The sequence below is a fragment of the Macaca fascicularis genome, chromosome 14 (assembly GCF_037993035.2).
Source record: "Macaca fascicularis isolate 582-1 chromosome 14, T2T-MFA8v1.1".
Lineage (NCBI taxonomy): Eukaryota > Metazoa > Chordata > Mammalia > Primates > Cercopithecidae > Macaca > Macaca fascicularis.
In genome coordinates this window covers 31,473,568-32,612,130 of record NC_088388.1, presented here as the reverse complement: position 1 = coordinate 32,612,130, position 1,138,563 = coordinate 31,473,568, and the positions used below count along the sequence as shown (strand labels likewise).

Genomic DNA, 1,138,563 nt, shown 5'->3' with positions numbered 1-1,138,563 from the left:
ACTAAAAATACAAAAATTAGCTGGGCGTGGTGGCGCGTGCCTGTAATCCCAGCTACGCAGGAGGCTGAGGCAGGAGAATCATTTGAACCAGGGAGTCAGAGGTTGCAGTAAGCCAAGATCGCGCCACTACACTCCTGCCTGGTGACAGAGCAAGATTCCATCAAAAAAAAAAAAAAAGGTATCAATCCATTGACGTATAAATCTGTTAACTTATATCTTTCTAGTTTTATCTGAAAATAGTCCATAACTAGAAGTAATTGATAATATCAAGCTATTTCTGTCATCTCTGTTGAGTAAGTTAAAAAAACAAAAACGTGTCCTGACTGGACTAGTGAGTTGATTTTCTGAATTAGATTCTGCCTTAATCTTCATATAATATTTTTAGCATATTAAGTATTTCAAGTGAAGATACTGTCAATGTGCTTGCTATCTTGTAGTTTGGATTGTAAATGCAGTGAATCTTCATGCCTTTATACAGTTAGAAAATGAATATTTAATGTAACAAGTGATCTGTATCAAATATTTATCATCTCAGTAAAGTCTGTGAAAAAAATTTTTTTTTACTTCTGTAACATCTGTTTTATTCTCCATTGGTTGTTGAAATTGCTGTTCATTTTAGTACTTTCCACAAAATACTTTAGAAAATAGTCATTATTCGAGTGCTCTATATAAACCTGAATGACAGCACATATACTACACTGCTCTGTTAATTTTTTGTTACTGTTTTTTTGTTTTGTTTTGTTTTGTTTTTGTGACAGAGCCTTGCTCTGTTGCCCAGGCTGGAGTGCAGTGGCACCATCTCAGCTCACTGCAGCCTCAGCCTCTCAAGTAGCTGGGATTATAGGTATGAGCCACCACGCCTGGCTAATTTTTGTATTTTTGGTAGAGACAGGGTTTCATCATGCTGCCCAGGCTGGTCTCAAACTTCTGGCTTCAAGTGATCCCCTTGCCTCAGCCTCCCAAAGTGCTGGGATTACAGGCGTGAATCATTGCGCCCGGCCTGCTGTCTGGTTTTGTTTTACCGTACTTTGTCTCAGACACACTCTATAAACTCAACCTGAACCTTCTCTAGGAAGAAGTGAAAAAGGTTACTTCTACTCTTTGGTTTTCCAAATAGAAATATTTTTTTACTCAAAAAATAGTAAAGCTACTCATGGCTTGTTTTTTAAAAACTCAAAACAATATGGAAAAGTGTAAAGAAAGAGATATAAACTACTCTCCACTGAGCCTTTTTTTAAGGTGGTGTGGGGTCTCCCTCTCTTACCCAGGCTGGACAGTGGTGCGATCACTGCTCACTGCAGCTTCCACCTCCTGGGCTCAAGGGATCCTCCCACCTCAGACTCAAGTAGCTGGGACTACAGGCATGCACCACCACGCCGTGCTAATTTTTGTAGTTTTTGTAGAGATGCGGCTTCACCATGTTGCCTAGGCTGGTCTGAAACTCCTGGACTCCAGTGATCCACATACCTGGGCCTCCAAAGTGCTGGGATTACAGGCATGAGCCACTGCACCTGGCCATACTATGTCTTGATACTGGCCTAAAACATGCTTTCAGTTCAATATGGGATGGGTTACAAGATTTGGTACTATGGGTTGTTCCTTTTCTGTGGCATAGCTTTAAGTGAATTCCTAAATTTGGCATACCAATGTGTAAATTAAAAAGCACGTTCTGAAGTGAAGTCAAAAATGATCTGGGTTATTGATCATTTTAGGTTATGTATATATCTCTTCTTTAGGTAGGATGAATAATTTAGAGCTGACTGGTTTCAAATTAAAGGAAGATACAATTACCACTTGGTCTATTGTTAAACCTTATCTATTTTATGATGTTAATCAGGAGTCAAGATATTGCTTTACAAAAATATTGTGTCTTGCATATAATTTACCTGTGGGTAAAGTTTACTATTTTCACCTAAAGTATAGATTTTCTTTTAATTTTACTCCTTAAAGTATTTAGAATAAGGCAACAACAAAAATAATTTAAGACATAGATTAAAAAATAAAGGGCATAGTAGAAAAGCTTTTCTAAAACCACATCCAGGAATACCTTTCACCTGCCTGCCTTCCCACCCATGGTGGCCCAGGCCTGAGGGCATCTAAATTCCCTAAAGTATATGGTTTTTTCCTTGCCTCCAGTCCTTCCTGTTCCTCCTGTTGAATTAGTCTTCTTCACGTCTCAGTCTTCAGATTTCACTTTAACTTCACTTCTACTGAACCAGATTAGGTTTTTTTGTTTGTTTGTTCCCTTGTTTTGAGATAGGGTCTCAGCTCTGTCACCCAGGCTGGAAGGTAGTGGCACCATCACAGCTCACTGCAGCCTTGAACTCCTGGGCTCAAGCAATCCTGCCTTAGCTTCCTGAGTAGCTGGGATTACAAGCACACACCACTGCACCCAGCTAATTTACAAATTTTTTTTAGAGACGGAGTCTCTCTTTGTTGCCCAGGCTGGTCTCCAACCCCTGGCTTTAAGAGATCTTCCTGCCTTGGCCTCCCAAAGTGCTAGGATTATACTTGTGAACCACTGTTCCCGGCCCAGATTAGGGTTTAATCCAATGGACCAGATCAAGTGCCCTTGGTTCCTCCAGCAAGAGCATGTTTGATGCTTTGTTGTGGTTGTGTGACTGCTGGACTTTCTTTGCTGCTGGCTCCTATCCTCTGATAATAGGATTTACGAGTTTTGCTCACTACTGCATCCCCATCATCTCATGCACTGTCTGGAACATAGTATATTTTCATTAAACATTTGGCAAATAATTGGACATATGAAAAAAGTCACAGGGAATATTAAAAAGGTTAAAAACAGGAAAGTATTCATTGGATTTTGTAATAAAGACACAACTTTAGGAGAATTACAACTTCAGAAGAAAATGACTACACCAACAAAAATTGCTGATATTTTATGAAAGACTGAAATGCAGTAGCTATCATTTTTTACATTTTACCCTCATATGCAGAAAGAGCTCAGGGACCGGGACATACATTCCTCTATCTGGGGCTTGAGATTCTCCAATAGAATAACTGGGGAAGAAAGTACTGTCAAAAAAAATTTTTTTAGCCTGAGGTGGTCAGGCTAATCCTCAAGGAGGATTGCTTGAGCCCAAGTTCAAGGTTGCAGTGAGCTATGATTCACCACTGCACTCAAGCTGGGCAACACTGTCTTGAAGAAACAAAGTTTCTGTGAGATGCACTCATGAACTAAACACTCTGGTAGGAGGAGTTCATCTACTTGAGGGTAAGGGAAGACTTCGTGGAAACAATAATGATTAGCTGAACCTCAGCGGTTAGGAAGACTTAACAGAGCTGGCTGACGAAGAAGGCATAATGCTTAGTTTTCAGGAGAATGGTTTCTGCTCCCGTTTTGCCACTAAACTGGCTCGATCCTCAGGCATGCCACGCGAAACCTAATCTGAATCTGTTTTCTCATCCTGAAAGTGAAGTAAGAAACAGTCTTTTAAAGCTATCAGTATTCTTTGATTCTAGATAGACTGGAATGTTGACAGAAATGCAAAGAGGCTCAGCAGCACCAGAAGATCAGAGCAGCAGAATAGTAAGAATGGAAAGGTCTTACTACATTTTTCACTATCTTACAAGATTTATTTCAAAACCATTAAAAGCTATTTTACACATACACACACACCTTAGCCATTTAGTTCATCTTGTGACACTACTGTAAAATTAATTAGAAACATAGTGTCGCCAGTCAATTTTGAAATGCTTAGGGTCTGTATGCACATAGTCTTCATTTTTATATCTCCAACAGCACAAAGTATTTCACTCCATAGGTACTTAATAGGTATGTGTAACATAGATGGGTGAATATATAAATGAGAGTTTACTTGGAATCAGTTTAAAGTGTTCAAGCTGGCCTCTTAAAATAGGTCAAAATACCCTGTTGTCAGTGGTACATTCCCTGCTTTCCTTTTCTTCTTTTTTTTTTTTTCCCCAGAGGGAGTCTCGCTCTGTCGCCAGGCTGGAGTGCAGTGGCACAATCTCGGCTCACTGCAATCTCCGCCTCCTGGGTTCAAGTGATTTTCCTGTCTCAGCCTCCAGAGTAGCTAGGATTACAGGCGCCTGCCACCACCCCCGGCTAATTTTTGTATTTTTAGTAGAGACAGGGTTTCACCACGTTGGCCAGGATGGTCTCGATCTCTTGACCTCATGATCTGCCCGCCTTGGCCTCCCAAAGTGCTGGGATTACAGGCGTAAGCCAATGGCCAGCCTCCCTTTCTGTCTTTAAGAGAAAGCACCTCTCTTACAGTACCAATTATTTTCATATCACTCTCTAATTCTCCTCACTCTGCTTACTTCACAACATACCAGAGTCCATTCTCCTAATTTGTATTTTGAATTTCTATTTAATCCATGGAAGTGAATGGGCTATCATCAGAGAGCAGGTATCTTGGAGCAGTGAAGCAACAGAATTCAAAACACTAGCAACAGGCTAACAGAAAGAACCTGGCTTTCGAATGAAGTTTTAAAATTAACCTTGTTTACTTAGACTTTATCAATGACTTAAGAACCATTTGTGGGTCACTTAGTAGATCTTTATAATGTCAGTCCTCCATTGAGTTTATTATAAGATAATATTTGACTTAAGTAGAAGTCAGGAAGTTAGGGTTTTTCATAGTCGACACTAACGTGAATGCATTAACATCATCACAGGAGTTTGCAAACAATCCACTATCAAAAAGATTACACATTAAAGCACCTTTTAAAGGCACTACAAAACAAAAACTTGCTTTAACTGTGCCCATACTGTTCATGAACAAATATTATGCCATCCAAATGAGAAATATAAGTCCGCCAGCATGGTGGCTCATACCTGTAATCCCGGCACTTTGGGAGGCCAAGGTGGATAGATTGCTTGAGCCCAGGAGTTCAAGACCAGTCTGGTAACAGGGCAAGACCTTGTCTCTACTAAAAATTTTAAAAATTAGCTGGGTGTGATGGTGCTATTTGGGAGGCTAAGGCAAGAGGATCACTTGAGTCCGAGACATTAGGGCTGCAGTGAGCTATGATCATGCCACTGCACTCCAGCCTGAATGAGCGAGACCCTGTCTCAAAAAAAAAAAAAAAAAAAAAAGAAAAAGAAAAGCCATCGCTGTGACTGCTATAGCTGAGAGCCTCACTATTTTTGTCTCCTCAGGCTGCCCTAACAAAATGCCATAGACTGGGTGGCTTAAACAACAGAAATTTATTTTCTCATAATTCTGGAGCCTAAAAATCCCAAATCAAGGCTGGCAGAGTCAGTTGCTGGCAAACAGCCCTCACATGGCAGAGAGATGGCAAGTCCTCTGGTGTATCTTCTTATAAGGGAACTATTCCCATAATAGATCCCCATCCTCATGACCTCAACAAACTCTAATTACCTCTCAAAAGTATCTCTAAATACTATCACATTGGGGCTGGACAGGGTTGCTCACACCTGTAATCCCAGCACTTTGGGAGGCTGAGGCAGGAGGATCACTTGAGGTCAGAAGTTAAGAGACCAACCTGACCAACACAGTGAAACCCTATCTCTACTAAAAATACAAAAATCAGCTGGGCGTGGTGGCGGGCACCTGTAGTCCCAGGTACTTGAGAGGCTGAGAGGCAAGAGAATCACTTGAACCCAAGAGGCAGAGGTTGTAGTCAGCCGAGATGGCACCACTGCATACCAGCCTGGGCAACACAGCAAGACTCAGTCTCTAAATAAATAAATAAATAAATACTATCGGCCGGGCGCGGTGGCTCAAGCCTGTAATCCCAGCACTTTGGGAGGCCGAGACGGGCGGATCACAAGGTCAGGAGATCGAGACCATCCTGGCTAACACAGTGAAACCCCGTCTCTACTAAAAAATACAAAAAACTAGCCGGGCGAGGTGGTGGGCGCCTGTAGTCCCAGCTACTCGGGAGGCTGAGGCAGGAGAATGGCGTAAACCCGGGAGGCGGAGCTTGCAGTGAGCTGAGATCCGGCCACTGCACTCCATCCAGCCTGGGCGACAGAGCGAGACTCCGTCTCAAAAAAAAATAATAATAAAATAAAATAAAATAAAATAAAATAAATACTATCACACTGGGGGTTAGGGCTTCAATATAAGAATAGCAGGAGTACACAAACATGCAGTCCATAACAACCACTGACAAGTGTCAGCTACAGCACAGAAAAGGTGAAAGCCTTGCAGACAGTCATCACTGATTGGCTTAAAATTCTCTCTAGTCTATCCAGAAGCAAGAACATCATTTATTTATACTCTTCTCTTCTGCTGTAGGATTTTCAGATGTTCACAGATAACTTTTAGCACAGACAATAAAGACCAGTAGTAGAGACTTTGCCACTGAGCAATATTCTTTGAACTTCACAAAGGGAATTGTATTCTGTCAGTTCCTAAATAAATCTTACCTTTTCCTATCTCTCTCCTCTGTCTTCTTTTTGGTCCAAACCACCATCATCTCATGCCAGGACTACTATAATAATCTCTGAACTGCTGCCTCCCTCTTCCCAACTGCTTTCCTTCAGTCCATTCTCAACAAAGCAGTCTGATTTTCAAACAACTCTGATCATGTGAGTCCCACTGGAAATCCATCAATGCTACCTATTGTTGTTAGGATAAAGGCCAAAACGCTAATGGAAACTTCTACTTCGAACCATCATGGACTAACAGGGCCAGATATATCTTTCTGCTTCATTTAAAAGTGAGGACAAAAGAAGTGAAAATTGTTTTCAAACATTGAACAATGTGCAGCACAGGACAGTAATCTTGAGAGAAAGGAAACAAATCAGTAGTAAGAAAACAACTCAATTCTTAAAAGGACAAAGGATCTAAGTAAACATTTCTCTGAAGACATACAAATGACCAGCAGGTATATAGAAAAATGATCAGCATTGGTCAGGTGTGGTGGCTCATGCCTGTAATTCCAGCACTTTGAGAAGCTGAGGTGGGTGGATCACCTGAGGTCAGGAGTTCAAGACCAGCCTGGCTAACATGGTGAAACCCTGTCTCTACTAAAAATACAAAATTAGCTGGGCTTGGTGGCCCACACATGTAATCCCAGCTACTCGGAAGGCTGAGGCAGGAGAATCACTTGAACCCGGGAGGCGGAGGTGGCAGTAAGCCTAGATCATGCTATTGCACTCCAGCCTGGGCAAAAAAAGCGAAACTCTGTCTTAAAAACAAAAAAAAAAAAAACAAAGAAAAAAAAAAAGGGAACCCTCATACACTTGGTAAGAATATAAATTAGTACAGCAATTATGGAAAACAATATGGAGGTTTTTCAAAAAATTAAAAATGCAGGCCGGGCGCAGTAGCACACACCTGTAATCCCAGCACTTTGGGAGGCCAAGGCAGGTGGATCACTTGAGGTCAGGAGTTCAAGACTAGCCTGGCCAACATGGTGAAACCCCGTCTCTACTAAAAATACAAAAATTAGCCAGGTGTGGCGGTGTGCACCTGTATTCCCAGCTTCTCAGGAGGCTGAGGCATGAGAATCGCTTGAACCCGGATGGCAGAGGTTGCAGTGAACTGAGACCACACCATTGCACTCCAGCCTGGGTGACAGAGCGAGACTTGGTCTCAAAAGAAAAAAAAAGGAAAAATACAACTAACATATGACCCAGCAATCCCACTATTGGGATTATATCCAAAGGAAATGAAATCAGTATGTTGAGGAGTTATCTGCATTCCTATGTTCATTGCAGCATTATTCACAATAGTGAAGATATGGAATCAACTTAGGTGTCCATCAACAAATGAATGGATAAGGAAAATGTGGCATATACACATGGTGGAATGTTATTTACCCTTAAAAAAGGAAGTCTTGTCATTTTTGACAACACAGACAAACCTGGAGGACATTATGTTAAGTAAAATAAGCCAGGCACAGAAAAACAATTACTCCACGATCTCACTAATAAGTGGAATTGGAAAAAGCTAAACTCTTGGATGCAGAGAGTAAAATGGTGGTTGCTAGAGGCTGGGAGTGAAGGGATTGGGGAGATTTTGGTCAGAGGACATAAAATTTCAGTAAAACAGGAGGAATAAGTTCAAGAGATCTATTGTAATCATGGTGACTATAGTTATTAACAATAAATACTTGAAAATAGGCCGGGTACAGTGGCTTAGGCCTGTAATCCCAGCACTTTGAGAGGCTGAGGCGGGCAGATTGCTTGAGTCCAGGGGTTCAAGACCAGCCTGGGCAGCATGGTGAAACCCTGTCTCTACCAAAATGCAAAAAATTAGCTAGGCATGGTGGTGTGTGCCTATAGTCCCAGCTACTTGGGAGGTTGAGGTGGGAGAATCACCTGAGCCCAGGAAGTTGAGGCTACAGTGAGCCACGGTTGTGCCACTGCACTCCAGCACTCCAGCACTCCAGCACTCCAGCCTGGATAGCCAGAGTGAGACCGTGTCTCAAAAAAAAAAGAAAAAGAAAGAAAATTGCTAAGAGTAGATTTTAAGTGTTCTCATCAGGAAAAATGGTAAGTATTTGAGACAATGCATATGTTCAATAGCTTGATTTAGCCACAATGTATACATATATCAAAACATCATGTTGTATACCTTAAATATATACAACGTTTACTTTTAAATACAAAAAACTAAAGGCAGAGATTGTCAAATTAGACTTTTTTTTTTTTTTTTTTTGAGACAGAGTCTCACTCTGTCGCCCAGGCTGGAGTGCTGTGGCTCACGGCAAACTCTGCCTCCCAAGTTCAAGCGTTTCTCCTGCCTCAGCCTCCTGAGTAGCTGGGATTACAGGCACCTGCCATCATACCTGGCTAACTTTTGTATTTTTAGTAGAGATGGGGTTTCACCATGTTGGCCAGGCTGGTCTCAGGTGATCCATCTGCCTTGGCCTCCCAAAGTTCTGGAATTACAGACATAAGCCCCGTGCCCAGCCTTTGTCAAATTAGATTTTTAAAAAACTTCGTGCAGCCTACAAGAAACCTACCTTACTAAGAAGATATAAATACTTAAAAGAGATGAAAAAAATATATACTATACATAGTGGGTTGAAGGATGGCCCCCACAAACATATGTCCACATCCTAATCCCCAGAATTTATAAACGTGACCTTAGTTGGAAATAGGTTTTTTTGCAGATATAATTAAATTAAGAATCCTGAAATGAGATCTTCCTCAATTATCCTAGTAAGTGGATCCTAACTCTAATGACACGTGTCCGCATAAAACAGAGACGAGAAGAAGAAATGCAGAGGAGAAGGTGGCGTGAAGGCACAGGCAGAGACCAGAGTTGTGCAGCCACAAGCCAAGAAACACCTGGAGCCACCAGAAACTGGGAGAGGCAAGGAAAGATTCTCCCCTAGAGCCTTTGGAGGGAGTGTGACACTGCGGACACCTTGATTTTAGACCTCTAGCCTCCAGAACTGTAAGAGAAGAAATCTCTGTTGTTTAAGCCACCACATTTGTGATAATGTGTTACATTAGCCCTAGGAAACTAATATACCATGTAAATGCTAACCACAAGAAAATTGGATGGCCTATATTACTATAAAAGTAGACTACAAAGCAAAAGACTACTACCAGGATTAAAGAGAGTCATTTCATAATGATAATGGGGCCAGTGCATCAAGAAAACTTAGTAACAGAGCTCCAAAATTCACGAAGCAAAAACTGATATAAATGAAAGAAGAAAATGGCCGAGCACAGTGGCTCATGCCTGTAATCCCAGCACTTTAGAAGGTTGAGGCGGGCGGATCACCTGAGGTCAGAAGTTTGAGACCAGCCGGACCAACATGGCAAAACCCCATCTCTACTAAAAGTACAAAAATTAGCCAGGCATGGTGGCACACACCTGTAATCCCAGCTACTTGGGAGGCTGAGGCAGGAGAATTGCTTGAACCCGGGAGGCAGTGGTTGCAGTGAGACGAGATCACATCATTGTCCAGCCTGGGCGATAAGAGCGAAACTCCGTCTCAAAATAAACAAATAAATAGAAAGGGGAAAATAACAAACCTACAACTATAGATGGGTATTTCAATATCCCTCTCAATAACTGACAGAACAAGCAGGCAGAATAGCATTAAGGATTTAGATGACTTGAATAACACTATCAACTACCTTGACCTAATTGATGTTTATAATATGCTATGCCCAACAACAGCAGAAGACATTCTTTTCAAGTACACACAGAATGTTTTACCAATATGGATCATATTCTGGGTCATAAAACAAAATTTAATAAATTTTAGTGGATTCAAATCATGCAAGAGTATGTTCAGTCTCTGACCACAGTAAAATTAAATTATATTATACAATACCAGAAAACTATGCCTGGGTGTGGTGGCTCACCTCTGTAATCAGAGCACTTTGGGAGGCCGAGGTGGGCGGATCACTTGAGATCAGAAGTTTGAGACCAGCCTGGCCAACATAGAGAAACCCCATCTCTACTAAAAATACAAAAACTAGCCGAACATGGTAGCACGCGCCTGTAATCCCAGCTACTCAGGGGGGTGAGGCACAAAAATCGCTTGAACTCGGGAGGTGGAGGTTGCAGTGAGCTGAGATCATGCCACTGCACTGCCGCCTGGACCACAGAGTGAGATTGTTTCAAAAAACAAAAAAAGACAAATAGCTGGAAAATCCCCCAAATACTAGTAAATTAAACAAATTAACCTCTGATCAAAGAAGAAAATAATAAAAGAAAGTAGAAAACATTTCAACTGTATTTAAATGAAAAGATAACGTCAAACTGTGTCAAATGTAGCTAGAGCAGTGCTTATGGGGACATTTATACTATTTAAACCACATTAGAAAGTATAAATTTTATGCCAGTAAATTTGACAATTTGAATGAAATTGATAAATCCCTTGAACAGAAATTATCAAAGCTCATTCAAGAAAAATAAACCATGTGATCTTTTACCCTGCAATCTCCCTGAAATTTCTTCTTAGTTGTAATAGTTTTTTAAGGGTTTGTTTTGTTCTGTTTGAGACAGAGTCTTACTCTCTTGCCCAGGCTGGAGTACAGTGGTGTGATCTTGGCTCACTGCAACATCCGCCCCCTGGGTTCAAGCGATTCTCCTGCCTCAGCCTCCCGAGCAGCTGGGACTACAAGTGCGCACCATCATGCCCAGCTAATTTTTGTATTTTTAGTAGAGACGGGGTCTCATCATGTTGGCCAGGCTGGTCTCAAACTCCTGACCTCAAGTGATCCACCTGCCTCAGCCTCCCAAAGTGCTGAGATTACAGGCATAAGCCACCACTCCTGGTCAAGATTTCTTAGGATATTATATATTAGATCATGTCATTGGAAATACAAATAGGTTTACTTCTTCCTTTCCAATCTGTGTGCCTTTTACTTTATCTTCTTGTCTAATCACCTAGCTAGAACATCCAGGACAGTGGTAAAGTGGTGAAGGCAGATACCCTTGCCTTGTTTCTGATCTTAGGTGGAAAGCATCCAGTCTTTCACCATTAGGTATGACATTATGTTTTGGGCTTTTTGTAGATGCCCTTTATCAGGTTGAGGAAGTTCCCTTCTTTTTTTTTTTTTTCTGAGACAGTGTCTCACTTTGTCACCCAGGCTGAGTGCAGGGGTGTGATCACAGCTGACTGTAACCTCAACCTCCCTGGCTCAAGCAGTTCTCCCACCTCAGCCCCATGAGTAGCTGGGACCACAGGTGTATGTCACCACACCCAGCAAATTTTTTTGTTGTTGTTAGATTTTTATTAGATATATTAACTGGCTTTTCGCATTTTGTCAAATGCAAAAACTGCAATTACTTTTGTACCAGCATAATACTTGCAGAGACAGGGGTCTCCCTATGTTGCCCAGTCTGGCTTCAAACTCCTGAGATGAAGTGATCCTCCCACCTCGGTCTCCCAAAGTGTTGGGATTACAGGCGTGAACTACCTGTCCCCCTTCTATTTCTAATTTGTTGAGTGTTTTTTTTATTACAAAAGTATTGGATTTTGTCAAATGCTTTTTCTGCATCTATTGGGATGATAGTGTGATTTTTGTTTTTTATCTTATTGATATATTAATTGGTTTTTGCTTTTGTTTTTGTTTAGAGACAGGGTCTTGCTCTGTCACCCAGGCTGGAGTGCAGTGGTGCAGTCATAGCTCACTGCAACCTCCAACTCCTGGGCTCAAGTGATCCTCTCGTCTTGCCCTCCCAAAGTGTTGGGATTATAGGCATGAGCCACTACACCTGGCCTATTAATTGTTTTTTTAATGTTAAATCAACCTTGCATTTTCTGGGATATCATAACGTATAATTTTTTCATGTTGTTGGATTCAGTTTGCTATTATGTTTTTAGAATTTTTGCATTCATATTCCTAAGAGATATTAGTCTGTATTTTTTTTTCTTGTGACATCTTTGTCTAGTTTTGCTATCAGAGTAAACCGCCTTCATAAAAAAAGAGTTTGGAAGTATTCCTTTGTCTTCTATCTTTTGGAAGAAATTTGTGAGGAACTGGTATTAATTTTCCTTTAAATGTTTGGTATAATTCAGCAGTGAAGCCCTCTGGGCCTGGACTTGTCTTTGTAAGTAGTCTTTTCATTACTAATTCAATATATTTGCTTGTTGTAGGTCTATGCAGATTTATTGAATATTTATGTATATTCAGTCTATTCTTCTTAAGTCAGTTTCCATAATTTGTGACTTTCTAAAAATTTGTCCATTTCATCTGCATTGTTTGCTAGGGCTGCCATAACAAAATATCACAGCCTGGGTATTCCAAGGAACCAGCTTTTAGATTCACTGATTTTCTCCATTGCTTTTCTATTCTGTTATGTTTCATTAATTTCCAATCTATTACTTCCTTCTCTTTGCTTGTTATTGATTTAATTTCCTGCTCTTTTTTTTTTTTTTTTTTTTTTTTTTTTTTTTTTGAGACAGGGTCTGGCTCTGTTGCCCAGGCTAGAGTGCAGTGGCACGATCTCAGCTAACTGCAACCTCCCACCTCAGCCTCCTAAGTACCTGGGACTACAGGCATATGCCACCATACTTGGCTTATTTTTGTATTTTTTATATAGATGGGGTTTTGCCATGCTGCCCAGGCTGGTCTCAAACTGGAGCTCAAGTGATCTGTCCACATTGACCTCCCAAAGTGCTAGAATTGTAAGTGTGAGCCACCACACCCAGTCTTTGCTGTTCTTTTTCATGTGTCTTAGGGTAGAAGATTTGAGATTTTGTTTTGTTTTTTTTTAAGAGATGAGGTTTTCCTCTGTCTTCCAGGCTGGGTTACAGTGGTTCGATCATAGCTCACTGCAGCCTCAAAATCCCTGGCTCGAGTGATACTTCCAACTCAGCCTCCCAAGTAGCTAAGACTACAGGTGTGTGTCACCACGCCCAGGGAGTTTTTTTTTTTTTTTTTTTTTTTGAGACAGAGTCTCACTCTATTGCCCAGGCCGGAGTGCAGTGCTACAATCTTGGCTCACTGCAACTTCAGCATCCCAGGTTCAAGCGATTCTTGTGCCTCAGCCTCCCAAGTAGCTGGAATTACAGGTTTGTGCCACCATGAGCAGCTAATTTTTGTATTTTTAGTAGAGACAAGGTTTTGCCATGTTGGCCAGGCTGGTCTTGAGATCCCGGCCTCAACAGATCTGCCTACCTTGGCGTCCCAAATTGCTAGGATTATAGTCGTGAGCCACAGCGCCTGGCCCCAGTGACTTTTTTCTATAGAGACAGGGTCTTGCTATGTTGCCCAGGTTGGTCTTGAATTCTTGGCCTCAAGTGATCCTCTTGCCTTGGCTTCCCAGAGTGCTGGGATTACAAGTGTGAGCCACTGTGCCTGACTTGAGATCTTTTTTAGTATAGGTATTTAATACTATATTATAACTTTTCCTCTAAGCACTGCTTTACCAACATCCCAAAAGTTTGGGTGTGTTCATTTTTCATTTTCATTTTCTCGGAGTATTTTCTGACTTTCCTTTTCATTTCCTCTTGGATCCATAGGTTATTTAGGAGTTTGTTGTTTAATTTTCACATTTCACATATTTATGAGCGTACCAAGTATTTTCCTGCTATACATTTCTAATTGTATTCCATTTTGGTCACAGAACGTGCTTTAAATTACTTCTCTCCATTTAAATGCATTCAGGTTTCTTTTATGGCCTAGAATATCCTGAAGAACCATGTGGACTTGATAAGACATATATTCTATTGTTGGACAGAGTGTTCTATAAACATCTATTAGGATAGTTGGATATAGTATTGTCCAACTCTATGTACTTATAGATATTCTGTCTAGTTGTTCTATCCATTATTGAAAGTGGGAGCAATGAGCTATGATCATGCCACTGCACTCTAGCCTGGGCAATGCAGCAAGACCCTGTCTCTTGAAAAAAAAAAAAAAAGAAAGTGGGTATTGAAGTTTCCAACTAATGTTGTTGAACTGTCTATTTTTTCTTTTATTTTTGTCAGGTTTTTTTTTCTTTCTTTTTGAGACAGAGTTTTGCTCTTGTTGCCCAGGCTGGAATGCAATGGCGCAATCTCAGCTCACTGCAACCTCCACCTCCCAGGTGCAAGTGATTCTCCTGCCTCAGCCTCCCGAGTAGCTGGGATTACAGGCACATACCACCACACCTGGCCAATTTTTTTTTTTTTTTTTTTTTTGAGAGACAGGATTTCACTATGTTGCCCAGTCTGATCTGGAACTCCTGACATCAAGCAATCCTCCTGCCTTGGCCTCCCAAAGCACTGGGATTACAGCCATGAGCCACCATGCCCAGCTGACATTTTTTGGATTTAAAGTCTATTTTTTCTTATAGCAATATAGCTACTCCAGCTTTCTGGCAGTTGCTGTTTCTATATTTGTCCATCTTTTTACTTTTAATACATTTATATTTTTAATCTGTCTCTAGTAGACAGAATATAGTTTGATCATATTTTTTATTCAGTTTGACCACCTCTATCTTTTTTTGGAATGTTGAATCCATTCACATTTAATGGTATTTTTGATATATTTGCTTCTTCCTTTTTTTTGTTTTCCCTAAATCTCATGTCTTTTTTCCTTTATTCCTTGTTATTTTCTTTTACCTTAAGTAAATATTTTCTAATGTAGCATGTAAATTTCTTTCATTATTTTTTCACTATAGTTTTTGTGTTTAGTGATTCCACTAGAGTTTGCCATAATCAGTTTCAGATTTATACAAGCTTTATTCTAGTGATATACAGAAATGTTACTGTTATATAGCTCTACTCATTTTCCCCACTTTTGTAATATTACTGTCACATATATGTTACATCTCAATGTAACAAACCAACAATACATTATTATAATTATTGCTTTACCATCTGTAGTCATTTCCTTAGCCCAGTGCAGCTTTGTTCACACATATCTCCTTTTGCTATTAATGGCAAATATAATTCATATATATTACATTTCTGTATGTTATAGGCCCAAGAATACATTATATACATATTACACAATTGCTGTTTAAATCATTTAACAGAAGAAAGGGAAATATGCATTTATACTGTCTTTTTAAATTATATAATTACTTTTACTGGTACTGTTTATTTTGGGGTGTGAATTTGAATTATCATCTGAGATCATTTGATGTCAGCCTGAAAAACTTCCTTTAGTATTTCTTGTAAGGCAAGTCTGCCAGCAACAATTTTTCTCAGCTTTTGTTTATGTGAGAAAGTACTTCACCTTCATTTTTGAAAGATGGCTTTTCTAGATATAGAATTCTCAGCTGACTTTTTTTCTTGAATACTTTGAATATATTATTGTCTCACTACTTTCTGGCCTCAATTGTTTCTGTTGAGCATTCAGCTGTTAATCTTACTGAATTTTTCTTGGAAGTAACAAGTCATTTTTCTCTTGCTGCTTTCAAGATTTTCTCCTCGTCTAAGACTTTCAGCATATTTAATATGATGTATCTGTGGATCTCTTTTTATTTATCCTGCTTGGAGTTAACTGAGCTTCCTAGTTGTGTAAGATTTTTATTTTGGGAAATAAAATTGATTTTATTTTATTAATCATCACTTAATTTGGGACGCTTTCTCCCTTATTTTTTCAAATATGTTTTGTTCCTTTCTATTACATGTATGTTGCTGTGTTTAATAGTATCTGATATTTCTCTAAGGCTTTCTTCATTTTTTAAAATTCTTTTTTCTCTGTTTTTCTTCATGCTGCATAATCACTATTGATCTATCTTCAAGTTCACTTATTCATTCTTCTATCAGCTCAAATGTCGTGGTGAGCCCTCTTGTAAGGTTTTTTTTTTCAGTTATTGTATTTTTCAATTTCAGAATTTCCATTTGGTTCTTTCAAAATAATTTCTATCTCCTTATTAATATCCTTTATTTGAAGAAATACTGTCACTATACCTTCCTTTGCTTCTTTAATCATGGCTTTCTTTAGTTCGATGACTATATTTGAAGTATTCTTCTGATAAATCTGACATTGAGTCATTCTCATAGACAACTTCTGTTGCCGGCTTTTCCTCAAGGCATGAGTCATACTATTCTTTTTGTTGTTGTTGTTTCTGCATTCTTCAAAAGTTTTCATTAGAAATGACGTTTTAGATATTATTGTAACTATATGTATAGTAGCTACATATATATTACTGTAGCCGTATATACGTGTTGTACACATATATATGTTAGAAATATGTATCTACGTGTGTGTGTGTATGCATATATATGTTATAACCCTGGGTACTGTCATTCCTACTGGATTATTTGTTTATCACTGGCTGGGTTATTTCAGTGCAGTCCTCTCTGCCCTTCCCTCCAGTATTGAGCCTCTGGAGCAGCTCCTCAGGGAAGTGCAGTTTTGGGTATGTCCACAGTCACTGTACGATGACAGCTGCTTCGGCAGGTCTCTCTGCCTCTCTTCCACTGACTACATCTGGGTGTTAACTCCACTAATTACTGTCTAATTGCTCTATCAATTTCAACAATGGGTTGGGGCATAAACCGTTCTATAAATTAATCCAATCAAGGCTCATTTGAAGAAATAGTTTCTGAGGAATACTTTCAATGCTTGATATTTGTTCTGACCCTAAGAGGGCTTCTCCCAGCTCTCTTCTTGTTCTCATCTAAAAACTAGGCAGTCCACAGTTTAGCCTGTATCTTAAATCTCTTCCCAATTGCCTTTCACCACAACCTGCACTGTTCTCATGAATGCCCTAGCCTTGATCTTCTCCATGCTCTGTTGCAAATGAAGACAGTTCCATTCTGAAAAGATTGATAATCATCATTCTTATGAGCTGCCTGAGCCCAGGCTCTGGAATCAGGTATGGGGATCATAGCAAACTTCTCACTGAGTGACATCCCTCCTCTAGGGGCTAGGTGCTAGTTGAAGGAAGGAGGAAGTAGCAAGGGTCCTCTAAGTTTTCCTCTCCTGTCATGGAACCACTGCTTTACAAGCCAGAGCAAAGATGATGAGGGAACCCAATATTCGCAATATGCTACACTCAAGAGTAGAGCCTCTGTAACATGAGTGGGAGCTCAGCAGAAGAAGGGAGTGCCTACCTCTCAACCCTGCTTACCTAGGACTTTGCCTCACAACAGGTAGTTGGAGGCTGAATGAGAAATGTTGATAATCTGCTCTTCCCAGGAATAAAGTTATCCCAGTAGGAGCTTGTGGGGCAATGAGTCCTGTGTTCTTGGATGCAGCAGTCTGGAGTAGAATCCCTGCCTTGCTGAGCTGGGAGGAGGGGGAAAGGAGTAGTCTAGTTCAATACAAACTCTCACCTTTCTCACCCAATTTTCGGACATTTTCTTTTCTTTTTCTTTGCAAGACAGGGTCTCACTCCGCTGCCCAGCCTGGAGTGCAGTGGTGTGATCACAGGTCACTGCAGCCTCAACTTCCTGGGCTCAAGTGATCCTCCCAACTCAGTCCCACAAATAGCTGGGACTACAGGCATACACCACCACGCCTGGCTAACTTTTTATTTTTTTATTTTTTGTAGAGACAAGGTCTCCCTGTGTTGCCCGGGCTGGTGTTAAACTCCTGGGCTCAAGCGATTCTCAGCGTCCCAAAGTCCTGGGATTATAGGCATGAGCCACCATGCCTGGCCCAGACATTTTCTTGAATAGATGTTTCTTTACTTGTTGTTTGTCCTTAGGACTATTTCCAGAAGCTTTAAGTAGTTGTCATTTAGAAATAATTTTTGGAGCATAGTAGCACATTCTTGTGGTCCCAGCTATTCAGGAGGCTGAGGCAGAAGGATCACGTGAACCCATGAGGTTGAGGCTGCAGTGAGCCACAATTGTGTCACTGCACTCCAGGCTGGGCAACAGAGGAAGACCCTATCTCAAATAAATAAATAATAAAAATAATTTTTGCCAGTTCCACCGAAGAGTGGGCCAGTGGAGCTCCACTCAATGTCATGATGAAACTCAATCTCCAGCTGCTATGGTTTTAAAATGTATGTTATTATGTAAAAAATGAAATGGTCTATATTTTATATAACTGTAAGGGTCTTTGCACCATCTCTGTATGTGATAAAAATAATATCTAATACATATATAAATAATTAAATTAATATAAATAATATAGTTTCTATATGTAATAAAAAGAATAATTAAAATTTATATTATGTTTTTGGTGGCATTATATATAAAATAGCAGAAAATACATTTTTTTCTTTTACTTTTTATTGTCCCTTGGTCCTTCTTTTCAGTTCTATTTTTTTCTTGTTACATGTAGTATTTATAAATATTAAACTTAATAGAAACAGAGTCTGCTTTTATTTTAAATTGGAAAACAGCTGGGCCCAGGGGCTCATGCCTGTAATGCCAACACTTTGGGAGGCCGAGGCAGGTGGATCACCTTTGGTCAGGAGTTCAAGATCAGTCTGGAAAACATGGAGAAACCCTGTCTCTATTAAAAATACAAAACTTATCCGGGCATGGTGGTGCGCACACTGGTAATCCCAGCTACTCGGAAGCTGAGACATGAGGATCACTTTGACCCAGGAGGCGGAGGTTGCAGTGAGCTGAGATCACACCACTGTACTCCAGCCTGGGCAACAGAGCAAGACTCTGTCTCAAAAAAAAAAAAAAAAATCAGAAAACAACAGAACCTCCTTACTTTGATTGGAAATTAAGCATTAGTTGGCATGATTAGGTTTTTATTTTACATTGAGACTATAGAAAACTGATTTACTAACTACATTGCATCCACTTCTTTAAAAAAAGATTGTCATTGGGTTGAAAACTGCCTGTTCTGAACTTTGCAGTCACAAGTTGACAACCCACTCACTGTTTATATAGTTATATATGCTATTAATGTTTATGCCCTAAGTGCTGTGTATATGTGTTTATTTAAGAAAGTAGATGATTAGCTAAGTCAATGCAATTTACTATTTCTTCATTGTCTATAAACACATTAGCTCTCAAATTAGTCATAACAATTTTATTTTTTTGCTAACTGGAAAGTATATTTATAACTCATTACCTAGTGTATCAAGTACCCACTATGTATGAGGTGCTTTGCTTTTGAGATGCAGCAATAAAAACCAAGATGAAGATATGCCAAGACGGATTATTAACTGGCAGTGGAAATGTAAATTATTTATTCTGGATACTAAGGCCGTCTTTTCCTCCAGGTAAAAGAGGCCACCATCCTGGGCCCTCTTAGTAACTGGGGATCTAAGATACAACAGAAAGAAGCACTTACTAGGTGCTAAACAATTAGTCTGATAAACATACCTTGATAATTATAATATATAATGTGTAATTATAATTACATAATGTAATCATATAATTTATTGTTAATAAGTATTAAATAATTAATTATAATAATTAATTATATAATTATATATTATATATAATGTATCATATAATATATAATTTAAATATATACCATATATAATATATATTATATTTTAAATTGTATATTACATATTTATATATTAATAATTTATATATAATTTATTTATATATAGTTATATAAATTTATATAAATATCAATATTTATATATAAATAAATTTTATATAAATTATAATTTATATATATATATTATTTAAATATAATCTATTTATTATATTATTATATATAATATATAACATATGATATATAATATATAAAAACATAATTAATAGATATTAATTACATATTATATTATATTATATATGATATAAATATATTATATTATATATAAATATATTATATTTAAATTATATACTATATAGTATATAATATATACAATTATATATAATATATAATGTATATATGCATTATATATTATATAATGCATATATACATATAATTATAATTACACATTATATATTATAATTATCAAGGTATGTTTATATACATTATATATTATAATCTACAACATAATTACATATATAATATATAATGTATATATACATTATATATCAAGCACACAATTATATAATATACAATACATACATTATATATACATTATATATTATATATGATATATAATACATACATCATATATCTATAATATATAATACATACATTATATATACACATTATATTATGCATGCATTATATAATATATACATTATATAAACATTATATAATATATACATTATATAAACATTATATAATATATAATATAATTATATATAAATATAATCTTATTTAACAAAATAAAGAGGATCAAAATTTTGCAAAAAATACGTCCCAAAGTCATCTCTCATCACTGTACTAACCACCTATTTCAAAGTTTTCATTATACGTTGTTATGATACGCTTTTAAGACAAGAGTCTCATAAATTACTGTTTTTTATTAAGACATAATTCATATATCATAAAATTCACCTTTAAAGTATACAATTCAGGCCCAGCATGGTGACTCAAGCCTGTAATCTCAGCACTTTGGGAGGCTGAGGTAGGCAGATTGCCTGAGGCCAGGAGTTCCAGATCAGCCTGGGCAACATGGTAAAACTCTGCCTCTACAAAAAATACAAAAATTCGCTGGGCATGGTGGACTGTGCCTGTAGTCCCGTTACTTGGGAAGCTAAGCTAATCGCTTGAGTTCGGGAGGTTGAGCCTGCAATGAGCTGTGATCATGCCACTGCACCCCAGCCTAGGTGACAAAGCGAGATCCTATCTCAAAAAATAAAATAAAATAAAGCATACAATTCAGTTGTTTTTAGCAAGATTATGCAACCATCACCACTATCTAATTCCAGAACGTTTGTATCATCCCCAAAAGAAATCCCATATCCATTAGTAGTTATTACCCATTTCCCTCTCCCTCCAGTCTACTTTCTATCTTTATGGATTTGTCTATTGCAGACATTTCATATAAATGAATGGATAAATGGAATCACATAATACGTGTTGTCTTTTAGGTCTGGTTTCTTTTACTTAATATAATATTTTCAGAATTCACCCATGTTATAGCTGTATCAGTACTTCATTTCTTTCTCTGGCTAAATAATATTCCATTGTATAGATACATCACATTTTGTTTATCCATTCATCAGTTCATGAACATCTGGGTTGCTTCTACCTTTTAGCTATTATAAATAATGCTGCTAAGAACAATTGCGTATCATCAGGTTCTGGTCGACCCACAAGTTCAATTCTCTTGAATATATAACTTGGCCTAGAATTGCTAAGTCATATACTGTGTTTAATTTTTTGAGGAACTGACAAACTGTTTTCCAAAGTGACTACACTATTTTACATTCCCACCATCAATGTGTGAGGGTTCTTATTTCTCCACATTTGCCCAACAAGCATTATTTCAAAATATATTTTAAGTTAGCTTTTTTTTTGGCCATGCGTGGTGGCTCATGCCTGTAATCCCAGCGCTTTGGGAGGCTGAGGTAGGTGGATCACCTGAGTTCAGGAGTTTGAGATCAGCCTGATCAACATGGTGAAACCTTGTCTCTACTAAAAATATAAAAATTGGCTGGGTATGGTGGTGCGTGCCTGTAATTGCAGCTACTTGGGAGGTTGAGGCAGGAACCTGGTAAGCAGAGGTTGCAGTGAGCCGAGATTGTGCCACTGGACTCCAGCCTGAGTGACACAGTGAGACTCCATCTTAAAAAAAAAAAAGTTAGGTTTTTGTTTGTTTGTTTTTGAGACAAAGTCTCTCTCTCTGTCCCCCAGCCTGGAGTGCAACGGCATGATCCTGGCTCACTGCAACCTCCACCTCCCAGGTTCAAGTGATTCTCCTGCCTCAGCCTCCTGAGTAGCTGGAATTACAGGCATTAGCCACCAAGTCCGGCTAAATTTTGTACTTTTAGTAGTGACAGCATTTTACCATGTTGGCCAGGCTGGTCTCAAACTCCTGACCTCAAGTGATCTACCCACCTTAGCCTCCCAAAGTGCTGGGATTACAACCACCAGCAATTGCACCCAGACATTAGCTTACTTTTCTAAACACGAGGAGAAATATTAGTTCAATATCCTGTAAATCAGGAGTCCCCAATCCCCAGGCCGTGAACCGGTACCAGTCTGTGGCCTGTTAGCAACCAGGCCACACAGCACAAGGTGAGCGGCTGGCAAGCAAGTGAAACTTCATCTATATTTACAGCCACTCCCCATTGCTCACATTACTGCCTGAGCTCCACCTCCTGTCAGATCAACCACGGCGTTAGAGTCTCATAGGAGCAGAACCCTGTTGTGAACTGCGCATGCAAGGGATCTAGAATTTTATGCTCCTTATGAGAATCTAACTAATGCCTGATGATCTGAGGTGGAATAGTTTCATGCCAAAACCATCACCCCCACTCCTGGTCCGTGGAAAGACTGTCTTCCATGAAACTGGTCCCTGTTGCCAAAAAGGCTGGGGACTGCTGCTGTAAATGATAGTAGGACCCCAGATGAATTTCTATTAAATCATCTGCTAAATACCAGAAGTAATGACCCTATCAAAATTGCAGTCTGTTCAAAATGTAGCAGGACGAGCTGCAGACGAAACCCCTCAGACACCAAGTTAAAGAAGGAAGGGTGGCCGGGCACGGTGGCTCAAGCCTGTAATCCTAGCACTTTGGGAGGCCGAGATGGGCGGATCACGAGGTCAGGAGATCGAGACCATTCTGGCTAACACCCCGGTGAAACCCCGTCTCTACTAAAAAATACAAAAAACTAGCCAGGCGCGGTGGCGGCGCCTGTAGTCCCAGCTACTCGGGAGGCTGAGGCAGGAGAATGGCGTAAACCCGGGAGGCGGAGCTTGCAGTGAGCTGAGATCCGGCCACTGCACCCCAGCCTGGGCGACAGAGCGAGACTCCGTCTCAAAAAAAAGGAAGGAAGGGCTTTATTCAGCCAGGAGGGTCAGCAAGACTCGCACCTCAAAAACCGAGCTCCCCGAGTGAGCAATTCCTGTCCCTTTTAAGGGCTTACAACTCTAAGGGGGTCTGCATGAGAGGGTTGTGATTGATTGAGCAAGCCGTGGGTACGTGACTGGGGGCTGTATGCACCGGTAATCAGAAGGGAACAGAACAGGACAGGGATTTTCACAATGATTTTCCATACAATGTCTGAAATCTGTAGATAACACAAGCAGTTAGGTCAGGGATTGATTTTTAACTACCAGGCCCAGGGTGTGGTGCTGCACTACCTGTCTGTGGATTCCATTTCTGCCTTTTAGTTTTTACTTCTTCTTTCTTTGGAGGAAGAAATTGGGCATAAGACAATATGAGGGGTGGTCTCCTCCCTTAAAAACACATTACAATGCCATAGTAATTAAAACAGTGTGGTGCTGACATAAAGACAAATGCACAGACCAATGGAACAGGATAGAACGCCCAGAAATAATCCTTCATGTATATGGTCAACTGGTTTTTCTTCTGTTCTTTTGCACAAATGATTTTTGACAAGTGTGTCACAACCACACTATATGGAAAGGACAGTGTCTTCAACAAATGGTGCTGATAGAACAATATCCACCCATGAAAGTCTGAAGTTGGAACCTCACCTTACACTATATATTTTATCTCAAAATGGATTAAATACCTAAATATAAGACCTAAATTTATAAAACTCTTAGAAGAAGAAAACATAGGAGGAAAGTTTCATGACATTGTACTTGGCAATGATTTCTTGGATATGACACCAAAGGCACAGGCAATGAAAGTGAAAGTAGATACATGGGACAACATCAAACTTAAAAACTTCTGCATACCAAAGGAAAGAACAAAATGCAAGGCAACCTACAGAATTAAAGAAAATAATTACAAATTATATATCTAATAAAGGGTTAATATCCAGAATACATAAAGAACTCCTGCAACTCAAAAAAACAAGTAGCCCATTTAAAAAATGAGCAAAGCACCTGAACACATATTTCTCTGAAAAAAATATATAAATATAAACAAGCATATGGATTAATGCTCATCATCACCAACCATTAAAGAAATGCAATTCAGCCCAGGCGCGGTGGCTCAAGCCTGTAATCCCAGCACTTTGGGAGGCCGAGACGGGTGGATCACTAGGTCAGAAGATCGAGACCATCCTGGCTAACACGGTGAAACCCCGTCTCTACTAAAAAATGCAAAAAACTAGCCGGGCGAGGTGGCGGGCGCCTGTAGTCCCAGCTACTCAGGAGGCTGAGGCAGGAGAATGGCCCGAACCCGGGAGGCGGAGCTTGCAGTGAGCTGAGATCCGGCCACTGCACTCCAGCCTGGGCGACAGAGTGAGACTCCGTCTCAAAAAAAAAAAAAAAAAAAAAAAGGAAATGCAATTCAAAATCACAAGATATCACCTCACACCCATTAGGATGGCCACAGGAAGGGAAGGGATGGGACGGGGAGGGGAGGGGAGGGGAGGGGAGGGGAGGGGAGGGGAGGGGAGGGAGTGGTGGCTGATGTCTGTAATTCCAGCATTTTGGGAGGTCGACGTGGGAGGATCACTTGAGCCCAAGAATTTGAGACCAGCCTGGGAAACACAGTGAGACTCTATATATTTTTTAAAAATTGTATAAAGATAAAGAAAATAAGTGTTGGTGAGTATGGAAAAACTGGAACACTTGTGCATTGCTGGTGGCAATGTAAAATGATTCAGTCACCATGAAAAACAGTAAGGATATTTCTCAAAAAACTAAACATAGAATTACCTTATGATCCAGCAATCTCACTTCTGGGTGTATATCCAACAGATATGAAAACAGGGTCTAGAGATATTTGCATACCCATATTAATTACATTATTCACAATTACAAAAATGCCTAAATGCCCATTGACAGATGAACAGATAAAGAAAATACAGTATATCTATACAATGGAATATTATTCAGACTTATAAATACAAGGAAATCTTGCCATATATTACAGCCTGGATGAACCTTGAGGACATTATGCTAAGTGAAATCAGCCAGTAACATAAAGATAAATACTGTATGATTCTACTTATAGGAGATGTATAGAATAGTCAAAATCATGGAAACAGAATTGTGATTCCTAGAGGTTGGGAGAGGGGAAAAAAGGAGTTGTGGGATAGATACAGACTTTCAGTTTTGCAAGATAAAAAGGTTCTAGAGATCTGCTACACAAGAAAATGAAAAATAGTTAACACTACTGAACTGTATACTTAAAATAGTTAAACAGCCAGCCTGGGCAACATAGGGAGACCCCCGTCTCTACAAAAAAAAAAAAATAGAAAAAATTAGCCCAGCATGTTGGTACATGCCTGTGGTCTATGCTACTTGAGAGGCTGAGGAGGGGGAATCGCTTGGGCCCAGGAGTTTGAGGCTGCAGTGAGCCATGATCATGCAGTTTCTCTCCAGCCTGGTGACAGAGCGAGCCTTTGTCTCAAAAAAAAAAAAAAAAAAAAAAAAAAAAAATTAAGAGGGTAAAGTCTATACTATGTGTTTTTTACCGAAATTAATGGCCATCAGTTATAAAAGTTCTTGAGTTTGATATATTGATAAATTAAATTCTTTGGAAATTTCCTCTAATTCTTTGGCCTTGATTTTAAAAGTGAGGATACCCTCCCTATCCACAGTTGACTGAGCTGGAAATAATAGAAATCATTTTTGATACTTTCCTTCTCTGACCACATCTAATCATCTACCTAGTTCTATACATTTACTGAGTACCATACACATCAATTAATAGGTGCAGAAGAAATATGCATAGAAGAAAGGAAGGAAGAAATCTGTTCAACTTTCCCTTCCCCACCCCCATCTGATTTCCCTTCAGTACAAACTAATAGTACTTTTTAGACCAAGTCCTCATCACCTATCTCTTTCATGCTTGGCTGATCTCCTTGCTCCCAGATTATTCTTCTTTTTTTTTTTTTTTTTTTTTTTGTTTAAGACAGGGTCTCACTCTGTCACCCAGGCTGGAGTGCAATGGCACGATCTCAGCTCGCTGCAACCTCCACCTCCTGGGTTCAAGCAATTCTCCTGCCTCAGCCTCCCGAGCAGCTGAGACTACAGGTGTGTGCCACCATGCCCAGCTAATTTTTGTATTTTTAGAAGAGACGGGGTTTCACCATATTGGCCAGGCTGGTCTCGAACTCCTGACCTTGTGATCTGCCTGCCTCGGCCTCCCAGAATGCTGGGATTACAGGCGTGAGCCACTGCACCTGGCTTGCCCCCAGATTCTTAATCCTCCAAACTAATCTGCACCCTGTCACCAAAACTTGTCTCCTTGATTACCAGACCAGTCATGATGTGGCCCATCTTATATTTCTCACCTAGTTTCCCATTAGATCTCCCATCTCTATAATTATAGACACAACTCTGAAGCTACACAAGTTTTTTTCTTTGTTTTTGCTGAGCACACCATTTTAAGCATGCTTTCATGCTTTTATTGACCGTATTTCTTCTGCCTACCAAGAAGTCTTCCTCCTCCCCTTCCTCTTCTATCCAGTAAACATCCTTTAACACTCGAGTTTAACATAGCTCCATAGAGAAGACTACTATTTTCCCTTAGACAGTCTGAGAAACTCCTCCTGTGATCCCAAAGAATTCTGAGTGTCCTGTATTATATCACTTCTCGCATGACCATGGAATTGTTTTTAGACATCTAAGCTGTTCCCACCAGATGGAAATTGAAAACAGGTAATAGTGTCCTATTTCTCTTTTTACACCTCAATCCTAGCACACTGTTAAGTACATGTTAGTTGCCTGATAATGCTTATTTATTTTTAACCTACCCATGTCTTTGAATCTAACTTGTATCTTTTGCAGACAGTATATTGTTGGATCACGCTTTTTTTAAAGTCATTCTGCCACTCTCTGTCTTTTGAGTAGAGTTTTTAATCCATTCATGTTTAATGTCATTATAATAAAGTGGGATTTCTTTCTGACATTTTGCTATTTGTTTTCTAAAGGTTTATGTCTTTTTTTCTTTTTCCATTTTCCATTATTGCCTTTTTTGTGCTAAATAGATTTTCTAGTGTACCATCTTAATTCCCTGAGTTTTATGTTTGTTTTTGTTTGTTTTTGAGACAGGGTCTCAATCTGTCACCCAGGCTGGAGTGCAGTGGCCCAATCATAGCTGACTGCAGCCTCAAACTCTTGGGCTCAGATGATTCTGCTCCCTTAGCAGCCTCCCAAGTAGGTAGGACTACAGGCACATGTTAACATGTCCAGCCATTTTTTATTTTTATTTTTATTTTGTAGAGATAAGGCCTCAACTGTTGCTTAGACTGGTCACAAACACCTGGTCTCAAGCAATCCTCCTGCCTTAGCCTCCCAAAGAAGCATTGAAATAACAGGTGTGAGTCACTATGCCTGACTCCCTGGGGCTTTTAACTATATATTTATTGAATTATTTTCTTAGTGGTTTCTCTGTAAATGATAATTAACATCTTAACTTAAAACAGCCTAGTTCAGATTAATGCCAATTTCATTTAAGTAATATATAAAAACATTTATCCAACATAGTTCCACTTTGTTCCCTTCCCCTTCCTTTGTGCTATTGTTACAGAAAATCTATTTTTATTTGTTGAAAGCCCATCAACTCAGATCAGTACAGTTTTAAAACTACTGACTATTGCTTTATGCAACAAGATCAACACAGTTTTATAATTACTGACTATTGCTTTATGCAACTGTTCTTGTTTTTAGAGACAGGATCTTGCTATGTTCCCCAGGCTGGTCTTAAACTCTGGGGCTCAAGCAATTCTCCCACCTCAGCATCCTGAGGATTTAGGACTGTAGACACACATCACCAAAACCAGCTTAGTATTGAGTTTTTAAAAATGTGTTGATTCATATTTTTCATCAAATTGTGGTGAATTTTGTCTTTGTTTTGTGCTGCTATAATAAAATACCACAGACTGGGTAGCTTATAAACAACAGAAATTTATTTCTCATAGTTCTGGAGGCTGGGAAGTCCAAGATCAAGGTACCTGTATTTGGTGGCTGTTGAGAGCCTTCTTGCTATGCCTCAGCATGAAAGAAGGTGGAGGGCAAGCTGATATGAACAATGTGTCTTTACATGGCAAAAGAATGAAAGAAAGTAAACCTATTCCCACAAACTCTTTTTATAGTGGCATTAATCCATTCATGAGGCCAGAGACCTCATGATCTAAATACCTCCCATTAAGCCCCCACTCCCAACATTGTTGCATTGGGAATTAAGTTTCCAACACATACATTTTGGGGAAAATATTCAGACCATGGCATTCTAGTCATTATTTCTTCAAATATTCTTTTAACTCCTTTCGCTCTCTACTCTCTCTCTGGCCACCCCAGAGAGAGAGCATCTTCATATACCTGATGATGTCCCACAGGTCTCTCAGCCTCTGCTCATTTTCTTTTCTTTTTCTTTCTATTCCTCATACTGGATAATTTCAATCAGTCTATCTTCAAGTATGCTGATTTTTACTTCTTCCAGCTCAAATATGCTGTTGAGTCCCTCTTGTGAATTTTTCACTTGAGTTATTATGCTTTTAAACTCTCTCTCTTTTTTTTTTTTTTTTTTGAGACAGAGTCTTGCTCTGTTGCCCAGGCTGGAGTACAGTGGTGTGATCTCGGCTCACTGCAGCCTCTGCCCCCTGGGTTCAACTGATTCTCATGCTGCAGCCTCCTGAGTGGCTGGGATTACAGGCACGCGTCACCACGCCTGGCTACTTTTTGTATTTTCAGTAGAGACAGGGTTTTGCCATGTTGGCCAGGCTGGTCTCAAACTCCTGACCTCAAGTGATCCGCCCGCCTTGGCCTCCCAAAGTGCTGGGACTACAGGTGTGAGCCATGGCGCCCAGCCCCAACTCTATTTTATAATTTCTGTTTCTTGATATCCCGTATTATGTAAGATATTATTCTCATACATTCCTTTAATTCTTTAAACATCTTTTTGTCTAATTCCATGAATATATTTATAATGGGAGAATTGAAGTCTTTGGGCTTCCTCAGGGTCAGTTTCTACCAACAATTTTTACCCTGTACATTTGTTTTCCTTTCTTATTTCTTTGCATGTCTTAATTTTTTGTTGATAATTAAATATTTTAAGCACTATAATGTGGTAAATCTGGATATATACTCACCCCAAGCCAGGTTTTGCTGTAGTTTGTGTTTGTTCTGGTTGCTGCTGCTATTTGTTTAGTAACTTTCCTGGTATAATTCTATAAAGTTTGTAGTATTTACCAGGTGTGGCCACTGAAGGCTCTGCTCATTTAGCTCAGTGACCAGCTAATGATTGCACAGACATTTCCTTAAGTGCTTTGAACCAATGAGTCTTCTGCCCTTTACCAAGGATCTCTATGTGTGTTTGGGCACACTATCAATGCTTTGCAATTTATAACTCTGCCTTCATCTTCACTTCCTGCTTGTGCAGCACCTACAAGTCAGCCAGAGGTGAGAGATTAGAACCTTCTCAGGTTTTTTTCTGGACATGTGTACAGTGTGCAAATGCACATGGCCTTCTATATCTCTAGAATATTCCAGTTTTTCCTGTTGTTGCTATTCTTGTTGTTGAGACAGGGTCTCACTCCTATTGCCCAGGCTAGAGTGCAGTAGGTGCAACTTTGGCTCACTGCAGCCTCGATCTCCAGGGTTCAAGTGATTCTCCCATCTCAGCTTCCCGGGTAGCTGGGACTACCCAGGTGTGTACCACTACAGCTAATTTTTTGTATTTTTAGTACAGATGGAGTTCCGCCATGTTACTCAGGCTGTCTCAAATTCCTGGGTTCAAGCGATCCTCCCACTTGATCACCCAAAGTGCTGTGATTACAGGCGTGAGCCACAGAGGTTTTTTTTTTTTTTTTTTTTTTGAGACGGAGTCTCGCTGTGTCGCCCAGGCTGGAGTGCAGTGGCCGGATCTCAGCTCACTGCAAGCTCTGCCTCCCGGGTTTTTACGCCATTCTCCTGCCTCAGCCTCCCGAGTAGCCGGGACTACAGGCGCCCGCCACCTCGCCCGGCTAGTTTTTTGTATTTTTTAGTAGAGACGGGGTTTCACCGTGTTAGCCAGGATGGTCTCGAACTCCTGACCTTGTGATCCGCCCGTCTCGGCCTCCCAAAGTGCTGGGATTACAGGCTTGAGCCACCGCGCCCGGCCTTTTTTTTAAATGTCCTACTTTTATTTTAAGTTCAGGGATACATGTACAGGATGTACAGATTTGTTAGGTAAACGTGTGCTGTGCTGGTTTGTGCGAAGATCATCCCGTCACCTGGGTATTAAGCCCAGCAACCAGTAGCTGTTCTTCCTGATGCTCTCCCTCCTTTCACCACCCACCCTCAAGCCCCAGTGAGTGTTGTTTGCCCCCCATGTGTCCGTGTGTCCTCATCATTCAGCTCCCACTTATAAATGAAAATGTGGTATTTGGTTTTGTGTTCCTGTGTTCATTTGCTGAGGATCAAGGCTTCCAGCTCCACCCATGTCACTTCAAAGGACGTGATCTTGTTCCTTTATTTGGTTGCAAAGTATTCCATGGTGTATATGTACCACGTTTTCTTTATTCAGTCTCATTGATGGGCATTTAGGTTGATTTCATGTCTTTGCCATTGTGAATAGTACTGCAATGAACGGACACATCCACGTATCTTTATATTAGAATGATTCATAGTCCTTTGGGTATATACCCAATAATGAATTGCTGGGTGAAATGGCATCTTTACCTGCAGGTCTTTGAGGAATCGCCACACTGTCTTCCATAATGGTTGAACCGATTTATGCTCCCACCAACAGGGTAAAAGTGTTCCTTTTCTCCACAACCTCACCAGCATCTGTTGTTTTTTCTTTTTACTTTCTAATAGTAGCCATTCTGACTGGTGTGAGATGGTATCTCATTATGGCTTTGATGAACATTTCCCTAATAAGTAGTGATATTCAGCTTTTTTTCATATGTTTGTTGGATACATGTATGTCCTCTTTTGAGAAGTGTCTGTTCATGTCTTTTGCCAACTTTTTAATGGGGTTGTTTGTTTTTCCTTGTAAATTCGTTTAAGTTCCTTATAGATGCTGGATATTAGACCTTTGTCAGATGGATAGATTGCAAAAACTTTCTCCCATTCTGCAGGCTGTTTACTCTGTTGGTGGTTTCTTTTGCTGTGCAGAAGCTCTTTAGTTTAATTAGATTTCATTTGTCAATTTTTGCTTTTGTTGCAATTGCTTTTGGCATCTTCATCATGAAATCTTTGCCCATGCCATCTCCCGAATGGTGCATTGCCTAGGTTTTCTTCTAAGGTTTTTATAGTTTTTGATTTTACATTTAAGTCCTTAATCCATCTGGAGCTGATTTTTGTAATGTGGTGTAAGGAAGGGGTCAAGTTTCAGTTTTCTGCATATGGCTAGCTAGTTCTCCCAGCACCATTTATTAAGTAGGGAATCTTCCCCTCATTGCTTGTTTTTGTCAGGTTTGTCGAAGATCAGGTAGTTGTAGGGGCATGGTCTTATTTCTGGGTTCTCTATTCTGTTCCATTGGTCTATGTATCTGTTCTTGTACCAGTACCATGTTGTTTTGGCTACTGTAGCCCTGTAGTATAGTTTGAAGTTGGGTAATGTGATGCCTCCAGCTTTGTTCTTTTTGCTCAGGATTTCCTTGGCTATTTGGGCTCTTTTTTGGTTCCATATAAATTTTAAAATATTTTTTTTCTTATTCTGTGAACAATGTTAATGGTAGTTTAATGGGAATAGCATTGAATCTATAAATTGCTTTCAGCAGTATGGCCATATTCATGTTATTAATTCTTCCTATCTATGAGTGTGGAACGTTTTTCCATTTGTTTGTGTCATCTCTGATTTATTTGAGCAGTGGTTTGTAGCTCTCTTTGAAGAGGTCCTTTACTTCTCTTGTTAGCTGTATTCCTAGGTATTTTTTTTCTTTTTGTGACAATTGTGAATGGGAGTTCATTTGTGATTTGGCTCTCGGCTTGCCTATTGTTACTGTATAGGAATGCTAGCAATTTTTGCGTATCGATTTTGCATCCCGAGACTCTGCTTTAGTTGCTTATCAGCTTAAAAAGCTTTTGGGATGAGATGATGGGGTTTTCTAGACATAGGATCACATCATCTGCAAACAAATTAGTTTGACTTCCTCTCTTCCTATTTGAATATCCTTTACTTCTTTCTCTTGCTTGATTGCTCTGACCAGAACTTCCAACACTACATTGAAGGGAGTGGTGAGAGAGGGCATCCTTATCTTGTACCAGTTTTAATCAGTACAATATTGACTGTGGGTTTGTCATATATGGCTTTTATTATTTTGAGGCCTGTTTCTTCAATACCTAGTTTATTGAGAGTTTTTAACAAGAAGGGATGTTGAATTTTATCGAAGGCCTTTTCTGCATCTATTAAGATAATCTTGTGGTTTTTGTCTTTAGTTCTGCTTATGTGATCAATCACATTTATTGATTTGCATATGTTAAACCAACCTTGCATCCCGGGGATGAAACCTACTTGATCATGGTGGATAAGTTTTTTGATATGCTGCTGGATTCAGTTTGCCAGTATTTTGTTGAGAATTTCTGTTTCGATGTTCATCAAGGATATTGGCCTGGAGTTTTCCTTTTTTGTTGCAACTCTGCTAGGTTTTGGGATCAGGATGATGCTGGTCCCATAGAATGAGTTAGGGAGGAGTCCCTCCTTTTCAATTTTTTGGAATAGTTTCAGTAGAAATAGTACCAGCTCTTCTTTGTGCCTCTGGTAGAATTCAGCTGTGAATCCATCTGGTCCTGGGCTCTTTTGGTTGGTAGATTACTTATTCACTGCCTCAACTTCAGAACGCGTTATTGGTCTATTCAATGATCGAATTTCTTTGTGGTTCAGCCTTGGGAGGGTGTGTCTAGGAATTTATCCATTTCTTCTAGATTTCCTAGTTTATGTGCACGGAGGTGTTTATAACGTTCTCTGATGGTTGTTCATATTTCTGTGGGGTCGGTGATGATATTCCCCTCATCATTTCTGATTGTGTTTATTTGAATCTTCTCTCTTTTCTTTTTCTTTTCTTTTTTTTTCTGAGATGGAGTCTCACTCTGTCGCCAGGCTGGAGTGCAGTGGCACGATCTTGGCTCACTGCAACCTCCGCCTCCTGGGTTCAAGCAATTCTCCTGCCTCAGCCTCCCAAGTAGCTGGGACTAGAGGCCAGCACAACCATGCCCAGCTAATTTTTGTACTTTAAGTATTAGAGATGGGGTTTCACCATGTTGGCCAGAATGGTCTCAATCTCGACCTTGTGATCTGCCCACCTCAGCCTCCCAAAGTGCTGGGAGTCACCGTGCCCTGTGAGTCACTGCACCTGGCCCTCTCTTTTCTTCTTTATTAGTCTAGCTAGCGTCTATTTTATTACTTTCTTCAGAAAAACAGCTCCTGGATTTTTTTATTATTCAAAGAGTGTTTCATGTCTCTATCTCCTTCAGTTCTGTTCTCATCTTGGTTATTTCTTGTCTTCTGCTAGCTCTGGGGTTTGTTTGCTCTTGGTCCTCTAGTTCTTTTAGTTGTGATGTTGTGTTGTTCACTTGAGATCTTTCTAGCTTTTTGATGTGGGCATTTAGTGCTATATATTTTCCTCTTAACACTGCTTTAGCTGTGTTCCAGAGATTCTGGTTCATTGTTTCTTTGTTCTTATTAGTTTCAAAGAACTTCTTAATTTCTGCCTTAATTTCATTATTTACCCCAAAGGTATTCATGAGCAGGTTGTTCAATTTCCATGTACTTATGTAGTTTTGAGTGAATTTCTTAAACGTGAGTTCCAATTTGATTGAGCGGTGGTCTGAGAGACTATTATGATTTCAGTTATTTTGCATTTGCTGAGGGTTGTTTTGCTTCCAATTATGTGATCAATTTTAGAGTAAGTGCCATGTACCGATAAGAAGAACGTATATTCTGCTGTTTTTGGGTGGAGAGTTCTGTGGATATCTATCAGGTCCACTTGATCCAGAGCTGAGTTCAGGTCCTGAATATCTGTTAATTTTCTGTCTTGATCATCTGTTTAATATTGTCATGCAGCTTTGTTAAAGTCTCCTTCTATTATTGAGTATGAGCCTAATCTTTGAAGGTTTCTAAGAACTTGCTTTATGAATCTGGGTGCTCCTATATCAAGTGCACATATATTTAGGATAGTTACTCTTTCATTGAATTGAACCCTTTTCCATTATGTAATGCCCTTCTTTGTCTTTTTTTTACCTTTGTTGATTCAGAGTCTGTTTTGTCAGAAACTAGGATTGTACTTCCACTTTTTCTGTTTTCCATTTGCTTGGTAAATTTTCCTCCATCCCTTCATTTTGAGCCTATGTATGTCTTTGCATGTGAGATGGGTGTCTTGAAGACAGCATACTGACAGGTCTTGGTTCTTTTTTTTTTTTTTTCTCTCTGTTGCCAGGGCTGGAGTGTAATGGTGCTATCTCAGCTCACTGCAAGCTCTGCCTCCCGGGTTCATGCCATTCTCCTGCCTCAGCCTCCCAGGTAGCTGGGACTACAGGTGCCTGCTACCACGACCAGCTAATTTTTTTTGTTTGGATTTTTAGTAGAGACAGGGTTTCACCATGTTAGCCAGGATGGTCTCGATCTCCTGACCTCATGAACTGCCCATCTCAGTGTCCCGAAGTGCTGGGATTATAGGCATGAGCCACCATGCCCGGCCAGGTCTTGGTTCTTTATCTAGCTTGCCACTCTGTGTCTTTTTTTTGTTTGTTTGTTTTTGTTTTTTTTGATATGGAGTCTCGCTCTGTCACCCAGGCTGGAGTGCAGTGGTGTGATCTCAGCTCACTGCAACCTCTGCCTCCTGGGTTCAAGTGATTCCCCTGCTGCAGCCTCCCGAGTAGCTGGGACTACAGGCGCACACCACCATGCCCAGCTAACCACTCTGTGTCTTTTGATTGGGACATTTAGCACATTTTCTCCTTTGCCTGTGAAGCTTAGTTTGGCCAGATATGAAATTCTGGGTTGGAAATTCTTTTCTTTAAGAATATTGAATATTGGCCCCCAATCTCTTTTCACTGAGAGGTCTGCTGTTCATCTGATAGGCTTCCCTTTGTAGGTGACCTGGCCTTTCTCTCTGGCTGCCCTTAAGAGTTTTTCTTTCATTTAGATCTTGGAGAATCTGCCGGGCGCGGTGGCTCAAGCCTGTAATCCCAGCACTTTGGGAGGCCGAGACGGGTGGATCACGAGGTCAGGAGATCGAGACCATCCTGGCTAACACCGTGAAACCCCGTCTCTACTAAAAATACAAAAAACTAGCCGGGCGAGGTGGCGGGCGCCTGTAGTCCCAGCTACTCCGGAGGCTGAGGCAGGAGAATGGCATAAACCCGGGAGGCGGAGCTTGCAGTGAGCTGAGATCCGGCCACTGTACTCCAGCCCGGGCTACAGAGCAAGACTCCGTCTCAAAAAAAAAAAAAAAAAAAAGATCTTGGAGAATCTGATGATTATATGTCTTGAGGATGATCTTCTTGTGGAGTATCTTATCTTACTGGGGTTCTCTGCATTTCCTGGATTTGAATGTTGGTTTGTCTTGCTAGGTTGGGGAAGTTCTCCTGGATGATATCCTGAAGTATGTTTTCCAAATTTGTTCCATTCTTCCTGTCTCTTTCAAGTACCCCAATCCATCATAGACCCATCGATCTCTTTACATAATGCCATATTTCTTGGAGGTTTTGTTCATTCCTTTTCATTCTTTTTTCTCTATTCTTGTCTGCCTGTCTTATTTCAGAAAGATAGTCTTCAAGCTCTCAGATTCTTTCCTCTGCTTGGTCTATTCTGCTATTAATACTTGTGATTGCATTGTAAAGTTCTTGTAGTGTTTTTTTCAGCTCTGTCAGGTCAGTTATGCTCCTCTTTAAACTGGCTATTTTGGCTGTCAGCTTCCCATTGTTTTATCATGAGTCTTAGCTTCCTGGCGTTGGGTTACAACATGCTCCTTTAGCTCAGTGAAGTTCATTTTTATCCATATTCTGAAGCCTCTTTTGTCATTTCAGTCATCTCAGCCTCAGCCTAGTTCTTAGCCCTTGCTGGAGAGGTGTTGTGGTCATTTGGAGGAAAAGGGACACTCTGTCTTTTTTAATTTTCAGAGTATTGGCATTGATTCTTTCTAATCTTTGTGGACTTATCTACCTTCAATCTTTGAGGGTGCTGACCTTTGCATGGGGTTTTTGTGGGTACTGTTGTTGTTGTTGTTTTCTGTTTGTTTGTTTTTCTTTTAACAGTCTGGCCACTCTTCCATAGGGCTGCTGTGGTTTGCTGGGGGTCTGCCCCAGACCCTAGTTGCCTCGGTTTTTCCCGTACCCGGAGGTATTACCAGTGAAGACTGCAAAACAGCAAAGATGGCAGCCTACCCCTTCCTCTGGAAGCTTCGTCCTGGGGGTGCTGACCTGTTGCCAGCCTGAAGGTGCCTATAGGAGGTGGCTGGAGACCCCAGTTGGGAGGTCTTACCCAGTCAGGATAAATGGGATAAGGTACCCTCTTAAAGAAGCAGACTGGCTGCTTTTTGGTAGAGCAACTGTGCTGTGTTGCAGATCCCTTCGGTCCCCAATTGATTTGGGCTCTCCAAGGCCCATAGGCTGGACTAGCTGATAAGCCTAAACAGCCAAGGTGGCAGCCTGCCCTGCTCTCCAGGGACTCTGTCCCAGGGAGAAATTAGAGCTTGGTTGGCAGTAGAACATGGGCAGAGGTGGCTGGAGGCCCTGGCTGGGAGGACCTGCCCATAAGGAGTGGATCAGGGTCCCACTTAAAGAAGCATTCTGGCCATACTTCAACAGGATAGCCTTGTTGTGCTGGGAACCACCTCTGCTCCATCATCTTGGACTCTTCAAACCCCTGGCTGGAATGGCTGAGTCGTCCAGACAACCCAGGTGGTGGCCCTCTCCTCCCCCAGGCACTCTGTCCCAGGGAGAGATCAGATCTCTGTCCATAGAAAATGTGTGGGGCTGGTTGGAGGGCCCTACTGGGAGGTCTCACCCAGTAAAGAGAAATGGACTGGAGTCCGGCTTAAAGAAACAGTCTGGTCACAATCTGACAAAGCAGCTGTGCTGAGCTGAGCTTATCCAGACTGTTTGGACTCTCCAAAGCCCACAGGCTGGAATGGTTGAGTCAACCAAACAGCAGAGATGGCAGCTGCCCCTCCTCCTGGGGGGCGCTATTCCATCTCAGGCAGGCTCTACCCTATTGCCAGTGGCTGGCTGGATGGAATTCAAGCCAGTGGGTCTTATCTTGTGAGGTGTTATGAAAGTGAGGCTCGCAGAACTACATTGCTTGGTTCCATGGATTCAGTTCCCTTCCTAGGGATATCTACAGGCCACCTTGCCAGGGATCCTGGGGCCAGAGTATGTAAAACTCCTGGGTCTCTGTGTGTGCCTGAGTGGCTGCTCTGCTGAAATGCCACACAGTTCTGTGTATCAGACCCAAGGCCCTGGTGGTGTGGGCTCACGAGGGGATCTCCTGATCCACAGGTTGCAAAGATCCGTGGGAGAAGCATGGTTTCCCAGGGCCACACAATCACTCCCACTTCCCTCAGCTGAGGGTGAGGGTTCCCTTGGCTTTGTGTCACTCCCACGTGGGCTGTCACCCCACCCTGCTTGAGTTGTTTCCCTGATCAGTCCCAGTGACAGTACCTGAATATTTCAGTTGAAAGGTGCTGTATTCACTTGCCCCTTTCATTCATCTCCATGAGTGCTGTGGACCGCAGCTACTTCCATCTTGGCCACCAGCCCTACAGAGGTTTTCAAAGCTCCTATGGACATCTCATTCCCTAGATTTTCCTTTTAAGTTTTTTTTTTTTTTTTAGCCAGCTTCTTGTTTGCCCCAACTAATATAACCATTTCAGGCCACGGCTGCTAGGCTGCTGCTTTTCACAGATATTATGGTTTCAAGATTGCTGGTCTTCAAGACTACCATGGAGCTGGGAGTGGGGAGTGGATTGAAATAGGGCAAGTTAAACACTACAGATCTCACTGTCTGAGATTTCGCCATTTTTCTTCAATAAGCACTCCTCAGATTGTTAAATGTCTTTGGTTTTTTCTAGAGTTCTGAAAAACTAGAGAATGTTTGCCAGTGACCTCATTGCTTTTATGGAGAAATAAGTTTTTGGAAGTCCTTACTCTGTCATTCTGGAAGTGCTTCCCAATAAATGTTTATTTAATTATGAGGAATCACATTACATAAAGGCTTCACTTACAGTCTCGTAACACACACACACACACACACATACACACACACACACGCCAGAAAACAAGATTTACAAAGGAAGCAAAATTGCAGTTCCAATCCAAAATTGTCCAAGTCCCAATTTATAAGTTTCCTTTTAATATTTACTTAACTTACTTCTAGTAGGCTGTCTTATTTATGCCATTTATTAAAATCCCACCACTACAGACAGTTAGTTACAGACCTTAGTTAAAAACATAGAAAGAATGCCTGATTTCACACATCCAAATGACCCTTTTAATTTTCAAAGGCCTTGTCAAATATTTTGGTCAATGACCCAAAGAAATGTAAACTAAAAGTAACAGGCATTTAAACACCACAAAAATGCTAATATGAGTTACTTTGAAAAAAAAATCTATATATATATATATATTTATTTAAATGGTTAAGTGAATTTCAGTATATTTATGTGATAAAAGAATGCCTAGCCTATAAAAAATGTTTTATTAAAAAGCCTGTAATATGTTCTAGCATTAAGCAAAAAAAGCAAATGCAAAATTTTATATACAGTATGACCTCAATTGCATAACACATCATTAAAATTTTTTTTCAATGCCTTAAATGTTAATAATGCTTGTTTCTAAATATTCTAAATAGTGAAATTTTTCTTTTCTTTTCTTTTCTTTTTTTTTTTTTTTTTTTTGCGATGGAGTATCGCTTTGTCACCAGGCTGGAATGCAGTGGCACAACCTCGGCTCACTGCAACCTCCGCCTCCCAGGTTTAAGCGATTCCCCTGCCTCAGCCTCCCGAGTATCTGGGGTTACAGGTGCACACCACCACCACACCCAGCTAATTTTTGTATTTTTAGTAGAGACAGGATTTCACCATATTGGCCAGTCTGGTCTTGATCTCTTGATCTCATGATCCGCCCGCCTCGGCCTCCCAAAGTGCTGGCATTACAGGTGTGAGCCACCGTGCCCAGCCCTGAAATTTTTCATTATACATTTCTTTCAATGTTCTACAATATGCAATTATTTCTATGTTAAGCAATAAAAAGCAAACTCTTAAACTTTGCTTAAAACACAACTCCTTTCCTTTCCCAACTTTCAATCATAATGCTGGCTGACAATGGAGATCTGGAGAAAGAGTTATTTACCAAGTTACCATTTGTTAATGGCAGAGCCAGGACTAGAAACAATCCTCTTACCTTCAAGTCCTCATACTTCTCTGGCTAGAGCGAGCAGGTTCTTCCGTCTGTACCCATTGGTGTTTTCAGGTTGCTGGCTTCTTCAGCTTTGTCTGGGCGATATAAGGTAAAAAGAAAACTCATCACCATGTCATTCTCAGGTCCCAAGGCCCCTAGTCGGTCTGTCTTCTCTTCTCCATCCTTCAGAGTCCAGGTATGTTTGTTTTATAGATAGTAGCTAGGGTTTTTAGTTGTACTTAGCAGAAGGAATGGGGAAATGTATTTCTATTACATCTTCCTAGAAACAGAAGTCTGTACCTAATTTTCAATTTGTACTTTTATCACCACTGCTACCACTGTCATTGTCATTGTTGTCATAGTCCCCTCTTGCCCCTCCCCCTCTTCCCCTCTTTTTTTCTCCCTTCCCTTCCTTATTTTTGCTTAATTTCTTAATTATTTAAAAGCCAGTCAAATTTAGCAGTGGGGGGCTGTAAACCAACTTTAGTAACACTAATGTTAATAAGTTCTGATAACCCACTCCCATCAGACCAACCTTTCTTCTTTTCTCAAATATGGCCCACAAATCTGTAGTAAGTTTCAGGCTCCACAGAACCTGAATCCACCTCTGGTATCTGGCACATTATAAGACCTCAATGAATATTTTTTGAATGCATAAATGATTAGACCCCATATAAAGATCTCATGAAATTACAGTAACAAACAGTGAATCCTAGAAAAAAATGGTTCCCTTGAAACATTAAAAAATTACAAGGAACAAAAGTCTAATTTGAAACATCTCACAAGCAGTGAAGATAACCAGGTGTCTTCAGTATCTTGATATTTTGGGTAATGCCTTTAGGCTTTGGGGAAAAAAAAAATCAAAAAGAATTTCCAGAAAAAAAAAAAACAAACGGCTAAACAGTGACGCATTGAGGATGCTGCTTAAGGGTTCTCAGGTGTAGTTATTACCACTGCAAGACGTCACCTTTCCTCTAAACCCTCATGTAAGTCTCACTGATCATCTATTCCAGCAGCCCCCAATCTACCTGCATACTGAAATCACTTAGAGAGCTCATTCCTAAGTGCAGAAGAGATGGAAAACTTTCGAACACATCCTACCAGGAATTATTGAAGTATATACCTCAGGATTTCCAAGCACCAATTTGTAACTGGCCCCTGTCAAACTACAACTGAAAAGACCAAAGGAATTTATAAACAAAGGGGGAAAATCTGCATCAATAAAGAGGATGTGAACCAAATGCTCCAAATTTTAAAATGTCTGCTAAGCAGAGTATTGAATCACACCAGAGTGAAGAAAGACACCAGATCTGATGTTTAACTTCTCTTCCAAAGAAAGCAGGATATTTGTATGGTAAGTAAATAGAGGAGATTTGACAGAATCTAACTATCAACCCCTAACTTAGAGGAATAATGAGAGGCAGAAAGGATAGGTCACACGACTTTAGGGAGCAGTCCAACTGAAACACCCTCTCCAAACTCAAAAGGCCTTTGAAAGTCACAGGAGGCGGAGGGCCTGAGTCTAAGCATGTTCACATTAAACACTAGCCAACAGGTGAGAGGGTGTTTCCCCACCCAGGAGGAAATTACAACAGGAAAGACACTGAAAACACCATATGTATGAGTGAAAACTGGACCACATGAAAAGCTGGAAAGCTGATCCTGATAGAGAGATTTTACTAAACATAAGAAAGAAACTCTGAGGACATTAGACTGTAGACCTGGTCATGTTAACTTATGCCAATGTGCTCTCTGGCCAAAGATCTGAGAGAAGGTACTCAACAACACAACAATATATAATGTGGGGACCCAAGGAGGATCTCTTTCCCCTGTTTTTAAGCAAAATTGCATAGACCTCTCCTCTTTCAAGAAAGAAAGAAAAAACTCAAAATGGAACTTGTGGGACAATTCTGCAATGTAAGAAATCCTGGTAGCAAAGGGAAAATCGTCTGCATTCCTTATTGCATCAAAGATTCATTGCATGCCTACTGTATGCCAGGCACTATTCTAGGTGCTTGGGATATGTCAATGAGTCTTGACCACATGGAGATTATACTGGGAGAGGGAGAGGACAGACAATAAAAAATAGGTATGATACTTTTTTTAAGTCAGTATATGTATTGAAAGGGATAAGAAATGTGGAAAATGTGGAAAAGATAAGAAAAAGACCAGGATATAGAGTATCTGGAGTGCTGAGGGATAGCTGTGGGAGGTGGGATCACGGTTGCAATATTTACATAGGATTCTTAAGGAAGTCGTCATTGGTAAGGTGACATTTGAGCCAGGATTTGAAGAATGTGAGTTAGCCATGGTTATTGGGGGAAACAGCATTTAAGGCAGAATGAACAGATGCCTGGAGGCCTTAAAGGTAGGAATGTATGCCTGATGTGTTAACAGATAGCAAGGAAGCTAATGTGGTTGGAAAGGAATGAGGGAAGGGTAGAGTTAGGCAGTCTTTGCTGGGTTTTGAGCCAAAAAGATGATAATCTGACTTATGTTGTTTTTTTGTTTTGTTTTGCTTTTTTGAGACAAGTTCTCACTCTGTTGCCCAGGCTGGCAATTATGGCTGACTCCAGCCTCCACCTCCAGGGCTCAAGTGACCCTCTCACCTCGGTCTCCTGAGCAGCCGGAACTACAGGCGTACACCAACATGCCCAGCTAATTTTTGTCTTTCTTGTAGAGATGGGGCTTCGCCATGTGGCCCAGGATGGTCTCTGTGACTTACGTTTTAAGGACTACTCTTGCTGCTTTGTTAGGAAACTAAAAAGGGTGGCACAAAGAGGAAAAAAAGCAAGAAGACCAATTAGAAAGGTACTGCAGTAATCCAGGTAAGAGGTGATTGTTACTCAGGCCAGGGTGGTAGGATTACAGGTTGTGGCATTCACAAAAATTATTGCAAGCCAATTATGAACCAGATTCTGAACTAATAACTACTAAGGATATAGCAGTGAAGAGAAAAGATAAAAATCCCTCCTGTCTTGGAATTTACATTCTGTGAAAAAAATCCCTTATTAGGTAAAAGGAAACTTGATGAGGTGTAAGAGGAATATCCTTCAAAATGTGCTTCTTTGAAATTCTCTATTTTAATCGTCTGCAGTGTAAGTTAAAAATGATGCAGGGGGGGCAGGGCCGGGCGTGGTGGCTCACACCTGTAATCCCAGCACTTTGGGAAGCCAAGGTGGGCGGGTTCAAGACCAGACTGGCCAATATGGTGAAACTACGTCTCCACTAAAAATACAAAAATTAGCTGGGCGTGGTGCCGCACGCCTGTAATTCCAGCTACTTGGGAGGCTGAAGCAGGAGAATCGCTTAAACCCAGGAGGTGGAGGTTACAGGGAGCTGAGATTGTGCCACTGCACTCCAGCCTGGGCAACAGAACAAGACTCCATCTCAGGGAAAAAAAAAAAATGATGCAGGGGCCAGGCGCCATGGCTCATGCCTATAATCCCAGCACTTTGGGAGGCCAAGGTGATTACCCCTCATACAATTGCTTGAGTTCAGGAGTTCAAGACCAGCAGGGGCAACAAAGTGAGACCCTGTCTCTATAAAAAATACAAAAATTAGTCAGGCTAATTTTACTCGGGAGGCTGAGGTGGGAGGATGAGTTGAGCCTGGGAGGCAGAGGTGTGGCAGTGAGCTGAGATCACACCACTGCACTCTAGCCTGGGCAACAGAACCAGACCCTGTCTAATAAAAAAAAAAAAAAAGATGCAGACCAGGCACAGTGGCTCATGCACTTTGGGAGGCCAAGGGGGAAGATCTCTTGAGCCTAGGAGTTCAAGACCAGCCTAGGCAATGGAGCAAGAACCCATCTCTACAAAGGAAGGTAAAAAAAATTGCCAGGCATGGTGGTACGTGACTGTAGTCTCACCTATTTGGGAGGCAAAAGTGGGAAGATCACTTGAGTCTGGGAGGCTGAGGCTGCAGTGAACTGTGATAACGCCACTGCACTCCAGCCTGGAAAATAGAATGAGACCCTGTCTCAAAAAAAGAAAAAAAAAGATGTAAATTTGTGTATTTTATCACAATGGAAGAGAAAACAACAAGAGATTCTCAGGGTTTCCACCCCAGAAGTAATAAATCAGAACACAGTGTGGGGGACAGAAATCTACGTTTTTAATAGCTTCTACACACACGATCATTAGAAAACTTTCTTTTTGAATGTGTTTTTTAGAGTTTTTCTAAAGTCTTCGTAGACCCAGGGTCTTTGAGCGCCTCTAAAAGGCCATTATAAGGACATCCAAATCTAAATTATATCTTCCAAATTATGAGCAGATGGATTTAAATCTGTTGAAATGCAGTCATTTGAACAAATGTGTACCGAATAATGAAAACTATCTCTAAGAAAAATCTTCTTTCTTAAGGGACAGAAGACAATATTTTCAGTGTGGTGTATATTTAATATTGAAAGCCTGGACAACAAAGTGAGATCTCTTTTCTGCAAAAAAATTTTAAAAATTTAGCGGGGCATGGTGGCGCACTACTACAGGCGCGACTACAGCTACTCGGGTGGCTGAGGTGGGAGGATCACTTGAGCCAGAGCCGGGGAGGTTGAGGCTGCAGTGAGCCATGTTCACACCACTGCACTGAAACCTGAGTGACAGAGCAAGATCCTGTCTCAATAAAAATAAATAAATATATAAAAATAAAAAAGTCAGCCTCAAGGCTAGTATCAAGGCTTCCTTCGCCCTTCCAAATACATCCACCATATAATGTACTATTGCTCAAAATTTATTTGATGGTGGAAAATCTCACTATGTATCATCCTTTCTAGAAAACAGGCTTTATCCCTTCTGTTTTCAGTGCCCACTTGCTCCACCACTTGGAACCAAAATTGGGAGTGTATATATGAGGGGTATGTTTCCGAAACACAAATAGTCTACTACTATGGCAATTTTTGGTAGGGTGAGCCTTGATTAGGGTATGAGCCTAAATTTTGTTTGTTTGTTTTGAGACGCAGTCTTGCTCTGTCGCCCAGGCTGGAGTGCAGTGGCACAATCTCGACTCACTGCAACCTCTGCCTCCTGGGTTCAAGCAATTCTCCCTGCCTTGGCCTCCCGAACAGCTGAGATTACAGGCGCCCACCACCACGCTCAGCTAATTTTTGTGTTTTTTTAAGTAGAGATGGGGTTTTGCCATGTTGGCCAGGCTGGTCTTGAACTCCTGACCTCAGGTGACCCCACCTCGGCCTCCCAAAGTGCTGGAATTACAGGCATGAGTCACTGCGCCTGGCCTGAGCCTAAAATTTGAGTTAGCAAAAATTTGAGATGGAAATTTAAAGATTACACTTCCAATGTTTTAATAGTGAAAGGATGATATTATATTGCCATCTTAAGAACAAAGTTATAAAACTATGGAAGAGTTTTTACTCATCATTGTTTTACAGTGCCACAGAAACAGGAAGTGGGTTGGTGGTTTTTTTTTTTTTTTCGGTGAATTTTGGATTGCATCAGGACTAGTGAATCATAAACTTTCTGCTCTGCTTCCTACCTCTTGATAGGTTTAGACAAGTTTGATCATAAACAAGCTTAGATCAAGTGAAGTTTTTCCCATATGCTAAACATATACTGACGTGACATACTTGTTGGAGAAATAATCAATAAAAGTGGTTTTAAAGCATTCTGTAAGTGAAAATAAAAAATACTATGCAAACATTACAGCTCGGGTGTATGCTGCTGGTAGTTTTATGGCACTGAAAACAAAAAAGGCCAAAGTCTTTGCAGCTGTGCACTGATTAATGAGAAAGGGATGAAAGAAATTTCCTTTCATGTCATAAACTGGGTGATTGTGATACTTGTTCGTTATGAAAGGGTTTTTTTGTTTTGTTTGTTTGTTTGTTTTGAGACAGGGTCTCATTCTCTCACGCAGGCTGGAGTGCAGTGGCACGATCTTCGCTTACTGCAACCTCCACTTCCCTGGGCTCAAGCGATCCTCCCACCTCAGCCTCCCAAGTAGTTGGAACTACAGGCGCACACCACCATGCCCGGCTAATTTTTTGTATTTTTTTTTGTAGAGATGGGGTTTCGCCATGTTACCCAGGCTGGTCTCAAACTCCTGGATTCAAGCGATCCACCTGCTTCAGCTTCGCAAAGTGCTGGGATTATAGGCATGAGCCACCGCGTCCAGTTGGGATTTTTAAAAGAACTTTTTCTATTAGAAGTTCCTAAACTTTAAACTTTAAAAGGTAGGAAACTGATATTTTTTAAAGCTCTGTATTTTGATGGGGACAATCAGAGCATCTATGATTTGCCCAACAATGCACAGATGCTAAAAGAAGTCCGAGAGGTTAAAATATGCTCCCTACCCTGGACAATTTTTCAATTTATTTATTTATTTTTTTGAGATGGGGTTTCGCTCCTGTTGCCCAGGCTGGAGTGCAATGGTGCGATCTCAGCTCACTGCAACCTCCACTGCCCGGGTTCAAGCGATTCTCCTGCCTCAGCCTCCCGAGTAGCTGGGATTGCAGGCATGCGCCACCCTGCCTGGCTAATTTTGTATTTTTAGTAGAGACGAGGTTTATCCATGTTGGTCAGGCTGGTCTTGAACTCCCGACCTCAGGTGATCTGCCCACCTCTGCCTCCCAAAGTGCTGGGATTACAGGTGTGAGCCACCGTGCCTGGCAATTTTCCAATTTTATTAGGCAATTATGTGTGTGCTGTAATAATTAGAGAGTATCAATATAAGCAGGGGCTGAATAGTAATGCATTTGATAAGTGCTACAGGTGCTCAGAGGAAAAAAAAATACATCAGAGTAACCTGGAAAAATCTGTCCAGGGAAGAAAATAGGAAACGGGGTAGGCATTTCCTATCCCATGGTTTCTAGAAAGTACCTGAGTAGAGAAGAACATCCCAGCATTCCAGGAGAGGTAAACAATTATCACATAAGTTGGTGAAAAGCTCTTTGAAATGTTATATGAAGTATCAAAATGGTCACTGAGGTCACCAGGCTTTTTCAAATATTAGTGTTTCTCAAGATTTGTCTTCTGAGACAGATGAGCTTTTCCCCCCTCCTATGCTATGAAGGTGGACTTGTGTGTTCATTCAGTTATACAGCAGGGGATACAGTTAATTGGTATATTGGGTGCCTGAAACCAGCCCTGAATGCATCCTCTTTCTGTGAGTAGTAGCCAATTGAGAGACTACAAAGAAAATCCTTAAACAGAAGTAAAGCAGGCTTTTACCACCATCAGGGGAAAAGGTCACATTAAAAAAAGGTTGCCAACCGGTTGGCAACTTTTTTTTTTCTTTTTTGAGATGGAGTCTCACTCTGTCGCCCAGGCTGAAGTGCAGTGGCACAATCTTGGCTCATGCAACCTCCGCCTCCTGGATTCAAGCGATTCTCCTGCCTCAGCCTCCTGAGTAGCTGGGATTACAGATGCCTGCCACCATGCCCAGCCAGTTTTTGTATTTTTACTAGGGGTTTCGCCATCTTGGCCAGGCTGGTCTCGAACTCCTGACCTCAAGGATCCCCCTGCCTCAGCTCCCACAAAGTGCTGGGACTACAGGCGTGTGCCCGGCCAGCTTTTTCTAACACTTAGCAGCAGCAACTGGCCCCCACCTCCCACCCACAAACCCAGGTCCCTAGGGGCACAGCTTCTTAGTATGTACTCTCTGAAACAACCCCATGTAGAAGCTCTTTCCAATAAGCTAAATAACGAACTCCTACTTAAACACCATTCTAATTTACACCTAAATCACACAAGCATCCTCCTTCTAAGAAGACATCATACTCGTTTTGAAAATGATTGCAAAATTCCCAAACTCGAAAAAAAAAACCAAAAACGGGCAAGTATCTGGCAATTGGATTATTGTCTCTAAGACCACTCATCCTTTCAGAGGTATCCAGCATTGGATCTTTGGCCTGGCTTCAACTTCCGAGTAACTAAGACGTGTCCCATTAACAGCCCTTCCTCCTTTTCTCTCCCCACCTTCACTCCAAAGGCAGCAAACTGTCCCTACCCGCCCGACCCACAGTTCCTTTGGGGGCAGCACAGATTTCCTGGCAGCCAGTCCCAGGGTCATTCGCTGCTGCTCTCCTGTGACCTCTAGACATTGCTCTCCTGGGCCACATAGGATTTGTTTGTTCTGTACAGGTAGGGATGTATGAAAAACTCGGTTATTATTGTTACTATTATTACTACTACTACTATAACATAATTATAAGCACTTACGTTCCAGACGCAGTAACTAAATACTGAACCTGAATTGGTTCCTATAAACCTCCTTAAAAAACAAACAAACATCTCAGTGAAGCAGGTACTAAACCTACCCCCACATCAAGGTGAGGACACCGAGGCACAGAGCAGTTAGGCAGCTTGCCAGGTCCCCGACTTTTTCTTTTTCTTTTCTTTCTTTCTTTTTTTTTTTTTTTGAGACGTAGTCTGGCTCTGTCACCCAGGCTGGAGTGCAGTGGTGGATCTCCACTCACTGCAACCTCCGCCTCCTGGGTTCAAGCGATTCTTGTGCCTCGGCCTCCCGAGTAGCTGGGATTACAGGCACCCGCCACCAAGCCCGGCTAATATTTTTAGTAGAGACGGGGTTTCGCCATGTAGGCCAAGCTGCTCTCGAATTCCTGACCTCAGGTGATCTACCTGCCTTGACCTCCCAAAGTGCTGGGAGCCACAGCGCCCGGCCTGGTCCCCGAGTTAATCTACGGCAGGCCGCGGTTCGAACGCCGCTAGTGTGAGCCGCGGGTCGCGTGGTGCCGGCCCAGAGAACCGCTCTCTCCCCGGACACCGCTCGCGTGGCTTCGCGCCCTAGGAAACTTGGATCTCTGGCGCCGCGGGCTACGTTCAGTGGGTGCCAGGGTGACACGTGACCGGCAGCGGGGGCGGGGCCTGCAGTGAGCCCCGCCCCGCCCAGTTAACAGACGGGCGCTCAGTGAGCTGTGAAGCTGTTGGAGGAGTTGGCGTCCGGGGAGCGAGGGCTATGGCCACCGTGCGGGAGAAGGCTGCTGCGCTGAATCTCTCGGCTCTTCACAGCCCCGCGCACAGGCCTCCCGGTAGGTGCCGAGGACCGCCACCCGGGATGGCGTGGGGCCGGCTGGGGTGCGCGGGCTGGGTCCCGGAGCGGGGCGGGCGGCGTAGGGCGTTCGGCCGCCTAAGCCTGGCAACGGCCGGCTGGGCGAGCCCCGCACAGCTGCGACCACTTGGCCAACGCCCCCGGCGAGCGGGCGGATCGGGTTCCTCTCTGGCTGGTGGGCTGCAGGCTGCCGACCCCGCCCGCACAACCCAGCTTCTTTCTGTCTACCCAAACTCTCACCTTCACCGCGCGTTGGTCTGTGCGCCCGCTAACGTGCCAAGCACGCGCCGTGGAGCCCCGGGATATGCTCCGCGGTGCTACCGGTGACAAGTGTGATATCTGGAATTTGTGTAGTTCTTTGCCCCCTGTCTCAACCACAAACCTTGACTGCACAGTATGGCCAGGGGCCGAGCGCCTCCCTTGCCCACTTTGTTCTCCAGACTGCTAGGAGTCAAGAGTCAGCTTGTCTCCTCAGACTCTTCCTGGGAGGGAGGAGAGGTTTATGTGAGTTCTACTGGCAGGAATTTGGCATAAAAGGTATTTATTAACACTCTATGTATAAGCCGTATTTTAGTGAATAGAAGTTTTTGGCTAAAAAAATAGTTACATGAAATTAGGAGAGAAGTTGGCAAATTCTGCCACTGGCTTAATCGTGTCTTTTGGGGGCAGTTGATTTAGGATCCTGGTTTCTTTAAATGTTCAAACACATGAGCAGAATCGGATATCACTTCTAAAATGCTGGTTATAGCAGATCTACAACTCAGTTAATAGGGGTGAGTCAGATAACTGTTAAGATATTCAGATAACACTTGGCTTTTTTTTTCTTTTGGTTAAGTTATAACTTACCCCCTTTCTGGAGCTCCAGTCTGGGATGTTGTAGGAATTGGTTCCCTTTCTGACAAAAGCCTTTCATTTGTAAAAACAATCACAGTGAAACTGTGATTCCTTCCTGTGGGTCAAATGGGTGCTTCTCAGTGGCCCCACTCTTGTGGTTGACTTACTAATGCTCCTTTTAATCTTCAAAATGCTAACGACAGATTATGATAGAGGACCATTTTTCACTTGTCCTTTTCTAAGAAACTTCATAATATTGACCTTAGTCTGCTCTCATGTAAGGGATCCAGATAAGCACATAGTGGCCACATTGAGAATGTCTCCTTGATTTACGTTGTGAAGAGAAGACAAATGCTAAGACATTTGGGAGTTTAAAACCAAATGATATTGAGAACAGTCTTGAGAAATCTTTTGGGCCCACTTACTCAGTGAAGGAAATTCCCAGATGTCACCTGCTTAAAATAAAAACATGGTACCCTGTTTTCTCTAATAGCTGAAATACCAATTCTGGAGCTTTGGGCATTTGTGAACAGGTTCTTAGATGGTGTAAGGAAGTATGTATTCAGAAATTAAGTAGATAACTATCAAAGGGAAGAGTTGAAGTGCTGGTTATCAGGAGTCAAAGGAAAGAAACCGCTGCCCTCGGCACACCAGCTGCAGTGGACAGAAAGGGACCGGCTGCTGTTCTCATTCGTTTTGCTTGCTACCGCTGGAATCCCGACCTGGTAACATTTGTTAGCCTTGCTTTCACCCTTTAGTTGCCTTGTCATAGTCCCAGTGAGCAAGGTAATGGGAGCACACGGTTCTTGGTTCTTTGCCATTCTCTTTCTGTGTGCTCTGGCAGGCAGCTTCGTACTTTTGTTTCTCCACCGATTAGTAACTCTCCCTTACCTTAAAGGGGCTGTAATGACCAGGGACCTGATTTATGTACAAGAAATGAGATCTGTATGCCAGTCTTAAGCGAGTACGTCAAAAACACTTGTCTTTTAATATAACAAACAAGAAAGTAGTCTGTTATCCTGTTATCCCTTTATACTGTAACCTAATTCTTTGAGTTTGCCTGGTATCACTTTTCCAGGGCGCTCAAAGTACTTCCCATATGCTGTCTCATTAATCTGTGTGAATTAAAGCAGGGACCAATGTCTGCTTTCGCTGATAATTCTCATAGATATTTTAAATTTTTTGTGTTGGTAGACACTTCTTTTACCTACCTGCACCCTTTTTTTCAGAGGCAATCACAGTCTTCAGCATGACACCTCTAATGCCAACTAGCAGGAAAATAAACTTTGGACTACCGGAACCAATATCCAGTAAAAGTGTTGTAATGTTGGGATCATAGTATAGAAAATTTTTCCACTCAGTCACAACTGTCCAGTTTTAACACCATAAACACAATTCTCTTTACATTTATTAATATTTTCATGAGATTTTGGTTACTATCCAACAAACGTCCTTTTTCTTTGTTGTCTTGACAATTCTTTGAGTAATATTTTAAAACCTCGTTTGAAAAAATCTGTCTTAAAATTCTCTTAAATCCTAAATGGTTTAGGATTTATAGATGTGTTATTTTCTGATGAAAAGTTAAATCCTCTGGTATGTGTCACATTTTGTCTTCTCATCTCCTGGTGGCCTTTATGTGATTGAATACTATTCAGAGCTTGACATCATCCAGGTAGTAGGAGTAAATAAAAGGTAAACTCCTAAGGTTGGGGACTGTGTCCTCTGAGTTCAGAGGAAGGAAGAGGAAGAAAGATACCTCCCTTTTCTTTCTACTTTTAAAATAAACTTAAAATTTTAGAATAGATTCACTAAATAGTATGGTCCATTTGTCATAATTAATGAACCAATATTGATACATATAATTATTAACTGAAGATTCCACACTTAGATTCCCTTGGTGTTTGCTTAATGTTCTCTTCCAGGATCCCATCCAAGATATTGTATTACATTGAGTTGTCATGTACTGAGTCTTGTAGACTATGACAGTTTCCTCCTCTTGTTTTTAGTGATACAATTTCTGGGCATTTTGTGAGACATTAAAATATTATCTCATGATCCTCGCAATGAGTAGAGAAGTGGAGTTAGCTCTGTTTTGCAACAGAAAAGTTAGGCAGTTTGCTCAAGATTGTGTTATTAGTAAATGAGGGACCCAACAATGGAACTCAGGTCCCTGTGACTGCAGAGTCCACACTGGTCTAATTCTTTGTAGTCACAGCACCTAGCACTGTGTCTGCTGTGTTAGCACAAGTTTCCATGTCTGAACAGTATTCAGTCAACCCAAGGTTTCTTAACCTTGGCACTAGTGACGCTTTCTTTGTTGTGGGGGCTGTCTGTGCATTGTAGGATGTTTAGTAGCATCCCTCTGCCCACTAGATGCCAGCAATACCCACACTCATTGTGATAATCAAAAATGTCTCCAGACATGGCCTGTGGGGGGTATAATCACCCATTGAGAACCACTGGGTTAACCTTTCTTTAAAAATTTTTTTTTATGAATGGGGTCTAGTGGCTCACATCTGTAATGCCAGCACTTTGGGAGGTTGAGGCAGGTGGATTATTCAAGGCCAGGAGTTTGAGACCAGCCTGGCCAATGCGATGAAACCCTATTTCTGCTAAAAAAAAAAAAAAATCCAAAAATTATCTGGGTGTAGTGGTGCACACCTGTAATCCCAGCTACTTGGGAGGTTGAGGCAGGAGAATCGCTTGAACCCGGGAGGCAGAGGTTGTGGTGAGCCAAGATCACACCACTGCACTCTAGCCTGGATGACAAAGTAATCCTCTGTCTCAAAAAAAAAAAAAAAGAAAAGAAAAGAAAAGAAAAACGAAAAAAAATAAGTTTTTTAGTAGTTAGCAATAATTAGCAACTGACAGATATTGATAACCAATTGTATTATATTGAGGCAATCTGTAAGGCAATTAAATAATTTAAATCTCTGTGAACTATTAGGAAATCTGAAAGAAATCGGGCACTAGCTCACCATCTCTTAAAAGTTTTATGGAGAAACATCAGCTGTCTGGATTCAGTTCCTTTTTTTTTTTTTTTTTTTAAGTCCAGTCTAAAGACCGAGAATGAAAAAAAAATTGTTATATGTTCATTAAGAGGTAGTGTGTTTTAGTAATTTTGTGTGTATGTTTACCTTACATTGGGATCCAATTTTATAATGTGTATATTGATCTACTTCTAAAGGTTTAATATAATCTTACTATTAGAAGTGATTATACAATTGTTTTCCCTTTAAATAGGTTTTCACAGTAGGCTGGGGTTGCTGACAAGGTGGATTATGGTTGATGCTGATTATCCCTAATTTTGGGGTAAATGTAATTTGTTGACATTTTTAAGGAATTGTTGTAACTTGATTATTTAGTGTGAATTCTTAGAAGCGAGGATGATTATTACTGAAGTTTAACTTTTACTGTTGGCAAATTTTTTATGGTAGAGTTCAAATACATGTGAAGGGCAGCTTTTGAAAAATAGCTATTGTTTTCAAGCAAATAAGGATGAGTCTGCTTGAAAAATGAAGGTTAACTAGCCTAGTTTTATATAGTGCTTAAGACTATGTGTTGTAGGCTAGATAATTAAATTATTTCTGAACCTCATTAGGCAACCTTCCAAAAGGTTTTGTATCTGGTACAGTAAAATTTGTCCAAATGCTTCCTTTCTTGCCTATGGATCTGCCATATTTGGTGTTCAGTGTCCTTATCTAAATGGAGGAAACATAGTTTCAGTCTTTACATTCCTATAATCAGTTTATTTAAAGACAGGATCTCACTTTGTCACCCAGGCTGGAGTACAATGATGCAATCATAGCCCACTGTAATCTTGAACTCCTGGCCTCAAGCAATCTTCCCGCGGTGGCCTTCCAAAGTCCTGGGATCAGAGGTATGAGCCACTGTGCCTGGCCTGGCAGCTTAGACCTGAAACTAACCTAAAATATTGTGTTCAACTATTTTATCAGTAGATGAAGAAACCTACTTACAGAGATTGTCTCTTATCCAGAGTTTTTATAGCTGATCTCTAAACTCTTTGATTCCATTTGTCCCATGATGCTTTTAGAAAATGTTTGACCAGGCTGGGCGTGGTGGCTCACACCTGTAATCCCAGCACTTCGGGAGGCTGAGGTGGGTGGATCACGAGGTCAGGAGTTCGAGACCATCCTGGCCAACATGGTGAAACCCTGTCGCTACTAAAAATACAAAAAAAAAAAAAAAAAAAAAAAAAATTAGCTGGACGTGGTAGTGGGTGCCTGTAATCCTACCTACTCAGGAGGCTGAGGCAGGAAAATCACTTGAACCAGGGAGTTGGAGGTTGCAGTGAGCCGAGATCGTGCCACTGCACTCCAGCCTGGTGACAGAGTGAGACACCATCTCAAAAGAAAAAGAAAAAAAAAAAGAAAATGCTTGACAAAATGTAAGGAAGCATCAAGATGTAGATAGTGATGGATTTCAAAAGGTTGTTTAGCTCATATGAAAGTGAGGTTTGAGGACAAGCTGAACCCTTAATTCTGATTGCAAGACTTAAAAAACATTCATTGTCTATTTCTGGTCTCTTAAATCCTGTTTAGAAATCACAGTAAGTCATCTTACTGGGCCATGATCTGCTATACCAATATTCATTTCAGCTTTTAGATGATGATAAATAAGTTTCAAACCAGTATGTGGGGGATATGTGTTCAACTGGTGAAGTCAGCATTTAAAAAAGCAGGTTATCCTGGTATGAGTTTTGGCACATTTACTTGTCAAGTCCAGGGTACGTTGTGTATGAAAGCGTCTGTATGAACATGAGCTAGTTTGGGTCTGTAGGTGGTGGTGCTTGAAGGGAAATTCCCCAGGATGCAATGGTTGGGAATTGATGGTCAGTGAGAACAGAGGGGACCTGTGAGGGCTGTATTGTATCATGCCTGGAGGACTCTGGAAGCCTGTGGTTCACAAGTGCCTACTATCCTGCTCTAATCAGTTCTTTAATCTTTTATACAGTGTTATTCAACCTGCAAAACCTCCTGATTTCCCACAAGTTAATATGGGGAAATTTATTCTTTACCTCTAATTATTCTGTGAAGATTAGCCGTTTCTACTCATTGAGGCCAACTACACCGCCCTCTTCAGCTGTCTTATTGATCTGTAATTAATAAGTGACTCAGCCTTATCATTTACGATTTGTATACTAACCTACTTGTAGCTCAAGTGTTAATGACTTATGTGTTTCATCTTTTTATTATAACTAGTCCAAAAGTCTGTCTCATTGGTTCTTAAAAGGCAGTCTGATCGAAGTATGAATCTTGCATGTCTTCCTTTTCCTGTCTTACCCTGTGTACTATGGTATTATTTATTACAGAATTTATGATATCCTGCCTTATTTTAAGAGTAGTGACTACTGTTTTTAAATAGCTTGATTAAGGGTTCTTAGTTTGTTTTATCTCTTGGCTCTCTTAAAGCTGTTTCACTTAATCCAAGTTTCCAGCGAAAGGTTAATGCTTAAACGACTTATCTGGTGGCTGACTTTTCATATATTTATATTTAAGTACTAGGAAAAACTAGTATGTATTTATTAGCTGCGTAACTGAGGGGAGGTTTAACTCACGGAGCCTCAGTTTCCTCAAAATAGGATTATTAATAATCATTTCGCAGAGAAGCTTATCAGAATTAAATGCGAGAAGACAGAGCCTGTCATAGTGTAAATACTCAAATGTTAGCTATTAATAATAAAGATTTGAAAAGTTAAGCAGAAATTGTTTATTTAAATCTTATTTATAATCTCTGGTATTTTAGGAAGTTAAGAATATTAGTCGCTCACAATGTTTAGGCATTGTGACTGGAAACAGTACAACTACTCCTGAGTTCTGCATACCAGGAATGACGTGGACTTACTTTGAGATTCCATCAGATTCCTCATTCTTGTCCTGTTCAACAGAGACTAAATACTGTACCAAGAGTAAGTCTAATTACAGCTTGATTTATTTAGTCAGTTCTCCATAATTCAGTTCCTGAAACAGCTCACATTATATTTGGAAGACTGGCAACAATTCCTTCCATCTTTGTTTAGTACTGGCTCGTGAAATATCTTCAAATTTAAAATACAATTTTGACAATTAAAAACAATCTCGCTCACTTTGTGAGGCTGAGGCGGGAGGTTCACGAGGTCAGGAGATCGAGACTATCCTGGCTAATACGGTGAAATCCCGTCTCTACTGAAAAACAATACAAAAAATTAGCCAGGCATGGTGGTGGGCACCTGTAGTCCCAGCTACTCGGGAGGCTGAGGCAGGAGAATGGCGTGAACCCAGGAGGCGGAGCTTGCAGTGAGCCAAGATCATGCCACTGCACTCCAGCCTGGGCGACGAGCAAGTAGGTAGTAAATTACCCATCTACTTTTAGTATTAGAAATATACAAACAAACAATAAAGGGCTGTGTGTTTGTGTATATGCTATTAATTTTCACTATAAAGATGTTTAAATTGCTAGTAGCTACAGAATTATGCTACAAGTGAAATCAGTGTAGTGGTTCAGTGTACTCCTTGTATTTATTGCAACATAAGAGATGAATTTCAAATGACCCACTTATAATTTATGGCTCTAGTGCACTAAGAGGAGTTGTTTGTTTGTTTGTTTATTAGAGGGAGTCTTCCTTTGTTGTCCAGGTTGAAGTGCAGTGGCACTGTCTCAGCTCACTGCAACCTCTGTCTCCCACCTTCAAGCAATTCTGTCTCAGCCTCCTGAGTAGCTGGAATTACAGATGCCTGACACCATGCCTGGCCAATTTTTGTATTTTTAGTAGAGAGGACGTTTCACTATCTTCAGCAGGCTGTAAAGGAGTTTTAATAATGTCCTTCAGGAGCTTATCTTATGCTTTCATCATCTTACACATTCTATTTTGCCTAAAAAAGTAGGAAGATAATTTCAAGTAGCAATTTCTTTAATTATAATTTCCTTTTTTCCTTACCATTGTACTCATGCATATGGTTTTCCTTTTTAGAGTATCTTAAAGGAAGTAATAACTTCAACCTCTCTGCCAAAATATCGTAAAAATAAAGGAAGTAACAAACTAAACATAAATGGGGCTTAAATTAGGATTGCTGAGTTTTCAGAGGATCACTAAAAAGTGTAACACGTTAAAGGGGAGGGAGAGAAGAACTCTTTATGAAAGGAAAAAAGGGAGAGAGCCAGCCAGCCACCAAGTGGGTGATTCGCTGTAATCCATTCCATCGGTTTTCAAAAGCCCAAGACCTGATTTCTTTCCTATTGATTTCCAAATATCTGCCAATTACAATGAGGAAAAATATAGGATATTTTTGAAAGTTTGTTTTTCTCCTTTTGTGTTTGGCAAAAATCTTGCTTTACTTCTGTGCGTACTGTCTTTGCAATAGGTCATAAGCTCCTATAGGGTAGGAACCAAATTGTTACTTTACCCTGCATACAAAGTGTTTAACTCATAAGCCTGCATCATAGGAGGCTTTAAAAATATTAGTTTATTCCTGCAGTGATTTTGTGTGTGTGTGTGTGTGTGTGTGTACACAGTCATGCATAGTGTAGTGACAGGGATATGTACTGAGAAATGTATTGTCTGGTAATTTCATTGTTGTGCAAACATCATAGAGTGTAGTTCCACAAACCTTGATGGTATAGCCTGCTACACACCTAGGCTATGTGGGATAGCCTGTTGCTTCTAGGCCACAAACATGCAGAGCTGTACTGAATGCTGTAAGCAGTTGTAACACAATGATAAGTACTTGTGTATCTAAACATAGAAAAGGTACAGCAAGAGCTAGAAACAGGGATTTTTAAGCTCCATTGTAATTATGTAGGACCACTGTTATATGTGGTACATTGTTGACAGAAATGTTGTTTTGTGGCGCGTGACTGTGTGTGTGTGTGTGTGTATGACTCATAAGTGCTTCAAAGTCATATAAAACATGAGCCAAGTCCCAGTACTACCTCTTTCAATATAATATCTGGAAGTGCTATGTAACCTCTGTGACTCTGTTTTCCATCTCTCAAATGGAAACGATACCTACCTCACAGGTTGCTATTGAAGATTAGATAATTTACATAAGGCATGTAATAGAATTCTTGTACATAACTGGTAACTGCCACAAGGTCCTACTTGATGTGTCCTCCTAACTCCCAGTCTCAAACGCCAGCCCCTCTCCCTCCGTGATCTAACTTCCTGTTCTTCTTTCCCTCCCCACACCACTCTGGCTGTGCTGACCTCCCTCCTGTCCTACCAGAGCACACTCCCACCTCAGGGTATGTGCTCTTTCCCCAGATGTCTGCACAGCTTGCTTCTTGGTTTTACTTGAGTTTCCGCTCAGGTATAACCTTATCACACAGGTCTTTCCTGACATCCCATTTAAAGTAGCATTCCTTATCTTATCTAGCTTTATTGTTCTCCTCAGCACTGATCTAACACGTATGGATTGTCTTCCTACAAAGTCTTAAGTTTCTGGGAACAGGGATCTTATTTTGCTTACTGTTGTATCTTAGCATATAGAACAGTATTTGGCATATAATAAGTACCATATTTTTTAATGAATTGCTATTAAAGCAGTATTTCAATAAGCTACCCTCATAGTTGCTCCTTATCAATAACTTTGGAAATTACTACATTTTTGTCTAAGGATTGCTTAAACCTTATTACAAATGAACAAGGTACCAAATCCCAGTTTCTCTATGATTTTTCTCCTAGGTTTCAGTGTAGCTCAGAAGCCATTTGGAGCCACATATGTATGGAGCAGCATCATAAACACTCTTCAAACACAAGTGGAAGTGAAAAAACGAAGGCACCGTTTAAAACGGCACAATGACTGCTTTGTTGGTTCAGAAGCTGTGGATGTCATTTTTTCTCACCTAATTCAGAATAAGTATTTTGGTGATGTAGATATTCCTCGGGCCAAAGTGGTGAGAGTCTGTCAAGCACTTATGGACTACAAAGTATTTGAAGCAATTCCAACCAAAGTCTTTGGAAAAGACAAAAAACCTACATTTGAAGATAGTAGTTGCAGCCTTTATAGATTCACCACAATACCTAACCAAGACAGTCAGTTAGGCAAAGAGAACAAACTATGTTCACCTTCCAGGTTGGTCTATAATGTTAGATTATCACGGGGATATTGACAGGATTTTGTCTACCTTTTTATGAGATGCCAACTGGCTTTATATTAGCTTTTTAGCAGTAAATGTGGCTAAAATATGGGTCTGTGGGTAAATTTGATAAAGTGCGACGAAATTGTGTTAACTTTATTGGGTATCTCCTAGTCATACTTTATATTTAGCAGAAGCAGTCAACAACACTTTGATTTTCCTGCTTCAGGTTATAGTTACAGTGTAAAAAATGTTTTCATACCACTTGGTATGAGAACATAGCGAAGGCAGGCAGAGAGAAACCCAGACTGAGGTGGGAGAGAAGAAGGAATCATTTAAAGGGAAACTGGGGAGACAGAATTGTGGAATCCAGTGATTGAAATGGATGTGGGTGATAATGCATAATGAACTTATAGCTATTTGTCATGAAGTAAGCCAACTTTACCTTTTCCCCTTTGTTACCCTCAGCTAAACTGTGCAGTGGTGACACAGAGGTATAGTTGAAGCTCTTATAATTCAGATCTGACGAGGCAGGGTCTTACTCTCTCACCCAGACTGGAGTGCAGTGGTGTGATCTCAGCTCACTGCATCGTCTGCCTCTTGGGCTCAAGCAACCCTCCCACCCTGGCCTCCCAGTAGCTGGGACTACGGGCATACACCACCATGCCTGGCTAATTCTTTTTCTTTTCTTTTTCTGTGGAGACAGAATCCCATTATGGTTCGAGACCAGGCTAGTCTGAAACTCCTGGGCTCAAGTGATCTTCCCATCTTGGCCTCCTAAAGTGTTGGAATAATTAGAAGCATAAGCCACTGCGCCTGGCCCATGTTTACATGTTTTAACCCAATCTAAAACATGATAAAATGTACCTCTTTGTGTAGAAAGGAAATATGAGGATAAAGTAAGGCACGGTCAACACTTTCAGATGCAGGTTCACACACTTTATCTGAAATCTTTGGGTCTGGATGCATTTAGGAATTTGGAACTTTGGAGCATTTAGAAAAGTTATGTTGTACATATATATGGTTCAACATCCCTAGAGGCATCTGGGACAACATCTGGTAATCAAGCATTATGATATTTCTGTGGTAAACAAAAGAATATACTACCGGGATAAATTAAAGCTATTATAGTCTCGGGACAGGTTTTGTCACTATATGAGCTCTAAATAGACCTTTGATTTTCAAAGCTTTTTGGGTTTTAGAATTGCAGGTAAAGGGCTGTGGATCTGTATTTAGAAATTCTTTGGTGGAGAATTTCTCCACCAAAGAATGCCCCACAAAGAGATAACTGATCAAACCAGTACGCATAATGAAGTTCAGTTATGTTTGATTGCATTTTTAAACTGGCGACTAAGATTTTAGTCATCGAATCACTTAAATCTAAGAAAATGTTCAAAGGAGAACAGAATATGCTTGAGAAAGAAGGTGGGTGTTTTTATAATTTATTCTACTCTTAGAATTTGGATTTGTTGTGGTTTTGCTCTGAAATGCATAACTCTGTAGAAAACTCTTAGCTCTCAAATACTAAAATATTTCTGTGGGCTTAGTAAATGTTCATTTCTGAAATAAATTCATTTTAGGTATGCAGATGCATTATTTAAGTCATCTGATATCAAATCAGCCAGTTTAGAGGACCTGTGGGAAAATCTGAGTTTAAAGCCTGCCAACTCCCCTCATGTAAATATCTCTGCAACCTTGTCTCCACAAGGTAAGCTAAAGATGAAGCAAAGTAAGAAGTAGAAGACTAACTTCAAAGTTATTTAAAATTTTTAAATGTTAACCTTTATTAGATTTTACATATTCAAAGTACAGAGAAAGAGTACACTATGTATTAAAGCTGTTTATGTTAAATTTTAACAGAAGTCTATTATCTTTAACAAATAGATCAGTGTTAGAACTCTTGAACACTGACTTTTGTCCGATCAGCTGGCAAAGGTTCAGATCTGAGATGTTTTGCATGCAGATTTGTATTGAAAATATGCTTTCAGATATTTCTTTTCCTAAGATTTTATTAGGTCAAATAAAAGTTGAAAATTACATTAAAACGTTAACAGAATTCTTCAGTTCTTCCTTGTCTGCGGCAATGGAATATAGTTTAATGACTTTAATTTCCACCTTTCCCCCATTCCAGTTGTGGAAACCCTGAGTGGAATAATCTGCAGCCAATAGTTTCAAACAAGTTTTTAGCTTGAATGAATCATTCTTTCTTCCAAAGTCCTTATTAACATGTTACATGACTTGATCTCTTATCTCTGACAGATTGCTTTTTACAGTACAAAGAATGAAAAGAATTCCTGTTGTCCAAAGCCTATTCTCCTACACTCTAAACAAATCTTGGATTGTTTTACTTTGTTATAAGAAAGCACTTCATAAGGTTGACTTTTTCTTTCTTTTTGGCCACAAATTTTACTAGCTTAGACCTGCTTAGAAAAATATTATGGTGAGCATATAGTAACTATTGTTACTTTTCACCTTGTCATTTTTCCTGTGTAGTTATTAATGAAGTGTGGCAAGAAGAAACAATTGGGCGTCTACTACAACTTGTAGATCTTCCACTTCTTGACTCCTTATTGAAACAGCAAGAGGCTGTACCTAAAGTTCCTCAATCTAAGAGGCAGTCCGACATGGTCAACAGCAGTAACTATCTGGATCGAGGGATTCTCAAGGCTTATAGTGACTCTCAGTATGTGGAAATACATATAATAATTTGAGTGTGTTTGTAGGTAGATTGAGAGAATGGTTTTAAGATAATCTGTTCTATTCTTTTTTCTATAGGATCAGATAAGCATTGTTAATATTACCAGTATTTGAGAATGTGAAGAACAAAATGACATTAGTCAAAATTAGAAAAAGATTTGTTTCATTTTTCATATTCATTTTTGTTTCACATGTAACTTGTACATTAAGTGAAAAAAATGATTATGCTTTAGCTTCTTATCTTTGTTAAAATGTAGAGCTGTCTGAACTCTTTAAGATTTCTCAAAGGGACCTGGTAGAAACAGATTTGACAGATTCTTGAGATCCTTTGATCACGTATCTAGAATGTCTGTTACATATGTATTTAGTTAACTAGTTGTATTAAAGAAATACAATAAGGCGGGGTGCGGTGGCCCACGCCTGTAATCCCAGCACTTTGGGAGGCCGAGGTGGTTGGATCACTTAAGGTCAGGAGTTCGAGACCAGCCTGGCCAACATGATAAAACCCCGACTCTACTAAAAATACAAAAATTAGCCAGGGATGGTGGCACATAATCCCAGCTACTTGGGAGGCTGTGGCAGGAAAATCACTTGAACTTGGGAGGTGGAGGTTGCAGTGAGCCGAGATCATGCTGCTGCATTCCAGCCTGGGTGACAGAGTGAGACTCTGTCTTAGAAAAAACAAAACAATGAAAGTAACTCTCTCATTCCAGTTACTACTCTCTTGAATATGAATCCTAAGGTTTGAAGGCTTAACTTTAGATGCTGAGGGAATTAAGACTTTTTTTCCTTAAGGAAGAGTTCTGCATTACTCATAACTTTGAGGCTCTTCTATAAAAATTATTGAAGGTTAAAATAAGTTATTGGATTTTTCTAGCTTAATTTTTTATTATTTTGCCTTAGCAGATAGTGTTCCAGTCTAGTTAAGGGGATGAAAATGTTTGAAAGGAATACAATTACATTTTTAGTACTTCACTAATTCTACGTTCCAAAGAACTATTAATACTATAAACAGTTGAATGCCAAAAGGCAGCTTAAAGCCTTATATGAAAAAGTTAATCCCAACATATGTGTTACTGAATTCTGCAGAGAAAACACATTTCTATAACCTAAAGGAACGTGAAACATTTTGTAATTACTAAATTCTTTTTTTTTTTTTTTTTTTTTTTTGAGATAGAGTCTTCCTCTGTCACCCAGGCTGGAGTGCAGTGGCATGATCTCAGCTCACTGCAACCTCCGCCTCCTGGGTTCAAGCGATTCTTCTGCCTCAGCCTCCCAAATAGCTGGAACTACAGGTGCGCGCCACCACGCCTGGCTGATTTTTGTATTTTTAGTAGAGATGGGGTTTCACCATATTGGCCAGGCTGGTCTTGAACTCCTGACCTTGTGATCTGCCCACGTTGGCCTCCCAAAGTGCTGGGATTACAGGCGTGAGCCACTGTGTCCGGCCTTATAATTATTAATTTTTATATACAAAATCAGAATTTGTGTTAGAAGTGACCTTAAAGATCATCTTATCATATAAAGTTGAAGCTGATGTCGAGAGAGGTGAAATGACCTGCCTGAGATACCTCACCTGGCTGAATTAGTTGTCCGGAGTCCATGGCAGTATGGCAGTAGAGGACATGATTGAATGCTTTTTAACAATAGATAGATAGATAGATAGATAGATAGATAGATAGATAGATAGATAGATAGATAGATAGATATAAAAAATGGAATATTAAAAGTTTGCTACTTTATTTCTTGAAATTAACATTTTTCTGAAGTTACTCAGCAGGATTTTACTGTAGATGATAATTGATATTTGATTATTTTGTTGGTTTGTTTTTTGAGATGAGGTCTCGCTCTGTTGCCCAGGCTGGAGTGCAGTGGCACAATCTCGGCTCACTGCAGCCTCTGCATTCTGGGTTCAAACAATTCTCCCACCTCAGCCTTCCGAGTGTCTTGGATGACAGGGGCACACCACCATGCCCAGCTAATTTCTGCGTTTTTAGTAGAGACGGGATTTCACCATGTTGGCCCGGCTCGTCTCGAACTCCTGACCTCATGTGATCCACCTGGCTCGGCCTCCCAAAGTGCTGGGATTACAGGCGTGAGCCACCGCGCCAGGCCTGATGTGTAATTATTTTGAAACATTTGAAACTTTTCTGTCCTAGCTAAAGGGAGAGCTAATAGATCATACAGAGCTCTGAAGTAAGCAACACTGTGTTGGAGAAATATTGGCCCAGAACTCAGATCTGGGATCTAGTCCTGCCTGAGGCCTGAGCAAGTAACTTGGAGTTTCTGGGTCTCCATTGTAAATGTGAAGAGCAAGAGCAGAGTTTGAATTTGTATGCTCTTTTCACCTCTGTATTGTGGTGGAGAGTTTGTTTTCGTGAAAAAGGAAAAAATAAAGGGAAAACATTAAACTGAACTTGTAAATGTGATACATGATCTAGCTACATATTAAAAAGAGCTATACATATCTTTTAAGCTCATGTAGAAATTTATCCTGATGGCATGAAATAGCTAGTGAATTAGGTACCATGTGTATATTTGTTATTCTTTGCCTTTTAAATAATCTTTCCCTCTCCCGTATAGGGAAGATGAGTGGCTCTCTGCAGCAATTGACTGTTTGGAATACCTTCCAGACCAGATGGTGGTGGAAATAAGCAGAAGCTTTCCTGAGCAACCAGACCGAACAGACTTAGTGAAAGAACTTCTGTTTGATGCCATTGGCAGATATTACAGTAGTAGGGAACCTCTGTTAAATCACTTATCTGACGTTCATAATGGAATTGCAGAACTCTTAGGTAAGTAAGATCTAATTGGATGCTAGCATTTATCTTTTGGAGGAAACAAGAAAAAGTTAGTTCTCAAACTGAACCAAAATAGTACTACTACAAGCTGGGAGTGGATCTGGATTAATTCATGGAAAGTTTGTTTGTTCAAAAACTTCTAGAGGTCATTTGGAAAGAGGCTTTAACAAGCTCTAAAGTTATGCAGAAACTTCTGGTTACCCAGGAGCATAATGCTGCTCTCATTCACCGGAAGCTTAAGCATAAAGCAGCAATTCTCTTCTTTTAGAAGAGTTACCAGCACCACCATTACTGCCCGTTCAGTCTCTTCAAAATGGCAGACTCTCTGCTTTGTCTCTCTACCAATGAGCTGCATAATTTGTTGGAAACAAATTGGAGGTTTCAGAAAATTCCCCCTATTTTTCTCAAGTAAAATTGGATATGTGAGTTTTGTACACATGGTATACTCCCAAATGTACTGAATTAATGAAAAACAGAATGGGATTTTATCCACAAAGCTGAGAGTTAGATTTAATGCCCGAAGATATTATATGACAGGGACTTAGGGTGTTAGTTGCCAATTTGAGAACAAGCTGCCTTTATGGTATCCACCATCATTGTTAATTCCTAGTCTTGCTTTTGCTTTTGGAAATAATTTTGAATAAGTGCACATTTTAACTCAAACTATAACTTGAGTTTTGTTCCCTTTAATATAGTCATATTTGGTCAATTAAAAGCAGTTTTTTCTTTTGGCTAAAGTGAATGGGAAGACGGAAATAGCTTTAGAAGCTACCCAGCTCCTTCTAAAGCTTTTAGATTTCCAAAATAGAGAAGAATTTAGAAGACTGCTGTATTTCATGGCTGTTGCAGCAAATCCTTCTGAGTTTAAATTACAGAAAGAAGTAAGTCTTTTGTTTAACTGTTAGTTGTATTTAATATCCTTAATAAATTATAGATTAAGTATTAGATTATTCCATCTTCAGCATCAAGTATGCTGAAATGGATAATAGCTATTAATATTTAATATTCTCTTTTATATTAAACTTGTGTCTTCAATATATACTATTGGATATATTTGTTTTATTTTTATAGAGTGACAACCGAATGGTTGTGAAAAGGATATTCTCGAAAGCTATTGTTGACAATAAAAATTTATCCAAAGGCAAAACAGATCTTCTGGTACTCTTTTTAATGGATCATCAGAAAGATGTTTTTAAGGTAAAATTGTGAAAGTAGTTAAATTGAGCTTATGTAATAGATCACTAGATTAAAATGCATTTGGATAATGTCCCATGTCCCTTCTTTTTCTTAAGATTCCTGGAACTCTACATAAAATTGTAAGTGTTAAGCTTATGGCCATACAGAACGGAAGAGATCCAAATAGAGATGCAGGTAATCTGAGAAATATTGTTTTCATGATCTTCCAAAGACAAATTTCAGGTGTTTTTTGAAAATGTTTTGCTATAAGTAGTTGGACTTTAATTTCAACCAAATTTAAAACATTCTCCTCAGAGTAATTCAGACTAAGCAACTTGACAAGGGTTAGAAAGTCAGCGGTGCTTACCATCTTTAGTGCATATTACAAAATGGGGAAGAAAAACATAAAGACAAGAATATTGCTTGATTTTTTTTGGTTAAATATGAGGAATTGAGTCATTAACTGAACTTTTTACTTTTAAACTTTAAGGATATATTTATTGCCAGAGAATTGATCAACGTGACTATTCCAACAATACGCAGAAGACAACCAAAGATGAGCTGTTGAATTTACTAAAAACTATTGATGAGGATTCAAAACTTTCTGCCAAAGAGAAGAAAAAATTGCTAGGTCAATTCTATAAGTGTCACCCAGACATCTTTATTGAGCATTTTGGAGACTGAGTTTTTAATGTCTGTATATAAGTTGTGTATTTTAAGAATAAATTATGTATCCTAAATATCCAATCACATTTGTAAGCTTGGAAGCTCTAAATATGAAACTGTACTTAATAAAAATTTTTTTGTATAACTTTGTGTGTCAGAAGCTGAGTATTAATCATATGGTGTATCGCTGTTAAGTACTTAAGTGAGTTGATTTATAATTACTGTGCTCAATGCTTTATAGAACATAATATTTAGATGTTATGACATTGCAGTGTTTGTATAAGAAAGCATTAAACAGTAAAGAAAACGATAATTACATGTTAATAGGAATGGGGTTTGTGTTTTGAAAGGTACTCCCTAAAGATGCAAGATAGAAACTTAGGCTATGATAAAAAGAATTTGCTAATTACCTTAAGTTGTAGACAAATCAGAAATCAGACTGTCCTAATGCTTCCAAAAACACAATTTTTAAAGCTTATTATGGAAAATTTCAAACATATAAAAGTGGAGAAAATAGAGTAATGAACTCTTGCTTGTACCCATTAACTAACAGTGACAACTGCCAACTCATGGACAGTCTTGTTTAATCTATACCCTGACTCATTCCTCACTCACCCCAGCAAATTTCAGATATCATATTTCAGCTATAAAATGTTGGTGTGCATGACAAAAAGGACATTAAAAAAACAACCATGATACCATTGTCATTCACATAAACCTACAACTCCTTAATATCAGGTTTGCAGTTAGTGTTGAAATCTTATGATGATCTCAAATGATTTTGACAGTTTATTCAAATGGAGATTCAAATGTCCATAAATTGCACCTGGTTGATGTGTGTAAGTTTCTCTTTAAAAATCTGTAAGTTCTGGGCCGGGCGCAGTGGCTCAAGCCTGTAATCCCAGCACATTGGGAGTCCAAGGCGGGCGGGCCACGAGGTCAGGAGATCGAGACCATCCTGGCTAACATGGTGAAACCCCGTCTCTACTAAAAAAAAAAAAAAATACAAAAAATTAGCCGAGCATGGTGGCGGGCGCCTGTAGTCCCAGCTACCTGGAAGCCTGAGGCAGGAGAGTGGTGTGAACCTGGGAGGCAGAGCTTGTAGTGAGCCGAGATCATGCCACTGCACTCCAGCCTGGGCAATAGAGCGAGACTCTGTTTCAAAAAACAAAAAATCTGTAAATTCTGTAATCCCAGCACTTTGGGAGGCTAAGGCGGGCGGATCACGAGGTCAGGAGATCGAGACCATCCTGGCTAACATGGTGAAACCTCGTCTTTACTAAAAAAAAAAAAAAAAAAAAACCACACACACACACAAAAAAAAATTAGTTGGGTATGGTGGCAGGCACCTGTAGTCCCAGCTACTTGGGAGGCTGAGGCAGGAGAATGGTGTGAACCTGGGAAGCAGAGCTTGCAGTGAGCTGAGATGCACCACTGCACTCCATCCTGGATGATAGAGTGAGACTCCATCTCAAAAAAAAAAAAATCTTCGGCCACTCGCCGTGGCTCACGCCTGTAATCCTAGCACTTTGGGAGGCTGAGATGGACGGATCACGAGGTCAAGAGATCGAGACCATCCTCGCCAACATGGTGAAAGCCCGTCTCTCCTAAAAATACAAAAATTAGTCGGGCGTGGGGGCACGCACCTGTGGTCCCAGCTACTCGGGAGGCTGAGGCAGGAGAATCCCTTGAACCCAGGAGACAGAGGTTGCCGTGAGCCGAGATTGCACCACTGCACTCCAGCCTGGTGACAGAGCAAGACTCTGTCTCAAAAAAAAAAAAGTAAGTTCTCCTTTCTCCTTCCACCCTTCTCATATCTTTGTCTTTTTGTCTGTCTGTGTGTCTGTCTCTATTGTTAAATAAACTTGGTCAGTTGTTCTTGCGTTTTCCTCAGTCTGAATTTTTTTGATGACAAGTCTGGGCTGTCCTTTATCACGTTCCTTTGTATCCTATAGTTCTCGTAAACTGGGCATTAGAGCTAAAGTTTTTAATACCTTTTTAACTAAGTTAATGATTATGTGGCATGAGTGCACTGTGAAGATATACAGGTGACCTTTCAACACCAGAAATTTGAACTGTGCAGGTCCACTTACACTAGGAATTTTTTTTTTTTTTTTTTTAGGCATAGTCTCGCTCTGTGGCCCAGGCTGGAGTGCAGTGGCGCGATCTCGGCTCACTGCAAGCTCCGCCTCCCAGGTTCACGCCATTCTCCTGCCTCAGCCTCCTGGGTAGCTGAGACCACGGGCACCCGCCACCACGCCCGGCTAATTTTTTGTATTTTTAGTAGAGATGGGATTTAAATTTAAATTGAGGAGCATCAATTAAGAAAGTACAGAGACCACCCTGTAGCATAAAGAGTGGAATGGACTACAGCAAGCAGAGATGTGACAAGAGGGATCCCGTGTGTCCAGGGGCAGTAGCCGACCTCTAGAGTGGCTGCCACCTTTCTCCCTCCAAGTCCTATGTCCTTGCAGTGAACTCCCTTTACCTTAAGGTAATTTGAATTTCCAGTGCTTGCAGCCAAAGATCAAAATGGAATGTGTCTATATATAGTTTTTGAATATTGAAACAGTACATAACATTACAAGATTACAAGTGAAATATCCCAAATTAAATCAGTGATTTTGGTACTGTTGCAGTATCCTCTCCAGGTGAAACTTGAGTGTATTCATTCACTTGCTCCTAACCAAGTGAAAATTGGTCATATTAATTTTTTTTTTTTTTTTTTTTTTGAGATGTAGTTTCACTCTGTTACCCAGGCTGGAGTGCAGGGGTGCAATCTCTGCTCACTGCAACCTCCACCTCCCAGGTTCAAGTGATTCTTCTGCCTCAGCCTCCCCAGGAGCTGGGATTACAGGTGCCTGCCACCATGCCCAGCTAATTTTTGTATTTTTAGTACAGACGGGGTTTCGCCATGTTGGCCAGGCTGGTCTTGAACCCCTGACCTCAGGTGATCCGCCCGCCTCGACCTCCCTAAGTGTCAGGATTACAGGCGTGAGCCATTAAGCCCGGCCATATTAATCTTTTAAGGAAGGTAAGGGAGGTGGTTCTAGCCTGCTTTCCCAGAGAAGCTTTTAAAACTTGTCTGGCATCACGCCCCAGAGTTTTGGATAATAGTTTTCCAACCCCTGCCCCTGAGATTGCAAGTTGTACTCACTGCTGAAAAACATTGGAGACTTTATGGTATGAGTCTAGACTCAGAAGAACTGCATGTTTTCTTTGCAGGTCTTAACAGTTCCATTTAGTTGAGTATCTTAAGGGTTTTTGGTGTTTTTTCCTCCAAAAAAGGGAATCTTCACCTGAGAACTGTTTTTGTCTTTTTCTTTTTTAAAGCAAAAAGACTTTAATATGCAAGTCAGTAAATGGTTTGAGGGTCTTGTATTGCACTCGGCCTTCAATACGTTAGCAATAACTACCCACATGTGATCTATTTAGCAGTGTTTGAAAACAGCAATTTCACTCCAACTGCTTTGTTGCTTTTTTTTTTTTTTTTTTTTGAGACGGAGTCTCGGTCTGTCTCCAGGATGGAGTGCAGTGGCGCTATCTCAGCTCACTGTATCCTCCGCCTCCTGGATTCAAGCGATTCTCCTGCCTCAGCCTCCCGAATAGCTGGGACTACAAGCGCGCGCCACCACGCCCAGCTAATTTTCGTATTTTTGGTAGAGACAGGGTTTCACCATGTTGGCCAGGATGGTCTCGATTTCTTGACCTCATGATCCGCCCGCTTCGGCCTCTCAAAGTGCTGGGATTACAGGCGTGAGCCGCTGCGCCCGGCCCAACTTTTTTAAAAACAGCCAAAATGAGAGAAGGGGAATAAACTTCGTGTAGCTACAAAGAGGATGGCATAATTAAATTTCAAAGAACGGACGGGGAAGGTTTCCGATGCAGTTGCTTCGTATTTCTTCTTTTGACTGACCCGCGCCTTCTCCGCCTCCCTTTCTCCTCCCGTCACCCATCCCAGGGACTGGGATGTGGCCGCGCCCTCCGCCTTTCCGTATGGAAACATGGCGCCTCCCTGCGTGGGGCGGGCTATCCCCAGCTTCGAGCCACAGCCCGCTGAGACTCATCGGCGGGCACTCGGCCGCTCCTCTTACGTTTCCGTACGGAAAAATGGCGCCTCGCTGCGTTGAGCGGGCCACTCTTGGCTCGGAGCCACTGCCCACGGAGCCCCCTCAGCGGTCATCGGCCACGCTTTCCACCGCTCCCTGAAGAAACATGGCGCCGCCCAGCTGCGAGTCACCGCTTACTGAACCCCTTCGGCAAGCAGGGGAAAGAACCGCCTGCCTTTCCGTACGAAGACATGGCGCTGCCCTATATTGGCGCCTCCCGGCCAAGAGCAGTCTCCTCCTTCCTGATGCTGAGAAGCGGCCGCTCTGACCGCTGCCCACCCGAGTCGGGCTGGGAGGACCGCCCGCCGCGTGGCGAGGGATGCGGCCTCGGAGGAGCAGAGGCTGAACCCCCCCAGCCTGCCGCGCATCCCTCCGGCTTCCGCCGCGGCGCCAGCCCGCGCCTGATTCGCGCGGCGGGAGCGGCAGGAGGAAGAACGCTGACTCCGCGGCAGGTGAGGAGAGCGGGAGCTGGGGCGGAGGCTGGCTGGGCCCGCCTGGGAGGCGCGCGGTCCAAGTCGCAGGCATCTCTTCGTCTCTTCCCGTCGGATCCCGTCCCGGGATGTCGGGGGCAGGCGAGGAAGAGGCGGGGTCCGCGGGCGGGTGGGGCTCACCCCTCAAGGCCGCCCTCTCGGCGCGCCCGCGTCCTCCCTGCTCCCGGCCCTGCCACTCCCTCGCTGGCCAGAACAGCTGTTTACAACGGAATCCGGACGCCGGGCGCGAGTGGAGCTCAGTGCCAGAGGAGGTGATTCCCGGCGCCGGGGACAGAGCCCCTTTCTTTTGCTGAAAGACCCTTTCTGCTGGGGAGCCTCTTGTGTCCAGCCTAGGCCCGCGTGCAGCCCCGACGGATGACCGTCTTCTTGGCAAGTGCGAGAATCCTCCTCCCCTCGGCTCTCTTTTTAGACACAGTGGGGGTTGAATGGATGCGCGCGATATAAGCAAATTAAATGGTTCCTGGCCACATCCTAGAGCCCTTTAATTAGAGTTCCCATTTGTAGAAGGCCTGCTGTGTGCCAGCCTCTGCCGTGCACGATCCCTCGTTTCATGTCTCCCCCAAACCAAGCAGGTAGGTAGCTGTATTTTACAGAGGAGGAAACTGAAGTTACTCAGCTAGTAAAGAGCCAGAATTGGGGCCCAGGTGTGTGTGAAACCAACGCCCACCCCTCCCACATACAATGACATCACAGAGATGACGTAGGGATTCATCTCTATCAACAGATACTTGTGGGTGTCTATTTGGGGGATATACGGATGGAGCATAAGTGGGGAATATGACTTTTCCTGGCCCGTAAGAAGTTCGAAATCTAGGTGGAGAATTTTAAAATAAAAACTAGCACTTTTACCATCTGGCCCCAACGCATCTTTCCATTATCACTAGCCACTTCCTTTTCTGATTTTCTTGTGCCTTGGCTTCTGTCCTCTGAGTGAAATGCCCTTCTTTTCACCTCCTCTCCCCCTCCAGACATGTTTTAACTAGGTGAAATCCTACTCCTTTTAAAGATCAGTGTAAATGTCATCTTTTCTGGGAAGGTTTTCTCAATCTCCTTCCAGGCGGAGTTAGTTTCTTCCTTTGCTATATTCCCTGGGCAATTTCATAATGCCACTAAGGCTTAAGTTTCATTATGGCTCCTTGTAAGCCTGTCTGCCTCCCCCTCTAGACTATGTATTTGCATCTTTCTATTTAAATAAGCACACTTTGAATTGAATTTAAGGCAGTGACAAATGCTAAATGTCGACTAGCCTGCCCTGCAGGAGTTGAGAAAGGTGCAATCACTGGTGAGGTCTGGGAAGTGTCCTGGGAAGAGATAGGACCTGAACTCAATCATAAAAGGATGGGGTTAGTTTACTAAGCTGATTAGAGACCTAGAAATCCTGCCTTTCCTCCTCACCGCACAGAATGAATTACTTCATCCCTCCTGGGCTCCTTCTCAGCGTGTGAAGAGGATAAAATTAGAAGCGTTTTGTTTGTCCTTTCTCATAGAATATGCTGGTAATGTTATCCTTTGGATCTTGGAGCATTTCCTGACCCTAATAGGATTTAGGATACAGAGGAGATGGGTGTCTCCAGTGGGGTGTTGGAAGCTAAAATGAGACTAGAAAGGGGAAATACATGAAAACAACCTTCATATTAATACAGGTCTGGGTCAGGCACAGTGGCTCACGCCTATAATCCCAGCATTTTGGGAGGCCGAGGCAGGCGGATCACTAGAGGTCAGGAGTTAGACACGAGCCTGGCCAACATAGTGAAACCCCATCTATACTAAAAATACAAAAATTAGCAAGGCGTGTGGCAGGTTCCTGTAATCCCAGCTACTGGGGAGGCTGAGGCAGAAGAATCCCTTGAACCCAGGAGGCAGAGGTTGCAGTGAGCTGAGTCGAGATGGCGCCACTGCACTTCAATCTGGGCAACAGTGCAAGAGTCTGTCTCAAAAAAAAAAAAAGGCAGGCCTGAATATTTCAATTCCAGTAACTTCATTCTGTTTAATGGAGTTCTCTGAAATGTCACATAATTCTATCAGGTGATTCTTCACCTCTCTAATATGCAGAACACAGTCTGCCAAACTCCCTAAATCAGTTGACATTTCTTTTGATCACTTGATTATGTTCCCTGTGTGTAAGAAAGTCTAATTAGTGCTTATGAAAATGTTTTGTGATCTTCAAGTGCTGATGTTACAAATGTTGATTATTTTCAGCAAATGCAGAAACATTGTGTCTTTATTCTCTCCCAGAAACACCCTAGGAAAAGGGAGAGGGGAGGAATTGACTAAAACTTTTACTGTAATTAAAACAGGCCTTTTTTTTTTTTTTTTTTTTTTTTTTTTTGAGACGGAGTCTTGCTCTGTCGCCCAGGCTGGAGTGCAAAACAAAACAAAACAAAAAATTAGCTGGGCGTGGTGACACACACCAGTAATCTCAGCTACTTGGGAGGCTGAGGCAGGAGAATTGTTTAAACCTAACAGGCGGAGGTTGCAGTGGGCCGAGAATGCTCAGTTGCACTCCAGCCTGGGCAACGAGAGCAAAACTCCATCTCAAAAAAAATAAAATAAAATAAAATTCTAGTTTCTATCATCTCTAGGTATCTTATTCACGTGATAATATCAAGGAATCAACCCTTTAGCCCGGTATATTCACTTGTAAGCCCGATTAAAAGCATTATTTCCAAAGAGTTTACCAATCTGCTCTTAGGAATGAAAGTAAAGAATTTAAGATTGAATCACTGATTAAAATAGTAGCAGCAGGCAGTTTAAAGTGTGTCTTCTAATAGTTTAAGGCCCTGTATTCCTGTAACATGCTACTCAGGAGTAGGACAAAGATATTCCAACTAACTGCTACCTGAGATCCCGAAATCTGATAAATTACAAATGTCATTTTACAAGTATCTGTTTAGTCATTGAAGTGGAGTATTATAGCTGGATAAGATCTTAGCAAGCTCATTTATTCTACAAACAAGAAAACTGAAACTCAAAGAGATTAAATGATTTGCCCTGAGTCACATTGCTAGTTGGTGACAGAGCTAGAATACTTTTAGTTCTTTTTTTGTGTTTTTCTTTCCTAGGAAAGTGGATAAACTTAATTGAGAATGTCTGAAAACCTTGACAAGTCCAATGTAAATGAAGCAGGAAAATCAAAATCCAATGATTCTGAGCAAGGCCTCGAAGATGCTGTGGAAGGTGCTGATGAAGCCTTACAGAAAGCAATAAAGTCAGACTCCTCCAGCCCCCAAAGAGTGCAAAGACCTCACTGTAAGCAAATTTGACTTTGATTAGATGCAATATTGTCATTGTTTTCAGGTGACAGTTTTATGAGGCCTCCTTGTGTATGTGGCCCTGAGCTAGGTTCGCATTTAGGAATGATAGCAGTTCCTCAGCTGGCAGCCTAGCTACTTGTGGATTTTCAATTGCATGGGAAATTAACATTTTAGAATAATGTCCAGTATGTGCCTGTCTTTCTCCAGCCTCAGTGACACTCCAGTCTCTGAAGTGCTCTAAGAAATAGGAGGGTGGAGTACAAATTGCCGCTTTTATTGAAAGGGTGTTTGAAAAGTCTGAGGCTAATTCCTGCCAGGACTGTGCTTGTGCAGGTTAAAAAAAAATGTGAGTAAGTTCACCACACCCTAATTCTCTGCCTGAAGGCTTAGTTCCCACAAGCTTGAGGGAATTCAGTTTGCTGAATGTGTGTGGTGAAGTCATTTCAGATCCCTGGCAAGGAGCAAGCCTCTTAAATGAAAGGGTGGCAGTATCTTCAGGCATTCCCAGTGGTTGCCTCAATTCATGTCTTTTATGAAGAGTACCTCAAGCATTTTGAAGTGAGTCCAAAAATGCAAGTTTTTAAGAGGGAACGTCATAGTCTAGCAATGTCGGTATTGATGTTATCCCTTTAAATTGTAGATGATCAGTAGTTGTACATATTTGGAAAAAGTACAGACATTTTTGGGTTTTGGGGTGTGTTTCTTCTAAAATGATCAAAGCCCTTCCCAGGCAATTTATTAGTCAACATGGTATTCTTCTAGCAAACATTAATGGACCCTATTTTATTCTGATTTATTATCACATAGATTTTAATAAATCAACTATTAGGTCAAATTGTGTCCACGGAAGCATGTTGTTACTAGCACAGTCTATCGTGCATTTGGTAGGCCTGTCTCCAATATGTGTAGTCAGAAAACTTCTGTTTTCCTGTCTTTAAAATGAGGAAAGTACAATATTTCTTAGGGTAGCAGTAAAGATTAAATGAATTCCTGTAAGGCAGTTAGAACAGTGCTTTGCAGGTAATAAATGCTTAATAAACATTAGTTGTTGTTATATTATTGCTACTAACATGTCATCTATTGCATTTAAAGATGCCAGGATTAGCCAGGCATAGTGGCTCATACCTGTAATACCAGCACTTTGGGAGGCTGAGGCAGGAGGATCACTTGAGTCCAGGAGTTCAAGACCAGCCTGGGCAACATAATGAGACCTCATCTCTACAAAAAATAAAAATTAGCTGGGCATGGTGGCACATGCCTATAGTCCCAGCTACCTGTGGAGCTGAGACAGGAGGATCCCTTGAACCTGGGAGGTGGAGGCTGCAGTGAGCTGAAATTGTGCCACTACACTTCAGTCTGGGTGACAAAGTGAGACCTTGTCTTTAAAAAAAAAAAAAATTAGCTGAGCATGGTGGTACATGGCTGTAGTCGCAGCTGCTTGGGAAGCTGGGACAGGAGGATCACTTGAGCTGGGGAGGTCAAGGCTGCAGTGAGCCGTGATCATGTCACCGCACTCCAGCCTGGATGAGAGAGTAAGACAAACCTCTCTCAAAAAAATAAAAATAAAAAAAATAAAGAGACCAGGATTGATTGCTGTAATGTAGATGTATATGGCTAACGTGATAGCTTTACAATCTATAGTTTCTGCTAAAGAACTTTTGGTTTATGTCTTCAGTCACTCTTTATTGGTCTGTTGGTTGTTGGGACGGCCAGACCTAACGTGGGGGTGACGAAGTCCAGTAGAGTCAAAGGAATGAGAAAAGACAAGTTTAAGAGTGCATAAAGTGGGTCTAGGGGGCTGATGCTAGTATGGAGGCTGCTAAGGCCCCAAGCTCTAGAAGCCCACGCTATTTATTGGTAATCAAACAAAGAAGCGGGTGGTGAGGATGTGGGGGTTGAAAGAAAGCAGTGTATCAAGCACACGATCTACAGCTGTGACAGTTTGGCATTTTCTTTGAAGCGTGTGGAACATGTTCCGCTACTTGAGATAATGGGAAACATGTTCTTCTAGTTTAAGATACAATCGATATATGAGCCTAGCAGTGCTAGAAGCAAGGAGCCAGCAAGTCTAGACACATTTCAGAGGCCACGAGGGGTTTTGTGCCCTGAGCCCTGGATTCCATTCAAGCCACGAGGGTTTTTATGCCCTGGGCTTAGATTATGGTGCAGCAGGGCAGCCTTCCACCCTTTAGCACAGAGCTTGGTGTTCCCAAGGCCACGAGGGGTTTTAGACCCTTGACCTCGGACATGTTCCAAGACTCTTTTACATTATGTCAGACATGCAAGCCCTGCCTCAGTTTCTCCCAACAGTTGGTTGGTTGCTTTTAATTTTTTAAAATAATTTTAACTTTTATAGGTTCAGCCATTCTTTGGTTGATGGCTTCACCTTTGGCATCCTGTCAGTCTGATGGCATGATTCCAAATTAATGTCAAACCAGTACTAAGCTACATTATCTGAAATTGTGTGTAGTTATGCCCTTAAGGCAAAACTACTCATCCTGGGACCTATGATCAAGATTTAGGGGATCTAGTAATAGCCAAAAAAGTACATCAACATTTGTTTTGATATGCGTGTTTTTAGAAATAAGGTCATGGAAGCTTTCATTAAGTTCTCTTAGTGGTCTGTACCAAAATAAGGTTTAAAATCAATGCCCTAAGATATTCCTTTTGTCTGACTTCCTATTTCTCCTGTAGTATTAGGTAGGTACAGGGCTATAAACCCAAAAGATAAAGCTAAGACCCCATTATTTGGGGATCAGGTAAGGAAGCATTATTGAACACATAGAACATAAATAAGGATTTACAAACTATGGAATTAATAGTTTGCAGACATTTCCCCCAAACTCTGTAAATGTGTAGCTACTGAGTTTAACTCTAAAATCACATTTGGAATTCTACAAATTAAAATGTAAGTAGCAAAAAGAGAACATTTATTGTTTTAAATTATAACACAGAATAATACTTTAAGAGTGGAATTGCTAGGCCAGGCGCGGTGGCTCACGTCTATAAGCACTTTGGGAGGCTGAGACGGGTGAATCACCTGAGGTCAGGAGTTCAAGACCAGCCTGGCCAACATGGCGAAACCCTGTTTCTACTAAAAATACAAAAATTAGCCGGGAGTGGTGGTGCGTGCCTGTAATCCCAGCTACTTGGTAGGCTGAGGCAGGAGAATTGCTTGAACCTGGGAAGCAGAGGTTGCTGTGAACTGAGATTGTGCCATTGCATTCCAGCCTGGGTGACAAGAGGGAAACTATCTCAAGAAAAAGAAAAAAAAAAAGAGTGGAATTGCTGATGTAACTGATGCAGAACATTGAAAAAGGAAAAATGGCTGGCTTGTAAAAAATTGATTGGTACTGATTTGAGGTGGTGATTTGATTGTAAAAGATTATCTGTTCTTTAAACAGAGATCCTTTAAACAGAGTAAGGATCAGTCAACTGTAACTTAACAATGTTTTCTCTAAGATCTTCTACTATTTATACTTTAATGCTCTTCTCACAAAATACCCTCTGTTCTAACATTTAACCACCTAGTTGACCAGTAAAAGATGCTATATTCAGATGACAAACATCAATTGTTATTCCAGTTAATATCTCCCACTTAGGACCTTCGTTTATGAAATCGGGTCCTTGTGAATTTAATTAGTAGATCCCAGTCATCTTTAGATGAATAGGTGACATGAGAACTTACATTTCTAAAGCTCGTGACTAGCCTTTGAATTATGGTGTTTCCATATTCAATCAGTCAAATATTTGTTGAGTGCATACTGTATGTCAGGGATCCAGCAGTGAACCAGGCACAGATTCTCTGTCCTCATGGAGCTTGCAGGCTAGTGAGGAAGACAAATTAACAAGCAGTTTCCATCAACATAATAAGTACTATGGGTAACCTTTACCCTGGCTTTACTGTACTCATTCTATAGTAGCTGTTTGAGTGACAGTTGCCGTCTTGCCCTCCATAAATGTCCATCCACTTATGTGACTAACAGCATCTTTTCAGAGTGTAGAGACATCTCAGGATACCTTTGTAAAGAAAGAGAGTTACAACCATTCTAAATTAGAACTTCATTTTATTTTGGAATCTGTCTGCCAGCCTCTCAAAAGTCATGTTTAAACTAACATGGTTTTCAGTTTCTCTAACAGGGCATCAGTGGGCAAATGCTGTAACAAAATAACAGAATTTAGCAACAACTTTAGCTTTGTGTCATATAAAATAAACTCCCGGGTAAGTTACATGTAACTTTACTTTTTTTTTTTTTTTTTTTTTTTTTTAAGACCAGATTGCTCTATGTTGCCCAGGCTGGCCTTGAACTCCTGGGCTCAAGTGATTCACCCACCTCAGCCTCCCTAGTAGCTGAGACTACAAGTGTGCACCACCATGTCTGAGTTGACCTTACCATTTTTTCATGGCTCCTATTACAACTCAGGTTCTCTTCACAAACTGAGGTGAAGACGTGTTATCCACCAAATTGCATCTTTATGCAATTTTATGCAATCTTTACCAAGTTTTCATTTATGAAATTGGTAAATTTGAGAACTCTCACAAAACAAAATCCCCACAACCCTATAATTTGTATGCAATGAATAATTCCTCTATATGTACATGGGTAATATGTCCTGATCTTATCTTAGAACTGTAGCTTTTATCTTTCATGGTCAGATACCTGTCATTGATAAGTTTGATTTTAAGTAGTCTCAAACATGGACAGTTCCTGAAAATTTTCTTCTTCCTGAATGGTGAGGTTCTTAGTACTTGGTGCAAGCTGTTTTGTTCCAAGTATGCCCAAAACACTGAGAATGCGCTTGTTTAAAATTTGGAGGATTCTTATATTTCATAGCACACCCTTAAGTCTCTTCTTTTTGCATATGGAGAAACACAGACCCTGCAAGATTTAAGTGACTTGTTCAAGGTCATACTCAACAGAGTCTAGAGGAAGAGAAATTTCTTACTGATTTGCCCCAACCACTGTTTTTCATGACTAGGCAGCAAAGTAATGGTGCCTATTATTACCCAGATGACTAAAATTATTGGGAAATAACAAATCCGGCCAGGCACGGTGGCTCATGCCTGTAATCACAGCACTTTGGGAGGCCAAGGCAGGTGGATCACAAGGTCAAGAGATTGAGACCATACTGGCCAACGTGGTGAAACCCCGTCTCTACTAAAAATACAAAAATTAGCTGGGTGTGGTGGCATGCACCTGTAGTCCCAGCTACTTGGGAGGCTGAGGCAGGAGAGTCACTTGAACCCGGAAGGCGGAGGTTGCAGTGAGCCGAGATCGTGCCACTGCACTCCAGCCTGGGTGACAGAGCAAGACTCCGTCTCAAAAAAAAATTCACCGAGAGGACTTGATGTGTTTCTGTTATTTTCGTAAATTTCAGATGATAAGACATTTATTATTTTTTGCAAAAGCAAAGTTAAAAACTTGGAAGTCCTAATATTAATCTGAGTTTCTTCTTAAGGGGTAAGAACTTGGTGGAGTTTAATAACACCTGATGCTTGATAATAACACCTGATGCTTGATATTGACGTACCCACAGTGGAAGTTTCATTTTCTGATAACTGGTAACAGAAATAATTTAAAAATAAGCATATATTTATACATATGTATACATACAGCAAATCCCTACTGAGCCAGGCGTGCTCCTATAGTCCCAGCTACTCGGGAGGTTGAGGCCACAGTGAGCTATGATCACTCTTGAGTTTGGGCAACAGAATAAGACCCTGTTTCAAAAAACAAACAACAACAAAAAAAACCTTTTTATTTTCTTAATAGAGTCTGTCATGGAGTGTACACTTTAAATTTTGATAAAATCCAAATTATCCATTTTTTATTTTGTAGGTTGAGCTTTTTGTATCCTATCTAAGAAATCTTTACCTAATCCAAGATCACAAAGATTTTTGTCTGTGATTCTTTTGTTTTTCTTTTTGAGACAAGGTCTCTGTCACCTAAGCTGGAGTGCTGTGGCGGGATCATGGCTCACTGCAACTTCCGCCTCCTGGGCTTAAGCCGTCTTCCCGCCTCAGCCTCCTGAGTAGCTGAGACTACAGGCGCATGCCACCACACCTGGCTAATTTTTGTATTTTTTGTAGAGATGGGGTTTCGCCATGTTGCCCAGGCTGTTCTCAAACTCCTGGCCTCAAGCAATTTTTGCGCCTTGGCCTCCCAAAGGGCTGGGATTACAGGCATGAGTCACCTTGCCCGGCTCTGCAATCCATTTTGAGTTCCTTTTTGTTTACCATGTGAGAGAAGGATCTAGAGTAATTAATTTTTTTTTTCTTTTTGAGATGGAGTCTTGCTTGGATATTTATTATATTTAGCAATATCCACAAAGCCAGATGGAGTGCAGTGGTGTGATCTCAGCTCGCTGCAAGCTTGGCCTCCTGGGTTCACACCATTCTCCTGCCTCAGCCTCCCAAGTAGCTGGGACTACAGGCGCCCGCCACCATGCCTGGCTAATTTTTTGTATTTGTAGTAGAGACAGGGTTTCATCATGTTAGCCAGGATGGTCTCGATCTCCTGACCTTGTGATCTGCCTGCCTCGGCCTCTCAAAGTGCTGGGATTACAGGCGTGATAGAGTAATTCTTTTACATATAGATGCTTAATTGTTGTAGCACCATTTGATTGAGACAGAGTATTGCTCTATCACCCAGACTGGAGGGCAGTGGCACAATCTTGGCTCACTGCAACCTCTGTCTCCTGGGCTTAAATGATTTTTAGTAGAGACAGGGTTTTACCATGTTGTCCAGGCTGGTCTCGAACTCCTGGCCTCAAGCAATCAACCTGCTTCAGCCTCCCAAAGTACATGAGCCACCATGCCCAGCCTATCTTTGTCTGTTGACCACATATATACATATGTGTGTGTGTATATCAGTCTATTTCTGGATATTCTGCCCTGAATTTCTATATATCCTTATGCTAAAAATACACTGTCTTGATTATTATAGTTTTATAATAAGTCTTGAAATCAGTGTCAGTCCTCTAACTTTATTTTTCTTGTTCAAAATAGTTTTGGCTTTTCGAGGTCTTTTGTGTTTCCATATAAATTTTAGAATTAGTTTGTCAGTTTCAACAAAAAAGCCTTCTGATTGGGATTGCATTTAACCAATAGATTGATTTGGGGAAAATTGACATCTTAATAATATACACATAGAGGGGAACAACAGACGCTGGTGTCTACTGGAGAGTGGGAGAAGGGAGAGGATCAAGAAAAATAATGAGGACTAGACTTAATAACTGGGTGACAAAATAATCTCCATAACAAGCCCCCGTGACACGAGATTACCTGTGTAACAAATTTGCACATGTACCCCTGAACTTAAAAGTTAAAAAAAATTTTTTTTTAATTGAAAAGATATATTGGGCTTTGATTTTGAATATTTATTATGTTTTAGCAATATCCACAAAACCAGATTTATTTATTCTGTATTCTTATTCATATTCTCTGGAAATGCTGAGAATGTTGTGAGGAAGAATTTTGAGTTTTCCCAACTTCCCCTTGTGACCAAATAAAGATTTTTACCAGACAGGGTATGACCAGCTCTTTCATTTGGTTCCTTTTTTTTTTTTTTCCTTTCTTTGATGAGCAAAATAAAAAAGAAGGAAAATAACTTTTCACCTGCCTAAGAAGATCTTTTATAACAAACCTGGGCAAACCAGTGACGTTACTTATCTAATTTTAAGGCCAGATGTTATCACTATCACATAAAATTAATATATTCATCTTCTAGGCAAGTACTTCTCAAAACTGTGGTGTCTCAAAACTGTGGTGTTTGGAGCCATCAGCATCAACTGGAGACTTGTTAGAAACACAGATTCTAGGTCGGGTGCTGTGGCTTATACCTGTAATGCCAGCACTTTGGGAGGCCAAGGCAGGTGGATCACTTACTTAAGTTCAGGAGTTTGAGACCAGCCTGGGCAACATGGTGAAACTGTCTCTAAAAAAATACAAAAAATAACCAGATGTGCCTATAGTCCCAGCTACTCGGGAGGCTGAGGTGGGAAGATGGCTTGAGCATGAGAGGTTGAGGCTGGGGTGAGCCATGATTGTGTGACTGCATTCCTGCTGGTGAGAGAGTAAGATCCTGTATCTCAAAAAAAATAGAAAAATTAAAAAATGCAGATTCTTTGGCCCTGCTCCAGACCTGCTAAATCAGAAACCCTGAGAAGTGGGCCCAGCATTCTGTTTTCACAAGTCCTCCCTCTGACTCCAGTATAGGCTAAAGGTTGAGAATTGCTATCAGAGACTTTTTTTTTTTTAAATTTTTTTTTGAAACAGAGTCTTGCTCTGTCACCTAGGCTGAAGTGCAATGGTGTGATCTCCACCCATTGCAACCTCTACCTCCCAGGTTCAAGCGATCCTTTCGCCTCAGCCTCCCAAAGAGCTGGGATTACAGGTGTGCACCACCATGCCCCGCTAATTTTTGTATTTTTAGTAGAGACGATGTTTTCCCATGTTGGCCAGTTGGGTCTCGAACTCCAGACCTCAGGTGGTCCACCTGCCTCGACCTCCCAAAGTGCTGGGATTACAGGCATGAGCCTGGCCTTATCATAGGCTTTTAAGAGTAAGAATTCCCCTTTGTTCCTTGGTTTAGAACCTTCTTTTTGAACGATCAGTCTTAAGCTTTATCAAAAGAGAGAAGATGGACACAAATTTTGAGGCCGTTGCAGCAGTCGATACAGAGGTAAAATCTACAGGACGTGGATAAAAGAGCAGGGGAAAGAGAGAAATCAGAGATGGCTCTTTTTCAAAGTTTTTGGTTAACTGGATCAGCATTCTAGAAAATTCTTGTGTCACACATCTTTTGATCTGTCCATTGACCACTGCAGAGCTGTCATATTCTGTCACAGTATCCTGTACAAGATAGTGGTTTTAGCATTGTTTAAACAGCACCGTCGGCACCCTAAAGGACTTGATGCTATTTTAATTTTTTACAACTTTTTATTTTTATTTTTTTTGAGACAGAGTCTTGCTCTGTTGCCCAGGCTTGAGTGCAGTGACATGATCATAGCTCACTGCAGGTTCAAGTGATCCTCCAGCCTCAACTTCCGAGTAGCTGGGACTACAGGCATGCACCACCATGCCCGGTTAGTTTTACATTTTTTTTTGTAGAGACAAGGTCTCACTATGGTGCCCAGGCTGGTCTCCAACTCCTGGCCTCAAATGATCCTCTTGCCTCAGCCTCCCAAAGAGCTAGCATTACAGGTGTGAACCACTGTGATTGATGCCTTGATGCTATGTTAATTTGGGGAGATTCATTTGTGGCAGTGTTAGTGGTAGTGCAAAAGTAAACTGCTAATGGGAGCAAAAGAGAAGATCTTAAATCTGGTGTCTTTTTTTTTTTTTTTTTTTTAGGGTAGACAGGAGGCAGAAAGATTAGAAAATAAACCCTCAGCTTATGGGACAGATGATCATCTGTAACTTAAGTTTTCCTAAGTTTCAGTTTACTGTAATTATTTTCATTTGACCAGTCTTAGTGAAAACCAGATGTTTTGAGTATTAATAGATGATCTCTGCTTTTAGGATTCAAGGGTTAAAAAATGAATATGAAGTAACATTCTGTTGCTGTTTGAAAATGCCAGAACAAACTTTTTTTTTTTTTTTTTTTTTTTTTTTTTGAGACGGAGTCTCGCTCTGTCATCCGGGCTTGGAGTGCAGTGGCTGGATCTCAGCTCACTGCAAGCTCTGCCTCCCGGGTTTACGCCATTCTCCTGCCTCAGCCTCCCGAGTAGCTGGGATTACAGGCACCCGCCAACTCACCCGGCTAGTTTTTTGTATTTTTTAGTAGAGACGGGATTTCACCGTGTTAGCCAGGATGGTCTCGATCTCCTGACCTCGTGATCCGCTCGTCTTGGCCTCCCAAAGTGCTGGGATTACAGGCTTGAGCCACCGTGCCCGGCCTCAGAGCAAACATTTTAATAGAGGCAATAACTGAAATTATTGTCCAGTATCAGAACCACTGTCTTCTTATTTTAATAGAAATTCGAATCTAGAGAAGCAAATCTCTTACAGTGAGTTTCTGTTACAGCTAGTCCTCCTCGCTTTGTGACAGTAGAAGAACTTCTAGAGACAGCGAGAGGCGTCACCAACATGGCTCTAGCCCATGAAATTGTAGTAAATGGAGACTTTCAGATTAAACCAGTTGAATTACCGGAAAACAGGTAAGGTGGTTGCTAAATTATCTTGCTTAGTAGAGCACTGCCATTTCCCAGTTTTGGAAATGTTTCCTTCAGTTGATACCAATATATTCGGACATATTTTTCCTTTTGTACATTATTGCTAAAAAATATTCCTAAACAAGGAACACCAGTTCTTCAAAAATCAAATAAAAGGTCTAAAAATCTTTTGTGAAAGTCTCCCTACTCAGTAGGATCTAGCTGCCTCATCTTGTGTTTTCATTGCCTTGTTTCATTCACTCTTCTTTGAAACTATCACACTGCACTATAGTCATTGGTTTTGTTGCACAGGCGAAGACTGTGGGTTATTCTCAGTGTCCCTAGTGCCTGGCACTTAACTATTTTTTTATTGAATCAAAAACTCTATTGATTGTAAGGTGCCCCTTTTAAAAATGTGCTGTCATAAGAAAAACACTGCCCATTATAATTATAAAAATGCCATTGATTTTAAGAAAGATCCAAGTTTCTGAGAGATTAAAATATTGGGGGGTGGGGGAGTTTGTTTTAGAATCAAGGAAATATGTGTGCAAGTGCCCTTCTGTCAGCAACTCACTGAAGTCAGGATTCTGGATGGTGCCTGAGAGTCTCTTGGCCTGTCCTCCTGGTTGCAGGATGAATGCTGCAGCTCCAAACATCCCATCATACATCAGCCTTCTGGGCAAGAGGGAAAAGGTTGGGAGGACTAGGGCTCTCCTTTTGTTAGAGAGGAGCATCTTCCCCTGGAGTCGTGAAAGAGACATCTGCTGACACTTTGTTAATCAGAATTTAGTAACATGCTACCCTTGCTATAAGTGAACCTGGAACGCTTAAGTCGGGTAAAAGGGAATGAACTGTGATGGGCTTGTTAGATCAGTCATGATTTATTGTCATAGGCAGAGTATATTGTTGCCCTGAAAAACAGTGGGATTCTGTTCACAAAAGAAGGAGGAATGGCTGCTGTGCTGGCAAGTGTCTTCCGTAGGAAGCTTCTAAATTTGACTTCACAGATATTTCTTATATCTGCAGAGATAGTACTTTTTTGCATTTAATAATGAAGAATTGCTTGTTTTGTGCTCATGACAGAAAGACATTTTGTTGTTGTTGTTGTTGTTGTTGTTGTTGTTTGAGATGGAGTCTCGCTCTGTTGCCCAGGCTGGAGTGCAGTGGCATGATCTTGGCTCACTGCAACCTCCACCTCGCAGGTTCAAGCGATTCTCCTACCTTAGCCTCCTGAGTAGCTGGCATTACAGGCATGTACCACCATGCCCAGCTAATTTTTGTATTTTTAGTAGAGATGGGGTTTCACCGTGTTGATCAGGCTGGTCTCAAACTCCTGACCTCGTGATCCACCCGCCTCAGCCTCCCAAAGTGCTGGGACTACAGGCATGAGCCACTGCACTGGCCGTTGTTGTTGTTTTTTGAGACGGAGTCTTGCTCTGTTGCCCAGGCTGGAGTGCAGTGGTGCATTCTCAGCTTACTGCATACTCCACCTCCCAGGTTCAAGCAATTCTCCTGCCTCAGCCCCCTGAGTAGTTGGGACTATAAAGCACACGCCACCACGCCCGGCTAATTTTTGTATTTTTAGTAGAGGTAGTATTTCACCGTGTTGGCCAGGCTGGTCTTGAACTCCTGACCTCAGGTGATCCTTCCGCCTTGGCCTCCCAAAATGCTGGGATTACAGGAGTGGACCACCATGCCTGGCCAATACTGGTTTTAATGAAACGTTGTGATGTATATATAAGTTGTTATAGTTTGGTACCTAGTTAAGCAATTGTCCCATGTATCACATGGGAATATGATATTTTTAGGAAATAAAGTCCTTCAACCTACTACATACTGAATTGTTATCTTATTATTATTATTTTATTTTTTTGAGACAGAGTCTCGCTCTGTTGTCCAGGCTGGAGTGTAGTGGCACTATCTCGGCTCACTGCAGCCTCTGGCCAGGCTGATCTCGAACTCCTCACCTCAGGTGATCTGCCTGCCTCGGCCTCCCAAAGTGCTGGGATTACAGGCGTAAGTCACAACGCCCAGCCTAAATTGTTATCTTAGACTACCTAATTATAAACATCTTAAGAAACTTGCTAGTAACAGGGAACTAAAATTAACAGCTTTGGACTTTTCAATATTCTTATTATATGGCACTGTCATATGCTGTTACTTGGATTAATGTTGGCTGTCCAGTTAGTTGAGAGCGATTCTTTCCAATTAGATGCTTATTGCCAAAAATCACTAACTTTTAAAATAAAGTATGCCATCAGTTGAAGTATGCCTGGGAAATCTTTCCTTGATCCAAATCACTGGGATTGATCTTACCCTAAACCCATATTATTTGTGCTTTTGAAAGTGATTTGAAACTCAAATATTTTGGTTTTTGCCCTTTTGTTTGTTTTGTTCACTGCCCCAGCTTGAAGAAGAGAGTAAAGGAGATTGTACATAAAGCGTTTTGGGATTGCTTGAGTGCACAGCTAAGTGAAGACCCCCCAGCGTATGACCATGCTATCAAACTTGTAGGAGAAATCAAAGAGGTGAGGCAAAGAGGGAATTGTGATGCTTTTCTGGTGTGTTAGGAGTGTGTATTCAACTTCTTGTGTCACCACCAGAAGTCTTTAAAGAAATTGAAGGATCAAGAAGTTAAATTACTTGCCAAAAGGTGGATCAAGAGTGTTTTTGGCTTAATGCCCTTTTTTAAAAAAAGTTTTAAGCAAACCATGATAACCTGAAGGCATTAAAGACAACAAAGTTATTTCGCAAAATCTAGATTATTTATAAGTTTTAATAGATGTGGACACATTCCATTTATAATGGCCAAAAAGTGACTCAGCCTTTGGGATCAAGAAAGCTTTAGGTGGAGAGACTTTTTGCAGTGCCTTTAGCAATAGCATCAAAGAAGAAATGTATGCATGGAAATTGTCATCTGTGGTTGGCTCACAGGCTCACATTAATAAACATGCTTTTCTTTTTTCACCATTAACAGTTTTTTTCCTATCCATTTAATTGCTACGTAGAGCTTAAATGAAAGCTTGAGTAGCTATTGTAAATGATTTGTAAGCATGTTTTTCTGTAGGTTTGTTGAATAAGAGGTAAAAGATGTGCAATATTACATAGCAATTGGTAAGCCCTTATTTGGATAGTTATAAATTGCATATAATTAGAAATGATGTCTAAGGAATTTTGATTAAACGTAGCTGTGTTCTCTTGTAGACTCTCTTATCTTTCTTGCTGCCTGGTCATACTAGACTGAGAAACCAGATAACAGAAGTCTTGGATCTGGATCTGATAAAGCAGGAAGCAGAGAATGGGGCCCTAGACATTTCCAAACTGGCAGAATTCATTATTGGCATGATGGGGACACTGTGTGCACCTGCTCGAGATGAGGAAGTTAAGAAACTAAAGGACATTAAGGAAATAGTGCCCCTTTTCAGGTATGGAAATATGTTAATCATACTCCGGCAACTACAATTCAGAGGCATTTTCTTTTTTTTTTTCTTTTTTTTTTTTTTTTTGAGATGGAGTCTCACTCTGTTGCCTAGGCTGGAGTACAATGGCGTGACCTTGGCTCACTGCAACCTCCACCTTCCGGGTTCAAGCAGTTCTCATGCCTCAGCCTCCTGAGTAGCTGGGATTACAGGCACGCACCACCATGCCCGGCTAATTTTTGGTAGAGATGGTGTTTCACGATGTTGGCCAGGCTGGTCTTGAACTCCTGACCTCAGGTGATTGGCTGCCTTGGCCTCCCAAAGTGCTGGGATTACAGGCATGAGCCACTGTGTCCAGACCAGAGCTATTTTCAACTTAAACTTCCTGAAGTCTTGGTACTCATGGATTAAGAAAAAAAAACAAAAAAGTTTTTCTTTTGAAAAAGAAAACAACATTTTCTTTTGAAAAATTCCAAACCTACAGAAAAGTTACAAAAACAGTACAATCAACACTCACAGACCCTTCATGTGGATCCATCAGTTTTTATCGTGTTGTCACATTTGCTCTGCTGCCCTGGCTGGTCTGGAACTCCTGGGCTCAAGCAGTCCTCCCGCCTTGGACTCCCAAAGTGTTGGGATTACAGGCGTGAGCCATGCGTCTGGTCCTCTTTTCCTTTAATACTATGTTTACTTTATAAGTGTTTGGTTCTAAATCCTTTTTTCTTTCAGAGAAATTTTTTCTGTGTTGGACCTAATGAAAGTGGACATGGCCAACTTTGCTATCAGTAGCATCAGGCCTCATCTCATGCAGCAGTCAGTTGAATACGAAAGGAAGAAGTTTCAAGAGATTTTGGAGAGGCAACCAAGTATGTTTAATATTTTGTGGTACTTTTTTTGTTGTCTGTGGTTTTTCATTTTAGCTGCCATAGCTTGTTGCATAATATTATGTTCAGAACAAAACTAAAATTTAGTATGAGAATAGTCTAATTCGAAGAAGGAAAAGCACAAAATGTTAGGACTACATCTAGAGTTGTTAAGCATTGAAAAGAAAACATGACAAGCAAAAGGAATGTGAGTAGGCTATGAGAATAGAAATTAAAAACAATGAAGTCCTAAATTATAAATTTTTTTAATGAAAGCACCAGTTTGAAATAAAATACATTCTTGGTCTTGATTTTTGAAAACATGACAGACGTCCTGTGTATGTTAATTTACTTTTCTTCTCCCTGTGTGGCATAGCAGGAAATTTAACTTTGCTTTTGTTCTGGATGCATAAATCTTCTTGTTTCATACCCAGGAAGAGTCTCATTTTTATGAACCTCTCCGATGACTGCAGAAAACAGACGACTATCAGAATGTAAAACTGTATTGTATTTCTAGGGTGCTTTTTATGGTCTCTGCATTGCTAGCTGACATTCTGGGTAAATTTCAGTCTTCAGATTCAATGTATGATGAATTCCGTTTGGCCTCTAATTTTGCTGACGACGAGATGAAAACAGCAGTCTCTGGGTTGGTTTGGTTGCCGGACCAGATTAGTTAAGTGAATGCCCCACGCAGTTGATTCATCCAGCCCCAGGCAGAGAAGTCTGAGGTGGTGCTGGGGCCAGGGGAAGTTGGGAAAGGGCAGGGTAGGGGCAGAAGTAGAAGAAGTTTGGTAATGTTTACTGAGTGCCAGGCTTGTGCCAAGGGCTGGATGTGCATGATCATATGTCATCCTCACACAGTAAGCTGATGAGCCAGGCACCTTTTTTTTAAACCCCATTTTACAGATATTGGAAACAGGTTTTGAGAGATTTTTGACCAGCATGGATTGACCACAAGCTCACACTCTCACCAGTGTTGTGAGAGTACTGGGAAGATATATATGTATATATTTTTTGAGATGGAGTCTCCTCGCTCTGTCACCCGGGCTGGAGTGCAGTGGCATGATCTCTGCTCACCACAACCTCCGCTGGGCAGAGTTTTGTAGACTGAAGAGCCTTAATATTAAGGCCTGGCCTTGGAAGCTGGGGTGCAGTGGAGGACTCACTGGTAGGGTGGAAGCAGCTACAGTGCCTGCGTCTAGCACTTAACTCACAACTTTCATGAAAGCCCGGGTTTCCCAAAGCTTGCGGGTTATAGAGAATGCTGTCTGCAGAAGAGAGGGTGAAGCCAGATGGCCCAGCAGTCAGGACCAAGAGCTCAGGGCAAACTGGAGGTACATCCCCCTGCCCCAGTGAAGAGCAGACCACCGCTGTGACCTTGGCCGTCCACTTGGTTTTAAGGAAGCAGGAAGCCTCCACTGACAGAGCTGCCGCACCTCCTGGGACCTGACAGGCGCAGTTTTTATCAGATGATGTGCAAGATCCGCCAGCTCTCTGTCCCTCAGAGTGCCCGCTGCATTACTTAGCTTAGAAAAGCAGGGGTGCACGAGGGCTGCTGAAAGCCAGAAGGGGCTTCCCTGACAGAGACAGTTCACTTCCCCCAGGTGGAAAGGAAGCCAGACTGATACAAGGTTAAGATCTAAACAAGGAAAAGCCTCATCGTCAGTGTAGAGGATACTTTACACAGGGAAACTCTAGCCGGTGTCTCATCCCATCCGTCTCTAGAGCTGGAGTCACCAGGGCTTTGGGGCCCATCTTATGCAGTGGTCAGGATGGGAGAGAAAGGAAGGAAGGTTTGTTAAATACCGGGTGAGTGGCAAGGCCTGGCTAGGTGTCATATATTCGTTATTATTATTATTACTTTAGACAGGGTCTAGCTCTGTCACCCAGGCTGGAGTATAGTGGTGTAATGTCACCACTCACTGCAACTTCAACCTCTGGGGTTCAAGTGATTCTCCTGCCTCAGCCTCCCAACTAGCTGGGGCTACAGGCACGTGCCACCACACCCGGCTAACTTTTGTATCTTTTGTGGAGACAGGGCCTTGCCACATTGCCTAGGCTGGTCTTGAACTCCTGGGCTCAAGCAGTCTAACCACCTCAGCCCCCCAAAGTGCTGGGATTGCAGGCATGAGCCACCATGCATGGCTTATTCATTATCTTGTTTAATCCTCACAACAGCCTGTGAGGTGGGTGTTGTGAATTTCCCTACATCAGGCATCTGAAACTCAAGACACATTATGACTTGGCTGAGATCCCTGTTAGTCATTGGCACTACTATGATTTGATCCAAGTTTTATTTGATTCTGAAGTTCATACTTTCTACTTTATCACTCCGCCAGGACATCGATTGTCCCTTAAGTAATTCCGAGAAGCATCCCTTCTCGGTGTCAAGATAATGTATGCAGCTTTGTTTTTCACAGATTCCCTGGACTTTGTCACCCAGTGGCTGGAAGAAGCCTCAGAGGACCTTATGACTCAGAAGTATAAACACGCCCTGCCAGTTGGGGGAGCAGCTGCTGGCTCTGGGGACATGCCCAGGCTGAGCCCTGTTGCTGTCCAGAATTACGCTTATCTGAAGCTTCTGAAGTGGGACCACCTCCAGAGGCCGTTCCCCGAAGTAAGTCTCCTGAGCCATCTCACTACTCATATTTGTTTTTGTGCTGCTGAACTTTTTAAAACAAATAGCTTTGGCCAGGCACGGTGGCTCACTCCTGTAATCCCAGCACTTTGGGAGGCAGAGGCAGGCAGATTGCTTGAGGTCAGGAGTTTGAGACCTGCCTGGGCAACATGGTGACACCCTTTCTGTACTAAAAATACAAAAAAATTAGCTGGGCGTGGTGGCAGGGCCTGTAGCCCCAGCTACTTGGGAGGCTGAGGCAGAGAATTGCTTAAACCTGGGAGGTGGAGGTTGTGGTGAGCCGAGATTGTGCCCCTGCACTCCAGCCTGGGCGACAGAGCAAGACTGTGTCTCAAAAAATAAAAATAAATAAATAAATAAATAAATAAATAAATAAAATAAAAGATAAAAAGAATAGCTTTATTCTGATATAATTCATGTACCAGAAAATTCTCCCTTTTAAAGTGTACAACTCAGTGTTTTTTAGTATAGTCACAGAGTTATGCATCCATTACGACTGTTTAATTGAGAACATTTTCGTCACCTACAATAGAAACACTGCACCCATTAGCAGTCACTGCCCTTTCCCCCTCCCTCCAACCCCTGAAGCCACAAATCTGCTTTCTGTCTCTATGGATTTGCCTATCCTGGACATTTTATTTAAATGAAATCATACACTATCAGCCTTTGTGCCTGGCTTCTTTCCCCAATGTTTTTTCTTGTTGTAGCATATATAACAGTACTCTCGTCCTCTTTTCCAATGTGTTTTTTTCTTTGTTGTGGTAAAATACACATAACATAAAATTTACCATTTTAACCATTTCTAGTTTTCCAGTTCAGTGGCATTAAGTGCATTCACATTGTTGTGCAACCATTGCCACCAGCCGTCTCCAGAACATTTTCATTTTTCCTTCTGTGAAGCTGTCTTCCCACCAAACACACCAAACAGTAATTTCCATTGCCCCTGCCCTCTGGCCCCTGGCAGCCACCATTCTATTTTGAGTCTCTATGAATTGGACTAATCCAGATACCTCATATGAATGGAATTATACAATCTTTGTCCTTTTGGGTCTGGCTTATTTTACTTAGCATAATGTCTTCAAGGTTCATTTATGTTGTAGTATGTGTCAGTGTTCCCTTTCTGAGTTTTATGTTTTTTTTAAATTTTAGAGACAGGGTCTCATTGTATTGCTCAGGCTAGGTGGTACAATAGCTCACTGTAACTTTGAATTTCGGGGCTCAGGTGATCCTCCTGCCTCAGCCTCCTGGGTAGCTAGGACTATAAGAGTGTACCACCACACCCAGCTAATTTTTAAATGTGTTTTTTGTAGAGACAGGGGTCTCGCTATGTTACTCAGGCAGATCTTAAACTCCTGGCCTCAAGTGATCCTCCCTCCTTAGCCTCCCAGTGTTGGGATTACAGGCATGAGCTACCACGCCCAGCCCTCCTTTCTTTTTTAGGCTGAATAATGTATTTTTCTGTATGGATATACCACATTTTGTTTATTCATTCATCAGTTGACAAACATTTGGGTTGTTATTATAAATTATGCTTCTGTGAATATTCTAGTACAAGTTTTTGCATGGACATATGTTTTTACCTCTCTTGGTTACGTACCTAGAATTAGAATTGCTGGGTTACATGGTGACTCTTAAGTTTAACATTTTGAGGAACTGCCAAACTGATTTCCAAAGCGGCTGCATCATTTTACAATCCCACCAGCAATGTATGAGGCTCCAATCTGTGCTGCTGCACTTTTCTCCTGTTTTTGCTCATCTTGATAGAAACCACAACAGAGGTGTGGTTGTTCACAGCTTTATCTAAAGAAACTTCTTCCCCTTCCATGCTGAACAATATTTTTTCCTTTTATGTTTTTCACAATACATACTTCTAACTGCAGGACTTCTTTAAGAAGATGACTGAGAAGGGATTCCCCCAGTGTTTCTCTAAATAGCTGTTCTGTTATGTAGACTCCCTCCTCTTTTTGGGGGGTATGTGAGTTTCTTATCACTAGCCTCAGATTCAGCTACTTCTCTAAATATCTTTCTTGTAAGTTCCTTATTTTTCCTTTCAAGAAATTGTGAGCTTAAGATTTCGCCTCTTGCTTCTGAGTTCCCTGTTTTGTGCTGGAGGAAGCTCTAAAGAGAATGTCAAATTGGAGATGAGAAAATGTTCCCTTTGAACTGTGGCATGTTCTCTTCTGGAGGGAAGTTCTTAGCCTGACATTTCTGTTTAAAAATAGCTGTGGGAGACCATCCAATACCTCCCTTTTCCCTACCGCTGATCATCTTCCCCAAGCCTTAGATACCCCTGCTTCTTCATCCCATAAATATCCCTAAGCTCTCTCTATGGAAAGGAGGATGTGAGACCTGTTCTCTAGACTCCTCACTTGGCAGTCTTATGAATAAACCCTCTCTTGTTAAAAAAATAAAAATTAAAAAAAAGAAAAGAAACGCTGTGGGGAAGATGTTGATGGTCCCTGGGGACAGCTGTCTACTCCAGGAATTGATCCTTGGCAATCTGCATCCTAAACTCACATCCTGCGGACTGTTGGGAAGCCACAAAGCCATGTGAACTCAGAAAACAGGCTGATGACGAGTCCTTGGGATTGTATTTGTAGCAGCAGAAGATTCTCAATCCTCAGAGTTTTTACTTCTTGGCTGTGACCCCACATTGTTCATGTCTTGATTTGGCACATCTCAGTTTCTGACAGCGAGAAAGGTCCTTAGAGTCCATTCGATGAGCTTGTAAACTCTCTCAGATCAGACACCCATCTGCTCAGCCTTTCCCTTCTCCTTCCCTCACCTGCACGGGCAGAATCACTGGCATGGTAGGACCCAGGGCTCCCTTTAACATGGGGGAGGCAGTCGTGGGAACGCGCTTGCTTTCCGGGAGGCTTTAGGTTGTTCTCTGTCACTTCTACTCTCTGTGCTTCCTGTTTTTTTCTCTTCCTCTCTATTTATTTGCCAGTTTTTACAAGCCTCCTTTGTGCTGGGTGCTGAGTGGGTACCAAGGTGAGTAAGTGTAGGCTCTGCCCGCAAGACACTCCTCCCTTCCATTGCTCTGGGATTTTTGTTGTTGTTTTAAGATGGAGTCTCACTCTGTTGTCCAAGCTGCAGTGTAGTGGCTATTCACAGGCATAATCATAGTGCACTGCAGCATCGAACTTCTGGCCTCAGCGATCCTCCTGCCTGAGCCTCCCAGTAGTTGGGACTGCAGGCACCCACCACCGCACCTGGCCTTCCATTGCTCTGTACAGGATGACTAGCTGTCCTAGTTTGCTAGGGACCGAGTGGGGGTTTACAGGACTTGGGAATTTCCATTTGAAAACTGGGACAGTCCCAGACAAACTGGGAGGAGTTGGTGACCCTAGGTCTGTGCCTCATTATACTTTTCTTCCCAACAATAGGTATCACTTTTATTTATCGAGCGCTGGCTCTGCCAGCCACTTTATATGTAGCATCTTTCTTCAGCTTTAAAACAGCCCTGTGATTTGGGAGTCCTCATTCTGCAGAGGCCTGACAAAGTTGGCGATGCTTGCATGAGGTCATGATTTTTTTTTTTTTTTTGAGATGGAGTTTCACTTTTGTTGCCCAGTCTGAAGTACAGTGGTGCAGTCTCAGCTCTCTGCAACCTCTGCTTCCTGGGTTCAAGAGATTCTCTTGCTTCATCCTCTCGAGTAGCTGGGATTACAGACATGCGCCACCACACCCGGCTAGTTTTGTATTTTTAGTATAGATGGGGTTTCACCATGTTGGTCAGGCTGGTGTTGAACTCCTGACCTCAGGTGATCTGCCCACCTAGTCCTCCCGAAGTGCTGGGATTACAGGTGTGAGCCACCGTGGCCAGCCAGGGAGGTCATGCTATTAAGCATGGAGCCTGGCTTTACACCCAGGCCTGTATGTGTTCTTAGTGAGGATGCTATACTGCGTCCTTGCTCAGGAGGAATGACTCTGAGATGGAGGGGTTATTTCACACCAGACTTCCTCAAAGTTCTGACACACCAGCGCAAACCCTGAGGGAAGCTGCAGAGGCAGGTGTGGGGGCTGTGGCGCTCCTGCCCTCTGCTTGCTAGCCTGGACCTGCAGCTCAGCGATGGCCTCTTCTGTTCATTACAGACAGTTTTAATGGACCAGTCTCGCTTCCACGAGCTCCAGTTGCAGCTGGAACAACTGACCGTCCTGGGGGCTGTGTTGCTGATCACCTTCAGCATGGCAGCCCCAGGAATTTCCAGCCAGGCCGACTTTGCTGAGAAACTCAAGATGATTGTGAAGATTTTGCTAACAGATATGCACCTACCGTAAGTGGAACTTTCATGCATGGATGGGAGGCAGTGGATGGCAGAGAGCTGACTAGAGTCTCCCAGAGGGGTCTCCCACTGTAAGGCAGACCCCAGGGCCACTCTCTAGGAACTGAGAAGAAACCTTGCTGTCTCAGTTGGTTCACTTGGCGAAGACCCCAGCAGAGTTTATTCAGGGTCATAGGGTCAAAGTTAGAATCTGCTGCAGGGTTAGCAAAGCTTTAGGATAGTGGCTTTAAAATGTGTGTGACTAACCGAGTAGCCTATAGGGCCTTAGAGGCCACACTGAGGAGTTGGGTTATTGTCCTAAGAGCTGTAGGGAGCCATTGAAGGGTTTGAAGCAAGAGGGAGAACGTAATTAGATTTATGGTCTTAAGTTTAAATTTTGGCATGGGGCGCATAGTAGATGTGAGGGAGCATTTAATGGGTGAGAGAAGAAGTGTCTCGGGCAGGGGGGTAGGCCATGGGCAGGGTGAGGAGTGCTGATATCAATGGTTGCTTGCCTTGAGGAGTCGAAGATCCTGGGCTTAGGGGTCCTGTGGCCCTCCATTGCCTGTTAGCGTGCTCCTCCCGGGGCCTGGCCCGGTGCTGAGTGCCATCAACTCATTTATTCTCCCTACGCAGGGAACAGAATGCTGTCTGACCCCTTCCTTCTTTAATGGGGTTGTCTTTGTCTCCTGACCTCCAAGGTTCTTGTGTTTGATGTTTGTTGAGTGCTTTATTCCTCTCCCAAAGCCATTCAAATGTATTAAACTCCTACTGGAGCTTATGAGGAAACTGAAACCCAGAGACATTAATTGGGACAAAAATGTTTGTGGCTAGGACCCGCAGTAAGAAATTCATTTTCCGTTGTGACCTAGTACACACTTAACACACATGTAACAGAAACGAGAACCTCTTCAAAATGGAACTGACCCTAACCATGTTTAATGCAGCCTGATATTTTCTACTCTATTCTTATTCCATTAAAAAAATATTGGTTGCTACCCACTGAATTGCTTTCATAAGCAACTACCAGTGAGAAGCAGAGCTCTGTGGGGCGGCCATGAGGGAGACCAGCTGTATTCCTGCAGAGCTACGTGTATGTGTGAAGTGTTCTGCACTTGCGTGTTCCCCGCAGGCGCTCTGTGCTCAGTGTAATGCGTCACTTTCTTACCCAGCACGAGTCCACATCTGCACGCGTGCAGGCTTCATGACCGCTCCTACCATGGAGTCATGTTGGGTGACTTCTATGGTTTCCAGCCTATAGAATATCTTTGAGTGGTTCTAAGTAATGCTCTGTCTGACAAGGTCCAATTCAGAGACTTCTTCAAGGGAAGTACCCCCTAAACATTCTCATCCTTACAAAATGCAGACATTTTACTGCTGAATTTGCACAAAGCATGGGTGTGTTCATTGCAGTGTGGGGCATGGCCACATGTTGTGACTAGGGGTTCAACAGTTTTGACAGTCAAACTAGTTTGCTGAGAGGCCAGGAAACTGTTTGCTCGGCTGAGGGCCTAGCCTGAGGCCTTTGCACAGGCGCAGCTCTGGGCTGTCACCTAGGTCCCTGCCTGGAGAACTACTCTGTCAAAGCTCCTGCTGAGGGAGGGACCCAGGTCAGGGCTTTCTTGGGAGCCCAGCCTTGCACTCCCATATCCACCCTGGCCCTCCAGGGGTGGGCACAGAACTGGTGCCAATGGTGAGTGCTGGGGCTTGCTCCCACGCCCCCCAGTAATTCTACATACAAAGGATCTAGACCCAGAACAGAGGCAGTTACCTTCTCACAGCATGCCTGCCAGCAGGTGGGCTCCCCACAGGCACCCTGGGAGAACCTGGGGGACCCAGGGAATCCAGATACTCTTTTTTTTTTAACTTTAGGATTTGACTTTTCTTTATTCTTTTTTTTTTTTTTTAATTTTTTAATTAAAAAAATTTGTTTTTTTGAGACGGAGTTTCACTCTTGCTGCCAAGGCTGGAGTGTAATGACGTGATCTCGGCTCACTGCAACCTCCACCTCCTGGGTTCAAGTGATTCTCCTACCACAGTCTCCAGAGTAGCTGGGATTACAGGCACCTGCCACCATGCCCAGCTAATCTTTTTGTATTTTTAGTAGACATGGGATTTCACCATGTTGGCCAGGCTGGTCTTGAACTCCTGACCTCGAACTCCTGATCCAACTGCCTTGGCTTTCCAAAGTTCTGGGATTATAGGCGTGAGCCGCCGAGCCCGGACTCTATTCTTTTAAAAGTAGTTAATACGTGTGCATGTTTCAAAAATCAAAAGGTACAAAAGGACATCCAATGAAAAGTTTCTCTCTCCCTCTTGTCCCACAGCTACCAAATGCTTGCTTTCTTGTGTATTCCTCCAGAGGTATATCGAGATATTCTGAGGTCATTCCAGGCTGATTTTTATCACAGAGAGGCTAGCAGGAAGTTGTGCTTTGGGTCGTTGGTCCTGGTATACTCTGAGAGCCCCTGCCCTTCCCACTGTCTTTTCTAGCAGAGGGAGAGAAAGAAGTCCCCCTGGTCAGGTATGCACAGCCTGAGAGGTAAGGTGGCAGGGAAAAGAGTCACAAATTGTCCACTGAACACATAAATCCAGTTATTGGTGGTGTCTTTCTCACCCAGTTGTGGGCGGTTGGAGCCGGTTAGAGGTGTATTTTACTTATAGGCCCTTTCTCCCCTCCTCTGCCCCAGCTCCTTCCATCTGAAGGACGTCCTCACTACCATCGGGGAGAAGGTGTGCCTGGAGGTGAGCAGCTGCCTCTCCCTGTGTGGGTCCTCCCCCTTCACCACGGACAAGGAGACCGTGCTCAAGGGCCAGATCCAGGCCGTGGCCAGCCCCGATGACCCCATTCGCAGGATCATGGGTACGTTTGGGGAAGGCAGGCAGCAGGGATATGCCCTCCGAGGGGCTGGAGGACAGGCCCCTCTGAAGAAACCTGAGGGCTTAGTTGGGGTTAAGGTGCTGATGGGTGAGAAGATGGTGTAATGAAGCACCACAGAGAGACCAGGGCCACCCAACAGATGGGCACAGGACCAGGCAGCCATCATTGTTCGAAGGGCTGCAACCTTGGAATCGCTCTCCTGGGTTCACAAGCAGTGTCCCAGGGCTTGCTGTGCAGCTTGGGCGTGTAACTTGACACTCAAGTTTCCTCATCTCTAAAGCTGGAATAAGAGCAGCAACCTTACAAGGTTGCTGCAGGGACTGCCTGGGATGAAAAGGTAAAGTGCTTGCCATAGTGCCTGGCAGCACACAGTAAGTGCTCAATAAATAGGAGCTGTTACGAAAAGAGCTGAATAGTAAAATGAAGATGTTATTTAAAAACACAATTAAAATATTATTAAATATTAGTATATAATACTATTAACACATCAAATGTAATAAAACTTAAAATGGTAATATTAAGATATTGCTGTTTAAAGTTTATAATAAAGAAGTATTAAAATATTTTAATGCATATTCTATAAAACATTTAAAATATTCTGTAATATTAGCTATTATCACAGCAATGGCTTTATGAAAAATTCTGTTAATTAGCTTGATTTAATCATTTCATAGTATATACATATATTTAAAACATCATGCTGTATACTGTAAATACATAGTTTTGTTTGTTTGTTTTTGAGACAAGGTCTCACTCTGTCTTCCAGACTGGAGTGCAGTGGTGCAATCTCGGCTCACTGCACTGCACCTCCGCACTCCACCTCCCAGGCTCAAGCAGTCCTCCCACGTCAGACTCCCAAGTAGCTGGGACTACAAGCATGCACCACCACACCTGGCTAATTTTTTGTATATTTTGTAAAGACGGGGTTTTGCCATGTTGGCCAGGCTGGTGTCAAATTCCTGGACTCAAGTGATCCGCCTGCCTCAGCCTCCCAAAGTGCTGGGGTTAACAGGCATGAACCACTGCACCCAGTCAAGATTTATACTCACAACCTTGGTAGGGAGGTAGGAAAGTACCTGTAAGTAGACCTGTGGCCAGCAAGTTGCTTCTCATCCTGCTGCCTGGGTTGTTTTGTAACAGCCAGTTATCAACAGATTGAAAACCAGCCCTTACTGGGAGGATCACTTAAAACCAGGAGTTCGAGACTACCTGGGCAGCATAGTGAGACCCCCATCTCTACAAAACAATTTTTAAAAATATATATAATTAGCCAGGATAGTGACATGCATCTGTAGTCCTTGCTACTCGGGAGGCTGAGGCAGGAGGATCACTTGAGCCCAGGAGATTGAGGCTGCGGTGAGCTATGATTTCACCACTGCACTCTAGCCTGGGTGACAGAGAAAGACCCTATTTCTAAAAGAAAGAAAGAAAGAAAAGAAAAACCAGTCTTTGGGTAGGAACAATACAAAGATTTCTACTTGGGTGAGGCTGCCAGCCCTGGGAACCTTAGAGAACCAAACTAACTTAAGAATAAGGGTGCTGAGCGTGGTGGCTCATGCCTGTAATCCCAGCACTTTGGGAGGCCGAGCCGGGCAGATCACCTGAAGTTGGGAGTTCCAGACCAGTCTGACCAACATGGAGAAACTCCGCCTCTACTAAAAATACAAAATTAACTGGGCATGGTGGTGCATGCCTGTAATCCTAGCTACTTGCGAGGCTGAGGCAGGAGAGTCGCTTGAACTTGGGAGGTGGAGGTTGCGGTGAGCCGAGATTGTGCCATTGCGCTCCAGCCTGGGCAACAAGAGTGAAACTCTGTCTCAAAAAAAAAAAAAAAAAAAAAAAAAAAAGAATAAGGGTGAACAGGGCCGGGCGTGATGACCCACGCCTGTAATCCCAGCATTTGGGAGGCCAAGGCGGGCAGATTACCTGAGGTCAGGAGTTCGAGACCAGCCTGGCCAACATGGTGAAACCCCATCTCTACGAAAAATACAAAACTTTGCTGGGCATGGTGGCGTGTGCCTGTAGTCCCAGCTACTTGCAAGGCTGAGGCAGGAGAATCACTTGAACCCGGGAGACAGAAGTTGCAGTGAGCCGAGATTGCGCCATTGCACTGCAGCTTGGGAGACGAGGGAAACTCCACCTTAAAAAAAAAAAAAAAGAAGGAGAAGAAAGAAGAAGAAGAGTGATAGGGCCGGGTGCGGCGGCTCATGCCTGTAATCCCAGCACTTTGGGAGGCTGAGGCGGACAGATCACTTGAGGTCAGGAGTTCGAGAGCAGCCTGGGCAACATGGTGAAACCCCGCCTCTACTAGTAAGACAAAAATTAGCTGGGCATGGTGGCATGCTTCTGTAATTGCAGCTACTCAGATGACTGAGGGAGGAGAATCGCTTGAACTCGGGAGGCCGAGGTTGCAGTGAGCTGAGATTGTGCCACTGCACTGCAGCCTGGGTGACAGAGTGAAACCGTGTCTTGAAAAAATAATAATAATAATAAGGGTGATAGGCCCTGTCTTGTCCTGTCAGCAGTTTCTGTCTGTGTTGTGAGGCTCAGGAGGGTATAAGTTATTTGCACCTGAGAGGATTCCCCAGGCAGGAGGCAAGGCATAGAGCTTGAAAAAGTCCATTCCATATAAATGTCTCTATTGTTTTTGTGATAAAATCTGCAAGAAGTGTGACTGGATCAAATCTTTTTTCATGAGGATACACAAGGGTGCAAAAGCATTGTGAAGGGGAATGGACTAGAAAAGAAAGCATCAACATAAATTATTCTTCCAAGTAGGACAAGTTTACAAATGCCCACGACTTCCATACAGGCATCAGAGAAGGAAGCATGAGCTGCTTTCATGGAGGCTTAGTAGGAAAAAGGTCTATTTTGAACCTGTAATTCCTGCTTGATTTTTCCACCTTTTTATGTGATTGTCTTGCTCTGTCACCAGGCTGGAGTGCAGTGGCCTGATCTCAGCTCACTGCAACCTCCACCTCCTGGGTTCAAGTGATTCTCGTGCCTCAGACTCCCGAGTAACTGGGACTACAGGTGCGCACCACCACACCTGGCTAATTTTTGTATTTTTAGTAGAGACCGGGCTTCACCACATTGGCCAGGCTGGTCTTGAACTCTTGACCTCAGGTGACCCACCCACCTCAACCTCCCAAAGTGCTCAAAGTGCTGGCATTACAGGCGTGAGCCACTGCACCCGGCCACTCATGGATTCATTCTTGCATTCCAAGTGTGTTTGAGCTTCTCCTGGGAGCTGGGTCTCATGCTGGGCACTGTGCTGAGTGCTGAGGAGACATGGTGAACAAGATGAGCATGGCTCCTACCTTCATGAAACTAACCATCTAGAGTGGAGAGAAAACATTATAAATGGGATGAATGTGCAGACGTGCAAGGTGTTGTGGGTATCTGGTCTAGGAGTATTGATCGGGGACAACTTCCCCTAAGAGGTGATGGTTAAGCTGAGAACTGAGGCACTGTCGGGTTTGTAAAGTGAAGGACAAGAAACAACTGACCACTTTCTTTTTTGTCACAGAATCTCGAATCCTGACCTTCTTAGAAACCTACCTTGCCTCGGGTCATCAGAAGCCATTGCCCACAGTCCCTGGGGGACTCAGTCCAGTTCAGAGAGAGCTGGAGGAAGTTGCTATTAAATTTGCTCGCCTGGTCAACTATAACAAGATGGTCTTCTGTCCCTACTATGATGCAATCCTCAGTAAGATCCTCGTCCGATCCTAACGTGTATGCACCCTACAGCAGCAGTATTACTCACTAGCCGCAGAATACCTGTTCTCAACTCTAATGTTGCATTGGAAAATGGCTATATAGTACATGTCTATTTAACAGCACCGATTCCAAAGGGAAGAATATTGTGTATCACTGTTGAAAAGACTTGTTGAAAAATCCAGTGAATTCTATTTTGAGAGATTGTATTTATGAGTGCAAGTTTACAAATCAAAGAAGCTTTTTGTTCTCGAGTTTTATAGGTAACACTCGGCTGTGTCTCCACTCCTCCCCCACCATGTCCTTCTAAGGAGGCTCTTCTGCAATCTGGGTAGTTCTTTCAGATGCCCCATGCTGAGCTGACAGCCATCCAAGCGCAAAAGAGACCAAGCCATGGCCTCACCTCCTGCCCTCCCTCGGACAGCCTCGTCCCTCACCCCTCCCTCCGGGTAGTTTTGTTAGAAGGGCTACATAACGTCTTATTGCCATTTTCTCCCCCTATTTATTGCTTCCTCCCTGCCTGGCCTAGCCAGGGCTCCCAGGCCCTTTTTTCTAGAGGAGAGTTATTTGTCTCTCTCTCTTTTTTCTTTTTTACTTTTTTAAAAAATATTTAAACATTCTTTCTTTTAACCGTCCCCCAAAGATACAGAGTTATTGGACTTTAAAAAGCTTGTTCTTTTATACAGAATTACTCCTGCATCTAGCTGAGAGCAGTTATGACTTATGAGATCTAGTGAAAGGAAATTATTTGACTTTTAAGCCTTGAAAATCAAGGAGGAAATGTTTTGAAAAATACTTTAATGTAAAGGAAGAGAAATGTCTGGAATTCTTACTGAAAAATTGACTCTGAGACAATACGCAGATGTGTTGATTGAATTAAATTCTGGAATTAGATTTAACTGTTTTCAGATAAAATAGCTTGAGTTCACGAATCTCCTAAATAAGGAAGTCATAGAAAATCCCTGGTGTTTGAGCATTATTTTTCGAGGAACTTCAGTGACCAGAATTCCTGACATGTCCTCTGAGTGTGAGTGATTTGGGTCGCATAGATGATCTGTTCTGTTTTTGTTGTTTTTTTTTTTAAGTGTACACGTGCATGTGTGCATTTTAGACAGGGACATTATATTAGAAGCAGAGCCATGAAACTGGAATGACCTCCAACTGCCAGAAAAGCAAGTAATATCGGCACCTAAAGCCTTCTGGACAGGAAGCTAAGAGAAACTTAGAAGCTGGCCGGGCGTGGTGGCTCATGCCTATAATCCCAGCACTTTGGGAGGCCGAGGCAAGCAGATCATCTGAGGTCAGGAGTTTGAGACCAGCCTGGGCAACATGGTGAAGCCCCATCTCTACTAAAAATACAAAAATTAGCTGGGTGTGGTGGCACGCACCTGTAATCCCAGCTACTTGGGAGGCTGAGGCAGGAGAATCGCTTGAACTCGGGAGGCAGAGGCTGCAGTGAGCTGAGATCGCACCACTACATTCCAGCCTGGGCAACAGAGTGAGACTCTGTCTTAAAAAAAAAAAAAAAGAAAAGAAAAGAAACTTGGAAGCCATTTCAGAAAGACTCCAGGAAGGCTAGCAGTCGTTCCTACACGACCAGGGGGAAGGACTACATTTTACTGCAAGCAGCTGTTTTCTCTGATCCTTCTTTGTAAGGAAATGCAGTGATTTTGTGTTTTCAAGGAAGACTTGAAGAAGCAGTTGGGTAGGTATTCCAGTAGGACTGATGGGGAGGAAAGCAGATACTCCATGAGAAGGGTATCAGACCCAGAAGAGTCAGAATACATTCTGCTTTCAGGATTTTTGAGATTGCTGATGGTCCCAGGGTTTATACAAGGGCTTGGATCTGGCTGTAGAAACTCAGGTAGAAATTACATGTATGCAGATCAGAGCTGATGTTGGTTCTAATCTATAATGATGTGATAAATTAAAACAAAAAACAAAACAAAAAACAGAGCTGGGCATGGTGGCTTACACTATAATCCCAGTACTTTGGGATGCCACAGCAGGAGGATCACCTGAACGCAGGATTTCAAGTCCAGCCTGGGCAACATAGTGAGATCACATCTCTACCAAAAATACAAAAAAAATTAGCCTGGCATGGTGGCACACATTTGTACTCCCAGCTACAAGCTGAGGCTGAGGCAAAAGGATCGCTTGCACCCAGGAGTTCAAGGATGCAGTGAACTATGATCGTGCCACTGTGCTCCAGCCTGGGTGACAGAGCCAGACCCTGTCTCTCCTCAACAATAAACGTAGAGCCAGATGTATCTTTTTGGGTCCCAGACAGGAGACTGGAGAATCTGGGTCTCTGTAATCTGGCAGACTGGCCGCATTTTGTGAGGGTACTTTTATTAATATTTATTATTTTTTGTTTGTTTGAAGGTGTGTTTTTTTTTTTAATAGAAAACATATCACTTCATTTGTTACAGCAAATGATTCAAGAGGGCCCCAGAAAGCTTTTTCATCCACAGAATTACAGAAAGGATAAGTACCCTCACCACCCAAGCCTTTGGTTCATTTTGTTGTTTTGTTTTAATCTCTGTTCTCTTACCACAATGACATGCTGCATCCAGAATGGAACTCTATGTTCAAGTTTTTTTTTTTTTTTTTTTTTTTCGAGATGGAGTCTTGCTCTGTCACCCAGGCTGGAGTGCCGTGGTGCGATCTCAGCTTACTGCGAACTCCGACTCCCGGGTTAAAGCGATTCTCCTACCTCAGACTCCTTAGTTGGGATTACAGGCACGTACCACCATGCCTGGCTAATTTTTGGATTCTTAGTAGAGACGGGGTTTCACCATGTTGGCCAGGCTGGTCTCAAACTCTTGACCTGGTGATCCATCCGCCTCGGGCCTCCCAGAGTGTTGGGATTACAGGCATGAGCCACCGCACTTGGCCTGTCTTTAAGTTTTATACTAGTTACGAGGCTAGTCTATCAGAATGTCCCTAATTTAGCTGAGGAACCTGGACAAGTCTTCCTTGATTTCAGCTTCATCCCAAGGCCCGTGAATGTTTTCTTTAAAAAGCTGCAGGCGAATGAGGTAAAATGAACAGAGACATGAGATAGAAGTCAATAGAAGGGCAAAGAGTATGGCTCCCACAGCTCTTCCAAGGCCAAAAAGGCAAAAAGCAGTGTAACCACTACATAGCCCTTGGGAGTCCATGCCTTTAGTTTCTCCTGTAACATGAGCCACAGGACAAAAATCTGGATGGCAAGTGTTACCATGATGGAGACATGCAGGGACTGGGGAAGGCGTGAAGCCAAGCCTCCAGAAGCCAAGATGGCCGTGTTCAAGGATAGTTACTGGATACAATGGATACAAAGGCATCATTGGCACCATAGTTAAAAGAGATGAGGTGGCCTAACAGCGTGAAGAGCAACATGGCCTAGATGGTGTCAGTGCTGACAGACTCTGGCAGGGTCTTAGCACTGGTGAAAAGCCATAAGTGAAAGTAATGAAGACTAGGGCACTTTTCAGGTCAGCCCACCGGATCCACCCACTCTTCTGCCCTTCACTTCCATCAGTGAGCTCAAACAAAATATACCCGATCAGTGAAGAAGCCACGACAGTCCCAACAAGCCAGTGGGGGGCCAGAAGACCCTCATCCATATACCACCAGATAACCAGAAACACACAAATACTGCACAGCTGCAGGATCAACACACTGGACTCAAATACCACAGCCCAATATTGGTATTTCCGAGCATGGATGTTTTTCCGGAACTCTTCCAGGAACCGCCGGTCCACACAGTTATCAGGAAATGGCTGTTGCTCATACAAGACCCTGTGCCACTTTACCTCCTTTGTGTTAGTTACAGGTTGGGCACACATTATCCTTTCATTCAAACTCAGGCCAGTTTAATCATCCCTCTCATAGAGGTCCATGTGGTTCTTGTTGATGACATTTTGAAATGAGACCTCCCTGGAAATTCCATGTCTTGGTTGATATTCTACCGACCTTTCCTGGTTTTCAGAGGCAGCAATCCAGGCCAGGCCTACAATAGATGAGTTTGTCTCTGAGGCAGGATAATACAGCCAAGTTCCTGCCTGAGAGTTCCTGGGCACGCGTGGCTGGGGGATGGCAGTTGCCTGCCTTTTTCCTTGTAAGGGTACTTTTTTTTTTTTTTTTTTGAGATGGAGTCTGGCTCTGTCACCCAGGCAGGAGTGCAGTGGCACCATCTCGGCTCACTGCAACTTCCGCCTCCTGGGTTCACGCCATTCTCCTGCCTCAGCCTCCTGAGTAGCTGGGACCACAGGCGCCTGGCACCATGCCTGGCTGATTTTTTTGTATTTTTAGTAGAGACGGGGTTTCACTGTGTTAGTCAGGATGGTCTCAATCTCCTGACCTCGTGATCCACCCGCCTCGGCCTCCCAAAGTGCTGGGTTTACAGGCGTGAGCCACCGCGCCCGGCCGTGAGGGTACTTTTAAAGAAGATAACATCTTCCATGGTGTATTCAATGAGGTCATGTCTGGAATTGTGCCCTTGAGGTGGAGGCTGCTCTGTGGCCACTGTGCCTGGCGGTTGTATGATCCTGGGTTCCTGGGCTGAGAAGCCTCAGCCTCAGAGTGTTTGGGGCCTTTTCGTCCCGCTCCAAGACTGAAGGAGAGGAGCTTACCCCCAACTGCACAGCGCTGATCACCACTTCCTGCAGTCATTCTTCCCAAATCTCAAAAACTCTTCTTTTTTAAGAGTAGATTCTTGCAAGGTATTTTTCCCCTCCTGAGTTCTTACATTGCCAGAGTTCCATTTGTACAGTTTGAAATCTTGAGGCATGAATAACTGACTTCACAGATTCTCTTGGCCCCCCACTACCTCGGTGTCCACTGGTGGAATTCTGCAACTGGGCAAAAGTCAAGAATGAAGGAAGCAAACTTCAGAACCACGATATTCATATTGAATCATTTTGTTGTTGCTCTATGAAGATAAGTAAGCTAATTTTCTTCCTGGAATCTCATAGGATTATTACTAAGGGCCAGGGAGATCCGCTTCGTTCATTTAGTCACTCAGGAAGCATTGCTAAGCATCCCCTCTACCGTCCCCTACAGCTCTCCTTCCAAAATGAAACATCCTTTGGAGTGTGTTGTCCTTCAGAATCGAATGGATTCTATATGCTGCATTCAGTAACAGGTTGTGGAGACAAGTGTCTCTTCCTGAAATTGCTAAGTGTATTTGGCAGTAGTACTTTACTACTTGTGGATAGAACTGAGAGTGAGGTCAGTATCACCAAGCCTCTTGGATTTCTTCAGTAGTCTCATGGATGAATGAATGTTTAGAGCAGTAACTGCTACTTTGTTGGCTCTTGGTTGGGTGGATGGATTCTCAGTCCTGGTGTTTTTAAAAATCTCATTCCGGCCGGGCACGGTGGCTCACACTTGTAATCCCAGCACTTTGGGAGGCTGAAGTGGGCGATCACCTGAGGTCAGGAGTTTGAAACCAGCCTGACCAACATGGCAAAACCCTTCTCTATTAAAAATACAAGAATTAGCCGGGTGTGGTGGCACGTGCCTGTAATCCCAGCTACTCGGGAGGCTGAGGCAGGAGAATCACTTGAACCCTGGAGGTGGAGCTTGCAATGAGCCGAGATTGCACCATTGCACTCCAGCCTGGGTGACAGAGTGAGACTCCGTCTCAAAAAAAAAAAAAATCATTCCGTCTAAAGCAAGCTACAAAATGTGATTATTTATGTCACAATATGACTCAGCCATAAATGTACTTCAGGTAAGAAGCACACTAACATGATATCTTACTGATCAAATGCAGTCGGTAGATATATATGAATTTTTTTCTCTGTGAAGAAAAGCTATTAATAAGTTTGACTTAATAGGCCTATAGTATGCACATACTGGCCAAGATTCTAAATGGATTGTTCAGCAGTTGTGTTTTTGTGGAGGTGCTTATTCTCATTTCTCCAAAGCCTTAAGATTCCTGGGAATAGAGGAAATGTTGCTGCCGCCAACTTTGCTGGTGAATTTCAAAGAGAATAGGTGTTTGCTGTTTGATTTCCGGTGACCTTTTGGCGAGCTCTGATGTATATGTAGAACATTTGTGTTTCTTTCCATTTTGAGGCCAGGTGGTAGAGTGGAAAGACTGGGAGCTGTCAGGAAACCAGGGCTCGGATCTCCACTCTGTTATGTACCAGCTGGGGCAAATCAGGGTCCATTCCCAACTCCTTTAAAATGAAAAGACTAGACTTGGTCTTTAAGCTCCCTTCCGATTCTAACATTTTGTGGTAGCAGGATTGTGCACAAAGAATTAGAGAAATATCTGGTTTTAGTCTTTTTTCCTCTATCGCCGCCTTACTGGTTGTACAACATTGAGCCAGTCATTCTCCCCAAGGCCTCAGTATTTTCATTGTTAATTGGGAACACTCCTAATTCACATTGTTGCTGTGAGGATTACATTTGGTAATGAATGTTAGAACGCTTTGTACGTGGAAAAGGACTATACCTTTCTTTTTTAACTACAAAGGCGAACATGTTAACCCCGTACCTGTAGGCGCACATCTGCTGTGGTGTTACATTCCACTGTTAGTGCCCAACCTCCCTTCTGTCAACCACATTTTACAGGCCTGTAGGGAAGGTTTTCTTCCTGTCCTCTCCCAACACTTGTTTACGTTCATCATCTCTTCTGTACTAGAGCTGCAGTCTTACGTTTGCTTACTTCCTGACATCCACCTCCACCCCAGTGATTTCTCCCCATCTCCAGCTCTATATTATTTGAACTAAATGAATCCATGAATGAACCAATGAGTGGATGAATGAATGGTAATGGATAATGGTCTATGAAGTCATATTTAAAGGCACTGTCTCATTTGTAAACAATCTAAATAAATAACTACAATGATATTTGCAAGTGTGTATCTATATTGGATTTTGCATTATATAATTATTTTAATGGAAAGTCTTTTTAGTCATAGTATTCAAAGCAACTTCAAGGGCTGGGGAAGGGGATAACCTTTAAGCCCAGGTAAGCTCTGTTTATTAAACTATCAAATGTTCACTGGTACTTTCAGAAATAGCCAGAGTTCTACAAAATATGTGTTAAGTCTAAATAGATATAATTCTACTTAAAACTGTCCCTCATGTGGGTTTCTGTCACACCTGACTTACATTTATTACCTACCAAACTTAAGAACCAGAACTAAGCTATAGGCCTGGTTCGATGGAGTGTCACTTTTCTTGACTTAAAAGTTAGCTTAAAACAAGAAGGGCCGGGTGAGGTGGCTCACGCCTGTAATCTTAGCACTTTGGGAGGCTGAGGCAGGCAGATCATTTGAGGCCAGGAGCTCTAGACCAGCCTGGGCAACATGGCTCTATTAAAAGTACAAAAATTAGCCGGGCGTGGTGGCATACACCTGTGCTCCCATCTCAGTAGGCTGAGGTGGGAAGATTGCTTGAGCGCAGGAGGCAGAGGTTGCATTCAGCCAAGATCACACCACTGCATTCCAGCCTGGGTGACAAAGTGAGACCCTATCTCAAAAAAAGAAAAATGAAGAAGGGCTGCACCTGGTGGCTAATCCCAGCACTTTGGGAGGCTGTCGTGGGAGGACTGCTTGAGCCCAGGAGTTCAAGACCAGCCTGGACAATACAGGGAGATCCTGTTTCTACATAAAATTTTAAAAAGTAACTGGGCATGGTGGATGGTGGTTTATGCCTGTGGTCCCAGCTACTTGGGAGGCTGAGGTGGGAGGATTATGCTATGATCATGTCTCAAAACAAAAAGACTTCTGAAAATTTGTATTTTCTTTTGTTTTGATTGTTTTTGAGATGGAATCTCATTCTGTTGTCCGGGCTGGAGTGCAGTGGGACAATCTTGGCTCCCAAGCTCAAGTAATTCTCCTGCCTCAGCCTCCCTGAGTGGCTGGGATCGCAGGCGTGTGCCACCACGCCCAGCTAATTTTTGTATTTTTAGTAGAGAGAGGATTTCACCATGCTGCCCAGGCTGGTCTTGAACTCCTGACCTTAGGCGATCTGCTCGCCTTCCGTGCCTGGCTGAAATTTTTATTAAGTAAAACATAAGTTCTCTTGCTCATTGTCATAGTCAAAGAACTACTATGTTAAAAAAAAAAAAAAAGCAGAATTTATGAACATGATGACTATGGTTTAATAAAATTGAACTCAACATTTATTTATTAACTATAGGCCAATACTGGGTTATAATATCAAATAAATTCATAATTATTGACCAAGGTCAACATACTAACAAAAATGGTGTTTTTTTCATTCTTTTTCATTGGTACAATTTGATTGTTCAGAAAGTTTACTAGTAGTTTCTATTAACCTTTTACTGTGGCCACATAGGTGCAACCTCTTGTTTGAAGTTTAGTGGTAAAGGCCAGAGTTGACTAATTTTTGTTTAGGAAGGACATACATACAGTCCTTGAAACTTTTGTCTAGTTCTAGAATCTTGAGGAGATGCTGTCATTGCTTTTATAAACAGGAAAAAGATGGATATCTTTTGGCAAATTCTTTGGGTCCAGCAATACTGATATGAGTCCTTGGAACTGTAGGACTGACTATCCCATGAGTCTGCACATTAGATTTCCAAAGGTAAGTTCACATGTCTAACATGCTGCTTGTTGAACTGTTTAACAAAAGGAATGATCAAATATCAGGCAGAATCACCTTAAAAACTAAAAATTCATACATATCTGTAGCAGTTAGAGCATTCAAAAATGTTTTCTTCTAATGAGAATCCTTTTTATGCTCAAAGAACTGATCATTTCTAGGGTAAAAAATCTTATAAATAAATGCAATAGGAACAGTTATAATATACATAGTAGCCTTAACAATAATTGGTACAGTTTGAATCTGTGTCCCCACCAAATCTCATGTCAAATTGTAATCCCCAGTGTTGGTGGTGGGGCTTGGTGGGAGGTGATTGGTCGGGGGAGGGGGGCGAAGTTCCCATGAATGGGTTAGCACCATCCTCTCGGTGCTGTTCTTCTGATAGTGAGTTCTCGTGAAATCTGGTTGCTTAAAAGTGTGTGGCACCTCCCTCCCTCCTTTCTTCATCCTGCTCTGGCCATATAAAACGTCCCTCTTCTCCTTCATCTTCTGCCATGATTATACATTTTCTGAGGCTTCCCCAGAAGCAAATGCCACTATTCTATCTGTACAGCCTACAGAACCATGAGCCAGTTAAGCCTCTTTTCTTTAAAAATTACCCAGTCACAGGTATTTCTTTATAGCATTGTCGGAATGGACTGATAGGTGATTAAAGACACTTTTCACCAAGTGTGTGTGTGTGCGCGCACGCACGCGCTAAAAAACGTTTTTTCATGCATGTTTGCGTGGCTTTGTTTTATTGTTTATGGGAACACTTTTGCAGATCACTTACTTACAAGTATTTGAAACTGTTTTGTCTTTTTTTTTTTTTTTTTTTTGAGACGGAGTTTGAGTTTCGCTCTTGATGCCCAGGCTAGAGTGCAATGGTATGATCTTGGCTCACTACAACATCTGCTTCCCAGGTTCAAGCAATTCTCCTGCCTCAGTCTCCCAAGTAGCTGGGATTGTAGGCATGTGCCACCATGCCCAGCTAATTTTGTATTTTTAGTAGAGACGGGGTTTCACCATGTTGGTCAGGCTGGTCTCGAACGCCTGACCTCAGGTGATCCGCCTACCTCAGCCTCCCAAAGAGCTGTGATTATAGGCGTGAGCCACCTCACCCGGCCTGTTTGTCTTCTTCAAAACACTAACTGTGGAGTCCTAATTAGGGAAAGGGAGTCAGGCTGTTAGGAACAGGGAGAAGCAGATAAATTATGAGTCTGCCTTTCTTCATGGTCCAGGACATGTAGCCGTACTGCACCAAGCTTATCACCAGACACCTTCAAGTTAGCTCACTGCAACCTTGGCATTCTCAGTAGTACATAAAACCCTCTTCAGCACATAGCACCATCCTATAAAATCCCCAGCAAGCCTTTGTCTCTTTGCAGACAAGCCCCATCTCTGCCTGTTCCAGCCTTGCAGTGCATCTTCATACCTTCTCTAATCTACCTTTCTCTACCTACAATCGTCTTGGTAAATTTCTTCTTACCCCCACACCATCAGCCCCAGATAGTCGCTGCTCACCCATGACACTAACCACCAAAAATGGCACTTCAGGAACAAGTCTACACCTCTATATTTTATTTTTGAAACAGGGTCTCACTCTGTCGCCCAGGCTGGAGTACAGTAGTGCGATCATGGTTCACTGCAGCCTTGGCCTCCTGGGCTCAGGTGATCCTCCCACCACAGCCTCCAGAGTAGCTGGGGCTACAGGCTTGTGCTACCATGTCCAGCTAACTTTTTTTTTTTTTTTTTTTTTGGTATTTTTAGTAGAGACGGGGTTTCACTATGTTGGCCAGCTGGCCTCGAACTCCTGGCCTCAAGTAATCTTCAGCCTCCCAAAATGCTGGGATTACAGGCACAAGCCACCGTGCCCAGCCTACACCTCTGTATTTTAAAGTCTATGCCATATGGTACTACTTGTGTCTTTTTTTTTTTTTTTTTTTTTTGAGAGTCCCGCTCTGTCACCCAGGCTGGAGTGCAGTGGTGCTCTCTCAGCTCACTGCAACCTCTGTCTCACAGGTTCAAGCAATTCTTACGCCTTCACCTCCCAAGTAGCTGGATTTACAGGCTTGTGCTACCATGCCCAGCTAATTTTTTTTGGTATTTTTAGTAGAGACAGGGTTTCACTATGTTGGCCAGGCTGATCTTGAACTCCTGGCCTCAAATAATCTGCCCGCCTCGGCCTTCCAAAGTGCTGGGATTTACAGGCGTGAGCCACCGCACCTGGCCTACTTGTGTCTTAAGTTTTGATGGTAACTGTGATATTTTTTAAAAACTCACAACTTGAAAGTGATACTTGAAAGGGTAAGAAAGTCTGAATTAGAGGCAGCTGACTTTGTTTTGAGAGGCGATTTTAGCTTTAATGGGAAAATACTGGAAACTAAACACACTTTTGACCAATTTATATAACCTTGCTACATATAAATTTATATGAGAAAATGATTCAGGATAACTTTTCTTTTACAAGTAAGGCTTTTGTGGGCCATTTGAAGCTGATTTTAAATGTCAGATTATTTAATCACATCTGAATTCAAATTCTAAACTGTCTAAATTGTTTCTAATATGTAAGATCATTTCTTTATAACCATAATACTTGTCCTCCCCTCCTTTTTGTTTCCTTCCTGCTTTTTAGTTTTTAACACGTAAAGAGAAGAGGAGGTAATGTTACCAAAGAGCACAGTCTATTTCTTTGGACTTAATTTGCATGACAAGTTTTTGCTCACTGTAATTAGAATTTAGTTAAATAGATGTCATTTTCCTTAATGTTATCTATGTTTAGCTCATGGGAAAAAAAAGGTTCTTGAGAACTGGCCACGTGTGAAAATATTCAAGTTCAGTATCCCTAATCTGAAATCCAAAGTGTTCCAAAATCCAAAACCTTTTGGGTGTCAACATGATGCACAAAGAAAATGCTTAGTGGAGTTTTTTGGAATTTGGACTTTTGGATTAGGGATGGTGAACTGGTAAGTATGATGCAAATATTCTGAAATCTAAACAAATCCAAAATCCTGAACACTTCTGGTCCCAAGTATATTCAGATAAGGGACACTGTGTGAAAACAAGACAGCAGGTGGTTAAAGGAATTTCCACACTTAGGTTGCTTTCAAGAGAGACAAAAGTATTAACAGGATCTTAATCTGCCTCAGATTTACTGGGGAGCAAATGCATTCATATTTGAGGATTTCTAAAATGGTAGAGGCTGAGGTGGATCACGAGGTCAGGAGATCGAGACCATCCTGGCTAACAAGGTGAAACCCCGTCTCTACTAAAAAAATACAAAAAAACTAGCCAGGCAAGGTGGCGGGCGCCGGTAGTCCCAGCTACTCGGGAGGCTGAGGCAGGAGAATGGCGTAAACCCGGGAGGCGGAGCTTGCAGTGAGCTGAGAACCGGCCATTGCACTCCAGCCTGGGCAACAGAGCAAGACTCCATCTCAAAAAAACAAAAAAAAATGTTTTTAGTTAGCACCAAAAAAGACCAGGAAAGAGTATGTGATTAATACATTTAGTAAATACAAGATGACTTTTCCTTGTACTGACTTTATTTTTAAATGGTATTGGATAAATAACATAAAACAGGTAGTTATTGTAAATAAAATCTGAAAGGAGCAGAGGAAGCATGATGTTTCTGAATCCTTTTATTTTTCAAAGGACTTTTAAAATTTCAAACTACAAAACGGATTTCATACATTCTGCCATAAATAAAAACAAACAATAAGGCAGGACTCTACATAAGCAAACCAAGAACAATTGTTTTCAGAAAATGTGATAAAATGCTTTACAATCATAAGCCATCCAGTTTTTAAAATAAAACTGTTGAAAAACTCACAAATCTTCAAGCGGCACATACAAGACACCCTTGAAGAGGGAACAAAATGTGGTTCTGCCATTTTGTATTGTTCTCACATTTTTGAAAACCTAATTTTGCTTAGAGCATAGGTCTGTTCCATATTCTAAAATTCACACAGGTTGGTTTGTTTTTCTCAAGAACCATATGATAGAGGCACCAATGACAATACAACTTTGTTTCCAAGAACCTTGTAACAAAGCGTTGTCTCTTTTAAACATACGACTTGAGGCAAAAGGAATCCTGGACAGGAGTTTTCTGCAGAGGCGTTTAAGCCCTACCGAATCCGCTTCTGCTGCCGTGCTCTGTAAATGTCATGAACAGGGGGGACAACGGCTCCCTTTTCTTCATCTTCATCTGAATCCTCGTTGGGCCTTTTGACGGCCTTGGTGAGTACTGCATTACTTTCCACAGGGCCGTTGCCTTCTACAGCTAGCTCTGGGGCCCCACCAGTAATGATCCTCACAGCTTCCTCAACAGCTGTTAAAACAACAAAACGTAAAAACATATTCCACTATGAAAGGGTATGTATGTTCAACTGTGGACACTTTATAGTTCATTTCATAGCCTACTAATTTAGCAAAACATGGAATAGTACTACTGATACTAAATAATGAAAGAAAAAGACAAAAGCTGCTGTTAAAACTAATAATTTTAATAAGCCAAAGTACATGTTCACATGAATAGAAAAGATAAACTTTTATGACATTTTACTTAGTGGAATTCAGTATGAATAAGCCTCTCTCTGCCAAAGAGGGTTTGGGTAACTCCTGGGTTTCACTGTACTTCAAATTGGCTGGCTGGTTTCAAAAACTTCAGTGGCAGAGAATAATAATCTCTACGGCTTATGAGACAACAATGTGGAATGACACTCTGAAATGGATTTTCTGTTACTTACTATTTGGTATCTTGCATCTTCGGAAAATTTCCATCAGTTCATCCACTTGTACGAAAGGACCCTATTTTGACATGAATAAATTTTAATCCCAGTAATCTGACAAGTTAAAATAGCAGTAACTTTATACATAATTACTGTAACCCACAGAGCCAGTATCTACCGTGAAAATAAGTGAACAAACCTGGAAACAGATAGGAGGAGGGAGAAGTTTCATTAAAACAACAGCTGCAGGAGGGACTGGGAACACTCCACCAGGTACAGGGTGTAAGCCTGGAGCTGTGAGAAAAAGAAAAGTATGAATCAAGTGGGATGGAAGAATTTCTACACAGAGCTAAAATCAAGTGACTTGCACATAAAGATCTTCCATGTCTATGCTGCTTTGTTCTGGACACTGAAAATACTTTTAGGGCTTTACCAAACCAAAGTGGGTGAGACAGAGCAGTCTCAATGCCATGGCCACTGCGAGGCAGAGAAGTAGACAAGTGACTTTGTATAAGACAATTGGGGACTGAACTAAAGTCAGTTTTTGTCAAAGACTGTTTCTGAGTTACACAAGTCATTTGTTTAGCAATCCTTTTTCAAGTCAATTATTCAACAGCATATTTAATCAGAAGGGCTTTCTTCAAAAAGAATCTAGAGAGGCTACTAACCATTAGTAAGTAAAGAAACCAAATTGTATCAGTGAAGAAAGTTTCCAGCTGTTCAGGTAAAAAGCTGTTAAGCTTTTTTTTTTTTTTGATACAGAGTTTCGCTCTTGTTACCCAGGCTGGAGTGCAATAGCAAGATCTGGGCTCACTGCAACCTCCGCCTCCTGGGTTCAAGTGATTCTCCTGCCTCAGCCTCCCAAGTAGCTGGGATTACATGCGTGTGCCACCATGCCCAGAAAATTTTTGTATTTTTAGTAAAGACAGGGTTTCACCATGTTGGTCAGGCTGGTCTTGAACTCCTGACCTCAGCTGATCCACCTGCCTTGGCCTCCCAAAGTGCTGGGATTACAGGCGTAAACCACTGCACCTGGGCATAGCAGCATTTCTGAAAACCAAGTATTACTGCCAAAATGGGTTCCTGGAATCTGGATCATTGAAGTTTTGTTTTTAGGACATTCTTAGTTAATCTGTTTCAAAGATTAAAGCTAAATCACTTGTCATAGTGACCCTAAGTCTAATAATTAACCCACAATTGAGAGGCCATGTCACTTTACCCCCACACTTTGGATTTAAATCAACAAACAAACCGAGGTCTCAGTACTGGATCTAAAGTCATGGCTTACGTGCTAAATGTCGTGGCTGAAATGGAATCATCTGCTGAGTGTCTGGTTTAGGGTATTCTGGTTTTCTATCCACTTCATCTTTCAGAACAGGCACTATAGAAGGAGCTACAACTGGGTCTGGAATTATAGCTGCTAGCTTAGCACGGGAGACATCCTGAAAATGCAGAACAGAAGAATCCTAAACCTGAAAAAGGGACTACTAGAGAATAATCGTGCAATTCATAACCTTGAGGATACAGTGTGAATATCTGGGTTAAAACCACAGGAAGAAAATGGAGACGGATAAGCAAGGACTCTAATGATGGTAAAGATTGTTACTCAACAAGGAAAGCCATTTGGTTCTAAGACTCTGTATTATAACTTTACCCCAACACAAGTTAAAAGTCATTAAACTCAGTGTTGCCAGGTAGGACATTTGTAGGACAGATACAAGTTTTTTTGGGTAGTCATAAGACTGGGAACTAAGTAGAGGTCAGGATAATTTGGAGGAAAATTCAAGATTTTAGATCTTCTGACACCTCCCTTCCATTAGAATTGAACATCAGTTTCATTAAACGAAGCTGGATTAAGTGACGTCCTGTTTTGTGAAGGCATCACACGGGTTAAGATTTTGCTAATGCAATGAAAAGTTATTTCCAATGTGCTATTTATTACAGGGGACAAGGAATATTTATTGAGCAGACACTATTCATCAGGCAATTTTAGCCATTTATTCTCTCTTTGATGAAGCAAATAGTAACATCTCCATTTTATAGAAGGGACTGAAGCTCACAAAGGTTTTGATATTTCCCAGGTCACACAGATAGTAAGTAGAGAGAGGAGGATTGGGAGGGCAGGCCTCTCTGACCTCAAATCCATCCACAGTCTTCCTTTCAGTACACTAGCATTGCCCTGCCAGGGCTGAGACAAGATATGCCAAAGGGAGCAATACAGTCACCTATGAACAGAGGCCCTATCTCAGAGGAGCTCCCCTGCTCCAGGCAACCCAGTGTCACTCTGTCTGTCTAGAAACAAAATAACCCCTTTTTGCCACCAACGAAGGATAGAAAAGCATTCCACTTTCTCAAAATTTGTTGAAATGCAGTTGGTGACATCTGGTATTAATTATATAAGCAAATCTAAATGGTAGGCACATTGGGTATCACTTTTAAAAAATCTTTCTCACACAGATACATATACACCATACCACTCACCAAAACACACAGAAGCACATTAATCCTTCCCAAAAAAACAAGAGTAGAAACAAATGTAAGATGGAAAACATCATATTCAGGAAGTAGTTCTACTCCTGAATACTTGCTATTTTCTTTTTTTTTTTTTGAAACAGAGTCTCACTCTGTCACCCAGGCTGGAGTACAGTGGCACTATCTCAGCTCACTACAACCTCCCAGGTTCAAGCAATTCTCCTGCCTCAGCCTCCTGAGTAGCTAGGATTACAGATGCCCGCCACCAAGCCCAGCTAATTTTTGTATTTTAGTAGAGACGGGGTTTCACCATGTTGGCCAGGCTGGTCTCAAACTCCTGACCTCCGATGATCCAGCCGCCTCAGCCTCCCAAAGTGCTGGGATTACAGGTGTGAGTCACCACATCTGGCCACTATAAGATCTTTCTTTTCTGTTTATTTGTATTTTTTAATTTTTTTTTTTTTTTTAAAGACAAGATCTCACTCTGTCACCCAGTCAGGAGTGCAGTGGCTTGATCACGGCTCACTAAAGTAGCCTCAGCTTCCCTCTTGGGCTCATCTTGGCCTCCCGAATAGCTGGGACCATTGGCAGGTGCCACCACACCTGGCTAATTGTTGTATTTTTCCCTCTTTTTTTTGGTAGAGATGGGATTTCATCATGTTTCCCAGGCTGGTCTTGAACTACTGGGCTCAAGTGATCTGCCCGTCTCAGCCTCCCAAAGTGCTGGGATTATAGGCATGAGTCACCATGCCTGGCAGATCTTTATTTTAATTAACTGCCTTGATTTTCATTTTCATCTTGGAAAAGTTGAAATAGCCTTTTCTAGCAATGGCACAAAGTACAGTAAGTCCCTCACTTAACATTGTTAATAGGTTCTAGGAAACTGCAACTTTTAGAGAAATGATGGGCTAGGCGTGATGGCTGCCGCCTGTAATCCCAGCACTTTGGGAGGCCAAGGCAAGTGGATCCCTTGAGCCTAGGAGTTAGAGGCCAGCCCGGGCAACATGGTGAAACCCCATCTCCACAAAAAAATACAAAAATTAGCCAGGTGTGGTGGCATTTGCCTGTAATCCCAACTACTTGGGAGGCTGAAACAGGAGATCACCTGAGCCCAGGGAAGTCAAGGCTGCAGTGAGCCATGATCTCACCATTGCACTCCAGCCTGGGCGATAGAGTGAGACCATTTCAAAAAAAAATAAAAATAGAGAGAGAAACGATGTATAGCAAAACCAATATTTTTCTTATCAAGGTTATAACAAAACCATGTTAAACACAAAAACGTTATTTGAGGACCCACTGCATATCATTTAGCTTAAAGTCAAAGTTCTAAGAACCTATCAGTAATGTTAAATGAGGACTTATTGTAGTCTTAAAATATCTTTGACTTTTCATTGAGAAGCAGTTAAAACTAGAAGAAGAAACTAACTTATCCCTGAGCAGTAATCCTATGGTTCATACTAGGAATCTGCATCTGGCACAGAAATAGGGCTTCCATTAACAAAAATGTCTGAATATCAATTATGGGTAGTTTTTCCTCAAAATATTTTATCTGGATCAGACAGAGCAAGACCCAGGCTAAAAGAGGGCCGTGAGAAAAAGGAGAATGATGGTCAGGAACATCCTAATGGTGGTTGCCTTAAAAAGATCAACTGAGGACTTCTCTGTGAATTTCCATCTTAGTCTTTGTTCACATGTCACAGAAAGATTAAGAGATGATATAACGGTTTTCTTAGCACGGGATGTTTCTGGGGCTTTGTAAATATTAATCTCTCCCTGTGGCCCGAACAGGTTCAGGTGCCAGATTTGTTTTCTTATGACTCAGTAGTCTCTATAGAAGAGTTCCATTCATAGATGAGTTAATTCCCCCAAAGGTCACTGAAGGAGCGCTGTTTTAAGAATACAAATCCCTCAAGGAACTTTATGGATTTAATAAGCTGTAATATTTCTTCATTATATCTTACAAAATATGCAACAGGAACTATATTTGGTTTAAGATCGGTCAAAATATATGTATCAATTTGATAAGAACTATTAGAAAAAAAAGTAATACCTAAGGTAACATTCAGATTTTCTTTTGTTTCTCTTCCCTCCACACCTCCTCCATCTTGCCCACCAGATATAAGATATAAGGCACTGACAATTTCAGGGACAGAATGAAACTATTAAATCCCATTTCAATTCTCATTTTGTGCAGCTACTCTGACACTCAGCATTTCCTAAACCCCAGGAAAATCTCTGAACTTTTTTCTTGTTTCCTGCAAATCTATTCCAAAACTAGATTAATTCACATTTCAGAATTTAGAGTGCAGGTTATCAATGAACTCTTCTAAAACACTGGAAAAGTGAGGACATTCCACATCTTGATCCTAAGTACATACCTTATAACCAAGTGCTTTTAATTCACTTGCAGAGCAAGGATATAAATCCATGAACTTGTATCTATCTACTAGTAAAGCCGTTTCTTTCCCTTCATACTCTTCTTTGAATGCTGTAAACCGTCTTTTCTCCACCTTGAGTATACTAGCTAGATCACCAATATTACTTTCAAATGCTAGAAATCGGGCCCAGATTTCTCTGCAAGAAAAGAAATACAATTAATACTTTAATTATTCTGGGTTTAGGGCAGGGAGTTCATTTACAAAAATGCCTTAAGCTCTCTCTTTTCCCCATAAGTTATAAAAAGTGACTTTTTATTATAAAGATTTTTAAACTATAGAAAAATAGAATAGTATAATGAATACCTACATACCACTACCTATATTGCTAATATTTTGCCATATTTGCTTCATCTTATTTTTGCTTAAGTATTTTTTTTTTTGAGATGGAGTCTTGCTCTTGTCCCCCAGGTAGGAGTACAATGGCACGATCTCAGCTCACAACGTCTGCCTCCCGGGTTCAAGCAATTCTCGTTACTTAGCCTCCCAAGTAGCTGGGATTACAGGCGCCCGTGACCACGCCCGGCTGATATTCGTATTTTTAGTAGAGATGGGGTTGCCCCAGGTTGGCCAGGCTGGTCTCAAACACCCTACCTCAGGTGATCCACCCGCCTCGGCCTCCCAAAGTGCTGGGATTACAGGCGTGAGCCACCGCACCCAGCCTGCTTAAGTATTTCAAAGTAAATTATAAACCTATCACTTCAGTATTTAAGCCCATTTTTGAGTTTTTACTTATTTAGTATATAGCTTCTTCTTTGTGGTCAACATGAGAGACTTACCTTAGAGAGGGTAAACTCTAGGCGGAGGAGTTGGAAAAGGAACCTAGACAGATTTCTAATTTCTCCTGAATAATGTGGCTTCATTATTTTGTTTAAGTGGCAGGAATTATAATGTAGAATACATTCTTCATCTAATATATGAATAAAAATATACTCCAAAATCTAGTATGATTACTCTATTGTTTCCCATTAATGTGGATCACTGGGGACAAACTGGTGCCTCATCATTGTTCTAACAGCTAAAATTAGTGCTCTGAGACTGCTTAAATGTCACTATGCACCTTTGTACTAAAGTAATATATTAAGTACCTCTTATATACCAGATGTGTGGCTATCACAAAAAATCCTATACTGGTAGACATTATTGTTTTTTTTTTTTTTTTTGAGACGGAGTCTCACTCTGTAGCCCAGGCTGGAGTGCAGTGGCCGGATCTCAGCTCATTGCAAGCTCCGCCTCCCGGGTTCACGCCATTCTCCGGCCTCAGCCTCCCAAGTAGCTGGGACTACAGGCACCGCCACCTCGCCCGGCTAGTTTTTTGTATTTCTTAGTAGAGACGGGGTTTCACCGTGTTAGCCAGGATGGTCTCGATCTCCTGACCTCGTGATCCACCCGCCTCGGCCTCCCAAAGTGCTGGGATTACAGGCTTGAGCCACCGTGCCCGGCCGACATTATTGTTAATAAGAAAATGAGGATTGGTATAGCTATGAAATTTGCCATCTAGTTGGCTGAGTTGGATATTGAACAAGACTCCAAAGCCTTACTATATTTCCACTGTACCAATCCACAATGTTATTCCTCTGTATGGTAAAACTAACAGAGACAAAACCATAAGTCAGAGACATAATATGTAAAACAAACTTTCAATATACAAGAAGAGTCTTCGCTTTTGAGTAAGGGAGGTGAAAATTTCAGAATGCCTAACATGTTAGTATCAATTTCTAGGGAGATATATATGTGTGTGTGTGTGTGTGTGTATATATACATATATATGTGTTATATATACATACATATATACATATATATATTTTATATACATACACACACATACATAAATATACATATATATACACATCTCTCTCTCTCTCTCTCTCTCTCTCTCTGGGTTGTTTTTTTTTTCCTTGAGACAGAGTCTCACTCTGTCACCCAGGCTGGAGTGCAGAGGTATGACCATAGCTCACTGGAGCCTCAACTTCCTGGGCTCAAGCAATCCTCCTGCTCCCACCTCCGCCTCCCAGTATCTGGGACTACAGGCATGCACCACCACACCCAGCTAATTTTTAAAGTTTTTTTTGTATAGATGGGGTCTCACTATGTTGCCCAGGCTGGTCTCAAACTCCTGGGCTCAAGTCATCTTTCCACCTTGGCCTCCCAAAATGCTGGGATTACAGGCATGAGCCACTAATTCTGGTTAGAGATACATAGTAAACAAGAAAGATGATAATAAATTGCTATGGCATCTCTTAAAAACAATTCTAATCACTGTGCAGAAATTTAAAAATAATCTTAAACAGGTATAAAAGTATAGCTGATAGGTAAAATAAGTCTTGAGAAGGAAAGGAAATTTCTCTTGAAACTCATACTCAAGCAAACATTCACCCCATAGACACAATTCAGGTAAGAAAGCTGTCTTTAGAAGCCGACCAACAACTTGTCACAATGGCTTACCCAGACTTCTCAGGAGGAAGGCTTCCAGATGTTAAAACTCGTTCAAACAAAACTCGGGTATTATTGTCCTCTAGGATATTGAAAAAGATTTTAAATGTTTTTTTTTTAATTCACTTTTACGATGCAACAATATTTTCATATGCATTATCTCACTTCATCCTTACAAAACTCCTATGCAGAAACGTTAACTATTATCACACTTGGTTTTTATAGATGAGGAAACTTGAGCTTCAGAAGATTAAGAGATTTGATCTGGCTCTTGGTGATTGAGTAGCAGAGCAGTAACTGGAAGCCATGTTTTTTTCCCTTCTAGTTCAGCCCTCCTCTACTACACTGCAGTTCTAATGCAAAACCATTTATAACAACAGTGCTGTCTGAACCAGGTATCCCATTTGCCTTTTAAAAATAATGACAAGTACATATCTGCTGACATTAGTCAGACTACTGCATGTGGAAGGATGGCAAACTCAAACTTAGAAATAATTGAGTTTCTTATTTTGAGGCACCAGGACTATGCTATATTTAGCTACTTTAACTCTTGCAGAGGTACAATATCTAGGTTGGCAGGTAAATATGGAAATGTAAATGAATTAAGAATTGTTGACAGAGGTGTATTAAATTTTAAGAGTCTTAGGAGGTCCTCTGTAGCTGGAAGTGGGAAAATGACACTTCTTGCCTTCTTGCTAAACTCTAAGTTATCTTTTAAAACTTAAGAATCTAACAGTAACAACAACCATTGAATCTACTACTAACAACCACTGAATTGTACACCTAATGGATGGACTTACAGTATACAAATTATACTTCAATGAAGCTGTTCAAAAGAAAAATTAACCCAGCAGAGGAGTTGTTTTTTATTGCCTGAGGGTAGTTATTCAGTTTATTACATGTCCATATGCAAAATAAAACCAAGAAATTAAATATATTAAACCAAAGAAGATGGCACTATTTTTGTGGCTTCTATCTTCAATTTAACATATTATACTTTTAAAAATGTTAAACAAATCTACATTTTATCTTTTTCTGTTTTATCCCAAGCTTTGCTCCAGACACACCTTTTACCATTCCACAGAACTTTCACACTGCCTGCCTACATGTTGTACTCTCTGCCCAGAATAATGCATTTATCTTTCTTTAGCTGGGTAACTACCACTCATGTCTCAAAATCCAACTCATGTGCCCTTGTCTATGACACCCTCTAGAACACTGCTGTCCATCAGCAATATAATACAAGCCACATGTGGAATTTAATAAAAATGGGTAAAAATAGGTGAAATTAATATATTTAATCAACCTAATATATCCAAATCTTATCATTTCCACATGTAATCAATATGAAAAATTGTTAAGATAGTTCACTTTTTTTTTTTTTGGTCCTAAGTCTTTGAATTCTGCTATGTAGTTACACATTTGCACCACAACTCATTTTGGCCTAGCCACATTTCTTTTTTCTTTTTTGAGATGGAGTCTCGCTCTGTCACCCAGGCTGGAGTGCAGTGGCGCAATATTGGCTCACTGCAACATCTGTCTTCCAGGTTCAAACGATTCTTCTGCCTCAGCCTCCTGAGTAGCTGGGACTACAGGTGCATGCCACCATGCCCGGCTAGTTTTTATATTTTTCAGTACAGACGGGGTTTCACCATATTGGTCAGGCTGGTCTGGAACTCCTCACCTTGTGATCTGCCCGCCTCGGCCTCCCAAAGTGCTGGGATTACAGGCGTGAGCCACCGCACCCAGCCCAGGCTAGTCATATTTCAGGTTCTCAATATCTAATAGTGTAGTGACTACCATAATTGTGCAGCATAGCTCTATAACTTAAATTATACTCTCTTCTCTGTGCTTCCACAGTACTTCATTCAGGATTCTATTACAGTATTTAGCACATTTTTAATGATCACCACCCTCATCATAAATAGTTAACATTTATGGAATAACCACAACATTCTATATATAAGTGAAAAACATGCAAAAACTCATTTACCCTCTCAACGATCCTATGAAAGGTATTATTATAACCATTCTACAGGTGAGAAAACTGAAATTTAAGATTATACACCTAACCTCAGAACTATGCTACAATGAACCATCAAATGATGATGCAATTATATTTACACATTGGATTCCCCCACAAAAATGTTCTGGTGAATCCTATTCATCTTTGTATTCCCAGACCCTAGTAACCAGAAGGTAATGAATAAATATTTCATGGATGGATAGATGAATGAAAGAATCATCTAAGATACTGATTTTGGAAGACAATAATGCTAACACCAGATATCCTCATTTTAAAAAAATAAAAATATACATACTAGTAACTATTCTAAAAAAAATCAGGCAAAACAATTTAAGATTGATGAGGAATATTAAATGCCCCACTATCTCATTTTTTGTAGTTAAGTCTTTTTCCCAGAATGTAGAATCATTAAGCTGAAATACAAAATCATATTTCAGTTTTATTCTTTTATATTATTTAGGTAAATAGAATGCTCTTTTTCTGAAATATTAAAATTACTGATTTATACCTATGATATCTAATTCTATAATCATTTACATGACACATAATTGCATATTTCTTTAAGTCAACTTTTAGTGATGTATTTTTATTTATTAATTTATTATTTATTATTATTTTTTTTTTTGAGGCAGAGTTTCGCTCTTGTTGCCCAGGCTGGAGTACAATGGCACGATCTCGGCTCACTGCAGCCTCTGTCTCCAGGGTTCAAGCGATTCTCCTGCCTTAGCCTCCCCAGTAGCTAGGATTACAGGCGCCTGCCACCATGCCCAGCTAATTTTTTGTATTTTTAGTAGAGACGGGATTTCGCCATGTTGGCCAGGTTGGTCTCAAACTCCTAGCCTCAGGTGATCTGCCTGCCTCAGCTTCCCAAAGTGCTGGGATTACAGGTGTGAGCCACCATGCCTGGTCTATTCATTTATTTTAAATGTGTTTTAGAGACAGGGTCTTGCTCTGTCATCCAGGCTACATGGAGTACAGTGGCATGATCACAGCTCACTGCGATCTCCAATTCCTGGGCTCAAGTGATCCTTCCAAGTATCTGAGACTACAGGCATACGACACCACACACCTAGCTAAAAAACCAACTTTTATACTACATCTTTTTTTGTTAAGAAATTACATATTGTGGACTGCAGTTAACTAGACTAAATGATATACATATATGAATTACCTAGCACAGTGCCTGGTACATGGTAGGAACTCAGTAAAGGATGGCCAGTGTTATTCATACAACAGAATAGGGAAATAAATACTAAAAACCAAAATGTTTCTTTTTGAATCTTTTCCCCAGTACCCTCGAAGTGTTCTACTTTACTATTTGGGCATCTTTTGAGTTTGAGTTTTGTTGGCTAGAGGGTTTTTTGTTTGTTTTCCTTCCAGGAAACAGGAGATGATTTGCCCAGAGTCATCAGAGATGAATATAAACAACTCTATGTCTCCTGACTCTGACTTTGAAGCTTTATCCCACTACTGATGCTACTTTACTGTAAAGACAGTTCTGCAGAGTCAAAAAGCATCTACCATTGCTCAGTAAATATATTCATGGTTATACTCAAGTATGTCTTGAGTGCCTAACAAGTGCCTGTCTGCTATGTCAAAATTATAATACATTCAAGAAGGAAGAAATCTAGCAACATAATTTCAGATGGTTTAACCATTATAGATTCTAGAATCAACCTACCATTGAGGTGAGAAAGATAGTCAATATAGGCCAGGACATACTCTGGAATGTCTCCATACTTTTTTAGCCCCAGCTCAAAAATCTTAAAGGCAACAGATTTGTCCTACAAGTAAAGAAAATAAAGTACAGATTTCCATGAAATGTCAGATAAAATACTTAAAAGAATATTAAAATTACACCTAAATATGACAAAATACATAAGAATTAAAACAAAATCATGTTAAGTAAAAATTGCTGAGCTAGAAACTATTCAAAGGAGTTTAGTGATTAGAAATCACTAGTCATTAATATAATGATTAGTAAAGCATGAATTAGAAATATAGTGATTAATAAAGCATAAATTAGCAGGTAGTTGGGGATTTGGATGATGCTCCATATAATTTTACACAGATACACTTAGACTGCCTTTACAAAATGGAGCAATAAAAGCTTAATGACAGAAGCTAAAACCACCTTTTACGAACCTCAGATGAAGGAAGTTGTTTTACCTTTACACTGGTATTTCAGTATTTACCTTACTACAGTAATATTCCATGAGTGCTGCAGTAACATAGACATGGTGGCGGGTTCTGGTATCTTCTCTTGCTTTTTTAAATATCATTCTTCCAGATTTGATGCCTTCTGCTCTCCGTGCAAATTTCATATATTGGATATATACCTATGCAAAAGAAAGTATTTGTGTTCTATAAGTTAGGCAGTATGTTTCCTGTATAAGAAAGCAATCCTCAATACCCAATAAATTAGAAAGTAGGAATTTAGATAATATTCTATTTAAATCCACAAGCTAATTTTTTTCTGGTATTAAGAGATGCATGCAAATTGATTTGTTTTTTATTGAGATATAATTCACATACCACAAAATTCACCCTTTACAATTCAGTGGTTTTAAATATATTTACAAGGTTGTGCAATCATCACCATTATCTAATTCTAGAATACGTAAAGTTTAAGAGTGAAAAGTGTGACACTACTAGAACATACTCCATTAATCAATGCCAATATCTAAAAAACTCAAGAGTTGGTTTAATACAAGCATGTTTTACAATACATGTTTTTTGTTGAGACAAGAGTCTCGCTCTGTTGCCCAGGCTGGAGTGCAGTGGTACGATCTTGGCTCACTACAACCTACGCTTCCCGGGTTCAAGCCATTCTCCTGCCTCAGGTTCCCAAGTAGCTGGGACTACAGGCGCTCGCCACCAGGCCCAGCTAATTTTTGTATTTTTAGTAGAGACGGGGTTTCACCATTTTGGCCAGGCTGGTCTCGATCTCCTGACCTCATGATCCGCCTGCCTCAGCCTCCCAAAGTGCTGGCATTACAGGTGTGAGCTACCGCACCCAGCCTGCAATACATGTTTAACTTCATATTTTCTTGGTTTCTTTTTAAAAGCCCACTACTCTGTTTTCCAAACAACATATAATAGAACTTCATGGATAAACGATGAGCCATTTTATACCCAGCACCTACAGAATGTCCAGCACATCATGAATATGCAGTTTTGTTTAGTGAACAAATGACTAATTAGTAGGGTCCTAGTTTGCTCAGTTTTGATAATGTCTAGCTATGTTATCCAGTTTTGATGGATGGATGAATGGATGGATGGATGAACTATGAGTTCCTCAAGAAAAGGAATTTTATCTAGTTTGTCATTATGTTGCTGGAGTCTAGCACAATGCATAGACTTCAGCAATATATTTGCTAGATATCTTTGTGGAATGAATTATAAGATGATGAATAAATGTAGGAATTATAGCAGTGGAATCCCAATATAAGTCATTAACAAGAAAAAGTAGTGTAGCTATAATTGACTTGAGGCAGACGGTCTGAAGACACACCCACAAGCCTGTCCCCTTCCTCTCCCAATGGGAGAGCACAACTGCACTTTTGCACTTGGGGCTTTGAAAACCACTGTGATAGAGCAGGATTTAGAATAAAGTAAGTTTCAGTCTAATTTCTTCCCAGGATGTTGGTTTCTCCTGCCTCATTTAAAAAGAAATATTTATTAAGCAACAATTCTGTGGCATAAAGTGGCTTCAAACCATGATCACAAAGAAAGTGTTAGAGAAAGTGCCTCTGTATCTATTTTATACTGCTGCATTAAAAAGAGAAATTCTAGCAGAAAACAGATCAGTAATTGTCAGAGGTAAGGGCAGAGGGAAGGGTTATATCTACAAAAGGGTCACAAGGGGGAATTTTTGGAGGATGGTGGAGGTGTTTTCTATCTTAATTGTGGTGGTGATCCCATGACTCAATGTTATTTGTCAAGATTCATAGAACTATACAACAAAAACAGTGAATTTTACTGTATATAAATTTAAATTATTTTTTGTTAGATAAGACTGTAAAGGTGGGAAAAAAGAGATCTGTAAAGTTACTCACCAAGGTGGGGTCAATATCCTCAATTGCCAGAAGTCTGTTATATATACTGTGAACCTTTTCATACTTCATGCGACTCTAAGGTGGTAGAGAAGAAGTGAGTATCAACATATGGTCATAAATAAGCAGGATTTGAGCTCTAAGGAGTCCAAAAGCTATAACCTCCCACCCCCAATGGCATCTCCATTGAGCATAAATATAGTATAAGCTGACAACTAATAACTGTTCATTTGGCATCATCTCTGTCTACCAAAAGCAATATGCCTGGCAAACAACCAGCCAGAAAAAAAGTTCAGTCCTGTAGTAAAAAATTGAATTATAAGAAGGCTCTAAACATTTTTACTTACCTCTTCATAATCTGCATATGCAAAATAAAGAAGCATATTCTTCTTCAATAAAGTGCTTATGGCTCTTTCATATATATTAGCAGCTTCATCACTAAATAATTTGGCATTATTCATATCCTAGGAGAAAAAAAAGAAAGCTCATCTTCAATAATTCTAATATAGTTGTGAGAGAATAAAATTAATAGTTACATCTATTATATTTATTTATATGTGTCTAAGAAAGCATATATATATGTACACACACATATGTGTATTCACACACACACACACATAAACACATATGCATTTCTGGATTCTAAAAAAATTCCAAAAACTCCCTTCAGTAGTTTAACTTACAAAATAACCATGCAAGTACTCTAAATGATTCATCACTTTAATATGTTAAAAAACTGCCAGTTTCTTTTAATTCTAAGGCGATCTAATTATATGAGTGTCACTAAGATTCATATGAACGTAAGCTTAAATTTTCAATACTTATGCTTTACTACCAAAATTCAGTTATATTTTTCAGTAAATCATTGCTATATCAAAACCACAAAAATATCAAAGTGGGGATAGGGAAGGAACACTTACTCCCTTTTCTGCAAGCAGTTTACTTGACTGCTCAAGATACTGGGCAGCTTCATACCAAATATCAGGGTGATGGCCCAGCACAAGCAGGCACTGTTCATAAGCAAACATAACTAAGGGAAGAAATTAACAAACAACATTCAATTAAAATAATAATTATTTGTAAAACTATCAATATAAGTATCATAACCAAATTAGGATCCTCAAAAATCAATGATAATTAGAAATAAAAGCCATCATCCATCTAAGCTCCCTCCATCTATCCATCACTTATTAATTTTTTTTATTTTTGGAAGCAGGGTCTCTGTCACATAGGCTGGAGTGCAGTGGCACAAATATGGTTCACTGCAGCCTCGACCTCCTGGGCTCAAGTGATTTTCCTGCCTCAGCCTCCCAAATAGCTGGGACCAGGTGTGTGCCACCACATCTGGCTTATTTTTTAAAATCTGTGGCCGGGTGCGGTGGCTCACACCTGTAATCCCAGCACTTTGGGAGGCCAAGACGGGCAGATCACGAGGTCAGGAGATCGAGACATCCTGGCTAACATGGTGAAACCCTGTCTCTACTGAAAAGCAAAAAATTAGCCGGGTGTGGTGGTGGACGCCTGTAGTCCCAGCTACTCGGGAGGCTGAGGCAGGAGAATGGCGTGAACCCGGGAGGCGAGCTTGCAGTGAGCGGAGATCGCGCCACTGCACTGCAGCCTGGGTGACAGAGCGAGACTCCATCTCAAAAAAAAAAAAAAAAAAAAAAAAAAAATTCTTGTATAGAGACGAGGTTTCACCATGTTGCCCAGGCTTGTCTTGAACTCCTGGGCTCAAGCAATCCTTCCACCCCAGCCTCCCAAAGTACTGGGATTACAGATGTGAGCCACTGCACCCAGCCTAAGTTAATACTTATCAAGCACCAACTATATGATAGGGAATGTGGAAGGCACCGTGAATATACAAGTGAATAAGACTTCCTGTATTCAAGAAGTCTGCAGTAAATGGGGAGGATAGACAGAAAGCAAAGATCAAAAGTATTATAATGATGAAAGTATAGTATACTCTGAAAACTTACAGCAAGAGAACTTAACATAGTTTAGGGACTCAAGAAAGGCTTCACTAAGGAACTGACATGTAACACAACACCTGAAGAAGGGATGAAGCTGGTCAGAGGCAAATAAATGAAGTGGCGTAAGGATGGAGTAGATACAAAAATGGCGTAGGCAAAGGAAACAATATTTGCAAAGACCTACAAGTAAGACAGCAAGCCAAGATTGAGGAATTCATAAAGCTCCAAATTAAGAGTCTGGCACTGGCATAGTAGTTTGTATCAGACCAACCCTCAGCAAGTAAAAATTATAAACAAACACAAATACAAAAGCAACTATCTAAAGGTACTGGAAATGACCAAAAGAAGCAGAAATCAGGATATTGAGCCCTTAGAAAGGTAGAACACCACTAGGTGAAATCCACATTTAATATGGCTTTTCCCTTCAAGCGCATGCCCATGTCGTGCACTTCTGGGATAGCTAGAACTCAAGTCAAATGCTGCAGTCATACTGTCCTGAAGTAACATGGAGTTCTGGCCTATGAGAGCAGCTGGAAATTGAGGGGAGACATCCCCAAAAGGAGAAAGCCAGAGCCTGAAAATCTGGGCATAAATGTTCTCAAATCCTCACCTGATCCCTAAAATGTACACACACAGGAAAGGATACAACCAGACCAGCAGAAAACAAAGCTGGAAGGCGGAAAGAGTTGAATAGATACCTCAGCAACTAAGGGAGATGAAGTTTAGAATTTGAGTCCCATCCGATTAGATGGTTGGGGCAAATACCTTAGACTTTTCATTGTCTTAGGAGTAAAGACTATGTCCCGAGAATAAAGTATTTAATCTGAGATTAAGGGTAAAACTAAAACAGATCTGTCTTCATAGTATAAAACCAAGCCTCCACAAAGTCCAAGTAATCTGACAGTAATACTTAACTTCCTGCTAAAATAAAAAAAACATTCTTCAGAGGAAGATGACAGAATCTAGAGTCTTTACAATGTTTCATTTGTACCTTCGTACAATATCTAAAAGAAAAAATTTAAACAGGAAATAGGAAAATGTAAACCACAGTCAAAGAGAAAAAACAATCAAAGAAAATAAACTCCATGGTGGTTGAAGGCCCAGATGTTGGAATTGGCAGATGAAGACTTTATAACTACTGTTATAAATATGTTCAAAGATATAAAGAAAAAGATGGTAATGAACAAACAAGGAATCTCAACTAAGAAATGGACACCATAAAAAAGAACTATAAAAATAAAAAATTTCTAACATGGAAATTTATAGAACTGAAAAATATTGTATCTGAAATAAAGAATTCACTGGATGTGCTTAATTGCAGACTGCATATGATGAAAACAAAGGTTCAGTGAATATGGAGATAGATCTATAGGAATTATTGAATCTGAAGAACAAAAGAAAAAAAGATTATGGGTAAAAAAGTTTTGGTAACCTATGGGGATACCAAGTGGCCTAACATACATGTAACTGAAGTCATGAGGGTTAATCTTGTTACCTCTTTTTGTTATAAGGGTCTGATCCTCTGTACGAAGAGGGTTGCTCTTTTCCCACTGTATATATTTCTTCCACATATCTACTTGTTGAGCTTCTTGAGGAGTATTCTGAGGAGGCACCGAGGGAGCATTACGGTCCAAGCCTTTCATTACTGTCTCATATTCCTAGACAACAAGCATTTAGAATTCTTTGGTGAGCCAGGAACAACTCAGATGTATGGGGGATGGGGTAGATCAGTTTGGAAGACTGTTCAAATGCCTACTTTTTCCAAATACCACTTTGTTAATATAATCTGAAAACTACTTAAGAGTAGAGAGAAAGATGAGAGTATTATCCACTCAAGAACAGGTTCCCAGGAGTGGGTGAACAAAACACCCATGGGCCCTCTCTATAAGTGATCTAGGAGGTTACTTTACAGGATATAAGAGTTGACAGATCAATAGAATTGAAGATCTGGTGGCATTTATTATTGCCATCTTTGGAGAAACTGTCTTCTACAATTTCAGTAGTTTATATTAATAGGCTATTTTTCCTAACTTCTAAGAGTGTCAATGAATGGAAAGGTATGCACACAATCAAAATGTGTCACTGAGAGCTATGTTATTAGATCACAGAATAATACAATATTCAGACAAACCCAAATAAGAGAGGGAAAAGAATTACTTCATCAATTCTAAGTAGAGTCTTATCTCTATGTCCTGTTTCCATATTTTATAAAATAATTTCTTCTAAACCCAATTTATTATATTTTGTTCGTACAAAGAGATATTTCATTTCAAATATGTCATCTCCTCAGACTTTGCAATTAATTGCTGTTAAGATTGCTAATGATTGAAAATATCAAAAGTAATATCAGACAGGGAAAGCTCTGCTGTAAACAACAGGTTCATAATAATCATTAAAATAGATGGATGGAATTCCATACCTTTGCTACACGTCTAGCATTCATATAATCTCTACTCCGATCTTCAATCATTTTTTTAGCTAAATGAATATTGATACCCTAGAAAAAACAAAAATATTTTAAAATTAAGTATAGTTTCTTGAAAATTAGCACAATACAGTTAATTTATTCATTTACTAAATAACTTTAAATTCTTTATTTTAAAAGATTTCTTGTTTAATAAAGGTTCATACAGCTCATGAAAAGCAGGAAAAAAAAAGGTTCAATCACATTATACATTTCAAAGATTAAGGAGGATGTGCTTACGTCTTATGAGCTGGCAGTAAGTTTCCATTTATCAGGAACTTTTAAAGATAGAATCATTTGAAAAGGGTCAATTATTTCATATAAGATTCTACTAAAAAAAAATGACATGGCTCATGCCTGTATAGGAGGCTGAGTTGGGTGGATCACTTGAGGTCAGGAGTTCATGACCAGCCTGGCCAACATGGTGAAACCCCGTTTCTACTAAAAATACAAAAAAATTAGCTGGGTGTGGTGGCATGCGCCTGTAATCCCAACCACTTGGGAGCCTGAGGCAGGAGAATTCCTTGAACTGGCGAGGCAGAGGTTGCAGTGAGCCAAGATCATGCTATTGCACTACAGCCTGGGCGACAGAGCGAGACTCCGTCTCAAAAAAAAAAAAAAAAAAAAAAAGATGTACAGATTCATCTGGGTGAATAGCCATGGTTTGACTTTGATAGCCCTTTTTCTTTTTTATAGACAGAGTCTTCCTCTGTCACCCAGGCTAGAGTGCAGTGGCGCCATCCTAACTCACTGGAACCTTAAACTCCTGGGCTCAAGTAATCCTCCTGCCTCAGCCTCCTGACATAGGACTACAGGTGTATCCTGCCAGGTCTGGCTCATTAAAAAAATTTTTTGTTGTTGAGACGTAGTCTTGCTATGTTGCCTGGGCTGGCCTCAAACTCCTGGTCTTAGGCAGTCCTCCCACTTCAGCCTCCCAAAGTGCTGGGATTACAGGCATGAGCCATCACACCTGGCTAATAGCCCTTTTCTAACTAGTTCTGTTGTATAACACTTTTTAAAGAGACAAACAGAAGTAGCAAGGAAAGATAAACATTACCACTCAGTGAGTACTCCAAGGATTCTAAGACCCTTTCAGGGAGTCCATGAGATCAAAGTAGTTGTCATTATAATACTAAGACATTATTTGCGTCTCTCATAAAAATACAGGAGTTTTACAGAGGCTACGTGACATTTAGTATATAACACACTGAATGGAAGCAGATGTGAAAATCCAGCTGTTTTCTATTAAACTAGACATGAAAGAGATTTGTGAAAATAGAAAATAATGCCACTCTTCTAACTACATTTTTTGTTTTGGAAAATACAGTTTTTGGTCAGGCATAGTGGCTCGTGCCTGTAATCTCAACATTTTGGGAGGCCAAGGCGGGTGAATTGCTTGAGCTCAGGAGTTCAAGGCCAGCCTGAGAAACATGGAGAAACCCCATCTTTACAAAAAATTAGCTTGAGAGTGGTGGCGCATGCCTGTAGTCTTAGCTACCTGGGAGGCTGAGGTGGGAGAATCACCTGAGCCCAGGAAGTTGAGACTGCAATGAGCTGCGACTGTGCCACTGCACTCTAGCCTGGGTGACAAAGTAAGACCCTGTCTCAAAAAAATAAAAATAAAAAATTCTTTGTGATCTTCAATAATTTTTAAAATCCAAAAACCATAAAGTTTGAAAACCACAGCTGATGCCTGTGAGGGAACAATTTCACTACCCTATATAGTTCTTCGAAATCACAATATACATACGAAGAACTTTCTTTTTTTCTCTTTAGAGATGGGAGTCTCACCATCTTGCCCAGGCTGGTCTCAAACTACTGGGCTCAGGCAATCCTTCTATCTCGGCCTCCCAAAGTGCTGGGATTACAAGTGTAAGCCACCATGCCCAGCCAAGGAACTTCCTTCTCTAGAGCTTATTTGGCATGTGTATTTATGTATTCAGATTGATTAGCTCAGTTATTAAAAGCAGATACCAATAACACAAAGATCTTGGATTGTAGCCACACACTTCACAAATTCAAACCAATAATCACATCACTGTAATCAGGTGATAGAGGTGCACAGCAACTAAAAAATAATTCCCAAAAGGTACTATTGGAAACACAATTCCCAAAAGGTACTGTTTTATAGGTCAATGGCAATGTGTATGTGTGTGTATGAATGTGTGGACATGGCTTAGCGCAGACAAAAAATAGTTTTATAAGAACTATTGTTCTTCAGAGTATCCTCTAAAAAATAACACTAATATGGAGACTCTCAAAACCTTGCAAAAACATTATAGTGCTTTCATTACAATCAATAAAGAAATGTGTAACACTGATATAGAAAAGCTATAATCTACAAATCCACAATGCATAAAAATTAAAATGGCTTGGTTTATAATAAACAACTACTCTGACCTAATTTACCTCTTCATACTTGTTATAGTCTCTCCAGAGTTGTTCAATGTTGATCATCGGATTAACACAACCTCGTTGATAAACTCTTCGGACAGCTGTTATTCTTTGATTTTCTGCATAAGATCCTACAGCTTCCCTGAGATTGTATAAGAAATGCCATCAATTATATTATAGCTAAATCTCATTCAACCCAGCAATCTCACTACTGGATATCTACCCAAAGAACAACTCTATGGAAAATAGTATGGAGATTTCTTAAAGAACTAAAAATTATATTTTAGCTAAATCAACTGTTTTATATATATATATATATGTATATATACACACAAATACTTACACGCCTTTTAGGAAATTGATGTAATCCACCCAAATCTAAGAAATAAAAATAAAATGTTAATATCTTTCTTGGTATTTTCACATTGAAGTGCATATATTAAAAAGTTTTAACTCTACCTGATAGGACATAATTTCCATTCCAATTTTATCCAGTGCAAAGTCATATGCTTGAGCCATTTTTTCTCTGAAATGAACATGAAAGACGTGGTTTTTAAATTCTTTTGTTATTAAAATTTATCTACAATTAGGCCAGACATGGTGGCTCATGCCTGTAATCCCATTGCTTTGGGAGGCCGGGGCAGAAGGATCACTTAGACCCGGAGTTCAAGACCTGCCTGTGCAACATAGCAAAACCCAGTCTCTAAAAACATAAAAATTTTAAAAATTAGCTGGGCGTGGTGGTGTGCACCTGTAATCCTAGCTACTCGGAAGGCTGAGGTGGGAGGATTGCTTCAGCCCAGGATTTCAAGGTTACAGTGAGTTATGAATGCACCATTATACTTCATCCTGGGTGACAGAGCAAGATGCTGTCTCTAAAAAAAATGAAACATAAATTATTATTTGAAGATAGGTATAGTGGTTCACTCCTGTAATCTCAATGCTTTGGGAGGCTAAGGCAAGAGGATCATCTGAGGCCAGGAGTTGGAGACAAGCCTGGGCAACACAGTGAGACCTCGTTTCTATAAATAAATAAATAAATAAATAAATAAATAATGTGCTTATAAGTAAAACGTAGCTTCTGATCACAGGATCAGAACAACATTTGAATATTTTCTATAAACAAAAATTAAAGACATCTTTGTAAGTATATAAAGTCATTATTTGATGTTAAGCTTGTCAGTATCATAAATTGTTTCCCTTATCTACTGCTTGTGAGTTTATCAAAAATAAGGCTCATGTCTTACTTATCTTTATATCCTTTAAGTTGCACAATTCTATACATAGCAGATTCAAATGTGGAAATTTGTGGTTCCTTTATTAATGATACATTAAGTCTGAAGATCTATTAGCTCTAAAGTAAAATGTAGAAATCTGGAAAGTATAATTTTTTAAAAATGCTACTTATGTTAAAATGTAAAGGGTACATTAGGGAAAAAGAACTTCTACTTCAATATAACACAATAAAGTATAAACAGACCAGATGTTGTGGTTTATGCCTATAATTCCAGCATTTTGGGAAGCTGAGGCAGGAGAACTGCTTGAGCCCAGTAGTTTGAGACCAGCCTAGGGACATTAGCCTACACTTGAGACCCCGCTATGTTTGGAGTCTTAAACATAAGGAGACCCCATCTCTACAAAAAAATAGAAAAAAAATCAGCCAGGTGTGGCCGCTTGTGCCTGTAGTCCCATCTACTTGGAAGGCTGAGGTGGGAGGATCGCATGAGCCCAAGAGGTTGAGGTTACAGTGAACCTGTGATTGTGCCACTGCACTCAAGCCTGTACGACAGAGATGAAACTGTCTCAAAACACAAAAATCATAGCAAGAAATATAATCAGGAAAAGACAATAAAGACAGAATTTTAGTAATAGACATAACTTGACTGTTAGTTACATAGAAAAATGGCACCTCAGAAGAAGGTCTATTATTTAGATTTGGCAAAGATGGGGAGGTGGGTATAATTTGCAGTGGGGATGGTAACTTCACAATACAAGTGTCAGAGACCCCTTAGATCACTATAATTGTCAGAGATCCCTTAGATCACTTAAGTAGCATATTGCATTGTGACCTGACCTGCCAAAAGTGGTACTAGCACAAGTATGAAGATGGTTTTTGAAAAAATTTGACAAGTCTGCCAACAAAGTGGTTTGGTGTTGCAAATATACAGTGTTTCAGTATAGAAAGGGCTTGGGCGATTCAATTCTCCAGAGTAAGACTCATGGCCAGTGACTTTCTTTGAAGTACTTTTTTCAAGGTTACTAATTTCTTAGAAAATCCTGACTTTTCAAATCCTGATATTTCTTCCCAACTGGAGCTAACAGAAGGTGTGAGTTTATGTGGGATTAACTGTGTGCCTGGAGATGACTTGCATTCTTAAGATCCTGGTTTCACTTACTTGTAACTTGGTAGTTTACCCTTGGTTTCTCGGACATATGAAAGATAACACTTCCATAAATCAATGTGCAAAACCTTCATAAGGCATCTCTGAAATAGCTTTAAATACAAGAATATATTATCAGAATCCAGTTAAATAAATTTCATATGGACATAGATGAAATGGAACATTAAAAACACAAATTCAGCTCCCTTTACGAATTTATCTTCTTATAAATAAAAGGCAAATAATTTCCCCATTTTCAGTTCAGATAATTAAAATGCTTCTCATGATTTGTCAGGGGAGTATAATTATTTTATTTTCCTTTCCAAAATTTTTATGATGAACATTTTTAAGCATATAAAAAAGTTGAGTAACTACAATTAACTTGTAAAAAATCACTATCTAGATTCAATTATTGTTAACATTTGTCTTATACATACTAGGTTTTAAGTTAAACTTCTATATAAAATTTAAAGTATTTGAGGACTCACCTTTTCAACCTTGTCATAATTTTTAGCTTTAATCTGAAGAGAAACAGAAAAATATAGAATTAATACTGTTTTTTAGAGCATCAATCTGAATTTTTGACCAATTTTTAACCAACTTTGGAAATGCATCCCTGTACTTTCTTATTAATTTTGTTCTTCAAAAATAACAGAAGTGTGAAGCAAACATGGGTAAAATGCATTGCAAATATACCTGTGTAAATGGAATCTATGTGGATTTTCATACATTCATTTACATAGAAATTTTGTGAATTTCATAAAATTCTGTAAAATAGTCATGAGATGAATACAGAAATATATACATACCTGATAGGTCTACCTGAATAGGACTTTATGTATTCACTGAAGAAAAACTTAAGGCTTTCCTTTCCCTGAATAGCTACCAGAACAATCTGAGTGGCAAAAAAGATTTGCAAATTTGGACTACATACAACATTCAGTCACACCATCAACCTACTATATTGCAGATATTGTGCTAGGTGTGGGTGCTACCACTGTCAACAAGACAGGTCTGCCCCTGCCCTCATAGAGCTTACAGTCTTATGGGGAAAATAGAAGGTCATTGTAAGATATTATGATTAAGTGCTAAAATGAAGAAAGTACTGGGTGCTACAGGAGCATTTTGGAAGAGCAAAAGACTTAGACTCAGGGAATTGCAAAAGATTTCCTGGAAAAAGATAACTTTTTCTAGGAGAATCTGAGGTATTTGGTGAAGAAAGGGAAGAGTTATTCCAGGCAGGAGAAATAGCATGTGAAAAGACCAAGATTAAATACTATTAGATTTCTCTTTTCTTTGAGTATTTTTATCACATAGTGGGTGGGGTTAGGTGCTCAACTGTGTTAATCAGCAAATCTGTTTCACCCAGATAGGTAAATACAAATTTTGGCTGATTAGAGAAGTTTTGGTCCTTTTATCTCAAGTAGTACAGTAATAAAGTATTCCCAGTTTTATGGCTTAAGCTGCTGCAGATGAGAATGCTGATGACAGTCTCTTTTGCTTTTGCTGATAACTTGTTCTCTTTCCGGACTTTTTAATCTTGATCTTCAGAGTTCATAAATTTTAGCACACACTTAAACACAGGTCTTTGTACTTTGAAGCAGTTCAATCAAGGCTCTGGAGTCAGACCTCTTAGGTTCACAATCTGGCTATCTACTTAACCTCTTTTTCCCTCAGCTGATTAAGGGGGATAATAATAGCTACTTTGTTAGGGCTATTCTGAGGACTCAATGAGTTAATAAATGTGAAGCGTTTAGAATATTGCCTAGCAGGTTGAGCACTATCATTTATTACCACAAACCTGCTTGGAACTCAGCATGCCCTTTGAACCCATATACTCAGGGCTTTTAGCTCAAGAATAAGTGTCTCTCTTCTATTTGTTCCTTTTTCTCCTTCTAGAACTATATACGTTAGATCTCCTGGTTCCATCCTTGAACTCTGTTATCTTTACCCTTCCTCTGAATTTTTGCTCTAGGTGTTAAAATAGTTTGTCCAGTAGATCCTACAGGCAATTCATTTAGGGCTCCATGTGACTATTCTCTTCCACTTAGCCTATTACTATATTTGGTTCATACATAATGGTTTTTGACTCCAGAGTTTTTAATACAGCACTTTGAATCCTGTGTTCATATTACTTTGTTCCAGTTGTATTTCTCCTCTAGCAGCTCTATTTTGTTAGGGATCTGATACTTTTAGTTTATATTCCTTTCTGGTTGCTGGATCCTTCAGATGTGCTGTTATTTTTTCCTGTCTATTCACTGAAGCTGTGTTGGCAGTCCTAAAGTAGCAGAAATTGACCCTTTTCTACCATGACAGCTGTGTAGCAGGTGTAGGCAGCAAACAAGCTGCTGCTAGTCCTCTGCCAAGAAACCAGAAAGAAATCTCTGCTCAAGAGTAGGGAGGACTCAGCCTGCCTGTTTTGATCCTTTTTGGTTTCCAAGAGGCCAGGCTGATGTCAACATATGTCTGGGGTAGAGACATTTGAGGGGTTCCAAATTTTCTACAGGTTAGCTTCTTAGTCCTTTCCCTAGGCTCTCTACTGGACCTCTTCTGTGAGATTCCCATAGAACCTGAGGCTTCCTTGCATTCGGTTGCTTGGCTTAGTAGAGGTAAATAGGCTGAGTTGAGAATGGGAATAAAGTAGGATGAGTTTAAGTCACCAGCTTCCCAGGTGCAGGTGAGATTATATATAGTTCACACAACCGGTCAGGAAAACCAAAGCTACCCATTGGGAAAACAGTCATAGAATATTAATAGTTAATTCCCAGAAGAGAAAATGTAAATGGTTGAAAGCTATATGACAATGTGTAAACCTCCAATGTGAGAAAGACAAATTAAAATAATAGATATTACTTAACAACCATTAGAATGGTAAAAACTTACAAAGTTATTAACGCTACTGAAGCCATGTAATGAAAAGGCACTTCACACACAGCTGGAGGAAATATGAATTGTTACAGCCTTTATGGAAAGCCATTAGTAACAGCTATTCTAATAAAAAAAAAAAAAAAATGTATCTTTTGACCCAGGAATTCCACTCCTGGATCTATATTATAAAAGTAAAAAACAGGCCGGGCACAGTGGCTCACACCTGTAATCCCAGCACTTTGGGAGGCCAAGGCGGGCAAAGCACAAGATCAGGAGTTCAAGACCAGCCTGGCCAACATGGTGAAACCCTGTGTCTACTAAAAATACAAAAAATTAGCTGGACATAGTGGCGGGTGCCTGTAATCCCAGCTACTCAGGAGGTTGAGGCAGGAGAATCACTTGAAGCTGGGAGGTGGAGGTTGCAGTGAGCTGATAATGCGCCACTGCACTCCAGCCTAGACGAGAGTGAGACTCCGTCTAAAAAAATAATAATAATAAAAATAAAAGCAACAGAATAGAGAGGTATTCGTACAAGGTTACTTACTGTTAACTTTATGTAGTAGCAAAAACAGTTTAAAAATCAAATGTCCACCAGTGGGGAAATAGTTTAATAAATTATGATGCATCCACATCATGGAATATTATGTATTCAGCTTTAACAAGTAATTGGGAGGGATTGCCACAAGATCTTATTGAATGAAAAGAGAGTAAAATTTATATAATCTATCTCTATAAAATAACTAAAAATAAATCCTATATATGTTTATATATATTAGCATAGAGAAAAATAAGGAATATCCACAAGGTTGTTAAACATAATTATGGTTGGCAAGGTGATATGGGTGGATGCAAAAATAGGGACAAGGAAAAAGACTTTACTATCATCTATGCATTGCAGTAAAAATTATGTCTATTATGTATACCTATGAAATAACCAAATTTTACATACCCCTCCCCAACAAAGTGGTCCTGTATCTTGGATTCATCAATTATTTCTTTAATTGGTAAATTGGTATTAGCCCAATAAATGTATGTAGAAAGACACTTTTGACTAATACAGAAAAAATCTCTGATCTCTAGTATGTGGCCACTGATTGTCATTCATTAATGGAACCAGTAAATATTATTTGAGAGGCCTTCTACAGAACTGGTACTGATGGCCTTACCACAATAGCTATAATCTCATTATTTTTTTAAACATCATTCATTTAAAAAATACTTTAAAAAATCATCGGCCAGGCACAGTGGCTCACGCCTATAATCCTAGCACTTTGGGAGGCCGAGGCAGGCAGATCACCTGAGGTCAGGAATTCGAGACCAGCCTGGCCTACGTGATGAAACCCCGTCTCTGCTAAAAATACAAAAATTAGCTTTAGCTGGGCATGGTGGCGCACGCTTGTAATCCCAGCTACTTGGGAGGCTGAGGCAAGAGAATCACTTGAATCCAGGAGGCGGAGGTTGCAGTGAGCTGAAATTGTGCCATTTCACTGCAGCCTGGGCGACAAGAGCAAAACTGTGTGAAAAAAAAAAATCATCAATGTGCTTTGGAGATTAAATCTGCAATGTGGTAAAATGAAAAGAATTGATCACATTGCATCAGTTACTTACTCTCTTACAGTATCAGCTTTTCCACCTATAAAATGGGAATAACATCCATTTCAAAGGGTTATCAAGAATTAAAAAGAATATAAAGCATCTAGATGTTCCAGGTGCCCATAAATCATACTAGTCAACAAAGCTATGAACTAAAGGAGTATAAACTTTTCATTGCATCTTCTCTAAACAGAGCTATGTAAACCAAATAGCCAGAAAGAGCAATGGTGTTACGATAATTGGCCCATTTGATGCAGAGGAAAAGTGCAGGCCATATTCAAATGCCATTATTGGTGAGACTAGCACACCAATACCCTGTCTTCAGTCATCCCATCACTAGTCCATTTTCCTTCTTTAAAAGATTATTATCCTATGTATTACTTACTTCTATACGAAAAATCTTACCTATGAGTTAAGTATTCTTAAATATATTTTTCATAGTTACGTGTATTTGTACAGGAATCCATTCTACCTGATAATCAAAGCTTGGTTTAAATTCTAAAAATAAAAAATTCTTGATACTTAAGATTACTTTGTTTTGACATTTGGGATTCTCAGAACTTCCTGTCATTAATCAATAGAAAATGTCTTCATTTAAAGACCATTATAGGCCAGGTGCGGTGGCTCACACCTGTAATCCCAGCACTTTGGGAAGCTGAGGCGGGTGGAATGCTTGAGGCCAGGAGTTCAAGACCAGCCTGGCCAACATAGTGAAACTCTGTCTCTACTAAAAATAGAAAAATTAGCCGGGCATGGTGGTGCATGCCTGTAGTCCCGGCTATTCGGGAGGCTGAGGCAGGAGAATCACTTGAACCTGGGAGGTGGAGGTTGCAGTGAGCAGAGATCATGCCACTGCATTCCAGCTTGGGCAACAGAGTGAGACTTTGTCTCAAATAAATACATACATAAATACATACAATTATATGCATACAAATAATTTTGCAAAACTTACTAAGACTTGATTATATTTAATCTATTAAAAGTAGTGTATAATTTTCAATGACAGAGGCTCTTAATAAAAATTAACTTCAAGCCAGGTGCGGTGGCATATGCCTGTAGTCCCAATTGCTTGGGAGGCTGAGGTGGGAGGATTGCTTGAGCCCAGAAATTTGAGGCTGTAGTGTGCTATGATCACACCATTAGATTTTCAGTCTGGGTGACAGAGCAAGACCCTGCCTAAAACAAACAAACAAACAAAAAACAAATACTAATCCTTCTGGTACACCTACTGTTTATCATAAAAATTTGTCAATTGCATTACCTTTTTAATGAATTATCCAAATTTTACAAAGATATGAAAAGTGTCTATAGAGAAAAAATAATACATTTTTAAAATTGCCAACTTCCTATTTTTTTTAATAGAAGAGTATGATAACTAGAATAGCAATATCAAGATCAATTAACCTTTAAGTTTAATTACATTCAAATCAGTGGTTATCGGCCAGGCGCAGTGGCTCACGCCTATAATCCCAGCACTTTGGAAGGCTGAGGTGAGGTGAGTGGATCTCTTGAGCCCAGGAGTTTGAGACCAGCCTGGGCAACATAGCAAGACCCCATCTCTATTTAAAAAAAAAAAGATCAGTGGTTATCTTAGGGAGAGTAAAACAAGTATAACATATTGAGTAAACACAGATCTTTTCCTGACACTTTTGAATACTTCGTATTTCCAGGCCTTTGTTTAACTTCCACAATTATTTCCCAAGCATTAATTGGTCATCACTTATCTTTTGGAACTAAAACTATCCTCAGATAAATTATTGGAACTAATGATCACCTATTACTTAATAGGTTAAAACAAAATTAATTATCTAATTTTGTAAAGTGTTAACTTTGCCAGAAAAGGTCTAATGAACCTTTGACTAACATCTATTTTTAACAGTTTAGATTAGCCATGTCCTTTCCCTGGAATATATTTATATTGAGATCTAAAGAAAGCATATTTAGTTGTTCATATTTAGTTGTTCAAAAATAAATGAGTTTTTCCTGATCTTAGGAACATATTTCATGCTTCATTGGATGTTTTATGAAATACTGATGTAAATGCCGAAAAAAATTCACATTTTTCTGACCAGAGAAATAAGACTCTATGTCAACTGCATTTTGACAGGTTTCTTCAAATTCAATTTTTTCCCTTATCCCTTAGAGAAAAAAAATCCCATAACATCAGAAGTTTTAAAAAGTATGCTGTTTTTAAAATCACCAGTTATAAGAATCATTATACAATTAACTTGAAATGGTTTAAAAATGTATTTGAGGCTGGGTGCAGTGGCTTACACCTGTAATCACAGCACTCTGGGAGGCCGAGGCGGGCAGATCATCTGAGGTCAGGAGTTCAGGACCAGCCTGGATAACATGGTGAAACCCCTATATCTACTAAAAATACAAAAATTAGCTGGGCATGACAGGTGCCTGTAATCCCAGCTACTTGGGAGGCTGAGGCAGTAGAACTGCTTGAACCCGGGAGGTGGAGGCTGCAGTGAACCAAGACTGTGCCATTGCACTCCAGCCTGGACAAGAGCGCAACTCCATATAAAAAAAAAAATTGATAAATAAATGAACCTGACATAACTCTATAGAGGAACACCAAGAAGCTATATAATCTAAAGGAAAAAGTAAGTCTCTATATACTTTGTGTAGGTTTTCACACAATAACCATTTGGGACAAGTCAACACTTAGGTTTTCAGACAGTACTGGGCACATGGCAGAGGCAGGGCTAGGATCCATCTAAAGTGAGTTCTTATGGTAGTTGTTCACAATGTGATGAAGAGTCACATTCCTAATTTGTTCCCTGCATCTTTTCTAAAGTATAGCACATAAACTTTTCTGGGACTTAAGATAATCATCTTAAACTGAATTTGAGATGCAGAGAAGCTGTCTGATTCTACTTGTATTAATTATCCAAAAAGCTTATTCCAAATCCTGAAATCTGAAAGCATATGGAATCCTAAATATAAATTCATCTTCTGTTAATTTACTTTTTCACTACTCTTTTCAGCTATTCTCTAATCCCCTACAGCCTGAAAAAATGTCTTGAAAGATTACAGAATACAACTAGTTTTAAGGAATTTTGAAATATTGAAGAGTGACATTTTAAGATCTACAAACAAGCCTTTAAGTTAGATGCTGGAGTGGTTGCAGCCATATTCTCCTTTTCCACCACCCACTCCCAATTTTAAGGTAAAGAAATCAGGAAAGCAGTGTCTGCAAATAAATTCATTTTTATTTGACAAATAATTATGTGCCTACTATGTGACAGTCCCTTTTCTAGCACTGGAGATAAAGTGGTACATTAAACTAAGTCATAACTCATGGAATTATATTTTGGTTATGTTTTGGGAGGCAGCCACTACCTAAAGAATAATTTTCTTTATCTGTACTTCCTAATTTTCCTGTGATAAATTGTACTGTTTCTGCAATTTGTATTTTCATATTAAATATATATATAAATGCCAGGTGTGGTAGTTCATGCCTATAATCTCAGCATTTTGGGAGGCCAAAGGGTAAAGGTCACTTGAGGCCAGGAATTTGAGACCAGGCTGGGCAACATGGTGAGATTCTGTCTATAGAATTAAAAGTATAAATAAATATGTAGATACAAATGTATACCTATAATATATACTGATTTAGATATAACAGGCTGGCCACAACCTCTTCATGTCCTATCAACTTTCAATTATCCAGGCCCTTAAATATATCACAGAACTACTTGTCAAAAATGAGTGTAAATTATAGACCACTGTGAAGTATATAGTCAATTATGATTAAAATTGAAATGTGCTAAACAAAACTATGATTATCTTTGAGTGTAGATTAAATTTACTTTCATTTTAATTCCTTGTACTAACCATTAGGTATAATTAGTCTTCCACTTTCCCAAGCCAACTAAAAACTATTTGTCATGTGTCCTTAGGATTTACCAAGTGGAAGTAGGGATGTGGACCTGAACTATTAAAGAGTTTATGATCCAGTTGAAAACATAAAACTAATGATGGAAACAATAAAGGACTAAATTTAAATTCAAATTATTTTGTGTATGCTCTATGTCCTATAAGATTCAGAGGAAAAGGTGTTCCATGCAAACTAGAGTTATCAAGGAAAGCTTCACTGAGCAGACAGTATCCAGGCCATTAATGAAAAAAAGGAGTCTGTACAAGTCAATGAAACAACATGAGTTTCTTTAGTTTTCGGTGGAATAGTGAGGACATCCACGCAAGAAAAAAAGAATACGCATTGGAAAAATAAGTTGGCTGATTATGGTGAAGGTCCATTACCAAGGGCATAAAAAGGCAGAGTTAAATCTGACACACAGAAAACCTTACTGAATGCCACTGAGGTTTTCCTGGCAGGTAAACAATGAGGAAAGTTGAAAAAAGATGGCTCATAAGTAGGTTAGGGAACACAGGTTGTGGAGAATACAGAGGTGACTTCTAGTGCTGTAGGATGAGACAAGCAGGTACTAGCTACAATAGGTAAGATGCTATTGCTGTTATCCTTAAGTGGGGTAACACTGGCTTTGGCTCAGAGAAGGCAGAACAGGGAAAGAAAACTAGTAATGTAGAGGGAAGAACAACAGATTTTTTTTTTTAATGGAAACAAGAATGAAAAGTGTTATGAGAGTTGCTATAAAGTTTACTTTTTATTAGGTTTATTCTGAGGTGACATAACTCAGGTATAAATTGTCTGATTAAAGTTAGCAGATAGGGGGTTGGTTTCATCAATAAGACAGTGGAATTAAAGATGCATATTTGAGTCATTTGTAAAAAAAAATTTCTTATCAATATCTAGGGCATACAATACCTAAGGCATTAAGTATATTCTCTGAAGTAGAGAATATTCAGACAAGCAAAGACTCATTTCTCCAAACTATCCATTCCCAGGCAGCAAAAAGAAAGAACCCCAGAGTACTTGATATAAGAAAAACAGGATAAAATAATATCTATGAAGTCAAAGATGAATATTACAAGAAAAAGGGATCTGGTGGAATATGCCACAGGTCAAAAATAAGGGTATATGAAAGGTAAGTGGATCTGGCAATAAGAAACTCATTGCTTATTACACACTTAAAAGTTGAAGCAATTCAGCTTCTTATAATTTAAAGTGACAAATACTGCTAATACTAGCAGCATTTATTAAATATTTAATGTTTGTAAGCACTGCTCCAAGATTTTATATGTATTAACTCATTTAATCCATAAACAGCACTCAGGTAAAGTACTATTATTCCCTACTTAAAGATGAGAAAACTGAGGCACAAGGAGGAGATTTAATAACTTCCCCCAGATCACACAACTGAGTTCTTAACCACTATACTATACTGCTCTCAGCACTATATATATATATGAGGATGTTCACTGAAAGAGTACACAGAAGATTTGAGAATCTATTATTACCAACAGGTAGAATGATTAAACTGTGCTTTGTCTAATTAATTGTTTTGTCTAAACAATAGGAGATATATATACACACAAACACACAGGAACTTTAAAAGCAATGATGTATATTTATAATACTGAATGGAAATATATCCATAGTACATTTAAAAAGTGAAATCTAAAAAATATATACTGAGTAGGAAGAAATGCACACAGTAACTGTTGACCAAAACTATTTTCACTGGAAGGGTTGAGACAATTTTTCTGTCTCAGTTACATTTTATTTCCATGACAATTTCACAAAGGAGAGAGCTGGGATTTTTTTAAAATAATTGGACATTTTCTTTTTTAACTCTAATCTCATGACAGATTAGGGATTTTTTTTTTTTTTTTTTAATAAGAGAAAGAAAATTACAGCTGGTTTTGAACAGTAAGTTTCTCTTTGGAGTAATTCATTAGTATTTTTCTCTGATAAACATCCCCACACTAAAATCTACTTTTAAATGCTCTCAAATTCTCAGCCAGACCTATGAGGATTTAAAATGTTAAATAAATGCTAGATAAATTATGCAATACTAATTTCAGTCAAGAATCTCAAAGGTAAAACCTTGGCTCAAATTTGATTTTGTCCCAATATATAGAGCATCTATCAACAACCACCACTTAACATTTATAGACTCAGCCTATTTTACTTAATAAACATCTAAACTCTGTAAATAACTTCTCAACAGCATGCCAAACATTATCTTTCAAAGAATAATCTGTAATTTTTGAGTAAGAAAAATATAGCAGGGTATTTGCTTTTTGAGAAAAGTGAGTAATTTGGTCAGAAGTATCAAAATCACTAGTTAACATTCATGGCTCAATTGGTTTTGCTACTCTACCTCCCATTAGGTCATCTCCCCTGTCACTCCTCAAAATTGCTGGGTGGCAGAGATCTTCTTTCTAAAGGTTAATTAAAATGGAGATTAAGAAATGTGTACAATCATTTGAGATGCTCCAGCTATCAGGAAAGTCAAGAAATCAAGTTCATAAGCCTCTGATCTAAAAAAACAAAACAAAAAACTACATTAATTCCATACTGCACAGCCAGAATAGTAATCAAGTAGATTGCTAATTTGCTTCCTTCAAATGTCTAATATTAGTTTATTGCACATCAACTTATAGTCTTTTCTACCTTAATTTACAGCTTTTATGAACTGTCGTCTTAATAAAAGTCCTTCCAGGCAAACTTAAAATATTAAACAATATAACTTCTCTAGTATTATTACAGGAACTTTATACATTGTTTTAGAAAATATTATATCTCACGTCACTTTTGTTTGCTGAGTTAATCTTCCATTAGTCACATAACTATTTTTTAATGTGTAGAGGGGAAATTGTTCAGAAAACCATTTACTTAAAACTCTGTTTATAATTCATCTCTTACTATACTTCTCACTACATACAAATTGAAAACTGCTGTTTAAAAATATTAGCAATTGTATTATCATTGGACAAAAGCCTTTAGTCATTTCCTCTACTTTAGATATTCTAGTTCACTAATCAATACAATCCCATTTTGATACAGATTCCTATCAGAATACCATTTCTCTTACTTAATTTTCAATGGCATCCAATGAGTTCACATATTTTTTCTATGTAACTTTCTTGTCGGCAATTTAATTCTAACTATACTTTTACTTATGCTATGAAATCAAGTATAACATATATACTAGATATCCAGTATCATGAGTAATGCTTCATTTAACCTTTCTTAAAAATCCCGTTTCAAAAACAGGATTAAGCTTCCACAAGGAAGTAGATACAAATTCAATGGATTGCTTTTCTGTATTTTTTTAAGCAACTTGCCCACTCCTCTAGTTTTTACCTATCAGTAGAGAAGCGTAATTCTAGAAATAGCCCATTTCCTCATTCTATAAAACTCACAGATATTCCTCAGACTACTTTAGTTTTTATCAATACTGCTACTCTAATACTTTTAACTTTACATCAGAAATTATATTCTAATTATATTCTGCAACTGTTTTTGATACCCTATCACTTTTTCCAAGAACATACAATCAACGTTTGCATTATGACCCAATTCTAGACTTCTCAATCCTATATGCATAGTTTATTTCTATTTTGTTGTTGAAGTGACCTAATTCCAAGTTCCTCTTTAGAAAATGCTTATCAAATAATCATCTTTTTCACCAAAATGGTATATTTATTCAACACTGTTTCCCTACTCTTGAACAAACTATACATTGGTCATATTTACTTAAATTCTGAAAGATTAAAAAATCATCACTCAGCTCAATTCGAAAGATCACACCAGCAACAGCAACCTTCGATAGTAAAATATGAATTCTAAAAGGTCTAAAGAAACAATTATGACTGTGTAAAAATATTGAAATAAAATTGTATTCATGCAAGAGATTCTTATAAAACAAAAACTGGAAACACTATAAGTAAATGATAATTAGGACTGGTTAAACAGCATATATATAGGATGTACTACGGTGCCACCATTAAAAGCGATTTTATAGAATAAGCAACACAAAAATATGCTACTATGTGGAAAAAACAAGCTACAAAAAGGTTTTATAGACAGATCTGGAAAAGTTAACTGTGATTAAGTTATAGTCCAAAAGTAGTGGGAATATGGTTTTTTTCTCCATTCTTAGACTTTTTTTTCCTTATAAAAAACACATATATTACCCTTTTAAGAAAAATGTTTTCCTTTTGTAACAATCTTGACAAACTCCATTTTCCCTCCCATCTCCCAAGCTTCAATCACTTGATATTACTTCATTATGCTTGCCTTTTAAAATTCAACCATTTAAGTCCAAAAATATTATTTGTGCATGTATTTAGGTTCTGTATAAGTGTATTTTCTCAGTAGTCCATCTAGGTATTATTCTGCTTACTCAGAAAACAAGTGAGTCAACATAATTTTAAAAATTCCACAAAGGCATAACGTTTTTTATTTCACAGCACCTAGAACAAAGCCTAACATATAGCACTCAATAATAATTGCTAAATAAATGTGGATAAAAGTCTACCAGTTACTGTTTGCATATTCATTCAAAAACAGATTTTAGATTATACTGTCTTAAATATCAAGGGAAATGAAAAATGTAAATGTATAACTTTTACAGAAAGGTCTTTATGAGTCCTATAATCCTTGTTAAAATATTAACTTAAAACCTCACTTCAATAAAACGGTTTAGAAAGGGTGCTAAGTATAATACTATCAGTAAATTCAGACTAAAATGGAGGAATAATTAAAGTTCTAATATGGATTTTGAAAGTTAGATTTTTCACAGGATTTACATCTTTCCATAAGCATACCCAAATCAATTCTATTTTCCATTGCTTTTCTTGAATGAAAACATGATTTCTATTTGAAGCAAAAATGCTGCTTCAAATAGCCATGTAAAAGATGGGAAATTACGAATTTTGGAGGTTTGAAAAATAGACATAGGCAACAAATTAAGAAAAACAAAGAAAAAATTCAGGTAAATACTAAGTTCCAGGAGAATCAAGATGATTTAGAGATGAATTTCTTTTTTCTAATGGGCATGTTTCAAAATTGAAATTTTGGCTCTATTCTAAAGGCTTCAAGCTATATACTTATATCCAGAACATTTATAAAATTATTTTATAAAATAACCTATTAGATTTTAAAACTTTTTCCTAACTTTATGAATTCCTGAGTGCATTTCTCTAAATATGGCCACATTTAAAGGCTTAACGAAAACATACCCTATTTTCTCTGGCATTTTATTTATATAGTTTGAAATGTTTGTATTTCATTTTACTTCCTCTAAATATATTTGTGATATTTTCCAAAGTGATGCCACCAAAGGTAAAGAATTAAGTTCAAATACTATATGGAAAGCTGCCATGAAGGCTTTAGTAGACAAGAATGAAATGAAAATTATATTGATATTCCTGCTGTAAGAACAGGCCCTTATGGTGCTGTCATTAAAATGGAAAGAAAGTTGAAGGGAAAAAAACCTGAACGGCAAGCTGTGGGTTAAGGTGGTGATACTTTTCACCAGCAAATGAAGTGTGCAGTGGAAGGCTCCCCAAATCTAATAAACACATATGGCCATTCTTTCTAGTTGATTCTACCATACAGGTCTAATTTTGTCCATGACTACTATAACAGGTCAGTAGAGATATCAGATTATCAAAAGCTGTGACATGTAAGAAATAAAGAAATAAAATTAAAACAACAACAAAAAAGTATCCTAATGCTGTTTCTCAAAGAAACTGAGCTCCTGGCAGCCCTTTCCCAATCAACACGTAAACCTGAGAAAGGAAAGGAGAACAGGCACAAAAGACTTTCTGTTCTCCCCATATCCCATCATCCTACTGCAAAATGCACAGAAACAAGATATAAAATAATCTATGGATTAGCTTTCAAATTACAATTGAGATACATTGTTGGATGGCAAAGTGTGCATGTTGAAAACCAAATTCTATAAAGTATTTAATTAGTTCACCAATGGGAAAGAAAACTGGTTTTGAAATGTTTACTGTTAATAAAATATAATCCTTATATATAAACTCACTTCAAAAGGATCTCTGATTGTTGAAAGAAGCCTTCACGATTTTGATGTCTCTATATACATGGCCTTATTATTCTCTATATACATGAGCTTATTGAATAGCTCAAGAAAATCTGTAATGTGAATCATGAGTTTTCTTCACAACTATTTCACAGGCAAATCAGTTTCAGGGAAAAAAAAAATATATATATATACAAAACTATTTTCATTATATGAGTATGTGAGTCTCCTCATGTCTAATGTTGAGATGCAATATAAAAAGCTTAAAAAGATGAAAAAATAATTTGCAAACATTAAGACTTAATTTAAATGGGAAATAAGAGGTTTGGCCAACAAAAGAAACACTTAAGCACAAAACACACATTTGAAAGAAAAATATAGGCCGAGCATGGTGGCTCAAGCCTGTAATCCTAGCACTTTGGGAGGCCAAGGCTGGTGGTTAGATTGAATCCAGGAGTTCAAGACTAGCCTAGGCACAAAGCAAGACCCTGTCTCTACAAAAAAAAATACAAAAATTAGTTGGGCATGGTGGTGTGCACCTGTAGTCCCAGCTACTTGAGGGGCTGAGGTTGGAGGATTGCTGGAGCCTAGGAGGTGGAGGCTGCACTGAGCCGTGATCACACCACTGCACTCCAGCCTGGACAACATAGTGAGATCCTGTCTCAAAAAAAAAAAAGTATGTAAAAACAGGTCAGTAAGAACATCAAAACAACAAAGTATGTTCTTTTATCTCAGAACTTATTTATCATTCCTTCCATTCTGACAATGAGAAAAACAGGTAAAGCAATAAATATAACATTATTTAAATGTTTAATCAAAATTATTTCAACTTCTAAATAGGAAATTGTGCTAACATTAAAAGTTTCCTTAACTTCCCTAATGTGCTCTTATAAAGACAAAAAAAAAACCCAGAAAAACAGACTAGAGAGATTAGTTCTCAGAAAAAGAAATCCAAAGGGCTCTTAAAAATGAAAATATGCTCAATCTCATTCATAAGAGAAATGCAAATGAAAATCACATCGAGATGACCATTTTTTACCTATAAGTACTGGCAAAAATTAAGAGTATAAAATATTGTGTAAAGAGGGTTTAGGAAAATGGGCCCTTTACAGGATTATCAATGGGATTTAAAACTATGACGACCTCTGTGGAAGAACATTAGGAAATAGAAAATTCGAATAAACCCTATATACTCTTTGATCCAGCAATTAAATTTCTAGGAATTTAATCTACAATAATATTTACACAAATGGAAATGATATGTATACAATTACTGGATAACCGTCTGTGATAACATAAGACGAGGAAAAAACTTAAATGTCCTTCAGTAGGGGACAAGTTAAAAGAAATATAGAATATCATGTACTTGTAGAGAAAAAGATTTCCAAAACTTACTTTCTTAAGCAATAAAAAAAGGTGTAAAACAAAATGTAATATATATTTATTAATGTAAAAGGACAGAACACATGAATGTATGTGCATTAAACATCTCTAGATTATGAACATTGTCTCTGAGGGGAACTGGTGCCTCAAGAACAGGGGTAGGTGACTTTTCACTGTAGGTTCCTTTTGTTATCTTCTCATATTTGAACCTTATTTTAATATATATATACACATACACATATGTGTATACATATATGAACACACATATATATGGAATGTCTAGGTGACATGTAACTTTTGAGTTTTTACACTTAAACATATATCTGTATTTTTATCAATTCTCAAAACATTCCAAAAACCCCCAAACTGTTAAAATTTTAAAAACATGTACAAATAAAACATAAAATGCATTATGCATACAGAAATTAGATGTATAATATTGTTTAAACTATTTAACATTTTTTAAGGAAAAGGATTACCTTTGCAGTCTCTAAACACATAGTATAATTTAAGCATTAAAAAAAAAAGAACTATCAACCTTAACACAAACTGATAAAGTCCAGAGGCACTACCATAAAAATTTAGTTCATTTAGTTAATTTTCAAACCTAAAAAATGAATACTAATTAATGGAATCTGACACTGGCATAACTCAAGATCATTAAAAATACTCATTTCCAACCAAGTCAAGGGTTTTATAAACATTTAACAATAAAATTGAAATTGAAGTGATATATTTGGATAAAAATTTAACTGAAATTCAGCATTTAAGAAACTACTTGTTTAATGCCCGAACTATAAACTTGTGGCACTAAACCAATCAAGTGAGATTTATAGTTCTGCTTATAATAAACATAAAAATAAAACTCATAATCATTTTTGCCCTGAAAAAAGTGAAGCTAAAAACATACCAATTCCAATTCCAATGAGTCCTTTCACTTAGGAAAACTTTCACTGGAACAGAGTGACTTTAGGCTAGGAAGTAAATATGAAGAGAAACCTGGATACTTAATAAATGAGCTTTGAATTTAATATATATATTTAAGTTATACCTACAATTGGACATGTTCAAAAATGCATGTGTAACTTTCACAATGTTATTTTATTAACATGACCTGGGTACAGAACTTTCAAGTTGACAGCTATTTTCTTTCAGCAACCTGAAGAGTCAATTCCAGTCTTCTGGTTTCCCTTGTTGCTGTGAAGTTACCAACCTTACTGCCATTCTTTGAAGGCCATTTATCTTTTTGTTTCTAACCATTTATGTGATTTAAGAAAAAAATCTTTAGTTTTCTGTAGTTTCATCCTCATGTGTCTAGTTGTGGATTTTTAAAATTACTGCTTGGGATTCAATGAGCATCTTGAATCTGTTGAAGCCTTCAATCAGTCTGGCAAATTCTCAGTATTTCTCTCTTCAAATCGTGCTTCTGCCCCATGTCCTTCCTCTACTTCTAGAACTTCACGTAGACACATTTTCACGCTATCCTTTGTGTCTCAGACATCTTTCATATTTTCCATCTAATTGGCTCTTTAAGCTCCATTCTGGATTCCTTCAGTTCTCCAATTCTCTTCACCTATTATTAAACTAATCTTATTTAATTCGTTTCTGAAGCCTTTGCAGGTCTGTTTCTGATATATGTGGTTTCCTTATATGCTTATTTTTAACAACTGATCTGCTCCTTTCCCTTCAAAGATTATTTCTGGAAACTCTTTGAGGCCTAGGAAGAAGGTGCATTTCTCCAGAAAGGGTATGAATAAACTATTACCACCTATTAGGGACATTAATTCATTAATTCAGGCTGAGTCTTCATACATGGCTTCAGTTTTTCTGAATCATTCTCAGATGATGTTTATTTACACAAATCCACATAAGGAACATCTCAGGATCCCCCCATTCTGCTCTACTCAGACGGAAGCAACTTTTCTGAGTCCCTTACAGGTAGGAAGGTGGCATAGATTTACTTCTAGATCACTGTCATCCTGAGTGTAGCTTTTAAAGCACACAGTTTAAGGGGAAAGGCTATCCCATTGGACACTGTACCCTGGGCAGGCCTTGGGTTTTGATTTTTGCTGCCTGAGGTCCTGGAAGTGTTCAAAACTGAAGCTCAAGAGGTCTTCCCAGTTTGGCAGTTGCTTTCAGGGCCAAAACAGTTTAGGCATTCTGCTTATCTCCTCATGTTCCTTTTTTATCCCTCCCCACTCCATTAGGCTTTCACCTGGTAATTCCTTACAGGGCTGTAAGTCCAATGTTAGTTAAGATGTTCTTAAAATTCTATCTAGCAGCCTTAGCTGTTTTCAGTGAGAGCGCTAATCTGAGTAACCCAACTCATCATATTACTGGCTAGTCTGCTTCATAAAATTTTATTAATATCAAGCTTTCAAAAAGATTAGAAAAAAATTGTGTGCAAACTACCCTGAAAAGTAACTATAAACTCTAAAATCCAATGTTCACTGAAGCACTAAATTCCAAAAGTAATCTATTAAAGAAGCCAGATCTGGTAAAAATCTGGTCAGGCACAGTGGCTCATGCCTGTAATCCCAACACTTTGGGAGGCTGAGGTGAGAGAATTGCTTGAGCCCAAGAGTTCAATACTAGGCTGGGCAACATGAGACTTTGTCTCTATAATTAATCAGGTATAGTGGCCTACAACTGTGGTCTCGGCTACTCGGGAGGCTGAAGTGGGAGGAACACTTGAGCCCAGGCAGTGGAGGTTACAGGTTACAGTGAGCTGAGTTCAAGCCACCGCACTCCAGCCTGGGTGACAGAGTAAGACCTTGACTCCAAAAAAAAAAAAAAAAAGTGTAAATCTTTCTCTTATGTTATACATCAACATAATTCTAAATAATGTGAAAGCAGTTTACTCTGAAATACTTAAATATTTAGGGGTATTAGACAATTCAAAAGGATAGTTTCTTTTAGTGTTCTAAAAATAAAGACATTTTTCTAACCTGTCGTGGTAAAGGTATCAGCCGATCACAATTTTATACTCGTGAAAATACATCTTGCTATAAACTGAAATCATAACTCTAATTTTTAGAAATTCAACTTGTAAAATACAATTATTTCCACTGTGGATTTTTAATTCAACAAGTATTCATAGTGCCACTGTATGCCAAGCATTATTGTAGCTTCCTGGAATATAGCAAGATACAAGAGAGACAAACTATAAGTAAATTATTCAGTACTTTAGGTGATGAGTGTTATAGGGGAAAAGGAAAACTCAGTAAAGGATAAGGAGTTCTGTGGAGGATAGGAGTGGCAATTTTAAACAGAGTGGTCACAGGAGAAAACATTTTTGTAGATTTGAAGAAAGCAAAGCAGCTAGCAAAGCAGCCATCTGGAAAAATATCTTTAGAACAGATAAAAGAGCTAATATAGACAAAACCCCTAAGGGAGGAATATGTCTGAAATAAATTTAAGGAACATCAAGGAGGCCAGTGTGACTAGAGAAGAGACTTTACTATTAATATGTGGATTATCTATCATGCAGATATTATGCACAAAATGTTATACTTGTGGGTATCCTAGCATTCAATAATTTTCTACTAATTATTAAATCAGCCTACCTGAAGGTACTAAAAAAAAACCAGATTCTTAAACATACAAATGTTAGGCTTTTCGCATAATTACTAAGAATACAGATATAAATTCATTTAAAATTCATCAATTTAAAAAATTCTATCAGAACTCTAATTCAGTTCATCAAAGTTCCATTATAATCCTCCTTTATTCTTAACAGCTATAAACATTTTATTTCATGTCTTTTAAAAAATGTTACTACTATTACATAAACACATTATTACATATCACCTAGGTATGCAATTATCCCTAATTCTTGGATTTTACAAATCAATAAAATTAGGAAAGAAAATTTAGAAACTGACATGATCTGCCAACGTTTTTGGGTTTTGTTTTCTTTTTCTGAGACAGAGTCTTGCTCTGTCCCCCAGGTTGGAGTGCAATGGCACGATGTTTTTGGGTTTTGAGAGATGTTTGGAAACTACTGTTCTTGTGCTTTTGCTTTTCTCAATTTTAGCCAGTCTTTAGGTATTCCAAAAGTATCCAGAAGACATCAAAACATTTTACAGGATTCTGTTTAAAACTAAGTTTCAAACCTTGATACTAGAATCAGTAAAATAAGTAGTATCTCTTAATCTTGGTTATTAAATATTTGTCCCTTTGGTAAAATTATCCCTTTTAGTAAACACATGCAAATTAACTTAAATATTTATCCAAAAGGGGGGAAAACTTTCCTACGTTTTTTCATTTAAAAAAAATTCATATAAAATAAGCAATCTTTTTTCTGTACAAAATAAGTCAATTTAGAAACTGTGTGTCACTGGATAAGCTAGACGCTGACAATGTGGATTCCCATTTAGTAAAAACAAATTTTACTCATGGTAAAAACATTTCTAGGAATCAAACTCATGCAACTTCTCAGGTTTTACCTAGTATAGAAAATAACCAATTTTTTATCTTAGGAAATGTTTTTCCCCCTCAAAAAGTGAAAACTCTGGCCAAGTACTGTCGTATTTTCCTCAATCGCTATGAAGACTGTTAAAGGGAAAATTTTATGGCTTAATTGTATTAGTTTCTCAATACTCAAATAGAAACTAAAAATAAAAAGAAACCAAAAGAGAATTTATAAATCAACATGTAATTTTTTTCTTTTGAGAATTGAACAGGAAGTTTCCAGTCATTTAACTTAGAAATTTATGTAGGCATTTGAGTAAAATAACGGCCCAGAATTATAAATATCTCAACTTAAGTTCTTCCTAGAGCAAAATTACAGCCAACTTATTAATCTAGCAATTATTTCAGATGTTCATGCTTATTCTCCAATTATTCTCCCTTATTGCTTAGCTGCAATTCTAGATGAGCTAATGACCATTAAGCTCATATATATCTATAACAAAGAAAACATGCATGTAAGTCATCTGCTTTAATATACTGGGAATGACTAGAAGCAAAATTCAGCTTAAAAATTTAAAAAAAAAAAAAAACAAGCATTCATCTATTTCTAAAATGTAAAAAATTAAAAATCATCAAGCTAAAATTGTTTCAACTCGTCAAATAAAGCATGTTTTCTCTTTCCTTTTTTAAGGCCTCTGCACTGGCAGTTCTCTTTGCCAGGTATTCTCTGCTTAACTCATACACATACTTCAGGCCTCAGTTCACAAGTCCTGTTCTTCGAGGTTTCCTTGACTCACCATCCCCCACCTTCCCATGCAGTGTCTGGCATGCATTTACTCAACAGATACTGGAAAAGTTAATAAATTTTAGAAGCAATTTAGGAAGATACTGTCCCCATCTTCCCTAAAAAAAACGTGGATGGAAGAACCTGAAAAAAGACATTTTCATTACTTCTTTTTTTTTTTGAGACAGAGTCTAACTCTGTTGCCCAGGCTAGAGTGCAGTGGCATGATCTAGGCTCACTGAACCTCTGCCTCCAGGGCTCAAGTGATTCTCCTGCCTCAGCCTCCCAAGTAGCTGGGATTACAGGTGCATGCCACCACACCTGGCTAATTTTTGTATTTTCAGTAGAGACGGCGTGTCACCAGGATGGGCAGGCTGATCTTGAACTCCTGACCTTGAGTGATCTACCCGTCTCAGCCTCCCAAAGTGCTGGGATTACAGGCGTGAGCCACCAAGCCCAGCCTACTTTTTCACTATATCCATATAAAAACTTATAAATAATATACAGATGGTGGGGGGTCTGCAAAATTACTACCAGATTACTTTTTTTGAGAATCTCTAAATTCAACAGCCAACTGCACTACTGAAAAAAAGGTGTTAATACTTTGGACAATTTTACGTGACTATGACCCAGGCAAATACGTCAGTAGGCATCAGTAAATTTCATTCTACTAAAAGTCCACAATTCCAGGGAACTTTTAAGGACTAGTCCTCCACATACAAAATTACGTTCCAAGAAGGTTTGCTAACAACGCAATTCTGCATTTTTAGTTTGCACAGTCTCCTAAAAATGTCAAACTGCAGCCTGTAAAACTTTTCATCTTACACATAAAAGTATCTTATAAGCTTAATTGAATACACTAAAGTAAAATTCCAAAACACTTCAATTGTGGGATGCTTAGAATTGCAAACTGTTTTATAGGTAAATAATACAAATTCTGATGCAACATCATAGTGGTTTACCTACAATCAACTGAGGAGTATCAGGTAGCTACACGAAGATACTCGAGTTTTCAATGACATAGCCTGGAGATGTGCTCAAAAAGTTTATCTTGAATCTCTAAGCCTGATGCACCACAAATTACAAATCACTGGAAATAAAGATTTAGTTTCAATAAATCAGATTTTTCCCATTAACTAGAAAAGTCAAGTTCCTTTTAGTATTTTTAAATAGAGAGCTAGATATCGTGCCCCTCTGACTTTAATTTTTCATTTTTATTTTTCATAAAATTTCATAATCTCAATTAGTAAAAATCTCCTTTCAGATCAAGCTGGGCATGGTGGCTCATGCTTGTAATCCCAGCATTTTGGGAGGTCTAGGCGGGTGGATCATCTGAGGTCAGGAGTTCAAGACTAGCCTGGCCAACATGGTTAAAGCCTGTCTCTACTACAGATACAAAAATTAGCCAGGTGCGGTGATGGGTGCCTGTAATACCAGCTACTCGGGAGGCTGAGCCAGGAGAATCACTTGAACGCAGGAAGCAGAGGCTGTGGTGAGCCAACATTGCGCCACTGCACTCCAGCCTGGGCAAGAGTGAGACTCTGTCTCAAAAAATAGATAAATAACAGATCATAGGGAATATAGTTTATCCTATCAGAAAACTTAATTTACAAAACTTCTACACATCTTTGAAAAGTATGAAAACAACTGTTTAATAAGCAGGTATTGAAAGGCTAATATACTCTACCTAAATCCTTAGTTTTGGCCTTGATTTAAGTAAATGCCATTCTAATAACACTCCTAATTGCTAACCCAGAAACAGATGTAAAAGTTACTGCTCTCTCTATAATGTGGAATGTAAAAAAAATATTCAAAGTGGTAAAGAATATATGTTCTTTGTTTGAGTCCAGGAGTTCAAGACCAGCCTGGGCAACATAGCAAAACAAAAAAATACAAAATTTTGTATTTTTGTCTCTACCCAAAACAACAACAAAACAGCCACAAAACACCATGAAAATTAGCCGCGTGTGGTGGTGTGCACCTGTATTCCCAGTTACTCTGGAGGCTGAGGTGGGAGGATCATCTGAGCCTGTGCAGGTCAAGGTTGCAGTAGGCCATGATTACATTACTGCACTCCAGCCTGGGCAACAGAGTGAGACCCTGTCTCAAAGAGGAAAGAAAATACTTGCTCTTATAAATTTCTTAAAAGTCCAAAATTACAAAGATTTGCCCCTTTTGTGTACAAGATTCCTTTGTACTCTCTGAAATTAAACCCAAGTATCTACAGCTAAAAATTTAAGAACTATGGAAGTATGGAGAACAATAGCAACTAGAATTTTAGAGATAAGATTTTATACAAAGGATAACCTGGCTACACAGAAGTTACTGTACCATAAAATCTTCTAAAAGGTTTGTTGAAATTCTACTGAAGCAATTATATGTGGTTGTGAGTAGCTATACATAATCCATTTTTTCAAATACCCACCAAAATACTATTAGATCTAATACTGAGACAAATAATGAAGAATGCAAAAAACTCCTGAGCAAAGAAAAACAAAAGTCAGTTATAAACCTACTATGTATTAATAGCTATTTCCACAACTATACTATATTTTAGATTTCTTAGGTCAGTTAGTATAATGGCTAGTGACTAGAATCACACATGGAGGAAAAATCTAAGCATGAACTGAGTATTAACATAGATTTGAACATTATTGTTCCTTTTAAGTGTGACAATGATATTGTGGTTTTATAGGGTACTATTCTCTTTATATAAGCAGAGAAATATAAAGCATCATTAAGCCTATGCAGAGGTGTACAGGTATTGACTATATATTATTCTTTCAAATTTGTTTGAAAATTTTTATAATAAAAAGTTGGAAAGAAAAAAGATTAAATTGCTTGGCTAAGGTCCTAGTAATAAGGAAGCTGCAAGCAGAATATCCTAGGGTCCCCAGACTTCAAGTTCTTTCATTCCTATTCCTACATATATCCCTTATAGTTACCTGCAAATTCCTTGCACTGCATTGCATTTATTTAAATAAATGAAGACATTTTTAAACATACCTTTCCCATACTACTAAATATGATCAGACCACTGTTACAGTAACACAGTAAGAAAAATTCTGACCCTGCAGTTGAGGCACAGGGCAGAGTAGTTCCCTACCCCCATAATAAAAAACTGAACTTAAATAATAATTTTTTGTGTTTTTGAAGAAAAAAAAAAAGTATTTTAGAGACAGGGTGTTACTATGTTGCCCAGGCTGGTCTCAAACTCCTGGGGCTCAAGCAATCCATGCCCACCTTGGCCTCCCAAATGCTAGGATTACAGGCATGAACAACTGCGCCCAAACAGATTAAATTCTTTTTTTCAAAGTTACTTTGACTTGGAATGCCTGTTATTTAAATGCTAATCTCCTAACTATTCTGTGAACTCAGGAAATTCAAATTTACAAAGGAACAAGTTACCTTTTTAGCAAATATTCCCATGGATAAGCAATCTGACATTTTTAATTGCTAATAGAAACTATTTCCTTTAAAGTGCTGAGAATTTCATCATTTGTGTTGCTCACAACTGAAAACTTTTAACAAGTTAAATAATGTAGCATTTGCAAACATAATCAAGTATTTGTCTAGATGATCTTTTTGACTCACTAATTTGTTTACAAAGTGAAAGATGGCATTATTTTTAAAATACCTAAATTCTTATTTGAAATAATTTGCCATTTGGTCAAGTAAATCAGTATAGGTATCAACTTCCTATATCATACAGTTTATATATAGATAACAGATATATAATATATATAACCTAATGCTTGAAGTAGCAATTTTTAAGTTTTCTTCCCCATATGATTTATGACAGAATTGACAGGCATCATTTACAGTAAATGATTTTATATTTGACAAAATCCTAAACATTATCTTTACTAACTATACTCACTAGTAAGCTTCTTAAATGAAAAAAATCATGGTGGGGAGGTGAAAGCTAGGACTTTCCAATGGTTTTCAAACACAATAAAGTTTGAGTTATGAATAGAATATGTTTCCACTCAATAAACATATTGAAAAACACCAGATAATTCCATGGAAAAGTATCACTGATTCAACCAAGAATCAATCGAGTTTAAATGGAGTGGATAGTTGTTAGATGAGAATACAATATTTAGTCTCAAATTATCTCCCCATTATTTTTTCTATTAATTATCAAAGCAATAATAATAACTACACAGTGGACAAGCTGGTCAACACCTGAGCCACATCATGAAAACTGACATCACCAATATGGGACAAATGAACATTACTACGCCTCCGGATGAGATACACTAAACACACATGGCCATTTTGGTGGCTTTTCAGCTAAAACCTATAACCTAAATCTAATGATGAAGCATCAAACAAATTCAAATTAAGGCCGAGGGCTGAGTGCAGTGGCTTACGCCTGTAACCCAGCACTTTGGAAGGCCTGAGGTCAGGAATGAGACCAGCCTGGCCAAAATGGTGAAACCCCATCTCTACTAAAAATACAAATATTAGTTGGGTGTGGAGCACACTTGTCCCAACTACTTGGGAGGCTGAGGTTGTAGTGAGCTGAGATCACACCACTGCACTCAAGCCTGGGTGACAGAGCAAGACTCGATCTCAAAAACAAAACAAAAACACAAATTAAGGCTGAGGGGCTGTTCCACACTGAAGGAGACTAAGAGGAATGACAATTACATAATGGCCTTGGATTAGATAATGAATCAGAAGAAATTTAAGAGTATTACCATAACAAAAGTAGAACACAGACTGCAGATTATTCTACTAATGCTAAATTTCCTGAATTTCATCACTCAACTGTGTGTATGTATAAGAATCTTTGTTATTAGGAAATACATCAAAGTATTAAAGTTCATAATATATGCAATGCAATCTCCTATAGTTTGGAAAAAAATAAAGATTCAGTAAAGCACTTATGTCAAGATGTTAAAAAGCAGTGTAAAATATATATGGGAGTTCTCTGCATTGTTCTTGCAACTTTTTTGTAAGTTCAAAGTAGTTTCAAAATAAAGTTACAAATGGATTACAAAAATTGCTTAAATGACTGTCAGTTTGTAACCACTAAAAGCAATGCTCTTGTTATTCAACCAATACAAAGCAGATTAAACCATGTGATCTCTCGTGATTGGATTTTCAACTCTGATAACCTAAATAATGAATGTTTTAAGCATTTTTTCACCTAATACCCAATACCATACCCTGAATACAGGAAGCACAAAACCTTCAAAAATTATCTTCATACACGATAGCCAAAACCAAAGGAAATGGTGGATGAGGGAACTAAAAGAAATGTACAAACACAGGAAACAAAGTTATTTTGCTGACAATCTTCCCTCCAATGACACTGCACTTCCATAATACTGAGTAGTGTTGCCATTTTGGACATTTAAGTTTTATAAAATTTAGTCTAATGTAATTCTAAATTTCATTAGTACTTAAATTCTTAATTACAGCTGAAAAGACCATTCTAAAATTACCACTGGTGTACTTTTTAGTCATCAAATTTGATTTTAAAACTGTCGAAAGCCATTAAGGAAGCATTTGAGTTTTCATTTTTTATAAGGATATGAGTTTAAAATGGTTGAGAAACACTACAGATCTTTCTAGTGAAAAACTCAGAAATGGACTGAACCTGACTATAGTAAGTTAGAAATAACTGGTTATTTGTGAGAAAACATCCCATTCCCCACCACCTAGAAGAATGAGAAGTACCAGTACAACACTCAAGTTGCACTGAAAGAAAAGGATGTTAGCTAAACAAACCAAAAATAAATACCAAGATGTGGCATTCTTGTTCAAACTCTACAGAGGGTACAAGTTAGCTGCAGTTAATTCTTTTAAGCCACACTCTTCGGCTCAGATGTGTCCTTAAAGGTTATCAGATTCTTAGTTTGACATTCATGTGACTGTCTTGTTAAAAAAAGTTTATGTAACCAGAAAATCGGTTTTCAAACCCAGGAATAAATTCAGTTAGTTAAAAAAAACGGTTACAGTTAAAACAGCATAACACTAACCCTGACTGTGAATCTAACAGTCACAGTATACTAAGCACATAGTAGATGCTTCAAAGATCACTTGATTGATAATATACAAAAAGCAAGCCAGGAGACTAATCATTTTATTGTCCAGGCAAGTATAGGGAATATTCTGCAAACTACAAAATTTACTAACAGCAGTAAGATTCAATTACTGCCCTGCAAAGCTTCAATTCCCAAAACCAGCTGCCAGAAACAGATACTGTATGTCCATCCTCTAGAGCTTGAGTCAGCAGTGCTGGTATGCTAACTGGGAAGCTTGTATGCTTTAAAAGCTTTCCAAGTGATGCTAAAGCAGTGAAGTTTGCAAACTTTGGCTCCAGGGATAACAATGTCTTATTTTACTCACATATAAAATGAGGGAGCTAAACTAATTCATGTTCCAGCTTTAAAAATTTATGACTTAAAACATTATGCCCACTTCAAGTATGTAACATGTGCAGTAGTCATAGTCTGGTGAATGAAAAAATCTCCAAGAAAACCATCATAACAAAATGGCCAACCTTCTTTTTTCTTCAAATCCAGTATGAAAAGTTGCAGAATATGAATCTTGGGACAAAGGAAGACTTAAAATGTCAACAGTACATGCTAGAGCTGAAGTGCTGCATTTAAATAAAAGGCTGTAATTGAACATGTTCTGTCACATGAACAGAAGTATTTAGATTTAGTTTTAAAAAGATTAAAAACAGCTTTGGGATCTTGTTATCTTTGACCCTTACTACAGTTCAATGTACTATTTCAAAACTACATTTGAATCCTATCACTGATGTCAACTTGTCTTTAGAACTATTGCTTAATTAACACTTGCAAATAGAAAATTTTTCTTTGGAGGTCTAGCATACAAAATGGTAAAACTTACCCACATTATGCTTTCCTGAGTCTTAGAAAAGCAGCTGAGTTTCTCAAGAAGTTGTATTCAAAGCAAATATTCACAATTTTTGTTCAAACTGCTGTGGATTCTGATATGTGGGGGAAAAAAATCTAGATACAGACTTCAACCTATTATGCCATTATACAAACCAACTATTTGTTTTCTGCTACCAAGTTGCTAGGAGCAAACCAGTTTAATAATAAAATTAAAAGTTTAAAAATTCAGTAAAATTAAAGTAATAAAACTGAAAGTTTAATAAATTAGTTACAACTAATAAATGCATTGTCCACATTTATTTGGAGGTGCAGCTTTTTACAGATGTCACTGGTAATATTTTAGACATCTTCATTTCCTGGAACTGCCTTGAACCAGAGTCATTTCAAAGGAATAGCTGTTTCAAAGCTGATGCATTAAAGAAAATACAAAGACAATCCATTAGAAAATATTTGAGCTTTTGACTTAAACTGGTCCTTTTTGTTTTATAAAGGAAAGTCGGTTGCCACCTGATTCCTCTGAACTCAAGTTATAACCAAAAATGCTCAACACTGTAAAAAGTCTCATGTGTTAGAATTAGTTTTATTTCCAAATATGGAGGTTTCTAGCTCTGTGATATTATGAAGGGCTTACATGTTTGTGTTGATTCATGGATGCTATGTTGCAGCATATCTTTAATACCTTTTGGGATAGGGATAGTTTTGATCCAAAATTATCCCCTATGATCCTAACGACTATAATACCCAATAATTTTAACAACTAAGTATTAGGTATTATATGTTATTATGTTATTCCATGAATGTCCAGGAAATTTAGGTAAAACATTACTACCTCCCCCAAAAACTTCAAATTGTATGATCCAATAGTCCTTTTTGTTTCACCACTAATTTTAGAATGTATATGCACTTTTTATCATAAACCTTTTTCCACAATTTCAGAATATATCATGACTCATTACACCAAAGAATAGAATATAAAAAGGCTGGGTTTAAAACATAAGAGTCTTTGCAGGGTAAAGAAAATGACCATATATTTTCAATATGTTTACTAATGACTGTAGAGATTAGTTTTGCTTTATAAAGCTGAGAAATATATAGACAATCAGGTTGATTAGAACAAGATTTTGCTTGAAAATAAATGGCTACATTTCACATGAGAATGAATTATCTAGAAATTATAAAGATTAGAAAATATAAGGTTTTATTTAAAGAAATGTCGTTATCTAAGTGACTACATCCTTTTGCAAATAGTTGCTTTGGCTGAGAAAAAAGTCCCAAGGGAAAAAATGTATAGACCATGTTAGTAGAAGTGACAGCACCTAAACATCTCTGTTATAATAATGGATAGGGAAAAGGGATAGAATCAGATAATTCAATAAAACCTAAAATAGTTTACTACTTATCATAGTCAACATGCAAATATTTCCTTTGCTTATCAAACAGTACTTTATTCAAAGCACTTTCAGATTATTATCACTCAGTTCTGGGTTTACAAGTACTTTTTTCTTTTACATCTCTATTCTACATTTATATATGCATCTAAGAAACTAGATAAAAAAGCATATTGAGTTTTTAAAGTAAAAATCTGAATAATCACACAGACATGGACCAACATTTATTACAAACAGGAAAAGTGTAGATCTATAAGAAAAGAGTACAGATTTTTTTTTTTGTAAAAAGGCTGCAAGCTGAAGTATAGAAATCACCATAATCTATATAATGCAGTAACTGTATCTGCATTTTAAAATCACATTGCTCAACAGAAAGAAAACATTATAATACAGTAATTTGAACTGCTATGTAAAGGTATTAAAACAGTATCAACAGTGGAAAAGTTTATTTCAATTTAGGTCACTCATGTTGCATCCTGAGTTCACTTCCATTTTCCAAGAAGAAAGGTCATTTTGAAAAATTGAAATGTATGCTACACAACCCATTATTTATAAGGAAGGAAAAACCAAGTATAGAGAAAAGAATTCATCTTTTGTAAAAATTTTAAATAAAAAAAACAATCAATTCTCTATATGCTTTTATTAAAGAAATACAGCTTTCACAGACAGCAAGATACATTGTTGCTATTACCAGCAGCATTACCTTCTTCATTTCTCCTTCAGCCACCAATAAAAAACATCCTTCAGTAAAAAAATTCCTTATGAATGTGGCCCGATTCAAAACAAATTACTTCTCTAACAATAAGATATTGTAGCTTACATGTTGTCACTCATCACCTAATTACATGAAAAGCTACAGAAACCACAGGCTGGGTAGGGGAGAACAATTTAAAAGAATATGTCAAAATTCTGTAGATTTTCTCAATTTTGTGATTATTTAGTGACCTTTTTGATCATTGTAAAAAGTAGTTCTTTAAAGAGCACTGAGGCTCTGACTGGGGCATTCCACTTAACTCAAGTGTTTAAAATCTCTCATTTATTAAATCCAAAAATATACTAAACTCCATTTAAGATATCCTTATCTGATCAAATAGCTGGAGACATATTTAAATGTTTCCTTTATTTAAAACTAATAAGTCACAAAAGTAGTTTCATATCATACTGATATTTAAACTTTATACTTGATAACTATCACTTTAAGAACAGTCATACAATTAATGACTTGCTCATCTTATAATAAATAATATTGTTAAATCATGTGACATAACAGTTTTGGAATAAAGAGTAGAACAATACATTTCAGGGAGTGGAGGCAAAATGTTATCTCCTATGTATTATATATAACACCAAAGTAATTTGGCCTAGTTTTTGAAATTATATATTAAGAATACACAGAATTTTGTCCTAAATGCCGTTCACTAGAGCAAGAGAATTTTACCTGCAACAATTTCCATGCTACAGCAAAAAAAATGAAAGCATGTGACAAATTAAGGATGACATTTTAAATCCAAATTTTACATAGCTAAATAGATACTGCTCAACTCTCAGTTATGAGCCACTGGCTCATATAGTAGCATCATCAACTTTTTTTCTAAGTAATTAATATGCTCTCATTTCCAACTGATGTTTCAAATTGTTTTAAAAAGTTTAATATTTTTTTCCTTTGACATTTTGTACTTTAATAGGATTTGCAAGGAGTTTCTCTGGGGAAGCAAATCTTCTGTTACTAAAGATGTACGCATTTTCTATTAAAAAAATGTATTTGGAGTCACACAAGTTGGTTTAGCTGAATATAAAGAAATGAACATTACAATTTTCCCATCATGAAATACTGAGTTACAACAAATGTATTAACAAAACTTTATTTTCTTGAGTGCATACAGAATGTTATGTAAACACTTAAGTATTACTTTCAACGTAAAAACATTCTTATTATCACTTTGGATTTTTAAAAAGTATTATAAATAAGTTATGTGTCTTCTCCAGAAATATTAATGGCCACATTGAGTGATATGATCAAAAGAAAACTTTAGCCTCTCATAGGCTAAACAAAAATATAAAATGTGAATATAAAAAATAAAGAGCAAACCAGGAAAGAGAAAAACACAGCTCAGAATATGCATTTCTAAAACCAGTATTCAATTTAAAACCTTAATTTCTAAACCAAAAATATAAATTTTTAAAAATATACATATATATTATTTACCATTTGTTTTTAATACATTATATATACCTATTTGTGCGTGTGTGTATGTTTGTGCGTGTGTGAAGTAACTGCAAATAGTACGAACTACATAAATCAGGCAACTGCTAGCAGCTCTTCATTTCATTGTATGAATTGAGCCTGTTATGTAGACAACTTTTAGCCCCTTGGAATAACATCTGGTCTTCCTGAAGCTTTTTTTAGGATGCAGTTTGTAACTTACAGCTACGAAATTGCAGAAACAAACCCACTGTGTTCAGAGTTACAGAATGGAGTATCTAACTGCCTATTTCAGTTTAACTTATGCTATAATAAAATGCATGAATAATGCCTGAATAATTGAGAAACAAGGAAATTTCAAAAACTCAGAAAGTTCTACTTCATTATACAAAAACAATTATATATCAATTATGTTCATTTCTGGTGTGTTTGAATTTAAGTTTAATGTGTTTGTAAAGCCAGACTAGAATGCAGACCAGGTGCAGGTGATCCAGGTTCCTTGTTAATGAGTTAATACAAAGCAGCACAGGCTTCAGCGTATTTCAGACAGGCCTCACCTGTTTCGTGCCAACCTACTTTGGTGATTTAAATATATTAAGGAAAGAAATGGTCCCAGAGGATAGGTGAGGAAACTTTAAGGATATGGTCACGGGCCAAAACTACCAGACTCCACATAAGGCACAATCTCTCTCATACATACAAACACACAAACCACATACACAACCACACACACAAAAATAAAACACACACAATGTTCCTGCTTTTATCCAGTAATTTCCCTCCCAACCAAGTAATGCAATCTAAACTATAGCACAAATACAATGAGTACACTGTAGCCTCTATTTAAACCTGCTACTGGTTGGGTCCATTCTGAGGACACATCACAGATGACACTGTGTTGTGCTGAAGTATATTCAGTACTGCTGATGACCAAAGCCCTTTGAATAGGTCCAAAACAGACCTAAATATTATCAAATTTCAGGTACAGCAGAAAATGTTATGTTGAGGCTGCAGTGTACTTGATTATGCTGAGAATCTGTATCACAAAATTAATATTAAGAGTACTGCGTATTATAAGTTACAAAAAGAAATGCATATAATTTTCAGCTTAATGTGAGTATCAGTTATTTACATCTTACCCCTTCCATCCCATTAATTTCTATTAATAACCTGAAAATGATTACTTGGTGCCAACTGTTATTGACACATTAAAACTTTTATTATCATTTTTACTACTAATTCCAGTCTTCAAAAATTAACATTTTCCTCCTAACCATAATCATGAATGGGGTCCTTACTCTTTAAAATATATATGCCTGGGTTCAAATTTCAAGATATAAAAAGCAAGAAAAAAAAAGCAAAGTATCATTGGGTAAAATTAAGATTAAATAGGATTAAATAGGTTTGAATCACATTAGCTTATTCTTGCATAATATAAACTATCTTACAGAAAAATCGTTAAATTATTGAAGTGCTTACATTGATAAACCATGCATTTTCACAAAATTAAAATGTGAAGTAATTATTCCCTTAAAATGTTGCATTTCACCAGACACTCAAAATACTCTATGAAAAACTAAGTTAACATTTCTATATTTTCATATACTCTCATCCATATTAGTTTGTAAGTAGGAATAAAAAGAAAAATGAGTTCTAAATAAATGACACAGGAGGCAATAAATTGACACATGACAAGTAAATAAAAGGCTAAAGCACTCCAATACCATTGAAACTGTTTTAATGTTGTTGCAACTCCAAAATGCAACAATCATCAGCTTGTAAAAGACCCAAATTTCAAAAATTCATTTTAATTACTCCTTTATACCTATTTTACAAAATAAAAGTAAGACACATTTAAATCCTCCTTGTCCTAATTAGCTATGTTCCTAATTTGTTTTCTATCACTACAGTGTATGCTGCAATTCCCATCAGATGCTGATATTAAGAAAAAATAAAATAAAATAGTAACCTCTGCTTCAATGTACAGTTTCCAGAATCTGCCAGAACTGGGGAACTGGGCAACAAGGCGTTCATAAGTCTTCCGTGCTTTGTCTATAGGTTGATTCTAAAATTGAAAACCAATAAACAGCATTTACAATGTTAGGATTATGAAAATATTATTCACTGCAGAACCAAGTAGTGTGATTGGACCCATAGAGAAGGAAATGTAATCCTATATCACTAAACCTGTGCCTCTCGAATGAGAATGCTCCAAGCATCAAGGTCATATGGATTCTCTTCTAATTTCTTTTCCGCTTTCTTCACCTTCTCTGGGACATACTCAGCTGCCTGGGGAAAAAAAACAACAGTGAACTAAAGTTACTGTTTTAAAAATCTCATGCCTAACTTAATTCATGAACAATAAAGTCCTCAGATGCAATGTCACATTACAAAGCATAAAAATATCCTCTTATAAAAGAAAAGTGTGTTTTCTAGAACCTCTGTGTACAATCGTCCTTCCTTATCTGTGGGTTCCACATCCTTAGATTCAACCAAGGGTGGACTGAAAATACTCAGAGGAAAAAATAAAAAGACAGCAGTGTCTATACTAAACATGTACAGCCTTTTTATCATTATTTCCTAAACAACACAGTATAACAACTATTTAAATGATATTTGTATTATATGACATTATTATAAATAATCTAGAGATGATTTAAGTATTTGGGAGGACATATGTAAGCTATATGAAAATACATTATTTTATATAAGAGACACAAGCATACACGGACTCTGGTATCTAAGTGGTTGTCCTGGCAACAATCCCCCACAGATACTGAGGGACGATTGTATTTGTAATCAGAAGTAACTTGCATGAAGATAATAAAACCAAGTGATCAAATTTTTTTATTCAAATAAACTTATTTTTGTATTAAATACTATAAAACAGCAGTTCTCAAACTTTATGGTCTCAGGACCCCTCTACACTCTTAAAAATTAAGAACCACAAAGAGCTTTTATGTGGGTTTTATCAATATTTACCATATTAGAAATTAAAACAAATTTAAATATCAATTGATTTACAAATACAACTTTTTACATGTTTTTTCTTTATAAAAAATAACTTAAAATTCAGTAATAAGAATGTCACTTTTTACATATTTATAAATCCATTCAATGTTCAACTTTTTAAAAGGGAGCTGGATTTTTACATCTGCTTCTGCATTCAATCTGCTGCCCTGTCAGATCATAAAGATACTGAAAAATTCCACTGTATCCCCGTGAGAGATTAGGAATGAAAAAGGGCAAATAATGTCTCAGATTTATTATGAGACAGGTTGAACTCACAGATCCTCTGAGAGTCCTTAGGAACCCTTGGGGTTCCTGGACCAACTTTGAGAAACACTGCTGTTAAAGCATTCATCCTGCACCACAAAGAAAACGTGTGAAATGACATGGAAATCTTATTTTGATGTAAAGAAATTTTAAAAACACAATTAAAAACACAATTCACAATTGTATATACAACACAATGAAAACTATAAAAGAAATCTGCAGTCGGTCATCCTTGGAAGATGAGTAGTAGAATTAGAGGCTGATTTTTTTCTCCCTTTTCTTTCAGTATTCCCCAAATCCTTTGGTAAAATAGTTTTACTTTTATTATAGAAATTTAATTTTAAAAAATGCCTAAAATAGTAGCCAGCACTTGAAGCAAAAATAAAAGTATTACTTCTCAAATTGTTGTTCAGAATACTACTGTGTACCACAAAAAGGGATGCTCAAATAAGCCAGATAAATGTTAATTTATACAGGCCAGGTGTGGTGGCTCACGCCTACAATCCCAGCACTTTGGGAGGCCAAGGCAGGCAGATAGATCACTTGAGGCCAGGAGTTCAAGATCAGCCTGGCCGATACGGTGAAACCCCGTCTCTACTAAAAACAGAAAAATTAGCTGGGCATGGTGGTGTGTGCCTGTAATCCCTGCTACCTGGAAGGCTGAGGCACAAGAATTGCTTGAATCCAGGAGGCAGAGGGTACCATGAGTGAGACAGTGCCACTGCACTCCAGTCTAGGTGACAGAGCCACACAGCACTTTGGGAGGCCGAGGCGGGAAGATCACAAGGTCAGGAGATCGAGACTGTCCTGGCTAACATGGTGAAACCCCGTCGCTACTAAAAACACAAAAAATTAGCCAGCCATGGTGGCAGGCCCCTGTAGTCCCAGCTACTCAGGAGGCTGAGGCAGGAGAATGGCGTGAACCCAGGAGGCGGAGCTTGCAGTTAACTGAGATCGCGTGCCACTGCACTCCAGCCTGGGTGACAGCAGCCAGACTATGTCTCAAAAAAAAAAAAAGTTAATTTATATAACGTTTTGTTTTGCCTTTTTTCTAGGACATCCTGACATCTATAAATGGCAATACATATTGATAATATCCAAGCATAAAGAAGGAAGCATTGCCCCTATCACTTTTCCCCGTCACTCCCCCCCCATTTTTTTTTAGTGGAATTAGTATTTCATGGAACAATTCAGTCAAAACACCAGTTTGGAAAAGTTTTTAAAAAGTCATCTATTCAGATTTTTTTAATTACCTAGGAGAAATAAACTCTTTTCTTTAGAATAAATTAGCTTGTACCACTGGTAAGCATTCACTTATTTTAAAAAAAGACATGTTGACTACTGTAATTCAAAATTAAAATAAAGATGCTTTCCTAACATATAAGAACTTTATGAATAGCTTCCTCAAGGAACTAAAGCTGGAAAAGTTTATAAGGGACTACTGGCTCTACCCATACATGAAACTACAGGCTCAGAAAGAACAGCAAATGGAAAATCAGCAAATAATAAAGGTGGCATTTTCAAATTAGAACGGTGAATTATTCAATACATGGTTTCAGAATAACTATATAGTCATCTGTTAGAATAACTGTGAATTCAATTTTATCAAAATAAAGTTGAATTTCTACTTTACTCTTTCTGCCAAAATAAACTTGAGAGATCAAAGACTTAAATGTTAAAAACAGAAACACAAGACAGAACTAGAGCAGAATATGGTGAAATGTATTTTTGCATAGGAAAAGCTCTTCAGAAGCCTTTTGGGAGGCCGAAGCAGGAGGATTCCTTGAGCTCAGGAGTTCTTCTGGACCAGCCTGGGCAACACAGCAGAACCCCGTCTCTACCCAAATACAAAAAATAGCCAGGCGTGTGCCACACACCTGTAGTCCCACGTACTTGGGAAACTGAGGTGGGAGGATCGCTTGAGCCTGGGAGGAAGAAGTTGCAGTGAACTGAGATTGCCGCCACTGCACTCGGGCCTGGGTGACAGAGCCCAGACCCTGTCTTAAAAAAAAAAAAAAAAAAGTCTTTAAAGAGTAAATTTACATGGTAAGTTAAAATTTGCACATGAGAAAAGTACCAAAATAAAAAAGACAAACATAAAAAAACCTCCAACACATGACAAAAATACTAAATTAAAGCACAACAATTAACCACCAGTGGTTCAAAAAGAAAATGCAGCCGGATGCAGAGGCTCACACCTGCAATCTCAGCACTTTGGGGTTGGGAGTGGGCAGGAGGATTGCTTGAGCCCAGGAGTTTGAGACTAACCTCGGCCATATGGCGAAACCTCATCTCTACAAAACATACAAAGAATTAGTGGGGCATGGAGGCATGCGCCTATGGTCCCACCTACTTGGGAGGCTGAAGTGGGAGTATCACCTGAGCCCTGGAGGTTGAGCCATGATCGTACCACTACACTCCAACCTGGGTGACAGGGCGAGACTCTATGTCAAAAAAAATTTTTTAAATAAAAACTTAAAAATTAAAACAAAAAATGGGCAAAGCATATGAACAGTTTATAATTAACTTTTTAAAGACTCAAAAGAAATGCAAATATTGGCCGGGCATGGTGGCTCATGCCTATAATCCCAGCACTGAGGGAGGCTGAGGCAGGCGGATCACTAGGTCAGGAAAACGAGACTATCCTGGCTAACACGGTGAAACCCTGTCTCCACTAAAAAATACAAAAAATTAGCCGGATGTGGTGGCGGGCGCCTGTAGTCCCAAGCTACTTAGGAGGCTGAGGCAAGAGAATGGCGTGAACCTGGGAGGCGGAGCTTGTACTGAGCCAAGATGGCGCCACTGCACTCCAGCCTGGGTGACAGAGTGAGACTCTGTCTCACAAAAAAAAAAAAAAGAAAGAAAAAAAGAAATGCAAATATAAACCAGAAAACAGAGATCTAACATCTTATAATTAAATTGCACTGGTGAAGGTAAGCAGCAAAAAATATTCTCATATTGTTAGCAAGGGCAAGTAGAAACTTATCAATGTGGCCAGGTGCGGTGGCTCACGCCTGAAATCCCAGCACTTTGGAAGGCTGAGGCAGGTGGATCACCTGAGCTCAGGAGTTCGAGACCAGCCCTACCAATATGGAGAAATCCTGTGTCTACTAAAAATACAAAAATTAGCAGGGAGTGGTGGCACACACCTGTAGTCCCAGCTACTCGGGAGGCTGAGACAGGAGAATTGCTTGAAGCCGGACCGCAGAGGTTGCAGCGAGCCAAGATCAGGCCACTGCACCCCACTCCAGCCTGGGTAACAGAGCAAGACTCCGTCTCAGAAAAAAAAAGAAACTGATTAACGTTTAATATAAATGTCTGATTCTGAATTCCACTTCTAGTAACACCTTACTGCACATGTACACAAAGATATATAATGAGAGTCAGCTACTAGACTGTAGTTACATAAGACTGAAAATAAATAACTACATATAGCCAGATAGGTGGTGCATGCCTGTAGTCCCAGCTACTCAAGAGGCTAAGGTGGAAAGATCGCTTGACCCCAGGAGTTCAAGGCTGCAGTGAGCTATAATCACACCACTGCACTCTACCCTGGGTAACAGAACAAAACCCCGTCTCTATTTGTTAAAATTAAATATATATATATACACAAAAGGACCAGTTAAATAAATTATGGAATTTGTAGTCACTTAAAAATAAAACAAGGCATGGCAGGCAGCCACATGGAAAATAAAAAGTGATGCTGAGCGGGGAGACATGCAAACAACACATACACTTACTCTTCCATATACTCTTCTGGTTTGTTTGACTTTTTCTTATTCACCTGAGAAATACTCAGTGCCTAGTATGTGTCAGACATTGTAGTGGCCCTTGGGATACACAACAAAATAAAGAATTCTTTCAAAGGGTTTACTTCTTGAAAAAAAAAATTAAAAGAAATTTTAGGCCAGGCATGGTAGCTCATGCCTGTAATCCCAGCACTTTGAGAGGCCAAGGCATGAGGACCACTTGAGGCCAGAAGTTCAAGAGCAGCTGAGCAACACAGTGAGACCCTCGTCTCTACAAAAAATTTAAAAATTAGCCAGGCGTGGTGTTGTGTGCCTGAAGCCCTAGCTACTACAGAGGCTGAGGCAGGAGGACTGCTTGAGGCCATAAGTTCAAGACCAGCCTGGGCAACACAGTGAGACTCTGTCTCTACCAAAACAAAATAAAACAAAACAAAACAAAAATAACTTAGCCAGGCATGGTGGCAGGCACCTATAGTCCTAGCTACTCGGGAAGCTGAAGCAGGAAGATCTCTTGAGCCCAGGAGTTCAAGGTTGCAGTGACTTAAGACTGCGCCACTGCACTCCAGCCTGGGTGACGGCAAGACACTGTAAAAGAAAAGAAAGAAAGAGGCCAGGCTTGGTGGCTCATACCTGTAATCCCAGCACTTTGGGAGCCCAAGGCGGGCGGATCACGAGGTCAGGAGTTCGAGACCAGCCTGGCCAACATAGCAAAACCCCATCTCTACTAAAATTACAAAAATTAGCCGGGCATGGTGGTGCATGCCGGTAGTCCCAGATACTCGGGAGGCTGAGGCAAGAGAATCACTTGATACTGGGAGGCAGAGGTTGCAGTGAGCCAAGATCACACCACTGCACTCCAGCCTGGGCAACAGAGCAAGACGTAGTCTCAAAAAAAAAAGAAAGAAAGAAAGAAAGAAATTTTACGTAAACTAGAATTTCAGTCCTGAGATACCGACTATAAAATGATAACGATTAACTAAGAAGTAAAACTGATATGGGAACCAAAAAACAGTTCATCTATACTTGAACTGCTTTAGGTAATCAGTGATAACAAACACCCAAAACCACTCTGAATCATGGATTTGCTTTGTAAAAATGCCAGGGGATGGGGCAGACAAGGAATCCTACAAGGTATGAGTTGTCAATTTCTTTTAGCCTTTCAGTATCACTGAAGAATAAACCTGATATAATCTCAAATGTGTATACTAAATATATGGTCGTTTTTTCTCTTGGTATTAAGATTTGTGATTTTTGCCCTCTGAAAGAGGGAAAGGATTGTAGACAAGCAGAATCACTGCCAAGGTTTATTGCTATAATTGTTTTTACGCTTGTTAGTAAGGTCAATTTTACATTTAGAGAGCTATTTAAATTACTTTAGTGTTCACAGGTATTCTGGAGCTCAAGACCCACTTGCTGAAATTAACCTACCAAATCAGGTAAGCTATACCATATAATCTGTAAGAGAAACTCAGAAGATAGAATCTGATATCCGACCAAGCATAATCACAATAAGATGTATATGTGTCTCCTTAATACATCAAATGAGCCACCCCTTTAGTGATTCTCAATCCTGGCTCTGCATTAGAATCATCTAAGGGAAGGAGATTTTAAAAGATGTTCAAGCCTCACCCTCACTCAACTAAACCTGAATCTCTAGGAATGTACATACTACCAAAAATTTTTTTTAAACTTTTCAAGTAATTCTAACGTGTAGCAGTCGTAGTTGAAAACCATGGCTCATCAGGCGCAGTGGCTCACACCTGTAATCCCAGCATTATGGGAGGCTAAGGTAGGTGAATCAATTCAGGTCAGGAGTTCAAGACCAGCCTGACCAACATGGTGACACCCCGTCTCTATTAAAAATACAAAAATTAGCAGGGCGTGGTGGTACACGCCTGTAGTCTCAGATACTCAGGAGGCTGAGGTGGAAGAATTGCTTGAACCTGGGAGGCAGAAGTTGCAGTGAGGTGAGATGGTGCCACAGCACTCTAGCCTGGGTGACAGAGTGTGAGACTCCGTCTCCAAACAAAACAAACAAACCCCCCCCACCCCAAAAAAAAAACTATGGCTCTCTAGTTGCTCCTTTGGTGCCACAAAACCTTTCTGCAGTCTAGTGAAACGTACGAGCCTTTTCTCAGAATAATATTCTTAAATACATAAATTCTGAGGGATTTCCAAGGAAAAAGTGTGTGTGTGTATGTGTATTGTTGCATTTTTTTTTTTTTTTTTTTTTTAAAAGAGACAGGCTCTCTCTACATTGCTGATCTAGAGCTCCTGGGCTCCAGTGATCCTCCTACCTTAGCCTCCCATGTAGCTGGGACTACAGGCGTGTACCACCGCTCCTTGCTCCAAAGTTTTTTTTATAGTAATATATACTTAATACATCAAATAACAAGCTCTAGAGGCCAACTCACTACATGAGTGATGAGTGCTGCTGCTAACACTATTACCTCTGTAAATTCTGGCCTACATTTATAATAAAAGGGAATGTTCAATTTCAGTTAGCGATTAGTGAGTCTTTTCCCCCATCCAATTTCATAGAACCCCTAAAATGCTATCCACATACCTGGGGAATTAGCAGAAGTACCAGTTATATCACTAAATGTTTTTTTCTGGCCTAGCTCCTCAGTAGTTAAATGTTCATAACACAATCTATACATGTAATTCTCAATCAACTGCATTAATTAACAGCGGAAGCTAACCAGAATGCTCAAGAGTATATCCAGCTAGTTATGATCGCATTTAATTCTCACAATAAAAACCCTTTTAACATAACAGCTATGAACCAGTTGGGTAGCCAACGCTGAGAGTGTAGCATTTTTGTTTTCTGGCCTGGTTACCCTAACACCATTGGGCAAAGAAAAACTGAACAGTTTCGTAGTACCCAAAAGAAGAGAGACTGGGCCTCCATAAGGAATGAAGTTGTATTATTTCCTGAATCTGTTGCCAGAGCAGGTCACTTTAAGAAAACAGGCTGGGCACAGTGGCTCCCAGCACTTTAGAAGACCGAGGTGGGTGGATCACTCGAGGTCACGAGTTCAAGACCAGCCTGGCCAAAATGGTGAAACCCCATCTCTACCAAAAATACAAAAATTGGCCAGGTATGGTGGCTCACGCTTGTAATCCCAGCACTTTGGGAGGCTGAGGCAGGTGGATCACCTGAGGTCAGGAGTTCAAGACCAGCCTAGCCAACATAGTGAAACCCTGTCTCTACTAAAAATACAAAATTAGCTGGGCATGGTGGTGCATGCCTGTAGTCCCAGCTACTTGGGAGGCTGAGGCAAGAGAATTGCTTGAACCCAGGAGGCAAAGGTTGCAGTGAGCCGAGATCATGCCATTGCACTGCAGCCTGGGTGACAGAGCCAGACTCCATCTTGAAAACAAAACAAACAACAACAACAAAATTAGCCAGGCGTAGTGGCAGGCCCCTGTAATCCCAGCTACTTGGGAAGCTGAGGGAGGAGAATCGCTTGAACCCGGGAGGCAGAGGTTGCAGTGAGCCAAGATCATATCACTGCACTCCAACCTGGGCAACAGAGACTCTGTCTCAAACCAAAAAAAAAAAAAAAAGAAGAGAAAACAGGGCAAGTTTCCAGTGCCCTTCTGTAACAAACTGCTTAGTGTAGCAAGAACAGCTGTCCCATGCTTATGCATTCCAACAACTTATTACTATAAAAAACTATCAAAATCCAGTTTTGCTTTTGAAATAATAACCTATAATCCCAATATCATTCTTCAGGTGATGTTAACAGGGAAGAGGCAGGGGACCCCAAATCAAAGCAGTAGAGCAAAAACTGGACTAGTTATCAAGACATACATATTACCAATGACTTAATTTTATTTTCTCTGTGAATAACACAACCATTTAAAACTGGTCAAAAGAAAGAGGGTAGGGGGGCCAGGCACAGTGGCTCACCCCTATAATCCCAGCACTTTGGGAGGCTGAGGCAGGTGGATCACTTGAGCTCAGGAGTTGGAGACCAGCCTGGCAAAATTGCAAAATCCTGTCTCTACCAAAAAACACAAAAATTAGCTGGGTGTGGTGGCAGGTATCTGTAATCCCAGCTACTTGGGAGGATGAGGTGGGAGGATGGCTTGAGCCCAGGAGGTATTGGTTGCAGTGAACCAAGATCACACCACTGCACTCCAGCCTGGGCAACAGAGCCAGATCCTGTCTCCAAAAAAAAAAAAGTTTGAAAGTAGGGTAAGCATATCATGTATTTAACCTTTTATAATTTCTTTTTTAGCACTGGCTTGAGACGTGATTCACATGCATACAATTCACCCATTTGAAGTGTATAACTCAATGGTTTTTATTTATGAATACATTCAAGTTTACAGAACCATCACAAATTTAAAACATTTTATCACCCCAAAGAGAAATCTGTACCTGTTAGCAGTCCCTCCCATTTCCCTCCAATCCCTGAGCCCTAGGAAATTACTAATCTACTTTGTCTCTAGGGATGTGCCCATATTTAACGTAACCATACAATATGTGTTCTTTTTGTTTCTAATTTTCTTTTTTCTTGGAGACAGGATCTCACTCTATCACCCAGGCTCGAATACAATCACGGCCCACTGCAGCCTCAACCTCGCGGGCTCAATCAATCCACCCACCTAGACCTCCCAATAATGAACTACAGGCATGTGCCACCATGCCCAGCTAAATTTTATATTTATAGAGATGGGGTTTTGCCATATTGTCCAGGCTGGTCTCAAACTCCTGGGCTTAAGCAATCCACCTGCCTCGGCCTCTCAAAGTGTTGGGATTACCGCCATGAGCTACCATGACTGGCCTTGTTTTTGGCTTTCAGTTAGCATGTTTTCAAAGTTCATGTTTTTGCATATATTAAGTACTTTTCTTGTGACAATATTCCATTATGTGCATATCCCACATTTAATTTATTTATGGACCTTGGATTGTTTCCAGTTTTGGCTATTACGAATAATGTTACCATGAACATTAGTGTATAAGATTTCTTTGTGGAGCTCACTTTGTGTGTTTTCCTTTTTCTTGGATATATACCTAGAAATGGAATTGCTAAGTAATGTGGTAACTCTATGTTTTACCTTCTTAAGAACTACCAGACTTTAAAGGGGCATTTACATTTACATTTCCAGTGTATAAGGGGTTCTAATTTCTCCATATCCTTACCAACATTTGATATTATCTTTTTTATTATAGCCATCCTTATGGGTCTGAAATGATATCTCATTGTGGTTTTGATTTACATTTCTCTGAAGGCTATCAAAGTAGAGCATCATTTCGTTTTCTTATTGGCCATTTGTACATCTTTGGAGAAATGTCTGTTCAAATATTTTCTCCATTTAAAAACTGGACTTATCAGGAGTTTGAGACCAGCCTGGCCAACATGGTGAAACTCCATCTCTACTAAAAATACAAAAAAATTAGCCAGGGACAGTGGCAGGCACCTGTAATCCCACCTACTCAGGAGGCTAAGGGGGAAGGATCCCTTGAGCCTGGGGGGCAGAGGTTCCATTGACCCAAGATTGTGCCACTGCACTCCAGCCTGGGCGACAGAGCGAGACTACGTCTTGAAAAAATAAGAATAAGTAAAATAAAAACTGGACTCATTATTATTACTTTTTAGAGGTATAGTTTTGCTATGTTGCTCAGGTTGGATTTGAACTCCTGGGATCAACTAATCCTCCTGCCTCAGCCTCTCAAATACCTGGGAATACAGGTGTGTACCACCGCACCTGGCTGGGTTTTTTCATTAATGAATTTTTACATGTTAGGGTTACAAATCCCTTATCAGACATGATTTACAAAAATGTTATCCTATTCTGTGGGTTGCCTTGCCACTTTCTATGTTTAACCTTCTGTTATGTGAAGCTAACTAACTCAGAGAAATATAACTTACGATCTTGGCTTCACAGGCACCATGTACTATTCCAACTATTCTCAAACATTTTGCAAAGGATTGCTTTACACTCTTAAAAATTGAGGAGCCCAGGCCGGGCACATTGACTCACACCGGTAATCTCAGCACTTTGGGAGGCCAAGGCGGGCAGATCACAAGGTCAGGAGTTTGAGACCGGCCTAGCCAATTTGGTGAAACCCCGTCTCTACTGAAAATACAAAAAATTAGCCGGGTGTGGTGACACACGCCTGTAGTCCTAGCTACTTGGGAGGCTGAGGCAGAAGAATTGCTTGAACCCGGGAGGTGGAGGTTGCAGTGAGCTAAGATTGCAAAACTGCACTCCAGCCTGGGCGACAGAGTAAGACTCCGTCTCCAACAAATAAAAATAAAAATAAATACTAATAATTGAGGAGTCCAAAGGGATTCTATTACTACTTACATTAGAAATTAAAACAGGCTGGGCACGGTGGCTCAAGCCTGTAATCCCAGCACTTTGAGAGGCCGAGGCGGGCAGATCACGAGGTCAGGAGATCCAGACCATCCTGGCTAACACAGTGAAATCCCGTCTCTACTAAAAATACAAAAAATTAGCTAGGCGTGGTGGCGGGCGCCTGTAGTCCCAGCTACTTGGGAGGCTGAGGCAGGAGAATGGCGTGAACCCAGGAGGCAGAGCTTGCAGTGAGCCGAGATTGCGCCACGGCACTACAGCCTGGGCTACAGAGCGAGACTCTGTCTCAAAAAAAAAAGAAAAAGAAAAAGAAATTAAAACAAAAAATTAAAGTAATTCATTTAAAAATAATAAATTCCTTAAATATCAATATATTTTTTCAAAGGAAATTTTCCAAAATAAAAAAAAAGTCAAAAGAATGGCACCATTTTACATTTTCATGATCTTTTAAATGTCTGGCTGAATAGAAGACATTATCTGCTTCTTTCAATCAAACAAAACAATGTATCTGTTACAATACATTGTTTTAGATGAAAAATATGAAGAAATTTCAGCCTCACAATTACGTAGTTGGAAAAGGGAGGAAAGACCATTTTTAATAGCCTTTACATATAACTGTGGAGAGGTGATGTAGCCTCTGGAAAGCCCTAGGAGTTATGATTTATTGAAACTCCTAACCACTTTCTTTCTATATGAGCTCGTAACTTTTATTAGGAGGTTGTTAATGGGAGGGTGGGAGGTGAAGAAGTCACAGACGCTATCATGTTAATGACTGAAATAATAATATAATTTAAGGCTGGGCACGGTGGGTCACACCTGTAATCCCAGCAGTTTGGGAGGCTGAGGTGGAGGAGTCCTTGAGGCCAGGAGGTTGAGGCTGTGGTGAGCTATGATCATGCCAGTGCACTCCAGCTTGGGCAACAGAGCGAGACTTGGTCTCCAAAAATAATAATAATAATAACAACAACAATAATAATAATAATCTAATTTCTTCTATTTCTACTATGCAGGCAAAACGGCCCAAAAAAAAAAAAAAAGATAATTCTCTTTCTTCAAATAGCTACTTTCATGATAAACTAGAAGGGTGTTATACTAGGGGTCATGTTGAAATTAAGTTAAAGTAGGGATCATTAAAGTGGTAACACAAAAGTATGAATAGAGGGGGAGAAAAATGGTAGACTGAAAGATTTAATATGTAAGCTTTTTACTATGACCAACAGAAAAAGCAGAGCTGAGTCTCAACCTGGGTTTTATATTTCTCACTATTTAGGGTAATAACTAAATATACGGGGGTGGGGAGCAGGTGGGCAGCAAAAATCAGTAAAATACCATCCTCAAATATCTGCCATTTTTTCATCCACTTATTTATCAAGAATGTATTTTAAAACAACCAGGTATCATCTAACTCTGTGGTCTGCAAGCTTTTATTCACATAAAAACCACTGTGGCACCTGTTTCAAATGAAGAGTCTCAGCCCCACTTAACAGTTAGGTTTGAAATGAGAGTCTACGTATCCATACTTTTATAAAGCACCTAATCATGACACAAATGGGCCATGGGCTTCACTTTAAGAAATATGTACCACCTCAGCTATCTGTTCCACAAATGTTTTCCAAATGTCATGTTTCATTAAAAATAAGGTGGCAACAAACTTGTCATTCCAAGTGAATTTTTTGCTAAAATATTAAGAAAACGAAATATACTATGTATTTGAAGTCTTAAGTCTCTCTCTGTGGTTAACTTTTTTTCAAAATTAAAAGTAGACCTGAGTAGTACTCTGTAAGACTTTTTTTGAGACGGAGTCTCACTCTGTCACCTAGGCTGGAGTGCAGGGGCTCTACCTTAGCTCACTGCAACCTCTGACTCCTGGGTTAAAGGGATTCTCCTGCCTCAGCCTCCCAAGTAGCTGGGATTACAGGTATGCACCACCACACTCAGCTAATTTTGTATTTTTAGTAGAGTTGGAGTTTCACCAGGCTGGCCAGGCTGGTCTTGAACTCCTGACCTCAAGTGATCTGCTAGCCTCAGCCTCCCAAAGTGCTGGGATTACAGACAGGTGTGAGCCACGGTGCCATGCTGAGACTTTCATAGAGGAGTAACTTAACTGATTCCATTCATATGCCTAGATAATAAAGTACTGTATGTGACAGGTGTCACAATGAGACCGGATATTAGGACCAGATGTCAGCTTAGTTCTGTGTTCCTTTACCAATGCAACCAAACCCTACTTCATGTTTGCTGTGAATGAAACTGAACATGTATCCTACAATACAAAACAAAAATAATCCCTCCAAATCATCCACAGATTAAAAATCTAAACATATAAACAACTCGAAAACTTAAAAAAAGAGATCTTGGGCTGGGCATGGTGACTCATGCCTGTAATCCCAGCGCTTTGGAAGGCTGAGGCGGGCGGATCACGAGGTCAGAAGATCAAGACCATCCCGGCTAACATGGTGAAACCCTGTCTCTACTAAAAATACAAAAAATTAGCCGGACATGAGGGCGTGGTGGCGGGCGCCTGTAGTCCCAGCTACTCGGGAGGCTGAGGCAGGAGAATGGCGTGAACCCGGGAGGCGGAGCTTGCAGTGAGCAGAAATCGTGCCAGTGCACTCCAGCCTGGCGAAAGTGCGAGACTCTGTCTCAAAAAAATACATAAAATAAAATAAATAAAATAAAGATCTTGGCTTAATGTACTGTTTCAAATAATTATATTTATCATTATCTGCTTAGTAAACTTGCATATTCATCCCCTAGGAAACAAATAGCTGCAAAATATAAATTAAAATCTTAACCGTTTGGAACTTAAAAGACGAGACTTCTATCAAATATGAGTAATCCAGATTTAATACACTAAATAAGTCAAATATTAGAAAAACATTAATTAGGACACACAGAAGCTTTGCCCTTCTGATTTTATCCAATATTTACTATGTATCCTAAGTTGTCCATTAATCTAAAAATAGTTTAAACAACTGCCAACTCAAATCCCTTTTTTAGCCCAATTCTCATACCATTACCAACTGTCCAACAAAACAAACAAAAAGACTCAAATTCACAAGTAGGTCCTACCTAAAGAGAAAGATTCAGAGACATGGTAGAAAAGCTTAAAATCACTGTCACCAAATCGAAGGTTTATTTTTTAAAAAAAGCTTAAAATCGTGAATTCATATGGGCAATTGTCCAATTAATAGGTAAAAACACCCAAATACAGATTTTGCCCTTCTGAAGGTCTATCTGGGATGTAAACGCCTACATTCCCTGAAATAATGTCGAAGGAATGCAATATCACCTAACACAGTACCTTTCTGTTGTATCTCTAAGAAAAACCCAATTTTCATTCTTTAAGCACAGAGCAATTTCTCTTAGGAGCAATTGTCCCCAAACAGAATATCTGATATGCTCCAGTTTCCTAAGAAATATCAATAATAAAGATCAAATCAATTTGCCTAACCAAAACTGTTACACCAAACAAGCATCACTAAAAATAGGAGGAAGAAAACTAGGAAAGGTTGTTACAGAAAGGTTTTGGAAAAAATAAGTCCAAAAACATACATTGTCCAACACACATAGTTGGCTCTTTCTCTGCCTCTTCAAACCCCTACACATATGCGCCTTGACTAAAATGGGCAACACTGTTACTTCTAAACAGCTTTAAGAACTAATGGTTACCTAATGAAATAAACCAGGTTTCAGGTTTCAACACTGTGGATGTTTCAACTTTCTCTTTCCTTATTAATAAGTATATAATAGGACAAATACTCTTCATATTTTCTAAATCTTCCCAAAATTATTTTTCACTAAAAACATGTATTTATGAGCCTAAATGCTCCTTTGTTAAGAACTACTGGCAATTAATTTGTGCTTCTTAGAGTCATGTAGTTTTTCCAAGCTGAGGATCATTTGGCTTGTAATTTAGGCATTCCAAATTCTAGGATAGGTTATATATTGTTTAAAAGGTGAAATATGGCTGGACTCACACCTGTAATCCCAACAGTTTGGGAGGCTGAGGCAGAAGGATCACTTAAGTCCAGGAGCTCAAGACCAGCCTGGGAAACATAGTGAGACTTTGTCTCTACCTAAATAGTAAATAAATAAAAATTTTAAAAAGTAAACTATTATTTCTAAGAGTAGAGAAACAAAATTTTAGGGCCTTAAGGGTTCATATGAATTGATGAGGCCAAACACATACCTCTTCCTCCTCGTATCCAACAAAACTTTAAGAATCAACCACACACTGGAAACAGATTGAGAGAGAACCATCCACTCTTATGCCCCAAATATTATGATGCACCTGTCTTCCCAATAGTTTAAATTATTGGAGAAATTTGTAATGTACTGTATATATATAGCCTAAATGCAAACTTAATCCATTCATTTACTGAATACCTTTAAGCATCAAAATATTATTTCTTAGGTCTTTAAGACATAAAGATGAATAACACCATCTCTTCAACTCAAGAAGCTCAAAACCCAATGGAAGAACTCTAAATAACAGCATATTATTATTATGTAAGTGTAGTGCATTTACATATTACATATTATTATGTAAGAGTAGTGCACAAGGTTAAATGGACCTAAGAATGAGATCAAAAGCTGAATCAGGCATAAAAAAAAAAAAAAAACAGGCAGGGCACAGTGGCTCACACCTGTAATCCCAGCACTTTGGGAGGCCAAGACGGGCAGATCACTTGAGGTCAGGAGTTCAAGACCAGCCTGGTCAACATGGTGAAACCCCATCTCTACTAAAAATACAAAAAAATTAGCCGGGCATTGTGGTGTGTGCTTGTAATCCCAGCTACCCAGGAGGCTGAGGCAGAATTGCTTGAACCTGGGAGGCAGAGGTTGCAGTGAGCTGAGATCGCGCCACTGCACTTCAGCCTGGGCAACAGAGCAAGACTCCATCTCAAAAAAAACAAAAAATAAACACAAAAAAACAAAACCATGAAATAAATAATACAGCCATAATTCCACACAGAAATCCTACGTTTGTCAGGGGGATCAACCTATATGCGAATAGTTTTACCACCATTAAACTGGCAAAAACAGTAAGCAAGGGGCTTCAGAAGAGTATCCTTGAACACTATAAGGTAATTCCAACAGCTCTCTACATGCAGAATTGAACTTTCTTACTAGAGTTAAAAAACAAACAAACAAACAAACAAAATCACAGCAATAAACCTTGTAGTGATTTTGCTTGTCTGCAATAATTTCCCTCTGTTAGGGGGCACGAATCACAAATCTTAGCACCAAGAGAGAAATGACTATCCGTATATTTCAGTAAAAAAGTTAAGAATCAGGTTTATTCTACAAACTTGAACTTCAGTGCTACTAAAAGGCTAAATCTACACCTGCATCTTGTAGGACTCTTTATCCACCCCATCCCTTGGCATTTTTCCAAAGCAAATCCATGATTCAGAGTGGTTTTAATTTTTTTCTTATTATTCTTTAGTTTCATTGAGTTTATTTTTCTCATCCATGATTTCAGGTCATTTTGGATACTCTCTTTTCCTCCAGATTTTCAATATTGTCTTAAACATCAAACAAGGTGCAGCTCATTCATATTTTCCATCAGTCACTCCTTAAGGTGCTATTTAATGGCTATTTTAGTTGAAGCTGAATACAGTATCTAGGATTTGCTTTGAAGTAATGGGGGTGGGAGAAGCAAATGAAATCACAGAGGAAACAAGATTAGCCATAAATTGAAGCTCTATGACAGGTACTTCATATATTATACTATTTTTCTTATATGTTTGAAATGTATTATTAAAAAGTTAAAGAAAAGGCTATATGAAGATGACTTCCTTGTTGATAATCAGATGTCTAAGTTGCTGTTCAGACTGAAGGAAAAGATACAGGAGCCACCAAAAAGGTGTGGACAAGTTGAGCGTGCAAAATAAAAATGGCTATCACTGATATTAACACACTAAGAGAAATCTATGAATCCATAGCGATACTTAATCTTCAGGGAGAAAAAAAGGTCTTTTTTGCAGAAAGTATGAGCCAGTAAACAGACACAGACCAATAGAATTGTGGATTTTAAAAACAAAACAAAACAAAACCACCATTGCTACTTCCAATGTAATAGCTAATTTTGTCATGATTTATCAATTGATAACTAGGTATAAGGTGATTAAAGAACATGGTATCAACTCACGGATTATTAACTGCAAAGGGGAACATGACCCTTAACAATGAGAAGATCACCCTAAACCAAGTGATCAAACAGAACCATCCAACAGAACCCAGCAGAAGCGCCTGCTAATGTTAAGTATTCTATACAAAAATACTTAACCCAAATATCAAGGTTGAGTATAGACCTAACTGTAAAGTTTTCGGGAAATACAGAAGATGAAGGGGCAAGTTAAATGACATCATCAACCCCAAACCAAAAGCAAGCAAGCAAACAAACAACAAAAAACAAATACACCCAGAAAAGCAGTGTAAGTGTCCTTGACTCCTCAAATAGACAACAGCCCCAGGGGAGAATGGTGGGACTACTTAAAGAGACAAAAGCAAATGATTCAATATGTAAATCTAGATTGATTCTGGTTAAAAAAAAAAAAACAAACAAAAAAAACATATTCTTGGGACAAGTGGGGAAATTTGAAGAAGGACTAGATTTTAGAAATATTATTATTTTCTTGGGTGGGGAAATGGTATGAAGATTATTTAACAACATTTTGCTCTTATTTATATGAGAATGCTGAAATATTTGGGCTGCAAAGTGTCAACATACTTTCAAACAAACATGCATGGACCAGACATGGTGGCTCGTGCCTGTCTCTAATCCCAAAACTTGGAGACACTGAGGTGGGCGAATCGCTTCAGCCCCGGAGTTCCGAGACCAGGCTGGGAAACATGGTGAATTCCTGTCTCTACAAAAAAAAAAACTACAAAAATTAGGCCGGGTGCGGTGGCTCACGCCTGTAATTCCAGCACTTTGGAAGGCAGAGGCAGGCGGATCACTTGAGGTCAGAAGTTCAAGACCAGCCTGGGCAACGTGGCGAAACCCGTCTCTACTTAAAATACAAAAATCAGCGGGGCATGGTGGCGAGCGCCTGTGATCCCAGCTACTCGGGAGGCTGAGGCAGGAGAATCGCTCCAAACGGGAGGCGGAGGCTGCAGTAAGGCGAGATCGCGCCACTGCACTCCAATCTGGCCGACAGAGCTTGAGGTTCCGTTTCAAAAAAAAAAAAAAAAATTAGCTGGACATGGTGGCGCGCGCCTGTACTCCCAGCTACTCAGGAGGCTGAGGCAGGAGGCTGAGGTGGGAGGATCACAGAGCGCAGGGAGGTCGAAGCTACAGTAAGCTGTGAAGGCGTCACAGCACTCTAGCTTTAGTGACAGAGACCCTGTTCTCAATCAGCATGGGGAGATAAAGCAAGTATGGCAAGGCTTTCAACTGTTGATTCCAGGTGAAGAGTTGTCCCACAGGTGTTCACTGCACTTTTCTTTGAACTTTTCTCTATGTTCTAAACTTTGCACAATAAAACCCTTGGGGGAAATTATTTTTCTACAATTTTGACCACCATCTGTCTGTCCCATTGAAACACCACAGTTCTAAAACATTCAAGAGGTCATGGTAACATTTCTGTGTCTTTGTAATTTTAGATAAATTCTAAGATTAACGATGAATTTCGGAAACTTTCAATGAAACCTCAATTAATTAATCCTTCACTTTCAGATGACAAATACTAGATCAGAAAAGAGGTAAACAGTTTTGATACGGTAATTTTAAGACTTCGCATGCTCGGGCATGCTAACAGTATGTAAAATGTAAATAGTGCGAAGATTTCTGGACTGAAACCAGTCCTCGAGCAAACACAAAACAATTTAGTCAAACTGCCGACAAAATGAAATCTACAGTCTTACAGACTATGCAATAGAACACTCCTATTTTGCCTCATCTCTGTCAACCTTCAATAACATCTTCCACGTTATAAGCTAGGGAACCTGAAAAATGAAAATCTAAGTGCATGTCGTTGCTATGGCAATGGGAAATTTCAGGAAATTGAGACTGCAGGCTACCTAGCCTCCATTTTAGAAACTGTATTTATCTAAACACACCAGGACTTAGATCGAAAAACAAATTTAATGGCATCTTTCAAAACTATTTTGTTTCCTCTCTCACACTAAAAGGTACTCTCCTACAAAATTCTGAATACAAAGAGAAAAAAAAACAAACCACACTGATCTAACCTAAAAGTCTGAATTTTTAAATATTTAGTTGTCACCCATATTTACTACTAAAACATGCTTTTATTTACAGTGGCCAAAACAGACTTCTCATTTTCAACTTATAATATACCTGCAATGTTTATGTAGCTGGAAAAACGAAAATGAAATGTGACTAAAAGGAAGAAAAGGAAGAAAACGAAAATAAGCCACAATATTCCCAAAACCACAGCATAACTTGCTTCTTTCTTCACTCGCTCTCTTAAATCTTAATTCTCCAGATTAGCTTTGTCTCAAATATTTCTCAAACTAGTAACCTATTTCTGGGTACACTACATTTGGCTGGGTGAAAGAAACACTGTCAAGTTTTTCTAAAACGGCGGGTGCGCGTTAAAATAATTCCTATCCACTCTAATACCAAAGCGATATCAAAGGAAAGCATCCCATCTGGAGTAGTCCCATGAATCTAAATAGGACGAAGCAGCCTACCGGCTATTGTCTAAATCAAGTATTTACTCGTATTAGTGCCTAAGACAGGGAAGTAAAAAAAACCTAAATTTTAATCAGATCTTGCTCCCCATTCCCACCACTCTTGTATATACCCTGTCCCCCGGGTTCACTAGACCCAATTCCTTCCTCAGGCGAACATGTCTGGAGCAGTCGGAGGAACAGACGTGGAGAAGAGGTCGCCACGAGGCCCCACCACTCTCCTTCCTCACCTGCTCCGTGGCTCCGTCTCCTGACATGGCCTCAGCTGATTACAACGTGCGCACTGACCGTCGATGGGAAGCTAGAAAAGAAAAATTAAACTAAAAACCACCCCCAAATCAGTAAAGTTACCCCCTGCCCAGCTGAGCCAGACCGCCAACACCAATCGCCACCGCCCACTCAGATATGAATTAAAATGGCTGCGCCCCTGCCGGCCGAGGAGGGGGGTGTGTGGCTTTCGCATTAACTTCCGGGGCAGTGGGCGGGGCTAATTTCGCGACTCGTTGGTTATTCCGAACGTGCAGAAGGCAGCGAGATCCCGGGGCGGGCCCAATTCCTGGGCTGACGTCACTACCCCGGCCTGGAGAGGCTGTTGCTGAGCCGGCTCTAACCGGCTGGAAGGCGGGAATCTGTTTCGCCTGGAGGCTCGCGCGCTTTTTGGAATTCAGTTAAAAAGCTTTAAGAGCCTGGCTCCTCACGGTTGAAGCCTGATTGCTAGTCAGCAATGCTAAGCGTTAAATGCCTCCTATATTTAGGGGATAAGGAATCCGTGAAGGTTTTCTCTGGTCTCAGTTCCTGCTTTTTACTTTTCTTGGGGGTGGGAGGGATAGATCAAGCCCACGTTAATTTTTACTGCCGCCGTCTACTCTTATGTAGAAAGCTTTGAAGTCTGTGAGACCTGGATTTTCAGCTCAAAATCTCAGCATGGTTCCTTGACTGCAAAGTGGATATGATTGTTTGGAGCCCAGACTGCTTGGATTTTAACTAAGATAAGTAACTCTGGGCAATTAAACTTTGTACCTCAGCTTTCTGGCCTATAGGTGGGAATAATAGTACCTGCAACTGAAATAAATCATACGGCCGGGCGCGGTGGCTCACGCCTGTAATCCCAGCACTTTGGGAGGCCGAGGCGGGCGGATCACAAGGTCAGGAGATCGAGACCACAGTGAAACCTCGTCTCTACTAAAAATACAAAAAATTAGCCGGGCGCGGTTGTGGGCGCCTGTAGTCCCAGCTACTCGGGAGGCTGAGGCAGGAGAATGGCGTGAACCCGGGAGGCGGAGCTTGCAGTGAGCCGAGATCGCGCCACTGCACTCCAGCCTGGGCTGGGCGACAGAGCGAGACTCCGTCTCAAAAAAAAAAAAAAAAAAAAAAAGAAATAAATCATACGTAGAAAGGTGTTAGGAACAGTATCTGGCATTAAGATTAAATGAGATTGACCGGGCGTGGTGACCCACGCCTGTAATCCCAGCACTTTGGGTGGCCAAGACGAATGGATCAGGAGTTCTAGGCCAGGCGTGGTGGCTCACGCCGGTAATCGCAGCACTTTGGGAGGCCGGGGCGGGTGGATCATGAGGTAAGGAGATTGAGACCATCCTGGCTAACACCGTGAAACCCCGTCTTTACTAAAAATACAGTGAGCCGAGATCATGCCACTGCACTCCAGCCTGGGCAACAGAGCGAGACTCCCTATCAAAAAAAAAAATAAATAAATGAGCTAAGTCTTCTGAAACTGCTCTTCCATTTAAGCGTCATTGTAAGATGTCTGCAAGCATTTCTCGCCTACAGGGGTTCGATGCCCCAGAGTAACCTGTTGAACTGTTCCCAGACTCGCCTTATTCTTTTAGATCTCCTTTCCTCTGCTCAAACTTACACTTACTCCCTTTCCACAGGCTGAAATCTTACCCTTAAAATAATCAGACACATGGGCAAAAGATGTGTATTAACAGATGTTCATTGCCCCATCCAGCAATGGAGGACTAGTTAAAAATATCACAAGATTTATCTCTGCAATAGAATGTCACGCAGCAAACCAATGCTAATGTACGATGACTGACATAGAAAGGCAACCACCGTATTAAATAAAGAAAAGCAGAATATGAAAGTGTTTTACATATATATACTTACCAATTTAGCATCCCTAATCAAAAAATCCAAAATCTGAAATGCTCCAATAAGCATTTCCTTTGAGAGTCATGTCAGTGCTTAAAAAGTTAGATTTTGGAGCATTTTGAGTTTTGGAACATTTGGGATTTTTTTTTTTTTTTTCTCTTGAGGCAGAGTCTTGCTCTGTCGTCCAGGCCAGAGTGCAGTGGTGCGATCTCAGCTCACTGCACCCTACGCCTCCCGGGTTCAAACGATTCTCCTGCCTCAACCTCCCGAGTAGCTGGGATTACAGGCGTGCACCACCACGCCTGGCTAATTTTCTTTCTTTCTTTCTTTCTTTTTTTTTTTTTGAGACAGAGTCTCACTCTGTAGCTGGGGCTGGAGTGCAGTGGCACTATCTCGGCTCACTGCAAGCTCCGCCTTCCGGGTTCAGGCTATTCTCCTGCCTCAGCCTCCCGAGTAGCTGGGACTACAGGCATTTTTATTAGAGATGGGGTTTCACTGTGTTAGCCAGGATGGTCTCGATCTCCTGACCTCGTGAGCCGCCCACCTTGGCCTCCCAAAGTGCTGGGATTACAGGCGTGAGCCATGGCGCTCAGCCTAATTTTTGTATTTTTAGTAGAGATGGGATTTCAGCATGTTGGCCAAGCTAGTCTGAACTCCTGACCTCAAGTGATCCACCCAACTTGGCCTCCCCAAGTGCTGGGATTACAGGCGTGAGCCACCGTGCCTGGCCCAGACTTTTGAATTAGGAATACTCAACCTGTATATATCTTTTTTTTTTTTTTTTTTTTGAGACTGAGTCTTGCTCTTTCACCCAGGCTGGAATGCAGTGGCACGATCTCAGCTCAGTGCAACCTCTGCCTCCTGGGTTCAAGCAATTCTCATGCCTCAGCCTCCTGAGTAGCTGGGATTACAGGCTTCCGCCACCACGCCGGGCTAATTTTTGTATTTTCAGTCGAGACAGGATTTCACCATATTGGCCAGGCTGGTCTCCAACCCCTGACCTCAGGTGATCCACCAGCTTTGGCCTCCCAAAGTGCTGGGATTACAGGCATGAGCCACCACGCCCGGCCTCAACCTGTATATAGCTTTAAAAAATTAAAAGTGGTTATATCTACATTGTGTGTCACATAAATTTACTCTTTTTATCTGTTTTCTGATTTTTTATTGAACTGACGTAAGAACAACAAAGTCTTAAAACAGTATTCATACTCTATCTTTCAGAGTTTGACTCAAATGCCATTTTTTCCAGTTTTTTGTTTTGTTTTGTTTTGTTTTGACAGGGTCCCCCTCTGTTGCCTAGGCTGGAGTGCAGTGGCGAGATCTTGGCTCACTGCAACCTCTGCTGAAGGGGTGGCCTGCCCCTCCACACCTGTGGGTGTTTCTCGTTAGGTGGAACGAGAGACTTGAGAAAAGAAATAAGACACAGAGACAAAGTATAGAGAAAAGCGGGGCCCAGGGGACCGGCGCTCAGCTTACAGAGGACCCACGCCGGCCCCGGTCTCTGAGTTCCCTTAGTATTTATTGATAATTATCTTTACCATCTTAAAGACAGGGGAGTGGCAGGACAATAGGATCAAAGAAAAAAGAGGAAATCGGCAGTAAGACATATGAACAAAAACCTCTGTGACAAGAATAAGTTCAAAGGACAATGCTGTGCCTTGAGATGCATATGCAAACATCTCCATAAACCTTTTGGCAGCATAGTTTCAGTCTATCACATGGGGAGAAACCTTAGACAATACCTAGCTTATCTAGGAACAAAGTCACACCCTGCACGCCCAAAATCCATTAAACCTTGAGTTACCACAGCACATGTCTCTTGCAAGGACAAGGTTGGGGGTAGGGTCACAGATTAACAGCATCTCAAATACAGAACAAAATGGAGTCTCTTATGTCTACTTCTTTCTATATAGACACAGTAACAGGCTGATCTCTTTCTTTTCCCCACACTCTGCCTCTCAGGTTCAAGCGATTCTCCAACTTCAGCCTCCTGAGTAGTTAGGATTATGGGCACCTGCCCCCATGCCTGGCTAATTGGTTTTGTTTTGTTTTGTTTTGTTTTTTGAGACAGAGTCTCAATCTGTCACTCAGGCTGGAGTGTAGTGGCCGGATCTCAGCTCACTGCAAGCTCCGCCTCCCGGGTTTACGCCATTCTCCTGCCTCAGCCTCCTGAGTAGCTGGGACTACAGGCGCCCACCACCTCGCCCGGCTAGTTTTTTGTATTTTTTAGTAGAGACGGGGTTTCACCATGTTAGCCAGGATGGTCTCGATCTCCTGACCTCGTGATCCGCCTGTCCCGGCCTCCCAAAGTGCTGGGATTACAGGCTTGAGCCACCGCGCCCGGCCTAATTTTTGTATTTTTAGTAGAGACAGGGTTTCAGCATGTTCCCCAGGCTGGTCTTGAACTCCTGGACTCAAGCGATCCTCCTGCCTTGGTCTCCCAAAGTGTTGGGATTACAGGCGTAAGCTGTGGCGCCTGGCCTCCATTTTTTCCAGCGTTTTTAACGAATATGGAGATAAAAGTTTAAATAATAATACAATGAACACCTGTATACCTCCCACCTTGATTAACATTTTGGTGTGTTTGCTTTATATGTATGTATTTACATACATAGTTTTTTTGGCAGGGAGAGCCAGATTGTTTTTTATTTTTATTTTTCTGCCTAGAGTCTTTTAGTATTACAGTTTCAGGTTTTGTTCACAGAATAATATGAAAATAAATTACAGACATTGTGACAATCCCAAAATAGTCAATTTGTGTTTTCTGTGAATAATGACATTCTCCTCCATAGTCACATAACCTAAGATATAAAGGGGCTGAGTGTGGTAGCTCATGCTTGTAATCCCAGCACTTTAGGAAGCCAAGGGGGAAAGATCATTTGAGCACAAAAGTTTGAGGCCAACCTGGGCAACATCACACGACCCCTCTACAAAAAAATTTAAAAATTAGCTGATTTTGGTGTCGCATGCCTGTGGTCCCAGCTACTTGGGAAATGGGAGGATTGTTTGAGCCCAGGAGTTAAAAGTTGCAGTGAGCTATGATCACACCACTTCTCTCCAGCCTGGGAAACAGAGAGAGACCCTGTTTCAAAAAATTTAAATTGATGATTAGAAAAAATTCATAAATAGGCTGGGTGTGGTGGCTCACGCCTGTAATCCCAGCACTTTGGGAGGCCAAGGTGGGTGGATCACGAGGTCAGGAGATCGAGACCATCCTGGCTAACACGGTGAAACCCCATCTCTACTAAAAAACACACACAAAAAAAATTAGCCGGGCATGGTGGCGGGCGCCTGTAGTCCCAGTTACTCCAGAGGCTGAGGCTGGAGAATGGCCTGAACCCGGGAGGTGGAGCTTACAGTGAGCCGAGATCTTGCCACTGCACTCCAGCCTGGGCGACAGAGTGAGACTCCATCTCGAAAAGAAAAAGAAAAAAACAAAAAAGAAAAGAAAAAAATCATAAATAGAAAGATTTGCTCACAATAGCAATAACAACTATAAAACATCCAGTAACAGCTCTTTTCCTGGTCACCTATGACTTCCCAATTGCCAAATGCAGCGGTCAGTTTTAGTCCTCTTTATCTTATGGGATTCTACTAGCAGTATTTGATGAAGTTGATTACTCCCTTCTTTTGGAAACTTTTTTTAAAAACACACACACACACACAGAGCAAAGTCTTAACAATGAAAATAAAAATAAATAAAACAAGGTCTTGCTTTCACTCAGGCTGGAGTGCAATGGCACAAATCATGGCTCCCTGTGGCCTCAAGCTCAAGCAATCCCCCCTGCTTCAGCCTCCCAAGTGACTGGGACTACAGGCATGCACCACCATGCCCAGCTAATTTTTAAGTTTTTTATAAAGATGAGGGTCTCGAACTCCTGCCTCAAGTGATCCTGTTGCCTCGGCCTTCCAAAGTGCTGGGATTATAGCTATGAGCCACTGTGTCCGGCCTGGAAACATTTTCTTCACTTGACATCCAGAATACAAGTTTATTGGTTTTGCAACTACTTTTTTGGCCACAATTATGTGTGTGTGTGTGTGTGTGTGTGTGTGTGTCAGTCAATATCATTCATAAAACAAATGCAACACCATTAACACATATATTGCAATATTTTTATGACTATGAATTTTGCCAATTGCAATGTTTCCATGAATCCCCCAGGTGGCAGACAAATACAATTTCCATCTAACAATTAAACAAACTTGGTAAAAATATTGCTTCCTTATCATGAATCCTTCAGAAATATTAATCAGAATTTTAGAATATAGTCCATTTATCATATGATTAAGAAACTGACTCCTTATAATTTATCTGAGAGTTTTATTAGAAACATAAATGGCAATTATTTAATTGGTGAACAATCATTGTAATTAAACACTCTCAAAAATACATATTTTATGTGATTCATCATCCCAAGCACTTAGAAATGTATCTGCTGGCTATGAAAACTAGCTTTGGAATTTTCTTTGGAATCTGAAAATCGAAATCAGTTAAACATCACTTATAATAAAGCAAAAAGCTCTTAACCAACTGATGGGATTTTTATTTTTATTTATTTTTATTATTTTTTTGAGACAGAGTCTCACTCTGTCGCCCAGCCTGGAGTGCAGTGTTGTGATCTTGGCTCACTGCCACCCCTACCTCCTGGGTTCAAGTGATTCTCCTGCCTCAGCCTCCCGAGCAGCTGGGACTACAGGTTCATGCCACCATGCCCAGCTAATTTTTGTATTTTTAGTACAGATGGGACTTCACCATATTGGCCAGGCTGGTCTCGAACTCCTGACCTCATGATCCACCCGCCTCAGCCTCCCAAAGTGCTAGGATTACAGGCATAAGCCACTGTGCCCGGCCTGGGATTTTTAAAATTCTTTGGAGATTTCTACAGTTATTTCTTATTTAAAACTCATGCATGTCGTAGTTAAAACTGGTCATAAAAGGCTGGGTGTCTGTTCTACTTGATATAATATATACACTTGCTATAAATACATTGGTACTGTCCCCTCCTCATTCTAACAACTGTATTTTCCTAATGTTTCTTTATATTTTGACCTATTTTACAGAAAACATTAATATGCCTGTGACTACAGCTATGTAGAGGGACAGGCAAATATTTTAACAGCTTGTGTGAGAGGGACACAGATATATCTGGGATTTTATTTTTAAAGTAGATGTAGCACTTCCAAATAATGAATTCCCCCTGTAACATGAGGAAACTGACTGGAATGACTATTGACTCATCTTCAATTAGAATGTTGGTTAAACACATCTTACACACATTTCCTAAATTTAATTGACTCTATTGCTTGAGTTTAACATTATTTGAAAAATAAAATAACTAGAGATAATCGGTTGAAAAGCATGAGCGTTGCTAAATTATCGTCATTATTCTAAATGTTTTTTAAACTTTCTTAAATTCATCAAAATATTAAAACAACATTGGAAAAAACTGAGAGAAAAAAGCTAATCATAATCTCACCACTTTGAAAAACTATTTTTATTTCTCATAGTCCCTTTTTGTCTTCAATTACATGCGTATACTTTTTTCCATTGTAGTAAATATTAGGCATATATAATTTTTATTAATGTGGAGGGCTATTTGGGGTTTTATTTTATCTATTTAGAGACGGGAGTCTCACTCTGTTGCCCAGGATGGGATGCAGTGGCACAATCATAGCTCACTGAAGTTTCGAACTCCTGGGCTCTATCAAGGGGTCCTCCTGCCTTGGCCTCCCAAAGTGCTTGGATTACAAGTATAAGCCACCCTACCCTGGCCTATTTTTGGTTTTAAAAGATGTGGGACCTATGCTAACTAGTATGACATAGACTATACTGCCTCCTATTGTCCTCCTAAGAGAAGAAGCTAAATACCTCTGTCTAGGGTGTACAGTTGAGTCAGAATCTACCCAGTAGATGCACTCCACACTGATGAATTAAACAGTCTCATGTACTTAAAAGGTTAATGCTCAAAGGAGAGAGAGAGAGAGAATATGTGGACGCTGGTGTAATCAGTCCTAGAATTGCCTTGGCTATGAAATGGCTTGTAATTTTAAACCACATATATCCTTACGGTTGAACCCTTTTTCCCTAAGACTGAATGAATGTTTGTTCTTTGGAACCCAAAGTGTCACACAGTCACATTTTGACAAATTATCAATTCATGTCCTCTTCTTTTTCTGTGTTCCCTCACCTTTTATGTGGGCCTATTCACCTAATGATTCATTTGGAATAGAAGTAATTTTTAAAAACAGAAGGAATTTTTAAAAACAAATTTTTACCAACTCTGAAAACAACTTTGTGTTGTTTAAAAGTAATGAATATATTAGAACTTCCCTTCCACAAGTTTCATTACTATTCTTCACCCTGAGAATTACATAAAGGATTTATTCATTTTCTAAGAGAAAAATCTATAATTCCATAAATTTACATGATTTAAAATGCCATGTCTGTTTTCAGTACATGAACTTGACCCACAAAGTCCTCTCAGTAAAGTATGTGTGCCTCATAATCTTTGGTGTGATAATACTCTGTACAGTAGTACAATACTACTTCTATACTCTGTATGGTGACTTTCATCCAAAGACTCTTCTAAATTCCTTTTATGAGGCAAAAAACACTTAGACTCTATGATGGTCATTTTATTGTTTACTACTAATAGTACACAGAGGATGGAATGTGCTATCTCTGGCATGAAGAGTTCTGCTGGAAGTTTAGAGAGAATAAAATGTCTTCATACTTCAGCGACCAAAGAGAAAACCCTTGTGGAAAAGAGAGCAAGCAAAGTTCCAAGTATGTATTTATTATCTCTGTGCGGTTAGTTGGAACTCTTTGTCAATGAAGTCATAGTTTTTAATCCCAGTGTGGCTCATTTATCTCTAACTGGTTTCCTTAATCATAACATGCACCCCTGACCCCAGCCAATTGCTTGACAAGGGTCTGTTCTTGAGCAAAAGAGAATAAAATAATCTGTGCAAATCCACCACTGTAATTGGAAAAATAATTTAAAATGTTCAATTAACAATGAATTTATAGAGTCATATTTTCATCTAGACACTAGTTAGCAGTCATATATAGCAGTCTGTATATATAGGTACTGCCTATGTATACAGAAATAAAACAATTTGGCTGGGCACAGTGGCTCACGCCTGTAATCCCAGCACTTTGGGAGGCCAAGGCAGGTGAATCACGAGGTCAGGAGATGGAGACCAGCCTGGCCAACATGGCAAAACCCTGTCTCTACTAAAAATACAAAATTTAGCCAGGCATGGTATTGGGTGCCTGTAATCCCAGCTATTCAGGAGGCTGAGGCAGGAGAATGGCTTGAACCCAGGAGGCGGAGGTTGCAGTGAGCCCAGATTGCGCCACTGCACTCCAGCCTGGGTGACAAGAGCGAGACTCTGTCTCAAAAAAAAAAAAAAAAAGAAAGAAAAACAAAATTTGTTTGAAGCACATCAAACAGTAGTGAAGAAAAAATAATAATAATTTTTACTCCTTTGGCTACCTTGGTCACATAATCACTAGTAAAATAATTTGATGTCATCTCTGTGTTGGAAAGGATGTAATATATTCCTTAACATCTAACTTGGAAATACAGCTATGTGAAAATTGGTCGATGACGATTGCTGTAGTACTATTCTACAATAAACCTGCCGGGAGCAGTGGTTCATGCCTGTGATCCCAGCACTTTGGGAGGTTGAGGTGGGCAGATCACCTGAGGTCAGGAGTTTGAGACCAGCCTAACCAACATGGCGAAAATCCGTCTCTACTGAAAATACAAAAATTAGCCGGGCATAGTGGTGGGCGCCTGTAATCCCAATTACTAGAGGAGGCTGAGGCAGGAGAATTGCTTGAACCCAGGAGGCGGAGTTTGCAGTGAGCTGAGATCACGCCATTGCACTCCAGCCTGGATGACAGAGCGAGACTCTGTCTCAAAAAATAAATAAAATAAAACAATAAACCAAAATGTAGGCTTTTCAGCAAACTAATTGAGTAATGATTTTTCTCTTAAAGGGAAATCCTAAAAAGAAATTCACTAAGGAAGTTAAATAAAAGAATGCACAATTTTTATACATGACAAAAACCAACAAACATAACCTGCTGTATTAGAAGTTTTTTGTTTTTGGTTCAAATTTTTGTGTAGGTATGTATTGACATGCAAGAAATCAGTCTCATTGTGTCACTGTATGATCCTCACCTATAAAATAATTTGCCTTCACATTTTGGGAATCTAAGTCTTGTGAGTGACAAGTTTGGGGACAGTTTCTACTGTCTTCTTACTCCTACTTGCACCAGGGACCATTACTATAGCTCTTTTTAGAAAGGAAAAGTAGTTGTTTCTTCTTCTTGCATCATGAAAGTTCCGTATGCCCTATTCTTCATCATGTCTGAAAACTTAAGTAGAATTATTTAAAAGCCTCATGTTTAAATATTTAATCTGCAAGCCATTATTGAGGTCCTGCTCTGTAGTTTGAATCTTTTGTACACTGTGATTCAAGTATAAGCGGCATACAGCCTCTGCCTTCCAGAAACTCAGTATAAATTTAAATGCCTAATTACTAAATTCCTTTAAAAAAGAAATAAATTCGGCCAGGTGCGGTGGATCACGCCTGTAATCCCAGCACTTTGGGAGGCCGAGGAGGGCAGATCATGAGATCAAGAGATCGAGACCATCCTGGCCAACATGGTGAAACCCCATCTGTACTAAAAATACAAAAATTAGCTGGGCGTGGTGGCGCATGCCTGTGGTCCCAGCTACTCAGGAGGCTGAGGCAGGAGAAACACTTGAACCTGAGAAGTGAATGTTGCAGTGAGCTGAGATTGCGCCGAGATTGTGCCATTGCACTCCAGCCTGGCGACAGAGCAAGACTCCGTCTCAAAAATAAATAAATAATAAAATAAAATAAATAAATTCTAGACTTCACTTTCATGAAGGCATTTAAACATTAGGGTGCAACTATAAAAACATTAGGCTGCAGCAGTAAGTTTTCCAACAATGTCAGATTTTTAAAGTATGAAGTTGTCAATTGTTCCCAAATTGATCTATAGTTTCAAAGCAATTACAATCAAAATATCTGCAGATTTTTTTAAGGATATTGATGAGCTGATTCTAAAATCCATATGAGAAAAGAAGAACAAAATTGGAGGTCTTACACTACCTGGTTTCAAGACTTATCAAAACAGTGCCACACTGTCCAGTGTCCTGCACACTTTGTTGTTTTGAAGACTAGTCAAGTGCAGCAGTGAGAACAAGGGAAAGAGAACAAGGAGTTCAATCTGTAACTGACTGTGAACAATCAATTGAGATAACTCACGACCTTTGGACCAGCCCCAGACACTTTGGAAAACAGTTTGGCAGTCTCTTATAAGGTAAAACATACATACTTACCATATGACCCATCAATCCCACTCATGTATTTTCCCAAGATGAATAAAAATGTGTGTTCATATTAAAACCCACACACAAATGTGCATAGCAGCTTTATTTATAATCTCTCAAAACTGGAAAAGAAACCAAATGTCTTTCAGTTAATGTTGGATAAATGAACTGTGGTAAGTACATAACGAAATACTATTCAGCAATTAAAAGGAGTAACTATTATATGTGGAATAGTATAGATGAATCTCAAATGCATTATGCTTAGTAAAAGAAGCCAGACTCAAAAGACTACATACTAGTTTATTCCATTTATATGACATTCTGGAAAAGGAAAAACTGTAGGGTTGGAGACTAGATGAATGGTTGCTGGGGTAAGTATAGAAGGAGTGTTTTACTATGAAGGGGCAATATGAGAATGTTTTTGGGTGGTATATGTATCTTCACTGTGGGGCATTTCCAAAATTCTGGCCAGGCGCAGTGGCTCACGCCTGTAATCCTAGCACTTTGGGAGGCCGAGGTTGGTGGATTGCCTGAGCTCGGGAGTTCAAGATCAGCCTGGGCAACATGGCGAAACCCCATCTCTACTAAAAATATATACACATACACACAAAAAAAACTAAAAAAAATACAAAATTCTATGCATTTGTTAAACTCATAGAGTTATACACCAAAAAAGACTGAATTTTACCATGCATAAATTTAAAAATACCAGCCAGGCACAGTGGCTTGCTCCTGTAATTCCAGCACTTTGGGAGGCTGAGGCCAGTGGATCACTTGAGGTCAGGAGTTCGAGATCAGCCTGGCCAACATGGTGAAACTCCGTCTCTAATAAAAATACAAAAATTAGCCAGGCATGGTGGCGCACACCTGTAATCCCAGCTGCTTGGGAGGCTGAGGCAATAGAATTGCCTGAACCTGGGAGTCAGAGGTTGCAGTGAGCCGAGATCGTTTTACTGCACTCCAAACTGGGCAACAGAGTAAGACAGGGTCTCAAAAAAAAAAAAACAAACAAACAAAAAACCAAAACATCCATTGACAGATGAATGGAGAATATTATGCAGCCTTAATAAAGAAAGGATTTCTGTCATATGCTATCACATGGATAAATCTTAAGAACGTTATGCTAAATGAAATAAATCATTCACAAAAAGACAAATACTATACACTTCTATTTATATGAAGTATCTAAAGTAGTCAAAATCACAGAAACAGAAAGTAGAAAGGTAGTTTCCAAGGGTATTGATGGATAGAGGAAGGGATAAATACTGTTCAATGGGTATAGAGTTTCAGTTTTGCAGATGAAAAAGTTCTGGAGATTTATTTCAAAACAATGTGAATATACTTAACACTACTGAACTGTACACTTGAAAATGCTTAGTGTTTTTAATGTTACGTGTTTTTGCCACAATAAAAAATATAGAAAAGAACAGTTAACTGAAGGAAGTTTAATATAAAGCAGATATTAATAGAAGTGTGGGAAGGTGTTAAAGAGAACATCATAGTTTGTGAAGCACACAGGACTGGCATCATCAGCCAAAAGAGTAAGAGGAAGGATCCAATACTAGGATCTGGCAGGAACTATGGCTATGGGCAAGGAACACTCAGCAGAAGCTGTGTCCCTGGGTAGAGGAATGCAGCTATTGTCCAACATCATGATCAGAACCCAGACAGAAGCTGGGAGGACCAGGGAACCAGAATAATGCAATCCAAGGGCTTTGCAGCATGGCTGTGGTGAGCAAATGGAGGATAAGTAGCATAACCTCTGTATCAATAAGGTTTCCTTGGTGCAGGTATCAGAAGTCTGCTCTGGCTAACTTAAATAGGGAGAGCTATAGGGGAGCTCACATGAATCCAAGAAAAGGCTAAAGAAACATAGTGAGAACACCAGGACAGCTTTGGAGATGGCAAAACAGAATTTTTAGATTATCTCTTTAGGGTATTGTTGCCTGAGCAAATAATCTCTATTAATGTCATTTTGACCCTTGTGTACAGAATTATTTGTTTTTTCTCTCCAAGTTTTTTTATTATAAAAATGTCAAACAAACACATAGAAAAGTTAACAGAATAGTACAATACTGATATAGCCTCTACCTAGATGTAATACTTGTAAACTTCAGCCTCCCAAAATCCTGCGATTACAGGCGTGAACCACGAGGCCTGGCCAATTGTTGTATTTAAAGAGATTAACGAGAAACTAGAAGACAGATCTAAAGAAACTCAGAATGTCATCCGGAAAGTAATAATGGTGGAAACTATGAAAGAGAGGATAAGAAATTTGGAGGATAGAATAAAAAGCAAAAATACATCTAAGCTGGGTGCAGTGGAACACATTTGTAATTCCAGTGGCGTGGTCTCCATTCACTGTAACCTCTGCCTCCTGGGTTCAAGCTCTCCTCCCACCTCAGCCTCCCAAGTATCTGGGACTACAGACGTTCACCACCACACACAGATAATTTTGTGTATTTTTGTAGAGATGGGGTTTAATGTTGTGCAGGCCAGTCTTGAACTCTTTATCTCAGTAATATTTCCTCTTACTCTCAATGTGTGTGCATATACATTTCATTTTTCGCTAATCTTCTTGAAAATAAGTTGATGACATCCTGATACTTTAGCTCTAAATATCTTAGCACAGGTCTCCTAAGAATTAGGACAATCTTTTACAAAACCACAATACATTTTCATCTAAAGAAAATTAGCTATAATTTCATAATGTAATCTAATCTGCAGCTCATGTTCAAATTGTGCCAATTGCTCTGGCAAGATGGGTTTTATTTGAACAAAAATCCAATCAATTTCCACACTTTTTTTTTCTTCATGATATGCGATTTGTTGAAAAAGGCAGGCCAGGTGTTTCACATTCTGGATTTGTCTTTTTTATTTCCTCAGGGTGTCATTTAATTTATACCTCCATTCCTGTTTCTTTTAAGATGAAAGGTAGCCCTGGAGGGTTGGTAATCACACTTGAGAGGTGAATGATACTGTATACTTTATATTGCATCACATCATGAGACACTTAATGTCAGTGCTGAGCTTGATCAGTTGATTGAGGTGATCTGCTCAGGATTTAAATTTCAGGGAAGTTACACACTGAGTATAAGGCAACTATAATTGTTGTATTTATTTATTTATATTTTTATTTTTTGAGACAGGGTCTTGCTTTCTCACCCAGGCTGGAGTACATTGCTGCAAACATGGATCACCTTAGCCTTGATCTCCCTCGCTCAAGCAATCCTCCTGCTTCAGCCTCCCGAGTAGCGGGACTGCAGGCATGCACCACCATGCCTGGCTAATTTTTGTGTTTTTTGTAAAGACAGGGTTTTGCCATGTTGCTCAAGCTGGTCTCAAACCAAGAGATTCTCGCACTTCAGCCTCCCAAAATGCTGCGATTACAGGCATGAGCCACCAGGCCTGGCCAATTGTTGTATTTAAAGAGATTAATAAGAAACTAGAAGACAGATCTAAAGAAACTCAGAATGTCATCCGGAAAGTAATAATGGTGGAAACTATGGAAGAGAGGATAAGAAATTTGGAGGATAGAGTAAAAAGCAAAAATACATCTAAGCTGGGTGCAGTGGAACACATTTGTAATTCCAGTAGGGAGGCTGAGGCAGGAGAATTGCTTGCACCCAGGAGTTCAAGGCCAGCCTGGGCAATATAGCAAAACTCTATTTCTTAAAAATACACACACACACACACACACACACACACACACACACATCTGATTAGAATTTCAGAAACAGATAATGAAAGTAAGAAGAGAATATTCCAAAAATTCAATGGCTGAAAATTTTCCAGGTTTGTTTTTTGTTTTTGTGTTTGTGTTTTTGAGATAGGGTCTCACTCTGTTGCCCAGGCTGGAGTGCAGTGGCGTGGTCTCGACTCACTGTAACCTCTGCCTCCTGGGTTCAAGCTCTCCTCCCACCTCAGCCTCCCGAGTATCTGGGACTACAGACGTTCACCACCACACACAGATAATTTTGTGTATTTTTGTAGAGATGGGGTTTAATGTTGTGCAGGCTGGTCTTGAACTCCTTATCTCAGGTGATCTGCCAACCTTGGCCTCCTAAAGTGCTGGAATTACAGGCATGAATCACCATGCCTGGCCAGTTTTCCAGTTTTAATGATAAATATCAATCTTTGGATTGAGAAAGCCCAATGTACTTTTCAATACATTAATGTAAAACTGCAGAACACCAAAGAAAAAGAGGACTTACAATAAGCTAGAGAAAAAAGACAAACCACTTACAAAGAAATGATAATGTGGTTTAAGCCAGAAGACATTGAAATAATGTCTTCCAAGGCCTGAGAGGAAATAATTGTCATCCTAAAATTTTATAACCAGTGAAGCTAGTTTTCAAGAATATGACAAAGCCAAAAAAAAAAAAAGTGGGATGGTTTATCAATACAAGTCCCTAATTAATGGAAATTCTAAACGATTATTCCTCAAGTAGTGGGAAAATGATTCCAGATGGGAAGTCTTAATATATAAGCAGGGCTTGTGAGCAATAATATTGATGAATGTGTGACTAAATCTGAAGAAACAATCTATAAAATAATATTTGAGTTTGGGAGGAAAGTCCAGAACTAAAATACTGGGCACAGTAACATTGTAATTGGCATTACAGAGATCAAAGTTAAAGCATTGTAAGGTTCTCATGTTGTTTAGGAGAATAAATACATTGGTTAATTATTGACTTTGTTGAGAGGATATGTTAAAATAGGGCAATCATCAAAAGAAGAGATAAAGAAAATGTAAGTCAAGAGAACAGTATGAAATGAATATTAAGGAGAAGGAACAAAATAGAATGAAAAAAAACAAATGTCAACAAATCAAAAATAAAAGAAGAAAGGGGAATGTAAAACAAAAACAAAAATGGCAGAAAACACAGAGAAAACACAAAATAAACTTGTCAAGTAAAATCCAAATAAATCACTAATCACTATAAATGTAAGTTTTTCAACCCCTTTACTTAAAAGACCAAAATTGTCAAAACATTTTTTTTTCTTTTTTTCACATGAGATGGTTCAAGCAAAACAAATTTTTTGTTTTGTTTTGTTTTTTGAGACAGAGTTTCGCTCATAGTGCCCAGGCTGGAGTGCAATGGTGTGATTTTGGCTCACCACAACTTCTGCCTCCCGGGTTCAAGCGATTCTCCTGCCTCAGCCTCCTGAGTAGCTGGGATAACAGGTGTGTGCCACCACACCCAGCTAATTTTGCATTTTTAGTAGAGACAGGGTTTCTCCATGTTGGTCAGGCTGGTCTCGAACTCCTGACCTCAAGTGATCCACCCACCTCAGCCTCCCAAAGTGCTGGGATTACAGGCATAAGCCACCACACCTGACCTGCAAAATATATTTTTTAACAGCAACTTAACTTTTATGAGTCATCATATCTAAAACAAAAAGACATAGAAAAATTGGGAGTCAAATTATGGGAAAAATGCATTGGCGTCTATTAAGAAAAAGACCCTGAGGTAGCTGTTTTAGTGTTGCGCAGAACAGACTTTAAGACAAAAGAGTATTACTCATGAAGGAGATTACCCCATGTTAAAAGGTTAATTTCACCAGGAAGTTATGACAGTTCTACCTTGTATGATCTTCTTTCTTTGTCTCTTTTGATGAATACTCGTCTCCCAAATTTAGAATTCCCCAGGTCTCAGTTTAGAACTGTTTTTTAAATTAAAAAAAAAAAAAAAATAGAAATGGGGCCTTGCTATGTGGCTCAGGCAGGAGTGCAATGGTACAATCATAGCTCACTACATCCTTGAACTCCTGGACTCAAGGAATCCCCTCATCTCGGCCTTCCAAAGTGCTGGGATTACAGGTGTGAGCCACTGGCTTGACCATTATCACAATCTTTTTCTTGATAATCACATTCCGTTCCATGGCTTTATTTATTTATTTATTTTAGTAGAGATGAAGTCTTGCTATGTTGCCAAGGCTGGTCTCAAACTCCTGGCCTCAAGTGGTCCTCTCAGCTCAGCCTCCCAAAGTGCTGGGATTACAGGGGTAAACCACCATGCCTGGCCTCAGTTCCATGGTTTCAAATGCCAGCTATACACTAACTCTCAAAGTTGTATCTTTAGCCAGTACCTCTATTCTGAAGTCCAGACTCATTAAATAAATTGCCTATGTCACATCTCCACTTGGGTATCTAATAGTATCTCAAACTTGATACAGTCTGTAATGAGGGAGGAGGACTGCTTGAGTCCAGAAGTTCAAGACTGCAGTGAGCTCTGATCATGTCAGTGCACTCCAGTCTTGCTAAGAGAGTGAGACCCTGTCTTTAAAAATAAAATTTAAAAATTTAAAATTAATACAGGATGTCTAAAACCAAGCTTTCGATCTGATTCACCAAACATGCTCTTCTCCCATGCTCTACCATCTCAGAAAATGGCAACTCCATCTTTCCAATTGCGTAGGTTCAAATAATGGAGTGACCTTGACTTCTCACTTTCTCTTCCATCCCATATCTTAACATCAAATCTAAGAAATTTTATCCTCAGAAGATTTGCTATTAAGATATGGGATGGAAGAGAAATTTGATTGCTTCTCTCCACCCCTTTTGCCCTCAGTCGGCTCCAAGCTACAATTATCTTTCACCTGGATTACTGCGATTACCTTTTAACTGGTCTCCCTGCTTCTGCCTTTGATCTCTATGATAGTCCAGGTCCTCCAAGAAGCAGATGCCAAGACAGGATTAAATGTACAAGAAATGTATTGTGGGAAACCCCTGTGAGAGAAAATGGGGAGGGAGCAGGAGAAGCTGGGAGAGCTGTCAGACTGTGATGCAAGTCAAATGAAGGAGAGAAGGAACATTGGGTGGAAAATTCTTAGACCATTGTGCAGTTATGAAAAATTCATCAAAGCTGTTAGGAAGTCCTGAGCTAAAATGTTGCCTGTCGAGGAGTTCTGCAATTCCTGGAAATGGGTCTGCCCTAGCATCCCTGCTGAGAGCAGCCAGTGGAAAGCACGGGCTCAAAACCCCACATCTGGGATCCCAGTCAATTATGCTTCCTGCAGTGAGCCATCAAGAGTGCTTTCCAATGATTGCCATGTGTATCGCTTCAGGCAGTTCTCCCTAGAGTAGTCAGAGTGATCCAGCTAAAATGCTGGATCATGTCATTCCTGTTGCTTAAAAGTCTCCAATCACTTCCCATTTGATTCAGAATCAAACCAAATTCCCTACACTGGCTGCCCCACTACTTGAAAGACGTGAGATCAGTAGGTCCTCAAACCCTAAATGGAATCATTTGTGGCAGATATAGGGTAGTCTGACCAGGTAGTCTGATCTGACTTAGTAACAGTTGGAAAGTTAGAAGATGGTGATTCTTAGAAAAAATGCAGTTTGACTTCTTTGGATCTGGCCCAAAATGTCCTTATAGTGTTGGGTCACTTTCCCAGAATGTGAGCTGATGGGATACTACTGATATAGTTTGGCTGTTTCCCAAATCTCACCTTGAATTGTAGTTTCCATAATCCCCACGTGTTGTGGGAGGGATCTGATGGGAGGTAATTGAATCATGGGGGCAGTTACCTCCATGCTGTTCTCATGATAGTAAGGGAGTTCTCACGAGATCTAATGGGTTTATAATGAGCTTTTCCCCTTTTGCTCAGCACTTCTCCTTCCTGCTGCCATGTGAAAAAGCATGTGTTTGCTTCCCCTTCCACCATGATTGTAAGTTTCCTGAGGCCTTCCCAGCCCTGCAGAACTGTGAGTCAATTAAACCTCTTTCCTTTATAAACTACCCAGTCTCAGGCAGTTCTTTATAGCAGCGTGAGAACAAACAGATACAGATACAAAAGCGATTGTATCAACATACACCACATTTACTTTTACAGTGAAAGAATGAAGAAAACATGCATGTTTGAGGTTTTCTTGAGGGAAGTATCTAATGATTCACCTACAACCAGGGACTCTTCAGGCTGAAGATAGCTTGTAATTTTTCTTCTAGTCCCCTAGTAGACTAATTTGAACCTGTTTTCTATTCATCACTCCTAGAAGTGATGACTGTTTTTGGAATTAAGGTTCAAAGGAGGTAAAAAGAAGAAGAGCTGTTTGGAGAAATTGTTACTAGTGGAGGGTGTCCAGGTTTCTTGGTGCTTTAAACAAAGAATTGGACAAATCACACAAAGAATGAAGTAACATAGGAGAGATTTATTGAAAATGAATTCACACTCCACAGGGTGGGACCAGCCCAAGCAAGTGGCTCAAGGGCTTGGTTACAGAATTTTCTGTGGTTTAAATACCCTTTAGAGGTTTCCCATTGGTTACTTGGTGTACACCCTATGTAAATGAAGTAGCCTGTGATCAGTCTGATTGGTTGCAAAAAGTGACTAAAAAGAGGCTGAAGTGAAATTACAAAGTTACACCCTATGCAGACTTCTGATTGGTTGTGGAAAGTGACCAATCAGAGGCTAAGGTGAAATTACAAAGTTATACTCCTATGCAAATGAAGACTTGGCCCATGACCAGCCTGATTGGTTATGGGAGGGGACCAGTCACAGGTACTTTCAATTTTTCATCTGCCATGCAGAAAAAGAGTGGGTTGCAAAGGGAGCACAGCCTCTGGTCCTTTTGTTACTTGAGCATAGGAAGTTGGGGTTTTCCTTTGGTTTAGTTCTAGGAAATCACATGAATTGGCCTTATAGTTTTGGGTTCCTGCCTCCAGACCCTATTCTGCCTCAAAACGGTTGATTCTAAGGCTATGGCAAGGAAAGTCAAGGTACATTTGAACATCTTACTGTATCTGAAAGTAAAAAACTGCTGAAAAATTGGTGGGGACACAGGAGCCAGCTCGAAGGGGACTCCCACTGGTTAAACTTAGCATCAAAATAAATAATAACAGGAATGGATTATAACTCATTGATTAACCAAAAATGAATCAATGAGTCCCTATTATTACAAAAAAAGAAAATCGCCTTTAAAAAAAACTTCAGCTGGGCGCAGTGGCACACGCCTGTAATCCCAGCATTTTGGGAGGCCGAGGTGAGCAGATCACCTGAGGTTGGGAGTTCAAGACTAGCCTGACAAACATGGAGAAACCCCGTCTTTACTAAAAATACAAAATTAGCCGTACGTTGTGGTGCGCACCTATAGTCCCAGCTACTTTGGAGCCTGAGGCAGGAGAATTGCTTGAACCCAGGAGACGAAGGTTGCGATGAACTGAGATTGCACCATTGCACTCCAGCCTGGGCAACAAGAGCGAAACCCCGTCTCAACCCCCCCTCCAAAAAAACCTTCATATTAAAAAGTATTAGTGGTGTTAATGTGGCTTTTGGAATTTGAAAATCTAGTTTTGCTGTGTTTTAATGTTCATGTGAAAGAGTAAACATTCCTATAAAATGTCCCTACAAATATTGAAAAATTAGCTTTTCATTCATAAAAGCAAAATTCATGTATCTTCTAAAGAGTACATATTTTACAAGCCTCATTAGACACCCTTGACACAAAACATTCAGAAATAGAAAACTAGCATTGATTAAAAGCTGTCATATTTTTCTTTTTATCTTTTTCTTTTTCTTTCTTTCTTTTTCTTTTTTCTTTTTTTTTTTTTTTTTTGAGACAGAGTCTCTCCGTCACCCAGGCTGGAGTGCAGTGGCACAATCTTTGCTCACTGCAAACTCCACCTCCTGGGTCTAAGCGATCCTCCTGCCTCAGCCTCCCGAGTAGCTGGGACTACAAGCACGCACCACCATGCCTGGCTAATTTTTGTGTTTTTAGTAGAGACGGGATTTCACCATGTTGGCCAGGCTGGTCTCTAACTCTAACTCTAACTCATGATCCGCCTGCCTCGGCCTCCCAAAGTACTGGGATTATAGCCACCATGCCCAACCAAAGCTCTCATATTTTTCTAGTATTAAAAAATACTCTTGGCTGGGCATGGTGGCTCATGTTTATAATCCTAGCACTTTGGGAGGCTGAGATAGGAGGATCATTTGAGCCCAGGAGTTTGAGACCAACCTGGGTAACATAGTGAGACCCCCATCTCAAAAAAAAATCAATAAAAAAATGATCTTTCAAGACAGGTTCAGTGTCTCACAACTGTAACACCAGCACTTTGGGAGGCTGAAGTAGAGGGATCACTTGGGCCAAGGAGTTAAAGATCAGCCTGGGCAGCATAGCATGACTTTATCCCTACAAAAAAAGAAAAAATTAAAACTTAGCCTGGCATGCTAGTGCCATGCCTGTAGTCCTAGCTACTTGGGAGGCTTAGGCAGGAGGACTGCATGAGCCCAGGACATTGAGGCTACAGTGAGCTATGACTGTGCCACTGCACTCCAGTCTAAGTGACAGAGTGAGACCCCGTCTCTGGAAAAACAAACAAACAAAACAAAACAAAAAAAACTCTTTCAGAGGTGGCAAGATTACGTAAGTCTGGGAGTTCAAGCACACAATGATCCAGTCTGTAAATAGCCATCACACTCCAGCCCGGGCAATATACTGAGACCCCATTTATAAAACAAACAGACAAACAAATGAAAGATAGGTCTCGAAAGGAAGACAAAAATATAAAATTACAATATATGTAGAAAGTAAGGACTTCAGGAAATTATAGGATGTCATCCATTCATATCCCAAAGGCATTCGAATTTATAAATTATCTCAGGAAATGAGAAATTGCAAAAGTTAAATGTAAAGGAGAATGCAATTTATACATATACAAGCAGTCAAATCTGTTCTTTTAATACAGTTTCTCACAGCCCAGGTCTTGGCCCCCTGAAGTCCCTGGAATTGAGCCCTGGGCTGTGTTTCTGCCTTCTGGGTGAATGAGGAACAGAAATGAAAATTATATTCTATGGGAGTCTGTGTGAAATTGCATCTTCTGCACAGGCGGAGTTTGAAATTTATATCCTAGTCTCCATCACCAGCACAGACATCTCCAGTTCATGCTTAGGTAAATAACCTGTTCTAATTGTAGGAGTCCCAGACATTCCAGCTCCCACCACACCCATGTGGACTCACAGGGAGGTCTCTGCCCCAACGCTGAGTCGCAACTGCCACGTTCAAGACACGTCTCCAACACTTGCATAAAGGACTTTTAGGCCAGGTGCAGTGGCTCACACCTGTAATCCCAGCACTTTGGGAGGCCGAGGCAGGCGGATCACAAGGTCAAGAGATCGAGACCATCCTGGCCAACATGGTGAAACCCCATCTCTACTAAAACTACAAAAATTAGCTGGGCGTAGTGGCACATGCCTGTGTGTGCCAGCTATTCAGGAGGCTGAGGTAGGAGAATGGCTTGAACGCAGGAGGCGGAGATTGCAGTGAACAGAGATGGCGCCACTGCACTCCAGCCTGGCAACAGACCAAGACTCCGTCTCAAAATAAAAACAAAAACAAAAACCGATTTTCAACTGAAACCATAGAAGACCACCTTTTTATAGCCTCCAAAGTAATCATTGATCCATACAATAATTACCAATATATACTAAAACCATTATGTGAAATACTGTTGGGGAACAGGATACTCATACAGTTTCCAAGTGTCACTCCACAGGATATTTCTTAATTATAAAGGAAAAACATCTTTATGTCAGAGAAATCCAGGAGGACCTTAGCTAAATGTACAAAGTTTGTTTTTTTGGCTTTCGTTGTTGTTGTTTTTGAGATAGAGTCTCACTCTATTGCTCAGGCTGGAGTGCAGTGGCATGATCTCCACTCACTGCAACCTCTGCCTCCTCGGTTCAAGCCATTCTCCTGCCTCAGTTGCCCAAGTAGCTGGGATCACAGGCGTGCGCCACCACGCCTGGCTAATCTTTGTATTTTTGGTAGAGACAGGGTTTTGCCACGTTGGCCAGGCTGGTCTAGAACTCCTGGCCTCAAGTGATCCACCCACCTCAACCTCCCAAAGCGCTGGGATTACAGGCATGAGCCACCGCGCCTGGCCTGAACAAAGTTAATGAAGCAAACTGACAGGTTATGCCCCTTGTGTTGGGGATCCCTAAGATCAACCTCAGGTTTGATGATTCACTAGAAGTACTCACAAAACTCAAAAAACCTGTTCTGCTTATGGCTACAGTATCTTCCAAAGAAAGGGCACAGATTTAAACCAGCAAAGTGAAAAGGTGCATGAGGTTAAGTATAGGAGAAATCAGGGGCAAGCTTCCAGTTGTCCTCTCCCAGTGGGGCCACACAGACTCTACTTAATTCTCTCAGCAACTATGTGTGACAACAGGTGTGAAGACTGCTGTCCAAAGAAGCAGACCTAAGCCTTGGTCTCCAGGATTTTCATGGTGGTCAATCACATAAGCATGTGTTGTCCATGTAGCTGACTTTAGCTATTCAGTCTCCAGACTGCGAGAGGTCAAACTGATACAGCATGGTCCAGGACCCCAGGCATAGAAAACAGGTGTTCACCATAAGTCAGATCGTTAGCGCAAACTAACCGATCAAACATATAATTTGGCCCAGAGCCTAAGGCATATAGAAACACTCTTATCAGGCAGGATAATGGCTCAGAGGTTACCTTCCAGCAGCAGGTCAAGGTCCAATCCTTTCTTGGGGATGTTTGAACAATCCAAGCCTCCTGAGTTAACCCCTTACAGAACACTCCCTGATATGAAAAGGACACAAATCAACAATATAGTATACTGTGAAAATATCGTATCTAGGTATAGTCATGAGGAAACCATCAAAGATACCAGGACTGATCAGCATTTGGCAAAACGATTGTCCTGCTTCTTTAAAAAAGTGTCAGTTATGGAAGACAAAAAAAAAAAAAAAAAAAAGGCAACTCTTCTAGATTAAAGGGCAACTTTTCTAGATGAAAGACTTCTACTTTTTATTTCTATGGTTTTGACTGCTTTAGATACTTCATATGAGTGGAATCATAAAGTGAGCGTCTTAAGTAACATGACCATGGAAGATGGGACAAAGCAAGAGGCACTTGGATTAATTTCATTAGTGTCCTGTTGAATTTAAGAATACAGTGTTTGACACATGTACAAGCAGATCAGTAGCAGACTTAGGGAATTACTATTAGGCATAATTCACTTAGCATTATATCTTTGAGGTTCATCCATGTTGTAGCACGTGACAGGATTTTTAGTTGATCCTAGAACTAGTTCCTCATCTTTTTTTTTTCTTCCATATTACAATGTGTGACCCTTCACAGATATTCCATTCTATGTGTGTATCACATTTTCTTTTTCCATTCATCTGTCAATGGACACTTGTGTTACTTCTACCTCTTGGCTACTGTGAACAATACCAGAAGGAATATGGGTGTGCAAATATCCCTTCAAGACTGCTTTCAGGGATGAGGCATAGTGGCTCACTCCTGTAATCCCAGCACTTTAGGAGGCTAAGGCGGGTGGATGACCTGAGCCCAGGAGTTTGAGACCAACCTGGGAAACATGGCAAAACCCTGTCTCTACAAACTCAGGAGCTGATCCTGGGGAGGTCAAGGCTGTAGTGAGCCGTGATTTCTCCACTGCACTCCAGCCTGGGCAATGGAGTGAGAGCTTGTCTCTAAAATAAATAATAAATAAAGACTCTGCTTTCAATTATTTTGGATGTATATCCAGAAGTGAGACTGCTGGATCATATGACAAGTCTATTTTTAATTTTGTGAGGAATCTTAATACTATTTCTCATAATGGCTGCACAATTTTACATTCCCACCAACAGTACAAAGAATCCCAATTCTTTCAAATCCTTACCAACACTTGTTATTTTCTGTTCTTTAGATAGCAGTCATCCTAATGTGTGTGAGGTGATACCTCAATGTGGTTTTGATTTGCATTTCCCAATGATTAGCAATGTTATGCATCTTTTCATATGCTTCTTGGGCATTTGTGTGTGTGTGTGTGTGTGTGTGTATACTTTTTAAATATATGTATACTTTTATATATATACACTTTTTTTTTTTTTGAGACGGAGTCTTGCTCTATCACCCAGGCTAGAGTGCAGTTACACGATCTCAGCTCACTGTAACCTCCACTTCCCGGGTTCAAGCGATTCTCCTGCCTCAGCCTCCCAAGTAGCTACAATTACAGGCACCTGCCACCACCCTCGGCTAATTTTTGTATTTTTAGTAGAGACAAGGTTTCACCATGTTGGCCAGGATGGTCTCGATCTCCTGACCTCAGGGGATCCGCCCGCCTTGGCCTCCCAAGGTGCTGGGATTACAGGCATAACCCTCCATGCCCAGCCTATTTGTATTTTTTTTTTTTTTTTTTGAGAAATGTCTATTCGAGCTTTTTGTCCATTTTTAAATTGTGTTTTGTTGTTGAGTGGTAGGAGGTTTTTTTTAAAATATATTCTGGATATTAACTTTTTTGATATATGATTTAACATTTTCTCCCCTTTTGTAGGCTTTTTTCCATTCTGTTAATTGTATCCTTTGATGCACAGGAGTTTTTAAGTTTGATATAGTACCATTTGTCTATTTGTGCTTTTTTTTTTTTCTTGGTAGAGATGTAATCTCACTATGTTGCCCAGGCTGGTCTCAAGGTCCCAACCTCTAGCGATCCTACCAACTCAGCCTCCCAAAGTGTTGGGATTACACATGTGAGCCACTGCACCAAGTTAGATTTTTCCTTTTGATGCTTGTGCTTTTGGTGTCATATCTAAGAAATCATTCCAAATCCAGTGTCCTGAAGATTTTCCCATTTTCTTCTAGGAGTTTTATACTTTTAGAACTTATGTTAGGTCTTTAATCCATTTTTACGTTATTTTTTGTATATGATATAAGTTAAGGGGCCAGCTTGAATGTGGACTTCTAGGCAGCTATTGTTTTTTTTGTTGTTGTTGTTTTGTTTTGATTTTTTTGAGATGGAGTCTCACTCTGTTGCCCAGACTGGAGTGCAGTGGCATGATCTGGGCTCATTGCAGCCTCCACCTCCCAGGTGCAAGAGATTCTCCTGCCTCAGCTCCCCAAGTGGCTGGGATTACTGGTGCGCACCACCACGCCCAGCTAATTTTCATGTTTAGGAGAGATGGGATTTCGCCACGTTGCCCAGGCTGGTCTCAAACTCCTGGCCTCAAGTGATCTGCCCGCCTTGGCCTCCCAAAGTGCTGAGATTACAGGCATGACCCGCCGTACCCGGGCAGCTATTGGCTTTTAAATTTCTTTTGACTGCTTGTCTACCAAAGGCCTTATTATAATATCATCACATGTTTACTCCTAAGGGCATGAGAGTGGTCTTTTCTTGTTTGGTTTTCCAATTTATTTTAATAGGAAAACTTATCTCGGTTTAATTATGTAAATGTTAAATATGTGTGAATTTTCTCTCTAAATATATTTGAATACATCAGTGACAAGTACATTTTTATGTATCTTACAAATGTGTAAAAGGAAAAAAAAAACCTTCCAAGCAACTCCAATAGTTCTCTATAAGTGCTAACATAGGAATGTTAGTTGATAGAAAAACAGTATTAACAGGAAGAAAGTAATTTATTAGTTAATTTGCTTTCCAAAACTAAAACTGTAATAAGAGAGCTCTTGCTTAGAAAAGGAACGTTGAAAACAACCTCATATGCTACACATTGTGCTGAGTATTCCTCCAGAGAAAAATAGAGGAATGCCTTAAATAATATGATAATGGAAGATGGGACAAAGCAAAATCACGTGGATGAATTTGATTAGTGCTCTGTTGAATTTAAGAATATAGGGTCCTACACATGTACAAACATAGAACAGTAGGAGATTTAGGGAATCACTAATAGACTGCACCTGTTGGAGTCCTCAGTGAATCCAGTCCTTGTTTAAGGCTTCCAGTTGGAGCTGGCAGTTGTTGTAGGGATTAAATTATTTAAAGCCTTCAGCTGGCTAGTGTAGGCAAGCAGTAGCTTAGAAAACACTTAATCTATTTTTTAAAATCTGTTCCTAAGTTTGCTTTGCTTAGGCTGTAAGACTACATGTACCACCCACCTGCCACATTCTGGAATCTTTTAAATTTATCCAAGAAAAAAATGTTCTTTGAGGAATATTTATCTTTTAATACAATATGCTTATTTTGAACACAATCTATTTGTAATAAACAAATCATTTGCTAAGTATCTAAAAACGTATTGTTTAAATTAATTTCAAAAGGAAATTACCAAATTACCTATTTTCACAGCCATCTTCTAAATTTTATTTTTAATCATAGTTAGAGGGGTTTTTGATAACCAACATTATGTGGACCCTTTCAACAGAAGCATTATTTTATTTTATGTATTTTTTTTTAGACAAAGTCTCGCTCTGTTGCCCAGGCTGGAGTGCAGCAGCGCAATCTCGACTCACTCCAACCTCCACTTCCCCGGTTCAAGTGATTCTCCTGCCTCAGCCTCCCCTGTAGCTGGGATTACAGTCATGTGCCATCATACCCAGCTAATTTTTGTAATTTTAGTAGAGACAGGGTTTCACCATGTTGGCCAGGGTGGTCTTGAACTCCTGACCTTAAGTGATCCACCGGTCTCAGCCTCCTAAAGTGTTGGGATTATAGGCGTGAGCCACTGCATCCAGCCAGAAACATTTTTCTTTAAGCCAGCTCCATATATATTACATAATTTGGTAACATATTACAATATATTTAACTTCTATTTAGAAAACTAGAATTACTTAATAAACCTTACTATGCTTTGGAGTCACCTAAGGAACTTTATTTTATTTTTATTTTTATTTATTTATTTTTTTTTTTGAGATAGAGTCTCACTCTGTCGCCCAGGCTGGAGTGCAGTGGTTCGATCTCAGCTCACTGCAACCTCCACCTCCCGGGTTCAAGCGATTCTCTTGCCTCAGCCTCCTGAGTAGCTGGGATTACAGGTGTCTACCACCACGCCCGACTAATTTTTGTATTTTTTGTAGAGACAGGATTTCACCATGTTGGCCAGGCTGGTCATGATGTCCTGACTCCAGTGATCCTCCGGCCTTGGGCTCCCACGACCTAAGGAATTTGTGTAAAACCTTCTAGATAATTCAGAAGCTGAGGACTTATTAGGCAAATCTACTTATATGTAATTAGTCATTACTTAGAGGCCCACTGTATTTTTTTGGCTGATGAAAAATACAAAGATTTTCTTTCCTACTAGAAATTTTTAGCCTGGTATTATGTCACTATCATTTCTTTGAATTTGTTAGATATATGATAGATTAAATCAATATGTTTCCAAAATAAAAGAACTGATTCTGACATCATTCACTGTCTAAAGTTCTTTCTTGGCTGCCTTTAAAAATAACAAAACTTTTGTTTCCAAATGGTGGGGTATGAAGTAAAATAACTTTGGTGGGCATATTTTCTTATTTTCCTAGAGTTTATAGTAGAATTGGTGAAACAAATAAACAAAATCCTGTAAAACAGGTTTAAAGTATTGAAATGTAAAATTCTAAACTTTTTCTGTTACTAGTCTCAAGTTTGTTTATTTATAAACTAACAATTTTTATAAGCTTCTTTCTTTTTCTCCCTAAGACTTTTTATTGCTTTATTTTTAGATGCCTATTGTGGGCATGATTAAGATGAAAGGAAAAATTTTAGATATGTAGCAGAGGAAGAAAATAAATTTAGGACTAACTGCCTCTTAAGTAGAGAAAATAATAGTTGAGCTATTCTAGTTGCAATTTCTTACTTGGTTGCAAATGTACCCTCAAAAGTGGAAGATGATTTTTTGCAAAATGTGGCTGGCTGTGGAGAGTCAATTTGGGCAAATTAAACTAAATGACCTAAACGTTTATACCAGCTACAATATTGTGACTTTTATATAACTACTTTTATTCAATCAGGTACAATTTCATCATTTCTCCAGTTTAATTGCTTTAAAATGTTACCATAGGGTACCATCCCAGAACCCCATGGGGAAAGCTGTTAAGAACTCCCAGCTCTGTTCCTCTATTCTAACCTCCCTCAGCGTCTCTTTCTTGCTTTCAGCTGGCTCCCAAAGGATTCAGCACTCATTCTTCCACTCCTCACAGCTGTCACCACCAGCTCTATTTCCTGGGGTTCCTCCCCCACCCCATCCCACCCAAGACTGGTTATGGTCTGACCTAGTTTCCTTAGCATCCACCTTCCTTTCTATCTCTGAAAATAAGTATGGACACTGTTTAAACACTGAGGGTACAGAGCATTAAGAAGAACCTGTAATCCAGCTTTCTCTGTCATTATCATGCACATATCCTTTGTGGGAGACTCATCCACCCTTATGTACCTGACATCCCCTTAGAATCTGAAAATAATAGAATCGGTATGTTTATTTATCTTTTCTTCAAGAATGTGTCTTTTTAGCTAGTACCCCTTTCCCTAGAGCAGCTGCTTACTGCATACACAATGATTGTGGCATGAAATAGTTAAACAATAAAATCCCAGGCTGCTGTTGAATGGTGTCAGAAGGAGGCTGGGGCTGGGTGCAGTGGCTCAAGCCTGTAATCCCAGCACTTTGGGAGGCCAAGGCAGGCGGATCACAATGTCAGGAGATCGAGACCATCCTGGCTAACATGGTGAAACCCTGTCTCTACTAGAAATACCAAAAATTAGCCGGACGTGATGGTGGGCACCTGTAGTCCCAGCTACTCAAGAGGCTGAGGTAGGAGAATGGCGTGAACCTGGGAGACGGAGCTTGCAGTCAGTAGAGATTGTGCCACTGCACTCCAGCCTGGGCGACAAAGCAAGACTCCGTCTCAAAAAAAAAAAAAGAAGGAGGTTGGTACTCTGCACTTGGCTACCCAGACCTGCCACACACATTTACAGCCACCACCTGGCCTCTGTAGGCATTGGAGTTTCCTGTTTTTGACCCCTCTTATTGAAAGTTTATCAAGATCAGCCAATCATGTCTATACATTTGTAGTGTGTGCTACTAAAAGAGTACTACCTGGATTCAGAAGTAGCATGTACAAGCCTTGGATTTCTCACGTATTAGATGGGCAAGCATGGCACTCTCTCCACCGGGTTCTTTTAACTCTTCTCTCCACACCCGCTCCAGCGACCACTGGTAACAATCTGTGGCCATTACCTAAACTCTCACCCAGGTAAGGATTCAAGATCCCTTTCCTTTAACCTGTTTCTAACCATCTCACATATTGGCACTCCTTCAGTTCCAAGCTGGTTGAATTTGCATCTTGGTTTTCTCTTAGTTTTCCCCTGGATTTAATTATTCAGACCTCCTTTTTTTTTTTTGAAACTGACCTGGTAACACCATAGAATGCTGCCTCTGGCAATTTCCTTTGACCCAGTAGGAAAATTAGGAGCAGGGCTTCTTACAGGAGCAGGGCTTGTTGTATTCCTCTTATCGACAATGCCAGAATGGTGTCCGCTGTATACTGTGCACACATCATCATGTTTTGTTGTTAATAATGATGGTGTTGAAGACTATGGCTTTGATGACTAGTTCTGCTTTAAGAAAACATTCCATAAGTCTTCATCCTTGCAGTGATATATATTTCCTTGCAGTGATAAATATATATTTATATATATACAGCCTACAAGGGGACAATATGGTACAGCGAGTATGATCATGAACTTTGAAGCCAGACTTTCTGTGTTCAAACCCTTGCTCTGTCACTTTCTAGCTAGGTGAACTTGGCCAAGTTACATACCTTGGCCTACTTAACTCTCAAGGCCTCAATTTCTTCACCTGCTGCTTCATAAGTTGGGGATAATGACAGTACTCAACTTCCTTGGGTTGTTATGAGGATTAAATGAGTTAACATTAGTAATGACCTTGGAACAGTGTCTGACACATCATAAGCACAAAAGTGTTTGTTAGATAAAAAGTGATTTTTTTTTCCTGCCTTAGGTTCATTTGTACAAATAGCACAAGAGGACACCAGCCCCGTGCAGATGGCAGCCCAGCAGGTCACACCAGTCCTTCTGTCCTCACACTGGCAGACAGAGGCCTCCTCTCTGGAGTCTTCATAGGGGTCTGAGCTATAGCGGGAAATGCAGCTGGATCTGCAGCCAAAGCTGGGCCTGCAGGGCCTTGATTTGACACTTGGCCTTGGTCTTGGGTGGGCAAAAGTAAGACCCTTGGCAATGTAGGCAGGAGTACACTTCCGAGCTTGGGGTAGGCAACGTAGGCAAGTCAATTGAGCTTCTGGATGATGCACTTTGGGATTTGGGACTTAACCTCCTTGGCCTTTTTGAGGACTGTGATAGACTTGGCATACAGACACATGGCCTTGGTAGTGTTGGCCTGCTTCTTGTTCAGGCCCTTCTTGTTGTGCTTCTTGGCAAAGCACATGTTCCTCAGGAATTCGGGATCTACCCCATTAAGAGGTTTATATCTTTTTTATCAGGGTTTCTTGATGTCATTTCTGTACTATTTTTGGGACTGGTTGTGTGTGGTGTGGCTCTTGGACTTGGCCATGTCTACATCATAACCTGTGGCTCTAGAAGCTCCTGGGACCAGAAGAGAAAGAACCAAAAAGGGAATTTTATTTTATTTTATTTTTATTTTTTATTTATTTTTTTTTTTTTTGAGACAGAGTCTCACGCTGCCCAGGCTGGAGTGCAGTGGCGCGATCTCGGCTCACTGCAAGCTCCGCCTCCCGGGTTCCCGCCATTCTCCTGCCTCAGCCTCCTGAGTAGCTGGGACTACAGGCGCCCGCCACCGCGCCTGGCTAATTTTTTGTATTTTTAGTAGAGACGGGGTTTCACTGTGGTCTCGATCTCCTGACCTTGTGATCCGCCCGCCTCGGCCTCCCAAAGTGCTGGGATTACAGGCTTGAGCCACCGCGCCCGGCCAGGGAATTTTATTTTTAAAAAAATGTTTTGAGACAGGGTCTCGTTCTGATGCCCAGGTTGGGGTGCAGTGGCACAATCAGGGTTCACTGCAGCCTCAACTGTCTAGGCTGAAGCCATCCTCCTGCCTCAGCCTCCTGAGTAGCTGGGACTACAGAAGCACACTACCACGCCCAGCTAATTTTGAAATTTTTTGTAGAGACAAGGTCTCACTATGTTGCCCACGCTGGTCTCAAACTCTTGAGCTAAGTGATCCTCCTGCCTCGGCCTCCCAAAGTACTGGGGTTACAGGTGTGAACCACCACACCAGGCTCAAAAAGTGAATTTAAAAATAAGTAACTGCTAGGACCGGGCATGGTGTCTCACGCCTGTAATCCCAGCATTTTGGGAGGCTGAGGCAGGTGGATCACCTGAGGTCTGGAGTTCGAGACCAGCCTGACCAACATGGAGAAACCCCGTCTCTACTAAAGATACAAAAAAATTAGCTGAGCATGGTGGCTCATGCCTGTAATCTCAGCTACTCAGGAGGCTGAGGCAGGAGAATCACTTGAACCCAGGAGGCGGAGATTGTGGTGAGCCAAGATTGCGCCATTGCACTCCAGCCTGAGCAACAAGAGTGAAACTTGGTCTCAAAAAATAAAAATAAAAAAATAAAATAAGTAACTGCTAGATAGTATTAAAATATTATCATTTGGAACAAGTGAAAAATATTTTCATGTGGCCAGGCAGAGTTCCAGAATGAATTTAGTTTAATTTCTTTGCTTAATTTTTTTTGAGACAGAGTCTCACTCTATCACCCAGGCCGGAGTGTAGTGGCACGATCTCGGCTCACTGCACCCTCTGCTCACTGCAACCTCCGCCTCCTGGGTTCCGGTGATTCTCTTGCCTCAGCCTCCTGAGTACCTAGGACCACAGGGGCCTGCCACCATGTCCAGCCAATTTTTGTATGTTTTTCAGAGATGAGGTTTTGCCATGTTGCCTAGGCTGCTCTCTAACTCCTGAGCTCAGGCAATTCACCTGCCTCGACCTCCCAAAGTGCTGGGATTACAGACATGAGCCACTGCGCTGGCCTGTTTTGCTTAATATTGATTGCTTTCAGTTTCAGCTTTCAATCACAAATGACGGTCATGCAGTAGATAATTAAGTGTGTTATGGATTACTTTGAAACTTAGCAATGAGAGTCTTTTATCTTTTTGTTACAAAATTCCTCTAAAATGGGAATATTTTTCACATAAAATTTTATGTGAAACTTAGAAAATGTGTCTAAGTATAGTGGAAGCATTCAAATGTTTGTTTTAAGCTTTCTAATACATTTATTTGTACAGATCAAGACTTACTAATATGCTAAAAAGGAACAGTTAAAATAAACCATTGTACATTCTTAAAATGGCCTACCATGCAGCTGTTTACAAGAATGCAGTAAATTTATATATACTCATGTGGGACAGCCATCCAGCTATCTTATGATTAAAAAAGGAATGTGTAAAACACTATGTATAGCAGACATATATTCCAGAACAGTGTTCTTAAATAGATATCTTAGTCTGTTTTCTGTTGCTTTTAACAGAGTACCTGAAACTGGGTAATTTATAAAGAAACAAAATTTATTTCTTACCGTTTGGAGGCTGAGAAGGCCAAGGTCGAAGGGCTGAATCTGGTGAGGGTCTTCTTGCTGGGGGTGCTCTGCAGAGGAGGCTGAGAGTGCTAGCTCAGGTCTCTCTTCCTTTTCTTATAAAGCTACTCCCATAACTCATTAATCCATTAACCCATGACTGTATTAATCCATGAATGGATTAATCCATTCATGAAGGCAGAGAACCCCATGGCCCAATCACCTCTTAAAGGTCTACCTCTCAGCAGGGCGCGGTGGCTCACGCCTGTAATTCCAACACTTTGGGAGGCCGAGGGTGGATCCTGAGGTCAGCAGTTCAAGACCAGCCTGGCCAATATGGTGAAACCCCATCCTTACTAAAAATACAAAAATTAGCCAAGCGTGGTGACACGTGCCTGTAGTCCCAGCTACTTGGGAGGCTGAGGCAGGAAAATTGCTTGAACCCGGGAGGCAGAGGTTGCAGTGAGCTGGGATTGTGCCACTGTACTCCAGCCTAGGCGACAGAGGGAGACTCTGTTTCAGAAAAAAAAAAAAAAAGGTCCACCTCTCAATACTGCCACATTGGGATTAAATGGATTAAATTTCTACATGAGCTTGGAGGGGACAAATATTCATAGCAACATGTGACCATAGCAGTGGGTCACACTCAAAATTAGGGATATGAATAAAGCAACATTATTCTTTACTATTACTGCCTCTTTAAACTGTGAAGGAAATTTTGTGTGGATGCCTCACAACTTTTTTGATCACTCAGATAATATGAAGTCCCCTAGCACTTTTATTTCCAATAATAGTTTCAGTGCTGTAATTAAACCGGTCAGTCCAGTGAAATAATGGAAACACTAAGCCCCTGTATGAATGAGAGCTCATTGCTTCCTCCAGCTCAGCTTTGCTTTAAGTATGAGGAAGAGGGGCAGCCTGGGAGGCTTTTTACAGCTCAGTTTCTTGGCTTTGGGCTTCTATTGCTCCTCTCCTGATTCCCTAAGCAACTCGGATGCCCCAGGGTTGAAAAGAAGAGGAAGAAGTAAAGGACGGGAAAGGCTTTACTCAACTGGTGACCAGGTAATTCTTGTTGGGGCCTTCTAGGAGTAGCAGATTCTGGTTCTTATTCTTTCTGTCTTCTACAGTTTTCTCAAAGACCCCTCCCATTGGAAACTTCCAGTTACAATTCCTGTGATGTGGTTGATGCTTTTCTCTGGCAGCCTACTTGCACCTCCATCCCTCAGCACTTGGATGCCTGACGGTTCTCCACAAACACACATTCTTTTGGAATCCCATGTCCTTCTAGGCAGCCCAATTGGGCAAAGTCGTTTTAAAGTCAATTTGAAGTTGGTTTTTGCCCATGAGTTTACTTGACCCTCATGTTAATGCAGACCACTCCCAGAGAAGACTCACCTCTCTCCATTCCCTGCCTCTTCATGCCTCAAACCATGTATTACCTTAGATTTTCCAGATGTGCCTCAAACTCTGGGGGATGCTATCCCAGCCCTGGAAGTGGTGTTTTTGGTTTGAGCTTGGGTTTTTTTTGTTTGTTTGTTTGCTTGTTTGTTTTTGTTTTTTGAGACAGGTTCAGTTTTGCTCTGTCACTCAAGCTGGAGCAATACTTCCACTTCAGCCTTCTGAGTAGGTGGGACTACAGGCATCGGCCACCATGCCCAGCTAATTTATTTTTTTTTTCCAAAGGCAGAATTTTCCCATCTTGTCCAGGCTGGTTTCAAACTCCTGGGCTCAAGCAGTCTACCCACTTCAGTCTCCAAAGTGGTGGGATTACAGGTCTGAACCACCATACCCAGTCAGAAGTGGTGTTTTTGAAGACTTCTTTTATTTTGTTTTGTTTTGTTTTTGAGATGGAGTCATGCTCTATTGCCCAGTCTGGAGTACAGTGGTGCAATCTCAGCTCACTGCAACCTCCACCTCCCGGGTTCAAGTGAGTCTCCTACCTCAGCCTTCCAAGTAGCTGGGATTACAGGCGTCTGCCACCACATCTGGCTAATTTTTGTATTTTTAGTAGAGATAGGGTTTCATCATGTTGCCCAGGCTGGTCTCGATCTCCTGACCTCAGATGATCCACCTGCTCGGCCTCCCAAAGCACTGGGATTACAGGCATAAGCCACTGTGCCCGGCCTCTTTTTGGTTTAAGATGAGGGAAAACACCATCCTCTTGGCCCTCGTGAACATGAGGAAAACACACAGAGATAACACACTCCAAAGAAAATTCCCCTTCTTATGGCCACTTCAATGTGAAGCCTCTTATACCCTCAAGATTGGTCTAAGGTTCATAAGGCCAGAGTTTTATTCTTGTATTTGTAAATCCTGTTTGGGAGGTAGCCACTCTCTTTGGAATGTGAGTGTTTATGATATCTACTATTTTTCTCCCAACTTTTGAGGCTGTAACTGAAACTAAGACAGAAAGGATCTCATTATAACATTCTGTTTAACTTATATATCCAGAGAATACTTCTTCAAAAAATGTTTTAGAAATGAAAATTTCAACAAATCTAAAGATCTAATTAGCTTTTAGCAGTGATTCATGAATTGGGCATCATTCTGTCCAAAATAGAGGGAGCTCTGTTGGTCATGCGGAAGATTTTTGTAAGGTAGCTTGAGCAGAAACAAGGAAACAAAAATTTTTTAAAGTAGATGGGTTAAGATAAGTTTACATCAAGGTACTTTCACTGTAAGGATTAAATCATGTCCTTATCATGTCAACTTGTTTTGACTGGGCCCTTTCTAATTGGTTGTTGTGAATATCCTGTTTTTAGGAAAAACCAGCCTGTTTGGGGATTTCCTTGCTTCCTTACAGTTTCAGCTTGATTATGCAGCACTTAGCATGAATGACTCCATTTTGGTTTGGTCTGTTGGGGCCTGGTGCAAGAGCTCAGTCTAAAACAATGACCTCCCATAAATTTTATTTAATAAAAGATACCTGAGAAACGGATGCCTACCTCCAGGACACTGAGGGGTTTGGGGAAAGGGTTGTGGAGGGAGACATTTCACTGTGTAGCCTTTAACGCCTTTTAAATTTTGTAACATGTTCATTTGTCACCTATTCCGCATATCTAATCATGTCCTAAAATGCTTCCTGTTACAATAGCAGAAAAAAAAACACACTTAAAAAAATGAGGTTTGGGCCAGGTGCAGTGGCTCACACCTATAATCCCAGCACTTTGGAAGGCTGAGGCAGGTGGATCACCTGAGGTCAGGGATTCAAGGCCAGCCTGACCAACATGGCGAAACCCCGTGGCTACTAAAAATACAAAATTAGCCATGCATGGTGGTGTGCACCTTAATCCCAGCTACTCGAGAGGCTGAGGCAGGAGAATCACTTGAACCCGGGAGGCAGAGGTTACAGTGAGTCAAGATTACGCCATTGCACTCCAGCCTGGGCAAAAAGAGAAACCCCATCTCCAAAAAAAAGAAAAAAAAAAAAAGAGGTTTGTTTTAAAAGCAAAATTATAACTCAAGGCACAAAGTAAGGAATCGATGTATATATACAGTTACATACCAACAAAGGCACTTTCTCTTTAATTCTCCATATATCTTAGTTCTTTTTCTTTTTCTTTTTCTTTTTTTTTTTTTTGACTGACATTGTCACAATTCCTCACTGCTTATTTACACCTTTCTGGTACCATCAAACTGATAAATTATGGTTGATTTCATTGTGCTTCAATCTTGTTTACATCTGATTTTGAGTCACAGAACCGCAAACTTTGAAGGAAGCTTCAATATCATTGTGTAAGTGTTCTTTGGGTCATGGCTGACGAAGCTGAGGCCCTTATACAGTCATCACAGCAGAGACACACTCCAGGAAGCCTTTTGCAGAACAGTGAACCTGCCTGGTTTTTGTTGTATGTGTGTTTGTTTTGTTTCCTTTTTTTTTTTTTTAAGTTTAATGCAAGTGTTGAAGATAAATGAATGTACCCACTCTATTATATAACCCAGTGACAGCCTTTGTTCCTCCCTGGTGCTACCCTTAGGGTAGGATTCAGTGCTTCTCTTTATTTATCAAAAGAAAGTTCATTCTATAAGGCACTAGAGGGAAGATTTTGTAGAGAAGGTGGATTGGAGAGTTACATCATATAACACACAGTAAAATTTAATGATAGTCTCCGTTAAACAGTTTTGTTCTTCCCGTAAGTTCATCTCCAGACACCAGCTGCCCTCTCTCCCTTATAACCCTTTTTTCAGGCACGTTGTTTAGGCCTGCCTGGTTACAATCAGGTTTCCAGCCCCAGGGATCTTCTCTCCAAACTCCTAAATCACTCCTTTTTCTCCTACAGAGTAATTTAGCTCTCTCCTGGTTTCTTCAATTTTGTATATTCACACCTGAAATTCCATTCATCTAATAATCTACATGCATTAAAAGAAAGTAAGTAATCCACAAAACTTTTTAAATATTGGTTTTTAAATTTATTTATTTAGGCCGGGCACGGTGGCTCATGCCTGTAATCCCAGCACTTTGGGAGGCCGAGGCAGGTGAGTCATATGAGGTCAGGAGTTCAAGACCAGCCTGGCCAATATGGTGAAATCTCATCTCTACTAAAAATACAAAAATTAGCTGGGCATGGTGGCAGACACCTGTAATCCCAGCTACTTGGGAGGCCAAGGCAGGAGAATCGATTGAACCTGGGAGGTGGAGGTTGCAGTGAGCCAAATCACGTCACTGCATTCCAGCCTGGGCAACAAGAATGAGACTCCATCTCAAAAAAACAAAACAAATGAAAACATTTATTTATTTAAGGCTAGTCAAGTGGAAGCAGTGGAAATAGAAACAAAGAAATCTGTAACTAGTTGGGATCAATTAGTTGTAAACACCACTGCACAGCCTAAAAATATTTGCCTCAAAATAATTTTTTCTTCCTGTCACATTACAAGACAGCAACAATAAGTAAGCGCAGAGTCCGGGTTGATACAGTTCAGGACATTTGGTATCACAAAACCCCAGAATATTAGAGCTATAAAGGCCCTGACTTAACAGATGAAGAAACTGAGACCTAGAGTAATATCCTGTTAGTTGTCCTCCAGAATCTGTTTTCTCTTCTCCTACAGTGATAGATTTATAGCTTGGTGTGGCCATGACTAAATTCTCACCAATGGAATGGAGACACAGGTGATTTGTGCAGATTCCAAGTCGCCTGTTTAAAAGGAAGTTGTTTGCTGGGCGTGGTGGCTCACGCCTGTAATCCCAACACTTTGGGAGGCTGAGGTGAGCAGATCATGAGGTCAGGAGTTCAAGACCAGCCTGGCCAATGTGGTGAAACCCCATCTCTACCAAAAAAAAATACAAAAGTTAGCCAGGCATGGTGGTGCATGCCTGTAGTCCCAGGTACTTGGGAGGCTGAGGCACAAGAATCTCTTGACCTGGGAGGTGGAAGTTGCAGTGAGCTGAGATGGAACCAGTACATTCCAGCCTGGGCAACAGAGCGAGACCTTGTCTCGAGAAAAATTTAAAAAAACATTTTTTAAAGGAAGTTTCTTGTTCTTCATATCTTTCCCCCCATTCTCTTGAATAAGAAATCAGTCTTGATAGCAACACAACTTGGAAGATTCGGACAAAACACGATACCCTAGCATCTCGCTATTCTAAGTGTGCTCCACGTGTGAGTAGCATCAGCATCACCTAAGGACTTGTTAGAAAGGTGGAATCATAGGCCTCACTCCAGACATACTGAATCAGAGTCTGCAGTTTAACAAGATACTCATGTGATTCACATTCATATTAAAGTTTGAGAAGAACTGATTTAGAAAATAGCAGAGCCATGAGATGGAATCAGGGTTCCTGATTGTCCTGAGACGAACTACACTGACAACTTGGACCACTTACTTTTTTTCTCCCCCAATTTTCAATTTTGGTAAAATACACATAACATGAAATTTACCACCTTAACCATTTTTAAGTGCACTGTTCAGGGATGTTAAGTACATTGCAACCATCCCCACCATCCATTGCCTGAAGTCTTTCATCTTGCAAAATGGACACTTGAAACTCTATACCTATTGTTTTGTTTTGTTTTGTTTTGAGACAGAGTCTCACTCTGTTGCCCCAACTGGAGTGCAGTGGTGCAATCTCAGTTCACTGCAACCTCTGTCCCCCAGGTTCAAGCGATTCTCCTGCCTCAGCCTTCTGAGTAGCTGGGATTATAGGTGCGTGCTGTGCCACCACGCCCAGCTAATTTTTGTATTTTTAGTAGAGACGGGGTTTCATCATGTTGGTCAGGCTGGTCTCGAATTCCTGACTTCATGATCTGCCTGCCTCAGCCTCCCAAAGTGCTGCGATTACAGGCGTGAGCCACCTCACCTGGCCAAAACTCTATACCTATTAAACACCTCCCCACTCATCCCTCCCACCAGCCCCCCGTAACCACTGTTCTACTTTTTCTTGAACCCATCTATTTTTGGATTGTTGAGAGAGACTTAAGCCACTGTATTTTGGGATGTACTGCTCAGATTTCCCCTTTTTAGGACCGAACCGCTCATTTCCTCAGCTACTGAGAGTGTTGGCATGACAGACTAAGCTGAGTTCCTCTTCAGCCCTTAGCTGAAGAGACATACTTAACCCAAAGTCTTTCCAGAGTCAGCCAGTTCACATTCAATGGGTGCAGCGGCCAATGCAAGTATTAATACTAGTTGCCTTGCCCCAATTTGGGATAATTTGCCAAGGGATTGTTCCAACTACAGAGTTTCTCTTGAGTTTTTGTGATTGCATCACAGTTCTGCTTTTTCCTCTGCCTAATTCTTTCTTTCCTCCTCCACAGGATTGATCTGATGAATACTCCCCAATAAACATCATTTTATTTCCTTGGCCTAGGCATAAGAGCTATACTAGTGAAGAAGGCCGTGACTCTACTCCCTCTCCCTCATGAAGCCCCAGCTTTGAGATTTTCTATATAGATGATCATGTCATCTGCAGAGTTTTATTTTTTCCTTCTGAATCTATATACCTTTTGTTTCCTTTTTCTGTTTTATTGCACTAGCCAGCACTTCCAAAACAATGCTGACCATATCTTCACTTAATTTTTCAGTTTCACCTCTTCAAAAGCCAGATGGGTCCTGGAGGATAAAAGTAGACTAAAGCAAATGCAAGCAAGTAGTAGTCTCAACTGCAGTTGCTGTGCATGGTATAATATCGTTGCTATAGCAAATTAAATGGCCTCAGATACATGGTATGCAGCCATCGGTCTGATGAATAATTTCTTTTCCAAACTTATCTGAAAGAAGAATTAGAAGAAATTTGTATACATTTAGTGGCCTTGCCCAGGCCATGTGGGCGTTCTTCAGAATATCACATCAGTCCTTTTTTTTTTTTTTTTTGAGACAGAGTCTCACTCTGTCTGGAGCGCAGTGGCGTGATCTCAGCTCACTGCGACCTCCACCTCCCAGTTCAAGTGATTCTCCTGCCTCAGCCGCTGGAGTAGCTGAGATTACAGGTGCACCAACACCACGCCCAGCTAATTTTTGTATTTTTGGTAGAGATGGGGTTTCACTATGTTGGCCAGACTGCTCTCGAACTCCTGGCCTCAAGTGATCTCCCGGCCTCAGCCTCCCAAAGTGCTGGGATTATAGACATGAGCCACCATACCCGACCCACATTAGTCCATTTTATTGATTATATCATGTTAATTCAACTGCCTGGGGCAAGTACACTGGGCTTTGGTAAGACACAGACCTCCAGAGGATGGGAGATAAACCCTACAAAGATTCAAGGTCCTGCTACATAACATGTTCTGAAGTCCAAGTAGCCTGGGTTATGCTGAGACATCCCCTCCAAAATAAAAGGCAAACCTCCATTTCAGAGTCTGATTCTAAATAACCTGACAGGTGGGATGCGGTCTTTTTGCTGTAAGGGATTAGCCAACCCTAACACTATAGCTAATAATGATTAAATGCTGACAATATGGATGACAATTTTCTATAACCCCTGTATCACAAATGAGGAAACTAAGGCACAGAATGGTCAATAACTGGCCTAAGTTTACAAGTAAGTGACAGAGCTGGGCTTTGAATTCAGACATCTGTTTTCTAGGCTCATACTTTTAAATCATTTCATGACATTGCCTCTCCATATCCAAGGTCACGCAGCAGTCAGTGGCAAAAACCAATTCTAAGACTTGGGTTTCCTGAATGCCATTTTAGTTATCTTTTTTTTTCTGCACTCTCTTCACTACATTTCTCTAGGTCTGAGTAAACATTTTCTTCTCCAATTAAAGGTGTTCTCAGCTGGGTGTGGTGGCTCATGCCTGTAATCCCAGCATTTTGGGAGGCCGAGATGGGCAGATTACTTGAGACCAGGAGTTTGAGACCAGCCTACCCAACATGGTGAAACCGGGTGTCTACTAAAAACACAAAATTTAGCCGGGTGTGGTGGCACGCACCTGTAATCCCAGCTACTTGGGAGGCTGAGGCAGAAGAATGGCTTGAATCCGGGAGGCAAATGTTACAGTGAGTGGAGATCTCACCACTGCACTCCAGCCTGGGCAACAGAATGAGACTCTGTCTCAAAATAAATAAATAAATAATAAAGTTGTTGTTTTCTATCTAATGCAGAGGTCACGAGCTTGGGCTGTGAAGTCAGATAGACCTGAGTCTCTACTATTTACTAGCAGAGTGATCTTTGCTCACTGCAACCTCTGCCTCCCAGGTTCAAGTGATTCTTCTGCCTCAGCCTCCCGAGCAGCTGGGACTTACAGGTACATGCCACCACACCCGGCTAACTTTTGTAGTTTTAGTAGAGATGGAGTTTCATCGTATTGGCCTGGCTGGTCTCGAGCTCCTGACCTTGTGATCTGCCCGCCTCAGCCTCCCAAAGTGCTGGCATTACAGGCGTGAGCCACAGTGCCCTACCTATTTATTTAATTTTGTTTGAGACAGAGTCTGGCTCTGTTGCCCCGGCTAGAGTATGATGGTGTAATTTTGGCCCACTGCAACCTCCGTCTTCAGGACTCAAGTAGCTGGCACTATAGACATGCACCACCACACCCAGCTAATTTCTGTATTTTTTTGGTAGAGACAAGATTTTGCCATGTTGCCCAGTCTGGTCTCAAACTCCTAGGCTCAAGTGATCCACTCGCCTCGGCCTCTCAAAGTGTTGGGACTACAGGCATGAGTCATTAATTTTATGTGTCACTTGACTGGGTTAAAGGATGCCCAGAGAGCTGGAAACATATTTCTGGAATTAATTACCCAAACAGTTGAGGCATAAAGAACAAAAAGATGGAGAAAGGGCACATTCGCTCTCTTTGAGTTGGAACATTTATCTTCTCCTGCCCTTGAGCACTGGTTTTCCTGGTTCTCTAGCCTTTGGACTCAGACTTCATACTAGGACTTACACCATGTTACCATCTTATACCACTGTGCCATCCCTCCACCCCCAGCCTGCCCTTCTCAGGCCTTCCAGCTCAGACTGAATTACACCACTGGCTTTCCTGGTTTTCCAGCTGCAGATGGCAGACCATCAGACTTCTCAGCTCCCATAATTGTGTGAAACAATTCCCGTAATAAATCTCCATCTGTATATTCATATATCCCCTATTGCTTCTGTTTTTCTGGAGAACCTTGACTAATATATGGTCCTAACTTAAATATAAAAGAGAAATAAAAGAAAAGTATTTTATAATAAAATATATATCTCAACTCATCAATGCATAGGCATGACTACATTTCAAAACAATGAGGCAGCCACTTGTTTGCACCTATACCTACAATCATTGTGCCTGTAGCAGTTATAAATGCAGACTGCTACAGACGTGTTGAGCTAATGACTAGAATGCCACGAGAGCTGTGATTGTCAGTGATTTTTTTTCCTGAAATGGTAAAAAACTGTGTGTAAAATTACAAACCAAACAAAAGACAGTCTTTCCTCACTTTACCTAAAAGATCTGCTTCTAGAAAAGCTGGTGTATACTAAAATTGGGAGGAAACTTTGTATTTATGTGAAAAATGAAGCTAGGTCTAGGCTCAGGTTTCTCACTGATATGAATGTTTGGAGAGACATCAAGAGTTGCAAAGGACCCAGGATAAGGTTTTGGTGTGAACAGCATCCCTAGATTTTGTCCATTAAATGCCAACAGCACTTCTTTTTTTTTTTTTTTTTTTTTTTTTTTTTTTTTTTGAGACGGAGTCTCGCTCTGTCGCCCAGGCTGGAGTGCAGTGGCGCGATCTCGGCTCACTGCAAGCTCCGCCTCCCGGGTTCACGCCATTCTCCTGCCTCAGCCTCCCGAGTAGCTGGGACTACAGGCGCCCACAACCGCGCCCGGCTAATTTTTTTTGTATTTTTAGTAGAGACGGGGTTTCACCGTGGTCTCGATCTCCTGACCTTGTGATCCGCCCGCCTCGGCCTCCCAAAGTGCTGGGATTACAGGCGTGAGCCACCGCGCCCGGCCCAGCACTTCTAATCATTGTGACATCTAAAGGTGCTCCCACAGAATCTAAAATGCCTCTTGAGAGATTTTACCTGTGTTGAGAATCACAGTTTTCTTGAAAATGTAATTGTTTTGTTTTGTTTTTCAGACAGAGTTTCACTCTGTCGCCCAGGCTGGAGTGCAGTGGTACGATCTTGGCTCACTTCAACCTCCACCTCCCAGGTTCAAGCAATTCTCCTGCATCAGCCTCCCTAGTAGCTGGGACTACAGGCACCCACCACCACTCCCAGCTAATTTTTGTATTTTTAGTAGAGACGGGATTTCACCATGTTGGCCAGGCTAGTCTTGAACTCCTGATCTCAGGTGATCTACCCACCTCAGCCTCCCAAAGTGCTGGGATTACAGGCATGAGTCACCACTCCTGGCTGAGAACCACAGTTTTGATGAAAATGTTATTGTTATGTATACTTTTATTATATCAGGGCAAGCGCACTCAAAACTTCCCAGAAATTATTTATTTAAGTCTCTACAATAATTGTTTTACACCGTTTATCGCCATTTTATAAATGAGGAAACAGGATCAGAGAGATTAAGTCATTTGTCCCAGGTCACACAGCGAGCAAGTGACTGATGTGAACAGCTCCAGCTCTTGGCCTTACCTCACCCAGCTCACTATATCCCTTAGCTAGGAGTGCATTGGAAAACTATGGGTCTCTGGCTCAGGGCCCAGCAGTGAAATTGCTGGAACTTCAACCCCCACCCTCCCCTCCATCCCCTGGAAATGTCTGTGTTCTGGTTCCAGGGACTGCTGAGCCACCTTGCTGGTGGTGTTTACCTCTCCTCAGCCTCAGCCATCCGCCCTCCCTGGCTCATTTCCATGGTCACGACTGCTCTTCAGGAAAGCAGGGCAGCCTCTGCTTCCAGTTTCCTGCAGAGCTTCAAAGAAGGCAGCAGCTGTTTTATTTGATTTGGTTTTTATTCCAGGAGAGCCTGACGTGGGCACATGGGGCTGGCCTGAAAGGCTGTGTCACCTCCCGTCCATATCCCAACTAAGCTAACGTGCTCAGCTTCTCTTTCATTTCCAAGTGAATTCCTGCTCCAACTGTTGACTTGTTTGGGAACTTAAAAGGGGCACCATTATTTACCAGTTCCTTAGGTGAATTTCAGCTCTGGTGGCCTGATATCAGCCTCATGCTTCTCAAATGGGAGTCGGCCAGCCACTTAACAGTCATAACCCTCGAAATAGGCAGTGGTGTCATGGAAAAGTAATAGGGGATATCTTCTGGGACTCTCAATTTTTCTGAATGGTGAGTGATTTAAAATATCTTAATTTCATAACAAATATGAAGGCATAGAATACAAAATGTTCATGAATGTTTAGGATAAACCCTGTGACTTAGATTCCTAGCTCTGGATGTTCTGTAGCCTGTTCTACCTCCCTCTCCTTCCCACCTCCATCTTACCTTCAGACCATCAAAGCTATACATGTCTAAGGGGTAAAAGCTGGAACCGCATTGGCTGAAGACATCTTCTATATGGTTATTAGGTTTTTATGGTAATAAAATTAATTTTCCACTAATTTTCCCCAAGTCCTCCATCCCCACCCCAAACATGTGCATTCTCAAAAGATGCTTTGCTTTGTCACTCACTGTAGGGTGCCTTTGTATGTACCCTGTGGTACAGTTTCTTTTTTTTTTTTTTTGAGGCAGAGTCTCATTCTGTCACCCAAGCTAGAGTGCAGCTGCATGATCTCAGCTCGCTGCAACCTCTGCCTCCCAGATTCAAGTGATTCTTGTGCCTCAGCCTCCTAAATAGCTGGAATTACAGGTGCCCACCACCACACCTGGCTAATTTTTGTATTTTTAGTACAGATGGAGTTTTACCTTATTGGCCAGGCTGGTCTCAAACTCTTGACCTCAAGTGATCCGCCCACCTCAGCCTCCCAAAGTGCTGGGATTATAGGCACGAGCCACCGTGCCCAGCCCAGAGTCTGTCCTTATTTCATAATTGTATCATACTGGAAACAAATATAGTGCTGGCATTGAGCAAGTGCTCAGTTATGGTAATCCATACCACAGAATAGTTGGTTGTAGTTACAAATGAATCTATAAGATTTCTATGTATTAACCTGCAGAGAATCTTTAAGGCATAGTAAGGGAAAGACATTTATTACAAAAGAAAAAATTTTGGAGATATATATATATGTGTATATGTACATATATATAGAATTTACACCAAACCCTTGAGAAAGGTTATTCTCTGGAAAAGAAAGAGGGATTTGAAGGTAGATGAAGAGAAATGTTTATATTTTGCTATATTTTTTTTCTGTTGTGTGCATTTGCATTTTTACAACAAGAATGTGTGTATGTAACAGTTGTCAAAAAATATTATTTATTTATTTATTTATTTATTTGGGACAGGGTCTCGCTCCATTACCCAGGCTGGTGTGTGATGGCGTGATCACAGCTCACAGCAGCTTTGACCTCCCAGGCTCAAGTGATCCTCCCACCTCAGCCTCCTGGGTAGCTGGGACTACAGGCATGTGCCACCACGCCTGGCTAATTTTTTTGTATTTTTTGTAGAGATGAGGTCTCACCATGTTGCCCAGGCTGGTCCTGAACTCCCAGGCTCAAGTGATCCGCCCACCTCAGCCACCCAAAAGTGTTGTGATTACAGGCGTGAGCCACTGCTCCCAGCAAAATATATTTTATAAATAAATCAAGATGAAAACATTTTAGACTATAAAGATTTGTTTTTAAACTGAAGAAATCAATTCAATGGCTTTAGGAAGGGAGATCAGATTTTTTTTTTAAGCAATAACTTTTCTTTCCTTCTTCTTCCTTTTTTTTTTTTTTTTTTTTTTTTTGAGACAGAGTCTCGCTTTGTTGCCCAGGCTGGAGTGCAATGGTGCAATCTCAGGTCACTGTAACCTTCGTCTCATCCCGCTCCTAACACTGTCACTTTGGGAATCACATTCCTACAAGAGTTTTGGTGAGGACAAATTATATTGAAATCATGGACTTAGTCATAATGAATTGCTGTTGGTATTCCAATGTCTTCAGACCTCCTGACTGAAGAGAAAGACAGAACTGTAGTCCCAGTCAAGAAAGTCTGTGGTCTGGAAACAACCAAAGTTCCAGTGACTTACAGTTTCATGTTCTCTTACTTGATCACATGCTGCTTCCATTTTTTAAGATCAACTGGGTTTGGACTTCTGAAGAACACACATGGAGGGTAAAGCAATACAAGTGATTCTCTTACCTCAGCCTCCTGAGTAGCTGGAACTGCGGTGCGCACCACCACGCCTGGCTAATTTTTGTATTTTCAATAGATAGATGGTTTCGCCATTTTGGCCAGGCTGGTCTCAAACTCCTGACCTCAGGTGATCCACCCGCCTCGGCCTCCCAGAATGCTGGGATTACAAGCATGAACTACTGCGCCTAGCCAGCAATAACTTTTCTAAAGGCAGTGTTCTGAAGACAAAAATGTATGTTTTTGCAGTGCTGGAGACAAAACATCTTTTTTATTTTCTTTAATGACTTCTAAAAAATGAATATTTTTATAATGCACATTTGGATCTGTCCATGAAATACATTTAAGTGCATACACGTTTATTTTTGAGCCTATCGACATCTTATAATTCTCATCAGTCTATAGTATTTTCTCAGTCATTTCAACAAATGAAGTTTTTAGTGATCATGAAGTTGATAATATTAAATACCAGCCATTTAATATTTGGTAATCAAGGTACACACTGTTCTGTAAAAATGTGATAAAGTTTTAATGGTATGGAATGATATCAGTTATGGTACTTTCAGCTGCAGATAACAGAACGCCCAGCTAAAGTTTGCTTAGAACAGCATTTCTAAATGCCCTATTGGCATTTTAGCAGGCTGTTTCACCCATGGGAGAATGTTTAGCATCCTTGGCCTCAGGTACCAAATGCTACTAACTCCACCCAGTCATTGAATAAATCAAAGTATCCCCCACACATTTCCAAATGCCCTTAGTTGTACAGTACAATTCCTGGTTGGGGGCTGCTAGCTTAAATAGTGAAGATATTTATTATTATCATATAACAAGAAGCTTGAGACAAGGTGGTTCCAAGGTTTTGGATTTTGTTGTTGTTGTCGTCGTCGTTATTTTGGAGACAGGGCCTTGCTCTGTTGCCTACGTTGGAGTGCAGTGGTACAATCATAGCTCACTGCAGAATCGAACTCCTGAGCTCCAGTGATCCTCCCACCTCAGCCTCCCAAGTAGCTAGGACTATAGGCACATGCCACCACACTCGGCTAATTTTTAAATTTTTTGTAGAGATGGAGTCTTGCTTTGTTGCTTGGGCTGATCTTGAACTCCTGGCCTCAAGTGATCCTCCCACCTTGGCCTCCCAAATGCTAGGATTATAGGCATAAGCCATTGTGCCTAGCCTGGTTCCAAAGTTGATACAGTAGCTCAATGATGCCTAGGAGAATCTAGAATTTTTTCGCTCCTTTTGAGCTCTACTATCTACAGTATGTTGGTTTTCACCTTCAGCTTAGCCTCTCGTGGTAACAAGACGACTGCCTCAGCCCAGGACTGATGTCTCCAAATAATTGTATCCAAAGGCAAAAAAAAGACCAATTTCTCTTTATGAGTCCCTTTTTATCAGGAAGATAAATCTTTTTCAGTGGTCCCTCAACAGACTTCTCAGCTAGTCCCATAACCAGGAATGGATGACTGTGTGTGGTCATCCATTTGAGGAATCGGAGATCAGCCTGGTCAACATAGTGAGACCCTGTTTCTATAAAATAAAATAAAATAAAATAAAATAAAAAGGGAATTGGTATTTGCCTATGCTGAGGTGGGGTAAATGATATCTGGCATTTGCAACCTCTGTAAAGGAACATAGGCTCAGTAATTGTCTTAATTTCTTCTATGTTGCTATAACAATACCTGAAATTTTAATAAGAAATCTGCTCCCATGATCCAAACACCTCCCACGAGGCGCCACCTCCTAACACTGTCACTTTGGGAATCACATTCCTACATGAGTTTTGGTGAGGACAAATTATATTGAAATCATGGAATTAGTCATAATGAATTGCTGTTGGTATTCCAATGTCTTCAGACCTCCTGACTGAAGAGAAAGACAGAACTGTAGTCCCAGTCAAGAAAGTCTGTGGTCTGGAAACAACCAAAGTTCCAGTGACTTACAGTTTCATGTTCTCTTACTTGATCACATGCTGCTTCCATTTTTTAAGATCAACTGGGGCCGGGCGCGGTGGCTCAAGCCTGTAATCCCAGCACTTTGGGAGGCCGAGACGGGCGGATCACGAGGTCAGGAGATCGAGACCATCCTGGCTAACACCGTGAAACCCCGTCTCTACTAAAAAATACAAAAATCTAGCCGGGCGAGGTGGCGGGCGCCTGTAGCCCCAGCTGCTCGGGAGGCTGAGGAAGGAGAATGGCGTAAACCTGGGAGGCGGAGCTTGCAGTGAGCTGAGATCCGGCCACTGCAGTCCAGCCTGGGCAACAGAGCAAGACTCCCGTCTCAAAAAAAAAAAAAAAAAAAAAAAAAAAGATCAACTGGGTTTGGACTTCTGAAGAACACAGCATTGTGGGTAAATGACTGGGGCTCCAGGAGGCCACATTCTGGGCAGGGAGGATTAATGTCTATAGTTCATGCTTATTGTATCTACCCTAGCTTTACTCTTCCCCCCAGTGGCCTGGTCTGGAGCAGTTACAATCGTACAGCATGATGGCTCTGGAATATGCCTTCTGGAACAGCCCTAGCTTTGCCAAATGGTAACAATGTAGTTAGGTTTCTTCAGCAGGCACTGAAAAAAAAAAATCTAAATATCTCTGCCCTCATGGAGCTTACATTTTAACAGAGGGATATAAATAATCTATGACAGACTTAATAAGTTAGGCAACATGACAGAAGATGATTGTCATGGAAAAAGTAGAGTAAGAGAGATCTGATGTATCGGGAGGGTGAGGGCAGCTGCAGTATTACCAGATGGTCAGGGAGCATTATTGAGAGGGTGACATATGAACAAAGACTTGAAGCATGTGAGGGAGTGAACGGTGTGGACATACGGGTGAAGAATGTTCCTGAGGCAGGAGAATGACTGACATTTTTTATGGAGCAGTAAAGAAGTTAATGTGGTTGGGTGAAGTGATTGAGAGGGAGAACAGCAGGAGGTGAGGTCGGAGAAGTAAAGGGGGCACAGGTGAGGTAGTGGCCATTGTTAGGACTTTGGCTTTTATTCTGAGTATGATGGGGAGTCTCTGGAGGGTTTTGAGCAGAGGAGACATGATCTGACTTAGCGGGTTTTTTTTGTTTGTTTGTTTTGTTTTTTGTGAGACGGAGTCTCACTCTGCCACCCAGGCTGGAGTGCAGTGGTGCAATCTTGGCTCACTGCAACCTCCGCTTCCTGGGTTCAAGCGATTCTCTTGCCTCAACCTCCTGAGCAGCTGGGATTACAGGTGCACACCACCATGCCCAGCTATTTTTTTAATTTTTAGTAGAGACAGGGTTTCACCAGGTTGGCCAGGCTGGTCTCGAGCTCCTGACCTCAAATGACCCATGCCTGGCCCTGATGTAGCTTTTAAAAGGACCCCTCTGGGCTGGATCCGGTGGCTCACGCCTGTAATCCCAGCACTTTGAGAGGCCGAGGCGGGTGGATCACGAGGTCAGGAGATCGAGACCATCCTGGCTAACACGGTGAAACCCCGTCTCTACTAAAAATACAAAAAATTAGCCGAGCCTGGTGGTGGGCGCCTGTAGTCCCAGCTACTCAGAAGGCTGAGGCAGGAGAATGGCGTGAACTTGGGAGGCAGAGCTTGCAGTGAGCCGAGATCATGCCACTGCACTCCAGCCTGGGTGACGAGCAACACTCCGTCTCAAAAAAATAATAATAAAATAAAAATAAAAAAAATAAAAGGACTCCTCTGGCCAGGCATGCTGGCTCATGCCTGTAACCCTAGCACTTCAGGAGGCCGAGGTGGGTGGATCACTTGAAGTCAAGAGTTTGAGACCAGCCTGGCCAACATACTGAAACCCAGTCCCTACTAAAAATACAAAAATTAGCCAGGTGTGGTGGCAGGGGCCTGTAATCCCAGCTACTCAGGAAGCTGAGGTGGAAGAATCGCTTGAACCTGGGAGGCAGAAGTTGCACTGAGCCGAGATCGTGACACTGCTTTCCAGCCTGGGCAACAGAAGGAGACTCCGTCTCAATAAAATGAAATAAAATAAAAATAAAATAAAGGACCCCTCTGGATGTTTTCCATGTGTTGAGGATAAACTGAAGGAGGGGAAAGAATGGAAGCAGGGAGATTAGTTAGGCGGCTACTGGAGTCATCTGAGCAACACAAGATGGTTTGGACAAGGATGCTAGAAATGAAGGTGGTGAAAGTGTTCAAAATTTGAACATATTTTGAAGTAGAATTGGAGAAATGTCCTGATGGTCTCCATCGTACGACTGTAAGGGTTTCTGGCCTGAGCAATTGATTATTTTTTATTTTTTGTTTTTGGCTGGCCTGACCAATTGAAAGGATGGAGTTGGCATTAAGAAGAACAAGACTGTGGACAAAGGAGGTTTTGGAAGGATTATCAGAAGTTCCATTTTGGACATGCTAAGTTTGAGATGCCTGTTCAAGAAGAGATGTCAACTAGGTGGTTGGCTATATGATTCTATGGTTTTATAATAGGTCCTAACTAAGAACATAAATTTCATGAAAAAGGCCGGGAGCCGTGGCTCATGCTTGTAATCCCAGCAGTTTGGGAGGCCGAGGCAGGCAGATCACCAGAGGTCAGGAGTTTGAGACCAGCCTGGCCAACATGGTGAAACCCATCTCTATTAAAAATACAAAAAATTAGCCAGACGTGGTGGTGCATGCCTGTAGTCCCAGCTACTCAGGAGGCTGAGGTGGGAGAATTGCTTGAGCCCGGGAGGTGGAGGTTGCAGTGAGCCGAGATCATGCCATTGCACTCCAGCCTGGGTGACAGAACGAGATTTCATCTCAAAAAAAATAAAAATAAATTTCATGAAAAAGCACTTCATGCAATGCATGGAAAATGGTAAATGCTCAATAATGTGAACTGCAGTGATGATGATGGTGATTTTGATGATGATGATGAAGATAATTATGGTGATGAAGATGATGCTTTTTTTTTTTTTTTTTTTGAGACGGAGTCTCACTCTGTCACCCAAGCTGGAGTTCAATGGCATGATCTCCACTCACTGCAACCTCCACCTCCCAGGTTCAAGTGATTCTCCTGACTCAGCCTCCTGAGTAGCTGGGATTACAGGCACCCGCCACCATGCCCGGCTAATTTTTGCATTTTTAGTAGAGACGGGGTTTCACCATGTTGGCCAGGCTGGTCTCGGACTCCTGACCTCAAGAGATCCGCCTGCCTCAGCCTTCCAAAGTGTTGGGATTACAGGTGTGAGCCACTGCGCCCGGCAATGATGATAATTTATATCACACACCTCTGAGGGCACTCTGACTCACAATTTAACCTGCTCTAGGAATGAATAAATCTTCCTATCCTCTTAATTCAGCATAAACAAAGTTGGATTTTCCACTACTCTACCTACATTTTTACTTACTGCAAAAATGGTAGAACATTAGAGTGAATTTTAGAAATAAATAAAAGCCTCGTAATCTTACCACCTAACCATACTTTTTATTTTTCCATATATTCCCCTTTTGTCTCCTCATTTTGAAAACACAATTTAAAATAGTTGAATCATGAAGTATGTATACATGTGCGTCCCAGTTACTTCAAGTGACATTATCCCATAAGCGATTTTCCAAGTTACTGCATAGTTTCCATAATTTTAATTTTTACTAATTGCAAAATAATCTATATTTAGTTGTCCCTTTTCCTATTGTTGCTCATTTAGACTGTTTTGTAACCTATCACTGTTATAGCTAAGGCTGCAATCTCACACATTTAACAAGTTTTTTCCTCCAAAGATATACTGCCAAGAGCAGGATTACTGGGTCAAAGGGCATAAATATTTTCGGAATTCTCAATACATAATGCCAACTTGTGGAAAAGTTTGCACCAATTTACAATGCCAAGGATTGGATCTTTTCATAGGAAAAAAGACAATAATGAGTAAAACCAAATACATCAAACTGGAGTCACTGACAAAATACATTTCCTACATCCGTTTTAATGAAACTGTACCCATAGATGTTCTTATGTTCTTAGCTAGGCTACACAGCCTCAGCTAATTTTCATAGCCTACTTGGTCCTTAAGTTTCTTTCCTTTTTTTTTTTTGGATACAGTCTCACTCTGTCACCCAGGCTGGAGTGCAGTGGCACCATCTAGGCTCACTGCAACTTCCGCCTCCCAGGTTCAAGCAATTCTTCTGCCTCAGCCTCCCAAGTAGCTGGGACTACAGGCAAGCGCCACCACGCCCGGCTAATTTTTGTATTTTTAGTAGAGACGAGGTTTCACCATATTGGCCAGGATGGTCTCAAACTCCTGACCTCGTGATCCACCCGCCTCAGCCTCCCAAAGTGCTGGGATTACAGGCGTGAGCCACCACGCCCAGTCATGGTCCTTAAGTTTCACTTAAGTTTTGGCTTCAGTTCAGACTTGCTTGCTGCTAGGTATGGTGAATGCTCTTAAATAATCTTTTTGTTACTTGTACTGAAAATTGATTTGAAAAACCATTTTTTAAAAACCCATGTTTTACATCATTCCTCTTATTCAAATGTTTTAGTTTTATGTCTGAGTACAGCCCTTTTATTGCACCAGGGAGTAATCAATGGGGGGTAATCAATAATTTAATCTGACCCTGCCTCCACTGCCCTGACCTAGGTTAGCCATTCAAAGATATTTAAGAAGGCTGGCTGCAGTGGCTCATGGCTACAATCCCAGCAATTTAGGAGGCTGAGGCGGGAGGATCATTTGAACCCAGGAGTTCAAGACCAGCCCGGACAACATAGTGAGACTCTCTGTCTCTACAAAAATAGAAAAATTAGCTAAGTGTGGTGGCATGCACCTGTAGTCCCAGCTACTTTAGATGCTGAAGCAGGAGGAGCTTGACGCTGCAGTAAACCATGATCACACCACTGCACTCCAGCCTAGGCAACAGACCCTGTCTCTAAAACAGACATAAGAAAGAAAATAAATCAAGGAGAGGAAAAAATATAGGAAGGAAGAAAACTAGAATAAATCTTGTGGGTAATTTTGAGGAGGAGAGAATTAGGAACCGGAGTAGGAGTGAGGATTGACCTTAAAAGATTATAAACTTCTGTACTAGCTGGGCACAGTGTCTCACGCCTGTAATCCCAGCACTTTGGGATGCTGAAGTGGGTGGATCATCTGAGGTCAGGAGTTCAAGACCAGGCTGGCCAACATGGTGAAACCCCAACTCTACTAAAAATACAAAAATTAGCTGGGCGTGGTGGTGGGCACCTGTAATCCCAGCTACTCGGGAGGCTGAGGCAGGAGAATCACTTGAACCCAGGAGGTGGAGGTTGCAGTAAGTCAAAATCACACCATTGCACTCCAGCCTGGGTGACAAGAGCAAGACTCCATCTTAAAAAAAGAAAACTTTTATGCTGTTTGAAACTTTTGGGGAAAAATAAAGTCAAACTGTATCTCTTTTTTTTTTTTTTTTTTTTTTTGAGACGGAGTCTCGCTCTGTCGCCCGGGCTGGAGTGCAGTGGCCAGATCTCAGCTCACTGCAAGCTCCGCCTCCCAGGTTTACGCCATTCTCCTGCCTCAGCCTCCCGAGTAGCTGGGACTACAGGCGCCCGCCACCTCGCCCGGCTAGTTTTTTGTATTTTTTAGTAGAGACGGGGTTTCACGTTGTTAGCCAGGATGGTCTCGATCTCCTGACCTCGTGATCCGCCCGTCTCGGCCTCCCAAAGTGCTGGGATTACAGGCTTGAGCCACCGCGCCCGGCCAAAGTCAAACTGTATCGCTAAAGAGAAAGGAGCTAACTTGAAATAACTAAACTTTAAAGTGCTGCTAGTCATAAACAATACTTCTGACACCCTGAGACAACCGGATTCTTGGTTTTAAAATTTAAAAAAAAAAAAAATAGAGACAGGGTCTCGCTATGTTGCGTAGGCTCGTCTTGAATTCCTGTGCTCAAGTGATCCTCCCGCCTCGGCCTCTCAAACTGCTGGAATCACAGGCATGAGCCACTATGGCCTTAAAAGACTTTTAAGGGTCATTTTACATGTTAACTCCTACTGTACACCTATCTATTGCAATATTACTTCTGTCATTTAAAAGAGTCAGCATGCCATTTTACAGCTAAGTTTAGCTACCAATTTGTTTTTTCTTTTATTTGTTTACTTTCTCTAATCTTTCATTCATAGGTGTTTGGGAATTTTAAGGTCATGATTCGATAGAACTGACTTTTTTGTATTGTGTTCATGTAATCAGAGGCGTAAAGCAATGGGTGAATATTTAACAAAGAAACAGAAATGAATAAGTACAGTATAGGTAAAGGTTTCTATTATAAATACTAAGATTAAATAAAAGCCTGAACTTTTCTCATTATTCTTGATGAGTCTGCAAGAGTTTAATAATTGTTTGGGAGAAAAGTCTCATGCTGAACTTTGCATTAATGTCACATTAGAATTTAAGTCACCTTCGATTTACTGACTAGACATTATAAATGTAAAGAAAGGGGAAAAGAGGCCGGGCGCGGTGGCTCAAGCCTGTAATCCCAGCACTTTGGGAGGCCGAGACGGGCGGATCACTAGGTCAGGAGATCGAGACCATCCTGGCTAACATGGTGAAACCCCATCTCTACTAAAAAAAAAAAAATACAAAAAACTAGCCGGGCGTGGTGGCGGGCGCCTGTGGTCCCAGCTACTCGGGAGGCTGAGGCAGGAGAATGGCATAAACCCGGGAGGCGGAGCTTGCAGTGAGCTGAGATCCGGCCACTGCACTCCAGTCTGGGCGACAGAGCCAGACTCAGTCTCAAAAAAAAAAAAAAAAAAAAGAAAGGGGAAAAGGAAGAAAAGAGGAAGAAAGAATTTTAAAAACGTACACTATCAAACACAAGGTTGTGCAATTAACTTTCCTGTGTGTGTGTGTGTTTTTAAGTAGTTTTGAGGACTTAAAGATAGTATATAGTGGCCAGGCACGGTGGCTTACGCCTGTAATCCCAGCACTTTGGGAGGCGGAAGTGGGTGGATCACGAGGTCAGGAGACCAAGACCATCCTGGCCAACATGGTGAAACCCTGTCTCCACTAAAAATACAGAAATTAGCCGGGTGTGATGGCAGGCGCCTGTAGTCCCAGATACTCAGGAGGCTGAGGCAGGAGAATCACTTGAACCCAGGAGGCAGTCACAGTGAGCCAAGATCGTGCCACTGCACTTCAGCCTGGGCGACAGTGCGAGACTCCGTCTCAAAAAAGAAAGAAAAGATAGTATGTAGGCAAGGCCATTTAAGTTTCTTGAATAATATATTTAGTGGGATTTGTTATCTGATGTGTTTTAAAGTCACATGCTTTTGTAAATATTTAAATTTTAGGTGACCCTTCATACTAGTTAGAATCATAGCACTCTGAGCCATCACAGGACCTGCTTTCTGGCCGCCCCCTTTTTTTTTTCACTGGCCTATAGTGACCATCACATAAGGATACATAAGAGTCAACATTAATAAACACAGTAACAAAATGTACATTTAGGGAAAACATGCAAAATATGGTAGGCACCGGATGGAAAGAGGAACTTGAATTTGTAGAATGATTAAGCTTCTGCATTTTAAAATGTTAGTTTTGTTGTATTTTTATTTTTTATTTACTTTTTTAGAGACAGGGTCTTGCCCAGGCTGGAGTACAGTGGCACGGTCATAGTCCACTGCAGCCTTGAATTCCTGGGCTCAAGCCATCCTCCTGCCTCAGTCTCCTAAGTAGCTAGAACTATAGGAATGTGCCATCAAGCTTGGTTAATTTAAAAAACTTTTTGTAGAGATGGGGTCTGGCTTTGTAGAGATGAGGTCAGACTGGTTTCCAACTATAGCAATCCTCCCACCTTGGCCTCCCAAAGTACTGGGATTCTAGGTGTGAGCCACCTTGCCTCTGGCCCTGGCCTGCATTTTTTTTTTTTTTTTTTTTTTTTTTGAGACGGAGTCTCGCTCTGTCGCCCAGGCTGCAGTGCAGTGATGCAATCTTGGCTCGCTGCAACCTCCACCTTCCGGGTTCAAACGATTACCCTGCCTCAGCCTCCCAAGTAGCTGGGACTACAGGCGCCTGCCACCACACCTGGCTAATTTTTTGTATTTTTAATAGAGACGGGGTTTCACCATGTTAGCCAGATGGTCTCGATCTCCTGACCTCATGATCTACCCGCCTCGGCCTCCCAAAGTGCTGGGATTACAGGTGTGAACCACCACACCAGGCCTGGCCTGCCTTTTTAAAAAAAACATACAAAATAAGATTTTAGGCTCTTTTGCAATGCCCAAAGCACCTAGTACAGTGATTGGCTCATAAAAGATTCAGTAAGTACTTGTTGACTTAAAAAACTTACTCTGATATGCGTCCTTAGAGACACATTTCCCAGTCCTGATTCCCTGGGGCTCCTATAAAAATAGACCATGATTAAAATGTGTTGCAGAAACAACCATCTGGAAATATGAAATAATAGGTCATGCTTTTTTAGCCTTTCTACCAATAACCACAGTATAACTACATAAATAGAATTGCAATTTCACCTTCTACTTACTTATTTGCACTAATATTCTGGAAACAATCAGTTTAGGCACTTAATTTTACAGTGTTTGAAAATAAGTTCTTTTTCTCTCACAAGTGCTCTCTTACAAAAAAAAACTATACAGTTCAGGATTTGACTTTTAGCCTGCACTAATATTAACACACAAGCTTTCAAAAGGCTTATTTAGGCCTAGTTTTGTGTAGTCTCTCCAATAAAATTTTATAAAATAATTGCACACTGATTTACAGAACATTTTATTTGCATCTGTATCCATTATTAAAAGACGTGATTCTTGAAACGTTTCTAGTTTGAGTAACCTAATTTTTATTCAGAATAGAGCAAAGCATCATTTATTTTTTCTTTCAGCCCATTGGTGTTAATATTTCTATAGCATCGTGGCTAAGCAATTAGACTTAGACTTCACACTGCTTTGTTTCAAGCTCTGACTTCACTACTGGCTCTCACTGTGTGGTTAATTCAACTCCCTGTTCTTCAGTTCCCTTCTAAAAAGGGATAGATCATTAAATCCATCCTTATGAAGTAGCTATGATGATTTTTTTTTTTTTTTTTTTTTTTTTTTTTGAGACAGAGCTTTGCTCTTGTTGTCCAGGTTGGAGTGCAATGGCCCGATCTCGGCTCACTGCAACCTCCACCTCCTGGGTTCAAGTGATTCTCCTGTCTCAGCCTCCCCAGTAGCTGGGATTACAGGTGTCCACCACTATGCCCGGCTAATTTTTGGTATTTTTAGTAGAGACAGGGTTTCACCAGGTTGGCCAGGCTGGTCTGAAACTCCTGACCTCAGGTGATCTGCCTGCCTCGGCCTCCCAAAGTGCTGGGATTATGGGCATGAGCCACCGGCTCAGGCCAATGATCATCTTACATAATTCTTAGCACAGTGTCCCTGACATAAAGTAAATCCAGTTAAAATGTGCCTAATGGGCTGGGGGCGGTGGCTCACACCTGTAATCCCAGCACTTTGGGAGGCCGAGGCGGGTGGATCACCTGAGGTCAGGAGTTAAAGACCAGCCTGGTCAACCTGGTGAAACCCCATCTCTACTAAAAATTCAAAATTAGCTGGGCATGGTGGCGGGCACCTGTAATCCTAGCTACTTGGGAGGCTGAGGCAGGAGAATCACTTGAACCCAGGAGGGGGAGGTTGCAGTGATCCAAGATTGCTCCATTGCACTCTAGCCTAGGCAACAGAGAGAGACTCCAATTAAAAAAAAAAAAAAAAAAAAAGGAAAAAAAAAGTGCCTAACATTGTATTAAACTTTAGCTAAGGTATAAGGAGAAGCGGTTTCAGTTTCCAGAGAGTAGCGGGAAAACTTTGAATTGAAGTCCTTGGAGGGGACTTTTTTTGGGAGGGTGGAACCTGCACTGTGCTTTGAAGAATGAGTCATGATAATAATTTAGGACATTTTGTAAAAGAGAAGCAGCTTTGACCACACATTTTGTATTCGAAGATTTCTTGGGAGTCATTCATATACAATTATTTTGGTTATTTTGTTTATATGAAATATTTCTATTTAAAATTCTTAATTTCTTTATAAATAATAATGCTTATAATCTAGAGAAAATCCCATAAATGGAAAGTACTTAATTAAAGTTCTTTCAGACCTGACGAACAAACTAATTTACTAGCTATTAATGACTCCTCAGCATGGATATGGCTTTCTTCTTTCATCTTTTTAAAAAACTTGTATTTGGCAGAACAGGATAAATTTTAACAACTTGTGTCTGTTACACACCTGATGCAAGTATAATTGATCTGTTAGTACCAGATTTTGCATGAGAATTACAGGCGTGCAAAATCAATGATTATATTGAAGACAGTTCTGTTTAGTGTTCAGTAGGCAGTAGCATACATCATAATACATTGTAATTTCAAATAGAAGCATGGCAACCCAAAGCTGAAAAAGACTTCTTACAATGATTTAGGCTGACTTCCGCCTTTTTTGTGTTTAAATTAGGAAATTAAGTCAGATTCTCCCAAGGGCTTATGTAACCCAGGGAGATACATTCATTCTTCCAGGCCTTCCTGGAGCACCATTTGATATTGTTGCTTTCTTAGTCATCAAATTGCCTACAAAGTGGGAAAATAACATGCAATGCTTACTAGAGACATGTCTCTCAAATGTGATTCCTAGGATCACGCCTACACAAGTCAAGAAATTAAGAAAGCATATCTGTCCAAAAGCTCAGCTTTTTTTTTTTTTTTTTTTTTGAGATGGAGTCTCACTCTGTTGCCCAGACTGGAGTGCAGTGGCCGGATCTCAGCTCACTGCAAGCTCCGCCTCCTAGGTTCATGCCATTCTCCTGCCTCAGCCTCCTGAGTAGCTGGGACTACAGGCGCCCGCCATCATGCCCAGCTAGTTTTTTGTGTTTTTTTAGTAGAGATGGGGTTTCACCGTGTTAGCCAGGATGGTCTCGACCTCCTGACCTCATGATCCGCCTGTCTAGGCCTCCCAAAGTGCTGGGATTACAGGCTTGAGCCACCGCACCCGGCCCAAAAGCCCAGATTTTAAAAAGCACACTTTGGGCTGGGTGTGGCGGCTCATGCCTGTAATCCCTGCACTTTGGAAGGCCAAGGCGGGTGGATTACCTGAGGTCAGGAGTTTGAAACCAGCTTGGCCAACGTGGTGAAACCCCATCTCTACTAAAAATACAAAACATTAGCTGGGCACAGTAGTGGACACCTGTAATCCCAGCTACTCAGGAGGCTGAGGCAGAAGAATCATTTGAACCCAGGGAGCAGAGCTTGCAGTGAGCCAAGATCTCACCAGGGCAACAAGGGTGAAACTCTGTCTCAAAAAAAAAACAACAAAAAAACCACTTTGCCCTGTGTAAGTTCCCCAGTGAATTCCCTGATGCTTCGAAAACCATCCTTTACCCCTAAGCCTTCCTATCACTGTGACACTACTCACTCTTCTGTCTTGTCTGTTCTCTAAGCAATGTTTCATGCTTCATACTTTTCCACTTGTAAAAACTCATCTATCCCTTCTCCAATTCCTTTAGATCTTGCTGGGCCTTGCTAGGTCTTGCTAGGCCTTCCTAGTTCTTGCTTAATTTAATACAATAATCATAATAGGATATCAACAGTTGCTTCCCTTCAGTATTTTACTGAAAAGACCTATCTATTGCTAGGAGTATTCAAAACGTTGAAATCCAAGAACACTATGTTGTTCTTGGGAAATTCTCTTTCAAATCTCAATTCTGGTAAGTTATTTTACCCTCAGTGCATCATAGGAGTAGCAATCACTTTTTACAAAGCACTTATAATGAGATGGGAAAAAGAATAACCTAGGAAAATTTTAGATCTATTAAAATATGTTTATGGCTTAAAACCTATTGTTAATTTGTACAACATGTTCTGATGGGAGAATAACTTCCTAAATTTGAACTTGAAGTTGACATAGGGAGAAGCAATCTGACACCTATGTTGCAACCAGCCTATTTTCAACAGCCAGAAAAAAAAGTAAAACCTAACCCTGAGTTTTTGGTAGGGTAAGACTCAGAGCATGATGTCACTTTTCCTTTCTCATAATTTTAAAGGTCCACAAGGCCATTTTCTGGCAGATGTGTGCTTTCGTTATAATAAACACGGCAGGCAGATAGGTCTCGCAGGGATGCCTCGATGCCTGAAAGTTTTTAGTTTCTGATAAGAGCTGGAAATTTCTATTTTAAGTGGTGGCTTTGGTAAGCAGTCCTGCTAAATGTCAGCGAAATCAGTTCAATTGCTGCTAATTTTCATATTCTGCTTTTGAGTTGAATCTTCAATATTTGACTGAATGTGGAATTCAAGACCAACAAATAAAAAAGACATCTTTGTAAATGTCTTCAATATTAAAAAAAATAATAAACATTTTGAATTTACAGTAAGCACTTAATTCAATAAATTGGGCTGTTGTCTCAAATAGGAAGAAGCTTTTTGCTAATTAGATGTCTTGGCTTTATCGTTGTTATGACAAAAAAATGATGCTTTAGGCACCTTTGTCAAGAAAAGGACTACCGAGTAATGCTAAGAGGGAATGAACTATTTGGGAAATGATCTTTTAAATTGCAAATGCTTACAAGTAGCATCCTTTTAATAAATTATGTGGCGAAAAGGGAACAAATGTTATCACTTTGGCAGTATAAATTGCATTATTTGCAAGGGCCACACAAGAAAATAAAAAATGGAGGAATAGAGCTGGGTGTGGTAGCGCATGCCTGTAATCTCAGCACTTTGGGAGGCCAAGGAGGGTGGATCACTTGAGGTCAGGAGTTCGAGACCAGCCTGACCAACATGGTGAAACCCTGTCTCTACTAAAAGTACAAAATTAGCCGGGTGTGGTGGCACACGCCTGTAATCCCAGCTACTTGGGGCTGAGGCAGGAGAATCGCTTGAACCCTGGAGGCAGAGGTTACAGTGAGCCGAGATGGTGTTATTGCACTCCAACCTGAGCAACAAGAGCAAGACTCTAAAAAAAAAAAAAAAAAGTGAAGATTATGTGTTTGATATCACTAAATTTAAAATTATTTTAAGTGAATATATTTTCATATGCGTATGCCAGTTCATGTCCTCTGGGAAGCAGACACCAAGGTAGAATTAGAAGGACAAGAAATGTATTGGGGATAAGACCTTTGAAAGATAGAGGGCAGAGAAAGAGAAGTCAGGAAAAGTCATTAGTCTGTGATAAACATCTGACACTTGTGAGAGGAGTGAGGGAAGGACTGAAAATTGGAAAGGCAGCGCTTTGAGCTCTGGGGCAGCCCTGAGAAAGTCTTGACCTATCCAATAGACAGCTGTAATGCAAAGTTTGCCTATAGAGGACTTCTGCATTGGGCAAAAATGGCCAGGCCCCAAGCTCCAAGTCATGCTCAGTCATTGGCTGAGAGCTGCCTAGAATGAGTGTGCCCTGAGTTGAAATGCTGTGACAGATCCCAAAGGTGCTACAACTGGTGAGCGTCAGCTGATTGTATTCTTCAGCAAATTCTCCCTGCAATGGATCTCTGAGCAGTACAACTCCAGGGGTGACACAATGTGCATTAAGTCTGCTAAAGCAAACTAAATATGGCCTGAGAAGGACTCCATACTTCTATATTTGAGTCCTTGTGGATGAACTGCAACCTAACTTAATAGATAAAAAGATTGAAAACCTGCCGGGCACGGTGGCTCACGCCTGTAATCCCAGCACTTTGGGAGGCCGAGGCGGGCGGATCACAAGGTCAGGAGATCGAGACCACGGTGAAACCCCGTCTCTACTAAAAATACAAAAAATTAGCCGGGCGCGGTTGTGGGCGCCTGTAGTCCCAGCTACTCGGGAGGCTGAGGCAGGAGAATGGCGTGAACCCGGGAGGCGGAGCTTGCAGTGAGCCGAGATCGCGCCACTGCACTCCAGCCTGGGCGGCAGAGCGAGACTCCGTCTCAAAAAAAAAAAAAAGAAAAAAAAGAAAACCTGACTTAGGAGTATGCACCTGTAACAATCACTGAGTCTTGGCTAATCCCAACAGCCATGCTTCAACCACTCATAGACTGAAAAGTGTTCAAGCTGGGTTCAAATAAGACAAACGCTGAGCTGTAACCAATCCAGTTGTTTCTTTACTTCACTTCTGATTTCTGTATATCACTTCCCTTTTTTGTTTATAAACTCGTTCTGGCCACGAGGCACCCCTGGAGTCTCTCTGAATCTGCTGTGATCCTGGGGGCTGCCCAATTTGCAAATCCTTCATTGCTCAAGCTCCTTTAAATTTAATTCAGCTGAAGTTTTTCTTTTACCATGTTAGACATGATGTCTAATAAAATACCAATATTATTTGGCCAAATTTGTAATTTTTCTTTGCCAAAAGATGTGTGGCTTGTAAGCCAGTGTGCTACACTTTGATTCAGATGACTTGCTTCATGCGTCATAACTCTGGTTCTGAATTTTCATTTGCTTTGGATAAAAATTAATTTGTGGTGGCCGGGCATGGTTGCACACACCTATAATCCCAGCACTTTGGGAGGCCGAGGTGGACGAATCACCTGAGGTCGGGAGTTCGAGACCAGCCTGACCAACATGGAGAACCCTCATCCCTACTAAAAATGCAAAATTAGCGGGGCGTGGTGTTGCGTGCCTGTAATCCCAGCTACTTGGGAGGCTGAGGCAGGAGAATCGCTTGAACCCGGGAGGCGAAGGTTGCAGTGACCTGAGATTGAGCTACTGCACTCCAACCTGGGCAACAAGAGTGAATCTCCGTCTCAAAAAAAAAAAAAAAAAAACGGGCCGGGCGCAGTGGCTCACGCCTGTAATCCCAGCACTTTGGGAGGCCGAGGCGGGCGGATCATGAAGTCAGGAGATGGAGACCATCCTGGCTAAGACGGTGAAACCCCGTCTCTACTAAAAATACAAAAACAAAGTTAGCCGGACGTGGTGGCGGGCGCCTGTAGTCCCAGCTACTTGGGAGGCTGAGGCGGGAGAATGGCGTGAAACCGGGAAGCGGAGCTTGCAGTGAGCCGAGATCGCTCCACTGCACTCCAGCCTGGACGACAGAGTGAGATTCCATCTCAGTAATAGTAATAGTAATAATAATAATAATAATAATAATTTGTAATACAGAGCAACATATGCCAACTAATGCTATCTTATAGACAGATCTCATGCTTACGGTAAGTTTTGGGTGTTTCTCATCTGACGTCTATAAGATCATTGTTAGATGTTATTAGTGATGCAATTTTGAAACAGACTTCTTATTACAGATCTGTATTTTTTTTTTTTTTTTTTTTTGAGACGGAGTCTTGCTCTGTAGCCCGGGCTGGAGTGCAGTGGCCGGATCTCAGCTCACTGCAAGCTCCGCCTCCCGGGTTTGCGCCATTCTCCTGCCTCAGCCTCCCGAGTAGCTGGGACTACAGGCGCCCGCCACCTCGCCCGGCTAGTTTTTTGTATTTTTAGTAGAGACGGGGTTTCACCGTGTTAGCCAGGATGGTCTCGATCTCCTGACCTCGTGATCCGCCCGTCTCGGCCTCCCAAAGTGCTGGGATTACAGGCTTGAGCCACCGTGCCCGGCCAGATCTGTATTTTTAAATGAGTTTAATTAAAGAGCAACTTGATGTTCCAAGGCATGCTGTTAAAAACAACAACAACAACAACAACATAAAACACCAACATCTATTACTTCTTGTGACTCCATGCTTGTATGCTGAGTATTGTGATACTATACCATCAAAACAAAGTATAAAAGTCAATTGGGCTGGGCAAGGTGTCTCATGCCTGTAATTCCAGCACTTTGAGAGACTGAGGCAGGAAAATTGCTTGAGCTCAGGAATTCCAGAGCAGCCTGGGCAATATATACTGGCGAAATCCCCGTCTCAACAACAAAAAAAATTATCTGGGCATGGAGGTGGATGACTATAGTCCCAGCTACTCGGAGGAGGCTAAGGTGGGAGGATCCCTTGAGCCTGGGAAGCAGAGGTTGCAGTGAGCTGAGATCGTGCCACTGCACTCCAGCCTGGGTGACAGAGTGAGACCCTGTCTCAAAAAACAATACAAAAAAAACCCACCAAAAAACAAACAAACAACAAAAAAATTTGAAGCAGAGGCAGATGTAAGACAAATGATTACACATAATTCCCGATTTCTATTTTATACATTCATCAATATGACTTTAGACTTTATTGTTCTCCATGATTGACTTGATAAGAGTAAATACTATAAATGTAAATGAACTTATAAAATAAATGTATGTAGATGGACAGTGGAGACTCAGAAGGATGGAGGAGTGGGAGGGGGATGGATGATGGGTGGTTGCTTGGTGGGTACAATGTGTGTTGCTCCAGTGATAGATGTATTGAAGGCCCTGACTTTACCACAATGCACTATACCAATGTAGCAATATTGCACTTGTGCCCCATGAATGTATACAAATTAAAAACTAGATAGGCAGATGTGGTGGCTCACGCCTCTAGTCCCAGCACTTTGGAAGGCTGAGGCGGAAGGACCACTTCAGCCCAGAAGTTGGAGACCAGCCTGGGCAACATAGTGAGACCTTGTCTCTACAAAACATTTTGAAAAGGCCGGGTGTGGTGGCTCATGCCTGTAATCCCATCACTTTCAGAGGCTGAGGTGAATGGATCACTTGAGGTCAGGAGTTCAAGACCAGCCTGGCCAACATGGTAAAACCCCATCTCTACTGAAAATACAAAAAATTATCTGGACATGGTGGCACGTACCACCTGTAATCTCAGCTACTTGGGAGGCAAAGGCAGGAGAATCGCTTGAACCCAGGAAGTGGAGGTTGCACGGAGCCGAGATCACACCACTACACTCCTGAACAACAGAGTGAGACTCCATCTGAAAAAAATAAAAAATAAAAAATGAGGCAGGAGGATTGCTTGATCCCAGGAGGTCAAGGCTGCAATGAGCCGTGATGGCACTACTATACTCTGCCTGGGTGACAGAGCAAGAACCTGCCTCAAAATAAATAAATAAATAAAATAAACTAATACAGAAAAATACATTCTGCAAAAAATGTTGACTTAAAATGGATTTTAAAACTTTAAAATTTGGACAATCCCTTTTTTCACTAAAGATGAAGGATGCATTTCTTGGGGTAGGATAGACTAGGAGCTTTTCCAGTTTGTTTTTGAGACTGAGCCTTGCTCTGTCACCCAGGCTGGAGTGCAGTGGTGCAATCTTGGCTCAGTGCAGCCTCTGCCTGGATTCAAGAGATTCTCCTGTCTCAGCCTCCTGAGTAGCTGGGACTACAGGTGTGCGCCACCGCACTTGGCTAATTTTTGCATTTTTAATAGAGACGAGGTTTTGCCATGTTAGCTAGGCTGGCCTCCAGCTCCTGACCTCAGGTGATCCACCTGCCTCAGCCTCCCAAAGTGATGGGATTACAGGTGTGAGCCACTGTGCCTGGCTAGACTAGGAGTTTTTTGAGGAAATAAAAAGCACTAAATATATATATATATATAAGAAAAAAAAAAAAAAGGCTCTGCAAAGGGCTCTACGAAGGTGAAATGGAGAACAGCTTCTTGAAGACCTGCCTGTTGATCTTCAAGCCTTTGGCTGCTGCCACAGCCCATCTTTATAACTCAGTAGGACTGAGTAGGAATAGTAGCTGACAGCCTCTTCCACAATCCTCAGATCAGTGCCACCAATCCTTTGGGAAATTAAAGTCACATCCTCCTGGTGATATCTTCAAAGGATGAAAAAGAATATACAGCACAGTGAAAAGTAAATATCCCTTCTTCCCCTGGTGCTTTCTTACCCAGTGCATTTCCTGGAGAGAGCACAGTTACTAGTTACTTAAATATTCTTTCAGAGATATTGTATTTTCAGATTACGTTTACAATTATCCATAAATCTTTACCTTCCACACTAATGGCAGCATATTATACACATCATTTAGACCTTGCTTTCTTCAGTATGTAGCTTGGTAGTTGTTCCATATTGCTACATAGAAAGCTGCTTCATTTTTATTTTACAGCTCCACAGTATTCCATTGTATGGATATGCCATAATTTATTTCTGGGTTATTTATAATCCTTTGCTGTTATAAACAATGGTACAAAGAACTACTTATATATACATTATTTCACAAATGTATGAGCATGTCTGCAGTATAAATATTAATACTTTTGTCCATTTTTGAATGAAGGCAGTCTCTTAATGATTTGTGCGAGGCACATATTTATATGAAGGAAATTAGCCTTTTATGTATGAGTCCCTGATGTTTATTTTTATTTATTTATTTATTTGTTTATTTATTTGAGACAAAGTCTTGCTCTGTTGTCCAGGCTGGAGTGCAATGGCACAATCTCAGTTCACTGAAACTTCTGCCTCCTGGGTTCAAGTGATTCTTCTGCCTCAGCCTCCTGAGTAGCTGGGATTACAGGCACACACCACCACGCCCAGCTAATTTTTTGTATTTTTAATAGAGACAGAGTTTCACCATGTTGGCCAGGCTGGTCTCAAACTTCTGACTTCAAATGATCCGCCCACCTCAGATTCCCACATTTTTAGGATTACAGGCATGAACCACCATGCCTGGCCTGAGTCCCTAACCTTAAAAAATTCATGTTAAAAGTGAGTTAAAATCTGTCTCTATGAAAAATTTCAATTTCTTATTATGAATGTTTATAGTATAAGGGAAAGTGGGAATTGTGTAGCTCTAAGGTAAAGATTATCAGTTGAAGTTTATTTAATACAATATCTTCTTTTACAATAGAGTACATCATTATTTATAAGGATATAGTTTTTTTCTTGGAGAAATGAAGGAAAAAAGGGTATATTATGGTTTTTATTGTGATGGTGCTATGAAATAAAATAATCCTTTTAATTTGTTCACTACATGACCCTCTACTTGATACTTTGTCATTTTCAGTGATTTGTCTTTTTCCTGAATGTGGACCTTAACAGCATATTATATTAAGAACTGGAAAATAGGCCGGGCGCGGTGGCTCACGCCTGTAATCCCAGCACTTTGGGAGGCCGAGGCGGGCGGATCACAAGGTCAGGAGATCGAGACCACAGTGAAACCCCGTCTCTACTAAAAATACAAAAAATTAGCCGGGCGCGGTTGTGGGCGCCTGTAGTCCCAGCTACTCGGGAGGCTGAGGCAGGAGAATGGCGTGAACCCGGGAGGCGGAGCTTGCAGTGAGCCGAGATCGCGCCACTGCACTCCAGCCTGGGCGACAGAGCGAGACTCCGTCTCAAAAAAAAAAAAAAAAAAAAGAACTGGAAAATAGTGAAACAAAGTAATACATAAGCAAAGCTGGGCCTTTTGTAACATAATTCCCAGAGGCAGATGCAAAGCAGTAATGGAACCCAGTATTCAGGAGCAAATAGAAGTATTCTATAACATTTGATAAGAAGTTAAACCCTACTGAGCTATAGATACTTTTGTTTGCATTACAGCAGTTGTGATCTGCAGTTTTTTTGTTTGTTTGTTTGTTTTTTAAGACAGGGTCTCTCAAGCCATCCTCCTGCCTCAGCCTCCCAAGTAGCTGGGATTATAGACATGACCCACCATGCCCGGCCTGCAAAATCTTTAAGCAAACTTTTGTTGTAGCAAGCAAAATAATATCCAGAGAATTAGTTTATTTTTGATCCTGTGATTCAGGATTAAAAAAAAAAAATTTAAGGCCTGAGTGCATGGCTCACACTTAAAATCCCAGCATTTTGGGAGGCTGAGGTGGGAGGATAGTTTGAGCCCAGGAGTTGGAGTAACATAGCAAGACCCTCGTATCTACAAAAAAAATTTTGTTTTTTAATTAGCGGAATGGGGCGTGACAGAGCATACAGGTGGTCCTAGGTGCTTAGATAGTTGAGGTGGAAGAATTGCTTGAGCCTGGGAGATCAAGGCTGCAGTGAGCTGTGATCGTGCCACTACACTGCAGCCTCAGTGACACAGTGAGACCTTCTCTAAAAAAAAAAAAAAAAATTAGGCCGGGATAGGGGGTGTGGCTCATGCCTGTAACCCCGGCACTTTGGGAGGCTGAGGTGGGCGGATCCCTGAGGTCAGCAGTTCGACACCAGCCTGACCAACATGGAGAAACCCTGTCTCTACTAAAATACAAAATTAGCCGGGCGTGGTGGCGCATGCCTGTAATCCCAGCTACTTGGGAGGCTGAGGCAGAAGAATCGCTTGAACCTGGGAGGTGGAGGTTGCAGTCATTGCGCTCCAGCTTGGGCCACAAGAGCGAAACTCTGTCTCCAAAAAAAAAAAAAAAAAATTTAAACTCTCCTCTACACTCAGTGTTTACAAATTAATTTCCTTTACTTTTCTGAATATTTTTCTATTTTGACAAGAAAGGAATAGCAAAAATGTCACGTACAAAATGGCACCATCTTCCTATCATGCCAGTTTTGAACTCTTTAAAGAACATTAACCTTTAGAAAGAAAGATGTTTATCTACTTGCAAGGAACATAACCCCCAAGAGATTTTCCTGGACTGTGCCCTAATTTGTTGGATTTTTATCAAATTTCCTGCATATGCTCATGCAGTCATATTTAATTAGTCATAATTCTTCTTTAGAAAAGGCTTGTTTTAAAAAGAAGCACAACAACTGTGATATCTTTGGAACTTATAAATATCTGGTCTAGGATTTCCTTAAGCTAGTCATCTGTTTCCTCATTTCAAAAGCTCAAACAGTGTTAGGCTGTGTTTTTAAAATGTTGGATTTGTTTTGCAAATGCAGGAAAAGCAACACTTCCTAATTTGCTTAGATGGGTGCCCATATAATTTGGTGTTTTATCAGCTCTAGATGAGTGAGTACTGGTGTAATAGTGGGAATAAGCAAGTTGGATGTGTGCGCATGCACATAGATGCCTATGTGTGTCTGTGTATAAGTAATATGATGAGGTTCTAGTAGAGAATCAGTATGAAAGTCCATTCGTTCTTTAAATATTCAGGACCAACAGAAAGACTGAACTAAAGTGAACAAAACTGGTTCTGCTAAGCACATTTTCTGTCCTTTGGCCATTGATTGACTCACTTCTCTTAAGTGGAAATAGGATAGAACCTTTTTGTCTATTCTTTAAGGATAGCACATATTTGTCTAAATCCTTGAGTTAGATTAGTGTATTCTTGGCCAGGCATGGTGGCTCATGCCTGTAATCCTAGCACTTTGGGAGGCCAAGGAGGGCAGATTGCTTGAGTTTAGGAGTTCGAGACCAGGCTGGGCAACATCGTGAAACCCTGTCTCTACTAAAAATACAAAAAATTGGCTGAGTGTGGTGGCTCATGCCTGTAATCCCAGCACTTTGGGAGGCTAACGCAGATGGATCTCTTGAGGTCAGGAGTTTGAGACCAGCCTGGCCAACATGGTGAAACACCGTCTCTACTAAAAATACAAAATAGCCAGGCATGGTAGTGCACACCTGTAATCCCAGCTACTCGGGAGGCTGAGGCAGGAGAATCGCTTGAACCCAGGAGACAGAGGTTTCAGTGAGCCGAAATTGGGCCACTCTACTCTAGCCTGGGTGACAGAGTGAGACGCTGTCTCAAAAAAGCAAAACAAAACAAAACAATATAAAAAATTAGCCATGTGTGGTGATATGTGCCTGTAATCCCAGCTAGTTGGGAGGCTGAGGCCCAAGAATTGCTAGAACCTGGGAGTGGAGGCTGTGGTGAGCCGAAGTTGTGCCACTACACTCCAGGCTGGGCAACAGAGCAAGACTCTGTCTCAAAAACATAAACAAATTAGTGTATTTTTATAGCTGCATAATATTTCACAAAATGGTGTTTTAAGATGGGTTACACATTATTTATTCATTTATTTTTGAGACAGAGTCTCACTCTATTGCCCAGGCTGGAGTGCAGTGGTGTGATCACACCTCACTACAACCTCCACCTACTGGGTTCAAGCGATTCTCCTGCCTCAGCCTCCCAGGTAGCTGGAACTACAGGCGTGCACCACCATGCCTAGCAAATTTTTGTATTTTTAGTAGAGACAGGGGTTTCACCATGTTGGCCAGGCTGGTCTTGAACTCCTGACTTCAGATTATCCACCCGCCTCAGCCTCCCAAAGTGCTGGGATTATAAGGATGAGCCATCATGCCCGACCTAAGATGGGTTACAAATTAGTACAGTATTTCAGATACTTTTTTTTTTTTTTTTTTTGAGATGGAGGCTCTTTCTGTCACCCGGGCTGGAGCGCAGTGGTGAAATTCCAGTTCACTGCAACCTCTGCCTCCGGGATTTAAGCAATTCTTGTGCCTCAGCCTCCTGAGTAGCTGGGATTATGGGCACATGCCAGCAAGCCCAGCTAATTTTTGTATTTGTAGTAGAGACAGGGTTTCACCATATTGGCCAGGCTGGTCTCGAACTCCTATCCTCAGGTGATCCACCCGCCTTAGCCTCCTAAAGTGCTAGGATTAAAGGCATGAGCCACTGAGCCTGGCCTAGATCATAATTGCTTATCATCCTTTATATCATAACTGTACTAAATAAATTTGGCCTAGAGATCTAGCTCAAAATTTTATGCTATGCAGGAATTTCCCTTAACCACTCGTTGTGTTAAGTGGTTAGTCAGCTTTTGTTATCATTGTTAGCTAAGAGAATGCATCGGAAAACACCTAGAACCGGTCCTGGTACAGTTAACTTGTTTTGCTTAAAACCATTTTTAAAATGAAGAAATTTTACCAGTGAATATTATTAAATTTATTCAAAGATTTACTGATTGCTTATATTCTTTTTTCTTTACTGATTATGTAAGCAAAACATATTATTTTCACAAATTCATATATCTTTTTGTGCGTATATTAACATTAGTATATTTATTAGTCTTTATTTTACAGAAATTGATCATATGTGACTTACTTTTTAAACATGTCTCAGATATCTTTTTATGTAAATAAAAATAGGTCTATCTGTTCTTTTTCTCCCTGGCTTTCTGCGGATAGACTGTCATCATGAGTGACATGGTAACTATCCGCACTAGAAAGTTCATGTCCAGCTGACTACTTCAGAGGAAACAAATGGTCATTGATGTTCTTCACCCTGGGAAGGCAACAGTGCCTAACACAGAAATTCAGGGAAAACAAGCCAAAATGTACAAGACCATACCAGATGACATCTTTGTATTTGGATTCAGAGCTCATTTTGGTGGTGGCAAGACAACTGGCTTTGGCATGATTTATGATTCCCTGGGTTACGCAAAGAAAAATGAACCCAAACATCGACTTGCAAGACATGGCCTGTATGAGAAGAAAAAGACCTCAAGAAACCAACGAAAGGAACACAAGGACAGAATGAAGACAGTCAGGGGACAGCAAAAGCCAACGTTGGTGCTGGCAAAAAGCCGAAGGAGTAAAGGTGCTGCAATGATGTTATCTGTGGTTGTTGTGGATTTTTCACGAGAAGATTAATAAACTAAAAGCTTTTTTTTAAAAAAAGGTCATCTTATTCATTTTAATGCTGCAATGTATTATTCCATTTTATGGCTGTACCATAGTCACTTATCTAAACCCTCTAAGGTACACATTTCTTTTTTTTTTTTGGATATGGAGTCTCACTCTGTAACACAGGCTGGAGTGCAGTGGTGGAATCTTGGCTCACTGCAAACTTTGCCTCCCGGTTTCAAGCCATTATCGTGCCTCAGCCTCCCAAGTAGCTGGGATTATAGGCGTGTGCCACCACACCTGGCTAATTCTTGTATTTCTAGTACAGACAGGGTTTCACCGTGTTGGCCGGGCTGGTCTCGAACTCCTGACCTCAAATGATCAGCCCGCCTCAGCCTCCCAAAGTTCTGGGAGTACAGGCGTGAGCCGCCGTGCCTGGCCAGTTACACTTTTCATTTCCACATTTTAACATTTCTGAAATTACTTTTTAGTTATTTTATTTATTTATTTTGAGACAGGGTCTCCTTCTGTCAGCCAGGCTTGAGTACAGTGGCCGGATCTCAGCTCACTGCAACCTCCACCTCTCCAGCTCAAGTGATCCTCCCACTTCAACCTCCTGAGTAACTGGGACTACAGGTGCACACCACCACACCTAGTAGTTTTTGTTGTTGTTGTTTGAGACAGAGTTTCTCTCTTATTGCCTAGGCTGAAGTGCAATGGTGTGATCTTGGCCCACTGCAACCTCCGCCTCCCGGGTTCCAGTGATTCTCCTGCCTCAGCCTCCCAAGTAGCTGGGATTACAGGTGCATGGCACCATGCCTGGCTAATTTTCGTATTTTTAGTAGAGACAGGGTTTCACCATGTTGGCAGGCTGGTCTTGAACTCCTGACCTCTGGTGATCTACCCGCCTCAGCCTCCCGAAGTGCTGGGATACAGGCATGAGCCACTGCGGTGCCAACATTTCTGAAATTAGGATGTCACTTATATTTTATCATGCATGACAGGTTAAAATTACTATCTGCCAGGCAGCATTTGTGACCTAATTGTCTTTGACTTGCACAGGTAAACTTGATCATAATTATTCAAATTTATGTCACTTTAATTCAGTTATGTGCATTGTTAGTACTACAGGTGTTGGGTTTAATTGCTGTTTAAAATGTTCAGATGAAGATGGTGACTTGGCACTGTGGCTCACGCCTGTAATCCCAGCACTTTGGGTGGCCAAGGTGGGCATGATCACTTTGAGCCCAGGAGTTCAAGACCAGCCTAGGCAACATGGCGAAATCCTGGTCTCTACCAAAAATACCAAAATTATCACACACCTGTAGTCCCAACTGCTCAGGAGGCTGAGGCAGTAGGATCCCTTGAGCCTTTGAGGTTGAGACTGCGGTGAGGAGCTATGATTGTGCTCCTGCACTCCAGTGTGGGTGACAGAGTGAAACCCTATCTCAAAAAAAAAAAAAGAAAAAAAAAGTGGTATTGCAACTTTTTGTTGAAACACAAATTTGTTGTTTATGAGGAAAGGACAGACACAGAGCAGTGGGACATACATTTGATATTTAGTGAAGCAAATATTTGTCATTCAGGGAGTAACTAATTTCATGATTTTTTTCTACAAAGGAATGACTAAATTCTTTATGAGATGGAAGAAAGTAAGACAGTCATAAGTGATGAAGTTGTTTCAAAGCAATGGGAGGCTGGCATGACTGATTTATACATCTCACAGGACCAGTATTAAGGCATTTTGTCATAGTTTAATTGGCAGCAGTTTTTCTTTCTTAAAGGCCCATAAAATAATAATAATTTTACTACAAATGATCTCTAAGAGTAGATGACCTACATTACAGTATCCATGATAAATAACAGACACTGTGCTGAGACTTTACATCTGGGCTGGGTGCGGTGGCTCACGCCTGTAATCCCAGCACTTTGGGAGGCCAAGGTGGGTGGATCAATAGGTCAGGAGTTTGAGACCAGCCTGGCCAAGATGGTGAAACCCTGTCTCTACTAAAAATACAAAAATTAGCTGGCCACAGTGGCGGGCACCTGTAATCCCAGCTACTCAAGAGAATGAGGCAGAAGAATCGCTTGAACCTGGGAGGCAGAAATTGCAGTGAGTGGGCCACTGCACTCCAGCCTGGGCAACAAGCAAGACTCTGTCTCAAAAAAAAAAAGACTTTACATCTGGCCAAGTGTAGTGGCTCACGCCTGTAATCCCAGCACTTTGGGAGGCCAAGGTGGGTGGATCACTAGGTCAGGAGTTTGAGACTAGCCTGGCCAACATGGTGAAAACCTATCTCTATTAAAAATACAGAAATTAGCTGGGTGTGGTGGTGTGTGCCTGTAATCCCAGCTACTCAGGAGGCTTAGGCAGGAGAATTGCTTGAACCTGGGAGGCAGAAGTTGCAGTGAGCTGATATTGTGCCACTGCACTCCAGCCTGGGCAATAAAGCAACAATCCGTCTTTAAAAACAAAAAAAAACTTTATGTCTATTTTACCTACAGTTTCTAATTGCATTTTTTTAAATAAACTTTTTTTTTTTTTTTTAAGATAGAATTTCGTGCTTGTTGCCCAGGCTGGAGTGCAGTGGCGTGATCTTGGCTCACTGCAACCTCTGCCTCCCAGGTTCAAGCAATTCTCCTGCCTCAGCCTCCTAAGTAGCTGGGATTACAGGTGCACACCACCACGTTTAGCTACTTTTTTGGTATTTTTAGTAGAGATAGGGTTTCACCACATTGGCCAGACTGGTCTTGAACTCCTGACCTCAGGTGATCCACCTGCCTCGGCCTCCCAAAGTGCTAGGATTACAAGTGTTAGACACCGCATCTGAATGGCTTCAATTTTTTAGGATAGTTTTAAATATACAGAAGAATTGAGAGCATAGCACTGAAAGTTCTCATAGACTCTACCCCCACAACCATAATTTCCTCTATTATTTACATCTTAGATTAGCATGGTACCTTTGCCACAATTAATGAACCAATACTGATATATTATTAATAACTAAAGTTCACAGTTTATTCAGATATTCTTTGTTTTTATCTAATGTCTTTCTCTGTTTCAGTATCCCATCCCTGGAACATTAGGTATCTAATAATCATTAGGTTGCATTATATTATTTTTAATTTTTATTTTTATTTATTTATTTTTTTGAGACAGAGTCTCACTCTGTCGCCCAGGCTGTAGTGCAATGGCATGATCTCGGCTCACTGCAACCTCCATCTCCCCGGTTCAACTGATTCTCCTGCCTCAGGCTCCTGAGTAGCTGTGATTACAGGCACCCACAACCATGCCCGGCTCCTGAGTGGCTGGGATTACAGGTGCCCACCACCATACCTGGCTGATTTCTGTATTTTTAGTAGAGATGGGGTTTCACCATGTTGGTCAGGCTGGTCTCAATCTCCTGACCTCGTGATCTGCCCGCCTCGGCCTCCCAAAGTGCTGGATTACAGGCGTGAGCCACCGTGCCTGGCCAATGTTATGTTTTTTTTAGTCTCTTCTTGCCTGGGACAGTTTTTCAGACTTCCCTCATTTTTCCTTGAAAGTTTTGAAGGGTACTGGTCAATTATTGTGTAGGATGCACCTCTATTGAAATTAACTGAGGCCAGGCACGGTGGCTTAGGCCTGTAATCCCAGCACTTTGGGAGGCTGATGCGGGCAGATCACGAGGTCAGGAGATTGAGACCATCCTGGCTAACACGGTGAAACTCCATCTCTACTAAAAATACAAAAAAAATTAGCCGGACGTGGTGGCAGGCACCTGTAGTCCCAGCTACTCGGGAGGCTGAGGCAGGAGAATGGCATGAACCCGGGAGGCGGAGCTTGCAGTGAGCCGAGATCATGCCACTGCACTCCAGCCTGGGTGACAGAGCGAGACTCGATTGTCTCAACACACACGCGCGCGCACACACACACACACACACACACAGAAATTAACTGGATATTTTTCTCATGATTAGACTGGTGTTACAGGTTTTAGGGAGGAAAAACAGAGGTAAAGTACCACTTTTGTCATATTACATAGTGTCAACATGATTCATCACTGTTGATGTTGAACTTGATCACCAGGCTAAAGTAGCATTTGTTAGGTCTCTTCACCATAAAGTTACTCTTCCCTCAACCCTTGTTTTGATACTGTACGCTTTGGAAGGAAGTCACTATGCGTAGCCCACACTTAAAGACTGAAGGGTTATGGTCTCTCTCTTTGAGAGCTGAGTATCTACATAAATTATTTAAAGTCCTTCTGCATGGGAGATTTGTCTCTTCTTCCCCATACATTTACTTATTTAATTATTATTTATATCACCATAGAATTATGGATATTTATTTTTCACTTTGAGTTATATAGTCCAATGCTATTTCATTTATTTTGTTGTTTAAAATGTTCCAGGGTTAGCCATTGGGAGCTCTTTCATTTGGCTCCTGTGATCATTTGACACTCAGCGTTTTTATTTTTGTTTGTCTGAGAACTTTCTGGAATCTAATTGAATTTTTACAACGATGCCATTGTAAGTAGGTATTAGAATCTCCTTAGTTACAGATGAAGAGACTGAAGTTTAGAGAGGTTAAGTAGCTTGCCTAAGTCACATAGGAAGTAAATGACAGGATTTGCATTTTGCTCTGAAAGCTTCTCATAATATTAAGTATCTTATTCTGGTATTTGATAGTATGATAAATTACACATCCTTTTAAGAAAAATAATTCTGCCATCATAGTCTGTTAGATGTATGCATTTCTATCATTATTTTGGACTTAGAGGAGAAAAATGTATCTGCCTGGAGCCAAACACATAATTTTTGGAATTGCATAACCCTGTGAGTGAGTGTGTGAGTGTGTGACTGAGTGTCCACTCAAACTGCCAGAGTTCCAATTATCTCTGGCTCAGGGATTGTTCACCTTCCTGTGGGAGTTCATTTGCCCCTCTATGCATAGGTTACTGCAGGCACTTGTAGTATAATATGTCAGGCGATGATTTTGTTGCCAATGTCTTAAGGGATGACACTCTTTTCATTCATCCCACAAGGCTTTATGAGAGTCTGCTGCTCTGGTGGAGCTTACACTGTAATAGGAAGAGACAAAATAAACAAGCATGAAGTTAGTACAGCCACTATGGAGAACAATATGGAGGTTCTCAAAAAATAGAAATAGAACTACCATATGATCTGACAATCCCACTGCTAGGTATATCCCCAAAAGAAAGAAAATCAGTATATTGAAGAGATACCTGCACTCCCATGTTTCTTGCAGCACTATTTGCAATAGTCAAGATTTAAAATTAACCTAAGCATCCATTAACAGATGAATGAATAAAGGAAATGTGACACATATACACAATGGAGTACTATACAGCCATAAAAAAGAATGAGATCCTGTCACTTGAAATAACATGGTTAGAACTGGAGGATATTATGTTAAGTGAAATATGCTAGGTACAGAAAAACAAACTTCACGTGTTCTCATTCATTTGTGGGAGCTGAAAATGGAAACAACTGAACTCATGGAAATAGTAGAATGATGGTTATCAGAGGCTGGGAAGGGGAGTGGGGGCAGGGGGCAGGGGAATGTTAATGGGTATGAAAATGTAGTTAGATTTTTTAAAAAAGAAAATATATTAGCATGAATAAGATCTGGTATTTAACAACACAATAGGGTGACTATACTGAACAACAATTTATTGTACATTAAAAAATAAGGAATATAATTGAAATGTTTGTAACATAAATAAATGATAGATGCTTGGGGTAATGTATACTCTATTTATCCCAATGTGACTATTAACACATTACATGCCTGTATCGAAATAACATATATACTCCATAAATATATACACCTACTGTGTACCCACAAAAATAAAAAAATTTAAAATAAAAAAAAGAAAACAGGCCAGGCGCAGTGGCTCAAGCCTGTAATCCCAGCACTTTGGGAGGCCGAGGCTGGTGGATCACGAGGTCAGCAGATCGAGACCATCCTGGCTAACACGGTGAAACTCCATCTCTACTAAAAATACAAAAAAACTAGCCGGGCATGGTGGCAGGCGCCTGTAGTCCCAGATACTCGGGAGGCTGAGGCAGGAGAATGGCGTGAACCCGGGAGGCGGAGCTTGCGGTGAGCCGAGATCGCGCCACTGCACGCCAGCCTGGGCGACAGAGTGAGACTCTGTCTCAAAAAAAAAAAAAAGAAAAGAAAAAAAGAAAACACAAAATAAACAAGTATGTAAGAAAATTAACAAGGTATTTTTGGACGTGATAAATGCTAACCAAAGGCCCGTGCGCCCAGAATGCAATAACCGAGGTGGGTAGCATGGTAGGGGATGAGGCAGAGAGAGAGGCTTTGTGGCTCACAGTAAAGAACATGGGTGTTACTCCCTTTTCAGTGGTTGGCTTTGGCTGGGTTCAGAAAGGGAAGGGATATGGTCTGTCTTGCTACTCACAGACCCTATTGCATACCACTCTTTCTGGTTCCTCCTCCCAAGCCACACTGGCTTTCTGACTGCTCCTAGAATATGTCAAGTTTTTTTCTGCCTTTGAGTCTTTACATTGTTTATTTCATCTGCCTGAAAAAACAATGACCACCACAAAAACCAAAACTATTCCATCACATAATGGTATAATTCTTCCTTCATATCATTCAGGTCTCTACTTAAAGCTACATCCTATCTAAAAATGCTTCACCACCACGTCTCTTCTTCAATCCCTAGGAACTCTCTATATCTCCATCTGGCTTTGTATTTTTTCTTTTTTTTTCTTCTTGAGAGTGAGTCTCACTCTGTTGCCCAGGCTGGAGTGCAGTGGCGTGATCTTGGCTCACTGCAGCGTCCACCTCCCAGGTTCAAGCATTTCTCCTGCCTCAGCCTCCCGAGTAGCTGGGATTATGGGTGTGCACGACCACTGCTGGCTAATTTTTGTATTTTAGTAGAGAGAGGGTTTCACCACATTGGCCAGGCTGGTGTCAACCTTCTGACCTCAAGTGATCCGCCTGTCTTGGCCTCCCAAAGCACTGGGATTGCAGGTGTGAGCCACTGTGCCTGGGCTGGCTTTGTATTTCTTAGAGTATGTTTTGCTACCTCGCTTTATTTCTTCCTTTACTTGTTTATATTCTGTCATCCCTATTAGAATGTAAGTGCCACATGAGCGCATGGATTGTGTCTGTACTGTTCATCATTACATCCTCAGTGCCTGGAACATTGTCTAGTACATACAGGGTGATTTTATTAGTTATCACTTACTGTGGAACACATTACCCCCAAAACTGAGTAGCTTAAAACAGCAACCATCTGTCTCATAGTTTCTGTGGATGAGGACGTCAGGAGAGGCTAAGCTGGGTTTGTGTGGCTCAGGGTCTTTAAGGAGGTTGCACCAATGTTGGCCAGGGTTGCGTTCATCTGAAGGCGTGACTGAGGCTGCAGGATCTGCTTCCAAGCTCTTTCATGTGGCTACTGACCAAAGGCTTCAGTTCCTTGCCAAATGAGTTTCTCCACAGGCTTGCAACATAGCAATTGCAGAAGTATCAAGGTGAAAGCCATAATAACTTTTTGTGACCTAGTGCCTGAAGTTGCACACCATCATTTCCATTTTATTTTGTTTGTTAAGAACAAGTAACTAAGTTCAGCCCACAAAACGAAGAAAATTAGGGTCCACTTCTTTTTTTTTTTTTTTTTGAGACAGAGTCTCACTCTGTCACACAGGCTGGAGTGCAGTGGCGCAATCTCGGCTCGCTGTAACCTCTGCCTCCTGGGTTCAAGCGATTCTCCTGTCTCAGGCTCCCGAGTAGCTGTAAATACAGGTGTCTGCCACCATGCCCAGCTAATTTTTGTATTTTTAGTAGAGATGGGGTTCCTCCATGTTGGCCAGGCTGGCCTCAAACTCCTGACCTCCAGTGATCTACCCACCTCAGACTCTCAAAGTGCTGGGATTACAGGCATGAGCCACTGCACCCAGCTGACCATCTCATTTAATTCTCAGCTTCATGCAAGGTAGACATAATTACATCAAATTCAAAGATGAGGAAAAAGACTTTGGAGGCTATGAAATATGCCCCAAGTTGCACAGTTAACTGAGGATTCTCCTCTTGTCAAAAGACAAGAAAGGAAGACTGTATCAGCACAGCTGCTACATGAGGACAGGCATGCTTTACACTGCAGATATCACAGATGTGTGTGTTTATTATGATGTTTTTCTAACAGATGGCAACAACGTGTTGCCTTAACAAAATTGGTATATTAAAAAAATTTTCTGGGTCAGGTGCAGTGGCTCATACTTATAATCCCAGTATTTTGGGAGGCAGAGGCTAGAGGATCACTTGACAACAGGAATTCAAGATCAGCCTGGGCCACATAGACAGACTCTGCCTCTACAAAAAATTAAAAAATTGGCTGGATGTGGTAGCACATGCCTACAGTCCCAGCCATTCAGGAGGCTGAGGTGGGAGAATCACTTGACCCTGGGAGTTTGAGACTTCAGTGAGCTGTGATCACACCATTGCACTCTAGTCTTGGCCATAGGAAAAAACTGGTATATATTTAAAAAAAAAAAAAAGATAATTTTCTGACAGATGGAAGTAGAGTCAATGCCTTTTTCTTATTCCAACAAAGGCTTTGTTTGGGCTATGGTCTACTCTGGATATTATAAAACATAAAATAAAAGTATGTTTTAAATAGCATACTTTTCCTGGCTGGCTGTGGTGGCTCACACCTGTAATCTCAGCACTTTGGGAGGCTGAGGAGGGCAAATCATGATGTCAGGAGTTTGAGACCAGCCTGGACAACATGGTGAAACCCTGTGTCTATTAAAAATACAAAAAACTAGCTGTGCATAGTGGCAAGTGCCTGTAATCCCAGCTACTGGAGAGCCTGAGATGGGAGAATCACTTGATTCTGGGAGGCAGAGGTTGCAGTGAGCCGAGATAGTGTCACTGCACTCCAGCCCAGGTGACAAGAGTGTCTCAAAAAAAAAAAAAAAAAGCATACTTTTCCTAATATTAAACTTGAATTTACTTGGGGAATGAGTATTTTGATCAAAGAAAGAAGTAATTTCAATGTGAAGGATCTCTGCATACCTGGTGGGAAGAGGTGTGTACCAATGGGGTGCTTTTGATAATGAGAGCATAATCTGAAGTAGTTTGAAGAGACAGTCTTTGAACAAATAATGGAGAAAACCAAGTATGTAGACAAAATGTAATATAAGGGGTATCCTGAGGAAAAACAAGGAAGAAAGAGGGCCAGTCCAAGCCTCACAAATTTTCTTAGACCCACTTCTATTGTCTGTTATGAAAGTTTTATTTTATGTATGTATGTATTTATTTATTTTTGAAACAGAGTCTTGCTCTGTTGCCCAGGGTGGAGTGCGGTGTCCCAATCTCGGTTCATTGCAGCCTCTCCCTCTCAGGTTCAAGCGATTCTCCTGCCTCCTCCTCTTGAGTAGCTGGGATTACAGGTGCCCGCCACCACACCTGGCTGATTTTTGTATTTCTAGGAGAGACAGTGTTTCACCATGTTGGCCAGGCTGGTCTTGAACTCCTGACCTCAAGTGATTCTCCCACTCTGACCTCCCAAAGTGCTGGGATTACAGGCCTGAGCCACGGTGCCCAGCCTGTTCTGAAAGTTTTAAAGGCACAGCTATCCTCAACGTTCATCCACTCTGGCGCCCTTCTGTCCCAGTAGAAGGAACAGTTCCTTACACTGTGTCCTCTAGAAGAGCGGACTAACACATATGCAGGATAGATTATGATGTGGTATGAGAATTGAACTTCAACCCAGGAGGCGGAGGTTGCAGTGAGCTGAGATAGCGCCACAGCGCTCAAATAATTTCTTTCTAAGTGCCTGACATTTCACTATCCCAGAGGAATCTGTGTTAGCAGGCAGGGTTTTTGCTGTAGTTGGTTATGGTTATGTGCATGACTGAACACACTCCACTTTCGTAAGGTCCTTGCATACTTCCTGATACATTTCACCATGGCACATGAGCTCAGAAACAAGGAATGGGTGATTTACTACCTAAAAATAGGCAATCAACGTTTAATATGGAAGGACTGAAGGGAAGAAGGAATATAAAGAGAGGGAAGAAGGAATTTGGAAATAAATAAATAATAAATCAGGGAGTTCCTATTTTGGGACTATAGACAGTCTTTCTCATTTATAAATGGAATGACTGAGGCAAGAGGACTGGACCTGTATGGTCTTGGGCAAGTAATGAAATCTGAGTTTTTGTTCTTACTTAACCGAACCTCTGTTCTTTCATCCATAAAACAAGATGAAACCAGATGAGCTTGAACCACTGTTCTCCATGTACTGTTTTAGAGGATCATAAAATTCTACTTTCCTTTCATAGTTTAATATTTGTCATAGCCATGATTTGATGCTGAGACCTGTCAGGAACACAAATCTCAATTTTAAGTCCTCGCAAGAGAAATTAAAATCTCCTTTAGGATTACCTGTTTTCCAGAAACATTTTAAAGACTTCATTTAGTGGAAATCTGTATTTTGAAATAGAGGTTTAAGGCCAGACAGCTTGGGTACGAATCCAGCTCCATCATTTACTATGTAACCTTGGACAAGCTGGTTCTCCTTCTTTTTTTTTTTTTTTTAATTAGACAGGGTCTCTGTAATCCCTCACTGGTAAAATGAGAATAGTAATAGTTACCATTTTTTTATTTATTTGAGACAAAGCCTCACTTGATCACCCAGGCTGGAGTGCAACGGTGCAAATTTGGCTCATTGCAACATCCGTCTCCTGGGCTCAAGCTGTCCTCCTGCCTCAGCCTCCCCAGTAGCTGGGACTACAGGCATGTGCCACCTTGCCCAGCTTTTATATATATATATATATATATATATATATTTACTTACTTATTATTATTATTTTTTTTTTCCTGAGACAGGTTCTCGCTCTGTTGTCCAAACTGGAGTACAGTGGCGCGATCTCTACTTACTGCTAACTCCACCTCCCGGGTTCAAGCGATTCTCATGCCTTAGCCTCCCAAGTAGCTAGGATTACAGGTGTACCACACCACGCCCAGATAATTTTTGTATTTTTAGTAGAGTTGGAGTTTCACCATGTTGGCCAGGCTGGTTTGGAACTCCTGACCTCAAGTGATCTTCCCAGCCTCCCAAAGTGCTGGGATGACAGGCATCAGCCACCAAGCCCAGCCTAATTTTTGTATTTTTTGCATAGACTGGGTTTTGCCATGTTCCCTAGGCTGGTCAAAAACTCCTGGAATCAAGAGATCCTCCCGCCTCAGCCTCCCAAGGTGATGGAATTACAGGTGTGATCCACCATGTCCAGCCTGGAGAAGTTTCTTAAGCTCTCTGTATTAATGTTAATCTCTCTGTATCATTTATTTATTTATTTAGAGACAGAGTCTCACTCTGTCACCCAGGCTGGAGTGCAGTGGCACCAATTTAGCCCACTGCAACCTCTGCCTCCTGGGTTCAAGCGATTCTCCTGCCTCAGCCTCCCAAGTAGCTGGCATTACCACACTTGGCTAATTTTTGTATTTTTAGCAGAGACAGGGTATCGCCATGTTGGCCAGGCTGGTCTCAAACTCCTGGCCTCAAGGGATCCTCCTGTCTCAGCCTCCCAAAGTGCTGGGATTATAGGTGAGCCACAGTGGCTCAATTACTGTTGAGCCACAATAGTTATCTTTGTGTTATTTAATAAAATAATTTAGAACAGTGCCTGGTATACAGCAGGAACTAAACAATATTTGTGAGGTGAATGAATATCACTTAAGAATTGGATGTTCAGGCAGGACGTGGTGGCTCACTCCTGTAATTCCAGCACTCTGGGAGGCCGAGGTGGGTAGATCACCTGAGGTCAAGAGTTCAAGACCAGCCTGGCTAACATGGTGAAACCTCATCTCTACTAAAAAATAAAAAAATTAGTTGGGTGTGGTGGCTCGTGCCTGTAATCCCAGCTACTCGGGAGGCAGAGGCAGGAGAATCACTTGAACCCGGGAGCTGGAGGTTGCAGTGAGCAGAGATGGTGCCACTGCACTCCAGCCTGGGCGACAAGAGTGATGTGCTGACACACACATACACACACACACACACACACACACACAAAAGAATTGGACGTTCAATCAAAGCTTTTTGGAAGGGTAAACATTTAACTTTGAAGAATGGCTACTGGGCATGGAGAAATAAGGGTTAGAGTTGGGGAAAGGGAAAAGAACACTTTGGTGGGATGATATGGAGTATAGGAAAAATGGTTAAAACGTTAAATTTATGGGATCCCACTGTAATATGCCTCAACAGCCAAACTAAAACACAGGGACATTTTCAGTAGGTAAAACAAGAGTCCTAAGGTTTGTGAGCAGGGAAATGTTGAGATGAAAACAAGACTGAAGGCTTACTTGCTTTGTTTTGCATTACCTTAGTTTAAACATTTTTAAAAATATAAAACCAATGCTAGTTCGTTATATTGCATCATAAGTGCATTTGACTTCTGAGAACTAAATGTAGCAGCTCTGGAGAGAAAGAACAGTGTAAATGGTGTGAGCGCTGGCAGGACTTTCCACTCAAGTTGTTGAAGTACATGGCCAATGATTCAATCAATCCTGAAAGGTGCATTTTGGCAAAACCTATGGAAATAATGTGCCAAGGACTTTAATTATTCCCCAATCACAGAGAGATTGTTTGGGTGTCAGATGGGGTGGCATGCTAGTGTATTCATTTTCCTGGAGGAAGAAATTGAATGATTTATTGAGGGCTCTAGCAAAACTTGGACAAAGAGGGTGATTACTACACTGTATATAAAGAAGATGATCAGCCTGGGCAACATGGAGAAACCCCGTCTCTACAAAATATACAAAAATTTGTCAGGTGTGGTGGCACATGCCTGTAGTCCCAGCTGTTCGGGAGGCTGAGGCAGAAGAATCACTTGAGCCTGGAAAGTCGAGGCTGCAGTGAGCTGTGATTGTGCCACTGCACTCTTGCCTGGGCGATGGAGCAAGATCCTGCCAAAAAAAAAAAAAAAAAGAAACTGAAAAAGCTAACCAGTTATTACAATCTTCATAAAATTTCTGAAGGGCTCCAAGAGATGAAAAGTGAAAATTTAATTTATGACTAACTATAAGTAACATATCATTAATATAGACATATTGTGTCCAGGTTGTATATACAAAACAACGTATATTATGGTTTATGGGTAATTTAGGTAATTTTCAAGGATGAATTTTACTATGTGAGATTTTTGCCTTGCGCTGACTGTAGTACCTAACTCTCAGAGGAAGATGAGATTGCGGAGTTCCAAAAATATGTGTTATCGTACAATTTAGTAAAAACAGTTTCTTCTTCTTTTTTTTTTTTTTAAGAAGGAGAAGCAAATCTTTGGGCTGCAAAGAGTTACGTGAGTGGGCTTTTTGGTTATGCAAAGTGGTAGGAGTGGCACACTCCTGAATGGATTCTTTTTTTTTTTTTTCCATTCCAGTTGCCCCTTCCTGAGGCTCAGGTATACAAAGCTGATCTCTGGGAAGAAGACGGATTATTTGTATAACAAAGCTAGGATAGCTGGGTGTGGTGGCTCACGCCTGTAATCCCAGCACTTTGGGAGGCTGGGGGTGGGTGGATCACCTGAGGTCAGGAGTTCCTGACCAACATGGTGAAACCTATCTCTACTAAAAATGCACAAATTAACCAGGTGCGTTAGCACACACCTGTAATCCCAGCTACTCGGGAGGCTGAGGCAGGAGAACTGCTTGAACCTGGTGGGTGGAGGTTTCGGTGAGCCAAGACTGAGCTATTGCATTCCAGCCTGAGCAACAAGAGCAAAAAAAAAAAAAAAAAAAAAAAAAAAGGAGAGCAAAAGAGAGAGAAAGCAAGCAAGCCAGGATCTCCTGGGAGGGAGGAGACAGAAGTCCTCTTGGCGAACATCTCCTCCTTGATACTAGTAACTAGGGGGCTCTTTTTGGTTGACAGGGTACCTCCTATTCTCCCAAGGTCTAATGGTAAGAAAGGATACCCAAGGACTGGAGAACAAAAACAAAAACAAAACAACAACCAACTTCCCTGAGGAAGGGGAGTGTGGGTTGGCGACTCAGGCTCTGAAAAAGTTCCCAGCTTTTTCTTGAAACTGCATGGCTTTGGACAGAAGCATCAGCATCATTTGCGGAGCCTGCGGAGGGCCATTTCTTCATAGGAACACCTATATGTGGTTTAACGAGGAGCAATGGCAGTGAAGAACACAAGGTGAGTGTGAGGAGGACTGGCCTCCTTTGGGAAGAGTAATTTATTTTTATTTTTAATTTTTTTTAGGCAGAGTTTCATTCTGTCGCCCAGGCTGGAGTGCAGTGGTGTGATCTCAGCTCACTGCAACCTCTACCGGCTAGGTTCATGCTATTCTCATGCCTCAGCCTCCCAAGTAGCTGGGATTACAGGTGTGTGCCACCACAACCAGCTAATTTTTGTATTTTTAGTAGAGACGGGTGGGCTGGTCTCGAACTCCTGATCTCAGGTGGTCCACTCGCCTTGGCCTTCCAAAGTGCTGTGATTACAGGCATGAGCCACCACACCTGGGCTGGGCAGAGTCATTTTTGGAGGCAGAGGTGGGAGGAATAGCTGAGGGAAAGGGCTTGGATTTCATGGCTGGGTCATCTCAAACAATTGTGACTTCTCGCAGTGTGAGTTTATGGAGGGCTTTTTACTGATTCCACAGAAAATTTATTTTTTCACTTTACAAATATTTGAGTTCCCTTTACATGCCAGGCCCTGTTCTAGGCTCTGGGGATCAAAGCATCAAGAAAACAGACAAAAATTCTTGCCCTCTGAAAGCTTACCTTGAGGGACAAGGCAACAGAAAATATATACCATAGTATCTAAGATGATGGCAAGCCCTAAGGAGAAAGATAAAGACAGGGAGTGTAAATCACTGAAGAGGAGGCTTCGCCATGAAGGCAATATTTAAGTAAGGACAGGAAAGAAAGCTGGATGGCTATACTTGAGGAATGTTTCAGGCAGAAGGTGATCCTGGCACCTATGAAGCTCTAGAGAGTGATTGGAGTAAGGAGACAAAAAGTTGATTGAGTTCCTTGTGAGCGAGTTCTGTGAAGGATTTTATTTATTTATTTATTTATTTATTTATTTATTTATTTATTTATAGACAGGGTCTTACTCTGTCACCCAGGCTGGAGTGCAGTGGTGTGATCACAGCTCACTGCAGCCTCAGGGCCCACCTCAGCCTCCCGAGTAGCTGGGACTATAGGCGTGCACCACCAGGCCAGGCTAGTTTTTGTATTTTTTTGGAGAGAGACAGGGTTTTTTTAAGAGGCTAGGTCTTGCTCAGTGATATAATTACAGGTGTGAGCCACCAGGCCTGGACCTTAAGCAATTTTTTTGAATGAAAAGATTAAGGTTTTTTTTTAGTATCTTCTTGTTTAGTTTTTAGAGGCAAGATCTTGCTCTGTCACCCAGGCTGGAGTGCGGTCGCAAAATCACAGCTTACTGCAGCCTGGAACTCCTGGGCTCAAGCGATCCCCCGACCTCAGCTTCCCAAAGTTCTGGGATTACAGGTGTGAGCTACCATGCCCTCCCCCTAGCTGGCATTTTTGAGAGATCTTAGCACTATGACAAATTTTCCCTAAAAAAACCAAAAAACAACCCTCAAACTTTATAAAATAGCTACATCAGGGGCTTTGAGAAATTATCTGGATGTTTGTATTCAGAAGAGATTTGAGGGCCTGGCACGGTGGCTCACACCTGTAATCTCAGCACTTTTGGGAGGCTGAGGTGGGCGGATCACTTGAGGCCAGGAGTTCCAGACCAGCCTGGCCAACATAATGAAACCACATCTCTACACTAAAAATAAAAAAAAAAAATATTAGCTGGTTGTGGTGGTATGTGCCTGTAGTCCCAGCTAGGTGGGATGCTGAGGTGGATGGATTCCTTGAGCCCAGGGAGTTGAAGCTGCGGTGAGTAGAGATCACACCACTGTACTCCAGCCTGGGCAACAAAGTTAGATTCTGTCGGGTCAGGAGATCGAGACCATCCTGGCTAACATGGTGAAACCCCACCTCTACCAAAAATACAAAAAAATTGGCTGGGCGTGGTGGCACAGGCTACTTGGGAGGCTGAGGCAAGAGAATCGCCTGATCCTGGGAGGCGGAGGTTGCACTGAGCTGATATCGTGCCACTGCACTCCAGCCTGGGTGACAGAGCAAGACTCTGTCTCAAAAAGAGAAAGATGTGAGGGGGAAGAAATTAGAGGTAAAGAAATTAGGTTAGGAGACAATAGGTATAAAGTGAAGGGGGGCTGGAATTAATCATTTACTTATTTTGCAACATTTACTAATGTCTTACTACAAGTCAGGCACTGTATTGGGCACTTGCGATGTAATGGTTAAAAAAAAAGATGAGACCGGGCACAGTGGCTCACGCCTGTAATCCCAGCACTTTGGGAGGCCGAGGCGGATCGATCACGAGGTCAAGGGATCGAGACCATCCTGGTCAACATGGTGAAACCCTGTCTCTGCTAAAAGTACAAAAATTAGCTGGGTGTGATGGCATGTGCCTGCTGTCCCAGCTATTCGGGAGGCTGAGGCAGGGGAATCGCTTGAACCCAGAAAGGTTGCAGTGAGCCGAGATTGTGCCACTGCGATCCAGCCTGGCAACAGAGTGAGACTCCATCTCAAAAAAAAAAAAAAAAAAAAAAAAAAAAAAAAAAGAGTGAATTCCCTCCTGGAATGTATAGTGAAGTGAGTAGCAACGTACAGGCAATAGAAAGGAAAATAAATCCTTGTCCCTCATTTCCACCTCTTCATAGATGTAGCAAATACAGGGAATGAAAGCCCTCCATTAGAGATGGCTTCCTTAAATGTCTGCAAAAATTCTGAAATTTGAAATTCTAGTGGAATAGTTTCCCTGTTCCTCCTGAAAGATTTATCTATTATTTTAACTTTCTCCTTTGAGTAATGATTTTATCCTATTTGGTTTTTTTGACTATTGTTCTTAAGAAAAATAAAAAGTAACGAAATACTAAGTGAAAAGGAATGGTTCATAGGCTGCTCTCTGAAAGGCAGCCATTGTTTTGTTCTTCTATATTGGAAGACTTTTCAGCTGGTTATCCTCCGTAACTTGAAAACAACTGTCATTCGAAAGTGTTATTTCCAGTGGTCTCAGGGCATACTATCCTTTCTCTTTTATTTTATTTTTTGAGACAGTCTCTGTCGCCCAGGTTGGAGTGCAGTGGCTCAAGCGATTCAAGGGATTCTCTTACCTCAGCCTCCCGAGTAGCTGGGATTACAGGCGCCCGCCACCACGCCCAGCTAATTTTTGCATTTTTAGTAGAGACCAGGTTTCACTATGTTGGCCAGGCTGGTCTTGAACTCCTGACCGACCACAGGTGATTCACCCGCCTCAGCCTCCCAAAGTGCTGGGATTACAAGTGTGAGCCACCGCGCCCGGCCTCCTTTGTCTCTTAAAGGCATTCTCCAAAATACTCATCTTCCGGTTTGAAGAGCAGCAGGGATTAAATGTGTATTATTATATATGCAGCAATTTGCCACTCCCTTTGCCCTGCCCCAGTTACTGCAGTAGAAAATGTCTGGGAATAGCCGGGCGCGGTGGCTCAAGCCTGTAATCCCAGCACTTTGGGAGGCCGAGACGGGCGGATCACGAGGTCAGGAGATCGAGACCATCCTGGCTAACACGGTGAAACCCCGTCTCTACTAAAAAATACAAAAAAAAAACTAGCCGGACGAGGTGGCGGGCGCCTGTAGTCCCGGCTACTCGGGAGGCTGAGGCAGGAGAATGGCGGGAACCCGGGAGGCGGAGCTTGCAGTGAGCTGAGATCCCGCCACAGCACTCCAGCCTGGGCGGCAGAGCGAGACTCCGTCTCAAAAAAAAAAAAAAAAAAAAAAAAAGAAAATGTCTGGGAATAAATACATCTGTGGTAAATTCAATCTTCCTAGTTAAGATTATGAAGGAAACAAAAAAAGGACACTTCCATTCCAGAGAGAAAGGTGTTTGTTTCCCAAAAGGTTAGACATTGATTCAGAACAAAGGGAACCTGACGCAACCGGTATTAAAGAAAATCAACTCTGAATGTGAGGTATTAGAAAGCCATTTGTTTCCTAGGGAAAAGTAAGGAGGAAAGAGCGGGTGGGAGACACGGGCTTTACTGTATAACCTTGGTTATGTCACCTAAACTTCTTGGAACTCCTGTGTAAGAGTTGGGACCAAGGATCGCAAAGGTTCTTTCATTCCTAAAATTCTATGGTTCCACGATTATGTGAGTTGAAACAGGCCATTCTGTTGATTTCCTAATCTCCAAGAGGAAGGAAACTGATCTTTGGGGGTTAAACCGACTAATTTAATGGAGAATCACCAATGTGGAGGTGGGCGAACTTCACAATTACGGGGTTTTGGACAGTAGAGGTGCTCTTGAAAAATTTCCAAGAGAACCTTTCCCCCATCCTTTAACCTGGCGTTACAATTCTCTTCACTCTTTGGGATAGGGGAGCGGGCAGAATCTATTTTAGATTGAGGTAGTTCATTTGACTGAGCATTTCCCCTTTCCGTATTTTTGGACCCTTAACGACTAAATGCCGAGAAACAGATCCTTAATTACGGTTCCGGGATCTCGAAAGGCCTGTAAAATCCTGCTTCCGCATCTTAATCCTTTCTTCGGGTATTGGGATCTTTTTTAAAATGTGTATTTCTGGCGGAGGGGGCATGGAGTGAGGTTCAGAATAGCAGCGCGGGACTGATGGATGCTTCTTTCGCCGGAGGCTTGGCTTGTGGGACTCCGGGTCGGGGCCGCACGGGCTGCCAGGCGGACTCCGGGAGACAAGGGCGCGGCTGCGGACTGGCGGGCGGACCCCGGGGAGGGGCTTCACGGAGGAGCAGCGGCCAGAGCGGAGCGGAGCCGCCCGGGCTGGGCGTGCAGCGCTGCCGGGCGGGCGGTGGCGCTGCGGAGGCGGTGGCCGAGGCCGGCGGGCGCGGAGGAGGGGCCCGAGGCTGGGGCGGCTGGTAGCAGCTGCCTCAGTGACGACTGCCGGCATCTCGGCGACCTGAGGAGATCAAGCCGTGGGCCCCGTCGTCGCCGCCACTCCCGCCTGTCTTCCTTCTCCGCTCCCGGCCGGGGCGTCAGGAATGGGCCCCAACCGCCGTGGGCCCCGCACCCTGCGTCGCCCGTAGGCCCCAGCAGCCGGAGGCCAACCGGCCTCCCACTACCCCTCGCCCTAGCTAAGCCGTCCCCACCCCAAATCCCCGGGAAGGAAGATGAGGGAGACAGGCCCGGCGCTTAGCAGCCAGAGCAGCAGCAGCAGCAGTAGCAGCAGCAGCGGCAGCGGTCGCGGGAGGGTGTTTCGCCGTTTCCTCTCAGCCGCCAGGACAAGATGGCAGCGGCCGCGGAGAGGGGCTGAGCCCGGGCTGGGTGGTGCCGCCTGCTGAAGCGCCTGGCTCCCAGTCCCCGGCACGGCTCTGCGCCCCACCCCGGACATGCTCAGGGCTGCGGCCGCCCGAAGAGGAGAGAGCGCAGGCCTCTAGGAAGGTAAGGGAGTCGAGCGAGGGGCGCCGCCACCGCGGGGTGTGGGGATCGGCTCCGTCCGCGGACTCCACGGCCAGCGAACCCCAAGCCTGACCCGGGTCTGGCCCGACCCCTCCGGAGCGGCCTGCACTCGTTGCGCGTCCCGTGCCCCATCCGCATCCCCAGTGCTCTCGTGCTCCCAGTTTCCGCCCTAGCCCCCGCGGTGTGGCCCGGTATGGGCCGCTCCCTCGAAGCCGGCGCCACGCCAGGCCCTGGGCCGCCGGACGCGGGGGCCGCAGCCTCCGGGAAGCCGCGCCTGGCCGGGGCTCGGGGGCCTGGGCCTCCCCCTCCCCCTGCCAAGGTTGCGCAACGGCTCTTCCCAGCAACCGAAGTTTTGTTTAGTCCCACGGGGAGCCTCTTCCCCCTCGGCAGCCCAAGGCCGTAACGACGGAGATCTCTTTCCTTTCATTAAGGGGAACAAACGCAAACACGCGCACGCACGCAGCTTGAGCACCCCAGCCGATGGCCCCGTCCCCGGCTTTGTGGCCCCGTCCCCAGCGTCGCGGAGCGGCGGGTTTGCAGGGTGTCAACTCTGGGGACGTGCGTGCGTGTGATTGTTGGGGTGGAGAAATGTGATCCGCGGCTCCGCGTCCCCAGCGGCGGCGGGAGGAAGGCGTGGCGGCCGCGCGGCGGGGCTGTTGCCGGCTTCTCTCGTTACGGTGGCGGCCGCTCGCTTCCCTTCGCCGCACTAGGAGAACTGGCAGAAAGACTTTGGAGGAGAATGTCTGTTTCTCTGTCGGGAGGGAGACGGCTGTTGTAAAATGGTATGTGGCTCTCGGGGAATCCTGTTGTTCCCCAGTCTCATCTCTGCTTGAGGAATTGCGCTGAAGAGTGTATGCGTAAATTACCCTGGACTTGTTACAGAGTAGTCGTAACACGTTCAGGCCTTTGAACCGTGTTTTCACAACCTCTTACTGCTCTGTTAGGGAATTTGTTTTTCCACCTGTCAGTTGGCTGCTTCTAATTATAATAAGGGGCTTCTATTAGCAACAGCAAAAAATTTCAGTTTATCGTCCAGTTTAGAGGGAAAGCTCATAGTTGGTTCTATTGTCAACTTTGTTTTGATGTCTGTCTGGTACAGGGCCGGAAAAGTTAGCTGGCAAACCAGTCTGCGCGTGTGCTTTTGCGTACTTTCTAGTAGTTTGGAGATCTGCTGACGCTTTTTCCCTTTTTGCTGTTTTAGGTATTTGCTTTTAGCTGTAGCTTCTGAAGTGGAAGTACTTATATTCAAACCATTTCAGTTAATTTCAAAGTTTTGGTTGCTGGGCTCTTTAAAATTTTTAAAGAGGTTTCCTTTCTGATCAGATTTTTTGATGAAAAGTCTTGAGCCGTAACGGTGGTTACTGTTTACCCAACTAAGACATTTTAATCCTATATTCTTATTTAATTTTTCAGAAGCTGGTGAAGTCTCACCATATGTTTGATAAGTCTAGATTCTGCTTATGTTTGCAAGTGCAGTGCTAATTTTATACAATGAGCAATGATAAGGTTTAGATAGGTCATGATTAAGCTTAGTATTTTAAGTAAACAAAATATGACTGACTTTTTTTTAAAAAGTTTTCATAGTTTTATTGATTATCTTATGCTTTCGTGACACTTATCAGTAATTGCAGTTTTACCAGCCAGATACAGTTATTTAGTTTTAAGTCAATGAAATATTTCTTGGTGTATTTATGGCTGCATTCATAAAGTGCAGAGGACTCTTATTTATGAAATATAATGCTTAACCTGTTTGAGGCTTTTCTTTTTTGAAATTTACGTATTTAAAATTTGTGTTAAGGCAGAGATGTGTTGAAATATTTGTGATGTTTGGGCTTGTCGTTTTTTGGGAAAAATTTGTTCCTTAAAATCTCCCCCCCACCCAAGGGGATCTCTTTTCTAAGAAAAAAGTATTTGTGGAGAACCTTAGATTAAAACTGTTGTAAAAAAGTAAGATGAGTTTGAAATCTAGAACAGAACTGGCCATTAAATGTTTCAACTTTATATTTGGGCCTAGCTGACTACAGTAGCTGAACATACATATTAGGCAAGCAGATCATAACATGGTAAGCCAGCCTTACTTAGTTTATTGTCAAAATATATTTTCCATTGAACTAGTCATTACCTTGCTCATAAACCAGTGTCATTGGCTTTTGGGCATGGGGTTTTAGAGTCACATTAAAATGGATGGTTTATATGAGATACTTCTTCTTGTAAATATGCTTGAAAAGAAGCTGTAGATCATACTCTTAACTTTTTGGATACCATAAAATAGGGTGTAAATTACAGAGGTAGGTTGCTGTTGCAAGTGTGGCATGGGCACATAGGTTTTTATGTTTAATGCAAGATATGGAGAGCCTCCCTGCACCCCTGCAACTTAAAAAAGCAGCAGCTATCAAATTAATTTTTTGATTGAGCTTTTGTTTTTAATATTTGATGCATGAACCCGAAAGCATATGGAAAGGAGGAAAGGGAAAATGTAAATTTCAGAATGCTACAATATTATTTTTCAGACCTGATTCACATCTATTTCATGGAATGCTTGTTTGCATGTTATTTTTCATTTGAAGGTTAGTATGACTTATCTTGGTAACTTTTGAAGTTAACTTTATTTTACCAGGTAAGAGAGTTAACTTATTAAGTGTTATTTTCGTAGCAACAGTTTACCAAGTATGATGTTGAGGTAAATTAGAATTGCACTATTGGTGGTTAATTCAAAGGCATAAAAATGTAGTTCCCATTGCAACCTCACATTTAAGTTTGGAGATGAAAAGATGTCATGGTGATATTTAGATTCAAAGATATTCTGTGGAAATTCTCCATATTTAAAAATGCTTCAAGAAGTTGTTATTCCTGCCTCTTAACTCTTAGAGGACACAGAATAACTTGATTTATCGCTGCCAAAATAAATATTCGTGTTGTAGCTGTCCTGGTTTTCTAATGTCCAAAGTTGAGACTTCCAATGTGGTGTGTTTAACTTGGAAGTTACTTCTTTTTTTTTTTTTTTTTTTTTTTTTGAGACGGAGTCTCGCTCTGTCGCCCAGGCTGGAGTGCAGTGGCGCGATCTCGGCTCACTGCAAGCTCCGCCTCCCGGGTTCACGCCATTCTCCTGCCTCAGCCTCCCGAGTAGCTGGGACTACAGGCGCCCACAACCGCGCCCGGCTAATTTTTTGTATTTTTAGTAGAGACGGGGTTTCACCGTGATCCGCCCGCCTCGGCCTCCCAAAGTGCTGGGATTACAGGCGTGAGCCACCGCGCCCGGCAACTTGGAAGTTACTTCTGAAAACAAACTACTAAAACTTTGTTAAAATGGAGGACTCTATCAGTGTGTTTATTTTTTAAAAGGTATTCCGCCCCCACCCCCCACCCCCCACCCCCCGCCCCCCAGCCTTTCACTGGGATGTAGTATTTCTCTTTTTTAACTTTTCGAGAGCTTTGTCATGGGGAATCTTTTGTGTATGATACCAGTGTAAGTCTAAAGGGATTATATATATATATATGTATGTATGTATGTTTTTTTCTTTTTAAACTTTCAGGTTCAGGGGTACATGTGCAGGTTTGTTATATAGATAAACTTGTGTCATGTGTTTGATGTACAGATTATTTTGTCACTCAGGGACTAAGCCTAGTACTCAATACTTTTTCTGCTCTTCTCCCTCCTCCCATCCTCCACCGTCTGGTAGGTCCCAGTGTCTGTTGTTCCCCTCTTTGTGTCCATGTGTTCTCAGCATTTAGCTTCCACTTGTAAGTGAGAACGTCTGGTATTTGGTTTTCTGTTCCTGCATTATTTATTAAGGATAATGGCCTCCAGCCCCATCCATGTTCCTGCAAAGGACATGACATTCTTTTTTTATGGCTGCGTAGTATTCCATGGTACATATGCAGCATATTTTAAAAAAATCCAATCTTCCATTGATGAACATTTAGGTTGATTCCATGTCTTTGCTGTTGTGAATAGTGCTACAATGAACATATGCATGCATGTGTCTCTATGATAAAACAATACATATTTCTTTGGATATATACCCAGTAATGGGATTGCTGGGTCCAGTGGTAGTTTTGTTTTTAGCTCTTTGAGGAGTCACCACACTACTTTCCACAGTGGCTGAACTAATTTACATTCCCACCAACAGTGTATAAGCCTTCCCTTCTGCAACCTCATCAGCATCTGTTATTTTTTGACTTTTTAGTAATAGCCATTCTGACTGGTGTGAGATGGTATCTCATGGTTTTGATTTGCATTTCTCTAATGATCAGTGATAAACTTTTTTTCATATGCTTGTTTGGCCACACACATGTCTTTTGAAGAGTGTCTGTTCGTGTCTAAAGGAATTATTTTAAATGTCCTAACTGGTTCCGGATCCAACTGCTTAAAAATATGTATCTTGCCTAATACTTAGGCAACTTATATTAAGAATATATATTTAGAGAAGTACTGAGTCAGTGGAGGCTTTTAGGATAGTTAGTACTTATGTGGCCTACTTAAGGAAGAATAGTTCACTTCTTTTGGTTGGCTTGGTATGTAGTTAAGAGTGGTTTGGAGGAAGAACAACTTAGTGTGCTGCTTCTGTAGCTTTGAGCTTTTGTTTTGAATATTAGTCACTTGTAGGACCAAGATAGAATAGATATTTGCAGGATGTATGTAACACATTTATAAGTTTGTCAAATGAAACCTTGAGCTTTTTAGCAGATCAGGCTGTTCTCCTCAGTTGATACTTGGAACATATGTTACTAAACAAAGGCAGCATATTGTCTGGATTCTGAGACACCACTGTTATACCAGGGACCTAGAGCCTCTGTTCTTACTGTGTGGAAATTAAAACAACTAGATGAGTATTGTCAATATGTATTGTATTTTTAGGACAGCATTTGTGGTTTGGAGACAGTTAAGTTATTAAGCAGATTTACTTTGTCTTTTATATTTGGCAGTTAATGCCAAGTTAGTACTTGCGAAGGCTTTTTTCAACAGAAAGTCCTTGAAAGGGAGCAAACTGAGGACCATATTTTTGACCTTACATGTATTTTGTTACTTTAAACTAATTTCTGTAATTTTTATACTTAATCTTTTCTCTTTTTATATTTATTTTTTCTATTTTTGTATTTATTTTTTCTTTTACAGACAGGGTTTTGCTCCATGGCCCAGGCTGGAGTATAGTGGTATGATCATAGCTCACTGCAGCCTCAACCTCCTGTGCTCAGGAGATCCTTCTGCCTCAGTCTCCAAATAGCTGAGACTACAGGAGGTACCGCCACCATGTGTGCTAATTTTTTCATTTTTTTTTCTTTCTTTCTAACATGGTCTTACTGACACCTGGAATTTTTCATTTTTCGTAGAGATGGGGTTATGCTTTGTTGCTCAGGCTGGTCTTGAATTCCTGGGCCCAAGCGATCCTCCTGACTTGGCCTCCCAAAGTGCTGGGATCACAGACGTGTGCCACCGTGCCAGGCCCAGTTTCTCTAATTTTCTAAAATAATGAGACCTTTTCCATTCTGTAGGAGACTGAGTGGGACAGTGGGTGGTGAGGCAGGTGAGATAGGGGAGACTGGACAGTAGAAGGGGGAAGAGCTTGGTTTAATTGAATTTGGGAGACTGAAATCGGCTTTAATTAATTAATTAATTTATTTCTGAGATAGGGCCTCGCTCTGTCACCCAGGCTGGAGTGCAGTGGTAGCTCACTGCAACCTCCGCCTCCAGGTTCAAGTGATTCTCCTTTCTCAGCCTCCTGAGTAGTCGGGATTACAGGTGCCTGCCACCATACCCGGCTAATTTTTGTATTTTTAGTAGAGATGGCAATTTGCCATGTTGTCCAGGCTGGTCTCAAAGTCCTGGCCTCAAGTGATCTGCCCATCTTGGCCTCCCAAAGTGCTGGGATTACAGTAAGCCACCGAGCCTGGCTGCTATGATTTTAAATGTCCAAGTTGCTGGAGACCAGAGTTTACTTAGTGAAAAATTGTAATAGCTTGAAGGAAAGATTAAGTCAGTGACCTGCTAAGTGATCAGTCTTGTGAAATAATAGCATCTCTGTTTATCATCCTTGACCTCAGTTTTTAAAATCCCTCCCCCAACCCCTTCCTCTTTCTGCCTTTTGTTTCTTCAATCTGAGAGACTTTTCCTTAAGGTGGAGTTTGGGGAAGATAAGCTTTTTCTACAATTAAAAAAAAAAAAAGTCTTATGTTCCAGGACTAATCTGAAGCTGCAAGTGCGAAGACTATAGAACATTGCTGTTAAAATGAGTTTGAGTTATAGGATATATCCTTTTAGTTTCTGGAGATAATAAAAAATAAAACTCAGATACATCATGTATGAATTAAAACTCAGACCTATGTCTGTAACACAGTCCTTTTCACCTTTTCTGAGATAAATATCTCTTTTAAAGACCAGATTTCCAGGTACACTTTCACCTTGTGTTTTCTTTGCTGCGAATCTTGTCTTTTTTTGTTTTTAAACAAAAAGGTCACACTTAAAGAAAAGTGGCTATTTAGAGAAGCATAATAAAGGAAAATGTGGTATTTGCTCATTTGAGCTGTACTTCTTTCTTTAGCTAAAGATCTAAGTTGTGAAAGACTGATTCTTTCATATAATTCTTGATCATGATGAAAGTAAAGGATTGCCAAGGCTGGTCAGATATAATTTCTTTTTATTCTGCGCAACTGTTGATGCTGGAACACCTTTTCCCATCCAAGTACTGATGAGGTCTGACCCTGCTTAGCCTCCAAGATCAAGCACGTTCCAAGATCAGAAATTTTTTCATTTCTAATCTAGTTTGAAAAAAACAGTTTAGATTTGGTAGGCATTGAAATCAATAGAGTTTGAGGTGATCTCCCCACCCTAAAAATTTTGTAGCTTTTATAAATTATATTTGATTTAATGCGGATTACCAAGAAAATTGTTTTAAGGTTGCTAGAAAATAAAAACTTGGCTGTATTTGGCTAGACAGTTATTTCACTGTGGAAATTTTAGAAAGTATTTGATTTGCTAAAAAAAAAATGTTTATTTCAAATTCTTTAACTTGCCCCTACTTGGTTGTATATTATTTATAAGTATACAAAATATTTTAGAGTTTTTAAAAACAAAATAGTGAACTTGAAAACATTTGCAGGAAATAACTTTTTGCTTATTAAATATTTCCTACCCTATAAAGTGGCATATAAAGGCCTAAAAGTGCCAACTTTTAAAGTCTGTTTCAACTTTTTAAAAGTATATTTCAACTATGTGTTATCTCTTTAATAATACAGAGAGTCTGGTAGGTTTGGTAAACTATACGACTTTAGATATATAATGCTACAGTTTTAAATAGTTAATAAGATAGATTAGAGTGATAACACTGACAACTGAACCTGACTTTCTAGACATTTCTTCCAACGTATGACTTAAATGAATACTTCTGAAGGCTCTATGTATGTAATTTATTACCATTTTTATTGAGTTTAAATAGGGTATAGTGACATAAAATCACAATGAAAATTACAGGTTATGCTGTTATATGACCTATAGCTATGATGCTGTGCTATATTCTCAAAACCAAATAAGAATGTTTTGAGCCAACTTCTAATAAGACAGTTTCAGTGGAGACAGTAAAATGTCTCTGCAGTATATTGGTTGTAGTTTTGTATTTTAAAGTTAGGTAAAAATAATATTGGGTTCAAAAATAGTGGATTTGTAATCACTGTTTAGTGTGCTTTAAATATTTTTTGTAGCTGATCACAGACTGTCGCCACAAAAAAGCTAGAAATTTTATTATGACAGATAATGATAAAATATTTGTATGAAAACTATCTTATCAGCCAGGCACGGTGGCTTATGCCTGTAATCCCAGCACTTTGGGAGGCTGTGGTAGGTGGATCGCTTGAGCATAGGAGTTCAAGACCAGACTGGGTAACGTGGTGAAGTCCTGTGTCTACAAAAAATACAAAAACTAGCTGGGCATGGTGGTGTGCACCTGTAGTCCCAGCTACTGGGGAGGCTGAAGTGGGAGATAACTTGAACCCAGGAGGTTGAGGCTGCAGTGAGCTGAGATCGTACCACTGCAATTCAGCTTGAGTGATGGAGTGAGACATTCTCTCAAAAAAAACAAAACAAAACAAAAAACAATGGGCTGGGCACCGTGGCTCACACCTGTAATCCCAGCACTTTGGGAGGCCGAGGCGGGCGGATCACAAGGTCAGGAGATTGAGACCATCCTGGCTAACACGGTGAAACCCCGTCTCTACTAAAAATACAAAAAAAATTAGCCGGGTGTGGTGGCGGGCACCTGTAGTCCCAGCTACTCAGGAGGCTGAGGCAGGAGAATGGTGTGAACCCAGGAGGCGGAGCTTGCAGTGAGCCGAGATCACGCCACTGCACTCCAGCCTGGGCGACAGAGCGAGACTCCATCTCAAAAAATAAAACATAAAAAACAAAAAAAAGAAACAAAACAAACCTATTTTATCTAGTACATATTTGAATGTCCACCAAGTGCAAAGTACTGTGCAGTGAACGAAGAGACTAACGCGTGGTCCCAGCTTTGAACAGGTGTATGATAAGTGAAATTAGCTGAATACTGTAAGTTTTCTTTTCTTTTCTTTTTTTTTTTTTTTTGAGACGGAGTCTCGCTGTGTCTCCCAGGCTGGAGTGCAGTGGCGTGATCTCGGCTCACTGCAAGCTCCGCCTCCCGGGTTCACGCCATTCTCCCGCCTCAGCCTCCCAAGTAGCTGAGACTACAGGCGCCCGCCACCACGCCCGGCTAGTTTTTTTTTTTGTATTTTTAGTAGAGACGGGGTTTCACCGTGTTAGCCAGGATAGTCTCGATCTCCTGACCTCGTGATCCACCCGCCTCGGCCTCCCAAAGTGCTGGGATTACAGGCTTGAGCCACCGCGCCCGGCCAGTTTTCTTTTATATTTGTATATGTGCACCTAAGTTAGAAAAACACTGCTTAAGAAAAGTGATTTAACGATAGCACATTCAAACTTCTTAGGCTGTTTATTAAATATGAAATATCTAAATGATATTAAAATAGTAGCATTCATGTTAAAGTTGTGTGTTATTCACTGCTGCTCTTGCAGTGAGTAAAACCAAAATAAGTCATTGAAAATTATGAACACTCCTGTACTCCCAGCACTCTGGGAGGCTGAAGCGGGTGGATCCCTTGAGGCCAGGAGTCTGAGACCAGCTTGTGCAACATGCAGAAACCTTTTCCTACCGAAAAACGAAGAAAATACAAAAAGTATTCAGGCATGGTGGTGGATGCTTGTGGTCCTAGCTATTGGAGAGGCTGAGGTGGGAGGATTGCTTGAGCCCAGGGAGGTCGATGCTGCAGTAAGTAAACCACAGTTGCGCCACTGCACTCTAGCCCCTGGAGACAGAGTGAGACCTTATCTCAAAAAACAAACAAACAAACAAACAAAAACCCCCAAAAACCCAAATTTTTAACTTTATTCATTTTTTTTTAAACTTTGCCAAGTCCTGATTGAAAAAAAAATTACCAGTTTTATCTTGTGACAAGTGTTTTCATTAGGCTAACCAAATTTATAGTCGAAGTATATTATAGAGATAAACTGTATGTTAATTTAAATAAAGAGAAGGTCATATTTCTCAGATGTAGCTAATAATACAGTTCTCTTGTTTTCTCATGATTTTTTCTTCTGGACCTGTACAGTTTTCACATTGCCTGAGGGAATTCTATTAGGCTTGCCTTTTCTGGCAATATTTCCTTTCTCCTAAATTTAGAATGCAGAGCCCTTTAAACCTCATTCCTATGCCAACCTGTGGAAAGTAAACAAAAGGTGAAAACATTTCAAGTTTTTTTTTTCTTTTCTTTTCTTGAGACAGAGTCTTGATCTGTCCCCAGGCTGGAGTGCAGTGGCGCAACCTCGGCTCACTGCAACCTCTGCCTCCTGGGTACAAGCGATTCTCCTGCCTCAGCTTCCTGAATAGCTAAGATGACAGGCAACTGCCAGCACGCCTGGCTAATTTTTGTATTTTTAGTAGAGACGGGGTTTCACCATGTTGGTCAGTCTGGTCTCAAACTCCTGACCTCAGGTGATCCGCCCGCCTCGGCCCACCAAAGTGCTGGGATTACAGGTATGAGCCACCGAGCCCGGCCCACATTACAAGATATTTTTAAGAATGTTGAACCTGCTAGCTGTAACTTATTTGAAACCACTACACAAAAGGAATATTATTTTTGTATTTCATTTATGTAATTTAAAAGTATATTTAACTTGGAGTCCTTAAAAGCAGAGTTGTGAAAATGGCAAGTATTTTATTGTTTTGCTCCTAGTATAATTGTATATAATACACTATTCTTGGCCAAGCATGGTGGCTCACGCCTTTAATCCCCGCAGTTTGGGAGGCCGAGCCGGGCAGATCACCTGAGGTCAGGAGTTCGAGATTAGCAGGACCAACATGGTGAAACCCAATCTCTACTAAAAATACAAAAATTAGCCGAGTGTGGTGGTGGGCGCCTGTAATATCAGCTGCTCGGGAGCCTGAGGCAGGAGAATCGCTTGAACCCAGGAGGTGGAGGTTGCAGTGAGCCAAGATGGTGCCACTGCACTCCAGCTTGGGCGATGAGTGAAACTCCATCTCAAAAACAAACAAAAAAACAGTATTCTTAATGAAATTCAACAATTTGGCAACATTTTGATATTTTATACACGTGTATTTAAAATCGAATTTTGGGCCGGGTGTAGTGGCGCAAGCTGTAATCCTAGCACTTTAGGAGGCTGAAGTTGGAGGATTGCTTGAAACCAGGAGTTTAAGACCAGCCTGGGGTATATAGTGAGGCTCCATCTCTATAAAAAATGCAGTTACCTGAGTGAGGTGGTGCATACCTGTAGTCCTAGCCACTCAGGAGGCTGAGATGGAAAGATCATTTGAACCTAGGAGTTAGACGCTGCAGTGAGCTAGAATTGCACCACTGCATGACACCTTAGACGATAGAGTAAGAGTCTGTTGCCAAAAAAAAAAAAAAAAAAAAATTAAAAAAAGAATCTTGTATGCAAAAGTGTTTGGTATGATAACATAATTAATTGCCAATAGCCTCGAATGGAAAATTTTTAGGAGTATTTGCCTTATGAGTTGCCTTCTCTAAGCCTAGTGTGGCATTTCTGAAACTATTTGTAGTGATCACTCTGTAATTTCTCCTTAAGTATCTCAAAATCTGAAATCTCCTTAAAGTATCTCACATCTGAAGGTCTATCTAGCTTGAAATGGTTTTGCATTAATTCTATTGCAAGGAAATGAAAAACCTCATTTCTTAACCTATAGAAGTTAATATATAACATTTTTGGGAATGTTATACTTTCATTTAAAAATATGAAATAGTATCTGAACTGTTCCTCAAGTTTAGGGACCATGTTCTATCCGTTTTTATGTTCCCTAAAGTGTATAATAGACGTTGGAAAACAAACGTTATTATAATAAAAGGAGTCAAATACAGACGTATGATACTCAACTTACATACCTTAATCAAAGTGTAGCCTCTTTATTGCGTAGCTTGGCAGGTACCTGACCAAGCAGTTGTGAACGTGTCATTGACAAACTTAGCTTCTCAAAACTCTCCTTTACTCCTGCCTCTTTTTTTACTTCTAACAGATGAGTCTCTTTCCTGTGTAAAGGTCAGTAGGTATGACCTTCTCCCAGATTTCCAACCCTTTACCTCTGGACTTAACTCCAATAGTACACACTTTGAGAGAGAATAGTACACACTCTCTCAAGGAAAGATACATCTCTTAATGCCTCTGAGATTACTCCTATTTTCTATGTGGGGTTCATCCAGAATTGTGTTTTTCAACATCTGGAGCTTGTCCAAAAACTTAAAGTTCTTTTTTTTTCCTGCTTTTTTTTTTTTGACAGGTAACATTATATATATTTATTGTGTACAACATTGGCTCTTTTTCCTTCAGCCTTTTAATATGCCCAAGTATCTGAGATCTTAAGCAGCCATCTTTTAATTGTACCTCTTCAAGTCTAGGGTCCTCTGTTTCTTTTTCTGTTTCTTCTGACCTTCTTTAATGTGTTCTCTGACCTCTACTTGGATTTCTGTTCACTTCATAGCCTTTGGCAGTATAGTTTTGTCCATGCCACTTTAATGAAATTGCTCCTACTAAGCTCCCCTGTTGTTTTCTTTTATTTATAGTTTATGTATTCCTTCAGATTGTGTTTATAGTGTCCCCTACTCAGTTCTTAGCTTTCAGCCCATATTTTGAACCTCCTTTTCATCTCCATATTTTCCCCTACAAATACCTCAGGATTATCTTGTTTATAAATCCTTTGCCTAGACTCCCTATCTAGCATCCTCATTTCTATTGCCTTTTGTGTGTGTGTGTGTGTGTGTGTGTGTATACATATATATGTGTGTGTATATATATATGTGTATTTTTTTTTTCTTTTGAGACGGAGTTTTGCTTTTGTTGCCCAAGCTGGAGTGCAGTGGCATGATCTTGGCTCATTGCGACCTCTGCCTTTCAGGTTCAAGCGATTCATCTGCCTCAGCTTCCCGAGTAGTTGAGATTATAGGTGCGTGCCACGAGGCCTGCTAGTTTTTTGTATTTTAGTAGAAACGGAGTTTCACCATGTTAGCCAGGCTGGTCTCGAACTCCTGACCTCAGGTGATCCTCCTGCCTCATCCTCCTGAAGTGCTGGGATTACAGGCGTGAGCCACCATACCTGGCCTGCCTTTTGTTTATGTTTAAAACATTTATTTATTTATTTATTTTTTGAGATGGAGTCTCTCTCTGTCACCCAGGCTGGAGTGCAATGGCGCGATCTCGGCTTACTGCAACCTCTGCCTCCTGGGTTCAAGCAATTCTCCTGCCTCAGCCTCCCAAGTAGCTGGGATTACAGGTGCCTGCCACCACGCCTGGCTAAGAAAATTGAGAATGTATGAAAACTTACAGTAAAAATAAGGTATTAAAAAGAAAGAATGTATAACAACTGTATGAAAATGCTAATTACAATTTTATATGAACAGTGAAAAAAATTGGAAAAAAAGTGCAGCAAATTATGATATGCACATAGGATAGAACATTATGCTGCTGTTTAAAATAATAATAGTTGATAAGAGTCTGGGTGTTTAGGCTCATGCCTAAAATCCCAGCACTTTAGGAGGCCGAGGTAGGTGGATCACTTGAGCGCAGAAGTGCTAGACCAGCCTGGGCAACATGGTGAAACCCTGTCTCTAATTAAAAAAAGAATACAAAATGTGATAAAAAGAATAAGAGAAAACATTGTTATATCAAGTTATCATGTATTTTAATTTTAAGCATACAATAAAACATATAAATGACTTGAAGGAATTAGGTTCTTTTCCCTGAATACTTTGTAATTTTATAGTAATGGAATAATTTCAAAATGATTGCCATACTGAAATTTAGCCTCTTGTTAATGTGAATGATGTATCTTTTCATGATTTTATGGCAAAATACTTTAAGTTTTATATTCGTCTAGTATACCAGTTCTAGCAGTGTGATTCCAGGTAAATGATACTGCCTTAGTGGTAATTTTTACTCAATTCGCAAGGCTCTATGAGTAAATAGCATTCTAAGTGTTAATATGATAAATAATGATATAAAATAACTGTTTTGGCATATTTCGTCATGTATAGTGAATATGCAATCATTATTTTCATATCTGAGATTCTATCTAGTTTCTTTTTTTTTTTTTTTTTTTTTTTTGAGACGGAGTCTCGCTCTGTCGCCCAGGCTGGAGTGCAGTGGCGCGATCTCGGCTCACTGCAAGCTCCGCCTCCTGGGTTCACGCCATTCTCCTGCCTCAGCCTCCTGAGTAGCTGGGACTACAGGCGCCCGCCACCGCGCCCGGCTAATTTTTTGTATTTTTAGTAGAGACGGGGTTTCACCGTGGTCTCGATCTCCTGACCTTGTGATCCGCCCGCCTCGGCCTCCCAAAGTGCTGGGATTACAGGCGTGAGCCACCGCGCCTGGCCTCTATCTAGTTTCTTGTGCAAATGCCTGAAAATTGGTGGCTGGGTGTGGTGACTCACAACTGTAATCTCAGCACTTTGGGAGGCCAAGGTGGGCAGATTGCTTGATGCTTGAGCCCAAGAGTTTGAGACCAGCCATGGTGAGACCCCATCTCTACAAAAAAGTACAAAAAATTAACCGGGTGTGGTAGCACGTGCTTGTCATCACAGCTACCAGGGAGGTTGAAGTGAAAGGATCACTTGAGCCCTGGCGGTCTAGGATGCAGTGAGGAATGATTGTGCCACTGCATTCCAGCCTGGGCAACAGAGCAAGACCCTGTCTCACAATAAAGAAAGAAATAAAAAAAAGTCAATTTTAGTTACTATTCGAGAATAGATTTCTAATCAGTAAACTGTAACTACTTTGCAGCCATTTTCAGTCTAATGAGGAAGCACATTTTTATTTATGGGATCATTGGCTACTTAATTTTAAACTTAAGGTGTGTTAGCTGTTAGTTACATATGCAACTTAAATTTGAACTTTCTTAATATCTTTCTTTTTTATACATTGATGGTGTATTTAAAAAAAATTCTTCGGCCAGATAAATATGAAGAAAAAAGCTATTTTTATCATTATAGTTCTGATATGTATGGTTTTTAGTATCATGCATTGATAGTATGACTTTTTACACTAATATAAAACAAAGAAAAATCTGTTTTTTTATGACACTTTCAGTAGAAGAAAGAAATATGTAGCCTTGCTAAGTCTATCTAAATTTGTGGTTTTAATGCACAGCTTATAAGCAACCCAACAATGTTTCACTTAAAGTTAATGATTAGATGTATTCAGGGCCAGATAGAAGTAGTTCTAATAGATTTTTAAGAATTCAATGTCGTGGCTGGGTGCAGTGGCTTACGCCTGTAATCCCAGCACTTTGGGAGGCCGAGGCAGGTGGATCACTTGAGATCAGGAGTTCGACACCTGCCTGGCCAACATGGTGAAACTCCGTCTCTACTAAAAATTCAGATTAGCCAGCTGTGGTGGCAGGTGCCTGTAATCCCAGCTACTCAGGAGGCTGAGGCAGGAGAATCGCTTGAACGTGGGTGGTGGAGGTTGCAATGAGCCGAGATCACACCACTACACTCTAGCCTGGGTGACAGCGAGACTCCATCTCCGAAAAAAAAGAAATTCAATGTCGTTTCTTTGTGGGTACTGTCTTGAGAAGCTGCTTGTTTTCTTTCCTTTTTAGATTTTTGTAAATTACATTGTTGTTCTTTAGTTTTTCTGGCTTTCCTAAGGAGACCTGTTGCAAATTTCTGCTGTATCCCCTTCCTCAAATTTGTCGTAAGAATGAGAGAGATCTTTCTCCTTTCCTTTTTCCTTTTCCTTTTCTTTTTCCTTTCCTTTCCTTTCCCTTTTCCTTTTCCTTTTTCTTTTTTTGTTTTTGATGGAGTCTCATCCTGTTGCTGAGGCTGGAGTGCAGTGGTGCGATCTTGGTCTTCCCTCCCTCCCTCCCTCCTTCCACCCACCCTTCCTCCTTCCTTCATCTCTCCCTCCCTCCCACCTTCCTTCCCTCCTTCTCTCCTTCCTTCCCTTCCTTCCCTCCCTCCTTCCCTCTTTCTCTCTTTCTCCCCTCCCGTCCCCTCCTGTCCCTGTCGAGATGAGTCTTGCTTTGTCACCCAGGCTGGAGTGCAGTGGCAGGCATTATCATAGCTCAAGCAACCTCAAACTCCTGGGCTCAAGGAATCCTCTCAAGTAGCTGGGACTATAGGTGTGTGTCACCGTGCCTGGCTAATTTGTTTTTTTTTTTTTTTAATAGAGATATGGGGTCTTGCCATCTTGCCCAGGATGATCTTAAACTCTTGGGTTCAAATGATCCTCCCTCCTAGGCCTCCCTATTGTTTCCGACTTGATACCAGAGAGTTTCCTGAAGCCATTGTAAAGGGCCATCCTCAGTTGACAAGATATAAGTGACAGTTAAACTTTGAAAATTAAAAAGATTATTTCTACTATTAGAAAGGTTTTGGGCTGGGCGCGGTGGCTCACGCCTGTAATCTCAGCATTTTGGGAGGCCCAGGAGGGCAGATCACGGGGTTAGGAGATAGAGACCATCCTGGCTAACATGATGAAACCCCATCTGTACTAAAAATACAAAAAAAAAATTAGTCGGGCGTGGTGGCGGGCGCCTGTAGTCCCAGCTACTGGGGAGGCTGAGGCAGGAGAATGGCGTGAACCTGAGAGGCGGAGCTTGCATTGAGCCGAGATAGCACCACTGCACTCCAGCCTGGGCGACAGAGTGAGACTCCATCTCAAAAAAAAAAAAAAAAAAAAAAAAAAGGTTTTGGATTATACTTCGCAAAATTTCTTAAAAAGGGCATTTATATAAAGTGGAATGTCTGGCAACTGCAACCTGAGTAGAGAGAAAACATAATTGTAGAAATTTTAAAAATGCTTTGAATTTAGCAGTGTAAGGCATATTAGGACCCTATAGGATCTTAATAGAATTTGGAAAATAGAAACAGTTGACTTTTCTGTTCAACTTAATTTTTCCAGGCCCCACAATGTCTTTCATAAAGATTTTTAAAAACTGAAAGTACTAGGCCGGGCGCAGTGGCTCAAGCCTGTAATCCCAGCACTTTGGGAGGCCGAGACGGGCGGATCACGAGGTCAGGAGATCGAGACCATCCTGGCTAACACGGTGAAACCCCGTCTCTACTAAAAAATACAAAAAACTAGCCGGGCGAAGTGGCGGGCGCCTGTAGTCCCAGCTATTCGGGAGGCTGAGGCAGGAGAATGGCGTAAACCCGGGAGGCGGAGCTTGCAGTGAGCTGAGATCCGGCCACTGCACTCCAGCCTGGGTGACAGAGCGAGACTCCGTCTCAAAACAAAAACAAAAACAAAAACAAAAAAAAACTGAAAGTACTGTACTCAAGCTTATGCAGCTGTAAATAACTGAAAGTACTATACTCAAGCTTATGCAGTTGTAAATGTTTAACTTTTCAGCTTTTACAATAGAAAAACTGTTATGTGTCTGGCAGAGGAGATGGTAGCCACTGTTCTCACTACATTGGTTTTTAGAACTTTAATTCTTGTGTGATTTACATTACTGTAGAGTGATAGTTCTCTTTCAGGTGTGAATGTAGTGATTAGAATCTTAAGGTTGTTTAAGGTAGACCATACTTTCGAAAAGTTTTATGGAACCTGACCTTTGGTTCTCTAAATGTTCATTTAGAGCTTTGAATCATTATCTCATACAAAAATCTTATTTGTTGGCAGAATTTTTTCCTTTTTATTGGTGTCAGCAGTGGGCATTCGGTCAAATTATTAATCTAGGATTCCAGTTCACCTGTTGAGTTGTTTCAAAGGTAGATGATGTCAGGTGATCTTCTTGTAGGAATCATTTGACCTTTGCCGCCTTAATCTTTAATATTTTGTATTTATTTTTGTCTGAAAGTTACATAGATTTTTATAAGAAATAAAAGTTCTGTGGTGGTTCTTTTGGGACGGATTTTCCTATAAAGTAGAAAGTAATACATTTGCTTTCCATTAAGGGAGCTGTTCATAACCCAAACTTAAAAAACTGTTTATTCTTTCTGATAGCCCATTGGTATATTGGGCATTGTATGAAAAATTTAAGTAAAAATTTTTCTTTAGTACTTAAGTTTTATAAGCTGAATTTGAATTATTAATCTTAAGTTTACATCAAGAAAGAAGGAGCTTCAGGTAAACTTTTTATCTTTAGTCCACCTTTCTATCAGGGTGTCCATTTCTGATTTTTTATTTTATATAGCTTTTTAAAATCTAGAGAATTATCTGCTTTAGTAAGACTAATCCTTATGTAATTTTTTTAAAATTAATTAACTCTTTTCTAGCCTTGTTAAAGATTTGTACTGGCAGGGTGATTTCTAGCAGCTTTGAAATGTCCAACAGGTCATTTTCTGTTCCGAATGTTGGAACATTTTGCTAAGTCAGATGAAACTTGTTATTTAACATGCTGATTTGTGTTATAGTCAACACATTCTCTAGATGCTTTGTTCACAATACTGCTGGAAAATACCCAAGACTTTAGTATTTTCAAAATAAATGTTCTGTAGGCACCTCGGACAGCAGGTTTAGTTTATTAAGTTTTACAGTGCATGGTGGTTCATTTATGTGAAAATGTTTCTTTCTTATATGAAATGGTAGACACAATTTTTTTTTTTTTTGAGATGGAGTCTCGCTGTCGCCCAGGCTGGAGTGCAGTGGTATGATCTCGAGTCACTGCAGCCTTCGCCTCCTGAGCTCAAGTGAGGCGGAAGGCTGCAGGAGGCTACTCTCCTGCCTCAGCCTCCTGAGTAGCTGGGATTACAGGTGCATGCCACCATGCCCATTTTTGTATTTTCAGTGGAGATAGGGTTTCAACATATTGGTCAGGTGGGTCTTGAACTCCTGACCTCGTGATCCGCCCGCCTCAGCCTCCCAGAGTGCTGGGATTACAGTCGTAAGCCACTGTGCCCAGCCAATGAAATGGTTTAGTATTATTTCCTGGATTGAATGCTGGTAAAAATAATCTGTTAAAATAATAGAGGTATTTAAAATACTGACAACTAGTTAACCAATGAAGAATTAAACTCATTTACTGTTCATACTAGCAACTTACTGTCTGGTGTTTCCTGCCTTTTTTTTTTTTTTTAAATGGCATGTTATTTTGTTTTTTATAAATATGCACTTTAAGCAAGGTAATTGAGAAATGAAATAAACTGACTAGAAACTCCTTTTTACTGGCTAAATATTGTTTGTTATATAGTTCGATTTTGTAATTTCTATTTATAAAACCTCACATAGACTGGCACTATGGTTCTGTCCTTTGAAGAATGAAAAGCCCTTTTAATTGTCAGAATTTATTGGATCACATAATGAAATTCTACTTTTAGTCTTTATTGATTGAAGAAGTTATATAATGGCCAACAACTTTAAAAACTGTTATGAATTAAGTAATACTTTTAAGTGAAGAAATTTGCCCTCACTGCTTATGATTACTTTTAAAATTAATGCTGGCAGATGATCGCAGGGACTCTTCATATGCCTGGCAATTCTAGACTTTAGGTGCTCTGGGCCACGCCTACCACATTTGGCTGTTCATCCACAAGTTAGTGACCCTTGAAGAAGAGTCTTGTTCAATAAAGACATTGTTTTATACCTGTCCCTCATTCTTGTTTTCTGTTTAACTTATCCTTTGACAAATATTCAGACCTACAGAAAAGTTGCAAGAATAATACAAAGAATTCCTGTGTATTTTTCACCTAGATTATTCAAATGTTAACATTTTACTGCATTTGCTTTTACCTTTTTTTCTCTATATCTATGTTATGTTTTTATCTGAACTTTTTGCAAGTAAGTTGCAAGCATGATGTCCCTTTACCTCTAATTGCATAAAGACTGTTCAGTTGTTGTATCTCTTTAGTTTAATCTGTGATCTGAAAACTTCCTCAGTCTTTATGTTGATTTGACACTGACATTTTGAAGAATACTGCCATTATTTTGTAGACTGTTCCTCAATTTGAATTTTTCTTATTTTTGAGATAGAGTCTATGAATAAATAATACTTTAAATGTTAATATGGTAAATAATGTTATGAAATAACTTCTGGATATTCATTATGTATAGTTTATATACAATCAATTTCATATCTGAGATAGATTCTAGCTAGTTTCTTGGGGTACATGGCAAATATTTTAGGCTTGTATGGACTTAACAGGTGACTGCTTCACTTTGGTGTGGTTACCAAATTGGTATGGTTACCAACTGAATGAAATAAGGTATGGCTGATTGGTTATGTTAATAAAATATATCTAAAATGGTCATATTTTTGTAATTTTATTTTATTTTATTATTCTTACTTTTTTTGGAGTTAGAGTCTCACCTGTTGCCCAGGCTGGAGTGCAGTGGCGTGATCTCGGCTCACTGCAACCCCTGCCTCCCGGGTTCAAGTGATTCTCATGCCTGAGCTTCTCAAGTAGCTGAATTACAGGCGTGCACCACCACACTCAGGTAATTTTTGTATTTTTAGTAGAGGCAGGGTTTCATCATGTTGGCCAGGCTGGTCTCAAACTCCTGACCTCAAATGATTCATCCGCCTCAGTCTCCCAAAGTGCTGGGATTACAGGTGTGAATCACCGCGCCAGGGCTGTATTTTTGTAATTTAAAAATAAACAATTACTAAAATAGGTTATTCCTATTCTCTGATAGATTTTTTTACCTTTATTTAAAAATTCATGTAAACTCAGGCTATGAAAGTATAGGGAGTAATAGAATCACTTCCTATGCAGCTGTCATCCAGTGTGCAAAATAAATTTGAGGTCCCTTCCTTCTCTTTTCTTCCTTGACATGTCTGTCATTTTCATGCATGTTTTTATACCTTTATCACATATAAAACATGGTATAGTTTTGTCTTCTATTAACTTTATAATAAATGATGCATGCTCTTCTGCAATTTTTTTGTTCTATATTGTTTTCAGATTTATGTACATTGATGTATGTAATTTCAGTTAATTCATTTTGCTGCACTTCAGTTCTAGCACATTTCCTTCCAACATTTTAACATCTTTGAAACTCGGATGCATCTCAAAATCAATGATGTCTTGCCCTAACAATTGGTATGTTTCCTTTTTTTGTGGTACATAAATATATAATAATTGTGATATGAGCCACACTTGTATTACATGCTTTGTATTTTATGACTAAGCCACAATATCCAGTCCTTTTCTGATTATTCTGAAATTTTGATACTACATATATGTATATGTAGTGCTGCAGTGAACACTAATTTACCGTTTCTTTGTGCATATTTGTGAGAGTTTCTCTAGATGGGATATACACCTGGGAGAAGAATTGCTGGATTATAGAGTATGTCCATTTTCAGCTTTGCCCTCAAAAGTAATTGTACTTCTTACCCTAGTATATATACTCTGTTGCCCTATTCTTCAACAGTGGGTGTTGTCCTACTTCTTTTTACCAGTTTGATAGCTATAAAATGGCATCTTACTGTGGTTTTAATTTGCGTTTTCCTTCTTACTAGTGAGGTTGATAATTTTTTAAAATAAGACTTGGCTTGTATTTCTTTTATGTGAATTGTCTGTTTATATCTTCTGTGTGGTTTTAGTTTGCATTTTCCTTGCTAGTGAGGTTGATAAGTTTTTAAAATAAGACTTGGCATGTATTTCCTGTCTGTGAATTGTCTGTTTATATCTTCTGTCCATTTGTCTCCTCAGTTTTACCAAACATAATATGACTTCTTTAGATCTTTTCTCAGTTACGTGTATTGCAAATAACTTCTCTATGTCAGTGGCTTATCTTTATTTCAGGTATCATTTGATGAATGAAAGTTTTAAATTTTAATAAAATCAAATTTGTCATGTTTTCCCTCTTAGAATGTGTGCTTTTTACATCTTTAAAGAAAACCTTTCCTTTCTGTCAGAGGTTGATGATTAATTTGTGAAAAATGTAACTAATTTTAAACTAAGAGAAAAAAATTATAAATCTTTATGAATACCTTTTGTGCTATGTAAGAAAAGTGTTAATTTTCAGTCTATAATTTTATTAGAAAGAGGAACTAGAATTTAGCCAAAAATATTCTGAGTCTGTGGTGGGACATAATCAGGAAGAGATGATAGGTCAAAGGAAAAGAAGGACAGTATTTTGAGGACAAAATGTGAAGGACTATTTATAGGAGCATAAACTCATATCTCAGGGTTTGATTGAGATAAGGGAGGAAAGAGAAGACCGCGAGAGATAACTGGGTCCATGTAAAGGCCAAAGTAAGAATAGGAGAGGGACTTGGTAGTTGGTCAAGAAGCACCTACTTGTGTTTCTTGGTGTTGCTGGTTTCTTTGTTTTTTAGCACGCTCCTTGTACTTAATGTCACTGAACAATACACTTAAAATGATTTAAGACAGTAAATTTTTTTTTTTTTTTTTTTTGAGAAGGAGTCTTGCTCTGTCACCCAGGCTGGAGTGCAGTGGCCGGATCTCAGCTCACTGCAAGCTCCGCCTCCCGGGTTCATGCCATTCTCCAGCCTCAGCCTCCCGAGTAGCTGGGACTACAGGCGCCTGCCGCCTCGCCCGGCTAGTTTTTTTTTTGTATTTCTTAATAGAGACGGGGTTTCACCGTGTTAGCCAGGATGGTCTCGATCTCCTGACCTCGTGATCCGCCCGTCTCGGCCTCCCAAAGTGCTGGGATTACAGGCTTGAGCCACCGCGCCCGGCCTGACAGTAAATTTTATTTATTTTTTACCACAATTTTTAAAAAGGAAAAGATTTTTAAAATGGAGATTTGAACAGATAGAAGTAGTAAATTGAGTAAGGAGAGTGCAAGGCATTATTGCCTTTTATTAAATTTATTTGTGATATCAAAGTACATTTAAAAGAAGAACCCAGTCAGGTGTGGTGGCTCGTGCTTGTAATCCCAACACTTGAGAGGTTGAGGTGGTTGGATGACTTGAGGCCAGGAATTTGAGACCAACCTGGCTAACATGGTGAAACCTCATCTCTACTAAAAATACAGAAATTAGCCGGACATGGTGGTGTATGCCTGTAATCCCAGCAACTTGGGAGGCTGAGGCACGAGAATCACTTGAACCCGGGGAGGCGGAGGTTGCAGTGAGTTGTGATAACGTTACTGCCTTCCAGCACTCCAGCATAGGCGACAGAGGGAGACTCTTTGTTCAAAAAAAAAAAAAAAAAAAAAAAAGAAGAAGAAGAACCCTGTTACATTTGGGGTGTGTATAAGTTTGGTCAAAAATAATTCAGAAATTTCATATTGGCAAATAAATTGAATATAACTTGGTAAAAGATTTCTGTTTCTGTTTTCTCCCTCCCTTTTCAGAAGGGCTAATATTATGTGTAGTAAAAAAAGATGGAAACAGCCTACTATGGTTAGCAATGATCAGACTTATGACTATGGGTGTCAATATTGATTACATTGCTGGTTTGGTGAACAATTTGGATCGAGTAGTTCAGATGAGACTTAAAGTTTGTTAGAGGATTGGAAAAATAAGATCTATATGTTAGTCCATTTGGGCTGCAATAATAAAATCCCTAAGACTGGGTAATTTATAAAGAGCATAACCTTATTGCTCACAGCTCTGGAGTTCAAGATCAAGGTGCCAGCAGATTTGGTGTCTGGTGAGGGCTCACTTTCTCCACCTTCAAAGATGGTGCCCTTTTGCTGTGTCCTTATATGGTAGAAGGGGTGAACAAGCTGCCTCAGGCCTCTTTTATGTAAAAGAGCACTAATCCCATTCATGAGGATAGAGCCCTCATGATCTACAGCTCCCAAAGGTCCCACCTCTTAATACCATCTCTTTTGGGGGTTAAGTTTCAACATACAAATTCTGGGGGAGCCGAGGGGCAGGGGCGGGGACACAAGCATTCAGACCATAGTAGATTAAAGAACCTGAAATTATTAATTCTAAGGAATGAAAGTGTAATGGTTGCTCTAATAGGAGTCTTCACTATCCTCTGAGTAATATTTTATGGGGAGCTCCAGCTCACAAAGGGGTAGTATTTCAAAACATCGTTTCTTAGTTGATAAGAACAATTGGCAAGGTCATGAATAATATAGCTGCGGAGGACAACACAGTATATATTGTAATGAAAAATAGGAAATAGTATTGTACTAAAAAATATTTTGGACTGTGGGCTTCAGTAGCTCCTGGGAATATAGTACTTTGTAAAATCCATAAACAGCAGATATAACAAGTCATGAGTCTATCTGATGGAGGGTAGGAGAAGGAAAAGAGTTAATTACCTGGATATATCAGGAAGTCACAGTGGTCAAGTTAATAAGTAATTTGTAGGTTGTATGGTCTTTTATACTTGTCTCCAGCACCACCACCTATGCCTTCTGATGAACTATAAATTGCTTGATATTTCTATCTGTGTTTATTTTCTTTTCTTTTTTTTTTTTTTTTGAGACAGAGTCTCGCTCTGTCGCCCAGGCTGGAGTGTAGTGGCTGGATCTCAGCTCACTGCAAGCCCCGCCTCCCTGGTTTTCGCCATTCTCCTGCCTCAGCCTCTCGATCTGTGTTTATTTTCTAAAGTCCCTTTTGAGATGGGTTCACAGAGCACAGTGGTTGAGAATTGGCTGGTGAGGGATAATGATACTTTGTCTAAGTTTCATTTAGTCCGCCCTGGTTGGAGCCTTGGGTTGATTGATTGCCTTCCAGCTTGGCATGTTGGGAAAGAAAAGCTAGGAATGGCAGGATCCAGAAATTGCAGCAGTTTTAAAAATTTCTCTGTCATTTATCAGCTGTTCCCACAATTTAACACGGCGTGAATTAGCCTAGAGTGGTGTGCATTGATCTGATTCCCTGGCACTTCATCCTGTTTTTTCAGACTTGGGGGCCCTGATTTGGTAGGACTTGAGTTTGCCTGTGGTTTTTGTATGGATGAGGTCATTGGTTCTCAGATTTTAGCGTGACTCTACATGACCCTGGGAGCTTGTACACTTTCAGATGCCTGGACCTTATCACAGACCTACTGAATCAAAATCTTTCTGATTAGAGTTTTATGTGTATATTTACTTATTTAGCCTTTTTTTTTTTTTTTTTTAAGGCAGAGTCTTGCTCTGTTGCCCAGGCTGGAGTGCAGTGACACGATCTCCGCTCACTGTAACCTCCACCTCCTGGGTTCAAGCGATTCTCCTGCCTCAGCCTCACGAGTAGCTGGGATTACAGGTGTGTGCCACCACACCTGGCTAATTTTTGTATTTTTAGTAGAGTCAGGGTTTCACTATGTTGGTCAGGCTTGTCTTGACCTCAAATGATCCACCTGCCATGGTGTCCCAAAGTGCTGGGATTATAGGTGTGAGCCACTATGCTTGGCCCTTACTTAACTTTTTATTAAGGAAAAATATAAACGTATTCAAAAGTGGACAGGATAGCATAATGAACCCCAATATACCCATCATCAAGCTTCTATAAGTAACAGTTTATGACTCATTTCATTTTATCCATATCCCCATCCACTTTTTCCTCTTCTATATTATTTCAAAGCAAATCCCAGATTATTTTATTTTTAAATATATATGTTTTAATAGGTTCCACAGATGATTAAAAACTTTCTTTGAACAGGTGATACATGTATGTAGTAAAGGATGTACAGTGAAAAGTAATTATTTTCATTGCTCCCAGTATTGTTACTCTTCACCAAGGCAAAGAAACCCTCAGTTTCTTTATGTGGGATATTCAGTGCATATGCAAATATATGCATATAATTCCTCAACACACATGGTAATATCTGTTGTAAAGTACACATTTTTTGAAATCTTGCTTTTTTTTCAGGTAGCAGTATTATCTTCAGAATCAGGTCAATAACAAGGCAAATAAATTGTTTTCATTCTTTTTAAATTGGTCCATGTGTCAAGGTCTGTTTAGTACCTTTTGATGGATATGTAGGTTATTTACAGTATTAGGTTGCTTTACACAGTGCTGCAGTGAATATTCTTGTACAGTGTCTGAGTTGCCTACATTTCTAGGTCAGAGGGTATGTTCATTTGCAATTTTGTTAAATACTGCCAGATTGCCTTCCCACTATCTGTGTATGTATGGTGTACAGTGTTCTTCTATATTTTTCATGTCTCTCCTATTTATGTTCATGCTTTCCTTTAAATCCACAAGTATATAATAGCTGTTTTAAAATTTATCTGTTGGCCGAGCTCAGTGGCTTATGTCTGTAATTCCAGCACTTTGGGAGGCCAAGTCAGGAGGAGAATTGCTTGAACCCAGGAGTTCGAGACCAGCCTGGGCAATATGGCAAGACCCCCATCTCTACAAAATTTAAAAATTAGTTGGGCATGGTAGCACATATTTGTGGTCTCAGCTACTTGGGTGGCTGAGGTGGGAGGCTCATTTGAGCTCAGGAGGTCGAAGCTGCAGCGAGCCATGTTTGTGCCATTGCACTTTAGTCTGGGCAACAAAGACTCCGTCTCAAAAAAAAAAAAAAAAAAAAAATTGGGCTGGGTGCGGTGGCTCATGCCTGTAATCTCAGCACTTTGGGAGGCCAAGGTGGGTGGATTACTTGAGGCCAGGAGTTTGAGACCAGCCTGGCCAACATGATGAAACTCTGTCTCTACTAAAAATACAAAAATTAGCCAGGCGTGGTGGCGGGTGCCTGTAATCCCAGCTACTCGGGAGGCTGAGGCAGGAGAATTGCTTGAACTTGGAAGGTGGAAGTTGCAGTGAGCCGTGATCACGCCACTGTACTCCAGCCTGGGCAACAGAACGAGACTGTCTCAAAAAAAAAAAAAAAAAAAAAAATTATCTGTGAATTTAATCATCTCTTTTTCTGAGTCTATGGGTATGGGTTACAGAAGTGGTTTGTAAATTAGGAGAATCATGGCAATGTTAAATTGTCGAGCAGGGTGCAGTGGCTAGAACCTATAATCTATTTGAGATTACTTGGGAGGCTGAGGTATGAGGATCATTTGAGAACAGGAGTTCAAGACCAGAGTGGGCAATACAGTAAGACCTAGTCTCTTAGAAAAACTGTTGCAGATAGGATTTGAAGCCTCACAAAAGTGCCTTAATGGATCAGTTTGATACATTTAGCAGTTTTCAGTGTGGTTTTTCTTCATTAAAAGAACAATCAGTTGATGGAGTTTCAAGATCTCTTCTGAGTAAAGGTATGGAATAGATGTCAGTAGATGCCAATGAGATGGTTTGGAACTCCAGAATTGCTTTTTTTTTCTTTTCTTCTCTTTTTTTTTTTTTTTTTTTTGAGACAGAGTCTCGCTCTGTCGCCCAGGCTGGAGTGCAGTGGTGTGATCTCAGCTCATTGCAGCCTCTGCCTCCTGGGTTCACGCCGTTCTCCTGCCTCAGCCTCCTGAGTAGCTGGGACTACAGGTGCCTGCCACTACGCCCAGCTGATTTTTTGTTTTTTTGGTGGAGACGGGGTTTCACTGTGTTAGCTAGGATGGTCTCGATCTCCTGACCTTGTGATCCGCCCGCCTTGGACTCCCAAAGTGCTCAGATTATAGGCATGAGCCACTGCGCCTGGTGGAACTCCAGAATTTCAATTTATGATTTTCTCTTACAGAGTGAACATCAAGTATTAATTTGTATAGTAAGGTTTTTTTTTTTTTTTTTGAGACGGAGTCTCACGCTGTTGCCCAGGCTGGAGTGCAGTGGCGCGATCTCGGCTCACTGCAAGCTCCGCCTCCCGGGTTCCCGCCATTCTCCTGCCTCAGCCTCCTGAGTAGCTGGGACTACAGGCGCCCGCCACTGCGCCCGGCTAATTTTTTTGTATTTTTAGTAGAGACGGGGTTTCACTGTGGTCTCGATCTCCTGACCTTGTGATCCGCCCGCCTCGGCCTCCCAAAGTGCTGGGATTACAGGCTTGAGCCACCGTATAGTAAGGTTTTGTAGCAGATTTATTAAGGTCAAGTCAAATTAGGAATGTGGTAGATTGTGCACAAGAAAGCTGAAGGAGGTATAAATTTACACCTTTTATCTGAAAGGCCGTGCATTTACTTGTTCCCTTTACCATGCCTTAGCTATTGACTATGGGCCAGTTACCTAGTCTTCGTAAACTTCAGTTTTCTTTTTTTTTTTTTCTTTTTTGTTTTGGAGACAGAGCCTCGCTCTGTTGCCCAGGCTGGAGTGCAGTGGCATGATCTTGGCTCACTGCAACCTCTGCCTCCTGGGTTCAAGCGATTCTTGTGCCTCAGCCTCTGCAGTAGCTAGGATTATATGTGTGCACCACCACGCCTGGCTGATTTTTGTATTTTTAGTAGAGATGGGGTTTCACCACGTTGGCCAGGCTGGTCTCGAACTCCTGACCTCGTGATCCGCCCACCTTGGCCTCCCAAAGTGCTGGGATTATAGGCATGAGCCACTGTGCCTGGCCAACTTTAGTTTTCTTAAAAGCAAATTGGAAAGATATTGCTATGATTAGATAAAATATTGTAAATAAAGTGTTAAACCGTTGCCTAGTAAGTGCTCAGTAGGTAGTTGCTCTTATTTTTAATACAGATATTACAGATTGTGATGGTAATCTGTGGATTCTGAGTTAAAGAACTGATGTTTGTGATTTGTTATAAGAGTAGGAGACCACATAGTTAATATAATACAGATTTTTAAATTGTAGAAAATGAAGATATTTCAACCAACCAACGAACCAACATTTATTGAACACCAACTCTATATCCTTGGCACTTTGCTTTAGATCTAGTGTGAAAGACAGATATATACACTGACAATTACAATATAATGAAATGTAATCGCAAAATGAGAAGAATTTAGGAACTACTGTGAGAGCACTGATTGCTCACCCCTGCCTGGAGGGTGAGTTTATATGTTTCAGGAAAGGCTTCAGCAAGGATATATCATTTTACTTTGATTGAAATCTAAAAGAGTTTTTAAAGTGTTCAATAGTAGATGTGAATCTGGGTGCAGTGGCTCATGCCTGTAATCCCAGCATTTTGGGAGCTTGAGATGAGAGGATCACTTGAGGCCAGGAGTTGGAGGCTGCAGTGAGCTATGATTGTGCCACTGCGCTGCAGCCTAGGTGAGACCTTGTTAAAAGAAGAAAGGGTAGATGTGCAGAAAAGCACTAAGAGAACATAATGCAAAGTTCCTGTATCTGGCTTCTCAGCTTATTTTTACACTTGATCATTTGTATTAGGATTTTACCATTAGGAAAATTACCAAGGTAATTTTGTACAAGTAGAAAACATGGAGTATTACTTAAAGTGATGATTCTATCAAATGGTGGTTTTGATGTACACATTTATTATATATTGTTGTGGCAGACCAGGTAGATGGAAGGCAGATCTAACACCTGTGTAATTATCAGTTTTTCTAGCTATGGTACTGAGGATTCATTCTTATGTGTATATATGTTTTGAGTTCCTATAGATAGGTCAGCAGTTGCTAGGTGGATTTCATATTTTATAAATTCTAAGTTGGTAAAATAAGGTCATAGGGGAGAACATTAAGTATGCCAGAATAAAACTGAATTCTCTTTCGTATCTATGTTATATCTGAATCAAATAATGTTTATAAAATAATTAAACACTTAATGGTTGTGTGGTAAGAATGTTGGCTATTTCACCCTCAATAAATCACATCCTTTTTGGATGCAGGCATAAAATAAATAGAATGTCATTTAGTCCTTGAGAACTTTAGAATGATTTTAAATCTGTTTTTCAAATATGATTTGAAATTTGATTTGAAAATATGCTTTGAAAATTTCAAATATTTTCCAATATTAGTTGGAGGAAGTTCAAAGGGAATATCCATATAATAAAGTACAAATTGAGAAGAATGGGAACATGAATATTACTGGGTAGAAAGTCATTAACTTGTCTTTGTAATCTAATGCTTTTTAAGATCAAAGGATAATATATTTAGTAAATAGAATGTAGGATCAGCTATTCGTGAAATGGGGCACCCTAATTTTATTTAAAATCCCTGCCATAGGCGGGGCGTGGTGGCTCACGCCTATAATCCCAGCACTTTGGGAGGCCGACGCAGGTGGGTCACCTGAGATAAGGAGTTCCAGACCAGCCTGGCCAACATGGTGAAACTCCATCTCTACTAAAAATAAAAAAATTAGGCATGGTGGCACATGCGTATAATCACATTTACTCGGGAGGCTAAGGCAGGAGAATTGCTTGAACCCAGGAGGCCAAGGTCACAGTGAGCTGAGATTGTACCATTGCACTCTAGCCTGGGCGACAAGAGCGAAACTATGTCTCAAAAAATATATATTTTTTGAGACATATATATAATATATACATACGTTATAATATATACACATACATATGCACACATTTACATATATATCATAAACATATATATTGTATATACATATTTATACTATATGTACATATTATATATTTATTATATATCATATATACACATATACACATATATACATATATAATATATACACACATATATAATGTATATAATATATATATAGTTAAAGCAGACATAGATTTTTTTTTTCCTCCTGAGGCAATTCTTGGGCTTTAGGTTTAAGAAATATGGCTATAAACTATGTTTATGTAATGCATATTTTCTTTTCTTGTCATTGGTACATACATTTTAATTTGGTAATATAGTGTTTTACTTTTGTCAAATGTGTACAGTTAAAGGATCTGTACTTTTTTTTTGAGGCAGAGTTTTGCTCTGTTTCACAGGCTGAAGTGCAGTGGTGCAATCTCGGCTCACTGCAACCTCTGCCTCCCGGGTTCGAGCGATTCTCCTGCCTCAGCCTCCCAAGTAGCTGGGACCCCAGGCATGCACCACCACACCCAGCTAATTTTTGTATTATTAGTAGAGTTGGGGTTTCTTCACTGTGTTGGCCAGGCTGGTCTCGAACTCCTGACCTCAAGTGATCCAACTGCCTCAGCCTCTCAAAGTGCTGGGATTACAGGGATCTATACTTTTCTTTTGAGGGAAAATGTTGGCACCGTTTCTAGGGCATATTGGCCATTTCAGCTTCTCAGTAAATATTTAATAAAATGCACTTGATTCTTTATTCTTAGACTTTTTATGCAATACTCAGAATATCTGAAGCACCAATTAACTGAAATGGAGATATTAAAAAGACAGTTATCTTCTCCAAGGGAAAAAAGTGTCTTAGTGGGAATTAATTACTGTTTTACAAATTGTGAATTTGACCCTTAAGAGTTTTCTTCCTGAGATTTAAAATTGAAAAAAAAATTGTTGACATTAATATTTCTTCTTTCCTTTTTTTTTCTTTTCTTTTTTTTTTTTTTTGCAGGTATGGCCTCACAAGTCTTGGTCTATCCACCATATGTTTATCAAACTCAGTCAAGTGCCTTTTGTAGTGTGAAGAAACTCAAAGTAGAGCCAAGCAGTTGTATATTCCAGGAAAGAAACTATCCACGGACCTATGTGAATGGTAGAAACTTTGGAAATTCTCATCCTCCCACTAAGGGTAGTGCTTTTCAGACAAAGATACCATTTAATAGACCTCGAGGACACAACTTTTCATTGCAGACAAGTGCTGTTGTTTTGAAAAACACTGCAGGTGCTACAAAGGTCATAGCAGCTCAGGCTCAGCAAGCTCAAGTGCAAGCACCTCAGATTGGGGCGTGGCGAAACAGATTGCATTTCCTAGAAGGCCCCCAGCGATGTGGATTGAAGCGCAAGAGTGAGGAGTTGGATAATCATAGCAGCGCAATGCAGATTGTCGATGAATTGTCCATACTTCCTGCAATGTTGCAAACCAACATGGGAAATCCAGTGACAGTTGTGACAACTACCACAGGATCAAAACAGAATTGTACCACTGGAGAAGGTGACTATCAGTTAGTGCAGCATGAAGTCTTATGCTCCATAAAAAATACTTATGAAGTCCTTGATTTTCTTGGTCGAGGCACCTTTGGCCAGGTAGTTAAATGCTGGAAAAGAGGGACAAATGAAATTGTAGCAATCAAAATTTTGAAAAATCATCCTTCTTATGCTCGTCAAGGTCAAATAGAAGTGAGCATATTAGCAAGGCTCAGTACTGAAAATGCTGATGAATATAACTTTGTACGAGCTTATGAATGCTTTCAGCACCGTAACCATACTTGTTTAGTTTTTGAGATGCTGGAACAAAACTTGTATGACTTTCTGAAACAAAATAAATTTAGTCCCCTGCCACTAAAAGTGATTCGGCCCATTCTTCAGCAAGTGACCACTGCACTGAAAAAATTGAAAAGTCTTGGTTTAATTCATGCTGATCTCAAGCCAGAGAATATTATGTTGGTGGATCCTGTTCGGCAGCCTTACAGGGTTAAAGTAATAGACTTTGGGTCGGCCAGTCATGTATCAAAGACTGTTTGTTCAACGTATCTACAATCTCGGTACTACAGGTAGGTAACAACTCCATACTTTTTGGTTGTTTATTAATAAATGTTAAATTTCTGCCAAATGAAATAATTTTGTGTGTGTTTGTGGTAAAAGAGATTGCTTCAGTTTAAAAAGGAAATCAAGAGAAGATCAATTTAGGTTTGTTTTAAAGAGATTTAAAAAATCAAGACATAAAATCTACCCAAGCAGGATAGAAATCTCCACTGCAAAGTTCCATGCCAAAGACATCTGCTTATTTTTATTTTTAATGGAAGATTTGAAGGAATGATAGGTGATTAATAATGATCAAACAGAGGCCTTTAAATGTTGGAAAGTATTTACAGTAATTTTTGTGTATATCATTGGGCATTTCAGTACTTGAGAGAAATAGTTTATTAAAGACATAATCGTATGTAACTGAATATTTAGAAAAATTATATACAGGTTTGAGTAGCGCTTATCTGAAACTCTTGGGGCTAGAAGTGTTTTGGATTTCAGATTTTTCTGGATTTTGGAATATTTGCACTGTCAACTAGTTAAGCACCCGTAAATCTGAAAATTTGTTTCCTTTGAGTGTCATGTCAATGCCCAAAAAGTTTCAGATTTTTGGATTTGGGATGCTCAACTTGTATAAGAATTCAGAAAGTTATTCTGATTAATGCTTTTAAGATTCAGATATAAAGCCAGGTGCGTTGGCTCATGCCTGTAATCCCAGCACTTGGGGAGGCTGAGGCAGGTGGATCACCTGAGGTCAGGAGTTCAAGACCAGCCTGGCCAACATGGCGAAACCCCCATCTCTACTAAAAATAACACAAATTAGGTGGGCGTAGTGGCGGGCATCTGTAATCCCAGCAACTTGGGAGGCTGAGGCAGGAGAATCGCTGGAACCCAGGAGGTGAGGTGAAGGTTGCAGTGAGCTGAGATTGCGCCATTGCACTCCAGCCTGGGCCACAAGAGTGAAACTCCATCTCAAAAAACAAAACAAAATGCAAATATATTTCTTTTCCTTCCCGTGACTCTTTAGGTCACCTGATCATAACCAGTTTTATTATGTTCTATCCACATATATGCTATGGATAATGCTATTTTGGTCTTGGTTCTGGGGGGAAGTTAAAGAAGAAAATAATGCCCATTTAAAGTATTGATAACATGCTACAATGTAACACTAGCCTGACGTACAATAGATAGTATGAGGGGCTAACTAGTGATTACCAAGATTCAGAATACTGAAAACTCATTCTGGAGTGTAAAATGGCTTTGAATTCATAGTTTGATAACTTTGAGCATAAATTATTTTCATATAAGCCTGAATGAATTTGTTATTGGTATATGCTACAGCCCTATGAGCTCCAACATGATGGACCTGCCATAAAATATAGACAAATACAGTATCTGCCAGCATTGGTCATTCATGCAGTTTATAGTTAGAAATGCTTAGAACATGGGGCATATAAATGTAGACCCAACAAGGGGTATTTTCTGATACTGCATTTACCTTTGCACTGTACCTAATTACCCTTCTTGCAAGTATATGCTATAGTGCCCAGTACAAAATAAAGGAGAAATTAATTAGCTCCTACACAAATCAACTCTAAATATATGTCCTACTAGTAGGTTATCAGAAGGAATTGCCCATTTATGTCACTTAGTGTTAGTAAAGCTTATTAAAACATGTATTAGAGCTGGGTTTAGTGGCTCACACCTGTAGTCCTAGCACTTTGGGAAGTGGGAGGATCACTTTAGGTCAAGAGATGAAGATCAGCCTGGGCAACAGAGCAAAACCCTGCCTCTCCAAAAAAAGAAAAAAATAATGAGCCAGGAATGGTGGGAAATACCTGTAGTCTTAGCTATTCAAGAGGCTGACGTAGGAGGATTCCTTGAACCCAGGTGTTAGAGGCTGCAGTGAGCTATGATAATGCCACTGCACTCCAGCCTGAGTGACAGAGTGAGACCCTCTTAAAAAAAAATAAAGTATGTATTAGGAATTAGAAATAATAGCCTGATATACCTTTAGTATATTCTTTTTTAAAACATTATTTTTATTTCTATGGGTCCATAGTAAGTATATATATATTTATGGGGTATATGAGATATTTTATATAGGCATGCAGTGCATAATAATCACATCAGGGTAAATGGACTATCCATTCCTTCAAGCATTTGTCATTTCTTTGTGTTACAAACATTCCAATTAGACTCCTTTACTTATTTTTAAATGTACAATAAATTATTGTTGACTATGGTCACTCTGGTGTGCTATCAAATACTACATATTGTTCATTCTAACTATATATTTGTACCCGTTAACCATCCCTACTCCCGGCCCCCATCTACCACCCTTCCTAGACTCCAGTAACCGTCATTCTACTGTCTATCTCCATGAGTTCAATTGTTTTAATTTTTAGCTCCCACATATGAGCGAGAACATCGTGAAGTTTTGTCTTTCTGTGCCTGGCTTATTTCAGGTAACATAATGCCCTTTAGTTCCATCCAAGTTGTTGCAATTGACAGGATCTCATTCTTTGTATCCATTGTGTATATATGTACAACATTTTCCTCATCCATTCATTTGTTGATGGACACTTAGGTTCATTCCAAATCTTGCCTATTGTGAATAGTGCTGCACTAAACACTGGATTTTTGATCTCTCTTTGATAGACTTTCATTCTTTTGGCTGTATATCTTAGTATATTCTTGATTGTATGGTTTTGGTAGTAGAGTGCTAGATACCATTAAAACTTCTTAGATCATTTAAAATTTTAAATTTGCTGTAGTTGCAGGGTAGTAGCTCTTGCTACATAATTAGATTTACTAGGTATCTCTGCTCCCCAAAAGATTTTTTTTCAATATACGAGATTAGCTTTTTTCTGGAAGAAAACTGTAAAATCTTATTTAACAGTATTAGAAGAATAGTAGTTTTTGTTTTTTTCTTTCCCTTGGTACTCTATGGATTCTGTCTTGAGAGCTTTTAGTAGTGAGCTAGCATATTATATAAACTCCCAGGCTTCAGCTGCTTGGGCTCTATATTTAGTTCACTTGCTAGTAAATAACTTCACTTCATTTGGGTCCTGCATTATTCTGCATATCAGAATTACCTCATTTTCTTTATTTGAAATCTTTTCCACTAGAGTAAAAAAAAAGTCTTTTTTTTTTTTTTTTTAAATACTTGAGAATGTCTATTGGTTTACCAAATCTTTCAAGGGAATAAAGGAAATCCCTTAAAAAGCAATCTAAAATGCTAAATATTTTATGATACTGGTTTCTAGCATTAGGCCTTTGCACAAATACTAGCCTTTGTATTAGGAATGAAGAAAATCTATGAGTAATTACTAAATAGTTTAGTAGTTTCTAATTTGTGTTTATATATAAATTTCAGGGAAATAATTTACCTGATGTTCTGAAGCTATACAGTTGCGATGCTAAATTACAGGCTCTGGGTTTAGAGTGAAAAACAAGAGGCTCTTATTTGTAAACAAAGACTAGTGCAGGCATTTTGGTTGATGTTGCCTGGATAAAAAACTAAAAATAGATTTTATGTCATTTAGATCCAAGCGTTAGAAGAGTTAATAAATATTAAGGTATATCGGTGAAAATATATTGTAGTCCTTAATGACGTACTGTTTTAATATCTAGTGTAATTTTGCAAGAAAATGGCAGATACCATTACTCTCTTTAAGTATTTGTTTGTACTTTATTTGGGACCCTGACAATTCTGGCCTAGTTTATAACTAGGTTACTTATAAATCTGATTAGGCAGTAAGCAAAAGTGTCTTATACTTGATTTTTCAATTTTTGTTAAAATATTTTTTATTTCATAAATGAAAGCAGGAAGTGGAAACTAACCAAATTAAATATTTTTGAGCAAAGCACAGTAGGAATGCACATATCCTGATTTCTGAGGTAAACTATTTGTATTTAAACACAGGTTTATGTGTTATTCTATTTCTTTGTACAACACAGAAGTGTAGTAGGGATATCTTAAAATAGACAGGGGACAGTGGCCAGAAATTGTTGACTACTATAGATGGTGAGGCTGTCTAACTCTTGCAGTGATACAAGCCAGAAGTACATGCTAAGGGCATTGATTTGCTTAAGGTCAGCATGTTCTAAATTCAGCTGCTTGAGTATGGTTTCTGTCAAGAACACGTAGGGCTCTTAAATGCATAAAAGGCTTTAGCCGCAGAAGGTGCTGTATTTATGAGGTGTGGTGGCAACATTCAGGTCATGAATTTGTTTTTCTTTTTTTTTTTTTTTAATATAGAATTTTAGCCTGTGGTTCTGAGTCATTTCAGAACACAGAGACAGGAAAGTGGGCTGTAAAAATAACCTCTGTAGCAGTTATATTCTTTGCTACTCTACTGAGTAATTTACCTTTAATTGCTATTGAGTTTTAAAAAATGCTGTTTTGCATGTAATAGTTAACAAAAAGGTATGTAATGATAAACAGTTAATTTAGACATATTTATTCTTTCGTGGCATCCTTACCTCTCATGCCTTCTTAGATCCAGAAGTATCAAAGTTTCTGTAACAAAATTAAGCTACATAGGAAGACCCATAAAATAATAACTAATATTTTACATAGGGTTCTTTATAATGAAACACTGTGTATGTATAATGCATCATTTTTTCAAAGTGCCTTTCGTTATATTTTCTAGTTTGTTTCTCATTTCTCTATGAGTTAGTTAATGGGTGGCATTACTCTTTGATAAGGAGAAAACTGGGACTTACATAAGTCAGGTTCAAATTCACACTGTAAGTTTAACTTTACAACTTTTGTTAGGCCTTTTTGGGTGCTGGTACTGTGCTAGGTGCTAAGAATACAAAGGTGATTTATATATGTTCATTAATTTATTTGATTAATGATTTCATCATTTAATGGAGGGGAAAAATAGTTTGCTTCGAGAAATGCCAGGGTGGAGAGATGTGTGCAGGGTGATACATGAACCCAAAGGAGCGCACTTAGCCTGATCTGAGGGGCAGGGAAGACTTCTAGGGGAGAGATGACCCCAGAATGACCCTTGAGAGCAGAGCAGAGAAGGAGCCAAGGTTGACTGTTCTTGAGCATTTTCTCTCACTAAGCCACTCTTAACCTAAAAAAAGCTCAGCATTGGGATGAAATTGTTGGTAATTTCTTTTGTATATCATAAAGTAGTTAGTTGTTTGGGAATCTTTATTAGACAAATACAAGGTTGTCAGTTGAGTTTAGTTTTAATAGAAGATTAGGAAATTCTAAATTGAAATGGTTTTCTTTTTTTCGAGACGGAGTCTCGCTCTGTTACCCAGGCTGGAGTGCAGTGGCACAATCTCGGCTCACTGCAGGCTCCACCTCCCAGGTTCACACCATTCTCTTGCCTCAGCCTCCTGAGTAGCTGGGACTACAGGTGCCTGCCACCACGCCCAGCTAATTTTTTTGTATTTTTAGTAGAGACGGGGTTTCACCGTGTTAACCAGGATAGTCTCTATCTCCTGACCTCATGATCCATCCAACTCGGCTTCCCAAAGTGCTGGGATTACAGGCATGAGCCACCGCGCCCAGCCAAATGAAGTGGTTTACAATGTCATACCTGTGGCTGCAAATGTATAGTACTTTACTACATAAAACACTTTACATAGACACAGATGACTACATATATCAGGCCTACTATTAAAAATTCTAGCAGAGCTCTTAAGTTTTTTTGTTTTGTTTTTGTTTTTAAAAACAGCTTTATTGAGATATAATTTACATACATTGAAATTCATTCATTTAAAGTGTATAATTTAATGGCTTTTAGTATATTTATAGTTGTGCCATCAGCACAATTAAAATTTTAAGTTAAAAATTCTTTTGGCCAAATTATTTCTCACCTGACACAATTTTAGAATATTTACATTACCCTCAAAAAAAGCCCTTGTGCCTCTTAGCCATTGTTCCCCACTCTGCCCATCACCCCCAGCCCTAAGCAAACACTAATCTACTTGCTGCCTGTGTAGATCATCTATTCTGGACGTGTCATATACCTGTAACCATACAATAGATGGTCCTTTTTGACTGGCTTCTTTTTTTCACTTAACATAATGTTTTCAAGGTTCATCCATGTTGTAGGATGTATCAATACTTCTTTTTATTGTCAACAATAAACCATTGTATAGATATATCACATTTTATGTATACATTCATCAGTAGAATGTATTAAAATTGTGTCAGTGAAAAGATACGTGAATAGAAACTGTAATATGGTCCAAGGTTAAATATCAAAATATTTAGTGCCTCTAAAATGTAAAGTGTGGTGCTTGGTGCTGCTTGTACAGGAGAACAAAATTGATTCTCTGCTTTTACGGTATTTGCAATCTAATGGGTAGACAAAGAACAAAAAAAGTAGTTGGAGAGACTGAGTGCCATGGCTCACACCTGTAATCTCAGCACTTTGGGAGGCCGAGGCGGGTGGATCACCTGAGATTGGGAGTTTGAGTCCAGTCTGGCCAGCATGGTAAAACCCCATTTCTACTAAAAATGCAAAAATTGGCCGGGCGTGGTGGTGAGGGAAGCTGAGGCAGGAGAATCGCTTGAACCTGGGAGGCGGAGGTTGCAGTGAGCCAAGATTGCACTATTGCACTCCAGCCTGGAGTAAGAGCAAGATTCCCTCTCAAAAAAAGAAAAGTAGTTAGAGCAAGGAGAGAGGACAAGAGGAGCTTAAACTTTTTTGGTTCCTTTTTTCTTTAATTTTTATGTTGAAATTACCTACAACATACACAATAAGTAAATTTAGGCATACAAAAAAGTTGTAAAAATAGTACGAAGGATTCCTGTTATGCTTCATCCAGATTCCCCAATGTTTCAAATGTTCGTATTTGACCACCCTAGTTTTATCAATCATTCTCTCTTTACACACCCACACACCCACACTCACCTACCCACCCACCTACCTTTTCCTACAGAGTTTGATATGAAGCTGCTTTACCTCTAAATGCTTCAGTGTACATTTCCTAAACATAAGGACATTCTCTTGCATAACTTCAGTACAGTTATCAAAATCTCATCCGTTAACATCAGTTCAGTATTACTGATTTGATGAACTGTTTAAACTATTTTTTTTTTTTTTTTTTTTTTTTTTAAAAGACAGAGTCTTGCTTTGTGGCCCAGGCTGGAGTGCTGTGGTGTGGTCACAGCTCACTACAGCGTCAAACTCCTGGGCGCAAGCAATCCTTCTGCCTCATACTCCTGAGTAGCTGGGACTGCAGTCGTGAGCCACCGTGCTGGGCCTATATTTAAACTATTCAATAGCAATTTGGTTTTAACGAAATTAAAAGCAATTCAATACTGTTAGCTAATTTACTGACTTTATTTAGATTTTGCTAACTGTCCCACTAATGGACCTTTTTTTCTTGCTCAGAATTCGGTCCTTCATCACATGTTACATTATTTGTCCTGTCTCATTAGTGTCCTGTAATCTGGTGATACATCATAATGATGTGATTCTGATGTCTCAAAATGGGGTCACTCTGTCAAGTAGCATTGAGCTCACAGCAAAGTCACCCCTACTCCCCCCAGCGATAAACATATATAATGGACTGCTGTGACAACACCTGCCCTGACTGAGTGGCACCTGAGACCTGACACGAACCCATAGAAAGCGAAAGGTGGCTGAGATAATGAGAATAGACCCATTTGGGAGAATGGACTGCTGTGACAACACTTGCCCTCACTGGGTACCACCTGAGACCTGAAACGAACCCATAGAAAGTGAAAGGTGGCTGAGATAATGAGAATAGACCCATTTGGGAGGATCATAAAATGTGCCAGGACCAGGCCTTGCTCGAGACGCTTTTAGAGGCTGTGCCCAGGAGAGCTCTGAAGCTTTCTCGTGATTTTGGCATCTGCTGCCACCCGGAGAGAAGCAGCCACCACCCCCACAACTCCACCCCATCCCCACCCAGGGCATCCGAAGGACTTCGGGACCGTTCGGCTCATCTGTTTGCATGTTGGTCTCCCTAGCCAAGGGTTGTGCTTGGTTCCTCACAGCCCCCTTTTCTTCTGCCTCTGTGTTGAATATTGTTTGCATGATTGGTTGGCTGTGAAAGCCTCGCAATGAAACGTGAATTCGAGCTTATATTGCGTCGTTATGAAACCTTACGGCGTAGGCTTCTCCTTTGGTCGGAGTCAGCACACCTGTGCAGAACCTTTTTTTTTTTTTTTTTTTGAGACGGCGTCTCGCTATGTCGCCCAGGGTGGAGTGCAGTGGCCGGATCTCAGCTCACTGCAAGCTCCGCCTCCCGGGTTTACGCCATTCTCCTGCCTCAGCCTCCCGAGTAGCCGGGACTACAGGCGCCCGCCACCTCGCCCGGCTAGTTTTTTGTATTTTTTAGTAGAGACGGGGTTTCACCGTGTTAGCCAGGATGGTCTCGAACTCCTGACCTCGTGATCCGCCCGTCTCGGCCTCCCAAAGTGCTGGGATTACAGGCTTGAGCCACCGCGCCCGGCCACCTGTGCAGAACCTTGTTCACATAGCACCCTGCTTAAGGCCGGACAGCTGCAGCAGCTCCTTATGTCTTTCTTTGCCTTCATGCCTCTGATGCTTTTGAAGCGTGCTGGCCAGTTATTTTGTAGACTGTTCCTCAGTTTGCTTATGGCTGATGTTTTCTCACGATTAGATTCAGGTTTTGCGCTTTTGGCAGGAACTTCACAGAACTGCTGTTGTGTCCACACATATTGAGAGGCACATGATGTCAATTTGTCCCATTATTGGTAAGGCAAACTTTGATCACTTGGTTGAGGTGGTGTAACTGCCAGGTTTTTCTCACTATAAAGTTACCATTTTTTCTTTGTAATTAACAAGTACAATATCTTGTGGAGAGATACTTTGAGACTATTCATGTATACTATTTCTCATCTTATATTCACTGACCAATTTGAGCATTCTTGATGTGTTCGGCCTTAAACAACTGAGGTTTGCCAAATGGTTTTCTAATTCTGTAGTTCCTCTATTAGGGATTCTTCCACAAGTAAGAGCTTTTTCCCCCTCCCTTCCTTTCTTTAAGTGTGGACTCATAGATTTTTGTTTAATTCAATGGGTTGTAAATATCACTCGTCATTCTTTGTTTTGTTCAGCAAATTATCCCAGATGGTTCAGAGAGAGCATCTTTCTTTAGGCTTACTCCAGTGTCCCTGTGGTATGTCCCCATCCTTCCTTCAGGGTTTACTTTCTGGCACCACAGATATTCTGACTTACCTTGTGCTTTTTCTGTCCAGCCCTTGGATTGGAGCTCTAAGGAGCCCTTGTTCCTTTTACTGGAGAATGGCTTTTGGAAAACAGGACCTGGACACAGGCCAGGTATGCTCGTTGGTACTAGGATATTACTTCCTTTAGACCTTTTGAGTGGCAAAGTTAGAAAATATAGAGGCATACCTTGCTTTCGTGTTTTGCTTTATTGCATTTCACATATACATGCTTTTTACAAATTGAAGGTTTGTGGCAACCTTGCGTCAGGTCTGTTTGTGCCATTTTCTCAACAGCATGCGCTCGTTTTATATCACTTTTTGGTAATTAATGATATTTCAAACTTTATTATTATATTTGTTACAATGATCTTTGATCAGTGGTCTTTGATGTTACTATTATAATTGTTTTGGGACACCACAAACTGCGCCCGTATGAAATGGTGAATGTAATAAATGTGTGAGCTCCGACTGCTCTAACAACCAGCTGATCCTTGGTCTCTCCTTCTCCTCTGTCCTCCCTATTACCTGAGACACAACAATATTGAAGTGGCCTCTCAGTGTTCGTAGAGAAAGGAAGATCTCATGTCTCTCGCTTTAAATCAAAAGCTAGAAATAATTAAGCTTAGTGAGGAAGGCATGTGGAAAGCCAAGGCAGGCTGAAAGCTAGGTCTATGGTGCCAAACAGTCAAGTGGTGAATACAAAGGAAAAGTTCCTGAAGGAAAATAAGTGTTACTCCAGTAAGTAGTAAATGGTGAAAAAGCAAAACAGTGTTATTGCTGATATGGAAGAGAATTTTTTTTTTTTTTTTTTTTTGGGATGGAGTCTCTCACTCTGTCACCCAGGCTGGAGTGCAGTGGCCCAATCTTGGCTCACTGCAACTTCTGCCTCCTGGGTTGGAGCAATTCTCCTGCCTCAGCCTCCTGAGTGTCTGGGATTACAGGTGCGCACTACTACATCTGGCTAATTTTTGTATTTTCAGTAGAGACGGGACTTCGCCATGTTGGCCAGGCTCGTCTTGAACTCCTGACCTCAGGTAATCTGCCCGCCTTGGCTTCCCAGAGTGCTGGGATTACAGATGTGAGCCACCGCGCCGGCTGGAAGAGATTTTTGTGGTCTGGATAAGTGATCAAATTAGTCACAACATTCCCTTAAGCCAAACGCTAAGCCAGAGCCATGCCCTCTCTTCAATTCTGTGGAAGTGGAGAAAGGTGAGGAAAAGATGGAAAGTAGCAGAGGTTGATTCATGAGGTTTAAGGAAAGAAGCCACTCCATAACATAGAAGTGCAAGTGCCGACGCAGAAGATGTAGCTGAGATCATTGATGAAGGTGGCTACACTACACAACAGATTTTTAAAGTGGATGAAACAGCTTTGTATTGTAAGAATATACCATCTAGGACTTTCATAGCTAGAGAGAAGTCAATGCCTGGCTTCAGAACTTCAAAGAACAGGCTACCTTTTTTTTTTTTTTTTTAATCTTGAGATGGAGTCTTGCTCTGTCGCCCAGGCTGGAGTGCAGTGGTGTGATCTTGGCTCATTGCAACCTCTACCTGCCAGGTTCAAGCGATTCTCCTGCCTCAGCCTCCCAAGTAGCTGGGATTACAGGGGCGCACCACCATGCCCAGCTAATTTTTATATTTTAGTAGAGACAGGGTTTCACCATGTTGGCTGGGCTGGTCTTGAACTCCTGACCTCAAGTGATCCTCCCTCCTTGGCCTCCCAAAGTGCTGGTATTACAGGTGTGAGCCATCGCACCCAGCCAGAACAGGCTAATTTTTTTGTTGGGATAATGCAGCTGGTGACTTTACGGCCAGTGCTCATTTACCATTCTGAAAATCCCAGAGCCCTTTAGAATTATGCTAAATTGACTCTGCCTTGACTCTGCCTGTGTTCTAGAAATGGAATACTAAAGCCTGGATTAGAGCGTATCTGTTTACAGCACGGTTTACTGAATATTTTAAGCTTACTATTGAGACCTACTGCTCAGACAAACAGATTTCAAAATATTTATTACTGCTTATTAACAAGGCACCTGGTCATCCAAGAGCTCTGATGGAGATATATAGGGAGAATAATGTTTTCATGCTTGCTAACACAGCATCCATTCTGCAGCCCATGCATGCATCAGGGAGTCATTTTGACTTTCAAGTCTTATTCTTTAAGAAATATATTTGATAAGGCCATAGCTGCTATAGATAGTAATTCCTCCGATGCATCTGGGCAAAGTAAGTTGAAAACCTTCTGGAAAGGATTTATTATTGTAGATGCCATTAAGAGCATTCATGATTCATGGCAGCATTAACAGGAATTTGGAAGAAGTTGATTCCAACCCTCATGGATGACTTTGAGGGGTTCAAGACTTCAGTGGAGGAAGTAACCGCAGATGTGGTGGAAACAGCAAGAGAACTATTAGTAGAATTAGAAGTGGAGCCTGAAGATGGAACTGACTTGCTGCAATCTCACGATTAAACTTGAAAAATTGACGAGTTGCTTCTTTTTTTTTTGTTTGTTTGTTTTGAGATGGAGGCTGTGTTGCCCAGGTTGGAGTGCAAGGGTGCGATCTTGGCTCATTTCACCCTCTGCCTCCTGGGTTCAAGCAGTTCTTCTGCCTCAGTCTCCCAAGTAGCTGGAATTACAGACACCCACCACCATGCCTGGCTAATTTTTGTGTTTTTAGTAGAGACTGGATTTCACCATGTTGGCCAGGCTGGTCTTGAACTCCTGACCTCAAGTGATCCACCTGCCTCGGCCTCCCAAAGTGCTAGGATTACAGGTGTGAGCCACTGCGCCTGGCCTAGATGAGTTGCTTCTTTTGGATGAGCAAAGAAAGTGGTTTCTTGAGATGGAATCTAATCCTGGTGAAGATGCTGTGAACATTATTGAAATAATAGCAAATGATTTAGACTATTATATCAACTTAGTTGATAAAGCCAGCAGCGAAGTTTGAGAGATTTGGCTCCAATTTTGAAAGAAGTTCTCCTGTGGGTAAAACATCATTAAATAGCATCACATGCTATAGAGAAGTCTTTCGTGAAAGAGCAAATCAATGTGGCAAACTTTACTGTAGTCTTTAAGACATCGTTGGCTGGGTGCAGTGGCTCACGCCTGTAATCCTAGCACTTTGGGAGGCTGAGGCGGGAGGATCACTGGAGCCCAGAAGTTCGACACCAGCCTGGGCAACGTGTGGCGAGACCTCATCTCTACAAAAACACAAAAATTAGTTGAGCTTGGTCTGTGTCTGTAGTCCTAGCTTCTTGGAGGCTGAGGTGGGAGGATTGCTTATGCCTGGGAGGCAGAGGTTGCAGTGAGCAGAGATTGTGCCACTGCACTTAGCCAAATCTGGGTGACAGAGTGAGACCCTGTCACAAAAAAAAAAAAAAAAAAAGAAAGCAAAGAGGCCAGTCGAGGTGGCTCATGCCTATAATCCCAGCACTTTGGGAGGCCAAGGCGGGCAGATCACAAGGTAAGGAGTTCGAGACCAGCCTGGCCAACGTGGCAAAACCCCATCTCTACTAAAAATACAAAAATTAGCTGGACGTGGTGGTGGGTTCCTGTAATCCCAGCTACTCGGAAGACTGAGGCAGGAGAATCGCTTGAACCCGGGAGGCGGAGTTTGCAGTGAGCTGAGAGATCTTGCCAATGCACTCCAGCCTGGGCGACAAGAGCAAGACTCTGTCTCAAAAAAAAGAACTTCTTGCAGCCACTTTAACCTTCAGCAGCCACCATCCTGATTAGTCAGCAGCCATCAACATGAAGATGAGACCCTCCACCAGCAAAAGCATTACAACTTGCTGAAGGTTCAGATACCTATTAGCATTTTTTAGCTATCAAGTATTTTTAAATTAAGGTCTATACATTTTTTTAGACATAATGCTGTTGTACACTTAATAGACTACAGTATAATGTAAACATAACTTTTATATGTACTGGGAAACCAAAAAATTTGTGTGACTCACCTCATTGGGGTATTTGCTTTATTGTGGTGGTCTGGAACAAAACCTGCAATATTTCTGAGGTATGCCTGTATGTTGATATATTTGTGGGTGTGTATGTGTGTAGTATTTTTTTGTTTTGTGTTTTTGAGAGTCTCAGTCACCCAGACTGGAGTACAGTAACATGATCTTGGCTCACTGCAGCCTCCATCCCCCGGGCTTATATGATCTTCTCACCTGAAGTAGCTGGGACTTCAGGTGCGTGCTACCATGACTGTCTAATTTTTGTATTGTTTTGTAGAGACAGGGTTTTGCCATGTTGTCAAGGGTGAGCTGAAATGATCTGCCAGTGTTGGTTTCCCAAAGTGCTACAATTACCACACCTGGTTTTATGTGTATATTTCTATGTCTGTCTGTGTATTAAAATCATAAATTCATGCTGATATGTTAAATTTTGATACCTGATAGTTTGTTCGTTCTTATGTGTAATCCCTCATTTGACACCAAGAAATAGGCTCTCATTAGGCACAATATGTTACTTATTTGCTCAATTTTAGAATACATTTAAAGTAGTTTTAGAATTGTTCACCCCTGCCACTCCTAATTTAGTAACCAGAGTATAACATTTATTTGCAGCTCTTTTATTCTTTAGCCTGAGACTTGGAGTATGTAGTCAAAATACTGTGTTCCAAAGTTACATAGGTTAGTTTCTCCCCAAACTCCTTCTCTCCCGCCTTCAGTGTGATTATGTTATTATTTTTGAAATATAGTTAAGTTCATTTGTTTCTGTTTGTATTCCATTTTGGGTCTCCCATGTCCTTGTTGATTGATTGATTCCACCAAGTGCAAAATTAACATGTTTCTAAAAATCAGAACTAAGGGGGAGGTATAGTGTCTCATGCCTGTAATCTCAGCACTTTGGTAGGCCAAAGAGGGAGGATTGCCTGAGCCCAGGAGTTCAAGAGCAGCCTGGGCAACATATTGGGACCCCATCTCTATTAAAAAAAAAAAAAAAGCTGGGCATGGTGGAGCACACCTGTAATCTCAGCTACTTGGGAGGCTGAGGTGTGAGGATCCACCTATCAGCTACCTGGTATGCTGAGGTGGGAAGATCGCTTGAGCCCAGCAAATCAAGGTTGCAGTGAATTGTGATTGTGTCACTGTACTTCAGCCTGGGCCAACATAGTGAGACCCTGTCTTTCTCTCTCTCTCTTTCTCTTTCTCTCTCTCTCTCTCTCTTTCTCTTTCTCTCTCTCTCTCTCTCTCACACACACACACACACACACACACACACACACACACACACACACACACAGAGTACAGTACAGTACCTTGCTTAGAACATTGCCGTTAGGCTCTGTGCCATGGGACTATATTTTAGATAGGTCTCTTAAGTACTTTTATATGTACTGGGAAACCAAAAATTTATGTGACTCAGGAGACCTGTACAGTACCTAAGGAATTAAACTCCTTAGAAAGAGGGAGAGGGAGAAGCAATACTACTACTTTACCATGTAGTAAATTCTATTCATTTGGAAACAGCATTGTAATCCTGTGAAGGTTATCTAGAATCCCTTTCAGTTCCAGAATTCCATGATTCCTGTGTGCCTGGACACTAGTAACTTCTAGTGTTCCTTCCTTCCCATTTTTTCCCTAACTGCCCTCCCTTCCTGAAGTGAAAAATGGCATCATGTTTCACATCTAATCATTTTCTACATTTTAATGAATCCATACTTGATTCTGTCCAGTGAACTTCTCTATGATAATTCCTTACTTTTTTTTTTTTTTTGAGGGGGAGTCTCACTGTTTCCCAGGCTGGGGTGCAGTGGCACAATCCCTACTCACTGCAACCTTCGCCTCCCTGGTTCAAATTATTCTCCTGCCTTAGCCTCCCAAATAGCTGGGATTAGAGGCGCCTGCCATCACACCTGGCTAATTTTTGTATTTTTAGTACAGAAGAGGTTTCACCATGTGGCCAGGGTGATCTCGAACTCCTGACCTCAAGTGGTCCACCCACCTTGGCCTCCCAAGTCCTGGGATTACAGGCATGAGTCACTGCGCCCGGCCACTTCTTTCTTTCTTTCTTTCTTTCTTTCTTTCTTTCTTTCTTCCTTTCTTCCTTTCTTCCTTTCTTTCCTTTCTTTCCTTTCTTTCCTTTCTTTCCTTTCTTTCCTTTCTTTCCTTTCTTTCCTTTCTTTCCTTTCTTTCCTTTCTTTCCTTTCTTTCCTTTCTTTCCTTTCTTTCCTTTCTTTCCTTTCTTTCCTTTCTTTCCTTTCTTTCCTTTCTTTCCTTTCTTTCCTTTCTTTCTTTCCTTTCTTTCCTTTCTTTCCTTTCTTTCTTTCCTTTCTTTCTTTCCTTTCTTTCTTTCCTTTCTTTCCTTTCTTTCTTTCCTTTCTTTCTTTCCTTTCTTTCTTTCCTTTCTTTCCTTTCTTTCTTTCTTTCTTTCTTTCTTTCTTTCTTTCTTTCTTTCTTTCTTGACGGAGTCTTGCTCTGTCAGCCAGGCTGGAGTGCAGTGAGTGGCACGATCTTGGCTCACTGCAAGCTCCGCTTCCTGGCCACTTACTTCTTTTTATATAATGGTAAACCAGTGCATTTGATTCAGTAAGTGATTTCAGTAATATGAAGAAGATAAGAATAATAATATAATCAAATCTGCATAGAATGAGTAGACTAGGAGCTCTGAATTTTAATCTTAATGTTATTACTGATTTTTATATGTGACTTTTGAGAAGGCTACTTAATTTTGTATGTTTGTACATTAATGAGTTAAAGTATGGATTTCTATCCTCTTATGTGTGACATTAGATTGTAAGGCAGTAATACATAGATGTTAAACAATACTGGTCAGGCATAGGGCAAAAACTTTTTTTTTTTTTTTTGAGACGGAGTCTGGCTCTGTCGCCCAGGCTGGAGTGCAGTGGCCGGATCTCAGCTCACTGCAAGCTCCGCCTCCCGGGTTTACGCCATTCTCCTGCCTCAGCCTCCCGAGTAGCTGGGACTACAGGCGCCCGCCACGTCGCCCGGCTAGTTTTTTGTATTTTTTTTAGTAGAGATGGGGTTTCACTGTGTTAGCCAGGATGGTCTTGATCTCCTGACCTCGTGATCCGCCCATCTTGGCCTCCCAAAGTGCTGGGATTACAGGCTTGAGCCACCGCGCCCGGCCGGCAAAAACATTTTTTAAGGCTTGGTCACAAAGTGAGTTTATTTAATTCTGTACACTGTAGCTGTAAAATATGTGGTAGATGTAATACCATGCAAACCAGGCTGATCTGTCATTTTATATCAGGTTTTAATGACTATATTTAAGAATTGTTTATACATCCATTCGATGTGGTCGTCCCTTGATATCTGGGGGATTGGTTCCAGGACCCCCCAAGGATATCAAAATCCACAGACACTCAAGTCCCTTGTATAAAACGGCATAGTATTTCCACGTAAACTATGCACTGCCTCCTGTATACTTTAAATAATCTCTAGATTACTTATTATAATGCCTAGTACAGTGTAAGTGCTTTGTAAAGAGTTATACTGTATTGTTTAGGGAATATTTACAAGGAAAAAAAGTCTGTATGTGTTCTGTACAGATATGATCATCCATTTTTTAATCTGTGGTTGGTTAAGACCATGAATGTAGAACCCACAGGTACAGAAGGCTGACTGTAGTTACTCGTAGGTTAAAAGAAGACCTTAGTGGTGGTTTAAAAATGTTTGGAATAAAAGCCTTTAATGTCAAAGGTTATTAGTTTTTTCCTTGTGCTATATATGTAGCTTTGTTTTAAAGGCACATATAGCTTCATGAATGTACGATGTCAATAGAATGTAATGGTATCTTGGATTAGATGTCCTTCCTGACCTCACACACTGCAAAATGTGTGTACCTATTTGTTCTGAGTCTTCAGCATTTTCCTGTGAATGGAATTCAGCACCCTGAACGTTATTAACAGCATGTGTGCTACCATGGAAGAGTGCCAGTTCAGTGGCCAGTGAATAATTTAGGCATCAGCTGGTGTGGCAAGATTGTATTACTTAGGACAGAGAATCTAATATGTGCTAAACTTTGACATTAAAAGGAACAAACGTTTCTTTTGTGAGAAAACATTGCATTACAAAGAATGTTGTGTATATCTAAAAACCAGTATACTAAATTAAAAATTATTTTATATATATATATTTATGTTATTGAGATGGAGTCTCTCTCTGTCACCAGGCTGGAGTGCAGTGGCACCATCTTGGCTCACCGCAATCTCCGCCTCCCAGGTTCAAGCGATTCCTCTGCCTCAGCCTTCCAAGTAGCTGGGACTACAGACGCGCATCACCATGTCCAGCTAATTTTTTGTATTTTAGTAGGGACGGGGTGTCACCATGTTGGCCGGGATGGTCTTCATCTCCTGACCTCGTAATCTGCCCGCCTTGGCCTTCCAAAGTGCTGGGATTACAGGTGTGAGCCACTGCGCCTGGCCAATTAAATATTTTTTAAGTTAAAAAAGTAATGGAAGCGACCGGGCTTAGTGGCTCACGCCTGTAATCCCAGCACTTTGGGAAGCCGAGGCGGGTGGATCACTGAGGTCGGGACTTTGAGACCAGCCTGACCAACATGGAGAAACCCCGTCTCTACTAAAAGTGCAAAATTAGCTGTGCTTGGTGGTGCATGCCTATAATCCCAACTACTCGGGAGGCTGAGGCAGGAGAATTGCCTAAACCCAGGAGGTGGAGGTTGCAGAGAGCTGAGATCATGCCATCACACTCCAGCCTGGGCAACAGGAGCAAAACTCCGTGTCAAAAAAAAAAAAAAAAAAAAAAAGGCAATGGAAGCTCTGTCAGACAAAATTCAATAATAGAGAAAGGATATGAAGTAGGGACAATTTATCCTTTTATATTGTGGCTGTATTTTAGAATTTGACAAAATACACATTATACTTCATTTAACCAGTCCTCAATGATGTACATTCAGTTTTTTTTTTTTATTATGTCAGAGAGAACCTTTTTCTGTGTCCATGGATACTTCTAGGCACATTTTCATAACATATTTCTAGAGGGAGAATTGTTAGGTCAAAGCATATGTACCTTTTGACCTTTTGCTCATGGACACTGCCAAATTTCCTTCAGAAATAAGCTAGTCTGGTTTATCATCTCATCAGTAGTGTGAAAATGCCCTTTTCTTCACATTCTTGTCATGACAAGGATATTTCTGGTCTTTCACATTATTGGCTTTGAATAGGCAAAAACCAAAACTTTTTATTTTTGTTTTTTGAGATGGAGTCTTGCTCTGTCACCCAGGCTGGAGTGCAGGGGCACGATCTTGGCTCGTTGCAGCCTCTACCTCCCAAGTTCAGATGATTCTCCTGCCTCAGCCTCCCAAGTAGCTGGGATTACTGGCTTGCGCCACTATACCTGACCAACTTTTGTATTTTTTGGTAGAGGCAGGGTTTCACCACATTGGCCAGGTTGGTCTTGAACTTCTGACCTTAAGTGATCTGCCCACCTCGGCCTCCCAAAGTGCTGGGATTGCAGGCTTGAACCACCGTGCCTGGCCTATTTTTAATTTTAATTTTTCACTACTCTGTATTACCTTGAAATAAGTTTTAGGTCTGTTTTCTCTTTCTTTTTTTTTTTTTTTGAGACAGAGTCTCGCTCAGTCGCCCAGGCTGGAGTGCAGTGGCGCGATCTTGGCTCACTGCAAGCTCCGCCTCCCAGGTTCATGCCACTCTCCTGCCTCAGCCTCTCAAGTAGCTGGGACTACAGGCGCCCGCCACCACGCCCAGCTAATTTTTTGCATTTTTAGTGGAGACGGGGTTTCACCGTGTTAGCCAGGATGGTCTGGATCTCCTGACCTCGTGATCCACCCGCCTCACCCTCCCAAAGTGCTGGGATTACAGGCGTGAACCACCTCGCCCGGCCTGTTTTCTCTTTCATATGTTATTAAGGTAGATACTCTTATGTGAGGAATAAGAATCTAAAAGTTAACAGTTCATAAAATAATGATATTTACTGACTGCTTAGGTTCAGCCACTGTGCTAGAAACTTTACATAATTACCGTTTACTCTGACATCAACAATAATAGATGATAATACTATCTTCATTTTACAAATAGGGACATTGAGATTCAGATACGTTAAGCAGCTTGTCCAGTGGTGTACAGCTAATAAACTGCAGAGCTATGATTTGAGTTCAGTTGTGGATCTCTATTCCCCACAATCCTTCTCCAGGGATTTTCTCTTATCTTCCTGAAAATCTCTCAAAGACACGGATGAGTTTTTTGTTAATCACCAAATCTGGTGGATTTTTTTGTTTGTTTGTTTTTTAAGTTCTCATCTGGTTGAACCTTTATCATTCAGCACAATTAGTGCTATATTTTATTGAAACTTTGTTTCCTGGCTTCCTAAACAATTTTTTGTATTTTTTTTTTTTTTTTTGAGACAGAGTCTTCACTCTGTCATCCAGGCTGGAGTGGTGTGATCGTGGCTCACTGCAGCTCTATGTCACCCAGGCTGGTCTTGGACTCCTGGGCTCAAGCGTTCCTCTTGCCTCAGCCTCCTGAGTAGTTGGGACTACAGGTGGGCATGCTACTGTACCCGGCAGGAAGCACATAACTTTAAAGCTGAAGATATTTTAAAAAACGTTTACATAGACATTTTGTCTAACTTAATTTATAGAAGAGGGCAGCTGAAATCCAATATACTTAAATGAGAATTGGTATATCAACATTTATAGATAACTCTTTTACTTAATTTTTATGTGTATGTTATAGGTATGTATTTGATTTTGAGTAATAATAAAGTGAAAATACAATTATACTTTTAAGGAAAGCATTCATTGTAAATGATTAAGTATAATTGGAGAAATTGTCAATTTGTGATTGTAAAAACAGGATACCATTTTCAAACAAAATACTTAGAAAATAAATTCCTTGAGGGAATTTTTGCTTGTAATATGGTTTTGAAGCTGTCTAACATGACGGAAATGTGTTTAAATTTATTAAAGAGTTTACTTGCTCTGAATTGCTTTTTTTTAAAAAAAATTTAAGTCATAAAACTATGAAACAATATACTTATGTCTGATAGTGCTAAATAATAAGTAATTATATTTCCATATTTATTCACAGGCTTATAATTTTAGTTCTGCCATTTATCGTGTCACCCTGAGCAAGTTGTTTGACCTTTCTTGACCTCAATTTAGTCATCTGTAATGTAATGATGATAGTAACTACCTCACAGGTTGTTGTGAAGGTTAAACTCCATAATGTATATAAAGTATTTAATACAGTCTTAGGACATTGTGTACATCTTATAGGTAGAAGCTATTAAAGTGGCATGGTTTAAAAGAAAATTATACAGTAGTAATGATATGATGATAGGGAGTCTCCCACAGTTGTTTCCTGGTAGCCTGCTTTTGGTATTAATGTGCTGCTGTTGCTTTTCAGAGAAGAATCTTTGAAAGCTTACAAGAAGTGGCTTTGTATGAATAATGATAGATGCATCCACTGTGTTTTGTTTTTTTTTTTTTGCGATGGAATCAGTCGCCCAGGCTGGAGTCCAGTGGCGCGATCTTGGCTCACTGCAACCTCCGCCTCCCAGGTTCACGCCATTCTCCTGCCTCAGCCTCCCGAGTAGCTGAGACTATAGGCACCCGCCACCGCGCCTGGCTAATTTTTTGTATTTTTAGCAGAGACGGGGTTTCACCGTGTTAGCCAGGATGGTCTTGATCTCCTGACCTCGTGATCTGCCCGCCTCGGCCTCCCAGAGTGCTGGGATTACGGGTGTGAGCCATCACGCCTGGCCAGATGCATCCATTTAAAAATAAACTATCTTATTGAATTGTAAGATAGTTTAATGTGTACAAGTAGTATGAAAACAGCATGGTAAACATTTATAGTATGAACACACTTATATAACCACTAGCCCAGGCTGGAGTGCAGTGGCACGATCTCTGCTCACTGCAAGCTCCGCCTCCTGGGTTCACGCCATTCTCCAGCCTCAGCCTCCGGAGTAGCTGGAACTACAGGCACCTGCCACCACGCCCGGCTAATTTTTTTTTTTTTTTTTTTTGTATTTTTAGTAGAGATGGGGTTTCACCATGTTAGCCAGAATGGTCTCGATCTCCTGATCTCATGATCTGCCCACCTTGGCCTCCCAAAGTGCTGGGATTATAGGCGTGAGACACCGTGCCTGGCCTGCAGTGTTTTGACTTTATATACATACTTGGTTGTTTTTTTCTTGTTGGGGTGTGTGTGTATGTGTGTGTGAGTGAGACAGTGAGTGATTTTAAAAGATATTCTCTTTATGAAACCTTTGGGAAAATGCCTTCAATTTTGTGGCTTGCTTTTGATTGCCATTTGTGTCCTATTTAAGAAGGGTTTACCTTCTCTGAAGTACTGTGATATTTTCCTGTTTCCTTTTTAAAACTTTATTCTTTCACCTTTTACATTTATATTTGCCACCCATCTGGAATTGATTTTTGTGTATGATATGAGGTAGAGATTAAGATGCGTTGTTTTTCCCATGTGGCTATCCCTAAACTGAGCATCATTTATTATTTTACTGCATAGCAGTGACAGCTGCCATATTCTTGAATCAGGTGACCTTATATGTGTGGGTCTGTTTTTGGACTCTTTATTCATCATTTTGGCTGTTCTTCTGCCTGTGTCAGTGTCATTACCATAACTGATAGTGTAAATCCTCTTGATTGTTCTTCAAGAGCCTATTTTTTTGTCCTTTGCGTTTCTAGATGAATTTTATGAACTGTAAATTTCCGCAAAACTATTTTATTTTCAACGTATGTTTTCTCCTAAGTATGTTTTGAGAGTTACTTTCTGTCAGCACTTTATCATTCCATTTAATTCTGCTTTCTATTATTTCTATAGAAAATTGGCTACTTTGATGGCAATATGTCCTCTTTCCCCCTCTGGCTGCATTTAGGGTTTTTCTTTGTCTTTTGTTTAAGCACTTGATCTACAGGTGTGTGCCTAGGTGTGTGTGTGTGTGTGTGTGTGTGTGTGTGTGTGTGTGAGTGTGAGTGAGAGATTCTACTTGGGGTTTATAGAGCTTCTTGAATCTCTTAATAGCTTTCCCCAGTTTTGGAAAATTCTCAGGCAGTATCTCTGCAAGTATTTCTTTTAACTTTTTTTTTGTTGTTAACATTCATTTTCTCTTTCTCCTTTGCTTCTGGTATTTTAGTTCTATATATATAAGACTTTAAAAATGATCTGTGTATTTCTGATGCTTTCCCTTCCCTCAATACTTTTTTTACATTTTACTGTTTTTCTGTTTCAATCTGTGTATTTTCAGTCTGGCCTATTGTTTAAAAATTCCTCTTCTCACCAATATTTTACTGTGAAACTTTTAAAAAATAATAGTAATAATAAAATTAAAAAGATGGATTTGTGAACAAAAGTTCTCTGAAAAGGAATTTAGAGGAAACAGGGTTTATTCAAGTGAGCAGTTTGCAAACTAGGGAAGACCTAGCCTTCTGTGTAAAATGAAGATGCTTTCCAGAGATCAAAGGAAGGGATTATCTTTATTTATTTTTTATTTATTTGCCCAGAGATCACCCTCAACCTGAGGGAGGGATTGTCTTTTATAGAGGTCCCACCCAGGTTCCCACTCAGGTCCATTTATGCAAATAGAGGATAAGAACTTGCTCCCTTTTTCCTTCCTTCCCTCCCCTTTGTTAAGAGGCGGGGTCTTGCCATGTTGCCCAGCCTGGCCTCCAACTTGTGGCCTCAAGTGATCCTCCCATATTGGTCTCCTAAAGTGTTGGGATTACAGGAGTGTCACCACACCCAGCCCAAACTTGCTTAGTTCTGATTGGTTCACTGGTTGGTTCAGGCAGAATATATAGGAACAGGAAGCTATGAAAGTCCCAAAGTTAAACAGACATGTAAGTTTCCCTGGAACTCATAGTAAGTGTGTGACCTCTAGTCAGCAAAAATGGCTGCTTGACTCTATTTTTAATTTAGACCCAGTTAGCCACTCAGGATCCACCTTGAAGGATTGGCTCTTTCAGGGTTCACAGATTATACATCAAACACACATACACCCATCACCTGGATTCTACAGTTAACATTTTGCAACATTTATCCCATCTTTCCCTCTATCCATTTATCAATCCATCTTTATGAGGCAATTCAGAGTAAGTTATAGATACCAGTACACTGTACTGCTAAACACTTCAGCATGTGTATCATAAAGTAAAGCTTAATTTTTGTTTGTGGTTCTTTTTTTGGAGGTAAATTTTATATATGGAGAGATGTACAGGTGGTATTTATAAGTCAAGTTATGGGTAGCCATTTGTTGAATTTGTTTTTTAAAAAGTAGATTCCAACTTTCTGCTGAAGTTCTCTGCCATTCCATCCATTTTCTTGAACATTTGTATTGTTATTTTAAAGTCTCTGTTTTAAAATTTCAGTAGCTGGATAACTGTGGGGATGCTTCTACCAATATCTTTTCCCCTGTTGGTTTTTGGCATTTGATTATATTTCTTGTTAGACTGACAACTTTGTTTTTTAGCATTGGTCATTGGGTATGAAAAATTCTTGACATATGCTGTCAATATGGTAGCCATTAATCACTGTGGCTATCTATCTATCTGTCTGTCTGTCTATCTGTCCGTCTATTGAGAAAGAGGGTCTTGCTGTGTCATGGAGTACAGTGGCACCATCTTGGCTCACTGTTACTTGGGTGTCCCAGGTTCAAGGGATTATCCTGCCTCAGCCTCTTGAGTAGCTGGGATTACAGGTGTGCACCACCACGACCCAGCTAATTATTGTATTTTTAGTAGAGATGGGGTTTTGCTATGTTGGCCAGGCTGGTCTCAAACTCCTGGCCTCAAGTGATTTGCCCAACTTGGCCTCCCGGAGTGCTTGGATTACAGGTGCGAGCCACCATGCCCAGCCTATTTTAAGTTTAAATTAATTAAAATTAAATAAATTTTACAATTCAGTTCCTCAGTTACATTAGCCACATTTCAGGTGCTCAATAGCTACATGTGCAGATAGAGCTAGTACAAATAGTACAGATAAGGAACATTTCCATTCTTGCAGAAAGTTCTATAGGACAGCGGTATGCTAATGAGTCTACATGAAATCTTCCTCCAGAGAAAATGCAGTTTTATGCTGGAAGGCAGATCAAGTAGGTAGATCATGTTATTCTAAGGGAGACCAGTCTATTTCAGTTTGTCTTTGTTCTAGTAGTGCAGCCCTTTGTGGTTTTGCTTGAAAAGCCTGAGGCATCTGCCAAGGCCACGCTTCCTTGGTAAGTTCTGAATTCCAGGTTTTGTTTTGCCAGCCCAAATGGCTGCAGGCTCTTGACTGCTACTTACTGTTCAGCCTCTATGCCTTACTTTGAATTGGTGACTACCTTAAGGATATATAAGGCTGACTTTAGTTTTCTCTTTACTCTGGGATTTTATTCTCTCAGGTCCTGGCTGTGTTGTCTGTTCTCTGATGACTTTGCACATTCTTTTTAAAATTGTTTTTTGTTTTTCTGAGATGAAGTCTTGCTCTATGGCCCAGGCTAGAGTACGGTGGTAAGATCACAGCTCACCACAGCTGGTGACCCCCTGGGCTCCAGTGATCCTCCCACCTCAGCCTCCTGAGTGGCTAGGACCACAGGCATGTGCCACAACACCTGACTCATTTTTTCATTTTGTGTAGAGACGAAGTCTTGCAGCCCAGACTGGTCTCAACTGCTGGGCTCAAGTGATCCTCTAACCTTGGCCTCCCAAAGTGCCAGGATTACAGATGTCAGTCCACCATGCCTGGCCTTTTTTGTTTGTTTGTTTTTTTAATAGACTATTTTGTCGAGTACTTTTAGGTTCTCAGAAAAATTGAGCAGAAAGTGCTGAGTTCCTGTATACCCCCTGCCTCTGTACACATACAGCCTGCCACTATTGACATCCTGTACCACAGTGTACATTTGTTAGAATTGATAAACCTCCATTGATGCATTGCTATCACTCAAAGTCAGAAAACACCCTTTTTTGTTTTTGTTTTTAAAGAGATGGAGTCTTGGCCATGTGCAGTGGCATATACCTTTAATACCCGCACTTTGGGAGGCTGAGGCAGGAAGATCGCTTGAGGCCAGGAGTTCATGACCAGCTTGGGCGGCATAGCAAGACCCTGTCTCTACACACACACACACACACCATGAAAAAATACACCTTTTAATTTTTTTGTATGTGTGTGTTTTGTAGAGACAGGGTCTTGCTATGTTGCCCAGGATGGTCTTGAACTCCTGGCCTCAAGCTATCCTTTTGCCTCAGCATCTGGAGAAGCTTCAACTACAGACATGCACCACTGTCTGGCTACATATAGCTATTTTTATGTGTATATTTTTTCTAGCTTTTATAGTTGTTCAGTATCCTTCCATTTTCTTTATTAGACAGAATGTAATTCAGTATATTTGAAGGTACCTTGATGGCTCCTGGCAGTTCTCTAGACTGTTTTGGATTACTGGTTTTGATAGGAAATTATGCAGGGTGTGTTATATGGAGGAGTGTTATATTTTCACGTTCACTTTAATCCCCCTCTTCTATAAAGTTGGCTAATGTTGTTGGCTATTCCATATGATATCAAAAACCTGAGAATTTCATTTAAAATACAGATTAAAATGGAATGTATTTGGGGAGCATTGTGTCTGTATATTTTGCATTCATTGACTACATCTTTAAGGAGTGATTTAAGTTTGTAAAAGACTCTGCTAGGGATTGTGTGAAATATACAAATGAGAGACAGTTTCTGATCTTTCCAGTCTTCTTAACAGAGTTGATAAGATACGTATATAAATATTATGAGGACTCTTTGTAGAGGGCACATTTTATTTCTAATATGGTTTACAATTTAAGTTTTTGTCTTGCCACTATGATTTATTGACCCTGGGGAAATCACTCAAGCACTCTTAACTTGTGATGCTTTTGGGTTTAAGGGAGATTAGTTATGTGCCAAGTGCTTTACTTGGTTTTATTGTCACAATAATCCAGAAAGGCAAGTATATCTCTCATTTACAAATGAATGAATTGAGGCTGCAGTGACGTTTACAATTCACATAAGGCATTGAGTTTGTAAGTAATTGCCAGAGTTGGGATTTGAATTTAGTTCTCTGTAACTCCAAAGTCTGTATTTATTTGATTATCCCAGCACATAACAATTGTTCTAAGAATCATTAATAGGTGTTACTTGAAAAATTGATGGTAATAATATGTTTTCTAATAAGCGCCTTGAAAAAATCAAGTATAAGATAGCATCACTCTTGTAGTAATCCTGCTAAAAATTAACTGAATTTTCTTATGAGAAAATATTAAATAAACACCAATTGAGGGATATTGTACAAAATAACTGGTATGTATTCTTAGAAAATGGCAGTGTCATGAAAACCACAGAAATACCAGGGAGCTATTCTAGATAAGCAAAACTAAAGAAACATGAATCTGGGATTTGTTTTTTTTTGAAGTATTGTTTGCTATAAAGGAAGACATTATTGGGATAGTTGGCAACATTGAATTGTAATATTGTATTAATTTCCTGATTTTGACAAATATACTGTAGCTATGCAAGAGCTTGCTTTGGGGAAGTACACACTGAATGAAGCATTTAGAAGTAAAGGGGTACAGTGTCTGCCACTTAACTCTCAAACAGTTCAGAAAAATTGTATTTGTGTGTATATATAAAAGAGAGAAAGAGTTAAGGCAAATGGAGTAAAGTGTTAACATTTGGGGAATCTAGTTGAGGGGTATTATCAGAATTGTGCTATTTTTTGCAACGTTTCTGTAAGTCTGAAATTATGTCAACATGATCAGTTAAAAGGAAAAAAAAAGTATAGGAAAAATACTAATTGATTTTTCTAGCTGTTAAGTGATACTTTAAGAAATGGTGTGCTCCAGAGCACCATGAGATTATGTGAGATCACCTGATGAACCAGTGTGTAATTTTCTATGTGCTCATTTATACACAAGTACCTGGTCTTATGGTTAAATAATGCATTTATTTTATTTTTTATTTATTTATTTAAAAAAATTTTTTTGAGAGGGTCCAGGCTGGAGTGCAGTGTTACAAAGACAGCTCACTGCAACCTTGACTTCCTGGGCTCATGCGATCCTCCTGCCTTGGCTTCCCAAATAGCTGGGACTGCAGGAGTGCTTGATGATGTCTGTATAGATGGGGCCTTGCTCTGTGCCCAGGCTGGTCTCGTACTCCTGGGCTCAAGCAATCCTCCTTCCATGGACTCCCAAGATGCTGGGATTACAGGCATGAGCCACTGCACCTGGCTGAATAATGCATTTAATAGTTCATACAATAAAAAATGATTTATCTACATGGTGGTGAGGAACTTGAACTGTCACTCAGACTACATAGGTTTGTATAAGCCCCACCATTCACTAACTGAGAGATCGTGAAAAGTTACTTTTGCACTTAGTTTTCTCATGTCTCAAATGGGATAACGTATCTACCTCAAAGGGTTTTGTTAGGATTAAGTGAGATGATGAATGTAAAACATTTAGCACAGAATCTGACTCTAGGCTGGGCGGGGTGGCTCATACCTGTAATTCCAGTACTTTGGGAGGCCCAGGTGGGTGGATCACTTGAGGTCAGGAGTTCAGGACCAGCCTGGCCAATGTGGTGAAAACTCGTCTCTACTAAAAATACAAAAAAATTTAGCGGCATGGTGGCAGGTGCCTATAATCCCAGCTACTTGGGAGGTTGAGGCAGGAGAATCACTTGAACCCGGGAGGCGGAGGTTGCAGTGAGCCAAGGTGGTGCCACTGCACTCCAGCCTGGGTGACAGAGAGAGACTCCGTCTCAAAAAAAAAAAACCAAAACGAAAAAAGAATCTGACTCTAATAAGTACTCAATCAACATTTTAAATTATTGTTAATAATTATTACAAAGTTAGAAAGTTAAATCATTTATTGCAGTTAAATAATTTTTGTTGTCTGATTTAGCCTAAACTTACCTAATAGATTATGAATGAGCCTGTGTTGGTGTTTCACTGACAATACATTATAATTTTAAATATACTTCATAGATAAATTTAAGACATAATTGGATTGTTCCATACTTACCTCCTAATCACCTGTAAAATAAGGATACTTACATTTATTTTGTTATAGTCATACAATAAGATATTTGAAAAGATTGTAAAATCCAAATGCAATACAAATACGTAGTACTAATAATATAGTGCATATATATGAGCTGTGATAATCATACATTAATTTGTCGACATTAACATGTAAAGAACAGATACATGCTACCTCAGTTACTGACATGTTTTGTCTTTATTTTCCACAGATACTTTTTGTGTTACCCTACCAATCTGGTCCCTTAGCTTCTCTCTCTTGATGTATGTTAGTAATGTTCTCATAGTCTTCTCTTACATATCATGAGATTTTTTATAGAATCTTGCTCTGTTGCCCAGACTGGAGTGCAGTGGCGTGATCTTGACTCACTGCAACCTTCGCCTCCCGGGCTCAAGCAATTCTCATGCCTCAGCCTCACGAGTAGCGGGGATTACAGGCACACGTCACCACACCTGGCTAATTTTTGTATTTTTAGTAGAACAGGGCTTCACCATGTTGGCCAGGATGATCTCAATCTCCTGACCTCGTGATCCACCTGCCTGGGCCTCCCAAAGTGCTAGGATTATAGGCGTGAGCCACTGCCCCAGCGCTAGCTAAGTTGTTTATTTGTAGAGACGAGGTCTCGCTGTGTTGCCCAGCCTTGTCTCAAACTTCTGGACTCAAGCTGTCTGCCTGCCTTGGCCTCCCAAAGTGATGGGATTACAGATGTGAGCCACTGTGCCTGGCCCTGACTCCTACTTTTATAAAATATTAGATATTGATCAGTCATAGAAATGCAAATTATTGCTGTGTTCATCTTTTTCGGTAGTGGGCTGTAAACTATATTTGTGGCATATTGGTAACAAATATTAAATCTTCGCTGTCTTCTATCCTTCATCTCTTGAGTATAAAATTTAATAGGCTTTGAAAATATTTGTTATTGCTGTTATTCTTTGTACTTGGTGCTTTGATCTGGATCATTGTCCTGCATACTTAAAAGATTAAGTGGCCTTTCAATAAGGATATTTTGAATTGTGATATTTTTAGTCTGAGACACAAACTACATTTGAATGAGTATCTATTTTAAGAGCCTGTACTTTGATTACATTTCAACATGTAATTGTAACACAGATAGTTGTGGTTATAGAGTCATAAAAACAATCTGCATAAACGTCCAATATTCTGTAGTGATGTTATTTCTTCTTATATCAAAAACATTCATAACAAAAAGTACTTGTAGAAGCAGTTGATCATCTGTTTTGAAATCTATCTACCTTTCTAAGAATGTTGAGGGTTTGTTGCTTGTTTTAAAAAAGCACCATTCTATGGGATATTGAAAAAGCTGCTTTAACATGAAGTAAACTCACTAGTAGTATTTTGACAGTCATCCTTCTGTTAAAGTTCCACTTGTGGAAATGCTGTTCTCTGTTTTCATAAATTTTAGTTGCATTATGATTTGTAAGGAGTGTTGCAGGTACTGTAGTGTAAATTCCCCTGTTATGCTAAGAGTCTCCTTTATGGTATCCTCTACACAGCGACAGAACCTGGAAGGGACATCTCCAATATTCCTTTCCTCCTGAGGCAACACATTCCCACTTCAAATACATGTATTAGAAAATTGTTCCTGGCTGGGCATGGTGGCTCACACCTGTGTTCCCAGAACTTTGGGAGGCTGAGGTAAGGGGATCACTTGAGGCCAGGAGTTTGAGACCAGCCTGGGCAATGTAGCAAGACCTTGTCTCTACAAAAAATAAAAAACATTTGATGGGCATGGTGGTGCATGCCTGTAGTCCCAGCTACTTGGGATGCTGGAAGGAGAAGGATTGCCAGACCCTGGAGGTTGAGACTGCAGTAAGTTATGATTGTATCATTGCACTCCAGCCTGGGTTGTAGAGCAAGACCTAATCACAAAACAACAACAACAAAAAACCCAGAAAATTGTTCCTTATAATAAATAAAAATAGATGATTCACTTAAGATCTAATTTGATACTTATAATAAGAAAAATAGTAAATTCCTATAAAGTCTCAATGACTGACATTTTTAAACATTAATCTTTTTTTATTATATGTTTAATTAGTTAAATTTTTTTGAGACAGAGCCTTACTCTGTTGCCCAGGCTGGAGTGCAGTGGTGTCATCTTGCTTGCTGCAACCTCCGCCTCCTAGGTTCAAGGAATTCTCGTGCCTCAGACTCCCTAATAGCTGGGATTACAGTTGTATTTCACCATGCCTGGCTAATTTTTGTATTTTTAGTAGAGATAGGGTTTTGCCATATTGGCCAAGGCTGGTCTTGAACTCCTGACCTCAAGTGATCCTCCTGCCTCAGCCTCCCAAAGTGCTGGGATTACAGGTGTGAGCCACTGTGCCTGGCCCTAATTTTTTTTTTTTTTTTTTTTGAGTCTTGCTCTGTTGCCCAGGCTGCAGTTCAGTGGCACAATCTAAGCTCCCTGCAGTCTCACTTAGGCTGTCCTCCCACCTCAGCTCCCCAAGTAGCTGGGACCACAGGCACATACCACCACGCTCAGCTAATGTTTTTTTTTAATTGTTTTGTAGAGACAGAGTCTCCATATGTTACCTGGGGTGGTCTTGACTCCTGGCTCAAGTGATCCCTCCCAGATTGGCCTCCCAAAGTGTTGGGATTACAGACGTGAGCTACTGCACCTGGCCAATCTTATTTTATAGTATGAGTTGCTTGTTTAAGAAACAATAAAATATTGTGGAAATATATAGCATTTCCTACTCCTTGCCAGGTTGATTCCTCATTGATTATTGCTGATACAACTTAGGTGTGTATCCTTCTATTTGCTGTGCTTGTACCAACACTTATCTGTGCCTGCATTTTATAACCACTTTAGGTCTTTGCTATCTTTTGTTACAATTATAGGGCTTTAACTTGTAAGAATTTGTTGAGTGCATGATGAACTGGTATCTGTGACTAATCACACCTACTGACTAGTAGATGGTCACATCCACTGTTGAGCTCATTTCCTAACTGCCTCTGTAAAAAGATGTTACAGTCATCTTTAGGAACTCTGCAATCTCCCAAAATAAGAACTTTGTTTTAACTAAGAGGTATTTAGAGGATGTCTGTGTATTTAATGTGAAAGATTTTATGGTTAAGGTGAGTAAATGCTTAAAGAACAGGAAGAGTTCAGTAAAATGTCTGCTAGAATTCTCTTAAGTATGTTTATATTTTACATTTCCTGATTAGTTTTAAAATCAAAGGTGATAGGTTTAAAGAGAAAGAGCGGATTATTGAGAAATACAGCATCTGAGTGTGAGCGCTTCCATTAAGATAAAAGTCCAATAGTTTTTTTTTTTTTTAATTTTTTGTAGAGATGGGGGGGGGTCTCACTATGTTGCCCAGGCTGGTTTTGAACTCCTGACCTCAAGCAATCCTCTCATGTTGGCCACCCAAAATGCTGAGATTATAGGCATGAGCCACAGTGCCTGGCCCAAAAGTCCAGTAGTTTTAGGAATCATAGGAATTATTTAAGGTGTAGTGCTTAAAAGCATGGATTTTGAAGCCATAAAACCTGCATTTGAGTTCCAACTGCACCTCTCACTAGCTGTGTGACCTTAGGCAGGTTACTCACCCTTCGTCTGTTTCTTCATCTGTTAAAAGGGTTTATATGAATATCAAATGGGTTAATACTTATAAAATGCTTAGAACATTGCTTGGTTCGTAGTATTATGTTGGTACTTTATTACTGTTACTGTGTAATTTAAAAAGGATTTATATAGGATGAAAAGTTTGGTTTAAAAAATGCCAGCAAAATCTCTCTGTCTCTTCCCTTTTTCTTTTGATTGTCGTAGAAATCTAAAGACCAGTTAATCATAAAAGGAACATAACAGATGTTTTCTCATATTATAGAACTATTAGAAAATATAGGCCAGAATTTTCCTGCTCTGTAGAAAATAAAACCAGAGGATATCTTTATTGAATTGCCAAAAATAACTTCTGGGCCAATTTCTTTGGTTTCCTGTGTTTCTTTGAATCAAAAGATTTTATGATTTAAGATGAAATGGAATAGAGAAAGAGGCTTTAGAATCAGGGGTTTACATTTAAATCCCAGTCCCACCACTTTCTGAGTAACTTTGGGCAGTGTATTTGTTATCTGTTGCTGTGTGACAAACAATTCCAAAACTTAGTTGCTTCAGAAACAATGATTTATTATTTCTCATTCTGTGGATTGGCTGTACTCAACCCAGGGGTTCTTCTGTTTCATGTAGAACATTTTGTTTACCCAAATTTTTGGTCTTGGGTAGAAAATGCAGTAACATTTTCTTTAAATGAAATAATGCTCATGCCTGTAATCCCAGCACTTTGGGAGGCCGAGGCGGGCGGATCACGAGGTCAAGAGATTGAGACCGTCCTGGCCAATATTGTGAAACCCCATCTCTACTGAAAATACAAAGAATTAGTTGGGTGTAGTGGCAGGCACCTGTAATTCCAGCTACTTGGGAGGCTGAGGCAGGAGAATTGCTTGAACCCGGGAGGCAGAGGTTGCAGTGAGCCGAGATCACGCTATTGCACTCTAGCCTGGGCAAAACGAGCAAAACTCCATCTCAAAAAAAAAAAAAAAAAAAAAAAGTCATGATACCTGGCACATTGTTAAAGCTCAGTAAATATATATGTATTTTTAATTATGTAATCATAAAACAGTTGTCCCCAGTGCAAAATGACTTTGTAAGGGTCCGTTGGTTCATACCTGTTCAGCTCATATATCGGTGATGTTCAACAACATTTTCTTTGCTTTCCTGAATGAATGATGTATGCTTTTAGCTTTTGTTGGTTGATCATTTCATTGAACAAATAATGAAGTGTTTTATATGTTGGGAATATAGCATTAAAAGAATTAAAGTTCTTGCCCCCATGGAATTTATATTCTAGTGGGGGCAGAGAGGAGATAGATAATAAGCCATTGTATTTATCAGTTAATGACAAGTGCTATAGAGAACAGTCAAGCAGGATAAAGGAAGAAAGGCAAGTGCCATGTGTTAGTGAGGGCTTACTCTTCTATTTAAGGTGGTCAGGGAAGGCCTTTCTAGTAACATGACTGTTAAGCAGTAATACAGAGTAAGAGGAAGAGATCAAGTCTTGCTATTGTCTCTGCCTGGAACTCTCTTCTCCCAGATATTTTTAAATGCAAAGGTCTTGAGGCAGGAACTATGGTTTGAAACAGTAAGGAGGCTAATGTGACTGGACCAGAGCAAGCAAGTGGGAGAATGGTAGGAAGTTTCAGATGTAGCTAAGGGCTGCACCTTGTAGGCCATTGTGAGGAATTGAGATAGGAAGCTATCAGGGTTTTGAGGAGAAGAGTGACATGGTCTAATTTATGTATTAAATGGGTCACTCAAGCTGCTAGATTGAGAATAGATGACAGAGGGTGAGGACAGAAGCAAAGAACAGGAAGCTCTTGTAATAACAGATGGAGGTGATGGGGGGTTGGATTAGAGAGGTAACAGGAAAGGTGGTTACATTGTGAGAAATTTGACTTTTTCTGTGATAGGAAGCCAGTTAGGATTTTGAGGAGAGGAATGACATGGTCTGATTTGTGTACTAAATGGATCACTCAGACTGCTAGAATGAGAAGAGATGGTAGAGGATAAGGACAGAAGCAAGAACAGTTAGGAAGCTCTTGCAGTAATCCAGATGAGAGATGATGGTGGTTTGGATCAGGGTGTTAGCAGTAAAGGTAGTTACATTCTATTAATAGATACACTGTATTTTGAAGATAGAGTCAATGGAATTTGCTGATGTGGGAAGTGAGAAAAAGAGAAGAGTTAAATCGGATTCTCACGGAGGCCTGAGAAACCGAAAGGATAGAATTGTCGTTTACGGACACGGCTAAGACTGTGACAGAAGTGAGTTTGGGGGAATCAGGAGTTCTTTCTGAACACATTCAGTTTGAGATGCCTAATAAACATTCAAGAAGAAGTGCTGAGCAGACAATTGGATTGACAAGTCTGGAGTTAAAGAGAAAGGCCTGAGTTGGAGATGTACATTTGGGAGTCTTAAGAATAGAGGTGGTTATTTAGAAACATGTGACAGGATGAGATCATGTAAGGGAGGTAAATGCCCAAAGGGAGGATAGATACCAAAAAACTGAGCCTTTAGGCACCCCAAAGTTTAAACGTTGGGAAAATGAAACGGAACTAGTGAAGCAATCTGAAAAGGATTTTTATTATCTAGTGAGATAAGGAGGAGAACGAAGAGTTCCGGTGTCCTGGAATTCAAGTGCAGTTAGATTAATAATCAGCTGTGTTGAATACTGCAAGTCAAGTAGATTGAGGACATGGCAAATGCAGTGATTTAGTGACCTTGATAAGAGCTATCTGGGTGGAACGATAGGATAATGAAAGCCTTTTCGAATAAGTTCAAGATGGTGGTACAGTTGGAGGCAGCTTGTATAAACAGTGCTTTCAAGAAGGATTGGTGTAAAATGGGAACAGAAAAAGGGGTGATGGCTGAAGGAGGATATATCATCAAGAGTTTTTTTCTTTTCCTTTATTTTTCCAAGATGGAGATCTAGAATTGTCCTATAGAGAAAGAGATATTGGTAATGAGAGTGGGAAATTGGAGTGATGTACTTCAGTAGGTGAGCATGGATGTCTTAGATAGAAGCATTACACTGACAGCTGCAAGTGATCTAGTAGATGTGGTAAGAATGTGGAAGCTGTCTTTCAGATTACATCTATTTGTTTTAGTAAAGTAGAATATAAGGACAACAGTGAGGATGAGGAGGAGGTGGAGGTTTGAAAAGAGGAAATGTGAAGTAGGACAGTGAGTATGAATAGTTTACAGGAATGTATATACTGCTTTACATTTCACACACATTCTTTTACTTAGTCCTTTAGATAATCTTCTGAGTATGTAAGGTTAGTAAAACCCTGTTTTAAAAATGAAAATACTAAGGCTTAGGTAAATTACTCGCTATTAAGGGGAGAGCTGTGTATCTACTCCTGAGTGTTTGAAATCTAGCACTATTTAGGTGATTTTTATTATGTGAAATCAGTGCTTCCTTACCAGGCTCCAGTATTTGTCTTCCCAGAGTTTTTCTTCATTACATTCCCAACTTTTTATTTTACTTTTATTTTTATTTTTATTATTACTTTTTTGAGACGGAGTCTTGCTGTGTCGCCCAGGCTGGAGTGCAGTGGCGCGATCTCGGCTCACTGCAACCTTCACCTCCCAGTCTGAAGCAAATTCTCCTGCCTCGGCCTCCTGAGTAGCTGGGATTACAGATGCACACCACCACACCTGGCTGATTTTTTTATTTTTGTAGAGACAGAGTTTCACCATGTTGGCCAGGCTGGTCTTGAATTCCTGACCTCAAGTGATCCTCCCGGTTTGGCCTCCAAAAGTGCTGGGATTACAGGCGTGAGCTACCACGCCCGGCCAGATTCCATTTATATGAAATGTCCGGAATAGGCAAATCTATAAAAACAGAAAGTGGATTTGTGGTGGCCTAGGGATGGAGAGGTTCGGGGAACTGGAGGACTGACTTCTAGTGGATAAAATGAAAATTGTTTTTCAACTTAACCACTTTAACATAAGTTTTATATCAGTGCTTCAAGATTTTAGAGTGAAAGGATTTGCTCTTAATATTGATAAATTCGATTAAAAGCACATGGCAAAAAATAAAAAAGGAAAAGAAATGGCATTTCAGATGTAGATTGGCTTTATCACATGCCCTAAACTGTTGTGTTTATGGTTTTCACACTTACCTTCTAACCGTGAGTTACTATTTATAGAGTGCGAGAAACAGGCTTAGTTGTATTCTCCATTTAACTGGCATGTTTAATTTGCGCCTTGACTGTTCTACAAAAGTACAAATGATGTCTCTTCTCTGCAATATCCTTAGCACTGCCACGCTCAGAGGATAAGAGTCAAGGTAGATGAAAAAAGCGGAAGAGCTTTCTGTAGAGTAGGACAGAAGAGTCTGTGAGTGGTCCACAAGTCAGAATTCTTGCTATGGTCTTTTTCATACACAAGTATATTTAGCCCATGGGAGGAATTTGAGAGCCAATTAAGATGAAACCAGTAAACTAAGCTTTATTCACTGCTGACAGACAGATTGTATTCTTTCAATGCATGGTTTATTTTTTAAAGTGTATTGTGTTGTAAGACTGGCTGGTAGAACTGTCATGTCTCTGGCAGTTTCATCTAGATTGTAAGTGTTTTCAGGCATTGCTTCCCAGCTTTTCTCATGCTATGGTATGATATACATAGAAAATGCATGGCATGCTAGGGTTAACTGGGGAGAATTTGGTCTTGTTTGTAGGGGACTTGGTGAATAAATTTACTGCATTTTCTCTATCATAGATATGTATTGTGAAATGAAATGTAGAAGCTTTTGGGAAGCTAGTTGTGGCAGCTGTGAAAGTATGCCACTCAGAGTCCCCTTCAAGAGAGTCCCCTGTGTGGAGCAGCTGGCTGCGAGCCTCCAGCTGCTGCACCTTCAGATGTACTGCAGTGCTCAGGCTGAGGCCATACTTCCTTTGGGCTCCTTCCCACCAATGACCAGGCAGAGCGGGGGGCACTAGAGTTGGGCTATTCTTGCTTGATGGGAGAGGTTCCTCATACAGATAATGTTTGTTTAGAGACTTGGTATTGGCCCAACCGAGACTTTCTCGTAAGTGCACTGCTGTGAGAGGTTCTTTGTACCCAACTCCTCCTTTGCCTCTCTTCTTCCACCCTCAGACCCTGCTCAAGTTTCTCTTCACTTCCTTCTGCTTCCTCCGCCTGTATGCTGCCCAGGCATCTTCCCCAACCAATTTCTGGCATATCTAATTTGATTCTCAGAGGATCTGAACTAATGCAATAATAGATAGTGAACTTGTATAAAACTCCCAGTTAAAACTCTTTTGTATTTTAAAATGGGAAACTTGAATTTGTTTCTGTGAGTGTAACTTTTGTATCTTAGATTTTATGTTTGAGTGGCTATGTGCAATTCCTGATCAAGATTTTGTAAAGATGACTCTATATTCTTGTTGTCACCATCAGTTAGAAACTTGACTTATTCATTAAATGGTAGCACATGGCAGAAGGAATTTGTTGCTCTTTGTCTGACAGAAACTCTTTTCTTACCATTAACAGAATTAAAATGGTTTCAGTCTCTTTAAATGGTATATCTTAGGTGCTGTTATTCTGTTACTTTTCTTTCATTGCCAAATGTGATACTGAAAATTTCTACACCAAAAAATTTCAAATCCTATGAAGAATTTTTCATATTAAATATCTCAAAATAATAATAAAGCTTTTATACACACAGTAATAGGCATATCATTAGTCTTACTAATTTTTGTTTCACATTCAGATTAGTATATGGTTAACATTGGTAGTGAATCTCATTTCCATGCCATACTTTCAAAACTGCATTTTTGCTTTGAATCTTTTTTAGTATAGGTTAATATATGCCCTTTATAAACTTTTGTGCCCTGTTCTCTTTCTTTTTTTTTTTTTTTTTTTTTTGAGACGGAGTCTCGCTCTGTCGCCCAGGCTGGAGTGCAGTGGCGCGATCTAGGCTCACTGCAAGCTCCGCCTCCCGGGTTCACGCCATTCTCCTGCCTCAGCCTCCCAAGTAGCTGGGACTACAGGCGCCCACAACCGCGCCCGGCTAATTTTTTGTATTTTTAGTAGAGACGGGGTTTCACCGTGGTCTCGATCTCCTGACCTTGTGATCCGCCCGCCTCGGCCTCCCAAAGTGCTGGGATTACAGGCGTGAGCCACCGCGCCCGGCTGTTCTCTTTCTTTCTGCCTAGACTTCTGTATTTGAAGGCCTAGTTGAAACCCAGACTGCACTCTGATACTTTTCTTTGTGTGATTCAACCTATGTTGAAATGATTTATTTGAGAAATGTTTACTGAATGCATATTCTTTACAAGGTTCTGGGCACACAAATAATGAACAAAAAAGGGATAAGGTCTCCATCTTTGATAGCTTTTTTTGGTACACTATTGTGAATATATAGGATTAATAACTTAGTACAGCTTACTTTTTTTCATCTTTCTACAACACATTTTAGCATTTGATTATACCTAAATATAATTCATGTGTATACATCTATACAGACACTTGAATATTTTGTCAAAAGAATGAAAACCTCTTATAACCATGTTTTGAAGATCTTTTATACCTCATAGAATCTCCCCATGGCTCTTAATTGTTTTCAACAAATGCCTGTGGATTGGTTAAGGTTCTACTGAATTTTAAGTATTAATTACAGCAGAGATGGGGCCAAGAGTAGAATATTTACTGGGCAGATCCCAAGTCTGTGGTAGAAGACAACTTGTTTATTATCCTCTGAATTTCCTTTGCCAGAAGAGTTGTAGGGAGGACATGGGATGGTCCTGGCATTGGTCTAACTTCTTGAGTGTAGGGCTTTGGTTCTCAACTTTGGCTATATGTTGAAGCCACTCTTGATTCCTAAGCCTAATCCCCAGGGTTTCTGATTTAATTGGTGTAGGGTGTGGCCAGGACCAAATGATTGTAATGTACAGCCAAGATTGAGAACCACTGCCTTAGGAGATGACAACCCTCAGTCTCGGTTAAGAAATTAGCAGATTTATTTTACTTAACTCTAGATAATATATGTACTGAGAAGGTCTGGGAACCATCCCAATAGTAATGAGGTTCCATAGCTCCCTGATCTTTGTTTCAAAGGTCTGTTCTACACGAAAAGATACCGGAGATCCTCAGAGAAATAGCTGTTTCTAGGACTGGAGGAGGGAAAGAACAAGATGAGCCTGGAATATCTTGCTGTGTCAGAAAGCAAAGAAATAGTCTGAGAATGATGAGGACATGTCAGAAGAACATAAAAGTCTGAGGGAGTTCTGACTGGTCAAATCTGGGATTTTTTTTTTTTGTTTTCCCTCTGAAACAGAGCCTGGTTCTGTCCCTCAGGCTGGAGTGCAGTGGCACGATCTCAGCTCACTGCAGCTTGGACCTCCTGGGCTCAAGCGACCCTCCCACCTCAGCCTCCCAAGTAGCTGGGACTACAGGTGTGGACCATCACCTTGGCTAATTAAAAAAAAAAAAAAAAATTTTTTTTTTTTTTCTTGTAGAGATAAGGTCTCATTATGTTGCCCAGGCTGGTCTAGAACTCTTGAGCTCAAGCAATCCTACCATGTTGGCCTCCCAAAGTGCTGGGATTTGGTGGCTCCCAAAGTGTGAGCCACTACGCCGAATCTGGGAAAATTTGAGAATCAAAATAAGTAATTATAGTCATGGATTATAACTCATTGAATAAAGTAGGAATCCTTTCATCTGTACTCATACAGGTAAATAAATGAAAAAAATGAAAGTTTGATAAGAAATGGATTATTTATATAGTTTCAAATTGAGATCCCACAAAATACTTAATTAGAAAGAGAAAAGGAGGAACTTAGTGGTGGAGAAATATAGCAGACATCATGTGATCAAAGTAAAAATTATTAGTAATGGAACATATCAGAATTGCGTGCCTAATAAGATACAATGAGAAAACATGATGACTTCTGTGATATTCCTCTGAATCTAATTATGAGGAAACATCAGACAAACCCACACTGAGGGACGTTTCTCCAAATACCTGGCATGTAATATGTTATGCAAAGGTCTTGGAAATCTAGACAAAACTTAGGAATTATTCCATATTGAAAAAGACTGAAAGAGATAGGACAACTAAATGCAATGCATGATCCTGAGTTGGATCCTTTTGCCAAGAAGGATGGTATTAGTATAATTGGCCAAACTTAATTGGAGTCTGAAGCTTAGATGGTGGAGATATATCAGTGTTCATTTCCTGATTTTGATGACTGTATTGTGGTTATGTAGGAGAATATTCTTGTTTGTAGGAACTATAAAGTATACAGAAATTTGACAAGTTATTCTCAAGTGATTTAGGAAAAAAATATGTACTGTTCTTGCAACTACTATGTAAGATTGAGATTGTTTTAAAATTATACACACATGCACACACAAATCTAGGATAACTGTGATACGTATGACTTCTTTGGAATTACACAGCTGTACATGGAGTCTGTCTTAGAACATGAATCTTCTCAAGGGAAATCCATATGAAGGTGTAACATAATTTATCTAGGAATAATATGTTTCTTGGATTACATTTCCCAAATGACCAAATCCTTTTAAGTGCTAAAATGCTTTTTAACTATTTTGTTTTATGCTATATACTTGTCTGCCTTTTAAGACAGAATATACTGAATTTAGTTTAATCTCTTGGATGACTAATAGCTCCAATTAGGTAAATATTTATTACTGTATTCTGAAGTAATATCTAGGTCTAGATTCACTTTTAGCTTTTGAGGGTTTTGCTTTGTTTTGGTTTTATCTCTCAATGTCTGGTTTTCAGTTCCGCTGATGTCATAGTATTTATTTAATAGTTTGCCAGTTCTCTTCCTGTTGTGTTATTTCTGATCTGCTATAGTCTTAAAAACAAGATCTATGTTTTTCAAAAAATGTTATGTTAATAAAGCTATGAGGAAACAGGATTATGGTGGAAGAGACTTTATTATAGAAATGTTGTACTCATAGTGCCCCTTTCAGATTAATTCAGGATTATGTCTAGGTTTCAAAGAGTTTTGAAATAGTGAAGAGTTCCTATACATAGAATGTGATACCTCTGTCGTTTTACTAACTTCCTAGGATGCCAGTTGAAATTAGGTAATTTTAGAGAAAAACCACCCTGATTTTTGTTTTAATTTTAAATTTCAGAGCTCCAGAGATTATATTGGGGTTGCCATTTTGTGAAGCCATAGACATGTGGTCATTGGGATGTGTGATTGCAGAATTATTCCTTGGATGGCCGCTCTACCCAGGAGCCTTGGAGTATGATCAGGTAACAAATGATAATCTAATAGTATTGGTAGAAAGTAAAGAATAATAACAGTCTTATAGGAATGCATGGCTGCAAGTGTACAATACACTGGAAAGTCTTTTTAACATAAAGTGGCAGAACCTGGGATCTTGTAGAATTGATTTTGAAAACTTTTATAATGCTGAAGTAAGTTTTCATAAAGTTACAGCCTACAGAGTCTCAAAACCAGTTTTGTAAAATTATTGGGAAAATTTTATACTGTAAACATATAAAAGGTTGGATTGTGTCCCTTTAATTAATTGTGCTTTGCTTGGGTGACAAACTTTGATGATGTATGAAACGTCAGCCCCTCCCAAGGCATGAAAGCTCCTAAAAGGCGTTAAAACTTTTGGTCTTAAACCAACTGCCATTATTGGTGTTTTAAATACCTCTCTGTCACTTGAACCCTCCTCAGTCTTTTTAGCTGTTTTGAATGGTGCTGAAATTCTCTTTTAGCACTGTTTAATGATTCTCAGTAGAATTCAGCAAATTACCTTATTAAGTACACTTTTCATGGTAGTTTTCAGGTATATTCATTAGCCTTTCTATACTATTAAGCAATGTTGTTTGCTAGTAGTCTTAATTATTAATACCAAGATTATTATTTGGAGAAACTGCCATCATATTCATTATTCTTTGAGTATCTTTGAGATAATGTACTCAAATCATTCTAATAGAAAATGCTAGTCAAAATCAACGAAGTAGTTACATTAATTTTGTCATTCTGAGTAGTATTTTTATTTAGGTGATATTTAACTTTCAAGGAAGAAAAAATAGAAAATAGAAGAATTTAAAGCACCTATTACATAATCGTGATTATAGCCTATAATCTAATCATGATTATATTAATCTAATCATGATTAGAGCTATTTTCTCTATCAAGAGGAATAAGAGAGGTAATTAATTTAGGTGACTTAAATGTTCCTGAGATGACTCTCATTTAATACTGATTATTAGATCAGATGTTATCATTTACTTTAATCTATTGTCATCATGAATCTTCCCTTTTAGGTTAGGTTTTCTATATTCTCCACCTTCCCTCCTCCACGTTCAGGATTCCACTGAGTTTCTGTAAAATTTTCCATACATTCTGTCGTCTTTCAGCTTTCTATCCAATTACTAGCTTTGATACAGGTGCAAGACTACTGTCAGTTCTAAACAAGTTAGTAATTGAATCAGAGTCCCGTAATCCTTTAGCTGTTGGAGTACTGAGGCACCAGTAAAATGCTAGAAATACAGTCTTGGCTTTGTAGATTAGTCTATGGCTTGCATAGTACCCTGGAGCAGGACACCCTCTAGTGGCAATTTCAAGTTGATTTGTTACTATACTCGAGGTCTTCACTGTTCATCTTGGACAACTGATATTAGTATTGAAAAGGACCCCAGAGATTACCCAGTGACTGCCCCCTTTTCATTTTATAAAGGAGAAAACTGAGGCCCAGAAAAATGAATTAACTTGTCAAAAGTCACAATAGTAATTTTAAAGACAAAGCTTTGACCAAAACTCAGTTTTTCTAAATTTTATAATGAATGTTTATTTTTTTTAAACTAAACTTGGAACAGGTATTATCTGACCCAGATTGACAATGTTTTCAGGATGTATATTACCAAAGGGATTAAAAAAAGTCGTTGGCCATTGGCATATAGCATCAATAGTCTCACAGTGTTTTGTTTGTTTTGTTTGTTTGTTTTTCTTTTTTCTTTTGAGACGAAGTCTCACTCTGTCGCTCAGGCTGGAGTATAGTGGCATGCTCTCAGCTCACTGCAACCTCCGCCTCCCAGGTTCAAGAGATTATTCTGCCTTAACCTCCCAAGTAGCTGGGATTGCAGGCACGCGCCACCATGCCCAGCTAATTTTTGTGTTTTTAGTAGAGACGGGGTTTCACCACATTGGCCAGGCTGGTCTCGAACTGACCTCGTGATTTGCCTGCCTCGGCCTCCCAAAGTGTTGAGATTACGGGCGTGAGCCACTGTGCCCCACCCACAGTTCAGTGTTTTAAAATATTTTACAAAATGCATGAATGCAAAGCAAATAAATTGTAGTGATTTTTGTGGGCATCTTTGTTTTGGCCCTAATCTGGGACTTTAACTCATTTTCAAGCATAGTATTTATTATATAGGCTTTGATAAATTTTGATAAATTTTTTTTTTCCTATCTTAACTTGATTTGGGACTTTCAAGTGCTTTTTTTGCACTTATTAAAATGTTCACATATGTTTTTCTTTTTTCTTTTATTTTTATTTTTTGAGACAGGGTCTCACTCTGTCACCTAGGCCGGAGTGCAGTGGTTCCATCTTGGCTCACTGCAACCTCTGTCTCATAGGTTCAAGCAATTTTTTCCACCTCAGCCTCCTTAGTAGCTGGGACTACAGGTGTGTGCCACCATGCCTGGCTAATTTTTGTATTTTTGGTAGAGACGGGGTTTCATCATATTGACCAGGCAGGTCTTAAACTCCTGACCTCAAATGATCCACCCGCCTCAGCCTCCCAAAGTGCTGGGAATACAGGCGTGAGCCACTGCGCCTGGCCACATATGTTTCTCAAAACAACTTTAGTCTGTTTATTAATGTGTTTGATTTTCACGGATTTTCCCCATCTCCCTATATTATGATCATCTAATGTTAGGATGTGAAAGGGCCACCAGTAGGGTATGTCTCTCTCTCTTATGTGTTCCTTATTCCAGTAATCAGCTGCCTAGATATACTTGGACACCCCAGTTGGGGAGTTGGTACTTTTTTTTAGACAGGGTCTCAGTCTGTCATCTAGGCTGGAATGCAGTGGCATGATCATAGCTCACTGCAGTCTTGAACTCCTGGGCTCAAGGAATCCTCCCACCTCAGGCTGTGCCCAGTAGCTGGGGATACAGGTGTACACCAGCATGCCTGACTCATTTTTAATTTTTTGTAGAGATGGGGTGTCTTTCTCTGTGTTGCCCAAGCTGGTCTCAAAGTCCTGGGCTTAAGTGATCCTCCCGCCTGGACCTCCCAAAGTGCTGGGATTACAGGTGCGAGCCACTGCACCTGGCCTGGCAGTTTTTTTCTAATTATTATTTTTTGCCTTACAGTGGCAGTGCAGTGGGCAATAGTATTATTAACTAATGCTTACTGAGCTCTTTTATGTACTAGGAACTGCTGTTAACACTTTATATTAACTCATTTAATGCTCGTAACAACCCTATGAAGTCCACACTACTATTGCCTCCACTTTATGGATGTAAACTAAAGAGTTCTTAACAGTAGAACTATAATTATCATATTCTTCTTTAGAAGACAGAGTCTTTCTCTGTCACCTTGGATGGAGTGCAGTGGCAGGATCATAGTTCACTGTAAACTTGAACTTGTGGGCTCAAGTGGTCCTCCTGCCTAGGCCTTCCAAAGTGTTCCATGAGCCACCGCACCTGGCCAAATTATTATATTCTTAAAAGGCAAATTTGAATCGCCAGGAAAAATATTCAAAGTATTTTAATTCTTCATTATGGGGTTTGTGTTCTAGCCCTTTAATCATATTTATCATCTCTTAAAGCCTTTCCAATGCCATTTTCTGTTTGGATTTTACATTCTGTAAGTGGACACTGACCATGTTGAAAATTTATAATTTCATATTTTCTTGTTTGTGCATTTTATTTCCGTTTATATAGACATCTATATTTAGTGTGTGTGGTTAGGGAAGATCCTACCACCAATTGTTACAGTGTGTGAATCCCTTCCTGTCTTAATTGTAGATAAACTGTCTTATTAGTGTTCTATTTACAGGACTTATATGTACTAGGGAATTACCAAAAGTATTCTAGGGAATTAAGGACTATTTTATGGATGGATGGATGGATGGATGGATGGATGGATGGATGGATGAATGGATGACAATAGTTGGTAAATGTTATTTCTCCAAAATGTTTGTTGGAGTTTAGATAGAATATTATCCAGAGCAACTGAGAGTCTGACTTTATATTCAAATTATATTTGGTAATTTCAAGTCTTATGTAAGAAAAATAAAGTTCACTATTTCAACTGCAGAGGAAAATAAATCTTTCAAGATTTCTATGTTTGTCAGGCTATTTAGCAAAGAGACCCACTCAAGCTGGCCCAAATAAGGGGGCATTTATTTATATGTATGGATGTATTAGGCCATTTGCATTGCTCTAAAGGGATACCTGAGTAATTTATAAAGAAAAGAAATTTAATTGGCTCACAGTTCTGCAGGCTGTACAAGCATGGCTCTAGCATGTGCTTCTGGTGAGGGTCTTAGGAAGCTTACAATCATGGCAGAAGGGAAGGGGAGCAGGCGTTTCACATGGTGAGAGTAGGAGCAAGAGATGGGGGAGATGGGCACCACACACTTTGAAACAACCAGATCTTGAGAGAACTCACTGTTGGGGGAACAACACCAAGCCATTCATGAGGTATCGGCCCCCATTACCCAAACACCTCCCACCAGGCCCTACCTCCAACACTGGGGATTATATTTCAACATGAGATTTGGAGGGGACAGACATTCAAACTGTATCAGTGGACTATCACAAGGATCCAAGAATGGAACTATAATATGACTGGGATTTGTGAAGTTTGGAATTGAAGGTGCTTTTCAAAGCAAGGTGACACTGGAGGAATTAACAGGTGTTGGTAGAACGTCATTGGTACCGGACCATCAGTGTAACCTGGCTGTTCTTCAAGTACCTTTGTCTATTCTGATCTGAGTTTCTGCTCACCTTACCTTTGGTTAGGTTACATGACCATAAAACTCCAGCTCTACCTATAACCCTTTAGCTCATCCCCCAAGAGTCATTGGTATTTCTTAGTTCACATTTCTGACATAGTTAATCTGATTGACTTAGTTTTTTTTCTAGTTGAATTCATGAGGCCAGTTTAGAATTATGTGTCAGATTCCCATTCTTCATTCACTGGAGATGGAGGAAGGCAAACATATGTATATATTAGGGGTTCTAGATGGAATATTTTTCTCTTCAAATGACTGGGCGGGCATTATGACAAGTAATAAACTCAGAGTTTCACTGGCCACTTTTTTTGTTTGTTTGTTTTTGTTTTACAGAGCCATCTTAACTCCTGAGGTACATTAATTGCTCTATTCTCTTTGCTTTTTCAGCACTTTGTTTTCTTCTTCACAATGGCTTATTAGCTTAATTGCAGATTACATGCTTAAACATTTATCTGTTCTACCGAATTGTGCTTTTGAAGATTGCCACCATATTTTATATATCTACATGTCTTTAGCATCTAGCACATAATAGATGCTCTGTTTATTGAAATTGAATTGTTGATGGCTTTTCTGTCTGATGCAGCATCTGGGCAGCAAACTCTTAGTACTTTTTCCTTCCATTTTCCTGTTTCCTTGAAATAAGGAATTTAGCTACTTAGTGGGTGGGAGGTGGGGAGAAAGAGCAGCACTTTAATGAAATGAAGCCAGTTTATAATGTGGAAGTTTTCGTTGTCATTTTTTATAAAACTGGGGATACAAATGTGAATAAAACAGACTTATTGGAAGGCATACAATCTAGTAGGGAAAACAGACATGTAAAAAATTGTAATATAGTTATAATAATTATAAATGCATGTTCTAGGTGTGATGATAGCACAGAATAATTACCTCTGCTTGACATCATCAGGGATGGCTTTATAGAGGAGAAGTTTCTTGAGCTGAGTCTTGAAGAAGGAATAGTAAAAGTTTATCCTGTGAATTTGGTGAAAGGGGGAATATGTATGTTGGATAAATAGGAGTTTGAGAACAATATAGGAAAGAGAAACTGGCCCATGTGGTTCGACATGGTGCCAGATGGTGCCAAAGTACCAGGAGAATATAAAAGGACAGGAAATATATATAGTTGGAGGGCTTGTTTGCTAGGGTTAGAGGTCTGGAATTGACCCTCTAGGTCAGGGGTGTCCAGCCTTTTGGCTTCCCTGGGCCACATTGGAAGAAGAAAAATTGTCTTGGACCACACATAAAATACACTAAAATTAGTGATAGCTGATGAGCTTAAAAAAAAAATCACAAAAAAAATCTCATAATGTTTTAAGAAATTTAGGAATTTGTATTGGCCCTCATGCAGCCCCTGGGCCAGGGCTGCTGGTTGGACAAGCTTGCTCTAGTCAGTAAAGGGTTATTAAGTAATTTTATACAAGTGACTAACAGACGCACATTTTGCCAGGATGTCTGGCAGTAGTGTCAATAATGAATTGGGGGTGAGCGGGTAAGGACATTAGGAGAGACTGGAGGCAGGTAGAATAATCAGGAGGCTTGTGAAATTGTATAACTCAGAATTGAAGAGGATCTGAGGTAGAGATGGAGAGGAGGGGACAGTTGTGAAAAATGTTAATGAAGTAAAATTGTTAGGCTTTTGGATGTTGGGGGAGCATGATGAGGAAGAGGTATAGGGCATCAATTTCAGGTTTCTGATTTGAGTGGGTGGTGTTGCTATTAACCACAGGAGGAAAATACATAAGGATTAGCAGATCTGGGGGCAAATCAGTTTAGGATATATTCAGTTGGAGGTACTAGAGTCAACCAGGTCGCAAGTTTCAATAAGTGGTTGGGTCTGGAGCTCCAGAGCTAGAGCCAAAGATTGAGACACAGATTTAGAGATAAAATTGTGGGCACTTACGACTTATAGAGGGAAAAAAGACAAGACTCTGGAAAGCAGTGTCATATAAAGAACAAACAGGGGAACACAGTGAAAGACTATCAGGAAGTAGAAAGAGACCCAGAAAAGAATGGTGTCGTGGAAACTGAATGAATGGTTTTTATGTAAAATGGTAGTAGCCATTAGTATCAAAATAAGGATTTATATGTGATTATTAAACGTGTCTGTTACTAACAGGCCATTACTTATCTTAGTACCATATCATGAGGGTGATGAGAGTAAAATTCAGATTGCAGTGTGTTGAAGTGTGAATGGGAAGTGAAATAATATAGGCTACTATTTTAAAGGTGAGACGAGAGAGTTAAGTAGTTAAGGGAGGTTTACTTTTTTTTTTTTAGGATAGAAGATATTGAACATTTTTGTATTTGGTTGGGAGAGAGCTCAGAGGGAGGAAGAAATAGAAGATGCAGAAGAGGATGGACTAATTGATGGAGCAGAGTCTTTGAGGTTTAAAAAAAAAGTCTTTGCATTTATTCTCATACAGGTTAGGGGAGTCAAGTTTTAGTAAGAAGGAAGGATGGAAAAACAATTTTAGCCCCCAGAGATCTCTCTCTTTTCTGAGCCCCTGTTTATCCCCCATGTTTCCCACTCATTAAGTGGGGGAATCAATATTTGAGGGCCTACTGTGTACCAGGCACTTTCATGGGCTCTGGGGGTATGTAAGTAAACAGAAAAGTCCTTCTGTTCATGGAACTTAAGAGTCTCATGGAGAGGTAAGAAAATGGAAAATAAATGTATAGAATATTAGATAATGAAAAGCACAGTGGAGAAAAATATAGCCAGGAGGATGGTGGGTGAGGTACTGAGAAGGGCAGAGTTTGCTGTTATTTATTGATGGGTCATGGAAGGCCTGGTCAGTAAGGGAACATTTGAACCAAGAGCTGAAGGAAGCAAGAGAGCCATACAGATATCTGGGGAAAGAATGTTTCAAACAGAAATATTAAGTTCAGAAGCCCTGAAGCTGGAGTTTTTTAGTATCACCCTTGGGAGAGCCCATCAGCTACCATGCCTCTTCCCCTAGAGACACAGCTGTGTATATATCAGTGTCTCAAAAAAGTGTTCCCTCCAAACTCCCACCATAGTAATTCACCCAGTCTTTATCAATCTAAATCTCTTTTGAATTTATTCCTTCCCTTCTATTCCCATTCAGTCTCTCAGTTCAGACCTTCTTCATCTCTTCTCTGGCCTTATCCCCTCACCCATTGTCAGACATTACTTTAAAATGTAAGCTGTCAATTTCCTGCTGAAATTTGTCCAGTGGTTTCCCATTATTACCTCCTGGCATCTAATCCAAATTTCTTAATTTGCTGATAAAGCCCTTTACCTGCTAGTTCAATTTCATCTCTTAGCATTCTCTGTTAGTGACCCTCTGTACTTTCAGTGTTTGAATGTGAGGGTATTCTCTCTTGATTTTCCATATTTGCACATACTATAACCTTAGCATAGTTTTTCCCCCCACCCTTCCTGTGCAAACTCCTGTTATTTTTCTTTTAACACCAAACTTGAGGACCACCTCTTCTAGAACTTTACCTGATCCAATTACTTTAGGTATGCCTTTTCTGTCTGTCAAGCATGCTTTTATTATGATACTTATAATTCTGTATTACAATTTTTTCCATATATGTTTTCCACTGGACAATGCATTTCTTGAGGGCATAGACTATGTATTTTCATACCTGACGTAACATACAGCCTGGTGTCTGACTTAAGTGTTCTGTCACATGAAAGAATAAACTATTCTGTTCTGTAAATTATTTTTCAGATTCGATACATTTCTCAGACTCAAGGTTTACCAGGAGAACAGTTGTTAAATGTGGGTACTAAATCCACAAGATTTTTTTGCAAAGAAACAGATATGTCTCATTCTGGTTGGAGATTAAAGGTAATTCATTAAAAAATAGAATATTTAGAAGACTAGTTTTCTAAGATACCTCATATGCATGGATAATACCTTCCATATCTATTTACATTTTACTAAATTACTTCCTTCTTTTGAATTTTCATTTTTGGTCCTTCTTTATTTTATTTTTATCAATTTTTTTTTCGTTTTTATTTTTTGAGATAGAGTTTCTCTCTCTCGCCCAGGCTGAAGTGCAGTGGTGCCAACTTGGCTCACTGCAACCTCTGCCTCCTGGGTTCAAGCGATTCGCCTGCCTCAGCCTCCCAAGTAGCTGGGACTACAAACTTGCACCACACGCCCAGCTAATTTTTATATTTTTAGTAGAGACAGGGTTTCGCTGTGTTGGCCAGGCTGGTCTTGAACTCCTGACCTCAAGAGAACCGCCCGCCTCCGCCTCCCAAAGTGCTGGGATTACAGGCGTGAACCACCATGCCTGGCCCTGTCCTTCTCTCTCTCTCTCTCTTTTTTTTTTTTTTGAGACGGAGTCTTGCTCTCTTGCCCAGGCTGGAGCGCAGTGGCGCGATCTTGGCTCACTGCAACCTCTGCCTCCCAGGTTCAAGCGATTCTCCTAACTCAGCCTCCCAAGTAGCTGGGTTTACAGGTGCCCGCCACCATGCCCGGCTAATTTTTGTATGTTTAGTAGAGACAGGGTTTCACCGTATTGGCCAGGCTGGTCTTGAACTCCTGACCTTTTGATCTGCCCGCGTTGGCCTCCCAAAGTGCTGAGATTACAGGTGTGAGCCACTGTGCCCAGCCCCCTTTATTCTTTAAGAAGAAACTCCTCTTAGAATAACTTCACTTACTCTCTAATTCCACAACATAATTATTAATTCATCTTAAATTTTAAAAAACATTTATGTGTATAATTATATTTGTGTTATGTGTTTATCTTCTCATTTCTACATTATTACACTTTATAGGACAGGGACTGAATCTGACCTCTTACTACATATCCCAAGTGTGCTAGGATTTTTGGGGGAATCAGTAAATCCTCAATAATTAACTTCATAAACAGTTATTTTTTTTTTGAGACAGAATCTCCCTCTGTCGCCAGGCTGGAGTGCAGTGGCATGATCTCAGATCACTGCAACCTCCGCCTCACGGGTTCAAGTGATTCTCCTGCCTCAGCCTCCCAAGTAGCTGGGACTACAGGCATATGCCACTGCACCCGGCTATTTTTGTATTTTTAGTAGAGATGGGGTTTCACCATGTTGACCAGGATGGTCTCGATCTCTTGACCTCGTGAACCACCCACCTCGGCCTCTCAAAGTGCTGGGATTACAGGTGTGAACCACCATGCCAGGCCTAGTTATTTTCTTTATGGGGTTTGTTACATTTGTAATTTTTTTCTTGGCCTGAACCAAGCACTTCTCATTTTTTTTGTGTATACTTTAAAAAATACGTTTTGATAGTTTCTCTTTTGAAATTACTATTTGTCTTAGAATATTTAATATATTAGACTGAATGTGCCAGGATTAAAGAAATTTGCATATTGTGGATAATAATGTATTCTTTTTTCCCTTTGATATATGCAATAAGACATTGGAAGAGCATGAGGCAGAGACAGGAATGAAGTCTAAAGAAGCCAGAAAATACATTTTCAACAGTCTGGATGACATAGCGCATGTGAGTACCATAGCCACATTTGTTAATCTGGTATGCTTAGATGGTAGACCTGAATGCCAAGGGGCCCAAAACATGTTACTCAGTTTTTAGATGGCTACAGAGTCCATGCTGTTTTTACGTTTTTCAGATGAAACTGATTCTATTTTCAACCTTTCAGGAACTAAATTGCATTTGTCATTATGAAAATTTTAATTTACCTATTCGTTCTTTAGTAAAAAAATGTTTGCTTTGAAAGGAAAAATCCTAGCCAACAGATTTCTTTTCCCTATATTTCGCTAGAAATGGATATTTGTTTAATTTTTAAAATCTTCTTTTATGCTTTGAATCCTATTTGGTACCTCAACACATTTTGAGGATTTAATATTAATTGTTCTTCTTTGTTTTAAGATAATCGTAGTTCTCTCTCCTCTCCTGTGTTGTGATTTTTGTTTTCTTTTTTGACTGTGGAATTTATACTACTCTCTCTGGCTTATTTTTACTTGATGGCTTGAAATTTTGATTTCTTAGGTGAACACAGTGATGGATTTGGAAGGAAGTGATCTTTTGGCTGAGAAAGCTGATAGAAGAGAATTTGTTAGTCTGTTGAAGAAAATGTTGCTGATTGATGCAGATTTAAGAATTACTCCAGCTGAGACCCTGAACCATCCTTTTGTTAATATGAAACATCTTCTAGATTTCCCTCATAGCAACCAGTATGTTACTTTAAGATCTTTTAAAGTGTTTCTAAAAACATAATAAGTCTATAGAAAATCACTGCATCAGAGAAATTACTTTTCTTCATTAAATACAAGTAACCTGAGTAAAAAGAGGCTAAGCTAACTTGACCAAGTTCATATACACCAGTAACTGTCCGGAACTAGAACTGAAGTCTGAATTGCAGTCCAGTGTTCCTTCTCCAAAATGCGATACTAAAAATAAGACTGAGTGGTTTTGTTTTTATTATACATGACTTTCTTATCTTAATAACCAGGCATATATAAAAGGAAATGCTAACAGTTTTCTCTTTCAGGTCACATTTCAGTTTTCCCAGACCGTAGATTCTATCATATTTTGAGTCCTACAACTTCCATTTTACTTTTTTTTCCCCACAACTTTTGCTTTCCTTTTTCCTCTTTTTCTCCTGCATTGTGAAGGAAAGGAGGTTTTTCGTGGGTCAGTAGATTATAGGTTGGTAGGGAAGAATATATACTAACATTCCAAAGGCCTGTAATATTACAAATTCTTTGTATTTTCTTTGTTTGTTTGTTTGTTTTGGAGACAGGGTCTTGCTCTGTCAGTTGCCCAGGCTGGAGTGCAGTAGCACAATCTTTGCTCACTACAGCCTCTGCCTCACAGGCTCAAGTGCTCCTCTCACCACCTCAGCCTCATGAGTAGCTGGGATTACAGGCATGCGCCACCGTGCCTGGCTAATTTTTTGTAGAGATAGGATTTCACCATGTCGCCCAGGTTGGTCTTGAACTCCTGGGCTCAAGTGATCTACCCACCTTGGCCTCCCAAAGTGCTGGGATTACACGTGTGAACCACTGCACCCGGCCAAATCTTACAAATTCTTTGAGCCTCAGACATATTTTGGGAGATGAAGGGAGTAAATTTAAGTGACTTAAAACAGCTTCCTTCAGTATTTAAAAAGACAAAATGAAGAAGGCATAGGAATGAACCCAATGTTTATCATTGTGAATTGTTCTTAAAATTTACATTTTTCTACAACCCAGTTAGATTTTTCCCCTCAAACACTTAAAATGTCCTAATGTTTTTCATATACAGTCACTTTGAAAGTAACACGATAGCAACTCTTTGGTACTGTTAATTTAGTGGTGTGGAGATCTAGAAATTTAGGAAAAAATTTTTCGCGTAGGGGGTCGTAAAATTATTGCATACTAACCAAAAATGCTTACTATGGTTTTACTGTTTTAAGAAAAATACTGCAGAATGTATACTTTTACTTGCTCTGAAACTTAATCTTTTCTGGTAAGATTTCCTGTTAGAAATATTACTGGAAAGAAGCAGATTAAGTGCAAATCATAGGATTTTTTTCTTTTAGGAATCATTTTTTTATTTTGTCAATGTACCTCAATTTAAAACTAAGCATTTAGAATAATACTATAATACCTTCACTTTTGTTTTACAGCGTAAAGTCCTGTTTTCATATTATGGATATTTGTAAGTCCCACCTAAATTTATGTGACACAAATAATCACAACAAAACTTCACTTTTAAGACCAGTTGCTTCAAGCAGTACTGCTACACTGACTGCAAATTTTACTAAAATTGGAACATTAAGAAGTCAGGTAAGAATGTGTAGTAATTAATAACTTAGGGTCTTTTTTTAATGATTGCTCATTTTACTTTTGATATATACAGAAGTTTGGTGTCAGTTAGAATGTACAGTGCTAGTGAGGTCTTACTATATCTGTTTTACCAAATCTCTTAAAATTTCGAGGTATAACAATTGGAACATATCTACTCAAATTCATTTTTTTTCCATTCCTCTCTTCATTCTCTAAGTATCTTCCATCTGCCCTTCTATGCCATAACTCTACCAAAAGTAGAGGTCAGTAGAATCAGTTTTTAAATTTTAATTTTGGCAGCTTGTTTTTGTTCTCATTTTCTGGGTACTTTTTTTTTTTTTTTTTTCCTGAGACAGAGTCTCGCTGTGTCTCAGGCTGGAGTGCAGTGGCGCAATCCCAGCTCACTGCAAGCTCCGCCTCCTGGGGTCATGCCATTCTCCTGCCTCAGCCTCCCAAGTAGCTGGGACTACAGGCACCTGCCACCGCGCCCGGCTAATTTTTTGTACTTTTAGTAGAGACGGGGTTTCACTGTGTTAGCCAGGATGGTCTCCATCTCCTGACCTCATGGTCTGCCTGCCTCAGCCTCCCAAAGTGCTGTGATTACAGGCGTGAACCACTGCGCCTGGCTCTGGGCACATTTTAATTGTAGAATTATGATCTTAAGAAATGTGTTTGAATTCTATTTATACAGCATGTGTATTTCATTTAGAAGACTGCTCTGTCTAATGTGCTCTGTATAATGTGCTGATTGTTTCAGGCATTGACCACATCTGCTCATTCAGTTGTGCACCATGGAATACCTCTGCAGGCAGGAACTGCTCAGTTTGGTTGTGGTGATGCTTTTCAGCAGACATTGATTATCTGTCCCCCAGCTATTCAAGGTATTCTTTTATTTAAATTTTGCTTTGAATCTAGGCATGCATTATTTTAAAATAAGCTTAGGAATCTATTCATTAAATATATTGTATAATTTTTGCTGCATTTAGTGCTACATTTGAATTTGATTTAACCTGTTGAGACCAAGCGCAGTGTCTCTCGTTTGTAATCCCAGCACTTTGGGAGGCTGAGGCGGGCGGATTACTTGAGGCCAGGAGTTTGAGACCAGCCTGGCCAACATGGTGAAACCCTGGCTTTCCTAAAAATACAAAAAATTAGCTGGGCAAGGTGGTGTGCGCCTGTGGTCCCAGCTACTCGGGAGGCTGAAGCTGGGAAGTGGAGGTTGAAGCTGGAAAGTGGAGGTTGCAGAGAGCCGAGATTGTGCCACTGCGCTCCAGCCTGGGTGACAGAGTGAGACTCTGTCTCAAAAAAAAAAAAAATTTAAGCTGTTCAATAAGCCTTTAGACCAGTGACACTCATTTCTTGACTGGAACTCCATTACAGTCATCACTAACAAAATGGGTCATATGACAATTGTATTTCCTGTAGAGTGTAAAATGATAAAATACCTTAATAGGAATGATTGAACTTGGGAAGCTAAAAGTTGGCCTATGCTGGGTATCACTGTTTTAGACATTTGTCTACCAATACCAAACATTAAAGTGACTGAGAGCTCAGTTATTTAAAATTTTGGTCAAAAGAGTTTTGTCCCAAAATACTATAGTCTTTATTGATAGCTTAGGTAATAAATAATGGATTGATTTCAATTAAATTAATGTCCCTTCATTAAATAAAAATAGCCAATTAAATCCTCAAGTGGAATGGTTGACAGAATACCTTTGAAGAGGCTATACATTCTTTTTTTTTTTTTTTTTTTTTTTTTTTGAGATGGAGTTTCGCTCTTGTTGCCCAGGCAGGAGTGCAATGGCGCGATCTCGGCTCACCGCAACCTGCAACCTCTGCCTCCCTGCAGCCTGCAACCTCCGTCTCCTGGGTTGAAGCAATTCTGCCTCAGCCTCCCGAGGAGCTGGAAAGCTGGGGTTACAGGCATGTGCCACCATGCCTGGCTAATTTTGTATTTTTAGTAGAGACTGGGTTTTTCCATGTTGGTCAGGCTGGTCTTGAACTCCTGACCTCAGGTGATCCACCTGCCTCAGCCTCCCACGTGTTGGGATAACAGGCGTGAGCCACCGTGCCTGACTGGCTATACATTCTTAAACTAGGAAATCTCTTAATGGTTCCTAGAGAATCATAGCATCAAACCTCACTACTGGAATAACTGGACTAAAACCCTACTTCCTAAGTCCTTTCCTGAGATTTTGTCCTTGCTAAGCTTTAACATCTAGTTAATGCAAGAGATCAATTACAGATGGGGCCCTAAACCAGCATGTCCAACTTAATGGTGATACTCTACAGAGTAAATGAGAACAGTTGGTGCTAAGTCAGGACACCAGGAATCTAATTCTGTTTCCCCTTTTTACTGTATCATTGTAGACTAGCCTGTTTATTTATTTCAGCCTTAGTAAAAGGAAATAGACTGAATAGATAATATATTGGCAATTTCCAACTCTAATATATTTTGATTCTGAAGGATTATTTGATTTTTTTTTTTTCTTTTAAGTGTGTCTTTTTTTGAGACAGTGTCTTGCTCTGTTGCCCAAGCTGGAGTACAGTAGCACGATATTGGCTCACTGCAACCTCTACCTCCTGAGTTCAGGTGATTCTCATGCCTCAGCCTCCTAAGTAGCTGGGATTACAGGTATGCACCACCATGCCTGGCTAATTTTTGTATTTTTAGTATGTACAGGGTTTCACCATTTTGACCAGGTTGGTCTCGAACTCCTAACCTCAGGTGATCTGCCCACCTCAGCCTCTCATAGTGCTGGGATTACAGTCATTAGCCACTGCACCCGTCCTCTGATTTTTTAAATTTTAAGCATTCAAGCAACTCTAAAACTTTTTTTTATTTTAATATTTCCCACAGTACCAAATAAAGAACCAAGAATATGTTTGTTGACTTGATTTGCTGGTAATAAGAGATGTGAAAACAGGTCAGATCTTCAGTTACTGTTCTATCAGGGTAGCTTTATTTTCATTGTTGACTCTGAAGGTGAAATTGTGACCCAGTGGTCACAGTGGTGGTCTGTGAGTATCTGTAACAGTGACATTTTTATTACTTTCCGGTAATAAAAATGCCCACATCATTATAGTGTTAGCAATAATAGATGCTAACAGTGTGATGCTGTTGTGTTTTTCAGTTTTTTCCCCCAAGTGTTTATTATAAGAATTTCAAACATATAGAAAAATTGAAAGAATAATATGTTTTCTACCCTAGATTCAACAGGTATTAATATTTTACCATATTTGCATCATCAATCTACCTACCTACTTACGTAGTGCACATACGTGTACTATTTGAAATTAAATGGTAGATTTTATGACACTACTTCTAAATACTTCAGCATGCAAGATTGGTGCTTTTTAAAAATATGTTTTTTAATCACTTATCACTTGCGTTATCTTGACAAATGCATTTTCACTTAAATTTATAATCTACACTAACAAATATGTTCTTTGGTTCTAGTAATCCCTCCCATGTACCAAAATCAGTTTTAGGGTCACCACTTATACTGTGGTATATTTCACGAAGATTTGGAATAGTAGGTTTTTTTTTCAGAGCCTAGCTTCTGTGGCAAAAACTTAAGAGACTTCTGAGACACGTTTCTAAACAGCATTGAACATCATTCTTAAAACATTTGAATGAGGTTAGAAAAATCTTTTATCTTTTTATATGGCTTATAATTGATGAAAAGTTAGAAACCTTTTTGTACATAAAGTAACAACTATATCAGTGGTTTATAATATGGGATAATTGAAAGAAAAGAATTACTATCACAGACTCATTAACCCACTAAATGTCATGAACAGCACTTTTGAATTAGAATTACTAGTGAGAAGAAGCACAATATGTTTTAGCTTATATAACAGGTGCAGTTGCAGCAACAGGCCAGGCAGGCTCTATAAATATGTTGTTTCTCATCTTAGTAGAGTGTCTGCCTTAGAAATGAAAGCACTCCCTCTAATCAGTCTTAGTACCGGACGGGTAGATGTTAGGTAGAAATTGTAATGTAGAAAATTTCAGCATTGGGCTTCTTGCCCCTCCCCTTCATTTATCCCTTCCCTTCAGAATGTGCCGTTGCATTTTCAAGAAACATTTTAAAATAATTATTGGGCAGCTATTGGGGATAGTAATTATGGTACCATTGTGGTTTATATTTTAAAGTAAACTTTATCACCTTGACTTAAAAATTTTACTTTGACGCTATCATGTTTAGGTAATGCATTTAATATATTTTAGATATTATAACATGTAAGTACAGGCATATAAATACGATATCCATAAGACTGTGCTTATTTTAAAAAGTGTGCTTATTTTAAAAAGTAAGCTTATTTTTAAAAATCAGCTAAGCTTTTATTTAACATATCTGAATGTTTTATTTATTAAACAAGCTTTTAAAATTATTTAGTGACCTGAAAAGTTAGGTATTCATCCCCTCTAGATGACAATATTAGAGTAAAATATATTCCAGCAAAATTCTTTCCTGTTATACTAAAATAATATTCGTAAGCTTTTAATGCCTTGTTCTCCAAGTATTAAAGCAAATATAATCAAAGATAAAGTTTCAGCTAACCTAAACTATACAAAAATTGAGATCTTATCCCACTATTGAATTTGATCAAAAATTAGATCTCCTGTGGAGAGAGTATATAGGAGAATTCTTCTCATCTTAAGACATTGCTTGTGGAGAGAATTTACAGGCAATGAGATTTTTGTTGAGATTTGGAAATTTGCTCTGTCTGTTCATCCTTGTCAAAGTGAAGAGATTTTTTTTTTTTCTTGAAGAGATTGTCTATATATTGCAATATATCTACACTGCCTGAGTGTGCTGATATTCCATGTCTTGGAGAATTGGATGATCAAGACAGGCTTTTTAGCAGAAGTAAGAAGATTTTTATTAAACTTGACTCATACCTGGCTCTTTAGGTGGAGCACAGAGAGTAGAATAACCTGGTAGTAAGATAATAGTCTCAGTGAAGAAAATAAACAGGCTAAAATGGACATTCTCTTTAGGATTAACACTTACATCTGTGAAATAGAAAATATGAGGTTGTTTTACAATAGAGAAAGAAAACAATTGTAGTATTTTTCTCTTATGCCTGAAGAGAAAGACTCAACATCACATTTATCCCCAAATTGATTACATTATATTTAAATAATCTGCAAGCCCATGTTGAAAGTAACTGCTACAATAAAGTGGAATTATGAAGTGGTCAAATTATTTTCATTAATTTAATTTCTGATCTTCGAGGATGCCCCTAAAATCTTGTCAAAACTTTAAGTTGGAATGTGATACTACTTTGCTGTCTCAGAGTTCAGTATTATAAGACTTAATATTTGCAAGGTGCTTTGCAGTGAATCAAACAGCTATATTAACATTATAGTAACATTAACAGGATTAACATGTCTGGTAATCCTGCTTTCTAATTTTCCTAGTGGGCAAGCAAAATGGTAGCATGTTTGTTCTGGAGTTCCAGCAGCTCTCTGCTAAGAATACTAGTCAATTAAGCCACATTGGGGAAACCTTAGTTTTAATCATCAAATTAGGTAAATAGGTTAGTTTTGCCTTTCCTTTGGAGGCTGAAATGAGTGTGCCATCCCTGAATTTTCATCCATTATGTGAACCATTATGTCCATTAAATTATGAAGTTGTGATGTATTTCTGTTTTGGTGACAAGAGCATAAGATTCTATCACAGTTTTAAAGAAGAAGATACTAAGCATAGCTAAAAGTTTGTATGAAAAGAAGAACCTTTACCTGCTAGGTTGTCAGCATACTAAACCAGATTCTTCTTTCCATGTTCTTTATCATGGTGACTGAACTATTTAAAAAGGAAAATAAAGCTTCAATAGCAAACTTTGGAGATAAGAAGTTTCAAGAAAATTAAATGGTTCAACTTTGTAGTATGCATTTTGAAACAGAAAGGGGAGCTTTATAATAATTTTTGGAATGATGTATATCACAAGATAGACAAGAAGTACATCATTTTCCTAATGGATTGCTCAGTTAGTGTTACGAAAATTTTATGCAGAGAATGGCATTATAACCCCACAATCAAGGCTGGGTGTGGCGGCTTATGCATGTGATACCAGAAATTTGAGAGGCCGAGGTAGGAGGATCTCTTGAGCCCGGAAGTGCAAGACCAGCCTGGGCAACATAGACACTGTCTCTACCAGAAATTAAACAGATGAACTGGGCATGGTGGTATACGCCTGTGGTCCCAGCTACTCAGGTTGAGGTGGGAGGATCCACAAGTCCAGGAGATTGAGGCCACAGTATGGATCATGCCACTGTGCTCCAGTCTGGGCAACAGGGCAAGGCCCTGTCTCAAAAAAAAAAAAACAAAAAACTGTCAGAATTTAAGCAGTTCTTGACATTTAAAATAATTGTATAAGTTAAATAAGAGGAAGATTTTTTTCTTTTATTTGATAACTATTCTGTTTCACAGGTATTCCTGCAACACATGGTAAACCTACTAGTTATTCAATAAGGGTAGATAATACAGTTCCACTTGTAACTCAGGCCCCAGCTGTGCAGCCACTACAGATCCGACCAGGAGTTCTTTCTCAGGTTGGTAATAATTCATTCCTTGCCATATATCAGCTTGTGCTGTTGGGAAATAATGAAAATGACCTGGATAGGGATTTAATCCATTTTGTAGGTTATGGACTTTAATGTTTATAATTGTTAGCTGTTACTTTAGATAGTTTTGAGTCTAGGATATGGTAAAGTTACTTATAACTTGTTATTTTCTATTGTTTTCCTTTGCTGCAAGCAGACGTGGTCTGGTAGAACACAGCAGATGCTGGTGCCTGCCTGGCAACAGGTGACACCCCTGGCTCCTGCTACTACTACACTAACTTCTGAGAGTGTGGCTGGTTCACACAGGCTTGGAGACTGGGGGTAAGCTGAAAACAAAAGTACTTTATGAATAGTTTGCAGACTAGATCTTGATTAAAGAAAGGTCTTGATTAAAAACATTGTTCTGAACTTCTCCCTAGGAAGATGATTTCATGCAGCAATCATTATAACTCAGTGATGCCGCAGCCTCTTCTGACCAATCAGATAACTTTATCTGCCCCTCAGCCAGTTAGTGTGGGGATTGCACATGTTGTCTGGCCTCAACCTGCCACTACCAAGAAAAATAAACAGTGCCAGAACAGGTTGGTATTGGTGCTTTAACTTTCCTCTGCATTTTGAGAATCTTTAAAATGAATTTTGCATGTACACTAAAGGGTCACTCTGTTGTATTCAAAATGACCTCTTTTATACCTTTATTACAAACACTAAGCCAGCTCCCTTCTCGATTTCTCAGAGGTATTTTGGTAAAACTAATGGAATGGGAGCCAGGAAGAGAGGAAATAAATGCTTTCAGTTGGTAAGATTGTCTTTATTGCCCTTTTGATTTATTATCTACCTGTAGTGTAGCAATTGTGGACATTCAGATAGCACATTTACCAAAAAGTGACTATTTAAATGTATGTAAATGCAATCTACATGGATATTTCTAGAGGTATTTTATATTTCACAAGAACTCAAGATCTGTTGGTGTGTTATATTCATGAACTCGAACAAGTGAAGGTTCGCATTTTTTGGTTTAACAAGATACCTTAGACAACTGATTATACATATTTTGATTATAGAAATTATAAATTATTCCTTTGGTTGCAGGAGTAATTCATTACAGAATACCAATATCCCACATTCAGCATTTATTTCTCCAAAGATAATTAATGGGAAAGATGTCGAGGAAGTAAGTTGTATAGAAACACAGGACAATCAGAACTCAGAAGGAGAGGCAAGAAATTGCTGTGAAACATCTGTCAGACAGGACTCTGATTCATCAGTTTCAGACAAACAGCGACAAACCATCATTATTGCTGACTCCCCGAGTCCTGCAGTGAGTGTCATCACTATTAGCAGTGACACTGATGAGGAAGAGACTTCGCAGAGACATTCACTCAGAGAGTAAGTGCCAAATGCTGCATCCTCAAAGGATATAGGTGGCGTCCTTTGGTGTGTCGAAAAACAACTTTCTGTGACTTATTCCTTGTTTGTCAATGTCCTTTGGAGTAAAACCTTTAAATTAGATAACCCAGTTCTAGACAGGGAACTTTCTAAATAGTATTTAGCACCATTATTATAACATTTTTCCTGTATTTGTAAGCTTTACTTTTTGTCCATGTAGGTCATTCTTAAGAGTTTCATATCCTTAATTAAAGAATACAGATTTTGACTATTTGGAGAGTATCTTCTCATATTTGACTCATGTTTTCCCCTTTTCTCTTCCACTAGATGTAAAGGTAGTCTAGATTGTGAAGCTTGCCAGAGCACTTTGAATATTGATCGGATGTGTTCATTAAGTAGTCCTGATAGTACTCTGAGTACCAGCTCCTCAGGGCAGTCCAGCCCATCCCCCTGCAAGAGACCGAATAGGTAAAATAATCTCAATAGTAGTGTATAATAAATAGTAAGTCTACTAAAAAGCCTACGATTTCTTTCTGTTAAATTAATAAGTACCTGCCGATTTACCACAGTGACTTCTATCTTGAACACAATTTTTGAACTAGATCAGTTTTTCTAAACACAGATTTGTTTGTTTGTTTGTTTTTAAGACAGGGTCTTGCTCTGTTGCCCAGGCTGGAGTGCAGTAGCATGATCTCGGCTCACAGCAACCTCTGCCTCCCAGGCTCAAGGAATCCTCTCGCCTTAGCCTCTTGAGTAGCTGGGACCACAGGTGCGCACAGCGATGCCCAGCTAATCTTTAAGTTTTTTTTGTGGAGATGGGATCTTGCCCTGTTGCCCAGGCCGGTCTTGAACTCCTGGGCTCAACCAGTGCTCCCACCTTGGCCTCCCAAAGTGCTGGGATTACAGGCGTGAGCCACCATACCCAACTAAATAATCTTTTTTTTGCCAGGGGTGTGGGTGGGGGGAGATGAAGTGTGGCTCTGTCACCCAGGCTGGAGTGCAATGGCATGATCTTGGCTCACTGCAGCCTCCACCTCCCCAGGTTCAAGTGATTCTCCTGCCTCAGCCTCCCATGTAGCTGGGATTACAAGCACCCGCCACCACACCCAGCTAATTTTTTGTATTTTTAGTAGAGATGGGGTTTCACCAGGCCAGGCTGGTCTTGAACTCCTTACCTCAGGTCATCTGCCTGCCTCAGCCTCCCAAAGTGCTAGGATTACAGGCGTGAGCCACCACATCTGGCCAAATCTATTTTTGAAAGGGTAAAAAAGCTACATTCTTAATTTCAGCCCCACAGACTACTATTGTAATTTAAATTTGGAAGAAAAACATGTACTTTAGCAAAATTAAAAAGGAATGTTTTGCATAATGAAGTACTTACTGGCCCACTGTCTACAGAACATCCACTGTGATTTTTTTCTCCCATTGGTGATGGATTTGCATGGTTTTATCCATATTAACCTGGCTTACCCGTCCTTTGGCCGGCTAAAATAGTAAGCTTGTCCTAAGCAGAATGATTTACTAACATATTAAGAGAGAAGCCACAGTCTAGAAGGCACAGTGGCCAACACTTGTAATCCTAGCACTTTGGGAGGCCAAGGCAGGAGGATCACTTGAGGCCAAGAGTTCGAGACCAGCTTGGACAACATAGTGAGACCCCACCTTTACCAAAAAAAAAAAAAAATAATAGCTGGATGTGGTGGCGCTTGCCTGTAGTGCTAGCTACTCAGGAGGCTGAGGTGGGAGGATTATTTGAGCCCTGTAATTTGAGGCTGCAGTGAGCTATGATCACACTACTACACTATAGCCTGGGCAACACAGTGAGACCCTGTCTCTTAGGAAGGAAGGAGGAGAAGGAAAGAAAGAAATAAAATCTTATTTTAGTGGCAGAAAACATTTGGAAAATTTTAAGTTTTAATTTTACATGTCTTCTTCTTTTCCTTAGTCAGGAAATATGATATTGCATACTTATAACCAAAGCTTTATGGAAAATATAAAGAAATTTTAATATGTCTTCTTAAAAGTTGCTTATAACGTGGTTTGAAAATTGATAATGTACATAACTATACATACACATGTAAAGTATGTATAAACAAATATACATATAAGATATATAAATAAAAATATGTATAAAAAGAGATGCTTCAAATTCGTAACTAAGTATGGAATGGGTGGTTGAAACAGACAATAAATACTGTAGAAATCCCAAGGAGAGAGAGATTGTCAGGGCCCAAGAGTGTCAGGAAGAGATGAGAAATATGGGGCTCTGTCTAGGCCTTCAGAGGTGTGGGGATACCTTTCAGATAACTGGTTAGGTACAAGGACCTAAATTACCAGAAGAGGCACATATCCTGATGTTAGAATTTAATTTGAAATATCCAAGTCACATGCATGTATGCTTGTACATTTCATTTAAATTATTCAGAACAGTGCCTCTTTTGTCATGTCTTGATGAAATTATCTGGAATTCATAAAGAGGAATTTTATGAGCTGATACTAAGGATCAAATGGGAAGGGAAAGAAGAAAAAAAAATGCCAAAATGATGTTCCTGAAATGGAACAGAATTAGGTTTAGCAGTTGGAACAGATAATTAATTTAAGGGTCTAGAAATTTTTTGAAAAAGTGCTATCGGACAATGAAAAAGCTGTAATTATATATAAAATAACTGAATAACATTCTTGTCAGTTCACTGGAGCCTGAATATTACTTAACATTAGATTTAATGTTGGAAAAAAATATCACTCATAAAAATGCTTTCTTTTTGTAGTATGTCAGATGAAGAGCAAGAAAGTGGTTGTGATACGGTGGATGGCTCTCCGACATCCGACTCTTCTGGGCATGATAGTCCATTTGCAGAGAGCACTTTTGTGGAGGACACTCGTGAAAACACAGAACTGTTATCCTCTGCCGACACAGAAACCAAGCCAGCTGTCTGTTCTGTTGTGGTGCCACCAGTGGCACTAGAAAATGGCTTAAGTGCCGATGAGCATATGGCAAACACAGGTAAGTTGAGTCCTCCCATTTCTCCGGTTGTCCTTTAAATACAGTCTTAATTTAGGAACATCTGAGAATGGAGTTGCCAAAAGTCATCTCGAATTTTGACTTGATCCTGCCTTATATATTATACAGAGGACATCTTCTAATATTATCCAGTGCTTGGAAACCATGACCTCTCCTTTCATTTTGTTTAATTTTAAGGCTCTCAAATCACTATTGTATGAAATATCTAAAGATTTTGCTAATTTTTTATTTGAAAAGGAAAAAGCATAAACTCTTCAATATTTTATTTGTCGCCAGATTCTATATGCCAGCCATTAATAAAAGGACGATCTGCCCCTGGAAGATTAAACCAGCCTTCCGCAGTGGGTACTCGTCAGCAAAAATTGACATCAGCATTCCAGCAGCAGCATTTGAACTTTAGTCAGGTATGTTCATTTGTGGATTTGTAGGAGTCTTTGGGATTCAAATTTAGCAGTTGTTTTTCACATGGAGGAGAAAGCTTCTGAAACTGTATGTAGTCTTAATGAATTTTTCCCTTCTCGTTATCCCAAGGGGCTAAAGAGTAACTGGCTTAATAATAGGATAATTAAGCAAATTATCCATAGAACTTGTAGCCTTCTTCAGAAAGATTAAGTCCTTAGGTTCTCTTAGGTAATATTAACAGAGTGTGTCTGTTATCTCAGAACATCATTAACCTTCCTGAATACTTTCCATCTTATTAAACGCTATATTTAGCAGTTGTGTTTCAGTTGGGAAAAGAAAAGATCACAGATACTGGAGTTGGACGGGGATTCAAATCTTGGTTTTGCCATGTACTATATATTTATTACCTTGGCCAGGTCTCTTCAACAAATTTGATTTGGAGCACAGTTAATGGGAATAGTAATTATATCATGGGTTGTTTCAGAAGTAAATAATACTGTGTATGTAAATGTTAGCTTTACATATAATAAGTGCTCCACAAATGGTAGCTGTTAGTAGGGATGGGGGTAGTAAAAGGTAGTACAAGCAGCACTAATAGTGGTGTTTATATTATAATATGTAGTAATAAATACTAAAATGTTAATACTAATATATATGGAATTGGTATTTTTCTCTCCTCTAGTTATTCTTAGTATAAGTTAGTTCTGAGAGATCCACTATGAGTTATCAATCACAAAGGGTATATTGTAATTTCCGTTTCTTTCCTTTTATCTTTAAAAATATGTTATTCAGTCATTTTTTTTTTTCTTTATGGATAGGTTCAGCACTTTGGATCTGGGCATCAAGAGTGGAATGGAAACTTTGGGCATCGAAGACAGCAAGCTTATATCCCTACTAGTGTTACCAGTAATCCATTCACTCTTTCTCATGGAAGTCCCAATCACACAGCAGTGCATGCCCACCTGGCTGGAAATACACACCTCGGAGGACAGCCTACTCTACTTCCATACCCATCATCAGCCACCCTCAGTAGTGCTGCACCAGTGGCCCACCTCTTAGCCTCTCCATGTACCTCAAGACCTATGTTACAGCATCCAACTTATAATATCTCCCATCCCAGTGGCATAGTTCACCAAGTCCCAGTGGGCTTAAATCCCCGTCTGTTACCATCCCCAACCATTCATCAGACTCAGTACAAACCAATCTTCCCACCACATTCTTACATTGCAGCATCACCTGCATATACTGGATTTCCACTGAGTCCAACAAAACTCAGCCAGTATCCATATATGTGAAAAACAGTATATTGGGGAAGCTCAATGATACAAACATTTGATTAAAAATAAAAACATGGTATTTAATAAATATTAGCCATGGCACAAGAAAATTATTTTTGAATCATGTAGACTTGGGTGCAATTTAAACAACTTTGAGCTTTAAAAACTCACTTTTGATGTGTTTTGCACATTTGGTATAACTTGTCTTTGGTCATGTTATCTTCTTATGTAGTAACTCTAGACAGGTGACTTATGGGAGCAGAAGTCCAATTTTGCTCCTGCTATTTTTTATAAATTGCCTTCTAACTAGTGCAAGACACGTCCACATTTGGGAAGCCATTCTGTGTACAGACTTAGAATTACAGCATACAAGTGAATTGTATTATCCGTGTCTTAGTGTATAAATGTTGGGTCACTTACCTAAGAAATTGAGCTATTGTTCTTTACATTTGCATGTGTCTTTTGCATGGGCAAAATGTTGCCTAGACTTTGCTCTTAAATGTTGTTCTAATAATCTCAGCTGCATTGTAAACCGTTCCCACACATAGTGCCTTAAATATTTGAGGTTGTTAATGTTATTACCTATATATAAATGTTGAGGACTGCAGCACTTAAAATTCAGACCTACTCTTTAGTTTCCTTTTGATAGCGTAATGTTCATTTTTGGTTTTGTGTGGTATGATTTCAGGTAGTAGCTGTTTTTTTCCTTATTAAGAGGGCAGCATGTTTGCTGTAGCTGAATTCTGCTGTCTGATTTTTGAGAATGATCTAGCTTCAAGAAAAGCAAGCAGTTAGTAGTGCTTAAGAAAAATTGATTCAGTATCTAATGGATATTTGATAACTGTCACAGCACAGCATTTTATATACTATTAAGTGAAACTGCAATACAATCTAAGTTTATTTTGAGAGTGTTTGCTGTATAATTGGACTTAATAAAATGTTTAGAGGTACAGTAGGCATGACTTTGGGTAGATAATAAAATGCAAAATGCTCATTGATTCATGATGTGGTTTTATCTTAGCTTGGGCAAACCATGCAGTATTTAATAAATAGTAGCAGAACTTTTACTATTGAAGCTTGAAAAGATGTGAGTTCTTTGTGTGCAATTTTTGATTTATGCATGTGAGAGGGTTTTTTTTTTAAAGTATTTTTACATTGCAGTACTTGTTTTGCTTGTTGGTGATGTTTGCTTATTTAATACATTCCGTCAGGGACAGAAATTACATGCTTTTTTTCTTCCTAGGAAGTGTGTTGAGTTCCCCCCGCCCCACTTTTTTCTTTTTTGGGTGGTGGTGATGGTAGTGGTTATGTCTGTTTAAATGAAGTTGCTTTTACAGCACCAAAGACTTAATCATCCATTTCCTATATAAAGGTAGCTACTTTTTGCATAGACCTCAAGTATATTGTAGTGTAGAGGTGGAATTTAAGGAAAGGTATTAAATTGAGGCTGTGTTTTAGCTTACAGGCAAGTAATAAATTGTATCATTTATCTTGAATGTATCATAGATAAGCTGCTATATAACGATTGCCACTTCAGATAGCTGTGAAATTAGGTGATTAACTAGTTGTTATTTAGCCTTCTAATTTCTGTATAAGTCTAATTACATGAATAGAAATTGGGGTTTTGATTTTTTACTTTGCTTTTCTGTTTGGAGTGTCATTGTAACTACTGTATTGTAAATGGTGGAAAATAATTGCATTTGTTATTTTGGGGTGTGTTATTTGCATCAGTATTTTATCTCTATTAATGTTTGTGCTCATCACTGCATATTAAAAAAACTTGGATGTATCAATGTAACTTAATTTTTTATTTTCATACTGGCATTGTAGACACTTGAGAAAGCTGTATCTTGCAGGCTTGACTTAACTTTTTTTCCTTAAAAATCTGGAATATAATCTTACAGCATTTACTGGAATAAACAGTACAAAGCATTTGAGTGTAAAACTCTAGATGTTTTGGATTTACAGCGTTTCTTTGATAAATGAATTGTATACCACTAGTACAGCTCTAGTACAGCATTCACGATAAGCTAATAATGGATAAGTTTTCTTTACTCCATTGACACAAGCAGTGTTTTATTTAATAATCATCAATGAAATAAATGTGCCTGAAATTGATTTTAAAAATTACAGTATTAGATCATAAAGTAAAAACCAGCAGTACATTTTTAGTCACACTGAAAATGAAGGACTTAATTTTCCCCACAAGTTTCAGTGTTTTTAGTAATTAATTCTATGCATTTTATACCAATAGAAATATATATATATATAAAAATACATGTTTAAAAAGAAGTAGCCTAAGATTAATTTAAAAGATTATTTACAGATGACACATTTATGGAGTCACTATTTAAGTAAATTTGCTGCCCTCCACAGCCTTCTGATTTTATTTATATGTTCCAGCAGATGATTAGGATCTGCTCACTTCTTAGGAAAGAATCAATGCCGGCAACACATTGTTTCAGAAACACCAAGTGCAAAGGATTGATTGTTTCACAACAGGTACAAAACCGAGAGTTTTCTTTTTGTTTAGGGCCATGTTTACTACCCTGAAATGTTGTATTCTTTGTCTTTAATTTCCAAGACTTAAAAGCAGTCTTGTTAAATTGACATAAATGGTAAACTTCAACATTGTCATAATACAGTATTAAAGTTTGATAAAGGTATATCCCAGTTAACTACACTGCTCTTTAAATTGCAATCATGGGCATTTTAATGTATTTTAAAATAAATTTCAAAATTCTGCTAAATTCTTAATTTAGCATATTGACAAAGTAATCTGGATTTATACCTTTTAAAAACCATTTTGACCAGTTTTCTTTGGTTTTAATGCTTTCTTAAATAAAACACTGCATGATTTCCAAGTTGCATATTTGCATACTATTTTAATTTGCAAAGCGTTTTTTTAATCAAATATCCTGATATTTAGTTGTTTTTTTTTTTCCTCCAGGGTGTTTAATTAAATATGTTACTGTATTAGCAAAACATTTTCGTTTTAAAAATCTGCTAATTTTAAACTTGGACTGTGTTAAGTAAAAGTTAAATCATACACTGCAAGGTGTAGGAAGATTTGTTTTAATGAATCCAATGATACAGATTTGATTACTAAGTTTGAACTGTTAATTGTTTAACAATTTTAGACTTGTGGCTTTCTTTCTTTGGTTTATTTGTTTTTGCTTTTACTCCTATGCTACACTAGTTTGCCATGTAGCAATTGCACTGTGCAATATTACAATAAGGACTGGGAAAATTTTATGGATGTAATGTCTATTACGGTTTGCGATAGTATTTCTCTCTAGTTCTCAGTGATTTAAATGTGACCAAGCCTTCTGTACTTTGTCACAAAAAGCGGGTTTTCCAGGTGACTATTTTGGTGAGTGTCAAAATAAGAATTTATGGTGTATTACTGTCGATTCACTTTGAATTAAAATATATATATTGCAGCAAACAGCTTGTTGACTTTTTTTCCACCCCAATACTCCTTACAGGGTAGGGAAGGGAGACGTTAACAATATTGAGTATCTATTAATAACTGACATCATCTTATTTAACTCTCAAAGCCACCTGGTGAGATAGGTATTATTATCTTTGTCATACAAATGAGGGCATAGCTGCAGAATGTTTAGGGAACTTGCACAAAGTCACATTGCCCATGAGTTGGAATCTGAGATACACACCAGGATATCTAACCATATAACTAATCTACTTTATATCAGTTCTTTTAAAACCGAAGTCTGAGGCAATGTGCCCAGAGTACCTGCAACCATAGGATGACCCTGACCCATTTTCCTTCAATATTAAGTTTCCGCAAATATTTTTTGAGAGAAGTAATTTCTGCCCAATATGCGTGGATGAAGAATAGGGAATTCACGTGAATTTTTAATATTTAAAACGTGACTTCAAAAGAATGTGATTGTAATAGGCCAACTTATGTCCTCAAATACCAACACCTCATAATTCAAGGATCTAACTTTCAAGAAACCTCAGTTGGAAAGTTTCTAGAGGAGTGCTCCCCCAGAACACACTAGTGAGAATACATATTTTCAATTTCTGCCTTCCCCTATCAATGTTTAATTGAAGTACAACATAAATGCATTCTTTGGCATCTGGCTATTTTTTGTTAAACATTTAATTTATAAGATACATCCACGTTGTGTGTAGTTCATTTATACCCATTGCTGTATAGTATTCCTTTGTGTGTATACAGAACTATTGTTGATGGACATTTGACACCTGAATAGTGTCTACTTCCTGGCTACTGTGAATAGGGCTGCCATGAATGTTTTGTCCATATTTTTTGGTGAACATACGCATGCATTTCCTTTGGGTATATATGTAGGCATGCATTACTAGGACATATGGTGTATATAGATACTGCCAAACATTATTCCAAAGTAGTTAATTTACACCTATTAGCAGTGTATGAGAGTTCTAGTTGCCTTATGTCCTCACTAACACATTATATTTTTTTGTTTCTTTTGTTTTAGCCATTCTTTTGAGGGTGAGTTGTTCAAAATAATATGAACGTTTTCATGTAGGCCAAAGCACTGATCCTACATAAAGATGAAATTCAGAATTTGCAATTTACTTGAAAGTAAATTAGCCTCTTGAAAAAATACGAAGAAGCATTCAGCTATTTCAATAGATCTAGGAATATAACATTTTTTTCTCTAAAACAGGGTAATAGGACGAAAAAAGGGCTTTGAGCAACACATTTAAACCATTGAGCCAGTAACTACCCAGCATAGTGCCTCGCATATAGTGGGTATGTCATGAGTCATTTAAAAAATCTTTTGGCCGGGCGCGGTGGCTCAAGCCTGTAATCCCAGCACTTTGGGAGGCCGAGACGGGCGGATCACGAGGCCAGGAGATCGAGAGACGATCCCGGCTAACACGGTGAAACCCCGTCTCTACTAAAAAATACAAAAAAACTAGCCGGGCGAGGTGGCGGGCGCCTGTAGTCCCAGCTACTCGGGAGGCTGAGGCAGGAGAAAGGCGTAAACCCGGGAGGCGGAGCTTGCAGTGAGCTGAGATCCGGCCACTGCACTCCAGCCTGGGTGACAGAGCAAGACTCCGTCTCAAAAAAAAAAAAAAAAAAAAAATCTTTTGAAGCATCTACTATGTTCCAAGCATCATATGCGGTGCATGTACCAATGGACAAAACAGAGGTCCTTTTCGCTCTTAGGGATCCAACCTTTTCCCAGGGGAGAAGACTAAAGTAAGGTTCAGGTAGGGTAAGTAAAGAAGACGGTATGGGGATAGAGTGACTGGAAGGGTCATGTCAGGGAATGCCTCAGTGAGGTGACACTTGAACTGTGACAAGGACAATGCTGATCAGGCATGCAAAGAAAGAATATCTGACAGAGGGAGCAGCAAGTTAAGCTTTTAATATGAGCAAAATAGGAAGTGGCCATTATGGCCAGAGCATAGTGTGTGAGTGGGTGGCAAGAGATAGAAAATGCTACTATAAGGGTGGGCATGCAGGCTTTTTCCCAAAGATTGGAGTGTAGATTTAATTCCATATATTGTAGGAGGCCATGGGATGATTTTAAGCAGGCAAACAATATGACCTAATTTAAAGATCAGTCTGGCTGTTGAATGAAGAATAGATTGCAGGGCCAGGGTGGGAGTTGGAAGACCAGGTAGGAGGTTACTGAAGTAGTCTAGGTTAGAGGGATGAATACCAATAGTTATGTTAAGAGGTTTGTATTGCCAATATAGTCTCCCAGTCTGTGACTTACCCTTTTAGTTTCTTTTTTCTTTTTTTTTTTGAGACAGTCTCGCTCTGTCACCCAGGCTGGAGTACAGTGGCATGATCTCAGCTCACTGCAACCTCCGTCTCCCAGGTTCAAGTGATTCTCCTGCCTCAGCCTCCTGAGTAGCTGGGATTACAGGCACGTGCCACCACGTCCAGCTAATTTGTGTATTTTTTTTAGTAAAGATAGGGTTTCACCATGTTGGCCAGGGTGGTCTCGTTCTCTTGACCTCGTGATCCGCCCGCCTAGGCCTCCCAAAGTGCTGAGATTACAGGCGTGAGCCATTGCGCCCGGCCAATGACTTACCTTTTAGTTTCTTAACAGGGTGTTAGGAAGAGCGAAAGTTTTGGATTTTGTTGAAGTCCATCTTATCAATGTTTTCTTTCATGGTTTGTGCTTTTTGTGTCCTAAGACATTTTTGCCTATCACTAAGTTTCAAAGACTTTCTCCTTTGTTTTCTTCTAGGAGTTTTATAGTTTTAGCTTTTATTAAGTCAATGGTTCATTTCATGTTAATTTTTGTGTGAACTTTTTATTTAATGGTAATTGAGAAACTACACTGACACCTAATTAGAAGTGTTGTTATTTGAAGTAGAAAAATCAGATGTTAATGTTTCATATTATCCCATTGTAAATATAATACATGGTTACAGTATGCTTGGGTAATTCAGAAAAATAGAGTTTTTAAACATAAAAATGTATGTTTTCAGATAGTTAATGTGCATATAAGCAACTTCAGATACAGATATTTGCTACGTCAATTTATAGCATTGAATTTATAGGCATTTTGCATGTTTTACAAACTGCACAAACATTTGAATGCCAAAATGCAAAATTATAAAGTGATCAGATTTATTCTAGTAATTGCTTGTTTCTTCAGCGACTCTGGAGAATCCAAAGAACTCAACTTTTTTTCTCATGTAGAATTTCTATACTTTTTTTTATTAAAAAATACAAACAAGAAAAAAAGAGTAGTACAGTGAATACACATATAACCTTCGCCTAGATTCACTAGCTGACATTGGCCTTATTAGCTTTGTATGTTTATGTGTAGTTTTTAAATTGAGCCATTTGTGGTTAATCATACTTGGCCCCAAAATACTTAAGCATGCATCTGTAAGAATAATGACATTTTCAACAAACCATGAGACCTTATAACATCTAGCAAAGTTAACAATTCTGTAACATTTATCTAGTTTTCAGTCGGTAGTCAAATTTTCCCAATTGTTTCAAAAATGTCTTGAAACAAGTAGCTATTTTCCCCCTACTCCACCAACCAATTAAGATTTACCTACTGCGTTTGGCTATGGCATGTCTCTGACTACTTTTAATTCAGAACAGAACAGTCACTCATCCATCCACCATCCTTTTTTTTTTTTTGAGATGGAGTCTCACTCTGACACCCAGACTGGAGTGCAGTGGTGTGATCTTGGCTCAATACAACCTCCGCCTTCTGGGTTCAAGCGATTCTCCTGCCTCAGCCTCCAGAGTTGCTTGGATTACAGGCACCCATCACCATGCCCAACTAATTTTTGTATTTTTGGCAGAGATAGGGTTTCACCATGTTGGCCAGGCTGGTCTTGAACTCCTGACCTCAAATGATCCACCCACCTCGGCTTCCCAAAGTGTTGGGATTACAGGCGTAAGCCACAAGTTCAGGCTAGAATATTGTACATTCTGGATTTGTCTGATTGTTCATTTGTCCTAATTGACTGATTTTTATTTTCTGCAAAGTAGAAGGTGGTTCTAATGCCTTGGTTCGGTGTTCATGAGCAAAGCAGTTGTGTCATTGTGTCATGTCAGGTTGTCCACTATCAGCGATGACACTTAGTTATAACTAAGAGTGATGACTGTCCACTGTCATCGGTGGGGTGATATTTTGAAAGTATCAATAACATTGTACTCGGTGTTTTTAGCATGCATTAATGATTGCTGTCTGAATCCATTACACTGGGGATTGCCAAAATGGTGATTTTCAACTCTATCATTCCTTCTCTTAAATACATTCATGACCCGGCATCTTTCTGTAAAAACAGGCTTCCTCCCTGTACACATGCTCTCTCACTCTCTGTTTTTCTGTCATCACTATGGGTTCATGGATTTTGCTTTAATTCAGTAGCTTAAAGTGACCAGTTATCTTCAAGACTCCTGAATCTTTTTGACATCACCACATTTGTCTGAATATTCCCTTGCTCTCTGGTCCAAAAGAATGTCTTTGGCTCACCTTGTACCTTTTCTGCCTCAGATCTGTATTCAGCTATTTCACTAAATAGCCCAGGTTTCAAAGGACTCAGAGTAATTTTTACAAATCAGACACAAAACTAATCGCTTTGTCTTGTACTACTTCCCAATCATGGTTGTCATGGGTGTTTAATTGTGGTGTCATGATTAGTTTCTGCTCTTCTCTTAGTTTAGCTTTAATCCGATATCTCCATGACTTAAGGGTATGTCTGATTCCTATTTCTGCAGAGATGTGGCTTGCCCAGCAACTACTGCACACTGCTGTGAATCTTACTGATCTAGGCTCCTTCTTAGCCTAGCACGTTGATTGCAGATGGTAATTCCGAAGGCAGGATGAACAGGGAGATGAATGAGTGACTATTTTAGAGGGCATGCTTGGAAGAAGTAATGTAGTAAATGCAGCATTTACTACTTTTTCTCTAATATTTAGCACTTGTGCCCAGTAAATGTTGAATCAATGTGGGCCCTAGGGTTTGAGGACATTATTTAGCAAATCTTAGTAATATTTGTATTCTCAGTGATGATGATGAACTTGAAACAGGTGCTGAGGTAAGAGCAGGAACTATGCTGCAGCATTGCCACAGTTCCCTTATCCCTTCTTTCATCACTTTCATCATATTTCTTGTATTGTCTACCTGCTCTTTGCACTAACTGTAAGCTCTGAAGACAAAGGTAATCCTGCAGACTCTGTTTCTTTGACATTTGCTATATGCCTGGCCACAGTCAGCACTAAAACATTTGTTAAATAGATGAGTGAAATCAATAAACATCTGTCGAATGGAATTTAGGAGGCCGAAATTTCATTATCTGCTTTGCTACTACTACTCTAGGTAGTATGATTTTGAGCAAGTTTGGGCTTCAGTTTACTCATTGGCAAATTGAGAGCCTGGGGTTGCAAACTTAAAAGCAGCAAGGGCTGGGTAGATGCCATAAGTAGATGAAGGAGACTGAGTGGGGACTGGTCAAGTGGAGAGTCAAAGCCCCACCCAAAGGAATCAGGAAACACAAGTAGGATGGCAGACCAAATGTGCACCAATGTCTACTTTTTTGAGAAAACGCAGAAATATGCACGTCAAATGTTGGCAACTAATTCATAAGTTTTTAAAAAAATTATTTTAGATATGATGTATATGAAACACAAGTTGTCTTCAGGCCTGAGCTGGTCTGTGGTAGGCAGTTTGCAAGATTAGTTATTCCGAGTTTATTTTCAGTTTGACGTTTAGTAATGCCGTTCAATATAGTATTGCTATGTTGTATTATGGCCAGCAGGGGGGGGAAGTTCCCTAACAAAATTTTTTTTAACTGGTCTCGTAATAACTTTAAAGAAAATAACAAAGCAGAAATATGAGCAGTGTAGGCTATGTCGGAGCATCTAATTTTTAAATTTTTATTGTTAGAGACGAGGTTTCTGTCTCTCTGTCACTTAGGTTGGAGGCCAGTGGCATGATCATAGCTCACTGTAGCCTCAAACTCATGGGCTCAAGTGATCCTCCCACTTCGGCCTCCAAAGTTTCTGGGATTACAGGCATAAGCAACCACACTTGGCTCAGTTTCTTTTTCCTTCTCTTTTTTCTTTCTTTCTTTTTTTTTTTTTTTTTTTTTTTTTGAGATGGAATCTCGCTCTGTTGCCCAGGCTGGAGTGCAGTGGCGTGATCTCTGCTCACTGCAAGCTCCATCTCCTGGGTTCACACCATTCTGTTGCCTCAGCCTCCCAAGTAGCTGGGACTACAGGTGCCCACCACCACGCCCGACTATTTTTTTTTGTATTTTTAGTAGAGACGAGGTTTCACCGTGTTAGCCAAGATGGTCTCGATCTCCTGACCTCGTGATCTGCCCTCCTCCGCCTCCCGAAGTGCTGGGATTACAGGCATGAGCCACCACACTTGGCCGGCTCAGTTTCTAATTTTTATAGATTTTGAAAAAGTGAGAAAGGATTTCAGTCCTCCATGAATTCTTAAATTACTACTTAGACTGACTGGTTTATCATGGAATCAAAGGAAGACATCCATTCATCCATCCATTTCTCTGCTGTCAGGTAGACCTGCCATGTAGTACGAAAATGTGTAGATCATTTTGTCTCTAGCAAAGGAAATAAAACTTAGAGGATTTGGCAACTGGAAGTGCAGGGAAAAGATAAGAGGAAAAGAGTAATAGTCATTCAACCATTGTACCACAGCCTTTTATGTGGCTTATTCTCACAACAACCCCTTCTTGTGACAAATCATTTTTTTTTTATTTTGCAGAAGAAGAAAAGGCTTAGAGAGGCTCAGTAGTTTACTTAAGATAACACAGAAAGAGGCCAGGCGATGTGGCTCATGCCCGTAATCCTAGCACTGCACTTTGGGAAGCCGAGGTGGGTGGATCACCTGAGGTCAGGAGTTCGAGACCAGCCTGACCAACATGGCCAAACTCCGTCTCTACTGAAAAATACAAAAAATCAGCTGGACGTAGTGGCACGTGCCTGTAATCCCAGCTACTTGGGAGGCTGAGGCAGGAGAATCGCTTGAACCTGGGAGGTAGAGGTTGCAGTGAGCCAAGATCGTGCCACTGAACTCTAGCCTGAGCGACAGAGCGAGACTCCAAACAAAACAAAACAAAACAAAACAAACAAAACAAAACAAAGATAACACAGAAAGAAGCAATGCTGAAATTCAAGTCCCTGTTTGACTCTAAAGCTGTGAATGTCCTACCTAATTACATTCTCTAAAATGCAGTGCTGGCAAATGTTCATCAACTAGCTGAGTGGGTGAGGGGGTATTCATATGTATTTATATAAACTTGTTATAAATTACATGAATGGTAGACCATAATTTATAAATGATAATAAGTATACAACAATCTTTATTATAAATTCCATATGGCCAATTGTTTCTCACAGAATGCTTTTGTTGAGTTTTCCAGACATATAAGTATGCTTATAAGTATAGACTTAAGTAAAACCTTAAGTTGGCTATAGATATACTAAAAGTATATAGATAGATGTATAGTGTAGTATAGTGTAGTGTAGTGTAGTGTAGTATAGTATAGTATAGTATAGTATAGTATAGTATAGTATAGTATAATCTATTTGTATACTTACAGCCAGCCTAAGGTTATAATTCTTCCAACTTAACGTTATAATTCTACCATGATTTGACAAAATCAGGCTATGAATAAATGCTTGATTACTACCTGATTTAGCCAAGAAGTTGCTCATGGTATCGATCGACAAGTATACTTTTGATGTCAGTGTTTATTATTTTCTTTTACATTGAAGACCAAAAGGAAACAGCAAAGACGTATGTTAGAACTTCACTTGTTCAACAATGACATGAGTGAATTCTTTGCTCTATCTGACAATAATTTTCAAATACTGGAAGAATATGCTTTCCCTTTTTCCCCCATATTTTGTTTGCTATTAGCAATGTACAACCATAGGTATGATAAACATTTAAATTTAGTCCGCATTAACATTTTCTCCATCACTTTCTTAAGTCTAGATGATCAACAAAACAATAAGTCAAGCCCTGATTTCTAGTGTTTGCCAATTTGCATGGTGTAAATGCTCCCACCAAGAACAATTTCAAGCTATCTGCACAATGTCGCTGAACACAGAGCTGGAAAGAGATTTGCACCATATAACATAGATACGATAGACATAAATAACTTCAAGAGCACAGATAATAGTGAAATTATTCGAAAGTGATATGTTTTGAGTATAACTCATCCTTACTTTGAACAGTAGTGTGGGACCATAAAAATGACTATACAAGCTGAGACTATGTGATCTTTATCAATGGGAAAAATTACAATTGTTCCATGACCCTTAACATTATTTTTTTGTTAAAGCATTGCTAAGTCTCTTACTGTTGGTTGTAAATGTATAGGGAAATGAAAAAATAGTAAAGCTGATATTTATATAGTATACCAATTAGAAACATGAGAAGCATTGAGAGTTAAGCATTTTATTTCTTTGCAAAAAAATGTATCAGTAGTTTAAATGGTGTTTGCATTCTTCTTATCATATAACTTAGGATTCACTTTTTTTATACCTTGGCAAATTGTCATACTCCTTTGCAAGTTTGGATCAACTTCCAGCATTTTATCCTCTGTGCTCTGAATGTTGTGAAATACGTCTGAGAATTTCTCTAACGTGAATCTTTTTCAGCATCACTTCCTTTCTTGGGCTATCTTCATTCTTTTTGTCAGAACCACTTTGCTCATTTATGTTGATAAATTTGCTTTCCCTGAGTTCCTCTGGCTGCATCTGTACAGACTCTAGAACAGCAGCGTGTCAACATTCCTACAATGAACTATTTCCTCTACAATTCCACTTACATTTATGTCAAATTTTACTTCCAGCATTGTCACTTTTTATTTCTTTGCTCACCCTCATCTTTGTTGGTCAATTCCCTCTTTTGATTCTATCCACTTTTGTCAAATGTCATGTGGGTTTGTCACTGGAGGACAAGAAGGTAAAGCAACCACACAATTTGCTGTCTGTATGAACTGAATGACAGACGAGCAGTGCTCCGTCACTGACAGTCTTTGAAAGAAGAGATGCGATTGGTCACTGATCATGAAGTACATCTATTACCTACAAAGTGATTTGTGGACCAAAGAGCTAGCAATGAATTTGTACTTTATGCAATCACTCACCGCTAATATACTGTGGTGACTAAAATCTGAACTGCGTTGTTGGCAGACTGGTATTATTTAACTAAACAGCAATAATTGAAATTCGTGTATCCTGGATCCGTGTAAAGCGAGGATTGCCCTGTATTTACCTTTGCTTTTAATATAATTTAATTGTAACTTCATGTAATTGAATTTGTAATGATGACTGTGTTTAACAACTGCTTCATAAAATTCCTGTAAATTTAACAATTGGCTCTCACAGCAGGTACAAGCGAGATTTAGCACACCACTGCAAAACCTCATGAAGTATCTAGTACTTCTCATTTATGTTAAGCAAGGCGGCTGCGGCTTAACTTCCCAGGAAGAATAGCATAGCCAGACCTATCATTTCAAGGCTCATATTCTTTAAACTCCCCTGATAACTGCATTCAAATAATCTAAAGAGTTACAACAAGCCTATAACCTTATTCTATATCTTCTTGGTATCCATCAAGAGGATATATTTGAAAACTTAACAACTTTTAAAAAGTGAAACATTTGTTTGAGCTCTTGTCTTTTCTTCCCAGCCTTATTTCTTTCATTAATAGCTGAGAGAATCTGTTGGTCAGCTTTTGATAGGTTATGCTGCAGTAACAAATGAGCCCCTAAATCTCAGTACCCCAAACCAGCACAGGCTTATCTTTTTCCCTTGTTTTATGTTGCTCCCAGATTGGTGGCCGCTCTGCTCCTGTCTGCAGGTCACGTATGCTCCATGGGCCTTCTTTATTTTAGGATTCTGACTGAAAGAGTAAAAAATATTGGACATGCTTTCTTATTGGAAGAGGGAAAAGATGCAGAGCTGGACCTTGAAATGGTTCTTGAAGCTTATGAATGAAACTGGCACATTGCCATCTCTGTCGCATGCCATTGGTCAAAAGAATTCACATGCCCTAGTCTAATATCAATGGGGAGGAAAGAATCATCAGGGCAGAAGGGCACTGCAAATCCCCCATGGTAATCGGTGAGAAAGTACAGCCACCCCTCGGGTGTGTGGGGGATTGGTTGTAGGACTTCTCTCGTACACCAAAATCCACAGATGCTCAAGTCTGTGATAAAAAATGGCAAGTATTTGCATATAACTACACATTTACATCCTCTTGTATACTTTGGACCTGGCACAGTGACTTATGCCTGTAACCCCAGTACTTTGGGAAGCCAAGGCCAGAGGATTGCTTGATGCTAGGAGTTTGAGACCAGGCTGGGCAACATAGCGAGACCCCTGTCTCTACCAAAACAAAAATAATAATAATAATAATAATGAAAACTAGCTGTTGTGGGGGCGCATGCCTGTAGTCCTGGCTTCTCTGGAGGCTGAGGCAGGAGGATGACTTGAGCCAAGGAGTTCAAAGCTGCAGTGAGCTATGGTTGTGCCACTGCACTCCGGCCTGGGTGACAGAGCCAGACTCTGTCTGTAATAAATACATACACACATGCATATATATATACATTACATTCATCCATTCATCCATCCACTTTCCCATATACTTACATACTTTTTTTTGAGACAGCGTCTTGCTCTGTTGCCCAGGCTAGAGTGCAGTGGCTTGATCATGGCTCACTGCAGGCACAACCTCCCAGGCTCAAGTGATCCACTCACCTCAGCCTCCCAAGTAGCTGGGAATACAGGTATGTACCACCATGCCCAGCTAATTTAAAAAATGTGTTTTTTTGTTATGTTATTATTATTATTATTATTATTATTGCAGAAATGAAGTCTAACTGTTGCCTAAGCTGATCTGGAACTCCTGGTCTCAAGCAATCCTTCTGCTTTGGCCTCCCAAAATGCTGGGATTACAGGCATGAGTCACTGTGCCTGACCACATATACTTTAACCTCTAGATTACTTATAATACTAATAATACAATGTAAGCACTATGCAACAAGTTGTTATAGCATATTGTTTTTTATTTCTATGTTTTTATTGCTATATTGTTATTTTTTATAGTTTTTCTCTGAGTATTTTCCACTGAGGTTGGTTGAATCTGTGGATGCTGAACGACGGATACAGAGGCCGTGCATAGTCATCTCCCTTCCCTTCTCCCTTCCCTTCCCTTCCCTTCCCTTCCCTTCCCTTCCCTTCCCTCCCCTTCCCTTCCCTTCCCTCCCCTCCCCTCCCCTCCCCTCCCCTCCCCTCCCCTTCCCTCCCCTCCCCTTCCCTCCCCTCCCCTCCCCTCCCTTCCCTCCCCTCCCCTCCCCTTCCCTTCCTTTCCCTCTTCCTCTTCCTTTTTCTCTTGGTATCATTAGTTACTCCCTGTCAAATCCTTCAACACTGTTCCTGTCTCCTCCTGTCTTCTTACCATCCTTATTGTGCTGTCTCGGTTCAGACCTGGAACTTATCCAAACTAATACTTTTATCTGACTTCCTGGCTTTGAGCCCCACTCCCCCGCCCCCACCTCCAACCTTCCCATTACTTTCCAGGTGGTCTTTTTAAAATTCAGTTTTGATCAAGATGGTAGCAGTGGAGGTGCCAAGGAGATGCTTGGAGCAATAGAAGGGGCAAGTAAACATAACCTAAGTGAAAGCAGAGCTCTGCTTATCAAATTCAGCTTTAAGACAAGCCCTTGACCAGTTTCCTCAAAGATTCTCATGAAAATTCTGAAGTTGCCATTGGATGCCAGCCTGCTTTCAAATTTCCACTGTCACTGTCAAGATGATGTCCAACCTCTTGGAGGACTTTTCGGAGGACTTTTCTTTACGTTTTTAGAGACAGGGTCTTGCTGTATTGCCCAGGCTGGGCTTGAACTCCTGGCTTCAAGTAATCCCACCTTGGCCTCCCAGTGCTGGAATTCCAGGCTCGAGCCACTGTGCTTGGCCTTTGGAGGACATTAACTTCTCCATGAATACAATCTAATTTTAAGACATTTCTCTTACCCTAAAAAGAAACTTTGTGCCCATTACAGTCACTGTTGGTTTTTACTCCCCAGCCTCAGGTAATCACTAATCGACTTTCTCTTTGGTTTGCCTTTTCTGGACACTTCATACAAGTGGAGTCATAGAATATTGTGACCTTTTGTGACTGGCTTCTTTGGTTTAGCATAGTATTTTCAATTCATCAGTGTTGTAGCACGTATCAGTACTTTCTTCCTTTTTATTGATGAACAGTATTTGGTTGTCCCACATTTTATTTATCTTTTCACCAGTTCATGAGTTCTTCCCAATTTTTGGCTATTGTGAGTAATGCTGCTCCATATATTCATGTAAAAGCATTTGTGTGGACTTACGCTTTTATTTGTTTTGAGTAGATACACGCATCTTGGTATCTTGGGTAGATACGTCTAGTTTCTGAAAGGGATAGTGTGGTAGCATTTTAAAGTTTTCTGAAGGTTACCAGTTATTAGGTGATGGAGTTAGGACTTCAACTCAGGTTGTAAATCACTGAGATTTTCAATGACCAATCCTGGTTTCCACCCCACAGAGCCCAAGAAACAGTCTCAACACAGTCAAGCAAGAAATTGAGGGCAAAGAGAGATAGTAAAAGTGAGCTACCCCCGTAGTGTCAAACGCTAGACCAGATCTCTGCTCTGCTGTTGGATGAACCCCAAAAGCAACAGAAGTATTAGTGGGAGACAAATTGGCCTTTGACGGTTAAAAACAAACAAAAGACTCTGCCTCCTCCCACTGGAGGATTTATTTATTTACTTATTTACTTGAGACAGAGTCTCACTCTGCTGCCCAGGCTGGAGTGCAGTGGGACAATCTCAGCTCACTGCAACCTCTGCCTCCTGGGTTCAAGCGATTCTCCTGCCTCAGCCTCCTGAGTAGCTAGGATTGCAGGTGCACACCAACATGCCTGGCTAATTTTTCTAGTTTTACTAGAGATGGGGTTTCACCATGTTGGCCAGGGTGGTCTCAAACTCCTGGCCTCAAATGATCCACCCGCCTAGGTCTCCTGAAGTGCTGGGATTACAGGCGTGAGCCACCAAGCCTGGCCCCCCTGGAGGATTTAGAGGATAATTAGCCAGAACCTGGAGGAGTTGAAATGTCATCAATGGAAGTCAAGTTTAAGTCAACAAACACTGAGCAGCTAAGCTGCTGTGGAGGACGCGCTGAGGACTGAGATCAGCCTCACTCACCCCGGGTCTGGGGCTGGTCTTAGTGGGTGCCGTTACCGTCTTGCTGGCCCTGATGTCCTGGGTCTTGGGGTGGGCCTGGGGAACTGTTTTTAGAAAAATAGGTTGAAATATAAGTGGAAGGGGAAAGCAAGTTGACCTGTGTTTCTGCAACAGCCTTCTTACAGTTGGCCTCCTCTTTTATCTCACCCCTTTTGTACCCATTCTATGAGGTGGCCAGAGTGATTTTCCTGCAACACACATTCACCACTCCTCTGCTTTAAAACTCATCCCTAAGCTCCCTACTGCCCTCTGTCATTGTTAATTCAGCTGCATCTCTTTGCCCTCGGGGGCAGTTACAGTCTACAGGGAACCCATATGATAAGCACTTTTCTCAGGGCCAGGACAGTGCCGGGCAGGAAGGGCCCAGTAAGCGACCCATCTCGGTTATATCCAGTGTTTTCTCAAGGGCACGGAAGCAAAGAAAACCATATTTAAAATTTCATTTTGAATTTCTTCTATCTCAATGTCTGCAATATATACACCATGGCACTTTAGGCCACCATGGCACCAGTCCCTTGCTTGCCTCCCTAACCTCCTCTCTCAGCAGTTTCCTCTGCAGAAGCCCACAGCCTCCTTTCCTGCTCCCCAACAGCATATACGGAACTGTGGCATCATTGAGTGTTTACTCGTCGCCCTCACTGACTGTTTTTTTGAGATGGTGTCTCACTCTGTCGCCCAAGTTAGAGTACAGAGGCCGTATCTTGGCTGACTGCAACCTCTGCCTCCTGGGTTCAAGCGATTCTCCTGCCTTAGCCTCCTGAGTTGCTGGGATTACAGGCGCCCACCATCATGCTTGGCGAATTTTTGTATTTTTAGTAGAGATAGGGTTCCACCATGTTGGCCAAGCTGGTCTTGAACTCCTGATCTCAAGTTATCCACCCGACTTAGCCTCCTAAAGTGCTGGGATTACAGGCCTGAGCCACCCTGCTCAGCCTCCCCCACTTCCTCCTAAGCACGCAGTTCAGTGAGGGTGGAGACAAGGCCTTGGTTGCTGTAGGAATCCTAGAGTCTAGGACAGTCCTGGGTGCACAAAAGGAGTTCAGTGTAGACTTGGGCTTTGCTCCAGCAAGGAGTGTCAGCAACAGAGTTCTGGACTGGAGGAGAAATAGCTGCTTATTTTAAAAAGAATGAAAGCAGAGGCCCAGAGATTTCCCCTCTATGAATGGCAGAAATTTATATCGTGGGCCTGAAACAATTGCCCAAAGATTGTTCTATTTTCCCAGCCTACCAAAATGCTTTGCATAAAACACTCTGACTTTTGAAAGCTATGTAGCAATAAATTTACACACCGAGAAAGCCCCAAAGCCCTAGAAATAGACTAAAATTAATGAAAGAGTTTATGGTTTAAGAGGGTTGCAATTGTCACATAATAAGATTGGCTGAGTGTTTACTGTGTGTCAAGTATTCTTCTAAATGCTTGACACGTATCAATTCAATCCTCAAGACAAGGAGGGAGTCACTTTATCATTTCCAGTTTTATAGGTGAGAGATATAGAAATTATGTGATGTGCCAAAAGTTAAACAGCTAGTAAATGGTAAGGCCTGAATTTAAATCTAAGTAAAGTTTCAGAGTCTGTACAGTCACCCATCAATCAAGGAGTCATCAGTCAAAGATCTCATCAAGCATCCTTCTCCAGCAGAGAACCCTTCCGGAGTGGTTCCTCCTGGATGAGAATAAGGTACAAACTCCATACCATGGCATCGCAGGCTCTCAACGTCTTGCCCCTAACTTGGCTCCCCAGCCTGGAGGCTGAATCTCCCTAAGTTCTCTCTGTGCTTCTCTCACCAGATAACTTATCCTTCCCTGCAAAGTGATACAGACTTTCATGCTTTTCTATCATGCCATTGGCTGTGCCTGGTAAACTCCGACTTTAAATGTGTCCTTCTTTTGACTCTTCTCCTCCAGGCAGAAACAGCCACCTCTTGCTCACATTCCCATGGCAATGAGTGATCTGCACGTACCTCTATCGCATTCTCAGCACATTGCTCTGAAGTTACTGCCGCATGTGTCTGTCCCCCTCATTAGACTGTAGGCTGCTGCGTCTTCTTTTTTTTTTTTGAGACGGAGTCTTGCTGTGTAGCCCAGGCTGGAGTGCAGTGGTGTGAGCTTGGCTCACTGCAACCTCTGCCTTCTAGGTCCCGGTTCAAGCAATTCTCCTACCTTGGCCTCCTGAGTAGCCTAGGATTACAGGCACACGCCACCATGCCCAGCTAATTTTTGTATTTTCAGTAGAGATGGGGTTTCACCATGTTGGTCAGCCTGGTCTTGAACTCCTGACTTCATGATCCACCCACCTCAGCCTCCCAAAGTGTTGGGATTACAGGCGTGAGCCACTGTGCCTGGCTGACTGTAGGCTTCTTGAGGAAAGGGATGGTGTCTGGTCTTGAGGCCAGCCTCATCAGGGAGATGAATCCACTGAAACACCAGTCCAATAACCAAAACGTGACAGTAATTTATAATTTGTATAAGTCTGGCAAGTAATGGAGAAGGGAAAATCCCATTTACAATACAGCGAACTTTCTCGAGATATGCGTTTGCTATCTCCCAACCCCATGGCAGTTGCCCCTAAATCAATCTCTCTCAGCTCGCATGCAGAAGCCAGCTGTGTTGAGGTCTTGCCTTTCTTGCTTTGCACACAGTCTCTCCTGCCGGATCTTTTATATCTCTTTAGGCCAGCATCATTCAGTCGCTTCCCGTGTGAACGCAGCCAGCCTGTCCAGTTTCCTCAGTTCCTGGCTAACCATCAACACCACAATCATCCAGGTGCAGAAAACGGGTGGGCGGAGGAAGCTGTGGCTACTAAAGCGTTCATGTTTTCCCCCATCACACCCATCTTTCTGTTCTCGGGAGCTCTTAACTCAGAGCCTGGTATAGGATTGGTGCTCCTGAGAGTGACTTATCTTCCCCTCTCCCTCTCCTTCCTTTTGGGGAAAAGCTCAGATGTGTCCAAGACCTTTCACAACTTGGCCTCAGCATAAGAGTTCTGGGTTTCGAACAGGCAGCCCCACTGCTCCAAGACCAATCTTCCTGCCTCCTTCCCTGCCTCTGCTCTGCCCACTTCTCTCTCCAGGGACTTCCTTGTCCGCAACACCTAAGCGAGTCCAAACACTGCCCTTGTTTCAGTTCTTTGCCTGACATCCTCATTCCCCATCACCTTGTCCGTGAGATCCCCACTGGCTGCAGGGCCATTCATCTTGTTATGCTGCCTGAACCATGACCACGGGCTGGCTTGCTCACAGCGTCTCCAACTGATTTAGTGAATTGCTTTATCTCTTCAACTCGACTGCAAGTTTCTTTCTTGCTTTCTTTACCTTTTTTGTGAGATGGAGTCTCACTCTGTTGCCCAGGCTGGAGTGCAGTGTTGCCATCTCGGCTCACTGCAACCTCCGCCTCCCAGGTTCAAGCAATTCTCCTACCTCAGGTTCCCGAGTAGCTGGGATTACAGGCATGCACCACCACACCTGGCTATTTTTTGTATTTTTAGTAGAGCAGGGTTTCACCGTGTTGGCCAGGCTGGTCTCAAACTCCTGACCTCAGGTGATTCACCCACCTCGGCCTCACAAAGTGTTGGGATTACAGGCGTGACCCACTGCGCCAGGCCAGACTGCAAGTTTCTTAACACAAACCAAAACAACCCAACTAAAGAACAAAATTAAATCATAACCCCCAACAAGGCATTACTATATTTCAACGAATCTTAGACACATTATAAGAACACATCTGACTTCTGAAAAGTTAACATGTGAAAAGAATGCATCTTAGATGAAATATGGTGTTATTTCTATCCTGCAGATGCTCAATAACTAGAACCGTAACACTTTTCCAGAACCCCTGGCTAAGCTGCTGTGCCCTAACACACCAGGCACACTCTGCCCCGGGATGTTAGCCTTTTTGGTTCCCTGTATCTGGAATGCTCTTCGCGCGTGGCTTGTTCTCACCTCCTTCAGATCTTGGCTCAGACGTCATCTTCTCAGCGAGGCCTCTCTTCACAATGTTTAACGTTGCAACACCCCTCCCCACGTTTCATTCTTTTACACTGATTTTTCTTCACGGCATTTACCTGTCTAATATTCTATTACTTATCTGTTTATTGCAGGTGAACCCCCACTAGAATGTCAGCTCCAGGAGGGCAGGGATTTTGTTTATGGCTGTTGTCCCTGGCACATCGCAGGCAGTCAATACGTATTGTTGAGTGAACAGAGTCTGAGCTTTACTGGGTCAAGGATGTGTGTGTTTCCTGGCTGCGTGTATCCCCAGTGCCTAACACAGATGCTGGCAAGCAGTGGGTCCTTAATACATACTTAGTGACTGGGGATAGATGAGGCGCCTATGAGCCAGGTCACTTGCTAAGGCCATCAAGGCTAGCAAGGGCGAAGAGCAGGGGACCAACTCAGGTGATGCCTGGGCCTTTTGTCCCTCTGGGCAAGGGCTACCTGTTTGGGGGAAGAAACTTTGGAAAAAATTTCCCCCGGTCTTCCCAGTGCGCAGTGTAATGCTTTGCACGTAGTGTGGCAGCAACAAATATTTATAATGTGTTTTAACCCAGCAGGTTATTGCAACTAGGCCACAGCCGCTTGAGGTCCTCAGGAGTAAACTGGCATGAAGGTGTACCCCGGCCCCTCAGAGAAGTAGTGAACAAACAGCACAAAGCGCGCCCGCCCTTCTACAAAGAGCATTTCCAAAATCCAGGCGGAAGAGCTTTCCTGCAGCTTGGGCACGTTGACCATGAACCCCTCCCGGGCCAGACGACCTCTCCCGCCAACCTTCCCTCCTCTAGATGGGGGACAGGAGGGGAGGGAAGCCCTCCCCTTGAGGACCTCCGCTGCGCGGGAGCCGCCGGGAGGGGTCCCCTCTTGGGTCCCGAGCCCGGCCAGGCGCGCGGGAGCGGGGAGCGCGCGGTGGCTTCGCGCGCGGGGCTGCGCGCGCGCGCCGGCCTCGCCTCCTCGCCTTCTCGCCCGATCCGGAGGCTACGTGCTTTCTTTGTCAATGAGGCGCCGCTCGGAGCTGCGGTAGCACTCGCGGCCCGGGAGCCCCAGCCGGAGCCGGGGCTGGAACCCGAAGCCCAACGAGGCACGAGGAGCGAGGAGCTAGGAGAGCGGGGCACCGAGGCTGCAGCGGCGGCGGGAGGGAGGGACCCGAGCGCGCCCCGCGGCCGCCACCCCGGTTCCCGGCAGCCTCGCCCCCTCGTTCTGCAGGAGCCGGCCCGCGGGAGGGGTCCCCGGGCGGCGCCTGTCCCACCCTCGCCGCCCCAATCGCGCCGGCGCGCGGCGACAGGCACCGTGGGAACCCTGGCCCGTGCCCGCCGCGGTTCCATGCGGGCCCGGCCCCTGCGCGGGTGAAGCCGCGGCTCCCCGGAGCCCGCCCCGGGCGCGGCAGGACGAGCGAGCCAGTCGCGCCGCTCGGCGCCCCCTCCCTCCGGCGCCCGGGCCGTGGCCGGCGATGCCCGGTGAGGACCGGGGCGCGGAGGGCTGGGCTTCCCGGCGCGGTGCAGAGCGAGGCAGCGGCCTGGATGTGTGAAGCGTCCCCATGGCTCCGCAGGAGGCCAAGCCTCAGGGCTCAAGGGAAGCCGGGCCCGCGACGCGGGGGCGCGGGGGCCGGCCCGTGGCGCGTGGGCTTGGTCGGGCAGGCTGGGGAGCCGCGCGCTGCACGGGCGTGAGGGGCCCCGGGGCCGGCGCGTCCCACGATGCGCCCCCGCGGCCACCGACGCTGCTGCTGGGACTCCTGCTGCTGGCGGCCCTCCTGGAGCACTGCCAGGCCGACCCGGGTAAGCGCTCGGCGGCGGGGCGTCCGCCGAGGTTTCTGGAAGAGCTGGGCGGCGGGTCGGGACCCACACCTGCCCGGGTGGCGGTGGAGAGGTATTGGCAGCACTGGCTCTGGGATTCTCTCTGCCCTTTGCTGCTGCAACTGCAGGCGAACTGTCAGAAATCCGTCTTTCGGGAAGGCACTTTGGGCGGGGAAGAAGGGCAATCGCCTCTTCTTTTTTGGACAAGTTGTAGAACCTTCCTAGTGGTCCCACAGGCACGCTTTATTTAGAGAAAGATGTGTGTTTAGGACGCCTTAAACGGGAAATGTATCATTAGAACACGTTTTAGGGTGGCAAAGCCCCTGGTATTTTGGGCTGTTGAGTGTCCACTTTGTCTTAACTGCATGAAATGACTAGAGAGTTTTAGGCAATCCGCGTGTCGGCTTCCCAAATATCAACACAGTTCCTCCTGTGTTGATAGCGGAACGTTTTTCTTTTGGGAAGGAGGTCTCTCCAATAATTGCTTGCACCTTGCAAAGGGATGCAGGCGCTCGTTAAGTATATAATCCACTGTTTGCAGGTTAGTTAAAAATAGTCATGCTTGGCTTTTAGACTTCAGCAATCCCCAGGAAATAGATTTCTGTAATTCCTTGGACAATTTTGAGAAATCTATTGTAAGTATTCTAGGTGGGGGTGGATTATTCTGCTAAGTGTGCTTCAAAACTTAGTGCAGTAAGCAATTGTCTTGGAAGTAAGAATGATTACTGCCTGCACTTGGAAAGGGCAGGCTTTTGTGTTTGTGATGAAATTCTGAGCTCTTGATACACTGCCTTATCAAGGAATATAGTTCTCACTTCAGATAATGTGTTCCTGTAGTTTTGCATTTTTTAGCAAGGACTAATGACCTCTTCTTTTTCAGAGTGCCCCATTCCCCCAATTAGATTAAAATTCCTAATTGTAAGGGCCTCACATTGTTTTAGATAAGAGAGTTTTAGGTTAAAAATATTTCTTGTCTTCAGCAGCTTAATTCAGAGCCCATTTTCCTTTGATTGACTCACTTAAAGGGTCACTGACAGGTGGTGCTTGTGTTTGCAAGTTACTGTCAAAGAATTTTCTATTGTGATTATAGTGGTTACAAAGTTCAGGGATCTTTGGATGTGTGCCTCAGACTTGAGAACCTCTGACGAATTTTAGCCCCCGATTTTTATGCCTGTAGCAGTTTTTAGTGATGTGTATTTGGCATAATTGTTAAAAGATAAGACCTGAGAAAGACTCACGTAAATACCTTGGTATTCATTGGCTCAGAAACATACGTCCACGTAAATGCCTTGGTATTCATTGGCTCAGAAACATACATCCTGTTTTTGATTAAAGGATATCAAGTCCTTGGTCGTTTTTGTGAACTGCTTATGAGATATTTACTTTGGGATGATGTTCATTTGTTCAGCCATCTGTAATATGTGAAACTGGCTTTCATGTGTTGTTCCTGTTCAGCCTGATGTTGAGTGATTTCCTTGGATCAGTTTTGAATTTCTGATCTCCCTTCTGACCTTTGTACCTTGAGCCTTCTGAATCTCCCTGACTTTCCTTGGCTCCTCTTTCAGACCACCAGAGCCTGACTTAGGGGACTTCTGATCCACATTGTTTGGGTTTAGCCCCGGTGTCCTCTTTCTTTTTCCTTTCAGTGTGGTGGTCATGGGGATACGGGGCTGGGAAAGATGCTTTGATTACAATGATGGTAAAAATCATTAAAGTTGATGTTCCTCCCCAAAGTCCTCTCCGTTTTACTCCATCTCATCGGAGTGACTCGTTGCTTCCTCTGTGCTTTTTGGATGCCCTTTCTGCTGTCCACCTTTATGACCAGCTTCCCGTGGTCCAGCCCACCTGTGGATCCACAGTCCACCTCTGGGCTCCACGGTTTTCTGTGGGTTTGCCACTGATTCAATTCCATGACTCAATGGAAGGGTTAAACACTGGGTTCCCTGTGTGTAACGCTTACCTCTTAACCTCCCACCTGCTCTCATTTGTTCTCTGATTTCCACGTGAGGCAGTTTCACACCAGGGTAGGTGAGTCCTGGGCCTAATGCAGGGCATCCTAAGGGGTTTGTGGGAAGAAGCAGTGTCAAGAGGGAGGCGGGAGAATGAATGACAATTTCTGGGGACCTTTGACTTTCTGCAAACAGCCTAATTTGGAACTTATTCTGAGGAATCGCTGCGCTTGGGTGCTGCCACTCACTGCAGAATGCGTCCTACCCTGAGCTGAGATCTTACTCAAAGTGCTGGCTTGCTACAGTCCCGTCATTTACATGGCTGCTCTCCCTTGTTGTTTAAGGAAGGCTAAGCCAGACATTTGCCTTGGTTGAAAAATGGGCAAACATAGATTTGTTTCTGGAAAATTCTGTGGCAAATGTTTAGCACCTTCCCGTCCCGGAGACTCTGCAATGTGTTCCCAGTCTACTTCCATCCACCCCACCCCAACCTCTTTTGCTTGAATATTCTAAAGGAATCAGAGTTCCTTCTCTTTTTCACATAAAGAAAAGGCTGTTGTCATCTTCTTTGCCCTCCCTCAGACTCCTAACTTCCATCTCCGTCTTTCATCTTGCTCTCAGTCAGTAAGTTCTGTTTTGGATGCGGGAGGTTGGTGTGGGAAATAAGTTTCTTTGTAGCAGTGAGTACTGACACCCTCTATTCTCCTTGGCCATCCAGGCTCCAGGCAAAATGGTAGCGCTCAAATTTGACTTCACTCTCTTTTTAACTACTGAGCTTCCCTTCAGTTCATGTCAGTAAACATTTACTGTGTGCCTGTTATGTACAGGGATCGTGCTCATCCGTTCATGGGCAGCTACTCAGTGTGACTGTCTGGGTCTCAGTTCTCTCATCTGGAAAATGGCGACAATAATAGTTCCAATCTCACTGGGTTCTTGTGAGGATTACATGAGTTAATGCATCTAAAGCATTTAAAATGCTTGGTATTTTAAATACCAAGTGCTTGGTATACAGTAAGCGCTCAATGAATGCTACCTGCTCTTTTAAAATGGCAGAAATAGATGGAACGTTTACCCTGTCTGGGCGCTGTGCAGGGGCAGGGGATACAGAAGTGAATAAGGACGAGGCAGTTTGTAGAAGCCCCTCAAGAGGAGGGCGATCAAGGCCCTTGCACTCTGTACCGTGTGATCAGAGCTAATGAGGGAATAGTTAATTCTGGGGGCGGGGGGGCCTTGAAGGATGAGTTGGGGGTGGCAGTGTTGATGGTGGCATTTCTGGCAGAAGAAAAGTGAAGGGTTCTTTGTGGTCAGAGCACAGGGCACTGTAGGGAGGAGTCCTCAGCACCCTGTCCGCATGCTGGAGCTTCCCTAGGCCCTCCTTTGCCGCCTGAAGGGCTCTGAGGGACTGTGTGCTTCTCCCTCCGACTTGTTAGTTCCTGATTTACCTTCATTTGCTTATTGCCTGTTACAATACCCAGCACAGATTAGGAATTTATTAAATTTTCAGTCTCTACACTCCTGTTCCCCCTGTTTCTGTTAGATGTTAGAATAAGATCTCATTTAAATAATTCACAGTAAGTTGTGAAAGACTGCTTTATTACGGGAATATATTTGCATGTTGATAGACGGTTTTGTTGATACCAAAGATTTTCTTCTGGTTACATGGTCAATTTTAGCGTCAGTGCCATATGGTGATGAGAAGAATGTATATTCTGTTGTTTTGGGGTGGAGAGTTCTGTGGATATCTATCAGGTCCTCTTGATCCAGAGTTCAGGTCCTGAATACTTCTGTTAATTTTCTGTCTTGACGATCTGTCTAATATTGTCAGTGGGTGTTAAAGTCCCCCACTATTATTGTGTGTGAGTTTAAGTCTCTTTGCAGGTCTCAAAGAACTTTGTAGATCTCTAAGAGTTTTATGAATATGGGTACCCCTGCATTGGGCACATACGTGTTTAGAATACTTAGCTCTTCTTGTTGAATTGATACCAAAGAATTTCTAATGTAGAACACAGTGTGGGGGGAGATAGTTTTGACCTAGAATGTCCTCCTTGTCCCTCCCCAACCTTCCTGTACACATCGTCAACTTGCAGTCGAGTCTAGAACAGATTCAAGTTCATTTGTTCATTCATTCATTCCTGTATTCAATTTGTTTTGAATGCCTCAATATCCCGAGGTAACAGTAATGAACAAAAACAAGGCCTGTTCTCACCGGGATTAGAGAGAATGGGACCTGGTTTTGTTCATTACTGTTACCTCAGAATATTGAGCCCAGTGCCATCCATATTTGACAGTGCTTACCAGTCATTTGAAGATCTTGTTGAAATGTGGATTCTGATTCAGTAGGTCTGAAATAAGGCCTGAGAGTCTGCATTGTTAACAAGCACTTGAGTAATGCTGACGATGCAAGTTTGTGGACCCCACTTTGAGAAAGAAGTGGCAATAAGCAAATACCTGTAGGTCGGGTGGAGGTCAGTTATATGGAGCAAAATAAATCAGGGTAGGGGATAGTGCCTTCACACATGGACTTGTCTAGATGGAGTGGTGAGAGGAGGCCTCTCTGAGGAGATGGCATTGAGTAGACCCAACAGTGGAAATCTGGGGGAAGAATATTCCAGGCTGTGGGAAAGGCAAGTGCAAAGGCCTTGAGCAGAGACTGTGCTTGGGTTGTTTGAGGAACAGCAGGAATGCCAGTGTAGAATTGAACGAGCAAAGGGAGAGTAGTGAGAAATGATGCTGAAGAGAGGGATGGGGCTGAATCCTATAGGATTTACTGGCCATGGTGTTGGCTTGGTACTTTAGTTGGAATGAGATGGTCCGCCACTGGAGCATCCAAACAGGAGGTGATATAATCTTACTTCGGTTTTAAAGGAATCACCCTGGCTGTTGTGGGGAAAAAAGTCTGTAAGGTCAAGTATGGAAGCCAGGAGATCAGGAAGGAAGCTGTTGTTGAAATCAATCTGCAGATGAAGATGGCTTAGAGAGGGTGGTAGCAGGAGAAGTGGTGAGAAGTGGTTAGATTTTGGACATCTGTTGAATATAGAGTTACTAGAATTATCTGGTGGATTAAATGGGTAGGAGAGAAAGAGAGGAATTGATATGGCTCCAAGGTCTTTGGCTCAAGCAACGGGGAAGATGAAGTTGCCATTAATTGAGACTGCAGTTCAGGTTTGGGGTAAGAAATAAAGAGTTCATTTGGGGGTATGTAAAGCTTGAAATGTTTATTCAAGTGGACATGTCAGGTTGCTAATTGAATAAAGTAGTCTGGAATTCTAGGGCGATAACAGGTCCTAAGGTATAATTTGGGAGCCATCATGATGGAAGTGAATAAGAAACCTAGAAAGTGAGTATGGAGAAGAGAGAGGGAGATATGAGCAATGAACCTGGGATTACTGCAACATTCAGGGGTTCAGGAAGAAGGGGACCAGCAAGAGATAGAGAAAAAAACAATAAGGCAGTAGGAAGAGAAGAAAGTATATATGGTGTCCTGGGCACTAAGAGAAGAAAGTGATCAAGGAGGAGGGCGTGATCGGCTTGGACATATGCTGCTGAGAGTGGAGTTAGATGGGCACTAGCAATGCATGTTGAGTTTGGAGGTGAGAAGGTGGTTAGTGGCTCTGAGAGTGATGGGGATAAAAGTCTAACTGCAGATGGTTCAAGAGAGAAAGGAAAAAGAGGCATTGGAGGCAACACATAAGACAATTCTTCTGAAGTCTTTTCTCTAGAGAAAAGCAGAGTCAGGGGAGATGGGCCAAGGGAGGGTTAAGATGAGGTCTAAGTATATGTGTTCACACTTACTCATTTTTAAACATGAAAGACATATGACCAGAGTGGTTGATTTGGTGTTTTTCCCCAAATGTAGATGGCCCAATATATTTTGACTTTTTACTCTCAATATGATTAGTCCTTCAAAGATTCTTACAAGATGTCCCAGATCTTGCCTCCCATCTCATCCTTCCCATCCCCACAAAGTAAAGAAAATGTTCCTGAGGCCAGAGCACATGGCGCTGTAGGGAGGAGTCCCTGGCACCCTCTCCCTGCCCTGGGGCTTCCCCTGGCCCTCCTCGTGGGCCTGAAGGGCTCTGAGGGGCTGGGGTACTGCAGCATTTGGGGGTTCAGGGAGAAGAGGGACAAGCAAGAGACAGAGAAAATAACAAGGAGGTAGGAAAAGAAGAAAGTGTACTAAATGTTAAAAAGTACAGTGTTACTTGTACTTGGAAAAGTACAGTGTTACTGTACTTTTAGTACTAGCCTAAAACAGAAGTTAGATATCTCCTTGCTGCCCCACGTCCTTCCCTCAAACTGACCACCACCATGGAAGTTTCAGGTTCCTGAAATTCTGATGACTACCAGAGAATCTCTCAGAAGCTTACTTAGCTCAAGTCTCAAATTACTGGAATATGATCTGAGAATATTCAAAATGAATGTGCACACTTCTCTTTTCATTTTCATTAACCTTCAAGCCCATATTGTGGTTTTCTTTCTTTCTTTTCTTTTTTTTTTAGACAAACAAAAACTCCACTCTTCTCCAGACAAAAATGAATAGTTGGAATGATCTTAAAACATTTTCGTTGCTTGACAACATATTAGAGGGGATTTCTAAACACACAGAGGGACACATTATTCTGGGTCATGGGATGGCTGCCATGGATGGTGACTCTCTTTGGGGACTTCAGGACCAAAGGAGCAGTTGGCAATCTGGGTGTTGTAAATGTCAGTTTTAGGAGCTGGTGGGAAGGTGGCAACTGAGTCATATTAATTCAGCAGTGTTTATCAAGCACCCAGCATGTGCTAGGCCCTTCACTAGATGCTGGGGGTGTAGTGAGAACAGGCCAGGCCTGGACCCTGCCTTCAGGCAGCCCGTAGTCCAGTACAAGAAACTCTCACTCGGGCAGGTGCAGTGGCAGGTGAGTAAAGTACTTCTGTGAATTGGGTCAGGTTGGGGGATGTGGCAGGACAGCAAGTGCCTGTGTTGCTCCAAGAGGCGGCCACTGCTTAGTGGCAACCTGCATGGGACCGAGGCTCAGGGTGCCATAGTTCTGACTTCTCAACAAAAGGCAGATCTTTATTTAGAATCTTTTTGTGTTCAAATATCACCAATTAGTTCAGATTTCTAAAATGTCATGCAGTACAAAGAGAACACACTCATCAGCCACCAGCTTTTTCTTCTTTTTTTAAAGTCAAGTTTATTAAGGTGTAATTTACATGCAGTGAAATTCATCCTTTGTAGATGTACTGCATGATGAGTTTTGACAAAAGTGTACAATCATGCGTCCACCACCACAATCCAGATATAGAACATTTCTGTCACCCCAAAAAGTTCCCTCTTGCCCCTTGCAGTTAATCCACTCCCCCCAACACACCCAGTGCCTGGAAACCACTAATGTATTTTCCATCCCTGTAGTTTTGCCTTTCCCAGAAGGTCATAGAAATGGAATTGTACCATATGTAACATTTTGCATCTGGCTTCTTTCACTTAGCATAATGCTCTTGAAAATCATCCATGTCATTGCATCGATCACTAATTCCGTTCTTTTTATTGCAGAATAGTATTCCTTTGCACCACAGTTTGCTTATTCATTCAGCAGTTGATGGACATTTGGGTTGTTTCCAGTTTATGACACGAAAGTCTTTCTGTGGGCAGTTTTCATTCGTTTTGGGTAAATGCCTAGGGGTAGGATTGCTCGGTCATGTGTTAGGGACGTGTTTCGCCTTATAAGAAACTGCCAAACTCTTTTTCAAAGTAGCTGTACAGTTTTGCATTCTCATTAGCAATGTATGAGAGTTCTAGTTGTTCCTCTGTATCCTCACTGGCACTTGGTATTGTCAGCTTTTTTTTCCCTTTTAATTTAGATTTCAGCCATTCTAATAGTTGTTCAATGGTATCTCATTCCGGTTTCAGTTTACGTTTCCCTAATTACTAATAATTTTATTGTTGTATATCTTTTCATGTTCTTACTTGCCATCTATATGTCTACTTTCAAGTGTCTGTTAATGTATTTTTCCCATTTAAAAAATTGGATTGTTTTCTTTTTACTGAGCTTTGAGCTTTCTTTATATAGTCTGGATACAAGTCGTTTATCAGATAGGTGTCTTGCAAATATGTGGCTTGTCTTTTCATTTTATTAACAGTGTTGTTTTTTTTTTTTTTTAAAAAGGAGAGAAGTTTTAAATTTAGATTAACTATCAACTTTTCAATTTAAGATTTGTGGTTTTTGTATCCTAGCATAGAAATTGCCTACTGTGTGCCAAGGTCACAAATATCTGTGATTTCTTCTAGAAGTTTTGTATTTTTATTTTTACTTTTAGGTCTGTGATCCATCTTATGTTAATATTTGTGTATGGTGCAAAGTAAGAGTCAAGGTTAATTTTTTTATATGGATATTTAATTGTTCTAGCTCCACTTATTGAAAAGACTATCCTTGGTCCGTTGACTTACCTTGGCACCATATATGTCTAGGTTTATTTCTGGATTCTAGTATGTTCTGTTGATCTGTACTTCTCTCTATATGCCAGTATAACACTGTCTTGATTTCTCTAGCTCAGGGTTTCGTAGCGTCAGCGCTATTAACATTTTGGGTTCAACGGTTCTTTGTTGTGGATGCCTGTCCTGTGCATTAGAAATTTAGCAATATTTCTGACTGCCTGGTAGATGTCAATAACTCCCCTCATTCTTAGTTGTGACAACCAAAAATATTTCCAGACGTTGCTAAATGTCCCCCTGGGGAGTAAAATTGGCCTCAATTGAGTTCCACTGCTTTAGTTCTGTAGTAAGTCTTGAAATCAGATAGTGTGAGTATTCTTTATTCTTTTAAAAAATCTTTTTGGCTATTCTAGGTCTTATGCTTTCTATACAGATTTTAGTATCTTCTTGTCAATTTGTATTTAAAAAGCCTGCTGGATTTTTGATTGGAATTTCTTTGAATCTAGACCAATTAGAGATTGCTATCTTAATGGTATTTTAAAGTTTTAATCCATGAACATATCTCTCTCCATTTACTTAGGTATTCTTTCTTTTCTCTCATCAATGTTTTATAGTTTTCAATATACAAATTTGTACATAAATTTTTCATGTTTTTCAGTCCTTTGGCAAACAGAAATATAAAAATTTCTTTGTTAGTATATAGAAATATGATTTTAAAAACCTTATATCATGTGACCCTCCTAAACTCATTTTAGTTCTAGTAGCTTTTTATAGAATCTTCGGGATTTTTCTAAATAGAAAATCATGTTAATCTGTGAATAAAGACACTTCTCGTTCTTTCAAATCTGTAAGGCTTTTATTTATTTTTCTTGCCTTATTGCACTGGCTAGAACTTCTGGTACTTTGCTGAATAGAAATAGGGAGAGTGGACATCCTTGCCTTGATCCTGGCATTGGAGGAAAATATCAGTCTTTCTCTAAAGTATGATGTCGGCTATAGTTTTGATTTTGTTTCACAGAGGCCCTTTATTAGGGTGAGGAAATTCCCTCCTCTAGCAAATTTGCTGTGAATTTTTATCATGACTGGTTATCAGATTTTGGCAAATGCTTTCTCTTTGTCTGTTGAGATGATCACAGGGTTTATCTTTAGTTTGTAAAAGGACAACTTTTTACAAACTAAAGAAATTCCTGGCCAGGTGCGGTGGCTCATGCCTGTAATCCCAGCACTTTGGGAGACCAAGGTGGGAGGATCACTTAATGTCAGAAGTTTGAGACCAGCCTGGCCGACATGGTGAAACCCTGTCTCTACTAAAAATACAAAAAATTAGCTGGGCGTGGTGGTGGGTGCCCGTAATCTCAGCTCCTCAGGAGGCTGAGGCAGGAGAATCACCTGAACCGAGGAGGCAGAGGTTGCAGTGAGCTGAGATCACACCACTGCACCAGCCTGGGTGACAAGAGCGAGACTCTATCTCAAAAAAAGAAAAGAAATTCCTAACAATGGCCAGGCCATGGTTTCATGTTCATGAGGGGTATTGGTCTGTAGCTTTGTTTTGCTAAAAGGTATTGTCTGGTTTTGTTATAAGAGTAGTGCTGGTCTATAAAATAATAGGGGTCAGATGCAGTGGCTCATGCCTGTAATCCCAACACTTTGGGAGCCCAAGGAGGGTGGATCACTTGAGGTCATGAATTCGAGACAGGCTGTTCAACATGATGAAACCTCGTCTCTACTAAAAATAGAAAAATGAGCCAGGTGTGGTGGCACACGCCTATAGTCCCAGCTACTTGGGAGGCCGAAGCATGAGAAAACCCAGGAGGCAGAGGTTGCAGTGAGTTGGGATTGTGCCACTGCACTCCAGCCTGGGTGACAAAGGAAGACTCTGTCTCAAAAATAAAAGATAAATAAAATAAAATAATAGGGAAGTATTCCCACTTCTGCTTTATGGACATTTAAAAACGATTTTTCCTTTAAGGCCCGTGAGCTTATAGATGAGATTGAAGATCCCTCAAGGATTTATTTAGTAAAATAAAAAGTATCAGGTATCTCTAGTTCATTTTCTCATTCTCTCTCTCTCTATTTTATTTTATTTTTTTTGAGATGGAGTCTCACTGTGTTGTCCAGGTTGGAGTTCAGTGGCACAATCTTGGCTCACTGCAGTCTTCACCTGCAAGGTTCAAGCGATTCTTCTGCCTCAGCCTCCCAAGTAGCTGGGACTACAGGCATGTGCCACTGCACCCAGCTAATTTTTGTATTTTTAGTAGAGACAGGGTTTCACCATGTTGGCCAGGCTGGTCTCGAACTCCTGACCTCAAGTAATCTGCCATCCTCAGCCTCCCAAAGTGCTGGGATTACAGGCATGAACTACCGTTCCTGGCCCATTTTCTCTTTCTCAGAGCTACCAGCAGATACTACTTTGGTTTAAGGTTTAGGAAAAACAGCCTGGGTGAGGGAAAATCGCATTGGATGCATTCAGGAGACTGAGGTCACCTCTGGCTGTTACTTACCAAATCATTTCACTTTTCAGGGCTTTCGTTTTCTCATCTATGGATAAGAGCCTCAAGATCTTCCCTTCTCCCCGCATCCCCTGGCGGTGTCTTTACAAGCCATAAGCAGATGTTTTGGTGGAGTTCCACCATCTGCATTTCCTGCTTCTTCCTACATTAGCAGCCAAGCCCAGCTAAGGATTTTCATTCTGAAAAGGGAAGAGTTTTCCCACAGTTTGCTGTCATAGTTCCAGTGTGAGGCCCAGATAAATATAGGCCTATCTTCAATCTTCATTGGATTTTTAAAAATTATGAAAGTAATATATACTTTATTAAATTCAAACAATACTCAGGTAGATGCAGTAAAATGCAAAAGGCCCTGTTGGCCCTGTGTATTAGTCCACTCTCATGCTACTATAAAGAACTGCCCGAGACTGAGTAATTTATAAAGGAAAGAAGTTTAATTGACCCACAGTTCCGCATGGCTGGGGAGGCCTCAGGAAAGTTACAGTCATGGCAGAAGTGAAAGCAAACACATCCTTCTTCATATGATGGCAGGAAAGAGAAGTGCCGAATGAAGTGGGGAGATCCCTTATAAAACCATCAGATCTTGTAAGAACTCACTATCACAAGAATAGCATGGGGGTAACTGCCCCCATGATTCAGTTACCTCCCACTGAGTCCCTTCCACAACATGTGGGGATTATGGGAAATACAGTTCAAGGTGTGATTTGGGTGGAGACACAGCCAAACCTTATCGCCTTGCTATTCCCTAGAGTCGTGCTGTCAAGCAAGTGTGATGGATCCTTCCAGACCTCTTCATATAAATATTTATATCCATAGACGTAGCCTCACTTAATTTTTTTTTAAGACATAAAGGGTATAATATTTAGCAACTTACTTTTTCCCGTTAACACTGTATCATGACCCTCTTTCCATGCTAACTAAATTGTGTCCTGAGAGAACTTGAACTTCTGTTAGAAACAGGGAAAGACCTTTTATCATAAAAGAGAATAGCTTTAACAACACAGGTCAGATTCAAAGCTAGAGTTAAAATATCTCCTTAGACGGTTCTGCCCATTTTCCTTTACTCCCTGGCTTCCTTCCCTAGATGATACTTCTGCAGACATTTAAGAAAACATGGGCCCTTTTAGACACCACATAGAATGGGGACAAACTCATGTTTTAACCAATCCTGTAGATATAAATAAGGCCAAGTAGCTGCCTCAAGCATAGGCCAAGGTCGCTGCTGCACCTGCCTCCTGTTCACTCAGGCGCGGCTTTGCCCAAGTGTCCTAACCACAAGAGGTGAATTCGATTTAGATTGAGATTTATATATGTTAAATCTATTCTTAGCTAGAAATAAAATCTCCTGACGTCAGACACACAAAATGGTTTTGGTATTTATGCAGTTCAAGTAAATGGGGAAGCCTAGAATACTTCTAACTTCAGTCTTTCTACATGAAATATGGAATGAAGTATCTAGAATGAAACTGGGACTCCCAGACCTGTCTGCCTACCTCTGTGCCTAGTAATGAATGCCGTTCCCCTGTCACTTGCCTTTTTATTTACCAGGTGTCAACAGCAAACCCAAGAAGCCTGAAGAAAAATGAGAAGTGTGAGAAGAAAATGTGTTGAAATTAACAGTGTGGTTTATAAGTTCTTGTTGAAAAGGGATGAATAAAAATATCTCCAGATCTATATCCTTCATTATCAGTTAAGAAGTCTTTGTTTTGAAAAGAATGGGAGGATCCGTCTTCGGAACATTATTTTGAATATAATTAAGCTGGGTGAAAGTGTGTTTAAAAATCAGCATCCTAGAACTGTCTTCGGCAATTCCCTGTTATTATCTTATTAATACCGGAGATGAACATGTGAATCAAGCTGGTGAACCCTACAGAAACTGAGCCTTTTTTTTCCATTTGGGTGGGGAATATGTCTCTAGTCTCTAGTCCAGCAATACACACATTTTAAGCAAGTGTTTTCCATTCTTGTGACCGATGTGATATCTTTACTTTTCCCTGCAGAGATAACAGTCTCCAGAGTTTGGTACAACAGCTCACGGTTGTCGAAGCTTTCAGTTTCTCTTCCTATTTGAATCTCACACTACTCCTAAGAGAGGGCTGAGGAAGTGATTTGCTAATAGTCACACATTGGTCCAGGGATTTGCACATTATTCTATGATTCAGGGGACAGATCGCCTAGCTACACAACTAAAACTAGCTCCAGTATGAGGCCTCAGGCCACAGGGGAATCCCAGGTGACATATTTGTAATAGGAATGAAATATAACCAGGCCACGTGGATGCTATAATTAATTGATAGAAATAACAGCTAATACTTTTGAGCATTTACTGTTTGTATCAGCTCATTTGATTCTCATGCCAACCCTATGAAGTAGGTTCTGCTATTATCCGCATGTTTCAGAAGAGGGAACTGAGGCACAGAATAACGTAACACTAACTGGTTCAGTGTCTCCCAGCTAACTGGCAGAGTGGAGGTTGGAACCCAGGCAGTTCGATTCCAGAGCCCACCCTCTGCTTCATGATATTGCCCTCTAGGATATTGAGATGCTAAGGTTACTGGCTGTGCATCTCCTGGGCCCAGTGCCTCTTCTTCCTATGGCCCAGTTCATCCTTCTGCCTCTTTCTGGAGACTGGCTTTTTCTGCTTCCCCATAGCTTCTTGGTTCTACCGACAATAAACCTTGCACGGGGCTTTTCACTTGCTGTGGTGCTCACTGCAGCCAGAGTAGGCAAGGCTCTTTAGTTTAAACGCCCACCATCAAGACCGTGTCCCAGTTCCACATTCACATGAGGGAGAGTGAAGCTGCTGCAGTCTGGCCAGTGGAGTTAGGGAATCTACCGCTCATCCGTTCAGCAGAGGCCAGAGGAGAAGGGGCACATGGTATAAACTTGCCTTCTTAGCCTGATCCGCCTTTCACCATGGCCTCGGTAGAGGTCAGTTTTAAATAAGGTCAGTTTGGAGGGCAAACTTCTGAACATTTGTCTCCTCCCTCAGAGCAGTAAAAGACAACTTCACATGTTGGTAAGCTTGTTCTGTGGAAGATAATGACAGGTGGCCTGCTTGATAGTGTTGGCCAATTTTCCTGGTGTAAATATTCCCACCATGGCTGATTTCAAGCTACTAACATGATAATGGCTTTGGGAAGTGATGCCTCAACTGGCTCAGCTCTGATGTGACCCGGCCCTGGCACACCAATGCTCCTATCCATATTTGGGCTAGAGGCAGGAAAGCTTCCACAGTGAGTGCACGATGTCTCCAAGGAGTTTGAAACCTAGGCTTCACAGGCCAATCAACTAGTTGCGTTTATAATTATGTAAAAGGGAATAAGATTTCAAGGTAGAGCGGATGGGAGTCAGATTTGCTGCGTGCAGTCTAAAACAGCTTCAAACACTGTATATAGTCCCAATGGTACAACCTAGTAGGCACTCAGCGATGCTTTATAAAAACTTGCAATTTCCTTTGATTATGGTGTCTCACTTGTGACATGTAATTAACTCTTTCACTGATTTTTAAGATGTCAGACCTAATTTTCTTGAATGAGCATTGGTTTGGTTCTCTGGCACAGAAAGGTGTAATTTTTCCTTGCTTCCAGATGTCAGCAGCTCCTCCTCCTTTGCTGTCATCATGTCATCATGTTTCAAACCTAGGGATGCGAAGTCCACGTGGTAGCCTGGTAGCCCACGTCTTTCAGTTGGATACACATTATTAGTCTCAATTGGAGGCTTTTATTTATGATCATAAGGCCATCTCTCAGTTCATGTAATTATGCTAAAAACCAAGACAGTCATGTGACTGCCACTTCTGACGGCGTGTCTGGTGCCTTAGCAGATCTCAAGGCCTGTCTGATCGGCTCTTTTCATTTGCACATCTGAGAAGGAGACTGGGAGTCTTGGCTTCAGTGCGCTACTTAAGATTCTGCCGACATTCCCCATCTTTCCTCCTGATGTGAGGATGTTGCTAACCTTGACCAGCTCTCACAACGGGTCGTGTTGGCCACTGGGAGACTCAGGGAGGAAGTGTCAACAGTGTGGATCTCTCACCCTCCTTAGACGTGGAACTCCCAGTGTCCTACTGATGGAAGGTCAGTGTCTTTACCTATAAAAATAGCACAATTAATTTATTCTTTTAATTTCCCATGGGGCATAGCAAGAGAAAAAATTTTACAAGATTCTTCTTTCACGTTTTATTGAAGATTTGTCCTAGTTTGTGAATATGTTGACTTCTGAATAAGAAGACTAACATTTATGAGACAGCTATTACTGTGTTAGTCACTGGATCAAGGGTTTAATCTTATTGAGTCCCCATGACGACACTGTCAGGTAGTTCTTGCCCATTTTGCTTGGAGGAAGTTGAGATGGAGAGAACATGTAAAAACCAACTTGCCTAAGGGCACATTGCTTGCAAGTAGTGGAGCTGAGATTTGAAACTAGATCTGATTACAATGTAAATATATTGTCAGTTATACAGTGCAGTCCTTCCCTGCCCACCCAACATTTTATGAAATTTTCAAACACACGGAAAAGTAGAAAGAACAATATAGTAAACACCCCTATACATACCATCTAAATGGTGCAATTAACATTTTGCTTTATGATGTATCTGTCTGTCCCACTATCCATCAGTTCATCTTATTTTTGATGTATTCAGAGTAAGTTACAGACATCAGTACCTGTCACCCCTAAATACTTTAGCATGCATGTCATTGATTAGGGTTCAGTATTTGTTTATGACTCTTCTTTGAGGTAAATTTTACATACAATGAAATACAAAACTTTTACGTACATATTCTTGAGTTTTTACAAATGTATACACCTGTGTATCCCAAATCCCTGTCAAGATATAGCATGTGACCATGACCCCAGTTTTCTTTTGCCCTTCTGCAGGCATTCCCAGCTCTTCTCACTCACCCCATCCAATCCAAGCAACCATGGTTTGATTTTGTTTTTCACCATAGTTTAGTTTTTATATCGCACAGTTAAAAAACAACCAAATTGCCACTTTTCTTTGTTCTGCAGCAAAAGATAAAAGTGAGTATCTATCCTGCGTGGACAATAAAGATCTATCACTCCAAGACAATTAGTTTCCTTACAGTTGTGATATACCATGCAGTCTTAAATAGTGGTGTCTGTTGTTTCCAAATTGATTTTCCTTAATATGTATTAATTCGGACAGTATTTATTAGGCACCTGTGAGTGGCAGGCACTGGGCTCCCCCTTTATAGTATTTTCATTGTTAACCACATACTTATTTATGACATTAGTCAGCCACTCCCATGAATAAGTATGATTGCTAAGAGAGGGGAAGCCAAAGGTGCGGGGGGGAGACTGGAGGAAGGGGCCCACCTTGGCAAGTGAGGAGAAAGGTTAAGGAAGGCTTTCCTGAGAAAGTGACGTTTGAGGCAACGTCTGTTACAGAAGGAGGAATAGGAGATGACCAGGTAGGGATGGGGGCCAGTGGAGAAGTGGGGACTGTCCTCTGTGTTGGGAAAGACTGTGATTGATTTTCGAACCACAGAGAAGGTCGTGTGGATGGTGGGCAGGAGTGGAGGGGAGAGTGAGTAGTGAACGAGAGAGGAGAGGTAGCAGGACCAACATCACCAGGAGACAGACTGTGGCCTTTATCTTCAGAGCAATGGGAAGCCATTGCATGGTTTAAAGTAAAAGAGTGACCTTGACATTCAGTTATCTAACCAATTGAATTGGATGAAGAAGAGGCATGGATGGTGTGATCTGGAATTATAGTGAAAATTAAACACCAACAACATGAAACTTCCAAATTTTAGGAGAGCCCTAATTTGCATTATGAATCCTACACAGATTTTCTGATTCCTCCTATGATTTTTCTCCTTGGTCTATGTGACGGCCCAGGCAATGACAGTGACTGATAAACATCCTCTGTGCCTCCGGCTCTTGCCCCGCTCTGTCCTCCCATTTTCACTGCCTCCATTTCTTTGTCTCCTTCGCTCCTTAGCTCACTCCCTTTCCATCCTTCATGGGAAGGGAAAAGGATGCTATCAGTCATCAGTGCTTGCCCGACTGCTGAATCCTGGGGCAGTTATCTAATCCCCTTTGCTCTGTGACTCTGTAGATCCTCCTGGGGTAGCTTCTTTCAGACTCATGGATTTAGTAATCACTAATGTACTGTTGGTGCAAAAAAAACTCAGCTCTCTCTTGAGGATGAGACTTATGCCCAAGAAGTTTATTGGACATCTCTACCCATGGCTACTGACAAGTCAGCATTTCTCCCTCAAAGAGAACTCTTCACCCCCTGAGTCTGACTCCTTATTCTGTATTTCCTCTGTATTACCTCTTCCACTGAGTATGACCACCACCTGTTTGTTAGAGCCCAAAATCTGACAAATGTTCTAGATTCTTGGTTTTTTTTTTTCACCCCGTTGTTGGAGCCGGCAATCTGAGAATTGTTCTAGATTGCTTTTTAGTTCATCATTTAGTTGGCTGTTACATTTTGCTGATATCATTTCTTTTTTTTTTTTTCTTTTTTCTGAGACAGAGTCTTACTCTGTCGCCCAGGCTGGAATGCAGGGGCATGATCTCGGCTCACTGCAACCTCTGCCTCCCAGGTTCAAGCGATTATCCTACCTTAGCCTCCTGAGTAGCTGGGACTACAGGCATGTGCCAACATACCTGCCTAATTTTTGTCTTTATTAATTTTTTTGTAGACTCAGAGTTTCTCCACGTTGCTCAGACTGGTCTTGAACTCCTGGGCTCAAGTGATCTGCCTGTCTCAGCCTCCCACAGTGCTGGAATTACAGGTGTGAGCCACTGGGCCCAGCTGCTGATTGCATTTCTGAACACTCATAATTCTGACAATTTTCTGTCTTTGCTGCCTTATTTGAGACTCTTCTTCCTTTTGGTCCATGTTCCTAACAAAGCTGCATCTCCTAATTGGCCCCCCTGTCTCTAGTCTTGGCCCCCTTTAAACCAGCCTCATCCTCCAGCCAGAGATTCTTATAAAATATAAATTGGCCCAAACCTTTTGTCAGCCCCTCAGTTTGACTTCATTGCTTAGCAATCTGGGTCCTTTATGAATGAACCACCTGCAGCTCACACCTGCTACTATGGCCAGGTTTGCCGTTTCCCCTGAGCCCTCTGTGCGCTTTACATATTCTTCTTTCTACCTGGGAAGCCCTTCCCAGCCTTATCTGCATGATTAGCATCTGCACTTCTTCAAGACTCAACTCAAGTGTTAGGCGTGCAGGCAGCCTTCCCTGGCATGCACTCTGCCCTCTGCCTGAGGAGTTAGATGCCTTCTTCTCTGCTTCTGTCTCCTGGGCCATGCTTGAGTTCTCCTTCCCTGTCTCCTTCATCAGACTGTGAACTTGTCAGAGCAGTGGTTCTCCAAAGGTAATCCTGGGTACAACGGGGTCCTGGAAACCCCTTCACAACTGTGGTCAATGTGTTAAAAACTATTTTGGTGATAAGTGAGGACACACACGGTTATTAGCCATGTCTATTAGAAGAAACAATGAGCTAAGTAGCTAGTGGGACAACTTGCTTAGAGAAAGAGGGAAGAAGATACTATGAAGTCAAGCCAGCACTAAGGAACAACCGAGGCACACTGCCTCTCGGGCATAAGACAACGTTCAGGAAGAAGAGCAGGAAGCAGTGCTACTTACACCGTGGAAAGGTGGGATAAGTGTGGAGTCGGTTTAAGGTCTGGGGTACGAAGGTGTGCAGACAACCCAGAAAACTTGAGAGCCACTCTCTTAAAAGCTGGGATCATGTCGTATTTGTCTTAGCACAGGGTCTTATACATGCATAATAGACACAGGATAATTGTGGTGTATATAAATGAAGGAAGAGAATCCCCTGGTATGTTCTCACTGTACCTATGAAAACCTGTTGTGTTGTTCCTGCTCCTTAAACCTTTTTTTGACCATTCTGTCTACAAGTATACATGGATAGTACAGCACTAGTGGTGGGATGGAGTATAGGCATCACAAGCCAGGTACTAACTTCTCTCCACAGATGGGTTTTAAAAAATTAAACACTTGTGACTGGGCGCAATGGCTCACACCTGTAATCCCAGAACTTTGAGAGGCCGAGACAGGAGGATCACTTGAACCCTGAAATTTGAAAGCAGCCTGGGCAACATGGTGAGGCCCCCTTTCTACCAAAAACTAAAAATTAACTTGGTGTGGTGGTATGCACCTGTAGTCCTAGCTACTAGGGAGGATGAGGTGGGAGGATCACTTGAGCCCAGGAGGCAGAGGCTGCAGTGAGCTAAGATCATGCCACTACACCCCAGCCTGGACAACAGAGCCAGACCCTAACTCATAAATAATAAATAAACAAATAAACACTCGTCAAACAAAATGAAACATCACTTAAAAATCAAGAGCTTTTCTATTAAAAAATCAGGATTTCTAGGTTCTCTTGAAATAGTCAGAAGCTTAACCATACTGGTCCTGTATTTCTGGATGGCCACACTTGGCTGAAGCTTAGTAGTGGTGCCTCTTTTAGACAGGGCATCTGTCACGGCTCCCGTTTGTCCCATTTCACTCTCATATTGGCTGCGACGAGCTAACTGTGGTAACAAACCAACCCCCAAATCTACAATGGCTTAAAGCCAAAGAAGTTTATTTCTCACTCACATAAAGACAAGATGAGTGTTCCTAGTGGGCAGAGAGCTCTCTTCAAAGCAGCGATTTGGGGACCCAGGGTCCTTCCATTTTGTGGCTTTGCCATATTCAGTCTGTGGCTCCCAAGGCTGCCCTGCTTATCTGCATGCAGCAGATGGAAGCAGACAGAGTAATAGGTCCCTAAGTGACGTGTAGCATTCTGTGCACATTCCATGAATTAGTGCTCTGTGACTTGGCCATAGTGACCTGCAGGGAGAGGCTGGGACATGTAATCTTAGAGTGGGCCCAGAAAGTAGAGGTAATGGGTTTGGTGAACAGCCAGCTGTTACCTGACCCAATTCATTTCTTTCATCTAATTGGCCCCTTTGGCATTTGAGTCTGCAGTCCCTGCTTTCAACAGCAACAGGCTTTGGAGATAAGGAAACCTAGGTTCAAATCACTATAATGTCAACTCTAGCAGGGCAGGAACTTAAATCTGTTTTGTTCACTGCCTAGAGCGGTCTCTGGCACACAGTAGGTGCTCAGTAAGTCTTTGTTGATTATATGAATGATTTCTTTCTGCCCCTACAAGTAATAATAGCTAACACTTAAAGTTCATAATGTGCTTAACTCTGTTAGTAGGTTGGGTGCTATCTCAGGAAAAAGGTGCTAAGATTTGAACAGCCATAGGGTAAATGTGAAAATTATTTTCTTTTTCTCTTCTCTCTAATTTTCACGATGTTTCTGGAACTCTCTTTAATCTGTGTACTGATGAGAAAATGCAACATAGTTTTCATATTTTAGAAGGCTTTCTAAAATGTGAAAAGAAGGCTATTTCTTTAACATATTTTAGAAAGAAGGCTTTATTTTTTATTTCCTTAGGTTTTTGGAGAACAGGTGGTATTTGGTTACGTGAGTAAGGAGAAAATGTAACATGTTTTATTATTGGCTGACTGCTAGGGTGAAAAAAACAGCTGTTTTCAACTTCTTGTAGTTTTGGTAGACAAATGATTGTTACCTCAAGATAAGATTTTTTGTTCCTGTATGTAGTAAATTCTGATTAAATTGGACTCAGTTGTACTTCAAGTGGATTGTAGTCTTCTGTCTTCTGTTTGGCAAAAAAGTTAGCATTCTTTTTTTTTTTTGAGACGGAGTCTTGCTCTGTCGCCCAGGCTGGAGTGCAGTGGCGCGATCTCGGCTCACTGCAAGCTCCGCCTCCCAGGTTCACGCCATTCTCCTGCCTCAGCCTCCCAAGTAGCTGGGACTACAGGCGCCCGCCACCACGTCTGTCTAATTTTTTTGTATTTTTAGTAGAGTCAGGGTTTCACCGTGTTAGTCAGGATAGTCTCGATCTCCTGACCTCGTGATCCACTTGCCTCGGCCTCCCAAAGTGCTGGGATTACAGACATGAGCCACCGCGCCCGGCCAAGTTAGTGTTATTTTCAAAGTCACCTTGACATCTTTTCGCCGTGTTCAGCAGGGAAGGCAGAAGGTCCAATAGTTTTCCTGCAGTTTGAGGTCCTGACGATGGTACATGCGAAGTGCCATTTCTTTGTTGTTATTGTTGTGACTTTCTGATTTATTTGGGGGCAGGTTTGAGGTTAACTGGAAGGAATTGATTGTATTTTTTTCTTTCCCCATGGGAATACAAGTAAAATTCCTCATACCTTGTTATCCCTGGTGTTGTGTCTTTGCTAGTTATTATGGGACCGGATAGCCTGAAGACCTCACTTAGAGCAACTTAAGGTGACAGCACCCATGTTCCAGGCAGCAGGAAGTGAATTACCTTTGCATGAAGTATGTCCTATTACAGGACCATCGGACCATTGGAACCCCATCTTTCCCTTAATTGAAGGGGGCTACTGGAGTTGCAGGAGCTTAGCTGCAGGTCTCTCCCAGATGCTGCCTGAATCCCTTTTGTCAGAAAAATATCCATGAGAAGATTGAAAACTACAATAAAAATAGTGATGTATAAACACATAACTAAAATAAATAGATTACTACAGTATTTACAGAAGTATTGTGAGAGGAAGAGATTAATGTGGATTATGCTGATAGAATTTGTAGTGAGTTGGGTTAATCGGAAGGAGGACCTTGAATAGAGGTTGAATGCAGAAAGTTTGACTTGACGGGGTCTGGGATCCTTCTCATGCCCTGGGTAACTAGGACACAGCCTAAAGTAGGTAGAGTGGATGGACTCAGCTGAACTTATTCTTCTACTTCCTTTAACTTATCAATAGCATTAACTTTCTTTCTTTTTTTTTTTTCTCTCTCTCTCTTTCATTTAAAAGCCTCCAAAAACTGTCTGGGCATGGTAGCCAGCGCTTTGGGAGGCTGAGGTGGGCAGACCACCTGAGGTCAGGAGTTTGAGACCAGCCTGGCCAACATGATGAAACCCTGTCTCTATAGAAAATAGAAAAATTAGCAAGGCATTGTGGTGCACACCTGAAGTCCCAGCTACTCGGGGACTTTTTTTAAAAAATATTTTTGAACAATATTAACATATGATGTTACTATTTAACAGCCAACCACCAGGCCAGGTATGGTGGCTCACATCTGTAATCCCAGCACTTTGGGAGGCTGAGGCAGGCAGATCACTTGAGGTCAGGAGTTTAAGGCAGGCAGATCACTTGAAGCAGGAGATTCGTTTGAACCCGCGAGGCAGAGGTTGCAGTGAGCTGAGGTTGCGCCATTGCACTCCAGCCTTGGTGACTGAGACTTGGTGTCGGGAAAAAAAAAAAAAAAATCCAGCCTGGGAGTTCAGTGGCGCAGTCTCTGCTCACTGCAGCCTCCACCTCCCGGGTTCAAGTAAGTCTCCTGCCTCAACCTCCTAGGTAGCTGGAATTATAGGCATGCACCACCATGCCTGGATAATTTTTGTATTTTTAGTAGAGACAGGGTTTCACCATGTTGACCAGGCTGGTCTCGAACTCCTGACCTCAAGTGATCCACCTGCTTTGGCTTCCCAAAGTGCTGGGATTACAGGTGTGAGTCACCACGCCCGGCCCAGGTAGCGTTTGTAATGTCATGAAATTTTTGTGTTTTGGGGTGGAGAGAAGGAAAACGCTTTTCTCCTCTATTCTAAATTTTGCTGGTTTATTGCCAGGCAACCAAAGAAGAATTGCTAGAAGATAAATCAAATGTCCTCTTTAGAATTCTGTTCTCATTAATCCCAGGGGTGGCGGTATATGCAGTTTTTATCCTCTGTTAGTTTTCTCTTTCAGATAAGATAAAATTCTTGTAAGTCCCCAAGCTTTCCTGGTGGCTGAGACTCCAGGAGATGAGCTGGCCATCTGGTGAAATGGACATCACCTCCTACACAGAGGTATCTCCCATGGTGGAATGTCATCCAAAGGGCCATGGTTCTGAATCCCCCAGCTCTGCCCGCTGCCCACTGGCCATCTGTTCCCCCTCACCCTCCAGGGTTTATTTTGGCTTTGCACGCTGACTGATGATCTCTTCTAAGTCACCTGTGCCCACCTTGGGCTTTTTTTTTTTTTTTGGAAATGGTTCCAGATTGTACTCACTCAGTTTTGTGAATTCAGAAGGACGAAGATGGAGATCGGAGGAGATGGTCATGTTTGGGTCAGATTCTTGTAGCACTCCGCTTCTCTTTGTTGTGGCACCTCCACTTTGTGGGCTCAGCTTTTTAGCTAACAGTGTTGTGAAGCCAGCCCTTGCTAGAAAGGAGCTGACTCCGCTCATACTGATAGGAAATTGACTTTTAATTGCTCACCAGTAAGTTGCTTATCTCAAGCAATCTTTAAGAAAGGTGTTTAATAATATGTTCAATGTTTCTTATTAATTAATAGAAAAATAATTTCTAGAACAGTCTTGTTAGCTTCTGACCTTTCACGTACAGCACATCTTTAAGAATCATTGGTACTTAAAAATGTATAGAAATCAACCCATCACATATTTACAAAACATGCATAATGTGTTAAGTAAGACCAATGCTAGGTAAGGTTCCCAAAGTGATACCAGTAGTACTTTGGAGGAATGTAAGTAAGGACAGGGTTGCATGAAAATAGGTAATTGAATATGAAAGCTTAAGTATCCAGGCACAAAATAAGTGGTACAGAGAATAAATGAACTGGGCTATCAAATATAGCATCCACTTTACCCTGGGTTACAATGGGAATGGACTGCTGGTGTGCCTAATGCTAAGAACTTCCCTGAAATAACAACTGCTACTGAGTGTCTGTGACTTGGGACCTCATGGTCTAGGATAATGCTAGGGGTCTTCTGGGAACTTCTGAGTCATTGATTTTTACCAGAGCAGGTCTTAGAGAATCATGTGCCAGCAACAGAATCTTCTAAAGCAAAGTTGGCATTTTGCTTCTGAAATATATTCTTACCCACAGCACATAGTAGAAATTGTGGATTAAAATTATCTTAAAACTGTTCTTACTCGAATTGCCTAAAACTGTAGAATGTCTTTACTGAAAACCTCTATTTCATCTAAGCTATAGTAATAGTAATAGTTTCCACTTATTCTGCCAGCATTTCCCATGATCCAGACACTGTGCAGGGTGCCTGAGTTGCTTATATGGCATTTAATCTTCACAGACCTCTTATGAGGTAAGAACTATTACTATTCACATTTTGCAAATGGGGAAGCTAAGGCTTAGAGAGGTGATACAGCTTGCCCAGGACCACATAGCATTAGTGTTGGATCTGTCCTTCTGAACCCAAGGCCTGTGCTCCTGTCCACTGCTAAGCTAAATGCTCTCCATGACCGTATCTGCCTTCCCTCTGCCCCGTGAGCTCCATCCCAGGTCTAAGGATGGGATGAAGCAATTATGTCTGATGGGCATGTATTGCTGTGGGCATTACAGAGGCCTTTCACATCCGCTGTCTCTGCAGTATGATCTGGCCGCAAAGGGTGAAGGTGTGAAAGTGTGGCTATGGTTCATATTATATATAAATACAAATATACATATCTCATATGATATATATTATATATTAATATAGTATATATAAATACATTATATAAATATAATATAATGTATGTAATATAATGTATTTATATATAAAATATGATAAAATGTTCTCACTAACACCTTCAAATATATGTATATATACTTCGTGCCACTGCACTCTAACCTGGAATTATATATATATTTATACATGTTATATATATATGTTTGAAGGCATACATCATATATATATATCCCATTCTATCTCCCAAGCTGGAGTGCAGTGGCACAATCATGGCTTACTGCAGCCTCGACCTCCTGGGCTCAAGTGATCCTCCTGCCTCAGCCTCCCGAGTAACTGGGGCTACAGTTGTATGCCACTGTGCCTGGCTACTTTTAAAAAAAGTTTTGTAGGGACGGGGTCCCACTTTGTTACCCAGGCAGGTCTCGAACTCCTGAGCTCAAGTGATCTTCTGGCCTCAGTCTCCCAAAGTGCTGGGATGACAGGCATGAGCCAGTGCACCTGGCCATATTTGTGTTTCCTCATTTTAGACTTCAGACACACACTAAATAATATTTATTTCTCATCTGCTATTGTTGGGGATAATGAGAACTGACTAGATTGTGTTTTGCATTTTTCCCCATTCCCTTGTGGTGCTTGAGACTCAAGTACCCTGGCAGGAATTCTGAAGAATTTTTATGGAATTCTTCAAGACTCACACACATAGATTGAATCAGTTGTGCTTTTGATCTTCATTCAAACCTTAACACACAAACCTGAGTCACACCATGACCACAACTACATAAAATTTAGATGCCATGAGATATGACTCTGAAGCTGCCCTTTGTGCTTGATGAATTATGAATTTGTCCATGGGACCCGTCATTTTCCCTGCCCTTGGTGGCCACTATATTTCTTATGCAGCAATATTGAAAATAACGGAATTCACATACATTTATACCAGAGGACTGGATCTGAGGTGGATGTTAAGAATTTCTTGCACCTATATACTCAGTTTAAAATTTTCTTGTAAGTTTCTTATACCAGTTGTCTCGTCAACAGTATTATTGAGCACCTGCTGTATGCCAGGGCTGTACTGTCTTTGACCTAAAGATGCATCATTACTCTTGGCCAGCACATTTCTCAGGGCAGCCACTAACTACATCTAACTAACCTTCGGTACTTAGCTGTTCACCAAATACTTACTGGATGCCAATGATCTATAGAGATGGCTAGGTGTTAGGGCATAGTCATAACTGTCTATAATATGCTAGGCTGAGGCTGGGGGAAACTTGGTCCAAGAAATGTCACCAGGTATTGTAACACAGAGAAAAATCCCTCAGATAGAAATAAACAAACAAACAAAATACATAAGTAAATGCTAGGTAAACAGGTAACAATCATTTAATCCATCTTCCTATTTTACAGATAAGATATTGAGGCCCAGGGAAGAAACATTTGGTCAAATTAAATAAACAATAACACTGGTTTTCATTTTAGGGTTTGGCAGCCTTTTAAGTACCACCAATAGGGTTTAGGAATAAAATGGCCCTATCAAACATTTTCCTGCTTTGACTCTTATTTTTCTAAAGCAGCCAAGCTGGGGTGGGGAGAATGAATATCCTACGCTCATTTTCTAGATGAATAACTTCAGACACACAGAGATTAGATGGCTTGCTTGTGGTCACCCAAACTGGTTAAAGAGAGTGAGAACAACAGCCCGAGTGTCCTCTCTCCTTGTCGGCCATACCCTGGCTGGATCAATGTCCCTGTCATTGGGAGGCCCAGGCACAGGCAGAGGAGGAAGAAAAGGGAGAGAATAGACTGTAAGCGGAAGGGGAGGAAGATACAGGGTGAACCAAATGGTATTTTGGGGCTTGCTGTGTGGTATTTTGGGTTCTGCAGCAAGGTTGCTGTTCTCTGGCACTAACTGGAATATGTAAGTGGGAACCTTTTTGCAATTTTTCTGGTTCTCCTTACCTTTATTCTTCCACCTTCATGCAGAGTCTCCTCTTCCATTGAGGTTCTTGCCGTCCCTCTCCTTGATGCTGTCACCTTCTGACTTCACAGGAACCTGGCTTCTTGTATCGAGGATTTGACACTATTCAAGAAGTCTTCTTCTCCATGCCAAGTCCTGCCATCAGCCCAGGCAACATCAGGGATCCATGTTGTATAGCCCATACCTTCACCCCTTCCTTCCCCAACTCTGAAGCTTTTTTTTTTTTTTTTGAGACAGAGTCTCGCTCTGTCACCCAGGCTGGAGTGCGGTGGCACAATCTTGGCTCACTGCAACCTCTGGCTCCCAGGTTCAAGCGATTCTCGTGCCTTAGCCTCCCGAGTAGCTGGGATTACAGGCATGTACCACCACGCTTGGCTAATTTTTATATTGTTAGTTGAGATGGGGTTTTGCCATGTTGGCCGGGCTGGCCTTGAACTCCTGACCTCAAGTGATCCACCTGCCTTAGCCTCCCAAAGTGCTGGGATTATGGGCATGAACCACTGCGCCCAGCCTGAAGCTTTTTGACTTCATAATTTGTACAGTCTTTTTTTTTTTTTTCACTTCCGTTCAGCCACCCTTTCCCAATGCCCACACTCTGGAGCACCTTCAGGAGGGTGCAGCCCTCTGCAATCTCAGACTCTACTATTCCAGTTCCAGGTCACACCCTCTTGTCATTCTGGTGCTCACACCCTTATTCCCACTTGGCCTCTCGGAGATGTCCACTCCCTCCACATCTGACTTGTGTCTTAGTCCACCTCCTCATCCAGTTTCTTTTCTCTTCTGTCCAGTCCAAACCCCATGCATGTCTCAGTGTCTGTATCTTTTTGTCTTTTTCAACCTGCGTACCCTTGGCCTTGCGATAGTCTAGACACTTGCTGTCTCTACCTCAGTCCACATGCTGCTGAGTATATAAAAATACATCTGGTGATTCGGGGCCCCTATGATTCTTGTTTCCAGCATTCTGGGAGTCAACTGGTCCAACACCGATCATCCCAGCAGGGTCTTCAGTGCCACTTGAGATCTATTCATAGGTTTCCCATCAGTGTCATTTCCAGTGTTCCTACACGGCTCTTTTGAGTGAGTCTCCTTGAGCCTTTTAACCTCCTTCCAGGCACCCAGTCCACCTTGGATGACTTTTGTGGTACCTTTTTCAGTCCTTAAATGTGGGTGTGCTCTCAGGTTCTGGCCTAGTTTTTTTTTTTTTTTTTTAAAGACAGGTCTTACTCTGTCACCAAGGTTGGAGTGCAGTGGCGCAATTATGGCTCACTGCAGTCTTGACTTACTGGGCTCAACCGATCCTCCCACCTCAGTCTCCTCAGTAGCTGGGTCTACAGGCACATGCCACCATGCCCAGCTAATTTTTTGTATTTTTTGTAGAGATGGAGTTCTTGAACTCCTGGGCTCTGCCTGCCTCAGCCTCCCAAGGTGCTGGGATTATAGGCATGAGCCATGGTGCTCTAGCAAGTTCTGGGACTAAAGCAGGGCCCTAGCAGCAAGAGAAGGTCCAACTTCATGCCACAAGCCAAAGGTCACCAACTCAAAGATGCGGAAGCCAGGTGGGTGGCACGAGCGAGCCAAGCAAACACCTGGGAGGGTGCACCCCACATAAGGGGCACAGCTGTCCTTTTGCTCCAGTCAATTGTTCCCATGGAATTCAGGAACCAGAGGCCAAGATATGTTCTAGGCTTCTTGTCTTCTAGCTTACAGCATCGAGGGGTCAATGACTCACAATGTTACAACTTCAGCATAGACTCTTCTGCACTCCAGCCTTGTTCCCTCTTATGGACACTTCAGCTAGGTGGTCTCTAGTCACCTCACACTCAGCTGTCTCCCAGCCTGATCCCCTGACCTGGCCATCCTGCTGTATTCCTCGTCTTGGTGAATGGAGCTTCTGTCTGCTTGGCCACCTAAACCAGAAACCACAGAGTCATCCTAGACTCCTCCTCCTCCTTCACCCTGCATATCTGATTGGGGCTGTCAGTTCTGTCTCCTTAATGTTTCCTGCACCTGCTCCCTCGCCTTACAGCCTCTACTCAGGCCCCCGTAGTCTGTCATCTGGATGATTTCTGTAGCCTCCCACTTCTGGTCACCTTGTGCTCCTTCTCCCTCTGTACTCTTGCCTCAGTCTGTCCTCCAGGGATCTTTCTAGTCATAAAGCAAATTGTATCTCCATCTTCAGCCTAAGGCTTGAAATCTGTGTCCAGCTCACAGATCTGTCTTATTTCCTTACAGTGTTAGGCTGCATCACGTTTAAAAACAATTCCCTTTCGGCTTTGCTTGCCTATATTAAAAATCAGAGGATTCCATATAAGGATCCAGGTTTCTGGCTTATCTTTGAAAACCAGAAGCCCTGGCCCCTGGCTCCTGAAATCCCCCGTGGGAGCAGCTGGCTGGAGCAGAGGCACACCTGTGCCCTTTATGTGAGGTGCATCCTCCCAGGTGTGCTTAGCTCACACCTGCCACCCACCTGGCTTCCGAACCATTTGAGTTGGTGACCTTTGGCTTGTGGCATGAAGTTGGACTTCCTCTTGCTGCTAGGGCTTGTCCTTGTACCCTGCACCCACAGAGCTTACTTTCTTGGAGTGCGTCAAATTTGGCTTTTTGTTTTACACCTATGCCTTGTCACATACTCCCCCTCTGGTTAAAGCTCACACAAGAGGTGATACTCTTTTCTGAGGATCTTGACAACAGAGTAAGAGGACGGTTTCATTCTTGGTCATTTGGCTTGGGGTCCATGAACTCCTAGGGGTAGTCTCTTCTAAATTATTTTGATAATGCACAATAAGAACTACATTTTACATTTTGACCCAGCATGCGTGTGCACACACACATACACAGACATACACAGACACACGCACCCACACATGCAGACACACACGCAGACGCACAGAGACACACGCAGACACACACACACAGACGTACACACAGGGACACACAGACACATATGCAGACACACAGACACACACATGCACACACATGTAGACAGACACACAGAGACACATGCAGACACAGACATACAGGGACACACAGACACGAGGACACACACATAGACACACACAGACATACATGCAGACACACACAGGGACACAGACACACAGACACACATGCAGACACACACACACGGACAGACATGCAGACACACACACATGCAGACACACTCAGACACATGCAGACACACGCACAGACACACAGACACACACGGACAGACATGCAGACACAGACACACACAGACACACACAGACACACAGACATACACCCACACCTACAACTGAGAGAAAGGGTCAGGAAATAATACTTACATGACCTTTCTTCCATACTTTTTTCCTCTTCTTTTGCCTTTGCCTCCCCTCCTTCTCTTCCTCCTTTTTCTTTTTCTTCCAAGTTGCTCATGACCCACTAAATTGATTTCATCATCCACTAGTAGGTCACAGTTCATACTTTGAAAAAACACTGTTCTTGAGGAGAGAGCTATAAATCCTTGAAATTATATGTTTAAATCTAGTGTATACCATACCTTTTTTTCCCCAGGAGACAGGAAGTTTCTAAGCATTCGGTTTTCCAAGGGGGCCATGATGAAGACAGATTTCATAACCACTGATTTAGGTATTTTATTTTCAATGGGATTTGAGGTCACCAGGTTCATGCACCCATAGAAATTAGTGATAATTATTTGAAATGTGGGCTTCTGTGTCAGACGTCTGACATGGCCTGTATTGTTTGTTGCTAAATGAAGTTAATATTTGCAGAATCTCAGGGAGGGTGGAATGGATCCTTTAAATCTCCTATACCCATGAGAAGGTGAAAAGCTAGGTGAGGCACATAAAAAGGATTTACTTGGTGCAAGAGTTTCAATAAAAGCTTCATTTAGGCCGGGCGGGTGGCTCACGTCTATAATCCCAGCACTTTGGGAGGCCAGGGTGGGTGGATCACTTGAGGTCAGGAGTTCGAGACCAGCCTGGGCAACATGGTGAAACTTCGTCTCTACTGAAGGTACAAAATTAGCCGGGTGTGGTGGCAGGCGCCTGCAATCCCAGCCACTTGGGAGGCTGAGGCAGGAGAATTGCTTGAACCCAGGAGGTGGAGGTGGTTACAGTGAGCCAAGATCACACAGTTGCACTCCAGCCTGGGCGACAGAGTGAGACTCCATCTCAAAACAAACAAACAAACAAAAACCTTTCATTTAAAGTCAGATAAGTGCAGATAATTCATGGAAAAAAAATATAAAGAAAAGGAGATGAAGGTCATGAATAGACAATACCATAGCAAGATTCAGGTAAAACAAACAAAAACTATATAAGGTGTTTATAATCACAATAATAATGAAAAACAAAATAAAAGTTACTTAAAGCTGGGCACAGTGGCTCACGCCTGTATTCCCAGCACTTTGGGAGGCTGAGGCAGGTGGATCACCTGAGGTCAGGAGTTTGAGACCAGCCTGGCCAACATGGTGAAACCCGTCCGTCTCTAATAAAAATACAAAAAATGAGCTGGGCATGGTGGCGGGCACCTGTAATCCCAGCTACTTGGGAGGCTAGGGCAGGAAACTTGCTTGAACCCGGGAGGTGGAGGTTGCAGTGAACCAAGATTGCACCACTGCACTCCAACCTGGGCAACAGAGCGAGACTCTGTCTCCAAAAAAAAAAAAAAAAAAAAAAAAAAAAAAAGTTATTTCAAAAGATTAGAAAAGAAAGTCAGATAAAATAACCCAGAAAATATTTTGTTTTCATTTTGTTATATTGTTTTTGTTTTGGCTTATATGAAACCATTATTCAACACCTGTCTTGGTAATAGGAATGAAGAAAATAGTAGTGAACAGAATAAATATTCTTGCCCTCAGGATGTTCCAATCCAGAAAAGGAGAGTGAGAAATAAAAATAGAGAATCACTAAAGCATTGGTGTAAATAGAATAAATACCATAAATGCACTGCTGCCAAAATATATAACAGAAAATCAAATTAGGTTTGTGGGAGGGGTTGTGTAGGGAGATAACAGAAAAGACATTACAGAATGACCAGGATTATTTTGAGCTACAAAATTATTAAGCAGTGGTTTTGAGTAACAGAATTAAAAAGAACCGCTATAATAGACTAACAAATTCCAGATTCAATATCCTCTAGTAATGTCTTTTATGTTATTTCCCTGCACTTTAAAAAAAATTTAACATAATACAGTGCTTCTAAAGAAGCAAAAGCTATCTGGGTGCGGTGACTCATGCCTGTAATCCCAGCACTTTGGGAGGTCGAGGTGGGTGGATCATGAGGTCAAGAGATCGAGAACATCCTGGCCAACGTCGTGAAACCCCGTCTCTACTAAAAATACAAAAATTAGCCAGGCGTGGTGGCAGGTACTTGTAGTCCCAGCTACTCAATAGACTGATGCAGGAGAATCGCTTGAACCCAGGAGGTGGAGGTTGCAGTGAGCCGAGACTGTGCCACTGCACACCAGCCTGGGCAGCGGAGTGAGACTCTGTCTCAAAAAAAAAAAAAAAAAAGAAGCGAAAGGTCTACTAGGAATAGTGTTTTATCCATGTTCCAGGTCTCATTATCCCATTTTTAGAAGAGGAAGGCTCTATGTTAATAAGCTTGTGGACCTGGTCTACTATAGGAAGGTTCTCAAAGTAAGGCCATTCATTATTACCCATGTGTATGTATCACTTCTTTGAATGATTCTGGCAGTTGGAGCAAAGCTAACTCATTACTACAACAGTCAAAGCATGAAAAGTGGCCACTGTGATGAGCCTGCCTTTTTTACTCTAGTAACACAATTACAATTTGATTATAGATTTTTGTTGTTGTGAATATAACAAAGCCATGTTGCTCCCCCCGAAACTGGCATGCAGAGAAGAGGGAAAAAAGTTAATCGAGAATCCCACAGCCCCAACACACCTGCTGTTTGCATTCCTGTTAGGAACCGAGTGTGGCTTTCATTTGCTTGGCTGGCTTGCGGGATGGCTGGGAGGGGAGGGGGCTCCTGCCGGCTTTGACTTATGCTTCACACGTGCACAGGCCATATGGCAACAGTAGTGTGCATGTGCAGGGGAGGGGCCGCTGCCTTGACCTCAGGCTTTCTATTGGGTGCCTCTGTTTTCAAATCAACCTTGGTCCGAATCCTATCACCTCCTATCTCTTAGGGACAGGTGGTTGTAGATGGGGAAGCTGGAACCCAAACTACCCCCTTTGCTCATGTTGTGTTGTAATCCACGCACCGGAGCAAAGCTCCCCAGAGTTGGCAGCCCCTGAAATTCCAGGCAGGTCTGACATTTGATCTCCACTCTGCCCCGCATTCTTCTTTCTTAAGGCCCTCTAGCCCTCTGCTGCCTCAAAGGGATCCGCTCCCACTGCATCTTTCTTCACAGATCTAATTGTAAAGGATCAGGCACCTACCAGGATGCAGTTATGCTTTGCTGCTGCTGCTGCTTCGTATTCTTTGGGGTAACACTTTTGTTAACCTTTGCTTTCGCACACCCAGGTGTCGGATGAGGTCTTTTGGCCCCATAAGACCTACTTAGATTGGCTCCAGCCCTCCTGTTGCCTGCTGCTGGAGGCGTAATGTTCACGATTCCTGTAAATTCCTCAGGCGCTTATGTTCTCATTTCTGTCTTTGAGCTCTTGCTTCACTGAACTAGCTCAAGGTAGGGACTCTTTGTCCCTGTTCTTCATAGGTCTATCTAGGTAGATGTGGAGCTCAGTCCTTTTTCTTTTTTTCTTTTCTTTCTTTTTTTTTTTTTTTTGAGATGGAGTCTTACTTTGTCACCCAGGCTGGAGTGCAGTGGTGCCATCTCGGCTCACTACAAACTCTGCCTCCTTGGGTTCACGCCATCCTGGGTTCAGCCTCAGCTTCCCGAGTAGCTGGGACTACAGGTGCCTGCCACCACGCCCAGCTAAGTTTTTGTATTTTTAGTAGAGATGGGGTTTCACCGTGTTGCCAGGATGGTCTCGATCTCCTGACATCGTGATCCGCCCGCCTCGGCAGTCCTTTCTCTTTTTCTTTTTTGAGACAGAGTCTCACTCTATCGCTCAGGCTGGAGTGCAGTAGCATGGTCTTGGCTCACTGCAACCTCCACCTCCTGGGTTCAAGTGATTCTCCTGCAGCCTGTGAGCCTGCCAGTAGCTGGGATTACAGGCACGTGCCAGCATGCCTTGCTAATTTTTGTATTTTTAGTAGAGACGGGGTTTCACCATATTGGCCAGGCTGGTCTCAAACTCATCACCTCAAGTGATCTGCCCACCTTGGCCTCCCAAATTGCTGGGATTATAGGCCTGAGCCACTGTGCCTGGCCCTAATCCTTTTCCTTAATTCCTTCAAACCAGCCACCTGAACTCGCCATTCACAAGTACACAGAAGACTCTAATGAGGGTTGGGGAATCCTAAGGATTTGCCCTGCAGTGAAACAAATGGCTTTACAAGGGAAACCCTGGCGCCTTGTTCTGAAAAGTTCCTAGCCAATTCTAAAAACTTCGAATCTCCCAGCCTTCTGCATCCAACTATCCATTTTCTCTCTTCCCTTTCATCCTCAACCCCCAAATTCCTCATGAGTTCTCACTCAGGGTTCTTGAGCTTTCTTTAGTTAACTTCCTACTGGGAATGACCCATTCCTGCAGGGTCTCACCTTCCACGCCCAAGAAGCTTATCAAGTTTTTTTCCCCGCCCTTCTAAACAAGACAGTTTTCCTTCTCAAGGGGTGCTAAGATAATAAAAATTTTACCTTGTTACTTAATTATCTGCTTTCTGGAGGAAAAAACCTCAATGAATTCTACTCTTCGGAAATAAGGAACAAATATTATGTACAAAACAGAAAGAAAGTGTCTTTTGTATTGCCTTATTTTCTAAAACATGTAAAACTGAGCTAATACATTCTGGAGCTAGGCAGGTAGCTCACTGGGGCTCCGGGCATCACTGGGGAATGGAGAACTAAATTCTGAATTGGGAGTGTTGTTGTGCAGGGGACTTTGTCACATAGCGTCTGCATAATCTTGGTTTTGGGCCTATCACTTAGTGTTTCTCCACTGGCAAAATTGGATTCAATGATATCTAATATCTAATGTCTTCCAACTCTTATATTTTATATAGTGCTCTCCATAAGTTTATATATATATATACACACACACACACACATACACACTCTGTATATGTGTATATATACACACAGGTGTATATGTATACAGAAATTTTAGATCTTCCCAAACCTTTAGGAAACCTCTCTACACACAGATGCCCATGTGAGCAAGTTTTTTGGCATCTGTCTGTCCTAGTCCCACATGACCAAAGTGATACAGACTTTCCTTGGTTAGGGAGCTGGTTGCCTCATTTCTGACATTATATTTAAGATTAGGTGTCCTACGAATCACACGAGGTCAGGAGTTTGAGATCAGCCTGGCCAACATGGTGAAACTCCATCACTGCTAAAAATACCAAAAAAAAAAAAAAAAAAATAGCTGGGCATAGTGGTGCGTGCCTGTAATCCCAGCTACTCAGCAGGGTGAGGCAGGTGAATCACTTGAATCCAAGAGGCAGAGGCTGCAATGAGCCAATATTGTGCCACTGCACTCCAGCCTGGGTGACAGAGCACGACTCCATCTAAAAAAAAAAAAAATTGTCCTTAAACTGGTCTTGAAAAAAAAGTCAACAACTGCTGGTGTGGGGGAAATCTTCCTCCTTCAGAACAAACAACAATCAGAGGTTAGAAACGGTGTGAATGATGCTAGAGGGAGGGGGGACCAGTATCATAGCATCTGTGTGCATTTGTTTTTTGTTTTTTGTTTTTCTTTTTTGGAAGTGTTTACAAATTCTTTGGAAAGAGTCTCAAAACTGGGCCTTGGTCCCTGAAACCGAATACTATCAACACTGACACTGTGAAACCCCAAAGTTTGTGAGGTCCTAGTGTACAAAAGTACTGATTGGATGGCTTCACAAAATTCTTCATCAGATCTCAGAAGGGTGATGGTTCATAACTTACTGTTTTCGAAAGGGCCTTTTCTAGAAAAGGATAACAGATGACATTTGCTATCCTGCATATTTCTGAGTTCTTGTTTTTCTTGCTGGTTTTTCTAATGAACAAAGGAGGTAGCGTTTCTTCCAAGATATTTCCCTCCTCCTTTGTGCTTCAGTGACATTTTTGCTAATCCACTAATTTCGTTAAGAGGTAGGCTTTAATGTCACACCCTGTGGATTGCGACTTTTCCCAGAATCAAGTAAGAAGGTGAAAGAAAATCAATGAAGATCAGTTGCTAAATCAAGGTCATTCTGCTTACTTTTTTCTCTCTCTTCTCACTCATTTATTCTTTTTCTTTGGAAAACACCCTTTTGAATGACTTCATGTGATCATTATCATCCATCCCTTTTCTCAATTTAAAATGAAATCCCTACAGCTTGCTTTTCTGATGTAGTCTCACCCTTTTTTTTTTTTTTTTTTTTTTTGCCTGCCTGTACTTTTATTTCCATGATGGTTTTCTCTTGGTCCTCAGGGCATTTTGAGATGAGATTTGGAAGGAAAACTCAATACAATATAAAGTTACCTTATACCCATCTCAGAGTGGGAAAAATACTTAAACCGGTCAGAAAAATCCCCAAGGGAGTCTGGGCTAGTGGGGGCCACAAAGAACATCTTGTTTTTTTCTGATGTTTCTCTGTGTCTGTTATCACTGCCTTACTTTCTTTTATTTTTCTTTGTTCATGACTCTCTGCTGTATTTTTTTTTTCTTTTTACAAACATGCAGAATGTTAGATTTGGAGTGTGGACCATGGGAATCACTAAGACCAAACCCTTTATTTTTTGGAGAAGAAAAGCAAGTGGGCTAGAGAAGTTACCATTGAAGAGGCAGTAGACTGTTGCAGAGAGATTTATCACAGGCTTTGGAATTGCAAAAGAATGGGTGCAAATCCTAGCTCACTCACCTGTTAGCCAGGTGCTCCTGGGCAACTCTCTTAACTGCATTGTTAGTGTAGACTGCATTTGTAAGTGGGAATGGTAATACATTCCTCCTGGAGCTGTTGTGAGGGTTAAGTGAGATAATGGATGTCGTGTTCCTCGTGCCCAGGCAGCGCCTAGAAAATCACTAAAAAAGAGGTAGCTGTTGCCACAAGCTAGTTAGAGGTAGTACCTACATTAGTTCTTAGAACACATTTCTTACTCTAGCAGACATTACTCGCCATCTTGGTTCTGAACCACCTGCCTCAGTCCATCTCATACTTTGCTTTCCAACGTTTTCAGTCTTCATGGCTTTTAACCTTGAGGTTGGCTTTTTCCCTATGACCTCATCTCACCCACTGGAAGTAAAACTGCACTTTATATTCTACTGGATTCCCTGCAGACCCGTGCATGGAACACGGATGGGTGTAGTGGGTGGGTAGCATTTGACTTTGTCCTTGAAATAGATGTAGGATTTGGATCTATGGAGAAGGGAGAATGGAGTTCTGGGAAGAGGGAACAGCATGAGAAAAACTAAAAGAAGGGATCTGCAAGAAGTGTTTGGGGGAATGGTGAATTGTTTGGAGAGAGCTAAGGCATTTGGAAGCCAGGAGGAAGACAGTTTCAAGAAGGCAGGACCAGCCTGCTCTGGGAGGTACTGCAAAGAGGTACAGGTAAGTAATGAGGAAAAGTGGTTGGATTTGGCCACACAAGGACCAGTTTAGGGGAGTGGAGCAGGCATACGCTGGGTTATAAGGGCTTCCCAGTGGAGTGAGTGATGGGGAAGTGGAGTCTGCTAGTCTAGACCAGGTGTTCCCAAATGCTGGTCTCCAGGTTGTTTATCCTACTTTGCCAAAGGTGAAATGAGGAACACAAAGCGCCAAATTTTATTTATTTACAATGACCACCCTATAATCTGAGATGATAGCCTTACTTTATTGGTTTTGAAATATCTCTTTTATGAAGTGATGGTTGTTCTCAATCCTGGCTGCACGTGAGACCCACTTGGAGCGCTTTTAGAAATCATGGCATCCTGACTCCACCTGAGACAACTGAAGCTGAACTGTGGGGCAGCCTGCTTCTGCTACAGGTCCAGAACTCCCCAGGCGATTGTCATGCATCCAGATTGCATACCTCTCGGCTAGTGGAAGGTAGGATTTTCAAGGCGGTGGTTGTTTTAATTTCCACAATGACCTTCCTTGGCAAAATTAAAAGTTGGAAACTCCTGGGTCATTGCCCAACCTTGTTTGTTTTGTTCAGCTTTTCGTTTTTATTTTGCTGATTTGTGAAATTCAAATGGCAGGGACCCAGCTGCAGGTAGCTTTTTAAATGATGGAGGCAAGTTTGATGTAGTTTTTCTTTGAAAGAGAGTTAGCTCTCCTAGTGCTTTCCAGCTATCGTGGAGTGTATTTACAGTTTAAGGAACATTGTGTTTGTATGAAGTAAGGCTTAGCTGTGTTGTCAGGCACAGTTCTCATGTCAAGTATCACTGAGGATTATTAAGAGACCAAGTTGGAGACTCAGGTTCGATGGATATAAAGCATACAGGACATCCTCCATATGAGTCTTCTCTTGTCTCCCTTGTAGGGAGAGGGCTCTTCTTGTGGTTCAGCAGTGCTTTCTGTTCTAGCCGCTCACAGAATGTCTTGTGCTTTCTGACCTTGAAGGTGAAATGTCTTTCTACGGACAATTGCAGGTCTGAAATGTAGCGTCGGATCAGTGAAACATTCTTATTTCTGTTTTGTGGTGCTTCTAGTTATTTTAATGTTTAAAGGTCAGAGTAGGAAGCATCTTAAATGCAAAGCATTTAATTTCCATTAGAGTTAAAGGATTCTGAGTCTATGTTATAGTCAATAAAAATGGCGATGCTTAAATCAGCTAATGCTCTATTTCTTACATGAATATTTTATATGAACTACAAAGGAAGAAAAATCTATATGTTTATCCAACATCATGTCCAGTGGCTATTGGAAACTTGTCGTCTTGGGTATTATATGAATGACTCCTGTTGTATCTATTCAAGCTGTAAAAAGAATTACATGTATTGTTCTTGGGAGTTGTTTTGCAGACTTAAGTTTATGGCTAAATCTTGCTCATAGAGGCATTCCCTGAATTACTAACACCCTTACAGACTTGCTATAAATAAGACTGTGTGGGCTGCAATATGCTACCATGAGGCAAGAAACGGTGTTTCTGGGTACTGCTCTGGAACTAGTATTGAGGTACACAGTGGTAGCATAGTCGAGTCTCTTAGCTAATGTACCACTGCTTAACCAGCTGGCTGCATTAATTACTGCTGGTCATTTGCTCTGTGACTGATGGCAGGCTGATCGCCCATGATTAGAAAACTGATCGCTTCTCCCACTGGGGGAGGATCAGTTGTGTTTATTCCTAAATGTGCTGGTGTCTGTTTGACTTGTTACTGTGATTTCTTAATCTGTTCAAGTATTATGTAAACTGATTGAATATTAATACAAACATTTACGCATCATAGCTATTTTTCTCTCCTTTTTAGAAATAAGGAAACTGAGCTATAGAGAGGTTAAATAACGTGCCTGAGCTAGTAAGTGGCAGTGACGGGGTTTGGACTCAGGAAGTCTGATTCCAGCTATAGTCCTAATGAATATACTGCACTTGCAGGGTAATAAATACATGATCTTGGTGGATTTGAAGCTTTTCCAAGAGGGAATATGAATAAAATTTCCCAAAGCCAGGTCTGGGGAACATGAATCCCATGAGATCTTCTACTTAAAAGCATTTTACTTTCAGATGTTTTAGGGAAATGCTGCATCAGATACCTGCTTCCTGAGATAAACAATTCACCCTCATTTTCTAAAGTTTGAGAAGTTTGGTGGCACAGAAATTAGCTTTGCTTTGTTTACCCTAGAATTTCCCAAACTTACTTGAACGTGGATTTTTTTTTTCTTTTTTTTTTAAATCAAGAATACCTCTTAAGGCTCGGCGTGGTGGCATGCACCTACAATCCCAGCTACTTAGGAGGTCGAGGTGTGAGGATTGAGCCAGGAGTTCAAAGCTGCAGTGAGCTATGATCATGCCACTGCATCCGGCTGGGGAGACAGCAAGACCCTGTCTTCTTTTTTAAAAAAAAGCAATACCTCTTAACATTCTTCAGAGCGAGTGGCCTACGAAGCATGGTTTTTGTTGGCTTTAGAGTAATTAACTCAAGATGTGTCCCCCTTAACAATCGTAAGTTAGGATTGTTATGCTATCACAATATCTCAATGTTTAAAACTTCTATTGACTTTGGTCTGTTTTATTTTTAATTATAGTACAGTCTATGTAATTAACTATCTCTACTTATTTTTTGGATAAATTATTATTTGTTCTTATGAACAGGCCAGGCATTGTTTTAGGAACTGGGGGAACAAAGAAAGTGACAAGGATAATGAAAATCTTAACGTGTGAAGAGGTCTGCATGAACTGCCGAAGTGGGCTTCTGTACCACCCCGAGGTCCAGCGCTGCAGCCGTCTCTGCATACCTGTCCTTTTAGACTATCTTGTGGAGGGTGAGAACACGTGAATCTATCTGGGGTCTCTGGTAAAGGTGTTCACATTCACAAAAAGAAGATTAGAGGAGGGATCCGATGCAGAATTTGTGTCTGAGGACGTGTAAGAATTGGAATCTCCAGGACCTAGATGTTTATGGAAACACAGAATACATTTCTTAGAAGTATCCTGGGAAACTCTGAGAGAGCCATTGTCAAAGCATCTGTGACATCATTTCTTCATTCAGTAAACCTGACACCTAGTATTTTTATTAACTGCTACTTCTAATCAGCACACAAGTCTAGAAGTCTATTAAAATTATAGTTTGTAGTTACAAAGATCATTATAAATCAGTCCTGCAACATCCCTAAGTGCCTTCAGAATCATAGGAAAATTAAGCTACGTGCAGTATAGATCTAGCACGAAGTATATAATATGGTAATTTATGAAGTGAATATTCCATGGATGATTAGATAATCTTATAAAGGAACTTTTAAGGATATGATTCATAGTATCTATTATCGGCTTGTAATATAGTTCACTTAACCTTCTATGGATGGATTTATAGGTGACTTCTGTTTTCCCCTGCCATAAACATGTGATGGATGTCTTTCATATAAATCATGGGTTACATCTTTGATGATTTCTTTAGAATAAATTCCTGGAATAGAGTTACTGGATCAAAGGGAGTGCACATTTTTAAGGCGTTCAGCACACATTATCAAATTATCTTCCGTTAAGTATATATGGGCAATGTAGCAGGGAACCTATTTCTTCACACCCTTGCAATATTGGGTATTGGCATTAAAAAGCAAAACAACAGCAAACGACCTTTCCCAATTTGGTAGTTGAAAAGGGTGTTGTACTATTGCTTTCATGTACATTACTTTGATTACTAGTGGAGAGGTAATCGAAGAAATCATGTGTTTTTACCATGTGTTTATTAGCTATTTGTGAGGAGTGTGTGTGTGTGTGTGTGTGTCAGAGCTATTCATGTCCTTTCCCCATTTTCCTATTAATACGCTATGTCGTTTTGATGTCCAAGACCTCTTTATAGCGCCATAATACTGTCTTTATCATATGTTACAGATATTTTTTTCCCAGTGAAAAGGCAATTTGTCATTTGCCTTTTAATTTTTATGGTGTTTTTGGATGTCTGACATTTAATGTTGCCAAATCAATGACTCTTCCTCAGTGATTTCTTTCCTCTGTGCATTAGTGATAAAACTGGTGAAATATTAGATAGGCCAAGTCTACCTTTCCCTGCTTCTTGCTCCAGTTCAGAAAGAGAAGTGAAGTTGTGTTTGGCTAAATCAGGGCATTAGACATTTCATATTCAATAAATCATTAGTTTATTCATTCCAAATATTGATCTAGTGCCCACCATGTTTTGGGCATGGTATTCGACAATGGATTGCATAAGGTGCAACTGAGTTTCATGAATATGGTGCCTGTATGTTACGGATTTTCAGAGAGTCCTTAATATTCCATCCCATTGTCAGTCTTAAGGATCAGGCTTCCAGTTCTGAATTTGGCTTCGGAATGTATAGCTGTACTGTCCCTGGGTAACATGCTCACTGGGGATCCTGCCTCTACTCGGACCAGCAAACACATGTGTCACCCCAGGCCTGAAGTTGGAAGCGGGGGCCAAGGTCCTGTTGAAGTGGAAGGTGTGAACTCAACACTGCTCCTTCTGATTCTGAGAGGAAGCAGCATCTGTTTAGGGTGCCCAAGTGGAACAGCCAAGCCTGTGTCCTCTTCTTGGTCTATACTGTGCAGGTGGATACGGTCATTTTACCTTCCTAAGCTGCATGGCAAGTCAGAGTCCAAGATGGGATATCCTTGGGCTTTTTTCCTTTACATTGTTGCCATGGGAAAGAGCGAAAATGAAGAAGCCAGCAAACACTGATGACTTATCAGTGTTTATTTTTATTTATTTATTTTTTTGAGATGGAGTTTCACTCTTGTCACCCAGGCTGGAGTGCAGTGGCGTGATCTCGGCTCACTGCAACCTCTGCCTCCAGGTTCAAGCGGACTTACCAGCATTTATTTATTTATTTATTTATTTATTTATTTTGAGACAGAGTCTCGCTCTGTCGCCCAGGCTGGAGTGTAGTGGCACCATCTCGCCTCACTGCAACCTCCGCCTCCTGGGTTCAAGCAATTCTCCTGCCTCAGCCTCCTGAGTAGCTGGGACTAAAGGCGCCCGCCACAACGCCTGGCTAATTTTTTGTATTTTTAGTAGAGACGGGTTTTCATAGTGTTAGCCAGGATGGTCTTGCTCTCCTGACCTCGTGATCCGCCCGCCTCAGCCTCCCAAAGTGCTGGGATTACGGGCGTGAGCCACCGCGCCCGGCCAACCACCAGCATTTAAAAGACCAGGGAGGTCGAGGCTGCAGTGGGATGTAATCACAACACTGCACTGCAGGCTGGGTGACAGTTAGAACCTGTCATAAACCAATCAACCAACCAACAAAAAAGTTCTTTTCAAGCAGCAGGCAGCCCCAGACGCCACAGGGGGAGGACTATCCTGAGGCAGGTGACCACCCCTGAGTTAGGTGTCCTGAAAACCCTCCATGTGATGTGTCACCGCCTTCTTGGGCTGCAGGACTCGTGACAATAACGCTCATTGGTAACTGTTAGAGTTTCTTATGGGAGTATTTATTATTCCTTGGATTTGGTTTTAGCCCTTCCTCAGGGCCAGAAAATGAATTTTTAATTATTACACTGTCGTAATTGGTCAGCTGTTCCATTCCTGAAGTGCTCTTCTTTGAGATTCTGTAGATTTTGTAGTTTTCTTCCTTAGTAAATCTTTATGTAGTCAATTCTTCATATCTGCAGATCCAACCAACTGCAGCTCAAAAATGTTTGGGGAAAAAAACCCAATGCAACAATAAAAATAATGCAAATTAGAAAACAATACAGGATAACAGCTATTTACATAGCATTTACATTTCATTAGGTATTATAAATAACATAGAGATGATTTAAAGCCTATGGGAGGATGTGTGTAGGTTATATGCAAATACTACACCATTTTATATAAGGAACTTGAGCATCTGTGGACTTTGGTATCCTTGGGGGCCCTGGAACCGATTCTCTTTGGATTGTAAGGGACATCCATGATTCAAAACAAACAAGGGATGGTTATTTATTAATAGTCACTTTATGGAGAAGGGAATTAGAGCCAGCTGACTCTTACCAGCCCATGCGTATGGCTGGTAGGACTCAGGGTGATTTTCAGTATATTTTGGTTTTATCTTCAGCTGGATGCCAGCTGGGTTATGAGACAATATAAATTCAGAGCCTTCTATTCAGAAAACTCATTCATCTGCTCATCCTGGACACACCTGTAATTTTATCAGGTGACATTAGAGGGGTCAAGAGAATGCCCTGTAACTTGCTCCTCAAGAGAACTTTCTGCATTTGATGGAGATGTTCTATATCTGTGTTATCCAATACAGAAGCCACCAGCTACATGTGGCTATTCAGCTCTTGAAATGTGGTTAATGCAACTGAGCAATTAAATTTTCAGTTTTGTTCAATCTTTGTTAATTTAAATTTAAATAGCCATATGTGGCTAGCCCATACAGTATTGGACAGTACAGATCTGTAAAGTACTACGTTCATGTTTTTCAAACTTTTTGATTGTAGTTCAGTAAAAGGAGCAGATTTTGTGTGGCGCTGCAGCACAGGCACCCAGCATGCACATGACACCCCCCACCCTGCCTCCCGCCTGGTATCATCCAAGTTTCACCTAATAGTATTTAGCCTCACTGTAGGCGCTGCACACTGGTATTTTCTGTTTTATTCTGTTCTGTTTCATTTTAAAGGTGCTGGTTATCACCTACTAAATTGATTTCATGACTCACAAGTGGGTTATGATCCCCAGCTTGAAGAACATTGCCTTGCATGACCCGCCCCCGACTTTCAGCCATGTCTTTTATTCCATCCACCGACTCTGCATCTGGCCTCTTACAGGGGCTTTGCCGTTGTTGTTCCCTCTACCTGATAATGCTTTTCCCTCCAACATCTCATGGCTGCATTTCTCACATCCCCAGGTTTCTGCTCAAATGTTCACTAGAGATTTCTTGTGTAACCATCCTACTCTAGAGAGCTCCCCATCCCTCTTTTCCTGCTTTTTCTTTTCCTTCCATCTTTTCGTCCTTCTGTCCTTTTGTTTGTTGTTTTGTTTTGTTTCTTTTCTACACAGTTTCAGTCTGTCGCCCAGGCTGGAACGCAGTGACACAATCTCAGCTCATTGCAACCTTCACCTTTTGTGTTCTAGCAATTCTTGTGCCTCAGCCTCCTGAGTAGCTGGGATTACAGGTGCCCACCACCACGCCTAGCTAATTTTTTATATTTTTAGTGGAGACGGGGTTTTGCCATGTTGGCCAGGCTAGTCTCAAACGCCTGACCTCAAGTGATACATCCACCTCAGCCTCCCAAAGTGCTGGGATTATAGGCGTGAGCCACCACACCTGCTTCCTATCCCTGTTTTTCTGCTTTGATTTTCTTTATAACAATGTTCACTATAGGTCATATATATTCTTTGTTTATTGTTTGCCTTCTCAACTAGAATATCAGACCCATGAGGGCAGGGTCTTAATTTTGTTGGCTGGTATGACCCGGCACCTAGAATAGGCTTTCATAAATATTAGTTGAATAAATGAACAGACACCACCTGATGTCCTTACACAGATTGATTACTCTCTGTGGTTCATATGCTGAGAAGCCTGTGGAATCTTTCACTTGTTTCTTTGGAGACATTGAATTGATACCAGAGGCCTGGCATGGGCTCTGGGCACTGGGAGGTAAGTATGCTAGTGGAAATGGCGGACAAGGCCCTGTCCTCTTGGAAAATTTAATCGGCTTTGGGGCTCTCCTGTGTCTGGGTCTGTGTGAAGCAGGTTCACTCTGCACACTGGTCACCACCTAGTCTGAATTCGTGAGATAGAACACCCCAAAGTAACAACCTTGCCTTGTAACAAACAAGTTTCATGAGGTGGATTTATTCCTTACAAATAGGCAGCGAGGGACCACTGGATGTCCCACTGGATGAATCCTAGGAGCCTAGGATTTATCGCAAACCATTCTTCTGTAGTTCAGGAAAGTTACCTGGGGTGGATGGGGTCTTACTGTGTATAACCCACTTGGATGGCAGCTGAGGGAACCCAGAAAGCAACCTGACCAAGATTTTATATCCCAGTGCAATGTGCCTTGCTGGGCTAAAGCACTGAAGGACATCCTATTTCTAGGGGTGGAACTGGAATAGAGCCTGGGCTGTTCTGGCCAGTCCCTCTTTATCTCAGTATGTTGCATTCCTAGCTTTTCTTTTTTTTGTTTGTTTGAGATAGGGTCTGGCTCTGTCGCTCAGGCTGGAGTGTGGTGGCGTAATCTTGGCTCACTGCAACCTCTGCCTCCCTGGCTCCAGCGATTCTCCTGCCTCAGCACCCCCGAGTAGCTGGGACCACAGGTGCATGCCACTGTGCCCGGCTAATTTTCATATTTTTAGTAGCTTGGTTTCATCTTGTTGGCCAGGCTGGTCTCGAACTCCTGACCTCAAGTAATTCACCTGCCTCAGCCTCCCAAAGTGCTGGGATTACAGGCATGAGCCACCGTGCCCGGCTTCCCTACATTTCTTTATGATTTTCCTTTACATTTTCCTCTCAACTTAGAAATAAAATGGCTAACAAAAAAGAAGATTTTCGCTTTGGTGTTGAGTGGCGAGCTTTGTGAGAATTGAGTAATGAGCCTGGTGGATAGCTCTCTAATTATAATGATACCTTGACATTTTTATCAGCCGATCTTTATACTTGATGGTTTCTGCTTACACTATGGATATGTTGGTGGTTCTTAGATCCATTTTGTAGGCACAAAGTGTTTCTATTCTTGGTCTGTTTTCCCTCATCTTTCCTTGTAGTCTGATTTATTATTCTTTGGGATTTCCCCCCTGGGCCTTCATCAGAGTCATCAGAATAGTGCTATCTTTTCTTTCTCCTTTTTTGAGTGTACGCGTTAAATATAATATGGGTTGAGTACAGTGGCTTACACCTGTAATCTCAGCACTTTGGGAGGCCGAGGTGGGCGGATGACTTGAGGTCAGGAGTTCGAGACCAGCATGGCAAACATAGTGAAACCCCCCTCTCTACTAAAAAATACAAAAATTAGCTGGGCATGGTGGCACACGCTTGTAACCCTAGCTACTCGGGAGGCTGATGTGGGAGAATCGTTTGAACCCAGGAGGTGGAGGTTGCAGTGAACCGAGATCGTGCCACTACACTCCAGCCTGGGTGACAGAGCAAGACTGTCTTAAAAAATATATGTAAATGTGAATAGCTTTATTTTTTTTAGCAGGAAGTGTTCAAAGAGACCCTATTATAATATTAAGCTTCCTTGTAATTAACAGTGGCACTGGCCCAATAAGTCCGGAACATCTGAGCCATCTCTTTAGATTATATTGTACACTGGAGCTTTTAGCTGCATAAATTTTACAGTACATCATCTGACACTATTTGTGGTAAATATCCCCTAGTGATTAACTCATCATTTTATGATCTTGTGCACAGAAGGAGCAGTGGCAAAGCTACTTCCCACACATCAAGCTGAAATGTTAAGAATCTTGGTTTGTATCTCAAAGTTTTTTTTTTTTTCTCTCTTTTTGGAGGCAGGATCTTACTCTGTTGCCCAGGCTGGGGTGCAGTGCACCGTCCTAGCTCGCTGCAACCTTGACCTGTCAGGCTCAAGTGACCCTCCCGCTTCCTGAGTAGCTGGGACTACAGGCACAATTCACCACGCTTGTATTATTTTTATTTTTCATAGAGACAAGGACTCACTATGTGGCTCAGGCTGGTCTTGAACTCCTGGGCCCAAGTGATCCACCCACCTTGGTCTCCCAACGTGTTAGGATTACAGGCGTGAGCCACTGTGCCCAGCCAGAACTATTTTATTAATTTTAGTTGAGCTGTTCTGAAGAAGTTGTATGGGTTTTCATAAAACAGCCTAACATAAGAACTACCATTTTAGGGAGAGGTGAAGAGAGTGGGGACTGAACCACCCAGCAGGGAAGTTCAGAGAATGAACCCTGAAGTCAAAGAAGCTGAATCTTGATGGCCATAGTTAATAAATACAGCTAAGTCTGGAGCTGCAACTCTGCAGTTTTGTTAGCATAAACATTTCATAACCACGAAATATTTGATGAGCAGATGATGGGTGTGGTATATAGCAAGATGAAACTTCGATTCCCACCTGTTAGGGATGTACTGTCTGCAATCATCACATTTTTTCATTGAGTTAATGCAGTGGTCCCAGCTGGGATTTTGACTGTTCTTGATGGATGGAACCCGTGGGAGGGTGACAGGGGTCCCTCCAGCCCTGAGGAATGCCTATTGATTTGCAGCTTCAAATGAAGCTAAAGATAATAAGTTTACGTTTTAAATAATGGATAGTTAGCTCTGCAAACAAATGAGCTGGATCCTCCCACCTGGAAAAGTCTCTCTGGAGGCACAAGGAGAGTGCTTGGGGAAGTGCATTAATTCCCTCCACTGTCATCACAGGCACAGAAAGCCCTGCTTCCCAGCTCTTCTCGCTCAGGGGATGGAGAGGAAGATTGCCCTGATGCAAGTATTGACTCAGAGGCTAATTAGGAGAAAGGGGGATGGGTGGGTAGGGGTGGGAAGTGTGTGCACTGGGGCTGTGACAGTAGATTATGGGGTGGGGCTGGGCAGATCGGAGAGGAAAGCCCAGCTGGTGGGAAGATGGTGTCCCATGACAGGAGCTTTTAGATTTCTAGAGCCATGCAATTTCTTTCTTCCCACAGTATGGGCCGTAGGCCAGCTGCGTAGCATCACTACCTGAGAGCTTGTTAGAATGCAGAATCCTAGGCCCTATCTCAGAACTTACAGATGTGGACCTGCATTTTAACAAGATCTCCAGGTGATTTGTATGCACGTTAAAGTTTGAGAAGTACTGACTTAGCACTTTCCTTTTAATACGTTTACAGAACCTTGGTCAAACATTAAATGTTAGTGATTTATAAAACAGATGAATAAGTAATTCAAATACATACTGGTTTAAGTCTCTTCTCCATGTTTTGAGGAAGGAAGGGCTGAATAACAACATCATCAATAATAATGCAGATTATTGATGGAGTTGGTGGGAGTTTTAATAGAATTTTGGCCATGATACATCAATACCAGTGTGAACTCAGAGTGGTGCTTCTCAAACACGTGTAGACATCACAATTACTGGAGGGTTTGTTAAAACATAGATTGCTGGATCCCCTCATGGTTCCCCTGCCACCAAGAGTTGATTGAGTGGATTTGAGGTGGGATTTGAGAATTTGCATTTCCTAACACGTTTCTAGGTGATGCTGCTGCTACTGGTCTGGGGACCACACTTTGAGAATCACCCCCTTCAAGTATAATTCTCCTCATGGCAATTGCATGGCACTTGTTTGTGCTATCCCTCCCCCATGAAGTCTATGTCCTGTGGCCAAGCTTGGCCTCCTTTCCTGCCAGGTCTGTCTCCATGCCCCTTTACTACTGATTCTGCAAGTGTCATCCAAGATCCGCGTATACCTGTGGATCCCCAGGATCCACTCTTTCGATCTCTTGAATTGGAATCCCTGGGAGTGGGGCACAGGATGGTTTATAAGCATCCCAAGGTGACTCTAGGGAACACATGTGATAAACAACCACTGCCCTGTGTATTCCTTCCCCAGTACATTGTATTCTTAGTTTCTAGGGCATGTCTTGCACTTTCTTTCCCCTTTGTCACTTTTCTTGGTCCACTGCTGTACCAGAAGTGCTCCCTCACACGTACTCCTCTGCTAGAAATCTTGTATCCTTCTAGGTCTTCCTCAGAAGCTACTTCCTCCTTGAGACTCTCCTTAGCTGAATGGACTCCCTCCTCTCTCTCCCTCCATCCCTCCCTCCCTCCCCTCTCTCCCTCCCTCCCTCCCCTCTCTCCCTCCCTCCCCTCTCTCCCTCCCTCCCTCCCCTCTCTCCCTCCCTCCCTCCCCTCTCTCCCTCCCTCCCCCCCTCCCTCCCTCCCTCCCCCCCTCCCTCCCCTCTCTCCCTCCCTCCCCTCCCTCCCTCCCTCCCTCCCCTCTCTCCCTCCCTCCCTCCCCTCTCTCCCTCCCTCCCCTCTCTCCCTCCCTCCCTCCCCCCCTCCCCTCCCTCCCTCCCTCCCTCCCCTCTCTCCCTCCCTCCCTCCCCTCTCTCCCTCCCTCCCCTCTCTCCCTCCCTCCCTCCCCTCCCTCCCTCCCTCCCTCCCCTCTCTCCCTCCCTCCCTCCCCTCCCTCCCCTCTCTCCCTCCCTCCCCTCTCTCCCTCCCTCCCTTCTTCCCTCCTTTCTTCCTTCCTTTCTTTCTTCCTTTCTTCTTAGAGATTGTGTTTTTCTTTTAAAAATGAGATGGCAGTCCTTATATTTTGATCAACTGTAAGATGTCTTTTTCACCCTCCCCATGCTCCCTCCTTTCTGAGTAGAATTTACAACATATGGCATGTATACAATAGATCATGAGGTATAGTCAGTGGATGTTGCCATGAAAAAGAAGAAAAAGAAAGGCGTATGACTTTTTAAAGTTTTTAAGTGTTAACAACTCAATGGTGTATCACACAAAATGGCAGTGCCCCTATGGCTATTGTGTATGTGATCATAGCCCCTACCAATTGTATAGGCTTCTGGATGGCTGAGCATGTCTTAAATCCATTGATTTGGTTCCCCATGTACCTGGCCTATATTAAGTACACAAGAAGTGCTAGTTGAATGATGTAAATGCGATTGATTTATCTGTGTGTGGTGTTGAAACCATTTCTTTGCTGGTTTGGCCTTTTATTACATGTGAAAATATGAGAGGACTTCAGAAAGTTCATGGGAAATGTGTATATAAAAAAACCATGCATAGATTTTAACTTTTTTGCACAAAAATAAATTCATACTAACTTGTAACATGTTTCAACAGGATCTAGTTTGAGACACTAAAAGGGTTAGGATGTCAATTTGAAAAAAGTCCCTATGAGAGCAACATGAATTATTCTAAAATTGAGGCAAGAACACACATCAAATTTATGGTGAAGCTTGGGTGGAGGGATGGTGAAATCCTTGATGTTTTATGAAAAGTTTATGGGGACAATGCCTCATAGAAATCAGCAGTTTATAAATGGATAACTGGTTTTAAGAAGGAATGAGGTGACAGTAAAGATGAAACTTGCAGTGGCGGAGCATTCACGTTAATCTGTGAGGAAAAATTAATCTTATTCGTGCCCTCATTGAAGAGGACTGATGATTAACAGCAGAAACAGTAGCCAACACCGTAGACTTCTCATTTTGCTCAGCTTACACAAATCTGACTGAAAAATTAAAGCTGAACAAACTTTCTACTCAATGGGTGCCAAAATTGTTGCACCCAGGTCAACTGCAGGTAAGAGCAGAGCTTTCAGTGGAAGTTTTATACAAATGAGATCCAGATTCTAAAGTCATTCTTTGAAGAATTGTAACAGAAGGCTGAGTGCAGTGGCTCATGCCTGTGATTCCAGCACTTTGGGAGGCCAAGGCAGGAGAATTGCTTCAGCCCAGGAGTTTGAGATCAGCCTGGGCAACATAGTGAGATGCTGTCTCTACAAATAATAAAAAGCTAGCTGGGCATGGTGGCATTTGCCTGTGGTCTCAGCTAATCTGCAGGCTGAGGCAGGAGGATTGCCTGAGCCCAGGAGGTTGAGGCTGCCTTGAGCTGTGATCATGCTGGTGCATTCCAGCCTTGGTGACAGAGTGAGGCTCTGTCTTGGGGGGGAAAATAAAAAGAATTGGAAGAATTGTAACAGAGGATGAAACATGGCTTCACCAGTACAATCCTGAAGACAAAGCATAATCAAAGCAATGGCTAGCAAGAGGTGGAAGTAGTCCAGACAAAGCAAAAGCAAAAGCAGACTGGTCAAGAGCAAAGGTCATGGCAACGTTTTTTTGTGATGCTCAAGGCAGTTTGCTTATTGACTTTCTGGAGGGTCAGAGAATGATAACATCTGCTTATTATGAGAGTTTTGAGAAAGTTCGCCAAAGCTTTAGCAGAAAAATACCTGTGAAAGCTTTACCGGAGAGTCCTTCTTCACCACCACAAGTTCATTCCTCTCATCAAGCAAAGGCAACTTTGCAAGAGTTTCTATGGGAAACCATTAGACATTCACCTCGCAGTCTTAATTTGGCTCCTTCTGCCTTCTTTTTGTTTCCTAATCTTAAAAAAATCTTTAGAGGGCACTCCTTTTTCTTCATATAATAATGTAAAAATACAGCATTGACATGGTTAAATTCCTAGGACCCTCAGTTCTTTAGAGATGGACTGAATGACTGATATCACCACTTACAAAAGTGTCTTGACCTTGATGGAGCTTATGTTAAGAAATAAATTTTATATTTTTATCCTTTAATTTCATTTTTACCATGAACTTTTTGAGTCTCCTCATACATGCTCTGCTCTGGGTACTGATGAGAAGGGTAAACATAAGAGAATAAACCAGGAGAATGATGGTCTTCATTCAAGTTTTAAATACAGAGTGTTGAAATATACTCCTCTCCAAGTATCACCACAGATTCAGCCTTCTTCTGTAGAATCCTGATGTCTGTGGACTCTGTGTGGGGAGGAGGTGAAAAATGGGATTGGGAGAGGTGCTGCCTTTCTGGCCTCTGTACAGAGGGCATGAGGAAAGCTAAGCTCCTCCAGTCAAGCGACCATGGGTCTCCCGTATCTCCATATCCCCAGCACTTAGAATAGAAAGTTGGCAGGGAGTCAGTGCTAGTAAAATGAATGAACAAATAAAACCTTGATTTTGATTCCCTTTCTAGATATCTAACTTTGATCTTTTTATGTCTCATTTTATTCATTTGTAGGGTGGAGATTTTAATACGTGCTCTAATTCCATCTCAAGGAGCTTTTCAGAGCCTAAGATGAGTTAACTGATTTGAAGATTTGCATATGCATTAGTATCTAGAGCAGAAGAGAACTTACCTTGTGTTTCTTAGAGCTCCTCTTCTTGGTCCTCAAGTCCTAATTTAAAATTTTGTCAATTAAGGGAGTCTTGGTTCTCTTGGTTGACTCATTCTCTGCTGATTTGTTCTCTATTTGCAGCAAATAAAGTGCAGTCATTGAGAGTGTTCCTATGTCACTATGATGTATCAAGGGATCTTCATGTTAATATCTGTTTCTCTTGACAACTGTATTTTGTACTTTGTAGTGTAACTTTCATTGGAGAAACCCTGGGCTCATAAGAGTGATTTGTTGTGGCATTTCCTTATGGAACATCTTTGAAATATATTTGAGATAAATATTCATGGGAAACATCCAAGTGCAGTAATGAGAATAGAAAGAAGACAGCATTTGGACTTGGAAACCCTGAGTTCAAGTCCTAACTCTCCCTCTCACTTGCTGTACGTAGATGAAAACATCTGCTTATTTCCATCATTATTAGGAAAGGCTGGAATTCTATTTCACTTTGCGTCACATGTCATATGGATGGAGAAACCCAGCAACACTACTTTAGCCAAATAAAGTAATCAAAGATAACATCACCAGTAATGAGATGTGCCAACATGTTCTCCTTATTTTGATGCACAGAGCAAGGTAAAACATCATTTCTTGGGGATTTTTACTGAAAACGCACAAGTTCAGTCTTGAGAAAACATCAGACAAACCCAAATTAAGGGCAGTTCTACAGAATACCTGACTAGTCAGTCCTCTTCACAGATGGTAAGGTCAGGAAAGACAAAGAAAGACTGAAGAACTGTTACAGATTGGTGGAGGCTAGGGAGACTTGAGAACTAAATGCAATATGGGACCCTGGATTGGATTCTGCATCAGAAAAAGGACATTGGAAACAAAGTTAGCAACATTCAAATAAGGTCTAGAGATTTATCAGTGTTATGTTCTTGGTTTTGGTAATTGTATTATGGTTATGTCGGGTATTAACATTAGAGGAAGCCAAGTGAAGCATATTGAACTCTCTGCACTCTCTGCTTTGGTAATTTTCTGTAAGTCTGAAGTTTTTTCAGAAGCTAAAAACATGATACTAGGATACATGAAAGCTTTGTGAAATGTCCTGTTTTATGGGAAGTAGAGGGGGCTTCATTTCTTGCCTATGAATTGAGGAGCTAGAAAGACCAATTTTCTGAAGCTAACTGAGTCAAACTGTATCTTGACTGATGGAGTTCCTGACCATAAATTGAGAGCAAGGAGTGTTAACTCTTTGAGATTCCCAGAGGCCCTCCTGGTGCACAGGTGGTTGAGTACCTGGAGGTGATAGTGTTTTGGCTATATCATCTTTCACCTGGTCACCTGGGCAGAGCTGTGTGGCTATAATGATGATTACCTCCTTAGATTGAAAGTTTGTTATATGCTAGAATCTGGGTACCAAGTGCTTGTCACCATTAATCTTCATAATATTTTTGAAAAGCAGGTAGGTGATAGTTCCCTTATTTTAGGATGCATCTCAGAGGGATTCATTTGCCCAAGATCACTTGGATGGAGTGGAAATCTGACTCCAAGCTCAGGTTCTGACAGCTGTGCTAATCTTTTCTCCTTTGCTCTTGCTGGGTGCTCCCTTGAGGGCCTCCAGATCTGGCCCCTCCATTATCATTTATATCTACGCTTGATAGAAAATTAGGAATATCAGTGTTTTCCTATCCCCTATTATCTGTTTAAGCATAGACTAGCATTTTATGTAGGCTCTTTGGAGCTATTAATAGGTTTCTGTGGTTGAATGTGTTTGGGGGAAACTTAAGGATAAGTATTAAATTCAATAGCTCTCCACCTTTACTCAGGCAACTATATGGACTGCAGAAAGCCACACGAGTAGGCTCATTAGTCTCATCGGTTTATACCATGAACCTCAAGTGGGCCTTTGGTGCAGCCCAGCAATGCCACTCTATTTCCTTAGCACAGTCATCTGCCCATTCTCTAGGGTGACTGCTTCATACCTTCTCTTCCCTCACAAAATCTCCCCATCTCCCAAGAAAAAACAAGAAGAAGAGGATTTCCGCAAGCCCTTACCACTGCCTCAACCTGGCTGCCTGAATCCTGCCTTCTCTCCCTTTGAGGATGAACCATCTCTGATCCCTGTGTGGGAGACAACATCCCCTCTCAGGCTGTCAGGGTCCTCCTGCCAGCAGCTCCCCCTGCTCAGTCTGCTCCTCTCCCATCATAGATATGCATGTTGATTTGTCTTCCATTTCTCCGTGTTAGGAAAGCTCTCCCTTGGCCATGCATCCCCCCTTCGCTGCTATACTCCCTCCGTCTCTATTTCTCCTTTCTCTTTTTCAGCAAAGCCCCTTGAAATAATTTCTTTACAGGCTGTCTCCAGTTCTTCACTTCCCAATTCTTTCTCTTTTTTTCTTAACTGAGGTGAAATCCACTTACCTTAGAAGTCATCATTTTGGTGTTTTAAAGTGTACAACTCAGTAGCATTTATAATGTTATGCAGCCACTACTTCTATCCAGTTCTAAAACCTTTTCATTATTCTGAAAGCAACCCCTTACTAGTTAAGTAGTCACCCTCTCTTTTCTCCCCTGCAGCCTTTGGCAACCACAAATTGGCATTCCATCTCTATGGATTTACCTGTTCTGTATATTTTATATAATTAGAGCCGTATGATATGTGATCTTAATTCATTTAGCACAATGCTTGCAATGTTCATCCGTGTTGTAGCATGCATCAGAATTTCATTTCTTTTTATTGGTTAGTAATGTTTCATTGTATGTATCTAGCCCATTTTGCTTATCCATTTGTCCACTGATGGACATTTGATTATTTCCACCTTTTGGTTATGATGACCAGTGCTGCTATAAATATGAATGTATCAGTTTTTGTGTAGACATATGATTTCACTTCTTTTGGGTGTGTACCTAGGGGTGGAATTGCTGGGTCATATGGTAATTCTGTGTTTCACTTTTAAAGGAGCCACCAAACTGTTTGCAGGTTGGACCAAGCGGCTGGGCCATTTTACATTACCACCAGCAATGTACAAATGTTCTGATTTCCTTATATTTCCTCACACCCTTGCCAACGTTTATCATTTCCTGGTTTTTTATTATTATACTTTAAATTCTAGGGTACATGGGTACAATGTGCAGGTTTGTTACATATGTATACATGTGCCATGTTGATTTGCTGCACCCATCAGCTTGTCATTCACATTAGATATTTCTCCCAATGCTATCCCTTTTCCATGCCCCCACACCATGATAGGCCCCGGTGTGTGATGTTCCTCGCCCTGTATCCAAGTGTTCTCATTGTTTAATTTCCACCTATGAGTGAGAACATGTGGTGTTTGGCTTTCTGTCCTTGCAATAGTTTGCTCAGAATGATGTTTTCCGGCTTCATCCATGTCCCTACAAAGGACATGAACTCATCCTTTTTTTATGGCTGCAAAGCATTCCATGGTGTATATGTGCCACATTTTCTTAACCCAGTCTATCATTTATGGACATTTGGGTTGGTTCCAAGTCTCTGCTGTTATGAACAGTGCCGCAATAAACATGTGTGTGCATGGGTCTTTATAGTAGCATGATTTATAATCCTTTGGGTATATACCCAGTATTGGGATTGCTGGGTCAAATGGTATTTCTAGTTCTAGATCCTTGAGGAATCAGCACACTGTCTTCCACAATGGTTGAACTAGTTTACACTCCCACCAACAGTGTAAAGGTGCTCCTATTTCTCCACCCTAGTGAATGTGAGGTGATATCTCGTTTTTTTGTTTGTTTGGTTTGTTTTTTTGAGGCAGAGTTTTGCTCTTGACGCCCAGGCTGGAGTGCAGTGGTGCAATCTCGACTCACTGCAACCTCTGCCTCCCAGGTTCAAGCGATTCTCCTGCTTCAGCCTCCCGAGTAGCTGGGATTACAGGCACCCACCACTACACCCTGCTAATTTTTGTATTTTTGGTAGAGATGGGGTTTCACCATATTGGCCAGGCTGGTCTCGAACTCCTGACCTCAGGTGATCCGCCCACCTCGGCCTCCCAAAGTGCTGGGATTACAGGCATGAACCACCACGCCTGGCTGTCATTGTGGTTTTGATTTGCATTTCCCAACTGGCGAATTGACCATTTGTATATCTTCGGAGAAATGTCTATTCAGTTTTTTTGCCCATTTAAAAATTGAGTTGCATGTCTTTTTGTTCTTGAGTTTCCCATTCCCTCTTGAACCCACTCCAATCAGGCTTTCCTCCTTACTATTCCAGGGTTGCTCTTATCGAGGTCACCAGTGACCTCCCAATCTGTCAAATCCAGTGGTGCATTTTCAGTCCTCATTGTATTGCCCTCATGGCAGCATTTAGGGAAGGATCACTTGTTCTCCCTGGAGCTGCTTTCCAGCTGCCATGATTTCATGGTTCTTCTTAGTCTTCTTTGTGGATCCCTGTTCATCTTCATGACCTCTAAACATTAACCTTCCTCAGGGTTCAGTTTCTAGACCTCTTTCCTTTGTATCTCCTCCACCCTGAATGTCCCCCTCCTTCCATTGTTCAGGCCAGGAATCTTGGTGTTGTCTTTGATCTCTCTCTTTTCCCTACTCCACCCGGCTCTGCCTTCATACATCTGGACTTGGATCCCTGCTCACAGCCTCCACTGCAGTAATCTGGACCCAAACCACTGATTTGTGAGTGGAATCCTGAAGTAGCCTACTAATTGGTCTCCCTCTTCCTGCTGCTTCTTCTTCCCCCCACCATCTCTTCTGTATGAAACAGCAGCCAGAGAGATCCTGTTCAAACCCATCAGATCATGTGGCAACTCCCTCCCTCCCTCCCTCCCTCCCCTCTCTCCTTCCCTCCCTCCCTCCCTCCTCTCCCTCCCTCCCTCCCTCCTCTCCCTCCCCTCTCTCCTTCCCTCCCTCCCTCCCTCCTCTCCCTCCCTCCCTCCCTCCCTCCTCTCCCTCCCCTCCCTCCCTCCCTCCCTCCCTCCCCTCCCTCCCTCCCTCCCTCTACCTATAGAACCTACTTTTTTCCAACATGTTTTTGGGAAATGCTTGAACAGACTCTTTTCTGTAAGAAGTCATATTTGGGGTGATGTAGGTGGGGTGAATGTTATATAACCTGAGTCTTTTTCCCTTGACTAATAAAACATTTCAGCATGTAGGGAAACTGTACATCCAAAAGGCCTGAACTTGCCCTGAGGCTGTCCTTTGATAACTCATTAGGTAAGATCTGGCCAATTATTTCTTCTTCAATTTGAAAAGCGATTTTGCGTTTGAATATTTTTGCAGAGTTTCATTATTATAAGCAAAGTGTGGTGAAACTTTGAAGTAGCTTCTCCCAGAGCTGTGAAAACAATTTAATTCTGCCCTTTCTCTGCTTTTGTCTTGGTTCCCCTATGGATCTCTGCGGTGCCCCTTGAGATGTCAGCATCCAGTAGAGTCACGTGGGCGGCCATGGTCATATTCTAGGACCAGACTTACCTCAACCTGTCAGAAGCAGCCCTGGGAGGGCAGGAGGTATTTCCGTTTTGTTCACCACTGCAGACCCAAACACATAGCACCGTGCTGTTCACATTGCAGGAGACCTATTAGTATTTGTTGAATCAACTTTCGAAGTAGCACTAGGGAAATCTCACTTTACTTGATCCTGGCTCACGGTGACTTACAATTAGGATTGGTTTCGGTAAATTTTATCTGAAAACGTGTTTGAGAATGCAGTACCAAGTGGGTTTCATAAATGAATGTGGGTTTTTTTTTTTCTTGTAAATTTTTTTAAGTTCTTTGTAGATTCTGGATATTAATTTTGTGTGGTTCTTCTGGGCATGATGATAATTTTGTCCTCCGTAAAGCTGCTGAGATTCTGAAGGGAAATAAAAGTATCCTTTCCTCCTATTTCCATGATCTACATTGAAGACAAGAATATGGGCATTCTTCAAGACAGTGCTAAGCAAAAAGAACAAAGCTGGAGGCATCACGCTACCTGACTTCAAACTGTATTACAAGGCTACAGTAACCAAAACAGCATGGTACTGGTACCAAAAGAGACATATAGACCAATGAAGCAGAACAGAGACCTCAGAAATAACACCACACATCTACAACCATCTGCTCTTCAAAAAACCTGACAAAAATAAGCAATGGGGAAAGGATCTCCTATTCAGTAAGTGGTGCTGGGAAAACTGGCTAGCCATATGCAGAAAACTGAAACTGGACCCCTTCCTTATACCTTATGCAAAGATTAACTCAAGATGGATTAAACACTTACATGTAAAACTCAAAACCATAAAAACCCTAGAAGAAAACCTAGGCAATACCATTCAGGACACAGGCATGGGCAAAGACTTCATGACAAAAATGCCAAAAGCAATTGCAACAAAAGCCAAAATTGACAAAAGGGATCTAATTAAATTCAGCTTCTGCACAGCAAAAGAAGCTGTCACTTGATCATCAGAGTGAATAGGCAACCTACAGAATAGGATAAAATTTTTGCAATCTACTCATCTGACACAGGTCAGAACTTACAAGGAACTTCAACATATTTACAAGACAAAAACATATTTACAAGAAAAAAACCATCAAAAAGTGGAAAAACGATATGAACAGACACTTCTCAAAAGAAGACATTTACATGGCCAACAAACATGTGAAAAAAAGCTCAACATCACTGATCATCAGAGAAATGCAAATCAAAACCACAATGTGATACCATCTCATGCCAGTTAGAATGATTATTAAAAAGTCAGGAAACAACAGATGCTGGTGAAGTTGTGCAGAAATAGGAATGCTTTTACACGGTTAGTGGGAATGTAAATTAGTTCCACTATTGTGGAAAACAGTATGGTGATCCCTCAAGGACCTAGAATCAGAAATACCTTTTGACCCAGCAATCCCATTACTGGATATATACCCAAAGGAATATAAATCATTCTACTATAAAGACACATGCACACGTACATTTATTTCAGTACTATTTACAATAGCAAAGACATGGAATCAACCCAAATGCCCATCAATGATAGACTGGATAAAGAAAATGTGGCACATATACACCATGGAATACTCTGCAGCCATAAAAGGAATGAGATCATGTTCTTTGCAGGGACATGGATGAAGCTGGAAGCCATCATTCTCAGCAAACTAACACAGGAACAGAAAACCAAACACCGCATGTTCTCACTCATAAGTAGGAGTTGAACATTGAGAACACATGGACATAGAGAGGGGAACAACACATACCATGGCCTGTTGGGGGGGGGTAAGGGGTTAGGGGAGGGAACTTAGAGGATGGGTCAATGAGTGCGGCAAACCACCATGGCATGCACATACCCATGTAACAAACCTGCACGTTTTGTACATGTATCCTGTTTATTTTTTAGAAGAAATTTTTAAAAAGCCAAAAAAAAAAAAAAAGAATATGGAATTCTTAGAAGGATTCTTTAGGTAGTTTGAACAGTTTGTGATAAATAGATTTTTTAAAAAACATTCCACTGGGTATCTGGTATGGTGGAGATAATTGAATCATGGGGGCAGTTTCTCCCATACTGTTCTTATGGTAGTGAATAAGTCTCATGAGATCTGATGGTTTCATAAATGGGAGTTCCCCTGCACAAGCTCTCTTGCCTGCCACCATGTAAGATGTGATTTTGCTCCTCCTTTGCCTTCCACCATATTGTGAGGCCTCCCCAGCCATGTGGAACTGTGAGTCAATTTAACCTCTTTCCTTTATAAATTACCCAGTCCAAGGTGTGTCTTTATTAACAGTGTGAGAACAGATGAATACAGTGGATTGGTACCAGGAGGGGGGTTCTAACCCATGCAGACATATGTCCATTGGATCTGCTGGGTCATATGGCCCACATGCAGAGCGGCTTGCACAATAGCCTGGACTTGTTGCAGAGCCTTCTCCTGTTCTGGGCCCCACTCAAAACCAGCAGCCATTTGGGTCACTTGATAAATGGGCTGGAGTAAAACACCCAAATGAGGAATGTGTTGCCTCCAATATCCGAATAGGCCTACTTGGCATTGTGCCTCTTTCTTGGTTGTAGGAGGGGCCAAATATAACTACTTATCCTTCACCTTAGAAGGAAGATCTTGACTGGCCCCACACCACTGGACCCCTAGAAATTTTACTGAGGTAGAAGTTCCCTGAATTTTAGTTGGACTTATTTCCCATCCTCTGTCATGCAAATGTATCACCAATAAGACCAGTGTGTTTGAAAGCCACCATTATAGGTATAAAGCAGCTTGTATAATCAGTGATGATCATTGATGAATTGTCCATGTATTCTTTTGAATTTGGAATGATAGAAAGAATGATGTTGGCTCACAATGTAAACTGTAATTTGATCATTTTATTTCCTAGAAATGATAAAAAACCTGTGCCATTTCTGGAAATTAGAAAAATAAAAGATTAATCATAAAAGTTCGGGACTTTTGTATTTCAGCCTGCTCTCATAAGCACAGAATGATGTGTGCCCTTTCCTATTAGATTTTCCAAGGGCGTTTCTGATTTGCAGAGTAAGAATTGCCTTGTATCTAGCTAATTAACTCTGAGTACTAATGCCTAAGTATTAGTGTCTTGACTTGCTCTAATTAAGTTCAGCAAATTCACTGGCCACCTGAATAGGCGTGAGGTGGACATTTGCTTTATAGAAAGACGGTAAAACCAAAAATGAGAAAGCAAGTGGGGCTATAATTGAGAACCTGACATCAGTTCTTTTTTGGTAGTTTTTCATAGACGTCACCATAGTTACAGTCTCTGTAAATCACACATGTATTATAGTAGGGAAAATGAAGAGACTTGTTGCAAGTGAAGTAACCCAAATTTTTACAATTCTGTTGCTTTTTAAAAAACATTTTGCTTCTACATATTTTATGGTCTTTCTATAAAAAAAAAACCTTATAGGACTGATATGCTAAATGTCTAGTGGCCAAATATAATGTTTATTGAAGCTTTACCATGTGCCAGGCTCTGTCCTGAGTATTATCTAATGTAATTCCAAAGTAACCCTGAAGTAGTATACTTAGTAGTCTGGGCTTTCCAGAGAAACAGAACCAATATAAAATATTATATATAGTACATATATTATATATTACAGTTGGTCATCAACTTCCATGGGTTCCACATTTGTGGATTCAACCAACTGCAGATCTAAAATATCTTTTAAAAAAGTACAACAAAAAATGATACAAATAATAAACTAATATGGTAGAACAACTATTTACATAGTATTATATTGTATTAAGTATTATAAGTAATCTAGAGATGATTTAAAAGTATATGGGAAGATGTAAATGCATAGTTTATAAGTGCCAATTTATATCTCAGGGACATGAGCATCTGGGGATTTTGGTACCTGCAGGGCTCCTAGAACTGATCCCCCATAGATACTGGGGGAAGACCATAAAATAGAATATGCATAATCCGTATTATATACATAGCATATAATAAGGAACTGGCTTATGCGGTTATGGGGGTGAGAAGCCCAAGATCGACAATTGGCAAGCTGCAGACCCAGGAGAGCCAATGGTGTAATTTCCAGTCCAAGCCCAACTCTGAAGGCAAGAGACTACTGTCCCAGCTTGAAGACAGAGAGAGAGAAGTCTTTCTTAGCCTTTTATTCTATTCAGACCCTCAATAGATTAGATGAGGCCAGTCCCTACTAGGGGAGGGCAGTCTGCTTTATTTGGTCAAATGTTAATCTTATCCAGAAATGCCCACACGGACACACCCAGGAAGAATATTTTACCAAATATCTGGGCACCCTGTGGTCCAGTCAGTTTGACACATATAATTAACTATTGCAGGTATGTATTGTTTTTATTGCCTTGTAGAAAGGAGGAAATGGAGGCATAGAATGGTTTAACAACCTGTTCAGGGTCACATGCTGGTAATGGTGGAGGCTGAACCCAAGCAAGCGCAGTCTGGCTCTTCAATTCATCACTCTTAGTTGGTTCAGAAAATTACCTTTCAGGTGAGAAAACTGAAATGATGGAGGAAGGGCAGGAAAGGGAAGTGAAGGAGTCCAGTACTGGGCTAAGGACATTTAACTAGTTAGAGGCAGAGCTGGAATTTGAACCCAGGTCTTCTGACATCAGCCCCAGACCCCCAGGAGTCCTTCAGCACCAACATGGGGTGTTCTCTGTATAATGGACATTGTGCTTGTGAAAGGAAAAAGGTTAACTTTTAGTTATACACCTGTATTGTTGACTTAAGTACTCTATGCAGTTGTTCTAGCTGTCTCATCTTATCAGCATTATAATTTGTAATATTCCAGCCCTAAAATATTCTCAGATGAGTTGGCCTGCTGGGATGAGTATGGTAATTATTTTAATAATGCTACCTTCAATTTTTGAATCATTTCAAACTTTTTAGAGTACTCTCATATGTACATGTTATTTTAAAATGAATTAGCTTGACAAAGTGGCTTTACTCTGGGGTTGTAGCCTTTCGTGGTTGTGAATGGAAAAAAGGCTTTTACTTCCTGTGAACCAGGACTAAAAAAGAAAAAAATGAGTTATGAGAAGATGCTGGAAGAGACGGAAGTGTTTATTCAAGCAGCTATCACTGGGAGGCAGCTCTGATGAAGTTTGAAGAGCCCTGGACCGGGAGGTGTCATTGCAGAAACCGGGCATTGAAGCCAGACAGTTCTGAGTGTGAATCTTGGCTCTGCCGCTTTTGAGACACATAGTGTTATCTTTCTGAACATGTATTCATTTTTAAAATGGGAATTGCACTTTGTACCTTACCGGATGGTTGTGAGGATGAGGAATGCTTGTCCAGTGCATGGAATATATATAGCAAGCCCTTGATAAATAGTGGCTATTACAAATTCCCCCACCTTCTATTGGCGGGGCCTGCCTTTGCTAGCCCGCACGCATGTTCTAAAGACCTTTGCCCTAGCTACTCTTTCCTACCCAGCTTGTGCATTTTTAGTGACCAGACCTGACTATTTACTGGGATTCTTGTTCCCTCCAGTGGGTCAGTTGGGAAGTCATCCTGCAGCTCCAGGCTAGATGTGGATGGAGGAGCGCCTGTTCCTCAGCCTGTCAGTATGCCCAGACCAGATGAGGGGACCTCTTTCCTGGTTCCTGGTTTGCATTCTGGATTCTTTCTCTGAGTCTGGTCTGCCTGGTTGGCCCACTACCACCTGTCTACCTCTCTCCAGCCCTGTCCAGACCACTCTCCCCTGAGCCGTTCACATCCCTGTTTTTCTCAACCGTTGGTTTCAAAATGAGCAATGATTTTTTTCTTTCTTAATTTTCTTCTGGATGAAGAGTTGTTTCACATGGATTATTTTAGAAGGAGCTATACTACTTCAAGAAAGATACTAGATTTGGTTAATTGCATCAAATTTTCTGGTCATTTCTTTGGGGAGAATTGGTTAAACTGGTGGTTTACTGACTCCATTGGCTGGTGGCCTAACTAAATTGATTGGCCCATTTAATCAAAACAAGCCAAGCTGGTGACCAGTTTAGACACCTACTTGATGTTCCACTCATGGCTTTTACCTTCGTTTCTCCTTATTTTGTGCCTAGAGTATAATAGCAAAACTCATTAGAACCCAGGTCTTGTCTTTGCTTTTGCTGGAACTGCCTCGAAAGAATCTGGCAGCTTTGAGGTATGGAAGCCAAAATTGGAGAGATGTCAGCTGTGCCTGTGGTGACAGGTGGAGGGTTGCTGCTTTCAGCAGGGGTCCTGCATACTGGGCCAGTGGTCATGCTGGCCAGCAAGCCCCGGCCAAGGAGAGCAAGGATGCGGGCAGCATGTGGGCCTTCCATGCCAAAAAAGAGGCAGTTCATTAAAGAGGAACCTGTGACATCAATTGTTTGACCCCATGTCACTCTTTGGAATTGCTGTCATTTAAACTTTTTGACTAGATTCAGTTCCAAAGATCAAGGTATATGAGTCTCCACTGTTGGACACCTTGGAAGACTTTTTGTGGGATGAGAAGTGTCCTTCCTCTATTGACTTTTCCCCCTTTCTTCTTCTCTGTGATCAGAGTGCAGGGATTTGAAGGTTTTTTTTTTTTTTTAAGATGTAACCTTGGGACTCTCAAGCTTAGAATCTTTGTCAGCCAAGTAAATTGAATTTTATTTATTTATTTATTTATTTTTGAGATGGAGTCTTGCTCTGTTGCCCAGGCTGGAGTGCAGTGGCACGATCTCAGCTCACTGCAACCTCCACCTCCCGGATTCAAGCAATTCTCCTGCCTCAGCCTCCTGAGTAGCTAAAATTACAGATGTGTATCACCACTGCTGGCTAATTTTTTTGTATTTTTAGTGGAGATGGGAATTTACCATGTTGGTCAGACTGTCACCTGACCTCTCAGGTGATCCACCTGCCTTGACCTCCTGAAGTGCTGGAAATATAGGTGTGAGCCCACTGCATCTGGCCTAAATTGAAATTTTTAATTGTGAAATGACTTTCTTTATGCTTTTTTACCTTTTAAAATTGATATATAATATTTTACATATTAATGGAGTACATGAGATATTTTGTTACATGCATAGGATATGTAATGATCAGGTCAAGGTATTTGGGGTATCCATCACCTTGAGTATTTATCAATTCTTTTTTGTTGTTGTTGTTTTTGTTTTTGTTTTTGAGACAGAGTCTCAGTCTGTCACCCAGGCTGGAGTGCAGTGGCATGATCTCAGCTCATTGCAAGCTCTGTCTCCCGGGTTCATGCCGCAGCCTCCTGAGTAGCTGGGACTACAGGCTCCCACCACCATGACCAGCTAATATATATATATTTATTTTTGGTATTTTTAGTAAAGACGGGGTTTCACCGTGTTAGCCAGGATGGTCTCGATCTCCTAACCTCGTGATCTGCCCACCTCGGTCTCCCAAAGTGCTGGGATTACAGACGTGAGCCACCACGCCCGGCCGAGTATTTATCAATTCTGTGCATTGGGTACATTTCGAGCTCTCTCTTCTAGCTACTTATCTGTAATAGTTTTGGCCTCAAAACTTATCTGATGTTAAAATAGCCACATCAGCTTTATTTTGGTTGGTATTTTCCGAGTATGTCTTTCCCCATCCTTCTACTTCCAGCCTTTTGATATTTTTATAAATAAAAGGACAAACATCATAGAGCTAGATTACATCTTTTGAACTATATTCTGATAGTCTTTGCCTTTTATCTGGAACATTTAGTCTATTTATGTTGATTATCATTACCAAAATATTTGGATTTATTTTACCATCTTATTTTATGTGAAATCTTTTTGTTCCACTTTTTCTGTTTTCTTTTTGCCCCCATTTGTCTTCATTTGGATTGGTTATTTCCTCACCTATTTTGTTTCTTTATTAACTTAAACACTCTGTTTCTATTCTTTTAGTAGTTAACCTAGAAACTTAAACATTTGTATTAATTTAACAAGGTCTAAAGTTAATTAGTATCTTTTCCTCATTTTATACAATGTATGTAATTAGAATCCAAGTTTTCTAAGCCTGGCTTAACATGACATTATTATCCATACTTTTCTACATTGATTTCTTAAAAATTCACTAATCAGTCATTGTTTTCAACTTTTACACAATGACCATTAATTTAGATTTACCCACATTTGTAGTTTTCCTTGCTTACATATTCCTTCTGGCATCTCAGACCTTCCTTTTGAATCACTTGCCTTTCTGAGCACATCCTTTAAAAAATTCCTTTAGTGAGGGCATGCTAGTAATAAGTTCTATCCATTTTTGTATAGTGGATCCATTTTGGATAAATGTTTTAATATCACTGTTGTCCTGATAGATACTTTTGCTGGATATATTCTAGGTTGACAGTTATTTTCTCTCAACTCTTTGAAGACGTATTTTTCCTTCCATTTTTGATGCTGAAAAGTCAGCTCAGTCTTTGTCAGTGATTTGTCTTTTCACTCTGACTGCTTTTATAATCTTCTCCTTGATTTCGCTTTCTTCAGTTTCACTAAATGTTGAAAATTTTAATGTCTAGATATTGATTTTATTTATTTTGCTTGGTATTTATTGTGCTTCTTTAATCTGAGAATTCATGCCTTAATACTTAAAAATTGTTAGTCCTTACTTGTTTGAATATGGCCTGTATCCAATTTCCTTAGTTTTTTTCCTTCTGGAAATCTGACTAGACATATGTTAAACTTAACTCTGTCCCCCATATCACTGACTCCGTATCATTTCTTTCTTGTATTTTAACTTTTGTTTCTCTGTGCTGCATTCTGGGTAATTTCTTTAGGTCCATCTTATGGTCCATAAATTCTGTCCTTGGCTATGTCTAATATATGCTACTTATCTGTTTTTAGTTTTTATTATTATATTTTATATTTCAGAAATTCTTTGTAGCTTTTCAAAATGGTTTGCTTATTTTGCTTACTTTTCCATAATTTGTGTAATCCTGTTTTATTTCTTGATGCATATTAAACTTATTTTATATTTTATATCTGATCATTGTAATATTTCCAGTTTTCTGATGACTTTCATTTAGAATGAATCATTTACTCCTATTATTATTTCTTAATGAAACAGGGTCTTGTTGTGTTGCCCAGGCTAGTCCTGAACTCCTGGGCTCAAGGAATCCTCCTGCCCTGGCCTCCCACAGTGCTGGGATTACAGGCTTAAGCCACTATGCCTGGCCCGTTTACTCTTCTTTTTAGTGATTTTTTTTGTTGTTGTTATAAACGTATTTCCTTAAAACTTTATCTATGGGGATTGTTAGAGCCTGGTGTTTAGAGTGACTTTCTCCAGAGAGCACAAATTTGAATTTATTCCAGCCATGGGACAGTGCCCACCAAGGGGTGGTTTAATCACATCTTTAGCTCAAGTTGTTATCATTCTTCCAACTCACACTACTAGTGTGAATCTGGTCCTAAACCCAGATGAATGGGGTTTTTGGTTAGAGATTTTTAGGGAGACTTTTTCAAAGTAGTTGATTTTTTTTGGTGCCCCAAATGGATTTTAACTCACTAATAGCCAGATAGTTTTCTCCTTTTTGGTGCCATGAGCCCCTTTGGCAGTCTGGCAAAGCTCTTGGGTCCTTCTCGGAATGAAAGTTTTATTACTGAAAATTTATGGAATTGAAAATGAAAACAAATATGTTGAAATACAGCTTTATTCACAGACCCTTGAAGAGGTGCCCAGAATATTAACCTGTGTGACACATTTAAATTACATCTCTAATCTTGATGGAGAAAAAGTGGCTTATGATAGGACTCATTTCCTCAATTTCTTAAACGAGGAAATGGAGCTGGCACCAGTGAGCTCTACGAAGGCATTGTAAGTCTGCAGTCTTCTCATCTGTATTTGAAAAGTATCTCTGCTGTGGTAACCACATGGTACCTTGGAAAGGAATCTCCTAAGTTTTTAGTTTTGTACCCATAGGGTTTCCAGTAAAATATGAAATTAGACAAGATCTGCACTACTTGGGGTTATTGAACTTATATGTGAATGATGATCTCAGAAAACAAAAAGAGGGGAAGATAAATGGGATCAGTTTTTCTTGGAAAGCTATGGTTTATTTATTTATTAACTGCCACAGTAGAATGAAATATTATTCATTGTTCTTTTCAGCTATGGGAACATTGAACTGCTTCAAATCACTGTAAACAATCCAATTGAACATGCTTAGAAGACGGGTTAATTATGTTATATCCATATAATAAAATCCTATGCAGCTATTAAAAAGAACAGAGATAGATATGCTCTTATAGAATGAGCTCTAAGGTATGTTATTAAATGGAAAAGTGTACATTGTGTGCTTTTACTTGTAAAAATCTGTCCATTCATAAAGCATGTGATATTTCTGGAAAGAGGCACTGGTAATTGGTATCAGCAATTGCTTCTGGAAAGGAACTTGAGATCTGGGGGAAGATATGGGAGGAGAGACTTACTTTTCATTATGTGTCTATTTGCATTGTTTGAATGTTTTGCCATGTGGATGTATTAGCTCTAATTAATTCATTAAAAATGAACTGTCCTTTCTTTTAGCAGCTATTGAAATGAAATGAAAGCATATAAAGAATATGTACTAATTAAGCCTGTCAAGTTATATGTTTCACTAATGAATACACTATTCTGTGCAAAAAAGAGAGAAATTCTCAACAACTAGGGCTGCTCCAAATAAGACCGACCAGTACTTGAGTTCAGGGATGAAGATGGGTGGCCTCCGATTCAGGGTGTTCCTTGTTGGAGGGTCTTCCTGCAGTTGCTGTCTTCCTTATACCGCATATCCACTGCTTTATAGCTGTCTGTACTCTCTTCTGCTCCTCTCCTTGGTCTTGAACTTCTGGAGGCAGGTTTCTCACACAAAGCCTGGCACAGAGCAGACCTACAGTAAATGGAGGAAGAATGAGTCACTCTTGATCCTGCCAGAAGTGAAGTCTAGGGATGCAGACATAGTAGGAGGCCCTGTGTCTTGACACAGTGGAGAGCGCAGCACAGTCAGGCCTCCAGGTCCCGTTGGCTCTCGTTTGGATGAAGGACCAAGGGCAGGGCCATGGTGAGGAAGCAAAATCAAGGACTGAGTCTGATGAGGGCACCATTCTTTGATATCCCTAATTTTATCCCAAACCTCTGTCGTGGGGGTGGCTGCTGGGAGAGGAGACAAAGCCAGGAGAACAGTGGGAGTAGTAGGTGGGAGAGAATCAGAGAGAAGTTGGATAACAGCAGTTGTTCAGTGAAATTTCACAGTGCCTTTCAAGAATGAAATTCAATTTATATTTAGAATTTGACTTGAATCCAGAAGAAACAGACAAGCTGGCTAATATCAAGACACTGTATGAAATAATTTGTGTCGGTTATTGAAATAATTTGTAATCAAGTGTGAAAGGGATGTCTGGTCATGATTATTCATTCATTCACTCACATATTGTTGGGACATTGTGTCCCATGAGGTGTATAGAGATAAATTAGGTCCTCTGTCTCCAAGCAGCTTATCATTGAAAAATAGTTTTGCATAATGGTTAAGAATGATATGTTGGACTCAGATTCTTGGGTTCAAAGTCTGGCTCCATTACTTGTGGTGTGACCTTGAACAAGTTATTGAATCTCTTTGTGCTTCAGTTCCCTCATTGTCAGTGTAGGGACAGTAGTGCCTGTTTGATAGGATTGAATAAGATAACAGATATAAAGTGCTTAGAGAAGTGCCTGGCATAAACAGGACTCGATGAATGTCAGTTTTTAAGAAAACATTCAGCCCTTCTGCCATGTGGGGACACAACAGGAAGACAGCCACCTATGAACCCTCACAGACACTGAATCTGTTGGTGCTTTGATCTTGGACTTCCCAGCCTGTGGAACTGTGAGAAATAAGCTTCTATAGTTCATAAGCCAAAAAATTATTTTTCATTGATTCACTGTACATTTTTGAAGCCCTTGCAGTGTGTCAGATACTGCTATAGGTATTAGGGAGTGTGGACATGGAGGACAAAAGTCCTGTCCTTTTTTTTTTTTTTTTTTTTTTTTTGAGACAGAGTCTTGCTGTGTCACCCATGCTGGAACGCAGTGGTGCAATTTTGGCTCACTGCAACCTCCGCCTCCCAGGCTCAAGCGATTCTCCTACTTCAGCCTCCAGAGTAGCTGGGATTACAGGCATGTGCTACTGTGCCTGGCTAATTTTCATATTTTTAGTAGAGACGGGGTTTCACTATGTTGGCCAGGCTGGCCTTGAACTCCTGACCTCAAGTGATCCGCCCATCTTGGCCTCCCAAAGTGCTGGGATTACGGACATGAGCCACCGTGCCCGGCTTTTTTTTTTTTTTTTTGCAAAAGTCCTGTCTTTAAAGAAGTCTGTGATTGGTATATTAGTTATTTCTTCCTTTGTAACAAATTACCCAGCACTTAGTGACTTGAAATTATGAGGGACATTACTTACCTCTCACAGTTTCTGCAGGTCAGGAATTCAGGGTCAGCTTGACTAAGTAGTTCTGCTCAGGGTCTGTCATGAGTTTACATCCCAAATGTTGGCTAGGACTGCAGACATCTAAAGGCTTGACTGGTGTTAGAGGATACATTTCTAAGGTGGCTCACTCATGTGACTGGAATATTGCTTTTTTTCCACATGGGTGTCTTCATGGTGCTGCCCTAGTGTCCTGAAATGTGGTAGCTGGCTTTCCTTTTGAGCAAGTGATCCAAGTGACCACGCCAAAAATTGCAATGCCTTTTATGACTTAGCCTTAGAGGCCAGACACCATCACTTCTGTTATATTTCATTGATCTTGCAGCTCGGCCTTCTTTCAATAGGGAAGAGACTCTACATAAGCATTGGTACCAGGAGGTGAGCGTCCTTGAGGACTATTTTGGAGGCTGGCTACCACAGTTGAGGAAGAAGACATATAGTCGTACAAAAAGTGCCTTGATGGAGATTTACCACAGGGATCTTCTTGTGGCAGCACAGCCTTGTCAAGAAAGGAGAAAGTGAAGCTTGAAGTCAGTCTTAAAGGAAAAGATATTCAGCCTGGACAAAGGGGAGTGTTCAGGGCAGAAGGAACTGGAGGTGGAAAGGCACAGAGTTGAGAATGAACATAGCATACACTGAATGCTTGAGTTACATCTCTTCGCCTAAAGCAAAGGGTCTGGTAGGGCAGGGGCAAGAAGATAAATATGATCATGATGTGAGTAATGACCTACCTATATGCGAATGATGCAATGATGGTTTAGACACGTTGTGACAGCTGCACTTACTCTCATAAATGAATGAAAACTATTTCATATTCCTTAAGGATTTACTCTCTAAAAAACCTTTGTAATATTTAGGATGCCTATGCATGCATGCATGCATGCATGCATGCATCCACGCATCCAGCCATCCACCCACCCACCCACCCATCCATCCACCTACCTACCCATCCATCCACCTACCTACCCATCCATCCTTCTACTCACCCATCTATCCACCCATGCACGTATCCATCCATCCATCCATCCACCCACCCACCCACCCACCCACACACACATCCACCTACCTACCCATCCATCCTTCTACTCACCCATCTATCCACCTATGCATGTATGCATCCATCCATCCATCCATCTATCCATCCATCCATCCATCCTCCATCCGTTTTTATTCATTGTGTACATCCACCTATCCAGTCAGTTTTTATTCATTGTGTACATGCAGATGAACTTGCGCACACACACACACACACAATTTTAGCATTCTTTGCATTACTCTTTCTTCATAACACTCATTACAATCTGGCATTGTGTTATGTTTTATGTTAATTGCCTGTGTCTTTCTCTAGATACAAACTCTAAGACATCATTTTGTCTGTGTTTATGTCATTTTACCCTTAGTGCCTAGACTAATGCTTGGCACATGTTAGGGGCTCAATAAATCTGTAGTTGAATAAATGAAAGAGTGAAGTGAGGTGGTAGAAGTATGCTGAAGATGCTGCAAGAACTTGAGAAAAGAATGAGCATTTCAGACAGAGGAGTTCTCACGAGCAAAAGAGTGGAGACAGAGAAGAGCATGGCCTTGCCTCGCCATGTAGTGTGGGAAACCAGAAGTATAATTGCAAGACAAAAGCATCTTCTAGCCGTTGCTTTCATTCAATAACTTAGTTTTTAAAATTATTGTTTTTTAAAAATGTTAAGTTTTACTTTAAATTCCAGGATACATGTGCAGAATGTGCAGGTTTGTTACGTGGGTATACATGTGCCATGGTGGTTTGCTGTACCTATTAACCCGTCATCTAGCTTTTAAGCCCCACGTGCATTAGGTATTTACATTTGAGGAAAGCTTCTTTGGAGGTGTTTATGAACTTAAAACTCCACTAGTGGATAGATGTTCTTTGTGCTGCAGCCGTAATAATACTCAGAAACATGAATACCAGAGGTGTATGTCCTTCCCACAAGTGAGCCTTATTCTCAGTACTGTGTGTGTTTGTCTCTTAAAATATATTTCCTTGCTGCAGTGGCAAGACATTTAGTCTTTATAGAGTTGACATGAGATGTGGTTTTTGGCATCTCTGTGGCCTTGACGATATTTTTATGTCAGATTGGTACTAGATAGAGCCACAGTTTGGAATATTTTGCAGTAGAGGAGGCTGCAGGTCTGTGATGAGAATAGGTTGATTCAGCTATTGCTTGTACTGCTACACTCCAGGGCCAGCTCGAGGTCTTTTGGTTATGATATTCTCAATGTTCTTCCTCAGTGCAGGAATGCTGGCATGCCAGAAAGTGCTTTTCTGTGACCTCTGCTTGTCTCTTTTTTGTGAACTTCAGGAAATGGCTACTCAGAGGAAAGATAAAACCTTCATAGATTTCCAAGTACTGCATTTGTGAAATACCTCCTCAGTAGCAGCCAGGTTATGTCCAGGTAATCTGAAGGTATTAACACAGACAACCTTTGAAAACCATTTCAAAAGAATGAACTCGGCTCCCAGAATTTCAGCTGATCCCCATTGTTTCCCCCTCAGTGGCTCCCTTTGGTTTGATGATTGTTACCCACCTCTCCTCACACTTAGCACCGTAAATGTTCAGTATCAAAGAATACATCCTCTGGGTTTACAGGGGCAGTGAACTTTTGTTTCTATTGAAAAAGTGGAACTCAAATTTGATCTTAAATTGGAATAAAAAGTTAACAGTGATTGTTTTTGGGTGTTGGGACTGTGGATATGTTTTTCTTCCTTCTGCTTTTCAGATTTTCCCTTAAATGTCAATAATGAACATGTATTATTATTTTATAATGGGTTTAAAGACAAACTTTTTTGAAAATTTGCTCTTCTATATATATATATATTTTTTTTTTCTGTGTATGATCTCTAGAGATTGCTTCTGCAAAATGTATCCTGATTTCTCACAGTTTTTCTTCTTTGGAACTTACTTTTTTTTTTTTTTTGAGACGGAGTCTCGCTCTGTCGCGTAGGCTGGAGTGCAGTGGCCGGATCTCAGCTCACTGCAAGCTCCGCCTCCCGGATTTATGCTATTCTCCTGCCTCAGTCTCCTGAGTAGCTGGGACTACAGGCGCCCGCCACCTCGCCCAGCTAGTTTTTTTGTACTTTTTAGTAGAGACGGGGTTTCACCGTGTTAGCCAGGATGGTCTCGATCTCCTGACCTCGTGATCCGCCCGTCTCGGCCTCCCAAAGTGCTGGGATTACAGGCTTGAGCCACCGCGCCCGGCCCGGAGCTTACTTTTTAGTGTCTATTATGGTGGATTGAGTGATGGCTTCAAACAGCAGAGGAGGATTCTCATTTATTAACTGAGACTTGCCTGGAGAAGGAGGCAAGTCAGAGCCAAGTCAATGAGACTATTGAGGTCATCTGAGTCTGGAGCAGGCTGCCAAAGAGGAGACATCTATTCCCTACCCCAGACCTCTCAGTTCCTCCCAAGGAAATCCAGAAGCCACCATTCTTCTGTGATTCTCTGTTGTTGGTAATTAGTCATTAATGCTGTCAAGCCCTGTTTTGCCCTGACACGTGTCTGCCAATGAGTCTGACAATGCCCCTTTCAGTGGGTGCTTCTGAAATACCACCTCCTGATGGTCCTCTCTGACCTTATGGATGCATCTTCCTCCCACCAAAAGCAAACACATCAGATGCTTTGTGGGATGCTGCCTGTGCCTAGCCCAGGGTAACTAGATGACCATGTGACATGTCAGATGAAGTCCTAGATTCGGAAGAAAAAGAAGGCAGCAGTTTTGAGCAAAAATAAGACAGGGTTGAAAATAAGCCCTACTTATTTGACCAGCTCACCGATTTTTTAACTCCCAGACTCAGATTCCCACAGAAAGCACATGCAGGTGACAAAGTAGATGAAATCAGCCTTCCAGCCGACCCATTAGCCATCCATCACTGTTTGTTTTAAGTAAATAGCTATTTGCAGAGCTGCTTCAGTGGCTTTTTGGTGACTTGGCTTTATAGTATGCTTGTAACTTTTCCTTAGATGAAAATTTCAGAGGTTGTTCAGTTTGATAACACTCAAGCATAACTGAACACCTCATTTAGTTCTAACCTCAAATACTTCTTTACCTTGAAGATGATCAAGGACAAATATAAGAAAATCCCCTGACACGCAGCCACTTGGGATGAAAATGGGCAAGTTGGGCTTTCCATTTAGGTGCAATCAAAGAAATATCCGTAGAAAACTGGGTTGGGCACAGTGACCCACACCTGCAGTCCCAGCACTTTGGGAGGCTGAGGTGGGAGGATTGCTTGAGCCCAGGAATTTGAGACCAGCCTGGGCAACATAGCAAGACCCTATCATTACAAAAATATAAAAAACAGCAGAACATGGTGGTGCACACCTGTAGTCCCAGCTACTTAGGAGACTGAGGTGAGAGAATCACTTGAGCCCGGGAATTCGGGGCCGCAGTGAGCTACAACCGTGTCACTGCACTCCATCCTGAGTGGCAGAGTAAGACCCTGTCTCTTAAACAACAACAACAACAAAGAAAACTGCTCTGGAGTCACAGCATACAGTTCGTTGCTCAACTCCAACACTGCAAAAATCTCCAGCTCCACAGAAATTGCATGGTGGTGCGGCACGACCCTGTGCCGTTTTCCAGAGAGGTATGCTGGACGGGACCATAACAGCTGCAACCTCTCCAAAAGGAGGTTCTTAAACTTCACCAACACTCTACCGACTGCCTTCACAGAGAACCAGAAGGGCTCTGATGCCCTTGACTACATGATGAAGAAACTGGACCTCAACGGTGATGAGCAGCTAGATTTTCCAGACTTTTTTTTTTTTTTTTTTTTTTTTTTTTTGAGACGGAGTCTCACTCTGTTGCCCAGGCTGGAGTGCAGTGGCTGGATCTCAGCTCACTGCAAGCTCCACCTCCCGGGTTTACGCCATTCTCCTGCCTCAGCCTCCCGAGTAGCTGGGACTACAGGTGCCTGCCACCTCGCCTGGCTAGTTTTTTTGTATTTTTTAGTAGAAACAGGGTTTTGCCATGTTAGCCGGGATGGTCTGGATCTCCTGACCTCGTGATCCGGCCATCTTGGCCTCCCAAAGTGCTGGGATTACAGGCTTGAGCCACCGCGCCCGGCCACCAGACTTTCTTAATCTTACTGATGGTGTAGCTGTGACTTGCCCTGACTCCTTCATCCCAGCTGGCCATGCCCATGAGAAAAATCTGAAGTGCCCTTGAGCCTGGCCCCCAGACCCACTCCCTTTCCTTCTAGCCCCTCACTTTCCATTTCTCTTCACAGCCCACACATCTCCTGAGCTCAGTGTACCCACCACCCCTTGAAGGCCACTTCTGTTGGTAGTGATAAAACACAATATTGTTTCAAACACACACAGACACAGACCCTCAGGTTTGTAGAGAATCTATTAGGTATTCTTTCCTCTCTCCCTTCAGCAGTTATCTTTATAAGGACCTACTGTGCGCAACGCTGAGGATTCAGAAAGGAAGAAGACATAAATTTTTCCTGGATGAATATATTGTCCTAGAAGGGCAGATGAGACCCATGTACAAATAGATTTTGCAGAGTTGAAGGTGGATATTGTTTCAGGAAGGCATAAAGTGTTATGAGCTTGAATCTCAATGATTTTACAAGGGGGCAACATAAACAACCAACCTGGAACTATTTATAAGCATCCATGTGCACATAAAAAAGTGTTTATTTTTCCTGAAGTTTCTCTAACATATGGGCATTTCTCCCTACATTATTTCTGTTTATTGCACACACTGGGGCAAATTTATCATCGTGCGTAAATGTCATTAAATTTTACTCACTCTCCACTCTGAGTTAATTTGTTTGTTTTGTAGCTGAAGGGTTGTTCTGATCTTGTCTGAAAGACAGAAAACAGAAGTGTCTCACTGCGACAACTCCCTCAACCTCCTTTCTTTACTTGTAAGCTATGTTTCCACAGAAGCGGACTGAGCTTCTCTTCAGAACTTATTCCAACTTAGGGAAATGCATTAGACAACGTGGAAAAAAACCTCAAGAGCAAGGACCTTTCTCCCCCTTGAACAAGTCCCTAAACAGCCAGCCTGGTTTCTTTCCACTCCATTAGGCCTTGGTGGGACTCCTCTAGAGTTGAAGACCAGTTAGCTGTCGTTTATTGAGTGCTTACATATAGTTACTTCAAACTCTCTCACGATATCAGCTGAAGAAACTGAGGCCAAGAAGTCAAGTAATTTAGCCAAGATCACAGAGCTGAAATTTAGACCTGTGTGTGCCTCATTCCAATACCTGATGATTTTCCCCCATTGTACTATGCTACTCTTAAATCCCAAGATCTCAGTAGAAAAGAAGATGCCTTTTAGTTCAAAGAATAAAACAATCTTCCCCACTCCCCAAAACCATCTTCATTTGCCCAGCTCTCACATGTCTATAATCCCTTCATTCTCCTGCCCTTCTCGTATCCAGAAGGTAGGTGAAAGCGGGATGAAATAGCAGAAGGAAGCTGCCTATCATAGTTGTCCCCATGTAAAATAGAAGGGTGTTCTTTAGGTTGGTGCAAAAGTAATTGCCATTAAAAGTAATGGCAGAGGCCGTGCATGGTGGCTCACACCTGTAATCCCAGCACTTTGGGAGGCCAAGGTGGGTGGATCACGAGGTCAGGAGATCAAGACCATCCTGGCTAACATGGTGAAACCCCGCTTCTACTAAAAATACAAAAAGATTAGCCAGGAATGGTGGCAGGCATCTGTAGTCCCAGCTACTCGGGAGGCTGAGCCAGGAGAATGGTGTGAACCCGGGAGGCGGAGCTTGCAGTGAGCTGAGATCGCACCCCTGCACTCCAGCCTGGGTGACAGAGTGACACTCCATCTCAAATAAATAAATAAATAAATGTATGTATGTATGTAAAGGCAGAAACTGCAATTTCTTTTGCATCAACCTAATACCTTTTGGCTGCACTAGAAACCCTCTAGTGATTGGCTGTTGGTGAATTGATTTTGCCTCCTGCTCCATAGTTCAGCCTGTCAGGTGTTTCTTTAAGGGTGCTTTGCCCCTGCATGTCCCCTGGCACTTTGTGGATCTTCCTGTTTGCAAGGATCTGGAGGCTGCTTTGCAAGGACCTGGAGGCTGGGGCGAGTGGGATGCAGGTTGTGGGACCAGTGGCCCTGTTTAATGTCTTTATGAAGCGAGAGCTTTCTTTCCTACAGACACACTCCCTCCTGCCCATTTTGGTGACTCAGACATGGCCAGAATCTACTCATGCTTATGCTTAAAAAGGAATCTTTCCAGCCAGACTTGCACTTTTAAGATTCTTTGGATGAAACTGATTATTTCCTGGGAAGCCATGTGCATTCTCTGAGTGACTGACATAAGCGAGCACTGCTCTTTCAGGCCAAAGCTGGATCCCTGCACATGTTGCAGGATGGATGAAGAAAACAAGGCACTGAGAGTGTCAGTGAATTACAGAGCTGTGAAAATTTGAGATTTCATGGAGTCATATTTCTGAAAAGAACATCTGCAGGGATGGGACTGTCTAAATTTTTCCAGAGAGTTTTCATTTCGGCTTCCTCTAGATCTTGGGATGACTGACTAGGGTAGGGAATGGAGGGTAATAATCAGCGAAGTAAGGCTGTGGTGGGGGATGCCTCAAGTTGATTATAAGTTCAAAGGTGAATCAACAGTATGATATAGCTGCTTATACAAGAGGACTCACTCCTAGGCTGCATTGGTAGGACTGTGTTATCTAGGACCAGAGGTGTGATTGTTCTCTCATGCTTGAGGATCCTGGGGAGTTTTCTTGGAGTGCTGGGTTCATTTCTAGAATTCCACTAGTTCATTTCTGTTTATTTCAGATTCTAGAATCTTTCTGGGTCACATTTCTGGGATTACAAAGCAAGAGTTGTAGGGGTGATAGGCATCTGATCACATCACGAATATAATTGAATATGGCTATGGGAATTGTTTCAATCATTCCTAACAAATCGGATTTAAATAGCTAAGAAATATCAGTGCCTAATCATTGTCAAGCATCTGCAGTTATGGCTTTGAGTAATGTTTAACTGTGAAATCATTTTTTAATTATGCCTGAGCTCTATGAACATAAACCCCAAAGTAAAACACATGATTAGTTCATTCAATATCCAGTTCCACCCTTCCAGGTGAATAGTGCCAGGCAAAGGATCGGAGGGAATACAAATGAGAATAAGCATATTCTTTCCCCCTTCACTTCCCCAGGTTTTTAACTCCTCTGTTGCTGAAGTGTTTATATGCTATTTGGGGAAACAAGTAATACTGAGCAAAAAGTTAAATCAGAATTAAGGGCAAGCATGCGATCCCTTTCAGCAGACAACGAAAAGACCTGACCCATCTGTAAGCAGCTGTTATGCAAGCTCTCTGCCTGGAACCAAGAAGTAAGCAGAGGAGACTTGGAGCTGATGAATTTCAAGAGGTCCAGCATTAAAACCAGAATTTATTGATAACCCTTTACATCCTCATTCATACCCTATTCTTACTTTACAAACATTTCTAACTCCAGTTCTAGCACCCCCAAATTAGCCAATCAGAGGCAACAAATGAGAGGGGAAAAGTAGCATCCATAGACACAGGAAAGCACCTTTTGAAAACAAGGTAAGTAGTAAGTAAATATAGGCAGACGCCCTGACAGTAACAGAGCTTGACATTAATAGCTAGGCAACAGATGTGACAGAAAGCTATAACATTCTGTGCCTGGGGTAGGTCTAAATGGTCCCTCTGAGCTCAGTGACCCTGAGGGCTTCATTGCATTATGGTACATTATAGTAATTGATGCATTTTTTTCTGAGTCTGATAGCCTGTGTTTATAACAGTGACCCTGAGGCCTTCAGGGAAGATTAAATTAGGCTCAGTGGATGCTGTTCAAGAAGGTATATGGGTGTATTGTATTTTTTTTTTTCTTAAATCATTTTAGAGAGGCATCCATCCTAATGTCTAAAGCAGGGCCATTGTCATAGAAGAGATGTCTTTTGAAAACTAGGGAGAAATAAGATGAAAAGGAATGGCTGCTTCAAAATAAGTTTTAAAAAACTATTTGGCAAAACAAAGGTTTAGTGATTGCTCCTTAGTTTGCCAGAAAGCTTGGTTAGCTACAAGACCATTCTTCAAGACAGTTCTCTCCATTGCCAGCAATAACAAGTGCTTTGGAAATGTACTGTCCAGAATGGTAGCCACAGTCATATATTATGACTATTTAAACTTAAATAAAGAATTCAGTGTCTCAGTTGCACTAGCCACCTGTGGCTAATGGCTACCTTATTGGACAGTGCAGATATAAAATATTTCCAGGATGACAGAAAATACTTTTGGACATTAAAGCTTTAGAAATGTCAGGGGGAGACAAGATTCCTGAGGGCTGGTGTAGATCAACAAGGCTTCAGGTGGGGATTAAAACAATCATATATATACCTTTTGGTGTTCGTTTCTTGTTTGGTTTATGGTGTTTGCTTGTTTGAGTTAACTCCACAGTGGAATTCCGGTTAGGTTTGGTTCCATTCGAATCATAGAAAAATACTGTTATCTCAATGATTTCCTGGGTATAATGTTTCCACATAGTTCTGAGGCAGCCAGAAAAATTATTTGAAAACATGGGCCTTCTGAGAGACATTTTTTTCCTAAATACACAGAAGATTCTAGAAGATCATGGAGGTCACAAGGCTATTGGCTAATTCCATGCTAAATAATTGAAGTACTTATCTATATATTTTTTAAGGTTAATTCTGCTAGATATATGTTGGAAATAGGCAAAAAATTTCAACCAGGTCTTCCAAACAGCTTTTAGGGAGCAAAAGTGTTTCTTCCTCCCACACGTGTTCAGCTGAAATGCTAGCATGTCTTAAATTACCTGGGGAGGAAGTATTCAGCAGCTCTCCTGTGGTCTGATCTGTGAGTGATGGTTGTGATGAAGAGGACATCTCTTAGGAAAGTGGAAGATCAGTGAATTACAGGGAAGATAATGGCATTCAATTACAGCCGAGGGGACTCTTCTTTATCTGGCTTATAGGCCTCATGATATATGTGGATTTAAAATGAAATGAGGAGAAACTAAAGCCAGTTTAATGGGTGACTTATAATTTGAGCAGGGAACAGAATGACTTTCTCAATCTTACAAAACTCCAATCGATGACCTAATTAATTTTTTCCCCTACGGCAGCTGATGCTGTGTTGGAGGCAGGCATCATGGGAATGTCATAACGGTCATGTGTGTCTTTAGCTGCCAAGGTAATTTATACCCATGAGTTAATGGAAGTATGATTGGCTGATTGAACAAGCTGGACTTGGAAGGCACAAGTAGGGTGTAGTTTTGCTCTTTTTGTTGTTGTTTTTTGTTTTTGTGAGACAGGGTCTCTATCGCCTAGTCTGGAGTATAATGGCGTGATCATGGCTCACTGCAACCTTGACCTTCCACACTGAGGTGATCCTCCTACTCAGCCTCCCTAGTAGCTGGGACCATAGGCATGAACCACCACCCCTGGTCAATTTTTGTATTTTTTTTTGTGGAGACAGAGTTTCACCATGTTGCCCAGGTTGGTCTTGAACTCTTGGGCTCAAGCAGTCCTCCTGCCCAAGCCTCCCAAAGTTCTGGGACTACAGGCGTGAGCCATTGCACCCAGCCTGCTCTTTCTTATGTCTTTCTTTTTCAGTCCTTTAGCTTTTTTAACCACTTCTCAGATAATAAACCAATAAGTCTCTTTCCCCATGTATTAAATATGGGGAATATCAAAATCCAATTTAACACACTTGTCCAATCTAAACCTTCTCCCCATCCTCAGCTCAGGCCTGGGAACAGGCAACAGGGAAGAGAGATGCACAGTGGATTTCATCACATGTTGCTCCCCTTCTCCTTCACTTAATTACTGCAGGGCTGAGATGGGGTTGGGAGAATCAGGGAGTGAAGATCAAGGATCACGGATGAGAATCTGGACATTGTAGTTTGATACCACGACCTTCAGGGTGGCAGATGCACAGTTACTGGCTGGTTATGGGGTCCTTTTGAGGGTTTCCTGAGGTCCCCATTGTGGAAACTTTTCATTTTTCAGAGTAGGGGAAGCACTTCAGTCTCCTGTCCAGAGGAGGGGTTTGGGGGAGTGTTGAAATAGGCAGCACACTGACCTCCCTCTGCAGAAATGTCTTGGACTTCCCAGTGAATTCTTCCCCACTCTTAAAGAGCTTGAAGTGTGTGGTGGGCTCAAGGTAGCAGAGCTGGCAACTCAATTTCTTAGCAAGTCCTGGGGAAGTGGTACAAGATAGAAGTCCTGGCATCTGTTGAATGGTTTTGCCCTGTGCAGCCTCAATAACCCTGAGACCACAGCAAACGTGGCCTTTAACATCCTGTTACCCAAGCATCTGGACCTCTCAGCCAGGAAGAGGCCTAATTTGACAGGCTTCTCAGCTGTGAATCTTGACTCCCACATCCTAGGTGAGGAACCCAGGAGTTCATGGCATTTCAGTCAATATGGCCACGGCCCACAAGTATCTAAGTCTTTATTGGGAGAAAAGACTGATAAATATAGGTTCAGTCTGGATTACAGGGAATCTATGCTCATCCTGGTGTTTCCACAGCATTCATTTAACAAGCATTCATTGAGCCCACTGGATTGGCTGTTGTGGGGTCAGGGAATGGTCAGGGAAGACTTCCTGGAGGTGGTGATATCTTCTGACCTAGGTTTTGAAAGAGGAATTGGATATGCCCATGAAGCTGAGTGGTGCCATCCTTAGGCCTTGGCAGTAGGGTACCATTCTGGCCCTCCTTGGTTTGTATGTCTCCATGGGGCAGGAGATATGCAGGACCAAGGGGCCAGGCCCACACAGAGTCTACACTCTCTTCTATAGTCCAGAATGTATGTGATGCTCTGGATACCCAGGACACTGAGTTCCATGTCCATGTCTGCTTCCATGGCTTGTGTGGGCCTCATTCTCTCCTCCCAAGAGCAGACTATGATGCCAGTGTGCATGCTCTGAGGCCTGAGGGATGACAGAGAAGTGGCTATTTGAGGAGGCTGGGAAAGAAGGACTTGTATATGCAGCCCAGCCTTTCCATTAGTGAGAGACCACCTGTGGAGTGGGATGGCGCTGGCAGAGAAGGTGGGGCCAGCACAGGGCCAGGGGTCAGAGTGAGAATTCTGTGTTTGAAACTGGACTACCATCATAAGCGAATCAATATCAAGATAGGATAGGACATGCTTTAATAATTTGGTTTGATGTACAACTAAAATATTTACATTTATGGCACGTGGGCCACCATTTGTACTCTTGCCCCAGGTTCTGCAAATGTTAGGAGTAGGACTGAAGGTAAACACATATGTTTGGGCGACTGGATAGCTTCAAGCCATAGGAGATAGAAGGCAGCTCTAGATTAAATAGAAAAGAATCCTAATTAGGAAGGAATCAGATGGACTTTAGGCGAAACCTGCAATGATGGACAGGCTCAGCTTGGTGAGGTAGAAGAGTAGGAGATGCAGTATTTGAGGGGAGCTGTGTCAAAGCTGGCCTGTCTTACAGATGGTGCGTGACACAGAGCAGGACCTGAGAATAACTGCTGGTTGGCAACTTGATGGTTCTCTCTGTAAGACCAATAGTATTCAGGGTACAGGAAATGGGAAAAGAGGGTGATCTAAGAAGGAAAGGGCAAGTGGCCCCTGCTCAGGTGTGTTTTTCAGTAGCGATTGTGCTGAGCAAGTGACGGGTATCATTCTACCGCTGTGGCAGGTTGAGGGCTGGAGGTGACCCCTGGGCTGATAGCTTGTGTCCCCCCGGGAAGCTCTGTGTAGATTTAGAGAAAGCATAGAATGAACAGTGTTAAACTTGAGAGCACAAGACTTAGAATTTGGGAAACAGTGGCGTTTGAAAGTGCCAGCTGGGATGGTAGCCGTGGCAAGATGGGGAATTTCAAGCTTTTAAATAACATGTTTATTACTTACACTGCTTTTTATAATCCTAAATCTCCCAGTTTTGATTGCCATTGCCAGCTGCTATGAGATGGGCTTTGTTGATGGACTGTATTTATAAATTTGGCTGTTTGGATGTTAGTGGAGAGTTTATTTCAACCCTACAGCAGCTTCAATTGATAATCGTATGGAAGAATTCTGGGCTTTACCCATTTAGCCCAGACGCTGCTGTTTTAACCTTGTTGGACGGTTGTCACACTGTGTTTATTTTGATCTGTACTCTGAGATCACCCCTTCAGAGGTCTGCTTCCTCCATCTTCAGGTGTGCATTTTGGGGAGAGGAGTTCTGGTCAGGTCTTTCTGAAGGGCAGTTCGTGTCGCTGCTTTGGAAATGATTGCACTTTTGGATCCATTACTTGCCCTATCTGCCATCCAATGTCACATTGCCTTTGGCCACTTCGTCGTGCATTGTCTCACTTAAGTCCTGCCGTATGATGCTTGGCCCAGGAGGGTTTGTTTGCTGCCACGGTGTCCTATTAGCAGCATAACATATTACTTTTTGTCACTATAAAAGGAGTGAGGAGTTGAAAAGCCAGTTTCCTGGAGGATATGGAAAACTAATTCTGATTCATGGTCTCCGTCTGAACCATCCATCATTCCTGTCCCTTGTTTGGCTTGTAGAAATAGCCTTCTTCCCACTTGTCCCTTAAATCTTTATTTCTTCTCTTCCTTAGCAACCCACAGCATATCTTTAATGCTCCTCCCCACACTCCCTACTCTTCATGGGAGCAATTTCTTTCAAAGAAAGTGATTAAAATATATGAGCATTCACTGTCCATGGCTGCCTTGGACAGGGCCACTTGTATCTCTCAAACACAGCAAATGACAATCCCAAATGCTTGCTGGCCTCTAGGAGAGACCTTGACTTCACTGGAATGGAAGTAGAAAATTGGCTTTTCAGTACTACCTCTGGATGGGAGGGAGTAGCGTGAGATTGAGGTGTGGTGGGGGCCAGGAGAGGTGGGCGAGCATACACATCCCTGATTTTGAAGAGCTCAAGAATCTATCCCTATGCAATAGTGCAGCCCAAGTCTGCTGCCTGGTGTGAGGAGGGGGATGTGGATGGAGCAGTTCTCTTTGGTGGGACCCATATGGGCGTGAGCGAGTTCATGGGTTCCTGGTGCAGCAGAGCCATTTACTGGCTTAAGATCAACGAGTGATGTGTGAGTGCTGCCATGTTCAGTGGTGTCTATAGCTTGCCTGAGTGTACGGCCATGTATTACATTTGGCTCGAGCATCTATTATGAACGCATGTGTGTTTGTCTTCCTGGTGCTTTGTTACATGTTGCTGGTCACAGGGAGATTTATGCATAGTGGAGAGGCTGTTGGCCTTGGGATAGTATGTTTAATTAAAAACAATTCCCTTACCTATGTGCTTCTGCTAAATAAATACATAAAGAAAAATCCCTCATAAGTATTTGCATTTTGTTCCTTGCAAAGACTAGTGCAGGCGGAGATGACCCTGAGGGAAATGAAGTTCCTGGTATTTGCTGTGTGGGATTATTTAAAAAGGGATTTACATACACATGTTTATAAGCTGAGCAAAACATTCTGGGAGGCAGACACCAAAATGCCATGTATGGTTATCTCTGCATGGTGGGATTATGGTAGACTCATTTTCTTCCTTTTATTTATCTATATTTTCTACCTTTTCTGCAGTAAAATTGCTTTGCTGAGGTATTTGAAAATAGGTTAAAAGCATTACAGTAGAATTGGGGGGTTGATTTAGTTATATAATTCTCTTTCCCTAAAGAATAACTGGTTCTACTTTATGTTTTCATAAGAAATGGACTTCTTTTTTTTTCTTTGTAACAAAGAAAAAATATAGACCACCCTTTCAATAAAAAGGAAAAATGATACTTAAAAGCAATTTGATAGGCTGGCATAATGGTATCTATTACGTATTGCATATCTACCATGTACCGGCCCCTTGACCCATCTCACTCCCAGCTGTTAACAGCAGCACCGCATGGTAGCTGCTATCATCCTCATTTTATAAACCGGGGACACAGAGGTTAGTCAGCCTGCACCACAGGTGAGTGCTGAGCTGGGATTCGAGCAAATGCCTCACTCTGAAGTTTGGTTCTCCACATGCCAGACTGCCTCCCTCAGCATGGAGGCATCCAGGATCACTGAACTGGGATCTTGCAGGTGTTGGCTGTACCTTGTCATTGTCATTTGTCCCCAGGCATTTCATTCTTCTTCATGCCTGAATAGCAAAGTGATTCACACCTGTGCAGCCTTTTCTCCCAAAGGACCTGCATGTTACTATCGCTAAATTAATTATCTGGTTAAAAAAAATCTACCTAAATAATAAAATCAGCCAACATTTATAGAGCGCTCACCATGTGCCAGACATACTGAGTCTTTTATGTGGTTTGGCTCATTACGTTTTTACAGCAGCCCTGGGAGGTGTATGTCGTTATGCTCCTTATTTTGCAGATGTAGAAATTGAGGCATCAAGAGATGTCAGCTTGTCTAGGATCACCCAGCTAGAGAGGATTAGAGCTGGTTTTAGGACTTAGGCAATCAACCCCAGGGCTCCACACCTCATCCGGACACAGTGCTGAAGAAAGTGTCTGTTGCTGGTTTGTGAATGGTAGGCCGCTCCCATGCTGTAGCCAATATTATGGAGATTCTTTCTGGAGGAGAGAAAGGTATATGCTGACTCCCAAAGAGAGTGTCAATCATTTAGTGTCTAGCCAATTTCGAATCCATAAGTGCATCACTATATGGACAGAGTTTATCAATCAGCAGAGTTCTTTGCTAGGGAGTAGTACCCTGAGTTGTCTAATGAACCAGTTTCCAGTAAAAAGTAGATGGAGAACAATGCTATGTAGGGAAGATAATTTAAGGAGCATATTCCCCACTTCTCTAGATATGTTTGCTTTCATCCATGAGTCTTCATCACGGGTAGACCGTGAAAAGGTGACATTCTTGGACTACATGAACTTAACCATGGAAAATGGTCTTCATTAGGCTGTTTTTACATATTAACCTTCTAAATGTTTTTGAAGGTTTCAACAAAATCATCTGCAACATACTCATTATGCAATATGTGTAAAAAATTTTTTTCTTTTGAGTTTTGTGCAAATAAAAGTTTAGGTTCCTTGAGTAGCTAGTGTGTTTCTTTCTTTCCCAAATAATGAGAATTATGTAATTCAACCTGCGTCTATCTTTATTATCAACCTATGTCCATCTTTACTAACACTGCCAAGAAGCTTGGCACTAGGGAAACAGCGTATTCAATGGTTAGGGGCTGGAGCTCTTTGCGGCCAAATTGTTTGGGTTCAATACTTGATTGTTCCACTCATGGACCGGTGACTTTCAGTAAATTTCTTAACTTCCCTGTTTTCCAATTTCCTTACATATAAATTGGAAATTATAATATCATGTTTCCTTGATTCTTAGCTGCACTTTTTTTTTTCTTCGTATTTTAGCATCTCTGAAATCAAAGTGTTTTGCCATTGTTCAATGGCAGCTTTCTCTCTCTCTTTTTTGGTACGGTCTCCCTCTGTTGCTCAGACTAGAGTGCAATAGCACAATCACAGTTTACTGCAACTTCAACTTAAGAGATTCCTCCCATCTCTGCTTCCCGAGTAGCCAGGACTGCAGGTGTGTGCTTCCACGCCTGGCTAATTCTTTTTCTATTTTTTGTAGAGACGGGGTTTCACCATGTTGGCCGTGCTGCTCTCGAACTCCCACACCTCAGCCTCCCAAAGTACTGGGATTACCTGCATGAGCCACCATGCTCAGCCAGCTTTTTCTTCCTTAATGGTGCTTTCTGTTTACTTAAATATAACATTTGCCTCATTTGGGTTACTGTGAGAGTTACATGCAGTACTATATACACATCACTTAGCACGTGAATGTCCTTGTCTTCTTTTTTCACACTCAATCCCAGGAAGCATAGTCATCCTTATTGTTGACTCATCTGCTTTCCTTCTCTTAAATATTCTTTCTTTTTTATTTCACTTTTATTTAGTTTTGTTAGTCTCTTTTGCAAGCCAGTATAAATGAATTGAAAAAAAAAGTAGTGTTGAAAGATGCATTAGTTATGATGACCACCAGTTGAAACCATCCAGAATAATAAAAATTAATAATAAATGCCAATCTCTTGGGTGAGAGACCAAGCCCATACACACATGTTTTTGAACCAAGGAAAAATAAATGATGACTCTGTGTTGTTCAGGTGAATCTCAGGGACACTACTGAAAAAGTGGCTTGAAATGAAGGATTATTTTTCTGGCTGACAGTTGTGGATCACAGATAATCTAAACCTCTTTCTACTCAGCTGAGCATGATTAGGAGAGACTGCTTTATATCATTTTAACTTACTCTCCGTGACGTCTTTCCTACGTGCTCTGACTTCTTTGCTCTCTGAACAGTTGTTAAACTCCTGCTATTTAGTGGCTCAGTAGCTGCTGGAATGAGGATTGGCCAGTTCTGCCCATTATTAACAAGGAATTTTTAAAAAGTTGTTTTCCACTTTGCGTTAGATGCAGTTCTAGAATCTCTGTTTCCACAGTTTTTCCCTCGTGCTGTATTTCTGGTGGGGAGGGGCCACATAAAATGGAAAGGAGCAGAGATGTTTGTTTAGTGCTTACCCTGTGTACCAGACCCTTAATTGATAGCCGACACACGTTATCTCATTTGATCCTGTGATAATACTGTGAGCAGATATTATTATCTCCTTTTCACAAGTGAGGAAACAATCTTAAAGTGGTTAAGTAACATGTTCAGTATCACACAGTCAGTAAAAGCTAGATCTGTGATTTAAATGAAATCCAGCCTGGTTCCAAGGATCATATTTTTTTTTCATGAATACTTCCCAAAGTCCTCATTCTGTGTCATTTGTTCATTTATAACTTCCATCCATTCATTCAGGGACTCAATCATTCACTCAATCAGCAAACCCTTGTCTCTTGGTTGCTCTGTGTCAGGTCCTGCGCTGAGCCCCTAAGATAGAAAGATGAGTAAGACTTGAGTCTCTCACTTACATCCTAGTGGAGAATGCAGATAAGCCAGCAGTCACGCATCATAGGCCCAAATGCCTGCAGAGCTCTGCCTGTGTGTGTGCGCGTGTGTGCGCACGGAAGCGCGTGTGCACGCATTTGTACAAGCTAGCTGGGGCCTCTATTTTTTTCTCTGAGTAACATTAATATTTATTTGCCTGCTCAAATAAGTTAACATTCCTATGTCCCTGTCCCTGCTATGTCTCCTTAAATTCCCTCTTCATACTGCAACCAGTGTGGTGTTTCTAGATCCACATCTGCTCAAATCATTTTCCTCCTTAAAACTCTTTGAGGGCTCCTCATGGTTCCAGGATCAAGTCCAGACCTCTTAGCAAGGCTTACTAGCTCTTTCTTGATCACCCTGTGTCTTCCCCCACCTCTTAGTGCTTGATTCAGCTGTATGGAATTTCCATCCAGATTTTTTTTAGTCCTGCATCTTCTCCGAACCCCAAGTCTTTGATCCAGCTAGATTGAACTTTGTGCCAATCTAAGGAATCTAAGAACGTGCCTTGGGTCTCTGAGCTCTGGCCCTTTGTCCAGGGGTTCTGTCTGCTGAAACATCCTTCCTCCACTCCACATCCAGCTCCCATGGGACGTTCTTTTTATTTTTTTTATTTTTATTTTTTGAGACAGAGTCTCACTGTTACCCAGGCTGGAGTGCAGTGGCACGATCTCGCTCACTGCAACCTCCACCTCCCAGGCTCAAGTGATTCTCCTGCCTCAGCCTTCTGAGTAGCTGGGGATTATAGGTGCACACCACCATGCCTTGCTATTTTTGTATTTTTAGTGGAGACGGAGTTTTACCATGTTGGCCAGGCTACTCTCAAACTCCTGATGTCAGGTGATCCACCTGCCTCAGCCTCCTAAAGTGGTGGGATTATAGGTATGAGCCACTGTGCCTGGCCCCAGGGGACCTTCTTGTCTTCCTTCACCATCACCTCTTATGGCAAATATTCTCTGACCCCAGAGCCTTGCTCAGGGGCCCCCCTGAGGGTTCTCATCCTGCATGCATGACCCAGTTGGAACATTTATCACATAGTTTTACAGCCTCCTGTAGATCTGCCTGTTTCCTCTCTTGGCCTTATGGGCAGTGGCTTAACTTTGTTCTTCACTGAGTGAGTGGATCATAAATTTATATGCCAATATGAAGAAAATAGGAACTGTTTATGCTTTTGTACATATGTACATTGAAAAATTATGGTTAGCTAATGGAACAGAACAGAGGCCTCAGAAATAACACCACACATCTGCAACCATCTGATCTTTGACAAACCTGATGAAAACAAGCAATGGGGAAAGGATTCCCTATTTAATAAATGGTGCTGGGAAAACTGGCTAGCCATATGTAGAAAGCTGAAACTGGATCTCTTCCTTACACCTTACACAAAAATCAACTCAAGATGGATTAAAGACTTAAATGTAAGATCTAAAACATAAAAAACCCTAGAAGAAAACCTAGGCAATACCATTCAGGACATAGGCATGGGCAAAGACTTCATGACTAAAACACCAAAAGCAATGGCAACAAAAGCCAAAAAACAAAAGCCTACTTGTTAATCACAACATGCCTTATTATAAAACAAAACAGACTGACATTCTCATCCCCATACATTGTAGACTGCCTTTCCCACCCCTCACCTGTTTCTCTACCAGCTGCTGCTTCTCCAAATACATGGGTTCTAATTAAACTAAAGAGCTTCTGCACAGCAAAAGAAAGTCATCAGAGTGAACAGGCAACCTACAGAATGGGAGAAAATTTTTCCAATCTATCCATCTGACAAAAGGCTAATATCCAGAATCTACAAAGAACTTAAACAAATTTACAAGATAAAAACAACCCTATCAAAAATTGGGCAAAGGATATGAGCAAACACTTCCCAAAAAAAAAGACATTTATGCAGCCAATAGGCATATGAAAAAATGCTCATCATCACTGGTCATCAGAGAAATGCGAATCAAAACCACAATGAGATACCGTCTCATGTCAGTTAGAATGGCGATCATTAAAAAGTCAGGAAATAACAGACGCTGGAGAGGATGTGGAGAAGTAGGAATGCTTTTACACTGTTGATGGGAGTGTAAACTAATTCAACCATTGTGGAAGACAGTGTGGTGATTCCTCAGGGGTCTAGAACTAGAAATACCATTTGACCCACCAATCCTATTGCTGGGTATATACCCAAAGGATTATAAATCATGCTACTATAAAGACACATGCACACGTATGTTTATTGTGACACTGTTCACAATAGCAAAGACTTGGAACCAACCCAAATAGACTGGATAAAGAAAATGTGGCTCATATACACCATGGAATACTATGCAGTCATAAAAAGGATGAGTTCATGTCCTTTGCAGGGACATGGATGAAGCTGGAAACCATCATTCTCAGCAAAATATCACAAGGACAGAAAACCGAACACCACATGTTCTCACTCATAAGTGGGAGTTGAACAATGAGAACACACGGACACAGGGAGGGGAACATCACATACTGAGGCCTGTTGGGGAGTGGGGGGTTGGGGGAGGGATAGCGTTAGGAGAAATACCTAATGTAAATGATAAGTTGATGGGTGCAGCAAACCAACCTGGCACGTGTACCTATGTAACAAACCTGCATGTTGTGCACATGTACCCTAGAACTTAAAGTATAATAACAAAAAAAATGGTTAACTTTTTTCTTATTTTCTTTTCATAAGTGAGTTGATTGACCTGCACTTGACATGCAAAGACATGTAAGAGTGCTGCTTGAAAATTTGGAGAAGCAGCAGCCAGTAGAGAAAGAGGTGAGGGGTGGGAAAGGCAGTGTACAATGTATGGAGATGAGAATGTCAGTCTGTTTTGTTCTATAATAAGGCATGTTATGATTAACAAGTAGGGAACAGAACACAAGCACACACATACTAATGAAACAGTGGAAAGATTTCTATCAAAAAAAAGCATATACAGCAGAGAGAGTGACCAGTGGGCAGATGGAAAGTTTCAACCTAGAGTTTGAAGAGGGACATAGGGGTGATTTGCTTGGTTGGTGTAGAAGTTCCACATAGGAGAAGGAGAGGTTGGTAAGGCCCTTGGTGAATTATTGGTTGCCAGTTGAGGAGTTTGCCATAGCTACCCTGGTTATTTGGACACGTGGCAGAATCCCAAACAGCAGATCCCAAGAGCAGTGTTGTCATTAGTGTTTTATCTTCACCACTTTCTCTGCCTGGGCAGTATATCGTAGATTCCATTTTTGTTTCTAGATCAGCATTAGGGAAAAATCTGTGGGCTGATAATGGATGGCTTTATTTTGAGAGTGCAGAGGAAAAGTAATGGTGACACCCTGTAGTGAGCAAAGTGTACCACCCTGGAAGTCTGGCTTGCTTGTTTCATACCATCCTGGAGTTCTGGTGAATGAGAAGGTGAAAAACTCTGCACTTAAAAAAGAAAAAGGAAAAGAACACCCAAAACAAACCAACAAAAATCTTGTCTTTTGAGCTCCTTGGAGTAGGGCATTGAGTGTTTGCAGCAACCCTGTCATTAATTCCCTGCATGTATCTACAGCCTTTTCCAGACAGCCACATTTTTCCACTGACAAAACATTTAATTCCCTGTGACATTTCTCCATCATTATAAATAGCCGGGAGTTTTTAATCATTTTTTAAGTGCCAAAGCTTTTTTTGCCCAGTGGGGCGATAGCAGTTTGAGCAAAGCCATTTGGATCCTAAAACAAATCGATTGGCAAGTATTACACTCGGCTCTTCAAAGGGAACTGCTGATTTTAGCACATTGGGAAGTTTCACAAGGGTATACATTTTCATATTTTTCTCCTGTCAGTAGTTTCCATGGCACCAAAGTTTCTGTGTAGCATTTGACGCTCCAGAGCAGCTCCAATTATCTCTAAGGGTGTCACAAAGTTTTGAAAAAAATTATCAAAAACAAATTAGTTTCAATTCACTGTAATTACAGAGAAATACTAAGTCCTGGCAAGGAGTGTTACAGAGTCACCCAGCGAACACCTGGTGTGGCACCTGCTGGGACATACCTGTGTCATCCCTGAGCCAGGACACACCTGCGGCTGCAGGTCTGTCACTGTTGAATCATCTGGAATGATGCTGTATTGACAGTGCCTTTATCTTCTATTGTTGTACTGATCCTGTATCCCTTCCTGTTGGTCGATCCTCTTTTGTGTACTGGTGAGTGATGTTCCTTATTTATAAAAGAGTGAGAAGATTAAACTTAGTGAATGTTGATTAGCATTCTCAGCACTGCTTTGAAAATATGTATCATAATGAACTCTTCTCAGGTAAAATATGGCGCTCCAGAATCATAACTCTGGCCTCCATGCTACTGTAATTTTCGTGAGTATACTTTATTGCTCCCTTGCCCTGGGAGGAATGAAGATACTGAGCTTATTATTTTTTTTAATGTTATGGAAACATCAACAAATAGTTTTAAAAATGTCCCTAGGAAGGTAGAAAAAGTAAATGTTGAAAGAGGGTACGATAATGGACTCAGGACTTCGTTGGCTCTGGGCTCAAGTGGGCCCCACTTGGAGGGTTTGCTTGCTTGTTGGTTTTTGTTTCTTACATAACAACTTTATTGACATATAATTTGCATATCATTAAATTCACCTGTTTAAAGTGTACAATTCAGTGGTTTTTAGTGTATGCGTAGAGTTGTACAACTATCACCACAATCTAATTTTAAAATATTTTATCACCCCCAAACAAATCCCATATCTATTGGTAGTCAGTCCCATTGCTCCTTCCTCCCAGTCCTAGGCAATCTACCTTCTGTCTCTGTGGATTGGCCTATTCTGGACATTTTGCTTTTATGGAATCATATAGTATGTAGTCTTTTATGTGTAACTTCTTTCACATAGCATGATGTTTTCCAGGTTCATCTCTATTTTAACAAATATCAGTACTTTTTTCCTTTTTGTTGCTGAATACTGTGAATATAACATGTCATCTCATTTATTCATCAGGTGATGAACAGGTGGATTTTTTCCACTTTTTGGCTATTGTGAATAATGCTGTGATGAATGTTCATGTACAAATTGTTGTGTGGGCATACGTTTTTGGTTCTCTTAGGTATATACCCAGGAATGGAATTGCTGGATCATATAATAACTATGTTGAACTATTTGAGGAACTACCAAACTGTTTTTCAAAGAGGCTGCACCATTTTAGAATCTCGCCGGCAATGTATGAGGATTCTAATTTCTCCACATCCTTGTCAACATTTGTTATTGTCTGTCTTTTTTATTTCAGCCATCTTAGTAGATGTGAAGTGTAGCTCATTTTGGTTTTGATTTGTATTTCCCTAATGGCTAATGATGTGGAACGTCTTTTCATATGCATAATGACTGTTTTTATATCTTCTTTGGAGAAATGTCTATTCAAATCCTTTAGCCATTAAAAAAATTGGATTATTTGTCTCTTCCTTGCTTAATTGTAAGAGCTCTTTGTATATTCTAGATACAAGCCTCTTATCAGACATTTGGTTTGCAAATATTTTCTTCCATTCTGTGGGTTTTACTTTCTTGATAGTGCACTTGGAGGCAAAATGTTTTAAATTTTATGAAGTTCAATTTATCTATTTTTTTTTCTTTTGTTTCTAGTACTTTTGGTGTCATATCTAAGAAACTGTTGCCTAATCCAAGGTCATGAGAATTTACTCCTATGTTTTCTTCTAAGAATTTTGTAGTTTTCGCTCTTACATTTATGTTTATGATGAATTTTAAACTAATTTTTGTATATGGTGTGAGGTAGTATCCAATTTGATTGTTTTACATGTGGCTATCAATTGTCCCAGCACCATTCATTGAAAAGACTGTTCTTTTCTCATTGAATTGTCTTGGTGTTCTTGTTGAAAATCAGTTGACTGTAAATGTAAGGGTTTACTTTTGGACTCACAGTTCTATTACATTGATCTATATGTCCATCTTTATGCTACTGCCACACTGTAGTATAGTGTACTGTAGCTTTATAGTAAGTTTTTGTTTGTTTGGTTTTGGCTTTTTTTTTTTTTTTTCAGACAGGGTCTCACTCTTTTGCCCAAGCAGAAGTGCAGTGGTGTGATTATGGCTTACTGCAGCCTTGACCTCTCGGGCTCAAGTGATCCTCCCTCCTCACCCTCCGGAGTAGCTGGGACTACAGGCACATGCCACCTCACACAGCTAATATTTTTGTGTGTGTTTGTTTTTTGGTAGAGATGGGCATTTTGCCATGTTGCCAGGGCTGGTCTTGAACTCTTGAGTTCAAGCAATCCACCCGCCTTGGCCTCCCAAAATACTGGGATTATAGGAATGAGCCACCGTGCTCAGGCCCATAGTAAGTTTTAAAATCCAGGAAGTCAGAGTTCTCTGACTTTGTTCTTCTTTTTCAAGATTGTTTTGGTTACTCTGTGTCCTTGAGAGAAGCTTTTAATGCTAACGTGCTGCTTCCAGTCAGGATTCTGGCTGCAGGAGGAAGTGGGCAGTGTTGGTGAATGGGCAGAGTACTGCTACAGTATAATTTAGTGATTTGTTAGGTGTTTTCATAAGTTTCTGGCATTTTTTTTAAGAGACTAAGTCTTGCTATGTTGCCTAGGCTGGTTTTAAACTCCTGGGCTCAAGGGATCCTCCTGCCTCAGCCTCATGAGTAGCTGGGACTACATGCATGCCACAGCACCTGGCTAAGTTTCTTGCATTCATAGTGAAAGCTTTTTGAACACCACTACCATTACTGCCCCTCAACTTTTTATGGCCCAGGGAAGTCAAAGGCCCTTCTCAGAGCCTTTTTTTTTTTTTTTTTTTTTCTAAACATTCTGACTTCTGAACGCAACATCTTCCCTGTCTCAAGGACCTGCTTCTGAGTATGCCCTCTTGAATTCTTCCCCCATGCCACCCTTAAAGGGTTCTCTAAGTCATGCAATCATGCTAAGCATTTTGCAACATTGGTAAACTTTATGAAGATTAAGGGGTCACTTGGAGTAGTCATGTAGGGCATAGCATTCTTCCATCTTAATCATCCCTTCTTCTCTCCTCATTCCCTTCATTGCAGATCTCCCTATTCCTGTCTCCAATTCTTGATGCTCAGTTACTCAGAACAGCTTCATTCCTTCTTAGAAGTCTCATTCAGGCTTTGAAGAAAACAACTTCTAGTCTAATGAGCTCATCAGAGCCTTTACCCAACAGTGGAGGTTTTCTCTAAGGTCTCTCCCTAGAAGGAGTCTCCTTCCCTCCTGCTAAGAGAAAAAACATCTCTCCAACTGTTTTCACATGTTGACTCACAGAAAAATCTGTCAGCCCTATTAGGGAATTTGCTAGGCAGGTGCAGATCTGGCATGGACTCTGCAAGCAGGAACAGAGCCAGGTTTCTGAGGTCCTTCCTGGGTTGTACCTTCTGCGAGTCTCTGAGCCCTTGGTTTCCTTATCAGAACCTCATGAACAGTTTTATGAAAATAAGCAGACAATGGCTTAAGCATAGAAGGTTTTATTCTCTGTGTAAAAAGGCTGGAGTTGGGCATCCCAGAGATGCAGGTTCCTTTTAGCCTGTTGCTCTGTTGTTCTGAGTGTTGCCTCATGAGCCAAGGTGGCTTCTTAAACTTTATGCATAATTTCCACATTCCTTTTGGTGCCTCTTTCTTCCTTCCTTTCTTTGTTGTTGTTTTTTTCTTTTTTTCTTTTTTTTGTCTTTTCTCCTTCCTTTCCTCTCCTCTCCTCTCCTCTCCTTTCTTTCCCTTCCCTTCCCTTCCCTTCCTTTCCTTTCTTTCCCTTTCTTCCTTTCTTTCCTTTCTTTCTTTCTTTTTTGCAGTGGCACAGTCACAACTCACTGTAACCTTGAACTCCTGGGCTCAAACCATCCTCCTGCCTCAGCCTTCCAAGTAGCTAGGACTACAGGCACATGCCTCATGCCTGGCTTTTTTGTTGTTGTTGTAGAAGCAGGGTCTCATTATGTTGCCCATTTCGGCCTCCCAAAGCACTAGGATAACATGCGTGAGCCACTGAGTCTGGCCCTCTTCCTTTTAAGGATACTTCCTGGGAGTAACCTCCTGCCTACATTAATTGAACAAAACCTGGTCATATGGCTGCACAGGGGAGACCAGGAACTATAATTCCAGGGGCCACATACCTGGCTAATATTGGAGTGTTCTAATAGTAAGGGAGAGAGGCATCAGGGAAGACAGCCAGGAGCTTCTGTTACAGAGGCTCCTGTCTCTGTTCAGGAGCCCAAAAACAGAGAGGGATCTCAGACTCTGGAGAAGTCAGTAGGTATAGCCTGAAATAGTTGCTGATTTCATTTCAAAAAATTCTTTCAAGTCTCTTATTTTTTATCTTAAAACTGCACATTCTGCACCACAGTCCATATTATATCCATGTTTCTTATACTGCAAAATCTGATAAGTAAAATCAGTGCTTTGGAGAGATTGACCTTATTAATTGCTGAGGCTTCCCTCATTTCCTGCCATGCCTCTACTTACCTCCAGGCTGTTTCCAGTTTGAGAAACAGGGCTTTCTCTGGACTTGGTGCTCCAGCTTCCAGTGTGTGACCATGAACACGAGTAGGGGCTGCTTTGGAGACAGCCACCCCATAGAGACCAAACCCGGAGACCAGTGCAGGGAACAAATGTATCAACTTGTGCCTGTACTTCAGACTCAGATGGCTGTGGCTGTAGTGTCTGTTTGGGGCTTTTCTGATGTTTGTTCATGTTAATCCATCAAATAGTTATTGAATGGCTATTAGGGTACCCCCAAAATCAGGGATTTGGGGAAATGAAAGATAAATAACTGTAGTCCCTACCTTCAAAGAGCTTCCATCTAGTGGGAAAGCAGGAGGCAAGTGGAAATTTTAATGTAGAGTATTAAGTACTGTAGGGTCAAACCCAGATGCTGAAGAAGCACCTAGGAGGGGCATCTGACCCAATCTTGGGAGAACAGGGGATACTTCCTGGAGGAGGTGATGTCCAAGACAAGTCTTACAGGTTGCGTAGGAGTTGTCAGGAGATTGAAAGGAGGAAGAGAGAAAGACGCGCATGAAGGCTCATTGGTGAGAGAAACTACCAGCTGTTTAAAGAGGTCTGATTATAGTTATCTTCTCACAGGCCCTGTCTTATCATCTCATTCCTTTGCCCCGCAGCCTACTATAGTGTCCTTTGCCTAAAGACTGTGCTCTCCACTTCCAAGCATGGCATTCAAAGGCTGTCCACCATTTGGTCTCATATGCATGCTACCTTCGAGTCATATTGGATTAGTCCCCATTCCCTGACCATTTTCCTCATTCTCCCCTCTTGGCTAATTTTATATTCTTTATCTAGAATAACCTTTCCTATCTTCTTCACTGGTCAAATCCTACTCCCTTCTGGGAAGTCCTAAGATGCTGTATTTTTAAAACAGATTTTTAAAAAATCTGTTTTTGTGTTACTATAAAGGGATACCTGAGGTGGGGTAATTTATAAGGAAAAGAGGTTTGATTGGCTCTTGGTTCTGCAGGCTGTACAAGCATGGCTCCAGCATCTGCTTCTGGCGAGGGCCTCAAGAAGCCTTCTATCATGGAGGAAGGGAAAGTGAGCCAGCATCTCACATGGAAAGAGTGGGAGCAAGAGAGAGAGAGGGAGAAGGTGCCAGGCTCTTTAAACAACCAGCTGTCTCCTGCACTTCGAGCTAGAATTCACTCATTACCGTATGGAGGGCACCAAGCCATTCATGAGTGATCCTCTACCATGACCAAAACACCTCCCACCAGGCCCCGCCTCCAACATAGAAAATTACATTTCAACATGAGATGTACAGGGGACAAACATCCAAACTATATCAGATGTCATCTGGCTTGTGAAGCCTTAAATTTGCTCTGAATTGGACTTACTTTGCCCCACCTCCCTGATTCCAGAGCTCATATCTTTCATTATGCAGCATTGATCACATTCAGTCATACACTTTACTTATACAACCTTTCCCTTGCTCATTGCTCTTCTGTGAGCAACTTGAGGCCAGGGACGCAAGGCCAATTCATCTTTAAGTCCCACAATGCTCTTCCTCTCTCTTAGAATCATGTATGTGACAATGCCTGACAATATGCGATTCTAAGAGAGTGAGAGAAAGAGCACCCAGTTTAGACTCAAGCCTGGGTTCAACTCTCTATCCTGACACTAATGCTATGCCTTGGGGAAGCCCTTTAACTGCCCCTTGGGCGCCTAGCATCCTCATGTGTAAAAGAGAGATAATGATAATAGTCACTTTGGGAAGTGAGTTGGAGGATTAAATGAAATGGCATCAGCGAAGAGTACTGCATAGAAACTGGCACCCAGTAGGTACCCAATAGACACCTGCCAAACGAACTGGCTGCAGCCTAATTGCTGCTCAGTTTATTTTGGTTCTGCTTTTTCCAGGCAAGGGCCTGTCATCTTCATAAACACTCCAGCGTGAGGAATGGTGGAGGAATTCTAATTATTTGGTGTTACAGACTTTTTTTGGTTAATTAAGGAGGGCTGCAATATTTTAAACTCACACGGGAATATCCAAGGGAATTGAAAGCCTTGCAGAATATGTATCTTCAGGGAATGTGGTGTTGAGAACTCTGGGTGTGTGGGTTTGCTGGTTGCTGCTGTGGAGCTGTGAACATTTAAAGCAGTGAGTGTGCAAAAGAGGGAGCTTCTCATTCTCCTGCAATGATTTTCTGAGCAGAGAGGGCCAGAGCTGTGTATGCCCCTAACACCCACTCCTCACCTCCTCTTTTCTTTCTTATGGAGCCCTGATTTGTAGAAGCTGGAGGTAGTTTTGCCTCTTCTGGTACTGTGGCTGCTAGTATATAGGTGCATATTTATTCATTTTTTACTTAGCCTTGTTCTAGAAAAGAATTTGCAGTGGTGAGCTTGTAAATATAGCCTGTTTCTTCTCTGTTTAATGGCTCTTAAACAGAAGTGCATATCGGGTTTGACTAATGAACTTTTAAAAAAAATATATGTTTTTGGCCAGGCCTAGTGGCTCATGTCTATAATCCCAGGGCTTTGGAAATCTGAGGTGGGAGGATCGTTTGAGCCCAGGAGTTTGAGGTTATAGTAAGCTATAATCATGCCAGTGTACTCCAGTCGGGTGATAGAGTGAGACCCTGTCTCTTAAAAAAAAAAAAAAGGCTAGCTGCAGCGGCTCATGCCTGTAATCCCAGCACCTTGGGAGGCAGAGACAGGAGGATCACTTGAGCCCAGGAGTTTGACACCAGTCTGGGCAATATAGCAAGACCCTCACCTCTCTCTCTCAAAAAAAAAAAAAAAAAAAGCTAGACATGGTGGTACACACCTATAGTCCTAGCTGCTGAGAAGGCTGAGGCAGGAGGATCACTTGAGCCCAGGAGGTCAAGGCTGCAGTGAACAGTGATTGTGCCACTGTACTTCAGCCTGGGTGACAGAGTGAGACTGAGACTCCATCTCAAAAATAAAAACAAACAAAAATATAGTCTCTCTCCCGCCTGTCCCCCACCCCACTCCCCCCATGTTGGGATTCATTAAATCTGGGGTGGGCCTGGGCACATTAGTATCCTTCGTAAACCCCCACATGTGCCCATCCCTGCCTAAGAAGCTTGGCTGTAGATCACACACATGATCTTTGAAAACCTGGAAACCCCACACAACTGGTCTGGGCGACAGCCCGTGGGAGAGACGGCAAGTTTGAATGCTTCTTAGGAAATCTATTACTGTGCTGAAATTGGCAAACTGCCAAGGCAGCTTTGAAGGGAACAAGAATCTGCAGTTTTGTTGAAAGACAAGTTTACTCTGCAATCAGGGACTTGGCTAATGAGTGCACAGGCCATGCTGATTAGGGAATAAGACATTGAGATGAATGAATGGGGGTGTGTGCTCATTGGCGAGGCTCACCTCCATCTGTCTCTGCGGCCAGCCAAGAGGCTGGGGCCAGAGGTTGAACTAGAGAAGCCTCAAGCTTATAAGCCACAGGTCAAGTTCAAAGAGGTTATCCAGGATGAGGAGGAACTGGTAGATGCTAGACACCCAGAATCCAGAGCAGTTTTGATGCAGCAGTCTTTAAACCACAAAGGTCAGATCATGTCACCATTTTGCTTAAAATTCTTCAAAGGATTCCCATTGTACTTAAAGTCTGGACTCCATACAGTGGCCTACTGGCACTTACCTATCCTGGCCCCTATCACCTCTCTTCCTAGCTCCTACAGTCCAGCTGCTATCCCTGGAATTCTCGAACCCACCATTCTTTCAGAACCTTGCAGTTCCTTCTTCCAAGCTCATCGCGCCCACCCTCCCAGCTCCTGCTCATCATTCAGGTCTCAGCTCAGATGTCCCCTTAGAGGGGCACAAAAAGTGTGCCACCCTATTAAAAATAACCTCTCCCAACATCACACCGAAACACCTGTCTTGTCTTTGCTTTGTCATAAAACCTATTCCTACTTGAACATCTCTTGTTTATGTACTAATGTCTATTACATATCTCTTCCATTAGAATGTAGGCTTTGTGTGTTTTGTTTGGTTCTATATCTCTGGCACCTCAAAGAGTATTAGGCACAGTTGGCAGTTCAACAAATAAGTGATTGAGTGAATGAATGAATCAAGCCAGTAAACTGGAGCCTGGAGGGCTGAGCCCCAGACTGAAGTTCTGGCAACTCAGGGTCAGTGCTTGATCAGGGCAAAGGCAGTAACACTTCAGTATCTAGGCAGGGAGGTTGTTACTCAGTAGTAGCAGAGCTGTGTTGGCTAAGAAGAGAGCTAAGTCAGCCTGCTTCTCCAGAGGAGTCTCCCTGGAGCCTTCTTGGTGGGATCTGAGCCCAAGGAGGAGGAGGTGTTTCTGCCTGGGTAGAATACCCCCCACCACTTTTGGAACACTGGGTGGGGAGCTGGGCAGTCTGTCTCTGATACTTCAGAAAAAGTGAACGCTTAACAAGATGTAGAAATCCAGTGAGGTATGACTCACAGAAATGTTCTCTCTGACCTTCTGCCCAATGGGATGGAACACACTAAATTTCAAGATGTAAGATGTTTAATGTAGGGTTTTTAGAAAGGCACTGTGATAATCTGTGGTGGGGTGCTGTGCAGGCGCACACATCCACACACACACACAAACACACGACACTCCCTCCTTTGCATGTGGTTCTCTTCGGTTAACTCCTGCTCACTTTTCCAGCCTTGTTAAGGTGCCATTTGCTTTGGGAACCATTGGGTGCTGGTCAAGGTGCTCTTATTGGGTGATCTCTTTAGATGGCTTTGTCTGAGCACATCCTCCCCTCTTGGGATTGTCAGTTACTTGCCCCCACCCTCACTTCCTAGAACTGTGAGCTCCTCGAAGGACTGTATAATTTGTCTTTGTATTTCTGTCACCCAGCACCGTGTCTAACCTACAGTGGTGCTTAATAAATGTCTGCTGAAGGCACAAATGCATACACACACACACACACACACACACACACACACACACACACATCACTGTGGGAACCCACTTAGGTTTTGTCCAAGTTCATAGACTGAAGGAACAGCCCCAGAGGCACAGAGCACCTGCTGTACTGAAATAGGTGGAGACCTGTGAACTACAGGTGAGACAAGAGGGCCACATTTAGACAGAAGGCTTATGGTCCAGCCAGAAGGGGGGTGTGGGCTTGTCACATAAAAGGGCAAGGCTTGAGTGTTTCTCTGAGATTTACTTCCCCTACAGTAAAAGGGCAGGGGGGGCGGGGAACCAACCTAGCAACATTAAAATCATTGTCTTCTGTGGTATGCAGATTCCCTGACCTTGAACTCACTGATGACATGGTATCGATTGCACCACCACCTGCAGTCCCGCAGCAGCAGCTGCCAGCAGAAGCCATGCTAACAGAACTCAGAGAGGCAAGTTTTGTTCCAGCCTGACAGGCATGCCTGACTTTGCAAGCCCCCCAAACGGGCAAAGGTTTCTGCAAAGCTGTGTCTTGCAGGGATTGCAGTTTTGTCTTGGGGAAAACACAGATTGGCCTGAACCCGTTGGGGGAGGAACAGAGCGAAAGAGGTTTTTTCAGGCTTTGCAGAGCTGCTATAACTACATGGAGCAGATTTCAGAGCTGATGGGCTCCGCCTGCAGAAGGCTGCATAGCAACAAGGGAGGAGTTCTCCATTTCTGTCCTTTTAAAGAGCTGGTCACAGATAGGAATGGCATTTTTTTCCATCTGATTTTTATGTTGTCCTTCATGTAAAGAGTAAGCCATGATTTTGCTTGATATGGACAGATGAGTGGCCACAGTTCAAGCCCTTCACTTGAACTCTCGCATTTAATCCTCAAACTATTCCTATAATCAGGCGCTATTATTTTTTCAAATTATTATTATTATTTTTTAGACAGAGTCTTGCTCTATTGCCAGGCTGGAGTGCAGTAGCACGATCTCGGCTCATTGCAACCTCTGCCTCCCGGGTTCAAGCGATTCTCCTGCCTCAGCCTCCTGAGTAGCTGGGACTACAGGTGCATGCCACCACGCCCGGCTATTTTTTGTATTTTTAGTGGAGATGGGGTTTCACCATATTGGCCAGGATGGTCTCGATCTCTTGACCTCGTGATCCATCTGCCTTGGCCTCCCAAAGTGCTGAGATTACAGGCGTGAGCCGCTGCACCCAGCCGCAGGTGCTATTATTGTCCTTGTTTTCACAAATGAGGAAGCTCAGACTTGGGCATGTTGCCCCTAAGGGCACCCACTTAGTAAATGACAGAGCCAGAATTTGAATCCAAAGGAGGTAAAGATATATATGGGATTTATACAGATCTGCATAACTTCAGATTTTTTTTTTTACCAGTGATCATTATGTTTTTATCTCTTTGCCTTTGTTAGGGTAGACAAGAGGTGCAGCCAAGATTGTGGAAGCAGAAGCTTTCTATGGATTTGCTGGGCTGAGCTGGGGGTTCCTGGGCTAGGTGCCTTCAGCTGCACTTGTAGCAACAAGGGGAGGCTGAGGAAAAGCCAGAGGGCATTCAAGTGGTACTCAGGCCACCTGGGAGCTACCACCTGGCCTTCCTTCATCTGTGATTGGCCAGTGTTAGGAAGAAAAGCCAGAATGTGAAATTTACAAATGGCTTGTCGACGGAGGGAACTGGGGGACATCCAGGTTAGAAGAAGTTGGCAAAGGGTAAAATGAATCGTCAACCAAAATGTAAGGCAACAGTGGGCAGGAGGTCTGGGCTGCACAGATGACAAGCTGGCCCGTGAAGTGTCTGCGCCAAAGAGAAAGGGGAAGAAGTGCCAAGAATGGAAAATCAGTGGGAAATTTAAAAGTTGAATTAGAAAATCTGAAATGAAAGTGGCATCGGGGAATAAGAGAAGGCTTTCTGTTATGTTGGAATTAAAGAGACAGAGCTTGTGATTCTAAAACCTTTTCTGTTGTTAAGAGCATCACCCTAGGTCTGGAAATTGAATTGAGGGGTTCATTTGTAGCAGAATTGTTGGGAGGGAAAACAGGAGCCAATGCTGGACACATGTTTGATTGAGAAACAGATTTTAAAAGGGAAGAAAAGAAAGAAGAAAAGGCAGGACTCTCAAGACCAATCTAGGTGACCGAAGAGAGGCTCAGAGCTTTCCTTAGGGTCTCCCTTTAAAAACTGTAATATGTTTAACATGCAGAAACTTGTTCCAAAAGACTGAGCTGTAAGAAACAGACTGTTAGCTTGTTTTCCTAAATCGAGTTAAATTTGGCTTCGAGCCTCCATGTATCAGAGTTGGAGGGAGGTTCATATTAATGATTATGTGTGTGCGTGTACGCGCGTGTGTGTGTGTGTGTGCATGCGTGCTTAAAATAGCTTTGTAGAGATAGAACCCAAATACGATACAGCTCACCCATTTAAAGTGTATAATTCAGTGACTTAGTATATTCATTTACTTGTTCATTCCCACAATCAGTTTTAGAACATTTTCCTCTTCCCTAAAAGAAACCGTGTACGGTTAGCAGTTACTCTCTGTTTTCCTCCAACTCTCTCAGCCCCAGGCAACCATCAATCCCCTTTCTGTCTCTGTGGCTTTGCCTGTTTGATTGGCTTCTTTCACTTAGTATAAGGTTTGCAGGGCTCAGCCGTGCTATAGCACGTATCAGAATGTCATTCCTTTTTATGGTTGGATAATACTCAATTGTATAGATGGGCTTTACTTTATTTGCCTGTTCATGAATGAATGAATTCTTTTGGCTACTAGGAATAATGCTGCTGTGAACAAGTTTTTGTGTGGATAGATGTTTTCATTTCTCTTTGTGTATACTTTTAGAAGTGTAATTCATGGGTTATATGGTAACTGTGTGTTTGGGATGGTGATCTTTATCCCTAAAGTTGTAAGAAAGCTACAAGAAGTTACCAGAAATTTTGGGGAAGGATCTCTGGTCTTCAGTCCACATAGACACTGCAAGAAGCTCATCACCCAAGTCCTGCTGGCCCATTTGAAAGTTAGTGTTCTCCTGTTCTCCCTTTGTGCCAGACTCTTGGCAGTCTTTGTGCCAAACTCTGCAGTGAGGCTGCCACTGTTTGCCAAGGCTGGGGGCCTTATGGCTTGGTTTCCTAGCAGCCATGTGTCACCCCCATCAGAAGCCCAGCTCCCTCCTAGGCCATCACGTGTTTGTAGGAGTCAGATTTAGCTGCTGCTTAAGGGACATGATGTCATCTCCACCCTCCAGTAAATCTGCCATTAGCACCTCACATTTTTTTCTCCCATAGAACTGTGTCAACATTGAATTTTACTATTTCTACTTATTTTAGTTTAATGTGTTCAGTGGTGTTTTAAAGTTGCTTTGGCTTGTTTAATGGCCAGGAATAATGCATTTCTCTATTTTTCTCTTGTTTAGACTTCCTTTGGGCTAAGTGAACCGTTCTTCTCTGGCCCACTTAATGAGTAGCATCTGGGCTTTTTGTATATATTTATATCAGTTCTTTATGTGTGCTACTTTGAGTAGTAAAACTTTCATCAATTATGTTTGTCATGTTTTGATATTACTATTTATTTCTCAAGACATGGCTCTTTTCTGTTTTATCTCTTCAGTAGTAAGAATGCTATCTAATTTTCACTTTTTTTGAACTTTTATTTTAGGCTAAGGGTACATGTGCAAGTTTGTTCTATAGGTAAACTGGACATTTTTCACTTTTAATACAAATCAGATAGTTTTAATGTATAAATTGTTGCCTAGTTTAAAAGTTATTTTGTGTCGCCGGGACCTAAAGTGCAATAAATCATTTTTTAAGTTGGCATTTAACAGTAGTTCTCTTTTCCACTTTTGTGTTACTCCTAATATGTCATTTATTACATTCCTTTAATAGCTTGAATTTTGTTTCTGGAATATATACCAGCCCAGGGATGCTTGCTTTTAATACTGCTCCACGTACATTCAATAACTGCAGCTTTATAATTTGCAGTCCAGTAGGACAGACCCACCCTCACTTTTTAAAAAAGAAGTCTCTGTTATTCCTTGTTCCTCTGAGTAAATTTTGCTGTGTGCTTGTCTCATTCTAGAAAGTTCCAACAGATCTTAATGATATCGAATTAATTTATAAGTCTACATTGGACATGTTTGCATCTCTACCACCTGAATGAGCGTTACGCTCTTAACTGCACCTTTTAAGCCCATGGGCTCATCCGATGTTCCCTGCAATTCTCAGTTCTCCTTCTGCCTCCCCTTTCTGTCAGAGCAAGTTAGAAATTTACCCTTGGAGCAGAAAGCATCACACTATTCAGGTTTTCCTTATTTCTCTTAACAGAGTTTGATAACGTTCCCCTGAGTCATGTGTGTCTTAACTGAAATGAATATGCAGACATGTAATGCTTTGTATTTTACTATTTCAAATAGCATTTTTTTTTCTGGATTTTTTTTTCTTTCTGCTGTCTGTGTAAGCAAAGGTTATTGATTTTTGAGGATTTATTTTATACCCCCGATTTGGAGCAAGTCATTCTCTGGTTAATTTTCTTGAATTTTCTGGGACTATAACCATGTCATCTTGAAATACTGACACTTCTGTGTTTTTTCTTCATAATTTTTATACTTTTTTTTTTTTCTTGAATAGTTATCTGCTGGAATTTCTAGAGCTGGGTGAAATAGAGATGGTGACAATGGGACATTGTTGTTTTTTTTCCCCAGTGACTGTAAAACTAATAAGTATGTTTACCCTTTCCCCCAGGTTAAGACAGAATATCTGCACCTGTTTTGGGAAAATTAATTAAAAATGAATGCTGAATTTTACTCAGTTTCTTTTGGCATGTATTTAATAATTATGTGTATCTAAGAGCTATCTTTGCATATGCTATACTTTCCTTTTTTTTTTTTTTTTTTTTTTTTTGTTTGGAGACAGAGTAACTCTGTCGCCTAAGCTGGAGTGCGGTGGCGATCTCGGCCCACTGCAGCCTCCACTTCCCAGGTTCCAGTGATTCTCCTGCCTCAGCCTCCTGGGTAGCTGAGATTACAGGCACATGCCACCATGCCTGGCTAATTTTTGTATTTTTAGTAGAGAAAGGGTTTCACCATGTTGGCCAGTGTGGTCTTGAACTCCTGACTTCAAGTTATCCACCCGCCTCAACCTCCTAATTATGGGCGTGAGCCACAGCACCTGTTGCTGTACATTATAAAGTCATTTTTAAAAAGTTATACTAGATTTATATGACTAAGACAAGCTCTGTTTGATTATTCATGATTTAAAATTTTCAATGTTTTTCCTGGTATTTTCATAAGAGAGATAAGCCACTATCCAGCTCGCTGTTCCCTATCTCCTCCCATTGTTTCTTTCTCCCTGCATTCTCCTTTCATGCATCATTTTCTCTCCTCCTTTTCCCTCCTTTCCCCTCCTTCTCCTTTCTCTCCCTCCTCTCCTTCCTCTATCCTTTCCTTCTGGTGTCTTTGTCAGCTTTGGGAGTTAAAGCCTTTACCTCAGAGGCTAAGCTAGTTAATAATGCCATCGTTCTAGAATATATGAGATCCTATATGTAATAAATGATTTGGAGAAATTCTCCTGTCATCCCAGTAGTAACAAATATCTTGTTTGAGCGGTAGACCGGGTTGGAAATTGCTGAGCGGGAGAACTCTATGTTCTGGGTGCCCTTTGGGAAGGTGAAGATTCCAACCTTGAGCAGAATGATGTTGGGAAGTGATGTGGGTTGGTTGGATACATTCACCTAGGGACTTTGGCTAATCTGGCATGGTGGGCATTACACATACATTAATAGATGGTGAAAGGGACATCATGAAGGTGAAATCCGTCCCACTTGGTATACCACTGGGCAAGGCAGGCAGATGTTTGCTGCTCTTGGGCCTCCTCTGATATGGTTTGGCTGTGTCCCCACCCAAATCTCATCTTGAATTGTAGCTCCCATAGTTCCCATGCGTTATGGGAGGGACCCATGGGAGATAATTGAATCATGGGGTGTGGTTTCCCCCATACTGTTCTCGTGGTAGTGAATAAGTCTTACGAGCGCCGATGGTTTTATAAGGGGAAACCCCTTTCGCTTGGTTCTCATGCCACCATGTAAGACATGCCTTTTACCTTCCACCATGATTGTGAGGCCGCCCCAGCCACGTGGAACTGTGAGTCCATTAAACCTCTTTTTCTTTATAAATTACCCAATCTTGGATATGTCTTTATCTGCAACATGAAAATAAACTAATACATCTTCTATTTCTGAGAGTTGTCTTTCCAACTGAGGAATTTGCTTGGCCATTTGATCTTGGAAATAGTCTTCTTGGTCAGATACTATCCATGCTGTGAGGGATACTTACGGCTTTATTTGGGGCAGGTTCTTCCCAGACCCTTTTCTTTTTCAAAGTATAAAAACTGGAATGCCATTCTCTTATTTCTATAATTATTTTCTGTTATTTCTATTATTCTTTATTATTTCATCTTTAAGCTTTGGGGACAGCTTGTGGATCTGTTCTTGAATTTCAAGTTTAGAAACCTGATAAGTGCCTTTGACCTCAATCCTGAGCCTGACTCTGTAGCCCTGTTTGTTGATATCTGCATGGAGAATGTCTTTCAGATGGAGAATGTTGTCTTAAATCACTGCTCTTTTAAGATCTAAGTATCACTGCCTTTGTTTTCCTTTTCCCCCTGATTCCCCTTGTCACGTGGTGTGGATCTTCATTCTTCATTTCTGTTGTGGCTGTTTCTTCTATGTTGTGGTCCATGCTTTTGAGCAAGGAACCTGCAGCCAGACTGCCTGGGTTCTAAGACCAGCTCTGCCATTTACAGTCAGAGGGGACTTGGCCAGTTACTTAATTCCTGTGTAACCTGGCTTCTCCAGCCACATAATGGGAATTGTGACCACTCACCTCCCTAGAGTCGTTTTGAGAATGAAATGAGATTATCTACATAAAGGGCTTTGCACAATGCTGGACAGAGGTGAGCGTCCCATAAGTATTAGCTGTAGCTATATTGTTAGCGTCTGCTGGTGTGGAAAGCTGTAATTTAGGTTTTGCATGGTTGTGTGTGTTCTCCACTGCATCAGTGTTGTGTCTTCTCTTTTATTCAGTCCCACTCCAGAATTTATAAGTTTATTGTAGTTTATTTTCTTCTCTGTCTAATCTCACTTTGATCATTTATTTTTTTCTTGCAGCTTTAAAATAAGTAGGCATGGACCATATCCCTAGTGGCCTTAAAAAAGCACCTAGCAGGTATTCTAATCAAGGCCATTGCTTAGAACCAGCTTCCTCTATTTAATCCCCAAATTCTTGGTTTCCTTTGTCATTTCCCTAGGTCAGAAGGCTTCCTTCATCCCCTGATTTTGATAGGCGCACACTGGGCAGGGGTAGACATAGCCTCTTTATCATCCATGACCCAGCACCTTGAACCTTAGGACACAAGTTGGGGGGCTTATTTTGCTGCTGGGGCCTTGGTGCTTCCCATTCTTTTAGGAAAGGACTTCCTGTCCCAGCCTGCTCATTGAAAAAATTGGACCAAGGGGAGGAACATTTGGCCATCTTGTCAAGTTGCCCTTTGGAGTCACAAAATTTTCAAGAATCTGTAGTTTCTTTTGCAATGGCATGGGGGGAAGGTTGATTTCTTTCATTCTCTCATGCTTATCTACAAAATGCATATTCAATCTTCTACAAAATTATCTATCTTTTGACATTCCAAAAGATGTCTTATTAATAGTGAATGAGTCAAAGTCATTGCCCATATGTACCTTATTTAAACAATAAGTCTGATTTTCATGACAAAAGTATTTTTTAAATTATTTATTTTTTAATTGACAAAGGTCAATTTAAGATCTTTCCAGATTAAAAAAATAACTGTTACATATTTATGGTGTACTATATGATATTTATGTATACATTGTGGAATGACTAGATAGAGCTAATTAACATATCAGTTACCTCACATTTTTATCATTTTTTGTGGTGAAAACACTTAAAATCTCAGCAATTTTCAAGTGTACGATACTTTGTTGTTAACTATAATCACCATATTTTACAATAGATCTTCTGAATTTATTCTTCTTGACTGAAATTTTATATCCTTTGACCAACATCTCCCCATTCCCACCCCAACCCCAGCCGCTGGTAACCTCCATTCTACTCTCTGCTTCTATGAGTTCGACTTTTTTAGGCTTTATATGTAAGTGAGATCCTTGGTATTTGTCTTTCATTGCCTGGATTATTTCACTTCATATAATGTCCTCCAGTTTCATCCCTGTCATCACAAATGACAGAATTTCGATTTAAGGCTGAATAGTATTCTATCATGTATATATTCCACGTTTCCTTTATCCATTCATCTGCTAGTGGACACTTAGGCTGATTGTGTATTTTGGCCATTGTGGATAATGCGGTAGTGAACGTGGAAGTGCAGGTGTCTCCTTGACATACCAATTTTATTTCCTTTGGGTGTATACCACAATGAAGCATCACCTTATACATGTCAGGGTGGCTTTTTTCAAAATGACAAGAGGTAAGTATTGATGAGGCTGTGGAGAAAAGAGAAGTCTTATACAATGTTGGTGAGATGTAAGTTAGTACAGCCATTGTGGAAAACAGTATGGAAGTTCCTCAAAAAATTAAAAATAAAACTACCATATGATCCAGCAATTCCACTTCTGGGTATATATCCAGAGAATCTGTGTCTTTTAAGATTGATTTTGGATCATACATGGCTTGGTTTTTTAATTGTTTCTCTTGGTTTAAGACATTTGTATGTTTTTTATTTTGGCAAATTTTGTTCAGAGGAGATTCCTTGAGGCTACCCCTACTCAAAACAAATTTAACTACTTAATGCATATACTTTATGTATGAAATGATACTTTTATAATTACTTTAATTGTCTTTGTAATAAAGATATTATACTCAGAACAATGTTTTATTAAAGGATAGTAAATGATTTTTGATAGGAGAGACACCATAGAGCTTTTTGCTTTGTCTTTTCATGGAAGGACAAATTATCCTTTGAATCATTGCCTACGTCTAGCCATTCTTTTTAACATATTTCAAATGTCAAGGTCTTTCCAGATTAAAAAAAAATCTGTGAATAACTCAACCAAGGAGCTACCTGCAAAATTCAATTTCTGGTGGTAATCAGGTATGTCAGAAGCACCACTGCTGATAATGGAGCAGGTATTCTCAGCCTTGTTCTAGCCAAGACTTACTTCAGTTTATCAGTTCTTAAAAAATTCATTTATGAAAACCACTGCATTGCCATCAAACACTTTATGGACCCATGAAAGCAAGTGGCTTTAAGCATTTTAAACAGAGCCTATGTACATGATGAATATAAAGAAGCATTATGTGGATCTCCATAGCAATTTATTATTCACTTAGTCATAAATTGCATTTTTCCACTCTGCCTCGACCTTTAGGAGGCCTGCTGATGGGGAAAAGATAATATCTAGTAATGAAAAGTCTAGTTGTTTTGTTAGATGTCAAACTTTTGCAATTAGCTTCCAAGTAAGGACAATGTTATTTGGGAAGATTATTAACCATCTCTTTTTCTCAGCACCAGCTGTAGATCATCTGCAAGACTCTTGCGGATCACGGAGACTAATTTGGAGGGGTGGGACTGTGAGACAGAAGTTGGTATGTATTGACCAATAAGTCTAGCCCACTAGGTAGGGGGCAGGTTGCTGGATGATGAGCCCTGGAGGCAGGGACCATGCTCTATTGTTGTTGTATCCTTAGCAGCCAACATACAGAAGGTCTTGAATGTTTGTTGAATGACTGAGTGGATGACAAGAAGCTTTGTGGAATGAGATGTACTAACAAAGTTCTAGCATCTCAGCTTTGGTGGCCATTCTTTTCTGCCTTGCCCTCAGAAGTCTGTGAGCTGAAACATCGATTCGTAATTGTGAATGCATTTTAGAATTACTTGGGAACATTTTAAAAAATGATCCTTGAGAGATTCCTCAGAGATTCTGATTTAGTCAGTCTGAGGTGGAATCTAGGCATTGGTATTTTTCAGAAGTTTTCTAATGTGATATTAATACACAGTCAGGGTTGAGACCCCCTAGAAATGGGTAGGGTCCAAAGTTGAAAGACCAAAATGAGGTATGTTAGGATTCACAGTTGATCAGGATCAGTTGGGGAGTAAGAAGTTTGTGTCTTACATGTGATTGAAATCTTGGAAATGGAATCTTCTAGAATCACCTTTCAAAGCTTTTTTTTTAAAAATTTCTTTTGCTTCCTGCCCTCCATTTGCCGTCCCTGGGAGCCAGGATGATAGGGTAGTCCAGGAACTGGGCATTGAGAGACTGGTTCTGATCCCTCCTATTATGGATGTGATCTTATTATCTGACACCTAACATCTCCAATTCTCAGCTTTCTCATTGGCAAAACAAAGACTTCAAAGATTTTAGAATCTTAGCACTTCTAAATATGGTTGGCAAATATGAACTTTCATGCTGATTGGCTCTTGCAGTAGTGAGTCTGTGTCTGTAATGCTCAAACTCAAAGGCAGTGTTAAGAAAATGAGTGACGTTAATGTCATAAGTATTTCTATTTCCATGGCCTAGTCTATGGAAAATTCCTGAATGTGAAACAATCCATTTACAAGTGAGCTCTTCCTCAATTTTCTTGAAGAAAAAATATTAAAGGATTGCAAAAGGACTAAGTCTAATATTTTAGTTGTCAAAGGTACTTGTATTTATCAAATATTGTATATTGTAATGGGAAGGGAGGCCAAAATGAGCAAAACAGGAAACTTTGGGTAATTGAAGACTCTAATTCTCGTGTCTTGTTTAATACTGATAGTTACTAGCATTGATTAATTGCTTTCCACATATCAGATGCTGTTTTAGGAGCCTTCTCTGTATCAACTCATTCAGTAAAACAACTATAGGAGGTAGATTCTATCATAATCCCAATTTTGTGGGTATGGAAATTGAGACACGTAAAGGTTAATTAACTTGCCTACTAAGATTACTAACCAGGAAATAGCAGATCAGAGGTTTGAACTCAGAAAGACTGGTTCCTAACAACTAAGTCATGTTACATTTAGAACAATAGCTTTTACTTCTAGAATGCATTCATCTGTCAGAGTTTCTCTCACCTGCCTAAGAGCACTGTATTATTCTTATTTCTATTTTCTAGATGGCTCAGAGAGTGTGAATAATTTATGCAGGGTCACCCAGTTTGCCTGCAACAGTGCTTGGATGTGAACTAGGTCCTGACTTCAGAATATAGTGTTCTCTCTCCAGATATTTGCATAGCACTTCACAGTTTACAGTACATTTCCACATTTGTTATGTTGTTAAATCCTCACAACAACCCTGTGAGGTAAACTATGAAAAATTTGAATGCTGTGTTGGCCAGCTGTCGTTGGGTGACGCTAGCCACTGGAACAGATATACCCTGAAATCTCTGTCTTAGTGTGTATTAGTCAGTTCAGGGTGTCACAACAAAATAGCATAGACTGGGTGGCTTAAACAACAGGAATTTATTACTCACAGTTATGGAGGCTGAAAGTCCAAGATCAGGGTGCCAGCAGGGTTGGTTTCTGGTAAGGTCTCTCTCCCCACCTTATAGATCACTGCCTTCTTGCTGTGTGCTTACAAGGCACGTATGCATGCAGAGAGAGACAGAGAGAGAGAGGGAGGGAAAGATATCTCTCTTTCTGTTATTCTAGGACCATCCTGAAGGCCTTACCCTGGTGTCCTAATCTAATTACTTCCAAAAGCTCCATCTCCTAACACCATCACATTGAGAGTTAGGGCTTCAACGTATGCATTTTGGAACGGCACAAACATTCAGTTCCTAACAACACAGTGGGAGTTTATTTCTTACTCATATACAGTCCAGTTAGTAATGGAGGTGATGTAGCTTTGCTCCATGTAGTCTTTCAGAGGCCCAGGCTGATGGAGATGCTGCCATCTTCATCCCATGGTTTCCAAGGGCACCCTGGGCATTGACATGTGGATTCAAATGGGCAAAAGGAATGGCGGGTCACACAGGAGGTGTTGATGGACCAGACCCAGAAGTGGCATCTGTCTCTTCCAACTACGTTCCATTGGCCAGGAAATTCCAAGAATTGGCATCTGGAAAATGTAGTCCAGCTGTATGCTCAGGAATGAAGGAAAATGGGTTCGGTGAACAACTGCCAGAGTCCACTGCAACAGTTAATAAAAATGAAAAGATCAAACATTATTGGTTCTTGTTATATGTGAGGCACTCAATGATCTGGAAAATGTATAACCATTATCTCAATACATTCTCATAATAATCTTTGGGATAGGTATTACTTCTTGCAGATGTAAGAATTCAGACGTATTAAGAGAAATTAGGTAACTCACTCAAGGTTATATAGATTGATGGTAAATGGGAAGGTTTGAATTCAAACCCAGTCTTTCTGACTCTGGAGTTAACTCTTCATAACTACTCAATAAGTTTCGTATCTTCCCATGGCAAGTCAGGAGAGTGGGGTTCTAGTCCCACTTTTGCTATTAATAGTACAACACAGGACTTGAGTTATTGAGCAGTTGAGAACATTGGAGAGAACAGATTATCTTTCTCCTCTTATCCAAGGCCCCAGGCATGAAGGTTCTGAGTGTGGTATGGAAGTTGACAGAACTACTTACTTTACCTATTTTTTATTTTTTACTTTTTTGAGACAGTATCTTCCTCTGTCACCCAGGCTGGAGTTCAGTGGTGCAATCTCAGCGCACTGCAACCTCTGCCCTCTGGGCTCAAGTGATGCTCCTACCTCGGCCTCCCAAGTAGCTGGGACCACAGGTGTGTGCCACCATGCCTGGCTGTTTTTTGCATTTTCAGTAGAGATGAGGTTTCACCATGTTGCTGAGGCTGATCTGAAACTCCTGAGCTCAAGCGATCCGCTTACCTCAGCCTCCCAGAGTGCTGGGATTATAGGCATGAGCTACTGTGCCTGGCCCACTTTACTTCTAATCAGCCAGCGTTTTCTAAATTCTACATCCATATAAATGAAAACAGATGTAAAATGCCTCCCCTCCCCACACCCATTACTCCTGGCACATTCTAGTTGCAGCTGCAGTTAGGAATGTTAGCAGGGACTCAGGTGCCTGCCTTTGTATTGACATTTAAAACTGTGCTTTCAAACTCTAAAATGCCCATGAATTACCTGGGATCTTATCAAAATGCAGATTCTGCTTCAGTAGGTCTGAGGTGGGGCCTGAGAGTCTGCGTTTCTAACAAGACAACAGGTAATGCCCACCCTGCTGGTCCGTCAATCACACTTTGCCTAGCAAGAATCTGCTACTTGTATAACAAATAGAATCAGCCTGTTCTTGCCTCTGTTTATTTTAGCACTTTGTTCCTATCTGTCATTCCTCTTACATTGCACTGTAGCTAATGGTATAAGTGTCTGTCTCCTCAACTAGACTCTGAGTTTCTTGAGGGCTGAGACCATTTATACTTGACAATTTTATGTCTGGCTTAGTGCCTGATTCATAAGTTGCCAAATCCATGTGTTTGGAACAGATGACTAATGACTTCAAGTGCAGGTATAGTGAGAAGCCTCATGGAATCCTGGTCCTGAGGTACCATCAAGGGCATAGCATGTGTAGGGTGCTATGTGAAAACCATGCTGGCCATCTGCACCTACACAGGGCTTTCAGTCCCCTTGGGTACTGCGTGGTTCACATGGCACTACAGTATGATGGAAGACCAAAGAATAGGGGAATACATGGGAAACTGTAGGGCTAACATTAACTTGTTAGGGGTTGTGGGAAGAAGGGGCTATGTACACAATCCATAGTGTATGCAAAAGAAGTTAGGGGCTATGGGAAGAAGGATCTTCCAGTTCATAACATTCCAACCAGCCAAGAGTGTCTAGTTGCATTTTCTATTAGGCTGTTTTCCTGTATGTACCAGGTTTTGAATCTAGGAGTACTTTTGAAGCCCAAGCTGAAAACAAAAACTAAAACTAAAACATCCTTCCCAACAAATCCCATTTCATGTTTTAATTTTTCTATAGAAGAAGCTCTGTTTTCTCTAAGAAATCTGAATCTCTGAGGGCTGTAGCTGTCTGAAAACAGAATGGTGTCAGTTCACTTTGTAAAGACATCCCTGACGGATATCTAAGGCTGATGGAGGCCCCCTCCTCCTCTCTGACCAGTGACAAACCACTACCGGAACAGAGAGGGCATAGCCATCAAGTGCTAGAAGAGAGAGCTGATTTCTATCATAGTTCACATGCAGACAAGACCTATTTGTAGAGGGTGAGGTCTAGGGAGGGGATCAGAAGAGGTAAGGTGGAGAATATAGAGTTTCCACAGAGCTGTGGGGCTAAACCTTTTTGTGGGTTACCAACCCTCTCAAACATCTAATGGGACCTGTGACACCTCTGCCCAGGGAGACACATACATGCAAAATTTTGCTGCCAGGTGTGGTGGCTCATGCCTGTAATCCCAGCACTTTGAGAGGCCAAGGTGGACAGATCACCTGAGGTCAGGAGTTCGAGACAAGCCTGGCCAACATGTTGAAACCTCATCTCTACCAAAAAATACAAAAATCAGCTGGGCATGGTGGTGCACATCTGTAATCCCACCTACTGGGGAGGCTGAGGCAGGAGAATTGCTTGAACCCGGAGACAGAAGTTGCAGTTAGCCGAGATCATGCTACTGCACTCCAGGCTGGAAAACAGAGCAAGACTCTGTCTCAAAACCCCAAAAAGAACAATTTTGCATATGATTTCAGTGAGTTCAGGGTGACCTTGAACCCTGGACTAAGAACCCCTGGAGTGAAGGGACGTGAAGACTAGGGTGTGGGTAGGATAGGGCAGGATTTAGGGAGGCTTTATCTTTCTCTGTCATCTGACTCCAAGTGGAATTTCACACAGGTAATAGTCATGGACGTGGTTCTACTTTTTGTTACTTAGGCTGCTCAGAGGAAGCCCCTTGATTTCTTTTCAAACACTGAAACAATCTCCGAGACGATCAGAGATGTGAACAGCCGTGATAATTGTGCTGCTTAGGTCACTGTGTTAGTTCTGCTTCTTTAGCGAGATTAGATTTATTATTGTCCCAGGCATGGGTACAATGTTTCCTATCAAAAACTGTCCCACACATTCTCTTCATTATTCTGCCTGCCTGCAGTACTGTCATCAGATGAATATCAAATCATTTGGGTGGATAGTTCTCAGCGCTGTTTGGAGGACCTTTTTTTCTGCTTTGTTAACATTAGTATTCGCAGTACTAATGTGGAGGGAGGAGGGGGAGTGATACAGCTTATATTCGGGATCAGGAAAACACAGTGTTTTCCTTTAGTGTGATTCCATGCAGTTGTCATGATTTCTGATTTAAGGGTAGAAAAGACAGGATTACTCGTTGTGTGACCTGCACCTCCACTTGATGATGATGACAATGGAAGGTCTTGGTCTTTCCCTTGTGGCTTGGCTCAGTGCAGCAGTGGTAAGTTTTCCATTTGAGCTGCAGCTGGGATGATGCCATGGTTTGAATGTGTCTCCCAAAAAGCATGCATTGGAAGCTTAATCCCCAATGTAACACTGTTGGGAGGAGGGGCTCCCACCCTCATGAATGGATTAATGCCAGTTATAAAAGAGCTTGAGGCTGAGAGTTGGATCTTTTGCTCTTTTGCCCCCTCCTTCCATCTTCTGCCATAGAGTGATGCAACACAAAGGCCCTCACTAGATGCTAGCACCTTGATCTTGGACTTTCCAGCCTCCAGATCTGTAAGAAATAAATGTCTTTTCTTTACAAACTACCCAGTCTGCGGTGTTCTGTTATAGCTACACAGAACAGACTAAGACAGATGATGAGCTTGACTGCACATTTGTGCTGTGCTGGGGGTATCTTACATCTATCTCCCTGAGTCCTGGTCTGTCGAAGAGGATGATCTTGCACACAAAATTCCCAAGTCATGTGAACTGTTTCCCATAGGGGAAAAAAGGACGAACATTTGTGTATCATTCTCCATCATTATTTCTAAATATTGCTTTTGTATTTAGAAATAATGATGGAGAATTATTTTGGCTGCCTGACATCTCTTTTCCCTCCAAAGAGCACATCATTCTCCTTTTGGGGAACTACCTCTTCCCACAGTTCCACAGTTGGGAAAGGCTGGTAACCCAGTGCCCTGTCCTTCCCTAGCCAAGGGGCAGACTTGGGAATCAAACTAAGCTGATAGTACTATCACTCCCCTGGAATTTTAGCTTGATCATTGTGACCCAGGGACTGATGATGAGTGCAGTCATTGTTAACAGCAGATCCCCAGTGACAGCAGTCCTATCCCAGGGCAATTAAACCAGAATCTCAGAGGATGGGGTCAAGACATCAATCTTCTTTAAAAGCTTTAAAATCTCCCTTGGTGATTCCAGTGTGCAAGAAGGGTAGGACCACTGCCAGAGAGGCTGCTTCCAGAGCCTCCAGAACTGCCTTGGTTTCCATGCCTAATTTGCTATCCTTCTTGTTGATTCTATGGGTTCCTAAAAGCCTTCCTTGAAATGACCAGATTACTGAAGCTTATCACTGTTGATTTTGTTCTTTGTGACACGTGACCCTAATACTGAAATGAAAAGCAATTGTATAGATCTGTTTTACTCTGAACCCAATGCAAAAACCAAAACTTAATGGATTTGACAGCTTAAAGCCAACAAATATGCTTCCATCGTCATGGAAAGCCAAATCCACTCATGGAAGATAAGCCCATTTTACCACCAACACAAAGAGTGGGGATTTGCATGGCCTTAGGAAAAGTGTTTAAGAATCCCTGGAAGGCTTAAGGAAAAGGACTGTCTAAGTACCAACATATTGCTTTTTCTTTTCTAGACCTGCTAGAGATTATTTAACATGTAGCCAGATAGCTCCTTACTGGCAGCAAATGTGTAAATCAGGGACTTTGCAGATCCTCTTCAAAGAAGGTTGGCAACAGGAGGGCTTTCTGGACCTTCAGAGAGTTTCCAAGTGCCTTAGATTTTCCAGTTGGCATCACAGGAGAGAAACTGCATTTTAGAGAATGAGGGTGCTAAGTGGCCAGTGAAATGGAAATTTTTCCAAAAGCCGATTTCATTTTGATTGTGTTGCAAATCCGGAAAAGAGCCAGTTTGGCTTGATGCTGCTTCCCAGGTGCATGGCTGGATTTCAGGCTCTGAACAGAGGTGCAGAGGCGTCTCATACAGCTTTTGTGTGAGAAGAAAGATTTGTCTTTTGGTGGTCCATGCTGTGATTGATTTATTTGCATTTATGGTCATATCAGTTGTAGTCAAATATTGAGGCAGAGTGATCTTGATAGGAAAGAAACGTGTTCTTTGTTAAGTGCTAAGACAGAAGAACTATACCTTGTTGTAAACAAGATTCACACACATCTAGGCCTTGGGAATTGTTGTCAAGTGTATTAACCTCCTTAGGCCACTTTCAGAGTCAGAAGTTAGAATGGCAATTGCCACTTCATTATTATTATTGTTATTTTGAGATGGAGCCTTGCTCTGTCACCCAGGCTGGAGTGCAGAGGTGCGATCTCCGCTCACTGCAACCTCTGCCTCCTGGGTTCAAGCAATTCTCCCTGCCTCAGCCTCCCGAGTAGCTGGGATTACAGGCTCCTGCTACCACACCTGGCTGATTTTTGTGGTTTTAGTAGAGATGGAGTTTTGCCATGTTAGCCAGGCTGGTCTCGAACTCCTGACTTCAGATGATCCACCTACCTCGGCCTCCCAAAGTGCTGGGATTACAGGCGTGAGCCACCATGCCCAGCCACCACTTTAAAACTGCCAGATCTCTCTTCACCCACAGGCAAACAACCCTTATAGATATTATCAGGAAGTCCTGTGACTAAAGTAAGATGGCACTGAGGAGAGCCAGGCTACCTTAAATTGGGTGGCCAGGGAAGGCTTCTCGAAGAGGTGACATTGGAGCTACCATGGGAGAGGTAAGGGGTAGTAGCTATGGGAAGATTTGAGGAAGAGATTCTAGGCAGAAAGAACATCAGCTGCAAGGGTTTGTGGGGGTAGAAATGAGGTTGAAATGAGGTTGGTGTGTTTAAGAAACCAAAAGAAAGTTACTGTGCCCGGAACATGATTTGCAAAGGGAAGAATTATACAAAGTAAGATGAGAAAGGAGGCAGGAGGAGTTAGATCAGAAGGTCTTGTGGTCACCATAGGAGCTTGGGTTTTATTTTATTGAGACAGAAAGCTTTTAGAGGCAGTGCTACACAATCTGAGGAGCATGTTTAAAAGATACTCTGGCTGTACTGTGGAGCAGGAGTTGCAGTGCTGGGCAGCTGGGCAGCTGGGCAGGGGTTGGGAGCAGGTTGTCAAGAGTGGAAGCAAGAGTGGAAGTCAAGAGTGGAAGCAAGACAAGTTGTTGGGAAGCCTTACAGTGGCCTGCCAAGGTTTATCATGATTGAGCATGGAGAGTGATAGTGGAGATGCTGACAACGGGATGGAGTGGGAAGCCATCCACACTGAAATGGGAAGAACATGTCTCGGGGTAGAATTCAAGAGCTGTGCGCTAGGCATTTCAGCCAAGATGTGCACTAGACGAGGAAGCATGTTGCAAAAGAGATGCCGGCACTGTATGAATAGCAATTGCTTGACAACCCCTCCAGTGCTTTCCCACCCAGAAATCCTGGGGTCCTAAGCCCTGGCTCTCCTCAGCACCTCATCTTACTTTAGCTTCTTCCTAGAACTTAACACTTTGGGGTCCTATTTAACTGTTTTTCCCCATGAGAACCTAAATGCTGCAAGAGCAGGGACTTAAAAAAAATTTATTCTTGTGTCGCCAGTATTTAAGATACTTCCCAGCACAAAGGGGATAATAATAGGCCTCAGTAAAACCTAATATGCAGCCTCGACATTCACCAACTAACTTTAAGTTGCCATGCCCCAAAATGTAACTTTCTTAATAAGCAATATTTTATATTTACTTAACCTTTCTTCAAAATTACCACTAACGTTTGTGTTGAAGAAATATGTGCATGCAAAATAAAAGTCTATTAAAACTTAAATATGCAATTAAAGTAACAGCTGTTGCTCTACAGTTGCCAGATCTTGGTGTTTATTTGAGCTACAGTGCCATTCTGAACTGGATTCAAATCCCAGTTCTGCCATTTGCTGTGAGCATGAACTTGGAAAACTTACTGGAGTTCTCTGAACCTTATCTCCTCACCTATAAATACTAATAGTGGCTGGGTGTGGTAGCTCACGCCTGTAATGCCAGCACTTTGGGAGCCTGAGGAGGGAAGATTGCTTGAGGCCAAGAGTTTGATACCAGCCTGGGCAGCATAGGGAGACCCAGTCTCTAGAAAAAATAAAGATAAAAAAATTAGCTGGGTGTAGTGACACGCACCTGTGGTCCCAGCTACCTGGGAGGCTAAGGTGGGAGGATTGCTTGAGCCCAGGAGGTCGAGGCCACCGCCCATAGGGCTTGTCTCAGACTCACTCTACCCTTCTTCCTCTTTCCATTTTTTTCTCTGAATCTGAACCCGATGGCTGCACGGAGAGGAGAATTTTCAGTGGTGGTTCCTGCTCTCGTTGGAATACAGTGTGTGGTTTGCTTTATCCAGCTGGCAGGCCCCTTTTATGCCCTTTTGATGTTTCCCATTCCACAGGGCACAAGGGAGATGGCTAGTATATGCTTTACCTTGTCTGGGATGGCTTAAACAGTGAGGACCAACTTGGATAGCTACGAGATTCCACCATGTTGCTAAGTTAGCTTTCCTCACAGCGTGGAAGTCTCAGGGTAGTTTGACTTTTTACATGGCAGCTGACTTCCTCCCAGCAAGAAAACAGAAGCTGCCAGGACTTTTAAAGCCTGGAATCAGATGTCCTGGAACATTTTTTCCATCACATTCTTTCCATCACATTCTGTTGTCAAAGAAATAACAAGGCCAGCCTAGATTCAAAGGGGGTGAAGGAGACTGCACATCTTGATGGAGTATGTATACAGGGAGGGGAGGAATTGTTGGCAGTCTTCTTTGGTGGTGATCTGCCATAGTGAGAAATTTTCTTCCTGCAGAGGGGTGAGGAAAAGGAACAGTGAATTCCCTACAAGACCATTGTTCTGGCCCTTAGCTTTCTTCTTACATTAACCAGTGATGGTGATGGGGGTGGGAGAACTGAATCTCCACCCTGATAATTCTCCAAGAGCCCTGCGAGGAAGTGCAGGTTGTCAAACCAAAGCTGGTAGCTCTTTGAAATTAAACATGAATATGTGGAGCCTTTTGTGCTCAGTTTTTTTCCTGAACCATTGCACTGAACAATTAAAATACAAAATCCCACTTGACATTCTGCTGCATAGAAAAGGTCCTCCTTCCTATTTTAGTTTCTTGGTTGTTTTCTTCATCAATCTTATTTCAGCAAGTTAGCCTCTGTGTCCAAACTCAGGAACTAAGTAGATTATCAGTTACTTATCATGTAAATCGCTACCATCTGATCTTTGATTACTCAAAAGAACTTTGGTTAATCTTTTGAAGCTCAGAGAGCAGTGAATGCATAGGTGGCATCCCTCACTACCTAGACTTGTGTACAAACTCTCACAGGTTTAAGTAATGAGGGTTGCTTATAGTTTATTTATTGGGGTATTCTGGGGAGGGGGATTTGTATTCTCACACTAGAATGTAAGCTTCTTTGAAAGTAGGGTATGTATCTATCCCAGTCCTATGGTGAAGCATAGTTCCTGGCACAGAATAGGTGTTCAATAGTAGTTGTTGATTAAGTGGGTGAATAGAATGGTATATGCAAAGGCTCACTGTTCCCTGAAGCCAGGGTGAACACTGCCATCTCTCCATCTGGGTTTTGCATAGTTGGTTTTTGGATCAACTTGTAGGACCTTGGAATTATCTCACTTCCACATCCCCTTCTTAGATCCAGCCCATCATTTCATCAGATTGTAATCTTTCTGGGTGGTACCCGAGCCGTTAGGTACTCTCTGACCTTCTTCAGAACCATTTATTTGATAAATGTGCATTTATTGAGCGCTTACTATGTGACACCCCTATGGTAGTGATGGTGGGTAGAGTGAGAAAGAAATGGAAAATGTGGTCCTGGCCATTAGGGAAATTCTTCAAGGCTTTTGATGTATCTGAATTTTTTGTTTTGGCTTTCAAGGCTCTCTGGAGTTTGGCTCTTGCTCTTCCTCATCCACATATCCAACTCCCTGTATCCTGCCTTTCTTCTTTCACTGATACCAGGGTAGCCCTCTCACTATCTCAGATATTTGGCAATTAATTCTCACCTTAGTGTTCTATTGCCTCCTACCTCCCACTCAACCTGCAGTAAGCAGTTATTATCCTAATTTTACAATAAAAATGTTGAGATTTCTTATAAAGGGGAATTTAGACTGGCTTTTTCAGGCTGTTAGGAAATGCTAGCTTGATTTTATACTTTAAAAAGAGGCTTAGAGAGAGGTCAAGTGACTGTTTCAAGGTGGAGTCAGGATTTGAATCTAGGACTTTCCAGCTCTAAATCCAGTGCTGTTGTAGTACTGATATGAGAATTAAATGAGATAAAGTGTATGTAAAGACTCTCAAAACAGTGCCTGGCACATACAGGCACTCAAAAGTATTAGTTTCCTTGTAGAGAAGTCAAGTTCATTCAGCATTAATACAGCAAGCAAGCCAAAAAAACCAACTTATGAAATATTCTTCATTAAAACTCAATTAAGTCATAGCAAAATACAGGAATTTCTGTGGAGTCTTTCTTAATCTGAACAACTGCATTCCTCGTAGTTTGAGTCATAAAGTGATGATAGAAGGAATAAGTTCTAGGATTCAGTAGTACAGTAGGGAAATTATAGTTAACAGTAGTTTATTATATATTTCAAAATAACTGGAAAAGAAGATTTGTAATGGCCCCAACACACACACACAAAAATGTTTAAAATTATGGATATTCCAATCACCCTGATTTGATCACTATATGTTGTATACAGGTATCAAAATTCACTTGTACCCCCAAAATATATACAACTGTTGTATATGAATAAAAGAGAAAGGAAATGTAAGCAACACCTTTTCATTAGTGTATTATAAATATGAGATGATATATGAAATACTTTTTACACAAATATTACCATGTTAAAATGCTCAGTAGATAGAGGTTTTATTACTGTTATACTGATCGCATTGTGTTTAGTTTGTGATCTTAGTAAAAGTCATAATTTTGCTAGTTAGTAGAGACAAATTTCAAAAAAAAAACCAAACACATACTCCTCCAGTCCACTCATTGCTGTCCGTGGTGCTGAAACATCACTGCACGTCTTCTTCCAAGATTATGATCTAAATGTCAGGATAAGGAGTGTTAACAAAGAACAGAGCCCAGAGACTTGGGCAAAGTCTACAGAAGCTATTGGAAAGGCCTATTTGCCTACGGAAATTTCCAGGAAGAAAAAAAGAGAGGCCTTTGTTTGCTATTCTTTTCAAATACAGACATCCTTTGTCATTCAAAATTAGAAATCAAATGGCTACAAATACATTTTCACATCAGTCCCTTGTTCTCCAACCCTTCCTGCTGGTGCTGTCAAAAAATTGGGAATTAAACAGATTTGGATAACATATCTGATAACAACTGTCCGAAGTTGTTATTCAGTCTCAGAAATGGACATAATTTGCATAATAAAGGATAGTTATCATTGCAGTTCATTTATTCTAGTACTGTTTGTTAAGTCTTCTATATTCCAGGAACTGTACTTGGTAATCAGACATGGAGTGGTGAACAAGAAGGAGAAGGTAACTGTTGTCATGGGGATAATATTTTTGTGGGAGAAGACTGAATAAAGATAAATAAATGTAAATACTTTGAGATACTTAGTACTATGAAGAAAATAAACAGCAATTACCAAGAAAGATAATTATCTTTTTTTCTGAGAGTTGTATATGTGGAGAATATTGTAGATTGTTAATAATAATAATTACTAACATTTACTTAGTGTTATATGTTGCCAGGCACTATTCTGAGTATCTTACCTTTATTGACTCATTTAATAATTACAACTCTAAAAGGTAGCTACAATTATTATCCCCATTTTATAGATGAGACAGCCGAGGCACAGAAAGGTAAAGTTCTGCCCAAGGTCATTGGTACGTCAGTGGTAGAGCTGAGATTTGAGCCCAGAGAGTCTGGCCTCAGAGCTCATCTCAGAATCTGAAATGTGCAGAAGCCAGTGGTGAGGGAGAGAGGAAGATGACATGGGAGGAAAGAATGAGGGAAGCAAATTCTCCAAGCACACATAGAGAGATGGAATTCAGAAACTTAGGAGACAGGGGACTTTCGAGGGAGCTCACGCAAAACTTTGCATTTTGTTTTTGCAGAGGTTAGCCTTCTGGTCTTCATGAATCAATCTTCATTTTCCCCTGTTGTTACACCAGTGATTCTGTTGCGGAGGCCTGGTTCCTAATGAGATTCTGCTCCACTAGCTTCTGGATAGAGCTACATCCCATCACTCATGAGAAGTCAGCTTTAATCAGGGATTTTTATGTTGCTACCTTCAGGTTTGGAGAGGAACTTGAGAGACAGGGAGAAAGACCGAATGCCGGTTTGGTTTATGGGAAGTATTGCACCAAAAGCTTTTAACGCCTTTCTACCTTATCTATTTTTCCTCTTTGGAAAAGAAACTTGGTGATATTTGAACTGGCTTCTCCTTAATCTGTTCCCAGGCACACTTGCTTTGTGGCCTTCCTCATTTTCTCAAGTTGCGTTGACCATGGAGCTTATTTCATTGGGTGGCCATTTGTCCTGGAGTTTTGGTGTTTTATTTAAAATATCAAACAGAAGATGACATCTAATGGGAAGACTGATATCTCCTACTTTTAGTGTTATAGAAACCTAATAAACAAATGCCAAATACAGGTATATCAAAGAAATTGTTATCTTTATTACCAAAATATGCTTCATGGAGTATAATGTGGTTTCATGGAAAGAGAGTGAGCTTCTAAGTCAGTGAGACCTGGGTCCAGACCTCAGATCCACGACTTGTGAACTGTGTGACCTTGAGAAAGTAACATAATCTTAGAGCCTTTGTCACCTTGTTTCTTAAAATGGAGATAAAACATAACCTTGTACAATTGTCTGTCAAGGTCAAATGAGATTATACAGATACAATTCCTAGCACAATGGCTACCAATGGTAAATACTAACCAATCTCTTCTTTTTTAATGCAAACTTTGTATGAAGTATAACATACGTCATAGAGAAATGCACATACCATAAGTATATAACTTGATTAATTTTCAAAAACAAGCACACCTGTGTAACTAGCACCTAGATCAAGAAACAGAACATTACTAGCCCACCTGAAGTCCCCCTCAAGCCACCTTTTTCTGATCATTACTTCAGTTTACCATAGATATGTTTTAAATGTTTTGAGATTAATATAAATGGAATTACAGAGTATGTCCTCTTTTTGTCTGGCTTCTCTTGTTCAACATTACGTGTGTGAGTTTCATTAATTTGTGTTGGCATGTGTATTTGTGATTCATTCATCCGAATCACTGTATACTATTCAATTGTATCACAATGTATTAATCCATTCCTCTGGCAATGAGCATTTGAGTGGTTTCCTTTTTGCTATTATGAATTTTGTTGCTAATCATTATTCTAATACATGTCATTGGTGAACATGTGTAGTCATTTCTATTGTATATGTATGTGTTTCCATTGAGAATATTTCTAGAAGTGAACTGCTGGGTAATAGAATCTGCATATGTTCAAATAGTTTTGCAAAGAGGCAAAGTAGTTCTCCTTCCTTTTCCCTTTACAAAGGAATTTACCTCAAGGTTCTTTTAAATAAGTGAGATAGTACATTTATCACATAAATCTATTTAACAAAATCTAATTGATAACCTTTGATGATATTCCCATTATATAAAGTGAAATATGTCTGGCTGTACTTGTAACTTTATTTCGGAGGGTTCCTTTACTTGGGAATGTCTCTCTCTTGACCACCAAAAAGTCATTTGACAACTGTTTATTTCAGGCTTTTCTTACCTCTCAATTCTGTGAACGTAACCCTTCAATTATTTACTTGTTCTCACTGAATCTTGGCTTGCTGTTCTAAAATGCAGCAGGAACAGTCAACAGGGTACACCCACTTTCATTATTCAGCTCTGATGACATTCACAAAGTTTTGCCTTCAAACTGCCTAAAGAATTGTTATATTAATATCTTCCCCAGCTGGGCGCGGTGGCTCATGCCTGTAGTCCCAGCACTTTGGGAGGCTGAGGCAGGTGGATCACTTGAGGTCAGGAGTTTGAGACCAGCCTGGCCAACATGGTGAAACCCCATCTGTACTAAAAATACGAAAGTTAGCCAGGTGTGGTGGCACACACCTGTAATCCCAGCTACTCGGGAGGCTGAGGCAGGAGAATCACTCGAACTGGGGAGGTGGAGGTTGCAGTGAGCTGAGATTGTGCTACTGTACTTCAGCCTGGGCAACAGAGCGAGACTCTGTCTTAAAAAAAAAAAAATCTTAATCATGTAAGTTTTTCCCCTGATATAAGAACTTTATCTTTTATCTTTATCATCATCACTTGTTATGTGCCTACTGTGGACAGAGTAAATCACTTTTACATGCATTATTTTATTTAATTTTTGTAGCAAACCCATCAAATAGGTATCACTGCAGATTTCCCTTCCCTTCCCTTTCCCTTTCCTTTTCCCTTTCCTTTTGTTGAGACAGAGTCTCTCTCTGTTGCCCAGGCTGGAGTGCAGCGACGTGATCTTGGCTTACTGCAACCTCTGCCTCCCAGGCTCAAGCGATTCTCATGCCTCAGCCTCCTGAATAGCTGGGAGTACAGGTGTGTGCCACCACACCCAGCTAATTTTTGTATTTTTAGTAGAGACGGAGTTTCACCCTGTTGACCAGGCTGGTCTTAAACTCCTGACCTCAAGTGATCCACCTGCCTTGGCCTCCCAAAGTGCTAGGATTACAGGTGTGAGCCACTGTGCCTGGCCACAGATTTTCTTTCTTTTAGACAGTGTCTTGCTCTGTTACCTAGGCTGGGAGTACAGTGGCGCAATTATGGCTCACTGCAGCCGTAACCTCCCGGGCTCAAGCAATCTTCCTGCCTCAGTCTGCCCAGTAGCTGGGACTACAGGCATGCACTGCCACACCTGGCAACTTTTTGTATTTTTTGTAGACACGGGGGTTTTGCCATGTTGCCCAAGCTGGTCTCAAACTCCTGGCTCAAGCCATCCGCCTGCCTAGCCTCCTAAATTGCTGGGATTACAGGCATGAGTCACCACACCCGGCCGATTATTGCAGATTTTTCAAACCAAGGTGTAGACAGGTTAAGTTGCCCAAAATCACATAGCTTGTAAGTGGAGGAAATCAAGGTTCTAACCATAGCACTCTGAAGTCAGAGCTGTTTGCTTCTGTCACACATCCTCACATCTCTGTATCCTCCTGCTCCAAAGAATTTCCAAAGAGCTAAACACCCCAGACTCTCTGAAGGAAATCTTAACATGTGAGTGTTCCAGTCACTCAAGTTCATTAGTTGGCTGTCAGGAGAATCTCCAGTGAATGCCTCTTGTCTTTGCTTTTAGTCAATGATGATTGAAAACTTTGCAACAGTAAGCTCCTTGTTTCTCATCTCTCCTTGCCAACCAGCTCAACATGCTGCTGCCAAGACAACATTTCTCTTCTATCCCTATCACATGATGCCCCCGTGCTTGATTGACAGTGGATTCCAAAGTATTTGTAATTGTTTTGTGTGTTAGAGATGCAGGTTATTCTCCACTCCTGCCCTGGCCTCTCCCCATTTCCCTCTTACTATCTCCTGTTCCTACTCTCATCAAATTAAGCCTTCACTTACTATATCTGTTCATTCCCCTGTTGTTTCTGGTCTGAACAAAGCAATGGGACAGTTTCTTTCTTTCACCATCTGTGCTCTCTGGGAGGTTAATGTAGCAATGTTTGTAACAATTTGTGAAAAGGATTCTTCCCTTTGGTCCTTCGCACCTGTAGCTACAGTTCCCAGTTTGATTTTTTTTATGGCCAGATTTTTGGCATCTGGGAGTATGATTCCAGGACTACAAAATATTTCAATAGCAAAGTGAAAGATTCTAATGTTCTACGATAATAATCGATTATATTTATTGAGTACTCACCATGTGCTGAGCATTACTCAGGGTAAATTATGTATATCATATGACATCTTATTTTCATTAGTACCATAATCTTGTGAGTTGTCATTATCCCCAATTTACAAATGAGGAAATCGAGTCAGAGAGAAGTTAAGAAATTCACCCATGGTTGTCAGCTTAAAAGTGGCAGAGCCAGGATTTGAACCCAGGCAGTCTAACTCTAATAACTATGTTTACTTGTTATGCTGACTTGCCCAATGGTGGATGCCTTAGGTTCTGGAAAGAACTCTGCACCTGAAGTTAGGAAACAGGAGTGGGCCCTGGCTCTGCCCTTTATCGGTTGGCATTTTAAGGGGGAGGGAATGCCCAGTTTCCTGAGTATTGTCTTCCTCGTTGCTCTCCTTGAGATGCAGTTAGTCTAAAGCTGATTCAAAACACATGCTGGGGCTGCAAGGCGCTGGAGTTAGAAAACCATCCGATATTCTGTAGTGCTGTTGGGCTGTTTCATCACCATTTCTGCTATATCCACACTATAAAAACACCCAGGTAGGCCAGGTGCGGTGGCTCACACCTGTCATATCAGCACTTTGGGAGGCTGAGGCAGGAGTTCAAGACCAGCCTGGGCAACATAACAAGACCCTACAACAAATTTTTTTAAATGAGTTGAGCATGGTGGCATTTAGTCCTAGCTACTTGGGAGGCTGAGGTGGGAGGATCCCTTGAGTCCAGGAATTCAAGGCTGCAGTGAGTTTGAGTGCATCACCACACTCCAGCCTGGGTGACAGAATAAGACCTTGCTAAAAAAAATTAAACAACAACCACAAAAAAACATTCAGGTGAAAGCCCATTGGAAGAACATAAAAATATTTGAAAAATTCCAAAATCAGGCTTCACTTGATATTTGGGTTCTACTTTTATAAATCTGTATTGAAGAACAGATTCAATGTCACAGTTCAGTGTGTCATGGGAGCCCCACCTCCCACCATAACCAGGGCCTAGATTAGTGGATGGGCCAAGGAGGGCATGGTGCTTAGGAAGAGCCCCCATGTTTGAGGCTCTTTGGAAGGGATGGGAACCAGCCCTGTTCAGTTATGTGTACCAAACTCCTGAGCCACTCAGTCCAGGGAAAATAACCAAATTGCTGGTAACCTAAATGGGAACCAGCAAGGTGTAGTAGAAGGAACACAGGGAGATCTGGGTTTTATTGAATGATGACTCCCTAAAATACCACCAAATCCTCTGCCGCTAAGGCAGCACTGAGTTTATTGCTTGCTGAGGTCAGAGTCAACTTTGCCTTGATGGAGTCTTAGTGTCTCAGAGGGTATAGAGTAAAGTTGGGATATTTCTGAGGCTTTGGGAGTCTTGATGAGGATGGGGTAGAGCATGATATAAAAGCTTAAGATTAGTGGATACAGCAAAGCCAGAGTTTTGCAGAGACTTGATTTGATGCTATATATTGAAAAATTGAGCAGTTGTAAATAGGTTTTTGAGAAGTTCTTGAAATGAATAATAAAATTTTTGCGGCTTTGATCTTTCTGGCAAAGAGTTTCCTGAGGAAGAGCAAAGTCATGTTGATGAAGACAACGGAATTGGAAAGTCCTGGCAGCGAAGTCAGCTGAGGAGTCATTTTAGCATAGACAGTAAGCTGGATACAGACAGTTTTTGGTTCTCAGTCTGACCTCTGGCAGTAGCTTGCCTACTGTGTAACCAAGTCCTTATTCGCGAAATGGAGATACTCCTCCCTACCTTACAGGGTATTTTTGAGCATTGAGTCATACGATACGTATACAATATCTCGAGCAGAGTAAGTACTCAGCTGTTAGTTCCTGTTCTTTGTATGTTATCTCAAACCAAGGCTCATTACAAGCAAAATTGTGTTATATTGATATATGATTCCATTAGGGTTCGATTGCAGACAATTGAATTTACTCTAGCTAGTTTATGCTGAAATGGGATTTATTATACACGTTAGTACTACATTTGCTTTCTGAATCCATGGGAGAGCTGAAGAACTGATTCTAAGTTGAACTTTCAGGAATAACTGTCAAAACTATCTTGAAGGACTGGGCTGCCAAGGGAGCTCCCGCCTCTGCATAATCATGAGGCTGATGCTCAAGAATAGTGCTGCTGTAGCCAGGGTCCCCCCAGCAGCAAAACAGGTCTGCTGCACTTTGCCTTTCTCTGCACAGGACTTAGCTCTCAATCAAAATCTTGTGCAATGCATCTGCTCCAGGGAACCTAATTCCCACACAAAACCTCTGCTGCAAGGGCATCTGGGAAATGTAGTTTTTGGTTATCCAGCCTCGGCATGCTAGAACGGGGTTGGACTGGATGTTGAGCAAGCCAGTTGACATTATCCACCATAGCCGCTACTAACATTTTACCATCCAGGCACGGTGGCTTCGTAGATAAGGGACCTCAGGCACTGGCCTCTTCTCTTTCCCCTTCCTTGTCATTTTATTACCTGCTGGACTCTTAACCTTAATGGGAGGAAAGGCAGATAGAGGTGCACAAATAAACTGCTCTTCTTTGCTCTTTACGAGTAAAAGAGGAAAGATGAAAATGAATGGCTGCTGGTATAATGTACAGAGCATTAGGGTGGAAAAATTACACCGGTGCATGTGTGTACTCAGGTTCACTGTCCTTATTCTGCCTACCCCAGGCTTTGGGCATGTACTTTTCCCCATGACCCAAATATAGTTCACATCCATGTTCACCTCATCTTGTTCTCAGCCCCCTCTTCCTTAAGTCATTCATTAATCATGACACATCACACAGTTGCATGATAAATAGGTACATTTACCGTGCACCTGGGCCACCCCCTTGAAAATCCCTTTGAAACCCGTTCCTTCGATGAGGAACGGAAAGCATCATGTTTGAAGAGAGTGGAAGCCTGGGTTTTTGCCACAGGCCAGCCCATCTCCTTGGTCTGTGATCTTCGGCAAGTCATTTAACCTTTTGCTTCCATTTCTTTGTGTATAAAGTGAGACGGTTGGGGCATATGGGCCTGATGGCTTCCTTTCGCCTCTTTGGTTCTGTCATCTCTTTGGGGGAGTTCACTCTCAAATGACAGTTGAGAAGGTGACTTGTTTTCTGAAGTGAGACCAGTGGGTTTTGCCACCTTTTCTGTGACCTTGACACCTAATAAAGATTTTCACTGGCTTGGTTTCCATCACTCTTCTAGCACTTTCTGCACTCACTGCATTGTATTTCTAATGATTTGTTGGCACTTCTGTCTTCCCCACAGTCTTTAAAGACAGCTCTCCTTTCTTATCTTCTTAGCTTTAGACCTTACAGGAAAGGCTAAACCTTCCCTCCATGGTTTGCAAACAGAAAACACCAAAGACACTAGACCACACTTCTGTTTTAATTTGTGCATTTTACCTCTAGAGAGCCTTGTACTTGTTCCCTGCTTATTCTCATTCTGTACTTCATTACCGAAAAACCAAGCTTAGTTTATTTCCAGTGGTAATGGGACCACATCACCTAACATTTGGGATGCTCAAGAGGTACAAAGTCAAGCAAGTTCATGTGTCATTACAAAGATGAACTATTGCCTTTGTTAGGCAGCAGAAAGGAGCTGCTCGGGAAGTGAAGGTTAATGTTCGGTTTCATAGTGAAGTATAAAAAGGTCAGAAGGAGCCATAAAATTTTCATAGTGTTTATGCTGCCTCTTCTTGCTTGGCCTGCACTCTCAATTCCATCTAAGGCAGGAGCTTTATGATTTAGAGCCTTAGCTGATCTGCATAATCCATTAAAATGTCACTTTTTTAATTGCAGAAGCTATTCCTCTGAAGCATACACCTGCTGCTGCTGGAATTTATAGCCAGGACATGGTGTGATTTGTGTTTGGAATGAATGTAGCCACCTCTGCCATCCCAGGCTGCCCTCAATAATGTCCCTCTGATCATCCTCAGAAACTGAAGGCGAGTTGAAATGACTCCCGCACCACAGTGTTCCGTGTTCTCCTCCTGGTGCCTTTGGGGACTCATTTCTCTCTGTCAGTAATTGCTCTGCTGGTGTCACATTTCATACAGGGGAGAATTCTACACACAGCATCAAATGAGAGTGGGTTTTGAGGGAGGCTTTGAAAACTGGCTGCTTTTAGCACATTGGTGATCACATTGGGCCAAGAAGCTGCTAAGGGAGCCTTCATTAGTGTGTGTCATGGGAGTGGCTTGGAGAGTTTAGAGCAGGGCAGGATCTCTCTCAATCTCTCTCTTTCTCAATCTCTCGATCTCTCTCTTTCATATCTCTCTCTCTTTCTCTCTCTCTCTCTCTCATGTCTTGTTCTGTCACCCAGGCTGGAGTGCACTGCTGTGATCTCAGCTCACTGCAACCTCCACCTCCTGGGTTCAAGTGATTCTCCTGCCTCAGCCCTCCTAGTAGCTGGGACCACAGGCGCACGCCACTACCAGCTAATTTTTCGTATTTTTAGTAGAGATGGGGTTTCACCATGTTGACCAGGCTGGTCTCGAACTCCTGACCTCAAGTGATCCACTCGCCTTAGCCTCCCAAAGTGCTGGGATTACAGGCGTGAGCCACTGTGCACAGCCAGGACAGGGTTTGTTTCTAGGACCCCAGGACTGTTTGTCTCTGAAGTAATGAGATCTGGGGGACACTAATATTGAATTCAGGCATCTGAGATGCTCTCCGGAAAGTACATGTCCTAAAACAGGGGCAGGTATCCCTGAAAGCAAAGGCACAGTGATGCTGGCGAGGATGTGGATATAGAGAGGTAGGCTGAGATGCTTCTTCAAATCACCTAACATGTGAGAGTGTGAGGCTGTGAGCTACTGGAGAGTAAGAAGAGAGGTGAGGCAAGTGCAGAGGCCGCTCCAGTGGGTGTTCCTTAGAGTCACCACACGTGGCCAGCCCTGGAGAGTCTGACCCAGAAGACCTGGCTGGCGACGGTAAGCTTTGAGAACCGCTGGGATGGAGAAAGCAAGTAGGAGCAGCATGGTGCTGTAGAAAGGGCACAGGCCCAGGAGTCATGCAGACTGAGTTCAAATCCCACTCAGGGAGGTCAGCATTGGAAATTGTTTTCTCTAGCTTTTTTCCAAGTGCACCTTCCTAGGCCTCAGAAGCTGGAAGGCTAAACATTAGTTTTCCCGGGCGTCAGTACAGCTAGGGTGTGGGCTAGGCTCAGCCAATCAGATGTACTTCTATGATGCCCAGAAACAGAGGCCAGGCTTCTGTAGCTGCCGTTTCTCCAGCCAAGCACAGGCATGGCTGTGTTGGCTTTTGTCTGCAGTATCCTGATTTTCTGCTGTGACTTTGGGTGAGATCCTGGGAGGCTTGTCTCTAGAGGCTATTTCTTCAGGCCTCCTAATCAATTCCTTAAGCCATTTATTATCCCTATATCCCTAGTAAAACCTTCCCTGCTTATACTGGCTTCTCTGCAATGGAAGTGTGACCAACACATGGGGACAGTGATACCTTACTCAGGTGTAGTGGGAGGATTAAAAAGATAACATATGTCAATTATCTGTAAGTAACTGGCCCTCAGTAAAATTAATTCCTTTTCAAAAAGGAACTATATTTCCAATGAGAAGATGCTGGGAAAGGCCACTGGAGGAATTGTCGATGCAACGTTACCAAACACCCATGTACAGTTCCGTCAAACATTGAAATGCGTGGTTGCCCAGATGAATCTGAGCTATCTGCTAAAATGCAGAGCCTTGGTGCCTGGGATGGATGACTATGAGGTCTAAGTCCCAAATACACACTGACATTGGGGTGAACTGCAGAGCTCATGGATGGAATTTCCTGCACAGATGGCACATGTCAAGAGCCTGGACCTTGGAGTCTGACTGCACAAGCTTAAGTGCCAAGTGTTACCCTCTCTAGCTTAGGTTAGTATCTCACATCTCTGGACTTTAGCTTTCCCACCTGTAAAATGGGGGTATTCAGAGGACCTACCTTTCAGCTGTGAGGACTGGACCAGGTGATGCATCTGAAAGGCTCAGCTCTGCCTAGCACATTGTGAGTTTGTATACAATAAAGTTAGCTATGATTAGGTTGAAAGTGATCATTTATCTAGAGCTTCCTTAGAGTACGAAATTTACTTCAGGTCTTTTTCTACAAGCTAGTTAGCCATTTCTCCTGGATAATCTTGATAATGTACTACTGCAAGTCTATGACTATCTCAGAAATTCTAATTTTTAGACTCTAGGTGGTCATGTAGAATGTCAGTGGCCAGATTGTTTAGTTGATAATGTGGGAGACATTTTTATTAAAAGATGGTCAGAGTTGTCTATTTAAAAATAGACAAGGTACAAAGTATGGACATCCTTCTTAGAGTGATTAGAAGGTTAATAATGGACATAGAAAATAATTTTGTAGCAGTGGGTTCTTTTTTAAAAATAAACACAATTAGACTTTTTAATTGGCTGACATTTTAAAATTCAGGAAACAACAGGTGCTGGAGAGGCTGTGGAGAAATAGGAACACTTTTACACTGTTGATGGGACTATAAACTAGTTCAACCATTGTGGAAGACAGTGTGGCGATTCCTCCAGGATCTAGAACTAGAAATACCATTTGACCCAGCCATCCCATTACTGGGTATATACCCAAAGGATTGTAAATCATGCTGCTATAAAGACACATGCACACGTATGTTTATTGCAGCACTATTCACAATAGCAAAGACTTGGAACTAACCCAAATATCCAGCAATGACAGACTGGATTAAGAAAATGTGGCACATATACACCATGGAATACTATGCAGCCATAAAAAAGGATGAGTTCATGTCCTTTGTAGGGACATGGATGCAGCTTGAAACCATCATTCTCAGCAAACTATTGCAAGAACAGAAAACCAAACACCGCATGTTCTCACTCATAGGTGGGAACTGAACAATGAGATCACTTGGACACAGGAAGGGGAACATCATACACCAGGGCCTGTTGTGGGGTGGGGGGAGGGATAGCATTAGGAGATACACCTGATGTAGATGACGAACTGATGAGTGCAGCACACTAACATGGCACATGTGTACATATGTAACAAACCTGCACGTTGTGCACATGTACCCTAGAACATAAAGTATAATTTTAAAAAAGCACCAAAAAAAAAGTTTTTTGCCTTTTAATGCTGCCATTATGGCAGTAATTATTAATAAATATAATAGACAGTTTTAAAAAATGGTTACCATGTTCCAGGTAATAATTATTATTATTATTTTGAGACAGAGTCTCACTCTATTGCCCAGACTGGTGTGCAGTGGAGCAATCTTGGCTTACAGGAACCTTGATCTCCCAGGCTCAAGTGATCTTCCCACTTCAGCCCCTGGTGTAGCTGGAACTACAGGTGCCCGCTACCACCCCCAGATAATTTTTGTATTTTTTGTAGAGATGGTGTTTTCCATGTTGTCAGGCTGATCTCCAACTCCTGGACTCAAGTGATCCACCCTCCTCGGCTTCCTAAAGTGCTGAGATTACAGGCATGAGCCACTGCACCTGGCCCATGTTCTAGGTATTGAAAATCCTTTTAATGCATTATCTCCTTCAGTTCTCACATCAGTTATGTGAACAAGGTAGTTCCTAGGTGACAACGCTGAGGCACGGAGAAAAGAAATTTGCCCAAGGTTACACAGCAAATAAATCTGAAGCTTGGGTTTTAATCTGGGTCTGTCAGGTTCTAAGGCTCATACTCACTGAGACCAAAGAGAAAAGAAAGTGGAGAGAAAATTGCACAGGGTTGAGAAATCTGAGAGCCTGTATGTAACCTTTGGCGGTGATACCTTGACTTGGGTCCTCTCCCTTGATGATATGGTGTAATCAACCTCAAGATACAGGGACAGAGAATGTCAGCGGTGTCTTCTCCCAGGCACTGCCCGCACAGTGGTCAGGAGTGTCAGCTGGGAAGTTTTCCTTTTCGCCTATGAGGTGTGTGGGACTGTACTAAACTGTTCACAGATAAACCACAAAAATGGGGCAAAATGAAAATAAAATAAATATTTTCCAACTAAATAGAAGATTCAGTGGTAGAGAGTAGAGTCTTCTCATGGAGGAATGGGTGTTTTTCCTCACGGAGGTAGGAGTGGCGATGGTTTGCAATCATACATCAGGTTGATATGGTTGGTGTTGTCTGCAGGGAGTCTCTGGTTGCTAGTGACACTCATATTAGCTGAATCAGAGTGCATCATGGCATGTAGATCCTAGATTCCCAGAAGAGAACGTGCCACTGGGCTTGGTGAGAGAACAACCATTCAATCCAGGGTCAGCCACCTCTGTTTCTGTTCTTTGTTTCTTCTTCTCTCCCCACCTTTTATTCCATCTCCCACCAAATTCTCTCATTTTTACTTCTTTCTGATCCTCCCCTTTATGTGTATCTGAAGACTTTCTCTGGATCCACGCTGCAAATGGCAGCTTACGCTAGCCGTAGCTCTCTGTGGCCCAGAGACAATCTGACGGCTGTGAGGCCAGAAGTGATTGGCTTCTCCTGAGGCAGACGTTCACTTTGGGCAAGTTGGCCATAGGGGATGGTAGTGAATGAATATCATGTTTGCAGGATGGGGCGTTTGTCGGAGAAGGGGCTGTGTGCTAGATGGATGTTCCTGGACACCAGTGGACAAAGTGATAACCATTTATTTGTCATCTACCCTCTATAAGACCCTCTACCGTCTGAAAATTAAAATTAATGCTCCAGTGACTCTTCCTAGATTATTTTGCTCCTACCCCAATATAAGGTATATGGAGAAGCAGCTGTCTAAGGAAGTGAATGACAAAGGAAGATGATGCTACAGCTCCCTCTGCACCGGTTACAAGGGTACCTCACAGAGAAAGGTTGAGTCATGTTGCAGCATGAGCTATACAATCCTTCCTCCCTGTTCCAGATATCTCTTTGGAGGCATCTGGTCTACCTAAAGACTGACAACCTGGAAAAGCACCAGAGGCTTATCTCATTCAAGATTAAGCCTTAAACATGGTTTTAGAGTAAACTACACGAAGAATAAACTCAACAAAACTAAAGTAGTATTTTATGCAGAGTCACTGAAAAACACTGAAACAATGAAAAAATTAATTTGGAGAATTCATTTTCCCCCAATTTTTGGGGAGAGCCACAGACTGATAACACTTTGCAAACCACATTCTTTTTTGAAGTCTACACTGACTCGTGCTTGGTGACATCTCCACAGGATCTTCCATCAGCATTCTCATTTTCTGTGCCAGATTAGGAGGACTTCATTGAAAATCCAATTCCTCCAAAAGTCCTTTGTCTTTTCAAATAGTTTATTTCTCCCGGCTTCATATCATTTTGTTCTCATACAAAGAGACTACCGAGCAGTCTTTGCACAGGCTTTGCCTAAGCACTTCCTGGTATCTTTATTTAATCACAGTTTTATGAACTCTTCATAGACCAACCCAGCCAATTTTGCAGCCTCAAAGTCATGCTTAGGAGACAGACACTGATTTTTCCTGCAGTCAGTTTTAAAGGCTTTACCATCTGGGATTTTTTAGTAACTTGTGAAAAGCAAATGGATGCCATGTTTTCAGGATTTTGCAGCCCAGACTCTAGGGTTGTTGTACATGAAATGCATGGTAATAATATAAACTTGTCTCACATGTGCTTATGAAGCTAAATCATCAGAGCAGATTCTAAGTAGCTGATATCTTGTTTAATTTGACTTATTGCCTTAATGCTTACTTGGTGCATAAAATGTGATATTTTAGTGAAAAGTTTTGCATATATGAATTTGAGTTTTCTGAGAACATTAAACTCGTAAGAGGCCATCATTCTCATCTCCCCCTCCCCGACAGCAATGTTGCTATGTCCATAGAAATTGGAAACCAAGTAGGGTTCAGTTGACTTCACCAGGGGGTCATATTAATTTGCAATGAATAAAACCCACTTGAGCTGTGGAACCCAGTGGTTTGGAGTACAGCTAAGTGCCTCCCCCACCCACCAAAATGTGGAAGCAGGGCAGCTAATATCTCTTTCTCTTCTTAGGATCAATGGTCTCTTCCCCCTACAGCTCCTGGCACCTGTTCTGTTCTCTCTCTCTGCATACCGGTGTTGTCTGTTTTGGCATGTATGTGGGCCAAACATGGCTTCCTGTTTTATGTCACTTCCCTAGTCAAGCACCCAGTGTCTTCAGGCCCCAGTTTCAAATTCCTGGGGAAAAGTCCGACTAGTTCAAGTTGGACCAGTTATCCATTTCTGGTCCAAGCATCTGTGGCCAGGAAGCCATAGTCACATGGCCAGCAGTCTGTGCAGCTGGGGCTGTGAGAGCAGATGCTCAGCCATGGGGGAGATGACACAAGTAGGTTCTGCCACGTGGGTGGTGAGGAGGAAGTTGTCAGTAAGGGAATCATGAGTATCTTTGATTCACCAGGTGTGGAAATGGTTACTTTGCTTAGCAACTGCAGCATGGGATACAAGTCTGTCTCCTGGCCCATCTCTGTCGATCCTGCTGATCTTTTCCTCTTTTTCATTTGGTTTCTCAATCAGTCTTTAACCTCCTCTCGTTGCTTCTTCCTGCTTCATTTTACCTCCTCTATCTCTGAGTCAGTGCTCCAGAAAAGTAACATGATGCATCTGTTGGTAGCAAGAACACTGTTAGAGGGAATCCTCTAGTTCTGGTGCTAGACCTTTGGCAAGTCAGTCAAGCATTATTGGTCCTAGCTTCATCTTCTGAAATTTAATGGAGTTGGACCAGATGCTAGAAGAAACCTCAGACATCACCTTCCCCAGGGATGCTAAACATCTATCCAAATTCATGCTGCCATTCTGCACTACAGCACCCAAGGCAGGCATTGCTAATTGATCCCAGAACCCTTCCCTGCCAATCCAGGACTGTGCTTAGAATTCTTCATAGCAGTCTAGGCAGCCACTACCAATCAGCTGGAGGTGACTCTTGAGATGTGATCAGCTGTACCTGAGCAAGAAATCTGAGCAACCAAATTACCACAGCTATATCTGAGCAAGAAATTGAGGCCCAGCCATCTACCAAGTTTTCTTACTCCTATCTTCCTTACAGGGTTGGATATGTGAAGCCGTTATTCCTAATTCTCTAAAGTTATGAGGGAAAAAATGAACTCCCTCCTCTGCCTTTTCCTTCCTAATTATTCAGTCTTAAACAAACAAACAAACAAAAAACACCTGTTTTCCTCCTGACCAATCCAACCTTTAATTTCTCCGATGGCTGAAGAATTGGCAACTTTTTTTAGCAAAGGTATGGAATCAGCCACATTTGTCTAAGCTCCCCAGAATTAGACTGGCTCACTTTGCAACTGTGTGGTGGCAGGCAACAGTGAGAGTTATTTTACTTTTTGAAAATATGTTTTCTGCAGTTATATTTAGACTGAAGAAAGATCCTTACATTCTCAGCTCTAATTATATTCAGTGTGCCTAATTGCTATTACTCTCAAAGATGATATCGAGTGAGGTCGCATCTTCAATTCACGTTTCTCATTTATTTTTACAAATGACACAGCTTTGGAACATCTGCTCTGCCTATAGAATACTCATTTTTGCAGATGATGCAGCTGTAATGGCTGGTGGCAGAATTGTTTCCTCGATGACGATGCTAGGGTATGTCTCTCCCTTTCCGCCTTTGCTACTAAGATGCTGTTTTTAAATTTGCCTTCTGGAGTTCATTTCCCCAAGAGAGATGGGTTCACACTTCTAAGGCAGCATATTTCTATTATTTCTGCTGAAGGGCTGCCTCCTGGAGTAGTTAACAATGTCAGCCGCCATGTGGCAGGTCCACCTTATGTAACAGCTCTGTAGCTGGAGGAGCTGTAGGTCTGGGAAGAAAGGAGACTAATGCAAATAGAAAGATGAAGGGAAACTTGCCAAGATCATACCTGGGCTAATATCCATATCCTGAATGCGTATGAGCCTAGAGTTGGCTTTCTAGTAAAAATCCTTGGTGTTGGTAGAGAATGTGGCCATTATACCTTATTCCCCCTTGGCACCCCTTGGCAAGGGGTAGTGCCCTAAGCAAATGAGGAAGAGTTGGGTTCATACAGACTGAATTAAACACCTTTATGTCATTATTATTAATATTTAATTCCCATTTCAAAATGTTATAAGTTAATAAAAGCGAGGACGTAAATGCTTCTATTTCTGGAATCAACCGCCCATTTTTAGGACATACAGAGGACAGAGAAACATGTTGAAATGAGTCATGAATGTGTGTCAGCACAGTCCAGACTGTGGGAAACTCTGCAGGTTAAAGGACTCAGGCTCTTCTTCAGGAGCAAAAGGAGTGGAAGCGGAGAACCTACAGATTAAGAGACTTAAAAGACATTGCAGGCAGGCGTGGTGGCTCACACCTGTAATCCTAGCACTTTGAGAGGCTGAAGCCGGTGGATCACGAGGCTAGGAGTTCAAGACCAGCCTGGCCAAGACGGTGAAACTCCATCTCTACTAAAAATACAAAAATTAGCCAGGTGTGGTGGTGGGCGCCTGTAACCCCAGCTACTAGGGAGGCTGAGGCAGAAAATTGCTTGAACCCGGGAGGCAGAGGTTGCAGTGAGCCGAGATTACACTGCTGCACTCCAGCCTGAGCAACAAAGCAAGATTCTGTCTCAAAAAAAAAAAAAAAAAAAAAAGGACATAGCAAAGGGAAAATTTTTCTTGAGCAAGATAAATCTATGTCTAAGGTGGTAAACTACTGAAAAAATGATTTCTTGGTTTAAATCATGCTAAATTAGCAAGTTCTTATAGATGATTGGATTTCAACTTCTTATGCTACAGATGGGAAACTGAGGTTTAGTCAGGTAAAGTGATCTGCTTCACATCTAAATGGGAGCATGTCGGGGAACTACAAGCAGAATCCAGATCCCCTGACCCATTGTGTAATATTTTCCCTATTTCCCTTGAGTATGATCCTGTAGCATACATTAACTTTCTCTTTGAGTTCATTGAAATAGATGAAATCACAGCAGATTCAACTACATATTGGAGACTACTTTGTGTTCATCTGTTCTTTCAATTGCTTTTCAAGGAAAGTTGACTCTGGCTTTGTCCCTTGTGTAGTGGCTGTAAACCTAAGAACTATGACATACTATGACTTTTTAGTTCACGGAATAAAGTTACTGTTTTGCTTTCTACTTGCTATGATATTATAAAGTCTGTTTTATTCTTTTGTGCTATTAATGTTCTAAAGTTGCCATTAAAACTGTAAAATAATCTAACCTTGGTTATTAAATTTTATTTTCCCCTAATAGTTCTTCTGGCATTGATTTAAATTACAGGTTGAGTATTCCTTATATGAAATGCTTGGGAATAGAAGTGTTTCAGGTTTCAGATATGTTTTGATTTGGGAATATTTACATTATATTTATCATAAGAATATCCCAAATCCAAAAATCTGAAATCCAAAATGCTCCATTGAGCATTTCCTATGAGTGTCACGTTGCCACTGAAAGACTTTTGGATTCTGGAGCATTTCAGATTTTGGATTTTTGGATTTGGGAAGCTCAACCTGTACTCATTTTCACATGTGTGGTACATTTTCTTGGGGAATTCAATCTTAAATAGACTGGATTTTTTGAACATGAGAACTGTCTAATGTAGGTTAGCATGAAAAATAACCAGTTAAATACTCAGAATTCTGAATAAAGATACATATATGTGTGCAAGTGATCTAGCTAACAGATTTACCTTAGTGAAATTCATTTAGGGTTAAATTATTCAATATTTCAATCCATTTTTTTTGAGAGAGTAGATTTTAAGGAAGACTCTATAATAGAAATGTTGATTTCTATATGCTCCAGTGACATATATTTGTCATAACTTATTTTTATTTTTGAGAAGAGCCAGGATTTCAAGCTCAAATACAAGTAATTAGCAACTTAACCAATTGCCACAAGAAGCATTTGATTTCTCTTGGTATTTGTAAGTCAACAAAACATGTCACTATTTCACCAGTAAATGGCTGTAACAATTATTTACTGTGAAAATAAGAGCGTGAACAGTTACTTCAGGGTAGGAGATAGAATTGTTTTTTATTCATCTTGACTACTACACATAGGTAGTAGTCTACGTTTTTAACTTCAAGAAGCTGTGCATATATAATGATACTGAACAGGAGGGGTGGAAAATCACAAGCTATATAAAATTCTGACCTCAGAACAACTGTTCTTTCTTTAGAAGGGGGCACATCAGAGAGGGAGAGCATTTTCCATCATTTAAAAAGTCTTCATTTAAGCAGTTTGTCCTTGGCCATTCAGACAAGCCCCTCACAACCTTTAGTGCCAGAATGTTCTGTGGAGGCTGCCAGTCTGGTGACCTCCTCACATTTCCTCTCTGCCTCCCCCACCCCAGCAGTAAGGGGTACAAAATATCCTTCTCTATGATACTTACCTATCAAAGGAAATATCAGGCCACCATTTTTTTAAACCACTTTATTGAGGAATGATTGACATACAAAAAGTTGTAGATGTTGAATGTGTATAACTTGATGTGTTTGGAAATAAGTATACCATGAAACTGTCAAACTATCATCACTATCCATGTCCTGAACTTATCCACCATCTCCCAAAGTTTCTTCTCTCTTGCTTTTTTATCCTTTTGTGGTAAGAGCACATAATATAAGATCTACCCTCTTAGCAAATTTTTAAGCATACAATACAGTATTGTGAGTCACGGGTCCTATGCTGTATGGTGGATCTCCAGACCTTATTTATTTTTTATAACTGAAATATTGTGTACCCTTTGACCAACACTTCCCCATTTCTCTCCCCCAACAGCCCCTAGTAACCACTGTTCTATTCTCTGTTTCTGTGAGTTTGGCTATTTTAGATTGCACATATCAGTGAGCTACTGCAGTATTGGTCTTTCTGTGTCTGGCTTATTTCACTTAACATAATGCCTTCTTCAAAAAAAAAAAAAGGTAGATCATTGATTTTCAGACTTGGAGAGCTCATGGACCAGTAAAATGAAAAATTTTGGAAACTCAGTTGACATTTACTAACTTCTAATTTTGTCAAGTAAGGGCATTAACACAACAGTAGCTACACATGCTGTCATTATTGTTTAGAAAACAAAGGAGATATTGACACTAAAATGGAGGATTGTCCATTAGACCCAGAAAGGCAATTGGTGGACACACACACACACACTCACACACTTTCTCTCTCTCTCTCTCTCTCTCTGTCTCTCTCTCTCTCTCTCTGTCTCTCTCGTAATTGTTTTTCTTGTTTTTTCTTGGTTGGGTGAAAACTTTGCATCAAGGATTGAAGTTTGAGCTGGCATTCAGAAACCTTGAATTGAGTGTTTTGTTTTTAAAAAGTAACATCTCAGCCTGGTGCAGTGGCTCATGCCTGTATCTCAGCATTTTGGGAGGCTGAGACGGAAGGATCGCTTGAGGCCTGGAGTTCTAGACCAGCCTGGGCAACAGAGCAAGACCTATTTCTACAGAAAAACAACAAAATTCACTGGGCATGGTGGCACATGCCCATAGTCCTAGCTACTCAGGAGGCTGAGGTGGGAGGATTGCTTGTAAAAGCCCATGGCTTCCAGGCTGCAGTGAACTATGATCGTGCCACTGCATGCCAGCCCGGGAAACACAGCAAGACCCCATCTTCTTAAAAAATGAAGCATCTCTAAAAGGTAACCTCTTCATGTTTTTAAAAGAATACTAAACACCTTGGGGTAGGGACCTCATCTTACGTGCTGCTCTATAGTGAGGCAGGATACAGTTGCGGTTGAGAATGTAGACTCTGGGGCCAGAGTGCCTGAGTTAAAATCACAGCCCCACTGCTTGCTTACCAACTGTATGACTTTGGGTAAGGTTTTTAACTTTTCTGTACTTGCATCTGCATCTGTAAAATGAGAATAAGAATTTGTCCCTTCCTGATAGCCTTGTTGTGAGGCTCAAATGTGTTCACATTTGTAAACACTTAGAAAAATGCCGGGCTGTAGGAAATGTTCAGGAAGTTTCGTGTCTGGCACGTGGCAGGTACCCAGCAGGCTCACTGAGTGAGTGTGGAAAGGATAAGGTTCATGTATACAGTAAATACTTTGACTGCGGGCTCTTGCCTTTCTGGTATGTGGCAGGCAGACATACATGGCACCTCCTCCCAGACTCCAGCCAATGATATATGTCTCTCTTAGGCCTCTCTCAGACAAGAAAGGTCTCTGGACTGGCTAAGCCACGTGACGAAAGTACCAGCGTTCTGGTTCTTTCTCTCTTTCTCTGTGGGCACCCCTAGTCCTGATCGGACATCTTGATACTCTGTGGCTAGTCACAGATTGGAGAATGGAAGGATAAAGGAAAATCTGTTGCCAATACTGAAAAATCCTGTCTAACGATATGGTTATTACTAGGTAAGCTGAGGCATTAGGAGATAGAAATGGAACTTTCATTGATGGAGCAAATTTCAATTTAATGTAGATAGACCTTATTCTTTTATGTCAAATGAGAGACAATGTAGCCTCAGTTTGTGAAACATCTGAATTATAGAATTTTTAAAATAAATGCTATTTTGATATGACCATGTATGTAAACACTGAAGGCAAGTAAACTATAAATGAAAATTATTTGCTATAAACATATTGTTATCTTTTTGAGTTTGGGTGTTCTAAAGGGCTTGAAAATTATTACTTAAATATTTTCTTTTTTAAAATCTTAGAGGCAATCAGTTTAATCATTATTCATTCCTAATAAAGTTGGGCTGTAATTTGTTTTTATAAGAATCTGAATTAACAAATCTTGAAGTAGTGACATATTAATGGCGTTAGACTTCTGCAGTAAAACTTCCACCTAATCATTCATCAATGAATATGGAATTAAGAATTAATAATAGTATTAGTTATTAATATTGGGAACATATTCTGCTTCTATGGTCCCAAAATAGATACCTGCAGGTTTTTGGTGTCAAATTGTAAGAAAAACATCAGTACCCATGAAGCATCACCCAGCCTTTTTCAGTAGACCACTTTTCTTGTGTGTTTCCAGTCAGGGGAGAAAATGATCAAGTATTGATATTAACATCTTACCGAAATTAACTTAGTGCCCCAAGAAGGCATTGGAACCAATCAGTATAATAATAATTCATGCCTGTAATCCCAGCACTTTGGGAGGGTGAGGCAGGAGGATCACTTGAGGCCAGGAATTTGAGACCAGCCTGGGTAACAGAGAGAGACCTTGTCTCTAAAAAAAAAAACCTATTTTAAAAAAATTAACTGGGCCTGGTGGTGTCCGTCTGTAGTCCTAGCTACTTGGGAGACTGAGGCAGGAGGATCCCTTGATCCTCAGAGTTCAAGGCTGCAATGAACTATGATTGCGCCACTATACTCCAGCCTGGGTGACAGAGTGAGACTCTCTCTCAAAAAAAAAAATAAAATAAAATAAAAAAATAAAAAATAAATTAAAAAAAAGATGGTCTTTACATACATTTGTTACAGCATTTTACATTTTTCTTGGTGCATGTCCTTATGTTGTGCATTAGTATATGGGTTCATGAATAAGCCTGGTAAAATATAACCTGAAATACGACAAAAGTAGAATAATTTGTCAGCCATGGAATGACAAAAAATGTGTTTTCTGATTTTACAATGGATTAAGTCTACCCATCAGTTCTTTGATTTTCATCTCAGTGTCTGAAATTGCTAGGACAATGACTTTAACTCTGGAATTCCCCTAAAGTGTTCTTCAGAGTTGCAGTTCCTTGGGATATTAACAGCTATCACACAAAAAAGAAGAAAGAGTCTGCAGTCAACTTATTTGGGGATTTTCTAAGTTTAATAAAACTTTTGTTTACCACAAGACTTTTCAAAGTCCTTACTGTACTTGTATGCTCTGTGACTCTCCCATAAGAGATTCTCTAAACTGCTTTGAATAGAGAACCCCTTTCCCCCTTCAAATCTATTTATTGGAACAGATATCCTGACATGACTATCTTTGCTTATTCTCAATTTTAGAGAATATCAGGTTATCTGGATGCCCCTAATATACTAGAAGGATTATTTTCTTTTCAATATAACAAAATTCTCTGTGAGATGCAAAATGAATGAGACGTTTTCTGCCTATCATGTACCAGTGTAGATGGTACAAGGCTGGGATTACACATCATAACCTTTGAGAAAACACTGAGTCCTCAGTTTGGGGTAGGATCGTACTACTGGATCCTTAAATGCAGTGAAAAGTGTTACATTCTTTTGGGTGTATGTGCTTATGTTGATTGTTGTGGACTTGATAAAGTTATTATGTATTAATTGACAATTTATGTGTTATTAAACAATGTATTATATGTACATACATAGTTTTTATATAATTGCACAAATGTGATCACAGGTTTCTGTTTTTTATGGCGGTCTTCTTCATGCCTCCTTCTACATTTTTGCTCGGCTGCATCATATTTATGTACATATTATGATCATTGGTTTATTTATTTAGTAAATCTTGATTGGATTTTGGTACTAACTCAGCACTGGTTTCATAAAATGAATTGGGGACATTTCTGTGTATTTCAAAGGCCTGAATTAGTTTAATAACATTGGAATTACCTATTTAAAAAAAATTAGATAGAATTCAGCTGAATATATCTGATCCTCCTACCTTTTTCTGTGGTAAGTGGCTCCTTTTTCCTATGTTAATCTGTCTGTTTAGGTTTTTCATTTCTGGATTAATTTTGATTATCAATGTTATTCATTTCCTCTAGGGTTTCAAACTTTTTGCCAGAGTTGCAGATGGAATTTGCTCATAATTATTTTATTTTCTTCTTTATCTGTAGTTGTCTCCTTTCTCTGTAGTTGTCTCCTTTCTCATTCCTAACGTCTTACACTTCTGTTCACTCTTTTTTTGTTCTTAAACAGGCCTATGAAAGATTTACCTATTTTACTCTTTTAATTTTTCTTCCAAAAGACCCAAAGAAGTCTTTTGAACTTATTTATCCTTGCTACTACTATTCTTTGTGTTATAATGCATTAGGTCCAGCTTTTATTTTTATTAGTTCATTTTTTGAGGGGAGAGGAACTTATTTTCTGTTTCTAATTTTTATAGATGAATAAGGAGTTTCTTTTAAAAAGTCTCTTTTGAAATTAAAACATTTCAGGCTATAAATTTTCCTCTAGGTATAGCTTTTACTGTTCCAACTGAGAGTTGAGAGAGTTGTTAAAAATTCTTTGAATTAAAAAATATGTATAAAGTATATACATAAATGCTGTATATATTTATGTATCTGCATGTGTTTGTCTCTACTTTTTCCTCTCAGCATCTCAGTTAGAGTTAGATTTGTGATAAATCTTAATGGGAAAATGCTCATTTTGTGACCATGATGAATAAGTCATTTTCAAAACCACATACTTGCTTGCGGAAATAAGCAGACTGGAGACTTAAGGGGAAACATCTAATGCAGAAGCACAGTCAGTCTTACTAATGCCACTAAAGCCAAATGGATTGCCTAGGTACTCATTGGAGAATTACGGTTAGAGAAAAGGGATTTATTGTAAGAAATATGAACAACTTCCAGAGAAGACAAAGCGTTGACCAGATTTGTATAGGGGTAAAGAGGAAAATGGCAAATAGGAGACAGGACTAACATGCAGCTCCCACGTGGACGGACAGAACAGAGTGTGGAGACTCACACTGTGAACTTGAGCTCCAAGAACTACCGCAGGAACATACCAGGAAAACCGAAAGAATTCGTGGAGCCTTTGAAAGAAGTGGCTTGGCGCTGCAGACTCTGCAAGACAGCCCCAAAACTGTGAGTTCCCACAGTGTGAGGCGGGGGAAGTTGGTCCCTGACACACGTCCCCACTGGAGAATCTGAAAATACAGATCATGAGAGAAGGATTTAACCTTACCTAGAACTGAAACAGATTTAAGGAGCTGAAAGAAATACAAATATAGAAGAAATATAAAAATAGAAGCAGCAGCAGGAAGAACCCTATAGGCACTCCTAGTCCCTAGTTTGAACCCAGGGAAGTCATTCCTGGCCTTATCTCACAGGTGTCAGGGAAGGCAGCCAGCAGAATTAGGGAGGGGCCACAGGGTGAAGGAAGCTTCTAGCTGAGCTTTGTAATAATTTTGACCTGAGCATAAATTTTCATGAGTAGAATCTGGTGAGGGGCGGGCTGTGGGAACGAATGGGAAGTGCATATGTGAGTGCAGAAGTCACAGCCAAAGCTGCAGGCAGGCAGGGAGAGGTGAAGCCTGAGAGCCCTGCTTGCTGTCTCAGTGGGGAGGCTTGTTGTCTGGGGCAAGATTTCAGCTCTGCTCACCAGCTGCCTGGATGTATACTTGGTGCTGTTGGTGAGGCATGGCAGGAATGAGACTGGCTTTGCTGGCTGTGTGGGAGCTGGGTGAGGCCTGTCACTGCCGGCTTCCCCCTCTTCCCTGGCAACCTGTATGACACAGCAGAGGCAGCCATAATTCTCTGGGAACATAGCTCTGTTGGCCTGAGAACCACTCGCACGCCCCCCACCCCCACATTCCCCACAGTTGCTGCAGCAAGCCCTGCCCAAAGAGAGTCTGAGTTCAGACCCGCCTACCCCAGCCCCACCTGATGGTTTTTCTCTACCCACCCTGGTAGCCGAAGACAAAAGACATAAACTCTTGGGAGCTCTATGGCCCCACCTATTGCCTGAGAAACCCTAGTAAATACTTATCTTGGCCAACACAGGGCAAGCTTATATCCTGCTTCTATTGCAGCTTATGCTGTCTTGAAAAGTGCCACCTCCTGTCTGGAGGCCAACCAACTCAAGCCATTACAGCAACTCAGAACAACCCTGCTCCAAAGAAGGAGAAAACAACAGCTAATTCTACCGCCTGCAACATCCTGGGTAGCCAGAAGTCCTGAGTCTGTCCATGTGACAATTTCACTGCTAGCATAACCAGTATTTGAGGAAACCAGCACACTAAATGAAACTACAACCAAGGACTCTCACAGAGTCCACTTCACTCACCTGCCACCTTCACCAGAGCAGGAACTGGTATCCATAGCTGGGAGACCTGAAGATGGATCATATCACAGGACTCTTTGCAGACATTCCCCAGCACCAGTCTGGAGTCTGGTAGCCCTGCTGGGTGGCTAGACCCAGAAGGGCAATAACAATTACTGCAGTCTGTCTCTCAGGAAGCTCCATCCCTAGAGGAACGGGGAGAGCACTACATCAAGGAATCACCCCATGGGACCAGAGCCCTTGAGTTCCAGATTTTTCCACTGAAACTGTCTACCCAAATAAGAAGGAACTAGAAAAGTAATTCTGGTAATATGACAAACAAGGTTCTTTAACACCCTAAGAGACCACATTAGCTCTCCAGCAGTGGATCCAAACCAATAAGAAATCTCTGAATTGCCACATAAAGAAGTCAGAAAGCTACTCAAGGAGGTACCAGAGAAAAGTGAAAACCAACTTAAAGAAATTTAAAAAAATAATAGAGGATATGGATGAAAAGGTCTCCAGAGAAATAGATATTATAAAGAAAAGACAATCATAACTTCTGGAAATGAAAGACATACAGAAATGCAAAATACACTGGAAAGTTTCAACAATAGAATCAAGCAAGTAGAAGAAAGAACTTCAGAGCATAAAGACAAGGCTTTTGAATTAACCTAATCCAACAAAGACAAAGAAAATGGAATTGAAAAAATGAACAAAGCCTCCAAGAAATTTGGGATTATATGCAGATGACCCAAACATAAGAATAATTGGTGTTCCCAAGGAAGAAGAGAAATGTAAAAGTTTGGAAAACTTATTTGAGAGAATAATTGAGGAAAATGGAGCAGAATAGAGAACCCAGAAATAAAGCCAAATACATATAGCCAACTGATCTTCAACAAAACAAAAACATAAAGTGGGGAAAGGACACCTTATTCAACAAATGGTGCTGGGATAATTGGCTAGCCACATGTAGAGGAGTGAAACTGGATCCTCATATCTCACCTATACAAAAATCAACTCAAGATGGATCAAAGACTTAAATCTAAGACCTGAAATCATAAAAATTATAAAAGATAACATTGGGAAAACTCTTCTAGACATTGACTTAGGTAAAGAGTTTATGACAGGAACCCCAAAGCAAATGCGACAAAAACAAAGATAAATAGATAGGACCTAATTAAACTAAAAAGCTTCTGCACAGCAAAATAAATAATCAGAGTAAACACAACCCACAGAGTGGGAGAAAATATTCACAAACTTTGCATCTGACAAAGGACTAATATCCAGAATCTACAAGGAATTCAAACAAATCAGCAAGAAAATAAAACAAATAATTCCATCAAAAAGTGGGTTAAGGACATGAATAGACAATTCTCAAAAGAAGATGGTACAAGAAAAGAAGATGGTACATATTACAAATGGTAATATGGTTTGGCTGTGTCCCCACCCAAATCTCATCTTGAATTGTAGCTCCCATAATTCCTATGTGTCATGGGAGGGACCTGAGAAGTAATTGAATCATGGGGGCGGGTCTTTCCCATGCTGTTCTCATGATAGTGAATAAGTCTCATGAAATCTGTTGGTTTTTTAAAGGGGAGTTACCCTACGCAAGCTCTCTTGCCTGCTGCCACGTAAGATGTAACTTTGCTCCTCATTCACCTCCACCCATGATTGTGAAACCTCCCCAGCCATGTGGAACTGTGAGTCAATTAAACCTTTTTCCTTTATAAATTACCCACTCTCAGGTATGTCTTTATTAGCAGCATGAGAACAGACTAATACAAATGGCCAACAAACATATGAAAAAATGTTCAAGATCACTAGTTATCAGAGAAAGCCAATCAAAACCACAGTGCAGTACCACCTTACTCCCGCAAGAATGGCCATAGTTAAAAAATCAAAACATAAAGATATTGGTGTGAATGTGGTGAAAAGGGAATACTTCTACACTGTTGGGAATGTAAACTAGTACAACCACTATAGAAAACAGTATGGAGATTCCTTAAAGAACTAAAAGTAAAACTGCCATTTGATCTGCAGTCCCACTACTGGGTATCTACCCAGAGGAAAAGAAGTCATTATATGAAAAAGACATTTGCACATGCATGTTTATAGCAGCACAATTAGCACCTGCAAAGTATGGAACCAGCCTAAATGCCCATCAACCAATGAGTGGATAAAGAAAATGATACATATAGATATATACCACAGAATACCACTCAACCATAAAAAGGAATGAAATAATGGCATTTGCAGCAACCTGGATGGAGCTGGAGACCATTATTGTAAGTGAAGTCACTTGGGAATGAAAAACCAAACAGTGTACGTTCCCACCTATAAGCAGAAGCTAAGCTATGAGAATGCAAAGGCAGAAGAATGATATAATGGACTCTGGGGACTCTGGGGGAAAGGTGCGAGGGTGGTGAAGGATAAAAGACTACATGTTGGGTACAGTGCATAGTGTTTGGTTGATGGGTGCACCAAAATCTCAGAAATCACCACTAAAGAACTTTTCCATGCAACCAAACAGCACCTGTTCCCCAAAAATTATTGAAATGTTTTTAAAAAATTTAAGAAACCAAAACTATTAAAAAGAAAAAGTTGACTACAAAAGTGGGAGTATAAGAATTTATTGGCTAGGTATGGTGGCTTATGCCTGTAATCCCAGCACTTTGGGAGGCCTAGGCAGGCAGACCGCTTGAGCCCAGGAATTTGAGACCAACCTGGGCAACAAAGCAAATCCCCATCTCTACAAAGAATACAAAAATGAGACAAGTGTGGCAGTATGTCCCTGTAGTCCAGCTACTCGGGAGGCTGAGGTAGGAGCATCTCCTGAGCCCAGGAGGCTGAGGCTGCAGTGAGCCATAGGCATGCCACTGCACAAAAAAAAAAAAAAAAAAAAAAAAAAGTATTATCATAGTTTAGGCAAGAGATGCAACTCAGAAACCTCTTAGATTTTGCTGTTCTGGATGGCAATCATGGTAACAAATGTTTATTGACTGCTGACCATATACCAAGATATGTTCCAAATACTCTTAAAGGATGAATGCCTTTAAGCCTCAAAACAGTCTTGTGAGATACCTATTATTATCCTCTTCTTAGAAAGGAGCAAACAGACACAGAGAGGTCATGTAACTTGCCTGAGTTTTCACAGCTGGAACAAGGTAGTTGGGTCAGGAACCCAGATGCTGTGTCTCCAGATCCCACATACCAAACTGTGACACTTGACCACCTTCATGGTGAGGATCACAGCTTGTAAATCTTTTGTGATGGGGTGATTTCCAGAGGAAGCATCCCATAAATATTTGTAGAATAAATAACTAAATGATTGAGCAAACAAGGGAGGTAACTGGCTATCACACTAAGCAGAAAGGGGAAACTACTCTAATAGAGCTAAAAATAAAGAGTTGTGGGAACAATGACATGTTAATTAGGGAACTCTCACTTAGAAGAGGTTTACATTTAGGCCTTTACAAAATGGTGTGAAGCCCTAGTAAGATGTTTTGTCTTTTTGCCCCATTCTCTAAGCCCCTATTACTGCTTTTCTTTTAAAGGCATGGTATTGGCCGGGCACGGTGGCTCAAGCCTGTAATCCCAGCACTTTGGGAGGCCGAGACGGGTGGATCACGAGGTCAGGAGATCGAGACCATCCTGGCTAACACGGTGAAACCCCGTCTCTACTAAAAAATACAAAAAAAACTAGCCGGGCGAGGTGGCGGGCGCCTGTAGTCCCAGCTACTCGGGAGGCTGAGGCAGGAGAATGGCGTCAACCCGGGAGGTGGAGCTTGCAGTGAGCTGAGATCCGGCCACTGCACTCCAGCCTGGGCAACAGAGCGAGACTCTGTCTCAAAAAAAAAAAAAAAAAAAAAAAGGCATGGTATTTTCTGTATCCCCAAAGTCTTTCTTGCCTAATGGATTTAAATGGACTCGACTCTCCTTTGGGCCATTAGCATAAAATAGTGAAAATTAATATGAAACTTTGGAAAGATTTGCAAGTACGACTGTCCCGGTTTTAAAGGTTAGTGATTGGTGGTTAATTGTGTTTTCCGTGGTTGACTTTAAACTTATTAACGACCCTGTTAGAAAGATGCTGGGAGAAGAAGAGGGAAGAACCCCCCTAAGTCCCATTGGTTTACTTTTCTTGACACAGATAATAAATTTCCAAACAAGTGACCTTCTGTGTGTGTGATGCCCTGGCCCAAAAGAGGTCACTGTGACCTCCCTACCTGCTGCGTAGGGATTGTGATGAGAAATTAGGAGACACTGAAATTCTAAAAATTTATAATCAACCTGTGTTGTAACAGTCAGGGATTGTTAAACAAATTATAATGCCACATCTTAGTGGAGATAATATGCAGCCTTATCCAATATGGAAAAATGATTTTGCTGTGTTAAAAGGGAAAAGGCAGTGCAGAGTTGGAAATGCATTGTGATCACAGGTCTGTCCAGCAAGCAAACCAAAGCTTTTCCAAGAGCATCATCTGGAAATAAAATTTACCACAGTATGAGTTACGGTTTTCTTGATGTGGTGGGATGTGCACATGGTCAGGGCTGAGGGAGGAGTGGGATTCTTCTTTCTACTTTTCCATCTTTTCTAAATTTTCTATAATGATCATGTAAACCCAGGTTAGAAAGAAATGAAAGTGAAATTCTATTACTTTTAAAATGTGGAGGCGGAGAAGCCAGGTGCAGTGGCTCACGCTTACGCCTGTAATCACAGCACTTTGGGAGACCAAGGTGGGTGGATCATTTGAGGTCAGGAGTTTGAGAACAGCCTGACCAATATGGTTGAAACCCTGTCTCTACTAAAAGTACAAAAAATTTAGCCAGGTGTGGTGGCTGGTGCCCGTAATCCCAGTTACTTGGGAGGCTGAGGTAGGAGAATTGCTTGAACCCGGGAGGTGGAGGCTGCCGTGAGCTGAGATCGCGCCACTGCACTCCAGCCTGCGTGACAGAGTGAGACTCTGTCTCAAAAACAAAAACAAAAACAAAAAAAAATGGGGAGGGAGAGGTATCAGCTTTACTTTTAAACCTGATTCTACAAAAGATTAGCAACAAACTTTTTTTTAAAAAAGAAATAGCTGTGAAAGAACTTTGAAAGTTAAAATGCTTCTATCAGTGCAGTCAACAGAATCTTCTATTTGTTGGCATCACTTCAAGGAATGGCAATTTGATTCTATTAACTGGTACACTTTGTTTTAAAAAGCCCCAAGAGGAATCATGTTAGGCGAGAAGGTCCCAGGCGCCAAACTTCAGCACTTAGGGCCATGGAGGGGTTTGGAGCGTAAGTGGGTTGGGTGTGGGTGGATGCGTCAGCACAGCTGTGGCTCTTAGTCCATCTCTTTTGACCTTCTGGGAACGGAAGCCTTGACAGGTCTTGGTGATTTAGAGCCATGCTCAGTAATGTTTGCAGAGACAGCCCTGGAGAGAGACATCATCAGACTGAAGAATGAGGCAACTCTGTGGGCCCCAGTCTTCTCAGACCACTCTGGGAGAGTGGAGCCTGCCCCAGATCTGGAGGTGGAGGAAGACTGACTCCTTCCCACGTGGTGCGGAGAGCCTCAGCTCTGGAGTCCCAGGGCTGAGTCACACTAGGCTGCAGAATACCTCTTGGTATCACCTTGACCAAGCCAGCCCTTGACCTGTCTGAGCTCTGGTTCTCGTTGGTAAAATGGAGATAATAATCTTCATCCTGTATCTCACAGGTACTGTGGAAGAACAAGGTGAGGTGATGGATTTGAAGATATCCTGCCATCTATGAGGCATGCACAGATGTTTGAGATTCTGACAATCCATGATTTGCAGGGATTTCTGAGTTCTGACTAGAACCCTGGCCCTCTGAGCAAAACTTTGATGGCATTCATGCCTAGCCTGGACTGAACAAATAATGATGATAATAATAATAGTAACAGTAGTAGCACTTTTTGACCACTATGTGCTCTATAAGCACTATTCTGAGGACTTTATGTGTATCAACTCATTTTAACCCCTAAAACCATTCATGAGGTAAGTACTGTAATTATTCCCATTTTACAGATAAGGAAACTGACGCACAGAGATGTTAAGTAACTTGTCCAGGGTTACTCAGTTAGCAAATGGAGAAGTGGGATTTGAATCCAGCCAGTCTGATTCTAGGACCTGATCAAAAGCTACAGATATTTTTCTCTGACATATAAGGGAGAGGAGTTTGGCATCTCCATTAATGTTTCTTGATTGATTTCCTTCATTTATTTTGTTAAAGAGCTACTAGTGATCTAGTTTGTTTTTCTTTAAGTGCTGCCCTTAAGGAAACCTGCCAGTGGGCAGTGAATAGGACAAAGTAGATTGTCTTGTGACTGTCGTGGGAAATGCAGCCATGCTTATACCGACACCTTGGGAAGATTTTCTTCTCCCTCAGTGTTTCAAACAAAGGGACACTGCTGATTGAGAAAGAACCACCACTGTGGTTGGTTACAAGAGTAGTTTTGAGCAAAGCAGGAAGCAATCCAGGGCAGCATTGAACCTGAAGGGAGAACACTCCTTAAGTAGCAGACTCTGGTGTCTGTGATAAAAGCATCATGACCAGGGGACTGATATAGCCCTAGGCCTGACAGGGGAAAGGTTCAGACAGGAGGTAACAGCAGAAGGGGAGCCTGATCAGTACATGTGCACTTCCTTGAGGTTAAAGTTCTGTTTGCTACATGGCGGGAATAATTAGAGTGTAGCAGCATCACAGCCTGGGTCTGAGTCTTGTGTGTAAGAACTGAGAATGACAAACTAGCAGCGCTAAGAGCCTCGGGAAGACAGAGGCCTGAGCAATCTGTTATTATGCATCTTGGTGTAACCATGTGGTGTCTGAGATGTGGGGAGTCTCAGGAGGCAGTTTACACTGTTTTTTAACATTAGTCAATGACAGGTTCTATGTGTCCAAACCTGGCTAAGCACTTTCTTAATTCCTTTTATGTTTCACAATGATAATAAACTGCTCTCTGATGTGTTTAGTTCAAGGCTAAGTTTAACATTCATGGGATTCTATGCAAATTTGCAAAGCACAGAAAAACATTTGATACTTACCCTGCGTGTGCATACGTGCACGTGCTCCCAATTTGTGGAAGTTATTAAGCCTGATAGTCTTACAGAAATGACTTGTCACTTTCCTGAAGCTCTGAGAATCATGGTTTTATTTCAGCTTGTCTGGCTCAGACAAGTTTAGTGAAAATGCATGTGTATAAATTGTGTATTGAATAGGGTTTTATATGACTACCCATTCTTGTTTCCTTGAGATGGGAGGGATGACTCATTTTAACTTTTTATTATTTTGAGAGTCTTTATCTTGCTTGCTTTCACTCTGGTTTCCAACATAAATCCATCTCTGTTTCCTATCTTTCCTCACCCAGCACCTCCTTAAATTTCTTACCATTTATGCTACTTTCCAGCAAAATTCTTTAGACTACTAATTCACCTTATGGGAAACACTGTCGGTCCAAACAGAGGGGGATTGTTGGCTTGTCCCTGGATGGGCAATCATTGTAAACATTCAGAAGAGGCAGCCAGTCTGGGGCTTGTGCAGCACACCATCACTGTCCATCTCCCTCTCGTGTGTGTAGGACTTATCTTTGCTTTCCACAATTTTTTTTTTTTTTTTTTTTCTTTTTTTTTTGAGATGGAGTCTTGCTCTCTGGAGTGCAATGGCGTGATCTTGGCTCGCTGCAACTTCTGCCTCCCAGGTTCAAGTTATTCTCCTGTCTCAGCCTCCTGAGTAGCTGGGATTATAGGTGCCCACCACCACACTCAGCTAATTTTTTTTTTTTTTTTTTTTTGTATTTTTAGTAGAGATGGGGTTTCACCATGTTGATCAGGCTGGTCTTGAACTCCTAACCTCAAGTGATCCGCACCCCTTGGCCTCCCAAAGTGCTGGGATTACAGGCATGAGCCACCGCGCCTGGCTGCTTTCCACAATTTTTTTGAAGACTGTTACCATATTTGTGAGCAAACAGTAATTCATGTCATTTATCTAAGTAGAAGAAAGTCATGGTTTTTTGGGGGGAAGGAGAGACACTGGGGAGTCAGTGGAAGTTTATTGAGAAAAACTAAAATTCAGTAATTTGACAGAATGGCTTGGTATTTTTTTTTCTTGAAAAATGGAATTAAAAAATAAGAGTACAGGCCGGGTGTAGTGGCTCACATGTATAATCCCAGCACTTTGGGAGGCCAAGGCAGGGGATCATGAGGTCGGGAGATCAAGACCACGGTGAAACCCTGTCTCTACTAAAAATACAAAAAATTAGCCAGGCACAGTGGCGGGCGCCTGTAGTCCCAGCTACTCAGGAGGCTGAGGCAGGAGAATGGCATGAACCCGGGAGGCAGAGCTTGCATTGAGCTGAGATCGCGCCACTGCACTCCAGCCTGGGCGACGGAGCGAGACTCCATCTCAAAAAAAATAAAAATAAAAAATTAAGAGTGCAACCTGTTTCATAGCAACATTTCAATGTTTTTGCTGGTGTGGTTTTGTTTCTACTCTTGCAAAGCTCTGTCTTCTCTTTAAATAACTTCCTCCAAGTCTCAGGTGCTATGTTAGAATCTTTATTTCATGACTCATTCTCTGTGATGTACCAAACAAACTTACTGACTTGTGCTTCTTTTTGACTGTCTTGATGGCAACTTCTCACCATTCTTCATGCTACTCTTCAGTCATGATACCTTGTTCTCTCCCTCTTCCTACTCTCCTGCTTTACCTTACAACATTCCAAAGCTCCCTACTTCCTACCTGTATTAGTTTTCTATTGCTATGTAACAAATCCCCACAAACTTTGTGGCTTAAAACAACATACATTTATTATCTCACAATTTCCATGAGTTGAGAGGTTGGACACTGCTTATCTGCACAGGATCTCACAGGGCTGCATTCATGGCATTGGCTGGGCTGTGTTCTCATCTGCAGGCTTGGCTGGGGAAGAATCCACTTCCAAGCTCACTCAGGTTGTTGGCATAATTCATTTCTTTGTGGCTACCAGACTGAAGGCTTTGACTTATTTCTGGCTATCAGCTCGAAGAGACTGTTCATGGTTCCTAGAAACCCCAGTAATTTCTGGAGGCCACCACAGTTCTCACCAGCTGGGCTTTCCCATTATGGCCTCTTACTTCATCGAGGCACCAAGAAGTAGTCTGCTTGCAGTATGGGTTATTATATATGATCATATAATCACAAGAGTGACATCATCACCTATTCTGTTGTTAGAAGAAAGTCACAGGTTGGCAGGGCTTGGTGGCTCATGCCAGTAATCTCAACACTTTGGGAGGCCATGGTGGGAAGATCACTTGAGCCCAGGAGTTTAAGATCAGCTTACGTGGCATGGCGAAACCCTGTCTCTACAAAAAATACAAAAATTAGCTGGGCTTGGTGGTGCATGCCTGTCTTCCCAGCTATTAGGGAAGCTGAGCTGAGAGGATCCCTTGAGCCCAAAGGTTAAGACTGCAGTAAGCCATGATCACACCACTGCACTCTAGCCTGGGTGGCAGAGTGAGACACTGCCCCCCATCCCCCTCCAAAAAAAAGAGAAAAAAGAAAGTCATAGGTTCTGCTCATACTCAGGGAGAGGGGATCACAAAAGGCATGATCACCTGGAGACGGAGATCATGGGGTCACATTAGAGTCTGCCTGACACACCACCTAGATCAGATTTTTACTTCACTGCCTTCCTAAAGTATGTTTTAAGTTCTCTGTAATTTGGTTTTGCCGTATTTCTCCTAATTTATTTTCTCCTTCTCCCTAATAAACATCAGCTATCTCTCATTTCCTCCTCAAAATTTGTCTTTCTGTCTTATGGCCTTCCATAATGCAACTTTAATTAATACAGATATGTTTTACCTAATTAGCATAGACATAATTCTAAAATCTTGTGTATAAAGCAGAATTATTTTTCATTCAAGTGAAGGGTTCTTAACTAATTTTTGGCTTCTGAATCCTTTTGAGAATCTGATTAAAGCTATAGAGACTCATTTCCCAGAAGTGAGGGACACAACCACACAAATACTGTTTCAGTTATTATTACAGTACAACAAACCACCCCTGGCTCAGTGCTATAAAACAACAAGATTTTATTTTGCCCATGGTTTTGGGAATTCAGACAGGGCATAGTGCAGATGGCTTTTCCCTGCCTCATGATGTCTGGTCCTCAGTTGGGACGATTCAGACAACTGGAGTGATTCAAATGGTTAGGGGAAGAATGGTCTGGAGGTTTCCTCATTCATCTGTCTGTCGTCTGGGCTGGCATGCCAGGCAGGCTTGGCTCAGCTGGGACTGTGGATTGGAGTGGTCAGGCATAGCCTCTCCACATGGTGTAGGCTGCTCACAGAGTGGGCGCTGGGTTCCAGGAGAGACAGAGAGAGGGAACATCCCAAGAGCGAGCATTCCAGGAGACCAGGCTAAAGTGACCTGGCCTTTGATGATGTTGCTTTGGAAGTCACGTGGCATTATTGGTCAAACAGACTCAAGCCCACTCAGATTCAAGGAGAGGGGACATAGACACACCCTCTCAATGGGAGGCATAAAGGAGAAAAAACTCAAAACATTGCACGTGTAGACACAAACATATTTAAAGCAATAGTAGAATCTGGAACTCTGAGAATTGAAAGGGACCATAAAGGAGGATCTGTTTCCATCTCCCATGCAGGGCTCAACTCCTCTTTACAACATTCCTGTCATCTTGAGCCTGGACAACTGCAGGTGTTTTCTAAGCACTCTGCCATCTGCTGTTTTTGTCCCTTCCCGTCTGTTATTCACAGCCAGGATGGTTTTTCCAAAACATAAATTTGCTCCTGTGCATCACCTGCTCCCACCCTCCCCATCAAACTAAAACCCACAGTGCTACAGAGGGAGGTGATGGCCACTGGAGCAATGGTCTGGCTGTCGCCTCCCTCTGCAGCCCTAATCTCATTTCTTGCTCACCTGCTGTTCCTGATCTAGCTGTGGTTACCTTCTGCCAGTTCCTTGTACTTGTGATGGCTCTTTCTGCCACAGGGCCTTTGCATATGCTTGTTCCTTTATGTGGAATGCTTTTCCCTACCCTCTTTGCTTGGTTAACTTTTATTCATTCTTTGGCTCTTGATAGTCACTTCCTCAGGGATGTGCTTTCTGACCTCCCTGGTCAGATCATAGGACTATGGATCTTTCATCTGTAACATTTATCATTTTTACATTTGAAAAATGCTGGAGTCCATATCTCCCATAGAATTCTGAGTTCCATGAAGTCGGAGACCATGTATGTTTTTCCATAAGACATTGCTTAACCCAGTGTCCCGCATACAACAGGCATTTGCAGATGGAAGATACAAAAGGAGGGAGGGAAGAAAGGAAGGAAAGGTGTGGTGAGTGAACTTAAAATATGCGCTTTTGGAAACTTCTAATGGTGGAGAACTCACTGACTTTAAGCCAGCTCATTTTGTTTTCAGTGGTTTTGATAATTAAGGAAATGTTTCTGTTATTATTAAGTTCTAATATCTGTCTTTATACCTTCTTCCCACTGTCCCTGGTTCTGTCCCTGGAGCACTAAATAACACATCCAGTTTCTTTTTCACATGTTTTAGGGAGATTATGGTTTCTTGAATCAGTCTTTCCAAATGTTTACTGACCTAATTAATACCGGCTATTACAGTGAAGAGTAAACTGACACCCCAGGGTCAATGACAGGCACAAACATGTCTTTGAAGGCCTTAGTTTTATCTTGGATCGGTCATTTGAATTTTGCATTCTACTCAAGAAAGTATATTTATCTTTATATATGAGTATGTTTCCCCTAAATCTTTAAATAAAATTGATAGGAATGATACATGTATTAGTCCATTTTCACGCTGCTATAAAGACATACCCGAGACTTGAGTAATTTATAAAGGAGGGAAGTTTAATTGACTCACAGATCAGCATGGCTGGGGAGGCCTCAGGAAACTTACAATCATGGTGGAAGGTGAAGGGGAAGCAAGGCACCTTCTTCACAAGGTGGCAGGAAGGTGAAGTGCTGAGTGAAGGGGGAAGAACCCCTTATAAAACCAGATTTTGTTAGAACTCACTCACTATCATGAGAACAGCGTGGAGGAAACCACCCCAGTGATTCAATGACCTCGACCTGTCTTTCCCTTGACATGTGGGGATTATGAGGATTACAATTCCAGATGAGATTTGGGTGGAGACACAAAGCCTAGCCATATCAAGATGCTTTTTCGGTCATGAAGTTTTGAGTACCACCAGGGATCTCCTCACTCCAGTGTGCAAATGGGGACTCTCCCTTTATAAACCTTTTCCTTTTTATAATGTAAAACACCTCCAAAAGCATCATGTACTAGCACATTATCAGTTTCTTAATGTTTTCTTAAGATGTGACAGAATTCACCCCAGCTGACTAGGTATGCGCTGAGTAGGGCAGAGAACAGTAAACCTGATCCCCTTGAAAATCAACTAAGTTTTAAAATTCAACCTATAATGGTGGTTATCTCTGGGGAGAAGAAAGACAGAGGGAACCCAGAGAGATACCAGGGAGAGGGCTCTGAAAATATTGACTCTGTTGTTAAGCTAAGAGGCACACGAGTGTTCATTTCATATAGATACTATTTTCTAAGTATAGATACTTACATATAGATATTATTTTACATGTAGATATTATTTTCTAAGTATGAACTATTCTTCTAGTTAAAGAGTGAAAAAAATTAATGTAACCTAAGGATTTGTCATTTCCTTGCTGGCCTATATTTCTCTTCTAGTTCATCAGGAACTCTAGTCAACTCTGCCTACAGATAGCATAGGCTATTCTTAAAGGGAAGTGCCCCCATCCTGTTCCTGTCTAGGTAATTTTTGGACTAAGGGCAAACCTTTATATTTAATCCTTATATATGTCTTCCTTTAGTAATAATTTCAGTCAGTTGACATATCTTTGAAACATGTTTTTCTGAAATGCTTCAAATCAGTTCTTCTGAATTTGGTATCATATGGTAATTCAGTGAACATGCTTTCTCCCTTGGCTTTGTGTGTATCATTGAGCTTTTTTTTAAGTCAGTAAATTCTGAGGTTAAATGTTTTTGAGAAATATCCCAAACATATTCCAGCAGTCAAATAGGTTTGAGAAATACTGGCTAAACAAAGTTTAATTAAATCATCCAACATCCTATTTATTAATTTTTTTTACTACATACCTCTTATGTTTTCTTGACTATGAGACTTTTCTGAGCCTTTATTTACATGATGATGAGAATATACCCACATAAATTCCAAATCCACTCTGGTGTCAGTTTCTGGATAGGTTAGGGTAAGTTAGGTTATGTTTGAATGACAACCCCCAAATTGCAGTGACATAAGATAGCAAAGGCTAACTTCTTGCTCGTGCTGCCTGTATATCTTTGGTCAGCAAAGTCCATAGGAGATGCAGGCTGGTGAACCAGCAAACACTTTGAACATTTCTAGTTTCTTCTTTCTCCTCCTTCTTTGTCTTCTCCTTCTGTTTTTCAGTAGAAACTTACTGAAATATGTTGCTAGGTTTTGTTTCTTTTTGTTTTGTTTTGCTATGGAGAAAGAAAGTTCCGGAGAGTCTTCCTCCAGCACTTAAATGTTCTAGCCCAGAAGTGACACTTGTCATTTCTGCTTACAAACTCATTGGCCAGAACTAGTTACATGGCCCCCATCAACCACAGAAGTATCCAAGATGTTCAGTCCTCCCAATGGGCTTAGAAGTGGGAGAGCCAGAAAGATATGGTCAGCATCATTAATGACTTTCACATGTGAATCTTGTATACAGCACTTCTCAAGATTGTTCATAGAAACTTTTCTTCATGAGGCATTTGGAATACTGTGCTTCATAGGAGCTACTTTGGGAAATACTAGTTTCTAGTCTGGAAAACAACAAGGTCCAGTAGAAGCAAATCCACTAGAGACTGTCTTTCTTCACTTCAGCATGGAGTTTTCCATCAGTCTCTCTTGGCCATGGTCCTTCGGTCAGTTACAGATCCCTTGGTATTAGCCCCCATTCCTTCATCCTGTTCGCAGAATTTTTTTTTTTCTTTTTTGTGAAAGAGTTTGCAAAACTTCCTGCTGAAAGCAAAAGCTGCTCAGCCTGTAGCATCCTTTTTCTGAGTTACAAGGCTATGTAATTGAAACAAGATGAATTTGTTTTGATTCTTGAATCCATGAGTTGGAGAATCCATTTAAACGAAGGTACAAAAGAAGAAATCCTACACAGATTTCACCTGACATCCACATAAAAGTGGATTCTAAAGTTTAACTGAAAAATACAAAAATGCAAAAATACCTTATACAGATGTTATATTTACCCATATAAGTAACCAGATAAGACTGCATGCAAAGTGTGAAGTTGAGGCTATCTAGGAGATAAGCAACATGAACAGGGAGGATTGAGGCATGAAAGCCGTATCCACCTTCTGTGTAAAATTGCAAGTGTCTGAGGGGGAGTACCACCTGCATGTGGTAACATAGAAACACAATTTCCATTGCAAACCATGAACCAGTTCCTAAGGAGGGCATGCATTTTAATGAAATACTATGCATATTTTGGTGTCTTGGAACTATATATGCATTTTGCCACTTATTTCTATTTGAGATGGGCCAGTGGAGGCCAGAGGGAGCTTTGGCTCTGCAGAAAGCACCCTGATGATCCTGATTTGGTGATCAGGAGACAGTCAGGCTGAGCTGGGCATCTGATTATGGCCTGCCTAGGAGATGGAGTTGGTTTCTCCTATAAAATCAAGTCAACAGCCTGATGTAGTATTGGCTTATACCCTGATGAGTTCTTAAAATGATGTAAGGCCAATTTCTTGGTATCTGTAAATCCCAAGAATGGGGAATTTTAAAAACAAGAAAAGGAAGAATGAGAAAGGAATTTTTCAGCATATTGCCTAATTCAGAGTGAACTTCCAGCTTTCCAAGAGTTGTTTCCTCACCTCCATTTTAGCGGAGGTCACCAGCTTATGCCCTGCCTCCTTGTCTGTCTGCCTGTGGGGCCACACATGAGTGTCGACAGTTCTGCCCTCTGCAGGTGCTTTTGTGACACCAGGCCCTGTGAGAAGTGTCTCCTTCCTGGTTTTTTCATCTGAAATAGCCTAATCTGAAAGAAAATCTCCTTTGCTGTTTGACATGGCGTGAATGATGGCACCTGGAAACTTTTTAAATCCGGGAAGATAAATATGTTTCATTGGAGCCATCTTTCCAAATGCAGACAACTTCACATATTTCATATGAGATGCCTCAGGATCCTAAAAAAAGATTCATGCTTGAATACACAGTTCTTCTTTAGTTTTGTGCATTTTGGGTTCCTGGATGAGGTTATTTTGGTGTCATTGACCATGGCAGTTGACCACATTCAGCTTTGAGTTTCTAGGTTGCAAGTTTCACAGTCCATGCCTTTTGGGTGGTACCAAAAAAAATTTTTTTAATACACAAGTATTTTCCACATCTTTCCTTAAACATCACTTCATCAGAAACTGCTTTCCACCACCCCTGCCCTGTAGGTTCGCTGCAACATTTTCCTACTTGATATTATGTAATTTGTTGTTTGACTCTGTTTCCTGAGCCTTCTGTGATGGGTCCAGGCAGAGCCTGTCTTGCACACACCTTTGTCTCCAGCACCTGACCACAACAGGCACTTCATGAACATCCAACCCCTGACGGCCTGATATTTTGTTTCACAGGAACAGACAATCTACAGATGAATGTCACCCGGACTCCAGAGTCATTTCCTCCTGGGAAATTGTTACCAGTTTCACCAACATGGCCTTTCACAGAAGTCAAGTCTTCCTCAGCAGCAGACAGAAGCAAGACCGTGCTAGGACAGTCCTCTGACAACACAAGCTTGCCACAGTCAGCCCGAACCCCTGCGTCCAAGACACACCACAGAACTAGGGCTCACGTGGACTTCTCTTCTTCCCTTTACCAAGGAAGCGGACATAGCTCCTCCCTCGAACCTTCCAAGGATTCTACCGAGTCCCTGGTCCAACCGGGGCCTAAAGGGGGACAAGAAGCAGCCGATGTGTCAGGTTTGCCTCTCACCAGCATGCTCCCCTCGTTGTCCACAGTCCCGTCAGGGACGTCCTTCAGTGCTGTCCCCCCATCCCAGCCAGTATGGGCATTGGCTCCCTCCATTTCAAAGCATCCCCCAAGGTCAGACATTCCCCCACTCCTCCCTCCACTTCCATCCTCTTCATTGGCTCCTGACTCACCTCATTCCATCATCTCTGAACCAGCAGAGCAGCCTCCCAAAGTGCCGTTAGTTCCCCAAACGCCTCCAGCCGACCCCTCTTCAGGTCAGAACATAGCTAATCCCCTAATCCCATTTTCTGATGAAATGGACCACACTGTATCCCAAAATGCTCAGGATCTCATAGGCATCCCTCATCTAGGTGTTTCTGGATCCTCAACAAAGTGGCATTCCGAGCTGTCCCCAACAGAGGGTCCCCATTCAGCAGGCTCATCCACTCCTGGGTTTTTGAGCCCCATGGCAGAACTGTCCCATCCGTCTCCCCCTCCCCCAGCACTTGGAAGTCTTCCTCAGCTTCCAGATGGAAGCCCCACAGGGTCAGTGTTGGAAGTGGCTTCAGATCCTGCATCCACCCAGCAGACCAAAGCTGGGATGGCTGGAAGAGTGCACGGTGGGGTGCCTTTGCCAACTTTTAAGAATACAGACACAGCGACCCATGAGGCTGAGCCTCCACTTTTCCAGACTGCAGAATCAGGGGCCGTAGAAATGAACAGCAGAAAGCTAGCCCCTGACACTGCAAACGACTCTGCTAACCCGCTGCATTTGTCAGCAGCTCCAGAGAATTCCAGAGGGCCCGCCCTTTCGGCAGAACACACCTCTTCTTCTTTGGTGCCTTCTCCTCTGCATGTCACTGCACTGGGTCGAGAGCAAGCCATCCTTTCTGAGGCGGTTCCCACATCACCATCAACTGGGACAATCGACTTTCCCTCCGTACTTACTTTCCTCCAGACCACAGAGAGTCATGCCTCCCCATCTCCCGTGCTAGAAATGCCCACTCTTCCAGCAGAGGGCAGTCATGGGTCCCCTCCTGCAACTAGAGACTTGCTCCTCTCAGGCAGAGTTCCTAATCTTTCCACATCTTGGACATTTCCCCGGTGGAAAAAGGACAGTGTGACAGCCATTTTAAGGAAAAATGAGGAGGCAAATGTGACGGTTCCTCTCCAGGCCTTTCCAAGGAAAGAGGTTTTGAGTCTTCACACTGTAAATGGATTTGTCTCTGATTTCAGCACCCATCACGTCTCATCTCCCATTGTTACAGCACCAAGGACAAATCCCCTTCCTTCCGGATCACCTCTACCTTCCATACTCTCCATACAAGCCACGCAGACTGTTTTCCCATCTCTTGGCTTTTCCAACACCAAGCCAGAGGCTTCTGCAGCTGCTGTGGACCATTCTGGGTTGCCAGCTTCAGCTTCCAAACAGGTGAGAGCACCGCCCTCCTCCATGGGTGTATATGATTCCTCAACAATAGGAGACATGAAAAAACCAGCAACCACAGATGTTTTCTGGAGTTCTCTTTCAGCAGAAACTGGATCCCTTTCCACAGAATCAATAATATCTGGCTTGCAGCAGCAAACAAATTATGATTTAAATGGACACACAATTAGCACCACAAGTTGGGAAACTCATTTAGCTCCAACGGCTCCAACGGCTCCTCCCAGTGGTTTAACTTCAGCTGCCAATGCCATAAAATCTCAGGATTTCAAAGACACTGCTGGGCATTCAGTGACTGCAGAAGGGTTTAGCATTCAGGATCTAGTCCTCAGTACAAGCACTGAGCAGCCTGTGCAACAGTCAGACATGACCGTGGTTGGAAGCCATGTAGACCTCTGGCCCACAAGCAATAACAACCATTCCATAGACTTCCAAACAGCTGAAGTTGCGTATTACTCACCCACAACTCAACATTCTGTGTCTCAACTACAGTTGCCCGACCAGCCAGCACATCCTCTTTTGCTAACCTCGTCAAGACCAACTTCTACAGGTAGCTTGCAGGAAATGCTTTCAGATGGAACAGATACAGGTTCTGAAATTTCCAGGGACCTCAATTCATCACCTGAGAGAAATGCTTCCACACCATTCCAGAACATCTTGAGCTATCACTCTGCTGCTGAATCTTCTATTTCGACCAGTGTCTTTCCCAGGACCTCCTCCAGAGTGCTGCGGGCCTCTCAGCACCCCAAGAAATGGACAGGTGCAGCCACTAATGCAGGTAGTTTGTTTCCCAGTACCCCCAAAACAGGCATGACTGCTTTTGTGGTCAAAGCATCTTCAAGCTCAACGCAGATACCAGCCGTGCTCTGAAGGAGCTCGTACCCCCTATCAGGAGTGAGTTAGCAGCCCCAAGTAGTCACCTCATTGGTCCCGTGCCCACCTGAGCTTTCGAAACTGTTCACAATGTAAGCATTCTTGCTGTCAACCATAGCTGTGCTGTAAGCGGCATTCTTGTTATGGTTAATCAACTTAATGAGCCTAGAGTTGTTTTGGCTAAGTTCTGTCCACTGCAAGCCCAGATTACAGAGACTTCACCCTAGCAAATCCATAAGTTACATCCATTCATCATCAGAACAAGTGACACGTGCATTCCTAGCCAATGACAAACTTTGTTTTTTCTCTCTTTACAGTGGACACAGTGTCATCTAAGGTAGAGCCAACAGCAGCAGCTGCCGTCACATTGTTTCTGAGGAAATCGAGTCCACCTGCATTGTCTGCAGCCCTGGTGGCTAAGGGCACCAGCAGCAGCCCTTTGGCCGTGGCCTCAGGACCAGCTAAAAGCAGTTCAGTGACTACTCTGGCTAAAAATGGCACAAACAAGGCTGCATCTGGCCCAAAGAGGACACCAGGGGCAGTCCATACAGCCTTCCCGTTCACGCCAACCTACATGTATGCAAGAACAGGACATACCACAAGCACACATACAGCCATGCAAGGAAACATGGGCACTGCCTCGGGCCTGTTGTCTACAACTTACCTCCCCAGGAAACCACAAGCCATGCACACTGGCCTCCCAAACCCCACCAACCCGGAGATGCCCAGAGCATCCACGCCACGCCCACTGACAGTCACGGCGGCACTGACATCCATTACAGCCTCAGTGAAGGCCACCCGGTTGCCACCGTTGCGAGCAGAAAACACGGATGCTGCCCTTCCTGCCGCATCGGCTGCAGTGGTCACTTCTGGCAAAATGGCATCCAACCTGGAGTGTCAGATGTCCAGCAAGCTCCTGGTGAAGACAGGTATGAGACCACTGTTCTGATCTGAAAGCAGCAAGCCTGGCCTCAGAGATGTAACAATAATGTTTGTTTTAGATCTGTGGTCCTCAACCAGGGGAGATTTTTCACCCTCCCCCAGGGACATTTGGCTATGTCTCGAGACATTTTTGGTTGTTATACTTGGTGGCTGGAGGTACTACTAAAATCTGGTGGGACAGAGACTAGGGATACTGCTCAACATCTTACATTGCACAGAACAGCCCCAACCACAAAAATTAATCCAGCCTAAAACATCCATAGGGCCAAAGCTGTGAAACCATGAGATTTAGCAAGTGTTAGAGGAGAGAGAACCTGATGCAGCATGGATCTGGTCCTAGGATCAGTCCTGATATCAGAAGCCCCCAGAAACCACAGTTCTGCCAGTGGGTCTAAGAATGCAAAGGTACTGTTTTGCATCAATGATGTCTTACATGAATGAATGATGTGGCTCGTAAAATATAACATCTTGGGAAGTGCTACAGAGTTCAGAAAGGCTTTTGTCTTGCATTTTTTCAATTAGCTGATAGCAAAAGTACAACTTCTGCACACTGTGTGGGAGCCCAGGATTTCTTTTGATGTTAGAAAGAAGATTTTCTTGAAAAAGTGGGATGGGCAGCACCAGAATTGTGAGCAAGGATGGGATGCTATCTTTCAAGCCCCCACTCCCCAGCTGTAGCAAAGCAGGCCTAGAATGCATGGAGAGCTTTTCATAGTGTGGCAATGTTTGCTAGAAAAAACATTAGACAAATTATTTGGAAGAGCACGCCAGTGTTGAATGCTCACATCCTGCCTTCCTCCTCACCCCACAAAGAATTAAATGAAATTATATCTTGAGACATATCGTATTCTAAAATGGGAAATTGTGAAATTAGGCATAGCAAAAAGTACAGTATCTCTTTCTGTTTCTCAAGAAATTATACCATCTGGGTTTCCACTCTCTGTCCCTGCTCCATTCCACTCTCCTCTGGGTGGCAGGCAGCCCTGGCCGCTCAGAGGCAGGAGTTGGAAACATTGTCTTCTCTGTCTTCTTCCCAGCCCCCCACCAACCCAGCTACATCTAATCAATCACCAGTTCCTTTCACTTCTACCTCCTGGATACCCCTTCTCTCCATCCTCATTCACACTGCCACTTCCCTAGTTCACACTGTCATCATCACTCACCTAAATTTCTGCCACAACAGCCACATTTATCTCTCTGCCTTCAGAGTCCCCCCTCTTCAATCTGTTCTCCAGTCTGCAGTCGAGAACCTTCTAAAATGCATTCCTTTGCTTAAAACTCATTTCTCATTGCCCTTAGGACCAAGCTTAAACATATATTTACAGTCATCCCCTCTTATCTGCAGGGGATCTATTCCAAGACCCCCAGTGGATGCCTGAAACTGCAGGTAGTACCAATCCCCATATCAACTGTGAATTTTTCTATTCATACATACCTATGATAAAGCTTAATTTATAAGTTAGGTGCAGTAAAGGTCAACAACAACTAGTAATAAAACAGAACAAGGGTAACAATAGACTGTAATAAGAGTGATGTGAATGTGGTCTTTTTCTCCCTTTCTTTGACTCTCTCTCTCAAAATACCATACTCACCTGTTTTCAGACTGTGGTTGACTCCAGTACATAAAACCATGGAAAGCAACACTGGGGCTAAGAGGGAACTACTGTACACTGAAATATTTTGCTTCTTTCCCCTGTGCCTTTGTGCTTGGTACTCCCTCTGCTGAGAGGGGGTGAGGGGAATCTCTTCCCCCTTGTCAAATTTCACTCTGGTGATCCTTCAGAACTTAGCTGAAGCATCAGTTCCAATGGAAATTTTCCCTGATCCCCATCCCTTTACCAAACTCAGGGCTGGGTGCTCCTAGGAGCTCTGGCAGCATCCTAGGCTTCCCTTCAAACAACACCTGTCACATTCGATCCCAAATGCCTATTCTCTGTCCTGTGTCTCCATCCCACTTGTGAGACGGGGATGGCACCTTCCTAATCCAAGGTTGTTTGAGGCTGCAGCACTGAGCTCAGGGCCTGCACCTAAGGAGGCTGTCCGTGAATGTCGTTGCAGGAATTTCATCGCATACACTGTCAAGCCGGCTTTCAAAGTCAGAGGCAGCATCTGTCAGAAATGAAATGCCACCAGCATACCAGCTCTCTCTCTACTTGGGTCACACAAATGGCTAGGGCCTTCTTTCCTTAGGACTTTAGCAGGACCCAAAGAGCTACCAGCCCAGCCCACCCCGTCACTGATGGCCCTGTGCTTACCATCTCTGCCCAGAACTTGCAGAAGGTGGCGGCTGGGAGGAGCGGAGGGCAAGTGAATGATGAGGCTTGCCGCCTTGCCTGATTGCCATGCTTCTATTTTGCTCCACAGTTCTCTTTCTCACCCAAAGGAGAACGCAGATCAGTGAATCCTTGAAGTTCAGTATCGCCAAAGGGCTCACACAGGCATTGCGGAAGGCTTTCCACCAGAACGATGTCTCAGCTCACGTAAGTGCTTTGCTTTGTAACCAAGCTAATCCATCACAGTCTGGCTCTTGGGTCTAGAATATGTTGAGATTGTTTTCCTCCTTTCTAGACATCATAACAACACTGGCCAGAAGTAGAATCTGTCTTCACTTTGACAACTAGCTAATGTGTAGTGGCTCAAGAAAAAGGTCTAATTTTGAGATGGAAAATGGAGACTAATTGCTTTATGTCTAGATTTCTTTTTAAAGATTGGATATATTGGCCAGGCGTGTGGCTCACATCTATAATCCTAACACTTTGGAAGGCCGAGGTGGGTGATCACTTGAGGTCAGGAGTTCGAGACCAGCCTGGCAACATGGTGAAACCCCGTCTCTACTAAAAATACAAAAATTAGCTGGGCGTGGTGGTGGGTGCCTCCTAGCTACTTGGAGGCTGAGGCAGGAGAATCGCTTGAATCCGGGAGGTGGAGGTTGCAGTGAGCTGAGATCGTGCCACTGCACTCCAGCCTGGCCGACAGAGTGAGTCTCTGCCTCAAAAGCAAACAAACAAACAAGCCTGGATATATTGTTTTAAACCATCCCATTATCCCATCGTTTGGGGAAAGTATTTACATTGTTCGTGTAATTCTCTAGAAAACTCTCCATTGCTTTTCCCCTTATTTTTGTCACTATCATAAAGAGTGATTTATTTCTGGACATTCAAAAATTACCCTGACCTGTAAATCGAGTCTGTCTTTGCTTAAATTGCCCACTGCAGACAGGGAAGTAAACATTTTTTCTTTTAATGCCAAGTACTGTTTAATGAGTGCTGGCTGATTTTGACGGCTTATCTAAGAGATGGAAGCTTCACTTTACATCTTTGGGTTTGATTCCAAGTTTTCAAACAGTAAATGCAGTTGGCAGTCAGTAGACTCCCGTTTGCACCACTAAAAACTATTGCTCTGGCTTCTTCTTTTGATGTTCTGTCCTACAGCTGCAGTCAGCTTACCGACCCCCTTCCCTCCCATCAACACCGAGGACTAGAAAGGAGATTTGGCACATACTTTATTGGTCATTGTCGATCTCTTTTATATATTTCTAAAAAAGAAAAAAAAAAAGAAAGAAATGCATTCTATGAGAGGCTCTTATGATTTCTGCACCAGAAACTTTATGGGAAGTTGAAAAGGTGAATATTTCCATTTAGTTGCCTGATACAATTTTCACTAATCTTCAGTCATTCTCAAACTACTTTTATAGTTTTGGTCTATTGCTACATATCATCACAGACCAGTGTGACCATGAGTATTCGTTGTTTTTTTTCTCTTTTTTTTTAATGGGCTTTCTTTTAAAACCTTAAGTAGAAAAGGCATTTGATATTACACCATAAATGGAAATCAAGATCATTTGCCACAAATAAAAGGTAATGGTAAGAATGAGAATAGTGGAAACCAAACAGCTTGTTAAATTCAAGCTAGAGGTTGTTGCTTGCAGAAAGCTCTAAGGCTGAGTCTGGTATCCCTTTGTTTGTTTGTTTATTTAAAAAAGGAATTAGCAAGGGTTAGAGAAATGTTAAAAGCAAATATTCACTAAACTGAGACTTATTCCTTGGGATCATTGGAAGGGTTGAAAGGGAACAACTTTCTCACTGAGTGGTTTAGTTGATTTAGTGTCGTCTTGTGCTGTGTCCACGTTCCATGCTGAAATACCTCTTGTTCCACCTAAAATCATCTTGAGCACCATCTTCAGGAAAAACTGAGGGGGAGCACACAATGTGGAGGAAGGAAAGACACACCCATCCTGTTGCAAAATCAGTTGTCTTGCTTCCTTTGGAAAATACACACGGAGATGCAAGAAGATGGGGAGACAGCAGGTGTCAAAAACTTACTGGCCGGGCACAGTGGTTCATGCCTATAGTCCCAACAGTTTAGGAGGCCGAGGTGGGAGGGTCACTTGAGGCCAGCAGTTTGAGATCAGTGTGGGCAATGTAGTGAGACCTCCATCTCTACAAAACATATATAAATTAGCCAGGTATGGTGGCACACACCTATAGTCCTAGCTACTCGAGAGGCTGAGGTGGGAGAATTGCTTGAGCCCAGGAGGTCAAGGCTGCAGTGAGCTGTGATCACACCACTGTACTCCAGTCTGGGTGACAGAACAAGACCCTGTCCAAAAAACAAACAAACAAACAAACACTCACAAAACGAAACCCTGAGTTCCAGTTTTACAAGATGAAAAGAGTTCTGGAAATGGATGGTAGTGATAGCTGTACACCCATTATGATTGTGTTTAATAGCACTGAACAGCACACTAAAAAGTGGTTAAGATGGTAGATTGTATATTGTGTGTATTTTACCACAATAAAAACTTAGAAAAAAAGGAGCTACATACATATATGTCTGTGTTTATGTAACTCTTTTCTCTGTTTTTCAAATACACAAATTCTATAATAAACATTACATTTAATATATAAAAACCAAAAGAAATTTTTAAAAAACCTGAACCGTAAATATGTAACATCAAGAAAGGAAAAATAAGAATAAAATCTAAAGCCTCAAAATCCTACAATTGAGACAGAAAGAGCTCAGACCATCAGTGTCCCCTAGGATTCAGCTGTCAGAGAAATTCTCTGTGGTGCATCCCCGCCTTGGTCTTGAACCAATTTACACGCCAAGGACAGAGTCTGAACGAGTCTTCTCTCTGCTTCTAGAAAGAGGAATTCACTTTACTTCTTGACCTGTGCCCCAAAGGTGCCCCCACTTAATCTATCATTTCTACCTTTTAATTCTCATAAATGATGAGAAATACAAAAAGTTATTTTCCCCAGCATTTCATTCACTGACAATCTCTTTGAACTACTTTCTCCTCTCTACCTTTTTGGTAATAATAATGGATGGTCACAGGATTATACTGAGGCACTTAAAGAATAAAGAAGATACAGATTCAATTCTATTCCATGAAGATTTGATGTAAATTATATTTTGTTGTTTTTGTGATATTTTGAGACTTGCCAGTCCAAATTATGCTTTATAGGATTGTTAAGAATATTTGTTGAATGAGAACGTTCTATTCTCCAGTCTTGTTTCTAACAGCCGTGGTTCTAAGAAATACCAAGAAGAACTTAAAGTACTGTGGAAATAAACAATGGGTTTTGTGGGTCCATTTGTTTTGTAGGTGGACATTCTGGAATATTCTCATAATGTCACAGTTGGTTATTATGCTACCAAAGGGAGGTTGGTGTATTTGCCTGCTGTGGTGATGGAAATGCTGGGTGTGTATGGAGTCAGCAACGTCACTGCAGACCTGAAGCAACACACCCCAAACTTACAGTCTGTGGCAGTACTTGCCTCCCCATGGAATCCCCAGCCTGCAGGCTACTTCCAGCTAAAAACAGGCAAGTGACTCGGAAGGAAAGGATTTTATCCATTCTTGGGTTCAGGGCAGTACCAAGTGGACACCTGTTTAAAAACTCCATCGCTAGCTGCTGTGTCGTTTTTTAAAGTCCCTGTGAATCTTCTTCAAGGGGCCCTGCTCATCAAATGTCCAAGTTCCTTGCACATGAGCCTAAACTCTTTCAACCCTAGATTTGCTAGAAATGTTCTATCATAGGAACCTTCCTTCCCAATTTACGTACTTAGTACTTTTGAGCACCAGGTACTATATTTTATATTTCTTTCTATATTATCAGTGGATACTAATAATAGTGGAACGTGCAAAAAAAAAAAAATCTATAGTTTGGAGCAATGGGTTCCAGATGCCACTGAATGAGAATCTCTGAGTTTAGGTCTTAGAATATATTTTTTTCAAACTCTCTGGTGATTTCTGGTCTGCAAAGTTTGTAACCGACAGGAGTGGAGAAACTCTTAAAATCAAAATACTCTATCAACTTAGCAATGGAGGTCAATTGATTTTCTTCCCTCCGAAGAAACAGAAGGCACGATCTCTCTTAGATTATGATTTGTCAGTCTTTGAGCAGATGTCTGCATATTCCAATCAGATAAAATCATAAAATCTTTTGCAATGGAGGGAATCTCTGGTTTGATCGTGCTTTTAATTCTTCTGTGTTATAAATCATCTTAAGAGCCACTTTCAAAACTACAATCAAACCTTGTCTGGCCTTATTATTTATTTGCCTAATTCCTCTCATCTGAAATCATGCTGTTTTGTATAATGACCACCGTTAAATCCAAGGAACTGAGGCATGGAGCTTTGGTGAACACTGATTGACTACTCTCATTCTAGTGCTGCAGTTTGTGAGCCAAGCGGACAACATACAGTCCTGCAAGTTTGCTCAGACAATGGAACAGAGGCTGCAGAAAGCATTCCAGGATGCTGAGAGGAAAGTCCTGAATACCAAAAGCAACTTGACAATTCAGGTAGGGAGGAGGGTGCTTCAGGCTGTGTAGTTGACGGACAACCACAATGCAGATTCTGGCAAGAAATGACTTGGGTCTTCCCTTTCAGAGCTGCCATGTATAAATGTTACTTTGCACTTCAGACATTGGTGAGGATGTCTGGGATCTGGCCATGACAGGAGGGATGCTGTGTCACTGTGCGCCTATTGTGGTTTGGGTTTTATATTTCTTTCCCCATGGGATGCTTTCTCAGGCCTTTCTAATACGTTTATTATTTTGAAAAGTTGAATTAGTCTGTACTGTATATGTCAAATGTCTAATATAAAATGAATAAATGAATCAATTCTAAGTAGCTAAGTCACCAAGATTTGCCCATTCTGTAATTTTAGGCATTGGCTTATATTCTAGTCACCTTAGTTTAGACACATGCCAACACACATACACACAGACATACACACACACACACGCCCACTCACACACACACACATGCATTTTATATTGAAGTCTTTACTATGTGCCAGGAACTGTGCTAAGTGTTTTACAAATATTTTGCTACATAATACTTAAGACATCTTTCGGAGATATTCTTACTCCCATTTCACAGAGAACTGAGAGCCTAAGAAAATTCCAGAAAGTCACACAGTTAGTAAAGAATGGAAGAAGGACTTCAGTCAAAAGCCAGTGTTCTTATCCACTACGCTATACTCACATCGATGCAATGTAGAAATGGGGTCCTTAATGAAGCCTGTGTCAAACAACGGAATTCTTTCCCAGGAAAAATCCCTGGGAAATGAATCATGGCGTGAGTGAGGAGGAAGTAAGAGATGAGGTTAGAAGCTACAGGAGTCTAAGAGTTAAAGGGTGATGGGAAAGTGTCCCCTGTAGGGGCTGCTTTTATTGGGGGACAGGATTTTAGATGCTCTTGGACATTTAAACAGCCCTTTAAAAATTTTTTTAGTTATTTGTAGAGATGGGGTCTCCATATATTGCCTAAGTCGATCTCAAACTCCTAGGCTCAAGTGATTCTCCCTTGGCGGCCTCCCAAAGTGCTGGGATTACAGGCATGAACCATCACACCTGGGTCACTGCATCTCAGCTTTTTGGATTAACAATGTACACATCACCAAAAGCCTTTTTCAGACCTTTTTTTTTTTTTTTTTCAATTACATAGATATCCCACTAAGGACAGATGCTTCTTAATGATATTCATCTAGCCCCCAATTAACTCTTCTTTTCAATGTCTCTGTTTTGACTACTGAACTAAAGCCTTTGCAATTAGACCCAGTGGTTTTAAAATGGACATTTAGCATAAGTGAATTATCGGCAAAGCCAATATGATGTAGAAAGCCTACAGTTTAACTTGAGTGAGTGAGCAGCTTTCCTGTTCTAGATTCATCCAAAGTGTAGATGGAAGCATCTCATTATGATTTGGTTCATGTTAGATGAAGATCTAAAAATGTGTCACAGACTGAAGATTTATGTAAGGAGTGTGACTCAGCTCTCTTGTGGCAACTCTTTTTCTTTCTGATTGGATTTGTGATCCTCACAGGTGCATGAGCCTAGTTAGATCTTGGCAGCACAGCATACTTTAATTGTATTCAGGAAGCACAGACTTATTGAGTGCCTGCTATTTATCAGGCACTGGGAAGGACACTTAGATAAGCTGCCCTTGGCCTTAAGAAGCGTCCTTGTGGTGTTATATGGTAGTTATGGGCCATTAGAGGAAACTTTATAGATCAAGTAACAAACCTTCCTTGGAAAAAACTATAGGAGGTGGTTTGAAGATTACATCTAAATAGATTTTAAATGCTCTTGAACATTTAAACAGCTCTTGAAATGAATGGATAATTGGATGAACTGTTTTTGTTAACCCTGTTTCCATTTTTGCCTTGGCTGACAGGAAGCCCAGAGCCAAATTTGTTGACTGGATTTAGTAACCCTCAGGGCCCCTGTATTACACATGGTAACTGCATGCTAATGTTCCCTTGGGGCTGTCTTTCACCAGGGCCTGGTTTTATAATTAATAACTTTTCCTTTTATATTGTATAATATATAATTTGTAAGGCACCTTGAATCCTTTGTGGAATAAGACCATGTAAATATTTAATTAATTTGCTCAGAGAGTCATTGAAAAACCGACTTAAAAACTTGTATAAGTTTGGTATTAGGGACTAGATTACAGTGGACTCAATTAGGATGTTTTTGGTTGCCAGGGACAGAATCTAAGCTGATGAAGCTTAAGCAAAAAGGAAGTGATTGGCTCACGTAACTGAAAGGTTCATATTTATTTATTCAGACATAATTGTATCCAGGTGATTAGATGATGTCTTCATCAAGCTCTCTCTTCGTTTCTTGGTTGGCTTTGCTCTACACTGGCATGGTCTGTGGCTCCCATGGGGTGGCCCCTCACAACCCCAGATTTGTCTCATCCTTGTTGCTCACAGTCTTGTAGGACCAAAGTGCCTTTCCTGCTGTCATTCCAGTAAAATTCCTGGGATTAGCTCTCATTGAACCTACTATGCCCTTTGTGGATCACTAACTGGCCAAGGAAATTAAATGTCCCAATGAAGTAGGCCTGACTGCTCCTGAAACCTGGGTGGGGCAGCCCCATCCAGAACACATGAGCAAAGAGGAGAAGTGGTTCCCCGAGGAAAATTGTGATGCTATCAAGAAGGGAGGATAGATGCTGGGTAGGCAAACAACAGCTTTCTGTTCCATCAGCCTATAGTTCTTCTTAGCCAAATGAATCATGGCATGAGTGAGGGGTAAATAAGAGATAAGGTTAGAGGCTGCAGGAGTCTAAGAGTTCAAGGGTGACAGGAAAGTGTTCCCTGTAGGAACCGCTTCTATTGGGGGACAGGGCATGAATTTCAGGGACCAGTGCCCTGACCTTGAACCTGTAGGCCTCTTATTTTTGGAGCTATTCTCAAGTATGCGTCAAGAATGACCTCACTTTTCTTACCTGTAAAAAATGAGTATATTAAAGAAAACAAACAAATGGAAAGACTTTCTGTGCTTATGGATTGGGAGATTTTATTTTATTTATTTATTTTTTTGAGACGGAGTCTCGCTCTGTTGCCCAGGCTGGAGTGCAGTGGTGCGATCTCGGCTCACTGCATGCTCCGCCTCCCAGGTTCATGCCATTCTCCTGCCTCAGCCTACCGAGTAGCTGGGACTATAGGCGCCCGCCACCACGCCTGGCTAATTTTTTTTGTATTTTTTTAATAGAGATGGGGTTTCACCGTGCTAGCCAGGATGGTCTCAATCTCCTGACCTCATGATCCACCCGCCTCGGCCTCTCAAAGTGCTGGGATTACAGGTGTGAGCCACCACACCTGGCTGGATTGGGAGATTTTATATTGTTTGTCACTACTCAAAGGGATCTGAAGATTTAATGTAATTCCTATCAAAATAGAAAAATTAACCCCAAAATTCCCATGGAATCTCAAGGGGCTGTGAGTAGCCAAAGCAATCTTGAAAAGGAAGAACTAGGTTGGAGATCCCACACTTCCTGATTTCAAAACTTACTACGAAGCTATGGTAATCAAAACAATGTGGTGCTGGCATAAAGGCAGACATTTAGACAAATGGAATAGAAGAGAGAGCCCAGAAATAACCCCTCTTGTATATGGTCAGATATTTTTTGACAAAGGTGCCAAGGCTATTTGATGGGGAAAGGACAGTCTTTTTAACACATTAGGAAAACTGAATATTCACATGTGATCCCAAAAGAATGAAGTTGGATCCTTACTTAACACCATCTACCAAAAATAACTCCAAATGGATCAAAGATCTAAATGTAAGATCTAAAACTATAGGACTTTTGTAGGAAAACAGAGGGGAAAAACTTCGTGACACACAGTATTTGGCAATGACTTGTTGGACATGACACAGGCAAACAAAAGAAAAAGGCAAATTAGACTTCATCAAAATTAAAAACTTCTGTGCATCAAAAAACACTACCAGCAGAGTGAAAAAGCAACTCATAGAATAAATGAAAAATATTTGCAAATCATATATCTGGTAAGCAGTTACTACTCAGAATATGTAGAGAATCCCTACAACTCAATAATAAAAACAAACAAAAAAAAAAAACAAGGAGTGAGCAAAGGACTTGAATAGACATTTCTCCAAAAAAGATATACAGATGACTTAAGCACATGACAAGATGCTCTACATCACTAATCATTAAAGAAATGCAAATCGAAACCATGAGATACCTATTCGCATCTATTAGAATGGCTATTCTCAAAAAATAGAAAGTCCTAAGTGTTGACGATGATGTGGAGAAATTGGAACCCTAATGCATTGCTAGTGGGAATGTCGAATAGTGCATTCCCTGTGGAAGGCAGCATGGTGGTTTCTTAAATAACTAAACTTAGAATTACCATATGGTTCAGCACTTCCATTTCTCAGTATATACGAGAAAGAATTAAAAGTAGGGACTCAAACAGGTATTTATACACTCATGTTCATAGTAGCGTTATTCACAACAGCCAAAATGTGGAAGCAACTCATGTATCCATTAATGAATGAGTGGATAATCAAATGGCATATATACATACAATGGAATATTATTCAGCCTTTAAAAATGAAGGAAGTAATGGATGATTGGAATGCAGAAAAATTTTAAAAAGGAAGGAAATTCTGATGCATGCTACAATATGGATGAACCTTGAGGACATTTTGCTAAGTGAAATAAGCCAACCACAAAAGAACAAATACTGTATGATTTCTCTTATAAAAGGTATCTAGAATTGTCAAATTAATAAGTGATTCCACTTATAAGAGGTATCTAGAAAGTAGAGTGGTGGCTGCCAGGGGCTGTGAGGAGGGAGAAATTAGGAGTTGTTTACTGGGTATAGAGTTTCTGTTTGGGATGATAAAGAGGTTCTAAAGATGGATGGTGGTGATGTACAACAGTGTGAATACACTTAATGCCACTGAACTATACGCTTAAAATGGTTAAATTTTATATGTGCATTTTACCACAATAAAAAAATAATTAAAACTTAACCAGTCAAGTGTAGTATATGCAGAGGCACCCACATTGCAAACTTTGTAGGTTTCCTCGGGCTCCAGTAGGATTTGGGTTTTCCTTTCATTTTGTTTTAGAGGCAGGGTCTGACTTTGTCTCCCAGACTGGGGTGCAGTGGCACAATCATGGCTCACTGCAGCCTCGAACTCCTGGGCTCAGGTGATCCTCCAGCCTCAGCCTCCCAAGCAGCTGGGACTACAGGCATGCAACATCATGCTTGGCAATTTTTTTCTATTGTTTGTAGAGACAGGGTTTTGCCATGTTGCCCAGGCTGGCCTTGAACTCCTGGGGTCGAGTGATCCATCTGCCTCGGCTTCCCAAAGTGCTGGGATTACTGGCATGAGCCACCACACCCAGCCAGGATTTGGTTTTGTTGAGGTAAAACAGAATGTTCACAATAGAGATAAAGATTGAAAAGGTTGTTTTTTTTTTTTAGTTATTATTTTTTCAGGTGGCCGTATGGTGAAGTTTTTTGAATTGTTCAGAAAGAAGTGCCTTTCTTTTTGGTACCTTCAGAAAGAATATGCTTAACCACAGGTATTCATGCCTTGGGGAAGAGGCTAAACCACATTCCAAAAATACTTCCAGAGGAGACAGTCAGAGTTGAACAGACATACTGATTCAGTTTATTGTTAGTCATGGGAATATAGGCTCTGGATTAAACAATTAAAAAGGGACCAGGTGTGGTGGCTCACAATTGTAATCCCAGCACTTTGGGAGGCTGGGGTGGGTGGATCATTTGAGCCCAGGAATTTGAGGCTAACCTGGGCAACAAAGTGAGATCCTATCTCTATGAAAATGAAATAAATTAGCTGGGAGTAGTGGCGTGTGCCTACTGTAGTCCCAGCTATCCAGGAGGCTGAGGTGGGAGGATCGCTTAAGTCTAGGAGTTCAAGGCTTCGGTGAGCTACAGTCAGGTCACTGCACTTCACCCTGAGGGACAGTGTGAGACCCTGTCTCTAAACAGAGAGAGAGAGAGAGAGATCTCCCACTTATGGGAAAAAGTGAGAAATAAAATGAAGAGCTCTTCTCAATAGTTTCCTGGGTGATGGATTTCCTGAAAACCCTAACTTGATCATTACACATTCTATGCATGTAAGAAAATATCACATGTACCGCCTACATATAGATAAATATTATGTATCATTTTTTAAAGCCTGTAAAAAAATTTTTTTAACGGGAAGGTGGCAGAGATGTTAATATCTGAACATCCAAAGGTCTGGTAAAGACAGGGTATTAGTCAGTGTCCTGACAGGAAAGGGAGGCTGCACTCACATACAGGTGGCTTTGTAGAAAGAAGAGTGGGCAGGCTCTGGGGAAACCGCAGGAGCAGTACAGTACCCAAAGCTCTAACCGCTGGGACCTGATGGGTGCAGGGTTCGAGGTTCAGCTGCCTGATGAGAGTGAGCTTTGACCCCCAAGGAGAGGGAGTCCTCGGCATCAATACTTTGACCTCACTCTCCTCCCTCCCTCCCATATCCTCCCAAAGGCAGTGGAGCCCATGGGGGTTGTCCACAAGGATCTGCCTCCAGGGGCACCAGACAGGGCAGAGAGGGTGGGTGGCAGGAGGATCTGGAGGGAGAAGGGAAGGCACCCAGCACAGAAAAAGGCCCCACCAAGTTGAATGACTTCCCACTAACGATATTTTTCAAATCTCATCTGTGGGATATTTTTGTTCATACATTGACCCAGAAAGCTTCATTTTCCAGCAACTGAAAAACTGGCTTAGACAAAATGTGAAAAGAAAACCATGCCATCTCATAGGATGTTTTACACATTCAATGTTGAATTAATAGACCACAAGGAAATGTAATTGCTCTCTAAAAAGCATATTCTATATTTCTGAATTCCTTTTTTTTTTTTTTTCTTTTTGGCAGAATCTTGCTCTGTCTCCCAGGCTGGAGTGCAGTGGTGCAATCTCAGCTGACTGCAACCTCTGCCTACTGGGTTCAAGCGATTCTCTTGTCTCAGCCTTCTGAGTAGCTGGGATTACAGGCACACACCCCATGCCCAGTTAATTTTTGTTTTTTGTTTTTGTTTTTGTTTTTGTTTTTAGTAGAGACGGGGTATCGCCATGTTGGCCGGGCTGGTCTTGAACACCTGACCTCAGGTGATCCGCCCACTTCGGCCTCCCGAGGTGCTGGGATTACAGGTGTGAACCACTGTGCCTGGCCTCTGAATTCCTTTTCTAATTAGGTTCTGTCACTCTGCCTGTGACCAGACTGGTTTTCAGCTCTGTTCGCTCCTGGTCCTTTCAACTTTTGAATTCCCTGAAAATTTGACTCAGGCTTTCTCTGAGCAGTTGAGCCCTTTTTAAATGTAACATTGCAATGGTCTATTTTATATTTTCAGAATCATAAAAGTAACCTAAAACTATTTAGCCCAGGAAAAGATACACATACCAGTGATTAAGAACCTGGAGTCAAACCACCTGGTTCAAATCCTGACTCCATCCTTTATTAGCCATGTGACCTCGGGTTGGTCCCTTGATCATTCTGGGCCTTGGTTTCCTCATCTGTGAAAGGGGGTCATCACTGGATACATCTCCTAGGGTTGTGGTAAGGATTAAATGAGATGACGTGCCCTTAGCACCCTGCCTGGCATGCAGCAAGCAATCAGAAATGATGACGGTTACTCTTGTCTCTTCCTTGCTCTTTCCCCGACCCCCTTTCATTCCTTCCCTCAACTCCTGCTTAGCCTCCCCCTCCCATGGCCTCCATGAAACACACCGTGGTCTTATTTGGCCTGTCTCCCTCCCCTTTTCTCCTGTGTTGATTCAGATTGTGAGCACGTCCAATGCCTCCCAGGCAGTCACCTTGGTGTACGTCGTGGGCAATCAGAGCACATTCCTCAATGGCACCGTCGCCAGCAGCCTCCTCAGCCAGCTCTCGGCTGAGCTGGTGGGATTCTACCTCACCTATCCGCCGCTCACCATTGCTGAACGTGAGTATGGCCATGCCTACGGGGACCCAAATGTTTCCCCGGGACCTTTCTCCATTTAGCAAACATTTATAGTGCCGGGCCACATATTACCACCTTTATCATAAAGTGACAGCTAAAATATGTGACGGATTAAGGTTGAATTGAGAAAAAGGTTAGTACACATCAAAGAAAGCACTTGCTAGGTTCCTTCGTCCTTTGCATTTCTCTTATCTCATTTAATCCTCAGACCTGCCCTATAAGACAGATGCAAAATTAGCCCCATTTTGCAGAGGAGAAAACTGAGGCTCTAAGAGGTTTCATGAGGTACCCGCTCTCACTTAGCTAGTAAGCCACGGGACCTGGGGTTTGAACCCAAGCAGTCTGCCTTCTGAGCTTACAATTCTGCCTGCTAGGGCAACCGATCTCTAAGCAATCTGGGTTGCTATGGTTTTTCTCCCTCTTATGCCATCAGCAAAGGTTCCCAGACCTTGAGGCTCGGCTCTGCCTCCAGATATCATAATGTAACTCATTTGCAGTCCATGGTGTGACTTCAGTTGCTGAGGCCCCTGTAGTCTTGTGGCCTCATCTTTTTCTAATGTTTCAGTTACATAATCCTCATTACCATGCAATAGGCATAGACTTCAGAGATGCAGCAGGCTACATTTTGTATCCAAATGTTTATTTGGTAGCCAAAGGATGGAAAGGTTTATACTCCTAAATTTAAACATTCTTACCTTTCACAAGGTCGCTGGGCAAGTTTATTTTTTAATACATATTAGCACAATTGTCCCATAATTTCTTTCTGGAGTTGTTTTTGATACTGTAAATAGACAAGATAATGTGTATGAATGTACTTAGCACACGGCAGCCACTCAGAATTTTTTTCAAATGTTTGCTTAATGGCAAGCTTTTGTAAAGGTCCACATAATAAGGAAAGATGACTCTGGATTTTAGGGAAAAGATGATGTCATAAAAGGTGGCATTATGTCACATGTCAGCATTTTCCATCATCCTTTTATTTCTGAAAACAACTACGATTTATTGAGCACTAACCATATGCGAGGAGGCAGTGTACCAATCCCTTTGCATATATCAACTCCAGTAGGCCCCATACTTGTAAAGAAATATGGGCCTTTTGTTACAAGCATTTGGCTACTAAACTTAAGTCCTTGACATTGGAAAAATCCGAGATAATCATTCCTAACAATGTTGGTGGTGGTCCAATGATTTTTTAAGAGAAAGCCACAGCAAAGACAGGTTCCTGCTGTGGGTCTCGATAAAGAAGGTGTTCTGTTGGAACAGAAGATTTTGATGAAAAAACGGAAAGGGCAGAAACTCACAAATCCTAGAAAACTCTTCATCTACAAGTTGGACCTTTATTGAGTCTTTTGGTTTTCTAAACAGTGAGATAGTTTTGGTTCATATGTCCTGGAATCCCTAAGAATCACAAAGCAGGATTTAGCCGCTTGCTCTTTTGTCATTTATATCTGTTTTCCTTAACGAAATTTCAAATAAGCCAGGTGCCATAACGCGTGCTTATAGTCCAGCTACTCGGGAGGCTTAGGTGCAAGGACCACCTGAGCCCAGGAGTTCAAGAACAGCCTGGGCAACATATCAAGATCCCATCTCAAATATAACTAACTAAATAAAATAAAACAAATCAAACCTATAAAAGTAATTGGGTATGTTTCTTATTTGTTTTAGCACTGGAATATCCCAACCTTGACATATCAGAAACAACCAGAGACTATTGGGTAATCACAGGTAATCTCTTATTTTGTTATTTCCCCTCTTCATGCTCTCAGATTTGTTTATTTTTTTAAAACTGTAGACCATTCATTAATCAGATTGGCACTTTTCTTTGCTCCTGTCTTTTAAGTCAAGGAGTTACTTCTACAGGACCAGAAGTGAATGGGATAAGCTGAGATAAGAAAAGAACATCACACTGAAGATGAATATTAGCTAAAAATTCAAAACAGCTTTCAAGTCCTTACTCAGTGGCCTCCTCTTTGCAAAAAGTGACCCTATCAGAAGTTACAGTGTTAACTGAAGAAGGTCTAGGGCACCAGTTTGTAGTGAATAGTTATCAGTTTATAAATGGAAAGCCTTTTTGGACTGCCCTATAAAACCCAAATTAAAGTTAGAGGAAGGCCGGGCATGCACTTGCCTCTCCACCCTGGCACGACACGCACCCACACCAATCCTGGCATGTCTTGACAGTGAGGGTGTTTGGAAGTAGAAGGGGGTTCTTCTGGCGGCGTTTTCTCTTTTGTTCCTTGACATTTTCCTGTGGATCTTTATGGAACAGCAAAAAAGTTCTTCTTTGTGTTTTTCAAAAGCCAGACAGTAGTTTTGGGGATTGGAGAAACAAGGATTGAGAGCTGAAGAACAGATGTTTGTAGGAGGAAAAGTGGCCAGCCTAGCCAGGAAGGAGAGGAACAGGAGGAGAAGTATATGAGGTGTACTGGCACCGCTATAACCAAGTGCCACAGACTGGGTGGCTTCAACAACAGACATTTATCTGCTCTCAATCCTGGAGACTAGAAGTCTAAAGTCAAGGTGTTACAGGATTGGCTTCTCCGGAGACCTCTCTCCTTGGTTTAGAGATGGTCATCTTCCCCCTGCGTCTTCACATGCCCTTCCCTCTGGGTCTGTCTCTATTCTAATCTCTTTTTATAAGGACAACATCATATTGAATTAGGGCTCCCCAATATGACCTCATTTTAGCTTCATTTCCTCTTTTTTTTCTTTTCTTTTTTTTTTTTTTTAATTGAGGCAGAGTTTCGTTCTCGTGGCTTAGGCTGGAGTACAATGGTGCGGTCTTGGCTCCCTGCAACCTCCACCTCCCAGGTTCAAGCGATTCTCCTGCCTCAGCCTCCCAAGTAGCTGGGATTACAGGCACACACCACCACACCCGGCTAATTTTTTTTTTGTATTTTTAGTAGAGATGGGGTTTCACCATGTTGGCCAGGCTGGTCTCAAACTCCTGACCTCAGGCGATCTGCCCGCCTTGGCCTCCCAAAGTGCTGGGACTACAGGCGTGAGTCAACACACCCGCCTGACTTCATTACCTCTTTAAAGGATCTATCTCCAAATACAGTCACATTCTGAGGTACTTGGGGTTAGGGCTTCAACAGAGGAATTTGGGGGGACAGACTGGGTGCAGTGGCTCACCCCTGTAATCCCAGAACTTTGGGAGGCTGAGGCGGGTGAATTGCGAGTTCAAAACCAGCCTGACCAACATATCTACTAAAGATACACACCCAAAAATTAGCCCAGTGTGGTGGCGGGTGCCTGTGATCCGAGCTACTTGGGAGGCTGAGAGGCAGGAGAATCACTTGAAACCAGGAGGCAGAGGTTGTAGTGAGTCAAGATAGTGCCACTGCACTCCAGCCTGGGCAACCGAGTGAGACTGTCTCAAAAAAAAAAAAAAAAGGAATTGGAATTGGGGGAACACATGTCAGCCTGTAACAGGATGGAGGAAGATCCTGCACGTCATGGAAGATGTGCCTGGGTGAGCAACCTGGTCCCAAACCTCCCCTCTGTCCTCTCCCATCCCCTCTCTCACTTGCAGTCCCAAGCAAGCAGCAGATGGACTGCTGCCTGAAATACTAAGGACTCTACACCCCTGCTGGATGAAGCCTGCTCAAGAACCCTTCTAAATTGCAGAACATTGCATTTCTTTCCCCCCGTTGCAGAGCCATCGGTATGTAGAAATCATTTTACCTGCTAAGGAGGCAAGCAAAAAAACCAGCTCACCAGAGTTTGTGCCCAAGAGAGAAAACAGTGCTAACCCAGCAACACATTTTTGGAGCTAGCGGCTTATGTAACATTTACAAAATCATGTTTTCTTTACAAGGAATGATGTTTTTTTAAGGTGGAGATATTCCTCCCTTCTATTAACTTTAATTGATAACGCATTCACCCATCACCACAGGCTGTCCTTGACAACCTCTTATGTCATCCTTTCTTCATCTACCCGTGTCTTGCCCTGCCTCTATTTTGGTAACATAACCTTAATCAAAATCTCCATTCCAGGTCTTGTTTTCAGGACTCTCCTCAGACTTAGCCCTCTGCCCACTCATTTATGAAACCCTTATTTGTTATTACTGTTGGTGTTCAGAATAAACAGTGGCTTCCATCACTGTGTTTAGGGCTAGCTGGATCCGTTGGTTAGTGCATGGGAAGGGCTGGAACCAGGTCTCAGAATGATCATCCTGCCTTCCCTTTGACAACTGTGAGCACCTTCTGAACCCCTGGGTAGCCACCAACCAACCTGCCCCATAATTTACCAAAAGGGTAGGGGATGGGGACCTATGAGGCTTTGTTCAGCCCTTACCCCTAGACACGCATCACAGGCTTTCTGTCTTCTGCCCATTTCTAACAGCCAAGAGGATTTGGAGCCAATTCTCTTTTCTGTAGTTTGTATTATAAAAGCCTGACATGTTTTCATCTGTTTTCCAACTAAACTTATATGAAATAGGTTTTTGCAAACTATACATACTTCTCCTGCCTCAGAGGGTGGGTCCCTTCTCGATGGAAAAATCATTGGCTGAAAGTGACTCCTGAAGTCTCTTTACAGAGAACCTAGAGGCTACCCTGCCACTCAGGGGTCCTGCAGTGAAGTTTGTATATACGAGGCAAGATAGAAATGTGCAGATTCAATATTGCTGCCAGACAGAGGGGAGAGCCCATTTCAGGCTTATCCATCTGCCTTTATTTCACTCGCCAGAGGCAAAATATCCCCGACCCAGCAACGGAAAAATTTCTTCTGGTCTCAGCTCTGCCATTTTCTAACCTAGTGTGTCCTTGAGCTCAAGCCACTCAGGCCATGTGGACTTCATATTCTCCTTTTTTGGGGGGAGGGAGAAGTATTAGCTGAACATTAAGATTCTTTCAGTGCTAAATGTGTAGGATCCAACCGCAAATAAAACAACTTAGCCTGAGTACAGAAGGCTGAACCAGGCCCCATCACTTGAGTTGTAGAGCCCAGTGTGATTGTGAATAAAGAAGTAATAAGAGAATAGTGATGTGAAAGTCATTGAATCTTCTGGACAAAGCTCCTTTGAACACAGCTGGGGACGTGCCCAACTCCTCTAAGCTGAGTCAGTGGTGGCCGAGGCTGGGGGGCCAGGGCCCTGACTGATGTGCTGCGGGGCTGGTGTCTTCCTGGTTATCTGCGCCAGGTCTGAACTTCTGTGGTTCTGTGGTTTCTGTGTCTCTGCGAGAGAGAGGGGTACATGTCCCTTTCTGCTGCCTTCCAGGTGGACAGGGAGGGCTGAGGAGCCTGAGCCTGCCACATTTTTCAGGGAAAAGGGGAGGAGCCATGTCCTGGGACACATTTCCATGCCTTACAGGTGTTTTCTTCCTCTGTGTTTAGCAAAGAAGGGGCACATTGTAACAACAGCAGCTACCATTTATTGCTGTTCCATCGAGGCCTTAATGATAGCACCAGGCTAGCAGCATTTTTTATTGAATTATCTTTTCTTAACAATGACACGATCAGTAGTAGATTGTGATGCCTGTGTTTTCAGATGAGGAACTGAGGCATAGAGAAACTCAGCAACTTGCCTGAAAATACTCAGGAAGGGGAAGCCAGGAGGCAGACTCAGGGCCCTGCCTCCAACTCCAGCTCTTCCCCAGCTGCCCCCTAAGAAGGACACATTCTCTTTGCAAAGAGTGGTGACGAAGCTGTGGAAATTGTCCAGTTGATCCCCTGTAACTCTGTGGGAGATTCCCACAGCCTCCGGTACTTCCTTGGAGGCTTTTTTTTTTTTTCAAAAAAATTTTTATTGGCTGGATGTGTTGGCTCACACCTGTAATCGCAGCACTATGAGAGGCTGAGATGGGAGGATTGCTTGAGTCCAGGAGTTTGAGACCAGTCTGGGCAACATAGTGAGACCTCATCTCTACCAAAACAAAAAATAGCTGGTGTGGTGGCTCATGCCTGTAGTCCAGGCTACTTGGAGGCTGAGGCTGGAGGATTGCTTGAGCTCAGGAGGTCGAAGCTGCAGAGTCATGATCCTGTCACTGCATTCCAGCCTGGGCAACAGAGAGAAACCCTACCTCAAAAGAAAAAAGAAAACAATTTTATTGTAAAATATAACTCACATAAAAGTTACCATTTTGAACATGTTTAAGTGTGCAATTCAGTGGGATCAAGTATATCCACAATATTGTACAACCACCACTGCTATTTCCAGAACTTTTTTGTCCCCTGGAGGCTTTTGACTATTCCCTTTATTTGATGTCTGCCTTTGAAGCATCACCAAGATTCCCATGAAATAATCCTCGATGACACCTCTTGACTGTCCTGTGTCCCCTCTCTCACTCTTGGCCAGTGGTCAGGAGAGGACAACTTAGAAGTAATACTTCGGTCATTTGATCTATTATTTTGCTAGAGGAGCCATCTTTGAACTAGCAAGTATGTGGGCTTTTCTGTCTGGGGACAAGAGGTGGGCCAGCCCTTCCGTGATCTGATAGCTGTGTCATGAGGGACTCTGGGGGTCCTCTGGGACCTGACACAGTGGGAACAGCACAACTCTTTGTTTTATGAATTTGCAGGAATTTGGCTGATGCATGAGCTGGGAGTGTCTCACCAGGGCCCTAGAAAGAGAAAAAGAACTGCTTTATACCCTCCAGGGGGATTATTTGGCATTCATGGCTTCAAAGAAGTAATTTCAGAGACCTAGCTGTGGGGTTTCTTTCTCGCTTGATCTATTTAAACATTCTCTATACGGTTATCTGGGCTTGTATGGAATGTGATCATTAGTGTTGGCTGCTGGTAGCCCCCTGTTGTACTGGATGCCATAACGTTCTTCACATCCAAGCTATTTCCATATCCTAGTAGGTGGATGGTAATGTTGATCCTTGGATGGGCTCTGGTAGAACAAACTCTATTAAATGAAAAATCTCATCTTCCCAACCCTTGCAAGTTTTGGTCTCTTTAAGAAAATGAGATTTGTTTTTCACATTTTTAATTTTAAACATGACTATGTTTGAAGGCAGCCTTTGTGTATTTGGGGTGAAGTATGTTTCCCAAAGGATGTGGAACAAGAACTGGACTTTGGGGGTAGAGAGAAAAAGGGAGTCGCCCTGATAGTAAGTGAACACAGCAGTCCTAGAACAGCCCTAGTGGTCCTGAAAACCGTCCTCCCTGCATTGGCCATGGCTGAAACCATCATTCATGCTGTACCTGTTGACCACGGATACCCTGGCTATAGATGAAGCCTAATGGTGGAGAAAGGATGGGGAAGAAGGGTGTCCTCTTTACCTTCCTCACAGCAGGCAATGTTCTAAGCCGCTTTACATATCCTGTCTCATTTAAACCCTAGAACTCATTGGGCTTATGTTGGCTGTGATGTATGTGGGGGAAAAAAAGAGCAAACTGTTACTGTGTCTTTGTAGAAAGTAGACATAAGAGACTGCATTTTGTTCTGTACTAAGAAAAATTCTTCTGCCTTGAGATGCTGTTAATCTGTAATCCTAGCCTCAACCCTGTGCTCTCAGAGACATGTGCTGTGTTGACTCAAGGTTTAATGGATTTAGGGCTATGCAGAATGTGCTTTGTTAAAAAAGTGCTTGAAGGCAGTATGCTTGTTAAAAGTCATCACCATTCTCTAATCTCAAGTACCCAGGGACACAATACACTGCGGAAGGCCACAGGGACCTCTGCCTAGGAAAACCAGGTATTGTCCAAGGTTTCTCCCCATGTGATAGCCTGAGATATGGCCTCCTGGGACCTGACCATCCCCAGCCTGACACCGGTAAAGGGTCTGTGCTGAGGAGGATTAATAAAAGAGGAAGGCCTCTTTGCAGTTGTGATAAGAGGAAGGCATCTGTCTCCTGCTAGTCTCTGGGCAATGGAATGTCTCGGTGTAAAACCCAATTGTATGTTCTATTTACTGAGATAGGAGAAAACCGCCTTAAGGCTGGAGGTGACACATGCTGGTGGCAATACTGCTCTTTAATGCACCGAGATGTTTATGTACGTGCACATCAAAGCACGGCACCTTTTCTTAACCTTGTGTATGACACAGAGACCTTTGTTTACGTGTTTTCCTGCTAACCCTCTCCCCACTATTACCCTATTGTCCTGCCACATCCCCCTCTCCGAGGTGGTAGAGATAATGATCAATAAATACTGAGGTAACTCAGAGACCAGTGCTGGAGCATGTTCTCGGTAGCTGAGCACTGGTCCCTTGGGCCCACTTTTCTTTCTCTATACTTTGTCTCTGTATCTCTTTCTTTTCTCAGTCTCTCGTCCCACCTGAAAAGAGTGGGACGAGAAAGGCCCACAGGTGTGGAGGGGCAGGCCACCCCTTCAATGTATACTTTCTTACTGCCTTTTTACAGAGAAGGACTTGGACTCAGGGCCAGTGGCTTGCCTGAGGTCCCTGAATTGACAAGTGCCATAAGAGATGGCCCACTCTTTCCATTCAGCCATCCTCTTCTTGAATGAGAGAGCATCTGAGGGGTCTGGGTAGCTTTAGGGTGGGCATTCAAAGGACTCCACAGAGGAGGCAGAGATGAGGACACTGCACAGGGTAGTCTGCCCAGATATAAGGGATTGAGTTGCAGGACGGAGCTCAGATTCCTCAGCAAAGCTATTGACAAGGCAGAAGAAAACAGGAATAGCTCTGAGCCAGACCTTGAGTGGAAACCAGCAAAAATACCCATTAACCATACCTACAGCTGTGCTGTGTTCCCATGTGGACTTTTAGCAACACAGATAATCATCTTAGGTGAAGTTTGAGTTAAATACAGCAACATTAGCAATGTCACAGCTCACAGAGCAAAGAGCTGAGGCTCTGGAGTTACACAGTCTGGCTTGGGTTTGGACCCTGACTCTGCTGGTTGCTAGCTGTGTGACCTCAGACAAGTCACTTAATCTTTTCAGCATCTATAACGTGTGGATAATGATTGTCATGAGGCTGTCACGAAGGTGAAATGAGGTAAGGATGGCCAGGCCCTAACATGAGGTAGGACACAGTGGCCCTTGGTGGCCTGTGCAGGGTCAGTGGTGCTTGTGCTTACTGAATCAGCAGAAAACCTGCCTGCTGAGCCTCTCCTCTGCCTTCTGCATCCACAGTGCTACAGGGTGTGGACAATTCGCTGGTGGGCCTGCACAACCAGAGCTTTGCCCGGGTCATGGAGCAGCGCCTGGCCCAGCTATTCATGATGTCCCAGCAACAAGGCCGGCGGTTTAAACGGGCCACCACCCTGGGAAGCTACACCGTGCAGGTAGGTGTATACAGAGCCACTGGGGTTTTCTAATAACTGGGGGTGGAGAGGGGGGAGTGTGCTTCCTGAGACTAAATAAGTCAGTGTGCACAGAGGAGCATCCATGCTGCAAACTGACAGCCGTTTTATCAATGCTGCTGTTAGGTTTTGGGAATTGATGGTCATAACCATCAAAAACATGAAGGAGGGTGAGAGTCTGCTGCTCTTCCAACATTGTCACTAACTAGGTTATAACTACAAGGAAGTCTCAGTACAAAATCTGTACTCTGGCAGATATTTTTGAAACAAAAAATTCTTGGTAAGCAAGGACAGACTCATCATCAACTTGTTCAGTAAGCTCAATGAAGTCCCAGCTCTCTGTCCTTTTAGACCCTTTCATCTCCATTCCTCTGAATGGCAGATGCACCATTATTCCAGAGACAGGATACTGTTACCTGTGTGTAGTCAGTTTCAACAAACAGAACCCTCCAAGCTTATAGTGGACACCTGACGATGTAGAGATTTAGGCTGGAGGAGTGTAGTGACACTAGCTGTATCCAGCCCACATCCCCTTACCGTTTCTGTGCATTCCAGTTGGAGTTCCAACAGCCAGCCTCTGAATCTTTTTCAGAGGGCTACTTTTGAGATGTCAAAACCTGCTTTGCCCATGCCATGCTGGTCGGAAGTGCCTGGGAATTACCAGAGTTATAAATAACCTGGTTCTCTCACTTCTTGGCTGGGAGAATTCTGAAATGTATGTTTTAGATCATTTTCAAAGCTTTCCCACAGAATTAAGCTTTAGTCATTGACTGCAGTAACTGGCTTAATAACGCACCCCTTGTAGGCTCCTTCCTATTCCTGTATTACCTCCTCACCCTCCTGCCAGTTCGTTGCACCACTCAGATGAACTAGAAGCACTCAGCTCTTCTCAGGGTCTGCTTCTGAGGGCACCCAATCAAGGCAGTAGCCATCCCCAGGAGTAGAGATTCTAAACCTCTCTGGATACTTTAGCCAGTTCCTGCAAGAATGGGAACCTCTCTGGTGTATTCTAGCCAGGTCTACCTATCTTGAATTGTACTGTCACCACTGAGAACTCACGTCTAACTTTTTGTCAACTAATTTGTTGCGCTAATTAACAAAGCCCTGTTAGCATGATGTCAAATTAGAGAAGCACTCCTGGTAGCTGCCTCCGGAATGGGGACTTCCTAACTGGAATCAAGCAGACTACCCCTGGCATGTGAACCCCTGATTGATGATTTGACCACATCTCAGGTGTAACTGAACCATAGCACACATGCATAGTATCACACTGTCTATGAGTAAGCATTTTAAAGGAAATTGAAGCCATTAGCATAGTCTGTGTGCAAATCCTGTCCCCAGGCAATCTTGAAAGTATAAACAACCCATCTTAATGAACACACTTCCCTGCATGAGTCATCATCATGCCCCTGATGGAGACTCCAGGTCCCTCCATTCGCAGTTGGTGAATTTGGCCCTTTGTCCTATTGGATGTTGCTTTGGTTCTAAAAGTCTTTGTGGTCTGGAATGACCTTATCACTAGGTAAAGTGATGGTTAAACTCGCATGTCAGGTTTGTGAGTTCTCCTTTGTAGGTTCCATGTGAGCTCTATCATTTCCACTCTTCCAAATGACAGGAAGAAAGTCACTGGTGCTCAGATAATGGAACTGGGATTTGCATCAGCCAAAGGGGGAGAAGGGGCCACCGTACAACCCTGGTGTTATTTGTAAACCTAAGAAATCTAACACATTTTGCATGCCAAAGGGCCCAGAGAGGTGTTCTTTCTCTCTTTTTTTTTTTTTTTTTTTTGAGACAGAGTTTTGCTCTGTTGTCCAGGCTGGAGTGCAGTGGCACAATATTGGCACACTGCAACCTCTGCCTCCCGGGTTCAAGCAATTCTTCTGCCTCAGCCTCCTGAATAGCTGGGATTACAGGTGTGCGCCACCGTGCCCAGCTAATTTTTGTATTTTTAGTAGAGATGGGATTTTGCCATGCTGGTCAGGCTGGTCTCAAACTCCTGACCTCATGATCCACCCGCCTTGGCCTCCCAAAGTGCTGGGGTTACAGGTGTGAGCCACCACATCCAGTCCTCTCTCATTTCTTCTAAGAGCTCAGTGCACTTGGCCCCTTTAGCTGCGTGGAAAGTCTGAGGGAAGCAGGTAGGGGTTTATTTCTGCAAATCCATAATTTACAGAGGGTGTAGATCATCTTGTAACATACCCTTAAAGAAATCTTGGCAGGAAGAATTTACTATTAAGTTGAAATTGAGAGAAGCTATTAGATATTTGAATGGTCACTCAACTTCTACCAGATTCTTCTAACACTTTCCCCACCTCCTTTTCCACTAGGGAAAGGAATAACATGCCCCAGTTTCCCCCCAAAAATTCACTTTATGTGGCTTACAATATGCTTCTACCCTGAAGCCTTTCTTCTGGGCTTAGATCATTTTAAAAGATGAGCTACCCTCATGAATATGGAGATTTAACTGTCTGGAATCTAAAGATATTTCTCTAGTTAACGTATTTGGAAAACTGAGGCCTAAGAGGAAACATATGACCACTAAAATTTTTTAAATATTCGACTTAATTTGTAACTGAAGTAAGGCAAGTTTTAACTACCACAAGATGCCATTTTCACCTACCAAAGATTAGTAAAATGCTATGATCCAGTATTGATGAGTGTGGAGCAAAAAGGGCACTTTCAAACACAGCAATTGGGTATGACTTTTCTGGAGGGAAAGTGAGGAATTTAGACAAGAAACTTTTAGATGATCACAGACTGACTCCTAGAAATTCATCTCAGCCAGGCACAGTGGCTCACGCCTGTAATCCCAGCACTTTGGGAGGCTAAGGTGGGTGGATCACGAGGTCAAGAAGTGGAGACCATTCTGGCCAACATAGTGAAATTCCGTCTCTACCAAAAATACAAAAATTAGCTGGGCATGGTGGTGCGCGCCTGTACTCCCAGCTACTCAGGAGGCTGAGGCAGGAGAATCACCTTAACCCGGGAGGTGGAGGTTGCAGTGAGCTGAGATCGTGTCACTGCACTCCAGCCTGGTGACAGAGCAAGACTCTGTCTCAGAAAAGAAAAGAAATTAATCTTGAGGACAAGGACACACAGGTGAACACAAAGACAAAAGAGTGAGGATAGTGTTTTCCAGAGAGTGTCTAGAAAGTGATTAGGCCATTCTTGCATTGCTATAAAGAAATATCTGAGACTAGGTGCTTTATAAGAAAAGAGGTTTATTGGGAGGCCGAGATGGGTGGATCACGAGGTCAGGAGATCGAGACCATCCTGGCTAACACGGTGAAACCCCGTCTCTACTAAAAAATACAAAAAAATAGCCGGGCGAGGTGGCGGGCGCCTGTAGTCCCAGCTACTCGGGAGGCTGAGGCAGGAGAATGGCGTAAACCTGGGAGGCGGAGCTTGCAGTGAGCTGAGATCTGGGCACTGCACTCCAGCCTGGGTGACAGAGCGAGACTCCGTCTCAAAAAAAAAAAAAAAAGAAAAGAGGTTTAACTGGCTCATGGTTCTGCAGGCTGTACAGGAAGCATAGTGTTAGCATCTGCTTCCGGAAAGGCTTAAGGAAGCTTCGAGCATGGCAGAAGATGAAAGGGGAGCAGGTCTCACATGGCAGGAGCAGAAGCAAGAAAGAGGGTGGGGGGAGGTGCCACACACATTAAACAGCCGGATCTCACAAGAACTCATTCACTACTGTGAGGACAGCACCAAGTCATGAGGGAGCTGCCTCCATGACCCAAATACCTCCCACCAGGAACCACCTCCAACATTGGGAATACACAATTCAACATGAGATTTGGAGGGGACATATAATTTGTACTATATCATGATCTTATCAAGTGTTCTTGGGAAAAGGGGCTCTCTGGCCAAATTGGTGTGGGCAAGGCTGCATTTTAAAGCCCCTTCTTGAAGAGTCCCAAAGCCTATTTGCATACCTAAGCTCTAAAAAGACCCTGAAGTAAAGACATCTCCTTAATTTTCTTCAACATACTGGTTTCCAAGTTTAAATGTCAAAAAGCCCTTGTTTTTAAGTAATATCTATATATTCCCAACATTTTATTATGAACCTTTTTTTTTTTTTTTGAGATAAAGTCTCACTCTGTCACCCAGGCTGGAGTGCAGTTGTGTGAGCTTGGCTCACTGCAACCTCCACCTCCCAGGTTCAAGTGATTCTCCTGCCTCAGCCTCCTGAGTAGCTGGGAGTACAGGTGTGTGCCACTGTGCCCAGCTAATTTTTGTATTTTTAGTAGAGATGGGGTTTTGCTATGTTAGTCAGGGTGGTCTCGAACTCCTGACCTCAAGTGATCCACCCACCTTGGCCTCCGAAAGTGCTGGGATTACAGACACGAGCCACTGTGCCTGGCCAACAGTTTCAAACTTGTAGAACAGTTGATAAAATTATAGTCAACACACATATCACTATCTAGATTTTACAATTGACATTATACTGTTACTATTTTATATTTGATTACATATATCATTTCCAAACACTTCCATAAGATTTTCTTAACATACATTTTCACATACTTCTAAATCATAGATTGATTTTGACATTCTAGCATTTCATATAAATGGAATTCTACAGTACATACTCTTTTGTATAAATCTTTTTTGACACAGTGTAGTGTTTTGACATTCATCCATGTTGTTATGTTATTCAGTAGTTTATTCAAATTTTTTTTGCTGAATAATATTCTCTTGTATGAATATACTACAGTTTGTTTATCTGTTCTTCTGTTGATGTACACCTGGGCTTTTCCAGTTTGTAGCTATTAAACAAGGCTGCTGTGAACATTCTTCCACAAGTCCTTTGGTGACCACATGGCTTTCACTCATCTTAGGTATATAGGCTGCAATTGCTGGTTCATAGGGTTGGTGTGCATTAGTTCTATAGGAAACTGCCAGACCTTTCTCCAAAGTGTTTACACCATTTGCACTCCCACCAGACAGGTGTTCCAGTTGCTTCACTTCCTCAGCAACACTTGGTGTTGTCAGTTCTTACTTTAGCCATTCTGGTGAGTATAGAGTGGTCTTTTGTGGTTTCAATTTGAATTTCCCCATTGAGCATTTTTGTGTGCTTATTGGTTATTCAGACATCTTCCTTTGTGAAGTGTCTGATCAGCTCTTTTGCCCCCATTTTCTATTGGGTTGTAATAATATCTATTTTTTAATTGTTTTTTTTTTTTTTTTTTTTGAGACGGAGTCTCGCTCTGTTGCCCAGGCTGGAGTGCAGTGGCCGAATATCAGCTCACTGCAAGCTCCACCTCCCAGGTTTACGCCATTCTCCTGCCTCAGCCTCCCGAGTAGCTGGGACTATAGGCGCCTGCCACCTCGCCCGGCTATTTTTTTGTATTTTTTAGTAGAGACGGGGTTTCATTGTGTTAGCCAGGATGGTCTCGATCTCCTGACCTCGTGATCCTCCCGTCTTGGCCTCCCAAAGTGCTGGGATTACAGGCTTGAGCCACCGCGCCCGGCCTATTTTTTAATTGTTATGCATAGCATACACACAAAACAGTATGAGAAAGATGCAGAGTTTAAAGGACACTGATAAGAATCCACAACCTGAAGGGTAAGAACATTACCCTTACCTTATCCCAAAAGCCTTTTACATGGCTTCTCTGAGGAAGAGTGAATCTCTAAACTCTGAGTTTAGAGTGAATCTGAATTTTGTATTAAATCATTCCCATATTTTTTGTATAGATTTTACTACCCATGACTGTATCTCTAAATAGTATATTAGGTAGTTTTGCTTAATTTTTAACTTTATATTTTGTGATTTGTTCCTTTTACTCAACATCAGGCTTTTGTATTCATCCATAATGATATGAATAACCATAGTTCATTCATTTTCACCACTACACTACAGTATTTCATTGTGTGAGTATACAATAGCTCATTATCCAACCTATTATTAACAACTTTTTTATTTTTAGTCTTTTTACTGTTATAAACAATGTTGCTATAAACATTTTTATAATATCTTTAAATATCCTGTGAAATTCATAATCTGTAATATAAACTTTGGAAAATACTATACTATTTATGATTTGTTAATTACAACTGCAAAAAGTTGATAACCAAATGTTCAATAATAAAGGGTTAGTTTGATTCACCAAGCGTGCATACAGTAGAACACTATGTAGGTATTGAAACTTAAGTTTTAGTATTTGTGATTATCAATTGTTAATTACAGTAGTAAAAAATTAGTAACAATCTAAATGTTTAATAATAAAAGATCATTTAAATAAGTTTATGAGGTATGCATCAGAATGCCATGTAAAAATAAACGTTTATGCTTTTGTTATATTTAAGGTCCTTTAAAGATGCAAGTAAAAATTGCAAGATATTGTATATAGACTATGATAAATAATCTTGTAAACTAGTAAGGAAAAGGGTTGTGTGGGCAAGAACAAAGAATGGAAGCAAATACTCTATAATGGCAACAGTAATTAGCTTGTGATAGAAGGATTACAGATTGTTTTTATTTTATTTCTTGATGTTTTTCCGTATTTTCAAATTTTCTTACAGTGAATATGTATAACTTTTAGAGAACAAAAAGCAAAACCATTATTTTAGAAAAAGAACATTGGGTTTCCAAGTAGTGCTTTTATCAGAGATCTTTTGAATTGCAGACATATAAGTTCATTTTTCTCCCTCTCTGGCAATTACAGATATTTGAAATTAACAGTCCTGTTTGAGAATAACCTAACATGCCCTGAATTAAATGCAGAGGCCTATTTTCAAATGAGGCCAGAGTTCTGTGGATGCTGGGAGACATCACTATCCTGTGTTTTCTTCTCCAACCGCAAACTGTTCTTTCCAGATGTTCATATTTTTCAAACCCTTTTTTCTCCTCCCAGTCTCCTGCTCCAGCGAGAGCAGGCTTCTTGAGAGGCTATATATAGGGAGGTATGCAAAGGTTGGCGTCTAGCCACAGAAGGCTTCAGCAGTCGGGAGAGGAACATCTGCTGATCACCTGGGTGATTGCAGGGTCCGTGCAAGATGCCCTGCAAACACTCGGCCTCTCTTTTTCCGAAAGATGGTGAAGATGCAGCGTGTCCCAGGCCCGAAGGACCCAGCGGAGCTGACTTACTACACCCTGTACAACGGGAAGCCTTTGCTGGGGACCGCAGCTGCCAAGATCCTGAGCACCATTGATTCCCAAAGGATGGCCTTGACCCTGCATCACGTTGTCCTTCTGCAAGCTGACCGTAAGGGAATGGTCTTTTTATTCAGTCTTTTTAATGCCATTAAATGTTTCCTGAAAATCAAAATGATTCCCCAAACTCATGTTAATGGTCTCAGAGCTAAACATACTTGTATTCTGGAAGGGTCTTAAATCAATCAGCTATGTTTCTGTGTTGTTTCAAGCAATAAGGGATGTGTTTTGGATATTGGAAGGATGGCAATGATACTACTTTGCCCCCAAGTCCTACCCCCCTTCTTCCTCAGCATAATCTAGTGAACAGCTATGAAAATCACTGTAGCTGAGTTTATTTTTGTATGCCAGGGAGATTAAAGATAATTTGATTCAACAAACACTTATAAAGTTCTACATGAAGTCGCTTAGTGCTGCAGGATGTATGGAAGTGGGCGAGACCTGGCTCCTGCCCTTAAGGAGCAGGGAGACTTAATGCAGGTGCAATGGCACCTAACACAGGAAAGTGCTGCAAAAGGCAGTGTGTGATACAGGTCAGCAGAGGGAGGGTTTGCTTCGAAGGGGCATCTGGAAAGGGTGAGCAGAGGAAGGATGTTAAAAATAATAGCTGTCTCTCTGAATACCCTCCCCTGGGGCAGCTGCTATGCTAGTTACTTCACCTAGATTTTCTCACTTTCTATTCTCATTGGGGCAGTGTTTACTCAGATCTAAACCACAGGAAAGGAACCCAAGGCTCAGAAAAATGAAATAACCTGCTTGGCATCACAGAAGAAGGGCTTAGGTGGCCGGGATATTAATCTACATCTGTCTGTCTGTCTGACTTTGAACCTGTGTTCTTAACTACATGACACTTGAAGATTTCAGCAGAGGGAGAAGAGGGTGTGCATATTACAGAAAGAGAGGGCAGCATGAGCGAAAGAATGGAGGTGAAAAGTACCAGGTGTGCTTGAAAACTAGTTCAGGTTGCCTGGGGCGCCGACACCAATGGAAGAGTTAATGGAATTGGAAAGGTGTATTGATCCGGAGACTAAGGCCTTGAATGACAGGGAAGGAGATAGTACACACTCTGATCAGCTGTGGGGTGCTGATGAAGATTTCTGAGCTAAGGAGTAATATCATTGGAACTGCCCATTTTTAGGAAACTTAATTGGTCAGCAGTGTCCAGGATGGGAGCAGACAGGAAGTGGCAGGACTGGTGAGGAGGCTCTGTGGCGTCCCAGGCATTGGGAACCCAAACAAAAGCTATAAAGAGAGTGGGGGAAGGGGAAAGGGTGTGAAGGTGAGAGATTGGGTGGTAGAAATGTTAGTATTTGGCAGCATACTGAGCGTGAAGGCAGGAAAGGTCATCTCCCGTGGGTTTGCTTTCCTAGCTTATGTCTGTGCTCTCCAAGTCCCTGACACCTGGCTCTTGGTCTTCCTCTCCTGCTCAGCTCTTGTCTTCATCCAGTTTACTTTTGCTTCCAGGGTGATGGTCCAGACTTTGTATTGTCTTGCTCAGCCAGCACATCCTCACAGACACAACTTTGTCTAGGAATGACGATGGTCACTCTCTGCAATCTTGTTTTTCAAAATGACATTTTTAACGAAGATTCTCTTCCTTTGCACCTCTCCCCTTCCCTCCCTGTGGGCTCCGTCCTCACCCGCTCAACGGCTTGCTTCATCTGTTTTGCCGCATCATCTTTATGTGGATTCCAGAGCATTCTGTTCTCAGCTCTTTCTCCCTCTCTCCAGGTGAGGAATAAATCATAGAGGACGGGAGTGAAAACCACTGCAGGTGCCCAGGCGAGAGCTGAAGGTACTAAAGGTGCACACTCAGAGAAGTGAACAGATTTGGGATATTTCAGGGGACAGAGTCAATGGCGCAAGATAATGATTCTGTGTGTAGCCAGGGAAGGAGGCGGGACTCAGAGGAATCAAGGGTGACTCGTAGGTGCTGGCTTGAGCACTAGTTGTGGTGCCATTTTTTGAGATGCAGAAGGTGCAGGTCAAAGAGGATAAGTGGGGTTGGAATGGGAACAGGGGAGATGGAGCTGGGATTTTGGTTGTAGACATGTTAGGTGTGAGATGTCTACTAGACATCCACGTGGATCTCAGAAGACAAACTCAGGAGTCATCAACATATAGGTGACATTTAGAGCTAAGGGAATAGGTGAGAATAACCAGGTGGGTTTAGCTAGAGAGAAAAGGGAGAAACTGAGCCCTGGGGAATCCACATGTGGGAAGAGTGACAGCGAGCAGAGGACACTGACCAGGAGCAGCCAGGCAGATGGGAGGAGAGCATGGGGTTCAGCAAGCAAGCAAGGACAGCAGATCTCAGGGGAGGGAGAGAGCTGTGTTGATGTATATTCCCAAGAGGCAGGGAGTGATAGGGTAGAGATTAGAGGTTGGAGGTTGTGACCTTAGCAGGAGTGGTTTTGCAACCAGATGGGCTGAGAAGAACAAGGTGTGGGGAAGCAGTGACAGCAAAGGGAAGGAAATTTTCTGGGGCAGTTGCTGGAGGGATTCTATGGCATACCAGGCATTGAGAACCCAAACAAAAGCTAGAAAGCTTGAATTGGTGTGTGTTTGAATATTGAGGGGATGCTGTCATGGAGAGGGAGAAGCTGATGATGCAGAAGAGAGAGGCAGGAATAGTAGGTGAAAAATCTGTCAATGAATGAGGCAATGGGATCTGGTGCACAGGTGGAGGGGTCTGCAGGGACAGCTGGTCCTTTCTAATGAGGGGAAAGTGGAGTACAGGGGACACATGGTGATGGAAGCTTGCGGATGCTGTCTCCGATTGTGCTCTCTTGGGCATAGTGAAATGAAGTAGGCAGCTGAGATCGAGGTGTGTGGGGTGGATCTGAGCTGAGGTGTGGTAATACACACTGAGAATGGCAGAGCAGACTGCCCAAAAAGTGCCTGAAGGTGGGCAGACAGGGCTCCACTTCTCCTTAATCCTCATGGCTGTGTCCATACCACTTCTTTTTTTCAATCCCAGGTCCTTTGAAGCTCCCCGTTCTTTGCTGCAGTCACCTTAGGGCCCCAAGAGGCCCCCATCACTCACTGGAGATTTATGCACCTGGCTCAGTATCTCTTCCTCTCTAACACTTCTTCTGTTCTGGCCATCTGCTGCTTTGACCTGTCAGTTCTGTAACAGTTCTATGATGGTCACTCTCTGCAGTCTTATTCTCAAAATGACTTTTTTAGCCAAGACTCTCTTCCTTCACTCCTCAAGGCTACCCCAGGCCTTGAGGTACTTGGGACAGGCATGAGAAGGACAGCTGCTTCATGGTGAGCAGAGGTGAATGAAGTGTCAGGAAGACCGGGTGAGGCTAAGGGACTTTGCTGGTGGCAGTGGATGGGGTCAGGGGCCAGGACAGGAGAGAGAGGTCCTATCAGGTTAGAGTCATGGAGCCTTTTGGGAGTGAGAGTCTGGGAGGTGAGGAATGGCTCGGAGGCTCAGCTATCACTCAAGAGAGCCAAGATTCAAACTCTGTTTGGCCAGGCTCCAAGGCTGCCACTCTCTGACCCTTCCAGCCTCACTCCTTTGTCTCCTTCAAATTCACTTGGTCCTCTCAGTTGTCTTCCACAGTCACTCACAAATCCATTTCCTTTTCTCCATCCCATCATTCTCACCCACTTGGACCATGGCAGTAGCTTCCAAAGTGACTCCCGTTAATGTGCCTTCCGCATTGTAATTAGAGTCATTGTAATAAAACATGAATTCTGATCTTACATTGACTCCACTTTAAAAAAAATACTTGCTGGCTCCTGTCATTCACAGAATAAAATCCAAACTCCTGTCTTCACAGCAGGTGCGCCCAGCAAGCGTTCAGGACTGCACAGCCTGGTCTCAGGCTGCTTTTCCAGCCATGTGGCCTGCGTTTCTCTCCTTCACATCTAAAGCCATGCAGGGGTTTTCATCCTGCTTGTTCCCTCTCCCTTGAAGCCTTCCTTGGCCCCCGAGGCACAGCCCTCTGTCTCCCTTGGTTCCAGGAGCCCACATTGCCCTCCTCACATTGGGCCATAACAGTTGTTTTCTGTCTCTCTCCCTCATGAGCTCTTTAAAAGCAGATGCCGCATCTCATTCATCTTGGAAGATCTAGCTCCAGCTCCTTCCTGGTTCAATTCTTGTGAAGGCAAAGGAACCGCCCTTCACCAGTGCCTCTGCTAGGTGCCGAGAGAGGCATGTGGTTAGGAGACATCATAGCACTTGAGAGAAGAGCCTTTGAAATAAGGTAACCCAGGCCCAGCCCCTGCTCTTCCACTTTCTAGTTATGGAGCTTGGAGTCAAGTTAATTAGCCTCTCTGACCTTCATTTTCCCCACCTGTAAAGTGGTAACATAAAAAACACCTCCCTAACAGAGCTACACAGGAGATTAAAAGAGATCATTATTGCCTGTAAAGGGCTTGGTGCAGTCCTGGGGACCCTGTTAAGCACATAGTAAGTGGCAGCTGAATCTCTCCGTCGGTATCCCAGCAACACCCGACAGTATCCCACTGGCACCCCCATGATATGTCATTATCCCCTTAACCTCCACACAGCTCAAACAATAAATTACCTTCTGCCTTCTAACGATGTGTCTCCTCTCCAGTCCCCTTTCCATCTTCATTAGTTGCACCCTCTTCTCTGTGTTATATGGGTTCTCAATCTCCTTTCTTCTTCATTTCTCTCCTGTAGTCCTCCAACCTCATGGATAAAGGAGATTCAGCTGCCACTTACTATGTGCTCAACAGGTGCCCCAGAACTGGGGGCACTGATGGGATATCAAGGGTGCTGATAGGATATCCTATGAAGGTTAAAAAAGGTGTTGGGAATTCAAGCCTAGACCTCTGGAGAGAGATTCAAGGTAACATTACAGACTTTAGAGAATTCTGTAGATAGAGATTAGAATTAAAATCCTGGGGAAGGCCGGGCACGGTGGCTCAAGCCTGTAATCCCAGCACTTTGGGAGGCCGAGACGGGCGGATCACGAGGTCAGGAGATCGAGACCATCCTGGCTAACACGGTGAAACCCCGTCTCTACTAAAAAAAAGTACAAAAAACTAGCCGGGCGAGGTGGCGGGCGCCTGTAGTCCCAGCTACTCGGGAGGCTGAGGCAGGAGAATGGCGTGAACCCGGGAGGCGGAGCTTGCAGTGAGCTAAGATCCGGCCACTGCACTCCAGCCTGGGCGACAGAGCGAGACTCCGTCTCAAAAAAAAAAAAAATAACAATAATAATTCCTGGGGAAAATGTGAGTGCCTGGTGAAGGAATGTAGCTAGTGGATGGAAGAGGGAAGCAAGAGGACATCCTCTGGGAAGTATGTCCACCCCAGGAGCAGATGAGGATGAAGATAAGGCCAATGAAGGAGAAGAGAGCAGAGATCTTTAAAATCCCATTTTCTCCCAGTAGTTTCAAAATCAGCCTACAATGTTCATCTGAGGTCAGGGCTTTGAATAGAGAGTCACAGTGTTGAATACTTTGTCTCTCTCAAGGGAGAGTGTCTGCATTCTGTGTGTTCTAGAGCCTTCTAAATCACTAATTCTAGGGCCAAGACTGGAGCATGCTGTGCCCATGTGACTCACCCCATCACCTCTGGGTGACGAGGCAGCGTTTGACTTCATGGAAGCAGCTGGAGGTTTGCATCTGGTCCATTTGCAGGGTCTGGAGTGAGAGGCACTTCAGAGTTGTTATCCAGCTGACGGAATAGGGAAAATTCGCCCCAAGGAGAAGCATACCAGAGCGGGAAGTGGTTTGCTTTACATGGCCACCAGACATTTATCTCAAAAAATGCCACTTGGCTGGGCGCAGTGGCTCACACCTATAATCCTATCTCTTTGGGAGGCTGAGGTGGGTGGATCACCTGAGGTCAGGAGTTTGAGACCAGCCTGGATAACATGGAGAAACCCCGTCTCTACTAAAAATAAAAAAAACAGCTGAGCCTTGTGGTGGGTGCCTGTAATCCCAGCTACTTGGGAGGCTGAGGCACAAGAATGGCTTGAACCTGGGAAGTGGAGGTTGCAGTGAGCTGAGATCGTGCCATTACTCCAACTTAGGGGGGACAGAGTGAGATTCTGTCTCAAAAAAAAAAAAAAAAGAAAGAAAAAGAAAAAGAAAAAAAAAGCCACTTAAAGAAATAGACTGACCCTCTGGTGAAGAGGACTCAGGCTTATTCACTTCTTTAACAGATATTTATTGAGCACCTATTATGTGCTGGGCACTGGAGATACAGCAGTGAATGAAGTGGACAAAAACCCTGCCCTCGTGGAGCTTATGCTCTAGGGTGGGCAGATCAAGGAAACTAAATAAATAATTAACATGTTCGGTGCTAATTAGTGCTGTGGAGAAAAGTTGGGCAGGGAAGGGCTAGGACATGTTGATAAGATAGTGGTTGCAATTTTAAATTGTTGGGGGGTCAAGAAGAGAATCAGTGAGGAAGTAAGCCCTGAGTGACCACCTGAAGAAAGGGAGGGAGGCAAGGGTCCCTGAGGTTATCTGGGGGCCAGGTTCCAGGCAGAGAGAAGACAGTCTGACACCCAGCACCGAGGTCACTGAGGGAGCAGAGTCGTAGCCGTGAGGTCAGAGGCACAGAAGAGTGGCCATGGTCACTAGGGCCTTATGGGCTGGGCCCCCAGTGGGAAGAGAAGCCACGGGAGGGTTTGGTGGGAGAACGATGTGGACTGAGCACTAGCCAGCCTCTGGGCCCCGGGAGGACTCTCTCCTGCATCCAGTCACCCCAGTTATGAGCTCTAATATTTGAGGCATAGGTGATGGCCACAAAAACAAACTGGAAACACTTTTGAATGGATTCCTTCTCCTTTCAACATTTGCTGTACATGAGAATAATTTATTTTGTGTTAGATTATTTGGACTCTTTGACTTCATTCCTTCTGACAAATTATGTGTGTGTGTACGTGTACCTGTGTGTACACATGCACATAAGCACGCACTTTTATTCACGTGTGTTAACTCGGAACCGACTCTAACTGTCTATTTCAGAGAAGTGACTTTTCATAGAAACCTCTGACCTCTCCAGGTCTCAGTTTCCTCATCAGCATATTGGGGATAAGAAAAGCACGCAGGCAAAGGACCTATCACAGCGCCTAACACACAGTAGGCACTCAGGAAATGGGTTTTCCTATCAGTCTTGTACTGAAATTCTTGCAATTTAAACAATTTAAATAACCATTCATTCCTTTTCACCTTTAGACGTGACTTTGTACTTTTAGGTAATTATGCCAATGAACACGACATTGAGTTTGGATGACTTCAGTTGACCTAACTTTACTCTTGTTTTGACCGTTAAATTAATTTACTGATGCATCTAAGATAAAATCTGTTCAGTTTATGTAAATGAAGGTGAGGGGATTTTACATACTGCACCAAGAAGAAGCACCTCCACTAAAACAATAAAACTGGGTAAAAACTGAACAGTCTTGCTAATAAAAAAAAAATAGTATGTATTTATTTCGGGTATACACTGATGCACTGTACATTTTTCTCCATCAGGATAGAATAACCTAACTAAAAAGAGGCATACTGATATTTTTCACAGAAGCTATAAGCTTTAAAAAATGTTAATGACAGAATACTCACGTGTAAATACTGAATTGCTAAAAGCAGGAGCAATTAAGTGTTTAATGTCAACAGAAACATGTTATCTAATGAGCTGTTTTCAGAAGTTAATAATGTGATTAATCACCGATTGATAAAAACTGTGGAGAAAAAGCTCTTCTGTACTAATAGTATTCTGAGCCTAAGGGCAGCCAGATGAGAGGTAGATCTTGGCTAATGAGGAACCACTTGATGTCAGGGCTTGGCTGAAATCAGAGAGGAAGACTGGCTGGCTCCTCAGGCAGGTCTCACCATGTGACACTTACTGGTGGGGTGTTCATATTCCAGGGTCTGGGCCTCAGTTTTGCCTAGTGGCCCCCAGGTTCAGCAGGATCAGGAGGACCAACTCATGCTAACCAGGCTTACAAGAGTTTGATGTATAAACAACATTGCCAATATATTAATTTAAACTACGGGCCAAACCTACCACAGAGAAGAGACTTCTCCTTTTAACTTGTCAACACTTTTTCTGTCTCAGGTAAATCATATGATGAGCTTTGGCAAATGTAAACACCCATGTAACCCAAGTCTCTATCATGATATAGAGCATAACCATCACCCTGTTGCCCTTTCCAGTTAATTCATCCCAGCCCCCCTCACCCCGAGGCACCTACTGTTTTAATAGCATAGCCTTCCTGCTGCCAATCACTTTGGTTGCTCTTCTTTACTCTGGTTCTGAGAACAGCCTGAGGCTTTTGACTAGACCGAGGCATTTCCAAGCTCCCAGCCAGCTATTCTGGGGGAGATCCATCTGCTCATGTTACATTTTACTCGTTGCTCACTCTCAGGGTGACTACACTACAATATTGAGAGTCATTTCTCTGTGGCTTTTGCCTCCTGATTCCAGCACACATTTCTAATCTGCACATTTCTCCTCTTCACTTTTCTTTTGACTTGTGGACATCACCTGTGGGGAAAATTGTTACTGATCCATCTTTTTCTCCTCTTCCTCTCAGTAGTAGTGAACCCTATCATTTACTGAGCAGCTACTAGAGATCACACCAAAAACACTACAAAGTGACAGCCCATTTTACAGATGAGGAAACTGAGACTCAGGGAGCTTAAGTCACTTGCCCAAGGTCACACGGCTGCGGAGGTGGAGGCTTTCTAACCCCAAACCCTTTTAACCCCCCACATCCTTCTGTCCATGACTTGGGACTGGGGTGGGGGGTTATGTCTGGGTTGCTTTCCTCTTCCCGGTGCTGCTTGTCATGTCCCTCCTACTGGCTCTTTCCCACAGCCGTGGTGAAGAACCCTCCCAATAACCTGTGGATCATCGCCGCAGTGCTGGCGCCCATCGCCGTGGTCACCGTCATCATCATCATCATCACTGCCGTGCTCTGCAGGAAGAACAAGAACGACTTCAAGCCCGACACCATGATAAACCTGCCGCAGAGAGCAAAGGTATATGGAAGTGGTGGGGAGAGGGGCAGGAGCACAGGCCTGCGGGAGCTTGGCCTGCCGTTCCCTCTTGCCTTTTGAGGCCATTGCAAGAGCCTGCAGAAACATCAGGGCAGGTCCTCATTTTGAAGGAGACCCTTCCTTTTAGCCTCAGGACCTGATGGCTCGTGGTTATCTGATGCCCATTCTGCCATCAGTGCTTCCAAGTGCTTTATATATAGCAGCTCTGTAATTCTCCCAGCTGCCCTTGGAGGAAGGACTATTATTTTACAGATGAGGAAACCAAGGCATAGAAAACTACAAGCTAAAGAGACCTGAAAGAGATTTTAGAGATAATGTAATCAGACTCCCTCCTTGCACCCTTGAAAAGTAACTCTTTCAAGGTCATATGGTTAGTAAGTGGCAGAACTGCTGGTAGAATCAGGTCTGCTATGTTCTGAACGTTGTGGTCCACAGATTTATATGCTGAAATTCTGACCCCCAATGTGATGGTATTAGGAGATAGGGCCTTTGGGAGGTGATTAGGTCATGAGGGTGAAACCCCCAGGAATGAGATTAATGCACTTAAAAAAGAAGCACTAGAGAGCTTCCTTGCCTCTTTAACCACGTGAAGACACAAGACGTTGGCAGCCTGCAGCCCAGAAGAGGTCCCTCACCTCTGACCATCCTGGCACCTTGATCTTAGACTTCCCAGCCTCCAGAATTGTGAGAAATAAACTTCTGTCATTTATAGGCCACCCAGTCTGTGGTGTTTTGTTACAACAGCCCGAACTGACTTAGACAAAGTCTCTTGGCTCCTAATGCAAGGCTCTCTGGAGCACATGCTTGGTTGGAGTGACATCTTCAGAGGCCACCATGATGGAGAAGCTGCAGGACTTTGGATGGGCAGCCAGCAAACCCCCGTTCAGTGGCTCCACTGAAGCCTGTCCTGGAGCCCCACCCACCCACTGTGGCCTCCACGTCTCTGCACCACCCACCTGCAGTGACTGGGAGAGAAATGGACTAGGACATGCTGCAGGTCACGTTGCTCCCTTCATGATATTCCATGAGGGAAATAACTAACTGTCATACCTGATGCTTAAATAATGCCTTACAATTTGCTGGGCTCCTCGAGGTCTGTCACCTCGTTTGTTCATCACAGCAGCCTTATGAGGGAGCTCGTAGTCAGGGAAGGTTTTATTATCTTCATTTTACTGCCAAAACACCCAAGGGAAAGAGAGACTTCGGGATTTGTCCAAAGTCATGCTAGCAGCAGAGGGGTGACTGAGGCTCACATCCGAGTCTTGGAGCATTTTCTCCATTATACACCTACCTGAACCCTGAGATTTGGCATTTAGAATCCTTTTCCAGCTCTGAAGACCTGAGCTTTGTCCACCTGTGTAGGAATGAAACAGCAAACTACCCCTCATATTCCAGAGCCATTGGAATGCGTGTCAGCCATGGAGATTGTCCTTGCAGGGGTGACGCATGCCTTAGTTCTTTCTTGATGATCACACCTCGCTTCAGCAAAAGAAATCGAAGGATTTTATTGTTTGTTAAACCAATACAACTGTTTTGATGCTGCAGCTTGATTAGATACTCTGTCTGTTGAAGAGCTAAACCCCAAAGCATGTTGTTCTGTTTCAGTTGACACAAAGGCACCTGCTTCCCAGACACAGCAGGATGTCGGTAAGAAGTGTACATTGGGAATTGCCCAAGCAGTGAAAGATGAAACTCTTCCAAGAGTATGTATTTTGGTTGGGCACTGTGGCTCACGCCTGTAATCCCAGCACTTTGGGAGGTCGAGGGCAGATCACCTGAGGTCAGGAGTTCGAGACCAGCCTGACTAACATGGAGAAACCCTGTCTCTACTAAAAATACAAAATTAGCCGGGTGTGGTGGCACACGCCTACTTGGGAGGCTGAGGCAGGAGAATTGCTGGAACCTGGGAGGCAGAGGTTGTGGTGAGCTAAGATCACGCCATTGCACTCTAGCTTGGGCAACAAGAGCAAAACTCCATCTCAAAAAAAAAAAAAGAGTGTGTATTTCATCTCCATCTCAGGTTAGTTACAACATGAGCCTTTTACACATAATGGTAATAACCTGAATCTAACTGTACCCACATCCAGGAATATAAAACATGCCATACTGAGATTGTAAGAGGCATATTTATGTTATAGATTAGACCAAAATTATACTAATCTGCCAAAATGAGTTGGACAACACGTGATTTCCGCATAGCTTCTGGCTTGAAGGCTTTCTGAAGCTAGGACAAATTAGCATTTGTGGTTTTCCGTAGCTCCTTCTGTGTCCTACTCTGTACGTAGGGCTTTGTGAGATACCTGGCTGACATTGAACGTCAAGCAAATTTATGTTCCATGAGATGATTGAATTCACTTGTGTGTGGTGGAGCTGGTTGGTTTCCCCCTCCATGAGGCTGGGCTACATACTTTGACTCCCAAAGCCCTTTTATCATGGGAAACCAGCAGGGTGGAACTGCCTCCTGCTTACTGCGGTTCTTCTGCCATTACAACCCAGGGACACTGCAGTGTTGGAGAGAGGAGAGAGCTTCCTGCATCGCTTCTCACCACCTTGTGTGTGTGAACAGAATTCAATTAATGTCAAGGGACAAGGCAGAACAAAAATGTTAGTCTTCACCACCAATCCATAGACTAGGAGGATGGTCCTGGGGACATCGCTGCATCTTTAGAATTCAGGTTACAGTGCCAGAGGGCAGTCCCAGGGATCCTTCCCGAGACTCAGTAATAAACTTAACATGCTAAACAGAGGAGGTGAGTGTGGCTTTCCTGGGAGCTGAGGTCAGGGTATGGATACCCTCACCCTTCTTCAGAGACAAGGTACCACGGACTACCCCATTCCCATTGTTGTCAGGTGGGCTTCTGCAGGTAGAATGGTGAAAAATGATACATGCAAGAGGGCCAGCATCATGACTTTTGTCACCTCCTTTCTTCCTAGTTCACAACTCTTCACTCTGTCATTGGATGTAAAGCTGTTTTTCTAGTTTTTCCCTTCATAGAATTGAAGAGATCATGTTTCCCTGGAAGAGGCCACCTTAGGAGAGGGTATATAGGACCATGTTCAGATGCAGGATGGAGCTTGAAGGGTCTGTAATCTTTTGCATGAACATCTGCTTTGGACAGGCCAGTCACCCCCTAAGAACAGCCAGCGGCTTCTTCTTTCCCACTACTATCTGTAGGATGCTATCTATAGGGTATCTATAGGATAACTTACCCAGCTCTGTGAGCCTAGGTAAGTTGCTTAACCTCTCTAAACCTCAGTTGCTTCATCTGTAAACTGGGAACTCATGATAATACCTACCTTCTTGAAATAGAGTGAAGATGCAATGACATAAGTTATGTACTGTGTTTAGTACTGTGCCATTAATATCAAATGAGGCTGAAACTGAGCCCCTTGAGGGTGAGGAACCAGTTTATTTAACTTTACATGTTCAGCACCAAGGACAGTCCCTGTTGTTGGAACAATAGGAAAGTTAAACATCAGGAAAGTTACTTAACCTCTGTGCCTCAATTTTTCCATCTGTAAAATGGAGATATTTCCATCTGTAAAATGGAGATATAATAATCGTATATATGGTGTTGTGAGGATTAGGTGAGTTAATATATATACATCGCTTTGAGATATGTCTGGTACATAATAAATACTACCTGTAAGTTGGCTTTTATTGTTACCCATGCTTTTTTTCTGAAAAGGTCTTGGCAGTGTATCCACCATTGAAATTTTTGGAGATTATTTTGATTTGATAATTTTATAAAACTAACTGAAGTAACTATAGCTACTTCATGCTATTTTATTATTGGGGTTAGGAGTCACTAATGTGTCTAATGGGCAATTGATTAATCTCAGGTAATTTTCCAGTTGAAAGCTAAAAGACCAGTATCCTGGGAGGCAGAAGAGTGAGGGAGTAGTAGTCTTAAGTCCTGCGCCACTTAGCTGTGTGATCTTGGGCAAGTCACTGAACCTCTCTGAGCTTTTGTTTTCTTATCTGTGAAATGAAGGCTGTGGTGTTTGCCTTGCTTACTTCACAGGTTTGTTGCAGAATGAGATATCAGTGTTTTGCATACTGTAAGTACTAAACATACACAGGGATTGTTGTGATGAATAACACAGGTGTAATTAACCTAATAGCAATGGCCACCTTTTAAGCTCAGAATTTCTTAATATCTTTCTTTGTGTACATCCATCATTGACTCAATCACCTGAAATATCCAGTGGATAACTTTAACCCAGTGTGAAAGGTAAAGGGTGAAATCCAGAGGGAGGAGAGAGAAAGTGGGGGATGGGACCAGAGCCAGCTTTCCCTATCATTGGGTTCTTGGGAAGTCTTAGCTGCTATTGGAGCCTCCCACTTCCTCACAAACAGGCCAGGAGTGTTGCACAGGAGCCAGGCCATGTACTGCAGGAGATGCTAACCAAGCTAGGAAGCTGCAGAAGGAAAGAAACGTCTGTGGGAAGACTCATCAAATAGTGGTTAGATGTTCCAGCTCTGGGTCACATAGTCCTAGGTTCAAATGCTGACTCCATCAGAGCTCTGTGAGCCTGGGTAAGCTCCTTAACTTCTCTAAACATCAGTTGCTTCATCTATAAACTGGGGACTAATGATAATACCTATCTTCTTGAACTATAGTGAAGACGCAATGATATAAGTTGTTTACTGTGTTTAGTACTGTGCCATTAATATCAAATGAGGCTGAAACTGAGCCCCTTGAGGGTGAGGAACCAGTTATTTAACTTTGTATGTTCAGCACCAAGGACAGTCCCTGTCGTTGGAACAAAACTGAATAGGATAATGGGGGCATGAGGGTGTGGTACAAAAGGGGCCAACAGGACATGAGACTGGGCAGGCAAGTTCAGCTGCCATGTGAAGGGCTTTGAATGCCTCACCAAAGCATTTGGGGAGACATTCAAGGCCCTTCATATTTTAAATGAGGGAGTGATGCAACCATATGTGTTTTAAGGGAGATAATTTTGGAAGCTTATCAGGGGTAGGCCTGGAAACGAGCTAAATTGGAAGCAATAAGACTGAGGCAGGAGATAGGGAAACAGTGGACCTGGGGAGTAAAAGTCAGCTTCCAGAAACATTTCAGACATTGAATCTAATTGGTGACCAATTGGTTGTGGAAGGAGCAGGCAATTCAGTATTTGAGGGACATTACCAAGTCATCTGAAGGCTCTCTTCTGTTTCTTGTAGGCCAGGTTCAGAAAGCAAAAAGAACAGAGACTGCCTTCCCTCAGCAAACGCTGTTTCAGAAACGCAGTCCCAGGTCCTGGCCTCAGAATGTCACTGATCACCACATAGGTCAGAGTGTATGTCTCAGAGAAGAGAAGGGGGTGATCGCACTTCCCAGAGTGAGTTTCTCAGGGAACTGGGGGAACTGTCCATGGCAAAGCTATAGGCAGCCTCAAATAAAAAAGCCTTGTTGGAGGTAGCAATAAAACTCCATCCTGTTCTGAGACACAGTGGTGAGATTTGACAGGTTAGGCCACAGTTCTAGACTGGATTGTGAAATCCGCTGGAAACTTCCTGTTGTATTTCTTAGCTAAATTAGCTGCTAAAGGAGGGGCTGCTGATCATATCAAGTTCTGATATACTCTAAATGACAGAGGTTGAATTTCATCTGCAAATTTTCTTGAAAAAACTCACTGCTGTCCGTTTCACCTGGACTATGATTTATCAGGAAAGCAAAAGTAACAACTAATATTCATTGAGCACTTACTATTGGCTAGGCACTTATCTAAGTGCTGAACTTGAATTTCTTATTTAATCCTTATAGCATTCCCTTAAGAGTGGTTACATTTTGCTCTCACAAATGTGTAAATTTTATCCTGTTTATACTATTATCTCCAATTAATGTAATAACAATGGCCATCTTTTAAGCTTGATCAAGAAACTGATGTGCAGAGAGTTTCAGTAACTTACCCAAGGTCACTCAGCTAATGAATGGCGGAGTCAGGATTTGAACCCAGGCAATCTGCTTTTGAAACTGCCACTTTTCCCCCCCACACTGTCCTGCCTGAAATCGGTATTGTACTGCTTTGGGGTATAAAGCGGAATAGAGGCACTTTCAGGAATTGTTTAAATATGCCTCTTGGTTTTTATTAGCACACTACTAGATGTCTGTTGGATTTTGTTCAGAGCTGCCTTTTGCACTTGGGATTTCAGACACTGTGCAATAAAACCTTGCCAGTTTCCCGGGAATGAATTATAGGAGAGCCAGCCTACTTAAGGGAGAAGTCTGGATTAAAGAGTGACTCCATACATTATTAATGATCGTATGGCTTCGCATGCGATAGCACACTTCCCTCTGTTCAGATCTGTGGTCCGCTTTAATACTCAAGGGTGGTAGAGGTAAAGCAGATAGGATTATCTTCATTTTTCAGATGAAAAAATTGAGATTCAGAGTTCAAGTGACTTGGCAAAGTCACACATGTGCTATTATACATAAAGCTATGCAAGAATGGAGTGAAGGGGTAACCAAATATTTCTAGGCAGAAGGTGATCCACAGGACAGATTTAATGTATTAATTGAGTTGTTTCTCATTTGCAGCATCCATTGGCTTAAAATTCATGGTCTAAAATCTTTGAAAGAGGTTTGTTCTTAAACACCTGTTTACATGTTGTTTACAGTCTTCGTTTTTCTGAGCAAGTCTTATCTGTAGAGATTCTGTAGCTGGATGGAATTAACATGGATTCTGATTTTGCAGACATGGAAGTAATGATGGGGATTTGAATTAACTCTTGTTTATTAGAAAGCTAAGTTTGGTCCCATCATTGTACTTTGCTGCCTGTCATCTCTTAAATCCATGGTTAGAGTCACACTTCACTAGAAATATGACTGCAAATCTGTTTCCTCTTTGCAGCCTGTGCAAGGCTTTGATTATGCCAAGCAACACCTGGGCCAGCAAGGGGCAGATGAGGAGGTCATCCCTGTGACTCAGGAGACGGTGGTCCTCCCACTGCCCATTAGAGATGCTCCTCAGGAAAGAGACGTCGCTCAGGATGGAAGCACCATCAAGACTGCCAAATCCACTGAAACCAGGAAGAGGTAGGCATGGGGCTGCCTTCTGCCTCTCTGTGTCAGCAAGAGAAATAATTGATGATGAGAAAAGCTGATGCCCTAAAGTTAATTGCACGGTTCTCTTTAAAAATTCCCCTTCATGCTGATTTTGAATATTTGAAAAGATACTAAAGGAGATGATGAGAATCACAATACCTGCTTAGCCTGGGCCACCCTTTGTAAGGTTTTATGTTGCTGATAACCACAACATCAGAGATTTAGTTCTTATATTTACTATAGCAAATTTAGCACTGATGTCACACTTACATTTTAAACTTACATTAAGAGCAGTGCCTTTGATTCAGTATAGCTGTATTTTATCTGGCAGTTTCTCAATAGGGGTTTCTGATTTCAGCCAAAACCATATATTTAGTTTATATTATAAAGCAGAGCACTTTGACAGACATCCCTTTAGGACTACAAAAATGTGTAAGATTGTTTGTGACCCCAGGAGTCTCATGATGGAGGAGGCAGAGAGATAAATAACTGGAATACCGAGCATGAGGTTCGGTGCCTGTACTGGAGACTGCAGGGCTGTAGCAAAGACAGGAGGAAGAACTTAATTCTGAACAGGGAAAACCTCGTGGAGAAGGTTATCCTTTAGCTGAGCCTTGAAAAGTGAGTGGGATCTGAATAGTTGGGAAGATATAAGGGCATCTAGTCTAAAAAGAGTGAGGAGAGAAGAGGCACATGTATGTCCTCTAAACGGTGAGTGTCCCCAGAGTTTAGAGTTCATAGTGCCTGGGTGTAATGAAGAATGAAACCGGAAGATAGATTAAAATTTTGGAAAGTCTTGACTGCCTGGCTAAGGCATTTGACCTTTATTATCTAGGCAATGGGGAGCCACTGAAAGGTCTTTCAGAAGACAGCAATGTTAACCTATATGTTAGAAGGATACTTTGATGGCAATGTGGATGAGGGATGGGAGAGGTTAGTTTAGAAGCCAAGAGACTCACTGTAAGGATAGCCTTATAGAGATAATGAACCCTATGGCAGGCCCTGTTGGCTGGCTAAACCGACATGCATTGCCAACTCCCTTCTTCCTTGTTGCCTGAGACCACGGTAGAGACTGAAAAAGCTACATCATCCATGTCTCCTTCCTTTGTCCCCTCCCTTTACCTAACATGTGTATTGATCATTTGCTGTTTATCAGGCACTGGGGATATTGCTGTGAACAAGACAAAGTTACTGTTCTTGGGCAGCTTACAATCTGGTGAGGAGAGATAGATAATAAACAAATAGAGAAACAGGTAAAATCTATCTATTTCTGGATCAGGTGGTGATGAGTACAAAGAAGAAAACTAAAGCATAGTTAAGGGATAGAGAAATGGAGAAGGAGACATAGTGCTATTTTAGCTAGGAAACTAAGGAAGACTTCTTTGATAAAGTGACATTTGAGAAAGACCTGATTGAAATGAGGTATAAACCACAAGGTTATCTGCAGGAGGAATGTACCAAGCAGATGAAACAGTATGTGCATCGCCCAGAGGAGGGAACATCTTGACATGCTTAAGGAAAAGCGGGATCAAGGGGGCTGGCATGAACTAGGGAGGAAGTGGTGGCAGATGAGGCCGGCAAGTTGCTGGAGGTTGATTATGTCAGGCTTTACAGACCAAAGTCAAGACTTGGGATTTTATTGTGAATAAAGATCAGATGTCATTGGGGGGTTTTGAGAAAAGCAGTGACATGATGTGACTTGCAGTTTTAAAGGCTCACTTTGGGCTGGGTACATGGCTCACACCTGTAATCCCAGCACTTTGAGAGGCCAAGGCAGGAGGATCACTTGAAGCCAGGAGTTTGAGACCAACCTGGGCAACCAAGCAAGACCTCATCTCTACAAAATAAAATTATATAAAAAATATTAGCCAGGTGCAGTGGTGTGTACCTGTAGTTCCAGCTGCTGGGGAGGCTGAGGTGAGAGGATGGCTTGAGTGCAGGAATTCAAGGCTGCAGGGAGCTGTGATTGTGCCACTGCACTCCAGCCTGGATGACAGAGCAAGGCCTTGTCTCAAAATAAAATAAAATTAAAATAAATACAACAGGCTCAGTTTGGCTACTGTGTGGCAAACAGATTGTAGGGATGCAGAGTAGACTCAGGGAGACCCTTTACAAGGCTACCACCATGACCTAGGTAAGAGACAATGGTGTCATCGGAAGGTGTGAGAGGTGGTTGGAGTTTAGAGATATTTTGAAGGAAGAGCTGAAAAGATTTGCTGATAGATTCTTGTGGAGTGACAGAAGTGGAGAGGAGTAAATTTGCCATATATTGTGCTGGCGGATACTGGAGGAGAAGTAGTTTGTAGGGGATGGTCAAGAGTTTGAGTGTGGACATGTTACATTTGAGATGCTCATTAGATATATGAGTGGAGATGTTGAGAACTCAGTTAACCTTGAGTCTGGAGTTTAGAGGAGAGGTCCAGGGTAGAAATATAAATGTAGGAGTTGTCAGTGTGTAATTACTCTGTGAGACTGGGAGGGATCACCTAGGAGAGTACAGATAGAGAAAAGAAAAGATCCAGGAACTGAACCCTGGAACATTGTCATGATTAGAGGTCCAGCAGATGAGGAAGAATTAACAAAGAAAAAGGAATAGTGTCAGGAAGAAGGGCATGAGAAGAATCAGAAGAACAAAGAGAGTAAGATCCAAAAAGCCAAGAGAAGGAAGTAATTTGAGAAGGAAGGAGGGATCATCTGTATCAATTACCCACATTTTGTACTGGAATCAAGCAACAAGACTGTGTATTTTCTTCCAAGAACCCTTGGTACCTCAGAAAGAGGTACAGAGGAACAGAGGGTTGAATTTCAGCTTGTGTAGGAAAGAATGTTGGGGCATGTGGATTAGTTATCTATTGCTCCATAACAAACCACTCCAAAGCTTAATAACTTAAAACAACAATTTTTTTAGCTCATTATTTTGGTGGGTCAGCACATTGGGCTGAGCTCAGCTGGATGGTTCTTCTTGTCTGAGCTAGGCTTGGCTGACCTTAGCTGCACCTGCTTATACATCTCCAGTCAGGTGACAGATCAGCTGGGCTGACTTGTTGATACTGATCTTACCAGGAATACCCCAGGTAGCAAGGGCCTTTGTCCATGTGGTTTCTCATCCTCTAGCAGGCTAGTCCTGGCTTTCTCACAATGTGGTTGCAGGGCAGCAAGGAAAAAAAGCAAACAACAACAACAAAAAAACACCCAAAGCATAAGCATTTCTCAAATCTTTGCTTGTGTCATGGTTGCTACTGTCCTGTTGGATAAAGCAAGTCTCATGGTCGAGTCCAGACTCAGCATGAGAGAAGAGTACCCAAAGCTTATTGACAGAGATGTATGAACAAGTTAGGACCATTACTATAATCATGCACCCAACATGAGAGAGCATAAGCAGAGCAGAGCCGAAATGTACAGAGAGGCAATAGATGATTTACCTGAATTGACTTGCAAGTAGTATTACCTACAGCTATTATTCTCATCATGAGCTTTGCCAAATACAACAAAGGCTTATTAATAACTTATTTATCACCTATTTAGAGGACACTGAAAAGAAATAAATAGTGTTACTAAAATTAGGATATGAACATAGTACTTTCAGGAAGAATAAAAATTATTTTTCACCCATTCTAGTTGAATAATTTAAATTGCGTAAAGTTTCCTTTAATTTTTTTTTAGAATAAGCACTTCTTGGATTAGCCAGGAATCTACTCTTGCTAATCACATTCAATTACCCCCAAATTTTTAATAAGAAATATTAACTGAGGAAACAAATACAGATGAAGAAGATAATATGTATATTCCTGAAGGATTTCTATATTTGCTTCGTAATTTTTTCTTTTTCGAGACAGGGGCTCATTCTGTTGCCCAGGCTGGAGTGCAGTAGGCAGATCTTAGCTAACTGCAACCTCTGCCTCCCGGGTTCAAGCAATTCCCCTGCCTCAGCCTCCTGAGTAGCTGGGATTACAGGCGTGTGCCACCATGCCTGGCTAATTTTTGTATTTTTTTGGTAGAGATGGAGTTTCACCATGTTGGCCAGGCTGGTCTCAAAGTCCTGACCTCAGGTGATCTACCCACCTTGACCTCCCAAAGCGCTGGGATTACAGGCATGAGCCACCATGCCCAGCCACTTTCATAATTTTAGCATGAAAATATAATTTTACTAAGGGCTGGTTAGATCATTGCCAAAGCTGTAAGAGAAACTTCCTCTCTGTTGAAGTCCAGCTGACCACGGGAGCCTCTGATCATTTGAAAGATTTTCAAAACATCAAATTCAAGAGAAAACCCATTATGAATCCTATGTTTCTGGCTTCCCCATCTTGCCACATCATTTTTCTCATTCCTGCTAGATAAAGACAGCCTTCCCTCTCAGAATGGGTCTGTTAGATGATCCAAGAAGTTTCCCAAGTGAAAACCAGGAGAAACCGGTGGTTTGATGGTTATTAAGATACCTCAATTTTTATTAATTATTTTAACACTGGACTCTGAGGGTTCAGTCACTTCCAGACAGCCAGATGGGTGTTCTGGGTCCTTTTCCTCCAGTGTAGGGTCTTGGTGAGGCTATTTTATTGGTGCATGACTGAGATTGTTGGGCCAGGATGGAGAATAAACCACTTACAGCTGTTTGCAAAGGGCAGTTCAGTGTAGTGATTGGCCATGATTCATGCCATGTTCAGCAGTTGATTCATCCTCAACCCGAGAATGTTCTTCCAGGCTCCATGTCCTCAGAATGGGTACTGTTGCATTCAGTAGCCTCAAACTGCAGCCTCGCAGGTGACACTTTCTTGCTTTCAAAAACTTTTGTTACTGTCATGTGAGTAGACACGCATGCACAAACACACATGCACAAATCTCTATTTTTGAACAGAAGTTTTGACTTGATGACTCTGTGTAAACATGTCTATAAACAGAAGCAAAGAGTAAAGCAGAGTCGGGTTTTGCTACAGAAATTTGCTCATTAACACCTTTCCATGGAGTGAGAGGAGCAGCCAGAAAATTGTTTCAGGATCAAATGAGGGAAAGGGTATGAAAATGCTACAAAAACCATTCAGGCCAGGCTCGGTGGCTCATGCCTGTAATCCCAGCACTTTGGGAGGCCAAGGCAGATGCATCACTTGGGGTCAGGAGTTTGAGACCAGCCTGGGTAACATGTTGAAACCCCAGCTCTACTAAAAATACAAAAAAAAAATAGCCTGGCATGGCAGCGGGCACTTGTAATCCCAGCTACTCTGATGGCTGAGGCAGGAGAATCGCTCAAACTCGGGAGACGGAGGTTGCAGTGAGCCAAGATTATACCACTGCACCCCAGGCTGGGTGACAGATCAAGACTCTAAAAAAATCAATCAATCAATCAGTATTTTGTGAATGTGAAGTAGGTTATAAAAAGCCTTTCCCTTTCCTATTTTTTTTTTTCTGGATGTAAATTAAAGCCTTTTGTCCCAATTGTCCTAATGCCGCCAGTTGGGAGAGTAGGTGCCATTCACCAGGAGAGTCCAGAAACAATCTAGGGGTGTGTGTCTTTTGTGTATGGGTGTTTGCACAGCCAGCACTCAGCAATCAAATAGCTGTTGGGTAAATAACATATACTCAACAAGTTAGTACCTATCCTTGTTTTCACAGACTACATTCTTTTATTACTCATTTTATATGATGTTAAAAGGTTAGGTGAGAAAGATTGTGATCGAATAAATTTGGAAATGTTGGGTTAAACGAAACCAGATGAATCTCTCTGTGACAGAACTGATCAGTCTTTGATATGCTAAGGTGCATTAGGAATCTCCAAAGAAGGAATATAGTGAGCATTTCCTACATTTAGGGAACTTTGGCGAGGAATGTCCCACTTGGCTTTAGTGTGCCGCGGAATGCTCTTGGCAGATACTGCCTTATCCCATAGATATCTCGACTTTGATTGTTCATGGCTTTTAGGGTGCCAAAGTGTACAGACTGAGAACTCGAAATTCCCAGGGGAGGCAGAGAGGAGAAGGGAGGAGGAGGGAGAAGGGAGGAGGAGGCAGAGGAGCATCCGGAAGGATACACAGCTTCCAGTTGAGAAGCTGCTCGCCTACTGATGAAGTGCATTTATTCCAGACAGTTCTCCATTGTCAGGGATAGGTGTCCTTATTTTCTAAATTTGGACGATTGACAATAGAAGAACAAGAGGCCTCTAGACACCTGCCTCCCGCTTGTTTCCCACAGAGGGGAGACGATCAGTCTTTATGCTCAGCCAGACCCACGGGCTGGCATGGTCTGAGGCCAGAGGCAGCGTGAGTCTCAGTGGGGGCTCTCCGGATCCCATTCCCCCACAGAGTTCCAGAAGATGAGAGTCCCCGCCCTGAGGAGGGAAAGAAGGCTGAGTGACTCGCCCTGTGTGAAGGGCTGCCTTATCTGGGGTCATTGTATGGGAGAGCAAAGGGAAGGTGTTCTAGGGTGTGGGAGGAGGGGGAGCCCTGGCTTCCAGGGCTGATTTGCCGCTTCTCAGCTCTGTCCTGGACAACACACTTCACTTCCATGAGCTTCATGTTCCTCACTTGCTAAACAAGGGTGGCAGTCACCAAATCAGTGGCTCATAATGATCCATTAGCAGTTTTAAAAGCTCTCAGCAAAATCCTTGGTACACAGTAGGTGACCCTGGTGGGGAGCTGTTGGAGGGCATGGGGTGCTATCTTAGAGTCTCCACATACCTGTATGTCTGGCACAGAGTGGATGAATGAAACGTATTTCCTGAATGAACAAATAGCTCAAAATCAAAATGTAAGTGGGTAGTAGTTGCCACAGTTAGAGAGAGAGAGTATGTTTGTGTGTGTGTGAGAGAGAGACTGACAGAGTGAAGCCCCTAGTGATGGGGTATTATGCAAAGAATAAGGCATAGTTGAGTTTTTGCTATGGAAATTTGCTTATTGATGCCTTTCCTTGGAATGAGAAGAGCAGCCTGAAAACTGAAAATTGGAAACGGAATGTTTTGTAGTCAAAGTCTATGTAGTAAAGACAATAGCCAAAGAGAACCATGTGTGATACATGTCCCTGGAAATGCCCATGTAATTTAAACCCTCTGCAACACTATCCAGAGTGCTGGGTATTAAAAAGAGGGCATGCTGCATGGATGCCACCCTTGCCACCATTCCCATGGTCACGGCGGGGTGGTGGTTAATGAAACAGAGATGGACACCCAGGGCAGCGCTCACTGAACTCTACAGGCTGAGCACTGCAAAACGGACTTCTGAGCAGCCAGCTTCTTAACCCACACTGTAGTATGGGTGGTTTTGTTTTTTTCTTTTTCTGTATCGTTTCTTCTTTGTCCGTTAAACTGGAATGAAAGGCTACAGACATTAAACTGTGCAAATAAAATAACCTTGAGAGGCGGCTGCTCTAGTTGAAACTTACCGTCTCCCCTGTTGCTATGGTTACCTCCAGCAGGTCGCCCAGTGAGAATGGCTCTGTCATCAGCAACGAATCAGGAAAGCCCAGCTCAGGGAGACGCTCACCCCAGAATGTAATGGCACAGCAGAAAGTGACAAAGGAGGAGGCAAGGAAGAGAAATGGTGAGAAGCCTTCCCGCCAAGAACCACCCCCAGCCACTCCCACGCGTGCCTGCACACACATGCATGCACATGTGTGCGCACACTCACACAGCCACTGGGCTCTGACCCTCAGTCGTTCTTTCTATTCTGCCCCACAAGGGCCAGAAGTCTATATGTACCCCTTGGATTTTCACCTTACCCCTTCTCTGAATTATCCTGTCTCACTTCCTCTTTCCCTGTTCTTGTGAAATTGTGCAGTTCCTTAGGAAAAACTTTTTACAGAATGAATTGATGTTTGCTTAGAGGTTTTTCTAATTCTCTAGTTAGAAATCCTCTTTAAAAATTTACAATTTCTAATCACGTGAATTGATGCAATTTCTTGCATCAGGTCCACTAAGGCAGCAGATCTCTGAAATAATTGCTCATCTTGGAGATTCCTCTCATTTTCCTGCCCTGACTCCCCTGATAAGTTTCATGGGTTCATTCTGTGCCACTGAGTCCAGATATTGCAACTCCACTTCTCCCAGGAAAAAACTAACCCAAAGCAATAAAGAAACAGATCTGTCATCATAAAAAGAAGAAAAAAAAAAAAAAGCTTTACACTTCTGTCTTAATTCTCCAGGGAAGCTAAACTACTTAGTTTCTCACACAGATCTCTCCTTTCCTGTAAGGATTGACGTTGGGGTTTATTTATCAGTCATCTGAGCACCATAGCTGTGGAGTGGCATTGTCCATAGATGGCCTCTGTCAACATCATTGTGCGGCTCCCTCTCCTGTTCCCACCTTGGTTCTGACTCTCATCTCCATGTGGCCCTTCTGTGTGTGATACTGGGTTACTGGGGCCAGAATTCAAGTACCCAGCACTACTGATTTCAGATCAGGGAAAAGTCCTTTTGGATTTTAATGGGTTGTAGGTGGAGCCTTACAGAAATGCCAGGTGAAAAGCTAAACCCTCTGGCACCTTGCTTATCTGCACTTCCCTTTCAAAGGAATTTGTGTAGTTCAGGGACTCTCTCTTGAAGCTAGTGTTGGAATTTTTTTTGTTTTCAAATGTCACTTTTATTTCTTTTTTTTTTTCCCCTAACTGAAAAAGTAAGAGCAGAGGAAAAAAAAAAAAAGAAATAATGATACAGTGGATTTGTATTCTGTAGGGGAAATGTGCTCCCTGTTCCCATTTTCAGCTATTATATAAAGCACTTGTTTAAACTGTCATACCTATTTGGTTGTTGAAATTTTTTCTTTCCCTGAATTCTGCATGCGTGTAACACAGAGGCTGTGCTTTCTACATCAGAATTGGGGTGTGACCTGTGGAATTTTCCTGAAATATCTGCCCCACCTGGGACCACTAGACATCCTGCCATCAGCTCTGTCGAGTGAGCACGCAGTCAGAGGTGCTCTAGATCTTGGAAAGGGAGCTTGAATTCAGCAACTTTCTTCTCTTTCTTCCTAGGATGAGGTGCTAAGAGAGATGGGTAGAGAGAGTGAGGGGACAGCAGAGACAATGAACAGTGAAGCCATATGGGGAAGGTTGTTTTAACTAAATATTGTGATGGCCATCGCAACCTATCCAAGATGGTGCTGCCTGCCCTCCCAGCTCCGCCTCCTCCCTCTCCTCCTGCCCTTTCCTTCCTTCCTTTCTTTATATACTTCCTGGACATTTACAAGGTCAAATCAGACTACTCACTCCTCCAGATGCCCCACCCACCCACCCCACTCCTCAGAGGACCCCAAATAACTCAATGTGTGTCTTTCTCTGACCTTTTTACTATGCATATGGCAACACACATGTATCTTTGTTTTTTGTTGTATTGCTTTGTTTTGTTTTATTAAATGGAATCAATGTGTGTATTGTTCTATGCCCTTTTTCTTGCTTTAAACTGTGCCATACAAGGCTGCTTTCTTTATGAATACACATTTGCAAAGTGATGTCTTTCCCCTTCCCTGCAAATAATGCATAGAAGATGAGAGAGTGGGGCTGGTTCCTGACCCCAACACTCCCCACTTAGCTGGTGAGATTCTGGCCTGCTCTAGATGTCCCTGCTGACCTTGCCCATTTCCATTTCTGCTTGTCTACCCTCTCTGCCTGCCTCTTTATTCTATTTAGGTCACTTTGATTATTTAAATATAAGGCTCAGAAATAAAACAGGTGGGTGCATGAATGAAACGCAATTACTATGCCAGGTTGAGGTTTTTGCTTGTTTGCTCTATTAAAAAGCCATCCTTCCCAGGGTTAGAGTGCTTGCTTGGTTGCGTTTTATTTTTGCCTAAAGTAAATCCAGTGAATTTGGGGGTCTGGTTGCTTCTGTTTCACTGTAGGTTTCTATTCTGTAAGGTTTTAGGTTTGAAATTTTCCAATAGAAACAATAGAACCAACTTGTCTCATGTAAAACTCAACAGACATCAGAATTTTAGGATAGACCCTTATGAAAACCTACACTTGTTCTTTTTATCAGAGGGTTCCATTTTATCATAATCCTAGGTTAGAGTTTACCAATAAAATCAATAGTGTATTTTATTGCATTGGAAGATGAACCAAAGGAAGGAAGGAAGAAAATAACATTGAATGGAACTGTGGAATTGTGGAGGAAAAAAAATGTCTATTTTCATCACTTTGCCAGCTTGCAAAAAGTATTGGGTCATTCTGGCTCAGGGTCTCATGAGGTCATAGTCAAGATGTTGGCCTGAGCTGTCATCTAAAGTCTTAACTGGCAAAAACCAATAGATGTGGGCATGGACATGGTGAAAAGGGGAGGCTTATACACTGCTGGTGAGAATGTAAATCAGTACAACCCCTGTGGAAAACAGTACAGAGATTCCTTAAAGAACTAAAAGTAGATCTACTATTTTATCCAGCAATCAATCCCACTCCTGGGTATCTACCCAAATGAAAAGAAGTATTATATGAAAAAAGACACTTGCACATGCGAGTTTATAGCAGCACAAGTCACAATCACAAAGATAGGGAACCAACCAAGTGCCCATCGACCAATGAGTGGATAAAGAAAATGTGGTATAAATAACTCATGGAATACACTACTCAACCATAAGAAGGAATGAAATAATGTCTTTTTCAGCAACTTGGATGGAGCTGGAGGCCGTAATTCTAAGTGAAGTAACTCAGGAATGGAAAACCAAATACTATATATTCTCACTCATAAGTGGGAGCTAAGCTATGAGGACACAAAGACACAGCGAGTGATATAATGGACTTTGGGGACAGAGGAGTGGGTGAGAGGGGGGTGAGGGATAAAAGACTACATATTGGGTGCAGTGTACACTACTTAGGTGATGGGTACACTAAAATCTCAGAATTTACCACTATAGAATTCATCTTTGTAACCAAAAATCCCTTGTACCACAAAAGCTATTGAAGTTTAAAAAAGAGAAAAATGAAAATAAAAAATACAGTCTTGATGGCGGCTTGCAGGATGGTCAGTCATGGCTCTTGACAGGGGACTTCAGATCCTTGCCGCATGGACCTTTCCATAGGACTGCTTCAGGGTCCTCAGAATGTGGCAGCTGGCTTTCTTTAGAGTAAGTGATCCGAGAGAGCAAGGTGGAAGCCATGATTGACTGATTGATTGATTGATTTTTACGACTAAGCCTTGGAAGTTACACATTGTCATTTCTGCAGTTTCCTATTGGTTACACAGGTCAGTCCTATTCATCCTGGGTATGAATATCAGGAGGTGAGAATTCTTAGGAGCCACCTTATTGGCTGGCTCTCGTAGATGGCTTGTAATAGCAAGTGTCCAGGTGGCAGATAATGGTGGCCAGGCCAGAGCTGCCCAGCAAAACTATACTCTAAAAATATAGATGCATCTGGTAACACATTCAAATAGAGATTTTCCTCTGTCATTGGCTGCTTGGTGGCCTGCTATTTGCAAATCAGCCCACAGAACTTAAAAAAAAATCCAATTATAACCCATTGTTACACTCTGAAGTGTTTTAGCCACTTTGTAAAAATAACAATTTACTTGGCTTAATTTGACAAATCTTCTGTGATTATGATAAGTGACGGAATGATACAAACTATGTATTTCTCAATAATTTAAATAACATCCCAGTCTCTTGAGCAGACAGGAGGAAAGATGAATACACTGCTATTACATTCATATTTTATGTAACACCTCTTTTGCTCCTAAATTGTATACTGGTTTAGTCATTTGAATAGGCTTAATGTATCTCTTGCCTAGCCATGCTCAATAAGCTGTCATTCTTATAGTTACTTAATGGGAATATGCTTTAAGAACAAGTAAATCAGCAAGAAACCAGGAGCTCTGGAACTTCCGTCAGCTTAGTTATGGAAGCTCAAGGCAGACTGGTGTCTTTTAGCAATTGCAGCAGAATTATCTGTCAGAAGGGAGGATTAATTTAACAGAGCATAGGTAGAAATGCTTCTACTTAATTAGGGGAGTTGTCTGTAGCTTTAAATTAGTTTCTCTGGCGGAATTTTCATAGCTTTCTTTTATTTTAATAGAAGAAACCAAAACCCAAATCACTGGGGAAGCAACCTTCAGAAGGGGGGAAAAAAACAATGTGTCAGCCACTATAACTGTGGCTTGTTGACCAAGGAAGACTTGTTACTTTAACATCTTGTAAAGATTGGTAGCATTGGTGGCTGAACCTGAACTGAATGCTGTTAGTCTGAGGATTGTCAAATTTAAAGGGTAGTTACAAGGTTTAGCCAAACTCACTTTTCTCACTTCTAACTGAAACATAGAGAAAGACGTTACTTTTTAATTTTTTTTCAACTGTGTTATGTCATAGTTTTGAAAGAATGGTCCTTACTGTTTAAATTCAAATCTCTACAGTTCTTTCCTACCCATTGATAAGGCAACGGAGGGATAAATCATACAGATCTTAAATTTAAGGGAAAACTGCTAGCAATAGCGAGCGCTTGTTGGCACAGAAGCAGATGCTGTCATTTCTGAGGTTGTTTTGAGTAAAGTAATGTCCTTCGGCTGTGAGTCTCACATAAATTCTCCTGGGATCACACAGCCCCCTACATCAGAAAATCGATGTGTTTATGTTGTGCTTCAGTGCCGGCGAGTGATGAAGAGGGGGGAGCAGTTCTATTTGACAACTCCAGCAAGGTGGCCGCTGAACCCTTTGACACATCTTCTGGGTCTGTGCAGCTCATTGCCATAAAACCCACAGCCCTCCCCGTGGTGCCCCCCACCTCGGACAGGAGCCAGGAGTCATCGGCAGTCCTCAACGGCGAGGTGAGTGCCTGGGGACCCAGAGCAGGAGATGGTCTGCTCAGACTTGGGAAATTCGGACGAAGGAACAACACCTGTGAATACTGGGTGCAGATTGCACCTAGGGCCATATAGGTCATCTTTACCTCCGCATGTACCAGACCTCTGCAGAATGAATCAGGACACAGGTCACCCAAAATGAGTTTGTTGGGTGATGTTTTCAGAGCACTTCCTGTGTTCATTAAAATCCCAGGGGAACTTTTAAAAAAAACGTGATTATGAAAAGAAGCATCAGGCGTTCCACTCCGCGACCGCCTCACACACACAGCCTTTTGCCTTTCTTGGTAACACTCCTAAACTGTCCATTGTGGGATGTTGCTTGTAGTGGGGATAGAAGGGGCTTGAACTGAGAGGGAACCAGGGAAGATAATGTCATATGGACAGGGATGTGGGCCACTCTATGGACTTCGAAATGACATTTATTCCTTTGAGCAAACTTGAAACAACTCATTGGCTGCTTCCAGAAAGCTATCAATGGATATCATGATGCTAATCAGCTTTCCTAAGAGTCTGAAAAAAAAATTGTAACATTCACCGTAGAGTGATGATTTCATCAAAGAAAATTAGATAGATAGATAGATAGATAGATAGATAGATAGATAGATAGATAGATAGATAGATGCCAGAAGTTAGGTAAAAATTATCTGCGTTTCCTTCATCTACGGCAGCAGAGTGGCCAGTGGACTGAAAATGTTTATGAACTTTAAGATGCGTTTGGACCCTACAAGTGAACATTCAAATTACATGTGTGCCCAAGCATGTGCACACACATGCTCTTAATTTTTCTCTGTTCTTAAGCTGTCAGGTTGGTTGTTCATTTCATTTATTTATACCCAGCTATTGTTACCTGAAACAGGTGGGAGATTTCCAAAGTTTTAAAGTCTTTTTCCCACCACACATCAAGGAACATGTTATGGCCCTATAAAGCCAGGTATTGTAAATATGCAGCATCTGGGCCCCTTATAAAAGCATTTTACAGACCCGACTCAGAAAGCAACTCTTGTTTTCTGGGCAGAAAGACTCAGATGACCTAAAGATGTGATGGGTAAACCTTCATCGATTTAAAAAAAATAACTGGTTGTGGACATACAGAGCACTTCTTTTTCAACCTCTTCATTTTTTTAGACCAAGAAGCTGAAGCTTGAGGGGTCAAGTGGGTTGCTCAAAGTCACACGGCAGGTTATGGTGACAGCCATGAGGTGGAGGTCCCCTGACTTCCTGTCCAGTGCTCCTTTCCTCTCTTTGACTTACTACAGGCTATCAGAGAATAATAGCATTGTGCTTAAAAGAATATGGATTCTCAAGCCATGCCTCAGGGGTTTAAACCTCAGATCTTTTACTTACTGTGTGTCCTTGAGCACGTTAGTTCATTTCTCTGTGCCTCAGTATCTCCATTTATAAAATAGGGCTGCTGTGAAGATCAAATTGTTTAATATATGTAACGTACTTAGAGTAGTGCCTAGCACACAATAAGCACTTTTATGATAATTATTGTTACTATTGTTGTTATCACCACCCATTAGACAGCCAATGAAGAAAGATCATGTACTTTATGCCCCTCGGCTCTACAAATTGAGAATCTGGATGTCTTCTCAAAACCAGTCACAGCCACTGAATTTTCTCTTGGGCACAATTCTGCCACCAGACATGCAAACCCCATAATTAGAGGCCTCTGAGGTTGACACTAATGCATTGATAACTGCTGTTGATTTGGACCCTCTGCTCAGCTATGGACACATGTGATGGCCACCAGGCCTGGATCTTTTCATCCCAGCTTAATGATATGAATGTCATAGAGACAGATTCCAAATCTGGGATAGATTCAACTTATCACCCCCTTTTCCTCCCAAGCCCATCACCTTGTCAAAGAAGGAGAGCAAATCAGCATCTTCCTTGTCCAGAAATTGATGCTGTATTTTGGTAGTTAAAGGAATGGACCTTGCTGGCATTTGGATTGGAAGAGAGCCCTGAACTGTTCTCTATAATTTGCTGCCTTGTGGAGCCTGACACAGATTGTCTTGTAATTTTCTTCCTCCTTCTATTATGGGTGGCTGGTTTAAATGAGGAAAGCACAACCCAGAAACCATACATTTTTCTTTTGTAAATTACATGACATTCTTTTAAAGATTATTTTTAAGAAAACAGGAAGTTTGGAAATGTTGATGTGACATTCTCATCATTTGTTATTTATTTAGCACAGTCACTTGCTTATATCTCCAACAGGTTGCAAGGTACATTAGCCACGTTCCCTTCTGAAAGACCAGACTGCCTTTGCCCTATAGGGTAGGACCTGGTTGGTGTTAGTAGCCATACAAGGCTTCAAAATTACCTATCTCTCAAGAAAGGCATGGATTAAAAAAACATGCTGTCGGATGCAGGTTGACAGTGTGGAAAGGCGTTGGGAGCGGCCCCTTCCACCCTGTCTGTCCCAACTCAGCCTCTTCAGGAACTTGCCGTCTTATCCTGGACACCAGCTGAAGGGCAGCAAAGGCCACTGGGTTCCCCAGGACTGGAGCTAGACTCAGGGCACTGAGAACTGGCAGAGGCACCCACACAGAGGGACCAAAAGGGTGTAGGCATAATTAAGGCCAAGCCACATTGCTGAGAGCATGGAGTCAGGCCTAGGCCTGAACAGAGACAGGGCAGACCAGGGAGAAGAAAGCCTTGGAGGAAGGTCTCAGGTGATTGAGGTGAGTGCCAGGCTCCACATTATCTGTAGTCTACTGTTGTGGGCTTGCTCAGAATGGGACGCAGGTGGGTCTGGCTAGCTCGGAGGCCCAGAGGTGATGCCTGTGATGGGTTTCTAGAAGTGATAACCTCCTGGTGAAAGTCTCCCACCTGCTGGCCTCACTGGGTCAGGTGTGGGCCTGAGACTGTCTCTCTCCCCAGGTGAACAAAGCCCTGAAGCAGAAGTCAGACATCGAGCACTATCGGAACAAGCTGCGCCTCAAAGCCAAGAGGAAGGGATATTACGACTTCCCTGCAGTGGAGACGAGCAAGGGTCTGACCGAAAGAAAAAAGATGTATGAAAAAGCCCCAAAGGAAATGGAGCATGTTTTGGATCCAGATTCAGAACTCTGTGCTCCATTCACCGAGTCTAAAAACAGGTGCAGTCTCGAAGGGATTCTGTAAAGGGTGCTGTATCATTGGTGGGATAAGGGCAGGTCTTGGGCAGTATATCCTGGTCCCTTATCTGGTACTGTAGGATTGTGATCTTTGCAGTCCACTGATCTGTACCACACTGGTCTGTGCAAGCAGGTGCTCTATAATGAGTCTGAAGGAGAATAACATTAAAGCCATTAAAAAAAAAAAACACTTGGGCAAACAACCATAATTGTCCTTTAGCTTAGTGATATTTTCAAACCAGTTGCTTTTTCAGAGCTGAATGAAGATTATAATTATCACCTACCTAATGGTGCAACTTCCAGATCAAGGGACATTGTATTGCTCAATTGTTTTAGAGGCTCTTGCATAAGAAAAGCAAATTTCGTGCCTTACCTTTTCATTCAGCCTCAGTAAGTACTTACTGCACAGGTGCTCAGAGCTCCATGCTGGTTTATCTCATTCATTCACAGACTTGTTCATTTATTCAACGTATATGTATTAGGTACCATTCAAGATGCTGAATGCTGTCATGCTCATGTGGGCTTATTCATTTATTCAGTTTGAATTCCTTCAACATTTAATTGTGGACAAGACAGTCCTATTGCTGCTCTTATGGAACTTAGGGTCTAATGGGAGAGAAAGAATCACCCCAAAAGTTTATTAATGACAAGTGTGGTGGGTGTTTGAAGTGTGAGGTGCTGTAACGATCTAAAAGGGAGTCCTGTCCCAGCGAGGAAGGGCTAAGCCAGATGGTTTAAATTAGCATCTGCCTTAGTTCTTTCTGTGCTGCTATAACAGAATACCTGAGACTGGGTAATTTATAATGAACAGAAACATATTTTCTCACAGTTCTAGAGGCTGGGAAGTCCAAGATCAAGGTGCCAGCATCTGGCAAGGGCCTCCTTGCTGCATCATCCCATGGCAGAAGGCAGAGGGCAAAGAAAGAGCAAGAGCAGGCCAAATTCATCCTTTTATAACAGTACCAATTCCACCCATGAGGAGGAGCCCTCCTGGCCCTGTCACCTCCCAAATGTCCCACCTCCTGACACCACCATGACAGGAACCACATTTCAACATGAGGTTTGGAGGGGAAAAACATTCAGACCATGGCTGCAGCCTTCCAAGGTTTGTTGCTGACTAAGCAGAGTGATTTCACATGCTGGGTCAGAGGCAGAGGTTAGTGAACCCAAACATGTCCACCTTTCTTCCTTTCCTACCTACCTGAAGCGCTTTCATAATTTGAGGCCGCCTCTTTCCAATACATAGTCTCCTTGGTGACTCCCCTCTGGCTTTGAGCATGCCACCGCCCTGACATGCCACAGAGCCATGATAGACACATTGTCCACAGATTGGGAGCCATAGGGCAGTTTCTGGCCTGAGTAGGTACTTATTAAAAGCAAAAATGACTCTGTGACAGGCTTGGATCAAAGCCACAGAGACAAGCTGGGAGGTGGGGCTAAATTTTATGAATTGGATCAACATAATTTATTTTCAATAAAGAAAAGAGGGAATTCTCAACCAGTGCTTAATTTACCATGCTTCTAATTAGGCTTGGTTGGTATGACAAGCTATTGATATAAAATCACACCATGACAGGGTTCACAATGCCTGTGTCACTGTGTTAATACCTGTAGAAAAAAAAAGAAAAAAGATGGGGGTTTTATAGGGAGGCTGATTGGTTCTTTAGCTTTTATTTTGTGCTTCAGGGGGTTTTACTTCAGTGGTCTTTGGGATGGGAGCTGTTTTTTCTGGATTTCCTGCTGACACTCAGGGAAAATGAATCAAAGCCACAAAATCAAGGTGAGAGGTGGGGCTGAATTTTATGAATTGCATTAACATAATCATTTTCATGTACAAATTAAACTTAGCTAGGAAGTTACTTGAGAAACAAAAATTTCAGTTAAGGCTCTTTATGAAAAGGGAATGAACAAAGAATGAACCAGACTTGTTTTTGTAAAGAGGCATCTCCTCTGCCTAGCACAGGTGCAGGCCAGATTCTTGGGACCTTTCGATGACCTGCTAATGCCATGCATTATGTAGCTAATTCTCAGCAAGTGTTCATTGAAGAAATGGTTTCATGATCATAAAACACCAAAAATAATTTTTAAAACATTTTTGACCAGTTAAGGGGAAAATATGGATAGCCATAAACTGGGCGAGCTAGGAATAGGAATGGAGATAGGATCAGCCAGAGATGAGAATGGGAAGGGACAGACAGAAAAAAAGAGAGGGACAACCTCGGTAAGCTCAGAGGTATTATTCTTGACACATTCTGCTATTGACTCCAGAGACTGCTGACTGTTTATCTGCTATCACAGGTTAGAGTTACCTGTTAATTACTGTTCACAGTACAACCCTCCAGAGGTTCTGCTTTCAGTGACCAAGCCACAGCAGGACAAGTGAAGGAATCATGCTCTAGTCCAGAGGTAGCATCAGTATATTAGGCCAGTCTCTCTTTTTTTTTTTTTTTTTTTTTTTTTTTTTTTTTGTAGAGATGGGGTTTTGCCATGTTGCTCAGGCTGGTCTCGAACTCCTGGGCTCAAGCAGTTCTCCTGCCTTGGTCTCCTGGAGTGCTGGGATTACAGGTGTGAGCCACTGTGCCCGGCCAACCATTCTTGCATTGCTATAAAAAATAGCTGAGACTGGGTAGTTTATTCTTTTCTTTTATTTTAGGTTTGAAGTTACATGGGCAGGTTTGTTATATAGGTAAACTTCTGTCACGGGGTTGGTTGCCTAATAGTCATTTTTTCTGCTCTCTCCCTCCTTCCACCCTCCACCCTTAAGTATACCTCAGTGTCTGTTGTTCCATTTGTGTTCATGAATTCTCATCATTTAGCACCCACTTATAAGTAAGAACATACAGTATTTGGTTTTCTGTTCCTGTATTAGTTTGCTGAGGATGATAGCTTCCAACTCCATCCATGTTCCTGCAAAAGACATGATCTTGTTCTTTATTATGGCTGCATAGTATTCCACGGTGTATATGTATCACTTTTTTTTTTCATCCAATCTGTCATTCATGGGCATTTAGGTCGATTCCATATCTTTGCAACTGTGAACAGTACAGCAATGAACATTCTCATGCATGTGTCTTTATGGTAGAATGATTTCTATTCCTCTGAATATGTAATAGTAATGGAATTGCTGGCTCAAATGGTAGTTCTGTTCTTAGCTCTTTGAGGAATTGCCATACTGCCTTCCACAATGGTTGAACTAATTTACACTCCCACGTGTGTAAGAGTTCCCTTTTTTCTGTAACCTCACCAGCATCTACTATTTTTTGACTTTTTAATCATAGCCATTCTGACTGGTATGAGATGGTACCTCATTTTGGTTTTGATTTGCATTTCTCCAGTGATCAGTGATATTGAGCTTTTTTCATATGCTTGTTGGCCACATGTATATCTTCTTTTGAAAAGGAGACTGGGTAATTTATAAAGAAAAGAGGTTTAATTGGCTTGCGGTTCTGCAGGCTGTGGAAGCAAGGCACCAGCATCTTCTTAGAGAGGCCTCAGGGAGCTTTTCCTCATGGTGGAAGGAAAGCAGAAGCAAAAGAGAGCTGGGGCAGGGAGATGCCACATACTCTTAAACAACCAGATCTCATGAGAACTCACTCACTGTTGGAGGGACAGCACCAACCCATGAGGGATCCGCCCCCGTGATCCAGTCACTTCCCAGCAGGCCCCACCTCCAACACTGGGGATTACAATTCAACATGAGATATGGGTGGAGACAAATATCCAAACTAGATCAATCAGTAACCAGAATTTTACCTTAAGACCTAAATTAAATCAAATAAAAGACAAAGTTGAGGTTCCAAGTGTTGACTTGTCACTAAATCTTTTTAAAATCATTTTCAGAGCCTTAAAAAAAATCAGAACACCTCATTTTTACATTTTAAACTCTTACCCTGAGACACAAAGTACGTAACATAATTAAGATGGTTGCTGTTGGTGGCCCCAGTCCATGCCCTCAGCTCTCCCTGTGCCTGTCCAGCCCAGCAGCTTCCTACTCACTATAGGCATCTGTGACTCCGACTTAAAGGCTTTTTCATGGCAGCCACCAACCAGAAGTGTCATGTAGTTAAGACACTGTGGAGCATCCTCAGTCCATAACAGATGGAAACTGGTAGATAAATACTCCTGGCAAGGGAACTGGAAGCGTAAGTTACACTGTTGCAATAACTACATTTTTTAGTTTCTATATTTGATGATTTGGACATCTGCGGCCTTGCTGACCCCAGAGAAACTGTCCTCCCCAGGCTACTGGATTCCTAGTGCTAATAAAGGACTCACCTGCAAACACGCCTTTCATGTGCAAAGCAGCCAGTGCAGAGCCCAAACACCAACTGCCTTCTTTGTATGGTCTCACAGGGCTCTCTACTCTGAGTCACTGTCTGCTTGCCCTGATTACCCCAGGGCCGGGTACCAGACAACTCAGGACGGCCCTTGTGCCCCAGAAATCTGCCAAAAGTATTCAATCAAGATTAGTCACACTCCCCTGTGGTGTGGCCTGTTCCCTCCTCTTGGGATCTGTGAGTGTAACAAGCTATATATATATATATATATATATATATATATATATATATATATATATATATATATTTTATTTATTTATTTTTTTTTTTTTTGGCAGGGGCGGGGGCAGTGGGGGAGATGGAGTCTCCCTCTGTCACCAGGCTGGAGTGCTGTGGCACTATCTTGGCTCACTGCAACCTCCAACTCCCTGGTTCAAGTGATTCTCCTGCATCAGCTTCCCGAGTAGCTGGGAGGAGTACAGGCAGGCGCCACCATGCCCAGCTAATTTTTGTATTTTTAGTAGAGATGGGGTTTCACCATGTTGGCCAGGATGGTCTCAATCTCCTGACCTCTTGATCAGCCTGGCTTACCCTCCCAAATTGCTAGGATTACAGGCGTGAGCCACTGTGGCTGGCCTCAAGCTATATTTTTAATGGCAGTCATGTCCTGATCTATTGGCCATGCCATACCTAAATAATAATAAAACCTACCTTGTAAAACAACTGTCCCCCACACTTTTCCAGTGAGTTTGAGCCTCCATTGCCCAAAACACAAATCTACTCCATATCATACCCTTTATTGATTTTCCTTCCTTCCCTCTGTCATTTCCCTACTCCCCAGCTAGTGCTTCTTGGAGCCACCTCCCAAATAAATGACTTACACTCCAATCATTCTAGAACCTGCTTCTAGGGAACCCAACGTAAGGTAATAATATATAAAGATGGAGTTGCTCTGATGGAAGCTGAGCCGCCTCCTCCTGCTCCTCAGTCCTTCCCAGGCCATCTCTATGGAGCCCTGGGGTTCCATAGAAAGAGAACATAATTTGAGAACTACTTTCTTAAACTATGTTGGGATTAACAAACAAGTAAAACTCATCATTACCCACCCAGCAGTATTTTCAGAGGTAAAAAACTTACTTCTCAAGTTTGCATGCTTCAAAATGTATTGCCTTTAATAAGTATATAGCAAAATATCAATAAGAAATGAATATACCTAATGGAATGCTATCTTATTAAAATAGGTAATTTCTCTACCTGAGAGTCTAATTTATTTTTAAATAGATGCTTGCACACCAGGCCTGCATTGGTGGTCTGGAAATTGAAATCCATGTTAAGAGCAGTCTTTAAGCTGTATATTTTAAGGGGATGTTGCCTTCAAGAGAAAAATAGACTGGTATACACTTCAGTGCTACCTACATTTACAGTTGTTGACAGGGCTTACACACTCTTGCTATTGTATTTCTGACACTTGCAAAATAACCTACTTAAGTGTCAATTGCTTATCTTAGTATTTACTCCACCACCAGCCTTATTAGTAAATCTTTTCTAAATGGGCTAATTGATAATCTCAAGACAGTTGTAAAGTCTGCCTTTTCCCAAAAATGATGTGTAATTAGGTCAAGGATGAGAATTCTTCTGGAGTCTGCAGAAGGTGTGAATCACTTGGAGCAGATTGTTTCAACTGCTCACTGAGGTTGGGCTTCCCTAAAGGAAGCCTGTAACTGCAGACAACTGTAGGGCACAGTTTATACTATTCACTTGTGAGTACTAGAATTAGTCAGAATTCTTTGGGCTGCAAATGATGGAAATCCAGCACAATTGGTTAAATAAAAGGGGAATGTATTATTGAGCATTATGGAAAGGTCAAGGCTTTGGCATGGCTGGATCCAGGGGTCAGACGATGTCTCCTATGTTAGATCTTACTCTCTTTTCACTCTCTGCTGCCCCCATTTTCAGGCAGGCTGTTACCTCATAGTGACACACTGGCTGTCAGCAACTCCTGGCATATATCCTATCTTCTTAGAAACCCCAATGCCAAGAGAACGCCTCTTTCCTAGTTGACCTAGCAAAAGCCCCGAGACTCAGTCCCACCAGAACAACTCAGGTCAGGTGCCCAGCCCCTGACCCATCACTGTGGCCATGGGGATGCAATGCTGGGATTGGTCCAGCCTGAGTCACATGCCTACCCCTGGAGGAAAGGGAGCCCCCAAGTGACATCACGATGCTCTTACCAAAGGAAGGTTACCACGGGTAACAGGCAAGCAAAGGCAACAGATGCTCTCTGAGCAGGTATAAGCTCCTCATGGTGAAGGTCTAGAACCAGTGGTGTCTGCTTTATTCCCAAGGCTAATAACAAGGGTAATGCTTTGCCTTAGAGTTCTACTGCCTCTCCTAGACTATGTATGACTGTAATTCTGTGACTAACTTACTGTGTGTCTATGAAAAAAATGTGTTTGCCTGCCAGGTTTCTGGGGCTTCCCACATAGTCACTGGGAAGAAATAATACAGCCTCTTCACCTTCAACCCATGAATAGCTAGCATCTTAGAATAGAGACATTACATAGGCGGTGTTGGCCAGGCACAGAGGCTCACTCCTGTAATCCCAGTACTTTGGGTGGCTGAGGTGGGTGGATCACTTGAGCCCAGGAGTTCAAGACCAGCCTGGGCAACATGGTGAAACCCTGTCTCTACAAAATTTACAAAAAAATTAGCCTAGCTTTGTGGTATGTGCCAGTAGACCCAGCTACTCAGGAGGGTGAGATGAAAGGATCACCTCATCCAGGGAGGTCAAGACTGCAGTGAGGTCACACCACTGCACTCCAGCCAGGGTGACAGATTGAGACCCTATCAAAAAAAAAAAAAAAAAAAAAAAAAGGCAATGTTTGGAGAGTTCTCCAAAGATAGATAGTCTTAGAATGCAAATTAATCACAGGGAAACTTATGGCTGGGTGAGAAGGAAGTGGTGTCCCTTTGCCATCTTGCAGGATCATGTGGAACTCACTTGTCCCCAATAAGCCTCATTCCCACTTGTAAAATTACCTCTTGTGGAAGAAGAAAAGCATAGCTACTGTCCTCACTATGTTGCTATTTACTTCCTACTCTTTGAAAAGATTTTTCTAATGACAAGTGGAGACAAGACAGGGGTGAAAAATGCATGAATTTTTTAGCAGTAGCTGAGTGGAGCCCCTGAATGTGCTACTCCCTGGGCCTGAAATGCTCTGTGCCCAGATCAACATGTGGCCAGCTCCACTTAGGACTCAGCTAAATTGTCACCTCCCCAGAGAGGCCTTCCCTGATCATCCTAAACTGTCTCCCATCCTAGTCCTTGTTTGTCAGAGCTTAATAGCACTTATCACTCTGTAATTACCGTGTTAATTATCTGTCTCTCTCATTAGGATGTAACCTCTAGGAGAGGAGGGGCCATAATCTGTTTTGTTCACTGTGGATGTTCATCATCTTCCATGGTGCATGGCACATGGTAGACATTCAGTAAATGAGGGATGGATGGATGGATGGATGGATGGATGGATGGATGGATGGATGGATGGATGGATGGATGGGTGGGTGGGTGGGTGGGTGGGTGGGTGGATGGATGAATGGATAGATGGATGGGTGGATGGATGATGGATGGATGGATGGATGGATGGATGGATGGATAGATGGGTAGGTAGGTGGATGTATAGATGTGGGTGGGTGGATGGACAGATGGATGGATGGATGGGTGGGTGGGTGGGTGAATGTGAGGGCAGATGAATGGAAAAGCCCCAAATTATGTCTGGGTTTATGGCTTCTTAGTCCAGAAGGAAATCTACTGTGGTAGTAGCAGAAAAGAAATCTATCCACAGTCATAATATTAAGCAGCCCACTAGCTACAGGGTTTATTAACACATCATAGAATCCTGCGTGTGAAACCAGAAAGAGTAAAAGGAACAGGAGGTTGCTGAGTCAACAAAGGCAAGTTTGTTCCATCAGCGTTAGCTGTCCTAGAGGGTCAAGGGAGAACCCCTGGTCTTGCCATCAGCAGAATTTTAAATGAGGTTGCAATGTTGCAATTGATTGTAGTTACCTAGTTTCCATATGAAAGAACACTTACAATTCAGCCAAATGATTACAGCATCTGGAAAAAAAATCTTTATTTCACTCTTTCTACAGCCCCTTATATCCTGGGAATAAATACCATCAATTCTGAGATTTGTGAGGCAAATCCACACCCTTCATTGGTTGCCTGTACTTTGGATCAGTGGAGAATTCCATCTGTCAGGGCATTTGCTGCATCATAACAGTTGTTGAATTTTCTTCAGGCAACAGATGAAGAACTCTGTCTACCGAAGCCGGCAGTCTCTGAACAGCCCGAGTCCAGGGGAAACCGAGATGGACCTTCTGGTGACTCGGGAGCGACCCCGGCGTGGAATCCGCAACAGCGGATATGATGTGAGTCTCTGGTGGGCTGGGTGAATACAAGCTTTGCTTTCCCCTGAAGGCAAGGGGGATAGAGCATCCCATTGTGTTTCGGTTTACCACATATTTGTGGAATTTTAAAAGGCACTAAAACATTTTCTATTTTTTTATTACCTAGTTTCCAAAGTAGGACTACTTGGAATGTGTCAGAGTAACAGATTATTGCTAAAAGGATCATGATTTCCGAATTGTGCCATGTTATGAATAGCACATTACGGACCTTAAACTCCATGGATATTCTAAATGTCCTGAATTTATTCTCCCCTCTGTCCTTAGAAACTCAGTAGGGACTGTGGCCATGGGTTAGAATTCACTTGAACACAGGCTTCTTTTAATTCATAGCGATGTTGAAAAGTTGGATTTGTTCCTGATTTCATAACTACTCGGTATGCCATGGAAACAATGAGATGTCCAACAGGGCGGTTTGATAATTTCATGTGACAAAGCACATGCTTATGTTCAGTGATGTGGCCAAGCTGCAGAAATTATTTTAATCCCGTCAGATTTCCCCAGATGATGAGTTGCAATTTGGTGCCTCCTCTCCAGCTGCCTGCACCCCGTGACTTGTCTTTGGACCCATGAGCTCAGGTGAATGGTCCTGTGCTGAGAGGTACAGTAATGCCTCACCCTGCCCCAGCATTTCACATGATCTTGAATCTACACCTAAGTTTGTGAACAGTGTTTCCTTCCCATTCCCCTAAAATGTTTCTCTAAATATAAATAAACATTTTTTAAAATAAGAGTTATAATTCAAATATATCTAGATAAACTTATAATTTGAGAAATTGTAGTTTGACACTTGGTTTTTTTAAATATACCGTGCTAATTAGAAGGCAACAATATTTTTCCCCCTCAGGATTAGTCATCTTTTGCCACAAAGCCTTAAAATGGGATTTTTTAATGGTCCAATTTAAAACAAAGATATTCTACCTAATTTGAATTTCTAATCACCTTCCTTATATTTAAACTTGATGTTTGTGTTGGTCGTGTTACCCTTATCTTTTGTTTCTTTTTCCTTTTTCATAAAACACTTTGGTAGTTTGGTTTTATAAAATTACAGATGCTTTGGGCAAATCTTTTATTTTTCTGCTAGGTTAAATTATTCAATGTTAATTTTTCTCCTTATAAAAAATATTTCCTATGCCAAATTCGTTCAGCAATTTGATAATCAGCCTGTGATTAAAAATCGGGCATTGGAAGCTTCCAGTTAATCTTTCCCCACCAACAGTGAACCTTCTTCCTCGATGCTTGCTTAGTTTGGGGAACTTTTTCATCTGCCCAGGCATCTGAGACACAGTAGGATTCTTAATTTATTTCAAGACTGGCATTAATAGGGTTTTTTTGTGAGATTCTAGGCAAAAACACTTTGACAGTTATGAGGAAATGGGTCAGAGGTTTCCCTATTAACCTTAAAAAGAGAACATTGAAGATCGTTTCTTAACCAAGTGACATGACTTGCAGCACTCACTTAATACCTTTGGAATGTCATGTTAGCAACTTACCTAGAACAATAGAAGGAGGGAGATGATTTTTAGGAGGAGATTGCTCACCCTCACAGACATGTATAAGTATACCAAGTACATGTTACTTTAGGGGAAGCCTGCTTTATTCTAATAGACTTCTTTAAAATAGATATTTCTTTGAGAAGTGCATGTGATCTCAAAAATATGATGATGAGCCCCCTTAAGAGAAAAATGATCATCTCGGGAATGGCTTTAAGAATTTAGACTGTTGACTGTAAGAATGAAATTGCTTACCTATATCTCCTCTTGTGCTTTTTATACTAATCATATGAAAAATGTCTAATATTTACCAACTGCTCACTATAGACCAAGCCCTATTCTAGACTTTTCATGTGTATTATCTCATTGCATTTGCATAGTTATCAGCCAAGTAGATGCTTTCATTATGCCTGTTGTATAGATGAAGAAACTGAGGCCAGTTATATAATTTGCCTATCCAGCCCCAGAGCCCCTCCCCTTAACCACCATGCAGTATGGCTTCTATATTCATCCTTCCTCACTATACATCTGTCCTTACATAATATAATCCATATCCTATATTTTTGAACCTCTGGAAGCAGCTAGATGTCAAGGGCTCACAAGCATTCTTACATGAATAACTCACACAAGCAAAACATGGACCAGCAAGTAAAGTAGGAAATAAAAGTGAATCATAGTTTTAAACAATGCATTTATTTTCTGAGCTCTTGATTTTCTAAAATTACCAGAGCACTTCTGGCAAAAGAATCCATTAGCACAGCAGTGAGCCGGTCATTCAATCGGAAACATGTCATTCTTCCCACTGGGTCTGGGGATCTAGAAGCGCTGCCAAAATATCCAGTCCTTTCTGCCAGGTTGGGGAAACTTGACACCGTAGAAGCAAAAGCACTGGGAGATTGATTTAATTTTGCGTTTTTTGAAAGATGACTGGAGTCCCAAAGGAAAAGCCTGAATGTAAAAATAAATGAATAAATGCGTAAATAAGCAAATACATGCTACACAGGCCAATCTTAGCACCAGGACTGTAGCAGCATGGATTGTTTCAAAATGTTCCCATAGAGCAAGAGTTATTAGGGCCTATAGGAGGGAGACCCTTAGCTCCAAGGGGTTTGGGATCACTGTGTTTTACAGCAACAATCTTCAACCTTTTGGTCAAACTGCCAGCTAAGGGATGTAGTACACTCTCGGCAGTAACGATGCCTCACGTGGTAGTAATATTCTAGAAGGACGCATTCTTATTAGAAGGATGTGTTATTTTCTTTTTTTTTTTTTTTTTTTTTTTTTTTTGAGACGGAGTCTCTCTCTGTTGCCCAGGCTGGAGTGCAGTGGCCGGATCTCGGCTCACTGCAAGCTCCGCCTCCCGGGTTCACTCCTGCCTCAGTCTCCCGAGTAACTGGGACTACAGGCGCCCGCCACCACGCCCGGCTAGTTTTTTGTATATTTTTTAGTAGAGACGGGGTTTCACCATGTTAACCAGGATGGTCTCAATCTCCTGACCTCGTGATCTGCCCGTCTCGGCCTCCCAAAGTGCTGAGATTACAGGCTTGAGCCACCGCACCCAGCCGCATGTGTTATTTTCACAAGATGCTCCAAACTCCCAAAAGACCAGATCATATTATTAAACCAACTTTGGCATTGAAATTAATTCATCCCTATGTATAAAACAGGTAGAAAAGAAAATGTCAGCCTAATGTGTAAAAGCAAAAATATCTCTATTTCAAAGAATTTTTAAAATGTTATTTTCTGAATGAAAGTCATGTGGAAAATAATGAAACAGTGAGGAAAAGAAAAAATGCTGCAAATATGATTCTCAGGCAGAATAAACACCTAAGAGATTTTTCCTTTATCAGTCAAATTATTTACCCCAGTATGTGGATATGAAGCCTTTGCTTCCAAAGGGCAAGTAATCATTAAATCATCCCCCAGAAAGAAAAATGCACCTCTTCAACCTTGATCTGTTTTTGGAGTTTAAAAATAGGTGGCAGGAAGGGAGCCAGCTATGTGCCTTGGCTATGAGGGAGACTCTGAAATTTATTGTTTGAATTATAACTTTGAAAATGAATGTTGACCTCTCAGAAGTAGGGACTTTTACAAACTACTTCTCTTCGTTTCTCTCTAGCACCTTACCTAAAGTTCCATGCACTGGAGGTAGTTGCCAGTGCAGTGGGCTCAGACCCTAAAATGTGGGCAGTGGGTTTGCAAATGTTAAAAAGGATGGTTGATTCACTGATGCATCTCAAAGAGATGATCACAGTCATTAGTTCTCATTCCGGAGGCCTTCTCTGGGGAAATGTTTGAAACCAGATGCTTCTACAGCTGAAAAGTACATGTAAATCTATAAAAAGGGGTATCAGGCAAAGTCCAGCTGCAGAAAACTGAAAACATCAAGCTGTTTAAAACAGACCAAAAAAATGACTCTTAGGAATTAGGTGCTCACAAAATCATGGGCGGGCTGAAGGAATGTTCCTGGAAAGATTCCTAGAACAAGATCACAGGGCTGGCCCTGAGGAGGGGCGGCTGCCTCTTCCTCAAGCAGGAAGGTGGAGAAGCGGCCTGCCCTGGAACACCGAGGTTAAGAAAACTCAGTCGTAGCATGATCCAGGAATGAGAGAACTCCATAGAGCCGGGGTTAAGGGCTGTGGTGCTCAGCAACCCAGCTTCCAGCAGCCAAGGCAGCAGAAAGATGGGCCTGCCCCATTTCCTCCATCCACAGTGTACACAGAATCTAACTGACAGAACCGAAGTCTCATCCGCAGCCGCAGCCTCCTGGAAGGCCAGGAGATAGAAGTTAGCCATTCAGCCTCAACAGTACAGCAATGCACGCTACAAGGAGGTTGCCTGTCCATTCCCTCCACTGCAGGCACCAGGTGAAAGCGAAAGGAGAGAAGAATTACCAGGCAGGGCAATACTCAGGAAGCAGTTGGGACATCTAGTGAATAAAAGTATATCCCAAAGGGGAAAATGAGCCCATTTCTCAGAGCTCAGTCTACAAAGGCCTGCTGAAGAAGGCCTGGGTGCATTGTCTGATGTCAAGCCTCAAGGCTGACAATGCAGCCAGCTAGCTTCCTTTGTTACAGGTGAGCAGTGGTTACTGGAAGGAGACGAAGGAATTGAAACGGTTGTTTTGATGAGTTCCACTTGTCGAGCAATGAAATATTATCTGGAAAGTCCCTGACTGCTCACAAAGCTTATGGCAAGTCTAGGACCTCCTAGGTAAATTTGTAATCCTATTATTAACAGAAATCTCTTCTGCCCACCCACTTCCCATACCTGCCCCAGCATCTTACAGCTTTGGTGTAACAGAGACCAAGGCCAACCACAGGAATGCCCTGGTGCTGCATAATGGAGTGGTCCCAGTTAAGGATACAACCAGCTCTTTGCTTCATTGGGAAGCAATTGGTTGGATTTGGAGATTTTGTCCTTTATTCTAGAAGCAACCTTCTTGTTGCCCCCCTGACCTAGGTGCTCTTGTGTTGACCCCACCACCATTACCACCTTAGCATCTCACCCAAAACTTTCCTCCATAGCCCCCCATCTCAGCCTTTCATTTCCTTCTCTTACCTCTCCCAGCTAACATAAGCTATAATAACCCTGGCTTGATATGTTATCTTGACTTAATTTACAGTACATTATATTTTAACAGGGACTTCTAATCCAAGGGAAATATCTGCTCATGGGGAATCAGGCTTCCTGGGAGAGCCTGAGGCAAAGAGATCGAGGTGTTTGAGAGTGAAGGGGGTCTTTAGGTAAAGTCCGGATCTCACCAGGTTGATGGCTGCCCAGAAAGATACTTATCAACCCCACAGTGATGGAGGCCACTTGGTGAGTCAGGAGTGGGAGGTGGGATGCTTGTTGGCAGGTTTGAGAGGGAGGCGGAGGGGTTTCAGGATGGCCTATGACCTCCTTCAGAGCCAGACCTCCCCTGCAGGCCAAGAATTTCCCTCCCCTGTAGGCAACTTCCCACTGGGCAGGAGATAAACAACTTCCCTTCTGTTAGCAGCACTCCAGTGCTATCTGCCTGCATCTTCTCTCTGATTCCCTGCATTCTGGACCCTGTCTGCTTTTATTCTTGGTACCTGCCTGCCCATCCCCATTTTTCCCGGACTCTGGGACCTCCTACCCTCTTGACCTAGGGTAGCCACTTCTTTCAGGCCAGGGTCCCCAGCATGTTCTAGGTATACTGGCAGGGAGAGGAGGAAGCAGGTTTAGGCAGATTTAGAAGTTGGGCTATGGTACAGACACTACAAGGCCTCAGCTGACCCCATGGAGGCTCTGCAGCTCAGATGGCCCTGCAGAGTTGTCTCAAGTTTGGGAAGCAGCTGTGCATATGTACTCTAGAATGGACCAGTCATTGGATGTCCTTGGGTGAGGGCGTTCTCTTCAGCCAAGGGCAATTCCCTGCGAGAGCTGACATCTGAGGGCTGACAGCTGGCAGTGTGCCCAGCAGCTGGGGGAATCCATCTTCTAGTCCTAAGCAGTATGGCTCAGAGTCCACTGGTTCCTTACAATCCTATGCACTCCTGGGCCACCCATGTCTGCCAAGCCCCTGCAGGAGCTGGAGGCCAGCGACCAACGAGAACACCCCTTGGGAATTGCCATTCCTTTTCTTTCTTCTAGCACATTTATTGAGTGCATTGGAACCATGGCAGCATATGCGCACTAAATGTACGTAAATTCAGTAATACAAACCTTGAAAGAAAAAGGAAAACAAAATTTAAATAAAGCTAAGAAACTAGCTTTTGCATGTATTTTGTTTATATTGTACATTGCAGATTATATGTTTCTTTTTCCCTATTACCGTATAAGGTTGTATGCACAGGGCTACATGGGCTACACTAAGTGGATGAGTTAAGAGATTTTCAAGGGCTTCTCTCTATATGATTTTTACCTACTCTGCCGGCTGGCATTAGCATTAGCATCTAAGCCTTCTGTGAGATTCCACTGTACCTACCTGTGTGAGGCCCTATGGAGAAGGGAAAGATGTATTAATTTTCGTGCATGGCCAGGTAATTACACACTAGTGGAGGAGAGAGGTAGAGGCACATGCAACATGCTGTGGCAATGAACTTGGATGGGAAGGGGGAGTGCTCCTGAGGGTTTGTTCCTTCCTGTCTGTCCCATAGCCACTGCCCAGTACAGTCTCCTTTACTCACCACTGCTGAGCTGCCAGATAGTTGCCGGGGAAATCCTTCTAAAACACACACTCTTGTTCAAAATCCTCCAGGAGCTCCCCATAGCTTTGGGGATAAAACTCAGACTCTAAGCTCCCAGCTCAGGACTTTTCTGCTCTGGCTGGCTCAGATATGCCCTTCTAGCTGACGCTTGTCACTCGTTAACCCACCCCCTTGGCTCCAGCCTGAACACCTTCCCCAAACTTGTCCTGTGGTTTCCCATGTCCAGGTCTTTGCACGCATGCATCGCTCTGCCTGGAATCTCCCTTCCTACCTGCTTCATCCAGGTCCAGGCTGCTCAATCTCCTCACTGTTAACACTTAGGGCTGTAGAGTTTCTTCATACGGTGCACTGTCCTGTGCATTATAGGATGTTTAGCAGCATCCCTGGCCTCTACCCATGCATGAGGTGCCGGAAGCCCCTCCCAGCTGTGACAACCAAAATATGTCTCCAGGCATTGCACATGTCCCCTGGTGGGCAAACCTGCTCCTGGCTGAGAACTACTGACTCAGGCAATGTTTTTGGAACTTGGTTTAACCATGACCTTTCCCAGCACCTTCTCCTGGCTCCTATGCCTATGGGCCCCTCCTTTGTGTTCCAGTAGCCCCTGATACTCACCCCAATCACAGCCTTCGCCCCCAACTTCCATTAGTTGGTTTGCTTGTATTATTTCCCCATGCAACTCCTCAAGGACGGGAGTCACGTTTTATTTATGCTTGAAACCTCGGCACTCAGAGTAGGAACTGGCACATAATAGATGCGGTGTCTCTATTTGTTGGGCAAATGAACAAACACGTGTGTCAACCAGAAGAGGTGATTCCTGAGCTGAGACTTGAAAAAACAGGGCATGTTTCTACCTCTGAGCCAAATACACATTAGGTTTGACCGAATATCAGAACCTTAGGCAGATTTCCATTGCCATTTGGAGTTCACTGTGAATGGTGGTTATTCAATAAACTGCTTTGGCAAAAGCACCAGAAACCCCAACTTAAACCGTCTTAAAACCTGAATGGGATAAGTTGTTTACGGTAAATCCAGGTATGGTTTGGTTGGGGCCCCAGTCTGTTCCTCTGCATTATACACAGCTCTGTGTTCCCCTGTGTGTTGGCCGCATCCACACGTGGACTCTGGTAAGAAATCCCAGGCCTCATAGCTACATCCTGCGTGGACCAGTGCAAGAGGGAATTCTCTTTTCCCAACCTCCAGACAAGGTATATGGGTGTTACTCTGACCATCATATGCCGAGTGTCCACCCCTTCATAAACCACTGTAGCAATGAATGCAGGGAGATTACACTGATTAAATTAACCTGGTCAGTCCCCATTGATGGAGCTGGAGCAGCTTAGTCCCAGCTAGCCCCCCTGTCTAAAATACAGGGAGAGAAGGAGATGGATGCTGAGGCCAACACAGTGCCTGCTACAGTACCTGCTACTTGAGGAACCCTTGTAGTTGGACTTCTTTATTTAGAGAGACAGATCTTGCTCTGTCGCCCAGGCTGGAGTACAGTGACACAATCACAGTTCACTGCAGCCCCAACCTCCTGGGCTCAGGCGAGCCTCCGTCCTCAGCCTCCCAAGTAGCTAGGACTAGGGGAGTGACACTGTGCCTGGTTAATTAAAAAAAAATTTTTTTTTGGTAGAAATGGGGTCTCGCTATGTTGCCCATAGAGATTGGTTGGTCTAGAACTCCTGGCTTTGAGCAATTTTCCCACCTCAGCCTCCCAAAGTGCTGGGATTATAAACATGAGCACTGTGTCGGGCATTTTAAGGAGCACGCCCAACAGTCTCCTTCATGTTACTCTTCCCTCCAGTTTCATCCTGTTGTCATCTTTTTGTTTTTTTGTTGTTGTTGTTGTTTGTTTTTGAGATGGAGTTTCATTCTTGTTGCCCAGGCTGGAGTGCAATGGTGCGGTCTCAGCTCACTGCAACCTCCACTTCCTGGATTCAAACCATTCTCCTGTCTCAGCCTCCCAAGTAGCTGGGATTACAGGTGCCCGTCGCCATGTCCGGCTATTTTTTATTTTTTTATTTTTTTTTATTTTTAGTAGAGACAGGGTTTCACCGTATTGGCCAGGCTAGTCTCGAACTCCTGACCTCAGGTGATCTGCCCGCCTGTTTCTCCCAAAGTCCTGGGATTTTTACAGACGTGAGCCACTGCGCCCAGCCCTCTTGTTGTCTTTGGTTGGCCCTTTCTGAAGGGAAAGAACAGCGTGGTGTTGTGTAATGACTACTATTCACTGTGGGCTCTGAAATTCCAGGCTGCAGTCAGAGGTTCATGTTTTGGACACAGGTAGAGTGATAGAGGGATTTTGTGCATCTGTCTGATTTTTTCAAGAGCTGAAGAGGCAGAAGGGCAGACTTGAGTGGATGGCAGGGAGAGCCTGTTTGTGATGGAATAGTGCTGACTCATGGGAGAGATCCTCCCAGTCTCCTTGCTCCCTGCAGTGCCAGCTCAGCTAAGATGAAAAAAAGCAGGTGATGACTCACCTAGAAAGCAAAATGCGAATTAACTTTCGATGAGAGAAAGCCATTCTTAATATGTTTACCTTGGGGTTGATTCCTTTTTAAGAGGTTTTTAATTATGACTGTGGTTTATATATTGTTCGTGGAGGGGCTGTCCTCATAGCTTATGGAGCTAGGCTACTTACGAGCTACATGAAGTTAGGCCAGTTACCTACCTATCTGCACTTTATTTTCTCATCTGCAAAATGGGGATACCAGTGGTACCTACTTTATGAGGATGTTGTGGGAATTAAATGAGTTAATGCAGACAAAGCATGTAGAAAACAGGCAGTGAACATTAGCTATTGTAACTCCCCAAGAGGGAGAGGGCGATGCTCTCCTTTTCCTGTTTCTTTTCTTTTCTAGCAGTTACTACTCTGTTTTTGTTGTTGTTGTTGTTTTGAGACAGTCTCAGTCTCTCGCCCAGGCTGGAGTGCAGTGGCATGATCTTAGCTCACTGCAACTTCTGCCTCCCAGGTTCAAGCAATTCTCCTGCCTTAGCCTCCTGAGTAGCTGGGATTACAAGCATGTGCCCCCATGCCCAGCTAATTTTTGTATTTTTAATAGAGGTGGGGTTTCATCATGTTGGGCAGGCTGGTCTGGAACTCCTGACCTCAAGTGATCCGCCCAACTCGGCCTACCACAAGTACTGGGATTACAGGTGTAAGCCACCATGCCCGGCCTGCACTTACTGCTCTGAATTGTGTCACACACCAGAGAGAGGACTGTACTCCTCCAAGGGTGCCTTTCTTCAGCATGACCGGACAAGAGATGGACTCGGTGAAGGGTGCCTGGGACCTCTCCCACCTTGCCATAGTACAAGGCCGCACTTCCAGAGATGACCTTTAAGGTAATGGTTTTGCAAACACAGGGTGGGACAGCGGTTGCAACTCGAGGCAAATGGATCTTGCTCAGTAATTGAATTTCCCCTGCTCCTTAGAGAGCAGCAAGTTATGGGGGAAGAAAGACAGGAAGTTGAGCTGGCACCTGAGACTTCTGTTACATGGGGAAGGTGTTTTGCTTTGGGGGCAGTGAGTAAGGCTGAGAGCATTGGAGCACCTTCTTTTATGCTTGCCTGTCCCATCTTCATGGTCTCAGTGGCGACTCTGATTATGGGTCACTCTCTGAAAGGATGTCCCTATTTCCTTAGAAGTCTATGAGAGACCCTTTCATGTCTTTCCTACCCACCTGAAACACAGAAACAGCATGCTGTCCTCACATCCCCATAGCCCTGGAGAGACTGTAGATCATCCTTTGGAAAGGCATCAGAATGAAATTTGAAATGTTGCTGACATTTTTTTTTTTAATTCCATTTGCACACCTTTGCAGAAAAGTCACCAAGCCATTATTTTGAACCCCACTGCCTGTTCTGAGGGCAACTAATCTCACTTTATTATTAGAGAAGCTTCCGGGATGCAGGCTCATAGGAAGCTGCTGCAAAGCTCTCTCTGCTCCTGTACCATCATGGTCTTCTTCCCACCTGGTGAAGTGAGAACTCCCTGAAATGTGGTTTCCAGAAGCAACTTTCTAAATATGTCTCTGCTTCCTCAGTAACAGGCAGCACTTGCAGTGGGCAGAGGAGGCATTAAATGGAGAGAAGTGGCACTGTTTGTGTGGCCCAAAGGACTCCAGTTGGTGGAAAAGAAAAATGGACATGGAGCCAGATAAATTTCATCATGGCCAGATGGCCCAGGAATTTATCTTGCTGAAACCCCCACTCGGTCTCTGGGCCCTTGCCATGAAGTTGCATAATTTGTTCAGAATCTGTTCTTGCAGGATGGAGCTGCGATTGACAGTGAGCTGAAAATCAGGGCTTTGGGGCAGGGTTTGGAGAGGGGCTTCAACTTCCTGTGCTCCAGAAATGAAGTACCAAGGTGGGGCAAAGTGATGTTACACCCACTTGTGGAAAGTGTGGGCTTGTAAAACCCCTGTTCACTTTAGGGCTCCTAACTCAAGAAATTCTAGAATAAGTGGCCTCAAGAGCCCTTTATCCCTCTTCGTTAAGCCCATTCTAGATAAAACTGTTTCATTCATTTTAGACACATGCGAATGTCTTTTACTATTGAAGACTTTTGAGCAGGAATTCTCCAGACTTTTAAGACTCATTTCCACTCATTCATTCAATGAGTATTTCTTCATGCTCTACCACACGCCATTCTGGGATGCAGCAGGAAACATGGGGCTTATCCAGTTGTCACCACTTATCCGTGGTTTCAGTTACTTGCAGTCAACTATGGTATGAAAATATTAAATGGGAAATTCCAAAGATAAACAATTTATACATTTTAAATTGTGTGCCATTCTGAGTAGTGTAATGAAGTCTAACGCCATCCCACTCCATCCCACGCAGGACAGGAGTCTTCCCTTTGTCCAGGTTATCCTGGTCAACAAGGATAAAGTCTATGCTACCCAGCTGTCAGTCACTGTCGCGGCATGCCAGTGCTTGTGTTCAAGTAACGCTTATTTTACTTAACAGTGGCTCCAATGGGCGAGAGTGATAATGCAATTTGAATATGACAAAGAAAAGCTCTCTAGTGCTTCCTTTAATAGGTGAAAGTTGCTGACTTAGTAAGGAAAGAAAAAAAAATTGTATTCCGAGGTTGCTAAAATCTCTGGTAACAATGAATCTTCTTTTTTCTTTGAGACAGAGTCTAGCTCTGTCACCCAGGCTGGATTGCAGTGGCGCAATAACGGCTCACTGCGACTTCCACCTCCTGGGTACAAGTGATTCTCCTGCCTCAGCGTCCCAAGTAGCTGGGATTACAGGCATGTACCACCCCGCCTGGCTAATTTTTGCCTTTTTAATAGAGACGAGGTTTCACCATGTTGGCCAGGCTGGTGTTGAACTCCTGACCTGAAGTGATCCACCAGCCTCGACCTCCCAAAGTGCTGGGATTGCAGGCATGAGCCACCGTGCCCAGCCAAGAATGAATCTTCTACCCATGAACTTGTGAACAGTATATTGTTATAATTGTTCTGTTTTATTATTAGCTATTGTTGTTAATTTCTCATTGTGCCTAATTTATAAATTAAACTTTATTATAGGTTTGTGTGGGAAAAAACATCATGTATATAGGATTCATTACTCTCCACAATTTCAGGCATCCAGTGGGAGTCTTGAAACATTTTCCCTGAGGATAAGGGAGACATATTACACTAGGGAAAACTGACAACAAACACCCACGCACATAGATGTACAGCACAGTGTCGGGAAGGCTATGGAGGAACATAACTCAGGGAAGGCAGTGGAGAGTACCAGGAGCTTCTCGGAATAGCTTGGGCAGGGCAGGGCCCTCCAGGGAGGTGACTTTTGAGCAGACTTAAAATGCTGGCCCCAGGGGAAGAGCTTTCCAGGCAGAAAGTACAGCAACTGGAAGGGCCCAGACATGCTTGGGGAGCTCAGACACCATTAAGGAGACCGGGGTAGCACAGTTCCTCTTGTTGGTAAAAAGTCTTGGCTTCAACTCTTGCCTTTCCTTCACCCTCACATCTAATCTATCAGCAGCTCTGCCAGTTCTCTTCCAAAATACATCTTGAACTCACCCACCCCTTGTCTGTCCATGACCACCCTACCCAGGCCCCTGTCGTCTCTTCTGGCCTGGGGTTACGGCAATAGCCACAAGCAAGTGCTTCCTAACTGGCTTCCCATAAATTCCAGTCACGTTTCTTCCCTGCTTAAAATTCTTCAGTCGTTTCCCATTGCCCTTTGACAACAGTCCAGCCTTCTTACCGTGGCCTTTCAGACCCTGCGTGATCTGGACCCTGCCTTCCTCTCTAGCCCCATGTCCTAACAATTAGGGCTTCAGCCATGTATTAGATCCATGTATTAGTTTACTAGGGGCACAGACTGGGTGGCATGGTTTAAACAAAAGACATTTATTTTCTCACAGTTCTGGAGGTTATAAGTTCTAGATCAAAGTGTTGGTAGGGTTGGTTTCTTCTGAGGGCCATGAGGGAAGGATGTGCTCCAGGTCTCTTTCCTGAGTTTATGAAAGGCCATCTCTTCCCTGAGCCTTCATGTCGGCTTCCCTTTATACATGCTGTGTCCAAATTTCCTCTTCTTGGAAGGATCAGTCCTTTTGACCCAAAGGTCCACTCTAATGACCTCATTTAACTTAATTACCTCTGTGAAGGCCCCATCTCCAAATACAGTCACATTCTGAGATGCTGGGAGTTAGGACTTCAACATAAAAATTTTGTGGGGGACACAGTTCATTCTGTAACAGTTCTTTCTTTTTTTTCAAGCACTACCAACTCTCTCACTTCTGGGCTTTTTCATAAGCTTTCCTAAAACCACCACATGGGCAACTTCTTCTCCTTCTTCAGGTCTGAAAACATGGCACCTCCTCAGAGAAGCTTTCCCTGACCATCCACATCAAGCTAGCTATGTCAACCCATTATGTTTCTTTTATTATGGGAAAATTGACATATGGTAAAAATGTACGGGTTGTTAGTATACAATGTGATGAGCTTTGACAAATGTGTATACCTTTATAACCACCAGACCAATGAAAATACCAAACGTTTTCATCACTCCCAGAAAACTCCCTCACTTTTTTTTTCAGTCAATATTCAGCTCACCGGTAGGCAACCACTTGTCTGATATAAACCACTATAGTTTTACATGAACTTCATATAAATGGATTTATTCAGTATGTACTGTTTTGTGTCTGACTTCTTTCACTCAAGACTCATCTATGTTATTGCATGTATGAGTATTTTATTCTCTTTTATACTGGGTACTATTCTGTTGTATAAATATAATACTATTTGTTTATCCATTATCCTATTGTTGGACATTTGAATTGCTTCCAGTTTGAAGCTAGTATGAAAAAAAAAAAATGCCATAAACATTTTCATGTGTTTTCCTAACAAGTGTTTTCATTTATCTGGATAAATATGTAGGAGTGGAATTTCTGGGTCATAGGGTAGGAATACATTTAAGAAATTACAGTCAAATTTACAAAGTTTTTGTATTGCTGCCCCTCCCACTAGCAGTATAACAGTTCTAATTCTAGTCTTCAACCTCACCAACATTTGTTGTTATTAATCTTTCTCATTTTAGCCATCCCACTGAATGTGAAATGATATAATTTCCTTATTACTAATGATGTTGATCAGCTTTCCATGTGTTTATTGGACATTTTTGTGTCTTCTTTTGTTGAGGTATCTTTTCAAGCCTTTTGCCCAATTTCTAAATTGAGTTGCTTGTCTTTTTGTTATTCATTTGTAGGAACTATTTATATATTGTGGATACAAATATTTTCTTGTGGTTGGTAGCTTGTCTTTCCATTAGTTGTCTGATAAGATAGTAGTTTTAATTTTGAATAGTACTTAAAGCTACAGAATGTGCCCCAGGACTAAATTGTTTTGGAATATCTTTTAGGAAGAAGATACTTGGGGTTCCCAGCAGGGCTATAATTTCCTTCAAGTTTGTTCTCATGGTGTTTCAAAGAGAGGATGAAGTCATGTGGGTACTTAGCCACTGTGTGTACCATCCTAGATGTGTTGGACTGGTTCGCTCATTTTAAAACAACATTGAAAGAATTGCAGGTGCTTGCTCTATCCAATGGCCACCATGAAGCACAAGACCAGGGGCCCATATATGGAGGAGGAATGGCTTAAATGTCTTCTAAATACTGTGGCCTTTGCTGCTGAGTTCTGATATACCATAACTCTCCAAAACTATAATTACGTGTATATCCCCTCACCTGGTAATTCTCCTTCTAGAATTGAACCTAAGGATAAACTCATGATTATATGCAAAGTTCTTTTTTTATTATTATTATTTTTGAGACGGAGTCTCGCTCTGTCACCCAGGCTGGAGTGCCGTGGTGCGATCTTGGCTCACTGCAACCTCCGCCTCCCGGGCTCAAGCAATTCTCCTGCCTCAGCCTCCGGAGCAGTTGGGATTACAGGCATGCGCTATGTTACCTGGCTAATTTTTGTGTTTTTAGTAGAGGCAGCATTTCAACATGTTGCCCAGGCTGGTCTCGAACTCCTGACCTCAAGTGATCCACCTGCCTTGGCCTCCCAAAGTGCTGGGATTACAGGCGTGAGCCACTGCGTCCAGCCATATATGCAAAGTTCTAAACACAAGGATACTTATTCCAGCTTTGTTCATATAGTAAGATATTAGGAAAACATCTAAAATAGTGGACTGTTACATATATGGTAGCCTAAAAACTCCATTTATTAGAATACTATGAAATCCTTAAAGTTATTCTCTATAAATACATTTATTTATTCATGGAGATACTTATTTACAATATTGTTGAATTAAAAAGGTTTCAAAATACTGTATTAATGTAATGTCATTTTAAAAAACCTTATATATGCGTGCACGCATATATAAGTGCGTGTGTTTACATATATATATATATGCCTACATATATATATATGTGTGTGTATGTATTCTGTTTATAAAATCATGACCCAAACAGCTTGGTCTAATAGAGTATCTAAGTCAAAAGAACTCTGCCAACAAAAGTAGTTTTTAAATACCTCTACTCCTTTACTTATATTTTTATATGTGAAAAGGCAAGTACATAATAGTCAGTAAAACTTTCTAAATTCCCTTAATTCCTCTCCCATTCACATGCCACACCTGCTTCTGCACCTCTCTCAAAAGTCTCACCATAAAATTCTGCAGCCCACACCTCTTCTGCCTCTCATTGCCCATCCCCACTTCCTGGTCTCCATCACACACACAATCTGTGTGGCAAAGCGTGGGCTCTCCTTGGAAATGGAAGAGGGAGAAACTGACCTGGGTCAAGCCCACACTCTCTGTAGTGGCCTGGGGCAGTGGGGAGGCTGTTGGCAGTTCTTTAGTATTCATAATCCTCATCCTATTTCATATGCGTAGAAAACATCTGGAAGGATGGGCACGAGGTCAAAACGTTAACAGTAGTTATTTCTGGTGATCGGATTAGAGTAGATTTTAATTTTCTTCCTTTTGCTTATCTGTGTTTTCTAATTTCCTACCATGAACAGACATTCCTTGATGAATATTTTTAGAATTTTTATTGAAGTATATCTTGATTAGTTTATAAAAATAGCTTTTTGAAAAAAATGAGTTTCTCAGAGCTTTTCAAGAATGGGAAGTCATAGAAGCAAGTATGGTCCATTCCAAGTTAAAGAGGTTTAAAAATAAATTCTCTGTCCCAGATACGGCCCCAACCCAAGCCAACTGTCAGCCAACACTAGGAGGTCTGTCTTTGTTCCTGTCTCCCCTCTTTTGTCAAATAGAAGCAAAAGGCATTTTCAGAAATGTGCCAGTGAGGGAGAAGGGTTTAGGGCAAGTTCAGCCAGTCGATGTGATATGTCGTATCTGAAAATGGACACAACTGTAGAGCTCTGAGAGGCTGAGGGAGGAACCCACGTGGAAAAGGCGGCACAGAGCTGGCACACCACAGGTCCGCGAGTCAATCTGAGCACCTATTATGTTTGTTCATTGAACAGACAGTTACAGCTTCATCTCTGGACAAGGTCCCGGATTGGGGGCTGTGAATACAATGATTAATAAGACACTGACCCAACCCTGAAGGAGTTCCCAGTCTATGGGAGGAGATAGATAACAGCAACAATAATAATTGCAGCTGATGTTTATTAAACAAATGCTGATGTGCCAGATACTGTGAGTGCTTCGTATTTATACATTGATGCTTTTCATCCTTATAGTAATCTATAAGGTAGATTATCTCAAGAAGTATTTTATCTTCTTTTCTGGTCATAGAAATTTGTTTGACTCTGTCAGAGCCCACAACTATAGTATGGTAATAGATCTGTTTATATATATACAGTGGGTAAGAGCTTAGGTGCCGGGATGAAGCTTTCTGTGTTCAAATCTCAGCCCTGCTAATTATGAGCAACACATTTGTCTTTCAGTGCCTTAATTTCCTTGTCTGTAAAGTGGCAATATTCATAGTTGTTACTTTATAAGTTCTTATAAGGACAAAAAGAGCCGAAATGTATAAAGTACTTAAAACAGTGCCTGGCATGTAAGCTGTTGATAAAGATGAGCTTCTATTATTGCTGTTGCTATTATTTGTTTCCTCCTATTGACTGGGAGCTCTTTGAGGGCTGGGTCACTATCTTATTAATTATTTTATCCATCACCCCCAACCCAGGGCCTAGTACAGGGTTGAAACCAATAATTGTCTGTTAAGCAAAAGGACAAACTTATCACTATTCATATGTTTTAGCTGGGGTGGGAGGTGCAGGGGATGGTTCCCTTCATGAGTAGATGTCAGATTTCCCCAAAGATGATGATAATAGGAGCAGTATGGCATCTCCCAGAGCAAGTAGAGTCCAAGAAACATAAATGTCAGACCGTAGTTCAACTCTCCCATTTTACAGATGAGGAGCCTGAGGCTTATGGGGTTCCTGAGACTTCTTATTGTCATGCAACTCATTAGCATTGGAGGAAATGTGTTAGGGAAAGTGGGCCTTTTATCATAACCTCAACTTCCACCTCAAGGGTGTTATAAATAAAGTTTCAGTGCTGCAAAAGAATTAGCACTTGAATATAAAAAAATTTTTTTAATTCTCAGTAAGGCAAGTTACTTCTATAGAAGGGTGCACCCTTACAGATGGAGCAATGGTGAGCGCACACTTGGATAAGGGAGGAGAAGGGGTTCTTATCGCTGACGCACATGGCCCCTGCTGCTGTGTCATTCCCCCATTGGCTAAGGTTAGACCGCACAGGCTAAACTAATTCCGATTGGCTAATTTAAAGAGTGACGGGGTGAGTGGTTTGGTGGGAAAAAATGGTTATGACAGAGCAGGTAATTGGAATGAGTCAGGGTGGAGTAGGTAATCGGAATGAGTCAGGGTGGACCAGTTAATCAGAATCAGTCAGGGTGGAGTTGGTAATTGGAATGAGTCAGGGTGGAGCAGGTAATTGAAACAAGTTTCTTTATGAGGAAGTTAAGTTTAAAAGTAGAAGGCAAAGAATTGAACATACTGACATACTGACTCTTTGAAAAGAAATTTAGAACTTATATCTAACAAGGGGAAGTGGACGGAATTTATTTCAGTTTAAGTTCACAAAGCTTGATTAAATGCCAAGTGCCTGTGCTAGGCTTCTGAGAAACAGGAGTGAAATGGCTTCAGGGAGTATCCGGTCTTGGGGAAGTCACAGTTTAAGCAAATCCAAGTGTGATGAGAGGAAGCCCAGGTATAATGAGAGCTAGTCTTGTTTCTATCTGTAGCTATCGAGAGATGATTGGTGGCCTGATCAAGCCTGTTGAGAGCATACTTGGACCTTCCAATTAAAGGGAACTCCCCATGTGGAATGGAAGCCTTATGGGGGAAGCAGAGGCTGATCTCCATTCGGGGGGCATGGGTCAGTGGCAGTGGGAGCCTGGAGAAAAAGTCTCTACTTTCCCAGCAAAGGTAGCACTTACATATGTGTGTATATGTATAACACATATATGTGCGGTGGCCTAGCACTGTTCCCTACCAACCTTACTGAAAGAACTCACCCACCCCCAGTACTAACCCACCCCAGGGCTCTTGGGGCAGTGGGAATAGGGAAATGTTGCTAAGGAGGATGCTTTTGCCCTAAGGCACAACTATAAATTCATGTGATAATAGATCTACCAATATGGCTGGAAATGCATAGCACAGCTCAGGGGTGGGGAAATCGTACCTCAGCTCACCCCTATGCTGTTAATCTCCCACCTGGGAGCAGTTTAGCATTGAGCCTCCGTTATGTATCAGGGAGACTCTGGATGTCGGGAGGAAGGGCCTTGTGTGGCTAGCAACCGGCATGAGCAGGACATTCACATGAGAGGCAGTGCCGTGCTGCAGGATGTGTGCGGGTCAGGAGCTGGGAGCAGGAGCCTCTGCCGTTGCCTGCCTCTGAGTAACTTCAGATAAGTCACCTCCCCATATGTAAAACGGGGCTTGAATTTAGTGATCTCCTAAAGTCCCTTCGGGCTCTGCAGTTCAGTTTTGAATGTTCCATGCATTGTGAAGAACATAACTTTCCAGAGTTGCATTTGCTGTTGCAGAAGGTATCTCCAGGCAAAACCACATCTCAACAGGCAGATCTGCTGGCTTTCAGGAAGCAGGTTTCCCAGTCAGTGACCTTAAGCCTTTCTCTAAAGAGCCTCTAAGAGCAGAAGAGCCCCAGTGTGTCCCCCAGCTCAGGAGTTTGGGGGTCATGCACCCGGGCATGAAATGTCTTTGAGTTCTTGTTTATGATTGCAAAGGTAACTTTACATTCTACTCCAGAATCTGTCCTTGCTCTTATTAGTATAAAAATAGTACATGTTTTAAATTACATACTGTAGATGTTTGTTGATAAATCTAGACTTAGAGGCTGATAGAAAACCTCACTTTTCATCTTGAACTTTAGCCAAGTCCTAACTCTAGGAGATAAGATGACAAGAAATGTATATTTTTTGTGTGCTTTCTATATTTTCACTTTCTTCGCTAATGAGCATGTATTAATTTAATGCTAAAAAGGTAAATATATTTTTTTAAAATGAAGTATAACGCAGTTATGACCTTCATGTGTAATATTTAAGGAGGGAAGGACTCCCCATTTCGGGTGAATCCCCTCATGACATTTACTTACTGTGCTTATTTTATGCATCAGGGTGCTTTATACATAGTAATTATATGGAAATATGTGCAATTGAATGAATAAAGTAATAATGATGATTATGATGATGACAGCAACTAGTATTGTTTTTACCATGTGCTACTACTCTAAAATCTTTAGATGTACCTTTATTTAATCCTTAGAAAAGCCTTTGAGGCAGTATTATCCTCATTTTACAGATGAGGAAACTGAAATACCAAAAAGTTAAAGTAACTCTCCTGGTTGGAATGTTTTGAACACACTGTCTTTTATCTTCTTTGTGCACCTTTTATTTCTGGCTATTGCTGTGGCATCTGCCACAAGGCAGCAGCTTCCCCGTATCGCCTTGGCGGTCCCTATCTCTTCCCTTTTGTGTTCTTGCACCCTGAGATTCATGCATGTCCAGACTGGTGGAATAAACTCCTACAGGTGTTATGCCCAGACCGTTTATTCCCCGAAGAAGACCACCAGAGTCCAGAGTCAAAGCTAAGCAGCAAGGATCTTTATTACAGGTTTGAACCTGGAGCTCTCACTTGCTCATGAAACGAGACGGGCAGGAGAGCTCCCCCACTGAGCTCCGAACAATGTTATATAGTCTAAGGAAAGTAGGCATAGAATCATTATACAAATTAGAGGTATGATTGGCTGGAGTTTGAACAAAGCGATTTGGCAAACTATGATTGGTTCCCGCCATTTCTGATATTTCAGTACAACCCTTGAGGCGGAAGAGCAGTTTTACACAAAGGCAGTTAATTATATTGCGTCAGGTTGCACAACCAGTTTATGGCTATCTTGCTTAAACACACCTTGTGACCTGGCTATCTTACTTAAACATTCCTTGTGACCTGGCCTCAGAAAGAAAAACATATACTTACAGAACTTACGAAACCTCTGGTACGTGCAGAGATTAGAAAGCAGAACAGGCCGGGCGCGGTGGCTCAAGCCTGTAATCCCAGCACTTTGGGAGGCCGAGACGGGCGGATCACGAGGTCAGGAGATCGAGACCATCCTGGCTAACACTGTGAAACCCCGTCTCTACTAAATACAAAAAAAAAAGTAGCCGGGTGAGGTGGCGGGCGCCTGTAGTCCCAGCTACTCGGGAGGCTGAGGCAGGAGAATGGCGTAAACCTGGGAGGCGGAGCTTGCAGTGAGCTGAGATCCGGCCACTGCACCCCAGCCTGGGCGGCAGAGCAAGACTCCGTCTCAAAAAAAAAAAAAAAAAAAAGAAAGCAGAACAAAGAGTTTAGCAACATCGGGGGGAGGAAGGGAGGGTACGCATTTTTGTATCTTTGTGTCCTTTCACAGGCATCCCCACCTAATGATGGCAGAGAAGCCTCAGAGCAAGAAAGCAGACACTTATGAAGCAAGCATTCATTCGCAGGCAAGCACGAGACCATCCATGCAGCCTGCTCTGGAAGCTTATGAAGTCCCAGCTGTCTGCCCACCCTGATACTGAAGCTGCACACTGAATGAAAGGTTCAGTGAAGAAAGGCAGGAGAATGTTCTAGATCAGTGGATTTCAAACTTGAACGGGCATCGGAATCTCCTGGAGGGCTTATTAAAGCACATATTGCTGGGCCTCGCCCCCAGAGCTTCTGATTGTGTACCATGCCTTAAGATCCGTGATCTAGGCCGGGCGCGGTGGCTCAAGCCTGTAATCCCAGCACTTTGGGAGGCCAAGACGGGCACGAGGTCAGGAGATCGAGACCATCCTGGCTAAAATGGTGAAACCCCGTCTCTACTAAAAAAATACAAAAAACTAGCCGGGTGAGGCAGCGGGCGCCTGTAGTCCCAGCTACTGGGGAGGCTGAGGCAGGAGAATGGCCTGAACCCGGGAGGCGGAGCTTGCAGTGAGCTGAGATCCGGCCACTGCACTCCAGCCTGGGCAACAGAGCAAGACTCCGTCTCAAAAAAAAAAAAAAAAATCCGTGATCTAGAAGCAGGATTTTGTTATTCTTTCTGATAACTAGCATCAGGCAATCAGCACTTCCTTAACCAATGGCTGGAAACAGGACCATTTAGGGAGTGAATCTAGAATGCTACCCCTCTGGGTGTAGATTACAAGACATTCCAGGGTCTTATACCCGAAGGCATTGAGGTGGGGAATGTCTCTAAAATATTTTAGAGAGTACCATTAATGTCATCAGTGAAAGCCATTTCTCAAGTCTGTTACACTAACAGGCAGCCTGCAGCGGTGGTCAAACTATGGGCAACTGAAGTGCACACCGATACTCAGAGTGTGGACTTCCTGATAGAGGACACTGACTACCCCACTAGTGTGAATTCCTGGATAGGGTACGTAGAATATAATTTAAATTAGCACAGATGCATACCAGCATCTGTTCAAGTGAATGTTTTAGAGTAAATTGCAGAGCACCTTCATGGGAAGGAAAGTTAATTAACACATCAATGGGCTTTGTTTCCTCCCACAGACTGAGCCTGAAATCATAGAGGAAACCAACATTGACAGAGTTCATGAGCCCCGGGGCTATTCCAGGTCTCGGCAGGTGAAAGGCCACTCGGAGACCTCCACGCTGAGCTCCCAGCCATCCATCGACGAGGTCAGGCAGCAGATGCATATGCTGTTGGAGGAGGCGTTCAGCCTGGCGTCCGCGGGCCACGCAGGCCAGAGCCGGCACCAAGAAGCCTACGGCTCAGCCCAGCACCTGCCCTACTCGGAGGTGGTGACCAGCGCTCCGGGGACCATGACGCGGCCCAGGGCTGGGGTGCAGTGGGTGCCGACCTACCGCCCAGAAATGTATCAGTACAGCCTGCCCCGGCCGGTAAGTCGTTCATCCCACCCGCCTGCCATCATCGGGTCAGTCTGCCCAGTGAGTTCCAACAGGAGACTCAGAGCAGGGGCTTCTACAGATAAAAGCTTTGGGATCTGGAGATGAACTATGCTGGGCCCTCATCCCATCATCCCATCTTCCACCCATGATCCAAAGCCTAAGCTTTTGACTCCTGTGGGCAATGCACGTGAGAATCCCTTCTCTCCAGCCATAATGTATTTTAGAATGAATTGCCTTTTCTAATATCCCTCCTGTAAATGGCTGACCGTGTTCTTCACGCACTGGTGGTTTTCTACACTTTCAAGCCTGAGACCCATTTTAAATATCGAAAGGCATCTCAGAGCCACATGCTAAGGGGTTGTGTGGCCTGGTGGTTAAGCACACAGGCTTTGAGCCAGGTGGCTCGACTTTAAATCTCAGGTCTACCAGATGAAAGTTGACAAAATCAGAATGGAATCACTTGTGTTAAATAAAATTAAATGAAAAATTTTAAAAACCTGGCAAACAGAGCCAGGGAAGGCCAGGAAGGGGAGGGTTTTCATGCATAAATGCCTGATAGCAATAACTATCACAAAAGACTCTGCAAAAATCACAATCTTGCACAAAGGCCATTGCAACCTTACACACACAAAAAATACTTGTGCGAGGACATCTGTCCAGCAACTGCCTGTCCAGGCTTGAACTGGTACCACACTTGTCATTGATTTTTGCAGCCGAGAATAATTTTCTCAAAACAATTACGCAATCCTCCCTGTTTTTCCTTTAAAAACTTTTGTCTTCCTTTACCTCCCTGAACACAGTTTACTATGGCATGGGTATTCCCATTGCAATACCCATTCCCAAATAAACATCATTATTTTTAGAGACAAAAAAAAACAAGTCTGTTATTTAGGTTGACAGCCACTTTCTGGCTTTGTAACTTGGGAAAATTACTTAAAGTCTTTACAAATGAGAAAAATAAGCTACTTTCTAGACTTGTAAAGATTAAATGAGTTAGTGTATGTAAGGTACTGTAAGAATACTTGGTACATAGTAAATGCTATAAAAATATTAATCATGGGTTGGGCGTCGTGGCTCATGCCTATAATCCCAGCACTTTGGGAGGCCGAGATGGGCTGATCGCTTGAGCTCAAGAGTTCGAGACCAGCCTGGGCAACGTGGTGAAACCCCATCTAAACAAAAATTAGCCGGGTGTGGCTAATATGCGCCTATAGTCCCAGCTATTTGGGAGGCTGAGGTGGGAGGATTGCTTGAGCCCAGGAAGTAGAGGTTGCAGTGAGCCAAGATTGTGAGATTGCACTTCAGCCTGGGTGACACAGTAAGACCCTGTCTCTGAAAAAAAAAGAATATTGTGATTATTAAGTAGCAATTATATTTCCATATTTGAAAAAACATCCAATGACTGAAAGCTTCTGTAATTTACACTTGATCTTAGTCAAAAAACCAAGAAGTTATACGTTTTTGTGATTTAAATCACAATTTTAATTAGTTTGCATTTCATTCATCACCATAGCATCTAAAATATATCTTTTAAAGAAGACATAGTTTTATAAACCATAGACTGTGATAGACAATGCCTTGTGCATGTATAGATGCCAGATTCTGGGAATCTGGGATGAGTTCTGGGTTTCAGAGAGGAAGGCTTAGACAACCAGATCAAGTCTTCCAACAGGTAAGAAGATGCGATGGCCCATAGCCATCGTATCTCAATTTTGTAAAACCATCTAAAAAAAAAATCCATTGTGGGTCATATGATGAAAACTTAAATGGTTCTGTTTGTTATACTTGTGGCTTAGTGTTTGTGGCAAGGACAAAAACATCAGCATTATGTATATTTTATAAATGAAGCCACCTACAGTGGAAAAGGACTGTGAAATAACACAACAGACAGATGGGTCATCAAACTAGAACTAACCTTCCTTCCTTCCTTCCTTCCTCCCTCCCTCCCTCCCTCCCTCCCTCCTTCCCTTCCTTCCTTCCTTCTTTTCTTCTTTCTTCCTTCTTTCCTTCTTCTTTTTTCTTTCTTTTCTTTCTTTTCTTTCTGTCTCTCTCTCACCCAGGCTGGAGTACAAGTTCAGTGGCATGATCTCGGCTCACTGCAACCTCTGCCTCCCAGGTTCAAGCGCTTCTTGTGCCTCAGCCTCCTGAGTAGCAGGGACTACAAATGCATACCACCACGCCTGGCTACTTTTTTGTATTTTTATTAGAGAGGGGATTTCACCATGTTGGCCAGGCTGGTTTCGAACTCCTGACCTCAGGTGATCCACCCGCCTTGGCCTCCCAAAGTGCTAGGATTACAGGCGTGAGCCATCACGCCTGACTGAACCAGAACATTATTAAAGGCAGTTCTTTTGTTATTAAGGTTTCCTTCTTTATCAACAACCCATGAGGTCCATATTTTCAGGAAAGGAGAAAATAGCTAACAATACAGAGTAGAAATAATGATGATTCTTAACCCAAGCTCATACAGAGTCCTTTTCTGCTATGATAATGTGGAAATCCGTAGAAAAGGTGGCAATTTAGAAGGATAACTGTGATTACTTTCTGTCTTCTAAAGAGGAGGCGCTTTGAGCTCTGCCAGAAGATAATTGGAAGCTGGTGGTTTAAATACACTAGGCCAGGCTAATGGCATTTATATCATGGAAAAGGTTACTGCCGGCAGCCTGGGATTTCTGCAGTGCAGTTCAGGAGACTCTTGATCATATTTTACCCGTTAACTCTGTGAAGAAATTGGACTCCACATCTAATGTCCAATCCAATTTTGCTAGCAGTGATAATGGATCTGTGCCAAGCAGAATGAAAACATCCTACAGTCTTCCTGTTGGTGACAGAGGAGGGAATTTCAAAAAAGACAACAGGGCTAACACATCTTCCCCACTAGACTCTTTACAGATGGAATTAATGGTAATAACAATAACAGCAAGGTTGGCATCTATTGAGCTCCCATTGTCTACTGGACACAGCTAAGTGCTATGTAGAAATTCTCTCTTCTAATCCAACAACCACCCTATGAGATCAATATTATTATCCCAAAGTACTCAATGAGGAAACCGAAGCTTGGAGAAGTAAAGAAACTTGCCCAAGTTTAGGCAGCTGTAAATGGCAGAACTGGAGTTAGAACCTACAGCTGCCTAACTTCAAATCCCACACTCTTTCTACCCGCTGGCCAAAGTGACTTGTAGGGACATCTTCCAGGCTCTGATGAGAACTTGAATATCCACACTTTGGAGTATAATCTTCTTATAAGGAAGCTTACCCAAGGCTGGGCTTTGTGGCTCATGCCTGTAACCCCAGCAATTTGGGAGGCTGAGGTGGAGGATGGCTTGAGGCCAGGAATGTAAGACAAGCCCTGAGCAATATAATGAGATCCTGTTTCTACGGAAAAAAAAAAAGATTGGCTGGGCCTGTAGTCCTTGCTACTTGGGAGGCTGAGTTGGGAGATCTCTTGAGTCCGGGAGTTCAAGGTTGCCTTGAGCTATGATGACACCACTGTACTCCAGCCTGGGTAATAGAGCAAGACCTTGGCTCTATTAAAAAAAAAAAAAAAGCAGCAGCAGCTTACCCAGTTGGAGTTTTGTCTGTTCTTATCATTGCCCTAGTAAGGGAGCATCTCCATTAGGGTAAAATTGGGAATTTTATGGTCTTTTATTCCTCCTCTCCTCATAAAAACAAATAACTCCCTCCAAGCCTTTGTTAATGATGAAATATGCAGATATATCAGCTATGACTTCCATTCTGCCACAACACTTGGATTCCAGAAATGTTACATTTCTACACCTGTAGTTCCAGCTACTAAGAGGCTGAAGTTGGAGAATTGCTTGAGCCCAGGAGTTCAAGGCTGGCCTGGGCAACACAGAACAATCCCATCTCAAAAAAAAAAAAAAAAAGGAAATGTTACATTTCTTGTGTTTCTCCAAATCAATTTGAATCTGTTCTGAGCTCCCATCTGGCGCAGGGCATGAGAGATTCAATGCCAGTTATGCTGGGGCTCCTTCCACCTCTGGTTATACAAAAGTCATTGGTGGTTTGATGAAGTGAGGACACCAGGAAGGAGTGGACCTACACTGGTCACTGTTGACAGTGCATGGTCCAGCTCACAGGAGTCCTTGAAGGCAGGCCATTCTATCATAGCTGGGCCAGATATGATTCTATCTGGGCCAGGTTGGGAATAGGGCTGGCCCAGATAGAATTTCTTGGAACATTTCTTGGAACTGCCCTAAGAAATCCTCCCCTGTAAGTCACCTACCTCTGGCAAATGAGTACCCTTATAAGGTTAGAAAAATCCTTATAGTGAGTAAAATCCACAGTTTATACAGCAAGGCTGCATGATAAGGGAGAGAGAAGGCAGGCGGGAGAGGAAGGCTGGAGAATCCTTAGCCCTCAAACTCAGATGGGCAAGAAAAGTAACTCTCTTTCTTTTTCTGTGATCCTCTCCACGTGCCAGAAGGTCAGTCTCAGTTCAGGCTCTTCCTCCGTATTTTCTGGGGACCTACATGATGTTGGGTAGGGGGAAGGCTGCAGTGTCTGGTCCCCATTTGTCCTCATCTCACCACTCCGGCTGGTGTCCCTGAGAAGCCCTTGTTCCCACCTTTTCTCGGGTTGCCCATCCAGGCAGAGCATAACTGTATCCTCTTTCTCCTACTCAACACGCCCTCACCAGATTCTTCCCTTCCTTCCTTCCATGCTTGTGTGTGTGTTCAGGTGAGCTCACTCTGTCCCTTCCTCTATCATTCTCTTGCTCAAGCACACGTGCACACACATGCACCTGCCCCTCTCCAGCGGCTTCTTTGCCACCACACAGGACTGTTAAAGGCACTTCTGGTCTACGTCCATACCACCATACTCTTCTTCTCCTGCACCCCGTGGAGGGAGGGGGAATTTTGTGCTGTTGCCGATTCCTGGCCTTTCCTGGAGGCAGACACAGGTCCCTTGTCTTTCAGATTCCCCAAAATTTGATGGGACTTACGTCCTCTCCTCCACCTCTTCCCCCAGGGTGAGACAGGACAGAGGGCTCCTTTTCCAAGCCCACTGGCTTCTAACCTCTTGCTTCCTCTCTGGCTCTCCTCTCCTTCCTATCCACAGGGTGTAAATGTAAACCTCGCTTCTTTGAAATCTCTTGTTTGTGGCATCAAACTGAGTGTTTTAGGACTTAGGTATTCAAAATCCTAGGCTCTTGCAATTTAGTAGTTTTGGCTTATGAAACTCTGATAAGGAGAGATGGGCAGATCATAGGTCAGGAGTTCGAGACCAGCCTGGCCAACATGGTGAAATCCCATCTTTACTAAAAATACAAAAATTAGCCAGGCATGGTGGTGGGTGCCTGTCATCCCCAGCTACTCAGGAGGCTGAGGGAGGAGAATCGCTTGAACCTGGGAGGCAGAGGTTGCAGTGAGCCGAGATCACATCACTGCACTCCAGCCTGGGCAACAGAGCAAGACTGTCTCAAAAAAAAAAAAAAAAAAAAAGAATTGGCTCTTGTGCCCTCCTCAGTCTTTTGTGCCTCCTTCCCTGGGGCAGGGAAAGGGCCCTAGATTAGAAGAACTGTGGAGGAAAGATGACTGCGATTACTGGTTGAGCATCCCAAATCTGAAAATCCCAAATCCATGTCACTTTTTGGATGCCAGCATGACACTCAAAGGAAGTGCTCCCTGGGGCATTTTGGATTTTGGAGTTTTGGATGCTCAACCAGTGATGCAAATATTCCAAAACTCCGAAAAAATTTCAGAACACTTCTGGTCCCGAGCATTTTGAATAAGGGATTCTCAACCTGTGCTATATGAGAATATTATTCCATCTCAGAGGGAAGGGACTATCACTTATTGAGTACCTACCATGTGCCAAATATTACATTCATATATACAATTACTCTTTAAAACAGGCTTTGAAATAAGGGCATGATACTTTCACCTTCATTACCTAATAAGAAAGCAGGCACAGAGAAGTTAAGTAAGTTGCTCGAAGTCAAGCAGCTGGTAAGGATCAAAACCAAGATTTAATCCCAGATTTGTCTGACTTAGGAAACCCACATCCTGGGCAGCACATCACCCTGAGCTCAGATTTGCAAGGCGGTGTCCTTAACTGGCTGTGTGATTTTGCACAAGTCAGTTTACCTCTCTGGGCTTCAGTGTCCCCATCTGTTAAGGAAAAGGATGTGGTCTGCGTGTCTCCTGCTCTTCCCAGCTTGAACCTTCTATGATTTCCCGTGAGAGGCCTTGGAAGCCTCATCAGTAATTATTGATCAATTGACAGATCAAAATAAGCACTGGGTTTTTACTTTAAAGTTAGACTTTAATTACCAAGCCCTCTGCTTTCAACTAAATAGGAACTATCCTTGCAGAAGAGTCTGGCTCCTGCACTAGGATGTGAAGTTATTTCTAGCTGGACATCGTTCTGCCTGGAGCAGGGTTCTCAGGATCAGCACGATGCTGTGGGAGGGCACCATGCAGAGGCACCCAGGGTAGCTACCAGCTGCGGAAAGATTGGAGCATCCACTCTGCCCTGGGACTAGCTCACTGGCACTGGACAAGGGCTTCTAAGGAGGATAGGTTGACTTTGCCCTATCAATGGCCTTTCCCCACTAATGCAAAGCCCAAGACCCCTTTACCAGTCCTTCCAACCACAGGCTGTCCCCTGCAGCCTGTCACCCCTGTAGTGCCACCCTGGAGGTTTATCTTTACCAGATCCCTCCTCCTGGGGAAATGCATATGCACAGGAGGGACCAGCATGCACTGGGGCTCGTCGGGGCTCCCTCTCCACTTTGAATGCTAGAGAGTATGGTGCTGACCCGCTTCCCTCATCCCCTCCTGAGGGACACTCAGCCCCGAAACTTCAGACTGTGGTCCCCTCCCCTCCCCCTTACCCCCTCCCCTCTCCCCCCTCCCCTCACCCTCCCCTCTGCCCTCCCCTCACCCTCCCCTCTCCCCTTCACTGCCCTCCCCCTCCCCCCTCCCCATCCCCTTCTCTGCCCTCCCCTCCCCCCTTCACTGCCCTCCCCCTCCCCCCTCCCCATCCCCTTCTCTGCCCTCCCCTCCCCCCTCCCCCATCCCCTTCTCTGCCCTCCCCCTCCCCCATCCCCTTCTCTGCCCTCCCCCTCCCCTTCTCCCCCCTCCCCCCTCTCCTCTCCCTTCCTCCCTCCCTCCCTCCCTCCCTTCCTCCCTTCCTCCCTTCCTCCCTTCCTCCCTTCAATGTTACAACCAAACTTCTAAGCCCAAAGAGTGCTCTCTTCTAGTCACACACAGCCTCCTTCAGCCTCGGAGACCTGCAACCTGACTGCCTTCAGTCCTGAGTCTTTGATCTCCTTCCTGGCCAGAGGGCAGGGACCCCAAAAGATGGGGTCCTTAGGTGTTCCTCACAGCCAGCATCATGGCACTGGAAACTTAGAGCCTGGCAACAGTTTCATGCAATAGCTTCCAATGGATTCCTGTCACAGAGCAGCCAGGAGAGAACCAGATTCCAAATACATGAGACAGGGAACTAGAAGGCAAAGACAAGAGGACTTAGAACCAGGGGGAACGTGTACAGGAGTGGGTAGAAGACACCTGGGGGAGGATTCCTTCAACTCATGAGCACGTGGCATAGGCTGCCACCTCTGTGTTTTATGCGGCTCCCATGGCTGCCCTGGGACCCTGAGGATACAGCCCAAAAGGGACTGCCTGATCTCCTGTGTCATCTTGCTTTGTACCTGACAAAATTTTCAAGAAGGGAATTCCCTTGCTGCTTGTCAGAAGTTCAGAATTTTTAATCGGTTCTCTGGGTGAACTGCTATAGGACATCCACAGGCATAGAAAGCCTTTTCTTGGCTAGGAAACTCTGCTGACTACAGAATAAGGCTTCCAGCAACCTGAGATAAAAATAGGTTGTCTATCTCCTCCGCTGAATAGCATGAGAGGCCAGAAGAGAGAAGAGGGGCTGTAAATCTCCTTTGTCTATCTTGGGAAAGAAGTGCCTTACTTGGTTTATTGATAATCATGGAGGGTAAAGCTGGAAGGACCTCCAGGACAAGGATTTGCTGTCTGCAGAACCTCAGGGTTCAGGGAGGTCCTCAGAGGGTCATTAGACAGGTAAGTGAAGGGCCACATTCAACAGGGCACCTCCTCTCCAACTTCAACCAGAGAAGCTCTGCTTTCATCTGTCTACGTATTAGGGTCTGCTGGAATGGTATCATGGCTAAAGAAACGTTTGGAAGCTTGTGAGACAGGCCAATGCCTTATTTCACAAGGAAAGCAAAACAAAACAAACCAAAACAAGATTCAGAAAGGTTGAATGACATATCCAGAGAAAGTGAATGGCTGAATCAAGATAACAGCGTGAATCGCCTTACTCCTTGTTCACTCAGCATTCATTCAGCAAATAGTTACTTAACATGGCTAGGTGCAAGACATTTTGCTTGGTAATGGACCAGGACTACTGTAATAAGACAGATACGGTTACTGCACTCCAAGACGTTTAGGATCTAGTGGAGCTGAAGATTTGGTTCCCTGAATGCTGCCTTTGCATACATTGTTTACTGATGCTCAAAAAAAAAATGGAAGTGCAGCACAGTAACGTAGCTTTCCATATTGATTCGTCAGTACTTCTGGATCTGGGCAGATGTTTTCTTTCATTCTTGTTCTAGAAAGATAGTATTGCTGGCACACTTCTAGGTTGACTCCTCTCTGAGCACTTTGCATTCTATGTCTTCTGGGTGCTAATGAGAAGCCATTTGTTAGTGTCATTGCCATCCCTTTGTAGGTGATATGCCTTTTGGGTTGCTTTTAAGATCTTCTCTTTGCCTTTGGTATTCTACTGTTTCACTACAATGTATCTAGATGTGTGTTTTATTTTATTGATCCTACTTGGAATTATTAATTTACTTATTTTATCAAGTCTGGAAAATTCTTAGCCATTGCTTCTTCAAATACTGCCTCACCTTTGTTTTTCTTTTTCTCTCCTTTGGGACTTTGGTTAGCTGCATGTTAGACCTGCTCATTCCATCCTCTATGTCTTGTATTTCTCTCTTATATTTTCTGTCTTCTCGGCCCATTGTGCGTCATTCTTAGTAATTTCCCTAATTCCATTTTCTAGTTTATTAATTCTCTATTTGTGATTAATCTATTATTTACTTCCTCTACATTGAATATTTTTATTTTAATAATCATATTTCACTTCTGAAAGTTCTATTCTTTTTCAAACCTGCTGGATCATTTCTAATAGTATCTGTCTGGTCAATTATTATTATTTTTAGACAGAGTCTTGCTCTGTCGCCCAGGCTGAAGGGCGGTGGCACAATCTCGCCTCACTGCAACTTCTGCCTCCTGGGTTCAAGTGTTTCTTCTGCCTCAGCCTCCCCAGTAGCTGGGAGTACAGGCGCTTGCCACCACGCCCAGCTAATTTTTTGTATTTTAATAGAGATGGGGTTTCACTGTGTTAGTCAGGATGGTCTCGATCTTCTGACATCGTGATCTGCCCGCCTCAGCCTCCCAAAGTGCTGGGATTACAGGTGTGAGCCACCACACCCGGCCTGGTCAATTATTTCTTAAAAACATTTCTTACATTGTTATTTTTTGTCTTGTGTCTGGAAATTCCGAACTCTAAAGTCCTTAAAGGTCTAAATCTTGTTTGTTTTTTCTACTCTCTTTCACTTCTCTTTTCTGGTGTGTTCATGGTCTTAATCATGAGCTCCATTTGCTTCATCTTAATCTATGCTAATCCTGAGAGACTGCTTTAGGGATACTCTCCTCCAAAGAGGATTTACAATTGCTTCTGCCTGAGCTGGGAGCATTGCCATCCATCCTCCCTCCCTAGAAGGGACCAATGCTAGCCTCCTTTTGTGTTGGAGGTGAGTGCCTTGGGTTCAGCCACCTCACCTCGTCCTGTTCCAAGGCTCGATGTCTTCATCAACTGTCACTATGGCGTTTGTCTTCCGGGCCACTTCGCCATTCGTATTTGCTTACCTTTAGCATTCCCACCTCTGGTTTCAGCTCATGGTTTTGTTTTAGTTTGCTGAGGTGTGGGGTAGGGGAATGGTCCTTTGGGATTTCCCTGCCATCTTGCAGTTTCACACTGCATTAAAAAGTAGGTTTAATCCTGGACCTCGTTGTTATTGAGTGGTTTGGCCCGTATGAAGATGTAGTCTGCCATCATGCTGGAGGGAGAAGACCTCATTCCGTTGAAAGAATCCTGTTTGTGGATCCCCTGTGCTGCTGTTTTTTTGTCCTGATGCCTTCAGGTTTAAAATCCTGTCATCTTCCTCCTCAAGAGATCTGATGGGCGGAATAGCTGAAGAAAGAAACGGATGAGAAGCGCAAGTAAAGAAAGCTTTGTCTTCCCAGAGAACATTTCTAGATTTTCTCTTGCTAAAGGAGGTTGTGGCCTGGCTCCTTCTAATCCTGTCTGACTCTGTCTGTTTTGCTTTTATCCTCTCACATGTTGATAAAAGTCTGCATTTTTTTGGTGACAGTTCTAGTCTTTTATCTTTGAATAGCGCTTTATAGATTGCAAAAGACACACACACACACACAGACTTACCTGATCTTCTCAGCAGCCCTCTGAGCAAGCATTGTTGTACCCATTTCAGGAGAGGTCCAGAAAGGTCACTTGAGTTGCCGAAGGACCTAAAGTCTGTTCATTAGGACCTTCGCACATACCTCCTGACTCCAAATCCATTGCTTTTCTCCACTAAACCTGCTGTCTCTTGAGAGAAAGTAAAACACAATCAACGATTCATCCATTTAATCACCTAATATTTATTGATCACCTGTTATATACCAGGCACTGTTACAGGTATAAGGAGATCTCTGACAGCAAAGCCCTTGCCCCTATTACATTCTAGTTGGTGGCAGATCATCAATAAACAAGCAACCATATAATGTCAGAGAGTGATCATTGCCATAATGAAAAATAGATAAATGGGGCTCTAGGGGAGTCTGGGGCTGGATGAATGCAATGAAGCATGGAGCCCTGAGAAGAACAGTGAGGAAGGCACCCGGGTAGAATAAAAGCCCAAGGTGAGACAGAACTTGGCGTGCTCTGAGAACGGTTGGAGGGCCCTGTAAGTACAGTGGCCCCAGCGAGGTGGAGAGTAGTGGGAGGTGCAGTAGAAGAGATGGCTTGGAAACATGTTAGGGAAGATCTAAGGAAAAAGTCTGAGTAAGGAGGCAGAGTCTGACCCTTGGAAGTTTGCTTCCTCCTCAAACAAGAACCTGTGTGCTGATCGACCCTGGATGTTAACAGCGCTCCCTGAATTGCTTGTCTCGTTCACAGGCTTACAGGTTTTCCCAGCTTCCTGAGATGGTCATGGGCTCACCGCCTCCACCCGTACCTCCCCGGACTGGTCCCGTGGCTGTCGCTTCTCTCAGGCGGTAACACGTTCCTTTCTTTGTTTTGTTTGGAATATTCGGAAAAGGGTCAGTCCTGTATACCCTGACCTGACAATAGCACCATCAAATTTCCTTCATGCTCCACCCCATTCAGGGTGTGTCACCTGTACAGACAGCCATGTGCCTGTGGCATCCCAAGTACCATGAATGAGCAGATCACGGTACTTTTGTGCTTTTTAATCAGAAAGTTCTTGAGAATCCACAGTTAAAGAAGCCCAAGGTCAACTGTCCCATACCTGGAAAGCCTCAGACCCTGACCTTGAACATCTGAAAATGACTGTAGCTCAGACCACCACAACAGCTGCTACCAAAAGTCCCTTGGTTATGTAAGGGTAGTGTCTGAGAAGCCAGGGAGGGGCAGGCACGTCTGGGTACCCACCCCAACTCTTGACTTCCAAGAGGGAGAGATTGAAAACGTATGAAGTCAGATATCTCAATCGCAACACATATGTTAAGCATGTTCTTTGCTCTATGAAAATATAACGAGTGCATGTTTTTAATAAGGATGGACAAGAAGAACAAAAGCCCTGAGCACTCGGAAAGGCTAGACCTATGCCCTGGGGTACATGTGGACCACTGCCCTGGCCTTCCCACTCCAGCTTCCCCCAACACACAAATCACATCCTATCTGTGAATAATGGGTCTGGGCCTTGTGAGTGGGGAAGAAAAATAGGAGTTTCCCTCCGAATAGGAGGGAATAGGAGAGACCCTGCTGTCATCGCCAGTGGTTTAGAATGTGGAGCGGTATAGACGTCACCTCTTGCTGCCAGCCGAGGCTGGGTGGAAAGCAGCAGAGCCTGACCTGCTGTACAGCCCCAGGAATTGGCCTTGCCTCTCCATCCCTGTTTCTCTATCTGTAACATGAGCACATGGGCCTAGATGATCTCAAAAGCTCCGGGATTCCCCAGAAAACGGTCTCAGAATTGCTTATGGAGCAGAACTCAGAAATTTTCCCAGGAAGGGTTTTCTGAACAAGTAGCAGATGCCTGGAACTGCATGTGGGAAGCCAGGGCTGTGGGAACAAGCAGGCAGAGAGGGAGGGAGGAAGAAAGGAAGGGAGACCCCACCCTGATGAATGGTCACATCATACAGCCTCCACATTGGACCTTCCTAGGAGAGTAGCAGTGGGCTTCTCAGTTACTCCTGAGGGTCCCGGATTGGAGGGGCCTCATACCAGCAATTTGTGGGAGGTTTGCTGAAGGCCAGCATCAATTTCTTATTTCTTCTTTCAACCACCTGTCTCCTCCCAGGCCCCTCCATACCATTTGCTCTCTTGGCACATATCAGGGGGACACTGCCCTTCATATAAACTCAGGATTAGACCAGGAAGGAACATTTGAGATGAGTTTGTCTACCCCTGTCGTTTTACAGATGAAACAGGCTCGGAAAGGGAACGCAGGCTGGGCATGGTGGCTCATGCTTGTAATCCCAGCACTTTGGGAGGCTGAGGCGGGTGGATCATTTGAGGCCAAGAGTTTGAGACCAGCCTGGACAATATGGTGAAACCCCGTCTCTACCAAAAATACAAAAATTAGGTGGACATAGTGGCATGCGCCTATAATCCTGGCTACTTGGGAGGCTGAGGTGGGAGAATCGCTTGAACCCAGGAGGCAGAGTTTGTAGTGAGCCAAGGTGGTGCCACTGCACTCCAGCCTGGGTGACAGAGTGAGACCCTGTCTCAAAAAATAAAAAATAAAAATAAAAATAATGAAAGGGAAGGTAGCTGGAACCCAGACCTCCGCTTCCTGTGCTCTCCCTTGCTGTGGCTGTCATTTGCTCTGTGACAGCCACTGCTCTGCTCAGAGGGCGGCCCTGTGGGGGGCCAGACCTGCTGCAGCTGTCTTTGCCTCTCTCCCATTGGACTAATTTTAGGGGAGCCTGAAGTCCCTCTGTGAAACTGCCTCAGGCCAGGGGTGATGCTTGTGAGGGAGAACGGTCTGTGGCTGAAGGACCCTTTGGAAAACCAGGAGATGCCCGCATCTGCAGAGCCCAAGCTGCCCTCTTCTTACATGGCCTTCTGAGCACTAAGTGGAAATAGGATGTGTTAAATGGGCTTGATTCTCTGATTGCCCGGGCACCAAAACAAAGTTCTGTTAGAATGCTCATTGCTCCCTGGAGTCAATCCCAGTTTCCGAGTCTTGGGCTTGGTGCTTCCTGCCAGTTAGGAACAGGGAATGTGGCTCCCCAGCTGTCCCGGGTCCCCTTTCCATGAGAAGGGAGCAACCAGGCACTCCAGACAGAGCCTTCCCATTGGCTGCTAATGATGTCATCACCTCCTGGGTCGACCATCCCCAGCTAATACCCAGGGCTAATTGCTTTTCTTCTTTTATGTGGAAATTAAATGTTCTACCACCCAGAGACATGAGAACCACCCTTAGGGGAGAACTGACCTTGAATGTCTACAAATGATTTCAGCTCAGGCCACCATGACAGCTGCTACAAATCTGGGTGCCTCCTACCCTGCTGGTGTCCCTAGAAGGCCGTTTGTTATCTGGGAATAAATCCAGTTCCGGGCCTGCCACCCTCAGGAGGCTTGGAGGCAGCTGTCCACGCCCAAAGGTGACAGGGTGCGTTCCTCCTGCCTGGGATGCCACCTGAGGTCTGGGACAGTGCTAACGCAGTCCCTCTGCCCCATCTAGATCCACCTCAGACATCGGCAGCAAGACCAGAATGGCCGAGTCTGCAGGGCCCGAGCCGGCCCAGCTGCACGACAGCGCCTCCTTCACGCAGATGTCCAGAGGCCCCGTGTCCGTGGCACAGTTGGATCAGTCGGCTTTAAATTACTCAGGTGGGCAAGAGAGGAAAAGCTCCAGTGTGTCCCCCACCCCTGCTGCTGTGCCCTGTCTTCCCCTAAACCCCCAAATCCAATCTTCTTTCTACCTACCACCCTCAGGAATCACAGCCACTGCATTTCTGGATCCCCTCGTAACTTCAGGAGCCCCAGCTAAAAGAGCTGCTGCTTTTCTTTCTTTAAAAGATCTGAAATCAGGCAAAATCCCAAGTTATGCTAAAGTCAGCATGTATGTTAACATTTTGCCAGACTTCAGTTCAATTTTTTTGGTTTTATCTTTAAAGCATTCCAGATACAGCTATCCACCCCCATTTCACTCACCTTCTCCCAAAAGGTGATCCCGGGCCCCAAGTGATAGGTTTTAATCCTTTACCATGTATGTATAACAGTATATATTACTGTTTAACGTATTTGAAATTTACATAATGATATCATGGCATACATTTCCTTTTGTACTTTCTCTATTTAACAGTGTTCTAAAAAAATTTCTCCAGGTTGCTATACACATACTATATAGATCTAGTTCATTCATTTAAACTGCCATGTGGTATTCTATGATGAGCCACAGTTTATACTTTTCCCTATTGATGGACATAATGGTAGTTTCCAGTTTTTTGCTATAACAAACAATGCCGAAATGAACATTGAGGTTTGTACATGACATAATTGGTTTCTTAGTTGATTCAAACCATACGTTTTAGGCTAAAACTGTAAGCACTCGGTTGCCAAAACTTAGTAAAGCATTCATGGTGTCTAGAAATTCCATCAGTGAAGTCCATTTCTTTTAGTTCTTTTTCTTGGCTCTTTAGAAATACACATTCTCCTGGAAGGAAAACACCTGGACACCAAGGTGTTCTCTTGCTGGCAAGTCAGGGGTGTTGGGATGGGGATGGGGGAGTTGGACCATTACTTCTCTAGAAAGCCAGGTCTGAGTCCCAGCAGACTTGTTCTGACTGCGAGGGTGAGTGGGGCTGAATGGCAGGTGGAGGTCTGCTGCTCCTCCTGCCCCTGGAGACCTTTGTTCTCTCATCCCCTAGCCAAGGCCAATCCCAGAGTCCTCCTCTACTTCCCTAGCTTCCCCAGGCCTGGGTAGATGCAGGCCTAGTGGGCGGGGTGCTGGCTGGGCCCACAACTCCCTCTTTAGGGGATGAGAAGAAGGGAAAAATCCAGAGCACTACTAGTACATGCTGCATTTGGTGAAGTTAGAAAAAGACTTTCCTCCCCCAGGTGAGTGCAGACTCCACCCCTGGCAAAGGAAATACTGGCTGGACTTTAGCCCCACTTGGCCCCTAGGCCAGATGCTCTTGAGCCATGCACCACCTGCCCAGCTGTGCACAGTGGCTCTCGAAGAGGTCCACAAAGAAAGAAGACCAGGTTTCCTCCGCCACATCCCTCCTGCCTCTGTTGCTACATCACCTGGGATCTTAGCCATCATGGCCGGGTCCACTGCACCTTAAATGCAACTAAATTCCCCAGCAAATGTTACAGCCCAGAGCAAGCTCCCCTCAGCTCAGACCTGCTTTAATGAGACTTCAAATCCAGCCGCCAGCCACGGAGGCAATGAAACTGACTTTATTTGGCTCTTGGGTGGCTGGATCTGCCAGACCAGTCTCTCTTAACCTCCCTCCTCCATTTCCTCCATGCTAGGTAATACGGTGCCAGCGGTGTTCGCCATCCCAGCTGCCAACAGACCTGGCTTCACCGGCTACTTCATCCCGACGCCTCCCTCATCCTATAGGAACCAGGCCTGGATGTCCTATGCAGGAGAGAATGAGCTCCCGAGCCAGTGGGCAGATTCGGTGAGACCCTTGCTCTTCCCGTCATAAAACTTCACCTGCTTAACACACGCCAAAAAGTAAATCAGATAAAAGGTTGAGGCTGAAGGTTTGTTAGCCTCCTCCCAGTAACCGGATGACTAAAGTCAGCCATTTTAAAGGAGATAGATGGTGTGGTGAGAGGGGACGTCCCCTTGACAGAGGAGCTTGAGACCTGCCTTCTAGCCCAGCTCCCACCTCTTCCTAGCAGGACAACCTTAATCAAGTACATTTTTATAATAATAACTACCATTTGTTGAGTATTTTCTATCTACTAGACACCTTGTCAGATGTTTTGTTTATATTATTTAATCTTTATTTACAATCTTAGGTATGTCTTATCATTCCCATGATTACTCCCATCTTGCAGATGAGGAAATCAGGGCCGAGTCAGGGGATGCCATTTACCTAAGGCCACACAGCTAGGAAGGAAGTGCCAAGGACGGAATTCAAACCCGCACCTGTCTGGCTCCAAAGCTTTTATTAAATGTGTTTCTTTTAGCATAAAATTCTATAAAATTTTAGAAGAAATGTTAGAAAACGAAGCATTAGAAACCCAAGACTGGGCTGGGTGCAGTGGCTCACGCCTGTAATCCCACAACTTTGGGAGGGTGAGGCAGGCAGGTCACCTGAGGTCAGGAGTGAGAGACCAGCCTGGCAAACATGGCGAAACTCCTTCTCTACTAAAACCACAAAAATTAGCTGGGCGTGATGGCGAGTGCCTGTGATTCTAGCTACTCGGGAAGCTGAAGCGGGAGAATCACTTAAACTCAGGAGGCAGAGGTTGCAGTGAGCCGAGATCATGCCACTCCACTCCAGCTTGGGCGATAGAGCGAGACTCTGCCTCAAAAAAAAAAAAAGAGAAACCCAAGACTGAATTACTACATATATTAATTTTCTAGATGACCAAAGTTTACCCCTTTAATTTCAAAAACATTTAAAAATATATGCAGCTTGGCATAAAATATTTCTGAAATGAATGCTATCTTCCCTCTCCCCATTAGAAGAGTATACAGTGTAATTTGCCTTTTATGAGTGATTCAATATACTTATGATGCCTCATTATACTAAAATGGCATTTGTAGGGTGAACTCTCGTGGCTTGTAGGATTATTGCCCTTATATTGTGAAATATCTCCAAACTACTATAATTTTGGGGGTTACTATTGTGGTTCAATATGTTTTTTTCTGACCTTGCTTCCAGTGGGTACTCCATATTGCTGTCAATGTCCCCACATCTCGTAATATGCTCACCCTTAAGTGTGCTTTGCATTGTGTGCCATTATCTGCAAACGAGGCTTATCTGTGCTCGTTAGAATTGTTTGTAAGCTTGGAGTCAATAAGCTGTAAGAGAGGAACTAGAGGGATCCCCTGCTGTTCAGTCTGTCACTCTGGATGTGGGACTTTCTGGCAGCTGTTGTTATTGTTTGGGGGCCTTTTTGCATCCTTTGTCATTCTCTGCTGTTCCAACGGCTGATGTCACTGGCTAGGATTTGATCAATTCAGAGGTTATTGATTTTGTAATTCCACTTCATCTGAAAGTTATGTAGACTTTTCAGAAAGTAGATGATGTTTAACTTGAACTACTTAGGCAGTAATTTCTTTAAGCCTGCAGCTTTGACAGTTTACCCGTTGTGTGGAGTGTAACACTGGGCACCAACTGGAGCTGGTGAAGGTATTTTCCAAAACCTTGACCCCTGTTTTCAAGACACTTACAAATGATAATTTAGCCGGGCTTATAGCTACATCTAGATGCCTTTGGGTTCATAATTGCCTTAAAGATGAAGGTAAAGGAACCAAGCAAATGGAAACATAACCTTCCTGCCACGATGACTGGACTGGACTCTTCTGGGCTCATCTCCCACAGTGTGAAGGAGAACCAGTGTCCTATTAGTTGTTTTTAATTAAGAGGAAGATGATTGCTGCAGCCTAATTGGGTCTTTCCTGGAGCCCAGTTATCACCTGCAATTAAGCAGGGAGGCGTGCCCATGAAAGGAGCAAGGTGAAAGGGTGATTTATAGCACATGGAAATAAGTGCAGGAAGCTCAGAAAGACCAGTTGTCAGCTTGAGAAGGGTCCAGGAATAATGCACACCTTCCACATCTATGTGAAAAAGAAAAGTCCCTCACCAGCATTTGGATGTTGGACCTTCCTAATCCCAGGAGCTGGCTTGGATAAAATCACCTGGACCTGGGATGACAAATAGGTTTCATCCTTGGTGCCAGATGGAGAAGGATTGGGAGGGGCTTCCAGGCTTAGCAGGAACCTGTGCTATGATCAAGTTGGTGATGTCTGCCATGGGCGCTGGCTAGGGAAGTAGTATTTGCCAGCCCTGAATTTTGGCGAGAAGGGCATGATGGCTCCAGCCCGCATCTACTACAAGGGAGGAAGAGTTTCTCATCTCATCTTCCCTGCTTCTGTCCTACTGCCGAATATTGCCCTGAGGATACTCCAGTGAGATCAGGTATCCCTTGCCTGTCCCAGCCACCAGCACCTGCAGGCTTGAACCATAGAGCTGGGGGGTCCCAAGAGTTGGACATTGACTCTCTCAGCCACAGCAAGTACAGTTAGCTGAATTTGAAATGCAGGGAAAGGGAATGTGGCAACTTCCTTCTCAAATATTTGACCCCAGCTGATCATTCTTCCGTGAGTTTCAAATTGTGCTCCTCAGAACCCCAGGTTCTGAGAGACTCCCTGCTCCTGCTCTGCACAATTCTGAGCACTGGTGTACAGCAATAAGCAAGTGAGGCACTCACCAGCTTCACGGAGTTGGCAGCCTGAGACAGGCAATGGCACCAGGAGCAATAACTGTTACACTGGAGAAGCTGCAAGGAAACATCTAACAGGGATCCCTAGGCTGATGTTGGGTTGGGAAAGGTCTCCTGGAAGAAAGGAAGTTTGAGCTGAGATCTGAAATACATACGCCATGTCCTGGTCTTGGTTTTTTGGTGACCCCAGTAACCTGTACCTTCCCAGCTCATGTGGCCCAAGAACTCAAACAGCCCAACTCTGGTTTTCCTCAGAGATACAAATGAAACATATCAGTCCTTGTATATAAAGACCCACCCTTAGCACTTGTGTGCCATTTTGTCTTTCTTTGCTGGGTCTTGTGAGGAAATCAAAGTCCCAAATTTTAACTTGGGACATCCATCCCATTACTTCTTTCCTCGCTTGGGTCCTCATCAGTTCTCATCTGATCCATTGAGAAAGCCTCAGAACTTGTCTGCTCCCTACCTCCAGTGGGTCCACCTCCAGGTGTCCTTTCCAAATATAGACTCCTCCTCTGCCTGACACCCATCCGTGGCTCCCAGCCCAGGCGTCAGCCGCACATCTCAGGAACCTGCCTTCTCAGGAGGGATCACCGGAACATCCAGCAGGGAGGAGAGGGGACTGCTTTCCCACCACACATCCCCCCATCTAGAGTTTCTGAGTCATCACCCCATCCCATTGGTATTGTCTGAATGTTTGTGTCCCACTCGATTCATATGTTGAAATCCTAACCCACATGGTGATGGTACTAGGACATGGGACATTTGGGAGATGGTTAGGTCATGAGTGCAAACCCCCTAATGAATAGGATTAGTACCCTTAGAAGAGAGGCTTGAGAGAGACCCCTGACCTCTTCTGCCATGTAAGGGGATAGTGAAAAGACAGCTGTCTCTGAACCAGGAAGCAGGCCCTCACCAGATGCAGAATCTGCCAACACTTTGATCTCAGACTTCGCAGCCTCCAGAACTGTGAGAAAGAAATTTCTGTTGTTTATAAGCTCCCCAGCTTATGGTATTTCAGCATAACAGCCAGAACAGACTAGGACTTCCTGCTCCATCCTCCCTCAGGAGCCAGATGAGCATTGCTGTTAAGCATGGGAACAGGCTGTATTTCTCAGAAGTGTGACATTGAAAACGGGTAGATCAAACGGGACATGCAGACTCTGTAGCCTGACATTCAGCAGCTTATGAATCCACCCCTGTCTGTCTGTCTTGCCTGAGCTCCTTCCACACTAAACGCACCCTCTCCGGTCAGCCTGAGGTCACTGATGCTCCCTGGGGCACTCTCTTCTTTGTACTGTTATGGGATCTTTGGGGTGTCAGTTTTCTTCCTGGAAACCTCTGTGGCCGGTGGTGCTTTTGCCTGAGTTCTTGTCCTGGGTCCAGGAAGAATGAGGTATGTAGACACAGCAAAGGTGAAGGAGGTGACAAGGAGGTTTGTTTAGCTCAGAGGAGACCCGCAGTGGGTAGCTCCTCTCTGTAGGCAGGTCGTCCCATGGAGTGTTCAGCTCTCAGCACAGAAGAGGCCCTGGAGAGGGTGGCTCCTCTCTGCCCACTGCTCATCCCACTGTCTGCTGCTCTCAGCAGAGAGGAGGCCCTGGAGAGGGTGGCTCCTCTCCACAGGCAGCTTGTTCAGACGTCTCTGCAGGTCTCTGAAGCTCTCAGCAGGGAGGGTAGCTCCTTTCTGCTGCTGGTTGTCCCGTAGTCTCTCTGTCCTCTGCTCTAGCTGTCCTCTGCCCTGCTCTGGCTGAGCCCAGGGCTTTTATGGACCTCAGAGGGGAGGAAGTGTGTGCTGATTGGTCCATGGGTTGGCCCAGAAGAGAAACCACGAGTCCTCACTCCAGCCTGAGGACTAGCAGGTAGCCCCCAATCTTCAGGCCCTCCCTGGCTTTCTGAAGGTAGGGTCTTATGGGAGACCCACCCTCTTCCGCCCAGGAGTCTGTCTACCCCACCCCTTGCCATTCATGGCCCTGGGGGCCTGTCCCCAACCGCACTCAGAAGTCAGAGCCCCTACAGGGGGAAGAAAGAGGCCAGGCAGCAGAAGCAGACACCCCCAAGCCAGCAGGGAGGGGGCACCTTCCCAAGATGCTGAGGATGTAGGCAGATGCCTAGTCTTGTGCCTGGGAGGGTGGCTACAGCTGCACCCGGGAGCTCCAGCCCCGCCAACACAGAAGGGGCAGGGTTCCAACTTGTCCCTGGCTCCTGCCTGCTCGTGGAGGGGGAAGCCCAGTTCTGCAGCTGTGGGTGGGGTGGTTGTAGCTGCACCCAGGGCAGATCCTGCCTGCTCCTGTCCCCATTCAAGACCACAGGGAGGCTCGAATCCACAGCACAATTTGGGTGGCTGTAGCCCCACCCAGGAGGGCAGGGCTCCTGCCTGCTCCATAGAGGCGGCGACCTGGGTCTGCAGTCATGGTTTGGGTGGCTGCAGCAGCATCCTGGGGAGCTCCTGCTCCAACTCAAAAGCGGGGGGCTCCCACTGGCTCCATGGAATGTGCAGCCCTAGCCGTGCACCCCTGCTGCAGCCGGTGTGATGGCAGCAGCCTCTGCCATCAGTACTCCCATACATTTTGATTTGATGATTTGTATTTGATTTTCCCTTTGCCCAGAATGCCCCTCCTACTGCGTCTTCCTGGAGGTACCCTGTTCAACTTCCAAACTCACCTAAGCTGCCCAGTCCTCCCACACATACTTCATTCGCCATAGCACCCCATGCCTCTGTTGTCTGTGGGTGCTTATTCTATAGTGTTCCAATTAACATCATGGGTTATGTGGATTACCCTGGAACAGCATCCCTGTATGTGCCACTGTTTCTGTAGGAGAATCGACTCTAAATTAAAAATTATTTACTTGTCCTTATTCCTAGAAGTTTACATATTTTAAGCATAGGACTCTGTGTCTTCCACTTTTGATGAAGAGAGAAAAACGTTTCAAGAAACCAAAATCATATCCCAGATCCAAGACATTGTAATGCAGTGATTAATTCCAGCCCTTGGAGCCAGACAGACCTCTGCAAAGAATGTCTTGGTAGGTTGTCACCTTAGACTGTGGCACTCGTCAATTTCCTCATCTGCAAGGTAAGGATAACAATACCGACCTCCTAGCTTATTGCTTTGAGAACTAAATGAGATAATGTGTGGAAAACCCTCGGCACAGGGCTCAATCGATGTTAGTTATTATTAATAATAAACCCCTGGGTTCCTCTGGAGACCATAAACAGTTCTGTTGTTTGCTGGATTGTGCTTATGTGAATAAGGTAACCAAGAGCTGGGTATGGTGGTACCCAGGTATAGTCCCAGCTACTCAGGAGGCTGAGGCAGGAGGATCACTCGAGCCCCAGAGTTCAAGACTGCAGTGAGCTATGATGGCACCACTGCACTACGGCCTGGATGACAGAGTGAGACATCATCTCTAAAAATAATAGTAATAAAAAATAAGGTAGCTAGGCAGATTCAAATATAGACTCAGATGTATATATTCCTAAGGTTTTTCAGACACCTATTTAATTCATCCAAACAGTATATCCAGTGAGTCTAAATTACCTATGTTCTTTTTTTTTTTTTTTTTTTTTTGGAGACAGAGTCTCACTCTGTTGCTCAGGCTGGAGTGCAGTGGCGCAATCTCGGCTCACTGCAACCTCTGCCTCCTGGGTTCAAGTGACTCCTGCTTCAGCCTCCCAAGTAGCTGGGACTACAGGCACCCACCACCATGCCTGGCTAATTTTTTTTGTATTTTTAGTAGAGACGGGGTTTCACCATTTTAGCCAGGATGGTCTTGATCTCCTGACCTCGTGATCCACCCACCTCGGCCTCCTAAAGTGCTGGGATTACAGGCGTGAGCCACCAAAATTACCTATTTTCTAAACAAACTGACTCTGAGTTTTGTATCTATACAATGGTATGTGGCTTCCATTTTCTTCTGAGTTCTCTTCCATGTCCTCAGTCCCCTCCTGCTTCCAGTGTCGAGTGTGTCCTGTGACTTGAGCTCCTTCCTCATGCCGGGCCCTGTCCTTCTCTCCCCACGCCCTCTGCAGGTGCCCCTCCCAGGGTACATCGAGGCCTACCCCCGATCACGGTACCCGCAGAGCTCTCCCTCCAGGCTTCCTCGCCAGTACAGCCAGCCAGTCAACCTGCACCCCAGCCTGGAGCAGGCCCCGGCACCCTCCGCAGCAGCCTCGCAGCAGAGCCTGGCAGAAAATGACCCATCAGACGCTCCCCTGACCAACATCTCCACTGCGGCCCTCGTGAAGGCCATCCGGGAGGAGGTGGCCAAGCTGGCCAAAAAACAGACAGATATGTTTGAGTTCCAGGTCTAATGCCTCAGCCCATGGGACTCTGGACTTCTGAACTTTGAGGACACAGCCTTTGGGTTTCCCATGCCTACATGTTAGGACTTGAGACATAGCAATGGGTGAGTCTTTCTCACCCTCCGTTTCTGAAAAGGTGAACTATGGGGCTTCTGGGAACAGGAAACTCTTGAACGACTAGATTCTTGGCTCATCCAACGGACTGTGGGTCAAGAAGTCCCTGCTTGGGGCCTTATGTTTGGTAATCTCTCACGTCAAATGTTTGAACTGTGGCCGTATTCCCTATGGAAGCTTAGTCATGAGAGGCACTAGCTAATCTACAGATTCCTATCCAATGCCACATTTTAATCAATCACCGGAAGCGGGAGAACGTAGCTCTTATCTTCGGTGACCTCTGCATGTTAACTCTGTTTCTGCGTTAAAGGCAATGCAGGAGTGTGGATTAAGCACCAGACTGTATTCTCAGTCAGCCATGACCGTGAGCATTAAAATCAGTTTGTAAGGGAGACACTGACTCCAGCCAAGAAACCTGAGCCCCTTTTTTTTAGGTTCATATTCAAAGTCAAATGAACTGGATGAAAGTCAGTACCAATGACTGTGCCTATAAATAGGCCTGACTCTTTGTTTCCCTCATCAATTAAACAAAGGCCAAGAAAGAGAGAAGATGAGAGGGAATGGTGGATTTGTGTTGACAGATTTTTTAAAAGGTGTTGCCATTTTGGAAATAAAAGTCCCCTACAAGTTAGGATCTAATGGAAGGAGAATCGGTGCTAAGAGCTTTTAGGATCCTACAAAAGAAATACGGTTATTTGTGGAGGTTTTTCTTTGCCCTGCTTTGAAGGTGGCCTGAGATGGAGCTTCTTTTTTTCTTGGGATAATAAATACATCAACTTTTACAAGAAAATCTCTGTCTCTTCAACAATGATGTCCAGTGTGTGCTGCTGAGTGGTACAAAAGGAAATAGTACTTGATTCCTGTTAGAAACAGGAGTGGTAGAACCACAGTCTTCCCAGGCCACAGCCTCTGTTTATAGAAGCTTCTGAATGTAGAAAAGCTGTTGAATTTCATTTAAATGTAAATAACCTTTTAAAAAGCATATGGAGTTAGCCAGTTCCCCCTAGTTAATGGACATAGGAAGACGTTTGCTGAAATGGCAGGGTGGCCACCTTGTGACCATGACGTTGCAAGTCACCCTCCCTGGCATGGCGAGTTGGCTTCCCGAGCTCTGGGTAGAGGACATCGCCTCACAGCACTGAGGCACCAGCCGCCGCCTACCCATCAATGCAAGCAAAACAGTTACTGACTTTGTATACCTGGGAGATTGGAGACTCTGGTTCCCTCGCCAAGTGTGACAACCTGTGCAGTGTTGGGGGCTTACTTGGTGTGTGTTGGAGAATGAGGTCCTGTCCTGCTTTCACCCATGACCCATCTAGCTTCAGCTGTATCCATTTTCTTCTGAGCCCATCTTTCCATTGTCCTCACGAGTTTCTTTGGTCTTTACTGAAAGAAGATGGTAGAAATTTAAAAGTTGAGAGAAGACTAGAAATGGAACTGATTAGAAGGGGAGGTTCAAACTGTCAATGCAGAGACTTTTCAAAGAAGTTGTTTTTATTTTCCAATGGCAAAAAATTGCCCTTTCTGGAATGTTCAGAGACGATGTGTCATGGAACCTTCAAACAAGTCTCTTGTTCGGATGATAATAGGTAGTGTCCTTTTAGTATGCTGGTTGATCTTTCATAGTGTTAGTGTTTTGTTACTTAAAAAGGAAATCAGCTATAAATAAAATGTATTTTTGTAATTCCCGTGTGTATATATGGTATATTTCTATCAATGGCCAGTTGTTGTAGTCCAAAACCTAAATCAGTTTGCAAAACACTGTGGACAGTGTGAGATTTTATTGACAGGTTAACATAATGCCTACGTCTATCTACATAGGCATTCAATGCACTTGAATGAACAAAGAGCCAAAGAAACTCAGCCTTTTCATGCAAATGGTATGAGTCTGATAAAATCAGCTACATTGTCCTGCTTTATCAATAATATTTCATTAGTGCAATGATATCAACCAGTACTTTGTCTATTTGGTAAATGCCTGGAAATACTGTATGTGAAAATGACGTTTCAAGACCTTACTGTAATTGAAATATATGTAAATGTTTCAGAAGACAGTGTCTGAAATTTGGATGTTTCAATGACTTACAGAGACTGAGTCTACAGTTTGCAGAGCTATGGCTCCAGAGTGCTAAGAGGATGGAGTCACAAATCACTGTGGTCTTTTACAGAGCCCCAGGAAATATTGAGTGAGTCAACTGAGATGACTAAAAAGATAGCATGCTAAATCAGCTACACTCTTAAACTAGACACCAGGGGTTTAACAAGTAGTATTAATAGATGAGAGGAAAACTTTAAGTTGGAAAGAAATCAGTCTGTTCACGTTTTCCCACTCATGGGGAGACAGAGCCACCTGGTCAGATTTTCTGTGACTGAGAGAGATGTGGTCCTTTCCCTGAAGAATCTCCTAACCCCACAGAGGTGACAGATACCTGGACAGCTGACTCTAAGAGATGGGCAAAAGTGCCTCAAAGAATTGAAATAGGGTTCCCAGAGAGCCCCGAGGAGGCAGCAATGAACAAACACCGTGTACATCAGAACCCTCTAGACAGTCGCAGAAGCCACAGAGGACCTTGGTTGACCTCGGAGGAGGAAGCAGAAGTACCAAGAAGGGAAGTGACCAGCCCAATGATTCAGTCCCAACCTGCTGGTTCACCAGCCCGCTTGCTTTCCATCTCACCATGTGGCCTGCAGGCTTGTCAGTAACACATTTCTTCAACTGTGCCTAGAGGTTTAAAAAAAAGATAAGGGTCATATGAAGAACTCCATAATGTTCTTGCCAAGAAAAAAGATGATTGAGTATATAACGAACTTCAGATACAGTGTATAGAGGATGATGCATTTGTGGCATAATAAACAGTTTTCAGTGCTGGTTTTGATATGAGTTTTCTGCATTCATGAAAAAGAAATGCATTTTGGCTTTTTCCAGAGAGTTCCATCAAGGAAATGGAGACCTCACCTGCTGTTCTAGACTGTGGGGGTGCACTCCTGTCTGAGCACCAAGGATCCCAACAGGCAGGCAGGGAGGCCCTTGACTTTGTGTCACTGTGAGGCAGCAGAGTCCATGCTCTGCATCAGGGGAGGGGACCCAGTGGTGCAGTAAAAGTCCATTGTGTGGCGTGAGACCTATGATCTGAGGCTTGTGCATAATGAGACGGCAGCTGTTACCTGCAGAACAAGGAGTTTCCTCTTTCAGGGTAGATTATGTAAGAATCAATTCCCTGGTCCCGGGAGAAGTTTTATTGTGAGTTTGTTAATTTAAGAACTCAGCAGAAGGGCATGTAATGTCTGAGTAATCTTGATGGAAGAAGGGAAATAGTTAGATCTGTGATTAAAATGCACACATACACACATACATACACACACACACACACACACACACACACACACACCCCTTTGGAGAGAGAATGTAGAATGGAGGAGGTGAGGAATTTAACTAATAGAAATGCTTTTTCTAACAGGCAGAAATTAGAGAAACGGATCAAAAGATTTAAACATTGATTACATATAAACGAGTTTTTTTTTTTTTTCCTACATAGCACACAGGTGCTCAACGTTTAATGAATAACATAACAGATACTGTCTTAAAAGTCTGAAAACAGGATTTGTACTTAATCCTAAATTCCTCCTATCACACACCAGAAAATAATTTGGATTTTATTTACAAACTACATCCAAGTACTCTTAAGGAAAGAGTGTCATTTAGCTTGGAGTAGGGACTGACTGGGGGTCTAAGTGTTGGAAATTAAATTCTGCCATTCAGTCCAACCTCAAATGTGTTCCAGGCAAGGAGCTTTGCAAGGACTAGAAATCCATTCACACTTGGTCAAGTGCAGGTGTTGGCTGAAAGAATAGAGGGACATTTCACAAACAGAACAGGGCTCCCCTACAGGAAAGGGATGGAGACAGCTACCCTTGCCTTTACTCTCACGTTCTCTGTCCTCATGGACTTTCTTCTCTGTTTCCCTCTGCCTATCTGCCTGGTTCTCTTGCTTCTTCTGGCCAACCAGCTTTCTCATTAGTGCATATGTAGCTGAAAAATCCACTCCAGAACCCACTCCGCAAAACCTTTCCTTTTCAGTACCCACCACTCTGACTAGCATCTCTGTGACCCCTAAGGCAAATTTTTGAGGATCTGATTGGTTTAGTTCATCTGCCTATGGGTGAGCCGCCCCGGGGTCAGGTGCCTGTCCAATCAGCTGTTACCAAGGAGGCAGGGTCATGTCATTTAAGCATGGCCCCGTGGACTGACCCTTTCAGCAGGGACTTTTACTGGGGGTTGGTACCCAGAAGGAGGAGCGTGAGTGGGCAAGACCTCCGAAAAGAACCTACTACACACTGGAACTGACTAGTACTCCTGGGATGCCATGCCACGCAGCAGCCAGCGCTCGGAGAACAGTCCCTTGGATGCTACCACAGAGAGAAAAGTCGTATCTTCACTTGCACATCAGGTGAGGGTGCACATACTTGAAACTCTGCTAGACTGGCCAGAGCTGCCCCAGCCACTTCTCACCCCACCACCAGTTATTGATACAGCCGCTGGGTCTAAGAAGCAATTTCTGACCAAGGCCCAGTTAGCACAATGTCTTGCTCGGCAGACAATAAATACTTGTAAATTGAATTGCATGATCTTAGCTCAGGTGCTATTAAGGTGGCTCATGGCCACACACTTGCATGGATGAGAAAACCAATGAGCCCCTCAACAGAGTCTTTTGAAACAAAATTGGTTTCAAGTGAAACTTAAGTTATTTTGACCTTCTGAATATAAGTTAGTGTCCTGAGAATTGAAAGACCTCTTGATTTCTTAGGTGAACGGTTACAGAATCCTAGCCTGTGGTAATTGCTAAAATGTAAGGTGTTTCTGAAAAGGAATATGTAGGAAATATAATTGTGCCACAAACACATGACTTTAGAAGATATGCAGTTGCTCTGACTCTGCAGGTTTTAAAAAAATGGGAAGTTTGTGATATGGCAGAATCTGTCTCCACTGGTCAAACCATACTTCAGTGAGAGCCATTATAAATGAAATCTAAAAATTGATCATTTTCATTCTCTGACCTTGGTCAGACTTTTGCAAATTATGGAGAGAGGCCATCAACATATTTTACATAAATTAACTGTGGCCTCATCTTATTTCTCCTCATTTCTTCCTTATGCTTAAACACACACCTATCTCACACACAAACTGAGTAGAGAAAAGATTTGTACCAAACAGGATCAGAGGCTTATCAATGGACTGGAAATTGTGAAAAAGGTATAAATATCCTAGACCTTGATCAACTCACTTTAAACTGGTCTCTGATTCCTCATCTGTCAAATGGGTATAAGACCCTCTGTACTTCCCATGGTGATTTTGAGCAGCATGTGCATAATGTATCTGAAAACAGTTTGACAAGCACTTGAAGGCATTTTTACTAAATTATTAGTTTTGTAATTCAGTTTTATCCAGGAAAATACTTTATCTCCTCCGATCTGCTGAATTAATTTATATAGTCACATGTTCCATGACACAACGTTTTACCAAGGAAAAATGAAGAAATTCCTAAATTTGAAATAGCCCACAAGATCTAGTGTCATCTGGAGTTGCTGTTATTGTCGTTGTTGTCTATGATTTGGAGGATATGTAAGTACTCGTACATGTGCTTTAACTCTGGGTGAAAAATCCCGACCAGTGAGTCTTTAAAACCATATTAGACACATTGGGCAAAGTACTGAGCAGAAGCTTTGAATGTAGCTGTTGTTATTTTAATGCTTTGCTTTCTAATGAACTTTGTATGTCCTTAGCCTCTGCCGGGAACAGAGTGTTCATATGCTGTTAGAATTTTTTATTGTAAAATAAAATGACAAAGGCTTTCATACCCCAAAACCTGCCTGTTTCTCATTCTACCTCCTCCAGATGGTGAGATGGAATCCCTTTCACAAGCCAGCCACAAAACAGTGCCTGTTGGGGGTTGCTAAAGAACCATTCCAGTCCTGTAGGACCCAGTGTGGTCTCAGGAGCCATCCCAGCTTAGGTGATGAGCTCAGGGGCCAAAAAAAATGCTCACCCCTGGCCATCCACAGGCCCCAGAGAAGCAGTTTCAGCCTACCCATGACTTAGCAGCTAAAGAAAGATGTATTCCTGGGGCCAATGGGACCCAAGGCAGAAGAAGCCAGTGTCCACTTAGGTGCCCTTCTCAGAGCATAAAGAAGTCTCATCCAGGTCAGTGGCTCCCAAGGAGTCCAAGAATAACAGTGGTATGGGACACCAGCTCCCAAGACCACCCATCTGTACCACCCCATGTGAGTCCCAGCAGTCCTGATGCCTGCCTTATGTTCAGCCCTATCCAGAGAACATATGTGGTACCGTCTGCTTTGCCCTCTGGCTATTGGACAGGAGAGACCATCGACCCAGGAGCCACAAGCTCACAGGCTGACCAGCCACAAAAATGTGGCTCAGCACATGGGCTAGGCTAACTGGATTCTCTCTCTAGGAAATACCAGGAAACAGAGTCTGTTATCAGTAGAGGCTGAAATTGGGTGGTCAAGACTCAGAGAAGCCATGATGGGCCATATTCAAAGCAAAGTTCTAAGAAGGCAGAATATTGAGTAAGAAGTGGCCTTGAGGCCAAGGAGCTTTCAAAGGTAAGAAAGCCTGTCTCTTGTAATGAAAACAGACAAACCAACCAATTTCTGAGGCGTCCCTGTGCCCTGGTGGTCAGTCACAACCCTGGGGCTTTTATGGATCCACTGAGCTTGGGCAGCAACATGGCGCTGCTTCTCACTGAAGCCTAATTTGCTCCAATTCTCTGCATGTACCTAGAAAGTACTTAAGAGACTGGAGGAGCAATTTTTTTACTCCACCCTCGGCTTCTCTGTGAAGAGGGCTCAAATATGCACAAACGACATTCCCAAAGCCACTGTCTTGCTACAGTGGGAAATAAACTTGGAGCCCCTACAAAATGCTTTTTGTGAGGCTCACCATGGGGTGAAGGCCATTGCAAAGAATAGTACAAGTAAGTCCAAGAACTGATGGATTCCCTACTCTTCCCTTTTTTTCCTTCCTTCTGGACCCTGGTTGCTCCTGGCTTTCAAGGCAAATGAAATAATCAAGTAAAAGGAAGTGGTGGTGCCTACGTCAGTACCAGGAGTAGGAGGCAGACACAGGCGCAGAAAGCTGGAAAAGGCATATGGCAAACCCAGCTTCGCCTTGCTGAGTCTCCATCATAAATAGGAGAACATACTTCTTCCCAAGGACATTCTGTAGACTTCCAAGTAAATGTCATGCATCCAACTCATGAGCTCTGCTGGCCACTAGAAACCAGAAAGAACGTGCCTACGAAGGAGTGTGGAACCAATTAATGGAAACATCATTGAGGGTCAACTGCTGGTAAAATGTACATGGATGAGTAGTAGGTGCTACAGACTGCATATTTGTGTCACCCCCACTCCCCAGTTCATGTCTTATAACGTAATCCCCAATGTGAAGGTATGTGGAGGTGGGGCCTTTGGGAGGTGATTATGTCATGAACCTTCATTCATGAGATTAGTGCTGTTATATGTAATAAAGGCCCCAGAGACCCCCTCATCTCTTCTGCCATCTATGAACCAGGAAGTGGGCCCTCACAGACACCAAATCTGCTGGTACCTTGAATTTGGACTTCCCAGATTAGAACTGTGAGAAATAAGTTACCATCCAGTTTATGGTATTTTGTTTAGCAGCCTGAACAGACTGAGACAGTAGAAAACAATTGCTTTGATTCTTTCTATAACCACTTGGAGGAATGGTTATGATCAACACTGGTTTGCATAGTTTGGCACTTCATTTTTAACAACATTTCAGTGTTAATATTTGCACATGCACAAACTCGCATTTGGGGAGAGGCCATCGGACTCATTGGAATTCAAATAAAGTCTCATTAGCATAACAGTTTCACCACCAACCTGTCCTCCAAGCCCCCAGACTCCAATGAGCCTACACTCAACATATATGAGAGCTTGCTTTTTACTCTGGTGCCCACTTCCTCACTCAGCTCCTTGGTCTTGGTGTGGGAGGCCTTTGGGAGACCTACAGGGCCTGTGGGAGCCACACCCCTTGAGGCTGTATCCACAGGATGTCAACAGAACCTAATGAAAAATCAGGCAACCACCAGATGCCTTGCCTAGGGAACCTTTGGGAACAGCTGGCTTTGGGGCACGGGATCTACCAATAGGCTGGATGTTGCACTGGATTTCTCATGGTTTATCCTACTCTGCTGGGATTGGGAGACAAAGCCAGGGGCTGGTTGCATGCCCCTTGGGATGTCCATTTTCTAGGTCAGGTTTTAGCAGCATCAAGAGAGGGTCTGGACAGTCTTAAGACTGGGAAAACAAAGGGCCAGATTGCCTGAGTTGCTTCATGTATTAATGTTCGGAGGCTTTGGGAACTAGAAGTTTGCTTCTCTGTGAGATTTTATCCCTAAAACTGGTTGGTCCTGAACCCACTTTTGTGTGCCACAGTGACCAACTCCTTTAGAATGGGTCCAGGTAAAAGAGAACCAAAGGCTAAGACCAGAAACCAGATGCCACAACTGAGCAGGCATTAGCCCTGGAGAAGGGGGCATGCATATCTGGGTATGGTTTTATCCTGTTTTATTTTATTTCCATAGGTTTTTAGGGAACAGGTGGTATTTGATTATGTAAGTTCTTCAGTGGTGATTTGTGAGATTTTGGTGCATCTGTCACCCCAGCAGTATACACTGAAACCAATTTGTAGCCTTTTATCCCTCACCTGCTTCCTGCCCTTTCCTCATGAGTCCCCAAAGTCTATTGTACCATCCTTATGCCTTTGCATTCTCATAGCTTAGCGCCCACTTATGAGTGAGAATATACAATGTTTGGTTTTTCATTCCTGAGTTACTTAGAATAATAGTCTCCAATCCCATCTTGGTTGCTGCAAATGCCATTAATTCATTGCTTTTTATGGCTGAGTAGTATTCCATTGTACATATATACCACAATTTCTTTATCCACTCGTTGATTGATGGGCATTTGGGCTAGTTCCATATTTTTGTAGTTACGAATTGTGCTGCTATAAATGTGTGTGCAAGTATCTTTTTCGTATAATGACTTCTTTTCCTCTGGGTAGATATTCCAACTGGGATACCCAGTAGTGGATCAAATGGTAGTTCTACTCTTAGGTCTTTAAAGAATCTCCAGACTGTTTTCCATAGTGGTTGTACTAGTTTACATTCCTACCAGCAGTGTAAAAGTGTTCCCTTGTCACCACATCCATGCCAACATCTATTTTATTTATTTTTTGACAATGGTCATTCTTGAGGGAGTAAGGTGGTAATCACAGTGTGATTTTGATTTGCATTTCTGTGATCATTAGTTATGTTGAGCATTTTTTCATATGTTTGATGGCCATTTGTATATCTTCTTTTGAGAATTGTCTATTCATGTTCTTAGCCCACTTTTTTATGGGATTGTTGTTTATTTCTTGCTAGTTTGTTGGAGTTCCTTGTAGATTCTGGATATTAGTCCTTTATCGGATGTATAGGTTGTGAAGATTTTCCCCCACTCTATGGGCTGTTGTCTGTTTACTCTGCTGACAGTTCCTTTTGCTGTGCAAAAGCTCTTTAGTTTAATTAAGTCCCAACTATTTATCTTTGTTTTTGTTGTGCTTCCTTTTGGGTTCTTGGTCATGAAACCTTTGCCTAAGCCAATGTCTAGAAGGGGTTTTCCAATGTTATCTTCTAGAATTTTTATAGCTTTAGGTCTTAGATTTAAGTCCTTGATCCATCTGGAGTTGATTTTTGTGCAAGGTGAGAGATGAGGATCCAGTTTCATTCTCCTACATGTGGCTTGCCAATTATCCCAGCACCATTTGTTGAATAGGGTGTCCCTTTCCCACTTTTTTTTTGTTGTTTGCTTTGTTGAAGATCAGTTGTCTGTGAGTATTTGGATTTATTTCTTGGTTCTCTATTCTGTTCCACTGGTCTATGTGCCTATTTTTACACCAGTACCATGCTGTTTTGGTGACTGTGGCTTTATAATATAGTTTGAAGTCAGGTAATGTGAAGCCTCCAGATTTGTTCTTTTTCTTGCTTTGGCTAGGTTGGCTCTTTTCAGTTCCATGTGAATTTTAGGACTGTTTTTTCTAGTTCTGTGAAGAATGATGGTATTTTGATGGGAATTGCATTGAATTTGTAGATTACTTTTGACTATATAATTATTTTCACAATATTAATTCTACCCATCCATGAGCATGACATGTGTTTCCATTTGTTTGTGTCTATGATTTCTTTTAGCAGTGTTTTGTAGTTGTCCTCATAGAGGTCTTCCACCTCCTTGGTTAGATATATTCCTAAGTATTGTACTTTATCGTAGTGTATTGTATTGTATTGTATTGTATTGTATTGTATTGGTAAAGAAAGAAAAGGCTATTGTAAAAAATGTTGAGTTCTTTATTTGATTCTTAGCTTGATCACTGTTGGTATATAGCAGAGCTACTGATTTGTGTACATTAACTTTGTATCCTGAAACTTTGCCGAATTCATTAATCAGTTCTAGGAGCTTTTTGGAGGAGTTTTTAGGGTTTTCTAGGTATACAGTCATACCATCAGTAAACAGCAACAGTTTGACTTCCTTTTTAGTGATTTAAGATGCCCTTTATTTTTTTCTCTTGCCTGATTGCTCTGGCTAGGACTTCCAGCACTACGTTGAATAGAAGTGGTGAGAGTGGGCATCCTTGTCTTGTTGGGAATGCTTTCTCAGAGGGAATGCTTTCAACTTTTCCTGATTCAGTATTATGTTGGCTGTGGGTTTGTGATAGATGGCTTTTATTACATTGAGGTGTGTCCCTTGTATGCCGATTTGGCTGAGAGTTATAATCATAAAAGCAATGCTGGATTTTGTCAAATGCTTTTTCTGTGTCTATTGAGATGATCATGTGATTTTTGTTTTTAATTCTGTTAATGTGGTATATCATATTTATTGACTTGCATATGTTAAACTATCCCTACATCCCTAGTATGAAACCCACTTGATGATGGTGTATTATCTTTTTGATAATGCTGTTGGATTTGGTTAGCTAGTATTTTGGTGAGGATTCTTGCATCTACGTTCAACAGGAATATTGGTCTGTAATTTTCTTTTTTTGTTATGTCCTGTCCCGGTTTTGGTGTTAGGGTGATACTAGCTTCATAGAATATTTAGGGAGGATTCCTCTTTATCTTGTGGAATAGTGTCAATAGGAATGGTACCAATTCTTCTTTGAATGTCTGGTTTCAGCTGTGAATCCTTCTGGTCCTGGACTTTTTCTGTTGTTGTTGTTGTTTTTTTTTTTTTTTTTTTTTTTTTTTTTTACCATTTCATTTTCACTATTTGTTATGGGTCTCTTCAGGGTTTCCAGTTCTTCCTGATTTAAACTAAGAGAGTTGTATCTTTCCAGGAATTTATGTATCTCCTCTAGGTTTTATAGTTTATGTGCATAAAGGTGTTCATAGTAGCCTTGAATGATCTTTTGTATTTCTGTGGTGTTGGTTGTAATATCTCCCATTTTGTTTCTAATTGAGCTTATTTGGTTCTTCTCTCTTCTTGGTTAATCTTGCTAATGGTCTATCAATTTTATTTATCTTTTCAAAGAACCAGCTTTTCATTTCATTTATCTTTTGTATTATTTTTCTTTTTTCAATTTCATTTAGTTCTGCTCTAATCTTTGTTATTTCTTTTCCCCTGCTGTGTTTGGGTTTGGATTGTTCTTGTTTCTCCAATTCTGTGAGGTGTGACCTTAGATAGACTATTTGTGCTCTTTCAGACTTTTTGATGTAGGCATTTAATGCTATGAAGTTTCCTCTTAGCACCACTTTTGCTGTATCTCAAAGATTTTGATAGGTTGTGTCACTATTATCATTCAGTTCAAAGAATTTTTTAATTTCCATCTTGATTTCACCATTGACCCAACAATCATTCAAGAGCAGGTTATTTAATTTCCATGTATGTATGGTTTTGAGGATTCCATATGGAGTTGATTTCCCATTTTATTCCACTGCGGTCTGAGAGAGTACTTGATATAATTTCAGTTTTCTTAAATTTATTGAGATTTGTTTTGTGACCTATCATATGGTCTATCTTGGAGAACATTCCATGCCCTGATGAACAGAATGTGTATTCTGCAGTTGTTGGGTAGAATGTTCTTAAATATTTGTCAAGTCCGTTTGTTCCAGGGTATAGTTTAAATCCATTGTTTCTTTGTTGACATTCTGTCTTGAAGACCTGTCTAGTGCTGTCAGTGGAATATTGAAGTCCCCCAGTATTATTGTGTTGCTGTCTATCTCATTTCTTAGGTCCAGTAGTAATTGTTTTATAAATTTGGGAGCTCTAGTGTTAGGTGCATATATATTTAGGATTGTGGTATTTTCCTGTTGGACAAAGCCTTTTATCATTATATAATACCCTGCTTTGTCTTTTTAAACTGCTGTTGCTTTAAAGTTTGTTTTGTCTGATATAAGAATAGCTACCCCTGCTCGCTTTTGGTGTCCATTTGTATGGAATGTCTTTTTCCACCTCTACCTTAGGTTTATGTGAGTCCTTACGTGTTAGGTGAGTCTCTTGAAGGCAGCAGATACTTGGTTGGTGAATTCTTGTCCATTCTGCAATTCTGTGTCTTCTAAGTGGGGCATTTAGGCCATTTGCCTTCAACATTAGTATTGAAATGTGAGGCACTATTCCATTCATCGTGCTATTTGTTGCCTGTATACCTTGGGTTTTAAAAAAAAAAAAAATTATAGGTCCTGTGAGATTCATGCTTTAAAGAGGTTCTGTTTTGATATGTTTCCAGGATTTGTTTCAATATTTAGAGCTCCTTTTAGCAGTTCTTGTAGTGCTGGTTTGGTAGTGGCAAGTTCTCTTAGCATTTGTTTGTCTGAAAAAGACTGTATCTTTCCTTCATTTATGAAGCTTACTTTCACTGGATACAAAATTCTTGGCTGTTTAAGAAGGCTGAAGATAGGGCCCCAATCCCTTCTAGCTTGCAGGGTTTCTGCTGAAAAATCTGCTGTTAATCTGACAGGTTTTCCTTTATAGGTTACCTGGTGCTTTTGCCTCACAGCTCTTAAGATTCTTTCCTTCATCTTTAGATAACCTGATGACAGTGTGCCTAGGTGATGATCTTTTAGCAGTAAATTTCCCAGGTGTTCTTTGAGCTGCTTGTATTTAGATGTCTAGGTCTCTAGCAAGGCTGGGGAAGTTTTCCTCAATTATTCCCCCAAATATGTTTTCCAAACTTTTAGATTTCTCTTCTTCCTTAGGATGCCAATTATTCTTAGGTTTGGTCATTTAACATAATCCCAAACTTCTTGGAGGCTTTGTTCATGTTTTAATTATTTTTTCTTTGTCTTTGTTGGATTGGGTTAAATCATAAACCTTGCCTTTGAGTCTGAAGTTCGTTCTTCTGCTTGTTCAATTCTATTGCTGAGATTTTCCAGTACATTTTGCATTTCTCTAAGTGTGTCCTTTATTTCCTGAAGTTGTGATTTTTTTTTTTAATGCTGTCTATTTCACTGAAGATTTCTTCCTTCATATCTTGTATCTTTTTTTGATTTCCTTAAATTGGACTTCACCTTTCTCTGGTGGCTCCTTGATTAGTTTAATAATTAACCTTCTAAATTCTTTTTTAGGTAAATCAGGGATTTCTTCTTGATTTGGATTCATTGCTGGTGAGCTAGTGTGACTTTTTGGGGGTGTTAAAGAACCTTGTTTTGTCATGTTACCAGTGTTTTTTTCCTGGTTCCTTCTCATTTGGGTAGGCTATGTCAGAGGGAAGATCTGGGGCTCAAGGCTGCCGTGCAGATTCTTTTGTCCCATGGGGTGTTCCCTTGATGTGGTACTCTCCCCTTCTTCCTAGAGATGTGGCTTCCTGAGAGCTGAACTGTAGTGATTATTATTTCTCTTCAGGATCTAGCCACCCAGCAGGGCTACCAGACCCCCAGCTGGAACTGGGAGGTGTTTGCACAGAATCCTGTGATGTGAACCATCTTCAGGTCTCTCCACTATGGATACCAGCACCTGTTCCAGTGGAGGTGGCAGGGTGGTGAAATGGACTCTGTGAGGGTTCTTAGCTTTGGTAGTTTAATGCACTAGTTTTGTGCTGGTTGGCCTCCTCCCAGGAAGTGGCATTTTCAAGAGAGCATCAGCTGTGGTAGTACAGGGAGGATCAAGCAGTGGGCAGGGCCCTAGAACTCCTAAGAGAATATGACCTTTCTCTTCAGCTACCAGGGTGAGTAGGGAAGGACCATCAGGTAAGGGCAGGGCTAGGCATGTCTGAGCTCAGACTCGCTGTAGGTGGGGCTTGCTGCCACTGCTGTGGGAGATGGAGGTGTGGTTCGCATGTCGATGGAGTTATGCTCCCAGGAGGATTATGGCTACCTCTGCTGTGTCAGGCAGGTTGTTAGGGAAGTGGGGGAAAGCCAGCATTACAGGTCTCACCCAGCTCCCACGTAACCCAAAAGGCCAGTCTCACTCCCACTGTGCCCTCCCCCAACAGCACCAGATTTGTTTCTAGGCAGTGGATGAGCAGGGCTGAGAACTTGCTCCAGGCTACCAGCCTCCCAGCTGAGAAAACAAGACCAGCTTTCATGCCTCCTCACCTGTGGAGTCTACACACCAGATTCACACCCTCTTCCAAGTTTTGGCCAGGAGACCTCGTGTTTGGTTGGAATTGTTACAGAGTTCAGCTGGAGGTTTCCTTCTCTCTGTGGTCTTTTCCCAGTTCCTCCGGCAGCCCTCCCCAATGACCCATGTGAGACAAGTCAAAAATGGCTTCCTTAGGGACCCAGAGAGCCCACAGGGCTTTTCCTGCTGCTTTCTCTACCCCTGTATTTCTGCTCAGCTCTCTAAACTAACTCAGCTCCAGGTAAGGTTAAATGTTTCTCCTGTGATCTAGACCTTCAGGTTCCCCAGTGAGGATGTGGGTTCGGGTGATTCCTGTCAGGAATTCCTGTCAGGCCTCTGAGCCCAAGCCAAGCCATCGCATCCCCTGTGACTTGCACGGATATACGCCCAGATGGCCTGAAGTAATGCCAGATGGCCTGAAGAATCACAAAAGAAGTGCAAATGCCCTGCCTCGCCTTAACCGATGACATTCCACCACAGAAGAAGTGAAAATGGCCAGTCCTTGCCTTAAGCGATGACATTACCTTGTGAAGTTCCTTTTCCTGACTCATCCTGGCTCAAAAAGCTCCCCCACTGAGCACCTTGTAACCCCTACTCCTGCCCGGCCAGAGAACAACCCCCCTTTGACTGTAATTTTCCTTTACCTACCCAAATCCTGTAAAACGGCCCCACCCTTATCTCCCTTCGCTGACTCTCTTTTCGGACTCAGCCCGCCTGCACCCAGGTGAAATAAACAGCCATGTTGCTCACACAAAGCCTGTTTGGTGGTCTCTTCACACGGAAGCGCGTGACATTTTGGTGGACATTTTGGTGCCGTGACTCGGATCAGGGGACCTCCCTTGGGAGATCAATCTCCTGTCCTCCTGCTCTTTGCTCTGTGAGAAAGATCCACCTATGACCTCTGGTCCTCAGACCAACCAGCCCAAGGAACATCTCATCAATTTTAAATCGGGTAAGCAGCCCCTTTTTTACTCTCTTCTTCAACCTCTCTCACTATCTCTCAACCTCTTTCTCCTTTCAATCTTGGCACCACCCTTCAATCTCTCCCTTCTCTTAATTTCAATTCATTTTCTGGCAGAGACAAAGGAGACACGTTTTATCCGTGGACCCAAAACGCTGACGCTGGTCACGGACTGGGGAAGGCAGCCTTCGCTTGGTGTTTAATCATTGCAGAGACGCCTCTCTGATTACTCACCCACGTTTCAGAGGTGTCTGACCACGCTGCAGGGACACCTGCCTTGGTCCTTCACCCTAAGCGGCAAGTCCCGCTTTTCTGGGGGAGGGGCAAGCACCCCAACCCCTACCCTCCCTGTCTCTACCCCTTCTCTGCTTTTCTGGGGGAGGGGCAAGCACCCCGACCCCACCCCTTCTCTCCCTGTTTCTACCCCTTCTCTGCTTTTCTAGGGGAGGGGCAAGAACCCCGACCTCTTATTTTGCGCCCCCTATTTTTGCGCCCCCTCTTATTTTTGTGTCCTGGCCTCTTTTTGCGCCCCCTCTTATTTTTGCACCCCAATACCTTATTTCTGCTCCCCGACCCCTTTCCTGCTTTTATGGAGGGCAAAAACCCCCAAACTCCTTCTCTGTTTCTACTCTCTCTTTTCTCTGGGCTTGCCTCCTTCACCATGGGCAACCCTCCACCCTCCATTCTTCCTTCTTCTCCGTAGCCTGTGTTCTCAAGAACTTAAAACCTCTTCAACTCACACCTGTTCTAAAACCTAAATGCCTTATTTTCTTCTACAATGCTGCTTGACCCCAATACAAACTTGACAGTAGTTCCAAATAGCCAGAAAACAGCACTGTCAATTTTTCCATCCTACAAGACTTAAATAATTCTTGTCGTAAAATGGGCAAACGGTCTGAGGTGCCTGACGTCCAGGCATTCTTTTACACATCGGTCCCTCCCTAGTCTCTGTTCCCAATGCAACTCGTCCCAAATCTTCCTTCTTTCTCAGTCCCAACCCCAAGCGTCATTGAGTTTTTCCAGTCTTCCTTTTCTACAGACCCATCTGACCTCTCCCCTCCTCACCAGGCTGAGCTAGGTCCCAATTTTCCTCAGCCTCCACTCCCCCACCCAATAATCCTTTTATCACCTCCCCTCCTCACACCCAGTCTGGCTTACAGTTTCATTCTGCAACTAGCCCTCCCCCACCTGTCCAGTGATTTCCTCTTAAAAAAGTGGCTAGAGCTAAAGGCATAGTCAAGGTTAATGCTCCTTTTTCTTTATCCGACCTCTCCCAAATCAGTTAGTGTTTAGGCTCTTTTTCATCAAATATGAAAAACCCAGCCCAGTTCATGGCCTGTTCAGCAGCAACTCTGAGATGCATTTCAGCCCTAGACCCTGAAAGGTCAGAAGGCCATCTTATTCTTAATATGCATTTTATTTTATTACCCAATCTGCTCCCGACATTAAATAAAGCTCCAAAAATTAAATTCCGGCCCTCAAACCCCACAACAGGACTTAATGAATGTTGCCTTCAAGGTACACAATAATAGAAAAAGGCAGCCAAGTAGCAACTTATTTCTGAGTTGCAATTCCTTGCCTCCACTGTGAGACAAACACCAGCCACATCTCCAGCACACAACTCCAAACGCCTGAACCGCAGCTGCCAGGGGTTCCTCCAGAACCTCCTCCCCCAGGAGCTTGCTACAAGTGCCGGAAATCTGGCCACTAGGCCAAGGAATGCCCGCAGCCCGGGATTCCTCCAAAGCCATGTCCCATCTGTGCGGGACCCCACTAGAAATCAGACTGTCCAACTCGCCCAGCAGCCACTCCCAGAGTCCCTGGAGCTCTGGCCCAACACTCTCCGACTGACTCCTTCCCAGACCTTCTTGGCTTAGCGGCTGAAGACTGACGCTGCCCCATCGCCTCGGAAGCCTCCTGGACCATCACAGACGCTTTGGGTAACTCTCACAGTGGAGGGTAAGTCCGTCCCCTTCTTAATCAATACGGAGGCTACCCACTCCACATTACCTTCTTTTCAAAGGCCTGTTTCCCTTGCCTCCACAACTGTTGTGGGTATTGACGGTCAGGCTTCTAAACCTCTTAAAACTCCCTACTCTGATGCCAACTTGGACAACACTCCTTTATGCACTCCTTTTTAGTTATCCCCACCTGCCCAGTTCCCTTATTAGGCCGAGATATTTTAACCAAATTATCTGCTTCCCTGACTATTCCTGGACTACAGCCACATCTCGTTGCCGCCCCTCTCCCCAACCCAAAGCCTCCTTTGCATCTTCCCCTCGTATCCCCCCACCTTAACCCATAAGTATAGGATACCTCTACTTCCTCCTTGGCAACTGATCATGCACCCCTTACCATCTCATTAAAACCTAATCACCCTTACCCCACTCAACGCCAATATCCCATCCCGCAGCACGTGTTAAAAGGATTAAAGCCTGTTATCACTCACCTGCTACAGCATGGCCTTTTAAAGCCTGTAAACTCCCCTGACAATTCCCCCATTTTACCTGTCCAAAAACCAGACAAGGCTTACAGGTTAGTTCAAGATCTGTGCCTTGTCAACCAAATTGTCTTGCCTATCCACCCCGTAGTGCCAAACCCATATACTCTCCTATCCTCAATACCTCTCTCCACAACCCATTATTCTGTTCTGGATCTCAAACATACTTTCTTTACTATCTCTTTACACCCTTCATCCCAGCCTCTCTTCGCTTTCACTTGGACTGACCCTGACACCCATCAGGCTCAGCAAATTACCTAGGCTGTCCTGCCACAAGGCTTCACAGACAGCCCCCATTACTTCAGTCAAGCCCAAATTTCTTCCTCATCTGTTACCTATCTCGGCATAATTCTCATAAATACACACTTACTCTCCCTGCTGATCGTGTCCGGCTAATCTCCCAAACCCCAATCCCTTCTACAAAACAACTCCTTTTATTCCTAGGCATGGTTAGTGCGGTCAGAATTCTTACACAAGAGCCGGGGCCGCATCCTGTAGCCTTTCTGTCCAAACAACTTGACCTTACTGTTTTAGCCTAGCCCTCATGTCTGCGTGCAGCAGCTGCTGCTGCTTTAATACTGTTAGAGGCCCTAAAAATCACAAACTATGCTCAACTCTCTAAAGTTCTCATAACTTCCAAAATCTATTTTCTTCCCCCAACCATTGCTCAAGACAACGCTTATGCTGATAAGTTAGCTAAAAAAACAGCTAGCATTCCAACTTCTATCCCTCACGGCAGTTTTCCTCCTTCACATCGGCCACTCCCACCTACTCCCCGCTGAAACTTCCACCTATCAATCTCTTCCCACACAAGGCAAATAGTTCTTAGACCAAGGAAAATCTCTCCTTCCAGCTTCACAGGCCCATTCTATTCTGTCGTCATTTCATAACATTTTCCATCTAGGTGACAAGCTGCTAGTCCACCTCTTAGAACCTCTCATTTTCTTTCCATCATGGAAATCTATCCTCAAGGAGATCACTTCTCAGTGTTCCATCTGCTATTCTACTACCCCTCAGGGATTATTCAGGCCCCCTCCCTTTCCTACACATCAAGCTGGAGGTTTTGCCCCCTTCCCAGGATGGGCAAATTGACTTTACTCACATGCCTCCAGTCAGGAAACTAAAATACCTCTTAGTCTAGGTAGACACTTTCAATGGATAAATAGAGGCCTTTCCCACAGGGTCTGAGAAGGCCACCGCGGTCATTTCTTCCCTTCTATCAGACATAATTCCTCAGTTTGGCCTTCCTACCTGTATACAGTCTGGTAATGGACCAGCCTTTAATAGTCAAATGACCTGAGCAGTTTCTCAGGCTCTTAGTATTCAGTGAAACCTTTATATCTTTTACTGTCCTCAATCTTCAGGAAAGGTAGAATGGACTAAGGGTCTTTTAAAAACACACCTCACCAAGCTCAGTCACCAACTTAAAAAGGACTCAACAATGCTTTTGCCACTTTCCTTTCTCAGAATTCAGGCCTGTCCTCGGAGTGCTACAGGTTCCAGCCCATTTGAGTTCCTGTGTGGACACTCCTTTTTATTAGGTCCCAGTCTCATTCCAGACACCAGACCAGCTTGGACTGCACCCCAAAAACTATCATCCCTACTGTCTTCTGTCTAGCCATACTCCTATTCACCATTCTCAACTACTCATAAATGCCCTGCTCGTGTTTACACTGCCAGTTTACACTGTTTCTCCAAGCCATCACAGCTGATATCTCCTAGTTCTATCCCAAACCGCCACTCTAAATTCCGTCTTAAAGTAAATAAGTAATCTTTGCTGGTGAGGCTATGCTGAGCCTCCTTAAGCACTCTCTAATTAGATGTCCTAGGTCCTCCCAATTCTTAGTCCTTCAGTGCCTGTTTTTTCTCCTTCTCTTACCTTGTGTCTTCCGTTTAGTTTTTCAATTCATACAAAACCGCATCCAGGCCATCACCAATCATCAAATACGACAAAGGTTTCTTCTAACGACCCCACAATATCACCCCTTACCACAAAATCTTCCTTCAGCTTAATCTCTCCCACTCTAGGTTCCCACGCCGCCCCTAACCCCGCTTGAAGCAGGCCTGAGAAACATCGCCCATTCTCTCTCCATACCACCCCCCAAAGCTTTTTGCCACCCCAACACTTCAACACTATTTTTCTGATTAATATAAGAAGGCAGGAATGTTAGGCCTCTGAGCCCAAGCCAAGCCATCGCATCCCCTGTGACTTGCACGGATATACGCCCAGATGGCCTGAAGTAATGCCAGATGGCCTGAAGAATCACAAAAGAAGTGCAAATGCCCTGCCTCGCCTTAACCGATGACATTCCACCACAGAAGAAGTGAAAATGGCCAGTCCTTGCCTTAAGCGATATTACCTTGTGAAATTCCTTTTCCTGGCTCATCCTGGCTCAAAAAGCTCCCCCACTGAGCACCTTGTAACCCCCACTCCTGCCCGCCGGAGAACAACCCCCCTTTGACTGTAATTTTCCTTTACCTACCCAAATCCTATAAAACGGCCCCACCCTTATCTCCCTTTGCTGACTCTCTTTTCAGACTCAGCCCGCCTGCACCCAGGTGAAATAAACAGCCATGTTTCTCACACAAAGCCTGTTCGGTGGTCTCTTCACACAGACGCGCATGACAATTCCCCTTTCCCACTGTCACAGCTTGGGCACTCACAGTATTTGGGCTGTCTCCCAGGTGCTGCAGGAGCAATCCACTTCCTTCAGAGGGTCTATGGATTCGCTCGGCATTCCTGGTATATTCCTGCAGTAGTTCTGGAGCAAAAGTTAATGATGCGAGTCTCCACATGCTGCTCCGTTTGTCCAAGCTGGAGCTTCAAGTTAGTCCTGCCTTCTATCTGCCATCTTCCTTCTGAAAAAAAAAAAAAAAAATAGCTGGTTTTATCCTGTTAATCATTAATCTTTCATTTAACTGGAACTATCTAGGAAACACTGATCGAACCTTCCCCATAGCCATCCCTTCAGTCCTTCATAGGTTGAGGAGACGTTTCCTGAGCACCAGCTGTGTTTCCGACACTGTGCCAGGAGACAGGGACTCAGTGAATGGGACACAGCCCCTGCCCCTCACAAAGCTCACCGTCAAGAAAGATCGATCCTTGAGACACAAAGCCCAACCTATTAAGGGCTCACCATTCATTCGGTGCCATTTCTTCCTCATAAAAGCCAAATGAAAACTGACACCCACTTCCTTCTGGAAGGGTTTAAGTCTAGAAAAGGACAGGCTCTACTGGTGCATCTTCCAATTATGCGACACAGTTTTCCTTCCCAATTATCTTTAACCAATTATTAAGATGTCCACAGTATCCCCAGGGGGAAGACAGAAAACTGCCAATGCGAAGAAGCAACAAGCATCACAAACCCAAATTTCAGAGCTGTCACCACCAAATGAAATCAGGAGCCCAAGTGTAAGGAAGAAATAACCAATTTGCAAACTATACGTGCAATCCAAATGAAAATTCAGGAACCATGTAGTTTATGAATGAAATCACAGTACACTGAACACTCTCATTTTGAATTGCTTGTATCAATAAAGTACCATTCAGAATGTACAAGATTATTAATGTATGGGTTTTGGTTTTTATCCATCCTCTCAAATACAGTGCTCTATGGAGCAAATCTAAATAGGCAAACCAAGCAGAGCTTTGCAGTGATACCATTCTTTGCTGCCTTAGTCTGTGTAGCTTCACTGACATTGTGTTGGGTTTTTCTTGCCACATTTGCATATAAAATAAAGCACATTGTCTCACTGGTAATTCGCCTTCCAAGGTGTAAGCAGATATTTGTGTTCATAGTTTGTCTTTTCCCTTAATACTTCTTTCTCCATTCCTCATAAGGAAAAGATTTTACCAAGTGTTTACAATATTCTCAGAATATTAGACATCGCCACGTGACGAAGTGATGTATCTTGCTGTTTTTGAAGTGATAGAATCCCAGACTGTGAGTTGAAAGGGAATTTAGTGAAGATTCTGTCCTTCACACTCCAGTCATCACAGGATAAACCTCATGACCTCTGTACATAATGTTACTCCCCTAGGCAGAGATTAAGCAGAACTAGAGCTTCAGAAAATCTGATAGTCAAAATGAGAGGAAGTAGAGCAGAGAGAGGAGAAGATCAGGGAAAGAGAGAGAGCTTTTGAATACAATTTATAGAGAAAAAGAAAAAGGCACTATAGTTACCCTGGGATGGGGGCTGGGGGGTTACAAGTTTATTGTGCTTTTGTAATGCTTTATAGTTTAGGATTCTTTTCATTTTTAATTACATATAGGATAACAGGGCACTACAATCTTTTCAGTTTGGGGCCTGATAAGGTTTTACTGTAGCTCTGAATCTGTCATGACCACTGTTATTACACTTTAAAGGGATCCCAATCTCAGGATTTGGCATCATCCAGGCCTAGGTTGGAACCTTGCCTTTACCACATTCTAGCTGTGTTACTTTGGGCAATGCATGTCCCCTCTCTGAGCCTTATCTGTGAAATGTGCAGTCAGTGAAGTGACAGTGGAAGGGGAAGGAGAGAGCACGCCATTCACAGCTGCATGGCACTCAACAAGTATGATGAATTATTGTTATTTATGGAGCCTCTGTTTGAATACTTGTAGCAGGGAGAACTCACTTTCTCACCAGAGCCGATGCATCACCCATTGGTCACCCAGAAGGAGTGACTCCTGTACTCAGCCTCATCCGACTCACCTGCTGTGGACAACCTCCCCTTTTTTTTTTTTTTTTTTTTTTTTTTTGAGACAGAGCCTTGCTCTATCCTCCAGGCTGGAGTGCAGTGGCGCAATCTCGGCTCACTGTAAGCTCCGCCTCCTGGGTTCACACCATTCTCCTGCCTCAGCCTCCCGAGTAGCTGGGACTACAGGAACCCGCCACCACGCCCGGCTAATTTTTTGTATTTTTTTAGTAGAGACGGGGTTTCACCGTGTTAGCCAGGATGGTCTCGATCTCCTGACCTTGTGATCCACCTGCCTCGGCCTGCCAAAGTGCTGGGATTACAGGTGTGAGCCACCGCGCCCGGCCAACCTCCCTTTTCAACAGCCTCCAGCACAGTGAGCTCAGGACACCTAAGGAGGGATGAATGGTGCTGTGAAAGGAAGAGCCCTTTATCACCTGGTCATGATGAGACAAGTCGGAACCAGCTGGAGCTGTCCTGCAGCTTCCTCATGCTCTTTTGGTTACAGCCTCATCAGGCCTGGGAATCATTCTGAGCAACCAGCTCACCCCGGTTATAATACCCTGGTCCCAGCGACCCTGTAAAAGATCTGGACTTGGTGCATTTAAAGATCTGGCAGCAAGAACAGTCAGCTCTGTAAGAGTGGCATGGTACTCTGGCTGGGCACGGTGGCTCACACCTGTAATCCCAACACTTTGGGAGGCCAAGGCAGGAGGATCACTTGAGGCCAGTAGTTCAAGACCAACCTGGGCAGCATAGTGAGATCCTGTCTCTACAAGAAAAAAATTAAAACAGCCAGGCATGGTGGTGTGTGCCTGTAGTCCTGGCTACTCAGAAGGGAGGATCACTTGAGCCCAGGAGTTTGAGGCTACAGTGAGCTATGATAGCATCACTGCACTCTAGTCTGGGTCATGGAACAAGACTGTATCAAAAAAAAAAAAAAAAAAAAGACATGGAACTCACTCCTAGAATCATATGGTAAGCTCATGGAAAATAAGATTCTATTTGGGGAAAATCCCTAAGTCTCCTCCTGTACCAGCTCAGGGACAGTGTTGTTAAAGTGATTTCATCACATTTGCCTGTGATGAAATCAGGAGAGAACTTGCCCATCCCCACTCTGGAGTCCATACCCTTGGCAATTATGACATTTGCCCACACAGACATTCTCCATATCAGCTGGCTGCGGTGGGCTAAAGGACAACAGGGAAAATATAATAGTTTGAAGCCAGTCACTGAAGAAAAGAGCCAAGGGTTTAAGACCTCAGGCTTTGGAGTGGCTCAGCCACATCCTAGCTAGATGCCTCTCGACACCTCTATAAAATGGGGGCTGGGGCCATTTTCCTCATGGGTTGGGATGTAGATATTGAGGAGATGCTGTATGTAGGGTACCGAGCCCAGGGCTTGGCACTTGGTGATTCCTCAGTAGCTGACAGTTGCTAGCTGGCAGGGCTTGGGAGAAGCTCCAAGGGTGTCTCTAACACCCGTACTGGACTCTTCTATGCTCAGACACCACCACACCTTTTCCAGCGCTGTAACTGGCCCATTAGAATGGTTGCATTAAACAGACTATAAAATGACATCAGTCCCTGAAATGCACCTAAACTAAACTACTATGGGCTAGATGGGGGAGGGTGCAGTGGACAATTCAGATTTGCACATCAATCTTGTTCCTGTGTAGCAGGTCCAATGACCTCTGCAAAGAGCCTGCTCATATACACGCATGCATATACCCAAACACACACACACTCACACGTCACACATTGGACAAGTGGGCCTATTCTGATTGTCCAGTGACTCTTCCTAAGTCACCTCCAAGAGAGAGAATGAGGGACCTGGATTCCTGGAGGACTGCACAGAGGAAGGAGCTGCCGCCTGGAGCCTTGCAGGGAGGGAACAGGCTCAGCCACAGACCACTGTGTCACCTTCAGCAGTGACTTCACTTCTCTGAGCCTATTTCTTCATTTATAAAGATGTGCCATTTTGCCTGCCCCCACAACAGTTCACTCTGGAAACCAAGATGCTGCATGAAACCCCAAATGTTCCCTCTTCCCAGACTCAACACAATCTAATCAATTAAGAGGGGAAACTGTAGATATATTCTTCTATTCAGATCTGAGCTGTCCAGTATGGTAGTTACTAATAGCCATGTGCCTATTTGAACTTAAATTTAAATAACTAAAGTGAAATAAAGTTTAAAATTCATTTTCCCAGTTGCACTAGCCACATATTAAGACTCAATAGCTACATGTGTCTGATGGTCAGCATAGTAAATGGCACTGATAGAGAACATTTCTGCCATTTCAGAAAGTTCTATTGGACAGTGCTGATTAAGATCATCCAAACATTAATGGCTAGTAATAATGACAGACAATAAAAAGATAAACAGTAGTCTATATAAATAGATATATGTCTGAATAATAGGAACTAGGTAGATAAGAAACAAGGATACACAAAAACTAGAAATACATTGTAGATAATTCTATGGACTGAATTGTGTCCCCTGCTAAATTCATATATTGAAGCCCTAACTGCCAAAGTGATGGGATTTGGAGACAGAAACCTCAGAGAGAGAATTATGTTTAAATGAGGTCATGAGGGTGGGAGCTCACCCTTCATCATGGTATTAGTGCCCTTATAAGAAGAGGAAGAGACACCAGAGCTCTCTCTTTGCCATATGAGGACTCATGAAGAAGGTAGCCATCTCCAAGCCCGCAAGAGTCCTCACCAGGAACCAAATCAGTCAGCAGGTTAATCTTAGACTTCCCAGCTTCCAGAACAGTAAGAAATGAATGTTTTTGAAGCCTCCCAGTCTGTGGCATTCTGTTTAGCAGCCCGAGCAGAACAATACACATAATAAGGGTAAATTAGTTTAGTCCAGCTTCTCTTGTTCATGTGAACTGAACTTTTCATCTTGAAACCAGTTCTACAAAGAGCAGATTTTCCCTGGGTGAGTAAGATGTGGCTCTCGGCAGACAGCCACCCGCAGGCCTCTGGGAAAGGCCAGGTGCTGTGCCTGTTTGTTTTTGCAATGAAAACCTTCAATGGCTGCAGTGTCTCCTCCTCCCAAAAGGTTTCTAAATTGGATTTTCCCCTAGGTTATAATGAACAGGCTAATAAATGTCAACCCTGGATGTGAGAGGACTAGAAAGGGGAGACCATTTCATCCCATGTCTAAATCCATGCTGCCACCTGGTGGATCCCACTATAAGAGAAATGTGGGGATTTTGTGTTAATGACCAGAAACCTTGCTAATTGCCCAGTGAACCCAAAGAGGCAAAGACGATGGTGAGCATTAGCTGTCTGTCACATCATGAGCTGAGCGGTTTACATACACATCTCAGGTAACTGGCAACAACCCCAGGCTGGGGGAATTATGGTGCACCTTTTCCAGATGAGAAAAAGGGCTTAGAGAGTTAAAAATCTACTTTATTGAAAGAACAATTGGATGAATAAATGAGTAAATGAATCTTGGTAAAGAACTCAAGGTACATCTTGACCCCACCCCCCAGCCTGTCATAGAGGCACTTGGCCCAGATGAGTCCCAGGATATTGCATCTAGATCATCCTTTCTTATCATTTTATGCAATTGACGTTTCCACGTCAATGGTAAGCCAAACCATAAGACTGGGACTGCATTTCCCCCTCCATCCACAGGCAGCAATGTGCTCCTTAAGCACATGGAGTGTCCACTTTGTGCAAAACCCTGTGCTCAGGATGACAATGATGACAACACAGGCCTTGCTGTCAAGAAGATCACAGTCGAGCTAGGGAGACATACTGATGGGCTATCATAATCCAGGTAGTAAGTCCCAGGAAAGGGGATGCCCAGAGTACAAAGGGAGCTCAGAGAAGGGACACATAACCCAGACTGGGGCTTGGAATCAGGGAAGGCTTCCTGGAGGAAGTGACATCCATGCTGTTGGGAGAGGAGCACTTCCCTTCTGCTTCCTTCCAAGAGCACTATGGCACTCCTGGCCTCTTTCTGCCTCTTTACCTGCCCAATGCCCAGCAATTGATGGGGACTTGTGATTCATAATTTGGAGAATAAACTGGGCATATTTAGCCACATCCTGCCATTCCTCCTGGCTTACTTAAGTAAACAGTGTGACTGGCAATGGGCATCTTTGATTATGAGCAATAGAAACTAAACTAAGGTAAACTAAGAAAGGTGTTGTCCGAACATTTAGAAGGAAGGGAATGAGGTGTGCCACTGGACAACTCAGCTCCAACTACCATTTCTTGGAAAGAAAATATGAGAGATGGAGAGCAGCCTGCTCACGATCATGTGTACTTGGAGCCTGATGCCACTCTTGTGAGTTCCCTGGGAGCTAAGTTGGAAGGAAGCAGACTGCAAAAAGCAGGAGGATGCAGTGAAAAAGATATGGGAGGGGAGCTGCCTGGGCTCCTGGTGGCTTCCAGGCCTTGGTACCAATCGCACGAGGCCCATGATGGGGCCATGTATCTTTGGCAGCCAGAGCCCTTCTTTTGGGAAGCAGCTGCTCCACAGTTCCAAGTGGTTCTGGTGGGGATGCAACCACAGGACCCTGGCCACCTCCTCCCCAACATGGACAGAGATGGAAATGTAGCCAATCACATTTTCTCTCTAAAAACTGGTAGCTGGAGCTGAGTTGTCCAGTGGCAGCACCTCATTCCTTTGCTTTCCTTGTTGGGATGATGCCTTTTAAAATTTCCCTTAGTTTAGGCTTCTGTTGCTTGTAATCCAAGAAGCCCATTGCCAGTCACTCTCTTTACTCAAATAAGTCAGTTTGAGTGGCCTTCTGTTTCCCCCCAAAACCAAAGAGCACCTGGAATAGGTGATATTTCAGCTTTGCATCACAGATTTTCTGGATTCCTATTGTCGACTGAAATTACAGCTGTTACACCAGAAATAACTTGATAAATGTTTATTGGAAGCCAAATGTGAGGATCGACCCAGGAAGACGCACCAACAAAGCTGGGAGTGTCCTAGAGTCTGTGACAAGTTAGAAAGCTTTTATGGGAAGGTTTAGAAGAAGGGAGGGGGACTCTTCCTACAAAGAGTTGTCCTTTTGTTATTGGAAGGTATAATACAGAGATCACAGTCACTGGCTACAGATGACAACCTACAGGCTAAAATGTCTATGGGCAAGACAGCAAAGTTTCATGATTCAGAAACAAATCAGCAAAACTTCGTGATTCAGAAGGAAAACAGCATCCTTTTCCATGTCAGTAGGGCATACATTAACCACTATGTCAACGGTTTAAGGAAATTATGATAAGAATCTTTACTCAGAAACAGAATGTCCTCATGAATCACAAAATTTCTGCTAGGTGGGTAGCCTGATAAATGCAGGTTATCACTAATTAGTCACTTTCCTGGCAGCTGCTGCACAAAAACCTTCTCGGATGTGCTCATGCTCGTGTGGATAGAATGACAGGTTTGGGCGGTGACCATCCGCCCTTCCTTTTGGGGACTGCCTACAGAGAGGCCATGCCCTTGGCGTTGTCTGTTGGGTGTGGGCCATGTGATACTGTCTGGGAGGAATGTGGTTGGCCCTTTCTAGAAAACAGTCACCCTCTTCCCCAAACTGCTTCCCAGCTACATTCATGCCCTTTGTCACTGCTTATAGGGCTGAGCTCCAGGGCCTGCACATTGAATGCTTCTCCCTCCCTGTGGACCCGGCGTCCTTCCCACCACCACTTCCAACACTAGTGGCTCAACAATGAGGGCTGTATACTACACAAACGGGAAAATAATATTAAAATGACTCCCAGTTTGGGGCAGTTTCACATCTGTCATTTTGTTGTTGTTGTCCCCACTCTCAGCCCCCATCCTGTGAAAGCGGCATCTCCATTTGCCTGATGTGGAAAGAGGCTGAGAGAGGCTGGGCAACTTTCCCAAAGTCACAGATCTGGTTAATGTCAGAATCAGGGCACAGTTGAAAGCAAAAGGCCAATATTCCCTGAGGCACCAACAAGGTATTTACCTCCAGTGAGACCAAAAGCTTTAAAGCAGTAATTAAATGTCTCTTCCTTTTGTTCCCAACTGACTTCCACTGAACCCTGCCTGACCGCTTTGGCAGAGGGTGGGCACAGGTGACTTGGATAAGGTAGTAGTAGGTCTTCCCATCACACTTGAAGCCTATATTTCTCTCAGGACTAATAAGCTTATGACGAAGGGATCATGATATAAAGAGCTGGTTACCGGTTGTATCAGGTTTCGTGTTTCATCTTGCCCAAAGAGTTACCACTGCAGGAGACGACCTTCAGCCTCCATCTACAGGCTTCTACCTCAGCTTTCCCTCTACCCTAGTTTATTGAAAGTAAAGACTGCTAATTGATCTGATTGGCCAGAGTCCAGGACAATTCCTTTGACCCCACTTTCCCAGTGGATAGGTTTACTACATCTCAAAGATCAGTAAATGGGGGCCAGGTGCAGTGGCTCACACCTGTAATCCCAGTGCTTTGGGAGGCCAAGGCAGGAGGATTGCTTTAGCCCAGGAGTACAAAACCAGCCTGGCAACAAAATGAGACCCCTGCCTCTACAAAAGAATTTAAAGATTAGCCAAATGTGGTGGCATACACCTGTAAGTCCTGGCTACTTGGGAAGCTGAGGTGGGAGGATCACTTGAGCCCAGGAGTTTGAGACTGCAGTGAGCTAAGATCACACCACTGCACTCCAGCCTGGGTGACAGAACGAGACTCTGTCTCTAAAAAGCATTAAAAAGAAAAAAATATAAAGTCAGCACATTGGGCTTTCCTTCTTCCCTGAAGGTCTAAAGTATGTAGTAAGGTCTGGAGGCCTTACTACATCTTAAAGGTCAGTAAATGGGGGCCAGGTGCAGTGGCTCACACCTATAATCCCAGTGCTTTGGGAGGCCAAGGCAGGAGAATTGCTTGAGCCCAGGAGTCATGCAATAGTCAGACCCAGGACGAGCCTGCCTCCATGGACGGGTGAATGAGGCTCTTCTCTTGTCTATCTCTTTCCTGTCTGGCACTGAGTGGGCAAATCAAGCCAGAAGAAGCAGTGAGCTTCATTTAAACCATCATCCCAGCTTTGAATGCTCCAAAACAGCTTTCCTTCTAGCTCAGCTATAAATAAAGTGGTGCTTTCATTTTTCAGTTAGCTGTTGGTGTCTAGTAAACCCTTCTTAACCAACTCTTCTCAGTGGAGGTCCGAGGGAGCCAACCCTGATTTGTACATTTGCCAATTTCCTTGTTGTAAATACACTTACCGTGGCCAATTTCAACAAACCCACATGACATCATTCAGAAGATATGCACATTCACACACCATTATGTAGTATTTCGACCACAGACACAATAGGCATGAATGAGCTTAGGAGTACAGATGATAGAAAACTGTAGCAAAATAATTAGGAAGTGATGAATTATGAATATTTGTTACCTTCATTTTAAATGATTTAATTAAAAGTTGATATGGTTTAATTTTTAATAATCACTGTATTTATTAACCAGCTCATAACATTCCTGAAAATTTGGCAATTAGTTCTCGTGAGCCCATAAAACTGGCTCTGGCACACCACTGCATTTATCTATTATTCCTTGCATGTGGTGTTCTCTCAATCAAGCTCTCTATTGCTTTCCTCTGCCAAGTGCCCTTTTCTTTGAGGAACAGCTTCTTTGTTTCATTTTGTTCTGAGGGGCTGTCAATTACATGACAATTACATCCCACCAACCGGTGGTAACAGGACCTGTGCCTAAGGTTAGGCCAAGCCATGGGGTGAGTGGGGAGGTGGCAGGGCTGAGTGTGGGCATTTCTGGGACCTCGGCTGTAATACTACCAACTATCAACCCCATTCTCTCTTGCCAAGTTGGGGGAAGCAACCTAGCCAGCACCAAAACCATCCCCTACAAGTATTTACATTATTGAAAGACCCTGACCTCACTGTCCTCCCCATCTGTCTCTTGCAGGGGCTCCCTCCCCGCAGGGGCTCCCCCTCTGCAGGGTCACTGTGGGCTACCTGTGGCCCCAGACAAGGGTCATACCTCCGAAGGACCCTTTCCACACAGCCCTCTCTGTTCTCAGGTTCTGGCAACCACTCCCTCCTCTCACACCTACCTGCCTAGGGTTAGCAACAGCTCTGCAGGTAATAATCCGCATTCACTGCCCACATCTTTGTAAACACTGTGTCTTAGTCCATTCAGACTGATATAACAAAATACCATAGACCAGGTGGCTTCTAAACAATAGGAATTTATTTCTAATAGTTTTGGATGCTGAGAAGTCTGAGATCAATATGCCAGCAGATTTGGTGGCTGGTAAGGACCAGCTTCCTAGTTCATAGAAGGTAGGAGCGGTTAATAAGCTTGCTGGACCGCTTTTATAAAGGCACTAATCTCATTCCACCCTCCCCCCTCATAACCTAATCACCTCTCAAACCTCCCACCTCCTAATACTATTGCACAGGGGATTAGGTTTCAACATATGAATTTTGGAAGGATAGAAACATTCAGTTTATAGCATAATCCCTTTATTAAACGCTCTTCAAATTAGCCAATTTGGGTGTGCCATGCATTTACTGCAGGAACCTGGCGGACCTCCCTCTGTACTCCCCACGCTGCTCCGTTCATTATGTTCACAGGAGGTTTTGTTGGCCCAGCGGACCAGAACACAGGCTCTGGAGTCAGCCCCGAGTTTGAATTCTACCTCTCCTATTTACTAGCTGCAATACCAGACTCACATTACTTTACATCTTTGTGCCTCCATGTTGGTCACCTGTAAAATGAGGATAGCAGTCCCCACCTCGAAAGGTCATAATACGGATGGAGTGACACAGTCCATGTAAAAAACCTAATATAATGTGTGATACCTACAAACTGCCAGTAAGTGTTGATGACTATTATTGCTTTTTTTTTTTTTTTTTTTTTTGAGACAGAGTCTCACCCTGTCACCCAGGCTGGAGTGCAGTGGCACAATCTCGGCTCACTGCAAGCTCCGCCTCCCGGGTTCACTCCATTCTCCTGCCTCAGCCTCCTGAGTAGCTGGGACCACAGGTGCCCGCCACCACACCCGGCTAATTTTTTTGTATTTTTAGTAGAGACGGGGTTTCACCGTGTTAGCCAGGATGGTCTCGATCTCCTGACCTCGTGATCCGCCTGCCTCGGCCTCCTAAAGTTCTGGGATTACAGGCGTGAGCCACCGCGCCTGGCCTATTACACTGCTTTTTAAAAATATACAACAATTATTAACTATATTCATCATGCTGCAGGTAGAGCTCCAAAACTTACTCATCCTAAGTGAAACTATTTTGATTATATTTCCCTTACTGTATTGTGAACTGTTCTTTTCCAGATTTTTCTCTCTATAAGTGGAGACCCAGAAGCTAAACCTGGATTAAAAGGACTCGTACCACAGGAATGGCACATAGGCCCCCATACCCCCATGATGGTACTGGTTTCCATTGAGTCCACTTAAGGCCTCCAGTTCTCCACAAGAGCTCCCAAGTGCAGATGGGAGTCAGTACTTCAGATATGAACCTATATATCTTCTCTGGCTTGGGTCTGCAGGAAATGAGAAAGTTGGTTGGTGGGACTAGTGTCTAGTGGTGGCAGCCTGGTGCAGCCATCTCAGGAAGACTGGGTCTCAGCTGCCACAGGGGATTCAGGACAGGAGACCATACCTACTGCAGGTGCCCCCCGACAGGTGTGTGTGTGAGCACTGAGGGGTCAGGGTCAAGCAAGTGTTGCGTCATCATCCCTAATTGTCTGCCCTGCCACCCACCATTCTAAGAGCATCAAGAGGACACCTGAGGGCTGCAAGGGTCTGAGAGTTCCTGGAAGAAATGCCAGATGCTTCTTTTTTATGACTCGCCTCGAGCTTCTCCTGTATCTGCGCCTGACTGTGGAAGGAGAGCTTGGAGTAGCCTTGACAGACCTGAGTTCTAAACCCGGCCCTGCCACATCCTAGCCATGTGCCTGTGGGTAAGCCATTTTCCCTCTTTGAGCCTCTGCTTCCTCGTTTGTAAAAACATGCCAAGAACAGTATCTATTTCACCAGCTGGCAGTGAGAATTATTCAACTCCACTGACTCCCTTAGTGCCCAGCACACAGTTTGCATGTAGCAGGTGGGCACTTTTAAGGAACATGGCCTGGGGAGGACCTATTGGGACTCTGGGGAAAGAAAGGAGGCCATGCCAGACATCTCTGTCTCCTGCTGAGCTCTGCACTTGGTTTTCCTGATGCCTGGTTTGTTCCCATTTATTCTTATTAAGATTCTCCACCTGCATCCCACCCCCTTCACCGCCCTCTGGCCTGGCCAGCCTGAAGTTTTCTGGGAGAACAAAGGAGCTTCTCTGGTAGCAACCAGCCTAGGGCTCAAATCTGGCTTCTTCCTAGGGAGAAGAGACCTGGAATATCTGGATTCCAAAAGGGCCTGAAATCTCTGCCTGGAGTAGGGTTTCTGTGTGTAGAGCAGAGGTTACCATGTCTGGGGGACTTTCCACCTTTATTTTACTTAGCCTGCACAGTGTTTTGGAAACATTTGAATTCATTGCTGAGATTTAGAAACCAGCAGCTTTCACCTGGCCCTGTGCCCACACTCCTGCCCTGGCAACAAGCAGCTGGAGCTGGGTGTCCACTGCCCCTGTAGTGGGAGCACGAGCTCTGTGGCTTGTCAGTTTCCACCTGGTTTCCTGGGTGCAGTTCCAGGGTTTCCAGCCTGGCCTTGTAGGCATGTGCCTCTGTGTCCTCAAGACAGAGGTGGCTGGACAAACTTTTGTGCATGTGTACGCAACTTCTAGGGTTCCCACCTCCCCGTTTAACCATCTACCAGGATCTGCACCCCCATGCCACAGATGTAACTCCAATTACTACAACTGAACCATCTCTGCTCCCCTCAAAAGCCAATCTCTTTACTGTAAACTAGATCCCTCCTGCTGTGGTTTGAATGTTTTTGTCCCCTCCAAAATGCATGTTTTGGGAACTTACAGTATCGGGACAAGAGACCTAAGAAGAGGTGTTTAGAATCTAGGCAGAGCCCTCATGAATGAGTTAATGCCACTATTAAAAGTGCAAACTTGCAGTGAGCCGAGATTGTGCCATTGCACTCCAGCCTGGGCAACAGAGTGAGACTCCGTCTCAAAAAAAAGAAAAAGAAAAAAATAAAAAAGTGCTTGCTGGAGTGGGTTCCCTCTTCTCTCCTGCTCTTCTGCCATGAGAAGACAGAGCTAACTGTTCCTCCCCTCTGGAAGACATAGCATTCAAGGCGTCATCTTGGAAGCAGAGACATCACGATCCAAACTGTTGGTGCCTTAATCTCCACCTTACCTGCCTCCAGAACTGTGAGAATAAATTTCTGTTCTTTATAGATACTCCAGTCTGTGGAGTTATAGCAGCACAAAACAGACTAAGACCCCACCTCTCTTGACCACTCAAGGACACCATTCCAGCAATTTCCCAGATCTCTTCTACATCATCACTTTTTCTCTCTACCAGGCCATGGTTATTTCTCCCATCTTAATAAAAACCTTCTCTTATCCCCACTTGCCCTACCAGGTACTGCTCTAGTTCTCTGTGATCTTCTGCAGCTAAATTCCTCTAAAGAGCTACACTCATTGTCTCCAAATCATCTTTCATTCACTCTTAAAACCACTCCAGTCAGGCTTTAACCCTGTCACTCAACCAAAACTGCTCTGGCAAGATCAGTAGTAACATGTTGCAAAATCCAAGGGCAAATTCTCAGGCTCACCTTACTTGGCCTGTCTGTCGGCACCGTCTGTCAGAGGCAACCACGTCCTCCTTTGGCTGTCAAGACACCTGATTCCGCTCCTTTTCATTCCCCTTTGCAGGTTCCTCTTGTTCTCCCCATCTTCTTAAGTGAGAGTGCCTCCACGCTCAATATATAGTTATCTTTCTCCCTACCCTCACTCCTTCGGTGATTTCATTTGACTTCATTTTTTAAATAAACCTACCTGTCAGCAACTTCCCAACGTATACCTCCAGCCCAGGCTTTCTCCTGAACTCCAGGCTTACATGGGCCCCTGCTACACAGCTACTCCACCAGGAGGTCTACAAGACACCAAAAACTTCACATATCCCAAACAAAACTGCTGATTGTCTCCTCAGAACCATTCCACCTGTGCTCCTCCTTCTCACCAAACCTATTCCACCTGTGTTCTCCTAGCTTAGATTACCACTCTGTGCTTCAATTGCCTGATACTTCTCACTACACCCACTGCTACCCACATGATCTTTTACTTGGTTAATTTTTAGAGACAGGGTTTTGCTCTGTTGCCCAGGCTGGCATGCCAGTGACATGGTCATAGCTCACTGTAACTTTAAACACTTGGGGGTCAAGCAATCCTTCCCACCCCAGCCTCCTGAGTAGCTGGGACTACAGGTGTGCACCACCACGCTGGGCTCGGCATGGTCTTTTTAGCTGGAATATTAATTACTACAGCCTCCTGACTGTTCTCCCTGCCTCCTTGCTTGCACCCTTGTAGTCTATTCATATCACAGCAACACAAGTCAGATCCTGTCACTCCCCAGAAGGCTAATGACTCTGTTCCACTTGGAGTAAAGCCCAGAGTCCCTACCATGACTATAAGGCTCTACACAAATGGCCCCCCTCTGTATTCATCCCTACCACTCTCCCCTCACTCCTCCTGCTGCAGCCATCTGGACTGTTTGCTGGTTCTCAAAAATGCTACCATACTCCCATCTTTGGAGCAGTCTTTGCACTGGCCCTTCTGCCTGGAACATTCCCTAGGGTGCCACATAGCTATGACCCTCAACGTCTTCAAGAAATCCCATGTGAAATTCTGCCCTGCCTTCCTCTGACCCGCCCTAGCAATCCTTACTCTGCTTTTTTTCCCCCTTAGCATGTCATCTTCTATGATACCATATTATGATTTGCTTATTTATAATATTTATTGTCTGTCTCTCCCCCATCCCCAATCCCAAGTGCCTAGCCACAAAACTAGCACTCAATAAATATTTCTTGAATATATGAATTTCTAGGAAGGGCCAGGGCTTTGATAAGATTATCAGAGAGTTTGCGGTCCAAAAAACATTAAAAAAAAAAAAAAAAAAAAAACAAGATCAAAACACCAAACACTTCCAAGGAGTAAATATGTTTGGGAAAAAAAACACACTCCCACACACCAAACCCCCACTATTCTAGTCCTCAAAGAACCTTTGTGAGCAGAGACACAGCAGTAGAACCAATATATATATTGCTCTTGGTTTCTGCCAATTCCTTCCTGATAATCTGTCGTTCTGGTTTGCATGACTATGACAGTGTTGGGGGTTCCCTCCCCGCTCTCTCGGGAGACCTTGAATGCTGGCTGGGCAGCAGCTTCTAGACATCATGAGAGAGCTCACTCAGCAGCACATAGAGAGGAGAGACCATGAGATTTACCACGCAAAGCGGGCACTGTATGTGAAGTACATGCTGGTAGCAACAAGAACAGCGGTAAATACAGAACAGAAAATAACCATCTTTGAAATGACAACAAATGGGACACATTATCTAAGCACTAACACCTAAGGAGGTGGCTGCCCAAGCTCTGGTGGGCAGCTCCTCAGGAGAGAGAGGCTGACTTCTTTCCAGGTTGCCTGGTCTTCAGTCCTTGTAACTTTTCGTCTTTTAGCGCCTTCAGGAATGTATCTGCAGGAGAGCAAAACAAACTTAGCCGTAATAGAAAAGACGTAAGGGCTTTTCCTAACACTTCCAAAGCAAACTCCTGGGAAGCAACGGTGCTTCCTCTAACTTAAAACCCCATTTGTGATCCAAGATGGGAGAGAAAAAAAACAAAAAACCGAAAACTCTGACTGTAAAAACACGTAACTGCTTCTGACTGTACATGCAACACATCCAGTTACATGTGTTTTTACAGTCAGAGTTGCTAAGTCCTGGATTTCTTCTTCTTCTTTTGAGAGGAAGTCTTGCTCTTTCACCCAGGCTGGAGTGCAGTGGCACAATCTTGGCTCACTGCAGCCTCCACCTCCTGGGTTCAAGCGATTCTCCTGCCTCATCCTCTCCAGTAGATGAGATTACAGGTGCGTGCCACCAAGCCTGGTTCATTTTTGTATTTTAGTAGACACAGGGTTTTACCATGTCGGTCAGGGTGGTCTCCAGCTCCTGACCTCAAATGATCTGCACGCATTGACCCCCCAAGGTGTTGAGATTACAGGTGCCAGCCACCACACCCGGCCCCTGGATTTCTTAACTATGTAGTCCGTTACGATACTATGTATTACAAATACATAGTATTATCTATGTATTCATAGTTAAGAAATCCAGGCCTTAGCAAAGCCCAGTTTTTCTAGGGACAGTTTTCCTTCCATGGCTATGAGAAAGGGTGCATTACAGTGTGTCCGATGAACTGAACACCATTTCCATGGCCACATGGACCTAAGCATTTAGGTTATTTCATACTTCCCTCCTCTGTGTGGCAGGGGAAGCCAACTTAAGCCGTTATATACAATAGTTGGAATGATCTTTTTAGAACTATCTGCCCTCCTCCAGTGGTCAAGCCTTAGTCAAAACAAGTGATGGGAAAGACAAAGTCTGCAGGACAACCTACCGCTACTGAAAGTTCTACTTTGCAATAGGTCCTTCTTAGAGCACAATGCATTTAACAACTTTACCCTCCAACAGGGAGGAGTCATTCAGCTCATAGGCTAAGGGATCCTGCCCGCATCAACACACCTGGTCTTCCCTGGTCCAGAGCCCTAAGACTTCAGACCTAAGACCAGATGTCAGCCCAGGATCTGGTGAGAGAACTACTGGCGCCAAGCCCACGGAGTCCGAGGGGGCTGCCCTCCAGCATTGAGAAGTGGTGTCCCAAAGCTGTCCAGGAAATGGCCTTGGGTCTCTTGCACAACTCCCACCTCCTCCTTAAGATACTCCAACTGACTGTCACCTACTTCACCTTCCCCCATGGAGAGCCCTGGTTTAAGACCGAATATTAAAGCTTAGGGACTGTCTGTGGTGGGTGGAGCTCCAGAGTACAGGGTAGGGGGATGACTGAGCAGGAGGATTAAAGTTCAGGATGGGGTGGTGGTGGATGGAGTTCCAGGTGTGGAGGCTCAGAGTCCAGATTACCCAAAGGGTTTAGGATGGAGGCAGGATGGAGTTTGGGACTAAAGGGCTCATGAAGTTCATATCTGTGGTTGGAGGAGTCGGTTGAAGTCCAGGATAAGGGAGTCTGGGTGCTAGGGAATAGATTTTGGATCTGGGACTACTGGGGGCTGGAGTAAAACCAGGGCTACATTTCGGGGCGGGGCACGGAGCCAAGGAGGGAGCCAGGGCAAGGCTAAGGCTGGGCTCGGTGGCCCCGGCGAGGTCACGCACAGCGCTGGGAGTCGAAGCCGTCCCCAGTGATGGTGAGCAGCTCCAGCTCCTTAATCCGGATCTCCAGCTCGCACAGTTCCTCGGGGTGGGAGGCAGAGGCGAGCCTGGGGGTCGAGGGGCGGGGGGCCAGGGGCGAGACAGCCACCTCAGGCCCCGGCGGCGGCGAGTAGAAGAAGCGCAGAGGCTCGTAGGGGATGGAGGCCAAGCCAGAGGGCCAGGGCGAGGGCCAGGGGCGCTCGCCGGGGGGACCCAGGCCGGGTGGTGGCGGGGGCGGGGGCGCCGGGGCGGGGGGCGCCTGGGGCAGGGACCGGGCCCCCCCCGCCCCACCCACTGTCGCCCCGCCCACTGTCGCCCCGCCCGCCTTCAGCGGCACGAAGAGCTTCTTCCAGATGTTGAAGTCGCTGAGCGGGGACGAGGAGATGCCGCGGTCGTACAGGGACGGGAAATAGAGGGGCGGGGCCGACCGCTGGCTCATGGTGGGGCTGTGGCTGCCGCGCCGCCCCTTTGGCATCGTTTGAATGAGGGTCTGCGTGGGAGGAACCCCGCGCCGGGAGACGCGCGCTCAGGCCCCGAGTCGCCGGGGTTTCGAGGTTCCACAAGCCCCGCCCCGACGGAGCGCGGCCCCACCCTTTCGCCTCAGCCCCGCCCCGAACAGGCGGGGTTCCAAAGCTCGGACGACCACGTCCCGGAACGTGGCCCCGCCCACCGGCGGCAGGCCAAGCCCCGCAGTGAGAAAGCCACGCCCTCGGCCTCGCCTCGCCTCGCCTAGCCTCCGGTCCCTCGACTCCACCCACCGCCTCGCTCTGGCTCTGCAACGCTCCTGGCTCCCGTTGTCACATCCCAGCATACCCTCATCCAGGGCAAGGAGCGAGCCAGAGCTGCGGGAGAAATCTTGCTTCAGGCTTCCTCTCTTTCGCCCATCAGGGAGAAAAGTATTTCCTAGAAACCTGGCCCCTGCACCAGCAGACTTACCTCATTGCCTCACTGGCCGGGCCCACAGCAAAGAAGTCTGAGAAATGAGTGTCTGATTTTTCATCCACTACTATGGGAGGCAGACAAAGGAGAATATGATTGGGAATGGCCGTTAGAGTTAACCCATGTATCTGCCAAACTTTAGCAGTGCTGAGGGAGATTCTAGAAAAGGGGATCCTCATCTGGTTTGTAATAGATCTGAAGGAGTGTTTTCTTTTTAATTCTCTTCCAAGTTTAATTCTCTTCCAAACACAGATATCATCAGGAGCTAAAAGGCAACCAGCTAACCACCAAAAGGAAATCCTGTCCACCCCACCTCAAATACCTCACCTATTGCTTATGAGCGATTTGGATATTTTGTCCAAAGGACATGACAGCTCATTTACGTGAGTAACCTGTATTAGCCATAGACTGAGGGGAAATAACTAATACATTTTCTTGAGAGCCTCTGCCTAATGATCACTGGTATGAATAGTGATGGGTGGAGGCCAGTTAAAGAGTCAGTATCAGCTTCACTAGTTAAATACATATATGCATATGTATCTGCACACACAGTGCAAATTGCGTGTGTGTGTGTGTGTAGCAGCAAAGTGGAGAGAGTCAGATATTCAAGCTGGGTAGCCTTGGACAAGTTGCTTGACTTCTAAGTAAGTTTTCTATAAAATAAAAATAAGAAAACCAGGCTGCCTCATAGGGTTGTGATCAGACAGAACAGTGTGTGTGGAACACTTGGACACTTTGTCCAAACACAGTAGGCAGCGATCCCTACTAAGGGGCATGTCTGAAACTGGGAAGCTTTTGCTTCCCACACTTAGCTTCCCACACTTAGTTGTCACACAGAGTATTTGCACTCTGACTTTGGCAGCCACCCATCATTGTTTATTCATACCAGTGATCACTAGGCAGAGGCGCTCAAGATAATGTATTTCCCCTCAGTCTATGGCTAAACCAGGCCATGTGCGATAGCTCAGCACCCAGCCTGTAATCCCAGCACTTTGGGAGCCTGAGGTAGGGGGATCTCTTGAGGCCAAGAGTTTGAGACCAGCCAGGGGCAACAGAGTGAGATTCTGTCTCTACAAAATAATTTTAAAAATTAACCAGGTGTGGTGGCATTTGCCTGGAGCCACTCAGGAGCTGAAGTGGAGGATTTCTTGAACCAAGGAGGTTGAAATTGAGGCTGCAATGAGCCACAATCAGAGCACTGCACTTCAGCCTGGGTGACAAGGCAGGGCCCTGTCTCAAATAAATAAATAAAATAAAAATACCCTTATCTTCCATTAGTTTCCCCCATATATTTAACTTCCCATAATTTACTGCCCCAGAAGCTCAAACCTCTCTTCCTTTGTCTTGTCACTTTTCTACAATCGCCCATTGTTAAAATTGTATATAAGCTCTCAAGTCACTTCTTTGGGTTTTCACTTTGTTTCTGTAAGAACCCCACGTACCTGCGTAATAAACTTTGTCTTCCATTAGTCTGTCTTTGTCAGTTTAATTCTCAAGCCCCAGGCCCTGAACCTAAGAGATTAGAAGAAAAAATTTTTCACCCCTACAGAACCACAGTAATGGTAAGAACCAGGGTTTTGGACTCAGACTTGGGACCAAACCCTGGATCCACTGTGTATTTGGTTGTGTGGCTGAACCTTTCTCAACCTCATTTTTTCATCAATATAATGGGAATAGTAATGGCATCTACTTGCTTAGGTTGGCAAGACTAAGTGAGACAGTTTAAGTACCTGGCAATGGCTTGTGTTCGACATTAGCTCTTGTTATTACATACTGAAGGCCCTTAGAAGCGAAAGAGATTTTGCGTTTTATATATATATATATATATATATATATATATATATATTTTTTTTTTTTTTTTTTTTTTTTTTTGAGACGGAGTCTCGCTCTGTCGCCCAGGCTGGATGGAGTGCAGTGGCCGGATCTCAGCTCACTGCAAGCTCCGCCTCCCGGGTTTACGCCATTCTCCTGCCTCAGCCTCCCGAGTAGCTGGGACTACAGGCGCCCACCACCTCGCCCGGCTAGTTTTTTGTATTTTTTAGTAGAGACGGGGTTTCACTGTGTTAGCCAGGATGGTCTCGATCTCCTGACCTCGTGATCCGCCCATCTCGGCCTCCCAAAGTGCTGGGATTACAGGCTTGAGCCACTGCGCCCGGCCTGCGTTATATTTTTTAAATGAAGCAAAAAAATCATTTTTTATTTATATACCTAGTTGAGGAGAAAAAATTACAGATTCTTCCCCCTTACTCCAAGATAATCTAAATAGATTTTACTCCGGATGGCTTACTTATAATCGATGAAGTTATAGCCAGTGGGTTAAATAAGAAGTTGATGACAAACTTGGTTTCTCTAACAACTATGCAAAAAACTCAAGTGCCACAGTGAGCACTAAGATAAACTGCCATCAGGAGGCAAAGTCCCTACGAGGTAACAATAAACCCACAAGGTTAAGGCAAAACCCTACGGTTGTTTCTGCAAACAAATGTCCAGGAAACTCAAGTTGGTGATGAAAGACAAAACAGCCTTGAATTCAACTTCAACAGAACCTTTCCCTCCCTGGGCTCCAAAGCACTATGTCACCTACCTCTCCACTCAAATTCCCCATTAAGTACCATCCTGTTGGAGCTTGAGGGTTTCGATTCCTAATGCCCCACTCCCTGGCTTCATTTGGAACCAACTGACACAGACACGAGTCCCTCTTCATTCATCAGGGTCAGTTGGAGCATGTAGCTGTTGGCCTGGTAGCCAGGTGGGCTTGCTAATCCTGCACCTCTACCTTAAGCTTACCCAGCGTGAGGCCAGGTTAGAAAGTCACAGGCCTTGGGAGCAGGGAGAGGGCCTTCACTATAATAGTGAAGAGCTTGCCAAGGACAGGACTGATTCTTCCTCCAGCCTCACCGATCAGGGCAGTCATCATTCTGCTGTCAGGAGGAGAGGGGCCAGAAGGTCACACTGAAGAAATGTGTCATGGGGGTATAGGTTCCTGTCCAGGACTCTTACATAGGTTACTCTATTTAACCTAGGCTGACTCACTGCAGTTGGCACTGATTTTCCATTGCCACAGCCCTCTCCAGCCAGGAGGGCCTGGTTCCCTGGGTCCTCGGACTGCTCCCTTCAGAGAGAGCACAGAAAGCCTTCTCTGTCCCAAGGAGCCTCCCTTCCCCTCCCTCACTCCAGTTCTGCATCTGGACACACTATTGGCGACCAGACCCTGACCAGGTGCTCAGCCTCTATAGGGATATGTCACAATTTGCTGGTGGCTCTGGGCAGTCTTTGGACATGTAGTGCTTGTGTCTTGGAATATAAGAGTTGTGCCTGAATCTGGGACTCTCTGTGACCCTGGGAAAATCACATCAGCTCTCTGAACCCCAATTTTCTCTGATCTATAAAATGAAGACAATATCTACCTCATTGATGTATTTGATAGACATATGTATAAGCAGTGCCAGGGACAACTAATAGGTGCTCACTGAAGTGTAGCTAGTTATTATCAGTTACACATGGATTCCTTAATTCCCCCATTAAGCCCTGGTGGATGAATGAGGAAAATGCAGCAGGGGGTCGATCCTAGAAAACCCAACCCACTCCAGATAATTGCGCCAGCCTCACACCTGAGAAGCTGTTTATTCGACCTGCTGAGGACACAATGATAAACACACGAGAGGCTACTGTGTCCCAGGCACTTGTCTTAACTCATTTAACTTTTCTAACAACCCTGAGCCTAGGGTTCTCATTTTCCAGATGAGAAAACTGAGGCATGTAAGGTTAAGTAACTTGCCTGAGGGTGGCTGATTAGCATCAGAGCTGGGGTTTCAAATGGACAGGCCAGCTCTAGAAGCCAGGGTGTTTGGACAGCCTCCAAATTGCCACCCCAGCCTTCAGGGCAAGGCCGCAGCATGTGTGGCCTCTAGTCTCCTACCCCTCTTCCTGGCAGGAGGCTGGCTCTGACTGGAAGTTGTTTGTGCCACAATTTAAGGACCAAGCTATTCTGGGAAGCCCAGAACAGTCTTTCCTTTATTATTCATCTCAATTAACCATTGTGTTGGTCTGGACTTGGGGGTGCAGGCATTCCCATCTCCCTTTCAAGAAAGTTTCTAAAAAATGCAGACCAGCCTTTATTCTTGTTTACCCAGGTAAATGTGGTCCTATGTACTTGCAGAGTAAGAATTAAAAATAAACTGAAACCTGAGAGGTAGTTTAGTGGAATAGGGAGTACAGAGGCCTGGAAGATGAGGGAGCTGGGTTTAAGCCCCATCAACCAGCATCAACTAGCCATGCTACCTTGGGCAAAATAACCGTAGCTAACACTTAGTGATTGTGTGTTCTCATGTGATCCCGACAGTAACACTTATAGGGTAGGTCTGTCAGAATTTTCTGTCCACAAGCAACAGAAGCTGACACGGAGAATTTATTGGAGGGCTATGAGACAGCCCATGGAATTGAAAGCTCTTAAGAACTAGACTCAGAAGGTGCAGAGACCAGGGCAACTTCAGGGATCCAGGTAGCAGGAAGGAATCGGTGACCTCTTTGGTATGGCCACTGTGGTGGTAGACACTGTCCACCTTGTTTGCCGAGTCTTCTGGCTTCCTTCCACTCTTCCTGCTCTTGGACATCAGACTCCAGGTTCTTCAGTCTTTGGACTCTGGGACGTGCACCAGTAGCTTACCAGGGGCTCTCAGGCCTTTGGCCACAGACTGAAGGCTGCACTGTCAGCTTCCCCAGTTTTGAGGTTTTTGAACTCGGGTTGAGCCACTACTGGCTTCTCTCTATCCCAGCTTGCAGACGGCCTATTGTGCGACTTCACCTTATAATTGTGGGATCCAATTCTCCCTAATAACCTCCCTTTCATATATACATATATCCTACTAGTTCTGTCCCTCTGGAGAACCCTAATACCGGAATTATAACTCTAAGTTTCAGTTCTGGCCATAGCATTATGTCACACCAACATCAGCATCAATGTTTTAGGTTGCCTAATTAATGTATCTGTAAACCTATAGGCAGGTTGGGTGGGGCTAGTCAGAGTCAGCGCCAGCATTGATCATATATAGGATCAACCTACTGGGGTTGGCCACGTTGTATATAGCCATGAATAGCAAGGAGGGGAACAGCAACATCCCAAGGGAAACTGATCACAGAAAGGCAGCTCCCTACCCCACAGTAAAAAGAACCTTCAGTTTCCCAGTTCAGTCCCTTGCTGGGCGCATGCTGCCCCTCCCCTCTCCCAGAGGCTCTGGACCTACACAGCTGCTGAAAAAGAGAAAACGTCCTTACCTACAATGAACCATCACAGGCACCCTCCTAGAAATTAAGGTACTGTGGTCATTTACCTTACCCCAGAATAATAGGAGTGTGTATAAACAGAAAGCTTTAGTTTAGATAAATAAGATATCCATTATAAAAATTTTATATTGAATAACCTATAAGCAATTTGAAAAAGAGCCTTCTGGCTAGTTTTCACTTATTTCAAAGTCAGTGGGGGTAAATGCATTCTGATTCACTGTAGGTTTTAGACTCTTACAGCCTTAACAACCCTGTAAATCCATAACTAGCATCTTCCTATCTGGCAGACCCTTTACCTCAAGCCTCACAACAATTCTTTGAGGTAGGTGTAGAAAGTGAAAGTTCAAAAAGGTTGGGGGGAAAAAAAAAAAGAAAACTTGTCCAGAGACACAGCCAATTAGTGGAAGAGAGTTTGAACTCAGGTTCCTAACTACAAAATCCACGGATTTAACTGCTGCTATCCTGAAATGAAATATCTACAAGTAGCAGACACTGAGAAACAGACTGGCAGATAGTGTTTTGAAATGATCTTCTGTTTCCAGGAAGGACTAACTAGGTGCTCTTCAACTCATGCTATTGGGTAACTTTCCAGTAAAAAAAAAAAAAAAAAAAAAAAAAAAAAAAATTGCACTTTATGTTTTCTTTTCCAAAAAGAGGCAGAAACTGATTTCTTCAAAGTAAAAAAGCACCAGGAACCCATTCTAGGCTTTCCAAAGTTAGGCACATATTAAAAAGAGTATGCAAAACAGGCAGAGAAGTAGATCTGCTGACCTGAGGAGCTGAGTGGGAAGCATGGACTTGCCAACTTACCTAAGTGACCTTGAGCTATCCAGCTAACTTTGCACAGTTTCCCCTTGAGTAAAGTGAGGTGCAAGTACAGATGAAAATGTATATAAAACATAGTGCTTAGAACCCTGTACCAGAAAGTTGCCCTCATCACAATGAATGTCAGTACTAGCTCCAGCCAGCCCATCAAGAAGCCCTCAGGGGGATCTGTCAGCATTCGTTCAGATCTGTTGGCAGCAACCGAAACTAATGTGAGCTAGTAGACTTTGAACACTGCTAAAGGACTTACCAAGAGGACTCAGATGTATAAAGCTGGTTCATTCTGTCAAGAGGCCCAAAGTCTTGGGCAGGCTCTTATTTTTTCAGGACATACGTGACATGAGAAGTCATGGGGGCTGACTGCAAGGACACAAGAAAAACATACCCATACCTTGAAGCCCCCAGTACATTCAAGACTCAGTTCGGCAAATGGATTAGCATCTTCAGGAAATACCATGAGCTCAATTGACCTACTCATCAGGTGTACCTTGCACCCCTAGCTCATCCCCTCAAGGGGACAATCCAATGGGGTTACCACCCAATACTGAACACTATGACAGTTCCTGTAAATCCAGATGAGTGGAGGGCATGGGGTAGTGGCTCTCGAGCAAAGAGCCAGTAGGCAAGACTGGACCCAAAGGCAATACTGTAAATATCTTTACATTACAGGATTGCCTTCATGTCCAGGTACTCAACCTTGTCTATAGCATGAGTCACAGCAACTTTATGCAGAAAGCAACCCCAAAGTTTAAGGCCATTTATATGACCGTTGTTGATTTGGACAGCTTAACAACCCTCTTCCCATCTCCCCATTTAGCAGCACCCAGATTCTGCTTTAGAGGACTGCCTTCTTCCCAATGTAGTCTGGCCAAAAAGTGGGTACATGACACAAGATAGCAGTAAGCCAATTTCATCCTCGAATCTTGAATCCTGAGAGAGGCTTCCGAAACTGTCGACTCCTGGCTTTCTGGAGTGTGGCTGAATTCCCCACCTCTTCGCCCCCAAAAAAGTTCCCAAAAATTCATTTTCTGCTCAAATTCATCAAAATTCGTTCTCATTCCTTAGAACTCACATGAAATGTGCTTCTTTGCTCAGCCAGTGGCTGTGGGCATGGTCAGTACTTCCTTCGGCCAAAAAAAAAAAAAAAAAAAAAAAAATTCCTATTGAGGAAAGAGTCATACCTAGTATTTTGTCTTGAAACTGAGGATTAAAGATGATGTAAGGAAAGACACTGAGCTAACAGAGAACACAGAACACCAAGGTAATGCTAAGTTTTGATAAGCAAGTCTCTATTTTTCTATGTTCAGGGAATGGCATCAACAGAAGAAAACTGGCACTGCTCAGGATGTCTTCTTTCAGTTACTGCCATTAAGCATACTGCATATGCTTTTATCCTTTTGGGCCATAACCACATTCATCCGCTTGTTATATTTCATTTTCAGAAAGGCATCATTCACTGCACTCAATTTGTCTAACAGAGTATAATCAAGGGTTTTTTTTTTCAACATTAATCAAGAAATTCCTCCATCTGCAAAAGTCAGGCGATGCCATTAAATACAGCCAAGATCATAACATACAAATGTTATTAAGGTCTACTGAATCTTGAGCTTTATTCACTAGAATACACAGGGAAAAGGAAAAAGTTTTTAGAAAGAGCTTCTGAAAGCCTCAAACATGTGTGACTGTGCTAATAGCCCTTACAAAGGTATTTTATACAATCTATGCTGAGTCAGCTAGGAGTTAACAGAAGGCTGGATGCAGACGGTAAAACAACCCTGCACATCTGTTGTTATTAAGGATGACCTCTGGAAGTCTCAAACTGTAACCACAAAGGTTGTTCCCATTGCATTCATACTGTATACACACATACCTGAACAGCCTTCCTACCAGTAACATTTAAAATAAGCACACTTAATACTGCTAGTCACATGTACGGAGTGTTCATTCTGTAACTGTGTGTGGTAAATCCAAGATATCCCACCATTCCAATTTAAAAAAAAAAGGAGAGGAAATAGCTTTAACACACCATTAATGTATGCTATTATACTTTTCCAGTGAAAGATAACAAAGCCCATATAAAATTTAAAGATAGAGGAAAAACTCGACTTTCAGCCACTTGTATCTCCCTTAAGTTTTCATGCCCTGCCATCTGGAACACTTACCCACTTCCCTTCCAGAAGTCCTCTAGCTCTGCATTAGGGATCTTGTTGCCCCTGACTGACACCCACATATGGAACATTTGGCATGCCTCCATGGCAACACGGGAGCCCTGAAGTTTACGAAAGCGTTCATGTGAGAGAGGATGCTCACACACTCCTGCCCAATCCTCCAAAGATGTACTAATGATGCTAACTGACTACATCCAAGGAGCCAGAGGAAAAATAATCTGAGGGTTGCAGAGAACCCACTCAAGCTGTCACTGCAAAGCTGGTCCTCCCAAGAGCAAAGGAAGAAGCATGCAATCTAGCTCAAGTCACACCTACTTCACTCTTAAACTTCTTCCTTCAAGTGGGGATTCCCTGCAAACAGGACTGGTCTTCGAAGTCTCCCAGAGCCCCTCTATCTTAGCCAGGTTGCTCAAGTCAATTTTATTCTTTCCCAACAGGATCCGGTTGGAAAATATCAAACCTTTAGAATGCAGCAGCAAGGGAAAGGGGACTATGCAGGAACAGGGAGTATGGGAGAAGCTCTCCTGGTGTTGACTTAGGGATGAAGGCACCAGGCTGCTGCCAGAAGTGGGGTCACCAGCAGAACAACTGTTTTCTCTGATAAGGATGTCCCACCACTTTCAAGCTGTTCGTTTAAGTTACACAGGTCCTTCTTGCAGCAGAAGTACCGTAGCTCGCTTTCCTTCAAGAGGGTTGAAATGTCATTGAAATTGCAATTCGCAAACTTCCAACACTGGTTATATACTTGTAACCCTGTGGGGAGACACACACACAAGGGTAAGAAAGTAAGTGGGAAGAGTTCTGTATCTGCCTTTGAACCCTCAATTGTATTTCATATGTATCCTGTGCAAGTAGAGACATCTAGACAAGATGCTCATCCCAGGTGGGTTATAAAGGAGAACAATTAAGTAAATAATGATACACCTCTAAATAGAGCTTTTCCAGAAAACCAAGGTCTCATCATAGCCAGTATAGTTGTGGGTGTGGGATGGGAGAGGAACAGGCATTTATACTGTTAAGAGGGAAATTTGGTAATATCTGCCAAGATTTTAAACACATGTCCCCTTTGATCCAGCAATACCACTTTCAGAGTTTACACTATGAAGTTACTTGGGGTTTTTTTCCTTTTCCTTTTCTTTTTTTATTTTTATTTTTATTTTTTGGAGATAAGGTCTCACTTTCTTGCCCAGTCATCTGGTCTTGAACTCCTGGGTTCAAGTGATCCTCCTGCTTCAGTCTCCCAAAGTGACAGGATTATAGGGGTAAGCCACCATGCCCAGCCAAAGCTATGTATAAAAGAGGTTAAGATATATGCTCAAGAAGGGCCACTGTAGCACTGGACAGTATCTGTACAGAAAAAAGCCTGAAAACAACCCAGTCCATTAATTTTTAAAAAGTGTTTAAAGAAATTACAATAGAATTTCTTACAATGCAAGTCCACGTAGATAAGAAATGACATGGGCCTATGAGTGCTAACATGGAAGGAGCTTGATTAAAAAAAAAGGGAGGCTGAGGCAGGAGAATGGCATAAACCCGGGAGGCAGAGCTTGTAGTGAGCCAAGATCCGGCCACTGCACTCCAGCCTGGGCGACAGAGCGAGATTCCATCTCAAAAAAAAAAAAAAAAAAAAAAAAGGTGGGGTGTGGGCAGAAAAAAAGGTAAATTGGATGGACTTCATCAAAATTTAAAACTTCTGTGCTTCAAAAGGCATTACCAAAAAATAAAAAGATAACTCACAGAAAGGGAGAAAATGTTTGCAAATCACATGGAAAACACTAGGCGCGGTGGCTCACACCTGTAATCCCAACACTTTGGGAGGCCGAGACGGGATAATTGTTTGAGGCCGGAAGTTTGAGACCAGCCTGGTCAACATGGCAAGACCACCTCTCTATTTTTTTTTTTAAAGTCATATGGAAGAGCATAGTATCCAGGATATAGAAAACATTCTTAAACTCTACAATAAAAAGACTAACCCAATTAAAATATGGGCAATGAGGCCAGTGTGGTGGCTCACACCTGTAATCCCAGCACTTTAGGAGGCTGAAGTGAGAGGATTGCTTGAGGCCAGCCTGGGCAACATAGTGATATCCCAACTCTATACACACACAAAAATTTAAAAATTAGCCAGGCAGGGTGTTGCAGCTTTAGTCTTAGCTACTTGGGAGGCCGAGGCAGGAGGATCACTTGGACTCAGGACTTTAAGGCTGCAGTGAGCTATGATTGTACCACTGCATTCCAGCCTGGGCAACAAAGCAAGACCCTGGCTCTTTAAAAAACAAAACAAAACAAAATAAAACAAAACAAAACAAAAAGGGCAAAGGATTTGAATAAACATTTCTCCAAAGAAGATTCTCAAATGGCCAATAAGTACATGAAAAGATGCTTGATATCATTAGTCATTAGGAACATGCAAATCAAAATCACAGTGAGATACCACTTTATACCCACTAGGATGGCTAAGATGAAGAAAATGGCAAATAGCAAATGTTGCAAGGAAGTGGAAAAAACTGGAACCCTCAAACATTGCTGATGGGAATGTAAAATAGTACAGATACTCTGGACAAATGTGGCATTTCCGCAAAGAGTTAAAGATAGAGTTATCCATTTGACTGAGCAATTCCACTCCCAAGTATATATACTTCTGCCATTCTCTAGAAGGATTCCCACGTAATTTAATGGTGTTATCATCATGGAAGAATACACCTCGTTTATCTTTCTATTGAGTTTTTAAAATTTGCCACATGGATGATTTATTTTTAAAATATTTAAAACTTCATTTTAAAAATCATTAGATTATTCAGTAATACAGGAAAAGTTTCTACAAAAACATGCCATCATGGTCCCATTTTTGGAAAAATAGCCTTGGGCACACAGGAAAATAAAGGCCAGAAGTATATGCTCCAAGTATCTTATCGTAGTTTTTTAATATTCAGAAAAAGCATGTTAGGCGAAAAATGTATTAGTTGAGAGAGTGGTGTTATGGTAGATTTTCTTCTCCAAAAATAACTGAGTGCCTATGTGCTAGATACTGGGTCATAAGAAGGTATTTGTCCTTGCCCTGAAACTGTTTTCTTATCGTCTGTGCTGGAAAGAAAAAAAATGCAGATGCATACTTCCTTATTTCAGGTTTGTAGCTAATTTACCCAATTCCATGAAAAGCCTGGAACACAACACTTCTCAGTTTATAACTGCAGGCGTAACTGTCCTTTCCTTCTCCTCTGAGGGGATGGGTATTTGGACTGGAATTTAATGAAGTTTGGTCAAGTGGCAGAGTCCAGATAGAGTATTCTAGAAATGCCTCTACTTGCTGGAGTCTTAACTAAATAACTGGAAGCTTCTAATATTGTACTAGAGGCTGCTGGTGATTCAGACAAGTTACTGCTTTATGTAATAGTAAGTAAGCACTGGAACTTGAAAAGCTTTAAAGCTGTCCGAATTTTAATTAGGGAAGCCTAGCAGCTTGGGGAGAACAGACAGTAATTTATTAATCATTGCTACCAATTAATCATTTACTATGTGTCCTGCAGCATACCAAAGTGCTTTACTTGAATTATCATATTCAAACAACAGCCTTACGATGGTAATCTTCTCACCAAAGCCAGCCTCGGAATTATCCACATAAAAGTGGATTATATCAGAGTCCCTGGAGTGTTAAAGGTTTTCTCCTCCCCACTCTTTTTGTATACTTTGGCTCAAGTCTATCTAAAGCCAACAGTCTTCAGTTGTCCTGGGCACCCTTAAATGTGGTCCTTGTTCAGAACATCATTATAGCAATGACCACTTGGCACTGTCATCAGAGGCCCCTTCAAGACTAATTTAACCTGGCTTATACTTCCATGGTTTATACTGCTAGGATGCCAGTAAATATTGGTTGAATTAGCAGCCAACCTCTCTCTCTTCTAGACTTACTTTGCATAGCACCATCATATCCGTCGCTGTGCGAACGTCATAGAGTACAGTTACACAAACTTACATGGACTAGCCTAGTACACACTCAGGCTATGTGGTATGTCCTGTTGCTCCTGGGCTACAAACTTGTGCAGCATGTTACTCTACTGAATACTGTAGGCAACTGTAACACAGTGGTAAATATTTGTGTATCTAACCATATCTAAACATAGAAAAGGTACAGTAAAAATGTGATACAAAGATTTTTAAAATGGTACACCTGTACAGGGCACTGACCGTGAATGGAGCTTGTGGGACTGGAAGTCAGTGAATGAGTGGTGGGTGAATGTGTACATTAGTGTACACTACTGTAGATGTTTTAAATATTGTACATTTAGTCCATACTAAGTTTATTTTAAGAAATCAACCCTAGTTTGCTGCCACTTTACTTTAGAAACTTAATTTTAAATGTTTTTACCTTGGTAATAATAGTGTAAGACACAAACATGTTATACAGTTGTACAAAAATATTTTATTTCTATTCTTACTTTATAAGCTTTTTTATTTTTATTTATTTTCGAGATGGAGTCTCACTCTGTCACCCAGGCTGGAGTGCAGTGGCATGATCTCGGCTCACTGCAAGCTCCGCCTCCCAGGTTCATGCCACTCTTAAGCCTCAGCCTCCCGAGTAGCTGGGACTACAGGCGCCCGCCACCATGCCCAGCTAATTTTTTGTATTTTCAGTAGAGACGGGGTTTCACCATGTTATCCAGGATGGTCTGATCTGCTGAACTCGTGATCCACCTGCCTCGGCCTCCCAAAGTCCTGGGATTACAGGTGTGAGCCACCTCGCCCAGTCAGAACCTTTTTTATTTAATTTGTTTTTAAACTTTTTTGTTGTTGTTAAAAACGAAGACACAAGCACACACATTAGCCTAGTCCTACATAGGGTCAGGATCATCAGTATCACTGTTTTCCACCTCTTCATCTTGTCCCACTAGAAGGTCTTCAGGGGTAAAAGTACGCATGGGGCTGTCCTGTCCTAGGACAGCAATGCCTTCTTCTGGAACACCTCCTGAAGGGACCTGCCTGCTGAGGCTGGGTTTTTTTTCTTTTTTGCTTTGTCTTTTTTTTCTTTGTAGAAATAAAAGAAAAAAAAAAGCCTTGTTCTGTCACCCAGGCTGGAAGTGCAGTGGCGCGATCTCAGCTCACTGCAACCTCCGCTTCCCGGGTCAAGCAATTCTCCTGCCTCAGCCTCCCGAGAGGCTGTTTTATAGTTAACATTTTTTTTAAATAAGTAGAAGGAGTACATGCTAAAATGATTTAAAAATATAGTAAATACACAAGCCAGCAACACAGTCATTATAAAATATATACTGTACATAATTATCAAAATATCAAGTATTATATATTGTGTTATATTTTAGTTTTGTAAGAAACTACCAAACTGTCATCCACAGTAGCTATACTGGTTTGCATTCCCACTAGGAATGAATCAAAGTTCCCACTGCAGCTGGGTGTGGTGGCTCATGCCTGTAATCCCAGCACTTTGGGAGGCCGAGGCGGGCAGTCACTTGAGGCCAGGAGTTTGAGATGAGCCTGGGCAACAGAGTGAAACCCTGTCTCTACTAAAAATATAAAAATTAGCTGGGCATGGTGGCTTATGGCTGTAATCCCAATTACTTAGGAGGCTGAAGCATGAGAATCACTTGAACCCTGGAGGCAGAGATTGCACCACTGCCCTCTAGCCTAGGTGACAGAGCAAGACCTTGTCTCAAAAAACAAAAAACAAACCAAAACAAAAAAACAAAGTTCCCATTGTTCCACATCCTCACCGGCATCTGGAGTTGTCAGAGTTTTGGAGTTTGGTCGTTTTAATAGGTGTGTCTCATTTTTGTTTACATTAACCATTTATAAGAAATTTTGGGATTTAAAAGCTGAAAAAATATCTTGGCTCTGACCTCCTTTCCTCTCCTCCCTACCTCTGCTGTCCAACACATACATTTCATAAATGAAAAACAGAGGTGGAGAGAACTAGCTGGTGGCAAGACAGAAGTCAGTGCTCCTAATTGCTGCTCTAATATTCATTCAACACATAGTGATTGCTCTGATCATCTCATTTGGAAATTATACTTAGTTTAATTATACTTAGTAGTGAGGAGTCCAAGAGACACAGTTGATTAAGCTAAAGAGCCAGGTCTTCTGTGCTCATATATAATGACCACGTTTTCTCGAGGGGCCTTACTACACTTTCTACATTAACAGTGAATGAACACGGTCTTCCAATGGAGGCAGAGGGACTGGTCCCCTACAGAATCAAGAACTCTGAATTGAGGGTTTGCAGTTTTAGCTGCAATTCAGCAATTTATATCAAAATTATCAGATGCTCCTGGTTTTTTAGACAGGGTAACTATAATTTGTCTTTAGTTATTGAGGGATTTCTCCTTTCTGGGGAAGTTAATCTTCTTTATCTCAGGCTGTTGTGAACCTGTGGGTGTTCCAAGGCTTTTCTGAGTTTACCTGACATGTTCACCATTTCTTGATGTTGACACTGGGGGGAGTTGGTGTAGAAGATCTAAGAGTACAAAGAACCTTGTGGAGTGTTTTTATTATTAATCTCTTAGAAATCTAAGCCTGGGGTTTCACCTTGGACACTAAGAACATTCTGAAACCATCATTCCTCGCTGGCATCATTTGCACACATCGATTCTATCCAGAACCATACCAGCAAGAACGAAGGGCATGTCTTTGCTGGTTTCTTTCCTCTGTCTACCACTTCCTAAACTCCATTTTAACAGGGTTGACGGAGGTGAATATTCCGTAGTCTCACAAATTTGGAAAATGCAGACTGGACAGGACTGGTGCATGTTAGTATTGCCCACTCCCACATTCATGAACACGTTGCTCTGAGGCTACCGAGCCCTGGTACCAGATGTTGCCCCTCGCAGGCACACCTCCTACTTATCCCTCTTACCTCCTACTTGTGCTTTGAGCTCAGCTTGAGTCTCCTCAGGACTCTGAAAATACCAGATACCCCATAGAATGAGACAGAGGCATACATAAAGTCATGTAGGACAGTCAAACAGGCCTTTGTCATAATTTTAACTGTATGTGTCTTTTCTTTATCTTTGCATCCCTAGCTCCTAACCTTCTGCTGGGCACACAGTAGGTTCTCCAAGGTTTAGGAGGCAGCACAGGGCTTCTGTTAAAGGGTACAAAGCTTTGGAAACAGATGGACTTCCATGTTCAATTCCTGAGTTGGTTACTTGACAATAGTTTGTTGCTTAATCTGAGCCTCAGTTTCCACATTTATCAAATGGAAATAAAAGATCACCCTTAGAAGTACAAAACATTAAATTTAAAATGCATGCACATGTATACATATGTAACAAACCTGCACGTTGTGCACATGTACCTTAGAACTTGAAGTATAACAAAAAATAAATAAAATAAAATAAAATAAAATGCATGGACAAAGTGCTTAATGCAATACACACCTGATGCTAATAAACAGCAGCTATTACTTGATGCAAGTCTAATGGTGATTACAGTGGCACAATTTTCTTCCCAGGCACTTATTACCCCTTTACATTTAGGAGACAGACAGGGTAGGCTCTTACCAGCTCTGGCAATGAGACACGTATCAAAACCAGATGAACAATTGATGGCTGTTTTGCAGTCAGTAGTTGGGTTAGGACAGTTGTAGCACTGCAGGCTATGACCTAGAATCAGGAAGAAAGTAAGGATCTCTTAAAGCAACACTGACTTGTTCCCTGGCAGCCCACCATCTCCATTAATGTGGGCCCAAAGTTGGCAACTTGTGGTATACTTCCATTCCCGCACAAATGTATAGCAGTCATATCTTTCCAAATTGAAACTACAGTTCCAGCAACATTTTTTGGAACCTGATGCAAGCACAAAGGAAATATCCACATTTGAAAATCCATGTAACTGTGCAATTGAGAAGCTTCCTCCTAACCTGCAACTGGAAGGAGATTAGTCTGCAATGTAATGATGTGTTGAGAGGAAATTACCAAGAGAAACAAACAGAATTCTGTAAGTGTCTTCCAAGCAATGAATATGCCCAATTAAATCACATCCTTGTGGGTTGATGATCAGTGTCTGGCAATACCTATCTGCATGAAAATACATTTTCAAAAATGAAATACATAAAATGTCATCACAGATCAGTATTAACAGATGAACATCTGCAACTGATTTGATGAGAGGGAACACTAATTTTGAACCTCAATTAAGCAAATGGTTATCCCTCTAAAAAGAATTCTATTCCCCTCATTAGTAGATGCATATTATATGGTTGGACTCAATTATTATGTTGTGAATTTTGCCAATAAAAAAAAATCTGTGAAAATTTAGTTTCTTCTCTTATTATTGAGGTAAGTCTCATAATACCCTTGATTTTGCCTCTTGACCTGCAAAGCTTAAAATATTTACTATCTGGGCCAGGCGCGGTGGCTCACACCTGTAATCCCAGCACTAAGGGAAGCCGAGGAGGATGGATCACCTGAGGTTAGGAGTTTGACACCAGCCTGGCCAACATAGCGAAACCCCGTCTCTACTAAAAATACAAAAATTAGCCAGGCATAGTGGTGCGCACATCTAATCCCAGCTACTTGGGAGGCTGAGGCAGGAGAATCACTTGAACCCAGGAGGCAGAGGTTGCAGTGAGCCAAGATTGCACTACTGCATTTCAGCCTGGGTGACAGAGTGAAACTATTAAAAAAAAAAAAAAAAATTGCCAGCTGGTCCCGTACAGAAAAAGTTTGATAACTTCTGGGATAAGGTATCATTACTGAACTACCTGCTTCTAAGGGACTGACCAAATGCCAGGAGTACACATTGTCAAAGACAACAGCTATGCACTTTAAACCCATGGCCATAGGAGAGCTGGGTACCAGCAGACACAACATGAGGGTCATCTTACATCAGAAGCAAATTGCCTCCAGTTCCCTAGCTTGAAAAACAATTATTGCTCCCAGTCAATTCTTAGGACTCATCCTTGCTAGCTGTCAGGTTTTACTGGGTTATTTTTCCTTCTCCATTTTTATAACAACAGTGACAAGAAAAGATGAGTTACGGTCCACACATGTGATGGGGAGAGACTAAGGAAGCAAGAGTTGGAAGGAAATCGTCCTGCTTTGTATAGATAACCCCTTTTCCATCATCAGAGATAAACTATCTTCCTGCCATGTGACTTCTGCCATGTCATCAGTATTTGGCAGTACCCACCTGTATGAAAAGATATTTTCAAAGAGGAAACATGTAAAATTTCATAAAAGAATGTCATGGTTAAACCAAGTGTGGGTTTTAGAGCCCAAGAGCTGACTTCTAGTTCTAAGGCTGAAGCCTAGGTTTATCACCATGGAAAGAGGAGACTTTTCAGTGGAAAGTCCAGTGGAAGGAAGGTGGGTCCTCACTTCCTGAGCACAGACAGGAACCCTGTTCTCTAGAGCATCTAAAATGGCCATGCTTGCCCTCACAGATGTGAAATCCTACCCAACAGAGGATCCCTCTGACTTGTGAAGGTTCCAGATTAATGCCTTGAAATATTAGTTTTAAAAAACAACAACAGTAACAACAACAACAAAAACTAGGCCAGGTGTGGTGGCTCACACCTATAATCCCAGCACTTTGGGAGGCCGAGGTGGGTGGATCACTTGAAGCCAGGAGTTTGAGACCACCCTGGCCAACATGGTGAAACCCCACCTCTACAGAATATACAAAAATTAGCCAGGCGTGGTGGCACATGCCTGTAATCCCAGCTATTCAGGAGGCTAAGGTACGAGAATCACTTGAGTTGGGGAGGTGGAGGTTGCAGTGAGCCAAGATTGCACCACTGCACTCCAGTCTGGGAGACAGAGTGAGACCCATGTCTACATAAAATAAAATAAAATAAAAATAAAAAAATAAAAATAAAATAAAACCAACCCCCTCCTTCCCCACTTTTTTGCAGATAACAAGACAGATGTCTGGAGAGGTGACGTGACTCACCCAAGGACACCTGGCTACAAAGCAGCAGAGCTGGCGGCAGCCTCGGTAGCCTTAGGGCCTGTGGGCAGGGCCCTATCCACCGGCTTTGTTTATTCTCCCCCACTGTCAGCCTGCGGCTGTCATGACTGTATGAGAGGGAAGCCACAAGGAGAAGGCACAAAGATGCAATTTTTCTCTGGTCCCTTCCTTGTGCCTGACGTGTATTCATGCTCATGAAATGGAAAGAATCTAAGATGACAGGTGTTGTTCTTGAGACTGGCCATTTTTGAGGGTCATTTTAAAAGGTTACCTGTACATGTGGATTTTTGTACTGACCAGATCCTGGGCTCATTTGGCTTCTTGAGAAACCTTTAGAAGGAAAGGCTAAAACCCATGGTTGGAACGTCTGTGGGCAAAAGTATTCATGGCAAACATGTTCATTCAGTGTTCAAATACCTGTGCATCGATGTGCTAAGCTCTTCATAGGATTGTTAAAGCTCTTCATAGGATTGTTAAGAGAAGTAGGCTCAATTATCTTCATCCCCATTTTGCAAGAGAAAACTAAGACTAAGATGTTAACTAAATTGTTCAAAGCCACACAGCTACTAAGTGACCAAGCTGAGCTCAAACTCAGGCTGTCAGTTCTAAAATCCAAGGTTGGTTAACCATGATGTTCTAATTGACCTGAGTGGGAAGAGAAGGAAACTATAGATTATGGGGGAAACTGAGGTCAAAAACAGGGCCAGGTGCAATGGCTCAGGCCTGTAATCCCAACACTTCGGGAGGCTGAGCTAGGTGGATCATTTGAGGTCAGGAATTCCAGACCAGCCTGGCCAACGTGATGAAACCCCGCCTCTACTAAAAACACAAAAATCAGCCAAGCATGGTGGCGTGCACCTGTAATCCCAGCTACTCAAAAGACAGAGGCATGAGAACCGCTGGAACCTGGGACACGGAGGTTGTAGTGAGCCAAGATCATGCCACTGCCCTCCAGCCTGGGCGACAGAGTGAGACTCTGTCCCCCTGAAAAAAACAAACAAACAAACAAACAAACAAAAAAACAAGCAATAGGTCAGTGGACAACGGTTTGATATTTTAGCCACTAAGCCAGGGTAGCCGAGATTTCCCCTGGACTATGAGAGGCAGAGTTCAGAGGAAAGTTCCACTGCAGGGTCCTCAGACCCTTTGGGCAGCAGCAAAGAAGGCCTCTCATCTGTGGGCGTGTGAGCTTCACATCTCAATTCTCTGAGAAAGGGCTGATGTGCAACCCAAGACTTGTCAGAGAGAAGCTGATGGTCCCAAGCTTGCTCCATAAACAAATGCAGACTGCTAGAAGTAGGATATCACTGGGCTATTAAAATTCTAGAAAATATTCCAACTTAAGCAGCAGAGACAGAAAAAAAGAAGGAACAAAGAAAAATGAATAAAAAAAAAATAACTATAGAAAAAATATAGTGTTTTAACACAGGTGAACCACATTACTGTGCACCCTGGCTAGAATCACAGAAGTGGAGGGAGGGGTGCTGTGACTTCTCTTTCTGCTCCGAAAGGGAGAGCATATTAAAGTGTGTCCTGGGGCAAGTTACTACTTTGCCTTCATTTCCTTAGCTGTAATATGGGAGGTAATAGCATCGACCTCCCGGGATGGTTAGACGGATTTAAATGAGACAGGCTCTGGCACAGTCCCCAGTAAACAATAAGCAGTCAATATATGGTTGCTACTAATATTCTTTTTTTTTTTTGAGACGGAGTCTTGCTCTGTCACCCGGGCTGGAGTGCAGTGGCCGGATCTCAGCTCACTGCAAGCTCTACCTCCCGGGTTCACGCCATTCTCCTGCCTCAGCCTCCGGAGTAGCTGGGACTACAGGCACCCGCCACCTCGCCCGGCTAGTTTTTTGTATTTTTAGTAGAGACAGGGTTTCACCGTGTTAGCCAGGATGGTGTCGATCTCCTGACCTCGTGATCCGCCCGTCTCGGCCTCCCAAAGTGCTGGGATTACAGGCTTGAGCCACCGCGCCCGGCCGGTTGCTACTAATATTCTAAGACATGCTACGGTGGTATGGAAATCTTTTTTTAAATTGCTCACTGTATTGCTACTTCCTTTTCTGCTTCCCCCACCAACCATATTTATAAAAAACAAAAATCCAGCAGCAGCCAAGACGTTATACCAACATGACACAGGCAGGCAACCACATCTGATCCTTACAATGAAGCATGTGTGTTTCCACTGTTATAGAAGTTGACTCAGAAGCACACAATTTCCTCCAGCAACCAGGCGAAGGGTAACTGACGGGAAGCAGTGGCCCAGTGACAGGTGGCCTGGAGCAGGAGGGAAGAGCAGTTGCCAGACTGTGTTCACATTCCAGTGTACCACTTCTGTGTGTTATTTGACAAGTTATTAATTTTGGGGGGGCCCTCAATCTTGTTGCTTGTAAAACAAGGATAAAAATACCACCAACTCCATCAGGTTGGCATGAGGATTAAATAAGCAAATACATGTAAAATGCTTAGAGTAGTGACTGGCACATAAATGCTGTCAGGGTTAGTTAGCTGCTGCTGCTGTAACTATGACCATCATCATCATCAAAACATAGGAGGAGCCCCAGAGCAGAAGGACTGAGCTCGGATGGCTCTAAGCAGAGTGGACCCCAAATGGACTTGCACAGCACTCTAAGAACGGTATCCACTGGTGTCCCCAAGCAGCTTATGGTGACAGGAGCGAAACTTCAGCTGCTGAGTGTTGACCCACCCCTGCCAAAAGCCACTTTGTAACCCAGGACAGGGCTGTAACTCAGGAAGATGCCCCACTGAGGACAAGGTCATAACACAGGAAGGAGCTGTCATACAACCCCAGACCTGTAACACTGGAAGGCAAAAGAAAGCAAGCCAGGCCTGGAGGAGGAGCTGGGGCTGAAACTGAGGCTTAAGAAGGGAGTTCATGTCCAAGGCAGCCTAGATCTGTGTCCTGAGACTGGAGCACTCACCTGAATGGCAGAAGACAGCCAGGACAAGCAGCAGCCCGAACAGGACAGACCCTCCTTGGATTCCCATTGTGATTGTCCACAGAACCTGGAAGGAAGGGACAGGAAGGACTGTCAGGAACCAACAAATGACTGCTGGTTGTCTCAAAAACCAAGGGCTGGAAGGCCAAGGAGGCTTCTGAGAGGAACATTTACAGGGGAAGTCAAGACACACTGAATCCCCGGGCCATGCCCCAGCTCTAACCCACAGCACCATATACCCTTCAGTAGGCTCAGTCCCTATAAGCCCCAGCATGCACTACCACACCGTGGGAATAACACTATCTTCCCCATCAGGGTTAGGGACTCAAACGACAATATGACCAAATTGACTCATACAGTCACTGTGGTTCCCACTCTACTGGCCCCACCGCAAGCTGCTGGCTGTAACAGAGGGCCACTTCTCTGAGCCATAGCACTAAGTGAATCAGACCAAAGGGGTGACCCTAGAAGGCACCAGCATGCATTCAGCAGCAGAACAGGGAGCAACGGCTTAGCATACCTGGAAGCTCTGGCTCCTCACTGTAAGAATTATAATGGGGACACTTGCTTGCTCTCTTTGGGCACATGAAGAGAGGTATTGGGCAACTTTGTAAGCTTCCATTACACAAATGCCTAGATGTGTAGTGATAGCATCAGGTGAGAAGGAAAAGCTGAAATGCCTCCAACCCTACTTTACCCAGTAAAGAAGCTAAGGCATGGGGAGGTTTTGAACTTGCCTAAGTACAAAGCATCCATAGCAGAACTAAGAAATTTCCCAACTCCAACCCTACATCCCTGAACCCATCTTGAAATAAGGAGGTGGCAGCGCCTGTAAACCAAGGTACTCCATATTCTATTCTCCAGAGTCCCATAGGCCCGGACAGACAGATGGGTTTTGGAAGGGTGAGTCACCTACCCTCCCTAAGTCAGAAATGCAGAGTTCCCTGGGGAACTGACAATCCTGACGATCCTTCCTGTCCCTTCCTTCCAGGTTCTGTGGAATCATCACCTCTCACATCTTAAAGGTCATCTGCTACTTAGGAATTTGCTGATACAGGCCAGTGGAGGACTGAGAAGCTCCAGGAAAAGGGCAGGGTCTGACATTGTCCAAAAAAGAAAACAATCAGTGAGTCAAGCCTGGAGATGTGGGTGGTGGAGGTAAGAAAGAGGTGGTTTTATGATATGTGAGGAACCAGGAAGAAAGACAACTGTGGCCTGGCCTTTCCTTACAAATTGAGGGCTCCCCACCACCCGCTGGGCTCTGAAACTTACAGCCTGCCATGGGACACCATCCCCCATGTGGACCTTCCCAGGGGCCTGGGCTCCAGCAGCTGCCAGCGGCCTGCCTGGTTCCCCATTTTCAGTGGTTTCTGAGTAGGAAGAGTGATTTACAGTCTCAGGTTAGTGCTGCAAGTGAGCAGGGAGAGGAAGGTACTGGTCTGAGGTCCCCAAACAGAGAGCTCCAGACACTTCCTAAAAGTTAAGCATAGCATGATCGGAACCTGGGTATTATAGTGAGACCCCATCTCTACAAAAATAAAAACATTTAAAAAAATTAGGCTGGTGTGGTGGCACGTATCTGTAGTCCCAGCTACTTGGGAGGCTAAGGTGGGGGGCTAAGGTGGGAGGATCGCTCGAGCCCAGGAGGTCAAGGCTACATACAGTGAGCTGTGACTGTACCGTTGCACTCCAGCCTGGATGACAGAGCAAGACCCTGTCTCCAAACAAACAAACAAACAAACAAAAAGCCAATGTAGCTACAATGTCAGGCATCCCCATGGAAGCAGGAAGGAAGGAACCTCCTGACTCGGGTTAGGCACTGGAAAGGTATCAGGCTGGCAGGAGCTGCCGGCTCAGGACACTTCCCTTGGAATGCTCCTTGACATAAATCACACCACCACAACACACAGGGTCCCTGACGGGGAGCTGTTCTTTGATGAAGTGCCTTAGAAAGAACTGGCCTGGGTGGAGCGCGGTGGCTCACGCCTGTAATCCCAGCACTTTGGGACGCCGAGGTGGGCAGATCACGAGGTCAGGAGAAGGCGACCATCCTGGCTAACACGGTGAAACCTCGCCTCTATAAAAATACAAAAAATCAGCTGGGTGTGGTGGCGGGCGCCTGTAGTCCCAGCTACTTGGGAGGCTGAGGCAGGAGAATGGCGTGAACCCAGGAGGCAGAACTTGCAGTGAGCCGAGATTGTGCCACTGCATTCCAGCCTGGGTGATGAGTGAGACTCCGTCTCAAAAAAAAAAAAAAAGAAAGAATTGGCCTGCTTTCACAGGTGTTCCAGTTCAGTCTGGAGGCCTCTGAACAAGGCCAGATAGTTCTGGCTCTGTCACCTCTTTGCTGTGTGTTAACCTCTGATCATGCTTTGGCTAGTAAGCATGGGGATAGTTATGTGTACTGCATAGCACAATGCCTGGCCAAAGATGGCACTCAAAAAGCTGTGGCCACTGTTAGTGCAACTTAGGCGTAATGAGGTTACCTGAGGAAGAAACTGCGTGGGGAGGGAGTGCTGGGGGGTGAAGGATGGGAAGGCAGACAAAGGGTGATGTGAGATGAGGAAGCCAGAGAAACACCCTGGGTTGAGTAAGCAGGGAAGACCTCAGGCATCAAACCTAAGGAAGCCCTCAGTTTTCTGGGACAGATGGGGAGTGTCAAGTCTTAGCTTCAGTTCCACATGACCGGCTGGTTGTTGCTATAGCTGATCCCATGACACACTGCAGGGGAAGCCAAGATGGCAGAGAAAGGAAGTAGCTATGTGTAGATGCCCAGGTCAGGCTGTTTGATCAAAATAAGACCAGGCCTTTAGGAACCACTGCCAAAATACGAATTTCCAAGAGCAAAACGTTCACGTGGAGTGTGTGTATGTGTATGGGGGGCGGAGGAAGGTGGGAGGCAGAAAAAGAAATAGCTGACTGTTTTAAGGCTATTTTATAAATGCCCTAAAATGTAGATGGTAACTAACACTAAGCAAGATCATTTACGGCTTTTATTTTTCTTCCTGATCCTTTACTTTTTTCCATCCTTTCCCCAAATATTCTATAATTAACAAAGTATTACTTTTACAATCAGAAACATCCGGAAAACCCACACATGACTATGTTCCTTTTCTAGTAGTTATAAATCATCTATCTTTTGGTAAAACTACTCCCTAGTCTAAAACACCCTCCATTTTAAGTAAAAAAAAAAAAAAAAAGGAAGATGCCCATAAGGTAAGTGTAGATAAGATGACAAACGAACCAAAAGTGCTACCATTCCACCCAAACCAAGCACTTAAGTGCAAGATACACTCAGAAAGCATCAACACTCAATTCCTTTCCAAACATCTCAGGACTCATTAATAACAGCGGGTTTGTCCTTAAAGACTGTTCTAATAATATTGCTACTGTTCTGAATAATTTTTAATTCTTCTAAAGAATGCACAACTGAAAAATCCCTCAAAGAAGATATGTAGGGACAAGTCTTCCCCATGATGAAGGAAGGGCAGGTTTTCCTGGGTGGTGCGTAAGTTGACTCTAGCCCATTTCCATAATGGGAGTTCCAGATAGACCTTTCATCACAGGAATAAGAAATAGTCAAGGTTATACAAACATTCTTTAAAATAGCAACAATGTAGTGACACACACATCCAAAGATAAGGAAAATGAGTATATTATGGTACACTTCCATGGTGGGGAACTGCATAGCCAGGAAAAGAATGGGCGTGGAAGGCTGCTCACAATGAATTAAGATCTACCAAGCAAATGCAAAGCAAAAAAAGCAGGGGTTGCAATCCTAGTCTCTGATAAAACAGACTTTAAACCAACAAAGATCAAAAGAGACAAAGAAGGGCATTACATAATGGTAAGGCGATCAATGCAATAAGAAGAGCTAACTATCCTAAACATATATGCACCTAATACAGGAGTACCCAGATTCATAAAGCAAGTTCTTAGAGACCTACAAAGAGACTTAGACCCCCACACAATAGTAGTGGGAGACTTTAACACCCCACTGTCAATATTAGACAGATCAACAAGACAGGAAATTAACAAGGATATCCAGGACTTGAACTCAGCTCTGGACCAAGCAGACCTAATAGATATCTACAGAACTCTCCACCCCAAATCAACAGAATATACATTCTTCTCAGCACCACATCGCAATTATTCTAAAATTGACCATATAACTGGAAGTAAAACACTCCTCAGCAAATGTAAAAGAACAGAAATCACAACAAACTATCTCTCAGACCACAGTGCAGTCAAACTAGAACTCAGGATTAAGAAACTCACTAAAAACCGCACAACTACATGGAAACTGAACAACCTGCTCCTGAATGACTACTGGGTACATGACGAAATGAAGGCAGAAATAAAGATGTTCTTTGAAACCAACGAGGACAAAGATACGACGTATCAGAATCTCTGGACACATTTAAAGCAGTGTGTAGAGGGAAATTTATAGCACTAAATGCCCACAAGAGAAAGCAGGGAAGATCTAAAATTGACACCCTAGCATCACAATTAAAAGAACTAGAGAAGCAAGAAATTAGAACGGCGATCATTAAAAAGTCAGGAAATAACAGCTGCTCGAGAGGATGTGGAGAAATAGGAATGCTTTTACACTGTTGGTGGGAGTGTAAATTAGTTCAACCACTGTGGAAGACAGTATGGTGACTCTTCAAGGATCTAGAACTAGAAATAACATTTGACCCAGCAATCCCATTACTGGGTATATATCCAAAGGATTATAAATCATTCTACTATAAAGACACACGCACACATATGTTTACTGCGGCACTGTTCACAATAGCAAATTCTTGGAACCAACCCAAATGCCCATCAATGATAGACTGGATAAAGAAAAAGTGGCACATATACACCATGGAATACTATGAGTTATAGTTCTTTGCTGGAAAAAGGATGAGTTAATGGCCTTTGCAGGGACATGGATGAAAGTGGAAACCATCATTCTCAGTAAAGTAACGCAAAAAGAGAAAACCAAACACCACATGTTCTCACTCATAAGTGGGAGCTGAACAGTGAGAACCCACGGACACAGGGAGGGGAACATCACACACCGGGTCCTGCCTGGGGTTGGGGGATGGGGGAGGGATAGCATTAGGAGAAATACCTAATGTAAATGACGAGTTGATGGGTGCAGCACACCAACACGGCACATATATACCTATGTAACAAACCTGCACGTTGTGCACATGTACTCCGGAACTTAAAGTACAATTTTAAAAGAAGAGCTTAAACTTAGTATCTCCAAGAAAAAAACAAAAACAAATACAGGCACTTCTTTTCAAGTTCCTGAAAATGTTTTAGATAGCAAATGTTCTAGGTATTTGGGTAGAAAATGCAATGAGCCTATTTCCACTGTTTTAAGTAGGAAAACGTGTTACTGTCCATCCAAAAACCTCAACCAGCTCCCCAAATATCAATTAAATATATACACCCACACACATGTGACCCTTGAACAACACAGATTTGAACTGCAGGGGTCCATTTATATGCAATTTTTTTTAAGAAAATATATTGGAAAATTTTTTGGAGATCTGCAATTGAAAAAACTGTTACATAAACTGCATAGCCTAGAAATATTTTTAAAAATTAAGAAAAATTTAGGTATGTCATGAATGCATAAAATGCATAGAGATACTAGTTTATTTAATCACTACCCAAAAACATACACAAATCTATTATAAAGTTAAAATGTGTTAGCCAGGCATGGTGGATCATGCCTGTAATTTCAGCACTTTGAGGGACCGAGGTAGGCAGATTGCTTGAGCCCAAGAGTTTGAGACCAGACTGACAAAACCCCATCTTTACAAAAAAAATAGCCAGGTGTGGTGGCGTGTGCCTGTAGTTCCAACTACTCAGGAGGCTGAGGTGGAAGGATTGCTTGAGCCTGGGAGGTTGAGGCTGCAGTGAGCCAAGATCACACCACTGCACTCCCACCTGGGTGACAGAGTAAGACCCTGTCTCAAAAAATAAAAACTTACACACACACACACACAGACCATACATGGCAACATTCAAAGTCAAGAGAAATGTAAACAAATGTAAAGATGCAGTATTAAATCATACTGCATAAAATTAACTATAGTATATACTGTACTGTTAATAATGCCGTAGTCACCTCCTGTTGCTACTGCAGTGAGCTCAAGTGTTGCAAGGATCTACTTATCATCAGGGATAGGATTAGTATCATGTGATGATAATTATCTGTGAGCCGTCTGCCTCTCTAGAAAATTGCATATCACAGTAAAAGGTGATCTCTTGCAGTTCTTGAGTATTTTCTTTATCGTGTTAAGCACAATAGTGTAAAACTTGAATGACACATGAGACCCATACAGGGTACCTCTAGTGATGCTGGACACGCTCCCAAGAAGCATAGAAAAGTCATGATGTTACCAAAAAAACAGTTGAACTGCTTGATAGGTACCACAGATTGAGGTCCGCAGTTGTGGTCGCCTGCCATTTCAGACAGGTAATTCATCTTGTAAACAGACGACATAAACTCATGGTATCAATAACTATAGTACAGAACTATAATGGATTTTCTCTTCCTTATGATTTTCTAAGTAACATTTTCTTTTCTCTATCTAACTTTATCACAAGAATACCGTAGGCAATACATATAACACACCAAATGTGTGTTAATCAACTGTTTATGTTATTGGTAAAGTTTCTGGTCAACAATAGGCTATTAGTAATTAAGTTCTGGGGGAGTCAAAAGTTAAACTTGAATCTTCAACTGTGGGGGGGGGTCAGTTTCCCTAACCCCACATTGTTTGGGGGTCAACTGCATATAAACATATATAATATATATTACATATACATGTAAACACATATACATATATATTACATATACGCACACAAATACACATATGTATGCACATATTATGCAATCCAAATAAATGTGAACATAAAGCATTTAACACATCCAATAATTATTTAATAACATTTAAGGAATTCACTCATCAGTATACTTACTACTGTGAAGTAGGTCTCACCTCCTACACCAACTGGTGCTGAAGACTAGGACGAAAATAAAAGAGGGTCCTAACATTGGTTCTCAAACTTTAGGGAGCATCAGAATCACCTGGAGGGCTCTTAAGCAGATGATGGGACTCCAGCCCTAGAGGTTTTAATGTAGTGGGGCTAGTGTAAGGCTCAAGAATGTGCATTTTGAGCACTCCAGGGCTGCGTATCTGCTGGTTCAGGGATCACACTAAGAACCACTGCGTTAGACGGTGACCTGGCATAAGGGCCAGGTTACTTTAGATAGGGTTGGAAATGTTTCTTCCAACAGGGCTATCAAAGAAGCTGTTAGTTCTGATTAAATATTTAGGAACCGCTTCTACTTTTAAGGGCCCATATGATTATGACATTGAATGCAAGCCATTAGGCAAGACCTTGTGATGTGGTTTGGCTGTGTCCCCACCCAAATCTCATTTTGAATTGGAACTCCCAGAATTCCCACGTGTTGTGGGAGGGACCTGGTGGGAGATAATTGAACCATTGGGGGCCGTTTCCCCCATACTGTTCTTGTGCTAGTGAGTAAGTCGCACAAGATCTGATGGTTTTATAAGGGGTTTCCCCTTTCACTTGGCTCTCATATTTCTCTCTTGTCTGCTGCCATGTAAGATGTGCCTTTTGCCTTCTGCCTCCCTAGCCACGTGGAACTGTGAGTCCATTAAAACTCTATTTCTTTATAAATTACCCAGTCTTGGGTATGTCTTTACCAGCAGCATGAAAATGGACTAATACACCACCAAAATCTCATGGTGAATTTTAATCCCCAGTGTTGGAGGAAGGATCTGGTGGGAGGTGATTGGATCATGGGGTGGTTTCCAACGGTTTAGCACCATCCCCCTAGTGCTATCTTGTGACAGAGTTCTCATGAAATCTGGTTGTTTGAAAGCGTGTAGTACTTTCCCCTTTGTTCTCTTCCTCCTGCTTCTGGCAAGTAAGGTGTGTTTGCTTCCCCTTCTGCTTCCACCATGATTCTAAGTTTCCTAAGGCCTTCCCAGAAGCAGAAGCCTATACAGCCCAAAGACCTGTGAGCCCATTAAACCTCTTTTCTTTGTAAATTACCCAGTCTCAGGTACTTCTTTATAGCAGTGTGAGAATGGACTAATATATTTTGGCAAACGTTGCCAGCTCCCTCAACATTCTGAGCTCTGTGCCTTCTTCAGGGAACTGGGAGTAAATCTCCAGGAGTGGAGAACTTGAACAACTGCTCAGGGATCGCAGGGTACCTGAAATAATTAGCAGCCACTGCGTTTGTGCTGAGCGCTTTCCATCAATCATCTCAACTACCCTATGAAGTGAAGCCTATTGTTTTACTGACAAAGTGCTGTTAAATACTTCAGAAATGACCAGTGGAGAGCCTGGGTATCACTAAACGGCCATAAAAGGCGCGCTGCCTAATGTTGGTTTTAGTTTGTTTGTTCTTTGTGGTTTTGTTTTGTTTTTGAGGCGGAGTCTCCCTCTTGTTGCCCAGGCTGTAGGGCAACGGCGCGATCTTGGCTCACCGCTATCTCCGCCTCCGGGTTAATGTTGTTTTTTTAAAAGTCAGCAGTCAGACTCTAACAAGGGTGAGGCCTGAGCCGACCCAAGAGAACAAAACACTACGTCGTACTTAAAACGTCCGTTTCGGCCGGGCGCAGTGGCTCACGCCTGTAAATCCCAGCACTTTGGGAGGCCGAGGCGGGCGGATCACGAGGTCAAGAGTTCAAGACGAGCCTGACCAACAAGGGGAAACCCCGTCTCTACTAAAAATACAAAAATTAGCCGGGAATGGTGGCGCATGCCTGTAATCCCAGCTACTCAGGGGCCGTGGCAGGAGAATCGCTTGAATCCGGGAGGCGGAGGTTGCGGTGAGCCGAGATCGTGCCACTACACTCCAGCCTGGGCAACAACAGCGAAATTCCATCTCAAAAAAAAAAAAAATTCCGTTTCGCCCGACACCTGCTTTTCAAAATTCTACATTTAGACCGCGAGGGGAGAGAGTAACGGCCGTGACCACGGAGGGCTGGCCTTTCCCCAAGGCGCAGTTCCTCTAAACTGCCGGAGCTTCCCTTGAGACGAAAGCGATGGCAGTGGGCCTGGGTGCGAGGCTGCCCGGCGGGGGAAGGAGGCTGCTTCTGGAGAGGGCGCGCTCCCCGTTTCTCCTTCCTCGTAGATAAAATGAAGCCAGGGTTCGGCCAGGACACCGGGCCGCGGTGACGGGCGGAAGGGCCAGGCGTCGGGAAGCTCGCCCGGCGGGGGTCGAGTGGAAAGCAAGGACAAGGGTAGCCCCGCAGACCCTCCGCCCAGGCCCAGACTGCCGCCGCCGCCGCCTCGGCTCGTCCCACCCGAACCCCTGCAGGCCCTCGAGCCTTCTTACCTGGCGGCGCCCGGGATCCGCTTCCAGCCTTGCTCTACTTCTGCGCTCAGCTCCCGCAGCTCTTTGCTCCAGCCCGCGAGGCTCCGCCCCCGGATCCGCCCCTCAGGATACCCTTGCCCTCACAGGCTCCAGGCTCCCGCACCGCGCGGCCACGCCTCGGCAGGAACCCCCTCCCCTCCTTCCACCCCTCGCGCGGAACTCAGCCTCCCAGCCCAGGTTCTGAGCAGTCCGGGTGGCCAGGACCCAATGAGCACCTTCAAAACGCCAGGGACCTGAAAGTTTGCAGCGTCCTCCTCGGATTTGCTATGGGACATAAAAACAGTAGGAAACTTCCAAAGACTTCTGATTTTCCCTTTTATGTTTTTTTTTAAAGTATATTAAAATGTTTTTCAAAACGTTTCTGTGCGTCTTGCTGGTGCCCTGGGTGCCCCAAGGCCTGGCTGTCGGGCTATGCGGCCCTGCTGCAGTCTGAAGCTGCTTCCTGCTGCCAGGCTTGGGCAGCATCCAAATAGCCATCAGCCACAGCCGCATCCGTGTCTTGTGACTTGTTTGAAACCCAAACAAAATGTTATGCGTTTAAAAGCTTACTGGGCTGCTCAGGGACCAGTGTTTTGAATGAACCTCTTCGAGTGTCTCTATCAACTTAGCTGGTAGCTACTGTTCCCCAGCAACCACCAGCGACAGGGACAGAAGAGCAAGAGCAGGGGATCCGCCTGCATGAGTCTGTCCCTTCAGGGTGGCCTCGCCCTCAGGGACTGGATTGTAGGCATGGTTTCAATGACACAGCGGTGTGAAAGTTTAAGAGTTTTTAGTACTTAGGGACCCTGGGTGGTACACAGCATGCCTACAGGACACACACACACACACACACACACACACACACACACACAGAGAGAGAGAGAGAGAGATCAGGGAGCACAGGGAGAGGGGAGGGAGGGACCAACCTACCCACCTTTGGGTCAGCAACTTTATCCGGATAAGTTTCCCCTGGAGAGCTCTAACTGGTGGATTTAAAGCAAGCAGGTGAAAAGGCAGAGGCTGAAGGAACTTGAACCCGAGTTTGAAGCCGCAGCAGTGCCTTAATATCACGTCACTTCATGTTTATGTCTGGCCACCAGCTGGAGACATTTGCGTGGGGTATAGTATTGGAAACTGTCAGTGGTGATTGAGACCTGCTTCTGTTATTAAAAGTTAAACATATTTGAAAATGGATGCTGAGGTAACAAAAAATTATAAGCACTCACCAGAACCGGAACCACCATTTGGAACATTAATATGTGCAGATGTAATTAGAAGTTTCCATTTGCTATTATATTTGGAAAGTGTCCCACTCACTGAAGAACTGGCTGTAAGAACGCCATAGGAGGGAGGGTGGGGCTACAGGCCAAAAGTACAAGTCTTCCTCCAAGAGGATGGCCCCTGTTGGAAAGCATGAGACACACTTTGAGGGTAAGAGTGAGACGATATTGCATCTAAGGGCTGCTCCTGTTGAACTGGTCAGGGAAGAAGGCGTGAGATAAAATTTAAGCAGGGGAAATCATAGATTACTGAATCTCTTTTAGGGCAAATCATATGGTAACTGTCTTGACATGTGTCTTCTACTATCATTCTGATGGCTTTGGGATGTCAGGGAATGAGTTCCATTTGGTGGTGCTCAAATCCTGGTATTCCTCTATACAAGTGAGAGTTTTTAAAATCAGGATGACTTGCTTTGATATTTAAAGCATGTCTCCTTAAAACAGCTAATACTGTATATTTCCTAAGATGATTTCCAAAGCTCTTTCGTGTGCATTACCTTACACACATCCTATTAGCTATTCCTTGACACGCTTGGCTTCTGATATGCCACTCTCTCTTGGTTTAGTTCCCAGTTTCTTGACCATTTGGTCTTGAGATTCTTTTCCTTTACCCACTAATAATTTGGTGTCCCAGGATTAGACTGAGAACCATGGCTATGTGTGCTCCCTGGGAGACTATAGTGTACCTAATAGTGTACCTACTCTTTTACCTCAGGATGTATGTGTTTACAGATGATTCAAAAGTCTCAATCTCCATCCCTGACCACTCCTCCTATCTTAATATTCATATCCAGCTGACTGCTGGACGTCTCCACTTACATGTTCCACAGACATCTTGTGTGTAATGTGCACAAATCTGAATTCATCTTTAAAGATTGACTGCTTTTCCTGCATTTTTTTCATAAATGAAACAGAAACCTAGGAATCAACATTGACCTCTTCCACTTCCTCACATCTACTCAGCCATTCCTGCCTATTTTACCATTTCAGTATCTCACTTTCATTCCCTCTTCACATTGCTACTGTGCTAATTCAGATCTGTAGTTTGTGTTACTTGAGCCATTACAATTCCTTTATACCAGGCCCCCATGTTGCCCATGTTTATTCCTGCATCCCCTGTGCCTTCCCTGCTTGCCTTCCACACAGCTGCTAGAGACCTGACTAGTTTACCTCTCCAGCCTCATGTCTCACTTTTCATTTTCTACTTCGTTTTACCTTGTTATCATCATCCTTTTGTGAATACAATATGACTGCAGCAGCCAGTATGCAACCATGATCTTCTTTGAGAGGAAAAGTCTTGTGCTAAGGATGGCAGGACAGAAAGATGGAGCCAATGTGAACTGTTGATAACACCACTGTGTCATCATGTCAGCCTTGAACTAGCTACCTCTGACTATTCGCAAGAATAACCACCCCCAAACTATTTAAGCTACGTTAATTTAGGTATTTGTCTTATTCTAGTGATACATCAAGCCTCAGAGAAATTAGTAAAAAAAAAATCGGTTGTGTTTTCAAGGGGCCTCAGAGTCAGAAATGGCCTTTTCTCCACCAAAAGTAGAGTCTGGTTTGGGCAATGTTAATGCCAACTGTTAAATTCCTGTTATGTGCGAATAAGTATTCTTGCCAATGGCAGAAAATACAGAAGCTTGTTACCAGCAAACTTCATGTTAGGCCGGGGCAGTGGCTCATGCCTGTAATCCCAACACTTTGGGAGCCTGAGGCAGGAGGATCACTTGAAGACAGGAGTTTGAGACCAGCCTGGTCAACACAGCAAAACCCTGGCTCTACTAAAATTGCAAAAAAGGGCATGGTGGTGCACACCTGTGATCCCAGCTACCCTGGAGGCCGAGGCATGAGAATCACTTGAACTTGGGAGGCGGAGGTTGGAGTCAGCCAAGATCATGCCACTGCACTCCAGTCTGGGAGACAGAGAGAGACTGTCTGGAAAAAAACAAACAAAAAACTACACCTTAGTATGAACTAAAGGTCACTCATTCAACAAATAAGAGAATGTGAATTCTGACGAGAAGATAAAGCAAATCAAAGCATTCTGAAGAGCAAGGGTTACACAGGGTTGGAAGGGAGATTTGGGGCATCGTAAGTACTCTGGAAATAGAGAGGTCATCCAGAAGAGAAAGAAAAACTGGCAGGGGATTCCAGGGCCAGCTTTAATTGCCAAGGTTTACTAGTTTTTGATTACTGCTTTATTGGAAAAGTTTGGTTTTGAAAAAATTAAGTGGTTTGACACTATGGTCTGAATGTTTGTGTTCCCCCAAATTGTTGAAATCCAATCCCTAAAGCAATAATATTAAGAAGTAGGGCCTTTAGGCTCTGCCCTCATGAAGGGGATTAGTGCCCTTACAAAAGAGGCCTGAGGAAGTCTGTTTGCCCTTTCCACTACATAAAGACACGGCAAGAAGGTACCATCTTTGAAGCAGAGGGAGGGTACTTACCAGACACCAAATTTGCTGATGCCTTGAACTTCCAACCCTCCAGAACTGTGAGCAATAAATCTCTATTGTTTGTAAATTACTCAATCTATTTTGTTATAACAAACTAAACAAAGACAATTGACTTATTTTCAAAAAAGGATAGCTGCCAGGTGTGGTGGCTCACGCCTGTAATCCCAGTACTTTGGGAGGCTGAGGCAGGCAGATCACGAGGTCAGGAGATCAAGACCATCCTGGCTAACATGGTGAACCCTGTCTCTACTAAAAATACAAAAAAATTGGCCGGTCCTCGTGGCAGGCACCTGTAATCCCAGCTACTCGGGAGGCTGTGGCAGGAGAATGGCGTGAACCCTCGAGGCGGAGCTTGCAGTGAGCCGAGATGGCGCCACTGCACTCCAGCCTGGGTGAGAGAGCGAGACTCCATCTCAAAAAATAAAAAATAAAAAAATTTAAAAAACATAGCCATAATAGGATTTGATAGCCTGATTATATTCTACTAAATGAAAAGTAAACAGGAAAAATGACAGTCTGTTTCAGAACATTGTGACATGTGTGAATATGAAAGGGTAAGTTTGTCTTCATGGTCCCTAATGGCGGCTGCTTAGCCTTGAATGCCACTTCCTTTTCTTATAGTTTTCTCTACAAAATAACTGTTACTGGGGAAAATGGACGGTGGAGCACACAAGAGGGTACAGTCAAAGCTAGGAGATGACTTTGAGCGGGCCTGCTACATTTGCAGCAGGTCACCAAGAATCCATCCCATCTTCTACCTTAAAAGCAAAGGCTGACTAATACTAGTTTATGGAAAACAGGCAATTATACAAAATACAGAGTTGGAACCAAAATTTGTTTTTAAAATGTGAGTTTTTTAACACTTGAAGTATTTCATTCTTAACTCTCAATTATATAATTACAAAAAAAAAAATCCAAGTTTCAGGAAAACATACTTAATCCTAACATAAAATTCATGTCACTTATCACAAAGACAGTCAAATGTATAAAGGAGAACCAAAACAGCAGCAGTATTTACAAATTTAAACTACATGAGATGTTGTGAACAATCTTTTGTTAACAAACAGCACATTACATACTTTTACATACTACATTTCAAAAATGCATCTGTGAATAATGTGATAAAGCGCATAGTGTTGAAGACTTTAAATTAAATTCAAGGTCATCATGTTGAAGACCTGAAATTAAATTCAAGGTCGTAGTGATGAAAAATTTAAAGTCAAGGTCTTAGCGATAAAGACTTTAAATTCAAAGACAGATTGTCTAAGGACAAACCACTAGCGTTCAAGTTGTTTAGTCAATTAGTTCTCTGTGAGTACAAAATATTAGGAATCACTAAATGGATTAGCCTAATTACAAATTTTGATCATTTCTAAATAACTCACAACTGCAAGTCTTTTCACAGAATCAGTCACATAGTTTCTCTCTATCCTTGTGCAGGTATTTTAAATCCTTATTCAAAACAATTCCCTCTCCATTTCTAGATTTTTGTAAGTATAAAATATTTGAAAACAAAGGTATGTCTGTTCCTTAGCTAGAGAACTATTCTTCCATTGACTCCTGGAAGAGAAAAAAAAGATTCCCATTTCCTCCTCTACCTCAAACACACAAAGCAAACCCAAACAATCCAATTCCTAATGTAGTGTCACATAGAACCCAGGGCCTGAAACAATATTTCATGCTAGTTTTCCTGCTATATGCAGAGAACAATTTAGTTATTTACATTATTGAGAAATCTATTTAACAGCCTAGAATCATCCTAGTGCTTCCATCAGCGGAAGGTTTGCTAAAAAAGGCGTGAGCAACGGCGTCTGCGAATGGGAACATCAAAGACTCTCCTCCGTCTCTCCTCTTCATCATCTTCATCTGATTCATCCATATCTGCTGAATCATCATCCTCGTCTTCCTCTTCTTCCTCCTCCTCCTCTTCTTCCATCTCTTCATATTCATCAGGACCCATTTCCTTTAAAGAGAAAACAATCTTTTGATAAGAAGAGCATCTATCAGTTTTTTTTAACAGTTATTTCATGTAAATTCTCATTTATCTAGAATTCAAACAACCAGACATGCCAAATGTGAATTTCCATAGACTTGAACAGTGCATTCTCACAACACACATGTTGATGCAACATTCTGGAGTGGATTTTGTATCTTGTGTTAAATAATGCTCAGTGTGGTGTTTGTTGTTGTTGTTTAATGGAAGATCTTCTTTTTTAAAAAATTGTTTATTTTAAAATTTTCTTAGAGACAAGTTCTTGCTATGTTGCCTAGGCTAGCCTCGAACTCCTGGGCTCAAGCAATTCTCCCACCTCAGTCTCCCGAGTAGCTGGGACTACAGGTGCATGCGACGCAGCCCGGCTCAGTATGGTTTTAATGGATGAATATTTCACTAAGCCAGTACTTATTTTTTATACAGTAGTTGGTAATTCATAGAAGGTAGCAAACAGACCACTTGTAACAATCCAAGATACAGTTTTACTGAACTTATATTCATACACTGAATAATAATTATTAATCTATATACTTACAGAAAAGAGGATATAAAAATATTAATCAAGTACGACCTCTACTGGTAACTTTTATGCACTGCCAACAAGAACTCTTAAGATTTTTATTGAGCTCCTACTATAAAGACACATCATTTCAATTCAACCATCAGTAGCCTCTACTTTTTAAAAAAATACTTTTATTTTTTTAGTGGCTTGAAACAACAACAGTCATTATTATCTCTCATGGTTCATGTGGGTTAGTATTTGGGAGGTATTCAGTGGAGTGGTTCTGGGTTGGGGTCTCCCGTGACGTTGCAGTCAGATGGTAGGTGGAACTGCAGTCATTTCACGAGCATCTTCATTCACATCTCTGGTACCCGCGCGTGATGATCCAAATATCTGGAATCTGAAACAGCTGGGGCTCCTGGGTGCCTCCCTCTATCTCTATGTGATGTCTCTACATGGTCTCTTCTGCATGATGGCTTCATGGTAGCTGGACGTCTTCCATGGTGGCTCAGGGTGTCAAAGACACATGTCCCAGGAGAGAGAGAGAGAACTCTAGGCTGAAGGAATATTACCTTTTTCTAACTCAGAAATCACAGTGTCACTTTGCCAATTCATTTTAAGTACATACCTAAGATCAACCCACACTGGAGGGAAATGACAGCCTCTATTTTTAAATTACCTTGATGGAGGCTCTCAGATTAGGACAGTAGTGATGTTGAACGTGCATCTGAATATCTCTTGGAAATGTCAATTCTGCCCATGCAATGTCTCTACTCAAGCCATGACTTACTCTGCTGTCAATGTTCTCTCTCACACATTTGAGACACAATGGGAGGAGTTGCTACATTGAACAGAATTCTGAACAGTAAGGACCTACTGGGTACTCTGGAAAGTATGGGGCAACCTGGGGCATGATGTCAGCCACAGTCCTTCCACCAGGGCTTTTATGGTGTTGCGTGATCCAGCACCCCATTATCCCTCTGATCTCATCTCTAGCCCCTCTCCCTGTAGTTCACTGCACTCCAGCTACACTGGCCTCCTTGGGTCAAGCACACCAAGCACATTATTGTTTCAGAACCTCCACATGTGCTGCTCCTTTGCTTCAAACACTTGTCTCCCACATATCCACCTAATTCCCTCTGCTCCTTTCACGTTTCAGCTTAAGTGTCACTGAGGTCTCTCCTGACCCATCTTTATATTAGAACAACCTAACAATACATTCTTTATCTCTTTTACTCTGCTGTTTCTCCATAGCACTTATTACTACTTAACATAAGGACACAGTGTTTATTGTTACAGTTTGTTTCTTTGAATTGGAATGTAAATTTCAAGGCAGGGAATTTGATTATATTGTTTATCACAGTACTCAATAAATAGCTGTTGTACAAGCAAATGAATTAATGTAGGAGAAAGGAAATGTGTCACTTAGGATTTATTATAACACTAACAATAACAGAGAAAATATACACTGATATGACTTATAAGACATTACATTCTTTTTATCTTTGGATTTATTTGTTTAATCTAAGGAATGAAGACTTTGAAATTCAGTTAGGAGGTCCAAAAGGTGGGAAAGGGAAAGGCTTGGGAAGTTCTAAAACATGTTATCTGAGTAGTATGATTATTAATTATCTTAATGAAGAAGAAAACAGAAAAACTGTTAAAGAACTCAATGTGGCTAAGGAGAGAGATTGCTCAGAAAAGAAGTGTACACACACACACAGCAGATGCAGAAAGGAACACACAGAGAGTGGAAATGTGCAGCCGGAGCCTCTAAAAGTGCCCCCAACAAGCCAAACACGCATACCACCTAGACCAAGAAAAGACATAAGACCAACTAATGCATATTTCCAAGAGGCATTCCAAGGAGAAAGAAAAAGGAAGTGTTAAGCCTACGAATTAATCAGACTGGTAGAGGATGAAAAAGCAGAACAATTCTCCATATCAGGAAACTAATATTCAAACAGGAAAGGTCAACAAATACAACCCCCATGGCTTTTTTAATGTCGGTAAGAAGTAAGTCCAGAATTCTCATTTTATTTCTCATCCTTGAGAGAAAACATTTTCCACAAGGTAGGTCAAGATTTTATATGTTTATTTGTGGTTAGAAGGAAATGAAAACTAATAAGAAAGAACATAGTTAAGGGAGAGCTGAACATGAAATGGGTTTATTATTGTCATTTAAAAAGGAACTAATAAGTAAATCTTGTAAAACTTTCTCAGTTTTAATTTCTGATATGGTAAGTGTTAATACAATCAACATAAGCAAGAATTCTTCGGAGTCCTCAGTAAGTTTTTAGAGTTTCAGGGGGTCATGAGACTGAAAGTTGACAACCGCTGTCCTTAAATAAAGACTACTTTACACCCACCCTAACAAACATTAAAAACAAACAAGCTGCCAAAGGATCAAGTTGACCCAATAGTAACTCAACTGCCTACCAAAACAAACCTCAATGCTCTTTAAACTTTAGGACAAGGAATATTATCAGCAATAAAGATGGAGATTTCATAATGATGAAAGAATTATGTCATTAAAAATACATCATAATCCTTAGCATATTTGCATATAATTATACAGCTTCAAAATACATGAAGCAAACCTGATAGGCCTAAAAAGAGAAACAAAAAACTATAATTATATTTGGAGATTTCAACAATCATCTCTCGCTTGTTGAAGGACAAAGACCAAAAAAAAAAAAAAATCAACAAGTATACAGAAGACTTGAAAAACACTGTCAACCAATTTGACCTATCATTTGTAGAATAATATTACCCAAAATAGCAGAATGTACATTATTTTCAAATATACAAGGATCATTTACCAAGATAAACCATAATTTTGGGCCATAAAACATTTAGGATTGAAAATACAGAGCAAATTCTCTAACCACAATAAATTTAAAAAATCAATAGTCAAAAGATAACTGAAAACTCCCCAAATGTTTGAAAATTAACACATGTCTAGAAAAGTCATAGATCAAAATTAAATTACAAGGGAAATCTAACACTATTTTGAACTACACGTTCATGAAAACACATCACAACTTGTGAAATGCAGCTAAAACAGTGCTTGGAGAGAAAAAAGGTCTAAAATTACTAATATAAACTTCTACCTTAAAAAAGCTAGAAGAAAAGCAAATTAAACTCAAAGTAGAAGGAAAGAAATAAAGATAACTGCAAAAATCAATGCAATAGAAAATAAGCAAATAGAGAAAATTAGTAAAACCAAAAGTTGCTCCTTTAAATGATCAATAAAAATTATAAACCCCTAGCTAAAGCAATGAACAAAAGATATAAATTAACAATATTAAGAACAAAAGAGGACATGTGATTATGGCTTTTGTAGCCATTAAAAGGATATCAAGGGAATACTGTCAATAACTTTATACCAATAAATTCAACATTTAGATGGAATGGACAAATTCCTTGAAAGGCACAAATTACCAAAACTGAAACAAGAAGAAATAGAAAATATGAATATTAAAGAAATTAAATTCAAATTTCAAAATTTTTCCACAAACAGAACTCTAGCCCCTGATAACTTCACTGATGAATCATATCAAACATGTAAGGATAAGATTATTCCAAACTCATACAGATACTGGGCCAGTCAAAAAAGGAATTCTGTTATCCTAAGTAGCAAATTCCCAGTACTGGAAATACAGTTTCTGGCATTCCTCCACTGGGAAGAAAGCTAAATCTTCACTTCCAAACGCACACTGTAGATTCTTTTCACTAGATATGCCACACAGGTAATGGCCCAAAGTCTCATTATCAGCCTTCTCTTTCCAAACTGGAGTTGAAAATGTGTCAGCTCTGGGTCAGATTAATATCATGTCCATCTTCCCAAATTTATACCCATCCATCAGGGTCATTCCAGAAGCTAGAGGGTATTTTCCAAAGATTCAACACCTACAACTCAATTGCACTCTGGGTATATAATTCATATTTTATCCCCATTGTATAACTGGAGCTTCATAATTTTCTTTAATCATGTTATAGTCTCTAAGATTGGGGTTACTGTTACACTTGTCATAAGGTAACCCTAAAAACAAGATTTTAATAATATACCTAGTTGACTTAAGAAATGATCCCAGAGAGACTGCCAAAAGTATACATCTACACATTAAATTTTCTTTATAATGATCTTTCTGGAATATTTGTTTATTTGACATTAAATTGGAAGTTTGAGCAAAAACACTGTAAGAAGTTGTTTTCCCAGTCTTAAAGCTGATTCTAACTGGTCTAATGTGGTATTTCTCCTAATCTAAAACATTTAGGCCACTGAACAGTGAAAAAGTTGTTGAATCTTTAAAACAGATAGCAGAAATTCTCTGGTTAGAGACTATGGAGCCTCATTTACTTGTCCATTTCTCTCAATAAATTCACATGACCCCCAAGATATTTCCTCAAAATCTCTACGGTTCTCTGGAATGCAATTTATAAACTTAACTACTTGCCTGCCTTATCTGCAGTGTTAACCCTACAAAGTCACGTAAATCAGCACTAGAGGAAAATTTAACTTACCAATCGGGCTATAGACACCCTGAATGTTGGACATGCCATATGGAATCGGGGAATGGCAACATTAAAGATCTTGTCTTTAAAGTAAAGAAAGTGGAAGGTATAATATCCTTCCATATATCCTGATGTTGTAGAGAATGTGGTACAGCTTGTGTATTCATATACCCGACCTGGGCTGATGATTGGAAATTCACCTGCAGGGAAAACAGTAACAATAAACCAAAGTATAAAATTCATTTATTACAATAAATAAGGTATGGTCTCCATGGCATTATGTAAACTACATAATAGTAAATGCACAGTTAGAAAAAAAATTCCAAAAGAAAATGTAACAAAATGTTAACAGTGATAGGACAATGAGTAGGTATTTTATTCCTCTTCACTTTTTTTTTTTTTTTTTTGAGATAGAGTCTTGCTCTCTTGCCCAGGCTGGAGTGCAGTGGCATGATCTCAGCTCACTACAACCTCCACCTCCCAGGTTCAAGCGATTCTCCTGCCTCAGTCTCCCAAGTAGCTGGGATTACAAGTGCCTGCCACCATGCCCGGCTAATCTTTGTATTTTTAGTAGAGGCAGGGTTTTGCCACGTTGGTCAGACTGGTCTGAAACTCCCGACCTCAGGTGATTCGCCCACCTTGGCCTCCCAAAGTTCTGGGATATCAGGTAGGAGCCACTGCGCCTAGCCCTCTCAACATTTTTTTAATGTATTCCTCAAATTCCCTACAATGTAGAAGGTGGGAAGTATCTAGTGAAAACAAACAAACAAACAAAGAGAACAGAACAGGCATGTTTCTTTTTCAAAAAGCTTTGAGGCATTGAAGACACAACCTTTAAAATATGAGTAATAAAAAGCATTACAGACACCAGTTCAAACAGAGATAAGGGTAATCTAAATATTTTTAAAGTAGCAAGAAACAGAAACCTAAAACTGTGAAGATGCATCCTAAGCATTCAGATCAGACAAAATGCCACTCACAAGGGAGAGTCCTTACACCACTGGACCAAATGGCAGAAAAAGAACTGTGGTTTAATAAAGCCTCTCTCTTAGCACTAGATCCAGAAAATATTCCTGGACTCAAGCCCAGGAAAAAAAATTTGTTAAGTAAACATGTAGATCTATTCATAGCAATGAATTTAGAAAACCTTAAACTGGATTCTGCATATGCTTAGGACTGATAACAGAAGTACATAGCATAAATATGTTATTTTCCTGGAGCACATATTCAAACCTGAAGAATCTGAGGGCTCAGAGACTTCAGATAATCATAATCTTTAAGAAAGCCAAATGACAATGGTAACCACAACTAAAGTGACTGAAATCCACGAACAATAAAAATTCATGCCATTAATTTTAACATTTCCCCCCAAACTTCAAAAAAACATGACCAATACAAAATTTATTTCCCCTTTCTGCCCTATGTGTTCTAACCCACAAAATATAATGAATAATGAACCAGTTAAAAAAAAAATGAAGGAAAAGCAAAGAACCCCAGGTGATCCACAGAAACGGAAATCAATCCCTGAATAATTGAGTTTGCTATTATTTTAGAAAAGTTAATGCTTAAGGGATTAAATTAATAGGATAATGACCTTTTATGTTATATTTATGATGCAAAGTCTAAGACTTCTTCTAAGGAATTAATGTATAAACCTAAATCTTGGGTTCCATACCAACTACTCCAGGTCCTTGAACTTCTTCCACGTCACCCTTAGCATTTGTTATTCTCCAATAGCGACTGTCCAACTGACAGGCCTTCTCAGGAAGTGCATCCTTTGACATTTCAATCCTAGAGAAGGGAATGGGGTGGTAGAGACAAAAATCTGGCTTGTTTCTTTGGTTTAAGAGATACACTATTCAGGCTAACACTATGAAGAAAAATTTCCAAAAAATTAAGAAACCCAACCCAAAGTCCATGTTAGCCATCTATTTTTCTAAGTTCTCAAAGATACTGGCTTCATTAGCTGGATCCCTCTACAAAAATGCTTTTACTCAACTTACGCATTTGACTGTCAGTGTGGATCAACAATAGAAAGGGCAACACAAAATATGCAACATAATGGTAACAACAATCTTTTGCTGTTCAAATAAAGATCAATTTGGCAAATGCTTTCTAAAAACTTCTGGAGAACTGAAACTCTCTTTAACTGCATAAGGCTATACAACCCATTTCCCTTTTTTCCATTAGTTTCTAGAAAGTTTAAGGCAAAACGGCACCAGTTACTGGGATTACACTTTTTTTGTTTGAGACAGGGTCTCACTCTGCCACCCAGGCTGGAGTGCAGTGGCGTAATCTTGGGCTCACTGCTGCCTTGACATCCTAGGCTGAAGCCATCCTTCTGCCTCAGCCCCTCCAGTAGCCTGGACTACAGGCATGTGCCACTATACCAGGATAATTTTTTTTGAAATTTTTGTAGAGACAAGGTCTCACTATGTTGTCCAGGCTGGTCTTGAACTCCTAAGCTCAAACAATCCTCCCACCTTGGCCTCCCAAAGTGCTGCGACTATAGGCGTGGGCCACCACGTCCAGCCTGGGATTACACTTTGACTCTGTTTCCCAATGCTATCGCTTTCCCCTTTCCCTAGGAATCTAGTGTCTCTTATTTTCACTCTGAGTATCCTATAAGTATGCGTTGATATGTTTATTTTGAGCACATCTCAATCCTAGGCAGGATCTAAATCAAACAAGTAAAACAAATATCTATACATGTGTACTTGGATATAGCAAAGGTTGCATACAGTATCTAAATCCTAGGATGCTTCCAGGTAGTTATATTTTACTAAAATACTTCCAGTATGCATATATGCATGTATGTGTATTTTAAAATATACTTATATATAACATAAAACACATAAAAATATATTTTAAAACACAGTATTCTTAATCCCTTAGGGCAATGAGTTATCTTTGTGTCATAGCACAGAATACTTCTAACTAATATAAATTTAAAATATTTGCTTCTTATTTAATAAAATTCAACGTCTAACACTATGTCTGGCATCCGTGAAGCACGCAATACACATTTATTAGATTTTTTAATTGAATATAAATAGGCCACATGAAATTTAAAATGCATGACTTTATTATGGCAATTTGACAGCTTCTAGAATACATTACAACTTAGAGCTTTAATGACGACTACAACTTAGTGGTCCATTTCCATAGTACCTGGCACAATACTTAATACCCAGTATATTTTCAAGAAATAACTTAAATAACTTAGAGGTTAATATGAAGTCCAAGTCCTCCATGACCACTATCTTAGAGAAAATGTATCCACCTTCCTCCCAACTTCAGCAAGTTCTTTCAAAATGTGTCTTACATATCATGTCGAATGGGACAATAGCAACATGTCCATTGGATATATCCCACCATTAACTGAAAGGCGACCCCATTTAAAATTCTCACCTGATTCGGTATGTGAAGAAATAGTGGGGTGGATGTACAGAGCTAAGTTCTGGCAGAAACGATGTGGAAACGGAAACAGTAATATCCCCAGTTGTTGCTACACACTCTGGATCGTGAACATATCTAGGTAATTTAAAAATTAAACATTTTAAAATCTACAGGATTTAAAAGATACAATGCAAAATAGGTTATACTTTAGGACGAAAAATTTAAATCATATTTCAGACTCAGAAAAGTTCAATAATATTTGGGTATAGTCCTATTAAACTTAGAAGGAAACTAGAAACAAACTATAAAACCTTGGTAACTCTGGATCAGTAATGACAGCAATCAAGGTTCAATGATCAGTGGTTCCAATAATGGACTGGTAATTAGCTTGGAAACAAAAATGAGCTTATTCAGTTTCCAGGGCTAAGGAAACTTTTGGGACATCTGAAAACCCAGCTACATGATGGCTAATGCTAAATGATGCCTCTGACAATAAAAATGTGCAAGTATGCTGTTCCCAGAAGCCTCTAATGTATAATCAGTCTATCATTTCTGCCAACCAGGCTATTATGAACCAGTATTACCTCCAATACTATCTAAAATACCTGAATGTTCCATTTAGAGATAATAAATATTTGCCAGGAATTAACAGTTACTGACTTGCTATTCATAATAAATCTATCAGTTGCCAAATAACTTTTTGGTTTTTTTTTCAAAAATAAATTATATAGATACTATTAACCCATAGTTTCTAAATCAAAATCACCTTTTTCTTGATTCTTCCGGATAGGAAAAATACCAATTGTCTAAGCATTTAGATGTTTGGCTTTAAGGTGAGAATAAAATAGTGAGATTGAAGACAATCTTCTATTATCAATCTCAACAGAGAGGTTTTATTACCAACCTTCTTGGGAAACTTCATTTCATGATCTGTGAGTTATAATTTTTTTCTGATTTACAATCATTTCAATCCAAAAAGACCTAAATAAAATACCTGAAAATTTGGTCTCTGATGATAGGGAAGCCACCTGATACAACATTTTTGACATAAGAGGTAAACCAGTCAGTAAAAGTAGCACCTATAAACCAGGAAAGGGAGAAAAAAAGAAAAGAACAAATAGTTTTATAAAATCTATATAGGAAACAATTGTAATTCCTCTATACTTTACAGTATGATACCAAAACTAGAAACATTTATAGATATAATTGTGCTAATCATTTATAAGGTCAATTTCTATTCCCAATTCTATCTACCTTATTTCCTTGGGATTCTCCCCCTTTTCATCCCCCCAACTATTGTTAGAGAATCCGCCAACGACCTTCAAACTATTTTTTTACACTTACAATTAATCAAATTTTAAACTTTAATTCATTCTGGTACAAGAATGAAAAGCCTTATTTCTGTAATTTATTGAACATATAGAACAAAGAAGATACAGCTATGTCTAGGAAGAAACTACAAGAAAAATATCAGTACCTATTCTCAGACTTCCCTGGTCCAGGTACATCCTGACTCAAGCACAAAATTTTGGCAGAAGCCAGGCTCAGTCTGGACATCTACCAGGGATATGGCATTGTGGAGTTCTGTGCATCAAGCCAATCCCAAAGTGGTCTAGTTGCACACTACTATAGATTTAATTGCACAGCGGTCCTCCATATTCTTAGTGACCAGCTCAAAGCAGAAAAGGATTACTGGAACAGTCTAGTCCAGACCATACATCAGTGATCTAATGATTGGATTATAACAAGTATTTACATGAATTAATAATGTTTACCCCTTCTAGGTAATATTGAACATAAGTCTGTCAGACCCCCCATTATTTACTGTTAATACATCTCAGTGCCTAGAACATATTAGTCCTTTAATTAATTTTGTTCAATGAATTTCTTTGTAATCTGGTTTCAATTAACCCAGTTTCTACACTCTGTCACACTGAATGTCATATGCTAAATGTGTAGTGTTTACTAATTATTCTATTTAGGGAATGATAGAAGATACATTTTGGCTTATATCTAAGGGTACAAGGCTTTAAGCTTTTAAAAGGCATCAACTGAGAGAAGGTAAACTATAATAGTTGGCTCTTTTCTCAATATCTATTAATGACCCATTCTGACCCATTATTTATTAAACACTTGTATTCAAGGTTCATTGATCATGTACCTACTTTGAGTAAGATATTAAGAAGCTATATAATGTCATTAAAATTCATAGAGGGTATAATTTTACATTTTTAGCACTAGTAATTTCTCTGAATTTTAAAAAATCATATATATGTATATTTTGTGGAAAAAATGTTATATAAGTAGAGACAAATTTGTGGTTTGCATAAAAAGATTGGCATGGTGTATTTTAATCTACCTTATTTTATTACAATACGGACCAGAGTGTATTCTTTAAGATGAGGACAGACTAGGCTGCACTCACTACTAAACTTATCTGACAGATTCCAGTTTTCTTAAATATCTATTAATAGCACACTGACCACCAGTTTATGCTATTTTGTGTGTTACCAGTCTAAACAAACTTAGTTGAATCAAGATGCAATTTATATGTTCTAAGGTAATTTACCTTTTAAAGTGAGCCTATGTGTTGGGGTCTCTCTGATGGTTCTGGAGCTTTTTCAAGGCAGCTGAAAGGAAGCTCTTTTTTCGTCCTTTCTCCCCGCATTAACTTCCCACCTCATCTCTTCTCAGTGTCTCTCAATCTTTTGCTTTGCTCTCCCATTTTAAGAGAAATCCCAGCTACTGGCATAGTATTATTACACCTTAGTACTCTGCTGGAGTGGTGAGGTTCTACACACCATGTCAGATGAGCACCAAACTAAGAGTAAGGAACTCACAGAGGCTGGGCAGCAGCTTACCTTAGCACTTGGCTGCCTTTCATTTATAAACTGAGTAGCACAGCTGGACCACAGCCACTATGGTAATCTCTGAAAGTGTGTGCTATGCAAAAATACCAACGAGGGCAATGAGCATAGGAAACAGCTCCAGAGGGTGCTTAACTTAGAAACCAGAGACCACATGAGTCAGAGTGAGCTGAAAGCTAGGACCTACATTTAAAAGCTTTTTATAACTTACTAGGTAAGGGTGAGATCTTGATATTGTGAAGTACACCATGAACGTGGATGTGCCATAGTATGGAACAAATAGAGTTCAAAGTTCCAATGAGATACATTGTTCATTGTTCAAAGTTCCAATGAGAAGACAGAAGACAGAATTGAATACAAATGCCTTAGTCTATAAGGACCCTTTACTATTCATATATAGAGATGTTTAATATATGTCACTCAGCACCCTTAAAAAGCAGAATGGACAGTCTGGAAGCTTCTCTAGATGACCAAAATCCAAACAAGACAAGACAGGATAAATAGCAAAGGGGTGAGCTGTAGTTACTTACAAATTGAAGGGTTCTCAAAACCTATAAGCAATACTCTTTTAAGGCCAAGAAAAACTAGTTGTACCAAGGAGTTTATGAGGTATAGAGTTTATATTAGTCCCTAAACACTGTTGCTTTAGAGGTCTCTAACGTGACTTAGTATCTTAATGCTACTGCATTAGCACCAAAAGAGAAAAAGTTTAAAGTTGCTTTATGTATCTGTATCTCCAATTATACATGAATATAATGAATAATACACGTGCATTAAGAAAAATATATACACATTTACAGCAATTCTGTGTATTTCATTGCCTTATAGAAGAGTCCTCAGAGCATGAGATTGTATATGGATTGGCTTTTTTCAAAATTAAAAATATTCAATACAAAAACTGTTTTAATGAAAACCTAGATGCAGTACTTCATAAACCAGCAAACCTTAAAGAAATCCAAGTATGAAATTGCCAGCTGCTAAAGTGGCTGAAAAAGTTTTTACCAATTTAATTTTTTTATGATATCCAGGAAGAAGAAGCGGGAAAAAAGACTTTTCTTTCCTACCTATAATAAACATGTCAATAGCAGCTGGATTTCGAGCCATTTGGTCCTAGGTGAGAAAAAGAATACAATCGATAAAAACATATTTTACTTAATTTTTCATTGTTCATTATCTGTATCTTTCCCTGGAGATGAGGCAAAACAGATAAAAATAAAGTTGAAATAAGAAGATATATGGCTTGTTATCCTAGAAGAAAGGGTTCTGAATCAGAGTCAAGAGATTTGAACAATTCTAGGTTACTCACTCTTCTCAGTAAATGGAGAGACCAAGCTACCATCCTACAACCTTACAGAGACATCAAGTCAAAAATGAGATAAAAAGTATGAAAATGCTTTAAAAAGTTAAGAGCTATAAAAGCTTTTTAAATATGTAAAATGTTAGGTTGAGTCACAAGTCTCAACTACGAAAAGCATTTTCTTTTTATTTTTTATTTTTGAGAGGGAGCCTTGCTCTGTTGCCCAGGCTGGAATGCAGTGGCTTGATCTCAGCTCACTATGACCTCCGTCTCCTGGATTCAAGCAATTCTCCTGCCTCAGCCTCCCCAAGTAGCTGGGACTACAGGCGTGCACCACCACACCTGGTTAATTTTTGTGGTTTTTTTTTTCAGTAGAGATGGGGTTTTGCCATGATGGCTAGGCTGGTCTCAAACTTCTGATCTCAGTTGATCCACCTGCCTCAGCCTCCCAAAGTGCTGAGATCACAGGTGTCAGCCACCACACCCAGCCAAAATTTAGAATTTTATATTTTAAATTCCTTTTTTTTGGCCGGGCGCGGTGGCTCAAGCCTGTAATCCCAGCACTTTGGGAGGCCGAGACGGGTGGATCACGAGGTCAGGAGATCGAGACCATCCTGACTAACACGGTGAAACCCCGTCTCTACTAAAAAATACAAAAAAAAAACTAGCCGGGCGAGGTGGCGGGTGCCTGTAGTCCCAGCTACTTGGGAGGCTGAGGCAGGAGAATGGCGTCAACCCGGGAGGTGGAGCTTGCAGTGAGCTGAGATCCGGCCACTGCACTCCAGCCTGGACGGCAGAGAGAGACTCCGTCTCAAAAAAAAAAATAAATAAAAATAAATAAATAAATAAATAAATAAATTCCTTTTTTAAGTAAAAAGTTCATATCAAGGCAAAAATGAAGGCAGAGGGTGTGTAACTGAGAAATTACTGAGAACTTAAAATTATTTTTTCATTTTTATTAAATGAAACTAATACCATAATATTTTCTGTGGTTACATTAAAATAATAAAAGTCTCCTAAAAAAAGAACTACATTTTTTGATATGTCAAATACTCACTGAAGAAAGTTTTAAAAGTTTCTATTGCACTCAAAGCATGAATCAAAGGATGTTCAAAGGCTAAATTTTTGGCAAGTCTGAAACATATATTACAATTAATTACTTCAACAAAAAGCTCCTCATTAGTCTTCCTTAATATACCTTAAGACAAATCATAGCTTTTCCTCTGTATATACACTAGTTTTTTATGTCCAACTGTCAAGTTTTCTCTTGGGTTCCATGCCATTATGTCAGAATATTAACTCTAGTTAGAGAGGTCTATGACTAAAATGCATAATATTCTATACCCATTCTACAATCCTGAAAATACCTAATGCATGCATTTATACAACCATCAGAACACATCTTAATGCCATATTTAAACACACGTTCTACTTACTGGACATTGGTAGAAAACTTCATTTTTGTTTCGGCCCTCTGCAGCTTCCACTGCTATGTACTGACTCAAACCAGTATGTATGCAAAAAGTTAAAGGCAGACAGTATTTCAATCCCTGTCTCTGCTGGAATCCTCCGGCAGCTGTATCGACGTCTAACAAATCTTCAGAACGATAGTGATTAGACAGTGCCATGCTTCCCAATAACCTGAGGAGCATACAGACTCAAACATGTAATACCCGGCAGTGCCAAACAGCTGTGCTTCATCTTTCTGATGAATAATAATTTCCCACTCACAACTTTATGAGTACTAATTAACATGACAATTCCAAATCAGGAATACCCAAAGCACTATAATTTCTAAATATTTAATTCAAACTCTTTTGATTGGAAAAAAGATTCGATTTAAATTAAAAATTAATTAAATGTCTAAATGGCAATGTTTTAAAAAGAAATACAGTTTTATTGTTTTCAAGAATCCATCTTGCCATGATATATTGATTTGCTGGTGTTCTGCTAGCCATGTATGTATGGCCAATTTAATGTTTAAAGAAGTAAATTATCTGATGCATTTATCTTGATACAACCTTTAGCTTACCCTGTGCAACCAGAGAGTATAAATGTAAAGCAGCTTAAACCTTGTCCAAATTTTCACAAAGTTGGATGCCTGGGGTATAAATTAATCTCATTAAATATACATATAGCAATACAGGTATGAAGGTATTCCTTGATGAGATTCCTAAGTCTCAATGCTTGAGCCATGTATAGATAAAAATCCCTGGGTTGCAATTTATGACCTATTTGTCATGTCGGTTCTGGGCAACTCTTCTAACAAAGTTCTCTCCTGTTTGCTCTTAAAATCTGACAATTTTTCAACTTTGTCAAGTTTCAGTTCAATAGGAAAAAATAGCCAATAATTTAGGGTCATCTAGTCCTAACTGACTTCTGTTTCTGACCTATACCCAATATTTGATTTCTTTCTTTTTCTGAGACAGGATCTCGTTCTGTTACCCAGGCTGGAGTGCAGTGGCTTACTGCAGCCCCAAACTCCTGAGCTCAAGAGATCCACAGGTCCCGAGTAGCTGGAGCTATAGGTGCATGCTACCAAGTCTGGCTAATTGTTTGTAACTTAATTTTTTATAGAGACAGGCAGGATCTTGCTATGCTACCCAGGTTGGTCTTGAACTCCTGACTGCAGGAGTCCTCCTGCCTTGGCATCCCAAAGAGCTAGTTTCAGGCGTGAGCCACCGTGCCCTGCCCCCAATATTTGACTTCTGAAGGCTACCTTGTAATCTCAATGTGATTACCTCCGGGATTCCCTATACTCATTCAACCCTCATCTGAAATTGTAACAGAGTCTCACATGATTCTTCACATACAAAGGAACACCAGGTTCCAATAAGAACAATGCGAAGTTCTCCTTAAATTCTTATTAGCATTTCACAAGCACAATGTCTCTGAAATAGCTGACTTTCATAAAAGTGCAAAAGGAGTAGGCCCATTCAAAGCACAGCCTTCTAAAACTGTGGGTGAATTCTGATGACTACTGCATGGTCCACTTTTACCCAAGAGTTCCACCATGTAAGGTGGATATGGTTGGCTGGAAGCCTGAGGCAGGAGGGTCCCTTGAGCCTAGGAGTTCAAGACTAGCCTGGGCAATATAGTAAGACCCCATCTCTAAAAATAATAATAATAAATAAAAATTTAAAATAATAAGAGTTTGTAAAACAAATCTTAAAAAAACAAATAAATAAAGCTGAGCAAGGCACAGTGGTATGCCTGTAGCCCCAGCTACTTGGGAGGCAGAGGCAGGAAGATTGCTTGAGCCCAGGAGTTAAATACCACTAGCCTGGCAATATAGCAAGACACCATCTCTTGGAAAAAAAAAAAAAAGGCTGGAGGCGTGGGTTGCATCTGTAATCCCAGCACTTTAGGAGGCTGAGGCAGGAATTGCTTGAGCCCAGGAATTCAAGACCAGCCTGGGCAACATGGCAAGACCCCATCTCTACAAAAAATACAAAAAAGTAGCCGGGCGTGATGGTGCGCCTGTACTTCTAGTTACTGGGACAGCTGAGGTGGCAGGATCGCTTGAGCCAGGGGAGTCAAGGCTGCAGTGAGCTGAGGTCACGCCACTATATTCCGGGCTGGGAGACAGAGCAAGACCCTGTCTCAAAAAAAAAAAAAAAAAAAAAAAAAGTTCCACAATGAATACTTCATTTTTTAGAATTAAATTTTAAACAGGCCATTCAACTATAGACTGTGTTTAATATGACAAAACAATTTTCTTTAGTGTAGTGTATGCAGCTCTGGACAAATGATTGCTCTTTACATGTAGAGTAGGTAGAATTTGCATCAAGCTCCCAAAATAATTTGCCTGGCCTGTAATAAGATACACATTTCAAGAGTTCTGAAGAATTTGGTTAAAATATATCGCACATACCTTTACTGTGTGTCCCATCTCCCATCCCATACCAGACTTCACTTTAACTATACCAGTATATTGATAGAAACTGTGTTTTTATGAGATATATTTATTTTGGTAAAATCTAATTCAAGCTATAGATTTTGTCTTATGGATTGCTATAAAGGAGAAAGAGGGAATTCCATGCGTCTTTAATTTGTTAAGGGTAACTACAAATACAATTTATTTACTTTCATTCTAAAAAATAACTTGCATCATTAAAAATAACCAAAACATTGAATATCTTACCCAGGAACCACTAACTTCTGTCCATTGTGGATCCGGTATGAACATCGATAATCGTCAGGAAGCTTGCAGCCAATCTGCGCTTCCACAGCGTCAAGGTCTTCCTCTCGAGCACCCTCTATAAAGGCACAAAAAAGAGTGAATTGTGAAGAAACAAGCTTAAATCTAAGAAGAAATGCAATCTATCTGCTAACTAATGAAACAATCTTGGAGTGAGTGAATTCTGTCCAAAATCTACGGCTGAAATAGAGGGAAATGAATTGAAACCTAATTTGCAGCACTGAGCAAGCAAATTTCTTAGTTTCCTCCCAACAGGGAAAACACTGGCACTTAGTAAAATATGGAAAGTGGGTACCAATGAGATCCACAATAATGTTTTCACATTATAACACAAACCTCTAAATTGCCTAAATCTAAAACATTCATACTGCCTTATTAAAAAATAATAATAACAAAACCCCTGGAAGTTCTCTAAACTGATGTTACTTAAGAGTTTTAACATTGACTCTCAATGGGAAATATAGGATATAAGGTATGGGTTCATGTGTGGGAAGGCCATTAACTTGAACTCTATTTTGCATGTTTGTAAATTTGCCACATATTCGAACTTTTGAGAAGTGGGAAATAATGACAAATACCAAGAGAAGAGATCGACATTCAGCAGCAGCCCACTAGGTTGTTGGACTAAACCTCTTGCTGAATATTGACAACAAAAAATTGGCTTGAAGACTTTTGAAGAATCACAACGGCAGGGGAGAGGGGTCCAGGAGAAGAGGGAGACTGAGAGGTGAGCCAGGCATTGGAAGCCACCTTGTCTTTAGATAAGATAAAAATTGCTGTCAATTCTGAAAGCAAATATGAGGTTGAGTGGCCAAGAAGCTGTGCAAAGCTTTAGGCAGTACCACGAGGCTAGAGGGCAAAACAACAGAGTTCAGGGTCCACAAAGGAGAGAGGGACCTGGTAAAACCCAAGGTTTTTGGGCTAGGATCCTGACTGACATCCTAGGAAAAAGGATGAACTGAAAATAAGACTAGTCCTCATAAAGACTAAAGCCCAGCTTTCAATCATATAACAATCCCTGATTGCATTACAGTGATCTGCCCATTGACTAGCTGCTAGCCAAAAGCAAAAGTAATCTCTAGAAGAAAATAACGTTACCCCAAATTTCAAATTATGTCTAGCAATAAATTAAAAACAACTAGGCCTATACAAAGACAAGATCTGACTAAAGAAAGAGAAAAAATAGAAAATAGAACCAAATCCATAATACATCGTTACTGGAGTTAGTAAACATGGACTTAAAAATAACCACGATTGATACATTCAATGAATTAAATGACAAGGTCGAGTATTTCAGCAGAGAACTAGAAACTATAAAAATGAATCAAATGGAAATCTTAGAGCTGAAAAACGCAAAAACTAAAATAAGAATACACTGAAAGGGTTTAACAACAAATCATAGTTTCAAAGCTGAAGAGGGAATTATAAACTGGAAGCCAGGTCAGATGACAAAAAGGGATGGAAAAACACAAAAAAAGCCTAAGACACACATGGGAGGACATGGCAGAAAGGTCTATGATACAAGCACTGGAATCCCAGAGGTAGAGGAAAAGCAGAATGAAGCAGAAGCGGTATTTGGAGATAACAGCAGAGAATTTTCCAAAATTGATGAAAATGTCAAACCATGATTCAGAAGCACCATAAACCCTATGGAGAAAAATTATAAACAAAATGGTTATCTAGATATATCTTGGAAAACTGCTAAAATCGAAGATAAAGAGAAATTTTAAAAGCAGTGTGGGGGATAAGGTGAGTGTACAATTACCTTCAAAAGAAAAACAGTAAGACTGACAGCTAAATTCTCTACAGAAACAATAGAAGTTAGCTGGACTCAGTGGCTCATGCATGTAATCCCAGCACTTTCGGAGGCTGAGGTGGGAGGGTGGCTTGAGGCCAGGAGTTCGAGACCAGCCTGGGCAACATAGAAAGACCCCCATCTATTTAAAAAAAAAAAAAAAAAAAGAAAGAAAGAAAGAAAAAAAACTTAAAAATTAGCCAGGAATGGTGTCGCACCTGTAGTCCCAGCTACTCGGGAGACTGAGCTGGGAGGACTGCTTGAGCCCAGGAGTTGGAGGCTGCAATGGGCTATGATTGTGCCACTGCACTCCAGCCTGGGCAACAAAGCAAGACTCTCTCTTTAAAAAGAAAATAAACAATAGAAGTCAGGAGAATGATACCTTTAAAGTGATGAAGAAAAATCACTGCTGACCAAAACCCTATAACCAGTGAATATATCTTCAACAATGAAGATGAAATAAATACATGTTTAGATAAACAAAAGAAAAATTCAGCAGCAGCGGCCAGTTAAAAGAAATACCAAAAGGAATTCTTCAGGTGGAAGGAAAGTGATCCCAGATGGAAGCATGAAGACATAGGAAGGGATAAAGGCCAACCAGAAAAGGTAAATATGAAGGTTAGTCTAAAAGAATATTGAATATGTAAAATAAGAATGTTTTCAGGGAAACTAAATATGTTAAAAATCAAAATCACAAAAACTATAAATCAAAAGGCAGGAGGGAGGTGATTGGAGTTAATGCATTATAAAGTTCTTTCATTGTCCAGGAAGTGGAAAAAATACTAATTTACATTAGACTTTAATAAGTCAAAGATGCAACGTTTTAATCTCTAATATAATCACTAAAAAAAGAAAGGAGAAGGGAATGGAATGAAACATAATTAAGAAGATTGCAAAAAAGGAACAGTGAACAGGTGGGACAAATAGAAAAACAAACAGAAACATGGTATATCTCAACTCAAACACATTAGTAAATCTATTAAATATGAATAGATTAAATAATCTAATGAAAAGACAAACTGACAGACCAGATAAAAAACAAAAAATTATATACAAGAGACACATCTTAAAGTAAATACAGAAAACAAAGCTAGAGTAGCTCTACTAAAATCACATGAAATGAGACTTTAAGGCAAACAACTTTATAAGAGCTAATGGAGGACTTTTGTAGTAACAAAAAGGTTAAATTCACTACACAGATGTTTCAATTCTAATTTTATGTACCTAATAAGAGCTTTAAAATATATTTTTAAATGACAACTAAAATGGGGAAAAGATATATCTACAATCACAGTGGCTGTAGTTTTCTCCTGCTGTAATATTAGCAGCTTAAAGCACTTATTATTTCACAGTTTCTGTAGGTCAGGAGTCTAGATATGACTCAACTGGATCCTCTGCTCAGGCCCCACAAGGCTGAAATTATGGCATCAACTGGGGCTGCTATCTCATCTTACGCATCGTATGCTTAGGATCCTCTTCCAAGCTCACTGGTTGTTGGCAGAATTCAATTCCTCAGGACTGACGCCCTCAGCTCCTGGAGGTCACCCACCATTCTCTACCATGTGGCCCTCTCCATAATATGCCAGTTTGCTTATTCAAAGTCAATAGGAGAGGCACATTGAATCTGACTTCTGGAAGGGCCCAGTCCCTTTTAAGGGCTCATCTGATTAAGTGGGGCCCAGTCAGGATAATTTGCTTTTTGATTAATAATTAACTCAAATTCAACTAATTTGGGAACTTAATTACATATGCAAAATCCCTTCACCTTTTTCAAATAATATGACCTAATGGAAGAAAATCAGTTATTTTCATAGTACCACCTACACTCAAGGAGAGATTATTGTACCAGGCATGTACACCAGTGGGTGGGAATTTGGGGACTATCTCAGAATTCTGCCTACCACAGCAACAGATTTTATCATACTTCTCTCATTAACTAACAGAACAGGTAGACAAAATAAACAATTCAGTAAGAGTGTAGAAGATTTGAACAAGATTAACAAATGTTACCTAATTATATATACAGTATTGAACTCCATAATCGCAGAAAATACATTATTTTTAAGTATACACAAAACACTTACCAAAATAGATCATATACTAGACCACAGAATAAGTTGTAACAAATTTTAAATGACTGAACTCACATAAAGTGTATCCTGTGATCACAGTGGAATTAAATTATAAATTATATTTAAAAGATTACTTTAAAAGTCCAAAATATTTAGAAATTAAGTAATACACTTCTATATCATTCATGGGTTAAAGAAGAAATCAAAGAAATCAGAAAATACTTTGAACTGCATGGTAATGAAAATACAATGTATTAAAACTTATGGGACAAACTAATGTGCTCAGTGGGAAATTTAGAGCTCTAAATTCATTTGAAAAAATAAGAAAGCCTGAAAATCTATGATCTAAGCAATGATCCCAAGTCAAGAAAGAAAAAAAATCACAGTAAATTCAAAGAGAAGACATCAAAGAAATTAATGAAATAAAAAACAAACATACAGTAAAGGACTGACAAAGGCAAAAGCCAGCTCTTTGAAAAGATTAATAAAATTAATTCACCCCATCTAGCAAGACTGATGAAGAAAAACAGCAAAAGTATAAATAATTAATATTAGAAATGGAAAAAGTGATAGCACCACAGATCCAACAAGCATTAAAAAGATAAGAGGATATTATGAAAAACTCTATGTCAACAGATTTGAAAATAGATGAAGTGGACAATTTCCTAGAAAACAACTTATCAAAATTTACATAAGAATAAACAGAAAATCAAAATGCTCCTATATCTAATAAAGGAATTGAATCCATAATTTAAAACTTTCCTACAATGAAAACTCCAGAATTGAATGGCTTCACTGGTGCATTCTACTAATCATTTAAGCAAAAAATAAGACCAAGCTTACATAAACTCTTCCAGGGAACAGAAAAAGAGGCAACACTTCCCGACTCGTTTTATAAGGCCAGCATCATCTTGATACCAACACCTGACAAGAACATTGCAAGAAAGGAAAATTACAGGCCAAACTCTCATGAACACAGATGTAAAAATCCCAATAAAATACTAGCAGATCATATCCAGTACATATAAAAAAGAATATATTACAATCAAAGTAGGATTATTCCAGGAATACAGAGTGGTTTAGCATTCAGAAAAGCGATTAATGCATTTCACTGCATTAACAAAATAAGGAGAAAAATCATGAGAATCATAAGGCAGACAAGGCATTTGATAGAAATTCAATTATCCATTTAAAAAACAAAAAAACCCTCTTCCCAAACTAGGATCAGAGGGACTATCTTCAATCTGATAAAGAATATCTACAAAAAAACCCTACAGCAAACATCTTATTTAAAGGTGAAATGCTGAAAGCTTTCCCTCTGCAATCAGAAAGATAAGGATGCCCGCTATCCCATCATTACTCTTCTCCAACAGTGTACTGAAGGCCCTCGCCAGTGCAATAAGGCAAGAAAAAGAAATACATGATATATGAGGCTTGGAAAGATAGAAATACAACTGTCATTATTCTACATCTTAGGGAAATGTGAATGAAAACCACCACTACACACCTGCCAAAAAGGTTAAAATAAAACGAATGATAACATTAAAGTGCTGGTAAGAATGTAAACTGGTAGAACTACTTTCAAAACTAAACACCATCTTTTGAAGTTTAATATAAGCAACTCTATAACCCAGCAAACCCAATGCCAGGTATTTACCCAGTAGAAATATACTCATATAGACATCAACAATGTATATAAAAATTTACAGCATTATTTGTAATAGCCAGAAATAAAAATAACCCAAATATCCATTAACAGTAGAAGGAATAGTCTACTCAGATAATGGAGTACTATACCGCAGTCAAAATTAACAAACTCTGTTACACTCAAAAAGACTGAATCTCACAAAGTGAAATAATCCATACAAAATACTTATTCATATAACTTACATAAAGTTCAAAAAAGAAAACTACTCAACAGCATAAACAATCAGAATAATGGTTGCCTCTGTGAAAGAGGGAAGAAATATGAGGAGGGCTTCTAGGTACAGATAATATTCTACTTCTTGATCTGGAGGGTGTTAGAAAGGACAGGTTGGCCGGGCGCGGTGGCTCACGCCTGTAATCCCTGCACTTTGGGAGGCCGAGGCGGGCGGATCACGAGGTCAGTAGATCGAGACCATCCTGGCTAACACGGTGAAACCCCGTCTCTACTAAAATACAAAAAATTAGCCGGGCGCAGTGGCGGGCGCCTGTAGTCCCAGCTACTCCGGAGGCTGAGGCAGGAGAATGGCGCGAACCCGGGAGGCGGAGCTTGCAGTGAGCCGAGATGGTGCCACTGCACTCCAGCCTGGGCGACAGAGTGAAGACTCCGCCTCAAAAAAAAAAAAAAAAAAAAAGAAAGGACAGGTTTACCTCGTGATAATTCAATGAGTTGTGCACTTACAATTTGTTCCTATTTCTGTATGCTAGTTAAAACCATTAGTGACAGCATGTACCCCTGGACATAAAGTGATGAGAGGGGCACTTCACATCTGCAGTTATCTAAAAAAGAAAATAACTCCAGCTCCAGTCTAATCGTCAGTAAAATATCAAGATGAAGCTGATTTGAGCAACTGCAATTGCTTTTGCACTAACCTAATACAAAATACCTGATAAGTACTCTCTCAAAAATGTCAAGGGGCTGGGTGTGGTGGCTGGTTCACGTCTGTAATCTCAGCACTCTGGGAGGCCCACAGGGGCAGATCACTTGTGGTCAAGAGTTCAAGACCAGCCTGGCCAACATGGTGAAACCCTGTCTCTACTAAAAATACAAAAATTAGCCAGGTGTGGTGGTTTGTGCCTATAGTCCCAGCTACTTGAGAGGTGGAGGCAGGAGAATTGCTTGAACCTGGGAGGCAGAGGATGCAGTGAGCCAAGATCATGCCACTGTACTCCATCCTGGGCGACTGTCTCAAAAAACAAACAAACAAAAAAAAACTGTCAAGGTCATAAAAGACAAAGAAACTGCCACGGATCAGAGTACACTAAGGAGACATGACAACTAAATGCAATGTGGTATTCTGGACTGGATCCTGGAACAGAAAAAGGATAATAATGGAAAATCTGGTGAAATTCAAGTGAAGTCTGGAGTTTAGTTAATAGTAATGTGCCAATGAAGATGTTTTAGTTTCATAAATGTCCCAGAGTGGGATACATAAGGGTAAAGGGTGAGGGGTGTATAGAACTCTCTGAACTCTCTTTGCAACTTTTCTGTAAATCTCAAATTACTCCAAAATAAAAAGTTCATTAAAAAAAGAGAAATTTTAGTATAAAAGAAACGAAGCTGAATGGCAACCTGAACTATGGGATGAGGAAAGAAACTAATATTTGTACGGTATATGCCACACATTAGACACTTAACATGTAACATTAAGAAACTAAGAATTTCTTGAAGAAGAGAAAGAGACAAAAATAAACATGGCAAAAAGAAAACTAAAAGGAAATATATGTTTACAATACAGTAAAATCAAGGTTGAAAGAGGTATCCAACTAGAATAGAATTTGGGAGGCAGAAAGACCACAGTTAATCTTTACTCTACTACTTTGACATAGTTTGTATATTTGTCCCCTCCCAAATCTCATGTTGAACTGTAATCCCCAATATTGGAGGGGGGCCTGGTGGGAGGTGATTGGATCATGGGGGTGGGTTTTTTCTCATCAGTGGTTTAGCATCCTTCCCTTGGTGCTGTCCTCAAGACAGTGAGCGACTTCTCATGAGATCTGGCTGTTTAAAAGTGTGCCGTACTTCCTTCTCTCCCTATTGATCTTGCTTTTGCCATGTGACACGCCTGCTCATGCTTTGCTTTCCTGGTGAGTAAAAGCTCCCTGAGGCCTCCCCAGAAGCAGATGCTGCCATGCTTCCTGTACAGCCTGCAGAATCGTAAACCAATTAAACCTCGTCTTATAAATTACCCAGATTCAGACATTTCTTTATAGTAATGCAAAAATGGACTGATACATACTGACTGCATGATTTCTGGCAAGCTATTTCACCTCTTTAATCCTGTTTCTTCATTCTCAAAGGGGGATAATACCACCTACCTTAGAGAATTATAGTGAGGATTAAATAAGACTTCACGTTTAATAAAGTGCTTTATTCGCACTCAGCAAATATTTATTTACTTTCTTTTCCCCTTAACCTACTCATAGAAGGAAATAGTGAAAAAGTTACTAGGAGCCAAGAAGCCTAGATTAAAGTTGTATCTTGATCACTAGTTTGATACCTTGCATGAGTCACTTAAACTCTCTGGGTATGTTTCTTCAACTTACCAGCATAAACCAGGACGGGCACATTAATAGCCCACACTCCAAATCCTGGCCTGCTGCCTCCTTGTAGGAATAAAGTTTTATTGGAATACAGCAACGCCCATTTGTTTATGAATCATCTTTGGCTGCTTTCCCCCAACAGCTGAGCTGAAGAGTTGTGACAGAGACCATGTGTCCCACAAAGCCTAAATTTTACCGTCTGGTCCTTTAAAGAAAAAGTTTGCCAACCCCTGGTCTAAACAGTCTCTAAGGTGCCTTCCAACTCTAAAATTTTAAGCCAAAACTTAAGGTAAATATGAGATATGAAAATATGTGATAACAATATGTCTTAATTTCAAGATGCTCCAAAAAAATTTCCCCAAGCCCAATGCCTATTTGCTTTCTGATTTTCCTTTTTATCTGCAACCTCTATAACCCTGCAATGGAATCAAGACTGTGGCAGCTGAGGTGAGCAGCAAGTTTCCTGACTTGGTTCTAAAATTCATAAGCCTAGGGTTCCAAGAACCCCCAGCACTGCAGATATCAAAGAGCCTTTATCCTATTCCAACTCATGGCAAAGCCCCAGAGAACTGGCACTGTGGAGGAAAACAGGAGCTATCAAGGAATTATCTGACAACCTCACCTCCAACTGCCAGGTAGTACAGGGAGCCTGGAAATACCAAAATTCATGCACCAAAAAAAAAAAAAAAAAAAAACAGAAAGAAAAAGAAAAGAAAAATAAGCAGCAGCAGCAGCAGTTACATATCCTTAGTTTTATCTTCTTGATAGCTCTGAGCCTAAGAGCAGAACCATATACCGTATCATGTTCCAAATCTCCTAATATTTAAACTAGCTCTTCTAGTCCAATCCACATTCCAAACATAATGGGATAGGTCCTGTCTCTCTTCAGTCAATGTTAAGACCATAGCTCTGGAGTCAGCTCTGTATCCAAATCCTGGTTTTTGCCTTTTCCTTTGTGATGGTTAAACAACCTAGTTTTTTTGTTTGTTTGTTTTGTTTTTGTTTTTGTTTTGGAGACAGAGTCTCGCTCTGTCACCCAGGCTGGAGTGCAGTGGCACGATTTCAGCTCACTGCAAGCTTTGCCTCCAGGGTTCACGCCATTCTCCTGCCTCAGCCTCCCGAGTAGCTGGGACTATAGGTGCCCACCACCACGCCTGGCTAATTTTTTTGTATTTTTAGTAGAGACGAGGTTTCACTGTGTTAGCCAGGATGGTCTCCATCTCCTGACTGCCCGCCTCGGCCTCCCAAAGTGCTGGGATTACAGGCGTGAGCCACCGTGCCCAGCCACAACTTACTTAGTTTTTTATGCCTTAGGTAATCCACCTATAAAATGAGAATAGTAATTATTTATCCCATAGGACTTTTGCAATTAAATGGAGTAATACTCAAGAAATACTTAGCCAGTGCCTAGCTTTGTGTTTAATTAATAATAGCTACTGTAAGCCCTTGCCTTATCATCACCAAATACCTATTTTCAGATTTACTTTCCTCTTGAAATATTCAACCCTACATACCAAGTAAATAGTATTATTCTTTTTTCTAAGAAAAGGTACTTTTCTTAATCAAGGGTACTTTTCTTCAAAGCTCGACTCTTTCTGCCAAATCATTCTTTCTTCTACCTTCTAGCAATTGAGTTTCAAGCACCTGGTCATGCAACTGTGATTTGCATGAAAGTAATATTTGCATGGGAAATCAGAGAGGAAACACAAAATGCAAAAGGAATAGTGTTTCAAAAGAGTCTTTAGTTCTAAAGGGAAGAAAATATTTGAGAAGAACTGATTCCAACATTAGCTCAGCAAAACCGAACATGTATACAATGCCTTTCAGTATAGAAATCTGAAAAAAACTGGGAGGGTAAAGCAGGTAAGTGGCAATCTATCTACAATCTGTCTATTTCAATGATTGTTAATTAAATCAAATTAATGGAAATAGCTTAATATTTCTTGCCAAAATTGGACAATAATGGTATAATAGAAAGAGCATATTCTGGAGTCGAACAGACCTCAGTTTAGATCTTAGTTCTACTATTTTGTAAATGTCAAAATAAGGATAAAAGTTTTCCTTACTCTACTAGGCTGCTCTTACACAGGTAAAGACCAAGGGTCTTTCTGAATATTAGACTATCAAACAAACATTTACTTGTACTGAAAATAGGAAAGAGTGCTGATACAGTAGGCAAAATTTCACAATCAAAAAAAAAATCTTTTAAAAGAAATCACCGTAATTACTCTCACACAATCTTAGCATGACTATTTTCTTAATAGAAAACAAATATAAGGATAAAAGTTCAGCTTTCCCTTCTGATAAATAACCATGTGGGTCCCAAGGCTGAGAAAAAACAGCGTAAGCACTAGAGTGAAGGTCCCACTTCCATGGCCAAATATGAACAGTAAATCACAGACAAGGTTGGATTAACACAGTTGCGTAGATGACAGAGATTCAAAGCTATTTATACTAATAGTAATGAAAACGGGGAAGGGGACCCTGCATTCCCAGTACCTTTCAGAGATAAAACCATCCGAGGACACCTGGGCTCCAAATATTTCTTGAGATCATCCCAGGCCTTTTTAATAGCAGCATAATGGTCAATGTATCTTCCTACATCAGAGTAAGTATCTATGAAGAGAGATTTCCAACACTGATTCTTCTGTGTTTTCTCTTCCCTAAATAGATGAAAAACATGAGACTTAAAATCTTTTAAAATAATATTAGCATTTATTTTAGATACCTACAACATAAAGGAACGTGTACTTTTCTCTTCCTTTTCATTATATTTTAGCCACAAATGAAGATCAGATAGCAAAAAGTGATATATACATTAAAAATTTTAACAAAAGTTACTGCTGGCATGGTGGATTGTTAGGCACTCATTTTCTCATTTTCTTTCTAGTTATTTTTTTCAGTGTTCTAATCTTTAATAAAATATGAATAGTAGTAACGTATAAATTTCAACTTACTCTTAAAAATATACCAATTATAAAATTTTAAAGGCATCATGTATTCTGTTTTAGAGAATACTTAGAATCTTGTGATATAATAATATTAATCTAACACATATCTACACTGAATTAGTTGAGAATCATAGAACATGAAATTAATTATATGATTCAACATTCCTATTGGGTAAAATTCCCCAAGCATTTATTAAGTGTCCACTTAGCCACTGAGGATATAAAAAATAAGGCACATTTTTTGCCTTCAAAAAAGGTAGAGTCTAATTAGTGAGAAAGAATGAAGTATAAAATTAAGAATCAGAAGTGATAGAGGGTAAGGCAGCCACAGGGGGCCTTAAAGTAACATACTAACGAGCTTGGTAAGAAAGGCTCAGTAAGCCTTTGTGATGAATGTAGAAGGAGGGAGAGAAGTGGGGAGAGAGAGACACACACAACTAGGATGACTCCTAATTCTGATTTGGATGCCTGAGTGGATGATGCTGCTATGAAGACTGGCAATGCTGAAGGATAGGTTTAGGAAGGGGGAAAAGAACAATTCAGGGTGGGTTTTTTTTGCAGGGGTAGGAGAGGGAAAGGGAGCATCTTTTTATTAATCTAAATAATATACACATAGATTATTAAAACTAAAAGGTACCAAAGAACTTACGATGAAAAACTATTCTCCTGTTTTAAGTCCAACTCCTCAAAGGAAATCTTAGGTGTTTCTAGAAGTTACGTCTATAGTTCTAAATGTTTATGCCTCTAGTTGTTGATTTATCAACTTCACATGTATCTACTGATACCCCAAAGGGAAACACGGGAAGATCTAGCAATACTTAAACTTCCCCTTACCTGTTCTTTTTCCTCCCAGTGTTTGATAGCTCTGTTATTAATTTTCAGTTCTGTCTAAAGCTTGCAGCTTTAAATAATATGCTTAAACCTCTGCTTCTTACTTCACCAACTTTAGTCACTACCTGACTCCACTCAATCTAAGAAAAGATATTAGCATTCCTACTCATTTCTTCCACCTTTCTCAACTCCCACTTTCTGTCATCTGCACTTTGATTCTGTCAAATTTGTTAACATTTACTGAATCCAGTTAATAAATGTGGGACAGCCAATAGAAAGGTCCAGCAGACAGTTCTGCAAACAATTCCAGAGCTCAGTAGGGAAGTCAGGGAGGGAGATTCAGGTTTGGGAGTTAGGAGCATGCAGATAGTCACTATAAATGGCAACAATGCATGCAGTAGAGTTCAGAGAGGGAGAGCAGAAGTGGGCTAAGGACAGAACCTTGGCGAATACCAACATTTACTAGCAGGCACGAGAAGAACCACCAAAGGAGATAAAGAGACAAGGGTTAGAGAGGAGAATCAGGACAGACTAGTGTTATGGAAGAAACCAAGGACCAGTTTTCAGAAGTACATATTCCCCGAATACTCACTCAGATATCAGCCAGTATTTTTTGCAATGTCTTCTCCAGAGCGGATCATGACTTGATAGTTGGCTAAGTCTTCGACTGACATAGCAACAGCTGGCAGTAACCAGATTCACCGATAGTATTAAAAAAAGTAAGAAAACAATTTTAAAATAAAGATTAAAATATTCATTGTTAAGTTTTGTTTTATGCCTTTTGTTTCTCTTATTTTTCACTGATTACCCTTACAATTACAAAACCATTTTTTTTTTTTTGAGACGGAGTCTCACGCTGTTGCCCAGGCTAGAGTGCAGTGGCGCGATCTCGGCTCACTGCAAGCTCCGCCTCCCGGGTTCCCGCCATTCTCCTGCCTCAGCCTCCTTAGTAGCTGGGACTACAGGCGCCCGCCACCGCGCCCGGCTAATTTTTTGTATTTTTAGTAGAGACGGGGTTTCACTGTGGTCTCGATCTCCTGACCTTGTGATCCGCCCGCCTCGGCCTCCCAAAGTGCTGGGATTACAGGCTTGAGCCACCGCGCCCGGCCAAAACCATTTTCTAAAACATGTTTAACATGTTAAGTAGTATAATTGCCTTGTTAGTAGTGAAACTAGTTCACAAATAAACCCTGAAACATCTACAATCTAAAACATGTTTAACATGTTAAGCAGTATAATTGCCTTGTTAGTAGTGAAACTAGTTCACAAATAAACCCTGAAACATCTACAATCGTAATTTTTCACAAAAATATCTACAAACCATATATACCACTGGAGTTAATCTCTAATCAAGGAGTTGTCCTATGCTTATTGTCAGGACAATACTCACTTCTACATATAGGAAGAAAGTTATTTAGTCATAAAGGGACTTGGGGTTTTTTCCCAAGATCTGTAAGATATATGCTACTAAATACACAGATCTTTTATTTTTGTTTTTTAAAATTTTTTACTTAAAGGAAAAAAGTATTGCCACCAAAACCACTTTTTCATTAAAGCAACTACTGGAAAGTCCACCTATAGAGGGTGCCTGAATCATAACAGATCTGATTCAATAATCATGGCTCTACAAGTTATCAGCTGCCACAAAACATGGAATGTTAGAAGCAAATAACTTTCTTACCATATAAAGATTTCTAACACAACAGTGTTGCAATCCTGTAAATTCCACCCTACATAATTAATTTGTAAAAAGAATGAATCTAAGATTAGTACTCAGTTATATTAACAGAAAGTAGGTATTCAAAGATCTCACTTGGGCAGTAGCTAATCAACAGAATCTTAAATCACATCAGGTTTGTCAAGACCATAACTAAGGTGTGTTAAACACCAATCTATAGTAAACAAAATTGCCTTTGTTTGATTTTCAGATTTTACAGAAACATCATCTTCATCCTTTTCTGCCAAGTTCAGGAGATGCCCAAATTAACTTTTGTAAACATAGGAATCCCTTCAGTTTTGTGCATTCAGTTTCCATACCCTCTTCTTGATTCCTCTCCCTCCACTGCCCTAGGAGCTAAACAACATAAAAGAATCTGGAATATGCGTGAAAGATGAATTCAATGCACATCAAGATTGAAAACTACTGTTCTAGAGATTCTGATCCAGTTGGTTTAGACTGAGATCTGTACCTCAGGCATCTATAAGTTTAAAAAGTGCCACAGGCCATTCTCATGCACAGGTCATTCTGATGCACAGTGTGGCACTTATTCACTCCATTTCAGAATAAATCACTCTGCAATGGACAGGGTATCAGATTATCTCAATTCAAACTATGCAACTGATGCTACATGATTCCAGTGTACTAATCCAATCCAACCCAGTCCAGTTCAGCAAATACATATCAAAAACTTCAGAGCTTATCACTAGACTAGACCCTTGACAAAACTGAGCTGTGTGGTGCAGGAAAAAAGCTCCAATACACTGGACACTTTTCTGTAGATAAAATTCAAATGGTATTCAACTCAATTTATTTCCACAGACATTTACAGAGGGATCGTGTCACTTCTGTTTAAAATTGTGATTACTACCTAAGGCATTTAAAGTAAAATTTTACCTCCTCACCGTGGTTCCCAAGGTCCTGCATGATCTCACCACCCTCATCTGATCACTGTCTGTGAGTCATTCCCTACCTCCAGCAACGCCAGCCTTCTGTATCTTCCACCAGGCCATGCTGTTGAACAGTACCATTCAGCAGTCCCGTCAACCTCTGAACATACTTTTCCCCCTGCCAGAACTGCATACGCCCTGCTTCATATATGGCAGCTCCTTCCGATTTGATCACCTCTCCCTTCCTATTTCTTAACAGAGCAATCTATTTCCTTCACTGCACTAAGCACCTCTTGCAATTATGGCTTGCCCACTGGACTGTAAGCTCCATAAGAGCTGCCTTATCTGCGTTGTTCACTACTGTACCCTCAACACTTAACAGACTGGCACATAGCAGGCCCTCGAAAAAAAAAAAATCTTTGAATACAAAGATAAGCAAGACAGTCCTTACAATCAAGAAGCACGCCATCTACCTGACATGGCAAATCAATTCTGCAGGAAGAAGGTAGAGAGGGCATCTTCTCCACCTTGCCAGGTTGAGAAGAAGTAGGCAAGGCATTCCAGGCAAGGTCGAGAGCTTGAGCCACAGGCAAAAAAAAGAAAAAAGAAAGTGCAAGTGTGTTGTGTGCTGGCAGAGGCCTGATTTGGCTAGAAGGGATGGTGCAAATGTGATAGTGGAGGAGAAATAAGTCCTGGAGGACCTCAGATATACAAGCCAGATGATAAGAGCCTTCAATGCCCCAGAAGTTTAGGTTACAGTCTATAAACATAAGGGTGTCACAGGTTTTAAGGAGAATGACAACCAGATGTGTCTTAGAAAGATTACTCTGGCAGCAATCAAAAGTTGGAGGTTGTTAGTTAAATTGTAAGTATTTTCTAGAAAAATAAAAGTGCTAGCAGGTACAGGTAGCGACCAGTACAGGTAGTGACCAAAAACTTGAGGTATCTATCACCACTTAGCTAGGCCAACAACTATCTGTAACTCCAACAAATCTGTATTTATAAATGAACCTCTAATAACACAGGGCACAATCATCAAATGGCTAGAATCTAATGGTTAATACAAAACACAAAACAAATCGCGCCTACCTATCCTAAGAGGGCGACTTTGCATCCTCTGCAAATACATACAGTAGCACAGGAAACTCACAGCCATGCCACCCCCTGTCAAGGGTGTAAACAATCCTGACAGCTGGGGGGCGGGCTGGCAGCGCCATTTCTTCCACCACCCCAGACAGTCCCAAGTTCTGAAGAAACTGGGAATTGAACCACCTTATCAGCAACCGGTGTTTATTTCTGGAACAGATGCTAGTAATGTGGGAAACCCAAGGTGTCCAGGAGAGAAGATAGTCACCGGCATGGCATCACCGGAAGTCAGTACCAAAACACAAAATCCAACATCGAACCGTAAGGAGCAATGCTGATAGCAAAACAATTCTCATGCACTGAAGTCCGAAAGTGAGCCCTGACAGCGATTCTGGCGCTGGGGAAGTCGCGCCAGGGGAGTATAGGGGGTTGCCTATCTCCTCCTCTCGCTCGCCCCACCTGCCCACGCCGGCGCCAGACTCCGCAGGCCCCGGACCCAGCAGAGAAGAGCGCCTGGCAGGGACAGGGGCTTTTACACAGCAGCCGGGACTGACCCCGACCGGGCAGGCACCTGCGGGGCCAGCGGGGGTCCACGGAGCGCGGCGGGGCGGCACGAGAGCCACTACCTCCTTCTCTTGCAAGTGGGCCTCGCCGAGGCCTGGGAGAGAGAGCTCTCGTCGCTTCTCAAACCTGGACCCAGGACGGGAGGAAGACTCAGGGCGAGGCCCTTTCCGCCCCTGTCTCGTCCCGGTCCCCGGTGGCTCTGCAGGATGAGGGCGGCCCTGGCGTCACCTTCTGGTGTCGCGGGAGCCCGGGTCCTGTCAGCGGCCCCGACCTCCTTCCCCCCTGCCTCACCGCCTCCTCTCCCCATCCCCCACCCCTGCCATGCGTGTCGTCCCATTACTTGATTAGGTCCCGATAGTCCAAAAAGGATAAGATGAGGAGCAGGGGATCGGTGGGCAGCGACTCTAGGGTCAGCTGCGCCGTGTCCGTCTCCATGGCCGCCATCTTGCCTGGCCCGGTGCAGGTCTAGCCCCGCCCTGGGCCCGCCCCTGCCCCGCCCCCACCACCGCCTGAACCGCCCGAACCGCCCCCAGCAGCTCGCACAGGTTTGTTATGTAACCGCCGGGCCAGCCCCGCCCTCAGGGCGGGCTGAGGGGCGGCTCCCTGGAGGGCCCGCCCGCGAGCCGGGAGCCAGCCGCGCAGTGCGAGTTCAGCCGGCTTCATTCACGCTCCTCATCAAATCTCTCCAACTCTGTTCTCGCATCCCGGTTCGTAAACTTGCCCATCCCGGGACCCTTTTGTTGCCAAATCTGCCTCGGTCTCCCCAGCTCCTCCTGCGAAGTTTTACACTCAGTATCCAGGAAGCCTCGCTCAAAATCTCACACCCCTCCACGCCCTTGGTCCCCAAACCCATTCTTTCCCTTTGTTTTCCAACCCGAGAACCCCTGGTTTTCCCCGCTCAGCCTTCCCCACCCCGCGTGTCCCCCGCACACAGCAGGGCCGCTCCGAGACTTGTCCACTCAGCAGGAGCGGAGTTGAGAATCAGCCAGGGACGCCAGCTGAAGGCCCTTCTCCCAAATTAAGGAAATGGTCGTTGAGTGCTTAACTTCACGCCCCTCCCCGTCTTCCTAAGTAAAATGTGTACAGGGAGTGAGCCTGAGTCTCAGTCGCTGTCCCTTAATTTGGTTGTCATGGCTATTTTCAGCCTATTAGGGTAATGCAAAGGGTACAGTGTGGATTTTTTCCAGCTTTAAAATTTATTTTGGCCAGAGTTTAGATCCCGCAGCGTTAAGTATCCGGCGTGTAAAGGGAGGAACTGAGATTCCCAGAGGGCATAACTGATGGAGGCACGAAGATGTCTGCTCTTCAGCTTTGCCAAGGTGATATTAAAATGAGAGTGGGGGAAGTATAATGGGTCCATACATCACTTGCCTGATTTTTTCTTTTCCATTGCTTTTCCGAAGGCAATATGTTGTTGTAAGGGGCTTATGGGGAATCCAGACAGACCTGGACTTCACACACCTGTCATTTATTTCACTACTAGTGAAATGTTGGCATAGTTATGCCTAAGTTCTCTGAGACTGTCCCTCATCTCTAAAACCACCCCTCCTTTGGTGAACTAAGGATGGCGATAACGCTTTATGTAAAGTGCCTGGCCAGATACTCAATAAATGTTAATTTTCCAAACTTATACATGCATCAATCACTACGTTCTCCAAACATTTCCATATCCTGGAGAAGGTTTCTCTCAATTATTTGGAAGAGTGGAAGTGATATGCCCCACACCCCCAAAATCCATTTCCTCCATTCTTCATACCATTAATGCCTTCTATTTATGGTTTTGCTTAATAGTTATAACCCCTATCACCCAGCCAACAAACCACAACAACAGCAACAAAAAAACTCTGCCTACATCTCTGAGCTTCCAAATTGTTTATGCACATACGTAGAAGAACATTTACTGAATTGGATTTCAATTACTTGTTCTGTGTCTCTCTCATCTAGCTGTAAACTCTCAGTCTTACTCATCTTTCTAATTTCAGGGCTTAGCAAGGTATTCAATAACTAGAAAGTTTAAATTCAGGTTGAATGGATGAATTAAGACCGAATAATCATTTCTGTTTACAAGGGAACCATACCTTTTTACACAGACAAATGCTTATAAAGGTATTTGATCCTGATTTATGTTTGTCTCCATTTCGCCTTCAGATGGCCCACCTGTTTGAACTCCAACAGCTGGTGGGAGTTTCAGGTACACTGCATTTGCTTCTGCTATCCTATTGCGCTTGGACTTGGTGCAGCTATGACCTAATGCAGAGCACAAAGTATGAAGCTACTGTACTGTCAGGGCCAGAACTAAAGTGAGGCAAGAAAGCTACTTGCTTGGAGCACAAAACTTAAGGAGAGGTGCCAAAAAACTGAATAATCAAATAAATAACATTTTAATGCAATATTTTTAAAAATAGAAACTAATGCAAAAAAAATTCACAGTGAACAAAATACAAAACTCTTAAACAAAAACAGGATCCCACAGTGCCATGTAAGCCATATTAGAGCCTGATGCAAAAAGAAAAGGCAAATGCACTCCCCTAAATACATGCTTTTTGTGTTTGTTGTTGTTTTGGAAACAGGGTTTCTCTCCCGTCACCCAGGCTGGAGTGCAGTGACATGCTTTCAGCTCACTACAACTTCTGCCTCCTGGGCTCAAGCAAACTTCCTGCCTCAGCCTCCTGAATAGCTGACACTACAGCTACACCACAACGCCCCGCTAATTTTTGTATTTTCAGTAAAGACAGGGTTTCACCATCTTGATCAGGCTGGTCTCGAACTCCTGACCTCAAGTGACCCACCTGCCTCAGCCTCCCAAAGTGCTGGGATTACAGGCGTGAGCCACCATGCCTGGCCAGGTGGAAAACTTGCTTCTCCCATGTGGCTGGGCTTACAGCTTCTGCCATGCGCTCTCAGCCCCTCTTTTCCAGGCTGCTAAGCCCTGGCACTTCCCACCTTGCAAAGTGCCATTGAGTTGCCAGCCCCTGCTGCACTAGCCCAGGCCCCTCTGGAGAGGTGGCTTTGGCTCAGGCTCCACTTCTCTCCCCAGCATGGTATGAGGCATGTGGTAGAGGTTGGGGGAGCAATGCAGGTAGGCAGGACCCAGGAGAGCCCTTTCCTGGGCTGGGGCTTCCTATTGCCCACCCCCTGCGACCCTGCCCCCAATACTAGCTGGAAAAGGAGTAGGTAGGAAGAGAGAGTCCAGGATTTGACTATTCACATCCCCAGGGCTAAGCTTGAGGGTGACGGCTCCAGAACCTGGGGAGCCCAGGGAGTGGAAGAAATAGTCCCTCCAAATTTGCTCATTGTTTTGGAAGTTGGTTTCTAAAGAGTTTCACTAAAACAGTATTTGCTTATCATTTTAATTTCTGTGGCAGATCAGAAAGCAGAAGGTTCTAAGGCCAGGCATGGTAGCTCATGCCTGTAATCCCAACACCTTGGGAGGCCAAGGTAGGCAGATTGCTTGAGTGCAGGAGTTCCAGACCACACTGGAGAGACACCGTCTCTACAAAAAAAAAAAAAAAAAAAAAAAAGCCAGGCATAATGGTGCATGCCTGTAGTCCCAGCTACTCAGGAGGCTGAGGTGGGAGGATAGCTTGAGCCTAGGAGGTCGAGGCTGCAGTGAACTGTGATCGTGCCACTGCACTCCAGCCTGGGTGACATAATGAGACCCTGTCTCTAAATAAATAAATAAATAAAGTTTTTTAAAAAGAAATCAGAAGGTTCTAACAGAAGGGTTCAGATGTAGAATTAAAAAAAAAAAAATGTTCTCCTTTTCTCAGGAGAGGGACAATGCTTGAGAAATACACAGTCTTACATGTTTCCTTTAGAACCCCAGTGGCATCTTATCTATAATGAGTAGCTCCTAGCAGACAACACCCTACCTCTTGGTAATCACATCATAGTTTCATCGGCTTTAAGGTTCTCACTGGCTGTTTAGGTAAATCCTTCAGACATTAATTCCTATCAAGTGCAAGCATCCAGGCTCAGGACTGTGAGAGATCAAGCTGAACACAGTACCATACCTGCCCTTTAGAAAGTGACAGACACTCCCTCATGGTTTGGTTGGGGGCAGGCAAATTCAAATGGCCCTGGAGACTCATTTTCTCACCTGTTTTCATGGTTTAGCAATTCGCTGCCTCAGCAGATCTGAGTTAGCTTAGAGACAGAACAGGATGCTCTAGAAGTTCCAACTAAATGGCAGCCTAGAGGTGCCCCGAATCCCCGGCTTCTACCCCAGCATTTGTAAAACAGAGTTTAAGATTCTTCTCTATTGAACTCTTTGCGAGATGAATCCAGTCTCGCTTTGCCCAGCCTAGGCACATCTCTCAGCGGGACAGGGAAGCTGGGGGCTGGGATGGATGGTGGGATGGGGAGAGGGGGTTACTTACATGCTCCTCCTTCTCTGCTTGTATCCCCCTCCCCCACCCAACTTGTATTTATACCACATGGCGCTGGTAATGTGTGTCTGTGGCCCCTGAAAGGCAGGTGCACGCATGAAGATTAAACTCCACTTTGCCTTGGTGCTAAGTGTTTTTAGTACTGCCCTTGTCCAACTGGGCCTTCCCAGGGCCAAAAGCATTCTCTCCTGGGGGCCCTGTCACCCAAGCCCAGGTGTCAGCAATCCTGGTTGTGCTGAGGCAGTCCTTGCATTTGGGAGCCCCGAAGATAAAAGGGTGGGAGGATCACAATCACGGTGGGACTGCTGGGCATTAACTCCCCCAAACAAATGTGACACCCAAAGAAAAACCCTGGGCCACAAGGCTGCAGTGATTGGTAAAAAGGAGACCCACCCCTGCAGAGCCCAGGAATATTCAGGAGAATTATACTTTATGGTTGAAAACAGGGAGAAGGATAAAATTGCAGGGATGAGTGATTAGGGGCTGCCACTGCCACTCAGAAAGGCAGCCAGGCTGATGGGGTGACACAAAAATCTGGAATGGATTTAGCTGCTCTTGTGCAGCAAAACCAGACAAACTCATGGCTAATGAGAAGCCTGGACCAGATGTAAGAGATTTATAGGCACAGTTTCAGCAGCTAAACACACTAAGTTCTAGGACTTGGTTCCTTGCTCCTTCCTTAAGGGATACTTTAAATATTTCTGAATTTGCCAAACCAATGTCTGGTTTCTTTGTTTTTGTCTGCGACATGTCTCTTGCTTTTTTGCAGCCTGTATAATTGATAGGAACCTTCTGGGTGCATGGTGAGTGGATCTTCTGATAAGATACATTTAACGTGTTCCCTGTTGGTGGCTTCTAATGTGGGGGCTAAGGATGTGGCCAAGAATGGCCTGTAATCCAAAACCCTGCCAAGATTGCATCGTTGCAACAATGGTTCCTACCAGGTGGAGAGAAAATACAGTATTCTTATCCAAGACGTAATAGAGGCCAGAGTGCTGAACAACACTATCCATCAGTTCGATAGCCCTGTAGCGCTGGGGAAGTCACTAGTATATGCAATCTTATTGTGCCCTGTTGAGGCTTAAACAGGTAAGTGGCCACTATTCTTGGAATGTCTGATATCGTAAGAGTGGCTGAACTAGAACTGGGCCATTAGTGATACTTGGCATGCAGGCTTCGATAGATTAATGCTGGGGTTTGTTGTTTTGTTTTGTTTTGTTTTTGTTTTTTTAGAGACAGGGTCTGGCTCAGTTGTCTAGGCTGGTCTCCATCTCCTGGACTCAAGCGATCCTCGCACCCCAGCCTCCTGAGTAGCCAGAACTACAGGCTTGTGCCACCACACCCCCCCCCAAAAAAAAAAACAAAAAACAAAAAACTCTTTATACCTTTTCTACCCTTCTCCATGCCCTAGGAGGCTGATCTGTAGATACTCCTTCACCTGGGCTTCTTTGTTATCTGGCTTCTGGAAGAGAAAGAGAGAACAATGGGAGAGAAAAGTGACATTCAGGTATTTAGACATCTCCACCTCCTGAGATTTTGGTTGGGGCTGTGTTCCCAGGGGAGACAGCTCCTGTCAGCGCCCTCTTTCCTGCCTCCAGCTCACTCAGCTCTGATGACACTATTCCCTCCCTCCAGCTGCTAGAACTGTGCCTCTTGCTTTTTCAGGGTTAATAACAGCTCCCCTCCCCCTCACCCCATTACTAATCCCTGGGCACCTCACTGTCCTGCGCTGGTTCCCTTATCTGGTTCATACCTCTGTTAGTATTGTCCCCACTGAATTCTGTTTAGTTATGTTCCTTTGAATGTTTTGTCTGTTTCTTGAGAGGACTCTGACTGATATCACTTGCCAAGGCAAGCAGTACTGTCACAAACTCCCCAGGAATACATTGTACATTGTCAGAGAGCTGAACAAACGCTGACAAAATGAGAACTGCTGGTTGGGGCCAAACATTCCACTCTCTTGATGACCTCACCACTGAATGTACTGCATGAACTCCATTGCATTCCAGCTTAGAAAAGCTGACCAAAGATGAATGGGCTTCCAAAGAAGAAGAAACAATTTGGCCACCCATCTGACCTTTTTGGGGTCTTCTTCTGTGACAGCCCCAAAAGACATTCTATCCTCTATTAAAGTCAAAGTTCCAATCTTGTGGCCACTAGCTGCTGTAGGGATGAATGCCTAACCTCTGATTGACCTGTTTTGGAAACAACACCCTTTATACCTGGAAATTCCACAATAGGCTTTATATACCCAATAATTAACTATATTTGAGAAGGGGACACCTATGGCAAGCAGCCTTGAAAGTGATCCAGGCATCAGTAAAGCAAACCTTGTCCTGGAGCCTCCTATCTTATTCAGATGGAATTACAGATGTCAGTGATCAATCCCACAGTGATTGCAGGCTTTGGAAATGAAACTCCACCTTCTTACCAAGGACAAGCCTGCAAGGACTTTCTGCTGCTGCTGGGCCTGAGACTAGCCCCTTCTGGAAAAAGAGAATATCACTGAAAGGAAAAATTATGACTTTGCTACCTGACATTATCACTTTGCATTGGGTCCTGTCTGAACTGAGATATCCAGAAAGTTCTGTAGCAATATGGAAATGGCACCTACAACCAAGGTTCAAGTCTGGTCCCCAATACCTTAGCCAACTTCAGGAACAACAGGTGGCTGCCCACCCATTAGGCATGGAGAAACCCACCTACTGTTAAACCTAAGCTGTTGGCCTACCAGGGCCTCTTTGATAAGACTTGCATCTGACAAGAAGCATGGTTCACTGGTGAAATAGCTTGCCCCTGAGATGGGCAAATTCCGTGGAATACCAATGCCATAAATTGCTGAGGCTCACGATGCTTGCATGCTGAATAATTGGCCAAACTTCAGGTGCTGTTCTTGGCTGTAGAGTATACTGCTCCCAGATTGATGGAAATGAACCTTTACACAATATGTCAACTAAGATTCTCTAAAAAACAAATGTGAAGATAAGATTAGATTCATGAGAGATATACTTGGGGGCTGGGCAGAGGGCAGGAAAGTCTTATGAAGGATAAAAGAGAGGAAGCCAGAGTAGGCAAGGAGTGCCTTCAGACCAGGATGCAGGTCTGACACCTGTGAAAAGAGAAGATGAAGGAAGGATTTGGCAGGGAGAGTCTCAGGTTGGACTGCAGCTCTGAGAATGTCTCAGCCAGGCCAATGGAGAGTCCTCATACCAAAGCTGTCCATTAGAAAGTCCAGAGACCCACAGAATTGGCCTGCACTAATCCCCTACCATGCTCAGCCACTGGCTAGGAGCAGCCCAGGGGAAGTATGGTTTTGATGCAAAAGCATGGTGGGCCGCAGACTGGCATTGTCTGTCAACTATGCTACATGCAGCAGGAGATCTTAGTGGCATATTCCCATGACCATCACACACAGAAACATTGCTAATAGCCTAGCTATTTAGTCAGGCCATGGGCCACCTAAAGACTGAATTAATAAAGGCATATATTATGTGCCTTTGGGACATAATTATGGGACCTCTCCGTTGAAAAGATTATAAGTAACAAAATCTAGAAGAAAACAGCTGCCTGAAAAGACTGATCAAGCATATATGGGCATCATGTCTACCTACCACAGCCGATTGAATCTATGCTGTAACTCACCACAGTAATGGAACCACCCAAAAGACCAGGGATACCCAACCAGAAATTCTTTCATCAACACATATAGTAGCCACTGTTACTGAAAAAGCTCATACTGTTAGCCAACTGTGCCAGTCTGTCCAACAGTGACCTGATGACGTCTAAAAGCCTAGTGGGTTTAGCTGTTTTGGGCTACAAGTTACACAGCACCATACTACCTTCTGCCTTGGCCAAACAATTAGACACCCAGGACTTGAGGAACAGGCAGAGGAGAGTATAATCAGGAAGAGGACACTCTCTCCTCCCACTCTTTTTTTGGAATAGCACACAGTTGAGAGTATATCCAAGTACTTTAGGGGAACAGAAACCATGCTAGGTATTTCGAAAGAGATTTAATACAAGGAATTGTTACACATATATGGGAAGGTTGAAAGAGTAAAGGATGAATGCTGAGCTAATCCAGAAATCAAGACAGTGCTATGGTCTGACTGTTTGTGTCCTTCCAAACTGCATATGTTGAAATCCTAACCCCCAAAGTGATGGTCTGGGGAGATGGGGCCTTGGACAGGTGATTAGGTCATTAATGGGATTAGTGCCCTTATAAAAGGGACTCCAGAAAGCTGCCTTGCCTCTTCTACCATGTGAGGGCACAGCTAGAAAGTATCATCTATGAACCAGGAGGTGGGCCCTCAGCAGACACTGAATCTGCTTGGCACCTTGATCTTGGACTTCCCAGCCTCCAGAATTGTGAGAAACAAATTTCTGTTGTTTATAAGCATCCAGTCTACAGTATTTTGTTACAGCAGCCCGAACAAAGACAGACTGCCTGAAACAGTTATCACCACAGGGCTGTGGAAGCAAAGGGGAAAAGATCTTTGGTTATAGAACTTCGGGGCTAGAAAGAGGAGGCACCACTGGTGGTGCTCCACGGGCTCCCTAAAGGCCTAATGCTCTGATCTCTCAAGAGAGGTCCCACGAAGTTGGTGTTGAGATCTCTGAAAGCGGACACCTCACAGTTGGTACTTGTATCTCATGGCAGGTAACACAAAGCAGATGCTCAAAATCTTGAAGGTAGGGTTGCCAGATTTAGCACACACTCACACACACACACAAACAGAGGCACACACACCACCACCGCCATCAGCATTACCACCAACAATAGACCAAAAATAAGGGAAATAACTAAAATGGAAAAAAAAAATAAAAAAGTTAAATTTGAATTATTTCTGATTGCCTATGCATATATACATTGAAATAAAATAAGAATATCACATAAAACGTGATAAAAATCATCCTTTATCTGAAATATCTGAAATAAGAAGCACATAAATTACCTACCTCTTTCTTTAATTATACTTCCCTGATGATTTGGCTCTCCTTAAGGTTTCTTAGTTTTGTGGAATTTGTTTATAAAATTCCTTGCATTTACTGTCTGTGTTTTATTTACATTGTAACAGTTTATACAGTGTTCATAGCCAACTTATTCTTTTGCCCACTGAGCATTCATTATTGAGAAAACATGCTCAACGTAGCATAATGAGCTGATATACCCAATATCTGCTGGCTGTCACTGACTGGCTGAATTTCACATGCGTGGGGCTATCAGTGATTTACTAACTTTTAGATATGTGGTTATTAGAGTGAGTCTGTCACTGGTCGATTTTTCAGACCATAAGTTATCTCTAATTAATGGTAGTTACTTGTTCATGACTTCGGACTTGGACCAAATAATGATCTTTTCCTTTCTTTTCTTTCTTTCTTTTCTTTTTTTTTTTTTTTTCCTTCGTCTCTCTCTGTTGCCTAGGATGGAGTGTAGTGGTTCAATCTCGGGGCTCACTGCAAACTCCGCCTCCCAAGTTCAAGCGATTCTCCTGCTTCAGCCTCCTGAGTAGCCAAGAGTATAGGCACTTGCCACAATGCCTGGCTAATTTTTCCATTTTTAGTAGAAACAGGGTTTCACCGTGCTGGCCAGGCTGGTCTCAAACTCCTGGCCTCAGGTGATCCACCTGCCTTGGCCTACCAAAGTGCTGGGATTACAGACATGAGCCACTGCACCCTGCCTCATCTCTTCCTTTCTTGAATATGAAAAATCAGTACTTTTTCCTCTGAATCCCCACTTTTGGTCTACCTTCAGCCAAATCTGCAGTAGAGACCATATGGACTTTATTTGCGGAGGTATGGGTTTTAGTTATGTTGCGTTTAGGTGACTTAAGATTCAACTACTATGGCAGAAAAATAGCTGTAACTGGCAATATTTTGTAGTTTACTGAAAGGTATGAATAGAGGGCATTTAGGGCATCCTGATAGTCAACAAAGTCAGGATACAGGACACAATCAGTAAATACAGGACAAGTCCTATGAAGAGAGGACCTACTTGAAGAGGGTGCCTCTTGTTTGGTGCTTGGACCTTTGATATGGGACAACCTCACACCTAATGCTTTGGATACTGAAAGGGGACTCTGGGGCTGGGGTTCACAGTGCCTGAGGACCTTCAGAGGAAGGCCTGCAGAAGCTGAAAACCAGCAAGAGAATCCTCCTCTCTCCCTGCTTTCCATTATCCTTTGAGTACCTCCCACTATCTAAAAGAAACTCAGCTTGTAAAAGCACCAGGGAAATGTAGTTTTCAGCCTTCCAGGTCCCGCATCACTGAGATTATACAAGGGTAGGCCCAAGCTAAGACACAAGAAATAATTAATTGACACAAGCAACAATACCCTCCTCCCTTTTAGACTTCAGGGAATGGATGGAGAGTTCTCCTAACTCAGATCGAGGACACCTTCATGAACATGGACACTGACTTTGCTTTGGATAGCTCCCATGGTGCCTTATTCTTTACATCACTCAGTTTTCAGAGAGGGCTTTGTGAAACAGTGGAAGTTTTCAGTGGTTAACCCACGGTTGGTGTGTCTTACAATGCAATCAAGGCTTTCTTTATAATAAATGTACCTTGAATCTTTCTGTTACTACCACCCTTCCTCTTATTTCCTTTTATTCAGGCTATCAGAATAGCTTTCTGATTACTCTCTTTCAATTACAGGCTGACATTTGTCTATGTGTTAAAAATATATACATGTCATATACACCATGGAATACTATGCACCCATAAAAATGAATGAGATCATGTCCTTTGCAGGGACATGGATGAAGCTGGAAGCCATCATCCTCAGCAAACACAGGAAGAGAAAACCAAAAACTGCATGCTCTCACTTATAGGAGGGAGTTGAATGATGAGAATATATGGACACAGGGAGGGGAACATCACACACTGGGGCCTGTTGCGGGATGGGGGCGAGGGGAGGGAGAGCATTAGGACAAATAGGTAATGTATGCAGGGCTTAAAACCTAGATGATGAGTTGATAGGTGTGGCAAACCACCATGGCACACGTATACCCATGTAACAAACCTGCATGTTCTGCACTTTTATCCTAGAACTTAAAGTAAAAGAAAAAGAAAAAGAAAAAAAAAATCATGTCTACAATATTAATCTTCCTAAAGCAATGCTTTCATCATGTCAGTCCCTTGCTTTCAAAAAATCTGTTACAGCATTTTGTTAATCACAGAGTATTACCAAACCTCCTTACTTAGCAGTTTAGGCCTTCTGGAAACTTCTGTTTCTTCGACAAACACTTCTTTTTTATTATACAAATAGTTCATAGTAAAATATAAAGAAAAAATACTGTGCCTTCCCCAAATCCCATGAAATCTTAATTGTGTGTTTTCCTCATGTAAACATAGACATATAAGAAATGTACAATGTGGCTGGGCGCGGTGGCTCACACCTGTAATCCCAGCACTTTGGGATGCCGAGGTAGGCGGATCACCTGAGGTCAGGAGTTTGAGACCAGCCTGGTTAATATGGCAAAAGCCCGTCTCTACTAAAAATACAAAAATTAGCTGGGCACAGTGGCGGGTGCCTGTAATCCCAACTACTCAGGAGGCTGAGGCAGGGGAATTGCTTGAACCTGGGAGGCGGAGGTTGCAGAGAACCGAGATGGTGCCACTGCACTCCAGCCTGGGTGACAGAGTCAGACTCTGTCTCAAAAAAAAAAAAAGAAAAAGAAAAGTACAAATGTTTTTTAGAATGGTTATTCTTATATTATTCTACAACTTGTATTTTTAACAAATTGTGAAGTATTTTCCTTCTTAGGAAATATTTACTTACATTATCATTATTAATGACTATAAGAGTGTTCCTTAATGTGAATGCATCATATTTAATCAGTCTCTTATTGTGAGAAATTTAGACATTTTTATTATAATAAACAATGCAGTAATAAGTATCTTTATGCATTCATTTTTTGGGGATTGTTTCAATGAGTTATGCTCACTGCATACATTTTAGGTGTGGCATTGCTGGGTCAAAAGTTGCAGAATTTTTTAGTTTGTCACATATTTCTAATTGGCTCCCCAAAATAGTTGCAGACAAAATACTGAGTTCCAGATGTAGAAGTAGTATAGACCACATTCTCTGATCCAAATATAGTAAAACCAGAAATGAATAATAAATATGTAATCCCCAAAGCCCAACCATTTGACCTCAAAAAACAAACAAGTAAAGGCATCCTCTTAAAAACTCTTTGGTCAAAGAAGAAATTAAAACTGACATTACAAAATTATTTAACAGGAATGACAACCAGAATGGCATATAATAATTTTTTAGAAATTTTCTGCCAAAACTGCACCTCCAAGCAAATTTAAAACTTAAATATTTTCTGTATTTAAAAAAAGAAAAGTAAATATACAAAGCATCCCACTCAAGTTAGCAAAGAAGAAATATACTTGGGGGAAGCAATATATAGGTAAATTAAGGTAAAGGCAGTATGGAAGGAATTGGGGGTAGGAAATAGTGGAATTGATGGATAAGTTCAGTATCTTGCTCTGCGTGTGTGTGTGTGTATGCGTGCGTGTGCACATGCATGTGCTCAAATGAAGACGGACCACGTGGAACATTCTCATGTTTTGCTGACAGTTCAGCAGGCAAGAGAAACTTGACATTCACAATGGGATTAACCAGGATAAAATCAGTCTCAGCAGAGTGTCATGAAAGCACAAAGGTGGAAGTGATTAATTTAGTGGAGGGCGGGCCAGTGAAGAAAGCTTTGCAGAGAATGTGACAGCTGAGTTGAGCATTATGGGACGGTAGGATTTTGCCAAGCAAAATGCTTGTAGAGAGAGAGTGAAGTCTAGGTGTGGTGGTAACAGTGGGGGATTGTTTTTAAAATGCTGGAATTATTTTTCATGTCTAATCAGTTCTAGACATCTATGGGACTATTAACTATACAGCCTTATCGTTTTTAATAATGTGCTTTCTTTTAGAGTTACAATTCTTTTTATTCAGGCAATCTATTTTTAGAGCCTGCTTTATATTTGTAGCAATTATGATGGAAAATGAACTTCCTAGAAATTAAATGTGTCATTTTATATCTTATCTGTAATGAGCTGATGATGTTAGCATGCAAAGATATATTTAGATCTACTTTATCCTATGAAAAGAATATATCGCATGGATCTAAGTGTGGTCAAATAATGGAAAGTCTGTTAAAGCCATATGGAAATCTTTTCATTAATTTTAAATATTTAGGAATCTATCTGTTGACTATTCCATGACTAAGTTACAGTATTTTATATAGTAAGTATGCAATAGGAAAAATAAGGTATGTATAACTTCTCTTTCCAAAAAGGTATTTAAAAGTTATCTTTGTTGTTATGAGTATTTTCAAAATGCAAACTTCTGAATTTCTATCTTGAGGGATTCTATCTTGAGGGAAAAGAAACAATAATATCATCTCACTATGTGTATACATATGTGTGAGATGTATGTTTGTAAAAGCATAGAAGATAGAAAAAGGTAGCTGTTAAAACTGGTGCCCTGGGGATGGGGAGGGGGAGATTCTAGAAAAGGTGAGTGAGAAAAATAAAAGGGAATGAAGAAACATGATTAGTTCTTTTTATACATTTGTGTTGTTTTATTGTGGTGGTAACTAGTCATTTTATAATTTTGGAAGAAGAGGTATTAAAGCTTTTGGAAGCTGGGGGTGGTGGCTCATGCCTGTAATCCCAGCACTTTGGGAGGCCGAGGTGGATGGATCAGGAGGTCAGGAGATTGAGACCATCCTGACTAACATGGTGAAACCCCGTCTCTACTAAAAATACCAAAAAAATTAGCCGGGCGTGGTGGCAGGTGCCTGTAGTCCCAGCTACTCAGGAGGCTGAGGCAGGAGAATGGTGTGAACCTGGGAGGTGGAGCTTCCAGTGAGCCAAGATCGTGCCATTGCATTCCAGCCTGGGCGACAAAGCGAGACTCCGTCTCAAAAAAAAAAAAAAACTTTTGGAAATACAAGACAGTTATGGTTCAGGAGAGCAGCTCTTTGCCAGTGCTGGGTTGGTTAAGATTTTTGAGGCCAGCATCTATCATTTCACGACTACTACAGAGTGCACTGGCTACAATGAGACTTCATGGTCCCAAGCTTGCTGAAAAGGGTGAACCTCAACACTAGGCTGGCCATTTTTTTTTTTTTTTTTTTTTTTTGAGTAGGACAAAAAGGGGATTCTGACTGCTAAAAGGTTGGAAGAGCTAGAATCTAGTCCTCCCTGGGCATCTGAGGACCCATGACCTTGGGAAAGTCACACCTCTCTGGGCTTCAGTATCCTCCCACATGAGGGAGAAGAAAGAGATAATCATGACAATTCCCTCCAGTTCTAAAAACACTGTGATTCCAACCTGTAGTCTATTTTAGCAGATCTTATTATTTCCCCTTGAAATAAACCCCTGAAATAGTTTCTCAGTAATACTCAGTACCTCAACGTCACAGCTATTGTTGATTCATTTTTTTATGACTCCCATGATCCTAACTAAATGTCACTCACATCACAAGTATTCAAAAGGTTAAATGTTATGAGGGAAACAAAAAAAGTAGAGAACAAGACCTTGCTCACAAGATGCTTCTAGTGCAGTTGTGCAGAAAATATGTGTATTTTATCAAGCTGAGAGAAGCCATTCTATAAACTTTACATGAAATTGCAAAATAGAATAATAAAGTCTGTACCTAAAAGTGCCATAGAAGTAAAGAAACAACTAGAATATATATGGTGATATAGTTTGGATGTGTGTCCCAGCCCAAATCTCATAATGAAATGTAATCCCCAACATTGGAGGTGGGGCCTGGTGGGAGGTGGTTGGATCATGGGGGCAGAATTCTCGTGAATGGTTTAGCACCATCCCTGTTGGTACTGTCCTCATGATAGACAGTAAGTTCTCGTGAGATCTGGTTGTTTATGTAGCACCTCCTCACCTCATTCTCTCTTGCTCCTGCCGTGTGAGACAACTGCTCCCCCTTCACCTTCCGCCATGATCAGAAGCTTCCTGAGGTCATGCGGTCTCCCCAGAAGCAGATACCACTATGCTTCCTGTACAGCCTGTAGAACCGTGAAACAACTAAACCTCTTTTCTTTATAAATTGCCCAGTCCTAGGCATTTCTTTATAGCAATGTAAGAATGGACTAACACATGTGGTGATAGCTTGAATAATAATATGTCCTAGGTGGCACCAGAGTATAAAGAAGGAAACAAAAACTGTATTGGGAAGTGGAGGAATCCTTCTACAAATGGATCAGAGGAAAGAGAACATGAAAGGGAGTGCAAATTGACACTGCTTGGTAGCAGAAATGAAAGCTGATGGAGCACTGTGCCCTGCCCAATGCTAAAGACAAAGGGAGAGCAATATTAACCAAGGCAGCTTTGAGTATAGTGTCCAGCCCCTTTAGAGAAAAGTTTAGAATAGCTCCGCATACTCATGTTTTGTAGTTAGTGAAGTTGAGTCTCAGAGACGCCAAGAGACATGCTTAAAGACACAAAATCAGGAAGCAGTCTGCTGGAAACACATGATGGATCCATCTCCTCTTCCCATTCTACCATGTTGCCTCCTTGAAGGAAACAAGGTAAAGCTAAGTCCTAGGAGAGACCCAGTCTCCTCAGGGAAAGGCAACAGCAAATTTGATTTGTGTAACAAAAATATATTGCATATGTAGAAATTGACAAACTGAATTTAAAATTTAGTCAAAAAGGCAAAAGACCTAGAATAGCCAAAACAATCTTCAGAAAGAAAAATTCTGGAGGTCTTAACTTCAGGACTTAATAAAAGTTGCAGTTAGGCTGGGCGTGGTGGCTCATGCCTGCAATCCCAGCACTTTGGGAGGCCAAGGCAGGTAGATCACGTGAGGTCAGGAGTTTGAGACTAGCCTGGCCAACATGGTGAAACCCTGTCTCTATTAAAATTACCTAAAGTTAGCCAGATGTGGTGGGAGGTACCTGTAGTTCCAGCTACTTGGGAGGCTGAGGCAGGAGAATCGCTTGAACCTGGGAGGCAGAGGTTGCACTGGGCCAAGATTGCACCACCACACTCCAGCCTGGGTGACAGAGCGAGACTCTATCTAAACAAAACAAAACCTACCGTTATCAAGGCAGTGTGGCATTAGTGAAATAAATGACAGATTCATGAAACAGAATGAAGAAACCTGAAATAGAATCACATGTATATGACGAGGGTCCCAAAACCTTTTTGTATATACAGTACAGTAGAGAGAAGAAAGCTTTCTTAGGGTGCTTTAACCAACTGTATTGAGGTATAATTTATATACAATATTATGCTTTCAGTTCAATGAGTTTTGACAGGTGTATAAGCCTGTGTAACCATTATCACAATGTTCTACATTTTCAATACCCTCAGAGAATTCCTCTGTGCCTCTTTGCTGCCAGTTCCTCCCCAAGCCTCAGTCCCAAGCAACTGCTGATCCATTGTCACTATAGATGAGTTATGCCTTTTCTAGAATGTCCTATGCCTGGACTCATACAATATATAGTCTTTTGTATCTAACATATTTATGATGAAATATTGGAAACATTCCCTTTGAGATTGGAAATGAGACAGGAATGTCCACTATCTTTGCTTAAATTCAACATTGTACTGAAGGATTTAGTCAGTGAAGTAAGGCAAGGAAATAAAATACATGGTAAAAGATATTGGAAAGAAGAAATAAAACTGTATAATTTGCAGATTATATCGTTACTTGTTTTGAAAACCTAAAATAATCTACAAGAAATGTTAGTTACTATGAGTGAATCTTCAGTTTCCTGAATATAAAATAAATATAAAAAATTATATTTCTAGGCCAGGCACAGTGGCTCATGCCTGTAATCCTAGCAGTTTGGGAGGCCAAGGTAGGCAGATTGCCTGAGCTCAGGAGTTCAAGATCAGCCTGGGCAATACGGTGAAACCCTGTCTCTACTAAAAATACAAAAAAATTAGCTGGGCATGGTGGCACGTGCCTATAGTCCCAGCTACTCAGGGGGCTGAGGCACGAGAATCACTTGAACCCAGGAGGCAGCAGAGGATGCAGTGGGCCAAGATTGTGCCACTGCACTCCAGCTTGGGAAACAGAGTGAGACTCTGTCTCAAAAAGAAAAAAATATATATTTCTGTACATAAACCACACAGTTAGAAAGCTGAAATTTAAAAAGGTAACATTTACAATAGCAATGAAAAATAGAACCTGGAAAGAAATCTAACAAAACTTATACAAGAATTATTGGAAAAATTATAAAACCAGTAAAAGGCATTTTAAAAGACCTAAATAAATGAAGAGCTATAACTTTTTAACTTACTACAAATAAATTGATTTAAAAACGCCATATCGTTATATAGAAATACAAACGATCACAAATTGATCTGAACATCCAACAATAAAAATACAAATCTCAATGGATATTTGGGTAAAAGTTTGACAAGCTTATTTAAATATTTGGATGAAAAAGCAATGGTCCAAAAAAAAGTCAAAATACTCTTGATGAAAATGAATATGATGGGGAGAACTGCCCTACCAGATATAAATCTATAACAATTAATTCAGGGCAGTATTGTCCTAGAGATAGAAAAAAATACACTAATGCATTAGAATAGAGAGCTCAGAAAAGCAATGGGCATATATGGACAATGTAATATATGGTGAAGGTGCTATAACAGGTCAGTGAAGGAAAGGTTGAATTTTTTCAGTAAATCGCTCTGAGATCACATGGATAAAGAAAAATCAGAGGCTAGAGGAATTTAAAAAAGATACAGGACTTTTGTATAAAACAGCAAAATGGCAGGCATAAATCCTACTGTATTCATAACTGGACTAAATATAAATGGATTAAACATTCCAATTAAAAGGCAGAGATTGGCAGAATGGACTGAAAAACAAACAAACGTGATCCAACCATATATGACTAAAGAGAATATTTTAGATTCAAACAAACAAATAGGATGAAAGCAAAAGAATGGAAAGATATACTAAGCAAAAAATAACCAAAAGAGAGCTGGAATGATTGTATTAGTAATAGACAAAATAGACGTTAAAGCAAAAATTGTTCTAGAGATAAATACAATTTATAACAATTAATAATCCATTAAAAAGACAGAACTATTATAAACATGTATGCACCTAACAGCTTTAAAACATATGAAGCAAAAACGGACAGAACTGAAGGAAGAAATGAACATTTCTACAATGATAGTTGAAGATTTCAGTACCTGATTTTCATCACTAGATAAGACAACTAGACAGAATATTAACAAGGAAATAGAAGGCTTGAGCAACACTGCAAATCAACAAGACTTAACAGACATCTATAGAACACTCCACCCGAGAATACTAGAATACACATTCTTCTCAAGTGCTCACGAAACATTCTCCAGTATAGACCATAAAACAAATCTCAATAAATTTAAAAAGATTGAAATATGTTCTTAGACCATAATGGAATGAAATTAGAAAGCAATCATCGCATATGCAGAAAAATGAAACTAGACCCCTATCTCTCGTCATATTCAAAAATCAAATCAAAATGGATTAAAGACTTAAATCTAAGACCTTAAACTATGAAATTACTACAAGAAAACGTTAGGAAAATTCTCCAGGATATTTGTTTAGGCAAAAAATTCTTTTATTTCTTTTTTTTTTTTTTTTTTTTTTTGAGACAGGGTCTCACTCTGTCACCCAGGCTGGAGTGTAGTGGCATGCTCATGGCTGGCTCACTGCAACCACAACCTCCTGGGCTCAAACGATCCTTCTGCCTCAGCCTCCCAAGTAGCTGGAGGGGGTTGATGTACTACGGACATGCATCACCACACCTGGCTAATTTGTGTACTTTTTTGGTAGAGACAGGGTTTCACCATGTTGCCCAGCGCTCAAACTCCCGGGCTCAAGCAATGCGCCTGCCTCAGCCTCCCAAAAGTCTGGGATTACAGGCATGAGCCACCACATCTGGCCATGTCTGGGCAAAAATTTCTTGAGTAATATCCCATAAGCACAGGTAAGCAAAGCAAAAATGGACAAATGTGATAACATCAAGTTAAAAAGCTTCTTCACAGCAAAGGAAACAATCAACAAAGTGAGGAAATAACCTACAGATTGGGAGAAAATATTTGCAACTACCTATCTGACAGGGATTAATAACCAGAATATAGAAGGAGCTCAAACAACTCTATAGGAAAAAGATTTAATAATCTGATGTTTAAAATGAACAGAAGATTTGAACAGACAGTTCTCAAAAGAAGACATACAAATGGCAAACAGGCATATGAAAAGGTGCTCAATATAATTGATCGTCAGAGAAATGCGAATCAAAACTACCATAAGATATCATCTCACCTCAGTTAAAATGGCTTTTATCCAAAAGTCAGGTAATAAAAAATGCTGGCAAGGATGTGGAGAAAAGAGAACACTTGTACATTATTGGTGGGAATATAAATTAGTACCACTATGGAGAACAATTTGGAGGTTCTTCAAAAAACTGAAAATAGAGCTACCGTATGATCCAGCAATCCCACTGCTGGGTACATACTCCAAAGAAAGGAAATCAGTGTATTGAAGATATACTTCCATGTTTGTTGTACTTCCATGTTTGTTGAAACACTGTTCACAATAGCCAGGATTTGGAAGCCACCCAAGTGTCCATGAACAGATGAATGGATAAAGAAAATGTGGTACATATATGTAATGGAGTACTGTTCAACCACAGAAAAGAATGAGATCCTATCATTTACAGCAACATGGACAGAACTGGAGGTCATTATGCTAAGTGAAATAAGCAAGATAGAACTACAAAATCACATGTTCTCACTTATTTGTGGGATCTAAAAATCAAAACAACTGGACTCACGGAGACAGAGAGTAGAAGGATGGTTACCAGAGTCTGGGAAGGGTAGTGGGAAGGTGGGGATGGGGGAGATGTAGGGATGGATATCAAGTACAAAAATAATAATAATCTAACTTTCCACATTAAGAAACTAGAAAAGGAGCAAACTAAACCCAGAACAAGCGTAAGAGAGGAAATAAGAGTTATAAATAAGATAAATAGAAAAACAGTAGAGAAAAATCAAGAAAAGAAAGTTTATTGTTTGAAATGATCAACGAAGTTAGCAAACGTTTCACTAGACTAACTTGGATACAAGAAGACTCAAATTACTACAATCAAGAATGAAAGAGAGGACATTACCATCAACCCGACACAAATAAAGATTATAAAAGAATACTATGGGCCGGGTGCAGTGGCTCACACCTGTAAGCCCAGCACTTTGGGAGGCCGAGGCGGGCGGATCGTGAGGTCAGGAGATAGAGACCATCCTGGCTACTACGGTGAAACCCCGTCTCTACTAAAAATGCAAAAAATTAGCTGGGCATGGTGGCGGGCGCCTGTAGTCCCAGCTACTCGGGATGCTGAGGCAGGAGAATGGCGTGAACCCAGGAGGTGGAGCTTGCAGTGAGCAGAGATCACACCACTGCACTCCAGCCTGGGCGACAGAATACTATGAACTGTAGCCAGCAAATTCCATAATTTAGATGAAATGTACAAATTTCTAGAAAGACATAACTACTGAAACTGACTGGGAAATAAATTAAAATCTGAATAGACTTATAAAAGGTAAATGATTGAATTAGCAATTTAAAAAAAATCTTCCAACAAAGAAGATCCCAGAACCAGATACCATAGCTGGTATATTCTACCAAATGTTTACAGTTGTCACCAATCCTTCATAAACTCTTCCAAAAAGTAGAAGAGGAGGTAACAACTCATTCTACTGGCCTCATAGAAAGTACTACATTGTACCAAAACCAGAAAAAGATATCACAAGAAAACTTCAGATTAACACTGTTGTGAATATAGATGCAAAAATCCTGAATAAAATACTAGCAAACTATACTGTGTCCATTTGAGTGATAAAAAATAAAACGCTGGCAAACTAAATCCAGGAACACATACAAGGATTATAAACCATTACCAAGTGGGATTTATCTCAGGATTGCAAGGTTGGTTCAATATATGAAAATCAATTAACCTAATACACTAATGAATAGAATAAAGGGCAAAATGACAAGATTATCTCAGTAGATGTGGAAAAAAGTAATCTGAAAAAATCCAACACCATTTTATACTAAAAAAAAACAAAACACATACTTATCAAATTAGGAATAGAAGGAAACTTCCTCAGCCTAATAAAGGGCATCTATGAAAACCCCAAAGCAAACATGGTGCTTAATTATGAAAGACCGAAAGCTTTTATCAGCAGGAACAAGACAAGAATGTCCATTCTCATGAATTCTACTCAATATAGCACTGGGGGTTTCAGTCAGGGAAAAGACAAGGGAAAAAAAAGATATCTAGATTAGAAAGGATGAAGTAAAAGTGTCTCTATTGGCAGACTACATGATCTTGTATATAGAATATCCTGAGGAATCACACAAAAAAATTATAGCTATTGAGCTGGGTCAGCAAAGTGCCAGGATACAAGATCAATATACAAAAAGTAATTGTATTGATATTTATTAGCAATAGACAATACAGAAATGAAAAAAAAACAATTCTATTTACAACAGCATCAAAATGAAATACTTAGGAATAAATTTAACAAAAGAAATATAAGACTTGTTTACTGAAAACTACAAAATGTCATTGAAAGAAATTACAGAAGATCCAAATAACTGGAAAGACATACCATATTCATGAAATAAAATAGTTATTATTAAGATGGCAATACTTCCCAAACTGATCTACAGATTCAGTACAATCTCTATCAAAATCTCAGATGGCTTCTTTAGAGAAATTGACAAACCAATCTTAAAATTTATATGAAACTTCCAGGGACCTGAAATAGCCAAAATAATCTTGAAAAAGAAGAATGAAGTTGGAAACTTCACACATCTTGATTTCAAAACTTATTGGAAAGCTACAGCAATTTAAAAAAGTGTGCTAGAATAACAGGTGCACTGAAATCTCAGAAATCACAACTAAAGAACTTATCCATGTAACCAAAACCACCTGTACCCTAAAACTATTGAAATACAAAAATGTGTTATTGAAATAAGGGTAGTTATGTAGATCATGTACTACAACTGAGAATCTAGAAAGAAACTCATACATTTAAGTCAATTGATTTTTAACAAAGTGTAAATTTGCCAAAACAATTCAATGGAGGAAGAATAATATTTTCAACAAATCCTGCTGGGACAACTGGATATAAACATGCAAAAGAATGAGACTGGACCCTTACCTCACAACATAAAAATAAAAAAAAAAAAAAAAACCTTAAAATGACCCAAATATAAGAGCTAAAACCAAAACACCCTTAAAAGAAAACATAAAGGTAAATCTTCATGATCTTGGCAATGAATTCTTAGCTATGACACCAAAACCATGAGCAATGAAAGAAAAATAAAAGATAAGTAGGACTTCATCAAAATTTAAAAATTTTGTGCTTTAATGGACACCATGAAAAAAGCAAAATGGCTAATATATTGGGAAAATATATTGGTCAAATATAGACACCAAATATAGTAAAAAAGAATATTTGCAAAATACCTAATAGGGGCTTGTATCCAGAATATATAAAGAACTCTTATAGGCCGGGTACAGTGGCTCATGCCTATAATCCCAGTGTTTTGGGAGGCTGAGTTGGGAGGATCATTTGAGGCCAGGAGTTTGAGGCCAGACTGGGCAACATCGTGAGACGGCCATCTCTACAAAAAAAATTTTTAATAGCCAGACATGGTGTACATGCCTGCAGTCCTAGCTATTTGAAAGGCTGAGGCAGGAAGATGGCTGGAGCCCAGGACTTTTAGGTTACAATGAGCTATGATTATGCCACTGCGCTCCAGCAGAGTGAGATGAAAGAAAGAAAAGAAGAGAAAAAAAGGAAAGGAAAGGAAATTCTCTTACAACTCCACAATAAAAAGACAAATAACCTAGTTAAACACTGATCAAAGGAATAGACATTTCTCCAAAGAAGGTGGTCAATGATGCTCGATATCATTAGTGACTAAGGAAATGCAAGTAAAAACATGACAAGACATAATTTCACACACTAGGATGGCTATAGTAAAAAAGACAGATAATAAGAGTTGATGAGGATGTGAAGAAATTGGAACGCCCATATACTGCTGGTAGGAATATAAAATTGTTAGTCACTTTGGGAAACAGTTTGGAAGTTCCTCAAAAATTAAATACAGAGTTAGTGTATGATCTAGCAATTCTACTTCTAAATATATGCCCAGGAGAATGGAAAACATATGTTCATACAAAAACTTGAACACAAATGTTCATAGCAGCATTATTCATAATAACCAAAAAGTGGAAGCAACTCAAAAGAACATCAACTGATAAACAGATAAAAGAAAATGCAGTATAGCCACACAATGGGATATTATTGGCCAAAAAGAAAAGAAAAGAAATGAAGAACTGATATGTGCTATAATGTGGATGAACCGGTGTTGTTTTGTTTTGTTTTGATGGATGAACTTTGAAAACATTACGCTAAGTGAAAGATGTCAGTCACAAAAGGCCATATATTGTGTGCTTCCATTTAAATGACATGTCTGGAAAGGGTAAATCCATGGAGACAGAAAGTAGATTTGTGGTTGCCAGGGGATATGGGGAGGAAGGAATCAGGGGTGATTGCTAATAGGTATGGGGTTTCTTTTTGGTGTGATAAAAATGGCCCAGACCTGGCAGGGTGGCTCACACCTGCTATCCCAGCACTTTGGGAGGCCGAGGCGGGTGGATCACCTGAGGTCAGGAGTTCGAGACCAGCCAAGCCAACATGGTGAAACTCCATCTCTACTAAAAATACAAAAAAGTAGCCGGATGTGGTGGCAGGCACCTGTAATCCCAGCTACTCAGGAGGCTGAGGAAGGAGAACCTCTTGAACCTGGGAGGTGGAAGTTGTAGTGAACCGCGGTTGCGCCATTGCACTCCATCCTGGGCAACAAGAGCGAAACTGTGTCTCAAAAAAAAAAAAAAAAGTCTTTGAGTTTCTGGTTATGATTGCACAATTCTGTAGCTACACTAAAAACTACTGAATCGTATACTTTATAAACAAAGAAATTTGTCGTTTTCTCATATACCCCACTTTCTCAGGAAAACACTTAGATAATGCTTTAAAAAGGAAATATACTCACTTAGTATAATGAACACTGTCAATCTCTATATAATTACACCATATCTTCATCTATTTCACAGTCCACGTGGACTGTTCAGTGAATCCATCAGAAGTAGGTATATCGGTATTAAATGCAAGTCCCTGTGCTTGGCACTGTCGTGGCCCACTTAGCCTAATACCACTAGGGACAAATCTGTAGTCTGACAAAGTCAGGGTTTGTTTGTTTGTTTGTTTTTGGCTGATTGCAATAAAAATCACACAGTGAAAGAACCATGGAGCTTCTCAACAAATGAAGGAAGAAATAGTTACTATAAAAGTTCTGGGAAAGATGGAGTCTATGTAAAATTAAATGAAGGAGTGTTTTAATGCGTGTTAAGCAATGCAGTGTGAGTATAAAAGGGTTATCATCAGGTCTGGACTGAAATGGACACAGGATCATATTTCCTTGGACACTATTAAAATAAATGCCAATATTGTGTCCAGAAACCTTTATCTGAACCTCTGCACCGGGGCCGTAAATCAAGGTCGCTTCTCTGTCTTAGTTCGCCCAGGTACGAGTGGGATGTTTCATTGTTACTTTTGTAATTTCAAAGAGCAAAGTTTTGGAAGTTTCCCATGTGAAAGGACAGGGTTACTTACTGAGCAAGAAAGCTGTTGTCACTCTAAGAAGGGGGTCATACCTTTCAGCAGCAGTGTGTCCTTGGGAGAAAGATCGTTTGCTATTAACTTTGCTGCTGGCTTTATCTGTGTCTGTTATCGTAGCCTGATGAATGGCAGCGCCGATTTTTACTTTCTCAGTATTGGAGGGGTTACAAAGATTAATGCAATGTTGTTTGTGCTCATAAAGCCCTGGAGGTGAGAAAGGCAAACTTTGATTAAGGAGGGACAAATGCACGTTGCCCTGAAGATTCATTTCTTCTGCCTTTTGTTGATTTTCAAGGAGCTGTTTCCACAGAGCTGAGTAAGCGCAGAGTGCGCACTTCTCTGTGTGACAAGGCGGGGTGGGGAGGAGGTCCTGCCTGTGCTGTCCTGGCTTTCCCCCACGAACTCTATTTGTCCTGGTGTGTGGTCCTAGTGGGGTCCTTGGCCCTTTACATGACAGTTCTAATCACAAAGGCACACATCCACGTGGTCTCTAATTTTTGGAAGTGGTGGGGTACATTTCTTCCTAGGGGTCCTGTCAGCTGACAAGTTGGGCTGGAGACTGGGTGACCAGGATCCCGGTGCCTGCAAGCCCAAGGAACCAAGCTGTTGGCAGTCTGCTCTAAGATCTGGGATTGGGGGTGAAGGAGTATCAGGGGCTCTGCCAGCGTTGAAGCCCCCAAAGAAAGCGGGCCATTTGAAAGAGAGAGACCCGCTGCAGAAAGAGAAACCAAGAATTGAGGCTGCTCAGGGCCCGCAACCCGGGAGGTTGGCTGAGTCAATCAACCCAGTGCAGCAGAAGCAAAGGGCGGGGCTAAGGCTGCAGTGGGACTCACAGCCCCAGCCGATGGGGTTGAGAGAAAAACCTGGCCTGGGCTTCACTACTTCTCCAAACAAAAACCCTGACAGGTTTATGGCCCAATGGGAAAACCTGGAATGGCTTTCAGGGAATTGCAGAGACTAGGTCAGCAGGAACTCAAACTAGATCTGGGATCTGGTCCCCAGCCCCACACTGCCTCCTCAGGAGCTTCCAAATGTCCTGAATTTGCTGGAAACCAGAGCTTACATGGCTGCTGTTATCACTATTATTAGTCTGTTCTTTTATCAGTCTGTGTAATTGTTGTGGAAGGTGAGAGTTATCTTCTACAACATATGATGTGAGGCCTGGGTCCATAGACATCCTGATTGATATATTCATTGTGACCCTGTCTTGTGACTTCTAAAACAGTCAAGCACATGGCCAAACATGACCTGTACCCCTAAAACTTGCCTTGATTCAATCATTAAAATATATATTTTTCTCTTACCAACCAAAGAAAAGGAAAAAAAGCCCTCTCAATTTGTAGGAATCCTCTGACTTGGTCCAAATGCCACCAACATAAGTGTTACGTGGATACAAAGGAAGTAACTGAGGAATATTCCTCATGAAAAGTTAGCTTAGAAGGTTCCTGGTCCCTGCTGGGGTCAAGATCAGTTCAGCCCACTTTGGGGTCCTACACTGAGATATATTCATTCTCTCCCCTGTGTCTGTCTGTTGCCCTAGTGCCTGATGCACATGTTAATTTATTTGTACTGGGTCTCACAAACTTGATTTAAAAAAGAAATGCAAAACCTGAAACTTGGTAATTTGACTAGACAGGAGGAGACTAAGCAGGTGCTTTGTAATCTATATAAAACGTGAGTGCCAAAGTTCAGAGAGGTCAGTCCACCTAGGGAGAAGTAGTTGTTATGGTGGATTCATAGGATCCATGTGGGTCAGGGGAAAATCAAGATGGAGCAGGTGGCCGGGTGTGGTGGCTCAAGCCTGTAATCCCAGCACTTTGGGAGGTGGAGGCAGGATCGCTTGAGCCCAGGAATTTGAGACAACAGTCTGGGCAACAAAGCAAGACCTCGACCCCCTCAACTCCCCCAAAAAATTAAAAAGAAAAGATGGAGCAGTAGGCTTGGCACAAAGCCATGATGGTAACATGGTGACAATAGCAGTGGTGATACTCACAGCTGCCATTTATCTAGCATTTACCATGTGCCAGGGTTGGTTTTAAATGGCAGTAAAAGGCAGAGCCAGAAATCTGCAGGTTCCAGGGAATGATATACACCCAATTTCTACCAATCTTCCTTTTCTTCTCTCCCAAATGAGGGAAAATGACCTCTATCTTCGCCTTATGTGTTAGCTGTATACAACTCTGATAATAACAACAATGGTAGTGATAATAAAGTAGTATAAAATGAAAGTAATAATGTAAACATGCCCCCATATACTGCCTAATTATAGAAATATATAATTATATTGTAATATATAGCTATACTATAACTAATATCTATAGTAGATATTACCCTCAGTAGATATTTAACAAATCTTCATCTATTGCAAGTTCATTCAACAAGTATTTATTAAGTGCTAGTAAATACATGATTTTCTGCTATCCCAGATCAAGCAATAAACAGACACAGTCCCTGCCCTTATGTGTTTTTGTTTTGTTGTTTTGTTGCTGTTTTTCCATAAGGAGAGGTATTATGTTTTGTGTGTAGAGTGGTTCAAACAATCATAACACTTGATTCCAAATCAAAAGACCCAGATGCTAGTGTTCGGTTTGATAGCCAGTCACTTTAATGTCTTAGTGTCATCTGAACAAATAAGGCATTAGACTAGATTTTTACGGCCTCTGCCAGCTGTAACATTTCAGTATTTGGTTTAGAGTTTGTGACACCCAGGGTTGGGAGGGAAATTTGGCAGCCTTTACGTTTTGCCTACAGCTTTACCTTTATTTGGTCTATCAAGTCTTTTTCATCTTGTTTAATGGTAGTCAAATCTTCAGAAACCTGGCTTTTTATATCTAAACTCATATAAAAATGATAATGGTAAGAAACCCAACTTAGTTATCTTTTTTTTTTTTTTTTTTTCTGGAAAGGGAAACCATCAACAACAACAACAACACACACACACACACACACACACACACACACACCCACATGATTGCTTGCTTAGGGAGGGATCAGAGCTTCAAAAGTGAGCTGATTCCAGCCACCAGCTGTCATCATATGAGGAGCTCTTGTGAGTTGATCGCCCATGAAAGAGATGAGTTACCCTTTGTCTTCACTAATGTACATCTGTAGTATATTCAATACTTACCCACCCTTTATCCTTTGCCCTGTGGTTTTCCACGGCTTCATGAAATGCTTTAGCCAGACAGGTCAAGGTTTAAAGGTGGTTTTGTTTTGTTTGCAATGAAAGCTAATTTTTAATTGAAAGTTAATTGATTTTTCTAGGAATGAGCCTCTAAACATGGCCACAGCTCAGTGATACTGACGAACCAAACATCCCTTTGCTGGACCTATGCAAACATGAAACAGACAAAGAGAAGTGAGTATGTGGCATTCATCAGAGGAGTAAGACCAATGCGAATTTTGTAAGCAGTATACAGCCTTGTCAAACATGATTACTTGGAAAATTACTAACTAAACCTTCCCTTAGCCTTCTCACATTTAGTCAAGATTTCATGAAGAGTTGTAAGAGAAAAGTTTTTCCAGGTTCTCCTTTACTCAGAAGGACCACGGACTTTGAACAGCTTGATAATCCAGCTTTCTGAAACTTTTCCGTGCATATGTATCACTGAGGTATCTTATTAAAGCACATATTCTAATTTTTTGGTCTGGGGTGGGGCCTGAGATTCTGCATTTAAAATAACCTCCAAGGTGATGCCAATGTGTTCCTGATGCTGGGATCCTATTTTAAGTAGCAAAGGTCTTGTTAGAATCAGCCCAACCAGTGGAAGGCAGACGATCACAGTTCTTGACTGTGAGTTTCGGACAATGATTGTTGATGTTCAGATGGAATTTTATGAAGCTAAACATTACCTTTGGCCTGTATAGTGAGTATACTACCACTCAAGTGGTGGGGTGTGTGTTCGTATTTCTCTCAAAAACAAAGCTGAAAAGCCAATGGGTACATGGGCAGCAAGGAGAAGAATGCTAAAATAAAATATTATTGCAAAAAGGTGGAGATCAATAATCTGCAGCTATTTCTTTTTCTTTCTTTCCTTTCTTTCTTTCTTTTTTTTTTTCTGAGACAAGGTTTCACTCTGTCACCTAGACTGGAGTACAGTGGCACAAGCATCACTCACTGGAGCCTCGAACTCCTGGGCTCAAGTGATCTTCTTACCTCAGCCCTCCAAGTATCTGGACTCCGGGCTTCATGAAATACTTTAGCCAGACAGGGCAGGGTTTAAAGGTGTGCCACTGCAGGCAAGCACCACTACACCCAGCTAATTTTTTTTTTTTTTAAAGAGACATCGGTCTCACTTTGTGCCCAGGCTGGTCTCAAACTCCTGGCCTCAAGCAATCCTCCCACCTCAGCCTCCCAAAGTGCTGGGATTACAGGCATGACCCATGGCCCCTAGCCCTATTTCTAATGTATGAATAACCTGTTCTCAAGTTATCTTAAGAAATAAAGTATTTCTTTTTTTGAAATAAAATGTGGCTATACTGACCACATTAAAATGAATTACTTTCACTTTAATGAATGGTAGGAAAATTTAGGATAACAAATAAATAAGGAACAATCAGAAAAGAGCTATTTGTCTTGAAGATGGGATTCACTCATTCAGCAATTTATTGAGCCCTTTGCAAAGGGGCCAGGTGCTGTGCTGGTTGCTGGAGATACAGAAGCAGTCCCCTCTGTCAAAGTCTCACATTCATTTGAGAGATAGTGACTCAAAACAATTCTTAAAATGAATTAAAACTGTGATCTCTGAAGGGGAAATGGAACATTTTGAGAACATTTGAACTGGAGTGTTTGACTCGATTGGAATGTGAAGGAAGGCCTCCCCAAGAAAGTAATGTTTGAGGTGAGATCTGAGGGATGCTGGAATTAAGCAGGTGAAGGGGTGTTACCAGACACAGGTTAGAAAGTGCTTGGGCCATGTGTGAGGTCGTCCAAATATCCTACACATAGTCTCCCCTGATCTGGGGCCTGACACAGCAAGTCTTGGCATAATTAAATGCTGATGCCGGAGACTGCCCAACCTGGTCTCACCCACAGAAACAGACACGCTCCATGTGGTCCTTGTGGGCCACCGCACAGTGGAGAGCTATCCAGCCTACCCCTTACTTCCACTCCCCCGAACCTTTTTTTTTTTTTTTTTTTTTTTTGAGACGGAGACTCGCTCTGTCGCCCAGGCTGGAGTGCAGTGGCCGGATCTCGGCTCACTGCAAGCTCCGCCTCCTGGGTTCACGCCATTCTCCTGCCTCAGCCTCTTGAGTAGATGGGACTACAGGCGCCCGCCACTACGCCCGGATTTTTTTGGTTTTTTAGTAGATATGGGGTTTCACGGGGTTAGCCAGGATGGTCTCGATCTCCTGACCTCGTGATCCGCCCGTCTCGGCCTCCCAAAGTGCTGGGATTACAGGCTTGAACCACTGCGCCCGGCCAAAAGAGCCACCTTGCAACCATGGTTCCACTGGGGCTCGAACCCAGGACCTTCTGCGTGTAAAGCAGATGTGATAACCACTACACTATGGAACCGAATCTTGTACTGAAACTGTAGCCTTTGAGACATAACTGCTTTTTTAAATTCATTTTTCTTGTAAGTAACATATTACATAGATTGTATTGTGATGATAAAATGATACTTTGAACACATTCTCTTATATTATGTTTAAAAAATGAGCTCCCCAGTTTTTGCAGACTTCCAACCAGGTTTGGGAAGCTCTACTCCATGTGGAATGGGTGGGAGTTTGGCTAGTGTGGAATCAGTTAAATCTCTGCGGCCCTTGACAGACTTTGTCCAGGAACACATTTGGTGTTCAGAATAGTGAGCAGCACTCACTGAGGCTCAGCGAAATGAGCTTACCCAATGTCATGGTGACTCGTGAATAGGGATAAACCTAGCACTGGGCACTCATTTTTCCAGATACTTAACATCTCACTATCTCAAGTGTCCTGCTTGGCTTTGCTGTCTCAGAAGCTCCCCCAAGCCTGTCACCTTCTGAATTCCCCTTACACCCAGCCTGTGGATCCAGAGGGAGCTTTTTCACGCCTAATGTGTTACTGAAACACCAGGGGTTTGGTCTAGGTCCTGCTGCTCACAGCACAGAAAGCCAATCACTGACCCAACAATTATTGCCAAAAAAGAAGGCTTTAATTGGGTGCTGCAGCAGAGGAGATGGGAGGTCAGTCTCAAATCATCTCCCTGGGAGAGTAGTCTCAAACTCATCTCCCTGACCAGCTAAAGTTAGGAGTTTATACAGCAGGGAAGAAATGTAAGTGTATGAGAAAACAGGAACTCGGAAAGGGTCAGGAAGCAATCACGATGAATGAGGGGCCTGGAGTTTCATTGTGTGGATGCAATGATCTGGTGAGTTTCAGATCTTTGATCCTTTTTTTTTTTTTTTTTTTTTTTTTTTTTGAGAGACCTGGTGGTCCTTTCCTGGAGGAAGAAACTCTGAAACTCTGATAAAAACAAATATAAGTTTCAAGCTTTAAGGTCATAAGGGTCAATTTCTATGTTTATCCAAAACAAAAAACAAAAAACACCCAAAACTGTTGATGGGACTAGTGGGTTGGGCTGGAGTGCAGTGGCCGGATCTCAGCTCACTGCAAGCTCCGCCTCCCGGCGCCCGCCTATTTTTTTGTATTTTTTTAGTAGAGACCGGGTTTCACCGTGTTAGCCAGGATGGTCTCAATCTCCTGACCTCGTGATCCTCCCGTCTCGGCCTCCCAAAGGGCTGGGATTACAGGCTTGAGCCCCTGCGCCCGGCCGCGGTGGGTTGGTTTCAAAGGCAGATATGACTGCCCCCAGGACTCAGTCTCTTGATTTATGATAAATAATATAAACTTTATTATAGGGAACAGTGGGGAAGGGGAATACTCACGAGTCTGTGAATCCTTGGGTCATGGAGAAGCCAGGTAGTGTTCTTCCCTTCCTTTCTTTTTCTTTTCATCCTTATTCATTGGGTACATTTTTCCTGCCCCGCCGCAAGATCCTAAGATGTGGAACTGCCTGAAGTGAGCAGTCTGACCACCAGGGGGCAGCATGAATCCATCGCTTTGTCTGAAAACAAACAGGTCCTAGTCAGCGGCCCTCCTCTCCATACAAGCCGAGTCTGCACGTTGGAGTCACCTGATGAGCTTTTAGAAAATTGCAGGTGGTGGGCTCACTTCAATTGCCATCTTCTGTCCTCGAGAGCGGGGCGTGGACATCGCCATTATTTAAAAGTTCCTCAGGTGAGCCTGATACACAATGTTGAAAACCACTCGGAGAAGACTCATCTGTGAAAACTGTAAAGGCTTTTAGGAATCACCCAGCCCAGCCCATCTGTTTCCATTTTGCAGCTTCAGGAACTGAGGCCCAGAGATAGAAACAGTAGGCTTAGGGGTGCTTGGAAGACAGCAGCAGAACCCAGGACCCTGACAATCGGCCCAGTTTCCTTCGCCCGTAGCACTTGGTTTTCCATATTTCGGCTGGGCCTGGGCATCAGAGGATACCAGGGACCACTTCCCTCCCCTCCAAGCGCAGAACGGTGCAGTCCCTCCTGGCTCAAGTTGCTCCTGGCTGACAGGAGAATTCAGAACTGGCCTGCAGGAATCAACTGGAGAACCTCCCAACCACGTGTGCACGAGGTTCAATGCCTGGAAACCGGAGGATGGGGACAGTGAGGTAGTGAGGACAGCCACAGTCCAGTGAAGGAGGGCTTCCTGGAGATGAGGCAGGAGGAGGAGATTGGTTGGATTTCAATGACCCATGAACGGTGGGGGCCGCATTTCAAACCAGAGGATCAGGATAAGTAATGGGTGTTCATGGGGCCACGGGTGTGAGTGGGGGAAGATGAGGGCCAGAGAGCACAGGGAGTTAACACTGTGGAGACAGAAGAGGGCACAACACCTGGGTATGTACCTTGACTCCCAGACAGAGGAACCAAGACCCTTTATGGAATGTTCTAGATCTCGACCTGGATGCATGAAGCACGGGAGGTATCTGAGCCTAGGAGGGGCACTTGGGAGTAAGCTAGACCTTAGAAAGACACCCCTGGGGGCAGCACCTGGGGCTACTTTAGGATCATGCTTTCCAGATCCTCCCAACACAGAGAAGAGGTGACTTTTGGAAGGTGTTCAGAGGTATTTGTGGAGTAGAATGCAATACTGAAGTAGAAGATTGCCCTTAACAGTGGACTGTTGAGGAGGACAGGACCGGAGAAAAGATTGGGAATGGAAGTTTGGTGAGCAGCAGGGACTCCATATTGGGGGCGCTTCTAGGTCTGACAGTTTAGGGGAACATCACGACCCCACGGGATAGTGGTGTTCAGAGTGAAGAGACATCGAGACATCCCTCTCTCTCTTCTCCTCTTTCTCCAGGCAGGACATTCTTTGGGAGTCCCAAAAACCCCGACCTGAGAAAGCTCTAGAAGCACTGCGTTAGCCCGCCCCCCACCCTGTACGTCTTGAGTGCTTTGCGATTCCACGGAGTTGTCTGTGACACGTCCAGCCCATCGCCGCCCTGCTCTGCCTGCCTCTCTGTGGGAGGATGGATCTGAGGTTCATGGACACTGCACTTCTCCTCTTGTAGGATTCTCTCCAGTAAAGCCTCTTCTGCATTTAATACCACATGGCACTGGAGAGGGTTGCCTTTGTCCTTCTTCCATGGCACCCGGCCACACACAGGCGCACCGTGTTCCCAATGCTGGGTGTTCCTGGAAGAGGCCTTGTTCCCCAGTACTGAGTGTTTTTGGAAGAGTGCTTGTTCCTGATGCTGGGCATTTCTGGAAGAGGCCTTTTTCACTGGGGCCTCCCTAAGAATGGAAGGGTAATAGTTTGTTCCTAAACATCCTGGCAGATCCCAGCGTCTTTATATGGTTGGGATGGGGAGAAATGAGAGTAGCTAAATGGATGCTAGCCTCTGTCTGCAAGGCAATACACACTTTTCAAAGCATCATGTCCACTCTGTCTTTTGTGGTTCACCGGAGCCTTCTGAATTAAAGAGGAAATGGCTGGCAGGGATGATCCCATCTACCTGCCCAGCCAATCCAGCAGAGAAAGGTGTCCCTTTCCCCTAAGGAAGCTCTGAGCGGACATGCTGTTTGCTCTTTTGGAGCATGTACAGAAGAGGAGCTGGAGTCCCAGAACCATTAGGCATGAGAGAGTTACTCCAATACAGGGCAAGGTTTTTGGATGTTTTGTATTGTATTTATCAATGCTTTTTATTGGGCTTCTAAACACTTTACAGTGTTCTTAGAGCCAAAAAACTATAAAATCATCAAGAACAGGTGCAATAATAAAAGCAATAATGATAGTATGAGTAGCTATTCCTTCTCATATATTCGCCGTTTGCCAGGCCTGGTTCTAAGTGCCAGTAAAAGACCAGGCCAGAATTCCAGCTCAGATCTTATTTCTTACTTTTTATCACCTCACCTATAAGGTTTTAACAGGTGTAGGATTTCAGCAGTAAGAATAATTTGATGTGAAACCAAAGAATTCATGAGATAGAAAGACAAAAAATCCTATCCTTTTCCCCTAGGACTAAGGTGGCCGCCATGAGAAAGACCATATTCTCAAGAAGAAATCATCTGTGAAGGATTTTGATCAGGCAACATGGGCATGCAGGTTTAAACACAGCCCCCATCCTGCCCTGCCTGGCAAGCCACTTTCTCCTATGTTCATGCATGTCTAGGTTTCTCAGTGAAAAACACAGCTGAACTCATGAAAGCCTATCTTTAAAAAATATTAAGTAGCTAATCTTATAAACCCCTATATACAGTGTCACTTCACTTTTTTCGTAAAACACGCCTAGTGGAATGGCAACAACTGGGAAAAATTCAGAGCTCAGCATTCATGTATTGAAAATATCTCTAAGTTGCCATAGGTGTTGGTTTATAAACTCCAGAAATAATTTATAAATAATTGTTTATATTTGCTTATATTAATACTTGTTTATAAACTCGATATTTTCATGTATTTATTTTTTAAGCTTTTTTTGTTAAACATGTAAATGTGATTATTTGCAGATCTTCAATATAATTATGTTTGGGCTATCACCATCCAGTTCAAGATTTAGAACATTTCCAACACTTTCAAAGGTGCCCCTTCCCATTCCATTACACGCCCCCCCACACCCAAGAGAACCACTGATCTGACCTCTATTCCCACAGATTCGTTTTGCATATCCTTGAGCATATAAATGGAACCACACAGTATGTCATTTCTTGTGATAAGATCCTGTTGCTCTACATCATGCTCTACATCTTACATTCATAAGATCCTGTTGCTCTACATCATGACTAGGATTAATCCATGCTGTGTATAATACAGTCATAAAACAATGCAGTACTGCAGGGGAAATGAAGGAACCGCAGTTCTATAAATCAATGTAGACACAATCTCAAAAATATAATATAGACATGAAAAATGATAGTTGCATAAAGTAAAAGTGAGGCAAGAGAAAAAGATAAAAATTTTTTAGGAATGAATTCCTGTGTAGTAAAACAATGTTAAAAAAAAGCATGGAAACATTTCACACAACTTCTAGAGTGATGGGTACATCTGCGGGGCAGGAGGGAGGAGGATGTTCACTTTATAATTTTCTGAACTGAGCACATTACATTGTTACGTTGGTATACGTATGTATTATATATATCACAGTAAAACAAATGAAAAAAATAGTGCACAGGAAATGAGAAAGTAGGGAAAGTTAAGTACAGACACTTCCCTGAGACATCATCTTTTTTGTCATAACTGCTTATACCTTTATGTTAGTAAGTTTGCCTTCGCTAAGTTCCTCTGGCTGCAGATGTAGTTTCAAACGACAGCAGCATCAGCATTCCCATGGTCAACTATTTAATCTTTAACTGTGTTTAGGTTTGACTCAGATTTCACCTCCACCCTTCTCACTTTTCATTTTGATTACCTATTTATAGAATGCCACATGAGTTTATCACTGGGAGACGGGGAGGCAACACAACAACATATTTTGCTATCTGTGTGTGAACTGAGTGAGAGATGTGCAGTAAGAAATCAGAGAGGCTTTGAAAGAAGTGGCATGATTGGTCACTGATCATGATGCACATCTGTCACTGATATAGTGACTTTTGGACTGAGGAGCCAGCAGTGAAGTTTGCACTTTATGCAACGACTTACAGTTAATATCCCTTGATAACTGAGATTTGAGATTTGAACTGTATTTTTGGGTAAGCTTGGTGTTATTTATTTAACCCATGGTGACTGAAATGTGTACATATTGGAACAATGCAAATTGAAGACTTTATATGTATATATGTATGTGTATTTATATATATAAAACATGTATATATTATTTAGATATGTATATAAAATGTACTGTGTATACATACACACACTAAATATACATATACACACACACACTATATATATGTGTATATATATATTACACACACACACAAATATGTCATGGTCAACTAGAATTAATTCCAGGAATCCAAGGTTGGCTTAATATTCAAAAATCAATCAATGTAATTCATTATACTTTTTTAAAAAAGAAAAACCATATAATAATCTAAATATATACAGAAAAATATTTGACAAAATTTAATATGCATTAATGATAAAAAAAAAAAATCTCAGCAGACTTGGAATTTAAGGGAATTTTCTCAGCCTTTTCCTTATCAGGAGCATGTATGAAAAACCTACAGCATCATACTTAATAGTATGATATACTATATTTAGATATACTATATATTATATATATAAAATCCACTGGATACATATATATACACACTAAATATACATATATACATACACTGAATACTGAGTACTTTCTGAATACTGTATAACTGAGTACCTTCTCTTTCATAATGGAAACAAGGGGAGGGTGTCTGGTCTCACTAGTTTTATTTAACATTGTGTTGGAAGTCTCAGCAAGTGCAAAACGGCATATAGATAGGAAAAGAAGGAACCAAATTTTATTTGCTGATGACATGATCATGTTTATAGAAAATCATAAAGAATCTTTTAAAAAATCTCCTGGACTATTAAGTAAATTTAGCTAAGTCACAAAATACAAGATCACTATACAAAAACTGATTATACTTTTATATACTAGCAATGAATAATTGAAAATGAAAAAAAATTTTTTTTGAGATGGAATCTCGCTTTGTCACCCAGGCTGGAGTACAATGGCACCATCTCAGCTCACATGCAACCTCCACCTCCCGGGTTCAAGCAATTCTCCTGCCTCAGCCTCCCAAGTAGCTGGGATTACAGGTGCCCACCATCATGCCCTTCTAATTTTTGTATTTTTGTGGAGACAAGGTTTCATTATGTTGGCCAGGCTGGTCTTGAACTCCTGACCTCAAGTGATCCGCCTGTCTCTGCCTCTCAAAGTGCTGGGATTACAGGCGTAAGCCACCATGCCTGGCATGAAAATGAAATTTTTAAATGCCATTTATAACAGCATCCAAAACTATGATATATATTCAGTGAAATTTTAATGAAATATGTGCAAACATGGACACCAAAAACTACAACACAATGTTGGAGGAAAATGGAGATATATACTAGATTTATGGATCAGAAGATTTAATATCACTAAATGGCATTTCTTCCCAAATTGCGTTATGTATTCAGTGCAAACCCGGCACGCTTACTTTTTTTAGAAGTTGGCAAGCTGAAATTTACATAAAAATATGACCTTTGTGCCATAGAATAGCCTAAACAATTTTGAAAAATAACAAAATGCTGAAGGATATAATTTATTTAATTTTAAGACTTAATATAAATATGTAACAATCACATAATTACTGTAGATATAAGTAGAGAAATATAAACCAATACAACAATAGAGCATCTAGAATTAGAGCCATTTATGTGTGGTCAATTTATTTTTTTCATTTAAGGTGCCAAAGTAATTCAACAGGGGAAATGATATTTTCAACAGATGGTGTGGTAAAATGGGATATCAATTTGGGGGGATAATTGAATCTCAGCTCTTATCTCACATCATACACAAAAGTTGACGTAAAATGGGTCAGAGAACTAAATATAAGAGCTAAGGTTATCAAACGTCTAGGAGAAAATATAGGAGAAAATATTGTAGCCTTTGGATAGGCAAATGTTTCTTGTGTAGGAATAAGAAGCATGAACCATACAAAAAAATAGTTGAGAAGTTAGACTTCATTTAAATCAAACATTTCTCTTCTGCCAACACTCCATTAAGAAAATGAAATTGCCGGGCACGGTGGCTCAAGCCTGTAATCCCAGCACTTTGGGAGGCCGAGACAGGCAGATCACGAGGTCAGGAGATCGAGACCATCCTGGCTAACATGGTGAAACCCCGTCTCCACTAAAAATACAAAAAACTAGCCGGCCGAGGTGGCAGGCGCCTGTAATCCCAGCTACTCTGGAGGCTGAGGCAGGAGAATGGCATAAACCCGGGAGGCGGAGCTTGCAGTGAGCTGAGATCCAGCCACTGCGCTCCAGCCTGGGCGACAGAGCGAGACTCCGTCTCAAAAAAAATTAAAAATAAAAAATAAATATAAATAAATAAATGAAATGAAATGGCAAGTTATAGCCTGGGAGAAAATATTTGCAATACATACAGCTGCATAGGGCTTGTACCTAGAATTTATAAAGTACTCATCCAACTCAGTAAGGAGACAAACCACCCAATACAAAAATGGGCATGGTAAGAAGAATTTTAAACTCTTGAAGCAGAAGAGAAGCTCCCCTGTTGGCCTGGAAACAAGCCACCATGAGTACTATAGCTGCAGAGACATGAATTCTGCCAACAAGCACATGTGTTTGGAAGAAGACCTGAGTCTCAGATCACACCGTAGCCCAGGCTGACACCTTGATTGCAGACTTGTGAAACTTGGAGCAGAAGGCCATGGAAACTGAGAGACAAGAAGTGCGCTTTAGTTTTTGGTTTAGGCTGAGAAATGTGTGGTGATATGTAGAAAACTATAATACAGTAAGCAAAAGATATGCATATACTTCACAAAACAAGATATATGGATAGCCAATAAACACAAGAGGTTCAACATCAGTCACCAGAGAAATGCAAATTAAAACCAAAATTAACATTCCTCCACACACAAGCACAAAATCGAATGACTAATGTTAGGGGGAAAAACCTGATAATACCAAGGGTGGTGGTATCTGGAATTCTCAGAGACTGCTTTTGAAATGTAAAGTGAAGAACAGTTTGGAAGTTTCTCATAAAATTAAACATATCACATAGCTCACTTATTCCACTTGTATTTACTCAAGAGAAATGGTAACATATGTCCACACAAAGACTCATCGATCAATGTTCACTGCACTTTTTATTCATAATAGCCAAAAAGTAGAAACCACACAATTGCACACCAATAGGCAAATGAATAAACAAACTGTGCTGTAGCCACACAAGGGAATGCCACTCAGCCATGGGAAACCTTTTGAGGGTGATGGGAATTTATACAATGTGATGGCTGTGGTGGTGACTACACAGGTGTATACATTCGTCAAACTCATCTAACTTCACATCTTAAATGAGTGCATTTTATATACAAATTATAGCTCGGTCGAGCTGATTTTTAAAAGTTCACCATCCCAGCATGATTTGCTCAAAAATGATCCCATAGAGAGGGAAAAACTAATGATGCAGGTGGATAGAGGTCAATTACAGGGGGGATGTCCTTGAGTGGGAAGTAGGGTGGGGTCCAGCGCTTTAGAGGAAGAATGGCTATTAATAAAATCTGGGGTAGTTTACATGTTTTCTCAGTTAAACAGGAAGCAGTGTAGCAGCTGAGAGTAAGGAGAGGCAGGGCTGTTGGAGGTATGAGAAGAGATAAAAAGGTGTGAAAGTCATTTCAGAGAGTGGAGAGGAAAAATGGTCCCTAGGTCTGCCACCCACACCTTCCCACTCCCTGACACGCCCCATTCACCTTGAAACTCTTGATTCACATCCTTTTCCCCGTTTATTTGAGCAGCATGAAGAGGCAGCAGTGTCTGCTTAGAACCTTAGACTCGGTACCATTGTTACAGAAACTCCAGGCTACATGACCTGAGACTGTGTAGGGCTGGGCCAAGCCAGAAGTCCACAAGGTGGGGCTGCAGCCTCTGTCCCTGCACAGTGCTCAGGGTATCCTGTGAAGCTTCTGCTTCACTTCCCAGGTCTGCAACTCGCAGAGCGCCAGGGCTTTGAGAAAGCAATCGGCTCCCAGAAAGCAGCCTGATATTGGGGGGTCCTAGCAAGCAGGTGGGGGCTTGGGAAGTTCATGAGAGAGATTTCCAGAAGTGGAATGATAAGGGTGATGGGTGGGGAGGGTTGGAAGTGCAAGGGCCCCTCATGACCAGAACTAAGAGGAGGGAATTGGCCTGACAGGCACGGAGACAGGACAGAAGGTCACACTGCCTGGGGCCTGAGACCAGAGAGAAGTCTTGGTGCTTAGACGTGGTTCTTGCTCTGCTCCTCTGGGTCTTCAACAGTGGCTGTGCAGAGAAGTCAGCTTTGATGCGAGCACTGCTTCCTAGCTCTTAGAAGCACTCAGGACGTAGTTCTTCTATGCCCTGAATGTCTGCCTCTCCCTGCCTCTGTCCCCCACCCTGGTCCAGCAGCTCCTGGACTAGAATCTTCCTGTGGCTCAGCCTGTGTACTTGGGTTTTCCCAGGGCTATGGAGTGTATGTGTAGCCAGAGCATCCGACAGGCTGACTCAGGCAGAATACCCAGCCTGGTCTCCCTGTGAGAAGGATGCCAACTCCAGCCTCATCCACTGGGACCAACCCTTCCACCAAGGGGACTTCATAGACATCTGTCACTTCTTCAGCTTTGATTCCTGTTGTGTCTCACCCTTAAGGGACTCTTACTTGGGTCTTACCTGGACTCAGATATGTACCATCTGCCTTCCCTGGTGCCTGCATGGACACTCAACCTGCCAGAGTCAACTCCGAGATTTCTGGTTTTAACAAATGGTATTCACCACTAAGGAAGCTCACCTCAACTTAGAGCCTAAGAAAGAAATGTCTGCTTGTTTCCAGGAGCCATTTAGATAGTTATGGAGCTAGAATGTTACTAAAAATCTAATGCTTTTAAATAAAATTTTTCTAACATTTTTAAGCTCCCTAAATAATTACTGGTTCACAAAGAAGCCTGCAAACCACAGGACCACGGTCATGAGGTAGGGAGAGACTGGAGCCCCATTGACCTCTCTGCTCTGTGGCCCTCGACAGGGTGGCAGGAGCAGTGAGGTTTAAAGGAGTTATCTTGCTCAACTGACATCACTCTTTCACTCATGTGACATCTCTGCTTGGTGCTCATTGTGTAGAGGTAGTGCATGGAACCCGGGTAAAACAGACGGCGGTGCTGCTGGCCTGGTGCGTCCCAGGAGAAGTGGGAGCTGCAGTGAATCTCCCCAAGTTTCACCCAAAGTCCCCTCACCCCTCCCAGGTGAGAAGCAGCCAGGTGACACGTTCCTAGCCTTGTGTTAGTTGCATATCTTCTTTCTGATGCAGACAGAGAGACAGGACAGGGAAGAGCAACATAGAGCACAGGCATTGTGGGTCGCCTAACCCTGCCCACTCAGAAGAACACGGCGCTAATGAACCCTTCCCCAAAATGCCATCCCTCCCAAAGAGCACGTTAAATATGTGAGTTAGTATCCGGGGAGTCATTCATTGCCAAACCCTAGGGAATTTGCATATTTAGCTGATCCCTGGGAACTGGGCGGAGAGGCGGCTGGTACCGATATCCAGACCTCAGGCACCTTCTCTGATGGTCAGAGACGGGGCTTTCCCACCATAACCTTGCTGCACGCTGGGGTCCTGGATCCTTCCAGGAGTGTGAAGCAGAGGAGAAGGTATGAAATAGTTATCCGCAGTAGTGGGAGAGTGAATGGGCCAGACAGCACCAGAGCCTCACTGGACTGACTTGAGGTTAAAGGCCATGAATTTGACCATCGCAATGGAGGTTTGCTTTCGTTTTCCAGCCATGGCCAGCCATGTTTCTGAAGGTGGGAGTAGTAGGCAAACAGTTGATCTTGGCTGGGCTTGCCATTTACTGAGTAAGCCCGAAGAAGGGAGCTGTGGGTGTACAGTAAAGATTGATTATAACAAAGGGCCATGGAACTTAAATAGCATGCAATATGAAAAGATGTGAGAATAAATTCAGGTTGGATTCCTGACCTGAGTTGTGTGATGTTAGAAAAATTCCCTAAGTTCTCCAACTCTCTTTCCTCATTTACAAGGCATCAAAGCACCCCCTTCCATGGGGTCGTTATGAGCATGAAGGATGAAGTTTGGGGGCAAGTGCTTCCAGTCTATAAGGTGCTCTGGAAACGGTGGGTCTGGCTTGGGAGTGAGTGTGGCATTACAGGCAGTTCATGTGCACGAATGTTGACCGGAGCATCCCCGGGCAGCACTGAGCTGGGGTCTGAGCTCCTGTGGTCCTTCCACTTTCCCTGGCTCCTCCTCCTGCAAAGTTACCTGGAGCCACCGGGGAGGCCCTCATGGGCATCTCAGATGTTCTCACGAACACATCTGCTCTTACTCATCTTGGCTGCTGCTGCAATGGACCTCCCAGGTACTTTTCTGCTCTTCTAGTCAAAAGGCCAGCCATCAGAGCCTGGCCTTGTGGCCCCCAGGATGAAGGGGGGTAGAGTTCCGCCCAGGCTCCTCCTCAGACTTCCATCAACAGGTTCAGAAAGGTCTGCCCAAACCCCTGAGGCTCTGCGCAGAGACGCCTGCAGAGCTGCCCCACCGTCCTCCAGGTCCACTTCTCTGTCCATGGATGCCTCTGAATTGCAGGGCGGAAGTCGTGCCTTTGCATGTGGTCAGCCAAGCCTCAGCTTCCTGTCACCTCCTCTCCTGCACCTAAAGTGCAGAGTCCTGTGGACAAAAACCATCAAAAATGACCCTCTTCTTCCCCTGTAGAGTGACAGGCTCCAAGCCCACCCCCTGCATCTCCTGGTGCTCTCTCCAAGGTCCGCCCCAGCTCTTCTCACCTGTACAGCAGCTATTTATTGCCTCAGACCTCCACCCCTGCTCCTTTCCCCCTTCCCCTGCCCAAGGTGGATCCTTGCATGTGAATCCAGACTTCTCAGAGATGTGTGTCCACTACCTATCCCCTCCCTCTTTCGGGGTTGCACCCCTTTCTGTGGATGCCTTCCCACAGTGTCTCAATAAGCTCCAGACAATTCCATCAGTGTCTCAAGCTCAAGTAATCAGCTCAAGTCTTGCCCACCTTAAAAATCAAAACCAGACCGGGCGCGGTGGCTCAAGCCTGTAATCCCAGCACTTTGGGAGGCCGAGACGGGCGGATCACGAGGTCAGGAGATCGAGACCATCCTGGCGAACACGGTGAAACCCCGTCTCTACTAAAAAAATACAAAAAACTAGCCAGGTGAGGTGGCGGGCGCCTGTAGTCCCAGCTACACAGGAGGCTGAGGCAGGAGAATGGCGTAAACCCGGGAGGCGGAGCTTGCAGTGAGCTGAGATCCGGCCACTGCGCTCCAGCCCCGGCGACAGAGCGAGACTCCGTCTCAAAAAAAAAAAAAAAAAAAAAAAAAAAAAAAAATCAAAACCAAACCTTGCCCTTTTCATTTCACCCAGCAGAGCAGTCTTCCCATTCCTGGGGTGATGAGACAGACTCACCCACACAGCACCTAGAGTTGAGACTTCGATTTTGTGCTGACACCTCCCAAGTCATTGACTCCTTCCCACATCTCTTCCAAACCACCATCCCACAGGCTGGCTGCCTGCTGGATGTGACCGCACAGATATCTCACACGCACCTCAAAATCCGGTTTCAAAACCAGGTTTCTCCCCTTTCCTCACATAAAAGCACCCCATCATACCTTCCCCAGTGTGACCCTCTCACTGGTGTACACCTTCGTCCTCACCATTGCCAAGACCCCCAAGCCCTTCTCTGGATTATTTTGTGAGCCTGCCATCCCACTCTGTGATTGCTGCCGAGGTCCCCTCTCACCTGGCCTGACGGCCACAGCGTCCTTGTGCCCTCCTTCCTCAGCCAGGGGCACTGTCAATCCCATCCTGCAGGGCAGAGGAAACTGGCAGCTCTCCAAATCCCCTCAGGCCTCTCCCTGCTCAAAAGACATCGATGGCCCTTCAGCCACATAAGGATGAAGTGCAAGTTGCCACCTGTCCGCACCGCGGCCTGTGCTCCAGGGGCTGTGAACACCATTCAGCTCCTGGAAGGTATTGTGCCCTGCTCCTCCAGTCGCTTGCAGAAGCCGCTTGCCCTGCCTAACACTCTTGCCTCTGCTCCTCCCTCTGGCCCTTCCTGCAGCCCTGAGCTTAGATGTCACTTTTGCACTGGGACTCCTCCTCAGGGCTTCCACGGCCTCATTCACATCACCAGTTACAGCGTCTTCCCGCAGTAACTGCACATGCCAGTCTCTCCCACAGCCTGTGAGCCGCATCAGCGAAGACAGCATCTCTTGCTTTGCGTAATTTTGACTCTCTGGTTAGTCCTAACAATTTATGGAGTGCCGGGGTGGGTGTGTGGATGGTTGGAGCTCAGGCTGGTGTGATCCTCAGCAGGGACCCAACTTGCTTTCTCTAAGACACCCCCAGCCCTCGCGCAAATGTTCTGGTTTCCGATCGAGTGTGCCCTCCCAGCTCACCAGACACGTGTGCCAAGGTGGAGTTCAGCTTTTCTTCCCACAGAGTGAGCAGGGGCATGTGGCCACCCTTTACTTCCTTTCACACAGTTATAAACTCCCTCCCATTGTAGCCATTCTCTTCCTGTTGTCCAAAACAAATTGCCTTCAAATGTGACCCAATTTCAGCACTTCTCACTCCCCCAAGGCCCTTTTTCCATCGGTTATACCCCCAGCCTCTTCTTCTCCATTTCTGCCCTGCTTGAAAACATGTCCTGCATGCCCCTCTGAAAAAAACTGCTAGGTGACCCATTCATGCCCCCAAGTTGTTGCCTTATTCCTTTTCTTTTTTTTTTTTTTTTTTTTGAGATGGAGTCTCACTCTTGTTGCCCAGGCTGGAGTGCAATGGCATGATCTTGGCTCACTGCAACCTCCGCCTCCCGAGTTCAAGTGATTCTCCTGCTTCAGCCTCCTGAGTAGCTGGGATTACAGGCATGTGCCACCACGTCTGGCTAATTTTGTATATTTAGTAGAGATGGGTTTTCTCCATGTTGGTCAGGCTGGTCTTGAACTCCTGACCTCAGATAATCCGCCTGCCTCGGCCTCCCAAAGTGCTGGGATTACAGGCTTGAGCCACCATGCCCGGCCCCTCAGTTCATTCTTGACCAGAGGTCTCAAGATGAGTGACCTACATCTGCCACATCGTTTCTTCTCTGCCTACTTGATCTGCACACCTGGCTGCAGCCCCACACTGCCAGGGCCAGCCTGTTCCTTCCCCTCATGCTGCTGGGTGGCTCCTAAAGGGCAGCGTGGGTACATGGGTTGTAGGACTGTACAGTTGTAGATTCAAATTCCAGCTGTGCATGTGTCTGGCTAAGCCACCTGGTGCCAGTCACTTTCTGTTTATGAGCCTCGGTTTCCCCATCTGTAAACCTGGGCAGATAGTAGTTCCTTGCACAGAGTTGCATAGAATTAATGAAATAAAGCATTCATGTGCACACTATGTGTTCCCCATGGTCATCCTGACCCCATTCTGCTTCTTTTTTTTTTTTTTTTTTTTTTTTTTTTTTTTTTTGAGACGGAGTCTCGCTCTGTCACCCAGGCTGGAGTGCAGTGGCGCGATCTCGGCTCACTGCAAGCTCCGCCTCCCGGGTTCACGCCATTCTCCTGCCTCAGCCTCCCGAGTAGCTGGGACTACAGGCGCCCACAACCGCGCCCGGCTAATTTTTTTTTTTGTATTTTTAGTAGAGACGGGGTTTCACCGTGGTCTCGATCTCCTGACCTTGTGATCCGCCCGCCTCGGCCTCCCAAAGTGCTGGGATTACAGGCGTGAGCCACCGCGCCCGGCCCCATTCTGCTTCTTAAAGTCCTCTCCCTACCAGAATTTCAGTGATGCGGCACTAGTTCAGTGTGACTTACAGCCTCTCTTTTATCCCTCTTAATGCACTGAGGCCGGCTAACATCGATGGAACCCTTTCTATGAACCAAGCAACATCCCCTCATTTTACTTTATCAATTTATAGAGCTTTTGCTATAGATACTATAATAGTACCCACTTAACAGATGGAGGTATTAAGGCACAGGGAAGGTAATAATGGCCCAGGAACACACAAGCAACAAGGCGCAGAACAAATCCCAGCAGTTTGGCTCAAGCCCCCATGCTGTCTCCAGTTGTCTGAGTGATCCAGGGTTTTTGGCTTCTGTTTCCTCCTCAAGCAACTCTCTCTTTCCCTGATCATTTATTCACACAACTTGATGTGTTTATTTCATACATCTCGGTGCCTGACTCACCTTGCCCTTCTGAGTTTGCCCTAAACTCCCCAGACTTGCTGGCCACCTCCTCCTGACACCCGTCTTCATCTCAGGACCAGAGAATCCAAACTTACGTCAAGCTCCTTCGTCTGTCTTTGAGGAATGTGATTCTGCAGCTCTGTCAGCGAATCTCACTCAGCCCTACGAGGCAGTTTCTTGTGAGCTTGCTGTGTCCTGTATTAGACCATAAGCCACCAGAAGACAAGACCCTGTGCTCGTGTGCCACTCTCTGCCTCGGGCATCGTAAAGGCAGATGAAACTCTCTTTCAGATCATATTCCCTTCCCATTTCTGTTTTTGCTCAGGGACCTATTATGTGTACTTTCTTCCTGCCTCTGAAATTCTTCCCTTGCCTCATGCCACCTGACCTCTGTCTCTCATATCCCACCCTCTCTGGTCAGGGCTGTCTTCCAACGTCTCAGATTCCTCACGGTTCCCTCATTCCAACTGCCAACTGTCACCCTGTCCCCAGCCCATCACTGCTTGACCATCACGATGGCCGCCCTACCTTCCCCTTATTTTTATTTTTTAATTTGTGTGGGTACATTATAGGTGTCACCCCATATATGTATTTACAAGGTCAGGAGATGTTTTTATACAGGCATGCAGTGAATAATAATCATATCATGAGAATGGGGTATCCATCCCCACAAGCATTTATCCTTTGTGTTACAAACAGTCTAATTATGCTCTTTCAGTTATTTTTAAATGTACAATTAAATTATTATTGACTCTAGTCACCCTGTTGTGCTATTAAATACTAGGTCTTATTCATTCTTTTAAACTATTTTTTGTACCCATTAACCATCCCTACCTACTCTCACTATCCTTCCTAGCCTCTGGTAATTATCTTTCTACTTTCTCTCTCCATGAGTTCAATTGTTTTTTATTTTTGGATCTCACAAATAAGTGAGAACATGTGATGTTTGTTTTTCTGTGCCTTGCTTATTTCACTTAACATAATGATCTCCAATTCCATCCATGTTGTTGCAAATGACTGGATCTCATTCTTTTTTATGGCTGAATAGTACTCTGCCGTGTATATGCACCACATTTTCTTTATCCATTCATCTGTTGATGGACACTTAGGTTGCTTCCAAATCTTGGCTACTGTGAACGGTGCAACAATAAACATGACAGTGCAGATACCTCTTCAATATACTGATTTCCTTTCTTTGGGGTATATACCCAGCAGTGGGATTGCTGAACCATATGGTAGCTCTATTTTTAGTTTTTTGAGGAACCTCCAAACTGTTCCCCATAGTGATTGTACTAATTTACATTCCCACCAACAGTGTACAGGGGTTCCCTTTTCTCCACATCCTCACCAGCATTTGTTATTGTCTGTCTTTTGTATAAAAGCCATTTTAACTGGGGTGAGATAACATCTCATTGTAGTCTTGATTTGCGTTTCTCTGATGATCAATGATGTGGAGCACGTTTTCATATGCCTGTTTGCCATTTGTATGTCTTTTTCTGAGAAACGTCTATTCACATCTTTTGCCTATTTTTGATCAGATTATTAGATTTTTTTTCTCCAGCATTGTTTGACCTTCCTAAATATTCTGGATATTAATCCCTTGTCAGATGGGTAGTTTGCAAATATTTTCTTCCAATCTGTGGGTTGTCTTTTCACTTTGTTGATTGTTTCCTTTGCTGTGCAGAAGTTTTTTAACTTGACGTGATCCCATTTGTCCATTTTTGCTTTGGTTGTCTTTGCTTGTGGGGTATTGCTCAAGAAATTTTTGCCCAGACCAATGTCTTGGAGATTTTCCCCAACATTTTCTTGTAGTAGTTTCATAGGTTCAGGTCTTAGATTTAAGTATTTAATCCATTTTGATTTGATTTTCGTATATGGCAGGAGATATGGGTCTAGTTTCATTCTTCTGCCTATGGATATCCAGCTTTCCCAGCATCATTCACTGAAAAGAATGTCTTTTCCCCGGTGTATGTTCCTGGGACCTTTGTCAAAAATGAGTTCACTGTAGGTGTGTGGATTTGTTTCTGGGTTCTCTATTCTATTCGATTGGTCTGTGTGTCTGTTTTTATGCTAGTTGTTTTGTTTACTATAGCTCTGCAGTATAATATGAAGTCAGGTAATGTGATTCCTCCAGTTTCATTCTTTATCTTGGAATAGCTTTGGCATTCTGGGTATTTTGTGGTTCCATATAAACTTTAGGATTTTTTTTTTTTTTTTTTTTCTATTTCAGTGAAGAATGTCATTGGTATTTTGATAGGGATTGCATTTAATCTATAGATTGCTTTTGGTAACATGGACATTTGAATGATATTGATTTTTCCAATCCATGAACATGGAATATCTTTCCATTTTGGGGGGTCCTCTTCAATTGCTTTCATCAGTGCTTCATGGTTTTCATTACAGAGATCTTTCACTTGTTTGGTTAATTCCTAGGTATTTAGTTTTATGTGTGGCTATTGAAAATGGGATTACTTTAAAAATTCTTTTTCAGATTGTTCACTGTTGGCATATAGACATGCTACTGATTTTTGTATGTTGATTTTATATCTGCAACTTTACTGAATTTGTTTATCAGTTCTAATAGTTTTTTGTGGAGTCTTTAGGTTTTTTCAAATGTAAGATTATATAATCCACAAAGAAGGATAATTTGACACTTTACATTCCAATTTGGATGTCCTTTATTTATTTCTCTTGTCTGATTGCTCTAGCTAGGACTTCCAGTACTATGTTGAATAACAGCTGTGAAAGTATGCACCCTTATCACGTGCAGTGCCATGATCTTGGCTCACTGCAACCTCTGCCTACACCTCCCAGGTTCAAGCAATTCTCCCACCTCTGGCTCCCTAGTAGCTGGGACTACAGACATGTGCCACCACACTTGGCTAATTTTTATATTTTTTTGGTAGAGACGGAATTTCACCTTGTTGGCCAGGCTAGTCTCAAACTCCTGACCTTAAGTGATCCACTTGCCTCTGCCTTCCAAAGTGCTGGGATTACAGGCATGAGCCATTACACCTGGCTGGTATCAGTTCTTTAAATGTTTGGTACAATTCAGCAGTGAAGCCACTGAGTCCTGGGCTTTTCTTTACTGGGAGATTTCATTACAACTTTGATCTCATTACTTGTTATTAGTTGTTTCAGGTTTTTTATATCTTTCTGGTTCAATATTGGTAGGTTGTATGTGTCTAGGAATTTGTCCATTTCTTTTAGATTTTCCAATTTGTAGGCATATAGTTGCTCATATTAGCCACTAATGATCCTTTGAATTTCTGCAGTATCAGTTGTAATGTCTCCTTTTTCAGTTCTGATTTTATTTATTTGGATATTCTCTCTTTTTTTCTTAGTCTGGCTAAAGGACTGTCAATTTTGTTTAGCTTTTCAAAAACAAATGCGGCTTTTTTTCATGGATCTTCTGTATTGTTTTCTTCATTTCAATATCATTTATTTCTGTTCTGATCTTTATTTTTGTTCTACTAATTTTGGGTTTGGATTGCTCTTGCTTTTCTAGTTCTTTAAGATGCATCATTAGATTGTTTATTTGAAGTTTTTTCTCTTTTTTGATGTAGGCATTTATAGCTATAAACTTCCCTCTTTGTACTGCTTTTGCTGTATCCCATAGGTTTTGGGATGTTGTGTTTCCATTAACATTTGTTTCAAGAAATTTTTCAGTTTCCTCCTTAATTTCTTCATTGACCCACTGATCATTCAGGAGCATATTGTTTAATTTCCATTTATTTGCATACTTTCCAAAATTCCTCTTGTTGATTTCTAGTTTTATTCCATTGTGGTCAGAAAAGATGCTTGATGTTATTTCAATTTTTTTGAATGTTTTAAGACTTGTTTTGTGACCTTACGTATGGTCAATCCTTGAGAATAATCCATGTGCTAAGGAAAAGAATGTGTATCTGAAGCCATTGGATGAAATGCTCCATAAAGCTCTATTAGATCCATTTTGTCTATAGTGCAGATTAAGTTTGATGTTTCATTGTTGATTTTGTGTCTGAAGATCTGCCCAATGCTGAAAGTGGGGTGTTGAAGTCTCCAGCTATTATCGTATTGGGGCCTATCTCTCTCTTTGGCTCTAATAATATTTATTTTATATATCTAGGTGCTCCAATGTTGAGTGCACACATATTTAAAATTGTTATATCTTCGTGGCGAATTGAGCTCTTTATCATTATATAGTGACCTTCTTCGTCCTTCTTATTGTTTTTGTCTTAAAATCTATTTTGTCTGATAAAAGTATAGCTATTCCTGCTTTTTTGGGTTTCCATTGGCATGGAATATTTTTTCCTTCCCTTTATTTTCAGTCTATGTGTGTCTTTGTAGGTGAAGTGTGTTTTTTGTAGGCACCAGAACAATGGGTCTTGGTTTTTCATTTATTCAGCCACTCTATGGCTTTTGATTGGAGAGTTTAGTCTATTTACATTCAATGTCATTATTGATATGTAAGGGCTTACTCTTGCCACTTTGTTATTTGTTTTCTTGTTGTTCTGTGGTCTTCTCTTTCTTTGTTCTTTCCTTTCTGTCTTCCTTTAGTGAAGGTGTTTTTCTCTGGTGATATGATTTAGTTTCTTGGTTTTTCATTTTTTGTGTATCTGGTGTATGTTTTTTGCTTTGAGATTACCATGAAGCTTGCAAATACTATTTTATAACCCATTATTTTGAGCTGATAATGACTTAACACTATTTGCATAAACAAACAAGCATGGCCAGGTGCAGTGGCTCATACCTGTAATCCCAACACTTTGGGAGGCCGAGGCGGGCAGATCACCAAAGTCAGGAGTTCGAGACCAGCCTGGCCAACATGTGAAACCCCATTTCTACTTAAAATACAAAAGTTAGCCAGATGTGGTGGCGCACATTTGTAATCCCAGCTACTCAGGAGGCTGAGGAAGGAGAATCGCTTGAACCTGGGAGGCAGAGGTTGCAGTGAGCCAAGATCCTGCCACTGCACTCCAGGCTGGGTGACAGAGCAAGACTCCATCTCAAAATAAATAAACAAACAAACAAAAAAGCACCCCCCCCCCCCAAAAAAAAAAAAAACCTAATACAAATGCTGTGGCCTCATTTTGTCTCACCACTTTTTAACTTTTTGTTGTTTCTATTTATATCTTATTATACTGTCTATGTCTTGAAAAGTTGTTGTAATTATTATTTTTGATTAGTTCATTGCTTAGTCTTTCTACTTAGGATAAGAGTAGTTTACAGACCACAGTCAGTTTCATAATATTCTGTGTTTTCCTGTGTACTTACTATTACCAGTGAGTTTCATACCTTCAGGTTATTAGTTATTACCCATTAATGTCCTTTTCTTTCTGATTGAAGTATTCCCTTTAGCATTCCTTGTAGGACAGGTCTGGTGTTGCTAAAATCCTTCAGCTTTTGTTTGTCAGGGAAAGTCTATTTCTCCTTTATGTTTGAAGGATATTTCTGCCAGATATACTATTCCAGAGTAGAAGCTTTTTTCCTTTAGCACTTTAAATATGTCATGCCACTCTCTCCTGGCCTGTAAGGTTTCCACTGAAATGTCTGCTGCCAGACATATTGGAGCTCCATTTTATGCTATTTGTTTTTTTCTCTCTTGCTGCTTTTAGGATTCTTTTTTTATCCGCACCCACTCACCCACACAACCACTCACACACACACTCATTCAGTCATTACCCACTCACCCACACACCCACTCACACACACACTCATCCACTCAGTCATTACCCACTCACACACACACCCACTCAGTCACTCATCACCCACTCACACTCACACCCACTCACCTACTAACTCATCACCCACTCACACACACACCCACTCACACCCACTCACCAACTCATCACCCACTCACACACACACCCACTCACCCATTCACTAACTCACCCACTAACTCACTCACCTACTCACTCACTCACACACACACTCATTTACCCATTCACCCACTCACCTCCTCATTCACTCACTCACACACTCACCTACTCACCCACCCACTCACCCACTCACACACAGACCCACTCACCCACTCACCCACTCATCACCCACTCACCCACTCACACACATACACACACACTGACCCACTAACTCATCACCCACTCTCACACACACCCACTCACCCACTCACTAACTCACCCATCATCCCACCCACCAACTCACTCACTCACCCACTCACTCACTCATTCACTCACTCACACACTCACCCATTTATCCATTCACCAACTCACCTCCTCATTCACTCACCCACTCACTCACCCATTCACTCACCCACCCATTCACCCACTCACACACCCACTCACCCACTCACCCATCAGCTCACACACACACACTCACTCACCCACTTATCTCACTCACCCACTCACCAACTCCTCACCCACCCACCCACTCACTCACCTACTCACCTTCTTACCCACTCACTCAACAACCCACTCACTCACCCACTCACTCACCCACCCACTCACTCACCCACTCATCCACTCACTCACTCACCCACCCACTCACTCACCCACCCACTCACCCCCCTACTCACTCATCCACTCACCCACCCACTCACTCACCCACCAACTCACTCACTCATCCACTCACCCACTCACTCACCTACCCACTCACTCACCCACCCACTCACCCACCCCCCTACTCACTCACTCATCCACTCACCCACCCACTCACTCACCCACTCACCCACCCCCCCACTCACTCACCCACCCACTCACTCACTCACCCACTCATTCATTCACCCACTCACTCACCCACTCACTCACTCACCCACTCATTCACTTACTCATGTGCTCCACTCTAGTGACATTGTTCTCTTTGTTGTTCCTACAACTTCCCAGCAAACTCCTGCCTTAGGGCCTTTGCTCTGGCTGTGCTTTCTGCCTGGAATGTTCTCTCTTTCTTACTCTTTGCTCAAATGTAACAATCTCAATGAAGTCTACCTTGATTGTAATATTTAATTCTGCAAACTGCCTCCACTTCCAGGCCCACATGCACTAACCTTGACTTAATTCTTCTTCCCTTCATAGCACTTACCTCTTCTAATATTAAGTGATTTATGACATTTTTAGTTTATGGTGTGTTCCTGCCCACTAGAATTTAAGTACAAAAAAGACAGGAATATTCTTCTTTTAATTCCCTGATATTTTTCAGGTGGCTGTGCTCATGGCACACAATGGACACTATAAAGGTTTGTTAAATAAATGAATGAATGATGGAATATGTGTTCCTGTTTTTTCATTGACTGATTTGTGACCTTGAGCAAGAAATTTCTCTTCTTAGGGCCTATTTCTTCCCTATTAAAGGATGAGGTTGGTTCTTTCTAGTCTGTTCAGGGTTGCACAGCATCCTGCAGAATCTTCCAGGATTATGGACAAAAGACATGGACAAACCAAACTCAATCCAGGTTTTCTGCCATTCAAATTGCATTTAGGGGACAAAAATCATGGAAAATAAATTTCTTGCTGTAGGAAATAATTGACCTGGTCATTTACTATACTCTTTCCTAATGTCCATATTTATACAACTTTGGAAATAGACATCCAAACAAGTGAAGTAGCCTGGGGCCTCATTAAAAAGCACTTCTGAAATGGATATGTAGAGTATGATGTTCTTTGTGAAAAAAAATTTTTTTTTTGAGACAGTCTCTCTCTGTTGCCTAGGCTGGAGTACAGTGGTGCAATCATGGTTTACTGCAGCCACAGCCTCCTGGGCTCAAGAAATCCTCCTGCCTCAGCCTCTCAAGTAGCTGGGACTACAGGCATGCACCATCACACCTAGCTAATTTTGTATTTTTTGTAGAGACAGGGTTTAACCATGTTGCCTGGACTCCTTTGTGAAAATTAAAACACAGAAAGCCACACGATATACTACTGTTGGCTTCTCATCTTTATAGACAAGTATAACATCCATGGCAGTCAATCACCAATTCCATTAACGTGGTTTCCTCTGAGGATAATGGTGCAGGCAGGGATACTTGAGATTGTGGGCCATAGCTATATCCTCAGTGCTTTACTTATGAGAGAAAGAGTGCTGAGACCAGCTCGGCCGTGGAGACCCTAACCCAGCGGCGCTAGAGGAATTAAAGACAAACACACAGAAATACAGAGTGTGGAGGGGAAACTCAGGGGTCTTACAGTCTTAAGAGCTGAAAGCCTGGAACAGAGATTTACTCACATATTTATTGACAGCAAGCCAGTGATAAGCATTGTTTCTATAGATTATAGATTAACTAAAAGTATTCCTTAGGGGAAACAAAGGGGTGGGTGAAATAAAGGGATGGGCTCTGGCTAGTTATCTGCAGCAGGAGCATGTCCTTAGGGCACAGATCACTCATGCTATTGTTTGTGGTTTAAGAAGGCCTTTAAGCGGTTTTCAGCCCTGGGTGGGCCAGGTGTTCCTTGCCCTCATTCCGGTAAACCCACAACCTTCCAGTGTGGGCATCATGGCCATCACGAGCATGTCACAGTGCTGCAGAGATTTTGTTTATGGCCAGTTTTGGGGCCAGTTTATGGTCAGATTTGGGGGCCTGTTCCCAACAAAGAGAAACTTCTGATGCAAACATTTCAAAATGTTAATGTGTGTTAAATCCAATGGGCAACTTTAGTATTTTTTCCTAGCTCTCTATTTGACATAGTTTATAATGGAAAGAAAATGATTTTTAAGCAACTTCGATAGAAAAGGTAGCATACCACCTCCTTGGATCATAGCTTAGGCACAGGAGTCCACAAAGTGAAAGGCAATTGCTCAGGTCTGAAGTATGATAATCAGAAAACAGGTGACCAGTTGAGCTCTGGCTGCCAGTATCCTGGCCTGTGTTTCCCTTCCTGGCCCACTTCCCCTGGAAGAACAGGACATGAAGGTGAGTTTCTGAAATCTCTGCTACTCACTATCCATCGCAGTTAATGGTCAAGAATAGATCCACTTGTGTGAGGCCTGTAGCACTCCCACCTTTTTTTTTTTGAGACAGAGTCTCACTTTGTCTCCCAGGCTGGAATACAGTGGTGTGATCTTGGGTGACTGCAATCTCCGCCTCCCAGGTTCAAGTGATTCTCATGACTCAGCCTCCCAAGTAGGTGGGATTACAGGCGCTCACCATCACACCTGGCTAATTTTTGTATTTTTAGTAGAGACAGAGTTTCACCATGGTGGCCAGGCTGGTCTTGAACTCCTGACCTCAAGTGATCCATCTGCCTCAGCCTCCCGAAGTCCTGGAATTAGAGGGGTTAGTGTAGCTCCTTTCTTTTGGCCAATTTCTCCATTTTTGAATGGGAATATTTACCCAATACCTATACCCCACATTGCATCTGGAAAGTAACTAACTTGTATTTTTATTTTACAGGCTCATAGGTAGAAGGGATTTGCCTTATCTCGGGTGAGACTTTGAACTTTGGACTTCTGAGTTAATGCTGAATGAGCTAAGACTTTGGGGGGATTGCTGGGAAGGCATGATTGTATATTGCAATGTGAGATGGATATACGATTTGGAAAGAGCCAGCAGCAGAATGATATAGTTTGGATATTTGTCTTGCCTAAATCTGATGTTGAAATGTAATCCCCAGCTGGGCGCAGTGGCTCATGCCTGTAATCCCAGCACTTTGGGAGGCTGAGGTGGGTGGATCACTTGAGGTCAAGAGTTTAAGACCAGCTCTGGCCAACATGGTGAAACCCCATCTCTACTAATAATAGAAAAATTAGCCAAGCGTGGTGGTGCACGCCTATAATCCCAGCTACTTGGGAGGCTGAGGCAGGAGAATCACTTGAGCCTGGAGGTGGAGGTTGCAGAGAGCCAAGATCATGCCACTGCACTCTAGCCTGGGTGACAGAGTATGAGACTTCATCTCAAAATAAATAAATAAATAAATAAATAAATAAACAAACAAAAAGAAATTTAATCCCCAATGTTGAAGGTGTGCCTGGTGGAAGGTGTTTGGATGATGGGGATGGTTTCTCATGAATGGCTTGGGTCATCTCCTTGGTGATAACTGAGTTCTTGCTCTGATTTCACACAAGATCTGGTTGTTCAAGAGTTTTGTGACATTCTCTCTCTCTCTTTCTTCCTCTCTGGCTCTCTCTTCCTCTCTCTCTTTCTCCTGCTTTCACCATGTGACGTGCTAGCACCCCCTTTGCCTTCCAGCATGACTGTAAGCTTTCTGAGACCTCATCAGAAGCCAAGCAGATGCCTGGCACCATACTTCCAGTACAGCCTGCAGAACTTTGAGCCAATTAAACCTCTTTTCCTTATAAATTACTCAGCCTTAGGTGTTTCTTTGTAGCAATGCAAGAATGGCCTAAAAAACAGACCAAAAGGCACCTTGAGTAGGTCACGTTGGTCTTCCTATAAGCAGGGTCTACTTCAACACATAGGGGATCCCTGCAAATGCTGGCCTTAAACTGAATACATCCCATCTCAGTCCCATGCAATGGTGGTGTCTCATGTTGATTCAGATCTTTCAATTCTAGAAAGGAACTCTTACTAGAGCTCTTCGAATTCTAGGGTGAAGGAAGGCATCATTAACCCCTTACTAACAATGGGAGAGAGGGAGGCAGGGGACATGGGGGGCGTTAAGGATTCCCAAAGTTCTAGAATTTGCTTGGTGTCACTCAGCAATGTGGAGGTGGCCCTAGAATATCACTCCTTGGCCAGTGATTTTTCCTTATCTGATTAGAAAATAAGGATGATGTTTAGTGGAGATTCATTTATCTTTACCTTTGAGCACTGATTCTAATCTGACTGATAACAGCACATGGTTATACAAATGTATGAGGGTATTTCTTGTGTTCCTTCTTTATTTTGAAATTGTGGCTCTGGGCTGCTGGCCAATAGCCTCAGATGGATTCCCACAGATAGATGTTCTTATTCCACAGGATCCAAATCCCAGCCCAGGCCTCAACCCTACACATCTTGATAGTCACAATAGTACCCATGACCCTTTCATGATGTAAGACCTTTACTGTATATTTGAAGATACAGTTAAAAAAATAAATCTGCATGCAAAATAATGTGTGTCTTTTGGGAACCACAAAATGGGCCTATATAATCAACCTCTAGGTTTAAAAATGAATGTTGAGTACCTCTTACATGCCAGTCAGTGCTCTGTATATAGCTGTGAACAAAATAGACAAAGTCCCAGCTCTCATGGAAATTATATGTGTGGGTGCTGGAGTAGCATGAACAATGAGTACACAAATGATATGTCCATCCCTGAGTGGGCAGAGTTCCAGAAACTATCAAAAACTGAGAGGACCTATGTCCTATGTGCTGACTTCTCTCTCTTTCTGGAAGTAAGCTTTGATGAAAAAGAACACAAACTAAAAATGTTATGAATGTTCAACACACCCATTCCTCCCTTTGAGGGCTAAGATGAATTGGATCAAATCTTGTGAAGAGTCATTGTAACTGCCATGTCCCGGGGAACAGCTCGGTCCCCAGAGGCTGCTCTTGTCTTCAGAACTTATCTTACCCAAAGCCTCTCCCAAAGAGTATCTGAGTTACAAAGAAAAATGAGTTTTGCTTCAGCCCCTGCCATGGCCCAGCAGTATATTTTACTACTCTTTGTCTCTCTAGATTTGCCTATTCTGGACTCTTCGTATAAATGGAATCATACAATAGGTGGCCTTTTGTGCCTGACTTCTTTTACTTATGTTTTCAAGGCTTATTCCTGTTGTAGCATATTCAGTACTTCATTCATTTTTATTGCCAAATAATATTTCATTGTATAGATATGCCACATTTTGTTTATCCACTCATTCATTGATGGACATTTAGGTTGTTTCTACCTTTTGATTATTAGGAATAGTGCTGCTATGAATATTTATGTGCAAGTTTTTGTGTGGACATATGTTTTTAATTATCTTGGGTATGTGCCTATGAGTAAAATTGCTGGATCATATAGCAACTCAATATTTAACTTTCCAAGACACCAAAAATCTGTTTTCCAAATGGTTGCACCATTTTACAATCTGATCAGTAATGTATAAGGGTTCCAATTTCTTAACATCCTCATCAACATTTGTCATGAGCATCTGCTCTTTTTTTCCCCCAAATCATCTTTTTTCTCAGATCCCTCACTTTTTGCTCTGGCTCATAAAATACCTCTAAATGTTGCTGAAATGCCAAGATTAATTTGAATCAAAGCTTGGGCACTTGCATGGGGAAAGAGAACCTGACAAGTTTCCTGCTGTTGTATTTGCTGTTCTGACTCACAACGCCCACCAACAACCTCATTGCTCAATTTCCGTATCAGTTGTTCTTCATCAGATTCAAGCACTGTTAGCGATTGTCTCTGAGAGACATCCATCATCTGTCTTTTTGAAGTCAAGCTTACATTTTCTGAACAAAAGAAAATCCAGCTTTAAGCTTCTCTAGCTCTGGTTTGCTTCATTCAGGACTCTTTCTCCTCTTCGTGTTTTACAAAAGACCTTGTCAAATGTTGAGCTATTTCCAATCTCTTTCTCCTGGTATCTTCTTCTCTCTCTTTTCCTGTGTTTTTAATCTGCAGATTTTCTACTTGCATTTGGTTGATTCTTCAAGCCTCGTGATTGCATCTCTATGTCTAGTCACTTCCTCAGAGACTTTATTTTCTATGCTGGTACTTCCAAAAAAGGCCTTTATTGCTCTAACTTATCTTCATACTGCTAATATTATTAGAACTTCTCTGCTTTATTTGAAAATATCTTTAAACTGTTCCTCGGTGACTAGATATCATTTTATCTTGAAGACAAGAGGCTTCCCCAGAAGAAATTGACACCCTGCATTGCAGGCTTCCAGATCATCTTAAGAAAAACAATCCCTCCTAAGATCTTTAGACAGGGGGTTCAGGATGATGGAGACTGTACTGATGTCCAGTATAAAGGATGGAGGGGAAGGAATATTAACCAAAACAGCCTTGAGGCCAGGCCCCAGTCTGTTAAGAAGAAAATTTTTTGAAAGTTCCCCAATTCACATTGGAGCCACATTCAACTCGCTTTATAGGTGTTGAAACAATCTCAGAGGGGCTGATTGACTAGGTCTGTCTGACTCTAAAGTTCTTTTTGTTGCACCCTGCTGCCTCCCCAAGTGAGACAATGGGAAGCTGAGCTCTAAGCTGTGGGGTTTCCACAATCATCATGAAATACCAACCAAATATATGTACATATGCATATATAATGGTGTATAATATATATCACATGATGAAAAGATGACCTTTTTTAAAAAAAAGCTAAAAGTCCCTGAATAAATCTTATAGGGATATTTTAAGAGTTCAGTGAAAAAATTAGTGTTTGTAAAGTGCTCAACACAGAGCTTGGTCCACAGTAAGTGCTCAATAAAAGGAGCTGCTATATACTATTATTGATAACTATTATTAATCCTCATCATCATCACTGTCAAAACAAGGCTCAGAGACTTAAACTGCACATATGTTATAAGAAAAGGTGCCAAAACCCGAATCCTGGACTATCAGCTACATATTCCACTATCTTTCAGCTAAACTGTACGGCTCTTACTGGGTAAATGTAGCCAAGTAAAACATGGTCTTCTATTAGTGTGGGTAATACATTCATTTCAAGATAGCGTCAAATCCAGGATCTGTCTGACTCCGTGCAGAGAGCAAGCCCTCTCTGCGTTGCATTTGGGAAGGGGCCTCCTTTGCTACTCTGTGGGGCTCGCTGGATCTTGTTCTCCTCTCCAGGTTGGAGGACCCCCCCATTCCTGAGCAGCGGCTGGAGGAAACCCCGCCCTGGGATCCCGCGAGGTCCGCGGGAGACGCCTCAATAGCCAGCCTGGAGCCCCGCAGCGGGGCGGGGGAGAATTCTGGGCCCGGGCTTGGGTCCCCCTTCCCCAGGCATCACCTAATATTACCAGCCCTCTCCCCGGGTGCCCCCGAAGGCATCAAGCCAGGCCCCTCGTCGCTGCCTCCACCGCGCCCTCCTATCCCTCCTCCTTTCCTCGCCTTCGCGCGGGACGAAGTGGCCGGCGATGTCCCGAAGGCGGGGCGTCGGTTCCTCCCCCTCGGCGACCCGGCTCGGCTCGGCTCGCCGGGACCCTGCAGCCCAGGGGCTCCCCACACCGCGCCTCCAAAGAGCCAAGTGTCGAAAGCCGCCAGTCCCTGTCAGCGCGGGCAGGCGGGCCCGAGGCAGGTCCCAGCGCCTCCCAAGGCGGGGGGTGGGGGCGGCCGCCACACCTGGACACGCGGACACCTGGGCGGAACTCCAAGCCGCAGCGAGGGAACGGCTCTTTGGAAATCAGACTACCTGGATCCCGGTTTTCTCCGCATTCATTTCCCTTCGTGTTCCCGAGTTCCACCAAGGGGAATTGAGGTCCGGTGCTTTCAGGGTCGCAACTGGGTTAACGGGGGAGCTCTGGGGACCCAGACTCGACTGGGACATTGCCCGTGGAGGAACATGGTCCTGTGGTCAGCGCAGAGCGGTTATCAGGCAGGACCTCAAAGGGAGGGGAAGACCGTCCTCCGACCGTCCTCCTCCCACCCAGAGACACCTCCCTTCCACAGGGATCCCCAACCCCCGCCCCACTCTCTCCAGTTGCCAGCCCCAAGCAGCATTATGGTGGCCTCCAAAACGCACAGTAGACACCTGGGCCCCCGCGTTAAAGCTCTGTCCACACCACACCCTAAGGGTGGGCTCTCCTGGGGGTTTGTCCGCCCTTGGAAGGATGTGACCAGAAGAGGACAGCTCCCCGCAGCATCTGGACAGAGAATTCCAGAGTCTTTAGCAGCCAGCAGGAGGGACACTGGCTGAGAGAGCACATCCCTGGGCCCCCAGGATTTTCCATCCAGTGGGAAGGTGGGAGTCCCCAGCAGAGCTAGAGCCAAGTTCTCTAAAGTGTGGAGCTCTTGCTGGGGGCGAAGGGCATATTCTCTCTTTCCCTGCCTGTCTCACTTACCTGAAGGGCTTCTCTCCGGCCCCCTCCCCACCCCATATTTAATTTTTCACTCTCCCTTCATTCCTCTGAGTACTCCCTTCTTACCTCATTTCTTGCATATCTACAGGGGTGTTCCATTTCTTTTCTCCCCTAGCATGTCCTTCGTAATAATAATAATAACAATAACAATAATAATCATAATAATCATAATAAAATAGCTTACTTAGCACCTGCTGTGAGACGAAGACTTGTGAGTGCTTTACATAGATGAGCTCACTTAATCTCTGTAACAACCTCATCCTGTGCGCATTGGTATCATCCTTGTGATGAGGAATTGAGGTCCCCAGAGATAAGGTGTTTGCCAAGGGTCACACAACTATCAGAGCTGGGGCATGAACCCTCACGCACAGTCTGGTTCCAGGGTCTGGTCCCTTAATCACTGTCTGCTGGGTTTCTTTTACACTTTTGGATTTGATTGAAGCAGCAGAATCTTCATATGGACTACAGGAGTCTTAAAGCAAGCTTCACCTTTTCTCTGGACCCTGTGATCTCTGCATCTTCATGGCCATGCTTATAACCCACGTTGCTTTTAGTTTACATGTCATCTCGGCATTTGCTAAGGTGCTATTCGAACTTTCCAGTCTTGAGGCAGACTCCTTAGAAGGAGTTAAGAGAATAGCAAGGGTAAGCAGTGCCCCCGTGTGGCCAAAATGGTGGTGGCAGGAAAACCAACGAGAAAACACAAAGGCAAATCCATGAATATGAGGGTCAGCTCTAGGTTTGGCCTCCCCTTTACAAGTTTCTCCTGCACCTTCCACCCCAGAAAGTCTGGCTTTGATTTTGTTCTGGACATGGCAATTTATACTTGCTTCTTATCTTGTATTCTCTCCCTTCATGTGGATTGGAGCCCCAGATGTGCCCAGTCTCAGATTCCAGTCTGTCCTAGCCATAGAATACCAGTTCCCTCAAGGAGAGAGGTAGAGTCAAGATCAGGACCAACAGGACATCAGAGTTCAGGGCTCTCTGATGAATTCAAGGAGATTCTTATTTAATCCATTCTCCATAGGAAACATTGACTCCAGGAAGAGGTTGGTGTGGGCTGCCTGGGAAAGGAGATTTGGCAGCATATGTTGGCTGGCAGTGTTCTGTTCTGGCTATCTTAACCTTAAGGGGTAGGGAGGTTCTGTCCTCAGACCCAACTGAGTTCCCATCATCCCCCACCGCCCCACCATGCCACCCATCACTGAATACAGGGATGCCCTGGAGGCCAAAGTTCCCCTAAGTGCTGGCTTTTCAGTTTCCCTTCCCAGAACATCAGACTGACTTACCTTTGGAATAACTTGGAATTGCAGACTGAGCATAATGCTTCTGGTGATACTGCAGGATAACCTGAAATGGGCTGCCCTCCAGTAGGGTTATTGGGCAGAGTAAAGGTCAGGATGGAAGTCTGCCACTTTAGCCGAGCCCAATTTATTATTTATCTAGAGACAAAGTCTCGCTCTCTCATCCAGGCTGGAGTGCAGTGGTGCGATCTCAGCTCACTGCAACCTCCACCTACCAGGCTCAAGCGTTCTCATGCATCCGTCTCCCGAGTAGCTGGGACTACAGGCATGCACTATCACACCCGGCTAATTTTTGTATTTTTAGTAGAGACGGGGTTTCGCCATGTTGGACAGACTGGTCTTGAACTCCTGGACTTAAATGATCCACCAGCCTCAGCCTCCTAATGTGCTGGGCTTACAGGCATGAGCCACTGCACCCAGCCAAGAAATTAAGTATATTTTCCTTCTATTTATATTTTGTAAGAGGCAGAACCAGGATTTGGACCCAGGTGTCTAACTCTAGAGACTAAAAGCTTTCCATGATACCAAGTTGCCTCACCTGAGCCCGATTTAAAATCAGGTGATCCCAGGTATACAGGACTCCAATAGGAGTCAATGCTATTTTCTTGCTGTTGTATTTGTTATTGTGATGATTCAAGTTTAGAAAAAGAAAGAGCCAAAAAGTTCAGCTGAGGAGCAGACAAGACACAAAGAACTCTGAGTTCTGCCTGGGGAAGGAGCAGGGGACATGAATTACCTTCCCCTTCTAGACACAGGACTGCAATAGGATAATCCTCTCCCAGCTTCCAAATAGGAGTGGCCAAATGTAGCAGCAGGAGGAGCTAGGGGCAACGTGATTGCAACTCCCACCTCTATCCAGAGAACTGTCCCTAAAGCACCTCACCTGCTGTTTCACAGAGAGGCTCGTGGTCTCCAGCATCACCTGAGAGTTTCTTAGTAATACAGAATCTTAGGTCCCACACCTAAACCACTGAATCAGAATCTGCAGTTTAGCAAGATCCTCAGGTGATCCCCATGTTCATTACAGTTTGAGAAGCACCTAGAAATTGACCCTTCACCTTGTTATAACTCAGTACCTTCTCTTGTGAATCAGGCACAATAGCACCTGCTTGACTCACCACTCCTGGCTGTATGAGGCTCAGAGAGGACAATGTAGGAAGGAAGTTAGAGACGGAGGTGCTCAGGAAGTTATCTCTTGTGGCCCCTCTGCCTTCTGCCCTCCATGGAAGCCCAATCTCTCTCTTTCTCAGTGGGAGAGGACTAGCAGGTGGCTCTTCTCTGGAAGAGCAGAGGAAATCAGGGACCCTCCACAGCCCATCCTCCATGGCCCCTGGGGGAATCTCTGAAGACTCTAGCTTTTCAGCTGAAGTTTAGGCTGTAATTGACACTGTGTAGTCCAGTAGAGAATTTTGCAGAAATAAATATGAAGCTTATATTTGGGTTTTTAAAAAATCAAATTAGGCCGGGCGTGGTGGCTCACACCTGTAATCCCAGCACCTTGGGAGGCTGGGGCAGGTGGATCACCTGAGGTCAGGAGTTTGAGACCAGCCTGGTGAACATGGCAAAACACCGTCTTTACTAAAAATACAAAAATTAGCCAAGCGTGGTGGTGCATGCCTATAATCCCAGCTACTCAGGAGGCTGAGGCAGGAGAATCTCTTGAACCCAGGAGGCAGAGGTTGCAGTGAGTGGAGATTGCACCACTGCACTCCAGCCTGGGTGACAGAGCAAGACTCTGTCTCAAAAAAAAAAAAAAAAAAAATCAAATTATATAGCAAATTATTTATGTGTATATATAGAGATATTAGGTTGTTACAAAAGTAATTGTGGTTTTTGCGTTGTTAGAATTTGCTGTTTGATATTGGGATAAAACATAAGGCAAGAAAAGATAAAGTTAAGAACATAATTCTTAAATTATTTACATTTAAGAATGTAAATAAATGTGGTTATCTTATACATCATTTTAATGGGCATTTCTCGCTTTATGTTTTTTTGCTAATGACTTATTACTTACTGTTTGTTTATGTTTATTTTAGACTATGGAAATGATGTTAGACAAAAAGCAAATTCGAGTGGTTTTCTTATTTGAGTTCAAAATGGGTTGTAAGGAAGCAGAGACAACATGCAACATCAGCAATGCATTTGGCCCGGGAACTGCTAACCAACATACAGTGCAGTGGTGGTGCAAGAAGTTCTGCAAAGGAGACAAGAGCCTTGAAGATGAGCAGTGTAGTGGCCAGCCGGCAGAAGGTGACAACGACCAACTGAGAGCAATCATTGAAGCTGATCCTCTTACAACTGCACAAGAAGTTGCCGGAAAACTCAGTGTCGACCATTGTACTGTCGTTCGGCACTGAAAGCAAATTGGAAAGATGAAAAAGCTCGGTAAGTGGGTGCCTCATGAGCTCAGCAAAAGTTTAAAAATCATCGTTTTGAAGTGTCGTCTTCGTTTATTCTACGCAACAGCAATAAACCATTTTTCAATCGGATTGTGATGTGCGACAGAAAGTGGATTTTATACAACAACCGGGGATGACCAGCTCCGTGATTGGACCCAGAAAAAGCTCCAAAGCTCTTCCCAAAGCCAAACTCGCACCAAAAAAAAGGTCATGGTCACTGTTTGGTGGGCTGCTGCTGGTCTGATCCACTACAGCTTTCTGAATCCCAGCGAAACCATTACATCTGAGAAGTATGCTTAGCAAATCGATGAGATGCACCGGAAACTGCAATGCCTGCAGCCCGCATGGGTCAACAGAAAGAGCCAGTTCCTCTCACGACAACGCCCAACCCTACGTCGCGCAACCAACACTTCAAAAGTTGAAGGAATTGGGCTATAAGTTTTGCCTTATCGGCCATATTCACCTAACCTCTGGCCAACTGACTACCACTTCTTCAAGCAACTTGACAACTTGTTGCAAGGAAAACCCTTCCACAACCAGCAGGATGAATGCTTTCCAAGAGTTCAAATCTTGAAGTATAGATTTTTACAGTACAGCAATAAACAAACTTATTTATCATTGGCAAAAATGTGTTGATTGTAATGGTTCCTATTTTTACGAATGAAGATGTGTTTGAGCCAAATTATAATGATTTCAAATTCATGGTCTGAAACTGCAATTACCTTTGCACCAACTATATGTGTGTGTGCGTGTGTGTGTGTGTGTATATATATGTAATGTATTTCTAATAAAACATTTTTCCTGCTGTTTCTCCAGTGCCTAGAATAGTGCCTGGCACATAGTAGGGGCTCAGTAAAATATGCTGAACTAATGAATGGGCTCTATGAACCTTCTTAATGTTCTAAAAGCTAGCATTTTATAGATAAGGAAACTGAAACATCAAAAAGTTAACTTCTATAAGTCCCACAGCTAATTTCTTTATCTGTAAAATGGGTGTATAAATATTGCCTTTCTCATTATTATGGGGAATAAATGAATTACCATGTAACACCTTACGGAGTGTGTCTGAGTCAGTGTTAATGCTCACAATTAACTGTCTATGGGCTGGGCGCAGTGGCTTGTGCCTGTAATCTCAGCACTTTGGGAGGCCGAGGCAGGTGGATCACAAGGTCAGGAGTTCGAGATCAGCCTGGCTAACATGGTGAAACCCCGTCTCTACTAAAAAATACAAAAATTAGCCGGGCGTGGTGGTAGATGCCTGTAATCTCATCTACTTGGGAGGCTGAGGCAGGTGAATCGCTTGAACCTAGGAGGCAGAGGTTGCAGTGAGCTGAGATTGCGCCGTTGCACTCCAACCTGGGTGACTGGAGTGCAGTTGCCTCGGCCTCCCAAAGTGCTGGGATTACAGGTGTGAGCCACCATGCCCAGCCCTAAAATTTTCTTTACATTAATGTTTCCACTCAAGCTACCATCCCATTTCTCTCCTTTTACCATCTTTTAAAACTCCTTTTCAAAAAAGTAGGTCTGAAAACTAATCTATGCTGTTACAAGTAAATAAATCAGTTATTCATCAAGCTATATATATTTATGTGTGCTTTGAAATATATACATATATATATTACTTTAGTGAAAAGTTAAGAGAGAGAGAGAGTAGCTTAACTAACCTCCTCCTCTCCAGTTTTCCTTCCCTCCTCTCCCATTCAATCATTATTCTCCCTTGCAAATTGGCTTCCATGCATAGTGTCAAAACTGTGGCCCCTGCCACATCTCAGCTTCCTCACTATACACTGTCACCATGCTGTCCTGACATTCTCCCGTCTCCAGTGTCCACTTGATGCTTTGAGTTCTTTGTCCGCTTTATGAGTCTTGCTTTTCATAGGGCTATCTACACCTGGGTGGCCTTTGGTCACTATCTCTGCCTGCTAATGTTCTGCTCCTTTGTCGAGATCTAACTCAATTCTGCCCCCTTGTCAAGATCTAACGCCTCCTCCTGGAAGCCTTCTCTGGTTTCCCCAATTCTATGTCACCATTGCTCACTTAGCACTTTGGGATAGTGCCTCTTGTGGGCCAGGTACTGTCTGAGGTAATGGAATACATTCAGCCCTGCATTAGTTATTGGCTTAATATTAAGTTTTGCTATTTGCATCACAAGAAATACAGACTCATTTAAGATTGACTTCAAGTACCTGAGGTTGTATAAAGGTAACGTCTTATCACCTTTCCATCTGAGAATTTGTCTTCTGAGAATAGAAAATAGTAATGGATTCTTGGCCATTGTTTGTAAGCAAAGCATGCCAGAGCTCATGTCACTGTTTTCTAGTAAGAAGCTGTGAGTTTGCACTGAAGAATTATAATCAAAATGCGTAAAGCTCCCTCCCCTACCTCCACTTAAAGTTCTTTTGTTTAGGGATCCTCCTGGTTCATCTGAAAGCTCCCTAATTTAAGGGACAAGTCTTTTTTCCCTTAAAAGGTTTGCCTGGGTTTATAACTCCTCCCCTTCTCCCACTTGCTCTGTCGCCCAGGCTGGAGTGCAGTGGCGTGATCTCGGCTCACTGCAAGCTCCGCCTCCCAGGTTCACACCATTCTCCTGCCTCAGCCTCCTGAGTAGCTGGGACTACAGGCGCCCACCACCACGCCCGGCTAATTTTTTTGTATTTTTAATAGAGACGGGGTTTCACCGTGGTCTCGATCTCCTGACCTCGTGATCCACCCACCTCGGCCTCCCAAAGTGCTGGGATTACAGGCGTGAGCCACCGTGCCCAGCCTCCCACTTTCTGCAGAGTCAACGGATTTAGCCTTGAGAAGATTCTACGCACAGCTCTGCCCTCTGTCCTGGGGCAAGTGATGAAAATCTCCAGCTCCCAGTGTGACTCGGGAGAGTAGACAGCCTTCTGCAGAAGTTGAATTATAGACTGTGGCCCCTCCCCTGTTTTTCTGCCAATAGTATGAATGAGCAACACCAGACTGGACCTCAAGAATGTTTTTCCAATTGGAATTTCTCTCCTCTGACAGAGAATCGAAAGCAACTATAGTAAAATCTAGGCACGGTGATCACGGTGATCTACGTTGGGCACTGCACAAGCACTCCTCATTCAACAAGGTGCCGTTCACATCAGAGACCCTTTATTATTCCGATAATTTTTATATGTTTATTTTTATTTTGTTTATTGGAAAGATTGATGATTTATATATTTCTTACAACTTCCCGGCAGATGGCAGTAAAGTGTCTTGTTTTAAGACGTTTACTGCATTTTGTTCGGTGTCCATTTACAAAGGAAAAATGGGTCAATATTCAAAATCAACAACATGTCTAACATCATCTGAAAATAACTTTTACTTCTAAACAAGGAATCACTTTATCTAATTGGTAGGTGAGTGTTTAAAATTTTGTTTTAATCCCTATTGTTATTAGAGCTCTGGCTAATTAATATTTCATACTGCATTTCTCATTATCTGCTGTGTTCGTTGCACCCAAAAGGTATTCCTGAATTCCTCATTTAAATCTACAAGAACTTTCACTATTTGATTGATCACCATCAAATGACATACACGCAAATGATCCACAAAATGAATTACATGCACATAAATTAGAGATTACCACTGTGATCTGGCTAATTCTATAATGGAAATCGCTTGTGCATATCCTGTTAATAAAAATATTAATGCTTGATAATATTTAGCAGTTTGTTAGTTCTATATTTTGTATGTTATGTACATGTAAGTTCCGAGATAAAATACCATTGATTTTTTTGCTCACATACTACAAAGGAGTTTCTAAAATTAATTTCAGAATCAGAAAACATGGAAGGAAATCAAAGACAATCAATTAGACTACTGAATATATTTTTGAAGAAGATAAAATCGGGGGCAAAACTGCTAAATTAGGATGTGAATTTAATTTCAATATTTACATCAGACGTAACTTGAGGAAAAACTGGAAGAGAAAAAGAAAACATTAAACTAGATTTTCTTTTCCCCTTCCAGGTACTTGGCTATGTAATTTGAATTTTTGTCCACAGAATACTCCAGTTGAAATTTGTCTACAAAATGTATACATAAGAAATTTAACTTTTCGTTATATTTAACTGCTATCAGTACAGGTAGGAAGTTTTCAGAAATTACTTATTCATAAATTCTTCCTAATGATAAACTGACCATGCCCCTTATTCTACCTTAATGGTTTCTGTGTTTTCTCTATATTGCAAATTCTTCAGGGATGAAAAAAATGTATCAACTGAAGAATAAAGATGTGAGAATGGGTTGGCAGTACTTATCACATAATACTAATAAACAGAGGGTAAATGCACTTCAACAGTGTTAAGAATTCAAAGATTTGAAATATATGTAATATATTAAGTGATAAACAAAGACGCTATGATAATGAGAAGCAATATCATGTGCACATAATATACATGACTCAGCTTTGACAAAGCAACATCTAGGGAGAGGATTATCCAGGAAACTACTAGTGCAGTGATGAAAATTGTCTTCCGGTGGGGCATGATGGCTCCCGCCTGTATCTCAGCACTTTGGGAGGCCAAGGTGGGCGGATCACTTGAGGTCAGGACTTTGAGTCCAGCCTGGCCAACATAAGGAAACCCCATCTCTACTAAAAGTACAAAATTAGCCAGTCATGGTGGCGTGTGCCTGTAGTCCCAGCTACTCGGAAGGCTGAGGCAGGAGAATTCCTTGAACTCGGGAGATGAAGGTTGCAGTGAGCCCAGCACTCCAGCCTGGGCAACAGAGTGAAACTCAGTCTCAAAAAAAAAAAAAAAAAAAAAAAAAAAAAAGGGCCGGGCGCTGTGGCGCAAGCCTGTAATCCCAGCACTTTGGGAGGCCGAGACGGGTGGATCACGAGGTCAGTATATCGAGACCATCCTGGCTAACACAGTGAAACCCCGTCTCTACTAAAAAAAAATACAAAAAACTAGCCAGGTGAGGTGGCGGGCGCCTGTAGTCCCAGCTACTCGGGAGGCTGAGGCAGGAGAACAGCGTGAACCTGGGAGGCGGAGCTTGCAGTGAGCTGAGATCCGGCCACTGCACTCCAGCCTGGTCGACAGAGCCAGACTCTGTCTCCAAAAAAAAAAAAAAAAAAAAAAAAAGAAGACAAAGAAGAAAAGAAGAAAGAAAGGAAAGGAAAGCAAGAAGGAAGGAAGGAAGGAAAAAACGAAGGAAGGAAGGAAGGAAGGAAAAATTGTCTTCCTTAGCAAAAACTATCAAAAATTCAGTAACATATGGCACACTGATACCAAATAATGTTACACAATTTTAAGGAATAAAATACAAAACCAAATAGTTAAACTGATAGCAGAGGTAATGAATGAACTAATTTTGAAAAAGATGAGACATGATAAATATTATCTTTACTATTTTAAATACAGTCTCTGGTATAAGCCAGGTAGAACACATATTAGAACTGTGGATTTCCAAAAAGCAAGCATTTCATATGTGGATGTTTGGGTGAGGGAGGTTGTCCAGTAGATGACAAAACAAAAGAAACCATGTAAAAACTTTTAGAAGACTACTTACAAAACTGAATGTAAAGAAAAGTTACATACAGCAATGCCAAAAGTATGCGTGGAAATCATAATGGATTGCAACAGAAGATCCTAAAAAAAATTCTAGACCATTTTATACTTTTTGTTATGTGTCTTTACATTTGATATTGAATGATGTAGCAAGTATCTATTTTACAGCACTAGATTTTTTATGTCATCTGAGAAATTATATAACTACTCTTTTTTCTTTTTTCTTTTTTTTTTCTAAAAAAAAAAAAAAGGGATACATGTGCAGAACGTGTAGGTTTGTTACACAGGTATACATGTGCCATGGTGGTTTGCTGCACCTATTGACCCGTCCTCTAAGTTCCCTCCCCTCACCCTCCACCCTCAAACAGGCCCTGGTGTGTATCGTTCCCCTCTCTATGTCCATGTGTTCTCAATGTTCAACTCCTACTTATGAGTGAGAACATGTGGTGTTTGGTTTTCTGTTCCTGTGTTAGTTTGCTGAGAATGATGGCTTCCAGCTTCATCCATATTCCTGCAAAGGACATGATCTCATTCCTTTTCACGGCTGCATAGTATCCCATAGTGTATATGTACCCCATTTTCTTTATCCAGTCTCTCATTAATGGGCATTTGTGTTGGTTCCATGTCTTTGCTATTGTAAATAGTGTTGCAGTAAACATACGTGTGCATGTGTCTTTATAGCAGAATGATTTACATTCCTTTGGATATATACCCAGTAAAGGGATTGCTGGGTCAAATTGTGTTTCTGGTTCTAGATCCTTGAGGAATCGCCATACTGTCTTCCACCATGGTCAAATGAATCTACATTCCCATCAACAGTGTAAAAGCATTCCTATTTCTCCATAGCCTCACCAGCACATGTTTCCTGACTTTTTAGTAATTGCCATTCTGACTGGTGTGAAATAGTATCTCATTTTGGTTTTGATTTGCATTTCTCTGATGATCAGTGATGTTGAGCTTTCCTTCATATGTTTGTTGGATGCATCAATGTCTTTTTTTGAGAAGTGTCTGTTCATATCCTTTGCCCACTTTTCAATGGGGTTGTTTGTTTTTTTCTTGTAAATATGATATAATTAACTCTTTTTGCTTCAACTAAATGTTGGAATATATTGTAAAGGCATTTATGGAACATAAAATTTTAAATCATTGTTGAATATAGGATGGGAAACTTGAGTAGATGCCGTCTTGCTACTAAAACTTCATTAGAGAGAGTATGCAATGCATGTTGATGATATGAATAAAAATGTAGATTCTAAAATGCAAGTCAGAAGTATACTGAAAATATCTTCTTTAAAATGCATTATTCAGCACAAATTAGGAGTAAAGATAAAGTTAATGTTATACGCAAAATTAGACAGGAACCCAAAGTCAATATATATAATTCCCTTGAAAGCATAACATTATGGGCTTAGAAAATGTTTTATGAAAAGTTAACTTACGATATTCACACAAAGATATTATTACTGATAAACAAATTGCAGGGTTTCTCAACATTAAGCCCAATTTCTCCAATATAAAAATACTGGAAAGAAGAGGAGGATTAATTTATTTTTTTCCTTTCTTTTTTTTTTTTTTTTTTTTTTTGAGACCCAGTCTCACTCTGTCACCTAGGGTGGAGTGCAGTGGCGCAATCTGGGCTTACTGGGCTCAAGGGATTCTTCCACCTCAGCCTCCCGAGTAGCTGGGATTACAGGAGTGCACCACCAAACCCAGCTAATTTTCGTATTCTTAGTAGAGATGGAGTTTACCATGTTGGCCAGGCTGGTCTTGAACTCCTGACCTCAGGTGAAAATCCGCTTGCCTCAGCCTCCCAAAGTGCTGGGATTACAGGTGTGAGCCACTGCACCCAGCCAGGAAGATTAATTTCAAATGTCATTTCTACAGTCAATCCACCTGTGATCCCAAATTTATTTCTATTTTTCTCTATATTGGTTACAGTCATATTTTCTTTAAAGGAAAGATTTATATTGCAGAAGGAATACATGGTCTTTTCTGTGTCTTAGATTAGTATTTCTCAAATGTTCCTGTGCATATAGAACATGGGGGATCTTATTAAAATGCAAGTTCGGATTCAGTACCTCTGGGTTGGGACCTGAAATTCTGCATTCCTAACAAGCCCCTGAAGATGCTCTGATGCTGGATATGTGGAGTAGCAAGGTTCCAGATATCTCATGTGATTTGAAGAATTGCTGTAAATATGAAGCACCAAGGCTGTGTTAAAAATGTATAATTGAAATTGATTGTTGGCCAGGTGCGGTGGCTCATGTCTGTAATCCCAGCACTTTGGGAGGCCGAGGCGGGCAGATCACGAGGTCAGGAGATCAAGACCATCTGGCTAACATGGTGAAACCTCATCTCCACTAAAAATACAAAAAATTAGCCGGGCTTGGTGACAGGCACCTGTTGTCCCAGCTAATCGGGAGGCTGAGGCAGGAGAATGGCATGAACCCGGGAGGCAGAGCTTGTAGTGAGCCAAGATCGCGCCACTGCACTCCAGCTTGAGCGACAGAGTGAGACTCCCTCTCAAAAACAAAAACAAAAAAAAAGAAATTGACTGACAAGCGTATTAAAGACTTTTATAGATCATTCATCAACGTATGAAGCCCTAAAAACCTGAAGTTGTCTTTTAAAATCTAATGTTCTTTCACTAAAATATTGCAAAGTCTTTGTTAAAATAACTTACTAGATCCATTTCCAAATAACTTTGTGCCTTTCAAGATACAACTAATTTTGCCAATAGCAATATCAGTGGAGAATGTGGCTTATCAAAATTAAATATATTAAGCTGGGTACAGTGTCGTGTGCCAGCAGTCCCAGTTACTGGGGAGGCAGAGAGGGGAGGATCACTTGAGACCAGAAGTTCATATCCAGTCAGGCAACACAGAGAGACCCCGTCTCTATAAACAAACAAACAAACAATTGAAATATGTTAAAACCAATGTAGGCCAGGTGCCGTGAGCTCACGCCTGTAATCCCAGCACTTTGGGAGACTGAGGCGGGCAAATTGCTTGAGCTCAAGAGTTTAAGACCAGCCTGAGCAAACGTGTCTCTACAAAAACCCATCTAAAACAAACAAACAAACAAACAAAAAACTGGTTCTGGTGGTGCACACCTGTAGTCCCAGCTACCTGGGAGGCTGAGGTGGGAGGATCTCTTGAGCCCAGGAGGTCAAGCCTGCAATGAGCCGTGATTGTGCCACTGCATTGCAGCCTGGGGACAGAGCAAGACCCTGTATCAGAAACAAAACAAACCAACCAACGTAAGGCCTACACTCAATAAGAAAAGTCTACCAATCTGATGATCACTTCCGTAAAATATGAGCTATAAAACAAGTAAGCATCGAAACTGTCAAACAGAATTTTACATCCACAAGGATGCCTTCTTTACAACAAATTATTAGATCCAAGTGACTTTGAGTTCTTAATATGATAATGAATCGTTTGAATTTTTCAATTTTTTTTTTTTTTTTTTTTTTTTTTTGAGACGGAGTCTCGCTGTGTCTCCCAGGCTGGAGTGCAGTGGCGTGATCTCGGCTCACTGCAAGCTCCGCCTCCCGGGTTCACGCCATTCTCCCGCCTCAGCCTCCCGAGTAGCTGAGACTACAGGCGCCCGCCACCACGCCCGGCTAGTTTTTTGTATTTTTAGTAGAGACGGGGTTTCACCATGTTAGCCAGGATAGTCTCGATCTCCTGACCTCGTGATCCACCCGCCTCGGCCTCCCAAAGTGCTGGGATTACAGGCTTGAGCCACCGCGCCCGGCCTTTTTCAATATTTTATAATGAATTATTTGCTTACCTAATTTACATGGAATTACTGTCATTAGTCATTGTTATTATTGAGAAATAAATAATTTAACTTTTTAACTTGAGGAAAGAATAGCGTTTTCAAATTTGTACGAAATGCCATATAGGCTGATGATAGCCCTGGTTTGGGTAGTGTACTAAATAAAGAATGAAATTACCCATGGAACTTACCTGCCTGGTCTCAAGCTCTTCATATCCTGAAATTGCTCAGCTGGTTCAAATAATCCAAATATAGTCCGACCCAGAAGGGAATTTTAATGGGCCACCAGATAGATTGTTAAAAGGTTACCTGTGGGACCAAGGAAAACAGGATTCTTGGCCGTGGGTCTGCCAGGAAGACCAATTACCAAGTCTTCACGGGAAAAATAGGAACTATGGACCTGCATGGCATAGAATCCTGGAATTGGAAGCTTGTCCAGGGTCTAAGGCAGCTCCAGCTATTATGTGAATATAAAGCTTCTTTATCCCCTCCCCAGTAGTCTGCACTCCAGCCATTCAAATAACCCATCCTCTCCCTCCTCCTTTCCCTTTCCTTTCCTTTTCTGCCTTTACTACTGATCTCTGTGTAGCTCAATTAGTAAGAGAATCTGACTGGACTAATAAGGTCACTCTTGTTCCTGCTGGACAAAATTCTCCTAACCCCAGACTCGTGTTAAAAGAAACCCTTGGGAAAACTCTTCTAACCAGGGGACAGTGGATGGGGGCCCTTCACTTACCAGGCTGGGGATAAAAACTGACTGTGTAGAGAATCTTTTGAAAACAGTTCTTCGTTTAAAACACTCTTGATGGACATTATCTTTATAAACAGCATTTATTTTCCTGACAAGTAGTACCTGCTTGTTTTAGAAAAATATAGAAAAAAGTAAAGAAGAAAAATAAAATAATCACTGTCCATTTTTGTTGTTTTTTCTTCTAGTTAAATATGTTTGTGGCTGGGTGCATGGTGGCTCACGCCTGCAATTCCAGCACTTTGGGAGGCCAATGCAGACAGATTGCTTGAGCCCAAGAGTTCAAGATCAGCCTGGAAAACATGGTGAAACCCTATCTCTACAAAAAAAAAAAATTAGCTGGGTGTGGTGGTGCATGCCTGTAGTGCCAGTTACTTGGGAGGCTGAAATGGGAGGATCACTTGAGCCTGGGGAGCAACCTAGGCTGCAGTGAGTCATGATTGTGTCACTGTACTTCAGCCTGGGCAACACAGCGAGACCCTGTCTCAAAAAATATCTATATCTCTCTAAATATAATGTATATACATATATATGTTTGTATGTGTATACTTACATGTGTATTTAAAACATATATAACATTTGAGATTATGCTACACATATTCTTTTTTCATTTATTTTGTGAGTTTTTTTCTAAGTGATAGAAAAATTCTTCATAAACACTTTTGCTAACTAGATCCCTCATCTTCCGACAAGAGATGTGCTATTATCAGCAACTTCACTATTGTAGGACAGATGTGGATTTTAACCAGACTTCGCCTGTATGGAAATGTTGGAGGGGTAGCTGTGAGGACAACTCACTGTATTGTGCCTGGGGTTTTTCACCCCTAGACCTGACAGAAAAATCAGCTGGTTTCTGTCTCCAGGTCAGCTCTGGCAGCCAGGACTCCATCCACCAAACACAGGCTTCAAGAGGGGGAAGGCCTGGCACGGGGATGCGGTGCACCAGCTTCTTCTAAAGGGTTACAGGATTAGACAGCTGAGCTGAAGGGGTGCACCTGGAGGCAGTCCTGCACGCTGGATTTACAACAGGAGCCTGGGAGTCGTATAAATGAGTAATGCTTCATGATGCTCTTTTCCAAGCGAGCTGCAAAAATTGGCAGGGGCCCTTCAGTGTGCTGTCGATGTGTCTGGAATTCAAATAATTTGATTCTGAGATACAATGACAATGGGAAGCAAGGCATTACCTTGCAAGAATGATGGAAGAGACAGCTGCTGCAACCAGCATCCATGGAAGAGGTTGTGCGAACAACTGTTCTCCCTTTGCCGTCCCCCTGAAATCTCTATTATGCCTCGCTGCTACTGCCCTTACTCAAGGGCATTAAATTAAAAAGTAATGTAGCTGGTAATTCTTCCTTTCTTTTGCCCTAGTTCAGGCAGTGAAGAATGGGGAAAGTGAAATAAAAACCTTGACGGAAACTGATATGTCTCTTTAAAAAAATGATGCTGACATTAGACACAGCTCAGGAGGGTACAATTTGAATATCGGGTGGCATTGCAACATACAGTATCACTTGCTTTCTTTGCTTTAAAATTTGTCCTTGTTGGCTGAACATGTTAATATTTTTCCAAGGTGTAATAGCTGGGAGGGTTCCATCAGGAATAACAGGAGATCTGGTGAGCACTGGGTTGTTTTATCTTCCAAATCGTAAGGGATTTTGCTTGTGCTGGTTGTCGCTTCCATTAGAGGAACTGATAAGCAGATTCTGACTTCATTTGCCCAAATATAGTGCTCTTGTTGGTAGAGCATTTAGCTTCTCTGAAGCACTTATTTATTTATTTATTTATTTATTTATTTATTTATTTATTTATTGAGACAGAGCCTCGCTCTGTCGCCCAGGCTGGAGTCCAATGGCACAATCTTGGCTCACTGCAACCTCCGCCTCCCAGGTTCAAGCAATTATCCCGCCTCAGCCTCCTGGGTAGGTGGGATTACAGGCACCTACCACCATGCCTGGCTAATTTTTGTATTTTTAGTAAAGACGGGGTTTTGCCATGTTGGAACCAGGCTGGCCTCGAACCCCTGACCTCAGGTGATCAGCCTGCCCCAGTCTATAAAGTACTGAGATTACAGGCGTGAGCCACCGTGCCCTGTCAGCACTTTATTTTTTTAAGTCTTTTTTTTTTTTTTTTTTTTTTGTCTAGGCCATAGCATTCTGGAGAAGAGCTCTAGACAAGAACTGTGAGCTCTTAGTTGTGATTTCAGATTTGTTGTTGCAGCTTGCTATCTCTGGATCTCCTTTTTTTCCATCTAGAAAAGGAAAAGTGTTGGGCTTTCCTCTCCAGATTCCCAATTCCCTGATTCTGTTATCTGATTTTATAATTTATTACTGATGGTTGCACTGGCAAAATTCCCAGATATTTTGACACCACCTTTCCTACAAAAGTCACAGTCCGTTAAAATGAATTTGGCAAACAACATTTTGACTTTTTCTTAATGTCATAAATACTTAGTTCTCAGAATGTGAACATGTAAATAGTAATGGCAACCAATTACATAGTATTTACTATGTAACAGGTATGGTTCCAATGCTTCATTTAGTCTCACAACAAACCTGTGAGATATGTAGACAGATAAAAATTATTCTTCTAGCTTTACAATTGCTAAGAAATAATGTATAATATGTCCTGTTTCTGCTACCGAAGTACCTTGGACAGACAGTCAAAAAGGGGTAAAGAATGGATAAAAAATCATCAACGGCATGCCCCTAGATCCAGATTTTCTCCTAGATTCATGAATTCAGGGTAAAACCTTGGACAAAAAGCCAGTGTCCAAGGAGCACAGATAAATTCAGCAGTGGTATCTGTTCACTTTCATGAAAACTGTCTAGAAACGTGGTCACAGGTTCATACTGACCTGTCTGGATGAACTTGAAGGTTTCTTTCTTGCTACAGAGTTAGGATTGCAACCTGCCTGCATGGAGAACAGGATTCCTTCCTAATTAGCAATTGCTTCTTTTGTAGCTATTGCTCCTGGAGCCAGAGCAACCTACTGGTGCACAGGGGAATCCTGGTGTGCCCAGAAGTGGTTACAGTGAGCCTAAATCATCGACACCCTTGGCAAGGCTATGGGGCCCCACCAGCTTCCCCACCATACTGCTGCATTCCATTCTGTATGTGCCAAGTTACGCAAATGAGTGGGAAACACCAGTAGAGAACGTATTCTCTCTTTCCTACTTGCTGTCACTGAGAATGAGAATTCAACCAAAATGTCCATTTCACTTCAAGGTAAGGAATTCCCCATGGAACAGAAAAAGAGAAAATCATGTATAAAACAGAATCGCCACTCAAAAGAATCCAGAGTTATGCCTATTCCAATGCTGAACAGTTTCTTCAAGAAAATGAAATCATATTTATTTAGGGTTTCTCTTTCTCTCTCTTTTTCGTGTGTGTGTGTGTGTGTGTGTGTATGTGTGTGTGTGTGTGTGTGTCCCAAGCAAGGTAAACTGTTCTTCTTGTACCCAAAAATACTTTTAAAGACCAAAAGTAATGTGTAGGTCAGCCCTCGGACAGTTACTGCTACCATCTTGTATTACCGCTAGACCACAGTGATCCAGAAATGATGCCAAGGGAGAATCTACTCAGCTGGGCCTCTCTTGTTCCACACAATCTAGGGAGTCAGGTTCTTAGCCTTGCAAGTCTAGATGTATGATCTTCTCAGTGTCCCAGAGAAGACAGGCTATGGGAGGGCAACCCATACAAACCAAATTCATGCAAGGTTAAATTATAGCCCAGAATGCGATGTCAACATTCTGAAATTAAATCATCCAGGCAACTGGTAGTTACTCGGGAGACTGATGTGGGAGGACTGCTTGAACCTGGGAGGCAGAGGTTGCAGTGAGCCGAGATCGCGCCACTGCACACTGCAGCCTGGGTGACAGAGCGAGACTCCGTCTCAAAAACAAAAACAAAAACAAAAACAAAAAACCTACAAAACAAACAAACAACAACAAAATGATTACCCAGGCAACTGGGCCCTCCTAGGGAAATCTCCCTGCAAGGAAACTATGAGGGAAGCCAACCCAGACCAGGAGGTCATCGAATGAGTTTTGAGGCTGTTGAGAAGGCTCTTAAGTGAGTCTGAACAAAGGCAAGAGGCCTAGAAAGTGTCCCTGAGGGCGAGGCACAGGGTGGCTCATGCCTGTAATCCCAGCACTTTGGGAGGCTGAGATGGGAGGACTGCTTGAGCTCAGGGGTTTGAGACCCGCCTGGACAACATAGCAAGACCTTGTTTCTAATTTTTATAAAAGTATTTTTTAAATTACACAAAAAAGAAAAGAAAGTGTCCCTGTATTGGTGATTGGATAGCCTGCTAGGCACAGCGCAAAGTGCTTTATATATACTGTGTTGTTTAATTTGGTCCTCATAACAATATGTGATATTCTGTTATTATCCCCACATTACACCTGAGGAGACGAGACCCAAAGAAGGTAAATTGTCCATTGTCACACAGCTGTTGTTTATGGCCAAAGGGTACAGAAAACTGTGTTTACATATTTTTAGCTCTGTCCAGTAAGAGACCATGAGTTTTTTAACAATAAGCTTTATTGAGGTATAATTTACATATGATAAAATCTACCCATTTTAAACATTCAATTCAATGAGTTTTAACAAATTCACAGTTATGTAATCATAACCACAGTCACCATACAAAACAGCCCCGTCCAACCCTTATCTCTAGCTTTTGACAATCACTGATTTGTTTTTGGTCACTGTAGTTTCCCCTTTTCTAGAATTTCATATGAATGGAATCATGCAGTGTGTAGCGTGCCTAACTGGCTGCTGTCACTTAGTGCAATGCTTTTGAGACCCACTCATGTTGTATTTGTCAGGAAAATTTATGTTGTAGTTTGCCATAAAAAGGAAAAAAACAGATACAGTCTTCTGTTTGTATATCTTCTTTAGTGAAGCATCTATTCAAATCATTTCCCTATTTTAATTGATTTGTTTTCTATTACTGAGATGTAATTATTCTTTTCAGGATACAAGTACAAGTCTTTTTTCAGACACATGTTTTGCAGGTATTTTCTCCCAGTCTATTACCTTGCCATTTCTTTTTCTTGATGGTGTCTTTGCAAGAGCAACATTTTAAAATTTTGGTAAAGTTCATAATTGTGTTTGCCTCTTCCTATTGAGACAGAGGAAATCACAGCTTAATGTCAATTTTTATAAATAATTTATTGGGTTGGGCGTGGTGATTCCCAGGCTGTGCATTTATTGTACATTCAGAACTGTATAAGTGGTGTCTTGAGGTTTTGCATTCTCAGGGAAAACTTTTGTTTTCTGTCATCCAGAATCTAGATAGAGGTTGCAAACTTCCTTGACATCGCTCTGTGCCTGTGGATAGATTTTTTTTCCCAGTCCACCCCTTCACTGTGGATGTAGCCCTTTGCTAGCCCTGCCTTATGTAGGATTCTCACTTCTAACCACCCATTCACAACAATCCTCAATGTATTCTCCCCGCATGGAGCCAGATGGTAGTGGCCAGTAACTCCCCAGCGGATCTCAGTGCCAGCTTTACGCAATATTTCTCACCTCTATTTATTTCTGGACCTGATATTTTCTATATTTGTTTTTCCTGCAGCTCAGTTTTGCATCTAGATATCTTTGGATACATTTTATTCATCATTAATAGGTGTTGTGGTTATCTTAGGCTTCCATTTTGCCCAAACTACACATTCTCCAGCTTAGGTTTTACTTCATCTTTGTGCACAGCTGGATCTGACTTATTTCACCTTCCCCTGTCGGGTGATGCTGGGTTTGTGCCTTCCTGTTCATCTGGGTTTCATTATAAGCCATGGTAAGTAGAATCAGAAGATTTACATTCCTTTCTAATGACCCCAGTTGCCCAGCAGTTAAGACCGACTATCTTTTTTCTCTCTCTCGTGTTTTGAGACAGAGTCTTGCTCTGTCACCCAGGCTAGAGTGCAACGGCATGATCTGGGCTCACTGCAACCTCCATCTCCTGGGTTCAAATAATTCTTCTGCCTTAGCCTCTGAGTAGCTGGGATTACAGGCACCTACCACCTTGCTTGGCTAGTTTTGTATTTTTTATAGAGACCGTGCTTCACCATCTTGGCCAGGCTTGTCTCAAACTCCTGACCTCAAGTGATCCGCCCGCCTTGGCCTCCCAAACTGCTGGGATTACAGGCATGAGGCACTGTGCCCAGCCATCTTTTCTCTTTAATCACATATTCAAATGAATTTTTTTCTTTTCTCAATAACTCATTTCCCCTGATCACACTAAGCAAGTAAAACCTTAGAGACCACAGCAAATTGTGTTGCACTAAACAACTAAGACAATATTGCTTCAACAAAAATCATGCACAAGATGGTTTAAAAAGTCCCTATTATTAGTAGTAAAAACAAAAACTTCTTTTAGTGCCAGTGAAGTCATTTTAGCTACCTTTGAAATATATCTGGAACCTGTTGATATAGGTTGGATCTGTTTCCTCACCCAAATCTCTTGTTCAATTGCAAACCCCGCTGTTGGAGGTCAGGCCTGGTGGGAGGTGATTGGATCATGAGTAGCTGGGATTACTTCTTGAATGGTTTAGCACCACCCCTTTGATGCTGATCTCACGATAGAGTTCTCACAAGATCCAGTCATTTAGAAGTATATAGCACCTCCCCCCACCTTCCTCCTGCTCTGGCCATGTGAAATGCCTCGCTTCCCTTTTACCTTCCACGGTGAGTAAAAGCTCCCTGAGGCCTCCCCGGAAGCAGAGGCCACCATGCTTCCTGTACAGCCTGCTGAACTGTGAGCCAATTAAGCCTCTTTTCTTTATAAGTTACTCAGTCTCAAGTATTTCCTTATAGCAATGCAAAAATGGTCAAATACGCTTGACTAGTTTTCTCTATCCCCATTTTAACACCTTAATTCAAGCCACCATCATCACTCATCTGGATTATGCAATAGCCTCCCAGCTCATCTCTCTAGGGTCCTCCATGCACACACAGTTAGAGTGATCTTTCAACACACTAATCAGAGTATGTATGTCTCTCCTGCCTAAAATATCCCAAAGTCTTGCCACTGCAGTTAGAATAAGATCTGAGCTCATCTTCAGCCTTGTAAGATCCTATATGATTTGGCCACATGTATCACCTTTCCTCCAGCTACTTTGGACTTTTTGATGTTCTTCGAGCGCGACAAGTGGGTTCTTGGCTTCAGACTTTCACTTGCCTGTTTCCTCCATTTCTGAATGCCTGTATGACTGAATCTTTCCTGACATTCGGTCTTAGCTCAAAGTCACTGCCTCACAAAGGCTCTTCCTGACCACTCCCTCCCTCCCTCCTCCAAAATGACAACATCTCTCTGCATCTCTTGACATTCTATCACATTGTTCTATTTTATCCTCATTCATTGATCACTCTCTGAAATAAACCTGTTCATTTATTTGTGTACTTATGTATCGTGTTTCCTCCCACTAGAATGTAAGGGCTGGGGTAACAGGGACCTTGCTGTCTTGCTCACCACCGTATTTCCATTACTAAGAACAGTGCCTGGCCCCTAGGAAATGCTCAATACATACTTACTGAGTGCGTGCAAGCATGAATGCCAGCAACTGTTCTCACTGCTTCATGTAGATTACCCATAATTTTTACAGTGATATGCTAATGTAAGTATATTATCTTCATTTACAAATGAGAAGACCAACTAGAACCACATCCGTTTGTCTCCAAAGATGACTCTTATACATTTACACTCCCTCCCATTTTGTTAGGTAACATTAAATGCAATGAAACATTTATTGTTGGTAAATGCTTTTAACATTTTGTTTACATTGGCTATATTAATTTTTTTTTTTTTTTACACAGGGTCTTGCTATGTCATCCAGGCTGCAATGCAGTGACACAATCTTGGTTCACTGCAGCCTTGACCTCTCAGGCTTAAGTGATCTTCCCACCTCAGCCTCCCCTCCCCCCAGTCCCTCAAGTAGCTGGGACCACAGGTGTGTGCCACCAGGTCCGGCTAACTATTTTATTTTATTTTTTATTTATTATTATTATTATTATTATTATTATTATTATTATTGAGACGGAGTATTGCTCTGTCGCTCGGGCAGGAGTTCAGTGGCACAATCTCAGCTCACTGCAACCTCTGCCGCTGGGGGTCAAGCGAGTCTCCTGCCTCAGCCTCCTGAGTATGGGATTACAGGTGTGTGCCACTATGTCCGGCTGATTTTTGTATTTTTAGTAGAGACGGGGTTTCAGCATTTTGCCAGGCTGGTCTTGGACTCCTGACCTCGTGATCCACCTCTCTCGGCCTCCCAAAGTGCTGGGATTACAGGCATGAGCCACGGCACTCAGCCCTTATTTTATTTTTTGTAGAGACAGGAATCTCGCTATGTTCCACAGGTTCATTTTGAACTCTTGGGCTCATGCGATCCTCCCACCTCAGCCTCCCAAAGTGCTGGAATTACAGGCGTGGGCCACGACACCTGACCTAGGATTTGACTTCTGTCTCTTTTTCCTTAAAATAAGTGGGAAAGTAATTTCCAGCAGTCCGAAAAAATATATGTTATTTGGTTATATAAAATGAAGTTTTGAGAGATAAACAAATTAATGAAGCTAGAGGCAATATAGTCTAGGATGAGATGAGCTAGATTAATTAAAGTCTCGGCTTTATCCCAAGCCTCAGTTTCCTCTTCTGTAAAATTCAGATAGAAATATTTGCTGTGTGGGGTTGTTGTAAAGACCATAAAATACTTAGGATAGTGCATCTGCCTGGCAAATGCTCAGTAAAGTCATGTCTAATAACATTGATGATGATAGTGCCGCCAAGAATCAGAATTCTATTGCTAGAAAACTGTAAGAGACAAGTTCCATTCACTGAGTGAGAGGTTGGGCTGGATAAGTTCAAAAACTTTTTCAGCTTTCCACTAAGATTGTATTATTCTGATCAGTGCTTTTCAAACTCTGGAGTTTTTAACTTTCAGTCTACCGTGGATTGATACTTTTGTACAATATAATAAAAAGTGGATGACTGGAAAAATAAGAATTTTAAAACGCATACAAAATAAAAGCCCCAATTTTCAAATCTGGGTTCAACAGATGTAAAATTACTCCTTCGAATTGCTGTAAAAATTTCTAAGTGTATTCCAGTATACCGTATCTCCTGGGAAAAAAAAAAAAAAGCTCCTAAATATCTTTTAATTATAGCTTGTTGCATAACACATTGCCCCAAAACTCAGTGGCTTAAAACAGCAATTATTTATCTTGTATCACTTCTGTAGGTCAGAAATTGAGGAACAGCTTTGTTGACTGATTCCGGCTTGGGGGTTTTTCAAGAGGTTATATTCAAGATATAAGCTGGGACTGCAGTTGTCTGAGGCTTTGACTGGGCCAGAGGCTCTGCTTTCAAGGTGGCTCATTTACAAGATGGGCAAATGAATGCTGGCTGGTGGCAGGAGGCCTCAGTTCCTCTTCACCACATGGAGCTCCCAGTAGAGCGCTCTGAACAACTTCAAGGCATGACAGCTGTTTTGTTTTGTTTTGTTTTGTTTTCTCCAGAACAAGCGATCCAAGAGACAGCAAGGTGGAAGCAACAAAGTATTTTAGGATCTAACCTCAGAAGTCACATTCCATCATTTCTGCAATATCCTATTAGTTAGACAAGTTAGCCCTATTCTATGTGGATGGAGACAACACAGGAGGTGAAGCCAGGACGCAAGAATCACTGGGGTCACCTTGGGGAATGGCTACCACAAATGCTTCCTCCCAAACTCCATACTTACGTGTCTGTAAAGCAAAGTCTGAGGACCAAATTCCTAGAGATCATCTACTGTAAGCTCCTCAGTTTGCAAACGAGGAAACAGACCTACCTAAAGACACACCAGTAATTAGTGGCAAAATCAGGTTTCCTGATTTCAGTGTTCTTTCTGTCACATCACACAGGCTATTTTACCTACTATATATCTATTTTGCCTGGGATGTAATTACAGGGGGGCATTTGCCTTGAGCTGCTCATCAAGTAATTAGAATGAATGGGGTGGGGTGGGGAGCCTGACACAGACATGCTGCTGTGGGTTTGCTGAGGCTCACAACAAAGCCATCTTTAAAGTGGTCATCAAACAGGATAATTCAGTGAGCCCAGTTCAAAAGCATCACAATGTGACAATGGAAATTGACTTGATTTAGCTTCAAAGATTCTATTAACTCAGAGAAATGATGATTTTCCGGGAGAATTAATACATGGTCACTGGTAAAGAATGGAAGTGACTTCAGGGCTTTGAAACATCTTTTAACTCAATTCTTAGATGTACATACAAAACATTATAGCTTAGATTCCTGCCCCTATAATACACACATTTCAGGGCCAGATGATTACATCTTGATCCTAATTACAAAGGAAATGCAGAGTTTCTGGTAATCTCATTTTATAAGGTTGAGAAAAAACGTGCTTCCGAAATAAGCACTAAGTGAACCTTCTAAACACATTCTTCGCATTATGGGGGAGTGGGTGTGGAGAGGGGAATTACTTGCTTGAGGTACTTTCTTTATTTGTAAGGTCAAAAGTGCATTAAAGTTGTGACAAATGAACAGTAGTACATTACTGAATTCTAGACTATATTTTCTCCTCTCTTTATCTGCCTTGTTCTTCTCCTAATCAAACCATAAAGCCCAAAACAAGAAAAAGTCAAGATTTGTGAGGTTTTTTTTAAAAAAATATCTTTTTATTTGGAAATAGTTTCAAACTTACAGAAAAGTTGCAAGAATAAAAACAGTGTACCAGTACAGCCTTTACCTAGACTCACCTATTGTTAATATGTTAATCTCATTTGTTTTATCATTTCTCCTCTCTCTTTCTCTCCTCTCTATCTCTCCCTGTCTTGAAACACACACACACACACACACACACCTTTTTTCTCAACTATTTAAGTTACATATATAACAGCTCTTTGATGCAGGAGTTTTTCTCCACTCCTTCATCAGACTTGCGACAGGCGTGCCCTGTTCACTCGGTTCTCCATGCTCAGGCTCTTGTTGGGGGGGAGCGGGTGGGTGAACGAGGGCAGGATCTGGCCGGCTGCTTTGGGCACCCGCAGGAGCAACCTCCCTGCAGGCCCTGCAGCAGTGCCCAGGTGGGGGTGCCTGTGACCCCCGAAGCCCCAGAGGGCATGCTACAATGCTCTCTTAGCTCCAGCATCTGTGGACTATGGTGTGTTACCAGCTCAGTGGGCCTCTTGCCTCATTGCATGGGGAGGCTGCCTCCACCAGTGAGGGCAAAGGGCCAGTGTGACAGCCTTTTTTGGGTACCCTCACTCAGTGGGTCCGGAGCTCTTGTTCAGCATCTGAGAATGAGGTCGCACGGACACTTGCGTGGAGGTGGAGAATTGTATTTATTGATGGAGATGGCTCTCAGTGGAGAGGGGAGCTGGAGAGGGGCTGGGATGGGCAGATAATCTTCCCTGAAATCTGGCCTTCTCTAGCTGGCTCTTCTCTGAAGGTAAGCCATCTCCTCTGAAGTCCAGCTCTCCCTCTGAAGTCAAGTCGCCTCTCCCCAGTCAAGCTGCTTCTCTCCTCTACTGACTGAGTATGGGGTCTATACAGGCACAGGATGGCGGGCAGTGGGGTGGGCCATAGGGAGTTTTGGAAAAGGCAACATTGAATTGGTAAAAAGACATTAATCAGAAAGAACCAATGGGGAGAGAGTGGGCAAACGGGGATAGAAGTTCTCACTTTGGGCAGAGGGTTGCAGGGTTTTCGGCTGGAAGGTGGGGTTTTCCCAGGGACCCACCCCTGTCTGCCTAGAATTTCTCTGCTTCCTGCCTCTATCACTTGACTCTGAAATATTTCAGTGTGCATTTCCTAATAATAGGGACATTCTCTCACATAAACACAGTACAATTACCAATTTCAGTAACATTTTCATTAACACCTAATACTTTTTTTTTTTTTTGTAATTGTATCATTTCAACACCTAATACTTTTTAACTAATCCATTCATACTCTGACTTTATCACTTGACCCAATGAAGCCCTTCGTAGAATTTTTTCCCTCCAGCACTGGATTGAGTACAGGGCCAGGTGTTGGATTTAGTTGTCAGGTCTCCTTAGCCTTCTTTAACCTGAAACATTCCCACAGCTTTCTTTATTCATGACACGAACATTTTCCAAGAATACAGTCCACACTTCCCCCCCACCAACTTTTAAAACTAGAATGTTCATCATTTTGGGTTCGTCTAATAATTTGTCTCATAATGAGACACGTTATATATTCTCAGCAGAACTATTAAAAAGAGTGATCCTGTGTCCTTTTCAGGATATCATATCTGGAGGCCTGGGATGCTCATCTGCCCCACGTAGATCACCTGGTCAAGGTGCTATTCAATTTCTCTACTGTGTAATTAGCATTTTTCCTTCTTATAACTAGTGAGGAATATATGGGAAGGTACTTGAAGACCATCCAAATATCCATATCTTGCTCTTTGTTTCTCTGTTGAAATTTACCATTTATTGATAATGCTTGCTTGATTCTATCTTAACTGTCACAGTTGCAAAACGATTTTTCCAGCTCTCATGCTGTCTTCCCATTTACCAGTTGGCATTCAAGATTCTGCTGTAAACATGAGTCCTTCCTTCTCCCTCATTTATTTATCACTGGTATAAACTCATGAATTCTGCCCCCTGCCATGCTTAAAACTCATTACTATCCTTAATTCATTACTGTCCTTAATTGTTTTGATAATCAAATTGTCTTAGATTTGGCTATTGAGAGCCTCTTTAAGCTGGCTCCTTTGTCTTTATGACATGTTTACATCATTTTTTTCATTTCATTTATTTATTTAGTTTTTACTATTTCCTTACTTTCTGGCATAACAGGATGCTGCAGGCTTAACTTCTATCTTCCTTGCCCCTTCCCTGCAAATTCCTGGGTTTTACTCCCTACTTTGATTTTGATTTACCATTTAGTCTTAAAATTATAGAAAACCGGCCGGGCGTGGTGGCTCAAGCCTGTAATCCCAGCACTTTGGGAGGCCGAGACGGGCGGATCACGAGGTCAGGAGATCGAGACCATCCTGGCTAACACGGTGAAACCCTGTCTCTACTAAAAATACAAAAAACTAGCCGGGCGAGGTGGCGGGCGCCTGTAGTCCCAGCTACTCAGGAGGCTGAGGCAGGAGAATGGCGTAAACCTGGGAGGTGGAGCTTGCAGTGAGCTGAGATCCAGCCACTGCACTCCAACCTGGGCGACAGAGCAAGACTCCGTCTCAAAAAAAAAAAAAAAAAAAAAAATTATAGAAAACCTCATCTTCCATATTTATTTACTTACTGGCCCTCTGTCTTAGCTACTCATGCCATAAATATTTGTTCCTTCTTTTCCACATGCGTGACACTGGCCTAAATGCTGTTGGCGATGATAAAGAACTTACAGGCTAGTTTCAGAAAAGGCCTTCTTCTCAAATCAGGTTTTAAAGTAGAGAATAGGTGGGGAGTGGTGGCTCATGCCTGTAATCCCAGCACTTTGGGAGGCCGAGGTGGGCAGATCACCTGAGGTCAGGAGTTCGAGACCAGCCTGGTGAAACCCTATCTTTACAAAAAAATACAAAAATTAGCCAAGTGTGGTGGTGCATGCCTGTTATCCCAGCTAGTCGGGAGGCTGAGGCAGAAGAAATCTCTTGAATCCAGGAGGTGGAGGTTGCAGTGAGCCAAGATCATGCCACTGTACCCCAGGCTGGGCCACAGAGTGAGACTCCACCAAAAAAAGAAAAGAAAGGAAAAGAAAAGAAAAGAAAGAACTAGAAAACAAAGTTTTAAATAAAACAAAGAAAATATAACAATCAGGCTAGCCATGGTGGCTCAGACCTGTAATCCCAACACTTTGGGAGGCTAGGCAGGAGGATCGCTTGAGCCCAGGGGTTCGAAACTAGCCTGGGTGACATAGCAAGACCCTGTCTCAAAAAAAAAAAAAGAGGAAGAAAGAAAGAGAGAAAGAGAGAGAGGGAAGGGAAGGGGGAAAGGAAGAGAAGGAAAAAAAGAGAAGGGAAGGAAGGAAAGAAAAAGAAAGGAAGGGAAGGAAGGAAGGAAGGGAAAAGAAAGGAAGGGAAGGAAGGAAGGAAGGAAGGAAGGAAGGAAGGAAGGAAGGAAGGAAAGAAGGAAGGAAGGAAGGAAGGAAGGAGGGAAGTATCTTGGGCACTATGTGCCAGGCAGGTGCTACAGTCTGGAAAGGGTAAACCAGAGACTGTCCCTGAGTTTGTGGAACTCAGGGTTCAGGGTTTAGCAGCAACAAAGGAAGAGGAGTTTCCTGATGACTGTGTAGATTCCTGGGTCCCATCCAAGAGATCTTGATTCTGCAGATTTGCAGTTTGGTCCAGGAGCCAGCATCTTCATAGTTTCTCCTATTAATTAGAAGATTTCTAGTACTGAAGTTTGAGAATGATTGGATGAGTAGCTGTAAATTGGAGATTGAGGGGGCTACCTGGAAGAGGAGGGGCTTGAGCTGAGGGTCCAAGGTCAAGTCACAGGTCAGCAATGTCCACAGGACCCAGATCTTGTAGAAACTGGAAATTAAGGGCACCCCACCAGAAAGTGACAGCATCAAAATTTAAGCCCTTCACCGGCTGGCCTCCAGCCAATGCCTGTACACAAACTGGGCTCACTGAAATACTCATGCTGCAAGTCAAGGTCCCCAAGTCTTTGCTCTTCCAAGTCCAAGGCCATTTCAAATGTCACTTCCTCTTTACTCCAGACAGACAGGCTTGGGCCAATTTAATTGTTCCCTTATCTGCGTTTCCAGAGCACTTTTTACATTGCTTTATTGAGGTGCTAATCCTGTATCGTTGTGCTTTGTTTACATTTCTGCCTAAACTCAAATATCCCCAAATAATCTGGGATGGAAGGTGTTCATGCTCCCTCTTTTGCAGATGGGAAACCTGCTGTTCAGTGAGGTGAGACTTCGAGAGAGCAGCAGGGCGCAGGGTGAAGCACCTTGGTTAAAGCGACTTCTGTCACTTCTCAGCCGCAGGACCTTAGAAAGTTTCTTAACCATCTGTGCTTCATTTTCCTTGGCAGCACAATGCAGGTGATAAGCAGTAGAAACTGCCACCGAGGCAGGTTATGTGGCCTCAAGGAGTTAATATATGTAAAACTAGAAGAGGGCCTGGCAAATGGCAAGTGCTGTGTAAATGGTTATTAAGCAATTAAAGTCATGTCACTGGAATTCAAATCCAAGTCTTCAGATGATAAAGCTCCTAGATGCTTGTTCTATTTTAACTCTGTAGGACTCCAAGTTTTCCCGAAAAGTAGTAGTTGTCTTAGAAGCAGCAATAAAAGGAAGCTGGTTTGCAGTAAAAGACATTCAAGAGGTAAGAGGAAGAAAAATGTTCCAGCCAATGCTTTAATGAAGGCACGGACCAGGGAAGAGAGCAGATTGTCAGTTCTCCTGACCCTGGGTCTAGAGCACACACGGTAACACATTCATGCAAGGACCACCAGGGTAGACCTTGGGAGCTGGTCCCTCTGAGTCTCTTTACACGTCTTTCCTCTTAAGTCAGTTGTGGGTTAGATATTTGGGCCCCCGAGGTGATATGCTACAAAGACTGCCTGCGCATCCACAGTTCTGCAAGACGGTGCCATTGACAAATGGAAAAGGTCAATTATTGCTTTGTTGAGCATGACAAAAATATTGGCTGATTTCCTGAATCTTAATGTGTGTTGTGCTACAATGGGGATTAAGAATAAAGTTTACATTTCCAACGCAATGATCATTTGTATTTTTACTTAATGCTACTTATAAGATGATTGCACAGATAGAATCTATTACCATTATTATTATTACTGTAAATATAGTTTAAAATGGTGAATTAAATTGTGATCGATTTTGAAGATGATGTGCAGAACAAATGAGTGACGAATGTAGGCGAAAGTTTTCAGTTTAGGGACCAAGGGTAGACAGTGTCTACATGTGGAAGAGTTTCCGTGATTAACCTTTGCATCAAATATTAATAACTTAGAATGCTTGATTTTCCTAACTGGGAGCTGTTTTCGAATAGCCATTCTCAAACTTGAGCATGTGTCAGAATCATCTTTAAGGCTTATTAAAATACAGGTGGGGCACGGTGGCTCGTGCCTGTAACCCAACACTTTGGGAGGCCAAGGCAGGTAGATCACTTGAGTCCAGGAGTTCAAGACCAGCCTGAGCAACATGGGGAAACCCAATCTCTACCAAAAATCCAAAAATTAGCAGGGCGTGGTGGTGTGGGCCCGTAGTCTCAGCTACTACAGAGGCTGAGGTGGGAGGATTGCTTGAGCCCAAGAAGTCAAGGCCGCAGTGAGCCAGGATCATGACACTGCACTCTAGCCTGGGGGTCACAGAGAGATCTTATCTCAAAACAAACACCCCACAAATTGCTGAACCCCATCCCCAGATTATCTGATTTAGGGTGTCTGGGGTGGAGCCCATGAACCTGTTTCTTTATTATAGTATGTTCCCAGGTGATGTGGATTCTGCTGGTCCCCAGAGAGTCTGAGAACTATTGACTCAGAACAAACATCCCGTCTCTGATAGCGCCTTTCCACCAGGTGAGCTGGAATACAACGTAACTGGATTTGTTTTAAATAGGCCACCTTACGCAGTCAGATTTCCCAACCACTTTTAGCATTTTACAGACCAAGAGAGCCGTGACTTCGTTATTTCTCACTAGAAGAAAAAAAAATCATGTCTCTCTGTCCTGAGATTTAAAAAAATTTTTTTTAAAAAAAGATCACAAACCTTAGGAAGATTTTAAAGGAATCTTATAGTTAACTGTAGCCTTAGCTGCATGTTTCTTGTGTCTTAATAACTAAACGCATTTAGACTTCTTGCATTTCCCAGTACTCTAAGGAAATCATTGAAAAGCTTCTTCTTCATCTAAGTTTGTCCTTCATTGGGACCCTCTTGGGTTAGCGCGCTTCGAGGTGATGACCAGCAGGTGGCGCTCTGCATCAGTTCATGGGGGCGGCCTGACTCGGGTGAAGGCAAACACACAAACCAAGGTGCCTGCTTTAAATCCTCAAAGTAAAGGTCCTCTTAACCACTTGTCATAAAACACCCTGAGACGCCCGTCTTGGAAAATCGAAGTGTCAAGCTCAGCATCTTTGCCACATTTCAAACTAGGTAATTACCTTCTCTCCCAAAGGGAATCTGCTTTATGTATTTGTGTCCTTTCTAGGTTACAAGTTTCCCAAAGGCAATGATCTTGCCTTCCACTCACTCCATACAATGCTGAAGTGAAATGCATATTTTACAATAACAATTTAATTATTCTACATTCCTCTGAGCTACATGATGACCTGTTACATAATTGCCAGTAATATAGAAATGTGCCTGCCTCATACAAAACCTTGCAATCCATGGAAGTTTTTATTTGACCTAAGAGTAAATTGCTTATTTACTTCTCCTTTACAATACAAAACGCAGAGCATTTCCCCACCATCCCAAATTATAAGTCGTAATCAAATAAACAACACTGCATTTCAGTCTGTCATTTTTATTAAGCCTGCAGAGCTGGGTTTTTTTTTCTACACACGACAAATACTTTGATATAATCTAGGATAATAAAATAGTTGAACAACTTTTTTTTTAAGATTTATATTTGTATAGAAACAATCTGTGGAGCTCCTCACCTCGAAATGAAGGTGTCTAAAAACAGTGGTTCATCAGCATTGCTTTAAATAATTGTTTGGTTAAAAGTTGTGGTTTCCATTCTCAACCAAAATGTGTCTCCATGCAGTTTTCCTTGGGTCCAAAGCTTAAGGCCCTGGGAAGGAGGCCAAGAAAAAAAGAATGGCCACTCCTTTCTGTCCTTCCCTTGTGTGGAGGACAGTCGTTGAAACAGGGGTGTTACAAAACCCAGGAAGAAAAGAAATCAATTGCACATCTCTAGTTTGCAAGCATCAAAGTCACAACAAGTCTTTACACAACAACTCCCTATCTGTGGATATGAAATTCCATCATGACCACACAGTGCCTGCTTGCCCCTAAATGTTCCTGTCTTCTGCTAATCATGTCAGTTACCACAGATGGCTGTGGCCGCAAGCTCTCCCTTAAGGGCTGGTCCTCTGTCACCTTGAAGTGCCAGCCCTTGAATTATGCCACTTGGATGCTATGCCTTGGTACCCAATAAAGGTCTACCATCCCCTAAGAAAACCCTTACCCCACCCTCAAACCCCCAAAGTGCCTAAGAGTGAAGACGAAGATGCCATGGAGACGGTGTCTTCAGTGAACACCTCTCTAAAGATGCCCGGGGACTCGGGCCTATATCATCCCATTGATCTTAGTCCACTCGTAGATGTCCTGTTCGCACACTATGTCGGAGTTGATGAGGAGGTATCTGTCACCTACACAGAAATGCTTCTGACAGGCGGCACATTTGAAACATTCCAGGTGATACACTTTGTCTTTCACCCGCATCGTCATCTCATAGGCACGAATCCGTTTGTCACAGGATGCGCAGAGACCGTCTTGCCCAAAAAGCCTGGGGCAAAAGAAAGAAAAGCTAAGAAGACAGTGAAAGGGACAATCCTGGAAGACAGGGCTCAGGGATGAGCCCTAGAAAGGAGGCCGAACTTTCAGGATGTCAGGAAGCCAGGAAAGGACAGCTCCAGAAGGAGGGCCGGCTAGTGCGGTCTTTCCGAGCAGGCAGAGGGAACTCAGATGAAACTGGCATTTGGATCTGGCGTAACTCCTCCCTTTTCTGAGCCCTCTCGCCGTCTGCAGCAACTGCTCACCATTCCCCTGGGCTGCCCCCTGGCTGCTCCTCTGTGGGCGAGACTCTCAGCTGATGTGATCTATGATAAGGAGTTAGGCAAGTATTACCTGTCCCCTCCCAGGGGAATCCTCATTTCAGAAGAGCAGCTGGAAGGAGACCCTAAGGGTCCCTCTGAGAGGGTACTGACCAGGAATGCAATAAAATGGGCATTCTTCTGAGGCTCCCAAACTCTATCATATCAACAGCCACGGATTCTACCCATGGGGAGAGCTGACCTTGAATACCTCCGTAAGCTGCAAAGCACATCTCCACCTGCTTATTCGCTGCGGCCCCAGCTGCTGGGAGACAGGGACTTCCACAGAAATCACGCAGTACAGCTAATCGCGCCTCTGAGATATAGAGGACAAACAGCATCTCTCCGCCATGAATGGAAGATCTTAATTCATGGCCCTTGCTGCCCCATTGTCATGAATCAAAAGTGAAACTTTTTTTTCTGACATTTAAACCAAGACTCTGCCAAGCCTCAGTTGATCAGTCACTTATTTCAGGCAGTATTCAGTGTCAAGGTGGGAGATAGAACATGGCAGGGCTCAGTGCAGTGGTTCTCAAAGTGTTGGTCCTGGGACCAGCAGCATCAGCACTGCCTGGGAACCTGTTAGAAATACAATTTCTCAGGCTGGGCGCAGTGACTCACACCTGTAATCCCAGCACTTTGGGAGGCTGAGGCAGGCAGATCACTTGAGCTCACAAGTTTGAGACCGCCCTGGGCAACATGGTGAAACTCTGTCTCTACAAAAAATACAAAAATTAGCCGGGTGTGGTGGTGCATGCCTCTAGTCTCAGCTATTAATACTTGGGAGGCTGAGGTGGGAGGCTTTAGCCCGGGAAGTGGAGGTTGCAGTGAGCCGAGATCATGCCACTGCACTCCAGCCTGGGTCACAGAGCCAGACCTTGACTCAAAAAAAAAAAAAAAAAAAACCCAACAAATTCTCAGCCCTCCTCTCTCCCTACCCAACTGAAACACCCTGGGGAGAAGGCCCAGTAGTCTGTGTTAACGAACACTTCCGGGGGACTGGATGCAGGCTGACATTTGAGAATCAACAGCAAAAGTGCAGTAACACAAGTACCGGAAGCAGAGTAGACCCAGCTTCAATGTTCTGGTCCAGCCCTGAGTGACCCTGGAGAGACCTCTGATTCTAAGCCTCAGTGAAACAGCAGCCATCATAGGCTCCACCCCACTCAACTGTTAGAACAACCGAACGAAGCATGTCAGGGCACCCATGGTCAAGGGCTAAGACAACGCTGCTTATGTTTTAACACATTTTGGGTGTATTCCCAGCTGCACCAGTCTTGCTGCAGGAAGTAATTTTCACTCGTGGCTGAAAACATAGCATATTAGCAGGTGGTTTCTACATAAAACCTTTAGGACAGTTTTAGGTGAATGCTTGCTCTTACTGGAAGTTCTGATTGATTTCAGGATATCAGAGAATCAATTGGTACATTCTGAGAGGTTGTAGGAGACGTAAGGGCAGTTGACACATTTTGCAATATTTGGGCAAAATTAATGGAATTGAGAAGAGGTGGTCCATGAGTGGAGAGCTCATTGTTCGGGCCAGGGCCAGCTAATTTTCCTCCGAATCCTGCTTTCCATTTGAAGATTTCCGAGTGTTTCCAAAGCACCGCCTGGGAGCAAACTCATTACTGGGGGAGAACATTTTATCCCAACGTAGCAGATGGTGGAGCGGCAGGTAACCGCCACATTGGAGGTCACGGAGTGGAAAGACAGTTCTGGTTTCCTGACTGTTCTGTAAGTTAAGTTTGGGCCTGAGCAAGGATGAACGACTGAGAAAACAGTGTGCATGGCATGAATCCAACCGCCTGGGGTGGGCGATCCTTAAGGAAGGAGGGAGCTTATTAAAGGGAAGTCAGGGGGTAAATTACAATCCACATCAGGCAGCTAATGAAGGGAAGGACAAAGGACGAATATGTGAGAGACAAGTTCAGGTCCCAGCATCACCTCTAACTTACCAGGTGACCTGAGCAAACGGAGTCCCCTGCACAGGCTTCCGTGACTTAAGCCGTAAAGCAAGGGAACTGAAAGAGAAGGCCCTTGTAGCCCTTTCCAGCTCTGGGATTCTGAGATTCTAATATTAGCAAAAAATAAGCCAGGAATTGACACCTTACTTGAACATTAACCTCTGGCACCAAGAATTGGTATCCTAGGCTGGATATGCCAGAAGTGGCCCCTGAGGCAAGGATTTATGTGCCAGTGATTTATGAATGATGCATTCTCAGGAAAAACCTGGAAGGCAGCAGGGGAGGCTGGAGGGAAGGGGAGGAGGCCAAGCCAAGTTGTAACCTCAGGCAAAGTCCCTCAGAGGGGAGGGACTCTGGAATATAAGTCATGCCTGGCTTCAGGCAAGGCTGCAGGGCTTGGTACTCCTACCATGTCTGTCACTGGTTAAGGTCCGTTGGGGGTGTAGCGGGGGCAGGCATACTTCAGGCTCTAACAGATTCAGGTGCTGGCTGTTAAAAGCAAAACCACTGCCATCACCACCACCCCACCACTCCCAGCACACTAGAATTAGTGAAAAGGGATCCAAGGAGCTCTGGCTCAGCACAGACATGAACAGTTGCTCCCAGGTTCCCAACAACACAGCAGAGTTGAGGTTCCGCATGGGGGTCTCATGAATATTTGAAGCGAAATGTCGGAAAAGAACTGTAACAGGCAACTCAGCCACTGGAAATCCTCATGGGGACGAGTTATCCTAGGGGTGAATTAGAATTCAACCCCATTACAGTCACTCTTCCAACTTGCCTGTTCAAAGATCCTGCCAGATATACCAAGAACGCAAGTAAACAAGATCTTGGCTAAAGGACCATCCCTGAAGCAAAAGACAATTTTTCTCCTCTGTCAAGAGGTGTCCCACCTTAAGCCCTCTGCTGCCCGTTTTAATAACAATAATATAAATGTTAAAGGATGGCTGGAAATGCCTGCACTAACGCAGAGTTAATTAACATGTTGCCTAGGAATGTGGCAGGGAGAAGAATTATTTCATGTCACCAAGACACAAGTTAATTAACATTGGGTTCTCCCAGACTGTTTTTTTTTTTTTCCTTCCTCTCCTTTTTGAAAATGGAAAGGATTAACAAGCCCAGGCAGCAATGGTTTTATTCCTGAATGTCATATAAAACGGTAGAGATAGGGAGAAGCCGGGGCTCTTCTGACCTTACTCAATCTGCACTTCATTTAATAAGATTCAAATGATTTGACAGGGATGGAGTCAAGGGTCCGATGGGATTCATTTACCCGTCTGCCTTCTCACTGACTTGGCAAAGTGGGAGTGAGCAAAACCAGGTCTGTATTTATCCCAGTTCTATTTTTTGGGACTTAAAAAAAGGAAAACTGACCAAAATTATAAGCATGATCATTGCAAAACCCTACTTATTTTCTCGGAACCACCATATCTGCAAGGACTGCAAGGACTTTATCTGGGAATTCAAGAAGGACAAAAAGCTTCTTCCATCAGTCTTTAGGTAAAGCCTCCTTCACTGTGAAACTGCCTGCAGTTTTTCGGTTTGGTTTTGTTTCTGTAACGTCAAATGCTCCGAGGGCAGGTTCGAGGGGAAAAGCTGGCCCAGCAGCCAAGGGCGCTGAGGTCTCAACAAGCTTCCATGGGTTGGATGGTCTGGGTGCATCAGGGAAGCATGCCTCACAGACCCTCTGCTCCAGGAAGACGGAGAAATCCTGACAGCTACACAGTTGAGCAGATCTGACAGTAGAGGGCACAGAGAGTTACCTCCACAGCAGCTCCTCGGAAACTAGAAACGCTAGTACATTCTAGGCAAAGGCATTCACAGAGTGCTGGAAAATTCGGATGGCCAACGGAAGCATGGGAGATGTCCTCAGCTCCTGTCTTACTTGGCGTGGTCGAGTTCCTATTTTACCCTTCCATTCTTCCATCCCTTTGCTCATTAGATTGGAAAATAATGATTACGTCATAAGGATAAGTTATAAGAGCAGCTAACATCTATTTGATCCATACCGAGTCAAGTAGTTTATCTGCATTATTCCATCAAATCCTCCCCACATCCTTAGAGGTAGGTGCTATTATGATCCCCATTTTACAGATGAGGAAATCGAGTCTTAGGAAGGTTAAGTAACTTTCCCAAGGCCACTAGGAAGCAACGGTGTTGGGACTCGAACCTCCAACTGCCTGCAGGGCCTTTGCCTTCTGTTCTTCAAAGACTGCCTTCCTGCTATGAGTCAATGCTTGGAGCTCCACATGCTTTCTATTGTTAAATTTCTCATCATATAATACTGGAGTCATACAAAAGAATATTTATAACATATATATATATGTGTGTGTGTGTGTGTGTGTGTGTTCTGAAGCATTCAAATGAGGTCCTCAGAGCCCACCTCCTAAGTTAGAAACACTCCCAGTTCCTCTGATCCTCCGTGCGTACTCCTCCTCAACCCCATCCCCTGGCTTCTCCCGCTCCCCAAGGGAACAACTCTGAATTTTGGGGTTACAATTCTCTTGCCTTTAAAGATATTAGTATTTTACCACATAGGAACGTAACCCTGAAAATATGCTTCTCAAACAGGAAGAAATGCCCTCTGCTTCTCGGCAGGGGAGCTGAGACTCAGTTTCTGCAGCCTGACCTCTTTCTATAGGTGGTGTCTAAGCCTGGAACAGGGTCGGGGGCAACATGCACAGACTGCAGATGTCCAAGGACCCCCCAGCCTCCCTTCCGAGGGCCCCAGTGGAGTGCCGCGGAGAGTACCTGAGATAGTCTCTCCGGCAGAGCTTCCGGCCCAGTTTGTAGTAGAGGCGCCGCCCCACCTCGCCCAGCCGGCAGCCACAGAGGTCGCAGCTCAGGCAGTCCTCGTGCCAGTACTGGTCGATGGCCTTCAGGAAGTAGCGGTCCCCGATATTCTGCTGGCAGCCGCCGCATGTCAGCAGGGACGGGGGGATCTGCAGCACCTCATCCACTGGTTCCCTGGAGAGAAGGCCAAGCATCAGGGACAGCCTCACCAGGGTGAGACCAGCACCGGGGGTCCCAGATCATTTTGGGCCAGACAGGGTACCTCACCTGACTGCCTTTTGGTGACCTAAGGGAGAAGGGACAGGACAACACATCCCTTGGCCAGATTGCAGAGTCCCAACCAACCTTGGGTTAAGACGGGAGAGAGCCAGACCTTACTCCCTAGATCTCTAAGAAGTCAACACAAGGCACCAAGAGGCATCAAAGGCAACTGCAGGTGGCACTGTGCCCCTGGCCCATGCCCAGCACTACCTGGGTACCTCTGGTCTCCTTCTGCTTTTTCCCTCTCTCCCCGCTGACTATCCCTCTCTGTCTTCACAGATTTCCCTCATTTTCCTCCTCCTATACCCTGAACCCAGGGGCACTGCCTAACCTCAGAGGCGGCACCCTGGACTAAAAGAGTCGCTCACCACCAGGGCAGCGGACGACCCAGAGAGCTAAGAATCTGCAAATCCCCTGTTGAATAAAGTGCCATCCTCCCTCCAGCCCTTCCCACCCGCACAAAAGCAGAGGTGAGGAAGAAAGAAGAATGAGACCAAAAATTATTTTAGGCTGCTTTCTCTTTCCAAAATAAAAATTCCATCAGGATATAATAGGAATTCTCCTAGTTTTACTCTTTTACAGAAATTCCATTTTCCATTCTTCCTACTGAAGGAATACTTGGAGGAAAATCCCATATTGTAAGGCCATTGTTACACTTATGAAGAACATCAAATAGGCCTTTCTTTCCTTACCTGAACATTTTTATAACAGTAAAGCTGATTCGGATAAAGTTGATTTGAGGAAGAAAATGAAGTGGGGGCAATGATTATTTCAAAGAGAGTGGAAGGCAATTAAACAGTCATTGACATCTCAATCCAGCAATTGTTAATAGGCTGTGACACGCGTTCTTTCATTAATGTGCCATGCATAGTATCTCTTGTTCACTTTGCTTCACTGGAATCTGAGTACTTTTTTAACTTTTAAAAATAAATAATTTTGCTAAAAGAAAATAAACGAGTGGAAGGAATTATTCTAGTGTCCCCCAAATGGGACACAGGAAACACTTAATACTTGTTGATTTGTAATAATTAGCAAGTGTTCTCTGGAACCTTAAACACAAATCTATTTCTTAAAAATCTATTATGTTTCAAAAACCAGACCTTCTTCCAACTGTAAAATTCCCAAAGGGAGTTTCCTCCTGGGTGCCCTGCAGGTATAAATCCACGTCTCCTATTTCTAACTAGTATTAACTTACCAGGTGACCTTGTGTCCTAATTGGTCTGAGCCCACAAAGCCCAGCAGTCATTATACTTGGGGACAGGAGGCTAGGTGGCTCAATGTCTATAACACTCTTGACAACTTCAGAGGATTCTGTCATGTGAAGAATGAAGCCTTTCTTGTGAATATTTAGGAGTGTTAAAGCCATGCCCACACTTTCTAGATACAGTGTAATAGCACTTCATGAGATTATCATCTTTGGAACAAGAAAATGTGAAGTTCAAGTTAGTTTATCTGGGAAAAAAAAAAAATGGCCAGGCACAGTGGCTCACGTTTGTAATCCCAGCACTTTGGGAGGCCAAGGCAGGAGGATCACTTGAGCCCAGGAGTTTGAGGCCAGCCCGGGCAACATGGCAAAATCCTGTCTCTACAAAAAATATAAAAAATTGCCCAGGCTTGGTGGCATGAGCCTGTAGTCCCAGCTACCCAGGAGGCTGAGGTGGGAGGATCACCTCAGTACAGGAAGTTGAGGCTGCAGTGAGCACTGCACTCTAGCCTAGACAACACAGTGAGACCCTAGCTCAAAAAAATCAAAACTATAGTTTCTTTTTTTTTTTTTTTTTTTTGAGACAGAGTCTTGCTACAAATTTGTAGCCCAGGCTGGAGTGCAGTGGCACGATCTCGGCTCACTGCAAGCTCCACCTCCTGGGTTCGCGCCATTCTCCTGCCTCAGCCTCCCAAGTAGCTGGGATTACAGGCATCCGCCACCAGGCCCAGCTAATTTTTTGTATTTTTAGTAGAGACAGGGTTTCATTCACTGAAGCCTTGCTTTCTTTCCTTTGTTTCTACAGATTGTATATAAGGACTGCCATTTTCCCTTCTAATAAGTAATACCCTAGCGTTTTTATGTGTATCAACTCGGAATTGCATCTCTTCTCTTTCCACAGCCCATGGTCTTACTCTGGGCTTTCAAAACCACTCATGGGACCTCGACAGACATTGGATGTCCCGATGCAGATGCTGCCAAAGGACTGTGAAAGAGGATAATTTGCCCTTAGCTGGTGCAAAACTGCCTGGAATTCAAATGAACTGCTCTTGTTACTCACAGGGGAGGCAGTGGGGGCCACCAGTGGCATAGCAAGGGAATCTCTGTGTTCATGAATTCTGGCTGGCTTTCTGTCCAAATGTTTCATTTGCATATAGCTAGGCAAGTCTCCATCTGTAATTTGGAGATGCTGATTGTAATGACCCAAGTCGGCTTTGAGGAAGTACACAATGAAGCATCTAGTAGGATACTGGACAACAGGAGGAACGTAAAGTAAAAGAGTTATGGTGATGGCCTGAGATGAGATGGAGAAGTAAAGTATAAGATATTGGCTCTGTCTTTCTATAATTAATTGATAATATCACATTATACTTAGTGGGCAATCCAAGACAATGAATGAGGTTGATTCACCCTCAAATTAATATTTTATATTCTCCCAGACCCTTATCTTGAATATTACACCTGAGTATCACTTCAGCCTGGATTTCTGGGATAATCATAACAATTTCTAAGGGGGTGGAGAATGTGCTGCTGCAATTTCTCAACTAGCTTGTCCCTCTTTGATCAGAAACTATCTTCGCTGGGCAAATAGTGAAGTGAAGGAAGGAGCTGGTGAGCCTCCAGCAGTAGATACCTGCTGTGTTAGGAAGTTAGGATGTTTCAGTTTTCTAACCTCAGTGAAAAAGCACAAACTTTGAAAGACGCAAACTTCCTTCAGGGAAATGAAACCTTCAGATTTACCTTCTATTGAAAGGATTAGTGACTAAATTCTGCTGATCAAAAAGGCATGAGGCACCAATTCATCCAATTCACTCCCTTATTGTGTTACTATGATCTTGCCCAGTCTCTGAAACTCAAAGCTCAGTTGTAATTTTAAGTTTATTTTTAAAAAAGTGATCAAACCACCCTTTAAACCCATTGTTGACATAAACATACTTTTAAAAAGAAATGTTATTTTTCTCCTGAGAATTTGTTGAAGGAAGTGGGGGTTTTTGCTACAACAAACCTAGCTCATTACAGAACTGGTGTCTTAACCTTCAAGACGGAATAGTGATGTTTATATTCTCATTGGATGGTGGTACTTCCTGTGTTTTATGAGAACATGCTGAGCTTTTATGCTGCTAACTGAGGGTAAAACCCAGGTAAATAAACACCATAGAAAGCCGAAATTGAAGGGTGTATGTGTGTGTGTGTGCGGTATTTCAAGCAGGAAAGCACAATTCTTTTAAACCAGGAAAAGAAAAAACAAAACAAATGTCTCTTAAAAGCACAAATGGACAAGTCATTAACCAGCTCCTTTGGTCTTGTGTAACAAATCCCTTCAAAGGATTAGAGGGGGACTTCAAAGGAATAAAAATTCTCAAAACCAGACAGCTAATGACTCTTAAAAGGGCATTTGCGTTGACAGGAAAATGATATCTTAAACACCCCTTGCTACCCATGTTAACACTAAAGAATTGGTGAGAGATAGAAAAACATTCCAAACCAGTACGAGGCTCAGAAAACAGATGCGGTCAATGCTCATTAGAGCTCTGGTTCCCTGACCCCAAACGCTTTTGAGACTATGCTAAAAACTACGAGACTCTACTCCCTAGAAGAATTCACCTGTACACAAAATGGTGCATTAACTTTCGAGGTTCACAGGCCCCCATCGGTGGACCCCGAGGAGGGCTACACGTACTCAGATTTACTCCGGATTTCGCTGCTCTAGAAATCCCCGGAGGCCCAGAGCCAGCTCCGAGGTGGACCGTCGGACCCCTCACCCGCCCGTTACCCGCGCGGCTGGCAGCGGCTCCACCTGCGGACCGGGGAGGCGGCCGCTGGGGACCCTGGAGGCCTCCACTTGGAATGTTCCCCTTTCCAAGACCAAATGGACAAAGAGAAAGGGCCGAGAAGGAGAGGTGAGAAGGGAGCCGAGTCAAGCATGGAACGCTCTCCGGACTGCACCTGCACGCCGCCAGGCTCCCCTTGTGCCTGCTCCCGTGCAAACTTTCTGGCCCGCGGTGGCTTTAGGCAGCGTCCTGATAGCCTGGAGTGGCCCGCAGAGGCGCCGAGCCGACCCCTCTCCCTGCCGCCCACCGCCCAGTCCCTCTCCCAGCGCCCCCGAAGTCACCCGGGAGGAAGAGGGAGCCCAGCGCTCCGCACAGGGGGCCAAGAGCACGCCGCAGGCGCGCACCTGGAGTCCCCTCGAGGGCCGCCCGGGTCCCCCAGCCGCTCCGGGACGCGAGGCCGTGGACACCGGGGGTGGCAGGGGCAGGGGCGCCGCACTTACTCTGAAGGGTCCAGGCTCTTCCTTTCGATGGCCGAGGACATTGGGGAGGGAGGCGGCGTGCCGGGCGGCAGGGGCGCTCCCTTTGTGGCGCGGGGCTGGCCGGCTGCCGGGGCTCGGACCCCCTCGGGTGCTCGGGCGCCGCCGCCGCCGCTCCTGCGCCTCCGCTTGCTCCGGCGCTCCGGCGGCGAGCTCGCCCCTCCGCGCTCAAGGACAGTCACCGCGCTCCCTTCAAATGCCAAAGAGAGAGAGCGAATCACCGGGCTGCGGGCGCGCCGCGGCCGAGGCGGGGGCCGGGGCGCGCAGCCTGGCCCTGGGCGGCTGCAGCTGCTGCTGCTGCTCAGGACTTAACCTTCCATCCCGGTCCCGCCGCCTCCGCCGCCCGGTCCCTCTCGCGCGCTGTCGCCGGCTCCGCGCCGCCCGCGGGGATGGTGCACGCCCGCCCGGCCGCCCCGAGCCCCTCGCACCTTCGGCCCGGGTAGCGGGCGCTGCTCGCCGCGGAGGGCAGAACGGGGGCGGCGGCCTGGGGGCGGGGAGGGGACTGTGCGTCTCTCCCCGGGCTTCCTCCTCTCTCGGGAAGGTCTATTTTCGCTCAGCTTCCCTCTGTCTCTGGTTTCATTTCCTTTTTCCTGATCACGATTCAAATACAATAGAAGGAAATCACATTTAAAGAGACAGCTGCCCGGTTCCCCCACCTCCCCTTTTTTCTTCTTCTTCTTCTTTTTTTTTTTTTTTTTTTTTTAACGGGGCTCCTGGGGATTAGCAATACAAACAGCAGCATCAGGACTGACTTGGCTTCTTAAAGGGGCCAGTGTCGGGGACGGGGAGATCCGCTCAGCTAACACCTCTCCTTGGAGAGGAGGCTGGGCAGCCACTAAATAATTCTTCAGGGCTTCCCCCCTTCAGCCTTTCCCTTTTGGTTTAACTAAGGCAGAAAGTAACCCACGAACAGCTCGAGCAAGCAAGAAAAAACAAGAATGTGAAATAAGCACCTACAGAAATGCAAGTGTTCCGAGTGGATTTTGAGCCCGTCCCAGGTTCGAGATCCCAGGTCCACGGACGCCGAGCACCGGGATGCCCCGGACAGCGCGGCTCTGCGGGCTACCGGCTGCGGGCTCCAGGCTGCGGCCGCGCTCTGCAGAGGCGATGGGGGTGCGCGAGCCGGGACTGCACGGGCTGGGGACGCCTGAGCAGAGTCAGGGCAGCTAATCCCAGAGGGAGGGTGGCTGGGAGGGACTTCGTGGGGCCAGGGCTCCTCTCAGTAGGCTGGTGTCGGAATCCCCTCCCTCAGCACCTTTCAGAGAGCGGACTCCTGCGGTTAAACTGCCCCCCATGTAAAGTGCCAGTAGTACCCCGACCAGAGAAAGTGTTTTTTCCAGTGATCCAGAACAGTATTAGGGAGATTATTTTGCCCTGGGTCAGGCACAGAGAAAGAAGGCGGACTTGATTTGGGGTTTCAGGCTTCCCCTCTCAGCCTCCTTCTAGAAAGAGGTAGGAACACAGAGGGTAAGAGAGGGGAGGCCAATAGTCTGCCCTTCCATGGAGAAAACGTTTGTCTCTCCTGGGCCTCAGAGGTCCTTGAAAATATCTGCGTTCAGAAACTGAAAGGCCTATTTGTGCGTGATGCCAGTCACTAAGGCTTGCAAAGAGGGAACGTACTTTCAGGATCCATAGTTTTATATGATCAGTCTGGATCATAGGCATACATTTTTGTTCCCATTTTCAAGATGGCACATGGGCCTGGATGAGCTCACCCTGAAAGATGGTAGTTGAAGTCAGAAGTGAATCCCTGAGTGCTTCATTTTCCCTGTTCAGAGCCAAAGCTTCATGACTTGTTACAAGTATAACCATAGTTTACTACTGCCTACATGCTTTCGTCATTTTCTGGTCCCTGTGTCCCAAGGCTTGGGTCCCTCATGGGTATAATCAAAAGCTGTGTGTGTGTGTGTGTGTGTGTGTGTGTGTGTGTGTGTGTGTGTGTGTGTGTGTGTATCTCAAAGAAAGCCTTAAGAGCAAATTTTTGTCCAAGTGGAGCCTTCAGTATACAAAAAGACTTTTTTACGGCTGTGCTTGGTGGCTCATGCCTGTAATCCCAGCACTCTGGGAGGCCCAGGCTAGCCTGAGCAACACAGTGAGCCCCCATTCCTACAAAAAAGAAAAAAGAAAAATAATTAGCTGGGTGTGGTGGTGCTTCCCTGAAATCCTAGCTACTCAGGAGGCAGAGGTGGGAGGATTGCTTGAGCCCAGGACGTTGAGGCTGCAGTGAGCCATGATCGCACCACTGCCCTCCAGTCTGGGGAACAGAGTGAGACCCTGTCTCAAAAAAAAAAAAAAAAAAAAAACCTTTTTTTTTTCCCAATAGACCCTTGTTTTTAATCTAAAAAATAAAATTCTTAGAATTTTAGGCAAGCCGAAACTATGTGATAAATATGTAACCTACCACACTACTTTCATTTCTAACAGAAATGAAAATAAACATACAGGTTGTGATGAACAGTTTACCTACTTTAACCAGTCAATGTGGTGGTTAAATGCTGGAATTTTGGAACCCAACTGCCTGGGTTTGATTTAGACTCTTAAAACGTATCAGCTAGCACGGCCTAGGAAAATTATTTAATCTGAGGAGGCAGTATGTGGTAGTAGCTCTGGAGTCAGGCTACCTGGATTCTAGCCCACCCTTGACCACCTGTGTGAACCTGGGCTCACAGCAGGAATTTAAACTCCCAGTATCCTGGCCAGGCTCAGTGACTCACACCTGGAATCCCAGCACTTTGAGAGGCCAAGGTGAGCGGATCACTTGAGGTCAGGAGTTCGTGACTGGCCTGCCCAACATGGCGAAACCCCATCTCTACTAAACATACAAAAATTAGCCGGGTGTGGTGGGACATGCCTGTAACCCCAGCTACTCGGGCGGCTGAGACAGGAGAATTGCTTGAACCCCGGGAGGCGAAGGTTGCAGTGAGCCAAGACTGCCACTGCACTCCAGCCTGGGTGACACAGCGAGACTCTGTCTCAAAATAAATAAACAGATAAACAAACAAACAAATAAAATAAACTCCCTGTATCCTCATCTGTAAAATGGAGATGACAGATCCTATTGCCTAAGTTATTGCGGGGATTATATGAGTAGTGCACAAAAGGGTGGCACATAGATTTGTAATGGCATGGGGGTAATAACAGATATGAGGTTGCTTACATGAAAAGCAACTGGTATATAGTAAGCACTCATAAATGGCAGCTGCTATGTTATGGCAAAGGGCATCATGAAGATAATTTTAAAAGAGCTTGACATTAAATTTAAAGGTGAAATGGGTTTTTTTTTTTTTTTTTTTTTTTTTTTTTTGAGACGAAGCCTCGCTGTGTCTCCCAGGCTGGAGTGCAGTGGCGTGATCTCGGCTCACTGCAAGCTCCGCCTCCCGGGTTCACGCCATTCTCCTGCCTCAGCCTCCCAAGTAGCTGGGACTACAGGCGCCCACCACCGTGCCCGGCTAATTTTTTGTATTTTTAGTAGAGACGGGGTTTCACCATGTTAGCCAGGATAGTCTCGATCTTCTCACCTCGTGATCCACCCGCCTCGGCCTCCCAAAGTGCTGGGATTACAGGCTTGAGCCACCGCGCCCGGCCGAAATGGGAGTTTAAAATAAGACTTGCCCACCCAAATTTGGAAACTATTTCCTGTGTTGTAAAAGCAGGAAACAGGATCCCTTCACCTCACCCCCTTCTCCTAAATAAAACATGTAAGTGTTTTCTATTTTCATGGTCATTATAGTGGTGACTAAATGACCTGTTTGCATCTGCTTGGGTGTTGTTTGTTTGTTTGTTTTTTGAGATGGAGTCTCTCTCTGATGCCCAGGCTGGAGTGCAATGGTGCAATCTCAGCTCACTGCAACTTCCGCCTCCTGGGTTCAAGCAATTCTCCCTGCCTCAGCCTCCCAAGTAGCTGGGATTACAGGTGCCCACCACCACGCCCAGCTAATTTTTTGTATTTTTAGTGGAGATGGGGTTTCGCCATGTTGGCCAGGCTGGTCTCAAACTCCTGACCTAAGGCGATCCACCTGCCTCGGCCTCCCACAGTGCTGGGATTCCAGGCGTGAGCCACCGTGCCTGGCCACATCTCCTTGTTTTTATTTAATCTGATAAATTATTACTTTCCTTGTTACAGTTCTGCATGGGGCTTAAGTCAGTTGTTAAAATAAATATATCCTTGGGTTCCAAGAGGTAACCTCGGAACAGCCAACTTCAGGGCATAAAGTTTCTTTTTAATAATATGCTTCTACTTTGACCTGAGAGTGTAAAGAAAAAGAGATTACTGCATATGACTTTGGGTCAGTTTCTTATCTTGCACAACTCTTTGGGGAGAACTTCCTTAGAGAAGGTGAATATTTGAAATGGTATCTTAAGATTTCAATTTCACACACAGTGGTTGTAAGAAATAACTGCCTGCCGGTGGGATTTCATTCCTATTCAACGGGCAATTAAATTGCTCAAATTTAAGTTTAACAGTTAGAATCAAGTCTCAAAATGTGTTCTTATTATGAATAATTTTAAAGCAATCATGACCTTATTGTATCCTCCCATAACAACTAGTACATGCCTTATGCAGAAGAGAGACTCAGGAACTGTGAGGTGATTGGGACATGTAAAACGGTTCTTTAAAAGTTGAGGAAATCTCTATTTGATCCCTGCCAGTGGGACTGAAATTTCATTCCTTTTCCCTTTCCCCCAACTCCTTGCAAATCTTCAATATTCTAAAGTCTAGAAAATGTTCAAGTTTTCCTTCCTGAATAAGAATGCTAGAAGAATGAATCAATCTACATCATGGCTCTGACCCCAGATGGATCATTTTTTCCCCCTGTGGGCATTTTCTATTCTTTTCGCTTATTACATTTACAATTGTTTTCTAGGGAAGAGCAGATTCAAGTGACTAAGGTTACATTCCTTTGCTAAAATGGACTTCTGGTAGAAATGAAAATGCAAATATAATTGAGAAGATCCCAACATTATGATAATTTACCTCTCTCTCTCTTTTTTTTTTTTTTTTTTACAACCATTAGAAGCCAAGTTGCAACATATGCTTTGTCACTTGTGACATTCCTATATTAAAATATGACATTTTGTTTCTAAATGTGGCATTCAGGAACAAAAATAAAGATCTGTCTTAATAGGGGTTCAGCTCCCATGGAGAATTTTTTAAACTATTCAGTTGTCACAGGCATCTTGCACTCAGACTCATTTCAGAACATTTCAGGACCAGCTGATAGATAAGTTTTCACAGATGTTAGGCCTATTAGTAACCTTAGTGATAGGCAAATTCGGTTTTCTGTATACTGAAGAGCCCAAAATACATCTTTTAAAAAATCCATTTCAACTGAGTCTTAGGATGAGCGTAGAAGCTCAGCTGTTTGCTAGCTGTGTGATCTGGGGGAATTTACTTCACCTCCCTGAACCTCAGTTTCTGTACCTGTCAAGTGGAGGATGGAGGCAATCATAATGTCACCAGGGCCAGAACTAGGATGAGGCCACTGGGGTGCCTGCTTGCCTCACAGGAGTTTTGAGAGGATTCAATAGGATATGTATAAAAATGCTTTGCACAGTGATGCTGCACAGTAAATGGTCAGAAATGATAGCTGTTGGTATTACCCCATCTTTCAGAAGTAATCACCACTGTATCAGGAAACAACAATCTCCCAGCCAATCAGGACATCCGCCAAAGAGTGCTGAGACAGGAGTGCTGTAGAAAGCGCTGAAGTTCACCCTAAGACCTTGGCAGGCCTCAGGTCAGAAATGCAGGGCTGTGCCCATTTGGGGGCCTGGGTAGGCTGCTGACAGCTACATTGCTTCTCTGCTACACTGACTGCTTCAGCCACATCCCTGATTCTTCATCTGATTTTCCCCCTTCCAACAACTTTCAAACCACCATTTATAATTTTAAAAAGAAGCCAAACAAAGCACTGAAGGAGCCGCCCCCAAATGTCACCATTTCTCAGTGAGTTCTTAGCAGTGTTAAGCTCATAGTGTGTCCTAGTGGAAGGGGCCTGAGAAATGGGATTTTCTAGCTTGCTCCTTGGAGCAGTAGGAGTTTGAAAGCGCCTCCCTAGTGGGTGTCACCCACCCCGCTCCCACTGCAGCAGTTCTGTGTTCATTGACCTTGGGCGTGTTGCCCAACCTCTCTGCATTTGAGCTTCCCCATCTGTAAAGTGGGAGTATTCAGAGTACCTGTCTCATGGAGCTGTTCTAAGGAATCTGTGAAATGAAGCAGATCACAGAGGAAAGTGGCACACTGTCAGCTTATATGGAAAATTTTGCTTATAAAAAGAGATTCTAATTGTAAAATGTTTGGGCAGCTGGGCACGGTGGCTCACGCCTATAATCCCGGTACTTTCGGAGGCTGAGGCAGGTGGATCACCTGCGGTCAGGAGTTCAAGACCAGCCTGGCCAGCATGATGAAACGCTATCTCTACTAAAAATACAAAAACTAGCTAGGCAAGGTGGCCAGCACCTGTATTCCCAGCTACTCGGGAGGCTGTAGCAGGAGAATCGCTTGAACCCGGGAGGCAGAGGTTGCAGTGAACTGAGATCGTGCCATTGCACTCCAGCCTGGGTGACGAGAGTGAAACTCTGTCTCAAAAAAATGTTTGAGCACCCATTGATAATTCAAACCCTTTGATGGAGAAGGTAAATGAGACATACAGGGTCAACAGTTCCTTCTTCCGCCTCAGGCAATCGTCAGACCTTCCCCACCTTCCCTCTTGGGTACCAAACCCTAGACTTCATTTGCTGCTTCAAGTTCAAGGTGGGAGTCAGAGCCAGGTGGGCTGACTCACTGAGCTGTCTTTATGCTCTTTGTTTATACAGTCTCTCTCCTTTCTGTAGCTATGCAGAGGTACCACACCTGAGTGACACACCACAGTGCCTGGGTCCCCAGCACAGCATATTTGAGATCCAAACTCACTGTGGCCTGGAAGGCCCTATTATCTGGCTTCTACTGCCCACCCTGTCCTTTTCTCCAGCATGCCCCTTCACTCTGTCTGCTTGAACCACACTGGCCTTCTTCCTAGTCCTTAAAACAGACCAAGCTTACTCCTACTGTAAGACTTTTGCACTTGCCCTTCTCTCTGCTTGCAATGCTCTTCCCCTGGATCACCCCATGGTTCCCATGTACTTCATTCAGGTCTCTGTTCAATATTTCATCCTCAGAGGGGCTTTATAAGATCCTGTTTCTCCTCACTCTCCATCCCTGTTATCCTGCTTTGTTTTTCTTCCTAGCATTACCACTGCCTGCTCTTTACTACAGATGTACGTGCAGGGTTTTGGTGTGTGTTTTGTTTTGGCCTTTCCTCCCAGCTAGAATGTAAACTCTGGGAGGGTAGAAATTTTTTCTGACTTGTTCCCAGTTGTGTCTTCAGCACCTAGAATGTGCCTAACTGTGGCTGGCCCTCAATAAGTATTCATTAAAAGAATGACTGTACAAATGGCAGCACCATTCCGCTTGGCCAAAGCATGCCTGCATGATGCCCCCTGGGTGAAAGTGGAGAAGGAACTTCAAGGTCCTTTGTTTTTCTTGAGCATCATTACTGGGAGAAGAATAAGGGTCCAGATACCATTTGTATTTGGGCCCAAGAGTTTGGTTTGGGAAAGAGATCAGGCTTTTGGCTCCCAGGAACAGAGAAACGGTGGTGTCTAGAAGCCACAAGGCCACTCTTTGAAGCCTGACTCTCCACTGCAGAACCTCTACCCTCTCCAAGGACTGAAGTGTAGAATGCAGTCAATCATATGAGTAAAAGCAAAGGCTTTGGAGAGAGAAAGCCTTGTGTTTGAGTCTTGGCTCCTTTAAGTATGTGGTTTTAGGCAAATTAAACAGTCCTGAACCTCAGTCTCATCATGTGCAAAACAAGGATAATAATATCTTCATTATGGGTTGTAGGAATAAAATGAGATCATGCATGCCAAATGCTGATCCCAGTGATCAACATGGAATAAGTGCTCAACGGATGGCAGCTATTATTAGAATTAATTAAGCAAAGAGAACCTCAGAGGACAATAGTCAGCCAGGGCAGGGCTTTCTTGGATAGACATAGATGGATAACTGGAGTTCTGCCCTACAAGGGCTTAGTTCAAGCAAGGTGGGGTCAACATTCTTGCCTGGGGAACAGAGTGTCTTGTCTTACCTCTCCCAGTATGTTGGCCTCCACGGGACAGGTGAGTTAGGTTCACAGAGGCCTGGCCGAGGCTCACATTCAGGAAGGCAACATGAAGAAGGTGCCAGAAGCCATTCCTGGCCATTGGCTCTTCAGAGTCACGTGTCACTGATCTGAGACATTGCACCCCAGACAGGCTTTCTATTGGAGGAAGTGGGAAGGATGGGGACAGGCTGCTGCTGGGGAAGCTGTGTTTTCTGTCATTTGGGCCATCAAAGGGCGCTGAGCCTGGCAGGGGAAGGTGATTCTGACCTTTCTGATGGCACTTGCCCCTACAAGCTGTCTCCCGATTCTTTTTTTTTTTCTTTTGAGACGGTGTTACGCTCTGTTACCCAGACTGGAGTGCAGTGGCGCGATCTCGGCTCACTGCAACCTCTGCCTCCTGGTTTCAAGTGATTCTCCTGTCTCAGCCTCCTGAGTAGCTGGGACTATAGGTGCCCACCACCACACCTGGCTAATTTTTGTATTTTTAGTAGACAGGATTCCACCATATTGGTCAGGCTGGTCTTGAACTCCTGACCTCAGGTGATCTACCCGCCTTGGCCTCCCAAAGTGCTAGGATTACAGGTGTGAGCCACCGTGCCCAACCTGTCTCCAGATGTTTAAGCGACAAACCTCAGCAAGAAGGAGTAGAGCTGGAATCTCGTCTATGATGCTCCCTAGAAACACCCATTGTTGAGGGAGGTATCCTTTGGCAAAAAACAGAGGAAGAGCTGCTTGTTTTTTTCTGCCAGTTTTTGCTGCTTCCCTTCAGTCACCCGTCATGTGTTTTATTGCCACACTAACTGATCTGGAATACTGTTTTCTTCCCCGTCAACACCATGCTCAAGAATTTGCAATGGTTCCCTATCGTCTATGACCATCCACAAGTTGCTTAACCTCTTGAGACCTCAATTTTCTCATTTTATAGAGAAAAGAGGCAGACTGGAAGGTTAGAGCTGAAATTCTATGTGTGATTCTGTCATTCTAGCAGGTCAAGACCACATTTCCCATGCTTCCATTAAAGGCACCCTGTAATCCTGCTCACTCCATTGATCCAACTTTATATCCCACAGTCCTGGACCCTGAACCTTCCCATCCAGCCTGTTCTCCTCTCTGATCTTAAATATCCTGCCTCTGCCATTTATGTGCACTGTGTTATTCTTTTCTCTCTGTCGGGGATGTCTGCTTTCTCCCTGTGTTAAAGCTTTGGTACTACAATAGTAGAGTGATTAAGAGTAGAGGCTTTGAGATAAATAAACCTGGCTTCAAGTCTCTGCTTTACAACTTACTATCTGGGTCATCTTAGGAAAATCTCTGAGCTTCAGTGCTTGCAATGATCAAATAGACAATGATAAATGTAGGGTTAGGAGTAGTCATTGAGATAATGTATGCAGTGGGCAGAGCACAGTGCTTGGAACATAGTAGGTGCTGAGTACATGGCAAAGATTATTGCAGTTAATATAAAATCCTCTCCAGTCTTCTCTGCTTCTCCAAATCTTGTCCAATGTGGACCCAGATCAAGCTACATCTTTACCCTGAAGGTTTCTCTGTCCCCTGAAGCTCATGGTGGTGATCCCTTTCTGAGTTCTTATAGTCCTTGGTCCTAGTGCCTAGCTAGGTGCCTCATTGGATTCTGCCTTGCAATGCAATAATTTCACGTGTGTGCCTGCAACATCTTGCCTTAAGTCCCTAGAGAAGAGAGACCATGGTTTTCATCTTCACTAGCTCCCAGGATACTGATAGAAATATGGAGATACTTAATCATTCCTTTTGAATTGAAGCCTTCAAATATCACATTCATGTCATCAATTGCCCAGTTCCTAGATTCACACTGATATTTACAAAGCCCTGAGTGTTGTTGCTTTGGTGAGGAAGTCCTCCCCAGAATCATTATTGAAGACAGAGCATGCATTATCACAAACCTTTTAAAAACCTGGTAACTAAAACTGTAACATTCTTAAAGACAACCTAGGGGAACAGCTTTATGACATTGGATTTAGCAAGATTTCTTGGATATGACACTAAAGGCACAGGCAACAAAATTAGAAATAGGTAAATTGGACTACATCAAAATTTAAAACGTTGGTGTATCAAAAGACACCATCAACAGAGTGAAAGGGCAACCCCCACAGAATGGAAGAATATATAAGTCATATATCTGATAAGAGATTAAGATCTAGAACACATAGGCCGGGCACTGTGGCTCACGCCTATAATCCCAGCACTTTGGGAGGCTGAGGTGGGTGGATCACCTGAGGTCAGGAGTTCAAGACCAGCTTGGCCAACATGGTGAAACCCCCGTCTCTACTTAAAAAAAAAAAAAATTAGCCAGGCGTGATGGTGTGTGCCTATAATCGCAGCTACTCAGGAGGCTGAGGCAGGAGAATCGCTTAAGCTCAGGAAGGAAGACAGATGTTGCAGTGAGCTGAGATCGTGCCACTGCCTGGGCGATAGAGCCAAGATCACGCCTCCAGCCTGGTTGACAGAGCGAGACAGGCTCTGTCTGGATTTAAACAATCCAGTTTCAAAATGGGCAAAGAATTTGAATATCCATTTCTGCAAAGAAGACATACAAATGGCCCACAAGCTCATGAAAAGATGTTCTACATCACTAATTATTAGAGATGCAAATCAAAACCATAATGAGATACTACTCCGCACCCATTAGGATGGCTAATGCACAAGTGTTAACAAGTACTGGTGAGGATCTAGAGGGTTTGGAGCACTTGTGTATCCTGGTGGGGATGTAAAATGGTGCAGCCATTATTGAAAACAGTATGGCAATTCCTCAAAAAAAGTAAAAACAGAATTACTGTATGATCTAGCAGTTCCATTCTGGACATACACCCAAAAGAATTGAAAACAGCAACTCAAACAAATATTTGTACACCCATATTCACAGCAATATTACTCACAATAGCCAAAAAGTGGAAGCAACAAAGTGTCTATCAACAGATGGATTTTTTAAAGTGATATATACATACTATTATATATATACACATATATGTGCGTGTATATATATGATATATATGTATACACACACACACACACACACACACACACACGGTTCCACCTTAAAGAGAAAGGAGGCCGGGTGCGGTGGCTCACGCCTGTAATCCCAGCACTTTGGGAGGCCGAGGCGGGTGGATCACGAGGTCAGGAGATCGAGACCATCCTGGCTAACACGGTGAAACCCTGTCTCTACTAAAAACACAAAAAATTAGCCGGGCACGGTGGCCGGCGCCTGTAGTCCCAGCTACTGGGAGGCTGAGGCAGGAGAATGGCGTGAACCCGGGAGGCGGAGCCTGCAGTGAGCCGAGATCCGGCCACTGCACTCCAGCCTGGGCGACAAAGCGAGACTCCGTCTCAAAAAAAAAAAAAAAAAAAAGAGGAAATTCTGACATAAGCTACAACATGAATGAAACTTGAAGACATTAAGTGATATAAGGCAGTCCTGAGAGGACAAAGACTGTATGACTCTACTTTTGTGAAGTTCTTAGAGTAAACAAAGTCATAGAGACAAAAAGTTGACTGGTGGCTGCCAGAAGCTCAGGGGAGGGGACAGTTATTGTTTAATGGGCAAGACATTTCAGTTGGAAAAAATTAAAAAGTTCTAGAGCTAGATAGTGGTGATGGTCACCCAACAATATTTATGTGATTAATGCCACTGAACTGTACCCTTGGGAGTGGTTAAATGTTAAATTTTATGATATGTGTATTTAACCCCCACACCTCCCCAAAAAAATCTGACAAAAGTTAAAGACCATTCCCTAGGCGCAGCTCTGTTCCTGCATGCAGAATTTTACATATGGTTCCAGGGAGCTCATGATCCTCTCAGTGCATCTGTGGACCCATTCGACAACCGAGTGTTAGGGGGAAGCCAGTCTCATGAGCTCCAACACATTCTTCAGTGCACTCAATGGCAATCCTGGCCCACTTAGGCCTTTTCGAATAGTGCTCATCCCTGACTTCTGGCTAGACTTCTTTACAGAAGCCCATTTGGCTCCAAGGACAGGAAAAAAGAGTGCAGGTGGTTATTACGCAAAGCCACAGCATTAAGGAACTCAACATTCTTCTAGATATCTGCCCTCCTCTCTGAGAATCCAATACTTAGAGTGTAGCAGGTCCCAGCTCCATTTGGGGTGGCGGTGGTGGAAAAGGCGGCGTCTCGGATAAACAGAGCATCTTTAATGCCTGCTCAGGCCAGAGCCCCTTTCCAAAGACTTCGAGACCGCCGTGGGCCTGCTGACTCCTCTCACGCTTTCAAGCTACAGTGCTTCCCATCACATTGCAGAAGGCCGCCTTGGGTCATATCTCACAAAGGAAGAGCTATTAACAAATATTCCATTTGTATTTCCTGCGTGGCCCTCCATCTGGAAATATCTTTTATCTGGCAACTTTTGCAAAATGAACTGAATCTTGAACGAGGTCTTGGCAGGTTTATGCTAGCCTCTCTATCACTCCAATAAGTCATCTCCATTCTCACCTTCACAAGGGTCAAGCAGTTGTGACTTGGGATAGGAGACAGGGCTGGCACGGAATGGTAGCAAGTCATCTGGGCCCCGAGGCATCTTTTTAACCCTGAAAACATCCACTTGGAGGGCAAGAGCCAAATCTAAAAAATTATTATACATACTGTCTTTCAGCTTAAATATGTATGCTCTCACTCCAAGTTCAGATCACAATTTACAATTCCACATTTTGTAATTGTTAAGTGCAGTCTGGCTTCCCCAAAGACTGCAAGCTCATTCTGCCCATCCAAGAGCCTTCTTAGCTCAGTCTCTGGCATGCAGTAAGCATACAATAATGGAAGGAATGAAGGAATGAACAAATGAATTAATTAAACCCACCTTACCTGCCTCTCCACTAGTTACTTCAAGTCCAGGTTGAAAAATACCTTCTTTTCAGAGCAGTTGTTACTGAAAGAAAATGAGAGGAGCCCTCTGGTTTAGACAGCTAGAAGTAGAAAGGAGAAAGAGAGAGAGAGAGAGAGAGAGGAAAAAAAAAAAAAAGAATTCTTATCTTCAGTTAGAGAAATGTTTCCACAGGTCCTTGATAAACTAGGGAAAAAGACCCCCAGGGCTTTCTGATAGCAGGCGGGTGTCCTTGATAGTGTGACGGGTGGGGCAGGCGGAACTTTGGCATCAGGGCTCAGGGATGGATTCTAACGGTTTCTTTGCTGGTTGAAGAGGCTGCTTCCTGCTGACTTCTTTTTTTTTTCTTATTCTTCATGTACCAGCCCAGCTTGTGAATGCAAAGGAGTCGTCCCTTTTCCAAATGAACAGGACTGGTGTGTCAGGTGGCCTTGCCATTGCACGCGCCTGCCGGTCTGAGAAAGTCAGTGTTCGTCTGTGTCTGCGACTGTTTGTGTCTCATGCTTTGCAAATCTCTTATCCCTCTGAGTCTCAGAAATCCCCCATGAGTGAAAAAGGGCAGGTAGCCTGGTGCCCATTTGATAGGAGAGGAAATGAGGCCAAAGCCCCTCCAAATCTGAAACATGCCTAAACTAGAGAACTGTGTGACCCTTATTCCTTAGACTTGGGCATTCTTGCTCACAGGCATGTCTTGAGTATTTTTCAAGACGAAGAGCTTCATGAGGCAAAAGCCAACATACAGATACCGTATTACCTGTGGCATTTATTGGATTTGTCTCTTGAGTGATTCAAACAAAACATTATGGTTATAAATAGATAGACCTAATTGCTGCAAATAATACCTACCTTTTATTGAGCACTTATTATGTGCCAGACATTTTAAATGCTTGATGTTATTCAATTCTGATTAAAAAAAAAATACCTCCTGGCCGGGCGCGGTGGCTCAAGCCTGTAATCCCAGCACTTTGGGAGGCCGAGACGGGTGGATCACGAGGTCAGGAGATCAAGACCATCCTGGCTAACACGGTGAAATCCCGTCTCTACTAAAAAATACAAAAAACTAGCCGGGTGAGGTGGCGGGCACCTGTAGTCCCAGCTACTCGGGAGGCTGAGGCAGGAGAATGGCGTGAACCCGGGAGGCGGAGCTTGCAGTGAGCTGAGATCCGGCCACTGCACTCCAGCCTGGGCGACAGAGCGAGACTCCGTCTCAAAAAAAAAAAAAAAACCTCCTGAGATCAGTAGTATTATTCCAATGTTACAGAGAAGGAAACTGAGAGAGAAGTTTCAATAACTTTCCCAGTGTCATACTGGAATTTAGACCTAGGTCTTCTGACTCTATGCCCTCATCTCATCCACTATGCCAGTGTTTCCCAAATTTCCTACGTTTGCATGTTAGGAATACATATTCTTAGGCCCATACCCAATCTCCCAGATCAAGGGAGAAACCTCAGAAGGCCTTTCCTGATCTAAAAAATAGCCTCCTCCCGGGCACTAACACACCGCTATTTAATTTTCATCATTATATTTGTCACTACTTGATATTTTCTTATTTGTGTATTTGCATATTGTCTTTCTTCTCCACTAAGGGATGAGTTCCATAAGTGCAGATACAAGATGTCCAAAGTTTTAATTTCTAGCAACTGACTAACAGGGATGGTACCTAGGAAGTACTCAATACATATTTATTAGATAAGTTAGTAGACACTGTCCAAAGTATTGTGTTAGGAAGAATTGTGAGTCTGGACCCAGGTTCTGGAGAGAAGAGCAGAACAGTGGTGTGTGTCCTGAGATTTCGGCGTGGGAAAATGTTGGCACATATGCCATGTATTTGCCATCCGAGAGAAAGAAACTCAGTCCCCCCAAAATAAGAGGAAGATGACACAGCAAGTCAGTAGGAGAGCCAGGTAAAATACAATCACTTCTTTCCAAGACCTTTATCTCTTACTTGGAAGTCAAAATGAACACATTTGTAATGGAGAAGACATCCACGGTCAACAGTGAGGTGCTGACCAAAACTGCAATCAGATTGGATTAGGGAGCGATCAGAGTGGACATCAGCATGGAAGGCTTTCTGGAGGAAGCAGAAAATCGAGTTGCCCCTTAATGAGCAATTATCTGGAAACTTCCTTTGTTTTCAGGCTTGTACTATGAGCTTTACATAGAGTGCTTTTTTTAGGCCCTTGCAACACCCTAATGAAGTAAGTATTGTAATCATAATGTTATGGGTGATGAAACTGAGTCACAGAAAGGCTACAGAACTTGCTCCAGATCACAGAGCTACTAAGGATGGAGTAGGAATTAACAGCCAGTGATTTCAATAATGGTTTTCTTAAGCAGAGCAGGTGTGTCTGGTGGGAAACAGCCCAAGTAAGGGTCTGGGTATGGAGTCAGTTGGAGGAGCTGGAGGTGCAGTTCACAGGTAGTAATGAAGCCAAATGGCTGCAGAATTGGCCCATAACAATATTCCAGTGAAAGGAACCAGATCTGCTGTTCACTCCCATTTGAAGGCATTGGATGCCGAAATGCACCACACCTGACCCAGTGATCACAGGCAATTCAAAGGTTTATTACTTATGCAGGCATAGGCAGCGAGGGGAGCCCCTGGTGGAGGGCCCCACTGAGAAGAGGGCTCCCTGACCTCTGGGGAAGAGAGAGAGCCTGGTGCTGGGGACCTAGGTAGATATAGGACAGGAGCCCACCTGTTGAATAATGCCGAGAGGAGGTATGGGGGGAGATTAATCTTAAGTGATCTGCTCTGGTGGGGGTCAGGCTGGGGGTAGTCAATCAGAAAGAGCAAGGGTGAGTTTTCTTGCATGTGATTACTAGGTGCTGCAGAGGTGAGTGGGGCTGAGTGGGTGGTGAGGGGCGGGGGTGCCCTGATGGTTTCTGCCCCAGTGGGTGTTAATTGTTTGGCCAAATGACATTTTGCTGGGAGCAACTTTTTGCACTCAACTCAATTTCTTCAAAATTCACTCCCTAACGTTTGGTTCACCATGCCAAGAGCTAATATACTCGTATACAGGCTGTACCAATTTTACATAGCCAGTGCAGTATGTAAGTCTACTTGTGGGCAGGAGGGCCTCCTAAAACAAGGTCACCCCAGGCTATAGGGGACATCCAAGTCCTAGGGAGTTCAGAGTACCACATGTAGAATTTGGTTTCGGTTTGGTGGCACATCCGTTGGGCTATTTGGATTACTTTGCCTGCAATATTTATCCACATCCAGCAGGATACGCTATGTCCTCTGAGAGCGTATACTCCTTCTGGGAAGCTGGCATGTCATCTGGAACTAGTCTCTTATCTGCCACCCTGGCAGTTAGGTGTTTTTGCCCTTCAGTGAAAGCTTCCAGTGCTGCTGATTTTTGTGCTACAAGGGCTGATAGAACCTCGGACCTTTCTCTAATGTATCTGCTAGTTTTCCTGGTGTGATCATATGGTAAGACCTTACTCCCACTCTTCTAGCCCCAGGTCATGCTTACACCCAGGACAATGGGTAGGAAGACGGCCCATCACCTCTGACTAGGGACTGTGACCAGCAGGGTTAAACTGCAGAACAGTTAGAAAAATGTGAAGGGGGTTGTCAGAGTTAACAGTGTGCCGGTGAGTTTAGGTAGTTGGGATGTCAGGAGGAAGTTATCTAGGAGTGGAACAGGTGAAGCAGGTTCCCTCTGGGGCTTCCAATCTCTCATGTTCCTTTAATATCTGGGGTGAGCCATGACACTGGTTGTGCTATGTGGACCTAGGAAGATACAAACATAGGCATGTATTTGTACATTTGGATAGATGCATGATCTGGACTCATGAGCCAGGGACCAGACTGGATAACATCTGAGCCAGCATAGGACAGGGCAAGACCTAGGAGCCTAGACCAGAAGTGTTTGGTGTTGGTGGTTTTGTGGTGCAAATAAGGGAGTGGCCTGCTTATGGGGGCAGATTGGAGGCCCAACATTGCATGAGGTCCAGCCACTGGGATGTGGCTTTATCTACGTGTACATACAAGTTAGCCCGGAGATAGCCTTAGGCAGTAGAATTGCTTTGGGAGGCCCAGGAGGGGAAGTTCGGCCACAATAGCAATGAGGTTTATTGTGCCCAATGGGGAGGAAGTGGGAGGAGAGAGTTATAACTTTGGTGGCCTGTCTGGTGGCCACCCTTTTCAGGTATGTGACAAATGCTGATTAAGGGATCCCCCAAGGGAAGCTGTTTGTGCTCCAGCAGGGGGGTCCCTTGGTAGATGATGTGGGTTACTGGTGGGCAGCCTCCAGGATGTAGTGGTTGGCTGGGATGTGGTCATTACCTGCAATGTGGCCATTGTCTCCCTGGGCTGGTACAATTTTTTTTTTTTTTTTTTTTTTTTTTTTTAGCTGGAGTTTCGCTCTTGTCACCCAGGCTGGAGTGCCATGGCACAATCTTGGCTTATTGCAGCCTCTGCCTCCCAGGTTCAAGCAATTCTCCTGCCTTAGCCTCCCAAGTAGCTGGGATTGCAGATGCCTGCCACCAAGCCTGGCTAATTTTTTTGTATTTTTAGTAGAGACGGGGTTTCACCATGTTGGCCAGGCTGGTCTCAAACTCCTGACTTCGGGTGATCCATCCGCCTTGGCCTCCCAAAGTGCGGGGATTACAGGCAGGAGCCACCATGCCTGACCACAACTTTTAAGTCAGATTTGGGTCATGGAGGTATAGGCTGACATCTGGAAGGATGTCACAAAGATGCACAAAGCAGAAGGAGTGCTTGAGGGCACATTTAAAAGGGGTGCTGGAGGGCACCACATGCCCTGGGCTGCCAATTGGGCATCATTACTATGATAAAGGTAGTTTGTGGGGGAGGTGGGACTAAACATGCAGGACCACATTCCTTTCTGTTTGTCCTGATGGCTGCTCAGGATGATGTGATATTCCTGGCCCCGGGTGTTGTAGAAGAATTATATATTCCAAACAGATAGGGATGACACTGCAGGTGCAGTATTGCCCAGGTGTCCCAGCACTGAGTAGGGAAACTGTGTCCCAGGCCACTAGCCATATCAGGCATAGCAAGCTGTCAAAAACCAAAAGTTTCCACAATAACATTTTCAGTTTTTAGAGTCTGTAATAGCATTTAGGGCTGGCCTTTTCTAATGACAGGGGCATCTGTATCCCACAGCTGTGAGTGGCTCTCCGTGCTTTGGCATCCGTGGTGGGGAATAGACAGCGCCGGCCATTGCTATTTTAGAACACTAATATTGGGGGGCTCTTTCATCTTCCTCCGAGATCCACATGGTGGTAGGTGTCAGTTCAGGGGCCAATACTTCTATTCCCTATGGAACAAGCTCCACAGTAGCCAGCCTTTAAATCCATCACAACTGGTAGATGTGTTAGGGGATGGGAGAGCCTCATTTCCAGGCTGGTAGAAACTTGTTGTCAAGGACTTCACTGTTCCATCCATAGCCAGAAGGTCCCACTTATTATTGCCATTGGTTTGACACCGATGCTTTGTGAATTGTGGATACACTGGAAAAGGACAGAGGAATGAAGGATCGGAGGAACAGGAGGAGCAATCCCATAAGGCAATCCATGGCTTGGAACCTGGGACTCTTGTCAGAACTAGTAAATGTAAAACAAGGGCATTTTATTATGGATGAGGGGCCCACAGGGGCAAGTATCAAGGGAGATAAGAGCAGTAAGAGAAAACTGATTTGGAAACCACAAGCCATTTTGTAGCTTTAAGAGAATATATATCATTGTGGAGTTTGCTGTAGCCTGGTGGGAGAAGTAAGCCAGTGACAGACAGGAATACATGTCCACCATGGTTAGGGCATATTGCGGGATTGGGGAACCTGAGGGAAGGACCCATTACCATGAATTTTCCATGGTGAGTGTGGTCAGTTTCCTCAGTGATTCTGCTAGGAGTGACATATTGCACCCACCCATATTTCTCCACAAGTATTCAATATGTTTGGGATAGCAGTTGAATATGGGTGGGCAACGTACATGCAGTATCTTATTGTGGAAGGCCTTAGTTGCTAGTCTCCAAGACTGTGGATTTATTTATTTGTTTGTTTGTTTATTTATTTAGTTTTAGTTTTAGTTTTTTGAGACAGGGTCTTGCTCTGTTGCTCAGGCTGGAGTGCAGTGGGGCTATTGTGGTTCACTGCAGCCTTGACCTTCTGAGTTCAGGTGATCCTCCCAACTCAACCTCCCAAGTAGCTCTGTGCACCACCACACCTGGCTAATTTTTTTTTTTTTTTTTTTTTTTTTTTTTTTTTGGTAGAGATGGGGTTTTGCCATGTTGCCCAGGCTGATCTCAAACTCCTGGGCTCAAGCTATCTGCCTGCCTCGGCCTCCCAAAGTGATGGGATTACATGTGTGAGCCACTGCACCCAGCCAAGAATGTGGATTTAATGAGCCTTTAGTCCATGGAAGACTCTTGAACAGCGGAAGGATGTGAGTGGAGTTGCATTTGGGTTGGGTTGGGGTGGGGAGAGCCTGGAGGTGAGGCTACTGTGCTAGGAGCTTAACCACCAGTGAAGGGTTGAAGAAAGGAGTTAGGGGCAATGGGAGTGACTGAGCGGGCAATGACAGAGGGACCCATGTGACTGGCCAAGACTTGTCTGCAGCAGACAAGGAAGCTATAGCCAGGCAGCTGCAGGGCTATTGATAGAAGCTGCCATGGCTTGAGCACTTGCTCTGTGCCATACTCATACAAGTGCATTCGTATATGATCTCGCTCATCCCTCACACTGAGGTCATTTGTGGGATGCAAATGGCCAGTCTTATGCTTCTGCCTCATCCACACAGGCCAGGGGCCATACTCTGTGCCGCTGCCAGGGGGATCCTTTCATAAACTGCATCAGATTGTCTCACTCCTCTGCTTGAAGCCTTCCCAAGGCTTCCTTCTTGGCCAGAGTAAAAAGCCGAAGTCCTATAAGGCCCTGCATATCTGGCCCCAGCCCTCTCTGTGTCGCCTTCTCTTACACTCCCTTTCTCCTTCCCTCCCTCTGCTTCAGCCACACGGGCCCCCTTGTCATTCTTCAAACTCTTGCTTTAGGGCCTTTGCGCTTCTCCTTCTTCCAGGAACATTCTTCTGCAGATGTGAGTTCTTCTTACTGGAAAGGTCTTCCTTCATCACCTGAGTAAGACACTAATAATCCAGGCCAGCACATTCCATTTTCCCTCACTCTGTCTGTGTTACTTTTCTCCCTTGCACATATTGCCATCTGGCATACAATATGTGTGCTTGCTTATTTGATTGGTGTCTGTCTCACCCTCTCAAGTTTGTAAGTTCCTTTCAGGCAAGAGCAATGTTTGTTTTGTTGAAGGCTTAGTATCTGCAGTGCCTAGAACAGTTCCTGCTGTGTATGGGGCGCCCAGTAAACGCTTGCTGAGTGGATGAATGAAGTGTGTATTATCATCCTGATTCGATGAAAGGGAAAACTGAGGCTCAGAAAGGGTAAGCGACTTCTCCAGGCAGGACAGCTAGTAGTTGCCAAAGCCAGGGTTCAAGTCTGACTACAAACCCTGTGCTATTTCCGTTAGGGTAGAATACCCTCGAGGCTTGGATCTTTGTAACTGAGAAAATTGATCTTTTTTTTTTTTTTTTTTTTTTTTTTGAGGTGGAGTCTCGCTCTGTCCCCCAGGCTGGAGTGCAGTGGCCCAATCTTGGCTCGCTACAAGCTCCGCCTCCCGGGTTCATGCCATTCTTCTGCCTCAGCCTCCCGAGTAGCTGGGACCACAGGCGTCCACCACTACGCCTGGCTAATTTTTTGTATTTTTAGTAGAGACAAGGTTTCACCATGTTAGCCAGGATGGTCTCGATCTCCTGACCTCATGATCCACCTGCCTCGGCCTCCCAAAGTGCTGGGATTACAGGCATGAGCCACCACGTCCAGCCGAAAATGGATCTTTAACAAACAGAAATGGGGAAATTGAACGGATTTGGGTAATAGGGGAGAGATGACAAGTTCATTTGGAACTCTGCTCTCTTTGACTGCAGTGGGACCTCAGAGGCTAGGGGTAGCCATTTGAGCATCTTCTGTGTGCCAGGCGCTGTGCTGGGCACTAAGGATTTAAAAATAAACAAGACACCATCCGTACCCTTAGGGAGCTCACCAGCTAGGGGTGAAGTGTCCAGGACACACTCTCTGACTTCCTGTTGTGGCAGCTAACCATAGCCAGACCAGAGCACGGAGATGAGCTGGCAGCCAGACTCTCCAGGCAAGATACGGGCCGGGTAGCAGCATCTGACTGTCCTGTGCGTCTGTTCAACAGAATCGCTGAGCAGTTCTGTTGTGCCAGACAAAGCAGTAACACTAGCGATACAGAAGCAGGTCAGACAAGGGTCCATTCTCAGAAGCTCACAGCAGTGAGGAGGAGGCATCCTTCACTCATTATTCATTCATCCGTCAGCTAGAAAACAAGCACTTGCCATGTGCAAGGCTTATAAAATTTATAACACTTATGAAAACACTCCTAGGCTCTTGTTATAAAGCAATGAAGAAAAGAGAGATGATCCCTACACTCAAGGAACTTACAACCGAGTGGCGATGCGGAGAAAAGAGAACTCTTAAATGCTGTTGGTGGGAATGTAAATTAGTACAGTCTCCAGGAAGAACAGTATGGAGATTTGTAAGAGAACTAAAATAGAACTACCATTCGATCCAGCAATCCCACTACTGGGTATCCATCCAAAGGAAAAGAAAGTATTAGATACCTGAACTTGTAGGTTTATTGTAGCACTATTCACAATAGCAAAGACGTGGAATCAACCTAAGTGCCCATCAATGGATGATTGGATTTAAAACTGTGGTGTATACATGCGCAATGGAATACTATTCAGCCATAAAAAAGAATGAAATCATGTCTCTAGAGGCCGCATGGGTAGAACCGGAAGCTGCTATCTTAAGTCAAAAAAGTCAGACACAGAAAGACAAATATCACATTTTTCACTCATAAGTGGGAGCTAAATAATGTGAACACATGACCATAGGGCGTGGAATGATAGACACTGGAGACTCAGAAGGGTGGGGGGAGGATGATGAGAAATTAATTAATGGGTACAATGTGTGTTATTCTGGTGATAGATACCTTAGAAGCCCTGACTTCACGACTATGCAGTTTACGCATGTCACAAAATCGTGCTTGTTCCCCATAAATTTATATAAGTTTTTATGTTTTTGTTTCTGTTTTTATGAGACGGAGTTTCTCGTCATCCAGGCTGGAGTGCAATAGTGACATCTTGGCTCACTGCAACCTCCGCCTCCCGGATTCAGCTATTCTCTTCTCTCAGCCTCCCGAGTAGCTGCGATTACAGGTGCCTGCCACCACGTCTGGCTAATTTTCATATTTTTAGCAGAGACAGGGTTTCACCATGTTGTCCAAGCTGGTCTTGAACTCCTGACCTCAGGCGATCCACCTGCCTCAGCCTCCCAAAGTGCTAGGATTACAGGTGTGAGCCTGTAAGTTTTTTAAAAACTTAGAGGTGAGTAATTATAATAAGTGATCTTATTATTACTCTTATTAACAATGACAATGATGACTGATGAGGGCTAAGTGTCAGCTACTATCCAAGCACTTCCATGATTTATTTCTATTATTTCTCACAATGACCCTATGGGTACCCCTATATTACAGATGAGAAAACTGAGACTGCCATCTTTCTAAGGTCTAAAGTGATTTTCTGGGAGCACAAACAAGAGCTTAATGAATTTTAACAGATAAAGACAGAAAAGGCTTCACAGAAGAGTCACCCTTTCAGGGCAATCTAAAGAAGTACAGGTTTTCTTTAAGCTGAACCATTAGGGCAAGAATCTGGAATAATATCTGCTTCAAAGGGGAGTTATGCAAAGTCAACAAGATAAGATGTGTAAAACCCAAGCACAGTACCTGGCACAAAGTAGATACTCCCAAATGTTTGTTCCCCTTCATTGATCCTCTGTGGTAGAAGGAACTTGTAGCCACTTTCCCCATCCACCTTGGTTTTTTAAAAACACTCCTTGAGGTTATAACCTCCTTGGGAGCCAAGGCTTCTCTGAAGCACCCCATTACAATCTTTGCCCTCAACTCAGGACTGGAATGTGTTTGAAAATGCTAACAAGGACAGCAGCCCCACCTCTTCTTCATTGCCTAAGGTTGTTAGGCAAACACACACACACATGCACACACACTCACACAGTTGCTGGGGAGATCATGGTAAACACAAGCCTCTCTTTTGGATCAGAATAATTGAGTGGTCTCCCTTTGTGGCCAGTGTACAGGAACAAATTAAATGGGTAAATTAGCAGTTCCCGAAGACATTAGCAACCAGCGGCTCACACAGCAAGCGCCTGACTCACCGTGGGGCCTCTCCAAGTCACAGCCTATGAATAGGCTCTTCCTCCCTCCAAAAGAGAAGCCAGAGTGCCCGGAACACCATAGGGGAAGCTTGAAGGCTTGTACCCCTTTGGAGTCTTTTTATTTTAAAAGACCGATTTAATTACCACTTCTTCTGGCTCCTTGAAGACGAAAAAAGTTCCCTTTCAATCCTCCATTCATCGGAGAATTAATGAAGCCTACTCACCGCAGATGATGTAATCCTGGTGGCTTCCCCCATCAGATCTAGGCTGCCTGCCCCACGGATACCTTCTGGGCTAATTGCCTGCTTTGCACCTGTTCCTTCTCGGGAGGCCCTGGCACCCTAGCACCTGGTGCCTGTGCCATCTCCTCTCTGCCAGGACACCCACGGGCCCTTGTGAATAGCAAAGCCCACTTCAAGGCTGAGGGCAGGTGGGGGTATTTCCTTCTCAATTCTGCTCAAGGCCTGTTGCTGTTCTTTGAGGATGTTGCAAATCCAGGGTTTGCAGGGCTGGGCCTCTCGGTGGCCTGGTTGTCTATCTGATAGGGCGGAGCCTTCACCCTTGCAGTGAGCTCTGTCACACCAGATGTGCTCCGTGTGGAATCCTAGCCATCAGGGGATGTCCTCAGCAAGCCCTACAGGGCCCAAATCCTAACTCAGACCCTCATCCTCCTACTCAGAACGTGGAGACATGTGATCCTCAGTTTGGACGAATTCCAAGAGACCTTCCAATTCCAAGAAGCCGTCTTTGTTTCTGTTCACACATAGCTCCCTCTCCCTCCTAGGCCTTCCCCCTTTGAAACTTCTCGCCTACACCATCAGCCTATATTTACTTCTCCTTCTTGCACAGTGCATTACTGTATTATCCCAGTTAAGAGAGGCTGCAGGTTGTATCAGAAAGTTCAGAGGCTCACATGACCTGGATTGGAATTTGGCTCAGCCACTGACTAGCCAGACAAACTCAAATAAAGTACACAGCTTCTCAGCACCTCGGCCCCCTCGTTCATAAAAATTCAGGGACAATGGTATCCACTTTGCAGGGTTGTTGAGTGGATTAAATTAGACAACACAAGGAAAGAGCTTTCCTAAGTTCCAATGCCATGTAACACATACAGTATTGTCTTACCCAGCAATAATTTTGGTGCATGGATCTGATCATCTCTTTTTTTTTTTTTTTTTTTTTTTGAGATGGAGTCTCGCTCAGTCCCCCAGGCTGGAGTGCAGTGGCACAATCTCGGCTCACTGCAAGCTCCACCTCCCAGTTCATGCCATTCTCCTGCTTCAGCCTCCAGAGTAACTGGGACTACTGGCACCTGTCACCACGCCTGGCTAATTTTTTGTATTTTTTTTATAGAGACAGGATTTCACCATGTTAGCCAGGATGGTCTCTATCTCCTGACTTCGTGATCCGCCCACCTCAGCCTCCCAAAGTGCTGGGATTACAGGCGTGAGCCACCGCGCCCGGCCGGATCTGATCATCTCTTGATTAAACATGGAATTCTCCTAATATGGTTGTTTTTTTGAACTCTTCAGGGTCTGAACAGTTATAAGTGCACCGAAGTTGGGTCTTCATGAGCTGAATAAAAGGGGACTCCAGCTCTCTTCTCTTTTGTCCTTACCGTAAAGTTATCAGCTGCTCTCCTGGCCCTGCCTCTGACTCTGGGCTTTGGGGCCATTACAGGCTCTCCTTTCCTTCTCCCCCTCTGAGTCCTGAAGTCCTGGTTTGCAATCTCTGTTGCCGTTCTCTGGAATGGCTGCTTCCCCACGCGCCCCTGTCTGTCAGCTCCCTCCCCCGCATGCATGTCCGTCTGCTGGGCAAGGCCCTATTCCAAGGTGACATCTCACCGGGCCTCACCCACAAGTCTCTTCCAAGCATTAGCAGCCCACCCCAGTTCAAAGATATCTTTTATAGCTGATCTCTGGCGGCACCTCCTACCTTCCAATTAGGAGCCTGTCAACACCCGGGCCATCACTCTTCCTGCAGCGGCTGACAACATACATGCCTGCCGCGGCTGCTCCGGGAGAGCCAAGCAAAATTATTTCCGTGGTGGTGGTGGCCTGAGCACAAGAGTCGGAATCTAGGTGAATCCGAATCTAGTTGTGCCTTCTCACTTTGCGAGGAGGTGATTTATTTCTCTTTGAATTGGCAGCACCAAGCATCATGCCTGGCACACAGTAGGTACTCATAAATGAACACGTGTAAATTAAATGGAAAAGGCCAAAGACACATTGCTAGCTTGCAGATTCCCTTTCTCAATGTCTAATGACATCCAGTTCATTTCTTTCTCTTACACGTGCAGATCAGAAAGTTAGCTCATAACTCATCTGTCGTGATTTTTTTCTTTCCTTTACTTCTGTGGTTGAAAAGAAATTTACCCCAGAAACGAGAGAGAGAAGATGCCTGATTCCTTTGGTCCTCCCTCTTCGATCCTCTCTAAATCTCCGGGTCATGGTAAGGCTCTCTGAAATTCAGGGCCATTTTCAGACGCTGGAGCTGATGAGGGAAGTATGACACAATTGAACATTTTCTTATCTGGCAGTATGGTCTGGTGGTTAGCATACGGTCTCTGCCAGTCGGAAGTCTGCCTTTCTATTTCTGGGGCTTAGGGGAAACCATGAAGCAACAGTCTTTGCAGCCTGCTCACTCTTGCTTTCTCTTTCTCTTGCTCCTGTAGAGTTCACATTGGACCTGCTTACCCACAGCAGTCACCAGCTCAACCAGGGAAGGAAACGCACCACCCTGCTAGCCCTGCTTCAGCCTTGGGTGAGGCTGTGAAGACTGGTGGTAAACCGATGAAAGATAATCCAAAGAAATGAAAGTGAGGGTGATGAGCAGGAGAGCGGTTTGGGGCTGAGGGTATGAAGATGCCATGATGACTGACTTAACCACATCAAACTAAACCATGTCTCCTACTACAATTCATCGGCCTGAAATTGTGATAGGCTCTCGGGGGCGGAGATTTCGCTGGCGAAGGGGCACCCTGTGTGCCTACAAGAGGAGGTGGGAGGGAAGTTAACCTTGCGTTGTCCTCCAGGGTGCAAATCCAGACGTGGGAAAAAGAGGGAAGTTCTTTTATCTGAAGTAGAAAAAGGTCAGGGAGAGAAGGGGAAACACGCAGAATGGCAACAAATTTGATGAAATCAGAGAGGTACAAAAAGAGAAGAGTATTAAGATCAGATCTTCTGAAGGGCAGAGAACTACAATGACACACTTGCTTTATTGCTGGACCTAGGACAGTTTATACGGCGGTTCGGAAAGACCTCCTGAGGGGTTATCTGTGTCAGCCCAGCCCAGCATCTATAGAAACATGAATCTCTGAGGAATTCTGTTACGTCTGAGGCCTCAGAGTACATAGAGATTTGAACAGCCTTGAAATCGATAGGAAACTTTCAACATTTGATCAGTCGAATTATCCTACCATAACTCTACAAGTTCTTGAGCCACATCTAGAAAGAACAAGGCAAGTTAGGGAAGAATCATCATTTAACATGCCATTTCCTTCCTCATTTCTACCCAAATGATCTTTAGGGCTCAATTCCTGCTACTGTTGCTGTGTTTCGCAACCAGGAAGCTGTGAGACCTTTGGGTTATCTTTAGAGTGAGACCCTCTAGAAGGTTTTAGGCTGAGCCTTGGGCTGGGTGATCAGATGGCATTGGCCTTGGGCTGACCATTGCTTTGGAGTTGTGAGAATTTCCTCTCTGCAAAGGAGGTTCAAACACTATGTTTTCTCGGCTAATCGTACGTGCGTTACGTAGAGTGTCAGACTATGGTCAGAATATAGTGTTTTACAGGATCCCAGTGTTAATATCACAGAAAAGTACAGCTGACATTATGTGATGTAGGGTGCTTTAAAAGAAAAAAAAAAATTCCTCTGTAGGGGGCAACACTAAGAGAAGGATACTAGCTTCTTTTTTTTTTTTTTTTTTTTTTTGACAGAGTCTCAGTCTGTCGCCCAGGCTGGGGTGCAGTGGCGTGATCTCCGCTTGCTGCAACCTCTGCCTCCTGGGTTCAAGCGAGTCTACTGCCTCAGCCTCCCGCATAGCTGGGATAACAGGCACCGGCCGCCATGCTGGCTAATTTTTGTATTTTTAGTAGAGACGGGGTTTATCCACATTGGCCAGGCTGGTCTCAAATTCCGGACCTCAAGTGATCTGCCTGCCTCAGCCTCCCAAAGTGCTGGGATTACAGGCATGAGCCACCATGCCCTGCCAGGATACTAGCTTTGTGACGAGAAAAATCTGGGTTTGAATTCTGTCTTGGCCCTTACTCAGGCAAGCCACTTACTCTCTCCTCCTCCACTTTTCATCTGCAAACGAGGATTACAAAACCCTCTTAAGGCTGTTGTGAGAATTTGATCAGATATACAATTAGTATAATCTCTGGCACATAGCAAGTTGTAATTTATTGCCCCTGTGTCCCAGAGTGCATGTGGAGACTTAATTTTTAAATATTAAAAACGAAGTTTTCCCTGGGTTTCCAGTCTGTTGATGTTTATGGAGAGAAAGCTTTCAGCTGACAAAGGCTATCCAAGTGACAGAGCCCATTTCAGGATGGCGACTAAGGCTAATGATGTCCTGCTCTTAAGTGGAGATCAGCAAATGTTAAACAGGGGCCCCACCTGCTCTACCAGACAGCAGCAAAGTGCTTGTCTCATTTTCTTTCCAACATGTTACCATCCTTGTGTCACAGACAAGGTAGTTTAAGCTGGGTCTAGACATGTCTGAACCAGTCTGGAAGACAATAGGACGCCCTCCCCTCCCAGACCTAATTACTTGCCGGATCAAGGAGCCTCTCAGAGAACAATGTGTCCCATGGAGAAGCAAAGTTGAAGGGGCGTTTGTTTTATTCAAGAACAACAGGAAATAGCAGAGGGAGAACAGCTCTCGGACCCCCAGTGGAGTCCTAGAGCAAGACAGCTATGATAAGAGAGGGAGTGAAAATTGAATCAAAGACTTTTCACTGAGATATCCGGGGAATAGCACGACAGAAAGCTCTGGGGCCAGCTGCTTGACTGTGAATAAAGATGATGGCACTGGTGGCTTCAGAGGATGGTGCCCTAAGGGCCAGTTTCGGTGACTTTGGTTTGGGCAGCATCACTTACCTTTGAGGTCATTCACACTTACACATTCACTCATTCATTCATTCATTCATTCATCTAACACATTTATTGAGTGGCTATTATGTGCCAGGTGGGGCATCAATGCCTTTGGTGTAGAAATGAGTATCCTTGATACATGTGAATCCACAAGAAACATTCCTGGGATTTGCTCCCAAAACTGTAGAGGGGTGGGGAATGTGACGGATCTAGCACCCCATAGTGTAGGAGCCAGGGGAATCCACCAACTCCTGCCTGGTTACTACCTCTGCGACCCTGGTTTTATCTGAAGGCTTGTGTGGTTTGGGGCCTGTGGTGCTCATTTGTAAAATGAACTGGCTCGACTGCATGATCTCTCAGATCTGTATTTTATTTAAACTTCTACAGGCTGAAACTCTTAAGTCCTCATAATAAGCAATAATGAATCATGTACTAGACATTTTGAAAGCAGCATATATTACTTTGTGATCCAGCTTGACTGCTTGAATTATCAACGTCCGAAATGATCCCCATCCCTCATTCCTCCCCTTTATCCTCTCTATGGTAGGATCAGGCACGACGTTGCTTCAGCCCCTTCAGCCATGTAGATTTACAGGCCCAGAAATGTTCACTAATTTGGATTTCAAAGTGAATTTTTTCGTCTTTTAAGTAAAGGCAAATAATATTTTTTCTATTTTGTTTTTGAGACAGGGTCTCGCCCTGTCACCTAAGCTGGAGTGCAGTGGTGCGATCATAGCTCACCATACACTACAACTCCTGGCTCAAGCAATCCTCGGCCTCATCCTTCTTATTACCTGAGACTACAGATGCAAGTCATCATGCCTAAGTCATCATGCCTGGCTAATTTTTTAAAAAATCTTTCGCTTTTTTTTTGTAGCGATGGGGCTTGCTTTATTGGCCAGGCTGGCAAAAATATTTTTTAAGTTGTGCACAAGCCAACATTGAGGACAAAAAATTAAAAATCAGCAGGCTGATTTTAACTAATGGTTACCAGTTTGCAACCTTTGATTTTCATAATTAGGTATGGATTGACTCAGGAGAAATGAGATCCAGCCATATCTGGCTCCTACCTGGCTTGAGCGGATCATCAAACTTCTCTGAGACTCAAGTCTCCTCATCTTACGATGAGATTTTAGAATTCAGTCTTCCTTCCAACTCTCGACAGTCTGTGCCTGTGTTTTAGAGCAGTAGTGTCATGTGTGTACTTGTTGGCTCGTGAATATGTCACTGCTTTTGCATTCAAGACTGGAAAGTGTGTGCATGTCCTTTTTGCTGGGAGGTAGGAGGTTCCAAAAAACGTATCATGACTTTACCTTTCCTCTTTGTATTAGAAACAACTGAGAAATAGACCAGGAAGCCAAGTGAGAATTAAACTATAATATGTGCTCTTTTGCTGGCAAAGCTAAATAATGACTGCCCTTTCAACCTGTGGTCAAAGTAGAGGTGATTACCTCCTCCTCAAGTTTAGGCCAAAGGATCTGCCTGTGGGCAGAATTTGGGCTGCACAATAGAACTTTACACTGACAGCCATACTGAGGAGCCGGCCTTCTCACATTGTGGGAGCATCACTAACAGTCAGTGCCCAGCACATTCCACCTGGGTCGTGTTCCAGGTACGCTTGCCTGGCCCAGTGACTCCTGGAAGCAGGAGATGAAAGGAAACCTGACTCTACATGCAGACAGATCACTGAGCAACAAACTTCAGAGGAAGCAGGGCTACTGCTAGCCCACATGATGCCTCTGTAAGAATTAGAAAAGGCTGCCTCTTCCTCTGGGCAGACACTGCCACATTGGAGTGTGTGGCTTAGCAAGCAGGAAATAAATTATATTTCAGCCCAGAACTCATCTACCCTGCTGCACAACTACAGCAGCAGCTTGGGCGGGGGCTCCCATTTTATCAGCTGAGGATGGGACTGCAAGATGAGGGCCTTGAGTCAATGTCATATGTTCTGTGACTATGCTGTCCAGAATGGTAGCCACTAGCCATATATGGCTATCGAAATCTACACTCAAACTAATTAAAATTAAATAAAACTAAAATTTCACAGCTCAGTCTTACTAGCTTACTGTAAAGTGATCAATAGGCCAGGCACGGTGGCTCACGCCTGTAATCCCAACACTTTGGGAGGTGGAGGCGGGCGGATCACTTGAGGTCAGGAGTTCGAGACGAGCCTGGCCAACATGGTGAAACGCCGCCCTTACTAAAAATACAAAAATTAGCTGGGCATGGTGGCATGCACCTGTAATCCCAGCTACTCAGGAGGCTGAGTCAGGAGAATCTCTTGAACTCGGGAGGCAGAGGTTGCAGTGAGCCGAGATCGTACCACTGCACTCCAGTCTGGGTGACAGAGCGAGACTCTGTCTCAAAAAATAAAAATAAATAAATAAAGTGCTCAATAGCCACATGGGGCCAGTGGCTACCATACTGGACAGGCAGATATAGAACATTTCCATCATCACTGAAAGTTCTCCCATTGTCCTGTGGGACCACTTTCAGTTGTATTAGCCACTTCCGAGTCTTAACTAGCTTACTTTTCTCATCTCCTCCCCTGCCATCCCACATAACGGACTGCATTCTCTAGTCCTTCTCGTGCGTTCCCAATATCCCAGGTGGAATCCAATCATCATACTTTTTGCTCCTGCTGTTCCCTCTTCCTGAAATGTCATCCCTCTATCAAGAACAATCCATCCAATCAAATCCAGCTCGCTCTTCCAGGCCCAGATCACATGACAGCTCCCTAAGTTTCCTAGGTGGGCACTGTTATCTCTTGAGAGCACACTGTACATTTATCTGTCGTAGTACGTTTAGCACTGATTCTAGTCGAGTGTTAGGCTGTCTTGTGGCCCCTGCTCACTGTGTGCCTTTGAGAGCTGGTAGCTGTCTTATTCACTTCTGTGTCTCTAGGGCCAGTGTACAAAAGCCCCTCAAAGCTATACCTCTGGGAGGAAAAGTCTCTTGAACCCTATCATTAAGACCTTGCGTCAGATAAGCGTGTCATGATATTTTAATGCGATTAATAGTTTTGATAATTTAATGTTTAATAACTCAGCAATATTTTTCATCACAATGCCTTGAGCACTCTCTGCCTGTTGTTTCTCTGAGCCCTTCTAGATGAGTACAATTTTCCCCAACTCACTGCTGAGAGAACAGAGGCGCAGGGATGGGCAGTCATCCAGGGTGACTCAGCTAGGAAATGGCACAGTGACATTTGGACAGAGCTCTTCCTGACTCCAGGGCCCAGATGCTGGAATGCCTCTCATGTGAGCGAGTGGTCTATGGAAATGGTCTGGCAGACCTGCATTTGTTTAACTGAGGCAGAATGGAGGATGAAGAGCTCAAATTAGGCAGAGGGTTCGTTCGGGGCAGCTGCCCCTGCTGCACACGGATAAACCCAGAGAAGGTCAAGGCGAAATTGAGGACGGGTCTCTGGGAGGCTTTCTCAGGCTTCATTCCTCTGGACAGGGTTGGGCGGGTCAGGGGACCTTGTTTGAACTCTCTTTTTCCTCTCCTACTCTCAGTCCATCGCTTCTTGTAAAATTGGATGTTGCAGAAAGGCAAGTTTGACTCTGGCTGGGAGAGGATTGTGTATCCCCAACTTTCCCTTATGCCTCAGCTTCAGGTCAGATGCTCTGATCTCCTCTCTGTCCTTGGGGGCACCATTTCCACGGCAGGCCTAGGTGAGCTGGGAAGTTTTATGATGACATTAAAACAAATTCCTTTCTGCAAGAGGCTTTTAGCTTGAGTGTCAACTAACTCTGGACATCTTGTTACTGAAGCTCTTCTAGCCTGAGGAGACACATTTTATACTCAAAACTCATTAACGAGAACGGGAAAACTGGGGGAAGGAAGCACAAGTTATCAGGTACAGCCGGTCCACCCATGGCTCCCTCCAACCCTGGTGTAGGTTTCTGAGGAGCAACGCTGTGGGGCAACACCAGTCATTGCCAAAGCACAAGTCTCTGACCTCCCGCTAGAGTGGCCTCGGTTTTCTCTGTTTTTGGCGTTGTCTTCCTTCCTCTTCTAGTTTTCATGTTCTTGTTTCTCATTTTCTCTTACCTCTGTACATGCCTTAAATCTCCTAGTGAGTCCCCTGGGTATCGTGTGGCCCTACTGGGGGTATTCAGCTCAGAACACATCTTCATTCGGTTTTTGAACTCCAGCTCTCCACCTCTGTCCCCCTTCCCAACCCACAGTAAACATCCCTGTTCAATGTTTTGAGGTCCAGATTCTATGAATATAAAAGGGTTGAATTACGAGCCAAGATATGCACTTGAGGAAGGAAACACCTGCATTTAAGGGGCCAGGTCAATTGCCTCCTGGCAGATCACCTTTCCCTTCGGCCCTGCCCTCCCCAGATTCGGGTAACTGCACTTGTTATTCTGACCTTAGCAATTAGATTCTGAGCCCTTCTGTTCCTGGTCTGAGTTCCTCCCTGTTGGTGACATTGGTTGAGCCTAATCTCTAGGTTAGGACAGCCTGATAACCCATTGCCAACTCCTGGTGATGGTTCTGTTTTGGTTTGGCATAGTGGGACTGTTCCCCAACTCTTGTCAAGCCCTTTGTAAGACCTGAGCCTCTCCTCCTAAAACTGAGCACTATCATGTAGAAGTTAGGAGCACAGCCCCTAACTGTGTCGGACCGGCTATGTTTGAATCCTAGTTCTGTCTCTTGCTAGATGTGTAACCATGGACTCGTTATTTTAGCTTGCCATGCCTCTATTCTGTTTCCTGTAAAAGGTAGGAATTATAATGCCCATTTCATGGTGGTGTTGTAAGGATTCACTGAGATAAGACCAAAGAGATGGGACCTTCTCTCTTGAGAACTTGACAGTTAGGTCAAAAGGAGTGTGAGTAAAACCTAGGTGCAATTTAGGCAGGTGACAATAACCAAGGAGCCCAACCTAATGCAGGAAGCCCAATAGGGCAGGAAGTTGTATGGGGGAATAGATGGCAACAGAGTCAGAAAGCAGAGAAGTAAGTATTAATGCAGAGAAAAGTGAGATCCATAGGCAGAAATTCTACCTAAGGCCAGGCTCAGTGGCTCACGCCAGTAATCCCGGCACTTTGGGAGGCCGAGGTGGGAGGATCAAGGTAGGTCGGGAGTTCAAGACTAGTCTAGCCAACATGGTGAAACCGCATCTCTACTAAAAATACAAAAATTAGCCAGGCCTGGTGGCATGCGGCTGTACTCCCAGCTACTCAGGAGGCTGAGGCAGGAGAATCACTTGAACCCAAGAGACAGAGGTTGCAGTGAGCCGAGATCACACCATTGCACCCCAGCCTGGGAGACAGAGCAAGACTCCGTCTCAAAAAAATGATAATTAAAATTAAAAAAAAAAGAAATTCTATCTAAAAGCTCAAAGTAGCCCTCTGCCCTCTCCCATCTCCTGCAGGGCATGGCACCAGTTCCAAGTTAGGGTAATCTGGAAACTAGCCTTGAGTGAAGGGGCTGAAAAGGCTCAGGCAAGCGGGACAGGATTTGTAGCCTGCTGCTGGAGTTCTGAATAAGGACTCGAGTCCACCTTCCCAGGATTTAGAAGGGCTAGGGAGGTGTAAAGGTGCAGCACAAAGCTACAACCTGAACATAGCACCCACTCACTTCTTGGTACTCAGTGTGGTTGGCTCCTTGGCACCCTTGGGAAGCCATTTCTTCCTTACTCTTAGTCCCTGTGTTCTTGGTGGAGTTCCCACATCCAACTTCCAGAGTAGACCAAGTGACCAGGCCTGGCTAATCAAAGCTTGGTGCCTCCCAGGCCACTGGGATTGGTTCAGAGAAGGGTCACCTTAGGTAGCTGATGTTGCTGCAGCTATCTTGCCACCGTATGGAGCCAAGACTGAAAGATGAAAGACAGCAGGGCAAGGAGGAGAGGCCCAGAAAGACCAATGACATTGTTGGAGACACAGGACAAAGATCCTAATGACATTGTTGGAGCCTTTGAATCCAGCTGTGCCTGGAGCCAGCCCCTGACCCTGGAGTTTTCAGTTACATGGATCAATAAATTCTCTATTAGCTTAAATCAGCTTGATATGAGTTGTCTATCACTGTTAACCAACAGCATCCTAACCAAAGGCTAAAGCAGCTGAAAATAGCCTAATTCCAGACCTCATGTGCTCATTGATAAAGAGTAAGTTCCTGTGGTCCCATGAAGCCATGATACCATCGGCCACGTGTCTGGATAAGGCTCAGGCTAAGGATGCCTGACATTACTGTAAATACCTGGGCAGGAGTGAGTTGGCAGAGCAATGACCAGGGATACAGAAAACCAGGTTCTTCCTGATGCCTTATATCCTGCTTTAATATTTCCATCTGCCATTGAGGAGTTCAATTGGTTGCCACCATTTTAGAGAGCATAATGGTTATACTTTACCTTCAAAAAAAAAATCTATCATCAATCAATCTATCTATCTATCTATCTATCTATCTATCTATCTATCTATCTATCTATCTATCTATCTTGCTATCTTGCTATCTTGCTATCTTGCTATCTTGCTATGGAAGAACCAAGGCAAAGAAAAGTGTAAAGATGATCCTACCAATTGTCCCAGAAGACAGCCCCTGGAACATCATTAAAAGAATCCCGGCGGGGCACGGTGGCTCACACCTGTAATCCCAGCACTTTGGGAGGCTGAGGTGGGCGGATCATGAGGTCAGGAGATGGAGACCATCCTGGCAAACACGGTGAAACCCCATCTCTACTAAAAATACAAAAAAAAAAAAAAAAATTAGCCGGGAGTGGTGGCGGGCGCCTGTAGTCTCAGCTTCTCGGGAGGCTGAGGCAGGAGAATGGCGTGAACCCGGGAGGCGGCGGAGCTTGCAGTGAGCGGAGATCGGGCCACTGCACTCCAGCCTGGGCGACAGAGCGAGACTCCGTCTCAAAAAAAAAAAAAAAAGAATCCCAAATCCTTTGAACTTTTTTGTCTATGACAAATACCAAAAGCATCCATTGCTGTTAAATATCTGTTACTACCCCTCATTCCTTCCGTCTTACAGATGTAAAAGTTGAAGAATTAGTTGCTATCTTAGTTAAATTAGAATAGCTGCTTAAACAAGGGATCCCAAAATATGTAATGACTCCACGTACTTGAAGTTCACCTCTTGTTCCCCTAATAGTACTGGATTGGTGAACAGTTGGCAGGGCAGGGCTTGTCCTGTGTAACTGTTTAAAGATCCAGGGAGAGGGAGGCTCTGCCGTCTTCAACATGTGAGGTCCTCTCGATTCCAGCCAGTTGGATGGGGAAGGAGCACGCAGGAGCAGTGCGTGGGAAACCTTTATGGGCCAGACTTGAAAGTGATGAACAAAACTTCCAATCTCGTGCAACTGGCTAGAATTCAGTTACGCACCTGTAGCTAAATGCAAGAGAGTCGGAGCCAGCTGTGGTGGCTCATACCTGTAATCCCAGCGACTCTGGAGGCTGAGGAAGGAGGATGGCTTGAGGCAGCAGTGAGCTATGACTGCACCGCTGCACTCCAGCCTAGGCAACAGAGCGAGACCTCATCTATTCAAAAAAAAAAAAAAAGGAAGAGAGTCTGAGAAACGTAGTTTATCTTTGTGCCCAGGAAGGACAGGAAAATATGGATTTGGTGAGCAACTATTAGTCCCCGCTACACCATGTGGTGTTTCCTTTCTGAATTTGAATGGCACTTTGAGCTTGCAATTTTTTTAGTCTCTTCTGTGTCTTTGCAATGCCCAACAGATTTGAGGGTATAATCCTCACCCTAGAGAAGTGAATCATTTCCTTCTTATATCTTTAGGTGGACACTCAATACATATTTATTAAATGGATAAGTGAATTCATAAGGTAAAAACAAATAGAGCCTGTTAAAATATGTTGTTTATTAGATCACTCTTTAGCCTTAGAAAACTTTCTTAGAATGTTTGTATGACTAGCCATCTTCTTTTACCATTTTTGTTTTATAAATACATAAATATCATAGAAAGGAAAATTTCAGGAAGTAGAAACATACACTGTTTTTTCGCACTAAACTCAGCTATTATCAAGTACCTGTTAACTTTTGCATTCCTTTGTATGCTTAAAAAAAAAAAATACTCTCTTTATCTCTTGGTGCCTCCAGAATGCAAAAATCCCTGAGCTCTCAACTTACGAATCTCCTGTAAGGCTGCTGGAACTTGGATGTTAAAAGTCCTCATGAGGGCTTTTCAATAGTATGACTTCCTCTTGCAACATTGGCACCTCACTTCTCACTTAAAAACATTTGCTTATGTGCTTTTCAGAGTGCTTTTATAGCCAGGGTTTGATTCAGTCCTTACCAGTCTGTGAAGGTGGCATGAGGTCATCATCACCCCTCGGACCGAGAAGGGTTCATACACGAAGGTGAGCTCAGAGCTAGAACTAACACCCGGTCCCTCTGCCTGCCATGTAAACCATCTCCCAGAGGAGTGCTGTGTTAATGACCTCAGATTGGCTCCCTCCTCCCCCCTTACTCCTGTTTTCTATCCCAGGTCAGAAAAAGGCAAAAAAAAAAAAAAAAAAAAAAAAAGACAAAAGAGCAAGATCAAGGTATACCTCTTTACCTCTAATTAACACAGAGCCACTATCCAACCCCAGAAGTGGTCCCGCACCAGTAGATGAGTCATTTGTCCACTCAACTTTCTGCCGACCTTATTTATCAACAAGAAATTTGCACAAGGTCTCTTTGTTAGCTAAGAGGCTTTCTACTACTACAGGCTGTCTCCTACGGGGCGTAGACCCCTTTCCCTCCTAGCCTTTAGCACTGTATTTTGAATATAGCAGACCAGAATTTTGATTAGATTTGTTTTTTCAATTATATGGTGGTTCCCTCACTTTTATAAGCACAGTAGAAGTCGCTATTGGCACCAAGTCATTAGGGGCTTAAAGACAGAAACCGGGTTGATTTCCACATAATGATCCAAATAAAAAAGGCTGAGGAATGCATCCTGAACCACTAAGTCCACTGCAGTTTATGTAAGTGGTTTATGTTGAGATGTGGCCATAGCACATTTCCCTGATTTCTGAGCATAAAAATAAAGCATTTTCCTGTGGATTATTTCTAACCTGCGCATTTTTTTCCAAAGCCAGGTTTGCCTTGACCCCAGGGTGAACATTTAGAGAGCAATACTTCTCAGTCACGGTTCCCATGATGTTATCAATTCCATTGTAGGGCCAATAATTAATTATAACAGTAAGAAAGACATGATTCAACCAGGCCTCCCTTCCTGCCCTTAAATCCACAAAACTCCCTGCCACCTGGGCGGTTGTTGATGTGTGTTTCTGTGTGTGTGTGTGTACATGTGAGTGCACATGTGTACTTAAAAAAAACAATTAAAATTATGTGTAAAATATACAAATGAAAAACTTTGAAAAAGAAAATATCAGAGTAACTAAAGTAGCTGTAGAAGAGTGGTGACGTTAGTGGAAGATGGGTCTTTTACTCTCTTTTTCTAAAATAACTCTATTGTAGTGTTAGTACTTAAATAACTAAAATTCATACTATTAATTTTACATTAATTCAACATAAAAATTCTAAGTACTTTACTGTTCCTCTAATGTTTATGATGTACCTGCTACATGCCAGGCATTGTCTGGGTGCTAGGGATATAGGATGAATAAGACACAGTTCCTTCTCCCATAGGGCTTCTCAAATAGGAGAGACCGACCATAAACAAGTAATTATACAGGTTTATTAATTAATATGTGATATGGTTTGGATCTGTGTCCCCACCCAAATCTCATGTCAAATTGTAATCCCCAATGCTGGAGGTGGGGCCTGGTGGGAGGTGATTGGATTATAGGGGGGATTTCTCATGGCTTAACACCATCTACCTCGGTGCTATCGTGGCAATAGTGAGTTCTTGTGAGAACTCCGCCCTCTCTCTCTTGCTGCTGCTCTGGCCACGTAAGACAAGCCTGCTTCCCCCTCGCCTTCCACCATGATTGTAAGTTTCCTGAGGCCTCCCCAGAAGCCAAGCGGACGCCAGCATCATGCTTCCTGTACAGCCTGTGGAACTGTGGGCCAATTTAAGCCTCTGTTCCTTATAAATTACCCAGTCTCCAGGATTTCTTTATAGCAACGTGAGAACAGACTAATACCCTGCATACAACAAATATTTATGGAGCACATACTATGGTCCTGAATATGTTTATATGCTTTGATCAGCAGTGAATGAGGCGAGCAAAGACCCTTGCCTTCATGGAGCTTATGGTCTAATGGATATAGATCATGATTTGTTTCCAATCATAATGACTATAGTGAAGAGAAAGTGCTAGCGGGGGACCTGACCTAGCCTAAAAAGCCCGGGAAGGCCTCTCCAAGGAAGCAACATGATTTTAAATGCCTCAGTAAAATAGGGCTTTGTTTTGCCATCCAGGACAGAGGGGGCCACCCTGGATGTGGCAGGAGTTAATTCTGGTGGACATTGAAGTCTGTCTCTCAGTTTCATCTGCCGCAGAGTCTAGCCTGGCGCAAGAGCTGCCCCAGGCAACGTGTGGCCTCCAGGCCTTGGGCTAGCTGTGTGTAAGGGGATTTGGAACCAAGTTTCCATTAGCAGTCCCTGTCCATTTTTGCTGCCGTGCACTGTTTCTGGTAAGTCCTGATATAGAAACCAGCAAGGCCATCCTTCCCTCGCAGCACAGACAGTAACTAATGGGCCTTTCTTCTGCAGACGTGAAAACTGGAGCAGGGAAGACAAATCCAGCCTGAGCCAAGAGGCCTCCGCATCGCTGGTCAGGAAGAAGCAACTGCTAGATTTCTGGTTTGCCCCTCAGACCGTGGAGCTCTGGGTCACCAGCCTGAACCGCTTAATGCACATCACGCCTGGGTCTAGTTGGAAATGGCTGAAGGCACTTAAATGGAACTCCCAACCTTTGTCCTCAGCTTCCGAAACCACAGGTAAGTATTTAGGTCTGTGTTGTATCGATCATGCCTCCCACTGGCATCAGGAAAAATGCTGTGAAGCAAGTCAACTTTCTAGTGACAAGGGAAGTCATTCTCCTAATCCGCTCTCACTGGACAATCAGGTTGACAAAAACCATTAAGTTTTCTGAGATTAGAAATTCACTGTCCGAGGGAGCCGTGTATAGAGTTTTCCACCCCATTACACCCAGGACAATAACCAGAGGCCAAGTGACAGGAAAAGGCTGGGGCGTTTTAAAGTTTCCTGTGTCCTTGGGTAGAGAAAAATAAATTCACAAAGCGTCCCCTTTTTGTAGGATGTGGGATTATATATAATCTCATTAATCAACGCAACAAGCTATGAGGAGAGGTCTATTTATTGCATTTGACAGAAGAAGCCGCCGAGGTTTTGCAGGAATAGGTATGCTATCTAAGATCACCCAGTTAGTTAGTGTTGGATGGGGCTGAGAATCAGAGTCAGAAGACTGGAGGGGTCTAGAGACTAAATGACCTGCTTTCTTCTAGGCAGAATAGCACTTAAGCCATCCTTGAACCCACTTCCCCCGGAAAGACTCCACCGTTCTGTAGCAAGTGGAAGCGGGCTCACTCAGGGGTTAAGATCGCAGGCTGTGGTGCCTGGCGGATTCACATCCACACCCCAACTCTGCCTCCCACTGTGTGCCTTGAGGCAAGTTCTTTCCCCTCTCCAAGCTTCCTTCTCCTCCTCTTATTCATAAGAAGATAATAACCTAAAACACTACCCCATAAGGGTTCTGAGGATTAAATGAGATCACACATGTAAAGCATTTATCATATTGACCGACACATTGCATGTACTTCGAAAAACAGAAGACAGTCAGCAATAGGAAGTGATTTCTCACTTATATCTTTACTATAAATTTATATAAACACATTTTAAAGTTTGGAAAACAGAAAAAAAGAAAAATTCACCTATATTCATAACAACTATTACCACTACAGTATATTCCTTCCAGTACTTTTTTCCAACGAATCTATTTTTTCCCACAGATATAATTTTTTCTGTAGTATTACATTCCATTCTTTTTCACTTAAAATTATATTAAAATCATTTATTCATATTTCTGTAATCTTTCTTTTCATAACTGTACTGTATCTTATCATCTGAACATAACCATAATTTTCTTATCCATCCCTCTATTGCCTGACATTTGTTTTCAATGTCCCTTATTATAAATAATACTGGCTCAAGCCTGTAATCCCAGCACTTTGGGAGGCCCAGGCGGGTGGATCACCTGAGGTCAGGAGTTCAAGACCAGCCTGGCCAACATGATGAAACCCCATCTCTACTAAAAATACAAAATTAGCTGGGCGTGGTGGCAGGTGTCTGTAATCCCAGCTACTCGGGAGGCTGAGGCAGAAGAATCACTTGAATCCAGGAGGTGGAGGTTGCAGTGAGCCGAGATCATGCCATTGCACTCCAGCCTGGGCAACAAGAGTGTAACTCCATCTCGAAATAAATAAATAAATAAATAAATAAATAAATACAATTAATAATAATAATAAAATAAAAATAAATAAAGTGCTGGGATTACAGGCATGAACCACCACATCCAGCCTAAAATCTGGCAAAACCAACTGTTGGTAAGAATGTGAAGCAATAGGAACTTTCGTTCACTGCCAATGGGAAGGCAGAGGGGCACAGCCACTTTGAAGAGCTGACATTATCTACTATTAAAACTGTTAGAAATGCCTATCCTATGACACAGTAATACCAACTCAAAAGCATATATTCTAAATCAAGCATTAGAAAACTTTTCCTGTAAAAGATTAAAAAGTCAGAATTTTAGGCTTTGCAGGCTATGTGGTCTCTGCTGCAACTACTCAGCTCTGCTGAGCCAGAAAGTGGCCACAGACCATGCAGAAAGAAACCGGCGTGGCTGTGTGCACTGAAAGTTTAATTATGGACACCAAAATTTGAGATTTTTTATTTTTATTGTTATTTTGAGACAGGGTCTTGCTCTGTCATCCAGGCTGGGGTGCAGTGGCGCAAGCACAGCTTACTGTAGCCTTGACCTCCTAGCCTCAAGTGATCCTCCCACCTCAGCCTCCTGAGTAGCTGGAACTACAGGCACACACCACCACATGCAGCTACTTTTTAAAAACATTTTTTTTGGAGAGATGGGGGTCTCACCATGTTGCCCACGCTAGTTTCGAACTCTTAGACTAAAGTGATCCTCCCCTCTCAGCCTCCCAAAGTGCTGGGATTAGAGGTGTGAACCACTGCGCCCAGCCCTGAATTTTATATAATTAATTTCATATAATGTATCTTCTTTGGATTTTTCCAACCATTAAAAAATGTAAAAATCATGCTTAGTGCACAGACTGTACAAAAGAGGTAGTGGGCCCATTCTGGGTTATGGGAGGTAGTTTGGCAACCCCTGCTCTGTAATATTACTCAAGGGGTGGTCCAGGGATTGGTAGCTCAGTAACAATTTGTTAGAAATGAAAACTTAAGGGCCCCACCCTAGACTGACTCAATCAGGATCACTAGGAAAAAACAAACAAACAGGAATCTCTATCTTTGCAAGCTCACCAGCTATTTTTATGCACACTGAAGTTTGAGAATTACAGATGTGGTTCTCAAACAGAGACATATGTGCAAAAGCCTGTATGCACAAGAATGTTCATAGCAGCATTATTTGTAATAAACCCAGACTGAAAACAACCCAAATGTCCAGGAACAGCAAAATGTCTAAAAGCAGTAAAATAGGTAAACTAAATAATATTCAGTAATGAAAATACATAAAGTAGGCTTTATGCTCATATTATGATAATATGGATAAACCTTTTAAATGTTTATATGGATAAACCTTTTAAAGAATGTTGAGCCCAAAAAAAAATCCATTCAGGAGGCTGAGGCAGGAGGATCACTTGAGGCCAGAAGTCCAAGTCCAGCCTAGGGCAACATAGCAAGACCCCATCTCTACAAAAAATTTTAAAAATAGCTAGATGTGGTGGCACACACCTGGAGTCCCAATTCCTCAGGAGACTGAGGTGGGAAGATCACTTGAGCCCAGGATTTCGAGGTTGCAGGGAGCTATGTTCACACTACCGCCCTCCAGCCTGGGCAACAGAGCAAGATCCTATCTCTTAAAAAAATCAATAAACAAATAAATCCAGACACAAAAGAATATGAACTCTATGATTCTGCACAACAATATACAGTTCAAAAATAGACAAACTATTGTTTTGAGGTGAGCACTTAAATGGCAAAACAGTCAAATGAGGCAAGGAAGTTATACTTAAAATCAGGATTGTGATCTTTGGGAGGAAAAGGGGTGTTGTGTTTAAATGGGCACATAGGAAGCTTCTAGTGAGCTGACAATGTCCTATTTCTTGACCCGGGTGACTATAGCATCTGTATTCACTTTATGATAATTTGTTAAAGTGTACATCTATGTTTTATGCACTTTTCTCTATGTGTGATTTTTTTCACAATAAAAAATTAAAAGGAAAAATAACTGCGAGGAGTGGCAACTTTCTGAGCTAGCCCTGTGTATAGAACCTGCCAGATCCACTTCACACCTTGACTTCCTGCTTGGCCGATTCCCTGTAGCCCACCCAACTGCAAGTTGCAAATTTATAGGCCAACTGAGCCCAGATGGTTTCCTGCGATAGCTGCTAGGGGCATAATAATGAATACATGTCTCCCCGCACGTTCCCGAATGCGTTTTGGCAGGATTTTTCCTGCAGGCAGTAAAACCTTGTTACAAAGTCTCCCTCTGTCTCAGGGGCTTGGCCACATTGCAGTTGAGCCACACTGCCTCCTGTTCCAGGCAGCCATCATCCTTGCTCCACATAGCATCCTTGAGAGCTGGCTTTTTCTCCATTGTCCTGTGAAGCTGTTTGATTGATTGTTACTAATAATCATTGCATTTCAGAAACTCAGATTTCTGTCCTCACAGCTGGAACTTTCTCTTCACACTAATTAGAAAACCATCCTCTGGGAAATGGGGCATCTTTATTGAGTCAATCTCTGGCAATGACTAAGTCAACTGGCAAGATGAAGTTTACAGCAGGGAGATGAAGGCACTAAAACTCTTCCAGTACACTGGTCCCAGGCCTGAGTCCAATAAGCCAGGCTGACCGGACAGATATCCAGACGCCCTCATTACAGAAGGGCTAACTAGAAGTTGGAGTCAACCCAGGGGTCAAAGAGCCATCTCAGCTAATGATCCCCCAATTTTCTTTCCCTTCTTCCTAATTTACTGTACCTCTGGGGTATTAGCTACATAATTAAGACCACATTTCCCAGACTCCCTTGCGGTTAATACCGTCATGTGACTAAATCCTCATTAATAAGGACGCAAGCAGAGGTGGTATCTGGAACTTCTAGGAAAGGTCCATGGCCTTCTCCTTTCCCTTCTGTGTTGTTGCTTGGAAGCTTTAGCAGCCATTTGAACAATGAGGTGATGTTTGAAAATGGCATCTACACCGATGAATAGCAAAGCATCATGCAAGCCCTGGACTAATTTTTGGCCTTTTTTTTTTTTCAAGACAGGGTCTCACTCTGTCACCAAGGCTGAGTGCAGTGGCACAATCTCGGCTCACTGCAACCTCGACTTCCTAGCTTCAAGCAATCCTCCCACCTTGGCCTCCCAAGGAGCTGGGACTACAGGCGTGCACCACCATGCCCAAATAATTTTTTATTTTTTGTAGAGACAAGGTCTCACTATGTTGCCCAGGCTGGACTCAAGCAATCCTCCTGCCTCAGCCTCCCAAAGGGCTGGGATTACAGGCATGAACCATGGCACCTGGCCTTAATTTCCTGGCTTTTGTAAAAAAAAAAGAAAAGAAAAGAAAAGAAAGAAACTTCTATCTTGTCTAAAACACTGCTTTGGCGGAGTTTCTGTCACTTGTATTTGAATCCAATCTTAATTGGTACAACAGCTTTTTTCAATGGTAAAGAAGTAGAAACAACCTCAGTGGCCCACAAGAAAGGACTGGCTAAATTCGTTCACTCATTTGCTTACTCATTTATCGCATTTCTAGTGAGTGCCCACCACATGCTCAGCTTTGATCTAGGCTCTGAACTATTGAGGATTTAGTGGTAAAAAAGGTGTTGTCTCTAACCTGACGAACTTCGTTAAAAGAGGAGGCAGAAGGCATAAGTAAATGCACAATACAATGATGTGTAATTAGTGGAACCATAGAGGCTAAGTAGTTAAAAAAATATAGGAAAGGATAGGAAAGATAGGAAAAATGGTGACACATTGCTAAAAAGCGGATAAAGATCACGCACACTGAGTTCAATTTGTGAAACAGCATATATATTTGCATGGAGAAAAAAACTAAACTGATATATGCTTTGTCTGAACACCTTGAACAGCAGTGGTATTTAGTAGGTAAACAATAAATGATTAATGAATGAATCTATTTCAGGATCAAGGGATTCTGTTTTTTCTAGGTATTTTTCTGTACTTTTCAAATGCCCCCCAATAAGTATGTATTACTTTTGTAATAAGGAAGAAATATCACCATTAAGAAACTGTGAATTAGGGAGTTAAGGATCAAGACGGTGTGTACAGCAGCAATTTTTGTTAGAATGCAAACTAAGCTGTGCTAGACTTAGTCTCAAAAAGAAATACAAGTCTGAGGTCTGAGTTTGGCCTCTCCCTAAGGGGCGGGGGCTGTGGCTCTCCACCCCATGCACGGTCTGGAAGCAGGCAAGAAAGTTTGCCCTGGGCTTTGTTCTACATTTTAGTGGAGCAGGGCCCACTGCAGCCAAGTTATTAAGCACTAGGTCTATCACTTCTCTTCCCGTGGCTCCTCTCCGCTGGGCCTCCTGCCCTACCATCAAGGCAGCTGTTGTTGTTTTGTAGAGGCTAATTAACTCCACACTGCATGAAGCCAGACGCTAATTGGCCCAGTCACTTAATCAACTTTAATGTCTCTCTTCTGGTGGACACGGCTGCTGCTTTTTGTTCCCCTGATCATCAACAAACGCGGTTGCAGGGGAATGGCAGCAACAGCCTCTGGTGGTGACAGCCTCAGCCTGTCACCTACCACAGGAAATACTGAGGCTCGTTTTGACACCTCAGCTCAGTGGACAGGCCCTCAAGTTCATGATCACCGAAGCATCTTGAGACCTGAGCTTATTGCTTCACTTCCAAACACTGCATGATGATATGAGTCATCAGATGGTTGGTTCCTCAAGAGAATTGGCCTCATCTCTGTCTGTTGCTGACACATAGTTAAGGCTATAACATCTAACTTATACAGCTACCTTTTGCTGAGTGGTTTTTTTTTTTTTTTTTCTTTAGCACTGTGTTGGAGCCTTTCCAACGGAATATGAACACAACAATTGCACAGAGTAGGTAAGCAATACAGATTTTTAACCGAATGAGGAAGAGTGATGTTTATCACTCTTATCCCATTTGTCAAATGAGGACACTGAGGCAACAATAGTGTTTACATCTGTAATTGAAATGATGTACATATTTCTATAAGATTAGGACCAGGAAGTATTCTAATCCCCCCCCCACTTGTTTTTTGTTTTTTGGTTTTTTTTTTTTTAGAAATGGAAGCTTTCCAAAAGAAAAATGACTTTCCTAAGGACACAGAGTATGACAAACAGAATAGAGTTACCCTTCCCAAAGACGTTTACCTGCTAATCCCTAGAAGCTATACATTTGTTACCTTAGATGGCAAAACAACCTTGCTGGTGTGACTAAATTAGGATCTGGAGATGGGAAGCTTCTCCTGGAGTATTTAGTTGGGTCCAATGTAATCACAAGGGTCCCTATAAGAGGGAGACGGAAGTCTATGAGTAGAGAGAGCTATAAGAACAGAAGCGATGTCAGATAGGAGAGAAGAAGCTGCTGGCTTTAAAGATGGAAAGATGGGCCACAAGCCAAGGAATGCAAGAAACCTCTGGAAAATGCAAGCTGGAAAACAGGAGGAGATAGATATTCCCCTGAAGTCTTCAGAAGAAATGTAGTGCTGCCAACACCTTAATTTTAGACTTCTGACCTCCAGAACTATAAGAGAATAAAACTGTAATGTTTTAAGCCACAAAGTTTATGGTAATTTGTTACAACAGCCATGGCAAATGAATACTGATTTTGTTACTGCAGCAATACAAAACTGTTACACACTGCAAGTGGAAGATTTAAACAGCTTGACATTTAGGCCTCAGGATGTGAAAACCCTTTTTGACTGAATTGATGAGATTTTTCCATACCTAATCAGTCTATGGTGATTTTGAATTCTAGCTTCCCATGAAGATGAAGATAACTGTGCAGGTGGAACTGTTGGCCTGCCTTCTCACCGCCGACGTTTCCTCTGTCTCCTTCCTAGTCTATTCTACACTTCCTGCCCTTTTACTTCCTCTTTCTTCCTCAAGAATCTAAAACCCAACCTTGCCAGGCACAGGGGCTCACATCTGTAATCCTAGCACTTTGGGAGGCCAAGACGGGTGGATCACCTGAGCCCAGGAGTTCAAAACCATCCTAGGCAACTTGGCAAAACCCTGTCTCTACAAAAAAATACAAAAAATAAGCCAGGTGTGGTGGCATATACCTGTAGTCTCAGTCACTCAGGAGGCTGAGTTGGGAGGATCACCTGAGCCTGGGGAAGTTGAAGTTATAGTAAGCTGTGATTGTATCACTGCACTCCAGCCTGGGCAACAGGAGTGAGACCCTGTCTCAATAAATAAATAAATCCAGCCTCACAGTAGAGCTCATCTGGGGGAAACCATGGTTCTGTGTCAATCTGAAGGTCAGCTTTAACTGGGGCAGAAAGAGTCACAGAACTTGTGGGAGGTTGGTGTTTGGGAGATGTTAGACAGAACACTTAAACTCTTGTGTTTGAATTCTACCTAACCCACCTGCTTCCAGCGTGCCTCCATTTCATCCTCCATGTGAAGGGTTGTTGTAAGAATGCAATGAAATTACCCATGTCGGGCCGGGTGCGGTGGCTCTTGCCTATAATCCCAGCACTTTGGGAGGCCGAGGCGGGCAGATCATCTAAGGTCAGGAATTCGAGACCAGCCTAGCCAACATGGTGAAACCCCCGTCTCTACCAAAAATACAAAAAATTAGCTGGGCGTTGTGGTGGGCGCTTGTAATCCTAGCTACCTGGGAGGCTGAGGCAGGAGAATCACTTGAACCTGGGAAGTGGAGGTTGCAGTGAACTGAGATCATGCCACTGCACTCCAACCTGGGCAACAGAGTAAGACTCTGTCACCAAAAAAAAAAAAAAAAAAAAGGGGGAAGAAAGAACCCATGTCATGCTTAGCATAATACCTGGCAATGATAAATGCTCAACAGATGTTGGTGATAATGACACTGACTCAAACTGAGCTCCTGGTTCTCAGGAGCCTGGGTTTACTCCTCAGAAGCCTGGGTTTACTCCTCAGAGGCTTGAGATCTGGAGCAGTGGTTCTCAAACTATAGCATGCACCAGGTTCCTCTGAAAGGGACTGAGCCCCTCTTCCAGAGTTTGATTCAGTAGGTCTAGGGTGGGGCCAACATCCGTCCCAGGCAATGGGGATTCAGTGGCACCAGGGACTACACTTTGAGAACCACTGATTTAGAGCTGAGAGTCAAGGATGGTGCCTTCACTATTGTTCCCCAGTGCCCAGCACAGTGTCTGACATATCATAGGCATTCAACAAATATTTGTAGAATGAATACATTTTTTTCCACTGTCTCCCTGAGGCTTTAAACGTCTGGGAAGCTGCCGTTCTCCATAAAAGAAGAATTCCTTTCTCTATCTTTTTTATCGCCATCGTATTTACTACAACTTGGTGCCGACAATCTCCTCTTCATAGACTCCCTGTTTTCCCCTTGAATACCCTCCATTTCCCCAGCGAGTGTCTCTCCCTGGATCTCAACCTTTTCCATTAACTCCATGCACTGCACAGCCTGTTCCAGGACATCAAACTTTAATTTAAACAGAAAATAATCAATAAGCTTAGCAAATTGCCCATGGCAACCTCTGCTGAGTGAATCAAAGAGTTTTATAGGTAATTTAAAGGGTGTCTTCACTCATCCCTCGAGGTAAAGCTTAGCACATTGACAAGAGCCCTTTTCCGCCCTGGCTCAGGAAGCTCTGGAAGGAAATGAAAGAGAAAGGACTTAGGTCCTGGGGTTTGGGGAGGCTGGGCCGGGAAGGAAAGATCTGTCTTTTAGGATTAAAAGCTTCTAAGAAAAAAAACACTGACATTAGATATTGAACCCTATATGAGTTGGGGAGTTTTGGATTGCAGAAAACAGAAATAGACTCTGGATAACTTTAGAAAACAAAAATAATGCCAGTTTATAGGGTGTAATTGAAGAAAAAAGCCAGATAGCTGGGTCGTATATTAGCAACCAGGGCTGCTTTCTGATAGGTGCTGTTTAGGGATGTGTCTGTGCTGCTTTCTGTCTTTGTGTCTTCTGATTCAAGATTCGTATTCCGAGCCAACATCTGAGCAGCCTCACTGGGTTCCAGTCATGGCCTTCCCTTGGCCCTCGGGGAGAAGTGCCCGATGGAAAGTCTCACCAAGAATGTAAGTGGGAAGAGAGGAATAGCAAGGTGGGGAGTTACTGAGGAAGGGAGTGGTGAAGCAGGACTGGCAAACACATGTTTCTACTAAGGAACACTTCTGATATTAAGAGTTGTTTGTTTGTTTGTTTGTTTTCCAAACGAGAGCAGCCAATCCGGCAGTACATATGAGTATTTATGAGATCCTGGGGTCCATGCAGGACTTTGAAGGACCATCAAGCACGTAGCCTGTTTATGTGCCCAAGCCAGGGAGCTATTGTTTTCCAATAATATCCCCAGGCTCCTCTGAGAAGATTGTTCAACTTCTAACTCCTTACAAACAAGGCATTCTTCTCTCTATCCAGGGTGACATGAGAAATATTTAATGACTGGCATGTCATAGGCATAGACTAATCAAAAGAACAGCTGTAAAGAGCACAGAAGGCCAAACTGGTCCATGCCACTGACCATCAGTCTAGTGTCTCCTGAACCCAAGTAGGGCATTGAAAGCCCATTCCTGCCGGGCACGGTGGCTCACGCCTGTAATCCCAGCACTTTGGGAGGCCGAGACGGGCAGATCACGAGGTCAGGAGATCGAGACCATCCTGGCTAACACGGTGAAACCCCATCTCTACTAAAAATACAAAAAATTAGCTGGGTGCAGTGGCGGGTGTCTGTAGTCCCAGCTACTCAGGAGGCTGAGGCAGGAGAATGGCGTGAACCCGGGAGGCGGAGCTAGCAGTGAGCTGAGATTGCACCACTGCACTCCAGTTTGGGTGACAGAGCAAGACTCTGTCTCAAAAAAAAATTTAAAAATTAAAAAATTTAAAAAAAATTAAAGAAAGAAAGCCCATTCCTTCTGATCTGCACAATGAACGTCTAGAATGGTTTCTCTTTCCTTGGGAGAAGTACTGGGGTCTTCTTTCCTGAGTTTCACAGACTCAGCTTTGTCAGTGCCTCCAGAATTTAGTGTGAAAACAGTCAGATGGATCTAGCCTTCTGAACAGAGCTGCAATTATGCCATGCAGTCCACTACTTTCTCCTGCCTGTTGGACTCTGGAGCCAGACTGCTTGAGTTTGAAACCCAGCTCTGTGACCTTGATCAGTTTACCCTTTCTGAGCCTACCTTTCATGTATGAAAGGGAGATAATAGTAGACCTGTGACATGGTTTGGCTGTGTCCCCACCAAATCTCATCTTCAATTGTAGCTCCCACAATTCCCACGTGTTGTGAGAGGGACCCAGTGGGAGTAATTGAATCATGGGGGTGGGTCTTTCCCGTGCTATTCTCGTGATAGTGAATAAGTCTCATGAGATCTGATGGTTTTATAAAGGGGAGTTTCCCTGCACAAGCTCTCTTCTCTTGTCTGCTGCCATGTGAGACCTGCCTTTCACCTTCCTGCATGATTGTGAAACCTCCCCAGCCACGTGGAACTGTGAGTCCATTAAACCTCTTTCTTTTGTAAATTGCCCAGTCTCGGGTATGTCTTTATCAGCAGCATGAAAACAGACTAATACAGCCTACCTCATAAATGTTGTAAGAATTAAATAAATTAAAGCTTATAAAGTACTTAGTCTTATGCCTTATTAGTAGTTAGCACTCAATAAATGCTAGTTGTTCTTACTAATATTATTAATATTTGTCTTCTAAAAACATCCAGGACAGAGGGTCCTAGAACCAAAGAATTGGGGTCCTTGAGAAAATCAGTGTTGAAAGATTCTTTGGAAACCAATGGATCTAATCCCTTCCTTGAATAGAAAGGGCACTGAAGCTCTCATTTGCCTGAGACCATATAGCCAGTTAATGGAGCACCTTGACTGTGACCCAGCCTGCTGCAGTAAGGGCAGCCTGTTTGCATACAGTAGCCTTGTCAGTACCCATAAGAGTGGCGTCAGAAGCCTGAGAGGCCTGATAATGGAACATGCCTCACCATTGGCTGTGCATTGCATCCAGCCATCCTGGCACTCCCTGCCACCCTTGGGGGAATGAAGAAGGAAGGCAAGATGGGGAGTGCAGACCCCAGAATAAAAAGTCAGAGATCCTGACTTCTCACCCTAATCTTGCTTTATGCCAGCCTCCCCCAATGGGAGGAACAGGCATTTCTGACCACCTTTATTCATCTCAAAGTATTTTCACATACCCTATCATTTTGTTTAATCTCCAGTCTTCCTGTGGGATAGGTATTATTAGTCCATTTATAAATGAGACAGAAGATGAGTGATTGGTACTTAATCCATTTTTTAAAAAATCATTTCTTATGAAACTTTTCAGACATGCATAAAAGAAAATGAAACCATACATTTCCATTTATCCATTCACAGCTTCAATAATTATCAACAGATGGCCATTCTCGTTTCACCTGTACTCCCCTCCCTCACTCTTTCTCCTCTACTATAGAGCAAATTCTAGACATCATATGATTTCATCCATAAATATATCTGTAAATGATAAGAACTCTTTTTTTTTTTTTTTTTTAGACGGAGTCTCGCACTGCCACAGGGGCTGGTGTGTAGTGGCACAATCTCGGCTCGCTGCAACCTCCACCTCCCAATTCAAGCGATTCTCCTGCCTCAGCCTCCTGAGTAGCTAGGATTACAGGTGCCTGCCAGCATGCCCGGCTAATTTTTGGTATTTTTAGTAGAGACAGGGTTTCACTATATTGGCCAGGCTGGTCTTGAACTCCTGACCTGGTGATCTACCCACCTCTGCCTCCCAAAGTGCTGGGATTACAGGAGTGAGCCACTGTGCCTGGCCAAGAACTCTTTTTTTAAAGATAACCACAACTGGCTGGGCACAGTGACTCACGCCTGTAATCCCTCTACTTTGAGAGGCCAAGGCAGGTGGATCACGTGAGGTCAGGAGTTCGAGACCAGCCTGGCCAACATGATGAAACCCCATCTCTACTAAAAATACAAAAATTAGCCAGGCATGGTGGCAGGCACCTGTAATCCCAGCTACTTGGGATGCTAAGGCAAGAGAATCACTTGAACTCAGGAGGCAGAGTTTGCAGTGAGCCGAAATCACACCACTGCAGTGCAGCCTGGGCGACAGAGTGAAACTCTGTCTGAAAAAAAAAACAAAAAAAGATAACCACAGTACTATGAATTTTTTATATCAAGATGTAGCTGTTCCTTTTTTATGGTTCTTACATAATATCTTGTTTTCTTAGAATAGTAGTAATTATTATTTTCACTTAACATGTATAACATATCATAAGCATTTCCTATGTCATTAAACGTTCTTTTAAAATGTAATATTTAAGCATGCATATTAATAAATCAATTAATTTATTGAGCCAATCATGATTTTAGATATTTATGTTATTTCCACATTTTTAACATTAAAAAGTGCTTCAAATAAATGTCTGTGATAGACAGCTCAGTGTCTTCAAATATCCATTCTCCTCTTATTCTTTGGAATGAAACCCCAATTTTACTAGGTGTGACAAAAGATAAGCTAAAAAAATTTCATTTTCCAGCTTCTTTTGCAATTTACTGAGGCCAGGTGAATACATCAGCCAGCGAAAACTAAGTAGAAATGTAAGTAGGACCTCGAGGAAGGCTGCTTAGAGAGACTGACTCAGCCAGGCAGTGCTCTGTTTTTGCCCTCCCCTTCCTGCTTCTACTGCTGGGAATGCACGCAGAGTGGCTAGGGGTCCAGTGCCATCTTGAACCATTCAAATGGAAACCACATTTCCCTTCTGCACATTCCACTTCCTTCTGCTCAAGATGGTTGAGCAAAGGAAAGAAAGAGCTTGGATCTTTGATGGCCCCAGAGTCAGAAACCTCTGTTACTGGAATTTTCCTTGGTATGCAACTGAATCTAGTTCTAATGGAATCTTTGCACATGTGCATGATTACTGTATACAGCACTTCAAATTCTTACCTTGTATTATAGATATTTATTTTCCTATCTCACCCCTCCTATTAATCTGTAAGTTCCTTGAGGACAGGGGTTTTTTTGTTTGTTTGTTTTAATGTTTTATCTTCTTATCCCACATAACACCTATCTAAGTTCCTGGCACAAAATATAAGTTTAAAAACATTTTTTTCAAAAAAATGAATGAGCATATAAATGTGGGAATGTGTGACCTTGAGCAACTGATTTTACTTAACCAAGACTTGGCATTCTTAATTTCAAAAGAAGGTATAAATTCCTACTACAGGTGCTTTTGAGAAAACTCAATAATCTGTTATTGAAAGATCCACGAAAACTATACAATATAAGGGTTTATCGTGAAGGAGGACAGGAGAGCAGAGTGACGAGAAGGTCTTGAGACTGGGAACATGCGGGTCTTCACAAGGGACAGCAGAAATGTCGTGGAGCTGGGGTAGAGTCATTGAGTGGAAGAGGAGCAGCATGAAGTTGGAGAGGGGTCTTGCAGGTGATGGTGAAGATTTTTCTTTTTTCTTTTTGAAACAGGGTCTCACTCTATCACCCAGGCTAGAGTGCAGTGGTGTGATCTCGGTTCACTGCAGCCTCAACCTTCCAAGCTTAAGTGATCCTCCCACCTTAGCCTCCAGAGTAGCTGGGACTACAGGCAGATGCCACGATGCCCAGCTAATTTTCATATTTCTTGTGGAGATGGGGTTTCACCATGTTGCCCAGGGTGGTCTTGAACTTCTGAGCTCCAGCAATCTCCCTGCCCTGGCCTTCCAAAGTGCTGGGATGACGGGCGTAAGCTACTGTGCCCAGCCTATGGTGAAGATTTCTAAATGTGATTGGTGTCTCAAAATGCATGACCCTCGCAAAGTTATGAGAGGGTTACGTGACAGTGCTTACCATAGTGCCTGCTGTAAAATAACCATTTAATACATGGTCATTGTCATTATTTCATTATTGTTGTTGTTTTTACTGACAGGGCAGTACAGTTGGAAGAGAATGGAACCAGAAGTCAGAAAAACGGGGTTCCACTCTTGGTGGTGCAAGTTTCCAGTCTCACTAGCCAAGTGAAGATGCGGAAAATACAAGCCCAAGTAAGTGACTGCCAAACTTATGAAAGCCTCAGAACCATTTACTCAAATGGAATATTTCATGAGAAGTCAAACATGTCAAATAGATGCAAGTGGCGTGATTGTGGTGGGGGAGTGGGTGGAAGTCTTGCACACCATTGCTGCCGCTCAGCTGTCTCTTCCTCTCCACAGCGGCCCCTCAGGGGGCTTCTCAAGGCACTATTTAAAAACCGCTAGACATATGCTGAAGGCCATTAGTCATTAGGGAAATGCAAATCGAAACCACAATGAGACAGAGCACAGAGGATTTTTAAGGCAATGAAACTATTCTGTATGATACTACAATGATGAATACAAATTATTCTATATTTGTCAAAACTCATAGAATATCCCACACCAAGACTGAACCCGAATGTGAACTATAGGCTTTGGTTGATTATGCTGTGTCAATATAGATTCATCAAGTGCAACAAATGTATCACTTTTGGTGCATATGTCAGCAGTGGAGAGGTCATGCATGTGTGGGGACAGTGGGTATTTGGGCACTCTCTGTACTTTCCACATAATTTTTATGTAAAACTAAAACTGCTCTAAAAAAATTGTTTACCAATTAAAAAAAGCACAATATGTTCTCACTCATAAGTGGGTGTTGAACAATGAGAACACATGGACACAGGGAGGGGAACATCACACACGGGGGCCTATTGGGGCGTGGGGGCTAGGGAAGGGATAGCATTAGGAGAAATACCTAATGTAGATGACGGGTTGATGGGTGCAGCAAACCACCATGGCACATGTGTACCTATTTATCAAACATACACGTTCTGCACATGTATCCCAGAACTTAAAGTATAATATAAAATAAAATAAAAAACTTAAAAAGGCATTAAAAAAAAACACACAATAAGATACCACTTCATACTCACTAGGGTAGCTATAATTAACATTTAAAAAAACAAAACAAGAAATGGAAACCAAAGAGTTAGCAGAGATGTGGTGAAATTAGTTGAAACCTCCATACATTGCTGGCGGAAATGTAAAATGGTTCAGTCACTCTGGAAAACAGATTGGCCTGGCCAGTCCTCAAACAGTTAAACATAGAATTAACATCTGACCCACTCAGTCTACTAGCAGGTATATGCCCCAAAGAAGTTAAAACAGGTATTCAAACAAAACTTGTACAACAGTGTTCATAGCATCAGTATTCACAACAGCCCAAAGGTAGAAACAATCTGAATGTCCATCAACAGATGAATAAACAAACTGTGGTATGTCTGTAAAATGAAATATTATTCCGTAATAAAAAGGAATAAAGTATTGATAGATGCCACAGCATAGATGAACCTTGAAAACATTATGCTAAGTCTCAGAAGCCAGAGACAAAATGTCACATACCGCATGATTCCATTTCTATGAAATTATCCAGAAGAGGGCAAATTCACAGAGATAGAAAGCAAATTAATGGTTAGCAAGGGCTAGAGAAAGGAACAGAGAAGGTGTAAATGTGGCATAAACAGGGGTGGGTACTGATGGTGCCATAATGGAAGGCCCTGGAAATTCACCAGACTCCATCACTGGGAGTAACGAAGAGAATTACATCGCTGGAGGATTAAGTTGTGAGCGATTTCTAGTCAAATCCAAAGGGTCGGGCTCTTTGTTGCCTACAAAGGTTAAAACAAGAGGCCCTCCAGGTATCCAAGGGATCAGGAAGGACTGGTAGAGAACTCTAGACCTGTGCTGTCTAATACGGTGGTCACTAGCCACATGTAGCTATGAAGCACTTAAGATGTGGCTAGTCTGAATTGAGATATGCTATGGTGTAAAACACACATCAGACTTTGAAGACCTAGTATGAAAAAAAGAAGGTAAAATAGGTCATTAATCATTTTATATTGATTGTATACTGAAATAATATTTTAGATATATCGAGTTAAATAAATACATGATTAAAACTAATCCCGCCTGTTTCTTTTTACTTTTTCACGTGGCTACAGAAGTTTTTCTATTGCATGTGTAACTCACATTATATTTCTGCTGGACAGCACTGCTTACTGAATCATTGCTCCTCAAGGGCAGAGGTGGTGCTATCCAGGGGCTTTGGAGGCAGACATCACTCAGCCTAATGCACCATGTGGACATTAAAGCTTCCCAAACCGTTGCTGGGAAAATGTGGGCATATCTTGTCCCAACACAGCATAACCCACAGAATCTATTAAGCAAACCAAATTTTGCTTGTGTCCTGGATACAAACACAGCTGCATCCAAAACTTAAAGTCTTTTAAAGCAACTCAATTTTCTCAAAAGGACCCTATGTCCATGAAAATAGCATCAGTGGAGGGGTAAGTCCCCACCATGCCCCTCCCTGACCCCCTAATAGGTCTCCCAGAGTCTCAGAAAGGGTAAATGGAATAGAATTTTCAAAACACTTCAAAACAGTCAGAAAAACCATGCAATGTTTCTTCTGTGGCAGAGTAAAGATTGCACATTTTCTAACAGGATAGAAAATAAGAACAAAGATCCATATAGCCAGTCCCCCAAACCACCATTTTAGTCAGTCTGCCTGAGCTTTTGGCTGAGTTACAAAATGAAATAAATCCCTTTATAATCCCTCACTCTGCCTCCAAAATATATTTTCACAAGCACCAGAGCAGACCCTTCGGGCATTTCTTCCTAGAAATGCTCATCTTTACTCCAACTCTTTTTTTCTGATCATGTCCTTTTACAAAATAGTGAACTGAAATGATTCTTGTGCAGGTTATATCAGATGGGGATGGGGAGAGGGGAGATGTGGGCAGTGGTGCAAACAGAAATCGGCCTCACAAGCTCAACATCACTCCCAGACTCTCCATAATCCTCCCCAGATCACACACCTTGGTTGGCTTCTCCTTCCACCGAACACACTGAATTTCCCATTTTCTGCCTAGCTACTTTCTCTTGCATTGTTTAACCTTTGAGTTGTTACTTAACACTTCACACCGCTTGTAGGGTCTTTGAAGAGTATGATACTTTCCCTTAACCTCCACCCCTATACCTAGCTCAGTATGACTTCACATAACACCCAGTAAAAATTCGTTGAATGACTGAATGAAGTTGAATCTGATATTTGCCAACTGCAATAAAATAGAGAAAATCAATGTCAGCTATTCCAGCTAGATAGAGAAATAGGACAGCTATATAAAATGATCTGTAGGAAAAATTGCATCCAACACTTTACTTTCAGCTCTCCAAAGGAGGCTGTTATAACAATGGACTATAAATACTGGGTGAATGCTGTATCCGTAAAGAAGCAATTCTAACAGTGGGCTGGAAGAGCCAAGAAAATCCAGCTTTTTCTCCCCGTGTACATACACAGGTGTGCCGTGTGGAATGAAATCCACTTAACTTGATTTTATGGACAGTGACTCATGCAAACTCAGTTCCAAACTGCTCAGCACGGCTCAGTTAAATAAATTACAGCAAGAGTAAGCCAGCCAGCAGTAAGGCAGAAGACAGAAAATAAACTTGAGGTCGAGGATTGAAATTTTAGGAGTTCTCGATATGCCAGAATCATCTTTCTTCTGGGGGTTCTGAAGGGATCTTAGAGATCCTTCAAGGTCAAGGCCCTGATTTAACTCTCCAGAGTCACTTGGAAAGTAACAAAGTCAGCGCTGCTGGATCCCAGGTCAGAGCATTTTTCCATCTTATCAGGATCTTGAATGTCTTGTTCACTGCCTCAGTGCGAGGCACACCCAAGAAACCAATGAATGACTAAATCTACCAGGCTGCGATAGCCAGAGGCAGCCTGACAGAAGAGGAAGAAAGATCTAAGAAGCTTACCCTCTAGAAAGAAATGGGAATTCCTTCTGTGGGGATGGAATTTGTAGGGATGGAAGAATACTGCTCCAAACAGCCCTCCCTAGATCTCCAGCTTTCTAGCCCCCACCTGGGAGCCGCACAAGCAGCTCTGTACTGTGGCCTCTTCAGCCGCTCTGTGACAGGCCTGCTGCCGTGCTCCAGTCCCTCCCATTAGTGGCACCACCTGAGGGCATCTGGAGCAATGGCAACACTGCCCAGGTGTGCTGATGCATCAGCAGGGAAGACCTGGCCTCATTAACCCCTCAGTACCCACTGGCGCTGAGCACACGTTAGGACTTACGTGACATTTTTGGGAGTGTTCTGTGAGATAATGCTGCATCCTTATAATAAATGATCCATGCCTTTTTCCCCCCCAAGCTAGCTTGAGTTGTTTTTTGTTTGCCATGAAAAAATTCTTACACAAAATAAAGGATCTTAATAGCTGGGAAAAATGGATAGATACATTTAAGATATGGCAGTAAAACATGGCTGCAAATTCTTTAATAATTGTCTGCTCAAGAAATGAGGTCTACATCCCTCCCCCTTGAAACTGGGCAGGTTTGTGGCCATCTTAACCAATAGAGTAAAAGAGATGTGAAGGAATATATGAGTTCCAAGGATAGGACATAAAAGGCCACACAGCATTCACCTTGTACTGCTAGAACATTCATTCTTGGAGCATCGTGCCACCATGTAACAAGTCTGGCCAGGTGCGGTGGCTCAGGCCTTTAATCCCAACACTTTGGGAGGCCGAGGCGGGCAGATCACTTGAGTTCAGGAGTTTGAGACCAGCCTGGCCAACACAGCAAAACCCCATCTCTACTAAAAATATAAAAATTAGCCAGGCATGATGGTAGGAGCCTGTCATCCAAGCTACTAAGGAGGCAGGAGAATTGCTTGAACCCAGGAGGCAGAAGTTGCAGTGAGCCAAGATCATGCCACTGTACTCCAGCCCGGGCAACAGAGCAAGACTCTGTCTCAAAAAAAAAAAAAAAAAAAAAAAAAGGTCTGACTACCCTGAGGCCACCATGCTGTGGACATCCTGCCAACAGTTCCAGCTGAGCCCAAGCCAGCCCAGGGACACGGCACATGTGGAAGAAGAAGATTCCAGATGATTGCAGTCCCTGTTATTCAAGCCTTCCCAGTTGAAGCCCTAGACAGCTGACGGCAGCGACAAGCCATTGCCCCATGTCCTCTCCAAATTCCTGATCTGCAGAATACATGAACAGAAAAAAAATGGTGCTTGTTTCATGTCATTAAGTTTGGGGCAATTTGTTACATGGTAATAATATATAACTGAAACAGAAGTGTATAAAGGAATAAGAAAAAGTCCAAGAGTATGGAGCATTGTTTAGCTGGTGTGACAGTGGGGGATAGTGAAATGCCAGTGCAGTCTGTAGCTTCTAGAGGCTGGGAGCCTAGGGGTGTTGGCAAAGGTGGCCTGTTGCAAAGAAACATTGCCTCTTTTGGTCTACACATGGGCCAGCTCCGGGAGGAGGCCCTCATATAAGATGAGGAGGCTGAAATAGGAAACAACCAGCCTGCCCTGGGAGTGTCCTTTCTCGGCCCCATGTCAGTCACAGAAGAGCCAAGAGCATTAACTGGCAGGGGAGCCACTGAAGTCTTTCAAATGCTCCCACCTGTGGAACCTGGACTCTGGGTTGCAGAGACAGAAATCCAACTCAACTAGTGTAACCAGCACACGAACAACATGACATGTAACTTGTGACCAAAATGAAACTTTATTTCTCTCAGCCCCTTTAAAGTTTACTTAGCAAGGGATGGTGACATCACACTATTCACGAGTGGCCCAACAGCACAAGTCTGGCTGTTGAATAAAACCGTGTCCCCATATGCTCGTGGAACATTGTGTTTCTATAAACAGACACTTTCTAAAGTGGTAACATGACATTTCACTGTGCTGAGGCCAAGTCGTGCCCAAGTCTATCCAGCATTTCATGACCCACCAGGTAGTAGTCCCTACATTAGACATAGCCGCAGCAGTATGTATTACCTATCATCACAATCGTGCTGCAAAACAAATAACACAGCACTTCAGGAACATCTAAGAGTTAACATTCTGTTCACGAGTCTGCAGGTCAGCCAGGCAGTTTCACTGGGCTTAAGAGTGGTCACATATGCATCTACAGTCAACTGACGGTTGGCTTAGGGAGCTTGGCTGATCTTGGCTGCGCTGGGCTGTCTCACATATCTGGGGCCTTGACCTGGCTTTGCTCCTGATGTCTCATCTGCACTGAGAGGCAGGACTAGCTGCATTTCCTAGGCGGACTAAGAATCCCTAAGCCTAACTGGGACGGTGACCGCATCCACCTTTAAACACGGGGCTTGTAACTTAGCCCACACCCGACCAATCAGAGAGCTCACTAAAATGCTAATTAGGCAAAAACAGGAGGTAAAGAAATAGCCAATCATCTATTGCCTGAGAGCACAGCGGGAGGGGCAAGGATCAGGATATAAACCCAGGCATTCCACCCGGCAACCCCCTTTGGGTCCCCTCTCCTTATGTGGGAGCTCTGTTTTCACTCTATTTCACTCTATTAAATCTTGCAACTGCACTCTTCTCGTCCATGTTTTGTTATAGCTGGAGCTGAGCTTTCCCTCAGTCCACCACTGCTGTTTGCCACCATCGCAGACCTGCCGCTGACTTCCATCCCTCCGGATCCAGCGGGGTGTCCGCTGTGCTCCGGATCCAGCGAGGCGCCCATTGACACTCCCCATAGGACTAAAGGCTTGCCATTGTTCCTGCAGGGCTAAGTGCCTGGGTTTGTCCTAATCGAGCTGAACCCTGGTCACTGGGTTCCACGGTTCTCTTCCATGACCCACGGCTTCTAACAGAGCTATAACACTCACCACACAGCCCAAGATTCCATTCCTTGGAATCTGTGAGGCCAAGAACCCCGGGTCTGAGAATACGAGGCTTGCCACCATTTTGGAAGTGGCCCGCCACCATCTTGGGAGCTCTGGGAGCAAGGACCCACAGAAACACCAGGACAGGAGCAAGAGACAGCTGGGCTCGGAACTGGCACCACTGTCCTTTCCACCGCTTTCTATCGGCCAAGACAAATCAGGTCAGCCCCTGTTCCAGGGGTGGGGATGCAGTCTTTACCTCTCAATGGGAGGAGCTGGGAATAGGGGAAAGGAAAGGAGAGCCACTTTGGAGATCAGTCTGCCACATAGCATTTCCCACCCAGTGGCAGAATACATTCGATACATAAAATTTAGAAGCATGCCCAGAAAAGGTTTGCAGTACTCCAGAATGCCAAAGTACACAGGTTGAGAACCATTAGCATACTGGTTAAGAATTGGAGCTATAGAGTGAGACATCTGGGTGTCAATTCCTTCTCTACCACTGCTGGATGACCTTGGGCAAGTTCTCAACCTTTCTAAGCCTCAGATTCTTCACCTAAAAAGTGAGAACAGTAATAGCATCCATATGATAAGGTTGTGAAGATTAAATGGTAACATCTGTTATAAAGTGCCTAACACATGGCTTCCCACATAATAAGTGCTCAATAAATAGCAATGATGATGATTATTAGTTTCATAATAAGGTGCCAAAGCAGGAACTGGAGTGCCTGGATTCACCCTGATACTGTTATCACCTTCAATTCATTTAGCTCACCCTCAGGAATGCCACCAAGTTTTGGTAAAGGTAGGCTCATAAAAGGAAGAAAAAAAAAATGAAGCATCAGTCTCCATAGTAACTAATTAAGAATATGTCCCTATGTGCTCTCCAGTTTCCCCCAAAGTGTCATAGTTTTGAAATGTGCTGGCTTTCACAAATAATCTCAGATGTGGCCAAAGATTTAGCCACAAGAATTTTCAGCATATTATTGTGAATAGTAGTGAAAAATTGGAACCCATAGAAGATTGGCTAAATAAATAATACCTTTACATGATTGAATACAATGTAGCTATTAAATATGACATTGTAGGATATTTAATGACATAGAAAGATGCTGATGATACGTTGCTTAGAGAGAAGAGCAAGGAACTGCACATAGGGCAATGGACTTTTTTATTCTCCCACATTGCCCAGCACAGCTGTAAGTGCAGCATGAGGGTTCTATAATTCCTTATTGGTCAATACCAGAACTTCAGGAAGGTGGAAGGTTAGGCAATCTCCTCTTCCATTAAAGTATTATTTTCCTGACTTCAACCATTGGGTTCTTCAACCTTCATCATATTCTAAATCCAGTCTTGAATAAACAGATGAAGTGTTTATCCTCATTAATAGTCAAGGATGAGCAAATCAAAATAACCCTGAGATACCACTACACACCCACCCAAATGGCTAACATTAAAAAGACTGACAATACCAAGTGCTGGTGAGGAAGTGGAGCAATGGCAACTCATATACAACCTTTTGAAAATACTTTGGCTGAAGCTGTAAAAATTGAGTGTGCATAACACAGCCCACTTTTAGTTGACACTCAACAGAAATGTGTGTGCATGTACTCTAAAATACAAACACAGGAATTTTTTGTGGCAGCATTATTTAGAACAGCCACAGGCCAGATGTGGTAGCTCACACCTATAATCCCAGCACTTTAGGAGACCAAGGCAGAAGGATTGCTTGAGGCCAGGAGATTGAGACCAGCCTGGGCAACATAGTGAGACCCCATCTCTACAAAACACAAAAAATTAGCTAGGTATGGTGGCATACACCTGTAGTAGTAGCTACTTGGGAGGCTGAGATGGGAGGATGCCTTGAGCCCAAGAGTTGGAGGCTGCAGTGAGCTATGATTGTGCCACTGCATTCCAGCCTGGGCCACAGAGTGAGACTCTTTCTCTCAAAAAAACAAAAACAAAAACAAACAGAACAGCCACAAACTGGAAACAATCCATATGTGCATTTATAATAAAATTCATAATGTCCATTTATAATAAAATTGATAACTTGTGTTATATGCATACAGAGAATCCTCTGTAATAATGTAAATGAATGAAGTATAGTTATAAGCAACAAAACAAAGTGGAACAAAATAAGCCAAATATTAAAATATATACCTACTCATAAACTATATTATATGCTTCCATTTATATAAAGTTTAAACACCCAAAACTAAACTATAGTATTAGAAGTCTGGATAGGAGTTACTCTGGGGAGGAGAGAGGAACTCTCTTGGAGTTCCTCTTGGAGTGCTGGAGGTTCTGGGGTGCTGGTAATAACCTGTTCTTGATCTGGATGGTAGTTACATGGTATTTGCTTTATGAAAACTCATGAGGCCAGGCACAGTGGTTCATGCCTGTAATACCAGCACTTTGAGAGGCCGAGGCGGGTGGATCACTTGAGATCAGGAGTTCGAGACCAGCCTGGCTAGCATGGTGAAACCCCATCTCTACTAAAAATACAAAAATTAGCCAGACAAGGTGGCAGGCACCTGTAGTCCCAGCTGTGCAGGAGGCTAAGGCATGAAAAGCGTTTGAACCCCTGGGGCAGAGGTCTAGTGAGCCGAGATCATGCCACTGCACTCCAGACTGCGACAGAGACCCCTCAAAGAAAAGAAAGAAGGAAAATTCATGAGCTATACACTTAATAAGCTGTGTACTTTCTAGGTATTTGATATACTTTACAATACAATGTTTTCATATAATAAATTTAAAATAGATCATATAGTAAGACATGGCTTTATAGCACTTTCTAGGAGTTAATGCCTAACAAAGTGGATTGACTGTCTTTTAGGATTCCTCAAGGGACAAGACAGCATCCCTCTGAGTGTCGCCTGACTCCCCAGCTGCACAGCCCAGCTTCTGACGATAGAGCCCAATCTGGCAGCTAATTGAGACTAGCAGAAACCCCAGCTGGGGGATTTCTGCGAGGAGCCCAAACAAGGAAAGAGACCCACCCCATAGGCACTGGTGGCTCATGGAAGCCTGTGTCTCTGCCTGCGTTGGAGATAGGAGAGCATTTAGATCTGAACAAAGCCCCTACCAGCCCCCACTGAAGGAGCTGTTTGTTTCCAAAGGCCTGGTGGAACAACTAACTGTAAGCTCGGGAGAGGAAATTACACAATGGATGTTGAAATGTGGGCTTGTTGAAAAGTTGTCACTCGAGTAATGAATGCCCTATTTCCTGTTTTTTTGCCGAAAGTTAAATGCTGGGCATAATTAGCTAGTAAAAAAGCAAGCTTGGCAGCAGAACAAAAATAGCACATTTTGGGAGCCCAGGCCAATTAAAATTGTTTATGCAGCCATTTAGCAATATTTTTCTCCAAACTATTATGACTGGGAAATATGCAGCATGAGACTGTAAGGCAAGTTCCTCAGAAGAAAAATGGCCCACACACTGATCCTTTAAACAGCCTGCTGTTCTCAGGGGATTTTATAGTAAGAATGAACACTTCCATCCTCCTGAACTCCCTGGGCCTCCTTGGGATCTTGAGAACAGCATCAGTCACACTCTGTAGCAGGCAGCTGTTGACGAGGCGCTGCAACCTGCTAATGTTAAGATTAGCCAAGCTCCCCTATGTGTTAGCAGGGCCAACGATTATGGATTTAGCTGCCTAATGCAGTCATTTAAATCATCTGGCTGATGCCATAATCGGACCGAATATATGAAACATTTTTGTTAATAACTGGACACTCTGGCTGGTGTTAGGATTCCTTGCTAGAACTCAGCAAAATTGCCCTTGGCAATGTTTGTCTCGATTCCAGCTCTTCTTCTCATTGCTGTCTCCCCTACTCCCTGTGACCCTGACAATCTTCCACCTCAAGTACTCAGATTACATCTTTCTTTCCCTCTCCAGCCTTCCTGTCAAAACCTGCTTTCAGATTCTTCATTTACAGTTGGGTAGAATAGAACAGTCTGATAACAGCTTTCAATGCTAGCAATCACAGCTTCTAGCTAAGACATGAAGCTGTGATTATGAAATTCCAGGCATTACCCCACTGGATCAAGGAATGGTGTGGGCAGTTTGGAGGCAGGGATCTTCTCAGCCTCTCCAAAAATTTGCCCAAGAGAAATAGCCTATTTCACTTAAGTTACCAGGTTAACCCACTTGGTTGAACCCCTTTATTGGCTGATAGGAGAGAGAAGATCTCTAGAGATTTTCACTCAATGCTAACACTGCCCCAGAAGCTTCTGCGCATTTTGTCTGAGCTTGGCCACCTCCTCTGCCAGAGTTGTGGATGGCAGCTCACAGGTTCTTCCCAGCCCAGAGGCATTGAGGGGAGCACCTGGGAGGCTGACTATTAAAGCCTTTTGTCCTTGCTGGATTGGACAGAATTATTCAAACAGCAGAGGAGCCATCTCCTTCCTTCCTGTTCACCCTCTGTTCTTTTTTATAATGAGTTATTAATTTGTTCATTACTTCATATGTAAGTAGTACTTTTAAATATATGATTGTTAGAAACAAAATGCTTGTTCCTCGGTGCCACAAAGAAATAGCACTTGAACATAAATTTAATTTTCTCAGCAAGGCAATTTTTGCTTCTATAGAGGGGTGCGACTCGTGGATGGAGTAATGGCAAAAGCACACCTGAACAAGGGAGGGGACAGAGTTCTTATTTCTAAAGCAGGTAGCCCCTACTGTTGTGTGGTTCCCCTATTGGCTAGGGTTGGACTGCACAGTCTAAGCTAATTCCGATTGGCTATTTTAAAGAGAGTAGGCATAGAGCCAGAGTGGCGGGGTGAGCAGTTTGGTGGGACAGTTATGGAACAGGTAACTAAAGGTGACTTAGGTCAGAGCAGGTGACCAGGGGTCACTCAGGTCAAAGCAGGTGACTGGGATGAGTCAGGATGGAGCAGGTGACCAGGGGAACAGATGTGAACTACTGATTAAAAGTGGTGGAAAAGGTTGTTTACTGAAACTATGAGGAAGTTAAACTTTAAAATGGAGGACAAAGAACTGAACATACTGACATACTGATTCTTTGAAGAGAAATCTAGAACTCACTGTATCCAACATGTATGAATAAGAAACAATTTAACTTGACATTAATGGATCTCTTGGGCTTGACCCCAGCCTCCCTGTCTCACCTTTTCTCTGACTACTCATTTTCCTGAGTTTGCCAAGAACCTCCGGCCTCAGAGGCACACACTGTACTTTTCTACTTTTGTGCTTTGTTCGGGCTGTCTCTCCTGCCTGTGCTCCTTTTTCTCCACATATGCAAATCTATCCCATCATATAAGGCCAACCTGAACCCCGCTTCTTACCATAAAGACATCTCCGACCACTTCCGGCCACAGTGATCTCCTGTTCATCTGAACGCCTATAGCATTTATTCCCTCAACCTGTGCATGGCCTTTAGTCAAGAATGGCCTTTGACATGTCCTGCATTGCTATTGAACATTTTTGGCAGGGGAAGAGGGTGGCATAGGGTCAGACTCACTCCCTCCCTCCCTCCAGCCTATGGGCATTTGAGTCAGGAAGAGACCCTGGTCCACAGTTCCAGGTCAGAACTAAATGAAGTTCCTGGCAATAGTCCCGCCCCCTGGATCCCCACAGGAATTTCCTGTTAACATCCCCGCCCTCTGTTCTCCATTTCCTCTCCTCCAGGCCCCACCTCTGTCATGAGTTGCCCTGGTAGCACCTCTATTCTCTCTCCCCTCCACTTCAATAAGCAGTATAAGGCTTAAGATAAGAAAACCTTATGGGGTCAGCTCCGCAGCCCCAGAAGTGCCACCGTGTTGATTTTATTTTGTTTCTATAGGTAGATGTGGTTGCGGTGGCTGGAGTAACGCTTTGCAAAAACCAGTGATTTTGAAAGGTCATCAACCCTCTGTTATTCATTCAGCAAATATTTTCTGAGCACATCTGTGTCCCATACCCTGTGTGGGACCCCAAAAATATAGCAGTGAGCAGATGTCAGCCCCTATCCTCTGTCTTCAAGGAGCTGGTAGTCTAGAAGGTGATCCAGGCTGTTAAACAAGCAGTTAGTACAAATTCTGTATGATGGTGCTGCCAGAGGGCTAAGGTATCCCAAGAGGATAAAATTCTGTTTTGTTCAACAATATCTGCTGAGAAGCAGGGCCCACAATGCTCTTCTATGATTCTTTTCAGAGACTGCAAGTTCTTCCTTAGTGTTTCACCCAAGTCTTCAAAAATCTCAGGTTGTTCCTATTACTTGTGAAAATTAGCAGCAATCTTTATTTATTTATTTATTTTTTAAAGTGCTGGTCACAACACTTAGCAGAATTCTTCATGGATTTCAAGACAATAATCAGATCATGCCTCCAGCTTTCCACCACGTGCTTTAACTTTGTCTAGTGTTTAAAATTATGCTACAAAAGCAGTAATTCAGGCACCAAGGCGACTAGCTATTGCTTACTGAGCATGTATTCAGTGCTGGGCCCATTCCACAGGGTATATCATTTACTCCTCACACAGGTCTGGAAGAGAAGTCTGAAGGCCAGAGAGGGCCTGAGTTACCATACACCAGGCCATCAGCACCTCCTTTGAGTCTACATTCTCAGCTGTCTACCTAGTGAGCTTCTATTATTTTGACCAGACCCTCATCTGTTCTCTCCTCTTTCTGGTATCATCACTCACCTTTGCTAGATACAGACCATATAGTTGCCCCAACCTCCCTTGACGAAAAGGTAGGCAAGTGACTGAAACTAGACCCAACTGATATTGAATTTGAACTTGAACTTGATATTGAACTCCCTTGAACTTGAATCTTAAGAAGCTTGGCTGGTACTGATCTAGCCCACTATTGAGTTCCAAAGAGACACTCCTTTAAGTCTCACTTTGCTTAAGTCTATCACAGTTTATTTCTGTTGCCTGCAACCAACAAACTGTAACCAAAACTGTCGTTACTTACAAGCTGGTGCTGACAAACACAAATCTTCTTATTCTCCTTTTGTTCCAAAGAGAGAAAGCTGATGCGGCCTGAAACTTGCAAAGTCCCCTCAGCACTTTCTGAAAGGAGGAGAGTCTTGGGTGCCAGGGCCACAGACCGTGGGACATTTGAGAAAGGAACTGCCTGATAAACAGCAAACGTGCCAAGCGAATGCTTTCAGGGAAACAAGGGTTGTCTGAACGCTATTGATTCCAGGTCCACTAATGGTTCAGGCTGCGAGGCTGGGTGTGACAGCTCTGCCTCACTCAGTGCTGTAACGCACTGCCAAGTCAGGCCTATTTTCTGGTGTCAGCAGGGAAATGGGAGACTATTAAGGAAGCACCTTATCAGGAACTGAGCTCAGTGTCACTGGGGAGATGGTGGCAATTAGCATGATGGAAGCCATGCCCCCGCTCCTAGCCAGGTGCAGAAGAAATTAGTAGACCTCCTAACTGACAGGTCAGCAAAGGCCCCAGCAGGAAGAGGTCCCTGGGCAAATGCAGATGCTGGCTTTTCTCCCATTGGGAAGATCCCTACCCCTTCCTAGCCATCTTCTGAGGTGCTCTCCACACACTCATTTTGGGGTGTGTGTCTCTCTACTTTGCCTTTCCCCAGTTGCAAAAGCAATAAAAACCCTTCTCATGTGAATGGTGCGTCGTATGGATTATGTCAGGCAGCAGTGAGGGCAAGGGCCCAAGATTTAGAGACTAGAGTGTCTGGGACAAATGGGTGAATAAGGCAGACACTGTCTTTGCCTTCTGTGGCTCTGAATCTAGAGGAAGCTACAAGTGAATGTGTGAGGGGCCTTACTTTGAAGAAACGCTCACACATGGCTTATCACTTCTCTCCCACCCTTTACCCCATTCCAAACACAGGTGATGTAAAGGAAGTGGGTCTAGCCTGCAAGCTGGGAGACCCATTTCCTGCCCTGCGTGAGTTTACTGTATGACATCTCAAAGACCCCTTTGCCTCTCTGAGCTTCTGTTTTCTCAACTATAAAATGAGGCAATCACTAGGTGTTCTCGGAGTTAGTGCCTCTCTCCAAGAAGCAGATCCCAGGAAAGGATTGAACATGCGAGGACTTAACAAGAAGAAATGCCTGTGAGAAAAATGGTGAGGGAGCTGGGAAAAGCTGAGAGAGCCTCGGAGGCCCCACGAGGCAGGTCTGACTCTGAGTGAACAAGAGCGAGAAGGAGTGAAATGGAGGCAACTTAGACTGTACTGCAGTCTAAGGAAGGCTCAGAAAGGCCATCAGAGAGTCCTTGAGCCAAAGTGGGCTATCAGAGGAGTCCAGTGTCTTCCAGAGACAGGACTACTTTAGCCTCTCTGCTGCATTCTGTCATCCGGAAGCAGCTTGCGGGAGGCCGGGCCTTGGAGCACACAGTGATGGATTGTGGAGCCAGCAGCTGGGGCCTCCTGTCATTGCAGGGCAGCAAGGTGCATTCTTTTGGCAACAGCAATCTCTAAGCATCCTGGATGCCCTGCTGTTCCATGTGACAACAGACCCCAGACCCATGGCAACTTGAGAGGGCCTGGCTGGGCACAGCCCGGCAGGCCGACCTCTTAAGTAGCCCCTGCGTGGCAGCTGTTCTCGCACATTCCCTGATGGCAAAGTTGGCAGGATATTTATGTTTGTTTGACACTTTGGGATCAAATGTTTCCTGTCTCTCCTATTTTTGGCCTTGCTTTGGTCTTCAGAGAAGGGAAGTTGGGGGCTTCAGTTTCCCTGCTGCTGTCTTTGTTTGAAGTAAAGCCAAACAAAAGACACCCTACCCCGATCATGTCTGTCCTGCCTTTCCTGGGGCCTCCCAGCCCTGCAGCAGCTCCGCCTCCTGGACCCTCCACGCGTGTGTCTACACGTAGGAAGCAGTATGGGTCTGCTATTCAACTTCTAGGTGGGTCTGGGCTTAGACAAACCTGGATATGTGTATTTGTTCCACCATTGCCAGCAGCACAACCCTGAGCAAATGGTTACCTTGGTAAGCCCTAACTTCCTCATCTATAAAATGGGGATATTTGCCTAACTCATTGCTTGAATCCAGGAGTTCAAGACCAGCGTGGGCAAAAGAGTGAGACCCTATCTCTAAAACAAAACAAAACAAAATTTAAAATTAGCTAAGTGTGTGTGGCACGCACCTGTGGTCCCAGCTACTTGGAAGGCTGAGGTGGGAGGATCATTTGAGTCAGAGAGACTGAGGCTATAGTGAGCCATGATCACATCACTTCACTCCAGCCTGGTTGACGGAGCAAGACCCTGTCAAAAGGAAAAGAAAAGAAAAGAAAAGAAAAAAGAAAAAAACCTACCTTATAGAGTCATTGCGAGGATTAAATAAGGCACACACATGAAGTCTTCAGTATAGCTTGCTTATGGAACACGCTCAGTGAATGGTACTTACTAGTTGTAGCACTTACAAAACATCTACTGTCAGTCTTATCATTACCTTCAGTAGTATCTTCTGGTGAGTGACATGGAGGTCTTGGAAGTTTCTCCTATCCTCAAGAAGCATACAGACTAGAATAATAACACACAAAAAGCCTTGCTGAGATCAGCCACTAGGGTTTTGGAGGTTGGTTTGCAGAAGTTTGCCACAGTTAGGTCTGTCTCATTCATTTCTCCACTTTTACAAGGCTTCCCTCTCATGTCTGCACGTGTGATCTGAATGGATGGGCAGTGTCTTAGACCCGGCACACCACAGCGTGTAGAGATGGTGCTCCAGGCATGACGAGAGGCACTGAGCGGACTGGGGACCAGGAAGAGAGCTGGTTGGGAGTGATGATAGATACAGCAGGAGGGAGAGGTGTGCCCTCAAGCCCCAGTGATAAAGGGCCTCATAGACCAGATTAAGGAATGGGACTTGATCCTGAAGGCAACGAGGGTGCCCTTGAAGAGTTTCAAGTGGGAGAGTGATGTAATCAGATTTGTCTGATGGCTTCAGAACAATGTACCAGGTTAGCCCCTTTCCCTGGGGAAAGCCTGTCCCCTGGGAAGGAAAATAGGAAGAGAAAGAACTGGAATTGCCACCGCCCCTTAAAAGCACTGCCTGCTCAAACTTTCCCTGACCTGTCGTGTCTGAACAAAGGCCCCATGGCCAGCTGGAGAGGAGCCTTGTTGATTACTCACAATTCCCTTCCCGAGAGGACGGGCGCTGATGTGTTTTCTCTTGATAACAGTGGCTCCTTTCGAGCAATAGGACTTCCTGTCTGATCGGAGAGCAATTACTGCACCTCCAAAGAGAAAACGCTTTAAACAAATCCAGTTTTAGCCCTCTGTGATAACAGAGACGTTTGCTCACTCATCAACCATTAGCCCTGAGCTTAAGGAGGAGTGAGTACTTAGGACCAGAATGATGTTTCCAGATCTGTTTGGTAAAAGATTCCAGTGGCTGAAGGGGACATAATCCCAGGGAATCTGGACCCCCTCCTCCAGCCTGGGCTCGGAGCTCCTGGCTCTTCTGATTCTCCCCAACCCAGAACAACCCCCGCACATCACAACCGTAAGGTTGGGTCTACTTGGGGCAAGTCGTAGCTGCTCAGATCAAACTCGGTGTCTCTTGGTCTGTGTATATGAGAGGATCATAAGGAAATCTGCATGAAGACAATTTGTTACCCAACAGCCAAAAGTTAAAACTGCTTTTTCCTTCCCATTTTAGGTGGTAGTGGTTGTTTTTTTTTTTTTTTTTTTTTTTTTTTTTTTTTTTTTTTTTTTGAGATGGAGTCTCGCTCTGTCTCCCAGGCCGAAGTGCAGTGGCACAATCTCAGCTCACTGCAAGCTCCGCCTCCCAGGTTCATGCCATTCTCCTGCCTCAGCCTCCGGAGTAGCTGGGACTACAGGCGCACGCCGCCACACCCGGCTAATTTTTCGCATTTTTAGTAGAGACGGGGTTTCACCATGTTAGCCAGGATGGTCTGGAACTCCTGACCTCGTGATCCGCCCGCCTCAGCCTCCCAAAGTGCTGGGATTACAGGCGTGAGCCACCGTGCCTGGCCTGTTGTTGTTGTTTTAGACAGGGTCTCACTCCATCACCCAGGCCGGAATGCAGTGGTGTGATCAAGGCTCACTGCAACCTCTGCCTCCCGAATTTAAGCTCTCTTCCCATCTCAGCCTCCCAGGTAGCCGGGATTACAGGTGCATGCCACCACGCCCAGCTAATTTCTTGTATTTTTAGTAGAGATGGGGTTTCACCATGTTGCCCAAGCTGCTTTTGATCTCCGGGGCTCAAGTGATCCACTTACCCCAGTCTCCCAAAGTGCTTGATTACAGGCATGAGCCATGGCACCCGGCTGGGAGATTTGAAAACAGAAAATTCTACCCCTAACATTCTTACCAGAGACCATGAGCTGTCATAACTGTCCCCTTTCCAGGACCTGCTGAAATATCCCTCACTCCCTTGCTATTGTAAGACTGAGAAAAGGATAAAAGGGAGATAATCATATATTAGTTAACACTTACATGGCGCTTGCAATGTGCCAGGCACTGCTGTAAGCACTTCATGTATATTAAATCCTGTAATCCTCAAAATGACCCTGTGACAATACTACTATTATTATTACCACTTTTAAATGAGACCACTGGGGCATAGGAGAGCTAAGAAACTTGCCAAAGGTCACACAGTCAGTGTACAGCCCAGCCAGACTCCAGACCCAGGCAGTCCTGGCTGCAGATTTTGCACTTGAAGTCACCATGCATACTACACACAACCATCATGCTCTCCCCTCATCTGTACCTCCCCCTGTGTTCAATCCTGGCTCCATCCTTACCTCTTCCAGGAGGTTTACCTGAGCCTACAAGTTCCTCGAGGGCAGGGATAGTAATCTTACTCATCTCTGCCTCTTTGGCACTTAGCACCTAACTGATGCTCAGAATATTTGTTGAATAAATATAATGATTTATTGAGCACTGGCCAGAGATTCTTTGTGTTCTAAGGACTTCTGTAACTGTCAGCACTCTCTAAGTCGTAACAGCTTGTAATGTGCTCATGACTGTCCTCACAAGTGAATGCTTTGTGTCCTGGCGTAGACTGTGAGATCCTCTGGCCTTCCTTGGCAGGAAGCTCAGTTCAAAATTAGTGCACAGTCAGTATTCTGATGTGGCATTTTCTCTGCTTTCCTTCATACTAGGTGTGGTAGGCAAAATAATGGTTCCCTCAAAATTTCAATCCCAATCCCCAGAGCCTGTGGATATGTTACGTTATACAACAGTGAGGGAGAAATTTACACATAGAACCAGGTTGCTAACCAGCTGGCCTTGAGATGGGGAGAGCCGCCTGGATCATCCAGGTGGGCCCAGTACAATCACAAGGGTCCTTATAAGCAAGAATCAGAGTGTAGTTGGAAGATACATACTGCTGACTTTGAAGATGGAGGAAGGGGCAAAATAATGGCTTTCCCAAAACGTTCATATTCCAATCCACAGAACCTGTGGATATGCTATGTTATATAATAGCAAGGACCCAAGGAGTTCAGATAGCCCTGGATTCCCTCCCAGAGGCTCCAGAGGAATGCAGCCTGTCGACACCTTGATGTTAGCCCCATGACACCCATTTTAGACTCTGACCTGTAGAACTGTAACATAATACATTTGCATAGGGTTTTTTGTTTGTTTGTTCGTTTGAGACAGAGTTTCACTCTTGTTGCCCAGACTGGAGTGCAATGGCACAATCTGTGCTCACTGCAACCTCCACATCCTGGGTTCAAGCGATTCTCTTGCCTCAGCTTCCCAAGTAGCTGGGATTACAGGCACCTGCCACCACGCCCAACTAATTTTTGTGCTTTTTGTAGAGACAGAGTTTCAGCATGTTGGGCAGGCCGGTCTTGAACTCTTGACCTAAGGTGATCCACCAGCCTCGGCCTCCCAAAGTGCTGGGACTACACACGTGAGCCACTGCGCCCAGCCATCTTGCACTGTTTTAAGCTCCTAAGTTTGTGGTCATTTGTTACAGCAGCCATAAGAAACTGATACACTGGTACTGGACATAGGACAAAATCAACATGGTCTCTGCCCTTACAGAGCTTGCTGAATATTCCCAATGTCTGGGGACGCTGGTTCTGGCAGACAGTTCCTGAAACACATTGGGTCCCAGAAGCATTTCTGGGGCAGTGCGAGATCTGCCCTCTCTGGGGCTGAGAGCCTGTCAGTGGTGTTTCGTGCTCTCTTTGGCGGACTTACCTCCTTTTGCTACCATTTATTGCACATTTTCTACATGCTAGTGACTACACTAAGTGTTTTGCATACAGATCTAATTTCATCCTGACCACAGTGCTCTGAGAGAGGTATTTTTATCCCCATTTACCAGATGAAGAAACTGAGGCTCTGAGAGGAAAAGTGACTTTCCTAAGTGCACACAACTAGTAAGTGGTAGGTATGAGCCCAAGACTTCTGACTCTGAGCTCACATGTGCTGCCAGCCACTCTATTTTGGTTCCAACCTCTGCAAGGCAGGGGGCGAGGCAGGCCAACCCCACCCTGCTTCACCCCAGCCCCACTCACACCTCAAGGCAGTTGCAGGGCCCACTCAGGGGTTCCAGTAATAGGGCAGAGTCCTTTGTCTAGGCAAATGCTCTTCCCACCCAGTAGCACAGATGGGTGTTTTCCTCCCAGAAGCCTGACTGAAGCTGAAATACACATGATTCAGTGTAGCTCATGAGGGGCTGTCCTGGATAAAAACCCTAGGACAGGCTAAGTGTAGTGGCTCACACCTATAATCCCAGCACTTTGGGAGGCCAAGGTGGGTGGATCACTTGAGATCAGGAGTTCAAGACCAGCCTGGCCAACATGGTGAAACCCTGTCTCTACTAATAATACAAAAATTAGCTGGGCGTGGTAGCACACGCCTGTAATCCCAGCTACTAGGGAGGCTGAGGCACAAGAATCGCTTGAACCCCAGAGGTGGAGTTTGCAGTGAGCCAAGATCGTACCACTGTACTCCAGCCTGGGTGACAGAGTGAAACTGTCTCAACAAACAAACAAAAAGCCCTTGGGCAGAGTGGGTGATACGGCAGTACGCAGCAGGACTGGAGACTGCCTGCCAAGTGCACAGAGACAGACATGGGCTCCGATTCCTGGGGAGCTCAGGCCTGGGGAATGGCCCCTGAGGAAGCTGAGACTGGGATATGGCTCTACTCCAGGCCTTCTCATTAGGCCAGCTTCATGCCTCCCCAGCCTTCATCTCTGAGGTGGCTGCATTTCCACCAAGTGGAGGCACCTCGATCCAGCCTTCAGGAAATTATGGCTTAGGGTTGGGGGCAGTAATTATGGCAATAACAACAATGGCAATAATAATAAAATAGTTACCATTTATTAGGTGTTTGCAAACATTAAAGTAATTCCATTTAACCCTCACAATGATCATTTGAGGTAGATTCTCTTATCATCCTCACTTTACAGATGGGGAAACTGAGGCTCAAAGAATGGACTTCTCAAAGTCACACAGCCAGTAAACATAGAGCCTGGTTCCCCCAGTTCCAAAGCACATGCCCCGTAGGAGTTGGGGACACATTTACAACTGAGATCATTAACCAGGTTGCTTGTCATCATGACCTAAAAAAAAAAAAAATGGTGGGGGGTGGTCTCTGGCCTGCTTCCATTTCTCCAAGGATCCTGGCTCTGATGCAGCTCTTGGCTCTTGGTTTGGGAACCCTGCTGTGGGACTCAGGGCTCTCTAGCCAGCAAAGGGTGTGTGTGTCTGTGGGGCGAGCCACGCTATCACACTGAAGTAGAGTGGAGAGGAAGTGACTCAATCATCAAAGGCCTGGTCTTCCTCGGGGAACTGTCCCTAATCACAATTATCCCGCTACAATAATACCATTTCAGAGACACTGTGAGCCAGGGCACTGTGTAGCCATGTAAACTGCTTCCTGTATCTGCCAAACCCAACAGCATTCGGCAATTAATAGAATCCAGCAAGGCCTCCTGCTCCGATAAGGCCAGAGCCATGCTGCTGCTGGCCTTGTTGTTCTAATGACGAATAGCCCTTATGTTGCAAAGTCATCCTCTCCTCCCTGCTAGCGGGGCCACAGTGGCCTGGGGTCCCAGGAGGCCCAGGAGGCCAAGGACGGCTATGCACAATCTGCTTGGTCTTAAAATTTCATTGAGATGAAAATTATTTTCACTGTCCTGCTAAATAAAAATCATGACTATCCAGGTCACCCTCAGATCCCTTGATGGAAAACTGACGTTGTGGGATTGGGTAGGACCCCTGCAGTCTAGAATGGAAACCACAAGTAAGTAGGCACTTAGTGAGGTGGCTCAAAGGAAGAAGGAGTTAGAAAAAGGTCATACAGTGCCACCTCTAGATGGTACCAGGGCTCTGGGATATTCACGAACCTCAGATCCTTGGCAGAGGGCGGTGGCTCACACCTGTAATCCCAGCAGTTTGGGAGGCTGAGGTGGGAGGGTACCTTGTAGCCAGGTGTTCAAGATCAGCCTGGGCAATATAGTGAGACCTCGTCTCTCCAAAAATTTTTTAAAATAGCTGGGCATGGTGGTGCGTACCTGTAGTCCCAGCTACTTGGAAGACTGAGGCAGGAGGGTCCCCTGAGCCCAGGATTTTGAGGCTGCAGTGAGCTATGATTGCATCTGCACTCCAGCCTTGGAGACAGAGTGAGACCCCTATCCCTGAAAAAAAAAAAAAAAAACAGAGCCTAGGATCCTTACAATCAACTGCTTTGCAGGGCATAGAGAAACACTGGAGAAAAGGACCTACTCCCACAGAAATTCTTTGTGGTCCTCCAGATGCTGTTGGGAGACGCTGTTTTGGTTTCAGGGCCTCCCTGAATGTCCAGGGCGAATGTAGTTTGACAAATGATGGTGACCTGGCAGACCCACCTGGCTCTGCCACCCAAGCTCAGGGTCAAACAAGGTAGATGCACTTTAAAACACTGTTCTTGGCCGGGCACGGTGGCTCAAGCTTGTAATCCCAGCACTTTGGGAGGCCGAGACGGGTGGATCACGAGGTCAGGAGATCGAGACCATTCTGGATAACACGGTGAAACCCCGTCTCTACTAAGAAATACAAAAAACTAGCCGGGCGAGGTGGCGGGCGCCTGTAGTCCCAGCTACTCGGGAGGCTGAGGCCGGAGAATGGCGTGAACCCGGGAGGCGGAGCTTGCAGTGAGCTGAGATCCGGCCACTGCACTCCAGCCTGGGCTACAGAGCGAGACTCCGTCTCAAAAAAAAACAAAAAAAAAACACTGTTCTTCCCATTTTTCTATTTTCCTTTGGTAACTAGTGCCCTCATTTCTTGCCACAGGGTGGGGCATCCTCATTTCCTTGTGAAGGATCAAGTGTCTGCATTCTCCAGGGGAAGAGGTGATTAATTCATTTGACTCATTTTGGACACTTCAGCCAAATTCCCATGAAGGTCACGCTGGTCACGCTGGTCATGCTGACTGTGGTGTAATTCTGGCTCTCTTCTCAGAGGAGTGACTTCAGAGCTGGCTCACTCTCCCCCTCCCAAGAACAATGCAAATGAAGGCAAAGGGATTTTTGCCTGGGCAAGGCCAGAAGAACCTTTGGGGAGGAGGGAGAGGCCCAGAGGATGTGGGTGTTTTAAAATTGGCTCTCAATTTGGTGGAAGACATAGTCCCTCTCTCAAGGTGATTTGCAAATTGTACTCAAGCATGGTCATTTCCCCTGATTTAGATCTTTTTTAATTGTTAGCTACTATTCTGAGTTTGGGGCCCATTCTGATGAATTTTCTTGGTAGAATTTTTTTTTTTTTTTTTTTGACAGTGTCTCACTGTCACCCAGGCTGGAATGCAGTGGCAGGATCTTGGCTCACTGCAACCTCCACTACCTGGGTTCAAGCGATTCTTGTGCCTCAGCCTCCTGAGTAGCTGGGACGACAGGTGTGCGCCACTACGCCCAGCTAATTTTTGTATTTTTAGTAAAGACGAGGTTTCACCATGTTGGCCAGGCTGGTCTCGAACTCCTGACCTCAAGTGATCCACCTGCCTCAACCTCCCAGAGAGCTAGGATGACAGGTGTGAGCCACTGTGCCTGGCCTTTTTATCATTATTATTATTATTTTGTAGACACAAGGTTTCACTATGTTGCCCAGGCTGGTCTCAAACTGTTGGGCTTAAGCAATCCACTTGTCTTGGCCTCCCAAAGTGCCAAAGTGCTGGCATTTACAGGCGTGAGCCACTGTGCCTGGCCAGAAATCTTTTTCCAGTTCTAGTCATTTTATGCTATAATAGAATGGACTGGGGAGGTAGACAGGAAGTAGTAATGGAGCGGGTACTCTAGCATAATGGGTGGTAGTTTGGCTGCTAGGATTTGAATCCCAGCTCTGCACCTCCTTGCTGTGCAACCTTGAGCAAGTTATGCACCTGTCTCCATCTCAGTCTCCTTGCCTGTACCATGGTGGTAATTATAGGACTCACTGCACAGGATTGTTGTGCTGGTACATGGAAGTGCTCATTACCCACATAGTGAGCTACTAATGATGGTTAATTTTTATGTTGTATTAGAGTATCCCTTTTCCCTACTTCTCAGTGTCCAGACCTTCCTCAGGAATAGCCCACCTATGAAATGTCCCTTATTATATGTGTAACAGAATGAAATATACAACTCATACCCAGGCAAGGCTTGGACAGGAGACTCACTACTCAACTAGGTAGTCCATTTCATTTTCAGATCATTCTGGTTGATAGAGATTTCTTCTTTTCATTGAATTAAAGGCTGTCTCTCTGGAGCCATCATTTAGTCTCTGCTGTGCTCTCCAGAACCATAGGAAATTTAGGTCTAACATTGCTTCTGTGTGGAAACTCGTCAAATATCGCAAGATAGTTGGTATATGCCTTCCGAGATGTCTCCATCCAGAATGCTTGTGAGTCCAGTCCATGAGGCTGGTCACCCTCATTGGAACATGTCCCCATTTATCAATTTCTCTCTGGTGGGAGGGTGAGATCAAAGAAATCAGAAGACTCATTCGTTTAACAGGAAACACTTTGCAAGTTTCAGATATTTTGTTATGGGGGTGAATCTCCACCCCTATGGCACCAAAATGGTTGGAGGTGGCTGATGAATGAGAGGTGGTTCTGGAGATTAAGCACGCCCCAGCGCCCTGTAGCTAGCTGGCAGAACATTTCCTTCACTAGAAGTACTGGAGGTAGCTTTCATGGAAAGATGACAGGGCCCCTCTGAGGCAGGGCTGTGGCTCAGCCTTCCCAAGGCCTGGCAGCAGGTTGGGCCAGATAACAGCTGGATAGCAGCATCAGGGAGCCACAGGAAGACCAGTACTAATCTCTCGGGCCATGTTGTGTGAGCATCTGAGATCTGGGGAAGGGACACCATGGTCTTTGACGCATTTGATTTGGGCCCAGGAGACCTCCCACTCCCTTGTCTTCATGTAACAGTTAGCTGCTTCAGAAGATAATTTCCAGTCCCAACTTTGTTGTACCTAGTTCAAAGGGAATAGCTGACTTTCGCTTTTAGTTGCTCTCTAATGAGAATTTCAGTCCAAATTCCTTGGTCCGAAGTCATATTGAACGGTCATGACTATCACGCATGTTTGAGCCTTAAGTCACTTTGTCTAGCTTTTTACATCCTGGGCACTTAGAAAGCATTTGTTCAGCCATCCACCTAGCCATCCATCTATCCATCCATCCATCCATATATTCATTCAACAACTTGTGTCTGAGTTCCTACTGTGTGCCAGGCACTGTGGTAGGCATGGGGCTATCATGGTGAGAAAACCAGGTAGACTGCAGATTCCTGCCCTGGCTGAGCTTAAGATCTAAGTGGTGGAAGCATACATTAATTAAAGAATTACTAAAGTATGTACAGAACAACAAACGAAATCAAATGTTATAAAGAAAGGGAGTAAAGTTCTAGAGGAGTGATTTGCTAAGAATCCCATCCAGGACTGTGGGAAGGCCTTGCTGAGACAGCACCCAAGGAGAGAGTAGGTGTCATGTTTACTCCCCAGCCCCCACTCCACACTGCCTAGGGGCCTAGCATGGTCCTCAGCACATAGTAGGTGCTTAATAAAGTTACATGAATGCAGGAATGTATGCGTGTGTTGACCACGTTGCCCTTGATTAGAATAATACTCTAAATGAAATCTCTTAGCTATGTACCTCTCCAGAGTTTATATAATGCTTCATGTGCATAATTTTTTGGTCCTCGGAATGCCCTCAAAGGAGTGGAAAAGATGGATATTGTTCTCCTAGTTTGATGGGTGAGAGAACTGACAAAACTAAGTTTATATCATGGAAAGGAAGTATAGTGGGTAAAATCTTGCTCTTTGAGTCCTATAGTCCTGGAATAAGCTCTGCATCTTATCGGCTGTGAGAGGCCTGTAATCAAACATGGAGTTCAACAACTTTGCCACATTTTTCCCTGGGCCTGGTGCTTTCCTGAGTTGAGGTTTGCACTAGAGGGCCCAAAGTAATGATTATCTCGTGCTTTTTTTAGGGCCCTGTGAGAACTGGGCTTGCTCGTGGCCCACACGATTAATTAATTGGAGCAATGTCAGTATCCCAGGAAGGAAAATGTAAGCTTTTCAACTTTTGACATGACTTTCTGTAAACTCAACAATCCAACAAATATTTATTCTGTGTTTACACAGAAAAGGCACTGCACTGTTGTAAATATGCTTTCATATCTTAGTAGGGGAATCACCTTCCAGAAATTTCTGTTTTAATAAAATTAATAACCACAGTGACCAGTTGTTGAGCCCTCATTATGTACCAGATGCCGTGCTAAGTATTTAACACCCATAGTTAATTCTCACAATGCTACATGATAGGTGATATTACTCCATCCCCAACAACCATGAGAGTTAATTTTTTTTTTTTTTTTTTTTTTTAGATGGAGTCTCACAGTGTCGCCCAGGCTGGAGTGCAGTGGCATGATCTCGGCTCACTGCAAACTCCGCCTCCCAGGTTCACAGCATTCTGCCTCAGCCTCCTGAGTAGCTGGGACTACAGGCACCTGCCACCATGCCTGGCTACTTTTTTTGTATTTTTAGTAGAAACGGGGTTTTACTTTGTTAGCCAGGATGGTCTCGATTTCCTGATCTCATGATCTGCCTGCCTAGGCCTCCCAAAGTGTTGGGATTACAGGCGTGAGCCACTGTGCCTGGTCGAGAGTTAATTTTATGTGTCAACTTGACTGGGCCACAGGGTACTCAGATATTTGGTCAAACATTATTCCGAGTGTGTCTGTGAGGGTATTTCTAGGTGAGATTAACATTTAAGTTGGTAGACTAAGTAAAGCAAATTGTGAGTGTGCCTCATCCAATCAGTTGAAGGCCGCAAGAGAACAAAAAGATGGACCATCCTCAGAGCAACAGGAAACGTTTGCCTGTCTGCCTTCAATGTGTATAGATATCTACATCTATTCTGTTCAGACCTCAATATATACCATGTCACACGGCCAGAGCAGAGGCCACGGGGAGGTTGCCACACATATTTTTAAAAAAACAGATCGCTCAAGAACTCACCCACTATCATGAGGACAGCACTATATTTATTCTTTTCAGGCCTTTATCTCATTCGATCGATCGATAGATAGATCTTCTATTAGTTCTGTTTCTCCAGAGAGCCGTCATATATCCCCTTTACAGATAAGGAAAATGACGCCCCAGCCCTTCTCATGAATATATCCCAAGCTCCACCCATCCTCTTCCCCCTAACCCCACCCCCCCAGGATTTGAAACCAAACATCCTTTTGTTCTCCTAGAGTTCCTTGATCTCCTAGATTGGAAGTGTCCCTGTCTTTGGACTCTTTTCTGCATTCATCTCCCTCCCTTCATTCCTGCTGCCAGTACCTACTGCCAGACCCCCAGCTTCCTCCCTGTGGGTGGAGGTGATATCACCTGAGGGGTTCCCATAGCTGCAGACCCTCCTGATCACCAGTCAGGATCTTCCCCAAACTCAGGTCTTCCCTCCCCAGGCCCCCTCAGTCACCAGAGGCTTTAGGCACAAAGCCCAGGGCTTACATGCTTTTTCGGATTAAGTCCCAGCATAAAGCTTTAGGTATGAAAAATATGTTTTAACTGATACCAAAATATGAAAAGAAGAATTGAAATTAATAAATATTCCAACAATGCCTTAAAAATTAATTTGTTAAACTTCGTAATTTCATCTCAACAGAAAATAATTTTAGGATTTTTGTTTTGTTTCGAGACGGAGTCTCCCTCTGTCACCCAGGCTGGAGTGCAGTGGTGCGATCTCAGCTCACTGCAACCTCCGCCTCCTGAGGCCCTGCCTCAGCCTCCTGAGTAGCTGGGATTACAGGCACACGCCATCACGCCCAGCTAATTTTTGTATTTTTAGTTGAGATGGGGTTTCACCATGTTGGTCAGGCTGGTCTCGAACTCCTGACCTCATGATCCACCCACCTCGGCCTCCCAAAGTGCTGGGATTGCAGGAGTGAGCCACTGCACCCAGCAATTTTAGAGTTTTTAAAATCACTTTGAAAGAATATCTGAATGTGCATGGTGACTGTTGCATCATTCTAGCCAATGGTAAAATAAATGTATTTGTAAGCAAGTAATTTTTTAACTTTTATTTTAGGTTCAGGGGTACATGTGCAGGTTTGTTATAGAGGTAAGCTCATGTCATGGGGGTTTTTTGTACAGATTATTTTGTCACCCAAGTACTAGGCCTATACCTAACAGATTTTTTTTTCTTTCTTTTTTTTTTTTTTTGAGACAGAGTCTCGCTCTGTCACCCAGGCTGGAGTGCAGTGGACGGATCTCAGCTCACTGCAAGCTCTGTCTCCTGGGTTTACACCATTCTCCTGCCTCAGCCTCCCAAGTAGCTGGGACTACAGGTGCCCGCCACCTCACCCGGCTAGTTTTTTGTATTTTTTAGTAGAGATGGGGTTTCACCCTGTTAGCCAGGATGGTCTTGATCTCCTGACCTCGTGATCCACCCATCTCGGCCTCCCTAAGTGCTGGGATTACAGGCTTCAGCAACCGCAATTGTTTTTTTTTTTTTCTGGCCGATGTTTTTTTTTTTTTCTGATTCTCTCTTCTCCCACTTTCCACCCTCACATAGGCCCCAGTGTCTGCTGTTTCCCTCTTTGTGTCCATGTGTTCTCATTATTTAGCTCCCACTTATAAGTGAGAACATTTGTGTCATAAGTAAAGGTGACAATTATCAAAATCTCATCTACTTTTTCTAAAGGGAAAAGTATACACACACACACACACACACACACACACACACACACGTATATAGCGTGGGATGTGGCTGTGCCTGGGTCCTAACAAATTCTTAAAACCCCTTGCCCGTTTGTACCCACTTATGGTATTCAGTGCCCCCCATTACCCAGCCCATCCTGCTCTGCACTTTATCTCATTCATTCATTCATTCACTTGTTCAACAAATTCAACTGATACTTGTGATTGATATTCTGAGTTAGGCATGACCAAGAAGGAGCCAACATAACAAGTTGGCCTGTCCACAGTAACACCAGTCAAAGCAAAATGCCTCAAGCTCACTGTTGCAGGGGCAGACAAGGACGGGGAGACAAGGAGAGAGAAGTATGAGGCTGGAGTAGGCACCTGGGGTCAGGTTGTATAAGGTCTAGTAGGCCACAGTAAGAGGCCTGGATTTTAAGCAGGGGAATGATTTGCTTCATGTTTTAAACAATTCCCTGCCACTGCTAGGTGAGAAGCAATCAACAACTGGAACCTGCATTTGTAGAGTGCTTTACGATTTACGCAGGCATACAGCACTAAGCAGGACAAACCTGGTCCCCAGCCTCCAGAAGCTTACACTAGACTGTGGGGAGTAGCAGAGTGGCAGGTGGATTGGAGATCACCTATAAGCAACTAAGCAAATAGATTACAATCAACTGTCAGGTTTATTTGAAGAGAAATAAATGAGGGAAAGAAACTTGAGTGTGGCTAGAGGGAAGGTACTCTTTTTAGACAGGTTGTTTTTAGAGAGGCTAAAAAGGCCTCTCTGTAGAGGTCACATTGAAGCAAAAACATAAATTAAGTCAAGAAGTCAGCCAGGCAAGCGTCTGAGGGGGAGAGTTCCAGGCAGAGGGAGTAGCCAGTACAGAGGCCATGAGATAGGTATGGGCTTGGTGGGTTGGAGGGAAGGTAAGGACACCAGCCCTGCTGGAGCAAGACTGAACAAGAGGAGAGAGTTAGGAGTTAAGGGCAAAGAGCTGAGGGGAGTGGGCAGGACATGGAGGATTTTGGTCAACACTCAACTCCCCTGCTCTCCAGAATGTTCCTTCAGCTGCTCACTTTACAAATGCTGCCATTGTACGGGAGGCACTTTAATGGCTGACTGGCTCATTAAGCAGTGGCAGCAGTTTGCCAAGCCATGGGACATCGTGGATCTGCCAACACCTCCCTCCGACAGACATCTCTGTGGGCAGAGCCAGCCAGGCACAAATTACCTCACTAAACAGCCACTGTCTGTCAATTCCAGCAAAGGCCTCCTTGGACCCCCTTGGCTTTGTTGCCCTAAGAGTCCCACTTGCCGCTCACCATTTTCCTCTTAAATGCCAACGGCCCCGTCCTTGTCTGCCCCTGCAACGGTGAGCTTGAGGCCTTTTGCTTTGACTGGTGTTACCATGGACAGGCCAACTTGTTATGTTGGCTCCTTCTTGGTCATATTCTGACTCAGGATTCCTGATTCTTAAATGTAGCAGGAGTTAAATGAGTGTGACATAATTCAAAACTCTCCCATTTTAGAAGTCTGTGGTGACTTATAAACATTTTTCACATGAATGAAACTTTGTTAGCTTTTGTTGAAAAGTTTTGGGAGGTGACGGGGGCTGTAGTTAAACTTGCCCAGTAAATATTTCTGGATCACCTCTTAGTGACAGGCACTATTCGATACACTGGTAGAGCAGTGACCAAAACTCACCAAATCCTTTTGGAAGGAACTTATGTTGAGGGGAGAGGGAAATGGCCAAAGAGCAAGTAAATGACAAATGATCAAGGCACATTCAGATAGTGATCAACTCCACGGGGAAAATGAAACAAGTTGAGTGGGGGCTGGAATGGGGTAGACAGAACCTTGGATCAGATGGCCCAGGACTTGCTCTTTGAGAAGATGGCATCACAGATGAGGCCTAAATTAAAACAGGGAGCCAGTCATGGACTCCTGGGAGAGGTAACAGACAGTGCAAAGGCACTGAAGTAGGAATGGCTTAGCCCTTGGTAGAACAGAAAGGCCAGTGTGACTGGAAGATGGTGAACAAAGGAGAGAGAAGTATGAGGCTGGAGTAGGCACCTGGGGTCAGGTTGTATAAGGTCTAGTAGGCCATAGTAAGAGGCCTGGATTTTAAGCAGGGGAATTATTTGCTTCATGTTTTAAACAATTCCCTGCCACTCCTAGATGAGAAGCCATCAACAACTGGAACCTGCATTTGTACAGTGCTTTACGATTTACACAGACCTCCATGTTTGCAATTACATTAGCATCACAATATCAAACGAAATGGATAGAATTCTTCCTGTTTTACAGAGGAGAAACTGAGGCTCAGAAAGGTTTAAGCGATTAAGCCAGATAAAATGTCAGCAGGTGGCAGGACTCAGTGAGAAGCACCTAGTGAGGAGGCTGCTTCTTAGGAAAAGTTTCCCGCATGTGGGTTAAAGAGAAATGAACAGAAAAATCTAGAAGACATGGACAACTTCGTAGACACATACAATCTATCAAGATTTAAACCAGGAAGAAATAAAAAGCCTGAACAGACCAGGCACAGTGACTCATGCCTATAATCCCAGCCCTTTGGGAGGCTGAGGTGGGCAGGTTACTTGAGCTCAGGAGTTCGAGACCAGCCTGCCCAACATGGTGAAACCCCGTCTCTACTAAAAATACAAAAATTAGCCAGGGGTGGTGGTGTGAGCCTGTAATACCAGCTTCCTGGAAGGCTGAGGCAGGAGAATCACTTGAACCCGAGATGTGGAGGTTCCAGTGAGCCAAGATCACCCACTGCAACCTCCATGCAACTGTAACAAGATCAAAGCCATAAAAAAGCCTACGATGACTTCACTGCTGAATTCTACCATTTAAAGAAGAACTGATACCAGTTCTACCCAACTACTCTGAAAAATAGAGGAGGGACTACTTCCAAACTCATTCTACAAGGCCAGTATTACTCTGATACCAAAATCAAAGACATGTCAAAAAAAGAAAATGACAATCCAATATCTCTGATGAATCTTCATGCAAAAATCCTCAACAAAATTCAAGGATACTAAATTCAGCAATACATTAGAAACATCATTCATCATGACCAAGTGGGATTTATCCCTGGGATGCAAGGATGGTTCAACATACACAAATCAATTAGTGATATATCATATCAACAGAATGATATATGATTTTTGGTGGAGTCTTTAGTCTAAAAACCTGAAGACTCCACTAAAAATCTATTAGAACTGATAAACAAATTCAGTACAGTTGCAGGATACAAAAGCAACATACAAAAATCAGTAGCATTTCTGTATGCCAACAATGAACAACCTGAAAAAGAAATTTTAAAAGTAACCCATTTACAGTAGCCACATATAAAATTAAGTACCTAGGAATTCACCAAAGATGTGAAAGATCTCCATAATGAAAACTATAGGCCGGGCATGGTGGCTCACGCCTGTAATCCCAGCACTTTGGGAGGGCATGGCAGGTGGATCACCTGAGGTCAGGAGTTTGATACCAGCCAGACCAATATGGTGAAACCCTATCTCTACTAAAAATACAAAAATTAGCCAGGCATGTTGGCGTGTGCCTGTAGTCCCAGCTACTCAGGAGGCTGAGACAGGAGAATTGTTTGAACCTGGGAGGCCAAAGTTGCAGTGAGCTGAGATCGTGCCACTGTACTCCAGCCTGGATGACAAAGCGAGACCCTGTCTCAAATAAATAAATAAATAAAAATAAAGATAAAAAATGTAATGAAAACTATAAAAGACTGATGAAAGAAATTGAAGAGGACTCCCCAACATGGAAAAATATTCCATGTTCATGGATTGGAAGAATCAAAATTGTTAAAATGTCCATACTTCCAAAAGCAATCTACAGATTCAATGCAATCTCTATCAAAATACCAATGGCATTCTTCACAGAAATAGGAAAAAGCATCCTAAATGTATATGGAACCACAAAACACCCAGAATAGACAAAACTATCCCAAGCAAAAAGAACAAATCTGGAGGAATCACATTACCTGACTTCATATTATACTACAGAGCTTCAGTAACCAAAACAGCATGGTACTGGCATAAAAACAGACACACAGACCAACAGAACAGAGCAAAGAACCCAGAAACAAGCCCACACACCTACAGTGAAATCATTTTCAACAAAGGCGCCAACAACATACACTGGGGAAAAGGCAGTCTCTTCAATAAATGGTGCTGGGAAAACGGGATCTCCATGTGTAAAAGAATGAAACTACACCCCTATCTCTTACTGTACCAAAAAACCACATCAAAATGGATTAAAGACTTAAATCTAAGACCTCAGATCATAAAACTAATACAAGAAAACATTGGGGAAAATCTCTGGGACATAGGTCTGGGCAAAAATTTCTTGAGCAATATCCCACAAGCACAGGCAACCAAAGCAAAAATGGACAAATGAAATCACATCAAGTTAAAAAGCTTCTGCACAGCAAAGGATACAATCAACAAACTGAAGAGATAACCCACAGATTGGGAGAAAATATTTGCAAACTACCCATCTGACAAGGGATTACTAGCCAGAATATAAAAGGAGCTCAAACAACTCTATAGGAAACAATGTAATAATCTGATCAAAAAAGAGGCAAAAGATTTGAATACAGTTCTCAAAAAAAAAAAAAAAAAAGACATACAAATGGCAAACAGGCATAAGAAAAGGTGCTCAACATCACTGATTATCAGAGAAATGCAAACCAAGACTACAATGAAGTATTATCTCACCCCAGTTAAAATGACTTTTATACTAAAGTCAGGCAATAACAAATGCTGGTGAGGATATGGAGAAAAGGGAACCCTTGTACACCGTTGGTAGAAATGTAAATAGTTCAGTTACTATGGAGAACCGTTTGGAGGTTCCTCAAAAAACTGAAAATAGAGATACATGTGATTCAGTAATACCACTGCAGGGTATATACCCCAAAGAAAGGAAATCAGTATATCAAAGAGATATACTGCACTCTCATGTTTGTTGCAGCACTGTTCACAATAGCCTAGATTTGGAAGCAACTTAACTGTCCATCAACAGATGAATGGATAAAGAAAATGTGGTACTTACACACAATGGAGTATTATTCATCCATAAAAAAGAATGAGATCTGCCCCGGAGAAGTGGCTTACACCTGCAATCCCAGAACTTTGGGAGGCCAAGATGAGTGGATCACTTGAGGCCAGGAGTTTGAGACCAATCTGGCCAACATGGCGAAACCCTGTCTCTACTAAAAATACAAGAAATTAGCCAGGCATAGTGGCACGTGACTTAGCAAGACTCCATCTCAAACAAACAAATACCTAATTAAATAGTTTGTATCACAAAGGATAAATGCTTAAGGGGATGGATACCCCATTCTCCATGATGTGATTATTGTGCACTGCATGCCTGAATCAAAACATCTCATGTGCCTCATAAACATATATACATACAATATACCCACAAAAATTAAAAATTTTTTTAAATTTTCTTTTTTTTTTTTTGAGATGGAGTCTCGCTCTGTCACCCAGGCTGGAGTGCAGTGGCACGATCCCAACTCACTGCAAGCTCCGCCTCCCCAGGTTCATGCCGTTCTCCCACCTCAGCCTCCTGTGTAGCTGGGACTACAGGCACCTGCCACCACGCCCGGCTAATTTTTTTGTATTTTTAGTAGAGACAGGGTTTCACCATGTTAGCCAGGATAGTCTCGATCTCCTGACCTCGTGATCCGCCCGCCTCGGCCTCCCAAAGTGCTGGGATTACAGGCGTAAGCCACAGCGCCCGGCCAAAATTTTTTTTAAAAATGGACAAGCAGCTATAACTCTATCCATCTCCTCCCTTGCTGTGGCCAGCAAACAGCACAGTCATGCCTGCTTTCCTCCCTTTGTGTGTGTCATTCCTTACCTGGAATCCCCTCACCCCCATCCCCTTTCCTTCCTCCTACTCAATCCCTTTCTCAACAGCTGCTGCCACAGGAGCGCTTTCCTCTTCCAGCCACCCACCAGAGTGCACATCAGGGTGCTTAATTATTATTACATCAGTATGTCCTTGTATTTTGTCTCATCACCATACCCTGCAGATGCCCATTCCCCCCAGATTTTGTTCGTACCCACCACCACACGCTAATTCTCGTGATAGAGCTAAGCATGTAATAAGTGCTTAATGTGAAACAGAATTCTTTTATTTTTATTTTTTATATATTTTTTGAGACAAGGTCTCACTCTGTCACCCAGGCTGGAGTGCAGTGACGCGATCTTGGCTCACTGCAGCCTTGACCTCTGGGGCTCAGGCGATCCTTCCGCCTCAGCCCCCCAAGAAGCTGGGATTATAGACGTGAGCCACCATGCCTGGCTAATTTTTTGTAGAGATAGGTTTTTGCCATGTTGCCCAGGCTAGTCTCAAACTCCTGAGCTCAAGCGATCAGCACGCCTCGGCCTCCAGGCATGAGCCACCACGCCCGGCCAAAACAAAATTCTTTCTATTGAATTTGAGTTATCATTTCCTGAGTGCTTCCTGTCTGCCAGGCACTGAGTTATTGGTATTTTCCAAAAAGTATTTTAGTCAATTCTAATAGCAATCGTCTTTGAGAAAGTTACTGTTATTATTTTATACATGAAGAAATGGAAGCTCGGAGATATTAAAAAGAAGCAAATGACACACTTCAGCTGTTCTATACATATTTTTAAAAAGAAGCAAATAACACCTTAAACCCATACTGTTAATCTCCATTGTATTAATACTTCCTTCTTATTGAAGACAGAAAGTTTTTTCCAGCCTTGATATATGAACCTTAGGTGTTAAAAATAGGACTCTAAGAACAAATCAAAATGTTTTCTGGGCTGGGCTCCGTGGCTCACGCCTGTAATCCCAGCACTGTGGGAGGCAGGGTGGGTGGATCACCTGAGATCAGGAGTTTGAGACCAGCCTGGCCAACATGGTAGAGCCCTGTCTCCACTGAAAATACAAAAATTAGCAGGGCGTGGCAGTGCACGCCTGTGGTCCCAGCTACTTAGGAGGCTGAGGCAGGAGAATCCCTTGAACCTAGGAGGCGGAGGTTGCAGTAAGCCAAAATTGCGTCACTGCATTTCAGCCTGGGTGACAAAGCAAGACTGTCTCAAAAAAAGGAAAAAAAAAAATGTTTTCTGCTGCGAACACATAGACTATCATTGCAAAACTTTCTGGGATTAACCATCAGTCCATTGGTCTACACGTCTATCCGTTCATCCATTTATCCTAGCAACCACCTTCCCCTCTGATTTATGCCAAGTCTCTGAGGGAGGTCCAAGTATGTCTACAGATAATGGGTGGGGTGACAGGGGAAATGTGTCAAGGAGGTCTGGCTTGCTTCATACTGCCCTGCTCCTTCCCTGAATTAACCCCTTTGCCCATCTAGAAGAAACAGAGGAGTGGTGTCAGTAAGGCTATAGAAACAGGTTCTTGACATCTCCTCTTGTTATTACCACTCCTTTTCAGCTCTGAGTCCAATCAGCTCAGAGCTTCTGCTGAATTTTTCACCCTAAGGAGGCAAAGTATGCTTCAGAAACTCACATTCAGATGTGCAGATCTGTTGTTCGTCTGGATCCGTGGAGTCCAGCGAAGCAAAAATCGCCACTGCTGCAGCGTGGGAGAGAGGACGGCAAAGGACCGCACGGGTGTCTTCCTTCTGCGCTACTCCTTGGTCAGTTCCCTAATCTCCCGGCTTCCATTTTTTCCTTTATTTAATAGGCGAGTAGAACAGGATTTTCTTTTTCCTTCACCTCCTTAATCTTCTCCCAACACAAAGTATCTGGTATAGAAGAGAACTCTAGTAAGACAGAATAAAAACACTGAAACTTTGTTAAGCTAATAACACATCCAAAGGAGACAATGATGAGGAGGAGTGGGCAATAGCAACAAGAGACAGGTCTGTTGGTCCTGTAGCTACTCCACTCTAGACTTAAAGCAGAGGCAGCAAACTGAAACGCCCTGACGGAACAGACAGGTAATAGAAATAAGCGCAATCAGAGAGCCAGATCTATACAATAGGGCCTTGATGAGCAAGATCACACACGCCTGCTGAGAGGGGTGGGTGCAAGATTGGTGCCACGTGGGAGCACAGGCTCAGTGCTGACAGATCCTTCCGGCTTTGTGAAAAAAGTCAGAAATTCTGATTTTATGCAAAAAATTGTTTATTTTTAAGCATTACTTACTAAGTCACATGATGTGTCAAAGGGAAATACTCCTCTTCTTGAAGATTCCTCATGGAAAGACACATCTCTAAGAGTAACACTCCTAGCCTCTCCCTACTCCTTACTCATTCCTCCCTTGATGGGAAAAGTACCTTATGACTGATGGGTTTGGAGGGAGAAACTGGGCATTCATAAGAGAGTGCCTTTTCCTCCCTTTCCCTTTGGGTGCTACCTGTCCACACGAGGCACAAGCTCTGCCCTGATGAAAGGCAGCCTCCTGCAGTTCAGTATGAGTAAGTCTGCCTAATTCTAGGATTCTGTATTAGGGGCCCTATTTGCCTATAAGGTATTCTCCAAAATCCACTCTCTTACTCAGGTGAAACCCAGCCTCCATCAGCTGGCTCTTCATCTTATTTATCAGTTGGTTCACAATTCAGGCAGAGAAAAGAACCTCTAATAACTGGGCCTCCCTCAAGTCTCCAAGAGTCAGCTCCTGTCTCAGGTATCAGCTTGCTCCCTCTGAATACGAATCAAATCTTTGGACGCAGGATGAGGGCCTGCCATCATCCCCCCATGGTGAAGCTGGGAGCCATGCTTAGAACCCTGAGGGTCTTCCGGTAATTCTACAGGATGGAGCTCAGAGGGAGGGGGTAGAAAGGATTGAGGAGATTGTGGGAGGTAGGAGAAGAGAGACGGGAGGCCGGGCATGGTGCCTCACACCTGTAATCCCAGCACTTTGGGAGGCCAAGGTGGGTAGATCTCTTGGAGTCCCAGAGTTTAAGACCAGCCTGAGTGACATGGTGAAACCATGTCTCTACAAAAAATACAAAAATTAGCCCGGCATGGTGGTGGGTGCCTGTAGTCCCAGCTACTCAGGAGGCTGACCAGGAGAATCGCTCGAACCTGAGAGGCAGAGGTTGCAGTGAGTTGAGATCACACCACAGCACTCCAGCCTGGGCGACAGAGTGAGACTCTGTTTAAAAAAAAAAAAAGAAAAGAGGGAGGGAAGACCCAAAAAGAGAGACACCTGGATACTCATCCAAAGGGGACATTACAGGGACTGAAAAGCGACTTGGAGGGAAAACAAAAGAAGGCCTTGCACCGTCTTCTGAACATCAGGCGTGTTATTTTCCATTAAATAATGATCTGTACCTATGCACCCTTCCTGGAGGTAACATAAAAATAGTAACATCTCTCATGCCCCTTTCACAAAGTTGAAAGGGTCAAATGCGTTATCTTTAGAGAATCTGATCGTATGACCCTGTTGTCTGTATCATCAATAACATAATTCAAGGTGCCAAGAAGAATCAAACTTACTTATCCTGACACTCAATTCCAAAACCCCAGAGCACTAAATTCAGATGTTATTTTCTTAAGGACGATTTAAACACCACTGGGAACAAGAGAAACTACTACCTGGGAAAAAATATTAAATAGCAAAGTAAACTATTTTGAGTCTCACGTATCTAACATTTATTGAGCATTTACTATGTGCCTGTCACTGCTCTGAGAACTAGGGATACAAAATTGAATAAGTCCTCGGAACAAAGAGAGTGTAGAGTGGTGGCAATTTCCGCCAATTCAATATGCTGTGTTTTTGTTTTGTTTTATTTTAACTGAAAATGTATTTTTAAAGAATGTTTGGGAATTATAGCCCTACGATAAACTATGTTTTGTTTCACTTCCTTTAGCCGCTATTTTATGACAGCACTGACCTTCTGACCAAAAGCAAAATTCTGGCCTCTCTGAATATCCCATATTGGCTGGGCTTACTGGGTTTTCAAAATAAATGGATTAGATTTCTCGACCTGTCAAAATAGAGAACACGAGGGCTTCTTTAAACTTGGGGGCCTGCTCTGAGTGCAGATTCAGAGTTCACTCATCTGAGCAGGAGGGCTGAAGTCTAGCTTCTCAGCAACTTGTTATTTTTGATGGAAGCAGAGGTGACTAGAACAAAGAAATTTGCTCAGGCTGGTCAGACTAACTGAAACTTGATGTCACCGGGGCAATCAAGGCATCAGATGCCTTGGACTTCCTCAGGAGCATATTTCAGAGGATCCTATCTCAGACGTAAGCCTAAGCTCCTGAGAGTTCCTGTGGTTACATCCCAGGGAGGGGTCCAGGGAGGAGGTGGGGCCCCTGGGAAGATGGTCTGAGGTGCCCAGTGCACCATAACAAGCAGGGATAGCTATACAATGATGGACTGTGTTGTCAATAATGGAAGGATAGAAAGATGCTTAGAACAACCTGGATTTGCACCTCAGCTTCACTACTTTCTAGGTATGTGACCTTGAGGAAGACCTCAGTTTCCTCATCTGTGCAATGGGGCTGATAACAGTACCAACTTTATAGGACTGTGAAGATAGCAGGCCGGGCACGGTGGCTCATGCCTGTAATCCCAGCACTTTGGGGGACCAAGGCGGGCGGATCACTTGAGCTCAGGAATTTGAGACCAGCCTGGGCAACATGATGAGATCTCGTCTCTAAAAAATAAAATAAAATAAATAATAATAATACTTTTCTATCTTCAATAATAAATTAACCTTAGCTTGCTATACCTCTTTTACTTTATAAACTTTTAGATTTTTTAAACTTTTTGGCTCTTGTGTAATAACATTTAGCTTACAAAAATATTTGTACGGGTATACAAAAACATTTTCTTTATGTTCTTATTCTATAAGCTTTTTTCTATTTTTAAATTTTTTACTTTTTAAACCTTTTTGTTAACAAGACACAGAGCTGGGCATGGTGGCTCATGCCTGTAATCCCAGTAACCTGGGAGGCTGAGAAGGGAGGATCACTTGAGTCCAGGAGATCGAGGCCAGCTTGAGCAACACAGCGAGACGCAGGCTCTACAGAAATTTTGTAAAAGTTAGCTGGGCATGGTGGTGCTTGCCTGTAGTCCCAGCTACTTGGAAGGCTGAGGCTGCACGATCGCTGGAGCCCAGGAGTTCAAGGCTGGAGTGAGCTATGATGTCACCACTGTACTCCAGCCTGGGCAACAGAGCAAGACCTTGTCCTTAAAAAATGTATAATTAAAAAAATTTAAAACTTAAAAAAAAACAAAGACACAAATACATGATTAGCCTAGGCTTACACAGTCAGGATCATCAAGACATCACTAGGTGATGGGAATTTTTCAGCTCCATTAGAACAGTATGGGACCACTGTCTGTCACTGACCAAAGTGTCATTATTACGTGCATAACTACATATTAGAAAATGCCAAAACTGGGTCAAACAGAAATTGTGATGCTCTAACAGTTAAATTCTTTTTTTTTCTTTTTTTTTTTTGAGATGAAGTCTTGCTCTGTTGCCCAGGCTGGAGTGCAGAGGGGCAGTCTCAGCTCACTGCAACCTTCGCCTCCCAAGTTCAAGTGATACTTGTGCCTCAGCCCCCTGAGTACCTGGGACCACAGGCATGCACCACCATGCCTGGCTAATTTTTGTGTTTTTAGTAGAGACTGGGTTTCACCATGCTGGCCAGACTGACCTTGAACTCCTGACCACAAGTGATCTGCCTGCCTTGGCCTCCCAAAGTGCTGGGATTACAGGTGTGAACCACCACGCCCCATCTAATGGTTAAAGTCTGTTGTTGTATTGTTGTGGCTATATGCCAACGCTTACTCAGAGATAACGTATAACGTCAAATTTGGAATATTTTGTGAATATGAGGCTGCTGGGAAATGACTGACCCCTCCACCCCACCCCTGACCCTGCCCTGAGGCTCTGATCTCTCCTTGTATATGAGAAGGCTTCAGGAGTGTTTAAGGTTTGGCTCACCTTATCTTCTCCCCACTACCTTGTCGCTGTGTAACTTTTTAGGACCTGAGCCCAAAGCATGGGGAAAGAGAGAAGCAAATCCCAGAGTCCATTTACGGCTTGTGTAGGAACAGCAAAGGCCTCACAAAGAGGGGAACTCCGCTGCAGGAAGTGCGTTTATTTCGCAATTTACAAAGGGAAAGGGAAACCTTTCGGGAGTGTGCTTTGCCCTCCAAGGCCACAGGATTTAAACTTCTCTGCCACACCGCCATTGCTTTGAATGAATTATGGGGGCCAATTATCCTGTGAGCATGTGTTTCCTCTATTGTAACAGACTCCATGGTGCTTTCTGTACCTTTCTACACGGTCAGGGTCGGGGGATCTTGCCAAGGTCAGCCAGAAGCATCCTATATGACTGCATGAAGACCCAAAGTCTTCGTAAAGAGAGGGGAGAGGGGTGGCAGGCAAGGACAAGAAAGGAAGTGCAGGAGAGAGGAATGGAGCCACCCCCCTCTTTTTTTTTTTTTTTTTTTTTTTTTGAGACTCCTCTGTTGCCCAGGCTGGAGTGTAGTGGCACAATCTTGGTTCACTGCAACCTCCACCTCCCAGGTTCTCCTCCCTCAGCCTCCCAACGAGCTGGGATTACAGGCACCCGCTACCACACCCAGCTAATTTTTGTATTTTTGGTAGATTAAGAGTTTTGCCATGTTGGCCAGGCCGGTCTCAAACTCCTGAGCTCAAGTGATCCACCTGCTTCAGCCTCCCAAAGTGCTGGGATTATAGGCGTAAGCCACCGCGCCCGGCCTGGAGCCACTTATTAATTCCATCTGGCCACAACCAACAGCTCACCCAAGACATTTGCAGAGTGGTTTTGGGATCACAGAACACATCTCAGAAAGAGGCACATGAAAATCCAGCTCCGGCTCTGCCGCGGTGGGGTGCAGAAGCCCAGTGGAATAATTCCACACTTTCATTTTGCTGGCTCTAGTTCCTAGCAGATCATTAAACGGACATCAAGAGCTGTCCCAGGTGTTGGGAATTATACGATAGAAGGGTTTCCCAGCTAGGAAGTGAAATAAATCATGGAATGAATGCCCACAGACAAAGGGAAGTGCCTATCAGCACTAGGCCAGTGAACAACCTGGGAGCCACAGGAGCGTAAACCAGAGAGGGTTGACGCTGCCAGTTTATATGCTTCTGTCTAACTGTTACTGTGAATTGGGAGCCAGGGAGCAATGTCTGTAGCATCTTGAACTGAAAAAGAATCGTCCATGGTGTTCCCAAGTTTGTCTTCTGTATATTCTTTATTATCACCATTACCTTGACCTTCACCATCAACATTGCTATCATCATTATCGATCATTTTTATCATCATCCCTGGCCTGTGCACAGTCTCTCACAGTTTACAGAGAACTTCTGCACCCGCTATGACAATTGGATCATCACACTAACTCTTTGACGTGGACACAGCAGGATTAGTATCTCCATTTTTCCAAAGTGTAAACCAAGGCTTAGAGAAGGTAAATGGTGGGCCCTAAGTAACACTCAAGTTCAAGTCTCATGTAAGTACTGTCAATTTACAACACTAAAACTTTACCTTGAGAATATCAAAATACTTAACAACTGATAAGGTATGGGTACTAACCAGTCAGGACAAACACCAGCCATAAACAGTGGATGTGGCCATTCTGATTCATGTATTCGAATCTCTCCCAGATATTTGACCCAAAGCCACTACTCTCAACACCACAACTGTGTATCTTTGGGTCCTTCTCTGCCACTTCACATAAGGTCTTCTGTTCCCAAATAACACTGCAAGATGAAGCCCTAAGAGGTGAGATGGTGAGTTATTATAATAAAGAGGGGGCTCTCAATCTTGTCTTCCTTAATGATCTTGAGACAAGGAAGAGGGGAAAATGGCTTAGAGGGGTTCTAGAGGACATGACAGCTAGGACATGGGATTGTGGGCTGAAAGAAGTCACCACTCTTGAGAGCTGGCAGGTTGACTTCAGACCAAGTCTTTAGAGTGTCATGAGGGAATCACAGGTGTTTGTTTGTTTGTTTGAGATAGAGTCTCTCTCTGTTGCCCAGACTGGAATGCAGTGGTGTCATCTCAGCTTACTGCAACATAAACCTCCCAAATCCAAGAAATTCTCCTGCCTCAGCCTCCCAAGTAGCTGGGATTCCAGGCACCCACTACCACCCCCAGCTAATTGTTGTATTTTTAGTAGAGCCAGGATTTCACCATATTGAACAGGCTGGTCTCAAACTCCTCACCTCAAGTGGTCCTCCTGCCTTGGCCTCCCAAAGTGCTGGGATTACAGACATGAGCCTGTAATCAAAGACAGGAGAAAAAGCCAGGAATCAGGAGCCAGGTGGAAATAGGATTGGAGTGGGAGCCAATTGCGAATCAAATGAGAAACCTATTTTCCCACTGGAAAAGAGTCTGCTACTTGCTTCTCTTGGTAACATATCTGGCAAGTAGATATGTTGGCTTAGATACAAGGATGGGGATAGATAACAGGTAGTCAGTGCTTTCATTAAAGCTAACAGAAAGTGTACACAATAGGAACTCAGAAATTAATAGAAGTTCACCAGATTTTTCACTTTCTCAGAAGCCACTCTATTTTCCATTAAAGAATGCTAATTTTTCTATTTTTCTTTAGTTTTATCAACTCTTCCTATGTACTCTTCTTTGAAAAAGATCTTTTTTGGTCAGGCATGGTGGCTCACACCTGTAATTCCAGCATTTGGGGAAGCCAAGGCAAGTGGATCACTTGAGCCCAAGAGTTCAAGACCAGCCTGGCCCACATTATGAAACCCCGTCTCTACCAAAAATACAAAAAATTAGCCAGGAGTGGTGGCACATGCCTGCAGTCCCAGCTACTTAGGGGGCTGAGGTGGGAGGATTACCTGAGCCCAGGAGGTTGAGGCTGCAATAATCTGTGATCACATCACTGCACTCCATCCTAGTGGACCAGAGTGAGACCCTGTCTGAAAAAAAAAAAGAAAAATATCTTCTTAAATTCAAAAGTAATATTCACTCATGGAGAAAAATTAATACAGATAAGGAAAAAAAAAAGACAAAGAAAATTAAAATAACCTATGATTTCTTTATTAAGAAATAATATGGCTTAATATGTTTATATACATCTTTCCTGACATTGTCCCATGCATAAAACTATCATCATAACTATTATGATTTACAAAAATTTAGCTATTTTATGCCTAATGTTTTGTGTACCTACCATTCTTGAAGTTCAGGGCCATTATCTTTGTTTGACAATATAGACTTAACATGAGGAGTCTGGAAATATTTTATTGCTTTGGTATCTTGTTGATATCATAAAATCAGAGACAGAATAATATTTGTTAGAAATATCCAAGCACAGGGCTCAGAAACAAATCGCTGGTGCCTGAGCAGCATTCTGTGTTTTCAAAGTGGCCATGTAAAACACGAAGCCCGGTGGAACTATATATCACCACTACATAAACAATAATAACAATTCTTGATGTGTATCTTCATATTTTCTGCCTTGTTCTTGCAGAAAAGTTGGTAAAAGCTGATTAGACTGTTACACCTACTTTTTTAGCAGATGGAAGATAGGAGAAAATATTACCACGATGAAAGTGGGGGAAAGCCCAAAGGAAAATGTGTTTTTTAAAAATCGAGGACTTGTCAGCATGATGCACAGCTCTGAAGATTAGAGCAAAGCAAAACAAATGTGTGAGTTATTTCTTGGATCAAAAGTTTCAATCATCTTTTGAGCTTACTTCTCAGGTATTGGGATATCTATAAATGCTAAGCAAGATGGCAAACTGAAAAAAAAAAAAAATTAATCCAGAATGAGGGGCTTTCAGGTAAAATGGTCTTTAGCCATGTTTCTGGCTGTGGTCTTCATCAAAAGAATTTCTAACAGCAGGGGGAGCAGAGTTTAACATTAAGATGAAGGTGTGTTTCTTTTTTATGATTATAATCCTGCTGAATTGATATGAGGCAGAAATGTGTGCAGAGATATGACACCAAACAAAGGGCCCCGTTTCTCTGTTTAAACAGAGGCACCCGGAAGAAATTATTCTGCAGGATTTTTGAGAACACATATTATTCTTAGGTCGGTGCAAAAGTAATTGCGGTTGTTGCCATTGAAAGTAATGGCCAATAATGTTATGTGATAAAGGCCAGTAGTATTATGTGATTACTTCTAATAAAATTTCCTCACAAAAAGTGCTTGGTTAATTAAATTTTGCATGCTGTAGGGTACTAACAATTTCAGAATCCACTGATTCGGAATTTATGACATTTTAAGCATAGCATGCCTGAGTCTTATTGGATTTTTAAAAGGGCTGCTGACCAACCCCCTAGTGTTTATTGAGATTTACTTGTCCGGAACTCAACCAACCACTCTCTGGGTTAGAAGAGAACTTCTGTTCTTAGAGAGCCTATATTTTCATTGACGAGAAAAGTCTTACTCATAGGAAAACACAAGACCAAGAAAACACCGTGTTGAGCTGCCATTGAGGTTTCAGAAAAGAAAAATAAAATTGTTGTGGGCTGGAGAACTGAATCCTAACACTGCTTTTTACATGCTAAAAGCAATAAGAAGGGGAAAGAAAAGAAAACCAAAAAGAGCAAAAATGGATGTTCTACTCCATGGTTTCATATTTCATGAAAAACGGAAATGGAAGAAAATCCAGGCAAAAGGTGATATCAAGTGGGGGTACCAGAATCAGCAAAAAGCGAAAAGGATGCTGGGAACAGAAGAAACATTTACGATGCTCTTTTAAAAAAAATTTACTGAGCACCTATTATGTGCCAGACACTATAGTAGGTGTAAGATAGACATGGCCCTGGTCTTCATGGGGCTTAAATGAGTGGAAGAGGCAATAACCAAGTAGACAAATACATAGACCTAAAACTATAAAATATTTAAAAGAAAACGTAGAAATAAATCTTTGTGGCCTTGGTTCAGGTGATGGTTTCTTAGATACAACACCAAAGCACAGGCAACAAAAGAAGAAAAAGATATATTGGAGTTCTCAAAAAATTAAAAATGTTTGTGCGTCAGTGCACACTACTAAGAAAGTAAAAACATACCCATAAGAATGGGAGATAATATCTGCAAATCATATATCTGATAAGGGACTTGTATGCAGAATATATAAAGAACGCCTACCCTCAATAATAAAAAGGCAACCCAACTTTTCAAATGGGCAAAGAACATGAAGAGACATTTCTCCAAAGAAAATATAAAAATGACCAATAAGCACATGAAAAGATGCTCAACATCACTAATCATTAAAGAAATGCAAATCAAAACCACAATGATACCCCTTCATATCCACTAGGATGACTATGTTCAAAAAGACAGACCATAACAACTGTTGGCAAGGATGTGGGGAAATTGGTGGGTTGCTGGCGGGTTGTAAAATGATGCAGCCACTTTGGAAAACAATTTGACAGCCCATAAAAAATGTTAAACATGGAGTTATTACATGACCCAGCAATTCCACTTCTAAGTATGTACCTGAAAGAACTGAAAACCTAAGTCCATATAAAATATTGTACACAAATGTTCATAGCAGCATCATTCATAAGAGCCAAAAAGCAGAAAAAAACTCAAGGATTCATCAGCTGATGAATGGTAAACAAAATGCATTATATGCATGCAATGTAATATTATTTGGCTGTGAAAATGAATAGAATCCTGATACATGCTACAACATACATGAACCTTAAAAATATTATGCTAATTTAAAGAAGTCAGTTTTGTATGATTGCATTTACATGAAATATCCAGAATAGGCAAATCCATAGAGAAAGAAAATAGATTAGTTGTTGCCAGAACTAAGAGAAAATAGATTAGCTGTTGCTCTCCTTCTGGGGAGAAGGAGGAATAAGGAGCTAATGAGTATGGGGTTCCTTTTTGGGGCTATTGAAATGTAAAATTAGATAGTAGTAATGGTTGTACAACTCCGTGAGTATACTCAAGAATGCTTTAAATGGGTGCATTTTATAATATGTGAATTATATCTCAATAAAGTTGTTACAAAAACAACCAACCAGGCAGGGCACAATGGCTCACGCCTATAGTGCCAGCACTTTGGGAGGCCAAGACAGGCAGATCACCTGAGGTCAGGGGTTCGAGACCAGCTTGGCCAAAATGATAAACCCTGTCTTACCAAAAACACAAACTTATTCGGGCGTGGTGATGCATGCCTATAATCCCAGCTATTCGGGAGGCTGAGGCAAGAGAATTGCCTGAACCCGGGAGACGGAGGTTGCAGTGAGCCAAGATCGTACCATTGAACTCCAACCTGGGTGATGAGTGAAACTCCATCTCAAAAACAAACAAACAAAAACAACGAACTGAAATGACAAAATAGGTCACCTTACTGCTCTATGGGGGAAAGGGAAAAAGGGTCATAGAAGGAGGAAAGTGGAAGCAGAATAGCACAGAAGAGGCTGGTGCATTAAGGATTTTCTGGGGTAGAAATTTTAAAAAATGAAAAAGATAAATAAATAAATAATTAAATGTAAAAGAAAGAAGCTACTGCAGCCATCAAAGTAACAAGTGACAGTGATTCACGTGGGGGTAGTGGTAAAGGAAGGGGGAATCATGGGGTTTCGGCTTGGGTACATGGGTGTAGGGTGGTGCCATGTCCCATCCTCCATCAGCAAGAAATTCAGGTCTGGGTCCAAACAAAAAAACCCACATCGAATCATAATCCTAATGCTATGAGGTAGGTATGACTATCCCCATTTATAATTTTCTTTTTTTTTTTTTTGAGACTAAGTCTTGCTGTGTCACCCAGGCTGGAGTGCAGTGGCTGGATCTCAGCTCACTGCAAGCTCCGCCTCCTGGGTTTACGCCATTCTCCTGCCTCAGCCTCCCGAGTAGCTGGGACTACAGGCGCCCGCCACCTCGCCCGGCTAGTTTTTGTATTTTTAGTAGAGACGGGGTTTCACTGTGTTAGTCAGGATGGTCTCGATCTCCTGACCTCGTGATCTGCCCGTCTCGGCCTCCCAAAGTGCTGGGATTACAGGCTTGAGCCACCGCGCCCGGCCCCATTTATAATTTTCTAAAACAGCTTTATAGAGGCCAGGCACAGTGGCTCAAGCCTGTAATCCCAGCACTTTGGGAGGTCAAGGTAAGTAGATCACCTGAGGTCAGGAGTTTGAGACCAGCCTGTCCAACATGGCAAATCCCCGTCTCCCCATTGCTACTAAAAATACAAAAGTAAGCCGGGCATGGTGGCGGGCACCTGTAATCCCAGCAACTTGGCAGGCTGGGGTAGGAGAATCAATTGAACCCAGGAGGCAGAGGTTGCAGTGAGCCAAGATTGGCCACTGCATTCCATCCTGGGTGACAGAATAAGACTACATCTCAAAAAATAAATAAATAAAACAGTTTTATTGAGATCTAATTGACATGCAATAACTGCACATATTTAAGGTGTACAATTTGAATAAAAAAATAAAGTGTACAATTTGATAAGTTTTTAATTTTATTTTTTTAGAGATGGAGGCTCGCTATGTTGTCCAGGCTGGAGTACAATGACTACTCACAGGCACAACTATAAAGCACTACAGCCTTGAACTTCTGGGCTCAAGCAATTCTCCCACCTCAGCCTCTCGATTAGCCTGGACTACAGGCGAACACAACCACACCCAGTTTCCCTATTTACAATTGAATAAATAAATGTGGTTCAAATAAGTTAAAATACACACCCTAATAAACCTTACTGCTGTGATTAATGACAGCCTGACTCACACCCAAGCTCTTTACTGTAGTCTATATAAGGAGACATTTTAGAAAGAAAATTAAAAAGGAGGACGAGAGAAAGAAATTGTACGTACAATACTTCTAGTCACGAAGGAGGGGTCAGGCATTCACATGGAACATTTTTGTCCCTTTGGTTTTGGCCTAATATCTTGCACATACTGTCATTAAGAACCAGAGAACTCCCCAAATATTATCCGCAGCTTCCAGCCTGTAGCCAGAGGTTGTTAATTCTTCCCAAATGTGTTTACAGCTCTCTCCATTCACGATGCTGTGGCTTTCTTAGTTCAGTGTCCCCTCATCTCTTCCAGGAGGTATTGCAACACCCTCCTAACTCTTCTCCCTGCATCCAACCCTAGCTACCACACCATCCCTTCCCCCGCACATTGGTGGTGGAGTGTGCACACACGCACATGCACACGCACCCACACACACATACACACACTCATCCTTCTTGATCCCTTCTCCAGCTGGGATGCTCTTTCTAAAATGCAAACCTGTTCCATTCACCACCTTCCTTAAAACCCTTCAGAGATACCTACTGGGGCTCAGGATCAAGCTTAAAGTCCTTAACACAACTCCCACGGCCCTTCCCAAGCTTGACCCTGCACACCTCTCCAGCCTCTTCCTCATTCTCCCTCCCCATGTGCACACCCTATGCCCTATGTGCCAGCCACACTAAACTACTTCCATTCCCCTGAATGTGCCATGCTCCACTGACCTCAGGTCTTTGCACACGCTATTGCATTCCTGCCAACTGCTTGCATAGCTAACTCCTACATATCCTTTAGTCTTCCTGACCCTCCAATTCAGGACCAGGTACCCTTTAAGCCAGCCTCAGGGCACTCTGTACAGCCCCCATGAGCAGAGACGGGTTAAGGGGTGACGAGCTGATCAACCACCTGGGGCAGAAATCTACAAGTGGGAATAAAAATCATAGGAGGTGTAACAAGATTAGAAAAATTTTATCTCCTAGAACCACTCAGGATAATACACTATGTGGTTAGAAATAATATGCTGATAAGTCCCTCAAGGTTGGGGGTAATGTGCCCCAAGGGGCATGCCCTCCAAGGGTGTCACCCCTGTTTTACTATAGAGTGGTTGTTTGGTCCAGTGGGGAATGTGAGTTTGGGGCCAGAGTGGAATTGCTCAGACCTTTGGATGTCAGGCTGAGTGTTGACATCAACAGGCCTCCTTTCTTCATCCTTCCCTCCTGACAGGGTCCCAACATATGTTATAATATATATGTCTAGCGTACATGCTAGAAAGCTCTAGAGGAAGGGAAAGTACCACCAAAAAACTCTGGTGGGTGAGCAGCAGTCCTACCTCCCCAAGTGCTCAGCCTCTTCTGTAACAAAAACTGAATAAATGGCCAAGTGTGGTGGCTCATGCCTGTAGTCTCAACATTTTGGAAGGCTAAGGTGGAAGGACTGCTTGAGCTGGGAGTTCAAGACCAGCCTGGGCAACATAACGAGACCTTGTCTATGCAAAAATTTTAAAAATTAGCCAGATGTGGTGGCACATGCCTGTGGTCCCAGTTACCTGTGAAGCTGAAGAGGGAGGATCGCTTGAGTCTAGGATGTCGAGTCTGCAGTGAGCCATGATGGCACCACTGCACTCCAGCCTAGATGACAGAGCGAGACGCTGTTACAAAAAACCCAAAGCTGAATAAAGATTTACAGCACATTGATTCGATAAAGTTTCTATGTATTAACCTGTCCAGGTGCTCACATATGCCAGTCTGGATGTGCCCATCAAAGCATCCATTACATAATAGTAACTTACTTGTGGCCCTGCTGGAAAGGCTGTACCATGATAATCATGATGAACATTTGAGTGGTTAATGCCAAGTGTTAATTCACTTAGTTATCAAAATAATTCCTTCGGGTGAATGCTATTTCACCCCCATTTTATAGTTGAGGAAACAGAGGCATAACAAAGTAAAGTAATTGGCAGGGCTGGATTTCAAACCCAGACAGTCTGGCCCCACCTGGTGCTCCAACCAGGATGACACACTCCCCCTCAGGATGGGACTGAGTCCTCCTTTCACCTGAAACAGCCTCTGCAGCCGAGCACAGACCTAGCACACAGGAAAATTTAATAAATGTTAGTTGAGGCCGGGCGCGGTGGCTCAAGCCTGTAATCCCAGCACTTTGGGAGGCCGAGGCGGGTAGATCACGAGGTCAGGAGATCGAGACCATCCCTGGCTAATATGGTGAAACCCCGTCTCTACTAAAAATACAAAAAACTAGCCGGGCGTGGTGGCGGGCGCCTGTAGTCCCAGCTACTCGGAGGCTGAGGCAGGAGAATGGCGTGAAGCCGGGAGGCGGAGCTTGCAGTGAGCCGAGATCACGCCACTGCACCCCAGCCTGGGCGACACAGCGAGACTCCGTCTCAAAAAAAAAAAAAAAAAAAAAGTTAGTTGAATGAATCTTCAATTAGTAGAAGACTGTTTATTCACTTCTTTGGTAAATATTTATCAAGTGCCTTCTATGTGGCCAGCATTATTCTGGGCACTGGCACAAAGTGGTGACAAGACGGCTGCATGCCTGAGCGGCCTCTTGTTCAGCCTGACACACGATGCAGAAACCCCTTCTCCCACATTCCCACCTGATGGCCATCCCACCTCTGGTTCAGGAGATGGAAAGGCCATTGCTGTTAGATTATTTTTTGTTTAAGAGACTGGCCTTCCTTGGCCTTCCACTTGAAGACGCACAAACTTGCACCACAACCTCATGCCTACAACAGCCTTTTACATCTTGCAAGATAGTTGTAGCTCCTTCAGGTCTTCTTTCTTCTAGGCTGGACTAAGCTTCCTCAGTTCCTTCCTCAGTTCATATTCTGATTACATTTCTGCAGGAGACAGCTTTCATTTACTCACTCACTCATTCATTTAAACTTTACTGACTAGGTGCGGTGGCTCGGCCTGTAGTCCCAGCACTTTGGGAGGCCAAGGTAGGCAGATCGCTTGAGCTCAGGAGTTTGAGACTGACCTGGGCAACATGGCAAAAACCCCGTCTCTACTAAAAATACAAAAATTAGCCAGGTGTGGTGGCGTGTGCCTGTAGTCCCAGCTACTCGGGAGGCTGAGGCAGGAGGATCTCTTAAGCCTGGCAGAGGTTGCAGTGAGCCAAGATCATGCCACTGCATTCCAGCCTGGGCCACAGAGCCAGACTCTCTCTCAAAAAAAAAAAAAAAAAAAAGCTTTACTAATGACTTACTATTAATATGTACTGGGTACTTTGCTAGGCCCTATGAATGCAGAAATGAAGGGCATGGTTTCTTCCCTCAAGAAATGCAGGGTCCACTGGGAGAATGAGGCATTTAGGGAAATAATTTCAACATTTCCTAGGTGACAAGTGTAATACAGATACAGTTATACTGAGTAGAACCACTCAGTGCTACAATTAGACTTTAAGCCGGCCACACCGGGATCATTCAGTGTGGCCATGTTTATCTTGCATAGTGGCCACCAGAATAAAAAGAAGAGCTAGGAAATAAACATCTCCACTATTCTGACATGAGTGTTGTCGTTTAAAGGATGCAGTCCAGAACTGTAACTGATTTATTTAGCAGGTGGCTAACTTAAAAAAAAAAAGTATTAATTTCATGAAATTAATAATTAATTAATAATCAGGCCCATCCTACACTAATGAAATGAGAGATAGATGAGAGATAGATTAGATAGATAGATAGATAGATAGATAGATAGATAGATAGATAGATAAACATTTTGCATGTTTCATCCCTGGTAAATATCCTCTTATTTCAATCTAGCAAAGCTCTCATATACAATACCAGGCCTTAGGAATCAAGGTCCAATTTCCAGCTCCATTATTTCAACCTCCAGGACCTACCTCATAGGTCTGTTGAGGGCATTAAAAGAAACAGTGAATGAAATGATCTGGCATGTTGTAAGCCCCATAGTTGGTGCTCAATAAATGCTAGTAATATTCATTGAGATTCTTTAAAATCTGAGTCTGGACACCCAACGTATGAGACTGCATGCCAGCTTCATATCAACTGCAAACCTGACAGTGTGTCTTCTAATTTTCAATAATCACTCCACTCCCAACTCCATTCCTCATCCTCATCTGCTTCCCTTCTGTTTCCATCTTTGCTCGGCCCAAGTATCAGGTGCTATCTCAGAAGGTTGACAAACCAGCATTGCCACCTGGAGGACAGCATGAGAATCTGGGTGAGAGAACAATTTCATGGCACCAGATCAACCAACTCAGCTGTTCCGTGCCGGCACTAACGAGGCCAAGTTCACAGGTTCATCCCCAAAGGGACCAATTAGCTTTACACCAAGAGGCACTCTGGAGTGCAGCCCCAGCCTCTAACCTTGGCCCTCAAGTCACACGTGTGAGGCTGTTGGTTAGAAGTGATTCATCAATCCAATCCCATTTTCCATAATTTCTTTAAAACCCAGTCGTAAGGCAGTGTGGAAACAACAAAAACGCACAAGACCTTCTTCTTCCTCTTAAAGAAGCTTCAGCCTGCAACAGTGTTTCCCCAAATGAGTCCCGAGACATTAACAGGAGTTATGAGAATAAGTGGCTCCAGTGTTAAATCAGTTTGGAAAATAATGATCTAATCAAAGTCGAGGGGCTTGTTTAAAAGGGCTTCACAGAGCTTGCTACTTGCTAACGTGCACATGCTAATTTTCCAAGAAGGAAATGCAATGTGCAGAATTTTGCAGATTTGGGCGGCCATAGGCATCAGCACCTTTAAAAAAAGAATAAAAGAATAGTAACTAAACCACTAGCCTAGGATATGGCTACTTTCAATGGAACATCTATTTTAAGAAGCAATTCATCCATGGGAAAGGTTCACAGTCTATTACTAAGTTTAAAAAAGCAGGGAGGGGGAAGCATACTGTAGAACAGTATCACATTTTGAAAAGATAGAAAAAGATGTACATATACTTGGGAGAATAAAAAACAAAGACACAAACCAAAATGTTAGCAGCCGCGATCCTTTTGTTGGAGTGGTGGTTCTCTGTGCTCTGCTTTTCAAGTTTTCTGCCGTAAACATACAGCACATGTCAATTTTAATATAAAACCAACGGCCGGGCATGGTGGCTCATGCCTGTAATCCCAGCACTTTAGGAGGCTGAGATGGGCAGATCACCTGAGGTCAGGAGTTCGAGACCAGCCTCACCAAAATGGCAAAACCCCATTTCTACCAAAAATACAAAAATTAGGCCGGGCGCAGTGGCTCAAGCCTGTAATCCCAGCACTTTGGGAGGCCGAGATGGGCGGATCACAAGGTCAGGAGATCGAGACCATCCTGGCTAACACGGCGAAACCCCGTCTCTACTAAAAACACAAAAAATTAGCCAGGCGAGGTGGCGGCGCCTGTGGTCCCAGCTACTCGGGAGGCTGAGGCAGGAGAATGGCGTGAACCCGGGAGGCGGAGCTTGCAGTGAGCTGAGATCTGGCCACTGCACTCCAGCCTGGGCGACAGAGCGAGACTCCGTCTCAAAAAAAAAAAAAAAAAAAAATACAAAAATTAGCCAGGTATGGTGGCATGCACCTGTAATCCCAGCTACTCGGGAGGCTGAGACAGAAGAATCGCTTGAACCCTGGAGGCAGAGGTTGCAGTGAGCCAAGATCATGCCACTGCACTCCAGCCTGGGTGACACAGCAAGACTCCATCTCAAAAAAAATTAAAAATTTAAAAAATTTAAAAATAAAACCACAAAGCCCTTGTTTTAGGACAGTATACCATCTTCATATGACTATTATTGTGGAATGCAAATGTTTCTTACTTACAATGGGGTTACATCTTGATAAACTAAGTTGAAAATATCCTAAGTCAAAAATGCATTTAAGGCCGGGCACGGTGGCTCAGGCCTTTAATCCCAGCACTTTGTGAGGCTGAGGCGGGCAGATCACGAGGTCAGACGATCGAGACCATCCTGGCTAACATGGTGAAACCCCGTCTCTACTAAAAATACAAAAAAAATTAGCCAGGCATGGTGGTGGACACCTGTAGTCCCAGCTACTCGGGAGGCTGAGGCAGGAGAATGGCATGAACCCGGGAGGTGGAGCTTGCAGTGAATCAAGATGGCGCCACTGCACTCCAGCCTGGGCAACAGAGCGAGACTCCATCTCAAAATAAATAACTAAATAAATACGCATTTAGTACATCTAAGCTACTGAACATCATAGCTTAGCCTCGTCTACTCAGACATGCTCAGAACACTTAAATCAGCCTACAGTTAAGCAATAGCATCTAACATGAAGCCTATTTTATAATAAAGTGTTGACTATCTCATTTCCATTTTAACATTACCAAAAGTGAAAAACAGAATGGTTGCCTGGGTACTTGAAGGATGGTTGCTGCTGAACGTGTATCACTTTCACGCCACTGCAAAGCTGAAAAATTCTAAGTGGAACCATCATAAGTCAGGGACCATCTACACTCCTAAGAGCTAACATTTAATGAAGAATAACTAAATGCCCAAATTACAAATTGCCTAGACTATTTCATCTAAACTTCATGTAAATCTTATAAGACAAGGTACCATTTTCTTGCCCCAATTTGAAGATGAAAGGCCAGGCATAGCGGCTCACGCCTGTAATCCTAGCACTTTGGGATGCTCAGGCAGGTGGATCACCTGAGGTGAGGAGTTCAAGATCAGACCGGCCAAGATGGCAAAACCCTATCTCTACCAAAAATATAAAAATTAGCTATGCATGGAGGTGCGCACCTGTAATCCCAGCTACTCGGGAGGCTGAGGCAGGAGAATTGTTTGAACCTGGGAGCCGGAGGTTGCAGTGAGCTGAAATTGCACCACTGCTCTCCAGTCTGGGCAACAGATCGAGACTCCATCTAAATAAATAAGTAAATAACTTGAAGAAACAGAGAAATAAACCTGATGGAGCTAGAATTTGATCCCATTACATCCCTGTGTGCCATCTACCTCCATTCCCCAACACACACACACACACACACACAGAGAGAGAGAGAGAGGACACTGACACTGTTCCTCCATGGAGAGATATTACACTTGGCCAACAAGATAGCTTTGCTATCTCATTGGCTACTGGCTGCCATTTATTAAGGGCTCACTGGTGCCTTTTATTTTGCTGGATGGAGCAATTCAGCTCTTTCCAGCTTCTATGCATATATTGTACTGCCGCCCCTCCTCAATACATCCAAACACCATGGCTGTGCTCTGTTAAGTAGCAGATCTACCTGATCTCACGCTAGTGCATGCACACATCCTCTCGCTTTCTCTTTCTCTCTCCCCCTCTCCCTCCCTGAGTGCTTCTGTGTCATATGTACTCTCTATCACTTCTGGGGAAGGGCACAAACGAAAAATGAATTTCCTCGCTGATATGAAGTGTGTCTACCTCCCTTAAAAGGCAGAAGTGGCTGTAGTCAGTTTGGTTTAATACACTATTTTTATTTTCCATTACACATACATTATCCAAGTAGGTTATTTTATTAATTGGATTTTACAGATGAGGAAACTGAGGTCAGATAACTTGTCTGAAGCACCAAGGCAGATGGACCTTTGTTTAAACCAGGCCTGTCTGACTTCATATCTTGATGTCACTAAGATGTAAAGAAGAATGAGTACACTCTGAGCTTCAGGACATGAGAAAGTCCCCTGAAGAAGTGGTTCTTAAAGCATGAAAAGGCTGACTCAGTTTCTTCAATGTTAGCAAGGACAAACTGGTTAGAAGAGACCCCAACTAAAGCAAGCACACAATTCTTCACCCTTCAGGTCAGAAATCTGGTCCCACAAACCAGTTTAAAATGATTAACCTGACTGCTTACTTCACTGATAGCCGTGGCCTTCTAAGAGAAAATTCCTCCTTTTTCTCTTCCCCTGCCCCACTCTGGATTCCTCTTTAGGAGCCAGGCCATCATCCACATTTGAAAACTACTTCATTGTGCTTTTTTTTTTTTTTTTTGTATTTTTGATAGAGACAGGGTTTCACCATGTTGCCCAGGCTGGTCTCAAACTCCTAAGCTCAAGCGATCTGCGGGCTTTGGCCCCCCAAAGTGCTGGAATTACAGGTGTGAGCCACCACACCCAGCATTGTTGTGCTTAGTCTTAAAAAAAAAAAAAAAAAAAAAGCCAGGCTCGGTGGCTCACGCCTGTAATCCCAGCAGTTTGAGAGGCCAAGGCAGGAGGATCACCAAAGGTTGGGAGATCAAGACCAGCCTGGCCAACATGGAGAAACCCTCTCTCTACTAAAAATACAAAAAATTAGCCAGGGGTGGTGGTGCACACCTGTAATCCCAGCTACTCGGGAGGTTGAGGCAGGAGAATCGTTTGAACCCAGGAGGCAGAGGTTACGGTGAGCCGAGATGGTGCCATTGTACTCCAGCCTGGGCAACAAGAGCAAAACTCTGTCTCAAAAAAAAAAAAAAAAAAATTCTGAGAGATCTTTTTCTTTGCCTCCTTAGGTCTAAGGAAAGGTGGTGACTTGGCCCTTTCCTTGACTGTGTGGTACCTTTTAACCAGACTCCTGTAAAGCTGAATAAACAAGTTTTTTGCCCTTCCACTGCCTTCTAGGTGAGTTTGTAGCTAAATTTTCCCACCAGCCTGGTCTCAAAGGTTGAGCAGGGCTCAGGGCAGAAGGCATAGCAAAACAATCTTAGACAATATGGGTTCTTCATTACGTCTGCAAAATGGCACTAGCACCTTTGACCAACCGTTAATATTGCATGACGCTGACATCCTGTGATGTAGCTGGAGTTTGAGAAATGGAGCTGAGGGTTGATTCTGGTCCAAAAAATAAATCTTTTCTATTGCCATGGAGCAGTTACAGTTGCACAACTGAAATACCAGCCCTTTGGAAAAGCTATCAAACCCACTCATGCAGTTGGGTAATATCATCATCCGAAGCATTTCTTAGATGCCTGGTGTTGGAAGCACAGGACAGAGTAAGTTAAGCGGATACAATCTATTATGTGAGACATTTCCAAGACAGGACGTAAGTTTCTGGTGCAAGCAGTGAGACTGGTTGAGACAGAGGCCAGCGTGGTATCTTATAATAATAACCAACATTTATTGGACCTCTTCCCTTTGTCAGGTCTGAGCTATATGTCTCACATACACTGTCTCACATAATCCTCAGAGCAACCCATGAGGGAGGGGCTATTACTACCCCTGTTTTACAGATAAAGAAACATAGACTGCTAGATGTTGAGTAACTGGCCCAAGACAATAGAGCTAGTAAATGGTGGAGTATAACTCAAGTCCCAATCCCTCTTCCACCACAGTCCACATGCTTGATCACTGCACCCTACCTGTATGATCTATGCAGAGTAGCTCCAGCATGAATTTTAGAGTTGGATAGCCCTAGATTCAAATTCTGGTTGCATTACTCAATTGGATCAGGTATACAACCTCTGTAAACTTTAGTCACCCCATCTGCAAAAATTAGTGGTGACACTAATACCTAGCTTTCAGGGAAGTAAAGAAAGAAATATTTGTGTAACTGTATTGCATCCAAAGGCCCACATGGATGGGTCCCAGAACCCAAATCCTTTTTTCAATGCACAGCAGGAGGAAAAAGACTCCAATGCCGATAGTTGTTGTTTTGTTTCATTTCTAAAACCTCTAGCCCATGGGCTGGGCATAGTGGCTCACCCCTGTAATCCTAGCATTTTGGGAGGCTGAGGTAGGAGGATCTTGAGGCCAGGAGTTCAAGACCAGCCTGGGCAACACAGCAAGACCCTGTCTCTACTTTTTTTTTAATTAAAAAAAAATTTTAATTTTTCTTTTTTTTTTTGAGATGGAGTCTCAGTCTGTTGCCCAGACTGGAATGCAGTGGCGCAATATTGACTCACTGCAACCTCCAGCTCCCAGGTTCAAGCAATTCTTCTGCCTCAACCTCCCAAGTACTGGAATTACATGTGCCCGCCACCATGACTGGCTAATTTTTGCATTTTTGGTAGATACGGGGTTTCACCATGTTGGCCAAGCTGGTCTCAAACTCCTGACCTCAGGCGATCTGCCTGCTTTGGCCTCCCAGACTGCTGGGATTACAGGCATGAGTCACCACACCTGGCCAAAAATGATTTTTAAAAAAAGAACAAACAAACAAAACCCTCTAGCCCATGGTAGGCATCCAGTAAGTTGTAGCTATTATAACTATTTTTTTTACAAGTTATATCTTTAAATAACTAGCCCAATTCATCTAATTGAAATGCTATTTCAATCATCCTACTTTTCCCCCACCACTACTTTTCTTAGAACCTCTCAACTGTTTCTACTAATTTGCACTAAAACAGAACAGGATGAGTAGCAGAAGCTCCATCGTAGCAGCACCAAGCTATGTTCCCTCAAAATTTTAGATTGGGCTGGGGATGGTGGCTCATGCTTGTAATCCCAGCACTTCAGGAGGCTGAGGTGGGAGGATTGCTTGAGCCCAGGAGTTCAAGACCAATCTGGGCAGCATAGTAAGATTCTGTCTCTGTAAAATAAAAACTAAAACAAAATTTCAGACTAATCTGTACCAATTTGGAAATCTGAATAAAGGAACCCCTCAAAGCTCTCCAGGCAAAGAAGTTTTATTTATAAAACCTCTAGCCCATGGGCTAGGTGCAGTGGCTCTCACCTGTAAGAAAGCTTGGTCCAAAGAGGTGAGACCCACCCACCAGCTTGGTTTAAGTATAAATACAACTTCAGGGTTGGAGAGGAGAGATGGTATTTGACACATAGATTTTCAGTGGGCCCAGCACTTGAGAATTTGTGTCTAATTTGAGACAGCAATCTGTACTTCTTCCTTGATCCAAGACTTTTCCTGCATGCATAAATATCACCCGTAGTTTCCTTCTGTTACGAAAGCTGAGGGTGGTCTAGCTAGGGACCCACAAGACCAATGCCATCAGGAGAGAAGCACCTGGATCTGCAGCACACACTCTGCCTTCCCTCCTGTTAGGATGGGGGAAAAAGCAACCAGGTCCTGTGCCCAGGACCCCATCTGTCATCACCTTCTCAAGGATTTTATTTCTACAGGTTATCTTTTTATCTCCTGCAGGGTTCAAGTCCTCTTTCTCCTCTGTATCATTGCTATCTGTATACAAACATCTCTTAAAAGTTATCTAGGACCAGGCATGATGGCTGACCTCTATAATCCCAGCACTTTGGGAGGCCAAGGTGGGAGGATCACTTGAGCTCTGGAATTCAAGACCAGCCTGGGCAACATGACAAAACCCCATCTCTACCAAAAATACAAAATACTAGCCGGGCATGGTGGCAGGCACCTGTGGTCCCAGCTTCTTGGGAGGCTGAGGTGGGAGGATGATTTGAGCCTGGGAGGCAGAGGTTGCAGTTAACTGTGATCACACAACTATACTCTAGCCTGGGTGACAGAGAGAGATCTTGTTTAAAAAAAGAAAAAAGAAAAAAATTATCTGGACCATCTATCTGTTCCCTACACTGCTCCTTTGCACAAAAAAGCTCTGAAAGAGTTGCTTATATCTCACCTCCCATCCTTTTCCTTTTCTCAGCCTACTCAGATGAGGCTTCTGTGCCCCAGCTACCTGCTATTCCACTAAAACAGCTCTAATCAAGGTGCCAAAGGCCACGCCTCTGTCTTCATCTTAATTGCCTTACTAGCAGCCCCTTGCTTGATCTTCTTCTTCCTGAAATGTATTCCTCCTGAGGGCTCCATGAACTCCTGCTTGCTTGGCCTTTTCCTACCTTACTTTATACCTCCTTCATCTGCTGGTTGTCTCCTCCTCATTCACCACCAGCCCTCTAAATGTCGGAGTGCTCCAGTCTCCATCCTCAAAACTCTTCTCTTTCTTTTTTTTAAATGTATTTATTTTTATTTTTTGAGATGGAGTCTCTCACTCTGTCACCCAGGCTGGAATGCAGTGGTGCAATCTCAGCTCACTTCAATCTCTGCCTCCCAGGTTCAAGTGATTCTCCTGCCTCAGCCTCCCAAGTACCTGAGACTACAGGCATGTGCCACCATGCCTGGTCAATTTTTGTATTTTTTTAATTTTTATTTTACTTTAAGTTCTGGGATACATGTGCAGAACATGCAGGTTTGTTACATAGGTATACATGTGCCATGGTGGTTTGCTGCACCTATCAACCCATCATCTTGGTTTTAAGCCCTGCAGCATTAGGTATTTCTCCTAGTGCTCTCCCTCCCCTTGCCCCCCACCCCCTGACAGGCTCTGGTGTGTGTTGTTTCCCTCCCTGTGTCCATGTGTTCTCATTGCTCAACTCCCACTTTTTTTTTTTTTTTTTTTTTGAGACGGAGTTTCGCTCTTTTTGCCCAGGCTGGAGTGCAATGGCGCGATCTCGGCTCACCGCAACCTCCGCCTCCCGGGTTCAAGCGATTCTCCTGCCTCAGGCTCCCGAGTAGCTGAGATTACAGGCATGCGCCACCATGCCTGGCTAATTTTGTATTTTTAGTAGAGACAGGGTTTCTCCATGTTGGTCAGGCTGGTCTTGAACTCCCGACCTCAGGTGATCCACCCGCCTTGGCCTCCCAAAGTGCTAGGATTACAGGTGTGAGCCATTGCACCCTGCCTCAACTCCCACTTATGAGTGAGAACATGTGGTGTTTGGTTTTCTGTTCCTGTGTTAGTTTGCTGAGAATGATGGCTTCCAGTTTCATCTATGTCCCTGAAAAGGACATGAACTCATTCTTTTTTATGGCTGCAAAAAAAATACAAAAGTATTTTTGTATTTTTAATAGAGATGGGGTTTCACCACGTTGGCCAGGCTGGTCTCAAACTCCTGAGCTCAAGGGATCCGTCCGCCTCAGTCTCCCAAAGTGCTGGGATTACAGGTATGAACCACCTCGAAGCTCTTCTCTATGGGTGCTACTCCCAAGTTTCACCTAACCTCAATGCCTGCTTTAAATACCTTTCACAGATGCCTTGCGAACACCAGTGCCTCTCAAACACTTCTCTGTAGTCCAGAACTCATCCCTGAACCCAGACACAGATACTACTACCATTGTCCACTTCACATCTGCACTTAGAAGGATGCCTAGCATGTGCTTCAAACTCAACAGTGTCAAAATAAAGCTATGGTCTTTCCCCCAAATCCACTCCCCTTCAATCCTGTGCCACCCGAGTAGATGGCACCACTGCCCACACATTTGCCCAGGCCCCAAACCCAAGAGTCCCCTTATTTTTCTTCCCCTTGTGTTCCAATTCCAATGCGTCAGTAAACGCTATCAGATCACTCTCCATAAGAGATCTTGAATCCAACTTCCTTCTGTGACAACTGCTCCCATCTTATCCCAAACAACCACCATTTGTTGCCTGAACTGTTTCAATTACCTCCTAACTAGTCTCATGACCATAACTCTTGTCTTAACTATAATACATCCTCCACATAGCAGCCAGAGTGATTTTCCAAGGTGTAATTGGGATCATGCCAAGCCCGCTTCCCTATTTAAAACCTCCGGTAGCTTCTCATTATGTTGATAAACCCTGCCTCTTTGTCACGGCTTACAAAATCCTATGTGATATGGTCCCGCCTACCTTTCCAGTCATTTCCTTCTTCCTCTTTGTTCACTACACTCCAGCTACAACAGCTGCCTTCTGTCATTCCTGGCTAAGGGCCTCTACCCTTGCTGTTCTTCCTGCCTAGAATACCACCTTGACTAAAAGAGCTTTCCTAGGAACTCTCCACTTGTTATCCTATGCTATCTTTCTTTATAGGACTCAGCAGCGTGTGAAATTAACTTATTTACTCACCTAGTCTCATTGGCATGTAAACTCCTGGGATTGAGAATAATAGCTGGAGAGCAGAGGCACACACTGTGGCTTGCACGCACCTCCCTGGATTCAACCGCTGCTCTACACGTCGGATTTCAGCACAGCTTCTGCCTACCCTGACTTGGTGACCCATGTGGATTGCATTGTCTGGTTTTTGACGCCCGCTCCCCATTTGACTGTTGGCTCAGCGGGTTGCCTGTATTTCAGCAGTGCTCAAAGCCTTGCTTGACAGACACCTCCTCTGCCATCTTGGACCCCAGACCTATTTCTCTGTGAAGAGAGTTCTGTCTGAGGTCAGTTAGCCCACAGGGTACAACAGTCTAAACTGGCCCTCTAAACTATAAGAAGGCTTCACCTGAGGCCAGGCACAGTGGCTCACACCTGTAATCCCAGGACTTTGGGAGGCCCAGGAGGGCAGATCACTTAAGATCACAAGTTTGAGACCAGCCTGGCCAACATGGCCAAACCCCGTCGCTACTACAAATAAAAAAATTAGCCAGGCGTGGTGGCACCTAGCTACTCAGGAGGCTGAGGTGGGATAATCGCTGTTACCTGGGAGGTGGAGGTTGCAGTGAGCCAAGATCACGCCACTGCACTCCAACCTGGGTGACAGAGTGAGACTCCGTCTCAATAAAAAAGAAAAAAAAAAAGAAAAGAAAAAAAGAAAAATAAGAAAGAAAAAAAAGAAGTATTCACCTGAATAGGCCCACTTCGACCACTGGGTCTTGAAGCAACTAAAGCAAAAAAGAAACTCAAACCACTCCAAGGGAAGTGAGATTATTTCTTTCTTTTGTAAATTTTTTTTTGAGACAGAGTCTTGCTCTGTTGTCCAGGCTAGAATGCATTGGCATGATCACAGCTCACTGCAGCCTTGACCTCCTGGGCTGAAGCAATCCTCCCACTTCAGCCTCCCCAGTAGCTGGGACCATAGGCGCATGTCACCACACCTGGCTAGTTTTTTTGTTTTGTTTTTTAGGGATGGGGGTCTCACTATGTTGCCCATGCAGAAGGTTCCTTTTTTGTGATTTTCCGCATGCTAAGCAGCCAAAACCACTAGGCTATCCATAAAACTGGACTGTCAGGATGTGGCTGAAGCTCACGTGACCAGAGAAATTGTCTGGCCCTGGAACAATGCATCCATCTCATCCCAATGGTGGCCGCCTGGAATAGTCTGTCAAGCATGATATTACACAATGGTCCGAAGCCCTATTCCCTACTTCACAAAGACAGCACCAATAATAATGAATACAATGAATGAATGCGATGTGCTGAGCCTATTACACAATACTAAGTGTCGAGTGCTTTACATTTATTATCTTGCTTAATTCTCACAACAAAATCAAGGTAGGTTATTATTCTTATTTAACAGATGAGAAAACCAAGGCTCAGAGACGGGTGAAAGAATTTGCCCCAGGTCATATAACAAATGAGTAGGAGAACCTGCATTTCTGACTCCAAAGCCCATGCTCACAACACTTACCCTCTAAATAGTTGATTATGAGTGCATTCACACACCCCCACACACCAAATTATATACTCCTTAAGAGCTAGGAGTTTATTTTTGTTCCATAAAATCTTTAAGAACTAGGAATCTTTTTTTGTTCATCATCACAAAGCACAGGGACTGATGCTGAGTGGATATCAGTACATTTTGGTGAATGAATTCCTAGTACTATTGCATTCGTTTTTTGTTTTTTTTTTTTTTTTTTTTTGAGACAGAGTCTCACTCTGTTGCCCAGGCTGGAGTGCAGTGGCATGATCTCAGCTCACTGCAACCTCTGCTTCCCAGGCTCAAGCAATTCTCCTGCCTCAGGCTCCCAAGTAGCTGGGATTACAGGTGCCCGCCACTACGCCCAGACTAACTTTTGTATTTTTAGTAGAGACGGGGTTTTACCATGTTGGCCAGGCTCATAGTGGGCTTCTGACCTCAAGTGATCCGCCAGCCTCAGCTTTCCAAAGTGCTGGGATTACAGGCGTGAGCCACTGCGCCCAGTTGCAATTGTACTATTAATTAACTTTTTTATTTATTTATTTTTTAGAGACGAGGTCTTGCTCTGTCACCCAGGCTGGAGTGCAGTGGCACCATCATAGCTCACTGCAGTCTCGAACTCCTGGCCTCAAGAGATCCTCCCACCTCAGCCTCCTGTGTAGCTGCTATTGCATCAGTGTTATGATGTATACATAGTATTATTAATAGATCAATATAAATATCCATTGCCATAACACCACTGTTGGCTTTCCTATTCCCTGCTGTTGGTCATTTGGGCTATTTCTATTGTGTGTGTGTGTGTGTGTTTTGTTTTGTTTTTAAGACGGAGTCTTGTTCTGTCGCCCAGGCTGGAATGCAGTGGTGTGATCTCAGCTCACTGCAAACTCCGCCTCCCGGGTCCAAGTGATTCTCCTGTCTCAGCCTCCTGAGTAGCTGGGATTACAGGTGCACACTACCATGCCTGGTTAACTTTTGTATTTTTAGTAAAAACGGGATTTCACCATGTTAGTCAGGCTGGTCTCAAACTCCTGACTTTGTGATCTGCCCACCACAGCCTCCCAAAGTGCTGGGATTATAGGCGTGAGCCACCACAGCTGGCCTAATTTTTAGTTTTAATGTACAGTACAGTAATTTGCTCTTACTGGAACATGGAATGGGAAAGAAAAGTGGAAGATGAACCTAATGAAAGAAAAATAACATGCTGCATCGTTCATGAGACTATTCAGGTGAATCCAATTAAATGATATGCTAATTATACAATGGAGAAACAATTATGGAATTACAATAATAAAATTACTAGCCTTTTCTAGTAAATGTAAGTACCACAATTTTCACTAGAAAAACACATTTAATATAGTCTGTGAAATACACAGTACTCCCACCCCCAACCTAGGTTAGATTCAAAAAATTTTCAAAAGTGAGTATAAGAATACAAATGAGATTCTAACTTGGCCAGGCATGGCAGTTCATACCTGTAATCCTGGCATTTTGGGATTACACTTTGGAAGGCCAAGGCAGGAGGATCACTTGAGTCCAGAAGTTCGAGACCTGCCTGGGCAACACACAGTGAGACCCTGTCTCTGAAAAAAAGAAAAAAAAATTAAAAACAAATAAACAAAAAGCAAATGGAAGAGTATCCGAATTCTATAATTTAGTGGGAAAAAAATGTGGCTATCTTTTAGCAAAATGAATTTGGTTAATAATGTACCAGAAGTGTGTGTGTATATATCACTCTAGGACTGTGGTTTCTAGTTTAAATTTTTAAATTTGCTCTCCCAAGTTCTTTTATTGAATAACTCTCAAGTACCCTCTGGTGGATGAGATGAAGAATACTTTGGTACCAGATGTTCCGTCTGTCACCTATTCATGTATTATGTGCCTAAAAGTAATCATAACCCATATTGTTAGGTTTACATATATAAAAGATACAGGAATAATGATTATTTTTAAAGAAGTGCTTTAGATATTTATAGTCATAGCTAATGGCGAGGATTTACATTTATTTTCTGAGGTGGGATCCCCCTATGTTGCCCAGGCTGGAGTGCAGTGGCTATTCATAAGGGTGATCATAGCTCACAATAGCCTTGGACTCCTGGGCTCCTGCATCAGCCTCCTGAGTAGCTGGGACTGTAGGTGTGCACCGCCATGGCTGGCTAGAGTTTACTTTTATATTTATTAATATTAATTGTTAAAATTAATTGACAAGCCAAAATATATTAGATAATTAATAATTAATTATTAGATAATAGTATTAATACATTATATTTTTGACTTGTCAATTTATTTTAAATAACTGCCACTGGAAATTTCCCTCTTACTACTATCTTTGGAGTAAAAAATTAATATGACAGTTTTAGTCACCTTAAATAGTCATTAAACATCTTTTCAAAGGACCCATAGGTAGGTTAAAGAAAAATATTAACTTTCACTCAAATGTAAATAATTTAAAAGACTACATAACCTAACTATAATTTCTGCTTTAAGAAAACCTGGCCGGGCGCGGTGGCTCACGCCTGTAATCCCAGCACTTTGGGAGGCCGAGACGGGCGGATCACGAGGTCAGGAGATCGAGACCATCCTGGCGAACACGGTGAAACCCCGTCTCTACTAAAAAAATACAAAAAACTAGCCGGGCGAGGTGGCGGGCGCCTGTAGTCCCAGCTACACAGGAGGCTGAGGCAGGAGAATGGCGTAAACCCGGGAGGCGGAGCTTGCAGTGAGCTGAGATCCGGCCACTGCGCTCCAGCCCCGGCGACAGAGCGAGACTCCGTCTCAAAAAAAAAAAAAAAAAAAAAAAAAGAAAACCTAAAAATGAGAAACAAAAAGTCCACATTTTCCCAAATGTGTGCCGTAAGAAACTAGTTCCCTGATGTGCTGGAGGGGGAGCAAGAGAAGGGTAGTCTTTTAGTTGAGAGACATTTCAGAAGATTAATTTCCTCCCTTTGTTTTGTTTCCACACTCAACAAAGTTTCTGACAATTTGCTTTTCGTGCTACTTGCTCATGGGAAGAGCATGTCCTGGGCCACACAACACAAATTTTCCAGTTTGCTTCACAGCTCAAGTTAGCCTTGTGAAGTTAAATGTCAGCATTCATGGTCAGGCATGGTGGCTCACACCTGTAATTCTAGCACTTTGGGAGACCGAGGCAGGAGGACCACTTGAGGTCAGGAGTTCGAGACCAGCCTGGCCAACATGGCGAAACTCTGTCTCTACCAAAAATTCAAAAATTAGCCAGGCGTGGTGGCACATGCCTGTAGTCCCAGCTACTCGGGAGGCTGAGGCACAAGAATCACTTGAACACAGTAGGTAGAGGTTGCAGTGAGCCAAGATGGCACCACTGCACTCCAGCCTGGGCGACAGAGTGAGACCATGCCTCAAAAAATAAATAAAAAATAAATGTCAGCATTTATATTTATATAAAAACATATGCATGTGTTCTTGTATACATATAGTGATTTAGCTGAGTAGTTAATTTAGTCATAGCAAATACGCTTAACACTTAACAGACTTTTTTCTTCTTTAAGTGGAAGGGCCATAGTGGCGGACTTTCACCTTCAAAGCTATACTTTCTCTAATATTTGAAATTTTTACAATAGCGTGTTTAATGTATATAACCAAAATATATACATATATTTAAGTTACCTTTTCACTTGTAGAATTTGAGAGGTAAAAAATATTTTCCCAAAAATGTTCCCAAATGCACCTCTCAAGCTTCCACCTGCCCAGACTAGCAGAAAATCCAGTTTTCCTAAGCACAGCCCACCTACCTCCTTTTCTGCAAAATTCCCCTGCCTCTGCTTGTAGTCAAATGAAAAACCCTGTTGGGACGCTCTTGCCAAGTCCCTAGAACTGAAGCTTAGAGCGCCCCCTTGAGGCTTGAGGGGCATCCACAGTGCTGCCCAGCTCTGATTCTTTAATATGCAACCCACAAAGGTGACTTGGTATAAGAGACCCTCTTGTCAATGCTGCTGCTGTTACTCCTCCTAGTGACCTTAGAGTTCTTTATAGAAATAGTTTCTCTCACTGAAAAATATAAAAGTCATCTTCACCAGACTCTAAACTTTTCTGTTTTTTTTTTTTTTTTTTTCAAGACAAGCTCTCACTCCGTCACCCAGGCTGTAGTGCCATGGCACAATCTCAGCTCACTGTAACCTCCGCCTCCAGGGCTCAAGCGATCCTCTCACTTCAGCCTCACCACCCCGAGTAGCTGGCACTACAGGCATGTGCCACCACGCCTGGCTAGTTTTTTTTTTTTTTTTTTAAATAGAGACAGGGTTTCACCACGTCACCCAGGCTGGTCTTGAACTCTTAGACTCAAGCAATCCACCTGCCTCAGCTTCCCAAAGTGCTGGGATTACAAGCGTGAGCCACCATGCCCGGCCTTATGTATTATTTGTTTAAACTTCACAACATACCTCTATGATAGGTGCTATTCTTCCCATTTTATAGATGAGAAGACTGAGATTTGGAGAACATAAATAAAGGAGTTTAAGGAGACATTGCATGAATGCTCAACTTCTTGGATAAATAGGACACGAAACCCATATGGAGGTGATTCTGTCAAAAGCATCTACTCAAGGGGTCTTCAGTCTACACTTAGGATGGGCTAAGCCCAGGTTTTCCACACTAGGATGTGTGGACTTCCTGGAATAAGCAGAATCCCATAGGTACTGATACTGCAGGTAAACACAGTGCATCATCTAGGAGTATGTATTAGTCCATTTTCACCTTACTATAAAGACATATCCAAGACTGGGTAATTTATAAAGAAAAGAGGTTTAATTGACTCACAAGTCTGTATAGATGGGGAGGCCTCAGGAAACGTACAATCATGGCAGAAGGTGAAGGGAAAGCAAGGCACGTCTTACATGGCAGCAAGTGAGAAAAAGAAGACAGGGGAAAATGCCAAACACTTTTACAGCTTCAGATCTCATGAAAACTCACACATACTGTCACAGGAACATCTTGGGAGAAACTGCCCCCATGATCCAATCACCTTCCACCAGGGCCCTGCCTTGACATATGGGGATTACAGTTCGAGATGAGATTTGGGAGGGGACACAGAGCCAAACCATATCAGTTTTCCTTCAAGGTTTTTTGGGGGAAATGTTATTTCGTAGTAAGACCAATGGCTGTATTAAGGAGTATAAATAAAACATTGTAAAATATTTTGAGATAAAAAAGCAAAAAGATAAAACTAAAGCCATCCCGTTGGTGAAAGGTTGCATCACAAAATCCTTTAGGACAATGCTTCTCATGCTTTCACGTGCAGATGTCTCTCCTGTGGGCAGGGCCAGCTCCACAGATGTGAGGCCTGTGGAGTCGCACCTACACTTGCAGATCCTGATTCAGGATGGCTGGGCTAAGGCTGCAACTTTGCAGTTCTAATGAGTCCCACGTAATATCTGTTGTTGGTCCAAAGACCACATGTTGAGTGGCAAGACCCAGCCTTTCTCTCTATTCCTTTATTTGTAAGACTTAACTTGGAAAGTTTAAGAAGCAGTAGAGAAAGAGGGCAGTGAATCACAGCAGTCAAAATCATATAGTGAAAAGCATGGGTCTTTACCGCCACTTACTCTGTAAAATACCACAGATTGCTTTTCTCCTGCCTGATGGCTCAGTTTCCTCATCTGCAAAATGAGAGTAGCAGTCACCTCACAGAATAGCTGTGGCGGTTAAATGTGTGTAAAGCATCTCACATTCACAGTGTTCAGTAAAGACAGCTACTTTCAGGCTTTAAATGGTAGCTAAACATGAGATCACAGTGGAAAAGAAAACATTCAGGATGCTTCTTTCTTTACGTTAATCACACTTCCTATTTTCCAGTCTCTCCTCCTTGCACCTAGGAAAAAATACTCTTGGAGACAGCAATTCTGTAAAGGAAATATCACAGGACCTGCTTATTCTTTTTGTTTGTTTGTTTTTTTGTTTTTTGAGACAGAGTCTTGCTCTGTTGCCCAGGCTGTAGTGCAATCTTGGCTCACTGCAACCTCTGCCTCAAGGTTTCAAGCGATTCTCCTGTCTCAGCCTCCAAAGTAACTGGAATTACAAGTGCAGGCCACCATACCCAGGTGATTTTCTTATTTTTTTAGTAGAGGCAGGATTTCACCATGTTGGCAAAGTTGGTCTCGAACCCCTGACCTCAACTGATCCACCTGCCTCAGCCTCCCGAAGTGCTGGGATTACAGGCGTGAGCAGCCAGGCCCTGCTTATTCTTCATGCAAAACTATTTTGTTGATTTCATGGGAAATATTATTAGTAGCAAGAGCTACAAGTACAAGATTAGTTTACTAGGGTTGTCATAACAAAGTAGCACAGACTAGGTGGTTTAAACAACAGAAATCTGTTTCCTTGCAGTTCTAGAGGCTAGATGGCCAAACTCAAGTCATTAGCAGGTTTGGTTTCATGCTAAGGCCTATTTCCTTGGCTCGTAAATGGTTATTTTCTTAGTTCAAGCTGCTACCACAAATTACCATAACTGGTTGGCGTGAACAACAAACATTTATTTCTCACAATTCTGGAGGCTGGCAAGTCCAAGATCATGACACTACCAAACCCAGTGTCTGGTGAGGACCTACTTCCTGGTTTACAGGTGGTCATCTTCTCATTATATCTTCACATGGCAGAAAGCAGACAGAGAGGAAGCGAGCTCTCTCTTCTCATAGGAGCACCAGTCCCAGCATGAGAGCTCCACGCTTATGATTGAATTACCTGCCAAAGTTCCCTTCCTAATGCCATCCCAGTAGGGGTTAGGGTCCAATATAAGAATCTGAGGGGAGGCCAGGTGCAGTGCCTCATACCTGTAATCCCAGCACTTTGAGAGGCCAAGGCCAGGGGATTGCTTAAGCCCAGGAGTTCAAAACCAACCTGGGCAACATAGCGAGACCCCATCCCTACAAAAAAAAAAAATGTTTAAATAGCTGGGCATAGTAGTGCATGCCTGTAGACCTATCTACTTGGGAGGCTGAGGTAGGAGCATCACTTGAGCCTAGGAAGTTGGGGCTGCAGTGAACTGTGACCATGCCACTGTACTCCAGCCTGGGAAACAGAGTGAGACCCTATATCAAAAAAGAAAGAAAGAAAGAGAGAGGGAGAGAGAGAGAGAGAGAGAGAGAGAGACAGAAAGAAAGAAAGAAAGAAAGAAAGAAAGAAAGAAAGAAAGAAAGAAAGAAAGAAAGAAAGAAAGAAAGAAAAGAAAAGAAAAGAAAGAAAGAAAGAAAGAAAGGAAGGAAGGAGGGAGGGAAGGAGGGAAGGAAGGAAGAGAAAGAAAGAAAGAAAGAAAGAAAGAAAGAAAGAAAGAAAGAAAGAAAGAAAGAAAGAAAGAAAGAAAGAAAGAAAGAAAGAAAGAACCTGGGAGGGAATGCAAACATGCAGTTTTTAACAGTCGTTTTCTCCCTACAACTTCACATGGTCTTCCCTCTGTGCACATCTGTGTCCTGATCTCCTCTTCTTTTGTTTTTTTGAGATGGAATCCTACTCTGTCACCCAGGCTGGAGTTCAGTGATGCAATCTTGGCTCACTGCAACCACCGCCTTCAGGTTCAAGCAATTCTCGTGCCTCAGCCTCCTGAGTAGCTGGGACTACAGATGCCCGCAGCCACGCCCAGCTAATTTTTGTATTTTTAGTACAGACAGGGTTTCACCATGTTGGTCAAGCTGGTCTCAAGCTCCTGACCTCAGGTGATCCACCAGCCTCCACCTCCCCAATTGCTGGGATTATAGGCGTGAGCCACCACGCCCAGCCGAACCTAATCTCTTCTTATAAAGACACCAGCCATTGGATTGGATTAGGGCCCATACATATGGCCTCATTTTACCTTAATTACCTCTTTAAAGACCCTATCTCCAAATACAGTCACATTGTTCAGTATTGGGGTTTAGGACTTCAACAAAGCAATTGGGAGGGAGAAGCACACAATTCAGCCCATCACAAACACAGAGGACAAATCCAAACATAAATAATATCAGTGAGTTAATATGAAACCCATCCTTGATTTTGGCATTCTTTGTAATATATCCTTTATTCTTAAGTGAATATTACTCATTGAGGACAGGGGGCTCTTTCCATGGAAGTGAGGCAGCATGTGTGAGAGCTTTCAGTCCGATAGAACTGATTTTGATTTGCCACTCTGCTACTGACCACTGAAAACGTGGGCAATTACTTTATGCCACTAAGCCTTAGTATTCTTAACTATAAAATGAGAATAACAATAATGCCTACTTCACAGAATTATTGTGAAGATCATATGAGATAATCTGTGTGTAACAGATTTTTTTTTTCTTTCTTATTCAGCAAAGGAAGCTGCCAGCAGTTTAATATAGGTTACCTTTGTTCTTGTTTTGAGACAGGGTCTCACTGTGTCACTCAGGCTGGAGTGCAGTGGCTCTATCTTGGCTCACTGCAACCTTCACCTGCCAGGCTCAGGTACTCTTCTTGCTTCAGCCTCCTGAGTAGCTGGGATTACAGGTGCATGCCACCATATCCAGCTAATTTTTGTATTTTTTGTAGAGACAGGGGTCTTGCCATGTTGCCCAGGCTGGTCTAGAATTCCCAAGATCAAGTGATCCGCCCACTTGGGCCTCCCAAAGTGCTGAGATTACAGGCATAAGCCACCTCATCCAGCCTGTAGATTACCTTTAAATGTATCTTTTTTAAAAAATTTATTTTGTATTTTTTTGCTCACTCCATCACCCAGGCTGGAGTGCAGTGGTGCAATCTCAGCTCACTGCAACCTCCGCCTCCCAGGTTCAAGCCATTCTCCTGCCTCAGCCTCCCGAGTAGCCGAGACTACAGGCACGTGCCATCACGCCCAGCTAATTTTTGTATTTTTAGTAGACACGGGGTTTCACCATATTGGCCAGGCTGGTCTAGAACTTCTGACCTCAAGTGATCCGCTCGCCTCAGCCTCTCAAATTGCTGGGATAACAGGCACGAGCCACTGTGCCTGGCCTGAAGATATCTTTAGAGTCTTCCTTCCTTAAATGTGGAGGCCGAAGCAATGCCTTTTTGGAGTTGACTCCTTGTTGCACCATGTTGACTTCTGATTAACCCCAGTTCCAGGAAAGCCTCTAAAAGTTTTGTTTGTCTATTGTTCTTTGTGTGAGAGCACCTACTTACTGTAAATCCTGCCCTTAGGTTAAAACAACTTTGTTGATTCATAAGTAAATCATGTGGCTAAGTTAAATCAAACCTCTCCTTTGCCTGAAATAGCCAGAAAATAAAATGTGAATCTGACTATGAGGTTTTCTTAAATTGGCCTAGTAATTTTGAAGGTATTATAAGAATTGAGAAAAAGGAGACATTGTCATTTCAAAGAGTTCTTCTCTTAAGATGTAATATGAAAATATCTAAGAATCTTGATTTTGCCTTCTAACTGTTCATGTATTGATATATGACATTTGTAAATATTTATGGGTTACATGTGATGTTTTGCTACATGAATGCAATGTGTAATGATCAAAGCAGGGTATTTAGCATATCTATCACCTTGAAATTTATCATTTCTTTGTGTTGGGAACATTTCAAATCTTCTAGCTTTTTTGAAATATAAAATGGATTATTATTAACTATTTTTAAAAAAACCTTGATGTAATTGTACTTCATTTGTCGTACATATTTTTTCTGAAGCACGAACACCCTTTCCCTGAATGCATAAGCCCTGGGTCTGGAGGGTGAGGACGCAAGGATCCACCATCTTGTCTCACCTACACCCAAGACACAGACATGGCTTCTGTTGCCAAGTCCCTAAATTCTTTTTTCTTTCTTTCTTTTCTTTCTCTTTCTTTCTTTCTTTCTTTCTTTCTTTCTTTCTTTCTTTCTTTCTTTCTTTCTTTCTTTCTTTCTTTCTTTCTTTCTTTCTTTCTTTCTTTCTCTCTCTCTCTCTCTCTCTCTCTCTCTCTCTCTCTCTCTCTCTCTCTCTCCTTCCTTCCTTCCTTCCTTCCTTCCTTCCTTCCTTCCTTCTTTCTTTCTCTTTCTCTTTCCTTTTTTTTTTCTTTTTTTGAGACAGAGTCTCACTCTATGGTCCAGGCTGGAGTGTAGCGGCATGATCTCAGCTCACTGCTGCCTCCGCCTCCCTGGTTCAAGAGATTCTCCTGCCTCAGCCTTTCAAGTAGGTGGGATTACAGGTGCACACCACCATGCCCCACTAATTTTTGTATGTTTAGTAGAGATGGGGTTTCGACATGTTGGTCAAGCTGGTCTTGAACTCCTGATATCAGGTGATCTGCCTGCCTCAGCCTCCCAAAGTGCTGGGATTACAGGTGTGAGCCACCATTTAGAGCCACCAGCCCTAAATGTTTCTTTCTAAGGAACTGGATTTGTCAGCCTCTTTCTTCAGCCTCTCCAAGTTTCCTTGGACTTTGGGGGATGAGGCCGCATAGACCTGTCCACCAAGGAACACTAAGGAAACATCTAGGGGCCTGAGGCTTAATTGAGTGAAGGAGGTTCCCTTCAGTATGCAGGGCTCTGGGAAGGGAGTTAAGGGCAAGTTTGCAGAGTGAGCCCAGAGATCTTCTGGTGGGGACGACTAACGCCTTTTCCTAGTCCCAAACCTTCTCACTGGGATTTGGAGTTAGATATATTGGGGTGAACGTGGGCAACCCAGAAAGAATCCAGAGACAGGAGAAGGCAACAAGTCCAGGTGGGTAAAGATATACAGACCTTGTGGCCATCCTTGGCAATACACCAGGGGAAGAGTGTAGACGGTGATTCTCTGTTCTTTAAGTCCTGAATGCTGGAACTGGCTCTAGTCTATCCCTTAACACCATGAATTTGCAAAATAAGCTGATTACCTTAGTAATCTAATCCTAGAGGCTCGGCTTAGCAATGACAAGAGGCCTCTTAATTGAGCAGAACACAGGCATCCCCTTTCCCTGAACTGGGGAGCTGAGGCCCCACCTCTGCACTTTGCTCTGGCTCCCTTCTCAGTTGAAGGGTTGGGGTGCACATCCGCACCGGATCTGCTGTTTCTCCCCACCTGGAGCTTCATGAAGGAATTAAATATAAACCTTGGACGTTTGAGCTGTGAGCTGCCTCCGTGAGCGTAACCCCAAGGGAAGTGCAACCCATCCTCGGAGCCCCGTACCCCCATCTGCGGCAGATTCCACTCTAGCAACTGTGGTTGCTACAGAAGCAGAGAACCGGGGCCTGGATTTGACCACTGCCCGACACGCCACGGCCAGTTTCTGCAGCACTCAGGCCCTTCGCTGCAGTCAACCCACTGAAATAGGTCCAAACCAGCCTGAGCTTCACCTCGGGCTTCACCTAGGGCTCTTGAGCCCTAGGACAACAAAAGGCAAGGAGGATGGAACCCCACGGACAAGGTGATTGAACTTCTGAACTTCCAGCTCTTACCAGCAGGTGGAACCCCAAACAATGCAATTCCAGAACAGACTAAGAACATTGTATCCAGTAAGAGAGCACACAGCGCAGTCTCTAACACGCGGTAACCACCTTTTAAAATGAGTAGTTATTACGGGAAAGGTAATTATTAACGTAATAACTTCTTCTCCCCTTCACTATTTTATTTTTGCAAAATGGAAAGAAGAGAAGGAATTTCTCCCTGTTAGCAGAAGAATGAAACTCTAGTCCAGAATATAATTTTTTCCTTAACCTTAAAGGATTGTATAGAGGATATGAAAAGTCCTAAAGTACCCTCCCTTTTACCTTCTCACCTCTCCTGCTACCCCTACTCCTTAAATTTCAGTTGCCTACTATAGCTATAACCATAGCAACCCAGCTGGTGGGAAATTATGGAAACTCCTACTCATTCTCCTAGATTCAGGTAAGTTTTCACCTTATCTGGGAAGCCTCCACCAGTCTCCACTTTGGCATCAGAAGAGACTGTCTCACTGTTATCATGACACGGACATGCCGTGCATGCCTGTATTCGAACACTTGTCTCATTGTTTCAGAACTCTGTTGGCCTCCTTCATTGCAGAATGATCTACTTGTTCATATTTGCATCCCTGGTGCAAATGTGTGGATTAGTGCCTGGCACATAGAAGCTGCTTGGTGCATTTCTTACTCGTGAACGTCAGAAACTAAAAGAAGGAGGGGTGGAGACTGTATGGCATTGGGATGGGAGGGGAAGGGGGTGTTATCCTGGGAATGAAGTGGAGTCGGAGTGGCCTAAGGGGCAAGACAGCCAGGGAGGAGATAGGAATCATGCCCTTAACCAGGAAAGCTGTGTCTGGCACACAGGCTGTCCAGGGGAGCAGAGGGGGATAAGAAACTGGAGAAAAGCAGTGAACATAGCAACCTGAGAGTATGGGGGTGGTGGGGCAGGGAGAAGTTGAAGTTCAGATCAGTCCACAGCCTTTGAAATGGGTTGGGCAAGAGGTTCAAGACTGCGACCTGGTGAGGCCAGGTGTGGTGACTCATGCCTGTAATCCTAGCTCTTTGGGAAGCCAAGGCGGGCGGATCACTTAAGGTCAGGAGTTCGAGACCAGCCTAGCCAACATAGTGAAACCCCATCCCTAGTAAAAATACAAAAATTAGCCAGGCATAGTGGCACACGCCTGTAATCCCAGCTACTTGGGAGGCTGAAGCAAGAAAATCACTTGAATCTGGGAGGCAGAGGTTGCAGTGAGCTGAGATCGTGCCACTGCACTCCAGCCTGGGTGACAGAGCGAGCAAACAAAACAAAACAAAACAAAAAAGACTGAGACCTGGTGAAAGGGGGCTACAGAACTTTTTTAAATGGTGTTAACTGTATAGTGGAGAGGGAGATGGAGTCTAGCAGAACTGCACAGTGAAATCAGGGGAAAAAATACCTGTCTTTAATTCCTCTTCTAGTGGCTCAGGGAGGTGGGAAAGAAACAGATCCAGTATGAATACCTTGTAATCACACCCTTAACCCTTTAAACTGCTAAATGACACACATCATTTTATTTAAAAGCAATATGGACTGCTAGCCCAGCTGAACTTGGTTCAAATCCCAGCTCTTCCACTTATTAGCTATGTGAATTTAGATGTCACCTCAAGTCTCTGAGCTTCAATATATCCTATAAATAAAGGATATTAAAACCTTCCTCAAAAGACTATGAGAAAATTTAACATAATGCATGTAAAGTGCTTAGCACACGGCCTGACACAGGGAGACACTTAGCACTTATTCCATCCTTGGTCTGGTTTTTTTGTTTGTTTTTTGGGTTTTTTTTGAGACAGAGTCTTACTCTGTCGCCCAGGCTGGAGTACAGTGGTGCAATCTTGGCTCATTGCAAGCTCTGCCTCCCGGGTTCAAGCGATTCTCCAGCCTCAGCCTCCTGAGTAGCTGTGATTACAGGCATCAGCCACCATGCCTGGCTAATTTTTCTATTTTCAGTAGAGACAGGGTTTCACCATGTTGGCCAGGCTGGTCTCAAACTCCTGACCTCAAGTGATCTGCCTGCCTCAGCCTCCCAAAGTGCTGGGATTACAAGTGTGAGCCACAATGCCTGGCTGGTTCTTTCCTTCCAGTGCCAGCCAAGAATGTGTTGTCCAAATAGTTCTTCCTGAATCCATCTAAATTGTACTAAATCATATCATGATTTGTTTTACAAATGGAAGCTGGGGGTTGAGTGCTCGATATGATTGCAATAATCATTTTTCAGGGTCTACAGAAGACTATATTGGTACTTGCTAACTTTTGAACTATATTCTTCTTTCTCTCATCTGTTACCTGGTGGATGCAATCTGTGCCATTTTTCCCCGTTCTTTCACCTTTGAGTGATGAGGCAATAATCGCTGCAGGAACATTTACTCGGCCAAACTATTTCACCAACATTTTGTCCTCAAATACATTATTTGTTTCCCATGTGAAAATTGGGCTGTCTTTCATGAACAGAGATGACAATGTGATACTCTTCATCTTCAATGGGCTTTGTTAGCTTTCTTAGAATAACAATAGGTGGTGGTGAGCTGTCCACAAACTGCTTCACTTGGGATCTCAACCTTATTAAGTAAGAAACATGATTGGAAGGCTGAAGCAGTAGACTAGAAATTTGTGTAATTACAATTCCTGCATTAGCTATAAAACTGTCCCATATCAAAGGATAGATGGGTGAACCTATAGACTGAAATTTCAAATAAGAAATCTGAAGGATGGTTCTCTTTGTATAATAACCATCTTACATAGGGAAAGAGGGAGTGATCTCCTATATGTTGTATCATTAATCTACTCTCAGCATATTGCCTGTCATTTGTCACTTCTTTAGAGTAATAATGAGATTGTGTAAGCACACTGGGGAACATAAGGTCCACAAGGAGTCAATTTTTTTTCTTTTATTTTTTTAGAAACAAGGTCTCACTATCTTGCCCAGGCTGTTCTCACACTCGTGGGCTCAAGTAGTCCCCCTACATCAGCCTCCCAAGTGGCTGGGACTAAAGGCATACACTATTATGCCCAGCTAAACAGTCAATTATCAATATACGGCCAAAACTAAGAGCAAAACTCCCATTATATATGGTTTACCACTGAGATATTTGGGGATTCCCAATAGTAATAAATCTGATAATAGAAAAATTATCCATATGGTGAAATGGTCAGCATATCCCAGTGAATTCAAGTCTACAGATGCTTCATCCCCAGATACAGGTGAGTTCTAGATGGATTTTGCCACTTGTTAGATGTGTGAGCTCAGACAAGTCATTTGACCTTTCAGATTCTCAATTTTCTTATAAATTAGGAAAAACAATAACAATTGTAGAAAGAGGACAGTTTATGAAAAAAAGTGGAGCTATAATACTAAACAACAAATACTTGGAAGAAAGAAAGTTGATTGCAGATAAGGCATTTTGCAGTCCTTATATTGTCTAGGATGAAGAGAAAGCCATTGATTAACTTGAAACTTTGTTAGGGTAGTTACACCCTTCACTGAATAATCAATATAAGAATGGAAATAGAATATGTAACTTTCAAATAAGCAGAAGAAAATACAGAAAACTCAGTAAACTCAATAGAAGACAGGAACTGAGTGAAAAGAAGTAACCAAACATTAGTAAGAAAAAAAATAAGTGGGAGGCCAAGACGGGCGGATCACGAGGTCAGGAGATTGAGACCATCCTGGCTAACCCGGTGAAACCCCGTCTCTACTAAAAATTACAAAAAACTAGCCGGGCGAGGTGGCGGGCGCCTGTAGTCCCAGCTACTCAGGAGGCTGAGGCAGAAGAATGGCATAAACCCGGGAGGCGGAGCTTGCAGTGAGCTGAGATCCGGCCACTGCGCTCCAGCCCGGGCAGCAGAGCGAGACTCCGTCTCAAAAAAAAAAAAAAAAGAAAAAAAAGAAAAAAGAAGATGGTAGAAATAAGCCAATACACATCAAAAATAATAATAAATGTAAAAGGACTAAATTCACCAGCTGTGATGCAGAGATTCTGAAATTGCTTTTTTAAAAGAAGAAAAAGATATTTGCTGCTTACAAGAGATATCATTTTAAAAAGATGAAAACCACCTAGGTAAACTAAATAAAACTAATTCTTGAACCAAAACTAACTAAAAGAAATTTAACGTAGCTACATTATTGTCACACAAAATAGACTTTAAAAAATAAAGCATCACTAGAGAGAGGATGGTTATGGAATTATAAGATGAGTAATTTACTAGACAGTTATTTATAAGCATTCTCAAACTTGTAAGTAACTATCAACATGGCCTCAAGACATTTATAGCAAAAATGGACATAATTACAAAAATAAGTAATTCCCAATCATAGCTGGGAAATATTAATATACTTCATTCAGAAGTTGCTAAAGAAGACAAAAGAAAAATAAGAATGCTTAAAATTTAAACAAATGTAATCAAATAACTTATACAGAACTCTGTACTCAGTGTTTCGGTATTATATATTCTTTTCAAGCACACATGGAACATTTATAAAAACTGACACCAACATAAGTAATAGAGACATTTCAATAAACACAAAATAATTTATATGATTCAAACTACATTGTCTGTCTAAAATACAATGAAATTAAAAATCCTTTAGCAGAAACATAACCAATCAACCTATCATACTATACTCCCAATATAGTTAGAAAATTTAAAACACTTTTCTAAGTAAATACACCAATTAAGAAATTATTAGGAAACTTATTAAATATTTACGACTAAGTGACAACCAAAGCACTATATATCAAAACAACTAAAGTAGTTTTTTGTTTTTTGTTTTGAGATGGAATCTCATTCTGTTGCCCAGGCTGGAGTGCAGTGGTGCGATCTCGGCTCACTGCAACCTCTGCCTCCTGGGTTCAAATGATTATCCTGCCTCAGCCTCCAGAGTAGCTGGGACCACAGGTGCACAGCACCATGCCTGGGTAATTTTTGTATTTTTAGTAGAGACGGGGTTTCACCATGTTGCCCAGGATGGTCTCGATCTCTTGACCTCGTAATCCGCCCACCTCAGCCTCCCAAAGTGCTGGGATTACAGGAGTGAGCCACCACACCCGGCCTAAAGTAGTTTTTGAAGAGAAATGTATAACCTTAAATGCATATATTTGGAGAAAAAAGGATTAAAATTAATTTATCATGCAATTAAAGATGTTGGAAAAAACCACAGTGTGTATACCAAAAAAGAAAAGGAAAGAAAGACTAAAGATAGGCAAAGAAATTAACAAAATGGAACACAAACAAATAAGAAAACCAACAACAACACCAAAAGCTTGTTTGTTTGAAAAGATTAATATACTAGATAATCTTCTAGTGAGATATATCAAAAAGATATTAACAATATCAGGAATGAAAAAGGGGCCAGGTGCAGTGGCTCTCACTTGTAATCCCAGCATTTTGAAAGGCCAAGGCAGGTGGATCACTTGAGCTCAGGAGTTTGAGACCAGCCTGAGCAACGTGGAGAAACCCCGCCTCTACTAAAAGTACAAAAATTAGCTGGGTGTGGATGGTGAATGCCTGTAATCCCAGCTCCTCAGGAGGCTGAGGCAGGAGAATCATTCAAATCCAGGAGATGAAGGTTGCAGTGAGCCAAGATCACACCACTGTACTCAAGCCTGGGTGACAGAGCGAGACTCTGTCTCAAAAAAAAAAAAAAAAGAAGAAGAAGAAGAAAAATTCCTTTGTGGCCAGCACAGTGGCTCACACCTGTAATCACAGCACTTTGGGAGGCCCAGGCAGGCAGATGATGTGAGTTTGAGTTTGAGTAGAGTTTGAGAGTAGAGTTTGAGTTTGAGTTTGAGTTTGAGTTTGAGTTTGAGTTTCAGTAGAGTTTGAGACCAGCCTGGCCAAACATGGTGAAACTCTGTCTCTACTAAAAATTCAAAAATTAGCCAGGCATGGCGGCAGGTGCCTGTAAGGAGGAGAATTCAGAATTCTCTGCAGGAGAATTGCTTGAACCTGGGAGGTGGAGGTTGCAGTGAACCAAGATCATGCCACTGCACTCCAGACTGGGCAACAGAGTGAGACTCTGTCTCAAAACAAAACAAAAAGAAATGTTAGTTTGCCATTCTGTAGGGTCTGTTTCACTTGTTCGGGCAGCTTCTTTGACGATGCCTTTTGCTCTTGAGTCTCAGACTGCATTTCTCACATATCTGTTACATTGGACTTTCTGTTGTGGAATAAAAATGGTTGCATTTACCATTAGTTAGGAGCCTGGGCTCTAGGGTCAAACAAACCAGATTTCGAATCCTGACTGTAAAACATAGCAGCTAAGATGTTCTTAGAAAAATTGAGCCTTCATTTTTTTCATCTGTAAGATGAGGCTAATGAAGGGGCCTTCCCTGCTGGGATGGTAATAAATCAAGCTGGGTTCTCCTTGCACACAGAAGTCTATGTGGAAAAAAAAAAAGAAATCAAGGGCCGGGCGCGTTGGCTCATATCTATAATCCCAGCACTTTGGGAGGCTGAGGAAGGTGGATTGCCTAAGTTCAGGAGTTCGAGACCAGCCTAGGCAGCACAGTGAAACCTTGTCTCTACTAAAATACAAAAAAAATTAGCCAGGCGTGGCAGCATGTGCCTATAATCCCAGCTACTTGGGAGGCTGAGGCAGGAGAATCGCTTGATCCTGGAGGCGGAGGTTGCAATGAGCCGAGATCGTGCCATTGTACTCCAGCCTACGTGACAGAGCAAGACTCTGTCTCAAAAAAAGAAAAATTAAATTAATTTTAAAAAGAAATCAAGCCGGGCTCAGTGGCATGTGCCTGTAATCCCAGCTGTGGGGGAGGCTGGGGCAGGAGGATAGCTTGAGTCCAGGAGTTCAAGACCAGCCTGGGCAAGACAGAAAGACCCCATCTCAAAAGACAGAAACAGTTAGCAGCACAGTGCCCACCAGATGAAACGCTTAATGAGTGTTGTTTTCTGCTAATACTGCTAACAATTATAGCATGGTTCTACAAAGATTGTCAGTCATCTAAAAACAACAACGTATTTTACCGAATATTGACTTTTTAAAAATTCTAGAATAATGTCAGGAAAGATGATACGCATTACCCAATTAACCAAAGACAAAATTGGTGCTTTTGTGGGCCAGTCTCTTTGCAAATAGGTGCTGCCATGTGGCATTTCCAGGCAGCAGAGCCCTGTCCTCTGCTGGCAGTCACAACAGATGCCATCAGCCTTGTCAAACCAGTCTGATTAGGTCACATGGCTTCAAGTAATCTCTTTTAGTTCCCTCTCTGGCTAGTCTATAAACTGAGGTAACCAAGGAACTTGGTTCTAACACTTGATAAAGAAGGAGAATGGGGTGGGGGCACGGGCAGAAGGATAAACAAGAGAAAATGTATTCTGGAACTAGATAGAGGTGAGGGTTACACAACATGAATATACTAGATGTTACTGATGGTAAGTTACGTTATGTATATTTTACCAAAATAAAAGAGAGAGAGAGAATGATGCAAGGTTGACCCCTGAGAGTCACAGAATAATCTGCTATGTACAAACACAGAATTGGGCTATGATTCCAGTAAATAACAAAAGAAACATATAGTCACTTTACAAATTAACAGAGATGCATAAACGTGTCATGCATAAAAGATGAAAGTATTCCGTGTCTGATATGGTTTGGCTCTGTGCGCCCACCCAAATCTCATCTCGATTTGTAACCCCCACGTGTCGAGGGAGGGTGGTGATTGGATCATGGGGGTGGTTTCTCCCATGCTGTTCTCATGATAGTGAGTGAGTTCTCACAAGATCTGATGTTTTATAAATGTTTGGAAGTCGCTCCTTGGCTCTTCTCTTTCCTGACTCCTTGTGAAGGAGGTGCTTGCAACCCCTCCACCTTCTGCCATGACTGTAAGTTTCCTGAGGCCTCCCCAGACATGTGGAACGGCAAGTCAATTAAACCTCTTTCCTTTATAAATTATCCAGTCTTGGGTATTTCTTTATAGCAATGTGAAAATAGACTAATAATGTCATACATTCATGATAAAGTAAAAGTGACCTTTAGCTTATCAAGGAGGCCTGAAACTTGGATCTGTATGACCTCTAAGGAGCAACTATGTACAATTCGGACTCAGTTTTACGGGAATAAATGAAATGTAACAGGTGCAAATGGTGCCACTTTCTTGCCCGTGGAAATGGAGCATTGTTCTTCAGTCTATCAAAGTTGCCTAGTGTAGAGCTTACGTTTCCTAAGAATAGCATAAAATCTACTGACTATTCTTTTCCCGCAATTAAAGTCAGGCATTGGTTATTTTTGGCTTCATATATTTAAAGTAGAAATAAGAATGTGTTCCAGCCTGGGCAACATGGTGAGACTCCATCTCTACAAAAAAAATACAAAAAAGAAAAAAAAATTAGCTAGGCATGGTGGTCTGTGCCTGTGGTCTCAGCCACTTGGGAGACTGAGGTGGGAGGATCACTTGTACCCAGGATGTAGAGGTTGCAGTGAGCCAAGATCGTGCCACTGCACACTAACCTGGGTGATAGAGTGAGACCCTGTCTTGAAAAGAAAAAAAAGAAAAAGAATGTGTTAACTGGTTCAGTGTAGTGGCTCACATCTGTAATCCCAACACTTTGGGAGGCCAAGGTGGGAGGATTGCTTGAGGCCAGGAGTTCAAGACCAGCCTGAGCAACATAACAAGACCCTGTCTCTATAAAAATTTTAAAACATTAAAAAGTTAAAAAAAAAAAAAAAAGGAATGTGTTAATTAGAAGACTTCTGGTGTATAATATATTCTGCTATATGTTAAAGATTTTCCAAGTTTCTACTTGGATTGGGACCTCTGAGGTCCAGAACGGGAAGGAGAATGTCTGTGGGAAAGAGGTTCTAAACTTATCTCAGTATATGCAACAGTCATTTACTGAGAGCTTAGGCTATGTCCAGCACTTTGCTAAGCTCATTACAAAAGTTATCACACTTAATCCTCACAACAATCCTATGTGAGGCAGGTACTATTTTCATCCATAGTGTACAGATGATAGGTCTGAGGCTTGGAGATATTATATAACTTACCCAAAGTCATATGACTAATAATTAGCCAGGATGAGAACTAAGGGCCATATCACTCCAAATCTTATACTCTTAATTACTAGCTATGCCACCTCTCTGTTCCACCTGAGAGGAAAACTGAGTTTCACCATTTTTTTCTCCACCTCTTGGCTCTGCTTTCCTCTGGAATGGCTTCATCCTCAAGCAGGCTTTGTCCATGTGGCTGCAAAGATGGCCCTAGCGGTTCTGGGTGTGTGTGATTCTTAGCCTCTGTGATTCCCAGGAAAATGGGTGTTACAATTGCCCTGGAGAGGGCTCCGGGGTAGATTCCCTGCGAACAGTTCTTCCCTTTGTTGTGTGAGCATGCTACTCCTCCCATCCAGAGGTGGCATTTATTTCCTTTCCTCCTGAATCGGAGACGGTTTCTTTGACCAACGCGCATTCTGGAACTTCTGAAGCCAGGCCTTTGAAAGACAAGTAGCCTTTGCTTTGCTGTCTAGGAACCTAACTGCCATGCTGTAAAGAAGTCCAGGCTACGTCACTGGAGAGAGGCCCCACAGAGAGGCCCCTGCAGGATGAGATGCCACATGGAAGGAGGCCCGTGAAGGAAAATCGAGGCACCTCAGCATCAGAGTCCCGGACCTTCCATCTCAGCCCAGCTGCCAGCTGAATGCAGCTGTGAGTAAATCCAGCCAACACCACACAGGGCAGAAGAACACCCTGTTGACCCACAGAGTCACAAGAAATAATACATCCTTGCCAAGTTTGGGGGCAGACAGTTATTGCTATTGGCTTGACATGAGTAATGTGCCCATTTCTGGATATTTCATGCCTAGGAGCATGCAGGCCTCTGATTGGGAAGGTGTGCTTCACCTGCATCCTCCCTCGGCACCCATTTCGGTGGGTACCCACAGAAATGCCAGACAGATGGAAAAAACCTGTGTCCACCTGTCTTGTGTGGTTTTTGTTAATGTGGTAGAAAGAGCAAGGACTTTGGGGTTCAAATACCTGGATTCGAATATCTGGCCACATCTCTTTCCAGTATGCCACCACGAACAGGACATATGGTTTCTCTACATCTTTCTGAAAACTAGAAATAATTTTTCACACAAGGTTCTTTTGTGGAGATGAAGAGAGATTTATTTTGCAAATATTCACTGAGTTCTTCCAATAGACCTGGCATTAGCCAATGCATTATAAGCACTTTGAAGACAAGCTCTTTGTACTACCACTTTTTCTGAAGTTCCAAACACATTTATCGAATGAATGAATTGTGTCAGGTCCTGGTGAGACAAAGGTAAGTGCAGAATTGGTCTCTGAAATTTCACAGTTAATGGTAAAAATGTGTACAAGACTACGAAGTGGCATACAAAATTTATTATTATTTAACCCTTTAAATCCAGTGATTAATTCACTCATTCATTCATTTACCAACTCTTCCTACCTCATTCCCAACAGTATTTGCAGAAGCTTTAAAAAATCATTAAATATAAAAGGATAAAATACAGATGAGGAATTAGGGCAAAGGGAAAATAAAGGGTAGAACAATGATTTATTAATCTATAACTTAATTGCAACATGCTTTGGCTTTAAAGCCAAGGTACATTGCATTGTTCTTATTGCAGCATTGACTGTTGTTTTTGTTTTTTGTATTTGAGACGGAGTCTCACTCTGTTGCTCAAGCTGGAGTGCAATGGCGTGATCTCAGCTCTCTGCAACCTCCGCCTCCCAGGTTTAAGTGATTCCCCTGCCTCAGCCTCCCGAGTAGTTGGGATTACAGGTGCCCGCCACCACGCCCAGCTAATTTTTGTATTTTTAGTAGAGATGGAGTTTTGCCATGTTGGTCAGGCTGGTCTCAAACTCTTGCCCTCAGGTGATCCACCTGCCTCGGCCTCCCAAAGTGCTGCGATTATAGGCATGAGCCAACGCACCCGGCCTGTTTTTAAACTACTGTCTTCACTTAAGGTAATTAAGCTATCACTACTGCCAAGATTTCTAGAAGCAATAACTTCTAAGTTAGCCAACTGTAGTTTTGCCATAAATATATCCTCTCAGATTTTATTGTACATCTCAATTAAGTTCAATTGGTAGAAAAGGTCTTGGAAAAACTGCTTATACTCCATTTGTGTTAAATTGGTAGGTTCAGTCTAAAGATCTAACCATTGTGTATATGGTGGTCAAATGGGAAGCAGTGGACACTAGTAGGTAAAAACTAGGAAGGAAGCAGCTGGAAGCTAAAAACGAAACACCAGATTCCTCCTCTGTCACTCACTACGTATGTAACCTTGAGCAGGTCACCTCGCAAAGGCTGTTCCCTCATCAATACAATGGGTGTAATAGTAGTATTTACAACACAGGGTCATTATGAGAATTAAATGAGATAACCTGCATAGTACATCGTAAATGTTCATAAATGTTAGCTATTATCACCATTGTAGTGGAGAGAGGATCAATTATGGAGGTGCCTGGCTTTGGGGCAGCTGTAATTTTATTGTAAGTCTGAGTAAGTGGGTATTAATTAGGAAATGCTGATGACAAGTGAAATGGAGGTAATACTGGTTGTTTGAAAATTACTCATGTGCTTTTATATTTAGCTTGTCAGAACACATGACTTCCACCCTTGTCTTCCTGAAGCATCCTTTTTCCTGGGGAGATTAAAAGTGTTACAGAGGAATGCAAAGAGGAAATCCAGCTTCTGACACTCAAAAATAGGATTTTCAGGCACTACTCTAGCAAGACAGGACTGCAGATCTTTCTTTACCTCTATCTTTATTTATCAAGGTCCAGACTAGTGAACTGTAGAGTTCCATATAGGAAGAAGAAGGAGGACAATGCTACCCCTTCCTGGCCTCAGAGGTATTGTGGGAGGAAGGATAAAGAGAGGGGGATAAACCAAATGTTTAAATATGGGTCCCAGTGTTTCCTCTCTAGGTTTCAGCAAGAGTCTTTTGCTCTATTGTCCATTGGGGTTTCTGTTTAGGAAAGAGACACCTTGAAGGCTGTTCACAGGTAACTAGGAGAGCAGGCACGTCCATTAAATTTGGTAGCTCAGCTGGGCTGGGCAAAGACATTCTTTTTTTTTTTTTTTTTTTTGAGATGGAGTCTCGCTCTGTCACCCAGACTGGAGTGCAGTGGCACAATCTTGGCTCACTGCAACCTCCGCCCCCCCAGGTTCAATCGATTCTCCTGCCTCGGCCTCCTGAGTAGCTGGGATTATAGGTGCGCACCACTGCACCCAGCTAATTTTTGTATTTTTAGTGGAGACAGAGTTTCACCATGTTGGTCAGGCTGGTCTGAAACTTCTCACCTCATGATCCAGCCACCTCAGCCTCCCAAAGTGCTGGGATTACAGGCATGAGCCACCGCACCTGGCCTTTTGTTGTTGTTGTTGTTGTTGGTTTTTTTTTTTTTTTTTGAGACAAAGTCTCACTCCATCAACCAGGCTAGGTGCAATGGCATGATCTTGGCTCACTGCAAACTCCACCACCTGGGGTCAAGCAATTCTCCTGCCTCGGCCTCCATAGTAGCTGGCATTACAGACATGTGCCACCACACCGGCTAATTTTTGTATTTTTAGTAGAGTAGAGGTGGGGTTACCAGCAGTTCAACCCCACCAGTGTCCCACCAGCTTCTGTGATGAGGTAGATGACCTTCCTCCACCGTAGCAAGCTGATTGCAGCCCTTTGATGCTTGAGAGCAGCTCAGAAACCTAAACTTCAAGAATGCTTCTGCCCAGCCAGGTGTGGTGGCTCACACCCGTAATCCCAGCACTTTGGGAGGTCGAGGCAGGTGGATCACCTGAGGTCAGGAGTTCGAGACCAGCCTGGCCAACCTGATGAAACCCCATCTCTACTAAAAAATACAAAAAAATTAGCCAGGCATGGTGGTGCGTGCCTATAATCCCAGCTACTCGGGAGGCTGAGGCAGGAGAATCACTTGAACCTGGGAGGCAGAGGTCGCAGTGAGCCAAGATGACACCACTGCACTCCAGCCTGGGCAACAGAGTGAGACTCCGTCTCACAAAAAAGAGAAAAGAAATCCTGTTTCCACACTTCAAATCAATGCCAAACTGTCTCCTAACACATGCAATTTGTAATATGAATATAACCTAATTGAACTGCCAGAGCAGAGGTGTCCAATCTTTTAGCTTCGCTGGGCCACACTGGAAGAAGAAGCATTGTCTTAGGCCACACATAAAATACACTAACACTAATGATAGCTGATGAGCTATAAAAAAAAAAAAAATACCAAAAAAATCTCATAATGTTTTAAGAAAGTTTACGAATTTGTGTTGGGCCTCATTCAAAGTTGTCCTGGGACACGTGCTGCCCACGGGCTTCAAGTTGGACAATCTTGTGCTAGAGACTTAAGGTCATGGGGAAACCTGGTAACCCCCAGAGGAGCAGCAGAATTATAAGGCCTCATGTCTAGTGAATTTCAGACCTACCACTTCTAAGAAAAATCCCCTCTATCATCATGTTCAAGTAAAAGATTAAATAGAGCCAGGCGCGGTGGCTCATGCCTGTAATCCTAGCACTTTGGGAGGCTGAGGCGGGCAAATCACGAGGTCAGGAGTTCAAGACCAGCCTGGCCAACATGGTGAAAACCCTATCTCTACTAAAAATACAAAGATTAGCTGGGCGTGGTGGCTCACTTGTAATCCCAGATCCTCAGGAGGCTGAGGCAGGAAAAATCTCTTGAATCTGGGATGGGGAGGTTGCAGTGAGCCAAGATCGCGCCACTGCACTCCAGCCTGAGCAACAGAGTGAGACTCCGTCTCAAAAAAAAAAAAAGATTAATAGAATTAACAAACTTCTATTTTATGAATTTTAAGATCAGCTATTAAAACTCTATATCCCTTATTACTCAGTAATAAAACTACTAATATATGCAACAACATGGATAAATCTCAAAATAATTATGCTGAGTGAATGAAGCCAGACATAAAAAAGTACACACTGTATGATTCCATTTATATGAAAAACTTTCTGTCTATAGTGGCAGGCAGATCACGGATGCTTGTGAAGAGGGTGGGGGCCATGGGGGCACTTACAAAAGGGGCATGAGGAAACTTTTGAGAGCAATGCATCTATTCACTATCTTGATTGTTGGTGATGGTTTCATGGGTGCATACATATGTCAAAACTTACAAATGGAACATTTTAAATATGTGCAGCCTACTATACGTCCCTTATATGTCAATAAGTCTATTTTTTAAGAATCAAATTTTTAAAAGTAAAAGAAACTTTATGCATTTCTTCATTTGTCAGCTTTAGCCAAAATAAACATCTTAGTTGGGTACAATGGCTCAGACCTGTAATCCCAGTGCTTTGGGAGGCTGAGGCGAGAGGATCGCTTGAGGCTGGGAGTTCAAGACCAGCCTGGGTAACATAGGAAGACCTCATCTCTACAAAAAACATTTTTTAAAAATTAGTCAAGCATGGTGGCACTCACCTGAGGTCTTGACTACACGAGAGGCTGAAGCAGGAGGTTCACTTGAGCCCAGGAGTTGGGGGCTGCAGTGAGCTATGATCACGCTGCTGTACTCCACCCTGGATGACAGAGAGACCCTGTCTCAAAATAAAAAAGAGAAAAGAAAAAAATTTCAAAAAATGTTAACTTCTAGTTGTTATATATGAGAGGGAAAAAAAACAATAAAAGAGAATGTATAAATATATGACATATGTATGTATATGTATCATGTGCGTGTGTCTGTGTGTCTGTATACACATACAATTATGTGTCTTTTAATAAGGCCTTACCCTTTAATTATTGAAAGACAGAAATCAGATAGGCTAGATTTAAAACATCCCACAAAGTAACAAAACGTTAAAGCGTAAGATGCCATGTATTTCTGATTCGTACATTATTTGAGATACTTAAACTTCAGCAATTTAAGTAGTAATACTGTCATTTGTTTAGGTTTTGTGCAACTAGTACTTGAGATGTTTTTAGTTTCCTTTGGATGCTTTGCCTATAACTAAAGTATGCCGTCACCAGTGGGCAATTACGTAATTATGTCTCAGTTATAGCCACACAGTATAAATGGCAGATCTTCCACCTCAAGTGTGGTTAACAGAAAAAGCAGCAGAAATGAGCACTCAACTTCTTTTTTTTTTTTTTTTTTTTTTTTGAGACGGAGTTTCACCCTTGTTGCCCAGGCTGGAGTGCAATGGCGTGATCTCGGCTCACTGCAACCTCCTGGGTTCAAGCAATTCTCTTGCTTCAGCCTCCCGAGTGGCTGGGATTATAGGCGTCTGCCACCACGCCCAGCTAATTTTTGTTTTTTTAGTAGAGACGAGATTTTGCCACGTTGGCCAGGCTGGTCTCGAACTCCTGACTTCAGGTGATTTGCCCACCTTGGCCTCCCAAAGTGCTGGACTTACAGGCGTGAGCCACTGCGCCTGGCCATGAGCACTGAACTCTTTTTTTTTTTTGAGACGGAGTCTCACTCTGCCACCCAGGCTGGAGTGCAGTGGCATGAACTTGGCTCACTGCAAGCTCTGCTTCCCGGATTCACACCATTCTCCTGCCTCAGCCTCCCAAGTAGCTGAGACTACAGGCGCCCACCACCACACCCGGCTAATTTTTTTTTTTTTTTTTTTTTAAGTAGAGACGGGGTTTCACCTTGTTAGCCAGGACGGTCTCCATCTCCTGACCTCATGATCCGCCTGCCTCGGCCTCCCAAAGTGCTACAATTACAGGCGTGAGCCACCACGCCTGGCTGAGCACTCAACTTTTTAAAAGACTAAGTAAATAACTTTTTGCAATGATGTTATCAATACTGATTATGTCCATTTGTTTCCATTTTAAATGTGATAATTCTAGAAATCAATATAGACGTATTCTTTTCTTGCAAATGCCTAATTGTTATATATTTTAGTTATCTGGTTTTAAGAAGCAAGCACCACAACTCAAATAAACAGCATGAGAAAAGTGTGTCAGAGAAGCTAAAAACAAAAGTCCCTTGTTCTGGAGAAATCTGTGGATTTGAAATAATTAGCAGAAGATGAGCTTAATTTATGTAATAGTATATATACATTCTTAACTAAAAATTCAAAATGTTTTCTCTAAAACATTTTGGTGTTTTAGGACACTAAACTGGTGTGCAACAAGGTTAAGGCCATATGTCATCAGGCTTTGCTTGTCTAACATCTGAAGTTGACTTTAAATTCTAAAGTTGACTTTTCTTGTTTTACAGGCAGACAGGCAGTGAGGTTTTTTGTTTTTTGTTTTTGTTGTTTTGGAGACCAAGTCTCACTCTATCACCCAGGCAGGAGTACAGTGGTGGATCTCGGCTCACCTCAACCTTCCAGGGTTCAAGAGATTCTCGTGCCTCAGACTCCCAAGTAACTGGGATTATAGACATGTAACACCATGCCCAGCTAATTTTTGTATTTTTAGTAGAGATAGGGTTTTGCCATGTTGGCCAGGCTGGACTCAAACTCCTGCCCTCAAGTGATCCACCTGCCTTGGCTTCCCAAAGTGCTGGGATTACAGGTGTGAGCTACCATGCCCAGCCTCAGGCAGTGAGCTTTCAAAGTTGAGTTTCATGTACATGGTGACTCAACTTTTGTGGGGAAGCATTGACAATTCCAGCTATATTCAAATTCATTAAAGAGCCCCTTCATTCTGGAGTACTTTGAAAACTTAAACTCTGAGGATCAGTGACCATCCCTGTCTCATCTTCTTGTCATTATATGAATAGCAGTGGAGAATGAGATCAGAACACCAGCGAGGGAAAAAAAGTGTGTTAGAATATGGCTAAAGAGGAGAAAACATACGAAATTATGCTATTTGGGATGGTGGATGGGAGCTCCTGGGCTGGGGACGAGGATAAAGTGTTTTTGGTGGGCATTTCCTCTCCTGGTAATAGCCCCAGTTTCGTTTCGAGGGAAGCACCCTACCCCCATGGTCAACCATGTGGTTTAGGTGCAACTGGCCCCTGCTCTAATCCTAGGATGGGCTGTAATTGGCTTAAGCCAGTCACTATACACTAGCCCCCTTGGTCACCATGGTCTTTCCAAAATAAGCAAACAATGCAATCTAAGACAACTCAATGGAAGGAGATATTGGGACCTCTGAGGGGGTGAGAGTTCCACAAGACACTCACTCTCTTCCCTAAAATGTGGCCATAAGGACTAGAGGTATGACCTGGTTGGTAGCCATTTTATTACCAAGAGTGGGGTGCCTGGGGCTGCCAGGAATCCACTTTGTGGAGAATAAAACCAGTTGAGCAGGGAGCAGAGAAAAAATATGGAGTGAAACAAGTCCTTAGTTGAAATCACTTGAGCTGTTGGATCAAATTATATGTAAAGTCACTTTCAGTTAAATAAACCCATTATTCCCCTCTTTTTTTAAATGAATTTTCTATATTTTGAAATATAAGGAGTCCTAACTAATCCATGATCATTTTACAAGAGTTGTGGACAGTGCTAAATATGGCCCAAGATAAAAATAGTTAAAGTGGTAAATTTCACCACAATTTGGAAACACTCAGTAATGTCTGTCAGTAAAGAAAAAAAAGATGCCTGAGTTTATGAGTCTGGAGCCTCTGAGTATCCATAAGGTACCTAAAAAGGTCACACGGTTATTCAAAACCCACCTTTGCCACAGGCCTCCAGAAAGACATTTTCCTGTAGGTCTATATAAGCATCCCACCGTGATGGCAGTGTCTTCCTTTTTTTTTTTTTTTTTTTTTTTATTTCTGGACCATTTGGGCTCAATTTAAAAAAAAGAGAGAGATCTAACTCTCAATTGGGTGCTTATTCTGTACCAGGTACTTTACTGAGTAATTTCTGTGTATCATCTAATTTTATTTTCTATCTATCTATCTATCTATCTATCTATCTATTTATTTATTTATGAGACGGAGTTTTGCTCTTGTTGTGCAGGCTGGAGTGCAATGGTGCGATCTTGCCTCATGGCAACCTCCACCTCCCGGGTTCAAGCGATTCTCCTGCCTCAGCCTCCCGAGTAGCTGGGATTACAGGCATGCACCACCACACCCGGCTAATTTTTGTGTATTTTTAATAGATGGAGTTTCTCCATGTTGGTCAGGCTGGTCTCAAACTCCCGACCTCAGGTGATCCACCCACCTCTGCCTCCCAAAGTGCTGGGATTACAGGTGTGAGCCACCACGCCCGGCCTAATTTCCTTCCAGTAGCCACCACTCTTATGACCATCTTATTTTATAGATGGAAACATTAAGAATTAGAGGAGTTAAGAAACTTGCCCGTGCTCACACAGCTGATAAGAGACAGGGCTAGGACTTAAACTCTTTCAGGGCCATGTTGAAAGTCAGTTATCAGTGGAGGAAGCCAGAGAGGCTGGTCCAAAGTCTCCGAGGCATAGAAAAGCTCTGGCCAATGTTTCCTCTTCTCCAGGCAACGAAAATAGAAAAACAAATACTGGTTAGCAGCACACTTACTTCCGCGTCAATTATATTGAAAACCCAGGATCATTTATTTCTGATTAGAAATTTCCCAACAAGTTCTGCTTTGGGGAGGAAAAGATCTGAAATTTCTTCTGCTTTTGTTCCTTTTGGATTGTCATTGTATGTGCTGGACTGTGATCAGCTGTGGTGAGAGAAGACAGGGTGGGGCAGGCCAAGAGCTGGTAAAGGAGACAGAGAGAGACTTGAGGGATCCTGAATGACCTACAAAACCTGTGGGTTTACAGAGATGAATCTGAGATGTGGCATGAGAGGGGCTCCAAGGAGATGAACTGGAGATGCCCAAATCATAAATTGGGCATTATGTAGCAGAGAATCGGTAAGACTGCTGTCCAGATCTCCAAAGCTGCCAGGAATGCACTATCAGAATGCCCAGGCTGGGATCCATCTCCAAACCAGGAAAAAGAGCAAGGAGGATCTGTTGGAATTCTGGCACCCCTGGGCACAAGGGAATGTTATTAGCACCTAATATTTGAATGATCATTTGGTGTCAGGCACCACGCAAGCTTTATTTGCATTGTCTCATGTAATCATCCTCCATGAGTTAGGTATAGGTGAGAAAGGTAAAGTTTAAAAAGATAGTTAAGGCTGGACACGGTGGCTCACGCCTGTAATCCCAACACTTTGGGAGGCTGAGGTGCGTGGATCACCTGAGGTCAGGAGTTCAAAACCAGCCTGGGAAATATGGCAAAACCCCATCTCTACAAATCATAGAAAAATTAGCCGGGTGTGGTGGCTCGTGCCTGTAGTCCCAGCTACTCAGCGGGCTGAGGCAGGAGGATCACTTGAGCCTGGGAGTTTGAGGCTGCAGTGAGCCATGTTCGTACCACTACACTCCAACCTGGACGACAAAGTGAGGCCCTGTCTCAAAAAAAAAAAAAAAAAAAAAAAAGACAGTAGTTAACTCACCAAGATCTCCCTAGACTGGCTAACTAAAGACACCTGGTTCTCAATATAGTATCCCTAGGTAAGGAACTGAGATAAGACCTTGAGGCTGGGAATAGCATCTTGCCTTGTTGGTCCAGGGACAGAAACTTGAGACTATTCTGGTTTTAAGCTGATCAGAATAAGTCAGACTCTGGAGGTCCTAATAATTGCAAGAGCAGAATTGATTCTCTGAGTTGCCATAACTTTTTTTTTTTTTTTTTTTTTTTGAGACGGAGTCTCACTCTGTCGCCCAGGCTGGAGTGCAGTAGTGCGATCTCGGCTCACTGCAACCTCCGCCTCCCTGGTTCAAGTGATTCCCCTGCCTCAGCCTCCTGAGTAGCTGGGATTACAGGTGCATGTCACCACGCCCGGATAATTTTTGTATTTTTAGTAGAGACGTGGTTTCATCACGTTGGTCAGGCTGGTCTCGAATTCCTTACCTCATGATCCGCCTGCCTTGGCCTCCCAAAGTGCTGGGATTACAGCCGTGAGCCACCGCGCCCAACCTGAGTTGCCATAACTTTCATAACATGGTCAGAAAGGAGTTGCTGAGTTGTGTCATAGCCGATTATCGTAAATAATAATGGCTTTGAAAATTTTCCATCTCTTGCATCATATGTAGACACATTTATTTGACAAACATTTATTGATTTCCTACTTGTGTTGGGCACTGTTCTAGGAGTTCGGAGTATAAAAATAAACAGGACACAGTCCTTGTCTTCAAGGAGCTTTTAGTCTGTTGGAGAAAATAAAATACCATGTGCTAACTGCTAAAACAGAGGTCTGTGAAAAACTCTGCCAAAGAAGCTTCGCAAAGATAACACTGGAGTTGGATCTTGAAGGTAAGTAGGCATCCTTTAAGAACATTACAGGGGCCGGGCACGGTGGCTCACGCCTGTAATCCCAGCACTTTGGGAGGCTGAGGTGGGCAGATCACCTGAGGTCGGGAGTTTGAGACCAGCCTGACCAACATGGTGAAACCCCGTCTCTACTAAAAATACAAAATTAGCTGGGCGTGGTGGCACGTGCCTGTAATCCCAGCTACTCGGGAGGCTGAGGCAGGAGAATCGCTTGAACCTGGGCAGTGGAGGTTGCAGTGAGCCGAGATGGCGCCATTGCACTCCAGCCTGGGCAACGAGAACAAAACTCCATCTCAAAAATAAAGAAAATAAAAAATAAAATAAAAAAGAACATTACAGGAAGGACAGATTATGGGCAGAAGAACTGGGGTCTATGAGAATGGGCAAGAACACAGTCTGTTTATAGAATAGCATCATAGTCTCTGAAGCTGAAATATAGGGCATATCAAGAAGGATTTCGTGGTAGGGGGAGCAAAATGGAGGAGGTAAAACTCCAGGACAATTCAGATGTCAAAAGGAAATTAAAATGCATTGCATTTGTTTATCTTTTTTGAGTTGACTGAGAAGAGAGTAGGGTGTAAGTTGTGATTTTTACCAAGGTATATCAGCCTGGGTGTAATCAGGAGAGGGAAACCAAATAGGAATTACAGCAGGGAAAGCTTAATAGAAATATGGCCAGGTGTGGCGACTTACACCTATAATCCCAGCACTTTGGGAGGCCAAGGCGGGTGGATCACCTGAGGTCAGGGGTTCAAGACCAGCCTGGCCAAAGGCAAACCCCTGTCTCTAATAAAAATACTATTAAAAAAAAAAATTAGCTGGGCATGGTGGCACACATCTATAGTCACAGCTACTCTGGAGGCTGAGGCAGGAGAATTGCTTGAACCCAGGAGGCAGAGGTTGCAGTGAGCTGGGATCGTGCCACTGCATTCCAGCTGGGGAGACAGAATGAGACTCTGCCTCAAAAAAAAAAAAAAAAAAAAAAAGGCCAGGTGCCGCGGCTTACACCTGTAATCCCAGCACTTTGGGAGGCCGAGGTGGGCAGATCACCTGAGAGGTCAGGAGTTCAAGACCAGTCTGGCCAAAATGGTGAGACCCTGTCTCTACTAAAAATACAAAATTAGCCAGGTGTAGTGCATGCCTGTAATCCCAGCTACTCAGGAGGCTGAGGCAGGAGAATCACTTGAACCTGGGAGGCAGAGGTTGCAGTGAGCCAAGATAACACCATTGTACTCCAGCCTAGGCAAAAAGAGCAAAACTCCATTTCAAAAAGAAAGAAAAAGAAATAATGATGAACTATATACAGGAGATTGGAGTAACTAGGGATTCATTAGTAAAAAGAGAAATCTAAATAATATAGGAAATCACAGATATATATGCATATACACACACACACACAGGTCTAACATATAACAGTACATCTAATAGCCATTCCCCATAGCCCCCAAAGTTGAGATCCAGATCTTATTGGAGGGCTTGGCCATGGCTCATTAGATGACTTAGAAGTCCATCATGGTGCTATATTAGTAAAGCATGCTGGAAATCTGCTCCCTGGAGTGCATGCCACTATAGAACCACTGAGGAGGATACCAGGGGAACCTGGCTGCTGAGCTGCCATGCACTTCAAGGGCAGGACACTAGAGAAGCACCTCATGCAATAGGAGCTGGCCTCCAGGGAAGTGAGGTGTGCTGCCTAAGGGGCCTGGTATTGGAGGAAGCTACACAGGAACTCAAGCATGCTGCAGGAACCAAGAAATAAAATCCTTTTTTCCTGCAATGTCTCTCCAGCTCCCTCTACTGACAAACTTCAGTGTCAACTGGCAAAGGACAAATATTTAAAGGCCCAGGCCTATTTTCACAGAACAGGCAAAAAGGTTGAATTTGGAGCTGTGAGGCGTTAAATCTGCAACTGGCACACAAGAACTGGTAAAAAATATTTTTGACTGGCATTTCTTGGGAAAATTATGCCCAAACTAAATTCACATTTTTGAAGTGCTGTATTTAATAAAATCTGTGCAAATTCAGTGCCAGGTGGAGAAAAATAAAATAAAATAAATAATAAAATCGCATACTGGGTAAAAATCTGACAAATGGTTCATGATCCTGGAAAATTTGCACCAGGACACCCCACTTACTAATATTACTTTTCTGTTATTGATAATGGTGAAAGTTACATGATCTTATATTTGTCACTAAAAGTGGTGTGATGTGCATTATTTTTAAATGGCAGTTAAGGGCAAATGCTTTATACTTTCTTTCTGTATGTACAAAGAAAAAAAAAGCAAGAGCTTTGGAGTTGACAAACCTCATTTGAATCTGGGCATGACCACTTACTAACTGTATGACCTCAGGTAAATTACTTGATTGATTTCCTCACCTGTAAAATTAATATACCTACTTTGTGGGATTGTGGTGAAAATTTACTGAGATATGTTTAAATTTCTTAACCCAATGCACATAAATATTATCAAACAGTTGATAATAGCAGCTCAAAGGATGATGGCTACTGTAATAATATTTAAAGATAACTTACCGGCCGGGCGCGGTGGCTCAAGCCTGTAATCCCAGCACTTTGGGAAGCCGAGGCGGGCGGATCACGAGGTCAGGAGATTGAGACCATCCTGGCTAACACGGTGAAACCTCGTCTCCACTAAAAATACAAAAAATTCTCCGGGCGTGGTGGCGGGCGCCTGTAGTCCCAGCTACTCCGGAGGCTGAGGCAGGAGAATGGCGTGAGCCCGGGAGGCGGAGCTTGCAGTGAGCCGAGATCGCGCCACTGCACTGCAGCCTGGGCAACAGCGAGACTCCGTCTCAAAAAAAAAAAAAAAAAAAAAAAAAAGGAAATCATGTATCAGGAATAACGATGGCCTTAAATTATCAATACCATATTATCAATACCGTATTATCAATCTTTATTAGTTAAATCCTGGAATTTGAGGAAGAAATTGGTTACAAATGTCACAATTAGATGGCAATTAAAGTGCATTGCTCCTTTCTATGCACTTCTGAAATGCCTTATTTGTGTACCTATTGTAGCCCTTATTATAATATTATAGTACCTATAGCACTTATTTCATTATCTCCTGTATCACAGTATTATAGAAGATGGTCTTCACGAGACTGATTTCTTCATAAGCAAGATTGTTTAGTCATTTTTCTTTCCCACCAGACTTTTAAAAAATATGTATTTTGCATATAATAGTCAGATATTTGCCAAGATTTAATTTTCTCATTTTACCACTAGTTTTTCCATTAGTATTGCAATTCTTGAAACTCTTGCAAACTCCTTATGAAGCTTTGGAGCTCAAAGGGACCAAAAATTTTAATAATCTTGTTTGACAGAAGAGGATCCTGAGAGCAGAGGGAGCTACCTGCCTAGGGTCACACAGCTAGTTTAAGGACATGCTTAGGACTAGAACTTACATTTCATTTATGTATTAATAATTTGTCAAGGCTGGGCGCCCTGGCTCACGTCTGTAATCCCAGCACTTCGGGAGGCCAAGGCAGGCGGATCACGAGGTCAGGAGTTCAAGACCAGCCTGGCCAACATGGTAAAACCCCCGTCTCTACTAAAAATACAAAAATTAGCCGGGTGTGGTGGCACGTGCCTGTAATCCCAGCTACTCAGGAGGCTGAGGCAGGAGAATCACTTGAACCCAGGAGACTGAGGTTGCAGTGAGCTGAGATCGTGCCACTGAACTCCAGCCTGGGCGACAGAGCGAGACTCCGTCTCAAAATGATGATGATGATGATGATAATAATAATAATAATAATAATTTGTCACATATTCAGTAAGGCACAATGCTGAGCTCTAGAGGTAAATTAAGCATATGCCTTTGCTTTCAAAGAGCTGATAATATGTTTAGGAGGCAAATAAGGATTATCCAATAAATACAAAGCAATGTGATGAATGCATTACAGGAAAATATGGGCTGATAGGAGCTGGTGCTGTCCAGCACAGCTGCATGATGGTCCAGATACTGAAATATGTCCATACTGTTGATCAAGAGCCACCTTCCCTACCTCCCTTTCCCAGATATCTTCATGATCTAGAGAGGAAAGAGCTGAAGCATGAATACGCAGGGCTCCGTTTTAGTTCTTGGGACCAGGCTGTATTCCGACTGGACATACTCAAAGCAGAACTAATTTTTCAATATCTTTAAATATTTTGAATATCACCCTTGGTGATACGCATAGAGAGTTAGATTAGATGAAATATGTATAACAAGGACAGAGACCTAATTCAGAACAAAAGGTTAAAAAAAAACCTTCAGGCCGGGCGCGGTGGCTCAAGCCTGTAATCCCAGCACTTTGGGAGGCCGAGATGGGCGGATCACGAGGTCAGGAGATCGAGACCATCCTGGCTAACACGGTGAAACCCCGTCTCTACTAAAAATACAAAAAACTAGCCGGGCGAGGCGGCGGGCGCCTGTAGTCCCAGCTACTCGGGAGGCTGAGGCAGGAGAATGGCGGGAACCCGGGAGGCGGAGCTTGCAATGAGCTGAGATCCGGCCACTGCACTCCAGCCTGGGCGACAGAGTGAGACTCCGTCTCAAAAAAAAAAAAACCTTCAATAACTGGAAAAAGACTTTCTTTTTCTATTATAAAATATTATAGAGAATTTGAAAAATACCAATATAGTCATGTAAGACGTTACCAAGGGATAAACTGAGTAAAGGGTACATGGGAAACAAACAAACAATAAAGAATACAAGGGATCTCTCTGTACTATTTTTGCAACTTCCTGTGACTCTTTAATAATTTCAAAATAAATAATGTTTTAAAATGTGAAGCAAGCCTATCTATCTACTTGGTATTGTTAATTACAAAGATATACACACTATACCATTGCAAATGGAATTCTGTTGGTGCTTTATTGAAATAAAACAATTTTAGGCCAGGTGTGGTGGCTCATGCCTGTAATCCCAGCACTTTGGGAGGCCGAAGCAGGCAGATCGCCTGAGGTCAGGAGTTCGAGACCAGCCTGGGCAACACGGTGAAACCTTCTTTCTACTAAACCTACAAAAATTAGCCGGGCATGGTGGCAGGTGCCTGTAATCCCAGCTACTCAGGAAGCTGAGGCAGGAGAATCACTTGAACCTGGGAGGCAGATGTTGCAGTGAGCCAAGATCACACCATTGTACTCCAGCCTGGGCTACAAGAGCAAGATTTTGTCTCAAAAGAAAAAAAAAAATTAATAATAAAAAAGCATAAGTCTTAAAAGGATGGAAATATTCCATTTCACTAGTTTGGAGTATAACATAGGTCATATCTCTTATAGTCAGATATGAAGGACTTGGACTTCCAGGAAGTCTCTTTTTGTCCTGAGGTTCTTAGAATCTCATGGATGCCCATTCTCTGTGATGGCTGTTGGGCCTGTTGCACGTCATCACCCCTGAAACCCAGCTACCTGGTCAGTCCTAGGAACTAGTGATTCACTGCTGCCATCACCACGTCCCTCAGCAATTACCTGTGGGAGTAACTGGTCAGAAAAACATTTAGCATTCACCCCTTGCTCAACATAAAAGCGTTTGCCCCAAGCAGGAACAGTTATCACCCTTGAATTCTCAGAGTTAAAGACAGACCTCACTATGCAAGGAGGCAATCACGATAGTTTACAGTGCTTCCCTATAGTTGCTAAATCATCTAATCTAAATCACTAAAATTTTAGAAAGCCATTTCTTCACCTCTTCAAAGGCATGCAGGCTGGCTAAAGGAAAGCTCAATTTGCATTACTAAACAGAATACAAAAATCTCAGTGCGTAGCATCAGCATGCAAACTTAAGGTGAGTTGTACAGCTTTCTTCAAGATTAACGGGTGAATATTACTACCTTGTATATAAATGAATAAGGTGTCCATTGTGGTGAGCATCCCAAAACCAAGGAGTCAGCTTCAAAGGCAATTCCAGAAACTGAAACAAGTGAAGCTCCTTTGGGTGAAACAATCTTTTTATCACAATATGTAGATATACACCTACACATGTGTGCACACACATTTACGTATCTTTTATTTTTTATTTTTTATTTTTTTGAGATGGAGTTTCAGTCTTGTTGCCCAGGCTGGAGAGCAATGGCACAACCATGACTCACAGCAACCTCCGCCTCCTAGATTCAAGCAATTCTCCTGCCACAGCCTCCTGAGTAGCTGGAATTACAGGTACCCACCACCATGCCTGGGTAATTTTTTGTATTTTTAGTAGAGACGGTATTCACCACGTTGGCCAGGCTGGTCTCAAACTCCTGACCTCGGGTGATCCACCTGCCTCAGCCTCCCAAAGTGCTGTGATTACAGGCGTGAGCCACTACACCCAGCCTATATATCTTATTCTTAAATCTTTTTACTTTTTATATTATTCTTAAAGCCCTTCTGGTACCCCACAAAATAGATCACCTGTAAATACAAAATCACAAATAAATGAAATTAAATTTTAGAGTATATCTTTCCACTCTGCTTTTGGCACATGTAAATACACAAATGCACAGATATATTTCACTCAAATGCACAGATATATTTCACTCTAATCCTACTAAAAGAAAATGTGAAAATCATACACTATATATGTGAAATGCTTCCTCTGCTAGAGTAGGAAAGGAGTATTGATAAGAGTAGAGATTAGATGGAAATTAATCCATAGAATATTCATATTTGAAGGTTTGGTAGCCATTTTCCAAAGATGACTGAAATAAACTCCACCTCCTAGTAGCCACACCCTTGTGCAGTCTCCTCTCACAATCAATCTGGGCTGACCCTGCTACTTGCTTTAACCAATAGAATGCAGTAATAGTGTGAGGTTGTCTCAGTTCTGAGCCTAAGCCTTGAGAAAGTCTGCCGGTTTCTGCATTGCACTGCACGTTGAGGACTCTTGAGTCACCATGAAAAGAAGTCTGGTTGCTCTGTTGGAGAGACCACATGGGGAGAGAGAAGCTCTGAGACTGTAGAGAAAGAGGGCCAGTTCTCCCAACATTCCAGCTGAGCCCAATATCCCAACCATCCTTACTAGGGTGCCAAGCATGTGAGTGAGCCCTATCAGACATTTTAACCTGATTGAGCCTCCAAATGATTGCAGTTCCAGATGACATCACAAGAGGCAGAAGAACCATCCAGCTGAGCCCAGTCAACCCACAGAATTGTGAGGGTTTTTTTGTTTTGTTTTGTTTTGTTTTTTTGAGAATGTGCCACCACACCTGGCTAATTTTTGTGAGACTTTTTTAAAAGTTGTTCTAAGCCAGCCAGGCACAGTGGCTCATGCCTGTAATCCCAGCACTTTGGGAGGCCGAGGCAGGCAGATCATGAGATCCAGGAGTTTGAGACCAGCCTGGCCAATATGGTGACACCCCATCTCTATCAAAATACAAAATTAGCCAGGCGTGGTAGCTTGCACCTGTAGTCCCAGCTACTCAGGAGGCTGAGGCAGAAAAATCGCTTGAACCCAGGAGGCAAAGGTTGCAGTGAGCTGAGATGGTGCCACTACACTCCAGCCTGGGTGACAGAGCGAGACTCCATCTCAAAAAAAAAAAAAAAAAAAAAGTTGTTCTAAGCCATCAAATTTTGCGATAATTTTTTATGCAACAGTAGATAACCAAAAGAGAAGGCATCATAAAAATTTAATCAGAGAGATTATCCAGCCAACATTCTCATTTGACATGATTCTAAAAGATTTAAAAACTTCTTTGAGGGCCTTAACTACTTGTTGGATAGATCGGAAATAAAATTCTGGTCTCAAGTTTTAGTTGAACAGTCTTTTCACTATATCTTGAAATGTGAAAAATGGCCACTCACTGAGGGGTTTTGTTGTTGTTTTTTGTTTATTTGTTTGTTTGGTTGGTTTTGTTTTGTTTTTTTGAGACAGGGTCTCACTCTGTCACCCAGGCTGGAGTGCAGTGATGTGATCATGGCTCACTGCAGCCTCAACCTCCCAGGTTCAGGTGATCCTCCCACTTCAGCCTCTCAAGTAATTGGGACTACAGACATGTGCCACCATGCCTGGCTAATTTTTTGTAAAGATGGAGTTTTGCCATTTTACCCAGGCTGGTCTTGAACTTCTGAACTCAAGTGATCCTCCTGCCTCAGTCTCCCAAAGTGCTGAGACTACAGGTATGAGTCACCGTGCCCAGCCCATTAACTGAAATTTTAAAAATGACCAAAGAGGTTAATTTTGCTTGAAAAGAACTACTCACGGTTACTTGGGCTCTAAATTAGTATTCAATTTATAAAACGTATAAATTAACGCATATTTTTTCTTAAGTTTATGTTTAACTTATAAATCTTGTTTTAGCTATAAATCAAGTAATGTTTTTTGGTATTTAGTTATTTAAAGCTTACCAGATGAAATTTTCCCAAATAACTAGTATCATTTACAAATGTAGTAATTAAATCCATTTACATATTTTGAAATAACTTTGCATAATACCTCCCATCAGCAAGCACTTCAAGTAATTTACAGGATAGACTTACAACTCATACTTGTAAAATCTTTTTAAGCACTTAAGTAGTTCTTATACATGTAACACATCAAATCCATTAATGTGGTAAATCAGCTTCTCTTGTAAAGAGTCTAATTCTGTTAAAAACTATTTTACATCCTGCAGCTTAAAATTAGTCTAAAATAAATTGCATATTTCAGGTAAAATAAGCTAATTTGTGAGATTCTCTAATATGCCAGTTCTCTTAAATATTAGGTACCGTATCAGCTAGGATGCTCTGAGGTCATGTAACAATTCCAGCCGGGCGCAGTGGCTTACGCCTGTAATCCCAGCACTTTGGGATGCCGAGGCGGGTGGATCACCTGAGGTCACGAGTTTGAGACCAGCCTGGCCAACATGGTGAAACCCCATCTTACTAAAAACACGAAAATTAGCTGGGTGTGGTGGCAGGCGCCTTTAATCCCAGCTACTCGGGAGGCTGGGGCAGGAGAATCGCTTGAACCCGAGAGGTGGAGGTTGCAGTGAGCCGAGATTGTGCCATCACATTCTAGCCTGGGGACAAGAGAGACTTCATCTCAAAAAAAAAAAAAAAAAAAACAAAAAAAAACCAATTCCAAAAATCTCAGTGACTGAAAACAATAGTTTGATTTCTCACTCATACTACCTATTCACTTTGGGTTAGCTGAGGGAGTCTGCTTCAGGTCCTGCTCTCTCTGGGGCCCACACCAATGGAGAAGCCACTAAATGGAATGCCAGCACTGCTGGTACTGTGGTAGAGGAAAAGAGAGAGTGCCAAAGCAAACCCTAGTTCTTCAGCTCTCACCCTAAAGTGACATATGCTATTTCTGCTCACATTTCCTTGGCTAAAACAAGTCTTTTTGGCCACCATTAACTCCAAAGAATCAGGAAAGTACAATTTTATCATATTTCTCCATTCATAAGGTGGAGAACTAGAAATACTTCATAGGAATAACACTAATGGCCATCACAGATACTTGAAATAGGAAATATGTATATGATCCCGATGACTGAGAATAACACTGAACTGAAGGTATTGCCTGCTGTTTGATTTACCCAGTGGTGTTGAAGAGGCCAATTTTTACTGGCGTGTTAGAATCAATTGTTAAATTTTTAGGAAATTTGCAAGCCAATTGTTAAATAGAAGTTATTAAAAATTAAATTATGTAAACTTGCCATTAAATAAGTTATACTTAAAACAAAAGGTCACATATATTCAAAATGCATTGCTTTCTAATTATCTATTAAATACATTCTGCTAATACCTATGTTCTTAAGGTTATTTACATCTATTTTATCTGTAATAGTACAAAACTTCATAATAGTGTTCTATGGCACATTTCTTCCCACTGTTCATTCATTGACATCTCGTTGTTAGCTTACAATTGGCTGTGGTGGGAGTATATTTACACCAGGGAAATCAGCAAACACTACCAATTATGGTTTGATTTATTGTCTATTCTTAAGAAAGTGACGTAGAAAATGTAAATAATGTAGTGTAGTGTCTCTAACAATTACATTGTGAACAGCACATAAAATTGAAGAAATGTTCTTCCAATATTCCAAATATATTATCTCACTCAGTAAAGAAGTCACTCATGTATTGATAAACAAGTGAAGTTCTGACATCATTATTGCTTCATTTTCTTCTCACTGATTAGTGGTAAGGAAAACATTAACCAACATTCACGTCAGAACTACTGTTGTTTGTCAGTTACAACCATGGGTTAACCATGGATATAAGAGGCAAAAATCAACAAAAGCATTTTGTGACAATCAATTGGCTATATATAATTCAAAATAAAAAATATTGGCCGGGTGCAGTGGCTCACGCCTATAATCCCAGTACTTTGGGATGCCAAGGCAGGCGGATCACTTGAGGCCAGGAGTTCGAGACCAGCCTGGCCAACATGGCAAAACCACATCTCTACTAAAAGTACAAAAAGTTAACTGGGCATGGTGGCATGCACCTCTAATCCCAGCTACTTGGGAGCCTGAGGCACGAGAATCACTTGAACCTAGGAGGCAGATGTTGCAGTGAGCCGAGATGGTGCCATTCTACTCTAGTTTGGGGGACAGAATAAGACTCTGTCTCAAAAAAACAAACAAGCAAAACAAACAAAAAACAAAATTAAAAAGTATTCTATATCTTTTTGTAAGTTGTGTATTATTCATTACATTAAAATGCAAGCTAAACATACATACACATATACACACACGCATGTAGAAACAAACAGTTTTTCCTATTCTCTGCTTTCATACAGTCATTCAACATTTCTGACACCACATGTGTGGGATTTTTTTTCCTCACACACCAAGCAATTATCTGGCAGATCTTCCAACAGACACTAGCTGTGTGTCCTCTAATTCAATTCACTTTTGACACCGTCTACCTGGAGTTAGCATCAGCTCCCTTAGGTTGAGGTCTCCATCCCACAAGACTGCCCCCTACTTCAGCAGCCAGTCACAATCACAGGTTGCGACTGTGCTTCTGACTGACCAGCTATACATCAGGGTTCCCACAGCCCCCTCCTCAGTTTCAATTAATTTGCTAGAGCCGCTCACTGAACTCAGGGAAACACTTTACTTATGTTTATTAACAAATAATATAATAAAGGAGACAGGTGAAGAGACAGAAGAGAGACACATAGAGTGAGGTCTGGCGGGGTCCCAAGCTCAGGGGCTTCTGTCCCCATGGAGGGTCAGTGCATGCACCACTCTCCTGGCACACAGATGTGTTTGCAACCTGGTAGCTCTCCAACACCAGTCCTTTTGGGTTTTTATGGAGGCTTCATTTCGTCAATATGACTGGTTAAAGCCTTGCCATTGATGATCTGCTCAGTCTTCAGCTCCTCTCCTCTCCTCTCCCCAGAGATCAGGGAGTCAGCCTGAAGATTTCAGTACTCTAATCACATGATTGGTTCCCCTGGCAACCAGCCCCCATCCCAAGGCTATCCAGGAGCCCCACCAAGAGTCACCTCATTCAAATGAAAGATGCTATTATTATTCAGGAAATAGCAAATGTCTTAGGAGCTCTGTGTCAGGAACTGGGGTCGAAGACCAAATAGCAAAACAGAAGATTCTCCTAGCACCCCTATTTACAAAGGTTTTAGGACTTCTGTGCCAGAAAATAGGGATGATGACCAAATATGTATTTCACAATATCACACACGTGCACACACCTTTCCCCCAGAGAGCTGGTTGTTAAACATTCACCAGCACCGTTGGTCTTACGTCATCTCAATATACCTTCCTGGAGTTGAAATCTTCTGGAAAAGATCAAGTTTTTAACCTTTGTAGTCTGAAACTGAAAGTTAATGGAACCTGCCAGGGTGGACTTGGGTGACCCTTACAAAGCGCTTATGATAGGAAAGACAAAAAAAAGAAAAGAAAAGAAAAGAAAAGAAAAGAAAAGACACTCCCCATAATGATAGGAAGAGCCTGAAGAGCCTGAACCAGTGGGCTCACTTCTGCCTCACACAAAGGAAACTGAAGGTTCTGGGTCTACCAGAAGGCCCTGCCTCAATGCCCTTGAAGGGAGGCTTCAAGAGTTGATGCTGAGAAGCTGTGCAGAGGGAATCCAGGGTGATCTTGGCTTACAGCACCTTAAGGAAATGACCAACAGCCCTAGTCCAGACTGTAGCCCGCCAGAGTTTCAGCAGGCACAGAGGCCGAGTGCCAGGGTGACACTGTTGAGCAGAAACTTCTCTTCACAGAACTCAGTTTCAGCTGAGTGAACAGGCAGCATCCAAGAGCAGATGTCCAGTCTCAGGCACTTCACTCTGGCTTCCAGCTCCAAAGCTTTGAGAGCCAAGCTGTGTTAAGGCCCTAAGTTCTAGAAGGCTTTTGGCTCTAAGTGAAGTTTCTATGTTAGATGAGATTTGTTTTCTACAAGAAGTAGCAGTTTAACTTTTTAAAAGGAGGGGGAAGAGGAAGAAAAGGAAGAGGAGGAAAAGATAGTTTGCTTGGTCTTTAAAGACCAACATTCAGGCCGGGGTGCAGTGGCTCACGCTTGTAATCCCAGCACCTTGGGAGGCCGAGGCGGGCGGATCATGAGGTCAGGAGTTCGAGACCAGCCTCGCCAACACAGTGAAACCCCATCTCTACTAAAAACACAAAAATTAGCTGGGTGTGGTGGTGGGTGCGTGTAATCGCAGCTACTCAGGAGGCTGAGAGGAGAATCGCTTGAACCCGGGAGGCAGAGGTTGCAGTGAGCTGAGATCGTGCCACTGCACTCTAGCCTGGGTGACAGAGCGAGACTCCGTCTCAAAAAAAAAAAAAAAAAAAAAAGATCAACATTCAGTTGGGCTCAAATCCAGCACCATGACAAAGAGCATAACATTTATCTTAAGGCAGAAGTGGAAAGGCAGTGAGGGTCCTCACATAGTCAGATCTCAGCAGGTTGCCAAGGGGCGATGTCCCAGTATACATGAAAGCTTGCTACCAAAGCCAGAGGTAGGGATATAAAGGTGGAAAATGTTTCCTAAAGGAAGAAGCCACTTTAAAATGTAGTATTTAGGTCAGGAGATCGAGACCATCCTGGCTGACACGGTGAAACCCCGTCTCTACTAAAAAATACAAAAAAAACTAGCCGGGCGAGGTGGCGGGCGCCTGTAGTCCCAGCTACTGGGGAGGCTGAGGCAGGAGAATGGCGTGAACCCGGGAGGCGGAGCCTGCAGTGAGCTGAGATCTGGCCACTGCACTCCAGCCTGGGCGGCAGAGCGAGACTCCGTCTCAAAAAAAAAAAAAAAAAAAAAAAAAAAAGTAGTATTTTTAAATAATTGTTTTCTTGTCCCTCTAAATTTTAGGCCCAACATCAGACAAAGTCTCAGTCCACTCTGATCTAAACTGTAGCTCTAGATCATGGAAACCAAGCCGAACATGTAAACTCTCCGAGTCTCCATGCAATCTTATTGGTAAAATGGAGAGAGAGTAACCCGACTCACTGGGTCATTGTACAGATTAAATAAAAACATATTAGTCGGGCATGGTGGCTCACGTCTGTAATCCCAGCACTTTGGGAGACCGAGGCAGGTGAATCACTTGAGTTCAGAAGTTCAAGCTCGGCCTAGGCAACATGGCAAGAACCCGTCTCTACCAAAACCACAAAAAATCAGCCAGGTGTGGTGGCAGGCCTGTGGTCCCAGCTAGTCAGGTGGCTGAGGTGGGAGAACTGCTTGGGTCCAGGAGGTCGAGGCTGCAGTGAGCCGAGATCATGTCACTGTACTCCAGCCTGGGTGACAGAGTGAGACTCTTTCTCAAAAAAAAAAAAAAGAATAGGATGGAAAAGAAAACATATAAGATGTGCTTGGCACAGAGTAGGTGGTCAGTAAATGGTGGCCATAATTATTGTAAGAAGGTACTTGACCTTACTGGGTTTATTTCTTTTTTTCTCTAAAATTAGCAATTGCTTTATTAATGATTTCTGCAGAGAATCTATTGAGGATGTTTTATTAGTTACCTGAGACTTGGGAATAACAATCCATTTTGACATGTAATCCTACATGGGTGCCATCATTCATCTTTTTTATATTACTTGAATTTCAGGCATAGCGTGTAGGAAGAAATAAATAGCTTCTGAAGGACTATGCAAAGCAAACTTATAAAGATATGTGTATTTTGGGGGGAAAAAAGTGCTCCTGGTGATTCTGATTGTGCCCATAAATATTTATTTAAATGAATGGATGCCCAATCCCCTAAACTCCACAGTGGAGAACCTCTGGGAGCATATTCAAATTCTGTTGCCAAGCTCTGCTTACTTGCCCTAATTTCCAATTAACTTGAGCATGTCCAGAGGGTACATAGTACTATACTTTTAGACCTTCTGTGACTCACGAGACAGTATTTCATGTCCTGGTAGGTCCCTGGCTCTGTAAGGGCTTGCCCTGCACTAGCCCCGAGCAAGGTTACACACAGGTATATGTGGGTGGCCCCACTGTTTTTTCCATAGCCAATTAAAGGGGAAGGCCCAACAAAAATCTAGTCTCATCTTGAGAAGTAACAGAAGTGAAGTTGGTTTTGTTCTTTTCTCTCTCTCTTTTTTTTTTTTTTTTTGACAGAGTCTTGCTCTTGTCACCCAGGCTGGAGTGCAAGGGCACCATCTTGGCTCACTGCAACCTCCACCCCCTGGGTTCAAGCAATTCTCCTGCCTCAGCCTCCCGACCAGCTGAAATTACAGGTGCCCGCCACCACGCCAGGCTAGTTTTTGGTATGTTTAGTAGAGATGGGGTTTCACCATGTTGGCCAGGCTGGTCTTGAACTCCTGGCCTCAGGTGATCCACCTACCTCAGCCTCCCAAAGTGCTGGGATTACAGGCAAGAGCCACCGCGCCCAGCCTGTTCTTTTCTTCTTTAAAAAAATTTAACATGCGGGCTGGGTAAGTGACTCGTGCCTGTAATCCTAGTACTTTGGGAAGCCAAGGCGGGAGGACTGCCTGAGCCCAGGAGTTCAAGACCAGCCTGGGCAACATGGCAAGACCATGTATCTGTTTTTTTTCTTTTTAAATTAATGTGCACACAAAATGAGAACAGGGAGAATTGTCCCAAGTTTTGCTCTCTTCATGGGGACTAATAGGTTAAGTTAGTATCGACCTTGGCTCATTAGCCTCCTCGGAAGATCTTGTAGAGTTCTTTGTACCCCTCTAGGACATTGGTGCCAGAAGAAGATTCTACCTGCAGTGCTCAGAGAGTTGCCTGATTCCAAATGCCACCTCTTTCCTACTGCAGTTCTAACATTCTGTTAGGATTGAACCTCCAGCATGATCCTGACTCCCATTGGTGCTTCTTCTTGAAAGGGCACACATGACTTGTCCCTCTACTAGCAGGCTAGCAGCAAACGATGGCCACAAGTGATTCATGGGCATGTATAATTTTTCCTGGGAATTTCACAAATGTTAGGAAAGAGGGAAACCTGAGTGATACCATCCCACCTTCAAAGAAAGTAAGTCAGGGTTTGGAGCTTTCCCAGAATTCAAGCCAAGTATCAATGAGATTATTCTTGTAAGAGCATCCCAAATTTCAGTTCTACAACCCCTTTCCAAATATTTTCAGAGAAAACACTGGAAATGATTGGAATCCCTGCTAGTCAATCCAGTAAGGTCTTTGAGCATCAAGATAAGGTGTATTGGCATAGTTGTGACTTCATTTTTATGATCCAGCATGTGAAGTCCGAGACCTAAGAGTTATTGGCAGCTCTGGGTTCTGATCAAGTTGTCTATTGCCTGGCAGCCCTTGATTGCTTCAAGCACCATCGCTGCTTGTCAGTGGAGCCAGACATCTGATTATATCACTGCTGAGACTTCAAAATTCAAGCACCAACAATCCTACCAGCATGCAGCTTTAATCTGGTCTCTGATTCCACTGGACTCAGTATAAATATCCTCCAGTTCACAAGACACCACTGCTTTGTGTTAGGTCCCTGAAGCAGATGTGTCATAGTTCCTCCATAGTAGCAGATTTCTGTTCCCCATGGTGTATTATCTGGAACTAAGCTGACACTATTGAAATTAAGACCAAACTCTCGCTATTGCCCCAACTTAATGGACTGAGGCCACAGATGTCAAGTTGCTACCACCTGCAATGAATGGAGCCAAGCCCTCTGTCCATTAGGCTAGAGCCTGACATCCTTCAGGAGATGGCTTAGAGTGATCCACTCTGACCTTTCATCCCTGTTTCTATTGCCACATTTGTCACTGGTCTTCCATTACATCAGTGGTATGAAAGTGTGGCCCTTGGACCAGCAGCATCCATATCACTTGAGAACCTGTAATACATATTCTCAGGCCAGCCCCAAATCTACTCAATCAGAAATTCTGGGGCTGGGGCCTAGTGCTATGTGTTTTCACAAGCCCTCTTTGCCATTCTAATACATATTAAAGTTTGAGAATGACTGCAACTACATCATCATCCCCATAGTACTCCACATTTCCTTGTTCCTCAGTTCCCCACTGTTGGAATGTACCCGCCCACTCCCAGCTCTCCACTCACCCACTCCCAGCTCTCCAGTGTAGCCTCTGAAGCACCTGCTCTGCGATTAACAAATTCCTCTATGTCTTACACATCTCTTCTGGGGACGTTCTCCATAATTCATTCCATTAATTAAAACCTGATCTCTCTCTCTCTCTTTTTAGGTAGGATCTCTCTCTGTCACTCGGGCTGGAGTACAGTGGCTCGATCATGGCTCACTGCAGCCTCAATCTCTAGGCTCAAGCAATCCTCCCACCTCAGCCTTCTAAGTAACTGGGACTACAGGCATGCACCGCCACACTCAGTTAATTTTTAAAACTTTTTTAGTAGAGATGAGGACTTGCTATGTTTCCCAGGCTGGTCTCAAACTCCTAAACACAACTGATCTGCCCACCTTGGCCTCCCAAAGTGTTGGGATTACAGGCATTAGCCACCATGCCCAGGCTTAAAGCCTGATCTCTTCTGTAGCAGCCTTCTGTGATGCCAAATCTGTGCTCGCAACTATCCACTACAGGACAGGTTCTTGTCCTCCCTTCTCCTCGTCACTATTTCTAGATCATTACTTCTTCTCTACTCTCTTGTAAAAACTCCCACTCCTTTGAGGCTCATGCCCCATGATGGTTAATTTTATATGTTAACTTGACTGGGCTAAGGCACACCCAGATAGTTGATAAAGCATTATTTCTGGGTGTGTCTGTGAGGATGTTCCAAGAGGAGATTAGCATTTGAATCAGAGACTGAGTAAAGAAGATCAGCCCTCACCAATGTGGATGGGCATCAATCAATCTCTTGAGGGCCCAAATAGAAAAACAAGGTGGAGGAAGTGCTGGATGTAGTGGCTTACACCTGTAATCCCAGCACTTTGGGAGGCCAAGGTGGGAGGATTGCTTGAGGCCAGAAATTTGAGACCAGGCTGGGCAACATAGCAAGACCCCATATATATGTGAAAAAAAATTTTAATTTTTAAAAATTTTTTAAGGAGGAGGATGAGCAAATTATTCATTCTCTCTCTCTCTCTTTTTTTCTTTTGAGACAGAGTTTTGCTCTTGTTTCCCAGGTGGGAGTGCAATGGCATGATCGGCTCACTGCAACCTCTGCCTTCCAGGTTCAAGCGATTCTCCTGCCTCAGCCTCCCAAGTAGCTGGGATTACAGGCATGTGCCACCATGCCTGGCTAATTTTTTTTTTTGAGACGGAGTCTCGCTCTGTTGCCCAGGCTGGAGTGCGGTGGCGTGATCTCTGCTCACTGCAAGCTCTGCCCCCTGGGTTCATGCCATTCTTCTGCCTCAGTCACCCAAGTAGCTGGGACTAGAGGTGCCACTCCCAGCTAATTTTTTTTGTATTTTTAGTAGAGACAGAGTTTCACCGTGTTCGCTGGGATGATCTCGATCTCCTGACCATGTGATCCGCCTGCCTCAGCCTCCCAAAGTGCTGGTATTACAGGTGTGAGCCACCACGCCCAGCCACACCCAGCCACGCCTGGCTACTTTTGTATTTTCAGTAGAGACAGGGTTTCACCATGTTGTTCAGGCTGGTCTTGAACTCCTGACTTCTGGTGATCCGCCTGCCTCCATCTCCCAAAGTGCTGGGATTACAGGTGTGAGCCACCATGCCCGGCCCATTCTCTATCATTTTGAGCTAGGACATCCATCTTTCCTGCCTTTGGACAGCAGAGCTCCTGGTTCTCGGGCCTTCAAACTCCAGAACTTGTACTTTACACTTGGGACTTCTTTCTATGGGCTATGGAAAGCCATTGAAGAGTTTTAATCAGCTGATTGAATTGGTCTGACTTTACTTTGAAAAGAGCACTCTGGCTACTATGCAGGAAATAGCCTGTGGGGGAGGCACGGATGGGGCTGAGACACAGTGAACAGAACATGGGTGTGGTCCAGCTGGAAGCTGAAGGTGTGGGCTAGGGAGGTAACCCAACACTTTTTTTTTTTAGATGAGGTTTCGCTCTATCTCCCAGGCTGGAGTGCAGTGGCATGATCTCGGCTCACTGTAACCTTCGCCTCCTGGGTTCAAGCGATTCTCCTGCCTCAGCCTCCCAAGTAGCTGGAACTATGGGCACATACCACTACACCTGGCTAATTTGTGTATTTTTAGTAGAGATGGGGTTTCACTATGTTGTCTAGGCTGGTCTTGAGCTCCCGACCTCAGGTGATACACCAGCCTCGGCCTCCCAAAGTAGTGGAATTACAGGCCTGAGCCACCGCGCCCAGCCAACCCTACACTTTTAACCATATGCTCTCCTTGTACTTTTCTCTGAACGTGCAGTACCTGGACCAGCAGCATCCAACATTACCTGGGAATTTGTAATGTAAATTATCAGGCCCGACCCACTTACCTGCTTACTTTTATGAAACCTCTGATTCTTTACATCCCCTCTCATATCCATGAAATAACTTTCACCTCTTAATTCACAGTGGGGGGAAAAAAGAATCTGTTGTGCAGAAATTCCTTCAATTTCCAACCACCATACCTATAAATACCTATAAATTATTTTCTTCAGGTCCATTTCATACTAAAGTGGGATCCCTCCTTCTAAGTGTGGTTGAACCCTCTGTTTGTGCTTACCATTTACGCATGCTCAAGTCTCCATCAGCATGTTAAAACCAGTAAGTAATTTCCCCTACCTCTGCCTCCAGCCATCACCCTGTCTGTCCCAAAGTCAAACATCTTGGAAGAGTTGTCTACATTCATTCTCTCTACTCTCTCATCACCTCCCCAGCCTACTTAAACCTGGCTTTGGTTCCTGCCATTCCACTGACTGAACTCTCACTGGGCTTCCCAATGATCTCTTGCTGCTAAAAACACAGAAAACATTCAGTCATGTCACAAGTATGCCTGTACTTCCTGTTAAATTATTGAAATATTTTGCGCCAGTTTTAAAAAGAGCTGCCACCCCAAGTCCCCTCAGTACCTCCTCTCTGGTCACTGCCTCAGACCTTCCTCCATAGCTTCCCATCATCTAGCAACTAAAGAGCCAATGCCACCCACCACAGGCCTGCCTCATCCTGTCCCGCGTCAGGCTACTGTTCATTCTGATTGGTTGGTGTTCAAGCCATAGCAGTTGTTAAATATTTTTAGTGTAGCCCACCCTGGCAAAACTCAGCAAATTTTCCAATCTCCATCTTGACTACTCAGAATCATTTAACATAGTCAACTCTTTAAAACACTCTCTTCCTTTGATTTCCGTGATGCCATACTCTCTTGATATTTTTCCCTCTACTTCTCAGTTTCCTAGACTGACTTTCCCCATCCATATAACCTTTAAAATGTTGGTATTGCCCTCAGTCCTGTTCGCTTTGATATCTCAGTAGATCTCACTATTCTCACATCATGGCTTCAATGACTATCAATATGTGAATGAATTCCACATTGAATCCAAGACTTCTCTGAACTGCAGACAGGACTTAAATGTCTGCTTAGTGCATTCATTTGGCTGTCTTGTAACTCCCGCAAACTTAACATGCATACAATTGAACTTCCTGGCTGGGTGCGGTGGCTCAAGCCTATAATCCCAGCACTTTGGGAGGCCAAGGCAGGTAGGATCACCTGAGGTCAGGAGTTCAAGACCAGCCTGGCATACATGGTAAAACCCTGTCTCTACTGAAAATACAAAAAAATAGCTGGGTGTGGTGGCGAGCACCTATAATCCCAGCTACTCGGGAGGCTGAGGAAGAGAGAATCCCTTGAACCCGGGAGGCAAAGGTTGCAGTGAGCTGAGATGGTGCCATTGCACTCCAGTCTGGGCAAAAAGAGTAAAACTCCTTCTCAAAATAAATAAATAAATAAATAAATAAATAAATAAATAAATAATAAATAAATAAAAATAAAATTGAACTTCCCATCTCTTAGCTGCCCTTCTAGTCCTTCTACCAGGATGGTTCTACTATCCACCCAGATGCATGAATCTAGAAAACTAAGAGTCATCTGTGACTCCTCTGTCTCCCTTACTGCCCTCTCATATTCAATCAATTACCATGTTCTATTTATTCTACCTCTAAAATATATGTAATGAATATTAAATCCATTAAAATCTCTCCATATGCCCTGCCAGTACTTTGCTCAAGCCACCATCGACCCTATGATTATGGTGGCCTCTTGAATTCTTGCATCCATATTTGCCTCTCTCCAATCTATTTTTTGTAAAGCAGCCAGAGTTATCTTTTAAAAATGCAAATCTGATTAGACCAATATATCCTTTTTCATTCTCCTGGGGTTCAAAATGAGGTCACATTCCTTTCAACGCTCAAATCAGATGACTTGGAGCCTTCAACTTGTCTCCCTTGTGTGGTAACTTCAGATTCCAAAGGTACAGATTGTCTTGATAAGTGGAACTGGGAAATTTGCTCATATTCTTTTTGCCTGCTGTGACTGTCAGTAGAATACCTGATTCTATGTGTTCTTCCATCCTCATGTAGTCCTTATACATTGAGGTTATGATGTGCTGTGACTAGGCACAGATGTCTACCAAATAGCCTAGGGTAATCTTTATTCAATGAAAGAAAGTATTTTGATTATCTAGGGGCCCAAGAGTGTTTCAATTCTAGAGCTAGGAAAAATATACATACATATATTTCTTTCAAAGTATTGCATTCGGCCGGGCATGGTGGCTCATGCCTGTAATCCCAGCACTTTGGGAGGCTGAGGGGGGCGGATCACCTGAGGTCAGGAGTTCAAGACAAGCCTGGCCAACATGGTGAAACCCTGTCTCTATTAAAAATACAAAAAATTAGCCTGGCGTGGTGGTGGCTGTAATTCCAGCTACTTGGGAGGCTGAGGCAGGAGAATCGCTTGAACCCGGGAGGCAGAGGTTGCAGATTGCGCCATCGCACTCCGGCCTGGGCAACAAGAGTGAAACTCCATTTCAAAAAACAAACAAATAAACAAACAAACTAAAATTAGCCGGGCATGGTGGCGCACGCCTGTGGTCCCAGCTACTTGGGAAGCTGAGGTGGGAGGATCACTTGAGCCCAGAGAGATCTAGGCTGCAGTGAGCCATAATTGCACCACTGCACTCCAACCTGGGTAACAGAGTGAGACCCTGTCTCAAATAAATAAATAAATAAATAAATAAATAAAAAGAATATTGCCAGGACCTCAAAAGCCTCTCTTATGCTACATCCCAGTCACTACCTAATGACAAAGGTAATTACTGTTCTGATTTATTTTACCATAGATTAGTTTGTTTTTATTGTTCCATACTTTTGTGTGCAGTTTCTTTGATTCAACACTATGTGTGTTGAATTCATCCATGTGGTTGCTAGTAGCAGTGGTTTGTTCGTTTTCACTGCTATATGTATTAAATACATCATATATTTATCTTTTTCTACTATTGATAGAAATTTGGGTTGTTTCCATTTTTGATTACTAAGAACAATGCTGCCATGAACATGCCTGTATATGTCTCTCAATTACCATATCTATGCTTTTCTATTAGTATATGCCTAAAGCAGAATTTCTGAGTTATAGGGTATGTGAATACTCGGCTTTAGGAGATACTGACAAATACTGTTCTAAAATGGCTGGGCCAATTTATTTATTTATTTTTATTTTTTTATTTTTATTTTATTTTATTTTTTTTTTTGAGACGGAGTCTCATGCTGTTGCCCAGGCTGGAGTGCAGTGGCGCGATCTCGGCTCACTGCAAGCTCCGCCTCCTGGGTTCACGCCATTCTCCTGCCTCAGCCTCCCAAGTAGCTAGGACTACAGGCGCCCGCCACCGCGCCCGGCTAATTTTTTGTATTTTTAGTAGAGACGGGGTTTCACTGTGGTCTCGATCTCCTGACCTTGTGATCCGCCCGCCTCGGCCTCCCAAAGTGCTGGGATTACAGGCTTGAGCCACCGCGCCCGGCCTTTTTTATTTTTTTGAGACAGAGTGTCGCTCTGTCACCCAGGCTGGAGTGCAGTGGTGTGATCTCGGCTCACTGCAACCTCCACCTCCCAGGTTCAAGTGATTCTCCTGTCTCAGGCTCCCGAGACATGCCCGTCTAATTTTTTGTATTTTAGTAAAGACGGGTTATGCCGTGTTGCCCAGGCTGGTCTCAAACTCCTGAGCTCAGGCAATCCATCCGCCTCGGCCTCCCAAAGTGTTAGGATTACAGGCGTGAGCCACTGCGCACGGCTGTCTGGGCCAATTTATACTCCCATCCGCAGTGCGTGGAATTTCCAGTTGTTCTGCATTCTTGCCGTTCCTTGTTTATTTCAGGTTTTGCTTTGTTTTTGTTTTGTTTTCTTTTGTTTCTAAGACAGGGTCTTGCTTTGTCACCCTGGCTGGAGTGCAGTGGCATGAACATGGCTCACTGCAGCCTCAACCTTCCAGGCTCAAGAGATCTTCTCCCCTCAGCCCCCCAAGAAGCTGGGACTACAGGCGTGTGCCACCACGCCCAGGTAATTTTTTCTTTTTTTTTTTTTTTTGAGACGGAGTCTCACTCTGTCGCCCAGGCTGGAGTGCAGTGGCCGGATCTCAGCTCACTGCAAGCTCCGCCTCCCGGGTTCACGCCATTCTCCTGCCTCAGCCTCCGGAGTAGCTGGGACTACAGGCGCCCGCCACTCGCCCAGCTAGTTTTTTGTATTTTTTAGTAGAGACGGGGTTTCACCGGATTAGCCAGGATGGTCTCAATTTCCTGACCTTGTGATCCGCCCGTCTCGGCCTCCCAAAGTGCTGGGATTACAGGCTTGAGCCACCGCGCCCGGCCACACCCAGGTAATTTTTGTGGTTTTTGTAGAGATGGGGTTTTGCCATGTTGCCCAAGCTGGTCTTTAATTCCTGAGTTCAGGCCATCTGCCCGCATTGGCCTCTCAAAGTGCTGGGATTACAGGCATAAGCCAATGTGCCTGGCCCATTTCAGTTTTTAAATTTTAGCCATTTTGGTGACTGTATAGTAGTAACTCACTGAAGTATATTACATTAAATTTTATCTCTTTATATATTTGACTACCCTTCTTAATACTAATTTTCTGGAGGCCATAGGATTATGTCTTATTCAACATTTGAATAAACACAGATAGTGCCTGCCATGCACAAGGTGCTAAGTGCTTGTTGCAGAAGTAATGAGGGACTGAGAAGTCTTCCGAAAGCTAAAATCAAACATTTCCGGTACATAAAAATCGACCTTGCCTAAGTTTAATCATCATCAAATCCCAGTCAACAGACATGCCTGAGTGTCCACTCACTGCCAGTATTAGTCTTCCGATACTTTCTTCCCAAGGCCTTGTCAGCTGAGTACTTCATAGCATTGCCTGGCAGTGTAGACATTAGAGCTGTGACGGTACTAATCATAAAGGTAAAAGAGCCCTCGAAATATAATTCCATTTCCCCCACTTTCTGGCAAAATCATTCGTAAATCCCACAAAGAGCGGAATAATCTAATCCTTGTCTAAAGACAACCAGTTATGCAAATAAAGCCCCAAGAAATCCCAGCACTTTGGGAGGCCGAGACAGGCGGATCACAAGGTCAGGAGATCGAGACCATCCTGGCTAACACGGTGAAACCCCGTCTCTACTAAAAAATACAAAAAACTAGCTGGGCGAGGTGGCGGGCGCCTGTAGTCCCAGCTACACGGGAGGCTGAGGCAGGAGAATGGCGTAAACCCGGGAGGCAGAGCTTGCAGTGAGCTGAGATCCGGCCACTGCACCCCAGCCTGGGCGACAGAGCAAGACTCCGTCTCAATAAATAAATGAATAAATAAATAAAGCCCCAAGAAGGTACCGCTTCTGAGACACATTCGCTAGCATAGCTATAATTAAAAACATGGCTAAGGGCAGGGCATGGTGGCTCATGCCTGTAATCCCAGCACTTTGGGAGGCTGAGGCAGGCAGATCACCTGAGGTCAGGAGTTCAAGACCAGCCTGGCCAACATGGTGAAACCCTGTCTCTACAAAAAATGCAAAAATTAGACAGGCATGATAGCAGGTGCCTGTAATCCCAGCTACTTGGGAGAGACTGGGGCGGAAGAATAGCTTGAACCTGGGAGGCGGAGGTTGCAGTGAGCTGAGATTGTGCCATTGCACTCCAGCCTAGGCGAAAAAGCAAGACTCCATCTCAAAAACAACAAACAAACAAACAAACATGGCTAATAACAAGTGTTTGATGAGGATGTGAAGAAACTGAAACCTCATACAAAGCTGAATATGGTGCAGCCACTTTGGAAAACACTTAGGCAGTTGCTCAAAACATTACATGTAGGCCAGGCACAGTGGCTCACACCTGCAATCCCAGCACTTTGGGAGGCTGAAGCGGGCAGATCACGAGGTCAGGAGATTGAGGCCAATGTGGCCAACATGATGAAACCCCATCTCTACTGAAAATACAAAAAAAATTAGCTGGGCATGGTGGTGCGCACCTATAGTCCCAGCTACTTTGGAGCCTGAGGCAGGAGAACCTCTTGAACCCGGGAGGTGGAGGTAGCAGAGAGATGAGATTACGCCACTGCACTCCAGCCTGGGCAAGAGTGAGACTCCATCTCAAAACAAAAACAAAAACATTACACATAGAGTTACCATATAACCTAGCAATCTACTGTAGGTATATACCTAGTGAATTGAAAACATGTGTTCATACAAAAAATCTGTACATGAATGTTGCATTAGTCTGTTCTCTCATTGCTATAGAGAACTACCTGAGGCCGGGTATGGTGGCTCACGCCTGTAACCCCAACACTTTGGGAGACCAAGGCAGGTGGATCATCAGGTCAACAGATCAAGACCATCCTGGCCAACATGGTGAAACCCCATCTCTACTAAAAATACAAAAAAATTAGCTGAGTGTGGTGGCGTATGCCTGTAGTCCCAGCTAATCGGGAGGCTGAGGTAGAAGAATCACTTGAACCCAGGAGGCAGAGGTTGCAGTTAGCCAAGATTGTGCCACTGCATTACAGGCTGGTGACAGAGTAAGACTCTGTCTTTAAAAAAAAAAAAAAAAAAAGGAACCACCTGAACCTGGGTAATTTATAAAGAAAAGAGGTTTAATTGGCTTACTGTTCCACAGGCTGGGGGAGTCCTCAGGAAATTTACCATCATGGCAGAAGGCAAAGGGGAAGCAGGCACAATCTTCACATGGTGAAGCAGGAGAGACACAGCGAAGGTGGAAGTGCTACACACTTTTAAACAACCAGATCTCGTGGAAACTCACTCACTATCACAACAGCAGCAAGAGAGAAGTCTGCCCTTATGATCCAATCACCTCCCACCCACCAGGCCCCTTCTCCAACATTGGGGATCACAATTTGACATAAGATTTGGGTGGGGACACAAATTTAAACCATATCAAATATTCACAACAGCATTATTCACAACAACCAAGGAGTGGAAAACAACCCAAGTGTCTATCAGTGGATGAATAGACAAACAAACTGTAGTATATCTATTCAGTGGAATATTATTCAGCCATAAAAAGGAATGAAATTCATGCCAAAACAAGGATGAATCTTAAAAATACTATGATAAGTGAAACAAGCCAGGCACAAAAGGCCCTATATTGTAGGGTTCCATCTATCTAAAACATCCAGAATAGGCAATTTCGTAGAGAAAGTAGATTAGGAGCAGCCAGGGGCTAGGAGGAGGGGTAAATGGGGAATGACTGCTAATGAGGTACATGTTACTTCCTGGGGTGATAAAAATGTCCTAAAATTAGGTAATGGCAATGGTTGCATTACTCTCAAATATCAAATATACTAAAAACCAGTTAATTGTACACCTTAAATGGGTTAATTTTATGATAGGTAAATTAGAGCCCAATAAAAGTTCTACAACACACTGAGCTGTTGTTTTGCTTTTGCATAATTTACTTACCTAAATTATTTGCAATAAACTTGTATTACTCTTGCAATTTTTAAAAAATGAAGGTTTAAAAATATTTAATTATAATTTATACTTTTTTTTTTCTGTGAAAAGGCTGCATAAACGCATTCCTTGTCACACCATCATTTCTTTTTCTGTCATCAAATCAGCCCTAGCTATCCTAAAGAACGGTGTTCTTTCTGCTTTAGGTGGACGTTAGCACAGCATTCACGAGGAGAAGCACCACCAGCTCTAGCTCTAAAGAACGCCAAGGAATATGATCTTGTTGTACTACAGGGCTGCCAGATCTGCATTTGGTTTAGACAAGGAGGGTCCGGAGAAAAGGTTGCTGCCTTCTTTCATTGTCCTCTGTAGGCAAAGTCTAAATAGGGTATGACTAGCCTATCCAATATCCCCTTCTAATTTTTCTCTTCTGCCCCCTTTTTTTTGGAGACGAAGTCTCACTCTTGTCCCCCAGGCTGGAGTGCAGTGGTGCAATCTTGGCTCACTGCAACCTCTGCCTCCCGGGTTCAAATGGTTTTCCTGCCTCAGCCTCCCGAGTAGCTGGGATTACAGGCGCCTGCCACCATGCCTGGCTAATTTTTGTATTTTTAGTAGAGACGGGGTTTCACCATGTTGGCCAGTCTGGTCTCGAACTCCTGACCTCAGGGGATCTGCCTGCCTCGGCCTCCCAAAGTGCTGGGATTACAGGTGTGAGCCACGGCGCTGGGCCATCTTCTGGCCTCTTTAAGAGGAAAATACAAAACAAAAAGTAGCAGCAGGAAACATATATATTATAGTATACTACTGTCATTTTTATGACCTTTTTTTTTTTTTTTTGAGACGGAGTCTTTGTTGCCCAGGCTGGACTGCAGTGGTGCAATCTCGGCTCACTGCAACCTCCCCCTCCTGGGTTCAAGAAACTCTCCTGCCTCAGCCTCCTGACTAACTAGAATTACAGGCATGAGCCACCACGCCCGGCTAATGTTCGTATTTTTAGTAGAGAGGTGGTTTCACCATGTTGGTCTTCAAACCCGTGACCTCAGATGATCTGCCTGCCTCAGCCTCCCAAAGTGCTAGGATCACAGGCGTGAGCCACGGCACCTGGCCGCCTTTGATTACTCTTTTTTTTTTTAAATTTTACTTTAAGTTCTAGGGTACATGTGCACAACGTGCATGTTTGTTACATATGTATACATGTGCCATGTTGGTGTGCTGCACCCATTAACTCGTCATTTACATTAGGTATATCTCCTAATGCTAACCCTCCCCCCTCCCCCACCCCACGACAGGACCTGGTGTGTGATGTTCCCCTTCATGTGTCCAAGTGATCTCATTGTTCAATTCCCACCTATGAGTGAGAACATGCGGTGTTTGGTTTTTTGTCCTTGTGATAGTTTGCTGAGGATGATGGTTTCCAGCTTCATCCTTGTCTCTACAAAGGACATGAACTCATCCTTTGATTACTTTTTAAAATTTCTTCTTACCCTTAGTTTTTTCCTTGTTCCAATAATTTCCCTAGATCTGCCATACCAGCATTGCAAGAGGGCTTGTCAGAAACTCAAATGATCAGCCAGCCCTCAGAGTCTCTATTAGCCATTCAGCCAGCGGGGCCCAGCCAGCAGCGCTTTAGTAAGCCCTCCAGGCCATTCTGACTCTCCCCGAAGTTTTAGCACCATTGCTCTAATTCTTGAAAAGCCTTCGGCTGTTCAAGTATAATGTACTATACAAGAGCGGAAACTACAGACTTGCTGAGTCATCCTTCCTTTCTCTTGGTCACCCTAACCTTCCATTCACCATTCTGCCTGGATTCCATTCTGCCTGGATTCTTCTCTCGGCATATTTCTCTCGACATTTTCTCTTCCATCTTGGAATCCTTTTGCTTCTTCCTGAATCAGCACCTCGAGTTTGCTGTCCTTTTCCATCTATCAACATGCCCTACTTAAGACACTGTCACAAGTAAGACACTGAAGCAAGTAAGACACTTGCTTCCCTACCTGGGAAGCAAGATAGGAAGATACCATGAAAAGAAGAATTTTTTGGAACATTTTTGGCACTTATTTTTGTGAAAATGAGTAGTATATACACTCTACGTCTATAGAGCAGAGATTCACAAGCTTGAATGTGCAAAGGGGAGTTTGGTTTTTTAAATGGATGTTCCTAGGTTTCAGATTCTGGGATGTAGAGACAATGTCTGGGGTGGAGTCTAGGAATTTTCATTTTGATAAGTACCTCAGGTCATTTTGAAATTGGTGGTCCTTGCCTACTTTAGGAAGCGCTGAATCAAGGACGAGAATTGGGGTGGGGGGCAGGGCTCTCTCCTTTGCAAATTCTACATCCACTGAAAATCTATGCAAGAAAAAAAAAAGCACGGGACCTACATTTTCTCATGACATTTTTCATGTCTCTAGCGATTTGGTGCTTAGGAAACCTTTAAATCAAGTTCTCAGGCTCTCAAGATAAAAAAAAAAAGTTATCAACACACAAACAGTAAACCACTAATATAGGGGCAGTTGTGCTGTTAGGTGTGAAAATTATTCTTGAAATAATACTATCCTGACCAGCTACAGGAACAATCTTGAATAAGCTGATTACTTTTATACTTATATTCCTCTAGTATGTATTAACTGAGACACATAAAGTTTTATTCCTTCCAAAATTCGTGGAGCAGTTAGTTGTTACCTTGAAGGAAGTTATTTTTCTCAAATTACTGTTCACAGTGGTTGTATGTCTTAGTAGGAGGATTGATACATAGAATACTTTATTGCCTGAAATGACCATGATTATTCATGTTGCCAAGATGCAAGATCACCCTGTGAACAGATCAACTTGCATCTTGGCAACATGCATAATGCAGTTCTTTTCTTTCTTGTCTTCTTTCCTTTCCTTCCTTCCTTCTTCCCTTCCCTTCCCTTCCCTTCCCTTCCCTTCCCTTCCCTTCCCTTCCCTTCCCTTCCCTTCCCTTCCCTTCCCTTCCCTTCCCTCCCCTCTCCTCTCCTTTCCCCTTCCCCTGCCTCCCTCCCTCTCTCCCTCCCTCCCTCCCTCCCTCTCTCTCTCTTTCTTTCTTTCTTTTTCTTTTTCTTAATTTTTTTTTTTTTGACAGAGTCTCGCTCTGTTGCCCAGGCTGGAGTGCAGTGGCATGATCTCAGCTCACTGCAACCTCCACCTCCTGGGTTCAAGCGATTCTCCTGCCTCAGCCTCCTGAATAGCTAGGATTACAGGCATGCTGCAAGCCCGCCTAATTTTTGCATTTTTTTAGTAGAGACGGGGTTTCGCCACATTAGCCAGACTGGTCTTGAACTCCTAACCTCAGGTGATTCGCCTGCCTCAGCCTCCCAAAGTGCTGGGATTACAGGCATGAGCCACCTCACCGGGCTGCATAATGCATTTCTAAACGCATTTTTTATTTGGGGGGCCAGTGTCATCAGAGTAGTTTTACTTGTAAAGTACTAGAACAAGTTGTTTTGTTTTTTTGGAGACACAGTCTTGCCCTGTCACCCAGGCTGGAGTGCAGTGGCGTGATCTCAGCTCACTGCAACCTCCGCCTCCTTCAAGCAATTCTCCTTCCTCAGCCTCCTGAGTAGCTGGGATTACAGGCACCCGCCACCATGCCTGGCTAGTTTTTGTATGTTTAGTAGAAACAGGGTTTCACCATGTTGACCAGGCTGGTCTCAAACTCTTGACCTCAGGTGATCCATCCGCTTTGGCCTCCCAAAGTGCTGGAATTACAGGCATGAGCCACTATGCCCAGCCAGTGACTACATTTTTTCTCTCATAAAATAGAATAGCTTTTCCCAAACTTGGCATTATTGACGTTTTGGTCTGAATAATTGTGTGTTGTTTTGTGCATTGTAAGATGTTTAAAAGCATCTTTGGCCTCTACATACTGGATGCAATTAACATCTTCCCCTCAAGTTGTGACAACTAAGTACTTCTAGACATTGCCAAGTGTCCCCAAGGGACAAAATCACCACAGGTTGGGAACCACTGAAAGAGAAACATGATGTTAAGACAACATACAATTCATGTAAGTAACTATATGAAAGATTTTAGTGCCTGTGGCCAAAGTGTTTTTGCTTTTTAAAAATTTTTATCTTTAGGCCGGGCACAATGGCTCAGGCCTGTAATCCCAGCACTTTGGGAGGCCAAGGCAGGTGGACTGCCTGAGCTCAGGAGTTCAAGACCACCCTGTCCAACATGGTGAAATCCTGCCTCTACCAAAAATACAAAAATTAGCCAGGCATGATGGCGGACACCTGTAATCCCAGCTACTCAGGAGGCTGAGGCAGGAGAACAGCTTGAATCCGGGAGGTGGAGATTGCAGTGAGCCGAGATCTTGCCACTGCACTCCAGCCTGGGCGATAGAATGAAACTCCATCTCAAAAAAATAAATAAGTAAAATAAAATAAAAATAAAATTTTTATTTTTATTTTTTAGATTCTGGGTTTCACTTTGTTGCCCAGGCTGGAGTGTAGTGACATGATCATAGCTCACTGCAGCCTCGAACTCCTGGGCTCAACTAATGCTCTCACCTCAGCCTCCCAAGTAGCTGGGATAACAAGCACATACCACTGTTTTTGCTTTTACGTTGAGTCAAGTGTGTAGCTTCTAAGAGTGTTCAATAACAAACAACAGTATTTCGTGAAATCTGAAATAACTATTCTGAACATATTGTACCTCTACAAAACATGAAGTTCTATTTCTTTTTTTTTCTGTTTTTTTTTTTTTGAGACAGAGTCTCACTCTGTTGCTCAGACTGGAGTGCAGTGGCACGATCTCGGCTCACTGCAAGCTCCGCCTCCCAGGTTCATGCCATTCTCCTGCCTCAGCCTCCCAAGTAGCTGGGACTAAAGGCGCCTGCCACCATGCCTGGCTAGTTTTTTTGTGTTTTTAGTAGAGATGGGGTTTCACTGTGTTAGCCAGGATGGTCTTGATCTCCTGACCTCGTGATCCGCCCGCCTTGGCCTCCCAAAGTGCTGGGATTACAGGCGTGAGCCACCGCGTCCGGCATGAAGTTCTACTTCTATAATATTACAAGTAAGAAAAGGTGGACATAGGAAAATATAAGCGGAAAAGGATGTTATCTCAGCTGATGACCACAATGTAAGAATTCAGAAACAGTATGGACCAATAGTAATAATAATATTATAACCGCACTGAAATGTTAATACAGTAGGCAATACTTAGTAACAAAATAGTTGTGCTGGGCATGCTATTACTTATGAGGATCCAGAGATGAAAAAACGACTGCTCTTTTTCTTTGAAAAGCTTACAGTTTAGTGGTGGTTTATGGACACATAGACAAACAATCATTGATTGACTTATAATAAAAAAGACTGTACTGGAAAAATTATGATAGAAATGTCTATTATTGACTTGTAAAATGATTGAAAAACAAATTTAAAAGACTTTAAGAGCCTTAGCTATGTGAACAGTGTAGTTCACACTCTGGTCAGGTTTCTGTCAACCTGAAGCAAAGAGGCAGTTCATGTAATTCAGATGAAGAGTCCCCTCTTTTGCTACAAATAAGCTTAGCATTAGCTTATTGGATGATTCAAGTTGAAGCAGTTGAATTATTTTGCTAAAATGATCAGGATAGTTTAATTATTCACTTCAACTGTGGAGACTTCAAAGTGCTGGGGTCTAATGAAAGGAACAAGCAAATGTCAGCTTGAAAGATTTGCGTTATTGAAATGTATTATGCATATTGTTGTATTTACTTTATGTTAATGTATTTAATATTGGCATATATTAAAGTATACCAGGGTTTTTAAATTTATAAACCATTTATAAACATATTCTGCTCTTCCACTGTGTTTTCTGGGAACTCTTTATTTCTTCTATGATACAATGACCTCAAGCTACTGCATAGCTCTGTATTAGAAAAAAGGGTTTAAAAAATGAGTATTTAAAATTCACATAAACATAGCTTCAGTCCTCTTTTGGTCAAGCAGGAAATAGACAAATTTGAATGACTGAGACCTTGGCATTGAGCTGGGCAGGAAGTCAGCTTTGGGACACAGCTTTGCCTTAAATTTATTGGTCTTTCTGGACTTGCTGACCTGAACAGACAACCACAGAATGTCAGAACACCAGTGAAATGGGATTGGGATGACATAGGAAGTGAAAGCGTGACAGCTACATATATTCACCAAATATTTCTGGTTCACCTGCTTGCTACCCGGTATCTGATAGAATACTATCTCTTGACTCCCTTATGGTTAGATAGGGTCATGTGACTCTTTCTGGCCAATGAATTTAAGCAGATGTGATGCATATCTACCTGTCTAAAGCATTTAATTGACTGAGATATTCCTGAGTTCTCTTGTGGTACAGTGATCAGCAACATTTGAGATATGGCATCAGCATGAATCTGCTGAGTGACTACTATGAACAGGGCATTCTGTTGAACTGTGACAGATGTGTACCATTTGTAGTTGTTTTTTTTTTTTTTTTTTTTTTTTTAGACAGCCTCACTCCATTGTACAAGCTGGAATGCAGTGGCACGATCTTGGCTCACTGCAGCCTCTGCCTCCCGGGTTCTCGTGCCTCAACCTCCTGAGTAGCTGTAATTATAGGCATGCGCCACCACACCCAGCAAATTTTTTTGTGTTTTTAGTAGAGACAGGATTTGCCATGTTGGCCAGGTTGGTTTCGAACTCCTGACCTCAAGTGATCTGCTAGCCTTGGCTTCCCAAAGTGCTGGAATTACAGGCGTGAGCCCCTTTACCTGGTCCCATTTGTAGTTTTAAACCAGGGATTGGCAAACACTTTTTTTGTAAAGGAAGAGATAGTATTCTAGGTTTTGCACACCTTACTGTCTGTTGCACACCAACTACTCAACTCTGCCTTGCTATGGCAGAAAGGCAGTCATAGAATGGATGTAGATGGATGTGGATGTGTCCCAATAAAACTTTAGACATTGGTCAGGTTCTGAGGAAAAAAGCAGTGATTTTTGAAACTTTAATGTACACACAAATCTCCTGAAGATCTTGTTAAAAATACAGATTCAGTTAAGTCTGCTATGGAGTCCAAGATAGTAGTGACAGTGGTAGTGAGAGAGGTTGGGCTGAATAAACTTTGAGCTGCAAGGAGCTAAAGGATTATCATCTCCCTTTCTAGCCTCTAGGCCTGGCATAATTGCTCAGCGTGGTGCTAAGCATGGTTTAGGTGACTAAATTTTGAAACTAGTACTCCCCATCGAATGCAGCAAAAGCCAAAGTCCTTACCACGGTCTTTCAGGCCCTACAAGACCAGTTCCCCCCGCCCCCCCTTTTTTTTTTTTTTTGAGACGGAGTCTCGCTCTGTCGCCCAGGCTGGAGTGCAGTGGCGCGATCTCCACTTACTGCAAGCTCCGCGGCCTCCCGGGTTCACGCCATTCTCCTGCCTCAGCCTCCCTAGAAACTGGGACTACAGGCGCCCGCCACCACATCTGGCTAATTTTTTTGTATTTTCAGTAGAGATGGGGTTTCACCGTGTTCGCCAGGATGGTCTCGATCTCTTGACCTCGTGATCCGCCCACCTCGGCCTTCCAAAGTGCTGGGATTACAGGAATGAGCCACCGCGCCGGGCCAACCAGCCCCCTTTTATATGTTTGATCTCATCTCCTACTCTCTGCTCTTGCCACTATGGCTTCCATGCTGTTCCTTGAACCCAGCAAGCACACGCCTTCTTAGATCTTAGTACTTGGTGTTTCCTCTACCTGAAAGATTTTTCCTCCAAGGTAGCTACTTAGCCTTCTTCCTCGCTTCCTTCAGTACTAGCTCAAATGTCAGTAAGGCTTTCCCTGACCACCGTTTTTTCTTTTCTCTACCATTTCACTATCTGCCATATACTTACTTGTCTTCCCCTTACTTAGAATGTAAGCTCCATGTAAATATGTTTTGCTCATAATCCCTAGCACTTAAGAGTTCCCAGCACACAGTAAGGTGCACAATAAATACTCCAATGAATATATAACAGACTTTGCAGCTAACCAGGATATCCTGAGGTCGGAGGCTGCTGTTGTTTCTCCAGGCTCCCTCCGGATGCACTGTTGCCAGCCAGCGTTACTCATTTCATTCCCTAGGCAACAGTGGGCTTGGTAGAACTCTCTTCTAAATCTCTTTTTCATAGAATTTAAATTATAAATTGGTCATTTACTGTTGTCGCACAATATTGCGTTGCTGAATTTTCCACTGATTATATTCATTTTATTTCCTTCCAGAACTTGGTTTCTTGTTTCTCTGCTCACTGTCCACACCCATTCCACTCCAAGGCTGGAATAATTCTCTTGGAAAAAAAAAGTAATCGTTTTCTTTGTATTTCATTGAACATTCCCTTTACAGTGTTAGGTAAACCTGAAACAAAAGGAAACAAAAGTCTAATAATTCGTAATACTCAGGCCTACTGGATAGATAACATCATAGGGTAGCTGAAGACTCTGAGGCCAGAGCTTTAGGATTTAAAAAGCCACCAACCATGACCGTGTCCGACACGTTCTACAGAGAACTCCTAGGTTACTGGGTGATTGTTTGGTGGGGAAGCGGCGAGTTGTCTTGTTTTCAAAAGACGTTATGGGGTATGGAGTTTGCTCGCTCTGCATACAGAAGGAATTCTAGAAGCCGGGATTGCACCACCCACCCCACGCACCCCTTACTTGCAGAAACCTTTGCCCCCCAACCCCCACCCCCACCAAATAAGGGCTCTTCAAGGGGCAGTTGCCAGCTCCAGACCCAGCTGCTTGACACCTATTGTCCCCGCTTGGGCGTCAAACGATTTCGCCTGAAGGACCCTAGCGTTGATTGCTCTCAAAACTCAAGGCGCCTTTCCCTCGGCCTTGGCGGGGCCATCCCCACCTGCGTCCAGGAGGCGCCCCACAGCGCAGGGGCCAGGGGACAGCAGAGAGGCTAGCAGGCTGCCTCTTCCAGGCAGGCGTTCGCGCCGGGCAGCCCGAGCGGCCGCGAAGGCCCCCGCTCTCCGCTTCTCCCGCCCCCCGCGCCCCAGAGGGCTGCTGGCTGGCTAAGTTCCTCCCGCTCCCGGCTCTCGCCTCACTAGGAGCGGCTCTCGGTGAAGCGGGACAGGGCGAAGCGGCTTGCGCCCACGGAGCGCGCGACACTGCCCGGAAGGCACTGCCACCCTTGCCCCCTCAGCTGCCCACTCGTGATCTCCAGCGGCCTCCGCGCGCGCACGGTGAGCGCCACCCGGGACCGAGCCGCTGCAGGGGAAGAGGGCCGCTGCGCCCGAGTGTCCTTTATCTCCGGACCTGCTGGAGCTTCCGAGGGGCTTGCCCCCAAGTCCCCCCACCCCACCCCACCCCGGCCATTTCCCATGCCCTTCTCTGCCCCCAAGACGCGGCCTCTTTCCTCCCTTCCCTGGAAGCCGGCGAAAGCCGGCCCTCCCAGCTGGGGACCGTTGCACTGGCCGTTGGCGGCCGGCGCGGCGATGCCCCGCCCCCGGCGCGAGCCTCGGAGCCGCGGGGCTGGTAGGCCGAGCCGGCGGCTCCGCGGGGGAGGGGCGGGTCGGGGGGCGGTGCGAGGCCCGGCCGGGCGCCCCGCTGGCGGGTCGCGCGCGCGCCCGCGCACTCTTCCTGCCCTCGAGGCGCGCCGCGCCCCCTCCCCCACCCGTTCGCGTAGGCTCCCGCCCGCTGCGCGTTTTGTCCCGCGTCTCGCCCCGTCCGTCTCCTGACTCGCCGCTCTTGTCCTTCCTCCCGCTTTTTCTTCTCTCCCCTCGCGGTCTGAAGATGCCCTCGGCCACCAGCCACAGCGGGAGCGGCAGCAAGTCGTCCGGACCGCCTCCGCCGTCGGGTTCCTCCGGGAGTGAGGCTGCCGCAGGAGCCGGGGCCGCCGCGCCGGCTTCTCAGCACCCCGCAACCGGCACCGGCGCTGTCCAGACCGAGGCCATGAAGCAGATTCTCGGGGTGATCGACAAGAAACTTCGGAACCTGGAGAAGAAAAAGGTGCCAGGAGTTGGCGGGGAAGGGAGGGGTGGCTGCGGCCGGGCTCTGCGCCCGCTCCGACCCTGGTCGCTGGAGTCTGCGCTTCTTTCCGTCTCGGGAGCGTTACTAGGTCCCCTCCTCCCACCCCCTGGTCCCCACGTCCCGTCTCCACGTTCAGCGGGAGCTTCGTGCCCAGAAAACGGGCTCCTGGAGGAGGCACTTGTCACCTGACTCGGACGCGGCACTGTCCCCCAGGCCTCTTCATTACTCTTCCGCTGTGGGTCTGGCTTTTGGCCTTTGGGAGTGGGACATGTGAGGGTGGGGGCCTGTCGTCAGGACATCACTGTATGATGCCCTTCTCTCCGTCTCCGAGACCCGATTTCTCTGACGAGGGCCCAAAATGAAGAGGTCCCTGCGCGGGGGGCTCCGGGCTCAACCAAGCGCCTCGTGGAGTTGGGGCGGCCTGTGTCCTGTAGCCTTGCGGTCTGTCCGCTCGGTTACCATGCATTTGAGACCTGTCGAGCGTCCCCTTTTCTTCCGTGGGAGAGAAGTGTGTTTAGAATCTTAAGGCAGAACTGCCTTTCCGGCAGGCCCATTTTGAATGGATCTTCGATTTGCTACCCCCGCCCCCATGCGATGGGCTCCCCTGCGTTTCCCTCTTTGTTTCAATTGTTTAGGTGTCCCCCCGAGCCTCACGCTCAGCTCAATCGCGAGATGATTTTCTGCAGCGACTTTTTGTTCCTAGGGGACTCTGAAGGGGCGGGGGACTGCCAGGATTTAGATTCGTTGGGGGCTGGGTCCTGGGGAGACTGGAGAGGATGGCTGGGACTCGGGGCACATGGAGAGAGCGTCTAACATGGCGGCGGCTGCGGGGAGAGGGAAGCGCTTTACTGGAGCTGCATTGTGAGCACAAAGCGAAAGCAGAGGGGGAGGGCAGAGACCAGGCAGCCGCCCGGACTGGCCTCCTTAGGCCCCCCTCTAAAAAGAAAAATCGAGCCACACCCACGATTTTTTGGATTCAATATTTAGTCCTTGTAGATCACACTACTGAGGTATATCTTCATCTGCAAGTCAGCCTTTTGTTTTATGCTTTCATCGCAGGACAGTGTAAACTCTGTTTAGAGGGGCGTGTGTATGTATGTAGAGAAAAGGTCTGGGCAGAGTGAATAATTAAAATGAGTAAGATCAGAGGTGGAAGGGGAGAAACAAATTAGTCGTTTGTGAAAACGAGGTAATTACGTCTGTGACTATCATGTTAACTTGAATTTTACCTTGTAAAGTAAAATGAAAGTTTGATAACTTCTACTGTCTGCCTCTAGGAAAACATTTTTATAACATCTTGAATTTCCAGGAAATCATTTTGCAGTGTTTATGTAGCCAGATACCTAATAGCGTTACTTAGGTGCTGGTATAGTAACTGGCTAAAACTTGGGCTGTGGGAAATAAGTTGAAGAAAACTGGCGATGTTTAGGTCTTATTAGTTTTACTTATTTACTGATATATTTTACATTTTGGGAGAGTTTTAAAACATTTAGATTTGATACTTCCTGTCTCCTCTTCAGTATTAAAGGTTGGGAGTTTTACTTGAATTTCATGGACTTTATTTGAAATTGAGAGATGTTCTAATCTTGGGATTTCTATCTTTTTTTTCCAATCATTTATTTTGATAAATGTGTGTTTTGTTATAGGTATTTGGAATAGTAGATGTAGTTACATTAACAAAGTAACAAAAGTATTTTTTTTCACTGTAAGCTGTGAGGTAGCTACATTCAAATGTTGAGTGGAATAAGCATGCCCAAGGCCAGTATCTTCTGAGTCTGACACATGATTTAGTTTATCCTGTTGAAATTGAGACTAACTTGGGTATCTTCTTAAATTTTTTTTTTTTTGAGACGGAATTTCGATCTTTTTGCCCAGGCTGGAGTGCAATGGCGCAATCTCAGTTCACTGCAACCTCTGTCTCCCGGGTTCAAGTGATTCTCCTCCCGCAGCCTCCCAAGTAGCTGGGAGTACAGATGCCTGCCACCATGCCCAGCTAATTTTTTGTATTTTTAGTAGAGACAGGGTTTAACCATGTTGGCCAGGATTGTCTCGATCTCTTGACCTCATGATCCGTCTTCCTTGGTTTCCCAAAGTGCTGGGATTACAGGTGTGAGCCCCTGTGCCCGGCCTCTTTTTAAAATTTTAATGCAGTAAGCAAGCCTACTGATCTGGCTGCTACTTGAATTTTTGATTCTTCAGAAGTTCTTTGAAATATTTTCTTCTAGGATAGTAATCTGAATGTAAATATTAATTATGAACATTAATAATGTATTAATACTAATTATGAACATTAATGATTAGTGATATAAAGTGTAGAGACATTAATGACTGAAAGATAACTCCTCAAAGAAGTTAATATAAAGGTAGGTGCTGACTGGCAGCCAATCTAGTTGTGAGGTGGCTTTTAGAATCTAGTGTTCACGTACTTCTGAAAAAAAAATATAAATCTAGTTTATAAGCCCCTCCTGAGGACTTGAACCGTGACTGGTCATTAAATGTGTATAGGTGCATGTGAATTACTATACTCTGTCATACCCTACCCTCAAGTTTTTTTTATTTTTTGAGATGAATCTCGCTCTGTTGCACAGGCTGGAGTGCAGTGGGACGATCTCGGCTTCCTGCAACCTCCACCTCCCGGGTTCAAGTGATCTTCTTGCCTCAGCCTTCTAAGTAGCTGTGATTACAAGTGTGCACCACCACCCCAGGCAATTTTTTTTTCCTTTGAGAAGTCTCGCTCTTGTCCCCCAGTCTGGAGTGCTACGGCTTGATCTGGGCTCACTACAACCTCCGCCTCCCAGGTTCAAGTGATTCTCCTGCTCGGCCCCCCCAAGTAGCTAGGGTTACAGGCGCCTGCCACTACTCCCAGCTAATTTTTGTATTTTTAATAGAGACAGGTTTTACCTTGTTGGCCAGGTTGGTCTAGAACTCCTGACCTCAGGTGATCCACCCGCCTCGGCCTCCCAAAGTGCTGGGATTACAGGCGTGACCCACCGCGTGCAGTCAGATTTTTTGTATTTTTAGTAGAGACAGCGTTTCACCACGTTGGCTAGGCTGATCTCGAACTCCTGACCTCAAGTGATCCACCCGTGTCCACCTTCCAAAGTGCTGGGATTACAGGTGTGAGCCACCATGCCCGGCCTCCCCTCAAGTTATAAAGGAGAAAATAATGTAATTATTACATAATTAACTAGGCTAATCCATACTGAAAGATTGCCATGTTAATAATGGAGATTTAGCAAACTGCACAGAGTAACTTTTTTTTCCTGTTGTCTCAGTGTTTTAAGTGGTAGATAGCAGTAAAAAGGTCCTAAGTTACAGTTAAGTCTTGAGACTTTTCTGTAAGCCACAGATGGAACTGTACCCACGTAAGTAGTTAAGTTGGCAGTATTGATGTTGACTTAATTGCTATTAAAACTATATATTTTGCCTTTTGAAAAACTCAGGGCATTTGGATTTTCCCTAAATTTAAGCACATCTGGTTTTTAGTTTAAATCCTTTTTATATTTAGATGATTTACTTGTGAGAAGACTTAACTGTTTTTAACTATAAGTGAGCATTTCTAATGCACTAAAATAGGATTGCTTTACAAATCAGTTTTGAATTCCTCTTTAGAAACCCTTGTGGAGTAAAGTGAGGTACTGTTTACAATTGGATTTGTTTTGACTTCAATCCATTTAGCAACTTACATTTGAGCTATATTTCAATCTTGACCTATTATCGGAGCCTTCTGGACCAAAATGCTTTTTTTATGGATTTCAAAATCACGTATCCTGGCAGAAATGACTATGGATATGTAGTATTGCTTAAATTAAAACAGATAATTGAAATAATTTTACTGTATTTTAAAAAACAAAGTTGTTTATTTTCTAATAATTTGAGCCATTAAAGAAAAAGCTAAGCATCTGCTCAATGAGAATGCATGCTTAACGTTGATGAAATATGATCCTATTATGTAATGCAACAAAAAGGCTTGGTAGGTTTTTAAATTCAGGCTTACAAAGAGTACATGAGGCCTGGGTGCGATGGCTCACGCCTGTAATCTCAGCACTTTGGGAGGCCGAGGTGGGTGGATCACCTGAGGTCGGGAGTTGAATACCAGCCTGACCAACATGGAAGAAACCCTGTCTCTACTAAAAATACAAAATTAGCCGAGCGTGGTGGCACATGCCTGTATTCCCAGTTACTCGGGAGGCTGAGGCAGGAGAATCGCTTGAACCCAGGAGGCGGAGGTTGCGGTAAGCTGAGATGGCGCCTTTGCACTCCAGCCTGGGCCATAAGAGCGAAACTCCATCTCAAGAAAAAAAAAAAAAAAAGAGCACATGAATGTTTATCAAAGAGAAGAAATACAGCTCTGTTAAAGAGAATCAAGTGTAAAACTCCATTTGCAAATCTTACAGGTAGTATTGAATTGAGTGATTAACTGCCTAGTTTTCTTTATCATTTCATTGGTGCTGAACTGGGCCCTAGGCTATGCAAGATACTTCAAAACTAAGTCTTAATTTTAACTGAAGAGAGATCTCATTTGATTTTATTAGATGTAATCACTTGTGATATGGAATAAAGGATGTTTTAATAGATGACATTTAAAATTGTTATATTCTTTGTGAATATAATAGGTTTAGATTCTAGTGACTTTGGTAGGTGAAAGATTAACTAATGTTCACTTGCGTAAAATGCTAAAATAGCCTGACAGCTTTTTAACCAGTATGTGACCAAAACTGATAGCCAGAAGTGTAGTGTTTTTTATACTTCTTCCTGAAGGCTTTCTGCACTTCATTTTTACAGTTAGTAGTATTTAAAAAGAATGCTGTTGTTGTGAGGGTAACGTTTCTTTCTAGAATGTTGCAGTGTGTCTGTGCTTAGAATTTTTGTTGCAGCTGTTGTGCAGAACTTAGGTGTTCAATATTTTAAAATAAAAACATTCTTAACTATTTTATAAGTAAAATCTTTCCTTGAGGCTATTACCTGAAGCCTTCTTTGACATTTAAGATCTCTTGATGTGTTTGCTTCTCCATGGGTTGCAAGAACTATCCTTCTGCAATGCAGAGGGCAAGATTATTTTGCATTCAGCTTGTCACAGAAAAAAGCTGTAATGCTTAATTTGTTTCCGTTTGCTTGACTGTGTGTTTTTATGTGTAGCACTGGGAAGTATTTAAAAAGGTAAAGCTGTGAATTCCCCCAAGTGATAATGGGTATCTTTTTCTAGGTTGAGAGTAGAAGCGTATTACATTGAGAATGTATTGTTTTAACCTGGCTTTAACCTGGCCAAATTTGTTTAGGATACTACCCATGTGGCAAATATTTGAATGAGAATATATTTTGTGTGACTTACAGATTAAGCATACAATTTGCCAAAATTTTATGTAATTAATTTCCTAGTTTACATTTAGGGCTAGATGAAGACTAGTACTATTTCATCTTCTAGAAAAACTAATACTTTTCCTTTAGTAAAAGTGTTAATTTTTGTAATACTTTTACTTTTGCAGAAGGTTAAACTTACAGCAACTTAGTCATAGTTGTAATCTTATACTGTTATAAAATTTAAAAGATTTTTTATTTTTATTTATTATCATCATTTGAGACAAGTTTTGATCTCGTTGCCCAGGCTGGAGTGCAATGGTGCGACCTCGGCTCACTACAACCTCCCACTCCCAGGTTCAAGCTTTTCTCCTGCCTTAGCCTCCTGAGTAGCTGGGATTACAGGTGCCCACCACCACGCCTGGCTTAATTTTTTGTGTTTTTAGTAGAGATGGGGTTTCACCATGTTCGCCAGGCTGGTCTCAAAACGCCTGACCTGAAGCGATCCACCTGCTTCAGCCTCCAAAATGTTGGGATTACAGGCATGAGCCACCACGTCTGGCGTAAGAGTTTTTTTTGGAGCTTAAACCACCTTAGAATTTAGTCCAATTCATTTTATAGAAGACAAAATTGAGATGTTTATATGGAATGAGTTAGGTTGGAATGGGTGATTTCCAAAGTTTCTCCCAGTTTTTTTTGAAACAGAATTTTGCTCTGTCGCCCAGGGCTGGAGTGCAGTGGTGCAATCTCAGCTCACTGCAACCTCTGCCTCCTGGGTTCAAGTGGTTCTTGTGCCTCAGCCTCCTGAGTAGCTGAGATTTACAGGTGCATGCCACCACGCCTGGCTAATTTTTGTATTTTTAGCAGAGACGGGGTTTCGACATGTTGACCATGCTGGCCTCGAACTCCCGACCTCAAGTGATCTGCACGCCTTGGCCTCCCAAAGTGCTGGGATTACAGGTTTACGTGAGCCACCAAAACCGGCCTCTTAAATAATGTTTTATGGGAGTAATTAGACTTTGTAATATTCCATGGCCTAAGTGTAATTTTGATGTTTAATTATGTAGAACCAAGTAAAGCCTTTTGCTTCAAATCTTTAGTTTTTCTGTTTTAAAAAACTGAATGCAAAAGAAAAATGCTTTCCATTTTTTTATTATTAGACCTTTATTAATGTCTCATTGTTAAACTTTGTGTTTGTATTGTCCAGGTAATGGGGTTCTGAGAATATTGGTAAGGTAAAATCCCGATGTGTCAGGTATCATTGGTACATCCATATTGTAATGAAATAAACTTTTATTAAATTTTAAACTCTTTAAGTTTTTCTCTACGTTTAGCTGCCTATGTACATTTGTCAGACTCTGCTCAAGCTTGGTATGTTGTAGACCAGAAAAATCTGGAGAAAGCATTACCAGTAGAGAGAAATAAGAAGTATGACAACCTTTCATCCAAATTACTGTATTCCAAGCTTCTGGGTATTTTTTGGTAATTGGTTCCTTTTTCTGGGGGAAATGAATGGTGTGTGTGTATACAGTACAGAAGAGTGAGAAGAGTAGCAGAACAGCCAAAGTTGGAACTGTGAATTGTTTGGTTTTAGTTCATTTCTTTCTTTCACTAGCTCTACTACAGTGCTTTTGTTAGATAGACTGTGAGTACAAAAACGTGGATGAAAGATACTTTACTGGGTAGAGTTCAAAATTCAAACTTCCTGAGGAAAGGGGAGGGTGTGCTTCTTGACCATGCTCAGCTAAAGTAGTTTGTTTCCTTTAACTTCCCTGTTACCTATTGTCTGTACACTTCTTGACTTTTTTTTTTTTTTTTTTTGAGACGGAGTTTTGCTCTGTCGCCCAGGCTGGAGTACAGTGGTGCGGTCTTGGCTTACTGCAACCTCTGCCTCCTAGGTTCAAGTGATTCTCTTGCCTCAGCCTCCTGAGTAGCTGGGACTACAGGTGCGTGCCACCATACCTGGCTAATTTTTTGTATTTTTATTAGAGACGGGGTTTCACCATGTTGGCCAGGCTGGTCTTGAACTCCTGACCTTGTGATCTGCCTGCCTCAGCCTTCCAAAGTTCTTGACATTTTTTATATTGCCTTGTGTTGTTAACCTTACGTGTTTTTCTAAATTGGTAATAAGTTCTTTGTGGGCAGAGACTATTAACATCAGTCTGCTGTGCTTTCTCACACATGGTATATGCTGAATAAGTACTTGCTAGTTTGGCCAAATCTTTACATAGAAATATCTGTAGCTTCATTAACAATCCTGTTAAAATGGATTAATCCATGCGATTAGGGAGGAAATGCTTTTTGCATGAAACTATTTACTTGCAGTGTTTTTTATTGAAATTGATTTTTTTCCTGAAGGGTTTTCTTTTTTTCTTTCTTTCTATTTTTTTTTTTTTTTTTTTTTTTGAGACGGAGTCTTGCTCTGTCGCCCAGGTGCCCGCCACCACGCCCGGCTAATTTTTTGTATTTTTAGTAGAGATGGGAGTTTCACCGTGTTAGCCAGGATGGTCTCGATCTCCTGACCTCGTGATCCGCCTGCCTCGGCCTCCCAAAGTGCTGGAATTACAGGCGTGAGCCACCGTGCCCGGCTCCTGAAGGGTTTTCTTTTTAGTTTTTACAGGTGCATAGAGTTGATGAGTAGGCAATTAGAACACTTTTTTTTTTTTTTTTTAAAGCTAGGTAGCAGGCTGGGCATGGTGGCTCACGCCTGTAATCTCAGCACTTTGGGAGGCCGAGGCAGGTGGATCACCTGAGGTCAGGAGTTTGAGACAGGCTGGCCAACATGGTGAAACCCTGACTCTACTAAAAATACAAAAAATTAGCCAGCCACTGTGGCGTGCAACTGTAGTTCCTGCTACTTGGGAGGCTGAGACAGGAGAATTGCTTGAACCCAGGAGGCGGATGTTGCAGTGAGCCAAGATCGTGCCACTGTACTTTAGCCTGGGCGACAGAGTGATACTCCAATCTCAAAAAAAATAAAAATAAAAAAATAAAAAAAGCTGCATAGCACAAGCAAGATATGTAAATGGTTTTAGGAGAACACAGATAATTTTTATTATTAGAACCATTGTACATTATTGGAAATTTCATTGCATTCTCAATACTGTTCTAAAAATAATTTAAATTTTATTTTTTAGAGACAGGGTCTCACTCTATCACCCAGGCTGGAGTACAGTAGGGCAATCATAGCTCACTCCAACTTTGAACTCTTAGCCTCAAGCGATCCTCTTGCCTCAGCCTCCCAAAGTGTTGAGATTACAGGGATGACCCACTGTGCCTGGCCCACCTCAATACTGTTATCCAAACATAGAAATAACTGAAATATACTTTAGTCATTAAAAAACCCTTTGGGCCTACACTTTGATTTGCATTGAACTTCTTTTTACATTGTGGACAGGAAATATAGTAAGCAAAAGTTTCCTCAGTTTTTAAAAGGACAGTAGAAAGAACACACTACAATCTACAGATGATCCAAATGCTGAAAGCTTGCTCATGTAGCAGGAGTCTGTGCTGTTCTAGAAAATGAAAAAGTATTAAAACAATGATGGTGGGGATGTAATCTTTTTATATTTAACTCCCAAGGAATATATTAATAGAAATAAGTTGTAGAGACTTATGCTAAGGAATAGCTTGGTTAAAGCAACTAATATTTTGAAAGATGCCCGGTAAGATTATTTATGATAATTTGCTTTTCAAATCCACAAACTTTAGACTTTTTAAGAATGTAGTTCAGGTGGCTCAAGCCTGTAATCCCAGCACTTTGGGAGGCCGAGACGGGTGGATCACGAGGTCACAAGATCAAGACCATCCTGGCTAACACGGTGAAACCCCGTCTCTACTAAAAAATACAAAAAACTAGCCGGGTGAGATGGTGGGCGCCTGTAGTCCCAGCTACTTGGGAGGCTGAGGCAGGAGAATGGCATAAACCCGGGAGGCAGAGCCTGCAGTGAGCTGAGATCTGGCCACTGCACTCCAGCCTGGGCGACAGAGCGAGACTCTGTCTCAAAAAAAAAAAAAAAAAAAAAAAAAAAAAGAATGTAGTTCAAAGTAGGTGATGCTGGAACTTGTTAACATTTCTTTATCCTGCTAGTCAGCTGCTTCAGTTCACTCAGACTTACCTGCCTAATTATAACCTTGGACAAGGAATAAGGGTTTTTACAGGATTGGCTTTTATCTTTTTTAAAAAAATTGGACAAATGGCTTGTCAAACTTAACTCCTGGATACTTAACCTGCTTGAAAAATTATCTTACAATGGAACCTTAGGTAGCATCCTTTTTTTTTTTTTTTTTTTTTTTTTGAGATGGAGTTTTGCCCAGGCTAGAGTGCAATGGCGCGATCTCAGCTCACTGCAACCTCTGCCTCCCGGGTGCAAGCGATTCTCCTGCCTCAGCCTCCCCAAGTAGCTGGTATTACAGGCTCCCACCACCACACCTGGCTAATCTTTTGTATTTTTAGTAGAGACCAGGTTTCATCATGTTGCTCAGGCTGGTCTCCAACTCCTGACCTCAGGTGATTCGTCCACTTTGGCCTCCCAAAGTGTTGAGATTATAGGTGTGAGCCACTGCGCCCGGCCTAGGTTAGCATTCTTACGCCATTCTTAGCATTCAGAAATCCAGCATTCCCAACAGGTGTTCATTCAGCTTCTGCTTTACCCAGTCTTCTAGGGCCTCGTGGAATGCTCATTTCTCAATGAAAGTTTGTTTCATTGGTGTGCCACTCTTAAGTTCTTGGTATTAGAAGTATATCCTTACCGGCTGGGCACAATGGCTCATGCCTGTAATCCTAACACTTTTGGGAGGCTGAGGCGGGCAGATCACCTGATGTCAGGAGTTCAAGACCAGCCTGGCCAACATGGTGAAACCCCGTCTCTACTAAAAATACAAAAATTTGGCGGGCGCCTGTAGTCCCAGCTACTTGAGAGGCTGAGGCAGGAGAATGGCGTGAACCTGGGAGGTGGAGCTTCCAGTGAGCTGAGATTGCACCACTGCACTCCAGCCTGGGCAACAGAGCAAGACTCCCTCTCAAAAAAAAAAAAAAAAAAAAAAAAAAAGGAAAACTGCTAAAGATTATAGAAAGTTGAGAGGAAAAGAAATATTTTGTCTTTGCAAAAGTTGGTGCAGTACTCTAGAGGTGATTTATTTGGCCTGGATACATAAAATATAGCTAGATGCTCTTAACTACTTTGGTTATTTTAGGGTTCATTTTTAAGTATTCCCTCTCAGTTTAGAGATCTCCTTAGTTGAGAATAGGAATTACATAGTTTTCCTGGATAGCCAAGTTGTTTTTTTTTCAGATGTTTCCTCCTAATCTTTCTTCCAACTATTTATAATTGTTTAGTTGAAGAATTTTTAGGGTTTTTTGGAGTTTATCATCTCTCTTGCTATTTATTTTTAATTGCATAATTAAAAATTTCTTCTTAAATTTTTTATTTATGGAATTTGTTGGCTATAACAATAAAGAAGCAAAGCCCAGGAGGGCATCTATCATGGATATCCCTCTTCTGGCACCCTAATGGCACTGTACTGAACTTAATTTTAAAAATCCATTTCAAGAAAGTAACTTTGGTGGTAATGAAAAACTCCTTGGGAAGAATGGAAGATCTAGATGTACTGCGATTCGGCAACATAATAATCTGATTGGAGAAAGGAAGAAGACAGCAGCAGCAGCAGCAGAGGCAGAGCGGGAATGTAGCAACAGCTGGAATCCAGAATGATGTTCTAAGAGGGAGGGTTGTTAAGGCACAAATGATTTTTCTGGGATTTAAGACCTCACTTAGATAAGTTATTTAACTGTGTCTTTCAATTTGCAGTTAGGTGAAATATGATTGATAGTAGTGCCTCCCTGATAGGGTTAGCTACCTTTTACATTTGAATGTCTGTTACATAGTGAATACTGTCAACTATTAAAAGCAGTAAAGAAACAGGAAATAAAGTGAGACTGGATAGCACTTGTTGGGATAATTATTTCCCAGTACCACATGACTCTACTGGGTGTGGTCACACCTGTCTATCCCATGATTCCCCCTTAAAGACTCTGGGTAATCTGGGAAATGGACTGATATTTATCTTGCTCATATGTGTCTATAAATGGATTTTTAATACACTTAGGATACTCAGTAGCTGAAAAGGAACTCTAAATTGAATTTCAAGATAGAAAGGATCTAAGAGGGCAGGTTTGTGTTATCAACATTGTAACGTAGTAGGCTTTCTGATGAAGATAGTGTTTTTTGTTTTTTGTTTTTTTGAGACAGAGTTTTGCTCTTATTGCCCAGGCTGGAGTGCAATGGTGTGATCTTGGCTCACCGCGACCTCCATCTCCCGGGTTCAAGCGATACTCCTGCCTCAGCCTCCTGAGTAGCTGGGTTTATAGGCATGTGCTGCCATGCCTGGCTAGTTTTGTATTTTTAGTAGAGACGGGGTTTCTTTTTTTTTTTTTTTTTTTTTTGAGATGGAGTCTCGCTGTGTCTCCCATGGGGGCTGGAGTACAGTGGCTGATCTCGGCTCACTGCAAGCTCCGCCTCCCGGGTTCACGCCATTCTCCCGCCTCAGCCTCCCAAGTAGCTGAGACTACAGGCGCCCGCCACCACGCCCGGCTAGTTTTTTGTATTTTTAGTAGAGACGGGGTTTCCCATGTTAGCCAGGATAGAGAGACGGGGTTTCTTCATGTTGGTCAGGCTGGTCTTGAACTCCTGACCTCAGGTGATCCACCTGTCTCGGCCTCCCAAAGTGCTGGGATTACAGGTGTGAGTCACCGTGCCCGGCCTGAAGATACATTTTTATGCTAGGAAAATGGTTTCATTCTCTAGGAAAAATGCTTAATATTTATTTTATGTGTTTCATGAGTAGTTGACCAATTTATTGTTACCTATTATGTGTTAGCCATGTTCCAGCCTAAGAAAGAATAAAGCTGTCTGGAGACCTTTATTACTCCTATCTTTACCATTCTGTTCTTAGTATAATGTTGGATCTGTCAATGTGACAAGCCATTTGTTGTATATTCACTTAGTTCATGCTATAAATTTTAACACCAGTAGACACATTTTCTAGTTGGACTTTAATGTAAGCCATTTGAATAGGAAGTGACAATAGGAATGAATCCACTTAAGATGGCATCATTTTTTTCTTGAGTAGTCTGTGCTTTCAGAGATTAGGCAAATTGTATTTGGAGAAGTACAGATACCATATCCTTTTCCTTATCATGGAAGGCCACTTGAGTGACCTGAGATTCTAGCTATAGTAATCTTTATAGCTATTGTAATAGCTACTTTCATTTTGAAAAGTAGAAAATTAGACCAATTGTCGTAAGAGGCTTTCTGTTTATAGTGTACATTTTGGCATTTACCGCTTAGTTTAACTTCTGAGGTGTCAGGTAAGAATGCAAGATTTGACAAAAATACTATTTATAAATGGAAGATGGTAAACCTTAATTTTTTTCTCTCTCACCTCTGCTTTTCAAAGATGGTAAAACCCCTAAGGGTGTTCAGATCATAAATGGGTATTCTCTCTTTTTTTTTTTTTTTTGAGACGGAGTCTCGCTCTGTGGCCCAGGCTGGAGCGCAGTGGCCGGATCTCAGCTCACTGCAAGCTCCGCCTCCCGGGTTTACGCCATTCTGCCCCAGCCACCTCGCCTGGCTAGTTTTTTGTATTTTTTTAGTAGAGACGGGGTTTCACCGTGTTAGCCAGGATGGTCTCGATCTCTTGACTTCGTGATCCGCCTGTCTCGGCCTCCCAAAGTGCTGGGATTACAGGCTTGAGCCACCGCGCCCGGCCACGGGTGTTTTCTTTATGAAATAGTTACTAAGTTAGATTCGTAAGCTGGTCTAGAAACCCAACCACAGTTCAAGTTTTCTGGGTTGTTTTAAAGTTTCAGCTTTAAAGTTTATTAAACAACTTCCAAATTAAAGCTGCCATATAATGGTTTTTAAGGTCACTAATCATATCATATGTTTGATTCAGAATAATTTACTTCCAGGTTCTACTGGGCTATTACAAGTTAATTACAATGTATTTGAATGAGATGAGTGTTTCTCAAACTTAAGCATGCATCAGAATCACCCAGAAGACTCAATAAACTATAAATTGCTGGGTTCCCCCAACCCCCACTGAGTTTCTGATGCAGTAGGTCTGGGGTAGTGCTGGAGAATTTGTGTTTCTAACAAGTTGCCAGTTGATGCTATGTTGCTGGTTTGGGGCCCATAGTTTTAAAAATCACTGACCTAAACCAACATAGGGTCTCTGCTCTGCAGAGATCTGATTATATATAATAGTAAAACAAAGTCCCTGCCAGATCAGATTCCATGGTGATAAAGTTCTTTGTGTACCTGAATAGCTGAGAGATCAGGAAATCCTATATTTTACTGATAAGGGAAAAACTAGTGCCTTTTAATTAAGTTTTTATTGTCATCCTGCAGTTTTCTTAACAAGTTTTGGTATTTCCTCAGATGAGTGCTATTTCTTTTTTTTTTTTTTTTTTGAGATGGAGTCTCCCTCTGTCGCCCAGGCTGGAGTGCAGTGGCCAGATCTCAGCTCACTGCAAGCTCCGCCTCCCGGGTTTATGCCATTCTCCTGCCTCAGCCTCCCAAGTAGCTGGGACTACAGGCGCCCGTCACCCTGCCTGGCTAGTTTTTTGTATTTTTTAGTAGAGACGGGGTTTCACCATGTTAGCTAGGATGGTCTTGATCTTGTGACCTCGTGATCCGCCCGTCTCGGCCTCCCAAAGTGCTGGGATTACAGGCTTGGGCCACCGCGCCTGGCCGATGAGTGCTATTTCTTAGAAACTTTGATCAGACTTAGGATCCTGATTTCCTGAAGCTTAGGCAAGGACAGGGGATAGGATATTTATAATAGTAGTGTAGAAAGTGTTAACAGCCATGGAAGAACATGTGTAATGCTATGATGAAACTTTCTTTTTTTATCGTGGTTAGAAAAATGTTATATATATGACCTGTCGTTTCTTTTGTTCTCACTCTTGGTCAGATTGGAGTGTGGTAGCGTGATCAGGGGTTGAGGCTACTCACTACAGCCTCAACCTCACCAGACTCTGTGATCCTCCTACCTGCACCTCCTGGGACTGCAGGTGCGCGCCACCACGCCCGGCTAATTTTTGTATTTTTTGCAGAGACAGGGTTTTGCCATGTTGCCCGGGCTGGTGTCGAACTCCTATTCTTGAGCTCAGATGGTTTGCTCACCTTGGCCTCTCGAAGTGCTAAAGTGCTAGGATTATAGGCGTGAGCCACTGTTCTCGGCCAAGACCTATAGTTTCTGTACGTTTTAAATTTATTTTTATTTATTTATTTTTTATTATTATTTTTGAGACAGATTCTTGCTGTCACCCAGGCTGGAGTGCAGTGGTACGATCTTGGCTCACTGCAACCTTTGCCTTCCAGGTTCAAACAATTCTTCTGCCTCAGCCTCCTGAGTAGCTGGGACTACAGGTGCCCCCCACCATGCCCAGCTAATTTTTGTATTTTTAGTAGAGACAAGGTTTCACCATATTGGCCAGGCTGGTCTCGAACTCCTGACCTTGTGATCCGCCTGCCTCAGCCTCCCAAAGTGCTGAAATTACAGGCGTGAGCCACTGCACCCGGCCACCTTATTTATTTTTTTTTGAGACAGAGTCTCACTCTGTTGTCCAGGCTGGAGTGCAGTAGCATGATCTTGGCTCACGGCAACCTCCACCTCCTGGGTTCAAGTGATTCTCCTGCGTCAGCCTCCCGAGTAGCTGGGACTACAAGCATGCGCCACCGTGCCTGGCTAATTTTTGTGTATATATATGTATTTTTTCCCAGTAGAGATAGGGTTTCATCATGTTGGCCAGGCTGGTCTCCAACTCTTGACCTCGTGATCCACCTGCCTCAGCCTCCCAAAGTGCTGGCATTACAGGCGTGAGCCACCACACCCAGCCTTTTTTTTTTTTTTTTTAAAGACAGTCTTACTGTGTTGCCCAGGCTGGAATGTAGTAACACAATCTCGATTCATTGTAGTCTCCACCTCCTGGGTTCAAGTGATTCTCGTGCCTCAGCCTCCTGAGTAGCTGGGATTACAGGTTTGTGCCACCACGCCTGGCTAATTTTTGTAGTTTTAGGAGAGACGAGATTTTGTCTTGTTGGCCAAGATGGTCTTGAACTCCTGACCTCAAGTGATCCACCTGCCTTGGCCTCCCAAATTGTTGGGATTACAGGTGTGAGCCATGGCGTCGGGTACCTTTGATTTACTACGTTTTTTTGATTGGGTAATTCAATTTGGTGGGTATAAGGAACTGTGGTTTTCTCTTTGAAAATTCTGTAAAAGATTCTTGAGATTGTTCAGTTATGATTTACATACTTCTTTCTTTACAGTAAACTCCTTAAGTTCTTCACCTTTTAAAAATCCAGTTCTTGGATTGAAAAACAAGAATCATGTTAATAGTATTACTAAATCAGAGTAAATAGGCGTATGAGCTTTAATAAAAATGCACAGTTTTTTTTTTGTTGTTGTTGTTGTTGTTTTAGCCAAGATACTGCACTGTCACCCAGGCTAGAGGGCAGTCGTGCTCATCACGACTTCCAACTCCTAGTCTCGTGATCGTCCTGTCTCAGCCTCCCAGGTGGCTAGGACCATAGGCACTAAGTTAAAAAATTTCTACGCCTTGATAATTTTAAAATTTTTTATAGAGACAGGTTCTCACTATGTTGTCCAGGCTGGTCTTGAACTCCTGGCCTCAAGTGATCCTCCTGCCTTGGCCTCCCAAAGTGCTGGGATTGCAGGTGTGAGCAACCATGCCTGGCCATAATGCATAGATCTTTATTTTGGCTATGCAGAGTTCTTTTTGCATACTTTCTTTTGTTGTAATGTTCCATGAAGAGGTGTACTATGAAGCTGAGTTTCACATACTGGCTGTTTGCCTTTCTTTTTCATTTCCTCTTTAACCTTGTTCCGGTTATTGCCGTGTAACAGATTAATCCTTTAAGGAATTAAAACCATGATTTTCTTATGCGCAAAGATTCTGCCTGTCAGGGATTCAGACGGGGTACACAGGAGTTTTGACGTTTCTGTTCGATGACACCAGGGGCCTCATGTGGGAAGACTAAGACTTGTTCATTCATACGTTTGTTGCTTGGACTAAAATGAGTAGAACCACAGGGATTGCTGATCAGAAGCTATGAGGCCTTTCTTCATGGCATGGCTTCCTTATCATGTGGCAGTCTCAGAGTTACTGTGTTTGTATGATGGCTCAAGGCTCCACATACAAGTGTTTGGATCATCAGCAAACAAGGCAGAGATGGATTGCTTTTATGACTCAGCCTTGGAAATCATACAGCATCACTTATACAGTCTCACTCAGGTGCAGTGGCAGGGGAAGTGGACTAGTCGTTAATGGAGTAGTGTCAAGGTCACATTGTAGAACAGTATGTGAGACTGCATGCAGATTTTGTAGCTATCTTTGGAAAATGTAATCTGCCATAGCTCTCACTTTGGATGAATTCTAAATTTGTTATTGTGTAGAAAATTGGAGGTTTTCTACTATAGGATAACTTGTCTTACTATAAGAGTAGTATAGGTTCATAATTAAGGATTGTTATTGGTGAGAGTCCTGACAATGTACTGAAGTCTGTCAATTTTAATGTCTTTTATATTGCATGGAATTCTTATTTTCATTGTACAAACTATATGTTCATTGCACAGTAGTTAAGCATATAAAACAAAGCAAAAGGAACACAACTCCACCTATAATTTTATCACTCAGGTACCATTCTTACCTTTTTTATTGTTTATCTTTTTTTATTTATTTTCATCTCTACACAAGCATTTTTTAGGAATTTGATTCTATGTCCATTTTGGTTAGATATATAAACTCTACCCCATGAGGGATGTATGGTGTATTTCTAGATTGAGCAACAATTTTCTTAAATGTACAATACTATAGAAGAAAAGGAAGGTGATAAATACCAGGTATAAGTTAATAACAGTGTTTCTTTTGTTCAGTACTAATGAACTGTGTACTAGCATTGAACTTTAAGCCCTCCTCTTTGTGTATTTTCTGTTTGTATATTTTTAAATAGAGGAATTGTGATTATAATACTATTATTTTGGAATATCCTAAATCATAAATTCAAATCTTACTTCGTTTTTTCTTTTTTTAAAGACGGAGTCTCGCTTTGTCCCAGGCTGGAGTGCAGTGGTGTGATCTCGGCTCACTGCAACCTTTGCCTCCTGGGTTCAAGCGATTCTCCTGCCTCAGCCTTCCGAGTAGCTGGGATTACAGGTGCGTGCCACCACGCCTGGCTAATTTTTGCATTTTTGGTAGAGACAGGGTTTCACCATATTGGCCAGGCTGGTCTTGAACTCCTGACCTTGTCATCTGCCAACGTTGGCCTCCCCAAATTCGGGGATTGCAGGCGTGAGCCACTGGGCCCGGTCTAGTTTTTTATTTCTTAAAAGAAAAATAGCCTACCCTTTAAAAAAATAAAATTTTTTTATTTTAAAACTTTTTTTTTTTTTTAGCTTCCCAAGCTTATGAGTCTTCCCTTTTTAAAAACAGAATGAACTGTCTGTTGATCCTCAGAGTATCGTGAGGTAATTGGACACATCTTCTGCACCTGTGGTCAGATCTGTCATATCAGTGTAAAAAAATCTTTCTTTTTTTTCTCAAATCAGTAGACTGAAATTTTATACCTGTTTATTTGGAGGCTGGCTTGTGTGAAATAGTTCATCTAATAATAAAATTGAATACTTTTAAAAGCCTTTAATGTCTTAGTGATTATCTTGGTTTTATTTACCTCCAGTGTTATGAAGGAATTGTGGTAGGGTTTTTAATCTGGGGTAGAATGTCTAGGCAAGTTGACATTTGTTTATGGTACAAAGAAAATAGATCATTTGACCTAAAAAAAAAAAAAAAAAGAAAAAAAAACAAAACTTATTACCATTGCTTTTAAACTGGCTTCTGTGGTTTCTGAATGCCCTTTATTAGAATTTAACTTTGTACTTTGTTTCACAATTTTATTATTGGTAAGGGGGTAAGGATCTATGTATGTTCATAATTTTCTGGGATTAAGTATTGTCCTGTTAATTTAGATTTATCCTCATTCCCTGTCCTCTGACCTTTACAATAGTAACAGTTTGTGACTGTGTTGCATTACCTGAATATCTGTGGGGTCTTATCTAATAGTAGTAGCCCAGGAAACCTGCAAAGTTTTAATCTTAGCAAGAAAACGTGATCTTAAACCAGATGTTAGTTTTCTATCCTCACCCTTGAACTAGTAAAGCAAAGCTGTTGACTTGTGTACTAGTGAGCTGGTAGCTATCTTGTTCAAGATAAATGGATGAAGTACATTGAAGACAATATGCCCATGAGTTTATTCAGAAAAATACCTTTTTTTTTTTAAATCGGGGTGGGGAGCAGCATCTCACTCTGTCGCCCAGGCTGGAGTTCAGTGGCATTATTTCAGCTAACTGCAACCTTCACCTCCAGGGTTCAAGCGATTCTCCCACCTCAGCTTCCCAAGTAGCTGGGACTACAGACTTGCACTACCATACCTAGCTAATTTTTGTATTTTTTGGTAGAGATGGGGTTTCATCATGTTGGCCAGGCTGGTCTTAAACTTCTGACCTCAGGTTATCCACCCACCTTGGCCTTACAGAGTGCTAGGATTATAGGCGGGAGCCACTGCGCCTGGCCCGAAAAAAGTACTCTTTTCTTCTTTTTGAGATGAAATTTCGCTCTTGTGGCCCAGGCTGGAGTGCAATGGCGCGATCTTGGCTCACCGCAGCCTCCACCTCCTGGGTTCAAGTGATTCTCCTGCCTTAGCCTCCTGAGTAGCTGGGATTACAGGCATGCACCACCATGCCCAGCTAATTTTGTATTTTTAGTAGAGATGAGGTTTCTCCATGTTGGTCAGACTGGTGTTGAACTCCTGACCTCAGGTGATCTGCCCACCTTGGCCTCCCAAAGTGCTGGGATTACAGGCGTGAGTCACTGTGTTTGGCCTAATAATACTCTTATATCACCTAGTCACATGAATTCTTCTTATGGGGAGAGGGAGAGACAAAAATTTAACCTGATAAATGTCTGATATGCTCACCTGATATAGGCAGGATCCTAACCAAATTGTGGCCCTTAGCCATGTGGGTGGGAGCCATATGCCTAGTCCATCTAATACTCTTTCTTGTAGGAAGGAATAATGTTGTGTCATTGATTTACAATACAGTCTTTGATATCATTCAGCAATGGTTGGAGTAGATCTAAAAAGTTTTATGTACTTAGGCTGGGCATGGTGGCTTATGCCTGTAATCCTAGCACTTTGGGAGGCTGAGGCAGGTGGATCACCTGAGGTCAGGAGTTCGAGACCAGCCTGACCACGTGGTGAAACCCTGTCTCTACAAAAAATACAAAAAAATTAGCTGCGCGTGGTGGTGAGTGCCTGTAATCCCAGCTACTTTAGGGGCTGATGCAGTAGAATAGCTTGAACATGGGAGGCAGAGGTTGCATTGAGACAAGATGGTGCCATTGCACTCTAGCCTGGGTGACAAGAGTGAAACTGTCTCCAAAAAAAAAAAAAAAAAAAATTTTTTTTTTTAAATGTACTTAGACTGGAATATATCTTAAAAGTTTATTTAAGGCAAAATTTGAGACAAACTTAAGAGGATTGTGTGGGTTTTGTCAAGCATGCTTAAGCTGGTATATACCTTCAATACGGAATGTAATTCTTTTTTTCTTTTAATATAGGGTAAGCTTGATGATTACCAGGAACGAATGAACAAAGGGGAAAGGCTTAATCAAGACCAGCTGGTAAATATGTTATATATTTTTTTTAGACCTAATGCTTACTATTTTAAATAGAAAAATTAATTTTGTGGTGTTTTGTCTTTACAGTAAAGTTGGGTTGTTTGTCTTTTTAGGATGCCGTTTCTAAGTACCAGGAAGTCACAAATAATTTGGAGTTTGCAAAAGAATTACAGAGGAGTTTCATGGCACTAAGTCAGGATGTAAGTAAAAGAAAGTATATATATTTATGAAATACTTTTGTTGTTTCTTTGGGTTTTAGTCCTTCCATTACTATTGATAAGCTGTCTGCAAGGTGAGATAGTTGTATCCAGTTATATCTAAGATGCCTTCACATTCTGTAAAGTTTAGCGTAACACCTGAAAGATGTCTTTTAAAAATACTAAGTTTGAAACTGAGGGCGGTGGCATGTGTTTGTAGCCCTAGCTCCTCAATAGGTTGAGGCCAAGAGTTCACGGCCGCTGTGCCTATGATCACTCCTGTGAATAGCCACTGCACTTCAGCCTGGGCAACGTGATAAAACCCCATCTCTAAAAAAAAACCCATTAAATTAAAAAAAAATTTTAAAAGGACCAAGTTTGAAATTTGACAAACGTGTTGTAACTAATGCTAAAGGTCTCATTGGTTTAACATGTTAGCTCTGCAAATACATATAAATAAGATAGTCGTTAGACATAAATAAAGAAATGTTTTTTATTTATCATGTTCCTTATGTCTAATGACTCACAATTTAACAGTCAGAAAATAAAGAGGCTCATTTATATAATTGGTAATATTCTCTGCTTTAGGAACCTTAAGGGGTATGGCAAACTGATGTGCTCCTGTATCAGCACTCGATCCAAAACAAAAACCTTTGGGAATAAGGACAAAAGTTAAATGCAAGCAAAGTCAGATAATTTGTTGAGGCCAGAAAATTAAGCCATCTGAATAAGTGTCATCTTCTTTGGAGAAGGCTAATAACATTGAAATACAGGCATATACTCCATAATGATGTTTCAGTCAACTGTGGACCACATATATGATGGTGGTCCCGTAACATTATAATACTGTATTTTTATTGTACCTATTGTATGTTTAGATATACAAATAGTTACTACTGTGTTACAGTTGCCTACAGTAGTCAGTACAGTAACATGCTGTACACATTTGTAGTCTAGGAGCTAATATGCTAAACCATATAGCCTAGGTGTGTAGTGGATTGTACTATCTAGGTTGTCTAAGTACACTCCATGTTTGCACAATGATGAAATTCCCTACTGACATATTTCTCAGAATGTATCCTTGTTAAGTAATGTGTGACTATATAAAGTTTCCTCTAATTTGCTGAAACAAAAAAAAACAGTTTATTATATGAGACAATGCAGTGTAGGGATAAAGAGATGTGATTCTAGAAGCAGACTGCCCAGTTGAATCCTAATTTTGTGACTTGACTTAGTAGTATGACCATGAATGAGTTACTTAATTTCACTGTTCTTGTATTAGTCAAGGTTTTCCAGAGTAACAGATCCAATAGGATAGAAAGGGGGCTGATGGGCAGAGGCCATCAGTGCCTTGGTTTTCTAATCTGTAAAATGGTGATAATAATTGTACCTACCTCATAGGGTTGTGCTTAGAACAGTATTTGATGCATAACTAATATATTTCAAGCACTTAATCCTTTGTTTGTTTGTTTTGTTTTGAGATAGAGCGTTGCTCTGTTGACCAGGCTGGAGTGCAGTGCCGCTATCTTAGCTTGCTGCAACCTCTGCCTCCCGAGTAACTGGGACTACAGACCAGCGAGCACCACCATGCCCGTCTAATTTTTAAATTTTTAGTAGGGACGGGGTTTCGCCACGTCGGCCAGGCTTGTCTCAAACTCCTGACCCCTCAGGTGATTGGCCTGCCTCAGCCTCCCAAAGTGTTGGGATTACAGGCGTGAGCCAATGTGCCTAGCTTCAAGTACTTAATCTTAGAATTACTTATTATATCTGATTAGGGAAGGAAAATCTTTGCCTGGAAACAAAAAAAGTAATTTAATTTTGTACGTAGTGTCTTAGTCAACTTTGCGTTACTATAATGGAATGCCTGAGACTAGATAATTTATATAAAGAACATAAATTTGTTTCTCACACTTCTGGATGCTGGGAAGTCCAAGATCAAGGTACCAGCATCTTGCTGCATTACTGTGTCCTCACATGGTAGAGGGCTTAAGGGCAAGAGAGAGTGATCATACTCCTGCAAGCTCTTTTTATAGTAGTATTAATTCATTCTAAATAGCTCCCAAAAGGCCCAGCCTCCCAACACTATTGCATTGGGAGGGTTAAGTTTCCAACACTTGAATTTTTGGGGGTGCATTCAGACCATAGCACCAAAGGAGAGATTTATTCCACTTAGCTTGATGAACCCTGCCCAATTTCTTTTTCTTTTTTAAAATAGAAGCAGGATTGCTATACAGTTTAATGTAACATCTATTTTGGAAGTTACTATCACTGTGTAATGAAAATACCTGTATCCTTTTTTGCTCCTCTTGTAACACTTTGGTATTTTCAGGACTTTTCTCTGAGCTTTGACTTCGTTAGCAGAGCTTTTATTTATCTTTGATCCTTTGGTATACTTTCCACAATTATTAAACATGCTTTTTGTTCAGCATTCAAGAACTTCTTTAGCCTGACTGCAGCCTACCTTTTCGCCTTTTTCCTTCTTGAACTGTTCATTTCATACAGAATAGCTTTCTTAACTTCTTTTGCTTTGTTAACTTCCTTTTACATTCCTGCCCGTCTTCTTATGTTTCCTGCCTCCACCTACCTATAAAGACCTTCCTGCGCAGGGTGTGGTTGCTTACGCCTGTAACCCCACGGATGGATCACCTGAGGTTAGGAGTTGAAGACTAGCCTGGCCAACGTAGTGAAACCCTGTCTCTGCTAAAAATACAAAAATTAGCCGGGCGAGGGAACACACATCTGTAATCCCAGGAGGCTGAGGCAGGAGAATTGCTTGAACTCAGGAGGTTGATGTGTCAGTGATCCAAGATTGTGCCACTGCACTCCTGGGCAAGAGTGAGACTCCATCTCAAAAACAAAACAAAACAAAACAAAAAACACCTTCCTGGCTGGTCATGGTGGCTCATACCTGTAATACTAGTATTTTAGGAGGCTGAGGTGAGAGGATTGCTTGAGGCCAGGAGTTCAAGACCCAAGACTGCCTTGGAAACATAGACCTTGCCTCAAAAAATTTTTATTAAATTATTTTTTAAAAAAGAATACTTTTTTTTTTTTTTTGAGACAGTCTCACTGTTTCACCCAGGCTGAAGCAGTAGCATGATCTCAGCTCACTGTAGCTGTCACTTGCCATTTATTGCTAAGATATTTATTCTGCACGCTTTGTTGCCATTATAGATTTGTCTTGTTATTGCAGCCTTCATCATTCCTCCCAGGTGTCCTTCCCCATTTTTCCCTTTAATATAGGTTTCATATGTCCCCATTTTGGTTTTCTGTGTCTTGGTTCATCCTAGTGAGGCTTGAGAAAGGAGAAAAAGTGGAAAGGAAAACATTGCCATTCCTCTTGAAAAGACTGGCCTTCCTCTGTCCCCAGCCTGATGTTAGATACACGAGAGAGGGAGAGAAATAATTGAGTTTGGCTGATGTTTTCCTTTCAGCCTTTCTAGGGAAGAAAAAAAGGAATGTGGGGAAAATACATTCAGACTTAGCTTTAGCTGTTTTTCTCCACCAGCATCATCTTATTCATAAAAAAAATTAGGGCTGGGCGCGGTGGCTCAAGCCTGTAATCCCAGCACTTTGGGAGGCCGAGACGGGCGGATCACGAGGTCAGGAGATCGAGACCATCCTGGCTAACACCGTGAAACCCCGTCTCTACTAAAAAATACAAAAAACTAGCCGGGCACGGTGGCGGGCGCCTGTAGTCCCAACTACTCGGGAGGCTGAGGCAGGAGAATGGCGTGAACCCGGGAGGCGGAGCTTGCAGTGAGCTGAGATCCGGCCACTGCACTCCAGCCTGGGCGGCAGAGCGAGACTCCGTCTCAAAAAAAAAAAAAAAAAAAATTAGGCACTCTTTTCAATAGAATGGAATGTCTTTCTGAGACTGGCAGCAGATTATTTGGGGGCAAAGGGGCACTTGTGGGTTTTTGGCATTTCCTTGTGAGTCATTAGTAGATACTCAGAGTTAGAACTTTGGGTTATTTGTCCATAGAGGAGCTAGATCGAGGTAAGATTTTTATTGTTGCTGTGGTTGGGTTTCTTTTTTAATTGGCCTAGGCCTTTAAATTTCTGTATAATTTCTAACTTCATAAAATTTTTACCTTTTATATGCATAATGAAAAACTTCAGACATATATACCTAACTAAAGAAAACAGTACAGTGAAACTCTTTGTACCTGTACCGAACTTGTTTATTTATCATCTCATGGTCGGTTGTATTTCACATAAATCCACATTCATTTCCTTGCTCCTTTTGCCCTCTAGATTATTTTGAAAGAAGCCCCAAACACATTGTTTCATCAGTAATATTTCAGTAGTAAAATACCTTCTAGGGAAAGAGCTGTTCTGAATTTTTAACAATTGCTTAAAATAGATTATGTTTAAAACTGTATTTGTAAGTCAGGAATCATCCTTTTGTGTACTGGGGTCATATCTCACTCATTGAGTAAAACATGCCTTATTTAAGCTGAACCTGAAATGGATTGAACTAAGTTTTATAGAACTCATTTTGGTGTTTTACATTGATATCGTTTTGCAGATTCAGAAAACAATAAAGAAGACAGCACGTCGGGAGCAGCTTATGAGAGAAGAAGCTGAACAGAAACGTTTAAAAACTGTACTTGAGCTACAATATGTTTTGGACAAATTGGGAGATGATGAAGTGCGGACTGACCTGAAACAAGGTTTGAATGGAGTGCCAATATTGTCCGAAGAGGAGCTGTCATTGTTGGATGAATTCTATAAGCTAGTAGACCCTGAACGGGACATGAGCTTGAGGTATTAGTGGTATTTGATAATAGAAACTTCTGAGTATTTAAGTTGACAACTGAAAGGTTATTAATTAGCTATTTACTATTAAAAGGTTGAATGAACAGTATGAACATGCCTCCATTCACCTGTGGGACCTGCTGGAAGGGAAGGAAAAACCTGTATGTGGAACCACCTGTGAGTATCACTGATAACTTTGATTTTATAACTAGGAATCTTTAAAAATTAATTTTCCTATGTTTATAGTTCACTTGAGAGAAAAAAAATTAGTTTTTTTTTTTTTTTTTTTTTTTGAGACGGAGTCTACTCTGTTACCCAGGCTGGAGTGTAGTGGCGTGCTCTCAGCTCATTGCAACCTCCGCCTACTGGGTTCAAGTGATTCTATCACCTCAGCCTCCCAAGTAGCTGGGATTACAGACATGCGCCACCACGCCTGGCTAATTTTTGTATTTTTAGTAGAGACAGGGTTTCGCCATGTTGGCTAGACTGGTCTCGAACTCCTTACCATAAATGATTCACCTGCCTGGGCCTCCCAAAGTGCTGGGATTACAGGTGTGAGCCACTGCGCCCAGCTAGTTTTCCTATTTAAAATTAATATTAATTGAATAAAATTTAGAAGTGTATATGTAACATTCATCTGCTATTTACTGCTTGGTTTCTTTTTTGTTTCTTTATATGTTTAATCTGTAATGTGGAAATTAGAACACAAGCAACAAACAACTGAAACTGGGAGTATGATAGTCCTAACTTCACATGGTCTTGTATGTAACTTAATTATGTTTGAGGTAGACAGATTACCATCAGATTGAGTTTCCACAGCTTTTAGTAATAGATGGGGACTGTTTGTTTTATGGCTGAAGTTTCATGAAACAATTATTGCATTTCATACATTTTGCTCATGGTTATTGCCTTAGTTTTTCTTTAGTTTGTCTTAGACATCTGCTAATTTGAGGATGTTAGTTTTTTTCTGTATTTAAAATATTCTGATACTTGGTCTAGTTTTCTGTGTGAGCTCCTTATTCTCAAACATGCAACTGTGAACTGATTTTTTAAAAAACGGACATTCATGTTTCACTCCTTCAGTAAACTAGGAATTTACGTTTTAGCCTTTTGTGAAACCAGGGAATAGATTCTTATCTTTGCGATTTGTAAGGTTGAATTAGGAAGGTAGATTTTTGAACATAAAATGAAAGCATCTGTATTTATGCATTTTTAGCTGTTGGTTGAAAAGAAATCAGATTGAATTATAAGCTTTAGTCACCAAAATGGTATGAGCTTTAATTGGCAAAATTTAGAAGAGTATATTTGCTTTAAGGGTACCAGTGCTTGTCTGTCCTTTCTTCATTTAAGAAATAATTTTCTTGGTTCGTTAACTTTTACTCTGGTCTGTATTTCTTTGTAAAATATGTGTTTACCTTTTTGCTTTTAGTTCTGCAAGTTCTATATGTATAAGCTTGTTAGCTTAAAAAAGTAGTTTTAGGTCAAGCTTCATCAAATTTTCATGAGCATTGCTGAGTAACAAAGGTGTTACTAAACCTTTAAGCTTATAGCTTGTTTTGGGGTTATTTTCTTTTTTTTTTTGAGACGGAGTCTGGCTCTGTCGCCCAGGCTGGAGTGCAGTGGCCAGATCTCAGCTCACTGCAAGCTCTGCCTCCCGGGTTTACGCCATTCTCCTGCCTCAGCCTCCCGAGTAGCTGGGACTACAGGCGCCCGCCACCTCGCCTAGCTAGTTTTTCGTATTTTTTTTTAGTAGAGACGGGGTTTCACCGTGTTAGCCAGGATGGTCTCGATCTCCTGACCTCGTGATCCGCCCGTCTCAGCCTCCCAAAGTGCTGGGATTACAGGCTTGAGCCACCGCGCCCGGCTGGTTATTTTCTACCTAATCTTATTCCCACATCATAGGAATGTGACATCTTTACAATGGAAAGGTACTAATCTTTATAATGGAAAGGTACTAATATACCCAAATTAGTGTTTTTATGTGCATTTGATTTGTATCTATAACTTCTTGAAAACAGTTTTGAGCCAGGAGCTGCTGAAGTGAAATAAGGAAAACATATGAAGCGTTCATTATCTAGAGTTGTTGGTAGTTTATTAGGATTAATTTCCCAAAGCTTTTGATACAGTATAGTCCTCAGAATTTTATTTTTCTTTACAGTGACCTATCAGGGAGTGGCCCTACTGTATAACTATTAATAATATACAAGCCAAGGAAATTGAAAGTAATAACTCTTTATACATCTCCCCCTCTGCCCTGCACTGTTTTTAAATATCCTGGTACACCAAATTCTGATAGTTTTTGTTTTTAAATATCTTTCGATTGTCTACTTCTTTCTCTTCTACTTTTATGCCTTTCTCTTGTCTGACGCAGTTGCTTAACTGAGTCCACCCCTCTGCCTCTTTAAAATCTTTAGTGGCTTCATCTCAGTTTTATTTATATAAGTTTGTCCTTAACTTCAAGGACATTCATGGTCTGTTTTTTACCAGTTTCTGCAGCCACATCTTTCCCTATGCTTTTTCTTTGTTCCCTGTATTTTAGCCATAGTGGCTTCCTTTCCTTTTCTTGTATTTGACATCCTTTGTATAGGACTTTGTAATGCTCTTTCCTCCATCTTGAAACACTTTCACCCCTCTACTCTTCTAGATTTCAACTCTTGTAGCACTTACCTAGGAAAGCCTTTTGTGGCCTCACTCTGATTGGGTCCAATCCATTGTACTTCTGTGTAGTACTTTTCACAGATGTAAGTTTTTTGTAGTTGTATTTGATACCACCTCTGTTAGACCATAAGCTTATTGAGGGGAGATACTGTGTCTTTACATACCTTTTTGTTTTCCTAGTGCCTAGCATATTGCCTAATATGTAATAGGTGCTGAATAAATACTTTTTGAATGAATAAATGTTAAATGTCATCTTTTTCCCCCTGACTAATTTACTTAAAATACATAAAGTTCAGGCCAGGCACGGTGGCTCATGCCTGTTAATCCCAGCCATTTGGGAAGCCGAGGTGGGCAGATCACCTGAGGTCAGACCTTCACAGGGCAACATGGTGAAACCCCGCCTCTACTAAAAATACAAAAATTGGCTGAACATGGTGGTACGCACCTGTAATCTCAGCTACTTGGGAGGCTGAGGAACAAGAATTGCATGAATCTGGGAGGCAGAGGTTGCAGTGAGCTGAGATAACGCCACTGCACTCCAACCTGGGTTTCAGAGCAAGATTGTATCCAAAAACAAACAAAAAACCCCGTAAAGTTTAATATAAGTACATTCTTCTTGTTCCCTATCATTCTGTAATACATTTCTGTTCTTGGTGAAATGTAATCTTTTTATGTGTATATGTGTTTTAGTAATGGTTGTTTTTTAATCACAATATTTTATAGAATGTTGGATCTTCTTCAAGCCAGGCATCCTCAGATAAGTCTTACATTATAATTCATGCTCTTTTTCTTAGATAAAGTTCTGAAGGAAATTGTTGAGCGTGTTTTTCAGTCAAACTACTTTGATAGCACCCACAACCACCAGAATGGGTTGTGTGAGGAAGAAGAGGCAGCCTCAGCACCTGCAGTTGAAGACCAGGTACCTGAAGCTGGTGAGTATTAGGTGGATATGAACTTTAGTTTAGGGTTCTGGTTTTATTTGATTTTGCTACAAGTTTATATATGTACTTAGTTTTCATATATGTACACTAGATTTTATTTTTAAAGAGACTTTAAGCATGACAAACTGTTAAGAGAGATTATTGAGTAATTCCTACCAGTATTCATTATCAGTCATTTGTCTTACTAGTCTTGATCACTATTACAAACTGATAGTTCTTTTGCAGTAGTATTGATGGGCAGGAGTATGGGTGAGGGCCACCTGTTAACAAGGATTTTCAAATAGGTTTCTGTCTGAAATGTCCAGATTTGCTGTTTACCATGCCAGTGCATTGGATGAATAGTATGAGTTGCTTTTGTTTTGTTTTAATCATGGGGAGATTATAACTCCATAATCTTGAACTATAAATTCCTCCAAGGCAAGGAGTCTTTTCCAGTTAATTTTATCATGGGACACAACACTAATTATATAGCTAGACACCGAACTGTGAATACTTTTATGGTAACTCTTACATTGATGAGTGAAATTCTGAATACAAGGAAACATCGGAGTATAAATTTTGCTAGAATCAGAGTGCCTGAATTTAAATCTTGGCTTCAACATTTACTAGCTTTGTAACTTTGGGCAAGTTAGTAAAACTCTTGTACCTCAGATTCCCTATTTAGAAAATATGTCAAGGCCGGGTGCGGTGGCTCATGCCTGTAATCCCAGCACTTTGGGAGGCCGAGGCGGGCGAGAGGTCAGGAGATCGAGACCATCCTGGCTAACATGGTGAAACACCGTCTCTACTAAAAATACAAAAAATTAGCCGGGCGTGGTGGCGGGCGCCTGTAGTCCCAGCTACTCGGGAGGCTGAGGCAGGAGAATGGCGTGAACCCGGGAGGCGGAGCTTGCAGTGAGCCAAGATCTTGCCACTGCACTCCAGCCTGGGTGATAGAGCAAGACTCCGTCTCAAAAAGAAAATATGTCAAGTGTGTATATAGTGCCTGGCACACGGTAAGCACTTGGTAACGGGTAGCTAGTAGGTTGAAACTAGAAGGGAAGATTGTACATTGGTAGGATTAATAGTTGGAGATTAATATAAGGCAATCTTTTTCCCCCTCTTACAACTTTACTAAGTAAGATTTTTAATCTGTATGCTGCTTTATACTATTACTTATGAGAAGAAAGAGGGCTTTTAATATACTAGCTCTTTATTTGCGTTATACATGATCTGAAATAGCTACTGTTGAACCTAAAGTAATTAATTCTGGAATAAATGGTAAAGAAAACTTTCTAAAATATAAAACACTGTTAATTTATAAATAAGTTTGTAAGTAAATTTAGATTATGTGATGGTGAACTATTTACTTTGTTTGGAATTTAAGTTGAATTTTTTTTTTTTTTTTTTGAGACAGTCTCTGTCTGTCATCCAGGCTGGAGTGCAGTGGCGTGATCCTGGCTCACTGCAACCTCTTGCCTCCCGGGTTCAAGCGATTATCCTGCCTCAGGCTCCTGAGTAGCAGGGACTACAGGCGCACACCACCACGCCAGGCTAATTTTTGTATTTTCAGTAGAGATGGGGTTTCACCATGTTGGTCAGGCTGATGTCGAACTCCTGACCTCAGGTATCTACCCGCCTTGGCCTCCCAAAGTGCTGGGATTAAAGGCGTGAGCCACTGCGCCCAGCCTTGTTTTTTTTTTTGAGTCAGAGTCTAGCTCTGTTGCCCAGGCTGGAGTGTAGTGGCATGATCTTGGCTTACTGCAGTTTCTACTTCCAAGGGTCAAGCAATTCTCCTGCCTTAGCCTCTTGAGTAGCTGGGATTACAGGTGCACAACATCATGCTTGGCTGACCATTTATATCTTTAGTAGAGATAGGGTTTGACCATATCGGCCAGGCTGGTCTCGAGCTCCTGACCTCAAGTGATCCGCCTGCGTTGGCCTCCCAAAGTCCTGAGATTATAGGCGTGAGCCACCATACCTGGCCTTAAGTTAAATTCTTTTTTTGGGCACTGAGTCTCACTCTATCACCCAGGCTGGAGTGTAGTGGCACGATCTCAGCTTGCTGCAACCTCTGCCTCCCGGGTTCAAGTGATTCTCGTGCCTCAGCCTTCCCAGTAACTGGTATTACAGGCACACACCACCACGTCTGGCTAATTTTTGTATTTTTAGTAGAGACGGGGTTTCACCACGTTGGCCAGGCTAGTCTCAAGCTCCTGACCTCAGGTGATCCCCCTGTCCCGGCCTCCCCAAATGCTGGGATTACAGGCGTGAGCCACCGCGCCTGGCCTAGTTGAATTCTTAACTTTAAAAAAGATTTATTGTACTTTATGGTATCATTTCTAAAAATAGACTTTATTTATATTTATTTATTTATTTTTTGAGATGGAGTTTTGTTCTTGTTTCCCAGGCTGGAGCGCAATGGCCTGATCTCGGCTCACTGCAGCCTCCGCCTCCCGGGTTCAAGCGATTCTCCTGCCTCAGCCTCCTGAGTAACTGGGATTACAGGCGTCCAGTACCATGCCTGGCCAATTTTTTAGTAGAGATGGGGTTTCACCAGATTGGCCAGGTTGGTCTCGAACTCTTGACCTCAGGTGTGCACCCATCTTGGTCTTCCAAAGTGCTGGGATTATAGGCATGAGCCACTGTGCCCAGCCGACTTTATTTTTTAGAGCAGTTTTAGGCTCACAGCAAAACTGAACAGAAGGTGTAGCCATTTCCCATTTACTTTCTACCCTCACTGATGCACAGCCTCCCTCATTGTCAGCATCCACCTGACCAGAGTGGTACATTTGTTAACAATTGATAAACCCACATTGACACATTATTATCACCCAAAGTCCATAGTTTACATTTGGGTTTACTCTTAGTGTTGTAATTCTCTGGGTTTGGACAAATGTATGATGACATGTTATCTACCAATATCACGCAGAGTAGAGTAGTATTACTGACCTAAAAATCCTTTTGTTTTGCACCATTTTTTAACCTCTTAGAACCTGAGCCAGCAGAAGAGTACACTGAGCAAAGTGAAGTTGAATCAACAGAGGTATGATTTTAATTTAATGCTGCCTTTACTTTGCTGCCTTTCAAACAAATGTCTCAAACATTTACTTTGCTTTGCAGTATGTAAATAGACAGTTCATGGCAGAAACACAGTTCACCAGTGGTGAAAAGGAGCAGGTAGATGAGTGGACAGTTGAAACGGTTGAGGTAAGAGTTCTCTGTATTGCAAGGTTGTTGTCTTTGTCTTCACTTAGTAATTTTTATCTCTACTGAGAACAAATTAAGATTGTTTTTTGCATTATTAGTACATTTATTATAATAACAAACTCATTACACCAGACTGTTACTTCGAAAAAATGAATGTTTATCCCTGTGGATGTTTAATAGGATCACTGTTTTGCTGAACCAATGTAAAAAAATTATTTTATACAAAGTTATATGTGAATTAATCTGTTACCATGATTTGTCTCTTACTGAAATTAGGTTGCTTTGTAAAAATCAGGGCTCCTACACTGATCTGTGTTTTGGGGTATCATCTTGTACTCCTTTACCCTAATGCTGTTTGGTCACCAGGCTGTAGACTTCCTCTAGTGTTTTCTAATGCTGTCTCTCAACTGATACGATGATTTTTTTTTTGGGTCCTCATGTCTAGTTCAGTGACTCTCTTCATATTACTCCTCTCTGACTGCCTCTGGACCATCCTATTCATTGTCACAACTTAATTTTATTGGAAAAGTTAGCTTTAAGTTACTTGTACTTGAGGCTCTCAGTGATGCCTTGTTACCTGTAAGATACAGTCCAAAAAAACCTTACCAATGGGTCCTGGCCTTCCTTTTGATCCTCTTTTAGATGTCTTTCTTTACACCCCCAAAGTGCAGGAAAATAGCTGTAAGCTGAGGGTAATATGCTTTTCTTTTTAATATGTTATTCTTCTATCAAGACCATTCTCCTGGCCGGGCATGGTGGCTCATGCCTGTAATCCCAGCACTTTGTGGGGCTGAGGCAGGTGGATCACATGAGGCCAAGAGTTGGAGACCAGCCTGGCCAACATGGTGTGAAACCCTGTCTCTACTAAAAATACAAAAATTAGCTGGGCGTGGTGGTGGGTGCCTGTAATCCCAGCTACTTGAGAGGCTGAGGCAGGAAAATTGCTTGAACCTGGGAGATAGAGGCTACAGTGAGCCGAGATCCTGCCACTGCTCTCCAGCCTGGGCTACAGAGCTAGATTCCATCTCAAAAATAAAAATTAATCAATCAATCAGTCAACCAACCTGAAATGCTACATAGTGGTCCTATGGAACTGAAACACTGTAGAAGTGACGATATTTTTCAGAATGTTAAATTTGGCATAAATGTAGTCCATTTGTGTAACTGCATTAAAGCCTGTTCTGTTTATAGTATTAGATGGTATATGTAGTTTGGGGGACACATCATGATGGTAGTGAGTGGAGCTTTTTTGCTCTCCTGTTGTTTCTCATCCTGTTTTTTCTACCTTAGGTGGTAAATTCACTCCAGCAGCAACCTCAGGCTGCATCCCCTTCTGTACCAGAGCCCCACTCGTTGACTCCAGTGGCTCAGGCAGATCCCCTTGTGAGAAGACAGCGAGTACAAGATCTTATGGCACAAATGCAGGGTCCCTATAATTTCATACAGGTATGTTCATTTTAGTCAAACACTGTAACAGAAACTTTAAGTGTTTATATTATTTGACTTTATTCTATCCTAACTCAACCTGTAGGATTCAATGCTGGATTTTGAAAACCAGACACTCGATCCTGCCATTGTATCTGCACAGCCTATGAATCCAACACAAAACATGGACATGCCCCAGCTGGTTTGCCCTCCAGGTTAGTAGTGGTACATTTTTATGTGAGAGAAGTATAAGGCCAGTACTTTTCAGGTTTTATAAAGTTTGTGAAAATTAATTTTATTTTAATGACTTTAATTTTGACTTAGGTCTTTTAATTTGATAAAAAGAATGTTATCGTTCCTATAATTTGAATTAAAAATGTAGTTCCATAATTGTTTATTTTTTAACTTTTTATTGCCATGTAGACATAGAAAAATATATGCAAGTTTAATGAGTTTTTATAAACTGAAAACACCTGCACCTAGATTAAGAAATGAAACATAGGCCGGGCACGGTGGCTCAAGCCTGTAATCCCAGCACTTTGGGAGGCCGAGACGGGCGGATCACGAGGTCAGGAGATCGAGACCAGCCTGACTAACACGGTGAAACCCCGTCTCTACTAAAAATACAAAAAACTAGCCGGGCGAGGTGGCGGGCGCCTGTAGTCCCAGCTATTTGGGAGGCTGAGGCAGGAGAATGGCGTAAACCTGGGAGGCAGAGCTTGTAGTGAGCTGAGATCCGGCCACTGCACTCCAGCCTGGGTGACAGAGCGAGACTCTGTCTCAAAAAAAAAAAAAAAAAAAAAAAAAGAAACATTACCAGTACCCCAGAAACCTACATTGTGTTTCCTTTCAATCACTAGTTATCCTCGCCCCTAGCGATAGCAATCACTTCTGTACTTGTAACTATAATAGACCAGTTTTGCCTGTTTTTGTAACTTTAACAAGTGAAATTTTGCTTGGCTTTTAAAATTTCCAAATTTAGGAGTAAAAATAATAGAGATGTCTTTCTTTGAATGCTTATAGCTTTCTAGGAGAATTTCTGGATTTTATTACCTTAAAAAAAATACACAGCAATGAAGTGGGTAAGAGGCAAAGGGAAGAGAGAAACCACAAGATAGTTTCAGACTCTTTCTGGACTTACACCATTATTTGAAGTAGTAGCACTAAATAGAGTTGGTGCCTTCCATTGGGTTAAGTGGACCTTCTCTGCAGGACTATTAGTGATTGTAAGTCATCCTGGTTTTTCCCAGAACACATCAGTGTTAGTTGCACAAAAGTGGAACCAAGTAAAATAACCTATTTAATGTTGCATGATCTTAAATATCATAAAAGAAGTTGCTGAGTAAAAGTATGTTTAATGACACTTAATTTGGTGTAAGGTAGTTAGGATTTTTCTGAAGTAAAGGGAGCTCATATCTGTCACATTTCTACCAAGAGTTAGAAAAGAAATCAAAGGTGACACCTACAAGAGAGCAGTCATGGTTTTTTTAGTGTTCATTTTCTGAGCTCTATCAAAGGAAGATAATAAGTCGTTTTCTCAGCTGGGAAATTGTGTGAAAGTCAGTATAGGTAGCACTGATAAAACCTGTAAGGCTATTTAGATATTTACATAATGCTGAGTCCATTAGACTCTCCAGTGAAAATGGGTGCTTTCTTAATGACTAACCGAAGATCGTCATTTTGATTATCTGTTTAATCATTGTTGGGAAGGGAGGTGGGAGAATGATAGGAATTGTTAAGATGCATGCTGAGTTGAATATAGGCTCTTAAAAAGTATATATTATTTATTTAGAGATGGAGTCTCGCTCTGTCACCAGGCTGGAGTGCAGTGGCGTGTTCTTGGCTTGGCTTACTGCAACCCCCGCCTCCTGGGTTCGAGCGATTTTCCTGCCTCAGCCTTCCAAGTAGCTGGAAGTACAGGTGCCTCGTTAATTTTTGTATTTTAGTAGGGACAGGGTTTCACCATGTTGGCCAGGATGGTCTCAAACTCTTGACCTCGTGATCTACCTGCCTTGACCTCCCGAAGTGCTGGGATTACAAGCGTGAGCCACTGTGCCTGGCCAAAAAGTACATATTTTAAATTTTCTTTTCTCTAGAAACATTTGAAATTAATTGAAAGTTGGTTAAGATATATTGAGCTGGGTATGGTAGCTCACGCCTGTAATCTCAGTACTTTGGGAGGCTGAGGAGGAAGGATCACTTGAGCCCAGGAGTTTGAGACCAGCCTGGGCAACATAGACCTTGCCTGTACAAAAATTAAAAATTAGTCAAATAAAAAAAGTTAGGTCGGCAGGGTGTCATGCACCTGTAGTCCCAGCTACTCAAGAAGCCAAGGTGGGAGGATTTCTTGTGCCCAGAGTTTGAGACTACAGTTAGCTATGATGGCGCCACTGCACTCCAGCCTGGGCAACACAGTGAGACCCTGTTTCAGAAGAAACAAAAGATAAAAATAGAATACTGTCTGTCTGAGGTCTGGAGTATGAATAATGCTACTTTATTGTACAGCTTTAAAAGTTTTTCTCATGGCACTGATTATTTTTTAGTGCATTCTATTACAACATTTTACTTTACTCTTGGAAAAAACAAGATGAAACCAATTGTGAAAGTAAACTATTAAATAATTATCACTGCCAGTAAACCAAAATGCTCACTTGAAAGCTAAAATTTTATCTGCATTTCCCAATTTATTTTCATGATTGCTAAAAAGTTTATTTATGGTTTACCTTTAATTGCCTTTGATTTACCTTTAATTGCCGGGCATGGTGGTTCATCCCTGTAATCCCAGCACTTTGGGAGGCTGAGGCGGGCAGATTGCTTGAGCCTAGGAGTTTGAGACCAGCCTGGGCAACATGGCGAAACCCTGTCTCTACTAAAAATACAAAAATTATCCGAGTGTGGTGGCACACACCTGTAGTCACAGCTGCTTGGGAGGCTGAGGTGGGAGGATCACTTGAACCTGGGAGGCAGAGGTTACAGTGAGCTGAGATCACATCCCTGTACTCTAGCCTGGGTGACAGAGCGAGATCCTGCCCCTCCCCCCCTCCCCCGCCAAAAGCCTTTAATAGTGAAATAAAAGGTATTTAGACGTGTCTCTCTAAAAATTTTAATTTTGCATGACAAAAATATTTTGGTCACCTTTGCAGTTCATTCTGAATCTAGACTTGCTCAGCCTAATCAAGTTCCTGTACAACCAGAAGCTACACAGGTAAGAGTGATAAAACTATTTTCTTCAGGGCCAGGTGAGGTGGCTCATGCCTATAATCCTAGTACTTCAGGAGGCTGAGATGGGAGGATCACTTGAGGTCAGAAGTTCAAGACCAGTCTGGGCAGTGTAGCGAGACACCATCTCTATTTTTAAAAAATAATTTAAAAATATTTTTTCACTTTTGTTTTAATTGGTTCCTTGGTTTCTTTCTTAGCTTATGAAAGAAAGTATGAATTTCATCAGTGGCCAAGTCTTCTGTTGGAATTCAACAAATTTATTGTTGTGGATAGCTGTCAGCCTTTATGTTTAGGTTCATTTTTCCTCTTGATGACTTTTTAAGTTTTTCTTAAGTCTTGCATTTTAAATAATGTATTATAATGAAATAAACTTTTTAAATTTAGAACTGAGAATTTCAGAAGACATAGTTTAGACATAATTCTAAAATTTAGTGCAGATTTCTCCATCTTAGAAGTACTTGTAGAGGGTCTTTATAACGAGACTTGGGTTTATTTAACATCAACCTTCAAAAATGTATATGTTTTTTGCAATTTTTAGGTTTTATACAGATTTAAAAAGATGATAGTATTAATTTCTCCCTTTTTTAGCAGTTGTATCTGTTTCTTAGCCTTTCTTAGCCTTATGTGTCTTACAGGTAACTTGTTTTTTTAACAGTCAGTTTTGTAAGCAGGAAAAAGCTTTTATTTCTTTACTTATGTCTAGGTTCCTTTGGTATCATCCACAAGTGAGGGGTACACAGCATCTCAGCCCTTGTACCAGCCTTCTCATGCTACAGAGCAACGACCACAGAAGGAACCAATTGATCAGATTCAGGCAAGTTCTGTTACCAGGCCACATACATTTGATGAGGCACTTATTCATGAATTGGACAGAGGTACATTACCATTAATAACATTCTTCTTGTTTTTGGACCTACTTTGCTTTCATGAAATATTTGAGTTTGTTAATACACATAAGTTTGAGATTAATTTACCACTTTAGGACATCTATTCACTTTTTGTTTGGCTAAGTTTAGTTTACCTCTAAAGTGCATCTATTCACTTTGTGTTTAGGCAACAATCTCATTAAATACAGACCAGACTACAGCATCATCATCCCTTCCTGCTGCGTCTCAGCCTCAAGTATTTCAGGCTGGGACGAGCAAACCTTTGCATAGCAGTGGAATCAATGTAAATGCAGCTCCATTCCAATCCATGCAAACGGTAAGCAAATTAACATTAATTGCCTAGTGTGTAATGTGAATCATGGTAGATTTTCTTTTCTTTTTTAAAGGTCTTCATTTAACTGTGCTTGAGTCTGCATCTTTTGTAACTGTAGGGTATATTTAATTGAACATAAACTGATTATTCCAGAGATTAACTGATATTAATGGATATTCTAGAGATAAATTTTAGCCTTATGAGTGATGTGCCTGCATCATCTTAATTTGTAGTTTTACCCTTTTGATTTGGTTAACCAAAAGTTTAAACATTCAGAGAAATAGACTAATATAACATCCACATAATCATTACCTAGATTTAATAGTTGCCCTGTTTGCTTAATCTTTTATTTTACTGAAGTATTTTTAAGTTTTAGATGTTATGCTTTACCTCGATTCTTGAGCAAGCACCTTTAGAGAATTTCTAGAAAATAATAATAATACTGTAATCTGTGGGGTTCAGCTAAATCAGTGCTCAGAGGAAAGTTCATAAGATTAAATATTAAAATATTTAACTTGATTAAAATGTCAATAAAAATGAAAAAAACATTCAACCTTGTTAAAGTTCATAGAATAAATTTCTGTAAGTGATACTGCATCAGGAGATTTTGTTATTTATTTATTTATTTATATTTTGAGACAAAGTCTTGCTCTGTTGCCCAGGCTGGAGTGTAGTGGCGTGATCTCACCTCACTGCAATATCTACCTCCTGGGTTCAAGCGATTCTCATGCCTCAGCCTCTGGAATAGCTGGCACTACAGGCATAAGCCACCATGCCCAGCTAATTTTTGTGTTTTTAGTAGAGATGGGGTTTCAGCATGTTGGTCAGGCTGGTCTTGAACTTTTGGCTTCAGATGATCTGCCTGCCTCAGCCTCTCAAAGTGCTGGAATTACGTGAGCCACTGTGCCCAGCCAGAGTTTGTCTTTTAAAAAGATTTCTCATATATGTAAAAGTGTTTCCAAGGCTGCTGATTGTATGTCTTTTTATTTTTTTTAATTCCCTACTTCCATTTCACAGCATGTTATCATACTCCCCTTTAAGTACTATACAATATATATGTCTTTTTCCATATTGAAGCACTTGGAGAGATTTTTGTGTGTGTGTGTGTGTGATGTTTTTGTGTTTGAGACTTCTGTGATGTCTTTATTTATGTCTGAGGTAAAACCACCATTGAGTTTGGCCATGTTATAAAGCAGAGAATAAAAGGATGAACTAATCATTTACTTTATTTACTAACAGGTGTTCAATATGAATGCCCCAGTTCCTCCTGTTAATGAACCAGAAACTTTAAAACAGCAAAATCAGTACCAGGCCAGTTATAACCAGAGCTTTTCTAGTCAGCCTCACCAAGTAGAACAAACAGAGCTTCAGCAAGAACAGCTTCAAACAGGTACGAAATCCAGTGTCACCTCATTGGCTCCTTGCTTTCCAGCACAGTTATTGACAGTGTTAGGACAGTTTAGACTTCAGAGTGGTGGTGTCAAGAGTTTCTGTTTTAGTAGTAAACCATATAAATTTTTCATTTCAGATCATGAGTTAAATTGAATCTGTACTTTGATATGTGAATTATGTGCAAGTTTTGGAGGCTTTATACCCATTTTCCTTTTGTCACTGAACTTATATAATATCCCTATTGCATTGTATAATTTATATGGAATTAAATTTGTTACTTGAATTACCATAAACTATACTTTTTTTTTTTTTTTTTTTGAGATGGGGTCTCACTCTGTCACCCAGGCTGGAGTGCAGTGCTGTGATCTCGGCTCACTGCAACCTCTGACTCCTGGGCACAAGCAATCCTCCCTACCTTAGCCTCCCAAGTAGCTTGGGAATACACGCATGTGCCACCACGCCCAGCTAATTTTTTGTATTTTTGGTAGAGTTGGGGTTTCACCATGTTGCCCAGGCTTGCCTCAAACTTCTGAGCTCACGTGATCTGCCCACCTCGGCCTCCCAAAGTGCTGGAATTAAAGGCGTGAGCCATTGTGCCTGGTGATAAACTATACTTTTAATTGTTAATTGACTGAAGGCTTTTAGCATGATATCTGGCATTGAGTCAGACAAAGTTAAGAAAAAACTCATGGTGGCTGCATTTCGTGGACTGGGTTGAAACATAATCTATTTTGTCAAGTAAGGTTCATAATTTGGCTAGTTACCATACCTGTCACAATAGTAATGTAGACAGAGACATTTATTTGAGACAGGTTCTCACTTTGTTGCCCAGGTTGGAGTGCAGTGATGCTAGCATAACTCACTGTAGCCTCAAACTCCTGGGCTCAATGATCCTTGTCCCTCAGCCTCCTGAGTAGTTGGGACTACAGGTGCTTACCACCACACCTGGCTAATTTTATTTATTTATTTTTTTGTAGAGACAGGGTCTCCAGGAGCTTACTATGATGCCAGGCTGGTCTCCAATTCCTGGCCTTGAGCGAACTTACTGCCTCTGTCTCCCAGAGTGGTGGGATTATGGGCATGAAATACCTTGTCTAGCTCGATAGAGATACTTTAGATTTTTTTTTTTTTTTTTTTGAGGCGGAGTCTCGCTCTGTTGCCCAGGCTGGAGTGCAGTGGCCGGATCTCGGCTCACTGCAAGCTCCGTCCCCCGGGTTTACGCCATTCTCCTGCCTCAGCCTCCTGAGTAGCTGGGACTACAGGCGCCCGCCACCTCGCCCGGCTAGTTTTTTGTATTTTTTAGTAGAGACGGGGTTTCACTGTGGTAGCCAGGATGGTCTCGATCTCCTGACCTCGTGATCCGCCCGTCTCGGCCTCCCAAAGTGCTGGGATTACAGGCTTGAGCCACCGCGCCCGGCCAGATTTTTTTTAAGAAATTGGGTCTCTGTTGACCAGGCTGGAGTGCAGCGGTGTAATCATGTACTGGACCCTTTAACTCGGGGGCTCAAGTGATCTTCCTGTCTCAGCCCCACAAGTAGCTGGGACTGCAGGATTTTCTCAAATTCAGGGCCTCCAGCAGTCCTCCCACCTCTGCCTTTCAACGCATTGGGATTATAGGCATAAGCCACCATACCCAGCCAGATGGTTTTAAGTCATCTAGGTCTTTTAATGTCTTCTTTAGGTCTTTGGTTCTTTAATTCCTCGGAATTTAATTGGAATCCCACAACAAACCAGCAATCAGAGTAGTTAATACTTTGATTTTGTCAGCCCAATTTTGAAAAGTTGTACAATTTTCTAATCATTCAATTTCTTGGTAAACTTGGATCAGCATTAGATTTTTCAGTAGTAAATTCTTACATGTCCTGTAGTATTCAGTATCTCTAATATGAAGTTCAAATCTTCCGTACTCTGATAGAAGTTACCAGTTATACTACGCTCAGCTTCTGAATGATAAAAACTAGTGGTGCGATCACCATGGCTCACTGTAACCTCTGCCTCCGGGTTCAAGGGATCCTCCTGCCTCAGTCTCCCAAGTAGCTGGTACCACAGGCATGTGCCACCATGCCTGGCTAAATTTTTATTTATTTTATTTTTTTTATTTTTGTATGTTTGTATTGTTGGTAGAGACAGGATTTCACCATATTGTCCAGGCTGGTCTCGAACTCCTGGTCTGGGCTTAAGTGATCTGCCTGCCTCGGCCTCCCAAAGTGCTAGGATTACACTCACACCAGTCACACACACAACAAGTTCTCTTTTAATCTCAGGGCCTTCATACTTCCTTTACAAGTTCTTGCCGAAAACTTTCTCCCACTGATAAGTACATGGATTACTTTTCTATTTTTGTTTTTAAAAGTTCATTTATTTATTTTTAATTGAGAAATAGAAACTATATATATGTGTATTTATCACATATGGCATGATGTGTTGAAATGTGTGTACATTGTGGGCAGGCTTCATGGCTGGCACCTATAATCCCAGCTACATTTGAGGCTGAGGTGGGAGGATTGCTTGAGGCCAGGTGTTCATGATGAAATAACATGTATACATTGTGGGCCATTGTCCAGTGCAATGACACGATCTCGGCTCACTGCAACCTCTGCATCTTGGGTTCAATCGCTTGGGTTCAAGCGATTCTCCTGCCTTGGCCTCCTGCCTCAGGCCTCAGGTGATCTACCCGCCTCAGCCTTCCAAAGTGCTGGGATTACAGGCGTGAGCCACCATGCCTGGCCTGATGTTTGTTGAACAAATCATTTCAGTATGTCCCATCATTCTAGAAATTGTGTTTTAATTTGAATTAGTGTCTAATCAGGAACAACATGACAAAAGAATCTTTGGCTTTTTAAAATGGCCTACACGTTTATACTTTACCAAAATTTAAGTAGGAATGTGGGTATTTTAAAATAAAATGAAGACTGGGTGTGGTGGCTCACGCCAGTAATCCCAGCTCTTTGGGAGGCCCGCTTAAGACCAGGAGTTTGAGGCCAACCTGGGCAACATAGTGAGAGCCCCACCTCTATAAAGTAAATACAGAAATTAGCAGGGTGAGGTGGTGAATGCCTGTAGTCGGAGCTCCTCAGGAGGCTGAGGCTGGAGGATCACTTAAGCCCAGGAGTTCAAGGTTGCAGTGAGCCATGATTATTTGACTGAACTCCAACAGCAACACTGGGTGAGAGAGCTAGACCTTGTCTTAAAAGTAAAAATTAAATAAAGATCACACTTAAGTTGTTGCTGTGAGTTGCTTCCTTTCTTTCTTTCCTTCTTCCTTTCCTTTTTTGAGACAGAGTCTGGCTCTTGTCTCCCAGGCTGGAGTGCAGTGGTACCATCTCGACTCACTACAACCTCTGCCTTCCAGGCTTAAGCCATCCTCCCACCTCAGCCTCCCAAGTAGCTGGGACCACAGGCATGCACCACCATGCCTAGCTGAGTTTTTGTATTTTTGTTGTTGTTATTGTGGAGATGGGGTCTCACTGTGTTGCCCAGCTGGTCTCAAACTCCTGAGCTCAAGCAGTCTGCTCACCTTGGTCTCCCAAAGTGCTGGGATTGCCAGTGTGAGCCACTGCACTCAGCCTTGCTATGAATTTCTTACAGAAAGATTTGATCAAGATTACAAGCTGTTATTGATAAAAAGTGATTCTAAAATTGAGTTCTTTTGGATACTTTGTACATGGATACAAATGAACCATTTTACATGGCAAATGTTATGTGTATTTGTCATTCACTTATAATTTTAAATTTTGGGAATATAATAAAAGGCAATCTGTATAAAAAGATGACACTGATGTAGTTGGTTTATTAAGTAATTCAGGAGGAGCCATGGCTCTCTCTTTTCCTTAGGTATTCCCTAGTGCTTTCATCTAAAATAGGATTCTAACAACTATTAATGTATTTGGAGTTTCTTAAGGATGTAAAAATAGGTCAAGTAAAGATTTTTAAGAGTCATACAGCTGCTTTTCTCTCTGCCCCAAAAGAGGAGATTTGGGTTGGCCAGCACCTTTGACCCTTGTTGTTAGTGTGTGGGCTTTCCTTTGTTCTGTTGCCTTTCTCACCTCCCAGAGGTACTTTTAGCACCCTATTTTTTTCTCCTCTTTGAATTATATACATTGTTCAGTAGTAGTTAATTTTTGAAAATGTCTAGATTCTAGAACTCTCTCCATTGTGGATGGAGCTTGTATATATGTTAGTGTGTATGTTCTAGAACCTTAGCTTCAAGTGGGTTGAGTGCCAATGTGAGTACCATGTGATTGTTTTCTAAATTGGCTGTACTTGCCATTTTAAATACCTTGAAATGGAATTTGGCATTAAGGGCTATAAATTGAAGGCCTCTGCTGATTAAACTATGTAATTGATGACATATTCTACCATATAGCTCCTTAAATATGAGAGAGTGGTTTTGTATGTTTTACTAAGTACCAAAGGATATTTAAAATAAGAAAATTTCTACCACTAAGGAGCTTTATAATGAAAATGAGTAATTACATGGTACAAAATATGGTAATGTACTAAGAGTAAATCTTTTGAGTTATTTTGGGTCTCTTGTGCTAAAAAGTAGATGCCTTTCAGAAGATGTTAATATAGCCTTTCAAATAATTTGTTTGGAAGGATCAATCATGCACCCTGCTTTCAAAGGTTTGGAATTGTGGTTGGAGAATTTTACCCCCATTAGCTTAGTCTAAGGGTAGGAGAAAGGTAAGAGACTTTATTCATGTTTAGTTTTCCTTATCATTGTATGCACATTTATTTAAGGATTAAACTTCAAGGAGACTGTGTAAGACACTTAAACTAGAAAGTGCATGGGAGAACAAACGGTAATGAGCTGTGTATATATATACCCTTTTCTTTCTTTTTTAAATTACAGTGGTTGGCACTTACCATGGTTCCCCGGACCAGTCCCATCAAGTGACTGGTAACCACCAGCAGCCTCCTCAGCAGAACACTGGATTTCCACGTAGCAATCAGCCCTATTACAATAGTCGTGGTGTGTCTCGTGGAGGCTCCCGTGGTGCTAGAGGCTTGATGAATGGATACCGGGGCCCTGCCAATGGATTCAGAGGTAAAAAAAAAATTTAAAAAGGAAGTTCTATGACCTTTTACTAGTTCAAATTAGTTTTTGATTTGTACAATATTATCACACAGTTTTTTGAAAGGATGTATCTGTATTAGCCTCTTATGTACAATTTAAACTAAATGTATATATTTTGATACAATTGGTATAATTTGTGTATTTGGTATAATTTGTTATTTAAATAACAAATCATGGAATTTTTGTTCATTTGGTTATGTCAAATTAATGTCTACCACTGTCTCCTGGAGGATAAGTATTTTCCACATTACCAAAACTTATGGGGATTGTTTATTATGTTTGTATAGATGTGTGTTTACATGCATAGATAGGTTAAAAGTTTATCTTCTGAGGGGCCGTTAGTACTTATAGAAATTTATAAACAGATTGGATCAAGATAGGAAATTGGAAATTAATTTGATTAGCCTGGCTTACAATTTTCTAGTTCTTGCCATCTTCATTAATAAAAGTAAAAATTCCTTGTGAAGATAAGAAAATTATTTCTTTTCTTGTCCTAAATTTTAGGAGGATATGATGGTTACCGCCCTTCATTCTCTAACACTCCAAACAGTGGTTATACACAGTCTCAGTTCAGTGCTCCCCGGGATTACTCTGGCTATCAACGGGTAGGTAAAGCAGTTCTAAAGTGTAAACCTGAACTAAGTATACCAATGAAAGTGACTTAGTGTAGTTGCTTAATGAACCTAAATAACTAATTTGGCATTAACTTTGTGGTGTCCAAGACACTTTGTTGAAACAAAAGCTTTTAGCACTCATAAGTACTCCTTTAGTAAAGCCTGTTAAAGACAGTGATTTCCAAGAGCAGAGAAATATATTTCACTGAATGTTCTTGAGAATAGAAGTACAACAATTACAGAATAAGGTGTAGCCATGATACACTGAAGTGTCTAAAAGATTAAGGAAGAATTCTGTATTGAGTGTTAGACTGAAAGAATAGATGGGTAAACATTTTTTAAAAAGTACCTTTTCAATACTAACTAGCTTGTCTTTTAGGATGGATATCAGCAGAATTTCAAGCGAGGCTCTGGGCAGAGTGGACCACGGGGAGCCCCACGAGGTAATATTTTGTGGTGGTGATCCTAGCTCCTAAGTGGAGCTTCTGTTCTGGCCTTGGAAGAGCTGTTTATAGTCTGCATGTTAGGAATACATTTATCCTTTCCAGACTTGTTGCTAGGGATTAAATGAAATGCTCTGTTTCTAAAACTTAATCTTGGACCCAAATTTTAATTTTTGAATGACTTTCCCTGTTACTATATAAACTGTCTTGAAAACTAGAACATATTCTCTTCCTCAGAAAAAGTGTTTTTCCAACTGAAAATTATTTTTCAGGTCCTAAAACCTGCTAAATGTTTTTAGGAAGTACTTACTGAAACATTTTTGTAAGACATTTTTGGAATGAGATTGAACATTTATATAAATTTATTATTCCTCTTTCATTTTTTGGAAACATGCCTATTATATTTTAAGGCCAGACACCCTTTAATGGCCGGATAAGCCATAGTTAACATTTAGAGAACCATTTAGAAGTAATAGAACTAATGGAATTTGCAATGCCTTTTGGACCTCTATTAGTATATAAATATCAAGTTATTTCTGACTTTTAAACAAAACCCCCAAATTCCTAACTTATTGAACTAAAAAAAAATTACAGGTTTGGAGAGTTTTTTGTTTTTCTTTTACTATGGGAAAACTACTTCCCATTCTGTCAGGAAGTTAACCTATTTAACAATTAGAGCTAGCATTTCATGTAGTCTGAAATTCTAAATGGTTCTCTGATTTGAGGGAGGTTAAACATCAAATAGGTTTCCTCTATTGGCCATAACATGTATAAAATGTGTGTTAAGGAGGAATTACAAAGTACTTTGATTTGAATGCTAGTAGAAACTGGCCAGGAAAAAGGTACATTTTTCTAAAAATTAATGGATCACTTGGGAATTACTGACTTGACTAGAAATATCAAAGGATATTTGCATGTGAATGTGGGTTATGTTCTTCTTTCCCACTTTGTAGCATATTCGATGAAAGTTGAGTTCAAACTGATAGCTAAAAATCTGTTTTAACAGCATGCGAAAAGTTATTTTATCTGTTAAAAGTCATTATACAATTTTGAATGTTATGTAGTTTCTTTTTAACAGTTTAGGTAATAAGGTCTGTTTTCATTCTGGTGCTTTTATTAATTTTGATAGTATGATGTTACTTACTACTGAAATGTAAGCTAGAGTGTACACTAGAATGTAAGCTCCATGAGAGCAGGTACCTTGTCTGTCTTCTCTGCTGTATCTATTCCCAACGCTTGATGACGGTGCCTGGCACATAGTAGGCACTCAATAAATACTTGTTGAATGAATGAATGAATGAGTACTGGTGGAATACTCCATTAGCTCTACTCTTCTTTTAGCTAAGAGAACATGAGCAAATTTGCGCATGACAACTTCCAGGACAGGGGAAACTTGAACACTGAAGAATTGACCTCTTAAGCCTAATAATGTGGTGACAGGATGCCCACATGCTTCTTGACTTCAGATGAAAATCTGCTTGAAGGCAAAACAAATAATATTTGAAAGAAAAATCAAATGCCATTTTTGTCTTCTAGGTCGTGGAGGGCCCCCAAGACCCAACAGAGGGATGCCGCAAATGAACACTCAGCAAGTGAATTAATCTGATTCACAGGATTATGTTTAATCGCCAAAAACACACTGGCCAGTGTACCATAATATGTTACCAGAAGAGTTATTATCTATTTGTTCTCCCTTTCAGGAAACTTATTGTAAAGGGACTGTTTTCATCCCATAAAGACAGGACTACAATTGTCAGCTTTCTATTACCTGGATATGGAAGGAAACTATTTTTACTCTGCATGTTCTGTCCTAAGCGTCATCTTGAGCCTTGCACATGATACTCAGATTCCTCACCCTTGCTTAGGAGTAAAACAATATACTTTACAGGGTGATAATAATCTCCATAGTTATTTGAAGTGGCTTGATAAAGGCAAGATTGACTTTTTCGACATTGGATAAAATCTACAAATCAGCCCTTGAGTTATTCAATGGTAACTGACAACTAAAATATTTCCCTAGAAAGGAAGATGAAAGGAGTGGAGTGTGGTTTGGCAGAACAACTGCATTTCACAGCTTTTCCAGTCAAATTGGAGCACTGAACGTTCAGATGCATACCAAATTATGCATGGGTCCTAATCACACCTATAAGGCTGGCTACCAGCTTTGACACAGCACTGTTCATCTGGCCAAACAACTGTGGTTAAAAACACATGTAAAATGCTTTTAACAGCTGATACTGTATAAGACAAAGCCAAGATGCAAAATTAGGCTTTGATTGGCACTTTTTGAAAAATATGCAACAAATATGGGATGTAATCTGGATGGCCGCTTCTGTACTTAATGTGAAATATTTAGATACCTTTTTGAACACTTAACAGTTTTTTTGAGACAATGACTTTTGTAAGGATTGGTACTATCATTCCTTATGACATGTACATTGTCTGTCACTAATCCTTGGATTTTGCTGTATTGTCACCTAAATTGGTACAGGTACTGATGAAATCTCTAGTGGATAATCATAACACTCTTGGTCACATGTTTTTCCTTCAGCTTGAAAGCTTTTTTTTTAAAAGGAAAAGATACCAAATGCCTGCTGCTACCACCCTTTTCAATTGCTATCTTTTGAAAGGCACCAGTATGTGTTTTAGATGGATTTCCCTGTTTCAGGGAAATCACAGACGGTAGTTTCAGTTCTGATGGTATAAGCAAAACAAATAAAACATGTTTATAAAAGTTGTATCTTGAAACACTGGTGTTCAACAGCTAGCAGCTTATGTGATTCACCCCCATACCACGTTAGTGTCACAAATTTTATGGTTATCTCCAGCAACATTTCTCTAGTACTTGCACTTATTATCTTTTGTCTAATTTAACCTTACCTGAATTCTCCTTTTCTCCTGGAGGCATTTATATTCAAAGTGATAATTCCTTTCCTTAGATGCATAGGGAGAGTCTCTAAATTTGATGGAAATGGACACTTGAGTAGTGACTTAGCCTTATGTACTCTGTTGGAATTTGTGCTAGCAGTTTGAGCACTAGTTCTGTGTGCCTATGAACTTAATGCTGCTTATTATCTCATTCTGACTTCATGGAGAATTAAGCCCACCTTTAAGCAAAGGCTACTAAGTTAATGGTGTTTTCTGTGCAGAAATTAAATTTTATTTTCAGCATTTAGCCCAGGAATTTTTCCAGTAGGTGCTCAGCTATTTAAAAACAAAACTATTCTCAAACATTCATCATTAGACAACTGGAGTTTTTGCTGGTTTTGTAACCTACCAAAATGGATAGGCTGTTGAACATTCCACATTCAAAAGTTTTGTAGGGTGGTGGGAAATGGGGAATCTTCAATGTTTATTTTAAAATAAAATAAAATAAGTTCTTGACTTTTCTCATGTGTGGTTGTGGTACATCATATTGGAAGGGTTAACCTGTTACTTTGGCAAATGAGTATTTTTTTGCTAGCACCTCCCCTTGCGTGCTTTAAATGACATCTGCCTGGGATGTACCACAACCATATGTTATCTGTATCTTAGGGGAATGGATAAAATATTTGTGGTTTACTGGGTAATCCCTAGATGATGTATGCTTGCAATCCTATATATAAAACTAAATTTGCTATCTATGTAGAAAATAATTTCATGATATTTACAATCAGGATTGAAGTAAGTTCTTCACACAGTGACCTCTATGAATCAGTTTCAGAGAAGGGATGGGGAAGAAATGCCTTCTAGGTTTTGAACTTCTATGCATTAGTGCAGATGTGAATGTGTAAAGGTGTTCATAGTTTGACTGTTCTATGTATGTTTTTTCAAAGAATTGTTTCTTTTTTTAAACTATAATTTTTCTTTTTTTGGTTATTTTACCATCACAGTTTAAATGTGTATCTTTTATGTCTACTCAGACCATATTTTTAAAGGGGTGCCTCATGGGGTAGAGAACCTTTCAATAAGTCTCATTAAGATCTGAATCTTGGTTCTAAGTATTCTGTATAATATGTGATTGCTTGTCCTAGCTGCAGAAGGCCTTTTGTTTGGTCAAATGCATATTTTAGCAGAGTTTCAAGGAAACGATTCTCACACGTGTCACTGTAGCCTCTTGGTGTAGCAAGCTCACATATAAAATACTTTTGTATATGCACAATATAAATCATCTCATGTGGATATGAAACTTCTTTTTTAAAACTTAAAAAGGTAGAATGTCATTGATTACCTTGATTAGGGCAGTTTTATTTCCAGATCCTAATAATTCCTAAAAAATACAGAAAAGTTTTTTTCAATCATTGTACCTTGATATTAAATATCCTTTAAATATTTCTAATCAGTTAGCTTCTACAGTTCTTTTGTCTCCTTTTATATGCAACTCTTATGTGGGAGACTTTTCCACTTAAAGGAGACATAGAATGTGTGCTTATTCTCAGAAGGTTGATTAACTGAGGTGATCAGTTAACAGCTAGTTGAGCAGTCAGCTTCCTAAGTGTTTTAGGACATTTGTTCATTATATTTTCAGTAATATAACTAGAGGAAATGGAATGCAGGTAAGTGCCGAATTCAAACCCTTCATTTCATCTTTAAGCTCGGAATCTGCATTCCACTTGAGTTCTTGTTAAGCATTCTAAGTTTTAATTGATTGTAAGTTAGATTTCACAGAATCAGTATTGCCCTTCATCTTGTCCTTTTTATGGAGTTAATGGGGAGGAAAACCCCTCAGGAAAATGAAAGTAAATTGTTAAGGCTCATACCTTTTTCCATTTTGAATTCTACAAAAGTTCTGGAAAAGACTAGTGAATGTTTAAAATTACATTAGATTAAATTCTATGAAAGCCTGGTTTTCTCACTGTCCTTGAACGAAGTCTGCTTAAGTTGTTAAAAACCATCCAGCAAAAGCTATAAGTGAAGAATTGCTACTGGTATGAGGAGAGGAAAAGGTTTATATAAGAAATCTGATAGCCTCATCTTCTAATACACTTCTCAGCCTCTACTACTAATATCCTACTTTAACAAGCTGTTCTGAAGCTAATCCAGTTACGTGAGCAGTACGGCTGTTTTGAGTATAGGCAGTGGAAGATCAGCAGTTTGTTCCTGATCATCTAGCAAAGGCATTCGTGTATTGCTCATTTGGAAATACTAACTTTAAGTACTGTGTTTAATAGGCAGACACACTGTATTAAGCCACTGAATTAAGGCTTTATTCAGCAAATTAGGGTATCCTTTGCCCAGCATCATGCCAAGCACTAGGCATTTAGTGGTAACAAAAATCACTGTGGTTTCTGCTTTCATTGAACTGTCTAATCAAAGACACTGATGTGACACCAAAGTGTAGCAAATGCCATGTTGGAGCAATGTGGTAGATACTAAAGCCATGACGGAGAGTGTATATCCTAGTTAAAATGATCAGGGGAGACAACTGAAAGGGGTAATTGAGTAGATTTGAAGGGTAAGGGGTAGTAGACTAGTCAAAAGAAAGGGAGAGAAGAACATATCTAAACGTCTGATCACCAGTGACAAAGTACCAGGATCAAGTGGAAAGAGAAAGGACTAGCAGAGTTACAGGTTAGAGAAACAGGTAAAGACTACTGTGGACAGCATAATAGTTGCATTTCATGTTTTGTCTAAGAACAGTTGCAAAATGTTTTGTCTCTTAAAAACAGTTGCAAACTATTGAAGGTTTTAAAGCTGTGTGTTGGGCCGGGTGTGGTGGCTCTTGCCTGAAATCCCAGCACTTCGGGAGGCTGAGGCAGGGGGATCATGAGGTCAGGAGTTTGAGACCAGCCTGGCCAATATGGTGAAATCCCGTCTCTACTAAAAATACTGAAACTAGCCGGGCGTGGTGGCATGCGCCTGTAGTCCCAGCAATTCGTGAGGCTGAGGCAGAAGAATCGCTTGAACCTGGTAGGTTGCAGTGAGCAGAGATGGCGCCACTGCACTCCATCCTGGGTGACAGAGCGAGACTTCGTCTCAAAAAAAAAAAAAAAAAAACCTGTTGTTTGGGGTGGGGATGGTGGCCCACTTAATAAAGTTGCCATTTAAATAACATTCAATGCAATGCTGAGAACAACATACGGACCAAGAGATGGTACGGAGGCTTGTTGGAGTGGTCCATGTGAGAAATAATGGATTCCAACTTAAGGTGGAGATGGGGTGGTGGTGGTGAATGGATTCTGTAGATACCCTATCTCACTGGTCACGACTCGGTATCCTTTGCTGATTTCTCCAGGCCTTGGATGTCAGACTCTCAGTATTCCAAGTCAACTCCTTGATTACCCAACACCAGTTGCTCAGAGCAAATGTTTTGGGTGCCATCTTCAATTTACTTTTATACCCTGTATCTAATCCTTAAGTGAGTTCACGTAGTTTAACTTGAATATCCAGTTATCTAATACTTTTAACCACTGCCACGACTACCATCCTAGCACAGGTGACTACAATAGCTTATAATCGTTCTCCCGTTTTCTACCGTTGCCTTCCTGTGGTTTAGTTTTTTGGCTAAGAGCCTTTTAAGAGGGCAAAGCACATTTTCTCATTTCCCTGTCCCCCACAAACTCCAGTGGTTTCTCATGATGACTAGAATTAAATTCTAAATCTGGTCCTTCACTTGCCCACTGCTTTGGCCACAGACTGCTTTGCCAGGACTTCTTCCCCATCTTGGAGCTTTTGTATGTACATCTTTGGCATGGGGGAGCATTTCACTCAGATACTGTCAGGGCTTATTCTTTATAAATTTTAGGTCCTTGTTTCATCCAGTGTCACCCCCTCCCCCGTCAGAGGCCTTCCGTGTTCGCTTCTAAAATAGTGCCCTTAGTTACTTCACTCACTGGATACTTTTGCTTAATAGCATTTAAAACAACCTAGAATTAACCACGAGGGGCAGTAACATTTTGGTCACTATCCCTTGTGAGCAGAATAGTGCATGGGCATATTGACATTTTGCTGAATGAACTAAAAAATTTCATGATGAATGTTGGATTAAATGGGTGGTGCTGCTGATGACATTAAAATTGGAAGTGTCTATCTGGGGAAGGGGTTTGCATTCAGACATCTGCGGTATCCAGGAGGAAACATCAAGCAGTTGATAATGCTTTTTGAAGTTCAGCGATCTGCCCCAAAGTCAAGAATGCAACACGCTATGTATAGGTTGTCCTTGTAGTCATGTTCTTGGAGTTTACTGGAAGCCCAGGGGGAGTAATTTCATTTGACTTTGCAGGCCTAATGGGAGCCTGCAAAGTACAGAGGCCGCAGTCATGGGTAGATTACAGGATTCCCATCTGTAAGATCAGTACTGTGGGGGTGGAGGGACAAGCGAGACCAATAAAATAGGTCTG

General features: G+C 42.2%; 10 protein-coding genes, 3 long non-coding RNA genes, 1 other non-coding gene and 2 pseudogenes across 50 annotated transcripts; 6 read left to right on the top strand and 10 right to left on the bottom strand.

Moving 5' to 3' along the window:
* Positions 1-48,449: 48,449 nt before the first annotated feature.
* On the top strand, positions 48,450-65,975 carry DEPDC7 (DEP domain containing 7). 5 transcript variants are annotated; one of them, XM_074013990.1, is made up of 10 exons: positions 48,450-48,561; positions 58,096-58,486; positions 60,071-60,198; positions 60,750-60,864; positions 60,984-61,173; positions 63,771-63,982; positions 64,727-64,869; positions 65,060-65,185; positions 65,281-65,359; positions 65,655-65,975. In XM_074013990.1, exons 5-10 carry the CDS (start codon positions 61,115-61,117, stop codon positions 65,846-65,848), a joined length of 813 nt encoding a protein of 270 aa, XP_073870091.1. In that variant the 5' UTR covers positions 48,450-48,561; positions 58,096-58,486; positions 60,071-60,198; positions 60,750-60,864; positions 60,984-61,114; the 3' UTR covers positions 65,849-65,975. The 5 variants fall into 5 exon arrangements, with proteins under 5 accessions (XP_073870091.1, XP_005578319.3, XP_073870090.1 ...); XM_005578262.4 differs by lacking the exon at positions 60,750-60,864; XM_065528332.2 differs by lacking the exons at positions 48,450-48,561; positions 60,750-60,864 and adding an exon at positions 53,535-55,344.
* Positions 65,976-70,183: 4,208 nt separating this feature from the next.
* On the top strand, positions 70,184-102,584 carry TCP11L1 (t-complex 11 like 1). 4 transcript variants are annotated; one of them, XM_045371655.3, is made up of 10 exons: positions 70,184-70,391; positions 73,493-73,679; positions 83,713-83,845; positions 86,247-86,367; positions 87,044-87,264; positions 87,988-88,124; positions 90,542-90,738; positions 94,858-95,039; positions 97,718-97,890; positions 101,438-102,584. In XM_045371655.3, exons 2-10 carry the CDS (start codon positions 73,517-73,519, stop codon positions 101,638-101,640), a joined length of 1,530 nt encoding a protein of 509 aa, XP_045227590.2. In that variant the 5' UTR covers positions 70,184-70,391; positions 73,493-73,516; the 3' UTR covers positions 101,641-102,584. The 4 variants fall into 4 exon arrangements, with proteins under 4 accessions (XP_045227590.2, XP_073870092.1, XP_073870093.1 ...); XM_074013991.1 differs by having other exon boundaries at positions 70,184-70,803; XM_005578258.5 differs by lacking the exon at positions 70,184-70,391 and adding an exon at positions 70,849-71,002.
* Positions 102,585-103,091: 507 nt separating this feature from the next.
* Positions 103,092-105,492, bottom strand: LOC102124748 (phosphatidylinositol N-acetylglucosaminyltransferase subunit C-like; annotated as a pseudogene).
* Positions 105,493-113,798: 8,306 nt separating this feature from the next.
* On the bottom strand, positions 113,799-191,417 carry CSTF3 (cleavage stimulation factor subunit 3). 2 transcript variants are annotated; one of them, XM_005578255.3, is made up of 21 exons: positions 191,236-191,417; positions 171,168-171,269; positions 170,950-171,045; positions 138,021-138,053; positions 137,548-137,645; positions 135,611-135,677; positions 135,495-135,529; positions 135,167-135,293; positions 132,713-132,790; positions 131,789-131,951; positions 129,244-129,353; positions 128,671-128,787; positions 128,327-128,401; positions 126,464-126,607; positions 125,950-126,052; positions 122,255-122,324; positions 119,753-119,948; positions 116,191-116,344; positions 115,102-115,196; positions 114,921-114,981; positions 113,799-114,502 (listed from the first exon to the last, which is right to left on the bottom strand). In XM_005578255.3, exons 1-21 carry the CDS (start codon positions 191,260-191,262, stop codon positions 114,300-114,302), a joined length of 2,154 nt encoding a protein of 717 aa, XP_005578312.1. In that variant the 5' UTR covers positions 191,263-191,417; the 3' UTR covers positions 113,799-114,299. The 2 variants fall into 2 exon arrangements, 1 of the variants encoding a protein (XP_005578312.1); XR_012423345.1 differs by lacking the exon at positions 116,191-116,344.
* Positions 191,418-263,181: 71,764 nt separating this feature from the next.
* LOC102123681 (small ribosomal subunit protein eS24-like) lies at positions 263,182-263,582 on the top strand (annotated as a pseudogene).
* A 14,096-nt stretch (positions 263,583-277,678) lies between these two features.
* Positions 277,679-384,475, top strand: HIPK3 (homeodomain interacting protein kinase 3). 7 transcript variants are annotated; one of them, XM_045371657.3, is made up of 17 exons: positions 277,679-277,790; positions 313,777-314,875; positions 355,756-355,879; positions 364,312-364,431; positions 365,989-366,075; positions 366,583-366,767; positions 368,204-368,363; positions 369,121-369,244; positions 374,807-374,928; positions 375,137-375,261; positions 375,360-375,521; positions 375,674-375,736; positions 376,030-376,326; positions 376,654-376,794; positions 379,095-379,330; positions 379,625-379,752; positions 380,569-384,475. In XM_045371657.3, the coding sequence occupies exons 2-17, from the start codon at positions 313,779-313,781 to the stop codon at positions 381,043-381,045; spliced, it is 3,648 nt and encodes a 1,215-aa protein (XP_045227592.2). In that variant the 5' UTR covers positions 277,679-277,790; positions 313,777-313,778; the 3' UTR covers positions 381,046-384,475. The 7 variants fall into 7 exon arrangements, with proteins under 7 accessions (XP_045227592.2, XP_005578306.3, XP_073870087.1 ...); XM_005578249.4 differs by lacking the exon at positions 277,679-277,790 and adding an exon at positions 282,538-283,089; XM_005578250.5 differs by lacking the exon at positions 277,679-277,790 and adding an exon at positions 283,466-283,889.
* Positions 384,476-402,775: 18,300 nt separating this feature from the next.
* KIAA1549L (KIAA1549 like) lies at positions 402,776-695,054 on the top strand. 10 transcript variants are annotated; one of them, XM_045371660.3, is made up of 22 exons: positions 403,185-403,557; positions 568,049-568,393; positions 569,168-570,607; positions 571,020-571,631; positions 574,009-574,124; positions 577,253-577,472; positions 578,321-578,454; positions 586,252-586,414; positions 588,098-588,157; positions 595,485-595,636; positions 602,694-602,865; positions 611,632-611,795; positions 618,672-618,856; positions 626,261-626,388; positions 631,411-631,592; positions 634,518-634,735; positions 643,332-643,461; positions 665,686-666,036; positions 677,287-677,384; positions 680,042-680,190; positions 681,841-681,992; positions 688,805-695,054. In XM_045371660.3, the coding sequence occupies exons 1-22, from the start codon at positions 403,320-403,322 to the stop codon at positions 689,084-689,086; spliced, it is 5,691 nt and encodes a 1,896-aa protein (XP_045227595.2). In that variant the 5' UTR covers positions 403,185-403,319; the 3' UTR covers positions 689,087-695,054. The 10 variants fall into 10 exon arrangements, with proteins under 10 accessions (XP_065384403.1, XP_005578301.3, XP_045227595.2 ...); XM_065528331.1 differs by lacking the exon at positions 569,168-570,607 and having other exon boundaries at positions 402,776-403,557; XM_005578244.3 differs by having other exon boundaries at positions 402,776-403,557; positions 568,049-570,589.
* Positions 675,047-710,142, bottom strand: LOC141408463 (uncharacterized). The gene is made up of 3 exons (XR_012423344.1): positions 709,948-710,142; positions 676,552-676,716; positions 675,047-676,302 (listed from the first exon to the last, which is right to left on the bottom strand). It is a non-coding gene; the product is annotated as an uncharacterized lncRNA (long non-coding RNA).
* Positions 710,143-725,319: 15,177 nt separating this feature from the next.
* On the bottom strand, positions 725,320-727,866 carry C14H11orf91 (chromosome 14 C11orf91 homolog). The gene is made up of 2 exons (XM_045371661.2): positions 727,263-727,866; positions 725,320-725,573 (listed from the first exon to the last, which is right to left on the bottom strand). Exons 1-2 carry the CDS (start codon positions 727,771-727,773, stop codon positions 725,488-725,490), a joined length of 597 nt encoding a protein of 198 aa, XP_045227596.2. The 5' UTR covers positions 727,774-727,866; the 3' UTR covers positions 725,320-725,487.
* Positions 727,696-758,821, bottom strand: CD59 (CD59 molecule (CD59 blood group)). Of its 6 annotated transcripts, XM_074013982.1 has the most exons (6): positions 758,780-758,821; positions 756,382-756,426; positions 749,377-749,461; positions 744,022-744,123; positions 728,235-728,304; positions 727,696-728,140 (listed from the first exon to the last, which is right to left on the bottom strand). In XM_074013982.1, exons 3-6 carry the CDS (start codon positions 749,441-749,443, stop codon positions 727,825-727,827), a joined length of 555 nt encoding a protein of 184 aa, XP_073870083.1. In that variant the 5' UTR covers positions 749,444-749,461; positions 756,382-756,426; positions 758,780-758,821; the 3' UTR covers positions 727,696-727,824. The 6 variants fall into 6 exon arrangements, with proteins under 6 accessions (XP_073870083.1, XP_073870082.1, XP_073870085.1 ...); XM_074013981.1 differs by lacking the exon at positions 756,382-756,426 and having other exon boundaries at positions 727,710-728,140; XM_074013985.1 differs by lacking the exons at positions 727,696-728,140; positions 728,235-728,304 and adding an exon at positions 735,931-737,266.
* A 4,551-nt stretch (positions 758,822-763,372) lies between these two features.
* On the bottom strand, positions 763,373-797,943 carry FBXO3 (F-box protein 3). 2 transcript variants are annotated; one of them, XM_045371665.3, is made up of 11 exons: positions 797,811-797,943; positions 793,806-793,895; positions 791,931-792,094; positions 781,260-781,374; positions 778,552-778,756; positions 776,883-776,928; positions 773,946-774,030; positions 772,964-773,086; positions 771,228-771,343; positions 769,562-769,752; positions 763,373-764,502 (listed from the first exon to the last, which is right to left on the bottom strand). In XM_045371665.3, the coding sequence occupies exons 1-11, from the start codon at positions 797,912-797,914 to the stop codon at positions 764,326-764,328; spliced, it is 1,416 nt and encodes a 471-aa protein (XP_045227600.1). In that variant the 5' UTR covers positions 797,915-797,943; the 3' UTR covers positions 763,373-764,325. The 2 variants fall into 2 exon arrangements, with proteins under 2 accessions (XP_045227600.1, XP_005578295.1); XM_005578238.5 differs by lacking the exon at positions 763,373-764,502 and adding an exon at positions 764,997-768,483.
* A 30,099-nt stretch (positions 797,944-828,042) lies between these two features.
* On the bottom strand, positions 828,043-828,115 carry TRNAV-UAC (transfer RNA valine (anticodon UAC)). Its single transcript has one exon. It is a non-coding gene; the product is annotated as a tRNA-Val (tRNA).
* Positions 828,116-836,861: 8,746 nt separating this feature from the next.
* Positions 836,862-902,053, bottom strand: LMO2 (LIM domain only 2). 7 transcript variants are annotated; one of them, XR_012423343.1, is made up of 7 exons: positions 901,193-901,351; positions 900,844-901,069; positions 896,066-896,281; positions 872,033-872,150; positions 862,302-862,484; positions 859,012-859,891; positions 836,862-840,422 (listed from the first exon to the last, which is right to left on the bottom strand). XR_012423343.1 is itself a non-coding variant. In XM_065528328.1 (5 exons), the coding sequence occupies exons 3-5, from the start codon at positions 900,882-900,884 to the stop codon at positions 890,824-890,826; spliced, it is 477 nt and encodes a 158-aa protein (XP_065384400.1). In that variant the 5' UTR covers positions 900,885-901,069; positions 901,308-901,469; positions 901,833-902,053; the 3' UTR covers positions 890,041-890,823. The 7 variants fall into 7 exon arrangements, 5 of the variants coding, with proteins under 5 accessions (XP_073870077.1, XP_065384400.1, XP_005578293.1 ...); XR_012423342.1 differs by lacking the exon at positions 872,033-872,150; XM_065528328.1 differs by lacking the exons at positions 836,862-840,422; positions 859,012-859,891; positions 862,302-862,484; positions 872,033-872,150 and adding exons at positions 890,041-891,043; positions 901,833-902,053 and having other exon boundaries at positions 901,308-901,469.
* Positions 902,054-913,869: 11,816 nt separating this feature from the next.
* Positions 913,870-924,562, bottom strand: LOC135967036 (uncharacterized). Its single transcript, XR_010580839.2, has 2 exons — positions 924,423-924,562; positions 913,870-913,939 (listed from the first exon to the last, which is right to left on the bottom strand). It is a non-coding gene; the product is annotated as an uncharacterized lncRNA (long non-coding RNA).
* Positions 924,563-1,083,033: 158,471 nt separating this feature from the next.
* Positions 1,083,034-1,085,941, bottom strand: LOC123568773 (uncharacterized). Its single transcript, XR_006692299.3, has 3 exons — positions 1,085,705-1,085,941; positions 1,084,562-1,084,680; positions 1,083,034-1,084,441 (listed from the first exon to the last, which is right to left on the bottom strand). It is a non-coding gene; the product is annotated as an uncharacterized lncRNA (long non-coding RNA).
* Positions 1,085,094-1,134,633, top strand: CAPRIN1 (cell cycle associated protein 1). Of its 2 annotated transcripts, XM_005578232.4 has the most exons (19): positions 1,085,094-1,085,273; positions 1,085,824-1,086,039; positions 1,106,063-1,106,125; positions 1,106,236-1,106,322; positions 1,110,851-1,111,089; positions 1,111,175-1,111,257; positions 1,114,533-1,114,670; positions 1,117,652-1,117,704; positions 1,117,782-1,117,868; positions 1,119,159-1,119,314; positions 1,119,400-1,119,508; positions 1,122,437-1,122,498; positions 1,123,219-1,123,329; positions 1,123,569-1,123,718; positions 1,124,955-1,125,105; positions 1,129,963-1,130,157; positions 1,130,692-1,130,792; positions 1,131,181-1,131,244; positions 1,132,781-1,134,633. In XM_005578232.4, the coding sequence occupies exons 2-19, from the start codon at positions 1,085,824-1,085,826 to the stop codon at positions 1,132,843-1,132,845; spliced, it is 2,130 nt and encodes a 709-aa protein (XP_005578289.1). In that variant the 5' UTR covers positions 1,085,094-1,085,273; the 3' UTR covers positions 1,132,846-1,134,633. The 2 variants fall into 2 exon arrangements, with proteins under 2 accessions (XP_005578289.1, XP_015290416.1); XM_015434930.4 differs by lacking the exons at positions 1,085,094-1,085,273; positions 1,085,824-1,086,039; positions 1,132,781-1,134,633 and adding an exon at positions 1,086,810-1,087,070 and having other exon boundaries at positions 1,131,181-1,132,538.
* The last annotated feature ends 3,930 nt before the right edge of the window (positions 1,134,634-1,138,563 follow it).

Bases quoted from the DNA above. Each gene is read 5' to 3' on its own strand.
- CSTF3 (XM_005578255.3), bottom strand. From the start codon at position 191,262: ATGTCAGGAGACGGAGCCACGGAGCAG. The intron at 129,354-131,788 runs GTAACAAGATTA...TTCTTCCCTTAG, and splicing joins GACCCTTATAACAAAAAGAG to TTATGTTTGCTTATGAACAG. The intron at 115,197-116,190 runs GTAAGCCATGAC...TTTTTCTCACAG, and splicing joins TCAGCCACGACATTTAGCAC to CTCCAGGCTTACACCCTGTA.
- C14H11orf91 (XM_045371661.2), bottom strand. From the start codon at position 727,773: ATGCCAAAGGGGCGGCGCGGCAGCCACAGCCCCACCATGAGCCAGCGG. The intron at 725,574-727,262 runs GTGCGTGACCTC...GCTCTCCTGCAG, and splicing joins CGGCTTCGACTCCCAGCGCT to ATACATTCCTGAAGGCGCTA.
- LMO2 (XM_045371666.3), bottom strand. The intron at 896,282-900,843 runs GTAAGTGCGGCG...CCTTCTCTCCAG, and splicing joins AAGAGCCTGGACCCTTCAGA to GGAACCAGTGGATGAGGTGC. The intron at 891,044-896,065 runs GTACTCTCCGCG...CTTTTGCCCCAG, and splicing joins TGCCGGAGAGACTATCTCAG to GCTTTTTGGGCAAGACGGTC.
- FBXO3 (XM_045371665.3), bottom strand. From the start codon at position 797,914: ATGGCGGCCATGGAGACGGACACGGCGCAGCTGACCCTAGAGTCGCTG. The intron at 793,896-797,810 runs GTAATGGGACGA...GGTTACTGCCAG, and splicing joins GACTATCGGGACCTAATCAA to CTGTTGCTATGTCAGTCGAA. The intron at 792,095-793,805 runs GTGAGTATTCGG...TCATCTATTTAG, and splicing joins AAATACTGGCTGATATCTGA to GGAAGAGAAAACACAGAAGA.
- HIPK3 (XM_045371657.3), top strand. From the start codon at position 313,779: ATGGCCTCACAAGTCTTGGTCTATCCACCATATGTTTATCAAACTCAG. The intron at 314,876-355,755 runs GTAGGTAACAAC...TTTAAATTTCAG, and splicing joins CTACAATCTCGGTACTACAG to AGCTCCAGAGATTATATTGG. The intron at 376,795-379,094 runs GTAAAATAATCT...TTCTTTTTGTAG, and splicing joins CCCTGCAAGAGACCGAATAG to TATGTCAGATGAAGAGCAAG.
- CD59 (XM_074013982.1), bottom strand. From the start codon at position 749,443: ATGGGAATCCAAGGAGGGTCTGTCCTGTTCGGGCTGCTGCTTGTCCTG. The intron at 744,124-749,376 runs GTGAGTGCTCCA...TCCTGATTCTAG, and splicing joins GGCTGTCTTCTGCCATTCAG to GTCATAGCCTGCAGTGCTAC. The intron at 728,305-744,021 runs GTAAGAGCCTAC...TGCCTCCCATAG, and splicing joins GTGTCTCATTGCCAGAGCTG to TAGTGGATGAAAAATCAGAC.
- DEPDC7 (XM_065528332.2), top strand. From the start codon at position 55,266: ATGACGTGGACTTACTTTGAGATTCCATCAGATTCCTCATTCTTGTCC. The intron at 58,487-60,070 runs GTTGGTCTATAA...AATTCATTTTAG, and splicing joins AAACTATGTTCACCTTCCAG to GTATGCAGATGCATTATTTA. The intron at 65,186-65,280 runs GTAAAATTGTGA...CTTTTTCTTAAG, and splicing joins ATCAGAAAGATGTTTTTAAG to ATTCCTGGAACTCTACATAA.
- CAPRIN1 (XM_005578232.4), top strand. From the start codon at position 1,085,824: ATGCCCTCGGCCACCAGCCACAGCGGGAGCGGCAGCAAGTCGTCCGGA. The intron at 1,119,315-1,119,399 runs GTATGTTCATTT...CTCAACCTGTAG, and splicing joins GTCCCTATAATTTCATACAG to GATTCAATGCTGGATTTTGA. The intron at 1,130,158-1,130,691 runs GTAAAAAAAAAA...CCTAAATTTTAG, and splicing joins CCCTGCCAATGGATTCAGAG to GAGGATATGATGGTTACCGC.
- KIAA1549L (XM_065528329.2), top strand. From the start codon at position 403,320: ATGGCTCCGCAGGAGGCCAAGCCTCAGGGCTCAAGGGAAGCCGGGCCC. The intron at 677,385-680,041 runs GTAACACGTTCC...TGCCCCATCTAG, and splicing joins GCTGTCGCTTCTCTCAGGCG to ATCCACCTCAGACATCGGCA. The intron at 681,993-688,804 runs GTGAGACCCTTG...CGCCCTCTGCAG, and splicing joins CGAGCCAGTGGGCAGATTCG to GTGCCCCTCCCAGGGTACAT.
- TCP11L1 (XM_045371655.3), top strand. From the start codon at position 73,517: ATGTCTGAAAACCTTGACAAGTCCAATGTAAATGAAGCAGGAAAATCA. The intron at 73,680-83,712 runs GTAAGCAAATTT...TTTCTGTTACAG, and splicing joins AAGAGTGCAAAGACCTCACT to CTAGTCCTCCTCGCTTTGTG. The intron at 95,040-97,717 runs GTAAGTGGAACT...CCTCTGCCCCAG, and splicing joins CTAACAGATATGCACCTACC to CTCCTTCCATCTGAAGGACG.